Here is a 1,139,039-nt window from a genome sequence, read left to right on the forward strand (position 1 = left end):
CTCTGTAGCTGTTTATCCTGTTCAGGGTCATGGGAGGCCTGGAGCCTATCCCATGAGACAGGGTACACCCTGGATGGGATGCCAAGTCATTGCTGGGCACATATAGTATTACACACTATGGCCAATTTGGAAATGGCAGATAAAAAGCCTTCGGACTGTGGGAGGAAACCGGGGTACCCAGGGAAAACCCACGAAGCACAGGAAGAACATGTAACTCCATGAACACAGACCCAAGGTGGGAATCAAACCCTGAATTTTTGTGTTAAATAGATTTTTTTAATTAATTAGGTGTCTTGATTTCACAATTAAATACAATGCACATAAAGCGACTAGAATTAACATCAAATTCAGTTGTTAAAATAATAATGTAATGTTTTTTTTTTACAAGGTCACTTCAAGTAGAAGTAAAAGTTTGCTTCAGGAGAGAGATTTAATCTGACTTGACGTTGCACAATACCTATCATTTTCAAAAACCTCATGTCTAAGTCAGGGTTGCTGGAATACTGTTGTAACATGAGGAAAGCTTTACCGTGGGATATGTCTTATGTTTAAAGAATGAACTGAATGAATTTTCTTGACATTCCATATTATTTGAGTGATAGGAATTTCACCTACATGCATACCTCAATGACCTCCATTTTCCAGTTTTGATTTTGGAGACATCCATGCCTACTTGGCCTTGAAATTAAACGTCAATTTTATGAATAGAGAAAAAACTATACAGAGGTTTTTTGTTTTGTAATGTACTGTACAATTTTCTTTTTTTTTTTTTTTGCATTAATAAACGTTTCATAAAATATTGTTCACGATGACAGTGAAGTTTGATTGTTCGGGATTTATAATCATGTGAATTGTAGTAAAATTGTAGCTAAATTAGCTGACTGGCTTGCATTAAGTATGGCTTATTTTGAACATATTAGCTGGGTCATGGCTTAGTCAAACAAAAGTGTTGATTTTATTTCTACTTTAAAAGAAGTGCTAACAATATAGATGCTACAGCTAGGTATCAAATCTGTTTAGCAGCAATCTGAAGTCTGTGACTGTGAAACACACCGTAATCTACTGTTTTAAACTGCACAGCGTATTCCCACAGAGTAATGACACCAGTGGTTTAGTAACATGCTATTTACTATGGTACTTTGGGATTGAGGGCAAGTATTCATAAACTCAAAAAAAAAAAAGTTTTACCAATGTTTTAGTGACAAACACAAATCTAGCAAAACATTCACAAATCAATTTCACTCAATCACTGTCTATACCGCTTTATCCTGTATTCAGGATCGCGGGGCGGCCTGGAGCCTATCTCAGGAGACTTAGGGCATGAGGCGGGGTACACACTGGATGGGGTGCCAATCCATCGCAGGGCATACAAACATATACACTCATAGGGGTTAATTAGCCTAATCTGCATGTCTTAGGACTGTGGGAGGAAACAAGAGTACCCGGAGCAAACCCACTAAGCATGGGGAGAGCATGCAAACTCCATGCACACAGAGACAGGAATCTAGCCTGGCTGGGAATAGAACCCATACCCTGGAGGTCCAAGGCAACAGTGCCCACTACACCACCGTGCCGCCTTTTAAAATAATTATTATATAATATACAAATCTATTAACATTTTTTAATGATTTTTTGTGATATTTTTTTACACACATATATATATAAAATACATATATAAACAGAGAGAGAGATAGATAGATATACATATATACACTAGGGCTGCAACAACTAATTGATAAAATCGAATTAATAAAATCGTTGGCAACGAATTTCCTAATCGATTTCTTGTGTCGCGCAACGCGGAGACATTTGATTATAAAAAATAAAAACTTTAGTTGAGCGCCAAGCGGAGTAAACACACTTGGTCTCGCGCACTGATGCTAGCAGAGTTCGGCGCCTTATAGACGAGCAGAGCAAAAAAAAGAAAAAAAAAACAAGCGGATGTAGAGGAAAGAAAATAGCGGCTGCTGGGTCTTAGTGCGCGTCTCTTACTGGTATAATCAACATCCGTGCATGCATGTACTGTTTACTATAACACTGTGACCATGCGTGTGCGCGCATAAAAACATATTTTATTTTGTGCCTGTATGCGTGTGTGTACAGCGCGTGTGTAAAGCAAAAGCAAGTCTTATTAGAGACGTAAAAAATTTATGTTCTCACACGCACACTCTTTCTCTCTGCCCTACACAGAAACACTGCTCTGTCGCAATTCTTTTCAAAGGTAAAGTGCAGGTTAATTTGTTTTATTTTTACTTTACAGCAGTGACTCCGTTAGTGTGTTTTTAAAAATTAAATTTGGTTTATGAGTGTTTTGGAATACGAGCCGTTTCCAGAACAAATTATCCAAGGTTCCACTATATCTATTTGGCAGATGTAAAGCATACATGTCTATGTTTTTTGTGTTAGTCCATTTTTATTTTATTTTATTATTATTATAACAGCTCAAGGAGCAACATGTTTTTGCACTTTCTAAAGATTTTAGTTCTGTTTTTAAATAAAAGGTTGGAAATGAATGCTTTTCTTGGTTTTTTGGCTTTTATCCGATTAATCGAAAAAATTATCAACAGGTTAATCGATTATTAAAATAATCGTTAGTTGCAGCCCTAATATAAATGCTAATGATATACGCTATACGCTAATAATCATCACTAGCTCCCAACCACATTATGATTGTTATTAACACATTATTAACAAATAAATGGCTTACGTTTTCAGCAATGAAGGATATTTTTTTGGCATATTGGTTCACATTGGGTGATGGATACTCCCCCCCTGGAGGTATATCTGCCGTGCCTGTGGCAGTTATTTAAGGAATCGGGTTGCCAGCTCAGAACACCAATTAACTTAATCTGCATGTCTTTAGACTGGGAGGAAACCAGAGAACCCGGAGAAACCCATCAAGCACAGGGAGAACATACAAAATCCATGCACACAGACCCTAGGTGGGAATCAAACCCTGACCCTGGAGGTGCAAGGCGACAATGCCACCTCTAAAAAATATACATAGCTAAATACATTTCAAGTACAATCAGTGTGGTATTTTCCACACTGATTAAGCACATTAATGCAACATGTTAACAAAATAATTAATTTGTATGACCAATTAAACACTTTTACAAAATCAATTAAATTTGCCAATTAATACAGTATAATGTAGACCTGCATTAAGTCATTTTCATACCATTAATTAAACCAACAGTGACCTGTGTGCCCAACACTGTAATGAGTATGATTGTGTTTTGTAACTCTAATCTGGTAGCTAGAGACCATGATAAGATCATATAATTTTTAGAGAAACCCGGACATAAAATTTTCTAAAAAAAAAAAAAAAAAAAAAGCATTTAAGTACCACAGCAGTCTAGCGGTTGCACTGTCACTTTGCGCCTAGTGTTTTGTACCTCACCTCCGGTCTGTGTGTGTGTGGAGTTTGCATGCTCTTCTTGTACTTGGAGCAGGTGGGTTTCCCCTGCGTGCTTTGGTTTCCTCCCACAGTACATTGTAGGCTGACTGGCATTTCCAAGTTGCCCGTAGTGTGGGTGTGTGCTTGTGTGCTTGTGCTGCCTGACAGGTTGGCACCCTATCTAGTGTGTTTCCTGCCCTGTGGCCTGAATTTTCTGGGATAGCCTCCAGGCCCCCACGACCCTACCTGAAATGATCACCCATAACATTAAAACCTACTAGGATTTAGGTTCCCCTTGTGCCACCAAAAACGCTTTGACCCCTTGAGGCATGACTCCACAAGACCTCTGAAGATGTGCTGTGGTATCTGGCAGCAGGACTTTACTCCATGGATCAGATGGAGTTTTCGTGTTTGACTGGCTCATAACTTTGGTGAGTATGCTTTTTTTTTTTTTTTTTTTTTTTTAGGAATTTGTGCTACATTTTTACATAAATGTATCTTGGATGCCTGTGGTCCTTTCACCAGTTTACTGATATACTGTATAATTGCACTATTAATTAATTCACCAGGTAGTGTGTTATACAGTGGCTGATTGGTGTTTAGGTGTTGAAGATAATAACTGTTCAGTGATATAGACTTAAGTGTAAACTGTTCTTATTGTAACTATTACAGTCTTTAGCTTTCTCAAGGAAGAACATCAAAAGCCATCCTTATATTGTCTGTGTCATACAGTTACACTTACAGGACCACTCAAAGGAAGAGAGCAGGAGTGAGTGATTTATATAAATTGACGAATCTAATCCAGGACCCATAGTATGTTACTGGCAAACAAATTCAATACACAGAAGCCCCACCCAATGGATTCAATGCCAAAGCCGTGGTGCACACCCTGAGAGGTCTTGTGGAGTCATGCCTGGAGGGGTCAGTGCTGTTTCCAGGGCAGAAGAGGAACCCAAAACCCAGGATGTTTTTAATGTTTTTACTGTTTTTGCTGATCAGTGGATATTAATACCATTGAAACTAATTAATAAGCTCATGATTAAATAATGGCTTAAATACTGTTTATTAAATTAGCCATACCGTAAAAACATTAATAATTAATTAATACACTTTTATTAATTGATTAATTTGTAACCACAGACTGCTAATTTATACAATTAATAAAGAATGTTAAGAGGCAGTATAGAAAAAGAAATACTATTCCATATCCTGAAGATTTATTAGAAAATACAAGACTTGTTTCCTATTAATAACTATACTAGTCTCTGTGACTTTTAATATTGTTTCACAATACATCAGAAACCAGGGCCAAATGTCTAATTGTAGATGCATTTTCTTTAGAATGGTGCAGACATTACTGATGGGTTGAGAAGAAATTACTTATAAAAAAAAACAAAATAATAATAATAAAAAAACATATACAGCAAATGTTAGTTTGACTAATCATCTTATATCATGCCCTGATCACCAAGAGCAATATCTATTACAGATTCTTTACAAAGAAAAAAGAAAAAACTTGCACAGACTTTTTTCCCCCTAAAACAAATGCATATGCAGACAAAAATAAATAAATAAATAAAGAAAGAAAGAAAGAAAGAAAGAAAGAAAGAAAGAAAGAACACTGCGGGAAACTTTGCAAAAACGATAGGAAGAGGAGCAGACTAGGGAACTATATCGTGCTGCAGTCTTGAAAAGGGAAATAACAAATGTCATATTTGCAGACGAGAAAAGGGAACAGTTGGGAGGGGAAAACAGGGAGATATATATATATATACCAGAGGATAGTGCGTTAAAGTCATGGAAGAGATTTATTATAAAAAGAGAAAGCCTAGGGATTGACAGGATTTATTATTTTTTTTTTTTAAGAGAAAAAGAAAAAAAACATGCATACCTGCACTGACAACTGATAAACAACTTTTGCTTTGAATGAGAGCTTGGAGTGTATCAGTCACGATTTCTCTAGATACCACCCACAGTCAGCAGGAATGACGGCAGGCCCTGTCTTTTATACACCTAGTGTGTAAATTATGGAGCTTTCAGTCAGACAAGCAATATTATAAAAATATAAAATTGTTGGTGGCGCAGTGGGTAGAATTACCACCTCACAGCTCCAGGATCTCCATTCGGTCCTGAGCTCAGGTTTCTGTCTATGTGGAGGTTCATGTTTCCCCTGTATATACAACACGTGGGTTTCTTTTAGGTTCTCTGGTTTCCCAACCCCTCCCAAGAACATGCCCGTAGGTGGATAAAAGTCTAAATTAAAATAAAACAGTGAAGTGTGTGCTTTTAAAACTATGATACAGAAAGCTCATGGAAACGTTATCTTCATTTGCTTCGTGACTTTACGTCTTATGTCCTTCTGTTGATAAATTGTGAAGCTGACGCGAACAGAAAAACAAGACAGGTATTTTTTTTTTTTAATAAGAACCAGTCTTTCACAGTGGCATATTGTGGCTGCAATGGTTTATTCTGGCATATTGCATATACTGTAACATCTGATATATTCAATCCTTTACCTATATTCTTCATCCTGTCTGCAAGCAGCCTGGAGAATAAATGTATGCAAATCCCATGCACACACCTGCACACATTATCATAGACCATGATAAATTTCCAAATGCCAGTTAGTCCAATCTGCAGGTCTTTAGACTGTGGGAGGAAACCGGAGTCCCCAGAGAAAACCTACCAAACACAGGGAGAACATGCAAACTCCCCGGAGGTAACAGTGCTAACCACTAAGACTTTAGTGCTACCCTATCCTATCCTTTAGTCTAATGATTGATCCAATGATATTAAGCACTTTGAGAAAACATGAACATTGATGATTTTTGGCTCCAAAATCAGTGAAAATTTTTTCCAGTTGAACCATGTTTCAGCTGTCGCACCTTAAATCCAAATGCTCTAATCCAAGACTTCTCAAAAATATTAAGGTCTGCAAGTGTATAGAGTCTAGAAAAACCCACTGATAGATGCTATGGCTGAAACCTGAAAAACAGACAAAATGACAAATAGGGTTTGGATCAAAACTGAGGGTTTTTTTTTCTGTGTTTGCTTTGACAACGCGGTCGTAAGAAGCCAAAAGCAACATGCACATTTTATTTTTACAAACTTTAAAAAAATCTGTCTGCAAAACATCAGTGTTTCAGAAGGGGTTTACTACTACCCCTTTGGGGTTTTAAGGGTTTACTACTACTCGTTATACTATTTATGATTAATCTCACAATAATTGTTATTTCACAATATAAACAAAAAAAAGAAAACAAAATGCCTGGAAATAAGCTGAAACTGTTATTTATACCTGATATCGATTTCAAATGATGCAACACAGTGGGGACATTATGTCATTTATTTGCTAAACACTCGCCACATTGTGATCTACACCAACATCTCTTTACCTTTATATACAGAAATTTATGCACACAAAATAGTATGATGTATATTATATATGTTATATGTTATATTATAATCATAACATCATCATATATATCAATATACTGTATAATGTAAAGCAATTAATTTAGTGTTAAAATGTTTGTATACATTTTTTTGGCTGACTCCAATAGCATAATTATTGTTATCCGATAACATACCTATTTATATATTTACACAGTATATAACTACAGTATAATAGTTATTTACTGTATATATTTTATGGATAAAAGTTTTATGCAAGATGTATTTTAATGACATTCTCAAATATTTAAAATAATAACAGAGAATCATTTTTATTATTAGAATTATTATTAAAAATAAGCATTATTTATTTTATGTCATGAAATTGTTATAGAACAATCAATATTTAGTATTCAGTAATTAATTAGTCCTTTATTCATCAAAACCTGCTGAATCAGGCAGAACATAGTGTCATAAAAACGTCTACAGTATTCCAGTGTCATGTAAAGGGCCTTGATTATGCACAGAATTTCGCAACTCACTTGAGAATTCCATAGTTTTAGCCATTTAGACGCCCCAGCTTCGGGAAGTAAAAATCCTCCCACATATTCTATCCATTAACTAATTAGCACAACTCTTCAGCCAACTATGCGAGAACTAATTAATAAAATCACCAGGTTTGTGCACAGGGACTATAGTACATGACACGTGTTGTCTTGGTACTTTCAGCCACCACTGTGTAAGTATACACACCTAGAGCCCAATTCATACAGACTCTAAAGCTTTGAAAGATAATCAGTGAAAGATCAAGACAAGAATGGAACGTAATGGTTAGATTCCCCCTTAAGGTAGCTGTAATCTGTGTGGATCCTGACAATCTTGGACCTTGTTCAGTTGTCAGGTTAAGCATTTTAGTGACTCATACTTTTGTCAGTGTTGCACTGGAAAACACTCACGTAATCATGGTCATAAATTAAATAACGACACATGACCATAGTCAGCATTTTGAAGCTCTACTGGCTTACATCGCCCGAGGACACCATTTATGTACAGTTTGCAGGGGTGAGACTTCGGTGTCATTATTCCAGGGAAATGGGCACGGCTGGTAACCTAGCACGAACAAGGTGAATTTTGAGTGTATTTGGCTCTTGGGTGGAACTGAGCACAATCTTCCCGGTTTTACAAGCAGAAAGTCTTAAAACATAAATAAATAAATAAAATAAAAAGCTGGGTTAGATATTCCACATTTCGCCCAGACGCCCAGTTTCTACATGAACCTAGCCAAGTGCAAGTTGTGCAGGTCAACTACAGTATGTGGCTTAATCACTCACAATGTCTTTGGGAAACACATTTGTAATGATGAGCTCAATGAATTTGTGGTGTGTGAAAAATAGAAAAGGGTATAAGGCATTCAATTACAGTAATGATACCTCTTGATTCAGAGAATTCTGTGATAAAGTCTATGCCTACTTTATTGTATGTGGGACATGCGCTTGTAGAGGCATGTGTTTACCAGCTGGGAGAGGGCATGGTACTTTAGCACGGGCACAAGCAATGCATAATGTGATTATGTAATTCTATCGATGTCAGTAATCATATGAGGAGATTACATTTCCTCCTTGTACTGGGATGTACTCTTGCTGGCGCAAGTGATGGGACTCAGTTCGGGTGGGCGATCTGTCTGTCTTTCTCTCTCAGGTTATCACCCTTACAAAGCAGGATGCAGGCATTATGGGCTCATGTCTTTGGTTTTTACTTTACTGGGATATATGTGGGCCAGAGAGTCAGCTTAGAGGTTCTCAGTACCTGCTTATTACAAGAGCCTGAAATCAAAGCGAGCGAAGAACGGCATCCTCTGGGCTCAGAGTGAGTTCAGGTGCTTGGATTAGGTGTTTCATGGTCTGTGAAAACCTCCTAGGTTGGGGTTCGATTGCTGTTTTGGGGTCTGTATGCATAGGGTTAGCATGTCCTCCCCATACTAGGTGGGTTTCCTCCGGGTCCTGCAGTTTTCTCCAACAGTCCAAAGACATGCAGATTAGGCTAACTGGCATTCCCAAATTGCCTGTAGTATGTGAATGAGCGTGTGAGAGAATGTGTGTGTATATATATATATATATATATACAGTATACTGTACAGTACTGTATGTGTGCCCTGTGATGGGTTAGAACCTCGTCCAGGGTGTACCCCTTCTCTTACACCCTGTTAATGTGAACATTACAGTACCACCAGCAACTCTTGTTTCCAGGACAGGATATTCCTAGGAATGTCCTAGGATACGTACTGTGGGAATGTTTATGGAGGACTGGACTTTGGGACTCTCCGATGTGGTCGAAGCACTGACATGATCATTTCATCATCTCATTATTGTGGGATGTTTATCAGTGATGGTGTTGAGGAAGGAAATGAAGAGTGCAGACCTGGAGCGGTAGAGGTTTGGCACAAGGTGTGACTGTTTAAGATTTTTATCTGCACATTCAGCGGAAGGATGAATCGGTGAGACGAAAACTGAGACAGACTAACCTTCGGGTACTTGTGAAGTGGCGGCTCTCTCAGACAGGCTGTGTTGAACCAGCGTTTTTTCTTGCAAGAACGGCACTGTGCCATAAACTGATTGAAGTGACTGCAGTAGAAACATAACCTCAACTCTCTCTCTCTCTCTCTCTCTCTCTCTCTCTGTTCAGGAACAAAGGTGGTGGAATGAACTTGCTCTAGACGTCCATAGAGCCGAGTCACTAACAATGTCCAATTTATCTATCTATCTATCTATCTATCTATCTATCTATCTATCTATCTATCTATCTATCTATCTATCTATCTATCTATCTATCCATCCATCCATCCATCCATCCATCTTTCTTCTTCTTCTTTGTCTTTCGGCTGTTCCCTTTCAGGGGTCGCCACAGCGAATCATTTGCCTCCATCTAACCTTATCCTCTGCATCCTCTTCTTTCACACCAACTAACTTCATGTCCTCTTTCACTGCATCCATAAATCTCTTCTTTGGTCTTCCCCTAGACCTCCTGCCTGGCAGTTCCAACCTCAGCATCCTTCTACCGATATATTCACAATCTCTCCTCTGAACATGTCCAAACCACCTCAATCTGGCCTCTCTGACTTTATCTCCAAAACATCTAACGTGTGTTGACCCTCTGATAAACTCATTCTTAATCCTATCCATCCTTGTCACTCCCAAAGAGAACCTCAACCTCACCACTGTCCTGTACACCTTTCCTTTCATTCTCGCTGATACTCTTTTATCGCACAACACACCTGACACTTTTCTCCACCCATTCCACCCTGCCTGTACCCGCCTCTTCACCTCCTTTGAACACTCTCCGTTGCTCTGGACCGTTGACCCTAAGTACTTAAAATCCTGCACCTTCTTTACCTCTGCTCCCTGTAGCCTCACCGATCCTCCTGGGTCCCTCTCATTTACACACATGTATTCCGTCTTGCTGCGGCTAACCTTCATTCCTCTGCTTTCCAGAGCATACCTCCACCTCTTCAAATTTTCCTCCACCTGTTCCCTGCTCTCGCTACAGAGCACGATGTCATCTGCAAACATCATAGTCCATGGGGACTCCTGTCTTACCTCATCTGTCATCCTGTCCATCACCAGAGCAAACAAAAAGGGGCTTAGAGCCGATCCTTGATGCAGACCCACCTCCACCTTGAACTCTTCTGTCACACCTACAGCACATCTTACCACTGTCTTACAGCTCTCATACATGTCCTGCACCACTCTAACATACTTCTCTGCCACTCCAGACTTCCTCATACAATACCACAGCTCCTCTCTTGGCACCCTGTCATACGCTTTCTCTAAATCTAAAAAGACACAATGCAACTCCCTGTTACCTTCTCTATACTTCTCCGCCAGCATCCTCAAAGCAAATACTGCAAATACTGCAATACTGATGTACTCTTTCTAGGCATAAAACCATATTGCTGCTCACAAATGCTCACCTCTGCCCTTAACCTAGCTTCCACTACTCTTTCCCACAGCTTCATTGTCTGGCTCATTAGCTTTATACCTCTATAATTGCCACAGCTTTGCACATCTCCCTTGTTCTTAAAAATTGGCACCAATACACTGCTCCTCCATTCCTCTGGAATCCTCTCACTCTCCAAAATCTTGTTAAACAAACTTGTCAAAAACTCTACTGCCACCTCTCCTAAGCACTTCCATACCTCCACAGGTATGTCATCAGGACCAACAGCCTTTCCACTCTTTATCCTCTTCAACACCCTTCTCACCTCACTTTTACCAATATTTGCTACTTCCTGTTCCACAACAGTCACCTCTTCTACTCTTTGTTCTCTTTCGTTTTCCTCATTCATCAACTCCTTAAAGTACTCCTTCCATCTTCCCATCACCCTCCTGGCGTCTGTCAGTACATTTCCATCTCTATCTTTAATCACTCTAACCTGCTGCACATCCTTACCATCTCTATCTCTCTGCCTTGCCAACCTGTACAGATCCCCCTCTCCCTCCTTACTGTCTAGCCTAGCATACAAGTCCTCATATGCTCTTTGTTTGGCATTTGCCACCTCTACCTTCACCTTACTCTGCATCTCCCTGTACTCCTGTCTACTCTCTTCAGTCCTCTCAGTGTCCCACTTCTTCTTAGCTAGCCTCTTTCCCTGTATACACTCCTGGACATCCTCATTCCACCACCAAGTCTCCTTGTCCACTTTCCCCTTACCTGATGATACACCAAGTACCCTTCTACCTGTCTCCCTGATCACATTGGCTGTAGTTGTCCAGTCAACTGAAAGCACCTCCTGACCACCCATAGCCTGTCTCAACTCCTCCCTAAAGACTTCACAACATTCTTCCTTTCTCAGCTTCCACCACTTTGTCCTCTGCTCTGCCTTTGTTCTCTTCGCCTTCCTCACCACCAGGGTTATTTTACACACCACCAGTCTGTGTTGTCTGGCTACACTCTCCACTACCAACACTTTGCAGTCACTGATCTCTTTCAGGTTACAACGTCGACACAAGATGTAGTCGACCTCATCCATCCATCTTTAATTTCTCCAAAAGTGTTGGACTGATATATACAGTATATACAGTGGGGCAAAAAAGTATTTAGTCATCCACCAGTTGTGCAAGTTCTCCCACTTAAAAAGATGAGCGAGGCCTGTAATCTTCATCATAGGTATACCTCAACTATGATCCGTCGTAGGGATTTTTTACGAATTAATTGGTAAACTCTCACAGACCTGTAACTTCTTCTTTAAATAATAATAATTAGAACTTTATTAATCCCAGAGGGAAATTGCTCAATTTTCGCATATCCCAATTAGGAAACTGGGGTCAGAGCGCAGGGTCAGCCAGTTTTACAGCGCCCCTGGAGCACATAGGGTTAAGGGCCTTGCTCAAGGGCTCAACAGTGGCAACTTGGCGATGCTGGGGTTCGAACCCCCGACCTTCCGATTAGTAACCCAGTAACCACAGCCTTAACCGACTGAGCCACCACTGCCCCGAGGCTCCTCTGTCCTCAACTTACCTGTTACCTGTATTAATGCTTATCAGTATAAAAGACACCTGTCCACAACCTCAGTCACACTCCAAACTTCACTATGGCCAGGACCAAAGAGCTGTCAAAGGACACCAGAAACAAAATTGCAGACCTGCACCAGGCTGGGAAGACTCTGAATCTGCAGCAGCTTTTTAAAATCTTGTGGAAGTGGAAGAACTTGCACAATTGGTGGCTGACTAAATACTTTTTGCCCCACTGTAGTTAGTAACCCAGTTACCAGTGTAAAGATCTATCCAATGACGGAAGGGTTAGAGCACTTTTGTAAGTCATTCTGGATAAGAGCGTCTGCCAAATGCCTAAATGTAAATGTATGTGGCAAGGCTGCAATAACAGTAATGTCAGCTGTTTTTTTTATTTATTTATTTTATAGTAGCACATTCAAAACTCTCCTGTCGAAGAGCTTCTATCAATAACCATATAATTCCTATTGTTGATTCAGAACTTAAGCTGGGTTTTTTTTGTGCAATGTGATCAATCTGATATTTCAGCACCGGTGGATGAAAACTCCACACGTAAGTGCTGTTCAATTGCCTCATGAGACACAGTTCTGCCTCTACAGCATGCGGTTCTTCTCTGCAGCCAGCTCACTTCAAAACACTGCAATTCTCTAATGATGTGAAAATGACTCTTCAAGAAGCAAAAAATAAGCTTATGTAACACACTCCAGGGATGTGACTGTGAAATCAGGTATTACGCCGTCCTTCTCAGATGCAATCTTCAATTATACGGTCCCACAAGTCACAAAAAAAAAGTTCAAAGTCTGTGTTTTGAGGAGCCCAGATCCTTTACAGAAATGTGGGCTGTCAGCAAAGCATCAAACTTATGACACATGAACATGGCAAGTTTTTTTAAGTATCCTGTCTGTCTTTAATGGGTTGAGGAGCAAGAAAGTACCTGGAATGAGTGCTGAGTATCCACAGAAGGCAGAGGTAAAGTATTTCGGTATCATCCAGTACCAGAAAAATCAAATGTCTAGCAAAGTATATAATTTTATTGATTATTTATCACTATTTTCAGTAATTATTTTATCCTGGTGGGGATTTAATTTTTAAAATTGTTATTATTTATTATCACTACCAATGAAATGATGCAATTCTAGTTTATCTGATTGCAGGATATCCCAAAAAATGTCATGAACAGCTTTTAATGAAATTTATTTTTTTATTAATTTAAAGGCTAACAAAATGTTATATATATATATATATATATATATATATATATATATATATATATATATATATATATATATATTAAAGATATATAAAAGATAATAATCTTATTAATTCATTTAAATAATAATCTTTGTTTTTTTAATAATTGTCCAATTTAAAAAATAATTATCTATAAGAATAAATTAATCTGTGCAATACTCTAAACGATCATGTTATTTAAATAGTTATCTCATTACTTGTCCTGTTTTGTAGAATAGCTGAATAAAATACTATCAGATATTTTAAACAGTTAACTGCAGTTATGTTAAATCTCTCTCTCTCTCTCTCTCTCTCTCTCTCTCTCTCGCTCTCTTTTTTATGATCTTATAGCTCAATAAGATTAAATAAGCATAAAAAGAAAATATGATTATAATCAACCCCTATTTCTGGTTTCACTTCACTAAAGGATCAAATTAAAATACTGTATACTTACTTTTAAAGTTATGAATGATTCAAAAACTTACATGCTAAAGTTGTGTGATGGACAAGTGATTTGTTTTATTAATGAAGGTGAATTGCTGGTTAACACACTTACAATATTTTAAAAAATGATTTTATTGTATTTTAAGATAAAATTGCTTATTTAATAATAAGCTGAATTTTAAATAACCACCGCTTACTCTTTCTCTTCACACTTTTTTAAAGATCTTATAGCTCCATGGTGTTCCAATAAAGTCCATTTCATCCTATAAGGTTTAATATACTGTATTCAAATAGATTTATTTTTATTTAGATCTAAATAATTTTTTTATTTTTATTTAAAATCAATTTTTTGTGTGAAATATTCATAATATTCCAGAATTCAACAGGAAGACGAAAATTAAGATAAAAAAATGTTTATTTAATTTTCTTTTTAATTGAGGTAGTAACTAATGAGATCTCTGTAAAAGTACAACTCTGTCCCCTAGATCATAAACTGAAAGTAATTTGTTTTAATAATTAAAATGTCCTTAAAGTCCTCATGCCTTTATGCTAATTAGCCCCATTTTTGTGTACTCGCCTAATCGATGCTAAATAAATCAACCCTGTTTGCTCTTGTTAAACAGCAAAATTCAGCCATTTCTAGCAAACACAACCTTGTAACAAATTTTGATATTATTACTTGCTTGGCTTTATAACATTTTTTATATTTTTATTTTATATTCAGCAATGCAGATCTGATCTTAATCTAAATCAAGAGTATTGACGAATAAAAGGTGCCTAAAATAATAACACAGAAAAAGAAAAAATCTGATCTTGCTTGTCTTTATCGAACACACTCATTCAACATGGAAAAAGTAAGTGAACCCATGGAATGAATAACTGGTTGACCCCACCCCTTGGCAGCAATAACCTCAACCAGGCTGTGGATCAGACCTGCATGTCGTTCAGGAGGAATTTAAGCCCATTTGTCCTGGTAGAACTGCTTTAGCTGTGTCATATTCCTTGGACATCTCATGTGTATGACTCTTCAGGCTCGCAAAAATGTTCTTTTTTAGTAATCAGCCACTTCCTTTGTGGTGTCCTGCCATGAACACCCTATTTGTTCAATATTTTACAAACTGTAGACTCATGAACACATCATATGCTGTCATCATATACTATATATATATATATATATATATATATATATATATATATATATATATAGAGAGAGAGAGAGAGAGAGAGAGAGTCAACCTTAAAAAAATATATACACACTTTAAAAATATGTGATATCTGTATATACATTGATATTATTATATGAATAATATGATAATATTATAAATGTTATATAAATATAATACACATCATACAATTTACTTTTCTATCGCACTGAAATGTATATATATTTTTTGGCTGATATAAATATGAAATGTTTGTTTTTAAGATTTCCATGGGGTAGAATGGCGCACAACTTGTACAATAAACCACTTGATCTAAGAGAACATTTTCCCTCACTGTCTGTGGAGGAGAGCACGCAGAGCGAGAAGACGCCCATAACGCACAGGAAATATCAGGGGGCATATCAGTTGTCCTGGAGCCCCCTCATAATTCAGTTACTGTCTGCTGGGCCTGGAGAGTCGGCCTGGCAGTTACTTAAGCTTCTCCCTGTCCCTGCTGTGCTACAGACAGCTACGAGCATACTTTCTGCATTAGCACGAACGTGTGCCTCCGCCACCGGTTAGATTCTCCCGCCTGATGCACTGTTATGACCTACACCAGAAGGTATTCAGCGCACACGGGATGTTGATACTAATGGCAATGGCCTTTTTTGAGCATGAGACAGACTCCACCGAATTGTGTTCTGATTTGGAGGTACTAAGAACACACTGTGCTCCTCTCTCTCTCTCTCTCTCTCTCTCTCTCTCTCTATCTTTCTCTGTCTGTCTGTCTGTCTGACTTTTTGTCTATTCTTTTGTCCACCTGACTCATCTTCCATTCTCTCACACAGATATATATTTTCATCGCAGTCAATCACGGACACAAGGAAACAGGTGGAAAAAAACCTACAATAATACAGGAAAGTATGTGTGAGTCAGGCTTTCGGATGCTTTTTTTTATACCTCTTGTTCAAAACAAAAATAACACACAAAAAAAATCTGATGTCTTTATAATCTTTGATGTCTTTATTAATCATACAGTACTTATTCAATATTCAAAATGGTAGTGGGAAAAGTAGGTGAACCCTTGGAATTAATAACTTCGCCCATCACACAGGGAGCAATAAAAAAACAACAACAATATATTATTTTTACATCTTATTCAATTCAAGAATGCACAGTAATGTTAACATTCCAGATTTTTTTTTTTTTTTTTTTTTATAATAACACATTCTGCTTTATTTTGCATGTAACTGTAATGACTGAATGTCAATCATCAGATGTGATTCCAGTTGTCCACCACTTGGTGTCTTGGTGTCTTCTGATAATATTTGCTCCCTGTGATGGTTCTAATCCGATGCATAGAAAGAAAATGAATGTGAAGTCCACATGTCAAAAACTTTAATGGCATGCTATTTATTGTGGTGCTTTGCCCCATATGTTACCACTGCAGCCAAGCGTAGTGATTTAATAGTGCAACAAATACAACTGTGCTGCTTTATTGTCCTTGGGAGCTGGCCAAATGCTAAGCAGCCATGACTGTCCTTGACTGAACCACACTTTATAATACCTCAGCACTAATGATCGGAGTTTTCTTTCTTTCTTTCTCTCTTTCTTTCTTTCTTTCTTGTTATTTCAAAATACATTATGGTCCTACATAAAGTAAGAAAGAGAAATATGAATTTTTTTAATTCATCAATGAAATATTAAAAGCAATAATAAAAGCAGAACCAAAAATGCATTTAAAAATCACTTCAAATTACACTTTGTGGCTCAAATGACCTCAAAGAAAAAGTTGAGTGGTGTTAGTTCTGATCCTATTCAGTCATCTATTATTGCTTTTGAACCCGTCTTGGGTTTGAAATAAAAAAGAAATAATGAAAAATGCCTACGGATCCAGACTTTTGCGCCACCCTGTATATCACTGTAGCATTATCTATTTCTGTATAATAAAATATTGTACAGGTTTTTTCATAAACATAATAAATAAGGTGAAGAGAAAGAGATTCATGAGTGTGTGTGTGTGGGTCCATATTTTATCTCAGCATGCCTCCATCATTACCATACTGATGCTGATCTGCCTCCTTTTTTAATGCACACAAATAATGTCAAGTTATTTATGATGCGACTATCTGGAGGTATATCTGGAAATCTATTTCACCTTAATTCTCTCGTGAAGTATCACTGTAATGCATGTACAATACTGTGCAAAAGTCTTAAACCACACATTATTTCTTCATACTGTATTTTGCTTCCAAAGGGCCAGAATTTTTTGTATTTTCATATAATTATTGAGAAATAGTTTTCCAGGCTTCCTGAAGCATTTCAGTCCAGTCCCTGTATCTGACCAGCTTCAGGGGAATGTTTTTTGTTTGCTACGCCACACACTGACCTATGAATGATTCAAGCATTAAAAAACCCCAACAAATTTTAGGCATAAACCAGCGAGAACAGATGCAGATGATGACAGATGGTCAGGCTCGTGATTAGTATACTGCCGATGCTGAATGCTGAGTGTTTGGAACAGATGAGAGGGGAAATGAGGTCGCTGCTGAGGCTGGTAAAAGAACAACCAATTTTTACATTGTATCTTTGGGCATTGTGCAGTCTGACTCAGTATAAATTTGTACATTTTAATCTACATAATTCAATTGAATTTAATATTTGCGGTGTAAAGGCACAGCCGCTGTACTTCGTTGCAAAAGCATGAGATTGAATTCGCATGCAAAGACGTTCGGATTGCGAATATTTGTTCACGACACTTACAAAACAGGCGCCGTGAAAAAGCGATGTCATGTAACACTGATATGAAATGTCAGTTTTGATATTCACTTTCTGATCGATACCTCAAGCCAAGTAGAGCCAATTTCTGATACATCTCAAAAGATATAAATGCTCAGGTGCTACTATGTATGTATTGTTGCCCTCACTGGTTACATGACGATCGCATTTCTTCCAGTAGATCAAAATAATACATAAATGCACAATATCTTTTACATGCTGTGTTTCCCTGAACACAGGTTTTCTGGGAAAGCATTAATACGTCAGAGATCAGACCACAGATTCACTATATTTCTACAAACAAGCAATGCAACATGAATATAAATAACAGATACAGTGGGTATCGACAAAAATCACCCTCTTTAAAATAATTACATTTTGTTGCTTTGCAGCCTGAAATGAAGCGATACAGTTTTTGTTTTATCCAGCTGCATTTACTCTAAACAACGTTTAACATCCAAGTGAAAGATCTAACGCCAACATGTCAGAAAAAAAAAAAAAACTGAATCACTGATATGGAAAAGGATCACCCCACTTCTAAAACTGACTCGTAAACTCGATCTGGTGAAGTTTATCACCTTCTCAGTTATTTTAAAATGGTATGATTCTCTTATCACCCACTGTACTGTATATGTCACCTACAGAGATGTAGGTGAGTTCATACAGTAATAATGAAGTATCTCTGCTAGGCCACAGAAGTATCCTACTGTAGGCCATCTGACTCATTTGATTTTCTTAGCTCTTTATCATTAAGTACCACTTAAGCAAGAACCTCGACTTCACCAAGCATTACTGCTTATTCTATATTACTAAGACTAGAGAGACCACAAAGCACTACTGTGAGAGCTTCTGGATATAGAAAAAAAGTCTGATGAATGCTGTTATTTTGAATCTTAAACCATCACCATTCTCATTGTTATCCTATGGTTGTCTGCAATGACCTTTGACATCACAACAGTGGTTATTGCTTTAAGCGAGAGATACATCCTTGAGAACTCCAACCTCTTAAAGCACCCACACATAAAGCAGAAACTCTGGACCGGTCTCCGCAAGTTTTGGGACGAAGCCGGTGTACCAAGAGGAAACCCACCAAACACGAGAAGAACTCGCAAAATCCATGCACACAAAGACAGAGGTGAGACTCGAACCCTTAACCATAAAGGTTGTGGTAACCCAGTGCTAACCACTACGCCACCCGTAAATGTAATTGTGGATATGAGGACAGAATGATAACTGAAGTAGCCTATATCATGAGCTTTAATAATAGAGAAGGAACTTGCTTTACTTAATTAATTCCTAAATTACTGGTTTAAGAACTTGAACACACCGTTAGTAAAAATATTTTATCTACAGTATCACAAAGGCTAAGAAAAGATGATTTGCTGTAATGGGCATCACACAACCAGCAGAAGTAGACATCGAGACTAGACCAGAGTGCTCCCAAAATTGGGAGCAGGTCTTTGTGGAATGTGATACCACTGAATTCTGGCAGGAACGTGGAATTTCTAAAGACAGAGACAGGCAAAAAGGAGCAGATGGTGAGACACAAGCATTTGATTTTTTAAAATGTAACCAGGCAGAAATATCAGAAGCAGATGCATTGTATTACCAATATTCTAAACCTTTTTTTTCTCTTGCCCCAATTTAGACGTTTGTTAAAGTCATACCAGTACATGGGTCGAGCTTTTAAAGCATCTTCGGGGATATGAAACCTAGCCTCATATCAGTCAAATATACTGAAATAAGATGTCTTTCGTTCTGTCTGGTATCTGGGTAAATAATACAATGTATACGGAATTTGCTCGTTATCTGCATATCCTGCAGAGAGACATCATGAAGTAGAGAGTCAACAAATCCGAGAGTTAGTTCATGCTCTGATGAAGTGCTCTGAGAGCTCTTTAAGTGCCCATCCCTCAGTTACAGTCACCTGGTGTTATATGAGGACAAGATTTAGAGAAAATGAGCTAGCTAAATACTATAAAATACACAAGACCAGGGAGCTCTACTTATACTCCATTAGGAAAATGAGATTTTGGTTTATATCTATTTTAATGCTGTTTTTTTTTCCAGGAGGAGGAGATAAAAGTTGGGGCATTGGCAAGATTTTGAAGCTTCGAAAGCGATTTGGCAGGACTTGGTGTTCGGCGCCCTACAGTGTAAATTGCCCTTGGATCAATTTGAATAATTCAGAGTGTGTTTCTGACCTTTTTCAGAGGTTTCTGACCTTTTCAGAGGATCTGGTGAAATCATATGAGAACGTTCTGGATTTCTGTCCATGAGTGCACAAGACATTAGTTCAGATGGTGGTTCAGACTCCGCACAGAGCGAACATTTCCATTATTATTCTTTAACTTTTTTTAAAATCCAGTACAGCTAAACAGGTTTTTTATATCTTGGATAAAATACAGTTAAAAGACAACTGAATTGTAACTCTCAAAAAAAAAATTTTTTTTTATTTCTCTTGAATTTTATTTTAAGAATTTACTCATGCTGATTTTACATACACTTTTTTTTAGGACAGAAAAAAAGCTGATCATGCACTGACTCCTGAAGAAAACAACCCAGGTTTCCTGTTGACCCATAGTGCAGACATGCCCATTTATTTCTATAATAAAATTTGTTAAAAACCATATTACCCTGTTTGTAAGAAATGTACCTGAAAAATGTGATGTACAAAGGAATAGCATTGCTTTTGTATACTAAATCACTTAACTTGCTTCAAAGAGTTTCACAATTTTTCCATCCGTTTTTTACTTGGTCTGTGAATTCCATTTAAACCACATGGATGATGCAGACATTAAAACTGCTCATCTATGGATTCATGAATCAATTTGTTCTGCATATCCAATTTCACCCCAAAAAAGAAAAGCGATACATTAATACAATACGGAAAGTGTTTCTTACATTTTAGTGACATAACTTTCTGTCTCTCTCTCTTTCTCTCTTTCTCTCTCTTCGTTCTTTCTTTCGTTCTCTTTTTACTCTTTTACCTGTAGGCTATTTCTCTGTGTTTGTATTTGCCAGAATTAGGTTTGCTTTTGTTTAGACATACTTAAGGAAATTTATAAAAGATCCCAGATTTTCTCGTTATATTTACGCACCAGGCTCTGAGCCTTTTATCAAGCTCCTCTGAATTTCAAACTCAAATAAAAAAATTCTACATGGATCCAAGCTCAATTTGCACAGTGCTTTAATCAAAGTGTTTTTCGATTGATTTTATCAATGTTGAAATGACTCGTCTTAAGGTTCAGTTCTTTATTTCATCATTAAAACAACACTCATTATGAGGCCAGGCAGGGGGGGGGCAGATTTAAAACATTGACTGATGCTTAAATCTTGAAAAAACAACACAAAACAAAAATATTATAACTGCAGAATTTGATATACATTACTAGCACATGTTCTGCAGTTTCTTTGAAGCTCAGTTGCACATGAAGAGCAATTGTATACACCGGGTGTCCCAACATTCTAGATGCGTAGGCATTCTTACTTATATGGAATTTGATATTTTTCAATGCCAGCCACTTGACTTTCCAAGGGGGCTCATCTGTAGAGCCTGGAATCAGAATCAGTCAAGAACAATCATCGCACTAAAGTAGGAAATCATCTCTGTGTCTAAGAGCATCAGTTCTGAAACATTAACGGTTGATTCAGACTTTATCAGTACACAGTAGATAAAAATACTATTCATAAAAATGATAAGTAATATTGTTATTGTCGTGCCCTTACAGATCTATCTATAAATAATATATATATATATTTTTTTTTAAATTGTTTTGTGCAGCCTGTCATTTTAGTATGCTAATTAGCTCCCTTCCAGATCACGTGACCTGAGACCTCATTATAATTTTCTTCAAAACAACCATCATGGCAAACACAGAGTCACCTCGCAAAAAAAGACACAAGTTTTATATGAAATTTGCCCCCCAAAAAATCTTTACTTGTTTCGGTTTATGACATCTTTTTTTTATGCCTTGTTATGTAACTGTTGCATTTGCATACTCATTAATATTCATTAATGCCTGCCAAAGATGGCCATGTGCACAGGATCAGCCGTGTCTCTATTCAATTATTTCAATGTTTACAAAACACATTGTGTTTGCTTTAATGCGTTTTGTTTTCTTTTCTTAATTTGCTATACATTTTGAGGACTATTGTCCATGTCAGTCTTTAAGAAGTGTTAAACATGCTGGTATTTAGTTTGCCACAAAGTCAGAGGCCATCAATTGGACCATTTGCTGTCATTTCTAATTTTTTATAAATTTTGTTTACCCTAACCCAGACTATTGCACAACGCTATAAATTCACTTTTCATTCCCCTTTTTTGGAAATAATCAACTGAGTTTTTATTTTAAACAATCAATTTAAAAGAGTTTGGAAGTACCATTCCTATTTGTTTCACTGTAGTGTACAGAATAATTAATAGTATTTACTAACTATTAATTTAATCTTAAAAGCCATGGTTTTAACAACTCAAAATAAAATAAGTCTATAAGTCTATAAGAAGACTATAAAGTTTGTCTAAATAATGTCACTATGATGTAAAGTAATTCAAATGCAGAACACAAATGCCACTCCAAAGTGCTCCAAATACAATTATTACAGTACTTAAATTCAAATTAGAGTTACTGCATATTTAGTGTCTAATTCATCCTTGAGCTAGGAGACTTTGTTATGGCTTTATGTTTGATTAGAATAAATGTTCATTGAGAATAAATAAAAAACTCAATTGAGGGCAGTCACCTTCCCGAAGGCAGTTCTAAATATGACTGCATGATGCGTCTGGCTGTTAACACAGATAGACGAAAGGCAATACTGAAACAGTACCGAGCTCAGATAGGTGACAGTGGTGGAGCCAGCGCTCACAGACTGCTATGTATCTTGCAGGGTATTGCTACCCAAACTAAAAATATTTCAGTGACGGCCACCCTATGGCATGATATCTCTAAGAGAGAGAGATAAACAGCTTTGATTTCACTCCTAGGGTTTCTGTCTAGCCTGTCTCATAGTGCTCAGAGATTATCTTGGGAAAAATGAAAAATGTTTAAAAGAAAGAAAGAAAAAAACAGCAGTATTTGTAGCTCTACCGTTATTCCTTAGCAATATATTCATGGAAACATATTTACAAATTATTTACACAGGTGTGATTTTTAATAGATTTTAATTGTCCTTAGGATCTGTACAAAAATACTGTGCGCTTAGATATCATTAGAAAATCAGCCAGTGGCGAACCTGATCCTCTCTACTGACAGATAAAGAACAATATATATATATATATATATATATATATATATATATATATATATATATACTAATGGTATTTATTGCAATGGTATTTATTGCAAAATTATATGTTCAGTAACAACGATTCAAAAGTAGAATTGTAAAAGTATGGAATTCTTTTTGCATTTTGTACATCCTCTTTTTTTGCTTAACGACAGTGTGTACTTGAGCTGACACAAACTCCACAAGCTGATGATTCATTTTTAAATCAAATCCATTTTTTGGATTTGAAATTGTGGAAAATCTTAATTAGTCATTTTTTAAAGTTTATTTATGGTTCAAATTTATTTATTAAATTACTTAGACCTTTGGACAATCTATCTATCTGTCTATCTGTCTATCTATCTATCTATCTATCTATCTATCTATCTATCTATCTTTCTATCTCAAAATGAAAAAGTGGGTATATCACTGAAGTGGCTGGAATAAGAAAAATAAGCTGCCTTATGCACCATTTATTTTTTTCCTTTCACTAAGAGCTATTATGAATTTCCCTAATACACAGAATGAGTCATTTGAGAAGAATGAAAAAGCAGATGTATTTTCTAAAGTGTTCCATCTCAATAAAGCTTTAGATTATTTACTTATTTATTTTTATCATTTTTGGGTGATTATTTGAATGAAATGTGGTTAAGGCCCTATGTACTCCTACACAAATATTATAACTTACCTTCTTCTGATTAAAATATGCTAATACTATAAGTTTCCATAATACATTAATTCTTTAACTTCTGCATGCTCATTGTGGAAAGATTCATTTCTCTATAAGTAAAAAGGAAATTATGATACATCATACAGATATAAGTTTCACACTAAATTATAGAGACATTATAATATTTCCATTATGTTAATATTACACCTGAACAATTGCAACAGCAATGAGTCAGTCATAGTCAATTTTTGTTTCTGGGAATATCATTCTTTTCTATACCTCATGTACTATGGCTGAATAAAAGAAGAGAATATTTTCTTTGTGTACCCACTATAAAAATATGTTACAGAGTCCTAGTATTAGCGGTGGCCGGTCCTATCCAAAAAGGGCCGCTGTGGCTATGGGTTTTCATTCCAACCCAGCAGGAGCTGCACCTGATTCCACTTCTTTAATGAATTGCTCTCTGTCCTCAAATAGCTAATGAGTTATATCAGGTGTACGTGTGCGTGGTTGGAATGAAAACCTGCAGCCACACAGGTCCTTCGTGGATAATATCAGACATCGCTGTGGCCTTTCATGTTGAGATCAGTTAAATACATTATGTAGTAGTAGAAGTAGTAGCCATGTGCTAATGTCTTGGTTAGTTATATATTCTACATTTAACACAAACAGCGTTTCACAGTAAATTATTTCAATGTTGCGTTTCTGACTTCTGATATACGCATGGCAGCATTACTAATTTAGAAAAGAATTTAAAAAGCATTATAATTGTGTTTTAGGCTGATAAAATGCAAATATTATACAGGGAAATTATGAAGTGTTGGGCGTCAGCTTGAATTAAAATTACAAATCATGTTTGGGGAAATTTCAATTCAGCACTTGTAAATTGTGTGACTTATATTTCCCACTTCAATTTGCATGGGTGTTTACAACTTAATGTGGGAAACTATTTTTTTTGTGTTTAATATTAGACCAAATCATTTAAAGTTTCATTAACTTTGAAGACCCCTGTCATCATAATTTCTCTCTCTCTCTCTCTCTCTCTCTCTCTCTCTCTGTCTCTGTGTGACATCATTAAAGTATCTTCCAATATCCACACAAGGCCAGGAATATATATATAAAAAAAATGTAAAAACCTGTGACAAATTAAATGTTAATTAGACGTTTTGTTTGTTGTAATAATTATGTATTGTAGCTTAAATATATATTTGGCCTATACAATTTTTGACCCTCAAAGATTTTCAGATATACTTGAAATAACATGAAAGTTTTTTTTTTTTTTACATATTCATTGAATGTACTAAAGTGAAACTTATGTTTAATAATTTTGACTTCCAGTATATGCAAAAAAATAAAACAATGCACAGCCAGATAATAATTGCATAAAATCCTATAAGAACTCTACATTCATTAACAAAAAGTGTTGACACTTTACGTCTCTTCTTTGCAGAATTTGTTAATGTTTACTTGTGTCACTTTTCTTTTCACTTTGTGTCAGCCATATTTTCTGGGCAAATATTATAATGATTGTTAGTCACATGACTAAAAAATTTTGCCTTGGTGGGTTTACTCCGCGTGTTCCTTACACAGCCCTAAGACCATACATTGACATTCCAAAATAAGTGACCCTGAAGTGTGTGAATGTTGACCGGAGGTCCAACAATGATGAATGTAAAAATGTGAATAAATATAACAGTTATCATTATTAGCATCCATAGTCCCAAAGTGGACTACAGCGGCTCCTAGATGGATGGATGGGATGGAGGAATGGATGGGCTTTACTATGAATGAAACACTGGGCAGCGCTACGTAGGTTAGATCACTGTCTTCTCCAGTTTGTTTAAGTCATGCTTCTTAGGCAAATATTATAACATGACTAAACATATATTTAAAAAAACAACAACACATGTTTATTTTTGAAGGGATTGGCCATGTTCAGAAATAATTTTTAATGAATAAATATTAATCAGTGAATTATCATTGTTTAAAATTTTACCAATTAAAATCATAAGTGGGCGACACATTGGTGTAGTGGTTAGCCCTTTCTCCTTACACCTCCAGTGATCGGGTTCAGTTCCTGCCTCGGAGTTGGTGTGTGTGGTGTTTAAACGTGCTTGGTGGGTTTCCTCCGGGTACTCTGGTTTCCTCCCACAGTCCGAAGACACACAGTGGCATTCTCAAAATGTCCTGTAGTGCCCTCTGAATGCAACAAAACTAAGATGCTGGAGATGTCAACTTTTCATATTCACAGATTAGTAAAAACCAAATAAATTAGGTTATGGATTAACCTGATGAACAATCATGGAATCTGATACTAATTTATTTATTGGAATAAGGTGGCTCTCCACGTGCTTGGTGGCTTTGGGGGGTGGGGGGGATGGTTCCTCTGGGTACCCAGGCTTCCTCCTACAGCCCAAAGACATAGCCCGGCCGTAGCGTTGTAAATGTTGACCTGAGGTCCTACTGTACCATGATCGTTAGAAAATGGGAATAAATACAATAGTTAATCAATATCGTCCTTCACAATCCCTAAGTGGACTACAGACGAAACTAGATGGATGGATGGGATGGGATGGATGGAGGGGATGTATGAATGAAGCACTGGGACAGTACTGGGCGGGTAAATCCGGGGTGTCTGCCCCTTTAAGAGCGCGCGCTCTGGGGTGGCGCTTCCCTCCGCCACTGCTTCTTGATATTAATAGTGTTGGTGTCTTGAAAGTGACGTAATGCCTTGGAGTCTGAGCTCCTGACATGCGATAACGTTTCTGATAAAGAAACACTGCAACCAAAACTAAGACATAAAATACAATACATAAGACCAATAATAATAATAATAATAACAAATCAGTCAGTCAACACCACTTTGCAAAGTCGACATCTTATATCCTTGCAAAAAAAAAAAAAAAAAACAGAAATATTTTTAAACAAACACAGAATGAGGGAGGGCGAGAAACGGGCCACCATGTTTCAGACAGAGCACAAAGGCGCGCGCACACACACCAACAGGTAAGGAGATGATGATGATGAGATGAGATGAGATGATATGATATAATGATTATAAAGCGAATCAATGAGCGTCACACACGCACGAGCGCATGAGCGAGCGAGTGCGCGCGCACGCACACACACACATTTACACACACACTCTCTTAGCGTAGCTTGCGTTTCATCGCGAATGTTATGTAATCGCCGGGAGAGGAGAGGACTAATGGGATTTCGCGAAATCAGTGGCGTGTTACTGTGTAGCAGCAGCGAGAGCAACAGCAGGAGCGAAACCCAGGCTGGAAGAGAGAGAGAGAGAAAAAAGAGAAAGAGAGAGAGGCTGCTCGGGTTTCACGCGGCTTTTTCGGGGGCTTGTTTTATTGGGTCAAACGCGTGAGAAATTGAAGCGGCGGCGGCGGCGGGGTCACGTTCAGGCACGGGGAAGAAAACAGCACGTAAGGTTTTCCTCCTTCTTTCTCATTTCTTTCTACAGCGCAAAAAAGCGGAGTGATGTGTGTGTGTGTGTGTGTGTGTGTGTGTATCTCCGGCAAAGCATTAGGATTAATCCTATAAAGAGGTATTTGTTTTGATCCATCCTTGTCGCGATGATTTAGAATTTGATGATGATGATGATGATGATGAGTATGCTTCTTATTATTGTTAGATTTGTGCCGCAGCAAGCATACCAACCAAACAACACTGGACGCCCGACTCCATTTCCTTATTGTTTAAAGAGAAAAAAAGGATATGATGTAGCTTTAAGGTTCTTAAGTTCAGATTCGGGATGTTTTTTTGGTTGCGTTTCATGCTGGTTAGAGCTTAGCGCTTTAAAACTTGAGAAACTTTCCGTAACTGATGTAAGATAAGAAAGCGCGTAGGCATGGCAACGTGCTCAGGGCTCGAGACTCGAAGCGCGAGACCATTTGGCCGGCTGTGGAGAAAGAAAGAGAAAGATAAAAGGCAGCTTTATTTTTACATTTTTCCTCAAAAGTTTCGAACCAAACGGCTACATTAAAAAAACAACAACATAAAACATAAAGAGAGGGACATGAAAGGCAGCTTTGTTTAAAAAAATTTCCTTTAAAGTTTCTGCTTCTTTTACAAACATAAAGCACAATTCTTTAACGTGTTGTTTTTCAGTTTATTTGTTTTTTTTATTCCTCTAACCTTTTTCCCAACGTTGTACTGATTTTATATTTATTTATTTAAAAAGTTAAGTTTTGCTTTGCTTCATCTAACTCAAACGTTCTGAATGAAGTTTCTATAGAACAACCAAATGCCACACGACTAAACTTATGTTTTCAGTTTTGTGAGGTTCCTTTTATACTTTGCTGCACTGTTCTGCTGTTCACAAATTTCTTTTCAACTAGCGTTTGATGATCGTGATCATAAACTAACTCCTCTAACAACTTCTCAAAAACCTCCTTCAGCTCACAAAGTTCGTTTGTTGCCATCAAATAGTTTCCTTATCAGATAGTTTACATAAATATAAAATATAAACTAACAGTAACTATATATAATCATCAAAAGCAACTCAGTTACCCTTGCTTGTACTGTATTGTTGCTAGTGCTGTAACTTTTCTCTAGAGATGCCCCTTCGTTAGCTTTTACAGCCCTTAAATGTACACATCATACAGGGTTATTACTAAAGTGTGTGTGGGGAGGGGGAAAAGTGTTTTCTGCTTTAACCCGTGTACGAAAACAAAACAAAAAAAAAATCACCTCCTTTTTATGTTAAAGAAGAACCCACACCTGATCGTCATGACACAAAATTCCCAGGCTGCTTCCAGTAGACTGCTCGGGCTGTTTCCTGTAAGCCGAGAAAAAGCGGCCACTCTGGGGCGGTCTGGAAATGATGCGCCCCGGGCCCCGTGCGAGGCTGCTTTCTTGTCAGTGAAAGTTTCTTAATGACAAAGGCCTGTGAAAAGCAACGGCGCTCATCATTCAGAGCGGAGAAGAGAGACTCACAACTGTAAACAAAAGTTTCAGATAGCGTCAGCGAGGATCTGCTGCTGTGTCATCGGTATTGCTCTGCACTCACAGCTGTGCCAGCTTCACATAATGATAATGTGTTTGTGTTTGGAAATCTTAAATTATTTCTCTTTTCTTCCATTCTTGCTTTTTTTTTTTTTGCGAGTTCAGCTGGTGTGATAGTGTTTTTACGCCCCTTGAGAAAACTTTTCACAAGTTGCATTATTGTTGTATTATTATTTATTTCCCTTCTCAAGGTTTATGTCTGTTCAGATATAACCTATTGTGGATGCTTTGTCCTTGACGATTGGCTGAGTGCGTAGAGATCCGTTTCGGCGTCGCCTTTTGTGAGCCAAGGAAAAAAGATCTGTGTGAGTTGTCTGATAAGAAGTGTTTGAAGTGATTGAAACGGTCGAGGTAGATTTCACATGTAAATGGGTGCGCATCTGTGAGCCCTTTGGGGCGGGATGCAATAGATCAGCGCTGTATAGTGGAGAACTTTACGGCTGACAGATGAATTTGGGCCTCGGCGTTTGGAGAAAGCACCAGCGGGGGGGCTTGCATTTGTTCTACGCGGCTTTTGAGTTCGCACAACTTCTTTTTCTTTTTTTCTTTTTTTTTTTTTTTTTTGGACTGGCTTCTTATCACAGCAAGATGAGCCTCACACTGTTGTCTCTTCCCTGGAGATTCATTTGTATTTGTATGTATGTGTGTGTGTGTGCTGTTAAAAGAAAGAAGGGTTTGATTAAAAGATATATATTTTACATAAGTAAATTTCAAGCTCAGTCTTGACCATGATGTGGAAAATACAGATTAATCTCAGTGTTTATTGAGTATCATGTGTTTAATAATTATTACAATATAAGTTTGTGTATTCGTTTCACTAAATACAAAAAATACTTTTTTTTTTGCATGAGGTTTTTACAAATCAGCTGCTGAACACCAATGTTTCAATTCGAATTAGCCAAAAGTGTTCTCAATGGGATCAGTTCATTTATTTGATAATGTAATTCTCACTTTTTTTTTTCTAAATATAAAAAAAAAAGTTTGCAATATGCCTTGTGGTTTTATCTGCACAGGTTTTTTAAACCCTTGTTAGCGATCAGCAACCAGAAACTACCATAACAAATTTCTAAAAATTAGTGTTGAAATTTCCGGATGAATCATTGTTGCTTTTGTGGCACATCCTTTTTTTTTTCTGTCATTATTTAAACCTCTGTATGCTGTGGTTAGAATACTCAGATAGCAAATAATGGAAACTTGATTTTCGGTAAATGTCTTGCACTCTGAAGTGTGCAGAGAAATAACAGTGCTTTTGTGGTTTCTAAGATTAACTTTTTTTAAAAAAATGACACACTTGAGTCATCTTTTTTTTTTTTAGTGTTTGAGCAACGTGAGTCAGAGTTTGCGCTAGCTTTATTTGTCATTAATCTTTGTTTTTTCTATTTATTAATAGCCGTATTTAATGTCTTTGAGACACCTTGTTGACTTGTGCGTCTTCTGGAACGTTCAGTTTGTTGTAGGTTTTAGACGACAGTTTGCTGAAATGAAAATGGCTGGTGGTTAATTTTATTATGTGAGGCGTGAGGTTGTGACACGGTTATTGATATGAGCCCCAGGAGATAATAATCATCATCATGATCATCTTCTTCCTTTCAGTCTGTACAGGTGATTGGGCAGGTGAATCTGCTACATAGACTGATATCGGTTTATTTATTTTCTTAAGTTTTGTAATGAAAAAACAAATCTTGATTTAATTTCCTGCAGTTTTGATCAACGTAAAAATGTTTGAGTTGCACAGAATTGGGTTAAAGTTAGGAAACTCATTTCTCGCCGGATTGCTGATTTGGTCATTTTTATTTTTTTCTTTCGGTGGTGTATTATTTTCACTTCTGCATTATGATTCTGTGTGTCTTCTAGTTGAAATCTCAGGTTCTCATCCTCTTTTTTTTGCTCTGCGATCATTTTATTACAATAAGTGTTTATGTATTTGCATTCTTATGTAAAAAAGAAAACTGGTTTATTATTATTTATTTATTTTTCTTTCTAGGAAATAAGGGCAACCCCTGCCTTTTGATATTCTTTCAGAAATCTCTTAATTTTTTTTATTAGTAAACGTTTGTCTGTATATTTGGACCACAGAAATAATTATGAAATAATAATAATAATAATCATAATCATAGTGAATGTTTTGTTTGTCACAATTCTGATTTTGCACGAGTGGTGTGTGGGTGTGTGTGTCTAAATGGTGAAACTCTTAACTCAGGCAGCAGTGCTATGAGAACAGTGGCTCTGTATGTCTGTAAGTTTTTAATGGCAAACATATTCAATACCGTATCCCTTAGAGAGTTGATTCCAGAGGCGCCCTGCGGGAATCGCCCGCGCTCTGCGCTGTTGCCAATCTCCTAAGAAACTTTGTATCTTTTGGGGAAACTTCTGGAAGTACCCGCTCTTATCTGTCTGACTCTGCCGTAGCGAAATCCGTGCCACCGCGTCGCACGGCCTCGGCTCCTCGGGAACCGTGATGAGTCAGTTTAGCCTTCTCCGCTTTCGTCGCTCAGCGATGGTGTGTGTGTTCCCTTACCGCACGTTTTCAGTTTTTCTTTTCTCTCTCTTTCTCTTACACCCCCCTCCCCTCCGCTTGCCTTTGTGGTCGAGTGTTCCTTTTCCATCTGTGTGGTCTGGAGGCTTGTGTTGTGGCTATAGCATAGGCTTCTACATTGTTCGAGACAGGTCGGACAGAATGAGTCGGAGCGAAGGAGGAGTTGGAGGGAGGACTGGAGGAGTTTTCCTCGAGAATGTTTGTTTTCCTGTTTCCAATTTGGTCGGCCAGAGGGCCTGTTCTGTCAGAGCTCCCATTCACGGAACCTGCTGCGAGGATGCCTGACTACGCCGTACACAACCGCCTGCGCTCTCTGGATGTTTATTGCGGTCTCTGTGTTGCGTTTATCACAGCGATGCTCTTCGAGTTTATCCAAAGTTGTTGTTCTCGCTTTGCCCGTCACGTGGTGATCCTTACGGTAGGCCGCGCAGACTTTAAAAAAAAAATTTTTTTTCCGTAGTCGTGTAGGAGTTGAAGACGAGCTTTACGTGTGCATTTGTTAAAATGTTTCTTGGTGTCTCAGTGAAGAGTGTGTGTGTTTAGTGTTGTACGATATCGGCTGATCTGTGCTTTGTTTTGTGTGTGTCTTGGAATCAGGCTTGGCAGTAATTAAGAGGAGAGCGCGGTGGGATGTGGCCCAGACTCTCATCCAGCATCACCCGCGAGACCCCCTGAAGAGGAACGAGAAGGAAGGACGCGACGTTTTGGGAGAAACGAATGAGGGGACGGGACGGCAAAAGCGAAACCCCGCTCACGTTAATGGAAACAATGGAATAAATGGGAAAGCAGCATGGACGTGGAATAAAGGATATCTCAGAGGCAGGGCAAGGGCTTTGGATGTTCTGCCAACTCTGAAATCTGCCTCCTGTGGATGTGGTGCTGATAATGCTCTAACCCAATGCTCAGCAGAGGTATGTACACGCATCATTACATGCCAGGAAAGTACAGGAATTTTTTACGCTGCGTCTCGCGGACGCTGGCTTTCTCTCTACCGCCCGCGCCTTACGGTAGCGACCAACTAAAGAAGGTCATTATATCTAACTAAACTTGTCTGTTATTGTCACGGCAGGCTGTTGGGGTAACGCGACCTCCCCCTGGCTTCTCTCGATTTTTCACAGTCACTTCTACGCAGTCATCGTGTTTATTAGTACACCGCTTCTGATTCCTGAATAGATTGTTTTCACTTTCAGTCATGTTTTTTTTTTTGTTAGTTTTTTCACTCAGATGTAATACTATAGGTCACAGGAGCCTTTATGATTTTCCAGTCTAATCCGTGAACTCGGTTTTTCCAGAAGTGTAAAAACAGTAACAGTTTGGTTAGCGTGGCATTTAATGAGACCCGTGAAAATCATGACAAATATACGTGACATTATCATCTCTAGATTCGTCTCTGTGGAACGAATGATTTCATAACAACCAAGCGGTGTCGTCGGATTTAATGATGTGACACGCACCGACATGCATATTTAACACCTGACTTTTATTTAAAACAAAAAGAAAAAAAAAATCCTTGGGAAAGTTTCACTTGCATGCCGTTTAAGCTATTTAATTAAGATGAAATGTCATGAGGTTAAAGCCCTGGAGTGAGGTGCCTCCAAAAGTCTGTAGGTTGTAAAAGGCTTTCCGTCTGATTTTTCATAATGTCCATTTGAGTCATTTGAGGTTTTTAGTGCAGTTTTTTTTTGTTGCTTTTCGTGCACGTGTTTCCCGCTATAGTTGCAACTAACGATGCAAAAGCAAGGAGCGTGGAAATCCAGTAATCTTATTAGGTTCTGAAAACGCTCACACGCTTTGCGGTCCGAATTTTCAAACCGAAGCTGATTTTTAAATAAAGCAATATGGACCAAAAAAAAAAGTCATAGTCGAGTGCTTTTCTCCGGTGCATATTAAACGGCCTGTAATGAGCGGCGATTACGAGATCCTCACTTTGTTAACGCTGCAGAAATGGAGGCTTCACTGACGTGCCATGCGATTTCAGCAGATTAGTCTAATGTTAAACACATGCTGTCGCCTTTTCAGACCGGCTTTCAAAATAAGTCAGAAATCGTTGCTTTTTTTATTTATTTATTTATTTATTTATTTATCTAGCTAACCCTTGCAGTTAATTTCTCAATTCTGCAGTTAAGTCTTGCAAGTCGTGCAGGGATTCCCGAGAGGGGACCGATATCGAGATTAAACCCTCCGTGGATCTCTCGCTCACGCAGTACCACAAAGACCCTGAGGTCAAAGGTGACCTGACATCTTTAACTACTAGGATGAAGGCTTAGAGGCCCCTGGTATCTCCTGTTGAATGGCATTGTGCTTTTATTCAGTAGTCAAGCAGAAAATCTTTGATATTTTTTTTTTCTGTCAGTCACCGCTTGTTTTTGTTCCGATGTTAACGCTTTTTTTTTTTTTTTTTTTTTTTTTTTTTAAACAAGCTGTGAAAAGTAAATTAGATTTAAGGCGATGTGAAATTTCCGTTCTCCTTAGAGACTCTGTTTATTTATTTATAAGGTTTTTTTTTTTTTCAAGGGAAGAAAGTAAAAAAAAAAAAAAATTAAACTTAAAAAGTAAATTTGACTTATGTAACAAAGTTTTATGAGAGTTTTGCGACGTGATAAACATAGCGCAAACACAGCACCCTTGACGAGGCTTTAAAAATTTATTTTTGCATGAATGCGAATTCCTTACTACTAATACATACTGTACAATAATACATTTTGGACACTTGTTTGGTCAAACCTGTTAAGGTCCGTATTCATCTCGCGCTGCATCATCATGCATACTGGAGATGTGAGATGTCTTGCTCTCTGTATATCATTTTTATAACCTGATTTTATAATTTAATGTTTTTTTTGTACACGTACAGTAACTCTACACTGAATATGTTCCTTCTTTATACAGTGAGCATTATTTCATTTATTTATTATGCAGCATATCACTGTTCCACCTTATAGAGTTGTTATTGAAGGATGCTGTCTGTAACCTTGAGCTGTACAATCTGTAACGCTCTACAGGCTCTGTGTACCAATGTGATCTATGCTGTCACGTCATATTGAGAGACGGCGCAGAGACTATGCAGTAAACTATCTAAAGTTTAGGAATCTTCCACTGGTTCGATGCGTAGCCGAGCTTTGTGTTATGCAACACCTTCGAAAAGGACGAACGCGAGTCGACGGATATAATAGCCAGAATGTGAAGGTGTACTGAGCTGTCAATACTGAAGCACATTGTAGTTGGGATATGAAAGTCAACTTTCATCCGCGTCTCAGGTTCGAGCTTTTAGGTAAACCAGCTAAGTCGTCAGGACGGAGCGTTGTCGGCCGTCATCGCGCTTAACGAGTATTCTGGAGTTCTTCTCTTGCAGGAAGTGAAGTACATATGAAGTTTGTGGCGGTATTAAGGGGCCCGGTTTGGATACTGTGAATAAAAGTGAAGAGGAACGAGGGAGAAGGCTGTATCCGCCAGCAAATTATGCCCACGTTCCTACCCCCGTGCAAGCCACTTTCTCTCTCTAATCCCAAACCACCCCCAGCGTCCAAACAACGTAATTAGATGGGGAACGTAAAAATGATCTCGGGCCGCTGATAGAATGCGAGATAAAGGGGCGATTCATTGCGTCGCAGTGGTTGACTGCAGCCCTGTTGTTTTTAGTGGATTGTTTCCGTGAGGCCTGCAGCATATGGTGGTGGAAAAAAGGCCCATGAAAAGGGGCTATAGAAGAGGGGGCTGGACGCGGCCGAGCTGCAAAAACAAAACGCTGTGAATCGACCCTGGCTAAATGGCGGGGTAATGGTGAACACCGCATACTCAGGAGTTGTTTATTTAAAAAGCCAAGCTGCATTAATCAACGTCTTCATCACCGGCTCTGGTAGAGTGAATAATCTTGCTGTTTTCCACACCCTGTTTCGTTTTTTTTCCCCCTCTTTCTTTTTAATTTTTGCTATTACAAACTACATTTTTCACACTCGTGAGCGACGTCTGTACAGCGTCAAGTGCGCCGCTGGGTCGTGGCTCGGTCCCAACACTGTGCCCACTGCGCTGCGTAACTGCCAATTTGGTGTCAACTTTCTGGTTTTCTAAAACGAGTGCGGCTTGTCGCATAGGCCGCCCTTTCGATGATATCGTGACCATGCGATCACCTTGACGAGACCGTCCCCGCTCGAGATATTTGCATTCCCGCTTTTATGCCGTGCTTAAGGCCCTGGTATTGTCAGCCCTGGTGTGTGTGTGTGTGTGTGTGTGTGTGTGTGAGAACTCGTACCGAGTGTCACGTATCCAAGCTGTGTCTTTGGCAAGCATTTTTTTTTTTTTTTTTAAAGATCTCCCCATTTGTTCAGCCGAAGCCCCAGAGGCTTCTGATACCCCGGGCCTCTTCTCCTGAGGCTATCGGATGTTTCCCTTCTACAAGGAGGGCAATTCACAAGTGTAGGTGTTGTTACAACATGGATGAGACAACAGGCATCGTGTCAAACAACGGTCCGGCTCGCTGTAAAGACCACGTCGCTTGGCTGATTAAGGGGATCAGATAAAGAAAGCTTCAACAGGAGAGGGGCGTTCTTTCTAACATAACACGACACTGTTTCTTTTTCTAATGTGATTGTGGTTCCAAGCAGCTTGATTTGTTACATCGGCTGGAATGAGGTGTTTCTCTTGGTTGAGGAGTAGCTTGTTGAAAAATGATTTAGCTTTTTTTTTTTTTTTTTTTTTTTCTTGCTCAGCTCGCCAGCTATGGTCTTTTCCATCTTGTCCTAGCCAATAGATAGGCATCGGCCTGGAGGACAGGAAGGCTACGGATACTCTGCTTTGTAAAACACAACAGCGGAGTGTTGAACAGGCCTGTTCTCGTCTCCCGGTCTGAACCCTGCAGGCTGCACTTCGTCTCTGTCAGCGGGGCGGGGGGGGGGCCTTGAAGCGACGGTGAACGAGAGGAGCTCGGCAGACCTCCCCTCCCCTCGCCTCCTCTCCTCTTCCCACTGAAGAGTTATGGGCCACGGAGCAGAGCCCAGAGCCGGTCCCCACGACCGTGACGCTTGCCACGATCAGCACCTATTATGGTCAATGGGCCCAGGGCCCTGTCAGGTCCCGCTGCCTTTTTGATTCACCGCTCGCCTCGATTCCGCCCGCGGTCCCCGGCCTTTTCTTCGCCGTGTCCTTAACTTCCAGATAGCAGATAAAATATCCATAAACAGCACTTGAAAGAGAATGTAAATGTTTATAGGCTTCCTGCGAGACTTATCTGATATTGTTCTTATTTATACGTCAGGGCTTGTACATCTCGAGGCGGACGGGACCGACCCGAATCGGAGCCAAATGGCTTTAAGTGCTGCCTCGGTGCAGCTTTTGCCAGCGGGGGAGGTTTTTAAGTGGACAGTTGGACGGTGGAGGAGCTAGCCGGTGACACCAGGACGGAAAGAATGCATAGACAATACAACACTGATTCCTTTCAGGAATCTCCCCGGCACTGCTGCCAGACGATCGGCAAGATTTCACCTTGCGGAGCCTGCGGACTGCGGCTTCGAGTGCATGTGGGCGCGAACTTTCCCTTTTCACACGATGAGAAAAGTTGTGTTTTTTTAAATATATATATATTTCTATATACTCTATGTTGCTGACATCAGGTTAATATGTAATGGAGATAAATCTTCCGCCTGTAGTTTGTTCCGGGTGCAGTAAACCCAGCGCCGCGAGCCCCGGAGCGCTCCTGCTAACTCGCGGCGTGCAGATCGCCCGGGTGGGAGGCATTCCTGTCAAGAGCGGGGCGTTGACGTAGGCGGAAGGATCACTCTGTAACTTTGCCATCAGTCTCGTATCGATGAGTTGGTACACGTCCTGAGCCTGGAGAGCTCCACTCACTCGAACACTAAGAGGCATGGTACATATGGCACACACACAAACACGCCTCTTAGTTCTTTCTAGAATAATTAATTTTTAACCAGGGCTTCCTCTCGTGCATAGTTGATGGCATGTGTTTACTTGTAAACAGTAATTACACTGTCTGAGATATGAATCATCAGCGTTATAAGAAATCGAACGGAAAACTAAATGAAAAATGCAAGTTACATTACATAATGGTGCATTTGGGTTTTCGATCAGATTCGTTTTGTGTTGGTGTGTATGTATGCATGCATGTGTGTACTGTATATACGCACAGTGTGTTTGTGTTTGTCTGCAGGAGGGAATGAGAAATCTGCTTTTGGATGAAAGCCTGTATGTCTGTCCATCTGTTAGGCAGATTCTGCGGTGATGTTAGCTGTGACCCTGGGTGTGTTTTCTTTTCCTCTTTAACGACGAGTTTCTAAAGGCATAATTGAGCATTATTTTTTATCCTTTTTTTTTTATTTGATAGTCAAAAGAAATATGGTGAGATATATATATATATATATATATATATATATATATATATATATATATATATATATATATATATTTTTTTTTTTTTTTTTTTTCGTTGCCGTCTCAGGATTCATGTGGAAAACGTCAGCATCACACACTGTGCCGATCAAGTAGAGAGTAAGGTTATGGAAAAAGAAGGGGAAAAAAAAAAGAAGAAGGAATAAAAAAAACCAGCAGCATGTGTACGAGCTGTCGAGCTCGAGCTCGGGCGAGTTGGGCGTATGACTCAGGTCGTTCCCATGATAAGCAAGACACTCGTGCGTGCTTTGTTGTTTCAGCTATTATAGATGGTATAGCTCAGGGTGGGGCCGCTTTATCAAACATGCTAGGATGACTAATCAGTCCTAGGGCTACATGGCATATGAAAGGAGAATCTTTTGTACAAAGCAAATACTGGAATCTTGTAAAACCAGTGGGAAGCCCTTAGAACAGTTCCATCGAAATGCTCCGGCTTTAATTCGCGACTCTTTACGCCGCATCCGATGGTGTTTTCTAATGAAGTTGTTGGAGGAGTGCAAACATAAAGCCGGGGGAAAAAGAGGAAAGAAAACCAACGAGCAGATCTTGCACACAGGAGAAGAGATACAGGCCGGGTGGACTGGATGTTTATCACGCCCGTATCCGATAACAAGGCAAGTGTCTTCTCTTTAGAGGATTTCTCCTCTCGACTTATCAGTGTCGCAAATCTGCCAGTGGATGTGTGCATGTGAGCGTCTGCTTAAAAGCCAAAGCAAGTCGAGTAAAAAAAAAAAAAAAAAGGTACAAAAAATTTATATTTGAAAATAAATGTATATATATTAAAAAAGACATAAATCTGCACACAAAAGGGAAATTCCAAATGAGTTGAATGTGTTTGGTAAAACCAGGAGCTTCGAGGTATGCAGGTGGACTGTACAGCTCGGGGACACGGAGCAAATATGTTGGCCTGAGGTGCTGTTTGGGTAGACGCAGGCCTGATGTTCCGGAACACCACCACGGCGCTCTGTGTAAGATCTAATCACATCGGAGAAAGCTTGAGAGGCGCACACACACACACACACACACACACACACACACACACACACACACACACACACACACACACACACACACACACACACACACACGCAGGCAAAAGAGAGCAAATTAGCCCAGACTGACACGAGTTCTTATCACTGCTCTCTCTCACACACACACACACACACACACACACACACACACACACACACACACACACACACACACACACACAGTCCATTACACACATCCCTTGTGAATTCTGCTGCTCTGTGTTAAATAGTGAAGAACGTTGCTTCACAAACAGATCACTTTTACTTCCAGCGTGGTTAAGCGAGCTTGTTCGTCTACGTTCTTCTCAAGTCCTCACTGTGAGAAGCTCAAGAACCCACTGTGAGGGTTCCTCCTGCATGAACCAGAATGAATGACACATTGTGACCTCCTTTTTGAAAATATCCCAGATATTCAAAGATTAATTCTTGATTAGTTCAGGAGTTTGGATGGACTGTACGATTTGTCTGATACAAACTCACTTAGTTCCATCTCGCAGTATGTCGAGTATCAGTTGAAGCTTTTGATACAAGTTTGGATTTATTTTCTACATTCTAGAACAATACTGGATTTTTTTCAAAGCTATGAAATGACCCGTACGGTGGTAGATGATCCAGTAATGCGTGACGTAAAAACGTGAAAGGTCAGCTGTTCTGGAACAGTTTTGTTTGTTAAAGTGCATTTGCGAAACCCATCAAGCTCCACGATAAAACTGTCTCTCATGAAGACCTTTCCAAGAAAGCAAGACCAAAACTGAGCTCAGTTGCAGAGGAGAAGTTCATTTAGAGCAGTGGTTCTCAAACATTTTCTGTCATTCCCCACTTATGGTGGCGGGCGAATTTTCAAGCCCCACTTGTCAACAAAATGATAACGAAAACAGCCAAGTGTACTATTTATTGAAAAATCAATTTCTAAACCAGTAAGATCAAATAACACAAAGTTCAAAACAGATAAAATACACGTGCAATTGTTATAACAGGCTTACTCTGTCACTTATCTAGAGCTTTCTTTCAAAGTCGTCGAGTGGCTTATTAACGTCCCTGGGGTGTGTTGTCGATAAGTGTCTTCCTACTTTGTCTCAGGCTGTCTGCTGCCAGCGGTTTAAGACACAAAACACACACAGGTCTCTCCTCTGCCCCCACCATCCCCACCATGAATCCAGGTGCAACATAGGCTTCATCATGTTTTCCTTTCAGCTGGCTTTTTGGTTGATTAGGCTGATAGGGCTGAATCACCTGCTTATTTGTGGTCCATGTAACAAATGTATCCATTGATGTTATTATGCTCACTACATACAGTACGCTACTGTGTTATGGTCTAAAATGCCCCCAACCTAGGCCACGGATTGCCCACCTAAATTCATAGGTTAGTGGTTTACAAATGACAAATTATAACAAATGAATTTAATTATAAAGTAAGCAATATATAAAAAAAGGTTGTATAGGGGAAAAAAAAAAAAAAATTTATATATATATATATATATATATATATATATATATATATATATATATATATATATATATATACTACATGTATATTTTTATATTGCTTATTTCATAATAAAAATCGTTTCTTTTCACCACCGTAATTTTTCACCACAAACAATATTTATTTAGTCTAATTTGTAATAAATAATTTGTTATTTGTACATTGACAAACCCCTGTAAAATAAATGTTTTGGGACGGCTGTCACGTGCCTAGGGTTAATTATAATAGTAATAATATATTCGATAATAATAAACCTTTGAATGTATGTCCTAATATAATATTTGATAGAGATTACGTGTGTATGTGTTGGGGGTGGGTTTGGGCAATCCGTGGCGGGGGGCATTTTAGCGCATAACACCTGTTTGTGACGGCGGTAAAGTAAGTTTTATTTTCGCATCTCTGAATTCAATAGCTGCGTAAATAAACCCGCAAATAAGATACCCACATATATTTCCTCTCTACATTGTCTTTAAGCTACATCTGCCTTTAATTATACAAGTTTAAAAGCATAAACACCAGTATTCTCTACGGCGCAACGAATGATTTAGGGATCATCGCAAAATGCTGCACACCAACAAAAAGCGTAGAACGATATTGATCTTCCCTTCTGTTCAGCGCCTGAAGGATCAAAAAGCAACTTTGTTGCCACACTGGAAACCAGAAATGCCAGACTAGTACTGCCTGATAAAATAGTACTTTTTAACAAAAATACAGAAACATCAGCATACACATTGGAATAAATGAAATTACATATATAATACCGAATGTTTCCTTATATATTGTTCCTCTGCAATCAACATGCCGACGTTAAACCGTTATTGTTGCACTATGGTTCCACTTTTTCTCTGATGTTATTTTAATTTACTTGTATAAATGATCCATTTCTTTGTGTGTCATTATTTAGTTTCGAGTGTCTGATAAAGAAAATAAAGATTAAATAAATCAATGAAGAAAAGCATACTTTCGTATTATTTTCCACTAATTCCCATACCGTTCATTGCGCCCCACCTGTCATATCTGTATTCCCCACTAGTGCGGCGCGCCCCACACTTTGAGAACCACTGATTTAGAGTCACCAGCCTCAGAAATCACTGATTACCAACCAGCACCTCAGATTAGAGCCGTTATGGAGGATTTACAGAGCAGAAGTAGCAGATACTGTACATCTCTTTTAACTATTCAAAGGAGATTATTGTGCATTTAAGATTCTTTCTGTGCGGTGTTTCACAGTGTGGAAAGAAGAAATAAAAATCATTAGCGACCATGGAATCGGATGGCTTGAAGCGTAGGGGACACGTCGGGATCATCGACCCGTCAACTCGCGACAGAGTCAGAAGGAAGTTCCTTAGAAGAGTTCCTTAGAAGACATGTATAAAATAAATTAATTATTTTTCTTATTCCGCCCGCGGAATAACTAAATTAATTAGTATTGTATGTAAAGCATAAAATAGAAGGTGACGCTGCCCAGATCCCAGGGACCGAGGGCTGAATCGATTTTTATATTGCAAGATTCACGATTTTATATTCTTTTAATGTCTTGTTAACTAATTTGCTGCTAGTGTATAGGACGCTGTGCTGCCTGCATATATGCATATAGCTTAGAACACACCAGTGGTGTAGTGGTTAGCACTGTCGCCTTGCGCCTTCAGGGTCTGGGTTCAAGTCCCGGCCAGGCTCGATTCCCTCCAAAATGTACATGGAGTTTGCATGTTCTCCCCATGTTTGGTTGGTTTCTTTTTCTAAGCTTGATCCACAAACATATTTACACTTGTGCACCCTTTATTTGACGTGACATGACATCGATCTTGGACACGTACACAGGATACAGCTTGTCTTAAATCACTCCGCTATTACACCCTTGACGTTTGTGCATTTTTTGGCAACGGAAGCCAGGGGAGAATCGGCTCAGCCGCTAAGAGGATGTCGCTATCAGATCGGGATCAGGGCTCCGGTACCGGCACGCATTAAAAATAGAAAAAAGAAAAAAAGCAAGCATAAAATGCGGCATAATATCCTGATGCACTTTTACCTACAGTTGTACACTACCAGTCCAAACCTTGTACACATCTACTGCAACTCGTGATCTTTCATGATGTTTATTTCTTTCTACACTGTAAAACAATCCTGAAGGCGTTTATCCGAAATGCACAATAATCTCCTTTGAACAGGTAATATTGAGATGTTTCTGCTACTTCTGCTCTGTAAATCTTCACCTCCAATCTATTTGTTTGTTACTTGGTGATTTCTCAGGCTGGAAACTTTCAATGAACTTCTCCTCTGCTGCAGAGGTAGGTTTTGGTCTTGCTTTCATGAGTTTCATCATGGAGCTTGATGGGTTTTTGATGGGTTTTTGCAAATGCACTCGACAATATTGTTCTTGCAAGAACTGATCTAGAACATCTGACCTTCGTGTCTTAAAATAACAACTGACTCTTGTTGTTGTTGCTGAATTACGTAATTCCATGTGTTATTTCATCGTCTTGAAATCTCTAGTATTGTTCTAGAATGTAGAAAAAAATAACTCAACCAAAAAACATTAAATTGGACGGCGTGTCCGAACGTTTTGAAATTTAAATGTGTTTTTTGGAGGATTTTTTTTGATGTATGTAAAAGTATATCCTGCTCGAGGTGTGTAATACGTGATTAGGTTTCAGCTCGTCCAGCCGTCTGTACTGTAAGTCACATCAGTTTTGACTCAAATAATAAATTCAACCTTACTATTTACCAAGGTTGTTTTTTTTTTTTTTTTTTTTTTTTTACACCGTTAAAGCATGCTTGAGAAGGTATCTCCGGACGTTAGGATCGCTCTCTTTTTCAGTAAACGGGTTCTGCCCTTTTGTCTGCTTATCATCTTTGTTTTGTTGAAAACTGCTGAGAACGAGGTGACAGTGTCTCTCCTTCAGAGAAACTCGAGTTGTGTCGCAATGCTGTGTGACTTTTACTCAGAGGGGAAATGCATCAGAGTCTGTGGTTTGCTGTTGGTTTCGCACTGTAGCTGCAACGCTTCGCTATGAATTGTAGGAAAATCTTTGCACCACAAGCAGGAGAGCGAATGTGATTTCGAGCTTTTGTTTTTAACAAACCCGCTCAATTCGGGCGATCGAATTTTTCACGTTTTCCCCACCCGTCATCTCGGAAACACGAAACAATCTCGGCTTGGCGGCGCGTCACTAGTTCCTTCCAGGCCGGGAATGTGCGTGTGCGAGTGTGTTTGGTGGTGGTGGGGGGGCTGGGGGGGTGCGTGTTATGCGTGAGGGTAAAGATGATAAAAATAAAAAAACGATGAAAAAAAATCCTGATAACCGTCGAAGGTTGAAAAGAGGAACTGAAATCTGTTGGGCATCGTGAAAGTCGGTTGGTCCTTCACAGAAGAGTTCCGAGCCCTCATCGCTCCGGTGTCAGCCGGGATCAGGGGCTAAGTGGGAGAATGGAAGTGTCCAAGCAGAAGTGCTACGACTTGAACAGCACAGGACGGCGTATTGAGCAACCCGGCTTCACATCAGGCTTTTTCCTGTTGCTAAATGCTGGTATTTTATTTAGGGACGACGGCTCTGCTTTAGAGTTTCACATATATAATGGAATTACCCCTCTGAGTACTGGAATTTATTTTTAAAAGAAAACTTAAGCTTTCTACATACACAGGCTGTTTTCATGCCGTCAATTTAAAAAAAAAAGAAAATCCTCTTTTTCCAGAAACATCTCCTTTACCACTCGTAGGCCTCGGGTCCAAATGTAATGAAAGCTGATTAACATTTGTACCCTGGTGCATTCGAATCTGCCTCTCTGATCATCAGGTCTCTCTCTCTTTCTCACACGCACGCACGCACGCAGATTGGATAGTGTGCTTTAAATTGAGAAACTGAGGCTAATATTAGCTGCCTCCTGTTGAGCGTACACAAAACACACACATGGGTATGGAGAGATTGAGAGAGAGAGAGGGAGCAGCAAAGCGTAGTTCTGGTTAGAAGACTTCCACTCCCTTTGCAAAGAAAGTGTTTAAATTTTACAAACAAATGGTACCCAAATGAACGTGATGTCTGCAGAGACACTGTTATCGCCAGTGACGCGACTGTTAGCATTGGGATTAGCGCACCTCTTATTGATTTTTATCAAATCTGCAGAACAGCCGGTGTCTCTCTTTTCGGTCTCTATCTTTCCTCCCATTAAGTTTTTTTCCCCCTACTTTCTTTCTCCCTTTCTTTCGCACACCCTCCGCGGCGTTGGCGGAAGCCTGTTATCTGCTGCTCTCTCCGCAGCGCGTGATCCCTGGCCCTGGCTGGCAGCTCCAGCCCTGTGATCACAGGAAGTGTAAGGGAAGCAGTTGTTCTGTGTTGTCTCCGGTTGCAGGGCGCGCTGATTGAGTGCACAGAGGCCAGGTCATTGAGACGAGGCCCCTCAAAGCCCATCGCCAAACCATCCCCCTCCCCTCCCCACCCCCTCCACCAACACCACTGCCACTCTCCAACTCCACTAACCTCGCTGTTCCCTAACTGGAGGGCAGTTGAGGGGGCTAGCAGGACAAGGGGGAAAGGACACATGCTTGGGGGGGAGGTTAGGAAAGAGGCCTGTAGAAAAGCAGCTTTCTATTACCGCCAAGCTTTGAACCCTGTGAATTAAGCAGGTAGTTGTCGAACACAAGGTGGCGAGTACAGCCGACATCACACGTCGAATGAAAGGGTCGCATTGTCGAACTTTCTCCCTGGAATGCTAAACGACTTTTTTTTTTGTTTTTGTTTTTTTGTTTGTTTTTGAACGGCCCGTGAATTCAGACAATGGCTAAACGGGGAAGTCGCTCTCGTATCTGTGTGTCTTTTACGACACACGCAGTGTTGTGGTTGTCACTTTCTCACGCTGGACTTGCGAAACGTGTTACGAGAGTCATTTCTGCTCTGGGCCATGCCTGCACTGCCTGAAATCTCACACACACACACACACACACACACACACACACACACACACACACACACACACACACACACACACATATGTATATATACACAAAACCATAAACATAAACCATAGATAAGTCTTATTTAACTGATTTTCACGCTTCCTTTTTGATACGATTTTATCAGATTTAATCTCATGCTTGTCATCTCGGCGGAAACGTCAGATTAAAAAATAAATGAATAAAAAAAAACAAGCAAGGACTGGGATGTTTAAGTTCCCGCGTTTGTTTTAGGCGGAAAGTGTCACGAAGCGGAACGCTAAATGTCACGTTGTATCAGGACACGAAGCTTCATCAAGCTCGTCCCACTAAAGGCACTGGTTCTTAGCGTCGACTCTTTGATGTGAATGTGTGCTCATGAATAAACATGACTTGTTCTGCTTGTGTGATGAGTGCACACACACAAGCAGGAGAGAGAGAGCTGTTTTTTGCATTGGACTTGATGACATGCCACATAAAAAAAAGAAAAAAAAAAGAAAAGTCACAGAAAGGCAGTTTGTCACAGCCTGTTCTTATTGAGCCTGGCGTCTTTTCACACTCATGCGAGGATAAAGGGAAAAACAGTGGTATGTAGAATTATGGGAAAAGCTCTTTTATTTTTTGACATGCCATTCCCTCCTCCCTCTCTTCCCCGTAAGCTTTCACTCTCTTAATCTCCCTCATTCGTTTCCCCCCCCTTTTTTCCTCCTCCTCATCCTCTCCCTTTCCCGTGCATGCTCACGTCGCGTACAGTTTAAGGCGATCACATCGTCACACACTTGATTATTAAAATGTGTGGGCTTATCATCCATTTCTGCCCAACCTCCGTGTGTGTGTGTGTGTGTGTGTGTGAGAGAGAGACTCTCAATGCTGGACCTCTCCAAAAAAGACAGGAATGAAATCCCAATCATGCCCTGCAGGCCTTTAGCTCGCTTAACTTCAAAGGGTGTGTGAGGTTTAGAAAAGAAGAAGGAAAAAAAAACAGAGGAGAAGGAAGGAGCATGTAGGCAGGTAGTGAATGTGTCAAAGTCAGCGGATATTGCTGTGTGCAGATTTATTCATCTTTTTAATTTTTTTTATTTTGCCCCGACCGATCAGACTCCTATTTCACGCCCGAGTCAGGATCGTGCTGCTCACCTCTGGCTTGCCGGACGTTCAAATCGGCTTCGTTTCTCTTTTTCGATGGCAAATCTGTCCTACATATGCGTAACAAACTTCGCATTGTCTTCTCTCTTTCATCGAGTCTCCGTCAGAGTGAATTTTTTCTTCTTGGAGGGATTTCTGAACCCGTGGAACGTTGGGTGTTGTGCAGATTGGTGAGTCAGAACGCCTGCACGGAGACAGATTTTGGCAGCCCGAGCCTCCTTCAAAGGCCTCAGTGTTGCACTGGCAGGGTAGGATTTATTCTTCCATGCTCCCTGCGTGAATGGGAGGGAATTTGCACGGCCTCTTCTACACGTCCATGCTCTCTGCGTTGATCTGCGCCTGTCTCTCACTCCACGCGGTTGGCGAGCACCTCGTCTCCCTTCAGGCCCGTCAAGTAAAAGTCCTGGGATTATTTCGGTCTCCGAAGAGGCTGTAAAGTGAAAATGTATCTTCTCGGCGCTTGTTTACATTAGACACGTAGTTCTCGGCTGCGTATTAGATTTCCAGATCTCTAGCGTAGATTGCAGAAGCGCTGCCACAGTACTGAACATGCGCCGTCGTATAAGCAGCCGAGTCAGAGTGCACGGATTTATTTATTTATTTATTTTTATTTTTTTTGCAGACGTAAAGAAAAGCACTGCTCTGAAAACCATTTGCATGTAAATTCTAAACGTCGTAAAATTTGCACTATAATTAAGAGAATCATTTTGCGTGTACTTGAATGGCACTCGCACGTTAAATAAGCGAGTGTGGTTAAACGTAATAAGCTACCACAGTTTTAATTGTTGTCATACTTGGCACCCGTTACAATAGACGTCTTTGTTCGAGCCTCACCAGCAGCAGCTTGTCTACAGGGACATGAAATATATCAGCCTAGGAAAAAAAAAAGCTGTCAATCTTTATTCACAAACCTATACACTTTCCTTTTTACGTGCTGGTTGAAAGCGAGGCTGATGAGCGATTAGTTTTGTTTGCTTTGTGGATTTTGTGCACTCCCTCTTTACTCTACTCTAATTAGCTTCCATAAAGTTAATGTTGGACGTTGTGTTTGGCAAATAAGGAAAAGCTGTACCAGACGTCCACTGGGGCAGGAGTCACGCTGCTCCCCGCTCTCGCTCACTCTAATATTTGGTTTCTGTTAAACAATCCGAATTAAATCTGATGGATTTCTTCAAGTGCAGGCCATGATATCACGATGTCCAGAGGCAATTTAACCTATTAAAGATTTACTTATTAAATATTGATCTGAATTTAGGAGGTTAAACCATCAGCATCTTTTTGATGTTAAAGAATTAACATTGAGCTTATCCGCTAGAATAAGCAGCATGAGCACGCCGTTAGCCTGGACATTTAACGTTAGCTTAGCGACTCTGCTTGATTACGATCCACTTTCCCCTTCGGCCATCTTTACCTCCATGCCGAGCTCTGCCATGAAACTAATCTCTGCTGTTCTGAAACACTTTCAATGAACCACACGTCCAACATCATGAGCTGTCGAACGTTCCTGAGTGTCTCACGTTCCCAAAATTAATACATGGAGGTCAGTGTTGATGCTGTGGCGGGTTGCAACAAGAAAATCAGTGTATGGGAAAGACTGGATTGTGCCACGAAGAATGTTTAAATAAAACTTGGCCAGAATCATTTCCCCCTTGGTTTATAATTAATTATTTTTATTGACCAATCGATTCTTGATTAACGTGTTAATTAACTATACTAAGAGAAATGCTTGAAATTTGGAATCCTATTTTTGTGTGTGGCAATTTATGTATCGCCATAATTGTTTATTTATTTTTGCTTGCATTTAAGATTTTTTATTACTTTGGCCACCTCTATGTAATCCTACAGGTGGTGCGCTCTAAACTACTCTCACATTGGCAGGCAGCTCAGCACAGTGTACACTGTATAGTAGGAATGTGTTTTGTTGGGAAGTTATTTGTAAATTATGTTTAAAATATATGAAATCTGCATATTTATTATAAATGATACTAAAGGAATGAAAATATCATATCGGCGGCTCCCTGGGGATTTCCATCCCTGTTCATTTCCCCGGATTATACCGGATGTACACTTTAGGAATTGAAAAAAAAAGGAACAGAAACCGCCTTTATTTATCACATAAACTTTGTAGCACATTGCAATTCATTTTTTTTCGCATCTTCCAGCTTTGTTAGGAAGCTGGAATCCGAGCAGAGGGTCAGGGTGTGATGAGGTACGATGCAGAGGGGGTTATGGGGTCAAGCAGTGGTAGTTTGGTGGAGCTGGGGCTTGAACTGCCGACCTTCTGATCAGCAAACTAGAGAAGAGTGCCTTAACTCACTGTGCTGCCAAGAAGTGGATAATGTCTGTATATTATTAGAAATGCTCTTTTCCTCAGTCTTTATGTAGAAGCTTCTTCTAAGTCGAGTGTGCGTACAGGACGTAAGCGATACTCGGGCCTCAGCACTTGTTTGTACAGCGTGACTGTTGATGATCTGTCTGTATTTCTACACAAACGGCTTTCAGAGATTATTTTAGAGATTCAGAGTGTTCCGAGGACACTGTGACTTTTGTCTTGCTTGTGGCTGTTTTAAATGTATATCCTTGTCATGTATTTATTTGTATGGATAAGTTTTTATTCCTCGCTTAAAAAAGACCCAACAAAAATGAACCTAACCACTTTATCAGCATGATTAATAAAGTGTGTAAGTGGAGAGGAAAAAGGTCTTACGGGACTGAGCAATCATGTGTAATGCTGTAAGACAAAGCGAGCGCTTGCGGTGTACAGATGCAGCGTTAAGGCACAGTGATTATCCCGTTTTAATGGGGGGTGGGGGGGACTGAGTCATAGCCAGATTCGTCCTCTCGACATTTGGCTTAATGATAATGAATTGCAGCCCGTTTATCTAGAATAGGGCCTACGTGTTTTTCCATGGACCCTACACATGCTCGTAGCGTTACTACTGAGACACTAATGTGATTTATTCCTAATGTTCCAAATGAGATTAAACACCAGAGGGAGACAGATCGGGGCGCTCGGGGTCCTGTTCTACCGCAGACTCCGTGGCAGTGACATCATGAAAAACGGGCGGAATAATAAAACGAGAGGTCGCAAGGTAGAGCCGAGGGAACGGTTTTAACAACAGCCCGCTTTTTAGACGTGACCACACTCACATGGTATGCCAGACCGACTAGAGCGGGGGACACTGGCCACATGTGCCGCGCAGCACCGAGTAGCCTTAAGGGAGAAAGCAGGACTGTTTCATTCAGGGTGGATTTTTTATTTTTATTTTTAATTTTTGGTTTAAAAAAAAAAAAAAAGAAATATATATATTTATATATATATATATATATATATATATATATATATATATATATATATATATATATATATATATAGCGCCCGGGGTTCATTGCCGCCTGATTGCCGTCTGGGCGTTTAGCTCAGGATCATACAGCATGGGGTCAAGTGCCATTTATGACCTCGCAGTTAAGGATATGGTTATGCAAGCTGACATTTTAGCTCTTTTAGGTTTTAAGGCTGCTCCTGTAAGCTGGAAAGTTATTTATTAAGCAATCAGGTCCAGAAGGCAATCTTCTTCTTCTTCTTCTTCTTCTTCTTTTATGACTTTGGTTTAGGACACCAGTAAATAAAAGATGCAAAGTGAGTTCCACCATCCAGAGAGTCTGAAAACTCAATTCTTTGCCTGACTGATCATGACAGCAAAGTTTGTGCAGTGTGTGTGTGTGTGTGTGTGTGTGTGTGTGTGTGTGTGTGTGTGTGTGTGTGTGTGTGTGTGTGTGTGTGTGTGTGTGTGTGTGTGTGTGTGTGTTTTATATTTTGATGGGACCCAAATGTCCCCATATAGATAGAAATACCTGACAGTGCTGACCTTATGGGAATACTTTTTATAGTTTTATATATTTTTTAAAATATATAAAAATATAATTTTATGTAGCTTTAATAAAAAAGAAGAAAAAAGTTTTGATTATGTTTACTGATGTTGAGGTAATTAGGTGTGTTAATAATTATGTTAGTGGAAGGTCTTTACAAGGATTGTAAGATAAATGTGTGTGTGTGTGTGTGGGAAGTTATAAAGAGGGTTTTATTGCGATCCCTCTCCTCGTCTCCATCCAAAAGCTTAAAGAACAGGGATGAGTTATGAGAGCATGTGTTGTGTTCAAATTTTTTTATATAAAGCTGCTCGGGATTAGATATGTATTCGTTTTTGATCCTCCTGAGGCAAGAGCGCAGTAGGGAGAACACAACCACATACAGATGTTTCCTTTCTCCACCTAAATCTGAATTAAAAATCCGGATTTAACACACTTTCTATACAGGTGTTGTGTTTTTCGATGTACACACCGATTAAAACGTACATGCGAGTCCATTCGGAGCCGTCTCCTTTTCACCATCAGATTGAGAAAGAATGCCGCAACATTCCCGGTGTTTACGTATACGAGTGTTCATGCATTACGCGGTGTTTATAACGAAGTCCCACCAGCGTCTCGGTGCTCCTGCTCGGACCTATGGGCTCGGAGAGAGAAAGCAGATGATTTCAGCGGGTCTGGATGATTTTAACAAGATTTATTGCCAGCCCGGCAGGATTCTGGCCGTGGCACTCGGGGAAGATGTCAGCTCCTGCGAGATGTCAATGCGGAGTAGAGCATGTACATGTGAGTTACTGTCCAGAATCCATGCAGCCATCAGTAGCACGTTCATTTTGTCTCATATGTTGTTCATTTGTGTCTGGATTTAAAAGTAATGGACATAGCAGGACCGTGTCGGAGATGATGCAGAGTGCAAAAGTTTTACAGATCGCTACAGTAATACACAAGGACTTGTTGGGGGGTGCTTTATATAGTCTAAGAAAAAAAAGTGTTATTTAACAAAGAACAATGTTTAAATATTGATGTAGTGAAGCATCCTGTACTTGTTTTTTAATATTTATGGAAAGACTCAACAGTATTAGTGCTTTGTATTTATTGAGATAAATAATGTAATTCCTTTTGGTAAAGAACATTTTTGAATTACAACTGTATCATCTCTACCGTTCGGTTGAGGTATGCTAGGCTCAAAAACCCATTAGATGATGTTTTCTTTTAAATCAGGGCCATTCAAAATTCAAATCCAACCAGGATTAGCTCAATTTGGTGTTTCTTCTGCCAAAACTCAGCTGATTCTGACTAATCTGGTAATTTCCAGGTTTAGTGGGTGTGTGTTGGTGAATACCACCCTGTTCTGGATCATGACTTTATAGGACTGGATTTGCAAAAAGTTGGCATTTTATGTGATTTATACAAATTTTTTCTTCTTCTTTTTCTTCTTCTTCTTCTTCTTATTTTTTTTTTTTTGGTATTTGAAAATATACTGTATTTATACTTTTACCATGAAGCATTATTTCAGCCGTTTGGAAGAGGCGTATATTGAAGTATGTTTAAAAAAAAATTAAGTATTGATTTTTATTGTTATATTTTTAAGGAAATAATAATGCAAACAAAAAATACGTTTAAGAGTCTAGGTAGAGTCTGAGCATCGACAGCATTGTATATTCTGGTGTCTCTGTAACATGACAAGCGAAAGTGAAGGAGCTCACGGCTATAACGTGAGTGATAACGTGAGCAAACTCGTCTTGCGGACATTCAGGGATGGTAAATGTAACGACGAATTAATGAAAAGCAATGCAAATGATGTGTCAATATTTAAGAAATAAACTGTAATTATTAGTAGTTTGCTGCGGGATAAGGAAAACAAAACCACCTAGGGACCCGCTGTTATGGGAAAATAATCAAAGACTGTTTTGACAACAAACTGAAAACGATAAGTGGGTGTTTTTTACTGCTTATTGTTGCTCGCTTAGTTTGTTTTTCCTCTTTTTATTTGTAATACTAATGATTGCTCAGCCAAGAAATAAACCACAACAGTACATCACAACTTGTGTTTTTTTATTTTTATTATTATTATTACTCCTTATTTAAGAACCATCAGGAAACATTGTGCATTTCATCTACTCGGAGGCAAACATCGACCTGTTTAACGTGCTTTTTAAGCCGTCTTTTAAACGACTGAGCCAGTTCACAAATAACGAAAGAGCGCACTTTGTGCTTTAAAAAGAAAAACAGAATGCAGTTCTCGCCGTCTTTTGTTCGGTCGACATAAGCCCCGGAGTATGGATCGGAGTTAAAAATACTTTGAGCTCGTTGAGCTTGACTTCCGAGCTTTTGAGAGCGTATGAGCATCGACTCGCCTCATTTTGAGGTTTGATGGGTGTACACGCCTTTTGTACGCAAAAAAAAAAAAAAGGTAATCCAGCAAGAGCCTCTGTCTTCACCCTGTCAGTCTAACATTGATGAAAAGCCTGTCACTGGGCGGGTCTTTACTCCTGCCAAAGAGTGTTGTTTTAAAGGTTAGCACGCCGATGTCCCCTTCCTGTTTATTGAGCGCTCTGCTTCGCCCTGCCTTAAACACACGCGTGGTGGAAAACGGCTCTCTCGACTCGCGGTTGCCTTTTTGTTTTTTTTCCCTCTGAGGACCGAGTCGTGACTCGTCACTGGAGTTCCACTTCGAAATAAACCAACCACTGGTTCACACGCTGTTACTCAATTACAAAAAAATAAAAATAAATCATCGTTCCTGTATATTACTGGGGAAAAAGACACAATAATGGCTGAGGACTAGAATATTGTAAAGCGGAGGGGATTCGAATGCGGGCCAGTGATCTGAATTGACTGGAACATGAACGCCTGGGAGCTGTAGCTATGAAAGTAGATCATGCTGTTTTTTCATGCAGGATTTCTAACGGCATTGTCTCGAGTGAAAGTATTGAGACCCCCTTAAATCTTTCACTCTTATATTGCAGCTATTTGTTAAAATCATTTAAGTTCATTTTTTTCAATCATTAATGTACACACTGTACCCAATATTAACAGAAAAACTCTGACATTGACATTTTTGCAGATTTATTAAAAAAGAAAATCTAAAATATAACATTGGCTTTGATTAAACTGATTGGACTTGATTAGGAAGCCACACACCTGTCTATATACAGTAAGACCTTACAGCTCACGATGCATGTCGGAGCAAATGAGAATCATGAGGTCAAAGGAACTGCCTGAAGAGCTCAGAGACAGATTCGTGACAAGGACCAGATCTGGCCAAGGTTACAAAAAAACATTTCTGCTGCACTTAGAGCCCAGTGGCCTCCATAATCCTTAAATGGAAGACGTTTGGGACGACCAGAACCCTTCTTAAAGCTGGCCGTACCCACTGTATGTATATATTTTTGTTTGTTTTTCAAGTAAAGACATTTTATACCAAATCACCTGCTCTGATGAACCCATACTTCACTTTACTATCTTTTGTAAAACGACAGAGAGCGGGGGTAATGAGCAAGCAACACTTTTGATTCAAGTACACATCGCTATAATCATTTTGCATGGCATTACAGCGATCGAGAGTTTATTAAAAATAAAAGAAATCACGATCCGTGCCTTTCCACGATGAACCGGGAATGAATGTTGGTGTTTATACGCAGCCTTCTCTCCACTGGCGCTGACTTTAGATCAGTCATCGTGTCACTAATGTGGGTTTATCTTGCCCTGCAGACACTGCTTTAATATGACGCTCCGTGCCTCGCCACTAATAACGAGCAGTTTGGAAGCTTAAGGAATGCGATCTCGTAACTGCAATAAACAGAGCATCAACCTTCAGCCTGAGATCTACTGTAAATCAATACCAATAAATATATATGATATGATATCATATACTTTGAATTCGGAAAGCTCCGTCTGTGTGTGTGTGTGTGTTATGAGTGTATCGCATCAAAGTTAGGATTGTGATTTGGCAATGGAATGATAGATGGGGGTGTGGTGAAATTTATGAGCTGTTGGTCCAGATTAGATTTTCCTAAGGCTTCTAATAACACACAACCCTGGTTAAGGCGTGGTCACTCGAGCAAACATAAATCGCTTTATTTAATGCCCGTTTGCGTTACAGGCCGAATTAGGAAATTGCTGTGTGTGTGTGTGTGTGTTTGTATATTTATATCGTTTTCTAAAGAAATGAGCCTGGCCTTGTATTAGTGAAATCATGAGATTTGAGAGCAACACACCCGCCTACAGACACACACACACAGACACACACACACAGACACACATATGTACAGGATATAAAACACGAGCTAGATGGTGTTCATTTGAGTCCATAACAAATCTGTTTGAGGATTTGTCACAGTGTAGTTTATGTCAAAGGAAAGTTTATTTAATGAGAAATCTGAGCGGAATTGAACATTCCTTGTCTTCTGGGATCAAGCTTGCATCGATGACCTCACTGAATGCTTTTCACAGGTTACTGTAGGTTATAAATTGTACATATATGTTTTTTTTCCCCTTCATTGCATCTGTGTGACTTGGTACACTGGGTGAAATGTGTGCCTTCTGCCAAATCCATGACACGTATGAGCACGTTTTATTCATTACAACATCATCAGCCTGGCGCTTCCCAGAGTCACTGATATTAGATGTTTGTGGGCTGGGTTGGGAGACAGATTGGAAGGCTTATTGTAAGCAAATCACTTGAATAAAGGAACAATCAAGATTTTTATCCAGACTGTCGGACGTGGGCAACAGGCGCCATTGGCCGGAAAAAAAAATAAATAAAAAAATCGAGCCAGCACTGCTTATACGGTAATTGTTTTGCCTTCGAAGTCACTTAACCTTAAACGCTCTGTCTCTTGCTGGTTTTTCCAGATATGGTGCGGAAAAAGAATCCCCCTTTGAGAAGCTTCGGCGGCGAGGAAGACGAGGGCGAAGCGGCGACGGTAGCGGAGGCTGCGGGTCCGGAGAGCGGCGAGGCAGCGGGCAGCGAGGCGTCCGTCCCGGAGGAACACTCGGAGCCAGGCTCCCCGAGTTCGGTCAAACCGGACACTCCTGGTTTTCATTATCAGCAAGCGGAAAACTCCAGCGCTCACTGCTCACCGACCCGATCGGACCTCGGCCAATGTCCTGATGGAGAGGGTGAAGCCGTGAAGGGTGGAGTGGAGACTCGGAGACATTCGTCATTGCGCAGGGGGCCAGAGGCGTGCGTCATCGTGCAAAGCTGCGCCAGCAATGGTGAGGAAAGGGAGCCTACCCACAGTCCCCTGGTGCAAACCGGTTCCGAGAGCCTTCACATAGAGGGGGACGATGGGTCCGAGCTCCCTCGCCTCCCCTTACATACGCTCCAGGCGCACAGGCCTAGCGACGAGACCCCTAGCCCTCCTAGAACCGAGAGCGGGGCTCCGCCGCATTCCGCTTCCTCCTCGTCCTCCTCCTCTCCCAAGCTACAGGACTTTAAGTGCAACATCTGCGGGTACGGCTACTACGGCAACGACCCGGCCGACCTCATCAAGCACTTCCGCAAGTACCACCTGGGCTTGCACAACCGCACGCGGCACGACGCCGAGCTCGACAGCAGGATCCTCGCTCTGCACAATATGCCGCAGTTTCAAAGTCAAAGCCAGGGCAAGGACGGCGGCAGGAACCAAGGCAGCACCGCGGACCCGGGCTCTCCCAGAGCCTCGCTACTCAACGGCACCTACGACGTTCAGGTAACCACTGATTGAAGCATCATCATCTGATATTCATTCTAACATGAGTAAAAAGTAAAGCGCCGCAACAGAACAAAGTTAAAACTCACCGAGTTCACTTCACCCGTATTTTAAATGGTTTGTTATATATGAGAGTCTGTTAATTATCACCTTATTCATCAGCGCAAGTCAAAATTACAAGCAGTAGCTGTCGGAGCTTATTTCATCTTTAAAACAAAAGTAGAAAAGTTTTGCTTTATTCCTCAGATGCCTCCGTCTTCCAATTTTTTTTTCCTTTTCTTTTTTTCAGTTCAACTCCCAGGTTCGCAGATTGTCATTATACTGTGTAAACCTTTAAAAAAGGAATAATAAATCTTTATTCAGTATTCATTCCGAGTGGAATTTTCCATGCTGTAATATCAATGACTGCGATTTCTCATTTAGCCAATGAAAAGAGGGGGGAAAAAGAGCGTAGGGGAAGTCGGGGAAAGGAGAGCCAGTAAAAACAGGAGAGTCAATTTATTTTAAACGATGGGTAATGAACAGATGTCATAGCTATTTATCTGCGCAGCTTTCACTGCGGTTTAGCTCTGCGCTTCACCAATGTCGTGTTTACAGTTCGACTGGCATATTTTAACTCCACTGTTCCTGCAGAACGAGCCGGAGGATGGCGCTTGGCCTTCGCGACACAGTAATGGCCTGAATGTTGCTCCGCTTTTCCCAAACAGGCCAAACCCTTTCCCACAATTCTTTCTTACTTTCTGATTACCAGAAATGATCTTAATCTTGAATATCCGTTTATTTATTACTTTTTTAAATGATTTATTTGCAGGTATAAAAGCTGTGTACTTTCGTCTCCCTTGTTATTTTTCAATATAAATTGAGATCCAGGATTTTTTTTTTTTTTTTTCCTTCTAGGGAATTTAGTGAGCTGGCAAGCATCTCCAAATCTAAAATTTTGCATGGTTTGTTGTTTCCTTTACATGCTTTTCACTTATATTAATGTGCAAGGGATAATATGCAGTTTTAGGACAAACCCAAAGTAAGATTACAATAAAAAAGTAAATAAATTAAATAAGTTTTCTTTCCCCCCTTTCCATAATTTTTTTTTAAAGTTAATTCTAGATGAGAGTCTTAGATGAAACTTTCCTATAAACTTTCCATGGAAAATCCAAATTAAGTATCAGTAATGCATAAAAAAAACATAAAGCCACGACAAAATACATGAAGCAAATTTTAAGTATTTTTTTTTCTTTTCAATAAAAAAAGTAAAAGTTATTACTTTAAGATTCTAGATGAGGGTCTTGGATGAAATTTTCCTAAAAACTGTCCATGAAAAATCCAAATCAAGTAATGCATTAAAAAAAAACTAACGAAGACATGACAAAATACATACATTTTTAATTTCTGATTAATAGCTAACCACATTGATTTGAACCATATTCCTTTTTTTTTCTTTTTTTTTTTCTTTTTTTTTTTAATGTTTCAAATTCTAGTGGATGATGAATTTCACTATTAAGGCCGTGTTTGCCTGCTGGGAGCTGCGTGTTTTGTCCAGGAAAAAAATTGTCATGATCCGTCAATAAATACAGCTCTGAAACATATAAAACAACCTGGGGAAACCTTGCACTTCCTCAATGCGGATTCTCATCCAAAGTCTTCCCTCAGCTTGTTTTCCGTATTCACTGAACACCAATCTGTGATGCCTTTTTTTTTCCTTTTTAATTGGAAGCCCCCCCCCCCCTTTTTCTTTTCTTTTTGCACGACAGATACCAGTCAGGCAGCATCAAAGGCTAATATGTGCTTCCTCTGGAGCGAACCAGTGCTCACAGGGCAGCGCGGCAGGCCTGGCGGAGAGCGCTAACTATTCTGTTCTGTTTCGGTGAACACACGTCCTGGATTAGCTAGAGTTACAGTAATGAACATGGGGAGAAAGAGAGAGAATGAGAGAGATAGAAGGACGTTCCTGCAGTGAGGGGTGTGCCCTCGACCCTCTCAGCAGCCTACTGCCAGTTGTTCATTTCTCTTTAGGGTTTTTACTTTCTGTTTTTTCGGTATTTCCTGCAAGCATCCTTCTTTAGTTTTTTTACACGGTGATGGTAAACAGGACAAAAAAAAACCCCATAGTGTAAAAGCTTGCTTGTGCATGAGTTTGGGTGCGTTTTCATGTTTAAACAAACTCCACATGAAAATGCAGCCGCTCACGGCTCGCCCGGTTTATAATGAATACATTAATAATGCAGTGGATGTGCTCGTGGAATGCATCCAAACATCAGAGCGAGCGAGCAGCTCTCACACGCCCGTGATTTATGTGGATGTTTGGAACAGGAGTCTGTCGGGAAGTACAGGTGCAGTGATTTGTTTAATCATCTACTAAACATATAGCTCTACAGCTGCTGAGGACAAGACTACACTGTGGCATGCCAGGATTATTTAGTCTCCATCCTAAAGGTGAAAATTTACAGGGTATACGAGGATAAACCTCTGTGTTTCTGTCCCCCCCAAAAAACAGGCTAATATGTTGCATAATAATAATAATAATAATTGTAGTTTTGTTCTAGACCTGTATTCAAATTATAAAAAATGTCTATCGACCACTTCTTCTTCTTCTTCTTAATAATGCTGTTACTGGTTATAGTAATATTATTAATATAAGTAGTAGTGGTAGCATTTAAATATAATGTTTTTATATTTGTATCTTTTTTTATTTAAGTTTTATTAGCTTTTGGATATCTAATTTAAAAATAGAATGACATGATAATGATTAAAGTAGATTTTTTAGATACCAAATTATTTAACAATATAATTTTATTATTATTATTATTATTATTATTATTATTATTACATCATTGATACTACTACTATTACTTTATTTAACAATATAATAATAATAATAATAATAATAATAATAATAGTAATGAACATGATGATTATTATTATTGTTAATGCTATTGGTATTAACAATATTGTAGTAGTAGTAATAATAATAATAATAATAATAATAATAAAATAAGTTAATATTATTATTATTATTATTATTATTACCCCACAGTTATAGTCAACTGTCCAGATGCCACTTATTATTTAGGTTTTTAGCATTTTTTTATTATTATTATTGTTATTATTATTATTCATAATAGATGTGGTAGTAGTTTTTATATGCATTACATTTCTATAAGGTTTTGATGTTTATTTGTTGTACCTATGTTTTTTAATTTCTTTAAAAAGGTATTTTTTCCTTTCTAGTTCAGCAGTCCAGAACGATCATTTAAAGTTTGTTATAAAATTGTAACTTTTATCATGAGACAGTTATCACGTGTGTCATTTCTCCTAAAACACCAGCATCGTCCCTTTAAAACCGTTCAGTTTTTATTTGATCTCTCACATTATAATCGCCAAATGGGCAGTTTTTAATTGGACCATGATGTAAAGCATTCATTTGAATCGATCATTTTATGCCTCTTTTTATTCATTTCACTGGCTGTGTGATTGTAAAAGTAAACCCTGCCATTTTGCATTTTCATGCACTGTTGCTTCATGCCTAAGAAAGTGTCACGAGCTTCAAATTACAGACGGAACGCTTTTTAAATTCCCACTGAAAAGTGATAAAACCATTTAAAAGCGGCATGATTTGCCTTTTGCGCAGAGATAACTGCTGAATCTTCTGTCGGATTGGAAACATTACTGAAAACTATCCATCTGTTGTGTGCAGCATAATGTGCCAGAGTTATTCTGAACCCGTAAATCTTTTATTCATTTTTCTTCTCTCTGTCATATTCTCTCTCTTCTTCCACCCTTCTTTCTCCCTCCTTCCTCTTCTCCTGCTACCAGGTGACGTTAGCGGGCACCTTCATAGGCATTGGCAGGAAGACACCGGACTGTCAGGGTAACACCAAGTATTTCCGCTGCAAGTTCTGCAACTTCACCTACATGGGTAGCTCGTCGGTGGAGCTCGAGCAGCACTTCCTGGCCGCCCACCCGAACAAGATGAAGAACCCTCCTCTGGGTATCACGAGCGGCGAAGACAAGGCCATGGAGGCGAAAGGGAACTGCGCGCCATGGTCAGGAGTTGAGGAGTCAGGCACTTGGGCAGAGCGGGTGGCCGTCAGAGCGGAGGACGACTCGGTGGCGGGGTACTCTGTGCCGATCCGGCCCGTGGGTGCTGACGCGCCAGCGGCGTATTACTGGTGCAAGTACTGCAGCTTCAGTTGCGAGTCGTCCGGCTCCTCTAGACTGCTGGAGCACTACGAGAAGCGGCACTGCCAGGCTGCGGGATTAGACAGCAGTCCAGGAGAGAGGGAACGAAAATCCAGAGAGGGAGCAGATCTAAACACAAAGAGGAAGGAAAATCAGAGCGGCAAAGCGGGCGCAGGTGCCGACTCTGAGACGGTGGTGACCAGTTACAACTGCCAGTTTTGCGACTTCCGCTACTCCATGAACCACGGGCCTGACGTGATTGTGGTGGCTCCACTGCTGCGGCACTACCAGAGGGCGCACAGCATCCATAAGTGCGCGATCAAGCATTGCCCGCTGTGCCCACGTGGCCTCTGCAGCCCCGACAAGCACCTGGGCGACGTGTCGTACCCGTTTGCGTGTCGCAGGAGCTCGTGCCCGCACTGCGCTATGCTCCTGCTCCAACTAACGCCCATCAGTGGCGCCGCGCCGACACCCAGGGCCTCTGTCACCCACCAGTGTGATCAGTGCACCTTCTCCTCCACCGACGTGGACCTGCTGCTGCTGCACTACGACAGCGCCCACGCTCCTCGCGCCCTGCTGGAAGCCAAGCCCGAAGACGAGGCGACGAGCGAGGGAGGCGGCCGCGGCCAGCACGGAGAGTACGCCTGCACCAAGTGCAACTTCTACACCGAGGTGGAGGAGGAAATTTTCCGTCACTACAGGTAACGGTCAATAGGTTTAAAGAGATTAACTGCGTGATGTAGATCGCTTTTATTTTAATAAGCGCGATCTAATCGACTTTTAAGAGAATTACCACTTTATCTTTTGGAAAGACAAAACCGACTGCTGTGAATTAAGGCAATAATCTCTCAGTACCGATGAGCACATTCGTTTTCTTCTATTTAGGCCCCAGCAGTCTTCAGTCAGAGGCTGGGACGCTGAAGCCATTGTTAAGATTACAGATAATCAAATCATGCATGATGTGATTAGACTATCTGTTGTTGTGATGCACTAATATTGCTTTCCTACTAATAAGCAACAGATTTTCCTCCGTGTTGCTCCGTGCCTTAAGTTAAGCAACGCTTGCGAAATAAATACACAATGTTAAACATCAGGTAATTCGATCCGCCTTTAAAACGTTCCCTTCATTGGTTTTGATTTAACTCGCCTTTAAGCCAAATATCTTAGTGTGTGTGTGGAGGAGATTTTTTTCTGTATGAAATCCCTTAAGTCATTATAGAGAAATGCCTTTCCTCATAATAGCTTTACGGGGAACGCTTTACTCAAGGACGGGCCCCGGTACAGCCACTACCTCCACATAAGATCTCAATTATTTGGGTATTTTCTGCCGTACTTTACAGGCGTGTTGTGGTTCGATTCCAGGAGTTCACATGCACCGCAATCCATATTTAAAAGTTTGAGCGAAAGTAATTGGCTTCGTTAAATCCAGCGTACACTTTGTGCGAGCGCGGCAAACAGCCCTAATCCCTGCGACGTTACACATCGTTTATCAGTCGCCAAACCGAGATATGTGCTCTTTTACGTTTTATTTTCTTCCCAACTTTTTTTTGTTTTATATTTCCATGGAACAGATGCTTAGGTTTTCTTAACGTTTATTAGGTTTTTGAGTCGCTTTCTTTAAGGAGGTATCGTTCCTGACTTCACCAAGACTGAAGATCTGACTGTCCAGAGTGCTTTAGATTAAATTGACTCTAGTGATTTACGTTTCTTCATGCTCGTTACCTGTGTATTTATATATTTTATTCATTTTTAACCAACTGCGAGCATGCATGCGGACACGTGCGCCGGTCTAATGGTTTAAATAACTGCAGTGTTTTATAGACTAACAGATTACACCAGGGTGGTGTTATATGTTGTTGTTGTTGTTGTTGTTGTTTTTTTTTTTCACTGCTCTGAGTACGTCAGGTCATGTAGTGTTGGATCAGTAATCACGACGACAGTGGTTTAAACACTTTGGTCGCTACTGTATGTTCAGTCACCACATGCTAAAACAGAAAAGCCGAGGGAGCGAGGCTGCAAGGCTGTGGGTTCTGATCCTCGCACTGAACATAGTGAAACAAGCAAACAGCTGTTTAGGGGGAAAAGGCATGAAGTCCATCAAGCTGGTGTGGGGTCCAGAGCCAGACGGATTGTTGCATGTTTTGGTCTCTGGTTTGTTTTATTAATATTTTCATGATTTTCATGATATCATTATATAATAAGTGTTATAATATTATAATTTTTTTAAATTATTGTTTGATTATGTTGTATACTGTATATGCTGTCTGTCTGTCCATCCATAAAAAGGAAAAGAAAATGTTTGAGACGGGGTAAAATTTACTTTCCTGCACCAAGCAGAAAAAAAAGGAACAAAATTAGATTACTGAACTTTTGCTAAAATTACTGGAATTGGGTTAAGAACTGTCCAACACATTACTACAACCTGGAAGAATAGTTCATGTGCGCGCTTGCTCTCTCTCTCGCTCTCTCTCTCGCTCACTCACTCACTCACTCACTCACACACAGACAAACACACACACAAACACACACAGTGTCAAATCTGCTTTGATGAGGTTGCATTATATAAAAAAAAAACAGTAAAAACCAGAGCTCTGTTTAATAGTTAGTTAGTATAGCATTTTTATTCACACACACACACACACACACACACACACACACACACACACACACACACGTGATGAGAACTTCCATGATTGGGACCAAACAGCTGTGTGTTTATAAGAAAACCACTTGTTACTGAGACTCGTTAATAAAAAAAAAAGGCATAAAAATTTGCAAGAGAGCATAAAGAGTGCACTTTATGAAAAGGTCATGTGACCTGATGAGTCCAGATTGACCCTATTCCAGGCCCAGAGGGATGGGCGTGTCGGAGTAAAAAGGGAAGCACATATGCATGTCAAAATAGGGACAGGAATCACCCGGGGACACCCGATACGATATTATAACGGTATACAGGGGGCTATTTGATTTGTATCGCGATTATGGATCACATTTGAATAAATATTCCGATCTATATATTTTATTTATTATTGGTTTTGTTTTGTTTAAATTTTTCCCCGATTTTCTCCCTACTTTAGTTGTGTCCAATTCCCCCCGGTCACTAGGGCTCTCCCACATGGGTCACCCCTCCCCTCTGAGAGAGCTCGGCCAATCGGGCTCGCTCTAGAATCGCACTTTCCCACTGCGCCACTCGGAGGCCCAGTTACGTTAATAGTAGGATTGTAGCGGAACCACCTCAAATGCAAGCATAAACGAAAAATTTAAGCTTAAATGCAAATGAAAAATATAGAAAAAAGGTGTCAATCTTTCGATACTTGCGATACCTAACTGAATCGAGATATATATATATATATATATATATATAATCCCCCCCCCTCTCTACTGTACAAGCCTCTGGAGGCAGTGTTATGATCTGGGGTTGCTTTTGTTGCTCAGGTCGAGCATCTGTGGCGGTTATTTTCTTTCCCCCTGATAGCGCTTAACATATTCCAGGATTTAAATAGTTTAGTATTTAAGTAGGATAGTTTGGGAGCATGAGAAATTATCACCATGCATGAACTGGACATGGGATTGTGTGCTGTAATTAAAGCTAAAACTGGCTCTATTAAATAAAATTTTACTTATTTTATTTTTTTTTACTTAAAAAAAATGATTATGGGTTCCCCACATTGTTGAAGCACATGACTGCACTACTGTATATTTGAAAGAAAAAGTCTCGTTTAGCTCATATAAGTGAGACGTTTAGATATCAGCCCATTTCTAATGGAAATGTTTTCTCTCCCTCTACCAACACATTGCATTTATTGCAATTTCCAGTTCATATTTCAGACACTTCCTGTTGGACCGCGCTGCTGCGAGCGATGTTTGAGTTCTCGTGCCTGATTAACTACGGGGTCAATTTTCTGTAACTCTTCTGTAACTCGCCTCCATCATGTAGCAGATGGATTCACTCCAGAGGGAGCGTCTCCATAAAAGACCCTTCAGGTGCACTCGTTATCTACTCGCTCAGATGTGACGGACCCCAACCCAGCGCGCGCACACACACACACACACACACACACGCACACACACACACACACACACACTAACAGACACATCCATTGGTTATATGTGTGTGTGTATATATGACATGCCGTGGTGTATGTAGCCTAGGGCTGGTTGTTTCAGCTGGCTGCAGAGTAACGCTGGGCTGAGCGGTGGTGTTGTGTGTGTGTGTGTGTGTGTGTGTGTGTGTGTGTGTGTGTGTATAGGCATGCTGAATAAGGTCTTGTTTGTATTCCAAGCATCTAGCGAAGGAGAAACGAGACCTGCGTAGCCTCCCAGGAGATTTCCCCTCTTCTCACCTCCCACCCGACGCCGTGTGAGCGCAGTCTTGTTGTTTTGCTTTTTTTTTTTTCCCCAATTTTTATGCATTTCATTTACACACGAAGCAAACAGTGATGCAGCCTCCTCTAGCCGGAGAACTCGCACACGTGATATATTTCAAACGGTGCAAAAAAAATCAGGATCGAGCGATTACCAGAATGAATCCTTTTGCTAGTAATGTGTCGTATAGCACCAGGCCGTTGAATTCTCGAATCCGATTGCTCCAAAGATGATGGTGGTGGTGGTGATAAAGTAAGAAAAAAAAAAAAAATCCCAACAATGTTTGACTGATGGTACTAGATGCAGTTATAAAATTCATAAAAAAAAAAATTGCCCAAGTTACATGCCAGCCCATTCACCTCACGAAACGTTTTTGGGGCGATCTTGGGTACAAAATTTCGCCTCATCCCCAGTACCCCTTCAACATTGTACCCATTGACTTCCTTTTCTTCCATCACTTGAAGAAACCACTTTAGCAACGACAGCTTAAGAGCCATAAAGAAGGCGGTCTCCACCAGCTCATCCGTCGTGTGTGTCGCCTTAGGTGGAGGATGTGGAGGGACTAAACACACAACCAGCGTTCATCTTCATTGCATTATTTATTTATTTTTGCAATAATAATAATACATTTTTCACATTTTTATGAAAGCCCTACGTCCTGTACTACTAGTAAACCAGGGTTAGAGTAGATATACTGTATATGATGATGGAAACTTCACAGCACTTGGGTAAGTCGCTCTGGATAAGACGAGTGCCTGCTGAATGCTTTAAACCTAAATGCAAATATTCACGGTTAGATTTAAGGTTGTGGAATTTCTGAGTGACTAGTTTGTTCCTGTTCTCGCTTACGTTGTAGCTGCGATAGACATCATTCCCCCTTTTCGCCCTCTCTCTCTCTCTCTCTCTCTCTAAACACTGTGAAGTGCCACGACCGTTCTCCAAAGCGCTAACTCTCCAGACTTCCTCCATAATATTCTATAAATGTCGCCTAACAACTAAAAACACAACCTGCCAATGATTATATATATATTTTTTTTATCCATTTATTTTTAATCTTAGATTTATGTGCAGCTTCTGCCATCCAAGTCTGTGCGAGTGTGCTGTTCCTATAGAAACAATAACATATTAGAATGACTGCATTCATTTGAATTTCATTGTTATATTTATGTTACAGCTGAAATGAGTTTCCCAGGTTTTTCTGACAGTCGTTTCCGTTTGGAACATAAATGACATTACAGATAATTCACACGAATTAGTAATGTCTACATACACCGATCAGCCATAACATCAACACGATGTAACAAAAACATTGATTGATTATTAATTATATACCACACGGATCAGGGGCACCCAGGGTTCATATCTGCCTGTGGGGGGCAAAGCCCAACCTGGCCGGTCTGATCTCACAGAAAAGCCAATGTTGGCAACTATAGAAAGGCACAACAAGGCCGCCAAACTCCCCAAATCCAAACCAACATCCATGAAACAAATGAGTCTCCGCAACCTACAGCACCCAAAAAGATGCCAGCGTCCCCAGAGGACACCACCAGAGGTCTTTTTGAAGGGCCAGAGCCATGTGAGGGGGCACAAGGGGAATCTACACAATATTCTAAGTTTTCTAACAGTCAGGGTTGTTGCCACAGGAGGGTCTTTAGGATGGAGAGGTTTGCACTTAATGTCCTTTTTTTTTTTTTTTTTTTTTTGTCTCATGTCAAAAAGAGAGAGAGAAAAAAAAATCTGTTTATAGCTGCCATGACGTAAAGTGATAACAGGAACTAACTAGATTTGTTTTAAGGAAGTTCCTTAAGATTTAACGTCAACTGTGAATGAGGGAAAAAGTAGAAATTGTTGTTTGTTAAGAAATTAAAAATCTTTGGGAACTTGGTGTAGTATTAAGATCGTGCTGTGACCTGAGCGTACTGTAGTTCTGTCTGAAAGCTAATGCACTTGTTTTAATCCGTCATCGTTCCTAAGTTAGAGATTTTCCAGTAAGGGTATAATTTTTTCCTCTTTTTTTTTTCTTTTTTTAGCGGTTTGCTAGAGATTGCACTTTTACTTGGATGTTGTGTTCCTTAATGTGCAGCTTTGACTCCTGCTTTTCCCTGTAATAGTTTTCCGAACGCATCCGATCTGAACTGCCCATAGTCAGGTGGCGCAGCTTTAAACGATTTGCCAGTCACCTCATCTAGTTCTCTTTCTTTCCCTACATGAGGATGGCCAGGCGGGTGACTCGCGCTGTGCCCAACTTTCCATTTCCTGCGTGATGTCATGTGGATAGGGCAAGTCACACTGGTGTGATTCAGCAGGCCGCATGCTGCCCAATCCACCCCTCTCCTGTAAAAATGCCCATATTCAATAAGTGCACTAGAGCATAGCTAAAGGGCTTTTCATTTTTAAAAAAGCTCTAATTACTGCCGCTCAGTACCGCCACTGGCATTGGTACTGGCTTTAGAGATTTTCCATGTTATTTTTTTTTCCCCCCAACGTCAATTAGATCAGAGTTTTTTTGGGGGAGTGTTTTCACCATGAAATAATAGTGTTGAGAAGTTGTTAGCATCACCCTTGCTTGCCGCACTGTGTTTTAAAACAACCGGGGTGCAGCTGTTGCCCAGGTGCTTTAGACGGTTGGGTTGCCGAGTGTCGGCTGGGTTTCGTGCACTCGCGCCGTTTGTGCCTCGGATCCTGTGCGCTGACAGAAACATTGAAAAAAGGCTGGAGAACATCTGACTGACATTAAAGCTGTGTGTTAGGAAAAAGCTGACATTTCCGAAATCTAAAAGAGCCAAAAAGAATGAGAACATTGACGTTTGACCACCTTTAATGGATAATTAAACAAATTCACAAATGAACTGAAGTCTGCATGTTCTTCTCATGCTCGGTGAGTTTCCTTCAACAGTCTATAAAGATGTCCTCTAGGTTGATCAGTTTCCAAATTACCCGTAGTGAATGGTGCATGTCTGTATGTGTGCTAGTGCTCTTTACAAAGTCTACCCTGCCTTGTGCCCTGGGGCGGGCTATGGAACCCATGTGACCTTACAGGATAATATGTACAGTATAGGCCATAACTAGTTTCATAGTTTAACTTATTTTAATTAGAAACCTTTAGCCTGAAGTGCGAGGAACAATTGTCACTTTATATGTATTTTTCATAATTGCACTTAGTTTTATATATATATATATATATATATATATATATATATATATATATATATATATATATATATAAATATAAAATAGTTTTTTATCTTTTTTGTGAAAAATGGCATCAACTTTGGATGAAAAGATAGAGCTCATGCTTCTCGGTACTCTTGTTGGTTCCTAACTTTGTAGACAACCTGTTTATCGAGTATACCGCACTGTGCTAAAGTCTTAAGCCTGCTTTTGTTTCTTTATATTATGTTACAATGAAATGATGTTGGTTAAATAAAAAAAACAGGAACGAATGTTTTCCAGCAAAGATACAATTGAAAAACTGGTTATGTAACAGCCTCAGCAGCGACCTCATTTCCCCTCTCGTCTGTTCCAACCACTCAGCATTCAGCATCAGCAGTATACTAATCACCGGCCTGAACATCTGTCATCATCTGCCTCCGTTTCTCACCGGTTCATGCCTTAAGTTAGTTTTATTTATTTATTTTTTTTAATGCTTGCATGACTCAAAGGTCACTGAGTGGCTTAACAAAGCAAAAAATGTCCCTCTGAAACTCTCAGGTACAGGGACTGGACTAAGCGTGCGTGACAAAAATGTCCTTCAGGAAGCCTGGACAACTATTTAAGACCTTACTAAAAAACAAGAAAAAAAAAAAACAAGAAAGTCAGTCTCTTTGGAAGCAGAATATGAAGAAATGAGGGAGAGCCTTTTTGCACAGTACTGTACATTCAGCCTAGCGTGACTAACCGTTCGCAGACCGGTAACGCACGTGCGTTTAATCTCATTCGCTACACGGGGTTAGGAACTACACGGCACGTAAACCCGAGCGAAAGTCTTGCGAGCAGTCTGCCTTAATTAAAATGTAGGGGAAAAAAATAGTCATTTTCATGCTGGAAAAAAAATCTTCTTAAATGAACAGCACAAATAAATAACAACAAAAACAAGATGAAGCGAATGCGAATTGCACAAACTAATTATGCATATTATATTATCATATGAGTCATGTTCTGAATTCTCGTTTGCTTTCTTTTTCTTTGAACTCGATTAAAGAATATCTTTCAGGACCAAACTGCAAATTTTTGGCATCGTCTGTTTAAAGTAGTGCATCTTTTAATGGTTTTAATCAGTACGGAACAAAAAACGGCAGTGCTGTTGACTTCGAGGTCAACGTCAGCTAGCTGACCCAAATGAGACTGTTTTGGGAGAAACACGAACATTCTCCGTCTCTCTCTCTCTCGCGCTCTCTCGCTCTCAGTGAGTGATCAATTCTGAGTTTGGGGGTCAGGGAAAATATTTGTGTTTCTTGTCAGTGGGGTTAAGTGAGGAGGCTGAGTTATGTTGGAATCAGGCCGTGCTTTGTGCAAAACGCAGGAAATACAGGAGCGGCTATATTTTTACTAAGTAATAAAAAGGGCATGCGCGTAAAGAAGAAGAAAAAAAAAAACTAGCGACACACACTATTGTAGCGTCAACGCGTCGAGCTCTCTGTAATAAAGTTCCTCAGGCGAACGTGAGCAGCATACAGACCTGACTTTTTTTTTTCTTTTCTTCCCCTCTCTCTGTCTTTGTTCCTTCTGTAATTGAGTCTGTGAGTGATGACAGTTGGGTGGATTAGGAAGAAGAAAAAAAACGTAATGAATGAATTTTTTCGTTACTTACAGTAAGTGTTAGTAGGCTAAAGACTGGGGGGATGTCCATATGGCCAACATCTGTCCGTTGTCTTTTTGATTTCTATCCATGTAAACGTGTTTTTATACGTGTTTTACAGTAAGTGTGTGTGTATGTGTGTGTGTGAATGTACACACATAGTATTTGCTGAAAGCCACGTAAGGTTTTAGTTCAGGTGTAGAATACAGTATACAGCAGTGGCCAAAAGTATTAAGCCAACGTACTGTATCATATCGCTCCCTGTGCACAGAACCGGTGATGGTCACTAATTAGTGTACGTCTCGTCTATCTGGCTGAAGAGTCATGCTAATTAGAATTAGCTAGTTTAATAAATGGATGGAACAGGTATGTGGGGGGAGTTGTACGCTCTGAAACCGGGGTGTCCACCCCTGCACGAAAAATGGCTAAAACTCAGGAATGTGAATCAGTGAATTGGAAACATCTGAGATGTATTATTGTACCTGATCTTTAGGAAGCATTCGAGCAGCACGGATTCAAGCAGGCAAGGTTTATTTTAAGAATAAAAGAGTTGCTCCGAAATATTGATTGTTTTTTCACTGCATTAAATAATTAATTATTCTTACTTTCTCATTATTTAAAAAAAAATAATTAACCTGTTGATATGTGATGCACATCACAGCAGTTAGCACTGTGGCCGTGGGATGTGGGGTCGCAGGTTCCGTTTCCGGCTCGGGTCTGTGTGCCTGGAGTTCATATGGTCTCAGCGTGCCTGATTGGTTTCCTCTGGGTACTCTGGTCTCTTCGTAAAAGTCCTAGGACATGCATGGCAGTCTAATTAGGCTTTGTCTGTAGGGGATAAATGCTTGTGCCCTGTGATGGATTGAGACACATCCCGGGGTGTACCCCGCCTTGTGCCCCGAGTCTCCTGGGATGGGCTCCAGGCCTCCGACAACCCTACTATATATGGATAGTACGAATGATATGGAGCGGTAAATAGATAAGTGGGTAGTAGGTGGAGATAGATAGAAATGGATGGATGGATAGTAAGATGAAGGGAGATAGATGGAGATGTGTAGTAGAATGGATAGATGGATAGATAGGTTGATGGTTAGATGAATAGATGGTGATGGGTAGATGGATAGATGGATAAATGGATGGGTGGATAGATGGATAAATAGATGGAGATGGATGGATGGATGGATGGATGGATAAATAGATGGAGATGGATATATGGAGATGGTTAGATGGATGAATAGAATGAGATGGATGGATGGATAGATGGAGATGGGTAGATGGAGAGGTACAATAGATGGATGGATAAATAGATGGGGATGGATATATGGAGATGGATAGATGGATGACTAGATGGAGATGGGTCGATGGATGGATGGATAAATGGAGATTGGTAGATGGATAGATGGGGAGGTACAATAGATGGATAGATGAATAGATGGATAGATGGAGATACAGTAGGTAGATGGATAGATGGATGAATGGACAGTTGGATAACAAACTGTGAGCAAATCAGTAAAGTTGCATTTAGGAGAAAACAACAAAAAAAAAACAACAATTGTGTTAACACCAAAGATTTCACAACGTTCATAAAGTCTCATCACTTACTGTAATATTGCTAGTATGTCATTATATGATCCTTCTCTGTTGGATGTGTTTGTGTGTGTCACATCATGATGGACGTTGGTGGTGCAGCCTGAGCCTGTATACATCTCGCTGTTGGCTGTCAGGACCTGCAGGCTGACGCTTTTGATGTCCTGCTGCCACTCAGCGTCTCAGCAGAGCCAATTTGTACCGTGCATGCTGGGAGGGGTGGGCAGCAGCACTGATGAAAAGCAGTTTTCCTCCACCTGTCCCTCGTTTAGTACTGAGCTAAGATGATGATGCACCGGGGCTTTTTCAGCTCCCTCTCGTTCCATCTCCGCCTTCCTCACACTCTCTCACTGTCACTGACCAGTCAAGCTCAATCACATCAGTCACATCTGCATTATCAGGAACACCCCTCCCTCTCGCTCTCGCTCTTGCTGCTCTAAATGAAGCATCATTCAGGCGTGATGCTGACTAGCCAGCCCTACAGTAGGAGTGTAGAACTGGCCTGCTTCTCTCTGTATTGACTATCGAAGGAGCTTTTAGCTGAATTGCTATTCTCTCCATCTCTTTATCTCTCTTTCTCGCTCTCTTACAGCAGGCAGGTTTTTAGTTCTGCTTTCCAAAGGGGCCTTTGTGTTTGTGTCTTTGCTGCATCCTTTTAGCCAGATGAAATCAACTGGAAGTGCGTACAGTATTTAAAACTAATCTCTTGTTCTTTTTTCAATGCTACTTGAAAGATCCATTTTGGAAATGGATCCGTTTCAGGTCAGTGCACCGGGATGTGGGATGTCTTCATGAAGATGAACTTTAATCATCCCTTAAATATAAACAGTTTAATCTGGGATGAAATGGTTGTTGTAGTGCTGCAACAATTAATTTATCACAGGGAACTGATATGTACATAGTTAGGAACTTAGTTCTGATTTCCTGATAATTTGTGCTACCTCGATAGATATTCCAATTCTAAAGTGCACTTTTATTAGTTACATATCGCAGTTTGAATCACAATCCCAAAATTCTTATTTTTTTTTATTATTATTTACTTATTTATTTTGTATATTATCTTCTTCTCTTAGTCATTTATGTTGAAGCATGCGTCATCTTCCACATGTATACTACTTTTTTTTTAAACAAGATTTAATTGCAATTGCAACTACATACCTGTAGCTATTTTTTTGTCAAAAATTTCTTCTGTCCATCCATCCATCCATCCATCCATCAATTAACCAATTATGACCAATCTGTTACTCTGTTCCAGAGTAGTTTTTTTTGCTTGATGGATCCCAATAAATGGATGCTTCCAAAATGGTGCCTTTTTTTTTTTTTTTTTAGCCCAGACAGTGTATTTTATTAAGATACAGCAACGATATGTCATAGTTCGGTAACTTTATCAAGGTCGAGTAAACTTTTGGAAATCTTTTAAATCATTAGAAAGTTTCATGCAAAGCTATAGGCCAGTTTCTATTAGGAAGTGAAACCTAATATTTCTAAAGTGTCTCAGCAAGGAAAAACAAGGAGAGAGTACATTAAGAATACATTCTCTCTCTCTCTTTCTCTCTCTCTCTCTCCCCTCCCCTCTCTCTTTCTTTCTCTCGCTCCAAAATAAAAAAAATGACCCTAGGCTGTTGCTTTTATATTGAAACCTTTCATTACCCTACATTGAAATCATACCAGGCTTTGCTGCTGTGCATTCGGATTTCAAAACATGAAGATATCGATCAGTGGAAAAAGTCCAACCATAGCAATAAACGATTGTAAAATAAACAAGCTTACTGAGCCAGGTTTGATTTTCTTTTTTTATTTTTTTTTGTTTGCTGAATTTAGAAGAGTATTTGGCCGCATTGCCTTGTAACGGATGATGGGGGAGAGAGGGAGGGCTGCATGAAGGAAATCATTTTGAATTTCAGGAGTGATATTACACACTCATTTACTTAAAGTTCAGCCTATTTATTAACCACACATTTGCGAATAGCTTGGCACTCTTTTGCTGTCCTTTTGCTTTTTGTTTATTAAAAAGAAAACGGAACGACGAATCATTTGTACAGGTGAAAAGCGCTGACCAAGCGGGCCACTTAGACCGCATTAAAGTAATCCAGACCTTAGTTAGAGGAGCAGGAATCTAAGCACCAGATATTTTCTGTTGCGTGATGTATTTAGTTACTGTGGAGTGGGGTTTTTTTTGTATTCTTAAGGTCGTGTAATATGTAGAAATTTACTTTTTTAGGAACACCTATACACATTACACTTTCATGCGCTTATCCGGTCGGCCGATCATGTCACAGCAAATAACACGGATATACCCCTAAATATCATCAGTGGTCATATTAAACATCGGATTGAGGAAGGAAGCAATCCTGGTGTATTGTGAGCATGGCATGCCTGTTGTGTTTTTTAAAAACAGCTGATCCCCTGGGAATGTCGCACACAACCAGGTCTGAAGTTTAAAAAGAGAATTTTGCCAAAAACAACACGTCAGAAAAGGATGCCCCATACTGGCTGGAAGGATTCGGTAACCCCTGGAATTGCATTGTGGTGAGAAGAGAAGCATCACAAAATGCACAACATGTCCATGGTTGGAGCAGTTGAGTTAGATGAACAGCAGAAGACCACATAAGCTTTAATACTTCTCCGCCAAGAGGAGGAATGTGAGGCTATAGAGAGCACAGATTCACAAAACTGGACATGGGAAGGTTGGAAAAAGTTCAGATCCGATTTTACGATCTTCAGCTGCCCAGTTTAGGTATAACGTATACTCTGTATCCACATATTCCTGTTTATTTGCCCCGTTCTAATGTTTAATATTAACCTTAACATTAACCTTAGGTGGCACAGTGGCGTAGTGGTTAGCACTGTCGCCTTGCACATCCAGGGTCCGGGTTTGATTCGCACCTTGGGGTATGTTTGCACTGAGTTTGCCTGTTCCCCCTGTTTTCGGGGGTTATCTTCCAGATACTCTGGTTTCCTCCAACAGTCCAAAGACATGCAGATTGGATTAATTGGTGCTCCAAAATTGCCCATAGTGTGTGAATGAGCAAGGGAGTGTCTGTGTGTATGTGCGCCCCACAATGGACTAGCTCCCTATCCAGGGTGTACCCCACCTTGTGCCCTAAGCCCCCTGAGATAGGCTCCAGGCTCCCTGTGTCCCTGTATACATGATAAAGCGGTATAGACGGTGAGGGAGTGGGCTTTTTATCTTTCTCACTATATTTGCCTTTCTCTTTTTTTGTGTACAGGAGGGTTCACGGCTGTTGTCGGTGCCGCCACTGCAGCTTTACGGCAGCCGACACCACGTCCCTGCTCGACCACTTCAACTCGGTCCACTGCCAGGACTCCAGCGATCCAGGCTCTGCCCCTGCTAACGGCTGCTCTGCCCCCTCAACTCTCCGCATTAAAGAAGAGAGTAAAAGCGACCTGAAGCTCTACAGCCTGGTTCCCCCAGAGGCCCGACCAGCCGAGGCGGTCAAGACCGAAGCCCCTGATGAGAAAGAGCGAGATAAATCCTGGCCTGAGGCCCGAGGGACAGAGCAGCAAATCCAGGGCATGCTCTGGGTACCCAAGGAGCGAGTGGGAGAAGTGCTAAGAGGAAGCCCTGCACCGTTCCCTCACGCTACACTAGGCTTGTTGAGTTCCACCCCAGTCCCACAGGAGCAGCAGCAGAAAGGGGTGGCTGTACTCAGAGACTCACCGGGCCTGGTGTTCAGCCTAGGTGCAGATACTAAGGGCTACCTACAGGGGATGCCAGCGGGCACAGCAGCCGAGAAGCCAGGGCAGCAGTACCCCAGCTCAACAGAGGGCAAGAATGCCAAGGAAGAGTCACAATCGCTCCTGCGGGTAAGATTCTCTACACACTCTATCTGTCCATCTGTTTTATCTCCCTCTGAATTCTTTCCCTACATAATGGTACCATTATCCATCTTCTCCAAACGTTTGATTGCTTTAACCACACTGACAACGTGCGTGTGATATCAAGTACACAACGCCTGACTGCTCTGGGACGCAGCCCATGACAGCAGCAATCAGTTATTTCACTCCAGCACTCATCTTAAGTAGAGTATTTTGTTTATCCCAAGCCTAAATGTTCTATCTTTCCTCTCTCTCACTCTCTTTCTCTTACCGTGTGTGCGAGTTTGTTCCTGCTTGGTTTTTTAGTTGTTTGCCTAGAGTCTTTCTTGCTCCCCAGAGCCCTCAACGTAGCGTCCTTCTAATTGAGAGAGATAACCAGAGTGCGGCGAACATGCCAGTAACGATGATGCAGAATGCAAGAGTGGAAACAAGCGTCACCATACATCCCTGTTCTGGCCCTTGAAAATGCACCCACGCACACTTGACAAAAGTAAAAAGCTGCTAAAACGCGGTGCATTTGATTTATGAAGTGTTTGTTTTTGTTACAGTTTAGATAGCAAACAACGCACTCAGTTTACGTCTCAGGAACAGCGAGTCTCGCTTCGTCTTTTGATCATCTGCTTCCTGAGGTCGGACGCACGTCATCGCACTCCTCGAATTTCGAAACTCACCAAGCAGGAGACGGCTGCATCTTCGGTTCCGCTCGCAGTCATAATGTAATTCTGTAACCTATTTTACTGGGATTTTGTTCCCAGGTAACACGCCCGTTCAGCTCCAGCAGGAAACATTCTCACTTTTAATTAAACAGGATACTAAGAACGCACATTTGCAAAGAAAACAAGCTTCCCAATTAGCAAACAGGTTGCTCAGTGATGTTAGTTAGGTGTTTGCTACGGTACACGTGAATAGAATAATGAAGTATGTATTTAATCAATACAGCCGTACAGTATATGTTATTAAATAAAAAAAAATTTACGAGGCATTGTATAGCTAGAGCCTATGGTCAAGTTTTCAACTGATAACCACATGGTGTGTATGACTAAACTGCATGACCCTTATGTTCCCCACAGTTTGCCTTAGTCAAAGGTAGAACTCGCATTGCTTTCCCAGTCTAGCTCCACAGCATGGCCACGTTTGAGTCAGACTCTCTTCGAACTTCAATAACAGTGTCCCTTTTTGGCTTAACACTTTTGCTTTCCCATTTAGAATTGGATCCTAAATGGGATCAGATGCTTTGTCGCTTTTTTTGGGTGTGTTTATTGCATCCAACATGATTGATTTGTACCATGGCCAGCAAGCATACAACAGTACCCTCACCACTCCGCTGCTGGCCTGCGTTTACATTATTTGTGTTCTTCTTACTCGGTTTCACTTGCGTATCTTTGCTCTCCGATACAGCAGGTGGCAGTATGCACCTTCTTGGTTTGTGAGCCGGCAATAAGCACAAGAGAAGAAGAGAACGAGGGCGTTAACCTCATTCTAGTAGGTTAGAGAATGAAACTGGTGCATGCTTCTCACACAAGAAAGAGACTGACGGCACTGATGTCACATCTAAGTAATAATAGACTTCTACGTTCAGGTATGGTTTGATTCGGTCTATGCCCGAGTACGCCATACTGTGCCCGAGACCACCTCTTCAGGGGAACTTGGGCACGATTCCCAAGGCTGGAACGATTGTTTTCTCACTAATCGAAATGAAGCAAACTTTGGGGTCAAGTCTTCCCTGAAATGATCCGTAGAGCTAATGTAAAAAACGCCCTTAGTGTACCGTCTACCTAAAAACGACTATAATGTAGCATTTACCTTTACTTTCGAGTGCTAAAATAATAATTAGTTTTCACCTCTAACCGAAATGTAGAATTATTTGCTAAGGAATTGCGTTGAGCATTGCAACAATATCTAAAATATTAATCTAGATTCTGAATGTTTATAAAATCAAGATATCGACAACATTGTGATACGAATCGAATCGGAACCTAGTATCGGGTGACCCCTGGTGATTCCCGTTCCTACTGCTGATGTTCGTCACTCCTTGTTACTGCATAAAATTGTTTGTAACATATCACAAAAGTTATTCAGTAACAGTGTACAATGAATAATTACTAAATAGTTGACAGATGAAGGGCTAAAGATGGACATTAACAATAGCTGGTTACAATTACTGTAATTAAAAAAAAAAAAAAAAAAAAACGCCCTGCACAATTAAGTAGTCCATATTATTCAAAGCTAGCTCTGGTGACTAAAACACAGATTGTAGTGGTGCATGTGAACAATTTCAGTCAACTTCCGTTTAAAGAGATATGTGGTTTAAACTGTACGCCACCTGTGTACAAAAAAGACAAACTCATAAACAAGGAAGGGGGGGGGGGAGAAAAAGACAAACCAACCGCAATTATTCAATAACTGTGCGACATCAAGTTGCCCTACTGCTGCATGTCTGCCCAGATGGTTCCGGAAGAGCGAGGCTCGGGTGTGGTGCTCTTTGTGGTTAAGTCATTAGCTGAGGCGTGTCGCTGAGCGTATGAAGCGCTGGTGCGTGGGCGGAGGCTCGGCTCCAGCTTTCAGGAAATGTTGAATCAGATTTTTTACATTCTTTTTTTTGTGCCAGCATGGGCTTAATGGGACTCAGAAGAGCTTTAAGGTCCATCACAATATTTTTTAAGTTACCATGACTTGATCGGGTGAGTCACCATCGCACTTTATAAAACCAGGCTCAATAAGGGAGGGGCCCTGCACCGAAGAACCGGAAGAACCCGGTCTGGAGCCAGGACTTGGAGAAGCCTTGGTGTTGATCTCATTGAGGGATTAAAATGTAAAGCGCAAGCAGATAAGAGAATCTGTAATGAGGCTTGACTGTGTTTGTATTGACATGAAAACGGCAATGTTCGAAAGAGGTTTGGAGGCACTTCAGGAACTTGGGATAACGATTGTTGCGGTATTATGAGATAACAGGAAGTCATCGGTCGGGCCGTTTGAATTTTTCCAGGCAGACACCCTCAAAATCTAACTTTCCACATTGAACATTTTTTCCCAGTTTTTCACAAGCTCATTCTGGGGATCAGCCCTGACCAACGTCTGGTTTAGAAGACCAAACACAAGACAGAAGGCCTAATTTATTTATTCATCCCTGAAGGACTCTTCATTAGAAAACAGCCTGTTGGCTTTTAATTATGTTTTGTAATGCGAGTGTTCTTGCTCATTACTGTTTGCCCGTCCGGATCCTTGCTCTCGGTGTTCAGTTCAGGCTTCATTTGTTTCGCCGTTATAAAATGAAGTTGCATTCGTACTGCACAAATCTGATTCCCTTACTCCTCCAGACGTCCTGTCCTTTCTTTTTCTCTCCTTTTCATCCCCGAGTTTCTTCCAGGATGGTGAAGGATTTCTTTCGGAGCTTTTCTCCCCCCTCTTCCTAGTTCTTCTTGCTTTTCTCATAGACGTGTAAGTGTTCATGATCGCTCTAATCACCAGGCTGCAAGTTCCATATTCTTTAATTCGCAGCTTTTTCATATTGCAAAAGGCGGTTACGTAAAACAGTTTTCAGATTACAGGGCATCAGAGTGTAGCAATATCAGAACTTCCCCTGAAATGACTGGAATCACTTATTTTGATTCCTAGGTGGGAGTTTCCTTTAAACAATGAATCAATGACATTTGACTTAATCATTTCCATAATTGCCTTGGTATTGGATCATTTTCTGCTTCATCTTCTGTTCATAAAGGCCTTTTTTCTCCTTTTCTTTCCTTCCCCGCACAAAAGCAGCCCACGAAAAGTTCCATTTCCAACAGGACGTCTACGGTCTGTGCTTCATAACCCAAAGTATTTGCTCTAGTCCACTGCATGACGTGCATGTCTTCTACAGATAGGGTAGGGCTGGGCAATTAGTAGAATTGCACTTTCAGTTGCATTGTTGGCTTCTGATGGTTATGAAAAACAAGATAATTGAGATTAAATGATTATTGCCCTGCATTCCTTTTTTTCGCAGCAACGTTTCTATTTTGCATTAGAAATCCATCATATCCTTTCGCAGTACGCTTTCGTCCCTCACTAAACCGGCCCTCACCCAGGCCGTGGTATTTATCTCTGCTGCCAAAAAACACCAGGTTGTTTTATTTAAAGGGGAATAAATGTATGATGTTTTCCAAAGTCAGTGGGTTAAATAATCGTGATCTCATTATTAACCAAAAATAATCATTCGTTTAAAAAAATTTTTGGTTTGCATATTTGATTCAGATTATCAGACGCGTTTTAACATCACCCAAATATAACCCAAGGAAATACAAAAAGCGGCTTTAAAATAATGAATAATCATTGGAAAACTATTTTTCATTTATTAAGGGAAAAAAACTGTACCCAACAACTGTGATCTAATTCTAATAAAAGATATTAATTAAGTGAAAAAAACCCCCCAAAGGAGCGAATACTTTTTCATAGCACTTTAGGTTGTTTAACACCAAATTCTGGAACATTTTGTGTATGAATGTGTTTTTTTTTTTTTTACATGTACAGTACTTTCAGGATAGTTGTCTGCCTGGTTAATTATCCTCTAAAGCAATAAGGCAGCTGTCTGATGCATCCATGATGTCTAACCCCATGATTAGCATTTTCTTTATTTTTCGTACTGCATTAAAGAATCTGTTGTTATTTAACCCGTTAAAAAGTTCTGCTTGAGGATTGAACTGATTTCCATCAAAAAAAAAAAAAAAAAAAAAAAAAAACATTTTTAGGGGTTTTTTTTCTGGCTGGAAGTGCAACCCACTTAAAATAAAATATGTATATATTTTTTTTTGTCAGTTTTAAACTGTATACTAAGAGAAGGTTTGATCCTTTTGTGATGCTTCATATTTCGAGGTGATTTGCTATCCAAGTCTCACTTTAGTTAAAATGTGAAAACTAGATCGTCTTAAGTTTCTTTTTGTCCTCCAAAAAAAACAAAAGTGAAACAAAAACTGATTGAGTAAAGTATGTAACCAATCTCTAACCAATAATTTCTCTGTCCTGTCTAGAGTGTGAATATAAGGTTGGAAATGGGTCAAAAGGGGAACGAAAAGCCCTAAAAGCAATCCTGTACTGAATAAACACATTTCGATTTTGAATTGCAAAACGTACCTTAAAAGCACTCTATAGCAAGTCAATCAAATACAGGGGGTTCCATATGCTGCAGTGAAAGTGATTTCCCGTCAGCAGCAATTTGCATCAGACTATCATATGACAAAAGATTTTCTGTCTCATAGCCCTTTCTGTAAAAAAAAAAAAAAAAAAGTCATGAATTTTCCATTTTCTGGATCCTGGGCTGAAAGATTTCCCCAGTGAGGCGTCAAGAGCTGGCCTTGAGCCTTGAAGACTTCAGCACGGCCCGATTACAATCTGTTTGAGTCATATTGACCGAGAGTGAGTGTGCAGACATGTATGAGGTGTAGACCTGGCTGAGAGATGACTCTGGGGTCCGTCCCTACTCTCATATTAAGATTACTCGTCTTCATGTGCGGTGACCTCCGGTAGAGCTTTCTCTACTCTGCTCTGCATTTCGCACTTTTTTTTTCTTGTCCGTTAAGGAGCTTTTGCACCCTGATTTTGATCCAGATGTGTAGGACCTTGACGGCCGTGCCCAGAAAGGGACACTTGCATGCTATGCCTCTGTTTGTCTCTTACTTTTCATATCAAGCCGGAACGTCAGTGGTTGTTCGGGTGAATTTTTAGCCCAGCGTTTAGTTTCGCGTTTAATATGCTGCTGAGATAGACAGGAGGAGCAAGAAGGAGGGACAGTGGGAGGGAGATGAACCCTGATGTGCAGCCTAATGAAGAAGTGGCTTGCTTATTAGTCTGGAGAATAGGAGAGTGACAAGTGGCGGGGCCTGAGGATTTGTGCGACAGCACAAACAAATGCGTGAGAGAGGCAAGAGCCGAGGGCCTCCTCCCTGCTGAAAGAGCTTTCTGAGTGCTGTAATAAAAGCCAGTGTTTGGGGAGGCAAGGATTCAGCGGTGAAAGCGGAGGGTGTATGGCGTCGAGCTTATTCTCTGGTGGTAGCAGCGAGGAAGAGGAGGGGCAGAGGCCTCTAAACAAACACAAAAACAGCAGCAGCTGTTGCTAGCAGCAGGCGAATGCTTGATTACCTAGCAGACTGCGGTTGAAACATCACTGCGCCGTGCTCTTGGGATATAAACAGTAGGTATGCGAGACACTCCAGCTGCACCAGGGTATGGTCTTGCTCTCCCACCCTGGTAACGGGTCAGCTTCGGATTCTACAGGGTGACAAACTCACTGATTAATTGGCTGTCGTGGTGCTTGGACCTGGGAAGGGCCTCCAAGACTCCAAAACAGGAGGGGCGCAAGATAGTGTGTGGTGCGAGTGGCCCGTATACAATTGTCCAACAGTGCTGTAGAGAGACGGTGGTTTCCTTGAGGGTCTGGCACCCCAGCGCTCTCCACCTCCTTAAACTCATTTTACTGTTTTGCAAGCTCAGGGGTTGACACCACTGCCAGCTTCCATACCCTGCCAGAAGGAAGGAGGGATGATCTGCCCACCGCACGCCCCAGGCACAAAACATATCACCAGTCCAGAGAGCCAGTGCTCCCGTTCCTTCGCAGGTGAGAGGCAATAACTTGCCCGGTGTCACTTTCTCTTGCTGATCCCCACAACACCAATTAATTTCCCCCAGTCTGCTCTGTAGCACCTGGGCTTTTTTCTAGAGATGAGCAACAACTATAAACTTTTGCACAGAACTGAGGAAATCAGCAGTTTAGCACTTGCAAAAAAAAAGAAAAAAAAGCCATAGACATCGACCTGCACAATTATCTGCAGCACACTGTAGGAGAGGCTCAGGAGGAGGAGAAGGAGGAGGAGTAGCAAGAAACATAAAAAAGCTAAAATTGTGGTGGTAATAGCTGACATTTCACAGTTAATGTTACTTCTAAAGCATGTGGGTGGCACGGGGGCACAGTGGGCGGAGTTGCAGCCTCAGAGCACCAGGGTCCCCGGGTTGAATCGGCGCTCGTGTGAAGCCTGGGTTTCCTGTCTACTTCTAAATATATCATGTGGGTTAATAAGTTACGGTAAAGTCATCTTTAGGTGTGAATTTGTGTGTGCATGGTGTCCTTTCAAGTGTTTTTTTTTTTTTAATGTTTTCAGTTATTTTTAACTTTTATATATTTGCATTTGAGGTGGCAAGATGTTGCAGTTCCCCTATAATCCTACACTCTAAACTGTTCACACATTAAAATAAAGAAAAAAAAAAATCAAATTAGGATATTATATATATAGTGAAAACTACAGACAACGATTAAGTTTTAATCTTTAAAAGTAATTAAGGTTAAATTTTGTCCACTTTATACACAAATCCTTTTCTCATTTCCTACAGGTTTAGTTTCCCTAAAGGACAAACTACTGATACCCGGAGATGTTAGTCTGGTGTTTCTGTGCTAGCCTGCAATAGCAATGTGTGGATGATCTGCTCAACCTACTGTACTGTTCCTCTGCTCCATTTTTCTTTACGGTACCGCTCTGTATGCTTTGCTGAATTGAACAATATTCTCCCGGCCTAAAACCGCCGTATTGCATTTCTCTATTATGCTCCTAATCTATTTCGGATCTCTAACTGGAAGACTCGATACAAATCATAAAGGTCCTGATCTCTTAGGTAAGAATAAAAAGCAGCGCAGTGTGAAAAGAAAGGAAACGTAATAGAGGAGAAATTCTCTCTGGGTTTGCCTGAAATCAAATCCATTATCTTTGCGATCGTTGTTTTGTCGGCATGTTGCATCCAATTACAATTTGTGACGACCGCTTTGATAAGGAGACAATGCATGTTTTTGTAACAGTAAAGGATTCAATTAAGTGTACGATATTTTAATCATCTATGAGTGTTTTATCCTCTGTAGAGAAGCCTATATGCTTGTTCGCACCTCTGCCCTTTTCTCTCTCTCTAGTTTTGCCTGAGGACAAATTTGGCACGAACAGATTTCCATCCTATTAAAGATAGCGCCGTTTTCGCCAAGTATAAATATACATAGTTTTTGCTGATCGTTGCTGTTCGCCATTGAGAATTACAGATTATGAACGCTTTCGGATCCATCTGGTCGGTTTGGAGAGTTTTACCTGCCTCCCGTCTCCAGCCGTTTTCCTGATTGGCGCACGGACAGCCCAACTCCAGAGCCGGAAGTCTGAACAGATGTTTGTAAGCTTTTGTTCAAGGTCTGTCCATTTAAAGCACAAGCCACAGGATACAGGGTGGATCTCCCAGCCGGACTTGGCACACAGCGTTTTGTAGCACTAGTGTTTTATAATACTTTATTGTGGTCCACTGACCAGGGAGACATGAAATAGAAGGTTTTGATGAATTCAATGGCCTCAGCGGTTATTCTGTTTTGCTGCACTTGGCACGTATGCTGGTCAGCTGGCCTGCCTTTGTGTGAGTGTGTACTTCCTTGACAAAAAAAAATACTTGTATAACTTTTTAGGGTGATGAGAACTGAGGGCTCCTTTAAACAAGTTAGCAGTAATTGCTTACAGTTCCTTAGCCTGGAACCCATTACTGTGACTTTTCTTTTTTTCTGTTGTAGCTAGATCAGCAGCGAAGGGGACACTTATGTGCTGATGTACTCTTTGGGTCGGACCGGGGACTGGCCGGTGTTCAGTCAAATCCTAGTGGGATGCATTAAGTGATGGGGTTTTTGTAAAGATGGCTAAAGAGGGTTAGACAAAAATGTACTTGCTTAATTTGAGAGAAATCTAGTACTCTGAGTCCTTCTATTGTAGAACTAGATGAGATCAGAGAATACAAAGCAAGAAACCTTGCTAAAGGATATCTCCAGATCCTCTGGAGTCCAGTGTCCCTCTCTTTGACTTTTATAAATATTTTTTTATATCATTATTGTTTATTTTTTTAATCTTTTTATTTATTTAATCATTTTTGTATACATGCCAATCCTCCTGGAAGATCCGACCCTGATAAATTTTAGCTTTCCTGGTACTTCTTGAAGTTCCTAATGCAGTGTGTCCCAACGAGGTTCTCAGGAGCTATAAAGTTGAGTTGAAAAAAAATAAATAAAATAAAACAGAAAAAAAGTAAACCTTTTTCTATGACTGTTTTTTCCCTATGCCAAACCCACCCCAAAAAGCTCTTATTTCTGTCTCGTCTGACTTAGGATCTTGCCCCTAGTTAAAGTTTCAGTGCTCAGTTAACTCCAGGAGCTTACATTTGTGGGGAGATGAAAGTAGAGCCTTTCTCCTGGTACACCTTCCGAATAGTTTTTTTGGCGCAGAAGTGGCATCTAATTGTACATTTGGAGACCAAATATAGAATTTTCTGCAAATTCTCTCTATCCCTGTTCAAATCATTGCAACACTTGCGTCCCCTTCCAGGCAGGCTTGTTAAAAAGCTAGTTATTTTAAACGTCCAAATTGGGTTATATTTTTCCATGATGAAGTACATGTGAATTTTTCTGATCCGGTTAATAAAACAATTACACATTTTCATCTTATTTTGGGGGCATTTTCTTTAATGTTTCTTATGCTCATAAAAAAAGCTGTCGACCAGTCAAAAGATTGGACACGCCTTCTATTTCCACGGTCTTTCTTTTTTAACTTTATGCTGAAGCCGTTTATCCAAAATACACAATAATCTCCTTTGAACAGTTGATAGTGAGATGTACAGTATCTCCTACTTATGTTCTGTAAACCTTTATAACGGCTCTAATCTGAGGTGCTGGTTGTTAATTGGTGATTTCTGAGGCTGGTGACTCTAAATGAACTTTTCCTCTGTAGCAGCAGTAACGTTTTGATCTTGCTTTCCTGGGAAGGTCTTCATGAAAGACGGTTTCATTATGGAGCTTGATAGTTTTTACAAACTCAATACTGTTCTTGCAAGAACCGTTCCAGAACAGCTGACCTTGGTGTCTTAAAATAACAACTGACTGTTGTTGTAAATGTTTTTACTTAATTACCTAATGCCATGTGTGTTATTGCATAGTTTTGGTGAAAAGAAAAAAAAAGAAAGTTCTAGAATGTAGAAAATAAATCCAAACTTGTGTCCAAACCTTTGACTGTTAAACTGAGAACTTCTGATCTGATCCTGGTGAACTTGCGTGTAAAAAGAAATAATAAAATAAAAATCCAGGAGTGGCAATAATTATATTTTCAAATATAAATACAAGATTTCATATGTTTTTAGTTTAAGTTAAAACTAATACATTTTAAAGACAGTTTGTTTTATTTTATTTTTTTGGTGTGGGGGGGGTTTATGTTTGCCAGGGGTGCCAATAATTCTGCAGCTGACTGTCATTGTCTTTCAACCGAAACAGTTTACAGGACACACCAGTTGAGATGGACAGCAGCGCTACTCATTTAGAAGTGCTCTGTTCTGAACAAATATACCAGTGTTACCCTCGATTTCCAGGCAACCGTATGGTTTTTGGATGTTGTGGACCACCAACGTGGAACAAGCCCTGCCATTTTAGACCAGAAATCAAACACAATATTTTCTTCTCGCGAATGAAATTATTTTAAGACTGGGCCTGACAGCTCGCTATGAGTCAGATGTTCTTTTATACGTCATCTACGCTAGCAATCAAGTTCGCTTTATTTGCGTTGCATCGAGATGATTGTTAGAACCACAAACAGGCTGCTGTCAACATCTGGATGGAACCCGATCGCCGTATCGCAGATGAAAGCATGTCGCACTCTTCTTCTTCTACACTGATAGCTCCTCGTTCTATTGATATTCCACAGGACAGGATTGTACACATCGATCTGCCACATCATCTACCAGCACGCCACGCTAGCTCTCTGTGGGTGTGTGCGCGCTTCTGTGTTTTGTTAGCATCCTTAACTGTCAGTGTAAACAGTCTTTAACCTTTGGCAGTCTTACTTTATTTTCCCCGCAGGTCCTCGAACGCACGCTCGGTGCTTTATTATTTTTTCATCTGCATGCGTCTGTGTTTTTTCTTTCGTTATTTTTTTTTTGCTGTGTGTGTGTGTGCGCGCGCGCATGTGTTTACGTTTCCGCCACCACGTACCCTGGTTCGTTTGTGTACTCAAGCTCGCTCACTCGTGCAATTGCTCCTCGGGCGGGAAGTGGCAAAGTTTGCCAGTGTCACTTAGAGCCAAATTCAGGAACACAGTGTCACATTTTACAGACAGCAAAAAAAAAAAGGGGAGGACGGGAGCGACAGTGAGCAAGAGGGAGAAGAAAGAGAGCGATTTGAGTACCTGTCTCAGAGTGTGGGCCAAGAGGTAGGGCTGTGGATGACCTCACCGTCTGAGGGGGTGGATTACAGTGAGCCGTTTCAACCACCTTCCAGGACGCCCTTGTTTATTTTTGTCTATGGGATGATGGGAAATTTGACTGCTGCAGAAACAAACTGACACCCCGGTGCAGCCTGCCTGCCAGGCCAGACCAGACCAGGCTGGGCGGGGGTGAGTGGGGCGTGTGTGTAAGAGAGAGAGAAAGAGAAAGGCTGTGTGTGTGTGCTTAGTTTCTGGGGTTTGGCTGTTCTGCACTGGAAGTATAATGGAAAAAGATGGTGTGGCCATGTGCAAAGTTTGTTGTTCCACGGGCCATAATGATCAAACTGTGTTTAAAGTTAAAGCAGAGTAATTGGAGGTAATTTGTCTGTGTGCGCATGTGTGTGTGGGCGTTTGTGTGTGTGTGACATGATCACATCCTCCTGCTGAAATCTAGGCCCTTTTTTTCGTTTTCTTTTTTGCCTAGAATTAGCAGCTCATCTCAGCAGCTTAACTTTTCCTTTTATATTTTTATTTATTTATATTTTTTGCAGCTGCTGATGATTTAATCGCGGGTTCGTTTTAAACGTGTGATGAACTGCGGCTTCAGTTGCCGTCTGATTTATCGTCGGAAACAAACAATACGTTTAGCTTTTTCCGTACAGAAATGTACTCTTATGACATGCTCTTAGGTGGAACCGTGTGCCAAAATCCTAACAAGACTCGCACTGATCCTCCTGCTCTGAGAGCAAAATGGTGTAAACAGCTCGCAAATCAACTTCCTTTCCATTGCTCTCCAAGTCTGTCTGTCCAAAGTCGACATTGTGCGGACTGGAATAGCAGCAATATTAACCTGTCTGTATACCACCCACAGCTGCTCAATATTAATAATAATAATAATAATAATAATAATAATAATAATACATGACTATTGAGGCCCTCATACTGATTTGTACACAAAATATGAAACTTAATAATTGGTCTGGCTGATTTACTGGAAATACTGGATAGTGTGAACCCTATATATTACCATCTGCAAGTTAATAAAGTGTTTTTTATTTTTATTTTATATATATATATATATATATATATATATATATATATATATATATATATATATATATATATATATAATTTTTTTATTATTATTATTATTATTATTTTTTTTTTATATATATATACTATTGGACAACTCCGGTCTGAATAGATCAACCTGATTCAAACCACCAAGTAATAAAACTTGGAGATCTTGGATGGAGATGTGATAACGTCTTGAAACAAAACAATGCAGGAAAAATGGCAGCAGTGTAGCGTAGTGGTTACAGTAGCATCGCGGCCTCGCACCTCCAGGTCCAAGGTTTCGATTCCCATCTCGGGTTTGTGTTTTTTTTTTTTTTTTCTCCCCCATTCTTGGTGGGTTTCCTCTGGGTCCAGTGTGCGCCATTTGATGGATTGGCATCCTGGGTGACACCTCCCCCCGCCCCATTTGTAGTCTTCTACTTTACAATAGGCTCCAGGGTTCCTGCACAGGATAAGAAGATGGAGAATGAATGACATCTATGTTCTACAGACAAGTTAAAATCACAAGTAAGACAACCAAAAAATCTCTTATTGTAAGCCAGTTCCAGTGTTACAGATGTGTTGACATTTGGACTTCTGTTACTAGACAAAATGTCTTCAAGCAGGGACAAGCTTAGTATCAGTGGATCAATTTAAAAAACTTTTAATGTAATCTTTGCAGCTAAAAGTAAACAAATCCTCCAAATGAGTATAATCATTTGCATCATAAAAATATACAGCTTTTTTTTATTATGAGATTTATGGATGCGACATTAAACGGACAAACGTTTACTTTCTGAAAGAAATGGTAATGTTAAAGACAAGTGAAGGCAGAGTAGTGCTTGTACGATGATACTGTTTTATTTACAAGTTAAAGTAGTATGTAGTATTTTTAGTGAAATAGGATTCAATGGTTATTACAGTCGCCTTGCACGTCCAGGGTCCGGGTTCGATTCTTACCTCGGGCTCTGTGTGCATGGAGTTTGCATTGCTTGGTGGGTTTCTTCCGCGCACTCCGGTTTCCTCCCACAATCCAAAGACATGCAAATTAGTCTTATTGGTGTTTTGAAATTGCCGTATATGTGTGCGCCCCGAGATGGATTGGCATCCTGTCCAGGATGTACCCCGCCTCGTGCTCTAAGTCGCCTGGGATAGGCTGCAGAGCTCCAGCCCCACCAGCCTGTATACAGGATAAAGTGGTATAAATTAAGACTGAGAGTGAGTGAGTGATTATTTAGTGGTTTGGTAAGAGCACTCTAAATTATGCTTACTTCTTTCATCATGGTAAGGTTGTCTTTTGCATGTAATTGCCCTGCAAGATTTGATGTTCAATTCCAACCTGGAGCCAGGTTCAGGGTACGTATAAACATTTTAACTGGAATCAGCGACTGGAAAGACATTGTTACGATTGATAAATCCTTCGCCGGTGAAACACACCGAACTCTATACTACAAGGTAATTTTTGCAGTATACCTGATACCTCCATTCGCCAACCCAGTCTTGTCAAACTGTGGCATTGAGACCGCAAAAATGTACAATGAATCTAAAAGTAGACTGCGTAAGAAATTACGTTGCACAATGTGTGTGTGTGCGCGTTTGTGAAGTAATCTAGCAGTTTAAATGCAGTATCGTGTTACTGCTGATAATTGCAACCAGTCGATCCCGTCCCACACAGTCTTTCTCAGTCTCGGTCGCTCGAGAAAGATAGAGAAGGTATTTGTGGTTACTTCAGCTTCATAATAAGCAACAGTGTTACTTCTCTTCACTTGGTAATAACGCGGTCATTTTCACTGAAGGTCAGACTGTGTGAAAATTCTGATACTACTCAAGACTACTGAGTAGGTTTGACTGTATCATGCAAAGTACAAGCTGTTCAATGTGTTACGTGCAAGCAGAAGTCAAACGCAAAAATTAATCAGGTTCATTCTTGATATTTCAATGCACTGCAACGAAGTGCTGGGGACATTTTTGGTTTGATGCGTGTGTTCGATGTAAACAAAAGCATACACACATTCATTTACCTAAAAAAAGAGATGTAAAGTAGGTTTTGACCTACTTACATATAAAAGGTCCCATATTTTACTATTTACTATTATGTTAACATGGATCTAAGTCGTCCCCCAAAGTGTCTCTGTTTAAGCTCCAGCTGAAATACCTCCCAGATAATGCATTTTTTAAATTTAACACCTAGAACTACAACCGGGCTCTCTGATTGCTTGAGAGGCATGTTGATACTGGACAGTAATACCACTTGGACATTTAACTCTATGCATCACCCTGCATCCCAGGTGTTGGATTAGTATTCAGTGGTTATCACAGTTGCCTTGTGCATGGAGTTTGCATTGCTTGGTGGGTTTCTTCCGCCTACTCCGGTTTGTTAATTACACTCGTTAATTACACTGTCAGCCGCACCATGGGTAAAAGTGGGTCTGTACGGTCCGCAGTACTGAAGAAAGAGCAACTACCCGCCAAAAACCACTTTTCAAACCAGTCGCAGAAGCACTTTTTAGCAGGAAAATACATCAGATAATGATTTCTTAAACACTTTTCACTCCTTAATAATTGCTTTGAAGTCCCTCGAAATCGCATCTGAACCATCCGCGCTCTTTTTATTTATGGCTACAAAGCTAACTAGCTCCTAACACAAGGCTGAATTCCAAACCCTGATCAAGGGCACTAACCTCCATTCTACCCCCGTTACCTGTCAGTCACCTGCTCCATCAGTCACTGTTAGTCAGTTCCGTCAGTTGCGGAAGGATGTGTGTGGACGGAGCAAAATAACTTGTTAAATAAACACACAAATTATAATCTGTTGATGATGATTAATGGTGTTAGCGGAGCTGTCGTATAAGGGTAATATCACACTGCTGCTGAGACACCGCCATCTACAGTGAATGGCAGAGACAAGCGATAAGCCAAGGGGGAGGGTATTTTCCTTATGAGGTCACAATAGGGAGAATATGTAATTGGCTTTTTTTAAACCCTGTCCAATGCGAAAATGGAAAGAGGGTAAAGAGCAGGAAAATTTGCAAAATAGACCCCTTTAAATAGCACGTCCATATGGTACATGTAATTCTGATTTCTAAATATACTTAGCTCCAGCTCGGTTTCACACAGCCATAGACATGAGCACTGTACCCAAATATAACCCATCACTGGGTCACAGAGGTTTATTGTTTATACACATGGCAAAGTGTTTTATCATACCTAACCCTCACAAAGACACCCTGTTTTGCTCATGGAGATCCTCATGGCTAAACCGATCTGAGGATATTCTTACTTAGAATTATACGTGGAGTCATGACTAAATTTGGACTGACAGGACGTCATTAAAAACCAAGCCTTAGGGTGAAGGGAAAACCATTGCCTAGGCAAGCTGTCACTCAAAATGGAGTCGCACCTCCCGAGTCCTGCCAGAATCATCCAGGTGGCCCTAATAATCCAAGCAAGGGGTCGAAACCAAAACCCGAACCGAGTTATTTATGATCAGGCGGCGAAAAAAAAAAAGGGGGAAGGACGCTCCTTAAGCAGTGAAAGTTCTGCCACTGCTGGCTTGTTTAAACCCAGTGATCTCCCTGCACCCCGGTTTTAATTATCCTGGGTACAAGCCGTCAAATCGGTCGTGACGTTAACGGACTCCGCCTTTTCTCCGTGGATATTCCTCTCCGTTCATGTTCCTCTCCACGCATAAAGAGTTTCTATGTCCGTGGTGTCAGAAAGTGTCTCCATGAGGGAGGGAGTATGCCTTTGCGTGTAGATGAGTCGTTGCGCTCTGTGCCCGGCTGCAAATGAACATCTGGATGGCATATTGGTTCCATGTGTGAAAATGAGATCAGCTCGAATAATGACCAGACTCTAGAGAAAGGCAAATGCGCGCTGGCTCTGATTTGCTCGACAGCCCAAATTGGCAGCACCTTGCATAATTAGGGAGCAATTGGCTAAGATTAGATGGGCTTTAGACCCTGACCAATCATTAATTTGGAGCCCAGTCTCTAGGCCCCCCTCCCCCTCCCCTAATGCCCCCCCCCCCCCCAGTGTTTGCTAAAGCTCTATCAGCTGGTAGCTATTTGTCAGAACTCTACCTCCTACCAACCCACCCACCTAACTCTGTATGGGCCTTAATTGTTTCAGACAAACAAGCAAGCTTCTTGTGGCTTCTATATATATATATATATATATATATATATATATATATATATATATATATATATATATATAAATTTTTTTTTTTTTTTTTTTTTACAGGAAGACATGATTTGTTTGATCCATGCAATATTTCCTTAGCGAAGACATTAATTCACAGACAGCACAGTGACTCAAAATCGTACGGCGCGAAACAATCACAAGGCTGTGCGCACGTTTTTGTTTTGCTTACATTAAAAGTGTTTTCGAGACGCTTATTTTGGACAGTGTCGTCCTTCATGTTTATTTCCGTCGATGTTCCGAGGTGTGCGTGGCATAATATTAGGACGCCAACTGCTACACTTCATTAGGTGATGTAACTGTCTCTTTTAGCGAAGGGGGAAACCTTTATCTAGCATTATTTAGCAACGGGATCCCACTAGTGATCTGAAGCGGCTGGGATGTGGAGATTTGCCCCTTTCTCACTATCTGGCAGCGAACCCCTAATGTATAATCAGTCACGACGTGGGGATTATGTTTGATGGGAACAAGGCAGTTTTCAGGAAGTGATAAAGTGGAAGACATCTGATCGTTTGCAGCGCCCGGTTCGGAAAAAGCTATGGTGTGAATTAACAGGCGAGAATAGATTACGTCGCGCTTCTGCTCGCCACATGGAGCCGAGCTGAGCCGAGCCCGAGTGGGGAAGTCCATGTGTGTGATTTTACATGTGTGTAAACAGCTTGGAGGCAGTCACCGCTGCAATTAACATCACGAGATCGCGCGTAATCGCAACAAGATGGACCCACAGCAGACAGTCTGTGACTGCGTCGAGGTCTGGGTTACCACCTCTCGCAGCATGTCGGCACACGTGGAAGCCAAATCAGTGACGGCAATTTGTATTCGACCAATCATGACGTCTCAAGAATGCTCGAGGAGTACACGGTGTAAAGTAAATAACCTGTTTTTTGTGTTTGTGTGGTACGCTGCAATACCGTAACCACCTTCACCAGTCTGTCTGCTTCTCTCTACGCTCTTCTGTCTAATCATTTAATCTTTCACAGCCTCTGGGCCAGAGCGCCACACCTTTAACTGTGTCTTAGTGTTCGGAGTAATGTTCAGGTAATAGCATGCTCATACTCGCTTCATTCTGCCGTTCGGGTCCGTTTCTCCTTGCGCTTCTGCCTTTGTCTCTTCACAACAACAGGAAAAGCCTTTAAGTTTGTGTCCCCCGGTGTCCATACCTTATTGTTGCTCAGCCCCTCCTATGGTTCTCTTTGGATTTGTTTACAGAAGGGTCATGGAGACTGGCCTGGAGAGAGAGAGAGAGAGAGAGAGAGAGAGAGAATAAGTCTCTGGAGAATTGTTATTAAACGATGATTAAATTGTTGAGGCTTTAAAAAAAAGAAAAAGGATTTATATACACATGCACATCCATGGCGTGGCGCCTAAAGACAGGCATGGAGGACCCGGACTCGGACCCAGTACCCAAAGGTGCCTTGTCGTATTGCGTTCCGGGGGTGGTGGTGGGGGGGAGGAGAACTTTCCTTTTAAACCTGCACAGACACACACTCACGAAATGACTCGGTGACTCTGAGAGTTTCTTGAGAATTTTTGTTATTAAACGATGCTTTCAGTGTGTATTAGCTGTAGATTGTTACCTATTAGCAGTTTATCTCCCCAAGGGCCTGGCCTCGGTAATGGAGTCCACAGTCTTTAAAAAAAAATAATAATAATAAATATTTGTATTGATTTAAATACGTTAGCATTTAAGGTGTTGCAGTTCCTCTATATTCCTACAGGTGGTGTGCTGTAAACTATTCACACATTAGCATCCTGCGTGCTAAACAAATGCTAGAAAAGAATTTATATTGAATAGCGATATTAAAACAAATAATCATATGTATGGAATCGCAATACAGATCAAATCACATCCTAGGTATCGTGATAACATCGTATCGGCTGGTCCCTGGTGATTCCTGTCCCTGCTAACATGATTCCTGTTGTAGCACTGATTTTCGCCTAATTAAGCCATTTCTCTTACTCGTTAATTGTCTATACGGCTTTATCTTGTATACAGGATCGCAGGGCGCACAAGGAGGGATGAGGTGCCAGTCTATCGCAGGGCACACAGACAGACACACACAAACACAGACAGACAGACACACACAAACACAGACAGACAGACACACACAAACACAGACAGACAGACACACACAAACACAGACAGACAGACACACACAAACACAGACAGACAGACACACACAAACACAGACAGACAGACACACACAAACACAGACAGACAGACAGACACAAACACAGACAGACAGACAGACACACACATAACGAGCAGATCTGGGAATGCCAATTAGACTAATCTGCATGTCTTTGGGCTGTGGGAGGAAACCGGAGTATGCAGAGGAAACCCACCAAGCACTGCGAGAACCTGCAAACTCCATGCACGCAGACCCAGAGACGGGACTCGAACCCGGAACCCTGAAAATGCAAGACCACAGTGCCAGCCACTACACCACTGTGGCACCTTCCAAGCAATTTCTTAAGGGGAAATTATATATTTTTTATATATTTATTACACTTTAAACAAATATATTGAAGCACAAGGTACGTTCTATAAAAATATTTCACTTTTCCAGTGTAGCATTGCTATCGCTTCGGCTTGTTCAGATGCCATTTAGATAAGTGTTTTTAGTTTGTTTAATGGACTTGGAAAGGCCACAAAGAATCAACATAGCGAGATGAAATCACCCTTATGCACCTGTGGCACACCCTGTAAGTAGCCTCATTGAGGCACAAGGTGAACCGTAAACAGGGAAAAAAAAAGAACTTGAGCCAATTTCAAGAGAAAATCACAGTCTATTTGGGATTACTGAAATCACACAAAAGCCTCTCTGTTATAAATGAAATTACATCCCAGAAAAGATCCTTCTGGATTTTCAGGAGGTGCGTGTGTGTGCGTGTGTGCGCGCGTGCGTGTGTGCGCGTGTGCGACTTTCAGAACAGGGTCGATGCATGTTTTCACATAGTAACGTCTCTGCCCAAAGCGTGAAATCTGGTCCTTTAATTTTGGTTTTTTTAGCTACAGTAGTTTAATCACGAATCTGTGCTTCTAAGAGCAAAGCTCTTATTTTTTTCTTACTGTTTCCTGGCCTCTTTGGACCTCTTTTGGTAAAAAACTTGCTGCTAAGCAACTAAACTCCTAGTCTCACAAATTAAGAAGGTGAGTCAAAAATGATCCGCACTCCGTTTATATAGAAACTTTTGTTGGCCGCACTGTCTGACAGCGCTTTCCAATCAACGCCATCGTCTCCCCGGTCACTGCTGTGTATGTAGGTGTGAACGTGCTACATTTACACAACTGCAAAAAAGGACACCCCACTTGTGATTTGCATGAAAGAAGAGCAGCGCGCATTGATTGCTTCTTTTTTTTTTGTGGTCTGCGGGTGTATTGGTGTCAAAACACCTCACCGTAGGTCATAACTATGATGCATTTGTCTTTTCTAAAAGTTAAACAAACTAAATTCTACAACCAGAGTGCACATAATTTTTGACTCTTAGGCTTTTTTTCTTATCATTATTGTTATTTTTTATTTGTGACTTGTAGTGTAGTTATTTCTAGCTCTTATTCCAAGCTTTCTTCGTTGTCGTAGGTTGGTAAAGCATTTCATTTTCTCATTTCCAATAGAATCTCAATATGAGGTAGCGCATGTTATTAAACAAACAGTGGTAAGGAAAGGCTTTTGTCATTTTTCTCCTGTGTGGAGTCTGGTTAGCCAGACTTCACACGTTCAAGCGAGCCAGATCCTGACCCTCCAACAGAAGTAATTATTTTTTTATTTTTTTATTTATTTTTTTTTTTTTTGCGAAACTTGTAAAATTCATTCGAGAACAAATGTGCACACAATTCTTTGGCATTCCATCCTGCGCGAGCATGCCGGCTTTGGAACGTTTAAAGGTTTAAAAACATGGTGTTCATTTTCACTTTTATAAGGAGCCTCATTAGGGACTTGTGTGTTTTTACAAACAGGTTGTTCATGGCTACAGATGTTGAGCTTTCTCCATGTTAGCTAAGCTTTGGCCCATGGGTTTGGACGACCACAGACTGCAGCCACATTTTCACAAGGAATCATTTCCTGCTTGTCTAACAAATCACTTTTGTTTTTTTGTGTTTTTTTTAAAGTGTGCATAGAATGATCAAATCGAGAACACTTATTCGATTCGATATACTTAAAGGATCTAAAAACTATTAAAAGGTGCTCATGTGGTACAGTAGTCTTAATAAAAACCGCTAGGGTGTGGTCTACTGCTTTAGTTTAGTAATGAAGAATTCTAGACACAGCTGTGTGTGTTCGTGAGGTCTGGGATGAAGTCTGCCATTAATGGGAACCCTGGAAAATCTAACAGGAAAAAATAGGTCCAGCTGCTCAGGGCATTTCTAGAACAGTAACTCTTATTTTTAAACCTCATTGTTGTGCAGAGAGGGAACGAGCGCTGGCTGCCGTCCTGCACGCCATTCTTCAATGCAAACATGTTCCAGGGGAAAGGGACCTCCAGCCGGACACCGATGCATGGCATTTCCTCATGTATTTAACAGCAGTTGCCACTTTTTTGCGGCCTGTCGGAGCTTTCAAGGTGATAGGATGTGACTTATTCGATCCTGTTCACTCGTCCTTCCGTTTTGTGTCGCCATCACCATGCAAGCTGCTCATATAGGGTGAAGGCACTTATGAAGGCCTAGATTTGTTTTTTTTAACCTCAAGTCAAACTCATCTGAGGTAGTATCGGGTGGTGACTTACTGGTGTACTGTAAGTCCCATCTTTAGAAAATAACTATGATTAGTGCTGTTAATCCATTCTACATCTTCATTCACTCTCACGTTTTGTTTGACCTGAACACTCACCTGTCACATTGACTATTCTGTATGTTTAAGCCGCGAGCATGGATTATCCGTGGCACTGCATGATCAGAACCATGCTGCGTCTACGTTGCTAATACAGAAGTAAAGTCTCGTGTGCTCTATAATTAGTCTGGACAATTACAGGAAGGCTGTAACTGACCCTGCTGGCAGCTGAGACCAAGCCAAGTCTGGGAAATTGAAGAATTTATCCTACAGTATGTTGTGGCACTGGTTAATTAGAATGGTTCGTCTTAGATAAACCAGTTCATGATAACAATCTAACATGATGAACTTTATGTCAGGTTCGTCGGGGGGGAAAAAAACAAAACAAAAAAAAACCTAAACGCTCACGGTCGTTGCTGGCTAGCCGGAACTCTGATTTATATACACCAGTAAGTCACCACCCGATACTACCTAATCTCTTGTCTCTCATTTATCCGAGTGCCCGTGTCGGCGCTCTCTCTCTCTCTCTCAGGTGACCGGAGCTCTGTATGAATATGGATGTCCATGTGTCTTCTTCCCAGCTGACAGCAGGCTACTCATTTCTCGCATTTCCAAAAATGGCAGGCTCCATCCACCTCGGCCTGTTCGCCAAGAGCCACTAATGGTCTCCTCTTTTCTGTGCTGTGTGCTGAGATAGCTGTCTGGCTGAGACTGAGCAGGGTTTATAGCTGCAGGCCAGCTCCGGCTTAGTGAAGCAGGAGAGAGAGAGGGAGAGGGGAAGAAGGTGGAGAGTGAGAGAGAGAGAGAAAGGGAGAAGGTGGAGAGTGAGAGGGAGAGAGGGGTCTGGATTAAGCTCAATTGAAAGGATGAAAGCCTGCTGGATTTCTAATGAGGTGTTTGCCAGGAAACTCTCAGAGTCACCGAGTCATTTCGTGAGTGTGTGTCTGTGCAGGTTTAAAAGGAAAGTTCTCCTCCCCCCCACCACCACCCCCGGAACGCAATACGACAAGGCACCTTTGGGTACTGGGTCCGAGTCCGGGTCCTCCATGCCTGTCTTTAGGCGCCACGCCATGGATGTGCATGTGTATATGAATCCTTTTTCTTTTTTTTAAAGCCTCAACAAGTCCAAACCTGTGAGCAAGTTAATCTGGTCTAATAGATCCTTTTTAACCCGACACTTCCCCATCTCTATTTGTAAACTCTAAGCACCACCACTCCCGCTCGTGTGCTGTTCCAGTGTCCCCATGACACAGCAGTTTGCAGAATCTATTTCCAGTCAGGTGCTCGAACAATGGCACGTACGCGGTGGTGTCGCCGAAGCGGGACTGTGTTTCCTGGTGTTGTTCTCCATCCTCAGGGTTTGAACTCATTATAATAAGTGTGTATGTGTGCGCTAGGAAGTAAATTTCTCACACAACCCTTAAGGCCAATGCCATGGCAACAGGGCAGCTTACCAGGCCGGCATATTGAGCTCTAAAATCCTCTCCCTCTCTCTTCCTCCCTCTTTCTCTCTCTTTCTCTCTCTCTCCCTCTCTCTTTTCTTCCACACCACCAAAGACCATATTCGATACCCTACACTACCTGCATCCAATTATCTTGTTGTTTAGGTTATACTTCAATTCGCTTTATATATATATATATATATATATTTTTATATATTATTATTATTATTATTCCCCCCATAACACACACACACTTTTCGTTGTCTCTCTTTGTCTGGTTCTCCTTCTTATATTTTCTGTTTATTTTTTCTTCTTTCTCTTTTCAAACCCTAACCATGACTGTCACACATACCATTAACTCGCAGCCATATTTTATCAGTACAGAAAAAGGCCCTGTGGTAGGGAAACTAAAGCTGATTCGTACCAGACAAGTCCCGCTGTTGAAAGCAGTGTTTACATTCTCCTGAAAAATCAAATGAGACGCTGATTTCTCCCAGCGCTGGGGCCTGGTAGGCTCTAAAGATGCTTGAGAAGTTGGCAAAATGGAAATGGCATCTGCAGGCTTCAGAAAAACGCTTATGAATTGTGTATTTATAAAGGTTATTTTTCCTATTACACGGATCCGGCACTCTGTTGGGTTTGCATTACTGTATGTAGGATGTTGGATATATATATATATATATATATATATATATATATATATATATATATATATATATATATATATATATATATATATATATATATATATATAATGGTCTGGGCTGTGGGTTACTGATCGGAAGGTCGGGGGTTCGAGGCACTGTTGAGCCATTGAGCAAGCGTGTTAAACCCTACCTGCATTTTCACCGTACTATAAGGTACATGTGACACATAATTAAATTTTTTATATTGTTCTTATTCTTGTCTTATTACCCTGCAAAAAAAAAACAAAAAACTTTACTTTCGCTTATATGGACCATTTTTTAGCCACTGATCACCAAGCACCACATGTTATTTACACTGCGCTTTATGCAGTACCAGATTGAAGTAGCTTAATTTTTCGGCTTGTTTGGAAGATATTACAGACATTTTTCCGAAACATTGCATTGCTTATGATTCCTAAGCCTCCTGTTCTTCTGATGTTCCGATTTTGCTTGTTTACTCTTAAAAATGAGGTGGAACTCTTTTAAGATCGATGCATCAAGAGAACAAGACCTTCATGATTACTGCAAATGACCCGTGAGCCTGCGCCGTCGCTCTGGTCTCGGGCTCGAATGTTTTAGCGTTTACGTTGGACGGTCACCTCGGCTCAGCTTAGCAGGTTAGAATTAATTTCATTCAGGCCCGCCTGTTTACAGAAACTGGTGGGCCCGCAGAAATCAAACAGCCTATTCAAGGCTGATCCGCTCGCTTTCCATCTGGTCCAATCCGCCAGTCCGAGCAACACGAGCTAGCTTCTGACTTAGAGCTCAAATTATAACCAGACCTGGAGTATCAGTGTCTGTCACGGTTAGCTGACTAATTATGATCAGTCCTGTTAATTAGACCACATCACAGCCGAAGTGCATCTTTATGGTATACACGGGCCGGCGCATGTTTAAAGAAAGAACAGATGAATGGTTGAAGAAAGCAGGAATTGCTGGGTTTTTCCTTTCTTTAGTGCTTGCTTTAACGTTCAGTTCTCTTTAGAATGTAGTCCATATGCAGCGTTACAGCACGTACCGAATCTAAATCAACTTTGACTAGCAAGAAGCGGACATACACAGCGGAACAGCTCAACTTCATGTTCTTACTTTGTTATTCTCAGCCTTGTACCTTGTCTTTTTATACTTTTTTTATATCCTTCGGTACTCGCCGAACTTCTCAGTGGCGTTTATCAGTTGCTGTGCAGATGGCATTAATAAATAAAAGCGAAGTATTTTGAAAATACTTAAGACAACAGCTGCACATGTGTTTACCATCTGTGAACGTTAGACTTAACTCAGGTGTTTCATTTAAACTGTACACATGTAAATGCAAGGAGCGAAATGTTTTCCAGCGGTCACATTGAATTGCCTTCGCCATTGCACAGCTTATTTCTTTAGAACGGGTGCAGAAGCATGCTTTTTATTTTGCGGCAAAAAGGAAAAAGAAAGAGTCTTATTTGTGATGGTTAAATGCTGCTCTGGAGCCGGGTTGGTAATGCAAATTGTACCTATTCAACTCATTTATTGGGAATACCTAAATACCTGCATACCTGAATACTCAATAATGTGGTTAAGGGTAAAAAAATAAAAAGAGTTCCATTTAGGTTTTTAGAGGAAACATTAGAATTGGAGACGATTATGTGATCCCAATGAATATAGCATGGTTGTTGTGGTCTGCTTTCAGTATTTTACAGAAATGGTGCAATCAATCAATAAAACATCCAGTCCATAAACAGTCCTGCTTGCAGAGCTGATAAGAGAACTTGGATGAGAAATGCCAGAGCTGACGGACTTGGGTTACAGTTAAATCGAATAAACACTCAAATAAACATTTGTGATGGCGATGGAATACAACATAATAGGACACGCCTCTTTCTTTTCTCGTCAGCGTAAACTTGAACGCTTGAAGTGTAGAGAGAGAGAGGATACTTTCACACCACCATGCCCGGGTACACCAGAGTGCTCCCTCTCAACCCATACTTGGCCAACTTTCAAATTTGTTGTATCGCTTCACACCCAAGCACTCTTGCGTATGTACCGTACGCTCTCCAATTCAGTATACACCTAGACGTTCAGGTATGATTGTCTTCCAAGGTCGATCCAAGTCAGGTCTTGGGCCGGGTACAGAGTACAGAGCTAAAGACAATGTGGACTCGAGTGCGATACACTGCCTGGGCACAGGAAGGTGTTTGGTACAGTATATTGCGCAAATATACCAGACTCTAAGGTCAAGTGTACTAGGACCCGTGCCAGTGTGGAAAAAAAACAGGTAACATTCACATATACCATATTCTATGATTTACATTTATGTTTATGGCGTTTGACGTATATGAACTACTTTAATCGCCAACTATACACTAAGTCACCAAAGACCTAGCAAAAATGTCTAGCACAAATTGCTAAAAATAAATTAATAAATAAAAAAACGAACACTAGCCATGATAGAAAGCCACCAGAGCATCCAGTGCACCACAGAGCCGAGCAGGCAAACAGTCCCAGGGTCCGAACTCCGGACCCTTCTGAGCCACGTCCCGAGGGGCCAGAGCTGCCCCGGTGGCAAAAAGGGGTACTGAAACACGAAGTGGTTTAAATGTTAATGGTTTTTTATGTTATATCTATGATCATTGTATATGTATGTATATACTATTTGCCTAGTGTAGAGAATTCTGCACACACACACACTTAAAGCTCCTGCCATGCTGGAAATGAATCAGCTAGTGTCTCCAGATTGATGGAGCGATAAAGCAGTATTTTTTCTTTTTTTTAAGCGAGAGCAAACATGTGTTTTAAATAAAAGCTTCAAGGCAAACCCCCAAAGCCAGTGTTACATTACAAGAAGGAGAAGATTAAAACACAGGGAAAAAAAAAAAACACCCACTTTTTTTTTTTTTTTTAATCGCTCCTTATCACGTTCCAGCTGGAGGTCTGCTGCATTTAAACTGTTCGCTGCAAACCCATCTTTCTTCTTTAATCAGCACAGAAATGATACATGTGTGTACACACTCCGACTCGAACTCCACAAAGCTCTGGCTGAATGGAAAGACTATACACTCAATCCTCCTCGTTGCCTTCCTCTGTAGCTTTTAAGCCCCTGTGTGTGTGTGTGTGTGTGTGTGTGTTGGGTCCGGAGATGGGGAGGAAACTAATAGGTTTATCCATGACATTATTATTATTACTATTATTATAAATTTTTTGTCCTCCTTTTTTTTTTTTTTTTCCTTTTAAAATTTTTTCATCTTTTGTTACTTTGTTACTGTCAAAATAAAGGTTGGGCGGTGCACTCTTTTTTTTCTTTGCTATCAGCAAAGCAGATAGAAGGAAGCTTTCAAAACAATGGTTATTCTCTTTGTGAAGGGAGGAAAGCGAACTCTTTTCAGTCTTTATGTAACTCACACACTGACTCACAGCCCTTTTATTCATCACGCGTTCACATTTTTACATGAAATTCTTTTCTTTTATTCCTTTCGACTGCTTGTTTTTTCGTAGTCGTGCGGATTTTTGTCAGTACCGAGTGCTGAGTAATGCCCCAGATGGTTCATATTTCTCCAAATGAACCCAAAGGTTCATTTAAGATTAAGATTTAGTTATTTGTCACATGTACTTTACAGCACAGTGAAATGATTATAAAAAAATAAATGAATAAATAATATATATATATATATATTTCTCGCATATCCCAGTTAGTAAGCTTGAGGTCAGAGCACACGGCCAGCCAGGATACACCACCCGTGGAGCAGATTTCCAGGATACGGCGGCCCTGGAGCAAGGTGTTAAGGGCTCAACGCTCAAGGGCTCAACAGTGGCAGCTTGGCAGTACTGGGGCTTGAACCCCAGACCTTCCGATCAGTAACCTTAACCATTTGAGCCACCGCTGTCCCATAGGTCTTTCCAACATGTGTTAGCAGTTTTCAAAATAAATAGTTCTGATTTTGTTAGTTAATTCTCAACACTTGTGGTCCATACATTAGATACCCCTTCTCCACCAAAGTGAACCAGGTGCTAGATCATGTCTGGTGCTAGTTCCGATCCTAAAAACTGGCTCTGTTTTTTTTTCATGCACTAGGGAGTGATGCTATTACGTCACTCTATACGTTTGTGTACTTTCCCAGCAATGCTAGGCGTAAAAAAAAAAATGTCTCTGAACTTGCTCTGGAGCCGCCTTGGTAGAAAAGTGAGGAAGGCCTTATATACTGTTAGTACATGACTCATGAATGCAACTTTGACCGGTTTGACCAGACAGAATGGCTACAATAACCAGTCTGTACATTTGTGATGAGTAAAAAAGCATCTCAGAATGCACAACCCATCAAACCTTGAGGTAGGTGTGCCACATCAGCCGAGGACTGGACCGCGTTTCACTTTAATCAGCCAAGAACAGACAGCTAAGACTGGGCATGGGCTCACCATACCTGGTGAAAGACTGGAAAAACCTAGCCTGGCCTCATGAATATGCTTTCCTTAGAAGCACACAGATGGCTGCGTGAGAATTTGGCATCAACAGTATCAATTCATGTTACCCAGCCTGCCTCATGTCAATGGTCTAGACTTTTGCAAATGGTGTAATGGGGCATTACAGGACACACTTTGGTTGTGTCAACAGCAATCAGTTATCACTTAAATGACCAAATAATTGGAGGACTGTTGCTGCTCATGTGCACCCCTTCATAGCCATAGTTTTATCAATCGCTACATCTAGAATGACTGATAATTCACCGTTTCATAAAGCGAAAGTCATCGTGGTCATAGTCATATGGTTTTATGGTCATGTACATGAAATCACGAAGTTTTCTCAGTCGCTAGACCTGAATCCTGTAGACCCTTCAATATGTGGAGAACAGGAGATTAGAGGCACGACGGAGCACCTGAGAATCTGCATGATGCAATAATTTTTACATGGATCAGAAATCTCAAAGAGATGTTTCAAACATTTTTTGGAACTTAAGCAGAGAAAGCTGGTTAGGTTCAAATGTAAGACTAGTTATTAGTATAGTGGTACCTTCATACGAATCCCCTGCCTTAAGAATTTTCACCATATTCTATAAAGGATTTTTGGCATGCGAGCAAACGAACCGAACGGCAGCCAAGTTGTGTGTACAGTACGTCTGGGAACTGTTTAAAACGTGCATTTTGTGCAAGATTCAGTAAAGACACAGCACCATGGGTTTCAAGGATGCTAGCATGGACGGTAGCAAGAAGAAAAGGGAGCTTTCCGTTTGGTTTTTAAAGCAACCCCTGCCCAGAGGAATCATAAATTGAGGTTTAATGTCTTTGGGAGTGACAAGGATGGATAGGATCGAGAATAGGTTTATCAGATGGACAACCCATGTTAGATGTTTTGGAGATAAAGTCAGAGAGGCCAGATTGAGGTGGTTTGGACATGTTCAGAGGAGAGATGGTAAATATATCGGTAGAAGGATACTGAGGTTGGAACTGCCAGGCAGGAGATCTAGAGGAAGACCAAAGAGGAGATTTATGGATGCAGTGAGAGAGGACATGAAGTTAGTTGATGTGGGAGAAGAGGATGCAGAGCATAGGGTTAGATGGAGGCAGATGATTTGCTGTGGCGACCCCTGAAAGGGAACAGCCGAAAGACAAAGAAGAATGTCTATTTCATATTTTACTTTATTAACATGTCTTTTCTAAATTTTTTGATTGCTTTTCTATGCAAAATTATGATTATATTGTAAAAAATTGGTAATATTGATATTTCGTGTGGCTGGAACGAATTATCTGCATTTACATTATTTCCTATGGGACAATGCGTTTCGCAGGACGGAATTTCGCTTCAAGTATCGCCTTTGGAGCAGATTAGGTTTGTATGTAGAGGTACCCCGCCGTACAGTGTTAAAGTGGTCTTTGCGTTTTTGTCCCATCATGTTGCTCGTTCCTAGTAAAAGTCTTTTTAAGAGTGGGGTTTCAGACTTCTGTTTCCTTTTTCTTGTGTCCTCATAAATTTCGTGAGGCTATTCGGGAATGATAAATGTCATAGTAGGGTGGAGGTGGGTGGTGTGTGTGTGTGTGTGTGCGTGTGCGTGTGCGTGTGCGCGTGCGTGTGTGAGAGAAAGAGAGAGAGAACACCTGTGCTTTTTGTCATCATATTTCTTTAAATGAACCCAAAGGGCCTAATGGGGTCCACGATGTACAGCCAGCACTTTTGTGATGTTTATCTCTTTCTAAAGGCGTAATTATTTCTCTACTGTTGTTACAGTTTTATCGTTTCGTTGTTAAAAGGGATGTGCCGACTCCAATGCTTTTTTTTTTTTCCTCTTCTGTTTTAAACGGAGTACCGATACCAGAGGACTGGGTGTTGCTTGATACTTGATGCTGATCTGATACTGACATCCTCATGTTAACAAGGCCAGCTGTCTGCGAGTTTCTGCTGCCAAGTTTCACCGAACACCAGAGGCATGATCGCAGCGTGCATAAATCAATTTGTGTCCACAGTCCAAAATATGCGTCAGGTCTATCGGCATAACACTTTCTTCGAATATGTTACTTTTACAAATGCGCTACTCACACCGATGTACTGTACGTTTTCGGAAGTCGTTCATTTCCTTATATTGAGGACGGTTACATAAACACAAGCATGCTGTTAGGACAAGCATGAATCCTAACGCTGGTTTAACGAAACCGGAAAAAGTGCGGCGTACAGTTATACACAGGGTGGTAACAAAATCTCTGGACATTTTGTGACCGCCTCAGGTTTGTTCTGTGCATGGGTTCAGAAATAAAAAAAATAAAAAAATCTGTCGCAGTAAATAAACATGGTTCTGCACAGTGCCGTGCATGAGCCTTCGCCTCTTTGAACTTTCCCACATTACAGGCGGGACACGGCATGGACTTCATTGGAATTATTACACTTCATGATTCTACACAAAATAGCCCATAGTATTCAAAATGGACAGGGTGCATTTGTGTAGAGTGTTATTATGAAGGTTGCATAAGTATACACCCCCATTACTATGAAACCTGTACAGTATATTGCTGCATATTATCTACTCTAATGCATTGCTTTTAGAAGTTGTATAATTAGTACACTTATTATTTAAAACTAGGACTGTCAATATGAACGCGTTAATGCACGCGATTGGTCTAGAAATAATAACGCATTACTGTGTTTTTAATGCAAATTAATCATATGACCAAGTTTGAGCCTAATGGCTTTTCATAATTGCGGCACGGTTACCAGGCTTCTTGTCACGTTTAACGCGGATAATAGGATGACTGGAAAAACATCACCAGGTGTGCTAAGCGGCAAGTTTGTTAAAAACCAACAACCAACGTTGTGTGCTCGAGCTACCTTTAAGACAAACTTGATTTAATACAAGAATTTATACAAGAATACTTTAAACATAAGACATTAGAGTGGTGGCTTAGCCAGCTCAAGCTCTAGGTTGTCGCATTTTGGATTTGAGGATCCGGGTTCGAGCCCTGCTGTCAGTGGGTTGCCACAGCCCCTACTACTCCCCATTGCATGCAGTGCCGGTCACATTTGAAAGTTCAAGTTTAATTTAACATAATAGTTGAGATATTATAAAAAAGCATTTGTTTCCTCTAACCAGTTTGTCATGCATTTCTTTATTCCAACACTGCACGTTTATAATACAAGTAAATCCGCTTGTTTTAAAATAAAAAAAATAAAAAAAACAGGCTATGACTATGATTAACTAGATAAAAAAATTTAATCGATTGTACAGTGTCCATGTGGAGCTCGGAATGTTCAGAGGCCTGCTTGAACCGAAGGCAACAGTAAATTTGCTCACGTTTTTTTATTTTTATTTTACCCTGAGATGACTTTAAGGCTGTTCAAGAACTGCTGAAAGGTGGAGATGAGTGTTATATTTAGTTCCCGTTAGTGATACAGTTAATGATCCACTCTCGGCGTGGATTATCTTAGCGAGCTGTGCGCGCGTGATTGACACTGCTGTGTCAGATGATTACAGAAGCCCATTGTTGCGATCTGCCTGTTAGGCGCTGTATTCCTCAGCAATTCAGGGTGAATCAGCGCGACTCATCTCTCTCGTCTTCTTGTCCGCATCAAAAACGACACTTTCATTTGTCCCGCTTCTGCTGTAGAGAAAATGTAGCTGACTGTAAGCAGAGTGCAGCCTGGAGTGGTTTTTATTTATGTTTTAGGCAGCGGTGAATGGCAGAACTACTCACAGCTGTTGTGTTCTCTCTTTCTCTCTCTCTCTCTCTCTCATCCATTTCTCCTGTTTTGGACTCCTGTACAGAACTTCATTGACCCCACTTTAGGCTTTGGCTGAGTTTCTTCTCACTAACTCAGGAAGGCTGTCTGCATTGTGTTGCCTCTTAATAAAACACTCGTGCAACAAACTGCGTTCAGCCGTCGCGCTGCCAGCGGCCGCCATCTTCAAACATGAGTTATGCTTAAGAACTTATTAACTGACATTTGTTGCTACACAGACTAGAAGCCTTTACTTTGTAGAAATGATGGATTTGGAAGTGTGTGCTGGACGGGGGAGAGCTCCTGTTAAACAGCTGTTACTGACCAAAAATTCACTCCCTTCACTCTGACTTCTGTCACATGGCTGTGAGCGTGAGGTCGAACCTCCGGGGAAACCCTTTCCTCGTTTGCATCCCGAACGCGGCTCGGCAGTGTCTGAGCTGCGTGTTAGTGACAGAGGAGCGAGCACACCCCTGTTATTAGCCTCTCGTCAGACTAATCCGCCCTCGTTGACACTTTAAGTGGACGAAGCCTGATCTACTGTATATGAGACAGGAACTGCAGTAATAAGCATGAAACCAGTGCACAGAGTCTGTTCTTGCACATCAGGACAGTAGACCGATTTATTTAGAAACTGGTTAACTTTCTTTCTCAAAAGCCAGCAGAAATTAAAGTTGAGGCCTGCATAACCCGATCTAATTTTAATCCCCAGTCGGCCAAAACATTATTATTATTATTATTATTATTATTATTTTGTTTATATATATCATACAGTATTTAATTTTTTTTTATGCGTATTGATACAAATATTGGTGTGGTTGCTTAAGTTGTTTTTTTTTTTGGTGGTAAAGGCTTAAAAATCTGTAGTGTCCGTAACCGCATTAAATTCATGTTGCAACATCTTAACAATTTTGCATTTAAGAATAATTTACTTTTTCAGGTTTGTGTCTTTTCATGTAAAATCTTAATTGGCCAAGTTTCACCTAAACTACAATTTAGATCACTAAAAATTAGAATTCAGAAAAAGTTACGGACACTACATAAAAGGGATTGAAATTGTATTTAACAAATATGGTTGTTTTTATGTAATAAAAATATAAATGTGCATGCAAAAAAAAAAAGAAGCGTAAATCAGGAGATAAGAAGCATTAAGTTTTATGAAAGATGGTGTTATACAGTATGATCCAACTGAAAATCCACTTTTTCACCTACAGTAGGTTAGACACTTTTTAGCACCGATACCACGTTTTGCCCGAGTATACACTAGCTTGTGATTTATTTAATGATAAACAAGCAGAGGAGGAGAAATCGGCATGGCGAGTTTGTTGTGATTTGACTGGAACTCAAAGCAAAGCTAATGTAGCATAGGATGCTACAGAGCGCTTTTCAGAAAACGGCTTCCTAAACAGCCTTAGCATGTCGGCCACGATTAGACATGCTTTGCTAATAAAAGCTCATTATCACAGCGCTGCAACGAGCAATAGGGATTTAATTTTTTGTTGTTGTTGATGTTGTTTTCCTTTGTCCAGAAATGCACTGCTAAAAGTCCCAGCTGGAAGCGTACCTCCATGCCTCGCAGTCCATTTAGTATAATTAACTTTCTGTTTCCAAAAAGGTGCAGAAAGTTGGAGGGCTGCATCGCTCATATGAGATGTAAACAAACCGTCGGCCAGAACGCAACACCTGTGAAAGCTCACTCCTGTCCCACATGTGCTTTATGATGTAGCGAGGCAGGGATTAAAGCAGTGGTTATAATGCGTCTGAAATATCGCTGCAACCCGGAAACTTTTGGAGTTTACCCAAACTGTCAAATCAGAGCACAGATGTGCACGGCAGGGGGGGTGCGCGTAGGGCTGCTGAACAAACCGCGTTCCCACGACAGTAAATTTAAATATTCCTCTGGCGTTGAAGTCTTTTTAAGAGTATAATTGATATTTGTTAGCCAACATCTCATAGCGTAATTCGTAACCTTTTGGATAGTTGTTGTTTTGCTCTTTGTTGCTGGTTGGCCCGTCATCATGATTCATTTACCGTTAAGAAAACTGACACGCTAGGAATTTGTGTACATGTGAGTAAAGAGCGCAGGTTTCCGGCTAAGATCAGTTCTATAGTTGCTATTTAGAATTCTCCTAATTGGTTAAGGTTGATGATGAATTCACAAGGATTTCTATGGAGAACATAAGATCTTAGTTCAATAATGCATGTAATTAAAGCGTACGGTATGTTTAAGATTTTTTTCTTAAAATCCTAGGCTGTAGAAGAGCTGGACGAACCCTCTGTGATGTCACCTGTCGGAGCTCAAATGTGGGAGTTCTGGTTGTTCATGTTGTCTGGTTGTCGAAGTCTTCACAGGAGCTGACGCCAACTAAACTCCGCTTTATCTATATATGAGCAAATGGCAGTAGTTGTTGTGTGAAGATTCTTTTATATATAAGATTCTTATTTATAAAAAATGATAAGTTTATTGTAAGTTGCTTTAAGTTGCGTTTTTCATAATTATTCTTTAGAATAAAGTTCTTTGTTCTTGGGTAAGATTCTGAGTGAGCCCACTCCCATGGCGGAGAAGCGACCTTGCACAGGTCTCAGGATGCTTTACTGTTGGCATGACACAGCCCCCTGTTGGCATAAATACTATACTGTTGGCATGTAACGCTCACTTTTCATACGTTTCAAGAAGGAAAAACATAAGCATCAGACTGAAATTGTGCAAAATGCATTGGAGTGCTGACGAGGATTGGGATAAAGTCATTTATTTTCTCTAACAAATCTCATTTCCAGTTTGTTTGAGGCGTCCAGGGGAAAAAAAAAAACTTGTCCGGGGGAAAAGATATGAGTGTTTCCATCAGTCCTGTGTCATGTTGAAATTACTTTATAGTTGTGTATTAATTTATATTTGTTTGCATTTAAGGTCGGAACATGTTCTAGTTCTTTTAAAATCACCTGGGTATTAATGGTGATAATACCACATTTACATTTACATTTAGGCATTTGGGCGACGCTCTTATCCAGAGCGACTTACATTTTTATCTCAGTACACATCTGAGCAGTTGAGGGTTAAGGGCCTTGTTTAAGGGCCCACCAGTGGCAACTTGGTGGTTGTGGGGTTTGAACCTGGGATCTTCCGAACCGTAGTCCAATGCCTTAACCACTGAGCTACCCCTGTCCATATCAGGCGATCCCTGGTCCGACACTTGTTCAAATATACAGACACACTACACCCACATTTCACTCTTTTCTTCTACAAAGGGAGAAAGAAAAAAGAAGACTTTTCTCAGCCTACTATATGATTCCCTTTCCCAATGTCCAGTATATAAATATTAATAATGCAGTAATTAAAAATGTTGGTCTTGCATAAAATTTCTCCGTAGCTCACGTATCTTGTTCACCACATGAGGGCACACTTGTAGTTTGTGCGAGGCACAATATTGGATTTCATATAGAGGAAATAGAGGCAAGAACATTATTTTCTTTTGTATTGTTGGGCTTCATTATTTTTTTCTCATGTAAGTTTATTTATTTATTTATTTATTGCCGCTAATACTGGTTGAAAAACATGTGCATCTGGTTGCTATTAGTTATTATTTATTATTATTGATTGTTAAGGAAGTGAACTGTCAGTTCAGGAAAATTTGCAATCATAATTTATACCAAGTATAATTTAAAAATATGCTAAAGCTAATTAATTCAGTACATTCAAACGATCGAACTCGAACCTTCTCCTTTTGTCTCCTTCAAGTCGGTGATAATTGACAACGAAGAATTTGTAATGTCCGGAACTTCGATGATGAATCCGCTCATAATTTTTATGCTCCTTTTTTTTTTTTTTTTGGGCCCCCACATTCTTTTTTTTTTTTTTTTTTTTTTTTTAACACTGTTCACGGTTCGAGCTCCATTTCAGCGGTTGCCATATTGGCCTGCAGACCGTATCTCCAAATCCATCCCACTGCTAATTTCACAGGCGGTTGAGCGTCTCTCAGGCATGGGAGCGCGTCACTGCGCTCTACATAGCTTTTGCTTGTTGCGTTGCAACCCCACGGCAGATTCATCTTCCAGCGAAGCGGTCCACCTCCCCTAAGGACCCCAGTGCAGATTACTTCACGCTAAATCAATTATGGCTACTATTATTCACCGTTGTGCCGTTTCTTCTCCCCCTCCTCCCTTCAGTCTTTTACGTTTCTGAGCGACACCACCTCTCATTTTAACTTTTGTAAAATGAACATATCGCCCCCTGTTTATTTATTTAGTGCATTTTTTTTTTTTTTTTTTTTAAGGGGGGTTAAGGGGGCAGTGCGAAAACAGAAAAAAAAGGCCTATTGGCAAAGTGATAACATCTGTTTGGAGTCAGGAGTGAAAATGGTTTCCTTTCGTCTGGGCCAGCTAGTGTCTGATGATGTGCAGATGTGCAGTTGGGCCCCGACTGTAAAAGTTATAAGTATTGTCATAACATTGTTCGACTTCTCCAGTATTTCCTGTCTTCTCCTTAGCACGTTATTACTGATTCTGGATGGCCTCCAGCTCAGGAACGCTGAGCGAGGACAGGAGAGGAGTAAGCCAGAGGGAAGTTAAGGACCAAGTTTTTTTTTTTTTTGGTCTTTTTTTTTTTATTTTTTTCCCTGTTGGCCGTGTTAGTGTTCAGGCTCCTTTTCTTTTAATAACATATAGTCTGTTGGTTAAACAGCGCTGAAGAAGGAGAGAGAGAGACTGAGAAAATGATGGAGACTAAGAGTAAAGATGTTGAGACTGAGCCATTGGACACATACTGTAGAAAATGATCAGGTGAAGTAAAAGGAAGGAAGGAATCCTCTCTCTCTCTCTCTCTCTCTCTCTCTCTCTCTCTCTCTGTGTGTGGGAACAGAGAAGCAGAGAGCGGGTGTGTTCTCCAGCTGATTCAGTCAGGGCTTTTGTTCATTTCCTGTGCAAGATGCTGTCTGCAGACAAGAAGAGAAAAGGGCTTTTCTTTCTCTCTGGACTCGTACTGAACTCTTTTGCTCTGTCTCCGTTCTCCCTCTTTTCCCCCCTTCTCTTTATCAGAACACACACTTGCACACACACACTTTCTTTCTTTCTCTGTAATACTCATCCACCATGTCCAACACTTGTTCACATACACAGATACACTACACACATATTTCACTCTTCTCTTCTACAGAGGCAGAGAAAAAAAAGGCCTTCTTCCTTTTCACTCCCTTCTGGACTTCATCCACTGATAAAGAAAAGATACTCCTTCAGTAACAGGCATGTCCACAAGGCCTTCTCTTAGACTACACATCCCCGGCCTCCGCAATAGCCCGCAACGGAGTGTTTTTTTTTTTTTTTGAGTCCTCCAGGTATCCAGATCAGTCTCATTGCTAAACATCTGTTCCAGATGCTTGGAGTGATGAGCATGGTAATCCCCAAGTTTCAGATTTTAAACTGTTTATCATTTTAGACTAGCCCCCCCCCCCCCCTCCCCCCCCACAGGCTCAGTGGAGGAAAGAGGCTCTGCCCCCAAGGCTGTCAGTCAAACCTTCCTGCCAGCAAATATGATTTAGGTAACACTTTCGGATAGGGAGCGGATGTCAGCCTGGGCATGGCTCGGAACCAATCCCCATGAAAATCCAGACTGGATAGGGAAAAAAAAACTGGCTCTGTATCAACATGACAGCTGCCTCAGCTGAGAAGACGAGTCAATCATTGATGAAAAGGGGGTTTAGTGATGTGCGAGATGACTTCTGAGCTCGCCTGATGCACATGTTCACAAGTGCTTAACGAGCATAAAGCAACCTGGTTGTATTTTAGGAGAACTCCAGTAAAGGAGGGGGGGGGGGTTGAACCAAAGATGAGGAATATCCCAGTTTAGACCCTGGCATGACATGAGCTACATCAGCTTGTCTACATCATAATTCCATCATAAAAAAAGTGTGAAATCTGATGAAACGGTTAAAGCTCTCAAGCAGGGCCCTCAACCCTCCGCTCTGACCCTGACCTCCCTCACTTTGATATGTGCTGTAAGGCTATGAGGTGCGTGTAATAGATAATATTACACGCAAGTTGGTCATGACCGAGTAATCTAATTGGACGAGAGGCTCTAACAATCGTCAATTACAACTGTTGTAACTCTTGTTCGGCGTCATGGTCGAAAGTAGGTTGGTACAATAACTTTCGCAGTACTGGAAAGAGACGAGAGCAGCTGCCTGCCAAAACCTGCATTCAAAACAAGTTGTCAAGAAAACACATTTGTACGTCAATTAGGTCATCTTACATAACACTTTTGTTTCTTTAATAATTATTCCGAATCACCTTTGAACTGTCTGTTTGCGGCTTATGCGAGCTACAAAGCTAAAAACCTCTAAACAAGTACGAATCCCAAGTCCCTCTCTAAGCCCTAATTAAAGGCACTACTTCATGTGTAGAACAAGGGAATGTAACCTGCACCCTACGTACAGTAGTGCACTAGCTTTCCATTTAAGTTGGCTGATATTCTAATGTAGGATATGTGGAAATATAACGTACGTTTCTCAGGACTGCCCAGGGTTTATTCTCGTCAACTTTTGGCTACAAGAATTTAGCTTGTACATTCACCCCTGTTAATTACACCAACAGTCAGCTTCACCCTTTTAAAATAACTCCTAATAAACAAACAAATTGTAATTTGTTGATAATAAATAGCATTTTGGAACAGTTTTATAAAAGCAATATCACACTCGCCGTCGTGCTGAATATCTACTGCGTCCTCGTTCCTACGATTGAGATAATTAATGATATTATTGCATTTAAAAATATATATATTATTCACCAGCTGTTTACGATGGCACAGACTAAAGGTCGCTTTACCTTCAGCCTAATCTGCATGTAAGTAATCATAGATTATGTAGAGACCTACAACCTGCTGCTACAGGAAACGGCCCGAATAGTCATAAATACTGCTACTGTATAAATACTAAATTTTGTACTTTTACAAAAAAAAAAATTTTAGCTGCAAAAAACAACAAATTTTCAGAACAGTTAGCATGAAGTAGTGTTTTTACAAAGATTTGAACAATAGTTGCATGTTAAATTTGTCCTGCAGTTCTATGCAGGAGATTTTAATGAATATAATCTCAGTCGGGCTAATAATTAGCATGATCTCCCTATTAGCCTTGCGTATAACAAAGCTTCCTGATTAGCCACTAGTTTACCAGCTGTGTAATATATAATATGCGCAGCGACAAGATACTTATTAGAAATCCTTATAGTGGTTTACACAACAAAATAAAAGTTGATTAAACAGATATTTAAAGCAGTTTGTACAAGTAGTTTTTTTTTTTTTTTTTCTCATAATGTGTAACTTGTTGTATAAAAGTGATAGAACACATAGGTCATGCGTCATTGTGAAAAACAATGTTCGTGAAGATATTTCTCGAGGACGCGCTCTTTGGTGTTGCTTAAATAGAACATAGCGATGTGCGCAGGTGTATAAACCAGCGTGCAGGCTGATGCAATCGAGACCTTGAGAGCACAGGTATTGCGTTTTCTTAGCCGCTGCTTTTTATTTATTTATCACAGGACACCTGTAAGGAGGACACGGCTTACTGCGTCTCATACTGGTAAGCTCTCCTCTAGCAGCGACGTAATGCCTTCTGAAGAGTCCTGCTGCAGCTGCACCGGTTCCTGTTTCTTCTTCTTTTATCTTTTTTTTTTTTTATCTTTTGATCCTCATATACAATCTTTTTCTCACATGATGAATGTATTGCAGAAGATAAAATAATGAAATTGGCACTTAGCCCGCTGTACCTCTCAACCAAACCACTCCCAGAGCGTCCCTTAAGCCTCCTCCAGCTTTATCTTTATAGAATTTGATGGATCAGGTTACTTTTGTGCCTTGGAAACACACCTTGCATCGCGGGATATTACTTGCGCGGCTCTTAAAGAGCACATCACCCGTCCTTTGTCGCATCGCTTACTGATGCCGAATCACTGATGGCGAATCATTCCTCGTCCATGCTGTTGCCAGTCGAGAAATGAATTCTATATTCTGTTCTCGAGTCTCATTCAGACTGTGCTGAGATCTTGGACGAGGAATTTTGGTTCTGCATTTTGTCTAATCTGCATGTCTTTAGATTGGGAGGAAACCGAAGTACCTGGAGGAAACCCACCAAGCACGCGGTGCACATGCAAACTCGATGCACGCAGAGGCGGGAATCGAACCCGAAACATTGAGGGACAGTGCTAACCGCTAGTTTGTTTCGCATTGTTTTGGGGTGTGTACAGTATATTCGTCTCGTTTTGAATAAAAGAGGTTTTTAAGCTTTAATTGAATCTATCAGACGTTTCTGCTTCTTCCACAGAAATGGAATCGGAGGTGCATTTTTAAATGAATGTTCACGCTCGGTATTATCAAATCCCACGTCGACTCTGTGGGTGGTTACAGCTGCCTGATTAAAGTCTAAAGAGAAAGCGAGGTTATTAGAGGAGCTTAACATTTTTAATTTGGATGCCAGTGAAATAGCTTTAATGAAGAGCGTTTGTTTTTAACTAGAGTTTCTGCTATGGATGAGCCTTCATCAGTGAACAAAAGGTCAGATCCTCATCCTCTTCCTCATTTCCCAGCCTGATAGAATGCAACAATACTGTATTTAAGTTCCCTCATTAGCTAACTACAGGAGGTTTAGGATTCTGGTCTAGTAAATGTTTTGCGAATTGTTTTCTCTTTGCTTATTCTTCTAGAACAAATTTTATAAAATGCTATTTTTTTTATCTTCATTAAACATGTATCTTGTACATCATCTACTTTCTCAGAGTCGTGCAGTAAATTGAGCAAAATATCAGGTATAAAGTCATAACATGCCACTTCTAGCAATACAGAAGGATGTGATTATATTCCATTACACAACACATACAGTAAGCGATGTCTTATAGCAAATGTTTCGAAGCAGCAGGTACGTGCAAGGGTAATTCTTGAGATGCATGCCAGTATTTCTTTACAGAAATTTACAAAGCTTCTAAACTCAGACCGGTAGCGAAATTTTAAAAGGTTAAGGAATTTCTCCACTGTGGGACGAATAAAGATGCATCTTAAATTATGTGTACAGTACACACACACACACACACCAGCACTTACTCACTTACTTACTCGCACCTATTCTCTCTCTCTCACTCTCTCTTTAATCATCATCATCATCATCATCATAATAATAATAATAATGCAGTTTATTTATATAGGCACCCTTCTGGTCATCCAAGGTCACCTTCCAGATTAAACAAGGATAAATTAAACAATAAAACTAGATTACATTAATAAATATAAACTTTCTTTATCAAGATTTAATATTTAAAGGGGATTTATTGTCATAGAAATAAGCTTAGAAATAATTCACAACAGGATAACAGGAGTAAAAAGTTAATAATAATAATATCAATAATAATATCAATAATATCAATAATAAAGTAGATTAATGTAAATCAAAAGAGAAGATAAAACAAATAGTAATAAATGTATATAAATTAAGACTACAGACATTTAGTTCTACATAATAATAATAATAATAATAATAATAATAGTAACATAAACAGCAATGATAAACTTTCTTACGAACACACACTCACTCACACACAAACCCCTATGGAAAAATTTCCATACATAGATTTATACTGGCCACCAGCTGCTTGAAGTACTGCAGTGCATCTCCTCCTCATGGACTGCCTATTGTGGACAGTCTGAGCACTGATGGAGGGATTGTGTGTTCCTGGTGTGACTCGGGCAGTTGTTGTGGCCAAGGTGTGATATTCGGATGTACTGATCCTGTGCAGGTGTTGTTACACGTGGTCTTCCACTGCGAGGATGATCAGCTGTCCTTCCTGTCTCCCTGTAGCGCTGTCTTGGGCGTCTCACAGTGCGGACATGGGAATTTATCGCCCTAGCCACATCAGCAGTCCTCATGCCTTCCTGCAGCATGCCTAATGCACGTTCACGCAGATGAGCAGGGACCCTGGGCATCTTTCTTTGGGTGTTTTTCACAGTCGGTAGACAAGTCTCTTTAGTGTCCTGCGTTTTTAGAACTGTGACCTTAAATGCCTACTTTCTGTAAGCTGTTAAGGTCTTAACGACCATTCCACAGGTACATGTTAATTAATTGATTATGGTTAATTGAACATGCATGAAAAACATTGTTTAAACCCTTTACAATGAAGATCTGTAAAGTTATTTGGATTTTTATAACATTATTGTTGGAATACACGGTCCTGAAAAAGGGACGTTTCTTTTTTTTGCTGATTGTGGATATATATATCTTCTATACGGCTTTATCCTGTATTCAGGGCCTATCCCAGGACACTTAGGGCATGAGGCAGGGTACACTGGACAGGGGGCCAATCCATCACAGGGCGCGCACACACATACACACTCACACTCTCATTCCAACACTACGGGCAATTTGGGAACGCCAATTTGGGAATGCCTAACCTGCATATCTTTGGACTGTGGGAGGAAACCGGAGTACCCGGAGGAAACCCACTACGCACGGGGAGAACATGCAAATTCCATGCACACAGAGACGGGAATCGAGCCTGGCCGGAAATCGAACCCGAACCCTGGAGGTGCAAGGCGACACAGTGCTAACCACTACACCACCATGCCGCCCTTCATAAAGTCATTTATTGGTAAATAAAATAAATGTACGTCTGGGATTTAATAATGTATATATCAACTTTATGGTCATTATTACAGTACAGTATACTGTATCTTGTACAGATATCGGTTAAATTAAATAGTTGATGAAATTATGCATTTCAAAATGATTTATTCACAAATTATAAGTAAAAATTTTATTTATTCTTAATGTTGTTGTCATTATGTGTCCATGTTACCCGTGTACTGCTGATGAAACACGACTTTAAATACGCACGCAGACTCGTTCTGCTCTCAGGCCTTTGAATGAAGTATTGAATCTTGCTCACAGGAGCACTAGTGACCTTTCTCCTGCTTATTGATCCGGTTTGACATTTTGGCAGGCCTGCGCCGCCAAAGGTGCTTCAGACCCCTCAGGCCCGGTGATGTCATCGAGTGTCTAAGTGACACCGATGGCATCAATGTCGCAAATTGACCCGTGCCGGAGCAGTGTTTACATCGCTCTGCTGTGGAAGTGATGGACGGGTGCGGGGCATTTTTAATCATTTACACCGAGCGGTGCAGAGGAAAGAGCATTCGGAAGCGACTGGCCCAACGCCAGGTAAAAGGCAATATTATTAGTCGTAGGTGTATTGATTTCAGAGAGAGCGCCTCTATGCATTTATTGTCCAGTCCACTAAATGGATTGTTCGGCGTGAGGTTTCCTTCATGCAGGCCGCACCGTCGAGAACCGATGAGAGTTTTATTCAATTCATCTTCCTTTTAATTTCCTTTGCTGCCTTTTAGTCTATAGACAGACTATAGACAGGGGCCTCTTTTCTTAAAGTGAGCTGGAGTGCATATTGTAGGGAGAGAAAAAATGCTTTGAAACACAGTAGGTATGAGAAATTTCTCTCCTAATCATGTGAGGTTCTTAAGCTGCATACAGATACACACATACTGAAATGTGTGTGCACGTTACAAAACACACACACACACATTCAATATATTCCCTTTCTTCCAGTGATCAAAGCAGTGCAGTAGGTGCTCTTCCTTTAGTTGTCTCTGACACTCCGGCGTTTTCTTCTTCACTTCTGGAACAGACTCAAAACGCGTTCCCCCGAGTGCAGCCTTGATTTTAAGGAAAATCCTTATTCACCTTCGCTTTCACCTGATCTATCACCGGGTGGCTTTTTTGTCCCCCCGTCCCTTGAAATCAAGTCTTTTCTCACTGGAACAGACTTTAGAGTCTGTACAAGAAGTGAAGACGAAAAAACGACTAAGAAGTACATCTGATGAGTCGAGAGAGAGAGAGAGAGAGATTTCGATTGTATTTTAGTATTCTAGCATAAAAGACTTATTGTTGGTCTGTCTCTTACATACATTTATAACATACATAGACTCTACATACATGTGTGTTTGTGTCCAAGCTGTATGTCCGCACTGTGCTGTGTTTTCTTGGATTGATGGCGTGTTTACTTCTATGACTTCGCCCCCAAATCGCAAAAGCGGTAAGACTAGGCCTTTTTATATTAATGTGATTCCTGTTTTTTTTCAGGATCATCTTGTCTTTCTTTTTCATTACCCGTCCATGTTTTCGATATGTATCTATTTTAGTAAAAAAATAAATAAAAAATAGTAGGATTTAGAAGTGCATAACATTGGAAGCTTTTTACCTGGTGTTGCTGGATCTGCGACAAACGCGTTATTACTTTCAAACTGCAGGGATGCACAGATGTACAGTACACCCATCTAAATAATCCATAAGTGCGACAAGTTTCTGATTTCACCTGCTTCGGGATGCATATACAGTAATTAGGCCATTGAACAAATCCATTTCCGATCCTTTGTAAATTAATTCGCTGCGCGTCTTTTGATCGACTTGTGCGCATAACGCTCGTCAACATCGTCCACTTCCCATCTGCCTTTAGCGTCTACAGTTGCTTTTGTCTTCAAGCCAAACGCGCCCCCCCCCATTTACCCCACCCCCCATTTCTTTTTTTCACACAAACTCCATAAATCAGGACCGGGACCATAAATAGACATTCATTTTTTTATTTTTTTATTTTCTGCTTCAGTGCCCACATTTTGTTTAAACGCTTGTACACGTGAGCACATGGCGGCTCGCGACACACACATACACGCACGCCGTAACAGTAGTCTGATTGCATGAATAAAAAATAAGAGCCTGCGGCCAGAATTTACCTTTGTTGTAAGATTCCATTGTAGTTTTTTATTTATTTATTTTCTCTCTCTCTAGATGACCGAGACCACCTTGTCAAACACACAGCGTTAAAACTCAACAGTGTAGCATCAACAATTTACCTTTAGGTTTCCCTTAAACTTTTATGAAGACAGTTTATTTTATTATCGACAGCAGGCTGAATTTGTTGGATTTTTTTTCATTTACTGTCTTATTATAATTCAGCGTCTGCTGTCCTGAGCATCATAGATGTGTGTGTACGTGCTGATGCCCAGGCCTGAGGCAGCGCAGTTGTACTGGACTAAACTCAGTGCAGTAACACATTTCTTCCTGTGTGTATTTGTATACAACTACAGTTTACTGGCCTCCTTCAGGACGATTAGTTTGAGACACTCGTAGAGGGAATTTTCATCCGATCCTAATGTTAGATTCCTGGATCTGGAGACCGAGACTCCTCTGTTGATTTGGAACTTGGTTTGGTTTTATCGTCATGTTGAAAACCCTATTCATGGATGAGTCTGAACTTCCTGGCAGCAACAACCAGGTTTTTTTTGGCTGGACTAGTCTGATATAAACTTCACAAGATCTGAAAGACTGGCCACTTGTGATTTTTCCGTTTCATCCGACTGCAGCACACGATGCCAATTACAGTTCCGTTTTTTTTAGAATGCTGCGTTTATTTATTTGTTTGTTTGTTTATTTGTTTATTTTATTTACAGTTACAGTTTTATTAACTGTCTTCCTTGTCCTGTCTGACTACAGCCTTTATTCATGCTCCAAGTCATCCATCACGCATTTTCACGCTCTCCCTGGACTGTTAGAGAGAATAAACGTTTGTTTATTATATTTCGTTGCATCCACTCGTATTTATTTATTTATTTATTTCCTAGGTTTGTAAGCAGACTGCAGCTACGGCGCATATGGTGACACCAAAGCCTTACTGTCTGACTCACTGGCTCTTTTAAACTCCTGACAACTGAAACATATGTGGATGATTTGATCATTTCATGGCATTTGTTCCCGCTTGTACAGTACTGAGCGAAAGTCTTGAGCCGCCCATTATTCCTTCATATTTTGCTTCCAAAGAGCCAGACTTTCTTGTATTTTTAATGCAGTCTTGAGGAGAAATAGTTCTCCAGGCTTCCTGAAAGACTTTTTTTTGGCACACATCTTTCACCCCCTGTTTTTGTCTTTCGTATATTTTCTGTCCGGTCCCTGTACCTGAGCACTTTTAGAGGAATGTTTTTTTTTGTTTGTTTATTATTTCACACAAGTGACCTATAAATCATTTGAATTTTTTCTTTGAGCATGACCCAGCGAGAACAGGTGCAGGTGATGACAGATGTTCAGGCCGGTGATTAGTAACTGCTGATGCTGAATGCTGAGTGGTCGGAACAGACGAGAGGGGAAATGAGGTCACTGCCGAGGTCGAGAAAAAAACAAATAATTTTCAAATTGGATCTTTTAGGCACTTTGCAGCCTGTCGCAGTAAAATGTGGGACTTATTTCTTTAATTTCATCGACATTAGTTTATGTAGCTAAATATAATATAAAGAAATGGAGAGGCCAAAAAGTACATTTCAGAATTTTCCTTTTTCCTTTTTTTATTTAAACAGTTAGTTAAATTGTTGCCATACTAATTTTGGTGGATGCTATCCAGAGTTATGTACTATAAATCTTAATTCAGTTTTGTAACAGGCATTTTTGGAATATGCTTTATGCAGCACATGCATGTTACATACACTAGTGGTGTCATAATTACATTACACATGATGATAAATTAGGTCTAGACCAAATAATTGTGTAAGATTGTGCTGCCAAAAAATGCACCGTCAATGTTTCTTCTTCTTCTTCGGTCCAATAAAATGTCTCTTTTTTTTTTTTTGTTTGTTTGTTTTTTGTCCCTGTTGTTGTCCAGAGATATATTAAAGCTTCCTCTAAATGGGTTAGTGATATTGGTCATTCTCTTCCTATCCTTCTCATATTTAGACAGAAACCTGCGTCCAGACATCCATCTCTAAACGCGGAGATGCTTAAACTAATCAACCTTTTAATTCTATTCAAGACAAACTCCAAATTTTAAGAAGAAGGTGAAAGTCACTTGACAGCTCTCCGCTCCTCTCCTCACCTCATCTCACTCTTCACATTCTGTCCGTTCAGATGAGATTTACAAGAGCAGCCTTAACGAAAAGGCCAGCGCTACTATATTTAACAGGTTGAAGGTGTAATTACCGCTGGCCTGTGCTTGTGCTAGCCAGTGGCAGGGGTCAGAGAAGACAAAGTGATTCGTTGGGAGAGTGGAACATGTTGTCCCGCCATCCGAGAGGTCGAGGGTGAAATTGTGCTAAGCGTGATGGAGAATAGATGTATGGATCGTAGAATAGTGGAGTTAGTGAAAATTGGAAACAGGCTAGTCGTTCAATTTGCCCGAGGGCAGAAGGTGGACCTGCGGTTCAGCGCTCTACAGATGGTATTAGTAATCGGCCTCGCTGCTGTTCGTACGCATTAATGCACGGCGGTGTCTGGTCGCTAATGCACAGAATGTTTGTTGCTGCTGGCTAGCATGCACACAACACGCTGCACAGAAACTAAAGCAGTTGAACAACTGATTCATATTAACTGGTGCACTTGGTTTGTGCCCGGATGGTGAGTAAGTTGAAGAGAGCTGCTCTCTGTGTGTGTGTTGAGTATTGCATCAGTATTATATCTGCTGACTAGTGGGTGGCATAGACATCCTCTTCTTAATTTACTTCATCATGCTTTGCATCATCCGGTTGTCTTTATTACCGATGGTTTTTCAGGAAACCTTAGCTTTCCCGTGTGCCCATGTCCTTCAATAAAGTTCTTCAAATAAAAGTCCTCGCCGCCGACTCCATCGAGCTCGAGCTGCTTGAACGTAACACTCCCCTACTAAATCAGTCAAGTCTTTGCACTTTATTAAAGCTCGTTAGGTTCATCGCTCTGTAGACTGATTGAGGTTTTTGCTCTCTTTGACAGAGATGTACTTTCCACTTTTCCATATTCCAGCGATTCGAGCCAGGAGTTAATACAATAAAGTGCCTTCATTACCGCACTTGCTGAAACCTCCCATCATTATCCAAATGAAGCAAAGCTCATGTTGATCAAGCCCTTGACTTCCTCAGTCATTAATGTGGAAGGTTTATTTATCCAAGGCTGTTGAGCTGCTCAAACATAAGTACTGGGTTTGATTGCTAGGGCTATGCATACTGTAGATCCTTTTATAACCTGTTCTGATTGCCCGAGTTTCTAATATATTGCGTCACTCGGTATTATAGTTTGTTTATCTGCATTAGGTGTACGGTGTCCACTACACACATGCTACAACTATTGAAAGGATCAGCCTGTAAAAAAAAACAAAATAAAACAAAAAACATGATGGGTCTGATTTTAAATTGTCACCATCCTGCAAGTGCAACACACAGGAAGCTCATTATCAAGGTTTTGCTGACAGCCTCGAACCCACAGACACTTTGGTGCTCTGGGAAGTTTGATGCCAAAAAACAAATAGAACATTATGGTCTACTGGGATGAGCTGCAAATCTTTTTTTTTTTTCCTTTTTTTTTTTTTTCTTTACTCTCGGTACTATATTGCCATATTACAATGACCTGATCGTCTCTATTGTGAATTGCTTTATTTGGTGTAGAACATTTTCTAATCAGGTTTTCAGGCCATACTGCTTGATGCTGTATGTAGCGAGCGTGTAACCCATGCTTTCATGATGAAAATGTGACGGTGGCTCGACAGGACAGATTCGTCGTGCCCTGCAGCACTTCTCCAGCGCATGGATCCACACATCCAGCAGTACGCTGCTCAGAAGTTTTAATGGCGTCTCGGTGCTTCTGCTTGGTTACCCGAGCCTTGGGCTCTGAGCTCCATGGAGACATCATTAGTGGCAGGCGATCATTTCCCATCTCCGTCTTTGCGCAATGAGGATTAAATGATCGTGGCCATCTCTTTAGACGCGAAGAGGCTGTCTCTCTAGGCTTCTGGAATCACCAGTAGGAGTTTAAAAAGATTAATTTGATCAGTCAGAATGTCTTTCTCCATGTGTATATGTGCTGGTGCTGACAATCGAGCGACAAAGAAGCAAAGTCGAGTTTAAATAGGTGGAAAGTGCCTGAAGGTCTGATTCTCTGCCGCCTTTTTTCACTCGGATGTTCCACAATGTTCTATTAACTTGAATAGCCTTATACAGCAGTCTCTTTGTGTATTTTCTGTTTATTTATTTATTTTATTTCCTTTATTTTGAAGTAGAATTCTCAATGGGTTCATGTTAAAAGAACCGAGTCAGATAGAAAAGGAAAAGTTATAAGTGGATATAATTTTTCCTCCTAGGAAATGTGATGTATTGCACTGGGACTTGAATGTGTTTTTCTTTTTTCCCTTTTTCTTTTCTGAAATTTTCCTTTATATTTATATATATATATATAGCAAAAATCTTGGCATGTTAAGTAAGGATAGATAATTGCTGTGGTTTGGGGAGGGGGTCAAAACCACCTGGTCGTTTTTTTCCAAATCTGCTGACTTTTCCATTGAAGACACCGACATCTGTGGAATGCAACACAATGTGGCCTTTGTTCCTGTATCTTATCCACCTTCACAAGCTTTGGTGTAAAAAGTTCTGCATTCTGAGATGCTTTTCGGCTCACCACGGTTGTACAGAGTGGTTTTTAGAGAAGCTCAGCTTGACTGTCAGCTTTATACCTTTATGGCTTTTCTCCTTTGGTCTGCCTCATGAGCAGAGTGTTTCTATCCACAGAACTGTTGCTCATTTATTGTCTTTTTTTTTTTCGCACCTTTCTGTTTAAACTCTAGAGATTATTTGTACATATATTAAAACAGTAAAATTGGCGCGTTGGTGAAAAAAAAAATTTGGCGGAACGTAAGATGAGTAATAAAACACATCAAGATAGGTTTTGGAATTTTTGTCTGTTTGTGTGTGCACACGTCATGTACGTAAAAACTACAGATTTTATGTTAATGGGGTTTTCACTGGTGGATTTGGTCGAGTTTGAGGTAACATATAGGCTTTGTTTCATCGCAGGCGGCCAGCAGGAAGAGAAGATATGCTACTTTGAAAATTAAATGGAAAACGCCCTTGTGACATAAAAAAATCATCAGTTCATCTCACAATTCAACAGATGGCGCTGTACATTTTTTTAATGCACGCTCATGAGTTTCTGATTGAAATCTACTTAATAAATGTGATCTCATGCCTTCATTCCGCGCACTTCACGGTAGCACGTAAAAACTTTAGTTAATTCCAAAATTTAACAGATGGTGCTGTACTGTACTTTTTTTTTTTTTTTTTTTTTTGTAACGCACTTACGAGTGCGCAATTAAATTACACGTGAAAAGTCGCAGGACGGCCTGCAGGAACTGATAATTCCCAGATTATCAGTTCCTGCAGTTTTTAATCCAGCCCATCTGCCACCAGTGACCAAGCTGAGTTCACATTTTTCCCCATTCTGGAGGATAATTGTGTGCATTGCAATGCTGCCACATGATTGGGTTGTCTGATTGGATAACTGCGAAATTGAGCATGCATGCAGGTGTTCCCAATAAAGCAGTCAGTGTGCTCGTACTTCATGTGTGTCCAATGCATTTTCTTTGACTTTCAAATCTGGTATCTCGGCTTGATCAATCAAAATGCAAAAAGTGTGTTTAGATGCATTTGTTCCAGCATTCGTAGTGCAACATCTGATCTTACTGATTAGGTTTACTGCTTTGATAAGATGATGTGCTTGTTAGTGAAGTCAGGCGCAGGGGTAAGTGCATTGAGAACCTGGAGCACACGATGTAGCACATAGCGATGGTTCTGCAGTGTTCCGGTGCTCTGTAGTAACTCCAGGCTTACAGACAGTAAAGTTTTCAAGCGGCACTTTCCTGTCTGCATGGGAAGATTCTCCGTCGTTTTCGGTCTCTGCATTAAAGGAGGTCTTTTTGTTCAAGCTGTAAAAAATTGGATTTTAGATTTCATCAGGACTTTAGACATGTTTGGTAGCGGAGTATCCTCTGCGTGGGTGTATGTGTGCTTGTGACCTCTGCTCTCTCAAGGTGTTTAACCGATTGTGCGTGTTTGTCTTTTTCTGTGCCATGGTCTGGACTTTTGTGGCATTACTGCGAGAGGAAGCAGTGTTTTTCGGGTCATTAGTGTCTAATACCCTGTTCAAGGTTGAACATTGAATTATTTCTTTTTCCGCATATGTTTTTTCAACATATGGTTTTTGCAGTCTTTTTTTCCCCCTGAAAGACCACCTGAGATGTTATTGAGTTAATCTGATTTGTAGTGGTTGTAGTGATGTCATCCATATAATCTACAGTCCTATGCCTACTTCAGTTCTGCATAGTTTTCTAATAGCGTTTGGTACTGAATAGACATTGGCACTGTTTGTAGGCCCTGCTGTTATGCTTCTAAAATTCTGTGTACTGTAAACTATTACCACTGTAGAATACACACATGCTCACACGCACGCGCACACACACAGTTTCATTGAGATTTTTGTGCAGTGGCCTTTGTGATTTCCCCTCCAGGGGAACGTCCTGCTTTCCACGCTGTATTACAACACGGGCTATTAAAGCAATGTGGGCCAGAATTCAGCTCATGGGTGCTCACAGACTGTATAAACATAGATTTGGTTAAAGTCTGTAGCAAAATGGCAATTTGCTTCTTATTAAGAAGTTACTGAGTTTAACATGAAAGCATGAATATTGAGATGCATGGAGCAAATTTTCCTTATTTTGCACCACCGGACCGGTGTACGGTGATGTTTCGCACTTTGTTGAAAACATGGTATCAACCACCATATAAACTAATTTGTTTATTCATTTTGTTCTCAATTGCTGCTGCATCCTGGTCAGCGTTACAGTGGATCCAGTGGAACTTATTCCAGGAACAACGGGCATAATGCCAGAATAGGTCTACTGCAGGGCACCATGCACACACTCATTTACACACTTTGTTTTTTTACCTGTGTGCAATTTAGAGTAGCCAATAAATATAACTGAAAGGTATGTTTGGAAGGTAAGAGGAAACCAAAGAACCTGGAGGAAACCCAGTACCTGAAGCTCATGATCAAAATCAGGCACCATACTTTATAGCTGTGAGCCAACAATGCTGCAGTATATATGACAAAAAGTCTGAGTCCCACTTCTACTTTATTGGAAAGGAGTCCATTTAGCAGCAAGAACTTTACTCATCATACTAAGTTCAACCAAAAAAGGTGTTAAGGCCAGGGCTCTGTGGAAACCTTCTGGGATTTTCCACCTTTTTTTACCTCTTATTGTGGTTTTTGGAAAAGCTTTGGCGTTCTTCGCTCCAATAAAGGGAAATCACAATGTAATGTAATTGTAATGGAGCAGCATTAGCTCAGTGGTTGAGACATTCGGAAGGTCCCAGGTTCAAACCCCAGCACCTCCATGTTGCCATTGTCGGGCTCTTGAGCAAGGCCATTAACCCTCAACTGCTCGGATGTGTAATGAGATAAAAATGTAAGTTGCCCTGGATAAGTGCGTCTGCCAAATGCTGTAAATGTAATGTAGAGCATAACATATTGTATGCTTCAAGTTTCCAGTTTACAATAATGCCATGGTCAGGTGTCCATAAAGTTTTGGCTGATATAGTGTACCTGCTGCACCACTCTGTTGCCAACTGTTTACATCATTTACTTGTTTATGAACCAACCAGTTGATCACAAGTGATGCATACCGTATCAGTGCTCCAGTCATTGTTCATCTCAGCCCTCCACTGTTGTCATAATTCAATTCAATTTAATTTTATTTGTATAGCGCTTTTAGCAATTTTCATTGCCGCAAAGCAGCTTTACACAATCAAAAGAATTATTTAAGTTTGTATGAAATGTGAATTTGTATGAATCAAAATGGTCAGTTTGTCCCTGGTGAGCAAGCCGAGGGCGACAGTGGCAAGGAAAAACTCCCTGAGATGGTAATAGGAAGAAACCTTGAGAGGAACCAGACTCAACAGGGAACCCATCCTCATTTGGGTGAAACAGAAAGCAGTAAATGAGCTGCATTTATACAGTGTGTTAGGTGGCAGGCAGTTCAGCTATAATAGCTGATGTTAATTAATGATGCTAATTCATAACCGATGTCCTGATCTTAATAGTCAGCTTGTACAGTGTGTGGGGTGCATTGCTTTAGGCGTTTCCCTTCTTATCCTGATGCTCTGGAATTGGGTCAATCTGGACTCATCAGAACACATGACATCTTTTCATTGACCCTGACCTTCACATGACCTTTTCCCACTGCTGTTTAGTCCCAGTCTTGAGTTCTCATCACATTGTGTGTGTATGAAAACGCTCTAACTTTCACTATTAAACATAGCTCTGGTTTTCACTGTTACCATGTAACTTCACTAAGCGTCTAAATGATCTCCATTCATCATTTATTTCCAACAACATTTCCAGTCATTTCAAATCTCCTCAGTTGTTTTCTTTGCTTGATGCAGCCAAATAATTTGACTCCTCTAAAGTAGTGACCTTTTTTGACACAATAGTAACTGTGTCATACATGATGTATATACTTGACACACACAATATATTACGTGTAATAATGTAATAATAAAGGATAATAACTATATAACTTATTAATAATTGATATAATGATATATAACCACATAATATATCTACATATTGTTGGTTAAAAAAATGTGAAATTCTTTATATCTTTTTTATTTTTTTACTTTTTTTTAATGGTTATTAGTGCTTTAATGCTTTAAAATGGAGTTTTTAAGCTATGAGGTGGATCTTCGTCGCATGTAGAAAAGGCACTTATCTAAATCTTTTATTTCACTCATATCCTACAGAGAAAGTGAGAGAGAGGTTAAGGACGGCCTCAGAAAACAGCGCACCCTTTTCCGAGTGTGCCGGTTAGGATGATTGAACAATGGCTGAGAGAGCATGCCCAGCTGTGTCAGGTTAAAATAAAACATCTGTCTGTTTCTTTTTTTACCTTTAGGCTCTCTGTAGTGAAGCTCTTAGTTGATTTATCTTCTTCCCTTTTGCTTGCTGCTGTACAGAATATCAACACATACTGTACTGTACTAAGACGACTTTCCTGAGCCAAGCTCATTGCATCACGTAATGTTTCAGAAGTACAGAGGTGAATTTAAATATTCCTTGCTTTTTTTTTTTTCCCCCATCACTCCAATGTTCGACCGCCCACGTTTTTGTGTTAAAGTACAATGTCTTTGAGGAGTAAATTCAAATAATGTATTAAACGTCAACATATTCGAGTCGAACTGCAATTTAGCACTAGACATCAGCGTTGTGTAAACTAGGATAAGCTTCTTGCGAAGCGGGACTTGATGGTTTGATATGTCTCGAATTGTAACCAGATGTTCGCCGTCTGCGTTGAGACGGGGCCGCTTGCACCACAAACCGTTGATGCAGAATTCCCGAAATTGGAAATGTCGGTAGGGGTTTGCCTAATTTCCCTTGCAGCTGATTAAATAATTGTTTATTTAATGTAAGAGGGGTCCGTGAATTGCCTAGGAAAATTTTTTTGATTTTGGCCTTGCGTATAAAACCTTGCTTTTTTAAAACCCTTATCTTTAGTTTTTGATCTTCTTTTTTTATTAATGTCAGCGCAAAGGTGCTCTCATAGTGATGAATCCTTTCTCATTGTCAGTGTTAGTGTTATGCATGTAATCATGCACTTCGGCTCACGTGAAAAGGCTAGGGAAGTATGAAATCCTGAAACTGTTCAGTTAAATTTAATATGTATAGCACTGTACAGTAAATAATGGCATTGTTGCAAAGTAGCTTTATAGAATTTAAACACAACAACAACAAAAAAAAATAAATAGATATAAATTAAGTAGAAAAATGTGTAAGGAAATGTGTATATATTATAATTAAAATCGGATATTAGAATCGGTGGATACAATGTCCACTTTCGCTCAGGTATAAAACTGTTCTTGGGAATTTCCGTCTGCATCTGATGAAATGATTATATTATTAAAAAGTCATAATTTCCATCTTCCAGGTCAATCTTGAAACTGTTTATCTGTTTTAACAGCGCTCGATCACTTCTACTGTAGGATTGGAGTGACGTGATTGATTTGTTAGAGAGAAGTGCGATGGCAGCCAACCAGCACTTTCACCTGGGAGCAGTAGAGAAACGTAGTCGAAGCCGGGAAACACGTACTTTAAGTAAACAGATGTAATTAGGTCCAGGCTCTAATTACTTCTGGTTCTTTTTATAAGGGCGAAATCAGTCCGGCTCCCCGGAGCACCTGAAGCAAGGCATTAATAATCAATCACGTCCCCCCCCCAAAAAAAATGCACCAGGTTCCACCCACAGAAAGCGCTCAAAAGCAGCAAGGCTGTTCATCAAGGCCTGCGACTCAAACACGGGGAGCCGGTTTGCTATTTGCCTGAATAAGTGTCTCTAACACCCACTCTGCCTTTTACAATCCAGGCGCTGCTCTGCTGCGTGTTAGAACATTACCCCTGAAAATCTACAACGTTGCCCGTAATTACTCCAAACACACATGATGGACGTTTTCAGCCTTGGCACAGGCAGGATGCTTTATAAAAGTGGTGAAGCACGAGCCAAGGTTTCTTGTAGTTACAGTAAGCCATGTGTTTTTCGATAGCGGGAGTCACGGCAGCGGCAGGAGGCTGTAGCATCTGGGATAATGCATGGCACCAGGGGAAGCCCGTGATGGATCCCATCCAGCAGGAACGACACGAGGAGAAGATGCAGTGCTGGACCGAAGTAGGTCAGGGAGGGAACAGAGGCCCAAAAAAAAAAAAAAAAGACAATACATCACCCTGCAGAGTGACCGACATGGCAGGCAAGAAAAATGGCCAAGCACTTAGAGGAAACAGAAAATACTTTTCTCCCCTTTCGAGCAGCTTTAGCCATCCAGGTGTTTTTTTTTTTTTCTTTTTCTTTGACCCGTCATATTTTATGAGATCAAATGAGAGAGGGATTGAATGGCAGCGTTGTCGAGATGATAATTGAAATGGACGTTTGGAATTATGAATTGTTTGACAGAAGACTAATTCCTTTCTTTTCATTTTTGAGAAAGTGTTGGCATGTAAGCTCTTACGCACAAGATCTTGCAATCCTTATTTCTCTGTTACAAACAGTATACACACACCTGCAAGGGCATGAAGTGTACTAAGAAATATAGAGCCTTTGTTAGGTGTCTATTTGTACACATAACTTATACAGGAGTAAAGCGAGCAGGTTGTTGAGTCGCCGCCAGACGGACATTTAAAAAAGTCCATATATTGATATTTAGTTAATAGCTGTGAGTTATGTCTGTGCCTGTTTTTTTTTTCTCATAACTCCACCGAGCTCAATATCAGCTAGAAGATGTAGTCAAATAAATTTTTAACCGTGTGTAAATTAGTGCAGTGTGCTCATTGAGCGAATTGCCGGGTTGCCAGGTGTGCTGGTTTTCCCCAACAGTGGTTTATATTTGCTCACATTTATTTCATCACAAGAAAAGTATTGTTAAAATATCTTCATGAAGATCAAAAACGGCACATGAACTCGATTAATACTCTTTAGACTCTTTGTTTCGATACATGAGTACGACCTTTATTTTTAAAGGTCGCATATTATTCCTTATACTTTTCCTTATACAAGTTAAAGTGTTTTTACACGTTAAACTTATTTTATTTCACTTCTCTTGTACAGTAAGTGCACCATTTCACTGTTTATGTTTATACATAAAGTAAGGGGAGGGGCTTTTCTTATGTGATGTCACAACAGAGAAAGAAATAAACTCTATTTGGCTTGTTTAAGCCTTAGACAGTGTGAAAAGGACAAAAAGCATGTTTTTTGTGTGTTATTTCATCTAAAAGGTGAATTTTGCATAACCCTTTAAGACTTATTTAAGTTTAGATTTAAACACTTGAATTTTGTTACAGAACGTGCAAATTTTTGCAACAGTCCCGAGCTTTTCAAAAACCTCTTTGATTTTAGCACTTCACATCATCTTTTAAAGCACACAGAGAGCGGTTAATAGGCGGCCTCGGGAGCAGCGCGCGTGACGAGCGACGGCTATAATTTCAGACTCCCCGCTAGCGTATTTTGCACTGGTGCGCGCATCAGGTAGCATTTTGCACTGATGTATGTCAATCTAGCGCCGAGTTCGGATCTGCTCTTAGTGTGTGATTTTTGTTTAGCCAGCCACTTTTGGGCCAGGATTGATCAGGATGAACATTACTCGTTTTTTTTTTTTTTTTTCGTTTTTTTTTTCTCGGGAGCCTTGACAAATGAACAGCAAAAGCAGTGAGACAAAAAAAAAAGGGGGCCTGTAGAGGTGTGGGTGTTGTGTGCTGAGCCTGAACGCATTAGCCACGTTCTCAGCAGCTGTGCTAATACTGTGCGGAGAGACCGGGCAGAGGCAACACGTGTGAGTGATTTGGCTGAGCAATCCAGAGGGCCAGAGACGGAGCTCTGCTGAGCTGATGACGGACACTCTGTTTGGCTTGTAACGCTAGAACAGGATAGGAAAGAATAAATCAATCAATCACGCAACGCCTGTCAGACCTAGTATATGGCCCTCTAAAAACCCCGGCGAGTTGGGAAAATATATACGTTCTCGCTTTAGGGTTACAAGAGAGCATCGGATCGGGCGTAAATTACCCGTAATTTGATTACTGCCGCTGTCGAGGGTTCGACGGTGTGGAGCGGCCGTTCTTCGCACAGGTGCACGCTGTAAGAATACCTGATCAAGTAATTGCTGTGAAAACAGTATTTCGTAAAATGTAAAATGGAAATATTATTATTATTATTATTATATAAAAAATTTACATTTGTTTTGCTGTGTGCGAGTGTCTAGCGACTTTTAAAGAACTGCTGACAAGTTGTTAATCCTGAGAACACGTACAGTACGTGAGTTATATACTGAAATATAAATGCAGCTTTATGGTTGAGACAAGAGTTTTAAAATAGCTTCTGGCCTGATGTATGAGCAGGGAGACTGAGCAGGAACGCGGCTTGGATGAAAAGCACTATTGTCGAAGTGGTTTTGCATTTGGTGATAGCTCACAAGAAGAAGAAGAAAAAAAAGCTTTATCCTATTAAATTATTTCTGTCATTTGGCGGCTTTATGGCCACATAGGCTAGCATCCTTCATTCACTCTCATTTCTTTTCGCTTTGCACGTATCTGTGATTAATGGCGGATGTCAACCCTTAGAGTGAGCAGGTATCAGCAAATGCGAGATCATAATTAGTTTAGCTGACGCGGGGCCCTCTGATAACGCTCGCATCTGGATGGAAAAATTGCCCTGTAGGGAACTGGCTTCTCCCCAAAACTTTTTTTTTACTGATACATTTCGAAACACCCGATGAATCAAGTGCCCTTTGCCTGCCAAGAAAGCTCTCCAGCCTCCGCGCCAAAATTATGTCTGCGGAAAGCTTTCCGTTCGGAACGTACTATCGGAGCACAATTAGGAGCATTGTATTTTTCTGGCAGGGGGAATATCGTCCCTGCGCAAGCCTTCTTGAAGGTAAATAAATCACACGCATTCTATACGAGTAAATGAGTTTTACAGGCTTTAAGCTGGATAATTCTTGTCTTGATGTCCCGGCTGACTCGCAAGATGTTCATGGGATTCGCTCCGAGGTCCTGTCACTGATAAGACCAGGAATCATCAGTCGAGTTGCGATGGATCCTTTCTCTTTAAGCATGTTGATGACAAAAAATAATTCCAGACAGATTCGGCTACATGGTGGGAGACTTTTTTTTTTTTTTTCATGCAGATGGACACGTTCCTCGTCATTCGCTGTAAAGACACTGGTGGAATTGAGAGCGCTTTTTTTGGGGCGACGCACCAGTCCAGAGTTTATTCTCTTCAGGGAATAAACTCTGTCTGGCTGAGGTTAGTGTTGTCACCGGTAACACGATGATAAAAATACGTCCAGAAATCATCAGAAGATTAGGATAAGTTCTGTCCATCACGCTATGTATTGACGTTCTGATTGGACAGCATGTCTCTCCCTATCAGGCCATCACACTTTGCTGCTGAAAGCCCCATGATTACACTCTCTCTCTCTCTCTCTCTCTCTCTCTCTCTGTCTCTTTCTCTCTCTCTTTGATTATCAATCACAGTGTCCCTCTTTAGCCTTTTTTTTTCTTTTTCCATCCTTCTATTCATCTTACTTTGTAGTCCACGGTCTCACTCACTCACTCTCTGTTCTATGATTTCAGAGACGGCGGGGATCAGGGGTCTTCTGTGCCAACTGTCTGACCACCAAGACTTCACTGTGGAGGAAAAATGCCAACGGAGGCTATGTGTGCAACGCGTGTGGCCTCTATCAGAAGCTCCACTCGGTAAGGAGGGGGGCAGGGGAGAATGTGGACTAAGAAAATATCCAGTCTGAGGGTGGGAAGGACATTTCACCAGCCCACCTACAAATTAAGGAGAAGGGGGGGAAAAAAATAAAAGGAAAATCCAGCTAAACAGAAAGATGCCAGTGCAGCCATTCCTCTTAGGCTCAGAGCTGAGCAGTCAGCACCCTTGTAACTTTCTCACCTCCTCAATCAGATAATAGCCCCTGGAAGCAGTCCTGTAGTCTGCACAAGCCTGGGTGTTTTTTCTTTTTTTTCCAAACTCGTTTATTTATTACATTCCTTATTATGCTAAAGTTCTGATTCCCAAAGTCAATAGAACAGAAAATTATATTATTTCGACTCAGTTTTGAATGGGTTTGTAGGCAGATCAGAGCGGTTTCCTATTCGATTTAGTCGCTGGTTATATGATTATTTCTGAAGAGCCTGGAGAGTCCCAGAAAACAATCTCCTCTTTATAAACACAGCTTCTCCGTACTGAATCGTGAAGAGACTTCACAATCGGATTCGGCTTATAGTCGAGCCTTCGCTCTCCGACTCGATCCGAATGAACCAAATGCGTGCGTTTTTATGGGCGTGAACCTGCGTCTGTCCGTCTCTTTCCACACTCGAGCCTTGCCCTGGAACCTTGAAGGTGTGCCTGGGCTTTGATACAGTGTCTGGATAAACATGACTGGTAAATAAATTCATCGACATGTGGGGAATCACACAGGTGAAACAGAACAGCCATTATGCCTGTGCCCAGAATCCGTTTGCTGGAATTTACTCTGCTTATACGTTTAAGAAGCTCTGAAACTCGGATAGTACCATCCTGAGCCAAAATACTTTATATATATATATATATATATATATATATATATATATATATATATATATATATATATATTCCCCCCCCCCCCCCTCTGTTAGTTCGAGAGGCATTTGATTTGGAAGGCTATCAGGCCAAGAGTCTGGGTGGCAGATGCCTTGCAACAGAGTGATGCCTAAATCGCTGTGGTCAGCTAGGGTGAGGTGGAAGCTCGAGCCATAAGGCGCTCTTTCAGAGGCCGTGCCACCAGGTGGTGCGAGTCTGCCCAGGGTCTGAAAGAGCCCGTCACAATGATTCATATCTTTCCATCCATCTACTGTAAGTGTTAGAAATTTGACCGGCATTATAAAATATGGTGAATAATTCAGTTATATAAAGTAGGCTACAACGTGCACCGACGTGCACCCATGCTGTTTTTTTCTTACCGTTTCATCTAAGGAATAGTCATTGAAAACAAAAAAAAAAAGGATCTAAGTGGAATTGAGTAAGCGCTGCATGGTCATGCGTATGAGTAGATTTGGGTGATTTCCAGACGGTACAAGCTGTGATTGCAGAAATGTGTTATTTTAAACGTGAACGTTAAGCAGTCTTGCCTTATTAATACCATCACCGCCGTGAAATACGTTTATGACGGCTCCACTGAATACGATTCGAATAACATGCTAGTGATTGGTGAAGCTGACATTTTAAACAGATCCACAATTCTTATTCTCCTCCTGCACTAAACCTCCGGTTCTCCATTGGCTGTCACCTTAAAATCCCTGAGCTCAGAGTGTAGCTATCTGGCATTCAAACAGGATCGGAAGAAAAATAATAATAAAAAAAAAGCATGATCCCCTAGATTAATCCTGTTTCTCGCCCAAGCTGCTGGTAGCCTTTAAAATGTGATTAAACAAACCAAAGCAATGTGTTCATCTGATGTGTGAGGCAGTTAAATAATGAATTACAACGACGCCTTTGTTTACCACATCGTTATAGCACAAATCCAGAGCGAGAGATGTTATTCGAAATATATACAGGACTGCACAAAATTCTGTATTATCCTCAGTGAATAATGTTATATACAATATGTCTGGAAAGCTATTTATTATTTTTAAACATACCTTAAAATTGATAAACAAATAACATTTATAGAAGAGTATTTGCTTGCTTTTAGAAAAAGGAACGTCTTACATGGCGGATTTGTTTTTATTTGGAAACAAAAGCCTAATGTAGCCTCCTGTGGAGCGAGTGTGACAAAATAATTATAAAAACTCTGCCCTATTTTCTTAAGCGCACTCAGTAAAACCTACCAGCTGTTTTACTCACAGTAGTGCAAACATAGTGGTGCCCAACACTGACCCTGGAGGAACACCTGCCCCCACACTTTAATGTTTCCTCTCCTCCCAGCACACCTGAACTAATCAGATCAAAATGAACAGCCGTTTTTGAATAGAAGTTGGGGTGATGGAGCAGGGAAAACACTAAAATGTGAAACGCAGGTGTTCCTCCAGAACCAGCATTGGTAACCAGTGTTATACAGTAAGTAAAATAGCTAAGGGTTCTACTGAGTGTGATTCCAAACAAAGAGTTTTCACACCAAATATCGACTGTGTTTGTTGTATTACACCTTAGTGCTTTAGTCTTCATAGAAGTTTTTTTTATGTGGAAAAGTTTTTAAAGGCATCTTTGTTTACGGCATGTGTTTGTTTTTTTTGGTTTGTTTTTTTTTGTACGTGTCCAAGACTTTTTTGCAGTAAAAGTAAAAAAGTAAGTACATAAAACTAGCTGTTAGGTTTTACTGAGTGTCCTGGAGAATGAGTTCTTCTGGAAACTTTGTCACACTTTCTATTTTTCTGCAGAACCCAGGAGCCTACATTAGGTGGTGATTATTATTATTATTATTATTATTATTATTATTATTATTTTATTTAATTTTTTTAATCTAAAAAAAAAAAATTTGCTTTCTTTTCAGGCATGCAAATATTCTTCTGTAATGTTAATTATTTACCAATTTTATGGTATGTTTGGAAGTAGCTCATGGTTTTCCTGTGATGATTGACATATAGAACATATATAATGAAATGTGTACAAAACATAATGTATATAACAAAATTTGTACCATGCATAATACGGGAAGACTTTCAGACAGTGTGATATAATCATCTGCACTGTATGTTTACATAAACCTTGTAATTGTCAAACAAGACAAAAATGTTTCAGAATTGAAATCCCGACACAAACCGGCATTCTGAGGGTTGAAAAAAATTAAAATGTAATTAACAAAAGTTCTACAAATCATTGATTGTAAGTGCTACATCTTTATGTCTCTATGTATATTGATATTTATGTCTCTGTGTATATTGACCTGCTACAAATAATCCGTTGTTTTGTTAAAGTAATTGACTGAAATAGTGGTTATACTGTAGATACTCAGTCTAGTCATGTCAGCTCAAGGGTTTTTTTTTTTTTTTCCCCACTCCCTCTGAATGTTTTTCCCTGCAGTGCTGTTTGCACTGGACCATCACATCGTTATATATCACACTCCATCACACTCCATAAGCAAAATGGACAAAGCATTATCAGTGCACCAGGTCCCACCTGAGCCATGTTCGATTTTAAGGTTAGACAGGAAGAGAATTTTAACAGACAGGCCCCTTTTTGTGTCTAATCACAATTTTTATTTTTATTTTTTATCTCTCATTAATCAGCTCGATGTCTGTTTATCAATGTTTGAACACCAGCACTCTGATGCCGTCTTACAGTGGCATTCTAGCAGCATTTTTTATTTTTTATTCTTTTTGTACATAAGTCATTTCATAATATCACCTCATAAACCCGTGCTGTCATGGGCTCTAAATGGCGGTCCTTGTGCCAGAACACATTGCTACAATAAATGTCTTTCAGATTTTATCTTCTAATAATAGGACTCAACATGTGCACTGGGTATGGCCCGAGTAACCGGCCAATATAAAACTCTGTGAGAAGCCTCTGTTTCATTTGTCACGCAAGATTCATCGACATGGCACTTTTATTACGTGGGACAGACCTGAAGTGTGAAATATTACCTGAAAGTTCCACGTCACTTAAAAAAAAAAAAAAAAAAAGTATTAATAAAAAGAGGATAAATTTGAAAGCTAAAAAAATAATAGACACTTTTGGAATAGTTTTGCTTGTGCACTTCAAATTCCATTCCAAAGACTGACCTCACACACACACAGTGCCCATGTTTATCCTCCACACTTCCCACTGAAAGCTTTAAACACGGAGGAGCCTGAGGAACAACGATAGGTTTCTGAAATGCAGAAAGCAGCCACATGCGGGAGGACGACTGAGAAAGCATTGCAAAGAGCGGAGCTCGGGGGGCGCTCGAGGTTGCAGAGGCTTGGTTTCACTTTCTGTCAGCAAAGTTAAGCGCTGTCATCCGCTGCCTCGGGGCAAACACACAGCAGTTAGAGAAGCTTACATTTCCGTGAACTTCTGGGGCGTCACGAGAATATGTGAAAGTACAAGAGCGGCCCTCAAGAAATCCGTCAGCACTGTGACCGCTGTACTTGGCCCTGAAACACATCAATGATCAGATCTTTTTTTTTTTTTTGCATTGCTTTCTGCATTGCATTTACATTATGAATTGCATTTCCCATAATTTACACGTATTTATTTAGGGTGAAGTCAGGAAAATTGGGCCATCAGCCTAAAATAGGCCGGATAGTTGTTGAATTGTCATATCTCTTTAAATTTTAATAGGCAGTGACTGTTAACAGATTTAAATTGTTGCCGAAACAGCATGTATGTTGTGTTGTGTTTCAATTGATTTGATTGGTCTGTGGTTTCATTATTTGCTTTTACAGTATGTGCATTGGTATTTTTATGGTTCTTTAAAAAAAGAAAAAAAGGGTTTGCTGTAAAAATCTCACAATCTACAATCTAATTTCACCCTATTTCTTTTTTTGATTGATAGATTGATTGATTGGCTGATTGATTGGCTGAAATGTGATGTCTATGTACATTTTGGCCTAGCTCGTTAGATTAAAACATCAGTCCCGTCAAATATCACATTCTCCAACGGATCGTGTATTACGGATCTGTAACGTGGAACGTATACAGAAGCACTTCTTCATTAATCAATCAATTCATTTCTTTATTTATTCATTCATCTTTAGTAACCACATTATCTGGCGCAGGGTCGCGGTGGATCCTATCCAAGGAGCAACAGAAAAGCACTCAATATTCAATACGTTTTTAATAAAATCAGTAGCTGGGGTTTTTTTCATAATGCTGTAAGCTAAACTATAATTTAAAATTTTGTTGTTGAAATCTCTTACAATGGGAATAACAGAGACGAACGCAATTTTTGTTAAATTAAAGGAAACCTACAGACTACAAGAGATGGTAAGAGACAGCCAGAGGCACAGTATGAGCCGTGTGTAATACAGTACTGTATGTGCTTACTTGTGCACCGAGGGCCAGAACTGGTCCGGCAGTAGAGGGCACTCTTTCTTTTTGTCTAACTTGACATAAAGACATTACAGCCTGATGTCGTCCAGTGCACGTTAACATCAAGCGAACCTAACTCAAACCATCACTCCATATAGTACTGTATGTGTCTAATTATTTCTAAATTTCTAAAAACATTTGAGTTGATTTAAATGGAACTGTGTTTCTAATTAAATCGCCTTTTTTTTGGAATAAAGGATACGGCCGGATCCTCACCCACTCAACCGTTAACCTTTTGTGTTCATCCTGATTTTACTTTTTCGTCCGTGGAATGCTGTGCAGTATCGATGAACCACGGTGCAATAATAGCAGCCCGGCTCCGTTTTACTGTAGTTTTGAAGTTCCCTGTAGTACTGACTCTTACACGGCCACCGGATGACCCAGAGAGGGAAAATCAGAACACTTTTATTTGCGTGCTAGTGCTATACAGTATTCTTTCTCCTCAGCCCTGGAGGGGGAAAAGAAAAATGAAGTGAAATGGGCTTCACCTTCATCTTTCGCCTCTACCCTCTCAATTTGATGTGGCTCCCAGTGGCTTGTGGGAGGATTTGTATAGAGAAAAAAACGACATGGAAAAAAAGAAAAAAGTGTCTCTAGCATAAGGGTGGAACCTGATATCAGATGTGACACCTGACTGAAGTTTTCCGGCTTACATTCTAGAGCCAAAAGCCATTTTTATGCAATTTTAGGGCAGATGAATAGGTAGCAGCACAAGTTATGACACTGTGGACATGGTGATTAATGGAGGCTCATACGGTTTGTTTTAAATCTGCCATAGTCTCCGCCGCATCCACTATGCTTTCTTTCGTAGCCGTCTGTTCATATGTTGCATATGGCCTGAACGACAATGCATAGGTTCGTGTGCAATTTTTGTTTTATTGGTGCAAGAGGTAATAAAGTAAAAGTGTCTGTATGAGCTAACCATGTACATCTCTGGAGCGCTAACAGAATAATACCATAGTAATTAATAGTCATTTGATGAGCAATTATTATTCTAACCAACCCAATTACTGTAGTGTGACTTCAGACTCCTGGAAGAGATGAATCGTTGCAGGGAAATTTCATTTATGGTAGTCCGGATATCTGCAAGCCGGGCTTCTCTGCTCTGCACACAGGGTTGTCTGAGCATGCACGCTGCACACACCACTGCTTAATTGAATTCTCGTTGTGGGATCCCAGTAGGAATAGAGAATTGTTTTATGTTCAGCAAAGGATATAGCTTTATGATCATTCAACTGTAATTTTAAGGCAATTTTATATAAAGATTCAACTGCCACGATGCCAAGACTGCTAATGACCTCCGTGCCTCAGCCTCGTATACCGAGGCCGATAATTGAATGATTTAAATTACAAGCATTGAAAAATCAAGCCTTGTCTTGCGAATAATAGAATAATGATTATCCTTGAGGAATATCGAGCCATAATTTATCCTTTCCTCTTTCCCTACTGTATCTTTCAGACTCCCAGGCCTTTGAACATCATCAAGCAGAACAACGGCGAGCAGATCATCCGCCGGCGCACACGGAAACGCCTGAACCCTGACAGCGTGGCATCAGAGCAGGCAAGCTCCAAGCAGCAGCGCGTCAGCTCTGAGGATCGGCTCAACGGCAGCCCATTGGAGCGCAGGTCTGATGAGCGCAGGTCTGACGAGCCTGGAGCTGAGCCCCACGCCCAGCCGGGCAAGGGCCAGCCGAGCCCACGCTCCACCCACGCCTTCCTACTTAGTCAGACGCTGGAGATCCACAAGCGCATGCCACCTCTACATGCTCACAAGAGCCCTGGTGACAGCACAGGGCCAGAGGGCAACGGGCCAAGTATGGGCACGCAGGCCACTTCTGAAAGGGGCAGTCCCATAGAGAAATACCTACGTCCATCAAAGCAGGCCAGCTACTCACCACCAGGCAGCCCCATCGAGAAGTACCAGTACCCTGTCTTCAGTCTACCGATTGTCCACAGCGAGCTCCAGAACGAGGCCGACTGGCTTCGCTTTTGGACCAAATACAAGATGGCCGTGCCAGGAAACCCAGGCCATTACCTTGGCCTACCCAACCCGTGCCAAAGCTTTGTGCCTTACCCCACCTTCAGCCTGCCCCCTCACTTCCCACCACCTCCGCCTTCTGGACCCGAGAGCGACACGCCTCTTGACCTGGCCATCAAGCATCATTCCAAACCCAGTTCCCTGCCCAACGGTGCCGCCATGCCCAAGGAAAAGGTCCCGTTGGAAAAACGGGCATCTCCGTTAGCAAACAGAGACAGTGAGGCCAAAGAGGACGATGGCGCCGTCCAACAGCCCATCAAATCAGAAAGGATTGATCAGGGCACCCAGGACGAGCTGTGCAGCAAATGTGCTCACTGTGGCATCGTGTTTCTAGATGAAGTTATGTATGCCCTACATATGAGCTGCCATGGCGATGGCGGACCCTTCCAGTGCAGCATCTGCCTACATGCCTGCGCTGATAAGTATGACTTCACCACCCACATCCAACGAGGGCTTCACCGCCCTGCCCCTGACCCAAATGTTAAGGTTGTGGATGAATGAAGCACATTTAGAGCATTATGGAAGGAAGCTAATAAGAGACTCAGCAGAAGAGAAAAAAAACATTGTACGCTTGAATGTGTATCAATTTTCTTTTCTTTTTTTTTTTTTATAAAATTGTGCCAAGATGCCTCCTGGCACCTCAGCAACCAATTTAAGGGCCATCGATGGACAGCATTTCTACTCAGACTCATGGTGACAGACTCTTGGCTGTTTTTTTTTTTTTGTTTTTTTTTAAAGAAATGCCTTTAAGAAAAATGGTACAAGTAGGTTATAAATTTAGATTTTTTTTCTTTTATATTTCTTTTAACCCAGACTCTTCATTTTGACAAAACAGTTCAGTAAGCTGGGTAAAACTACTCAAACTGAATTCTGTTTATTGTATCAGGGCTGTTCCCAGCCTCCTGGAAAGTTCTCTCACCTGGTTTTGAACATAGTGGGGATGTGGGACTCTGTGTGGCAAAAAAAAAAAAAAAAAAAACAATGTGCAAACATGCCAGTCCTTTGTCACTATGGCAACACCATAAGTGAGTTTCATCCTCAAAACAAACATCCTCAGGGAATGTATATGGTTGAAATGAATGATACATTAGTTTAGGCCTTTCTCTTTCTCTGGTTAACAATATACTAAATATCTTACGGTTTAATGTTGCTTTTCATAATGTATATTTTCCCTGCTCGAGAAGTAGTCTTGGATTTACTGTTGTTACATAATTCCATCGAGACATGTTAGCTGCTGCCTTGGTTGCTGAGATTGTAACCGGTCACTCCAGAAATTTGGGAAGGAATTAAAAAAATAATAAAAATACAAACAAACAAAAAAAAAAAAAAGATATTTTTTCTAAGATGATAATAGGAATAATCATATTACCAGTGCCTAATAAAGTATTTTCTACCTGATATGTTGATATGCAACATTGAACTTGCATCTGAATAAGGGCCTTGAGCTTGGCTCTGAAAAAGTTTACATTTGCAAATGTAGCAAACAAGGTAATGAAGCAAACACCTGCTATTTTTTTTTTATTATTTTACATAAAATGGAAAGATACGATCATCCATACTTTTTTTTTCTTCATATTTTTACTTTTTTTTTTTTTTTTTTAAACGGTGGACATTAAGCAAAAGTTTATGTTTAGCCACCAAAGGCACTATCCATTCCAAGCGTAGTCCTTTATGACTTTGTTCATCCATCTTATTTGTGTTTTTATGCTTTATAGTTAAGTAGCTTGTTCTAATGGACTTGCATTTCCTTGTATTTGTCTATCGGCATTGAACAAGGGAAGCTAATAAAACTCAAAAGGCTTTATGTGCTAATTTTGGTGTCTTAGAGCTTTGGAGGAAAAGCACCTCACCCCTTTACCGCCCTCTTACTCCACAACCTGCCTGGTCTTTTTTTTTTTTTTTTTTTTTTTTTTAAACCAGCATGGATTTGTCTATAATCCATTTCTATTTGGAGCGTCAGCGTTGTGTTCTGATCGTTCATAGGAAACGGACATGAAAATCATTGTTAATGTTTAGTAACTGCAGGTGTTTTCGGTGCCTTCTGATGAACCTTTTCGTAGAGAGGTATAACACTGATCTGCTGTTTTTTTTTGTTTGTTTGTTTTTTCTCATCAAAACTACACTTTAAATCGTAACTCCCTTCACGAATCCGCATCGCTTCTCCTATGGAATAAATAACTAAGAACTGTGGCTTATTATTAAATGATTTGCCCTAAAAGTTTCTTGATTATGCATTTTTTTTTTTTAAATCTCCAACGCTCAACAACTTTAATTTATTAGGAGAGCACGCATCTCACTTTTCCACTTGTTAACGGAGTTCATTCTTACACTCTTTTGTTTGGTGTAACACCGGTCATCACGTCAGCCCTTGTGTTTGCGCTCTGTTGTGTTTCACTGTATGTTTCTCATACCCGTAGTCCCTTTTATCAGCCACGGACTCGGCAAGCTGGGTCTCGTCTGGCTGCACACGGACATTATTTATATGAAATGGGGATGAGAAAGAGAGAGACGCCCTGAATGTCTCGAGGACGTCTCTACGTTTCACAGATCCTTACATATATAGCCTTACGATGCTGCTTAACTGCAAACGCCTCTTGGAATTTATTAAAAAAAAATAAAAAAAGTGTCGCTTTTTGTTGGAGCATTTATACAGTTGGGTATTACAAAGATCTTTTTTTCTGCAAAACTTTCAATTTGTAATGTTAATGCTTGCACTTCAGTTATACTTTTTTTTTGGGCCAAGGAAGAAATGTGTTTTATTAGCATGCTATTACTATGAACAGGTACTGCATTGTAATAAGCAAACAAGATTGTGCCTTTTTTTTTTTTTTTTTTGAAGGCCTTGTATAAGGCTTTACCAACATTGAAACACACAGGAGTATTTGTTTATGCCTGGAAGCCTGTTTGGCCCTCGTCAAGGCAGAAGGCAAGACTATGTAAATGTTTTAACTGTTATTTTTAGAACATTATTGTTTTTACACTTTTGCTGCATTTAAAGTGCATAGATGATGGTCTAGAATTTCTTTTTGTTTTGTTTTTTTCCTTCAACTGCCACCTTAACATTTTTTGTGTTGTAGGTTTTACATGCAAAATGATTCAAAAAAGATGGCAAAGATGTCTGTTACATCTAAACTTGAATAATGATGCTGATAATAATATTGATAATAATAATAATAATAATAATGAGAATAATAATAATTAATAAAGTAATAACGAAAGATTTTGGCAAATTGTGAATTTTTTTCACGTTGTGTGTGTGTGTCGTTTTCAATGCACTTTGAAATTAACACTTTGCACATTAGTACAGTGTAGCTCCAGGGTTCTGCTTGTGTCTATATAATATACTATATATTGTGTATATGTATATATATCTATATACTGTGTGTATATATATATATATATATATATACTGTATATATATATATATATATATATATACTGTATATATATATATATATATATATACTGTATATATATATATATATATATATACTGTATATACAGTATATATATATATACTGTATATACAGTATATATATATATATATACTGTATATACAGTATATATATATATATATATACTGTATATACAGTATATATATATATATATATATATATATACACACAGTATATAGATATATATATATATATATATATATACTGTATATACAGTGTATATATATATATATATATATATATATATATATAAAATGTGTTTATATATTACTGCCACACCTGTTTCAATCAAGAAATCACTTAAATAGGAGCTACCTGACACAGAGAAGTAGACCAAAAGCACCTCAAAAGCTAGACATCATGCCAAGATCCAAAGAAATTCAGGAACAAATGAGAACAAAAGTAATTGAGATCTATCAGTCTGGTAAAGGTTATAAAGCCATTTCTAAAGCTTTGGGACTCCAGCAAACCACAGTGAGAGCCATTATCCACAAATGGCAAAAACATGGAACAGTGGTGAACCTTCCCAGGATTGGCCGACCGACCAAAATTACCCCAAGAGCGCAGAGACAACTCATCCGAGAGGCCACAAAAGACCCCAGGACAACATCTAAAGAACTGCAGGCCTCACTTGCCTCAATTAAGGTCAGTGTTCACGACTCCACCATAAGAAAGAGACTGGGCAAAAACGGCCTGCATGGCAGATTTCCAAGGCGCAAACCACTTTTAAGCAAAAGAACATTAAGGCTCGTCTCAATTTTGCTAAAAAACATCTCAATGATTGCCAAGACTTTTGGGAAAATACCTTGTGGACCGACGAGACAAAAGTTGAACTTTTTGGAAGGTGCGTGTCCCGTTATATCTGGCGTAAAAGTAACACAGCATTTCAGAAAAAGAACATCATACCAACAGTAAAATATGGTGGTGGTAGTGTGATGGTCTGGGGTTGTTTTGCTGCTTCAGGACCTGGAAGGCTTGCTGTGATAGATGGAACCATGAATTCTACTGTCTACCAAAAAATCCTGAAGGAGAATGTCCGGCCATCTGTTCGTCAACTCAAGCTGTAGCGATCTTGGGTGCTGCAGCAGGACAATGACCCAAAACACACCAGCAAATCCACCTCTGAATGGCTGAAGAAAAACAAAATGAAGACTTTGGAGTGGCCTAGTCAAAGTCCTGACCTGAATCCTATTGAGATGGCTTGATTGGTGGCTTGACCTTAAGAAGGCGGTTTATGCTAGAAAACCCTCAAATAAAGCTGAATTACAACAATTCTGCAAAGATGAGTGGGCCAAAACTCCTCCAGAGCGCTGTAAAAGACTCGTTGCAAGTTATCGCAAACGCTTGATTGCAGTTATTGCTGCTAAGGGTGGCCCAACCAGTTATTAGGTTTAGGAGGAAATTACTTTTTCACACAGGGCCATGTAGGTTTGGATTTTTTTTCTCCCTAAACAATAAAAAACATAATTTAAAAACTGCATTTTGTGTTTACTTGTTATCTTTGACTAATAGTTAAATGTGTTTGATGATCAGAAACATTTTGTGTGACAAACATGCAAAAGAATAAGAAATCAGGAAGGGAAATAGTTTTTCACACCACTGTATATATATAATTTGCATTTTTTCATCTGTTAGTCATTTTGGCATTTTTTCATAACCATAACATGTGATCACTTGTCTTTGTAGTATTTATTTGCTTCTGTTATCTATTTTTTTTTCCTTTTTACTTAGTTATGTTAATATAGATAAAACAAAAATTTTATTTATCCTGTTGCTTAGGTTGTGCTGAAAAAAAAGTCCCCATATATTCACATCATACTGTAAAAAAAAAAAAAAAAAAAGTAAGCAATTTACACAGGAAATTTCTGGAATGTCATCAAGTGAAAGATGGATGGTCATAAACCATCAAAAAGAGTCAAATTTTGCAAGTTTTCAAAAAGAGTGGTATAAAGTTACCCAACAGCAATGTGACAACCTGGTAGAGAGACAAAACGCATGAAAGCTGTAACTGCAAATCGCCGTTATTACTCCACCAAATACTGATTACTCAATGTTATTTACAAATTATTGGCATTTTATTTTATGTGAGTTCTTAAAGCTCTGCAAATACTGCATGATCTTGGGTTATTTTGATGTTTTGTGATGTCATTTGCTTTAAATATACATTAAATAACAATAGTTACTGTATATTTTGAAGTTAGGAGAAATGTTGGCAGTTCACGAAAAAAAAAAAAGAAATGAAACAAATGTGTTCATCTCACCAATATAATACAAAAAAAAAACCCTATTTTAAAGTGGTCTTCCGAAATGTCATCAGAAATCCTTGTTTGTTTATTTTTTTAGCATTCAACCTCTGGGACAACACATTCACTTCCTACCATCACAGCAAAACATTTGTTCTTATTTCTTTAATTCAATCTACATAATTTAGTTTGTTTTAATATAAAAAAAAATTAGGGGTGGCTCATGTTTTTTGCATGTATATTTACAAGAAATAAAGATCTGGACTGGTTACGGTATGCCCAAAAGTAAAGAGAGAGAAAATTGCAGTAAACTTGGATTAAATATATAAAATTATATCTACATGATATCTACAGTATCTTTATCTTCATACAAAGCTTTTAATTGACTACAAACTAACAGATGATTCAGAAACACTACCTACTGTATCTGTCAGTCATTCCATGTTTGATAATATTAATTATTGTAAATAAAACATTATTATTATTACAAATTAATAGCTCTAATGTTTCTATTTATCTGAGCTAGATAAATTGTAAAGAATCTATAATTTTCTCAGGCTTTCACACTTCTTTCTGCCCTGTCTACGAACCCTAAACGATAAGAGGTGACTTTTTTTTCCCCTTGCCCTTGTGAGTTATCTGAGAATTTTGTCTTTCCTGACACACGAGGCTGCAGTCAAAAAGGCCAAACTGGAATAAATAGTAACCGCTCTGTTGACTCGGCTGTTTCGGCACCAGTAGATTCAATTGCAAACCAGTCTTCTGAGATAAAATCCAGGATGAATGCTTTCCAGACCTAGCACAACCTTTTTTGAAAGGACTCGGTCAGGATGCCAAAAATTGAGAATTTAATGGTTGTCTTCTTTGCACACAAGATAGTTTGCTCACTTTCACTTTGGGAGGTGTGTAGTCTAGCAGTCTGGACATGAATGAGCTTTCCTCATTCCATCAATGGCAAGGGACATCGAAAAAGACTGAGAAGCTTTAACCAGAATGTCTTTAAAAAGCTTTAGATAGAGGGTTTCCTTTGTTCTATGAGCTTAGTGACTATATTCTAGCACTTCATAAGCTATAACTATACTTACTGTACATTTCAGTACTTTAACATACTGTATTTAACTACTTAGCCTGAAAATTTTTATAAAAATTGTGGCCACTATTTTGTTCAAAATTATTGCATAGGAAAATGTGGTATTTTAAAGAAATTCATATAGTACATATGGAATCGCTGTAGTCCAACTAGGTAGCGTCGAGGCCAATGGTGACCGTTGTATTTATTACCATTTTCACGACCGTAGTGTTCACACATGCATTCACGCACTACGGGCAATTTCAGAACGCCAGTTATCCTAATCCCCGCATGTCTTCGAACTGTGGGAGGAAACCCACTTCTATTTGTAACTACTGATGAGCTGTACAATAGTAATATCACAAATTGTCACTCTCTGAATGTCCCAAGGTGCACAGTGTGACAAGTACCGCTTAAATGTTTTGTTTCAACTATACTACATGTGCATTCGTTTTGGTTCTGTCTCCTCCCATGTCCTGCCATAAACGTCTTTCCCAGTGTTCTGTGTTAATCCCTTCATTAGTTTGCGTTTATTTACCCTGTTGATTTTCAGTCTAATTATGAAGTTATATTGTACGTTGTGTGTGAGTGATTTAGAGCTTGACATAAGCCAATAATACATAACCGAGTTCCCCTGTTATGCCGCCAGGACTGATGTTCATGTGTCTGAAGCAAATTGTTGGCCCAAGGCATACTGTACAGTAGTTATGTTTTCAGGTCCTTCCTCCCAATTTGTTCTGCACAACATCTTAGACACCACAGGACTAATGCTTGTACAGTAATTCAGCCCCTGTGGAGGCCTACAGGACCTCTTGAGACAGAAAATTGGTTTCAAGATATTTATCCCGACTTCAAGTATCATCATTCATGAACTTACAAATTATGGAGATACTAAAATGTACTTTCATAACACTACATGCTTGTAAAGAGAAATAGCTTTCCATGTATTGTCTTTTAAAACAAACACAAGGCAATGCTTTCTTGTGTCCCTTGTTCTAATGGCCAAAGGTGGTCCTTAGAATTTTTGAAAGGGGACTGCAATGATTACAAATTGGCATAATGACATTTTTGGGGTGTCCAAAGATTCCCCCAGCTGAACTTTGAGAACACCTGGGGTTTAGTGTTTATTTCTGTTCCAAATGCATTAGCCTGTTGGAAAACCACTTAGGACATTTTGGAACCAGCAACTGGGTGCTTCTTTTTTATCTGTTTTTGATCATTTTTTAAAAAGTTAAAAAGGAAAACAAAGCATATTATGCACCTCCATGAAAACACCTGGGAATGAACAATATCCCAGCTTGAAGAGGAGAAGCCTGTGGCATGTCAGGTAGCTGGTCCATCAAATGCAATGGTTCAACGGCACTCACCAAGCTTCAGGGTCATTTTGGCATTTGGGCAACTGGCTAGATTATCCCTTTTTTAAAAAAAATATCAGTGTTCCAGTCTATTTTTTACCTGGGTCGAAAAACCACTGTGACTCAGGCAACACTCACGCTACCATGACAAGCTCAAAGAGCTCAGTGAACATGTCTGGTTCATCCTGGGGTGTCATCTTGGCAAGGGTGATAAAGTCTGCAAGTACGACTGGAGTGACTTGAGTTCTGGTGGACTGGGCTGGGCTTGCTCTGAGTTTTGTATGGGTATTGCCTGCTGTACCTGTAAGTAAGGGAGGAAGCTGATAATTCCCTTTGATCTGGAACATGATCTGGTAAAAACATGATTTGATGGAGCTCCGGTTTCCTTTAACAATCTAAAGACATGCAGGTTGCTGTAGGCCAACTGGCATTCCTGTTAGTGCTACCACGGTTGTACAAAATGGAAATAAATACAACGATCACCATTGGCCTCCATGGACCCTTTTTGGACTACAGAAGTTCCTAGATGGATGGATGGATGGATTTTGCCTAATGAATGAGATCCTAAGGTATAGCAGTAAATGTTGCACCAATCATTTAAAAAGAGCTGCAACTACTGGTTTACAGTTTACAGGCTTTATCCTCTATATTTGCCTGATCAAAGACAAATTTTATATATGAGCATCTCTTTCATCATGTCCAAATCTGATGTTATGTGAAGTTATGGTTTATGTCTTAAAATATAATTACTTATTATCTCATATATCCTTAGCCACCGTATTGACTATAATGTCTACTTAAGTATCACTACAATATGAGAATGTGTTACTGTGTGGCAAAACTCAAGCAAGTTCCAAAAGGAAAGCACAGTTAGCAGGGTTATAGACCTCTTTATGTGGACTGACTGTACAGTACTAGACTATCCAAAATGATCTTTACAGAAAGCCTGGACGTAATTTAAAGCAGAATGTAAAGGTTTTATGTGCACGGCAAGGACACTCTCCTGGTCACTGATAAGCAGAAATAACTTTTAAGAAGTCCTCACTTTGTAATTTCTTTGTCAGCTCATTAAAATATTCTTATCTCTGGTTTTGTAATAATACATAATGAGACATAATGAACATTTTCAGACAGGGGTCTTTATCATAACTACTCTGAGACATGTTTTATTTTCAGTTATTATCTAAGCATTGCATGGTTCCATGCTTGACCTTTTTTTCACCATAAATTGGAAAAATACTATCATTCACTGGTACATACACTGATCAGCCATAACTTTAAAACCATTAACATTAAAACCACCATTTATTTTCTTTATTCATATATTTTTCTGTGTTTAAAAAAAAACGTTTTTCTGAACATTTCTAAAAGGTGTATTTGGTCACTTTTATTATTATTATTATTATTATTATTATTATTATTTACTCACTCACTTACTCACTCACTCACTCACTCACTCATCGTATACCACTTTCTCCTATATAAATGGTTGCAGAGGGCCTGGAGACACAGGGCACGGGGTGGGGTACACCCTGGACAGGCAGGGCACACACACATAGAAACACTCACACTATGGTCAATTTGGGAATGCCAATTAGCCTCATCCTTATGTTTTTGGACTGTAGGAGAAAACTGGAGTACCTGGAGGAACCCACCAAGCACTGGGGGAACATGCAAAGAGGAGAGTGCATGAGAGAGGACCCAGGACTCTAGATGATCCAGAAAGCTTGTGCAAAGAGGAATGGTCAAAGATCCCTCTATCTGTGTATTTCAATCTTGTGAAATGTTATAGGAGGAGAAGTGCTGTCTTAGGGTTGTACAAAGTATTAACATCAGTGACGGCAATAATTATGGTACTGTACAATTGATTTAATGTAAAAAAAATCTTAATGTTTTTCCATTGAATAATTGTACTTTAATTAGAGGTTGTCTTTTTCTCTGTTTTTTTTTTCATTGTGGTTCTCTATTGTTTAAATAAAAAATAATAATTTAAGGGAAGCCTAAGAACACATCTTAACCAGGAGTGCCAATAATAGTGACCAGCACTGTATATAAAAGAAGAGTAAAATGTTCACAGTGTCATAAAACACGGCTTATACGAAATTAAAAGGTCACCTTGGAGGAATGAGGCAGCGAGTACTGTACTGTCACCTGCTGAAAAGTCAAGAACAGTCAGTTTAAAGTGTATGCCATTTTGAGATTTTTAATACCCTTATTCCTTAATTTCTTTTTCAGAAATTCCCTGGCTGTGATATGGAAAATATTTTTTAAGTGCAGGAAACTCCACATCCTATATTACGTACCAGTGTAATGTTTCATAATTATCTCACTAAACACTAATATATTGTACCTTTTCAAATAAACACTCCCTTAATTCTCTAACACAGTTCTTCATACCATTTGATAGTGTATCATAGAATACAGTTTGACCGCTCAGCTATGCAACCCCCCCCATTTTAGCATCTTATTAGCAGTTTGAGTTAACCGTGGTCAGGTCGGAATGTCTAGTGGCTCTGGAACTAATGGCTCTCAGTGATGCAGGCAAAGGAATCGAATCAGGAATGATGTCCTCACTTACAGGCTCCTACATGATCCCTGGAGGCGGGTGCAAATCCTCATGGTAAAACAGTCACTGCTGCCACATGAATGATTTATACATGACCCCCGCTCGCCCTGGACCTGCAAATCAGCGGGCAGACATGACATTGATGCTTTTTACCAGAGGCTCCTACTTTACATGCTTACACTTACGTGCCTTAGAAAACTATTTATTTTAGAATGGTATAAGCATGTTATTTTAGGCTGCTCATTGTCAGGGACAGCGTTTTATTCCATTCAAATTTTATTACATTCTGTAGTTCTTACATGTAATTATTATTATTATTATTATTATTATTATTTTCAATGAAACAATCTCTTTTAGATCCTAGAATGTTCCTAACATGCCTTCAAGATATGGTTACACGTTAATTTTTAAGGACCAGGTTTAAAAAGAAAAAAAAAAAAGCTATATAAAACAATTTTATTTAAATTTCAAGGAGGAGCAGTTCGAACCATCTGTTATGCAATAAAACCCATAATATGTTCTATAATGCATATCTGATGTTACAGCTCTCTTATTGCTTGACTAAATTACCTGATACCAGTTTGCATTTATCATCAGAGTTTGTTATAAAATATACAGTATGTACTTCGACTATGTGAAATGGCAAATATAATAACATTTAATTAAAGTAGGATTCAAGTTTATCCTGACAGCCGTCAACACTCTCCCAATATATTACTTTACATACAATGGATTATAACAAAAGTCAGCGGAGTTAATCCCTCACACTGCCTTAGACATTTCTCTTTCATGAAAATGTACTTTAAATCATAATTTAGCGCCAGGCAACTTGGATGTTGATAAAATTAAGTCAAGAAAATCAGACATGGTTAAAAAAAACGCATTAGAGAATTTAATTGTGAAAACAAAACATTGTAAAAATGGTAAAAGGATCCATTCTGGCTCCAAACATTCACCTAGAAGAGCCAGTTCAAAGAGTCGACTCATTTGTGAATGACACATGACTATAGATGAAGGAGAAATTGAAAGAGATATTATAAAATAATTATATATAGTAGGGAAGGGAATCACCAGTCACCCCCTGATACATTATCATGATACCTCGGTGCTGATTCGATTAAAATTGCGATTCTATAAGTATTTAAAATATGTGAACTATTTAAATAAAGAAAAATCCATTTTGGAGTCACTGTGTCGATACATGGATCAGTATTATGAGTTGATTTTCCCCCCCGTCTCTAGTAAATAGCACATCTGTGAAAATCTCTGTATAAGGACATCTGCCAAGTGTTGCAAATGCAAAGGAGGAGAGAGAGTAGCAACCAAAGTCTAATACAACAATGACATTTTTTTCTAAGACTTTTTCTAAGGCAGTAACTTTTTCTTTGATTGAATAAAAACTACTAAACGATTTTCAGCCAATTTATTTTCATTGTGGAGTCTGCATCACTACAGAACTTCTGATAGCTGGCTTGTGGATAAGTTTTCTTGGCTTCATGCATTCCAAACAGGTGAAAATTAAGGTAAAGGTGTGTCTATTGGTGCATGTAATTTATAAGTGGGCTACAACCCTAGCGTGTTTATGGTGGTCTTCTTTATTTTATGCATTTAAACTCGATTATAACAGAGAGTCAGCTGTAGCTTGTGCTTGATTTATTATGTAAATAGTTTTAACGCTTTTTCAGTGAATCTATAAAATCTTTGGTCACACTGAGGAGATGACAATAATGAAACCAGAAAATTATATCTTCTGATTTGTAAATAAATGGATCACAATGAAAATCACTTTTACAATACATTTTTAGACATCCACATGCCTAGGTACAGTACATCGGGCACATGACTATTTGCCACTCTCGGAGAAGATAAACATCTTTTTTTTCAGCGATTTTCTTACAGAGCAGTGGTGCCAGCTTGATTGTAGCTGAGCATTTCAGGGTGAAGGTCCCAAAGGTGGCATGTCAGCAGTGCTGGGGCTTAAACTGTGGCCCAATTTAGCAGTCCAACACCTTAGGCTTATCCCACTGGTATAACATGCCCTACGCTCAAGACGCATCTCTTTATCTCTCTTCATCAACAACATGTTTAGTTTAAACAACATAATTATTTAGCCTTAAATTTTTCTTGAATATGAACAGGTATAACCATCAAGTTAGTTTGCGTGGTGGAGCATGTACCATGTACCTGTGTACCAAGGTAGGCATTTTGTTTTTAGATGATGAACCATATCCATATCGTCCACCCAAGAACTTTAAATAGAAAACAGAAAATTATGGGTTTAACTAATACAAGCAGACCATGAAGTCCATACCTATTCTTTGTGACAACTTCTGTAATTTGGATAACAGGCACTTCTCTTTTTCCACATATTCAGCATTTCTGGATGTTCATTACTGCACCTTACTCATCAATCTCACGTCAGATAACACAACAAAGCCACATATATATTCTCTATCTCTGCAACACATCTTGAGAACTAATCAGAGTAATACTGAAAGCAAACTTTACTGGTCTTTATATTTATAGTCCCATCAGATTGGTAATACGTTCTTTAAGCTGGGAGATGAATAGGCAAGGTATAGTAAGTTGATTCTCTGTTTGAACTCGAGAAGTGCAATGAGGTTGCTTGTGAAAGATGACTCAGAAGCATGAGTGCTACTTCACAGTAAAGAGACTTAATATTTGTCAGAATATCGTGGGGTTCAGGTCAACTAAACTGACTGGCCAGTCAAGCACAAGAATTAAACTGTTGCTTGTGCGCCTTTTCCTACCACACTTTTCCCCTCCAGTCAGCTTTTAATGAAAGTGCTTTAGAATAGCACTTTACATGTAAATAATCTGGAATATATGAAAGTCTCACTTTTTAAATCAAATTACGAAAGAAAATTAACTTTAATGTTATTCAATTTTTAGGATGCACTGTGTATACTGTATACTGTACATATTTTTAACCATCGTAATGTAACAATATGGTTAAAATATAATAAAATATAATAGTATAACTAGTAGTAGTAGTGACAAAGCAATTAAATTTTTTAAAAATAATAATAATTTAAAAAAATATGTTTTTTATTATTATAATTAAATTGAAACCTTTTTTATTTATAAATTGTAGCACTCCCTGTCATAGTCCTTAATTTTTTGGGGTGGAACGTAATGACCTGCATACTAGCCAGCATCCCCACCATGTCACATGTCTCACTAATTACTCTCACCTGTGTCTTGTTATGTCTTTTCACTTGGAATAAAGCAATTTTCTTCTGAAAGTCATTTTAGGAACTAAGTGATGAGTCAGAAGCAGTAGTGGCTGTTTTAATTGAGTTAAAAGAATGTGTGTTAATGCTGATCATGACAAATTATGCCAGCCAGAACCCATGGACAGGTAAACCATTACCTAGTGGGTAAGATGATCATGCTAGCCAAGGCATTTAATTTTTTTATTTAATTTCAGTATGAAATCATTTTTAAAAAAATTTAAACTTAAGATGTCTGTAGATAGATTTTTTCAAATTATTATATATTTTTTATATTATTATATATTATCGATATTAATTGATTGACTATTGTGTTAAATATGTTTAGGATCATGTGCTGTAAGGACCATCTTTGCTAGATAACTAGTTTGGAACTTTAGTTAGAAACATGTTTGAATTATAAAGAACTCGCTACAGTACCACTGCAAACCTACTGTAACATTTTCCTAAAGTTTGTTAACTTGCCATTTCTTTACAGAATAAATTGTAATCCAATTGTACACTACACCTCATTTAGTAAGTTATCTGAAATTTCTAGATATTTCCTTTTTTTAATGTGGTGGCATAGAGCTGTAGAGCACTTTGGCATTGCACCTCCAGGGGACATGGGTTCGATTCCCGCCTCTGTAGTTTACATGTTTTTGGTGGGTTTCCTGTGGGTACTCCAGTTTTCTTTGTTTCTATAAACACTATAGAAACTAAATGAATCAACAACTTTTTAGTTGTATGACACGTAGATGTAAAATGTTTGTAAAATTTTAACTAGACGAATAAAGTACAGTATGATCTACATTTTTAAAAATGAAAAACAAATAAATGCACCATACACAGGGCCAATGAACTGCATTTCATTGGCACTGTACATGTTCTCTGCGCAATGACATTAAAGTTTAATCTAATTTAATCTACTGTACAAAGAGCATTGGGCTACCCCAGGAGTACACATAAAACAACATGATGTACTGTAAAACAATCCATCCTAGTCTATTTAAAAGGGCAGAAAGTCATTTTAAGAAAGTAATAAACTATGTATTAAAAAAATGTACAGTATACAGTTTTCACCGTCACACATATCAGTAATCACTGGACATTTTTATTAGACAAGGCTTTCACTTCAGGATTTAACTTGACAGATAGATGAAAGTCTGACACAGACAGCAGATCTCATTTAAAATGAGCTAAACAGATACTCATCTCCCAAGAAAATAAACTGACATGGTGTAGAAAACACTTCTGCTGTGGGTTTTGAATCCGCTTCTGCTGTAGAATGTGATAAGCGTACAGTAAAGCAAAAACACAGGACTTGGGCAACCAGTGCTCAATTATTCAGGCTCATCAGAGCTGCTGCTGCTGCCTAGAGCGTGCACCGCAACATCTGGCTGTGGTGTTTCTGCTCTGAGCAAACAATAACAGAAGTGGCATTCTCCACTTCAGGAGACGATTTCTACCATATGGATCACTGGCATGCATGCAGACTAGCTTCATTGTTAACAGGTATCATTGCACAGCCCTTGTGAAAAGGGGGGAGAAGCCGCGCTGCAATCAGGGCCAATTAAAGAGCATGTTTCCTGTGATGGATTATTTTCGATTGGGGAACTGACATGTGAATAGGAGCACTTTAGCGGCATCAGGAGCATGGCAATGTGGTGGGTCAAACGGGTGGAATCCATTAATCTAGATTAACATTTAAAAGGAGTAGGAGCTCTGAATAAGTACTTATTATTAGGATTGGAAACACTGTAATATAAGTATCAGATTGTGTAAAGAAAATAAGTGAATGGAACAGCAGGCGAATTCTAAATTGTATGTGTGTGCAGGAAAAAGTGCTTATTAAAGACATAAGAATAAGTGACATGCAACAGATTTCTCTACTTTTGCTGTGCATGTCAGCTTTATATTGTCATCATGATAAATATAATTAATAATAAATTCAAGTTTCTTTCACAAATTCAAATTTTATTTGTCACATACACAGTGATACACAGTACGAAATGTAGTGAAATGCTTATTTCAACTGCCAGTGACCCTAAAAGAGAATTAAAGTTTACAATAAGAAATAAATATGAATAAAAGAAATATGATAGAAAAATTAAATAGAAAAATTAAATTAAACTAGGAAAAATAGAACTAAAAATAAAAATATGCTAGAAAAAAATAGAACTAAAAATAAAAATAGAAATATGATGTACATAAAAATAGAAATATACTGTACAAATTGAAATATACTGTACTGGGTGTGCAAATATGCATAGAACAAGGTGTCTTTGTGCAAAGGTTATTAAAGTGTCTTTGTGCACTGGTCCAGGATGTAAACGTAAACATGTAGTGTAGTTGTGAAGGTAGGTGTGCAAAGTTATTAAAGTGTCTTTGTGCAATGGTCCAGGATGTAAACGTACAACATATAGTGTAGATATGAAGGAAGGTGTGCTTGTAATTGTCCATAGTGTCCAATTTAGCTCATTTATGTTGTGCAATGGTTACATATGTTTATTCTAAACCAGTGCTATCTATAGTAGCTCTAAAATGCATGTTTAATGTTTACATGAGGAGTTTGGACTGATCAGCATGTAACAGTACTGTTATAGTCAGTTATATTTATGTGCTCAGATTGCAGAATATATTAAGAAAACCACGGTGATGTTTCTTGTTCTTCTAATATGTTTGTTTTCCTTCATTTCTGCCTCACACTCTGCAAATACAGTACAAGTTATTCCTAGAGTTGATTATTTTACAAGTCTTAGAGAAGTAAGCAATTAATTTATTTTTTAGGTCATTTAATATAAAAGAAATTTTTCGAACTTGTCGTAATGACAAACACTATTACATTGTTTAATCGCGCAAAATTACAAATCTTTACCATATTTTATGGTTTTGAAAACTGGCTGATATGAAGTTTTTGGCAGATGATTTACATAAAATACAATACATGCAAAATAAGACTAATGTGATCTAAAGTTTAATTAAACAAAAACTAAACCTATAGAACATGAACATGTACATAGAAACTTTGCCCCATGTACTGTATGGCTGCCATGGGAGATGGGGAAGGGAGTGCACATGCAACAATGCAACTTAAGAAAACTGTTGTGCGAAGCCGATTCTCTATGAGGAGAGATCCAAATGCAGTCGAGTAAGGCCGGAGTCAGTGCATCAAGAGCCACCATGCATGGACGTCTTCAAGAAATCGGCTACAACTGTTGCATTTCAAGTGTCATGCCACTCCTGAACCAGAGACAATGTCAGAAGTGTTTTATCTAGGCTAAGGAAAAAAAAAAATAACTGGACCATTGTATTGACCATTCCTCAGTTGGCCACAGTCCTCCTTTTAGACAAAATTGCATTTGGAAAATTGGGATTTTATTTGGAAATCAAGAGCTTAGAGTCTGGGGATGGATGGAGGAAAGGCACATTTTAATAGTCAACGTTGTCTATGAGGATTTTAGAGCATTTAGGCATTTGGCAGACGCTCTTATCCAGAGCGACTTACATTTTTATCTCATTACACATCTGAGCAGTTGAGGGTTAAGGGCCTTGCTCAAGGGCCCAACAGTGGCAACTTGGTGGTTGTGGGGTTTGAACCTGGGATCTTCCAAACCGTAGTCCAATGCCTTAACCACTGAGCTACCCCTAATATTTTGAGATACTGAACTTCTGATTTTCAAAATCTGTATGCCATAATCATTGAAATTAAAACAAAAGAGGCTTGAAATATTTCACGTTCTGTAAAAAATTAATCTAGAACATTAGAGAGAGATAGAAAGAGTTTCACTTTTAAAATTAAACTGAAACCAGAAATTTACTTTTACAATATAATTAATTTTTTCAAGATTAAGTTCTATACATTTTTCTGCTTCTTAAACATAACCACATTTATATAAGGACCTCTCCACAAGTGTTAACCCAGAAAAATAGGGCAAATACAAATACATGTTTGATAAATGCAAGGTTTCATAATTCTTAATGATGATTAATGATTTTTTCACCACACAAGTATTTCAGCATGTCTAGGCCCAAAGCTGATAGACACTTCCCTATTTAATATCCTAGCAACGATTCTATCTGTGGAGATTCTAAGTGACTGTAAATTAAAGTTTGTTTCTAGTGGTGATCATGAACCATTTGAAAAGTGAGAAATGTAAAAAAAAAAGATTTATGTTGAAAAATTCTGTAGTAATTTTTTTTAAAGCTTTAAATACCACTGGGTTGTGAAACTTAATTTTTTTTTTTTTTACAACTAATAATATTTTTTTTCTTTGCAATTTGATTTGAATTGATTTCTATTCATTATTATTTTTTATTATTTCTTAATTGTTCCTTTAAACACAAATCTAATTCTGGAAGAAAGGACGGGATAAAGGAGGGAATCTCAGTCCATACTGTATGTGTCATCATAAAACTTACTATATAATTGATACAATTAAGCGAAAAGGCTAAAACAAAGGCTGTCACAGTGAAAGACAAGCACTCCTGCTGCTATAGCACCCCCAGTGGCAGTGTTTAAACTGCAGGTTGCAGCTGCACAGAATTAGGATATTTACTGTAAGGTGACATGTTTTACTACTCAAAACCAATTTGCATTGCTTAAAGTGATAGCATTCATGTACAGTACTTGCATGGACCATGCGACCAGCCAAACTTCACTCATACATCCACAAAGGAATTTATTCAGTCTGGATAAAAAGGCAGCCGTGTAATTAGTACACAGTATTTGCTGAAAGCCAGCATTAATTCTGCTGAGTATTAATGAGCGGTTATCATGAACAGAGTTTCAAAGATCCACGCCTCATTTATCTCTCTGGCATCGAAGCTCTGAGTAATGCAGGATGTCACCGGACTGAGGCTTAATTAAACACTTAGCGCAGGCTTTGCTGTTCTGTGGCTCCCACTCACTGGCCCAGTGCTTTCCCACAACATTTGCTGAAACTGCCCCTTTATACTGATGCAAGTCAGTTGTGCATGCTACAATCCGTGTGATTTGCTGACATAATGTCACAAAAAGTAAAGTAACCAGTCTTTGTATTAAAAAAATAATAATAATTACTGAATACCATTTGTACAGGTACATGTGATGAAAGTTTTGTCAGACTTAAATCTTTAGTGATTCATTCTTTGCATTTGTTTGCTTTGGTCTCTTATTAAAGGGTGGAATACAGTATATTAGGCAGCAATTGAACAATCTTGTGTTTTTTTTTTTTTTGTTTGTTTTTGTGTGTGTGTGTGTGTGTGTTTTAAGTATATCAATTTGGATGTTGTTTCAACTCTAACATTTTTTGAATGTTTAAAAAATAAATAAACAAATAAAGAAAAGAAAAAGAAATCAGTGGATCTGGTCTACTGATATGTTTTTTTTTTAAGGCAAACCATCTGTTAGCTGGCAACGAAACTGAGCGTTCAACTTGGCTGCGCTTACAGGCATCACCGAGGGTGAAATAGTGGAAGTGACTAGTGTGCCGTCAAGGAGCCTGGACTGAAAAGTTATCCCAGAGAGGCTCCAAATTCCCCGTCTTTTATGGAATGTCTCTGGCTGCACTGCATTAGTAATAATGCACTGTGGGCTTCATGGAACACAGAAACATCTAATCTATCGAGAAATGATTGAGTTTTTAAGCACAGTTTCTGATTTTTAATAGATGATTACTCCATCTTTTATGCTTGCATCCTATGTTTTTTTTTTTTTTTTACTTTATATATCAAATGCGCATAATATTAAACATTTATAAGCCGGGGTTAATGAAAGTGAAGCAGAGCTACAGAGAAATTAGATTTTCATTATATATAAAAGCGCTGAATAAGTTATTTAACTGACAATTCCTTTTCCTACTGACTTGGGTAACATTCTTTGCATTTGTTTTATTTGTTCTCCTGTTAAAGGGTGGGATACAGGATATTAGGCGGCAAGTAAAAAAAACATTTCTCAAAGTTGATGTGCTGAAAGCAGGAAAATGGGGAAAGCATAAATATCTGAGAAACTGTAATAAGGGCAACATTGTGATGGTTAAGAGGCTGGGATTCTTGGAGAATCTCCAAAATGGTCATGGGCATCCATATTAATGGGCATTTATACTGTACATATAGAAAAAAAGACAATCCTGTTTGGGTTAATCCCATAGAAGAGCTACTGCAGCACAATTTCCCTGAAAAAACAAATAAACATCTCATTGCTGAGAGCTCTTACACTGGGCACATGAGCATTAAAACTGCAGGTCTGGTTTGATGGATCACATTTTCTTTTTCGTCTTGTGGCTTGATGTGGCTTAATCTGATAATAATTCTGAACCATGAATGCCCCATTTTGCACTGTACAGGACTTAAAGCATCTACTGCTTTGATGGTTCAGAGTTGGTTTGGAGAGCCATTATTAGTCAGGTGAATTTATTGTTATGGCTGATACTGTAGGTCTAAGTGACTTAAAAGTTTCAAGCATTGTCCTATCCTCTGTGTGCTAGGATTGTATTCTGCCTTATTTTGGCAATTTCATGCTTCACAGCAGTACTTCATCCTTGCCAAGGTCATACAGGTTTGAAATCCCTCCGTTCTAAAACTTGGATGCCACCTTTTTGTAACTTTTATTCCTTTACTTAAAATAAAATTAAAGTAACATTAATAGCTTTATATTGAATAATGATTCTTTGTGTCACCTTCCTTTTAAAACTACAATCAACAAATTTTCATGTTGAGCAAATTGCATGCTTGAGATACCAGATACATGCGCTTATGCATCATGGATAAGGTGAAAAATGACTGTTTTAGTTTTTGTCATTTCTTTAAAAAGGAGAAAAAAGTGATGAGGCCAAACCAGATGCTTATAAAGCAGGGGAGGCATCGTTTCCGTTTCTTAAAAAAAAAAACCTCAATAAATCAACCTTCTTCCATATGTGCATTTTTTGGTTTCTAAAGGACACCTGCAACAGATGAGCAAAGTCTGCTGTTCTGGAGTCATTTGGATAACGGGACAAGCTAAGGATGTCTTTTCCCCATTGATATTAGTAATTATTTATGTATACTGTAATCATGTTTAAATATACTTTGAAAAGAACTAACGTTGTGAGCAAAATGATGATAAAGTTGAGCCCAGAGTCCTCCCATGGCACCATTGAAATGTTAGGGTTACAATCTCTAGTTGTACCTTGATCTCCATATCTCCTAGATTAACCAAGTGTCATGAATTGGTAGAGAAGGCAAAGACAAGTGCAAAACCCTATTCTAGTAAAACACACAAAATAAAGATTTTAAACATGAAGCTAAATCATGAACATGACTTGTGTTAAGTGACTTACTTGACTGCCAAAGACAAAAGGTTAACAAAAAGAATCACATAGAATAGATGAGTCGGTAGCTTAGTGGTTAAGGCATTGGACTACAGTTTGGAAGGCCCAGGTTCAAATTCCCACGACAATCAAGTTGGGCCCTTGAGCAAGGCCCTCAACTGCTCAGATGTATAATGCAATAACAATTTAAGTCGCTCTGGATAAGGTTGTCTGCCAAATGCCTAAATGTAACACTGGGGTCTGGCATACCTCAGTTAATAAGGCATTGGACTACACTTCGGAAGGTCTCAGGTTCAAATCCTACAACTATAAATGTAATAGAAAGCATTAGGTTTAGTTTGGTCAAGTTAAGTTTTACCAAGACACCTACTGTAGGAATATGACGGCGTTATATACTGTATAAGACTACTGTATTACATGAACAGGCTTAGATTTGTGTCTATTGGTTTCAGGAAATCTGAAATAAATTTTAATTCACAGTTGTAGAAGCATGTAGTTACAGAGAGTAGTGTCAAATAAAAGAATAAAGAGAAAAACAGTAAAGGAAATTATTTTTTACCTATCTATGTAATATAACAAGAAAACTATAGAAATTGAAATAAATGGATGAATGAGAGTACCTGATGATTGATTGATCAGATTTATGTTTTTGTCATAAAATTCTAGTACTGTCATTTACAGGTTCAGACAAGATCTTGCGTTGACCGCGTGAACAAAACATGAAACAAAAACAATTACTATTTACAGAAGACCTCAAGCACAGTACGGTGATGAGACTCTCTGGAATGGTGCAAAGTTTTAAAGAAGATCATACGTCTATAAATGATGATCCTGGACGAGGTGGCTCGGAGCTCGGTGCAGTCGTTCCGAAAGCCTTCAGTCAGTGGAACACCTTGAAAACTGCAGGCTAACTTGTGTAAGAGAGGCAGTTGTGCAAGTGGTGTTTGTGACTATACGGTTCCTATAGGCAGCTCTGGAAACTGTGTACACAATCCTCCACAAACACTGCTTTCACATTACAGGAACTCATCCCCCATACAGTCTTGACCTTGCTCCAAGAAATTTCCACATGTTCGAGGCCAGCATTTCAATTTTGAAGGAGGCGGTCCGATCATCTTGATGACCTTGGTATCCGAGCCCAAGGCATTGGACTACAGTTCGGAAGATCCCAGGTTCAAACCCCACAACCACCAAGTTGCCACTGTTGGGCCCTTGAGCAAGGCCCTTAACCCTCAACTGCTCAGATGTGTAATGAGATAAAAATGTAATTCATTCTAGATAAGAGCGTCTGCCAAATGTAAATTATATATTCTCAAGATTTCTTCCTACTGCCATTTCAGGGAGTCTTTCCTTGCCACTGTCACCATCGTCCTCGGGTTGCTCATCATGGACAAATGTTATCATTTTGATTGAAAAACATTCACATTTTATACAAACTTAAATAATCCATTTGATTGTGTAAAGCTGCTTTGCGAGAGTCAATTGTTAAAAGTATATACAAATTGCTATACGAATTGAATTGAAATATAAAGAAATAAAGGGAATTTTAAACTCCTACAGTATAATTGTTCTGTTATTCTGCACAATAAAAAAGTCCCAGTTTGCACCATTAGATACTAACCTAATTTGCCTTTTTGTCGTTCTATTCTTACCCTCACTCTCAAAGTACTAATATTTGATTTTTCTTTTCTTTTCTTAGCCTATCAAGATTTGTTTTTATCATTCTATTTACTGAAATAGGCTGGCTGGAAATACACTGGAATAACTGTCATTACCAATAAGCTATGCATAAAGTCAACAACTTAATTAATCCATTAAAACATTGCTAACAGTAATTCACAATGGCCTAATGAGAGAAGTAGTTTTAAATAGTTTTAGCAAGTAACAAGTTCATATCTAATAATCTAGCTGTGATTACCACCAACGGTGGGATCCGAAATTGATTACCTTAAGCTGTGAGCACGTTCACTGTGACACACTCTGATTCTCACCTATGTGCGCACACACACACACACACACACACACACTGCTTTGGCCTACATCCAACTTTCTCATCTTTTGAGCATGCTGCCACAATTACCGTTGCACATCCTTGTTCTTTATTACATGTGCTCGATATCCGACCACAAATGTAAGCATCAGCCCCGACATATGCTCTTTGTTTTGACATGTGTGAGCTACACAGACAGATGATCTCTCCCCTCTGAATGTGATCATAGAGGGAATCTGGGCCTGATGAGGAATGGAAAATGTGAATTATAGCTTGGGCGCTTCATGGGAGATTCGAGCTGGCTGTAAACATGGCAGATCCTCCGACTTTACAGCATTAATTAGAGCTGGCTGAAACTCTAGAGGAGAAAAAAAAAATTAGAGGGGGGATAAATTAAAGTAATTCATCCATAAGCATTCCTCCTCACATGTGTCTTACAGATTGAAGCGTCCACTCCTTTCACCTTCACTAGTAGCTGCTGATTGAACCAGGGAGTTGCCTCGGCACGCATCGCGTAAGGAGGATTGACGAGCTTTGAGAGAAGACAAGGCTGCAGGACTAAGGTCAAAGTGACTGCAGTGGTGCCGCGTGAAGCCGCCGATGTGTAGGTGATAAGGCCGTGAACTGTTTAAGGACGTGTGCAGCGAATGTCCCACTCCTGCCTTGCCCACTAGAGAGTGTTGTTGAATAATCCATTTGCACAAAGAGCAGTAGCGCATGAATGTAACTTTCTGACATTTGACATGCACACAGAAGTCGTGTACAATGTTTTTTTTGTTTGTTTCTTTTTTCTATTTTCCAGGCAAGTGCTTGAGTTTTTATGTATTTCTTTAAAGAAAAAAAATATACTTTTTTGGGAGTGTGACATTTTACTCCTGTATACGAAGAACATTCAAGTCAAACCAGTACTTTTGATTGTACAGAATAACAAAACACAGCTCTGAGAATAAAAACTCCCTTTATTTCTCTATATAACCCCCTGCTACACTAATGCACTTATCCCGGCATTGCACTAGTGCTTGAATACCATCAAGGTAGAAAGTCTTTTTAGTACACCGAAGCCATGATCGGACTGCCTGCTTCATGTCTGGCCTCCCAGGAACTCCCAGCTGAGTTCCTGTAATGTACAAGTGGTGTTGGTGACCGATGATGTGTACAGTTCCCACACTCTTCTCTTCACGTTGGCGACCAGTTATCCATCGGGGATCCACTCACAGAATGTTTACGAGAATGACCGCAGTGGGCTCTCATCCACCTCGTAAAAATATTTTTTAATTCAGTGTTTTACTGCAGCGAAGAGTCTCATCACCGTACTGTGCTTCTGTAAATGTCAATCGGCTTTTACCAGACATTTCATCACAAGTCCCCTTGTACAAATGAATGTCTTTGGGCCTTAAATGAATTTCTTCCACCACATTTTAAACACTGCCATTTGCATAATACAATAGTGCAAGTTTCAACAAATTGCAGGTTTTCTGGACAGGAATTGGCAGTTCAGAAGTATTTCAATGATTGTGGAATTATTTCAACTATTAATGTCGTACTTAAACATTTAAACAACTCGCTGTTATTTGGCCACATGTAAATCCATTAGTTTTATTATACATCAAACTGTCTAATTAACAATTCCATCATTGCCAAGGATGGCATTTATTATACCTGAACATCAACAGGGAATGGCTAATGTAGAGGTTGCCATGGTAATCTCCTGAATGAAAACCTTTTGCAAAATGTCATACTACAGTTTTAAAGAAAAAATATAGTGTTTTTGTTTTTTTATAAACAGCAAAATCCACAGTTTTTAATGAACATCCTATAGATTATATATACATGTACATTTAATTGAATTCAAATCAATTCTAAAATTGTTAAATCATTAGAAGGGAATTTAACTGCGTACTACAGAGATACACAAAACATCTACACATTAAAATGAACATCATACTTTACCCTTTATATACGGGCGGTGGTAGTTCAGAGACTTAGGGCAAATATTCAGGAATATTCAATTATTTGTCACGTGCACCTTACAGCACAGTGCAATCAGTGGGGTCAGCCAGGATACAGCGCCCCTGGAGCAGATGGGGTCTTACTTAAGGCCCCAGAGTCTAACACTGCATCCTACAGTCTAACTGCATAGGTCAGGGGTATTAACATGTGCTGACCCTGCACTTTGACACCAACTATGCTGGGATATGCCAAAAAGTGGTCATTGTGCAATAATGTAGATGTGACAATGGCTTAAAAAGTATACTTAACAAATTATTATTATTTTTTATCCTGGGACTGTAATTTCAAGTGTACAGCTTTTGGATTATTCTTATGTTTTTTTATGTTATCGTTTTCCAGTGATGTTCTTCCCCTCTTGAAGCACACGTAACACTCAAAACACCTCGAACGACTTATTGTAGCATCACCGTAAAACTTGCCAAATCATGTCAAGCGTCTCAGTGGCAGATTTGCCCAGTTTCACGCAGAATTTCACGTTCATCCTTTGTTTTAACCTTCATGCTGTTTAACTGTTCATGATGAAATAGCAGACGTGGTACAGTAATGCACATGAAAGGAATAGCACCAGATGTACAGGACACAGGACGATGTCTTTTGGCGCACTGACTTATGGAGGTCGGTGCTCCCCGTGACTGTACAGTATGGGCAGCCTTGTGCTGCCATCTGTTGGCGTGTTACAAAACTGCAGTACAATAATTAAAGCCACAAGTAGTAAAAACTGGCGGCACGGAATACAGGATAAAGCGGTATAGACGATGAGTGAGTGAGTGAGTATTAAAAACTATTGAGTAGGGTATTTATAACACACCTTTGTCATAAATGAGCTCTTCTGCTATCATCTATAATCTCCACCATTCCCTGGTACTTGTTGTCTTTGTAATTTTTATTCTTTTTCATCTTAAATAACTGCAAAAAAACTTTCAAGTGATGTTCCAACAAGCTGCATTCTGATTGGTCGCAGGCCTTCCTGTCAAGGATGAATAGTTGCCCAGAGGCAAAAAATAAATAAATGTCACTTTTTGCACTATCCTATTCAGCCATTGATGTGAAACGCGCTACTGGGAGGTTATTGGTTGGAAAAATATTTTTGACGCATGAAAAAAAATCACGCTACAAATTTGCCTCTGGTGTGTAAAGACCTTTAGTCTTAGTTATTCTCTAAAAGATAATTATGATCCAATTACTACACTTTTTTTAAAATGCACATTTCAAATCTTTTTTTAGAGTGTACAGACTGCTACATTACTATATGACCCAATGTTTTGTGGACACCTGACATTCACACCCATATGTGGTTTATACACAAATAACCATAAAAAAATATATATATACAGTAGCATCACCATTTTCCTTTCCTGGAACTTACAGGGTCGAGGAAACATGTTGCAGCATGACAATGCCCCTCTGCAATGAAGACACGGTTTGCAGAAGTTTGTGCGGAAGTGTCCTGGACAGAGCTCTGACCTTAACTCCGCTGTACACCTTTGGGACACCGACTGACTCCCAGATCTCTGCGTCTGGCATTAGAGCCTAATCTCAGTGATGCTGTTGTGGCTGAATGAACACAAATCCCCCCAGGTACACTCCAAAATCTAGTGGAAAACCCTTCCACAAGAGTGGAGGTTATCTTAACAGCAAATCTGGAATTAGATTTTCAGCAAGTTCATGTGGCTGTGATGGTCACATGTCCACAAAGTCTTGGGTTTATAGTGTACTGGCTGAAATACCAGTCGTTGACGGGAAAAGAGTTTGTAGAAATATTTAAAAGGTTAAGGCTAGAAATAATCTGATGATCTTTAATGTAATCAGCAATATTATTAATATTTGAGGTTGAAGCCCACGTACATGTCTGTGTGTCTTTCTGTACAGCAGAACTCTCTGTCTAACTTATTAATACAAAGAAATCACATTCTGTATGGTTGAGTATCTTACGCCTTGTTTACACTAAGTTGTACTTCTTTGGTGGTCAGACAAATACACTCCCTGTTCGGTAATCGAGAGTGAATCACAGATGAGAATTTTAAAGTTTGGATAAAGATGAAGTTTTGTCTTAAAACGACTCCAGCGTCTTAAAATTCCCTTATACCACTTCAGCGCTGTTATTCCAGCCAAAGTGAAAATATGAACTAATCCCAGTAAAAATATTCACTTTATCTTTTCTAATTAATATCTATTGGTGCAGGTGTTTGTTTACATTTAGACAGTAGCGCATTAGTAGATTATTCCAAAGTAGATTATTAAATCCGGCTCATACTGTAACTGTTCATAACATTCCATTTTACTCAACATTTTGATTTCACTTATGGTGCAGGTTAAACTTCAGGCAGAGATCTAAGGACTGCAAACGTTTCATCAAATTCTGTAACGAGGACGATTTAAGACGCGCCCACAGTAAATACTGAACAATGTATTTGAAGTGTTCCTCTACCAACATGTGCGATTGTTATTAAAGATGTACACAGTAGACCATACTGGAATATATGACAATTTTAGAATAAAACGGGTCCAAATTGTTACGTTTTAAAATAAATGATAAGAAAAAGTTATTGTTTGTTTTTTCCAACTCACGCTGTTACACTGACCAGTCAAGCTCAAACTGGGAAAATGACAAACACACACATGAAAATCTCTGTTTGTTATCAACAACAAAAGCATATTTAAGCTTTTGGCCAGGTGCCCTATGTCAAGTTTGTCCTGTACATCAAAAGAACCAGAACATTAAGATGTAAGTCATAAACAGATTCGGAGACAAACAGATGACAGGAAACCAATTTGCATTTTCCTGCTCGAAAAGAGGGATCCGGTAGACACGAGCTGTTTGTATTTATATTTGTCTGAACATCTGATATTGGAAGTGTTACCATGTAAGGAATCAGGAAGCACAATCACAGGGTTATTTCATGTTCATAGACACATGGAAAAGATCACAGCATATTACAAAACCATAAAATATATTTAAGGATATTGATGTTGTGTGTGTGAGTTCACTGCTCAGACCGGTGCCACATCAGCCAAGCGCTATGGTTTATAATAGAATATGCCATCATACAGTACTCTATGCAGTGCTAATGATAACTCCACGCTTTCTTAGGAATTTGTTAGGAAAAGATCCACGTAATATTTTTAAGAAATAGGTTTGAAAAGAAAAAAATTGGATTGCTGGAGGAGAACTCCATAATAGAAAGATAATTTTTGTGACTATGACTTCCGGAGTCTTTTTTCTTTAACAGTCTTTTTCTGTTCCATCTGGATAATAAAAATGCACTTTTGTTTATTATTGTCGAACGGACATACAGTACGTCTCAGCCTTTTTGTGTCCTTGTGAAGGAATTCATAATCACTGAATATGTCTCTCTGTCACTGTCATAACTTTTGCCTTACAATTCTGTCTTTCATGCCATCTCAACATGCACTAGTTCACAGGATCCACTGCCGAGGAAAAAGCCATGACGTCCAGAGAATCACTTGAGCACAGAGCAATTAAGAGTTACAGGATTTACAAGCATTCTGTCCATTATCAAGTCTTAGCATAAAATTAACTGCCTGTCTGCTGCTGAATATTGCATAACCCCGTCAATGCTACTGTACGTTCATGATTTTGTAAAGAAAAACACACCTTACCATCTTGGAGTTATGCCCTAGTCACTGGGAGGTCGTTTTTATATTGTTGGCATAAAAGTGTGATAACAATGTAGTCTTAGAAGTTTATTGCTGGCCACAATGTACAAGACGATTGGAATTATGTCATGCTGACATTCACAGGTGGGGTATGGGCGACTTATTGGATGCATGCAGAGATAACATTAAGAGATTGTGCACCAGAATTTCAGACACTGGCACAAGCTTTGGTGTCACAGATGCAAAATCGGCTGCCTATGATCATATCAAGAGATCGTAAGTGCACCAATTAAAAAAAAAAGAAAAAACTAAAAAAAAAAACCCTTAACAATAATAATCAATATAATACTAATAATATCATAAAATTAATAATTTAAATAATATATCAATCAATACTGGGGTATTACTGTATATTATATTATATATTACTGTATAATTCTTACAAGAACTAATCCAGAAAGGCTGACCTTCGTTTTTTAAACTAACAACTGACTAATACTGTTGTTGCTTTTGTTGTTTACATAATGACCTAATTCCATATGTGTTATTTTATAGTTTTGAAATCGCCAGTATTGTTGTAAAATGTAGAAAATAAATCACCAAAAAAAAATAATTTTAGGTCATCATATATATACTGTATATATTTTTATATTCATATTTGTTTGTGTGTGTGTGTGTGTGTGTGTGTGTGTGTGTGTGTGTGTGTGTGTGTGTGCTTCTTGTGTGCTAATGGAATTTAACAATTGGCCTACTTGCACCCAGGGAACACCCAACAACTGAACATTGTGAACTTGCACATGTATTTTTTCCATTTGGTTACATTTGTAATAAAACTATAATTGTTTTCTCCTGGATTGTAACTTTATGATTTAGATTTTGTAAAGAAGCCTGTACTCGAGTTCAGTTCCACTGTCTGGTCTTGCTTCATCTGACTATTTTGAAGACCATTGAGGCATTTCTTTCATTTCTGAAGCCAGTCGACATAAATTAAGCATGATGTCCAGGAGCGAGGAATAAATTTGCCAGTATTATAGCTGAACCATTTCCACACGTGTACAGTAGTAGCTAGTGTGATAGTTTAGTGATTACTTTAACAAAAGGAACATAACGAAACTAAATGCAAAGAAAAGTAATTACTAAATGGTCTAAAACTAATAGTGTTACTATGATGTATAGGATTCAAAATAGTGTCTCTTGTGCTGTACCATTGGAGTAGCAAATATGCAAAAAAATTGAAATAAAATTTTTTGTCTTCTGCAATGTTCTCTTCTTTTGCTTGTAATAAAAAAATATTCCATTTTTAGCATAATTGCTAATAATTAATGTAGTTGCACGGTAGGCGTAATGACCTTTTCCACCAGGCCACTTATTCAAATTTTAACTGAAAGTGAACATAGTTTTATAATTGTATAATTCCAAGATTTTAAAAGATAATAATTCTAATAATTTAAAGTTCATGGCCCCACTGCCATCTTCTAACTCATAAAAAATTGCTCAACTGTGTTCGTTCAAGATGAAATTAACATCATGTAATTGTAATAATGCAATAATTTATCATCAGTTAAAAACGTATCACTTTATTTAACTCCTAAACCATGTTTGTCCTAGTCTTCTGTTAAAGGACTTGATTGTTTTTTTTTATTATTTCCAAGCAGTCTGAAGGCTGGACGAGTGAGAAGCCAGAATGTGAAAAATGAAGAGATTCATTGGAAAGCAAGTGCGTCAAAAACAAGCAACACGTGACTGATGCATGTGATCGAACAATTAGGATTGGCTAAATTTTTACTGATGTATAACAAGAATAATCCAGTCTTTTAAAAAAATCTGGTATGAACTGCCTTCCTGGCCAAAAAACTGTTCCATTTCAGAAGGGTCGAATTATTGGTCTGCGTCAAGCCAAGAAAACATATGAAAAGATTTAAAAATTACTGGAATTGGGATAAGAACTGTCCAGCACATTAAAATCTGGAAGGATAGTGTTGAATAATCAACTTCACAGATGGAATGTGATCAGAAAAAAAAAAAAAAAAAAAAACATGAATGAATGACTGTGACCAGAGATCCAGAGATGAAGTAAATTCTTGGTAAAATCACAATCATAATAAAACCAATAGTAGAAATCACAGCTTTGTTTAAAAGTGAAAGTAAGAGCATTTCTACACGCAATGTGATGAGAACAGCTAAACAGCTGTGTGTCCATAAGAAAGAAAACCACTTTTTATTTAGTCTAATCAGGAACAATTTGCTTGGGAGCATAAACTTTAGACTTTGGAGCGATGGAAAAATGTTGTGTAATCAGACGAATCCAGATTGAGTCTATTCCAGAGCGATGGGCGTGTCAGGGTGAGAAGGAAAGCGCATCAAGCGATGCTCCCATCATGCATAGGGACCACTGTACAAGCCTCTGGAGAGAGTGTTACTGTATGATCTGGGGTTGCTTCTGGGAATGAAGTCAGCTGACGACTTGAATGTACTGAACGATCAGGTTATCACACTGCCATATTTCGAATTCTTATGTATTAGCGACCATATTATAAAGGTGGTTCAAAAGAAACTGCAAAGGCGGTTGAAAAAACTCTTGGATGGTGTAATAATGATGATGATGATTTTAATCTCATTTGATCATGCATGTGCAATTATCTGCTGGAAGGATCAGTATTAACTGCAAAAACAGCCAATGTTCTGCATCTGGTCTTTTTCTGCTTTCTTGCGCTGATCAGGCAAAGACCTGATCTCCTGAGCAAATTATCTTTGTGATAAAGGCCTGCGAGGCCAGTTTGTTGTTTTATCACCATTATAGAGGCGTCATGCATACAAATCATTTGTTGTTGTTGAATATGGCTCATGAATGATGAAAAGCCCGTACATGTGGGTCACACTACTGCAAAGCTCTGTACACAGTGATGACAGATACAAGGCAGTTAGAAATGTGAATGGTAAAGGTAGAAAACTCCAATCAAAGCTCAAGCAATGAATAAATCATCCACAAAACCATATTTGCTTGTCGAAGATCCAGTAACTTCTTTGGACCTTGATGTTATCCTTAATAACGGACCACTTGGTGAACTAATTTACTAAGTGAGCAAACTTTATCCAGACATTTGAATATCACCACAGTGCAGATCTGATCAGCACTAAAAGCCACATTTACACAGATCTTTTTTATGCAAATATATGCCTCGCCAAAGTCATTTCTTGCTGAGGACTTTCACTACTCTACTACCTACATTACATACCTATATTGCAAGTGTGTCCTTGTTCATCACTGCTGTTGAAGGATTTTAGATTCATATATATATATATATATATAATATATATATATATATTATATTATATTATATTATATATTATAATATATATTATACACACAGCATATTTTTCCGTGCCTGGTGAGTTTCCTCCCACAGTCTAAAGACATGCAGATTAGGCTGATTGGTGTTGCCAAATTTCCCGTAGTGTGTCCAGTGTGTACTCCGCCTCAGGCCCCCCATGACCCGGTATTATATAGGATAAAGTGGTATAGATGATGAGTGAGTGAGAGTAGACATATTACATTTCGACTAGAAGTCATGTCTATTAGACTTTTCCAAGACCGTATTGAAGAGGACTCCTGGCTTCTTTATATAAGTTGGAATTTTCAAGTGCTCTGACTCTTTCTGATGGTTACAAGGTAAAAATAATAGTTTTTATTCACAAGAATGTGATTCAAAAGAACTTCAACTTCTGTGTTGGCAATTTATTCTTTTTTTTTTTTACATTTTAATCGTAATATTATGCTTTTCTCTATGTGAGCTTTGCCTTTTAGTGGGTTTGGGAGCATCATTACATGCAAATCAGCGGTGCTGTGCACACACCTGCTAAGCATTTCTAAAACTTTCTGAAACTTAAAAAAAAAAATTTTTGGCTTAGTTTGGCTTACGCAAACATTTATGCAACTTTCCTGAAAGCCCATGTGTTCAGTCTTTCATAAATAAAATTAAAATGCGCTGGCGATCCAAACAAAACATCTCAGGTAGCGCTCCAGTTGTTGGTTGGTCCGTTCTGTCTGAACATTAGTCTGGGGGTGGTAGCCAGATGACAGACTACAGGTGGAATTAATCAGACGGCAGAAGGCCTTCCAGAATCGGGCGGTGAACTGAGGCCCCCTGTCCGAGACGATGTCCTTTGGGAACCCATGCAGTCGGACTGCGTGTTCCAGTATTAGCTCAGCTGTGTTTTTCGCTGATGGGAGTCCGGTTAGGGCAAACAGGTGCACTGCCTTGGAGAACCGATTTGGAGAACCGATCAACGATGGTTAAGATGGTGTTTTTTCCTTCTGAAACCGGTAGGCCCATGATGAAATCCAGGGCGATGTACGTCCAGGGCCGTCAAGGAACTGGGAGTGGTTTGAGTTCTCCAGGTGTTGGTTGATTCGTGTCTTTGGCCCTGGCCACACCGGGCACGCCTGGACAAACTCTGTGACATCTTTTCTCATGGAGGGCCACCAGAACGCCCGTCTGATGAGTATTAGGGTTCGTCGTGTTCCAGAATGTTAGACGATGTTTGACGAATGGCCCCACTGGAGAACCTCCGGCGTTGGGGCACGTAGAGTCGTACAGGTGGCACGCCTGCTGATTCGGTCTCCGCAGCCTGGCGGACCCTAGTTTCCAAGTCCCAGTGGATGGGTGCGATGATGCGAAATGAGGGAATGACAGGAGGAGGTCTTCCTCATGTTGGCGTGATAGGGTGTCGGCTTTGGTGTTCTTCAACCCCGGGTGGTAAGACAGGTGGAAATTATATTGTTCGAAGAATAATGCCCACCGTGCCTGTCGTGGGTTGAGCTGCTTTAAGTTTCTGATGGTGATAAGGTTCTGATGATCGGTCCAGACAATAAATGGCTCACTAGCACCCTGGAGCCAGTGACGCCATTTCTATAAAGCCCACTTTATGCCCAACAGCTTGCGGTCCCCTATACCGTATCGCTGCTGAGTGGGATAAAATTTTTTGGAGAAGAAACTGCAAGGGTGCAGCTTCTGGTCTGGACCTCGCTGAGAGAGAACGGCGCCGGCGCCCACATTCGACGCGTCCACCTCCTCAACGAAGGTTTTGCTGGCCTCGAGGTGGAGAAGGATAGGAGCGGTGATGAAGTGGTGACAAAGTTCTTTGAAAGCAGAGATGGCAGCTGGGGTGAGTAGAAATGGGTGAGATAAGGGGCCTGTGCAATGTGGTTAATGGTGCTGAAACTGTACTGTAGCCCCTGATAAAGCAACGTTAGAAGTTCACAAACCCGAGAAACCGTTGAAGCTGTTTGAGTGTCCTGGGTAGGGACGTACAACTTCTAGCTTCTGCGGGCCCATGGCCACAACCTGGGGCGGGATAAAAAAAACCCAGGAATGTGGTGGAGTGCTTGTGAAAAGCACATTTTTCCAGCTTGCAGTAAGTTGGTGAGCGAGCAATCTCTTTAGAACAGCACGTACATGTTGGATGTGTTCTTCAGGGTTGTGAGAGTAGATGAGGATGTTGTCTAGGTAGATGAACACCCATTGGCCCAGCATGTCTCTGGGGGGGGGAGCGATGGGTATGTGTGGCGCCGCGAAGGGAAGCCGGCTAGCCGTGCTACCAACAGCTGCATGGAGATCCCCCTTCTTCTGCGTGAGCCCCGCAACCTCGCCCCAGGAGGTCTGCACAGTGAGGGTTCTGAATTCAGCAGTGTACCGGCTCACGGACGATCCTCCGTGCCGCAGGTGGTAGAGTTTGGTGTGAGTTTGAGTTGGCGGGTGAACTCGTTGTAGGAGTGGGCGGTGTCTGTATCTGCCCCTAGAACTGCCGTGGCCCACTCAGCCGCCTGCCTGGATAACAACGAAACAAGGAGAGCGATGCTTAGCCGATCGGTGGAGTACTTGGTGGAATTGAACTTGAACTCCAAATCAAGCGCTGTCAAAAACACGCTACACTTCCCATCCGTGCCATCCCATTTGCCTGGAAGTGCAAGAAATACATCATGGGGGGGGTGTTTGGTTCTGCGCCTCGACGGTAGGCTAGCCGCGCTACCAACAGCCGCACGGAGATGCGGTGCAAGGCCGCAACGTCTTGGACACTCTGGCGCAGAATAGCGAGCTCTCCGGTTAGCTTGTTGATAAGCGTGGCATGCTGATCTATCACGTTGCAGAGGCGCACATTATGAGCTGGGTTCACCGCAGATGGCTCAGTCATTCTGTCAGAACTAATCTTAGGTGACCAGAAGACGTAGCTTTAGCAGTTAGCCCTTTGTTGCATGAATGGTAAACCCAAACGCGGAAGAACACGAATAGGCAGGAGAATCACGCTCTTTAATCTAAGGAGTCTCACAAAAGGGGAGCAAGGGAAAAACACAATCTACCCCACGTCCTAAAAACACACACTCAATCCGACAGCAAACCCAAGAAAGAGAGTACTCACAGTTTGACAAACGATTCCGAAATGGCATGGGCGAACTCAATGACTGAGTGATGTATTGTGGTTTGTTTACTCCTTTTATGCTTCCTGATTCACGACCGCATCACTTCCGGGTCCTAGTGCCGGTCGCGGACCGAGTGTGCATGACAAAACGAAAAGAAAAATATTTTTTTTTGCAGTGTTTTAGACACAGAGTGTTTTAGTGGTCAGTTCATGCGTAGTTAAAGTTCCAATTCCCAGCCTTAAGACTATTAGTTTCTTCATGTTGTGACAGTAAACAAAACCTGTGCTTGGAACCGCTGTGCAGAATTACCTCTGTGGTCAGGGCTACTCTGAGACAGGTTTTTATTTATTTTTAAAGGTATTCCTTTTAAAATTTAGCCTTCTGGGTTTTGTGATTTTTAATTATTTTTACTTCACACTGTGTGTAACTTTCTAGTGTCACCTTCCTCAGCATAGGTAAGCAAAAATTATGTAGATGTACAGAGTGATTGGTAAAAAAAAAAACACACACACATGACAACACTACCACTTGTTTGATGTAAAATCACATGATTTCAGCTAACTAAATATATAGATTTATATAGATTTTCCTTTAGCTACAGTATATTAACTTTCACATGCTTTCTTATATGGCAATACTTTCTAAGGTTTGCCAGACAGCTAAAAATCTTCCCCCTTGTTCTTCCCCGGATTTCTATAAAATGTGTGAATGGTTCATGCTCTTTGATGTACCAGCAGATGCATGTGATATGTGTTTATGCTGGGAGTTTGGCTTACTGTAGAACTTGCATACCAACTTTGATTTTTGAATAAACCACAGAACATTCTATTCTGTGTGTGTGATTGTGTCTTTCTCAATATCGGCAAACATGTCAAAGCACATCGAACAGATCTACTAGAGCAGTTTGTTTAACAGGATCGGAATTTGGTGCAAAGAAAACATGGAAGCATGGATCCATCCTTCCTTATACAGTATTAAATGTTCAGGCTGCTGGTGGTTTTGTTGCATCGTTGGCATTTTCTTGGCACACTTTGGGCCCAAAGTTTGCTAAGCATCAGTAAGCATGGTTTAATGCCACAGCGTACCTGAGTATTGTTGCTGATCATGCCCATCCCTTTATGACCAGCAGTTCTGAAGGCAAAAGGGAGTCGACCCCAGTAATGCAAGAATAATGTACCTAATGAAGTGGCCAGTGAGTAACTCTTTTTCTATCTTTTTTTAAGGAAACATTGGGTAATCACTTCGTTTATATTTAATGCCGAACATTGTAGCTGCAAGTGTCCCCCTTCGGTTTGAGGAAGCCTCTGGTTTATATATTCCCATGTTTGTACCACTGTACCTTAAGTGTGATTGTAGTGGTCACAGGTTTAAACCCCGGCACCACTAAGTTGCCACAGTTGGGTGCTTGAGCAGGGGTTTTAATACTTAACTCCTCATGTACTGTATAACGAGATAAAAATGTAAGTTGTTTTGGATAAGGCCATCTGCCAAATGCTGTAAAACTGTCTACGTCATTATTGTTTGTTTTCTTTTTTTGTTTTCCAAATGTTTTTCCGAATGAACATGAAACAATAAATGAAACAAACAAAATAAATAAATAAATAAACATTAAAACCAAAATGTTTAAAAAGTAGTAGGAAGGAATAAAAACTAATTTATTTTTACTGCTTGTTCTTTTGTGAATGCAGGTTAATTCTTTTCCTTTGTGAATATGAGCTGTTGGTCATAAATTGGTAGCAGTTCATGGTGTCTTGTTATGGAAGCTTTTTTTTTTTGGGTGTGCCATCTGGCTGGTGTGAGGTGTCCATGTGTGGTGTGCAGTGTCATGCTCCTTAGGTTAATTTAGGTTCAGCCTTTATTCATCACACATACATTACTTCACATTTTGCATATCCCAGCTTCTTGTTAGTAGGCAGGGGTCAGAGCGCAGGGTCAGAGCTGGGGCTCAAACCGCCAATCTTCCAATCCGTAACTCAGAGCCTTAACACACTGAGCCACCACTACCCCCTTAGACTAGCCTTTTGATTTCTGTTATATAGTCGATATGCTATTTTAACACTGTTGGTTAATAAACATGCGCATAATCGTGTGTAAATTAGGTCTCTAGCCCTAAGTACTTTTCAACCCTGTTTGACCTTTGGAGTTTTAATTAGCTGATCCTTAACCATTTTCTGGGGATGCAATTCCCCTGGGCGGCGTTGTCGATGTAATGGACTATATACTGTATGTCTCTTGACACATATGCAATAGATCTGCTTGTTTGTGTTCGACCACTATTCCCTCTATAGGGGTCAGAAACTGAGCCGGTTTTGACACACTGATCAGAAATGCAGTAAATAAATAATTTCTAGGATGGGTCACTGTTGAGATGTGAACAATATTAGTTGTGAACCCTTGTAGGGGAGTGAGAGACCTCCATCCATGCCTTTTGGCTTTGCTTAAAATTTAAAGAGGTAGCTGTTTCACAAAAGTACTGATATTAAATGTTGACAAAGTTTTTTTTCTTTACAATTTTATATTATTTGTTTGAATGTAAAACAAGAACTTGATTTTGGTAGTTTTAAGAGCATCTTTTTTTAACAAGGAAAAATACTTAAAGACTTAAAGTTTTCTTTTCTTTTCTGCAAAATGCTATAACTCCACCTCATATGTGTAATGCACTTGTGTAATGTAAGTATGCAATTTAGTATAAAAAAATCTGTTTTACTCATTCACTCATCGTCTATACTGTACCTCTTTATCCTGTATACTGGGTCTCAGAGGACTTGGAACCTATCCCAGACAACCTAGGGCACGAGGCGAGGTATACTCTGGATGGGGTGTGCACACACATACACACTCCAACACACGCATTTACAGTTTACAAAATTTCGGAACGCCAATTAGCCTAATCTGCATGTCTTTGGACTGTGGGATGAAACTGGATACTAGGAGGAAACCCACCAAGCAGGGAAACAACATGCACACATACCCAGAGGCGGGAAATAGAGCCTGAAAGCTCGAGGTGCAAGGCAACAGTGCTAACCACTGAGTCAACGTGCTGGCTGATCATGTTTTACTAAAAAAAAAAAAAAAAAACGGAAAAACAAACAAACAATGCTTGTATTATGTATATGTAGTGAATAATTCAAGCAGAAAATTGTAACAAGGAAAAAATTTTGAGTTTACAATGCATCATCTTCCTTGGCACTACTACATGAGTGAGTGAAACCAAAGACTTGCTTTGCTATTAAAGTCTGTTGAAAGGGCTAAACCAGTAAGCTAATATAAATTTGAAAATATCAAATCTAAGTAATTGTGTGTTCACTACTCAGTTATATTTCCTGTTGAGTACACAAGCTGCTAAAATTAACAAAAATGGTGATCTGTCTTCAGACAGCATGTAAATACTCTATTTATACAGTATGTGAGCCATCTGTGATCACATCACAGTGTCCAGAGGCTCATGATCTTTGCATTTAAATCGAAAGAATGCGTTGGGTTAGGGCTATCGTACAGAAGGTCGGATCAGGACTAGGAGAGTGGCAAAAAAAGTGGTGTGATGGATGGAGAACGTATGAGATCTCCCATGACAGAACTGTCTCATTCTGAAACGAGTGCAACGATAAACAGATGGACTCGAAGCTTATTGTATCAGGCAGGATTTTCAGCACAGCTAAAATGAGATGATTTACCGAGTGGTGTAACTGAAATTGAACTCATTAGCAGACTGAAATTGCATTGTTAAAAACCTCAACAAGAAGTTCACCTTTTTGTTACGTCCTTGCTCATAATGGTGCAATCCATTTCAGAGTGGCACATGAGTGTTATTACTCTCGTAGTGCTGCTGAAAACGGCACACTTCAGCCAGAGGAATGTCATGTATTCTAGACTCAAACCTAGTAAGGATTTGTTAAATAATTATTGACTTGCTTTGGGCTGTAACTAAAATCCAATGTCTTTTTAATACCTCTGGCTGGGGCTAGTCTGTAGGGATGGTGTGGGTTGAAGCAAGAAAAAAACAAATGCACAGCACACATGGTCAGCTTGGTTAAAGTCAGGGTCTATAAATGTGTTTTAATAAACCATTGATCCCTGCTGAGTTTCTAAATGTATTCATCACTGAAAACAAATGATGAAATGCTCTCACAGAAAGCCATAAACTGGACATGGAACAGAAAACAGCACTTTTAATAACGGATGATAATGATCTCTCGCTGTATATATAGTACCTATGTTCTTGTTCCAAATGCTGATTGAGCGATACTCATCTATAAATGAGTGACAAGTCGAAAATTTTATACAGGGGTTATTCTTCACTTGGCTTGTCCAGCGCCGATGTGATCCCGTATGTACTCATCAATATGCTTGATGAGTGCCTTCTCCCACATCCATCCAGCCTAAAAGTCACTATCACTCCTAATCCTCAAATCCACCGCTGAGATATGTGGCCTTTCATCATTTCCAGCACTCATCCTTTTCCAAGAATTGCCTTATTTGAGCCCTGACCCAAAAGGTGCTCTGAATTATGAATGGCAGCAGAGGGGAGGCAAGTAGACAGGCCTGGGTAGATCTAAGCTCACTCGAGAGCTGAGGGAATGGCTATAGCTACACATGAATATGTCCTATTGTAAAATTTAAGCCCTGCTGTCAGACACTAAACTCAGAAAACAAATAGATTTTTTTTAAGAAGCCAGACTTTGTTCAAGCCATTACTATTAAAGTTATATTTACTACTGAGTTCTTGTACTGTCACTCAACATGTAGTCCTAAAAGTAAATTTTTTTTGCTAAAAAGGTTATAAAACTTCAATGCTTATCTTAAATACAATACTGTGTGTGTGTATATATATATATATATATATATATATATATATATATATATGTCTATCTATCTATTTACAGTCTATCTATCTATCTATCTATATACTATATATATATATATATATATATATATATATATATATATATATATATATAGAGAGAGAGAGAGAGAGAGAGAGAGAGAAAGAGAGAGAGAGAAAGAGATTTTTTTGCTTTGTTTTATCTGGAGAATGTGTTATCTGCTGTAATTAAGCTCATTTATTGCTGTAAGTGTGTGTGTGTAAAAGGAATATGTGAGTTAGATCCTGTCTAGGCATGACTCCCAGTTAGAAAGCATGAAGCAATCCCCTCTACACCACATTGTCAGACAATTTATCATCTGATGTGTTCATTGTTGCCATGGATACAGCATTTTCCTTAGTAGCAGTGATGCAGTACAGATGAGGCATTGTCACGTCTCTATCTGGATGAGATGGAAAAAGGAAGTTGGCACGAGCGGGAGAGAAAGAGAGACGCAGATCAAAGACATATACTGTAGCTACTCTATCCACACTCCTTAAGAACTGGTCCAAATCTGAGGCTATATGTACTACCACACTAATGGGTACATATATAGGATTGTTGAGATCCTACATAAACATTTGTGTGCCCTTTGGAAATATTTACGTTTTTGCATTAATTTCTCACAGCATGCGATCTGATCTTCATCGGAGTCACAGTCATAGTCAAACACACAGCAACATGTTTATAGTATTGATAATGAGAACAGATTTTAAGGATTTAGCTTTAATTTAAAGCAGTATGTGAAACTCTGGCTTAATGACTTGCTCAAGCTAACTCGACTTGATGTTTCGAATATTAAGATGAATTTCCAGGTGTGGGTTGAAGCAGTGCACTGTCCTATAAAAAGGCCCACAAAGTCTTATTACTGAAATGAAGCGAGTCTACTCATCTAAAAAAAAGTGCTTTGTATACAGAGATCATCCATAGCATTAAAATGCAATGCCAAAAAAATATTAAGACCAATATTGTGTAGGTTCCTCTTGTGCCACTGATGCAGCTCTGGCTCCGCAGGACATGACTTCACAAGAGCTCTGGTGGTGCACTGTGGTGTTAGACACCGGGGCATTAGAACGGGATCCTTTGCAGGGTGGAGTTTTCATGGATCAGACTTCCATACAGTAGATGCCTGATTGGATTGAGATCTAGGGAATTTGGAGGCCAGATCAACGGCCTTGAAGTCTTTGCCTGCTAAGCTCCATAAGCGGCAGGCTGTGGTGCACTGGGTGTTTCGGTGCCTTTGTATCGTAGCCAAAATTGATTTTTTTAATTTTTATTTCTGCTACATTTAAAAAAAGTTTTTTTTATGGAATCAAACCAAATGGGCTAAACTTTGCTTCCCATACGCATTGAGCCTTTGATGCCCATGATCCTGTCACTAGTTTACTGGTATGTTGTTAGTCTTTTGGGTGCTTTTGTCAAGGGGTCGCCCCAAGTTTTATGCCGGATGCTTTTATTGATGCAACCCTTACAGTACATATTATCCATGCTTGGGACTGGCACTGCATCCAGTGGCTGGGGTTTGGGCATTGGGTTGAAGTTGAACCCGGACCTCATGCATGACAGGTGAGAAGCCTACCACAGAGCTGGTATAGTATAATTGATAATCAGTGTTATTCAGTTCATTTGCCACTGCTGAGTATTGTGGCTGAAACATTCCTTGATGAAAATAGAATTCCAGTGGACAGCAGAATAATTGCAGACATGTATGCACTTGAAAGCTACAAAAACTCTTCTACAGACTTTAAAGTTGATCAAGCTAAAATTAAACATACTGTTACAAATGGAGGAAATTTGTTTGTGTTATTTTAATACCTAGGAAAATAGTATCCTGCAAAGTTCACGACAAGGCACAGTACTGAAAGAGGTGATGGAGCCCAAGGGTAAAAGCAAAAGACCCTGGGAAATAAGTCTGTTAAAGATGGGCACTGAACGAGAATAATGTTAACAGAAGGACACTAGTGAGAAAATCACTGCTCCTTGTTGAAATATTGCAGCACATTTGAAAGGGCTGTTTATTTATGAAAAATCAGAAATACTTACACCTGGTTCATATTTGTTCCTGATGGCTAGGTTTAAAGTTTCCATACACTCATGAACATGAATCTCATTTCAGCATTGGACTTTTAAGGAGTTCTTTAAACTCCTATTTTTTTTGGAGCAGACTGCTTGTAAGACATGCTCATCCTTAATAAAAGAAAGGCCCAAAAATTTTGATCATAAGGTTTAATTTTTTTTAGTTTTTTCCCCTGAAATCAACAAAGGGTCAACAAAACTATTTATGCATCCACTTAGATTATTAAAACTGTGCTGAAAGTCCTAAAATGTCTTGTTCTCCACCATGTTTAAAGGATATGGTGGTACGCTTTTGGATCATCAGCTGTTCCTTTCTTTCTCCATACAGGCCTTTTTGCTGCTGCTGAACTTGCCAGTTAATTCCTTTTACTTAATAATATTCCAATATCACCCTAAAGTGCTTGCCCTATTACCCCGAAATCGCAAGTTCAATGATGATGATGACGAGATGATATGCATTGCGCAAATTTAGCTTAGTGAAGATGGTCGTACCCTGGAAAAGCTCAAAGGCTGTAGACATGAGCGGTAAGGGGTAGTGGTTCTTGACTGTTATCTCGTTAAGCACTCTGTAACCAATGCATGGATAAAGGGACCCGTCTTTTTTTTGACAAAGAAAAACCCTGCCTCTGCGGGTGAGGAGGACAGATGGATGATATCAGCAGAGAGAGCCCCCATGATGTACTGTACTTGTTCATGGCTTCTTGCTCTTGGCATGATGAGTAGAGACGACTCTTTGGAGGCTAGGTACTCGAAAGGAGGTCAATGAAACATTCATAAGGTCGATGAGGAGGAAGTGACGTGGCCCAAACCTTGTTGAAAACATTGGAGATATCCAAAAGATCGGCAGGTGTAGCCGAGGTGTAAGGCAGAGAGAGCGCTGAGAGAAGACAAGACCTGGAACACGATGGACTCCAGCCCGTGATGGCATGCTTAGTCCAGTCAATCTGTGGGCCATAAAGCGCTAGCGAGGGAAGGCCGAGAACTACAGCAGCATGGGATTTCTCAATAACCAGCATACAGAAATCCATAGAGTGGTTCCCTGAAATTTTTAGCATAAGTGGAAGGGTTCACTGTGTGATGGCTGGCAAAGGGCGGAGGTTCTACTGGAATACAAGGGACCTTTAGCGCCCTAGGTGTAGCGGTGCTGATCAGGTTATGGTCAGAACCGGAGGCAATTCTGAGGAGGAGAAGAGGGAGAGAGAGAGAACCGGAGGAGAGTCTGAACCTGGTGAGCTTGGCTGCCGATAATTAATAGCGGGAAGTAGGAGGCGTGGTTCTGGGAGTCTGTCTAAAGGAGTGCCCTCTAATGCTCCCAGACTGACTAAAGGGCGCCACCTAAGATGGGCAGTTCTTATGTAAATGTTCCGAGGCTCTGCAGTAGAAACAGGCCCTCTCCTGGCAGCACCGCCACCTCTCCCCCTCTGAGATTCGATTTCTGTCTAACAGCATCAGAAGGAAGGAAGGGACCCGTGAGCTGTTTTGGGTGGGGGGAGGTTTCCTAGCAGGGGGCGATCTCCTGGAAGTTCGCCTTAAATAAAGATGCGCGTCGACTCGACCAGCGAGATCTATGGGTCCGTTAAGGTCGGCGGGTAGCTACTGTAAGACAAGCTCATCTTTGACTGCCTCTAATAAGTCCTCGCGGATAGGACCTGTTGTTCCATCTACAGTACTTGTCATGGCGAAATTTAATGGCGTAATCGTAAGCAGAGCGTGATCCTTGGCGAAGTTTTAACAACCTGCTCCCGGCCTTCCTGCTGATGCCCATGGTAAGAAAGGTGGCTTAGTGGTTAGCACCTTGCATCTTCAGGTCCTGGGTTCGATTCCCATGTCACGGGTCTTCCCTTGCTTGGTGGGTTTCCTCCGAGTTCTCCAGTTTCCTCCCACAGTCCAAACACATGCAGATTAGGCTTATTGGCGTTCCCAAAGTGCCCATAGTTTGTGAATCTGCGTGTGAACGTTGATGGGAGGTCCTACCATGTTCGTACAAAATGGGAATAAATACAGTGGTGACTATTATCCCCCAATGGTCACCATTGGCCTCCATGGTCCCTGGTTGGACTACGGTGTGTCCTAATGTAGATGGATGGATGAATTAATGGATTGAATGAAAAAAAACACAGCACTTTCTGTACGGTTCTGCGAAAATGACCAGAAGACTGCAACACACAGTAACAGGGCTATTAACTGCCTAAAAATGAATTATTTTTTATTTGTCTTCATTTGTAGCATACAAATTAGATAATGCACCACCTCCATTTAACTAAGCAAATAGTCATTTAATATGATTCAGCTGGCAGAAAAAAAGTTATTTAACTCTAACTGATGCAGTGGATAGCTTCTCATTTTTTAAACAACCCTGACAGAGACATTTCCTTTGATCTTGGCAAAGATGGAATTTTGTTTTAGGAGTGATAAAATTATTGGCCTGCATCAATAAAAGCAACCAACTAAGCTAAAACTACTAAAGGGGTAGCTCAGTGGTTAAGGCATTGGACTACGGTTCGAGAGATCCCAGGTTCAAACCCCACAACCACCAAGTTGCCACTGTTGGGCCCTTGAGCAAGGCCCTTAACCCTCAATTGCTCAGATGTGTAATAAGATAAAAATGTAAGTCGCTCTGGATAAGAGCGTCTGCTAAATGTGGTCAGAAAAAATGGCCTTAATGGGAAATCACTTAAAGGCTTAGTCTAATCTAATTGTATTGTAAAAAAAAAAAGAAAAAAAACAGTAGAACTCACATCTATGTTAAATAATAAAAGTTAGAACATTTACACACACACACAATGTGAAGAGGACTGGAACTAAACAGCTGTGTAGCCTTAATAAAACTACTGAGGCTAATAATAAATTGCTAGAGAGCATGAAGAATGGACTGGAATGACGCATTGGAAAAGGTGATGTGGTCTGATGAGTCCAGATTTGATCCTGATCTAGAGTAATGGGTGCATCAGGGTGAGAAGAGAGGCAGATAAAGTGATGCATACATCATGTCTAGTGCCTATCGTACAAGCCTGTGGCTGCAGTGTTCTGATCTGGGGTTGCGTCTAGGAATCAAGTTGCCCTGACAATGTGAATGTACTGTACTGAATGAACAGGTTATCACATCTATGGCTTTTTTCCTTCTTTAATGGCACGGGCATATTGTAGGGTTACAATGCCAGGATTTATCGGGTTCAAATTGTGTAAGAGAAGGGCATGAGACATCATTATCATACTTGGATTGGTCACCACAGAGTCCAAACCTTAACTTCATTTAGAATTTAGGATGCGCTGGGATGTGTGTGTGTGTATATATATATAAAATATCGGTGTATTATAGCTTTTCTATTTTTTTAACAACACAAGATTGATTAATCTATCGATTCTCATTTGTCACCATGGCCCAGGTCCAACATACTGTTACTGGCAAATAAGGTTTATTTATTTATTTATTTATTTTTATTTTAAGAATGCAGTATATCACTATATATATATATATATATATATATAGTATGTAAAGAACAAAGAAAATGATTTATCACCTCATAATGTGAAGTGCTATCTGCTCAATTACAATCACTGCAGTAACCAATTTGGTTAAATGCAAAATAAAAATTGCAACTAACATTTATCCTGATTATATCACACAGTGTTTGTGAAGGACAGCCAGCTACAGGTCTCCTGGTACAGTATGTGACAAAATATGTGGAGTTTTTTTTTTTTTTTTTTTACGTGTGTGTGTGTGTTTGTGTTTACATGCATACTGTACCTTAATGGAATTTTATTTATTCATGAAAATGTTTATAGGTTTTAAATTGCAAGCTACTCTAATACAACATTTGACATTGTTTCCAGATTCATTTTGCCACTCACCCGAATGATGTTTGATTTTCCGTTGCAAAAAATACTGTGGTGTGGTGATGGATATTTTATCAGACAGTTCCCATACAAAGCAGGTACTAAACACAAGGGAAGGATTCATTGCCTCTGCAATTGAGTTGTTGACCTTAAAAAGAGATTTCTTTAAAGCACAGTGTGATCAGAACCTTCTGTTCTGAAAGTGCAGATGTGATTCACATGGTTTTAGTGACTTTTAGGATTAGGCCATCCCAAATAACCTATTATAGGTTCTAACTGCAGGACAGGAAATCAATAAGGTGCTCTGCTTTGAGCACATCATCAGGCAGTCCTTATACACAGATCAGCCATTAAATTTAATCCACTGACAGGTGAAGTAAATAACATTGATTATCTTGTTACAATCACACCTGTTAAGGGGTGGGACGTATCAGGCAGCAAGTGAACACTCAGTTCTCAAAGTCGTTGTGTTGGAAGCAGGAAATATGGACAAGCGTAAGAATCTAAACTGTTTTGACAAAAACAAATTGTGATGACTAAATAAGCGGTTCTAAAGGGAATTTCGGGTATGCACTGGTCTTAAAATAGACCAAAGGGGGACAACTGCTGAATTATTTAAACGGTCATGTGCACCCAAGGTGTAATGATGCACTTGGGGAGTGAGCGCTTCCCTGTCTGGTCTGATTTTACAAAAGAGCTTCTGTACAGTAGCACAAATTGCTGAGAAAGTTGATGCTGGTTTTGATGGAAAGGTGTCAGAACATGGAGAACCATCCATGGAGAAGCATAAGATCCATGGAGGCCTCACCTTACCATTTAAAGGATCTGCAGTTAATGCCTGAGTGTCAGATACCACAGCATACTTTTAGATGTTTTGTGGAGTGTCTTGATGGGTCAGAGCTGTTTGGGTGGCACAAAGAGGACAATATTAGGCAGTTAATTTTACTGTTGTGGCTATCAGATAGATAGATATATACTGTATATAGATAGATAGATAGATAGATAGATATCCTTTAAAAAACTGTATACTGTATGTCCAATATTTTACTTTTTCTTTAATAAATTTGCAAATATTTTAGAGCACCCCAAAGTCTTTCTATTAATGGTCTAGCTGGAATTCCCCTTAGATAATGTGTTTTTTCATAAAACAGATTTCGTTTCTTATATGATGTCACAATAGTGAAACATTGTGCACCCTGGAAACTACAGTATCTGACTGTCTAAAAATGACATCGTGCATAGTAGGCCCCTTGAGTTATTTTAGGGTTACTTACACAAATAGCATTTGCATTCTTACATTTATTTATTTATTTATTCATTTGTTTATTCATTTATATTTGCAAAAATGTATTTTTTTTTTAAAAGTGAAATTAATTTCAGTTGTAGGTTGTAACCTACTTAAGGGGTGATCATTGTATTTCCACCTATGGTAGAATAGCAAATGTTTTCAGTTTTTTCAACTTTTCGAGTAAAACTGTAAAGAACCAGACTGACATTAAGCACATTTTTTTTGACATTATGTACTTATATACTAGGTTTTGATGTTCTTTTTTGCAAGGCGAAGATTTTCTTCAATCCAACCGAACCAGGGATGTGACCCCTCTGTGGTTTATAGAGTTCTGTATTTTGCCATGTAGTTATAACTGCAACAATAAGACCTGGACTACCTCTGAATAAAAAAAAGAAAGCTACCCACATGCTTATTTTAATCATGCTCGAACCTTTTTACCTTGCTTGACATTTTCATAAACCTGTTATGCAGCATGTCAAACTGATTTGCATAAAATTGTTTAAAAGAATTGTAAACTGAACGCTGGCAAGAAGTCCTTTAAAGTCACTATGGATTATTCCAGAAAAGGACTTACATGAACCAAAGCAATGTTTCCCATAATCTTCATGTAGTTTATACTGTTATAAAGGGCATGACAAACACTCATGGCCAGGGCTGACGTTACTTGTTCATACGCAGTCACACAAGGCTCTATTTATTTCATTTGTTCTTGTGCCAAGGATTTTTTTTTTGTATTTTTATTTTCACTAAGTATGATTTGTCTTATTTTTAACTATGGTGTAGTTCTGTCTTTTAAACTAGTACATGCCTCATTTGCATACACCTCCAATTCATATTGCTGTGCATAAACAAAATGATTTTGCATGATACATTTGTCATCTACATTCATTTATGTGTTAACAGCTTTCATTTCTATATTTACTGTTTAATATGCCAAATGTGGTCGGGGAATACATTGCTGGAATAGGCAAATGAAAACAAATTGACATATTTACTTTGATTCAATAGCTTGACTGCTTAGTTATTCTATCACATGTCGATTTTGCTCAAGTATGAAGCGTGTAAATGCGTTTTATATTAAAACCACAACTTCACAGTTTGCAGACAGGAATAATACAAATTATGTCAGAACATTATATGCATTTACATTATGTATTTGCATGTATTTTCATTTTCTGGTAAACTCATTCGTTCTTTCATCTATTAATTAATTCATTCAATTATCCTTTCACTCATACACTTATTTACACTACAGCTGCTTTTAATAAATATAAACTTGTATCTGTTGCTTTGTTCTACTTTAACAACAATAACATTTTAGTAAATATAGCAGTATCACCATTGAAGTAAAGAATTTGAACATTGTTCATTAGACCCAATCATGACACCTTAATGAAAATAAAGAAGGGTAACATTAATTTTGAATCAGGTATATTGAATACTTTCCAAATCTCTCACTTTTTGTGTAGCCATGCAATTGTTTCCTTGTCAAGCCACATTTTTAAAGCGATACTTTTCTTCATACACCTCCAACCATATTATCAGGTTATTTCATGATTAATGAAAGAGTCCTTAGTGAGTTGGGGTTAGGAGTCAGGGCACTGCATGTTCAGACAGAAACATTTGTTAATATTTCAATTCCTTGTCCTCCAAAATTGTTCAAAACAAGAGTTTCCTGCATCATCACAAAGAAAGTGATTTTGTTGTCAAAACTCATTTACTGTATATAAAGTTACACTCTTAAAAATAGATGTGTAAGGTACTTGCTGCACCGCTTTATAACAGTGATGCACACCTTAGCTGTCAAAATGTCTTAGGGATCAGTGGCTAGTTTTAAGCATTTATAATATATTAGCATATTGCAATTATAGGATTGAAAGTTAGATTTATGGTCCATCTGGAAACAGTGAGTGAAACGGCAGCTGTAGCTTCTCTTTTGTATGCTAATGCTTAAAAACTACATGTCAGACAGCTGATATACAGACCTCCTCCTGGCAGGTCCTGAGGTCTTCCTGAACCTGGACAACATGCTGGAATACTCTGAGCTGTGCGGGTTGACTTTAAACCACAATGCCAACATTGAGCAAGAATGGCCATCTTCAGTAGTGCATAACAGCTCAAAGACAACTGCCAGAGGTGGCTGCAGACCCTAAAGGGGGTCATCGACCTGGGTGGGCTGTGGATCCAGTGACACCGACTGGTATCACTGACATAGACAAAGGGATTGGCTGAGAACAACTTGGCAGCATATCCTGAAGCTTGCAGTTCCACTCTTTCACACTTGTCTTTCCCCACAATTCCCATCGCTATGGCATGGAAAGGGGTCCATTATTCCAAAGCCAGCTTGGTGAACCTGTGACAACTTTACTAATCCCCTCTACCTCTCCACAAGTGTAACATTCTGTGCTGCTGGGGCTGAATAATACCCTGGGCAAGTCACCGCTGTGCCCACTGCTATAAATCAAGGTTCCATTCAAAGGAATTGTGTGACAAAGTTGGCCTAGATGTCACCGTTGAGCAACCCTGGCACACATACATATTCTCTCTCCCTCTACGCATGCACGCACGCACGCGCACACACACACACACACACACACACACGCACGCTTACCTCTGGGAAAAACCATCACGTTCACTTCTCTCCCTGCTGTTTGTGCCTGCCGTAGGCAGCGCGGGTGCACACACGCTACCGATGGCATGCGCACATAGTGTACATTACTTCCTTTGTTTACATGTGTTCATAGTCCTGGATATTTAAATGTGTTGTGCTATTTTGGTGTGTTATGTTTTATTTTTAGGCAGGCGTGTGATGGCCGGCACTCCGGTGTGGGATGCTGCATTGGCCAAACAAAGCAACCGGGCGGCGTGCAGTTATGACGTCAATGACTGCGCCGCGCGGCGCAGCGCACCGGAGTCCGGCCAAACCATTGTGTAATGTCTGGAGAGGTGTCTAAAGTTGGGGCAAAGAAAAATTTACCTAATGAATGCATTGTTTCTGTAGGGGAATGTTTTATTTTTATTTTCTTGTGTGAAACTTGGACAAGTGTGGCAAGGGGAAAGTAATGGTTTCAGTAGGCCAGGGGTAGCTCAGTGGTTAAGGCATTGGACTACGGTTCGGAAGATCCCAGGTTCAAACCCCACAAGGGGCGGAGTTTGGCCTATAAAAGAGGAGACCAGACTCCAACATGGTTGCTTGTTAACCAAGTCAGAGTGCAACTGTGGTGCCTTGAGGTATTTTTTTCTAGTTAGTATATTGTGGATACATGCTGTTTTTTGGGGGGGATTTATTTCCCAACCTTTATTTTCCTGTTTTTTTGGGGGGGGGTTTTGGTACTTCCTTGTTTTTTATGTGGCCTGTAAATATATTGCACCAGTGGACTGTACATTTCCTGGGCACTGTAAATAAATATCACTTTGCACCGAAGTGCTATTGCGGGTGGAGCCATCATTTTTACCACCTTATACGAACATTACCACGTCCATAAGCGAGGGGTGGTTCTCGCTTTACCACATTTAGTGTCAGAAGTGGGATGGCAACCCGCAAGACAGTGACGAAAGGGAAAAAATCCAGGACCGGTTTACGGTCCCAGGTAAAGGCGGTGACATCTAGGCCAACTTTGTCACATTACCTTCCCCCTCTCTAAGCCGCGGACTGGTCGGGAACCGGGACAGGTAGTCGGCAATCACATTCTGCTTCTCAGGTCAATGCTGTATTTTAAAATTATAAGGTTGCAGGGCCAGATACCATCTTGTGACACGGGCATTATGATCCTTCATAGTTTGGATCCAGCTCAGTGCTTTATGGTCAGTTTCAAGGTCAAATTCTCGTCCAAGGAGGTAATACCGTAGGCTGTCAAGGGCCCATTTAATGGCGAGACACTCTTTCTCTACGGCTGAATATCGTGTTTTTCTGGGTAACAGCTTGCGACTGAGGTAGACAACAGGTTTTTCTTCTCCTTCACCTCCCTGTGCCAGCACTGCTCCGAGTCCTGTGGCGGAAGCATCCACTTGCACCAGGAATCGTTGAGAAACATCTGGGCTCTGTAGGACTGGGCTAGAACAAATCTTGTCCTTTAGAGTGTTTAATGCTGTTTCACAGCTCTCTGTCCATGGGTTTGGATTGCGCACTGCTTTAACCAGCAAGTCTGTCAGGGGTGCTGCAATCGAGGCAAAATTCTGCACAAACCTTCTGTACCAGCCCACTAACCCAAGAAAAGACCTCAATTCCTTCTTTGTTCTGGGTCTTGGGCTTCGCCGTATTGCCTGCACCTTGTCCACTTGTGGTTGCAGCTGACCATTGCCCAGGTGATACCCAAGGTATCTAGCTTCCCTAAGTGCCCACTCACACTTGTTCACATTCAGCATAAGACCTGCGTATCTTTTCCAAGGTCTGCTGCACATGTTGTAAATGCTCAGGCCAGGAGTTGCTGTAGATTACTACGTCATCTAGATATGCAGCAGCCCATTCTTCGCAGCCTTGGAGAACTCGATCCATCAGCCTCTGAAACGTTGTAGGTGCACCGTGCAGGCCAAACGGAAGGACAGTAAATTGGTATAGCCCCAGTGGGGTCCGAAATGCGGTGTATGGTCTGGAGGCTGGATCAAGGGGCATTTGCCAGTAACCTTTGCACAGATCCAGGGTGGTGATAAACTGGGCTTGCCCTATTTTCTCCAGCAGATCATCTATTCGCGGCATTGGGTAGGCATCAAACTTTGATTGGACGTTCAGTCTACAGAAGTCAATGCAGACACGCAGGGTCTGGCCCTTCTTCGGGACAATGACTATGGGACTGCTTCATTCACTTACCGAGGGTTCTATTACTCCTAGCTCCAACATCATCTTGATCTACTGCTTTAGAGGTTCCACCAGCCTTTCAGGTACACGATAGGTACTGTACATGTTGTCTTGAGGGTTTTGGGTCGGTCAGGTGTAAGACGTGCTGGATCATTTCGGTCTTCTCAGGCCTCTAGCGGAGCAAAGAAGGAAACTGATTCAAGAGGTGTTGTAGCTCTGCTCTCTTTGCATCATCCAGGTGTTCCAAGCTCACTACTGACGGTTGTCTCTGGGCTCTTACATATGAACTATCATTGTTCACGTGTTCCACCTTCCGCACCATAAGTGACGTCTCTGTCACCTTACTGATGGGCTCCTTCCACTTCTTTAGCAGGTTCACATGGTAATACTGTTTGGCTTTACCTTTGTCAGGGTGGTGGATCTTATAAGTCACTGGCCCCATCTTGCGGACCACTGTGTACGGGCCTTGCCACTTGGCTAGCAGCTTGTTTGATGATGTTGATAATAGAAGTAGTACTTTCTGCCCCGGCTGGAACTCTCGAAGCTTTGCATGCTTGTTGTACCATAGTTTTTGTGCTCTTTGTGCCTCTTGTAAATTTTCTTTTGCCTCTTCCCGGTACTGCTCAAGTCGGTCCATCATCTCCAGCACATACTGCACTATGCCGCTCCCCAAAGGTCTGAATGCTGGGTCTTCCCAGGCCTTTCTCAGCAGGTCCAACGGCCCTTGTACTTGCCAGCAATAGAGGAGTTCGAATGGTGAGAAACCAGTTGAGGCTTGAGGTACTTCTCTGTAAGCAAAGAGTACAAAACGTAGCCATTTGTCCCAATCACATCCTGTGTCTGCAACGAACCTGCGTAGCATGCCCTTCAGGGTTTGGTTAAACCTCTCCACTAGTCCATCCGTCTGCGGGTGATAAGACTTGTTCTGATGGCGGTGATGCCCAGCTGACAGTTCAGTTGCCCCATTAGTCGTGAAGTAAAGTTGGTTCCTTGGTCCATCAGGATCTCCTCTGAAATGCCTACCCTGGAAAATAGCTGAATGAGAAAGTGAATAATTTTAGGTGTGGAAATGAATCTTAAGGGGAAGGCTTCTGGATATCTTGTTGCGTAATTGCTGACCACCAGGATGTACTGATGTCCCACACTACTCCTTTCAAATGTGGCAATGCGTCGAAAGGGTGCACTGATGACAGGGAGAGGATACAGGGGTGCTTTTCCTCGCTGGGGTACAACCCTGGTCTTTTGACAGATGGCACATGTTTTACAGTATGTCTGTACATCCATGAATAGTGTGGGCCAGTGAAAGCGTGAACTAATGCATGCATATGTTTTCTGCTGGCCAAGGTGCCCAGCCCAGGGGACAGTGTGTGCTAAATGTAAAACAAGTTGACGGCAACAGGTTGGAACAACTAAACACGTCACATCATTTGTTTGCATATACAGAATACCATTTAGCATAACATACTGTTCATTGCACGGGTTAGTTGCATTCTTACAATTAGCCTTCTCAAAGGGCACCTTTAAAGACTTATCTTCCCTTTGTAGCTTCGCAATGTTCTCTGGAATCCTCCAGCCACTAACACCAAGACCATCGACAGAAGTTTTGGGGGCTGGGGTACCCAGGTACTTTACTAACCGCCGGCGTGACTTTCTAGGCCCTTAGTCCCGCCCTGCAACAAACTACTGTCTAAGTCTGGCAGTGGCTGAAGACCTGCCTTGGCTTGTGCCCTTGTGACAATAATACTTTAAGTGGAGTAGACAGAGTAATAGTTTCAGCATTCTTGGGGGTTTGTAACAGTTCATTCAAAATAGGTAAATCTCGACCCAGAATCATGTCGGCTGGTAAGTTATCAATTACTGCAACATTTAGTAGACACAATTGGTTATGTACCTCAACAATCACCTCAGCTCGGGGACACTGCTCTACATCCACATGTACACACTGAACGGCGGTGGTGTTCACATAACTGACATTAGACACAAAACATGGTTTTAACAATGAGATTGAACTGCCAGTGTCCAAAAGAGCCTCCAATAAATGTCCATTAACCATTACATCACATACATTATGATTCTCCTCAACAGAGTCCTTCACATTGTCCTCTTCTCTAGGAACATAACAAGGGTTCTCTAGGAACAGGACTCTGTTGAGGAGAGTCATGGATCTTGTCGGGCTATTGGACTGGACTGCTTATGGGCATCACTTTGCGACAATGCCTGGAAGCACTGTTGCACGTTACGCCCAAGTCAGAATCCCAAAAGAGATTTTGGCTGGTAAGAGTAAATCATTTTCATGTTATACACACCCTGCAAACTGTATGAATTACTGGGAACTTAATAAGTGATTTTTCTAGTCTTTTAGTCATGCGGACTTAAAAGTTGAACAGAGGGCTAAAGTTTGTATTCTGTCAGGTGGTGAAGGGCAAGAAGCGCCTACTGCTGAACAGCAGTTACAAGATCTCGGGTGAGGAAGATTAAGTATACAGCACCATCTGAAGTGTCTGGTTATAAAGTGGACAGTGCTCTCTGGTGCTTCACCAATTTAAATTCAAACTGGACCAGAGGCATAAATGACAATGTTGGATTTCCTTTCGTGTCAGATTGGAGAGTCAGCTCTTGGCTTAGACATTCACAGACCTCAGCATTTTTGGTGTAAAATGGATGTTATGCTCATGACGATATCATATCAGATTACCTTGATTTACCTTGCACGTTTGGACGTATATAACAATGTCCAGTTTCCAATGTCCCATCAACAAGAATTAAATATGATGTGCAATCAATCTGTTTTATATGCTTTTTATATAAATTTGTTAAGTTTAGGTTAAGTAATACCTGATTTCAGTACAGGCAGTGACTCCCACAGCCTGTGAAAATTTAAACACTGCTTAGAGGAAAGATTCTAGCTTATTATACTGTAGAACTTTACAGTCTGCAATCTGCTCTGAAATGACAGATCACATTGTTCTTTCTTCATATCGAAGTCACATTTTGCTTCTATCTCATGATCACTTTTTAATGTACTTACATGCTGTAGTTCTTTTTTTTAACGTTCCTCTATTCTGAAATACTTCTCTTTGAAGTAATTTGGCTTTGTTGCTTGTCATTTTAGTAAAAAGCCTAACCATTTTTTTTTCACCTGCTGTGACATTACAAATCTCACCACTGATACCCACCATCACAATTAACTGTTTCAGGCATTTGACTTGTTTATGTAATTGTTATCTGTTAACACTTAACTACTTGATTTCCTGAACCGATTAACTGACACCAGCTGAAGTCAAATGCCGTGGGCAAAGTCTGTCAAGAAGACGTAGCTTTAGCGGTTAGCCCTTTGTTGCGTGAATGGTAAACCCAAACGCGGAAGAACACGAGTAGGCAGGATAATCATGCTATTTAGTCTGAGGACTCTCACGAATGGGGAGTAAGGGAAAGACACAATCTAACCCACGTCCTATAAATACACACTCGATCAGGAAATTAAACCAAGAAGGTGAGTACTCACAGTTTGGTGGAGAATTCCAACGTGGCATCGGCGACTCAATGACTGAGCGAGGTGCTATGGTTTGTTTACCTCTTTTATACTTCCTGGTTCGCGACCGCTTAACTTCCGGGTCCTAGTGCTGGTCGCGTTCCGAGTGTGCATGACAGTACCCCTCTGTCCAGGACCGGCTCCAGACGGTCCTGAGGTGGAGAATACCCTGTGACAGTAGTCCCGGATGAGCTCGAGGTCGAGGATGAACCGTGCTGGAACCCAAGATTGCTCCTCGGGGCCGTAGCCTTCCCAATCGACCAGGTACTGGGTGCCTCTGCCCCAAGGACGCGAATCAAGGATCCATCGCACGGTGTAGGCGGGACAGCCGTCAATGATTCGGGGAGGAGGAGCAGGGGGGGTGGGTGTAACCGTAGGTGAAGTTGTGAAGGGTTTTAGTTGCGACATATGGAAACCTGGGTGGATCCGGAGCGCCGCAGGCAGCTGGAGTTGGTAAGTGACTGGGTTGATCTGCAGATTGATGCGGTATGGTCCGATGAATCGTGGTGAAAGTTTCCGGGATTCTGTGTGGAGATGGAGATTCTTGGTTGAGAGCCAGACCTTGTCACCTACTTTGAACAACCGTCCCGGAGGGTGTCGACGGCGGTGTTGGGTGATGTAGCTGGCGTTGGTGTGCTGGATGTTCCGGTTGGCTTGCTTCCATAGCCGTCGGCACCTACGGACCAACTGTTGGGCCGAGAGTACGTCAACCTCCGGTTCCTGATGGGCGAACATCGGAGGCTGGAACCCATAGCATACCTCAAATGGGCTTAAGTTGGTAGCTGAGGAGACGTGAAGGTTGTGGGACAGCTCTGCCCAGGTGAGGTAGCGGGCCCAGGAGCGCTGGTGGTTGGACACAAAGCATATAACAGATAACGCTCCAGTTGTTGGTTGGTCCGTTCCGTCTGACCATTAGTCTGGGGGTGGTAACAGAAAGACAGACTAGTGGTGGAATTGATCAGACGGCAGAAGGCCTTCCAGAACCGGGCGGTGAACTGGGGCCCTCTGTCCGAGATGATGTCTTTGGGGAACCCATGCAGGCGGACTACGTGTTCCAGTATCAGCTCAGCGGTGTCCTTAGCTGATGGGAGTCTGGCGAGGGCCACCAGGTGAGCTGCTTTGGAGAACCGGTCGACGATCGTGAGGATAGTATTCTTCCCTTCGGAAACCGGCAGGCCCGTGATGAAATCCAAGGCGATGTGCGACCAGGGCCGGCGAGGAATGGGAAGGGGTTGAAGCTCTCCGGGGGTTGGTCGATTGGTGTCCTTAGCCCTGGCGCACACCGGGCACGCCTGAACGAACTCCTCGATGTCTTTCTTCATGGAGGGCCAACAGAACGCTCGTCTCACGAACTGCAAGGTTCTTCTGTTTCCCAGGTGTCCGGTGACGGGCAAAGAGTGACCCTACTGGAGGACCTCAGCTCGTAGTGGTTGGGGCCGAAGAGTTTTCCATGCGGCGCACCTGCCGGCCCGGCCTCCGCAGCCTGAGCCTGGCGAACCCTTGTTTCAAGATCCCACTGGAGGGGTGCCACGATACGTGAAGTTGGCAGGACAGGCACGGGGTCCGACGGAGTATAACAGATGAAAGTTAAACTGTTCGAAGAATAATGCCCACCGTGCCTGTCGTGGATTCAGCTGTTTGAGGTTCCGGATGGTGATGAGGTTCTGGTGATCCGTCCAGACGACGAATGGCTCACCGGCGCCCTAGAGCCAGTGACGCCATTCCTCCAAAGCCCACTTTATGCCCAACAACTCACGGTCCCCTACCCTGTATCGCTGCTGAGTGGGATAAAATTTCTTGGAGAAGAAGCCACATGGGTGTAGCTTCTGGTCTGGACCTCGTTGGGAAAGAACAGCGCCAGCGCCCACGTCCGACGCGTCCACCTCCACAAAGAACGGTTTGTTGGCATCTGGATGAAGGAGAATAGGGGCGGTGGTAAATAGGTGGCCGTGATGTGAGCAGGAGTGAGTTGGAAGGGGTGAGATGCGGGTCTGGTCAGATTGTACTGTAGCCCCAAATAAAGCGACGGTAGAAGTTCGCAAACCCGAGAAACCGTTGAAGCTGTTTGAGCGTCCTGGGTAGGGGCCAATGACACACAGCATCTAGTTTTTGCGGGTCCATGGCCACGCCCTGGGGCGAGATGACAAAACCCAGGAACGTGGTGAAGTGCTGGTAAAAAGCACATTGAGACAAATGAGAATAACGTCCAGGTAAACGAACACCCATCGGCCTAACATGTCCCTCAGGACATCGTTAAAAAATTGTTGGAAGGCCGAGGGTGCGTTATATAGGCGCTCCGGAGGTCCAACTTAGTGAACACGGTGGCACCAGAGAGGGCGTCCAGGGATGAGTTGGTAAGCGGCAAAGGGTGTCGGTTCTTGATGGTTATCTTATTTAGCCCCCGATAGTCGACACACGGGCGAAGTTCCCCCCCTTTCTTTATTACAAAGAAAAAACGGAGATGAGAAGGGCCGAATTGTTTCGTGTCGAAGAGCGTTGGTGATGTACTCCTCCATCGCCTAAGTCTCGGTCTTGGACAGAGAGTAGAGGTGGCCACGGGGGGGGGAACGGAACCCGACTGGAGCTCTATCGCCAGATCGTAAGGTCGATGAGGTGGAAGGTGGGTGGCTCTCCTCATGCAAAAGAGTCCAGCCAGGTCACGATAAGCAGGAGGGATGAAGGAGAATAGGGGCGGTGGTAAATCGGTGGCAGAGTTCTCTGAAGGCCGCGATGTGAGCAGGAGTGAGTTGGAAGGGGTGAGATGCGGGCCTGGTCAGATTGGTCAGTGGTGCTGCAACTGTACTGTAGCCCCAAATAAAGCGACGGTAGAAGTCCGCAAACCCGAGAAACCGTTGAAGCTGTTTGAGCGTCCTGGGTAGGGGCCAATGACACACAGCATCTAGTTTCTGCGGGTCCATGGCCACGCCCTGGGTCGAGATGACAAAACCCAGGAACGTGGTGAAGTGCTGGTAAAAAGCACATTGAGACAAATGAGAATATCGTCCAGGTAAACGAACACCCATCGGCCTAACATGTCCCTCAGGACATCGTTAAAAAATTGTTGGAAGGCCGAGGGTGCGTTATATAGGCGCTCAGGAGGTCCAACTTAGTGAACACGGTGGCACCAGAGAGGGCGTCCAGGGATGAGTTGATGAGCGGCAAAGGGTGTCGGTTCTTGATGGTTATCTTATTTAGCCCCCGATAGTCGACACATGGGCGAAGTTCCCCCCCTTTCTTTATTACAAAGAAAAAACGGAGATGAGAAGGGCCGAATCGTTTCGTGTCGAAGAGCGTTGGTGATGTACTCCTCCATCGCCTGAGTCTCGGTCTTGGACAGAGAGTAGAGGTGGCCACGAGGGGGAACGGAACCCCGGCTGGAGCTCTATCGCCAGATCGTAAGGTCGATGAGGTGGAAGGTGGGTGGCTCTCCTCATGCAAAAGAGTCCAGCCAGGTCACGATAAGCAGGAGGGATGGCGTTGAGGTCAACATCGGGGGCCTTGGACTCCGTGGAACACGTCCCAGCCTGGGCCCGTAGGCAAAGTTCAGTGCAGGTCGGTCCCCACTGGAGGATACAGAATTCCAACGTGGCATCGGTGACTCAATGACTGAGCGAGGTGCTATGGTTTGTTTACCTCTTTTATACTTCCTGGTTCGCGACCGCTTAACTTCCGGGTCCTGTTGCTGGTCCCGTTCCGAGTGTGCATGACAAAGTCTTGCCAATCTTTAACTTTAGATTGTGACTCTTTGGTTGTTAAGGTGTGTTAAGCTGTACAAATTACTTATTTTGAGGGCTGGTTTATGCAATCATTCAATTAGGCAATCATGTCAACAGTGATGTGGATAAATCATGTGGACTCACCTCATAAGCATCAGTTACAGTACACATTACACATCAGGATGGGAAAAAATGACTGGTTTGATTTTTTTAGAAAGTGCAGATCTCCTGGATTTTTTACTGTTGGCAGAAAAGCATCTCACAACACACAATACATAAGAAAGTTGTATATAACAACAGTTATAACAGGTACAGGTGCATGGAAACTAGCCAACTGAATAATGTCCAACAACTGTTCAAGTTGACTTGATGACTTTTATTCTCTATTGACTGAAGACCTATTTAAAATTGTAATGCTAATTGAAATTATTTAGGAAAAAGAATATTTTAATTTATGTGAATAATGTAGTAATTTATTGTATGATGACTGGTCTCATAATTCTTTTTATGTAAAAATCCAGGCAGATTTTTAGGTTTGCATTAATTGACTTACTGTATAAATTCATTGTACACACATACAGAGTGCATTTCGAAGAATTTACATTTTTGTGAAAAATAAATTATCTTGTCTAATTTAATTAAAGTAATGTAACTCATATGTAATGAATTTGAAATATATAACATTTAAGTATAAAAAAATAACTACCTAAAGTAGTCAAAACTTTTTTCTGATTTAATTTCAATGATTACAACTTAAAGGTCATGAATATTCAAAAAATAGGTCAAAAAATATTAAAATATTGCTGTTCCAGTTCAAGTAAATTACTACTCATACTATATACAAGCCATGTATCTCTTAGTCCAGTTCTGTAGACACATGGGGACAATTTCTGACGTGACAGTTGATGATCATCTAAACAGCCACATAAGGTGCTGTCTAGAGGTAAAAGATGCACAAGCAACAGAGATGACCGCAGCCTTAAGTCAATTTTCAAGCAAAGCTGATTCAAAACCTTGGGAGAGCTTCACAGTGAGTGGAGTGAGGCTAGAGTCGGTGCATCAAGAGCCACCATGCATGGAAATATTTAGAAAATAGACTGCAACTGATGCATTCCTGGTATCAAGCTATTTCTGAACCAAAGACAATGTCAGAAGCATCTTACCAAAGTGCCAAATTTTATTTGCATCAGGACTTAGCACCTGCCCACAGTTCAAAAATTACCACTGATCATGATATTACTGTGCTAGATTGGCCAGTTAACTCACCTGACCTGAACCCTATAGGAAATCTATGGGGTGTTGTCAAGAGGAAGATGCGACCTTACCCAACGATACAGATAAGGTAAATGCTGCTATCAAAGCAACCTGGTTTTCAATAACACCTCAGCAGTGCTATGGCTGCTCGCCACGATGCCATGTCTTATTACTGCACTAATTCATGCTAAAGGAGTCCTGACCAAGTATTGAGTGATTCAGTAAGTTGACATAATGTTTTAGAATTTCTATATTGTATACTATACTTTTAATTTAACCTAAGAAACTTTCTATTATTTTAAGATACAGATATTCTGATTGAAGGTTTTTAATGGATCTAGATTATATGAGTCTCACTTTTAAAATTAAATTCAAAAAGAAAATTAACTTCCACAATATTCAGTTTTTGTCTGTGCCTGCTTGTGTGTTTGTGTGTGTGTGTTACTTTCCATAAGACCCTTTTCTGAAATGATAGGGTGTTCTGAAGAAGTTAATGAAAAATACCTTTTCCAGCACATAGACATTTTTTTAAAAAAAACTCTGGAGTGGAGACATCACATGTTTATTCCTGGACAAGCCTTTCTTCCACCTTGTCTCATCCACAGTTTCAGTCTTGCCTCTCCCACAAGCAGGCTGGTCCCTCGTGTATGGTAGAATGCAGGCAAAGGCACACCAATTCACATCATTTTTTTTTTTTTTTGACACTTTTGAGGTCTACATACAGAGCAGCTGACAGCTGAATAAGAGTCCTGGTGCAACCATGCAGGGTTGATTTAATAAATAAATAAATAAAATCAAATAATAATTTTCATAATTATGATTTACCTTTGCTCTACTTTGTATGTTACATGTCTTCTTAAAGCAGGGAGATTCTTATTTAATCTAATTCATCAGTGACAAAAAATGCAAAACCTATGAGATCCACCATGACTAATGTGGTTGACAGCACTTCCTCTAAAAACTATTCGACTTGACGTCTGTTTTTTCAACTTCTCTTCCAATAGCAACGGTACTCTCTTTGACAGCAAAGACAAAGCACAGCTGTGCTTAAGCGCATCTTATTTTTTTTCCCACCTGTATGTGGATGTAACAATTGGAAATATTTGAGTTAGCAAAGATATACAGTATTGAGAAGAAAGCCATAGAGGTCAGAGTCACAGTTAGAAGATGGCTTGGGGTTGGAGACTGATGCTAAAGAGAGCTCAGTGAGACACCATGACATATTTGACTGACAACTTGCCTAAATATTCAAAGGACAAGGAAAAAAAGAAGTAACATCTAAGTATACATCTAAAGAAGAAAGATAACTGGTTCTTATTTTGTCCCTCTATTGCCATGACAACAGTAATTCTTATTTCATTTGTTTTAATTCATGTTTTGCCCATTTTCTTAATCACCATTGTTGTTCTTGGTTCATTCCATTATTGTGCTCCGTGTTCATGATTTTTATTTCATTTTAGCTTTTCATCATTTTTGTTACTTTTAACTGAAAGTAAAACAATACTTTCTCTGTTTAGCATTTCTAATATAATTTTTATTTTTCAGTCATAAGAATAGTTAAAAGAGTAATGGTTGCTGGTTACCACTGTCGTCTTGCACCTCCAGGGTCGATTCCCATCTTTGTGTGCATGGAGTTTGCATGTTCTTGTCATGCTTGGTGGGTTTCCTCTGGGTACATTTACATTTAGCAGACGCTCTTATCCAGAGCGACCTACATTTTTATCTCATTATACATCTGAGCAGTTGAGGGTTAAGGGCCTTGCTCAAGGGCCCAACAGTGGCAACTTGGTGGTTGTGGGGTTTGAACCTGGGACCTTCCGAGCCGTAGTCCAATGCCTTAACCACTGAGCTACCCCTGGCCCTGGGTACTCCTGTTATCTTCCACAGTCCAAAGATATGCAGGTTAGGCTAATTGGCATTCCCAAATTGCCCGTACTGTGTGAATGAGTGTTTGAGTGTGTGTATGTGTGTGCGCCCTGCGATGGATTGGCACCCTGTCCAGGGTGTACCCTGCCTCGAGCCCTACAGTAAGTCTCCTTGGATAGGCTCCTGGTCCCCGCGACCCTGAATACAAGATAGAAGATAAGTGAGTGAATATTTCATTAAGCATAACATAAATGTAATTAATCAACAGTATCTGTAAATTTAAAGTTATGCTCAGTCAGTGTGTCGAAAAAAGTTGAGTGTGTTATTATAACGAACTGAAAAAATTCACGATTTGCTGTTGAATTACAGTAAAACCTCAAATTGCGAGTAACTGTATATGCAATTAATGTTCCACACCAATAAGTAATCAAGTTTAACTCAAAAAACGAGCAAGTCTTGGTTTACAAGTACCGAGTATCATGTTTCACGCATGCGCTACTTGTTTAGATGCAGAGCGTCATGTGATTATTTGTATGTATTTATTTTTTTGGGCTATAGAACGAATAATTTGAGTTTTTTATGAAAAAATGTTTTGAAATACGAGCCCGCTTCTGGAACGAACTATGCTCGTAATCCAAGGTTCCACTGTTATTGATATTGTCAGTAACTGATATACATGTGTATAACAACATTGTAAAAAGTAAACACTTTTGATGCGTCACAATTGTTCGTGAGGAAACCTTATTCTAATATAAAAGTCATTAAGTTAAGTGTTAATACACTTTGTAAATGTGAATTTTGATGTGCAGACAGGATCTTCATCAGCTCATTAGTGCTTTAGTTGGGTAATAGGATCATTTGTATACAAAATGTGATGTGAAGCTCTGTCCTGAATGCAGTCAGTTCAAAGATTATTTAATATTAATAAAACATGAAAAAAGTAAATTATGTCAGTTTAATTATTATATTTTTTTATATAACAATTTATTTAGACTTTTTTTCCCCTGATTTGTGATTACATAATTAAATCTAAATTGAGCATATTAATATGATCAAATGCGGAAACACATGAAGGTGCATTTCAACACATTATGCTCTAAAAGTGCATTAAACATATCAAAAATTCACATCTAAAAACAAAAAATTAAAAAGGATATGCCTTATGCTGTAATATTACCTTTTAAAAAATTAAATTGTGTAAAAATAACAAAAATAAATGATTTGTGCATAAAAAACATGCTAAAATAAATCATTGTAAAATTGTAAAATTACCAGAAATAAATGTTATACAAAACAAAAAAAAAATTATTGCTAGAAAAACAATCACAATCAAATTGAACTATTTAAATTCTAATTTTATATGTCACATACACAGTCATACACCGCACTGCACCACGTTCCCTCGGATCCTCCAGCACTACTCGACTGGTCCCACCATCTCTAAGGGATCGGGGAAGACATGCATTTGGAGCATTTTTTTTTTTTTTGCCATCTAGATGGTGGAAAAAACTTCCTCTAGATGTCAGAACAGCTGTATCACTGGTGACAACTAAAGACCTATTTGTTTCTTTAGTACTTGGGTTAACTACCAAAAAAAAATAAAAAATCCTTCCCAACAGTGTCTGACTGATGGTACTTCTAGTTAGTAACCTAGTGAACAAGGGTAAGGACATATTTAATCATGAAAACTTCAAAGCACTTCTGTAGGTCAGTCTGGATAAACACATTTGCCAAATGTCTAAATATAAATGTAAATGTGTTAACTTTAATATAAGGTTAATATTATAGATATTTAATATAAATGTGATTCATTTCAAAATGATTAAATGGAGAAAAACTAATTGGTCTTGAAGGATAATAATAATAGGTAATTTGTGTATAAACGAAGATGGGAAAACGTGCATTTTTCATATGGATTATGATCATTTATACGTGAAGTTCATTTGAGTTTCTGTAAAAAATGTTTTCATGATTTGTTCTGTATCCAAGTCTGTTTTATTTCAGTTAGGTTTTGAGAAGGGAGACCAAGATGTGTTTCAGAGCTGCTTTCAGAACAATTTAAATTGTGATTCTGCACATGAGCTACATTTTACAGGAACACCACCCTAGGGGTCTACCCTCATCAAAGTCAACCACTTGTACAGCCGATAATAAGAAAGTGTGGATAAATAATGTGCTGTCCTTCACCAGTGCTGCACAGAAATGCCCCTTGCTTGTTCTGCAGTCTTTTTAGTGAGAGATATTTATCACAGAACGTATGTATGAGTCAGAAATTTAAAGGTTGTTAAAAGTGTTTTTAATCAGTAGCTTTGTTCTTGTGACATGGCTTTTATTTGAAGGGCTCTAAAAGCGTGTGTGTGTGTGTGTGTGTGTGTGTGTGTGTGAAATACAGCTCATTGAATCAATCGCATGCTCAGTGCTTCCTGCAGCAATGCAAGCAGTACACAAAAATGCATTCAGTAATCCTAAACATACGGATACATCCCTTGAAGTGTACCGCTTGTATTGCTGAAAAACATCTTTCTATTTATCGAAATTATGTTTGCTTAATTTATTCTGTTCCTAAGGGGATACAAAATTTAATTACTTGAATAGGATATAACCTAGAAAAAAGTAAACTAGCATGCAAATCTGTTATATTGAACTTTTACCACCTTTGCAGGAGTTTTTTTTTTCTTTTCTTTTTTTTAAGTAAACTGGCACTAATTGGACAGATGATTTGTTTCTGATAAAATAGATAATGGGTGACTTGCAGGTTATGCACCGGATATTATCCTATGTTCAGAGTCACGGGGCGCCTGGAGCCTATTACCAGGAGATGCCAGGGCACAAGTAGTGGCTTACATTTATGTTTAGGTATTTGGCAGACGATATTATCCAGAGAGACTTACAAAAGTGCTTTGAATTTTCCGTCATTGGATACATAGATCCTTACACAGGGTTACTAGGTTACTAACTAAGTACCATCAGTCCAACACTAACTGTTTTTAGTCTAGATACCCAGGATCTCTGAGAGATGGTGGGACCAACCGAGCAGTGCTGGAGAATCGAAGGAAACGTGGTGCGGTGCGGGGTGAGAGGTAAGTGGGTGCTGGTCTGTTTTTAGCTTTTGTAGGAAAGCATCAGTGTTTTACATTTAAGTGGGCAGCTACTGGAAACCAGTGCAGAGAACGGAGAAGTGGGGTGATGTGGGAGAACTTGGGAAGGTTGAAAATGAGACGTGCAGCTGCATTCTGGATCAGTTGAAGAGGATAAATGGAGGCACAGAGGCAGACCTGCGAGGAGTAAGTTGCAGCCTTGAAATAACAAGGGGCTAAATACTGTACACTCCTGAGGAGCCTATGTAGGAAGAAATGGGCAAATTCTTTTGATGTAGTAAAAAAGAAATTGTATTGCCAGAGGATGTACCACACCAGCAATCCCCAGAGAGACCATAAGCCATTGTATGCTCTTTCTGGTGTGCAGAAAAAGCATAGAAAACATGATTAAATATACTTTGAAGTCTCTTGAATGAACTTCATCGATTTGGCAAATCGGAGCACAACACGAGACTTTCTTAATCTCAACATGAAATAACTGGGATTTTCTCTTTAATAAATGATTTCACACAAATTGCTTTTACTGCTTCCATTCTCTCTGCCAGCCATACCAACTAGAACAAAGGACATATAAATAGCAGTAAGCTAAAATAATTGTCCTGCATTTACCAAACCCAGCAAGGTTTTACTTTATGCTGTTTTATAATAATAATAATAATAATAATAATAATAATAATAATAATTGTAATAATAATAATTGTAATAATAATAATTATTATTATTATTATTATTATTATTGTTGTTGTTGTTTGTTTGTTTGTTTTTTAAACACATATACAGGATTCCATTGGTATAAAATACTACTTTTTATATTGACCAGGTGGTTTTCAAAGGGAAAGAAACGGGATTAGTACCATAGGATCCATCCTGATCCGATATCCAATTCCGTTTCAAATGCACAATCCAAATCCCAGTACATCTTTCATTCCCTTTCACACAGCACACACATCAGATGAATAAATCAACAAACAAATAAATGAAAAAAAGCAGGTCTGATTACATAGAGTATTATGCATCACTAACAGAGGTCTACATTCATGCCACTTAATTCAGTATAGTATGCAGGATAGTAAAAAGGAATGGGCTAATGTAGAAAGGCATATGCTGGAGCTTATGTGATGTATTTTAAATCAACCGCAGTAATTAAAAAACACAACAGGAAGAGGTTTAGCTCCGTTGATTTTGTTTGCCCTGTAACACCTGAAATTATAATTGAGTTGGTCTTAATGCAGGCTTAAAGCTTTGCTGAGAAGATTTTACAAAATGCAGTGCCTTAACTTCACCCAGCATCATTAAAACTAAAGTTACCAATAAGGCATCAATCTTAGTGGTTCACTGGCTCTTGTGGAAAAAGTTGGCATCGTATATTCTGACAAATACCAGAATATTTCAGCCGGATACAGTAGAGTACATATCCCTTGGCAGTACAGACATGGTCATAGACAACACTTGTAATAAGAAGATGTGCCAAAGTGTGCTAAATGTGGCATTACAAATCTTCCAAATCAGTACAGAAATGCTCAAATGACTGGTTGAAGACATAGAATCACTGTGTTGCATTGTGTATGAATTTGAAACCTTATTGAAAACCTGTAGTTGGAATTGAAGGTGCAAGTCCACCTGTGAAAACACTGGAGTATAAAGGAGCTTAAAACTCTACTAGAATCTCCAATCTTTTAAAAAAATGACATAAAAAGTCATAGTTCACTAGTGCTGTCAGTGGTGTCACCAATAATTAATTATACAGTAGAGATACAGATCGATGTTTTATATAATATATAATCTTAAAAAACTATTACTTAGTGCATTGTTAATAAGTGTTTTTTTGTTGTTGTTCTGGTCAGGGAAAAGGTTGGTCTGCAAACCAATCCATGAAACTCCGGGCTCAGTGGGGGAGAATTCACCACAAATGTGAGAGCAGTCTATTTTAGATTAAAACCTTGCAAACTTGGGGGTAACATTTAAAACTACACACAAACAGTAAACCATGTTCAAGAAAGACCCTACAGTAGGAACCTGCAGGAGTAAATTAAAGGAAATCCCTCTGTCCATACAAGCTCGCAACATGGAAGTGACGCTTCCCGTATAAATTTCAAGTTGCTAACTTTAGCCGTTCTGGAGAGATGATTTTATATGTGCCCCAAAAATGACCATTTTTCAGCATTATGCTGTTTCCAGATTCAGACAATAATCATTTAAAATGTAAATTATTCATATTTCTTTATAAGTATTGTGGCATGGGCGGGGCGGCGGCTGAGGACCAGCATGCCTTGCCCCCCTTCTATGTGTTTCTATGAGCGACTGCTGGAGAAGAAAAAGCTCTTACCTGACGGAGCTAGCGCGAGCACACCACAGCGACCAAAGCCGAGTGGCGAGATGAAGATCCCGTCAGCCGACGAAGCGACCTGCAGCTGCGCCTTCCTTCCTACAACGGCGCCATTGAACCCCACGCATTCCTTGCCCAAGTAGAGGTAGCCGCCGACTTCGCGGGCTGGTCCCCCTCGGGAACAGCCGTCCGGTTAGCTCTCTCACTGGAGGGCGACACGCTCCGGGTGTTTGAAGACCTCCAGTCCGATGAGCGGAAGGACTAGGCAAAGCTACGGGACTCGCTCCACTTCCGATTCGGCGCGGGTGACCATAAGGAGGCAGCGTGCAAGGGGCTGGCGGTCCGCGAGCTGGGGCTATCCAGAATTCGAGCACGACAAGCGAGAAGAGCTAGCTCGTAGGACAGGGCTACCCATTGCGGCTAGGCATTGAGCAAGTCTCAGAGGTTTTGCGGTGATCCCGAGGCATGGGACCTCGGGACTACCGTTACAACATCCTCAGGCCTGAGGGACAGCGTACTCCAGCAGCCGCTAAACTAGCGCCGGGGGGGCGGTAAGGGGAAGCCGCCTCCCACAACCGTTCTTGCTCCCCCAACTGGTGGATTCAACTTCCGTTCGGGACGTGTAGGACATTGGGCAGGGATTTATGTCAACTGTGTGCTGGACGGCGTCTTACTATGCGCGCACGTGGACACCGGCTCCACTGTTTCGCCGCTGCAAAGCCGGTGTGTGGTCGTTACTGCGTCACCCAGAGTGTCACCTGTAGTCGTTTCGCCAGTGTCACAGCTGGACCGTGATCCGCTCATCGCCAAGCAGGAGAAGGGCCCCACCCAGCGCTCGCAGGCACCGCTGCAGGACTTTTGGCTGGGGGCACCTATGGAGCGTATGGTCTTGAACACTTACAGCTGGGGGCAAGATTTTGCTACTGGAGAGCAGGTATGGGTGTGTTCCTCCGGAAGGAAGAGGGGGCTCCCGGCCAAGCTTATGTCCCACTGGGTGGGCCCCTGTACGGTAATTGCCCAGCTCTCCGATGTCATCTACCGGGTGCGGTTGGCGGGGCGGGCATGAGTTGTGCTCCACCGGGACCGTCTTGCGCCTTACCAGCCGCACGCCGGCGAAACATCGGACTCTGTGGAGGCCGGACCGCCTCAGGACAATTTTTGCGCTCATCCCTCCTTCTGGCATTCCTAACGCCAGTGCCGACCGCCTTCACGCCTCCGAGACAGAGTACGTCATGGTGACTGGGGACGGTCACAGCTCGGGCAGTGTGGCGTGGGCGGGGCGGCAGCTGACGACCAGCATGCCTTGCGTGGGTTTCTATGTGTTCACCCTGTTGGGGAAGGGTGTTTGGGTTAGTGGCTTTGGCCCTGTTTGTGTGGAGGTGTGTGTGACCTGTTGAATGTGCTCCGGTTTATGCTAAGGCTAAATTGGATGTGGTTCTTGTGTAAATGTGATGCCCTTGCTATACATGCTGTGTGTAAAATAAAGTACTAGTAAGGTGTCCGTAACCATATAAAATTGATGTTGCAATAACTAAACAGTTTTGCATTTTAGAATAATAAACTTTTTTAGGTTTATGTCTTTTTTATGTAAAATCTAAATTGGCCAAGTTCCATTTGGATGACAATAAAGGTTTTAATTTTAAAAAGTAACAGACACTATATACTGTAAAAGGCCATGAAATTGTATTTAGCAAATGTGTTTCTTTTTATCTAATAAAAATATAAATGTGTATGCATATTTACAAAGAACAAAGCATGGATTAGGAGATAAGAAGCATTACTGTAAGTGTTATATGATCCTATCAGAAAATTAACTTATCTACCTAGGTGAGACACTTTTTAGCACCAATAGCATGTTTTGGCCGAAAGGTTTAAACATTTAATTTTAATTAATTTTTATTTCATTAAAGAAATCATACATGTAAAATGTAAAAATTTAAATAATGAAAGATGAGTTGATCAAAGCCCGAAAGCACATTGTATATCAGGGGACTCATAATTATGTACTGTTAGGGTTTTACAACTATTTTCCAGAAGAATCTGAGTAACAGGGAAGCCTCATACAGTATATATTACTGAAGTGCCTTCTGCATACAAGATGCACATCAGCCCCCCCTGGACTTATAGCTAATGTTAGCTTTACCATGTTTGTGAGGCACTACTCAGAAATCCTGCCTTACTTTTTTTATTAAGGGATAACAGTTGCTTAAAACTTTGCAGAGAAGTGCAATTTGTAGTTTATAAAAAAGACCATTAAAAGAAAAAAGCATACTAATTGTACAAAATTAGATGCTCTTTCCACCGTGCATGACGGAATCTAAATCATATAATACATTTTGTGGCTTCTTTCCTAATGGAAAAGTTGTCTTCTGAAGGCTTTTAGGTACTGTATAAATGCGTATGATACTTATGCAGAATCTGCAGGCAACGGTGATCAATATAGGCACATATAGTATTTTATTCAATAAAGCTGGCTTTGACAAGAGTCTAAAGAGGAGGTTCACAATAGAGTTTAATGCATCTTTTAAAACTGCAATTACACCTTCACCAAATTCCAATGCTGCCCTACAGATTTAAAAGGAGAAATGTGATCAGGATTCGGCAGTTTTTAACACATATACAAAAATAAGTAAATAAATAAAAAAATTGTAAAATAAATAAATAGCATATCATGGTAAAGTTTTATCCATATATGTAGAATAGGTCCTAAGATGAATAAACAGATAAAAATGATTAACAATACAGAAATGCACTCGCTTCATGGTCGGAGCTCCTTTAGCACAAATTACTGCATTAATACGACGTGAAATGGAGGTGATCAGCCTGTGGCATTGCTGAGGCGTTATTAAAGACCAGGTTGCTGGACCATGAGAGTACAAACTGTTCAGCACTGTTTCGTTAGGCAAGCTGCAGGGGGTCCATAGTCCCTTGCTATGGTATCAGCCTCTCAGTGGTCTTCATTACATATAATGTCAGAGCTACTGTAGAATAGTCATTTAAGTCTTTACCACTGGAGGGGGTAAGCTATTGTTCCACTGGGTTTAAGAGCAGGGCATAAGGTGGGCAGTGGGGTTCTAATGAAACGGGTGCATGGCATCTGCAGTGGCATGGATTTGCTAGACTTGGAGCTGTGAGGGCAAAATAATAATTACCAGGTAAATATAAGTACCAGGTAATGGAAAGCTCTTCAGTAGCTTTGTGTGTGTGTGTGTGTATATATATATATATATATATATATATATATATATATATATATATATATATATAATATTAAAATAATATGAACAATATTATCCTATACATTAATATATGACATATAGCAATACATTTCAGTATTTAAATATTTATACTATATAAGTTTTATTAGTCTTTTCCTGATGTGTGTTTAAATGTTTTTTTGGTTGACTATATATATTTATATATAGGCCTCATGTGTAGGCCTCATATAATAAAAACTACATAGGATAAAAATGGGATAAAATGGAAAGATATTTAAAATCATATATACATTCAGTATATATTGCTTTTGCACTTTTTTATTTTTTATTTTAATTCAACTTTTTAGGAGTATTTGTTTTTAAAACATGGTGAACCTGTGTCATATTTGGTTACAATATTAACCCTTCTTTACTGTCATTTCTTTTATATTAATTTAATTTTATGCAGAATAAAAATGCACACTGTTTTGCATAATTTATCATTCTAACATTAAAATAATATTTTCAGGCATAATTTGTTTTTACACAAATTTTCAAGGTTCAAAGAATTGTATTAATCTCAGCCAGAATTATTTTGCCATTGTTACAGTTGCTTACTGTTTGAAAAAAATTAACTATTTTTACAGAACTACAACAGAATTACAGGAAAAAATATATAAAAGTGAGGATTACAGTTTACAGCTGTGTTATATATTCACTATATGTGAATCTAAAGTGAAATGGAATGACAAATATTGCGCATGTAGCCAAGGGGTGAGTGTGAGAAATACTGTAATACTAACTGTAAGTTTATAGTGTACTAACAGTGATAAAGTGCAGTAATTGTCCAGTAAGTAGTGCTCATGTACAATATGTTGCTAAATATATTTAAATAAATGCAATTTTTTTTTTAATAATAACATATGCGGGGGGGGGGGGCATAGTTCTGGGCACTGGACACCATTCATAATTAATTAATGGCATGTTAGTTGGCATAAAATTTATTATATCTAAAATGTGATACCAGTCTTATTTACTGTATCCTCAACATTACATGTTGTCACATGCAGCATGTAAAGGACAAGATATAATGAGAAGCATGGTCTTTGTTGACAAAAACAATATTGATGAGGCAGCATCATCATCTGTGATATGTGCAGTCTTTTTTGTTCTTGACTCAGTCCAATGCACTACCAAAATTTCACTTGAGCTAACAATATACAGTATTGTAACAGCTATTGGAAATAGCAATGGAGATTCCCTTAAAGAGAAATGTCTTTGGGAAGTTGGCAAGAGTGCCCTAAAAGCAGCATTGGAAAGCAGCCATGCAGTTCAGTTAGACTTGGCCACTTTTCAAGGTTCAGGCTGATAAAACATCTATGAATGATCAATATCTAGCTGTACTGTATATTGAATCCACACACTGCACAATAGGCTACATTCAAGAATGGAGAAAGGCAGCATTTGGAGCTGGCTGTTTAACCCATATTGCTTTTTGAGTTTGATTGAGAATGCCCTGGCAGCTGCCAATGTCCATGGTGGTACAGTAGCTCAGGTGGCTAAGACTTGAGGTTCTTGATTTGGGGATCTGAGGATTTCGGTTTGAGCCCCATACTGCCCAGTCATTGTATGCGGTGCTGATCCTGAGCTTGGTTAGAAAAATGGAAGGGTTGCATCAGGAAGGTCATCTGGTGTAAAACCTCAGTGTGGGTAGGATGGTCTGCTGTGGCAAACCCTTGATGAGAGCAGCCGAAAGAAAGTTTAATTTCTTATTAGCAGGCATTTTTGCTTTGTTCTAGAAATAAATGTCTAAGTTCAATTCCCAGTCACTGGACACAGTGCCAGTCCCAAGCCTGGATAAAATTGGAGAGCTGTGTCAGGAAGGGCATCTGGCATCTTGGCACCTATGCCAAGTTGTTGTGCGGATTAAATGACCTGCTGTGGCAACCCCTCGATGGAAGCAGTCGAAAGGCTAACAACAGCAACATATCAAGACCTACTGTACTTGAGAACGTCAACTCATAGTATTTGGCAGACATCCTCTTATACAGAGCAACTTACAGTACATTTTTATTTCATTCTACACCTGAGGAGTTAAGGGTTGCAACAGTGGCAACTCAGTGGTGGGGTTTGAACCTGGGGCCTGCCAGACAGTATTACAACACCTTTCCCTCTTAACATGGAATGCTTTGCAGTGTGCTCTCTCAGTCATGCTATCCTTTGGCTGTTCAGCCTTTGTCACAACAAATGAAATCAATTAAATTTAATTTAATTTGTATAATGCTATTTAATAATAGACCCCTTGTTTAAGCAGCTGTACAGAAATCGAGATGATGATCTAGATCTCTATAGAGAAAGGGCTTTCTGAGAGTACACGAGGAAAGAAATGTAATTTTCTTCAGGGCAACACCCACATTGTTGTCTTAGCACTACTTACTATTTACACATCACTTCAGTGAAACTTAAAAAAATTATTCTATTATTTCTAGCATATAAAGGGAAGAATACAACATGCAATCTTTATAAGATTTATACCAGATTCCTGGTATCAGCTGCTGGTGTGCCTTAAGACATGCTTGCACTCTACACTAAATATACATTTACCCTATACATTATGTGACTGAGACCATACCTAACTGTTCTCCTCTTCTGCTCTCCCCTCTCCTTTTCTCTCTCTCCCCCTCTCTCTGTCGAGCTACACATGTCGTTTCTGAGCTGCCAGTGATCCAGACTCCCTCTGCCCTTCGGACCTGTCTGACCCATCCTGGTGCCCCGCTTCTGGTTGGAGATCTCGCCACATGGATGCCCCGTGTGTCTCTTTGAGATGCGTCCGTTGTCTGGGGACGGTTTCACTCTACCATGAAGGCGGTTTTGGTGTTGACAGCTGTTTCTCTGAGGACTTGGCTGCAGTTGCTCTAAAGGTTTAGAACTGGAATTTCCTACAAGTCTACCTAAGTCTTCAATAACTACCTGGACTCCATATTAACATCAATTAACATCAACTGTTATAGCTGAGCTGCCTGCCACCCTACACACTGTATAAATGCAGATTAATTCCTGCTCTCTGTTTCACCCAGATGAGGATGGGTTACCTGTTGAGTCTGGTTCCTCTCAAGGTTACTTTCTATTACCATCTCAGGGATTTTTCCCTTGCCACTGTCACCCTCGGCTTGCTCACCAGGGACTATCTGACCATTTTGATTCATACACATTTACATTCCATACAAACCTAAATAATTTTTTTATTGTGTAAAGCTACTTTGTGACAATGACGATTGTTAAAAGCAATAAACAAATAAAATTTAATAAATGAAAATGCATCTAATATATTCTATTCTATATAATCTTCTCCATGAGTGTGTCTTCCACTCTAAACTAAGAGTTCCTGTTAATAAAGGCAGAAAAAGATAGTGGAAAAAGGTTGAATTTTTTTTTACTTTTAGGTTTAATTCTCTCTATCAATTGTCTTTAAACAAAGACTTTCTGTAATGCAGCAGCTAATAAATTATAAATAAACTGTAAATCCTCATTATCTAAAATGTTTTCTTTTTGGTAAAAAGGAACCATATCAGCCTAATTATTAAAATACCTAGCAAGGGCTCTTTCTCTTTCATAAACACAGGCAGAAAAAAAGAGGCGAGCCAGCTGTCTGGTGGATTGATCACTTTATTAAAAGCACTCGAATTATGAGTAATTAGAGCCATGAATGACACATTAACAAGGGCTTTGGATACACATGTTAACACTCTTTGTAAACAAATCCATGGTCCTTGTTAGAGAGTTCCTGATCTCCCACATGCCGTTTCTGAGGGTTGGAAAGCGCATCCAAATGATGATGGATCTGGATTATGAGCAGCCTGGTTTTAAACTTCATTTAACCTCAATTAGAGCAGGCATTCTGGCTCATTGCTGCCACAGAGACTATGAGAAAACAGGCAAGTATGCATAATTTGCCTGCTGCTCTGCATGGAGTCTAGTTTAGATCAGAGGTTAATGACAATTACAAAGCTGTAGCTGAAGCTTAATAGTGGTCTAGGTCAATGATACAATTGGATTAATAAGGACAACTGATTTGGCATTTGCTAATGTGTTCTCCTACTAAAAAAGAGAATGATTTAATGCGCTGTATCCTTGAGAAGTGCAATATCCTTTAGCAATGCTGGGAGGTGTGACCATTTATTAGCAATAAATAGTAAATTTACAAGTTACATTCATTTTCGAATGGCTCAACACCATGTCATAAACTTGGGATAATGAAGTCACACAGTTGTAAATCTAAAATGTGTCTAGTCTTTAAAAAAGCATGAACCATTTCCATTTCCATTTTCATTTATCTATCTATCTATCTATCTATCTATCTATCTATCTATCTATCTATCTATCTATCTATCTATCTATCTATCTATCTACATACATTATATTTCTAAGGGTCACTCTCAGAAACATGCTTTTTTCCTGTTCATTAATCCTAAATGGTATTCAAACATTGAAAAATCATAATTAGTTTCTTACTTTTATTCATCGCTTTTGTAATCTATAACAAAAGATGATTTTTTTTTTTTTTAGTGAAAAGGTTGCTAAGTTTATTTTATTCTGCTATTTTTTTTAGGCTTGTTTTAGAATTAGGCACCTTCTTACTGTATGTCAGACACTGGAACTGCTCATGAGCATGAGGAGGAAAAAAAATCACTTTGTAAGAATGTTTTAAGATTTTCCTATACACTCTACACTGTTGTGAGTGTAGAAGTTCATGTGTGGTTCTACCTTCTTTTTTTTTCTTAGGCGAAAGGAATCAAAATTAGCAGAGTGAATGCACTACTATTGAAATAATTATACTATCTTCATCTAATACTGTTAAAAAAATAAGGTAGACAAGTATTTTTGCCTAATTGCCACATTTCTATAAAACATTTTAGACGTTCACAATGAAAAGCAGTCTTTGTGATAAGCAGAACTATACAAATCTCACAACCCTGAAGGTTAATAAGCCACTCGCTGTGTCATTGTAGTCACCTGAATGAGAGAACAATAAAGCATAATTTTTGATTATTATTAAATCAGGTATAATATACCTGCCGACTCTGGTTGTAAAGGTGCCACAATTCACAAACACAAAAAATTCATAGACTATCACTGAAAGCGAGATTATATCTCACCTGATTTTGCCACCTTTGCAGGAACCGTGCCACTACAACAATGCATGTCTTGCTACTGTATTCGTTAAATTTCCCTCTTGGGATTAATGGTCATCCATCCATCCATCCATCCATCTCAAAGAAAGCAGGATACCACTGTCAGTCAGTTTGTGATGTAACACAAAAATACAGTTCTAATCAGGCAGAAAATAAGATTTCGTGTAGCATTTAGTGTACAATAAAATTGTAGCCGTAGCAATATAAAGTCATCATCCATTTAAATAGAAATAGCTGTACACCTGCTCGTTTATACAGTCATCCAGTCGTCCAATCAAGTGGCAGCAACTCAAAGCATAAAGTCATGCAGGCCTCATAAGATTAAGTTGATGTTAACATTAAACAACACCATTATTAAAATGTGTTCTATACCTTAGGCATGGTTGTTGATTTAGGACTACATAGCTGCAGACTGGTCAGTAGCCCCATGCTAACTCCTGTCCTCTGCAGAAATTACCTATTATGGGCTTTTGAACATCAGAACTGTTCCATGGACCAATGTAAAAAGGTGACCCGGTATTATAATCAGATTTATTTTTTTTTTTACTTCATGTCGACAGCTGGGTGCTTACTCCATCACTTACCTGTGGGAGAATGCACAGGTCTAAGTAAGAATTGGCAAAAAGGCACTATGAGAAGAAGTCAAGCCTTGAGCACCCTTGGGCAATGACCTTCACCCCCAAGTGCTCAGATACAAGCGGGTGTCAGGCTGGCAACCTGACCGCCAAGAAAACTACATATACAGTATATCTCCAGGGTGTTGTGTATCGATTGCCAGATGGCACATAGACTGATCCATTTCTCATATGAACAAAATGTTTCCACTCACAATTCTTTCTGATTGTTTTTCACACACCCATTTTTTATTAATTAGTTAATTCATTTTACCATCCTGTGTAAACTTTAGAGATTACATTTTTGTGCACATTTTTTCCATCAGTTTGAAAATGCAAACCCGACCCTGGATACAAAGTATAGTACAACACACTTGCACACACCGGGCGAGAAACATAATTGTCATAATGACATTGTCATTTAGATCAAAGAGAGAACGATAGGAGTGGATTCTCTGCATGTTGACGTTTAATAATTGAAAAATTGCTACCCCTACACTTAGTGAGAAGTTGCTGTGGCTTTGTCCTACAGTCTCCAATAAAGTTTGTGTTATCTAGGGCAGTACAATGTCTATTGCAAAAGGTCAACTCTGAGTGTATTGGGTATTAGGGGTTTATAGGGTATTAGTCGGGTGTTTAAAGAGAAACTTCAATCCCCTATATACAGTACTGTACTCGTTCTTTTATTTTGAGTTACACTGGACACAAGCTTAGGGTGAATATCTTGAGCTGATCATTCATAATCCCAGACTAGATGCCAAACCCCCATTACTCACCCCACTCTTTTGATCTGAGAGCACATGGTCATCCCATAATGCCTTCTTTCTGTTCCATGCAGGATACTTCCTGCCCCATCTGTACTTGCTGATCTCTGAGAGTGATCTGTACTGCTGGGCATCTGGCATGTACATATTTTAGAAATCTGCGGTTCTTTACTAGTAAGAGAAACAGAAGTAAAAGTCCTACCTCAAGTGTACTGAGTGTCCACATCTGGTAATCAATATTTAAACTTTCCTGTACTTATATACTGTATGCTTATTCACTTAACTTTTTCACATTAACTACAATTGATGTTCATGTATTTTACCTCCAGGTTGTTTGTGACACATCATCCTGATATTATTTGGTATTTTATTGAATCAGCTCAACTCGTGGCATTATTTAAACTTGTCCTGTTATTCCCGTATCCCTCCAAAGCTGCACAAGACTTGACTACAGAGTATTAATTTTCCAGCACCCTAGCTGTACATTATGCAGACCTGAAAGCAAATGTAAGGTCTAACATGAAACTTTTGGAATACTCTAGATGTTTATTGGAGAAAGGAAAACCACATTTTTCTGAAGGCACGTTGACACTGAGCATGGTTTATTGGGTTTTATTATCAATAAATAAATACATCTAAATTTAAAATTTTAAAAATGTAAAAATAAATGTAAATAATTAAATCTAAAGTTTTGAAATCTGAGGAAATGCATCTTGTCATGTTTGTTAAACCATTCCACATTGATTTATTTAGTAACATCCATATGAATTACAGGACCCACAGTTTCCAAGGGGAACAACACCAAGAGCATCATACTGTCTTTGCTTGACTTCTGTCACCTTTAGAGCAATAGCGTGCATTAACAGTAATATGTGTAACAGCAGCTTTATTGTGCCCAAAAAGTTTTTTACTGTACACATTGTTAGTGTATTGTGCAGTCTAAAACAATTAATAATATTATTACAGTACCAGTCAAAAGTTTGAACACACCTTCTTATTCATTGTTTTCCCCCCTTTATTTTTATTGCTTTCAATATTGCATATTAATCGTATACTGAAGACATTGAAATTAGGTGGCACGGTGGCTCAGTGGTTAGCACTGTTGCCTTGCACCTCCAGTTTACGGGTTTGATTCCTGCCCTGTGTCGGTGTGCATGGAGATCCCATGCAGTGCATGTTCTCCCTGTGCTTGGTGGGTCTATACAGTATGTGTGTTTCCTGCAATAGATTGGAACCCTGTCCAAGATGTACCCTGCCACGTGACCTAAGTCTCCTGGGATAGGCTCCAGGCCCCCCGTGACCCTGTATACAGGACAAAGTGGTAAGGATAATAAGTGAGTAACTGGGTCACATTAAAATCATGACAGAACAAATATGAAATGATGTAGTCGAAAATTCGCTTATTTGTTAAATTTGTTAAATAATCCTTAGCCACTGTTATGTAGCCACCTTTTGCTTTGATGACAGCTTTGCCCACTCTCCCAAGGGCAGCCTTATGAGATCATTACCTGGAATGGTTTCCCAAACAAGAGTCCCCATGGAAGTTGAGAACTTGTTGACTGCTTTTCCTTTACTCTTTGGTCCAACTCAAACCATCTCAACTTGATTTAGATGGGATGATTATGGAGGCAAATCTGATGCAGCACTCTATCACTCTCCTTCTTGGACAAATAGCTCTTACACAGTGTCACCAGCAAAGCTCCTCCACACTATCACACCTCCTCCTCCATGCTTCACAATGGGAACTACACATTTAGGAACCATCTGTTTACCCTCTTTCTGGCTAACAAAGACATGGAGGTTAGAGCCAAAGTTCTTAAATTTGGACTTATCAGACCAAAGGACAGTTTTTAACTGCTATAATATTCATACTTTGTGTTTCTTTGCCCAAGCAAGTCTCTTTTTTTCATCTTGATTTTCTTCTGAAGTAATGGCTTTTTTTTGCTGCAATTTGACCATGAAGGCCTGACTCACACAAACTTCTATGAAATATGCCTGCCGCTTGAACCCTGAGAAGCATTTATGTGGACTTTTAATCTGAGGTGCAATAAGTTGTCAGTTTCTGAGGCTGGTCATTCTAATAAACTTGACTCATTAGAGCCAATTTCACAAAAGCATTTACTGGTTTTGCCAATTTTACTTGGGGCTACATTAAAGTTCTTGAGCGTTGAACAATGTTAAAAAATGTAAATAAAGAAGACAGGGACAAAGAAGGTGCGCCTAAACTTTTGACTGGTAGTGTAGAAAAAATAAATTATATATATACATACATACATACATACATACACACTCACCTAAAGGATTATTATAACAAGGTGCTGAAAGCATTCTTTAGAATGCTTAAAGAATAGAAATGTTGGCCCATATTGATAGGATAGCATCTTGCAGTTGATCTTGAGATTTGGGGGATGCACATCCAGGGCACGAAGCTCCCATTCCACCACATTCCAAAGATGTTCAAGAAAACAATTTAAAATAATTCAAGCTTTGTGACATGGTGCATTATCCTGCTGGAAGTAGACATCAGAGGATGGGTACATGGTGGTCATAAAGGGATGGACATGGTCAGAAACAATGCTCAGGTAGCCCGTGGCATTTAAACGGTGCCCACTAAGGAGGCCTAAAGTGTGCCAAGAAAACATCCCCCACACCATTACACCACCACCAGCCTGCACAGTGGTAACAAGGCATGATGGATTCATGTTCTCATTCTGTTTATGCCAAATTCTGACTCTACCATTTGAATGTCTCAACAGAAATCGAGACTCATCAGACCAGGCAATGTTTTTCCAGTCTTCAACTGTCCAATATGTTGAGCTCGTGCAAATTGTAGCCACTTTTTCCTATTTGTTGTGGAGCTGAGTGGTACCCGGCGGGGTCTTCTGCTGTTGTAGCCCATCTGCCTCAAGGTTGTGCGTGTTGTGGCTTCACAAATGCTTTGCTGCATACCTCGGTTGTAACGAGTGGTTATTTCAGTCAAAGTTGCTCTTCTATCAGCTTGAATTAGTCGGCCCATTTTCCTCTGACCTCTAGCATCAACAAGGCATTTTCGCTCACAGGACTGCCGCATACTGGATAAGCCGCATGTTGTATAAGAATATATGTAAGCTAATGTGATACAGTTGAGTCTATTGAATTGAAAAGGGATACATGAACGATAATATAATAGAAAAAGAAGTCAGAATGTTTCTTCTCCCTGCCAGCAGAGGTCCTGCTTACTAGAAATCTAACATGGCCTCCACCCTCTTGGGTTCCTCATTCCTTCCTGGTTTTTGGTAAGTTCTGAGCTGTATGCTTGTATCTGCCTTGATCTATTTTGACCCTTGGATATTTTTATTTGGATTACACTTTAGCCTTCATTTATTTGATCCCTTCTGCCTTAACTTGTGTTTGATGGTTTGAACAAAATTTTGGACTATTTTTCCCTTTGTGGTTTTTAACTGAAGAACATGAAACCTCACTTCGTGTCTGAATCTGCCACGTTACACCCCAATCCCAAACCAAACAAAATTGAAAAAGAGAGATTTTGTTGAGAAGAAATGTCCTGACTTTGAATTTTACTTAAAATATTTTTTCTTAGACTTGCATACTGTACATTAAAGACCAAGTATAGTTCCTGCACTAAGCGTGTACAGTACACTTATCATTTAGGCTCATATAGTTACATACACATCACAAACAGTGTTTTTGGGGAGAATGTGGTTTAAACTTAAATCATCAAACTACTTCCAACGTAGAAAAGGAAAGTCAATTCTGATTTCATGAGCGGTTTTGGGAAAAAAGTACAAATATGATAATTATAAAATGTATTCTTGCACAGAGATAAAAGTCTGGCACATCTTGAAAACTGGAAGATTAAAAAATGTCACTTGGTCTTTTTTCAATCTTTAACTGTCCAGTGTCTCTGAGCCTGTGCCCAGTGTGGAAAGATTCCTGTTTTTGCTGACAGGAGTTATAAAAAGTAGTGATTTGAGTTACTGTAACTTTTCTGTCAGCGTTAACCAATCTGGCCATTCTTCCTGACCTCTCTCTTCAACAAGGCATTGTTAGCTACAGAACTGCTGTTCACTGGATGCTTTCTTGTTTTTCCACACCAGCCTTTGTCAGCACTATAGCCTGTTGTGTGTGAAAATATAGAAGATATGCAGTTTCTGAAATATTCAATACATTAATAACCTTGCCATGGTGCAAGTCAATGAATTCATGTTTTTTTCTGTTCTAATGTTAGATGTGAGCAGACCTTATGAACCAATCTTGGTGCATTCCACTGCTATCACATGATTGGTTGTGGTTTTTGGATGTGGGCAAAATAATGTGGACAAGTAACCATCACACTGATATGTGCTTTTTAAACATCCCATTCCACAGTACAGTAGGTCCTACTGTATGTGTGTTGCTTTAAGAATGCTTCCTAGCTTTTGTAATGTGGTTGGGAATTGGTGTTTATATAGCTACAAGAGTATTAGTAAGATCAGGCAGTGGTGTTGGTTGCGGAGGCTGGGTTCACACTTAGTGCTCCTGAAGTCATTCATTTGTTTTGAGGTCAGGGTTCTGTGCTGGATATTCATTTTGTTTCACCCCTTACCTGGCAAACAGTGTTTTTTTTAATTTTTATTTATTTTTTTTTTACGGACCTTTGTTTCTGCTCACTGGCATTGCCATGCATCCATAACATTGCATTCAGCGCTGAACATTATACCCAGTATTGTGTAGGTTCTGCCTTGTGTTACCTAGCAGCTCAGGTCCCTCAGGGTATGACTCCACAAGACGCCTGGGGTTTGCTGTGAGGGTCTGGTGCCTTGACGTTGTCAACAGAACCTTTGGGTGCTGTAGTTTGCAGAGTGGGACCTCCGTGGATCTGTATTTGTCTGGCATACCCCATAGAGATTTGATCAAATTGGGATCTAGGGAATTTTGAGGCTGTGTTAGTGGCCTAGGGCCTGGAGTCTTTTTTCAGCAATCGAACCAGACAGAAAGGCTTTTGGTCTTTGCTGGCACTTGTGAGCTTTGGGTGCCCATGACCCTGTCACCAGTTTACTGGAATATAATTAATAATCCATGTTAATGTGTAAATGTTACGGGTGATCGGCATATGTTTTTTGCTAATTAATTCCAGTGGATAGAAATCTTAACACTATACTGTAGCATACAAAGGCATTCTATACAGTTGTGTCCTTTCATGTTTGTGGCCATATAATGCATTTTCAATATAACTGTTTTTTATTAGATACTGTACAGCCAAATGTTGAACTATCCAGACCATGCATAACAAAATGCAAAAAACTACATCCTGTGATTAGGGGTTTGTTAAAGTTATGTTATTATTATGTAGATAAAGTGCAGAATTTCATCTTAATTGGTAGGTTGAGCATGTTGACAGTATTTTATCAAATATCCAATGAATTCGAGTACTCTTTTTAAAAATGGTGAAGTTTGGAGAATGTTCATCAACCAACCAGTGGTGGCTGCTAGTTTCTTGCTTAATGAATGTTGCTTGACAGTGAATATGAGAAACATAACATACAGTATCTCAGATAGTAAGGAAAGAGATAAATGCTATCCGTTTCACTCAAGACCAGGCCACTAGTGTCGTCTACATTCTTTTAGCATTCTCAGTCTCATTCTCACTCTGCCCACATTCATAGTAAGTCACTGTGACTGCATATCTCAAAAGGTAAAACCTTATCTTTGACATGTGCACAGTTAAGAACTATTTGTGGTTTGCATCCCCAACCTTGGGTTCAATCATGCATGTGTGTCACTGAAAATCTAATCAACAGTGTTCAGATTGCAATGTCTTAGGCAGTGTAATTTGTTCCACTGATGCATTAACAGACACAAGTATTTTTGTGTTTAGCTCGAGTTTGAGTTACCTTCAGGCTTAGGTTGACCTGTTAAATCACATTTTATCTATGCATACTGGCAAAATATTTATCCCATGTCAGGTAGTACATCGCTTCTACTTTTGGTTGTTGTTCAAGCCTGAATGATTAAAAAATTGATTTGTCTCTCTGTTGTATACTCCATTTGCATCCCTTAATTGCAAAATTACATCATCTAAATCTTGTCAGCATGGTTGCTGTGTTTGTATTTGTTGCACCTTACATTTCCTAATATTGCAGCAGCCCTTGATTACTTCTTGCACATGCATTTTAATTTTATTTCTTTTTTTTTCTTTTTTTGCAGCACAACAGTCTTATAATAATACCAGGGAGCTTGGATGATTTTGTTTTCTATATTTTTTTTGTTGTTTACATTATATTTTCCAAATTATTTAATATTTACTCATCGTCTATACTGCTTTATTCTGTATACAGGGTCATGGGAGGGGCCTGGAGCCTAAATGGACTGGCACAGGGCACACACACGCACGAACAGAGTCGCACACTTTTTTGCACACTGTGGGAAATTTGGAAACGCCAATTACCCTAATCTGCATGTCTTTGGACTGTAGTACCTGAAGGAAACCCACCGAGCACGGGGAGAACATGCAAACTCCACGAACACAGACTCGAATCGGGAATCGAACCCAGAACCTGGAGGAGCAAGTCTACCCCACCATGCCCCCGTATTTCATTTTTTCAATTTTAAGAAATTTTGAGATACTGGGAATAGATATAAATTGTTACCCCTTATAGTTCGTTGTTTATGCAAAGTTTTAATTCTCACTACGTAATTTACCGCATAAAATAATGAAGCAGCAGAAGTGACTTGATGTAATTTTTACATTTATATTTTAATGCTAAGACTGCATATCATGAACTTGTTTGTTTTTGTAATAAACTGTAGGGCCCAGATTAGAATTCTCCTTGCATGGCCCAAGCTAAGGGGTTATCTGAAATATCTTCAGTAAGAACTTAAAGAATTGCTTAAAGTATACACCAAAGCCTGTTATATGTAGAATTCATGAAAAGTGAGACAACATTGTACAAATATTGTACAAATCACTGGAATATGCCTGTGGTGTGCGATGTGCAGTGATGAGCATAAGAGTAAATAGATGTATACAGGACTGGGAATTAGGACTAAATTCAACATTTTCTCCCCATTTTGTGAAAATATTTAATAATACTTAAGTTTAAGTCCTATCTTAAACTTTAGATAGCAAATACAAATAAAGCATCCTTCATATACGGCATTATTCCCAGCAGGTGATTATTGATTTTTTTTTCTTCATATTGAAAACTCATTTCCTATCATCAGTAACAGAATCATCTCGATTACTCTCTCTCAGACTGATCAGCCATGCTTTATTTATAGTTTCCATCCATTATGCAGTGTCTACTATTGCCAGAATAATGCATCCCCTCTATTTAATAAAAGCTTTACATGCTTCACTTACCATTCTTTATAGGTTATTACTAACTGAATCAAAAGTAGCATTGTTTTGTTGTTTTATTTGTCAAAAGGCAAATCACACTCTGACTAACATTAATGTTTGAGAATAGTGACTAAGAAATAATTTGTTTAGAAAAACATTTAATTACAGTTCTCAGTAGCTGTTTTGCTTTTTTTTCTCCTGCTGATTCCAGAATTTGGACCCAGCATGCATTTTAAAACAATCTCTCTTAGTTTAACTGATGCACAGTCTGAGATGGCAGTGTGTGCCATGCTAGACTAATGGCAAACATATAGCTGGGGATGTCACATTTGCTTAAGAGATTTTTTTCAGGTCTTATACTGTATATTTGTCTGCATGCTAAGTCATTATATCTTACAGACAGGGATGGAAATGTAAAATCTGTTAATGAGGCACAACATTTTTTTTTTTTTTTTTACTTCTGTCATGCTGTGTATCTGGATTGTGGTGCAGAACAGTTGTTGTTTTAGATGAGATGAATTGGAAAGTTCACCCAGGTGTTGCTGAATGAAGAAAGCCTGTCTGGTAATTTTAAATTGCCATCATTTGTGATTCTTTATTAAATGCAACATCATGCTGTTGAATGATGATTTAGTATGCCGTTTGGTTTAGTTTAAAAGCTGTGGGCTGGCTCTTTTTCAGTCCAGTCCCTGTACCTGAGCAAATCTTTAACATCAAACAACATACTATTGTAGTCTATATATTTTAATAGCATATATACTACTGTAGTATGTTCATGTGCAGTATAAAACATTTTAGCTGTATACATATAAATACAAGTAATCACACAAAAGTATTCGCTCACCTGCAATCACATGATATGAAACTGAGTAACATCCAATTCTTAGTCCGTAGGGTGTAATATGATGTTAACCCACCATTTGCAGCTATAACAGCTTTAGCTCTTTTGGGAAGGCTTTCCACAAGATTTAGGAGTGTGTTTATGGAAATTTATGACCATTCTTCCAAAAGTAAAAGACATCCATGTCTTTATTGACTTTGCGGTCATGTTGGAACTTTTATGGAGTTATTTTTTAGGAGTTGGGCTTGGCCCTTTACTTCCAGTAAAAATAACTCTTAATGCTTCAGCAAACCAAGACATTTTGGACAATTTCATGCTCCCAACTTTGTGGGAATAGTTTATGGACGGCCCCTTCCTGTTCCATCATGACTGCGCACCAGTGCACAAATCAAGGTCCATAAAGATATGGATGAGAGAGTTTGGTGTGGATGAACTTGACTGGCCTGCACAGAATCCTGACCTTAAACTGATACAACACCATTGGAATGAATTAAAGCGGAGACTGCGACCCAGGCCTTCTTATACAACATCAGTGTCTGACCTCACAAATGCGCTTCTGGAAGAATGGCCAAAAATTCCCATAAACACACTTCTGAACCCTGTGGCCAACATCATGATAAACCCTATTAGATATTACTCAAATTCATATGTACTGTATATGAAGCCAGGTAAGCCAAAACTTTATCTAATATATATATATATATATATATATATATATATATATATATATATTTATTTTTATTTATTTATTTTTTTTTTATTTAAGTTGCACCATATGCCTATACTGTATTTGCACTGGTGTATATACATTGCTACTTGAACTTCTGGTAGATGCTAAACTGCATTTCATCGCTGAGTACCTGTGCTACTGTATGCACATCACTACCTACTGTACCTACAGTACCTTTAGATATATTTTTTAAAAATCCCAAAAATATTTAACATAATTAAATGTACATTTTTAAAATGTGTTTTCCCCCCTATGGGTTCTAAATTCTCAATTATCGATGCTGAGTCCAAATATTTGAAAAGAATATAGTAATTACAGCAGAGAAAATAAATATTTAGTCAGCCACCAATTGTGCACGTTCTCTTACTTAAAAAGATGAATGAGGCCTGTAATTTTTATAAGGGGTATACCTCAACTATGAGAGACGAACGAGAAAAAAAAAATTCTGAAAATCACATTGTGGGATTTGTAAAGAATTTATTTGCAAATTATAATGGAAAATAAGTATTTGGTCAATACCAAAATTTCATCTTAATACTTTGTTATACTGTACACCCTTTGTTGGCAATGACAGAGGTCAAACATTTTCTGTAAGTCTTCACAAGGTTTTCACGCACTGTTACTGGTATTTTGGCCTGTTCCTCCATGCAGATCTCCTCTAGAGCAGTGATGTTCTGGGGCTGTCGCTGGGCAACATGGACTTTCACCTCCCTCCAAAGATTTTCTTTAGGGTTGAGATCTGGAGACTGGCTAGGCCACTACAGGACCTTGAAATGCTTCTTACGAAGCCACTCGTTGCCCGGGCGGTGTGTTTGGGATCACAGTCATGCTGAAAGACCCAGCCACGTTTCATCTTCAATGCCCTTGCTGATGGAAGCATATTTTCTATGTCATTTTTTTATAATGATGTAAATTCCTTACGGAAATCCATAAAATAGCAATTCTTTCTTTATAAATTTTAGCAGCTTGATGTAAAAACAAGGAAGTAACTTCTTAAAATCAGAATATGTGCCCAAAACTCACAGAAAGGCTGTTTCAAATAAGAAGTCTGTACAATTGTGGTTAGCAAAAAAACATCTAAGAATGTTCACCACATCAAAACTTGAAGCAGATGAGCTTCAACAGGAAAAGGACCACATCGAGGTCCACTTCTGTCAGACCAAGAATAGAAAGCTGAGGCTGCAGTTGGCACAGGCTCATAAAAACGGGATAGCCGAGAAAATAAAAAAAAAGCATACCCTGATCTGTTGAATCTCGATTTCTGCTGAGGCCCACAGATGGTTGGATAAGAATTTGGCATCAGCAGCATGAATCCATGGACCCAACCTGCCTTGTGTCAACAGTGAACATTATTGGAAGTGGTGTAATTGTATGGGAAATGTTTTCTTGACACACCTTTGGCTATTAATACCAATCACTTCTATTTGAGTTTATTGTTTTTTAACCTTTACAATCACCAGTTCTGAATCCATAGGTACACATTAAGGATGTGGGATTTACATAATTTACATTTACATTTAGGCATTTGGCAGACGCTCTTATCCAGAGCGACTTACATTTTTATCTCATTACACATCTGAGCAGTTGAGGGTTAAGGGCCTTGCTCAAGGGCCCAACAGTGGCAACTTGGTGGTTGTGGGGTTTGCCCTGGGATCTTCCGAACCGTAGTCCAATGCCTTAACCACTGAGCTACCCCTGGCCCCACATCATGAATGTGCACCTGAAAAATTTGCAGGAACTGTGACGCAATCATGTCAACATGGACCGAAATCTCAAAGAAATGTTATAATGTGTCGTAATTCTGCAGAATCCATGTAATGAAGAATTGTTTTGAGAACATTGCAACCAAGTACCACTGTAACCACAATGAACAGTAAATATTAACCTACTGTATATACTGGAATGAGATTTAAAATAAACTGAACTGCAATCGAAAATTATAAATTACTGTTGGGGCTTTTGAACAGCAATGATGAATTTTTTAAAAAGAATACTTTAAATTCTATTATTCACTACATTTTATTGCTACAAAGATAAAGTATTTAAGTAGGTTAAAAAAAGGAAACAGAATCATTATTTCAGTATTTTTGACACGTTTAGCATCTTTCAATTTAAAGGCTGAGTTTTTTTTTTTGTGTGTGTGTGTATAAGGTGTTTTATTTTTTTTCAGGGACCCATAAGTAATCAGTCAATTTGTGAGAATGTGCTGCTCATGCCATACATGCTGTGTGTCTAATAAAGTACTCCCAGCCATTGCATTGGGCAGCAAATAAGCTCACTCGTCTCTCCAGCATTCTTTCCGGCGGAAAAACGCTACAATATATGTAATTTATTTTTTCAGGTGTGTGTGGTTCATCAATAATTCATGCACAAACTACAAGCATTTAAACATCACTGTATGTGTTTCGAAACCTCTAATGTTTTCCTATGTTGATGTGATTTTGGGTACATTGGTACTGTATTAAACTAAAAGGCTGAAAAGAAGGCATTGTCTGGCTGGGTTATTTTGTTAAACTGAAGCTTCACCGGACCTTATTCTGTTATGATGTTGTTGACTAAGAACCTGATATAAAAAACAAATATAGTAGCATGAGGTCATTAAATGTTCAGGACATTTGTCTAGTCCTCATAATAGCCCAAAAATAAGATAGAGACAAACAAAAAAGACTAATTTTTTCTTGGGATCAAGTAAGGTACTTAAATTATAAAATAGGGGGAAGAAAACAACTGGAAAAAACTTGGAAGAATTTGCTCTGGCTGCAAGATTTTAAAACGTTGTTTGGGACAACAGAGCATCCAATCCTTACACAACTAGAGAGAGGTTTTACAACGGATACCCTTCCTGATACAACCCTTTCCTTTTCATTCCGGCCTTGGAACTGGCACTGCATCCAGTGGATAGTGTTTGGGCAATGGGTAGGAATTGAACCCGGGCCTTCCGCATTGGCAGGCAAGAAATCGACAGTACCACTGAGCCTGCAATGCCCGATCATGTTTAATGTCTGTGCAAAAAAACATTTTTTTCTTAAGAAAACCTGTACTTTTTTCCCCCCAATCTAACCACCAAAAATAATAGTTTGACACCTATGCTATTTTATTCTTTGTTTGTGTGAACCTTTAACACAAAGTCACAGAGTGAGCCCGCAGTTCGACGCTGCAAAACACCATCAGTAATGACTGACATTTCCTTTACTCTCTGAGTAACAAGTAAGTTGAGCCCACACCTAACCACAAATCACACAGACACAAATATCCGATTGAGAAGAACACAAGTACTTCGTTCTTTTTTCTTTCAAAATGGTAAAAATGTGTATCAGACTATCACATTTTTCTCACAATAGGAGGAATTGATGAGGAATTAAAGAAGGTTTGTCGGCCCATTTTTCAAGCGGCTCACCAACAGCTTGGAGAGTGCATTATCCACCGGGTCAGCACAAAGGCTCAGTGGTCACGCTACGGATTAAAGCAAATATGTCCAGGAAAGTGGTGTCTGTGCCCTCAGGTGCTACAGCAACACTGAGAATTCACCTGGGCACTCCTTTTCTTTGCCAATGTCAAGAAGGTTTCCCCAAGTGGAACCAAGCTGGACAAGAGGTTGTCAGGTGTTACACACAACCTCGGACAATTATCTAATGTTCCATACAAAATCTATAACTTTTAAAACTTTGTTGTAGAAAAAGTCAACATTTTCCTTTATAAACCTATTTACCCAGCCTGCCACACACATATATTTATGAGTTCATGAGTTCATGATGTTACCGAAGGTGTAGATGATAATTAAAAGGTTGTATGGTTGTGTGGAGACCCCTTAGATTCTCAAGAGCCAAACCTGAGTTAAATTAAGGGAGAAAAATTGTCTCTTTACTTTCTTCACGTTCCTTTAGTGCTGCAAAATGACAACAGGCAGCAAGGGCAATTTGTTTCTTTGCTTGAAATGATTTTCTCTTGCAAGTCAGACACTAAACAACTCCAGGTTGCCTTGAGCTGGATCCATTATGGGCTGTGATCAGGGCAGAAGTGGTGCCACTCTGAACTAGTTAGCAGCTAACTGAGAAATGGAAATGACAACATCTGTCACCAGCAGAAAAACTATGCCAGGTTTTACCTGCTTGTCCTGAAGAGGCTCTGAGGGAAGTAAACAGCTCATCTCCATCTGTCACTTGGCCCATACAACTCATTTTTTTTTCTTTGGTCAGTTCCACCTGTGGAAAAACTGGCATTTATACCCAGGACTAAGAGAAAGCGAGTGATTAATAGCAACAGTAAGGACAATATCTACACTTATAATAAAACTGTAAAGTTGGCGTGTGTCCACATTGAAGATATATAATTTTGGGGGGACGTACTGTAAGATGAGATTAAGAACACATCAAGATGATTTTGGAAATTTTTGTTTGTTTGAGTACACATCATGTAAAATCTACTGAACAAATTTTAATGGGGTTGAGCTTGAGGTAACACATCGGCTTTGTTTCATTGCAATCGGCAGACCGGAAGAGCTGTTGTTACTTGCTTCCTCACTCATCATCTATACCACTTAATTCTGTATTCAGGGTCACAGGGGGCCTGAGGCCAATCCCAGGAGACTTGGGGCTTAAGACATGGTACATCCTGGACAGGGTGCCAATCCACTGCATTTACACGCAATACTAATACAAATTGACCTTGAAAAAAAAATCATTAGTTCATCCTAAACTTCAGCAGATGGCCTGGTACATTTAATATGCGCTTATGAGTTTGCAATTGAAATCTACTTAATAAACGTGATCTCACACCTTCATTCCGAGCACTTCAAGGTAACACGTAAAAGTTTAATTCAACAGATGGCATTGTAAATTTTTTTAAAACGTACTTATGAATGTGCAGTTAAATTCCACACGACCGAAATCATGGGCACAGCTACTATAATATTTAAAAAAGCAGAAATGTATATATTGTAAGAGATGCCAGGGTATTAAACATTTTTGTTAAATCTAATAAGGTTTTTTGTCACTTATAAATATTTACTTTAAATTATAAATGTGGTACTGCATATGAATATTTTTAAGAATGACTGTTTATAACGATCATTTATATGTTTTCTGTTCATAAAAGCAATGGATTTTATGGGACCATGAAGGATGGAATGTATTCATGGATGATATCTGTAGATCTGATTCTCAATGCCAAGTGTCCAATCAGTAATACGGGATAAATCATTAATTACTGACTTCCACAAGTGTGAACTTAAGGTGGTAACACTTGTGTAAGATTTTTTTTCAGGGTAATATTTCAGTTTTGTTTTTTTTGTTTTTTTCACTTTTTTCCCCTGCCTGTTTGCTTTCACCTCTCCTATCTTGACTTTCAGTCAGTATTCTTGTGGCCTAGAAAATCACAGCAATGTGTAGATGAGGCCTAACTGACATACTGTACATAGAAAAAGGGACAGAAGTATGTACATTCTTTCCAGCTGAGATAAAAATACAAGCACAGCTTTTGCTGAGTGTTCAGTCTCTCTTATTTTCTTTTCCCACTAAGTCTTAACTGCCTTTAAGTATGATTTATTATTTCTGCTTGAGGGCTCGAACATGCCGAATGTATAGACTTCACTGCCACAATAAACCTCTGCTACTGACAGGTGAAGCCATCTTACACTTAGTAGAAACTCTCATACAATCTCTCCAAATGTTCTCTCATAAGCACAAATACCACCACTTTGGATATAATAAGAAATGTTTTTATTTTTCATAATTTAATTATGAAAAGTCAAATTTATTTTAGATTCATTACACATCAATTAAATTATCTAAAGTCCTTTTTGTTTTAATTTAGATAATTATGGCTTACGGCTCATGATAACCAAAAATCCAGTATTTCAAACTACATGTATTAGAATATTTCTAATAGTATTTTGTTCGAATAAAAAAAATATTCATACAGTCTATATATATCGTGCATCTCTCGTCTTCTTCACTATGCACAGCCACAATTATGAGGAAGGCTGCTTGACAGTTGTCTAGAAGACAACCATTGGTACCCTCCAGAAGGTCATCACTGGAAGGGCTAGAGGAGAGATGTATTAAAGCATATTTATGAAAAGTTTCCTGGAAAGAAAAAAGTGCACAAATAGCAGGGGATGTGCACCGCCTTAAGACGATTGTGAAGAAAAGCCTATTCAGGTGGGAGAGCTTTACATGGGAGTGAGCCTGGAGTCAGTGCATCAAGAGCCACCACTGCACACGTCTTAAGGAAATGGGGATAAAACTTTTGCATTACTAGTACCCATACCTGGGCTAAAGGGGAAAAAGGAACTGGACTGTTCCTGCATAAGTGGTCCAAAGTACTCTCTTTAGATGAAAGTAAATTCATTTGGAAATCAGTATCTAGGAGAGGAGAGGCACAGAATCCAAGTTGCTTGAAGTCCAGTGTAAAATTTCCATTTTTTTGCCGTGCACCTCCAGGGTCCGGGTTCGATTCCTGGTCAGGCTCGATTCCTGTCTCTGTGTGCATGGAGTTTGCATGTTCTCCCCGTGCTTGGTGGGTTTCCCCTGGGTACTCCAGTTTCCTCCCACAGTCCAAAGATATGCAGGGTAGGCTAGTTGGCATTCCCAAATTCCTGCGACCCTGAATACAGAATAAAGCGGTATAGAAGATGAGTGAGTGAGTAAATGAGTGAGTGAATGCAAATGAGGTTTGAATCTAAATGTGTTCGTAATGTTAGTAGTTAGAGAGTATACTAGATGCAGGACTAGCAATTTTAAAGATTGGCAGGGTTTTTCATCTCCACTATATATATATATATATATATATATATATATATATATATATATATATATATATATAAAACCTCAGAACTCCCCGTTGCAGCTCAGAACTGGCTTCTCACCTCATTATTAAAATTTTGAGGAGTACAGGGAGGAGAGATAGCTTGAAAATGTCAGTGGCAATGGGTCATATCATATAAAATTGAAAAATAAAATAACTTCATACCGTAGGCTGTCATACCATTTAAAGCACCTCTCACACTTGGACAGGCTAATATGTTCATTGGTTCGTTTTGTAACCAGTAATCAGACTTTCAGCTCATTGTTTAATATGTTGGCATCAAATTCTTTGGAAAGTTCTCAATCAAACGTGCACACCAGTGCTTTTACAGTAGTAGATCATTACAAAAAATAAGTCCTTGATATTACAACTAGGTACTTTGTTAGCAACTGTAACATAAATTTTACCTTATGCACTGTATTTACCCCGGAGGCACAAAGAGAAAGAGGGTTTAACTGTCTTCACCATTTCTCTGCTTAGTGTAGGTGGCAGCGGGGGTGTAATTGAGCACTGGCTCTAGAAAGAAGGCTGAGTTAAAAAAAATAAATTATAAAAAGAGCAAGCACTGATTTTCTGTACATGCCTGTCTTCTCTCTGTAGGTTTTCCGTCACTGTGTTTGTTTTTGTTTGCATGTTTGCTTTTTTTGCTTAAATGTAAACAAGACTAAGATTTAAAGTACTTGCTTTTTTTTTTTTTCCAGAGTAAAAGTGGGAGTGAGCCTGGAGTCAGTGCATCAAGAGCCACCACTGCACACGTCTTAAGGAAATGGGGATAAAACTTTTGCATTACTAGTACCCATACCTGGGCTAAAGGGGAAAAAGGAACTGGACTTGCAGAGTAAAAGTGGGAAAAAATGACAACCTTGCAGTGTAAAATGCCTTCTTGCATTGTCCTTATTTTGTATAGATCCGCCAGGGTGTTATAGTGAGAAATTACCATTATTGTACCTTTCTTCTTTAAGTCGGTCTGCTTGGCCATGTCTTCTTCAGTCCAAAATGACCTTAGATATCGTTAAACAAATAACTTCTGATATGACAGCTCTCAGTGCTGATAAAATGGAAGATATATGGGATTTAGTAGATAGTTTGTGTCCTGTTTAGTATAGTCATTACATTGCGATCACTATTAAATCAACATAAATTCTTCATTAAGTTTTATTTAATTATTACTTTAATTTTAACTTCTTCATAAAATAAAGTAAATGTGGGTGCATACTGTACATCAATTAGACCTAAAAGATACTCTGACTCAGATCTACAGTAATTGTAAAAAAAAAAAAAAAAAAAATGTGTAAGAAATTTGATCAGACTCAGGTTTACTGGGCAAGTACTGTATGTTGGGACAAACACAAAATAGCCATAATATTATGACCACCTGCCTAATATTGAGTAGGTCTTCCCCCTTTTGCCACCAAAACAGTGATGCACTGTGTGTTCTGCCGCCTTTTTATCCCCACCAGCATTAACTTTTTGATCTACACAAGTGCTTTTATTAAACCAGATTACATGACCCAGCATTCATTCCCCATGTGCATCAGTGAGCCTTGGTCACCCATGTCCCTTTCGCCAGTTCACCTGTTTTTCCATTTTTGGATCACTTTTGGTATGTCCTGACCACTGCAGACCAGGAAAATCCCACAAGACTCGCAATTTTGCATTACTCTGACCCAGTCCTCTAGCCATCACAACTTGCCCATTGTTAAAGTCACTCAAATCCTTATGGTTGCCCATTTTTCCTGCTTCCAACACATCGACTTCAGGAAAAAGGCTCACTTCCAGTCGTGGGTGGCTAAGGCTTAATGATGCGCATGGGGAGCGAAGGCTGGCCCATGTAGGCAGATCTAATTTAATCAGATCTAGATTTAAGCTGGTTTCAGTAGAAAGGTGTCAGGACACACAGTGCATCACTGTTTTGGCAGAAAAGGGGAACATACTCAAAACTAGGTAGGTGGTCATAACGTTATGCCTGATCGTTATACATTCATTATACACTACAGGAAGTATACAACATTTAAAAAAACTACAGTATACAATGGTAAATAAAGACCTTAAATATAATACATTCATCAATATGATGCATATATTTAATGATTTCACTGTAACTATATAAAATCAAGTCTTATTTATTATTTTAATCCATACACAGCAGGGGCAGCACACAGTGAACCGAAGCAATGTTCCTCCAGCACAGTGATTTCCCACCTTTTTTTGCACCACAGATTAGTATTACATAAGATGATTTTTCCACGGACCGTCCATCTCATACCTGTAACAAATCAAATTAAGTGGATAATAAATACAACGTACAATAATGCAAAATAAGCTTTAGCCCTGAGCTTGTTTACCTGCAACACAATGTTCCCATCTGGGAGACAATGACACCTGAAGTGTGTATTCCTTATGTCCAGTCTGCTCTGTAATTTAGTTTTCATTGCTGTCACTGCAGAAAAACCCCGCTTCACAAAGACCGGTTGTTGGAAATGGAAGCAAGTTTTTCAGTCCTTTCTCGGTGCGATCTCAAGATAATACACCTTGATTTTAATCTAGGATGTCGGCAAAGCTGTAGTTGTGTCAAACATACTTTTAAAGCCATTTCTATTATACAGAGCGGGCTTGAAGAATGTGAATCAGCCGTTTCGATAAACCCGTAATGGGACTCTTGGTATTTATTTATTTTTAAATGCAGCTTTCTTTTTGTTGGCAGTCTCAGAGTCTCATCTGCTGTGTCATCATTGGGTATCTCCCTTTACAAAGAGAAAACATCAGATCTGTGTGCATGGACTTTGCATGTTCTCCCTGTGCTTGGTGGGGTTCCTCTGGGTTCTCCGGTTTCCTCCCACAGTCCAAACACATGCAGATTAAACTAGTTGTCATTTCCATATAGCCTGTAGTGTGTCAATGCATGACTGAGTGTTGACTAGAGATCCTACCATGGTTGTACAAAATGAAAGTAATACAATAGTCCTCATTGACTTCCATGGTTCCCTAGTTGGACTAGAGAGGTTGATAGATAGATAAATGGGTAGGTAAGTACTGTAGGTAGGTTGTTTGGTTGGTAGGTGGTTGGTTATTGATCCAGAAGGTCATTCCAGCCTTTTTGTCCCCTAAATTTATTGAGAAATCTTATTCTCAAATGAAAATTAAAAGCATTGTATTTATTTGTTACTATAGTGGACCCATGGTTCCGCCCACACCAATGCTGATGCCCAGTGCTACCATTACCTGTAAAAAGAGTTTAAGGTCCACTCGCTGCCGCTTCTTATGTATGGCCTACATATTGGAAAACCCTACACTAATTACCTGTTAGAAGTAAGTAATGCGATTAAATCTACATGGATGTGTCCCATTTACTTGACGGTTATTTTTTAGACGCCCTTACGCAAAGAAAATATATTTCTCTATTTAATACCTTTCAATATATTAAATGATTTAGTGTTCTGAACTACTGGTAAATTAAAAAACAATTTTTATAATTTTAATATTCCACATAGCTACACTTATTGATACTAACAAATAATTAACAAAAAAAGTATATTTATATTCAAAAATACATTCACATTATACAGAATAATATATTGTATTAATATTTTACAATATATTGAAAAATACATAAGGCATTGCCGCTTTTTCGTATATTGAGAAATGTATTAAAATTGTGTAATTTTATATTAAAAATACTTTATAAATACTACATGATATATTATACTTCATAATATATAAAATTTTATATTAATAAATATAATAAATATATATTTATATATAAATATTTATAATATATTTATTATAAATAAATATAATGTTTTTTTTGTCTTCATTGCTATATATAATGAATAGAGTATATATGCATTCATATATTGCAATATATTTATAAATATAAGCACCTGTTTTGTATATATGGAAATGTATTATTTAATTTATTGCAGTATATTTTACAATATACTGTATTGCCATATTTTATTTATTTATTTTTTTCTGTAAGGGCAGTCAAATTTTGTTGTAGACAACCATGTGTCTGAGGACAAAATTTTGGCAGGATGAGTGAATGTCGTTTGTCACGTTTTGCACTTTTTAACTACACATTTATATAAATCCCACCTGTATGTATAATATTCCTTGCACTAACCTTCCAGTCTAGTGGGGAAAGGTAAGCTTTGTTTGCACAGCAGGAGATGCGTTTGAAAATGCGTTTAAAAGTACGCTTCTCTTTCTACTGTCACATCCACTTTCGATTTATCCATACAGTAAGAAATAAAATGTGAAGGGACGTGTGTTGTACAGTCTGACGCAAAGCAGAGGGACCTGGCTTATACTTGACTTGAAGCGTGACTTTATGTGCGTGTGTCAAAGCAGCAGCAACACAAGTAGCATTGTTCACACGCTTAACCTACGCTCATTTAAAGGAATAAATGTAACTGTAAAAGATGGGATGTCATGCACTGTGGCAAACTCTGTTTACCTTGAACTTTCCACTATTATCAGGATGATTATCAGGAGCTGCAACCAGTATAGTATAGGTGTTCCTTTATGTTTGATATTTTCAGATGTAGAAACTCTAGTTTGGGTGAGTTTGTGTCCATGATGGCTTCAGATCGCTGTTCTAGGTTGACCGGAGTGGAATACAAAGTAGTCTTCTGCTGTTGTAGTCTTCTGCTGCCCATTTTTTACATGGATTGGATTTCTGCTTACTGGTGTTGGACTAACTATTTGTGTTCTAGTCAAATGTTCGTACACCCCTAAAATGAAATGCGGCATAATATCCTAGCATAATGCACTTTTACCTACAGTTGTTCACTACCAGTCAAAACCTATGTACACATCTACAGTAACTTCATGATCTTTTCTGATTTTTATTAATTTCTACAGTGTAAAACAATTCTGAAAGCGTTTATCCAAAATATACAATAATCTCCTTTGAACAGTTGATATTAAGATGTATATCTGCTACTTATGTTCTGTAAACCTTCATAACATCTTTAATCTGAGGTGCTGTTTGTTAATTGGTGATTTCTGAGGCAGGTAAAGAACTAAATGATGGTCTCCTCTGCATAAAAGTTAAGTTTTGGTCTTGTTATCCTGGGAAGATCTTTATGGGAGACAGCTTCATCATGGTGCTTGATGGGTTTTTGCAAATGCACTTATGCACAATACAGTTCTTGCAAGAACTGTTCCAGAACCGCTGACCTTTGTGTCTTAAAATAACAACTTACTGTTGTTCTTGTTCTTACTTAATTGCCTAATGCCATATGTGTTATTTCATAGTTTTGAAAAAACAAATCCAATATTGTTCCAAATGCCATTTTTCCTGTATTATTTTTGTGCAAACTCTAGTGACTGTTGTGTGTCAGATTTTCATGAGATCAACAGATTCTGAAATACTCAAACCAGGCTGATGATACCAACATCTGCTCCATGATCAAAGTCACAGTGATGATGCTTTTAGATATTTGTTATGTTTGATGTAGTCAATACCTGAACCTGTATTTTGACCTGTACTGTACTGTATGTTTGTGATTTTTGACATCCGGCTACTGCCACATGGTTGCCTGATTAGACAAACAGGTACAGGTAATCATTAATAAAGTAGTCAGTGCATTTGTTCAGAGATCCTGCAACTGAACATTATGAATCTATTGAAAGTTTATTTGAATCCAAATAAAGTCCAAGTCCATTGATATTCCGTCTCTATTCATGCTTACTTGCACATAATTTTCACAAATTGTACTTGTTTGAGCTTACACAAGTTGCTGATCTCTACATCCACTAGAGTCTAGACTCATCTAGCTTAGAATATAAATGTGTTTGTTAAAATGTAAAAGTGTTTTCTCTTTTCACTTCCAAGCCTTCATTGTTTATCTGTTTGTTCTTTCCATGTATTATCCTGTATGCTATAGTTTTCCATGTTTTTTTCTCCTCTGTCGATTTGAACCTTTTCTGTTTTGCTTGTCAATTCTGACTTACCTATCCTTTGTAGTGCTTCTAAATAAACATCTTCTTTTAATTGCATGCTACTGTATAGTCACCTCTAAAGCATGAGAAAATTGGTATGGATGATCTTATACAGTATCTGGGGCATTTTTTATTTAAATAAGAATGTGTTTATTTATTTAGATTAGTCTTTTTTTCGTATTCTGCAGAGGTTGCTAATACAATGCACACTTTATTCTTTGTGCACATAATCAGCAGATTGTTGTTCTGCAAGTATGAAAAAGTCATGGAAAGACAACAGACAATTATTTCCTGGGTTTCTTCATTACAGCAGGAGTCAGCAGGAGTGAGACAACCTTGAAAGTAACTTTCAGCTTTAAAAGTCATCATGACTTTTTTATGCTGATGAGACCTTTACATCCATTACAAGTAAAAGCCTTATGTGTTTACTGAAACTGTACTTTGAGGGGAAAGAAAGGAAGGCTTGCAATATCTGTAGTAATGATTTCTGTTGGCCCGAAATAGTATTTAGCATATCAGCCGTGTACTGTAAATGAAGAGAGATGTTGGCACCTGAGACATTGAAAGTGAAAGAGAAAGCTCTTATCAAGCTCTATCCACTGCTTTTTACACTCCAGTTTCAGCAGGTTGGGTATGTCAGGTCAAGTGGCTTTTCATTGCCTTTTCAACAATATACAGTACAACTGATATTGGGTAGTGCCTAGTGAAACGAGATGAGTGCCCCCACCATAAGTTTAACCTCCACCATAAGTGAAATCAAAATGTTGAGTAGTGATGTTATAAACAGTTATGTTCCGGATTTAATAATCTACGTACTTTAAAATAAGCTACTAATGCGCTACTGTCTCAATGTAAACACCTGCAACAATAGATATAAAATACATTACATACATACATACAGATAAAAAACATTTTATTCCTATAAGCATATTTTACTGGTATTAGTTCATATTTTTACTTTCACTGAAATTTACAGTAAAGTTATGGTGAATTTTAAAGTGCTCAAGTTGATTTAAGACAAACTTCAAATCTATCCGATCTACTGTATTTTTTTATTTTATTTCTCATCTATAATATGAATTACTTTCTGATTACCGAACAGGGAGTGTATTTGGCCGATGATGAAAAAAGTACAACTTGGCATAAACACAAACTTTTCTATCTCCTCTTTTTCCCATGAAATGATATTAGGTTCAAAATCTTGCTGTGAACTAGGTACAGTTTTGCACAGTTTCCTAATATTTAGCCACTTATCCAGTAGAAACCAAAACCAAATAATGCTCTCACACCAAACAAGATTGTGAAAAATTACAGTAAAAAAAAAATAAAGGCGTTCATTTTCCTAATTTTCCCCGCCAACGACAGGTACTTATACTAATATATAATACATAAAAAGGATAATATGTAAAGGGCTTGCAGCAATAAGGCAGACGGTCAATACAGTACAGTGTGTTGAATAAAGTGGTTTTGCAGTAGTTGAAAAGAAAAATAAGGTGAAGGTGTCGGTTATTGTGTGTTTGTGTGTGATTGTGTGTGTGTGCACGTGTGTTGATGGTGTCAGGCCTCTCCTTGGGTATTAAGGAGTCTCATGACTTGAGGTAAGAAACTGTTGCTGGATGCTTCTTTTCAGACAGCAGGAGGGTGTATATTGTATACAGTTTTTTTTTTCCTTTCTTTCTTTTTTTTGGTGTGTGTGCATGTGTGTGTTCGTCTTTCTCTGTGTGTCTGTCTGTGTCATCACCACAATGTTTTTGGCTTTGCGGATACAATTTGTGGTGTAAATATCTGGGATAAAGGGCCATGATCTTTTTCAAAGCTGTCCTCACTATCTGCTGCAGCGTTTTACAATCAGTCCAATTCCCAAACCAGGCAGTGTTTCAGCTACTCAGGATGTACAGAAGGACTCTGTAGGATGTGCTGAGGATGAGGGTGAAAAATGGGCTTTTCTTAGCCTTCTCAGGAAGTAGAGAACTTGCTGGGCTTTCTTTGGTGTGGAGTGGTGTAAAGTGACCATTAGAGCTTCTCTGCCAGGTTAAAAGCAATAAATTGGGTGTTCTTGACTATCTGTATGGATGAGTCATCAGTATTCAGGAAGGAGTGGTTATTCTATGCTTACTTACCGTTTTGTACTACATTCAGAGAGTGGTATCGTAACAGTTGGCTCTGCACCAGTCAGATAGATGCTGCATCTTCTCTTTGTACACTGATGAGACCCACGTTCATGTCATTGGCAAACTTAATGATCTGGTTTAAGCTGTGCAGTTACGAGGTAGAAGAGTGAACATTAGCGGACTGAGCATACAGACCTGGGGTTCCCCGTGCTCAATGATGGTGCTGGAGATGCTTTTAAATATCCAGACTGACTGAAAGTCAGGAAGTCAAGAATCCAGTTGCAGACAGTGTGTAATAGAGTCATATGTTGCAATATCATATGTAATGGGTTCGACCCTATGTGAACGGCTGGCACCATGAAGCACGGACACGAGGCAAGGTCTTATGGGAAAAAAAATAATTTATTTAAGGAAAAATGGGAAAGGGAAAATGGTTAAAGGAGGAAGGACGGAGAGAAAGGGAAAGTAAGAATGTGCACGTGCAGCTTCGAGGGCAGTGCCCAGCTGGCATGCGGGCACACAGCTGAAGACAGGTGGCGGTGGGTGGAGTAGCAACAGAGCACGCGGAGGCAGCGCTCCTGCACGGTCCCTCGTGAAGGGGCTTTTCCCACTGTCGATGGACGGTTTTCCCGACTGGGAACGGGGGTCTTAACGCTGTCCTCCTTGCAGTCTTTTCCTCATCAGCAGCGGGGACACGAAGGCGGGCTCGGTGCAGGAGTGAAGGTGCCGCGGGCGTGTCTTTGTTAAAGTCCCAGGGGCGCGTCACATCGCCCCACTTGCATGCCACTCTTTTGTGCTCCACCGCATCACATACTTCCCGGACCTCAGACTAAACTCTGCGCCTCACTTTTACAATGCGGAGCAAGCCCGAGATCCTATTAAAGTTGATTATCGCCAGCCGGCCTGAATAGGCAGCTCCGTCCCTTTGCATACCTGCAGAAGGGGGTGCACATATCTAGGGAACCTATGGAATGAGCGAGGAGCGATAGTAGATTTGGGCGCACGCCAATCACAGGCACACACTGTGACACATATTATGATAGATATTTATGATTATTTCATTTAGTTTTTTTTTTTTTACTCAGTCACTTACAGACTATACTGCTTTATCCTGTATTCAGGGTTGCAGCGCGGCCTGGAGCCTATCCTAGGAGCCTTGCATCACAAGGCGGGCTACACCCAGGACAGGGTGCCAATCAATCACAGGGCACACACATACACACTCACACACTCATTCAGACACTACGGCAAATTTGGGAATGCAAATTAGCCTAATCTGCATGTCTTTGGACTGTGGGAGGAAACCAGAGTACCTGGAGGATCTCACCAAGCATGGCAAACTCCATGCACACAGAGGCGAGAATCAAACTCGGACTCTAGATGTGCTAGGCAACAGTGCTCACCACTACACCACCGTGCCACATCTTTTTTCACTTTTCATATTCATATTCATATTCTGATTCAAATTCATATTCTATTTCGAAGTCAACTTTATGACTATTATTCGAACAACTGTTTATATTTTTATTATTCCCTTCAACAGCATAGGAATTACCAAGGTGGTTTTGTTCGTGTATGTCTCTTTTGTTCATGAAGGACAGCTGCTATTGATGTACAGTATGGGATGGAATGGCATAAATTAATATGAAAGCCACCCTGCTTAATTTCAGTTACACTATGTATTTTTTATGTGTGTTATACATAAAATTCTAAATATGCCATGGCATTCAGTCAGAACACTGCACCAAGATTTATTTCAAGACTGAGTGGTATTAAAGCATCGCCATATTTCTTATCCCTGCTGTCAATGATCATGCATCCACTGCCGAGAATATATTGCACTACCTTGTGTGTCAATGTACTGATGAATCATCGGTTTACTCAGAGTTTATTTGCCTAAGCTGTGATGTATGTTAAGCTAAAGAGAATGCTGAGTGGAACGGTGGTTGAGTTTTTCTTGCATGATGTGTAGGTGTGTGTATTTATTTGTGTTCATTCGTACGCCCGCATATTGCCCTGAGTTGTACTAGAGTCCCATCCAAAGTGTCGCCACCTTGTGCCCCAAAAAAATGGGGACCAAAATAAAAACTACAGTGATTCAGTAATAACCAGGATAAAGTGGTTACTATTGTATGTATATGAATGAATATAGAAAATGCAAAGAGAAATGGAGCTGCAACTATATAATATACAAAAAATAGTGTTTACATATAAGCGACCACTCATCTCATCTCAACATGACAGCATAAATAGGCTGAATGCACAGATTTATTTATACATAATGCAGAAGGCATTCTAATAACGAGCACAGGAGCAGAAAATCATTCGAGCAATGATGCTGTTTTTCTTCACTGACCGCTGACCTCTGGGTTGCATTCTAAACTACACAACTTGATAAACACAAATATAATAAATACAGCAAATTCATGAGCTGAACACTGATTAGCTTTGTTTCTTCACAGGATAACCTTGACCGTTACCACTCGGGGCTAAAGAACGAAAGTGCATTAAAGTAGCATAAAACTTGGGATTTATTTCTGTTTAAATTATAAATAAGTCATGATGGAGTCACTCTTATCAAGGCTATTAATCACTGTTGCATTTTAAATCAAACAGTATGAGAATCTTTTTATTTTCAGTAATTAAAGCTGTTTATAAAAACGAAACAGAAAGCTGAAGCGTGTTTGAAATATCGATTCCAATAAAGCTGTTATTAAACAACAGTTGAACAAGCCAAGTGAAAATGCTTTGTCTGGGCTGTGTTGCATTAGCACCTGAATGATTTCATACTTCCCAGGGGAAATGAATATTTAATCTTTTGTGGAAATCAGTGGCAGGACTTTAGCTTTTATTCACACCTCCTTTATTGCTTAATCCAATAGCACTATGAAGTCTAAGCCCAGGAAATCGACTTCATCATTAACCCTATGTATATCACAGTTTCAAAGCAGTTTTTTCGTAATTCATAATAATACATCATACTGGTACTTTAAAGGGAATCGCAAAACAAATCAACACCACCGAATAGTAATCAGGAAACGGAATCACAGTTATTTATAAACACTGTAAGCAATATCGCATTCAGGTACTACAATTTGATGCACCTTTTGACTGCTCAGAAGCTTCATAAAGCATGATTATTGCTTATTTTAAGCCTTAGCATCTTACTTGATGTCTGTAAATTGCCAGACATTCAGACTTTTATGAGTATGGTGCAACATTTGTTGATGTCTCTTTGGGCTATGTTCTCCTTCAGGTCCAGTGGAGCGCTGAGGGCAGACCCAGCTGATGATCCTGGCTTCTGTGTGATTCACTGCTTTTAGTTGACTAGACCTCTTTCTGCCCTGTGCTTTCTGTTATTCTCTTTGTTTTTCCCTTTTTATTTCTTTTGCCCTTTTTCATGTCTCCTCACCTATAATGATTTTGCCCCAGGTTTTAGGAATTACGATTTTAACATCATGTCTAAAGTATTTTCATTTAAGACACATCAACAGTGAGTCAGTGATGGAATATGATGGCTTTCTTTGTTTCTTTGTTTTTTTTGTCTCATTCTTTCTTTCTTCCTTTTTTTCTTTATTTCTTTCACATCTGGAATTTGTTAATAGCTTCAACTATTAAGGGAACCTTAATACAATGGGCACAATGAGACAAACTCTTATGAACACCTATTTTAACATTTTTATTTCTATAAGCATAGGACTTATTCTAGTTGACATTGCAGATAGTCCTGAGATACTGTAATTTGTGAGTCAAATATGTGAGAAAAACGATTTCTGTACACAAATTTTGTACTTGATTGTAAGGGTTGCCCACTAGAGGGCACTGTGTTTAGTTTGTAGTTTTTGTTGGTAGACTTAGTTTCCCAGAAGGCACCTCGGTCAGGTGATGCGGGTGCTCACCTGAACGAGGTAGCTCATTACTCTCGTTATAAATAGCTGGTTGTTCTGGGAAACTGGGTTGAGCATTAATGTTAATTTCTGTTAAGTGGATTATGGTTTCTCTTGTTATGTTCTGTTTTAGTTTGTTTAGTTTGCATTTGGTTTATGGAGCTTTAAGTTAAGTTTATTTTTGTCATTATTTAGTTTGTCTGTGTCTCCTAGCAGGATTAGCCTCTAGGAGAATTAGCCTTGTGTGTTTACACTCATGTGTGAGTAACCTCCTTTGCATGTGTAGTTCTTAGTCTGTATAAATACTAACCAGTGCACTACTAGCCTGCTTAGATCCTAGTCTGTTTAGTCTTCGAGTCTGTCTAGTCTCCTTGTTTGTTTAGATCATACTGTAGTCTGTTTAGGTACTAACCTGTTTAGCCACTAACCTTTAGAGTTCTTAGTCTGTTTCATACCTAGTCTGCTGTGTACCTAGTCTGTCCGACCCTTGGGTCTCTGTCTACTAGCCTGTTCAGAAATTAATTTGTTTAGCTACTAGCTAGCTTAGCTACTAATGTGCATAACAGCTAGTAGGCCTAGTCAAGCCTGTCGTGTGTGTGTGTGTGTGTGTGTGTGTGTGTGTGTGTGTGTGTGTGTAGCCCCTTGCATGTATAGTCCCCTGTATTTAGTCCTCTAGTCTGTTTAGTGTGTCTTGTCTCGTCCGGTTTGTATCCCATGTCTGTACTGTATTAGGTTGTGTAATCCCTTGTCTGTGTATTAGTAGTTTATTGGTTTTGGTTATAGTATGCTTCCAAGTTTAAGCCAACTTCCTTTGTTCATGTTTTGTTTGGTTTGTAATTAAAAGACTTTCTATGTTACACATCCCCTTCTGCATCTATTCCTCAACACCAATGTTGTAAACATTAAAGCACTTTTTGTAAGTCGCTCTGGATAAGAGCGTCTGCCAAATGCCTAAATGTAAATGTCAACACCATGCCCACAGTCCAACACCTAGCAGTACATGACATTGATTAGGAGTAAAAAGTATTACTAAATTAAAAGTCCTCCATTTACTTGTGTTCTTGAGTAAAACTACAGGGCCTACCTTCAAATTAATTTAGATATTAAGAGTATGGGGTTTGTACTAGCTCACAGTGGTCTTTTTTTTTTGTAATACATAATAATTATGTAGTATTTCTGTCTCTCTTTCTGCTTATGATTTCAAACACCTGTTACATTATTGGACATGCCTTAAAGGAAATGCAAGTCACACAACTATGCATAATAGTCAGCAACTGGCAAAATTTTCGTTATAAATAATAACACTGTGGTTAGGTAATGCAATGCAGAAATGTTAGTTAAGTAAAAGTACAGCTTTTTGCTACAGTATACCTATAAGTGGAGTAACAGTAAAATGTACTGTCTAATAAAACTCCTCAAGTAAAGTACAGACATGTGAAATATGTACTTAAATACAGTAACAAAGAACATGTACTAAGTTCTCCTGTAATAAGGAGTTACCAAAACTGATTTTGTAGCTTAGTGGACTAATAGTAAGTTAGACATGTACAGTAGTGGTAAGGATTTAATAAATAAAAAATTCTATCGAGATAACATAGTCACAAAAAATATAAATAATTTTTTCCATTAAATTGTCACTCTACAGTAGGTACAGTATGCATAAGCGTCATATAAATAGCATAAATGAAACTACTGTAATTATGAGCCGGAGCAAAAATACATAACTCATTAATGTCATGTCAACAGTGTTGGGGATCCCAGTGACCCTTTAATTAAGGACTAGAAAACAGGGTGTACTGCACTGTATATAGCTCTGTTATAATCATATCCATCAAAAAAGCTGTTTGGATATCATTCCCACCAAGTTCAGAAGTGCTTACCTTTTTTATTTTGAATTTGTCCATAAATTAATATATTTTGATTCTTAAACAAATTATTCATCTGTAAACTACAGTAGTTGGTTCAAAATACAGCATCTATTGTACTGTAGCTGTGCATTTTTTTGTCACATATTCAGATTAAACATATGTTTAAGTATCTGCAGCTATATCAGGAGTTCATTATATAGAAAAGCCCTTGTATAGACAAGTTCCTTTTTCAGAGGTGTTAATAGAGGATTAGACTCCTCCTCTGTCCAGAGCAACCTTCAACACTTAATCCACTTTGCAGGATTAACTTTAATTGCTGTAACCTGATAGATGTGTAGTGCATAGACGAGTGAGACCAATGCAGAGCTATGAGAGAGTCTGGGCAACAGCTTGGGGTCAAACACAATTTCTGCTCAACTATTTTTTTATTCTTTTTTAAATAACAATTATACCACACTGCTGACGTTTTTTGCACATAGATTTGAGTGCATTGCTGAGTTGATAACTTCTGTGCATGGTTCTGAACAACCATTAATGTAAGCACTTATAGTTATAATAACACCTGGGGAAATAAAAAAGGCTGCAAAAGGTTTAAAATAATTTGCTTCGTTTTATATTCGCCTCTTTTATTTTATCCTATTTCCTCTCAAAAGGGAGTATCCAAAAGCATTCACTGATGCCCGGAGTCTTTGTTAAGGATCCATTAGCCCAAGCTTCCAAAGACTCTGTCATAATAACGCTTCACTGGCCAGATATTTAGCCCTCTGACCTCCTCCTGATTGGGAAGGAGTACTGGGCTATCATAAAACACTTGTGCAAACTTATTCTTCTGTTAAATGCTAGCACTAAATGAATTGGCAGACATTAGTTATGCTTAATAGGTGGTTGCACAGCCATGATAATGCACTCTAATGTGATGTGTGAATAAATGGCTTTTTTTTTGTGAGAGAGAGAGAAAAAGAGAGTTGCATACGTAGTAGGTGCATGCATTGTTTAAATTAATAAGAGAAATTAGGGGGGAAAATCTTCCCATTTCATGCTAATTCGTATTAAAATTGGAATTTAATTCAAATTTGATTTGGGGGGAAAAAAAGAGAAAAGTCTGAAAACAAAGGTGACTTCTGCATGACTAGTTCATTGTGCCTGATTTCTTTGGGGTCTTGACATGAATTATTTGAGACGACTGAAAATATGCTAAAAGCTTGCAGTTGCACTTTAAACTCCCCATGTATTGTATAATCAGTAACCTCATGATGACATATCCTAATATCAAAATGTCACGGCTCATCACTCTAATAAATGTTTGTTTTGCAATTAAACTTTAATCTTTCCATCATTCTAGTTTAATCTCAATTAAAGAAATTACTTTTTAAGTGTCTCTTATCCATCCAAGTCCGACAGTTTAATACCACTTGGTGTCAAATGTGGACTCTTTTAAATTTGGAAGTGTGCATCGCATCCATGTGTGCATTTTGTACAAACTCTAGTGTATTAAATAATACATTTCCATAGATAGGAAACTAGTATTTATATACTAGTACAGAGCATAATACTGTATATGTGTGTGTGTGTGTGTGTGTGTGTATATATATATATATATATATATATATATATACACACACACACACACACACACACACACACACACATATATATATATATATATATATATATATATATATATATATATATATATATATATATACACACATATATACAGTATTATGCTCTGATTAATGCCTATAAATTCAATTTTGTTTAAACTACAATTAACATATAAGAATATTGTAAAAAAAATATAAAGAAATAGATATATTCAATCAAATTCAATATATTATAAAGTATATTGTTAAATATAAAATTAAATACATTAAAATATACATTTATCAATATATAAATATATAAAAATCAGTAATACCTCATGTATTTTTTATATATTGTAATATTATTCTATATACTGTATGGTGAATATATATATATAGTTTTTTTGTTAATTATCAGTATCATTTGGAGTAGCAAAAAGAAATATTAACATTATAAAATCTTCTAAATTTACCAGTAGATCAGAACACTAAATTATTTCATATATTGACAGTTAACATCAAAGTCAACGTTATTGTCAATTCTGCTACATGTACAGTGCATACATATAGAGAATCGAAATTATGTTCTTCCTCTTTACAAATAACACTGAAATAAAAACCTAAAAAATAATAAACAATAAATAACACAAACTTAGAAAAACAACAGAGGTGAGGTAATTGAGTTACTGTCCTGCAAAAAGGGACAGTTAACAACACAGAAGGCTCATATACATGTATGTACAACATATAGAGAAATATATTTTCTTTGGGAGAGGTTGCACGGTGGCATAGTGGTTAGCACTGTGGCCTTGCACCTCCAGAGTCTGGGTTTGCTTCCCGCCTCCGGTATTTGTGTGTTCCCTCTGGGTACTATGGTTTCCTCCCACTTTCCAAAAATATGCAGGTTAAGCTAATTAACCTAAGGTGTACCCTGCCATGTGTCCCAAGTCTCCTGGGATAGACTACAGGCCTCCATAACCCTGTACACAGGATAAAAAGGTAAGTGGCAAGTGAGTATAAGTGGAAGACTTTTTAGCATCTATGCCCAGACACTATGAATACAAACTGATGTATGATACTGTATAGCTTGTTTAATGCTTCCTTCAGCTTGTAGGCATTTGTGGGAAAAAAAAAAAAAACATCGGTGACATACTAGGTCAATTTTTTTATTGCGTACACTGATGACACTTTGATTTCCAGGAGCAACAAATCCATGATGTAAAGGGAGACCTAAACAGACTAATTAAGAAAAATCTTCCTTGTATCCCGAGAGGCATTTCTGGCTAACACTATAAACAAGGATCGGGTTATTATTAATGATGCCAAGGTACAAGCACTTATTAACTGTCCCATTACCACAAAACACAAGAACTTTTAGAATCCTAGCTTTTGCCAAATTGCACAGGGAATATATTAAAAACTTTAGCTTAGTCACGGTACTCTTCACACCTTTGTTAAAAGGTGGGAAGAAAATCTAACTTATCTGGAATTGACAAACTGAGATGGCATTCTTCTCAGTCAACAAAACATTTATTACAGCATACAGTATTCTTTTAAACACACCAATCTTAGCCTGCCATTTATCATTGAAGCTGATACCCCAGAAGAGGATCTAAGCAATATACTCTTCCAGTGCCAGGACTCTCGTGCCAAAAGCACCCCTTTATATTATTTTTAAAAAAAGCTCTCACCAAAAGAAAGCACATGTAACACTTGGAACAGACTATAAAACTCTGCTTAAATTATTTCTATCAATGGCCAGAGGATCCAGACTATCCTGATCATAATAAACTCGACTACCTGAAATTAGACCATCATCTCGCACTACAGCTATCCAGATGGATATATTTTTTTTATGATGAGTTAACGCTGTGTGCTCGATGTACTCATCAATTTCTAAACCGGAATCCATCGAGACAAGCCTACCCATATCGTAAGTTGTGACCATTTCCATCTTATTTGAAAAAAAAATGTTGGCCCTTAGAGAACAACCAGCCCTGGTAGAGCACTCCACATTTGTTTGTGGCGTCCTATTAAAATGTTATAAAATGAGAATCACCAAAATCAAGTGCCTTCTTGCCACTTAATACTGCTAATTTATTCACATTATGCCAACATGTGCTACTTTATCAAACAGCCATGTTTCCCCATGGAGCACCAAATCATCGGATCCGCCTGCCATTAATGAATTTTTCCAAAAAATAATGGAAAGAGGAGGATGCCCACTGGCATCTCCATCACACCATTCAATTTGTATACCAGTGTCACTTAGCAACATCCTTTAATGAACCTAGTGATTGATTCTGGCTATCCTACAGAGATTTTCATCCTTTTAGAGGTGGTCAGAATCTCATTGACTTCATTCAATTCAGGACGGCCATGTATAAACTCAATTACCACGTCAATATTGTATCTCAGTTTTCCACTCATTCCTCGAGCCCTTAGTTCGGAGGTGATATAAAGTATATTGTTTACTTGACACCACTTTCTGCCCTCAATTACTTTCAATGTGTGTTTTAGTATCTTCACTGCATTGCGGTAGGCGCAAAATATCTTCAAACTGATTGCGTTCAACTGTATTTGTGTTGTTACTCACAGAAGCTATTGGATGACCGACCAAAACACAGATTTGTGCTACATGCTCCTCTACGAGTCTAGTTTCTTCGACTTAGCAAAATTTATGATTTGTTACAGCAAAGTACAATATTAAATGATCTTAAGCAGAACAGAAGAGGTACTTTATTAGGAGGAGAGCTGATTGATTACTTTCTTACCATATTGGTTCATTTACAGTATCATCGTCCTTTTTGATTTGCAGGTTTGACGAAAGTGATAAACATTGGAATACTGTCCATAATCAAGACACAAACAGAATGTTCTAGCGAAGAGAAATATATACACAAGGGAATAATCGATAGCCATAGTCAATAGTTACGTCAATACATAAATGCATGATGATAGGTTTTGACCTGAGACCATGGAAAAAGCTTATTTCTATTTTAAAAAATGTGGCTTTAAACAGCATCTTAACCCATTCTTTTATTTCTTGCAACATGATTGTATAATAAAAAAAAAAAATTCTTATAAAAAATCCCACTTAAATAGTTTAATATGTTTTGTTCTGTGAATGAAACAACATTAATCTTCAACTACACACCAGTAAACTGGCACCAAGGCTCACCCATCCCTACAGGAACCAAAGGCCAACCTGGCTGGTCCAATCCCATAGAAAAGCCAATGCAGCACATTTCGTCAAAAAAAGTCATAGCTGGTCATAATAGAAAGCCACAGAACACCCATTATACCTCAGCCCAGTATAGATTGGACCCAGCAGGCAAGGTGCCCAAGGCCACCAATCATGGCATACATACTGTACCAATCCAACTGGGCACCCTTGGGATGCACCGTACAAACAAGTCCAATCCACAGAGGCCTCACCCTGCAAACCACAGTTCCTAAAGGTCCTGCTCAAACTTCCTGGTGCCAAACACCACAACACACATCCAGAAGCCCTGTGGAGTCCCCACCCCCATTTGGGTCCAGACCTGATCCGGTAATACAAAGGGGTGTTTTTAGTGTTATGACTAATCGTTGCATAATAGCAAAGCATTTTAAATCCTCTTTTAACAAACTCTTCAGAACTGGTTAGTATTTAAAGACCTGTCAATGTTATATTTATTAATTTTAATCATATAATGGTGCACTGAAGCTGTTCTTGGCACAGATTTTACAATGGTGGAAGGATGAAGGGGCAATCTTCCAAAAGTTATGTCCCCCCCAAGTTGGTGAGGTGTTGAGTCGGGTTGAGTTTTGCTGACTGTGAAGGTCATAGCACATGATTTCCCCCTTTTTTTTCTCCTTATGATCAACCCATCCTTCAGTGATTCCATGTCCCTTGCAGATAGGGGCATGTTCATTATGACTGAGACCACTCCCATTAGAATAGAAAGTTTGAATAAAGGGGAGGAGTCAGTTTAACTCTGTGTTGACGTGCAGTAAAGGGAACTTACCCATGCAACATCCTACTTTAATTTACAGTATCATCTGTTTACTAACTGTGTATGCACAGCTTCAGTTTTGCATTTGTGCTGAGTAAGGATGGCAGAATCATGTGACTGGGTTTATTTCCTTCACACATGCTCCTCTTCATGTTGGTTTAGCATTGACATGTGGGCCTATGTGCTGCGCAGGCTGGCACTCATTAAATGGGAACCACAAGAAGGTAACCATGGTGAAAACGGGACTGGGGCTGACCGGCCTTGGCTCTAGGGAGCGGCCAACAACGTGAAACGCCAAGTTGGATCCTGCCAGTTACCTAGGCAACGCACACTGCACTCTTCCACTATGGCAATCTAAAAGACTCTAAGAATAGAGGGGGGAAATAAGAGATTAAATTGTCTACTGAAGAATATATCAGTGTCTGTGCATGTGAGCTTAGTGTAGTGTGGAGGCAATGACAGGGAGTGGACATTTGACTCTGGGTGGTGAAAAACATTGACAATATAGTTGCCATTATGGAAAATCAGACAGTACAATGGAGGTCCAGTTTACAAACACCTAGAAAAAAAAAATTGGAATTAGTGGGTTACAGGTAAAGGCGGCATGGACTTCAATAATTGTCATTGTTAGTCATTAATGGTTAAATCAAGAATGCTGCTTGTCTGTTTTTAAAAATGTGACAGATATTACTTATTAGACCCATATACAGTAGATTATAGATAATGCATTATTATGTATAACAGTCTTGGCCCTCAGTGGGTCAGCTGGATCTTACCCAGATCTGGATGTAATGGATGTAAATCCACCAAATGAGCAAATATAAATGTAATTTATTAATGTCTCGTATGTGTGTATATAAACACTAACTCTGGAAGCAGTCAATATGGTCCTCCCATGAAGGCCAATGAAGCAGCATGCCATCTGTTATGCTTATGGGGTCTGATAAACTGATACAGTTCTTCAAGCCTGGCCTGTGTGAGCCTTGGACTATTAATACAAGCAGTTCTATACAAGTCTGGCAGTGTGGGTATGGACTAATGAAATGCCCTAGCTTGTACATGCCTGGCAAGACCTAAAGGAGGGCCACATTTCCTCATGCCAGCTTTATTTGTGGATTTTTTTTTTCAAGGATGCATGCTGGTGCTGTAGATGGAAATGAGAAATGGAAAGAACACAGCATGTTTTATGGTTGACTCAAAATGAAATGCTTTCCCTGATGGTGCTCTTCACTCTGCCAGGCTCCCGTCTTTCTCTCTTAATGATGATGGATTCAATAGCAAGACAAAACAATCGCATCAGCTTTTAACAGCGATCGTCTGTTTTCAAATTTTCTCCAGTTGGTTGTAGAATATACAGTATATATATATATATATATATATATATATATATATATATATATATTAAACGTAACCCCCCACCCCCTTTATTTCTGTGTGGTTTTAGTGCCCTTGGTTGTGTTAACTTAAGTGGGAATTGTAATTACTGTAATGCCTGTGACACTTGTAAAAGTTGTAATGTCGCTTCACAAGAGATCTCAGCTTTTCAAGTTCAAAGACTTTTTAATTGACCATCAAAGACCATATGGTTGATTGAGCCACTAAGGCAGAGTACATTTAAAGTCATCATATACAGTAAATAATAAAGGTGTACTTTAATAAGTAAAAATTAGATGACACATTATACACCTATCAATGATGTATGTATTATTTAATTAAAAAAGTCATTTATGGCTAATAAATGGCTGCTTATCATTCTAGTTGGGCTCTGGTGGGTTAGTAGTAGTTTCCTCACCTACCACCTACTGAGGCCCAAAACCCCAGCCACTGGATTAGGTACTGGTCCCAAGCCCGGATTAATTGGGAGGACTGGATCAGGAAGGGCATCCTGCGTATAAACTGTGCCAAGTTGTGCTGATTATTTTTATATTGTGTAAAGATTATACAAAATATCAGCAATAACATTAGAACGCAAAACATTATGCAGTATATTGTGTAGGTTCATCCTGTTCTGCCGTGACAGCTAGGGTCTCTGTTGTTAACTACATTTCCTGCTGTGGAGATGTGCAGATCTACCATCTTAAAGTTGGCTGTACATTCAAAATCCACTTTATTACATGGATCCCAATTTTTCAATGATTGAGCATTGATGAAGCATAAAGTTGGGCAAAGCAGTAAGATGTACAGTAGTGTAACATATTTACAGTTACATTTATGGTGGTTTTACTGTTTTTATTCACTGTGTGACTGAGATACTGGTATAGAACATTTCATGTGGATATTACTTTGCCATGTAGCATCTGCCAAAAGACCAAGTTTGGCAGTGTTTTTTTTTTTTTTTAGCAGGATGTTGTACCCTGCTGCACTGCAAAATCATTTAGGAATGGTTTATGGAACATGACCATGAGTTCACAAAGTGCTGCCTCGGCCTCCAAATTCTGCAGATCTCAAGCCGACTGAGCATCCGTGGGATGTTCTGGATTAACAAGCCTGATCCATAAATGACCCACAATGTAATTAACGGAACTTAAAGGATCTGTTGCTGATACCTTTGCTCCAGATACCATAACACACCTTCAGAGATCTTGTGGAGTCCATGCCTTGATGGTTCAGAGTTGGTTTTATGACGCAAGAGGGCCCTGTAAAATTCTAGGCAGGTGAGTTTATTGTTCTGGCTGATTGCCGTCCCAGAAACTTTTAGTATTCAAGCAGTTTCTTGATCTGGGAAAGGCATTCTTGTTTTGGGTTACCCCAGAATTAATGTTCTTGATTCTGTATGAACAAGAAGGTCTTCAGAGTGTTTCAAAAAGAATAAGGACATGGGGGTCATCCTGGGTGAAAGATGGAAGGGGAAACTATTTCACTGCACTTGCATTACAAGCCTGTTTAGACTTAAACGTGGACTCGGCCCCAGCTGTTATTGCATGAGTCACTTCTCTTCATGCTCATGGACTTTATCGCCGTCAGCTTCCTACTGGCAGCTCCGCCGTCCGGCAAGTGCTGTGTGTAAGAGCGTGGCCTCAGGGAACCATTACCTCCCTCTGTAGTCCTCATTAGCAGTCCCTTCGTTTTCTCCATTTTAGTCTGCAGTTGCTTCCAAGGCTGAAGGTCAGTGAAATGTCAACCTTTTTGGATGTATGCAGCTTTACTGTGTTCCTTCATTAGTATTCGCACATTATTTGCCACATCCATATCTCTGTTCATTCCCAATCTTTCCCCCGCCATCAGTCCTTTTTGCTGGTGAAATGAACTTGCACCTGGTATCAATTATGCAATCCAGAGCAATGCAAAACAGTGCTTAGACATTTTGAGCATTGCAATTCTAATGCAAAGAGAGCTAGGAGCGCTGTATTAAATGAACTCAATTTGGTGGAGTGAAATGAAAGAGATTTGTGCTATACATACTAACAAGGTCTGTGGTTATAGAGTAACTCTATGGTTAGTTTGTGCTGTCACATAAATGCAGTTACACATTGATTAATGGTTTAAATACCAATAGTTGTACATAATACAATTTACTGCTTGCAAATTGGTTTATTGATTGGTTGGTTGGTTGGTTGGTTAATTAATTAATAGATAGATAGATAGATAGATTGATTGATTTTAGGTCTTTAAGATCTAATGATCAGTTATCCGACGGTTCATTATCCGTCCCCCGTTCACGTTGTAAAATGAAGGGTGTTTGGGCTTTTCAGTAGTTGCCCCAAAAACTCTGGAACAGTTTACCACTGCATATCAGAGCTTCTACATCACTGGATGTTTTTAAATCAAACTTAAAGACACATTTTTACTCATTAGCATTTGGGTGATGTTGTGCATGTATTTTGCATAATAAATTTGTGTTTAATTGTTGTGTTGTAAATTTTCTTTTTAATTCCTTTTAGATTTGTTTTATTTTTTGCTGTTTATTTCTATTGTAAAGCACTTTGGATCAACTACGGTTGTGTTAAACCTGTGCTCTATAAATAAAATTTGACTTGACTTGATTGATTGATTGATTGATTGATTGATTGATTGATTGATTAATTGATTGATTAAGGGTTCAACCTAGTTAAACCAGTGTCCCATGTTCTGTACATTTATTATTTGGCTTTTATGTTGGTTACTTTACTCCTAGTGTTGGATTTTGGTAGAAAGAATGGATGGACAGGCGGAGAAAAGAAACCTGAAAAAGACTGCGATCAATATTCTTTCTTGAGGGGCATGTCACTTATTCTTCTTAGATGTGAACCAGGGAGTTCAAAAGCGATGGATTGTCTCTGGCTCAGCTGCAGATTATTCTTGTACAATCTTTATTCTTGGACTGCATGATGCTTTTTATATCATTAACATTTACTTCTGAGAAAAATCTGCTGGAGATACACATCCACTAACTAACACACAGCAAAATGCTTATTTGATAATAAAATAAAATAAAAAAAATACAGATTTAAATAAATGCACCACTATTCCTTAATGTGTCCTGTTTGATTTTTCCTCTTGGCAACTAAAGTAGTAAACATTTCTATTTATTTCTTTTGAAAGATGGACCCAGAGGAGAAATAAGCTGTATAAAAAGAGAGAACTAGAGAATATATTTGCTATTTAAATAACGTAGTGGAATTCATGTGTGCTTTTACACTCGATTACGGTTTAACGACGATGATTATAATCATCATGATTGAATTTTTCTATGATAAACTGTTGAATATGACAAAAGTGTCAAATAAAAAGCATGCATTGAATTTTTCTATGTTGTTCTTTAGACAGGTACGATAATGAGGCCTCAAATGAGTGGATATATACTGTACAGTGTGTATACTGTAAGCATAGCCCCTGACCTTACTGCATTATTGGTTACTGACAGATACCCAAAAACAATACATAGGCTACATAAGCCATGTCGGTCAATTAAACTATTATTATTATTATTATTATTATTATTATTATTATTATTTTCTTTGGTCAGATTAGATGGAATTTGCCAGCACATGATGGTTAACATTCAAAATTACAGACGACTTTTATCTGACTCAGCTGTGACAGTCCTCTGAAGCAGCACTCATGCACACATCGATCCGGCTTTTGTCCCGAGCCATGTGGGTTAAACACACGGTATTTGTGCAACCACTCAAACAATAAATGTGATTTTAGCAAAAATGTGCTTTGGATTCTGCTCTAAAAGATGGCAAGCAAATTTCTGCCTATATTTTGTTGCAGTCCAGAAGCCATATACAGTACACTCACCTAAAGGATTATTAGGAACACCTGTTCAATTTCTCATGAATGCAATTATCTAATCAACCAATCACATGGCAGTTACTTCAATGCATTTAGGGGTGTGGTCCTGGTCAAGACAATCTCCTGAACTCCAAACTGAATGTCAGAATGGGAAAGAAAGGTGATCTAAGCAATTTTGAGCGTGGCATGGTTGTTGGTGAGTATTTCACAAATCCTGTTAATGGGATTTTCACACACAACAATTTCTAGGGTTTACAAAGAATGGTGTGAAAAGGGAAAAACATCCAGTATGCGGCAGTCCTGTGAGCGAAAATGCCTTGTTGATGCTAGAGGTCAGAGGAGAATGGGCCGACGGATTTAAGCTGATAGAAGAGCAACTTTGACTGAAATAACCACTCGTTCTGAGGTATGCAGCAAAGCATTTGTGAAGCCACAACACGCAGAACCTTGAGGCGGATGGGCTACCACAGCAGAAGACCCCACCGAGTACCACTCATCTCCACTACAAATAGGAAAAAGAGGCTACAATTTGCACGAGCTCACCAAAATTTGACAGTTGAAAACTGACGAGTCTCGATTTCTGTTGAGACATTCAAAAGGTAGAGTCAGAATTTGGCGTAAACAGAATGAGAACATGGATCCATCATGCCTTGTTACCAGGCGGGTGGTGGTGGTGTAATGGTGTGGGGGATGTTTTCCTGGCACACTTTAGGCCCCTTAGTGCCAATTGGGCACCATTTAAATGCCACGGGCTACCTGAGCATTGTTTCTGACTATGTCCATCCCTTTATGACCACCATGTACCCATCCTCTGATGGCTACTTCCAGCAGGATAATGCACCATGTCACAAAGCTCGAATCATTTTAAATTGGTTTCTTGAACATGACAGTAAGTTCACTGTACTAAAATGGCCCCCCCAGTCACCAGATCTCAACCCAATAGAGCATCTTTGGGATGTGGTGGAACGGGAGCTTCGTGCCCTGGATGTGCATCCCACAAATCTCCATCAACTGCGAGATGCTATCCTATCAATATGGGCCAACATTTCTAAAGAATGCTTTCAGCACCTTGTTGAATCAATGCCACATAGAATTAAGGCAGTTCTGAAGGCGAAAGGGGGTCAAACACCGTATTAGTGTGGTGTTCCTAATAATCCTTTAGGTGGGTGTATGTATATATCAGCCACATACTGTATACCGCTTTAGCCTTTAGCAGCTATTTCTAACACTGAAATGAAATTGCCGCCTTGCCCATGCTGATTGATGATGCCACCAAGTGCCCTATGTATGCAAAGAGGCAAAACATCACATGGATTCCAATCTGACTGTTCTCATTCGAGTCACATGACCATGTATCGGATATATATTCCATCTATGACCACATAAAGTAGGAAAGTAACTCAGATCTGTTTTGAAAAACGTCAGATTTGTGTGTTCAGACAGCTCTAAAAAGAAATCTGGATTTGAGTCTTTACATACTATAAATGTAAAGATAGCCATATACATTTACACATCCTTTATGTTTACTTTCTCGCTGTGTGCAAGCGTTTTATTGTGGTGTAGATGCACATCCTACAGTATAACATTTTATGTACCCAAAATCCCTCTTGCTTTATCTTTCATCTGTACATATTCAATTCAATTTCAATTTTATTTATATAGTGCTTTTAACAATGGTCATTGTCTCAAAGCAGCTTCACAAAAAATTAAAGAATTTTTTTTTTTCTAGAAAAGAAAAGAAAAGAAAATATTTGGAAGTGTGTATGTGTGAGAAAAATGTGTCTAGATAATAATGAAATGAATGAATGATGAATGAAATGTCTCTGACGAGCAAGCCAAGGGTGACGGCGACAGTGGCAAGGAAAAACTCCCTGAGATGGCAATAGGAAGAAACCTTGAGAGGAACCAGACTCAACAGGGAACCCATCCTCATCTGGGTGATAACAGATAAAAATAACATCATGTGTGTTGTGCAGGTGAAAGTTCAATATAACAGAAGTTGTGTAGATTCAGTTCAGCAGTAGGTGCAGAGGGCAGATGGGGTCTGGATCACTGGAAGCACAGGAGCAGGATGTGTAGCTCCAGCCATCATAAAGCAGAATCTAGCTGGAGCAGGTCCTTCTCAAGATGCCTTAGAAACCTCGCAGGGTTGGCCTTTGTCTACTAAAGCTGGCACAATCTCCAGATGCCTCGGAATGGGTAGAAAAATACAGAAAAGATGGAGAGAATTAGCGTAGTTGCCATTCAGGATAGGTGTACTGGAGTATGAGGTTATGGGATGAGTTACGCGTATGTCAGATTAAAGAGATGCGTCTTGAGTCTACTTTTGAATTGGGAAACCGTGTCTGCTCCCCGAACAGTGTCTGGAAGGCTATTCCAAAGCTTTGGAGCCAAATATGAAAATGCCCTGCCCCCTTTTGTAGATTTTAAAATTCTGGAAATTACCAGAAGTCCGGAGTTTTGTGATCTTAAGGGACGTGGTGGATTATAGCGTATCAAAAGACTGGTTAGGTATGTGGGAGCTAAACCATTTAAAGCCCTGTATGTAAGTAGTACTATTTTGTAATTAATTCTAAATTGAACAGGTAGCCAGTGCAGGGATGATAATATAGGTGTTATAGGATCATATTTTCTGGATCTAGTAAGAACCCTGGCGGCTGCATTTTGGACTAACTGTAGCTTGTTTATTGAGGATGCAGGACAACCACCTAGTAATGCATTACAATAGTCCAGTCTGGAGGTCATGAATGCATGAACTAGCTTTTCTGCATCAGATACGGATAAGATACTCCTAAGTTTGGCAATATTTCTAAGATGGAAAAAGGCTGTTTTTGTGATATTGGAAATATGATTTTCAAAAGACAAGTTACTGTCTAATATCACGCCCAGGTCTTTTACTGTTGAGCTGGTAGTAACAGTACATCCTTCTAAACGCAGGCTGAATTGTGAAAGCTGTTGTGTGCTGGTTTTTGGGCCGATGAGCAATATCTCTGTCTTATCTGAATTTAGTAAAAGAAAGTTATTGGTCATCCAATCTTTTATGTCCTGGACACACTCGGTTAATCTAGACAACTTGGGTATTTCATCTGGTTTTGTTGAGATGTTATGGGGATCATCAGCATAACAATGGAAACTAATCCCATGCCTTCTAATGATGTTAGTATATAGTGCGCGCGCACACACACAAATGCTCAAACACAAAAGCAGCATGCTTCCTATAACTTGTATGTAATTTAATCACATTTACTTTAATTACCTGACAAATTCATACAGTATGACTGAAAGAAATATTTAATATTATTCCAAAGTTAATAAAAATGTATGTACTGGCAGTAAAGATTTTATTGTTAATTAACTAACATCTGATGTAGAAGCATGTCACATTGTCTATTGTAGAAGCATGTCCTGTATTTCCCATGTATTTCCATGTATTTTGGAATGGTAAGGGGCATCAGATCATTACCTTTATGTTGATACAGTATATACAGTCACCATACCTTAATGCAGGAGCAATCATTACAGTCACACGTCATTTCAATCCATATGTGACACTTTATTATTGTTTGCCCTACTCATTCATCTTATACTACTGTGTATATCGTTGATTGTTTAAACAAGTTCCTCATCATATTATAAGATCATATAATTTGCACTACCAAGCTCAAATATGCATATTGCTGATCACTTATTTATTCTCAGTTTACTGTGGTCTTCATTTGATCTGTTCAGTTCTTGAATGTTGAATGTGTGTTTCTATCTATGGATAGTTTCTTGTCTATAAACAGTATGTACGAGTACAGCCTTGTTATTTATGTCTGTGCTTTTAAAAAAAAAAGTCAATAATACATGGAACCAAACATACTGCACAGTACTTGGCCAACAAACCTGATTTAAATCTAATTTTAGTAATATAAATATGTATCCTGTGACAATTTTTATTTAAATTACAGCGAGCACAGTTTATTTAATACTTGACTCTTTGCACAAGAGACACCTTGTACAGGCTTCAGCATTCTTGAGCTTCAGCATTTAATTATACAGTCTTTTTATCATTATACAGTATTTAAAATGCTTATTATTGTTGCCTTGGTAAAAAGTATACTGAGGTTGAAGTGCCATCAGGTCAGAGTTGAGATGGATCTATTTTTGTTTGTGGTTTTGCACATTTTTTATTTTTATATATTTTTATTTATTTTTATATTAATTATATATTGATATAGGTATACAGTAGGTGTACATTTATTTGTTGTCATCAGAGGACTAAGTGCAAAGTAAAGAGTTACAATAAAAAAAAATACCCTGTATTTGATGTTTATGAAAAAATAATTGCTCTTGGTGCCATTAAGTTGACCATGATGTTCAGAAGCGGGCTTGTTGTAGTGATAAAACATGCAGACTTTTGCAAAATGGTGTTGTTGTGGATAAGCATTGTGGTTGCAATGTTATCATTTTAAATAAATATTTGCTAGGAATTTGTAAAACCCTAGCAATATATGTAGGCACTTGATTCCTAGGTGGGAAAAGGGTCACTTGGCTTGACGTATGATTATAGCCCAGCAAGATGACTTAAGAATCGTCGAACTTGCACTTCCTAGTGATTGTTTTGGACAAGATTTGTGTTTATTGCGTCGTGTTAAGGAGTCGGAGCCGATTACCGCCGTCGATGTAAGCGTAATCATAAATTCTTAGAGCATGCCTCTGAGTACATCGTTAATGAATGGTTTGCAACTCGGAGTGGGCATCGACGAGTTTAAAAAGCATTCAATTGAGAATCGCATTGACTCTCTTTTTGATTCAAAACAGATTGTCAGTGCTTCAAAGGTGGGGCATGGATTTTACAGATTGTAGCTGTACATCAAAACTCTCAGCCAGGCCATAGAAATCAAGCCTCCTCTCTTCTGCATGAAGAAAAAACCCTGTAATGTAGAAGAGAGTGGACATCTGACATAGCTTTGCTGTAAAGATATATTCGTTAATGATGGTGTCTATGCTTTGGATTTACTAAAGATTTCCAACATTTGAGCTCTTTTTGAGTTTCTGAACTCTCTGCATATCTGAAAGCTATGGTGATTGTGGAAAGCAGGCTCGTTGCACACAAGACACACCACTCTGATGCAAGCTGAGAGAAAGGTCTGAATATCCAGTGCCTACAGGATGCATTGAGACTGAAATAGTGTGCAGGCTGGTTTATTTGTTCGCAGAATATGCTGTAATTAATCGTGAGGGGAAAGAACTCAGTAATATCTGTGAGATAGTAATAAGGACAGAATTAGATACTTATGGGGGTATAAATGAAGAAGAACAATTAGAGGCGTTAAAAGCGTCCAGTGAATGAAACCAGGAGTGTGTTTGGAGAAAAAATATGGAAAGATATAACTAAAATTCTCTACTGTGTTATGAACTTTCATTGCTGTCTTTGCTTTCATACAAGATACTGAGATTCATACAGCAACAGGGTTGTTTATGCTATTTATACACTATGGAGCAAATCATGGTCAGAGATAGTCACTGAAATGGAAAATACTAGTCATATACTAGTCAGAAACACCATCTTTAGGCTGTGGGGAAAACCGGAGGAAAACGGAGGAAACTTATAAAGCACAGGGAGAACCCATGCTGAGCCACCGTTAATTACCCCCAAGTTATTAATACCATTTATCACAATTCTATGTTAATATGATATTCAAATTCAAATTCAAATTTTATTTGTCACATACACAAACATACACAGTATGAAATGTAGTGAAATGCATTATACGACTGCCATTGACCCTAAAAGAGAGTTAAATTTTACAAATAAGAAATAAATATGAATAAAAGAAATACGATAGAAATTAAATTAAAAAATTAAATTAAACTAGGAAAAATAGAACTAAAAATAAAAATAGAAATGTGCTAGTTTATATCTAGTATAAACATATTATAGTATATGTGAAGTTTATATCTAGTATAAACTTATCTTAATCTATTATTTGTTTGCTTAACCTAAGGTTCTGACATGTTAAAGCAATTAATAGAGTGTATAATATATCTTTGGCAATTAGTTCTCCATAAATAGCTAGGATAAGGCTCAGAATATTATTTTCAATATGAGAGAGAGTAGAAACTCCTAAATGTAAAATTATATATATACAGTGGTGTGAAAAACTATTTGCCCCTTCCTGATTTTCTTATTCTTTTGCATGTTTGTCACACTTAAATGTTTCTGCTCATTAAAAACCGTTAACTATTAGTCAAAGTTACCATAATTGAACACAAAATGCAGTTTTTAAATGATGGTTTTTATTATTTAGGGAGAAAAAAAATCCAAACCTACATGGCCCTGTGTGAAAAAGTGATTGCCCCCCTTGTTAAAAAAAAAACTTAACTGTGGTTTATCACACCTGAGTTCTATTTCTGTAGTCACCCCCAGGCCTGATTACTGCCACACCTGTTTCAATCAAGAAATCACTTAAATAGAAGCTACCTGACACAGAGAAGTAGACCAAAAGCACCTCAAAAGCTAGACATCATGTCAAGATCCAAAGAAATTCAGGAACAAATGAGAACAAAAGTAATTGAGATCTATCAGTCTGGTAAAATTTTATAAAGCCATTTCTAAAGCTTTGGGACTCCAGCGAACCACAGTGAGAGCCATTATCCACAAATGGCAAAAACATGGAACAGTGGTGAACCTTCCCAGGAGTGGCCGTCCGACCGAAATTACCCTGAGAGTGCAGAGACAACTCATCCGTGAGGCCACAAAAGACCCCAGGACAACATCTAAAGTACTGCAGGCCTCACTTGCCTCAATTAAGGTCAGTGTTCACGTCTCCACCATAAGAAAGAGACTGGGCAAAAACGGCCTTCATGGCAGATTTCCAAGGCGCAAACCACTTTTAAGCAAAAAGAACATTAAGGCTCGTCTCAATATTGCTAAAAAAAAACATCTCGATGATTGCCAAGACTTTTGGGAAAATACCTTGTGGATCGACGAGACAAAAGTTTAACTTTTTGGAAGGTGCGTGTCCCGTTACATCTGGCGTAAAAGTAACAAAGCATTTCAGAAAAAGAACATCATACCAACAGTAAAATATGGTGGTGGTAGTGTGATGGTCTGGGGTTGTTTTGCTGCTTCAGGACCTGGAAGGCTTGCTGTGATAGATGGAACCATGAATTCTACTGTCTACCAAAAAATCCTGAAGGAGAATGTCCGGCCATCGGTTCGTCAACTCAAGCTGAAGCGATCTTGGGTGTTGCAGCAGGACAATGACCCAAAACACACCAGCAAATCCACCTCTGAATGGCTGAAGAAAAACAAAATGAAGACTTTGGAGTGGCCTAGTCAAAGTCCTGACCTGAATCCTATTGAGATGTTGTGGCATGACCTTAAAAAGGCGCTTCATGCTAGAAAACCCTCAAATAAAGCTGAATTACAACAATTCTGCAAAGATGAGTGGGCCAAAATTCCTCCAGAGCGCTGTAAAAGACTCGTTGCAAGTTATCGCAAACGCTTGATTGCAGTTATTGCTGCTAAGGGTGGCCCAACCAGTTATTAGGTTCAGGGGGCAATTACTTTTTCACACAGGGCCATGTAGGTTTGGATTTTTTTTCTCCCTAAATAATAAAAACCATATATATATATATATATATATATATACAGTATAAGAAATATTTGTGTTGCACACTCGTACACTGTAAGACTACATTCAATCACCTTTACCATTGATAATGTAGTGATAATAATGATGTAATTATAGTGTACAATGTACCATTTGTGTGTACATACGATTCCTTAAGTGTTTGTATTTCTATTTGTACTTTGATTTAATTTTAGTGTTATAATGTGTGAGTCAGCCAAAATCATGTACAGTATACACACTTTAGGAAAAGAAAAAATATTAGGATGTGTAAGAGACTGCCACTAGAGGTCACTGTTTTTCATTTTGTAGTTTTTTGTTGGCTGACTCAGTTTCCCAGCAGGCACCTCGGTCAGGTGATGCGAGTGCACACCTGAACCGAGGTAGCCATCAATCCACCTCGATAAATAGCTGTTTAGACTGGTGAACTGGGTCGAGCATTTTTGGTATCACCACTGTCACTTGTGTGGGCATTTAGTTTTAGTTTGTTTTTGTTCTTTGTTTAGTTTATTTTGATTTTACAGTAGTTGTGTTGACTTGGGCTCTCTTATTGGCAATGTTTCTGTGTATGTTTTGTGTGTCTGTGTTAGTGGAGCTGATTCAGTCCTGTCTTAAATGTATAAGTACTGTGGTTGTTGTCCTCCTGTGTTCTTGTGTGTTTAGCTAGAGTCAGGTAAGTAGTTGGGTGTGTGTTTGGCTAGGAGCGTGTTTAGCTAAAATCTATGTTGAGTTACAGTAACTAGCATATTTCTAGCCATAGCCCCTTTGTGTCTCTAGCTGTCCTGTGTTTCCTATCCACCTAGCGTCCCAGTGCGCCTAGCTTTAGAGTGCCGCTCCTCCTAGCTTTGGAGTACCAACTACTGTAGCTTGTTAGTGCCGCCTCGCTTAGTCTTGAAGGGCCACCTCGCCTAGCCACTGGGTATCCTCTGTCTGTGTTTCTGTGCCCCCAGGTAAGTGTAGCTTAGTGCATGTTGGGGCTAAAGACATGCTTAGCTAGGTGTATGTGTAGCTGACTGCCATGGTTAAGCACAAAGTTTAGCTAAAAGCCATGCCTAGCTGATTGCCATGTCTTTAGCCCTCGTCCCGTCTCTCTCTCTGGTCTTTCGTCTCTAGTCTCTACGTGTCTCTACGTGTCTCCCTCTAGTCTCTACGTGTCTCTCTCATGTGTCTCCCTTCTCTCTCATGTGTCTCTCTTCTCTCTAGTGTCCAGTTTCAGCTCCACGCATAGTTTGTGTGCCCTGTTATGTGTTTGTCCTCCCCCTGCCTGTGTCTCGCCACAGGGCGTGTTATGTGTCTCCCTCTGCCTGTGTCTTGCCAGAGAGCCCCTGTTAGCACAGAGTTAAGTTTTGTTTAAGTTTGTTTGTTCCTTTGTTTGTGTCTTTTATTTATACTTTGTGTTTAACCACCATTAAAAGACTCTTTTTTTGATTACACAACCCCTCTGCCTCTATGCCTGCTCCTTCCGCCCACGGTGTTCAACACCTGCCACTACACCCCGTTTGTGACAGGATGTGCATTTCTTTTGTATAATATGAATAAAATAGATGGCAATACATTTTGGTATACCTTTTTTTTTTTTTTTTTTTTTTTTTTTAATACAAATTGTTCTTTTCATCAAGTGTTTTTTTTTGCTGACTTTGTGCATATATATATAAATATATATATATATATATAATGTTCTTTACATTGAAATTAAATGGGATAAAACATATAATAAAAATACCTCTTTATATAAACTAATAAATAAAAATCATCAATATAACTAATACACAGTATTAATTGTTTAAAAAATATATTTTAAAAAGATGTGGAAACCAGTAAGTGGCCAGTTACTACAGTACTTTAGGTAAAAGTAGTGCATTGCACCAATTGAAATGATGTGTGTGGAAAAACTGTTCTTGTGAGTAGCTGTTTTACCTGTTTTTTTTTTGTTGTTGTTGTTGTTGTTTGTTTGTTTTACCCCTGCACTAATGTATACTTTTAAAGTGATAACAGGTGTGGTATGTCAACTTAACTTTCATATTCATTAACATAAGGTCCTGTCAATGAATTTGAATTTTGAACATTAAATATGTTTTGACTGTTTCTCATAAATTTAACCCAAAGGATATTCCATTTTTAAATGTTTTGTATGATATTAAGTGTTAAAGTTTTCTTGGTTAACCCTCTTCAGTTTGGAGCTCATGTGTACACACTATTCAGTTAGGTAATGATGTACAGTATCGAACCAGTTTCAGATAAATGTCTTTGTCTGTTGAGTCACACATGGACCTATGAATCATTTAAGCATTAAAAACATCTACTGTAACTTAAGTTCTGACCCAGTGAGAAACAGGTGCAGATGATGACACATGTTCAGGCCAGTAATTAGTCACTACTAAGGCTGAATGCTGAGTGCTTGGAACAGATGTGAGGGGAAATGAGGTCGCTGCTGAGGCTGTTACATTAATAATACATATTTACAACATACTTAAAATTAGTGGTGCCATTCAAACCTTAAAAGAAGCTGAGTTACAATAATTTTTTTGTTTATTTTATTTTAAATCCTTACCACACTTATTTTTGAGTAGATTTGAGTGTGTGCGCACATGTGTGTGTGTGCTGAAGTGGGAAATAAATGACGTGAGGTTTGATGCAATTTAACTCCTTTTTTACACACTCATGCCCTGTGACAGCTCTTCGGGAAATGCGATGCTAAATCAGATGCTGGTGTATTATGTGTGTTCTGAGATAGAAAATGACTTATGCACATGAGAAAAATTAGTTGTGTCTGCATCTCTTGCAATCCAGAGCTAGATGTGCAAGTCTACCACACATGAATAATGGATTTTTTACTTCTTTTAAAATAAAATTACAAGGGGTTTAAGGCTTTCAGCATAGCTGCGTTTGATATAGAAATATTAATTAATTAATTAATTTATTTATTTATTTATTTATGTTTTACCAAAGATGATTTCCAAATGAGCTATTCAAAAGGATATTTTATATAGAAATAAAATAAAGGTATAAATAATGATGTTGACTACAATCCACAATGCACAGATTATATTTGCACAGTTTATTTGTTAGTGCTGCTGCTGTTATTTGATGGTCTTTTCAGACATCCTAAAGCTTCAAAACCAGGTGGATTGTTTAAATAATCACATTTAACTTGAGACCCCTGCCTCAGGTGCAATTCATGGTGTTCCACAAATCCAATTAAAAATAAATTAATCTCATATGACAGAGAGTAACTAAGTACAGAAAGGGGACAGAAGGTACTTGCATTTATTCTAATATAAAAACATTTTTAAATACATCCAAAAGTGGAAGAAATCTGGATGACAAAACTGTCCTACAGTAGTTTATAAGCGGTCAATAAATTACTATTTTTAAGTTTATTATTAGGTAGTGGATACTGATGAGCTGAAATGTGTAGCTTCAACCAAGCTTCAAGTTCAAATGTACATTGCAAAAAATTTAATTAGTGGGGCATTAGCTAATTGTAAAAATTAATGGAGATACAAGTTAAGAAACTCATAACTCATTAATGTTCGCATAAAACATCATAATAGTGAGGAAGTGTGCTCCCTGTGGCGTTAACCGTGACTTGATTAAGTATTTTAGAAATTGCTGATCTACTGGTATTTTTCACACAGCAGTCTGAGGACTGTGCGAAACATTAAAGTTTTTGTAGGCTGAAGCACCTGGTTGATAAAAGAGATCAAAGGAAAAAAAGAACACACAGGTCTTGGGCAACAGGAAGTTTCCCATTCGTTAGATAAGGACTTTTTACAATCACGGTGAGCAGAAAAGCATATTAGAATGCATGAAACATCAAACACTTAAGTGGATGAGCTACAAAAGCAGTGAAGCACATCAGGTTTTACTCCTGTCTGCCAAGAACAAGAATCCTAAGCATGGGCACAGACCCACCTAAATTGGCCAACTAAAGACTGGAAAACAACCAAGTGTTTTCTTTTCTAATCACCATTGTCCGGTTTGGGTAAGTCTATGTACACCCACTGTAGCCTCAGATTCCTGATGTTGGCTGCAGGAGTGGAGACCAATGTGGTCTCCTCTTGTTATAGCCAATCCACCACAATGTTCAATGTGTTTGTTCATGCTGAGATGCTTTTCTGCTCGGCAGAAAGCAAAAAGAGTGATTATATGAGATGCTAGATCCTTCCTGGCAGCGCAAACCAATCTGTCTATTTCCTCAGAACTCTCTTATTAACAAGGTGTTTCAGCCTACAGTCCGTCTGCACACGGTCTCTATTTTGCATTTCATACCATCATGTACCGTCTCAACTGGCACCAACAAATATGAGACAAATAAACTCACAGTACTCCTAATGTCCTATTCTTTCTCAAATTTAGTATCTGCATGATTTTATGCATTGTGCTGCTACCACATGATTGGCTGATTGGATACCTGCATAACAATGAGTGTATACTTCTGCTATAACAAACCTAATTCAGGTAAAAGAAGGCTTAATGGCCAAAAAGTGGTATCGGTGCTAAAAAGTGTCTCACCTAGGTAAAAAAGTAAATTTTCAGATAGGATCATAAAACAAGAGCTTCTTATCCTCCAATCTATGCTTCGTTTTTGTTTTAATATGGATACACATTTATATTTAAATCAGATAAAAAGACATATTCATGCCCATTTATAAAGTGTCCGTAACTTTTTTTTAAATTCAAATCTTTCAATGATCTTAATTGTCATTCGGATGAAACTTGGCTGATTTAGATTTTACATGAAAAGACATAAACCTGAAAAAACTGTATTTTTATTAAACGCAAAAATGTTAAGATATTGCGACATGAAATTGACATGGTCACGGACACTACAGATCTTTTGCTTCTTAAGCTCTTTTTAATGTATTAACATTTTTTTACAGGTTACATATGCCTCTAAAAGCTTACACCAATCATAGTATCAATACTATGAAATAGGAATAATTTGCATTTTAAATGATTATTATTTAAAGCCATATTTGGGGCACATATAAAATCATCTCTCCAAAACGACTGAAGTTAGCAAGTTCAAATTTTTAGGGAAGCAAGATCAGTTCCATGTTGCATAAACTTCAGAAGTAGCTTCTTTGGCCACACACATTTTCTGTATTATAAATATATATATATATATTTGTTGGTTATGAGTTTCTTTTTATAACTGTTACCTGGACCATTGTTTGAGGGTTTCCACTGTACCAGAAAAAAAGCAGAATCTCCCACAGAGTGACTCTTCTCTACCTACATCATAAAACACCTAGAGCACAGAGAAATATTTATCCTAGACATACAGTATCTGAATACAGAACAGCCTTATGTAGGGTTTACTTTACAGTATATACAGTAACTGCATATTAATGTATTATGGCACAAATTGTTAGTTATTGTTGTTTAATATGGATACTTTGCTATATTGATGGAAAATGATTTTATATATATATATATATATATATATATATATATATATATATATATATATATATATATATAGGTGTTTTTTGTTTTTTTTTCTATTCAGCTATTTTGACACTTAAAATTTGCAGACTCCACTTACCAGCTGAATGTTATGAAATGCTGTGCGATGACAATATTTTTTTCTTTTAAATCATTGACAAGAACACCTAGTAGCGATTTTGTTGTGATAAGATGATGCTCTAACCGCATCTGCATGCCAATGAGGCGATCTTGAACCTTAAACCTATTCTTCTATAATCATATGTATATAGAGTGCACTATAATCTCTGCCTTAGAGCAAACATAAAAAGATTTTGTTGTTGTTGTTTTTTTGTAACATTTTAAAAAATGGAGATAACAAGGTCACAATATGCAGTAATTACAATCAAAAGGTTTTTTAGCTGTGACATTTCCAGGACAGTTTGTGTTCAGAACCCAGCTGTGCTAACAATTGCATTTTCAAGGATGTTGACTGGTGACACTTAAATGGCCAATAAGATGAACCGAGATTGCTCAGACCTAATGCAATGCAGGAAAATCTATGTTTGTTTTTCACCATGTAGTTCATAAATAAAACTTTATGGACTTTTAATGGCATTGTTTTTTAATAAATTCATGTGCATTTTATATGCTAAAACATGTTTTTTGCATTATCTTTGTTACCTTTTAAGAAGTAAACCATGGACATGCATTTGTTAAAGCATACCGTATATTCACCATCCATACTTTGTCTATTGTGACAGCTGTTTTAAATATTTATGTAGCAGATATGTAAATATCCGGCAGCTATAGTTAACATATTCAACTGGTAAATATTTCCATATCATAACATTTAATGTCACCAAGTCATTGTGTCCATTTGTTACCTGTCTGTTATATAAGCCAATTCCCATAGATGAGTGGATAAAAAAAAATTCATCTAATGAAGGTCATGCATCTCTTGACATGTAATATATTCTGAATATAAACCATACAAGGGGAAAAAAATAGTTGATTCTTGTTGAAGGGTAAGCTCTCTAAAAGACAGATTTTGAAATTCAGTAGGATTTTGAGGAAAACTGAGCAGACAGTCGACTATAAGTAACTGTACAGTCACAATATATTATTATTATTATTATTATTATTATTATTATTACAATGCATCAGGAGCTGTGTTGCACCATGGTAGAGGGAATTCAGCTATGGATGTATGGTGCATTTCTGAAATTTAACAATGCCTCTAGAGAAAATGCAACCTTGTAACCACATATTAAAACAATACTCCTTTTGGTTAAAGGAATAGCGAGTAACAAGCTGTGAGCAAACAACAAACATTTTTTAAACATATATTTGGGGCATCTTAACATTTTTATATTAGTTTTATATTTTTAAATCAATGCCTCTTGTTATATTGGACATGATTACTGTACTATTGTATACATGATTCCCCTCATGTTTTTTTTTCCCCCCAGCTATGATGTGGAATTGCAACTCATGCCAGAGTTTGTGTAGAACACAATAAGGTCAGATAATAATGTGATATATTAAGCAAAATCTACAGCAGTTGTAGGAGGGTGAACATGTAAACACATTGCAAATACTCACTCCAAAATGATGTAGGTTTGCTCTTGATAACTTTTTTCCTCGCCTGTTTTTTCCTAAACTTCTTGTAGAAAGAAGAATTACAGCGGTTTCTTAGCATACAAAATATATTTAAAGGCGAGTTTTTAAGGCGAAATTTCATGTTGTGAAACACAAACTATAGGAATTAATGTAATTGCTGATAATCCGTTACAAACACCCCAAAATATTACCAACATTACCAATTTCCAATGCTGTAATCATATTTTTGCATACAGTATAAGAACAATTAAAACATTCGGGAAAAACATATAAATTAAGTAAAATATGAAATAAATAGACTTTAAACTTAATTTATTATTCCTCTTGGCGTAGGCTGCTTTAGAAATCAAACTGAAAGTGGCTCTGTTTTCTTCTTGCTACCGTCCTTGATAATATTCTTGAGACCAATAGTGCTAAGTCTTTACTAAATATTGCACAAATGCAAAAATAAACCCATGAAAAGATTTTTTAAATTGCCTTACTTAGTTTCCCTCTGACGCAAACAAGTTTTGATCAGCTCTCGGACGTACAGTATGTGCAACCTGCTTGGTCGCTCGTATGCCGAAAGTGCTTCTCATGCCAAGAAGGAAGAAAAGTGACAATCAAATTAAAGAGAGGACACGTTGAAGATTTCACAAAGGTAAAACTAAGCAGGAAATTAACAAACCTGTGCTGGAATCATCCACTCCAGCACCAGAATTGATCATCCCCAGTCTCATCCCCTCTCACTGAGAGAGAGAGAGAGAGAGAGAGAGAGAGAGAGAGAGAGAGAGAGAGAGGAGGCTGTTTAGAGCTCTTCAGCTATCTGACACCAGTTGTGTTCCTGTCATGGGCTACTGTGAGTGCATTCTAATGAGGGTCATTGTTTGTAGTGCTCAGTTTAGCTTACTTGGTATTCTGTAATTGAAAGTGTTGGCTACAGCCACAAATGCCACCAATACGTGCGAAAGTGTCATTTATTTCATGTACAGATAAGCAAAAGACAATGTTCACAGGCCACAATCTTTGTCTTTTTTTTACTCTCCTGGTGAACACATGTTTTTATACAGTAAAAGAAAGTATTGCCTTCAGTGCTATTTTAGCGCTACAGTATCAAACACTTTATGAGATGGACCATAAACTATATACACAATATAACGGACGTAATTGGCCCTAAAACTGTTAATTTATCTAAGTGACTTATGATATCCTGGTCAGTATTGTGGTCAAATTTATAGGAAAAAAAAAAATACAGACTTGGATTTAAATTTGGCAGAAATACCAGAAACAGCTCCATTCCTAATGTCCGACAAAGTCTCACGCTGTAATTCAGTTGTCTGGGTTTCTTTGTGACCATAAGCATCACAAAGTAAATAAAGCTGACTGACTGTGGGTGTCAGTCCAAAGGAAAAAGTCTAGAAAATTTGGGTTCAAAGCCATACTGTATAGTTGCAGATTATTGTGAAATTTTGTATAATCACAAGATGGATGTTACTTTCATGCAGCATTACTCTAAACAAAAGCTAATATTGCATAAGATCAGTTTGGCCACAACATCGCAAAATGTTTTTGATTTTATATTTTATTTAAAGATATTTCTGCAAAAGAAAAGAGTTGCATCCCTATTTCTTTTTCATGTTAATTTGATGAGATTTCACATTTTAAAGCAAAAATTATATTCCAGAAAAGTTTCATTTGCAATGTCATCTGGTGGTGCTGTTAAGTCTACTTTTTACCTGGGAACTGAAGACCAATGAGCAGACTAATGCACATTGTGAACTGTCTTTTTACATTTATAAGGAATATTTGCAATCTAGCAGCAAAGCTCGAACAAACAATTGACTCACTGCTGTTTGAGTCCTTGGGAAGTGAAGTTAAAAAAGTGATGTCAGGGTGATTGTTCAGAATATTCCCCCTTCTTATTTTGCGTGCAGGTGTCCAGGCTGTGTGACTTCTGACCTCCTCACAATGACTGCTCACAGTTGTTATTGCGAATTACTTTTTCAGCACCGAGCCCTCTGAGTGTCACCAGCTGCTGCTTCAGCACAGTCTCAAGGGAATGTCAACACTATTCATCATTTGATAATTAGTTAGTTAACACACATAATTAACTCTCTACCCAGGATGGTTCAACTATTGCTTGCTCTACTGATCTCTCTCTCTCTCTCTCTCCAAAAAAAAAAAAAAAAAAATATATATATATATATATATATATATATATAGAGAGAGAGAGAGAGAGAGAGAGAGAGAGGAAAAATATTAGCACTATATTATTTTTAGTATAAATGTATTATTTTTGCATTATTAGTCTGCAAAATAATTCAATATTTCCAAACTTAAAAATGAATAAATATATATATATATAAAAAAATTAATTAGAAAAATATTTTTTTTTGAAAGGAAGCTACATGTATAACAGACAAGTTTTCAGATGGAAACAAAAAAAATATTGTTTAAAATTTCATATTTATACACACACAGTTCAGGAAAAGAAAAACATGTATAAATAATTAAATACTCAAATGTATTGCTATGAATTATATATTGATATATATGATAACGTTATTAATAATATATTAATATAATATACATTATACTATTTTTTCTGTGTGTGTACAGTACAGTACATATTTTTTTTGTTTGTTTTTTATTCGCCAAGCTTAAGGCACTTCAGCTTCCTGTTCATGATCATGAGTGACTTTAGCTGGTAGCTTCTCTGTGCCAATATAAAAATGGGTTGTTTTACAGCACTCCGAAAGGCTTAGTGCAGATCACAAGTCATGAATGTCTTCAAGGAAATGCATATTCTATGATCAAAAAAACAAACAAAAAAAAAGTTATTGGGAGGCGGAGCCACTTTGTTATGGTCTGGAAGAAAAAACAAAGTTTCACCCCTTAGCTGAGAGGAAATTAGTTTTAATGGTCAGGAATAACAGAGGAATCATCAAGGCACAGGCCCACAATTAACTAGAAGCTGATAGAGCTCTATTGTCACTTAGGCAAAGGAACAGCCTTCTGGAGAAAGATTTTGGTCAAAGGTATGTTTGAGGAGTAATGATGGAGCAAAGGTGGCATTAGCAAGTGAATTTGTGTGAAATAATAAACAAGGACAACCTCAGAATAACTTCAGCATAACGTCAAATCATCAGCTAGAACAGCTGAAACAATAAACTAACGAGAAGATAATGAGGTCGAACCCACATCAAAGCCGATTGTGGAAGCAATAAAGCAGAAAAAAGTGTCTTTTAAAGTAGTCTTTAATGCATAATAATATTATTAATAACAACAACAACAATAAAATTTATAATTCGTAGGATATATTCTCTCTCTCTCTCTCTCTCTCTCTATATATATATATATATATATATATATATATATATATATATATATACATCTTGTATTTTATGTCCAAAACAAAAAAGCTTGGTATTTAGCCTTATTGACTCAGGGGGTTTTCTGAAATGAACATGTACAGACATCTTGCAAAGTGATATGTGAAAATTTTCAATTATGGCCAGGGACAGCATTCCATACATTAGTGGAATTCATAGGTTGAGGGGATTGCCGGGACTGAAAAAGAAGATGAGTTTGTAATGACCTGTCAAGGAAGGCGAAGAATCTAATCACAATAACCTGTCAGACGTATGAGTCGGCCCTCCGCCTGATCTATGTTCAAATTTCAATTGATTGGCATCAGCACTCTAAATCCATCATATATGTCATATTGCTCCAATCCTGCTGATGAGAATTTAACGGTCAAAATGGCAGATGCACAGCTTGGCACTTACTGTTCATGCATATAATATAAAAACAAATTATAGTGCATATAAAAATATTTGTTGTGCTAATGTTAGTCTCATGAGCATTTTCAGTCTTGTGTGGTCTATCTTTGTTTCACTTTAGTCCTGCAAACATAATTTATTTTAAAGAGAAGATGTTTTCTTTTAAAAAGTTATTTTTTTATGCATAAATATTGCATGCTACTGCTCTTACTGTCTTCAGGTTGGCTGTGGATTGTATAAATATTGTATAACCAGTGACACGGATTTACACTTGGGCAGAGATGACATTTCTAAACTAAAGACTAAACTTTTAAAAGTTTCACTGACACATAACATGTAAAACAGACTTGTCCCGGGTAAAATCTAGCTCAGACACTGAAGATTAAGGTCAATTAAAATTTACTTCATTTATTCTATATAACTTTCAACAAATTGCATGAAACAAAACAACTTTACAGCAATCAAAATGTAAAAAAAAAAGAAGGGAAGTCATTTTCCCACACTGAAGAATAAGATTATAAATCATTTTAGTACATAATTATAGAAGAGAAAAAAAGAAACAGTGTAAAGTTTTAAAGGAAAGTTCAGTGTGAGAATATTGTAATGTGATAAGAAAAGGAAAATGTGTTAGGATTACAACAGTTTTTTAAATATAAAGATCTACATTATACCAGTTAGATTATCAAATGAAGCAAAGGTAAGTCTTGAGTAAAAAGTGTTTTAAAAAAGTGCAACATTTAGGGTATCTATATGAGTCCATGCACAAGAAAAAGGTGTGTGAACTATGAATCATGAATACTAAACAAAGTTTTTCCCCAAATTTTAGATTGAGATTGACTCCAAAACACGAATATTATACTCATGCCATTGCTGTGAGTGTCCTCTGTATATCTTATAGGCTTAATCTGTGTTGTGGATGAAAACTGACCAGGGGTGCGTTTCCCAAAAGCATCGTTAGCCAACTATGGTCGCAAGTTCTGTCGTTACCAACATAGTTCAACAATTCGGTGTTTCTCGAAACCATAGTTCAAACAAACATTCGCAAACAGCGTCGCAAACTTACGTGGTTGGAACTACAGCCTTCGACCTGTGGTTAGAAGCATACATCCCTGCCGCGGCTGGGTGTGTTCTATTCACAGTTAACGACCCTAAGCCCTATTAGTTTCAAAAAAATTCCCCAACCACTTTGAGCGATTTGGAAAACCTAATGTTTTGGTGCTCAGATATTAGGCTATTCATTTTTCGGTTATTTTGATTACAAATTCACTTTGAAACGATATAACAGCGATACCATTGCAATTATTCTCACTTCGAAGTGCCCTATGAAAGCATTATTTATGCCGGTTGGAACACAGCCTTGGTTTCGTTTGTGCGAAGAAAAGGTGAGTTTTTAAGTGAGTATCTTTGTTGTGGCTGTGAGTGTCCACGCCCATTTGCCCCATAGGTGCCCCCACCCAAAAGTCTTGCAGCGGTGCCCGCGAGCGCTGGGTGGGGCCCTACTCCGGCTGGCGATGAGCGGTTCACAGTTCCACAAACCGTGGGAAACAGTGGAACCGGTGTCCACGAGCGCCCGCAGTAAGACGCCGTCCGGCACACAGTCGATGTAAAGCCCCGCGGGGCTCCCCAACCGTCCACCCGGCGCTAGGTTAGCAGCTGCTGGTGTACGCTGTCCCTCAGGCCTGAGAACGTTGCAGCGGTAGTCCGGCGGTCCCTGGCCTCGGCGTCGTCGCGGAATCTCGGAAGCGGTGTCGAGGCTTAGCCGCGACGGGTAGCCCTGTCCCCGGCTAGGTTCACCTACCAAGCGCCACTGAGCTGCGGGCGGTCGCTCGGCTCTTTCGCCGTAATGTGCCGCCATTATGGGCTCAGCGCGCTCGACCTCGCGCAGCGCCTCCTTACGATCACCCTCGCCGCGAAACGTCGGAGAGCTGCTCGTTGCCTAGCCGCGACGGGTAGCCCTGTCCCCGGCTAGGTTCACGAACCGAGCGCCACTGAGCTGCGGGCGGTCGCTCGGCTCTTCCGCCGCGATGTGCCGCCAATATGGGCTCAGCGCGCTCGGCCTCGCGCAGCGGCAGTTCGCTTTGCCGGCTAACAGCGCACGGAGCTGTATCTTGCACCTCCGCCCCGAGATCCAGCGCCGGGATTTTCTGCTTCCCGCTCCGCGTTGGTTGACGTGGTGTACTCGCGCTAGCTCCGCCAGGAAAACGCTTCTTCTGCGCGAGTAGTCGCTCCGCTACTCGGCGGCCCGCTTGGATTTTTAGAAGGTCCTCCTTTGTGCGCTCGAACCCGTTATTCTCCATCCCACTTTTGACACCAATGTAGCGTTTTTACGCCGGGAAGAATGCTGGAGAGACGAGTGAGCTTATTTGCTACCCAATGCAATGGCTGGGAGTACTTTATTAAGCACACAGCATGTAAGGCATGAGCAGCACCTTCACTCAGGAGCCTACATCCAATTCAGCACTAGCTTGAACTTGAGCACATTTCACACGTCACACCCTACACACACAAACAGGGCCGAAGCCACCAACCCAAACACCTTTCCCCATCATGGTGAACACACACCGACATCCCCGCAAGGCATGCTGGTCGTCAACCGCCGCCCCGCCCACGCCACAATATATATATATATATATATATATATATATATATATACTTGATATGTGTTTGAAGGATCATCATTATCATCATCATCCTCATCAGAAGTACTAGAAAGACCCCCTCTTCCTCATCAAACTCCAATGTTGTGGAGAATTGCAGTAACTACAATTACATAGCAGCTTTTGGAGGGGTTCGGTTTCAGGCCACCACTGGACTTGCTTGTTTGGTCACACTTGCAAAGTCCCTCCACCTGTTTCTGACTTCCTCTGGGCTTCTCTCATACGCATTTCCAGAAGCATTAATGTTTTGTGCAATTTTATTCCATGTTTTTTTTTTTTTTAGTCAGAATTTGTAACTGTGTTTTTTAATTTGGAGAAAAGCAAGATTTGATTGTTTCCGACCTCCTCCAAAAGAACTGCAAGCTCTTTTGTAGTAAATTGTGGTTTCCGTGTCATTTTTTCACATCAACTCTCATTAAAACATGGCTTTATGTAAAGGGACTTATATAGGAAATGATCTTGGGCAAAATAGGTAACAGATGTTCACAACACAATCTCAGCATTTTCAAAAGCCATCATTTCTTTTTATTTTAATTGTACTTATGTATCAATACCAATTAAAAATGAGTTCAAATGAAATATAACTAAAAGTTATAGACTTTGTTATTCGAAAAGAGCACATTTAAACTGTGTATGCCTATATATGTTTTATTGTACAAATAATAAATGTTGCATTCGTGACATTATTACACCGCGAAAGCGAGCCGAAGAGAGAGAAAAAACACTTTACAGTAGGGGGCGATATGTGCCTATGGCACTACTCCGCTATTGTATCAAAGAAGAAGAAGAACGACAGATTAAACCAACATGGTTTTAACGATGGAAGTGCGACACAGGTGCTATGGTGTTGGGAAACAGTCGTGACTAGTTAGTTATTTTCTTCAACGTTGCATCGTACAACGGTGGTTAAGCAAAGAGTGTTCTTGTCAGTGTTCAATCATGGGTGTGCACGAAGTAATGATTTCATGAATGGCTATATTATGACTGACCTCTACTGATGTCTACAGAGTCTGATACAGCAGTACATCGGCATACAAATTTAATCTGTTCCTGAGGCAAGTTTTGTCCCATAGGAAATAATGTAAATTTAGATAATCTGTTCCAGCCCCCCAAATATTATTACCAATATCATTACCAATTTCCAACACTATAATCATATTTTTGCACAGAAGGACAATCCAAACATTTAGAAAAGACATGTAAATTAAGTAATATATGAAATAGAGACATTAGACCTCACTTACCCTTAAATTATGATTTTTCTTGGCACCAGCTGCTTTAAAAACCAATCTAAAGCGGCTCCCTTTTCTTCTTGCTAACATTCTCAAGACCCATGGTGCTGTTTCTTTACTAAAGACTTTTGTCCTCACATTTCACTTACGCCAACAAGCTTTAAACGGCTCCTGCAACTTAGACGCCGTTCGGTTCAGATCAGGATGTTCACTCGTATTCCAAAAATGCTTCACATGCCGAAGATGAGGCAAATTCCTTCCCCATAAATTACTGTGGGTTTTTTTTTTGGTGTTTTTTTTTTTTTACTCAAACTGCTAGTTCTGATGGAAATTATTGAGGAAGCTTATATATAATAGTTACAAAATAGTATGAAATAATAGTATAATAGTGATAATAGTATAAAATATAGGCGTAGGCAGTATAATTTTCTATTTAAAATGCAGCTAAAGGTTAGGGTTCTAAGCTTCAGTATTTCTTAAGATTAAATATCATCTAATTTTATGATAATTGTATAAGTGTAATATATATTTTTTTATTAATTTTAAACTCAGGGATCAGACACCAGCAGTTAGCTGATAGTCGATTTAACCTTTTTTTTCAGTCCCCAGGTCTGTTATAAAACTATGAGATAGAAAGGTTCTGGTTTATTTATTTTTGAAGTGGGACGGATATCATTGGCCCCTAAAGACAGACCTCGGGCTAATAAATTACTAGTACAGTATGCCTTTCGCTTCAGCTTGGACACAGATTGAGATGAACAGTTGAGAACTGTAATGGAAAAAGCTGATTAGTTAAACCCGAGGGGAGCTAGCCACTGAACCCAGACACATGACAAATCCTGAATAACATTCTACGGGTGAAGGTGCCAAGACAACTCTTGGAATAGATGGAGTGTAGAAGCCAGTAACCTTTGTTGTACGCAGTGTATATATTTAGGGAGCAGAGAATCATTTGGCAAGTGGCCTACTCTGGGTTGGCATTTTCTTGCATTTTAATAAATACATTATACTGTATATTATACAGTACACCATAGTATGATATAAAATTTCAAAAGAAGTGGCTCAGTGGTACAGTACGTTTCTCACCTGCCATGCAGAAGGCCCGGGTTCGATTCCAACCCACCACCCAAACTCCTGCCAAGGGTTGCAGTGCTAGTCCCAAGCCCAGATAAAATAGGAGGGTTGCATCCATCAGATGGTCCACCGTGGCGACCATTCGATATGAGCAGCCAAAAGATTAACAACAACAATATAACATAAAATTTTCCTTATAAACTTATTTACGTGAGTGAAACAGAAATCATTTGTGTTCATATTTTGTCTTTTTCAATGCTTAATGTCATGTCGGACACATCTGTTTGTTAATTGAAAACGAACCCAGAACTGTATGCACTACACTGATGTCTATTACATTTGGAGTATGCATATTTCATTAATGGCTTAACGCACCCTCAAGGGCATCTTGTTTGATTAATTAGACGACATGTTGATGGTTGAACTTAAGCTAATTGCATGTTTTACCGTTTCATTTCTGTATTCTCCCTGGCACTGTATTCTTATAATCTCAGCGCAGCGTCTGATTTCTATATGCTAATACCTTTGCATGACCTGTACTCTATGTTACTCCACATCAACGCTTCATTTACTGACAGAATTATACTCAATGATGCATAAAGCGCGAGCAATTATACTGCCTCCATGGAGGAAAAGTGTAATAAAATAGACACAGGAACAATAATACCGGGCAAAGATAACAATTACATTTATGCCATGTTTTTCCAACTCAAGCAATTCTCGTGATGATGAATTTTATGAACAGTATGATTTTTTTTTCAAGTGCTGCAACTTGTACATGCACAATCGCTGCTCCTGACGGCACCTTTTGTAGCATAATTATTACATTATATTGTTTTGGCAATCAACTATTTTCCCAAAATGTTCTACTTGAATGATAGACAAAAACAAGGTCTTTCACTGTCTAACAAATCTCTGCAATTACAGTACTGCGAATCTCGACTTTAGGACCCAAAAAGAAGCATTGTATTTTATAAGATTTTCTAGAAAATAACTGTATATGCACAAATCGGTTTAACACATTAAATGGCAGTAAATGGCTACAATTACTAGTAAATGGCGGCAATTACTATACATTGCTGTGAATTTGGTGTCACACTTACGCAAACAAGCTTTAAGCGGCTCCTGCAACAATCTGAACTCCGGTTCAGATCAGTATGTTCACTCGTATTCCTTCTTCATAAATTACTGTTTTTTTTTTTGTTTGTTTTTTTTCTACTGAAACTGGTAGTTCTGATAGAAATTATTAAGGAAGCTTAGTGTAATAGTCATAATAGTATAAAATTTTGGCGTAGGCAGTATAATTTTCTATTTACAGCTAAAGGTTAGGGTTCTAAGCTTTAGTATTTTTTTAGATAAAATATATTGGTTGTATAAGTGATATCATCTAATTTTATGATAATTGTATAAATATATATATTTTTAATTAATTTTAAACTCAGGAATTAGACACCAGCAGTTAGCTGATGGTCGATTTAGCCTTTTTTTTTTCTATCGCCAGTACCCAGGTCTGTCATAAAACTATGAGATAGAAAGGTTCTAATTTTTTTTTTTTTTTTGAGGGGAACGGATATCATTCGCCCCTAAAGACAGACCTCTGTAAAATTACACACGAAACCCACAGTTTTAGTGTACATTAATGTAAGATTAGGCACAAAAACTATTAATTGTGTGATTCTTTATATCTTTTACACAAGGTTGAAATATGGAAACATTTTATTCACTTTAACATAATAAAATTTACTGGTAGCAACTGGGCAAAACCAGTTAATATTGGCCAAACTAGTTTGCTACCTTTTTTGCCTCATCTTTTTTTTACCTGATCTAATATTTAAAAAAAGACTTATATTGCTAGGGATCATCTTGTGGGTTTGTTACACACCTGATTCTGTCACTGTTAATATTTTAAAAGCAATCTGTGGTCTTTTTTTGTAGAAGAAATTGCTATAATCAATATTATTTATATAATAATTAAATTTATTAAAAATTATAATAAAAAAAAATATAAAAATAAAAAAGTGAAAAATAAAATAATTTAAGCTCATGGGTTTTGCATATGCAGAAGCAGATGCGATAGTCAAAGCAGTACAATCTAGGAGCTACAATAATGTGAGGTTTTAGGCATGTGCAAATAATTGCTGCTTTTGGAAAAGATAGTAGCGGAGCAGCTATGCTCATATATACATAGGAATGGCATACATGAACTGTATCAGTCAGGATTTAGGCCTCATCACAGTACAGAGACGGCGCTCGTTAAAGTAGTAAATGACATTCTATTGGCCTCTGATCAGGGTTGTGTAACTATGCTTGTATTACTTGACCTCAGTGCAGCTTTTGACACTGTTGATCACGCTATTCTTCTTCACAGATTAGAAAATGTAGTGGGAATTAAGGGTACAGCCCTCTCCTGGCTCAGATCCTATCTGACCCATCGTTATCAGTATGTAGACTTAAATGGTGATTATTCTGCATGTTCTCTAGTGGAGTTTGGCGTTCCGCAGGGTTCAGTTTTAGGTCCACTGCTTTTTTCCCTTTACATGCTTCCTCTGGGCAACATAATCCGTAAGCATGGTATTAGTTTTCATTGTTATGCTGATGATACACAGTTATATGTCTCAGCAAAACCTGATGAGAAAAAACAGCTTACTAAAATTGAGCAATGTGTGCAGGACATAAGAAATTGGATGCTAACTAACTTCCTTCTGCTAAATCCGGATAAGACAGAAGTTCTAGTCATAGGACCGCATACAGCTAGGAGTAAAATTTTAGATCATACCGTAACTTTAGATGGCCTTTCTGTTCCATCAAATGCAACAGTGAAAGACCTTGGTGTGATTATTGATTCCAGCCTTTCATTTGAAGCACATGTAGATAATATTACCAGGATAGCATTCTTTCACCTCAGAAATATTGCCAGAATAAGAAATTTATTGTCGCTAAACGACGCAGAAAAACTAGTTCATGCTTTTATCACCTCTAGGTTGGACTATTGTAATGCCTTACTGTCTGGTTGTTCAGCTAGATGCATAAATAAGCTTCAGCTAGTCCAAAATGCAGCACCGAGAGTCCTCACCAGAACCAGAAGATATGAGCACATCACCCCTATCTTATCTTCACTCCATTGGCTCCCTGTGAAATTTCGCATTGATTTTAAAATACTACTCTTGACATATAAAGCATTAAATGGTCTCGCGCCGCAGTACCTGAGCGAACTGCTAGTGTCTTACGATCCGCCACGCCTACTTCGATCAAAGGATGCAGGCTGCTTGTCAGTACCGCGTATTATGAAAAATACAGCTGGGGGCAGAGCTTTTTCTTACAAAGCCCCAAAGTTATGGAATAGTCTTCCAAATAGTGTTCGGGACTCAGACACAGTCTCAGTGTTTAAGTCCAGGCTAAAAACCTATTTATTTAGCCGAGCATTTTTATAAATAGATTTGCCATAGGTAAAGGAGCAGATCTGGGGGACTCATGGACGTAGAGTATTATGGTAAACTGGTATGTTTGGATGCTGTCTTCCTCACTCTCATTGATCACTCAGGTTTGCTGATGGTGAGGTGATTGTTTGCTTTACATGTCAGGAAGCCCTCATGTTTGTGTTTCCTTCTGGCTCCTCCCTTTTAGTTATGCTGTCATAGTTAGTCCTGCCGGAGTCTCTGCTTGCACGCTACAGTTAATATACATTCACATTATACATTGTGTGACTGTGACCATACCTAACTGCCATCTCTCCTCTTCTTCTCTTTCCCCCCCTCTTTCTTTTTCCTCTCTCCTCCTGTCCCCCCCTTTCACTCTTTCTCTCTCTCTCTGTCGAGCTACACATGTCGTTCCTGAGCTGCCAGTGATCCAGACTCCCTCTGCCCTCCGGACCTGTCTGACCCATCCTGGTGCCCCGCTTCTGGCTGAAGATCTCGTCACATGGATGCCCCGTGTGTCTCTCTGGGATGCGTCTGGTGTCTGGGAATGATTCTCTCTACCTAGAAAATGGTTCTGGCCTTGACTGGTGTTGGCAACTGTTTCTCTGGGGACTTGACAGTTCGATAGTTCATGACTGGAACTTCTTACAAGTCTACCTGGGTCTTCAATAACTACCTGGACTCCATATTAACATCAATTAACATCAGCTATTATAGCTGAACTGCCTCCCACCCTACACACTGTATAAATGCAGATCATTTACTGCTTTCTGTTTCACCCAAATGAGGATGGGTTCCCTGTTTAGTCTGGTTCCTCTCAAGGTTTCTTCCTCTTACCATCTCAGGGAGTTTTTCCTTGCCACTGTCGCCCTCGGCTTGCTCACCAGGGACAAACTGACCATTTTGATTCATACAAATTCACATTTCATACAAACCTAAATAATTCTTTTGACTATGTAAAGCTGCTTTGCGGCAATGAAAATTGCTAAAAGCGCTATACAAATAAAATTGAATTAAATTGAATTGCTTTTAAAAAAAGGTTGAAGTTGAATGTTTCTACCTATACAGAAGTACTACTTAGGTACAATTTGTTGTGTAAACACGTTTTTTAGGGCATGTAGGTATTAAGTTTTACTAAGCAACAAAACTCTGCTAAAGATTTTGCCTATTTTCGCATGATTCTTCGCATTTGTATTATTGCATTTGTATATTTTTATCATATATATTTTTTTTTATTATTTAAGATGCTATTTGGGTAAAAAACAAACTAAAAATGGCTGCCCTAAATATCAATTATAGTAAATAGGCACTTTGTCGTAATAATAGAATTTTTTTTTAATTATACATTGATTTATTCATTTACAATGTATGTTCTACATATTCACACAGATCAGACTAAGATTCCAGAAACAAATGGCGTGAGGGGAAAAAAAACCTACAACACATACAAAGACAAAAATGCATTATCAAAATTTATAAAATATAAATAAAAACAATATACTGTATACTATTTCTGGCTTTTTTATTGCTGTATCAACACTTAGAATAAAATGGTAAATAAAGGACGCAACATTTTCTGATAAAATAGTAGGGAAAATGTATTAATAATTTTTATTACAGCTCTGCAAAAGGAATACAGTGCAAGAGAGCAAAGAAAAAACGAGCAAAGAAGAGTAAAATAAGATAAACTGAGGGACCCGCTGGTCACACCAGCGGGCCTATTAGAGCAGAGGAAGAGCAAGTAAAGGAAACTGGCAGAATGTGTTATCAGTAGGGGAGATGCCCAGGTGCCCTAGCTGCATGGGGCTGTTCAGGCTGGCACAGAAGCTGCTAAAAAAAAACATACTGCCTCCTGGCTCTCTCAGCTCCATGATTCACAATAAAGTGGTTTTTTTTTTTTTTACTCTGCTCTGTAAAACATCTGACTCACCACAGATGAATTCTCTCAAGAGAGTAACATAAGAAACACAAATCACAGAATGCTTTTAATATAGTAACAAGAAAGGTTTTAGTTATGACCCGGCTATGCATCTGCAGTAAATGTGCCGTAGACATGATATAAACTCTACTGTAGAATAAAAGAGGACAGGCAATCACGTGACCTACTGTACCAATGGCAATAGCGGCGTAGTCCGATCGCTCCCTGACTCGGTATCCTACATCTTCTTAAATTTTTTGTAAAACCATCACCATCTGATTTAATTCTTCGCTGCGTTAATAGTGAATAAACGAAGATGGCAAAACGCCAACTAGTGTTAGCTTCTCCAGAGAAAAAACGTGTTAAAGACCGTAGTAATATTTCTGAGGGTAAACTTCGCACCATTGTTGCCGATGAAATAAAAATGCATCTTAGCTTCATTAGGGAAATGTTGAAGGAAGAATTCACCCCTATTGTGGAAAGACTTGGAATTCTGGAAGAAGATGTTCGTCTGATAAGAAACAAATTTGACAACTTGCAGACAGCTCTTCATAACGCAAAGAAAGACACAACAAAGTTAAGCTAGCTGTAGATTCCCTTTAGGAAAACTTAGCAAGAATCAAAGATAAGAGCCGCCAGTCTAACATCCGTCTAGTGGGGTTGAAAGAAGGTGCATAAGGAGATGACCCTGTGCGATTCATACAGAATCATCTTCCTTAAACGGATCCCATCTGTCGCTGACAAGGTAATGGAGAGCCAACCATGTATAAAGCGGTGAACGCTCAAAAACAACTCTGCATACATTCATATTCAAGATGCTGCGCTATCAAGATTGGAACGCGATCCTCAATGGACCTTGAGGTGTTGGACAGCTCTTGTATATGGGAATGATGTTGCTATTCTTTCCAGACTACAGTACACACACAAAACATGTTTTCCGCACATACGTGGTTACAGAGATAAAGTAAACAGTATATGCGTGCACAGATGTTGATTATACCAGTAAGAGACGAGCACTAAGACCCAGCAGAGGAGACGATTACCCACAAAAACCGTTGGTTCAGTTGTGGTCATGTGACGCTCGGTGTCAAAACAAGAAGCGCACGCGAGATACATGAAACTCGGTACTTGTCCGTTTTCCAAGTCAAAATTTATTTAAAATCTTTGGTCGTCTTGCAGAACACTTGCAAACCGTGTTACTTGCAATCCAATGTTCCACTGTACCCGCTTCTGGGTTGTTGCTCAGCTCTGCTGTTCTCTGGAGACTCAGTTTCCCAGAAGGCACCTCGGTCAGGTGATGCGGGTGCTCACCTGAACGAGTTAGCTAATTAGTTATGTGATAAATAGCTGGTTGTTCTGGGAAACTGGGTCAGGCATTAATTTCAGTTCTTTTAAGTAGGTATTTGTTTTGTCTGGCTATGTTCTGTTTTAGTCTCTTTAGTTATAGTTGGCATTTGGTTTCCAGAGCTCTATAAGTTAAATTTGCATCTGTCTTGATTTAGTTTATGTTTCTTTGGTTTCTGTGTCTCCTAGCAGGATTAGCCTCTAGAAGAATTAGCCCTTCGTGTATTTACCCTTGTGTTTAAGTAACCTCTCTTGGATGTTTAGTTTTTAGTCTGTATAAATACTAACCAGTGCACTACTAACCTGCTTAGATCTTAGTCTGTCTAGTCTCCTCGTCTGTTTAGATCATAGTCTGATTAGCTACTAATCCTTAGAGTTCTTAGTCTGTTTCATATCTAGTCTGCTGTGTACCTAGTCTGTTCGTCTCTTGCGTCTCTGGCTACTAGCCAGTTCCCTTTCAAAAGCTACACTCGATGCTGCGCGAAAGCGCTATGGGAAACGATTCCTCATGACCGGTTGTGAAGCACGTGTGTCCAGAGAGGAGCAGGCATTTCAGGAGCTATTAGAGGTAGTGACACGTGCTGTCGAGCGCTTACACCTTAAATGGCCACGGGAGCAAGACTCCCCCAACCGGTCGAAACTAGATGACAGGTTTCTGTCGGGTGGCCGGAGGGAGGAGCCTGTGCTCCCTCCCCTTTTTCGGTGATCTCCATGACGAATTAACCCTTTCATGGGAGAGGCCATATTCATCCCGTGTGTTTGTGCCAACGACATCGATGTATTCTATGCATCTATATGATGATGCCCCAGATAGAATAGACGCTTGTGGGCTATCTCTCTCCTGGGATGTCATCCTCCCTGGGAAAGCCCATGCTCCCCTCCAAGCCGTGCAGATTGACATCTTCGCTTCGTTTTTGGAGTTACGCCGAGCCACAGACCTGTCTCTCAGGGCAACCAAGCAGACGGCCCGTGCTATTGGCCGCTCTATGGCCTAATCTTGGCCTGTGGCTTAATCTTACGGGCATCAAAGACAGGGACCGTGCTTTCCTTCTTGACGCCCCTATCTCGCCTTCCGGACTGTTTGGTGACGCCGTCAAGACCATCATGAACAAGTTTCGGGACGCAAAACTCCATGAGGAAGCCTTTGTGAGGTTCCTTCCCCGCCGTGCTCAACATGGAGGGTGGTGGGCCACCCAGCTCCGACCAGCTCTGGCCTCCCCGAGGCGGGAGGTTCAGAGGGAGAGTGTGGCGAGCCGAGCACCCCCTTCGTGGAGTTCGAGGTGGAACTCGCTGCGCTTTACGAGCCGTCGCGAGGAGAACGGACCTGAGGACCATAATACTGTAAATGAGAGGAGAAAGGACTCAGGACCGTGATAGAGTGTTGAAGTTCGAGCACCTTTTAGAGAGGCTGGCAGTGAGGAACCTACTGCCAGCTATGTCTTTTTAAGCACGAGGCACTATGGAAGACCCCCCCCCTTAGGAGACCGGTGTTCAATTCCCGCCGCCACTGGTGTTTCGGGGAGACAGCGGTTTACCAGAAAGTGTTAGGTGCTCGGTTCCCTCCTGTCGTGTTTTCAGGACACCGAACACCTAACAGCCATTACCATCACCACCACTCCTCTGCCTAGCTGAGCGAAAAGCTATCGCCCCTTTGGAGAAGCGGGCAACGTAAAATCTACTGCCAAGCATGTCTCTTGGGCTACAGGATTCAGTCATTGTGTTTTTACGGCGTGGGTTTCCACCTCCGTAAAACCACAGTGAGCACCTCTGTTACAGTAATTCAAATCACAGGCTGGCTGGCAAAGGGGGCCATAGCGCATGTTCCCCTCCCAGACGAAGCCGTCCGGCGCCAACACGTCGCCCTAGCTCACCTATCTTTTTCTTTAGGGTGGAGTTCTAACGCCACAAAAGCGTTCTCCTTCCTACACGAGGTATGAAGTTGAGTGTCATGCGGAATCCGAGCCCAATGCGGGCACAGCTGTCTCCTGCGCGTGCCGAATTCATTATAGCATACTCTAAAGGAGTATAAGCTAGGCAAGGTGGTAACGTCACCGCTTCCAGAGTGGTTTCAGTGGTGGCTTAGTGCCGGGGGATTTAATCCCTTTAGTGCTTTAGTTTTCTAAATTGGATTCTTCTCCACTGGTAAGGTAGGTTTTTAACTTTTGTACTGTTTTTGAAAACACAATTGGTTCATACTGTATACTGTACCTAGTTTTTGCTGTTTGGTAGTGTTGATTGCAGTGTGATTGAAGTAGGTCTAAAGCAATTAGTTCTCAGGTAATTAATCAAGAGTAGTTTCAGGCTTCCTTAAGGTGTGAATTGTGGGCAGGGCTTAGCTACATATATTGAAGGTGTCTCCGCTACAGACACTTGTGGTGTAGTGCACAGAGAATTGATTTAAACTCTTGTTTGCCAAGAAGTTACAAGTTTTTATAGACAGTTACCTCAGTCTAGCATGTGTCTTCAACCTATCTCTGTCAGTTCTCACAGACCAAGATGCTTTTACTCACACAGCAGAGGCAGATCTCCCAGAAACCTCATCTACCCTCCAGTACTGTCTCATTGTCCTGCACTGGTGGTAGGTGGGCTCTGGAACTGCCAATCTGCTGTAAATAAAGCAGACTTTATCTCTGCCCTAGCTACTCATTACTCTTTTGACTTTCTGGCACTAACTGAGACCTGGATATCTCCTCAGAACTCAGCTACACCGGCTGCCCTATCCTCTGCCTATGTATTCTCTCACACTCCACGAGAAACTGGCAGAGGTGGTGGTACGGGTCTCCTGTTGTCCAAGAGGTGGTCCTTCTCGCCCATCACCCTGTCTCATCTCAGTTTTTCATCATTTGAATTTCATGCAGTTAAGGTAACCTCTCCAATTAACCTCCACATCTTGGTTATTTACCGTCCTCCTGGCTCTCTAGGAAACTTTCTAGATGAAATGGACATACTTCTTAGTCTTTTTCCTTCTGCTAACACTCCTCTCACTGTTCTAGGAGATTTCAACCTTCCATCTGATAAACTCCAATCCTCTTTCCTTCTCCCTCTCCTTAACTCCTTCTCTTTAACCCTAAACAGCTGCCCTCCTACACACAAGGCAGGAAATTCTCTCGACCTTGTTTTCTGCCGCCCTTCCCCAGTCACAGATATCACTACTATTCCTCTTCATAAATCTGATCATTACCTGGTATCCTTCACTATAACCCTTCCCATTCTATGTAAACCTAACCACCAAAATGTCTCTTTTACCCGCAAAAACCTTCACTCTGTCTCCCCTTCCTCTGTGTCTTCATACACCCTATCATTCCTCCCAGACCCAGACTCCTTCTCCTCTTTACCACTAGAGACTGCGACTGAAACTTTCCTCTCCTCTCTCTCCTCATCCATAGATCTCCTTTGCCCGCTGTCATCTAAACCAAGGAAGAAATCTTGTCCTGCTCCTTGGCTATCTGATGTACTGCGCAACAACAGGAGAGAATTAAGAACTGCGGAGAGAAGATGGAAGAAATCACAGCTTGATGCAGATCTCATCTCTTACCAGACTCTTCTTTCCAAATTCTCATGTGATGTGACTTCTGCCAAAACTACCTTCTTCAGACAAAAGTTGGAAGCGTCTGCACATGATCCTGGCAAACTCCACAACATCTTCTCCTCACTACTCAACCCACCGACTCCTCCTGCCCCTTCCTCTCTGACTGCTGATGATTTTGCCACATTCTACGATGGGAAGATTGTAGCAATCCGCCAGTCCTTCGCTCTCAACCAAAGACCTACGGCAGAACCTCAGGACCTTTCCTTCCCTCCTTTAGCAGAATTTTCCAACTTGTCATCTGACAAGATTCAACAGATCATCTCATCATCTAACCCCACCACCTGTTCATTAGACCCAATCCCTTCCACAATGCTCCAGGCCATCTCACGAGACCTCCTTCCCTTCACCACAGCCATCATCAACCAATCCATATCGTCTGGTCATGTTCCTGCCGCTTTTAAGAAGGCGAGGGTTATTCCCATCCTCAAGAAACCCTGCCTGGACCCATCAGAAGTTAACAACTATCGCCCGGTATCACTGCTCTCTTTTATTTCCAAAATTCTTGAAAGAACGGTTTATAATCAAATGTCTCTTTATCTCTCACAGAACAACCTTAATGACCCAAACCAATCTGGATTCAAAGTGGCACATTCCACAGAGACTGCCCTTCTGTCAGTCACTGAGAAGCTCCATGCTGCTAGATCTGCTAAACTTTCATCTGTCCTCATCCTCCTGGACCTGTCAGCTGCATTTGACACCGTGAACCACAAGATTCTATTATCTATTCTTACAAGCCTTGGAATTTGTGGAACAGCGTGGCAATGGTTTGCTTCTTACCTTAAAGATAGGTCATATGAGGTAACATGGAGGGGATCTACATCTGCCCCACGTAGACTCTCTACTGGTGTCCCGCAGGGCTCAGTACTTGGTCCTCTTCTGTTCTCCCTCTATACCCGGTCTCTTGGTAAGGTCATATCATCGCATGGATTCTCATACCACTGTTATGCAGACGACACCCAACTTGTCCTCTCCTTTCCTCCCTCTGACACTCAGGTTTCCACCCGGATCTCAGCATGTCTGGCAGACATCTCATTTTGGATGGCTGCTCATCAGCTGAAGCTCAATCTCAGTAAAACCGAACTGTTGTTTATTCCTTGTGACTCATCTCCAGGTCAAGACCTTGTGATATCCATGGACAACAACCAAATCACTCCCTCAACCACCGCCTGCAATCTTGGGGTAACCGTGGACAATCATCTGTCATTTTCCCCACACATCGCTAACCTTACTCGCTCTTGTCGATTTCTTCTTTACAATATCAGAAGAATTCGCCCATTTCTTTCTTCACAGGCTACTCAGGTGCTTGTTCAGTCCCTTGTTATTTCAAGACTGGACTACTGCAACTCACTCCTGGCAGGCCTGCCTCTGTCCACGATTCGTCCTCTGCAACTGATCCAGAATGCAGCAGCACGACTCGTTTTTAACCTTCCCAAGTTCTCCCACACCACCCCACTCCTCCGCTCCCTGCACTGGCTTCCTGTAGCTGCCCGCATCAAATTCAAAACACTGATGCTTGCCTACAAAGCCAAAAATGGCCCAGCACCCACTTACCTCTCTGCGCTAATTACACCACGCACTGCACCACGTTGCCTCCGATCCTCCAGCACTGCTTGCCTCATCCCACCATCTCTCAGGGATCGAGGGCGGCATTCATCCAGGCTCTTTTCTGTTCTGGCACCTAGATGGTGGAATGAACTTCCTCTAGATGTCCGTACATCAGAGACTTTGACTATCTTTAAACGACGACTCAAGACGCATCTGTTTCTCCAGTACTTGGACTAACCCCCCTCCCCCAAAAAAAAAAAAAAAAAAAAAACTTAGTTGTGTTGGACTAATGGTACTTAGTTATTAACCTAGTTAACCCAGTGTAAGTATGTATCCAATGTTGTAAACATTAAAGCACTTTTTGTAAGTCGCTCTGGATAAGAGCGTCTGCCAAATGCCTAAATGTAAATGTAAATGTAAATCCAAGAGCCAATCCCCAGAGGCAATAAGGGTTACGCGCCGGGAGCGCGCCGGGAGCACGACCTTAGATGGCCGCCCAGTCCAAGGGAGCTGGAGAGGTCATCTTCTCGTGTGGCACATCAATTGCCCCGAAACGATGACTCTATTTCTGGCCCTGAAATACTCCCTCCAGCAGTCAAGAGGTTATCATGTCCTAGCGCAAACACTACGGCAGTCTTGTAAATATTGCCTGGGCAGACTAAGCTCGCGCCACTAAGAAGACTAGCGCAATAGGTTCTGCTTTGAGGACAGGACAAATTCTGTTCCTCAGGATCATTTACATTCTAGGACATGGTGAAACATGCAGACCCAGTCCACTGCGAACCGCTTCAGTGCTGGAGCTTCTGCAAGAAAGTTGACCTCAGGCTTTTGCCCTAGTACACTCAGAACATACGTAGCCGCTTCTCGCCTACGTCCTGACTGATGGGGCTGGTGGAAAGCACCTCTTAGTTGCAGGCTTATTTAAGGGCCTCATCAGCCTTTCTATTGTGCTCCGGCTTTGCCATTGGCTAGCTAGAGATATTCTGCATCCTCACCCAACTATCTTCTGCAGTTGTCTTCGAAGCTTCTGTTCTCCGCCGTTACAGCTACGGAGCAGTAAGACTTCATTAACTGTGTCTAGTTTATGCTCCTTAGGATTTACTGTACACCACCGCACTAGCCAGTGGCGTAAATCAGAGCAGATTTCATATGTCTTGGGGCCGCCGCCGAAGGGCAGCCGCCATTAGACGAGTCGGGTTAGAGATGCTAGTGCCCTAGCCTAGGAGGACAGGAGAAATTCTGTTCCTCGGGATCTTTTACATTCCACCCCAACTATTTTCCACAGTCGAAGCCTTTTGTCCTCCGCCGTTAGCTCCAGAGCAGTAAAGACATTATTCGCTGTGTCCAGCTCATGCTCTTCAATTTACAGCGCACCTCTGCATTAAGCCAGGGCCGTAAATTAGAGCAGGGTTTTATACGTCATGGGGCCGTGGCCAAAAGGCAGCTGCTATTAGACGAGTCGGGCTAGAGAGTTCAAGTTCAAGTTCAAGTAGGCTTTATTGACATTACAACCATATACAGTTAGTACACAGTGAAACGAAACAACGTTCCTCCAGGACCAAGGTGCTACATGCAACATAAATTTACAACATAAATTAACAGAGACACTAAACTAGCTAACCAAGAAGCCTAGTTAACTGGCTAGCATAGACAGGACAGAGAGACCTACCATAAATTACAACATAAATTAACAAAAACTAACTAGCTAAGTATAACTATTTTAACAGATAACATAAAGTGCACATGCAAATGTGCAAACAAGAGCAACAACAAAGTGACAGTGCACAACCACGACATAACAGAACATAAAAATATGGTGTTGAGGTAGTGGGTAAACGTAAACGTAACAGTTACAGAACATAAAATATGGTGTTGAGGTAGTGGGTAAACGTAAACATTCTTTAAAAACAGCAGCAAGAATTGAGGAATTAGTGCAAAAATTAGTCCAGTAATGATCATTGTGCAAAAAAGATAAACAATGAGGCATTTACAGGTTGGTGTGTACGATAATTTGGTGGTGTAGGTCAGTGTGTCTGCACTTGTGTTGATTAGTCAGTCCAGTCCCAATATTTTGAGGTAGTTGAGTTAAGCTGTGTGATAATGTTTGTGTTAGTGTGTCTGTGTGTGTGTGTGTGTGTGTGTTTATCAGTCCAGTCCCTTTTTGTTGAGGAGACGGATGGCTTGTGGAAAAAAGCTGTTGCACAGTCTGGATGTGTGTGCCCGAATGCTTCGGTACCTTTTTCCAGATGGCAGGAGTGTGAAGTGTGTGTAAGAGGGGTGAGTCCGATCAGCCACAATGCTGGTGGCTTTGCGGATGCAGCGTGTGGTGTAGATGTCTTCAATAGAGGGGAGAGAGACCCCGATGATCTTCTCCGCTGTCCTCACTATCCGCTGTAGGGTTTTGCGATCCGATATGGCACAATTCCCAAACCAGACAGTGATGCAGCCGCTCAGAATGCTCTCGATAGTTCCTCTATAGAAGGTGGTCAGGATCGGTGGTGGAAGCTGGGCCTTTCTCAGTCTTCTCAGAAAGAAGAGACGCTGTTGGGCTTTCTTGTGTAGGGAGCTGGTGTTGAGGGACCAGCTGAGGTCCTTCTTTAGGTGGACACCCAGGAATTTGATGTTTTCGACGATTCCCACAGAGGAGCCGTTGATTCTCAGCGGAGAATGATCGCCTCGTGTCCTCCTAAAGTCAACAACCATCTCCTTTGTCTTGTCAACATTTAGAGACAGGTTGTTGTCTTTACACCAGTCCATTAGCCTCTGCACTTCCTCTCTGTACGCTGACTCGTCGTTCTTGCTAATGAGACCCACCACGGTCGTGTCATCAGCGAACTTAATGATGTGGTTCGAACTGTGTGTTGCTACACAGTCGTGAGTCAGCAGTGTGAACAGCAGGGGACTGAGCACGCAGCCTTGTGGGGCCCCAGTGCTCAGTGTGGTGGTGCTGGAGGTGCAGGTTCCGATCCGTACTGACTGAGGCCTACCGGTCAGAAAGTCCAGGATCCAGTTGCAGAGGGAGGTGTTCAGGCCCAATAGGTTCAGCTTCCCAATCAGTTGTTGGGGGATGATAGTGTTAAATGCTGAGCTGAAATCTATGTACAGCATTCGAACATATGTGTCTTTCTTGTCCAAGTGTGTGAGGGCAAGATGTAGTGTAGTGGAAATGGCATCGTCCGTTGAGCGGTTAGGACGATACGCAAACTGCAGTGGGTCCAGTAAGGAGGGCAGCAGGGTCTTGATGTGTCTCATGACGAGCCGCTCAAAGCGCTTCATGATGGTGGGTGTGAGTGCAACGAGACGGTAGTTATTGAGACAGGACACAGTAGACTTCTTGGGCACGGGGACGATGGAGGTGGCCTTGAAGCACGTGGGAACGACGGCGCTGCTCAGAGGGATGTTAAAGATGTTGGTGAGAACATCTGCCAGCTGTTCAGCACATTCTCTGAGCACTCTGCCTGGGATGTTGTCTGGTCCAGCAGCTTTACGTGGGTTGACTCTGCGTAGAGTTTTTCTCACCTCAGCTGTAGTGAGACACAGCACCTGGTCGTTCGGAGAAGGGGTGGTCTTTCTCGCCGCCACGTCGTTCTGCCTGTCAAAACGAGCATAGAAGTTATTCAGCGCATCTGGAAGGGAGCCGTCACTGTCACAGGCAGTTGATGTCGTCCTGTAGTGAGTGATGGCTTGTAAACCCTGCCACATGCGCCGTGTGTCGCCGCTGTCCCTGAAGTGATTGTGGATTCTCTGGGCGTGTGCGCGCTTTGCCTCTCTGATGGCCCGAGAAAGTTTGGCCCTTGCTGTTCTGAGGGCCACCTTGTCTCCCACTTTGAAGGCAGAGTCTCTGGTCCTCAGAAGTGCACGCACTTCCGCAGTAATCCACGGTTTCTGGTTGGGTCGTGAGATGATGTTCTTGGAGACAGTGACGTCATCGGTGCACTTGTTGATGTAGCTGGTCACTGATGACGTGTACTCCTCCAAGTCAGTGAAGTCGCCGTAAGTTGCAGCCTCCCTAAACATGTTCCAGTCAGTGCTCTCGAAACAGTCCTGAAGAGCAGAGATGGCTCCTGCTGGCCAGGTTTTCACCTGCTTCAGAACCGGTTTTGAGCGCCTGACGAGTGGTCTGTATGCTGGAATTAGCATAACAGAGATGTGGTCTGAGTAGCCGAGGTGGCGGCGGGGCTCTGCCCGATATGCGCCGGGGATGTTTGTGTAAACAAGATCCAGCGTGTTTTTCCCTCTCGTTGCAAAGTCCACATATTGATGGAATCTAGGAAGCACTGACTTGAGATTTGCATGGTTGAAATCTCCAGCAACAATAAACAGTCCATCCGGGTGTGTATTTTGCAGTTCACTGATCTTTGTATACAGTTCCCATAGCGCTTCCTTAGCATTAGCGCTAGGTGGAATGTACACTCCGATAATGAAAACAGTGGTGAATTCTCGTGGCAAATAAAAAGGTCTGCATCTAACAATCACAAACTCCACTAGCAATGAGCAATAACTAGAAACTAGCACAGAGTTCTTGCACCATTTCGTGTTGATGTAAACACATAAGCCGCCACCGCGAGTCTTACCGCACAGAGCTGCATTTCTGTCGGCGCGAAACAAGGCTAGCCCGTCTAGCTGAATAGCGGCGTCCGGTACTCTGTCGCTGAGCCATGTCTCCGTGAAAACAAAGACACAGCGGTCTCTAACCTCACGCTGTGTAGCCTGCTGGAGTTGGATGTACTCCAGTTTATTGTCCAGGGAGCAGACGTTAGATAAGATGATGGACGGGAGAGCCGGCCGGCTAGGGTTTGTTTTTAGCCTAGCACAGACTCCCGCCCGCTTGCCGCGCTTCCGCTTCCTCGCGCATCGCTTCCGATGACCCTTTCTCCGGCCTCCGGCCTCCGGCAACGCCGAGGCTTCGAGGCCTGGTTCACGCAGCAAGCTGAGGTCGCGTAGCTTTTCCCGCAGCTCATCGTCGATATCATTAACCGGGTTATTTAGGTTGAAAAGTGTCTGGCTGTTGTATGTACGGACACCAGTTGCAAAGATATCCATACACATATAAAAATAAACGCGCTACACACAAAACGGAAACAACGTAGCACCATTTTGGCTCCGGAGCGTCCGCTGCGTGCTACTGCCGCGCCGCCATCTTGGATACTAGATTCTAGTGCCCAAGCCTATGAGGCACGTTGCACACTTCGCCTCTAGTGATTAGGGCCCATTCGACCAGGAAGCTTGCCTCATCAACTGCTCAGGCAAGAGGGGCTTCCAGTACGTCATGCGGCAGGTTGCCTTTCCGCAAGACATCTGTCAGGCTTCATGGTTGGATGCCAGGCTCACTGGGCCAGGCTCTCGTTCCCATAGCGCTTTCGCGCAGCATGGAGTGTAGCTTTTGAAAGGGAACGTCTCAGGTTACTTTGCTGTAACCCTGTTCCCTGAAAAAGCGGGAACGAGATGCTGCGCTCCAATGTCGCACTGCATGCGTGACTAGACATCCTTCAGACAAAATTTACCTGAGGGTGATTCCGGTTCATGCCTATTTATAACCTCTAGGTGCACCTAAGGCTTTTTCAGGGAACAGGGTTACAGCAAAGTAACCTAAGATGTTTAGCTACTATCTGGCCTAGCAGCTAATGTGCATAACAGCTAGTAGGCCTAGCCAAGTCTGTCTTGTGTGTTTAGCCCCTTGCATGTATAGTCCTTTGTGTTTAGTCCTCTAGTCTGTTTAGTGTGTCTTGTCTCGTCTGATTTGTTCCTTGTCTGTGTATTAGTTGATTATTTGGTTTTGTTTCTAGCATGCTCCAAAGTAAACTTCCTTTGTTCTTGTTTTGTTTGGTTTGTTTATTATTAAAAAGACTTTGTTTGCCACCTTATCCCCTCTGCGCCTATGCCTCACCTTCATGCCCACAGTCCAACACCAACAGTTCTTGACAACTGTGTATATAAATTTAGTTTCTAAACCTAAAACTGCACTATTATGTATTTTATCTCTACATATGGTTTACAGTACACTCTACTGCATTTTTACATGTCTAGTGATACTCTAGTTCTGCTGTTATGTAGTTGCTGACAGTATAAAGAAGTGGGGAAAACTTTAGGTTTCTCCCATAGCATCCTAACAATATAAAACTTTGGGCAGAATTAACAAGGGAGGTGGTTTGGAAACATCTTATTGTCAAAACCTCTTTCTGTCTCAGACATAAGTCGAAGGTAGCGTATGACATTTTGTATTGTAACAGAAATGTCAACTAAAAATGAGCATGATTTGCCGAGGTTTGCAGCAGAAATGTAAGTGTGTGTGAGTCTACAGTTAATTAAATTCAGTTATTAGTTTTCACTATAAATATTCTAACACACACTATTGGCTATATTTGTTGGCTGTTTAGAAGGATTTAACTGGCAAGCTCAGCAACATCAAAAAGCCTGAAAGACCACAGAAAACAACCAAAGTTGATGACCACATGTATTCTGTCCATGGTGGAGAAGAACCCTTTTACAACATCTGGCCAGTTTAAGAACACTCTGGATGAGGTAAACGAGTCATTGTCAATGTGAAATTCACTGGTAAATGACATACAAGCGAAAAACCTGTATCCTAGAAATCCTGAATATAATATTACAATCCTGTATGTAATGATTATACAGTATAAATTTCCCCTATATCCAGTTTTCCAGTAAATTACACCTTATTGTAATAGACTTAACTTTAATAATAAAAAAGTGCTATGATAGAGAAACATGTGATTAAATCAATGAAAAAACAACTACAAAAATGTAGTCATGAATACACTCAGTAAAAAAAACATCATTCAGTGTAAAGTGCAAAAAATATTTAATAAATAAAAAATTTTAATTAAAAGTTTGAAAGACAGCTGAATGTAGAATTCTTAGATTTCTTCAACATTTTTTTTATTGTATTGCAACATTAATGTAGTAGCATTAAAGCTGAATCTGTGTGAAATAGTTGTAGGTATTTTATATTAAGACATATTCAGACACAAGCTAGCTTGGCTTAAAAAGCTATAATCATATTTTTTTTTAAAAAGTTTAAATAAAGGCACAATAAAGTTATTGTCTTAACTTATTGAAAATGTTTCCCTTTTAACACATTTTACTTTTTTCTTTTATGTACTTATATATAATATAATTTGCTACTACCTAATTCTATAATCCTCTTTTATATTTAGAATCTTATCCTTCACAATAACGTGTTGGGTACTTTTTTTTTTTTTCATTAAAATTTCAGTAAAATTTTCATTAAATAAATATGTTCTGTATTTTGTTGTATTACTCTGTCCCAGAAACATACTAGTTCAAAACAATCATCAATAGACCAATATTTCTAAGACATTCATGCTCATGATTAGTATTTGCAATTCAACTGTATATTTAACAAATGAACTTAAGCTGCCTTCTAATCTTTGAAGCTTTTTCATGCTAATAACATAAACTAACAGTTCTGGCCATCGGGGAGCACTTGCATATCCAGTAACATTAATTAAAGTTTCCTGCTCAGAAAGCAAGAGAAATGTCCAGTAGAATGCCTATGGCTCCAAGTCTTAATGGAAAACTCATGTATGAAATTTGTGATTGCAAATCCTAAAATAATAGAAGAATTAATATCGTCAAGGTTACAGTGGTGTGAAAAACTATTTGCCCCCTTCCTGATTTCTTATTTTCTTACATGTTTGTCACACAAAATGTTTCTGATCATCAAACACATTTAACTATTATTCAAAGATAACACAAGTAAACACAAAATGCAGTTTTTAAATGATGGTTTTTATTATTTAGGGAGAAAAAAAATCCAAACCTACATGGCCCTGTGTGAAAAAGTAATTGCCCCCTGAACCTAATAACTGGTTGGGCCACTCTTAGCAGCAATAACTGCAATCAAGCATTTGCGATAACTTGCAACGGGTCTTTTACAGCGCTTTGGAGGAATTTTGACCCACTCATCTTTGCAGAATTGTTGTAATTCAGCTTTATTTGAGGGTTTTCTAGCATGAAGCGCCTTTTTAAGGTCTTGCCACAACATCTCAATAGGATTCAGGTCAGGGCTTTGACTAGGCCACTCCAAAGTCTTCATTTTGTTTTTCTTTAGCCAATCAGGGGTGGATTTGCTGGTGTGTTTTGGGTCATTGTCCTGCTGCAACACCCAAGATCGCTTCAGCTTGAGTTGACGAACAGATGGCCGGACATTCTCCTTCAGGATTTTTTGGTAGACAGTAGAATTTATGGTTCCATCTATCACAGCAAGCCTGTCAGTTCCTGAAGCAGCAAAACAACCCCAGACCATCACACTACCACCACCATATTTTACTGTTGGTATGATGTTCTTTTTCTGAAATGCTGTGTTACTTTTACGCCAGATGTAACGGGACACGCACCTTCCAAAAAAACTTTTGTCTCATCGGTCCACAAGGTATTTTTCCAAAAGTCTTGGCAATCATTGAGATGTTTTTTAGCAAAATTGAGACGAGCCTTAATGTTCTTTTGCTTAAAAGTGGTTTGCGCCTTGGAAATCTGCCATGAAGGCCGTTTTTGCCCAGTCTTTTTCTTATGGTGGAGTCGTGAACACTGACCTTAATTGAAGCAAGTGAGGCCTGCAGTTCTTTAGATGTTGTCCTGTCTCGGTCGGACGGCCACTCCTGGGAAGGTTCACCACTGTTCCATGTTTTTGCCATTTGTGGATAATGGCTCTCACTGTGGTTCGCTGAAGTCCCAAAGCTTTAGAAATGGCTTTATAACCTTTACCAGACTGATAGATCTCAATTACTTTTGTTCTCATTTGTTCCTGAATTTCTTTGGATCTTGGCATGATGTCTAGCTTTTGAGGTGCTTTTGGTCTACTTTTCTGTGTCACGTAGCTCCTATTTAAGTGATTTTTTGATTGAAACAGGTGTGGCAGTAATCAGGCCTGGGGGTGACTACAGAAATTGAACTCAGGTGTGATAAACCACAGTTAAGTTATTTTTTAACAAGGGGCCATGAAGGTTTGGATTTTTTTTCTTCCTAAATAATAAAAACAATCATTTAAAAACTGCATTTTGTGTTCAATTATGTTATCTTTGACTAATAGTTAACGTTTTTTGATGAGCAGAAACATTTAAGTGTGACAAACATGCAAAAGAATAAGAAATCAGGAGGGGGGCAAATAGTTTTTCACACCACTGTATATTCGGGTTCTTCTGATGTCTTTCTTGTAAATGTGAGCCCTTAGAACATTTTTCCTATTATAGGGTGACAAGCTGTTGCAATATTTTGCCCTGAAAAGGGTCTTAATCTATTAGAAATGCCTATGTCAGAATCTGCTGATGGCAGACAGATGAAGATAAAGAGTGTATTTGTGCAGGTGCAAAGCTGATTTGGTTGCAGCTCCATATTTTTCTTATCCATCATTTTATTTCAAGTTTAGATTGTAAAATGTAATAAGATGTGTCCCTTGATGCAGTCAACTAAACCAAGCACACATTTATGTTAGACTTAATGCCATATGCCTGTGGGATGAAAGCAGTTTTAAATTCTTGCCAGTACTGCGTAGCCAAAACTATGGAGGTGATGTTTAGTCCTGTAAATTTTGTAAGTTTCTCCTAATGATCTCTACTCATATCAAATGGATTACAGTTAGAGAAGTAGTTGTTAGTCTATCTTAGCTTATAGTTTATAGGTAATTTTGCAGAATTACAGCTGAACTTTCAAATAAAATTATTTCACTTATCGAGTGTTTGGGAAATACTGTATTAGTAACATAATTTCTATTGGGAAGAGATTTTAGTATTTTTCTTATAATTGTTGGTTTGTCTTTTACTCCACCTCTTTTGTTATCATGTAGGCACTTGCTATTGCTCCCATCTGTGATTACTGCTTTATGCTTGAAAAAATGGCATTATTTGGTTATTATTTAATTGCCAGGTACATTGAACCATGTTTTATAGGAATTAATAGTTTTAATTCATCATTATGATGTAATACTTAGGGGGAGACAATAATAATAATACAATTGGCCAGTACAACTCCCCCTAAGTATCACATCATAATTATGAAATACTGTAAAATTATTTATATCTAAACTTAAAAACAAATTATAGATAAGAAAAATATCAGCATTTTCTCAAGCATGGAGCAGTAAATACTGATGTGGGGGAAAAAAAAATAAAAAAAAAAATGATAAAATAAATTATGTCTGTAGTTAAATCCCAAATAGCATAAAATGAAAAGATAATGTCTCTGTTTAGGGAGTATGATCCATTCATCCCTTGTTCCACAACTTGTGCCCTTGAAATGGATTTGAGGGCTAGAGATGGATTTGAAATTCAGCCTTGTGTTAAAAGGTAGTTATCCTTGTAGCTCACGTTAACTGTGAACAAAGCGGCGAGGTGAGTCATAAACCTGCCAGCATGTTGGCCGAAGCTTGGGCTCATGTTAACTATCATTAATGAAAGATCAAAACACAATTTACATGGTTCATAGGCCATTTGCAACGACTTAGAAGCGGTTAATAAGGAGACAGCGTGTTGTTTAAGTGTTGCCACAACACTATCAGATGTGTTTTTCTACTAGAAGTGCTTCTGTAACTTGTTTTGAATGTCGGTTTTGGCAGGCAGCAGATCTACCCTTCACTCTGGTAGTGTGTGCCGCCAATGATTCTTTTAGTGGTACGCATTACTGGACCATACCAGCCGACCATCACCCATGCATTTATTCCTACTAAAATTATATATATATATATATATATAAATAAAGCATAATCATATCCATTTGTTTTAAAAACAGTTGCATGAAATAGGGCATGGTTCCCATGTGAGCTCATAGTGTAGTTGTTAAAAAAAAAGTTGAAACAGAAAAAATCTTGTTTTCTTGATTTCATGAATAAATTGTAAGCAAAGTGTCTTTTGTAAGCTATAGCACAGAGTTTATATATTTTAAAAACGATCCAAAATTACAATCACTGGCCTGCTAACTAAGCCCTGAAGGAAATTGTTAGCAAAAAGAAAAAGACTGAGAAAAACTATTGGGAGTTGGTCAGGCTGTAAAACTAGGCAGGGCCTCCCCTGAAATGTCTATACATATACAGTACAAGATCCACTGTAATAAATAAATGAATGTCCTCTAGTAATAAACAGTTGGATTTTTAAAAAATCAATAATGTCTAAACTTGCTGACTATGTAAAAGTTAAATCTCTTCATTTACTTTGTCTTTTTTGGAAAAAAAAAAAGATAAATCAGGATTAAGAGCTTAACAATGTTAATGGGTATGGTGTATTGTATCTAATACCTTTTCTTAACAATCAAAAGTGTATACTATTAGGATTACCATATTATTAATATTAGAATGCTCCAATGGCAGCTTAATTATTTTACAACAATTCTTGTATATAACTTATAAATATATTTTACTGTGGCCAAAATAAAGATTCATAAATTTACAGCAATAAATTACTTTATACAGTCATATTTCTATTACTAAGGTAAGAATATAATTTATTCATTATCACAGTAGTGCACACTGTATATATATATATATATATATATATATATATATATATATAGTATGCACTACTGTGATAATGAATAAATTATATTCTTACCTATATATATATATATATATATATATATATATATATACACCTGTCAATTATTAACACCCAGGCAAATACAAATTGCTTCCATAAATAGGAAATTCTAAATTGCTTGCTACAAAAAAAATAAGTGAATAGGTGAATAATACATTACAAAGATGTAAACAATACCCACAAATAGCATGGTTCAAATCATAATTATAAAAAGAAATTAGCTCTAAAACATAAATCTAATAAATGAAGTGTTTGAAAACTTCACAAAAAAAAAGAAGGCGAGGCTGGCTTATGGTTTTGTGCTAAATCAGCCCAGAAGGGTATTAGCTTAGCGCATACCAGGTGGAACAAATAATGTCAATTAAGATATCCATTGATTTTATTAGTGTCTAGTATGTAATTTGAGCCTGCACAATTGCCAAATGAATCCACGGTATAATTCATTGATAGCACTCTATCAATCAATAGTAAGTGAATCCTTTTAAATTATAGTGTAGCGTTTTTTACGCCGGGAAGAATGCTGGAGAGACGAGTGAGCTTATTTGCTACCCAATGCAATGGCTGGGAGTACTTTATTAAGCACACAGCATGTAAGGCATGAGCAGCACCTTCACTCAGGAGCCTTCATCCAATTCAGCACTAGCTTGAACTGGAGCACATTTCACACGTCACACACCTCAACACACACACAACAGGGCCGAAGTCACTAACCCAAACACCTTTCCCCATCATGGTGAACACACCGACATCCCCGCAAGGCATGCTGGTCGTCAGCCGCCGCCCCGCCCACGCCACACTGCCCCCACCCGAGCTGTGACCGTCCCCGGTCACCACGACGAACTTTGTTTCGGAGGCGTGGAGGCGGTCGGCGCTGGCGGTGGGAACGCCGGCGTCCTTTGGGAGGTGAGGGATGAACGCGAACGTAGTCCTGAGGCGGTCCGGCCTCCACAGAGTTCAGTGTTTCCCCGGCGTGCGGATGGCAAGACGCAAGACGGTCCCGGTGGAGCAAAACTCGTGCCCGCCCCGCCAACCGCACCCGGTAGATGACATCGGAGAGCCGAGCTATTACCGTACAGGGGCCCACCCAGTGAGACATACGCCCGGCCGAGAGCCCCCTCCTTCTCCTTCCGGAGGAACACACCCACACCTGCTCGCCAGCAGCAAAATCTCGCCCCTGGCTGTGGGTGTCCACGCCCATTCGCTCCATGGGTGCCCCCACCCGAAAGTCTTGCAGCGGTGCCCGCGAGCGCTGGGTGGGGCCCTTCTGCCTGGCGATGAGCGGTTCACAGTTCTGTGAGACCGGCGGAGCGACTGCGGGTGACGCAGTAACGCGGCTGCACGCTGGCTCGGACGGCTGATCACCACATGAGGGCCTGGAGGACTGCACGGGGGGAACGTCCTGCGTCGAGGGTTCCACTTGCTCGCAGTACCGGCCACGCGCTTTGCTGCCCGGCCGGCGAGGTAAAGCGCCGGTGTTAGCGCGCAGATTTCCCCCTTGGTCTGCTTTTGGAAGTTCCGGCCCCCGGGTGAGTGCTGCTAACCTGTCCGGCTGTGGTTTGGGTCCAAGCAACCTGGCTACCCTGAAGTTACCACGAAGAGTTCCGCTGGACAAGTTCAGCACCGCACCCCATCTACCCAAAATGTCCAACCCCAAAATGCAGTCCTTCTCGACATTCCCCACAACGAACCCGTGGGAATAAGTCCGTCCACCCACCTGGACTCGCACTGTGCGACACGCCCTTACCTTCACGTAGCCCCCAGCAACGGTGCAGATGCTGAAGGCAGGATCAGGCCGTCCGCAAACACGCTTGCTTTGCCCCAGTAATCCAGAGCGCAGCAGCGAAACAGTGGAGCCAGTGTCCACGAGCGCCCGCAGTAAGACGCCATCCAGCACACAGTCGATGTAGAGCCCAGCGCGGCTTACAAGGCGTCCTCCCCGCGCTAGTCTAGCGGCTGCTGGTGTACGCTGTCCCGTGCCTCTGCCTCGCCACGAAACGTCGGAGAGTTGCTCGTTGCCTAGCCGCGACGGGTAGCCCTGTCCCCAGCTAGGTTCACGAACCGAGCGCCACTGAGCTGCAGGCGGTCGCTCGGCTCTTCCGCCGTGATGTACCGCCGATATGGGCTCAGCGCGCTCGGCCTCGCGCAGCGGCAGGTCGCTTTGCCAGCTAACGGCGCGCGGAGCTGTCTCTTGCTCCGGCGCTTGCGCTGCGCCAGCCTCCGCCCCGAGATCCAGCGCCGGGATTTTCACCTCGCAGCTCCGCGTTGGTTGCCGTGGTGTGCTCACTTTAGCGCCGTCGGGAAAGCGCTTCTTCTTCGCGAGTAGTCGCTCCGTTACTCGACGGCCCGCTTGGATTTTCAGAAGGTCTTCCGTTGTGCGCTCGAACCCGTTACTCTCCATCCCACTTCTGACACCAATGTAGCGTTTTTTACGCCGGGAACAATGCTGGAGAGACGAGTGAGCTTATTTGCTACCCAATGCAATGGCTGGGAGTACTTTATTAAGCACACAGCATGTAAGGCATGAGCAGCACCTTCACTCAGGAGCCTACATCCAATTCAGCACTAGCTTGAACTGGAGCACATTTCACACGTCACACACCTCAACACACACACAACAGGGCCGAAGTCACTAACCCAAACACCTTTCCCCATCATGGTGAACACACCGACATCCCCGCAAGGCATGCTGGTCGTCAGCCGCCGCCCCGCCCACGCCACAATAGAAAGAAAGATTTGTTCTCGAGAGGGCTTGAATATCAATCATAAACCATACATACATGTTCCGTGGCTCAGTGATGATGGTCGTTTATAATTCCAGTGTCAGAATAATACAAGAAATGCACACGTCCAATTTGAAGACGATTCAGGGCACCAAAATCTTGGCTTACTCACTTATGTGTTTTTTAATGGCAGAGTGAAAATGTTACTAACTAGGCTGCCATTTTCCTTTTAACCTTTATGAAATACCATTTATGTGCTCTGTGGATAATATTACTGTATTTCACATTCAAGCACATTATTTATTACCTTTTTTTTTTGGCAACGTCTTTACCATTGATTATAGACAGTGGTGCAATTTGTAAAATAATGGTATTCAGTATATATTAATGTAAAAGGTAAAGAACTGAAACCCTGCAAAATGTAATATCTTTCTGGCTTACAGTATTTATAATTTCTTTATAATGTAATTTTAAAAATCCAGACTTTCTTTTGTTTATTATTTTTATTTTTATGTAGTCTTGAGGAAAATTTCACCATGCTTTCTGAAGGACTTTTTTGGCTCTCATGATCATGACCTGTGAATGTAACTTAAGGCGTGAACCAGTAAGAAACAGGTGCAGATGATGAAGGTGATGATGATGCACACTACCACTCAACAAAATGCACACTACCACTCAAACAAAAGTTTGGTTTCCAAGGAAACACATACGGAATTAAGCTAAATAGAAAATAGAGCAAAAGAACACGACGGGCTAAGTTAGAAAAAATCATTTTGATGGAAATGATGAATGCGTTGTTCAAACTTTGCCTTCGTCAACAAACAAAAAATCACCTTTTGCAGCAATTACAGCCTGGCAGACCATAGGCATTCTAGCTGTCAATTTTTCAAGATAATCTGATGAGATTTCACCCTGTGGATCCTGGAGCATCTCCCACAAGATGGATTGGCCTGATGGAGTCTTCCTCTGTGCCATACGGTCAAGCTGCTCCCACAACAGCTCAATAGGGTTCAGTCAGATCCGGAGACTGTGCTGGCCGCTCCATTACCGTCAGAATTCCGGTTAACGTTAATTGTTTGTAAAATGGATACAATTTTTGAAAATTGCATAAAAATGTGTTTTTCTTTGGAAAACAAAGAAATTTGCAAGTGATCCCAAACTTTTGAGCAATAGTGTATATTATTTATGTATATATATATATATATATATATATATATATATATATACAAATACAAACGTGTCCAAGTTAGTGTTTCACTCATTTTTCTAATATGCAATTATTTCAAGGTTCTTGTTAAAATTATGTCACTCACTTATCATATTCCCACTTTATTCTGTATAAAGGGTCGGGGGGGGGGGGGCGGCTATCCAAGGAGACTTAGGGTACAAGGCCCTGGATGGGGTGAAAATCCATGTCAGGGCGCGCACACACACACACACACAGACACACACTCATACACACACTATGGGCAATTTGGAAAACCAGTGAGACTAATCTGTATGTCTTATGTCTATGGGAGGAAACCGGAGTACCCGGAGGAGAACCACCAAGTGGGGGAGAACATGCAAACTCCATTTTAAATAAAGTCAACATCATTGCATGGCACTCAAGTGAGCATTTTACATACAGTGAGGTTTAACTTGGTGGTATTTTTAGAATGTGACCAATTTTTGCTAACACTGATGTATGTTTTGTTGTATAGAAACTAGAAAAAGAACTTTTGTACGATACTTTAGATGAGAGTGTCTCTTAATGCCTTTTAGTAGTACCCTAATTGCAGAATAAATAAAATAATTATGGTGTTGTTAATAAAACAAACAAGGAGCTACTACATCAGATACATCTTAGTATTTACTGTATGCATCTATATCATGCTACTTGCATTCACACCCCTTTTCTTAGATGGTTTTTGTGAGAGGTCTGGCATTTAAAAAAAAATGCATTCATATGAAACAGAAAGTTGCATGTAACTTCGATGTATATTTTAAGGTGTAGCAATAATCGGACACAATGTCGTGGTCAGAAAGCACAGAGTGGTTGAGTCACCTTTTTGTGTCCTACAGTACATGGTGTATCAGTGCTGCACCTGGGCTGTGACACTGCTGGAGCACAGACTGAATAGGGCTTCCAGCATCACCTATTTACCACTTTTACCACCCACTGATCAACATCATGTTCAACTATTTACAGGTTCAGAAGAGGCAGAGTGATAACATGTGGGACACACACTGTGAAACCGGTATGCACTTGGCAGGTAAAATGGTTTTGTTGTCCTGCAGCTCTAGATAAAATACTCTCTGTGAGATTTATTGTAGCGTTTATTCAAGACACTTATATCTATATTGATTGAATGTAGGACAAATTTTTATCTCAGCATATTAGGACAAATGGAAAAGGAAACAAGTAGATTCTGTTGTCAATAATTTCAACGGAGATACCTGCACTGCCAACAGGTCGAGTCCTCCTTGTTATTAATGTGTGCACTTAAAATATATATCAAATAAAAAACTATTTCAAATATGTGACATTGCTGTGATCATGACCCTGTATGTAAATATACTGTACAATAAGTGCAAGTAACACTTACGTAACCAGATTTTCAAATTAAATGGATTATTTTTATTTTATTCTATAACATAAATAGTTTTCTTCGCTTTTGTAAAATTTACATTTACGCATTTGGCAGGCAGTCTTATCCAGAGCGACTTACAAAATGCTTTAAAGTTTCCATCATTGGATACATAGATCCTTAAACTGGTTACTAGGTTATCAAAGACTTTAGCAAAAACATTTTTGTTTGTTATTTTGTTTAGTTTGTTTGTTATCTTGTTATCTTAGATACTTCACAACAAAAACTACTACTACTACTAATATTGTGATAAAAATGTATAATAATAATAATAAAAAAAAAATAATAATAATAATAATAATAATGTAGTAAAATGTATTATTGTCATATACTTAATATTAGTATTACTTGTTTAATTAAGGTCAATAAAACTAAAAAAAAAAAATTGCAAGTAATGAGAAGTAATGAATCCTATGACCCACCCTCAGTAGGACACGCAATGCTCTTTGGCTCGATAATACATTAAATTATCTACTGCTTGTTTCTCAGGACAATATAAAAAAACCTAAGCACATTATCACAGTCCTGCAAACTTCAAGTTGAGGTTTCTATTGTTCTTGTCAATGTCTAATTATTTTCTATTGAGTTCTCTAGATTAACACTGACCTATTTTATTGTCAGTTTTATATATTAGTATTAAATAATAACTATTAGACTCAAGTCTGGCTTCACCCGGATATGTTTTTAAATAGGACTTTTTAATTTTTAAACTGATAAAAATGTATGGGCACACATACTTCTTTAAATCATCATTTGCCTTCATTAAACCACTGTCTTTATTAAGGAATCTACTTTTCTGAAAGTTTAGTCACTGTCCTGCTGCATGTTGTCTCAGAAAGCTTTTCCTTTCCTCTGTCACTTCAAGGTTGCTCGTTAGCGATGTACAGCAGGTCTACATCCTTGTTTAAAGCTGATCATAAACAGCATTGTAACATACTGTATATGTCTGAACCTTTTAGAACTACTCAGAAGGTTGGATTTATCATCGATCTGTAACTTGTAGCAAAATTCCCTGGTGCAATGTTTGTTTATTCTCCTTTATTATTTTAACTTTGAGACGTCTGCCTACATTCCAGAGACACTTAATGATTCTATATATTTAAAAAAATATATATATATCATATCAAAGTAATGCAGCATAGAATTGAACCTCTGAGCCTCAGCATTTTGGCAGAGTTTACAATTTTACATGATTATCATGTTTACCTCCATTTATCTTCTGTCACTATATTACCCAGCTTGAATTATGCAAATATGTAATATAATTCTGAGGGAATCCTCACTTCAAACAGCCCGTCTTATAGCACAAGTATAGGAACTGTAAGTGAATCATAGGCAGACTTTATAGAGAAGAATATCTTTTCTTGATTAAAAGTAATGCTTGACATTGATAAGGTGAAAGCTTAGCATGCTGAGTTAATCTCAGCCTCTATAGTTTTGAGGTGATAAGTTAGTTAATTATTATTTACTGTGCTTTGTAATATTACTGTTTCTTAAATGTGTACTGCTTACACACATACTGTACAGTAATCTACAGACCTTCAATTATTTTGTGAAAATGTGTTACTCTACTTCTTCTTACTATCTTAAATTATCAATAAAATTATTGAATGATTAGTACTGAATAATAATTATAGCCTATATTTTAATACCTATTCTGTTTAGTCCCATAAAAGACAGCCTTAAAATCTACTTCCATTTCCAAAATTTGTCATCAAGAAAGAAAAACTCATTCTGATTCTGATGAATCATTCCTAAAAAAAAAAAAAAAAAAAAATGGCATGTTTACAGCAGATGTTATATATATATATAATATCAGACAGATGATTTGGACACCTCTGATGATGTGCCTGGTTTATTTTTTGTGCTTTAATCTCAGGATAAGATGGCATGTTATGAAACAACAGAAAAGACTCAAATAAATATTGTGGTTAAACCAATGATGCAATAATGAAGAAAGAGAAGCAAGAAATGCAGAGCTTCCAGATGCAGCTACGAGAACGATGTGTGGTCTTTGGCATCATCTGTATAAATAAAAGAAACGTTTTGTCTGTACAGTGGTCAGAGTTTGCACTTTCAATGATATCTTTACGTTTCACACTTTAGACCCGAAAACAGACTTTTTGTACGTCTGTCTGTCTGTCTGTCTGTCCAGACAGATTTTGTCGCGGCATCACGCAAAACTGTTAGGACAGAATTTAATTAAACTTTTGCAGTACTGTACTTAGATATCTGGCTGAAGTTTAACCTGCACCATAAGTGAAATCAAAACATTGAGTAAAAGCGATGGTATGAACAATAATGTGGCGGATTTAATTATCTACTTTAAAATAAGCTACTTGCTCAATCTAAACAAACACCTGCACCAATAGATATTAATTAGAAAAGCTAAACTGAATATTTTTACTAGGATTAGTTCATATTTTCAACAGTGCTGAAGTGGTATACAGTAAGTGAATTTTAATGCACTGGAGACATTTTTAGACAAAACTTCATCTTTATCTGATCTACTTTTTCCATTTCTCATCTGTGAGTCCCTCTCTGATTACCGAACAGGGACGACAAAAGAAGTAAAACTTAGCGTTAACATAAACTTTTCTATATATTTAATCTTTTCATTAATTGTAATAAAATGAAATGACAGTAGAATTAAAATCTTGCCATGAACTAGGTACATTTTGTACAATTCCTTAATATTTAGCCACCAATCCAGTAAAAAACAAATACCATAATGTACTGTATAATGCTGTCACACTAAACTAAATTTTGTGAAACATTTTTTTCTACTAACTACAGTTCTTTCCCGTCAACTTGTTATGAATTTTATTTTTTATTTTGTAAAACTTTTTTTTTCTACCAACTATAGTACTTTCCCGTGAATATACTTTATGTACTTCATTTAATATTAACTATACATAAGTTAACAACATGTCCTTTATATCTTTCTTCTTTATTTCATGTTAAGTATTTCTCATGATGAGACATAGTCTTAATATTAAAATTTAATATAAAAAACAAATAAATGCCTTTTGTTAAAGCTGAACTAAATGTTCTGAACCTACAGGGATGGATAGATGTATCCATGTAGAAACTTTTATTCCTCTATAAAATGAAAACACAGATTATTTAGTGAAGCTGCCAATATTGTATCTTGCTGCTACTGACTTGATTCGATTTATCTAAAAAAGCAGAGCAGATCAATCTGGGGGATGGAATCATCTCATGTGAGGTTGCATATCAGTTCTGAGGGAGTTTAGTTCAGCATGGCGGGCTCTCATTCATGAATATGCACACCTGCATGCATGCAGCACTGGCATGCTGGAAACACAGTGGCCATCTCAATAGCCTAATTGCTCTGCTTTTGGAAGCTGTTTTATTTACCAGCGAAGAATACCCGACAGAATAGAAACAGTGTATATGACCTTTTCGTGAGCCCCTGGGTGCCTGTTTTGGGATGTTTTACTGCACCTTCTAGGACTTGAACATGCTGCTGCTGCTGGTGAAATCATGCTGAGTAATTGTAGAACAGCGACTACAAGAAACAGAAGCACATCATACTGCTTTATGGTTTAAATAAATGAATAAGCATGGAAAAAAGGATAGAAAAAAGAAAGACTGGCTGAGAAATATTTTGGACAAATATGAACTGTAAAATTGGTTTACATCAATACACATTTATATAGACATTTAGTATTTGTCACCTGATATGCCCGACAGCACATGGACAGACCATTACTGATAACCTTACTGTATAAAACATACAGTACATCAATTCAATAAAATTTTATTTGTATAGCACTTTTAACAATTTACATTGTTGTAAAAGAAAATTATTGAAGGTTGTATGAAATGTGAATGTGTATGAATCAAAATGATCAGATTGTTCCTAATAAGCAAGCTGAGGGCGCCAGTGGCAAGGAAAAAACTTCCTGAAATACAAATGATATACTGTCCAGCAACATCTGCCGCTCCTGAGGTGCCAGTGATCTACACCCCTTTTGCCGGACCCCCTGGACCCATCTGACTGATCCTGGTGTCCTGCTTCTGGTTAAAGATCTCGTCTCATGGATGCCCCGTCTGAGATGCATGTGGTGACTGGGGACGGTTCCAATTTACCACAAAGATGGTCCTGTCCTTGGCTGATGTAGACAGCTGCTCTCTAATGACTTGTCACTGCAGTCGGTCAATAGTTCAGAACTGGAAATTCAAGTCCATTTGAGACACCAATAACGAACTGGACTCCATATTAACTTAAAGACATCAACTATTATATTGAACTTCCAGCCTTCTAACACAGAGATCAATCCCTGCTGTCTGTTTTCACCCAAATGAGAATGGGTTTCAGTTGAGTCCCAGTTGGTTCCTCTCAAGGTTTCTTCCTGTTGCCATCTCAGGAAGTTTTTTCCTTGCCACTGGCGCCCTCAGCTTGCTTATTAGGAACAATCTGATCATTTTGATTCATACACATTCACATTTCATACAAACTTCAATAATTTTCTTTTGCAACAATGGAAAAGTGCTATACAAATAAAATTTTATTGAATTAATGTACTGTATGTTTTATACAGTAAGGTTATCAGTAAGGGTCTGTCCATGTGCTGTCGGGCATATCAGGTGACAAATACTCCCCACTGTTAGAGAGGTACAGTATCCGTCGTTGCAGTAGCAATTTCTTAGAAGGCCAGGTTGCCAGCTTGTTGCTCGATTGTATGCGAGCAGTGGAGGGTGATGACCTTCCTTGCTCAAGGGCCCAACAGTGGCCTAAACTATGGATCAGTGGTCCAAGACCTTAACCACCGAGCTACCCCTGCTCATTTTATACTGTAAATGCCAGGAAATCTAGTACAATTGCACATTCAGACAAGTACTGTATTCATTCAGCCTATCAGTGGTTGCAGAGAAATGCCTTTAATCATGCAGATACAGGTCAAGGGCTTCAGTTAATATTCACGTCAATCGTCCAAATTAGGAAGAAGCGTGATTGCAGCGATTTCAATTGTGGCATGGATTTTTATGGCAGAATGGCCAGATTAAGTATTTTAGAAAATGCTGATTTTCACACACTAGAGTCTGGAATAGTGTTTAAAAAAAAGGACAAACATTCATTGAAGAGTAGTTCTGTAGATGGAAGTGGCTTGATGATGAATTGGGCCACAAGAGATTGGCCAGACTGATCTGAGCTGACTGGAAGGCTACAGTACGTCAATAACTTTTTACGACCATGGTGAGCAGAAAAGCACCACAGAACACACAAGAGATCAAACCCTAAGCCGAGTTGGCTGAAAGAACAGAAGCTAAGGTAGCATCACTGAAACCAGACATTTGCAAATTGGGATAATATAACCAACCAGTTTCTTTTAATACCTTTACATTTTATAGTTTAGGGTATAAGCATCCAGCCAAAACGCAGTATTGGTGCTGATTTTATTTTCATATGTATAATACAAAAAAATGTGTTTGGCAAAGAAGCTGTTTTTGAAGTTTATGCAACATGGAAGTGACCAATCTTGCTTCCCTAAAAATTTCAAGTTTCTACTGTAACTTCAGATATTTTGGAGAGAAGATTTTATACGTGCCCCAAAACTGGCCATTTTTCATTGTTTATACTGTCCCACTTCAAACAATAATCATTTAAAATGCTAATTATTTATATTTCTTTGCAAATATTGATACTAAAATTGGTGTACAGATCTAGAAGCATATGACTTGTAAAATATAAAAATGTAAAAATAATTGTAATTTTAACAATTTAGCATTTTAAAATATTACACTTTTTCAGGTTTATGTCTTTTCATGTGAAATCTAAATTGGCCAAGTTTCATCTAAATAACAATTAAGACCATTGAAAGATTTTAATTTTAAAAAGTTATGGACACTACATGAAAGGGCATCTTGTAGTGTCCATATTTAGCGGGCATCTTTTTTTTTATCTAGGAAAAATATATTGTATGTATATTTACAAAAAATGAAGCATGGATATTTCCGTCTCTGTGTGCATGGAGTTTGCATGTTCTCCCCATGTTTGGTGGGTTACCTCTGGGTACTTCGGTTTCCTTCCACAGTCCAAAAATATGCAGGTTAGGCTAATTGGCGTTCCCAAATTGCCCGTAGTGAGTAAATGGGTGTGTGAGTGTGTGTATGTGTGTGTGCCCTGCGAAGGATTGGCACCCTGTCCTGGGTGTACCCTGCCTCCTGCCCTAAGTCTCCTGGGATAGGCTTCAGATCCCCACGACCCTGAATACAGGATAAAGCAGTATAAAAGATGAGTGAGTAATTGATTTTAGCATGGATTGTGACTTAATAAGCATTAAGTATTATGTGTTATATTATAATATCTGAAAATTGACTTTTTCACCTAGGTGAGACTTTTTAGAACTGATACCGTGTTTTGCAGGCTTTATAGGCTGTAAATAGCTCAGATTTAACATCATCAACCCAAGTTAAGACTGAATTTTGTGAAGTTCACCAGTTTGTCATTTTGAACCTAAGGCTTCCAGGCTGAGCATTAAATCTAACTTGCCTTTTCGCATTCCTTATGTGCAAACCTTAACTGTGACTTTAAATAAAGTTTCAGAAAACAAACCCACACTTCTCAAGCAAACCAAGAGCTTTCGCGGTTTTCAGCATCACCTTGGCGGATCCCGCCATGACAGCTGTGCCAACAATGAAGCTCGGAGCCCTTTGATTTGCATCCAAGGCTCCGACATCAAGAACACCACGCATTCTTCCCGCGGTAGCCTTGAGCCTTGTGCTTTTCTTTTCTCTGCTCGCACCCATGGCACTTGTGCAGCCCAGTCATTTCTTCTGGCCCAAACTGTTTCCATGGTGTCTAAAGTGTGTCATCTAGACGATTCATTATAAGTGCATCAAAGCAGATTTATGAGTCACTTTTCATTAGGGTAAATAATAATAAGCCAGTTTTCCACCTGAGGGTCTCTATAGATTTTAAACCGACAGAGATGAGTTGGGTGAACGCACACTGCTATTGCTATTTTTCAGGTAAAACTGTCATAAACACAGAAAATAATTACCATCACTATGATGCCTCAATTGCTTCTGGCACACAGTGTTTTCTCTGTTGAGGAGCACTGATATTCATGTGTATTTGCGATGCTATTATTATAAAATAATAAGATTCTAAAACTGTTTCATTGTGCATGAAACAAAAAGCATGTAGTACTGTATGGGCACTGCTTATTGCAACAAAAGTTATTTTTGTTGTTGTTTTAACAGTTCATGATTTAAGAGTTTGTCAAATAGGTTGAGAAGTGGAATTATTATTCATATTTGAATGCACATTTATTTTATTGTAATTGCTTTTGTAGAATTTATTCAGTTAAGAAAAGTGGTTTGTTTCCATAGTGATGCACTCAGCATTCAAATTTTTATCCTAAAATAGAGGTTAAGAAGGATTAACGTGGTAAAAAACACTCTGACGTCGCCTCTCCTCATGATTCATTTGACATTTTGGTGTTTGCTATACATTGGTTCAGGTATCTGCAAGATTAAAATTTGGTGGAATATTTGCTCAGATGACTAAAATTGTCATGTGTGTCCTATAGGTTGTCAGATAAGAGGAATGTTCAAGTTTATGATTATTTGAGCGAGCTCTGATCCTCAGGAGTTGATGTTGTTGTTCGTAATTATAGTGTTCTTTATTGTTTTTTTGTTTTTTTGCAATAGTGCATAGAACTGTAAATGTTTAGATCAATACAGTAGCATGTATGTGACAATTAATAAAATAAATCAATTTATACAGGTAATATTGCAGAAATGTATTAAGACTAACAATGGTTGATTGTTAAAATAATTTTTGTAACTTGTTAAGCAAGAAACAGTTGCTATACACTAATGAAATTTTTTTAACTTTTATTATACTGTATCTTTTCATATGTAAGTAAATATGTAACTAATAAGCTTTATATAAGATTAATAGTCTATTAACACAATAATAGGCATTTTAAACTTTTGTTTTTATTTTTTAATATTAAATATATTTTTTGCAACATCTTATGATGATTATAATTTTGTCCATTTAATAAGAAATAAATATAATTTAAAAGATAAATGTTTGTCTTTTTGAACACATTTTTCAGGTTCTGTAGAATAAAAAAAAACTAAGTAGTGTTTATTTTAGTATCTGAGAGTTCTTCGTGCAAAGCTCATGAAAAAGCATATGGCACAAATTGGCTATCAGCAGAACAAAGCTTTGTACTTGGGTTCCACAGATGTATTGTCTGTTTAAGCAAAAAATGATACACACAAGTGATTGCATTCAAATTGTTAATAAAGTATATATTTTTGTTTGTTTATTTGTTGAAATGGATTTCACTTGATAGGTTTTTTTTTTAACACAAAGCAGGATTCCTTAAAAAAAAAAAAAAAAAATTCAAACGGATCCTCACTTCAGAGTTTAAGAGATTTTGTTTTTTCTGTTCTTTTTTTTGTTTTTTTTTTAAGTGAAAACGACTGGCACTCTTCAAGACAATTGGCAAAGTTAGTGTGAAACAAGTTTTAGACAGAGTTTTTCCTCGAAGCCAGCTGGAAAAGAAACTTATTATTCATGATACTTATTACTGTAATATTAGTATTTTTTTTTTGCATAGTTTATGTAAAAAGAATAGTATACTAATCACCAGCTTGATCATCTGTCATCATTTGCACCTGTTTCTCACTGGGTCAGGTTCTTGTACAGAAGTTTATCATATTAAAATAATTTTATCATAGATTAAAATCAAAATGTATTTCTTGTATCTTGCAAAGTTTTATGGTGCAGCTGTTTGACATTTAAAGATAAAATTGAATATAAATAGGTGGTTGTATCCATGTTAAACCCTCTGCTGTTGCTAAACCTGTGTATGTCAGGTAACGCAAATAAAATATCATTACCAAAGCAACTAGGATCATCCTTTATTTATTTATTTATTTATTTATTTATTTATTTATTTATTTTACTTTATTTATGGAACTGTATTTTAGTAATAGCACAAATTTAATATGATTATAATTGGAATATATCCAAATAGGTTATCTGATCTTGGCCTCATCTCTCAAATGCAATGTTTCTTTCTCCTCAAAATCGAGTTTGAAACGTACTTAGATAATTGAAAGTTTTGGCAGTGTCACATCACATTGGACATTTCAGTCAAGATGGCGGTGTGACGTTGCCAAAATGTTCAACAATCTAAGTAAGATTCATCTCTGATTTTGAGGAGAAAGAAACATTGCATGTGTAATTGGAATGGTTGCCTGATCCTGCATAAGGCCTGCATTCAAAACATGAGTGTTTTCTTCATTTATTATTGACAATATGTTTTCCATTCCAGAAATAAAGGGTATTAAAAAGATTGGGGAACAAATTCTAAACATGCCTACAGTCAAGCTGTAGACCTGCTTTGCCTTTTTTGTCATTGCGACGATGGGCTCTTTCACTGTGAATACAGGGTCATACCTGTACACCCAATTTTCGTCACCGGTAATGATCCATTACATGAAGGACGAGTCATGCACAGCACGCCTTTGGTGTTCTTAGTGTGATGTTCCCTCTGTTCCTGGGTCAGCAGCCTGGCAGCAACACGGAACATTTGTTTAAATCACACGTGAGTGTCGTCTGGACTGCTCCGTATGACACACCGACAATGGCAGCAATGTTGTGGATTGTTCTCCAACGATCATCACGCACGAGTTGCCGAAATGGTTTCGACATTTTCTGTGATTGAGCTTGTGAAGGTCTTCCTGATCTCCCCTCATCTTAAAGTGATGTTTTTACCCTTTTAAAGTGCATGCTTGACTTGAAACACATTAAACCACTCATGGCCGTAACTCATCGCTGCAAACCTGCCGAATTATTACAAACTTCTCTATGTCTTACTTGATCTATGATGAAATAGCACATGTGTTCAAAATAGCACCAGTTGCACAGCTCCCGTTGTACACACGATGATGTCTTTTAGCACACTGACTTATGAAGGTCGGTGATCCCTGTGACAGTTTGTGCAGCCTTGAGCTGCTATCTGTTCATGTGTTGCAAAGCTTTTTGATACCACCTCATACAACGATATTAGATTCTTTCAGGAATTTTAGACTTGTACTGTATGTTGTTAAATTAAAGATTATAAGAATTATGAGCACTCACCTACAGACACTACAGTAGAACCACAAGACCAGTGCCATCTTAGTCTCTTAAAGGTCTTACTCAGTCTTTTTTAGCCATCACAATGTGGCCCTTATTAACGTCTCTCAGATTCTTATTCTTGCCCATTTTTCCTACTTTTAGAGAACTGACTGGGTCACTGGCTGTCTAATATATCTTACCCTTTGACAGGTGTCAGTATAAGGAGATAATGGATGTTATTCACTTTACCTGCCAGTACTTTTCATTTATGGCTGATCTTTATATTATGCAGTGATAAATATGTATATTAGCATCTTGAAAGAAATGGGAAATGTGCTGTACAATGACAAAGCATGTAATCAAATAATCAGGATTTTTATATAAATACAGATTTTCAAGCAAGAGGCTTTAAATCATAATAATCCAGGCTTGCCTCATTACTTACCGATTAACCAAGAGCGACTACATTTCATGACCGATTAACACTGGAGGAATACGAGTCTCTAAACCCAACAGCAAAGTTACAACCATAGCCTTAGGTATAAGTCACAATCACTGTAGAATGCATTTCAGACCTAATTAAGCTGTTAACCAAGTCATTACTGATATTGTAGATGATTAAAAAGCTATTTGTTTTTGTTCCCTCATTAATTTGCTCCCATAACTCGATAAATTAACCTTGGACTTGAGTGTGAACGCTTATAAAATAAAATAAAAATAAATTTAAAAAAGTATTCATTTGTCAGCTAAACATTTTAAGAGTAGGGTGAAATGAAGCAGGTTGGAACCAGATTTAGAGTTCTGTAGCAAGACTAATGCAACATCTTAATCATAATCGGTTAATCTAAAAATCAACATGACCACAATTAAATCATTATTTGAAGCAGAAAATGTTCAACTCCAAAGAGGAAGTTCAAGGTTTTTTTTTTTTTTTAAGCACCGGTTAACTAAACATCAGAGTTTTCCTTCATTTGATTACTTAGTCGTGCATCAGTGACTGCTTTGATGAAAGAACAATGACATATATATTAGAGCTAGAGTGTGTGTCTGTGTAAGAGAGAGAGAGAGAGAGTAATGATGATATTGCTATGAGGTGGCAGCATGTGTTGAAGACTGCAAACTCTTGCTGAGCCAACACGCATTTCTCTTCTCTTTTCCCATAAATCGTCCATTACTGCCTTTGCGAACATTGCATAAATGCATAAATCAACCTGATGTGCCTACAATATACAGATACTGTATACCAATAGCAATTACTGTACATGTTCTTTTTATTATATACATACATAGTAATTATTTATTTATTTATTTATTTATTTTATGATTATGTTGATAAAGTAGGGTAAATACTGCATGGAAAGCCAAATGTATGTGACTGTGTGTTGGCTGGGATGTGAATGCTTGGTGATGTATTGGGTTGGAGATCTCTCCCATATGAATAATAGCTCGCTATCTATACCCTGCACCTTGACTTAGCCTGACCAACTGGCATCTCATCCTTAAGGAAAAAAACAACAACAAATAAAACACAAATTCCTGAGGTTTCAGGTTTGATTGTTTGCTCCATTTAAACAAAGGAAACATATCCTCTTAAAATTCTGATAAAATTTTAATACCTACTGTATTGTAAGTTAGCAAAGTTGACCCAACTCTGATTGATGTTCCGTTAAAAATACAAACACATTACTAGTACGTTTAATTAACCTCTGGAATGCACTGTATACAAGGGAACATAAAGGAATTGTTTCACAAGATATGCTTAAATTTTTTCTGGTGATCTATTCACCCAAGGAGAGAGAAAGAGAGAGAGAATGACTGCAAGAGACCTGCTGGCAAAGCCAATTCTATAATTGTTCCTAGTTGCTTCGCAGGTTTTTTTTTTCCCCTCTGAAATGAGAGAGCATTTTTATGGCAACATCTTATAAACAACCAGTGCCTTTCCATTTGTGAGATAAGCTTGATTTCATAGTAATACTCAAACATTTTATTGCAAAAAGGGCAATATTAATTGCTGTCACAGATCAAGTTGAAAAACTTCTGATTTCAAAAAGAAAAAGTCCTGATTTCAGGTGGCATGGTCTCTAATTGTTAGCACTCGTAACTCCAGGGTTTGAGTCCTGCCCCGGGTCTGTGTGTGTGATGCTTGCATGTTCTCCCTGTGCTTAATGGGTTTCCTCTGGGTAATCTGGTTTCCTCTGACAGTCCAAGCTAATTAATGTGTGTGTGTGTGTGTGTGTGTGTGTGTGTGTGTGTGCGTGTGTGTGTGTGTGTATGTGTGTGTGTGTGTGTGTGTGTGTGCTTTTGCCCTGCAATGGACTGGCCACCCTCCAGGAAGTACTTCACCTCGTGCCCCGAGTCCCCTGGGTTTAGGCTACAAGCCTTCCACTGACACTGCACAGGAGAAGCTGTATAGAGAATGAGTCAGTGAGTGTGCTCTGATTTTATTCCAAATTTATTATGGATTATGTCCTATGTTGACCATATTACCAATTATTAAAATCTTCTTTGTTTAGGTTAATGAGGAGTGCAAGTCTGTACACTGTGAGTCATTCAATACCTTTGTGTTAATTTTTGACTAGCAGAAGGACCTGTCGTTAACGGGTTACGAGTTTAGAAATAGTTAAAAGGTTACAACTAAAAATTAGCTGATCAGCATCTGACACATAATTGCTTATAACTTCACTTTCACTCAACATTTTTATTTTATTTATGTCTGAAAAAGAGGCAAAGCTCATAATACTAATTAACATTCCTTAACATTCACAAAATTATTTGTCAAAACTCAAGTCATCTCATCAAAAAATCTGACACCCTGGGATATTTTACTTTTGATGTGCTTGTGTGTATTTTACATTTAATCCTACAGACATTAATATGATACCAATTTCATATCTGTGTGCACTCAGTCTTGGACAATATGTCATCATACCAGTGTAAATTTGATAAATTTGCTGGTAAGTCAGTTGAGTGAATTTTACTAATAAAATGTCCAAATGTTACAGTAAACCTACAATATACAGTAATGTGCAAATAACTGCTGTAAAGCAAGAATGTCTTCAAAAAACAAAGTTTCTACATAAAAAAATGCTATAAAAAGTGGTAAGTAATAAAAGAATATTAATAATTGGTTTAATGACCATTTACTTAAAATACAGTCTTAGATGCATTTTTTTCTTCTAAAAAGTGGCCTTTTACATAATACATAATTTTTCCCTTAAGATTCACTTTTTGGAGCTCAGCATTTATTTTATGTCTATTATAAAATAAATCTATAAAACATTTAAAAAAGGCGCTTGTCATGTTTCTGTCACAAAGGGGTCGGGCCCCGTGGAATTCCTGAATGAGTTCTTAACTCAGGATGTCTCGACCTGCCGATCTTCCGATCCGTGACTCAGAGCCTTAACACTGAGCCAGCACTGCCCCAAAAAATTTATGCAAAAAATATATTAAAGACACTGTCCTTTCTAAACAGCAATATTTGCCCTTGTTGCTTACTCAAAAATCAACTGGGCTGCATTAATGTACAATAATACACATGCCAAAGATGAGGACCATCTGCCACTTTCTATTTTGTTGCAAAACAAAATTATTCACTTGACACGGGCTGTATGAGCTGTTTGAAGCTCCAGTATGCATTTCAGGAGAAAATATACAGTACGTTCTACAGTGTGGGTGCAAAGCAATACAACCTGTACTGTTTTAGAGCTTAAAATACTCATATCTGTTTAGGTATTCACAACGACAGTAATGGTACTCTATTGCAACTAGAAAGCACTGATAAAAACAAGCCTGCTAGAAAAAGAAGTAATTTTTCATTTATAAACAGAGGTGGGCAAGGTACTCGAATCCTGAGATTCTCTAGGGCAAATATTACTCAAGTAAAAGTAAAAGTTCTCCATTTACATGTACAATTGAGGAAAAGGGAAAAAAAAGTCACCTTCAAATTGACTTAGGGAGGTAAAGTACAGTACAGGCTTAAGTTAGCTCACAGTAGGGTTTTTCAGGGTAAACCCTCAGAAATCAGACCTGATGAAAACTGAATGAAGTTCCCGGCCAAGATGGTCCACTGCAGTTGTTCCTATAAACATTAAGCGAGTGAAACACCTGTTCCTTGATAATCTAAGGATAACTCATCACCAACTTGTGAAAGAGACTTATCTGTCAGTGGGAACTGTACACACAATCATTCATCAACGCCACTTAGTGTAAAGGAACTTGTCAGGTAATTATTGCCACATCCTCCGTACAGTCCTGACCTTGCTCACAAGCGTTTCCACATGTTTGGGTCATTAAAGATGTTCCTGGGAGGCCAGCGTTTCAGACGTTGAGCAGACTATCAAATCATGCCTCCAGCATTCTGAGAAAACTTTCTTCCTTGAAGGTATCAAAGCACTCCTGAAACACTGGGATACGTGCATTAATGTAACAGGGGATGACATAGACAAATAAACATATTTTTATATTGTTCTTATGTGGATCACATACTGTATACAGTGACTCAATATTCAATTCAATTCAATTTTATTTGTATAGCGCTTTTAACGATTTACATCATCACAAAGCAGCTTTACACAATCAAAAGAATTAAGTTTGTATGAAATGTGAATGTGTATGAATCAAAATTTTATGATTGTCCCTGATGAGCAAGCCTAGGACGACGGCGACAGTGGCAAGGAAAAACTCCCTGAGATGGTAATAGGAAGAAACCTTGAGAGGAACCAGACTCAACAGGGAACCCATCCTCATCTGGGTGAAAACAGATAGCAGGGATTGATGTGCATAATAATATGCGAGACTGGAAGTTCAGTATAAGAGGAGATGTGTAAGATTAAAGTCCAGTTTGTTCCTGGAGGCTCAGGTAGACTGTGAGAAATTCCAGTCCTGAACTATTGAGCGACTGAAGTCACAGGTCCTCAGAGAACAGCTGTCTGCATCAGTCAGGACAGGACCACCTTCATGGAAAAGTGGAACCAACCCCAGTCACCACACGCATTCCAGGCAGACCACATGGGGGCATCCATGTGATGAGATCTCCAACCAGAAGCAGGACTCCAGGATGAGTTAGAGAGGTCCAGCGGGCAGAGGGGGTCTGGATCACTGGCAGCTCAGGAGCGACATGTATAGCTCGACAGAGAGATAGGTAGAGGAAAAAGGAGAGAGGGAGAGAGAGAGAGAGAGGAGAGAGCAGAAAAGGAGAGAGCAAAGAGATGGAGAAATAACAGTTAGGTATGGTCACAGTCGAACAATGTAAAAAGTGAATGTATATTTAGTGCAGAGTGCAAGCAGAGACTCCGGCAGGACTAACTATGACAGCATAACTAAAAAAAGAGAGCCAGAAGGAAACACAAACATGAGGGCTTCCAGAGATGTAAGGCAACCAATCACCTCACCGTCAACAAACCTGAGTGATCAATGAGAGTGGGGAAGACAGCATCCAAACATACCAGTTCACCTAATACTCTACGTCCATGAGTCCCCTAGATCTGCTCCTTTACCTAAGGCTAATCTATTTATAAAAATGCTTGGCTAAATAAATAGGTTTTTAGCCTGGACTTAAATACTGAGACTGTGTCTGAGTCCCGAACACTATTTGGAAGACTATTCCATAACTTTGGTGCTTTGTAAGAAAAAGCGCTGCCCCCTGCTGTAGTTTTAATAATACACGGTACTGACAAGCAGCCTGCATCCTTTGATCGAAGTAGGCGTGGCGGATTGTAAGACACTAGCAGTTCACTCAGATACTGCGGCGCGAGACCATTTAATGCTTTATACGTCAAGAGTAGTATTTTAAAGTCGATGCGAAATTTCACAGGAAGCCAATGCAATGTGGATAAGATAGGGGTGATGTGCTCATATCTTCTGGTTCGAGTGAGGACTCTCGCTGCTGCATTCTGGACTAATTGAAGCTTGTTTAAGCACCTAGTTGAACAACCAGACAGTAAGGTGTTACAATAATCCAACCTAGACGTGATAAAAGCATGAACTAGTTTTTCTGTGACAATATATTTCTTATCTTGGCAATATTTCTGAGGTGAAAGAATGCTATCCTGGTAATATTATCTACATGTGCTTCAAATGAAAGGCTTGAATCTATAATCACACCGAGGTCTTTTACTGTTGCACTTGATGGAACAAAAAGGCCATTTAAAATCACAGTGTGATCAGAAAGCTTACTTCTAGCTGCTTGTGGTCCTATGACTAGAACTTCTGTCTTATCAGGATTAAGCAATTAATTAACATCCAATCTCTTATGTCCTGCACACATTGCTCAACTTTAGTAAGCTGGTTTTGCTGAAACGTATACTTGTGTGTCATCAGCATAACAATGAAAACTAATACCATGTTTACAAATTATGTTGCCTAGAGGAAGCATGTCAAGGGAAAAAAGCAGTGGGCCTAAAACAGAACCCTGTGGAACACCAAACTTAACTTGAGAACATGAGAAATTGTCACCATCTAAATCTACAAACTGATAACGATCAGTCAAATAGGATCTGAGCCATAAGAGGGCCATTCCCTTAATTCCTACTACATTTTCTATTCTGTGAAAGAGAATACCATGATCAATAGTGTCAAAAGCTGCACTGAGGTCAAGTAACACAAGTATAGTGACACAACCCTGATCAGAGGCCACTAGGAGGTCATTTACTACTTTAACGAGTGCTGTCTCTGTGCTGTGATGAGGTCTAAATCCTGACTGATACAGTTCATGTATGCTATTCCTATGTAGATATGAACATAGCTGTTGTGATACTACCTTTTCCAGAATTTTAGAGATAAACGGGAGGTTTGATATCGGCCTGTAATTGGAAAGCTGACGGGTCAAGGTCAGGTTTTTTGATTAGTGGTTTAATAACTGCTAATTTAAGGGATTTAGGAACATACCCACTGCTGAGTGAACAGTTAATTACTTTTAACAGGGGTTCTGTTATTGCTGGAACTATCTGCTTGAGAAAATATGTCGGTATAGGATCTAATTCACAGGTTGACGATTTTGAAGAGGAGATGAGTGAAATTAGTTCACTCGCTTCAAGGGGAGTAAAGTATTCTAGGTTCTTATGTGATGTGATTAATTTATCATCTGTATCACTTAAATTGTCGAGTTTTAAAGCCTGAATTTTTTGCCTAATATTTATGATTTTGTTATTGAAAAAGTTCATGAAATCCTCACTACTGTATGTTGTTGTTGTGGACATTTCTGCAGTGGTCTTGTTTTTAGTTAATTTAGCTATGGTATTAAATAAAAATCTTGGAATATTTTTGTTTTTTACTATAAGAGTGGAAAGATACATTGACCTAGCAGCACTGAGAGCTCTTCTATAGTTCAGGATTCTCTCCTTCCATGCTATTTGGAAAACTAACTAATTTCCGAGCGGTTTGTTTTAAAGTGCGTGTGTGATCGTTATACCAAGGAGCAAGTTTCTTATCTCTTATAATTTTTCTTTTAACTGGAGCTACATTATCTAAGCTATGACGAAGTGTTGACTCTAGATATTTAGTCACTTGATCGAGTTCTGTGGAATCAGATGGCGATCCAATCAAAGTTGATACCTCTGGTAGATTATCGATAAAGCTCTGTGTGGTATTTGGTGTGAAAGTACATTTCTTTTGTTTGAAATTTTGTTTTATTCCAGAACGTATAAAGCAGTGCTTAGGTCAATGTACTAAAACCAACTCAAAGAAATGTAGTGGTAATGAAATAGGTGTGGATCTTTGGGTAGCTATCCATGACAACAGCTTTATTAGGTTCCCTTACAGTAGGTCCATGTTTTCCTCCATAGATTTATAGACTAAAAACATAAAGACAGGTTCCACTGCATAATGATAGCTACAACTTTATAACTGTTTGTAATCCATAAAGCCTTGTTCTGGCTCCAGTTCATCTGATGCCTCTTCCTTTGGATCATGCATTGGCAGAACTGCATTGTATGCAATTTTTTTTTCTTGAACCTACAGCAGTCTTTGTCCATCACCCAGTTCCACTCACTGGAGTTTGCATCCTCTGTGAACACGCTAAATGTAAAAACATGTGTCTGGGATTCACTAGACTGTTGAATTTATACAATGTCAATGGATGAATGTCTTGCTGCTGAAAGAGAGACAGCACTAAAAACCTTTCATTATTAAATTTGTTTAGACCTACAGGACAACACCCCATGCAACTACGAGTACAACTGTTATTCAGCTTGGTGGGTTTGGTATGTTTCTCTGCAGTAGTAGCCCTGCAAGCAAAGAACAGAAACAGAAAGTTCAAGACAGCTGGACTAAAATCAATAAAAATAATTGCCCACTGAAAACCTTTCAGAGTCAAGTAGCGGTGTTTGATGTAGTATATGAAATCAATGTTGCTGTCACAAAGCCATCTTTCCCTTTTGTCCTCTTGCCTTGTTAAAATGTTGGGCTGTGTGTACCCCCATGGGGCTCTTGGCAGCTATTAGAGTAAAGGGTCTCTTATCCTGAAAAGGTGGACATAGCCTTCCCTTATTTTATCTCTTCCCTTTCCTTCTTAACAAATGTATTTTATACAACGTATATTACAAGAGCATTTTTGTAAGATCCTGGATGACTCAAATTCAAATTTCAATTCAAATTCAAATTTTATTTCTCACATACACAATCATACAGAGTACAATATGCAGTGAAATGATTTTGTGCGACCACAGAGTCGCGACGGCAGCCGCCTAAACAGCGCCATCATAGAAGATAAGAAATAGATACATTAGGATACGAGGGTAAAAAATCCCCTCCCAGACTGTCCTTCGAAAAGGGCAGTGTGTGATCAGGGGTACAAAAATACCTCAGCAACAAGCACATAAAAACATGTAAACACAAGACATAAACATTGCAACGATTAGGGTACAGGGGATAGGAAATGTCCAATGTAGGCAAACAGCTCCAGTCCCTGCAGCTAGAGAGCGCTGGTCCCGATTCCGCCTGCCCACACTGAAGGGAATAAGCACACGAAGGCGTTGGATATGGGGAAGGTAGAGTGTCTATCTGTAGCTGTTATGTGTGTGCGTGAGTGCGTGCGTATCAGTTTGTAAGCCTGTAACATCCCGTAATAGTCTGCGCCAGGTGTCCTTGAAGGGGGAGGGAGTAGGATTCCAGAGCGTCTCGTTATCTTGGTCTTCGGGGAGTTTGTTATGACTCCAGCCACGGCCTTGAATGCAGTAGCTGGAAAGAAAAAGTGGCAGCCGAAAAAGAAAATCATATTTTCCAGGTTTCGAACAATATCTGCCAATTTCACAGATATTTAATGTCCATCACTGGTCTGCAGGTCTGTCCAAATCACGTTGCATAGCTCTCCAAGATGTTATCCAATTTGCGGTCCAGAACCACAGTCTGATTACCGACAGCTCTCATCACCACTATTTCCCAGCCAGCCAGTCTCTTGGGGTTGAGACTGACTGCTTTTAAGATTTTTCGATATCCAAGTATCCCACCTAATCCAATCAGCAGAATCCCAGTTATCAGAGTTCCGAATAGGTAGATATCTTCAACATCCTCCAGAGACAGTGCGGCCAGGCACACAATGCGCCACTTCTCCCAACCGTCCATCGTGTATCCAGCAGCAAACGTCCCAGCAGGACAAGTAGGTTCCCCAGAACCCACACTTCTCGTCGAGAAGATCGTGTCAATTGCATTCAGAGACCAGTTGATCAAATCCATATTCCTTTTAATTTTCAAGAGCAAGACGAGGAGAGTCTCTGAATAGTATTCACAAGACAGACAAGAGAAGCAAGCGGGGAGAGATAAGGGAGGGAGAGCAGATGCGACCGCCTTCGTCAAGAGCCGAGAGGGAATCTCTTTTGGGATTCCATAAATCCAGGGTGTTCAAATCCAATGTTGGATGGCCAGTGTCCGGCACAGTTGATTTAAGTGTGAATGAATATTTTAAATCGTCCAGGACTCATCTGGACTTCTTTTTGGTCGTAAACATTGCACTACTAATCCAAGCACCTTATTCCGTCTAAGAAATGTTGGTCAGGCATCCATACGCTCCACCAGCGATTTCTGTCACCTCTCTCATTTCACCTAAATAGGCTCATTGATGGACACTAGAGAATGAGAGAATGAGGGCGGCTTGTAACAATGGTCACACATATAGTCCCTTGTATCCCAAAAGGAGTTCATTAGATTTGGTCCCGCTTGTAGACGTGTGAAGTGTCTACCAAGTGTATCCTCCTAGGTTGGATGAAGGAACAGCGTTGAAACAGCATTACGTCCTCATGAGCTTTTCAAATACACCCACCACATAAGGCATGACAAGATTCTTCCATCGACTCTGGGTTTCAGCTCTGTCTATTGTCTTCTGTTGGAAGGATGTTCTTCTGTTTAAAACCCACCAACACACAGAGACAATGACTGGTCCATCTTAGAGACCGCACACAAAAACACAAAAAGAGCATTATAGTGTTATGTGCAATGCAGTCCAGCGCAGTAAGGACTGCTCAGTGCTCTGTATTGGAGAAACCAGACAGCCTTTACACCCAAGAGGTTGGCACAGCACAAAAGGAACAACACTTTAGGAGCTCAATCAGCAATATACCTCCATTTAAATGACGTTTGAGAACTACGATGTTCACATTTTAGACAGAGAATAAATGGTTTGGGAGAGGCCATCTACACAAAAGTGTAAAATCTCACCTTAAATTTGACCTGCCTCCAATTTTTCATGCTGCCTTTTCACCCACAACATATTTAACAGATCTGTTAATTGCCATGTTTACTGGGGTTTTTAAGGGATGGTAAATTGCAAACTGCACTAAACACTGCCCCCAAGGGCCCGGGTTTGCCATTTCACACCACCACTCTTAAATACTTGTAGTGTCTGACTGCACCAACAGTGTTGGTTTTGCCAATATAGACAAGGCTTGTATGCACTTTAAAAAATTACACCTAATCTTTTCCTAAGTTTCAAGTGCAAGTTTTTACAGAATGCATCTTCAGGTTAATGGCATGATGTGCTATGGCACTTGCAAAGGCCATGCTAATCCTACTTAATCTTATTGAATACAGTGCATGCTTCTGACCTGGCTAATGAAGTCTTGTCAGGTCAGGCTCTCCTCTTCCCATCACATCATCAGTAGGAGTATACATCAGATACAATGAAATTTCCCCTGATAGGAATAAATCTGTTGATTGATTTGGGGATGCACTGGAGATGCTGTAAGACTAGAAGTGGATGATTCTCATACAAACGGCTCTACAGGTGACTGATTGCCGTTGGATGGCAAATTGCATAAAACAGTGATTGTAATTGTAGGCCAATGTCACAAAGGCAATCAATCACTAGAGGTAGACCCATGGGACTGAAATTAAGGTGGAAGAGGGAAACAATATCTTTAATATTCGTTCAAGTAAAATTTTTTTTTTGAGTAATGCATTTGTATGTGTTTGACGGATGTTATACAAGAAAATAATGACCCAAAAATATTAAAGGTACAAAAGCTTTACAAATTCCCTTCAAGTGCCAAAAAATATTTCAGCCCGAATCCGAACTGTATTAGTGTGCATTGTGATGTTGGTTAAAATTTAAATTATCTGAAAGTCAAAAGTGTGAAAATTTAATCAGACTGCGATGGGTTTGTTTAATGAATCAGTGAATCATCCAGCTATCTGTGTCCTAATGGTGGATATCTTGGTGATGTTTAAGGAAATTGCTGTTGTTTGCCGTTCTGCAACCTTCACACATAATTAAGGTAATGCCTAGTTAAACATGACACATGATGCCTTGCAGACTTCAAAAATTTAGATTTACGATGACTACACACTAATGAAGAAAAACAATGTGTCACAACTGGACTACAGCTGTCTAGAGAAGAATAAAAGATGCAGTGTCATGGGAGCTATTCAAGGCAGGGGCGTGTCAAGATGGTTGAAAGTTCATGTTTCTAATTTACCAGCAATCAGTGGTTTTGAACCCTGGGGCACTGGTGGCTCAGTGGTAGGTGTTTCGCCTGCCATGCGGAAGGCCTGGGTTCGATTCCCAGCCAGTGCCCAAACCACAGCCACTGGATTCAGTGCCATCAGGAAGGGCATCCGGCGTAAAACCTGTGCCACGTTGTAGTGCAGATTGGGTATTCCGCTGTGGCAACCCTTTGCTGGGAGCAGCTGAAAGACCAACAACAGTGGTTTCGAACAACTCCTTGAAATCCCAGGGCTTTACATCTAAATGGTTAAACGTTTATGTGCATGGCCTCTTTTTTAAAAATAATTTTGTCCACATCTGGGATGGGGCAGATCATCTGTTTGGCTTTACATCGTTTCTAAACTTTTTCCTATAACGCCCATCCTGAATTGAAATTCTTGATAGTTCTTGTCTGCTGTGATCCACCATGTTTTAACTTGGCTACAAGCAAACTACAGTTTGTATTAGCTGCAAAATATTAAGATCTACTCACAACTCAAAATCACTCCATAATTCACTGTTCATTCAAAAATTATGCCTAAATGTCCAAAAAGTCACTACACACTGTCACAATTTAACTTTCAACTGTTACAAAGTATCTACAGTACTACTGTACATTTTATAATTGTGAATTGTTAATATAATTAATATAATTGTGAAAGGCTTGTCAAGAATTGCAGCAATTTTAGTTAAACTTCCTATACTTTCCCAACTTTTTTTTTTGAACTCATGGAGCATATACATAGAACACAATCCATTTCGAGAAATTTGTCCTTATATACCTTTTAATTAACATCTTTCTCATTAAAATTTAAATTTAGATGGTGCAAAATTTTATGTCATCCACTGCAGGATAGATAGCACTAACCAAACAGTCCAGGGCAAATTTTTTTATTCAATTCAATTTTATTTATATAGCGCTTTTAACAATGGTCATTGTCTCAAAGCAGCTTCACAAAAATGAAAGAAATTCATTAAAAAATACTAAAATTATGTATATATATATATATATATATATATATATATATATTATAGTACACATATAGATACATATAGTATTTTTTAATACTGACGACGACAGTGGCAAGGAAAAACTCCCTGGGATGGCAATAGGAAGAAACCTTGAGAGGAATCAGACTTAACAGGGAACCCATCCTCATTTGGGTGATAACAGATAGAGATGATATAACACCATGTGTGTTATGCAGCTGAAGGAACAATATAACAGAAATTCTGTTCAACATAGGGATGAGTCAGTAGGTGCAGAGGGCAGATAGGATCTGGATTATTGGGAGCACAGGAGCAGGATGTGTAGCTCCAAACCATCATGAAGCAGAATCCAGCTGGAGCTGGTCCTTCTCTGGATGCCTCAGGATCCTCGCAGGGTCGGCCTTTGTCTACTGAAGCTGGTACAATTTCCAGATGCTTCGGGATGGGTAGAAAAGTACAGAACAGATGGAGAGAATTAGCATAGTTGCCATTCAGGATAGATGTACTGAAGTATGAAGTTATGGGATGAGTTACGCGTATGCCAGATTAAAGAGATGCGTCTTGAGTCTACTTTTAAACTGGGAAACTGTGGCTGAGCCCCGAACACTGTCTGGAAGGCTATTCCAAAGTTTTGGAGCTGAATATGAAAAAGCCCTACCCCCTTTTGTAGATAAATTTATTTTATTCTAGTGCACTTTATTCAATGTAGTGCACTTTATTAAAGTGCACTACATTATTGTTGGAAATGAATTCTTCGACCTCCTTACATAGTTCACTTAATTTCATGTCAGTATTCTGCCACTGAGTCTAGCACTGTATTGTTTGTCAACTGTCTCATCATCTAGACATTGTAGCCATAATTGTGTGGTTGCACATGATGCTCAAAACAATTGAGCATTTTCTAGCAATTTTTGTCTAACTGTGTAATGAAATCATGATAGTCCTGAGCAGATTGAAGTGAAATAAATTTTAAGGAAGTTTTTGGATTCTACATTCCTGTCATGGCGGGAGATAGGACAGACGCAGATGCAGGGTTCCAGGAGAAATATATTTATTTATCTCTTAAACAAAAGAACTTAACAAAAGCAAGAAAACAAACTAAGGCTCAGCCCGATCTGTCGCAGCTTCCCTCACTGGGTCTGCAGGCGGGCCGTGACTCTCCACAGTCTTTAACTATACCGGCTTCTCCGGACCCCGTCCTGCAGACACCTTTACTCCTGGGGGAAGGGGACAGAGTCATCAGCATAGACACAGTCACAAACAGGAAAGACACAGGTGCACAACGGTGAACAGACAAAGGGCTACGGGCTCGGCTGGTATATATAGAGACACACAGGGGTAAACACAGGTTGGTAAACTTGGTCTTGTGCTAATACAGATACCGGGGGACAAGTACACACGTAGACACACTAGGGGGTGACAAAGCTACGGCTAGTAATCCGGAGACCCAGATCTTTTTCCCCCGAACTGAGGTGGTACCGATGTTACAGTACCCGCCAGGACCGGCTTTCCGAGGGGTGTGCGGGCGCTCACTCCGATTGACCGGAGGGAGTCGGGACCCACCGGCCTGATGGAAATGCCGGCGGGCGGGTCGGCCCGGTCCGGCCGAGCTTGATGGAAAACTGTGATGAGTTCCTTACTCACAATGTCTCGGGCCGGGACCCAGCTCCGTTCCTCCGGGCCATACCCCTCCCAGTCCACCAAGTACTGGAGGGAGCCTGCTCTTCTCCGGGAGTCTAGTAACTCTCTTACTCTGAATGCGGGGGCGCCCGCTATTTCCACAGCCCCGGGGATCGAAGGCTCTGCGACACCTCCGTCCAGGGGTCCCCGAACCACCGGCCTGAGAAGGGAAATGTGAAAAACAGGGTGAATTTTCATATGACTTGGGAGTTGTAACTTAAATGTGACAGGGTTTATTTGTGTGAGAATGGGGAATGGACCGATGTATCTGGGAGTGAGTTTCTTACATGGGAGGTTAAGGTGAAGGTCCCGTGTCGAGAGCCATACTCGATCCCCTACCTGGAGCGGCGGACTTTCCCTTCGCCGTCTATCGGCAAATTTTTTGAATCTGCGAACTGCTTGGGAGATCTTGGTGTGCGCTTCCTCCCATACTTTTTCCGCTCTTTGAAACCACTGATCCACCACGGGGATATCGGTGGGAGTGGCATCCCAGGGACAGAGCTGCGGCTGATGCCCTAGCACACACTGAAACGGCGTCATGCCGGTCGCGGAGTGACATAGTGAATTCTGCGCATATTCCGCCCAGATTAAACAGTCTGCCCATTCATGCTGTCGACTACTGCAGTATGCTCGGAGGAACCTTCCAAGTTCCTGGACAGTCCGCTCTGCTTGCCCATTAGACTCGGGGTGATAACCTGACGTTAGGCTAACAGTGGTTCCCAATTTCTGGAAAAAAGCTTTCCAGACTTTTGCGATGAATTGGGGACCACGATCAGAAACAATATCCTCCGGGATACCGTAGTAACGAAACACTGTCTCGAATAGGGTTTCTGCCACCTGAAGGGCTGATGGGAGAGAGCTAAACGGAAGAAAACGACTTCCTTTAGAAAAGCGATCCACCACTACGAGAATTGTCGTGTACCCTTTTGACACCGACAGATCCGTCACAAAGTTCACTGCAATGTGGGACCACGGTCTGTGCGGCGTGGGCAGGGGCATTAATTTTCCAACTGGCAACCAGCGGGGAATCTTGGTTGCGGCGCAGACTGCACAAGACGAAACTACTGTTTTCACGGTTTCCCGCAGTTTTGGCCACCAGAACTTTGGTTCTAGCAGGTGGATGGTGCGTGACACGCCGGGGTGGCCAGATGATAGACTAGTGTGCGCCTCGATCGTCACTCATTCACGTAATGGCTCCGGAACGTATGTTCGATTCGGAGGACAGCCCTGAGGCACGGGATGGGACCGTGTCATTTGGGCTATCTCCGAATCGATGTCCCATACGATCGGAGCCACCACGAGTGTCGCGGGCAGAATGGTTTCTGGATCGGGGTTTCGATCCGGCGTCGGATAATAGCGGGATAACGCGTCCGCTTTCTTATTACGTGAGCCAGGGCGATAAGTAATAATAAATTGGCAACGCGTGAAAAACAGCGCCCATCGGGCTTGGCGAGAGTTTAGTCTCCTTGCTTGTTGAATGTACTCGAGGTTACGATGGTCAGTGAGTACAGTAAAGGGGTGTTTAGCTCCCTCCAACCAATGCCGCCACTCCTCTAACGCCGCCTTCACTGCTAGCAGTTCACGATTACCAATATCATAATTGCGTTCGGCCGGATTTAGTTTTCATGAAAAAAAAGCACAGGGGTGGAGTTTTTCTGGGTTGCCGTGGCGTTGTGACAGCACCGCTCCCAGTCCCACCTCCGACGCATCGACCTCTACTAAGAAGTGCTTATCTGGGTCGGGTAACTTTAATATAGGCGCAGAAGTGAAAGCTGTTTTGAGCCGCTGGAAGGCTGCGCGTGCCTCCAGCGGGAACTCGCGCAGCCGCTGTGGTTTCCCCTTTAACAAGCTTGTGAGCGGCGCTGCCACCGTGCTAAAGCCCCGAATAAATCGCCGATAGAAGTTGGCGAACCCAAGAAAACTCTGTAGCGCCTTAACTGACTTGGGTTCCGGCCATTGTTGCACCGCCTGGACCTTGGCTGCCTCCATCTCGACCCCCTGTGGTCCTATGCGATAGCCCAGAAATGCAATCTCCTTTTGATGGAAATCACATTTCTCTGCCTTCGCATATGACCGCGAGTACACCAAGATATCATCTAAGTATACTATGACATAACGGTTTAACATATGTCGAAACACGTCATTCATGAACCCCTGAAACACCGCAGGTGCGTTTACCAGTCCATATGCCATTACATTGTATTGGTAATGCCCAGATGTCGTGCTAAACGCAGTCTTCCATTCATCACCCTTACGAACACGAACGAGATTGTAAGCGCTGCGGAGGTCTAGTTTTGTAAAGATAGAGGCGCCGCGGAGCTGGTCGATAGCGGCCGGTACCAGGGGCAGTGGGTGCTTGTACTTTACTGTTATTGCATTTAGACCACGATAATCAATACATGGCCTAAGCCCCCCCCCTTTCTTTTCAATAAAAAAAAATCCGGCCGAAGCTGGAGACGTGGACCTGCTGATGAGCCCCTGCTGGAGAGCCTCACTCACGTATTCCTCCATGGCACAGGTTTTCACCACGGACAATGTATAAATGGGCGAGCAAGGTGGTGTTTTCCCCGGCAGGAGCCCAATCGCGCAGTCCCACGGACGGTGGGGGGGAAGTCGTGCTGCGGCTCTTACACTAAATACATCTTGAAATGCTTGGTACTCCGATGGCACAGTGACCGATGTTTGGGCGCTTGGACTTTCTATGGTTGTTGTTTGGACCGTCAAAGCTGATGGTGTACATAATTTAGCGCATTTAGGAGCCCAGGATGTGATGCGTGATTGAGCCCAATCAAAATTAGGATTATGATAACTGAGCCAGGGGAGGCCCAGCACGACGGACTGGTCCACCTGAGGTAGCACAAAAATTTTTAGCTCCTCGGTATGACCGGGGAAAGTTAAACGTAGGGGCACGGACATAAGTTCAACAGGCGACTGTTTTAATTTTCGGCCATCTAGAGCTTTGACTGAGATCGAGTATGGAAGCTTCGACACTGGAGCTTTTAGCTCGGAAAGAAGTGCTGATGAGATGAAGTTACCAGCCGATCCCGAATCTATTAGTGGAAAAACAAACACAGTGTGATTATGATAAGACAAACTGGCATGTAGACAGAAGGAGTGATGAGTGCGAGGAGGTGTGTGTGTGGTTACATTCAACAAGGGACAGTTGCTGACTCTGTGCGCTCCCCCCCACAGTACAGACACAATCCTGCGGAGATCCGTCTTCGTCTCTCTTGGACCGAGAGGTGTGACGTGCCTATCTCCATGGGCTCCGGATGGCTGCTTTCGCGCGGTTCGCTGGGGGGTTTGCTGAGGCTGTCGCGGCGGCCGTGGTCAGTTCGTCCCGCGGAACTCCTCGCGGGGAAAAGTCGTCGTTGACCGCGGAGGTGCTGGTCCAGCTTGATGGCCAGGCTGATACAGTCGTTTAGGGGTTGCAACCCGTCTCTGAACCTGGCCAACAAGCTCTTGTCACACCAGCCACTCTCCGCGGCTAGAATGCGGAACTTCACCGCGTAGTCCGCGACCGTTTGACTACCTTGCTTCAGCCTCAGCAGTTGTTGCTCCCCCGATTTTCCGTGGTCAGGATGATCAAACACCGCGCGAAAGGCTTCGAGGAACTGCTCGTAATCCGCCATCTCGGTCCCGCCGGCGCTCCACACTGCTGCCGCCCAGTCCATCGCTGGACCTGTAAGCTGCATGGTGATGAAACTGATTTTCTTTCTGTCCGCGAGCTCCGGATAATCAGCCAGGTACAGCTCACAGGCCAGGAGGAAGCGCTTACATCCCTCGGGATTCCCCGCATACCTTTCCGGCGGGGCGGCGCGTGGTGGAGAGTGTGCGGAGCGCGGCCGAGCGGCGGGGGCTTGGTTCCATCTGAGTGAGAGCCGTTCCACGCTGCGTGCCATGTCGCAAACCGCCCGTGCCAAGGCGTCAATCTGCCCTTGCTGCCGGACAATATAATCCAGTGTGGGTGTCTCCTCTTCCGGCAGGGGCGTCCCTGCTGCGTCTTTGAAGGTCTGTTCATCTGTCATGGCGGAAGATAGGACAGACGCAGATGCAGGGTTCCAGGAGAAATATATTTATTTATCTCTTAAACAAAAGAACTTAACAAAAGCAAGAAAACAAACTAAGGCTCAGCTGTCGCAGCTTCCCTCACTGGGTCTGCAGGCGGGCCAAGACTCTCCACAGTCTTTAACTATACCGGCTTCTCCGGACCCCATCCTGCAGACACCTTTACTCCTGGGGGAAGGGGACAGAGTCATCAGCATTGACACAGTCACAAACAGGAAAGACACAGGTGCACAACAGTGAACAGACAAAGGGCTACGGGCTCGGCTGGTATATATAGAGACACACAGGGGTAAACACAGGTGAACTTGGTCTTGTGCTAATACAGATACCGGGGGACAAGTACACACGTAGACACACTAGGGGGTGACAAAGCTACGGCTAGTAATCCGGAGACCCAGATCTTTTTCCCCCAAACTGAGGTGGTACCGATGTTACAATTCCATTATGAAAAGACCCCAAAAAAAATCTACAAAGTCCTGCCGAACTGCTATGAGCCAGGTACAGGGTGAAAGAGGCCCTGAATATTCTGTAATAACTCTCGCTATGATAAAGCAACCTGAGCCAAACAAATACATTGCATACCTTGACATATGTGTAATCAATTGCATTACATGCGATGCTGGAAGTGATTTACATTTTCTGCCAGACACATTTCGACACAGCTCTCCATGTTCCTCAACGTACCGGAATATAACAGTGATGGTATCAGACTCTCCGTATTAGCACAAAGGATACAGCGCCTACCCTATGGGTCTGACTCTGGGGCATCCAGGCATGTACGAAGCATTATATACCGAGGAGCACATTTGCCCTAGCAAGAGTTATTACACAATATTCGGGGCCTCTTTCGAGTGAATCCCCCTATACACATGGCTTATGCACTATTTTGATACTTTTTTGTCAACAACAACATTTCTTTCTATGAACTTCTACACACAATTGTCAGTGAAATCACTGTGATGTGAACAAGTGTGTCTGGTTTCAGTTTCTTTAGACCAGCTGAACTTGGGATGTACACATAAAGGATTTTAAACCGCAGTATAAATCAGGTGAATGCTGTAGGCACCATTTGGCAGAGAGGGTGACAAGAATACTTAAGCAGACTAAGTAGGTGCAAGTGGCAGAGCAAAAGACTAAATCCAAAAGAGGGAGACAGTTCTCTCTTGCAAGACAGCCAAGCAAAGAGAAATGAGTTGCGTATGTTTGGAAGAGCTTTCAGAGTCAGGATGAAGCAGTAAGAAAGAAGTACAGTAGCTGTAAATCCACGACAAATACAAGATTTACAAATATACAAATCTGCTCACATATCTAAAGATTTGTTGTTATTATTATTATTATTATTATTATTATTATGTATTTATTTAGTTAATTTACAAGCAGTTAGAATAATTTAGTGACTTCACTAATGAGTATATTAATTACAGTAAATAAACCAGATAATTACTTTTACAGTTTCACTAAAAACACCTAAGATTTATCTACCTGTGCAATTTTTATCCTTCACATATTGATTTATTTATTGTTTAGCAGGAAATATTCATATATGACCATAGATGTAATTCGCATTGGAAAAGTCCCTAACAGATTCTATTAGATAACACTAATACATTATTAAAAACAGTGTTTTCATATGATTATAAATAGTTTCTGCCTGCATAGATTGTGATTGTTATGTAAGGCTGTTTCCTCTTTATGTAAAACATAATAATAAATGATAACCTCCATTGCTAGATAATGCATTTTGCCTATAATTACGAATATATTATTCATCTTAAATAGAATATGTTCAAAATAAAATGTATGTAAATGCAGATACAATTAACAACTGCACTATTTTTGGAAAGCTTCTCACGAACTTCGGGATCAGCATCCCTCGACAAGTAGCAAGAAGGGGGCGCGTTTACTTTCATGGAATGTGAACACAATTATGAAACTCAAGACAAAGCCCACATTTAATAACATGATAAGAAAAGGTACAAAGTGTATGATGGATTTGAGAGGAATTTAAGTCCTCCCCTTTTGTGTGTTAAACTTTTCATATGTTCAGTAATGCTGTGTTGCCATGAGACTTGTTTACTTGTTTATAGCCCATATGAAGCATACTTTCATGTTCCCATTGCCTCTGAACACAGGTGCTTCTGAAGGTTTGCCCCCCTGAAATAGGAAAGCTAGCTAAAAGTTCTCTCCTACAGACTACCTACTGTAACACCAGGGCAAGTTTCTCATTTTATCAGCGTTCAGTTGCTTTCAGGAGGGTTTAAATAAATCCCTCCTTTATATAATAAACATCAAAGCAATCTCCAGCAAGTGAGTTACCATTTCCAATTCTGACTAAGAATGCTACAGTAGGCCTATTGATCATGGCTGCTAAGTCGCTCTGGATAAGGCCATCTGCCTAATGCTGTAATGTACTGTAGATGTAATTCCAAATATACAACAATGCACCAATCATCCATAACATTGACACCACCACTAACATTCAATCACCCAAGGCCCATCTACACCCATGGGCACCAAAAGCCAAAGTAACACAAGCCATGAGAAAATTGCTGCCTACAATAGAAAAGTATCAGAAGACCAAGTGCAGAACAGCCCACCACATACTGTATATGGCTTACCAGGCATATACTGTGGTTCAGGGTTGTCGATCCGGCTTCCAAGTTCCCCAAATCCCAAGTTTACCCTGCAACTCACATCACCCAGAGGATCCACCGCCACCATCCTGGTGCCAGACACCACAGCACACACCCAGGACAGTCTGATTAGCCACGGCGCACACGCTAAGGACAGTCTGATCAGCCCTCAAGTTGTTCATTACAATGCTGAAATACAACCATTTCCTGATCCTCTCACACCACCGTAGTGATGGTCAGGTTCATAAATCATTAGAGTGACATAAAGAATGCCCTGAATTTCATGTGGAAATTCCTTAAATAGATTGATTACTAATAATATTACTAATTGGTATAGTGATTAGCATTGTCGCCTTGCACCTCCAGGGTCCGGGTTTAATTCCCACCTTGGGGCCTGTGTGCATGCAGTTTGCATATTCTCTCTATGCTTGGTGGGTTTTCTTCAGGTACTCCAGTTTCCTCCCACAGTCCAAAGACAGGCAGATTAGTCTAATTGGCATTCCCAAATTGCCCCTAGTGTTAATGCTTGTGTGAATGTTGACTGGAGGTCCTACTACAGTTGTGAAGATGGGAGAAATACAATGGTCACGGTTGTGAATGTGTATGTCTTACCATGGTTGTGAAAATGGGAATAAAAACAGTGGTTACCATTTGCCTCCATGGTCCCTGGTTAAACAACAGAGGTTCCTAGATGGATTAATGCATGGATGGAATATTACCAATTACTACTGTAGCTTCACTGATGATGTTAACCTGACTGACCACCACAAAAATCTGGAACCTTGATCTGGGAACCTTGCACCAGAAAAACTGTGTCTCTTCTAACCAGCACATCATCTAGCTGTGGAGTGAGGTTACATTCTAACAGAATCAAACGTCCCTTTGGGTAAAGGTTCAAAAGCCACACCTGCCCTAGCAGCCTTGGATAGGAATTTCCACTTATATTACACTGTATCATCAGGCCAGATTCTGTAACTTTGTGTTGCACCTCTTGAACCAGCTAACAGTTTAATTATGTAGTTTAAAAAAAAAGAATGCTTAATAAAAGTGGTATGTTCACCACCTATTAGAATCTACTTTTTTTTTCATAGTCCATAGTGAAACAACAAGGGGCACCTGGTTAGGAGTTTGTAAGCTCATAACAGCAGCATTTTTTAAAGAAATCTTTTTGTCTTTTATCATAACTTCGTTGCAGTGTCTACAGTAGTATGTACTGATATCTGAACTGCACATCCACAGCTATCCAATCATTGGGCCAGTAATTCTTCTGTTACAATCATGGAGTACTTACCTGTGTAAACAAAAACTGGTCCACTGAGTGTCAGAAGTCATAACCCAGACCTTTGGGCAGGACTGGACGTTCAGCCTCTGGAGACATGCTATTCCACTATGAATGTCTCAACATACTGTAGTAGAACAACTACTTTGGCATCACTGTGCACTTTTTTCCAGATTCCATAAGGTCAGCATCACTCACCCCTCTCTCTCCAAAGAACCGACTAGAACCACAGATACATTCTTATGTTCTAATGTTTTATTTTTTGTACTTAACTGGAATATTCTGGGTTTTTCTGTCTTTTTCAAAATTCCGGTCCTGCCTATGGGGTGAAAAGGCAATTTATCATGTGATGTCAAGCTTCAATGTAGTTACTAATAATAGTAATGGAAAAAAAGGTGATATGGTAGGTAGATAATCCAGATTTAAAACCCTTTTGTGTACCAAATCTAATATTATTAAGTGTGTTATGCTTTTAATTTTGCCAATAATCTTCTTTTAACAAATGATCATGCTTTTGAGGATTTGTTGGGTCTTAACTTTTTCAAATTTCGGTCCAATCCAGCATATCTTTTTTTTTTATAATATCAAACATTTGAAATACTGTACCTTTCACATTATCTTCTTGGACATTTCCAGTTTCTCTGAAATATATAACTTTATATAATTATTAGATTAGCACTACACAATACCTTTTGTTCATTCAGTTAAATTTCATGACTCAGACACACACGTCACATGGATACATGAATCAGAAGAAATAATATACTAATTCATATGAATTTCTTGAGCTGTCCTTAGTCATCCTGACAGTTTATTCTCGGTAAGTCATCATTGCCTTGTCAGGGATGTTGAGTTGAACTTAGTGGGAAATTTGTAATTACATGTCAAATGTCAGTTCAAACTAAATGTCACAATGTCCCAGTTATCTCACAAAAGAAACATGTTTACCCAGTGACGGCCTGTACTACAGTCTTTAAAACACACGTCTTTATTATTGCAAGTGTGTTTTTTTTTTTTACCCTAGTTCGAAATCTTACAATAGTTTAGAGATCAGGCCAGTTACATACTGTATCACTTTACGGTGCATTTTAGAGATGGAGTTTGTTTCCAAGACAGCACATGTCTGCCAATCCTGCAAATCACATGATCTCCAGTCCAGCACCTCTCCCTGTTCACAACCACCTGCTTAATAAAGGAGCATATCTTAGTTTGCAATCACATGCAAACCCCCTTTGCATAACCCCTGCTCTCATTGTGGCTTTGTGTGTCTGACTCCAGCAGTGTGCATATGACGATCCCAAGCATTACCTGCCTGAGGCGGTTGTTATTTTTTATTATAGCTGGTTTTCCCAAGAAATGATTAAAGGGTTGCATAGTTTAGTTTTTTTATATATTTTTTTATAGCTACATTAGTTTTGATAAAGCCAGAATACATGCATTTGTGTCCATCAATCTCTCTCTGACAGAAGCCTTTGCCAAAAGCACACAACCAGTAGGTTACAGCAAAATCTGCCAAGTCGGTCAACAGGAACAGCAAATACCTGCCATATATTCGACATTAGGAAGCCTCATCAGCCAGCTACTCGGTAAATCCCAGAGCCAACAAGCCTTTGCCACACATAAATTGGCTTCTCACTGTGCAAACTGACAAGAATGACACAGGTCTGAAACCAGGCTTATTTTTTTCCTCTTTCTTGAGAATACATTCCAATATGAAGCTTATAGGGCAAAAAAAAAAACACGAAAAAATCAAGTATCCTCAAGCAACAAACTCCATTCCATTTGCTCATACCAAATTAACTGTAAGAGAACGATCTGGATGAAGTGTTCTCCTTCTCCTATGGATATGCCACGCAGCACAATGTTTAAAACCCAATCCGACCCAGTACGAAGAGACACTTTGACCTCATGTTCAACATGAATGCTTTTTTCAGTAGGTGCATAAACAATCTGTACTGTAGGTAGTCTAGAAATGTGGCAGCCAGAGGGGTTACTAGAATCTGAAGATTAAATCCCAGGGTGCCCTCATGTCAGTGTTAGCTCCTCGCTCTCCATTTTAGTTATGCTGTCATAGCTAGTTTTTTTTTTTTCAAAAGTCCCTGTTTGCCCTCTGCACATAATGTGTATTCTCTAAAAACACTGCAGGACAAGAGCGTACCTAATAATCTTTTTTCTTTCTCTTCCATCTACCTGATTAATACACTTCCCTAGTTAGACTGGAGGGGACTGACAGCATTAATATGCAAGGCGTCAATGTGGTTAAATGTATAAGCACATTATTAAAAGCCTGAAACACAAACCAGAGAATCAGACCACACAGGGTTTTTTTTTTTTCGGTAGCAAGTCAGAGACATGGCCTGTGATATAGAGGAGTGCATTAGGAATGAGATTCTGTGGAATTCTACATAAAAGTTTCAAGAGCTGGTGGATTTTACTCTTAAAGTGAGGCGAGAAAAAAAGATATCTAGACACTTTTGGTTTTGCTATTTAACATACCTTCTGCGCATGTATTCGTTTTAAATATTATCAACCCATTTGTACGAGGTTTATTAGGTTCCTTTTTTAGCTTTTTCTGTTTATATTACATGATGTTGTCTCTAAAAAAGTAAAGAAGCTCTTCCATCCTGATTACTACAGTATTTGCACAAAAAAACTTTTGCATTTGGCAGATGCTCTTATCGAGAGTGACTTACAGTACAAAGGTGCTTTGAAGTTTCTATTACTGGATAGATCCTTACACTGGTTACTAGGTTACTAAGTACCATCAGTTAAACACTGTTGGGAAGACCCCTTATAACATGTCCCAACAATTTGTTGTTGCAGCATTTACTGTATATCTATAACTTTAAGCTTTATTTCATGAACATGAACATGAACATGCCTCCAAGTTTTTTTGCAACAGTCTGGGAAAGGACCTGCCTGTCTTCAGGCACTAGAGGGTAATAAGTTATAAAGCTTGTGGTATTAAAAAAAAATACCAGGGTGATCAATATGCTTTATGCTGGTCAGGATGGCTATGGTTGAAATATGTTTTTGTATTACCTGGAATATATATCTTGGGTAGTAGAACCAATAAAGGTCATTTGAAAATATTGCAGGTACTGTAGGTACAATATCTGTGGGAGTGGAATAAATTGGTCATACTTTCTGTAGGAGTGGTCAGGGTTGATCGCAATTTGTTCAAAAGTAGGTGGGAGTGGCGGGGGAAAACACAATTTTTTTTTCATATGTTATGTGCAAAGGCTTATGCTGCAGGGCTGTAGTGATATATGGGGAAAAAAAGCAAAAGTTAGGATTAAGGGTGTAGAAATAGCCTTATTTAGCTATAATCAAGCCTATGAGAGAGAAAAAGAAAGAGAGAGAGAGAAAGAGAGAGAGAGAGAGATTAAATTGATATGGGAATTTTGGACTCGTCCTGATGAAATGTTCCATTGTGGTCTTCCAGACATCAGCCACCTTTCTTAAACATTAGATTTTACTCTTATTGCATCACTAGTCCAATTTTATTCTTTTCTTTCTGTGCTAAAGTGACTACTAGAGTAAGAATAGCGAAAAGAAGTGCATTTTAGTGTGATTTACATGTCTTACTTTCATTAGGACATTTTTCTGTCTTAATTAAAGAAAATAGACAAAGCAGAGGAACTGAAGTCAGTTGGTTTGTTTGCATGTATTCTATGATTCAAATAATAATAATAATAATAATAATAATAATAATAGCCCAATTATAAGACCAACGGAAACAGGGAAACACCTGATCTGGGACAGTCTGATTCAACCTGGCCTGATTAATTTTGGTCGATCAGAATGAGTGGGGTTGTGTAAATCTTTGATAATAATATTGAATGGATTATCAATGTTAACACTTGATACGATTGTTTCTCACTCTTGTCTAAATAAAGATATTCTTTCTGTGCACATTTTCTTAACCCACTCTCAATGTTGGGGGGGGGTAAACAGCTTCTTTTTCTTCTGTTATGTTCTCAGCAGATAAGCGCTTCACAGTGGGCAGAACCAGAAGCACTTTGCACATGTCAAAAAATGACATTCTGATTAAATGCTTTGAGTTTGTGAATGCGCATCGTATCGGCTCAGCATCCATGAAAAATCTAATCAGAATGATTTTAATCAGATTAAAGAAACATTGTCCCTGTAAATGTAGCTATTTAATTTAGTTAACTAACCTGAAGTTAGCAACTCAAAATGTCGTAAAGTTCCGACATCAATATCAGTTGATTAAGACTGTATAAAGGTAATTCCTACTTCAATCTGAAAAGGAAACCCTGCTATTTACTGTTCTCCTTTCTTTGCTGTTCTCTTTTCAAACAATCTTTTTAAATCGTTTAAAGCCTCCTCCCACACAGCATGTTGCCGTCTTAATGATTGAAGCCTTGCACATCAAATTCATTATCACTGATTGGTTTGTTAGGTGCAAAGCCAATGCTCTAACGGGCAGTTTAATGAATATTCAAAGGCTCCCTCTTGCTACTGAGCGTAGCTTTTGGCTGTGAAGCATCTTTACTGCCGAGGTTGAGATGAAAAAGCCAAGTTGTTAACAAACTGTAATGCTTGACCACACTTCCTAATGTAACTGATATGGCTGCTCATATTTACAGCATCATCTCATTGCACATGCCTCATTTCAAAGAACAATCAGGGCGATGCGGCCACGTACATGGAAACTCGATTATAATAAGAAAAGGCAGGAGCCGAATCTGTGAAGATGCTGTTAACATTAAATAATAGGTCAAGAGTAAAGGGACAGGAATTTTTTTCTTAGGAACTGTTTGACTGCATTTCTCAAATATGCATTGTATAAGGTCTCTAAGCAACTGCCTGAAGTGATGAAAGAAACTGTGACGCTGCAAAACTTTCATGGATGAATCTTGATAAATAGCATTGATGCTTAGTGGTCAGCACTGTCACTTTGCACCTCCAGGTCCTGGGTTTGATTCCCATGTCGGGTCTGTGTGCATGGAGTTTGCATGTTCTCCCCGTGCTTGTTGGGTTTATTTGGGGAGTCCAGTTTCCTCCCAAAGACAGACAGATTAGACTAATTGCTGTTTCCAAATCATCAGTAGTGTGTGAATGCACGTATGAATGTTGACTGGAAGTCCTACCATGGTTCTACAAATGGGAATAAATACAGTACAATGATTACCATTGGTCTCCACGGGCCCTAGTTAGACTATAGAGGTTTCTACATGTAGATGGATGGCTGGAAATAGCATTGAGGGTCATGCTGTAGGCCTATAAACTGTTAAGTTTTATTTCATTTTGTTTTCTGTCATTTTCCCTATGCAGTATACAGTACTGTGCAAAGCTCTAGAGCCACTTCGCCTTTCTTCCAATTTAGCTTTCTGCGTTTTCTTTGTATTATTATTTATTCTCTAGGCTTTCTGAAGGACCTTAATTGAACCATTAAAGCATAAAAAAAGCAACTAACTTAAGCCTTGAACTTATGAGAAACAGGTACACGAGATGTCAGATGATCAGTCCAGTGATTAGTATACTGGTTGAAACAGATGAGAAGGGAAATGAGGTTGCTGCCTATGTTTTCACATAAACAACCAATTTTCAAATTTTTAGAGACTTTGCACTCAGTCATAGTTAAAATATTTGTTCCCACTTCTTCTGTGCAAAGACTCAAGACCTTTGCACAGTATTGTACGTTACACATACTTTCATAGCCTTGAACAAATATTTAAACATAAAAGCATATGAGAAGAAAAACAAAAAGTTACCCTTTACCTACAAGTGACCCTTAACAAAATAAAACAAGATGAAGCAATCTCTCCCGATTGAAGATACATGACACTTGATTTAGTTTCTACTGACCTTTTCATGTATATAGAACTTTATGTGCAGTTCATTTAAGTTTAAGTTTAAGTTTGAGTATAATTTTTTTTTTTATCATCTGCATCAGTCATATTATTTATTATAAAAAAGATGACTACTGTTCTCAGCTATGTGAAGGGCATAGTATGATTTCCACAAACCCCTACTGACTGGTACTGCTATCCCAGTGCTGAACTGCACACACACGCACACGCACACACACACATTTCAATGCTTGGTGTGGACATAATTGTATTCGCGATACTCTTGGAATCATTTATTCATGGCTACCTACACACCTATGCATTGCAGTACAACGTAGTGACTATGATAAATTTGTTTAATATCCTTCTTCCAAGGACTCAATGCATAAACAAGTGAATGGGTGCCTAATAAAAGTCAGACTGCAATAATGGCTAATACATTTTGTCATTTGCATTACTCAGGGCAAACGTGGGTTCAGTAACATCAGTCAGTCAGAAAAGACTGTTTAAAGCAAACCATCTGCTCCAATATAAAGCTTTTTAGAGACTAAAACATCCATAAACTGCTGCTAAAAAAACTTTCTGCTTTGAAAGGCTGGATCTGGCTAATATAGACTCACTAAGCCATGAAACGTGTATGAAATAGGATAGTGAAGAAATCTTTATCTGTGAAATATTTTTTTCTAAATTCTAATTTATAATTAATGTTTGATCTCCGAACAGACCGTTTTATTGCTTTTTTTTCCCTAGACGTGCCAAAACTAAAGTGCTACTGTATTTTCTACTGTATATTGTTTAACAATTCTTGTTTTTACCCTTGAAATGTAGTTATGTTAAGTCTTAAATTCCCCATCCATTTCTGCACAAAGGAAGCCTCTAAAAACACCAATGAAAGAACAATTCTTCTCTTTATGTCAGGTCAGGCAAGGTTGTGAAAGCGGTGTGCTGCAATGTGTCACTGAAACTTCATAAATAATTGAAGAAAGCAGGCCAGAAAGACTAGGAATAAAACACTCCAAAGACCCTTTCCTGTCTGCTAACTTGACTGTAAAGTACCAAACACCTCATTTGTATCATTTTAAATCAACCTAAGATACAAGAAAATAATTGCATAATATAGCTTCCGATCACGGAGCAGTCTCTGCAGAAATATCACCTCATTTGTTAAGTTGAAATTTTCCTCCTGGACGGAAATTTATAGTTTGTTATGATACAGATAAAAACTTTCCTGATTCTCGTTCTTCTTCTTTACGATTTTTCATAAAGAAACTCTCTAAATTTGGATGAGTCTAGCTGTGATGTGTGTGAGTAAAGAATAATAAACTTTGTAATCTGATGGCGAAATCTCCTGAAATGATATAATCAAACAACTAGGAGGATTAGAGCACAAACTCATTTTCTAAAGTTTCTAATAAGAAATGTACCAGATTTTACTTTTCATCCCTCCGTCTACTGTTGGTTATTTAACAATTATAAAAAATAAAAAAAAACTTATTGCAAAGTTCTTTTCTTATTTTCTTTTGCTTACTGTCTCGACATGTGGGTTCAGAGTTAGTGCTGGCTCAGCAGGAGACGGTCCTTCCTTTGTCACTAGATATAATTATTCCATCAATCCAACAAGTCCAAAGGTATATTTAACATCGTTCCTCTAAGTGAGGTACTGACTTTCTCACCAGTACTGTACATAGATAATTACCAACCAATTTCTCCGTCATTGACATATTCAAATTAATAACAGGTTAGAAACATTTAAGAAATTGCTTGTGAAATAGACTTCACCTGACCACCAAAGCTTTAGGGGTAACTTTTGGAAAAATATGGGCTTGTAAAAAAGGTTGCCAATTTGGCTGACATTCCCAGGCCTGCCTTCAGTATTAGAGGCTTCCAGTCAATGACATTTACAAACATCTCGCACAAATGGCTTTCCCTTATATGCTCCAGCCAGCAACACTACAATATTAAAAAATAGACTACCAATAAAAATATATATATATAATAAATAAATATTGCATATTTGCACTCCAATTTTCAAGGCCTGTGTGGGCTTTCTGGACATGTTCCCCCTGTGGATAGACAGGTTCTTCACTTTGCCAGTCAGTACTGTATGTTTGCTCTAAAATTGCCGCAAGGTGTTAGTGTGTGAATGGGTGCTCCTATACAGGGAAAGCCTTTAGCCTATCCCTGGAGACGTTAAGCATAATGGACAGGGACCATGGACGCCATTCCATTGCAGGACAAATACTCTCACACAATCGTACAAATCGTTAGCATGGTAATTTGAGAATTTCAATTACCTTGCCTAGTCTGCACGTCTTTGACTGTTGGAGAAAATTGGAATACCCAGAGGAAACCTACAGTACCATGCATGGTGAGAGTAAACTCCATGCACACAGACCAGAGGTTGTAATTAAACCCTTAACCCTGGAAGTGTAAAGCCACAGTGCTAACCACTACGCCACTGTGGCGCCTTGACCCGGATACAGTTGTTACAAAATAAATTAATAAAGAATTAATAAATGTGTGTTTGTTATATATTTTGTCCTTTTAAATGGTAAGATGTACTGTACTGTATATTAATGATGTGCAAATGATGGTGTGTACTTTGCACATCATTTTGAGGCAATATGCAAATAATATAATGATTTTCATTAACTTCTTTATTAATTTATTATAATGAAACAAAATGTTGAAGACAGACTACAAATTCAGACTGAAAATTAGTAAATGTAAAAAAAATTTATCATAATAGTGTTTGCCACTATAAATCATTGCAGTTTTATATAATCATAATTGTCATAATTTTCATAATTTTTGTTGTAATCTCAAATATCATAAGGTGTTATTGTTGTTCAAAATACCAACCAGCAACAATTATTACCTCAATGTACTGTTTTACACTGCATTTCATCTTAAGTACTTGGCAAACATATACACTACCGTTCAAAAGTTTGGGATCACTTGTAAATTTCTTTGTTTTTGTTTAGTGATTTATTTTCTACATTCTACAACAATACTGGGGATTTCAAAACTAAAAAATAACACATATGGAATTAGGTAATTAAGTAACAACAACAAAAACAACAGTTAGTTGTTATTTTAAGACACAGAGGTCAGCCTTTCTGAAATAGTTCTTGCAAGAACAGTATTGTCAAGTGCATCTGCAAAATCCGTCAAGCACCATAATGAAACTGGCTCTCATGAAGGCCATCCCAGGAGGGCGAGACCAAAACCTACAAAAAAATGCATAGGTGCATTTCCACTGTGAGAGACAGAATCTAAAAAGAAAAATCCGGAAATCACATTGTATGATTTTTTAACAATTTATTTGTGAATTACTGTGTCAAATAAGTATTTGATCACTTGCTTATCAGCCAGATTTCTGACCCTCAGTATGCAGGCACACTTATAGTACAGTATACAGTGTCACCATAATCATTATTACTTAGGGTTATTTTATAACTAGATGCATATTTTTTGGGATCTGGGAGAAAAGAAAAAAAGATTTCAGGCTGCCTTCAATAAACAAACAATATATATATATATATATATATATATATATATATATATATATATATATAGTACAGTATTAATAATATATATATATATATATATATATATATATATATATATATATATAATCAATACTGTACTGTATATGCTTTAATCCCTAATTGAAAGTAATTTATATATTTTTTTTTCTTATTTTAAACATGCAATAAAAATACACATTTCATAGGCATGATGTTCCAACAAGTTATTTGATCTAATAAAGATTTCCATATTGAAAGTCACTAAGAGGCAGGTAACAGGGATGAAAGGATGCACATGGTTGTGATGGATGAGACATGCCACTTTGTTCAGCGTGCTGACCCTGGAATCCAGGGCTCTTCCTGAGAAACCCTCTAATATCTCTCACCCTGCTGTAATATCGTGGAGTCGGCTTGACGAAACCATCATTAAGAGCGACACATAATAAATAAGAGCCCTGGGGTATTTTGGCTTAAAGGGAAGTGGTGTTGATGGGTTAATGAAGTGTGCAAATGAGGTCACGTTTCCTGTCAAAAGTAAAAACCCAGCCAGAGCTCGGGGTTAAGATGGGTGCATCGCCTCGCCTCACATGACCGTAATCGATTGCTGAACCAGAGATCCTCAGTGTCTCAGTGAGATGTCTTCCACTATTGTTTGTACGTGTTGTGTACAGAATGGGCAAAGTGAGTCAATGAGTTTATTAATTGTTTTTTTGTGTGTTTTTTTTACCCCCTTGGTGATGCATTAAATGCAAAGGTAAGCTCTTTACTGGAATACATGTTTTAAAGATGTGTTATTGTTGGACAGTGGGTTCTCAAAATACAGTTGGATGGTTTCTGCTTGAAAGAGAAGGATGGTAGAGACCGTCTGTCCACCATCAGCAATGCCAAATTGGCATGTAGGTAGTTGTGACACCATCAAGGTTTTAGTCTGTTCCTGTACAGGGGCTGAGCTATCACCAACACTGAAAGGTCCAACATACTGTGGTAAAGCTTGCATAAATGTAACTGCCTAACATACAGTATATACCTTTTAATATACGTACCTATGCCCATACATTTGTCTTTGCCCAGCTGTGAAAGTAACTTAAATCTCATCAGCATGTCACCTTTTAACATTTAACTAATCAAATCCATGTTTATCACTTTTGATCTGGGAATAACTTTTTTTTTTTAAATTTCTCCAGCACATGTAATAAAATGCCAAGATCTCACAAAAAAGTTAATGGTTTTGAACACAGGGGCGTTCAAGTCAAACCAGGCCTTTTGATTGTGCAGGATAACAGAACACCATTGATAAGATAAATACTCCCTTTATTTCTTTACAGTATATACTGTAATCCCCTGCTACACTGATGGTCAGATTGCCTGTTTCATGTCTGAAACCCTGGCCTCCCAGGAACTCCTTTAATGTGCCAATCATGTGGAAATGGCCTGGATCGCAGGTCAGGACTGTACCAGGGACGTGGAAATAACTCCCAGCCAAGTTTTTGTAATGTGCAAGTGTTTTTTGTGCATACAATTCCCACAGCCAGATCTCTTCCACAAGTGGGGAACAAGCTATCCATCAATTTTCAAGGATCAGGACCATTTACTGAATTTTCATGGGAACGACTGCAGTGGGCTTCGAGCACCTCAGCCAGGATCGTCATTCCTACTGTAGATGTATGGCACAATAAAATTTTTCCATTGTACTTAAAAAAATTCCCACAAGTAGTGTGTTGATGAAGGGGTACTCGCTAGATGACTGGGATCGGTGCATCTCTAAAATGACAGGTCTTGTAAGGTTTTCTGGATGTGTAGTGGTTAGAACTTACTGAAACTGCTCCAAGGAAAAACCAGAACCAGCTATAGGTCATGGATGCCCAAGGCTCAAAAATTGTAGCATTTTGAATATAGGGATATGTAGCCATGGAGTGGTCAGAGTGTCCATGCTGATACCTGTGCACTACCAAAAGCAACCACAATTGGCATGTGACCATCAGACTGGACCAAGAAGCAGTGGAAGAAGATGTCCTGTTCTAATGAATGACATATTCTTTTACATTAAATGTATAGTTGGGGGAAGAGATGTCTCAAAAAAGGACTATGGGAAAAGGGTAAAGTTGCAGAGGCAGTGTAATGACTTGGGCAAAGTTCTGCTAAAAAAACGTTGGGTCGTGGCATGTCGTAGATGTTAACTAAAACACCTACCTAGGCATAGTTGCAGACCGAGTACACCCCATTCATGGCAGCCGTATTCCTAATGTCAGAGGTCTTTTTAGCAGGATAATGCTCCTTGCCACACTGCAGAAAAATTCTTCAGGAATGGTTTGAGGTGTATGACAAAGAATACAAGTTGCTGTCTTGGCCTCCAAATGACCTAGATCTTAATCCAACCCAGTATCCGAGAAATCAAGTCCGATCCATGGAGGCCCCACATTGCAACTTGTAGGACTTCTGCTAATAAATTGGTGACAGATACATAGCATGCCTTCGGAGGACTTGTTATTTATGTTTTTATTAGCTGAGTTAAAAAGAAACTTAAAAAGAAAGTGGAATGCAAGGTCATGTTTAAGAAAACTGTTAGTTAGTTACTGTAAGCAAGCAGGAAACCAGAAAAACTCCACTGCGAGCCTTACAGTGCTCTACTAGCTTACAAGATCCATCCTTCCATCTAGGACCCTCTGTAGTCCACCTATAGGTTGATAACCATTGTATTTAAAACCCTGGTGGGACCTCTAGTTTACATTCACACACTTACAGGTAATTTGGGAGAGGCAATTAGACTAATCTGCATGTCTTTGGACTGTGGGAGGAAACTGAGTACCCAGATGAGACTAGACTAAACTAGACCCTAGGGCGGGCCCCAGACCCTTGAAGTGCAAGGTGACCGTGCTAATCACTAAGCCACTATGCCGCCTAGCATACAAGATAGTACTATTGTAACTAGTGTTTCATATAATAGTAGCAGATCAAATAAGCATTTATTCGTCACATTTATTCATTTCAGCACAGCCAAATTCTTTCCCTAATTTAAAGGTTAGTGCTCAGATCACAGGGAGAGTCATGATACAGTGCCAGTGACGTAGACAGGGTTAAAGTCCTTGCTCAAGGCTCCTACAGTGGCAGCTTGGTTGTGTTGTAGCTTCAACCATTTCACCTTTTGATCTTCTGATTAGTAATCCAGAGGATTTACCCTTAACAGTACTCCCACCTGCTCAAAATGTTAAAGTACATGTCAGTCCGGCAACAATTACAAATGCTGATAACAAAGGGCCGAATGCAGTATTTACTGAGAGGAGTATATCACAAAGACAAGAGCATGGCGTAAAAGAGTTTTATCCAGCAAATCTGTTACAATCCCGGTCTTTGGGGCTGTCTCTTTGGATTAGATTTCTGCAAGTAGTTTGTATGTAGTGTACAACCTACTTAGAGCCTTTGTGGGTGCATGTGTCTGTGTGTGTGTGTGTATGAGAGAGAGAGAGAGAGAGAGAGAGAGAGAGAGAGATCTTCTAAACACTTTCGGGATGAATAATTGTTGGATGTTTAGCCTGTAGATGGCAGAAGTGTCCTGCAATGCAACTATCAGCCAAGGGGGGGGAAAGGGTTTGAGGTGAAAAGTAAGATTTTTAACACTTTACTGCAATGTGATGGATTAAATGAAGCACAGAGAGATGGAGAATAATATGTAAAAAAAAAAAAAAAGGATAAATGACAGACAACAACCCCCTCTTCCCCTCTCTCTCGCTCACACAAACAGGTTGTTAGAACCATCCACTTACAGAAGTAACGAATATGTATCTAATTATTTCTGTAAACCTAAATCCAGCCACAATAATCAAAAGGAAACCTTTTGCTCATTTTTTTAAATTAAAGACTGAATTATAGTATATTGCTTTAAAATTGTCTCCATGGGGTTAGAACTGTCACATGTGCCTCCCCTTTTAAATACATTAGGTCCTCAAAAAGACATTTAGTGGCGTCAAATATGCACATACTGTATGTACACAATCTCAGTAAGATATATTAGAGAAGCGATGTAAACACTCTAATTATTATAATTTTTTTATTTAAACTAATAGATATTTTACACATTTCTTGCTTTATCTCTTAACTAAGGTTTCATGTTGACATCATCATAAATAAAGTCTTGATGCTCCATCAGTGAGCCCACAGGCACAGCAAAATCCCAGGGCTACAGTGAAGAGTTAACTCCTGCGGCGTTTGCCTAACGCCTAAATGGTCCCTGAATATTGCCAGTTTTTTTCCCCTTCTGCAAAAATTAAGACCAGTAAAAATTTAAATGGTTTGCTTAACTAATGATTAACTAATAAGTTGTGTATTGTTTGAAAAACATCATTCATTCATTCAACTTAGTTTGTTAATGTTTTTTTTTCTGTGCAAACAGATAATTGGACAACTTCAGATGATCGTAACCCTTTCATCTTGTATCTTTCTTTCTTATCTTACATTTTTATAGTTCTTATCTTTTTATATTTTTATGCTACTTGTTTATTTTAAAATGTTTCTATTTTTCTAATTTTGTATATTATCTCACCTATCTTGTCTTTTTAATGTACAGTAGATTATCTTGATGTTTTTTTGTCTTGCTTTTACTATCTCTTTATCCCAATTATCTTGTTTATTTCGACTTTTTAATCTAGTTGATCTTACATTTTATCTTCTTTATCTTGTTTATTTCTTCTTTAATCACATTGATCTTGTATTTTTATCTTGCTTATCTTATTTCTCTATCTTGTTGATCATCTTTTTAATCTAGTTGATCTTACATTTTATCTCGCTTATCTTATTTCTTTATCCTGCTTATTTCTTTATCTCGCTTATCTCATTTCTTTATCATCCTTGTTATTTCTTTATCTGGCTTATCTTGTTTCTTTATTGTGCTTGTTATTTATTTTTCCTGCTTATCTGGTTTCTTTATCCAGCTTTTTTCTTTATCTTGTTTATCTTGTTTCTTTATCTCGCTTGTTATTTCTTTATCCTGCTTAACTGATCTTGTTTCATTATCGTACTTGCTATTTCTTTATCTTGCTTATCTCATTGCTTTACCATGCTTCTTATTTCTTTAACTGGCTTATCTTGTTTCTTTATATCGTGCTGGTTATCTTGTTTCTTCATTGTGCTTGTTATTTCTTTATCTTGCTTATCTTGTTTCTTCATTGTGCTTGTTATTTCTTTATCTCGCTTATCTCGTTTCTTTATCATGCTTTCTATATCTTTATCTCGCTTATCTCTCTTATTTTGTTTCTTTATCTTGCTTGTTATTTCTTTATCTCGCTTATATCTTGTTTCTTTATCCTGCTGGTTATTATTTTGCTTGTTATCTCGTTCCTTTATCTCGCTTATTTCGTTTCTTTATCTCCCTCATCTTATTTCTTTATCTCCCACATTTTGTTTCACCGTCTTGTTGATCTCGTCTTTTTTATCTAATCGATCTCATATTTCTTTATATCGCTTATCTTGTTTCCTTACCTTGCTTATCTTGCATCTTTACCTTGGTTACATCGTGTCTTAACCCAGCCCATCTTGTACAGTATCTTTATCTATCCAATCTCTTTTTATTATCTTGTTTATCTAATATCTCTATCAAAACAAGTGTCTCTGAGTTTTTTTGTGATTGTTTTTTTGGAAGCTGGCCGAGCTTCTGTGGGCGAGCTCACGGCTCGGCGGCTCTTCTCCTGCCCCTCCGTTTTTCACCGAGATGGTTGAGTCCTGCTCGAGCTTTGCCGCGCCAACCCGCCGCCGCCGTTCACTCGGAGCTGCGACGCGCGCGCGGACCGCAAGGCGAGCGACTTACTCACTCACTCACTCAGTCAGTCAGTCAGGCAGTCAGTCAGTGCGCTTCCTTCCGCTTGCCGAGTAACGGAGAGAGTGAGAGGGAGAGCGAGGGAGAGAGCAAGCGAGCGAGCGCACAGCGAACCGACACGAAGCCAGCTTCATGTGAATATGAGCACCGATGACGCATTGGGACGCGGCGCAAGAGCGACGGACGTCCTGACCGCCTTCGAGACACCAGGATGTATTAAATGTACTCGAGCGGACTTCTCCCGGGCGAGGAAAATGAGGATTAACCCTGGAGCTCTGCTTTGGACCCTTGTGTTTTTTACGGCGGTCGCTTGTGTACAGGGTGAGTGTCCTTTTGGGCTTTGATGTTTCTCTGCTCTGCTGTAGTTTTTTTTTTCCCCGGTGCGCCGAGCGCTGGGGCTGTGCGCGTGTGTGTGTGTGTGTGTGTGCGGGTGGAATAGTCGGTGCGCTCCGAGCGTGTGCGCTCCATTACGCAGGACCTGATAAATATTCCTGCTGCATGCTCGCTCAATCCAGTGCCTGATCCGCTTAATATGAACATCGAGGAATAGCAGGGAAGATAATATCATTGTCCATTTATTAATAGGATGGATTCATTTTTATCAAGGATATATATATATATACGCAATACAGGAAAAAAATATGCATTGTATCATTAGTTAGTCTAAAAAGTGGTACAAAAAAAAAAGGTGAAGACTATGAGGAATATGACCCGATGCGCGCGCTACGGAGGTTCTCATCGCCAGGCTGTGCCATATATGCCAGTATAGGCGCATGGGGGTCTAATAGTGGCGCTAATCAGAGGCGATGATCAAATCTTCTTGTAAATGTAAATGTTTACAGAGCAGGTGTTATGCCTTAATATCTCAAGTGTATATATGTCATTATTGTAATGTTCTTTCTTTCTTTCTTTCTTTTTTTTCTCAACAATGCGCGGTGATGTCTCCGTCGGAACTGTTGCGCGCATGAAACGCTCATGCGTAAACCAGCATTCTTTTTAGTAACAAGCACCTGCTTTTGGAGTTTATGGTTATGAGGAGTAGGATTTAAAGATTAAGAATTCGGACCCCCCACCCCTCAACCACCCACCCACCCACCCACACAGACACCCCCGAAGTTGTTAGTGTCATGTCATTCTGGAAATCACCCCAAGGTTGTTGCATCCTGGAGGCAAGACCCGACCCATACACCCCCCCCCCCTCCCCCCTTGGGCACCATTTGATGAGCGCGGTGTACATCACGCTCGTTAGCGCTGGGCATTTTAATTAGCGGCGGATTCTAATCTATTAGAACGCGTGCCAACCGGTTAGGAAGGATAGCGCGTAAAACGACTGCGTCATCAAATCCGCACAGAACCCACGCGCGACCAGACACCAACTCACCCCGCTCTCATTACTACAGCGTCACTGTGTGTGTGTGTGTGTGTGTGCATGTATGGACTTGGGAAGTGCTTCCTTTTCACTTCGCCTTGGATGAGTGTGTGTGTATGTGGCATCACCAACCTGGCATTAGCTGTGGTGCCATTAATGAATGAGGTGAGTGGATTTGAGTAAGATGTTACTCCACAGTAGGAGATGCCATCCTAAATCTAACAGCTGCAGTCCAGCTGCGTGATAAAAAGCCGTCACGCGGTGGCGGTATGAACAGATCCCGAGGAGAATCAATGTGTCTGACTTTCTGCTGCTCATCCTCTATGTGTGTGTGTGTGTGTGTGTGTGATATATATATATATATATATATAGAGAGAGAGAGAGAGAGAGGGAGAGAGCGAGAGAGGATACCCACAGTCTTTGCCATAACAGCAGGAGTGACTATCTATGAGACAGAGCGATTAAGTGTAATGACCAGAATTAAGTGGGCCTGTTTACCCAACAGCATCTTCCTTATTTAATTTGCCCTGTATGTTGGAAAACAAGTAATAAAAAGAGGGGGGAAAAAAATCCAGAGATTCGAGTCAAAGGTACAAAAAAAAAGTGTTCATGATTGTACGCCATCTGACAGCTGACCATGCCTGTAACGCCTAATTGTCCTGCCTGAGATATTGTTTATTGCCGGTGATGTGTAGGAAACATTAAGCAATAATAATAATAATAATAATAATAATAATCACGGATACTGTGCTATAATGGAAACTAACACTCTTCAAGATGGTTTTTTTTTTCAAGAAATTAAACACGAGCAGAACAATTTTTTTTAAACGATCTCACTCACTCATCATCACGTAGAACATCTGCAAAAAAAAAAAAAAAAGTTTGATAATGGTATTGCTTCCAGCATAATCTTCCGTCATCTTCCAGTGTCAAAAGATTCACAAGTCATGCATTGTACAAAGTATATCTTGCTGCAAATTATTTTGCAAGTTCAAATTATTTCGAAGCTTCTTTCAGTCTAGGAAATACTAAAAAAAATTCAACACATGGATAACGCAATGTTTTAACCCATCTAATTAATTAATTGTCTCTCCCGTTTTATCTAGTGTTCAGGGTCGTGAGGGGAGGGGCTTGGAACCTATAATTGGAGACTTAGGACACAAAACTGGGTACGCCCTGGATGGGGTGCGAATCCATCAAAGGGGGCACACACACCTACATACACAGGCAATTTGGTAGCTTAATCTGCATGTTTTTGAACTGTGGGAGGAAGCCCACCAAGCACGGGGAGAACATACAAACTTTACGCACACTGACCAGGCGTGAGAATCGGGAATCGAACCCCAACCCTGGATAGTGCTAACCAATAAGCCATCATTTTAAACCATCTGATTTTAAATTTACTTAATAAGCATAAACTTTTCTGTTTAAAATTAATCAAGCATAGCTTTCTTATCCCAAAAACAAAGAAGGTGGTTTTCTATAATCAAGGCAGTGATGGCTCAGTGGTTATTAAAGCCTCTGAGTTTTCTAATCAGATAGTCCGGGGTTTCATTCCTCAGCCATGTCAAGCTTAACTCTGTTGATCCCTTCACACTGCTTGCTCCAGGGGCATGCGTTCACGTTTGACCATAAGCTTCCTAAAAAAAAGTGGCATATGAGGAAAGAATTTCTGTAATGTTTTTGTGACACAGGTCGTCTTCTCTTATTTATGTGCAACTGAGCCAGCTTTTTATAATTATATTAGGGCTGATTCGAGCTTAACTGCAGTGAGCACAAGAAAAAGCTGTAAAGCTGCTCTGTAAAAAGCAGAGCCCTCAGAACTAAACTACTAATCTATAGCCAGGACCCGGCAGCAGTAGAGCACATAGGATGCAATTAAACCATCTGTACTGTGAGTGCCAAGTTCCTCTTGAACTTTAAGTTTTCAAAATGTACTAATGCAGATGCATTTTCCCTCTTTAAAAAAAAAACACACAAAAAAACAAAAAAAAAATAAATGGACATTTTTTGACCATAGAAATACTTATATGTTGACTTGGATACATTTTCACTCGTTCCATCTAACTTGCTTTAGACTGACGCAGGTGCTACTTAGCCTTGGGTTGATGATAGAGGACTAGATTCACTGTTCATACACAGTGGATAAAGGACAAATACTGAATAAAAAGAATAATTGCAGTTTCCCTTGTATTTGTACATCACGTTATGCACTTGCATTTCCATATATGGATAAAATGATATAATGCTGTAAAACATCCGCAAAACTAGTTCAGTTATGGTATCATATCCAGTATAACCCTCTGACATCTTCCATTGTCACAAAAGTCACAAGTCATGTATTGTAACAAGTGTCTCCTTCTGCAAAGATATTTAATAATTGTTAAAGCTTCATTTAGTAATGGAAGTACCAAAAAAAGAGAGAAAATGTCATTCATTACTTTTTCTTGATAGATAGATAGATAGATAGATAGATAGATAGATAGATAGATAGATAGATAGATACTTTATTTTATTTTACACAGATTATACAAGTAAGCAACAAGCAAGAATTGCAATAGGAAGAGGTAAAGTTTAAAGTTTTCTTAAAAAAAATATACACTGTCTATAATTTAAGGAGCACTTATGAGGCAATTAATACAAATACATTGGCAACCTTGGATTATAAGTAACTTGATCTGTGAGCATTTTACTGGACGGGCAAAATTTTGTTATAAATTGTACTTGATAAACGAGCGAGGTCTTGAAATACGAGTACTACCTATACGCTTTGTCTGCCGATCACCACGTGATCTGAGTCAATGGTTCTTCTCGCTCTCTCTCTGTCTCTTTCTCTCTCTCTTTTGCTCACTGTGGGATAGTGGGTAATTGTCTCCCATGCTTGGTCTGTGTACTTATAGTCAACAACCATGCGCATGTGTGCTGTTTACTCTATCCTCGTGACCATGTGTGCACACGTAAAGCATTTTTTTTTTGTCTCCAAGTGTAATGACTGTTCTTTAGTAACTGTAGTAACTTTAGTAACTGAAAAAGGCTCGGTTTAACTGTGTACTATTTCTCTGTACATGTGCATAAAGCTTGTACAGTATATACAGGTGGGACTGAAACTGTGCATAAGGTTCACCAGCAAGTTGAAATAGTAATAGTAATTTCTAATATAATTAATTTTATATTAATCATACAGCAGCATGGATCAATTTTCAATACTTATTGTGCAGAAGGTGTACACTATTTTTTTTTGCATAACTGAAAGATGTGTTATTTATGATTCCTTTATGTTTTTGCATTTGCTCTATAGTACTGTAAGTCTAAGCCATTTTTCATCACTGGTTACTATTCACACAGAGACACCTAGGCACCACAGCCGTAGTCCTGTAAATTGGCCAGTAGCAGGTTTGACTAAAGTGGCTTCTATTTATTGGTGATCTAATTTCAGCTAGCGTAGATGAATGCTCCTACACCTCTCCCTCTAATACTCTAAGTGGGACCATACTCAGAATTCCCCAATAACATTTTTCTGTCCTGATAATTTCCTGCTTCAAATGAATGATGTGGCAGACTAGAGATCAGTAAACAGGAGGGTGACGTGTCCTCATGTCAAGACTACTGGAGTGCTCAGGAAGAGCGCCAGAAAGCAGTAGGGATAATGCTTGAGATTAGCGCATTGTCCTATGGATATTTAATATAGTATATACGTACATATACAGTATATATACAGTATGTGTGTGTCTGCTTACATGTACTTATTGCCTGAAAGAAGGTTGTTAATCTGCATGAGCCAAGCTGGCTGTTGAAGCCAGGTGCAGAGAGCAGGGCTATTAGTGTCCCCAGATGTCTGCAGGCAAATAGTGTTCAGAGTCTGCTGCGCTACCAGGGGGGGATGTACATTTCTGTGTGCATGTGTGACTCATTGGCCAGCATATCAGTAAATTGGTGTCTACAAGGGAGTATATGCATGTGCAGTCCACTTGGTGTACAAGTGTTTTGCATTTTCTGTCAATTGACAAATGGCACGCTGCCTGGTAGGAAAGGTCTGGTGGGAAATTGAACACTGGTGGCAAAAATGAATTTAATGCATTTACTGCATCTACCATTTACCTGTGAGCACTACATAAAGACTTCTAAATAATGAGTTGAACAAAAATAAATAAAGTGTAAAGGAGGACCCTGAGATGTGTGTTCCCAGCAGAGCCGTGCTCGTTGTTCCCGCTGTCTTTGCCACTTAAACATGCATCACCTCTTTACCCTTTTGTAAGTAAAATCAATCTATGATTCCCATATGAATTTTTCTAAATACACAAATGTTTTGGGATTTGTAATGCAAATGCCTTCTATAACCTTAGCATCTGTATTACAGAATTGTCTTCAGGTCACTGGTTTACATAAAGGTTAACAGCACGTGGACAGGAACTCATATAGGGCCATTATACAAAGGGGCGGTCATAAAATTGTTATTATCGCTAAGAACAAATAATGTAATAAAAGCGAATGTTGGTCGTGGGCTTAGTCCTTCTTTATACATCCTCCACTTGAGGCAGCAAAATTCCTCTAAATGATGGATGAGCTGTTTTTGAAGAAGCAATCTTTTTTACTTTAGAGGAAAAGTTCAACCTTGGTAATCATAAAGACGTTACGGAGTGGTGTCTTCAACTGATGGAAGAGGAAGACTAGTCACTGGCTGCGAGGTTCGAGGGAGTAGGGGGAGATAACGCAGAATATCGTACTCCCAGTCGCCCGCGAGTTTCACCGTTACGTGAGCTGAATGGGCTGGTAAGTGGTCACGAAGAAGGAGAACCAAACCCGCTTTGTAAGCATTTCATGAAGTTTCCCCTGGGTTTTGACCCTCTAGCAGTATCGTGTGGAACTACAGTATACCGAGTTTAAAAAACAAAAAGAAGAGTTCATGAACTTACTCATTTCTGGCGAATATTTTCAGTTTTTTTTTCATATAAATAAGAAAATAATTTTATTTTTGACCGACCATTGTCCTGTCCTGATCTCGCTCCATGCAAACCGAATCATGGTTCTCTTATACATTTAAGCATTTGGCAGTAAGAAACCCTTATCCATTACATTTTTGTCTAATTATACATTTGAGCAGTTCAGGGCTAAGGGCCTTGTTCAAGGGCCCAACAGGTGGTGGAGTTTAAACCTGGGACCTTCTAGACCATAGTCCAATGCCATAACCACTGAGCTACTTTTGCCCAGATATTATACTGTATGTGATTTACTCTTCAAATCTCATCTTGACAAGGGCCCCTTTTAATAGTAGGGGCATCTAGACAGATGGCCAGTAGTCCTAGCCAGTAACCAATCCCTAACAAAGACTGATTGTAGGGCTTATATATTTGCACTCATTTCTGACCTGGAATTTATCTGAAAGCTTATATTGCACAAAGCATTCATCTTTTAAAATGAAGTATTGATTGAGACAAAAATCCAAAAATAAATAGCGGCTATAAGAAGAGTAATGATCCTGGGAGATTCACTCTGAGTAAGACACTTTAAATTAGTACAGTACGTTATGCCCGCTACATCTTAAAATATAAATCCATACCGGTAATGAAGAAGATCATGGCATAGAGTTTCCATACAGATTCCAGATTCATGTTCACATGGGACAAATGCAAACAGGTTGCACTGACGGCTTTCATCAAGATACCAGTCATCACCTATCAATAAGAATACTGCCATGTGTGTGTAAGAGCCCGTCAGGGAACCATGAAAACTGCATCCCAGTTATACAGGTGCCTGCTGATAGGTAGTTTTCTGCTGATTAAAGATGAGTGTAGCCTGTGGTTAAGTGTTGCAGCTGTGAGGTAGCGTAGCATGGACGTTTATCTCACAGCATTTCCTCAAAGTCTTATTACTAAATGATTCATCATCTCGCTGTCTCACACTGCAAAACCAGCAGGACTCGCAATTCAGAGATCAGTGGTTAGCATGCATCGTGTCTCTGGATGGCTTGAAAGAACAAAATGCAACAGCTTTAAATTGCTACACGTGTTTTCGCGAAATCCGGTTGATTGATTGCTAAGCGCTTTAGCTGTGTATGTGAGACAGATCGGACAAATTATATGTGTTATTAGTGACACATCGTTATTTTATTCAGATACTGTGTGTGGAAGGGTTTTTTACATTGTTCATGCTGGAAGTTTAAACACCATACACTATTATTATTATTATTATTATTTTAGTAGGTGCAGAAGCACTTGTAGTTAAAAGAATACTAAAAGTTTAAGGACACACACATACAGTATGTGGTTCTTCCCTGAACTTTTGCCACAAAGTTTTAAAAAGGACAACTTTATAGCAAAGTCTTTATATGCTACAGCATTGCAGTTTTCGCTATCCGAGCATGACAGTGGCCCAGTGTGCAAATCAGGGTCCATAAAGATATGGTTTGCCAAGGTTGCAAAGTCGCCTCGAAAGAGTGGTTTATTATATTAGCAAAGGGATGACTAAATATGGGTACAGGATGTTCATATCCATACCTGTTATAGAATTAATAAAACCGTCCACTTATTTTTCAGTGTATGGTGTTAACACTGTAGAGTGTGTCTGTAGTGATAAAATTGTCTCATGGTCGCATGGTGGCTTAGTGGTTAGCACTGTCCCTTCGCACGTCCAGGGTACGGGTTCGATTTCCACCTGGGTCTGTGTGCATGGAGTTTGAATGTTCTCTCCATGCTTGGTGAGTTTCCTCCCGGTCCCTCAGTTTCCTCCCACAGTCCAAAGACATGCAGATTAGGCTTATTGCCAAAGTGTGCCAAAATTCCCAAAGTGTATGTCTGTGCCCTGCAATAGATTGGTACCCTGGGTAAGTCTCCTGGGATAGGCTCCCGGCTCCCCGCGACTCTGTATACAGGATTAAGCAGTATAGACAAAAAGATGATGGGACAAGAATTATGTCATGATGTAACATAACACTCAGTTATTTTCTATGAAAGTCGATGTGTCATTGGACATTAAAGGCTGAGATACAGTACCTTTCGGCAAATCAGTCACACTTTAACACATTAAACAGCTGCATTGTGCTGATCTATTATTTATAGGGACCTGAAAGGGTTAAAAAAGACGATGTAGGATTATTATTGATAGCTACGTTATGTTGGAAATATCTTATCTTATTGAGTATCTGTGAACTAGTTTATCTTGAGTCCAGAGGTCAAGAGATTAATTCACTGCCTAATCTGTTATGACTAAGTAGCTTACGCCTCAAGTCCATATTCAATATTCATCTCGTTTCACCAGTAGTGCGAATCATAGGAACCTAATTGTAACTAATGATGTATGAATGTACTGTGAACAGCAAGGAGTATTGCAATCTGTGTATCGAAACTCTATTGAATTCTGTGAGGATGATAAACTGCATGGAAGTAGGTCACTTCTTGGTACCAGTCCTTCTGCTCGTCAGAGTACTGTAAGCATTCTGTTTTGTTTTGGATCTCTTTTAAGTGCAGGTCGTCTCACGAAGACTGGATATGTATTGTTATTTTTTCTTCTGTCCTTCGACCTGTCCAACGTAGACACCAGTTGTAGAGGAGCCCATAACTCGCTTACACTGGGCTCATGGCTGGGCTCCTTTTCAATTTCTAAATTGCCATGTTCTACTGGAGTTCTGGTACAAGGTCCATACTGAAAAAAAGCAGCAGCCCAGGAAACCAATTACTGTAAGTCATACCTTTTAGATATATAGGATATGTCATCCCCATGTGCGTTAAGGGATAGAAATTATATTGTGTCTTGTCTATGTTTTCTTGTCCCATTGTTGTGTTTTTGGATCATTTAGTAGAGTGATTGATACATCTTTACCCTCATTGTTTCACAAGGCTGTGTTGTTTGCCATCATGCCAGGATGCTTAGTGAAAAGGAAACGTGTTTGGCAGTTTAGTTTGTGTATCGGTGTTGAGTGTCTTTGATGAGATAGTTACAAAGCTCTTTACACAATTCTCAGTTTCACAGAAAAAGTTTTCACTCACACACGGAGCTAAATTAAAGCCAAGACGCATATTTTCCCTATTTTTTTAGTCAAATAGTAAGTGACTAGCCACGGTATATCCTTTATAATACCTGTGACTAATCTCTTTATAACCAATTAGGCACAACAGATTAATGAAAGCCGATCCAGGTACCTGTTCTGGGCTGGTGGTCTCAGCTGGACAGAGCTCTGGATAACACAAACCACTAACCTTTTATACCTGGGGATCCTGTTGCAACAGTGACCACAGCTGCTGACTCTGTGGTCATCGGGAATCATGCCATAAATTTTCAGTTTCAAAACGGACTACCTTATGCTTTTCCTTCTTCCGAGAACATGAGGAGACAAATGTATTTTGAGATTTGTTTCCTTGATCCAAAATTGGCCATATGTGGCCCAGAAATGCTTATTACTAAACATATATTTATATCCTCAGAAAAATTCTTGGCACAAGAAAATGAATTAGATGAGTATAAACTAAATCCAGTACTGAGCAGAAGTCTTAAACCAGCTCTCATGTCTCCATATTTTGCTCCCAAAGAGTCAGACTTTCTTGTATTATATATTTTTTTTGCCTCTTATTTTCAGCCCAGTCCCTGAGATGGTGACAGTTGATCAGGTCGGGGATTAGTATAAAGTACTGCTGATGCTGAATGCAGAGCGGTTAAAACAGACGAGAGGGGAAATGAGGTCACTGCTGAGGTTGTTGCATAAACAACAATTTTTTTTAAATGTATCTTCAGGCAGTTTGTGATGTTGATGCTGATGTTGAATACTGAATACAGAGGCATTGCATGGGGTATTACCGGGTACTGGAGCTCCTGTAATATTTGCTCGTTGTAATGATGTATTGTATGGTTTTTGAAATAGCATGCAAAGATTTATACCCCCCATCCATAATACTTAATACTTCGTATAATTCATACACATTTATATTTTTATCAGATAAAAAGAAACACATTTGCTAAATATAATTTCAATCCCTTTCATGTAGTGTAACTCCAGAACTTATTTGAATTTAAATATTTCAATGATCTAAACTGTCATTCAGATGAATTTTGTCCAATTTAGATCTCACATGAAAAGACAAAACCTGACAAAGTGTATTATTCTAAAATTAAAATTTGTTAAGATATTGCAACAATGAATTTGACATAGTTATGGACACTACAGATTGTTTTTCCATGGAATGCTTTGAGCAACAATTTTAACAGGTCATATGCTTCTAGAAGCTTACAACAATTTTAGTATCAATATTTTTAAAGAAATTTTGAATAATTTGCATTTTTAAATGATTATTGTTTGAAGTGAGACAGTATAATGTGGAAAATGGCCATTTCTCCAAAACCTGAATTTAGGGAAGCAAGATTAGTCACTTCCATGTTACATAAACTTCAGAAGTAGTTTCTTTGGCACACACATTTTTTTGTGTAACTTATGCATAACATGAAAAATAATAAAAAATCAGCACTAATATTGTTTTGGCCGAAAGATAAGGTGATTAGTCGAAGTAGAAGACATGTTGGCATCTGTGACATCACTAAGACTGGCGTCTTTTGGTGGCAGATTACTATTTTCACATCTTTACTTCCCAAGTCCTTCCCTCCTTCCACCACCCCAAAAAAAAAAATTTTAAGTGCATTTTTAAGTGTTCCATTTAAATATTTAATAAATAAAACATCATCTTAAAATCCTAACAAATAAAACAGATTTATTAAAGCATCAACTTAATTTATATAATATTTTTTCCCATGTTAACTAAAGGTAATTTTAGTCAAGCTCCTCATTTCTCATCTACTGTATGACTGAGCATTTAGAATGCCGATATGATCTATTTACTAGCATGGCTCCAGGTGGTTACACCATGTGTTAATTATCTAGCAATGTTAACACCTTGCTTGTCAGGTCTACTTTGTACCTTTAACTCATGTTTAAACTTGTTAATTTGCTAAAATTTGCTATTAAATCTGATCTTAAAAAAAAAAAGAAAAGCAGATTGTAAATTAGGTACTTTTGTCCCCTCAGTGCTTTTCGCTTATAAATTTACAGTAGTCCTAAAGTTGCTGTATGTTCTATTATATTATTACAATCCAGGCGCTAGAACATTATGTTAGCTGCACAGTAAGGTAATTTGATAACGTTTAATCTGCTGATACCTCAGATATTCACCCAGGATATCATATTGCATTGTGTTGTAAATCACATTTTCAATATAAAATGGTTTATGCATCGTGTTGTATTGTATTTTGAAGATTAAAATGTATATATATTTTAATATTATAGTTGCAGGTACAGTAAAACCTCGAATTGTGAGTAACGCGGTTTGCAAGTATTTTTTGACTTGAAAAACGAGCAGGTCTAGGTTTACGTAGCATCAAATACTGTATCATGTATCACGCATGCGCTTTTTGTATTGATGCCGAGCGTCACGTGATTATAACTGAGCCAATGGTTTTTCTCTCTTGCGCTGCGAAATTGCGGGTAATCGTCTCCCCGCTGGGTCTCTTATTGGTATAATCAACATCCGTGCACGCGTGTACTGTTTACTATAACACTGTGTCCACATGTGTGTGCATAAAACATATTTTATTTTGTGTTTGTAAACACGTTTTATTTTTACTTTTGTATTATATTTTGTATTAATTATTTTTATGGTTTTTGGGCTGTGGAATGAATAATTTAAGTTTCCATTATTTCTTATGGGAAAATTTGCTTTGATTTATGAGTGTTATGGAATACGAGCTAATATGGATATACCTCCACTGAGCAGATATGGACCTTTCTTAGCACAGCAGTGATGCAGTTTTATCAGTAATATGATGTTATGTGTAGTACTGATACTACAAGTGTCTTGGTGGCATTTTAAACACCTTTTTTACTAGCTAAACACCCATTCTTTGCTACTGGTAAAGAATATGGATTAGTTTTTTTCAAGCACAGTTGTTGTTCGTCAACCTCTAGCCTTTCACCGAAGATTAGTTTCCAACCAGAAATCTTTTCTTGGCTGAATTCACTTTGTGCTTTACTGGTCTCATCATAGCAACAAAGACGAGATGTTAAAAAAAAAAAATAATCCCACTGCACCTGATTCCTTTATATAAATGCCAGACACAATACCATTTCAAAGTACTGTACCATGCCAGTTTTACTACTGTGCTGGAAAAGATCAACCACTAAAATGTATATGGACTAGAATGCGTGGTTCTATCTCTCACTAGCCAATGCTACATTATTGTTAATTGTTTTTTTCTTTTCAGTCCTATGGAATTAATATTAAAAATTGTGTTTGTTCAGATAATATACTGAATTGGTCAATGCATGTATTTCATCATTTTTTTTCTCCATTTTTGCAATCCTGGTCTGTTGATGTTTTTTGTTGTTGTTTCAAGTTATATGGCAGCTTTTTATGCTTGCAACTTGTGTCTCCTGGAGTTTTATAGGCCCCTCTATTGATAAGGGGCCCCTACAATTACTACCACCACTTTTCACTCAATTGCAACAGCCGTGCTTCCAGCCATTTTGCCGAATGAGGTTAATACTTAACCTTTCTACACAGCTATACTTGGCCAGAGAACATGTAAAGGCATATAAGTACAGTAGAAATTGTGTTCAGGAAGGCATACAACTAATCCATTCTTAATGTATGTCTCATTAGATCTTATTTACTATGAGATTATCCATCAGTAATAATCTGAAGCATGGCGGGGACCTTGACAAAGCTGCACTGTAAGCACATTTATAAGAAGGGAAAAAAAAGAATCTCTTGAGCACACTGATGTATTTGTGGGAGAAAAAAACAGCAATTGCTTTTATTGTTGTTGTTTTTATGTAATATGGTTATGTGTTATTATGTGGTATTTACAAGTATTACATTAGACGAAAGTTAAACAAAAGATCCTCTTTTTCTAGAAATACAATATACTAAATATTATTATGCTTTATGTTGTATTTTCTCATGCATAAACCAATAAATACACCAGGCCTTGTGTTGGAGGCAAAATAGACCCGAGTGTAGCACAGGTTGATTGAAAGCAAAACAGCAGGAGTCTAAAATTTTAAATTCACCAAGTGTCTCCTGCTACCACTGTAAAGAATTTATGCTTCTGGGAACCTTCAATAACCATCAGCACAGTGGGAACATTTGAACTACCGCTGTGATTGGTAAGGTGATAAACTCCAATAGGGTGCAGTAGTAAACAAGGAGAACTCAGGCATAGATTACTGGGAAAAAAAATACAGTACTGAAAAAATACAGGTATTATTATATAAAAGCATACATGCTTCTTTTCCTGTGTGAAAGTTTTAAATCTCACTAATTCATTAAGGGATTAGTTATTCTCTCCATTCAAATATACTTAGGATTTTCCAGTCATAATTGTCTAGCAGGGAGAATTATGGTAATGAGCTCTGCTTATATTAGTTTTTTTTTTTTTCAGAAATGGATAAAGAACATGTTGATGCTCTATGTTGACATTCCAGGAACACTTATTATTGTTTAAAATAACTTCAAAAATCATTTTGATAATTCGGAATCCGAATAGTAGATTGTTTTATAGCGAAGCTCTGTATAGCGACGACTAAAACTTGAAACTGGAATTTGAGCTAAAAAGTGTCTTACCTAGGTGAAAAGTGTATTTTCAGACGGAATTATATAGCACTATTTTTTAATAATACTTAATACTTCTTATCTTTCGTAAATATGTATACACATTTATATTTTGATTAGATAAAAAGGAACATTTTCATGTAGTGTCCGTAACCTTTTTAAACTTTTTCAACGATCGTAACTGTCATTGAGATAAAACTTGGCCAATTTAGATTCGACATGAAAAGACATAAGTGTAAAAAAGTTTATCACTTCTAAATGTAAAATTGTTAAAATGTTGCAACATGAATTTGAATTTCTAAGGTTTCGGACACTACGGATTTATTTGGGGAAAAAAATCCTTAATTTTGCACCGAATGCTTTAAGCAAAAATCTTTTCAGGTCACATGCTTCTAGAATCAATATTCTTAAAGAAATATGAGTAATTTCCATTTTAAATGATTATTGTTTGAAACAAGGGCACATAAAAAAATCATCTCTCCACAATTTTTTAGGGAAGCAAGATTGGTCCCTTCCATGTTACATAAACATACTTTAAGAAATGGCTTCTTTGGCACACACATTTTCTGTATTATATGCATGACATAAAAAATAAATAAATAAATAAATAAAAATTAGCACCAATACTGTTTTGGCCAAGAGATGAGGTGATGCGAGTCATTTTGATTAGTCAAAGGAGAAGACGTGTTGGCATCTGTGACATCACTAAGACTGGAGTCTTTTGGTGGTAGATTATTATTTTCACATAACCATTATTACATATTACAAATTATTTCATTCTTACCTTCCAAGACCTTTCTACATTAGCTTAAGCACATTTTCACAAAAAAACATGTCTAATGTTATATGCATTCGTAGTTATGAACCTGCTTGCTGTGCTCCTCCAGTTCTGTCTCCGAACATTTCCCCGGTACAGTGCAGTCCTCCCGTCAAGCATTTAGTTCCTTTTAGTTTTAATAACATTAACATTTTCACACAAACGTAATAAACCACAAACGTAATAAAAATCTGGAGCATTTAATGTAATAATCTCACAAACGTTATAGCAGTTGTGATTACATTTGTAGCCATTTTGTCAGGTTTTTTCAGAACGTGAACATTTTCAGCTTTCAGAATCGTAATAACTTCCCACAAATGTAATATAACGTTTGTGGGAACTTTATTACGTTTGTGGTTTATTATGTTTGCGTGCTGTTATTACACTGGCATGTGTAACACAGAACTATTTTCGTTCTCACTCTTTAAATTTGGCCTATTTCGAGCGTTATACAAATTGATGTGTGAGCGTTTTGGCCAGCTTTACCTAAAATCGGGTGGCGTCATGTGTTGATTGTTTTATAGGTGTGCATATGGATGATATAGATATAGAATATTTTTGACCATTGTCATCGCCATATGACCTTTCCTTTGCTGAAACTCACTGAGTACAACATTGCTAGTTTCTTTAGGTGTGCTTTAAGCTAAATGTTTCACCCACTCCTTCGCAAAATCATGCTTTGACCTTGCCTAAACAGCTGGAACCATGCTTTAGTTTTTGTACATGTCTCTCATTCTTGCTTCATTCTGCTTAATATTTTTCCTCTTTTTTTGCCAATTCTGAGTTGCTCTGCCTGGCCATATTTAAATGTGGAGTCCTAGATTTATGTTTTTTTTTTTTTTTTTTTTTTTTGTACGTTGGTTAAGTGGTCAGCACATTGTCGCCTCATACTTTAAGAGTGGGTGTTTAAATCTTGCCTCAGGTCTGTGTGCTTGGAGTTTGCATGCTCTCCCCATACTTTTTCCTGTTTCCTTCTACAATCAAGCAACAATAGGCTGATTGGCATTTCCAAATTGCCCATAGTGTACTATATGTGTGCTTGTTCCCTATGATAGGTTGGCACATCATCCAGCATGGATACTGCCTTGTTCCTCAAGGTTCCTGGAACAGGCTCTGGGCTCCTACATATGGATAAGTTAAATAGATCAATTTTATGCATCTGTTCTTTTCTGTGTGTTTGTACTTTTGATACTAAGCTTATTTGTACAGCCAAATAAGCTTTGAGTGTGAACATTGCCGAAGACCCAGCTGATTTGGCTGTTGGCCCTTTGAAGCCCTCTTTGGCTGGCACATTGATCTTTACTTAAACACTATATTGCCCAACTGTTTAGAGAAGGATTTAGTGAAAATCTAAAGAAGTAAAATCTTCTAATTGTGCTCCAGTAACAAACCTGTCCCACTGTGAGAAAAACCATGATATTTCCACTGTGTCCTAATATTTTCGCAGCAGGGTTAAAATGGAAAAATGTGAAAAATCGATGGGTCGCCACAGTGGACCATCCAATCCGCACAACAACTTGGCACAGGATGCCCTTCCTGAGGCAACCCTCACATTTTATCCAGACTTGGGACTGGCACTGCATCCAGTGGCTGGGGTTTGGGCAATGGGTTGGAATCGAACCCGGGCTTTTCTCATGGCAGGCGAGAAGCGAACCACTGAGCCACCTATGCCTGAGAAATTGGATCTAGTGTTTATACTCAATTATCTAAATGTAACATACAGGAGATGTGTTGATAAGCAGCTGCGTGTGCACCATAAACGAGGTAAGCACTAGAAGAACATACTGTAATATGAACTTAATCCAGTCTCCTACAGTGTGCCATGGCCATAGCATTAAGCGTCTGTGCCGTGTTCGGAGAGTTAGCTCTTTCATTAACTGGTAATTTTCTTCGTTTTCCTTCATCTTGCCTTGACCATGTCATCACCAAGCCTTTTTTTTTTTTAGCGTGTCCAAAAAAAGCATGACAGCTCCACGTCAAGGTCGACAATACTACAGTATGTCTTTAGCGGTTTCAGCCAAGTTGTACACGTTCTTACTTCAAACACACAATTTTTTGTATATGCTGTCCAACGTCCTCAGTGCTTGCAGAGATGATTGCATGACTTTGTAAACTGGAAAGAGTTTGGTGCTATCCAAAACCCACAGAGGGGCTTCATTATACAGTATGCACAATTCCAAATTCTCCCTGATGTCCACAAATCCCTTTTGCCTTTCCATGCCATTCTTATCGATTCATGATTCCATGGTGCTATTATATTTAGTCTAAGCATTACTTTAGTTTGTGTACAACCATTCCTATCTTTTCTACTGTATCTCTTTGTATACATCAAGACTTACAGTATGCCGTTCTTAAAGCCCAAATATTTGCCATGCCAGGATACTTAGGGATGAATCATACTCATGTCATCAATCCCACTTCATGCTAATGTAATGTTGCATTCAGTGTTTCTGTAGGGATTTCCAAACCTCTGTTTAAATGTCAAGTGATGCAGCCGGAGACGCAGCATATACCCTCCGAGCTCTTAACCTCTGTTCATGCGAGCTTCCTCAACGCGGTTTCTCATGTCTCAATTTTTCTACAGATTTCCCTGCACTCCAAAATCCCAAAAACTCATACATACTTTTAAAAAGTTTTACCCGATGTGGATTTTTATTTTATTTTTTATTTTGCTGGTATTTGATCTGAGTTTGGAGGATTGTAAAGAACTTGTGCATTGTCACCCTAGCAGGCTCTGCTTGCAGCGCTGATTTTATTTTCTCTTTCCTTTCACTCACTCGCATCACATCACTGTTTTATGCCACAGTGTTATCCTCTCTGTGCGAACTTATTAAAAAAATACTGTTGAAACAGGATGTAGGGAACACTCCTGCACTTTAAAGCATTTCCAGAAAAAAAGGCGGACTCAAAATCCTGAACTGCATCAGCAGTTCTGTCAAGTTCAGTTAATAGCATTGTCTCATGGTATTCACTACCTACAAAGATGTCAAGGAAAGAAAAGACTTCTAATGTGTTGACACAGGGTGAGAGGTGAGAAACTATTTTTTTCACAAGTTTGACACAAAGTTGTACTATGGTTATATTTCAGCTTCAACTCATGAGCAGGATATGGGCATTGGTGGTGCAGTGGATGGCTTTTCGAATGCCATACAGAAGGCCCAATAATCACAGTGCCTACAGGGCACCATTGTTTGATGGTACCAGTGCTTAGTGCCAGCCTTAACCCTGGTAAATTAAAATATAATATTATTTTACTATAATAAAATGTTTTCTCTAATTTTCTTTCTATTCCTATTAATGTCCTCTACATTTTTTTATTATTTATTTTCGGGTAGTTAAGGGAGGTTAGCTATTAGAGAGTCAAGATTTATTTATTTAGGATTCAAGTCAAACCAGGACTTTTATTTTGTGCAGAATAACAGAACACAGCTATGAAAGTAAAAATACATTTATTTCTTTATATCAGACTTTACTGCTTCATGTCTGAATCGCTGGCCTCCCAGGAACTCCTTTAGTAGCCCAAATTTCTGGGAATCCCTTGGAGCGTGGTCAGGACTCTATGGAGGATGCGTCTCTTCCGCAAGTTGGTGACAAGTTATCATCGACTGTTGATTTTTATTTTATTTTTTTAAGGACCAGTCGTTCGACTCACTGAATATTTATTTGAAGGACAGCCAACCTTGCCAAGATAGTAATTCATGGGCAGTACGGCTGGCTTTAAAAAGCGTCTGCACCATTCAGATGCATATTCAGAGTCTCATCACCGTACATCTGTACTGTATTATGCTTAACGTCTTCTGTAAAATATCAGTCAGTTTTCAAGTCCCGGTTTAACTTGAACGCCTATCAGGGTTATTTATTATCGTACTTCCCGCCTACTTTTTATTTACTTATTTTGTAATGTGCGCAGTCTAATTTAATTGCAGATATTAAAAGTTTTTAAAGCTGTGTTAATCTGCAAAACATATCCTAATAACAGGCGTGAGATTCGAAAGCCCTGAAAAAATAAATAATGCGGCCCCGATCAAAGAAAATCATTTTAATGCTTTTGCATCATTGTGCCATTTTGATCTGAACTTTTGTAAGATTGTCATGTAGTCAGCATGTTGAACAGCTATTCAGTCAGGCAGCCGTGGAGTTTTCGGCTTCAGAAATAAATAAGGAGCAAGGAAGGCAAGAGTGAATGGATTTTTTTATTTATTTATTTTTTCATCTGCTACTAACTGTGGCCTCCTGATGTAATACAGTGAAATGAAGTAACAGTAAATACTGCTGGAATGATGTGGACTTTAAAAGGAGTAAAGTCTTGTGTTGTAAAGGGTCAATTAATTTAGGAACCACACGTATAATTTATAAAATATATGCTACTGCCACACTATGTGTGATTACTTCATCAAAAATAAAATACAATAGAATGAGTGAATGGGTGAAATGTCATGTGTATAGGATTGTAAAAGGGAGCGCACTCTTAGTGCTTGGGTAAAGGAAGGGCATGCAGGGTAAAAATCTGTCCCAAATCAGACACGCACATCCAGTGAACTGCGAATGGAAGGAACCTCGAGTATACATAAACGCTTAACATGTATTACCCAAACACACACCTTCACAAAAATCCTATTACGCCGCATCCAAACAGATGTGAAAGCGTGCATGAGAGTGGAAAACCGGGATTTGCTGTTATCTGGAGTTCATTTGTACAGATGACCTTTCATTTCAGACTAGAAGTAGCTAATTACATACAGTAGGTGTGCTCCAGTGTCATACACCGGCACCTGAAGAGATAAGAGAGAGCGGTGTCTCCTCAGTGCTGGCCGATTAGGACCCACATCTGCTGCCAGCACTGAGATTAGGATGCGTTTGTTTGACTTCCTCTAAAAACACAATCTACTTCCTAATATATATAGAGAGGTAAGCTTAATCCTTTTATCAGTACTCAATTAGCATACGGTCAGTAAAACCATTGATATGGAGGTCCTAGCTGGATAAGGATGTGAACTCGCAGTACTAAATGAAGCTTTCGATAGAGACGCTGGCAGGAAAAATGCCGATATTAACGAACCTTATCTCACACTTTCTTTATGAAAAATTCATTTATGTTTTAGAAGAGTTGCATGGAAATTAATTTTATGTAATTCATTCTAATAGTCATTTAAATCTGACAGAGGTGCTGATCTCTTAGCCGCATTAGTGTTGTATTTATGTTTTGTTTTTTAAAAATTTTTTGTTTGGTCATTTTTTTCTATGATGGATTGGTTTTACCCTGGAGTGTTAAATGTCAGACGTTTACATACACTTCAGCCAAATACCTTTATTTAAACTTGTTTTCTCACCATTCTCTGTCTTAGGTCAGTTGGGGTGACTACTTTAAGAATATGAAATATCATCATAGTAATAGAGGGAAGGATTTATCTCAGCTTTTACATTTACAGCATTTGGTAGACACCGTTATCCAGACTGACTTACATTTTTTATCTCATTATGCCTCCAAGCAGTTGAGGCCTTTATCTTGCTTAAGGGTCCAACATTGGCAACTTTGTGTTTCTGGGGTTTAAACTTCCAACCTTCTGGTCAGTAGTCAGAACCTGCAACCTTCTGATCAGTAGCTCAACACCTTAAGCACTGACCTACCTCTGCCAATGCTAGCCATGCTTTTTCTCAGTGGGGCAGAGGTTTACTCGCGCTTAGTCAGTATTTGGTAATATTAACTTCAAATTGTTTAATTTGGCTTAATAGTTTTTTTTTAATAGCCTTGCACAATCTTCTTATGATAAGTTGCTGGAATTTTACTCCATTAATCGTGACAGAACTGCTCTCACATGACTTTTTTAGTTCTGCCTACAAATGTTCTGATGTATTGAGGTCAGGGTACCTCCATTGTCCTTAAGTGCTCCCACAACATGATGCTGCCACCCCCGTGCTTCATGGTTGGGATGATGTTCTTCAGCTTGCAAAACACCTCTTTGTACCTTAGACACCCTAGTAAAAAAAAAGGATACTAAGTATATTAAATCCTAGCATGCCAAAGCATACTTAAATGTACTTGCAGCCAGACTAATGACTAGTATACTTGAAGTTTGCTATTTTGGAACAACTAATTTTGTACTAAGTGTATTTAAGTTGTAATTAAATTGTACAAAAGCACAATTTTAAGTGTATTAAGTATACTTTTGTGTGCTAAAGTGGAACAACTTTAAGTATACTTAGTACACTTAAAGTATATGCCTGTGTGTGTACTAACGTACATACCTGACAGTAATTAATACAATTTAAGTATATATTTAATATATTATAAGTACATTACAGCTATTTTTACTGTGTTACAAATACATGATTAATATACTATGAGTATATATTTTTATTACAGCAGTAGCTGTTATACTTCTGGTCAATTACAAATACTAAAAAAGTACACTGTGAGGTTAATACAAATATACTTTATTGTATCATACAGTACATAAAACCTTCTATATTACAGTATTGCAAATGTATTACCAGTACACTAAGGGGTGTTTAGGATAATTTACAAATGCTAAATGTATTTTCTACACTATAACATGTTTTTGAAACACATTACATTAGTACAGTAATTATGGAGGAGATTTTATTCATGAGTTCAACAGATTTAATTTGCACAAGGTTACAAAAAACTGTCCTATAGTTTATTTGTATTTAACAAACACACAAATTAAAATTTAAACTGTAGTCTGAACACAGACAGACATTAGTATTAGAGTATACAGGTACAGTATTAGTTTAAACCTGGTGTGTGGACACAGACAGACATCAGTATTAGAGTATACAGGTACAGTATTAGTTTAAACCTGGTGTGTGGACACAGACAGACATCAGTATTAGAGTATACAGGTACAGTATTAGTTTAAACCTGGTGTGTGGACACAGACAGACATTAGTATTAGAGTATACAGGTACAGTATTAGTTTAAACCTGGTGTGTGGACACAGACAGACATTAGTATTAGAGTATACAGGTACAGTATTAGTTTAAACCTGGTGTGTTGATTCTGTTACACAGAGACTGAAAACAGGCCGAGAACTGCGGAGCCATTATACCACAAGAAAAGTACATGAAATTTAGCAACAACACATTAGACAATACATTCTATAGTTTAAAGTATGTACTTAATTACAAATTACCTAACAAAAACCGTTATATTTACCTTATGCCGATGAAAATAAAATAATAACGATACGAACTAACGCACGCGATGATGCAGCTTCCAGGCGTTAATTCAAACTAGAAGTGGCGGACTGGGGAGCCAATCAGAGAGCGGACTTTCCGAATCTGCCCGCCTACAAACAATTGGCTGGTGAGGCGCCGAATACTAGTCTATGGGTTGCTGGAATAGATACAAAGATATCACACTGCTGCAGTGTCACTTTATTATGTGAGCGCACAGAAGAGTGAGAGAGTGCAAACATAAATTATCTTAAACAGGAAAAATCATTTTCAGCGCACAAAAACGAGTTTAACATCGCGCGCGCGAGATAGTGATTTAGCGTGCAGAAACGAGTCTAAAAGCACGAGAGAGTAGTGCACTAAATATAAGTACATTTAAATTTAACTGGTAATATACTGAGACTACCGAATATTAAAAATTGTTTTCTAATGTATACTTTCTGTACATTTGTACAATGATTATTTCGAGCATATTTTTTAAAAATATACCAAAAATACATTGAAAAACAAGTTTAAATAAGTATACTTTGGAAATTAGACCAACCTTTCACTTAAAGTATATTTTCAAAATATATTTTTGAAAAGTGTACTATAATACAATTATTTTTAAGTATATTAAAAATTTAATTCCAAAATTTGGTAAAAGCATGATGTTAGTATACTTTTTATATATTTACTGATGGTACAATTTTTGTTAGTATATTTGCAATGTACTATCGAGGATTTCAATATATTTGTAATACACTAAAGTGTATTTTTTTTTCACTGGGGCAACTGTGGTCATCAGGGCCAAACACTTAAATTTTTTGTTTCATCACCCTAGAAATGTAAAATCTGTGTTTCCATATGCAGCTGCAGATCATCGTCTGATCATCGTCTACAGTATGTCTAACCCACTAATTGTAATGATGTAAATTATAAGTGAAATAATCCATTTCTTGGGAAAGTTATTTCATGCATAAAGTAGATGTCCTAACTGGCTTTCCAAAACGATAGCTTGCTAAACTGAAATCGGTGGAGTGGTTAAAAATCAATTATGACCTCAACCTAAGTGTATGTATACTTCCAACTTTTCAATTGTTGTTTAGTTTTTCAGTAGAGCTACATCTATCTATGTGAAGTCTCAAGTACACATAGATAGATAGATAGATAGATAGATAGATAGATAGATAGATAGATAGTGGGTGGCACTCTTGATGGGACTCATAAACAAAAAAACAAAGGAAAAAAAAAACTTTTTGTCGGCTGCAATCTCATTGATTTAATGGTTTTGTTTTGCTTGAAAGCTATGAAAATTGTCGTTTTGTCATTTTGACATGTTTGGGGACTTCTGTTAGGAAGAGAGAGTATGTTTGCAAACCGCTTGACATGCCAGCATACATCCATCGTGACAGCACTTACTACAAACTTTTCAGTCATCTCCCCTCTGGTGTTCTGTACAATTTATGATGACAATTTAAAGACATTGATCCCAGGCAGATGGAGTCTGACAGCTACTAATTTGTCTGTTGGACTTTATGTCTTTTTTCTCTTTACTTTCTCGTAATGGACTTTCAACAGGAAATATCGGTTGGGCCGAATGGTTCTTTGGACACAGATTGAAACCGGTATCGAGTTGGCATCGAGTTGAGTTGAGTGCAGTTAAGTCACAGTGACGTGGCGTGACAACCAAATGGAGGAACCACATTTGAGCAATTAAGGAGGAAAATACAGTGTCTGGCTAATAAAAGGTTGCACAATTAAAAACTATATTGCATCACCTTTAGCTTTGATTACAGCATGTATTTGCCATGGCATACAGTAGTTTGCACAACCTTATGCAATCTCACAACATTTTCCATCCAGGGTTGCATTAAGCTCCTGTATTGATGACTAAAGAGTTTTCTTCAGCACATCTCAAAGACTTTCATTGCCAGTAACGTCAGCATTCCGTGGTGGCCAATTCCAGTGTAAAAACTAGGGCACTCTTTCACAATTTGAGCTTGATGAATCTTAATAGTATTCTCCTGGAATCGGCATGTGCTATCAGGAGAAGAAAAATTACATTGTTGTGAAAACCTGTTCATTAACTAGTGGACGTCAGCTGACTTCATTTTTTGCCACAAAATGCCGCCTCCGGTGGCTGGTACAGTGCACATGGGTGCATGCATTATCCGTGCATATTTCTGGCCGAATTTTTCTGTGTAGAACGTCCACCATGATCTTTTTAGATTTACATGATATGTAGATAACGTCCCAACTCAGTTTGAGCAATTTTAGCAATAAAAAATGTTTTCTTTGCATGACCCAGGCCAGTATTGCTGAAACACAGTGACAGTTTTTCTATGATCACGGGATACATATTCCCGAAATAAGTACTGAGGAGCTACTCAGTTAGGGATAAAATAAATATTTCTTGTTAGCTGAAACAATAAGTGAAATATTGACTGTTTTGTTTATTTAAATCCACATGATTAAAAAAAAAAATAATTGGTTAGTCAGCGTGTCATTCACTGAACTAATATTAACCTCAGTCTTACATGCCTGGATCTTTTCCATTTCTTTTTGCTTTTTATTTCTCTTTGTTTAAGTGAAGGTTTTTAACGCGACTCTGCTAATGCATGACTACAGATGTCTCCGAATACAAGAAATCGAGGTAACTTAAGCTCAACGGCACATAACTGCACTTCCAGCGGCACAAGAAAGAAAGCAGGCTCTCTTATCGCTGGCTCACCTTCAAAGTCAGCACAGGAACAGTGCCAGCCGGCAGGGAAATGGCACATCAGCACAAACAGGGCGGACAATCAGCGTTAGCGCCAGCTAACGGCGAGGACAATGGTGAGCAAGGCGGGGAGGTGTTTAGCAGGCCAGCGCTCTGCTCCACAGGGCATGTGCTGTTCACTTACCCTCCGACAGGCTTTTCATATCAGAACGCCGCAGACGCCATTAAAATGCTGTCTTCTCGCAGCCTGCCATCATCGAGCCTTTTAGTGGAGCACTTTCATGGTGGTTTGAGCACCTGTTTGAGATTGTTACTGTTATATATTGGGGGTAATTGTTTTATGCGAGCTAAATTGTTTCAGCTGCTCGGATGTTACACATCCACATGCACTGAAATGAAGGAGGGATATTGGGGGAAGTTTCCCGTTTTTATTTTTATTTTTTTGTTTTTGTTTTTTGCTCGCCAAGAAGACTTGGATTTCTTTTTCTAGGGAAGAAGATCCGTGTCTCACGTGTGTGTGTGTGTGTGTGTGTGTGTGTGTGTGTGTGTGTGTGTGTGTGTACACAAGTATATGGGCATGTAAATACTGTGTGAGTGGTTATCTATTAAGGCATTAAAGGATAGCCAAGCCTGAGATTTTGTTCGGTCAGCAAGCAAGGAGAAGCTTAATTTACAGACAAGGGCCAAAAAACCATCGACCACACTTCTTTTGAAAGTGCAGATTCAATTCCTCAGCCTCTGTTTATCTAGCAGCTTTATGAAGATGTACAATCTTCTCTTTTTAGATTGTTTCTGATTACAATGAAGGAATGATGGGAATCGGGATACTGTGCTTAAATTCGATTTTATAATAAAAAACTATTTTTAATGTTCAGTGAAACTACTAGGAGTGGTTTACATGTTGGTTGGGCAGATGAGATTAATGGCATAGGTTCAAAAGCAAACTCTAAAGTTGTGCTGTAGAGCAGTGTTCCTAAAGAGTGGACATAAGAACGTAAGACATAAGGGTAGGCCATGAGAATCTTTAATTTTAGAATTAGGTTTAAAATTTTCAAAAAATAATCCTGATTACGTAGTGACATATAAAAAAAAAACCAGAACTGATAAAAAAAAATAAAAGCCACGGAAATTGAACAGCGCGACACTCTTTTGTCTCGTGTTAATCAGAGCTGCGATTGAAGGCTGCAGAAGATTTTCACATTTCAAATTGTTAAGTTTGGGAATGGCTGCTATAGAACACCATCTGCTGATTTTTTTTAAAGTTACCCGTAAAGTTAACCGTAGACAGTTTACAGCACACAGTCTAGCGGTTTGTTTCGAGTGCTTTAAATGTACTTTAAAAATCTTTATCCAACCACAATTCCTTCATTCCACAAAGTATTGAAATGTCATGTTGTCGTGTTTATTCCTTTTGTCGCTCGTTTGCACATTTGCACATGCACTTTATGTTGGATCTTTTGTATGGAAATACAGAGATAGTTCTTTGTCAACTTAAAATGTCAATCTGTCTTGTCCCAGCTACTCAGCTAATTAGGTTTCTTAGTTAGCTAGTTAGTTCTGTTAATTTATGTTGTTAATTTATGTTGTATGTAGCACCTTGGTCCTGGAGGAACGTTGTTTCATTTCACTTTATACTAAACTGTATATGGGTAAAGTGACAGTGAAAAGCCTACTTGACTTGATTACATATTTTGCTTTCAAAGAATCAGATTTTTTCTGTAAAAAGTAGCCCTGAGGAATACAGGGTGGGTGAAAAGTAACTAGGCATTAAATATAACTTTAATTAAGTATTAAAGTTCATATTTCTTATACAAATTTAGAGAAACCCATTAAACATATACTTTATCACATAGAAAAATGAAAGCAGATGTTTAAATTTTGACGTACAGTAAGCACCGGTGGCGTCAACCAGTTTTCGGGGATGGAACACACAGTCTAGTGCAGGAAGTCATTTGGGATATTGCTGAGAGCCTCCTGAATCCGTGCCTCCAATTCCTCCAGTGTGTCCAGGACGTTGGCTGGGACAACACAGAGTGATAGAGCCTTATGAGTCCTGGCTGGGAAAACACAGAGTGATAGAGCCTTATGAGTCCTGCCCCAGAAGGCTGTTTTCGAGCGCTATCGAGTGAACAACTCGTTTCCGGATCCGTCACGTTCCTCTGCATCCTTAACTCCATTCTAATTTGCAATTGTGCGACAGCTTTTAGAAATGCATAAGCATTCTGCTGGTTTTGCTGAACACTCACACACACGCACACACCACACACACCTTAGTAAAACATTTACCTAATCTTTGCAGTCATCATTCTTCTTTGTAATCAGATTCCTCAGTGGACCCGGTGAATAAATCATCATTTGTGTTGAGTGTACATTTTCCATCAGACTAGAGACCTTGGTCTAGGGCATGTAGGCTAAATGTGCGACAAGCTATTTTTAAGGTGCTCCCATGTTTGGTGTTTAAGGTTCTCCCTGCAAGCGCTAGCTCATTGAGATTGCACATAGTGATGCGTCAGCAAGTTATTCCTCTTGGAACACGCATTTCATCAGAACACACACCTAGAACAGAAAACTTCTCAAACTACAGGCTCCATAAATAATTCTCTCTCTCTCTCTCTCTCTCTCTCTCTCTCTCTCTTTCTCTGTTTTTGTCTTTTTTCCTCACACACACAGAGATATAAAGGCTCTCTGTCTCTGCCATCTTTGCTTTTTCTCTATATATTTTATTTTTAATCCCACACACACACACACTGCACTGTGACTCTCCCTGTCTTGATTTCTTCTTTTAACTGTCTCTCTGTCTCCTCACTTTTTGTCTCTCTGACTCTCCCTCTCTCCGCCCACGCTTTTTCTCTGTCTCATAATTTTCTCTCCATCTCGGTGCTGTTACGGGAAGTGTTAAGTTTTGTGTGGCCATCTGGGGAATGCGTTAGAGATGGCTTTAGCTGAATACTAGCAAATATATATATTTCCTCTTTTTTTAGCTATAACATACTTTTGATATCATTTTGAAAAGTCATGAATATAGTTCATCAATATGACATTATACATTTCATGACATTAGTCATGTCATGACTGTTCATATTCAAGTAACTTTTGTCTGACTCTCCTCATTTATTAGAAAACAATGGATACGATTTTAGTTTTAAAAAAATATGCCCGATCTCATTCAAGTCACACTGCTTTGTGACTCAGACCGAATCGAAACATCATCAGATTTGTGCATTCATACAGCGTTACAAAAAAAAAAATAATAATAATAATAATCAGATCTGTGTCACATTCTGGGGGAAAAAAAAAAAAAAACTGAATTGAGTCACTTCTGGCATGTAATGTGATTGTAGCCACGAAAATGCTGATTTTAACTTTTTTAAAACTTGCATAGATTTACTATAAATGTCATGATGAGTGAGATGCCAGGTTTGAACAGTAGTCAGGTTTGTATGTTTGTAATCAGGTTACGGTTTCCAAAAGGTTGCACTTGTGCCATTATAACCTCATAATATGTCTACAATATGTATAGATTATACTGTAGCAGAAATAGTATAATTTAGGTAACATTTTAAATAAATAAATAAACTCTAATCTGATTAATCAGCCTTGCTTGACTGATGGTGATGAAAGGTGTTATTATTTTATGAGTACCTACTGTATCTAGTGCCATTATACTGTATCATGTTTAAGAGTACTGTTTAAACCAATGTTTAAGAAGTTATGGATGATTTAATTCTTGTAAGAGAATTCCGGTAGAGAGAACAGCAACCATCGGTTATCTTTGAGTTGAACTGAACCTTCACTTCCTGCATTTCAATTACAACATTCCTACAAAAGCACTAAGTGTACCACCTACAGTACAACATCCTTAGAGAGTATTTTTCGTTTAAAAAAACATAAAGAAACAAACATCCAATCACATGCAATAAATGGATAGGATAAAAACAGGCCGGGACCTTCATGCCTCAAAGCGATTATCACATCCGGCAATGCACCACGTTTCCTCTCATCCTCTAGCACTGCTTTACTGTCCTACCATCTCTCTGGGTACAGGGAAGGCATGCATCAAGACTCTTTTATGGTGAAATAAACTTCCACTAAGTATCCAAACAGCTGAGCCACCAACTCGATAAAGACCCACTTTTTCCTTATGTACTTGGGTTAAAACTGTTTTAGACTGATGGTACTGATGACCAAATGCCATGATTGTTAATGTAAATGATAGTAAAGCAGATGCAGTAACCTAGTATCTTAATCAGTCACCTTTTCATGATAATTGATGTTTGTTGTTCTCCCTTTCATGTAAGTTGCCTTTAAATCTTTAATACCAACTCATACCTTTTCCAGGATTCATTATTAAGGGCGTTCACCACGAAATCCTGTAGGTACGCTTCATATAAAATGTTACCCACATGTCCCATTTTAAACTGTAAATTCTTTAATAAAGTGCTTAATATATTGTCTAATGTCTTTATCGAATGATGGATGGCTAATGTGAAAAATGACCTCACCCCAGCGGTCACTGTTGTTGATGACCCCAACCTAAAATTGCACACTATAAGGAAGAGTTTAGTCAGACCTATCAGCCTACAATGCATGTGTTTGGACTGGGCGGGACACCTGAGCATTGGTGACACAGTGGTAGGTTTATCACCTGCCATGCGGAAGGCCCAGGTTCAATTCCCACCCAATGCCCAAACCCCAGTCATGGGATGCAGTGCCGATGCCAAGCCAGGCTAAAATAGGATGGTAATATCAGGAAGGGCATCCGGTGTTAAACCTGTGCCAAGTTTCTGTGCTGATCTGGTGGTCCTCCGCTGCGACCCCTCGACGGGAGCAGCCCGAAAGACCAACAACATTATGCAGATGTCTGTTATCCAGAACCCTCTACTACACATCTGCAATTGTGCATGCACACACTCCAGCTAATGCTTTTAATTTATCCACCGCCTCTCCCAAATGCATAACCGGACACTGAATAAAAGAAAGCATTCATTAAAAATTCTATCAGGAAATGTTGACATAATTTACATTCCTGTTAAAATATTCAGTAGGCTACATGTATTAAACGCATGACTTATACACCCTGTTATATGAACCTGACAAATTCTTACCATACTTCTTATTGTCTTTGTGTAAACAGTTGCAATCAAACAATTACTACAGTAAATTATCATATGCAGCTAATCCAGGCAGTCATGGCACAATGAGAGTGATGAGAGTCAAAGAGTCCTGGCCATCAAAACAGCAGCTTAACATTTAAAAAAAGAACTTTTATTAGTAGTGTTAAAAGTTTCCAGAAGTAAAACAGTACTGTTTAGTACATTTAGTATCATTTTCCTTAGTAAATGTCTAAATCCTTTCTTTTTTACTATGGTTTTTACCTCAAAGTTGTTCCTCTAGTGTTAGTTTAGCGTTAAAGTTTTTTTTTCCCCTTTTTTTTCTAAAAACTTTTTTAAAAAATCCTAATTGATTGCACTTTCGACTTCTTTCTAACGATGATGTAGAAAGGCACCTGGGTTCACAGTTTTTTGGCGGGATGACTGTACTGTAGCCTCATTTGATTAATTAATCAGTTTTCAACCCTGACTTCCTTTGTTACAGTTGTGGCAAATCACACCTTGCCAGTGCTATGAAGGTAGCCTCATCTGATTAATTAATCCTGATTGTTTACTTCCAATTTTTTGTATATATTTTTTTTATTTTATGAAGAGGAAGTCGAATCAGCCTGGCTTCCTTTCGGATATGACGGTAAAAACTTTCGGGTATGACGGTAAACCATGTTTCACCATACATTCACCACATATCATTGGGGGGGTTGGCGCTGTTTCTCTTTCCGTAAATTACTCAGTGAAGACCAGAGAAGAGACGACATTCAACGACAGCATAAAGGGGTTTATTACCAAAATAAACTGTTACGCTTTTTAACTTTAAAAGAAGCATGTGTCTGTTTTGAAGCTGTACTTTCATTTACACAATCATGTTTTGTATATGATGCCAGGTATGCATCATATTTTTTGAAATACATAAAAATAAAAATTGATTCGGTACTGAAATATACTTATATATTCATAGACATTATATGTACAAATAAAGTTTACATACTTTATAATCACACAAACATGAAAAAAAGCATTCTATACTCACGGCAATATTGTACACTAACCGCAAGATCCCATTAGTAGCCGCATGGATTCATGGACGTTTCGCAAAGTTAGAGAAAGATGCAGACCCTTTTGTTTGTGCATGCGCCGTGAGCGTGTGCAGGATGGATTCACAGGGGGTGAATTTATACAGTAGAACATCGGCTAAAGATGTGGTTGCAGCTGATTGGTCAAACGGAGTCATGTGATTATTGTTGCTGTGTCTGATTGGTGAAATACAGTCATGCAGTAGATCTACCGGCTGCATGTGTAGAATAAAGAGTTAGAAAAGTAACGAGTCGAGTGTAGTGGAGTAAAAGTAGCGTTTCTACTTTACAAATCTACTTAAGTAAAAGTAAAAAAGTATGGTGTACTTATAGACGTACATTTTTTCCAAAAAGTTATTCATGTAAATGTAATGAAGTAAATGTAACTCGTTACTACCCACCTCTGCAACACGACAGTGTAAAACGAGTGCATAATATATTGATATATATTCACAATATGAACTGTAAGCTATACTGTGATCCAGATCTCCATCCTCCATACCTCGCACTATTAGCAAAGCAAATCGCTAGGGCTGTATAATAATTATAGCACTTTTGTATCCATACCACTAGAAGCATGACTACTTTATTCCATGTTTTTTTTTCTTCTTCTTCCCTTCATTGAAATGGTAGTGTGAGTCAGTGCTGCATTGTGTTGGGTGCTCGGGGTCAGTAAATTGACTATTCAGTGGGTAATGCTGATGTGTTTTATAAAGTGAACAGCTTTGGCACTAGAAATAATGTTGAGAATTTGGAAGAGACAATGAATGAACAATACTTCATTTGGTAGGCAGTCTGCGTAATCACTAGGTCGCCTGACTTTGACTTAGCAGAACATTATATAAGATGAGAGAGGAAGAATAATTTCTGGCTAGTCTAGTGCAAAACAAGAATGATTCAAACTTGTCTGTGTGTATGTCCATATGTCTGTATGTCTGACAGAATTTTATGAAACAAGTCCTTCTGTTAAATCTGTGTCATAAATTAAAATCAAAATGTTAAGTAAAAGGAAAGTTACTGTATTAGCCAGATTACATCACAACATCTAGTGCTTTTTTTTTTTTTTTTGACGAATATATATCGCTTTTTCCCATCAAGGCTATACACTACGCATCACTCAGCAGAGCCAATCTTACGCCATTATAAAATAAATCATAAATTGGGAAAACAACATTGTGAAATTAACTTTGGAAAACTTTGGAAAAATTACTTTAAAAAAATACTGAAAGAAAATAAAATGCGTCTGTATTAAATTTTCAATGTTGTAAAAAAAATATTTTAGAATAATAACCAGATTTGTATCGCAAGATGAAAAACAATTCATGATTGCAGAAAACAATTTCCAAGTGTGTTTGTTTCACGATTTCATGGTCATGTTATTGTTTTTTTTTTTTATTGTTTTTTTTTTAGTACAATTATTTCTTTTTACGATGTCTTATTTATGTATTTAATTTCAGACAGTGTGGACCTTACTACCGTTGTAATGTCCCTTACTGTAGTTTACTGCAAACTAGATATTAGAGCCCATTAATTCCATTGTTTGTTGCATGTAACACTTAACATACTGTAATGTATAATTAAGCAATATCACATGAGAGAGAGAGTGCAGTTGTGCTAAAAAATATCAACATACTGTAACTGTGATATGGCCATAGGCATGAGGGTTTAGGCTGAGTCTCCAATACAACAATGCTGATATCCAATACAACAGAATTACCTTAAGTGTGTTATACAACAGTTCCACACATGTCATGTATTATCAACAGAAGCTTTCGTATTTCTTCATTAAAATGTTTTAGGCTGAGCTGCGAGCCACTAATGTGCCACTGTCTTCATGTCTTCATCAGAACTGAATCTTCGTCCTTTCGAGGACCAAGCAAGAGAAAGTCTGATGAAGCGAGATCAGGACCATAAGAAGGACACTTTCACACCTCAAAACCAAGTTTTGCGGCAATGTGGGCAAAAGTATGTGGACGCTTCTCATTGGACGTGGACAGGTTGACGACAAGCGCTTGTCTGACCTTCCTTGAACTTCTCTATCTATTCATACACACATCTTCATGACAAAAAAAAAACTTTCTCCATACTGCACACAAATAAATAAATAACAGAACCAGGTACACCCTAAGACCACAAAAAAAAAACATGAATTACTGCACACTGCTCTTCTTCCGTGCAAATCAAAAGTGTGGCATCTATTTTTGCTCACAAGGCAGTTACAAATAAACTGATGTAACACATTCACACCTGCATGGCAGTGACTGGGGAGACAGTGGCCATGAACGGAAAGCGCTGATAAGACAGTATAGCTGACAGAAGTTTTAATATAACCGGAGTGCAGATCGTTTTTGACTCACCCTCATAAATAAATTGAAAATGTGCTAAACATTTACACTGGTGCCACGGTGGCTTAGTGGATATCTTGCATCTACATTTTCCAGCCGGCCCTGGACAAACTATGGCCTTGCACCTCCAGGGTCAGGGCTCGATTTTCGCCTCGGTGTCTGTGTGCATGGAGTTTGCATGTTGTCCCTGTGTTTGTTGGGTTTCCTACCGTCCAAAGACATGCAGATTAAGCTAATTGCTGTTCCCAGTTTGCCTATAGTGTGTGAATGCGCATGAAATTAGTTGGAGGTCCTTCCATGGTCATTAAATAAGAATAAATACAATGGTCACCCTTGGCCTCCACTGTCCCTAGCTGAACTACAGAGGTTCTAGATGGATGGATGCATGGGAATAACATACTTATGGTTATATAGTGTATGTATCACTTGAATATAACACCCATAGGTGGGCCTTCACCAAGCTTTTTTGACACACATATATTTACTACAGTGTCTTTGTAAGCTGTAGCATACACAATTGTGTGCGAAGGCGAGGCGCAGGGTGCCAAGTTTGATGTGGAAGAACTTGTTGAATGAACTAGATGCTGACGGTGCTCCATGACTCCTTAACTGAGATCAATGTCTGACCTCATCACAAGGATGGATAGGATAAAGAAGGAGTCCATCACAGGGACAAATCATGTGAGATGTTTTGGAGACAATTTTCAAGAGGCCAGATTGAGGTGGTTTAGACATGTTCAGTGGAGAGACTGTGAGCATATTGGTAGAAGGAGGCCGAGGTTGGAACTGTCAGGCAGGAGGTCTAGAGGAAGACCAAGGAAGAGATGAAAATGAAAGATGACATGAACTTTGTTGGTACAAGAGGAGAGAGTGCGGAGAACAGGGTTGGATGGAGGCAGACGGTTCGCTGTGGCGACCCTTAAAAGGAAAGAAGAAGTCATGACCTCATTAATGCTACTCTAGTGACCAAGTAAAGAAGGACTTTTTTTTAAGCCATTTTGCAAATGCATTAATGTGTATAGGATTTTGGTTTGTGTTTTCTTCACCTGCTTTGTCCAGGACCTGCTGGAAAATGTAAATGCAAGATAATCCGCTTTGACGTTAAGCACATACTCTCACAGATAAGCACAATTAGCAAACTCTACGGAGACCAGAATGTGTTATGGTCGTCTACATCCCCGTTCTGCATTTAGGAGACGATATGTGGGTAGCAGTCACAATCTGGTCATCTCTAAATGGCAGGCCAAACTGAGATGTCAGTGCTAGCAACTTGAACAAAATCTAAACAGACTGGAAAAATCTCTGCATGCCAAAGATACAGTATACAGTATGTGAATTCATATTTAAATGTCATTTTGGATTTGTGGCTTTCAATTTCATGAGGGTAAAAGATTTATTACAATAGGAGGGAAAATCATGCAAAAATGTATATGTCGAAATTACTTAATTACTTAATATATACAGTACAGTAGGTAGCTTTTAGACGACTCTGTGTAGAAAAAAAATAAAGAAAGAAACTAAGACATAATGAAAGACAAAAGTATGGTCAAGAGTTCTGAAATTTTTATATTTAAGCTTAGAACTTTCAGGGTGAGCCAAGCTGCCAAGTCTGATCTTATGTATATTACCAGCAGCGATAATATCTGCAGCAGTTTCAATCGTTTCGTTCATTAATAAAATATTTTCAACACATACGCATCATTGTGGGCTGCAGTCTTATATAAGTCATTGTCATTCATGGCTCGCACGTTTGGAATTACAGTTACTTCTCCCTGTGTTTTTTTTTTTGCCTGTCTGTCATTTCTTTTTAGCTCAGCTTGAGTTTTTTTTTTTTTTCCAGACCCCTTTTTTGCATGGCTTATGGCTGTGCAATCCTTTGTGTTGGTTCTTTTTCTGTTGCACGTAGTTCTTAGTGGGTAACTGAACAGATAGTTAGTACTCAGAAAAATAGCAAGAAGGAATAAAGATGGGGGTCTTGAGGTACGTAGACCAGGTGGCTGTGTGACGGCAACTGGCTGTAAGGTGGGGAACACAATGCAAAGCAAACTGAAGAACTGAATCTCTCTCTTTCACTTTCTCCCTTCTCTCTCTCTCTCTCTTGCAAAGATTTATGCCCCATGACACTGCTTCATATTAATGACCTGGATTTCTTCCCCTCCAAAAGCTGGTCTCTTGTGTCAGCAGCTACATCATGTTTACTCGACTCCACCTGCAGAGCTTTACTTTTCCTCTATCTCTGCTTTCACGCTCCTGTCATACTCCATAGCCTTTTGACTTTTGAGTTTACCCGCTGTTAATCTCTGCTCTGTTGTTTATTGATGGCTCTACCAGGGGTTTAGTTGAGTCAAGGTGAGCTGATGCATAGGAAATGGATACAGAATGCATGCTATAATTGGACTAAAAAACAGATATCAGATGTTAACATATAAAACAAGGTCTTCGTGATCATGGAGGAGAGCTGACATCTCTCTCGTCTCTCTTGTCCCACTCGGGCAGCACTACCATACGGTGGCTTATTACAAATGCACAATTGCTACACATTGCAAATTCAGATTCACCATCAGACATGGCATTTGCTTTGGCCTCAGGGCGAAAATTTTTTACTGCTACACTCACACACACACGCATGGAGGCTGCCTCTCATATCCTGCATTCGTTTGAGTACGTCTTTGGGAATTAACGTGAAACGTCCTTGCATGCATGCAAAATGCAGCATGCATGCAAAGGGTGGAGGTGGGGTAGTCAGCAGGCATGTCACAAATGGCAGAAAATTTAAATAGTATTTTTGCGACCAGGTCCAATAATACCGTTGCACATTGATAACCGCTTATCAAAACAGTTGACTGAGGGCAGACTTTTTCTGCCTTGATCTTAGCATCACCCATAAACTAAGCTCCTTGATTGTCACCATGTTTGTTTACCTAATGAAAACTGTCTGATTGAATTTCCCAGTGTGCTCCCAAGTGGAATCCTTCAGTAACGCGCATAGTATATAAGAAAGTACGAAAACAAATACAGTGGTACCTCGGCATACGGATTTAATCTGTTCCGAGGACGAGTTCTCGTAAGGTGAAATTTCGTATCGCAAAACACATTTTTTCAAAGGAAATAATGAAAATGCAAATAATCCATTCCAGCCAGCCAAAAAATATTACCATTATTACCAGTTTCCAACACTATAATCATATTGTTTGCATATAAAACCAATTAAAAACTTTTCAAAAAGACATGTAAATGAAGTTTATGATTCCTCTTGGCACCAGTTGCTTTAAAAACTAAACTGAAATGGACCCCTTTTCTTCTTGCTACCATCCTTGCTAACATTCTTGGTACCCATGGTGTGGTGTCTTCATTCATTTTGCACAGAATGCAAAAAAAAAAAACAAAAAAAAAACCTCAGTTCGCTTGGTACTCGAGACGCTGCTGGTTGACTATGCGAATGCAGGAATTAACAAGCAAGTATATTTCTGTCACCTTGCACCCCCAGGGTTGGATGTTCTCCCCGTGCTTGGTGGGTTTCCACTGGGCACTCCGGTTTCCTCCCACGGTCCAAAGACCTGCAGATGAGGCTAATTGGTGTTCCCAAATTGTCTGTAGTGTACGAGTAAGTGTATGTGTGTCTGTGCCCTGTGATGGATTGGTGCCCTGTCCAGGGTGTACCCTGCCTCGTGCCCTAAGCCTCCTGGGATAGGCTTCAGGCCCCTCGAAACCCTGAATAAAAAAGGATAAAGCAGTATAGACGATGAGCGAGTGACATTTCTGCCCTGAGGATGCAGAGGTAGAGGTAATGTAAAGTTATTTTAAATATCTTTTAAATCATTACCTCAAAGCATGGTTTGATACACTTAACTTATTCGACTCCTTAACACAGATGGGTATGGATCACTGGGATTCAAACTCACAACCACTTAACAATAGGGCATGCATGTTTCAGTTGCACCTCATCATGATTTTTCTATGGGACATTGTTTCATAATTCTCTAAATGCATTTTTATTATAAGAGACAGAATTAATTGTGCATGTATATAAAATAATTAACACAAAGATTGTATTTTAGCTCATTTCCATTTAAGCCTGCCACTGAGTCTTTAAGAACTGCCCTCTTCTGCATACATGTGCTCACCGACACTCATGATTGGCTGCTGTCACTCTGATCGACAGGGCATGTAATTTTTGTCTCCCAGAAATTGATGGCTGTTGCGTCTTCAGGATTTAAACTTCCCCACAATAAGATCAACACTCTTCTGTTAAAATGCAGTAGAATTTTTTACTGGCATTGATTGAGTCAGTTCTCCAACGCAACTCAATGAAATGATAAAATCTCATTTTGTCTGCTTATTTCTAGTCAGGACTACTAACCTCAGTGCTGTTTACTTTTTTTTTTTATCTCACTAATGAAGCGAGTCCTGATCAGGGGCCATGTTGGAAATGTCAATCAATACATCTCGGAAGAGTTCCGCCGGCTCTTTATCAGGTTTCTTGGCAGCGATCTGCTGCCCTGTTGTAGGACTTTTTGAGACGTAAGCTCTTAAGACCCTGCTAAGTCCACAGAACAGGGCATAATTATTCATGAAGAGGCTAAAGCAGTAGCCTGAGTTGGTATCCCAAAAGAGTGAAGGATAATTTCACACCTACTGGATATTGGAAGGTTGATCTGGATTCAGGGCCGGAAGCTTAGCTGTGGAGACCGGTGGGTGCTAACTGTGTCGATCCCCTGGCAGGGCACTGTTAGAGCTGTCAGACATGACAGCCACTTCTTCTCTTAAGACGAGTATGAGAAGGGGGTTTGCTAAACCAAATGAAAGCCCTTTTTCTCCCATCCTTAAACAAGAAGAAGAGATGTTTCATGTCCCACTGAAGCTTCCAGTGAAGCATTTGATTATTCACTATTTAAAAGACGTGTTGGAGAAAGGAGCAAAGTCCTTGATGCACTCTTGCCACAGTGTAATCAGTGCAATACTAAGCTGCCGTGAACAACAGCAAATCATTTCGACTACCTTCCAGAACACATCCATTCTTTGATCACTGGTCCCGCATGAAAGAAAAAAAGAACTGCAGCCCCTTATTACTAGTCACGGAGGCTCCAGTGCGCTTGGTTTCTGAGAACATCAAACGCAGAGCTTAACGTTGAACACAGCTCTCTTGTTGGCATGTTTGTGGGACTGGTTGAGCTTGGGTCTTGACCCAGTTTTACCTCTTATGGCAGGGTTTTAAATCTCTAGTAGAAACAGAGATAAGAGGCAGTAAATGCAAGTGCTTAGAATAATTAAGTGTTTCTTTAAAGACAGTTCTGTAAAGTTGAATATGGAAAATAGATATAGGCTTTATGGAGATGCAAAGCATTACAAACGGAAACAGAACCCTCTTTAAGTGTAAGCTATATAAATATGGTAAGAAAGATTAGATTTTTTTTTATTTCATAGCGCGAAAAATCAGGAAGAGACACACATCCACTTTTAATCAAAACAGGAAGTGATTCTTGTACATACTGTAGCGTGTAATGGATGCCGCAGGCAAAACTGGAGCTCGTTTCTACCTTTAACTGGCTTATTGCAGAGCATTGTAGAAAATAGTATTCAATTGTGGATAGATAAAAGTAAAATCATACTGTTTCATCTCAGCAAGATGAAAGAGGGTTATCCGCGTGCATCACCTAAAAGCGTAGCGCCGATCTATTCAGTCATCAGCTGATTTCCACACCAAAGTTCGAAAGACTCAGCAACAGCGACTTAATAATTACACTTCATAATTAGAGTTGGTAAAGCTCATTGCTGAGATGAATACATCTTGCATCTGTACAGTATAAATGCTCGTTCCTGTCTTTAAATTAAAAGCAACTTGAGCACAAATAATAGAAATAAATGTTTTTGTTTAAATAAATAAATCAGTGGATTAATTTAGATATTGCAACCTCACTAACATCACATCTGTGCTTCATACTGTACTATACTATACAATACTATACTATGCTATACTATGCTACTGTATACTATACTGTACTACATTACACACAACGATACCTCGGCATATGAATGTAATCTGCTTCGAAGGCGAGTTCTTAAGGTGAAAATTAATATTACGAAACACATTTTAAATGGAAAATAATGTAAATGCGGATAATCCAATCCAGAGACCCAATTAAAATATTACAAATATTACCAATTTTCAACATTTTAATCATATTCCTGCATAAAACAATTAAAATATTTATAAAAGAAATTAAAATTTTATATTAAACCTCACTTAACCTCAATTTATGATCCTGCTTGGCACCAACTGCTTTAAAAACCAAACTGAAAGTGGCTCTGTTTTCTTCTTGCTACCGTCCTTGATGACATTCTTGGGACCCATTGTGCCATGTCTTTGCTAAAAATAAAAACAAAAAAAAAACATATAAACTTGCTTTGCTTGGCTTTCTACAGACGCAAACAAGTTTTGATCGGCTTAACATGATCAGTTCGGCTCAGCTTGTTTGTTGCATGCTGCATACGCCAAGGGAAATTTCTTGTAAAATTTTAAGTCTTAAGGCTGTATGCCGATGTACCACAATACTACAGTATAGTTCATCCTATCTATTTTATTATTCAATTTAGTTTTTAGTTGTATAGCGCTAGTTAATAACAACTGACGTTCTTGCAAAGCAGCCTCACACAAATAATCATGCTGACTTTAAATAGTAATAATTTTATAATAAAATAAAACCCTAATGAGCAAGACATAGGCGAATGGAAAAACTCCCTGAGTCGAACATAAGGAAAAAACTTGGATACTGAATACTGGATAGTGTGACAATAAATAAATCCCTTCTATGATTTTATGCTACCTGTATGAGGTCAAAAGTGCATTTGTATAACAGGTCATGTGTTTAATCTGTCCACTTTATGGAGGTTACCAACACTTGGGTATAAAGGCGTTCGTGGCAATTTTAGTCCTTAACCTATTTGAGCAATTGCAATCATAATAAATCATAGTGAAAACTGCTTAAATCAATCCAGGCCATTTTCATGGTTATTAATTGAAAATGACTTCAGAGAAAACATAAATCTATAAGCAGGCCATGTGGGAACCATAGAAATATACAGCTGTGGTACGGTATGGGAGTCATACTCACTCATCGTCTATACTGTTACATCATCTATATCAACGAGATACGGCCTGGATGGGGTGCCACCCCTTCACACGGCATACACACTCACACACTCGTTCACACACTACAGGCAATTTGGGAACCATTTAGCCATTTAGTCTAATCTGCATGTCTTTGGACTGTGGGAGGAAACCAGAGTACCCAGGGAAAACCCACCAAGCACCATGCAATCAGGTAAAAACTTTAGATTTTTTTTTAAATATGGATTCCTGTTAACTAGTAAACGTGATTCTAATTCTAACCACGCAAATGTTCACGTTGGTAAATATGACTGGCCGATAATAGAATGTACAGTAGAACATGTCGAGTCCACTTGACCTTAATTCATTATTTAAGCAGCTAGAAAATGCAGGTGCTTTCAAAAGATTTCACCAGGTCTCTTTACCGTCAATTTAAATAAATGAACAGAATCACAGAAGAAAAAAAAATCATCACAGAAACTGGAGACTCGCCAGCTTATGATCAAGGCGCTATTTACCATATTAGTCAAGTCTATTTATTTACAAATATGTTGAAGATTACAAGATTGCATTTTTCTAGTTCATCAATGATGACTCCCAGCTGACATCACAAGAGTGAATTTATTCATGGTTGTGGACTCTGTAGCACTAAATCACAGATTATACTCCTCTCACTTACTGATTTGCAGCAGTTCGTAAGAACTGAGATTCACAGCAAGCAGTCATGAAATCAATAACTGTGTGTATGTGTGTGTGTGTGTGTATGTGTGAATACATAGAGAAGGGCACATGGATTAGTATCGATCTCTTACAGCACTTTTATACACAGTTTAGTCAAAAATGAAGTCATTTAATGTAATAATTTCAACAATATCTTAGTACATTACAACACTTCCGATTTCTCCGGGATTGTTTTGTATGCGGAGTGCCGTTTGTTTCGATGTCTGTGTAATTTTGAGAATTGCAGCATCAAGAGCACTCATGGTTATACGCAGTGGGACATGAAACACAGCGTTATACTTGGAAGCTATCTGGTCATGCTGATTTTATTCTTTTTATTTTTTATTTTTTGTATCCAGTCTGTAAAGACATAAATGTGGATTTTGTAGACTCTAAGACACAATCTGGACAGATCGGTGATGAGGATATGCTTGGTTTGGGATTACGCTTGTAGTTGATGGATGTAGTAATGTTCTTATATCTTAGTGAGCACCAAATGTCCCCACATGGACAGGAATGTCGGGCAGAATTGATCTTATGAGGACATTTTAACAACAACTAAAACAGCTAAAATGTTTCCTTGTTGTGTACTGAGGTTATGGTTAGTGTTAGAGTTATGTGTAGCATAGGAAGGCATTCATATTTCAATTATTTTGTGTGTGTGTGCGAGTGTGTATTGAGATATTCTGCCTAGGGTGTCAAAAAGCTTTTGTACGTTTTTCTGGCGACAAGCTTCCAAATCTTGAGAGTGTAAATCTCACTGGCTTTCCATCAGGAAAAAACAAACTTTTGGAGAAACTCTTGGCAGTGTTTTTTTTTTTTTGGACCAAAATTTATTCACTGGGTCGTACAAAAAAAAAGTTTATGAAGTCTAATCTGCAATATTTATTTAAAAATGTATTATGTGTTATCCAACTGACTGTAGGAAAAGGTTTGTGGCTGGTCCTCTGCCATGTTGATTCCTTCTTTATGTGCAAATATGCCACATTTATCATCAAAAAAGTATCATATTCCCTATCAATTTGTGTAAAATGTTTTGTATAGGCACACCATGCTAGCACTGGGTTGGACCCATCGGAACTGCCTAAATTCTTCATGGCATATTGTAGATTCAACAATGTGCTGAAAACATTCCTCCGAGATTTTGGTCCATCGCACGATTGCCGCAAGTTTGTCGGCTCACCATCCGTGATGCGAATCCCCCCGTTCCACCACATCCCAAAGGTTCTCTACTGCATTGAGACTTGATGACTCTGGGGGCAGGTAAACTCGTTGTCAGGTTTAAGAATCCAGTTTGATATGATTTTAGCTTTGTGGGATGGTGCAATGTCCTGTGGTCATTAAGGGATGGACACGGTCACCAACAGAACTCAGGTAGGGTGTGGCATTTATTCCATGCTGAATTGGTGCCAAGAAAATATCTCAAAAATCACCACCAATAACCTGAACCATTGATGCGAGGTGGGATGGATCCATGCTTTCATGCTGTATGCCGAATTCTGACCCTACCATCTGAATCCTTTTGCAGAAATTGAGACTCATCTGTTGTCCGTTCAAATTTCCTGTTCATAACTGACAGGAGTGGCACCCGGAGTGGTCTTCTGCTGTTGTAGCCCATCTGCTTCAGGGTTCGATACAGTATGTTGTGTGTTCAGAGATATTATTTGAGCTAATGTTGCCTTTCTATCATCTGAAACTAGTCTGGCCATCCTCCTTTGACCTCTGGCACCAACAGGGCATTTTCGCCCAGAAAACTGCTGCTCGCTAGGTATTTTTCGTTTTTTTTTAGACCACTCTTATCCTAGAATTGGTTGTGTGTGAAAATCCCAGTAGATTCAGCAGTTTCACAAATACTCAGACTAGCCCATCTGTCCCCAACAACCATGACACCTTCAAATTCACCATTCTTTCCCACTCTGAATCTTGGTTTGAACTGGACCAGAACCTCTTGACCTTGTCTACACATCTAAATGCATAAGTTGCCATCATGCGAATGGCTAATTAGACATTTGCGTTAACAATAGTTGAACAGGTGTATCTTATGAAGTTGCTGGTGAGAAAAATACTTTATTTACCAAATTTCTTCCTTATATAGCTTGAAAAATCTTTTAAAATCAGCTGATTTTTTTGAAGGATGGGTATCAAACCCATCGCAATAAAGCGACTTGAGTCAATGTCGTTGCAGAATAAGATGAAAGAAAGGGTCATTTTACTTCAGCATGCACAGCTTCAGGTGTAGGCAGAGGTAATAAGCATATATTGGATAGCGTGGAATAAGAAATGGCCCCCTCATCTTTTCCAACGGCTTCATAAAACACAATAACTCCCCGAATCTTTAGTGCCTCATTGTATATTTCCGTCACATACTGTACTGTATGCAGTGTATGCTGGGTATAGCATTCGCTCCATCTTTTCGCGGCGCTCTTTGCTTTGAACCTTTGTGCTTGCATTGATGTTGGACCATATTTAGAGTTATTCTATTCCTTGATCATGGGCCGTCGTTCCTGGATCATCTCGGTTCCCCGACAGACAAAGAGCATGATGAGAAGTGGTTCTGTAACACATATATTCAATGACTTATCTCGAGATGGCGAGTTCGATTCCCGGGTGATGCTGTAACCTCTCGCAGCCGGAAGTCTAGAGAGAGCTGATTGGCCAAGCTCTCTCAGAGTGAAGGGATGAGAAATACTTGGTGCTCCCACAATAATCAGGGCTTTACAGCCAATCAGGGACGTCTGTGAACAGTTCGAAAAGATGCGTTTGGCTGGGGTCATGTGGTTTGGAGGAAACACGTGATAGTCTTCGGCCCTCCCGACTGAGTGGTAGTAGTAGCCTTAATGTGGGAGCGCCCCTAGTAATAGAGGTGGGAATTGGACACAACTAAATTAGGAAGAAAATTGGGAAAAAAAAAAGAAAACATTTTTCATTGCGGGGTAATTGCAGATTTAATTAGTTTACCCGAAAGCAGGATCCCTGCTCAGAGCTCAGAATAAAATAAAAAGGCTTCTTTGTACAAAATTAGGTAAAATCACTGACTGATATCACTTATAGCTGTAATAATGGTCAGGAAAAAAAAACAAAAAAACACATGAGATTAAATAGGTGGTGTTTTTTTTTTTTTTTTTTTATTCTCTCGGCTCGTGTTAATGTATGCATGGAATTAGCTGGCAAAGGTTTTCCTGCTAAACAAAGGGGCTCACATCCGAGTGAGAGCGCAGCTCATTGGAGTGTGAGATCAAGTGCAACTGAAGAATCATTGAGTTGGAGGTCACTCTATACCTCTATTAACTTGGTGCTGCTTTTGGCAGCGAGCACATAGTGTTTAATTAAGCATGCACATACTGTAAATGTTTTATTGACCTTAATATTTATGGTGTAATTAGGTATTATGAGTGGTTTCTCATTCTGATGTTTTTTTGATCACCCATTGCATATTTAAACATGGCTCCTTCTGCCGTCGTTGAGCCTGTAATTGAACTCGAATTGCAGTTCGGCAATATTGTCTACCCGTAGAAGTGGAAATCGATATCAGTGGTGAGTGTTTAGGTCCAAAGCTCCTGTCCCAGAGCACACTGTCTTCTAAAAAAAAAAAAAAAACATCATAGCAGAGAAAACTCTCTTTTTTCGACTCTTTTTTCTTTTTTTAGTAGATCAAGATATGTCTGCTCACCTCTCAGACATCTCACCCTGTAACTCACTTTCTCTGCACTGGTATAAGTTTTTAGCCATATCGCCAGATCATTTCAGGTCAGGATTACGACATTGCCTCCCTAAACCCTGGTGAGAAAATGGCTACAATAAACAGGCCAGATGCATGGATTTAAATCTTCACTGTATTAACACAGCTGCATCCAGCAGTTTATTATTTAGGCAGTTGTTACGTTGCCTCTTCGGAAAACGCACGATTCGATTTTTTTGAAGGTCGTGAAGAGACAAGTCAAACAGGCATACGGTTAAAACAAAATAGTCATTTGAAAGTGTTGCATAAGCTTACGGAAATAATGATGCTCCTTATCATGGCGTCTTCACATAGCTGCTAATTGGGTGTCTCCTTCTCCCTTTCTTCTTCTTCTTCACTTCAGTGCCCTTTACACACTCTGCTAGTGTTTATATCATTACCTCCCTTTAGCATATTTCTTCCTTTTTTTTTCTTCCCCAAGAACCAGGCAGACTGGCTTAGACAGAGAATCTCTAAACCTTGGTTACCATAGCAACCAGGGTGTGCATTAGTGTTTGTGTGTGTGAGAGAGGGTATTGGGAGGGTCTGACTAATGAATTCCTCCTTCATACACACTGTTAAACACAGGCGCACACATTAGGGACACACACTGGACAGCTCTAGACAAAGTTGGACATGGTTACTTTTATTACAAGTGAAGGAGAGAAAGACGTGTTACGTGGAGCTGATCTTATATGGAATAAATCATGTAAATACACATCATCAGGAAAAAAATTGCAAATAATTCCACAGGTGTGTTTTGCTTGATATATGATCTACTCATATTATAGACTTTAATTTGTGTCCTCGACTCACAGCGGCTGAACACGTTGGAGCTGGGCTGAGAAAAAGAGCTCATTAAAGGCGAGTAGAAACGGAGCTGAAGAGGCTAAAAACTTCACAGTAATGGAAGATTAATATTAATAAAAGTTCTTGTGGAAGGGTGTTTCTATGCATTATGTTTACGGTGCTGTTAGTTTTTGTAATCTGATTGGACAAGACACATTCCAACTGTTTAACTATATGCATCAGTCACATGTGTTAATTGTTACACTAACTCTCGTTGTAGGTACTGAAAAGAGGTGCCTGAGAAAAACCCACATTCAAAACCATGCTGAAAAAGACATGCTGTCTCCTAAGTCATTTCAAATTGCCTCTGAACTAGCCCTGTTTTGTTCATGTCTTACATGAGCTACAAAGCTAACTAGCTTCTAACCCAAGGCTGAATCCCGAATCCCTCTCTAATCCCTGAACAAGGGCACTACTTGGTGTGTGGAACAAAGGATTGTACACCCTGGATAGTACATGAGCTTTCCATTTAAAGTTATTTGTCCAATTTCTCACCGTCATTAGGGGGCTCCCACATTAAGGCTACTACTACCACTCAGTCGGGAGGGCCGAAGACTCTCACGTGTTTCCACCAAACCACATGGCGCCAGCATAACACACTCGGAGGACAGCGTTATTCCCTCCTCCACTTGCGTGAGCTCACAGACGCCCCTAATTGACTGTAGAGCCGTGATTAATGTGGGAGCACGAAGTACCTCTCATCCCTCCTCTCTGAGAGAGCTCGGCCAATCAGCTCTCTCTAGACCTCCGGCTGCGAGAGGTTACAGCATCACCCGGGAATAGAACTCGCAATCTCCAGATGATAGGGGATGATAGGGCGAGCACTTTACCACTGCGCTTGCACACTCACAAGCACCTCTATGGTTTATTCTTCTCACCTTGTGGCTACTTAATATCGATTTGCCCCTGTTTCATTGCATTAGTCGCTAATTGTCGGCCGCCAGCTCTGTCACTCACGGTTAGTAAGTTTCGTCAGTCCTGGAAAGATGTGTGTCAACAGAGCAGAATAAATGGTTAAATAAACAAACAAATCATAGTCTGTTGATAATAAATGGTGTTGTGGAACTGTTGTATAAAAGCAATAACACGTTCGAGATCATGCTGTTGTGCTGAATATCAGCGCAGGTGTGATATCTTGGGCAATAAGGGTGCGTCACAGCCATGCTAATATTCAGCACACCTTCTCATGTGATATTGCTTAAATATGATGGTCGAATTTTTTACTTAAGTCAGAGCCTTTGGTTCTCAACGGCCCGCTTAGCGCTAGTGATTGTACCATATGTTATCTGGGGCTAGTGACCACCTGTTATTTTGCATTTTGCAAAGAGTTTGAGTAATGTCACCCGTCTCCTTCCCCAAATGTATTGTGGGCGCAGGATGAAAAATGGACCAGGCTTAATTCATAAAAGAGTTTTGTGGCCATTCTGGCTTGAAACATGCAGAGGTACATGTACAGTAATAACCTAAGCAATGCAGGGGAACATTAAAGCAGGTACTGTAAGAAACTCACGAAACACATGTGACAGAGCGAGATAAAGCACGTGCACACAAACAAACACAAATAAATGCTTTTTTTAAAAATGCAAATGCTCTACACAGTACGCCCCTAATCATGGATTCGAAGAAAAGAAGTAGCATGCTCTTATCTCTCTCCGTGGGATTGGTTTGCGTTACACACTCCTGCACTACAAGACACAATTGTACATGCACAAAACACAGAAATTATTCAGAAAACAACAGTGATTACTCTCCTGATTTGTACTGATGACCTCGATCAAGAAATTATGTTGTGAGAAAGGGAAAAAAAATGTTGATAATTGCTCCCCTTGTGAATGCCGCTCATTAGTGCACCTGTAGCCGTTTGTAAGAACAAGAGATTGTTTGAAATAAAATGTTTTCCTCCATTTCATGCAACACGAGGCGGCCTCGAACACAGTGCTCCTCCTTGCCGCATCTGAATTTCACAGCGCTGCCATGTGATTAAGGCACTGATCACATCCATGTGTGTGTGTGTGTGTGCGCACAAAGGTCAGAGCAGAGCAAAGAGGACCTTTATAATGTCAGTGGAGCTCGTCAGTGCGCCATTATTTTAATGCAGACTCCGAGATCTAAGAGCTGCTCCAGTCTTCAGATGTTCTGCTGTTATTTCATCTGTTCCTCCTGGGAAAACCGCTGCTCCTGTCAGTTCGCGTGATATACTGGTAATTGGGGAGGACCAAAAAAAAAAAAAAGCGAATTCAGCAGTTCTTTCATAAATAATGTCAAAGAGATGCATTAGACAAATCTAACTAGACTCATGCTGGAGTTTATCTTGCTGCACTCCTTTTAGATCCATTGTAACTAGGGCTGCCAACCACTAATGGATAATCAATCTCAGTCACCAAGCAGAAAAAAAAAGAATCAGGTTGCAGCAATAAATAATTAATGGAAAAATGTTTAAAACGTGGGTTTGTTTGAGTGACACGACTTACAGAAATCTTGTAACATAGTGAACTCTTAATCTGTCCGAGAGATGTACACTGGTTAAACATATAATTACGCAAAATTGATTGGGGGTTAGAGAAGGATTTGGGGTTCAGCCTTGTCTTAAAGGCTAGTTATGTTGTATCTCAGAACAACACGGACGGTTTAATGGTGTTTGGGAACAACTTACAAGCAAGTATTAAGGAGCCAAAGTGTTGTTTAAGATGACATACTGTACCATTCTCAGATGTGTTTTGTTGCTGGAGATGCTTTTGTGACTGGTTTTGAAAGCAGGTTTTGGCAGGCAGCTGCTCTTTCCTCTTTCCAGTGCTGCAGATTGTACCGACTTACTTTTACCGACATTTTGTGTAATTAACGGTTATAAGATACAAATACCTAAACATTCCAGTGCTGTTATGCTCTATTTTTTTTGTCTATCTACTAATATTCATCCTTATTCAGTAAAATTTGCACATATTGATTTAATTCTTTTTATATATACTTTTTATCTTAGTAATGTCTGTTGTAGTAGATTTTTTTTTTCCGTTTTTGACTATACTATACAGTACATGGTTGATCATTTGTAAATGCTAATACCTGTTTATTGTCTTGGGCATTGGTGGCCCAGACATGCGGAAGGCCTGAGTTCGATTCCCAGCCCTGACAGTGCAGAGCAGTGTTTCTGTGTAGAGCAGACAGAAAGAGTGTGTGTGTCTGTGTGTGTCTATGAAGGCGAAAGTAGGAGGGGTCTGTGTGTGTGTGTGTGTTTGGGGCACGGTGTCCAATGACGTGCACGCACACAGACACACAGAGCAGGCTGAAATAGTACAGAGAGACATAATGAATCTTTAACCTCTCTAATGAGACTTGCTTCTGCTTTACACACATGCCGTACACACACGCATACAGACACAAAATAAAAGATGTTTTACACACACAGATGTGGTCACAGTGTTATAGTAAACAGTACACGCGTGCAGGGATGTTGATTACACCAGTAAGAGACAGACACTAAGACCCAGCAGGGGAGACAATTACCCACAACTCCGCAGTGCAAAAGAGAGAGAGAAAAACCATTGGCTCAGTTGTGATCATGTGACGCTCGGCGTCAAAACAAGAAGCGCATGTGTGATACATGACACTTGATACTCGTAAAACCAAGACTTGTCTGTTTTCCATTTTTGCTCGTCTTGCATAACACTTGCAAACCGTGTTACTCGCAATCCGAGGTTTCACTGTACTGTATATGTACAGTACAGTCCCAGAAGTAAGTGGCTATAGGAAGTGATCTTGGAGAAGCTCCTAAATGCCACTTATTAAATCAAACTAAATACTGGCAGATCATTCCTGGATTTAGGTCTGAGTTTACGTATTTTTCATTGGCGACCCAAGGTCATCTTTCAAAGTTTGGCGCTTCTGTGAAAGCAATACGAGCAATACTTGAAAACAGAATGAAGAAAAAAAAACAAAAAACTAACAAACAAACAAATAATTCATTCAGAGCTGTAATTACATTTGTTTGCTTTCCCCTTTTCATTTCCTTCATCGTCCTCCATCACACGGTAGTTATTTATTATCTTCTTTCCAGCTGAAAAGCACAATGAATATTTATAGATGAGTCACTCCAGCTCCTCTAAATTGCAGGTTAAACTCTAAAGATACTTTGGGCGCCGTGTTATTTCGCCAACTTCTGGCACCATTATGCAAATTATTTTTGGGGAATATTGATTTTGTATAGAATCCAATTCCACCCCTGCCTTAATTATCCGTCGCTGTTCCGGTAGTAATCCGAATATGTAACCATAATGTTCATAACAGCATTGCATTCAGTAATTCAGTGTTTAAGGGATTGATTGTGTCAGTGCACTTTTTTAAATCCAGTTAAAAAAAACGAAGCTCGATATTCACTAGCGAAAGACAGGAATCGGCTGAAAAGTTTGGCAGAATTCATAAATATCTCAACACAAGGATCAAGACCCAGAAGAGGTTAACACGAATGCTGAGAAGTGCAGCAAAATATCCATTAGCAGGAGATCTAAAGGAGGAAGTAAAAACACATTTAGATGCAAAAAAACATCCTTACAGCCCCTAGTATACAAAAACACATAATTATAAATCGGATCCTTAGCTGGCATTGTAGTTTTTTTTTTTTTTTTTTCCTAACTGTGGTCGATATTATGCTGTGGAAAGCATTGAGGAATGAGAGAGAGAGAGAGAGAGAGAGAGAGAGAGAGAATATTGAGAGACAGTAAATGTAAAGTAATGCTGCAGTTATTATTTAATAAGTATAAGGAGAGTTTGTGTTTTGTTTTGTTTTATTTATTTCTTTTTTTTTCTAAAATGCCTTAATATCTTCATATCTTGTTTCAACCATATTTGCATTACCTGGTGTCACCCGGAAAAGAAAGAGTTCCTCTCTAGAAGGGGTGAAGCCTGGAAGAAACATCAGTGGTGATCCAAGGTATAGTTATTTAGTGATAGGAACATAAAAAAAAGAAACCACAAATTGTTCAGTTTATTAATTTCTGTAATATTAATTTAATTAATTTTAATATTAATTAAAATGTTAAAAGTGTTCCTATTAACAGAACGAAACACAAAATAAAGATCAGAAGTTACATACCTCATAATACTAGTTATAAATGTTTACCTCAATATTGTTGTCATCCAGTCTAATACTTTTTCCTTCAAGATACATAGTGCAAGATATGTTATTTGATTCTGTTCATCTCTAGTGATATTCGGTTGTACCGGTGTACAACATTAGTGTTAGCAACCTGTGATTGCTTTGATCATTATACGGCGAGACTCCGGCATATGAATTTAATCCATTCAAGATGCAAGTTAAGATAGTTAATGTCATGAGCATTTTAATGATTAAGTTAGTAATAAAACTTAAACGAAATGTAAGGATAAGTTAAATGAATGAAGCCATTTAACCATGAAAAATATTAGATCATTTAATTTAGTTGTTAATGTAAGACATTATGCTCATAGAATAGAGCAATGAATAAGGCAGGTACACCTAAAAAAATAAAAAGTTTATTTACGTTAATACAATGTATCATATATGTTTTTCTAACAGTCCAGTTAAAACAGTTTTACCTCTCCTATGCAGCAAATCTGATTGTTTTTGGCTTAAAATGGGGATTAAAACATATAAAAAATAATGCAGACACCATGGACTTTTTTTGGCATCCAAAACACGAAACATTTACAGTACAGCTGCGTATTTGGTTAATTTATGTCGAGTTTAAGTGAATATTGTCAGAAATCTTGCGTTATGTGAGTGTAAAAACCCTAAGTAAATCTGATGCACCTGGCCATGCTGGACCTCATGCTGAACCTCAAGTCCTAATACACACCTGAAGATTCATTCGTCCATCTTCAGTAACCGTTTCACATTGGTGGAGGTGAATGCTTCAATTGAAACCGTGGACATGAGGCCATGAGAACACAGCCATCACAGGACACCATGCACATCCGGTTCACGTTCAGACACACATTAACACCTGGAGGTAATTTAGATCCAAAAGTCAATCCACCTCCTGGCATGTGTTTATTTTTTAGCATGGGTGTGGGATGAAACTAATGATCGTATACAATAGAAAACCCACGCAGACACAGGGAGAACATTTAAAGCTCCATAAGGACATTAAACCTGAGCACAGGTTCTATCCAGAGGCTACCCGCTGCACCCACCTCTGCATTAAACACGAAAAATATTGCAGCGTTCTCAGCTATAGGTCACTCTGTGGTTTGTCAAAACAAGAAATATGAAGTCTAATCTTCTACAGTACAGTACCACGCACACATATCTGATATCGGTCTGCTTCATATATGATTTAGAGGACATCATTTAGAGCACTTAAGATGTCTAAACACACAGAGAAACGGTGGTATGGGCATTACATGGTGCTTTAAGTGCAGCGTCTTTTTTTCTTTTTTTTTTTTTTTTCTTTTTCTCATTCTCCCTCTGGCAGCATCTCCATTCGTCTCCTCCTGACTTTATTCAGCCTCTTATGCCTGTGGGAAAATGGGAGATAACTGCAAGCCAAGAACATAACTGTGAAGAGGATGGAAAGATCAGTTCATAAAGAGGTTAAACTGAGAAAAAGAGAGAGAGAGAGAGAGTGAGAATAAATTGGCCATTAAAATGATCACCTACAGTGTGTTAAGTCCTGATGGTTATGTACTGTATAAACATTCCACACTGTAAGAGTCCAGTTCTAAATAGACAAACATTTGCTTCCCATGGAAAAAAAAGGTTTAAATGAGTAAATTCACTTTCTGTGATCTTTTCTGTGATGTGGGTTTAAATGTAATTGTATCATTACGGTCATAATCACGGTAACACCTGACGAAGACCTTCTGATGACCTGCTGTTTACAAACTGATGTCAACCCTGAGCCTCATTTCGGTTTATGTGTGTGTGTGTGTGTGTGTGTGTATGAGCGAGAGCGGGCGATGGAGTCGACGATGATGTGTACACAAGGGAGCTGTTTAACGGAGGGTGTTTGGCGGTATGAGTGTGTACACATGCATGTGTGACAGTGTGGTTGTGGCAGCCAGCAGGAGAGCCTCTTGTTAGTGTTATTAGATGATGGAGGAGGCTTGAGGATCGATCACTGCTGCCAAAGATGCACAGCATGTAACTGATGCCCTCTTTAATGAATCCTGATCTCTAAGAGAGACACACAACTTAATGCTCTTGTGAAGACATTTCACTTAACTCGGCTAATCTCAGTAACCAAAAGGAAACTTTGTGCCTTATTTAATTTTTTTCATAAAAAAAAACAACAAAAAAAACAAACGCAGTCGTCATGGGAACCAGCCCAATGGCAGCATCTGCATTTGTGGGATAGTTAGTACCCTGAATGATTAGAGTAAAACTAACAGTACGTATAAGCGTAGTTAAGGTGTCTTTGGCAGCTCAAGGGTCCGATTCAATCCTGTCCGTTGGATTTAGAGGTTGGTTTTTAGTAAATTCCCTTTAAATAGGAATGAATGTAAGAATGTGTGTACGCATGATGCCGTGCGAAGGATCAGCACCCATGGTGTATTCGCACCTTACAAACAGCGGTCCTTGGATAGACTCTGTATCTGCTACAAGCTTAATCAAAATAAGACGCTTAAGGACGATGAACAAAGAGTAAGGAGAATCTGAGCCCAAGGATTTTCTTAAACACAGTAATTTAACCAAACACCAAACGCATATTTGTTAGATAAATGACAAATTCATCCTGATTGTTCTGGGTTTTTTTTTTAGGTTTTTTTCTTATTTCAGAGGTAGACTCGGTCTTCGAGCTTAAAAAATATGGGTGCTGATTGATATGTTATTTTGTGATGATTAGGATTACAATGGCCATTTGGATTTTATTCAGGTCTTCAGGTGTAATTTGTACCTCGGCCGTTCTGTTTTTGAAATGCAGTGCATGATTGTTCATTATCCATGACGACACTTATTATGGAGTGGGTTTTAGCAAAAGCAAAAAAGTCGGAGAAAACATAGTCTTGGTGCTGATTTTATTTGTATTTTTTATGTTATACATTTAATACAGAATATGTGTGTACGAAAGAAGCTACTTCTAAAGTTTATTTAACACGGAAGTGACCGATTTTGCTTGCCAACAAAATTCAAGTGGCCAACTCCAGCCGTTTCTGAGAGATAATCAGCCTTTTACTTGTCTTGCTTCAAATATTACTCACTATAAAACGCAAAATATTCATACTTATTGATTATATATTGATACTTAAATTGGTGTGAGCTTCTAAAAGCATTGCTTAAGTTAAGCCACATATACATTACAGCACAGTGAAATTCCTTCTTCGCATATGCCAGTGTAACAGAGTGGAGGCTCAGCCATGATACAGCACTCCTGGAGCAGATAGGGTTAAGGGCCTTGCTCAAGGGCCCAACAATAGCAAAATTACAGATTTTTTTTTTAGGGAAAAAAATCTGTAGTGTCCGTAACCATGTCAAATTCAAAGTTTTACAATAAAATAATACACTTTTTCAGGTTTATGTTTTCTTATGTGAAATCTAAACTGGCCAAGTTTAGTCTGAATGAAAATTAGGATCATGGAAGGATTTGAATGAAAAAAGTTACGGACACTACACCTACAGTAGGTGAGACACTTTGTAGCACTTTGTTTACATCTAAAATGCATGAGGTCTTTAACATTTTAACATTGTCACAGGGATCATTAATGGACAATTGTTTAATTAATTAAACATAAAATGCATCATTGCTGTACTCGTACCATCAAGGATATTTACGTAGGTATGTTTTACACAGTTTATCATTGTGCATCTAAAGCAATGTTTACATCTTTATTCTATAAGCTGATCAAAGTCACCATCAAATGCGTCTTGTATTGTGATAATGAAAAACTTACGGTATTAGAATCCTCTGTATGTTGGTGTTACGTGCAGGATGAAGCCATCCATAATCTTAAACATATTTAACAGTAGCCTCCAGTGTTCTGCGGTACTTATGTGACATACTGTCTCCTTTACTGCCTCAAGCAGCTGTGGATCTGCACTTTAGGGGCATTAATGACACTTTGATGGACAGTTTGATTGATCTTTCCTTTTCCTCTGATTTCCCCCATGCTTATAATTTGTTGTCAGAGCGACTGCAATATAGCTTTTTCCCCCCGTATGTCCGTCTGAGTCGGCCGTCTCAGCTCGGAGACAGCTGGGGCTGAAAAAATATGCTCTGTACTGCTGAGAGACATATATGATGATTATTATCAGTGTAGACTGGGTGGTACAAATAAAGGTTACTTGTTCATTAATAGCTTGAGTCTTAGCTATCACTGGACATAAGTAATTGAAAGGAAATGAAAAACGACAAGATGCAGATCTGACATATGGCTGTGGCATCGTATGAGCCAAAATATTGATGAATATTTAATTAAGCAATAAAACACGATTTTGTGTGTGTGTGTGTGTGTGTGTGTGTGTGTTATGAATTGCCACAAGGGTTAGGATTTGTTTGCAGGCACAAGCCGAAGGCTATTGTTATATTAAATACTGTATTCAAAAAGAGAAGAAAAATAAATAAAGTAAATATGAACAGCGCTTTGTATGGAATGTTGATAATAATAGGCTGTGCGTATACACATGAATCTTTTACTTATAAATAGAATTGTATTCCATCATTTTACATATTCCAGTCCAGTATTCAGAAATGATGGACATCCAGATGCTGAAACTGACCAATCTGAATCATTTATTCCAGCAGGCTGTGTATTAATCGAGAACTAAAACATGACAAATAAGGTTTTTTTTTTGTTTGTTTTTTTTTTTCTTTTCCTTTTTTAAAAAAGAAATATTAAACTGTATGGTCATGCGGTTACCTCCCCAATGTTCAAAAGACTTTCTGAAGTGTTTTATTCCTCTTATACTACCGTGGTTTGGCAAACACATAAAGCACATTACACATTTTTTTTGTTTCTTGTACGTTAATGTAACTTTAATTCCCAGGCTTCGCCTCTCTGTCCTGAAAAATAGATTAAACACTGACAGTGAAGTCTGTGGAAGGACATGTGAGGAGGTGAAAAAATCCTGTTTTGCAAAATTGGTCGTAATTAAATGTGAAACATTGGTGAGTCAGTCATATAATTCTAGGACATTCTTCAACTGCTAGACCAGCGGTCACAATGGCAAAATAATTCCCATTATTAACCCACATCCATTCATTTAGCCATCATCCACTCATCTTCGAGACCGCTTATCCTGTGTGTAGGGTCATGGGGGGCCTGGAGCCTATCCCATGAGACTTCGGAGCCAGGAATCGAACCCTTAACCCTGGTGGTGCAGGGCCACAGTGCTTATCAGTACACCACCATGCCACGCTGATAACCTATTAATGTATCAGTTTTTTAGGTCGATACTGACATTGAGATTAAACAAAAACAATGCGGCATGGTGGTGTAGTGGTTAGCACTGACCTCCATAGTCGAGGGTTCGATTCCCACTTCAGGTCTGTTTGCATGTTCTTCCAGTGCTTGTTGGATTTTCACTAACAGGTTAGGTTTTTCCAAATTGGCCATAGTGTGTGTGTGAGTAAGTGTGTGTGTGCTTGTGTGACCTGCGATGGATTGAGACCCTGCCTGTAGTGCCCGATTGGCTCCAGGCTTCCTCCGACTATAGAGAACGTGTAAACAAAGAGTACTTCCAAAAACAGTTTTTTAGTAGGTTCACAGTTTTTGCAAGTATTGAAATTTTTCATATTTTTGTGTTATTTTGCAAAAGTTTTGCATTCTTTTGAAAAAGCTTTTTTTTTTCTTTATACATACATAAATATTTTTCCTCCCATAAATGATTATGGCCAAAGGAGTCAGTAAAACTTACTGTACACAGTAAGGCATGACCAAGGCCACTTCCAGTTCAGATACAAATATGAACACAGCTGTTAGTATTTTGAGACCTAAACTGATCCAGATGCAGATAATGGCTTTGCAGCTTAAGTGCAATTTATTTCTAATTGCAGAGTTATTGTATTGTCTTTAACAATCACACAGTTCTGCATGAAAATATTCTGCAATATTTGCCATTTTATTCTGCAAAGCTCAGAATCAGTGGATCAACATTTTCGATTTACACGATTCCCTGATTTAAAGTTGAAATTAAAGAGAAAGACAAAAACTGCTTTCCCGTTTATGCTTGATTGAAATTTGCTCACCTATTTCATGTGTAAACCCTGCCAAACTATTCACTCGCATTTGTGGGTTTAGCTCCCACATACCTAACCAGTCTTCTGATACGCTATAATTTCCATTTATACGAAAATGCTTTCTGCAAATGGGAATTGGGGGCAAAAAAACAAACAAACAAACAAAAAATCATTGTTGTAAATACCACATAGCAGACAGGAGTACTCATAGAAAGAAAGGAGAGCGCTGGCCATGTGCCAAGTTGAAAATGAGACACACACCTCTTCCATCTGAATGTTGAGGGCCATAAAAGACAGAGTAGCACCCTTTCAGCTGTCAGCTCACACCAGCAAAAGCTGCGTACACATCTGCAGCATGTCAGCATCCGTGCAGCGTTCGGGGAGTACGAATGTGACGAGCGATTCCTCAGCATTGGGAACATAATGCTGGGAAAGATTTACTCTAAAACAGCTAATCAGGTAAATTCTCTGTTCATGTACAGGAGGATGGAAAAAAAGGCATTAAGCAGATGCCCTGTTATCAACTCCACCCTTTGTGGTTTCATGTACGGTTGTGTACATTCGGTTACTGCTTTAAGTTGCCACACATAAATAAAATGCACAAAAAAAAACCTCGATATATATTAAACTTGTCCAGAAAACGGAAACGCCCCGGTGATTATGAGGTCAGAGAATGAGAATGGACAGATAGGATCAAGTTAATAGGATCTCACATAACCACTTGCTGAGCTTTAAGCTGGGAATCGAACCTTTGACCCTGGTGATGGCAGGACACAGCGCTAATCAGTACCCCACCATGCCACCTTATTAACCTATCAGGGTGTCTATTTTTGAGGCTAGTACTGTTGAGATTTAATAATGAAGGCAGGATTGCATGAAAAAAATGGGATGGGAAATTTAATGAATGTTTTATGTAAAATCAGGCATCAGTTTTTTTTTAAAAAAGACATAAACAAAGAAATAAAAAAAAAACAATGTGGCACAGTGGTGTAGTGGTTAGAGTCGCTGGGTCGATTCCCATGGTTGAGGGTTGATTCCCACTTCAGGTCTGTTTGCATGTTCTCCTATGGTTATATGAGGTACAGTATCTCACATAACCACTTGTTATTAATGTGCTGAGCAGAAAAGCATCCCAAACACACGACACTCAAACCTTGATGCAGCTTTAATCTGGTTCACAGCTTCGATGGACTTTAAAATGTGCTAAAACGTAATAAAAGTGGTACATCATTAGGTACAGTATGGGAAGTGGTGTCTCAAGTGGTTAAGGTTCTGTATTATTGATCAGAAGGTCTGAGGTTCGAGCCCCAGCACTGCCAAGCTGCCATTGTTGAGCCCTTGAGCTAGGAACTTAACCCTATCTGCTCCAGGGGCGCACTGTATCCTGCCGGGCCCTGTCCATCTTCTTAACTTGAATAAAAAAATTATAAATAAAGTTGATATTCTGTAAGGTACATGTGACAATTAATTAAATCCTAATCTCAATATCAATATTTTAGTCACTCGTCTGTCCTGCAGTATGATACATTAATGTTATTTGCTCAGCTGTATAAGGTAGAGAACACAGCATTAGTTCCGCCAACTGTCATATTCAGTGTTCCCGCTGTGATGGATTGCTGATCTTGCGACTACTTCATTGCTGGATTATCAGCACTGTCTGCAAAGTTGGACCTGAAGATTAGAGAGTGGGATTCTGAGTCTGTCCGGACGTAAGGCAGTCGTACTAAGCCTCCCAAGCTCTGTACTTTATTTCACTGTTGAATTGCCACTATAAGCTCTTGCATTTGGTTCCTTTGCATTTTTAACACTGAAAAAAAAAAAAAAAACACTTGCTCTTATACTCTTCCCTGGTTCCGAAAAGGCAAGCCGTTTTTTTCTTTGCTTTCTTTCTGTTTCTGTGCTTGCCACAACAATGCAGCAAAGGAGCTTATCTTTGTCTTTACAGTGACAGCAGGTTTGCTTTACTCCCTGCTGCAACAGCACAACTTCAGAGAAACACCCCAGTGGTATTTCCAAAGGTGCACTTTGCATGTTGCTTCCAGCATTAAGCTACAGTTAGGGCACGAGTTTAAATGCTTGTTGAATTTACATCAGTCCATCATCCACTTTGATGAAATTTGCAATTGGATGAGACATCTGTCAGAATCAACACGCCTATGTGTGGTTTGCGAAAAAATATTCTTATTCCAGATCTTGTCCATCTTATTGGCAGATGTCTTGTCCAATCAGCGGTAAGGATGTAATTCACACAAAATATACAGGAAGTACTGCAGCCACACGGACATTTAGATGTATTTTCATTTAAGGATTCATTTCAGTATTTTAGGATTATACAGCACTTTGGTCAACTAAGTTGTGTTAAATGTGCTTTAAAATTATTCTGACTTCACTTGATGGTACTTCTTGTATGTCTTGAGTGACAGATGTCTCATCCAATTAGCGATAAGAATTTAATTTGCGAACTATACCTACCCTTTCCAGTTTGAGTGAATTGTTATTGTGGTTTTGCATTTGGCATTTTGTTTCTGGATGTCGTTGTGTTTTCTGATTTGTTATATTATATTCGGTTTTGTTATTTTGTTTTGCACTTCTTAGCCACAGTACAGGTAAAACAAAAGTTATCATTACCTTTATAGTGTGTATATTTAACCACTGGAAGGATATGGAAAAGACGTTGCAAAAATGTAAACCTCTCAAAATGAGCATATTATTATTAATATTTTGGTCATAGAAACAACTGAAAACATCAGTAAAACATGTGATCATGTGTATCTATGCTATTTCTTTGCGACCTATTTTTATTTATTTTTTGCTCAATAACATATTTGTATAGTTGTATACAAAGTTCAAACCCCACGACCATCAAGTTGTCACTGTTGGATCCTTGAGCAAGACTCTTAACCCTCAACTCCTTAAATGTACAATAAGAGAAAAATGTAAGTCACTCTGGATAAGGGTGTCTGCTGAATGTAAATGTTAAAATGAACTAAAATCCAGTTCATCATATTGGCTTTTTTAGTGCTGGGGAAAAAGGACATACGCCACTCTACACCACACAATCCTGAACTCTATATATGTTTATTTAAAAAACAGCAGAACAAATAATAACCAAAATGCTCCGAGCTTAAAGGGCTACATTTTCACCTCTGCCTTTTTATTGCTGTGAGCACGAAGGCAGCGGGAGAGAGGGAGTCAGAAGGGAGAAGAACGAGAGAACACTTAGAAAGCACTGAGCTCTTAGCCTCGAGAAAAAAAAACTGAATGTCTGTGGTGGGTGTTTGGATCTCAAATGATGTATGCAGCATTGTTTTAATTGCTGCTTTTAAAAGGTTGGCCTGTCTGACTAATTAACTTGTAGACCAACAGCGGGTTACAGTTACTAACAGGCATTGGACTTATGCTAAGAATAAACATCTCGAGCTCCTGAAATAACGATACACTGGGAAAGTAAATCGAGCAACTTTGGCTTTTACAATCTGCACAGTTTTATTCCAGCTCAGAGCAGTTTAAAGAAGTATTCATTCTTTTCCCAGTGCTTCAGTTGAATCGCTGACGAGCACCACAAACCAGGACCGCATGCGTTTCACATTACACTTTCAAAAAGACACCTATAACCGAAATAATTGGCTGTGGTGAGTTTTGACAACATTGGTGAGTTCTCCTTATTAATCCAAACACCTTATCTCTTACGTAAGTTGGTAAAATCTTAATAGATCTCTGCGAGCCTCTTCTCTATCCTGGCTAATATTTGTGGACCTTACGCAACATCCCTCCTCTCGCTTTCAGGTAATTAGCTCTTTAAAGGATGTTTGGGTGATTAATCGTAAATTCTAATTAAGCAGATTGTTCGTTATCTGTTTTATCTGTGGACTCTGAGCTCACTGTGTGTGTGTGTGTGTGTGTGTGTGTGTGTGTGTGTGTGTGTGTGTGTGTGTTTTAGCCCAGGATTTAGGGTTCAGTACCATGGCCAGTTCACCCAGGGAGGTGGGCAAAAGCTGCTAAATCTCCACATTAATCTCGGTGCTGAGGTCAAGATGGTAATTTAGCAGTGCTCTCTCTCTCTCTGGGGCTGCAGCATAATCAATTGCACTGTCTAAGCCTTATTTTCTTATCACTACGATATTTAACAGCAGGAGTAAACAATTGCTTGTTAAGTTACATTGGTCTTGCTGTGTTCGCAGGCATAATAGGTCCTTTCCATTAACGGTTCTTGGAAATGAGACAGAGATTACTTTTTACAGATGACACAAAATAACCTTCCTTTAGCCCACTGCCTTGAGAAAAACCATGACTATGACATATAATCTACTTATGTTAAAATGTACTGTATATGTAGTGCAAAACCTACAGTAGAATGGTTCCGTATAGCTCAGATACTCACAAAACCACGTTTTGTTTTGTGACCAGGTATTTAATTAAAGTTGCTCTCAAGTTGTACTTATGCCACTTATTTTATTAAAAAAGTATACAGTATTTTTATCAGCTTCTGGGGTGCTTTCCAGACTATATCTAGACACAAAGTGTAGCCCTTAGTGTTCTGCTTAACTTTTTGTTAGAGCACATTTTAAGTCACTGTACAGTATTAGGCCTGATTGAGTTATCTCGACCAAACAGTTGAGGTACTGTATACAATGTGAAAAAAAAACCCCAGCATACTGTATATTACAGTGTGCTTAAATAGTATGCATTTTTATATTTTTATGTCATCTTAAGTCACTACATACTGTACTTTTAAGACGAAGTAACATCTCAACCGTTTAGATGAAGCCTGTAACTCTTTTTCTTTACTGCTTTTGTTTCGCCTTTCTTTCTATTCTTCTTTACATCTCTCTCTTCAGCTGGTTGTCCAGAACTCTGATCCAAATTCTTAGAAACCCTTCCTGCATTTCAACAGCAATTCATCATATCGATGATTGAAAGTAAATGGCTTTAAGTCTAAATAAAGAGGCTAAAATACTCTACCAGCCCAAACATTTGTGAATACCTGAACATCATGAATATATACAGTATATGGTTCTTTTCCAGTGTGCTAGCACAAAGTTATAGGATGTCCTACATCATTGCCATCTTCTTTCACTGGAAATAAGAGGCACAAACCTGTTTCAGCATGACCAACAATTCCATGTATATATGGTTTGTCAATGTAGGAGTGAAGAACTTGAGTGGCCTCAACTGCAAAACCCAAACTCATGTTAAACTAAGGCTAAAACTCATGTTAATCAGCATTTAAGGTGTTCCTGAATTATAATTTTTTAAATTTGCATCAAGTGCATGCAATATCCTTTCACGCCAACCATTTCCAGGCCTGATCTCACTGACATGCCTGAAAGTTTCTGTCTAAAAGTGTACAAATCCCCAAATCCACACTCCCAAGATCTAATGCAAAGCCATTCCAGGAGGCTATTATAGGTTATTATACCAGTGAATCAAAAACTATATATAGAATGGTATGTTCCAAAGTACATAGACAGTATGTATTTGTGGTCAGGTGTCCACAAACTTTTGACCATGCAGTGTATTTTGTTCTGAGCTGTGAAATATAAGAAACCATGTGTAATAAAATGCATAATTTTTACTTCATAGGTTATTGACATGTGTAACACCAGAGGCCCACACTACTGGATACACACCCATGTCAACATCATCCTTTTCTATCACCATGTGTGTGTGTGTGTGTGTGTGTGTGTCATCATTCTCCAAAATGACATCTCCAGCAGTGTTGTCTTTTTTTTCCTTTACTTCCTTGTGCACGGCCGTGAGTTGCTCTATTCTTTTCACAGTTCAATTCCGCTTAATCATAACAGTTAGAGAAGGGATTATACCTCCATTCATTTCCACCTTCAGATTGCAAGTCTCATCAAATTGTATTTGTGTGCACGAGTGTGTAAGTAGTGTAGAACCCGTGCTCTCATCTCACACCACGTAGGTGCTAATTTGTCACGGCAGCTTGCAGGGCAATTAGGGCCTGGAGTGTCATTGGCCTTCATAGCAAATCATGTTTGAGCATTTGAGCGATAAGGAGTGGCAGGCAGAAGCTCACACACACACACACACACCCGCACACACACACACACACGTATATATATATGCCTAAAGTGCATGGCTTGTGCTAACTAAATCTGTTAAGTGGTGCACAAAACATACAAGTACTCAGTTTAAACCATGAATGAGCGAAAGACAAGGAAGACGAAAAATACATGCATTTTTATTTCATAAAAAATAAAATAAAAAGATTGAGGTGTTGTTTATATTTGTTTATATGTATCATTTTAGACCATCAATTTATTTATTCATCTTCTGTAACAGCTTTAATCTGGTCAGGGTGGTGGTGGATCTGGAGCCAGTGCTGGTAACAGCATATGAATGAGTTACTTTGTGCACACACACACACACACACACACACACTCGCACAAATAATCACACATACAGTACAGTACATATACCTCCAACCAGCATGTTTTTAAAACATGGGAATAGAACCACATAAAAAGTCTACACAGATACAGGAACAATATCTTTATGCATGTTTATTAACTGATGTGTTGCACATCTGCAATAAAGAAAAAATCTTTTCATACAGTAGTTCCTTGGATTAAGTTATTTACTGTAATCGAGTATTATTCACACTTTTTTTCCAACTTCATTTTCTTTTCTTGCTGAATGTGTACTCTAATTATACTCATAGCTTATAAATTTGTATTATCTATCACTGTTATTTAAAAAAATAAATAAATACAATGCCCTTAAGCCACGTTCCTATCCTGTCTACAAAATATAATAATATCACTTGTGCCTGGAGGCAGATTCAGGAAAACAAATTAAGGTTTAACTTTTACCACTTACGATCAGCCATGTTCGTTCTGTGGGATGTGGGACAGAATTTAAATCATCTCAGTATACACTGTACAGTATATTGGGTCTATTATGTACAGTATAATACAGTAAACAAACGATGCGCAAGTTGAATCCATTTTACAAACTATAATAATCGCTTCTTTTTACCTTATAGGGTATTAAATCAAAATAGTATTTTAGGCCTGCTTGGCAAACTGGTCTGTTTCTCTTGTTATCTTTTATACACTTAAAAAAAAATCAGAGTAGATAGGACTGTGATTTTCAAGTCAAACCAGGACTTTTGATTGTGCAGAATAATCAAAAGTAGAACGTTTTCTTAGTGCGTCTGAAACGCTGGCCTCCCAGGAACCCCCAACATGTGAAAAAAGCTTGGAATTAGGTCTGGATTATATAGGGATGTGGCAATAACTACTGTAATGTGCAAGTGCAGGTAATGTTCATGAATGATTAAATATCAACGTGATGCTAAAAAATCATTGCCTGAGCCAATACTTGGCAAGTGTTTATGTGTGCTTTATTAGATTAAAGACATTAGTGTTACAATACATCACGACATACAATCTACTTATGTATATGTTCTGCAGAACCTACAGCATAATGGGTCCTGTGAAACGTTTTCCCAGTGCATCTGAAACGCTGGCCTCCCAGGAACTCCCAAACATGTGGAAATAGCTTGCAATTAGGTCTGGACTATATAGGGATGTGGCAGTAACTACTCTAATGTGCAAGTGATGTTCATGAATGATTGTGTGAACAGTTCCCACAAGCAGCTTTTCAGTGAAAAGTTATACGCAGTGACTAACAGTGATCTCCGATTCACGTCGGCGGAAATCGTTATTCACGGACATACCTTGTTTAAAACGTTTCAAATGTTTTACTGCCAATAAGAGTCCTCATGAAGTCTTCTGTAAATGTCAATCGGTTTAACGTCTTTATTCAGGAGGTATTTCACCACAAGTCCCGGTTTGTCTTGAACGCTCACCATATATTTCTAAGCTCGATCCAGCACCTAACTGACCCCCCAAAAAATCAGAAATTGTGAGATATACAGTAGTATTTAACAACATAGTAATTTAATAGAAGTTTGAGTCTTACCCTGAAAAATACAGCACCAGCACCAGTTACATAATCAGGAGTTTGACTTGGATTTGTAAGCGTTCAATCACACTGTGATCCGAGTAGTCGAATGTGTAATGCGGATTTTCCATCTCGTAGCATCTCCTAATTAAACAAGCTACTAATATACTAACTTACTCCGGTTTCCTCCCGCAGTCCAAAGATATGCAGGTTAGGCTAATTGGCGTTCCCAAATTGCCCGAAGTGTGTGAATGGGTGTGTGAGTGTGTGTATGTGTGTATACCCTGCGATGGATCGGCACCCTGTCCAGGGTGTACCCTGCCTCGTGCCCTAAGCCGTATAGAAGATGAGTCAGTAATACACTGTTTATTTTTTCTTCATTCAATATCTTGATGCATTCTATTAAAACGAGGAAGTCTCATTAGAAATGACTCACTGACTTGCAGCAGCTAATAGATTAGCAAAGGATGTTAAAATTATGTAAAACTTTGCACCCCATCTGGTCACGCATAAGTGTTTCATAAAAAATATTTGTTCTCTGTAGGCCCGGAAACTCGCATCGGAATGAATTAATAGGGGATAATAAATTTCCCAACTCACTGATCATGGTCTCAAGTTACAACAGCTTTTGTTCCAAATAAATCTGTCAGTAACTTTGTTGTTAAAACTTGGCTAATTTACCTAATTAATTCATTTTCATGAAGGATATTTGCTTGATGCCAGCATTTGGTTAAATTGGATAAAAGCCAAGTCAGAATTTTTCCTTTAACTTGATTTTTGGAACCACATGTGAAGAGGATTATCTTTTTATCTTCCGTCTTTACTGAGACGGAATAATAATTGAGTCTTTTTTGTAAAATTATTCTGTAACTTGGATTTTTTTTTGTATTTGGTCTTCATATGTACAGTACTGTATCAAAATGGATTTTATGTGTATATAAAGAAAAATAGCGCTAGTATGCAATGTTGATGGAAAAAAAAGAGTTTGTAGAAAGAGTTAAAAAGTTAAAGCTAAAAATAATCTAATGATCTTTAATGTTATCAGTGATATTATTATTATTATTTTACGTTGAAGGCCAGGTACATGTCTGTCTGTCTTTCTGTACAGCAGAACTCTCTGTCTAACTTATTAATACAAAGATAAAAAAAATTGTAAGGTAAGAGTATCTTATGCCTTGTTTACGCTAAATTGAACTTTTTCTTCTCCCCGTTCGTTAATCAGAGAGTGAATCACAGATGAGAAATGGAAAAAGCAGACCACTTGAGTGCTGTTATTTCAGCGAAAGTGAAAATATGAACTAATCCCAGGAAAAATATTCATTTCAGCTTTTTTAATTAATATCTATTACATAACTGCCTATACTGTAACTTCACTTTTACTCATTGTTTTGATTTTAATTTATGGTGCGGCTTTGACTTCAGCCAAATACCAAAGTACTGCCAAAGTTTCATTAAATTCAGCCCAGAAGTCGATTTAAGACGCGCCCACAGTTTTTTGCATGCACATTATTCTGTTAAACATATTAGTATGTTGTGTAATGTATGAAACCTAAAGATATCACTGAAAGATTAAGTTCTGACCCATGTTTAGACAAACTTATTTTTATAATTAACTTATTATACAGATGTTATATACTTCACTATACTTATTGATACAGATGTTATTCAAGTTTTTTTTAGCCATTTAACATAAACAGTCATTTAATTCCATATCAACAGCCAAGACCGTACCATACCTTTACTATGCATCTAAAATGTTTCCTTTTTCCTACTAATGCCACAGTATATGACTTTATTTATCAAGTCATTAATTAAAATGTCATCCTAGTGGTTCTAAATATAACTGCCATTCTTAGAAAGTAAAAATGAAACCAACAACCATCAGATCAGCATGTACTGTATCTGTTCATGATGATCAAATCCCACGCCACATCCTTTATAAAACGAAACGTGAACTTGTGAGATGGCAGTGATTGTGATGTTTCTGCAATGCATTCTTAACAATGTAATGCAATGGACCTGTCAGCTTTAATTGTGTAGGATTAAATGTTTTTATTGTTATTGCTTCAGGAAACTATGCATTACGATGTGTAATAGACAATACATATATTTTGTATGTTGATGTTGAGTATTGGAAGTGTGATGTAGTATTTGTGCAATGTAATTAAAAAAAATAATATATGACCATTTTAAGTAGCACTTATGCGTAGCACCTATATATGTATTTTCCAAATCTCTTCCCAATTATGCTATTAAGAAAATGAGAACTTTTTTGAATGTATGTATATTTGTGATCATATTGGCTAAGATGTTACAATTACTTCTTTGGCAACATGTTTCCATAAGATTTATGTCGTTTCTGTGTGTGTGTTTCTTGTTTTCTGCTTACAGGTTTCATATATACATGTGGTGGGACTTTAAAAGGACGTAATGGGACCATTGAAAGCCCTGGTTTTCCGTATGGTTACCCGAATGGGGCAAACTGTACATGGGTTATTGTAGCAGAGGAAGGCAACCGGATTCAGATAGTCTTTCAGTCCTTTGCAGTGGAGGAGGAATATGATTTTTTATCCCTCTATGATGGACATCCTCATCCAGCCAACTTCAGGACAAGGTGAGTACTGCTCGTAGAGAACCGAAATGTTCTCCATTTTATTTTCATATGTTCCTTTAATGACGTTCCTGTTAATCATTTAGTCTTCGACGACTTGGTGCGAGACCCTATTTAAACTGACAATGACAATGAGAAGAGCACCTTGATTCATTCTGCCTGCTGCAGAAATAAAACGGTGATGTACGGATAGAAACTACTTCTGCATGATGGGTTTGGTGCAAACTGAGTCTTGGCTGCGCTGTATACAGTACGTAACCAGTGTAGTTTGCAGAATTTAGGCTATTCTGAGAAACATGGGGTTTCTAACAAACAGATAATAGACAGTCTTAGTTAATGAGAATTTATGTCTAGGAACCATGTCTGATGTGGCCTGACTGCTTTAATGCACTGCCAAGAATCCTCTTAAGTTAATTAAACAAAAGCAACGTTATGTCAAATATTAATTATATTAGAGCAGCAGTACTGTAATTGGAGGAAGTTTGATGTTATTATTACTATGTACTGTACATGTCAAAAGCTATAATAATATTGAGTGCAATTAACTCATGCCATGGTTTATTTAGTAGGCTATTTTTAGGATAACATGTACAGGTAATATACTCAGTTGCATTGGAAAGTAGATGAATAATAACGCGTCCCAGGATTCAGACATTTCTTTTTTTTTTTTCAACTTAAAAACGTAAATACAGTACAGCCAGGGCTAATTTGTCTTATTTAGACTTTTATAGTGGATATAATAAATGTTAAGCATTGTTTGTGGTAAAAAATGAATTGTATGCACCTATTGTAATACAGTACACTATATACTTTATATTGAGTGAATCAGCTAAATTATTACAATTAAATTAATGGAGCGTTGAGTTCATTGTTTAGTTGCTTAGAAGCACTTTGGTTCCCCTTGGTTTTTATAAAGTTGTGCTGATAGTGTTGGAGCTGTAATCTACAGTACAATGCCTGGGAGTTATTTTCATTATGAGTCGTGCATGCAAATTACCTGATGATAGAAGAGGCAATAGGTTTCCACACAGAAGCATGGGTGTTGGTTATCTTTGCTGAATTTTCTTTTTTTTTTGTTGTTGTTTTTGTGATACACATCCGACACACTGGAAAGATCTTGAGTAAACGGTAAAAGGTTTAATCAGTTAATGGTCATATCAGACATCAGAATTTGGGAAATGTTATCCGTCAGAATTTGTCCGTGGTGTATTTGCTGGTGTTAGACATGCTGGTTTGAGCTTTTCAGAAATTGCTGATCTCCAGGGGTTTTCACACAAAACAGGATCTAGAGTTTGGACAGGATGGTGAAAAAAAATAAAATAATAATGATTCAATAAAAATAGTGTGGCAAGGTAGAAAGAAGTGGTTGATCAGTTTAGTTTCAGCTGAGCAAAAGACTAAAGTAATTCACATTAACACTTTTCACAACCATGATGAACAGAAAAGCTATTCATCAGTTTGTAAAACTTTAAGGAAAATGGTTAACAACAGCAGAAGATCCCAAACGTTGCACTCCTGCCAGCCGAGACATAGAATCTGAGGCTACTCTGGCCATAGGATCACCCAACAAGACAACCATCATATTGACAGCCTACAGGTTTCAGAGAGGTGTTTCTTCTCTGATGCAGAAAAAAAAAGCCTAAACATTAGCAAGTCTGCTCTGTTTCCAAACTCATCTATTACCTGGACCTGTGGTGTCAGTGATATAGCTTCACAGAAAGGGGATGAGCGTTGTAGGGAGGCTGAGTGTATTTGCTGCTCTCACCTGTGCTTTTAATTTTGTCTACATCAGCACATTTCATGCCCTGTTCAGGCAGCAAGCTGGGTCAGGGTCGCCTCACGTGGGGCCTCCTGGGATTTAGCGCCCAGCTTGTGCTGTAGTTCCACACACTTGTCAGCTTCCAGCTGTTAAGCAGCCTGCACAGTGCCGCTCGACCAGTCTCATGTTTTTTTCACTTTTTCTGTGTTTACCTGTATGTCTCTGTAATGTCTGTCTCTCTCAATCTCTCACACCCAGACAGGGTGTGTTTGTCTGTCAGACTTTACCCAGAGAATTATTTTTTTTTGACATGGAATGTTATTTTTTTTTTTGTCACTTTGGATTTAGTATAAACAGAATATGTGCTGACTTTCTGCATCTTGAACCCCTGTGAATTTCACTGCAGTATTCAACCATGCTAACATGGGCTTAGTGGTTGGTTCCTCACCTGCCATGTTGATGGCCAGGGTTCGAGTCCCATTCAATCCCCCACCCCCAGCCACTGGGGCTGCAGGGCAACCCTTTATACATCATATACATGACTTGTTCTTGGTTAGCAGCCCAATACTAGACCTAACAGTGCTTCCAGCAGTCTTTAACTTTTGTCATAGAAGACAGGATTTTTTGTGTATGCGTTTAAATTGTTTATGAAGTTCTGGATCATTTACAGCTCAAATTTAAGTTGCGTTCTGATCTGCTTTGTTTTATAATGGTATCAGTTTTTGTTTCATAAAATATTCGATATTTAATGTCCGGGTATCCGAGGTGCTTACCGTATGTTACCATAGTAACATGAACATTTTTCCAAATGGTGGAGTGTTGTCGAGGGAAGTTCCCTTCGGAGCAGGGAATAGGGAGCACCCTGTGAAGTACACTTCAGAATGAAACCCAGCTACAGTAATCTCAAACACTCGTCCATCACTCCAGCACGCCAACCAATAAGAAGCTAAACAACGTGAACAGGAGAGGAGAAAATTACAGTAGATGAATGAATTATCTATTTAGAGATTGCCCTCCCTGATTTCTCTCCTTCCTTCCCAGACTTGCTCATCTTAGTTGAGAAATGCCATGCTGGGAAGAGAAATATGTTGCGTTTTTACAACCGCCCCGGTCGTCTCTAGAGATCTGACACAAATAAATTGGAGCGAATAACAGCCCATAATGATTTGCTTGTGACTAAGAGAATGTTTACGATTTACATTTATGCTTAATCTGTGAACGGATTTGGATGTGTAAATCTAATGACCTGTCTTTCTCTGTATCCTCCTGTATGTTCGGCAGCAAAAGTGTGTACTGCATACAGTACATTACATTTCTTTAAATCGGATAGTGTTTCAGGCTTCGGAACCAAATGCATGCATTAGATTAATTCTCTCTGGGTTGTTTTGCGATATTAAAGGAAACATATGTTCAGTGATTTTTGCTCCAATTCCTGTATTTAGATTAGTCCTGGGAGATCTTAGCCGTTGTCGATTGTGCCGACTTCACAGATGGTCACTGTTAATGCAGTAACAATGACGTGTTATAGGCAATTAAACATCTTTTCCAGAGTTCCAGAATGCAAGTTGACTCGACTAGATTACAAGCATGATGATGCTGATTGTTGAATTGTCATAAATGTTGAAGTTTTGAAATCTGATCTACAAAAGCAACATACTGTAGAGATACAGATAACATACTGTAAGATATGATACAGATAGGAAGATGAGAGAGTTGGCAGGCTAAAGGAAAAGAAAACTGCTGCACTGGATTTAGGTCTAATTTTCACAGGTGCACAACAGCATTGTGATTAATTTACTGTAGGAATCACAAACAAAATGGAAAATAGACAAATATCTTTAAGCAAAAGTTGGTGAAAGTTTGCATCTAAAAAGTCTACTCGAAATGTTATTAAAATATTAATCTTGGATGCCATGTTTACTATGCCAATTGTTTAGGGTGGATTTTTCCTTTGGCAATGACCTTACTATGATTCTACACATCGGCTTACTGGATAGCACTTTTGCTTCATGTTTCCAGGGTTGGTGGTTCAAATCTCACCTCTTGTCTGTGTGAGTGGAGTTTGTAATTCTCCACATGCCTGGTGTGTCCCTACAGGTACTCCAGTTTTCTCTTACAGTCCAAAGACCTGCTCTGTAGGCTGTTCTGTATTTCCAAATTGCCCATAGTTTATGATTGGCTGTGTGATTATGTGCTTGTGCCTTGCAATGGGTTGGCATCTCGTCCGGCATTTGTACCATGAGTTTCCTGAGATATCCCTTGTGACCTGACACAGGATAAGCAATATAGATAATGAATGGATGTTACTGCTATCCAGTGAGCGAGAGTTTTGTCCAGACTTTAAAGGGAACCCTTCTTCAGTTGGGTGACATTGCATGGTGTAATGATTATATAAATGGTTCTATTTTATACCTGTGTGCTATGTGGTCAAAAATTGCTACTGTGTAACCATAAAAGTCATTGCATATTTAAAATGAAGTCTGTTTAGGTTAAGTTATCAATAGTTCACAGTAGCAGATGGTACAGTAGTTTGCTGTGGTTTGCATACTAGTTTGTGGTCATTGCAGTCCAAAAGCTATCATAGCGAGTCATTTTAGCACAAATATTCAAATCAGTTTATTATCTTACAGATTGTCCATATGGGGCAATCCTCAGCTGCAGAGTTCCCAAGAGATCAGAACTCCAACCAGAAGTAGGGCATCAGGACAGATCAGGCAAGTCCAGAGAGCAGAAGAGGTCAGGATCGCTGGTATCTCAGGAGAAGCATTTGTATATGTAGCTCAACAAAAAGGGGAGAGTGAGAGAGAGAGAGAGAAAAAGATTTAGGTATGCTCACTGTCACGTAATGAATAAGGTCAGTGTACATTTTGTTCAGAGTGCAAGCAGGGGCTCTGGCAAGACTAGCTATGACATCATAACTAAAAGAGAGCCAAAAGTTAACACAGACGTAAGAGCTTTTTGGGACATCAAGCATCCAGCCACTTCACTATCATCAAAACCGAAAGAAAGCATGAGATTTGGGGGCGGAGGTGGTTGGAGACAACAGCATCCAAACATCTCAGTTCGGAAAAAAAGGACATGCCTGTTAGCCATCTCTTTACCCAAGAACAAGACTATTAGAGAAAGCCCTGATTAAACAAATATGGTTTCAACCTAGATTTGAAAACTGATGATTTAGAGTCTTGAACACTGATTGACAGTCTGTTACATAACTTCGGTTCTTTGTGAGAAAAACGCTCCCACCTGTAGCCTCCTACCACTACTAATTAGGGTACCAACAAATAGTTTGCACCATTTGATTAACGCAGCCACAGCAGAGCATAAAAACCTAGAAGTTTGCTTAGGTAAGTGCAAGTTTGCTTGGGTAAGACCAATCAGTGGTAAACAGTATTATTTTATCATCAGCCAGTGCCAGTGCAATGTGCATAAAATATGGAGATGGTCATAACTTCTTGTTTTTGTATGGACTCTGGCTGCTGCATTCTGGACTAACTGGAGAGTGTTTATGTATTTACTGAAACATTCAGGCAGAAAGGCAATAGAAATTCGACCTTGAGGTAGCAAAAGCATGAACTATTTTTTTCTGCATCATGTAGTGACATTGTATTTCTTATCTTAGTAATATTTATGAGATGAATGAAGGCTATCATAATAATATCATCTACATGACCTTCAAACAAGAGCTTAGAGTCAATAATCACATCAAAGTCTTTTATTGATGTACATGATGAAACGAAAAGGCCATCCGGGGTTAATATATGGTTTATGTGAACTTGGTACAAATAAGAGGGCTGTTCCCCTGCTGCAATAATGCACTTATCCCAGCATTCAACCTGAGCTTGTAAACCATCACGGGAGAAATGGTAGTGTATTATTAGTTTTCTCAGTACACCGGAGACATGATTAGACTGCCAGATTTAGGTCTAAAACGCTGGTCTCCCAGGACCTTTTAATAGCACAAACATGTGGAGATTGTTTGGAGCGAGGTCAGGACTGTATTGGGAGCTGTGGCAATAACTCTCAGCCGAATTGTACAAATGGTGTTGATGAATGATCATGTGTACAGTTCCCACAGACAGATGTTATCCGTAATTTTCAAGGATCAGGCGTTCCACTTACTGAACGTTCACAGGAACAAGCATTCAAATGATTCACTGTGGCTGAGAGTCTTCTGTAGTCTTCTCAAGACTTCTGTGATTTACTAGTCTTCTGTGAATCAGGTTTACACCTTCATTCATGAGAAATTTTATCCCGGTTTGACTTAAACACCTTTCGTACATCTGTCTTGTCAGAAGTAAGGTGAAAGAAGTTAATAAGTGTTCTAAGTTCCTTACACATTTCCGGACTTTATCAAGCAGTGTCTGGCAAACTGTCTACGGTTAAATATATACAGTAATTGTATGTTATCAGCAAAACAAAGAAAACTAATACCTATTTTACAAATAATTTGCACAAAGGTAGCATATATAGAGAGAGAAAGGAAAATAGAAAAGAGAAAGGATATGGCCCTAAATCAGAACCTTGTGAAACACCAGACATTAACTTAGCATGTGCAGAGAAGTCATCAGTTCCATCTAAAACTGAATGGTCAGTCAAATAAAACCTGAGCCATAAAAGGCTCGGAGGTAAGTAGTCTATCAAGTCGAATAGTATGATCAGTGTTGTCGAAAGCTTTCCCAGGGTCAAGCAACATAAGCAAGTAAACACACACCAAGAGTAGGTCATTTACCACTTTAACCAGTGCAGTCTCTGTGCTATAACGGGACCTTAAGCTCCATAAATATCTATAACCATATAAATTAACACAAAGTATTGTATTTATATATTTTTTTTCCCTATTGCAGTCCCTGATGTTCGAGTGCTAAATATTCATGTTCCTACATGATGCTGTATCATAAATTTATTCATAAGAAACTACAATCATATGCCGCCATGTGAATATAAAGTATGGCTCCATCAGCAGGAGATGCATCATTATTCATTTTAATCATCCTAAGAGAAAATCTTTTCTATCTGACAGGCTCCCAGTGAAAACAGGAGTTGATGTAAACCATATAAGATTTAAAAAAAAATGTAAAAGACTTTCAAAGCCTTCATTGTTCCATGATTGCTAGAAGTCTTTAAAATGTCGTTGCGACTCAATTAAAATGTGAGATGCACTCTTTACAAACTGGAAACACTCCTGAAACAGTCTTGATACAGATTTTTCACGGATCATGCAAAATTTTATTACATTTATTAATTAATTGGTCAGTTTAATTGATCAATCGATTAATTGATTGTGGCTGTCTATCACGGTCTTAAAATATTAACAATCCAGCAACATTTAAATCTGAGTCCATAATTTGGAACTTTGTCTATAAACCAAATGAATCATCATTACGTTAAAGGTTTTCATGCATTCGAAATCATTTTTCACAATAACTTGTGGACTTTAAGGAGTCAGACTTGGTGTGGTTAATATACTATGTGTGCGTGTGTGTGTGTGTGTCTGTGTGATCAAGACAGAGAGCCTAAGCGCTATGCTGGCCCGTGAACACAGTGGCGGCATTTCCAGCATAATTGGCCATCAGTATGTGTACGCAGATGTAGCTAGAGGAAGCGCGAGTTGCCACGAGCAATTATTCATCCCTGTTGTGTCACTCAAACCATCCTGTCTTCATAAATCATTTTTCACTTTGTTGTGGTGCCTGATCAGGGTGCCAGAACAGTTTGATGACGGACTCTCTCAACACCTTGTGAGGACAGACTGCGGGAATTCATGAGGAGGTTTTTTCTGCAGAGACAGAGAAGGAAAGATGCTGAGCTTTAACCTAAATCCCTCTGTGTGTCTTTATTTCCATCTGATACATATGCATGACTTATTTTCTCTCACTGACTGGATACGGCGGATGTATCGGTTAATCCTGCATTCGCACCGGGGCTCTGTTGGGTTTGGGAAATGATATCAGTTATATACTGTATGGTTATTTTTCAGCAACTTTCATCATCTTTGATTGCTGTTTTGGCTTTAACCACACTTTAACAGGTTGTTAAACACCCGATTCACCATTACTTTGTTAATTAAATACTTCACTCAATTCATATTTGTGATATTGCAATAGTTGCATGGACCATGTAACTATAGATTATAAGATAGTTTCAGTCTGACTTCAAAGGCAACATAATTCCTCTGATTTGGAATGATGGAAAGGGAGAAGTAAGGTACTCCGGGCCTAGTGGAAACGTACTGTATGGGTGGGTTGTTGCTGTGCAGAGCTGTGAACACTAAAGTAGAGGTGGTGGAGGAGGCGAGCTCTTTTGCTTTCCCACTAGCTTGAGCTACTGACATCCTGTGGTGAAGATATGAAATGCTTTGAATAGCAGCACTCTTCAAGCAACAGCATACTATGCACATAGATCTTTTTATTATTATTATTATTATTATAAAAAAAAAAAATTCTAGATTGTAAAGTGTTTTTTTGTGCACATCAAAGTCCCTAGTGTTGATGTAACACCCTACTGTGTTTATATATGTCAAATTAGACACAAATGAACTATGAACGTGTTAAAACAACATTCTGGGTGTTAATTAAACACTTGGGATCTTGCTGAGCACACTTGGGGTTGTATTTTCTTTACGTGAATCATCATCATCATCATCATCATCATCATCATTTCAGCTTTCTGTTGATTTTATTTTTTTTTCCGGTTCATTACACATTGTTTTGTTCATCTGCATGCTGTTATGAATCTGTTCTCGTAGCTCTTTTTCCTGAGCTAATGATTTTAAAGCGGGATCATATCATGCCTTATTGTTATATCATGCATGACCAAGTTTAAGATCTTGTTGCCTTTTTTTTTTTTTAACATTTTTGCCAAACATTTGCTTGTTTCATCATTTACAGTACCTATATATCCAAAGGTCACATCACATGGGTAGGTATTTAGCATGTCAAGTGCTGTGTCTGACATACCACTTTATCATTTAGCTATACTTCATTGCCTGTAGATATAAATCTGTGTTTATGATGCATTGCATTGCACTGGCATCCCAACCAGGGTGCATCTGTGCTTCGAGCCCAGTGTTCCCGGGATAGGCTCCGAGTCCAGGATAAACCGGTTACCGAAGATAAATGAAAATGTTATGTTACCTGTCAGAATGATTAACAACACAAGTAATAGCAAAGGAAAGTGGTAGGAAGTGTGTATAGCTTTGTTCTTGTGTTTGGTGTTATTCCGAGAGGAGTCCAAGGCTAATTATTCCCCAAAAATGTTCAGATCCTTTTCAAATATAAAGAGCAAAGCAATGTAACTAGACGGCATGGTGGCTTAGTGGTTAGCTCCGTCACCTTGCCCCTCCAGGCTCCTGGTTCGAATCCTAAAGACATGCAGATTAGGTTAATAGGTGTTCCCAAATTGGCAACAGTGTGTAAATGACTGTATGTGTCATTCAGGCCCCCTACGACCCTGCATACAGAATAAGGTGATGTAGATGAGGAGTGAGTAAGTGAACAGAGGAGTGAAGAACACCCAGTTCTAGACTGACATGTACCTGCAACATTATGAAATCTGGAGCAGCATGACACTGTTGTCGAAAAAACAATGGTCACACTCTTTTACTGTTTTTATTTTTAATGCATTGCTTTTGTCTTAAAAGGAAAACATACAATAATAATAATAATAATAATTATTATTATTATAATACATTAAAGGGTTTTTACAGACTTTTTTTTTGGTTTAACAAAATACAAAATATTATAAACTGTTTTATGAGTACCCAATTCATGCCATTATTTAACAGAGCCTTACTCAGTATTAATGGTTTTAAGCCTGGCTGTTAGCACCGCGGCCTCGCACCTTCAGCGTCGGGAGTCCCACCTTCGGTTCTGTGTGTGTGGAGTTTGCATGTTCTTCCAAATTGCCCATAGTGTGTGCATGCTAGTGCCCTGCCTCGGGTTGGCACCCCACCCCTGCCTAGCGCCCCAAGTCCACCGGAATAATCTTCTGGCATACTGTGACCCTAAATACGATTATCAGTATGGAGAGCGAGTGAGTGAGTGAAAGAGAGTGAATGAATAAATGATGAAGACATGGGCTACCTGATTCGTACTGGCAGTGTTTGTCAGTTCCTAATCAATACACAAATCAGCTATTGCTCACATGCCAATTCGCAGTGTAGTTATCTTTTCCACTTATCCTCGCCTTGCCATTAGGTTCACCAACAGCTGTGATTTAGGTTTACTCTTTAAGGAATCTTTTTCTCACACAATACAAACTTACTCATCAGGTATAAATGCGATACCGGGTTGGCGGTAGGTCTCATTCACTCTTACAACTTTTTAATTAAGGCCCTATTTTAAAAAAAGCATATTAAATGCATTCTCCATAATGATCCATACAGTAGTTTTGTATGTACTCTACTTTGCATAAGGTGTTGCTATACCATAGTATATTTACTCGTCTTGGCGTTTGTTTTATTAGATTTATTGCCAAGATCTAATTAGTGTCCCTGGATTCTATAGAGCTAGGACTACTTTTCTTCTCAAATCAAAGAAAACAAACATTTAAATATCGATATTTCCTTATTCCTTAAGTGGCTTCTCAGCTATTTCCAGGCACTCAGCTATAAGCAAAGCCATTAGAATACAAACAGATGCTAAGAACCCTTGAGTTTAACAAGGCTTGTCTATTACTGTGAAGTCTTAATCAGGCCTGATCATCCCATTGACCTCAGCCTGTACATATACCACAATGAGGTCATGGCCTCCATTGGCTTGCATTGCCGTAACCTCTGAACCAGTGCCCCAGATGTTTACGTGATGTAAAAGAGGAAATGCATACTTCAAAGGCATTGATGTATTAAATCCTGGATTTCTACTTGACTGTATTTGAATTATGTTGTAGAATTTGAGTGTCAGTATAAAACCAGATAATTAAGATAATATAAAACCAGATAATAAGAACATGGGCCAAAGGGAAAATGTGTGTACCGTAGAGTGGGTATTTTTCATAAACAAGACATACACTGCAGTGAAAAAGTATTTATTCCCTACATAAAAAAATCATATTTTTGCATATTTTAAAAAATTTATCTAAAATTTGATTGAGATTATCAAATACATTTGAAATGATGATTTCAAAAAATGCAGGTACTCTTCGTGTCTTTCAGGTACTAAAATGTGTTTGATGATCTAAATCAATCAATCAATCAAAGCAACAACAACAAAAAAAAAAAACAGTAAGGGGACAAATTCTTGTTTACAGCACCGTAGTTGAAGCTCAGAGGGTTAAGACTCTGGTTTACTGATTGGAAGGTTGGGGGGGTCAAGCCCCAGCACTGTTCAAAGCTTCCAGTGTTGAGCCCTTAAGCAAAGTCCTTAACCTTATCTGCAGTTGACCCTGCACTCTGGCCCCAGCTTTCTCACTGGGAAATGCGAAATCACCTTTTCCCTGTGCAGTAAGATTTCGTACATATGACAGATAGTTAAAACATAAAAAAAATAAATAATCAAGGCTACATTTTAAAAACTAAGAACATCTCCAAGACTGGCACAAACTGAAATCGCAACACAAACACGCCCTCAATACTCCCCACACGTGATGCAGCTTGTCAGATTGTCTTTTAAATATTTACAAACCACAGAGCCATGTTTTTAAGTCAATACTTAATTGTACAGGAAAAAGCTTCATATTATCCTACACACATACTTAAAATTCTACTGTAACAAAAAAATAATAAAAAAAATATATACATAATCGATAGATGAGCACTTGTGTTGTAATATAGTAACATAATGTATAATATCGGGGGCAGTCAGGTCAAACCGGGACTTTAAGTACAGGATAATGATGAGCCACATCCCCTGTATAGACCTGACCTTGCTCTAAGCCATTTCCACACGTTTGGGCCATTAAAGGAGATCCTGGGAGGCCAGAGTTTTAGACCTAAAGCAGGCAGTCCAATCATGGCTTGGAAGCGTAAAAAAATATTCATTTATTTGTTAAAATATATTTATTTATATTGTTCATATATAATATAAAACTGGAGGCACGGTGGAGGAGTGGTTAGCACTGTCGCCCTGCACCTCCAGGGTCTTGGTTCGGTTCCCGCCTCTGGTCTATGGCGCATGGAGTTTGCATGTTCTCCCTGTGCGTGGTTGGTTTTCTCTGGGTGCTCTGGTTTCCTCCGACAGTCCAAAGACATGCAGATTAAGTTTATTGGCATTCCTAAATTTCCAGCAATGTCTGAATTAGCGTGTGTATGTGTTTGGCCTGCAATAGACTGGCACCTTGCCCAGGGTGTACCCCGCCTCATGCCCTCTCCTGCGATAGGCTCCAGGCTCCCTGCGAACCTGTATATGGGATAAACGATGAGTGTGTGAGTGAGTTTTATTTACTTTAATATAAAACAAATATAAAAATCTTTTAATACTTTTGCCTCTTCTAATACTCTTGGCTATATAGTGTACTTTACAACAATCAGCAAGTGAACCTTATACAAATATATCTCACCATAGACTTGAACAAACTCAGATGTTAAAAAGATATTTTCGAGGAAAATGTTTTGATTGAATAAAAAGTAACAACATTGCTTAAATCTCAAAGAAATGGAGAAGAAATTGCTAGTTTCAAAAATCGCACATGAATGAAAGTTGACTCAAAGCACCAACATCATTTGTAAAATCCTGTACCACATCGCTACCTCTTAGCGATGTTTTGTGAATAGGTTTTATGAGGGAGCTCTTATCCAGGTGCACTTAGAGAACCTTCAAAAAAATCGGTAAGATAAGATTTATTTTATTTTATTTTATTTATTTATTTTTTCCAGTGAATGTGGCCCCAGAATTTGTACATGAATTAACCTTTTATTTAAACTGATTTAGCGCCCAGTAAAGTGCTGCGCTTCTTTAAGACTGACAGACGTTTGAGAAAGATGGGACTTATCTTCAGATATTTCCAATTATGTTGTCACTTACACTACCAAGTGTTGTTCACGGCACATCCTTAGCACTGCTGTTATCTTTTCTTTTTTTTCCTTTTTGTCCTACAAAAGAATGGCACATTGATGAGTTAGGTTTGTTTCGGTGTTTGATAAGCTATCAGCATTTCCAAAGAACCGGACATTTCTGACACTCAGAACATAGACTTGATGAGATAATTTTAGACTACAATATTTGATTAGATAGAGTTAGTGAACGGATTTTACAATTTACTTAAATAATACACCGCTAAATAAAAAATGGTGCTGACATACTGTATACTGTAATGCACAGGTGGGTTTTAAGGATCCATGTGCTGGATGATTGCTAAGGCAAAGGCACAAATGTCAATCACTAGAAAGGAGGCCCAGAACTTACGCAGCACTTCCCAAGAATTCCCCATGAGAGGTATGGATTGGCCATAACATTAAACGCTTAAAACATTTCGCCCAGTATAGTGTGGGTTCCCCTTGAGCTACAAAAAAAGCTTTGGAGCATGAAGGTATACCATGGTATCTGGCACAGGCACATTGCACACTTATGGACATTTGCCCACACCCTGGACATTTTTGGACATTTCACATCTGCACATTCATGCACATTTGCACACACGCTGGACATTTTTATTTAAATTCTATTTAGATTTCCACAACTCAAGTTTTCTATATTTTTTATATTCATATTTTGTTCTTATCTTCTATAGCTATATGTTTTTAGCTTATGTTTTTCTATACTTTATTTCTTATTTTATTCCACAAATTATTTCTTTTTTTAAATTTTTTTCAAGGTCACAGGCGGTATAAGGCGTTAAAGCATTTCGCTGCATATCATACTGTGTATGACTGTGTATGTGACAAATAAAATTTAAATATGAATATGATTTGAGGTGTTAGCAGCAGATCCTTCAGGTTGCACCATGGGTGCATCCATGGAGAGGACTTGTTAGGACTTCTTAGAGACCGGGTCGGCTTGGCCTTGAGTTTTTTTCCTGATACACAGCAAGCTGTAATGCAGTGTTCTGATACCTTTCTATTATAGCTATCATTGGCTTTTCTGTGGGATCAGGCTAGCCTTTGCTCCTCACAGGCTTAAATGAGCCTTGGGCGCTCATGACCCTGTCACCAGTTTACTCGTATATAACTGATAATCTCAATGTCTTAAGGTTCAAAGTAACTAATCAGAAGGTTGGTGGTTCGAGCCCCAGCTCTGCCGGTTTGGCCGCCGATAGGCCCTTGAGCAAGAACCTTAATACTTTAAATGGCTGACCTTGTGCTCTGACCCTAACACTTAAAATTTATTTCTGAAAATGAAAATAAAAATTTGCTAGAAAATTTTTTTTTTAAATACCATGATGTTGGACATCTCTTATCATCCATGAAAATGTACCAGATATTTCTTTTTACTTTGATAAAGGGTTAGAGCTAACCGTACTCTTTTTACTCAGTGTATTTTGATCTTTAGGTCTGTCTAACACTTACGCAAGTATTTCACTTGACTAAGCCTGTTTAAAAGGGAATAAATGCACATGAATGGTGTTAGATTTCAGATATTCATCTATAATTCATCATTTCATTTTAGACTATTTAAAGTGACTAAATGACAATACAGCACAGTCATTCCCACGAATCTTTTAAAGAGTTATTCTAAATATACTCACTCACTCACTCACTCACTCACTCACTTTTCATCTATACCACTTTAATTCAATTCAATTAAATTTTATTTGTAGAGCGCTTTTAGCAATTGTCATTGTCACAAAGAAGCTTTACACAATCAAAAGAATTATTTAGGTTTGTATGGAATGTGAATGTGTATGGATCAAAATGGTCAGTTTGTCCCTGGTGAGCAAGCCGAGGGCGACAGTGGCAAGAAAAAACTCCCTGAGATGGTAATAGAAATACTATTATCTTTAATATTTTATCCTGTATACAGGGTTGCGGTTTACAGCCCATCCGAGGAGACGTAAGGCACTAGACTGGGGGTACACCATTAATGAACTTTTATTTATTAATTGTTACCCATGTACTGCATTACGGAACATATTTACGGTAGGAAGATATAATCATTATCCAGCCATTAATACTTTTTTCAAATATTTTACTGTACCGTAAGTACGATTCTGCATATTTTTTCACTGCTACAGTCATGTGTAAAAGTTAATGTCCCCTCTTTCAATTATTGTGTCTTTTAATTCCTGTTTCTTCGTGTTTTCATCTGATCATCTGATTCTTAACATAAGGCAAATACAACCTCAGACAAAAAACAACCTTTTTCACCATGGCTTTATTTATAAAAATAAAAAAATAAATCAAGCAAAAAAACATGTTGGCAATACTAAATATCCCCATTCAGTTTCCACTGGATTTCAGAAGATAAATTACAGCCAGGTGTTGCTAATCATCAGCCCTTGATTAATTGATAATGAGCAGGTGCGCAGACCTCTATAAAAGCAGAAGTTTTGGCAGTTTGCTGGTCATCACAATGCAATTTACATTTAGGCATCTGGCAGACGCTCTTATTCAGAGTGACTTACAAATGTGCCTTGTAGGATCCATCATTGGATAGACCCTTGCACTGGGTTACTCAGGTACTAACTGAGTACTATCAGTCAAACACTGTTGGTTTTTGTTTGTTTGTTTGTTTTTTGGGTGGGGGAGAGGGAGGGATTAGCTCAAGTACTGAAGAAACATATATGTCTTAAATCGTCATTTAAGGATATCTAGAGGAAGTTCATTCCACCACTTAAGTGCCAGAGTGCTGAGGATCAGAGGGAACGTGGTGCAGTGCGAGTGGTGACTAGAGCGGAGAGGGAGGTGGGTGCTGGGCCGTTTTTAGCCTTGTGCAATGGTGTTGGAGAAGCAATTGTTGGAGCACACCATTCTGGAAAGGTTTATAAAACTATTTTCAAACACTTTAGAGTTCAGTGTTTTACACTGAGAAAGATCACAGTATATTAATAGGATTTGAAACCATTAAAGACAATTACAATCGTACAGAGTGTAAACGTTCCTGCACATTTACCCCAAGATCAGACAGTGCAATAAACAAAAAACACGAGCTACATCTCATAGGCCGCAAAAAGCATGATAAATGTTAAAGTCCATGACAGCACAGTTAGAAGAAGACTGAACAAGTATGGTTTGTTCAGAAAGAGAAAGGAGAAAGGAGAGAAGCCTCTTCTGTTTAAAAAAACATGGAAGCACGACTAAGATGCATGAAACCGCATCCGAACAAAGCACAAGGCTTTTGGAACAATGACCTACAGTATAGCCAGATCAGACCAAAGTGGAATTACTTGGCCAGTGCAATGTTTGGCGAAAACCAAACAGCATTTCAGTTGGAACAGTTCATAACTACTGTGAAGCTCAACAGTGGAGAGGTGATCATCTGGGCTTGTTGTTGCAGCCACAGGACGTTGCAGTCGACCATGAACTCCCCTGTATACCAAAGTATTCAAATTTGAGGCCATTGGGGAATGCATTAGGTCAATGATCTGAAGCACATTAGTAAATCTACATAAAATAAAAGAATCAAGGTTGTAGAATGGTCTAGGCTAAGTCCAGACCACATTTGAACTTTAATGTTGTGGTGGGGCCTTAAGATGTTTCCACAAAAACCTCAATGAACTTAAGCAATGTTTTAAAGGAGAATGGACCAAAGAGATGCGAGAGACAATGATAAAGTCATAAAGGAAACGAGTACTTAAATTAATTGCTGCAAAAGGTTGATCTACAAACTATTTAATTAAGGGAGGACTTAATTTTGCCTTCATGTTAAATAAAGAATGGCACAGTAAAAAAAAGAAAATTACCGTTATATATGTTGTTTTTTTGCCTAAGGTTTTACTCGCCGCGAATACTCAAATACACTGCTATGATAAGATGATTTTCCCAAAAAAAATCGAATTAAAACAGGGACCACTAACTTGACTAACATGACTGTATAGGGGCATACATTTTTTAAAGAGTAGTGGAGATGAAAAACCTCACCTTTTCCTTAAGATATATGGAGACGGCTTATGCAGCACAGTATTAATCATAGCCTGACTGCAATCAAAAGTGTTTTCCAGCATCACAGAGTCTAAATCAGGGCCATGCAAACTGCAAAGTCAGCATCAATTGCAGAGTTGCCCGAGGTTATTTCAAGGGATATCATTCAATGAGCTTGACTGCCTGTTTAATGCTTTTTATTGTCAGAGTATTAATGGACATGTTAAAGAACAATGACACAACATTAAACTGTACAAGATCAAACTGGCTCGTTACTGCTTTTCTAACATGGGAGGGACTTTGAAGAAAACCTCTGCACAGTTAGTAGCTAAATATTTTAAATCCTGTTCATAATTGACCAACAAACTCATTCTATATTCTAACCGTTATCAGATTTTCGTTTTGGACCCAGAAGTGATGATGTCTTCTGTGGATTGTCACTCGACGCGAAACCAGTTTGCATCGCACCACTCCCTGTGACATTATTTATTGAAAGTGTGTCATCTGTGCTTGAACCAGGGCCTCTGATGGGGTGTCTGCATTATTGAAGGCACAGGTATTTAAGTATGTTGCCTTAAATCACCTTAATAAAAAAAAAAAAAAAAAAAAAAAAGAAATTACTCCTTGCCTGTGCAAAACACCTTAAACCATCTTAAATTTCAGGACTTTATTAATTTTTTTATAATGGAAACTGGAGGGCATGGCAACCTGCCACCTAAGTTGTATTTATTTTTTTGTTTAACTGTGTAGACATTTTAATGTGGACACTATGCCCAATGCCCTCTCCATACTGGCATACTTTAACTGATTAACATAAGACGTGTCCCTAAAGCTTTGTGTGTTCTCTGTTCTGGGGCACAGGGGAAACACCTTCCCGGGGGGTCAGCAACTGCCAGGGGCTTGTGAAACTTCCCTATTCATGGGATTTGTGCTGATCCACACTGTTTAAGTGAAGATGTGAAATTGCTTCTCTCTTGTGCCAGGTTGCTTTGCAGATTTGCACCATCTGAGTTGGAGACATTTTCCGTTTCTTAGTTGCTGATGTTGTGAACTGTCTCTTCCTCGTTCAACGGCTACCTTTGAGGTAAAACGAAAATACCTTTGAAAACGTTTATTTGAAATGCAATGCCGGTGAGAACGGTATAGACGGAAGACAAACAGAATTATGCAGTACCATATGCGAATTACGTCCCATCCTCCCTGGGGCTTTTTGAAGAGTTGGTCTGTGCATATGTAGTTCACTTGTCCAAGTCTGTATTAAAACCATAAAATAGTATGCAATTAAGCCTACTAGCTCTTTGGGGATATATATTAAAATTAGAAACACCACTTTCTTCTTATGCTAGGCTTTTATTTATTTATTTATTTATTTGTGTGTTTGCTTATTTGATTGGTTATTTATTTATTAGGGTTTTTTTTAGTGCAGAAAATTAGGCCTGCCATTTTTATCTCACTGTAGAACTTAGTGTTATCAGAGCATCCTACCCAAAGCATTCACACTTTATAGACAAGGAAACATAATTTGTTTTCCAGTAATGAACAAGTATTTAATTTTCCACCATTTTTTTTGTTATTATCAATTCCCACCCCACTATCTTTTATAGCTCTGCCACCACATCATTATTTGAACTGCTGTTCATGAAGTATCACTTGGCAGCTAAAGACACTAGGAGGAAAACAAAGCTACAGCCAGACTACCCTGTTGATAAGGTATTTTTAAAATGAAAGGGTAGAAAAAAAATATATATCCTTTTCATACTCTGCTTGGCCAAAAAAAAAAAGTCGTCTGTCTGGCCAGAAAAAGAAAAAAAAAATCGTCAAAGAAAATAGTTCAAAGCCTCTGTTTCAAAAGTGTCGAATTATTGGCCTGCATCAAGCAAAGAAAACAACTAAGGAGATTACTGAGAACTGTTCAACACATTATTAAAACATGGGAGGATAGTGGTGACAACATTTATGCACAAACAATGTGTAGAGTATTCAGGGGATTGGGACTAAACAGCTGTGTAGCCTTAGGAAAACCACTTAACAGTGAGGATAATCAGAAGAAAAGGCTTCAGTTTGCTATGAAGCATTAAGGATGGACTGTAAAAAAAAAAGTAAAGTATTGGAAAAGGTCTGATGAGTCCAGATTTACCCTGTTCTAAAAGGATAGACATGTCAGGCTTTGAAGATATGCGAATGAAGCGTTGCACCCAATGATGGCAGTTGACTACCTAAATATATCCCATGCCCAGTGGGTATATGGTCCCTGATAGCCTGGGCGTATTCCAAGATGACGATGCCATGATTTATCTGGCTTAAATTGTGAAAGAGTGGTTCGGGGAGAATCAGACATTATTTTCACACATGGATTGGCCAAAAAATAGTCCAGACCTACTTAAACCTTATTGAGAATCTTGCAATGGTCCAACTCTCCTATTATTAATCGTCACATGATATACAGTATACACTCACATACACCGGCCACTTCTTTAGTTATACTGTAGCTGTTCAACATCTCATCATCGCAAACATCTAATCAGTCAATCACATTGAAGCATCTCAATGCATTTAGGTATCTAGACATGTTCAAGATGATCTGCGTAATTCCAAACCCGAGCATCAGAATATGGAAATGAAGATGATTTAAGTTACTTTGAATGTGGCACCGTTGTTTCCTGCCAGATAGTTTGGTCTGGGTATTTCTGTAACTGCTGATCTACTGGCGTTTTCAAACCCAACACTCTCTAAGTTTTACAGAGAATGGTATGAAAAAGAGAAAATATCCAGTGAGTAGCAGCTCTTTGGGTAAAAATGCCTTGTTGATGCCATAGGTCAGAGGAGAATGGTCAGACTTGTTCGAGCTGATGGAAAAGCAACAGTAACTCTAACTAATATCTTGTTACAACAAGGTATGCCAAAGAGCATCTCTTAACGCACAACAGGTTGAACCTTAAAGCAGATCAGATACAGCAGCAGAAGACCTCACTGGGTGCCACTGCTGTTAGCTAAGAATATGAAAAGAGAGGGTACAGGTCACATGGGCTCAAAAATGTTGCCTGGTCTGCTGTGTCATTTGGATGGTAGGGTCAGAATTTGGTGTAAACAACATGAAAGCATGAATCCATCCCTCCTTGTAGCAACAGTTTAGGCTGCTGGTGATCATTGGGATATTTTCCTGGCAAATTTTGGGCCCCTTAGTACCAATGGAGCATGGTTTGGGATTAGGGCTCAATGGTTAAGGCATTGGACAATGGTTTGGAGTCAGGGCTCAGTGGTTAAGGCAATGGACATTGGTTTGGAAGGTCCCAGGTTTAAACCCCGCGACCACCAAGCTACCATTGTTGGGCCCTTGAGCAAGGCCTTTAGCCCTCATCTGCTCAGATGTTTAATGAGAAAAAAACATAAGTCGCTTGGATGCGACTGCATAAAAATCACCATGCGATGGTTCTAGTGCCTTGTAGCATCTATGCCATAAAGAGGCAGTTCTGAAGGCAAAACTAAAAGCCTGTTGTAACAATGTTGGAGGGAGGCAATTGTCTAGTATGTCTTTGTATGCAATTATAATTATAGTTTTGCTTTACTGGAGCTAAAAGGTCAAAAACCCTTTCCTGCATCACAATGAACCTGGGCAAAAAACGAGGCTTATAAAGACATGGTTTGCTAAGGTTGGTCAAAGGACCGGTGGCCTGCACAGATCCCTGACCTCAACCACAATGAATACCTTTCAGATAAATTGTAACGCCGAATGAGCACCAGGCCTCCCCACCCAACATCACTGCCTGATCATACTAATTCTTCTGTGGATGAATGAGCACAAATCCCCAGAGCCATGCTCCAAAATCTAGCTCAAAAACCTTTCCCGGAAAGTGGAGGTTAATCTAATAGCTAAATCTGAAATGAGATATTTAAGAAGAATGTATAAGTGTGATTGGTCCAGTGTCTGTATAATTTGTGCAATATGTTTTGTATTGTGGTAACATCAAGAAGTGGCTTGTCCATATGTGCAGATGGGTCAGAGCCGTTTAAGAAGTGTTAATCTTCATAACGTTTTCATGCACAAGAGCTAATACAGGCCCATTGGGGCAGGGGTACTCTCAAGAATACTTTCCACACAGTCGAGAAGGAGCTGCAGACAAGACTGTTAACGCCAGCCTGTTAATTTGCTGAAACGGACTAGTTTAAAATGTAGTTATGGTGTACTATGTTGAGTATTGAAAAATAAATATTAATAAATAACAGCAATAGCAGCATAATAGCAATAGCAATATCTTTATTGTACAGTACTGCACATACAGTATTATCTACATAAATTGTATGTAAATTTGTCTGTACTCGCTGTTTCAAGAATATCTTTACGTTCCATACAATGGAGAACAAGAAATCAGGCTCAAAACAATTTCTGCCTGTATATCTGTATGTCTGTCCATCTGGAATGTCACAGCATCACGCAAAACTAGCTAGACAATTTTTTTCTTTGGAACTAGTAAGGTATTTACCTGAAGTAAAACCTATAAATGAAATTAAAATGTTGACTACTTATGAGCAGGTACGTGCCAGATTTTAAACGGCAAGTCTGGACAGCATGTTGCATCAAACTGTGGGCGCGTCTTTAATCGGTACAGTTTTATTGAACTTTAGACATCTGGCTGAAGTTTAACCTGCACCATAAGTGAAATCAAAATGTTGGATTTAATAATCTACTTTAAAATAATCTACTAATGCACTACTGTCTCAATGTAAACAAACACCTGCACCAATAAATATTAATTAGAAAAGATAAAGTGAATATTTTTACTGGGATTAGTTCATATTTTCATTTTGGCTGAAATAAAAGCGCTGAAGTGGTATAAGTGAATTTTAACACGAGTCGTTTTAAGACAAAACTTCATCTTTATCCCATCTACTTTTTTCATTTCTCATCTGTGATTCACTCTCTGATTACCGAACAGGGAGTGTATTTGTCTGACCACCAAAGAAGGGCAACTTAGTGTAAACAAGGTGTAAGATACTCAACCTTACAGAATGTGATTTCTTTGTATTAATAAGTTAGACAGAGAGTTCTGCTGTACAGAAAGACAGACAGACATGTACGTGGGCTTTAACCTCAAATAATAATAATATTGCTGATTACATTAAAGATCAGCAGATTATTTCTAGCTTTAACCTTTTACCCGTTTCTACAAACTTTTTTTTCCGTCATGCTACGCTAGTAATATATACGTCAAAGATTTAGAGAGATGAACGAGGATCATGGAGTAATATCTGTACAACAAAAATGTGTGTAAAATAAGTATTGCTTTTATATGCTATTGTTAATGTCACCACACACTTACTGTAAATGTCCATGAGCTGCTGCTGGTTACATCAAACCTGTATAGTAGCGATAGACTTAATACTGTTTCTGTCTCAAGTTGATACAGTATCATGCAAGAAAAATAAAAAAATCTAAGTTAAGAATTGTGTGTAACTTGAGATACGGCTCTATTTGAAGCAAACTCTTAAATCATCGCTGAATACGGCCCTCAGTGAGAACATATCAGAATATTCCCTAGTTAGAAACCTGTACAATCCTATGAGGAACATTAAGTACGACTGGATGTTTTCTTTTAGCCCTATAATAAAATGCACATTTTTTTTACCAGGCCCTTAACACATCAAACAATTATCAAATGAAGAGCTTCTCATTTTCCATTTGTAAAGCACTATCAGTACAAAACACTTACCATTAATGAACTGTGACAAAAAAAAAAAAAAAAAAAACATCAACTGGCTCCCTTTCTTCCTCTTAGGTTCTGTTGAGATAATCTATTTTTATTATTTAGTTTAAACTCTGTGCCAGTGAGATGTCTGCCATCTCTACCCAGAGACATAAAATTTCTTTTACCAATTTTTTTTCAAGTATCCTGTTAAATACAGCAGAAGCACTTGTTAACTTGACACATAAGAAGCCACTGAAAACCATTGTCTGACAGATGGTTGTGTTTTAGTAGGCAAATGTCTCATCCAGTGCTGAACAACCACTCACCAACAGCACTAGAAGGGACAACTGTATTGCACTTAATGAAATCATTTTTAGGAGATGCTGAAAAGCACCGCCGGCTTATAGTGGACTGTAGAAGGCTGTCCACCTTTTCAAGGACATTGTCTCTTTTTCTTAAGGGAAGCGGGCAGTAACAACATGATCATCATTAATGTAATGATTATCATTAACATCACCACCTCCATCAACTGTCTCTTTCTCACCACCTGATTTGGAGATATTTGGAAAACTGCTGTCTCTGGGTTTGGTTAATTTGTTTGGTATGTTCTGTGAGATAGTTGGAAGACGGACTCTGCTCTGATCATCTTCCAGACCATTTTGAGACATGAATTAGTGCTGATTCATGTGCTGTAGCTTCTAAACAAGGGATGTGGCTGCTTGCGCCCTGCAGGCCTGTGAATATGCACAACAGCAGTAGCATGGTTGAGTGATTCTTACTTGCAATATTCTGCTCTTCACTATTACGCTTTCAAAGTTGTCTAGACATGGAAACAGAGTTTGCTTTCCTCCAGTTCCCTGTATCTCCACTGTGTGCAGTCTCCAGACCACTGCCCTACCTCGACACCTCTATAGTGTTAGTCCATACTATGTAGCTGACTAGCAACCGTATTGGGTTAGCGCTAAGGTTTCTCAGCAAAAGTATGTGAACTTTTTTTTCTTTCCAACTGTTTTATCTTTATCCTCCCTTAGCACTTCATTTCTCAGCTTATACAGGACATTACCCTGCAGTCTAGACTAAGAAGTTCATTTTATTAGTGTATTTACTGTACTGTATATAGTTTCCTCTATACAGAGCTTTGGCTTAAATGATCTCATGAGCCATGCTGCAACATTTGCACTTGAACAGCCAATATCTAAGTTCCATTGAAGCCAAGAATGGACTCTACTGAATTGGAAGTGCTAGTCTTGGGATTGGCCATGTTAGAGTAGCATTAGTGATGCTGATACTGGCACGGCATACCCAACCGGTAGGTTCAGACTGTAATTTAAAGTCAAGTCAGCCTCTCTCTTTCATCGTCTGCACCACTTCATCTTGTATTTAGGTTCACAGGGGCCTGGAGCCATCCCAGAAGATTTGGCATACCCAACTCTTGGTGATAGATTGGCACCCTCCCTACAGCCTGGAGAGAGGATGCCAATCCATCGCAGGGCACACACACACTCATTCACACACTACAGGCAGTTTTGGAATGTCTCGTGGACTGTGGGAGGAAGAGAAATACCCGAAGGAAACCCACCAAACACGGGTTGTAAATCGAGAGATCTGGAGGTGCAACGTGACAGTGCTTACCACTATACCACCGTGCCACCCTTCAAGTCAGCCTGCTAATTATTAATCAACATGCCCAAAGATGACTGATGAGTTGAGGAAGAAACAGTTCAGAAAAAGTAAAAAAGTAGTCACCTTCAAATTTACCTAAGTAGTACTGTACTGTACATTAGCTCATAGTAGGGTCCCATGTCCCCCGCGTTTCATTTCAAACATTTGTCGCCATGCAGGAATGTAGTTAAGTAGAAGTACAGATATTTCTTGGAGGATGCAATGGAGTAAAAGTAAAAAGTACCCTCTAATACAGTGGAACCTCGGATTACGAGCTTAATTCGTTCCGAAAGTGGGCTCGTATTCCAAAAGACTCGTAAACCAAATTTAATTTTTCCATAGGAAATAATGGAAACTTAAATTATTCGTTCTACAGCCCCCAAAAATAAATACATAAATATAATTAATACAAAATATAAAGTAAAAATAAAACAAATTAACCTGTACTTTACCTTAAAAAAAATGTAAAATTAAACCCCGACAGATAAGGGTTTTCGTTTGTGCATGCAGAGTGTATGTGTGTAAAATGTGCGCGCGCGCACACACACACACGCACATTAACGGATAGACCGTTTTTAAAACCATTTAAAAATTAGCAAGGAACATTCCTAGTCACACTCACGTGAGCGCATACTAACAGGATCACTGCTGTAAGTAAAACAACAACAACAAAAAACTAATTAAACCTTAAACCTCCTCACCTTTGAAAACAATCGCGACAGAGAAGAGTTTGTGTGTTTGTTTGGCAACCTGAGAGAAGGGGGGATGAAGGGGGGCTCGCTCGCGTTTACGGCCCCCGTCTCTCAGGTTGCCAAATAAACACACAAACTCCCTGCCTTACACAGACACAAACACGCACACTCAAAAACACTGCAAGCACTAAGACCCAGCAGGAGAGACGATAGGTCTCGGCTTTACAGCTCCCCTCCTCTCAGGTTGCCAAATAAACACACAAACTCTTCTCTGTCGCGACTGTTTTCAAAGGTGAGGAGCTGTTTAATTTTTGTTGTTGTTGTTGTTGTTTTACTTTACAGTAGTAATCCCGTTAGTATGCACTCACGCGAGTGTGACTAGCGATGTTCCTTGCTAATTTTTAAACGGTTTTAAAAACGGTCTCTCCGTTAATGTGTGTGTGTGTGCGCGCGCACACGCACATCTCTCTCTCACACACACACACACACACACAGCGCGTGTGTGTATTCACCCAGCAGGAGAGACGATTACCTACAATTCTGCTGCAAGAGAGAGAAAAACCGTTGGCTCACTTGTGATGACGTAACGCTCGTTGTTAAAACAAGAAGCGCATGCGTGAAACATGATACTCGGTGCTCGTTAACTAAGACAATGCTCGTTTTTCAAGTAAAAATTTATTAAAAATTGTTGCTCGTCTTGCAAAACACTCGTAAACCATGTTACTCGTAATCCGAGGTTCCACTGTAAATCTTTTTAAATGAAGAACAGATGTGTGAAACCTGTACTTAAGTACAGTACACAAGATCACAGGTTCCAATGAGTGGTTAATCTGATTGACAGGAGCAAGAGTATAATCCCGCCTCTGCCATAAAGTAAAGAAAAAATATTCCCTCTTGTTGTCTTGAGTTGGTGAACTCCTTTCTGTCTTTTAATTTAATTGACAGAAAGAAGGACAGCAGTGGAAAATGTCTTGGTTTCCAGATCGATTAATTGCGTACATGCATTTACTTTCATCAGGTGTCGCATTTAAAAGGTCAGCATTTTTTTTTTTCGAATTCAGCTTCCATTTAGCGTGCTACCAGAATCCGTAGTGTCTGTAGTGCTCAAGATGCCTACCTGCAAGTATCAGCACAGACTGTATGAGTGACGAGTGGTGCTGTGGAATTAAAAGGGGGGTAAATATGGGCGTAGAGGTCCCTTAGGAAGAACAGAAATGATGTGTGTGTGTGTGTGTCTGGAAACGCGGGGATATGAGTGTGAGTGTGTGCAGATGACGCTCTTGCCATTTCACAGCTTGGGAGCCGTCCCTGTAAGCTCCAGAATTAATTAGAGTTTGGTGTAAGCTTTCTGACAGCCATCCTGCTCACCTTGCATTGACATGTAGAATTTTTATAATTCTTTTTTTTTTCACCTTTTAATATTGCCCAGGCTGATGTCTCCTACCTGAGCATGCTGCGTCATGCGACATTAAACCCATTTTCCAAAATATTCCATGAGATGGCCTATTAAAAAAGGATAGATATAACCGATGTTCTTGTACGCATGGAGGTCTCATATTCTTGAAGTTGTATAGCTTAACTTGTTTTAGGGACATGAAAATTGTCTGATAGGTATATATATAAAAAATGGATTTGCTTATATGTTTTTCAAGAAGCCCTTTCTAGATCCCGGGATAAATAGTCTAGTCTAACTTCCCTTGCAATAGTAATTTACCTTCAGCCATCACTTTTAAAACATTAACATTGGAATCCACCTTCTGTGTAGGGTTTGGGTTCCCCTTGTGCCACCAGGGTGGCTCTGGCCGCTTAGGTTGTTGATCTGGAGGGCCTCTTGGGGTGTGCTGTGGTGTCTGGCGCCAGAATGTTGGCAGCAGATCCTTTAGGGGCTCTACTGTATGTTGCGGATTGGGGCCTCCATGGATCGGATGAGTGTGTGGTGTTCTGTGGTATATTGGATGTTTTGATACCTTTCTGTTTTGGCCAGCATTGTCGATTATTTGTGCTGAATTGGCTTTTCCGAGGGTTCTGTCTATAAGGATTGGCATTTGGTGGGACTGGCGTGCCCATGATCCTGTCACCAGTTTACTGACATATAATTCATAATCAATGTTAATGTGGTGTAAATATTAAGACTAATTGGTGTATTTTTTTTTTTTATTATTGCTCTCTACTTAATGTTGATTATAAGTATTGGTTTGACTATGATTATTATAATCCCTCCCAAACCTTTTGTCACAGCTTAATTGCATTAAGGTCAGTTGATATTCTATTGTAAACAGCACTGCCTACTTTTTCCACCAAATACTGAAATTCACATACATTTTTTTTATAATCTGGCTTTTTAAATGTTTATTTAACTCTTCAATGTGGTTGTGAGTAAAAACTACAAGAAATCTTAACACGAAGAGCTTGTACCAGACTTGTACCAGAACGTAGGGAGGATTAAGTAATAGGTAATCGATTGCCGGTCCACATTTCACCTTCGTACAAGCACTTAGTATATGAATGTCCAAAGCATTTCCTATGTATGTTATATAAAAAGAATGAGATAAAAATAAAGTTAAAAGAGAATCTGGCCGCCAGCCAGAAAATGAAATTGGCTTTTCTAGACCAGTCTGCTTAGTGGTCTGGCAAAAGAAACAAAAAGCAAAGTGATCTCCAGACTCCCCTCCTTTTCTTTATTTATTTTAATGAGCAGCATATTGTAGCGTTTTACCGCCGGAAAGGATGTTGGAGAGACAATGAGCTTACTTGCTGCCCAATGCAATTGCTGGGAGTACTTTATTTTACACGCAGCATGTATAACATGAGCAGCACATTTACACAAGAACCGCATCCAATTTAGCCTAAGCATAGACCGGAGCACATTTAACACGTCACACACACCCACACACACAACATGGCCGAAGCCACTACCCCAAACATTCTTCCCCAATAGGGCGAACACACAGACATCCCCGCAAGGCATGCTGGTCGTCAGTCGCCACCCCGCCCACGCCACAATATGTAATATTTAATGTTCTGCTTCATTTTTCTTTTTCTTTTATTTGCATACACATTTATATCTAAATGAGATAAAAAGAAACCTATTTGCAAATACAATTTTTTGCCTTTTTATGTAGTGTCCGTAACCTTTTTAAAATTCAAATCTTTTAACGATCTTAACTGTCATTTAGATGAAACTTGGCCAATTCACATAAAAAGACATAAACCTGAAAATTATTTTATTTTTATTTTTTTATGCAAAATTAAGATATTGCAACATATTTTGCAACAACTTTATTATATAAATATAAAATCTATGTTTCATGTGTTTGGAGTGTAATCAGTGGAAACTGAAAATGTAGAAATTGAAATTTTGCACGGAATGCTACAGGTTATGTGCTTCTAGAAGTGTACACCAATTTTAGAACCAATACTCATCAAGAAATATAAATAATATGCATTTTAAATTACTATTCCTTGAAGCGAGACAGTATAATGCTAAAAAATGAACATTTTTGAAGCACATATAAAATCATCTCTTCAAAACCTTAGCAACAAGTTAGCAACTTGGAATTTTTAGGGAAGGAAGATCGGTTACATCCATGTTGCATAAATTTCAGAAATAGATTCTTTGCCTACACACATTTTCTGTATTATATGTATAACATAAAAAAATAATAAAATCAGCACCAATACTGTGTTTTGGCTGTTTATTTTAAGTTTCAGCGAGCCTTTTTTATCAGCATGCCATGTTGCCTAGGTTATATCCAAATTCGCATTTGTAACAGTAAAAACAGTGCAATCAGAGCGGTACTCCAAATGTCTGGATCATTTTTAGCTGTTAGACTATTAATGAAACATCTGCATCATGATGAATAATCTACACAGTGTGGTGCAGATGTGCCTATTGTGCTTCATTTTCTGCTTCGCAGCATGTCTGTCAGAAATGCTGTTATTTAGTTCCGTATGAAAATGGAAAAATTGTTCCCTAATCGTGTCTTTTTCCTGTATTTTTGATCGCTGCCGCACGGTGTCTTTACCTTTGAGTATCAGTAGCGTCCGCCGTGTCAGCCTGTGATCTGTCCTGTCTCTGTGATCTGACCTCCTGCAGTGGATTACGACCACGGAAATCAGAGAACCCCAAATGAACATTTCCTGCTGTAGAAATAATAATAATAATAATAATAACTGTATGGTGTGTGTGTGTGTTTTATAAATGCTGCTGAATCCGTCTCTGCCTTTCCGCTGGTTGTATTTGTGTCAATCAGGTTGTAAGTATTTTTTATTCTTAGGAGGGGGGTGTTAAGTTGAACGGTATTGACTTTCATCTTCTGAATTAGATTTAATAAGGCAGCATTTTTCAGCCTTGGCCCCTGCGTCTATAGAGTTCATGTATTCCCACACTGAAAAGAAAATGAAAAACTCATTTACTGAAAAACTCGTTTATAATTGAAGTCAGGAAATTCATATGAGGAAACAGCATTTGCAGACCATTCTTCAGTCGAAGTTATTAATAAATTAAAAGCTTTAACGTAGCTCAAAGAAAATACAATTCTTTTCTTCCAGAGCCTAGGGTTTTAGTTGTTATTTTTGTATTATATTATTATAATTATCATCGTCTATACTGCTTTATCCTGTATACAGAGTCGCGGGGGGCCTGGAGCCTAAATCCCAGGAGACTTGGGGCACGAGGCGGGGTACACCCTGAATAAGGTGCCAATCCATCTCAGGGCAACTTATATACACACTACGGGCAATTTGGGAATGGCAATTAGCCTTATCTGCATGTCATTGGATTGTAGGAGGAAACCGGAGTACCCAGAGGAAACCCACCAAGCACGGGGAGAACATGCAAACACCACACACACAGACCCCAAGGAAGGAATTGAACCCAGACCCTAGACATGCAAGGACAATGTGCTAACCATTATGCCACCGTTTTTAATTTCTTAGCACAATAAAAAATTCATCTGAACCAGTTTCACCCTGATTTGATCTTCATGCAATGAATCGAAAATGTTTGAATTGCTTGTGAAATTTTTTTGTTAAACTGCATTTTAGTACCTGAACCCTCTGTCGATGCAGAGATGTCACTGAATCAGCTCAAGGCTCCGATGCAGAGTGAATTTTCTGGTTGTACGCTGGCTTTCCTTTTTTTTTTTTTTTTTCGTCAGTCCAACCTTATTATACTACAGTACGTGTTAAGCTTGCCAAGATTCCTTACAGCCTGGGCAAAAATAGCTTTGTAAGTACTGCAGCGTCTATTTACTCTATGCTCCAATAAAGATGTCTGATTTTAATTTTACTATTAAAATTACATGCGCTCGAGTGCCACTTTATTAGGAACACTTGTACAGTAAAATCTCAATCAGCCAATCTTGTATAATTGGAGTTTATACAGAATCATGTGAAAAAAAAAAACAATCTCAAAACATCCAAGAGTTCTGTGTTCATGGATATGCCTCGTTAGATCGATACGACCCGAACAAAATATCTAAAATGACCACGTGTCAGCCGACGTCAGCCGAGAAAGATCTAAAAATGCACGACATGTCAAACCACGAGGCAGATGGGCTACAACAGCGGAAGACCACTTCAGGTTAGTTCCATAGGCTCACTGAAATGGGACAGTCGAAGATTGTAAAACTGTCACCTAGACCTTTTCCAATCTTTGCCCTTCGCCCGCTGTGAGCTTCTTGGCTGACAGTCGCAGCACCCAATGCCAATCTAATGTAAATTATCTAATCTAAAGGTGTGTGGATAGATAGATAGATAGATAGATAGATAGATAGATAGGAGTCAACTAAGTGCAGGCCAATGCGAAAATTTAAGTCCGACCCCTTTGATATGACAAGTAAAATGACAGTGATTTATGATGTCTCTAATGTTACATGTGATTGTAATTAGACTTTTTCTTAATCTACTTATGAAGATGTCTCTTATGTCTCTCCGGGGACAGATCTGTTATATAAGGTCATTAAATTAGTCTAACGCTGATAAACATTCTCAGGAGCAGGTGAGTCATTTCTGTTAGGGAGATCTAAATGGCTGTGAAATTTGAAACAGGATATGAATTTCCGTTTAAAATTTTATCTTAACATCTCTGCATGTGACTACTGTACTTTCTCTAGGGAAAAAAAGGGCAATTTTTATCCAAAAACATTGGATGATATCCGAGATATCAGTCTCTCTCTCTTTAGTAAATATAAATCTATGTTTCATGTGTTCGGAGTGTAACAGGTCATGACCACAACTAGCTGGAGCTGAGATTGTAGAAATATTAACTTCGGTAACTCCACTTTGGTCTGCAGTGTAGTAAACTTTGTTGCTCAAGAGTTACCAATTACTAAGAGTTACTATCTGGCAAGGCAAATCACTGTAATGACTGATTAATGGAAAACGCAACTAAAGATTTCTGCGCTACAACCTGATATACAATTATCTACAGTACCAAAGAAAATGACTAAGGTGTCACGGTGGTGTAGTGGTTAGCACTGTCCACTTGCACCTTTAAGCTCTGGGTTCGATTCCAGTCTGTGTGTGCATGGAGTTTGCATGTTTTCCCTGTGCTTGGTGGGTTTCCTTCGGGTACTCCGGTTTCCTCCCACAGTCCAAAGATATGCAGGTTAGGCTAATTGGCGTTCCCAAATTGCCCGTAGTGTGTGAATGAGAGTGTAAGTGTTTGTATGTGTGTGTGTGTCCTATGATGGATTGGCACTCTGTCTAGGGTGTACCCCGCCTCATACCCTAAGCCTCCTGGGATAGGGTCCAGGTCCCCGCGCCCCTGAATACAGGATAAAGCGGTATAGAAGATGAGAGAGCGAGTGAGAAAATGACTACGAGCATTAAAACAGGTAAGTGTTTGCTCAGATTTTACTAGAGAATTACAGAGACGGGCACAGAAAGCTTTTGAAAATGAACGATTCTATCTTCTGTCCCACAAAAAAAAAACAAAAAAACAACAACAATCTTTTAAAGAAGGCTATTAGGTGCTAAAATAGAGTAAAAAGGTTAATTTGGTCATTTTTCCAAGCGCTCAGTATTGTAGTCATTGTGGTGCAATGATCTTGTGATAGTAAATATGATGCATCTACCAAGAGTCGAATCAAATCATCCAAAATAAGTGTTCCCTGATTGATGTCTTTTGTTTTTCCTCACTCAAAAGCAAAAAGGAATGAATGATGTTGCATAGTGAATACAAGAAAAAATGTTCCCCACAATGTACAGTAAGTACTAAAGTAAAGTACAGATAATTTTAATAAAATCTGCTTGAATGATTTCCATTTCATTGGATGGCTTTGCTTTTGTGCTCCTTTGATTTATGGCTAACAATTGGAAAATACTGTACACACTACTGAATAACTGAAAATAGCCCTAAATAGGCAAAAGAATTTTTGCTTCATTCATCAGTTTTGAAATCTATTGAGACGCTCCAAAGCAGCCACAAAGTCCAGCCACTTTACCCCAATCAGCCATAACATTAAACTCAAAACGTTGTCTGCCAAGTACTGTGTAGGTTTCCCTAATGCCACTTCTAGGGATGTGCTGTGGTGTCTGGCACCGGGACATTAGAGCGGGTCGTTCAGGTGCTGCGGGTTGCACGGTGGAGCCTCCATGGATCAGACTTGTTTGTGTGGTGCATTCCATTGGCGCTTAAACGGATTGAGTCCTGGAGAATTTGGAGGCCGGGTCAACAAGCTTAAACTCTAGCTTGCCAAGTCCCATATAGGTGAAGGGTGTCATGCATTGAGTGTTCTGTTACCTTTGTGGCTTTTTTCAGCAGTTTGTTCAACTGTAAGTTGTTGTTTTTTTTTTATGGGAGGGGCCAGGACGAGATAATTTTTTTTTTTTTTTTTACTGGATATAATTGATAATCAATGTTATTCAATTCATCTGGAAATCATGTTTAGTCTTGTGGCTTATATTGTATTTCCTTTAGTAAATAAATATATTGTCACAAATTATGTCACAATAAAGAGGCTGGCTCCATAGCTACATATCCATCCATCCATCCATCCATCCATCTAGAAACCTCTGTAGTCCACCTACCGTAGGGACCGTGGAGACCAGTGGTGATTACCGTTGTATTTATTCACATTTTTACAACTGTGGCAAGATCTCTGGTCAACATTCACACACTATGGGCAATGTGGACCAATCTGCATGTTTTTGGACTGTGCAAGGAAACCCGCGAAGCAGAGAAAGAACATGCAAACTCGACTCACACAAAACCCTCCCCCCCAAGAGGTGGCAATCGAACCCTGACCCTGGAGGTGCAAGGACACAGTGCATAGCTACTGTACCATACAAACAGTACATATAGGCACCTAAATAGCTAGCTGTAAGGCTTCAGAAATGGCAGTCTGTTTTTTTTCCATCGTCCCTGTGTTCGTGATAACTCTTCACCATGACTCAGTTTTGTTTTTCATTTAGAAGCTCCACAGCTTCACATGCTCTTGTCCACTGTTTTTCTATGCTTCATATTTACTTTTTCGTGCGGAACATTTTCTTAGATCCTTTAGCTGATTTGGTCTGACCTAATATCCGATACGGGGATACACTCCTTGATTTTTATTTTTTTTTAATGTGACTCCGACCTCTGATTCGGATGCCCTAAAAATGTAAACACTGGACGACATACTGTAGTACTGTACATACTGTACACACTCTCAGCTGTGATTCAACTTTGATTAAATCTGGGTAAAATTCATGTAATGTAGTGGGATAAAAGACTGCATCAGAATAAAACTAGGCATTTTAAAGCTTTTTCGGTCTTTAAACTATGACGGAGTGCTAAAGTAGCTCTTATAATTTTGTTGCAATTAACAGAGTGTCAATTATGTTGATTATTGCAATCAGTAGCATTGTGTCTTTCATCAAGTGACCCGTACTCTTGACCATAAACAGTATAATTGGCAGTTTTTTGTTTTTTTTCTTATTTGAACAGCATATTTGATTGTGAAATCTGGAATAATAGTCATTCTAGGGAGGGGGGAAATGTGATGATTATAATGTTCAAAGGCAAACTTGTGAAATTATGTAATTTCTGCACTGTTGTTGCACTGCAGCGCCGTGCTTGATAAATATGTCTTTTCTCAGAAATGTAATTTCTCAACTGTCTACAGATAAATCTTCTTTTGTGAATGTAAATGCATTGTAATTGCTCGGATTAGCAAGTTAAGCACTTTGCAGAACGGTGTTTTTTTTTTTTTTGTAGAATAAATATGACTCTGTCTCATCGTCTCTCTTTTCTGTCTGTCTCTCTCAGCTCATATGCTCACATCCTTTACTCAACCCTACACTACGCCCCCGCCTCCCCATACACACACTTAAAAGATAAATGGAGTGAATGGTAAATCAAGCAGCTGTCATGAAACACTTTTTTTTCTTTTTTTTTTTTGTAACCAAAGGGAACAAGGGCTTTTCCATGGTCTACTAGCCAGTTCATTACTTATGGGACAGAAATACAAGGATTCAATTAAAGTTGGCTGTCATTTGACCTGTAGTTGTTCTGCTGTACTGCTATTAAAAAAAAAAAAGAAGAAGAAAAGATTGAGTGAACGTTGTGATTGTAGGGAAAAAAATATATTAGACATTTTACTAAAGCGCTTTCACCATATGCTAAATACAAAATATGGTATATTTGAATAATTTAAACTATAACAACTCAGCACATTTTCATGACTATATGTTTCTATATTAACTTTTGGTTTTTTTTGGGGGTGTATTTTTTCTTCTATTAATAACGTTCAGTTATTTATTTGTTTTGGATGGCATGTTAACTTGGCTCCACCTGAAGTCACACTTACTGTATACAGTAAAACTTACATGTCTGTATAAATAATTGCATTCAGAACATGATTTCAAATAATGAGCATAATATATTGCTTAGGGATCTGATTTATGATGGATAAGCTACACAGCATGAAACAGATGTGTTGTTCCTCTAAATGTTTTTTTTTTCTTCTCCTTCTCCTTTTTTATTATTATTATTTATTTTATTTCAATACACAGCATGTCTGTCTAGCTTGGTGCTAATGTGGGCTGAGGAGATGTAAAAAAAAAAAGTATATATATTTAGCATTTTTTTGTACTTATTTAAATTCGACTGATATGCCTGACTGTGCTCTCTCTCTCTCTCTCTCTCTCTCTACTCTCTCTGCTAGTGATCTAAACCCTGAATGGATTATAATTATAATGAGCACAGAATATTGCCCAAATACAGTACAGTATAGAGATACAGCTATTTCGAAAAAGCTCCAAATTATGATTGCTAGATTTCTGGGCCAGAGAAACTCCAAAACTTGCAGCTCTTGTGCTCTTGTGGGATATTCCTGGTCAGGACCTTGGTCCAAGGAAGGAAAACCATTGAACCGGCAACAGGGTCATAGGTGGCTGATGCTTACTGATGCGCATGGCGAGTGATGGGTGGCCCGTGTAGTCCGACCCAAGAATGATGTACTGTAGCTCCATCCATCCATTTATGAAGCTCTGTAGTCCAACTAAGGACAGTGAAGGCCGTATTTATTCCAATTTGTTCCAATTTGTACAACCGGAGAACCTGGAGGTTCTACTGAGGTCCTACTGTAGCTCAAAATGCTAAAAAGGTTCATCCTGGTTCTGATAAGTGGGGACCTATTCAATATAAGGTAGGTGGTCATAATGTTACGGCTAATTGGTGTATAAACTTCCTACATTTTCCATCCAGGTTCTCTAGTTTTTTCCTACCTCCAAAAAACATGTATCGTATTACTGCTGGTTAGCAAATAATTATGACAAAATCTAAAGACTGAAGTTAAAACATAATTACTTCTTATGAATAAAATCCCTTATGGGAATGCACTGCCATGCCCCTGGGGTGGATTCTGAGATTATGCGTTTACCCGACCCCATACAGTACATTCATCATTACGTTCATTTGACGGTAATTAACTCATCAATATGAACGAATAGTGAACCGAGAAAAAAAAAGAATGTACTATCTTTTTCCATAACTAAAGCCACCTTATGGATGACTCTATCTTTACCACTGAATAAGACTACTTTTTCTTCAGATGCCCTTGTGATTCTCTTCGGTTATCTCGCTACACAGCCCCTCTTGTGCCAGCCGTTTCTGTCCTTATTCCTTGCTTTATTTATTCAGTGGATAAATGGTTTGTCTGGTGATGCGGTGGCTATGTGTGTGCTGGGGTGGTAGAGGTGGTGGAAGGAAGAAAGCACTATTTGTTATTGCAGATCTTAGCTCTCACCGGAAAGGTTCTATCATAGTCTTAATCATACAAGTACTGTAGCAAGCCTTAAGGACGAGCTTTCGTAGGTTTAATGTTATTGCTGCTTAGGAGTTGATTAGATGGTACTGCTCGTGTATTTAATTAGGGAAGGTGTACAGGGCTGGTGAGATGCTGGATGTATGGAAGCAGGTTTGTTCTTGCGTCCCTCATTAAATTAGCCGATAGAACTAAACAGCTCAGGAGGGACTCTAGCTTTCACCTATTTTCTTGTCATCATTTTATATTTTTTCAATGTCCTACCATATTCATTCCAAGACAATAAGGATTCCCGTCCAGGCAAACAGAGATTTATCAAGGTTATGAGTATATTCTAGCAGAACCAAGCACACATATTCTGACATTAAAGGCAATCTGATAGTCATTATGTGCCCTGTTTGGCCTGAATGGAAACAAATGATAATGCAACCTTGAAAAGAGAGCTTTGATAAATGCGCCATATTTTCTTTAAATCACTATAGTCAGGCAGACATTAGAGCGGAATGTCAGCGACATTAAATATTTAGCATCATTTGGATTAATGCTTTCTTCCACATCAAAATACCAATGCAGTGAGTGATGGAATGATTTCTTTTCGTTCTTTTTTCTTCTTCTTCTTCTCATTTTCAGTAATCTGCTTTTCCTGGAAGAAATAAGGATGGAAGGCTCCTTTTTTCTTTTCTTATTTTCCTTCCCCCCGTGGCCACTTTCATGTTTCTAGTGATTCACATTCTCAAGTCGGTCTCTGTCCTACCTTTCTCTGTTCATTTGTGAATTTTCATGCATGTATTTTTCCCTAGACTGATTTCTCAGATCACTGAGTCAGACACAGAGGATGAGGACAAGGTCAACTGTTGAGTGGTATGATCATGATTGATGACGCAAGTATCACTTCTACAGTAGCTAAATTAGTAGTCGTGACAAGTGTGTGTTTAACTATCAGTGTTTGCGGAAAAGACAGCAACATTGTATTTTTATTTTTCCAGTCGCGTGGTTTAGTAGTCACCATGCGTGTTGTCACCATGCTGTCAAGGTCCTGAAATGGCCAGTAGAGCTGCAGGTCTTCTCCAACCTAGCCGGAGAAATACAGCTTCGAGGTCGAGGACGGAGCCTAATTGATTAAACTATTGGAATAAGGTGCAGCTGCTTCTAGGTTCGATTGAAAAACATGGCTCATTGCACACAAGGATGGACAACCCTGAATTCACCCATCTGGAAGGAGACCTCTGTTTTTAGCCTTGGGTTCAAATTATTGCTTTGTCATTGATTTAACAAGGATTTCTTTTATCTTTTAATTGGAAAGTTGCCTAAATTCTACATACTATACAGTACCAGTCAAAAGTTTGGATTTATATTATACATTGTAGAACAATATATATTTTTTAAACTATGAAATATCACATGAAAATAACACAAAGTTACACATATTTTTTTAGACTTAATGACTGACAGTGTTTATAGAATAAATGTTTTTTCTTTTACCTTCCAGGAGGCACGGTTGCCTAGTGGTTAGCGCTGTCGCCTCGCACCTTCAGGTTCCCGGTTCAATTCCTGCCTTGGGATCTGTGCTTGATGGGTTTCCTCCAAGTACTCGGGTTTTCTCCCATGTTCCAAAGACGTGCAGATTAGGCTAATTAAAAAAAACCAAATTGCTTGTAGTATGTGTATATGTGTGTGTGCCCTATGATGGATTGGATTGGCACTTGTCCAGCATGAACCCCGTCTCCTGGGATAGGCTCCAGGCCCCCCACAACCCTGTACACAGGATAAAGCAGTATAGACGATTATACTGTAGGGTGAATGTTTCCCGTAGTGTTATGATACAGCAACCATATAAATAAAATGTTAAGTTAATTCTCACCAGCCAGCAGCTCCATTTGAATCTTTTAGGGTCAGCGTCATCGGTGAGATTCGTCTAATCTTAAAAGAGTGTTGATTTCCCTAATGAAAAACCAATCTGCTGCTTTATGAAGTATTACAGGATGTTCGTCTGGAAAGCATTAGAGGTTGAGTCTCTGAGACTAATTGGTTCTGAAGAAAAATCAGATAAGTTCCATAGTCAATATGTAACCAGGCTTTTTACAGCTCTATCAGTTCGCGGTCCTCAGGCCATCTATGCAGACTGGTGAGACGGAGCCAGAGAGAAGAAAGGAGACAAAGATGTCCTTCTGTACAGGTTTATTGTCTGTTGTCATCTGAAATAATAGGCTTTCTTTTTTTTTTTCTTTTTTTTCTTTTTTTAAATACATTTCAATTTCAAAGGGGAAAAAATAAAACATTTCGGCTAAAGTACATATTTTAGCCTGCTTAAAAGTCACATAGTCCCTGCAGCCATTTGGGTTTTGTGCAAATCTGGAAAGGTCATATTTGATAGGTTTCTTGTAAGGCTCCTTGTCAGAACTGGACATGAACAGATCATGTGGTAGAGCTTGTCACAGGTAATAAAGTCTCCTGTTGAGAAAACCTTTTAAATTGGGTAATGAATTGTGGTTCTCATTATTATTAATATTATTATTATTATTGTCTACTGGTTGGCATTGTGTCCTCGCACCTTAAGGTTCTTGCCTCCAGTCTCTGTGTGTGTGGGGTTTGCATGTTCTTGACATGCTTTGTGGGCTTCCTTCAGGTGCTCTGATTTCCTCCCGCTGCGACAATTTCCGATGACATTTCCAAACTGCCGGTAGTGTGTTAGTAGTAAGTTTGTGTGCTTGTGCCCTGTGATAAGTTGGAACCTCATCCAGAGTGTACTTGCACCTTGAGCCAAGAGTTCAATGAGATACTGAAGCCTCCAAACCCTTTGTGACCCTGCAAAGGATAACTGGTATAAACAATAAATGTCTCATCGTCTATACCACTTTATCCAGTCTACAGTGTTGTTGGGGGTCTGGAGCCTATCCCAGGGCAGGAGGCTGGGTACACACTCACACATACTGTACACACTTACATTCTTATTTACACACTGTGGGCACCTCGGAAACGCCAATTAGCCTAATCTGCATGTCTTTGGACTGTTGGAGGTAACCGGAGTACCTGGAGGAAACCCACCAGTGAGAACATGCACACACAGACCCGAGGTGGGAATCAAACCCAGACCATGGAGGTGCACGGCAACAGTGCTAATCACTACGCCGCAGTAACGCCAGGCTATAGGAGTATTAGTGGTAGTAGTAGTAGTAGTAGTAGTATTATTTATATCACAGACCTTATTAGTACTACTTTCTTCAGCAAGATGATAAAAATCCAAAACAAAAATAGCATACCTGCACTATAACACAGATAGATGCATGCGTCTTACAAGATAAAGTTTTTCATACTGTTTTTTTTTTTTTTTTTTTTTTTGCTTGTACAGGCTATTTAGGTCCCTTTTGTATCTCTGTAAGAACAAAGACCAGAATAAAACAGTGCTGCACAGCAAGTCGTAGACAAGAGCAAACGATGCACACACCTTGTTCTCTGTCTTGTAAATATCCAAATATAACTTTAAACAAACAGGACTGTCTGTGTTTGCACAATTCCTTCCGTCTAATTTAATAGGTTCCAGAGGCTAGGTGTGTGTGTGTGTGTGAGTGTGTGTGTGTGTGTGTGTGTGCGTGTGTGTGTGCATGCATGTGCTTTTGGCATCTGAAACAACTATGAGTACATTTTCTTATGATTTGATTTTTTATTTTTATTTTTTTTATGTTTTTAAATAATAAAACCTGTTTTTCGCATTATTCATCCTTGAGCTAATCAGGTTCAATGTACATGTGAAAAAGGAAAAAAGATTCAAATGTGACTGATTTAACCGCCGGTTTTAGCTGGTTGATTGGTTTGTTAATGACAGAGCCTGGTGATGACCTTTGGAAACATGTATCTTTGTCGGTCTGCGCAGCAACAGGCTCACCTTGCTGTAATGAATGACATGTCAGTAGGATTTAATAGGGTTTTAAGGGCCCGCGTCCTGCCCAGCCCAACCCAACCCAGCCCAGCCCAGCCCGAGACCACAAGGCTGCAGCCATGGCCTTGTCCCGCTCTGCTCCTGTAGTCTGTATCCATCAGTCAGCTGCTGGAGCCTGGAGCTGTATTTTTCCCTGACTACCGCTCCATTTTTACACCGTTATCACAAATGCAATTGAAGTGTATTTCAAAATAGCAAAAAAGCTTCAAGGGATTATGCTAACTTTATAACATTTTAAGTCATATCTGGTGTAAAAAAAAAGAAAAGAAAAAAAAAATTGTTAACAGAACGCAGCTAAAATAGTAACGCGAGTACCATATTTCACAGGTCTGTTTTTAGCCGCGACTGAGTGGTGTAAGGGCAGTGATCAGTCCAAGGCTACACATCACAGCTGTAACTTGGAGAAATATATTTAAGTGGATGAGCTATATAGCTAACTTATTGCTAGCTGATTTGTGAATAAATCAACTATGCAGCAGTGCTGGTACAGTATCACACTGCCAATCTGTTGCTAATCTGCTGTAGAGATTAGCAGTAGAAAGGTATGTGTGTATATACTGTATAAACACTAGCGCAAGTAGGCGTCGGTGACCGGCAAAGAGTTTGTAGAAATAGTTAATAAAGATTCAAGCTAAAACTAATCTGCTGGTCTTTAATGTAATCAGTGATTATTATTATTATTTTTTTTTATTTTATTATTATTATTTGAGGTTGAAGCCCCCGTACATGTCTGTCTGTCTTTCTGTACAGCAGAACTCTCTGTCTAACTTATTAATACAAAGAAATCACATTCTGTAAGGTTGAGTATCTTACGCCTTGTTTACACTAAGTTGTACTTCTTTGGTGGTCAGACAAATACACTCCCTGTTCGGTAATCAGAGAGTGAATCACAGAGGGGAAATGGAAAAAGTAGATCGGATAAAGATGAAGTTTTGTCTTAAAAACGACTCCAGCGTGTTAAAATTCCCGGATACCACTTCAGCACTGTTATTACAGCCAAAGTGAAAATATGAACTAATCCCAGTAAAAATATTCACTTTATCTTTTCTAATTAATATCTATTGGTGCAGGTGTTTGTTTACATTGAGACAGTAGCGCATTAGTAGATTATTCCAAAGTAGATTATCAAATCTGGCTCATTACTGTTCATAACATCACTTTTACTCATCATTTTGATTTCACTTATGGTGCAGGTTAAACTTCAGGCAGAGATTTAAGAACTGACAAAGTTTCATTAAATTCTGCCCAGCGGTCGATTTAGGACCCGCCCACATTGTGCCGCATACGCAGTACGCTGTTAAAACTTCCGGTTTCTCATCTGGCTTAAAAATGTTCATAACTTCCTTTTGATCTCATTTATGGTGCAGGTTTAACTTTAGACAAAAACCAAAGTAATGTCCAGCCAGTCTTGTGTGATGCTGTATCAAATTCTGTCTAGACAGACAGACAAAAATGTAAGACTTTAAGATTAAGTTTAAAAGGTCCTCCAATGTATGCATTGTAAAGATATCATTGAAAGAGTGAAATTTGACCAATGTACAGTCAACACCCTTCTTTTATTTATATAGATCACAAGCAGCAGATATGATTCGCTAATCTTAAGTGTCTTTCTTGAATTCACAGGGTGTGTAAGGTCTTTCTTGATATATACTGTAGTGCACTTGCCATACCACCATCTGGATTTTCTATCAAAGTTTTACTGCTTGATTGCCTCAGATTCAATTCTAGATTGTATCAGTCAACTAGTGGGATGAGTGCTCTGGTATTTCCAGTTCTCACATAAAAGCAAGAGTAAAGCCAATTTCCTGCAGTGGCTATCTATTTTGAAGAAGAAAAAAAAGTTATCGGTAAAACAAGACTTCAGTTTTTCAGAAATAGGGTGGTAGGGCGCGTAACATTGCCATCCTGCAGCTCCAAGGTCCCCGTTTCGACCCTTTGCTTTTTGTTCCCTCCTTCTCTGTAAGTGGATTCCCTATGACAAATTGTTCTTGGTGTAAGTGTGTGTGTGTGTGTGTGTGTGTGTGTGTATGTGTGGATATAGCAGTTTTTTAGGATAAATTAATGGATAATTTTAAAAACCAAGATAATTTCACTATTTAAAGAGTTTATACTTTATACTGTATGTTCTTTTATTATTCATTAATAGATTATAGGATTTATCCAATCTTGTGCCAGGCAGTAAGAAAAAAAGTCTTACACCCTGTGTTTTTTTTTTAGTACGAACTTATATATATATATTTTTTTTTTCTACAATTTCTCTTCGTGCTTTTGTGAGTAGGTCTTTGTGTCCTTATGAAACACGTCTGTATCATGCCCTTTAATTTCACCACCATGTAGCAGCTCAGATATTTGCTGAAGCCTCATTTTTATACAGAGGGCTCAGATAATCCTGTGCATTTACCAAAACTATGAACTGTGTAAATTTGATATGAGAGCTGTGAATATAAGCTTTGTTGTTGATATATATTCATATATCAAAATCATTTAGTATTTCCAAATATATATTTATAATTAAATAAGATTACAGGAGAATATATGCATGGCTCTAAAGAAAGAAACGAATGTGACAAAGTTACCAGAAAAACTCATATTCTCCAGCAAGCTCAGTAAAACCTAACAACTATTTAACTTATAGTACGTGCAAAAGTCTTGGGTACATGCAAAAATATAGCATAAGCAAAAGATGCTTTTGAAAACATTTCTGCATAAAAGGAACTTCTATAAAGAGCAATATTTATCAGTTTAATAAGAAAACAGCTGTTAGGTTTCACTGAGCGTGCTGGAGAATATGAGTTCTTATATACAAAAATGGTACAGCATATAATATGGTGCCTAAGACTTTTGCACCGTACTGTATATATATATATATATATATATATATATATATATATATATATATATAAATTCAAATTTTCAAATTCAAATTTTATTTGTCACATACACAAACATACACAGTACGAAATGTAGTGAAATGCATATATATATATATATATATATATATATATATATATATATATATATATATATATATATATACATACTGTACGGTACTGTACGGTGCAAAGTCTTAGGCACCATATTATATGCTGTACCAACTTTGTGGCCTCGCACCCCCAGGGCCGAGGGTTCGATTCCCGCCTTTGGTGTGTGTGTGCGTGTTTCCTGCAATGGAAAGATATCTATAGGCTGGAAAAGAAAGCAGCATATCATATAATGTGACTCATTTATTCATTGCCTATCCCAGGAGACTTGGTGCACGAGGTGGGGTACACCCTGGACAGGGTACCAATCCATCCCAGGGCACACACACAAACTCACTGATACACTACAGGCAGTTGGAAACACCAATTAGTCTAATCTGCCTGTCTTTGGACTGTGGGAGAAAACCGGAGAACCTGGAGAAAATGCAAACTCCATGCACAAAGACCTCTAAGGCAGGAATTGGACCTGGACCCTGGAGGTGCGAGGCGACTATGCTAAGTCTTAGTGGGGAATTTTCTTTCAAAGCTGCACAAATTGTACTTGACACAAAAGGGTCAAAGCGTTGTCACACCAAATGCTGACTTTGTTTCATAAATTACTGTTTAATGGATGTTGTAGTTTTTTTTTTTTTTTTGGTCTGTTTTTTAAAAGGAATCTCTGCTCTACAGCACTTATTTGCATCTGCTTTAGACTTACGCTAATTTCCCAAAAAAAAAAAAAAAAAAATTCTACCCAAAATGGGCACCATTAATAAATAGAATAAACATGAAAATAAAAGGCTGTTTCCAAACATATCACATTGGCTGCTTTAGTTGTTAGCTCAGTTAGCCTCTCTGGGGAGGAATTTATCAGCTCTCATTCTGCTGCCACTTTGCTTGACTAGTAAAATCCTAAGCTTATTAGCCAGAGGCAAGCAAGCATGTCTCGCTTAGTGAGCAGAGGGCTCCTTATAAATAGCAGAGTATGTTCGAGAGTGCGCGGTGCTCTCCTCACTGGCAGATTGCAAAACAAGGAGAATATGAGGAGGTTTTCTCCTGCTGGGCGAGGCTATGGTGCTGAGAGAATGTGGATTTTTGATTTCTTGTGCAAACGCTGTGTCTAGCTAAGAGCATATGGAGGCAACAGAAGGCCTTTACTTTGGGCTATTGAGCTGCACTATTAGCATCTGGGCTGTGCTACAGCCAGCTAAAGTTTTTTTTTTTTTTTTTTACATGCATTTAGAAAGCGAGCCTGCAGATACGAGGTGGGATTCATTAGAGAGATTTGGATCTCTGTTTTAATTTGGTCTTCTGTGTGTTGAGTTTTTAACTGGATCTAGGCTTTTTAAGTACAGTTTGGTTTGAAATTTTTTTTTAATGTTACCAGATACAGTAAGTCCTCAAGATACGAACAAGTTCCGTTCCAAAAGTTCGTACGTTGAGTCCAATTTGTTCGTAAGTCCAACAAACATCGTCTAGATACATTACTGGAATACTAACACAATTGGCTATACAGTGTATATTACCACTGTTGGACTTAAACAAATTGAACTTAACGAACGAGCTCTCAGAATGGGCTTGAAAGTTCGTATGTCGGGGACTTACTGTAGTTTGTTAAACTCATAATTTACCTAAAACTCTCCTTAATGTTGATGTACTATTGAAAGCCTGCTTCATTTTCAGTTGCTCTTAAAGCAGAATATGTCAGTGGGAAATGATGAGCATGCACAGTAAGTGGCTTCTTTAAAGTTTTGACAGTTGAGGTAAACAAGATTAAATGAACATTTAATATATTATAAGATTTGCAGGCATACTATTTTTTTTCCTCCCTAATCCTGCATGCGGTGCATTGCATTTACACAACCAAGTGCTCCCCCGAAAGAGGAAAGAGCTGTACAATATTCGAAGTTCAAATATCACTGGGATAAACTTCTAGCCCTGTCTCTTTGCATTTGGTTACAGTATATAGACATGGTCAAGATTATCTGCTAAAGTTCAAAGTGAGAATCAGAATGGAGAAGAACGGTGATTTAAGAGACATGAGCTTGGATGTTGGTGTCAGACAGGCTGGTCTGAGTATTTCTGAAACCCCTGAAATACTAGGATTTCCACACACAACCATCAAGGATTTACAGAATAGGGTCTAAAAGAACATAAAATATCCAATGAGAAGCAGTTCTCTGGATGAAAAAGTCCTGTTGATTCCAAAGGTCAAAGGAGAGACCGTTGGAAAGAAAGACAGCAGGAATTGAAATAACATCTTGAATAAAATCTACAGTCGAACTACATCAAAGATGTATTTTAAAAATAAGGTGTATGTGGATGGCTGGATGGTGACTTAGTAGTTAGCACTGTGGCCTTGCACCCTTAGGATCAGGGTTCGATTCCCGCCCTCGGGGTCTGTGGTCATGGAGTTTGCATTTTCTCCCAGTGCTTGGTGAGTTTTTTCCCGGTGACTCTTCCCACAGTCCAACAACATGCAGATTTGGATAATTGGCGTTCCCAAAATTCCTCATAGTGTGTAAATGTCTTTAGTTGGACTACAGTGGTTTCTAGTTGGATGGATGAACTTGTACTGTACCTGTCTTTTTTGGAGAGTGCCTCAAAGCATTTAAAAGCCCATAAGGAAAAACAATCCCAAGGTGTTTTATAAGAGGTAGAAGGGAAAATAAATATGTTTGTAATTGAACAACTGTTTGATAAGTAGTTTGGTGGCCAGGTATATTAAATGAATTATTTAAAAGTTTTAATTACAGCTAATTAAAAAGTTAAAATCATGACAAAAGCATATTGACAGTGTCTGACCTCGCAGGACTTGTGTATACATTGAAGATGAGAAAGCTGCACATTTCTTAAATGATCAGAACTGATGTAACATGCAGAGATGATTTCTTTCCATAGTGCAATGATCGCTCTGGGTCAATTCAGATCAGCTTAAAGCAAAATGCCGAGTGGTGTTATATTCAACCTCCTATTGTTGATGTCGAAGCCAACAGAAGTCTATATTTTCAATGAAGCGGAACATTTTTAAAGCACAGATCCCATAACTGATGCATTCAGAGCTTAAAATGAATTGAAACCTTTTAATGAAACTGAAAAATGCAACAAAAACATAATAAAAAAAAAATCTTGCCTGTTACTGCTCTTGGCAATGCCATGCCTAAGCATAACCAGCTAAATATCTCTACTTGTTGGTTTTGTTATCTTTGGAAATAAACTGGTGGTTTTGAAACACTACCCTTACACAGTACACCTCCAGCAATGAAGATTTATGGACCGTTATGCCCAGGACAGAGATCTTCTGGGACATACATGATATTACAGTATGTGTTTCAACTTAGCTAGATGCTGTACATGATGGATGGACTTTCAGTATTCACCTTTAAATACGATATCTAACATGACTGTGTAAAGTGATATTTAAGAGAGTGAGAGATGTATAGGCAGAGCCAAGGACATCCTACATGCTCTTCGGGATCAGAGAGACAGGGCTGGACCTTATCGTTTGTGGCCTGTCTGTCCTTCCTGACCCACTTGGCAGATTACATCCACCCCCTGCCTACAGAGATGAAGGAGAGGAGATGAACTGTTGTGTACAGAAGGGGGTTTCTGTTATTGAGTACTGTTTAATCTTTTTTGGGTTTTTTTACTTTCACTTTGTTTTTTTTTTATGGTATATTTCAAAAGCTCTGCTGTCAAGTGACCTAACATACTCTGTGGTCAGTATATTTTTAAACACAACAAAACTTTATCTGTCCCCGATAGATTGCTTTGAAATTCAGCTTTTTCTCGACAATTTAACACAAAAACTTGCTCATGAATACAATGATCAGCCATAGCATTGAAGCCATTAACATTAAAACCACCTAGGCTTGGGATTCCCTTGTGCCAATAAGGCAGCTCTACAGTATGTCCTAATGACATGGCTCCAAGGGGATCCTTTGGGTGCTATGGGTTGTGAGGTCTGGTGCATCCCAGCGATGCTTGATTGGATTGGGATCTGGATAGTTTGGAGGCTGGGTTTGCAGCCTTGGGTTCTTGCGTGGCAGGCGTTGGTGCACTAGTGTTGTAGAGTTACTGTACTTTACTTTTGTGCTGTTAACTGCAAATCAGATGCATAAATAAATAAAAACGATAAGTAAAAATATAACCTCTACAGTATCAAATCATCATAAATAACTGTGCAAATGTCTTGGGCACCGTATAATATGCTGTACCAATTTTGTTATATACAGTACTGTATGTTATTCATGTCTGCAGAATTATGTACAAAAACATTTCCGTATTTCCAAATATAATTTTAACAAGACAGACCAGTGTTCAGATGGAAACAAAAATCTTAATGTACAGTACGCTCCTGGGATTTGCATAAAAATAGAAATGAGCGAGTGTGACAGAGTTACCAGAAGAACTCATATTCTCCAGCAAGCTCAGTAAAACCTAATAACTGTTTTCTTATAAATCTGCACAGATCTGTGTCTAAAACTCCTGATTTTAAGCAATGTGTTTTTACACCAAATATTGCCTGTTTATTTAATTACTCTTTATTGCTCTTTATGGAAGTTTCTTTTATGCAGAAATGTTTTTAAAAAACATCTTTTGCTTACTGTATGCCATATTTTTGTATGGGTTCACGTCCCGCTTTTCTTGGGCTGCCACACTCCTATACTACGCAGCCACCACATGCAGGACTGATGCCATTCGAAAGATTTTAATTTAACATTTGTTAAATGTTAATGTTTGCGATATTATAAAACTGTGTAATCTGTACCTTAAACCAGTTAGTCATACTTTTCTTTGTTCTAACATTGCACGTTTATACTGTAACAAGTAAATCTGAGTATTTTAAAATTGTGATTAATCGCATACTATGACTGTAATTAAATAGAATTGTTTTATAATATATATATATATATATATATATATATATATATATATATATATATATATATAGTGTGTGTGTGTGTGTGTGTGCTGTCAGGTTGATCAGTATGCAGGGGGGGGATTGTACAGTATATACTGTAGTTACACATCAGCAAAAAGAGAGAAAAGTGATAAAAAGACATGTAAGCACTTTTTGGAAAAGGAAATCCAGCAAAGTGCCAGGGGTTATTTATTCTCCTTTCTATTTGTGTTAAATGATGTGTTAAATTTCAAGCATGAGCATTTCTCCATGTTTTTTATGTAGTTCCTAAATATTCGGAGACAGATTGGAATGTTCACCTATTGGAACAATAAAATGTCGTGACATGCAGAAAGAGACACCCTAGGGTTAAATGATACTATGAAACAAATTGATGAGTGCCTCCTTTTCCTTTTTCTTCAGTAACCCTTAGACATTTATCAAGGTAGATAAATTGATACAGGTTTGGATTTGTGTGGATGCTTTTATGTAGCGTGTTTTATCCCGGGCTGTAGTGTGATGCTGTGTGATTGTAATAGTCTTCGAATGCGTATTGCATTTCGCCCTTGACGACCTTTCATAACAGACTTGTTTTCTTTTCATTTTAGGTGTTAATTCAAAGCTCACCCGAGAATAAACAATTATACCCTATTTTAAATGCATGTTGAGTCCAGGAATCAATTGAGTGTTATTGAGAATGTGGGTCTATTTGCAAATTGAAGACAGTCAAGTAAACTCCTATGTAGTATATTACAAGAGAAGATGAGGCTTTCTTAAATCCATTAACTGTGGCCCACTTATTCTGGTGACAGCCAAGGCCCTTTGAGCTCCCAACTTAAATTAGACTAACACTCTGGGGTTTCATAAAATCAATGACTGTCTTTTTCTTTTGATTGATGACTGAGCCTCTACTCAACAGGGAGAGCTGATGGTATTTTTTTTCTTCTTAAACAAATATGTTTGTCCACCGCTTGCTCTCTAAGCTACTAGATAGGTTCTGCCTTATTAAATATTCTCTCTTGAAGCAATTATCTACTTGTAAAGCTGCAATCAAATATGAAATACCGTGCTTTAACCTATAGGGGAATGCTTTGTTTTACTATTAGGTATGTTATTAATGTAAGCCCTGTAATGTCTAATTAGATCACAACTACTACAAATAATAATAATAATAATAATAATAATAATTTGTTAGATAACATAACATAACATATACAACCATACACAGTATGCTATGCAGGGAATGCTTAAACGACTGGATAAGATAGAAAAAGTAAAGATAAGATAGAATAATTAAAGGTTTCTAGGTTAAAAAAAAAACAAAAAAAAAAGTTTTTTTGGAACTCTAACTTGTTCTGATTTTATTTACTTGAATTAAGGATGTAAGTTCTCCCATATTTTCAGGGTGAACGTAAGACAATGAACCACAAGAACCCCATGAGCTTAAAAAAAAAATATATATATATATATTATTTTTATTTTATTTTACCTCAACTTCACTAAGCGTGCAAAGCATTATAGAACCTACAGTATATAAAGAACTGTCTGGGTAAGGCATCAAAAGCACCAGTAATGCATAATAATCCAATTTTATTAAACTTTAAAATATAGCAAATTAATAAGAGCATAAATTAAAAATGTTTCGTTTTACTTTCTCAACAGTGATCAGGAGCGCAACCAAAAGGGAAAATACGCTTTTCTAAAACGCAGTTGATTTGAGTGAGAATGTTCCAACACTAAACCATCCAGCAAATAATAGTAACCTTTTCATGCATTATACTGTGCATCATTTTAAATGTGCAAAAAATTTGTAATAACTTCTTTAGACAGAACTGTGCAGGAATCTGTTAAATATAGTGTACATATCCAACACTATACAGCTACAGTACAGTACATCAGATGCAGTATGTGCTTTGAGGATGCAGGTGGCGAAGTACAGAGAAGGTAATAAAGAATTGCATTGTGTCTTTGTAGATTTAGAGAAAGCGTACGACAGGGTGCCAAGAGAGGAGCTGTGGTGTTGTATGAGGAAGTCTGAAGTGGCAGAGAAGTATGTTAGAGTGGTGCAGGACATGTATGAGAGCTGTAAGACAGTGGTAAGATGTGCTGTAGGTGTGACAGAAGAGTTTAAGGTGGAGGTGGGTCTGCATCAAGGATCGGCTCTGAGCCCCTTTTTGTTTGCTCTGGTCAGGATGACAGATGATGTGAGACAGGAGTCTCCATGGACTATGATGTTTGCAGATGACATTGTGCTCTGTAGCGAGAGCAGGGAACAGGTTGAGAAAAATTTGGAGAGGTGGAGGGATGCAGAGGAATGAAGGTTACCCGCAGCAAGACGGAATACATGTGTGTGAATGAGAGGTCCTCAAGAGGGATGGTGAGAGGAGGAGAGATTGTGAATATATCGGTAGAAGAATGCTGAGGTTGGAACTGCCAGGCAGAAGATCTAGAGGAAGACCAAAGAGGAGATTTATGGATGCAGTGAGAGAGGACATGAAGTTAGTTGGTGTGAGAGAAGAGGATGCAGAGGATAGGGTTAGATGGAGGCAGATGATTTGCTGTGGTGACCCCTGAAAGGGAACAGCCGAAAGAAGAAGAAGAAGAAGAACAGTACAGTACAAAACATTACAGTACAAAAGTTTTGCCAATTAAAGATTTAAGCATAATAATGAAAAAAAAAAAGAAACATGCTTGCCAATCTTTATAATACGATGCATATCCACTTTGGAACGTATGTTTAATCTAAAATGAAATATGTTCTGTTTAATCGCATGTTTTACAAGGGGTGTTCAAGTCAAACCAGGATTTCCAATTGTGCAAAAGAACACCTTTATATCTCCATATAATCCCCTGCTACACTAATGCACTCATCCCAGTGCTTGTACAGTGAATGTAGAAAGCTTTCTCAGTTCGCCAGAGCCATGTTCAGTCTGGCTACTTCACACCTGAAATGCTGGCCTTCCAGGAACTCCACCAATGGCCCAAGCATGTGAAAATCACTTAAGGGCTGTACAGGGGATGTGGCCATAACTCCAAGCCGAGTCCCTGTAATGTGCAGTTAATGCAGTGGGCAGTAAAAGGTCAAATTAAAACTGGTTATTATTTTTTTCCCCATTAAAAGAAAGGGACAATAAAGGCATTTACGGCCCCCACAAAGCGATACAGAATAATCAGGTTAAATAGATAGGTTGGAATGGAAAATCAATAATCTATTCAAAGAAAAATAGGATGATGTACATTTATATGAACGTAATATTGCTAATATTATCATATTAATATTATTATAGTATCATATATATATATATATGTAATATATAGCAGCAATAATAAAGACCTTTTTGATTGGGGCATATTTTGTATAAAAAAAAATAGAAATGCGCTGTATTGAATAAAATAAAACAAACAAACACTAAAACAGCAAAAATTGTATACAGCATCCCAAGGAAAAACGGGGGGGAAAAAACCTGGAAAAATGCTAATGCATGGAAGTGTTGGACTAAGAAAAAGTGTTTTGTAAAGTGTAAACAGCCAGGTTCATAATTCATTACTGAACTCTTAACACTTAGCATCATCCTGAAGTTCCAAGCAGACGTTTACGGAGAATGAAATCCAAGTGGTATGACTGAATATTGCAGTACTGTCAGTAAAGTACTTTTAAAAGATGGGTTTCTGCTCATTCAGAGTGCAAAGCAATTTCGCTCACTCCAGAGCCAGCTTAGCCTGTCTCCGGCAATCAGTCTGAAACAGATGCCACCAGAGAAGCGATTTTAACGCGTCCCAGTGTTTCTCTCGTTCACATCAAATGGGCGAGACAGCCATATTGCACCAATCCCCCATATCCACCCTTTTATTTGCTACTCAATAGACAGCCATTACAGTCGACACATTTAGCTTCCACCCGAAATGTTTTTTTGTTTTGTTTTGTTTTGTTTTGTTTTGTTTTTGTTTCCTTTAGAGAAATAATGGGACAGTGGGAGAGAGAGACAGGAAATTTTATCCCAGAACCCTGGTATGAATGATTACATTGAAATGTAATTACCAGATTAAAAAGAGGAAAATGCAATTTGTGAATAAAGCCGCATTAGGGGTAATGTAGAGGAGTAATGATGAGAAGTGTTTTCATCCTTCTGGAAGAAAGACCTGGCATTTATCTCTGGGGTTTTTGCATTTCACTAAGCTGGCATTCATTTCAGGAAGTGGAAAAAAAACTTGGTTCTAACTGATCAACTTAATATATCCACTAATAATGACAATCAAGGACACGTAAATGTTACACAGTGTTGGTGGTTTGTGTATACTGTGTAAAAGAACACACATTATTTTAATTTAACTGAGGTTGGGTTACTGTACAGTATGTGTAGAACCTAATATTCTTAGTTTAACAGAAATTGACTCATGATTATCCAGCCAGAGATCATTTTTACCCTTATGTTTAAAATAGTTTATGAGCCTTATCAGGATTTGGAATACATATATATATATATATAAAATACATTGGAAGCTTGTATCAGATGTATTTCCTTGGTTACAAAAACAAACAAACATAGGACTTAAATTAAATTTAACAAATAATAAAAATTTAATGCCCAGGTTATACATTTCATTCTAAACATTAAAACCTGTTGCAACATTTGAATGAACCTCAAGGAGAAAGATATTTTCTTTCCCAAACTGCTTCTACACTTTTATCCATGAGCAAATGCGTGTCAGTGTAATGGGCATTAGTTATTTAGCTTAAGCTTCATATTTATCTATCACTAGCCAACTTTGCTAACTGTGATATATGAGGTTATCCAAAGTCGGATGGCTGACCTCGGCATACTGTACAAATTGAATTCGTCCTGGAGGCGTGGTCTTAAGGCATGAATTTCATATTGCGCAATGCATTTCCCATAGGAAATAATGTTTTCAGCCACCCAAAAATATTACCAATATCACCAATTTCCAACACTGTTATCATATTGTTTTGCATATAAAAACAATCAAAACATTGAGCATAGACATGTAAATAAAGTAAAACATGACATAAATCGACATTAAACCTTACTTAACCTTAATTTATGATTTCGCTTGGCACTGGCTGTTTTAAAACCCTGAAAGATTGAAGAACACTTTTCTTCTTGCTACTGGCCTTGCTAACATTCTTAAGACCCATGGTGCTACATTATGTCCTCCCTAAATCTTGCACAAAATGCAAAAAAATAAAATAAAAAATGTATAAACTTGCTTTGCTTGGCTTTTCACTGACGCAAAAAGTTCGGTCGCTCGTATGCCAAAAAACCTTTGGGGTAAGTTTCTTGCAAAATTTTAGTTCTTAAGGCACAAAGATCTGCAAGGTTGTATTTCAAACTCAATTAGATTGAAGTAACATCACTAACTAAAATTAAATTATAAAATCAGCACATATTGCTATTAGAAGTCTGATGTCATCCAGCTAATGGTAATAAATATCTATTCATATATAGTACAATATGTTTTGTGCTTTATTTTATTTTTTTATTTTTTGTTGTTATTTTGAGTAGACCAACTTATAGATTCATGAATAAAGTGAGAAATAAGGTACGGGTATGGATCTTTTCTTAGCCGTGCACCTCACCTGTCAGTTAAGAATTCTCACAGGCATCCTTCATTTGATCCCTAATTTCTGTTTAAGCCGTCATTTTATTAGTTGATTAGTGACTGGATGTTTGCAGAGGATTGAGAAATGTGTGGGAAATGACGCTTTATAGGTTAGATGCAACAATGCTATAATCTTGTGCACAACTCAAGTAGATCCACTAAAAGATCAGCGATTCATCTGCTTTCACTGCTTTTATCACAAAATAACGTGATAGACATGAATGTTTATGAGTCAACCTGTCTCTTCTTGCTCGCATCAGATTATAAGCAATTGACTAAATAAAAACTAAGAAGTCATGGAGATTTGTGACTGTTTGTGTTCAAAATTGTATAAATCTTATCAAGGCTGCACAAGAAATGCGTTAGTCATACTGTACAGTAACCTATCTGGTTATTCATTAAAAAAATTATTTTATACTGTATGATGGTCTTCATACTGTATAGTTATAGCAGGACATAATACAAGGTCAGCTGGCACCTTTCTATCATTTATTTTTCTAGGTGTTAGGGTTGTTTTATTTCTAAAATATAAAAATTTTCACAGTAATTATAATTTACAGTGCTTTGAAAAGTAATCATACCCCTTAAAGTGCTCCACATGTTGTCACCACAAACGTAAATGTATTTTTTGTGGGAATTTTACATAATTGACCGACACAGAATGGCACATACAGTAATTGTGAAGTGAAAAAAAATACCATAATTTTTCTTTTAAACAAATAAATATCTAAAAAGTGTAGTGTGCATTTGTATTCAGCCCCCCTGAGTCAGTACTTTTTATAGAACTACCATTCACTGCAATTACAGCTATTATTAAGTAATAACACAGTAAATATAATAAATAACAATTTATGGTGTTTTACACACAGGTGGACTCTATTTACTAACTGGGTGACATTAAAAGCTTGATTAATTCCACTGAATTTTAGTTTGGGGTATCAGAGTAAAGGGGGCTGAATACAAATGAGCGCTGCACTTTTTGGATTTTTATTTGTTTAAAAAAAAAAAAGTAAAACCATCATTTTCCAATTCCAATTCAAAATTATGTCCATCACATAAAATCCCAATAACATAAATTCACATTTATGGTTGTAATGTAAGAAAATGTGGAAAAGTTCAAGGGGTGTGAATACTTTTGCAAGGCATTGTACAGTATGGTCAATGGCTTGGAATCTTCCCTCAACACTACCAGCCGTGGAAAATAGAATCTAGCAGGACTATTTTTACTATGACACTTGCGTTAAACCTTCAATTTCTACATTTTTGCAAACACTATGATATCATGATATCTATTTGTTCTACAAGCATATCAACTTAAACGTTGAACATTCATCAATTTAATCATCCGCTTAGTTAGATTTCTTTTGTTCTATCTCAATAGTCGAGACAGCCTACGTAAAAATTGTCTGTTTTATGGTAAAGAATTTATAGCTTACATGAATACAATTGTGTTATTGTTAATAAACATGGTAAACCGTCTCATGACTATATAATTAGGCATTAAACATCATACAAAGCATCTTAAAAATAGACAGCAGTCTGGGCAGAAGATGTAGGTGGCAGTTATCCAAGTAGAGGGATGAGGTGTACAGTAGTAGGAAGAAGTGAGAAGTGCGAGGGTGTTGATGGAAGCTGTTCGGAGAAGAGTTAGCCAAAGGAAGCAAATAGATTTTAATTACCAGATATTAGACATGTCCTTAGACCAGCGCAAGCTGCACAAAGTTTAAATGATGATTAGTCCATTTACACCCCAATGCATTAGTAATCAGATAAAACAATCTTTATAACAAAAAAATCATTAAAAATTCCTACAAAGCCTGAATGTCATTAGTCCCAATAAATAATTAAAACAAACATCAGGTTAAAGATGTATTACGTGAATGTTTAAAAAATAACTTATTTGTGACCTTTTGACTTAATGAGAATAAAAAAAAAAAATGAGGAAATTTAGAAATGACTTCCATTTTTTAAAAATTTATAAATAAAATCTTGCAAGTTCTTTAAAATGTGTGACAGTTTAAAGGTCAGGAACATTAAAGGGAATCTGTTTCGTGTCTTTAAGATATTTTGCATGAGGATGGTTATTATGTTTCATTTATATTTAATTCAGATACAGTAAAAAATTAGCATACCCGAAAGCAATCCATTTCACCTGGGTGTCCAAAATGTCCATTTTGCTTAAAAAAACAAAAAAAGCTATGAGCTAACATGACTTTCTATAACGTCTATAAACATGTTGACAGATTCTAGCCTGACTTTCTGTTGATTATTGCATATAAAGATTGTTTACTTGACCTCAGCTGAGCCTCATGAATTGCAATATGCAGTACAATAAATACGGTGGCGCGGTGGTGTATTGGTTAGCACGGTCACCTTGCACCTAGATGGTCCAGGTTCGTTTCCCGGCCAGGCTCAATTCCCGTCTCTGTGCGCATGGAGTTTGCATGTTCTCTCCGTGCTTGATGGGTTTCGTCCGGGTACTCTGGTTTCCTCCCACAAAGATATGCGGGTAAGGCTAATTGGCGTTCCCAGATTGCCCGTGGTGTGTGAATGTATGTGTGTGTGCGCCCTGCGATGGATTGGCACCCTGTCCAGGGTGTACACTGCCTTGTGCCCTAAGCCTCCTGGGATAGGCTCCACCCAGGTGACCCTGAATACAGGATAAAACAGTATACAGTAGAAGATGAGTGAGTGAAAGAGTACAATGAATACTAGCTGACATTTTTACAAAGCATTATTATGGTAATATCCAGTAAAAATTAAGCAAGTATACAGTATATATACACACACAATATACTTGCTTTTTATACATAAGTTATAATAAATTTAACTGAAATCCATGATATACTGTGGATACTATCAGTTCTGTCTGAAGAGCAATCTACACGTTAAGCCTCCTTCACAATTTTTTTTTTTTACTGTATTGTATATAATTGTATAGATTTTGGTGGCTTAGTGGTTTGCACTGCCACCTTGCACCTCCTGGATCCGGGTTCGATTTATTGGAGTTTGGTGGTTTTCCAAAAACATGCAAATTAGACTAATTGGCGTTCCCAAACTGGCTGTAGTGTATGTATGCACATGTAAATGTTGGCCAGAGGTCCCACCTAAAGATGAGTATGAATACAACGGTATACAATAGTCACCATTGGCATCTACTGTACCGTCCCTAGTTGGGCTACAGGGGTTTCTAAACAGATGAATGGTACAGTATAGATTTTATTGTTATTGTGGCAGTTTAAAGAAGACGCTAGCATGCACCTGAAGCCTCGGTTAAGCCTGTAATTTGGATTTGGTGTTGTATCAAACCTTTGGACATGAAGGCATTGCAATGCATTTCATGAGGAAACCGCTTTCCTGTAGTGCCATAAACACATTGTTGCACGCTTAATCCTCATCTTCTTTTCCCGCACGGGCTCTGCAGCTCCACCAATCGTATCCTTGTCCTCCTTCACACAGACATCTCTTTCCTACTTTTGGCATTTTGAAGTTTTCAAGTCCTTCTCTAAGGAGACAGACTATTTGAGCAGATTATGGGCTTTTATTGGGTCTCAGTGGGGCAGATTTCAGACCATACCCTTGATCTTTACACTCGAACACTTGAAGTGTTGTGCCAGTCGAGAATAACCGACTCCATTTCAACTCATTTTAGTTTCCAGACACAAGAAAAGAACAAAGTGTTCATACTGTGATTTATTTTCTTTATTTTTTCGCCCTCTAAACTTAAAATTTCTCCATCATACCATTAGCATTGAAGCTAGTCAGCCTACCATTATTAATGTGTAACTAAATATCTGTTGTCTGTTATGCTTCCCTTAACAGGTTAACAGGTTTTCAGATCCCACCTCCAGTCACGAGCACAGGCTCCGTCTTCTCCCTGAGGCTCACCAGTGACTTTGCCGTAAGCGCCCATGGCTTCAAAATCTATTACGAAGGTAAGGATCCTCTGTGAGTTACCTTCCTGTCAGCTTGATTAACATCACCTCATATATAATGTAACCCGTGTATGCACTTTAATTGGGAGCTGCACTACTTGCCAAGCCAAAGGAAGATATGAATGGTGCAGTTCATAATCACTGTTATTGGATCTTGATGAGCAGCCCGCTGTCCCACTAAAGACTCCCATAAAAGCTGATCAGATTACACTGTCCAACTAATAGACATCATAATCCTGTAGAAGGAACCGTTAAAGAAACCGTTTTCAACATGTTATGTAGTGTATGTGTGATTTTTTTTATTTATTTCTTTTATTTCTTTTATTTTGGGAATATAAGCCAGTGATCCATCCCATCTTCTTCTTTATTGTATGAAGCATCACTACTGTGCCAGTTTTAAGCATCATTTCTCTGTACCGTATTTCATGAAATCTGGTCATCTTGTAAAAATAGGTCTAGACCAGAGAGGAGCTAGAAGTGGGTCTGAGGATGTGGTGTGATTTCAGGGAAATAAAATGACCCCCTGTAGATTATCAGTTGCTATCTTCTCAGAATAAGCTTGCTGATTGAATTTAGTATCGACAGATGTCGTAGTAAAAGCCTCATTTCATTGTTTTTGCCCAGAAATATAATTGTTGAAAGGTTCAATAACACAAGGTAAAGTTGTTGTTGTTTTTTTGTTTTTTTTTTAAATGTTTTGATTTCCAAAGAATGGAGCCATTAAATTGGGTAAAAACTAGACATTCTGAAAAGCATCAGCCATAAAATCGATAAAGCGAACTGGGGAAGTAACTCGCTATGTTTATGAATGTCAGTTAGAACAGAAATCAAATGTGTCAAATTATTATTAACACTACAGGGCAAAAAATTAAAATACAAAAATGACTGCTTGCAGTAAATGCCTAATCATGAATAAAAATAATATTCCTATGATGCAACTTCACCAAGTGTTTAAGTGATGTCTGATTCTTGATTACTTTTTCTTCTAACCACATTTCTTTCACAAAGTTGATGTCGAAGTTGCAGGACAATAATTTGACCCCCCTGAAAAGGTGACTTTTTTGCCCGGGCAGTATATCAGTATATCTTTTTTTTTTATTATTAAGGCATGGCAGGGCTTATACTGGTTGATTACTGGCTGTGGGTTCAATTGGAACTGCTTTGATTAAACTGAGTTGCTGCTTATCTGATGTTTTAGCCTGCAGTCTTGTTAAAATATTTTTTAATTATAATTATATACTCAGCAAAAAAAGAAACGTCCCTTTTTCAGGACTGTGTATTTCAACAATAATGTTGTAAAAACCCAAATAACTTTACAGATCTTCATTGTAAAGGGTTTAAACAATGTTGCATGTTCAATTAACCATAATCAATTAATTAACATGCACCTGTGGAATGGTCGTTAAGACCTTAACAGCTTACAGAAAGTAGGCATTTAAGGTCACAGTTCTAAAAACGCAGGACACTAAAGAGACTTGTCTACCGACTGTGAAAAACACCCAAAGAAAGATGCCCAGGGTCCCTGCTCATCTGCGTGAATGTGCATTAGGCATGCTGCAGGAAGGCATGAGGACTGCTGATGTGGCTAGGGCGATAAATTGCCATGTCCGCACTGTGAGACGCCTAAGACAGCGCTACAGGGAGACAGGAAGGACAGCTGATCATCCTCGCAGTGGAAGACCGCGTGTAACAACACCTGCACAGGATCGGTACATCCGAATATCACACCTGCGTGACAGGTACAGGATGGCCACAACAACTGCCCGAGTCACACCAGGAACACACAATCCTTCCATCAGTGCTCAGACTGTCCACAATAGGCAGTCCATGAGGAGGAGATGTACTGCAGTACTTCAAGCAGCTGGTGGCCACACAGATACTGACTGGTACTTTTGATTTTGAGCCTCCCTTCATTCAGGGACACATTGTGAAACATTTTTAGTTTATGTCTTATGATGTTGACTTTTTTAGTGTTCATACAAATATTTACACATTAAGTTTACTGAAAGTAAAAACAGTTGAAAGTCAGAGGACGTTTCTTTTTTTGCTGAGTATATATATTATATTACAGTATATTCCTGCTAGAAACAGTCTCTTAAAGACATAGATTCACTTTGCACTGGATCAACACAGGCCTGGGTTTTTTTTTTTTTTTTTTTTTCTTTTGCCCCCAGTGTAACAATTGGCTTCATTATAAACCTCAGGATATTGTAGGTGACAACATGGTGACAATATAGGAATCAATGTTATTTTAGCTGTATTTTTAGTTCCATATTTTCCGGGACTCGTAAAGGAAGGTTGTCGATCAGATAGAGGACACTGTGTACAATGTTGGCATCGATGTGTCAAACATTCTGATAGATCTTGTGCTCGGGTAGGATCAATGTACACAAGCATTTAAAATTCTCTAGCCCAGCCATATATCAGCAAACTCTGTAAACAGAAATTCACCTTGCTCGAGGACAATAATTTATAGAGAACAACTTGGAAGTTTTTTTTCACTAAAGGGAGAAGTTGCCTAAACATGCAAAAAATATAAATGACTTGTATTACAGTCACAGCTTTATCTGGGGGAAAAATGCAGAATATGATGATGCTATTTTATAGATTTTAGGACTTTACCCAAAGTTATCAGTTACAAAGTGTTAAAATAAAGCACAGTATACAATATTCACTCATAGTCTAGACCGCTTTATCCTGTAAACAGGGTCGCCAGGAGCCCTGGAGCCTTTCCCAGGAGATTTAGAGCACGAGGCAGGGTACAACCTGGATGGGGTGCCAATCTATTGCAGAGCACACACACTCATTTACACACTACAGGCAATTTGGGTACACCCGTGAGGCTTATCTGCATGTCTTTGTGGGAGGAAACCTGAGTACCCGGAGGAAACCCACTAAGTACGGGGAGAACATGCAAACTCCATGCACACAGACCTCGAGGCAGGAATCGAACCCGGATTCCAAAGATGCAAGGTGAAAGTGCTAACCACTACGCCACCGTGCCGCACCAGTATAAAATAAGTTTATACTAAATATAAGACAGTATTCAATACTGATCATTAGTTGGATCATTAGTGCATATCGATTTTAACAGACTTGTTTATGAGTCTGGTTTTGTGTCTGAGTAGACGCACAACTTGAAATTCCAGCATTTTTTTGTTCTTTTTAAAAACACACCCAAATTTGATGGCCGTGTTGTGAAAATCCTGACATTTGGTTTTGTTAGCTGTCTTGGAGGCTGAAATGTAACATATTAAGTCTCAAAAACTATGTCTGAAAGTGCTGATGTCTAAAAGTGCTGATGTCATTGTGTGTGAAGGGACTTCTTGTTTTTCTAAGTGTTTTTTTCAGCACCTGGGGGTTTTGGGGGGGATCATAACATGCTCAGAAATTCATGAAAATCAGCTCACAGGTTGGAATCTGCTGCCATTAGAAGGCCCTGGGCGTGGCACGGGGACCTCTCAAGAGATTTTGCTGTTTGGCTCATACACACTTGCATGTACAGTATACTGTACATGCTAAACCCTGTACACATTTAGAGCTCATTAAGATGAACCACTTCAGCTTTGCATGTCATGGGCTCGACTCAACAGGAAGGCAGTTATTTTGGGTCCCTACTCCTAGAGCACTTATATGATCTCCACCAAACAGGGCCTATATGATCTCAATACATTGAGGCTTTTAGATATCTCAAATGTGTCAGCCATGATGGTGCCCTAAACTTATGCCAAAAAGTGGTTAATAACTTTTAGTTCAGTTATGTTACATTGAATGACATCACAGTCTAATGCTTTTTTTCCAGAGCATCTAAGACTTAACATAAAATTCCACCTATTGCACCTAAAAATTATGTCATAATGGTATTGGTACGGTATGACCCCTTTAAATGCATGCCTGTCCCCACCGTCTTTTTGGTAGCAAAAAATACTTTTTTTTTTTTTTGCAGTAGCACTAAATCACCACCATGTCACATTACGCATTATAAGACCAAATTACAGTTTAGGAATTCTTTCTTTAAGCTTGTTTAGCTCAGTGTAGTTTATTCTGATGACACGGTTTACATTTTACCCTTAATTTTTTTTATTAATTATTTATTTGTTTTTGTGAGGTTGAACGTCATTTCCTTTCAGTTCGGCATTGTGTTGCATGTCAAATTGAATCTAAACCAATATTTTGAATTTTTATCATCATAGTCATTTCTTTATGTCTTTTGTTTTGTTTTGTTTTATCACCAGGAAAGCTATTTCCTTAGAAGAGCTTATTTTATGTCCCTTGCTCTTGTAAATGCATGCACCTCAAGCCAATGTTATCATGCGCTGCAGCACAGCTAAAATATCCCATAAAGAATGGGCATGCTGAAGTCATTATATAATGAAAAAATATATATAAATATAAAAAATCCTCAGCACTGTGCCTGAATCATTAATAAACTTGCCGATTTGGGAGTAAAGATGCCCCTGAGGAACTGAGGGAGTCCGAAGGAGTCGGAAAGACCAGCTTTGAGCAATACGATTAATATCAACCCTATAAGTCAGTGTGAAGGCTTATGAAAGTAATGATAACATCTTGCTGCTTGGCCTCACTCACCTACTTCTGCAAACAGGCTGGGTTTACTGATAGCAACCCCCACTTCCAGACCCAATTCGTAGAACTGACCCATGGTCCCAAAGGCTTGGATTTATTTTTATCGGCATCTTTTTTTTTTTTTTTTTTTGATTCTCTAAGAATTCAGTTTCACACTGATGCGTAATGGATTTGTCTATTTTTGTCCACTGTAATGTCCACACCAGTACACAGACACAAAACACATCCCCCAGCGCTTAAAAAAAAATCTAAAATAAATAAATAAATAATAATAATAATAGTAAGTGGTGTTAATTAAACATGTTGCTGCTTTCACATATTTGATTTAATAAAAACATTTTCTCTATTGCTAACGAATCCAAAGTAACCGTCATACTGTAAGACACCTTGACATTCAGGTTCACCTTAATTTTGATTGTGTCCTCGTTGTCTTACAAAAATAGAAAGTCACACTAAAATACAAAATTATACAAAATACAAAAGTCTCAGGTTGACACGAACACTCCTTATAAATTCAAATTTTATTCGTGTATGTGACTTTTAAATTTGAATTTACAAGGAGTGTTCGTGTCAAACCGGGACTTTTGATGGTGCAGAATAACACAGAAGAACACAGTTAAAAGAGTAAAAACCCTATTTTTTTTTCAGTCTCTATATATAATCTCTCGCTACAGTAGTGTACTCATCCCAGTGTTTCATTAGGGCTTGGATACCATCAAGGTAGAAGGTTTTCTCAGCCATGATCAGACTGCGTGCTTTACGTCTGAAACGCTGGCCTCCCAGAAACTTCTCTAGTCAAGTCTAGTCAAGTCAAGTCAAGTAGGCTTTTATTGTCATTTCAACCATATATATATATATATATATATATATATATATATATATATATATACACACAGTATGTAGATTTCCAGTAATGTACATGACATGTCCTGTAAAGACTGCAGTTGTCTCCAAGCTGTTTTTTTTTTTCATTTTATTTGTTTTGTTTTACTGTGCTTCTGTAAATATCAGTCGGTTTTACGGCTTCATTCACGACAAATTTCATCACCAAGTCCAGGTTTTGACTCGAACACCTCCTCCAAACACATTCTCAAATACCTACAATGAACACATTTAAAGACGATAAAGATTCCCTGTTCTAAACATTTGAATGCCTGCTATTATGTAGCTCTGAGTGACAATTACCGGTCTTGTTCACTTTTCCCTGATTAACAGCGCACTATATGTATGATGTAACAGTATGATATGCAATAGCTCTTAATATGATCCACCATCTGCTGAGCCAGTGCTATTTTTGAGATCGGTTCTTTGATTTGGAGACTATGTTTAAGTGCGCTGATGAAGACTGACACATGACGGGATGCTGGATGTTAACGGTAATGTTTATAGTTAATAGCAATGTCAAAGTGTGACACATGATTAAGAGTTGCTGTTATGTTGTTGTTTTTTTCTTCTTCACTAAATATAGTCACAAGTGCAATTATGAAAATAAACATGCAGTTTTAAATACACCACACAAACGTGTATATATGGATGTATGGATGTGTACACTTGATGAGCACTTTATTAGAAACCCTTAGAAACAGTTACTCCTTCCAGCAATTATCTAATTAGACAAAAGTGCAATGTATAGTGTACAATCAAGAACATACAGTATAAGCCTGAAATTAGTTGGTGCATTTGATGTATTTCTGTAACTGTAGATCTCCTGGTATTTTCATGCACAACAGTCTCTAGACTTTACTGATACTATCGCTTAGCCCTGACTAAGTCAGAGGAGAAAAAAAAATGGACAGTGAACGCTTACAAGTGTCAACAGTGGCAGGGAAGACATGCATATAAGAGATGCATAGTACTCTAGTACAAGATACAGGAAACCTGTCACTTTCTAGCAGGACAGGACATGGCACTGCACAGTCAGGTCTTGGGTAACACATTTTTTTAAGCTAAATAGATTTAGCAGGCTACACTAGCTGCTTCTATTGTCTTTTGAGATATAAAGAACATTAAGAGAAGCCCTTAAGTACATTAAGCCTTTATAAAGCATCCTTTTAGAGATAGAGCGAAGGACGTGAAATATTCGTCTTTAATCATTTGCTTTTAATTATTTCTGTCCGACTTTCTAACCCGACTCTGACTCTTACACTCCTTCTGACTCCGCAGTACCGTGGGGTTTCAGAGCACACCAAAGTCAGAGGTGACGCTGCAAATTCATCTTAGGGATTAAATATGAACGTTCCAATTCCTGGCAAGAGATAAAGGTCGTTTTGCCGTGAATTTGCAAAATGAGACCCACAGATCAACTGAAAGCACTTTACTCTCTAAGCCTAGAAGAAAACCACTATACTTTAGACGAGATAAGAGGGACAAGTTAAGAGAATGAGGTAAAGGTCCAAAAACTGTACCGTTACCGAAACAAAAAAGGCATGGGTGTTCAAATTCAAAGAGACATATTATATTTTGCTAAGTGCTTTCTAACGCAGGTGTGTTAACCTGTAAAACAACAAACAAAGATTTGTTAAGGGTCAGGACATGTTACTTCTGCTTCATGCCATTTCACCTCCTTCCCATTTAATGCACTGTAATTAGATGAAGCTGTAGAACAGTACGCCGACTTTTAGCCCGAGCTCTCGGGAGCTCTTGTGCTCTTTATATTCCACTGTTATATAAACACTAGCTGATTCAAGCCATTAATTGAGCCTTCCTTATTAGCATAAAGCCTACATTTTAATCAGCGTTCCTTTAGTCTGCTTTCCTTGCCCCAGTACGAACCCTCTCAGTGGGTATGGGAAAATGTCGCTCTGCCAATCACTGTCACTGTGTCTACTCTACCACTGCGGGTGTTCAGGTAAACCAGGATAGTACAGTCGAAGATGAATGTTGTTTAAGATTTTAAGCTGTCCTGTCCTTCTGGCTCAGGATGCACAGACGCTTCGTTCTCATCTTCTCACTTCTCCTTACATCATTCCTGATCCCACTTAAAAAGAGCTCAGGTCAAGATGTACAAGCCTTGATAATGGCTAAAAGCAAAGTTTGTTACATGGAGGTGTATCCTTAAAAAGAAGCTTTTGGTTTATGGGTATTACTTTTTCAGCATTTGTCAGTGTAACCTTTGCAACTTACTAGCATTCACAAGTTTAGACTACACGTGCTAACTTTTTATATGTATACTTTTTAAAGTTATACAAATAATACAAAAAAAAGTGTGTTGCCAAAGAAGTTACTTCTGAAGTTTATGCAACATGGAAGTGACCGAGCTTGCTTACCTAAGGATGTCAAGTGGCTAACTTCAGCCGTTTTGGAGAGATGATTTTATACGTGCTCACAAATGGCCGTTTTTCAGCGTTATATTGTCTCACTTTAAACAATAATCCTTTAAAATGCAAAATATTCATAAATTGTTCATAAGTATTGATACTGAAATTGGTGTTAGCTTCTAGAAGCATATGACCTGTAAAAACTGTTGCAAATCAACTGAAAAATCAAGGATTGTCCGCCAAAATTACTAACAACAGAGGTTTTATTTTAATGCTTAAATTAAGACACACACGCACCTTATTTTACGTGTCCATAAGACAATATTGTTAACACATATACCATTAAAATTCCTTTGCGACATCAATGCTCTGCATAAAATATGTTTTTTGGTAAAAGCTTAAAAAGCACAAAATCTGTAGTGTCTGTAACCATGTCAAATTTATGTTGCAATACTGTATCTTAATAATTTAGTATTTTAGAATATTACTGTACACATTTTAAGGTTTATGTGTTTTTATGTGAAATCTAAATTGGCCAGGTTTAATCTAAATGACGATTAAGATAAAAGATTTGAATTTCAAAAAGTTAAGGACGGAAGTTATGCATGTAGAGTGAGTTACTCACTCACTCTACATGCATTAAAAAAGCATGACATTTTATTTAGCAAAGGCGTTTCTTATTTGATAAAAATATAAATGTGTATGCAGGGTGTTATGAAAAATATTGAAAAGTATTATGAAAGATGGTGTTTAATGATCCTATCTGAAGCGCTCATACCATGGTTTGGCCATCTGTGTTTTTTAAATAACTATTATTAAATCTATTTAAAATTATCATTCGATTACTTGTATGTAATAAAATGGCAAAGGACTTGTTTATGGGCACCCAACATTCAACCCTGCAGCTGTCAAAGGACTAGTCTGGCAACTCAGCAAATGCATTAAACTAGTGTTTACAATTATTACATTTAAATCAGTTAAGCAATTCATCAAGCATGATGCCTATATGCATATGTCCATATGTATTTTGACATATGCATATATTTGCCCTAGTAACAACACAAATATAAAAGCGTTAGTGATAAAGTAAACCAAAGAATGAAAGAAAAGAAACCTATGCATTAAACGCAAGACCAGCAGCAGTTTGGTGAACTTCATCTTATTTGCCCTTTTTTCCCCATTGACTTGTATCTCATTCCAAAACCCTTAGCTGCCTCAACAGCATCCACTATCCTGTGAAGGCTTTCCACCAGTTTTCAGAGTTTGGATCTGGGAATTTGCTTATTTAGCCACAAGAACATTAGTGAGTTCTGGCACCGGTTTTGCCTGCGGAGACCAGTTCATCCCAAAGGTGTTCACTGGGGTTGAGCTCAGCGCTCTGTGGAGGATTTCATTCACTCCAGTCTTGGCAAACTATGTCTTCATGGAGCTCAGTCTGTGCACAGGAGCACTGTGATTCTGGAACAAGTCTGTGCTCCATACTCTAACCAACTTTCCACTGAAGGGAAGTTGTAATTGTACAAGATACAAAGACATCCTATACAATTGTGTGCCTCCTACTGTACATTTTGTGAAAGACACTTAGTTGTACAGACATGTGTAGAAGTTGGTAACTCTCTCTTAATTCTGTATGTTTTTCTGCAAAAACTTAATGAAAGTTATTTGATTGTAGTAGGTCTTAGTAGGCTTTCTCTTGGCAACACTTCCAAACAAACCATACAGTACTTGTTCAGTCTTCTCCTACTTGTGCTGTCATGAACTTAACATTTTTTAGTGAGGCCTGGAGGGTCTGAGATGTAACTCTTGTTGTGTTTTTTCCTCTGAACATTGCATGTCCTGACCTTGGGGTGAATGTGCTGGGACGTCCACTCCTAGAAAGATTGGCAACTGTCTTAAACATGTATTGGTTGTGAATAATCTTGTTGAAGCAACTGTTGAACTGTTGTTTTATGACCTTTTCCAGATCGATATAAAGCACCAGTTGCTTCTCTACGACAACTGCTTATGTCTTTCCCTCTTGGCATTGAGCTAACACACAACTGAACACTCCAGACCAGCAAACTGCCAAAACTTCTGCTTTTACTGTATAGAGGTTCGCACACCTGCCGATGATCAAATAAACAAGGCCTGGTGATTATGAACTGCAACTTATCAAACCTTAAAAATAAAAATAATAATGGCACAGCTATACTGTATGTTGCTCATGTAAAGTTGTATTTGTCGAATACTAAGACCCACTATGATCAGATGATTTACACAAAAACATATTGAATTTAAATGTGATGGTCAGGTGACCACATACAGTACCATATGAGGGGCGTTCAAGTCAAAACGGGACTGAAATTTGTAATTTTTTAATGAAGGTGTAAAAAAAAGGTTGATAAATATAGAATGCAGAAGTAAATATATTTTCTTCAAGCACAGTACGGTGATGAGACCATGAGACATTTTGAATGGTGCAAACCTTTTAAAGAAGGCTGTGTATTTGTGAATGACAATCCCGGTCAAGGTGGCTTGATGCCCACTGCAGTCATTCCTGTGATCTGTCCGCAAGTGGAACGCCAACTTGTGTAAGAGTCACATCTGTCTGTGGGAACTCTACACACAATCACTTACGAATGGTACTTGCACATTACAGTTACTCAGCTGGGAGTTATTGCCACATCCCCAACCTCAATCCAAATGATTGGGCAATTAAAGGAGTTCCTGGGAGGCTAGTGTTTTAGACGTTAATCAGAGAGTCTGATCATGGCTTCGGCGTACTGAAAAAAAAAAGGTTCTGCCTTGATGGTATCCAAGCAGTAGTGAAACGCTGGGATGAATGCATTAGTGTAGTTTATAAGTAATCAAAAGTCCCGGTTTGACTTGAGCAGCCTTTATACTTTCAGTCATATTGTATAGTTTTGTCTCTGGATATACCTAAAAACAAGTTCTTTTACTTTTGCATTTAGAAAACTTCTACAGTAATAATTTAGATTCCATCACGCTTGGATGCAACCACATACCGTATACACACAGCAAATAATTCCAGTCTCCAGAGTAATCAGTGTCTGGTGGGGTTCAGTTTCTCCAACAGCAAATCAAACCTTCTCAAAATCAATGTCTCATTCACAGTAAGATTATTTCCATGTAGCCAAGCTACGTTATATATCAAAATTCTCCCAGCACGTATCGAATGATATTTTAAAAAGATGCTTTTTTAAATAATCGTGATGGTAGTGTGGTTTAGAGTCATGTTTTTTTTTTTTTTTTTTTTTTTTGTGATTTGTTGGTGCTCATCGTTGTGTGATTTAATTTATCTTTGTGTTGTTGTTGTTTTTTAATTCATCTGCTTTTTAGTTGGTTCTCATTGCATTTAAAGATGAGTTGGTGTTAATGACCTTGTGAGTAAATTCACATAAATCATCTTTTTATTTTTGTACTGTTTTGCATCATTACAGAAGGAAATGGTGTCACTACTGTGTCATCCTTTAACATTACAGTACACAGTGAGAAATGTCACATCATAGAACTGAGGCCTGTCTGGTTTCAGGGAAGAACGTTCATTACCTCAGTACGCCATGAGCCTTCGAGCAACAGTGATATATTTAGCTGTTATTTTCTTTTTTGCTTTTGTCTTTTTCTTTTTGGGTGTGTGTGTGTGTGTGTGTGTGTGTGCTACAAATTTGACATGCTTTGGGAGCTTTATGGAAACTGGTTCCCATCTATTTGATAGCTCCATTTCAATGGAATTGATGTAATACAAAGCTTTTTAGTTTACAGTACTTTTTCACTCAGTTATTGTACACTGACCAGCCCAAAAAAAAAAAAAAAGCCCACACGTGAATATTTTGTCGGACCACCTCCAGAGTTTCATTAATTGTTCTCCAAGATATTGTACAAGATCTCTTCAAGATTTTCAATAGGTTTAAGGTCTGGACTCTGTGTTGGGCAAGCCATGTGTGAAGATGATGTCTCATGACCTCTGAACTACTCTTTAACCCTATTGAATCCTGGCATCATCATCATCTTGGAATATGCCCATGCCATCAGGAAGAAAAAAAATTCATTGATGGAAAACCCTGGTCATTCAATATATTCAGGTTGTCTATGGACCTTATCTTTTTGGGCACATAACATTGCTGAAGCTAGACCTGACCAACAGAAGCAACCCCAGATCTTCACATGAACCTTAGCAAATTAAAGCCATACTGTGGTTCAGTCCCGATCTCTTGAGTTCTTTTCACATCGTGCATGCTCTTACTTTCACTATTAAACCTAAACATAGACATAATTTCTAATTATTATTATTATTATTTAACAATTTGATTTCACCAAACTTTTAAGTGATCTCAAATAACAATCATTTAAAAAATAAATAAATAAATAAATAAATAAACCCAACCCTGTTTGTTGCTTGAAGGTGATGTATGACCACTATCCCTTCAGGTTTTAATAAAGCATTTTTTAGTTCTAAACCCTATTTCAGCATTCTCCAATTGTTTTCTTAGCGTGATGCAGACCACTAATTGGACCCTTCTGAAGCAGAGTAACATCTTTGCCACGACCACAGGATATGTCTCTGTCATGGTTGAAGAAAGAAGTGATAAGCTGCTCGCTGCATCAGTTAGTGTTAAATAACTTGCTGCCAGCTGAAACATATTAAATCACTGCAGCAATTAACCGACCTATTTGCTTAGTTAAATCCAGCTTGTGACCTTTTTTTTTTTTTTTGTCCGGGCAATGTATATACAGTTTTCTACGAGGGGCGTTTGTCAAACCTGGAATTTTAATTGCCAAAAACAAAATATAACACAGTTGTAAGAGTAAAAGCTACCTTTTTCCCTATATCCCCTGCTACACTAATGCACTTAAATACCATTAAATTGTTCTCAGTACACCAGAGCCATGATCAGACTTTCCTGTTTCACGTCTGAAACTCTGGCCTCCGAGGAGATGGATGTGCATGGTGGATGTAGCAATAACTGTAATGTGAAAGTGTTATTAGTGAATGATTGTGTGTATGCAAGGTGATGCAAAGAGTTTTTCGTTGATTTTTTTAATGAAAATCAGGCGTTCCTCTCTGAATGTTCCACCGCAGCGAAGTCCTCTGTACTGTAAATGTCAAACTACCTGTAGTCCTGGTTTGGCTTGATCGCAAGCTCTTACAGTATATACGGCACATCTACTGTAGGTACTGTAGGTTCTGGATCCGTTACTTTATATGGCAGATTACTTGATAACATACAATTTTTTTTTTTTATTAACATATCATTTGTTCATTCATTTATCTGTAGTAATCACTTTGTCTAAGGTTAAGAAGGATTATGGAAACACTTGCATGATGCAGGAACACACTCAGAATCTTTACCCTACATTTTTATAGGTTTTTGGGGAGGATTCTACAGTTACCGGTCATTTTGCAACAAATATTTTAGGCTAACATTACAATTATCTGAAGGCAGAAGACAAATTATGAAAACAATTTAGATTTTCAAAGACTAGAAGGTAGACTTTGTGTCCCATGCATTAAATTTAGAGAAGCCCTTTTTTCTTTCTTTAAGCCAAGACAAATGCTGGAGCAACTATTGTACTTTGTATTTTATTTGAACCAGCTCAAGATATAAATAGGCATAAATAAATATAGTACTTGTGAGAAAATAGTGGCGACCATTTTATGTATTTCACATAACATTTTGAAACATTTTGTGTTTTGTAGCTTAGGATATATTTGCTCTGTCCCAAGCTGTTGTGTCTTTCCTATACGAGTTGATCCTGACTCCTGTTTCCGTGCTGTTGGTTTCAGCAAAGCTGTTTACGATATAACAGACTAGAGCATTTAGCAGACTGTATTGAGCTACCGATGTGTGCCGATGTAGGTCAGACAGAATTAATTCAACTGAAGAGGCCACCTTCCGGAAAGCTTCTAGCTCTAGTTAGCCTGATAGCTTTGGTGATTTCTTGAATTCAGTATACCTGTCTTGCCGGTGCCGGGTTGTTCTGTGGAAATACTAATCCCTGGTTGTTATGCTGAAGCTGAGATGAGCCATTGTCCCTCCATAATCCTCTTGTGCTCGGCTTCCTCCTCAGCAGAGTGTGTGTTCACTCGAATGTTGGACATGTTCTACATCAGGATTTCAGTAGCCAAGGTTGAAACTCGGCTTTAATTGATGGTGCTGCTGTGGAAGTGACCTTTTGAATGGTTGCATTTATAGTCTGGGTAATGAAGAGACCAGTAGGCCATGTTCTCTCGCTCTCTCTCTCTCTCTCTCGCTCTCTCTGCACTTGTGTGTATATGGAAAACCCACATGTCTCACTCAAACCAAGGGCTTGATTTCCCCAGATACCATCTCTAGCTCCCATGAAAGCAACTCTATTAATTATACTCCTTTTCTATGACTCTTTACTAATTATTTTTCACTCTAATATTACATTCTGTCGGTTTTATTAAGTTTCAACACCTGAAACGGTTCACTTAAAAATAGATATGCGTACAGTAGTAACTCATTTATATATTTCAAAAAAAGGAAAACAGGATAGAACACATTCTTTTAAATGTACCTCACAACACACTTTGCCACCTAACATAATCAAGCCTTGGTGCGCTATCTCGCAGGACAGCTGATGCCCGTCTTCGGCAGTTCCAGCTGACTAACTGCCGACTGGCGTCGCTTGCTCCCCCACTGCATTTAATATGCAGCTCCACCAGTTCTTGAGGAGGCAGAGGAATTTGATCAAAGAAAGGCTGCACTGCACATACTTGCTTCTTCCTTCATATGTCCTCTGGCATGAAACTTTCTCTGGCACCCCACCTGATGGAAATGCAAATGAAAAATACAAATCCAGACAACAAAAAGGAACACTGGGGGTAATATAAGGTGGGCTGGAATCAAGCTAAATCCAACTACATGTTTCCATTTTCTAAAGATACTGTAGTGTGGGTGTGAGTATTTGCATACAAAGATTTATTCTCAGGTGAATTACATGCCGGCATACAGTCACTCACAAGTCAATCACCCACTTTCATGATTTTGTGACGTGCCATGGAATCACCCCTGTCTTTGTGAAGGCTGTCATGCAATGGACATTTTATTGGCGGTCCAGGAGCAAAGTGGGTTGAGGGCTAGGGTAGGGTACAACAGCGCAACCTGGTGGAGCTCAGACTCGAACCGCTGACCTTTAACACACTCAGCCAATATCGCTTTGTACAAAGTTGTCGAAGCTGGTAATAGCCGTTAAACCAGGTACGGCTGTGAATACGGTGGACCTACAGTATGGCAGACCTATACTGTAAGTAGTAAAAAGATCATAATGTACTGTAGTTTCACGACGAAATATTTGAGCCTTCTAAAATTTAGAAATTTACAGGAAATCCCGGCAAATCCAACCATGGATCAATGCGAGTCATCCCGACACGATCAAGCAATCTGCTGCCTTCCCTATGATAATCCACGCGTAATGACAATTTGTAAATTTGTAGTGATTCCTAGCTAAAATCGGCAAAGTGCGAACTAGGCATTACTCGTTATCTGGTAAACTTGCATATACTGTACTGTGGGTGCCCTTTGATGTTTTTTCCAGTAATTACTGATTGTACGTAGTCTATCTGTTACTATGTTGCTATGTTGTTCTATAGTTCATCAGTTTAAAGTGATCACCATCGACCAGATATTCAAGTGGTGGGTCATTCTTGAAGCAGTACTGACACCGAAAATGCTAAATACATGGTAATCGGTGTTGCACTGATCCAAGTGTCTTAGGTGAGGCAACATTACCGGAGTGTTTAAATGTCACAGACGATTTAAGAGACAAACATATCAATCCGGCAGCAGTCTTGTGGTTAAAAAGTCACTGTTAATTCATTCATCATCAGTTATCACTTTATCCTGGTCAGGATCACAGTGGGATCAAGATCCAAGCAAAGTCTTTCTTTGCTTCCACGGCACCATTGTTAAAGACGCCAGGGCTAAAAAAGTGCATAAAGCCATGTTAGATTTTGCCTAAAAGTCTATACTTAAAAGTTGCATTTGAAAGATTTACTAATAAATCTTGTTATAACATGGATACTTATACAACTTATAACAAGTCCCCTTCATTAAGTAATGAATTTATATATATATATATATATATATATATATATATATATATATATATATATATATATATAAGTTTTCTGATTTTATATGCTACATAGGCATATCATAAAGTGCTCCTCCGGGTAATAATGATCCTAATCTTTTAAACTATATGTCATACAGTGTTTATCATAAAATCTTGTGTCTATGGCTTATGATGTCTCCACTGTACATTCGGCATTTCTGGGGTTGAGCATGGGCCAAAGGAGCTCTTAGTTTTATGACATGCTGATTTACCCATCCATTACTCTTCCTCTATCGTTTCCCTGTCAGCTAGCATTTTATTAAAAGCGTTCTCATCATCGTACTCCTCTATCCTTACTGGTGACCATTTTGAGTGCCGCTTAAAGGAATAGGAGGAGATCCAAGGTTGCCAGAATGAAAAAACATTGATGTTGGTCACCAGGAAACAGTTTCTGATGGAGTTGGCTAAAAGCTATCCAACAGAGCCAATAAGCCAAAACAGAGGGCTACGCAATTAATTGCACTCAATCGTTATCATTAGGCTCGTGCGATATTGATTTTCCTTTGATGGTGCTATACATTGCGAGTTAACGATTAGCAGTTCAATTGCCCAGAACGTAAAAAAAATGCCATTGTTTACATATCAGTTCCTGGGACGAATTATTACATCAATTTGAATATTTCTTTTTGTGTGTAGTTTTTTTTTCCGTCATTTCTGCACACATACACACAATAATAAATAGTAAAATAGTAAAACATAAAAACATTTTTTTATGTTTTACTATTTAAGGGAATTCCTTTCTCATACTCTCGTATAGTTCATTTAATAAAACATTTTTCATAAAAAAAACTTTTCTGTTTTATACCAGCCATTGTTGCATAGCTCAAGCTATACATACTGTATATATTTTATTATTATATACATTATTTCTTATATAATGTTATTTCTGAACATTTAAAAATAATGGATCTCAAGCTAAATAATCTCTAAGACCTCTATACCTTTGTTCAGTATGCACATTAAGCCAAATGACTTTCCATTTAGCAATCGAGTGCATTGTGCATTTAATGACTTCTTTTCCACCCTATTACTGCACACATTACATGATTTACAAAGAACAGGTCGTTTCAGGAGCTCAATCATTTTGGGATTGTTTTAGCAGTCCTCAGCTATTTGATCTCATTAAATGTAAAGCGTGTTCTGCATTCAGGCCGTACACATTATCACGAGCCATCTTGTCCACTATCCAAGACAAAAAACACCAATAAAAGGCTTGATTGAACCTCAAAGGGGAGATTTGTCAGGACAGGCCGAGCGAGGGCTAAATTGAATGAAAAATCCTTTAGTGTGCACCAGGAAATACGAGAATGATTTTAAAGACCTGTCCAGCTGGCAATAAATACCTACTTAAGCTTCCTCATGGGGTTTCTATAGTGAAATTGTTGACCTGCACGAGAACAATCGGTGCCACTGACTGAAGATGCAGTGCTGATTCTCCTTTTCGTTTCCTTGCTTTTTAAACATATATTTTTCCAACTGACTGCCATTCAGTCCACTTGTAGACATTAATCTTTGCAGCCTGCTGCCTATAAAAATCCACAGGGAATGAAATTCGGTTTATTTTTTTTTCATGTTTGAAAGTGAGAGGTCGTGGTCTTGAGATTTAACACCAGCCCCTCAAGGCTCCTCACACAGGACCATGATGGACCCTGTCCATGGTCCTGATTTTCTGTCTCGTTCTTTGAGCATTCTCAGAACAACCAAATTAAACTCTGCTTTTTTTTTTTTACCCCATGTCACAGTATGATGTCACTTGTGTACACTGATTTGACTCACATAGTGTGAACTGACCAAGTGTGTTGGTTTTCTTTTCCCTGTGACTAAGGGTGGAACTCATCTGTGCTTTGCAGAGCAATTCTCTCACTTCAGATGGTGTACTGAATGCCTAATGTTTTATTTATAATGGTATTTTATTACACATTTTTGCATTTTTTTTTAATTAGGAGGGCCATCTTTGGAGTTAATTCTATGCTAAATGACAAGGTCCAGCAGGGTGGATGCAGGATGTATTTCTGCTTCACACCAAGATAAAATTAAGACCTATATGAATGCTGGAGTCTTACTCCTAAGTCTTCTCAAGTGGTTAGTTACTTTAAGTGCAGGACAGTCAGAATTAAGACTAAAGGTCATGCAATTTACAAAAAGGTAATAGTTTTATTATTCTTACCTTCGTTGACCGGCAAGTGGTGACAAGTTATCTGTCGATATTCAAGGGTCAGGCCGTTCTACTCTGTGAATGTTTACATAAAAGACTGCGGTGCGCCCCGAGCCACCTCGGCCGGGATTGTCGTTCACGGATGTATAGCCTCCTTTAAAATGTTTGCACCGTTCAGATATTTTACTGCGGATAAGAATCTCATCACCGTACTGCGAATGAAGTCTTCTGTAAATGTCAATTGTTTTTTTACGAGTTCATTCACAGGAAATTTTATTACAAGCCTTAGTTTGACTTGAACCCGCCCTGTATGTATGAACATATATGCGATGAGATTTCTACAAACTATTTAAAATATCATCATACAATCACCTTTAAACACACACACACACACACACACACACACACACACACACACATGCCCCTGTTTCAATGCATGTAATTGGGGTCAAGTGGTTTTGTGCTTTTGTTAAAAACATAATCCATGCAATGTTAAATTAGTTTCTTGTAATTCAAAGTAAACTGAAACGCAACACTATTGAGTGATGATGAAGTGCAGATTCTCCTTTTCCTTTCCTATATATATATATATATATATATATATATATATATATATATATATATATATATATTCACACATTTTTATTTGTATTTATTGACCACTATGCTGTCAAGAACTAACCTTAGGTGACCAGAAGACGTAGCTTTAGCGGTTAGCACTTTGTTGCGTGAATGGTAAACCCAAACGCGGAAGAGCACGAGTAGGCAGGATAATCACGCTATTTAGTTGAAGGACTCTCACAAAAGGGGAGCAAGGGAAAGACACAATCTAACCCGCGTCCTAGAAACACAAACTCATTTTGAAAGCAAACCCAAAATAGTGAGTACTCACGAATTGGCGAATGAATCCGAAGTGGCATTGGCTAACTCAATGACTGAGAGGCGTGTTGTGGTTTGTTTACTCCTTTTATGCTTCCTGGTTCACGACCGCATTACGGTCCTAGTGCCGGCCGCGGACCGAGTGTACACTTACTGTACATCCTTGCAGCCAGCCGCTTGTAATGCCTATGGGGAATGGAAATCAGCTCATTTTTCATGTTTGTAAGTAAAAGGCTGTGCTACTGAGCTTTAATATCAGTTTAGGTCCTTATTTACATTATTTCCCAAGGGCATCTACGGTCCTTGATAGTAAAAAGTTGGATTTGTACTTTGCTAAGCTCAGCAGTTTCTGACATCAGCGGACAATCTCATCGGATCTCAGAATCATCACATTCTCTTTATTCACCTTGATCACTTTCCCTTCCCTCAGTGTGACTCGGATTGTGATATAAAGAACAAACTTACTATAAATTACACATGAATTACACATTGGCTTTGCGAAAAATTGCAATGCTTTCTGTATAAGAACAAGAAAAGGCGAAAGATCTAGATCGCTAGAGGAATACTATAAGAGATGTTCATTGCTAAATAGATTATATTAGTTGCATGGCATATGGTGTATTTTCTCTCTCTCTCTCTCTCTCTCTCTCTTAGTTTATTACTACTATATGAATATGATGATAATTTAATTTGGTTTTAGTGAGTAACTGTCAAACTGTTTGTGAGAAACTATTAAACATTAAAAGAGTCTTTTAACATAAGAATGGTAAGCGCTATAATATAAAACGAAGATTATATTAGGCTTATTTAATGTAATCTCCACTATTTGTCCATCACATTACTTTAGTATACTGTTTGTCCAGCTTCAGTGCTTTACTTGAGAGTGACACAACCATGGCATAAACAAGTAATGTTAAATGTCATATGATGTTATGGGTTGACAGTAATACAGTTGTTACTGTGTATGCTACCATAATAATTATTGCCATGCCATTAGCCATAATGTTTGATGCCATGGCAGTGAATTTTGTCTCAGTCTGCATGATAAAAATTAGCATGTGACGTACTGTAAGTTACAGTGTGAAAGCGTAAGGTTGCTGTCATGACAATTATGATAAGTCTGGACATACTGTATAGAGACAGAGACATTGTTGGCATGTTATCTGCCATGGCAAGTGTTGTAAATTTATATGCATAGTCATGTAGCCGACCCGGCCTCCAAACTCCCAAGATCCCATTACGATAAAGCAAAACAAACAAACAAAAAACTTTATTTATTTATGATTATGACAAGTGTTCTAAAAATTAATGTAATATGAATTCATGTTTACCTAAAAGTACTATAGCCTTAAAAAAATTTGTTTAAAAAGTTTTAATTGGTACAACCTCATAATGTTTATAGTTTGTTTTTTTCTTGCTTGTTTACACTACGGCCGTGCCCAAAAGTTTTGAGGATGACACAAATATAATTTTTTTACACTGCTGCTTCAGTGTTTTTAGATCTTTTTATTAGATGTTATTCTGGTATACTAAAGTATAATTACAAGTATTGTAGAAGTGTCAAAAGCTTTTATTGACAGTTACATTAAGTTTATGCAAATAGTCAATAGACCTCTGCAATTTGCCCTGGCATGCTGTCAATCAACTTTTCGGCAACATCATGATTGACGGCAGCCCATTCTTGTGTGATCGATGCTTGGTGATTGTGAGAACCTGTGGGGTTTTGTTTTGCAAAGGAATTTCCCGGCTGTGAACCCAAATTTGTGATATGTTTTGCTCCGCGATCCACTGAGTCACTTTTGCCGTACGGTGAGAAGCTCCATCATGCTGGAACAGGCATTGTTCGTCTCCAAACTGGTTGGGAGAATTTGCTCTAGGAGGATGTTTTTGTACCATCCAAAGAGGTCTTGACAGCACTGTCAATATTGACTTTTGGCATTAACTTAATGTAATTGTCAATAAAAGCCTTTGACACTTATAAAATGTTTGTAATTATACATCAGTATACCAGAGTAACATCTGACAAAAGGATCTAAGAACACTAAAGCAGCATTATTTGTAAAAGTGTATTTTTGTGTCAGTCTCAAAACTTTTTGCCACGACTGTAGATAAATTATTTTATTACAGGTCCCATTTTATTACATGCTACTTAAGGGTTTTTGCAGATTTTACACTAAACCCTGATTAACTGAAACTTTTTTTTATACAGTTTACTCATGTTGAACATGAGGAATAACCATGTGCAAACATTTAGTATCCTTTGGGGTGAGATGGTCTTTCTGACTTGCTCCTGCTCCCGTGTTGTGGTTTGCAAGACTTCCAAGCAAAAGTGTGAATGTTACAGTATGAGGACCTCTCCTTGTTGCCGCATGGGAGGCGGGAGCAGGGTTAGATCACAGCGGATCAAAACCCTTTCTGTCAGACCCTGCAGTCGCTTGAAGGTTTCAGTTCTAAAATAAAACAAATCCAACACTGAATAAATAAATAAATAAATAAATAAATAAACAAACCAGAGATTGAGTGAGTGAGTAAGTGCACGCTGACTTACACCAAATATGTGAAGGTATTTGCTCATTAAAGGGCAGAGCTTACAACCTGCAGCATGTGGGGTTGAGCAGTAGACGGAGTACACAAATCCTGTAATTGAGTAAAAGCAGAGATGCACTAGTCAAAATATTACTCCAGTAAAATAAATAAATGAGTATAATATTTATCACATGAACCTTACAGCAAAGTGAATTTTTTTTTGCATTCATCCCAGTTAGGAAGCTGAGGTAAGATCACAGGGTCAGCTAGGGCCATGCTCAAGGGCTCAACAGTAGCAACTTGGTGGTGCTGGGGCTTGAACCTCCAACCTTATAATTAGTAAGTAACAAACTTAACTGTTTCAGCCACCACTATCCTAAAGGTAGAATTCAGAAGTATTGAATGTGATGTTCTGAATTTGACATTTGATCTAAATAAGGATTTTTCGACTAGTTATCGTCGGTACTGGCAGTAGAGTTGCTGGTTTCAGTTTGGTCTCTATCTTCAGCCATGTCCCCTTCGGTTTTTAAATAGCTGACACAAGAATGGGCAAATCAGAATGGGAAGGCAAATGATCTCTCACTATTAACTACTCTAGATACAGTATCATAGTCTGCCGGTGGCGATATTGCTGCTTCTCTATGATTTTTTTTAAATAAAAGTATGACCAGTTAGGGGTAGTTCAGTGGATAGGGCACTGGACTATGGTTTGGAAGGTCCTGGGTTCAAATCCCACAACCACCAAGTTGTCCCTGTTGGGCCCTTAAGCCTCAACTGCTTAGATGTATAATGAGAAAAAATGTAAGTCGCTTTGGATAAGGGTGTCTGCAAAATGTAAATATGAGTTAATAGACATATGTATTGAAGTAAAAGCTATGTAACTTTTTAACAATTGTAGCTGAGTAAAATAACAAAAAAATCATTAAAAATTTATTAATACGATCAGTATTAGTATTATTAGTTGAAGTGCAAAGGTGTCACAAAATAGTTCTTATGTGCAATAATGTGGTACTAACATACTCCAGTACTATCCACCCCTGATGGCTGTATTGTAGAGTACGCTTCCAAGATTTTTATTCAACCTGATTAACAATGCTTTTGCCAGCGCGTTTCCGTTTTGGTTAGCTTTTGATAAGATTCAAGCTAACAGACGCTGCAGCAGAGGCGAGCAGCTGACACCAGGCACATTAGTGTGCTGTCTGTCACTCTTAGTCCGAACCCGACTACACAACACACCACACAGCCCATCCATACAAGATTAGGTCTCCGATCGATACACGATTGAGCTGCAGAGCAGATCTTTAGGTTCCACTGAATTTCAGGAAATTTTATGACTGTCTTCAATTTTTTGCTTGGCACAATTGGTGGTGACGGGCGAAAACATAGTTACGCATTTTCCTCATCTATCATTGTTTGATCAGCATGATTTACAAAACCTTTCTTATCTCATCTCATCTTTACAATTTCATAAGAAAGAGATGATCAAAGTGTATGAAGGTTTGATTTTAGCCATGATGAATTTAAATAGATGACATGTGTGTTTTTGTGTGTGTGTTTCTGCCTGGAGGCCCACTCACATCATTCATACTGCCCAAAATAAGGCTGTCATGTCTGTCTGTGTGCATTGTTGAACATAGCCCTTGACGTCTGCCATTGCCTCTGTTGTTTCCTATCAGTGAAACCATAATGTGAAGCAACAAAATACAGCAAAGGTACATTTACTCTAAATTAGGTCATTTCAAGAGCCATTACAAAGAAACCAAAGGTTGGCAGAAGATGATAAATTGTCAGGTAGACCATTGGGATATAAAGTGTGAATTGCTTCCCTTCTTCCTAAAAACTTGTTGTATATCGTGACATGAATCATCTTCAAAATACCAATTTCGCTACACACACCATAGCGTTTGTGTCCGGCCCTGAGTTATTGCTTAAATATATATATATATATATATATATATATATATATATTTTTATAAATCTTTCTTTCAAGTCTTTTGATTTGCATACCACATTGCTTTAATGCATACGTTAAAGGCGCAGCTGCAGGGGCTCAAAACTGTACCTTGTAGTCCTGAAAATATGATCAAATTAAATATACGGAATCGCACTATTCCCAGGACATCGTGATGCGGCAGTAATGGCTCCTTGCTTTATTAAATCCTAATTTGGTTGCTAATGTCTTGTGCAACAGAGGGTCCTTTTACAGAGACAAGCCTGAGGAAATTTTTTTTGGTTTGTTTGTTTGTTTGTTTTTTTTCCCCCCCGTCTCTCTTGACTCGAGATGTTCACTGGCCATTCTGTCCTGTGGGAATAGCTATTTGTTTTTCTCTCTCACTGGCTACTCTGGAGTTGAGTCCTCTTTGACAGTGTGGCAAAAAGCACCAGAGGCACTACGTTAAGCTTTCCGCTGTACTTCCTCATGCTGATCGGATGAGACAACTGTTCAGATTCAGCCAGTGTCTTGCAATGTGCAGATAGCTTTATTTTTTTATGCTTTAATGTAAGCTGTTGTTCTGTCTCCTCATCTTAAACAGTACATTAATCTGTCCGTGCATGAATTTTAAATACATATACAGTATGTATATCTGCTATTTAGTAATAAAGATGCTCCGATCTCCATCTGATAGCCAACTTTAGACTTGCATTGCCCAAGCATTTTAAGAGTTGTATGGTATATACAGTCTAGACTCCGGTCAGACAGTAGACACATGATCTCTTCACTCCTTTGTTTAAGCAAGCTAAAATTATGCATGCTCCATAATACCTGAACACTACCTAGAAACAGACATTTTATTTATTCCGTTCCCTCGTGGGTGCTTGGGCAGTATTCCCACGCTATATTCTTTATGCTTTATTAATGTAGGGCTTTTAAAAGTTTAATGCTAGGGCCATATGCATTATTAGTGTTGTTCCTTTTTTTCCCCCCATTTCTTTTTTTATTACCATGGCTAACTATGACGCTGAAGCTGGACTGAACTGGAGTAGCTCACCATTTTAATTAGAGATGATGTAGCACGTAAATATGTTCAATATGTACACACAATGTTTATCAAGTATGCAGTATCACTTCTATTTCCTTTTCCAACTCATGGCGTAACTAATACTGCGAGCAACGCCGCTTGTGTTTCCATCAATCCTTGATGTTCCACCAGATTTTCAACTTTCCAGTCCAGCTGAAGCAAAAGCAATGCTGGCAAATGCAATTGATGGACTTTATAATACCCATTGAAGGGAAAATGCCCGGTCACTAAAGAAGATTCTTGGCAAGGTCCAGCATATTGCTGCACATGTCGCAAGGCAGACTGAGATGGATGACCAGCCTCAACCAGGCCCTGCAGATAAGAGAAAGAAAGAGAAAGTGTAATTCCACTGCTAAGAGCCCATTTCCCATTCCATCCTCAATCAAACCTCCGGCCGACTGCACCGTCCTAGGCACAAAGCCTGGTGTCTGGAGTGAGAAAAAGAGAACATTTGTTTTAATTTCTTCACTCTCATGGCTCTTTTTTTTTTTTTTTTGCTAATCTTTCTGTTCTGATGAAAATTCTCATTATATCTTATTCCATTGGAAACATCATCTGCCTGGCAATGTGCTAATTGAATTAAATGTTGTCATAATCATGTTGGAGATGATTACAGTGCTCTTGCCTGAAATTACTTAATGTAGACTGTCGAATGTGTTAAGCGTCTTAATCTGAACTAAGTACGGTCCTGGAGGCTTCGTATACACGAAGACGACTGCAACACCTGATAAGTCCGCTCCAACCACCTACCCTTGGATGTTTTTTTTTTTTTTTGCCCCACATTGTGTTCTGTTTAACTTTGACCAGCATGCCCACACTGTGAATGGTGAATACAGATTTACTTACATTTGTGTCTTATCTGAATTCATACCGGGCCGGTAAAACAAGCATTGCATTGCATGAATGGCAAGTAACAATCATTAGTTTCACACTGCACAGTACATACTGAATGTTTGTTTGTTTCTTTCTTTTTACAAAAAAACAAATAAACAAGCAAGCTAACAAACAACATTAGGCTTCATACTGCACAGTACCTACTGAATGTTTGTCTGTTGGTTTATTTTTAAAGAAAAGTAAATAAGCAAACAACCTTTAGTTTCACACTACACAGTACATACTGAATGCTTGTTTGTTTATTTATTTTAGGGGAAACTAAATAAACAAAGAAGCTAACAAACAACATTTATTTTTACACTGTACACTACCTACTGAATGTTTGTTTGTTTATTTTTAAAGAAAACTAAACAAACTAGCAAACAGATTTTAGTTTTACAGTGCATACTAAATATTTGTTTGTTTTTTTATTTTAAAGAAAACTAAAACAAATAAACAGACAAACAACCTTTTGTTCACACTACACAGTACATACTGAATGTTTATTTGTTTCTTTTTACAGAAAAGTAAATAAACGAACAAGCTAACAAACAACATTAAGTTTTATACTGCACAGTACATACTGAATGTTTGTTTGTTTATTTATTTTCAAGGAAGACTAAATTAACAAACTTAATAACAAACAACTTTTAGTTTCACACTGCACAGTATATACTGAATGGTTGTTTGTTTATTTATTTTTAAATAAAACTAAACAAACAAAAAACACTAGTCCTATACTGCACAGTACATACTGAATGTTTGTTTGTTTATTAATTTTTAAAGAAGACTACTGCCCAAACTGTTTCACTGAAATATGCATTATTGGATGATAGGTTCAGACAGCTTTAAATGAATAAATAAATAAATAAATAAATAATGATCATAGCAGTGAAACATAGCTGCAATTGTAATCTCTCCACTTGCATGGCGTGCAAAAAATTTGCTTAATGACCTTTAGCCTCAGCGTTTTAAATGTTTGTAGGACATCAGTGATTATTTATCAACCTCCCCCCCTTTTTTTTAGAGGTACAGAGGAGGAGCGTGATGGACAAGTGAAGGGCAGAAGCAAGCACAGATGTTATCTTTATCATTGTAGAACTGATGCTGATCCTGATGCTGTGTTTAAAACGCTGGCAAAAGCGCACAACTGCTTGTTTATCTGGTTACAGATTTTGCTACATCATAGTTAAAATCAGTAAAAAAAAGGCTTGATGCTGAAATCGTGCAGATAAGATATGTCTGATCTAGAAATCAAGATATGCCTGATTGATGTGAACACACTACCGTGCCCATGCAGAGATTTACATTCACAGTATTTGACAGGCGCCCTTATACAGAGCGACTTACGGTTCATCTGGGGGTTAGTCACAGGACTTTCCGATTAGTAGTCCAACACCTAACCACTGAACTACCTCTGTCCACAATTCAGTAGACTAGACTCGAAGCCACCATTCTCCAAATGCTTAACATGGTACGCCAATCACATACAAAAAACAACCTTACCTTAATTATGAGAGGGGACTATTTAGAATAACATTCCATCAATGCTGCCTGTTTCTTCAGATATCTGTGTATACAGTATGCACAGCACGCAATCGTGCAATCTTGTCCTCTGAACTACACAACGGTAACTGATAAAGTAGGAAGGCAGACAGGAGGGTCGCAGTTGGCATTTTTTCCGAAACATCAATAATATTAGACATGGCTGACTTTGTTGTATGCTTCTTCCCTTTGTGTATTGGCAGCTCAGAAACTAACTAGGTGAACAATGCATCATACTGTATCAAAGTGCGTAAGTATGCAAGTGTATTTGGGTACACTTGTCGAACAGTATCTGGGCATGGTATGAATCATTTTTGCCTAGTGTGAAAGTAGTCTTAAAGGATTTTACAGGAAAAAGCATTAGTGGTCCCATATCATCCACCCTTTGACATGTTGTCAGGTGGCAGAGACATCTCTTAGTGCAGGTAAAAACAAGGCAAAGTTTGTCCTTGTGGAGTGTCTGGGCTTGGTGAAGTTTGTATCTCTCCTGCTCTTTTACTATTTTAGACTTACCTTAGACCTTTCATTAGTGCTTTCCTGGTTAATCTCTGGTTTCTGATGAGCAAGCCATGGGTGACGGTGACAGTAGCAGGTAAAAACTCCTTGAGATGGCAGTAGGAAAAAATCTTAAGAGGAACCAGATTTAACAGGGAATTTGTCCTCATTTGGATGATAATGAAATATGGGCCCCAGGATCATTCAGGGTTAAGGGCCTTGTTCAAGGGCCCAACAGCAGCAACTAGGTGGAGCTGGGCCTCGATCTGGCAACCTTCCAATTACTAATTTGGAGCCATTAGACCATGAGCCACTGCTGACACACTGAGCTAAATGTGTTCATAAAAATTTAAAAGTCACTTAGTGGTCTACAAAAAACTGTATTGTACTTGTGCATTTATTAGTACTTAATATTGAAATTAAGTTCACTTTAGTTTTGTAACATTACAAAATGTAGACAAGTTAATGAAGGGTGAATATTTGTGCAAGGTGCTGTACAGCCCAAGGGAAAGGTCAAAAGTTAGTTTAAGGCAATTAACGATGATGTCATTATGTGTCAGCTCTGTGTGTGGTAAGGTTGTGGCTCAGAGATAAGACGAAGCATAGACTCTCGTCTCGACCCAAGGTTTTTTTTTTTTTGACTTATTTGATATTATTGATTCGTTTATTTATCTTAAGTTACTGTAACTATGATATTAGTATAGTAGTGTAGAATTTATTAGTTTGGGTTTGTTTTCCCCCAACGAAACCTAGATGCTATTAGTTTTCCTCTCTGGCATGCAGCTTTTTTAATATTCCGCCTCAATGAGCTGCCTACCATCCTGAGAGGCTTGATGCATGCATCATCCTCTAGGTGTGTGTGTGTGTGTGTGTGTGGGTTTGGTGCTGATCATGGAGTATGTGAGTGCAGTTTTGTTTTGGATGCTGTCCTGGTGCCTGTGGTGTTTTACCCTGGTGAAAGAATGATGTTGCTGGCGATAACAAATCTGAATGACTAAATGTACAAGTCCCGTCCAAGTGGATGAGAAGAGATGAGGGGAAAAAATTGGCTTGTGATCTACAGATTAATACACACTACACCAATTAAGTGAGGTCTTGGCTCTGTTCTAACTTTCGCAAAATAAACTGTTGTTTTGACAGTCCTTTATTTGCCTTTGGCAACCTTGTTGGCTTTTCAGATGTAAAAACCTAAGGAGGAGTGTAATTTTACAGACTATAAACACCAACATTTAATCCCAAATTGGTGCTTCTGTAAGTTGAAGCTGCCTAAAATGCCTCGTTTACAATGAGGTCCTATTGAGGTGCACTGAACGCAGGGCCAATATCTAGATTCAAGATTCAAAGAACTTTATTAATCCCAGCGGGAAACTGCTTTAATATATATCTAGTGCTGAAATATAGGCAGGATGGTCATCCTGGTTAAAGGATCAATACAGGTAGACTTAAAATGACAAAACTACATTGAGGCACAGTCATTTACAGCATTTATTATATATCTAACGTATATATCACTTCTTGTTATAGGTTAATAGGCGGCCTGGTGGCTTAGTGGTTAGCATCTTCCTGTCTCAGTGCTTGGAGAGTTTCCTCCGGGTACTCAAGTTTCATCCCACAGTCCAAAGAAATGCAGATTAGGCTAATTAGCGTTCCCAAATTGAACATGGTGTGTACATATGTGTGTGCCCTGCAATGAATTTGTCCCCTGTCCAGGAATAATCTTCAGGCCCCCCGTGACCCTGTATACAGGATAAAGTGGTATAGAAGATGAGTGAGAGAGGAAAAGGATAATGGTTGTTACCACTGCAGTGGGCATAGACAGGACTGTAGGACATCTAGGGAACCCTAGAAACAAGTAACTTTTGGGGAAATACCGATTAAATCCATAAAAACATCAGCACACCAATGAGTAAAATCTAATTTTTAGGAAGACAACTTAAAGACATTTTAAGGAATTTAACATGGTATGGCCAAAGGTATTCAACCTCCAATTTTGAAAAATGTGTGCCAAAACGTACCTCATTCCTCGAATGACAACTAGGAGCTAGGTCCAAAAAGTTGTACTCCTTTCCTACTCCTACAGTTTCTGGAAAAGGCTCTAGATCATGACTGTTTTATGACAACCCAGTTTGGTGATTCTTCTGCTCACACTCAGCTGATTTAACTCATCTGTTAATTGCCAGGTTCAAAGGGTGTGTTTAAGTGTTGGTGAGTTCTGGACACTCGCCCTCCAGGACAGGATTTGAACAACCCTGCTCCAAATGCTTCCTTATTGCTTCTCGACCAGTATAGTGTGATGAAGCTATACAGAAATAAAGTTTTTGGAAGGAAGGACTTGTGTGGATGAGTAGAATAATAATAAGAAGAATAATACAGACTTTTACAGCCAGAAAGTTTTGAACAGGAAGTCCATATGTCGGTTTTACCGTACTGTATTATGAAAATTATTTTGCTATGGTCTATGGCCTGCTTGTTTTCACAACTTCTGTCAAAGATTCTGAAAAACCTCTTGCCCTCAAATCATCAGTATTTACAGAAGGAGAAGTTACACGAAGTTGCTGTTTTGGGTTGAGGCATGAAACTTTTTTCGGCATATACTGTATCTGTACATGAACCTCTATTAAATATTCATTAATATAAAAAAAATGTCAAGAAAAAAAAAATTTGAGGGCAATACTTTGTGGAGATTTGTTTTTATGATGTCTTTTTTTCTCATTCTCAGAATTGCAGAGCAGCTCATGTGGGAACCCGGGCGTTCCTCCTAAGGGAATCCTGTACGGAACCCGCTTTAACGTTGGGGACAAAATCCGCTACAGCTGTGTAAGCGGCTACGTGTTAGATGGCCATCCCCAACTCACCTGCGTGACCAACGCAGGCAATGCCGCTGTATGGGACTTCCCTGTCCCTATCTGCAGAGGTAAGCACTGAACAGTTCACTCTTTAAATGTGATTGCTGCATGATGGGATGTTCACTATACACTGCATATGTAAAGTATGTGTGTGCTCTCGCCGGTGGCGTACAGTCCTTCTGTGATTCTAGAGCTTTGGCAGGGTTCATCTGACCTATAGAGATTTGCACTAAAAGTTCATACATACGCTACAGTTGTGAGGTCATAAAAGAACTTATACATTAAGGAGTTCTTATAGTCTACAGTATATTTATAGAAAATCCATCCAAAGGCCTAGATAACCGAGGCGGTACGCCATTTCTGTTGGGTGGAGTTTGTGTGGTGGTCCTACAGTATGTATGATGTGTGTGATTTTCTGCATGGGTTCTTTAATGTACTGTACATTTTGACTAACCTTAGTCATCTGTGTTTAATAACCTGCCTTGATAGGATGTTTTAGGGGTTTTGCGTAGTCTGGATGGTGGATTTTAATGGAATGTGTTTTGTTGTTAGTGTTAGAGAGATACTAAGTTTGTACATCCATTGTATTTTGGCTACGTTTACACTGCAGGTGTCGATGCCCAATTCTGATTTGTTGCCGATATCTGATTTTTTTGACCGTCTGTTTACACGTTCTTTCAACTATGACTTATATCCGATACACGTGTTTACACTTGCCATACCATCTGAAACATCGCGCATACTTAAATGGAAGTTCTTGCGCTCCACACTAACCAAGATAGACAAAGGTGAAGTATGCTTGACGCTCTGCGATATATGCAAAGTTCGCAAACGTCTCCATGGTTTTAAAACGGAGTAGAATAAAAAAAAACGGCATAATTGCAGCCTGCGCATATGCTTCTTTCACCAAACACTGATTTCTTAATGTTATTTAGCTCAAAGTAAGTTTTAAGTGGGGGAGAGGGGGGGGTGGTGCTTTTCCTTTTTCATGTCACCTGCGATGTTATAATTCCACACGCGCTTCCACTGGAGAATAACATTACGTCATTAAACCGCGAAGAAGTCGCAGTTTTAATGACGTACAGAACACAATGACTCAGGAAATCCGATCTGTCTGTTTACACGACAATCACATTAGCACATATCTGATTTATATCTGATTTATTTCCACCTATGAAGGGGGCCTGAAACCGATCTCGAACTATTGGAATGCATGCGTTTTTTTCCTGTTTACACGGACATAGAACATATCCGATGTGTGTCACATACGAGCAAAAAATCGTGATTGGGTCACATTTACCTGACAGTGTAAAGGGTAGTCTTTGCCCCTTATTATTGTCTGCCTTAATAAGGGAATGCTGGCTTTCATGTTTCTCCCTCCTTGTTAATAGTAATAAACCTTAAAGGAGTCATCCAGTGCCATTTTTCATTAAATGTTAATATGATTCTTTAGGGTCCTAATGTAAAATTGGTAATATACTTTAATTAAAAATTCTCAATGGTTGTGTAAAAAAACACTACTTTTACCTGGTAAAAACTAGCTTTGTTCTCAGCAACCTGTTTTCAGTACATGGTCCTTTAAATGCTTATGATCTCTGCTGAGCCCGCCCCCCAGTTCTGTGGGGGGTCTTCACATCACACGTGGGGTATAGCCACGGGAGTGTTGTCCAGTGCAGGCTCAGGCTCTATATTCCAGTTTTTCGCACTTTGGACTGCATTACCCACAAAGCATTGGCAATGCTTTGTGGGTAATGCAGTCCAAACTTAAAAACGCTGGAATATAGAGCCTGAGACTGTTTTCTTAAGTAGTTTTTGGTTTGATTTAAGTATGGAACCTACGTGGAAGTTTGTAATATCGCCTGGCAATGCAGAAATTTAAAGAATGGACATGCATCGACCCGTTTGTCTTTCTCATTACTGCATGGGCATGAATTAACGGGCTGTTACGCTGCCGCGAGCAACAACAACAAAAGCGGAGAAGCTTACTGAGAGAGATACAGACGCGATGTGTTTAGTGATGTGTTTACATGACTTTTTAATCATTGACAGACACCGTTATAAACCATCTAGCGTTACAAAGGTAAGCATAATATAGTTTTCCGACTACGTACACCGTTTGCAACTAGACAATCACCTCAATGCATTGTTTATTATAAACGTGTGATTAGGAGTTATATAGAGACGGATGTACATAGAGAAAACGACATAACCATGTTCTATGAGAGTGTAAGTTAACCAACACTCCGCATTCATCGTAATTATTAGAAAAGGCGATCTGCAAAGATTCATAGAAAAATAAATCACACCCACCGAGCCTGGTGAAGATGAAGCAGGAACACGAAGCGTTAGTACAGATCCATTTTTTAGGAGCAGCTTCCTAGCAAAACCTGCTTTATATTGACCCGCGTTTATAAAGCAGTCTGGTGAAAAATTATTATTGCAAACCTGAACGCATTTAGGTAGATTGGCGGGGACGTTACCTGCAAAAACTAAATTCAGCCACTGCGTCCTCAGCGGCTCAGATGTTGGTAATGAATGACAACTGCTGTGTTCGCTAATACACCCAACAACTGTACACAACACTCACTTAGGCGACATTTTGCTCCAGTGGCGAAAAACAATGGCCGACAGCTTCTTCTCACTCGGGGCGGGTCTTTGCTAAAACACCAGTGTCAATCAACTATAGTAAGGGGGCCTCTGTCAGTGTGGCGTCACATCGACAGGCATTTGAGATTGGTCTGATTTCAGAAGGGGCACCTTATTTTAATAAATGAAAAGAAAATCACTGGGCGGCTCTTTATTATTGTAGAGTTGTAGAGTGATTGTGTACACACTCTCCTTACACACATTTTAGTCCAAACATCTTGAAAAAGTGCATGTAGGACTGTATGACCCACTTTAACCAAGTTAATATAACACAGACTCCAAAAAAATTTTTTTTTAAATAGGTAGGTTCTTGATAAGCCAAGGAAAGGGAAAAAAACCCTATATGCTTTTGTATATAAGGTGGTATCAAAAAGTTTCAAGATTCTTGCGCAACTGATCCAGTCGATTTTACCGTCCGTCCTCGCTCAGGCGCCTTATGGCGCTTAGCCTCTGGGGGCGAATTCTCTAAAAAGTCTAAAAAGACAATGAGCATGCAGTCGGTCAAGTTGCCTCGCCTTTTTCGGTTGTGGAGCTGATGGGCTCTTACACTGTTGCATCATCTCAGGGTCGTACCCATACACCCAAGTTTCATCGCAGATAAATATCCTCAACATGAAGAACCGGTCATCCTTGGCATGGGGGCGGAGTTCTTGGCAAAATTAGATGCGATGTTCAGGTCAGCAGACTGGGGGTGAACTTGGCAGCAACTTCACATGTTTAAGGATAACTTTCGAGGATTGCCTGCAATGTTGTACATTGTTCTCCGACGATTATCATGCACAAGTTGCAGAATGGTTTTGACATTTTGGGGGGTTGAGCTTGTTGAAGGTCTGCTTGATCTCCCATCATCTTCCAACTCAAAACACCTCAAATTACTTATTGCAGCTTCGCCATAAACTTGCAGACAAATGTCTCTGTAAGGCATGTGGTCAAAATAGCAACAGTTGCACAGCTCCTGTTGTACACAGGACAGTGTATTTTAGCACACTGATCTGTTGGCGTGTAACAAAACTAGTCCTGAAACTTTTTGATACCACCTGGTATGTTTGTGTAAATGTGATAGAGATAATTAATTATCTTTTCATTATAAAGCACCTCCAAGAAATCCATAGTTATCCTTAGTTGTGCTGTTTCCCAGTGCATCTGCTGCACAGAAACATTACACTATAATTTTCTTTACTAGCATATGCTAAATAAAAGGTCATTATTGTGCTGGTATTCATGATTCTGTTCCCTATAGCGTATCAGGCTTTAGAGTCTGTGTGAGGTCTTTGTTCCAAACATATCATGGTTTGTTGTTCCATGCTCACAGCTATTAAAATGTCCACAGAAGTAAATTCTTATAGTGAAGCGGAGATGATAGCCTTTGCATCATGCTCGTTTTTTTTTCTCGTGAAAATTGCCATGTTAGCTGAGGTAGAATGACAAATAACCGAGAGTGGTTCAGTGCGAAACATTCTCCCACCCTAGAGAACAGTCAGAACTGGAAGTAGTTTCACGTGCCAGCATGTGTACTCCATACAGGGATTTATCTTGGCATATGTGATACTACCCACTGTCAATGAAATTGCAATTTATAGAATGCTTTGTGCAAGAAAAGATGTAGCCACGAGTGTGAATAATCAGACTGTGACTCTTGCGATGTACATGTCTTAGGCTCAGGGGAAATATAGTGTTGGTGATATGAGTTCAGTTACTGGCAGATGGATAAAGAGAAGAGAAGAATACATACAGGGTTTTATGTAGCTTTTTTGGCATTTTTCACTCGTTACAGATAAACAGAAGGAAAGACCCTGTTAGATTATCCAATGGTTAAGCTTATGAAGGAACGTTTGGATCAGGCAGCACCTTCGGATTAAGACGATGTTATTAGAGATATACAGTACTGTGAAAAATACAGTACAGGTGCTAAAAAAAAACTATTTTTAATGCACTATATGGATTGACCAAACTGGCAATGACGTTGTATCCAAATACTGTACATATATTTCAATATGGACTTACTCCCCCCTTTGCAATTAAACCAGCTTCCACTCTTCTTGGAACGCCGTCTACAAGATTTTGGAGTGTTTCTGTGGGAATTCATTCTGTAGAGCGTTTATGAGATCAGGCACTGATGTTGGACGAGAAGGCCTGGCTTGCAATGTCCAGTTCCAGTTCATCCCAAAGATGCTCAATAAGATTGAGGTCAGGGCTGTGTTTGGGCCAGTCAAGTTTTTCCACACCGAACTCATCAAACCATGTCTTTATAGTGCTTGCTTTGTGCACTAGGGCATGGTCATGTTGGAATAGAAAAGGGCCTTTACCAAACTGTTGCTACAAATTTGCATAGAAACATAGCATTGTCCAAGATGTTTTGGTATGCTGTTAAGATTCCCTGTGGTTCAGGGACATGATTGATTGAAACACCTGAATTCAATAATTAACAGGTTTGGCCAAATCCTTTTAATCATATAGTGTATCCTTTGAATACATCCAGGCAAACAAAAACAAAAAAATCAGATTGCAGTCATTGCAAAATTATTGTTACTTTTTAATGAGCAAAAACATATTATATAATATAATATTGTATTATATACATTAGGTAACATACAATAGTATTTCCTTTTTATAAATAATATTGTAATTAATTCTAATAAACAAATTACTGCTCCTATTGTATTCTCCCACCCTTATTCCTCTCATGTAAATTCTAATCATTACTAAACAATCAATTCTGAACATTTGCATTACAACCACCTACAGTTCATTATAACTATTAGGTTCCCCTTGTGCAACTGGGGCAGCTCTGGGGCCGTGACACCACAAACCTCTGGGGATGCTGTGTTGTCTGATGTCTTGGGTGCTGTGGGGCTCCCCAACTGGGCCGCTGGAGGATTGGACTTGTTTGTCCTCTTTGTCATCCCATGGGAGCTCAATCAGATAGGGAGTTGGGTAATGTGGAGGCTGGGTACATGGCCTTGGGCTCTTTGCCTGCCAAGCCCCTGTGTGGCAGGCTGTGGTACACTGGGTGTTCTGCTGCTCTTGTATTGTGGCCAACATTGACTTTTTTTAGCGATTTGTGCTGCATTAGCTGTTCTGTGGAACAAGACTGGCCAGCTGGCCATTGGTCCCTACTGACATAAATAAGCCTTGGGTGCCCAAGATCCTGTCACCAGTCCATAATTGATGGGTCCATAATGTTCTGAAATTTCATTAAAATTCTAGTTAGCTTTGTGAACATTACCACTGTAAAATATGGTGAAGGATCAGGTATGCGTTGTCATTGCTGGTTCACAAGTTCTTGAAGTTGAAAGAAGTTTCAGCATACAGTAGTTTAACCCAAACCCAGGTTGCCTCTGGCAAGAGGTTTATACTTCTTGGCAACAGATCATGGATATAGCTTTTATCAGGATGATTATTCGAACATGCTTTTAAATTAGCACTAAAAATAAAGGAACAGAGTTTCAGTGGTTTAAAAATAACCGGCTTAAACTCCAGATGTACATCTGACTAAAAACTTGTGTCTGAATTGAAGAGGAAAGTGGAGGAGTAGATAAAGATCTACCTACAGGTGTCTCCAACCTTACCAGACATTACAGAAAGTGACTCATTGCAGGGCAGAGATGACTAAATATTAATTGTAACGGATTTGCAAGACATACTGGACGGGGTTTTTCATACTCTATTGTTCCTTTATTTTTCATTAAAGAGTTAACTGTGAGCTTGGCATTCACTCCATTTAAAAGGATGGTTTATATTTAGTGTTTGTTTTTTTCTTTTTCTTTTCCTGGATGACAGCAATGTCACATCCTTCAAGCTGTTAGACTTACATATGAACCCTCCTTTTAGCTTCATAGACTACACTACCTGATTTCCATTTATTTTAGGAAATCAGGTAGTCTATGAAACTGCCAAAAAAGTATTATATTATATATTCATTAGTAACAAACAAACAAAAAAAAACATTGAAAGTTTAAAGTAAGAAACCTTTACCAATAGAACATCCGCAAATGTCAGCATTATGGTGAAATCTGGTAATAAATGGACCTCCAGACTCGGGCTTGGCGGTGTTAAAAGCACTCAGGGATTATTTGTTGTTCTCGGCTGCTTCTTATTTCCACCGCTGATTGTGTGATGAATGGTTTTAGCTGCCACTTGTTAACCTGAACCTGTCTGCACTGCACACTCTGGCTTAAAATTTACGGTTTGCTGAATAGTATTCTACATCCATTTCAAGTCAAGTAGGTTCTTACTGTCATCCCACTTTTATAATTTAGATAAAATGTTCCTCCAGAATTGTGGTGCAAGTTCTAAAACAATAAAAAAAATAAGCACAGTACAATACACATATGGTGAAATTACATTACTTGTTTTTATAGGCCCAAAAAAAGGGCATGTACTGTAATATTTTGATGTGACCTGTAACTTTGATTACAGTGCCCGTTTATTTCCCTGCAGAGTTGCAAAACCTTTTGACCCAGATTTTGTACTGATGACAGAATCGTCAAGCCACTTCATAGTGTCTCCGCTAGCACATCCCATAGAGTCTTAATGCGGTTTGAGGACTTCATATGTGACAATGATTCCTCATTCTCCCAGAACCACTCTTTCACTATTTGAGTCCTTCAATATGACCATGCCATCAGAAAAGAAAAAAAAAAAATGGGTTACCCTGGTAAGTCATCAGCTGACTTCATTTTATTGCCACATACAGTAAGACCTGACTAACTGAAGCAACCCCAGATCACTCCATTCGCTTCCCTTCTTACCCTGATGCACCCACCGCTCTGAAAAAGTGTACCTTAACCATTTTTCATCGCTCCAATGCTGTCTAGCAATTTTTAACAATGTGACCTTTTTCTAATCACATTTCTGGCAAGACGTTGACTTTTCATCACTATCGTTCTATGTTTAATAATGTGTTGGATAGTTCTTACTTCAAATCCAGTAATTTAAGCAACCACTTAGTTATTTTTGTGCCTGATTCAGGCAAATAAAGTCTGAATCAGGCCATAAATGAGAAGCTACTCACTGAATCAGTTGGGGTTAAAAGAAATGTTGCCAGTTGAAACAATGTTATCACTTTACAATGTATTACAATTTATTTTATTCATTGAAATCAAAATGCCACCTTTCTTTGGCCGGACAGTAAAAATTATATAGTGCTAACAACGCAGACTAACATCGTTATGACAAGGTACTGTAGGTGGTGTAATTAGCAAAATTTGAGCAAAAAGGATTCCCAATTTAAATTGGTTAATGGACTGCATCGTTGACTAACTGTGATCATTTAGTCAAAATATCAGCATGACCCTACAAATGTGTAACATTCTATCGGGATATTAAAACTATTTCCCATTCACAGCACAACAACTAAATAACAATAAAAATGATACAGTAGACAACTTTGACACAATTGTTTTTACTACATGTACATATGAGTGGTGTCCATGTCAAAATAGACTAGACTTTTAACTATGCAGGATAACAACTGAGTTGAGAGTAAAAACTACCTTTATTACTGCTTTAGCATGGCAGGGGATTATATACAGTAGAGGAATGAAGGTGAAAAAAAAAGTTTATAACTATTCTGTTATTCTGCACAATCAAAAGTCCCAGTTTGACTTGATCGTCCCTTGCGTTACGTTCTGTGTTTCACACAAAAGAATTTCAGGAATTTCATACATATATAAGACTCTATTTAACCTGCCAACCTTTATGCATTGTGCTTAAGAGCATCACATTTAGCATTGTAGTACATTAATAATAATAAAATATTAGATGAGCCAGTAGGCATATGGATCTTGCACTTTTGACATTTACAAAGGTGTTAACTTTATGCATTATTTTTTTTTAGTTTTGAGAGAACTTGCAAAAAAAGAAGAAGATTAAATTCAATCCAGTAAAGCAAATAAAATATGCACTTCAGGTTTTATTCTCATATTTACATGAACGGATTTCGCAGAGAATTTAAGGCATTTAGAATCACAAAATTATTTTTGTCATGTTTACTGAACCACTGAATCTTTTTTTTTTTTTTTTTTTTATGTGGCAACGGCACCAAAAATGTCAAAAATGGCACTTTGGTTTTTGTGTCCAAAAAGGCCAGATTTTTTGAGAAAATTGAAAAGGCCTGCACAGCAAAGGTTCAAACAGGGTTTAACACTTTACGAATAACTTTATTAGGAATGATAATGAAACAGAGATAAAAATGCAGTTTATTTGCTGTGCTCTCCTGCTAGTCACACTTCAGTTATGTCCAACAAATGAGCGCCGAACCATCAGTGCAAAAGAGTAAAAATTAAATTTGCTGTTTCTCGAGATACTATCAAAAAGTTTCCAAATTAGACGCCTTAAAACCTGGCAGTAGAATTGTCTATGAATTCTCCATGAAAATGTGCCACGAATGTCGAAAAAGACAATGAGCATGCATCGGCAGAACTGCGAACCTGCCTCGCCTTTTTTTGTCATGGAGCTGATGGGCTCCTTCACTGTGAAGACCGCTGCTTCGTCTCAGGGTTGTACCCATACACCAATGGGAAACATTTTAATATCGCCTTGTACTGTATGTCTGTATTAGGGCGTCTGTATTAGAGCTACCGTATGTCTTCTATTAGAGCATGGTTTTTATATATTGTGTGTTTATTACACTCTGTATATGTCGCTGATGTTTAAATATTGATATCTGTTTTTTTGTCAGGAGCTGTTGACGTTTGAATACATCTGTATTCTGGGCTTTAAAATTACTCCTATACACAGCAATTATCTACAATGTTAAAGTGCCTCCTCACCATGACCTTAGAAGCGAATGCATATAATTAGGGTTGGAGGTGTATCCAAATAATTTACAAGTTTATAAGGAAGCTTGATTGTGTGTATTTAGTGCACTGTTGCTTCAGGGAGCCTTAAGCAGGCTGTCATGTCAGAGTATGAAATCAACATGACAGCTCCGCCACGCAGGTATTTTTGTCGACGCGGGAGATTTTGTAAGGTCTGTTCATCCTAGATTACCCCTAACCTCAGTATTATGAGGCATTACCATCAATTCATGTCAGGTACCCCAGGGTGTACCCCACCAGCACTTTTTTTTAATATTATTATTATTGTGAAGGCAACTTTGTGCACAAATGTATTACATGGTAATTTAGAGAAACGTGTTTGTTTTCTTTATTTGGACAGCCAAGTCAAAATGGAACAACAAAATGAATTTTTAAAAAAAATAGAAAGAAAGAAAAATCAATGTGGCCTTTTGTGGCCCCGAAACACAGGCATTTTGTGTCTGGACATCCTCCAGGCAAGCGTGGAGGGCATTTTATTAACATAATGAGTATGCTACTCCAGGCCAGTAAACTTTTACTGCTGTTAAACAAGGAATATGGTTCTGGATGTCTACAGTTTGTGCTAGAGGTCGAGAGTACAGTACCGATCCAGCAAAACTCAAGAGCTGTGGTTTGTCATAAAGAAAGATTTCTATACTCTTAATTAGGCAGATATAAAATAACTCCATCTATGGAAATGGCTTATATCTGGAGGTTGACTTTTTGGCTCGAGTAATGTCTCGGGCTGAAATGAACATTACAAGCTTAAGTGCCTATTTATCATCGGCTGCACTCACCGCCGTCTCATGCCGCCAACATACTTTTTGTGGAAACAGCATTTGGCTCATCTGGATCGGAAATACATGCATAGTATATCCATATGACCATATATGCATATCATCTTATAGCAAAATATGATAATGCATGTTGCAGATGTACGACTTTTGCCAAGGTGTGAAATTCCACAGAAGCAAATATAAAAGCGCATCTTGGCAAAGGTAGCCCTGAAAATGCTGAGAGATGCAAAAAATTTTTTTCTTTTTTTTTAAAAAGTGGCGGTGTAGGAACATTGTGCATGAACAACATCAGTGTGGTCACGTTAATTATCTTTACTAGCTGAAATATTGTGCATAGAAACAAACTATGTGGATCTACTTTAGCTATGGCTGCATTTATTCATGTTTTCTCAAAACAGGGCACAACTACTGTATCTGCATTCAGTTCTACAAATTATCCTTTTTTTTAAAGACAGGATTCCTCAAAGCACATGATAATTTTAAAAATGTAATTATTAACATTAGCATTGATGATAGGTTTTGATATAATAAACCAATTTTGATATGCACTTGATATTAATGAGGTCACAGTGTTCCATGTGGGAATGCCTGGTTTCAGTCTTAAACTGGATCATAATACTGTAAATGAACATAGTGTACTGTGAACATAGTACTGTAAATCTTATGCATTGACTCCAGCAAGGCACTACACTATAACATGTATTGGGTGAATGAAATGCACAGCTTATTATCTTTTAAGGTGGACTTTGAGCTACAGTATGTACTGTAGTTAGTGATGTGATGCTGTAAGTGTTCTACACCGGTGGCATATTGGCTCACATAAAAATATATGAAGTGTAAAAGGTAAGTGCCAGGTCAAAATAAAAGTGCATGTTGCATGTAAAAAAAAAAGAAAGAAAGAAAGAAAGAAAGATCATATCCTCTCTGTATTCAAAATCTGCTTTAATTTGTTGCCTGAATGAAACATTATATCTTGATGCTAACCATATTTACATTAAAAAGATACTGTATTGGTTTTTGGACTTAAATGTTAACGCCTAAGAATATAGGCTTTGTGCATACTGCATTATTTCATTTAGTCTGGGTAAAGTTTAATGATGTATACACTAAGTGTACAAAGACTTAAATTGTTAATATGTAATTTGGCCAGCACCAAAAAAAAAAGTATGATCTAGCTCAGTTTTATTGCGAGATGTTGCTGAAATGCCAGTTAGCCTAATCTGCATGTCTTTGGACTGTGGAAGGAAACTGAAGTACCCAGAGGAAACCCACCAAGCATGGACAGAACATGCAAACTCCATGCACACAGACCCGAGGTGGGAATCGAACCCTCGACCCTGGAGGTGCAAGGTGCAAGTGCTATAGGTTGAAAATTTGGGGCAGTGGTGCCTGGCTGAAGGTTACTGGGTTCCTGACTGGAATGCTGGTGGTCGAGCCACAGCACCATCAAGTTGCAACTGTTAAGCCCTTGAGCATGAATCTTACCCCTCCCTGCTCCACCACTGTATACTAGTTGACCCTGCACTCTGACCCCAGCTTCTTAATTGGGATATGTGTGGGAAAAAATCAGGTCACTAAGCTTCCACTGTTGGGTCCTTGAGCGAGGCCCTTAACCCTGTCTGCTCCAGCGGGCCGATACTGTGGTGTGACCTTAGCTTTCTTACAAAGCTGGGATACTGTTTGCTAAGAATAAAGAATTTCACTGTGCACTTTACCAAATAAAGTCTTATTCTTCTATATGTGTGTACAGTATATATAATGGCACCCAAGTTGTCAAAACTGGGGTGCCACTATATATACACACAAAGCTTTTTTCCCCCTGTATTGTTATTAAAAATCTGTATACAAAAAAGCCAAAGCATAACTGAGTAGTTAATTACACCAGCTTTACACTAACTTGTTCATCGTTAATTCATGAAGAAAATATGTTTTGATTAATCATAGCTAACTTTTAAAATGATAGAGGTATAGTTCAGGATTATTATTAAAATACGCCCAAAATATAACACCTCTATTTTCCCGGTACTAACTGTTCTATTTACTAGCACGTACTTGCACCTTTAACAATAGGTGCTCTGCCCCTGGAAATATTGATGCGTCTGTCATATTGCAACTATTCTTTGCCCTAGGTAAATGCTAAAAGTGGTGGTTGGATTGGTAATTGATGGCCTTTTGTGGTCAAATCGATTTATGAACTGAACAAATTTTCATCTTCAGTCTGAGCGACGGTCTCTGTGCTGACAGCGCCACATCTGTTGGGAACAAAACAGAAATTCATCCAGAAAGGGAAAAAAAATTATTTGGTTAGGCTCAGCATTTTTTTAAAGTTTTCAGGAAGTTTTTATGAGCTCTTAGAAAATTCTCAAACTCAATGTCACTTTAAAAATAAAAAATACTTTGCTGTCAAGGATTTTCCTTCTTCAAAGAAAGGTCTTTTACTTCTCTAGATCAGGTAGTTTAGGATTAAAGTGTACTTCAGAGACTCAATTTCTAAAATATGTGATGGATGGATGGATCTTATCAGCTAAATGGGGCATGTTGGCAGTAGGGAAATTTTCAGGAAGTCAGGAAATCACGACCAAGCATGGGGCCTGGAAGATTTTTCCAACAATACATGATGTTCCAGGAATTCAAGGAGCTGTTGGTCCCTCAGGGGCTCCTTTGTAAATATTGCATCAGAAAACCCGCTTGTCTCTGGCAGGAGGGAACATCTTGGCTGTGGAGGGTTCTTTAAACAAGGTAATCACCCCAAACGTCAGAATCAGCACACGGAAAGTTGGATTTGAACCTGTTTAAAACATGTGGTCTTAATTTGAAAAAAAAAAACAAAAAAAAAACAGTTTAATATAAAGACATGTTTAGCATTGAGGACTGGAACCAGACCCCTCTACACATGTCTACAATTTTGTTGGACAACACAGGAAAAGATTCAGTGCTGTTTAAATAATGCTATACAATGCATAATTCATTTGTGGTGTTTTGGTAACCCATAATTGCTCATTATTTATTAATGGTCCAAAAAACTCTGCAGCTGATTATGATTGATTTTTTTATTAGAGCAGCGAACATACTGTAGATGTGACGTTCAGGTCATAAAGTTTAAATTTTACAGTGCTTGGAAAAATCAATATCAGAAAGAAATGGGGTCTTACTTTTTTATGATATGCAACATATTAAAAGCACAAAGTTGTGATCCAGAAAAGATCTTTATCAGGTTAAACTGTAAGGTTTTCCAGCTGTTACATTTCAGGCACATTTAAAAACTTAAATCATGACTACTAGGATGGAATGGAAGCGTTTCTTGCTGTCATAAAACCACAGGCCATAAATGTTTTGTATAAAAGTCACATGCTTGTTCTGTATCAGACTCCAAAAATAAAATGCCATAGAAAAAAAAGCTTATTGATGTATTCAATGTATGCCATTTGCTGTGCATATATCTAAGCGGCTACTCCAGAAAAAGCTGCATGCTACTGTATGACAATCACATCTAGTATTTTTATAGTCTGATAAATGTTTCGACGGCGTGGTGGCGTAGTGGTTTGCACTTCCAGGGGCCGGCCTTAGTTCCCACCTTGTGGGGTCTATGTGTGTGCATGGAGTTTGCATGTTGCCTGTGCTTGGTGGGTTTCCTCCGGGTACTCTGGTTTCCTCCCACAGTCCAAAAACATGCAGATTAGGCTAAGTGCCAGTCCCAAACTGCCTCGTGCCCTAAGTCTCTTGGTATAGGCTACAGGCTCCCCGCGACCCTGTATAAAAGATTAAGCTGTATAGACAATGAGAGCGTGATAATTGTTTCATCATGAGCTCTTCCACTGTAATACTGGTAGACACATTAATCAGCTTTAATATTAAAAACATTAACATTGTGACCACATACAGCAGGTTTTGAGTTTCCCTTGTACAATTGGAGTAGCTCTGGCATTTTGGGGTGTGGCTCCACAGAGCTCTGGGTGTACGCTGTGGTGTCTGGCATCGTTGGCAAGATAATGGCAGCAGATTTTTTAGGTGCTGAAGGTTGTTCAGTTGAGCCGCCATGGATCACACTTGTTTGTCTGTCGCATCTCTTTGGCATCAGTTCGGTATTTAGGGAGTTTGGAGGCTGGGTCACTGGCCTTGGGCTCTTTGCCTGCTGGGCCCCTTGTGTGCCAGGCTGTGGTGCACTTAGAGTTCTGTTTCAAAGTCAGCATTGACATTTTGCAAAGAATTTTGCTAAATTTTCTTTTCTTCGAGATTGGACCAGACATGCCAGTCTTTGCTCCCCTTGGGTGTTAGGTGAGTCTGCAATGCCCATAATCCTGGTGTATTTACAGTGGGGCAAAAAAGTATTCAGTCAGCCACCAATTGTGCAAGTTCTCCCACTTAAAATAGGTATACCTCAACTATGAAAGACAAAATAAGAAAGAAAAAAAAAACAGAAAATCACATTGAAGGATTTTTAATGAATTGGGGTTGGGGTTGAGATCTAAAAACTGGCTAGGCCACTCCAGGACCTTGCACAATTGGTGGTTGACTGAATACTTTTTTGGCCCATTGTATATACACCAGGATTATGGGAATTCCAGGCTCTCCCAACGCCCTCCCAAAAAAAGACGAAAAGGGCAGAAGGCTTGACAGACTTTAATGTGTGTTTTATTATGCTGCTGCTTTTGAATTCACTTCAAGCAAATGATAAATAATTTACTGAACTTGAACTTGATCTATGGAAAGAAAAAAACAAGAAATGCCAGAAGCTTTATAGGCAATATTCCTTAGCCTTTAAGCACTGTAAAGCAAATCCTTGCGCTGAATACTCCGGATTAACACTCCGATGTGTTCCTGCCTTTCTGGCTTGTATGGTACAGCACGTCTTAAACTATGTTTTAGAGTTTCTGTTATCTTCTGATAGGCATGCAAAGCCCAAAGGGATGGTTTATGGACGGTTAGAACACATCAGGAATTCTGGTCTTTATACCACAATCTGCGTGTTGGATTAAATGCAAACACATACTGTAGGTTCTATGAAAAGAAAAAAAGAAGGCTACTGAAAAAGAAGAAAGAAAGGTATTAGGAAAAAAGTCAATTTACAAGAAACACTCATCTGTCACTGGCTTCCCAGTCGTTTCTCTGTTCATACATATATTTTAATGATGATTTAACTGCTATGGGCTAGCAGTCACGATGGAACAAAGTAGAGAACAGCAGAAGTTTTGAAGGTCAGGCACTCGTAGCAATGGTTCTGGAAAAGCCCCGTAAATATTCATCGCATGAGTGAGAGAATCAATAAGCCTCTAAGGACGTTTTGCCCCTTAATTAACCAATGAGCTATTTATCCACTTTAGCTAAACTGTTTTAAAAAGCAGAACTCATATTCAAGCTTTCACACCAAATGCAACAGAGCAGAACAGATTCCTCGCGAATGCCTCGCGCATTAAATATTCATATGCTATTTTGAATACAAAAAGCCTGCATGCAGTATTTAAAATGAATGCCACATAACTACTTTTAAATGCACTGCAGGGCACAAGAGTTTCACAACATATACATTCTTTTTATTTATTTTTTTATTCTCCTTACAAATTAAATCTTAAATAAAACATGTCTCATAAACATGAGTGATTGGAACAACAAGTCCTTATTATTAACGACGGTGCTTCTGCGTCAGACTAATGCGTTCTGATATCAACAAAATGTGTGGTATAATTAATCAATTCTGTTCTACATTGAGAATATGAGGGATGAATTAAGGTGGATCATTTTATTTATTCTGTTTAATAAAGCCAAAAGTTGTGTCAATAGCTTACAACAGGGAGTAAGCCTAAGGGAAAAAACATAGAATTAGTTTATCTAGGTTGTTTTAAAAGTTCTCCCATCATACTGTACACTGGATCCAGATAACAAATAACTTTAGAACAAGCGCACAGCATGCAATCCTACATTAATCAGTCGCTCCTTTCTTTGCTGCAGTAAATATATATATATATATATATATATATATATATATATATATATAATTTTTTTTTTGTTTTCATTTTCCTTTAACTTTGCCTGGTTGCTGTGGCAACAAGCTGAGAACATCAGCCCAGGCTTCTCTGTCCACAGCCACAGATTACAACTTCTCCTGAGGGATCACCCAGACATCTAACTGTAAGATGTAATCTTTCTCGCAGCAGGTCCTGGGTCTGCCCTGGGCTTTCCGTCCAGTGGGATGTGCCTGATACAATTCCAGCATGGGCTGACCACAGGGAATTCTCATAAAGCGTCCAACCCTCGTTGGCTGGTTTCTCTTGAGTTGGAGACTAATCCCAGCAGCCTTGGACAGGAATCTCACATGTGCTTAGTGTACGAGTAATCTTATTCGTTTGCTCACTGCCTACAGCTCATGAGCTCATGTTTGTAGACAAGGATAGGGAGAGAGGTGGAGCTCTAACCAGAGGACTTAAACTGAACTTAAGCTTTATGACAATGGGTTGATATAAAGACACTGGCTAATTTCTGACCAGATCTCGTATCTTTTTTCATTGTTTATGAATAGAATTGCAATAGAATTGGGATAGTTTTTATTTTATTTTTTTTTTTATCTGTCTTACATCAAAATGAAGGTGCATATAAATACATTACAATAGGTCTTTGTCGTTCTACATTTAAGATAGGAAGTTCGGATCATTTTAGTGACTCCAACTCGATGCAGCTCAGTGGGACTGCAGAAGTTTATATGAATCTTAGCTGAACTTTGAAATGCCTATTTGCTTTTGGAATTTGACCCTGATTACTTCGTTTTTACAGTTCATTGGTGGATCAGTGGTAGGTTTCTCGTCTGTCATGCGAAAGGCATCGGCTCGATTCCCAGTCAATGCCCGAACCCCATCCACTGGATGCAGTGCTGGTTCCATTCCCGGATAAAATGAGAGAGTTGTATAAAATCTGTGCCAAGCTTGTGTGCAGAAAGCTTGCAAGCTGTGATGACCCCTTGCCAGGAGCAGCTAAAAGACCAACAACAAACTTTTGTATTTGCATTCCTGGTAATAAACTTCACTCAGTGCACAGAGCAGTAAAAAATCATAACAGCCAAGACCATTTGTAATGTAATTATTTAAATGCAGCTTAATGTTAATTGAAGACAGACTTCAAAAAACCCTAAACTAACCAACCTTTCAAACTCCTTTGTGGATCCAGACCTTGTCATGGTCAATGAGACTATTTTAGTTCAGTGAACCTCAGGGTTTAGGTTAAATGTTGGTGCCCATGGAAGATGGCCCTTATTAAAGATTTAGAAAGGAATGTAAGTACCATGTATGGGGTAAGGCAACTTGGGTGCACCAGTGGACTCAGGCCTGTGGAAGGTGTTCCCAGTGGGGTACCTACTGTAAATAAACCCAGGTCTGGCTCAGCATGAAGTGGGGACTTCAAAGCATATTTTGAGCTCACAAGTTGCCAGATGAAGTGGGAAAAGTCAGGCGTTCGTGTTAGTTAAGTGGTATGCGTGTTAAGTGCTTGAACAGATAAAAACTGCATGTCCATAAAGGAAATATAGAGTACACCACTTTTTGACATTAAGTACAGAAATATCTTTTTTATTTATTATTAAATGGAGAAAGTTTAATTTAGCAGACACTCAAGTGGTCTCTGTGTATCTTTCTCATTTTAACGCCTGCATTTTTTTTCCTGGCCACAGCCTTGTTTGTGTGATTTAATGCCTTTCCTGTTTAATGGATATCCGTTCATACATCACTGCTTTCTTTGTGCTGCATCTTCGAATCTGTGCCATTATATAAAAAGTTAACAGAATATAAAATTTTTTAATCGGTCTTAGAAAGATTTAAAAGATAATCTCTCACTGAAGGTAGAGAACTGTTTTGTTGCTTCAGGACTGTGCTATAATTAGAGGAACAATGTCTTATCGCTGACGTCGTAAAGCCCATATATCATGTACAAGCGTGTGGTCTTTTTTTGTTCTCTCCATTCTTTTCTGTTTTACAGATACTGAGTATGTTGGGAAATATTATACGGCATGTCATCCATTGACATTCAATCTGATTTGACACAATCCATCACAATCATAAAAGCCTTATACGACAGGCTCGGTAAAAGGAAGAACTCGTTTCCTATCTGTTCGTCAAAAGTTCTCATTATTAGCCATTAATACCTGACGAACACACTCGGAGACTTTGCCGAGACAAAAGGCATCAAAGTCTCATTCAGGCTTCTCTTTTATCACTGCGAAAGAACGCTGACTTGCCTGGCTTTGTTGAAGGACTCGACATGCCATCCATCTCCAAACGTTTATATTCAATGTTCATTTCGCTCATCACTTTTAATTGTCATTTGTCATTCACTAAAAGCGCACGTCCTAAAATCTAATGCATCAACCCGAGCCAATTTTCAGTGCCATTTGTCTATTCTATCATTCCCTATTTTTAGTGGGCAAATCAAACCCTGCTCGTGGACAATCAGGCTAAGGCGTGAATGGTGGATAAACCATATCTCGCTCTGCCACGCGCTGATGACATTATATTCAGTCTTTCGCCTATGCATGAAAAAGGTTTAATAATCTATTTAGAACTAGACATGTTAGTTGAGAAACTTGTCCATTTAGTTGAGAAAAAGAATTCAGAGTGAGTCATATTAATAATGTGCATTGGATAATAATCTTAATGTCACACTATAAATCTGCTCCTGGGCTTTGTGGAGGACGAGCATTATAGTCAAAAGGCAATGACCATTAATGAAATTTCCAAAGCTGCAGAATCAGAGTCAAGAAACTGAGAGTAAATTTCCCATTAGGGAGATGAACTGCATCGGTCTATAGTGGAATCTGAGGCATGAAAATGAACAAACATGAAAGAAAGCCACTGAGCCGTATACAACCCTGTTTTTACTTCTGTGGAAGTAACAAGAAGGCAACCACCCCACCCCCCCCTACAAAAAAAATACTGTATTTAAAAAGTCTCAAGCAAGTGAGCAGTGGTGGTTCATGTGGTTGAGTCTCTTGTTTGCTGGTTGGAGGGTGAGGAGTTCAAACCCCACCACTGCTGGGTCAGTACGGTTGGGCTCTCAGGCCAGGCCCTTAACCCTACACCCCATACAACACAGTTGTACAACACTGGTGCAATGCCGGTCACAAGCCCATTCATCTGCAGTGCCAAAAAACGTGCAGCTCAAATTATCAGGATAAACGGGACAAAGCCCAATGGAAAAAACTAAACACAACACAACACTCCCATGCAAACAGAAACTAATTTAAATCATGACTGACCTTCTCATTTGTTTCAAAAGTAAACAGTAGCAAAACTGTGCAACCAAAAAGGTCTGATCATGTCTGGTTTTAAAAGCACTATCATGTAATTACTTTTGATAAATAAAAAATGAGGGAAAATTATAAACACTATATTGCCAAAAGTATTTGCTTGCCTGCCTTCACATGCATATGAACTTCAGTAACATCTAATTCTTAGTTCATAGGGTTTACTATCATATTCGCCCACCATTCACAGCTATAACAGCTTCAACTCTTCTGTGAAGGCTTTCCACAAGGTGTAGGAGTGTGTTTATGGGGGTAATATTAAATTGGATGTTACTCAAGTTAATATGCATGGGAAGGCAGACGAGTGAATACTTTTGGCAATATTGCGTATTTAACTGTCTTCCTACTGTAAGTAATATCACACGCAAAAAAAAAAAAGAAATTCATAATAAGTAAATATTTTTGCTAATCAGAAAACAAATAAATTATATATATATATATATATATATATATATATATATATATATATATATATATATATAGGAATAGATGCTAGGCCCCACTGGGCATCTAGTGAAAAAGCAAGCTTTGTAAAACAATCGGCTTGAAAGCCGAAATGAACTGCAGTTGATGTTCCAGTGCCAGAAGACATTTCTCTGCTGAACATTTCTAATCCTGTGGTTTAGCCCATGGAGATTAAGGTTTTTGCTCTTGCCTTTGATGATGATCAGGGTTCTCCAAACTGCTTTCTTATGGAGTGCCTGGCATAGTTACTTCAAGCTCATCACCCACGTATCCTGTACAGCTGTCGACACTCAAACGTGGGAACTGTTTCTTCAGCTGAGGCCGTATCGGGCAGTGAGGCGAACCAAATGAATAAAAATTCTTATTCTCAGACCAGATTTTTTTTTTCTGGGTTCCCTTTCCTTTGACACTAATTACAATGTGATCCATCAAAGGTTTTCTTATGCCTCTTGACACTCCATTTAAACACCTATCACAGACTAGACATTTTGTCTAAGGTAGGTTTACTTTTGCATGTACAGAGCAGAATAAATGAGAAAAAGAGAGAAAGAACCAAATGGAAATGTGTAATGAAAGTGGGTGTTGGGAAGGCATGCTCTCTGCTACGAGAACCGTGATGGGTCTGGTGATTGCACGGAAACGACTAATGCTGGTGCACCAGACCAGCCCTGCTGAGAATAAGGTGAAGGAAAAAAAGCAGGCAAAGAAACAGCACAGAACTTTTACGTCTGTGTTTAAATTTAGCAGCGCTGTGATACTGGGATTCTTAGAGGCGCAGCCTGCACAGAACGTTCCTTAGATGCAGACAGCATTTGTCCAAGCAGTCGAGTAATCCTTAACAGCAAGCATCAAATCCATTTTTTATAAAGGGAAACATATACTGTATCTTCTATGATTAGCGGCATTTGTTAACATGATAGTGCAGGCGCAATCGTTCACGGAGATATACTGCTGCTGGTTGGGTGCGGAAGATTACATCGTAGCATTGTGCACTTGGCTTGATGTTGAGGGCTGAATCTATGCCACCTACTACTGCTTGCTTAAACAACGAGCCAATCTTTAGTGCAAACACATGTCTCGGAGGCTTACCAGGTTGACAGAGGGGTTGCGTGCGTCTCGCCAACCTGTCAGCTGATAAGACACAATGGGAGTCAGCCCAAAGGTGACAGAAGGCAGACGCAGCTTGCCAGTGGAACCTGTGGTGAAAGAACAATGCGGCGTGCTTGAGCATCGTCAACAGGGTGGAAATAAGGATGCAGAATGGGCGATTTAGACATTTCGAGAGGATATCTTTGGGAGCCACATGCTGCTGAAGACAAAAAGGATCTCAGCTGTGTAGGAATAGTGTGACGCAGGGCGTGAAGATTTAGGTTGTGGCTTGCTGAGGGTGACGTGGAATTTCCGTGACTGACTGCAATAGATTGGATCTACCCAAATTTAAAGAGGTTTAGCCTAGTTTAACAATGAAATTGTATCACAGTATCTCATCCACACCATAACACGGGCACCTTATACAGCGGTACCTCGGCATACGAATTTAATCCCTTCCAGGGGGGAAGTTCTTAAGGCGAAATTTCGTATTTGCGAAACACATTTTTCCATAGGACGTAATGTAATTGCAGATTCCCTGTTTTAGACACCCATAAATATTATAAATATTACCACTTTAACATTATAATCATATTAAAACAATCAAAATATTTCAAAAAGAAATGCAAGTAAAATATAAAATAAATAGACATTAAACCTTATATTATGATTTCTCTTGGCACCAGCTGCTTTAGAAACCAAACGGCAAGTGGATCTCTTTTCTTCTTGGCGACCGTCCCATTCTTGCTGCTACTGTATGTCTTCATTAAGTCTTGCACAAAGTGTAAAAAACCCCGCAAAAATTAATTTAAACTCTATTCACATGGTTTTCCACTGATGCAAACAAGTTCTGAGCGGCTTCAATCGTATGCTGAAAAAGCTTTGTATGCAAAGGCAAATTTCTTGCAAATTTTAAGTTCTTAAGGCTAAAAACTTAAGGTTCTTAAGTTCTTAGCCGAGGTACCACTTCACTCACAGTACATATCAGTCAGGCAACAAATATTAAGTTCCCAATCACAAATTCATACAGGTCTAATTCCCTTAAAATAGCATTTAGCTGTTTTGCGTCCTGTTTGACAGATTCTGTATAAAACAGTGTTTCATTAATTTGCTTGCTACCTTGCTTTGCTAAAGGTATCACTACATCTAGTTGCACCTAAATAGAACCTGGAACCAAGCAACGTCAGTTGTTGCTATTAGCTGTTTTGTTTAAATCTCCTATTTGGTAACAGTGGTAAAAAATAAACGCTATACTGTGTCCTGGATTACTGTTTTGGATCTGTACCTTAAAAATTTTCTTGTTACTCTAAAAAGTAAGCTAACAGGATGCACGCACAGTCACAGGGAGCGCCGAACTTCATAAGTCAGTATGCCAAAAGACATCAAACTGTTTACATCGAGAGCTGGTTTATTCCATATTTCTTGTAAAAATCCAAACAGAAAGTTACCCCTTTTTGCTTAAATGAAAAAACACTTTGATTTGAATCATTGCATTGTTTTTTTTAAGTCCATCTACTTTAGTTTCTCTTTCAAAGTGATAAAACGAATGATAGAGCAAATAATTCTGTTTGTTTGTGTACGGTCGTGTCCAGGACATGAATTGAAAAATCACAGCCCCATGGAGATCAAATCTGGGTGTTGTTTCACTCTGCGTAATCAAATGACACTACATGCATAAATCTGCAGCCTATCTTTATTAGGAATAAGCCACACTCCTTCATATGACTTGGAGGATATTTCTTTCTAACAATGGTAACGTTTTTGCGCCTCCTTCTACAAAATGTTCCCCAAAAATCGTTTTACCAGCAAATAAACTGATGGCAGAAATGAAATCGAATTTGAAATTAATGTTTTATTTTTTTTTACATTACATATTTTTTACATAAATACAATTGGATTTGCCATACTACTGTAGGTCATTTGTACAGTACCTGCTGTTGCAATATTCGATGACGGACAAAACACTATTAGTGCTGATTTATTTATTATTATTATTTATCTTTTTATGTTTTACATATAATACATAAATACAGAAAATGTATGCCAAAGAGGCTACTTCTGAAGTTTATGCAACATGAAAGTGACCAATTGCTTTCCTAAAAAATTTCAAGTTGCTAACTTCAGCCGTTTTGGAGAGATGATTTTATATGCTCCCCAAAAATGGCCATTTTTCAGCATTATACTGTCTTACTTTAAACAATAATCATTTAAAATGAAAATTATTTGTATTAATAATAATATTAGTTCTAGCTTCTAGAAGCACATTATTTGTTAAAAAATAAAAAAGAAATAAAAAAAATTCAGGTTTATGTCTTTTCATGTGAAATATAAATTGGCCAAGTTTTATTTAAAAACAAAAATCGATTTGAATTCAAAAACGTTACAGACACTACACCTAGATGAGACACTTTTAAGCAACAATAGTGTACCATGTTTTTTCTGATACATATGTCTTTTAAATAACAGTTGGCTTAGCTTTTCAGAGGAATCGTTCATACATTATTAAGCATGTACATCTACAGGATGAATGTACACAAATTCCTACAGAAACACTCCAAAAATTTTGTGGACAGCCTTCCAAGGAGAGCGGAAGTAATTCCATATTGAAATATATGTATTTGGATACAATGTCACTGAAGGTTTGGCCCAATACCTTTGTCCATATAGTGTATGTTGGTATACTGTACCAGTGGTGTTATTACCATTTAGACATACTGCTTAGGGTTTGGTACACTAGTTATTAAATGTGTACTGACTGCCGACTTGAAATATTAAGTTAATTCACACATTATGAAACAAGATTATGAGTAAGATTATGACAAGTGAGAATGTAATTATTCTAGTCTTATTTTAGTCTTATTCTAGTGGTTATTTTACCACCTTTATTCTTAAACCAGTGGTATAATACATAGTGTTGTATTTTTTTTTTTTATGTGTAAGGCTAACAAGTATTATTTTGGAATTTGATGATGTGCCACTTGGCAGTGGCGCTCTCATAAAAATCAGCCTTTTAATAGGGATTGATGGATTATTATACTTGATCTAAAAGAAAACAGATTGGGGGAGAAAACCTCCAATACATTTCTAGAGTGCAGACACACTTTGCAAAGTTGTATACACGCCTTAGAGTGGTCTGTAGCTGTTCCAAATCATGACATTTTCTAAAAAATTAGATTATTAGACTATTCCTTCTGCCTCTGCGATTTTTTACAATTAAAGCTGCCCATATCATCAATTCACAGCATTTGACCTACATGAACCCCAGTGCTTGATTTATCGAAAGAAACACTAATTGGATGAGTGCCTTTGTACAGCCAAGAAATTGCTGATGCTCATGGTACCAAACCCAGAAGCTCTCTTATACCCAACTCGATAGACAATGGCAAGCGAAGAAACACCATGAATGTTACCGTTCATGTAACATACACTTTTCCTGATTGCATGTACATTAAAAGGGACCAATTATGCAAAATTCACTTTTTCATTCTTTTGAAGAGACACAAGGTTCTCTATTGTATGTGTACTTGCAAAAAAAAAAAAAAAACACAGAAAAAGATAAATAGAGAGAGAGAGATCCCTTCAAATTTTCTTCTTTAAATTACTTTTTCCCCCCTTGATTTATTTATTTATTTTATTCGTTCCTGCTCTTCGGATTTGGCTTTTGATCATGATGTTCACAACGTTCCCGAGGAAAAAAGAGTGGCACGATGCGTCTCTGCCCCGGGGCTTAGCTCTGCCCAGGATTCTCCATATTATTTTTTTCTGAGTGAAGCAGCAGTGGGTATTATTGGCATTTATTTATAGTGAAAATGTTCTGAAAGCTATCCTGAACCTTGTGCATGTCTCAGTGTTAAACATTTCTCTTTAGACTAGGATTGCGAACCGTCCCGGAAAATACGGAATCGTCTCGTAATTGGAAACTTAAAGACCTGTTCACACGGGACGCACCTTGCTTCCGTGTTCTTGAGTCAAATGGAATTCTATTGGAGACAAATAGTACATGTTAGACTACTAAGACAGAGGCTATCCTAGGAGACTCAGGGGCACGAGGCTGGATACACAGATCATTCATAATAATACGAATATATACCGCACTATACAGGTTTCACAGGCATATCTCATTATTCTGTCCTGTGTGACATCGGGGGTGAAATGGATTAACGTGGTCTTGACACTTAATTGGGAGTGTGTAATGTTCTGATGGTCAAAGTCACTAGGGTCAGAGAAAAAGGATGAGAGATAAAGGTACAGTATGTACTGTAGCTGTTATCTCTGTATAATATTATGTACTTGGTGAACTAGGCGGATGTACTATAACACTTATGTTTGGTAATCTGTCTTGCTGCGTCACTACTGCGTAACACAGTACATATGACACTGGATATGACCTCATATTCAACGTTTCATGTCATACGTTTTGCTTTTTCAAGGCAAAAGCTTCTCTTTTTTTTTTTTTTTTTGTCTTAACGGGTCACCAAGGTGGAGTTCACCCAGAGCGCTAAACACACCAGAGCCCCTGCCCAAGGAAAAAATTGAGGTTCTATAGCACCGGAGCTAAAACTACGGAAACTTAAAGCTCTTTAGCTCTTAAGAAACAGAGCTGCCAGTTATCTACAGTAATCCCATTTAAAAAATCACTAAACTTGTAAAATTGAAGATAACATCATCATTATGAAATAACAGTTTATTTTAAAAAATAATTAATAATAAAAATAATTCTGTTACATAATTCAGACTGCTACATAACTTCATGTTAACCAACTAAGTCGCAAATAATATAAATTATTTTATAATCAAAATATTATATGAAAATATTATAAATAATTAATAAAAGTTACAATTTAACCAGTAAGTAAATAAATAAATTAAATTAACACCCACCATCCGCCCTCCCTCTGCCTCCATCCCTGATTAGCATTCATAAAGTTGGCAACTTCTACATCAGACTGCTTTCTCAGTAAGGGGCATCACTGAGCTCGTTTTATTATTATTATTATTATTATTATTATTATTATTATATTACATTTTGTTTTTTACTATTTTAAAGGTATTTGTTGAATTGTTGAATTTCGGCACATACTGCTGCTAACTAACCTGCATTGGCTTTTAGTCGCAATATATTCATTGTTTGTGGATATAAAAAGTGTTATTTCATAAGGATATCTTCAGTTTTACCCGTTTAGTGATATAATTTCTTTTTTTAATGAGATTACAGTAGATTACTGGCAGCTCCATTTCTTAAGAGCTAAAGATGAGCTTATCAGCGTCCCTGACATTCTTCAGCTCTTGGTTATGTTTTAACTTTAATATAGTTTAATTTTACGGATTCTATTTTAAATAAGACTCTTTAAGTATTTGCACGATAAGTCAGTTGCTCCTAAAATATATATATATTTCTCTCTCTCTTTCTCTCTCTCTCTGCTTGTTTTGTTCAGCAGAAAGAAAATCAAGCATGCCAGAATGCACGATCTGAGATGTATTTCAGCTGGAAAATTACCAGATACATTTTGGGAGACTTACATTTACTTGTTTAAAAAGAATTATAATTGCTGAGCTTAAGCATGCACAGAGAACCGCATATTTATCCACACATAGACTACAATCACAACAACAATTATTTTTGAATGCCTTCTCCATAGTAAGCTCTCGCCTGTTCCTACCCACTGGCTAGGACTCGCGACATGTACCATCCAGGGAGGATGGAGACCAACATGTGCTTCGTCCTAGACATGTGATCTGCTGCTCATGGTGCATCACATGGCAGTGTAACACATCCAGAGATCTGAAAGCACCCTCTGCCCTCTTCTGGAAAGAGAAGCTCACAGAAGGCTGCAGTTGGCTGGTGTCCATCCTTCTGCCCATGGCTCATTTTGCTCTCTTGGCTTCCAGCCACATATTATTATTATTATTATTATTATTATTATTATTATTATTGGGAGGAGTAGTAGTACTATCTGGAATTTACTCATTCTTTTCCTTATGCATACATTTTTTGAGTATTCGCATAATTGTAGTCAGGGGACTATTCTGGGAACACTGGACAAGATTCTGTCTTGAACGGAACATCAGTCTGTCAGTGTATTCTTATATTTATTTTTTTATTTTTTTATTGTGATCGCTCACATTTTCTTGAAATGTAAAGAGACCATGAAGAGTGGTCTTTATGTACATCCTCCTACATCTCGTTTCAAAAGTGTTTCCACTATTTTTTTTGGTCCCTAATGAAAGCAAAGTTATAAAGAAAAAAAAAAGAAAAAACAAGAGGTGATGGAACTTACAATTATAGCTCACGATTCCCTTGGAAGTGAAACAGCTCAGCGCAGTATGTTGAGAACAGTTGATTATACCTCTGAAAGCACTAATTACCTAAGTGCCGGTGTCTATGTGTGTTTGTTTGAGGCAGAGTGAGCCTATGTACAGTATGTGTGTGTGTTTGGGAGTTGGTGAATTTGTCCCTGCAAAAGCAAAAAAAATAAATAAATAAATTCAGTTTTGGCAAATCTGAGTTTGGGAAATTACAGCGACAGTCGCGCTTGCACACATTCACTCTTAAACTTGTTTTCCCAGGGCATGTTCTTGGGAAGTGGAAGGCCAACAGGGAGAATCCGTTGAAAATCCATCTGTCGAGAACATTTGAGGAACATCTCTGGGCAGACAGACACATCAGTTTATATAATTAAACCTGAGATCCTGGTGCTTTGGCAACAACTCTGCGCACTGCATTAATGTGTCACTACTCACTCGTCGTCTATACCACTTTATCCTGTATTCGGGGTCGCAGGGACCTGGAGTCTATCCCAGGAGGCTTAGGGCACGAGGTCTTGGACAGGGCACATACGCACACTTACACACTCAATCACACACTGTGGGCAATTTGGAAACGCCAATTAGCCTGACCTGCATATCTTTGGACTGTGGGAGGAAACCGGAGTACCCGGATGAAACCCACCAAGCACAGGGAAAACATGCAAACCCCATGCACACAGAGACAGGAATCGAGCCTGGCCGGGAATCGAACCCGGACTAAACTACTCCTTTTAATGAACAAGGTTCAAAGAAATGAGTCACTAAAATTATCCAAACTTCCAGTCACTGTCTGGAATAGGGTCAGTCTGGACTCATTTTTCCAATCCCTTTTGTTATCTAATTAGTCTCATTACCATGTGGACACACAGCTGTTTAGTCTTAATCCTGAGTTAAGTTCCAATCCATGCTCTTAGAAATGCCCTTACATTCACTCATAAACACAGTTCAGATTTTTTTGTTGTTGTTTTTTACGATGGCAAAATATCCGATCACTCTTGGATCCGTTCTTGATGCTTCAGCACTATCTTTTCAAGTTTTAATAATGTGTTGGACAATTCCTAACCAAATTCCAGTCTGCTTCCTTTTTTTTTTTTTTTTGGCCAGGCAGTGAATTATGAACCAGATTGCAGAGCTATTGAGTATCACCCACTGGCATCCAGGCAGACATTTAGACTTTAGCCTTTTGCAGTAAACATAACTTTCATACCAGTTGTAAGCACTATTTATTACATACCATCAACATTAATCTAAGGTATATTGAGACTCATGATTGAATCGAAACAGTACCAGATCGTACAGAGATGCCCGCGTGACAAATCTACAATCTTTATTTATTTTATGCGGCTGCACTGCGTCAAGGAAAGCAGCTCTCCATGTAAACAAAGCCTTAGGAGAGGCTCGAGGTACAAAGGGGGATTTTCATGATTCCAGTAACAAGCTTTCCACTTTGTCAATACTTTCTCATCAAGGACATTGAAATAATGAGATTAGTAGGAAGCAATAAAATATCAACATCATGCATGCATAATTACTGCTGATTCTCTCTTGTTGGAAAGAAGCAGAAGGCTGAAGGTGACTTTTCTGGAGTGGCTGTGCGATAGATTGGCTCGCCGTTCCCTTTAGTAGAGATAGCATAATTGTGGCTCTGTTTTTAGCCATGTGATTCACTGGTAAAGATCCCCTGCCTTGATGCTTATCATTAGCGGCGGGGGCGGAGCTGAGATTGAAACGAGCGTCTTCTTCCAGGGACAGATGCATGAAGTATTCTCGTGATGCACTGTTCTGCAAGACACCTGCGGGAGTTTATGCCTTTATATTTAACATAAACTTCTTCAGGGGGGTTGAAGCAGTGGTTCTGTGGTTATCAGTGGTGCCGCGCATCTCCAGGGTTGGGGGTTCGAACCTCTTCTCTAGCTGGTTTGTAGAGTTTGGGTGTTTTCCGTGTGCTGTATTGATTTCCTTGGCGTAGTTCTGGTTCGCCCCATGGTCCATACACTGATTGGTGTTTACAGATTGCCCATAGTGGAAAATAGGGTACTGTAGGTATAAGCCCTAGAAAAAATAAACGAATGAAGGTATCTTTGTCCAGAGTCTATCATACTGTAGGATGAGAAAATACCACCTGAATGTGAGCCGAGTCTATCCCAATGCACTATGCACACATGATTGACCGCTTCTCCTGGATAAAATTACATCTAGGAGAAGCGGTCATTAATCTGTGTGTGTGGTGGATTTTAGGTACAAAAGTTACACCCCATACATACATAGACAGTTCCATATTGTGTTATTCTGCTGATCAGTTCGGAAAGCAAGCTCACTCTCCAGTTTATTTAGTGTTAACTACTTCTGTGTGTGTGTTTGGTGTGTGTGTCAGTGAGATCCACTATATCCCATCTGATGAAAGAGAAACTCATTTTGACCTCATTGTTATATTCCTTGTTAACCTGGACCTCTGACCAGTTCACCCATGACCAGTGAGCTTTATCACCGCTGTCTAGTGAAGCAAGAAGGAAATCCGCAGTGAGGGTGGCACAGTATAGTTTGTTCTTCACGATTATATCCCCAGGACTGTTTAAAGCCTTGAATCTGTGTGGGTCATGTGAAAATGTGTGGATTAATTTGCAGAGCAAATATAAATGATCATGTAATTGAAATTACAGGTTTATTTCAGTGTGCTTGGTTTAATGCATGATCACTTCTATATTAGCAGCTCATTCACAGGGACTTTTATGCCTGATGCTGTGTGTACGAAGGGGCGTTCAGGTCAAACAGGGACTTGTGATGAAATTTCTTATGCAGTACGGCGATGAAAACATCTGAATGGTGAAAGAGACGTATCTGTCTGTGAGAATTGCCAGATCTACCGTACAGACACATGTTCGGGCCATTAATGGAGTTCCTGGGAGTCCAGCGTTTTAGACGTGAAGCAGGCGGTCTGATTATGGCTCAGGTGTACTGGGAAAACTTTCCACCTTGATGGTATCCAAGCACTAGTGAAACACTGGGATTTATTAGAGGGAGTCTTTTTTATTCTGGACAATCGAATGTCCTGGATTGGCTTGAACACCGCTCATAATTTATGAGGAATAGTAAACAACTCTGTATAATGTATACTTATTGTTCGATGACCCTTTTTGTAAGTTGACATTTAATTGATGTTTATGGAAGATGCCTCGGGTTTCTGTGCTTTGTAGAAGTTTTCCAATGTAACAAGGTCATCAGGACAAAGTATGTCAAGTTCCTCGCTGTCGTATTCACTTCGAGCAGGAGATAAAACGAGGTGTAAATGGAACGACTGTGTATACAGTATCTGCAATGACAGGAGAGGTTGTGCAACAAAAACTAACTTCTCTTACAGAAGTTAACAGCATTAAACAACTGATAAGTTTGAAGTTTGATTTAATAAGGCAGTGGTACAGTAGGTCAGAGTGTTAAAACACTTTATTAAGTTTCTGATTGTAAGTTCGGCGGTTTGAGCCCTGACCCCTCACCCCCCAGGTTGCTATTGTTGGACCCTTAACAAGGTCCTTAACCCTAGGGGCACTGTATCATGTCTGACCCAGCACTGTGACCCCAGCTAACGAAGAAAGAATCTCACTGTGCAGTAACGTACAGTACTGTACTGTATATATCACAAATAAAGGCCTAATTTAACGTAATAATTAAAAATGCTGTGATATAAGAGTATTTTACACCCCTGAGAATGCTGTTATTATAAAACGATCATCTTTGAGGTACTGTATACATTTTCCCGCACCACCCTGGGGTTGAGTATTGCCCTACTGTATACCAGCACACCCTACTGTGTTTTACTCATTACTCATTTACTGTTGCCTGCTGTTGCAGCTTATCACCCTCATTACTGGAATGACTAATTAGTTTAATTGGGTAATTCATTCATGCAGTTGTTTCATTCATGCATGTAGCTAATACCTTCTATAGTGTTTATTTTGTTTATTTGGCGTGGAGAAAAAATATTTCACTTCACAATATTTAAACACCAGGAAGAGTTTTGATAATAACTTTTAAAGTGGATATTTATTCGCTGATTTTAACATTTGTACATAACTTCATTTCGACGACTGTACTACAGACCAAATCTAGCAATAGGACAATGATTATAATCGGCCAAATCATGGCATCGGAGCTAAAAAGTCTCTCATCTACAGTAGGTGCAAAAGTGAATTTAGGATATGATTATATAACACCATTTTTTTTTATAATACCGTACTCAATGCTTCTTATCTCCCGATTCATGCTTAGTTCTTTTTTATTGTAAATATGCATACACATTTATATTTTTTATCAGATAAAAAGGAAACAAGCTTGATAAATACAATTGTATGCCTTTTTAAAGTATGTAGTGTCTGTAACTTTAAAAAAAAAAATCAAATCTTTCAATGATCTTAACTGTCATTCAGATGAAACAGAAATGACATAAATCTGAAAAAAGTATATTATTCTAAAATGCACAATTGTTAAGATATTATAACAATTAAACATTAATTTGACATGGTTAGGGACACTTACAATTTTTTGCTTTTTAAGCTTTTACCAAAAAACATTTCTTGTGCAAAGCAATGAGGTAATTATAATGGCATGTGTGTTAATAATTACTGGGCAGATTTCAAAAATTAATTTAAACTATAATTAAACTATAATTTTCTAAAGTAATTTGGGGGGGTGAAATTTATGCTTATATGCTTATAGAAGCTTACACCAAGTTTAATACCTATACTTATAAAGAAATATGTATAATTTACATTTTAAATGATTATTGTATGAAGTAAGACAGTATAATGCTGAAAAATGGCCATTTTTAGGGCACATATAATATCATCCCTCCAATATATATTATGTTGTATATATATAAAACAATTTATTCAGCACCAATACTGCATGGGTGGCACAGTAGCATAGTGGTTAGCACTGTCTCCTCGCACCTCCAGAGTCCGGGTTCAATTCCCCTTCTCGGGTCTGTGTGCATAGAGTTTGCATGTTCTCCCCCATGAAGGTTTGGCTAATTCCCAAATTGCCTGTAGTGTGTGAGTGCTTGTATGTGTGTGTGCCCTGCAATGCATCAGCGCTTTGTCCAGGGCGTTCCCGGCCTCGTGCCCTGAGTCTTCTGGGATCAGGTCCAGGCCCCCTGTGACCCTGTATACAAAATGAAGTGGTATGGACAAGTGAGTGTTTCCACAGTAGACACTGTACAAACCATTAGACTGTCATCAATCAGCCTGTCAGCAAACAGTGACAGGAGTTTATGGTTAAGTAGATATTTTGACTAGATAAACTATCCACACTTTATAGATTCATTATGGACCTGCTTTCACTTTATTTGGACACTTGGATGTTACAGTACAGCTCTTTATGCCTGATGATTAATAAGTTAATAGGGAGGTTACCTGACTGTCTAAAAATGTTTAAAGTGGACTGTTATACTACTGTAGGTGCCCATTCTTTTGTCAAGCAATAGCGTCTTTAAAATAGTATATGCTAAAAGTCCTCATATGCATGTACATACTGTATACTGTATTTGATGCATATTAAACCCATATTACTGTCCAAATCTTCCCAGATTTTAATGACTAGTCATTAGAATTACTTCCATTTTCAAAGAGCCAGAGGGTTTCAGATGATGTTCTAAATGAAAATGGGGCATAATGTCTTTAGAGATAATTCTTAGAAGTGTGACATTTCATCTTCATGATACAAATGAATCAAAGCTTTACCTCCTCTATGATATATATATATAAAAAAAACAGACCTTCAGATGTTTTTATAATTTATTAATGCTTTTCTTTATAGCCCAGGAGGCGACTGGGAATATTAGCTGCTTTGTTTAATTACATCGGTGTAGGATGGCCCGTGTTCCTGTCGGTCAGGGCTGGGCTCATAATTAAGTTGGCTAATTAACAGATGCTATGGTGGGATTGGGATTTGCGAAAGCTTTGAGGATGATGAGGGGGTTCAAGCTTTGATGGACTTGTCCATTACCATTCTCCATGCTTAAGGAGAATTTCAAGGAGTCTGACTAAGTCCCTGCTAATCTGCTTTACCTCGAACAGCCGGGCGTGTTCGTAGCACTTGGACCGAAACGCACCACGTTCTGTGTGTATATAGCCGAAGCACGTGGACCGGGATGATTTAAGGGATAATAGTGGGAAAGCCAGGAGGACTAAAAGAACGATAAGGCAGACGTGTAAAGAAGTAAGACCCTTGGGCTCTAAACAACATTAAACTAAACATGTTCTACAGAGCATAAAGGCCTCCCCGCTGTGTATGCTTAACACAGTTGCAGATTAACTGCAGCGAAAGATGGCCGTGAATTAGTTAGAGCTTGTACAAAGGTGCCTCCTGCAGAGGTGCTTGATGTGTCTGGAGGAGTGTGAGGAGCATTAAAACTGATCCTTCTTCCATCCTCGGGATCTCACAGAGACTTAGGATTACCCCAAAAGGTTCGATACACAGAAGGATCCCTGTTTTCAAAGATAGTACTGTACTTTAACATGGATTGAAATGTTAATCAAATGTAGGCAATTTCTGCTAATTTCATTTGTTTCTTTGTTTGTCATCCACTCTTGCAGCCTTAACTTTGTGGCAGATTTGCTGAGCTAGGTCATTTCTCCATTAAGAAATTATTTATCCATGATGACTCAGCAATAATGACCAGACAGAGAAGCTGCTCTCTAAAAATTAGTATCAGATTAAGTGCTAATTTTGCTTTCCTCCATGTGCCGTTAGAGCTGCTGTACAGTACACACATTTCATCCTAACACACTTAGAGTATAATTGTCATGTCAGAATTATGCTAATCACCTATTAAAAAGTAATTGCTAGGTATGATCGCCGATGAGAATTAGCTAAAAGCATAAAAATTTTGTTTGCAACATTGTTATGATCACTAATGGCAAAAAGAAAGAGAAAAAAAAGAAGCAGTTCCTACTGTACCATTACAGTTGGTCTTTCGGCTGCTCCCCATCGAGGTGTCTCCACAGCAGACACTTCCGATCCGTACAGTAACTGAGCACAGGTTATCATGCCAGACGCGTTTCCTGACGTACTTTATCCAGGCTTGGGACCAGCACTGCATCCAGGGGTTAGGATTGGGCATCAGGTAGGAATAAAACAGGGGCCTTCCGCATGGCAGGTAAGAAACCTACCACTGAGCCACAGTAATTAGGATATAAAGACAGAATTCAACTTTGGCGTTAAAAAGTATAAATGGTACAGTAGAGTGTGTATCTTATACTGTAAGTAGTAGTCTAACAGCGTTTGCATTCCCAGGCAACCAGCAATTTACAGCCTTTTATCTTGTAATTACCAATTCCTTTTGTTAATTAAATTATTTATTTTACATATTCTCTATAGATTCAATTCCTGGTCAGGGAACTGACCCCAGTCTCTAAGTGGTTGCAAGGTAGTGGACTGCTAGTGCCATTCCCATATGTTTTGAGACTAGACTAAAATCTGCCCAGCAGTTGATTTAAGATCTGCCCACAGTTCCACTTTTTCCACTTAACTGTTTATAACGTCGCTTTTATTTAACATTACCTAACCTATAGTGCAGGGTAAACATCAGGCGATGTAGTGCATTTACAGTATAAGTAGTGCAAAAGTTTTGTGAAATTTTATCCAGCCAGTTTTGTGTGACATACAGTAATCTGTCATATAATTTCACTTCTACTCAACATTTTGGCGCATAACACTGGGCTCTCAGTTCGGGTATTTGTTTAAAAGCCATTACCTCGGCATAGGTTTGTTCATAGTGGCGCTCCACATCGCTGTTATTGTTATTATCTCACAAATCCGACAATCTAGTTTTAAACTTCCTGCAGGAGGAATAAACATGCATCGATCTGTCTGTTTATCTTTGAGGGTTCAGTCTTCATAGTCTACTTCCCTTTTTTTGCAGTGAGCTATGCTGTGTCGCGCTTACGTTTCTTAAGGATTGTGGCGTGCATTATCGTAGTTACTGTCCCTTTCAAATACTCTGTCTATATACACAGTAAACTATCCCATTTATTGGCTGTGTGGAGTGATGCGTATAGCCACGCCCACTTTAAGGGAAAAAAATATTTATTTCATTTTAAAAGAAAATCCGATTATAGTTATAGTGGATAATTCCAATATAGATATACCTTATTGGGGATATTGTCTTTTTAGTTGGTTGTGTAGAAAATGTTCATACACTTACGCTTCAATTTATGAAGCGTGGAGGTAATTCTGTGCTCCAGTAGGTCAGAGCCGGAGTTGTATGCTTATGTGCCTTTGAGTTACCATCAAAATGCTTTGTTTTGACACGAACCGTTGCTGGACCGGATCCCCCAGGCAGACCAGTGATGAATTGAACAGCCAGGGAGCAGATGATTTGGCTTAGGCTAGAAGGCCCTGTTATATTTCTGCCGTCTTTGCAGTGGTAGTGATCATGATGAGAAGAGACACACACCTGAGAACATGAGTGTCTCTGCTTTTACATTACGATATACTCCACAGCTTTGTGTATAAGCTTTGCAAATGATGCTGCCTTGGTCATTTTACCCCCCATTATATGCCATCGTAGCGATTTTTTAAGCCTGACCTGAAAGGTACACATGTTGGAAAAGATCAATTGAAATGGGTTCACACCTATTGGGGTTTCAAGCATGAAAATGTGTTTGTACATGCATATTTGTTGAAGCTGTCAGAGCTGGCATTTCAAGAATCCTCCTCGGAGAGTGCGTCGAGCTGGCGTCGTTCACTTTACCGGACGATGAACCGGTCTCCTGGGCATCTGTCTGAGAGCTGAACCGATATTTCCCTCATCTTATTTCCCTTCTAAAGAAATCTGAACATGCTTAAACTCCGAAAATGCACAAACACTATTTTATTAGATGCATGTTAGTAACGCTAACCCTTAGGAGAGCACTTTAAAAAGATACGGATGAATTTTTAAAGTTATAGATCTCATTTAACATTCTAGAGCGGTTATGTATTCCTAATTTTTTAAATATGATGGTATAGAATGATGACTTGTTACTTCTTTTCCATATCTCGGATAATGAGATTGAAAGCAAGGGCTTAAACTTTTAGTAGATTTATTGTAGGAAATTACTGTAGCTATTATTAAATATTTATGCTTTCATAATGTATTTATGATGGTCCATAATCATGCTCTGGTTCTTCTTCCACTCTTCCTAATGGCACGCATGTTAAACAGAAAAACAGTCCATGATCCAAGACTCTCTTTATTGCCAAAGAGAAAAAAAAGATCTCTTGTAATTTGTACATAAATTTAACTAAGTGTGTTTGGCCTGTTAGGGGGAAAAATCATTAATAACATGCTGATGAAATAAACCAGACTTAAATAAATTAAACATTAAATTAAATACAGACTATATAAATATATATATATAAAATTGTTAACCGGAAATAAGATTTTTTTTTGTCTTAAATAAAATACCTATGCTAAAAAAACAATGCTAGTAAACATATTTACTAAGAAACATATTGCAAAGCAAAAACATTACTATAAATGCTAATCTTTTATAAAATTTCCATAACCTAGTACACTCAGTTATTTGGCTAGTGCAGAATATAACTCAGCTAGATTAAGGTCCTGCTCACTCACAATAAATTGTCCTTGCTGTGATTTAAAAACACACAACCTTTTGATCTATGACTCAATGTCTTACCCACTGAGTCACGACAACAACACCACAACTACTGTAGCTTGCATTGATTTATCTACTTTTGAATAGTTGTTGTCAACTTCTGGACAAATAACCGCAGCAGTTTCTTTTAAATGAATCTTTCAAATAGATTATTTACAACTCATCCTCAGGTGTTAATGATTTAAATCATGCATTACTCAAGACTTGTCTAGACGCATATCTTGTTTTTTTTATTAATTGTTTTTCAAAATAGGAGGCTTGTACACTGGACACTGTGCATGATCCGTGCATCGCTTCTTACCAATCCGGACTCATCAGATCACAAGACTTTTATCGAATCGAAGCCTTATTTCTGATTAGTCTCACTAACAAGTGGCCACAAAGCTTCTTGCCTTAAACTCTTGTTATACATTATGCATATGGCTGTGGAAATTTACAAAACAGTATATTGCCAAGTAATTAAGTGATCTCCGATCATGGTTTTTTTTTTTTCAACCACTTTGCTTCTGTGGGGTTGATGGATCATCACTATCCTCCCAGGTTTAAATAATGTGCTGGACAGTTCTTTACCCAATTTTTCTTTCTAATTTTAACAAAGTCCTTATTTGTTTTTTCTTTAGTTCTAAAATGGCAGCAGTTCTTATGGCTTATTCTATTCCGTTTTTTTTTGTTTTTTTTCCAACTCTCTGCCACATTATAAGCTCTATGTTGGTTTCCTGGAGGCAAACGTCAAACATATTATTTTCTCAAAGCCAGTCTATTAAAGCGATCCATATACTGTAAATACTGTAAATGTCAAAACATATAACTGAATTCGCCTATATAATGTGGCCATTTTTCCCTGCGTAGGATTATGTTGATGATGCACTGCATGCAGCTGTCACTATAATATTGAAAAAAAAGTAAAAAGATTTATGAAAGATTTATAATAATAATCCGAATACGTTAATTATTATTTTTTTGTTCTTGTTTTTATTTTGAGGGACTGGCCTGTGACTGTTTATCTTTGTTTTGGAAAACTGAACAGTGTCAGCTTGTGGGTCACTGGACCAGCGAGACATGGAAGCACTGAACCAAAACAAAAGAAAGCTTCATTGCATCCAATTAGCCTCCATTTATCAAACCACATGTAAAGGGCACAGCACTTCTTTCGGAAAAGTTTGTTTAGTTTGTTTAGAACCTCCGACCAGGCGAGTCCAAGTTCCTAAGTATTAAGAACTTAATTTACTTTGTGCATGTGCAGTTTATTTAAGGCATGTAATGTCACTGTACTGTGGATGTTTAATTTTATTTATTTCAGCTAGAAATACAAGTAGAAGATAGATTCTCACTTCTAGAGCGGGAAAGTTTTAATTATGAATCTGCTCATAACAGAATTAGTTTAACCGGACAGTCCTAATTTAGTTGCTAATTCAATTATCTTTAAATATTCATCAAGGCTTTTACTTCTAACCTACTGTAACTAACTAAAGGCATAGAAAGTATTTCCAGGACTGCGGCATGTGCACCAAGTTAATAAGATAAAAAAGAGTAATTAAATGTTAAATAAAACTTAAAAAAACATATATATTTTTATAGTTTTTTTTATTATCAAAAAACAAGAAATCAAATTTATATTTAATTTGACTATCATTTAGCTTCAAACCAGCATTAAGCAGACTCTCATCAGCCCAGACTATGTCAAAGCAGACAGGGTTTTCAAGATGAGCTATTCAAGCTATTTTAAAAAAGCCCCAAAAACGGCCAATGATAAAGACTGTAGACACAGTGGTCGGCCAAGGAAATTTAAATCACCAGATGAAAGACACATCATGGCCCAGGTTCACCTACATCTACTGTCCGGAGACAACAAGTGTCCTTCAAGGAAGAATTGTCTTGCAAAAATCATACCTTCAACATGGAAAAAAGAATAAGCAACTTAACTATGCATGGAAATATAGGAACTAGGTTGAAGCAGGTGCTCTGGATTGATAAGAGTACACTCAGAGAACATTACTCATAAATACATCAACTAGGAATACTCGCATACGCATCTATTCCATCTATCTATCCATCCATCTGGGAACCTCTTCAGTCCAACTAGGAAACGAGGATGCCAGTGGTGAGCATTGTACAGTATTTATTCCCATTTGTACGACCGTGGCTGGACCTCCAGTCAACATTCACACCCACGTTCAAATACTACGGGAAATTTGGTAACGCCAGTAAGTCTAATCTGCATGTCTTTGGACTGTGGGAAAAAACCAGAGTACCTGGATGCAAACTTCATGCACACAGACCCAATGCGGGAATCGAAACCCGGGACCTGAAGGAAGCATCTGAAAATCAATATTTTATATTATTGAGGCCAGCTAATACAATATTTACCTTTGTATGACAGATTTTGCATATCATGCTCTTCATGTTAAGATTTCCTGGTATGTTTCTTTCTAAAACTAGTATGCACACATCAGGAAGCGTGTCCCCCCCCCCCCCCCCATCCCCCCCTCCCACTGCTGTAATTCAAATGATAGGCTTTAACCGATGCACTTGTTCTAATATATATAATAATGAACTGGTTAAAATAGTGTTAATATTTAACTTAAAAAAAAGGCATACAGTATAATTGTCAATATACTGAAGATAAGATTTCTGTAATAGTTCAATTTAAGTTTCTGTACAGTATGTTTCCTGTCATAAGCGTGTCTTCCGGGCAAAGGGATTCGTGGCTTCTTAGTAATGTGAAAAGTTTTGTTTTTGTTTTATTACTTTCACTAAAGACTAGAGAATGTTGACGGTCTTTATAGATGTTATATCAGGATAAAAAGATATTAGTAATAGAGAGGAATTTTCCCATACTGTCCCACTTAAATAGTCTGACAGCAGCCTGTATACCGCATTATAAAAGTCATTATTTTCGATTTATACAGTAGATATACCACAGATACAGATACAGTACAGATACTGAACCTCCTAATTTGATGCCAAAGCTTCACACATTTTAATGCCAATCATTACGTGTGTATTATTTTCAGAGGGTGTTACATAATTATGTTTTTGATGTGTTTGGAGCGAATTCTTTGAAGTGTTATAGTCCCTTTTTTTTGTTCTATACAGTAAATAAAGAAAACCGCTAGGAAGTGATAATAATAGTAATAATAATAATAATAATAATAATAATAAAAGCAAGTGAAAACAAACTCTTAAACCATTGTAATGCTCTCTTTTTAATGTTGGCTCTTCTCCACCGGCCGAAGGCACTGACTCGGCCCCTTTTGTTTTACTGCATAAGGTGAATAAAAATGTCGCTTTGAGACTCCCTTTGATTTAAATTTAAGAGGATTTCAGATGAATGGAAGTCTCAAAGGAGTGTTTATCTGCGCCATGAGCGGCAAAGTGAAATGCATTGTTTCCAACAGTTTGTATTTTATTATACATTGTATATACGAGTTTATTGCCTATCTAGTAACTTCTAGTAAAACATACTTTCTCCTGATAAAGCTCCTCTGATTCCTGAATGGTTGCTCCTCAACTGATTTGATCAGCACTGAAATATGCACTGTGACTCCACAGACAGTTTTGTTCTAAAAGCTTTATGGCTGCCTAGCCTTTTTATCTGTACATCATAAAAACACAGAACAATCATTAACCGAAAAACAACAAAAGAAGGTAAAGTTATTATAATTGTTACAGCATTTTTTTTCCTTAGAGGGTTAAAAGGCCAGTAAAGTCCAGACCAATGTCTCCTCTGTCTGTGCTGTTGTCTCCTTCCTCTGATTAAGACTAATTTAAAACCTCAGCCGCTTTAGTAACTCGTAATTGGGCTTAATGTCATCAATTTAGTGGTGAGAGAAGCATCTGCTCCTGTTTATCAAAATGACATCTGGAGAATTCAGTCCCAGAATTAACTATAATACTTTAATCATGATAGTAATCTAGGGCCAAATGTTTGAGACCTTTATTTAGCGGGAATAGCAAATTTATTTCACCTTTGTAAAGACAATTTTTTTTTCTTGCTTTAAATATATACACTCACTGGCCACTTTATTTGCGGTACTATGTTGGACCCACTTTTAATTTCAGAGCTGCCTTAATTCTTCGTGGCGTTGATTTAACAAGTTGCTGGAAGCACTATTTTGAGATTTTGGTTCATATTAACATGAGAGCATCACAAAGTTGCTGCAGATTGCTCACAGTCCTGCACGTGTATGATGTAAATCTCTCGTTCCACCACATCCCAAAGGGGCTTTTTTGGAATTTTTGAGATCTGGTGACTTTGTGACAACAATGTTTCATTATCCTATGTTCAAAGTCACTTAAATCGACTTTCTTCCACGTTCCGATGCTCGGTTTGAACTTCAGCGGAACTTCGATTTTGAAATCAAATTTGGGTCTCGATATTTCAGTTCAGTCTTAAGCTTGTTTATTGGACTACGCATTGGTGTAGAAATAAAGCCACATTAGAGAACCCTTATGTCTGTCAGACTGACATTTATCAGGGGCTGAACTTGACGTGAATAATCCAGTTCAAGTTCAAGTAGGCTTTATTGTCATTACAACCATATACAGTTAGTACACAGTGAAACGAAAGAATGTTCCTCCAGGAACAGGGTGCTACATGCAACATACAGTGGTGTGAAAAACTATTTGCCCCCTTCCTGATTTCTTATTCTTTTGCATGTTTGTCACACTTAAATGTTTCTGCTCATCAAAAACCGTTAACTATTAGTCAAAGATAACATAATTGAACACAAAATGCAGTTTTCAAATGAAGGTTTACGTTATTAAGGGGGAAAAAAACCTCCAAATCTACATGGCCCTGTGTGAAAAAGTGATTGCCCCCTTTGTTAAAAAATAACTTAACTGTGGTCTATCACACCTGAGTTCAATTTCTGTAGTCATCCCCAGGCCTGATTATGGCCACACCTGTTTCAATCAAGAAATCACTTAAATAGGAGCTACCTGACACAGAGAAGTAGACCAAAAGCACCTCAAAAGCTAGACATTATGCCAAGATCATAAGAAATTCAGGAACAAATGAGAACAAAAGTAATTAAGATTTATCAGTCTGGTAAAGGTTATAAAGCCTTTTCTAAAGCTTTGGGACTCCAGCGAACCACAGTGAGAGCCATTATCCACAAATGGCAAAAACATGGAACAGTGGTAAACCTTCCCAGGAGTGGCTGGCCGACCAAAATTACCCCAAAAGCGCAGAGACAACTCATCCGAGAGGCCACAAAAGACCCCAGGACAACATCTAAAGAACTGCAGGCCTCACTTGCCTCAATTAAGGTCAGTGTTCACGACCTTACCAGTGTTCATGTTTTTCTAAGAAAGAGACTGGGCAAAAACGGCCTGCATAGCAGATTTCCAAGGCGCAAACCACTTTTAAGCAAAAAGAACATTAAGGCTCGTCTCAATTTTGCTAAAAAAACATCTCAATGTTTGCCAAGACTTTTGGGAAAATACCTTGTGGACCGACGAGACAAAAGTTGAACTTTTTGGAAGGTGCGTGTCCCGTTACATCTGGCGTAAAAGTAACACAGCATTTCAGAAAAAGAACATCATACCAACAGTAAAATATGGTGGTGATAGTGTGATGGTCTGGGGTTGTTTTGCTGCTTCAGGACCTGAAAGGCTTGCTGTGATAGATGGAACCATGAATTCTACTGTCTACCAAAAAATCCTGAAGGAGAATGTCCGGCCATCTGTTCGTCAACTCAAGCTGAAGCGATCTGGGGTGCTGCAGCAGGACAATGACCCAAAACACACCAGCAAATTCACCTCTGAATGGCTAAAGAAAAACAAAATGAAGACTTTTGAGTGGCCTAGTCAAAGTCCTGACCTGAATCCTATTGAGATGTTGTGGCATGATCTTAAAAAGGCATTTCATGCTAGAAAACCCTCAAATAAAGCTGAATTACGACTCGTTGCAAGTTATCGCAAACGCTTGATTGCAGTTATTGCTGCTAAGAGTGACCCAATCAAGTTATTAGGTTCAGGGGCAATTACTTTTTCACACAGGGCCATGTAGGTTTGGATTTTTTTCTCCCTAAATAATAAAAACCATCATTTAAAAACTGCATTTTGTGTTTACTTGTGTTATTTTTGACTAATAGTTAAATGTGTTTGATGATCAGAAACATTTTGTGTGACAAACATGCAAAAGAATAAGAAATCGGGTCCACTGTAAATTAACAGAAACACTAAACTAGCTAACCAAGAGGCCTAGTTAGCTGGCTAGCAGAGACAGGACAGCAAGACCTAACATAAATTACAACATAAATTAACAAAAACTAACTAGCTAAATATAACTACAGGTTTTATAGACAACATACAGTAAAGTGCACGTGCAAATGTGCAAACAAAAGCAACAGCAAAGTGACAGTGCGACAACCACGACATAACAGAACATAAAATATGGTGTTGAGGTAGTGGGGAAACAAACAATCCTTAACACAGCAGCAAGAATTGAGGAATTAGTGCAAAAAGTAGTCCAGTAATGATCATTGTGCAAAAGAGATAAACAGTGAAGCATTTACTGTACAGGTTGGTGTGTACGATAATTTGGTGGTGTAGGTCAGTGTGTCTGCACTTGTGTTGATTAGTCAGTTTAGTCCCAATAATTTGAGGTAGTTGAGTTAAGCTGGTGGCTTGTGGAAAAAAGCTGTTGCACAGTCTGGATGTGTGTGCCCGAATGCTTTGGTACCTTTTTCCAGTTGGCAGGAGTGTAAAGTGTGTGTGAGAGGGGTGTGTCCGATCAGCCACAATGCTAGTGGCTTTGCGGATGCAGCGTGTGGTGTACAGTAGATGTCTTCAGTAGAGGGGAGAGAGACCCCGATGATCTTCTCCGCTGTCCTCACTATCCGCTGTAGGGTCTTGCGGTCCGATATGGCACAATTCCCAAACCAGACAGTGATGCAGCCGCTCAGGATGCTCTCGATAGTTCCTCTATAGAAGGTGGTCAGGATCGGTGGTGGAAGCTGGGCCCACCTTCCTCAGACCAGCTGAGGTCCTTATCTAGGTGGACACCCAGGAATTTGGTGCTTTCGACGATTCCCACACAGGAGCCATTGATGCTCAGTGGAGAATAGTCGCCTCGTGTCCTCCTAAAGTCAACAACCATCTCCTTTGTCTTGTCAACGTTTAAAGACAGGTTGTTGTCTTTACACCAGTCCGTTAGCCTCTGCACTTCCTCTTTGTACGCTGACTCGTCGTTCTTGCTAATGAGACCCACCACGGTCGTGTCATCAGCGAACTTAATTATGTGGTTCGAACAGCAGGGGACTGAGCACACAGCCTTGTGGAGCCCCAGTGCTTAGTGTGGTGGTGCTGGAGGTGCAGTTCCCGATCCGTATTGACTGAGGCCTACCGGTCAGAAAGACCAGGATCCTGTTGCAGAGGGAGGTGTTCAGGCCCAACAGGTTCAGCATCCCAATCAGTTGTTGGGGGATGATAGTGTTGAATGCTGAGTTGATATCTACAGTATGTACAGCATTCGAACATATGTATCCTTCTTGTCCAAGTGTGTGAGGGCAAGATGAAGTGTAGTGAAGATGGTGTCGTCCGTTGAGCGGTTAGGATGGTACGCAAATTGCAGTGGGTCCAGTAAGGAGGGCAGCAGGGTCTTGATGTGTCTTATGACGAGCCACTCGAAGCACTTTATGATGGTGGGTGTGAGTGCAACGGGACGGTAGTCATTGAGACAGGACACAGTAGACTTTTTGGGCACGGGGACGATGGTGGTGGCCTTGAAGCACGTGGGAATGATAGATGCTCAGAGAGATGTTGAAGATGTCGGTGAGAACATCTGCCAGCTGTTCAGCACATTCTCTGAGCACTCTCCCTGGGATGTTGTCTGGTCCAGCAGCTTTACGTGGGTTGACTCTGCGTAGAGTTTTCCTCACATCAGCTGTAGTGAGACACAGCACCTGGTCATTTCGGAGGAGGGGTGGTCTTTCTTGCCGCCATGTCGCTCTGCCTGTCAAACCGAGCGTAGAAGTTGTTCAGCGCATCTGGGAGGGAGCCGTCGCTGTCACAGGCAGGTAATGTTGTCCTTTAGTTTGTGATGGCTTGTAAGCCCTGCCACATGCGCCGTGTGTCGCCGCTGTACCTGAAGTGATTGTGGATTCTCTGGGCGTGTGCGCGCTTCGCCTCTTTGATGGCCTTTGAAGAAGGTTAAGGGTTAAAAAGAGAGTGGACATGAGGTGTGACGACATAACAGAGAAGTGAGAGGTGGGGTTGACCCACCGCATAATGCATGGTTAACCAAGGTAGGCCAAGGACAATGGGAGGTTATGCTCTAGAGTGGGGGTCAGTGAGTAATTGATGGGAGTGGGCTTCTGTCGATGGTTTGGACGTCACTCCTCAGGGAGGTGTAGGTCGTATCCAGCTTCGTGGGTTACTCCTGCTTGCTTTGTCATGGTGCAGGAGACACAGAAGTTCTCTTTGGTGATGATATCCTTATTGGTCTCCGGAGACGAAGATGCCAGTGCACCCGGACAGCCAAATCTATGAGCTCTTGAGGAGATGAGAGTAGTTCCCGGGAGACTAGCTCATCCTTAACCAGCTCTGGGAGACCCTCAAAGAACATGTCACACAAGGCTTGGTCGTTCCATCAACTTGAAAGGGCAAGTCTCTGAAACTCTATCACATAGTCATAAGCTATGTCATAAGTTTCAGCAACTTGCTTTCCACCTCTCTGCCATGACAAGAGCGATCAAACAACCTCCTCATCTCCTTGGAGAACTCCTCAAAGTTGGAGCCGCAGGGTTCGTGGATCTCCCAGAGCACGGTGCTTCCCTTAGAGCTGGGTCATGACATAGACGAGGACATGCTTCTTGCTGCACAGTTTCTGCTGGTGTGTTCCGAAGTGCTTGATTTAAAGAATCCAGTTGCAGAAGGTTGTCAGTTGACTAGAGAGAGAAAGAAAATGTCCTTTTGACAAAGGGGGCATGGCTGAGATTACTGATGCAGATGGGCGTGGCAGTATGGCCAGCCGGTGTTGGAACATAGTCGAGGAAGCGGGAGCGTAGATCAGTGCCGTGAGTCCATTTTGCTCGAAGATGAAGCCAAATCGTTAGACAGAGCCATAGTCAAAAAGTGGAAGCGTTAGACCAAAGCCCTGAAATCTGAGAGCAAAGCAACAAATCCAAAACATGACACGAAAGGGGAGAAAAAATGAGAAACAAAGCAAACTTGGCAACGTGAAAACAATCCATGAAAAATGCCAGAGAATTGGGCAAGAGAGCATGCAATAATCCGGCAGCGAGACAGCGCACTGCGGTCCTTTAAATGCCAGGAGGAACCGGAGGTAAATGAGAAACTGGTGTGCAAACAGGGCAGTTCGAGAGCGTGGCAGCCTGGAAAAACATGACCACGTGGGGAGACGAATGACATTAGTGATTGTTTATCAGTAATTTTTTTTTTTTTTTTTTTTTTTTATTATTATCTTGCAGAGAATGTGCTTGCATCCTGCTGTAAAAACTTAAATTAACATAATGGAATACTGTATGGCTCTTTCATGGCACGCCGATATCTATAGTGATAACCATATGTTCTCCAGATGATTTCTGTTGTTGTTTCTTTATTTTCTGGTTTTGTTTAGTGATTAAAATAAACCATAATGCTGCATTGCATCATGATATGTTTAATTACTGCATGCTATTATTTTTAGAAGAAGGAACTGCTGGGTTCTGGATAGAAAAAGCACAGTGGTAGCATTCGAATAATAATAATAATAAAAATAATAATAATAATATATAAAACACTAAATAATGTCCTACCACAGGAGTAAAAATGGGAATAAATACAATGGTCACCACTGGCCTCCACGGTCCCTGGTTGGACTACAGATGTTTTTGGATGGATAGATGGAACACCCAATAATAATCATAATTTCTTACAGTTATTCTGTTTATTCATGCCTTTGAAATGATTTGAAAATCGTGGTCGAGTCATGTCAACTGAATGTCTTTCTTGTTCAAAATGTTTTACTACTCACCCATGTAGTTTCTTCATTCTAAGGGAAGTTGGTAGGTTCCACATTTTTATATCCTCCAGCATCAAGGATCCTGAGAAGGCTTGTTAGGTGAACAACGAAGAGGGAGAGAGTAGAGGAGAAAGAAATGAAATGGTTAAACGTCAGGTGTTGTAGACACATCATGTCTGAGTAGTGTCTCATTTGTCTCATCTGTAATGGCCCACTTCACTCAGATGTGTGGAATCTAACCATGCTGTGGCTGGGATGGTGGACGGGAAGACTGGTGGGTCCCTGGGGATTAGCTGTGGCATTTCCTCCAGTGCTGTGTGACAGGTGTGTGACAGGTCTATGTATGCCTGTAGCATCTCAATCAGTCCTGCATTTTAAAACCGGTACTGGTCACTGTCTCAGTAAAGACATCCCGTGGACATTCCGAGCAAGTTTACTAGAAGATTCACAACCTGCAAAAATGACACCTTATTAAGTATAAACAAATTCAGTTAATGTTTCCTATTATACAATACAATTTCAATAAACGGCACATAAGATTATTAACCTGAAATTTACAGTTTTGCATGAGACTACTGTATATATCTGTTGGCAGATATTGTTTGCTATTGGGTAATCATTTACTTCCACAGCAGTAGATTAAGACAAGTTGAAGCCCGATCAAGTGCAAATTGTTAAGGAGAATCTTTTGCATTGCTGATGAAAATGAAAAAGAGCCAAAGCTCAAAAAATTACAAAAGAATAGCTTGTGGGGGAGTTTTTTTGTACTGGAATTGCTGTGTCGATGCCTGGACTTAAATCTAATTGAAAATCTGTGGCATGACCTGAAAATTGCTGTCCATTAACACTCTCTATCTAACTTGCCAGAATTGGAGAAAATTTCCATTGAGAGATAGATAGAAGATAGAAAACGCCAAAACTGAAATTGCACACGGCAAATACTTAATTGATTCAAAAGGACAGTTTGCGATGAGGGACAAATCCTTATTAGTTATGATTTTTTTTCTTTTCTCTTTTTGATTCTGATATAAATAAATTTGATTGAACAGTCTAGCAAAATGCGGCGTAAAAACATTCTGGAGGCATGTACAGTATATTATACAATACTATACAATATACAGTATAGTATTTGGGACACCTTATCTGCTCAATCCCATAGAATGTATTCATGTTGGGTTCCATCACATCCCTTATACAGTACATACAGACCACTAGTTGAACTGTTTGTCAGATTTAGATTATAGTGCTCTTTAAAAGGTTTAGATCAGATTTGATAAGATCAGGTTAGGTTAGATTAGATTTGCATTTAGGCATTCGGCAGAGGCTTTTATCCAGTGTGTCTTACAGTACATATCAAATTATGCTTTGAAGTTGTCATTGGATAGATTCTTACACTGGGTTACTACTGTAGGTCACTAACTAGGTTCCATCAGTCACACTGAATTTTTATTTTATGTTATTAATTTCTCTGTTGTTGTTTTTTTTTTTTTTTTGGGATTTAACTTTATTGTCACTGCACATGTATGGTGCAAGGCAACGAAATACAGTTAGCATCTAACCAGGAGTGTATTTGTCGCAGTGCAAAATAATTTGCATATGTAAACAGTACACAGTCAAGGAGTTATATACCGTACAATGAGTGGAGTCATTTTAGACGGATGCAGTGGTAACTAAAGAAGAAACCACTCATTCTTCGATTCCTCCGATACTATAGCACTATCAATCCAAAAGCCAGCTAAATAATGGTATGTGTTTCTCATGTCATGTATCCAGTGTGTGTGTGTGTGGGCACAGAGACGCGGGAAGGCATTCATTATTTTAGGAAAATGGGCAGCTACACAAAGGCCAATTTGACCTGAGATTTGACATGCTTTAGCTGAAGCCAAGGCGCTTTAAATAGCATGATGTGAATGATTTGTTGGCCGTTGCTGAAGTTGTTTTGGCCGGGTGCGATGTGCTCCAAAATAATGAGGGAACGGTGACTTTTTTTTTTTTCATCTCTGTATGTTGTTTTGTTGTGCTGTTATTCCGGTTCAACCGAGTGCTGAGCTGACGGCTTTTCGGATGCCACCGCTGTTCGTTTAGACCCGGCAGCAAAGGATGCATGGAAATGCGAAAATTGATTTACAAATGACTGACACAAATGGTTTCCAAAGGGATCCATCATCACACCATTGTTAGCGGCTCTAACCCTTCAATACTAATTCTACTTCACAGTAAGCAGAGATCATGGTCAAGGAATTTCCTGTTCATTGCTCAAAAGCAATGCTTTTTATGTATTTCAGCTCTTAATAGAACAAGTCCATGGGTCACCTTCACAGCATCTGTTTGACTCACATACGAATTTATTTGATATTTTGAAATTCTGACATTTCAATGATTAAAAGTAGTGATGCAGTGTGATTTCATTGACTTAAATGATAACATACGCTGCCCCTTTCCCAAAAACATACTATTATTATTATTATTATCAATTCACATTTGTTAGAGGCTAATTCACTTACCCTTAAAATATGACAAAAATATACCATGCCATTAAGGTTTCCAAATGTGTTACCTCGATTTGCAACATAAAAATGACAACAATAAGAAGCATAAAGATTGAAATTTGGAGTAATGCAAAAGGGTTTGAAGGTCACCCACATCAGGGTAAGAAGTGTCCACTGTACAAGTCTCAGGAGACAGTGTTATGATCTGGGGTTGCTTCAGTTGCTCAGGTCTAGATTCAATGAAATGAAGTCAGCTGACCACCTGAATGTACTGAATTATGTACTGAGGTTATCACATCTATGGAGGTTTTCTGCCCTGACTCAAATTGTGAAAGAGTGGTTCTGGGAGCACGAGGAATTATTTGCAGACATAAATTGGCCAACACTTTTTTTGTTGTTGTTGTTTAGGCAGTATACAAACAGTAAGTAAAGAGTATCTATAATAATCTGTAATATGCAATTTTAAGGAAATCATAAAAAAACAGGGTGGTTTTATTATTTTCCAGAAGTATATAAGTTCTAACAAGTTTTAACATTTACTTACTTAAAAAAAAGGCTGCTTGTGAATCCACCAGTTCATCCAAGACATTCCTGTGCTAAAGGATTTAAATTGAGTTTTACAATAGGAATGCATTCGATTAGATTTACAATAGAAATGCATTATTAGTATAGAAAATGTATCAACAGTTTTTGATTAATCGGATTCGTGAACTCAACAGCATTGCGTTATAATGTCTAAATAATTATTTATCCAGCCACCAATCACAAGTTTAGTGACGTTTGCTGTTTGTGTATGTTAATTGCTGTGTGTATTAATTATTGATTCCACTGCATTTGGTATTTCTAACCTCTATGAGGTTGGTTTTGTATTTTCACGCACGCACACATGCATGTACTGTACATGCAAACACACAGGGGTTGTAGTGTTAGACTGAAAGCTAAATAGAGAGCCATCCTTTAAAGTCTGTGGATCCTGGAGTCTGGTATCTATAACTTCATCTAGCATGGTCAAACCAAGAAAGAGTTTTTAGTGGGATTGACACATTTGAATACTTTTGCTAGATAGGAATTCACAAGTATACAGTACGTGCATGTCTGTCTGGATGCCTGCGTGTGTATGAGTGTGTGCATGTCTACGCTCTGCTTATTGGGTGTATATGCATTGACATGGTTCTTACCCAGAAGTTTGAGAAAGTGTGTCTCTCTGTCAATTTTTTTTTCTTTTCTTCCTTCTCATCTACTTTTCTCTATTGACCGGAACTGAGCACTTGATAGTCTGTATGATCTCACGTTAAAAGTGATTCTCTAACGCAGAGTATCACTTTCTACATATACTGTCTGTAAGGAGCCGTATGTGCATACGCTCGGCTCGGCGCCGTGTCCATATGCACATATCGCCGGACTTCCGTTTGTATAAATTATATCCATATAATTTATCATGTTTGCGCAAGACTAGTCCATGTGTCTTTATCTGTACATACTCTAATCTATTCCAATTTCTTCCCACCACTCCCCCCTAAAACCAAAAAAAAGAAAAAGGAAGAAAATCAAATAAATCTCAATCTGGTAAATTTAAACAATAACTCTCAAATTTAATTGGAGAAAAATAGACAAGAGCAGAGCTCTGAGTCTGATGGGAAATGCAGCTGGGACCTTGTTTTGATTCAACGCAACCTTGTAATAATTCAGCCTATTTCAATTTTGACGAAGGCATGAGTGCACCATACGTTCTGAAGCTAATTAAAAAAAAAAAGATATTCATTTATGAAAAAAAATATTAAATAAATGAAAGATGAAAGAGGTGTAGTCTTGACACTCACCAGCACTATGCGCTGGATTGATGATGATGATATGGTGCAAAAGATTAATAAATGTTTCTAAATTTATCTAATAAAGCAACGTAACTGTTGCTGAGATTTATTACATAATGAATAGAATATTTATCAATAAATATTTTTCTAATTATTCAATCTGGCTTCGATACTACTAAATTCAAGGTTCAAGGTTCAGCTGCTATTTCCTGTTGTATACCTTGTACAGTAAACAAAGGCCAACACCTAACAAAAGTCTTTTCATGTTTGGTTGACAGCTGAGGACACATGTGGTGGTACTCTGAGGGGTTCAAGTGGCATCATTTCGAGTCCCAATTTCCCGAGTGAATATTACAATAGTGCGGACTGTACGTGGACCATACTTGCTGATCCCGGAGACACCATCTCCATCATTTTTACAGACTTCCAGACGGAGGAAAAATATGACTACTTGGAAGTGGAGGGGTCCGAGCCGCCGACAATATGGTGAGTCAGACGCCGTGTCCACTTTCTGTGTGTGTGTGTGTGTGTGTGTTTGTGTGTCGGTGTGGCTGTGCTTTTCCATGCTAAGCTACAAGCTACCATAAGTGCGGAGCAGATAGAGAGATACGCTAATGCTATAAGACGTGCAGACCTTTACTTGAGGTGTGTAGACAGAATGAAAGCATCGTAGTTTAATTTTAGAGGTAGAGCGGTTGCCGAAATTAGTTTGCATCAAAGTTTTGTCATCACAGTGCGTTGTTTTGAAGGGGAATTAGAGGGCTACGTGTGTGTGTGTGTGTGTGTGTGCATGCGCGTGTGTCTTCTTCGCCCTCTCTGTGTGTGTGTGTTTGTTTCTTTGATGTTATACATCAAGTGAGGAATTTTTAGACCATAGATAATGGACGTACAAATTCTTTCTATTTGAAGCGCATAATATTTTCTAATGTCCTCATCATAACAGTGTTTCATCTCTGCAGCTTATCGATTGTGCTCAGATTAGTCTATTGATTTGGCCCCTCCACGCCAATTTGCCTGTGACGATATTCAAAGCATGTATAATTACTGCATTAAGAAAAAGGTCTAGATGTCTCAGTCTGCTTCTTTCTCATTTTCAATTTTACATTGCGCGCAGAGTGAAAAAATCCATAGCATGGTTTTCTCTGATTAGGCTTCCCCTGTAATGATTGGCTCCCCTCCTCTCTCCTCTGCCTCCACCTTATGTGTTGATTATCTTTCGTCTCTGCCTTTTCCTGTATGCTTAGCAGAGACTTGCTTGTAGTGCTCAGCATTCGTAGCCGTGTTCCTGTTTCTGTGTTTCTGGTTGTGATAAAGTGTCTGTCCTTATGCATTCGCCTGTGTCAACTCTATCTGCCTGTTTTTTTGTTTTTTTATTATTATTTTTTATTATTATTATTATTTTAGCTATTTAATATGTTTTATTAAGATTGCATAGGAAAAGTGTTTGTTTGGCTCGATGGGCGGGAGGGTTAGAGTCCGATCATACTGCATATGTACAAAATAAGGTGGCCAAATTTTTTAAAAGCTTTACAACGTCCTTATTAATAGCTTCTGTCGAAGGATTTATAGTACTGATTGCAGTTTGCTATTGATATTATTATTATTATTATCTATCTATCTATCTATCTATCTATCTATCTATCTATCTATCTATTCATTTATTTATTTTTATTTTATATATTTTTTTTATTATAATTATAAATTTTTTAAATACATAGGTTGTCAATATTAACGCATTAATGCATGAGATTAATCTAGAAATTTTAACGCATTACTATTTTTTCCAATCATATGACTAAGTTTGACCCTAATGGCTTTCAATTATCCCAGCTGTGGGTTATAACGGCACTTTTAAAGCTGATAATAAGATGACTGAGAAAACATCACCAGATGTGCTGGACGGCAGGTCTTATTATCAAAAGCTTCTAGATAGAAGTTTGGATAAACTCAATTTTTTTTTACTTGAGGGTCCTTTAAGAGGGGCTATTTTGACAATAATGCATTAAATGTAAGATGTGGGCGTGGTGGCTCAGGTGACTAAGACTCGAGGTTGTTGATTTTAGGATCTGTGATCCGTGTTTGGTGCTGGTTTGTTTGTTCGGTGTCACATCATATCCTACTCAGCCCATTTGAGGGATTTAAAATGTTACGAAACTGCAAAATCTGTTTCCTTTAACTAGTTTGTCATAAATTTCTTTATTCCAACATTGCACGTTTATAAGACAAGAACACCTGAATATTTTAAAATTGCGATTAATCCTGAGCTCTTCAGATTAGAGCTTCATCCGCCTGAGACGCCCCTTCCCCGTAAAACCCTGACTATTAGATATCGATGACCTTTCCTCTAAACCAGCACAAGTCTTCCAACTGAAAATGACTCGAGACAGATGATGACAGCTGACCACATCTTTTCAAACATGAAGTGAACGGATAATTCTTTCCCAATTTGTACACTGGAGCTTAAAGAACAGCTGAGAGCAATGAATTTTTTTTCTTCAGTAAATCAATATGGCTCTAGGCTCTGCTTGTAGGCAAAATTGACCTGATGTTGGCTCCTGCTGTTGCACCTCCATAAATATGGTGGTCGGTGGGTATCCGCATGAGCTCGGCTCGCAGACACCCATGATTGACTATTAATGCTTGATGTGAGAGCATGCGTACGCCACCCCTCTCCTCCCCTCCCCTCCGCTCTGCGAGTGCAGCCAAACCAAACCGCTGCCTAGACTACAGATCAGTGACCAGCCAGGACTGGAACAAGCCACAGTACGAATGATAGGGTGAACGCTTTTTCTGTTACGCCCAGCTAAAAAACTGCAGATTCACTGCAGTCACTGTCCGATTGATCGGTGCATCTTTACTTTACAACAATAATTAAAAAAAAAAATCAGTATTTAACAGATTCACAGTCCTGTTCCTGTGATTATGATTGCCTTGTCAGATGTTGCACATTTATAGTTTGCTGAAATCAAGCTCATGTTGTAGGTTTACTGTTGCACCAAAGTAGTCAATCATTAACAGAGACCCAGTGTGGCAGGATCCGCTTTGACCCATGTTCGCTTTATAAAAGCTTTGTTTATGAGTGTGTTATGGAGCTGCAGATAGGACAGTTATTAATAATACTACACTTTGACTATATGAAAGCACAGCTGCCATATAGACACACTTTTTAAAAAAACAGACACTGCCATGTTTTTGCATTACAGCACTTGGCAGACGGGCAGCATGGGGGTGTAGTGGTTAGCACTGTTGACATCACTGGGTCCTTGCACCTCCAGGGTCCGGGTTCGATTCCCGTCTTTGTGTGCATGGAGTTTGCATGTTCTTTCCGTGCTTGGTGGGTTTTCCACCGGGTACTCTGGGTTCCTCCCACAGTCCAAGGGCCAAACAGTTTTAACTTGGCAGTGGCCCCAAAAACCTGGGACCTTGTGATCACTAAAGTAATACCTTTACCACTGAGCTACCCCTACTCGGTCTATAGTTTTCATTCCTTTTCTGGATGGGACAAGATGTAATTTACAAGTTTAATCTTCACTCTTATCTGGGCAGCTAGGTACTGTAACTAGTAAGGCTTTCCATTCGTCTCACAGACAGCCTCGTTTATCGGTGATGGGTGGCTGGCATTTAGACTGTCTGACTATTTTGTTTGGTCTTTGAAAGCTGGTATACATCATTAGTTTGTACAAATTTAGACTGATGTTCTTGTTATCTGGATTATTTTCCTACTCTAATTTTTTTTTTGCGACTGAGTTGTTGCACAAATAGACTGCACTTCCTGAAGTGCACTATAAACTGAAGTTGTGCATTTTTGTCATATTTTATCTCCAAGCTGTGGTTTACTGATAAACTTCATGTTAGCAACTATTTAAAAAGGGTCGTATTCAGAGTCAGCAACATAAGTCCAATATTTATGGTTTGAAGGTTGTGTGTACTCTGAATCATTTTACATTCTGTAGCCGCCTTGATGTTGAATTTCTGGTTGCATCCTTCAAGATTATGTAAATTACCTGCATGTACAGTATAGTAGTTCACACCAATGCCAGACGTTCCTCGAGTAGATATAGTTGCAGTTTTTTTTTTAAACCTTGGTCTTTAACACAAGCACTTGCCTTTTAAGTCAGAACAAGGAAAAAAAAAACATACTTAAAAAAAACATATCTTAAAGGTACAGTATTTTTTTTATTTTTTTTGTTTTTGCTGTCAAATTAAGTACAAAAGCGTGATACGATTTAAAAATGAGAAAAAGACTAATTATACCATATCTGACTATGAAAAGGTAGCAAGTACTGAAATAAACATCTTACATGAGTCTATTAAATTGCTATTATATTGCTGCATAAATATCCCTAGTTGTAATTATCATATTAATCACTGCAAAGTGGGTTTAATTGAACAATATGGCTTCTACCCTCGTTATTTAGGAGCTTATAAAATGGAGATAAGCGATGTCTCTAATTCAGAGCCGTCTCCTCTGATGTCCTCATTGTGCAGTGATATCGTAGGTCTAAATACTGATGTGTCCAGTTCCTAGTATAAAATCATCACTTTGACCAAAGAGAATCTTTAACCTCATGTAAAATTAAATATCATGTAAATAAAAAAAGGTATTGGCTTTGTGTGTTTTTTTTTTTTTTTTTCATTTACGGCGTCTTAACATATTGTTTACACTAATCTATTCAGAGTAATTTGTATCAGAAAGCAGCAGGGTGTCGAGGAGGATTGTTTAAAATTGTCAGTGAGTTGCTTTGAATATGCATGATCATGCAAATGAGACAGACCTCTTCAGTGCTGATTGCTGCATAAACGGAGAACAGCGGACATCTGAGTCTGGAGCTGTTAAAGCCCCATATGCCGAGCACGAAAGAGGCAACAAGTTCCACCGTTTCGGCGTCGCTTACTCATCCGAGACTGGATCTGCGAATGAACCTGCCTGACATCACTTAATCATGTGTATCATTAGATGTCTTGTATTAATCTGCGTGTAATTAATTCTTACAGTAAAATTAGGCCTGTCTGGTTTGTTTGTTCTGTTTTTTAGTTTTTTTTTCCCTGAATAAGAAAAAGTCATCTGCTCATTATTACTTGCAGGGTATTGTTGAGTATAACTTAAGGGCAAACCTGTGAAAATTAAGATTTTAACCTTATTTTTTATCTTTCCTCTGTGTTTTCTTTCCTCCCTCTCTCTCTCTCTCTGTCTCTCTCTCTCTCTCTTTCTTTGAACCGATGCCATCCCTGAGTGAATGCATCCAATTATATTATCCAGTTACAAGACAGCTAGTAGCCTTGAAAAATAAGACACTCGAGAGCTCTTGTTCAGCGGACAGATTACAGGTATAAAAGCGAATGGTCTGTTTGTCCTTAATGCCTTTTGACTAGTTGGGTTATTTACATGGATGGCTCGAAGATTTCTGTATATCTTAGTCTCTCGTTCGAACCGGAATTCTATCTCATTAGTGCCTCTGCATGGGGCCGAGACACCCCGCCGACACCCGACTCTTCTGCTTAATAGAGAAGTGGGAGCGTGTTGTGTTTACATCAGACTCAGGGCCTGATTTGGGGTAGACATGTGCAACAACACCAAAAAAAAAATATCTGAAATGAGCTTTAGTGGTCTCTTGGGCTCTTATTTGGAATTTGCTCTCGTACAACTATGAAAAAACAAAGTGTGCAAAGTTAATCAGGAGACGACACAGAAAAACGGTAATTGTCCCAGATTAAGGCATATCCACATGAAAAACAACACAGTGGAGCCTTGTTGTTTTATTCAGTACTACAGAATGGAGGCTCGTACTGGGCGTATAACGTCTGGATTTTTCCCTGGCTAGTGCTATATTCTGGTTCTGGTTCTATCATAGATGTTAAGTGTGTATTATTGCAATTGCATAATATATATATATTTCCTGTCTAGTGTTCAGACAATTAATGATATGCAATCTAATTACATACCATTTTTACTCCTTACTTTTGCCACAAAATTAAAAAGCATGCAGTTGTATGAGATTTCGGAGTATGTACTGGTCATTACAATCAGACAATAGTCACTAGACATTATACAGTTTCCTTTAAAGGGAATTACCAGGCCCATATACAGTAGATATACACTATTTTAGCAAGGCAATGTCCGTGTGTACAAGACATAGTTTACCAAAGTTCCAATGGCGTCAACTGACCATTGGAGAGACAAACACCTGTAGGGATGAATTGGGACAGACAGCATCTCAGACTTCCTTGCTTAACATTAGTGACCAGTGTAGGATGTAACGCGTTACAAGGTAACGTTAGACTTGGATTACTTTTTTGATGTAACGAGTAATCTAATGTGGTAAGTTTGCCATTTAAGTACTCAGTTATTTAGTTATGTTTTCAAAAATGTAATCCGTCATTTAGGCAATTTATGTACTGTAATCCATGAGCCAGACAGCGGTCATTCCCAATCTGTTAGAGTGTGTGTGTGTAAAAGTCGTCCTACAAGCCCCGCACCTGATAACCCGCCCCCCTCTGTTATTCCTGCTGTTATACCCCTATATCACCTATGCGGTTTGACTATGCGAGGATCAACGTGCGAAAAGAAGGAAACCTAATCACAGCACCAAAATTCGCGGTGAATCATGATGAACCGTACTTACAGCCACCGCGCGAAACCACGTAGGTGAGATAGGGGTATTAGTAGTTAACAGATTATGGGCCAAACTTGGCTGAGTGATGATGGTACAGTGGAATAATTATAAAGGTCTTGACTAAAACAACATGCATGAGGAATCACAAAGGATATTTTATTTTCTGCAATGGAAAAGTACTCGAACTAGTTACTTTTATTAGAAAGTAATACTGTAATGTAACTGATTATTTTTAAAGACATTAGCTTTGTAATGTAATTAGTTACTTTAAAAAGTTGTTGGTGACTGAGCTCACTAATACTGAATGCGCACCAATCTCTATAGCAGCATTACAGCTTTGAATCAGATTTATGCTTGGTTGCTTTGCTGTTGACATGCGTATCTGTGGAATAGTAATTTTTTCCCCAAACCTTGCTTCGCCCTTCAAGTACTGTATATTCGTCCAACTCTTGGAAAATTGGACGGGGTTTAAAGATTCAATCACGTTATGATGCAAAATGAAAAATTCTACAAGATAAGTAAACGAACCAACGAATAAATGAATTCTCAATGCGTTTTCATTTTCAAACCTAACAAATTCAGTCAATTCCACTGGTGTGCATATGTGTAGTCACTAGGGCATGTAATAGCATGCAAATGCATGTGGTATATCTTGCACATCTTCTGTTTTTTTTTTTACCCTAAAAAGTAAAATGTTATAATCATCTTAAAACAGCACTAAGGGAACAACCGAGGAGTAGAAACAAACACATCGGTAGCTACTGTGTCATGCATTGCTAACAAAAAATAAAAAACAAACTGGGTTCTTTAACCACGGGCCCCTCATTTAACCTCGACTGCTCGAGAACGAGCTTGGGAGAAGTTTCAGTAACATGTTTGCTCTTTATCTGTCTCCCCTGTCACCCTGTGTGTTGCGCTGAGATCAGTAGAGCTAAGCTCCTGCTGATGCCTCTAGTGGGATGCCACCCCCTGTCCTAATCTGTCATCCGGCTCTTGAGATGTTCCATGCTGCTAGCAGACGCTTACTATGAACAGTCCCCAATCCATCAGCCTGTCTAGCCTGTCTGCATTTTTACAGACGTCTCAGATCTGCTCAGCCCTACTGCCGCGCGAGAGGAAACGCTACATGCTAGTCACACCCTCCGTCAGAGGTGAAGCCCCAGCAGCTCGCCGTGCACAAACACCTACAGTAACAGCGTGTCGTTTCTAACTAACGATATCAGGCTGAACGGTCAACGACTGCTTTGTAGAAAAAGACATTTTATACGGCCGCCCGAAAGCGGTCCTCGAAGACTGTCGACTATGCAGGAATTTCAAAAAAGAGAATCTGTCATTTCTCATCAGACAGATGCCTCGAACCAGACAATGACTGCCGATCCCAACAACTACTCATTACCTTCATTCGCAATTTATCTACTGATCTTTTTTTCTCTCTGATGGGGTTGGACCACTGTTGCCCTCTTCATCACTCACAGGAAATAGCTGCATTGACTGTTAATAGAGGACTCAAGGCAAGCTGACTCTAATAATCTATGACTAAAACGTTGCTGTGTCATTGTCGTCTCCTCCTGACCTTTTTTTTCTTCTGCTTTATTTATGCCGAACTTCAAATGTTTGTACTTCAGATTCCCTGTTGGGGATCGAACTTTTCTTTTCAGCAGTATCAGTACTGTATACAGTATATTATTCAGATATAATAATGACAAATCTTTTCTTTTAAAGGGTTTATATCACTTTTTATTCTAGTATATATTTATAAAAATATATTACTTATTTATTTCACAATATTGTATGCTTTTATGTACTGTATTTTATATCCATTCAAAATTTTAATTTATCATGTGATACTGTATAATATACAGTATGTTATGTATTTATATGTCGTTTAACTAAGAATACAAAAGAAACACTGAGATTGAATTTCTTCTAAGAAGAAAATACATTCTAAGAAGATTTTAATGTTTTTTTTTCGAATTTCACAATATGCATAAGTCAGAGGGCGAGATAATTAGCCGTGGCCTTTGAAACCCTTAATATAAGTGAAACAGGTATTTTATTAAGCAGTGTTTTACCATCTGCCCTGTGGGGTTAGCTCATTTCTGCTGCTCATTAACTGTCAGCTTTAATTATATTTAATTATATAACCAACATTTCTAACACATTTTGCTACTTGAAGGAAAAGTAGTGGGAACTTAAAATTTTATTATTCTTCTTCTTATTATTATTATTATTGTTGTTGTTGTCATTTCAAGGGGCGTTCAAGTCAAATTTGGACTTTTGAATAAGGCAAACCTTTTTAAGAAAGCATTTGGAATGCCCTATCCTTAAAAATGAACAGTTAACTTTTCACCAGTCTGCAGAGGTGATGCATCTATCATTCACCAACACCACTGGGAGCGTTTCAGACAAGTCCGATCGTGGCTCTGGCATACAGTACTGAGAATCAAACAGCAGAATCAAAAGTTCTGGTTTGACTTGAACGCCCCTTGTCTTGATGTTGTTTATGTATTGTCATCTTTTCATCATTTTCATCTATAAAAACAAACACTTAACAGTTTCATCAACAAATGTCCTGACAAAAACAAACACAAACACATGATTTTTAGCAATTTTATTATTTCACGCTTTATTCAAGTTACTCAACAGAATCACTCAGATAACTGACTGTTACTCACCTCCCACTTAGTACGCTACTGTGCATGTTGGAACTTTTCCCACAGCTTGTTATCAGACTGACTCAAAAACACGAACTAAAAGAGCCGAGACACCGTAGGCTTGACGTTCCTGCTGCAAAGTTGCAAATACATACAACGATTTCTTCGTTTGACAGATTATTTTAGATCAGCAAGAGGTTGTGAAAGATATTCTCTAGTTTCAGAGACATTGCATGCCTGTAGGTGCGTGCAAAATGATTCATTCACTCTTCATTAAGCAGATTTTTAGCTTGCTATTTCTTTTTTTCTTTCCTTTGAATAAACTAAATGACTTTCATGCAATTTCATCAGCTACTGTTGATAAACTATAAACACTTCATTTGAAATTTGAACTTCTATCCGTCAGGTCAACATACAGTATTGGTCCTTTTCTTACTCATATATATATATATATATATATATATATATATATATATATATATATATATATATATAATTTTATTTATTTATTTATTTTTTTACATTTTTTTTTTTAATCAGTAAGGCATGGGGCGGTGCGGTAGTGTTGTGGTTAGCACTGTCACCTTGCGCCTTCAGGGTCCGGGTTCGATTCCCTAGCCAGGCTCGATTCCCATCTCTGTGTGCATGGAGTTTGCATGTTCTCCCTGTGCTTGGTGGGTTTCCTCTGGGTACTCCGGTTTCCTCCCCACAACGCAATGTGTTACAGAGTGTGTGTATATGTATGTGCCCTGAGATGGATTGGCATCCTGTCCAGGAAGTACCCTCATATACCCCGCGTCCCTGAATACAGAACTTATTCTACTGTATGTGAGCTAACAAATTAAGGAATAAAACAAGGCAAGATGAAAAAGGTACATTACTGATAAAAATTTGTTGACGCTTAAAATTGGTATTAATTAAAGAACGATTAATTTTAGTTGTTTATTACAAAATATACAGGCGTGAGTTTTTAAGTAAAATCAGTTGAGATATTTGTATGATCCGAGACCTAAGACTTAGACTGACTTAAATGAAGGCACTACTGAAATGAATAAAGTTTCATTCCCACTAATCATTGCTATGCTGGCCCTTAAATCACTATACCCTTGAATTTTGGGCTTTCTGCCCATGCTGCGAAGAATCCATTACCTAGGGTTCCTAATAAAAACTTCAACAAGTGAAAATCTTATCATATAAAATCAAAGCAGCACCTTGATTGTTGTCTCCATGCCAAGATCTACTGTAACAGTTTATTGCCAAAACATGCATGTGCATCTATTGGGAATAAAATGTTAATTTAAAGGATGAGAACAATTCGCAGCGATGTCTTCATGAACGTGTAGAATAAAAGATTGGCACAGCATGCTCCGTGGCCCCTTAATCTTTGCATCAGGGTGATATAAAGATGATGATTAGCATTTTTATCCATCATAAACATCTTCTGATGGAAGAGACTGCTTCTTATGGAAACTGATGGCGAGTCGCATAATGTGCAATTTTCTTTTCTTTTCTTTCCCTTTTTTTTTTGCAGAGGCTTAGACAACAGAAGTGTGAAATGAATTGAACATCTAGTTAGACTGATGTTATGCGTTCCACGTACCAATCAATTTTGCTTGCCCACTCATCAGTGTGCACTGCTGGGAAATCTACTGCGCCAGGATGGGAGCAGCATCCTGAATAGTTAGCACCTCTGCTGTGACCTTGGGCTTGAAGAGCTACACCACACATACAGACAAAGACACATAGAAACCCCACACATACACAGGCAGGTCCATGTGTGGGACGCACTCTCCTGATGAATTATTACTGGAAATAAAGAAAAAATTAATGAATATAGCATAAGTAATTTTTTTTTGCATTATGTACAGTATAGGGATGTGTTGTTATTTTTTTCTTTTTGCCAAACTTGGTTAGTGTTTTTGATTGTATGATTGAATACTGCCTTAAAATCTTAAAGAATGGAGCTTAACTTGAAAATAAAGCTGTTTTGAAACTGGGATGGGGTATTTGGGATGATGCTCGTTTCTGTGCCCTTCCTCCTTATTGTTGTAGTCACTTGAAACTAAACAGCTCGACTAGTTCAGGACAATATCTATCTTCTGTCTTGGAAATCCAGTAAACAGGACTTAGCAACTGGTACATAGCAACAGTACTCTAGGCTTCTTCCCAGGTACTGAAAGCAATTTAAAATTAATTGGGTAGTGCTCTTGCCTCACAGCTCCAGAGTCCCGGTTCGATCATGACCTCGGGTTGCTGTCCATGAGTTACATTGTTTCTCATATTGCTAGACTGGAATAGTTCTAGGGTTACTACTTTCTAAAATTATATATATATATATATATATATATATATATATATATATATATATATATATATTATATATTTATATATATATTAGTATGCACTATATACAGTACTATATATATGACCAAAACAGTATTGGTGCAGATTATTTTTTTTTATTTACAGTAGTTTATACATACAGTATAATACAGAAAAAGTGTGTGCGGAAGAAACAACTCCTGAAGTTTACGCAATATGGAAGTGATGGATCTTGCTTCTTTAAAAATGTTAAGTTGCTAACTTCAGCTGTAAGCATTTGGAGAGATGATTTTATACAGTACAGTGTGTGTCTCCAAAATGGCCATTTTTTAACATTATACTAAATCTCGCCTTAAACACAATAATTTAAAATGCACATTATTAATATTTCTTGATACTAATTGATATATTTCTGTCAATTTAGTATATTAATACTAAAATTTATGTAAGCCTCTAGAAGCATATGACCTGTAAAAATTCATTTTACAACATCTTAACAATTTTACATTTTAGAATAATACACTTTTTTCAGGTTTATGTCTTTCCATGTAAAATCGAAATTGGCCAAGTTTCATCTGAATGATAATTAAGATCATTGAAAGATTTTATAAAAAAAAAAAAGAAACAGACACTACGGACATAAAAGGGCATGATATCGTATTAAGCAAATGTGTTTTTTTTTATCTGATAAAAATATTTTTAAAAAACAAGCATGGGTCAGGAGATAATAAGCATTAAGTATTATAAAAAAATGGTGTTATCTGATCCAATCTGAAAATTTACTTCTTCACCTACTGTAGGTGAGACATTTTTTTAGCACCGATACCATGTTTTAGCCATCAGGATTTTATATATAGGATTCTCATTATTCTAGAGTTCCTAAATTAACACAATGAACTCGCTTGTACTTTATGCTTCCACTAAATTCAAAGTGCACCCTTATCTGAAACAAGCTTAATGTTCTAGAAATGTTAATTTATGTTGAGTCCTATGTTACGATGTGTGTGTGTGTGTGTGTGTGCATGCTTTTAGAGAAACGAGCTGAGGTTATAATCCATTACACTTGGGCCTCTCCTAAAGTGCTCTTGGCATGGAAGACGGTGAAAAGTCCTCAAAGTTGTGACAGTCACTGGGCCAGGATGGCCAGTGCTTGGGGGATTTATCTGCAACTGTGCAGCTTTCAGGCCGCTCTGGAGGCAGCATGCCTAAAGTAGAGGTGGCAGGCGATCAGAGCTGTCAGCTTGCCAGGAGAGAGATAAGGAACCTGGATGGTAACGGCTGACAGGAGCAGCGTCCTTCAGAACAGGGCCTACGTAGGAATCATGGCCAAGCTCCCGTCACCCCTTAGTCACCACAGTCAGGTGGGATCAGCTCTAATCCGGCTTACCATTCCGCTTGTTCTGTGCTTTACCTCTCGCTCGCGCACACATTGAAACCTATGCCTGTTTGTAGCATGTCAGACATTAGACAAAGACCAAACAGAAACAGCGTCTTACAAAAGGCGTTTCAAGTACACAGTCAGTTTTGTTAGTATTTATTAGTGTAATATGACTTAATGTAAATAATGAGCAGCATTTGAAATGAAAATACTGTAAGACGTGCACTACTATAATTTAAACAAACAAACAAAACAAAAAAACACCCGCAAGGCTTTACTGCGCATTTTGTTAAGACTAGATGTGCACATATCAGGGGAAGAAGAAAAAAAAACAGTTTGCATTAGCATGAGGTTTTTACTTTCATGCAGGCACAAGTAAGCGGTCTTGAGGTTAGCATGACAAAGAAAGATGGTGTTCATTAAGTCGAGCATATGTGGCTACTAGGCTAGTAATTTGTTTATATTTTGGGATCGGGGGACCAATTAAATCCATTAGAAAATTTTGCAGGTGGGAACAAACATAAATAACTAGGCAATGTAATAATAATAATAATGATGATGATGATAATAATAATAATAAAATTCCGACAAGTTATAAACTTGAGTGATGCAGCTGAGGTTGAGGAATTCACACACCATGCAGCCTGTTGTGGGACTTGAACCTCAGTTTGAGTAATTTCCAGTGGTTTCAGGTGGGTAGAGTTCCTTTGTAAACCATGATCACTAAGGGCCTACAGATATTCATGATCTGACTAGTTACAGGTAATGTTATTATATCTCACTGGTAATGGTTCCCTTGTGCCACAATGACAGCTGTAGCCTTTTGGGGCGTGGCTCTGCAGGGCCTCCGGGTGGTGTGTTATGATGTCTGGCATCAGGATGTTGGCAGCGGATCCTTTGGGTGATCTTGGCTGTGGGTTGATCTCTCTCTGGGTTAGACTGGTTTGTCTGGTTTACAGTACCAATAGGTGTCATACCGTCATGGCCAGTATTGATGGTCAAACTGGACCAGTCACCAGTTTGCTGGTGTAAATCACTGTTGTTCGGTTCACGTGGCGTTAGTGTTGATGTTATGGTTGGTCTGTGCACATGCATGGGCACATCTGTATACTGTACATGGTGGCCCAAATGTCCATGTGATCTAGAAATATTATTCCTTAAATGTTTTTCATTTTATTGTACATGGCTTTTAAACTAACAATAGAAAAGTGAACAGAACCAGACCTACTGTATCATTTTTCTTTGGGGTCATCTGAGGTCAGGAGTCATCAGAAATCTCTGCATCATTTCTGATACATCAAGAAATCTTCACCGTTCTTGAATTCAGCTTCACGCAAATGCCGCAAGGTCACAGGCTGTCGATTTGACTGTGTGCTGGAATTCATATTTTTTAATTCATTTCTGCCCGTACTGTAGCTCCAGATATCTAAGCCACCCTGTATAAAATACAGTAAACAGATTTACAGTATAATGTGAATTACATACATGCATTTGTTAATGCAAATAATTATAGATGATGCTTTTAGAGCTTACACACCCTTCTCTTTTATCGTACCATTTTCCCAGGAGTGAACAAGCTTTGATGGTGACACAGCAGGTAGTGCCTCATTAGATTTCATCATTACAACTTACACTGTCTGTTCTCAGTAAATAAAAAAATAATAATAAATATATATATATATGTATGTATATATATATATATTGGTATGCATTAAATTAAATATAATACTCAGTGAAATAAAGTGTTTACTAAAGATGATATTCTGAAAGGAACTGAGGTTTAAGCTGTGTTAAGATGTAGATAAGCCGCCAGTATGTAAATACTAAGCAAAAAAAAAAAAAGGAAAAAGGAAAAAGAAATGGCTAAAGTAGATTACAGAATGCTTTTTGCCTCTAATGCAAGCACAGGGAAAAAAGAAAAAGTTTTGTTGGCTTTCAATGTATTATTGTCATTCCAGTATGCAGACTGCTTTAGCCACATTAATTACACGCATTACAATTCATAACACTCTTTGATAAACTAGTGCTTTTAAAGGCCCTTTTTTATTTGTTGCGGAAAGAGTGTTAGGACTAGACAGTTTCATCTGTATCATCACAAATTAGGGTGATTTTTTGTTGTTGGTAAATGGCTATTTACAGATTATATGAAAGTATAAACCACTGTATTTACCTTTTTGTGTTCTATCACTTGATATTTTAACTAGTGGCTGGTGAAACTGATAGTTTACAGATGGTTTGTTTATTATGTCATGATCATACTCTACAGTATATATATATATATATATATATATATATATATATATTTGGCGGCATGGTGGCTTAGTGGTTAGTACTGTCACCTTGCATTTCCAGGTCCTTGTTTCGCTTCCCGCATCGGGTCTGGGTGCATGGAGTTCTCCCCGTACATGTTCTCCCCGTGCTTGGTGGATTTCCTCTGGGTTTTCAAAGCTGACTCGTGCCCTTGAGGACCAACGGCTAGCCCGTCCACTCTGATGCCACAGAAAAGCCAATCCAGCATAAATCACAGAATTGTTTTTTAATGCTGGCTATAATAGATCGGCACCAGAACACCCAGTAAACCACAGCCCGCTGCCGACCTGGTCTCCAAATCCCCCAGACTTCAATCCTTATGGAATGCCCAGGACAAACAAGTCCAATCGATGGAGACCCCACCATGCAACGACATCACCCAAAGGTTCCACTGATAGCATCCTGGCTTCAGAAATCACAGGATACCCCTGAGGTTATGCCCTGAAGAGCCAGAGCTGCTCCAGTGGCACAAAGGGAACCGGCATAATATTGGGCATAATGTTTTACTTTATTTATGTCATGGCCTGATCGTGAGTAAATGTATACAAATATATGCCGTGCATTGTAAATGTAAAAACATGAAGGAAAATCCTGACCTCAGGTCAGATATACAGTATGTAAATGGAGCACTCCAAGAATACATTAGATTTTTGTTTGTTTTGCTTTTTTTTGGTAAACAGCAAACATTTATTCGTGATTAAAGCACTGAGTAGAGAACTTGGAGACATTAAGTCCACATAATTAATAGTTATTTTATAGGCTGGGCTACTGTAACCTGCTCCATCCTCCATCCTGTTAGAGGCAGGTGGATTTGATTAGTGCACCAGCGAAACCGTGGGAGATATAACTCTCCTGGAGCAGAATCAAATGCAATTTTAGATGGTTCTTAATAAGTCTAGCCACCCAAAGAAAATTAAAGCTGAACCTGCAGTCATAAGCAAAATCAAATAAATGTGGGTTTATTAATTTACCATAATAAAATTGAATCCCACAAACACTTTCCTTATTCTCACCTGTGTATGACGGATGTGAAACTCCTTCAAAATTCTGCAGATTTAAATCCGAACACTGGCTCCATTTTTCTTTTCTTTTCTTTTTTTTTTTCGTTTTCTTTTTCTGTGACCATGAATTTCACCTTCTGCGAGTTCCTTGTTTCCTGTGCTAAAAGTCTAATATCAGCATGTTGGCTCCTCTTCTGATTACTTCTGCTCCCACCAGCGGCAGAGCGTACCACATGGCTATTACGCTTGGGCAAGAATTTTATTTAGATTCTTTTCTTTTTTTCTTTTTTTCCGAGCCAAAACGGCCAAAAGGCATGACAGAAAGTCACCCAGATGAATCCTATATATGCAGAAGCAGATATCAGACTTGCTTATTAAGTCTGTGCCATTCTTCATCTTATAACAATGTGACTCAGCTCAAAGCCTTCACGAAGCACTTTTTTCCTTCTTTGTTTACAAGAAATATTGCAAAGATGTAATAATATAATTATTCCTGGATTGATTTTTAAGGCAAGGTTTCATCTTTGGATAAAAGAATCAGTCAAATGTATCTGTGTCATTATTTCTTTTCTCAGAGCTACCTGGAGTCTGTGAAGCGTGGGATACAGGGATAGCCGTAGTAGGGGTAGCTATTGTTACAAAAACATCAATAAACTATAAACCTTGATAAAAATGCAACATGAAACAAGTTCATAAATGGGCTTTTTTTCTTCTTTTCTATCCATGATTATCCCTGTTCTTTGTCGCACAGTCATGACATCTCTAAAGATTATGATTCTCAACAAAATTTCACTGCGTGATTTTTTTTTATAAAATTAGCTTTTCACGTTGATAAATAAAATAAATAAATTGCACAAAATGTGGTCGGCATGACACACAAATGTTTCTTATCTCTTGCCCGAGGGGCAACTGCTGTGTTTTGAAACGCTTGTTAAAACGGAACCGTAGCTGCCGCATTCGCTCAGAAACATTCAGAAAGGCACCCCGTATGAATTAGCCTTTAAATCAAGCTTATTTAAGACTTACTCTCTCAAAACCAGGAAATTAAATCTTCTAACTTCTCAACAGGGGCAGTCGGTATCTATGTGCTAGCAGGACTAAAGCCCCCCTGACTTTCAAAGATAAAGAAAAAAAAGATCAATATAAGGTTCATTTTTTTCCCCGCATTCACATCAGTAAACAAATGTCTTAAAGCGGATTATTTTGTGACTTTGGAGGAACCGAGCACAGCGGCACCCCCGACAGCTATACGAAAATTTATACTTTTACGACAACACTAAACTCGCTTGATGTAAAAATACAGTACTGTGCAAAAGTCTTGAGCTAGCCCTCACTTCTTCATATTGTGCTTCCAAATAGCACGACTTTTTTGTCTATTCAATTAAGTCGTATCCTATTTCCTCCCACATCAGGGCTAGAACCACCAGTCAAAGACTACGACGTGAACCACGTATGCCAGTTGATCACATGTTTTTGAACTGCTCGCTCATGCAACGTTGGGGGTGGCGTAACATGCTTGGAGGACAGTGCTAATCACGCTTATAACTTGCCGTAGAGCCGTAATTGATGTGAGATCGCTCTAAGTGCCTCTAATTCCTCCCCTCTGAGAGAGCTCGGCCAATCAGCTCTCTGCAGGCTCCCGGCTGCCGGAGGCTACAGCATCATATGACCATATGAATGATTAACTTAAGGCATGAACCAGTGAGAAACAGGTGCAGATGATGACAGATGTTCAGGCCGGTGATTAGTATACTGCTGAATGATGAGTGGTTGGAACAGACGAGAGGGGAAATGAGGTCGCTGCTGAGGCTGTTACCTAAACAACCAAAGTTTAAATACTGTAGGCACTTTGCAATCTGTTATAGTGAAACATTTGTTCCTATTTATTTAATATAATCATCTGACGCATTTCATTTAGTTTAATTTAACTGTACATCAGTGCTAAGTCTAAGATGCTAACCTCAATAGATGCATTCAGTCTATTAGTGGTCTAATCCTGTTATGTATTCACACAGAGTGTTAGTTTTGATCTCATCATGTTGGTTGATTTTTTTTTTACCAGTCTATAACAAGTCATCAGGAGTCATGGAATTGACCATGTGACAAAATAAATTCAATAAACATGATAAAGGTATGATATCTACTCAATCACCTTTTATTCCACTAAAATGCATTTGTAGGAGAAACTAAAAGGTGATAGACTGGGCAAACATCATCCCAGGTAAAACAATACAAATTACACAAACCTATACCATAGGGGCATCAGTGGCTCGGTGGTAGGTGTCTCACCCTCTATGTGAAAGACCTGGGTTCAATTCCCACCCAATACCCAAACCCCAGCCCCTGGACACAGTGCCAGTCACAAGCCCGGATAAAATGGAAGCATTGCTTCAAATCTGTGCCAAGTTGTTGTGTGGAATTAAAGGTCACCTTTGGGAGAGACAGCCGAAAGACCAACACCAAGAAACTATACAGTAGGCAAGTGAGCAGGACTGTGATAGAGAGACGAACAATTATGTTTGGTTAAAAACTAAAAGTAAAAACAATTAAACACTACCGTCTGTAATCAATAGAATATTAGAATATCGGACGAAACCGCTACAGGTATCATACAGGTATACATGGAGAGCCTTAAGACAGCGATTGCTAAGAACAGAGTCCATTATTTTACAGTACAGTCGAAAAAGTCTTAAACCAATAATTCTAATAATGTTCATGCTCAAGTTTCATAGCATTGCTTGACCTTATAGTTAGGGCTGCACAAATTGATCAAATTGCGATTATTTCGACACACTTCGCATGACTGCAATTTAAAAAGTGATACGATAATCTACCTAATGTACTAATTTGATTTAAACACATTTGTCTAGGTCCAATACACTAAATAATTGGACAAATGATCTCATTAACAGGATGTTCGGCAATATTTACTGCATTTATGAATTAAAAATCATATATTAAAAAAAGTTACATTTTTGTCAAACTCTACATAAATTCATGTGTATTGCACCTGTAATAAATTCTCAGCCTTTTGTGATTAAATAATTGCACAGGTCCATATTGCGATTTTGGTTGTGATTTGATTAATTGTGCAGCACTAATTATATTGTACAGTTATAAAAGAAAAAATGGTTTATGATCTCATTATTTCATTACTCTATTCAGTGTTTCCAGACTCAAAATCTCTTTTGAGTCGGGTTTCTCTCGAAGAGAATTTATCCTTGTCACAATCACCTCTGGCTTCCTGTGAAGCTGCTTTGTTACAGTCTTTGATGGGAAAAAACACTTTATTATTAAAAGTAAATGAATTTCATTTATTGTTCGTTTTTCATTTGTATTTTTTGTTTTGGCTTTAACTTCAAGTTAAGCCTCACACCTCCAGGGTTGGGGGTTCGACTTGTGTGTGGAGATTACAGTACATGTTCTCCCTGCTTTGTGCTTGGTGTTATTCCTCCAGGTACTCCATGTTCCTCCCATTGCCCAAAGACTTGTGTTGGAGGCTGACTAGCGTTTCCATGTTTCCCCCCCATGTATGATTGGATGTGTGTGTCTTTGCCATGTGACGCGTTGGCACCCCAACCGGTGTGTCTCCTGCCCTGTGCGGTAAGCTTCCTGGGATAAGTTCCAACCCCCCACCCCATCCACAGTGCCCCTAGACAGGATAAGGGGTATGAAAAATTCATCTATGAATGTATAAGTAAATGAGCAAATTAAATTATTTACATGCTTTACATTTACATTGCTATTAATATTTAACTCAAAGACTTTGCATTTACTGGACCTGGACATGGGTTTGCATTGATGTGCTTCTTGGAAATGCTAATTTGTTCTTGGACATCATATTGGACCTAATAAAAATGAGACCAAATGTGCCTTTTGTTTGTGATTTCATGCTCGTCTGGTTGAGATTATAGAAATTCATGATCATCAGGTTGCCGCCTAAAGAAATATGCCTCACTGTGTGTGTGCGCGCGCTTGTGCGTGTGCACGTGTGTGTGTGTGTGTGTGTGTGTGTGTGTCAGTGTGAGCTAGCAGCCTGTGGCGGTGTTCTCTGTGATGGACAGCAGGTCCGGAATGGTAGAAAGTCAGATGCAGATTGCACACAGTTTGCCTGCAGTGTAATAGCTTTTGTCCTGACAGGTTTTATTGTAGCTGTGTTTTGTGCAGCTGTAATAATACCCAGTGTTTTCACAAAGTCTTTGCGTTTGTTGACACTCAGCAGAGAGGCTCGGCGTGTCGGAGAGCAGATCTTTGTGGGAATGATAAATAGAAATGTAATTCCGCATTAATTTCCCCACAGCCTGTTGAAATATACATCATTTCCATCCAGGATTTCTGTTTTATTTTTCCCATTTCATTTGCAAAAAAAAAAAATTTACTGAATGGTACAAGAGTGAAGCAATGCAGAGTGAATGACATGCAGACTCCAACACAAGGTGGACGTGTCACACGTGTGTGTAGTGATGGAGGCTTTTATCTTTTCCTCAATGCTTCGGATGCACACGTTCCCTAAGACAGAATGCCTGGACTGGAAATCAATAGGAAGTTCTTCTGACTGATTGTCTTCATCCTATAATGAAACACATCTATTGTGATGTGACTGGCCTCCGAGATCCGAAATGATGATGTCCACATGGAAAGGGCACAAGGGCTTACAGCATGATTCGCTAAAGTATGAAAATGATGTACTTTAAATGCTATGACCTTTGCAGTCACCAGACCTCAATCAAATTGAAAACCTAATGGACATGTTAATGTCAGACGGAGTGAAACCACCACCATCATGAAACCACCAGTTAGGGGAGTATCTGTTCCCCAGATCTGTAGAATTTATGCCAATATACAGTCCTCTAAACGAGTTCCCCTGGTTTATACTGGGCTATTTTCTTATTGATACATGTTTTGTTTTGTTTTCCCCTTTTAATTTTTCCCCTTTTTTAGTTTTTTGTAATTGTTCATGCTATCATATTGCAGATGCACCGATCTCATTTCTTCTTCATTTGGTATGATACAAGCCAATCAAACCCTTCAGGCTAGGATCAGCACCGATATAATTTCCTATTAAATGTGTTCATCCATTGATATCACCTAAGAGCTTTCTTTCATGGATGCATGCATTGTTGACTCACGGCCAGTGTTGGGTGTAACGCATTACGTTAGAGTATTTAGATTACTTTTTTTTGATGTAATATTAGACGTTGGGTCCACCATTTAAGTACTCAGTTATTTAGTTATATTTTCAAAAATGTAAAACGTTATTCAGACAATTTATGTGATCGGTGAGCTAGACAGCAGTCATTCTTTTAGTGTGTGTTAGGCACATTTACATTTACATTTACATTTAGGCATTTGGCAGACGCTCTTATCCAGAGCGACTTACAAAAAGTGCTTTAATGTTTACAACATTGGATACATACTTACACTGGGTTAACTAGGTTAATAACTAAGTACCATTAGTCCAACACAACTGAGTTTTTTTTTTTTTTTTTTTTTTTTTTTTTTCGGGGGGAGGGGGGTTAGTCCAAGTACTGGAGAAACAGATGCGTCTTGAGTCGTCGTTTAAAGATAGTCAAAGTCTCTGATGTACGGACATCTAGAGGAAGTTCATTCCACCATCTAGGTGCCAGAACAGAAAAGAGCCTGGATGAATGCCGCCCTCGATCCCTGAGAGATGGTGGGATGAGGCGAGCAGTGCTGGAGGATCGGAGGCAACGTGGTGCAGTGCGTGGTGTAATTAGCGCAGAGAGGTAAGTGGGTGCTGGGCCATTTTTGGCTTTGTAGGCAAGCATCAGTGTTTTGAATTTGATGCGGGCAGCTACAGGAAGCCAGTGCAGGGAGCGGAGGAGTGGGGTGGTGTGGGAGAACTTGGGAAGGTTAAAAACGAGTCGTGCTGCTGCATTCTGGATCAGTTGCAGAGGACGAATCGTGGACAGAGGTAGGCCTGCCAGGAGTGAGTTGCAGTAGTCCAGTCTTGAAATAACAAGGGACTGAACAAGCACCTGAGTAGCCTGTGAAGAAAGAAATGGGCGAATTCTTCTGATATTGTAAAGAAGAAATCGACAAGAGCGAGTAAGGTTAGCGATGTGTGGGGAAAATGACAGATGATTGTCCACGGTTACCCCAAGATTGCGGGCGGTGGTTGAGGGAGTGATTTGGTTGTTGTCCATGGATATCACAAGGTCTTGACCTGGAGATGAGTCACAAGGGATAAACAACAGTTCGGTTTTACTGAGATTGAGCTTCAGCTGATGAGCAGCCATCCAAAATGAGATGTCTGCCAGACATGCTGAGATCCGGGTGGAAACCTGAGTGTCAGAGGGAGGAAAGGAGAGGACAAGTTGGGTGTCATCTGCATAACAGTGGTATGAGAATCCATGCGATGATATGACCTTACCAAGAGACCGGGTATAGAGGGAGAACAGAAGAGGACCAAGTACTGAGCCCTGCGGGACACCAGTAGAGAGTCTACGTGGGGCAGATGTAGATCCCCTCCATGTTACCTCATATGACCGATCTTTAAGGTAAGAAGCAAACCATTGCCACGCTGTTCCACAAATTCCAAGGCTTGTAAGAATAGATAATAGAATCTTGTGGTTCACGGTGTCAAATGCAGCTGACAGGTCGAGGAGGATGAGGACAGATGAAAGTTTAGCAGATCTAGCAGCATGGAGCTTCTCAGTGACTGACAGAAGGGCAGTCTCTGTGGAATGTGCCACTTTGAATCCAGATTGGTTTGGGTCATTAAGGTTGTTCTGTGAGAGATAAAGAGACATTTTATTATAAACCGTTCTTTCAAGAATTTTGGAAATAAAAGAGAGCAGTGATACCGGGCGATAGTTGTTAACTTCTGATGGGTCCAGGCAGGGTTTCTTGAGGATGGGAATAACCCTCGCCTTCTTAAAAGCGGCAGGAACATGACCAGATGATATGGATTGGTTGATGATGGCTGTGGTGAAGGGAAGGAGGAGGCACCGTGAGCCGCCGCGAGTGTAAGATGGAAACCTTATCACAGCGCCACAAGTGAATTACGATAAACCGTCCTTACGGTCACCGCATAAAACCGCGTATGTAAGATACGGGTAGTTAACAGATTTAGGCCGAATTTCGCTGAGTGATGATGGTAGAATAATTATAAAGGTCTTGACTAAAACAACATGCATAAGGAATCACAAAGGAGTTTTCATTTTCTGCAACTAGTTATTTTCATCAGAAAGTAACGCTCTAATGTAACTTATTACTTTTTAAAGAATTTTGTAATGTAATTAGTTACTTTACTTTTACTAACATCCCCTAACACTGCTCATGACGGTGCAATTATTATTACTGTTATACACTAAGTTGTGCAGAGGTCTCAGTAGTAATAGTGATTTTTCCAAATCCTGATCTAGTCCTAGGGGCTTCATTTAAGTCCATGGTTTTCCAGTTTTCTTTCTGTGATTGACAGATCTAGCATGAAAAATTATTGCAAAATACTGTCTGAATGATTTTGGTCATGACACATACTGCTTTGATGATCAAACCACTCACTGACTGAAGCGTAATTTTTACGAGTTACTAATTTGAAATGAAGTCATAAGTCTATAACGTGATAATAAATCATCATCATCATCATCATCATCATCATCATCTTTGGCTAGAGGACAGGGTAGCAGAGCAATTTCAAAACTGAAGCTATTGTGGGACTTTTCTGGCCTGCAAGGGTCAGGACATACCAAAAGTGATCCAAGGAAGGAAAACCAGTGAACTGATGACAGGGTGATGGGTGGCCAGGGCTGTCTGTCGCACATGGGAAGTGAAAGCTGGTTTGTGTAGTCTGATCCAATAGAAGCTTAAATTGAGGAAAGGGTTAATGCTGGTTCCAATAGAGAGCTGTCAGAACACAGTGTTTGTTGGCAAAGAGGGACGTACTCATTATTAGACAGATGGTCAAAATATTGAGTATTTAATTACTGCAAATTGAAAATTAATTGGTAAAACTGATGTTATATGCATGAAATTGTTACTAAACTGTGCATATTATTATCATATATTATTATACCATAATAACAACTTGAAACTTGATGTCTGCTTTGACCTAATCAAGGGTATTTCATGGCTCGGTGCTTTCAAATCATAGAACTGTTAGATAGAACCAAATAATACCACAGTGTTCTGTTTATATAAAGGTTCAACTCAGAAACCTGGCCCGAGTAGTTTATCACTAGAATTCACAATAAAAGTCGAAATGCAGACAAATGGGGGAAAAAGTTTGTCAGCATCTATGACATATATAGGGATAAATATCACTCTCAACCGTCAGAGATAAATCATCAAGGGAAGGCATATGTGCTGTTAGACCACAGGGTGTGAAAATGTTAAAAATGAGCCAGCCGTGCAGTCACAGCCCAGGTCTCTTACTGTAAATCTTACAGTGCATCACAACAAGCCGAACAACAAAGTAAACACACTGTCTGCACCTTGGTTGTGCAGCAGGCCTCGCTCAGAATTAAGATATGGTTGGCAATGTTCTATGGTTATCGATTGCTGAAGAAGGATGCTGTGATTCAGGGATTCAGAAGACGACAATAAGGGACAAGGCCCTTCAATCACACGCTCGCTGCTGCGGAATGATAATTCATACAGCGCCACCTGGGGCTTCGCAACGGGCCGGCCATAATTTATAGGGAGTGTAGAGATGATATAAAAGGAAGCTGGTCAGGAATCGGAACAACCAGATCACCTGCTAAAAAAATCATTTTCTAATTTACAGTATTAAAAATCTCGTGCATCTCGAGTATTAAAGTGTAATACGAGATCTGTTTAGTGCTATAATAAATCATGTTCATTTAGATGCTTTTTTTCAGGAAAATATATACAATCTAAACTGACAATGAACAATTTCGACTTGATCCCAGCTAGTGTGCCTGGTTTTAACCAGCTGCCTTTCCGTCTAAAAAATTTTGTATCGTGATAAAAGGATTGTGTCTGTAAAAGTAATTATTCCCTGATAGTGTATGTGAGCAGACTTTTGCCCCAAACATGTGGCATTATGTAGACCAATTTATATACTGTATTTATTCTACTGAATGTAAATACAGTGACTGGCTTAAAAGTAAAGTAAAAACATACAAATGTTAATATCAATGTGTAAAAATAATTCCACATGCTTCCCAGAACCACTTTTTTTCATAATACGAGTCCTAGCATATACACTACCTGTCCTTGGAAGTGATAACCTGGTCAATCAGTACATTCAGGTGGTCAGCTGACTTCATTTTATTGCCCCATAACGTAGACTCTAGACATAGTGTCTAGACCTAAGCAACTGAAGCAACCCCAGCTCATTTTACTGCCTCCAGAGGCTTGTACAGTACATACAATATACCGGACTTTAGAAATGTTATACATACACACAAAAAATATTGTATATAACTGTAAATGTAGGTATCTGGTGCACTGCAGTATCTATATTTTTTTTGGTTTGTTTTTGCACAATCTACATGAGCTACTTCTGTGATTGAACCGAAAGTAGAACTGCGTTCTGTTCGTATCTGCGGAAACTCATAACTCATGAATGTCCGTAAGTTGGGGACTACCTGTACAGTGAGTGCTATGCATGATAAAAAAAAAAGCAGTGATAACCTGGTAATTAAGTACATTCAGAGTGTCAGCTGACTTCATTTTATTGCCACATAACATTGCTGAGTCTAGACCTGAGCAACTCAAGCAACCCCAGATCATACTGTATCACTGTCTCCATAAATGATTTTCTTATGGTCACACTGGTGTTTAGTCCCAATTTTATGACTTCGAATCACATGTGTACTGTATGTGTAAATTTTTTTTCTAATTTTACTAATTAGGTACAATGTATTAAATGTACAGTAGCTTAAAAGTACAGTAGCATAAATCTTCCTTCATGTTTCTTCTATTCTGTCAGGATTTTAATAACGTGTTAAACAAATTTCAGTCATATTAAATCTTATTAGTTGTCATCCTTGCTTAATGCATTCCAAAAATCTAAAACGTTGCATATACGTAAGAATTAAATAGTTAAATATATATTTTTTAATTTAGGAGACACTTTATGAATCATGTCAATAACGTGTCTTTGATCACCTCAACGTGTTGCCGTTAAAGAATCAAGGCTTGAACTAGAGCGATCTGATGATGCCAGGGTAGCTCAGTGGTTAAGGTGTCGGACTACTGATTGTAAGGTCGCAGGTTCAAGCCTCAGTACTCTTATGTTGCCACTGTTGGGCCCTTGAGCATGGCCCTAAATCCTCAACTGTGCAGATGCATAATGAGATTAAATGTAATTCACTCTGGCTAAGACCGTCTGCTAAATGCTGTAAACGTACGTTTTAATAATGTCTTCCTTTCATGCTCTGGAATTGTGAAGTTTTTCACGCTGGACATGCTAAATTATCTGGTCCAGGAAATGACTTTTACCAATGAATATTACTTTTCCCTAACTTTATGTTCTTTTTGTCCGGTTCTTATACAGTATATTCACTCTCCATCTTAAGCATTTCCTTCTTAGCTTCCGTCAGGAGTATTTTTTTTTATGGGCTTTTTCGACAAACCTCTAAAAGTCGTTTGCAAATGGGGGAAAACTATCTTTTTCAGATCCCTTTTTAATGCATCGCTTGTCTTACAAAGCAGGACTGCGTATGTATTATCTCATGGCATGGTTTCCCTCGCCCTTTCATTTTGGAGTAATAGATTCTGTCTCCTTCCTTGACATGATTGACTGCTGTGAGACTGACACCAGCTATACTTGCCTTGTCCCTGTAGGTCCTCCCTGTGTGTCTTTTTGTGTGCCACATCCACCATGAACAACAGTTGCATCACGACTATCACTACTGGCTAATGTGTTAATCCTCATGCAAAATTATTGCATCAGCCACCCCACAAACAATGATGAAATTTTGCATGCGTGATGATTTAACTCACTTCTTTGAAATTAGGGAAAGACTTCGATTTTTTCGGTATGCTTAGCCTGTAAATTATTTCCCAGAGTTTACAAAAGTACAGGCTTGCTATCTTACAGAACCTTTCTGGTGATGGGTCAGAATAGTGTGATCAGCAGAATGTAAAAAATTGATCTGTACCTACAAGTTTCTCCTTGTAAACCTGTTTATAGTTTCTTCTCCGAGTAGCACTCCTCCATTTTACTGAAGCCTGCACAGCAGAAAAAAACACAACCAGTTGGTATAAAGAAATAGAAAGTCAAAGTATTTACACTTGTATGCGATGTGATTGCAGTGTTTTTATTTTTTTGTCTTGAGCAGCTTTAAATGAGCAATGCAGACTGTACTCGCAGTGAAGCTAGCCAGAAAAGCGGTATTGCAGTGGCATTGCCACTGTCTGTAGGATTTTAAACATGCATCAAATACTGTAATAAATCTTTCTTATGTTACACTGAAATACTGTGGGGTATAATATGATATTAAACTATTTCTTTCCTTTTTTTAATTCAAATCTCGGTTTAATAGGTTACTGAGTTTTTTGGCCAACTAATTTAGTTTTTACTCTTTACTTTGAAAATACTCACAAATAAAATGTAAAAACAAATGCTTCTTAATTCCCCAGTAAGTTTTTTGGGGGGCGATTAAGTAAGGTTTAATATTTATTTATTTTAGGTCTTTTCTAAATGTTTTAATTGTTTTCATATGCAAGTTGGAAGTTGGAATAGTGTTGGAAATTGGTAATATTGGTACTGTAATATTTTTGGGGCGGCTGGAACGAATTATCTGCATTTACATTATTTCCTATTGGAAAATGCGTTTCACAGTATGAAATTTTACCTTAAGAACTCATCTGCTAAAGTTCCACTTTATCTTTTGTTCTAACTACATATTATAGTTTAATCATAATTTATTATATAAAATGTTATGCTTTAAAATAAATAAAACTTAAAAAAACATTTGATGGCTAGATATATAGAGAATAAAATGTGATTCTATGTGCATGTGTTGATATATATATATATATGTAGTATATGCATGCGTATATTAACACATTCCCATAGAATCACATTCTATTCTCTATATATCTAGCACTTTCAGCACTTATCTTAACATGCATGCAAGTAGTGCTAACATTTATAGACCTTTTGCTGTTTAGTGAGAATTTTCCCAACAATGTAGGCATGTAGCCGTACTTACAAGTTCACCATCTGGTGTGTGTGATCTTCAGATAAAAACTTAAATGCAGCGTTGAATCTGCGACATCTAAACAACTTTTCGCAGACAGCTTACTGACTAAATAGACAACTTAAGTAATACAGTGATTTTCCAGTTGATTTGCTATGAATGAATATGTAACCAGCTAAGGACAGTGAGGTATGGGAACGTGACGGTGCATAACGTGGAAAGATTTGCATTTTCATAAATGATCAGTAAGAAAACTTACACGAACTGGTTCTCGTGTGATATTGGAGCAGCACATGTTTTTTTAAGTGCGCCCATGCATTTTAATTTCTAGAAGCTTGTCTGTTCAATTGAGTTTGGCCGATTGATTGGTTAGTTACTTAGTTACTAAAGTAAGTTAGTACTTGTTTCTTGCTTTATAAACATCCCAAAATTAATACAGTTCTGCTTTTAATGTCTTCTAAAATTAACTTTTTATTATGGTTTGAAATATACAGAAGCTGCAACAGACAAATTATACTTTTATGCAAGTTCTCTCAAACTTTTATTCACAGTTTTTACATACAACATAATAGTTAAACGAGCACTGCTGCAATCTCCCTGGATGATGTGGACAGAATTAAAATGTGATGTAGAAGGCGTCCAAAAATATACAATAATCTCCTTTGAACAGTTGATATTGAGATGTATCTGTTGCTTACTGTATGCTCTGTAAAGTCTTCATAATGGCTCTAATCTGATGTGCTGTTTGTTAATTGGTGATTTCTGAGGCTGGTAACTTAGTTTTGCAAATGACTTGATAATGATGTTCTTGCAAGAACTGTTCCGGAAGATCGTTATGTCTTAAAATAACAACTGACTGTTGTTGTTTTTGTTGTTGTTGTTGTTTTTGGTTTTTAATTGCCTATTGCCATATGTGTTATTTCATATTTTTGAAAAAAATAAAAATAAAAATACAGTATTGTTCTAGAATGTAGAAAAAAAATTCAATAAAAAAAAAAAAAAAGCTCAATTTATTGCTGATATGGCTGCTCTAAGACTTGGAACTGCTCCATTTCATATTTTGTTAGTTTAAATTATTTAAGTGTAAGGCAGTGGGCATATCTAAATAATGACTACAAAAAAAAGGCTGTAGCAAAATATATATATATATATATATATATATATATATATATATATATATATATATATATATATATATATATATATATGACTTTTGCATGACCTCTGAGCTTTATGTTGTGAAGGAGTTTACCTTAGGTCATTTAAAGTTGGGAATAATATTTTCTTTGAAAGCACCTTTTTCATTAAGGTAAATCCAGTGGCAAGTCATCAAAGCTCACCGTGACTAGAATTAGATGCAAATTAAGATTTTCAATAATCAGAGGTTGTTTCAACTTTTGCCAACACATCAATAAACACTGGATGTTTTGCCAGATTGCTGAGTGGGCTGTAAGGAAGAGGCATTTCCCCATCACTGACTGAATCACTGAATCCTGGTTGGTGTAATGAGCCTGTACGTCACCCAGGACATGTGTGCACTAGGTAGAAGGATGCCTTATATTTTAACTTACTGATTAAACCTGATTGAAACAACTGAAGAAGATATAATAATAAAAAAGTGTGATTAGGTATCCCATAATAATGTAAAATTATTGCTATATAAATTTCCTTAAAAAACACATTTTAAGTTTAGTATGAGTTGAACATTTCTAATGTTAGTTATACTATTTAAACAGGTTTGAACAGGTTTTTATCTCCGTACATATTGTGTGTATGCCCCAGCAAAAGAACACTCACTTCAGTCTGTACTTTTAAATAATAAATATGTTTTACAATGATTTATTTTCTGTTGTTGATGCAGATTGCTTAGGTCCCATATTTTACTGTTTCTTAAACACAAGTTCTCAGAGCTCCTCCAAGGTCATAGAGCCGGGTTCTTAAGGCGAAATTCCGTATTGCAAAACGCATTTTCTCATAGTAAATAATGTAAATGCAGATAATCCGTTCCAGGGGGCCAAAAATATCACCAATATTACCAATTTCCAACACTATAATCATATTTTTTGCATATAAAACCAAACAACATTTAGGAAAGATATGTAAATGAAGTAAATATTTCTCTTGGCACTGACTGCTTTAACCTTTAAAGCTCAATCGACACAGATACGTGCCAGCAACACGGCACAGGTCAATGACAATAATAAAAAAAAAAACTATACTGTACTAACTTGAGCCCTATATATGTTTATTAAAACAGCTGCAAAACAAATAATGCTCTGAGCTTTAAGGGCTACAAACCAAACTGAAAACTTAGTTTTCTTCTTGCTAACTTATTTGCTAACATTCTTGGGACCCATGGTGCTATGTCCTCACTAAATCTTGCAAAAAAAAAAAAAAAATGTAAATTTGCTCCACTTGGCTTTGCCATGATGTGAAAAAGTTTTGGAAGGCTCCTGGACATATGCACAATTTAGCTGGTTCTCAGTTTAGCTCAGTTTGGTCACTCGTTTGTCGAAAATGCTTTGTATGCTGAGGCAAATTTCTTGCAAAATTTTAGTTCTTAAGGTGAAAATTCTTAAGGCTAGATAATGCTTTTTTAATTAAAAGCAGATATAATTGGCGTGTTTAAGCCCCGGCCACTACAAAAATGTAAAAAAAACAAATAGCAGGGATTTTTTCTTATGTTTGTACATGCACACTGGGCAACCATCTGAATATTACTAAAAAGCATTTTTGTTTTTATAATAGGTCCCCTGCATATCATTAGATGCATGTTTTCAAATGTTGTTGCTCACATACAGGAGTACGTTCCCATAAATCGACTTGCCTGGTTAGATCTGGGTAAACTTTTTCTTTTCTTTTCTTTTCTTTTCAGCTATGTTCATTCGGGACAAATAAGCTATTCATTAAAGTTGGTTTGGCATTCACACAGAACATGCATTTAATGATGGACATGCAATGACTTCTTAATAGTTTATAGCCAGAGGTGTTTGACGCGTGATTAAAGATGGTAAAATGCTTTACCCTGCATCCTCCAGGCTGAGATGTGTCCTCCCATTAAGAGACTGACCCACTGGATGGGGGCACTATCACCATGGCCTTGAGATCGACTGGAAATCTGGTCCCTGCCATTAGACATGCCACTCTGTGAGAAGTGTCTCCTTCTCACTGGCATTACTCAGCTTCATTACGTAGCTGCTTTTCCAGTTTGTCCTAAGGTGTGTTGATGCCTTATGCATTATTCAAGGGTGAAACACAATGCAGGCTATGTCTATAACGGTGGCTCTTTTTAACCTTACTTAACCTATCATTTTATTTAGAGCCAGATTTGGATGAGCAAGAACACAATAAGAACTTTAAGTGACTTTATAACTGCTGTATTTATTTTACTTTATTTATTTTATTTAATGTAAATGTATGCCTTTACTAGAATGTCTTAGCATGCATCTTTCTGGTGGACAAATATATACAACAGAGCCTTGAATATCCTTGTGGTTTTTCATGGTCTACAGAACCTTAGTCACATATGGAATATGCATTTAGGCTTTAATATCAGGACTGTACAGAATATTCAAGCTTTTCCAAAACATCTAGCCTTCTGTCAAAATTTTCCAAGAAACCTCATCGTCCCTTTAAGGTATTTAGTAATAACTTAATTTTTTTTTAACATCATTCTTTTTAAGTGACTGACAAGATGATTTCATAGAGGTGACTATAAATGGATTTAAAAAAAAAGATTTGCTAGAATACTGCGAACGATTTGTGTATTACTTAATTTAATGGCAGAAAATTTTTCAAAAACCGTAAACAGTAAATGAAATAGGGTTAATTTATTGTAAAGGTGATCATCTAAAGCTTAGACACTATTTTATTTTATTACACTAATGACAAGCCACAGCCGATGTCTCTGATTAAGACAATAAGCCCATGACACCATCAAAACTACAGTATGTCATTCACTGTTTCTTAGTAAAATAGAAACCTAGTTATTTCAAAGGTCATGTTAATCAAGCATGCACAATGTGTGATAACTTACCATGTGCTTTCAGAAAACCTCACCTCATTTGTATGTTCATTTGATTATTTATGAAGTCCATAATGCACTTATAGTTATCACATAAGTTAACACATAAAGTGTACGGCCAATCCATTAATCATCCCAATAATAATCACAAAATAACAACATTTAAAACTATTTTGACTGGTCAAGAAATAATTAACTAGAATTTTTGTGTGTGTGCGTGTCAGTGAGTGAGTCTCAAGGATACTCTAAGGGCACAACACCACCCCTGTGCTCATGTGTATGAATATGAAAATGTAACATGCTTAACTGCAATCCTTCTAATTTCAGATACATTTGTAGAAAAAAAAAGTTGTTGAGGAAGGCACTATCAAAAAATTTAATTTTCAATAATGAAATAAAAATTTTAACGAAATCTTTATTAGACGGAATCGTTGATCACGGTATTTGGCATCAGCTTACGGCACAAGCATAACCTGTTACATAAATATTTATATAAGCGTATTGTAAAAGTGTCATTATGGTGCATGGTGTAGCCATAAAGAGATTAAAAGCATGAAATAATAAAGTCAGAGGCAATGAGGTATAAACAGTATATATGTATATAATAGTAGAAGTAGCATAATATATCTATATAGAGCCAGGTCGATAAATTTTGGAACAAATATACGTTTGTTTTTTTTGGTCATTTGGCCTCCATACACTAACATACTGAATTTAAAATGAAACACTAGATGAGTTGTCAAAACTTTCTGCTTTAAGTAAAGGAAATTTACAAAATGATGACAGTAACCATTCAGGACTTACAGCCATTTTCATACAAACACCCCATTTTGGCGGTTTATTAACAGCATAACAAACTAACATACTAACCAACATAAGCATTGTTCTCAGTTGAAAATCCTTGTGTCATGTTGTTTGTCATGTTGTTGCGCTTGTTTGCACAGTAGCACGTGGACGTTATGTTGTTTTCTTGTATACTGTAGTACTTATTTTTTTGTAAATATATAGTGTTATTCTGTTTTGTCTCAGCTAGTCAGCTAATCAGGTGTCTTAGTTAGTTAGCTAGTTGGTTTTGTTAATTTATGTTATTAATTTATGTTGTTTGGATGTAGCACCTTGGTCCAGAAAGAACGCTGTTTAGTTTCACTGTGTACTGAACTGTATATGGTTGAAATGATAATAAAAGCCAGCTTGACTTGACTTGACTTGACTCACTTGGCCATTGAAGAATATCCCATTACTTTGCCTTGAGAAACTTGTGAGAAGCTTTTACTGTATGTTTTGGGTCAATATCCATCTAGAATATGAAGTGACATCCATATTTAATTTTCAACTCAAATTTAATTCGACACATACAATACACACCCATCCAGAGTATGCTATGCAGTGAAATATATCAGTTTTGCAGCATTTAGCTCAACATGAGCAAAGAACAGACACTATATTCTATACACTTTAGAATACATCCTGCTACTTTTATTAACAGTCAAGACATCAAGACGCCGTACACGCTCATGTCATAACACTGCCTCCACCATGTTTGACAGATGATGTGGTATGATTTGATTTATGAGTTGTTCCTGTCTTCTATGGCAAAGTCTAATATGGTCTTTCTGTTCTTGAGCATTCCCGGTGGTTTGCACCTTGTTGTGAAGCCGGCTCTTCACTGTAGATATTGATAATGATGATGAGACCTCCTCAAAAGTGTTCTTGCCTTGGCTAGATGTTGTGAAACGGTTCTTCCTCTTTACCATGGACAGAATTCTGCAGTCATCCACTTTAGTTGTCTCGCCAGTTAATTCCTTCTTTTTAAGAATGTTACAGATTGTTGTATTGGCCACTCTCAATGTTTTTGATGGGTCTATTTTGGTCTTTTAGCCTAATGATGGCCAGATTCACTGCATACAGTAGAGAGCTCTTTGGATCTCATGTAGAGAGTTTGAGTGAAGATGCAAATGTATCACACAGAAATACCTCCAGGCGTTTTTATCTGCTTGGTTAGTCATGGAGTAATTGAGGCACAGGCCACACCTGGCCATGCAACTGGTTTTCTGCTGTTTGTTCCATTATTCATGCCTGTGTGGCATGTGTTTAGGAAATGGTTACTTGAAATAAATCTAAAAGTCTTGACTTTGCCCATACTGTATATACACTGTTTGTGTACAGATGTAAAAAAAAACAACAACAACAACTTTGTTCTAAAATTTTAGGACTTGACTAAAAATCATACATTTATGATGTATAAAAATCATACATTTCCCATTATAGCAGGTAGGATAATGTTGTATAATAATTTTACAGCAATACAATATATCATATTGTGTATATATATATATATATATATATATATATATATATATATATATATATATATAACTATATAACCATAAAATATGTTGCAGTAACAGCAGATAACTAAGTAAATAAATGTACTACAGTATATAATAATAAGAAATAATAATTTTCATTATATAATTAATTTTTAGTCATGTTTAGATATTGAGCATACAGATGTGCATTATTATTATTATTATTATTATTATTATTGTCGTTGTTGTTGTTGTTGTTGTTATTTACAAGCCAATTGAATTTTTCTCCTCTTGTGACCTTATATAAGAAGATCCTCCCGTCCCTGGCTTGTTGCTCAGCTCTGCTGTTCTCTGGTGGAATGTGGCTTGGCAGTACAGTAGGTCATTTACATAGACATTTAAATTATCACATTTGGAGGAGGAGTGAAATAAAGGGAGTTTAAGGCATGAAAAAAAATGCAGAATGAGGGGTATTTCAACTGGAGCAGCTGGAACACACACACACACTTTGAGATCTGTGTTAACTTGATAATGAATTAGTAAAATATGGGTCCTTTAAGATCAAAATTGCTTAACATAAAAGAATTCATCTTTCAACATTCTATAAACAAAACTTTTTGTCACTTTACACTAGTGTTACATCAACTTAAGGTCAAAATGAATGAAAACAGTCATTTGTTATACAGTAAGTGTTTCAGAAAGATTAAACTCAACAACGATTACCAGTTCTGTTAGGCACCAGAATGGCAGACACTGTTAGTGTTGCAGTGATATTTTTCAATAACAACTATTTTAAAAAATAAATCCAATGCTTCTTTTATTTTTATGGTTTAGCATTACATTTACCTTTAAAATTGGGTATTTAGCCTTAATACTTATAATGCAACTGTTTTCTCTACCTCTTTATCATTCACATCTAAAGCCTGAAACCCCTTAAACAATGCTGTAATATTATTATATAACATTATCCTACCTGCTATAATGGGAAATGTATTCTTTTTATACATTTTACCCAGACAGAGCATCAACTGGCGCTTTGCAGTAATAACGAATAGGGAGTTACAGTACGCTAAACAGCACTGATGATCAATGGTCATTTAACCTAATGGTTGTGCTGACCCCTGGTGATTTACCCTAATCAGCATTGGTGATCAAAGCTGATTTATTCTAAACAGCAATCCTGAGCATTAGTTGGCTTCTGGGATGTGGTGTAAAACATGCATCACAAAATCATTTGAGGGAAGGCATTCGAAGTGCAATTACATAGATAACACCAGATGTGTTAACACAAATTCATCATGAGTGGGAAAAATGACTCTTCGTGTGTGTACAAAGACATAGCAATCATGTAAATGTTGTTTTTTTTACAATTTCCCTTGTTTGTAACATCAATTTTGTAATTACAATGCACCTGTGAAGTGGTTGGATATAAATGAGCAAGCATACATATCTAAATGCCTTTGACAAGAACTTTGACAAATTGTGAGGAATAGATGACTAGTGTGTTCCTGGTTTACAGTGGTTGGTAGCTACCAAAAGTGCTCCAAGGAAGGAAAACCGGTAAACCAGTAAACAGGCTGGCCCATGTAGTCCAATCCAATAGAAGAGCTACTGTAGCTCAAATTGCTGCAGTAGTTAATGATGGTTTCATTAGAAAGGTATCAGAAAACACTGAGAAATGCAATTTGCTGCATAGCTGGTCAGGGTGTCGACCACCAAAAGCACCTACAATGGGCACATGAGCATCTGAATTGGACCATGAAGCAATAGAAGAAGGTGATCTAGTCTGATGTGCCGAAATAATATCCACATCAATACTAGGACTCAAGGTTTCCCAGCAGAACATTGCCCAGATCATAACACTGTGTCTACCGTATTGCCTTCTCCCCATAATGCGTACTGCTGCCATCTTAACAACCTTAAACCCAGAACTCGTACAAAAAAAAAAAAATCAAGAATGGGTTAAGAAACTTGGGTTGAAATGAAAGACTCAAGATTGTTAACTTGGCCAGCAAATTCCCAAGATTTTAATCTGATTGAGGATCTGCGGGATGTGCCGGATAAATCCATGGAGGCTGCTAACGTCTTGGTGCCAGATTAGACAGCATGCCTTAAGAGACCTTGTAGAGTCCACGCCTTAGAGGATCAGAGCTGTTTTGGCAGCACAAGGGGACCTCGAACAATCTTACGCAGGTGGTTCTAATGCTATATGGCTGATTTGTGTAATCGGCTCCTACATGGTCTCAGATTACATTGGATCAGTACATATTTTTGGAATATGTATGAGCTGAGTTAAGCTAAAAAAAGAGAGAAAGATCTGTTTTTTGTTAGAGTGACTGGCCCTCAAGGGTTAAAACCGAAATTACTACCCCACACCATTGAGTGAGAATTAGTCCCATGCTTTTCAGATGGATGGTACCTGTATCATCGACTGATTATGACTGGTCAATCAGGTGTGTAATTGATATGCATACGGCATATAGCAGTTGCAGAAAAAAATCACCCAAGATTCAAAAGTATTTTTTATACCATGGCAGCGAGCATCCAGATTCCCATCTCAATAAAATAGAGCTGCAAAGGTTTTCATTTGCCCATGTGTGTAGTTTCTTATATAGATTTTCTTAAGCTTATCATGTACAGCTAGTTTCTGTTGCATTCTGTGAACAAGGGAGTGCAGTGTCAGTCTGAAATGCCACTAAATCAGCAGATTTAAGAGAGTACCTTACAGGGCGAGTCAAGTGACATTTGCAGTAGTCCATCGCTCTCTGTAAATAAATGCTTCATTGAAATGGCTTTTGCGGGTGTTGGGCACAAACCTGCAGGTGAAATATGTGTCTGAGTAAAAGCTTTGTGAGGTCATTAGCTGGTGCAAGAGCCCATTTATTTTGTTGTGTACCATATTGCTGTCCTCCCCACCGACTCCTTCAGCCCTCTGATCCTCAAAATGGAGGTTCTGGGGCTCGGCCAAGCTCAACACTTTTTCAGAATTAAGGTGAGTGATGTTTCTGCTTTGGATGAGTATCTTGTAAGATCTTCATGCTTAGGCAAATGAATTACAGATAAAGGATAAAAAAAAATCATTTAAATGAAAAATATAGAATATAAGGCAGGCTTTGAACATAATTTGTTTACAAAATAAGTTTAGATAAAGATTATTTGTTATACAACAGTTTGTTTTAAGGTGGCACGGTGGCATAATGGTTAGCACTGCCGCCTTGCATCTCCAGGGTCTGGGTTCGATTCCCACCTTGGGTCTGTGTGCATGGAGTTTGCATTTCCCTCCACTTGATGGGTTTCCTCGGGTTCCCCGGTTACCTCCCACAGTCTAAAAACCATGCAGATTAGCCTAATTGGCGTTCCCAAATTGCCGTAAGTGTGTGTGCCCAGCAATCGACTGGCAGCCTGTCCAGGTCCATTTGTTCAAGTCTCCTGGGATAGGCTTTAGGGCCCCCCACACCCTTCACTATCCTGTATAAAGGATAAAGAAGTATAGGCGGTGAGTGAGAGAGAGCATTAGTCCTGACCAGGCAACCTGATTGAATGAGAGGTATTCTACAAGTGATGATCATAGAGCATACCTGCACTGGGTCACTTAAGATCAGTTGCACTAACTGTCAGTAGGTCGGTACAAACCACAGTACTGAAAAGATGAGAGAGCAGCTGCCAGCCAAAATCCATATTCAAAGCAGTCACAGAAGCACTTTCAGCAAGAGAACACATCTGATAATTTTACGTCATTTTAAACAGCACTTCTTAGTAACTGCTTATAGGTCTTTCCAAATTATCTCTAACGTGAGCTACAAAGTTAACTTACTTTCAAAAACATCTAACAAAAGGCCGAATCCCGAATCCCTCTCTAACCCCTGATCAAGGGCACTACTTATGCATGTCGAACAAGGGATTGTACACTTTACATTTTGCACTACAGCTTTCCATTCAACACTGTTTGGAATTAAACCAGTAAGTTAAAGTAGTTAATGTTCTAAAGCGGAATAAGTGGGAAAAGACAAACTTTTGGGATTTACTTTAGGATTTTTTTTTATTTTTTTTTTTATTTTGGAAGAGTCCATCACCACCATGGTTTATTCTTCTCACTCTAAGTCTCCTGGGATAGGCTCTAGCCCCCCTATACCCCCTGTGACCCTGTATACAGGATAAGCAGAATAGAAGATGAATGAATTAATGAATATTTAAGCTTTTTGTGCAGTTATTTGTCCTCCTCTAATGTTTTATAATGTTTTCTTAAATAAAAAAATTGCGCCCACGTTTAGGTTACTGTATATGGGTTCAGAGCAACTAAAAGGCTGTCTTAACAAAAAATCTAATATTGTTTAGTGATTTTCATGATTTTACAATCAGGTATTTCATAGTGGTATTCCATGTTCTTTTTTTTTTCCTGGTGGACATAATTGTGAAAACTGACTTAAGCCTTTACAGTATGTGAAGCATAAGTGATGCATAGGGATCACTATCTGCTGTCTCCTATTAAAATAGTTGATGCCATCTGTCGTATTTACGATTTATTTTGGTAGATGTCTGGATTTTGATATTGAAAATTTTGTGCCAAAGAGAATAATACCAAAGTTTACATCTTGAAAACTTTGCAACATCTCAGGAACATCGACAGTCATGAATTACATCATCAAAGAAAATGACTATTGTGACTCTACCCTGTTGTTAATAAGTAACATTTATTTCCTAATAATCTGCAAATTCGCTGATTAAATTCGTCTGATTAAATCCGCTGATTAAATCGGCAAATTCGCTGATTAAATCATTTTGTAACATCACTTTTTCCCTGTACTGCTTTTTTTTTTTTTTTATAAACCTTTAGTGGGCAGGCAAAACATGCCTTTCTTGGAAGACTCACATCTATTTTTTTGTACAAACGACATCTTGAACACAACACGTGTGCAATTCTGTGTAGTTTAATCAGACACCTCATTATGCATGCTATCGTATTTACCGCTGCGGCGCATATTTATCAGAAGGCCTACAGTATTATTCCCATACTGCTTCATAAGTTATGCCCAGTAAGACCTTAAATTAATTATAGCCTATACTACATTTGCCTAAAGCTTACAAACAGCCATAAATAGTTTTTCCCTTATGTATTAGGTTCCTATACATGATTGTATAAAATGCTGTTTTTTGTTCATCCCTTCCTTCCACTTAGTCACTCATTAATTGCCCACTTTATCTTGTATTCAGGGTCACGGGGGGCCCGGAGCCCAGGAGACTTAGTGCACGAGGCATTACGGGCAATTTGGGAATGCCAGTTAGCCTAATCTGCATGTCTTTCGACTGTGGGAGGAAACCCACCAAGCACGGGGAGAACATGCAAACTCCCTGCACGTAAGCGGGAATCGACCCCGAACCCCGAAAGTGCAAGGTGACAGTGCTAACCACCATGCCACCGTGGTGTATTCCTTTCATCAATATTCCTTTTCTTCCCTCCTGTCCAACATGATCCTACACAGGATTTATACAGTGCTGTCTCTCTAACTTCGTGCCTCCGCAGTTGAAATATGCCTCCAAGACTGCAGTGGGGCACAGAGGCCTTGACTCCCCGAAACAAACTGTGAGGAGTGCTGAAGATGGAAAGAGGGAGGAAAAATGTTAGGGAATAGTGGAGGAGGGGTTCTCTGCCACAGAAGGAGTGCCCGTAGAGAACACTGATTACTTACTTTCAAAACATCAGTTTGATGGAGAGACGCACGCTCCTTCCCAGCGGCCTCCCATCCGTCTGGGCCACAGTCGCCCATGATTGATGAGGCGACCGGCAGTGTGACGCCACTCTGCAGGGCTTGCCTGCCTTTTTCTATGCTCTCCCTTTCTCTCTGTTTGCCTTTTCTCCTCCTCCCGCAGGTGCTCAGGTATATAGGAGGTTGATGAAGTTTCTGCATGAGCGTCTATGTGTGTGCATGCTCCTCTGCTCACTTCCTCACCTAAATGCCTGTGTGTGCCAGCATAGCTACCTGTATTAATTAGCGGCAACTTTGCTGATTAAAAAACATGCTAAAGGCTGGCATTTGCTAATAATGGATCACTTTTTTTTCTTTTTTTTTTGCACAAAGATCCACTGGAGCAATTGAAAGATGTTGATCTTAGGATGGGATTTGCATCATCAAAGTCTATTAGTAGCACATGCATTTTTTTTTTTCTGTTTCTCTCTTATTATGTATTTACTTTGCTAATCTGTTGAATAAATTTTAAGAGGCTCGGTGCGTTTGATCCCAACTTAGAAAATCTGGTGAATGAAGATAATCTTAGTTTTAGGCTTGTTAATAAGCCAAGAATGCTAAAAAAAAAAATCAGTAGACTGCAGGATTATCCGAAAAGCATAAATTTCTGAAATGCTCAAAGCAGCCGGTCTGGTACCAAATGCCTATGCAACATTTGAAGTCACAAATATATATATATTTTTTTCTTTTTTGTCATGAGCTCTTGACCCGTATGTGCATTGTGCTGTTGTCACTTGATTGAATTAAGGGATAAGTGCATAAATAGTCAGGTGTACAGATGCTTACTATTATGTAGGTTTTCCTTGTGCATGGGCACCACGAAAATATCTGAAGGTGTGCTTTGGGCGTGTTGGTCCAGCACATAACAAAAAAAAATGCTTAATCAGATTAAGGCCTGGAGAATTTGGAGACAAAATCAATGCCATGAATTCATTGTCATGTTCCTTAAACCGCAAGGAGTAAGAGTAGCATATCTTCTTCACAAATCTTCTCAAATAAAAATAAAAGTACGATGCAGTGAAACTACTCATAAAAGTAACTTCTTTTTCCTGTAATTTCTTAAGACACTCTCACCCAGCCGTCTAGCCATCACAGTTTATTCTAATCCGTCTTATTATACAGTACCTGCCTGTTTTTCCCATCAACTTGCGTCCACTTGCTTCCTAATTCCTGTACATCCCACTCCTTTACAAGTGCCAAAGTAAAGAGATAATCAATGTTATTCACTTAACTTGTCAAATTTTTTTTTTAAGATAGTTATTTTCTTTATGTAGTACTTCATTCATAAAGCCTCTGCTCCTTTTTTCCCTCAGGCAAGAGGCATGTTAAATATTACGAGTACAGAGGTTCGTTGATGACAATGTAGTGACATCACTGTCATGTAGCAGCTCGCTGTCTGTTCATTCCTAACCGTCGCTGTCACTATCTATTCCCTGACACTTATTGTAGAGACCTTGAAGGCGTTTTTACAGAGCTGGAAGACAGAGAAATCATTGTAAACGCCGCAGTAAATGCAGCCCCTCCCTGCCTGCTTGTATCTGTCTTGTCCTACCCATGTCCATGTCTCTCTATCTTTTGCCTTTCCTTAATATTTGTCTATTCCACTCATTGCTTCCCAATTTATTGTCCTTTCACATTCACCTAGTATACACCATGCTCTCCTCACCGGTCATCTCAGTCAACCACTGCAGACTTTTATCTCTTTTTATTCTTCCCGTTTTGTGCCAGTTTGTGCCATTTGACATTTTACCAACTAGCAGGGAGCTTTAGCAGGAAGGTTAGGCCAGGTGAGTAAGGATGTGCCTTCACCTGTCTCATGGGATCAAGCAGGCTTTGTTTAAAACATTTAATATTTACCTATTCTAATTAATCTTTCTGCCCACCGGCGGTTTTCACACATACAATTCACACATACCCGGGTCATTAACAGACCAGCAACAGAGCGCTTTTCCAAATGCAGCAGTCTCCAGGGTTTAAAAAAAAATAAAAGGCCAGCGAGCAACAGTTCTGTGACTAGGGACGTCAAAAGAGATTGGTTTAAGTCAATAATAAGGCTACAGGAAGTTAAATAGCAATACTTTACAACTGTTGTGAGCAGAAAAGCATAAACCTGAAAACATGTATTATTCTAAAAGGCAGCATTGTATTAAGATATTGCAACATGAATTTGAAATAGTTATGGACACTACAGATTCATTTATTTATTTATTTATATTATGAAAAAACTTTAATTTAAGCAACAATGTTTTTACAGGGCATGCTGCTGGAAGCGTACACAACTTTTTGTATCAATACTTGTATAGAAATATTAATTATTTGCATTTTGATTAATTATCATTTGAAGCGAGACAGTATAACGCAAAAAAAATGGCTATTTGGGGGGCCACATATAAAATCATCGGCGGAAGTTAGCAAGTTGAAATTTTGAGCAAAGCAAGATCGTCACTTTCATGTTGCATAAACTTTAGAATTAGCTTCTTTGGCACACACACTTTCTATATTACTGTATACTGTATGTATAGCATAAAAAATTTAATCAGTACCTATACTGTATTTTGGCCGATAGTGCATTGAATTTTCATTTCTGAGACTGCAGTAGGCACAGTTTTTCTGAATAATGTGAAATGGCAATACCTTAACTACTGTTTTTATATATATAGCTGTACCAACTCATGCTAGTTTCTTTACTCTAGTAGCATAATGATATTTGATAGAAACTAAAACAAGATCTTCTGTTAATTGCTCTGGATAATGGCATCCGATAAATGTTAATACATATACATAACTACTTATAGACAGATGTTTTGCCAAGCACTGAACTATATCAGGGGCATATTGAGGCGCTTTACACTATACTACACTATACTATTACACTACTAAATAGTGGAACATAGACAAACATGCCCACACACCAAAGAGTACATGCTTTAGATTAAAAGCATGTTTACTTCTCGATTTGAGTGATTCAGAATGAGAAGGTGGGAGTGAGTTTGAGATGCTTGAGTTCCTGCTCTGTGTGAGGCCTCATTTTTTTTTTCAGCTTAGGTGGATTTATGTTCCAGCAAAATTACAGCTCATTTCATTAAAATTATTATTACAGTTTCCTACCAGGACTCCTAAATTGGCTCTCATATTCATACCAGCTGCATCTGGAATCTTTTACACTGCAGAAATATCTCATAAGTGTTTCTATAAATATGGGAAGGAAATCATCAAAGCATGTAGACACATTATGTCATACTTTGTAGTTAGTGTGACGGTTTTGCAAAGAAAACATCCAAATATGGGTACGGTTTAGGCATTTTGCATTATAAAGACCTACGAAATGTACACTTTAATCTTTATATTCTAACTTTTGTGTGTTTATATATATATATAAACCCTTTTTTGAATGTTTGATAATTCTGAGAAGGTTCAACATTTTGATGGCACTTTCCAACACCCATCTCTCCTGTATATAATGTACACAGCTTTTCGTCGAAACACAATTCTCAAAAAAGCAAGTACTGTTCTACAGTATAAGGTGACAGGGCATTGGGCATTGGCTTCTTAATAGTTCCAGAAAAGGGACGTTTTTACAATCAAATGGAGGGTTATTTTTTGGGGGGGGTTCCCAATTTTTATTTCCTTATTTAGTAGTTTCTAATCACTAGGGGCGTTCCCACATCAAGGTTACTACTACCACTCAGTCAGAAGGGCTGAAGACTATCACGTGTTTCCTCCGAACTACGTGACGCCAGCCGACCGCATTTTTTCAAACTGCCCGCTCATGCACCATGGGGGCGGCGTAACACACTCAGAGGACAGTGCTATCTGCTCCTTCCACTCACAGATGCCCCGAGTGGCTGTAGAGCCGTGAATAATGTGTATACAGTAAAGTGCCTTTCATCTTGCCCCTCTGAGAGAGATCGGCCAATCAGCTCTCTTTAGACCTCAGTAGATACTTGAATCTTGATTTAGAACCGATTGATTAGGGTCAGAATTTGAAAGTTTGAGTTCGAGAAACGGCTTTCATACCATGTTGCATTTTAACAATTTCATACGTGCCGTATGTTTACTCTGGTTTACAAACAGTAGGCCCACTGATTTGCTGTTTTTTTTTTTTTTTTGGTGTGTTTTTATTTATTTATTTATTTATTTATTTAACAGTTTATTGTGGTACTGTATGAGCAGTCAAGCGGTAAACAGTGATACTTTTTGTATGCATGAAAAATGATCGTGCTGGAGTACCCGCAGACAGTCTAGTATAAGAAAATGTTTAGTTTACTTGTCATCCCAAGTACTGTACTACTACCGTTGCAAAATCATTGTACGTTGCATAATCTACAGCAGAACTTGCTTCTTATTGAGATTTTATTACGGTTCTCCTGCATACACCCTCGCCCCCCCTCCAACCCCCGCCCTATTCCCTGGTGTTCAAACACCGATTTCGGCATAGCAGTAAATCCTTAATATCGCTGTGCTACGTCTCCCCTCTGTCCCCGTACTGCAATTGCACACTCTGTTGCGGGTGTGTGTAGTTCCACCGCAGGAGTGATAACAGTAATGATATGGCAGAGCTCCAGCCTGTGAAGGCTATTAAAGAATGATTCATGTGGCCATGTGCTTTTAATGACATCTTCTGTCAGGCATCAATAACACTTGGACGAATTTAGTGGAAAGTGGAAAGTAGGGTAAGAAAAAGGGACGAGTGATGAGGGGTAGAAATCAGAATGACCTCTGTCCTTTGTCACAGGCTTGTGATCAATCACCGGCACACTTGCCACGTCGAGGAATGCGTAGGTCGTGTGTACAGACGAGTGACAAATTAAAGGAAACTGACATCAAGTGTCTTGAGTAAAGTGTTGGGCCACCATGAGCCACCAGTACAGCTTCAGTGCACCTTGATAAACTGGAACTAAACTGGAGTAACATTGACTATCTTTCTAAAGATCATTATTGCCATGTGCTTTTTTTAACCCAGTAGACTCAGTCCCTTCTTTAGTGTTATTATAACCTCCACTCTTCTGGGAAGGCTTGCCACTGGATTTTGGAACATGGCTATGGGGCTAGATTTGTGCTCATTCAGCTACGAGAGCATTATGAGGGTCAGGGAATGTCAGCTGAGGTGCCTGCGGTGCATCTGCTGTTCCAGTTAATCTCGGAGGTGTTCAGTGCAGTTGCGGTCAAGGCTCAGGCAAGACAACTGGGATCTTCTACTCCTACCTTGGCAAACCAGGTCTTTACTGACCTCACCTTTTGCAAACAGGGGCATTTTCTCAGTTTGTGGTAGTAAAGGGATATGGTAATGCTAAAGCAGAAACTGCTTATGATTTTGTGCTTCAAACTTTGTGCAGAGTGTGTGATGGCCAGGTGTCCAAAAACCTTTAGCCATAAAGTGGACTTAGAATTTATGAACAACTTAATGAAAAATCTCCCGTACTGTTCAAAATGTAAATACTCAAACACTTTTTATGTGGGCAGATTCATTTTGGGTTAAGAATATTTCCATAAGGGTAAAAATGTGTCATTAAAGCGGAGGGAGCCTTTGATTTGATTTGATTTGTCCCTTTCCTCCTAGGGGACAAGTGGGCCAAATCACGTCAGATGTCCCTTATAGCAAAGTAGCACAGCAGCCATACTATGCAGTATATACTGTACAGTACCAGTCGAAAGTTTGAACACAACTTCTGATTCCATGGTCGTTCCTGATTTTTTATTTTTTTCTACGCTGTAAAACAATGCTAAAGGCATTTATCCTAAATACACAATAATCTCCTTTAAACAGTTGATATTGAGATGCGTCTGCTCTGTCTTTTGCTCTGTAAAGCTTCATAACGGCTCTAATCTACTGTAAGGTGCTGGTTGTTAATTGGTGACTCTAAATAAACATCTCCTCTGCAGCAGAGGTCAGTTTTGGTCTTGCTTTCCAGGGAAGGTCTTCATAAGAGCCAGTTTCATCATCATGGTGCATAATGGGTTTTGCAAATGCACTTGACACAATACCGTTCTTGGAAGAACTGTTCGAGAAATAAAAACTGACTGTTATTGCTGTTGTTGTTACTTAAATACCTAAAGCCATAGGTGTTATTTCATAGTTTTCAAATTCTCCTTTATTGTTGAAGAAAGTAGAAAATAAATCCAAACTTGTGTCCAAATTCATAACTGGTTCTGTACATCGAGAGAGAGAGCGAGAGAGAGAAATCTCATTTTGCTGTCAAACTTTTTATTTCCGTTTTGGTTGTTTTAAGAAAAAAGTATTATTTTTATTTTTGCAGTTTTAGTTTTATTTTGGTTTTTGAAGACAGCACATTATTATAATAAAGGTATGCATATAAAACTGCGGTAACATAGAGTTATAAGAGTTTGGAAATCCATGTTAGTGAACCGGACATGGCAGGAGTAAGCATTTCCTGTTCCAAATGCAACACCTTCTTGCGAACAATACTGTATGTCCCCTGTCTCCTGCACACAAAGCCAACGAGTAAGCTTCTACAAAAAGAGTATATAATGATTTTTAGCAAAAATATTTTTGTTATAGACAACCATGTGTGTCTGGGAATAATAATTAGCCAAAATGAGGCCAAATTAACTCAGAAACTCAGAAAATGTTGTTTATCTCATTTTGCCATCAAACTGTTTATGAATACAGTATAGTGTACAGTATGATCACAGCCTTTGCTGGTCGCAGTATTACAACTTAATAAGGTTGATGTATGGAAGTCAGTATAAGGTCAGTTAGCTTGCTCTTTTCTGTAGGGCAGATGCATGTCACAGTAAATGGCCTCCAACGGTTAAAAGGTTTGGAATCTTTTTTATTTCTTTTGTTTGTTTTGTTGGTTTTTGGCCGATAGTTGCTTACTGTAATGAGCTTAAAGATTTCTTACCTTTTGTTTCCTTTAGGTTATCTGGAATGAATATGCCATCTCCTATTGTCAGCAACAAGAACTGGCTGAGGCTACACTTTGTAACTGACAGCAACCATCGATACAGAGGCTTTAGTGCCCATTATCAAGGTAAGCTGACATTTTAATCACTTGAAATGTCTCCGTCTAGAGCTGCTGTAAACAAGTAACCCTTTGAAACTGTCCAAATCAGATCACTTTAGATTTTGAACGTTCCAGGAACAGGCCGTGCACTCTGACTTCACATGCAACCTCGGATGTTTTCCTAATGGTTATGTTGTTAGATATAAATTATTACTTGTCCTGTTATCGTTTGTTCCTTTTTTAATTTTGCCCAATTTAGCCCACTTATGCGCTGTTACTCAAAACAGTAAGAGACAGATATTTTCAATTTTTGCGAATAAATAAAAAAGAAAATTAGACAGTGTAGTATCTTTGCGGATGCAACTGAATTTTAAATCAATAATTCAACATGAATTTACTCTTTGGAAATAACTGTCTCTTGATTCTTCTTTGCTCATCAAATGCTGCTTAATTATTAAGTTACAGCAGGTCATCAAAAAAACATAATCGTCTCGTGTGTGTCTGGCTTTGTGTATTCTTTGTGACAACAACATCAAGCACATATTTACCATAAATTCAGCTTATTGATCTGACCACAGTATTGATCTGAGTGGAATATGAAAGTGTTTGCCAACCCTTACATACTGCAATATGTTGAAGATCAAGTTTTAATATATATATAGTAAATATAAAAATGCAGCTTAATCTGTGTTTGGTGTTCAGACTCTTTTCTGCTATGACTTAGTGTAAAATAATGTTGTTGTTTTTTTATTTATCTCATAGGGACTTGGTTTACCCAAGGGGAAATCAGTACAGACTTTACGAATTTCATGAACGGAAATATAATGATGTAAAACGGCAGGTCCAAAGCGCCGTGTTGTTTATCTTGATCCAAATTAGTCTGTTGAAATGTCTTAAAGAAATGGCATAACTACTCTCGTCCTGTTTTTGGGCGGTGCTTTTCTTATTGACATTAACTACCTGTGGCTCCCAACTCAGGAAGTCTATAGAAGGAAAATAAAGTTGGGATTCCAGCAACGTCTGGCTTTGTCAGCCTTCCTCCAGTCATCATCATGGAGATGTTTGTATGTACTGTATATGTTATTTTTATCTTTCTTTTCGTGCCCCCCCATCACCCATCCACTCAGTGCTTTATTTTACAGCCTGAAGTCTCTGCCACAGATAATGAAGTGTTCCTTTTGCAGTCACTCCTGGCACCAAGTCGTTGGTCCTTTGGGGAGAGTGTATGAGCATGTTCAGATAAAATTTACTCCTGGCCTGAGGAAGTAATTAGCTTGACCGGACTCCATTATGTCTCTGTCAAATAATGGCAAGTGTCAAAAGCGTATACTTAAAGTATAATTCCATTAGTACTAATACATGCATGGCATAAAATTCGACATGCATTTTATTAGAAAAAGTTCGAATCTTTGATCTGCTCATTAGTTCGAATCGTCTAAATGTCAGTCACGCTTGGGGTTACACTGAAATCGCTTTAATCACGAAGTGATGTAATGGTGGTGTAAACAGCGTACAGTATAAGCGCATGAAGGTTTGGTGTGCAATAATAATAATAATGATAATAATTATGTAATATTAGCAATTTGCGAGTTCTACATCGTCTATCTACAAATGATGCCATAGCAGTCTTGTACCCAGGAGTCTGGAGAGCAAATCGGGGTGTGACATCAATCATCGCAACACACTAGCCCGTTAAAGGCGTATGCAAGCAGACAGGGCAGATAACGCTTTCGTCCGAGTGTGTTACGCCATCCCTAAAGCTGTCTGAAGTTCCACTGTAATATAGTACATTAGGATTTTTTTTAGTTTGTTATTGCATAGCTTAGTGTTTATTACCTCTCAGGCATGTACATTATATAACAACCTATTTAAACTGTCCCCTCTAAATAGCTTTGCTTTTCCATTAACATATAATAAAAAGCTTAGTAATGAGAGTGATATACTACTGTATACAGTATGTACAAATTGAACCATTACTACTGTACATTTGCCCCAATCAGAAACAGTGGACGGAACATACTATTGTAATTGTTTTAATTTTCTTCGCTCTAGTGAAACACATGTCAGCGGAAAGAAAAAAAAAGGTGTTCTTGGTGTCGTACGAATGTATAGATGAGATTACAGTATCTAGCCAGGTAATTATGTTTCTATTGCACCAAGTGATTAGATTAAAGTGTGGTGTGACCTCTGCTAAATAATTCCTTGTTTCTTTACTTTGAGTTTTTTTCAGACCATGCTCTTTTGTTGTATTCGCTAGTGCATGGTAGTAATAATAATAATAATAATAATTATTATTATTATTATTATGATAACGAGACAAGTGTATATTTTTAAGAAAATGTGATTGGTGCTTGCCGTGGCCAAACTCGGGCTGCTGGGCCTTTTATAACGACAGTCTACGGGATCAGTTGCTAAGGTGCTCTAAAGTGGTTGCTAGGGCGTGGCTTGACAGCTTTACAATGATTCTGAGAGACTGATTGGTTGCCTGAGTAAAATCAGCCCACCCTCATGTCTTTATGACAATGGGATCCACAGTTGAGTTGAGGTTCAAAGTTCATATGAAAGTTACTGCAACTGTGAGCACTTCCTGTTTCTAAGGAGAGTACCTTCACTATTATGGGTCATTGGGGCAAATTTGGCCACTTCTTATGTCCCAGGGGTACAACTTATACCCCCTTGCGGGGTGTGTTCTGACACAGCCCTTAGAAAAGTCACAGCACCCCATTCCAGTATAAGCTGCACGATTTGACACATCTTTCATGGGTCTATGACAGATGGTACGGGACTAGTTACATGCTAAAGTTTGTACAGAAGAGGAACTTAAAAAATAATAATAATAAAAAATAAGTCTGCAAGATAATACTAATGATGCTTTGCATTGCAAGCACCACTAGTAATAATAATTGCATTAAATGATTCATGAGTCTGATATGATTTGAAGATGACTGCAAGACCAAGATAAGGACAGGTAATAATTTGCCTAGTATTTAAATGATGCTTAATTTACATCCAATTAAGTGAATGTGTCGATCATCACCATGAGGTAATTATATAAACATTTGAATATCAATCAATTATACACAACAGGTTAATTTATGCCTGGTACCAAAGGCCAGCCCATCTGGTCCGATCCTACAGAAAAGCAGATGGAGCATACATTGCTGAAAAAAGTCAATGCTGGCCTTGAGAGAACGGTATCAGATCATTTGGAGCATCACAGCCTGCCACGCATGGAGCTTAGCAGGCAAAGAGTTCAATGATGTTGCTCTGGTGTCCAAATTCCCCAGATCTTAACACCCTAAGGAACACCTCTAACGTCCAGGTGCCAGACACCACACCACACCCACACTAGAGGTCTTGTGGAGACCAGAGTTGATGCCCCTGGGGGCCAGAGCTTCCCTGGCTGCACAATTAAATAATAATGAGAGAGAAGCGTAATGTCAGACATTCCCGATGAGCGTACATGGGATTGGATTGTACTGTATTATGTGAAAAGGGCAGGAGAACAGATACTGTACAGTTTACATGCTCGGTCTAACTGATCTTCAATGCCAACATTAAAGAAGGCAGTGAAGAGGGTTTCTTGTTATGTTCTGATAGTGTTTTGGATGCTTCATGATCCATGAAAAGATTTCAGCGTAGACAGCTGTGGCACTGATAGAGATCAAAGAGGAAGCTGATGATGCTGTATGGAGGGTTTTAGTGGAAATCACACCAAAAGTCCAGTCAAAGCCTCACAGCGTGTCCAAGGAATTACCTTGGCAGTGCTGGGGCTCTATCAACGTATGGTTTGACATTGGTTGAGATGTTATCAAAGCCACATTTCCAGTTAAGGGATTTTAACATCTGGAAGGTTTTTAAAAACAAAATAATAATAAAAAAAAAAAAAGAAATTTAAAAGGTGAGCTGATTGGACACCGAACGACTGCTTTTAAAAGTGGGATTCAGCACACAGACATTAAATTAAAAGTTTAATGAAGTTATAAAAGCAGCCGTTCAGTGTCCAGTCACCTTCTTTTTTCTTTTTTTCTTTTTTTCTTTTCTTCTTTTTTTTATTAATTGCAGAATTGCACAGTTTAATTAGTGTAAAGAAACTCTCTAATCAGGATGACCCACGAGAATAGATGATTGACTGATTCAGATTAATTAAAAAGTTGTTTCATACCTAATAGATGTACTGTAGTGTAATTTAGTACTGATAGCATGATTGCACTCTCCTGCATTATGGAGTCATTAGGTGGTACTTAATGCGTAATGTATTCATGGCAGAAATTCATATCAGCATTTAAATAATAATGATGCACTGTCTGGTGAAGGGACCTGGGCTAATTGTTTCAAGAAAATTATGATTATCTGTTTTATTAAAAATGCGACTTGGTCCGGTGAAACAGACTATATCGTTGGCCAGATCTACTGGCATTTTACAAACCCCAGAAAATTTTCCAGTTACTTACCTTATGGTCATTATTCAATGGATTTTATGAATTATGATCTCCTCTCCTCGGGGTCTGTGTGCATGGTTCATGGTGTGCGCCATCAGTTTGGATGTTCTCCCCAGGCTTGGTGGGTTTTCTCCAGGTATTCTGGTTTCCTCCCACAGTCCAAAAACCTGCAGATTAGGCTAATTGGCATTCCCAAATTGTCCATAGTGTCTAAATGAGTGTGGGGTTGTACCCCAGTCCAGTGTGTGCCCCGCTTTGTGCCCCGAGTGCCTTGGGTTAGGCTCCAGGCCCCCCGTGATCTTGTACAGGATAAGTGGTATAGAGAATGAATGAGTGAGTGAGTGATTAAGTATAAGCACACTAAAGCTAATATGTAAGATAGGCAGTTACAAGTCAGAGGAATGTACATTTGGACTTGCAATAAGATCGATATAAGCAAGATAATAAATTAGCAAAAGGATGCAAACAGTATAGTTGCACTATATTGCTTTTATATAACAGGATAATTACTTTTATAAATGCTTTATCAAATGCATTAGTAGTATAGGTAAAAGTATAGGTAAGTATGGTGGCTTAGTGGTTAGCACTGTCACCTTGCACCTCCAGGTCCTGGATTCGATTCCCGCATCGGGTCTGCATGCATGGAGTTTGCATGCTCTCCCCGTTGGTTCCCTCCGGGTACTCCGGTTTCCTCCCACAGTACAAAGACATGCAGATTAGGCTAACTGGTGTTCCCAAATTGTCTGTAGATGGTCTTCTGGAGAAGGACAAAAAAAAAAAAAAAAAACGTTGACAGCATCTACAAAGAGGTCACGAAGAGTTGGACACAACTCTCTTTTTTTTTTTGTTTTTTTTTGAGTAAAAGTGCAAAAAAGTTACGATTAGTGTAACAGGGGATAATGATAAGTTTTTTAAAACACCTTCCTGTAGACCGGATACTGTATTGCATTAATACTGTATGTACCACCACTGTACTAAAGTCATATTCATTGACTACATAAATATCTGGGGACAGACCTTCATTTTCAGAGTATTGTTTTCACTGTAAGCCATATTAGCACAGATACTGTATTCTCTGCTTACCCCTTTCTGTATGTTATCTCTGCTTACCCCTTGTGTGATAACTTCTTTATATAAAGCAGATTTTAAAGCTGTATGGTATACGGTAAGATTTTGCTCTTGCAAGCAAAAAAGTACTAAAAATACTTGGAGAAAAACATCTTGTAGCATTTGTTGTACTGATTAATACATACATTCGGATACAATTCAAGGCTGTGTCCCAAACCACACAATACATACTAAGTAGTATGGTCTAAACTGTAATGACACCAATGCATCACCAATCCCACTGTGTAACTATGCCCATTCTGCAACATGGTAAACAGCTTATAACAGACCTAACCAGCATATCCTTAAAAATTGCAAAATGTATTGGACCACAAACCAAATTTGGGCTACAGAGAATTAAACTCTGCACCTCTCAAGAGATTCTAAAAAACACAATTAAGTGTATTAACTCTCTTTAGCTGAGTAAATTATAATGTTGAAAAAACTAAACTACTTTGATTGGTCATTACTTATGTTTTTATGTACTTATGTTAAGTTATTTGCTCAAGCATCATTCTGTATGCTTGAGCGTTAACTGTAAATATGCAAAAAAAAAAAGGCTTACAAGTTCTGTAAATCAAATTATAAATTATTACAATATATAACTATTGACTATAATCTACCATAAATGGCCAAGAACTTGTTGACACCTGACCATCCCACCCATATGTAAGGAGCTCCATCCATACATCCATACATCCAGGAACCTCTGTAATCTAACTAGGGACCATGGAGGCCAATGTTGACCATTGTACTGTATAAATTCCCAATTTACGCCCGGGCTGGGACCCATGGTCAACATTCACACATGCATTCACAGTCTAGGGTTAATTGGCAATTTGGGTACGCTAATTAACTTAGTCTGCATGACTTGAACTGTGTGAGGAAACCGGAGTACCCAGAGGAAACCCACCAAGCATGGAATGAACATGCAAACTCCATGCACACAGACCCCAAGAACTCCATGCACACAGACCCCAAGGCAAGAATAAAACCCAGACACATGACTCTTTTCCATTGCAAAGTTCACGCTTTATGCTGCCTTACAAATTGAAGACATTTCTTTTTTCAGATTAGCCTTAATAACCAGGGGTTTTCTAATGGCTACACAGATGTTTAGTTCTAATCCTGTGAGTTCTCATCACATAACACCATTTAGAAATGCTTTTACTTTCACTATATAACACCATTTTCACCAAGTGTTTGACGGTTCAGCACTATCCTTATACTGTATGTGTTGGACAGTTCTTAATTCAGTTCCAGTAATCTCCTTAGTTGTTTTCTTTGCTTGACAATAATTTATCCCTTTAAAATACAGTAACATCTTATTCATGAGCATAATATATCTTACAGCACATATTAGAAACAATGAGAAGCTACAGTACTCACTGCATCATTTAGGCTTAAAAGAATTGTTCCCAGCTGAAACTCATTAATCACTGCAGTAGTTATTTAATCAAAGCCTCATAAGTACTTGCTTATTTAATTACAAATGCCAATATTTTTTTTTCGGACAGACAGTGTAATATGACCATGAAATTGTGGAATAATTAAACACACTTTAATTTGAAATAATAAATTTGAGTTTTCATCCTGCATTACAATCTGCTTATTATTCCGGAGTATTGTGTCTCCATGATTATTTTCACAAGAGTGAAGATTATTAGCATAGGCTGTTTTTTTTTTTTTTTTTTAAAAAGGTAATTTGTGCAAAGTTGGCTTTAATTTCCTATTGCCACTTTTCATCAGAATGACTTTGTCTGTCAATCAAGACAAAGTGAAGATAGTTATGTCATGGTGCTCAATTGCTCTTAAACTGTTGACGGTGGCATCATGGATGTGAACATCTTAAAGAGCCTTTACCAACATGACCTCTTCTTCTCAACAGCTCAACTAATCATCTGTACCACTTTATCACACATATACACACACGTTACAGGCAATTGGGGAACGCCAATGCATGTCTTTGGACAGTGGAAGAAAACCGGAGCACCAGGAGGAAACCCAGTAAGCAAACCCCATGTACACAGACCTGAGGTGGGAATCAAACCCGGACCCAGTAGGTCCCAGGTGACAGTGCTAACCACTAAGCCACTGTGCGGCCTGCTGGTAAACTGTTCCTTTAAATATTATTATTCAATAATGGATAATAGTCCTTCAGCTACATTCAGTTACATGCATACAGTTGTGTCATTTTGCTCATGTTTCTTGCAGCGGGTCGTTGAGAACACTTCATCTTCTTAAGCAATAACACGGGTATGAAACCAAACAAATTGCATAATGTCCTAGTAAAGGTTTAAGAAAAAAAAGTTATAACTTTTATGCACACCAACCATCAAGAATCTATGTAAATGCAGCCTTATGATGTTTTACCTAGCATGTGGTGCAGAAGAGCACTGTATAAGAATTACAGTAAATAATGTTTAAGTACAGTTGTATATTAGACATTTATAGTTTGTTACTGGCAAAATACCAGTGTAGTGAAATTGCTTATATTTACAGTGGGGTAATATTTAATACAGCAGAGTACTGAAAAGAAATGATTGTATCTATTATAGTAAATTACTTGCATTATGATTTACAGGTTTTACTGTAAATTTGCATTGACTTGCTGGCAAATCTGCTGCCAATAAATTTGGCAGCATAAGTTGGTATGAATTTAAAGTTAAGTAAAGTCTAGGACGCCTTTGCCGTGTGTAGCATTACAATTACCCGCCACAGGAACTAATAATGCCAAACATGCTCCAACATGACAGAAAGCAAGTTGAACAACTCGAGTGTCCTACACAGAACCCTGACCTTAACCCCAATGAACACCTTCAGGATGAATTGGAACTACAAATGCACCCCAGGCCTTCTCACACATTGGTGCCTGAAATCACTAATGCTCTTGTCACGGTCACGGTTGGACTACTCGAAAAAATCTTTTTGAAAGACTTCCCAGAAGAGTTAAACAAACAAATCAACCAATCAATTAATCAATCAATCTGAAATACAATGTTCAGGGTGGCACAGTGGCTGATTGGTGAGCACTGCCACTTTGCATATCCAGGGTCTGGGTTTGACTCCAGCCTTAGGTCTGTGTGCATGGAGTTTGCATGTTCATGTGGTGGGTTTTCTCATCAAGCACGGAATCCTCCCACAGTCCAAAGACATGGAGATAAGACATATAGGTGTTCCCAAATTGCCTGAAGTAAGCGTGTGTTTGTGTGTTTGTGTGTGTGTGTGCCCTGTAATGGATCGGCACCCCATCCAAGGTGTCCTAAGTTTCCTGGGAAAGGCTCCAGGCCCCCAGAGACCGTATAGACAGGATAAAGTGGTATAGACGATGAGACAATAGAATGTTTAGAAAAAACATGATGGTATGATGGTTAGGTGTTTGACCATAAACTGTAGTGTATTATATATTATATACCCCCAAAATTAGACGTCTGTCTTCTGAATGCAATATACTGTAACAGCAGTGCCTTGAGGACATTTCTTTAAAATCACCACAAATGTCCACTCTAGGATGAATTGAAGTATGAACTTTCAGGTCACAGGAAAAGGTCACTGACCTCTGGTTCGTTCATCCACTCTTGGTCAAGCGATATTTCTAGAAACACCATGGGGCAATTTATTCAAAATTGGTACAAATGTCAACTTGGCAATGGGGACGAACTGATTACATTTTTTTGGGTCAGAGGTCTACAGATGCTGTTACCTCGTGTCAATCCCTTTCATGTCAGTGTGATACAGTATCTCTTGTGCAGGACAATGAACTCCTGCCCACGCAACCTTATGGGTGTTCTCAAACTTTTGTCACCTTGCTGTCCCTCACTGAGGAGTAGCAGGAGCCTTCCACGCTGTCCACCTTCATCCTGATCAGCCTAACATTCTGTAACAGCTTTTTGAGATCACCAAGGCTTGATGTCACCACCACAAAGAACAAAACACTGAGTACAGCAGGGTAATGGAATTTTTACAGGAGACTGGTGCACACATTGAAGGATCACACATTGAAGGAACAGTTCACTCTGTCCCATCCTGAAGAGGACTTGAGTGTTGTGACTCCATTCCAGTTAGTTGTTGATTTGGACCCCAATGTACCTGCACAAGCCAACCTTTTTTATTTCCTCTCTCTAGATGACAGGCCCTCCTTCTCTCCCCTCTCATAGTGCAGCACAACCTCATTGCTTTTGCTGATATTGAGTTCCAAGTGATTTTCACTTTGCAGTATGACAGACCTCTCGATCAGTCCTGTGTACACCATTTTAAAAATACTCTCTAACCAAATACAGTCATCCAAGGTACCAATACATGGTACTGGTTCTAAAAAGTGTCTTACTTAGGTGAAAAAGTGAATTTAGGATAGGATCAGAATGTTACAAATACACATACACATTTATATTTTAAGCAAATTAAAAGAAACTCATTTGTTAAATAAAATTTCATGCCTTTTTACGTAGTGGCCGTAACTGTTTTATTCTAATCTTTCATTGATGTTAACTGTCATTTAGATAAAACTTAGCCAATATAGATTTCACATGAAAGACGTAAACCTAAAAAGGTGTATTATTCTGAAATGCAAAATTGTTAAGATATTGCAACATGAATTTGACATGGTTACGGACACTACAGATTTTTTTGCCTTTTAGTCTTTTACCAAAAATCATCAAAAAACCTCAGGTAGTGCAGGAATTTCATTGGTATATATATAAACAATAATTATTAGGTAGATTTCGTAGATAAAAACACAATGTGTGTGTCTAATTTGGAGTATTTAAACAAAACCACTGTTATTAGTGATTTTGGGGAAAATGTTTCATTTTGCACGGAGTGCTTTAATTTAAGCAACAGTTTTACAGGTCATACGCTTCTAGAAGCTTACACTTATTTTAGTATCAATATTTATAAATAATTATGAATAATTTTTATTTTAAATGATTATTGTTTGAAATGAGACAGTGTACGGCTGATGAATGCCATTTTTAATGCACATACTGTATACTGTAAAAGCATGTAGTGAAGACCTTTACTCTGAATAGACTTGCATGACGTGCATACTGTAAACTCCAACTTCACGGACTCATACGTAGAATCGCAAGGTGGTAATTTTAGTTGAATGTCTGACTCTTTTGCTCCTCTCTCTCTCTCTCTCTCTCTCTCTCTCTCTCTCTCTCTCTCTCTCTCTCTCTCTTTCTTCTTTGCCAGTCTACCATAGTAGCCAGACCCCTTTCATACCTGAAGCTGGGACATAATGACATTTGACATTTGAGCTGGCAAACACAGTACTGTATACTGTACAGTATATACAAATATCCTGCTAGCTCCAATTTTACACTTTCCAGCACTGTTACAGCACTGATTGAATTATTAATAATAATATTATTATTATTATTATTATTATTATTTGTACTTCAAGGTTTTTTTTTTCCTTTGTTGAATCAGTACATGCGGCACATTGCTAATGTCCTTATTAAAGCCTTAAATAAATCTCACATGATTGAGTTTTACATGCTTTATGTCTGATTTAAGCCAGAACATTTAATCATAGAGATCAATGAAATTGCCTGTTAAACTGAAAACAAACCCTGTATACTGTATATTTATTAAATAGTGTAATTAATTGTTCAGAACTTCATCATATATTTCCATGTTTTAGAGCAAAGCAACAGGAATATTTCTACTTAAATGTTCGCGTACGTTTGTAAAAACCAGCAATTATTTGAGTCCATTACTGTCTGTTTTATTCGCTGTAGGTCGTGAATTGTAATATGGAGTTTAATTATTACTTTCTTTCCAGCAGATGCTCAGGAAGTCACCTCCAATCTCGCTCCCTTAATGTATAAAAATTAGTTATCATAGACATCAATTTTCTTATGTTTCTACCTATTAGAAATAGGAATTATTGTAGCTAGCAGCTGTTAGAAGGTGTGAAGGTCTTTTCACAGAGTCGGCATTGCCTCTATATTTAGAATGTTGCGAGACAACTGTGGCAGTCTTAAATATATTAAATATAACAGATATGACTTATTGAGTACCTAACATTAATTTAGCAGGTGGCTTAATGTTACTGTAAGTGTGCCATCGAATTCCCTGAGGTTAAATTAAAAAGTTTCTTAGAATTGAACAAATTATAATAAAAAATAATAATAATTAAATGTTTGCTTGGTTAAACTTTAGAATATTTTACAAGGGACCTCAGGGACCAGGCACCCCTGTCGACCTGAATTTTGCACAGCCGCCAAGAAACTTAGATATTGAAACGTTCGGCCGGGTCTCCCATGCGCAAAGGAACCAAATGGAAAAAATAAATCCACCCTCCCAAAAAAAAGCCATATTTTCAAGTTATGATTCAGTACCACTGAACCACTTTATCCCGTAACTCTTACCCCGCATGATTTTGGTCCGATCGGAAAACAAGACACAGCATGTTGCAGGGCTCGAGAAACTCCACTTTACTACAAATCATGTCGATCAAAAATAGATCACCACTTCAGCTTTGGCCCTGAATTCACTGCAGTAAAAAAATACTGTATCACTCGATGGGGTTTGTAGAGTAGACACACGCTGAAAAAACAACTTTGGAGAAACTAGCTTCATATGAACCAAATTTTTTGAAATACACACATGATACTTGGGATCCCACTTCCTATCTGTGAGTTTCGTGTGCAGGTGGAGGGGTGACTATAGCGGGTGGCCCGAGCCACGCCCGCTCAACTTACACACACATTCCCTTACAGTATATCACAGGCATGATACAAACCATATTGGCTAAAATATGTCGCTCCTACTTGACAATTTCTCCAGGAATCATCACTGTCTAGTATTTATAATGGTACAAATTATTTTAGCTTTGTACTGTACATACTGTTCTACTTAAACCCTAGACTATAACTACAGACCTCTTTTTTTTTTTTTATATATCAAATAAAAACATAAAGTCTTTATTAGATCAGGGAATTAAAATAGATACAGTAAATATACCTTAACCTAAATACTAATCTGTACAGTACTACTGCCCTGATAAATGCATAAATAACTATGATTTATCATAGTATATAATATGTCCCATCAGTCTTGGGGTCAGAAGCCCCACCCACTGTTTCCATTCTCACTGAAATCAGTATCAGCGTTAGAGACCCTCGCACAACAGAAACAAACACCTTCCATAAGAAAGCACAGTTCACTCGTCACCTATAATTTAAAAATATACTGTAGTAAGCCTTCATTTCTCTGTACTACATGTTAAGCAAAAAACAGCCTAATAGCTGCCATTACCTCCAAAGCACCACACATGGTTTCTAACCAAGAATACACTTAGAACTGACTTTACCGAAGCTTTTAAATGAAGCACGAGCCTGAGAGCGTTAATGGTCTTATTGATCGTTGTCAATTTATCACCTCTTCCTACGGATTCATTTAAAGTGTCCTGTTTAATGATTAGCTGATTGGCTGCATTTTAAATAACACTCTCAAAGTGTAACCCGCCCATATGAGTCTTTTTTTTTTTTTTTTTTGTACAGCATGTTATAATGCTGTAATGGTGGCTTAAGGGTTAGCCCTACTGTATCGTCTTGCACCTTTGTGGTCCTGGCTCGATTCCCGCATAGAGTTTGCCTCCCTGATGTTCTCCCTGTGCTTGGAGAGTTTCCTCTAGATATTCTGGTTTCCTCCCACAGTCCAAAAAACATGCAGATTAGACTAATGCCGTTCCTTAATTGCCTGTAGTGTGTGAATGTAATGGATTGGCACCCTGTCCAGGATGTACCCTCGTGTAACCTCGTGCTCTAAGTCTCCTGGGATAGGCTTCAGGCCCCTCTTGACCCTGTATACAGGATAAATCAGTATAGACGATGAGTGAGTGAGTGAGTGAGTGAGCATGTTATAATTACTTTGATATTGCTAAACCCAGCACACAGACTTTCAAATACCCCATCAGACCATCTGATGCACATCTGCCTCTGGAAGCTTGTGCCGATTTTCAGCATAATTAGGCCGCATTCTATTCGACAAAGCTTGCGCGTGCGTCCCTTAACATATAAAACCGTGATGCGTTTGAGGGTGGATCGAAAAAGCAGAGGAGTTAGTATGAAAAAAAAAGGAATGGAGAAATGGGAATTGTGCCTTATTGCATATTCAGGATAAATATTCTGTTCACCTGCCTCCAGGAACAGCTGCGCATTAACATCAGTGTTGCTCAGAGATGTTTATGCAGTGTTTCGACCAAATGACATCACACAAAATAAACAAAAAAATATCGCTAAATAAACATGTGCTTGTGTCTTATCTGTGAAACAGGATTAGGATCTTGGGAAAAAGAAGTGTGTGTTATAATATGTAATCTTGTTCATTGGGCGACTTATGTCAGACACATCTGGAAGTGCATAATGTCATTTCATATCTAGCAAAGAAATTCTAAACAGAAACTTTTTTAAATGAAGAAACATTCTATACACCTCATTTCATTCTCTATGCCTTACACCTATTGGATATTATTATATCATCCCTACTAAACCCCATATTCCTGGATAGCCCTACTAACACCCCTTGGAATGATTATTATTATATATTTTTTTCTTTTACACTACAGTCTTCATTATTAAAACATTTATCTCTTCATTATCAGACTTTTTTTCTTTCCTGTTTAATGCTCGACTGCATCCATTTTACAACGGCGATTAAACTGCGATTTACACCTTATGCAGCACACATTTACATAATAGATGGTCCCAAGCGCAGTTTGCATAACAAGCTACACTATTAGTAAATTGAACATTAATGTCAGTTAGTTTTGCATTATAGCTTCCCACATTTGTACAGTATATCTGAGAAATCTATGTACTGTATGTATGATCTAAGGTTCTCATGTTGGACATGAACCCAAGAAAGGTGCAAAGTATAAAAAGAAATAATAATGATTAAAAAAAAAACAATAATAATAAAAAAGGATGTTTGCTTGACAGTGCTGTCACTCCAGCATAAATAAATATAATTATTTTTTATTATACTTTTTATTTATTTATTACAGTGCAGGTCATTCTAAGGAATTTATCCAACTAAATGTGCTGACTTAAATATTAAGTGTGTAATATGTTTGTTAGAGACAATGTAGAAACAGGGATATAGTTAAGTATATATATACGTTTGTGTGTGTGTGTATATATATAGACACACACATCCAGAGCTGCCTAAAATAGGCAGAATAACTCCAGGTTGTAAAAGACTAAAAGAAACTCTATCAATTTAGCATAACTATAGTGTGGCCTCACACCTCTAGGGTCAGGGTTCGATTCCCATCTCGAAGTCTGTGTGTGTAAAGTTTGCATGTTCCCTCCCGTGCATGGTGGGTTTCCTCGGGGTACTCTGGTTTCCTCCCACAGTTTAAAGATTAGGTTAATTTTGCCTTCACAAATTGATCCTAGTCCATGTGGGTGTGTGTCCTTTGCGATGGATTGGCGTGTTAAAATCTGGACAATGAACTTTGGCAGGTTTTCTCTAGCTGGTGTAAAAATATGTGCAGCTGCAGGCTCAAACATCTACTATCAGCTTACTTTTAAATAGAGTGCGCTATTATCAAATTAAAATGTACTTTTTTTTTTTACATTTACATTTTTTATTAAAATGAATTAATTTAGTATTATTTACGCCTATCCTGAAATGTTTGCTTTATTTGTTTATGGAAATGTGCTACCCTTAAGGGGATTAAATAGATGAGCTGTAATAAAATTAAGCATCACTGTTAGATTTTGATATTTTATTTTATTTTATTTTCATTTCTTTTTGCATTGGGGATGATGGGTTGAGGTGTTCATCTTTATTCCGCGTAAAGGCATCGATATCAGTGGGTGTGCAAGAACTTTCTAATTAATGAATAATTATTCATTTTTGGCAGTTGATTATATTGAATCAAACTACAGTACTATCAATTCAATATTAATGATGCTTTGTAATGTTTAAATTTGGTTGATTAATTGCCATTTTCTAATTACTGGTTTGTCATGAATTAAAAACAGCATTGTTTAACCTTACGAGCCATTTTGGTGGGAAAAAGAGAGATAGAGAGAGAGAGATTTTATTAGGAACACCAAACTAATACTCATCAGAACAACCACAGAGCTTCATGTACTGGAATCCTGTGCAATTTAGTGAGCTTCAGCCCATTCTAGCCTTACATTCATGTCGGACAGAATCTGATGTGGTCTTCTTTTGTTGTAACCCATCCTTCTTAAAGTTCAATATGTGCATTTTGCGATGAGTAGCTATTAGGGTTACCATTGCCTTCTCTAAACCAGTCTGGTCCCTCTGGCCCGCAAAACTGCATATTTTTTTCTTTTTGATTAAACAGAGACTGTTGTACTGTACATGACAGTCCTTGGACATCAGCAATTTCAGAATCTCTCAAAGCAGCCCTTGAAACATTGTTTTGCTGGTGTATAGTTGGTGAAAACTGGTGCCATAATAAATGTGTTTTTATTACAGTAGTTATTCCATGATGTTTATAAAGCAGTAACTCACTGGCACAGGTGGAGTTGATTGACAGCCAGACCTTATATAGGTATTTAAAATAAATAAGTATTTACCATTACATGACTGCTTTAAGTGCACTTTCCCAATTAAATATTCCTCTTAAACTGGTTAAAATGGAAGCAAATTAGAAGCTTTGTCCATTGTTAAGTAATGTAATGTAATGCAGTAGGTACGACTGTCTCATCCCTCTTAGACCTCGACTGTTACAGTTAGGAATTTATATACATTTTCAAGTAAGTCATTTTCAGAAGAGATTTTATAGCCACTATGCTTAACCAGAGTCTCTCCCACTGCTGTAGGAAGATAACTGGAGTTGATCTTCATGCATTCTGAGTGCTCTAACAGGATAATGTCCTACGGGTTGAAATATAATGAACTTATACTCAGGTATTCACTCTATTTCAGAAGTACAGTACAAATCATATATTCAGTTTTACCATCATGTGGCACAGAATACGCCAAAACTTCTTAGAATAATGTTTTTTTTTTTTCTCTAGTGGTATATTTTGAGTAACAGAGTTATATACATCACAGTATGTCATCATTTTTTATTCCGTTCATAATACCTGCTCAGCACCAGTCTATGTTAAGAAAGATACTGTAGGATTGCATCCTCAGTAAATTAAGATGTCTCGTTGATATTTAGCAGTTTAGCCTAAAATATATCTAGCATTAATTGTTTTAAACACATCCAGATGTGTCTTAGAGTATCTCACTGTGTAGTGTTATTAGAAATGTAGTTATTTATAACAGCTTTAGTTTCTGCATACCCAGAGTCCAAACTCGCCAGATTTAAACCAATCGACAAACCAATCTGACCCCTCAACCCAAAGGCCCCACCCCTAAACCCACAAGGATTCGCTGCCAACGTCTTGGTGCCAGACACCAATGCACACCTCCAGAGGACCTGCAGAGCCACGCACCGAGCCACGCCCAAAGGGGCCAGGGGAACCCCCCCACAATTTTTTTAAAATTTTTATTATTGTTATTATTATTATCTACTTTTCGGCATACGTTTGTTTAATGAGTCGTCATGACTGACCGGTTTGAGATTTCGCAATTTCGCATCCTCACTGTCTTGAGATCGCATTGGCTTGGTTTGGTAAAGAATTTAAAATAATCCTTGGGTGGGCACTGGTGGCTCAGTGGTAGGTGTTTCACCTGCCATGCGGAAAGCCTGGGTTTGATTCTCAGCAAGTGCCCAAACCCCCCAGGCGCTGAATGCAGTGCCGGTCCCAAACCCCGGATAAAATGGGAGGGTTGCGTCAGGAAGGGCATCCGGCGTAAAACCTGTGCCAAGTTGTAGTGCGGACTGGATATTCCGCTGTGGCGACCCCTTGCCGGGAGCAGCCGAAAGACCAACAACTTCACACACGATGACAACATACAGTACAATGTCATACTGTAGTGCTTGGGCCCCTAATAACAACGCCAAGTGGAGTAACTGAACCTCACTTAGATAACTGAATGAACTGGTAATTGATGGTAAACAGAGAAAAAAGAGTTTAATAGGCAGGTGAAGGTAAGTGAGCTAAGGTCAGGAGCGAATTAAATAGTGTATTGGTGGTGGTTGTGAGAATCTGGTGGATTTTTTGTATTTGTGAGTTTGTTTGTTTTTTTGTGTGTTTTATTTATACAGTATGTACAGTATCATATGATATACATTTCAATTAACAGTGAAGCCACTGATTTAACCCATTCCTGTGTATTGCTTCTTAATTTGTTAGCTTCATAATGAATGATCTTCAAGTGTATATTATGTAAGGGTGGGCAAACATCCGATTTCCTATTCCTGTCTTCATTTTTTTTTTCCAAAATAAATAAATAAAAAGTAGTACACTTGGTTTGAGAAGCACATCTTCAGTAGAATGTGTGAATACTAAACGTATAAAACAGGAGTGTGCTCAGACGTGTGGGTGACTGCGCCTTTTGTACTTTTGCTTTTTGTTCTTTATAGGTGCCTTCTCTCTTCTTCTTCTTCTTCTTCTTCTTCTTTCTCATTCGCCTCTCACTCGCACAGACACAATCAAGGCAAACAGTCTTATTGTCTTGTGTCTTGTGCCATTCAGTTTAAGGGACCCACATTGAAGTTTAACCCAAGAAACGTTGTCCAGGGTTTGTATGTATGGTGTATAAGCCTGGGTTTAGACTCATCGATTGAACAGAATACTATTTTGATTATTATGATATTGTGATTGTTAGCCATGTGGTCATACACAGTACATGTGTGTAAGTTGTTGTAAGTTTTAAAAGGCTTTAACTTGAATGTTTGTCCCTTTGCTGTCCTTTAATTTCCTCCTGCTATTGCTGCACAGTCATTTCACCCAGCTGGAGTTCACATCACATTCGAGTTTACATTAAAACTATGGTGACATTTGTTGTGTTGCAACAAATGTCAGGTTACAGTACACAAGTTATGTTAAATACACTCATTCTATGTATGGGATATGTATTTCATTACATGCATCATTTCTTAAAGAGAAAGCATTTCTGAAAATGTGAATGTTTTCAGATACTCTGATTATTATTATTATTATTATTATTATTATTATTATTATTATTATTATGCCTGACATTTCTAACGGGACTTCTGTGTAACCTCTGAGATGATGGGCTTATCTCCTGGCTCACTTACAACAATAAAAATTCTTGCTTCACAACTCTGTGTGTTTCTGTGTAAAAGGGAGACAGACAGAGATGGAGACAGAATGAGTAAAAAAAAAAAATTGGTCGTATTTTTAATCAGTAGAACAACTTTGACGGATGACTTATGGCCCTGAAGACCATTTAGACACCCGAGGCAATGTCTGATCCATAAGATGATGTGAGCATACAAACTCTCCATCAATTTCAAGGTTGATAAATGAACAGAAGTCCTGTCTTGCTGCTTCTTTATTAATCTTCTCTCTCCCTCCCCTTTTTTATTTCAGCACAATTTCGTTTTGATTTCCATTCACACGGCACTTTGGGGAGTTGACTGCTGTTTCGTTAATTTAATTCCTTCTTTTTTTTTCTTTATTTAATTTTTCTTTCTTTTTTTTTGGCTTTTCATAAGCTTGATGACACTTTATTTCCTTATTGCTGACGAATTAATTTATGACCTGTTTCACCTGATTTTTATGGTTTTGTTTCTTTTGTTTTTTTTTTCCCTCCCCTCTGGAACTAGTGAAAAGGTCCGTAGATTTTAAATCTAGAGGAGTAAAATTATTTCCTGGCAAAGACAACAACAACAAGTTTGCTATCTGTGAGTCCACCCTTTGTTACTCTTTTATGGTAAATTTGTGGTATGCTCTATCTTTTTTTTATCCTTTTTTTCATGTTGTTTTGCATTTTAGTGTTGTGTTCTTGGTGTGGTTCATGATTTTCTTTTGAATTCATATTTTTTCATTGCTTAGTTTGGGCATTGTAACTTGCTAATGTTGTTTGCATGAACAGTCTCTCTTGCCATCGTCCAACAAGCAGCTTGTGTTTGCATTAATTGTATAATGCATTAGCGTTGTGCAGCCCTGAATCAAGCAACTTAAAAAGAACGGTGCTAGGGATTTTTTTTTTAATCAAGAAGGTAAGTGCACAACTTTTTTGGGTTTGCCAAAAAAAAAAAAAAAAAGAGATATACTGTAGTTATAAGATTGTTTAATTAACATACGTGCATGGGAATGCCAGACAGGTTCTAAGTGTTAGAAAAATAAAAAGACAAATTACTAAACATTTTAATGTACAGTATTATCACACATTTAAGCAGGAAAGTAAACTGGGGGAAAATATCTTAAAATTCTAATTGGTAAGTTTAAACAGTATATGGCGGCTCAGTGGCTTCTTGGTTAGCACTATCGCCTCGCACCTCCAGGGTCCAGGTTCGATTACCGCCTCGGTCTGTGTGCATGCAGTTTGCATGTTCTTCCCGTGCTTGGTGGGTTTCCTCCGGGTACTCCGGTTTCCTCCAACAGTCCAAAAACATGCAGGAATATATACTGTACAAGGGTCACCATTGGCCTCCACGGTCCTGAGTTGGACTACAGAGGTTCCAGATGGATGGACGGATAAGAGTATATGGCAAGGAATAGACAGTTACCTTAATGACTATAATGAAAGATGGATTAAATCATGTTTATTGTATTTATGGTAATTATTTTAGAAAAGGAAAAAGCAATAAGAGAAATGAGCTAATTTTATGGGGGCTCTAAAGTTTTGAGTAAAAATAAATGAGGTATATTTCCTTTTTCACTTCGTTATTTCCATAGAAACAGCTAGCAGTCTAAACAGAGATACACTTAATTTGAACTACAACCATAATGATTACTAAAATGCACTGCACTTATTTTCCTGATTATCCTTGAGATTTATATTTTTGAGCAAGCACACAAATCCATCTCCGGTCCAATTAGCTACATTTATTTGGACCAAAACTAGACTTACTGAGTGCATGACTTTTATTTGGAAATGTTAAAAGAGGATATTTTTGCCAAGTGGTTTTAAGCTCAACTTTAAACCCAGAAACAGCCCATTTGACATCTCAATGCCATTCTCTCTCTCTCTCTCTCTCTCTCTCTCTCTCTCTCTCTCTTTAAGTGATTTTTGCAGACTGTGGAGATCATTGATCATGATGTACTTTTAAAATTCTTTGTTTTACCACACAGACCTAATTGAGACATTTTTTATGCTCATGGAAAATACTACAAACTAAAGGTTACTGCACTTAGGAGGATTTATGAAGACAACTAACGCAAAAAAAAAAACAAAAAAAACTCTCTTCATTCCAACTAAAAAAAAAAAGTCATCACCGTACATAATGATCTGGAACTAACTTGTGCAGAGCTTTCTGTGTTATCCAAAGGCCTTAAATGTGTGCCCCCGAGGTCTACTCCTAAAGAATTTATTGCTGCTATCGACAGTATAAAAAATTCTGGTGTTTAGGACTCATTGTAACAAGGTTGTCCAAACTTCATGAAACTGTGAAGTCAATTTATACCTTGGTGAAAGTTTCTACTAAATCACTGTAGACACCAGGACGGAGTCCGTCAGCAGGAGAATTTCAAGAGCAGGAATATTTCATCAATTCATGTCGAGGAGAAATTGACAATATAAGTTTAAAAAAAAAGAGAAAAAAAATCAACAAAAAGCACAGAATTATCTCAGGATGAATTTGTAGCCTTGAAAGATCTTAACAACTCAAGTAACACTGTGATCAAGCTAAAAGATTAAGGTAGTGCAATTGAAGTGGGAACATGCTGGGAGGAGAAAGATCTGAAACTATAGGGCATAAATAAGCAAGTACATAATTAAATACGTAAGTAAGGAAGTAAAAAAAAGTCAGTAAATAAGTAAGTTAATCAATAAATGAGTAAGTAAGTAAATAAGAGGTAATTTAGCAAGTAGGTAAGTACATAAGTAAATAGGTACATAAGTAAGTAGGTAAATAGGTATGTAAATAAATAAGTACATAAGTAAGTAGATAAATAAGTAAATACAGTAAGTGCATAAGTAAATAAAAAAGTAAGTAAATAAATAATTAAGTACATATGTAGGTAAATAAGGATGTACATAAGTAAGTAGGTAAATAAGTAAATAAGTACTTAAGTAAGTATAGTAAGTACATAAGTAAGAACAGTAGGTAAATAAATAAGTCAATAAGTAAATAAGACATAAGTAAGGAAGGAGGGAGGTAAATAAGTGAGTTAATAAGTAAGTAAATTAGAAAATATGTAAATAAGTAAGTGAGTAAGTTAGTGCCTATTCCTCTTTCTGATGCTTCCATTAGGGGTCGCCACAGCGGGCCATTTGTCTCTATCCAACTCTGTCTTCCACATCTTCTGTCACTCCAACCTCCTGCATGTCCTCCCTCACCACATCAATAAATCTCCTCTTGGGCCTATAAGTAAGTAAGTAAGTAAGAAGATAAGTAAGTAATTAAGTATGGTACAGAATCTGAGAACCTGCATAAAGTTTAAGGGTGAGCAGGTAAAGCATGTTTTAAATAATAAATGCAAAATTTATTACATGTAGTTTTACTTTTGTTGTACACCCTGTACTGTGGATCAACAATAACCACAGTCCCCAGATACATTTGTCTTCCCGGGCAACTGTTCTGCTGTCACTTCCACATGATATCTTTTTAAATGTGAATAATCCCTAACTGCAGCCATTTCTACTGTATACTGTATATCCTCAACAGTAAACAGGCCCGGATGTCCCATTGTCTCTGCCTGGTTTTTATCCCCCAGAAATAATATCCAACAACCCACAGCTCACTCTTTAAATTTAATCCATTAAAGTTGAAATCTGTCTAACAGCATTTCCTACACCAGCATGCTCTGCGTATAATTATTTCGTATAACTTTTTGGCTCCCTAAGGAAGTCTTAGATGATGCCAGGACCTGTGTTAGAACTATTGAGAGAACGAATGCGCTGACCTTTAAACAATCCATTGCTAAGACAGATGGAATTCGTTTGGTGTTCACTTTATCATCCCACTAATAAAACAGCAATAGACACAGCATTATTGACATCTCGGTTTGCAGTGCCAGTCGTCCCTGTGGGAGCCGAAAGAGCTCCCGGAACTTTGTAAACCTGTAGAAGTAAATGGCTTGTTTTGACGGCAACCTCTGAAGCTTTTCTTGTGCAGGTGATAAAGGACTTTTGTTCTAGTTCTCTGGAAACTTCAAGTACCATAATGAACTGGTACCACATATACGTCTAAGTCTATCGAAGTTCAGAAGAGTAGAGTCTGTATTTTATATCAGACGTAAACATAATGTCTTTAGGTCTTTTTCCTGCATACAGGAGTTCTTTTTCATGACCCCAGCAAAAATACTGTATTATGCACTTGGATACGTAAGGCACAGTAGAAAGGCCTGTAAAAGATGGTACACTCACCGGCCACTTCATCAGGTGCTGGACCCACTTCTTCTCGTTCAGAACTGCCTTAATTCTTCATGGCATTGATTCAACAAGGTGCCGGAAACATTCCTTAGAGATTTGGGTCCATAGTGACATGACAGCATCACACAGCTGTTGGCGACATCCGTGATACAAATCAACAAAAAAACAAAAATCTTTTTGTTGTCCAATTTTTGGAAGCCCATGTGAACCGTAGCCTCAGTTTCTTGTTCTTAGCTTACAGTACAAGAGCAGCATCTGACGTGGTCTTTTGTTTATCTTTTGTTTGCATTTAGTGATGCTCCCTTGTAATAAGATGCGATTTGAGTCACTGTTGTCTTTCTATCAGCTCGAACCAGTCTGGCCATCAACAAGAGGTTTTTACCCAGAGACATCTGGATATTTTCTCCTCTTTAGAGGATTGTGACTAAATCCAAGTGATGGTCGTCTGTGAAAATCCCAGTAGATTATGAGTTTCAGAAATACTCAGACCGGCCCATCTGGCACCAACAATCATGCCACATTCAAATCACATTCCTTCTCCATTCTGCTGCTCAGTTTGAGATTCAAATCTTGAACATTTGACCAAGTGTTACGTTGACGGGCAGTTAAATAAGTGTACCTAATAAAGTGGCCAGTGAATACCGTATTGTAAAAGTAAATTTTTTTATCTTTGTGTATGAGCTACTTTAGACAGCTGAGATGAAGGGAAAGCAAAACAAAAACAGGTTTTCTCTGATGACGTTATTGGTGATGACATTTAATATAATCTTTTAATGTGAAATAATTTCGACTCTAAAACAGCATGAAATCAGTCTGTTGCCATTAACTTTACCGCCGAAATCTGACGTTTTGCGCAGTCCGAGCTACAGTAGGGCGAGGTCACTAATACAGTACCTGCAGGGTCAGAGATGAGTGGGTCACTACACATACTGAACTGTGGAGCGTCGTCTCGTAGACAGACTGACCTCAAATCGAACCCGAGTCGAGTCGAGACGAGGACGACACAAGAACCTTAATGTTTTTCTACATATACACTTGTGATAGCAATTGTACTTCAGTGTATGAGTAGTGCCGTATTGTACTCTAAATCTGCAGATGGTAATAGAAGGCATCGTCTCGAGTCGAAGATAAAAATGCTTTATCGTGCTTGGGTTGGTATAATATCGTTCAAGTAAGTAAAGTTACGTGAGTACTTTACACTGACCGGTAATTCATCACTCAAGGGTTTATGGCCACGAGTAGAGCTGAAGGTTTTATTTACTATGACGATCGGGGCAACCGGCTAAACGTTTTGTAATCGGTCAGGGTTTCTTATATCGCTTAAGGAAAAGAACTGTTCATGCTATTCATGTATCTGTTAGAAGAAATTTGCCAAGGCCTCAGTGTATGCACACAATATGCATTTCTGTAGCCTTATACACATTGTTATAATTATTGCATAAAATGCATTTCACATAAAGCTATAAAGCTATAGAACGTGTCAGTTTTTTATGATACAAGTGTATCCTGTTTGTTAATTAACGTCCTGTTGGAACTGCAATGCGACATACTCCTGACTTCTTGCCAGCATAGCATGTGGTTTGCACAGACCGCTCTGCTCGCTCCAGATACGATACGAGCGCATGCAAGCATGTGTTTGTCACTTTGTTTGCTTACCTGAGCACCGTTCGTTTGGATTGACCTCTAATGACCCCATGGTTGCATAGCTACTGTACATGCATGATGGGATGCTCACTCAGTCGACCAGGAAGCAAAGGAGGGCATGGAGAAACTCAGATGTATATTAATATATATACTGTATACTGTACAGTATACTGTATATGTATTAAAAAATCTCATTATTTAGTATTTGTGATGTACAGTGCAGTATGTACAGTAAGTATATAAGGATTTCATGTAAGCATGTCGTTTTCGTTTGTTTGTTTCAGCGAAAATTTGCTTTGGGTTAATGAATTTGTGTGAATATGGGTCAAACGAATATGGTAAAGGGTTCTGCTGAATTCAGGTGGTCACCAGATTTGGAAATCCCATAGTAAAGTTATATATCAAGACAGAAAAAAAAATACTGAAAGCTGTGAATATTTTTGTGTGTGTATTTGTAAATGTGTGTGTATGTGCCAAATCTACGCCATACAGTATAATGAGGACGAGGAAGTACGGGCTGCAGTCCGGGTTGCAGTTCAGTACAATTCCTAATGTGTCCAGTGGGGTTGAGGGCAGGGATGCGTGCAGGACCCTCGAACTATGACAAAGCCTGTTCATGATTTGGTTCATGAATTCAGGAGAATTATCATGCTTGAAACAGGTTTAAGGCCCTTAGCTCAAGTGAATTAAGGGAAGTTGTAATTATAATACAGTACACAGACATCCTGTACAATTGTCCACTTCAGTGTTTCCCAAAATGAGGGCCGCAGCCCCCTGGTGGGCCTTGGTGGCATTGCAAAAGATTGTTTACAATAAATAAATCAATATTAATTGAAAAAAATATGAAGTTTTTTTTTTTCATTTTGGTAACTGGTAAATATTTATGATTAAATGTTTTCATCTTATTGATAATTATTTGTGAAATGTAATCTGTAAACAAAGTTATTGGATTTAAATTCTGTTATTTTTATTTAATTTTTTTTAAACAGAGCGTATCCTGTATCCTGTCATAGGCAAGGAATCATAATCATAATAATAATAATAATGGCAAAAATATTTAATAAAAATTAAATTTTGTATAGCTTTAAAATTTAATTGTTTTAAATAGTTTGTATAGCACTTAAAAAAATAAAACTTAGTGGTTATCATTGTGGCCTCGCACCTTCAGGGTTCGGGTTCGATTCCCACCTCAGGGTCTGTGTGCATGGAGTTTGCATCATCCCCCCATGCTTGGTGGGTTTCCTCCAGGTACTCTGGTTTCCTCCCACAGTCCAAAGACATGCATATTAGGTTAATTCCCGTTTCTACATTTCCCCAACTTTTTTCTGTTTGATCACAAGGCCTCTACCTCTTCTTCCTCGTTCCTTATATGGCAGCACTTCCTATATGGCATGCTGCCCGTTGTTTGTAAAAATTTCCCCTTTTTTTATTTTCTCCAACTCATTCTCTTTAGATGTGGTAACAGATGGACACGGCACTTTGTATTCACTCAGGAAATGGTCTAAGACTTAAGTACCTCCTTTTCTGTGAATAAAATAGAAAGAGAACATCAGATACCACCATCATGGATGCAGTGTGTGTGTGTGTTTGGGGGCGGGGGGGGAAGCTAAGATTGTGTGTGTGTGTGTGTGTGTGTGTGTGTGCCAAAGTTGGCCAGTAAGTGTATCGCGGCGCGGCGGACACTTCAAGCAGTTCACCTATCATTTTTACTATCATACAGTACAAAACATCCAAACAGTTGAAGACACAGTAACACGAGGTGCCTAGTGAGTCTGTACGAAATCATGGCAATAGGCCTCCACCATGCAATTTGGTGATAGCCCATATCCTCCTTTTGATCTTCCTTTGATTCAGTAAATACTTCTGCATCTCCTCTGTTATGTGAGGTCTTACAGGTCCACCTATTGGATCATTCCCAAAACGGCAGCTGGGAAAACTACTCTTGTCTGAATCAGAACGCGATTAGCCAACACTGCCCACTGGCATCAGTGAATGAATAGTCGTGAGTGTGTGGCTGATATCCCTGAATGACGAGAGACCATTGGTTTGTGCAGGTATTAGTGTGGTTTGTGTGATGATTAAATGAATACTAAATTAGCAATAGCAAACATCTGTGTGGGGGGAAAAAACAATCTAATCTAATTAAGTCTTTTAGACAGCTCTCCGCATCACACGGCAGATACCAATCTGAAGTACTGTACATGAAGCCAAGTGACCAATCTGTTCACACTCCATGCAAAATGTCTCAAAGTAAAGCAATATCCCACTTTCACCTGCACGATGCCTGTAATTTGCCAGTGGCGAAGTCATGGTATGGGAGAGATTGTAATACCAACCCTCCCTTCCTCCATTCCTGAAAGCATGGATGGTTGTGGCGTCAGCATTTAAACTTGCTGGATAATAAATAGACAAGCTAAACTATAGTACTGTATGAATTATATGCAGAGGGCCTTTAATGTTTGTGTTAGTAAGAGAAAACCAAGACTCTCCTAAATGAACCAGTAAAAAAGAGACTAGTTAAACAGCAAAAAAAAAAGTTCAGGCTTTGTTTGATGGTAACCTTGATGCCTAACAGAGTGTGCAATAATGTACACTTCATATCAGAATATATGATGAAGATAATTAAACGACTGCTCTCTGCCATAGTGATTGTGCAGCCATGCAGCACAGATTTGTAGCTATTAGACTGCAAAGCATGAAATAGATTCATGTTGTCATAATAGTAAATCAACTCGATGCACAGAGCGTTTGCATGCTAATTAGCTAGCTGCAGTACCTAACTGGAAGCTGTAGTTCATACACTGTTATGCGCTATTAAGATAAAGCCTAGATTCTCTCTGCTGCTGTGACGATTCAACAAAGTGCTTCTGTGTTTTTTTTTTTATTTTTTCTTTTGCACGTTTATTCTACAGTCCTGACACTACTAAAGATTTATATATTGTGGCCCGGAATATTAAGTCACACCAGTTAGTTTTGCCCTATAGCCATTGGGTTGCAGTAGGTGAAATTTATAAAAATTTAAAATTATGGCAAAAATCATGATCCTGAACAGAACTGAAGTTTTAATCCTTAACATTGTTTTAAATCACATCAATGAACTCTGTCCAAGCGGGTAACGCCGGTTGTGATAGAGAAACATGCATTTTCTACAGTGTCAGAGAGGAACAAAACAAAATAATCAAACAAAAAGTGAAAATAACTAATTCGAAAAACAAAATAGCTTATCCAGAAAAAAAATAACACAACAAAAAAAAAACTAAAAAACAAAAAGGAAAAAAAGAAAACTGAAAGCAAAATAACAAACCTAAAAACAAAAGAAAAAAAACAACAAACAAAATTGAATAAAAAAGAAACAAATCCAAAAACAAAATAAGAAAACTGAAAACAAAATAACAAAAATTCAAAAACAAAATAAAACTGAAAAACAAAATAATAAATCCAAAAACAAAATAACAGATTGGAAAAAAAAACTAATTTAAAAACAAAATAACAAAATCTTAAAACAAAATAAAAATAATTAAAAAACAAACAAAAAAACAGAACAGATCTTCTTTTTTTACTTGGATGCTTGTATGCCAATAATTCTTCGCAAAATTGTAGATCTTAAGGCGAAAATTTAAAAGGCTGGGCATTTGTATGCCGAGGTACCACTGTGTAAGATTTTGATGGACTATACTATACTATACTATACTATACAGTAGTCTAAAAAATATGCCTAACTCAAATCACCAAAAATTTGACTTAATGCCTGATGTGATGTGATGGGTCACATACTGTATTGTGTACACTGTACATACAGTATGATATTATATTTTATTGTTATATATATTATTTATGGAAACTAGATGGATCTCACTGCTCTTTCAATTGAACATTTTTTTAGACTGAAAACAAGACTTCTTTCATAACAGTGGTCGCTAAATCAATTATTTTCCATTATGTTATATTTCTCATTAATTTATGATGTGGGATTTTTCATGAAACAGAAAAATTTGGCCAAATATCATACAGCTTTTAGGGTTAACTGTAAGACAAATATGTTTTGTGATCCTTTCCAGTAAGATCTAAATATTTAAAGTTGAAAATAAAGTTCAGTTTGAGTTGGCGATTTTCGTAAAAAGGCATGGTGGTTCAGATGGTCTGTGTGTCCATGACTTCCAATTATTTGCACAGAAAAAGCTATTGATGCGTATTGGGCGAGACAAGAAGGCAGATGGTGTTTGTTTCTGCATGTTTTATTAATCTATTCCTAGTAAAGAGCTACAGCCGTGTACAAGCATGCACAAGGTCAATTCAAGCACCAGAGTCTGACTGCATTGTTTCCACATTCACAATTTCTAAACTAATAATGCTAATAATGGCAGGACTCCTACTGTATAATACAAAAAAGGCCTACTCTGATAACATGGTTCCATTTTCAAGTGAATGGAGTTTAAAATGGATTTCATTCTTCCTGATAATTAAATGAAACTGCTTTCTATTCTAACACGAACAGGCTTTAGTTAGCAGTGTCTTTGTTTACAGTTTATCACATGTATATGTTGTAAATTGATTGTGTTCAAACATGTTGACTCTCACCAACTGTTACAGTATTCTTCGTACAAAGTGTGCTGTGCACATATCATTTTAGGTGCAGAGAACGCAGCGGTTTAATCAATATCCAAAAACGAGGGCGGTAATATTTGACTTTTTACAAGAGTTTGGACTCGCTACAAATCATCACCCAAGTTACAAAATCACACAAATCACTGGAAACTTAAACCTTAAAATATTTTTATTATCTTGATTAAAAAAAAATACAGACAGTAATTGATCTTTTATAAACCCTGCTGAACCAGTCGACATCGGCTTATCATGAGATCAGATCAGATGTTTTAAAAGATCTCAAATGGGTCCGCATGAACTGAGTTTGAAACAGTAATAGAAAGAGACAACTTTTTAACTTGTACATGATCAACAGCTACTAATCAAGAGACCCAATAGAAACCATATCATATTGTTCATGTTTTTAAAGCTAGATACAAAGCTAACTAGCCTTAAACACAAGGCTAAATCCCAAACCCCTCTCTAGTCACTGATTAAGGGCACTACTTGGTGTGTGGAACAAGGGATGATACACCCTACAGTACATAGTGCTGTACATATCTTTCCATTTAACACCATTTTGGATTTAACCTTGGATAGTCCAAAGCGGAGTAAGGAGAAATCTAAAGAAATTTAAAGTCCACCACCTCCATCATTTATTCTCCCCACCTTTTGGCTGCATAGTATCATAAAAAATGTAAACTGCTGTCACCACTGTTAATTACATTAACTGTTGATCAGCACTAGTTCTGCCAGTGGTGGTTAGTTAGTCGTGAAAGGATATATATGTTGGTGGAGCACACCATGGACAGCGCAGGACATCACACACATACACCCACACTATGGGAAATTTGGGACCGCCAGTTAATCTGCCTGTCTTTGGACTGTGGGAGGACATCGGAGTACCCGGATTAAACCCACCAAGCACAGAAAGAACATGCAAAGTCAACGCACACAGACCCGTGGCAGAAATCGGACCCTTGGCCCCGGGAGGCAGCGCTCAATCACTGGACAATAACCTGAAAGCTCTCAGTAGAGGAGTGATATTAAAAACGATTGTGTTTGATGTTTCATGGAAAACTGCATATTAGAGTAGAAACCAGCTGTCAGGTTTTCCGTGTGAGTGCCACAGGAATGCAGATATGGAGTATAATTCTGCATAAACAATACGGACACTGGGGTTATTAAGAATTGTCCAAGCCTACTTGATTGAGAGCTGATTATTCTTCTTATACTGTACCGGTCTTTTTAATTTTTGTTTTTTGTTTCATCAGACGCTCCTGACTAATCCTGCATGGTTTCATTCGATCTTCACAGTTTTTTTATTTGCTCCTGCATGGAACTGCTTGGTAGTATTTCTTAAAATATCAACAAATTAGTCGTTTAAACTATCATGAGCCTAATGGGGATAAGGCAGGAACTCGGTAATCATGTTGTGCAACATTGCAGGAACAACCTATACGCTCTGATGTTAAGACCATCAAATTGGTCTTTCTTTGTCTGGAGAGCTCGATCCACCAGCTCGGTCTCTACCATGGATCACGCATCATTATCCAACAAGGAGAAATTGAAATACGTCAGTGTTTTGCGTTGTTCAATACAAGACCAGGAAGATAAACAAGAAGACACAAGGCGGTGTGCTTAATCCCCTGATTCCCTGTGACAGCAAGGCCAAAGGCACATTCAAAGATGGATCACTACCAATTCGGATGAGATTCCTAATAATGATGAGCCGCCACTTCTCAGACAGAGTGGCGAGTGGACTGTAACTTGTCTCTCAGCAGGTTTTCTCTTAGCACTGCCTTCATCTGCCTGCATAAACCCAGATATTCTCATCCAGTGATTCACTGGGTTGTTTATCCGATCTTTCTTCCCTTGCCCAGCAGGAATACTGATTCATTTACGAGCGCTTTGTGAGCTGGTGCCAACTAAGGGACGTTTTTCCCCAACTATAAAAAAACACATAAATGTCATATTTGTTTGTTTGTATCTACCACGGTGGCCGGTTTATCCTCTTAACAGAAAATGTGTGCGCGGTTGTACAGTACATTTGAGTTCTTTCTAGAGTAGGATTTCTCTAATCTTTATCTTTTCTCTAAGTCATTTTAAGTACCAAAGGTCTTGTGTTATGTAAATCAAAGCTTAGTAGAAGGGACCGTGTGACACGCTGTAATTATCTGGATTATTATTTGCTTGGGGGTCAAAATATTCATACTTGTGTCTGTATCTTCTGATATGACCAAAATGGGTGTGGCCTAAACTGGATTTTTAAAATATCTATGGAGATTCACTATGGACCCCTCAGATGATCCCACCCAGGAATTATCGGAAAAAAAGTTACTCAACATCAGTTACATCACCTGACTTGATAATGGCTTAGTGGTTAGCCCTGTCACCTCGGACCTTCAGGATCTGGGTTTAAGTCCAAAATCAAACCCAGGATCTGGGTTTGATTGGGGTCTGTGTGCATGGAGTTTGCATGTTCCCCCCGTTCTTAATAGGTTTCCTCCGGGCACTCCAGTTTCCTCCTACCGACCAAAAACTTGCCGATGAGGCTAATTGGCGTTTTCAAATTGCCCGTAGAGTGAGTGTATGAGTGTGTGCCCTTTGATGGATTGGCACCCTGTCCAAAGTGTACCCTGCATCGTGCCCTAAGTCTCCTAAGATAGGCTACAAACCCCTAGATTTAGGATAAAGCGTTATAGATGATGAGTGAGTCAGTGAGTAAGTGTACCTACCTGTGATTTTCTTTAACACAATTTAGTTGACTCTTTTTCCTCCCAAAAAATGCCGATCTCAACCACCATCACAACCCTGACCATGCAGTTATCTTTCTTTGCCCTTTTAGCTTCCAGTAAAAATGGCTCATCCCGTCTGATTTCAGGCCTGAGGCATATCACTAATCTCAACCAGATGCTCTGTTTAGAATGCATAATAAAAATGTTAATTGAGAATAACATCGGTATTCAAGTCCATCTCTAGTAAACCTGTATCTGCAGTTAGAGAAGAAAATGAAGAGTTGTTCATTATTTTGTAACACACCAAGAAAAAGTTGTGGTTGTCGGATTTCTTACAAACACCTGAAATTTACAGTGAAATCCTCTTTAAATCTCTTTAAACGGTTTAGTCCTCCCATGCACCCATCCATTCCTAGCAGGCATATATAAATATCTAGCTATATTAATCCAAGGCGATGTGCATTTCTCCTTCTATGCCAGGTGAACTGGGTGAAATCAATGGACGCCAACAACCACACAGCAATCTTAATCATGTAGGAACATGTAATGTTGTTTTTCATCCACTTTAATCGCATTTGCTTCAGATGCCGACCAGTTGTGCCCCTATATTCCTAAATATCGCAGCAATGTACTGTAACAGGGCAAGGGACTGGGCAGGCTTTCTACAGGGTGTAAGGGTTCTGCTGCTATTTCTACCGAGCACTCAGTGTAATTGGGAATGCAGCCAGTTCCTGTGGACTTCCGACCACGGGCGATAAATGGCACAGCTGGGTCTCCTTGTTGGACATTATTTTACTAGAGGACTTATTGTTTCCCTATTTGTTATGTGCTATATACAGTATGCTGCCAAAACAAATTAGCATTTATTGCATGTAATTGTTTCCTGTTCTTGTATAGTTCTGATCTTCAGCTAAAGTTTTCTTCAAATTTTTTCCCATTACATATTTAACATTCAAAAGGAAATTTAATTTAAAGAAATTTAAGCAGAAAGCATATGTACATACACTATACGGACAAAAGTATTTGTCCAAACCTGTTAATTATTGAATTCAGGTGTTTTAATCAATCAGGCCCCTTATCCCCGGTAAAGGTCAGTCTTAATGCTTCAGCATACCAAGACATCTTGGACAATGCTATACTTATGCAACTTTGTGGCACCGAGCCCCAGTGCACAAAGCAAGGACTATAAAGACATGGTGTGATGAGTTCGGTGTGGGAGAACTTGAACGGCTTGAAAACAGGGCTCTGACCTCAACCCCATCAAACATCTTTGGGATGAACTGGAACTGAAGTGATTGCGATCCAGCCCTTCTCGTCCAACGTCAGTGCCTGACCACGTAAATGCTTTACAGAATGAATGGACACGAATTCCCACAGAAAAACTCCAAAATCTTGTAGACGGCCTTCCAAGAAGAGTGAAAACTGTTATACTGTACCTAATAAAGGGGGACCGACATCATATAGAAGTATATATATATATATACAGTATATATATATATACAGTATATATATATATATATATATATATATATATATATATATGTATATTTCCAAATACTTTTGTCCATATACTGTAGTGGACAGACTGTATTGTATCTCCTGCAATTTAGTGAAAGTAGAAGTGTCACGAGAGATAAAAATGAATAAATACTTTAATACAATACTTTATGTACAGTGGTTTCAAAAGTTATACTTGAAAATAATTTGAAAAACAGCTGAAAAACAGGAAAAAGTCACAAACTTCTAATTATGTAGCCATTTACTTTAAGTTAATTTATTTTATTTTTTTTGGTGTGTTTCCACATCATTTTTTCCAGCAATGTGCAGTATGCATGATAAATGGACTTACGATCAGGTGTTTGACTTTGTCCGCCCTCTTTATGGCCTTGAATTCCCTGTGCTGAGATATTGTGCACACTATGTTTATACGGTGTCTGTTTTCATCATCACCAAATTAAACGCAAATGTATCACGCTGAAATATGGATGAGGGGAAAAGGACGACAAAACTGCATCATTATTCAGTGTAATAGTGAGGGAGGGACCTTTTAATTAAATAGACGAGTACACCGTGACTAAATTTTGCACATTTACAAGTTAGCCAGCCGATTAGTTGTTTTCATTATTGTCACTGCCTTTAGTCAATAAAACTATAAAAGTCAAGAATTAATTTGTATATCTACTATGGTACTACGAAGGCAAACAAAAAATAATTGGTAGTAAATATCTACAATATTTACAGTCCATCACTTTTATTCTTGACAATGCTCCATTAAATTGGAAATGGGAACAAAGTACAATGTTGGAAAACTGGAAATGTAAATGACACTTACAGACTTTTGAAAGAAGTTAAAAAAACGTGTTAATAAAAAAAATGCCACTTGTTCCATGCGTGTTATCAAAGATATTAGTGACATAGTACTGTACCATTAGATCATGTACAGTATAGCAGGTATAAAAACATCAGTCCCGGAACATTTTTTTTTTTCAAGTAAGTGTATCAGATTGTGGTTCTAGATTGGATATACAGTAAATCCGAAAATGTAAATCTGATACACGGTCAAGCGACTTGAATGCGATCGGGCAAATCGGAATTTATATTTCGCACATCAGTCAGCACTGGTACTGTAGCATGGGGATTTCATATCAGTGCCACAGTAACAATAGCTCCTAAAACAGCTAAAGTGAGGCATCTGTACCCTAACAAATACAGCAGACTAACTATTTGCAATCATTCAGAGCAAACCCCCCCCTAAAAAAAAAAAAAAAAGTTAAAATTGCTTGTAATATGAAACTAGATAAATATATATACGGTATAAATATATAAACATTATTGGCAGCCGGGTGGTGTAGTTGTTACCGCTGTCGTCTTGAACCTCCAGTTCAAGCAGTTCATGCACCAGTTCAGTGGATGAATCATCTCTCTGTGCTTGGTGGGTTTCCTCCTACATTCCAAAAACATGCAGATTAGGTTAATTGGCTTTTTCCAAATTGCCTGTAATGTATGAATGTTGACTGGAGGTTTTACGACAGTCGAACAAATGAAAATAAATACAATACTCACCATTGGCCTCCATGGTCTCTAAAGGCTCCAAGATGGATTAATCGATAGATACAAATATTACGTCTTAAGCAGAAATAGTAAACTTATATTACAGTGGAGAAACAAGAAAAAATAAAACTACTGTATTTCTCTGTAATTCCCTTGAGCAAGGCCTCAACCCTGACCTGTTAGTTCTATAAATGAGATAAATGTATCTGTTCTGGATAAGGCCATGTGCCAAACACTGTAAATGTAAACCTAAAACAGACTCTGGTAGCTCGATACAAAACCTTTAGTACCATGGTGCCATGATGGAATATACTGCATTTGTAGATATTTACTACCAATGATTTATTTTTTGCCCTCATAGTACGGTTTTTAGGGATTCTTTAAGAATACTCAAGCACCCTGAATATTGTTTTGGTTCATTCCTTTGGGGGAACCCTTAAATATTTTTACCAGAACTCTTGAACACAACATTGCAATTTAAAGATAACATCCAAAAGTTTGTACTTTAAGCAGTGTTCAGTTCCAAGGCATATGCATACAGTATGTGTCAGTACGCAAAGCAAGATATTACACATTACAGTACAGTATATCTACTAATCACAATCTTGTGGATGCTCTAGATAGAGGGACGTACTAGAATAGATGGTGTCATGAGAATAAAACTGATCTCTGAACTATTGAGTGGCAGAGTGCTGAACTTCAGGTTGTTGCATAATCTAGGATCTAAATTTAAACCAATTTCTTATAAATTTGTAAGTTGTATACACTATATACTCTATAAAATAAAATTTTATTAAATTACATTTATAAAAGTAAAAGTAATATAAAAAGTATAATTTAAAAAATAACACTAAATAAAATGTACTGTCCTTTATAGATTGCACACTGAGAAAGTATGAAATACTGTATAAAATACTGTAAACCTTTATAGACACTATTTACAGTAAAGAACTATAATGTCTAAGTAGTATCTTAGTATATTATCTTAGTATAAAATAAGATATAATCCATGTGCTTAGACGACCCATTTGCTAATTTTCACCTCAAGTTGATAGAAGTTACTACAAGTGTAACAACTAAATTAATTTGGTGGTTCTGGTGATTTGGTGGTTTTAACATACCTTTTACTGGCAACAAGAACAAAAAACTTTTACAATATACAAGTGTGTCTACGTACAGTACCTGTATATACAACGAGTGTTCAAGTCAAACTGGGTTTTACAGATTAACGGATCACAGTTATGAGAGTATGTGTGTGTGTGTGTGTGTGTGTGTGTGTGTTAATCGTGCATTGAATGATCTGATTCGGCAAGAAAGAGGAAAAGCTCAAGAGAAAAAAAAATGGTCTGTATTTATGTAAATAGTGTCAGTTGTCATACAGTATATACCTTAATTATTTTATAAGGAATGTTGAATCACTAGACTTGTGTAAGTGTGATTAATGCACCTGGTGTTGAATGGCCCGAGGCAGCGTCTATGTGTATATGTGTGTGTGTGTGTGTGTGTGTGTGTATCTGGTAATGACCTGCGTTTGCAGTGAAGTTCACTCAATAGGAAAATGGGAAGTGACTCACCGATCTTCGGTTCAGATGAAAAATCATCAAACTGAATCACCTGCTATTCTTTCAGCATGACACAAACCTACCATTGCCTTTATTTCCCCATATACTTCTTTTCATCGGATTAGATACACTTCTGCACAAAGTAATGCCCGAGCATTCCAGACTCACCAGGTTAAGTTTTAATATGATCTATACTGTACACCTTTGAATTCATTTTTTTTAAATTTATTTATTTAGAACGTCTGCTTCATAGGTTGTCTTTGAGTTTCGAGCTTTGATTTCAGGGGGCATTAATCACCTGTATTTAAAGAAAAGCAAATACATAATGTTAAATACATACTGTAACATTTTGGATCACCTCGTGTAAAATATTTAACGGCAAGTTGCCATGGCGCGAGGTCTTGAGCTTTGTCGCAGATGCTTTTTCGTCAATTCACATCAGCATGGAATGAAGCCAAAACATTGTATGTGTGTCTATATGTGAGTGTGCTTGAAGTCGTGCTGCTCTCATTGCCATTTAGTAGTGCCATTACTGTTTCTTCTCTGCTCTTTGTCAGTTGATGTAACGAATTGCTTTGTTCTGACTTTGCAGTGAATGAGGGTGGAATCAAACAGGCCTCTAACTCCTGTCCGGACCCGGGGGAGCCTGAAAACGGCAAGCGCATCGGCAATGACTATAGGTAATCATGTCTAGATTCTCTGTGTCCTTTCTCTAGCTTCTAATAAGCCTTCACCAAGTCAGACCCACTGACCACTACATCTGTGTCTTATATAGTGTGCAAAGGATAGAACTATAATGGGTAGTCTACAAAGCAAAACTATTTAGAGAAATAAATCTATTTAAACCCCTTTTATAAGTAAACTTACGTAACCACTCGAATGATTTAAACTGAATCCACAGGTATGGTAAGTCCCTTATATGAGAACATATATTATATAAGAAATATAAGAAATGAGTCCAATGAAAATTTGAGTCCAATGAAGCTGGTACTGCTAAAAAGCGGCAAGCAATAACAATGGGGACAAAAGTGAAAAGAATTGAGAGAATGGATCGTGATAAAAAGATGGAAGTTGTCGCTCGTTTGACATGAATCGTTCAACCATCAGCACGATTCTAAAAAACAAGGACAAAATCATGGTCCCGAAAGGTTAGTTGTATACCAGGTATAGCAAATTGTATGGCAAAGTATCCTAGTTCCTAGACAATGTTTGTTGGACTTACGAACAAATTGAACTTACGAACGAGCTCTCTTCGTACTTGTTCGTATGTTAGGGACTTACTGTTCCACAGCTATTATCCGATACTGATGACTAAATAATAACTGGTGAGTGTCTGGGATGAAAGTATGTGAGAACTGTCACTTTTCAACTTACTATCGATAATATCTAAAGAAGAAATGCAGGGTTAGGGCGAGCAGGCAGTGAGGAAAAAGTCACATTTTTAGTTGCTAATTTAGTTGTCTTGTCAGTTGTCAATGCTCCTTGACTAGCCAGCTAAGTTGTGTCACACCTATTAGCTAGCATGGCACTGGGTGAGTTTTAAAAGCAGCCTGAAAAATCAAACAAGAAAAAACACAAGGAAATACTTAATGTCATTGAAAATAAATAACAGAAAACAGTACCAGATTAGGTTTCAAATGAATCCCGTCTGTTATTTTGCAATTCAATTCACCTACTCCAAATTAGCGCATACATCCATGCACATTACCTTGAGAGTACAGGAGCGCATGTGATAGTACAGAAGGGCTGCGAGCGTATGGCAGTTGTACGGTCTTATTTTACTAAGCACTGTCCTCCTTGAACGCAGCCCTTCTATAGTGTACTATCACATAAGAGCTCCTGTACTCCCGTGCCAGGCAGTCAGACGCAGCACAGGAGAAAGTTCACAGGATTAAATATTTGTCTAAATGTTTGTGTGTGATGGACTATCAGCACTGGCGAATGACTCGATAAAACTCGTTGCATAATAAAAACCATTAGGCATATAGCAGTCCATTTCAGTGTCCATCTGGAGCCCTAGGTATAATGTGGCTGCGGTTGGTCTCTCTGCTGCAACTTACACAGCTGGAAATGTTCTGTGAGTAACATTCGAAGAACATTGTGGAAACAGTTGATCCCCGGCATACACTGCGATAAGAATTTCTTCATAATAAATAACGTAAAATTCAGATAATCCGTTTTAGCCAAGACAATTTCCAACACTATAATTATATTTTTGCATACAAAAACAATCAAAACATTTTTAAAAAAGACATGTAAATGATGTAAAATATGAAATTTTGAAAAATTAAAAAAATTATTCCTCTTGGCAAAACACGCGGAAAATCACGTAGCTTTTGAACGCATGCCAAAGGCAATATGGGTATTTAAAATGTTAAAACTCTTAAGATATGTAAACTTGCTTCGCTTGGCTTTCCACTGACGCAAAACATCGCATCACTCCCGAACATATGCGCGGTGTTCGATTTAGTCTGGTTTGTTCGAACGTATGCCGAAAATGCTTCTGCTGTAACAGCAAAGAGTTTTTATTTATTTTATTTTTTTATTATTATCGAAATGTTATGTCCAACCAGGACCTGTTAAATTCTCACGGAACATTCTAATAACCCTATCTGTTCTTATGACGTTCTCTGTTAGATCATGCAGTGGTGGCTTAAGGCTCTAAGCTGCTTCTCAGGAGGTTATGAGTTCAAGGACCGGCCCCTGAAGCAAAGAACGTTATGGGCTGTTGCAGCTTGGTTACAACCTTCTGATCACTAGCCCAGAGCTTCTCTTTTCTGTTGAAGATTCACTGAGCATTTTTGTTGAGTTAGTGGAAGAAGTTGATCAGGGTTGGAAGCTGTTGAAAACTGGAAGTTTATGAGTTCAAGAGGTATAACGACCAAGCTACAGCTGCCCATAACCCTCTGTACTTTAGTGACATCGTATTAAGGTGTGATTTGAACCCTGGAAGCTGTGATGTGCAAGGAAAAAAAAATAGTGCACCCTCTTGTGGCTGAATGTGTAACAATGTCTGGCTTGCAATGCCTGCTGGTTTAATCTGAAACTGATATCCTTGGTTAGGAGTTTGACAGAAAATATCATCTGCCTTTCAGAATTTCATTACACTCTGTACAAAAGTTTAACATTGTCAAGGAATCTGGATTTGCGAGTCAAGAGATCGTATAATCAGGTAAAGTTAGGTATATTGGTTTAGCTTTCATTTGACTCAGGGTTTAGCATCTGGCAGACAGACGTCTGTACACACACCCTGCTATGCTTTATTGACGTTTAGAACAAACACTGTCTCTGATTTCATAATGTTGCAGCACTTGATTTGTTTCTACCGCCTGTTACGCGGCTAAGCGCTTCAGTTTGTTTACTCAGTTGTTGCTTGTCTGTAGTTTTCCAGCTACTTTATCATGCTGACTATCATGAAGTGTTGAGTGTTGAAGGGCAATGCCTGAGTGACGAGAACACAAGCGCAGACACGTTATCGATGCTGAGCTTCCCACCTTCCCACAATGACACCTGTCATCAATATCGCTATCATCCGATTACTTCAACAGCTCATGTCCAACCACTTAGCGGTTATAAATCACCCTCTTCTGCTAATAACATGCATTCCAATGCCATTCTAATAAAGCTGTGACGAAGAGCTCGACAATATGCATATGGAAATCAGGGACGCAATGAATTACAGTCGTCTAATTACAATTATGACACTGATGCAAGGCCGGATGATGTTTTAGAAAACAGTCACCAGTGGGAACATTACCTCCTATTTTCATTATAGTCATCAGTAGACTGTGTCTGATTGCAGAGAGTTTACCTGCAGTGATAAAATATGCACATGTTCATGCAGTCATGGTGTGGATTTGGAAGGTTTGAATGAAGAGTCTATTTTTAAAGAAAGAAAATGATAGCTACACAAGTAAAAAAAAGTTTTTTTTTTTTTTTATCTAAATAAATAAATAAATAAATAGAATTTTTGTACAGTGGTACCTCTGCATACGAATTTAACCCGTTTAGGAGGAGAGAAAATTTTGTATTGCGAAATGTTTCATATTTTCCCCAGGGAAGTAATGTAAATGCAGAGATTCCGTTGCAGCAACCCTATAATATTACAAATTTTTGACGCTATAATCATATTTTTTCATATAAAAACAATTATAACATTTAAAGAAGACCCATAAATCAAATAAAATATTAAATAAATAGACATTAAACCTGACTTGAGCTTAATTCATGATCCCTCATGGCACCAGAAGCTTTTAAAACCAAATTAAAAGTAGCGCTAGATTAAATTCGACAAAAATGCACAACAAAAAAAGTCAAGTAAATTCACTTTGCTTGGCTTTTTACTGACGCGAGCAGTAATTGTTACTCATGAATGATTGTTCTTGAGTAATGAATTCACAGTGCAAACTATCAAAAAACTCCCTTTCATTGGATAATTTAAAATGTTAGAATATTAAATCACAGTTACAAAACACGCAAAAGTATGAAATAAGTAAAAATATGGACAAGGCATCAGTTTGTATAAATGTAATTTAATTAAATATTATTTGTATTGTCTCAGAGCAAATTAACAGAATAAAAATAAGAAAATAAATTATAAAAAATGATGTATAAATATGTATGAATTATAATTACAACAGTCAGTTATGACTGAAATAAAATGGTTATGAATTTTATGTAAGCAAAATTTTTCCTGCTAAAACAAATAATATGGCCAAAGCATAATACAGTATGGACACCTAAGCACTATACTGTATATATATATATATATATATATAGTGTAAATAACACTATGTCCTTTATTTATTTAACATCCCTATGCAAATGACTCCCTTACTTTACTTTTATAACAGACCTTCTTTGAAGGGGCTTTTGATCTGGGACAGATGCAGTGACTGGGTTGTATGCAGCATTGGGTTAAGGTGTGACATAAGGTTGTGACATAAGTGTCTTGCCCAAGGATCCAGCGGTGGTGGGGCTTATCAGCAACCCAGAGCCTCAATCGCCTGACCTAATAGATCATAAATGCTGTAAAAAGTTTAGCCAAAAATCATTAGTGAGATCAGGCACCAGTGTTGGGGATGATCAGGTCTGGTGTAGAGTCATCACACAGAGATGTGCAGTGGAGGGGTTGTGGTCGAGGCTCTATGACTTCTCGCACTCCAGCTTTGGAAAAGACATTGGAACATGTTTTCTGGAACAGGTTTTGGTCCTCTTTGGTCTAGTGAAAGAAAACTGTAATGCTAAAGAATGCAAAGACAGTTCGTACAGCTTCCAACTTTGTGCCAACGGGAACCACATGTAAGTACAGTATGCTCAGGTGCTCCACAAACTTCTAGCTATACAGTGTAGTGTATCTCTATAATACGTATTTGTGGAATATTCTGGTAATACTGGTCAAGTGTTATCAGCATCCTGATAACATTTTTAATTTTTTTATTTCTTTTATTTAAGCATTAGGTTTGTCTATACATTACACTGTGTGTTTGCTGTAATTTATTGACGTTTAATTGAATCTGTGTGTGTTTGTGTCCTTCTAAGCATCGGCGCCACAGCCCAGTTTACCTGTGACGAAGACTACGTGTTACAGGGCTCGAAGAGCATCACATGTCAGAGAGTAGCGGAGGTGTTTGCTGCCTGGAGCGACCACAGACCTGTGTGCAGAGGTAACCCCTTTATCGCCCGCTTGCGCTCTACATCAAATACTTCCTGACGCATGTGAAAAGACAAGCCATTGTAATATAACATGTTATTCATGTTTCTGTAAAATTTACCCTGAAAAGATGTGATGCAAGGTTTAAAAAATGTGAGGAGAACTTGTAGGCATAAATCAACATCAGAACCAAGTTATAGAGGAGAGAATAACGGAGTGGAGAAAAAAAAACGTGTCTGCATTACAATGAGCTCTTTCACATTTTGATGGTTATGATAACGTCCTATTTGGAATCTCATTTGTGGTAATGTATGTTTTTACAGCCGATGGTAAATCATTCCATCAAAAAGGCCATTAGTTTTTCATCACTCGACTTTTGACATTCTGCATTCAACAAATGGTGAAAGAAGTGTTTTGCTTTAAAGGGCCAAAGAAACTGCTTACTTTGTACCATATCGAATTTTCCAGGAATCAATTCAGCCTCCGTTTTCCTCCTGTTTTCCCTGACTCATGCTGTTTAAAACCTGTGCTCTTGCATCCCAAACATTCAGCTCGGAGGACCTGTACGATAATGTGAATCTTTACCCTTCCTACTGTGCACTCCATTCAGGTGTCAGTGATCTTTGCATTCATACGGTGTGTGTGAATGAAAACAGCTGCAGTTGTTTACAAATGCTTTCTGTGAAATATATGAATGTGCTTTTTTTTAAAGAAAGTGTTTAAATAGAGAGAGAGTGCATATGAGCAAACCTGGATACAGCGGTACCTCGGGACACGAGGCAAGTTCTTATGGCGAAATTTCACAGTGCAAAACGTCTTTTCACATTGGAAATAATGTAAATGCAGATAATCCGTTCTAGCCACCCAAAAGTATCATCAATATTACCAACTTCCACACCTATAATCATATATTTTGCATATGAAACAATACAAACATATCAGAGAAGACATGGAAATGAAGTAAAATATGAAATGCTCCATTTGTTTGCTTGTACAGTATGCTTTGTATGCTGATGCAAATTTCTTGCAAACGCTTAGTGCTTAAATCGAGGACTCATATGCCGAGGTACCACGGTATTTTGGGCTTAATGCTGTTGTTTGTTTTTAACACAGTTTAGGAGTGCCTGGAAGTATTAAGATAACCTACTGTACCATGTATTACAGTTCTCCCTGTGCACAAAACTGATGATAACACTAATTAATTCTCACTTATCACCTATCTATCTAATGTGGCAGGACTTGTACTTTTTAAAGGCCAGTATGTCCAATTCTGCACAAAAAAAAAAAAAAAAAAACCTAGGCTAAAACTAAGGAATTCACTTGAGGTGAGTTGCGAAATTCTATTGCAAACTTCTGCATATGATCTTCAGGAAGCAATCAAGTAGGAATGGATTTAGTAAGTGACACTAAAGAGTGATTGTTGAATAGCAATTTGGGCGCCACGGTGGTGTAGTGGTTAGCACTGTGGCACTGTGAGTAGCAATCGGGGAAAGTCCACCATTGTGCCTAACCTTTACCTACTGTAATTATGGTTTTGCCCAGGTATTGTTACCAATGACAAGAGTAAGAAGCCAGTTAAGCTACAGCATCTGTAAAACCTAAAAAAACATAATAGCTACAACCTTTAAAGCTTACGGATATTTAAACATCAAAAGAACTACAATTTAATCCCACCTTGTCAAGTTGACCCTGATGCTCATGTGCCATCACACTGCCGTCAAATCGAAGAAGCATGCTTACACATTCTGGACGTATGACTGTGCAAATTGTTAAAATGGTCAAATAACAAGAAACTGAATCGACAAACTGACTTAATCAGCAAATTATTTCGCCACCAATGCGAGCATGAAATGAGATCAGAGGTGTGAAGAGATGACAGTGAGGCTGACGACGATGCTAATAACCAGTGAGAGCTCATTTCCTTTTATGTACTTAAAATTCTTTGAATTTTGCATTAATTATGTTTTTCTGTTATTGTATTAGGTTCTTAATGTACGGGTATGTGGGGCGTCTTTCTGTAGAGTTACAGAGGAATATTTAATGCAGTTTTTGACTTTTTTAGTTTTGGTTGTAGTAGACCTTTTATAGTTGAGTTTTTAGTTCAGGAAAAAATGATTAATAGTATAATACAAATTATAATGGATGGACTGGACTGGCATGGCATGTATGGTATCTGTCCATTTATTCAAAATTGCACTAGCAAAAATGTTTAGGGCAGACGATCTTAAAGCTGGTTCCAGTACATACAGCATTCATGGTGAAAGCTAAATTTTATATCTTGTGCATCTACTGTATAGAAAAGCAGGCAATTGCTGTAAAAATTTATCAGGAACTTCTCCCTTTAAAGAATCGAAACAAAGGGCAGCGCAGGGCAGGGCAGGGCAGGGCAGGGCAGGGCAGAGCAGGGCAGTGGTAGCTCATTGGTTAAAATCTTGGACCATGATTTTGAAGGTTCTGGGGTCAAACCCCAGCACCACCACTGCTTACCACTTGTGCAAGGCACTTAACATTAACCCTCAACTGCTCAGATGTATAACATGATAAAACGGAAAAAAGCACAATATAATGTTAAATATCACTTTTCAGACTAAAAGACACAAAAATAAAGTTTCTGGATTTTTGCACGCATGAAAAAGGAAAGCAGATTGGACTGACTGTTGCTCGTTCTGGAGGATGTTTGGTAAAACTAGGCTGCCAATTTCCTTATAAAACAACGCAATCGTACCCGAGACTTCGATATTTCAAGCGAAGGGTTGACCCACCTACAGTATTACTGAAGTTGTTTGTTTAATTACTTTAGTTTCCTATTGAATGTGGATTTTTTTTAAAGACATCATTTTTTTACAGAAGTTATTTGCATGTGCTTACGACCTTTTGCTCTTTACTGTATCTTCATTGGAACTTTCCACTGATGTAGCACACCAGCGGTCCAGCAAAGGAGTAAGACTCTTTGTGAGTGTTAATTAATGCTCTGCCACGAGTAAAGAACATAAACACATCGTTTCTCTTTTCTAGCTACAGAAACATCCATCAAATGAGAAGGGTTCCCTTTTCCTTATCTGAATGAGCACGGTTGCCGTGGCAACCATTAAAAATTTAGAGCCGAATTTTTATTTTTTTTTGCGATTGTTGATTTCGTCAGCACTGCTGTCTGACGCCTGATTTGCCCTATAGTGACAAATACACAGTGCTGTGCATGCTGGCTGTATTTCAGGCAGACGTCCTAATTATATTTAATTGTAGCTTAAATGAAGTGGAGTGACGGGGACAACTTCAAGGCATAATTATTGTTCTCACAGAGCGTGCTAGGAGATCACTTTTTTTTCACACCTCACTAGTAGGGCATAAACCAATACGTTAAAGGTCTAACCTTGAAAAGATTACACTGTGATATAAATTCATAGAATCTCTTGTCCAGTGTGCGACTCGGGCAGCTCTGGTGCAATTGCTCACATTCTTGGGTCTGTAACCTGCACATCGTGGTTCAAGCTGTTCTAAATGAAAGAAGGCTTAGTCATTATTATTTTTAAGCTTCCACTATGCCACATAACTAAAAACTTCAGTGAGAGACAGACTAGGCAGGTTAATCATTATCTTGTTTTAAAATTATGCATGGCTATGAGGTAGCTACTAAAAGCAACCTCATAGCCATGCATTTTGCTGTCCAGTGGAACCTCGGCATATGAATTTAATCCTGTTCTGGAGGCGAGTTCTTAAGGCGGAATTCGTATTGCGAAACACATTTTCCCAAAGGAAATACTGTAAATGCAGCCATCCAAAATTTTTTAACAATATTACCAATTTCCAACACTGTAATCTGATTATTGCATATAGAAACGCTCAAAACATTTAGAAAAGACATGTAAGTGAAATAAAATATGAAATAACTAGACATTAAACCTCACATAACCATAATTTGGCGGCGCAGTGGCTTGATGGCTAGCACTGTCTCCTTGCACCCCCGGGTCCTGGGTTTGATTCCTACGTCGGGTCAGTGTGTGTGGAATTTGCATCTTCTCCTCGTGCATGGTGGGTGTTCTCTGGGTTCTCCGGTTTCCTCCCACAGTCCAAAGGCATGCTGATTGGCGTTCCCAACTTGCCCGTAGGTCGTTAATGTTGACGGGAGGTCCTGCCACAGTCATACAAAATGTAATACTGTAAATATGGTCAATGGTCACCACCTCCATTGACCCTAGTTGGACTATCGAGGTTCCTATGTGGATGGATAACCCTCTATTTTAATTTATATTTCCTCTTGGCACCGGCTGCTTTAAAAACTAATATGAAGGTGGCTCTGATTTCTTTTTGCTACTATCCTGGCTAACATTCTTGGGACCCATGGTTCAATGTCTTGACTAAATCTTGCACAATATGCAAAAAAAATGCATTTTGAAATTCCTTGCAAAATTTTAGTTCTTAAGACGAAAAATTCACATAATGGATTGTTCTAATGTCGTGGTTCCACTAGATGCAAATGTGAGCGATGTATTCACTTGACGCACACAAATGCAGTATTATTTTACAATCTGCGAACAAAACATCCAACCATTGTCTGCTGACTATTTTTAGAAGTTTGTGCTTCACTCTAACTTTGTCAATTACAATGTCTTCGGAAGACAGTCAAGCTATGTAGCAAAACACAGACAGACCAAGTAGCAACTACCCATTTAGGTTAGCACCTGAGAGCTAAAAATCCTTTTCCCTGTCTCAGAGGATAATTACGCTTCATCCCGCCAAAATTTGTTCACTGACAGTCACTTTGACATACAGGAGAGGGGGTTGTTTATTTTGCAGGGCCTTACACAACGTCCAGGGCCCTACACAACATGCATAATGTGCATAAACTGTAGGAAGATCCGGCTGTGCTGGTATAGATCCTCATCTCTTGGTACTTACTGAAATGATTATGGATCTGTGGAATTGCTTTGAGAAATTTTCCCTAGTTACATGGTGTGGCCAAAAGTATGTGAACACCTGATGTTTATATTAATGTGTGAGCCTCAAATGTAGAAGCAGACTGTTGAGCAGTGAACACTCAGTGTGTTAAGACTCTGAGTTAGTGATCAGAAGGCCGGCGGTTCGAGCCCCAGCTCCACCAGGTTGCTGCTGTTGGGCTCTCGAACAAGGCCCTTAACCCAGTCTGCTCAAGGGGTGAATAAAGAATTTCACTGTGTGCAGTAATGTATGTGTGTTGAATAAAGGCTGAACTGAACTAGAATGTTTTTGCATGATGGTATAACTTCCTTTCAATGGTATTAAAAGGCCCAGACCCTGTCCCAGTATGACAGTGCTCCTGTGCACAAAGCTAAGATCCAGGTTTGCCAAGGTTTACTGTATGTCAAAGAATTCGACTGGCACAGAGCCCTGAGCTCAATCTTACTTGTCATTATTGTAATGAACTGGAATTTTGAGTGCGTGCATGCATGCAGAATGGCTGAATGAGTTAAAAAAAAAAATAAAAAATCCTACAGCTCCAAAAAAAATTCCAAAATCCAGTAATATGCCTTCTCAGGAGAGTTAATATCACAGAAAAAACAAGCACATATGGACGTGATGAGTCAGGTGTGCACAAACTTTTGATAATACAGTGTAGAAATACATACTGTAAATGTACGAACGGCTAGATGCTGGATATGTCGCAACCATATCCAGAGATTGTTAAGTGCATTACATATGCTTTCTTAATGGGTTTTGCGATGAATAAAAGTCATTTCATATTATCCAACAGCCGTACTGTTAGAGCTAATTAATTCAGCCGAAGCTTTAGGCGGACCTCTAGTGAAACTGATATCTCTCTCTACCGAAGGTAATAGGTAAATGACTGCAGAGGACTGATGTCCTTGTATCCACATCGAAGGCGTTTAGACACACAAGGCAACACATTGGCATATGGCCATGATAAAAAGTGCCAACCCAAGACAGATGGTGCAACTATTTTTCTGCATTTTCATCAGCCTAATGTGATGACAAATATTTGCTTTGAAGGTCTTTGAGAAATAATTGATGTGGTTTTGAGTTCATCACTCATGTTGTGTTTACGCATGTGGTGATTTCTCGGAATCTTCCAAAGATGCTGATTGAATGCTTCTGTGATCAAAGTGATGGAGAAACATAAACGGCAGTGGACAGAAAACACATGAACGCACAGCAGAGACACTTCTGTTTTGATTGGGTCCAGCTGGGTTGGGGTCTGACCAATAGGCTCCTTTTTGTGTAGGTTCCCCTTCTACCACCAAAAAAAACACCTCTGACCTCTAGAGGCATGAATCTATAAGACCTGTACAGTGGCATCTGGCGCTAAAACAGAAGCCTGTTCTGTTTTGGTTCTGTTTCTGTTTTGGCTTTTCTGTGGGATCGGACTAGACAGGTTAGCTCTTACTTCCCACAGGAATAAATAAGCCTTGGGTGCTCATGATCCGGTCACCAGTTTACTACAGGCTGCAGTATATAATTGACTAGGTGTTAATACCCGTCGTTGGTGGGTAAAGAGTTTTTAGAAATAGTTAAAGCTAAAAATAATCTGAAGATATTTAATGTAATCAGTGATATTATTATTATTTGAGGTTGAAGCCCACGTACATGTCTGTCTGTCTTTTTGTACAGCAGAACTCTCTGTCTAACTTATTAATACAAAAAAAAATTGTGGTTAAAAAGTACAATTCGTACTGCTTTCGTCGTCAGACAAAAACGACTTCAGTTATTTCAGCCAAAGTGAAAATATGAACTAATCCCAGTAAAAATATTCACTTTATCTTTTCTAATTAATATCCATTGGTGCAGGTGTTTGTTTACATTGAGACAGTAGTGCATTAGTAGATTATTTTAAAGTAGATTATTAAATCCGGCTCATTACTGTTCATAACATCACTTTTACTCAACATTTAGATTTCACTTATGGTGCAGGTTAAACTTTAGCCAGATATCTAGGTACTGACAAAGTTTCATTAAGTTCTGTCCAGCGGTCGATTTAAGACGTGCCCACAGTTTGGCCAATGCGCAGTGCGCTGTTAAAACTTGCACTTTCTAATCTGGCACAACACTGCTCATAACTTAACTTCTACTCAACATGTCCGTATCATTTATGGTGCGAGTTTAACCTCAGGTGAATACCGCAGTATTGCCAAAATTCTGGAAGTTCTGTCCAGACAGTTTTGTGTAATGCTGTGACAAAATCAGGCAGGACAGACAGAGAGACAGACAGAAAATGTTTTGAGACCCCCTGCAGGTTATTTTTGTAAAGATATTATTGGAAAAATGTACAGAAAAAACCTTTCATTTATTTATGTAGACAATCAATGTTAATCGTGTACTGTATGTAATATACGTATAATATGTTTTCTAGAAGATATATCACTCATATAGAATAAGGCAAGTAAAAATAAAGAATTAAAATACATTAATTTCCATTTAAAGACTTTAAATAGAAAAATCATTTTCATCAATATGTGTTAGAATATCACAGCTTCATTGTTTAATATCAATACTGTTAAAAACATTTTAGATTATGTCAAAAATATATAAAAAAAAAAAAACATTGGGGCAAGCTATAGATTTATGTAAATCTAAATATTTATTTAAATCTTTTTGTCTTATGTGATTCCTATTACTTTTATAATTGTGCATATATATTTTTTTTTTTTTTTTTTTTGAGGCATGAACAGGCACATTTAAAGAACGATAAAGAATAGAAGAATAAAAAGTGACCACAGGTTGTTATGCAAGTAACACACTAAGAAACTTGCTTCCCCTCCTTTTTTTTCAGCATAACTTCTGTTTGGTTGCTTAGCTATAGTATAGGCTAAGGCCGTTCATTTAGCAAGCCCTAATTGATCTGTCCGAGATGTCACTAGCATGCACAGATATACTGTATGACTCAGAAAATACAGAAGCGGCGTCCTGAAGCAGCTCTCCAAACTCCTGCTCATCCATAAGTTCTTGTCACTGCTTTAAATAAAGCAGGCTGAGAAATGGTGACACGCAGAAAGAGGGAGCAGCCTGTGTTGAAGTGTTTACAGTCTGCTGGTGGCTGTTTTTTTCAGTGTTGCGGGTTCAAGTTAATAGATCAAGACCGGACAAACAACAAGAAAAAGTACGGTCAAGGATAAATCTTGAAGGACATGCGAGTTAATTTTACAGCCACTTTATTTGCACAAGAGAAAAAGCAGATACAAGGCAAAACAAGACAGACTAACAAGACAAACCGGAGTGGAACAAAGTTATGTTGTGGCACAGAGAAGCTTGCAGTAAAATTCCGTCTATATAGGCATGGTTACTTATCCTGTTAAAGTTGATTTATGCAGGATGCGGCGAATGGTAGCCCAAAAGATAATACTATCATTTCCAGTGCCAAATATATCTCCATAAGGATTATTCAGGGTTTTTTGTTTTTTGTTTTTTGTTTTTTAAGTTTTTTTTTTTATTTTTTTTTATTTTGCTGTGATGCAATGGTGCTGTTGCTAATTGGGTTTGGTTCAGCCCAACCAATCATACAAATAAATAAAACACGAAACAAAGTTCAAGAAAAGATACCACAACCGTGCAAATTAAGCTGAAAAGTAAAAGTTGCGGTAGTACAGATGGATTAACCAATACCAGAAGTAAAGTTTGGAGTTCTGAACTCTGACCGGTTATGAGTCAGACAGAAGTTCAGTGGCAGCAAATCCATAGCCTAATGTCTGCAGCAATTATTTTTTGCTTCTTGTCCACCTGAAATATTGGAATACATTTCAAGTGTTTTTGTTTGAGAATACATTTCAATCCCCGCTGCCAATTCTTCATATTCAACGTAATAGTTAAAACAGAAAATCTATATATAAACACCTGGTCTATTTACTGTATGTACCGTTGTGTTTTCATGAGCACGAGTTGCTTTAATAGACTGTGTGTGTGTGTGTGTGTGTGTGTGTGTGTGTGTGTGTGGAGTTCTCATGTTTGCCCCATGCTTGTTGGGTTTCCTCTACGTCCGCTGGTTTCCTCCTACAGTCCAAAGACAACATGCAGAGTAGGCTAACTGGGGTTCCCAAATTGCCCGTAATGTGTACAGTAAATGACGTGTGTGAGTGTGTGTGTGGGCCCTGCGATTGACTGCCACCCTGTTCCTAATGTACCCCGCCTCTTTCCCAAAGTCTCTTCAGATAGGCTCCAAGCTTCCTCTGAACCTATATAGGGTAATCCGGGATTTATACAGTATACATAGAAAGGTTCTGTCTGTATTTGGCGAGAACTCATTCTTTCAGTAACTTTTACGCTTCATACACTGGAGGACCCGAAACCAGTCTCAGACTAAAATTTCTGTCCCCCTGTCCGGCCAGATTTTGCGGCCACAAGATCGCACAAAACTGTCTGGACAGAATTTAATGAAACTTTGGCAGTACTGTAGTTTGGTATTAACCTGATAATAAACTCGCGACATGAACGAAATTAAAATGTTAAGTAGAAGTGAAGTTATGAGCAGTTTTGTGCCAGATTAAAAACCACAGGTTTTGACAGCGTACTGCGCATGGGTCAAACTGTACAGTAGGCGCGTCTTAAATTCGAGCGCTGGACAGAATTTAATGAAACTTTTGCAGTATTTAGACATCTGGCTGAAGTTTAACCTGCACCATAAGTGAAATCAAAATGTTAAGTAAAAGCGATGTTATGAACAGTTATGTGCCGGATTTAATAATCTACTTTAAAATAAGCTCCTAATGTGCTACTTGCTCAATGTAAACAAACACCTGCACCAATAGATATTAATTAAAAAACCTAAACTGTATATTTTTTTTATAATTTACTGGAATTATTTTATATTTTCACTTTGGCTGAAATAACAGGGCTAAAGTGGTACAGTATAAGTGAATTTTAATGTCTTACGTTAGTAGAAAATGAATGAATAAACAAGCTGCTTGATGAACGCAAGATTATAGATAAAAATTTTATACTGTACTGTAGATCAACCTACCTTTATTATATATGTATATTTTAGCAATCTACCTTGATTATAATCTTGCTAAACTGGCCTTCTAAATCATCAGGAGATTTGAATATCACCAAGCGCTCCTATGGTTACCGCCAGTGTTCTGCCACATGCCACTTCTCCAGTCCGTTCAATGAATTGACAGCTTGCACATGCTCTATCCCCTGTATCTTAAACTGGGCCTTTATCTGCCTGATCACTTTTGCAACCTGCAGGCTGTAAGGACAGCTGTCTTCCCTATCAGGGGTCCTTATGCACCAAGAATATGACCACCTGCTAATGAGAATCAAAAATCTCATGCTCTCACTACCACTGTGCACCACAACATGGCGTATCTTACTACGTTTGAGAGAGAAGTGTGTGTGTGTATGTGTATGTGTACACACCCTACAGTCTTTTTCTTTTCTAGACACAGAGAAAAAAAATTGTCCGGCACTTTCACTTGGTGGTCCCCTGACCTTTAGATCACGTCCTTTATGTCGCGCGGGTGGATCTGTTCCCGCAGCTACAGGCTGCACAAACTAATTAGGAAGATTGAAACGATGCAGAAAATCGTCCGGACCTATATTTCCCGGAGCAGCCAAGGGCATTACGAGTTCATCGTCGGTTCATTCTGTGTGTGTTTATAAAAAAAAATAAAATTGTCGTGGCTTGATGAGCCATGTAAAAAGTAGCACATAATGGGCCATGCTGTTGTTCGCAAATAATTCCGATAGGTCCATAGTGTTTTATTCCTCCTATGCCACATAGATTTGACTTATTACTGACTGACACATTATAATTCTAAATCAATTATAGTAATAGTTAATGTTCCAGAGCATCTGTGAAACAAATGAGTTCCTGTAATCACTTATGTATAATAGTTACAAGCAGTCATTCCCTCGTCCCTCTCTCTTTTTCTCTCTCTTGGATTAAAGACAACAAGCCTTTTACAAGTCCTGAGAACAGGAGCCTTTACCATATTAATGATTATACTCTATTTTACTTAGTTTAAGCGAGTTCTTTTACACAAGATGTTAGCATAGAACGTTAAACTTTTTAATCAAAGAATTCAACATCACTGTTTTGTTAAATCAATATGAATATGCAATAACTTTGTAAACGTTATATCCGCATAGTCTATATTGAAATGACGCATTTAGATTGGGCACAATGACCAAAATTTCCCCCTAATGTGACCTCAAATGACAGCATACCCTCCCACGGCAGGTCTGCTGTTCTCAGTTGCAGTGCGGTCGACACTGAAATGCCACGTTTGGAAGAGGAGTGAAACAGGGGTGTATAAGAATGCATTATATAAGACATATCAGCTGGAGTATTAATATACTCACTTGGGAGCATCTTGACCTTTAAAACTCAAACTGGTCAGATACACAGCATAGGTCAATAATGACAAAAAATAAAACATATGTGCTTATACGGCTTCAGACATCAAACATCTGTGTATTTGGGTTTTCGGATAGGTAGAACCAGTGTTATTAATACTTTTATACCATGTACATTTTATCACTATGGGAATATGGAAATGATGTCGCACAAATGTAGAACTCTCAAAATGACCTTATCATTATTATTTATTTTTATTCATTTTTTGGTCATGAAAACAACCCGAAAGCATGTGACCTGTCATCATGTGTATCTGGGCTAATTCTTGGCCTGTGTGACCCATTTTTTTTATGTCTTGCTCAGTCATGTTTGTATAGTAAAGTTCAGTTCATTATATTGCTCATTTTATGCTGAAAAAAATTATACATCACTCTATACTGCGCAATCCTCTACCCTATACAGTATGTCTATTATATCAAAACAAATAATGACTAAAATGCTCTGAGTTTGAAGGGTACCCTGTTTCAAAAAAAAAAAAAAAAAAAAAAATACGAGCAATATAAAGGACCTTTAAAACAAGAAACTGCATAAATTTACTCTGTTTTGTATCAACCCTCCACTTGGGGATTCATCTCAAATTAGGGTGATATTATGACATTCCATCAAGACCAAATTTCACATCAGATGTTACACTGGAAAAGGTGCTTGTCAGAGGAAACTGTTCTGATGAGGAGCCTTAAGAAGACGAATGACTTTCGGATCAAAAGCAGTGTTTTGGGTTTGAAGGGCCCCTCCAGTTCGCCTGTACTTGGCCGAGATAATGAGTTATTTATTTTCAAACGCAATCAAGATGTCAGAAGCTGATAGCAAAACCTGCTGCCATGGGAGATAATGCCTTCTTGTCTTTCATCAAATCCCTGTCACTTTGGCATTGGCAATGATAAATGTGGCAAAAGCACAAAGGACCTGAAAGAGGGATGAATAAACTGATCCTTTTCAGAGCTTTTTTTTTTTTTTTTAGATGTCACTGTCACTGATTCTGGAAGAGACAGACTGAAGTGAGCCTGTTTAACAAATTATAATTGGCATTTGTCTATTAAGATGATGAATTGTGCCCAAGTGTGTGTTTGGCTAAAAGTTGAACTAAATTAACTCATGCTGCTACCATGAAGTTACTCTCAGGGTTTTGGATTGTGAATATCAATAGAAATATCGCGTTGTGATGTTTCAATATTTGCTTTTTAGTCGTAGTTTGTACTAAATATCAAAAGCCAAAATGTAAACGTGATGATTGTCTTTGTACTTGTTATAAATTCTTAATAACTATTCTCTTTTGTTTTGTTTTGTTTTGACAGTAAAGACATGTGGATCAAGTCTACAAGGTCCATCGGGAACTTTCACATCTCCAAATTTCCCGATTCAATATGAAAGCAACTCCCAGTGTGTGTGGATCATTACAGCCAGCAACCCAAACAAGGTACTACCTTCCCTCTTATCTTACACTAGTAGGTACATCCAACACAGTGGATTCAAATATTCAAAAGCATTTATTAAATACTGTACTTTCCCGGCTCAGAGGTATTTAATAACATGGGACAGTTAGCAGCGTGTCTGCTTTTGTCTTCTGCAGTGATAGTCAGTAAATTTCGAAACAACTGTAAAGCATTTATTAGGAGGAACAGTATATCTAGGGGTGAGCATTATGACAAATATACCATCATTTTTGAAAGGATTTTGGAGATGCACAATATGTATCTTGATATACAGGGGACAATTGTATTACAGTTCTTTACATCATTGTTGGGTTCAATTAAATAATTAAAATTTTAATCAGAAAATTAGTAAAGCATATTGATGATACCTGTGATCTATCAGGAACATACTGTACATTGTACTTTATTATCTATTATAAAATAGATAATATATTGCCATACAGTATCTGTTCATCCTAAATAAACTTTTATGTCAACTTTTAAGAGTAAAAAAAAAAAACTTTTACTTGCTTTTTAGACTTTTTTATTCTATTTTTATTAAAAGCACTTGCAAAAAAAAAAAAAAAAATCAAATATGTCATTCTTTATAACTAACATTCTTGAGTTGATGTCTCATTTTTCTTGCATTTACCAAAACCTACAAACAAGTACCAGACAAATTACTTTAGACTACATTAGTGAGTTAATTTTCTATAGCAAATGGGATTCCAGCTAATAGAGGCTAACATACAACTTTACTAAACAGCTTGGTCAAAGTTTGCTGAAAGTAATATCTTGTTCAAGTCCATTTTTTTGGTCAGATGAAATATAAACGTCATCACAGTTGACATTCATAATTACAAATGACTTTTATCTGATTCTAATGTGGATATGTCTGTCTTTGAAATGGCACGCATGAGCACATTGGAATGGTCTTTGCTCACATTATCTGGGTTTAAATCACCAATCATAACTTCAAACAATAGATGCGATTGTAGCAAAAATATACTTTTTTTTTTGCTCTGGAGGCAGCAAGCTGTGGTCCAGGAGATGGAAGCCAGTCAGACGCCTCGCTTTAGCTGTTTAAGCAGTTACTGTTAGTACTGCTATGAAATTCCCACGCTGCTGAAAGTGACTCGGATCCAATGTGAGAAGAAAAAAACGATTTGTGCATTGTCCTTTGTGATGTCACAGTAGGGTAAACTGGTAATGAGTAGCCTTTCTGTATTTTTATTCAGCAGACCTTTTTGTAGAAATATCCCACCCATGAGCCAAGTATATTCTGGCCGCAGGTTAGCAGGTACATTATTTGTTATAAGTAGTGTGTTGAACAATTAACATGGTTTGCTAATGTTGAGTTAATATGAAGTACGATTTAATAGCTAGCTAGAATTTTTTGTGGTTGGGAATAAATTGAGGCAACAGTAGTACAGGCTATTTTGTTGTGTTTAAACTAGTACTGTCAATTGATTAAAATATTTAATCTATTTAATTACAGTCATAGTATGTGATTAATCACGATTAATCATATTGTTAAAATACCCAGATTGTATTATAAACTGCAATGTTGGAAAAAAGAAATTTGACTTTGGTTTTATCCAAACTTCCATCTAAAAGCTTTTTATAATGAAACCTGCCGTTCAGCACACCTGGTGATGTTTCCTCAGGCAACTTATTATCCGCACTAAACATGCCATTATCACACACAGCCGGGTAACCGCGCTGCGTTTATGGGAAGCCATTAGGGTCAAACTTGGTCATATGATTATTTTGCGTTTAAAAGAAATAGCAGTGTGTTTTCTAAATAAATTGCATGCATTAAGACGTTAATATTGACAGTCCTAGTTTAACCCTGAATTAGATAGTAAACACCTGTAAGTTACTCCTATTGACTAATTTCATATGCAATATGGTATGCCTATGGTCTCATGGATTTTATCATGGTAACATGAACACACATGCAACCTAGATAAAACAGTGGTTAGAACCAAAAATTCTCAGAAGATATGCAACTATGTGACATTCCAGCATATCTCCTGATGATCACTAATAATAAGTCCTGATGATCACTCAAATAATGCACTTACAGTATCTTAGTGTTTTTACAAGTGCTTAGATACCATCAAGGTAAAAAGATTTCTCAGTACGCTGACAATAACTCCCAGCCGAGGTTCTGTAATGTGCAAGTGGTGTTCTTGAATTGTTGTGTTTACAGCTCCCACAGACAGCTGCATCTCTTCCAAAAGGTTTGAAAAAGTTGAAAATCCATCAGTTTTTACAAACTGACAGCTTTCTTTAATACATTTGCACCATTTAAATGTTTAACTGCAGCTAAGAGTCTCATTACTGTACTGTGCTTGAAGTCTTACTGTATGTAAATGTAAAATCAGTTTTACACTTTTATCCACAAGAAAAGTCCCAGTTTGACTTAAACATTCCTTATATATTAATTATAATGACTTTATACTGGGTGCAAGACGATTGGCTGGTGAATTGAAAGAAATAAAAATGATTTATATTAAAATGTCTTAAGTTGTTTTTCAAAAAATGCAGATAGGGGGCTGTATGACTCTCACAGTAAACCCGCGTAAGAGTGGATGTGCACTTTAATTATTTGTGCTTGTGTCCTTGATAAAACAGCAACATATTATATATTTATATATATATATATATATATATATATATATATATATATATATATATAATATATTCCCAGCTTCTTCGCAACTGTCTGCTCAACTTTAGCTTTCCTTTGCTTAAAAGCAAATATACACACACATGCTCAGCTCGATACTCAGGGAGAGAGAGAGAAACAAGAGTAAAAAGAAAATCACATAAATATACATATGACAACAGGGCCCAGGTGCTCCACACTAGTCATAAACCCTCCAGGTTTTCCCCAAGTCTCCCCGCAACTCCCCCTCCAACCCCACCCCCCTCCCCCCCATTTGCGCCAATGGACTCTTGAACAATCCCACCAGCTACAGAGGTTACATTTCTAACCTTTCTGCTTGTCAGATAAATAAAAAAAATACTTTCTTGAATATTACCATCTGTTTTACAGTAAACAGATTCTCATTCCTATTCAGAAAACACTCTGCGTAGCTTCCAAGCAAAAAGTCAATTTATTAGTCACAGTTGCTAAGACTTCAGGTTTTATTAAACTCATCCAGCATTAACAAAACACAGAGAAATATTTTTACTACTCATGCTAAGTGCGTGCTCTTTGTTACAGGAATAGTTTTTTTAAAACTTAGAAATCCTAAACTTGCATAAGAATTCTATAGAATTGTATTATATTACATATATCGTGTATGTCAGGTCGTGTTGGTTTAGTGGTTAGCACTGTGGTCTTGTACATCCAAGGTCCAGGTCCGATTTCCGCCTTGGGGTCTGTGTTCTCCCCGTGCTTGGTGGGTTTGCTCCCACAGTCCAAAGACTTGTAGATTAGGCTAATTGGTGATCCCATATTGCCCATAGTGTGTGAATGCACGTGTGAATGTTGACCACCATCGTAAAAATGTGAATAAATGCAATGGTAATCACTTTTGGCCTCCATATATATATACAGTATTATTATTTTTTTTTCGAGATTCCAGTCCACGTTGACGTGATTGCATCATGGACATCCTGCAGATTTTTTAGCTGCTTTGTCATGCTGCTAATCGCATCCCAAAGATGCTCCACTGAATAGTTTTTTTAAATGACTCAAGAAGTGGTGCATTAGTAAGCTGAGTAAATTGTCACCAGATACTCTAGACTATGGCATTCAAATGCCCCATTAAGGGCCCAAATAATGTGTGCCAAGAAACCGTTTCCCACACCATTACACCAGCAGCAGCAACAGCCTGGACTGTTGATATAAGACAGGTTGGGTTCATGGGTTTAGTGTGTAAACACCAAATTCCGACCCTGCAATCTGTATGTTGCAGCAGAAATTCCTGTTTTTTATATGCTTATAAAAAATATATGCTTTTTTATTGATTAATTGTTGTTTGGTTTTTTTCACACCATTTTCTGTTTGAACTCAAAAATGTGCAAATCTCAGGACATCAGCAGTTATTTTGGTTTTTGTTGTTGTTTGTTTGTTTAAGTAAAAAAAATAATCTGGAAACTCCAGACTTGTAGGTTTGGCTTCTTTCAAGAATTCTTCATCATGTCACCTCAAAAATTGGCCAGGGGTACCCTGGGCCAGGGGTAGCTCAGTGGTTAAGGCATTGGGCTATCGTTCGGAAGATTCCAGGTTCAAACCCCACAACCACCAAGTTGCCACTGTTGGGCCCTTGAGCACGGCCCTTAACCCTCAACTGCTCAGATGTGTAATGAGATAAAAATGTAAGTCGCTCTGGATAAGAGCGTCGCCCAAATGTAAATGTAAAAAGATTTTACATCCCACTGTATCCTCTAGCAGGTGGCACGGTGGCAGAGTGGTCAGCACTGTCGCCTTGCGCTTCCGGGTTCGATTCTCACCTCGGGTCTGAGTGCATGGAGTTTGCATGTTCTCCCTGTGCTTGGTGTGTTTCCTCCAGTAGTACTTTGGTTGCCTCCCATAGTTTAGAGATATGCAGATTGGGCTATTTGGCGTTCACAAATTGTCCATAGTGTTTAAATAAGTGTGTTTATATGTATGTTTGCCCTGCAATGGATTGGCATGGTGTCCAGGGTGTACCCCTCCTCATAAGTCTCGTGGAATAGGTTGTTTTGCATCTCCAGACTTGGAGGTCAGATCTCGCCTCTGGTCTGTGTGTGCGGAGCCCTTGGATGAGTTAGCATTTGCCCTGCCTTGTGCCATTGAGATCAGTTTTCTTTGAGGTTCAGGTTGCTTCAGGATCTCCATGACCCTACACAGGGTAAGTGATATAGATAATGAACAATTTTTTCATTCTATCAACATCCACCATCAGGCCCCAGTGTTATATAAGGAAAATATGGCATAAGCTTAAGAATCTTAAAGACACATATGCGATTCTGTCAAAGTATGCATTTGAAAATCTAATATGTGCACGTACAGTGGAGCAGCAGGTTTTTTATTTCCCTACGCAGGAATACACCTGATACAACTCATCAGCCATTTGTACACCGAAACCAATTGATTAAACAAGTGGAATCAGGTGCAGCTCCTACTTTGTGGGAATGAAAACCCGCAGCAGTAGCAATTGTTTGCAGATTAGGCACATCCCTGCTCTAGTGTGTTGAAACAAACCTCCTTCGGGTGAGGGATGTTTAATGGCTGATTACAGCACACAACATTATTGCTTCATTTATTTTTGGCAGACGCGATTCCAAGCAACCTATTTATTTATATTGCACTCCGTGTTGTAACCTTGGTGGTGGGGTGTCATGACATAAGTCAATTTAGAGAACTTAGTGCATGCTCATTTCTGCTTTCCTGGATAAAACCAATCATCGTTTTAAGCTGTAAGGTCACATTCCAGGTGTCCATGCTTGGTGGGTTTTCTTTTGGGTACTCTGGTTTCCTCCCACAGTCCAAAGACATGCAGATTAGGCTAATGAGCGCTCCCAGAATTACCTGTAGTGAGTAAATTTGTGTGAAAATGATAACTGGAGGTCCTATTACAATTGTAATAAATGCAAATTAATACAATGGCCATCACCATTGGCCTCCACGATTCCTGGAGGTTCCTATATGGATTAATGGTTGGAAAGGTTTGACATGGTGTGCCAAGTCGGAATGGATGACTTTGAATCTCCTGCACAAAGCCATGACCTCAACCCCATTGAACAATTTTATGATGAAAGACTTTACATCAGTCTTCCTCACCGAACATCAGTGCCTGATCTTAATTATGCTCTTGTGGCTGAGTGAGCAGAACTCCTCAAGACCACACTGTAACATCTAATGGAACACCTTCCTAGAAAAGTGGAGGAAGTCATAGCAGGGAGTGCTAGCCCTCTAAAGTTCTGGCACAGGTGATGGTCAGGTGGCCACATATTTGCAGTGATATACTGTACCTACAGGGCATGCTTTTGGTTCTTTCAGCTTCTGTTCCTTAAAAATACATAATCAACCCCAAATTAACTCTGGTATAAAGAGGTTATATTTTTAAATCACCCTGTAAATGTAGTTGGGCTCCTGCCCATTCGGGGTCACACACACTTTCTTCATCTACTGTATAATGTTTTTCTTTTCCTTGTGGCCAATTTATCCAGTCTACGCCTTGTCTTATACAATTTACTGGGTAATTTAATCTTAGACTGCTCTTAAGTTCACTAAAGTACACTAAACTTAATTATGCTCCAACACACTTCAGTTCACTTGCAGCCAAACTAATGATTGTTATACTTAAAGTGTGCTAAATGGAACAGCTATTTTTCTACATAATGTACTTTGTTTAAAGCAGTATTAAAGTCCCACATTAATTGTGTTAAGTGTACCTAACCATGAAAAAGCAATACTAATTATAAATACTATTTATAAAAAAGTATATTTCTATATAATTGAAATGTATATAAGTTCTTGTATGTTTTGGGGGTAAATTCCAAGTGCCTAAAAATATCATATTTTACATATCAATGGAATGTATGTTATAATGTCACACAAATACTATGTGCATCCTATTGAATTATTTTTTTTTGCCATGTCTATTTTTGCAATTGAGGGTTTTGTTGTTGCTAAATAATTGATAAAATATTTTAAGAGTAATAACAACAACACTTATATTTTTTTAAAGTCTAAATACAAAAAAATATATATGTTTTTAGATGTACTTTTTCATTTAAATAATTTCAATATACAGTGGAACCTCGGATTATGAGTACCTTGATCTGCGAGTGTTTCACAAAATGAGCAAAAAGTTAAAATAAATTTTAACTTGATGAACTCAGTGCGAGTGCATCATTCATATAGTCAACACCCAGCGCACATATACTGTTTACATATACTGTACTAAAACACTGTGACCATGTCTGTGTGTGCGTGCGTGCGTGCGTGCGTGCGTGTGTGTGAAAGGCATCCTACACAGTAGCCCCCTTCCTCCTGCTCTCCTCTCTCTGGTCTCAATCACTACGACCACAATTTTTTTCAAAGGTAAAGTGTAGGTTATTTTCTTTTCTTTTTCCTTTTTTGTATTACTTATTTCTAAATGAATATGTTTGAGTTGTGAAATGAATCATCTGAGTTTTCATTATTTCTTATGAGGAAATTTTAACTTTGACAAGTGCTTTGATATACTGTACAGTACAAGCACGCTTCCAGAATTAATTATGCTCACAATCCAAGGTTCCACTGTATCAGTTCCTTAATATAGAAAAAAATCTGCCAACCAAATTACTAACAGAATTATAATGTTATATTGTTCACAATTATAATGTTATACTATTTAAAATCCAATTGTTTTAAATTGATAAAAAGAGAAGATACAGGGTTTGTTGGGGCGCTAATCCAGCATGGAGGAGAGTACAGTATATTTGGAAAAGCAGACTTAGAAGCACAACACAAGTCTAATCAAAATGTTTGCCACAGGGAAAAACAATTATTATTTATTGCTGGTCAGTCGGTTTAGAATCATTAATAATTAGTATAATTTTTGAGTTGCAGCATAAAGTTCTGTTTTAACCCTGTTTTTTAAGTGATATTAGGATCCAAAAACAAACAAACAAACAAAACAAACAAACAAATAAATAAATGACCTATATTGTAACTAATACAATGCAATTTAATCTTTAATCTTAGCTGCTCATTTTTTTATCTAATATGTTCTATTAAAATGTGTAATGAATATAATACAGTATAAGCTTGTGAAACTTGTTTATAGACATTTACTTTTTTCTAGTTTAGTTTTAGCTGGAAGATAATTTTGCAAATTTTAAGCATTTATTTCTAGTAAGAATTTTTCAATGAATTAAAAAAATGTAATTGGTCTTTAGTGTCATTTTATAAAAGGAAATAGATCAATAAGAAGATGTTGAAGCTATTATAATTTTTACATCATAACCCAAGGTTAAGCTTAGCTCCCTTTTTCATATTTTGTGCTATAAATGGGTACAAATTCACAAATCATGTAGGGCCAGGGGTAGTCATGTTCAAAGTTTGGTGTATTTATAGTTGCACCTACGGCATACTATTATCAGCTGTGACAAGCTTCAGCATGCTACAGATCGCTACAGCAGCCTTTATAGTGCAAGGACTGTAACAAACAGTGGTTTCTGAAAGTCATTGTAGGTACTCTGTAGGGACCCTAATGTACCGATTCTTAGCAAAACTCGGCAATGGGCATAGGGTGATATATTCTCCACTTCATTCCTGGTAATGTGCATTGAGACTTAAGCAACACCTTTGTCAAAAAGCAGTTTTACACAATCTTACACCTGTGGTGAATAACAATAACAAGGGTAAGAGTTATCAGTAATTACCCTAAGTTTTCTCTCCCTGAGAGCGATTTCTATAGAGGCTCATTTTTCACACTTACAGTGTTGATTTTTTTGCACACAAAAAAAGTGTGAGGAATCCGTTCCTTTTCGTGTTAGTGCCATGTATAATTATGCCTATGAGAGTTTTAGTATCAGCTGTACTATTCTGACAAAAGAGGTTGAAAGTGCATACAGGTGAAGGCTGCATATTGCTCCTGTGATGACCGTTATAGCCTGCGAGACGTGTACTGCCTCATAATTGTCACAGATTCGTAATTGCATTTACAGAAAGAAAGGTCAGACTTTGTGTGTGTGTCAGGTTGTGTAGCAGCTCTAAGATAAAGGTGGCATATAATTAAAAGGGGCTTGAAACATACATCATTTTATAAAGTAGTCTATATGGATATATTGGGTGGGTGATGGTGTAAATAGGAAAAGAGCAGGTGAGCAGGACACATTTTAACGCCACAAATTGCTTCGTATTTCATTACTGTACTACTTTAGTACAACATGACCATCTAAGAGTATCACAGTTATGTGGATGAGTTTTATATTCTGTTTTACAGATAAAATCCAATTGATTATTCAAAACAAAAGATAAATAAAAGACAAATTCTTATATGCATTAACTTTGGATTAACACACAAAATTATAAAATGTGATTTAAATGTTGTACAGGGCGTATAACTAGCTAGCAATAATTTAATAAAAAGAAACAGAACATGCCAAGGTTATTGTATTTTTTTTAATAGTGCAGCTTAGAGAAACAGGACAAGTTTAGTCTAGTAAAGGTAATTCAGTAATCATGGTCAGACTTTATAGCTGAAGACAGACAACAAGCAGACACGTAGACATGAGTCGAAAAAAATATAGAATATCCCCAGAACACAAGGAGCATTGCATCATAAGCCGTTTCAGGGGAAGGAAGAAAAACACATGAAATATACCGTGCACAACATTGTTGAAGGAAACAGCAGTCATTACAGGGACCATGATGCAACTCATAGGTCATGCCTAGGTCTCAGTTTGATCTTGTAAACTTTTGACAAGTTCTACTAAAACTCCCTCGTAATGCTTTGGTGCATTTATGTCAAACATAGCTTTAAACTATGTTTTGCAACTCGATTTCGCCATCACAGACGAAAATAGCAAAAGACTCATCTTCACTTCATGGGATCAGACGTCATGGAATACACAAAGTGACATGCTCATGAGCAGCTAATTTAGTGCCGTTGCAACCAAACAACTGATAGATGAAGAATTAAATTTGGGCATGACACTCGAGCTGTGACACTCATCTACTGGGGACAAAACTGTGGGATGTTGCAAAATTTATGAGACAGCTACATAAAGCTGTAGTGAAAATAGCAAATGTAAAGGAAGACATTACCGTACGGTCCATCTATGTTTTTATTTGCCAAGCTTTCTCTTAAAGTGTGACGATGAATCATCGTAAAAAGGATGAAATTGCACAAGGTAAAACCTGCTTAAAGCAACACGTCGGTGCACAATAGCGATCTAATCCCATAAGCCAGAATCGCTTTGAACCTATCTGCTCTAGTAATACGGAAGTTTGTTTCAAATGTCTGTAGATCTTTGATCACAGTGTGTTCTCACATAGAGATTATGGGAAAAAAAGTTTGTGTTAATTGTATACTACGGTATAAACTAGTAAACTGGTGACAGGATCTTGGGAACCCAGGGGTCACCCAAAGGCCAGTCTGTCTCATAAAAAGTCTTTTCTAGTCACGATAGAAAGGCATCAAGACACCCAGTGCACCTCAGCTTACCCCGTTCCTGGTCTCCAAAGTCCCCAGATCCCAATCCGATTTTATAGCCATGGGATGTGCCGGACAAACAAATCTAATCCACAACTCCCAGCACCCAAAGGATCCATTGGTAATATCCTGGTGCCAGACAACACAGAATACACCCAGAGGTCATGTAGAGTACATGCACTTCCCGAGAGGCCAGACCCGGCCCAGTGGCACAATGGGAACCCAAAGCCTACTGTAGGTGGTGTTTATGATTATGACCGATTGGTGTAAACACATTCAGCAAAAAAAAAAAAAAAAAAAAAAAAAAGATTATATGTTAATAGAACCAGAAGTACAGTACTTTCCAGCAGAAGTTAAACTAGCCTCCTGTATTCTTAGATGATCTGATATAAAGTTCTAGCGATGTTTATTTTGGAAAACCCTTTTGATATGTCCATCTTGTTTGAACAGTCCATCTTCTGTTTACTTATTTAGGTCAAAATTGGATTTATTTTGTTACGCTCTGCCGTCTTCTTTTCTTGGTATGTTTACACGTCCTGACCGCTGAGCACTGTGCACACAGAAAATGAAAGATAGGCATGAAAGACTCCCTTCATCTGCTACTGGTCTACTGTATTCAACTTTGAAAGTGATTTTCTATTATTTATTTATTATTTATTTTTTTGGATAAGACAATTTGAGATACATTTCTTTTCTTCAAGAATCTATTTGAAAGAATGTTACCATATATACTGTTTATAAAAAAATGAGCAAGGACATTAAATTAAAACAAAGAAAATCTCCTAACGGCAATTTTAAGACAAATTTGAACACTTCTGGCTGCAATTCTGGATTTCTGGACATGCAAGACAGGAAGTGAGGACCAACATCACAAATGCAGTTTTATTTCTCTAAATTAACCAGACATTAAATTGAGAGAGAGAAAGAGAGTGAGGGACAGTCAGGGGAGAAGTTTTTTTATTTCAAAAAAATTAAAATTAACTGCTGAACTGAAATGAAAATGACGCAGTAAATGCACGGGTAAGGGAAGTAAGAGACTGACAGCATTTATCAAAAAGAAACAGAGTACTTTATTACTCTCTGACTGGAGATGGGGTTAGTTTCTTCACTGTTTATCTAAAGAATTATTTTTATTCTATTTGTAAGGATGAAATAGAATGGGTAAGAAAATTAAACATTTTTGCTCTCAAATTGAAGTTTAAATGTAAACCCAGATATACGGTGTCACACTGGCTTAACGCTGTCATTTCACACCTCCAGGGTTGGGGGTTCGAATTTTACTGTACCTCTGGTCTTTGTGTGTGGAATTCAAATGTTCTCCCTGTTGAATCCTCTGGGTACTCAGGTTTCCTGACTGGCATTAGCAAATTGCTAATAATATGTGTGTATCAGCTTAAAACCCCATCATGGGTGACTTTCACCTTGAGCCCTGAGTTCCCTGGCATAGAATCCATCTTCCCTGCAACCCTACATAGGATAAGTGGTACGGAAAATGGATGGCCAGAAAAAAATAAAAATACAGACTGTTCAAGTTACGAACTTACGCAGATACGAACAGACAGCGGTTTTACTCCAGTTCAATTGCAGAAGACACTGCAGGGCACCAGATACCATTATTAAACATTATATACAGTAGATTGTGTGTGGGGGGTGCGGGAGAAATGAGTCTGCCTCACCGGTTTCAATGAATAAGTCCGGAGGCACGATGATAGAAAATGGAAGTTCTGTAAAGCTATCCTGACGGTGAATAATCCTAAATTCGGAAAATACTTACATTTACATTTAGGCATTTGGCAGACGCTTTTATCCAGAGTGACTTACATTTTTATCTCATTACACATCTGAGCAGTTGAGGGTTAAGGGCCTTGCTCAAGGGCCCCACAGTGGCACCCTGGTGGTTGTGGGGTTTGAACCTGGGATCTTCCGAACCGTAGGCCAATGCCTTAACCACTGAGGGACCCCTGGCCCTACTTACTTACTGTAGCAAAACAGAATTTCCAGTCCAATCCAGTGGAAAACAGCTGACAAAATGGTGACAGGGATTCTTTTCATGATTTAAAGGTGCAGAGATGTTTCACTATGAGATTAATTTCCTTAGGCCCACATTCCTTACATTTTTTGCCCACATGTCAGGTAGATTGCTATGCTTTACATTATTTTACATTATTAGTATATTCATGTCAACAGCAAGTAAGATTCACTTTGTCGGACTTAAGAACAAATGAGACTTACGAAGTGCTTCTGGAGCCGAGCTTGTTCGTAAGTCAGGGACAACCTGCATCAAGAAACAGAACTACTGTTGGCCAGCATGTGCAGTTTTTAAAATTAACTTTTATTGTAGCTACTCGTATAGTTTATGAAGACCAGACAGTTTAGAGACCATTTCCTGGAAGAGATCCAGAAATTAGGTACTGGAATGGATGCAAATGCAGTTATTTTTATGAAGGGGAAGGCAAACAAAATCGAAACAGAGTTAAAAATCCAAGGTTTGAAAACTTGCAAAGAACAATAAATGGGCAAAGGTTAAAAATATAAATAGGTAGGCAGCAAAGTTAAAATCCAGAGTAGCAGTATAAGCAGACAAAGTCTTGGTAGATTCTGGAAACTGAGTGTTTACTGTGCACCAGAGCAAGGAAACACGAGGGCTTAAATAGAAAAAACTAATCAAGCGGTACGTGAAAGCAGGTGAAAGTGATCGTGGCACATTCTGGAGGCGACCAATAAAAAGAGACAAGAAGTGAACCAAAGAACAGACACATGGCAACATAAACACTTGAAACACTGAAGTCTGCACCACAGCCCGGCAAGCTGCTGTGCACTTTGAGAGACTCAGCATGACAAGACCGTGACCCAGTCTCGCTAGGAACTGCACAGTACCCCAAGGTCATGAATGAGAAAGAGCTTAAAAGATGTTGACCTTGCGTCATTACCAGTGGACACTGATACTCTATGTCCCAGATCGTAGCCTTTAATTCAAGCTAATTAAAATGACAGGACAGTCTGCATTGCAGCTCTGGCAGAGTAAATATTGTGTCTCTGAAAACATATAGGCTTTGCATTACCTCCTGTTGTGTCATTTGATTGGCAAATACAATTGTACACACTGGGGGGATATATGGATTCACTGATTGTTTATCTTACATTACTGCGTTAACCACTTCCTGTAGGGCTAAATAGCACACAGACACCTTCATTTAGTACAAAGGCATTGATTATGGATTAAGAAAGTTTGCCTGATCAGATTAGCTAAATATTTTTGCTTTCTTTTAGTCATAGTGTTTTTATTTAAGTATCTCTGGCATCCTTTTTATCAAAGAGTAAGCCTCTTTTAGTCCTTTTAGTGCACAAAATGCATCTCAAGAGTTGTCTATACTTCACTCATGGCCACTCAGAATTTTATTGTTATTTTGTACTTTTCTGATTCCAGATTAGGTTAATTGGCGTTCCCAAATTGCCCGTAGTGTGTGAATGTGCGTGTAACTGTTGACTGGAGGTCCTATCACGGTCATACAAATGGGAATAGTTGGTCTACAGAAGTTCCTGGATGGTTGGATTATAATAATAATAATAATAATAATAATTATTATTATTATTATTATTATTATTATTATTATTATTATTATTATTATTATTATATGCTCATTTATGAAATTACTATTTTCCTCTAACGTAATTCCCATATATTCCGGTAGTAGTGAAATTTACCCTTTGATATTTATGATAACTTGACTACATAGCCTTAAACCCAAATACACAGTTTGATGTCAGAACAAACAAGGCTTTGATATAAGCACTTTTTTAATTTTTAAGTTTTTTTAAACACTCTTATCATGCTAGATTTTCATGCATAGAGGTGACAGACTTCTATTTTTTTATTTTTTATTTTTTGTTTTTTTAAAGCTAGCCTTTACCGGACATCTATAGAATGAAGTTTTAGCTGTATGTTTATGCATTTCTCTGTTGTGTAGGAGTAGAAACAGTAACACTGATGGTATATGTCAGGCATCAAACATGATGGGTTGTATGATAACTTACCACCTTGCAGGCAATTATTTTCCTACAACAGCATGTCACAAAGTTTTTTATTACTCCTTTACAACAACTGGTTTAAATTAAAAATGACTGGAATGTAATTTCCATCCATTTGTAGACACAACAACATCACTTTGGCTATGAAAATTGATTTCATCATCAGCCTCTTTTTTTTTACACAATAGAATTAAACAGAGCCATATTACTTAGAAATCATAATGCAAAAAGGAACTCTCTCTCTCTCTCTAAAAACTTTTCTAAGGTTCCCACAAAGCTCTGACACTCAAAACGTCTTCCATAAATTTTAAATAAAGATTACTTTACAGAAAATGTCACCAAATCGGAAGTTGTTACATAACGGCAATCTTTTTTTTTTTTTGTTTATTTTTCATCATAAATTATGTAGTGATCTATCATTGAGATCCCGGTAAATGATTTGTTAGTATAGAAGTAATAACGTAGAATATAATGAACACATTCATGATTTGAGTTATAGCTGGCATTACTGTCAGTGCTGTGCCACTGAAGAAAATTAATCAGGACCTTCTTAGCAATTAGATTTGAGAATCCAAAAGTACTGGGTCATAAATCACACTCAGAAATGACTTATAAAGGATTCTGGATTTTTTTGTGAAACTTATCCAAACTGAAGGTACAACAGACTTCTTAGGATTTATTCACTGATCGATGTAAAATGCATTAAAACAATGAGAGCAGATGGAGAATTCATCCTTATTATGAGCGTTCGAAGTGATATTGTGCTGCAGAATGACTGTACATGATGATGATATTATTATTTTTTATTATTATTATTATTATTATTATTATTATTATTAATAATGATAATAATAATTACACTTTTAAACTATTTATTTTATTCTATTTCCTTGATTTTATAGATAATTTTGATATGTGCATTTATTTATGCTGTACTTTTTTTTTATTGTGTGTCTGTATGTGTGTGTCGGTGTCTGCACAATACAATGACATTAAAGGCATTATAATTTATTATAATTTATTATTATTATTATTATTATTATTATTATTATTATTATCATTATTATTATTATTATTATCCATTTAAACAGTCCATTTAAATCACTCCAAGACAATTATTTCCTCTCTGTTTTAATTGTCGTGTGAATTTCAGTGCCCCACAGACACAGTGCCCTACAGTTTTACTGCATGGTAGGTGAGCGTGATACCCTACTTATGCTTGATGGATCGATCTTTGCTGGCACATGCAATCAAAATGGCATGCTCAGGGCTGTTATGGCTTGATGACAAGTCAATACACTGTGTAAACAAACATGTATCTAATACCTATTTCCTCACCGCCGAGAGCATAAACGAACTTCAAATTACTGCTTTAAACATTTTACAGATGCATATGTAGCAGTTTTGCCACAATTTAAGTTTTAAAACATGTACAGCCATAGGCTGAACTGATAGTCAGTCAATAATATAACTATCACAAATATCAATAATATCACTGCGCCCAGAAATTTCATATCAAAATAATGAATGAAAATTACTAACTGTTATAAAATATGATAAAGTGGTTGACTTTCTCGATTCATTGTAACTGGCAAACAAAGCATAACATCACAACACCATCGCATCACAAAATGATATACCCGTAGTCTCTGACTTACAAACGTTTGAGTCCCTACGAACAACGGACCTAAAGAGATTCATTTCCTTTAGGCGGAGTTGCAGTGTGGGGAAAAGGGACACAAATTTTCTCTTATGTAATTAATAGAAACCATTCATAAACTTCCTTGCACTGGTGGCCTAGTGGTAGGTTTCTCCCCTGCCATGTGGAAGGCTCGGGTTTGATTCACAACCAGCGTCCAAACCCAAGCCGCTGCCGGTCCCAAGCCCAGATAAAATGGAAGGGTTGTGTTAGGAAGGGCATCAGGCGTAAAACCTGTGCCATGTTTGTATGTGCGGACTGGATGGTCTGCTGTGGCGACCCCTTGCCCGGAGCAGCCGAAAGACCACCAACTCATTCACTCTCTGACTCACTCACTTGCCGTGGAGAAAACCTATGTGCACACAGATCCTGAAGCTAGAATCGAACCAGGACCCTGAAGGTACAAGTGATAACCACTAAGCCATCATGCCACCACTAATAGAAAATGGAAAATTTGATATAGAAAGATAGATATTGTAGATGCACCGTCTGGCTGGTTAGGGGAATCAACAACTGTGGAAAGCTCAACTCATCAATGTTGAACCCAAAGTTATGCCCACACATTTGTTCAGTTAAGACAGAAGCAGCATTTTAATTACCAATGGTATATAAAAAAAAAAAAAAAAAAGGTTTTATCTTCATAAAGTTGGAGCCCTCTGTGAGGCTGTACATTTTGGTTAACAAACTAACCCAACATTTTGGGGTTTTGGGGTAGATGAAACTTTTTTGTCATATGAATGTTCAGCACGAGCATGAGCTACAGTAAATCAATTTATTTTTTTTTCATTTCTTTTTGCGGGTTCTTCTACTGTGGTCCGACGCGATACACACAGTCCTGAGCCTGCTATTGCTGTCTGTTGAGATTGTGTGCAGCAGGTGGTCCAGAGAATGAAGCGTTATTATTGATCCCATTTGGAAAGCCTAAACTGAAGAAAATGAGAATTTGGATGTCCTGGGGCAGTATATGCATGTTTCATGTTTCTGCACGGACAAGCCTTACTTTTTGCTGAAGCTATAAGAAGCTAAACTGTGTGTGTGTGTTCGGGGGTACCTGTCAATCAGTTATAAAGTACTCTTCACAGTTAAGAGTAGGATAAAAGGAAGAAAGAAAAAAAAGTCTGGTGTTAGATTTATGTAAATTACACTGTCTTTCGGCTGAGTCATTTACCTGATGAAGTAGGTCATGTCCTTCTTTCTTTCATTCTAACAGTGATTCATCAAATCGAAAAATATAGACATGTTGGTGGTTTAGTTTGTCTTTTAACCTTCTGTACTTTTATGTCCTCAATATACTTAATGCTGTATAGGTCTTTTATAAGTGATTACATTTAGGCATGTTTATTGCATAACGTACAGGATTATGGCACTTAGTTGTTGGGATTGAAGTTTGGTCTTGTTTTTGCCTTAAAAAAATATGAGTTCTTGATCAGAGGCAAACAGAGGGGGAACTGGAATAGTCTTTCATGGTCTTGGGGCAGATCATTACCAATAAACCGCTAAATAAATTGGGAGAGCAATTAAATACAAAGAGAGTAAAACAACCCTGAACCGGTGCAGCTCATATTCTAGGGACTCAGTTACTTTTACACATGATATGCAGATTTATTCAAGTAATTCTCCTGATGAAATGCCACTGTATAAGAATGTAGTGGCAAGAGAATATCTGGATGTTATATTGTTGCATCTTTTCATGATATTCATTCAATAAGAATAATTGCATTACCTTATTGGATGCTCTTCGCAGTTTCCCTTATGCTATAGCTACAATATGTTGATTTCTCAAAAGAAAAAGTTAGACCAAGGGATTACAGTTTAAGCTTTGTATGTAGTTTGTACCTATACTGTACCTCTTTATCCTACATATACAGTATGCAGCCTGGAGTCTGTCCTAGGAGAAATAGGGCAAAAGACAGGTTGCCAATCCACATTTACACACTATTGGCAATTTGGTACTGTAATGCCAATTAGACTAACTTGCATGTCTTTGACTATGGGAGGAACCAGAGTATCAGAAGGAAACCCATCAAGCACTGGGAGAACATGCAAACTGTATTTACACAGACCCGATCCCAAACCCTGTAAGTCCAAGACGACAGTGCTAACAACTAAGCCCCTGTGCCGTCTAAATGAACAGGACCATTTAAATAAATTGAAAGACAATCAATTTAGATTTTTCACCCAATTTTTCTCCCCAATTTTTTGTTGAATCTAATTCCTACCCTTCACCAGGCAGACTCCCACATTAAGGCTACTACCAGTCAGAGAGAGCAAGGACTATCACGTGTTTCCTCCGAGCCATGTGACACCAGCCAACCTTGCTCAAGCACCATTAGGGGTGGCATAAAAGACTCATTGGACAGTGCGATCCGCTGCTTCCGCATGCCTGAGCTCACAGACGCCCGTGATTAGTTGTATAGCTGTGATTGGTTGTGAGAGCGCACTAAGTGCCGCTCATTCCACCCCTCTGAAAGTGCTGATTGGTCGAGCCAGGTCTCCGACTGCTGGAGGGATACGGCATCACCCAGGATTCGGAATTGTGATCTCCACATGACAGGGCGATCACTTTACCGCTGCGTCACTGGGGGCAAAGAGAAGTTTTTTAGTATATAGCAGACCTATACTGCAATGCTACTAGGTTCATCTAGTTATGCTTAGTTCTTTAAATATTTATATCATTTTATACAGTACAATCGGTACATGCAGTGTGCTCTTTCTTTGTCCTCCGAGCTTAATATCTTCTGAGTGCTCACATGAATGTAAAAAGCTTTCACTTAAAAATCATTTTATTAAAAACCTTTAACTGCTTTGTTGCATTCCACTCTATCCCTTTTCTGTTGCTCACCACTATTTACAACAAGATGCCATACTGTATGAGTGTTTTGGGGAGAAACAAGGGAAAAAAAATGTAGGAATAGTATGCCTTCTATTTGTGTCTGAGTTTGTATGGACAATTTGAATGGTGCATTCTTGATAATGTTTAAATTTGGTTAAATCTCTTACATATTATCTATTATCTCATCACACTGAACCACATTCCCACTATGGTATTGGACCACTCCCTTGCGTAGCACAGATGGTGTTATGACTTTGTTGTCATTGGGATGTCACTGGGATCTTGCTCCATCAATCGAGTTCCACGACGACCTCTTCAGACTTGACCATTTGAAAAGACAACACTATGCCCTTATTATGTTCTTCTAAGCTTACCATGTTTATGGTGCACAAGAAGCAGGTTATCAGCGAGTCTATGTCACGTTCCAAGAACCCTGCATAAATACTGGATCCAATTCCTAACACCATCGCTTTGCAATGAAATTTTATACAACGTGATCCATTTTATTTACAGCGCGTGATAACTGCCTCAAAAGAGTGTGGTGCAATCTGATCAAACATACAGTAGTAATAACCTGGTTCAATCTCATAGGACCTGGTGAGCGTGTGATCATGTGTGTGATAGGAAATTGGTGACAACATGATAGATGCATTGGGAACCTGACAGCGACGTGGTTAGGAAGTAGTATGAACCTGATGAATGCACATTTTTTACACTTCTTCGTTTCAAACAATAATATTTTTTTAGCATACAGAGGAAACTTCATGGTCTTTGTCTGGATTGTACTATGAACTGGACCAAATGTCGATACTCTTTAGAGGGTTTGAAGAATAATTTTTACATATCAACATTTGCAAGTTGTTGGAGTTAGTTGATAAAATGGTTAATGACAGTCACCTGACACTAATTATTGGTTAAGTGACTGAAGTGTTTATAATAAAAATGAAAATTAAGCAGCTTTCAGTTCTATTACTGTACACAATTTGTTTCTAACGTCATTGTACATGTTGCTAAACCTTTTTCGTTTCCCTCTGACAGGTGATTCAGATTAACTTTGAGGAGTTTGACCTGGAGCTCGGTTATGACACACTAACTATCGGAGACGGTGGAGAAGTGGGAGACCCCCGGACGATCCTGCAAGTGTGAGTGTCCCAGTGTTTGTCTCTAACTAAATGCAAGTTTTTCATGTTATTCACATATACACAGTTTTTTTTTTTTACACACTACTTAGTTGAATTTCATTAAAAAACAAAGATTGGTACTATTGAACAGCAGTTCATTTGAGTCCAACTGGATCTATATGGATATAAACACTATACTGTGTTAATCCACTATTAAAAGTTTCTATTCAAGATTGTGTTTTTTAATATGTAGGTTAGGATTGTGAGCGAATATATATTATATATTATTATATTAAGTCAATTTGTAGGGAATTTTCCACTACAAGGAACTTCATGCTCGTTCAGAACCAAGATCCAAACAGAAAAACTCTAGACGCTCTCTACAACACTACAAACACAATTAGTTATGACTGAAAATAAAGACATTTAAATTGCTTGTAACTATTTCTTTCAAATATAATAAGTTAGCACTACCATTGTTGATCTCATTCACTTTATAGCATGCAGTATATTTGGTGTTTTGAACTGCTTGTCTTATCATGGAGATGAAATAGTGGTGTCCCACGTTCGTGTTCTGACATTACAAGTAAAAGTTTGAAGCCAAATTGGAACCACATTTGTTGTTTTCTTTTGCACTGCAAATTAATGTACAATTTAAAAAAGTAAAATTTAGAGAAGTGCATGTAATTATACTAGAATGTTAACTCGCATGCATGTGTTTTGTCAGACTGACGGGCAGCTTTGTTCCGGACCTCATCGTCAGCATGACCCATCAGATGTGGCTTCATCTCCAGTCTGATGAAAGTGTCGGCTCCATCGGTTTCAAAATTAATTACAAAGGTAATCTACAGTATAATATTATTATAAAACGATATGGTTTCAGTACCAGCAGTAAGATGAGCAAGAAAAAAATGCAATGACATGAGAAGTGTTATATAATTTGAGGTCATTACTATACTTTTTACACTATATCACGTATTTTATGTTTCTGCTACATTTCTTTAGCAATTGTACCATCGAGGCAGGAGGCAACTGCATAGTTGAAGAGTTTTGCTCAAGGGCTTGTTTGGTGGTGCTGAAATATAAATTCACAACCTTGTGAACTGTAGGTTAAAGACTTTGTTTGTACTGGCATCTAAAGTAAAGAAGTTTGTATTTGCATAAAATAGACAAAATGGAGAATATTTAAAGCGTTTCACTACCACTGGGACCATATCCCACTTTGGTGTGTTTTCTGGGATTTTACTTTAATCCCAGTCTGATCAAATTAAATAATAAAACACTATTTATCTATGGATTAAATATACTCGGCCAACACATGGTATTGGTGCTATTGTATAAAGTGTCTGACCTAGGTAAAAAAGTAAATTTTCAGATAGGATCATCTGTAACACCACTTTTTGATCCATGCATACACATTTATATTTTTATCAGATAAAAAGAAACACATTTGCCAAATACAACGTCATGCCCTTTTACAGTATGTAGTGTCTGTAACCTTTTTGACTTCACATCTTTCAATTATCTTCATTGTCATTCAAATGAAACTTGGCAAATTTAGATTTCACATAAAAAAAAGTCTATTATTATTATTATAAAATGTAAGAAACTATTTTTACAGGTTAAATGTCTCTAGAAGCTTTTTACAGCATTTTTAGTACCAATGCTCATTAAGAAATATGAATAATTTGTATTTGAAATAGTGAGAAAGTATAACGCTTAAAAATGGCCATTTTTTGGGGGGGCGCATATAAAACCATCTCTCTAAAACAGCTGAAGTTAGCAACTTGAGATTTTTACAGAAGCAAGATTGGTCACTTCCACGTTGTGTAAACTTCAGAAGTAGCTTCTTTGACACACGTTTTCTGTAATATATGTTTAACATAAAGAAAAACATCAAATCATCACCGATACTGTGTTTTGGCCGTATACTGTACAGCAGGTTTTACATTGATGAATCGAAGCAACATTTATTTTCGGCTTGGCACATTTTTGACATATTTCAAAGGGGAAACAAGTCAAAATTGCTTTATTTTACAGTAACTTCAGTGCACAAATTGAGTTAGGCTATCAAAAACAGAGACCGTGCTAAAAAAAAAATAAAAAATACAGGAAATATTGTCTTTCAATTGACTCTGGCTGAAAGGAGTTGAACTATTTCTGTGTTCGCTGACAGGTGAGTTCAGACGTGCCATCAAAAGGTCATTCGCTTTGTGTTTCTGCAGCAATGTTTGATAGATGTTTAACATAGAGGCTAGAGCAAAATCTAGCAGTCCACTTGTCATGCTTCTCGGTTGTGTCAAAGCTATGGATACAAGAACGAGACTTCCCTTCCTTTAACGCATGCAATATGCACTCGAAAGAAGCAGGAGTCCCTACATAGCCCATATCTTTGATTATCTCCACTGCCTCAAGGTTTAGTAATAAATTAATGTCAGCATGATAAACAGCATGCCATCTGGGGTAATGAGAGAGAGAAACACACATGCACAGAGAGAGAGAGAGAGAGAGAGAGAGGGAAACAGGGTTTGGAGAATTCTATGGAGCTGAAACTCCGAAAGAAATTAAAATGATAACGGAATGGAGGAGTGAAATACAGTTTGCTTCCCAGATATTTGTTCCCATATTTAGTTCTACATTCCAACCAGATCTTTAAGAAATCCATACTGTAGAAACCTTTTTTAAAGGAAATCCCAATCTAAAGGAAGGTAATACTGTACGTTTTCAGGAAACGCTATTTTTCTCTCTATGCACACGAGTTCGGTTAGTTAGTTAGTTAATTTAACCAAACTGACTTTTTTTCTACGTCTAAAATTTGTCATCTGAAACTCTAAGATAGCGGTATGTGAGTCAGTAATCCCGTAGGAGGTTGCAGTGGAGGTTTATTTTTTATGCATTTTTTTAAGGCATATGTTTGCCTCCTTCCAGTTTAAAGAAAAAAAATAATAAAGTGTGTAGGTTTTCTATGTAAATAACTGCAGTACTCAATACTGGAAGCTTTATGAGTAATGGGAAGATACGGCGAAACATGCAAATGCAAGTGTTGTTAATTCAGTAGATCTTTTACCCAGGGAACCAAGGCAAAATTAAAAATGTTGTTGGAGACAGATTTGTGTAAATGAATAGGATATTTTATGGGGAAAGAAAATAAAAAAACATGTTACACTTTTAGATTTTGAAAATAAATATTTAAGTGCATCAATTTTTAAAGATTTTTTTTCAAGGTAGCTTCCAAATATTGCATCACTTTCTCCCTTTTTTCCAGTTAATTGCTTTAGTCTGGTTCTCAATTTCAGTTACTCATATTCTGAAACACCTACAAGTGGTGACTTTTAGTAGGAAGAAACAGCAAAAGAAACTTTTTTAACAGTTTTAAAAGGTTTTACAGAGGGCATCGGTTAGAACATATTTCACTATCCGTGCTGAAAAATGAAATCGAACACCTGCGCAGATTATGAGGACTGGCAGTGATGGCTAACCCTGCCATCACATTAATTTCATATGATTTATTATTGAATATTTATACAGAGTTGTTTTTTTTTTTTTTTTTTTTTTTTGGAGATACATCTTCTGTTTTGTTCTGCGCTGATATCTTCTATATGGTTTTTAAAGATAAACATCATTTATTTCATTTCATACTTGTATCAGGCGGATACAAGATCTGCAACAAATGGCACAGATTGGTGAAAAAAAAATTGTATATGAAAAATGTATTTTGTTATTGAGCTTAAAATACTACGGGCGTACATTAATGCAACTTAATTGTTAATGTTCCACTTAATGCTTGGATACCATCAAAGTTATCCTCTTTCTCACTATCCGTTTTCTCAGTACACCGGAGCCATAATGAGATTGTCTGCTCCATGTCTGGAACGCTGGCCTCCCAGAAACTCCATCATTGGCCTGAAACACGTTTTTCTGTTGGGGACAAGTTATCCACCGATTTTCAATTATCAGACGTTCCACTTGTTTGAATGTTTACGAGAATGACTGCAGTGGGCTTTGAGCCATCTCGACTAGGATTGTTATTCATGGACGTACTGCCTTCTTTAAAATGTTAAGATTGATTGTCAGTGCTGGTTGATACTCAAGGTTTCAGTATCAGGAAAAAAAACGAAAGAAAGAATTTAAAGATTTTCTTTTAGTTACTGACGTTGATGTACTGTTTAGATCCAGTTATAGCGTTAATTAGCTCCTGTACATTAATACAGTACCTATTTCAGTTGAAGTTGCCTAAAGGTATATTATGACAAAAGTGTGTGAGTTGTGTATGATTTTACAACGATTACAATGCAGGCCCAATACTAATCATTGGTAACCACGACTTTCACATTCATTCTTCAATTCATTCAGATGAAATTTTTTTGGTGAGATTTATCATGATTTTTTTCTCTAATTTAGTCCTAGCCAACTCTCACATGTCATCAGGACACTCCCACATGAAAGCTACTACCACCAGTCAGGGAGGGCGAAGACTATCACGTGCTTCCTCCGAGCCTTGAGACACCATCCAATTGCATCTTTTTGAACTGCTTGCTAATGCACCATTGGTAGTGGCGTAACACACTCGGAGGACAGCGTCTCTTCTTCTACTTCTTGTGTGAACTCACAGATGCCCTTTGATTGGCTGTAGAGCCATGATTGACGTGAAAGTGCCTCCCATCCCTCCCCTATTAGAGAGCTCTGCCAATCAGCTCTCACTTGTCCCCCAGCTGCGAGCGGCTACAGCATGACAGGATTCAAACTTGCGGCCTCTGCATCAGATAGAGCGTGAACTTTACCGCTTTTAATCATTTATATTCTGCAAATCGAAAATTTTCCCTTGTTTATGGCCCCTTACAATTTCCCATAAACCTGCACGATGCTGTGCAGTTGTTCATTATTCACTATAGAGTGGTCTATACTTCCTCACCAGCTGTGTGTTTTTTAGGAAGCAGTAATCAAACGTCTAATTAAAAAATGCTATTAAAGGATACACACTTTATTATTATTTTCTTCCCACTTTATCTTTGTTATTATTTCGAACTGCTATTCCAGAAAAAAAACCTTTGCATAAACGGTTTTATAAGCTAATTTCTAATGAAGTGGCTGAACAGATGAAGGGTTATTGCCCGGCATAGTTGGTTCTGTAAACACTATTTCTACAGGCTCATCTTCGATAGGCTTGCGAAAAGATGTTTGGGCACAAATCAGCAACAATAATTGACTTCGGAATAAGAGGTGCATGAAGAGAAAAATAATTGAAATGAGCCATCGTCCTTGACGCTGAAGATCTAGGTGTATCTCTTGTTTATATTTCTATGAATGTTGGGAAATTAAACCTTGTTCACTGACGTTTATGTGAAGGGTGATATAATGAGCCCAACAACAGTTCAGGTATATTTCACGGATGGTATAATTATATGGTAATTACAGCAATAAAAAACGGACTCCCCACAATATAACCTTTACAGGCTATGTGCATATATTCCCATATATAATCCCTGTTAGATGGTAATGTAGGCTACAGTATATACACACTTATGTCCGAACATGCTAAGCCTCCTGAGATGGCGTACGGATTCCCAGCCCATGTCCACCATTCGCTTGAATAATAGCGTTATCTGACACTACAGCTTCCTGCAGACAATTTGTTCTACATGTTGCTGCCGTTGTAAAGCACAAAGCAGTAAATATGGCCTAACCTTCCTCAGCCCTGCCTACAGACTAGGGCAGTGAGCAGGGCATTGTGGCACTCATAAAGAGTGTCACACAGAAAATTAATGCCATACATCACACACTGGCCGAAGACCTCTATAGAGAAATCTCTTTCAGATGAGTCCCGGTATTAATTTTACCCCAAATATAATTTCCCGCCTCAAGTCGTCTTTTATGCATGAAGAGCACAGCAGGGTTCACAGTTGGAAGTCTACAGGAAGACATATCGCCCCCTCCATTAGCCTACTGCATGTACAGTACGTGGGCTTGGTGCAAGCTGGGGTACCATCAAAAGAGGTTAATAATGAGGTCAAGCTCCTACAGGTTCCTTGATTCCTACAGGACGTCTTTCAAGCGTGTACTTTAATCTAAACTTCTTATTTTTTCCTTCATAGGTTATTACTAATGTTTGTGGAAATAGTTAAAAGGTTTAAGCTTAAAATAATCTGATGAGCTTTAATGTAATCAGTGATATTATTATTATTATTTCAGGTTGAAGCCCATGTACATGTCTGTCTTTCTTTCTGTATGGCAGAACTCTCTGTCTAACTTAAAATACAGAAATACTGTACAATTCTGTAAGGTTGAGTATCTTATTTTACACTAAGCTGTACACTCCCTGTTTGGTTATCAGAGAGTGAATCACAGATGAAAACTGGAAAAAGTAGATCAAATAAAGATAAAGTTTTGTCTTAAAATGACTTTTTAAATGATTAAATCTGGCTCATAACTGTTTATAACATTGCTTTTACTCAACATTTTGATTTTACTTATGGTGCAGGTTAAACTTCAAGCAGATATCTAAGCACTGGAAAAGTTTAATTAAATTCTGCCCAGACAGTTTTGCTTGATGCTGTGACATAATCACATGGCTGGACAGACATACAGACATACAGACAGACTGTTTTCGGATCCTTTAAGGGTATGAAACATAAAGATATCATTGAAAGAGTGAGTTCTGACTAATGTACAGACAAAACTTTTTTTGTTTATATGAAGGTTAGAATTGTCTAGGTAGTCAGTACAATTGTGTGCAAAAACCATTGCCAACCATGGCCACCTATTTATCCATTGTCTATATCAATTATCATGTGTGGAGTCACAGGGAGCATCGCTAAAGTAAAAATCGCTATATTTATGTTAAATTAGTTAAATAGAATTGGACACTCTTACAGAATTATTTTTTGCAGTAACAAAGTCAGTTCTTAGTCATACTCTTTATGGCAACTTGCATGATTTGATACCTTCGAAACTTCAACTTACAGTTCTTGGTGGATTTTAAGATTGGTGAGGTTTTGGGATCATTGTGACTTTATCAACTGACTTTATTACCTTTGCTTCCTGAATTTGAAAAATTCTAAAGCCAACTACATCGGCCCCAAACTTACTGTAGCATTGGACATAGAATAAGGTGTTCTTTTTATCAAATGTGGTTTCTACCATTGTCAATTGTTGAGTTCTATCAATTGTCACCAAAGAATCGGGGCACAGTACTTGTTTGCAAAATGGCTTATCTGGATGTTGTTGACTTTTGAGATGAGGTTGCACTGTAGGGGAAGTTTCCTTCTGACTGCTCCATTCAGACTGCCAGTTCTGTGTCAGCTAGAATTGCCTGAACATCCTTAATATGAAGCTTTGCTTTGTATCCCATATGGAAAGTTAAACTGTCTAAGTTTTCAGAATCTTTCAGATTGATTTCCACAGTTCCGCAATTTTTACAATTCCTTAATGACATTTTGAACAGTTTTGATCTGGTCAGGCTTTTTACAGTCCCCCTCTGCTTTGTAGGAACTAATTAATTAAAATCAAATTATAGACAGTTAGCTGTTTACAGACAGTGTGTGTGTAGAGTGAGCACATGATTAAAGGAAGATTTAGAGAAGTTAGCTGTGGTGCACAAACTTGTGCTTACAACTGTACTGTAGGTACAATATTTTCTGTCTCAGGCCATTATTTTAAGAATGAGAAATGTCAGAATAATAGTAGAAAGAAGGTTTTTTTTTTTTTAGATTTTAAAACTAATTCTTTAAAACTTTCCTTACATTCCCAGTGGGTCAGAAGTTTGCATACAATTAGTTAGTATTAGTTACTCTTGCTTTGGAAAAACCCAATTGCGACCAAGCTTTAACTTCCTGGCTGATATCTTGAGATGCTGCTTTAAACTGTATATCCCCATAATACAACTTCCTCATGATGCCATCTAGTGCATTTTGTGAAGTCAGGGGTAGCTCAGTGGTTAAGGCATTGTGTTATGGTCCAGAAGGTCCCAGGTTCGAACCCCCAAAAAATTAAGTTGCCCCTGTTGGACCCTTAAGCAAGGCTCTTGACTGCTCAAATGTATACAAGATAAAAATGTACTTACTTGTTCTGGATAAGGGCATCTGTGAAGTGCATCAGGTTCTCCAGGAGCAAAGCACCCCAACAATATAATGCTGCCACCCCCATGCTTCACGGTTAAGTTGGTGCTCCTCAGATTGTAAGCCTCCCCCTATTCCCTTTAGACAAAAATAGTTGTCAAACAGTCCAAACAGTCCATTTTTCGTTTCATTGAACATTTCTCTGAAAAGTAAGATCTTTGTCTCCATGTGCAGCTGCAAACCAAAGTCTGAATCATTTATTGTGGTTTGGGAGCCATGGCGTCTTCGTTTGTTGAAAAACCTTTCAGGTTATATTAATATTGGTCTTGTTTTACTGTAGATATAGATACTTTATATAGATAATTTACTCCCACGTCTTCACAAGGTCCTTTGCTGTTCATAGTACGAACATCTCTAGGAGACTCACATGGAAGAGATGATCGCATGGTGTTTACACTTGCCTGGTATTGTTTGTATTGATGAATGGGGTACCTTCAGGCATTTGGGAATTGTCCTCGAAGATGAACCTTTAAGGTCATGGCTGATTTTGTTTGATCTTCTCATGATGTCAAACAAAGAGGCACTGAGTTTGAAGGTAGGGCCTAAAATACATCCACATGTACTGTACACCTCTAAGTGGCTCAAATTATATCAATTAGCCTATCAGTCATTAAAATAAAGCCATAACATAATTTTCTGGGGTTTTCTAAGATCCCTTAAAGGTGAAAATTTCTGATCTACTAAAATAGTGAACTATAAGTGAAATAATCTGTAAACAATTGTTTAAAAAATTACTTGTGTCATGCATAAAGTAGATGTTCTAACTGGCATGCCAAATAATGACAATAAATAACAACTAACAATGACTTCAATTTTTGTCTTTGGATTTCCTTCACTTTAATGTACTATATTTCAGTGCTCGTCTTGCGACGATATCTATTGCGAAAACTGCTTGATTATTACACTAGAATTGAACTGAAGTAAATGATCTATGAATTCTTTTATAGAAATTGACAAGGAGAGTTGTGGCGACCCCGGCACACCGCTCTACGGGATGAGGGAAGGAGACGGTTTCTCTAATGGAGATGTACTGCGCTTTGAGTGTCAGTTCGGCTTTGAGCTGATCGGAGAGAAGACCATTTCCTGCCAGAACAACAACCAGTGGTCTGCCAATGTCCCGATCTGCATCTGTGAGTATCAGCTGTAATATAATGAGAAGAGCTGTATCCCAGCATTACAGTCAACCCCCTGCGGTACCTGGCAAATTTCATATTTTGGAAAAATACAGTAGAGCTGATTGTCAACTGCCTACATTTATTTTATTTTCTGTAGTTTGTAGTTGTTCTAAAGTCCACAGGCCAAATTCGCTTCCTTATCTAATTGGACTAGTGAACAGATCTGGGTTATTTATAGCACAAAGCCCATTCATGGCATATGCAACATTAATATTTCACACAGAGTCTGAAACCAAATTGCCTGCAGTATGTGAGCCTGTGCTTGGATTTTTTAAAAGAAACGATTTGGTATTTTTAAGTAAAGGAAAAAAAAAAAAAATATATATATATATATATATATATTTTTTTTTTTTTTTTTTTTTTTTTGACATGCTGTGTGCCCTCACTTACTTTTACTTTGTTGGTTAGATCTTTATTAAGCGAGATTATATAAGTGTAAGGCTGCAGTGGCTCTCTCTCTCTCTCTCTCTCTCTCTCTCTATATATATATATATATATATATATATATATATATATATATATATATATATCTTACAAACACGCACACACACACATGCATACTGTGTGCACGCACAACTTTGTCAATTGTACTGTAAAAGACTAAAACAAAGCAACTTGAACCTACTGCTACACTCTTGTGTATATTTTACGCAGATGTTTCTTATAAAGACACTGCGTTCACACTGATTTTCAGATTTCTATTCTGTTTAGATGTTTTATTCTGTTCTGTTCTAGTGTAGTCTAGACTAAACTACTCAGGTTTTATTCTATCCTGTTCTATCGTGTTTTTACTAATTTGACTTGTTGGTCTTTTATCTAACATAGCGAAGACCCACCACTGTCATAGCACAAGCCTGAAGAGGTTGTTGTACGTTATGAACTCCATTAATGGAGCAGCAGCAACCGAAATAACAACCCCGGCATATTTTGTCTGTGTCTCTAAGTCTCTAAGCGTCCCTAAGTCCCTAACACATCAATGCCATCATTATGATGTCCTTGTTAAGTTATGATGCAGCTCAATGTCAAGGGAGACAATACTACTGTACGTCCTTATTGGTTTCTTCTGTGTTCTTGACAAGTTGTAAAAGTTCTTACAGCGTTCACCCAATTTTTTGTAGCTAAAGAGAGAGCGTGGCGCAGTGTGACGGGGGGGTTATACTGTACTGTATATGGCTGTTAAAAGTGCATCATTTTATTATGGTCTCACATTCTATACTCTGTATGTAAACCTCCGACTTGCACTGTTAGTTGTAAATGCTTGATTCGGGTTAATTCTATTCTAATCTGCTTGAATTCTATTTTATTGTATTCTTTTCCATTTCATTCTATTCTAGTCTAGTCTAGCCTGTTGAATTCTCTTCCACTTTTCTATGTTCCAGTCTTTTTTCCTCTGCTCTCTTCTGCTCTTTCAGTTCCCTGTCTCTCCAACTTTACTGCTCCTATGGGCACAGTGCTTTCTCCTGATTACCCAGAAGGCTATGGGAACAACCTCAACTGTGTGTGGCTGATTCTGTCAGAACCAGGCAGCCGCATCCACCTGGCCTTTAACGATTTTGATCTGGAGGCTCCTTATGACATCCTGACAGTAAAGGACGGGGAGCTGCTGGACTCCGCTGTCCTGGGACGCTTCACCGGAGCCGAGGTTTCTTCTCACCTCACCAGCAACAGCAACATCCTCCGTCTGGAGTTCCAGGCCGACCACTCCATGTCCGGCCGGGGCTTTAACATCACCTACAGCAGTGCGTATCTCATTCCTTGTATTGTATTGTATTCCTACTTTTAATAGGTAATTTGGAAAGATGCAGGGTTTTATATATTGCAGGTACTCATATGTGCGTGATATCAAAGTGTAAGTGGTGGTATGACCAAAATATTTTGTAGTTTTGTGTGAATTTTTAAAGTTGTCTAAAAGCAAAACAATGGCTTTGTGGTTAGCACTGTCGCTTTGCACCTCCAGGGTCTGGGTTCGATTCCCACCTTGGGGTCTGTGTGCATGGAGTTTGCTCTGTGTTGTGGAGTGGAGTGTTCTCCCTGTGCTTGGTGGGTTTCCTCCCACAGTCCAAAGGCATGCAGATTAGGCTAGCTGGTGTTCCCAAATTGCCCGTAGTGTGTGAATGTTGACCGGGAATTAATACAATGGTCACGTTCGGTCTTCATGGTCCCTTTTTGGACTACAGAGGTTCCTACATGAATGGATTGATGATTAGTTGTAAATGCTTGTCTAAAAACTAAAAAGAAAAAAAAACTGACAGTATTTGAACACAATTAATTTAAAAGTACTATATACATATCCCATGTACATACCTGTACCCTGTTTGTTGGTGTTATTTGGGCAAAACAAGTAAACTTTTCTAACACCTTTTTCACTGATTTTATTCTAAATGCGTTATATTCAGCCACTTTTCAGATGAAATTTTTTCGCATCCCTACTCCCTATATACTGTATCCTTGTGTAATCTAAAAATGTCTACAGAGCATCACCATATTTACATGCACCTGAGTGAAAACTTAAAACCTCTCCGTACAGTTCTGCTTACTGTACCTTTCCACGACACATCTCAGGCGGCTCTCATTAGGTCGTGCTGTAGGACACGACCCCCATAACGGACTGACACTTTGCTCTGTGTTGTCACTAAAGAGCTGTCAGAAACGTGATGGAGCGCTGTTAAATCTGTATTCGTTCTGACAAACATGGTGTCCTTCTTTCAGGCTTTTCGCTGTCACTAGACATCCGTCAGTCAGTCAGTCCGACTCGGTGGTTAAGTGCTCGACTTCTAAGCCATCTGTCTTAGGGTTCAGTTTCTGCTTCATGAAACTTTTTTAAACATTGAAATGATTGAAAGACTCACATGTGGTGGTCAGTCAATTAATAAGTAAGGCCCTTATATAGGAAAATATTTTTTAATGCTTGCCAAAATTTTTGTCTTGTTGCTTAGTGCTGATGATGTAACTACTGTAAAAAAAATAACCATTTCTTTGTGTAAAGACATTCTTAAAAAAAAAAAAATCTTTTCATCTCGCTTTTTTTTTAATGACTCCATATGCAGAAGAGACTTAATGAGTATTCAAGCGGTAAAAAAACAATCATTACTTGTAACATCTTCGAGGCGTACTGTAGGTTGTCATAGTGCAAGGCGCAATCAATAACACTTTGGGATAAAAGCTTTACTATCACGCTTCTTAAACTCTAATGATTTATACAGACCTCCAGGATCCGGGTTCGCTTCCCAACTCGGGTCTGTGTTCATGGAGTTTTCATGTTCTCCCCGTGCTTTGGTGGGTTTTCTCCGGGTACTCTGGTTTCCTCCCACAGTCCAAAGACAAGCAGATTAGGCTGATTGCGTTTCCGAATTTTCCGTAGTGTGTAAATAAGTGTGTGCACGTGTGCGTGATGGATTGGTACCCTGTAGCATGCTAGGGTCAGGGGTAGCTCAGTGGTTAAGGCATTGGATAACAGTTTGGAGGTTCCCAGGTTTAAACTCCACAACCTTCAAGGTACCTGTGAGCGAGAGTCTGAGCCTTGAGTAAGGCCCTTAGCCTTTAAATGCTCAGATGTATAATGAGATAAAAATCTAAGTCGCTCTGGATAAGGGCTCTGCTAAATGTAAATGTGTACCCTGTCTTGTGCCCTAAGTATACATTTGAAGGCTACCAATTTATAAGGAAACATAAAATTAAACACACTAACTAGACCACATTAGGACAAAAATGGCATTAATGGCATCCAACATTATAAAGTAATTACCACTGTACATAACATGTGTATTATACCTGTCTTGTCAGGTTTATGATGTGCTCATGCCAGTCTATTATGGTGTGAAAGTGGTATGAAAAATGTATTATTATTATATTTATTCATTTATTTCCCTTGACCAGCATTTGGCCATAACGAGTGTCCGGATCCTGGAATTCCTCTAAACGCCCGGAGATTTGGTGACAGCTTTCAGCTAGGCAGCTCAATCTCCATCATCTGTGAGGATGGCTTCATTAAGACACAGGGCGCAGAGACTGTGACCTGCGAGTTGAGCACCGGCAAGGTGATGTGGAGCGGACCCATTCCGAAATGTGAAGGTAATTTTACCCGCTTCAGTCGAGTGGCAGCAGCTGTGAAGGGCAATTACTACAGAATCCTCTTTACTTTATGCAGCGAATATGAGTGTAAATGGACTAAAAAGTGAAAGCTTGTGGCATGTACAGTACGAAACCAAACCAGGATGTACTGTAAGAACCAGACCAGACTTCACTCACAAATTTCTGTCGTTCTCTCCTGTCTATCTGTCTCTGTCTCATGCTCTGGTTCAGTTCCGGTGGAGAACTCAAAATTCATACAATAGGTTTTAGTGCTACTTCTTATGCATTTTTTTTTTCTTCTTCTTCATATACCGTATGGTTTCCCTTGATCTCGAAGCAATAACAGCCCCAGGGTAAAAAAAATCAACACATAAAGAAAACTTTAATACAGTTTCTGTACAGTACTGCGCAAAAGTCTTGATCCACCCCTCGTTTCTTTAGATTGTGTTTCCAGAGAGTCAGACTGTCTTGTATTTTAATGTAGTCTTGAGGAATAGTTCTGAAGGACTTTTTTGCCTCTTATTTTTGGCAAGTCTTTCTTTATCAGTTCGGTCCCTCTTCCTGAGCAGTTTCAGAGGAATATTTTTTTAAGCCACACAGTGACCTATGAATCATTCAGGCATTAAAAACATCTAACTTAAGGCATGAACCAGTGAGAAACAGGTCCAGATGATAAACAGATGATCAGGTGGTGATTAGTATACTGTACTGCTGATGCTGAATACTGTTGGAACAGACGAGAGGGGAAATGAGGTCGCTGCTGGGGTTGTTACATAAACAACCAGTTTTTAAACTTTATTGTTTGTTAGCCTAGATACATACGTCTGGATACAAAATGCTACATTTCATAGGAGTTTAAATCACTATTTGAATATGTCTAATTTTCTTTTTTGCTTTTATTATTATTATTATTATTATTATTATTATTGGTTAATTAATTATTATTAATTATATATTATTATTGGATATATTATTAAGCAGGCAAAAATTAGTTACCAGTTGTATGTCCCTTACGTGGCTTAAAAAATAGATATTATCCTAATGTAATAAAAACATATTGCTATCTAGTTAGCTAGTTGAGTGCATTTAACCAATGAGATGGCAAAATAGGCTAGGTTATTGTTCGGCCCATTTAAGCACTCCACACCATTGCCTCCTAACTTAGGAATATAGACTATAGAACTAAAACAGACTATTGTTGAAAATTTTTAATTTTGCAAAATATAATAATCAATCCTTGTTGGATAATGATTGATAGGTGGATGTTAAAAATGTTTCGTTAGTGTAGTCTGTGTTTAAACGGCAAATTATCATCACATCCCAAGTTGTCAGTTAACGAGTGATACGGAGAAAGCTCACGTTAAATTTTAATTTGAAAGATGGCATGCAAGTCCTGTTGATATTATAACCATTTATCTTTACTGTACATATATTATAAAGTACAAAAACTATTTTCATGCAATACTCAACTGAACGATGACGTTGCCTGTAATTGTTTTTTTGTTTTTTTTGTACTTGTCCCAGGCCAAGGTTTGGGCTACGTTAGTTGTTCTGCCTATGTGCTGTGCTGGGCAGAGAGCTTCTGTATATAACAGCATTGCATTGGTTCATTTTCTCCTTTACTGTATGTCTGGGTTTCCACATACTTGCAGGTTTGTGATTCTAAGATGCACAAAAATCACTGTTACTATCATCGAAGCAGACAATGGGAGTCAGAATGAGAACCTGGTGCTGTTTTTACATAACATTACAGTAGGTTTTGTGTAGTAAAGAAGTACAGTACAGTATGTACAGTATTAAACTTTCTTGTCTGGTTGACAAGTATGAATATGAATGGAAATGAATGGAATACAAATAGGTTTTTCAGTTGACTTACTTTTGGAAAATATTTGCATTTGTATCACGTAAATGTTAAACAGATGAACAATCATCGACAATAATTTCTATAAAAAATTCCTAACCTATAAAAAAAAACATTATGTTCTTCAGACTCCCATCTAACCTGGCTTTTTCTTAATCCTTCCCCAGCCCCTTGTGGCGGCCACTTCTCTGCTCCGAGTGGGGTCATCTTGTCTCCTGGCTGGCCAGGCTATTACAAAGACTCTCTCAGCTGTGAATGGGTCATCGAGGCTGAACCAGGCCGCTCCATCAAGATCACTTTCGAAAAGTATATGAAACTTGTGCCCAACACTATTTAATGCTTTACCAATTTCGCATCCCTTTTACTAATTTTCACAAATTTAACTTTCCAGGTTCCAGACAGAGCTAAACTGTGATTTCCTGGAGATCCACGACGGCCCTAATCTTCTGTCTCCGCTAATCAGTTCATTTAATGGCACACAGGTGCCTCAGTTTCTGTTTAGCAGCAGCAATCACCTCTACATGCTCTTTACCACCGACAACAGCCGTTCAAACAGTGGCTTCAAGATCCTCTATGAGAGTAAGAACAATGCTGGTTTATCATGGACTTGAATGCAGTGTTTTTTAAAATCTAAATAATCAAATATTTAATTAATACAATTAGTTTACAGGGTGGTGTAGTGTTCCCACAGTCCAAAGACATGTAGATTAGGTTAATTGGCGTTCCCAAATTGCCCATAGTGTGTGAATGGGTGTGCATGTGTGTGTATTTGTGTGTGCCCTGCGATGGATTGGCACCCTGTCCGGGGTGTACCCCGCCTCGTGCCCTAAGTTTCCTGGGATAGGCTCCAGGCCCCCATGACCCTGAATACAGGATAAAGCGGTATAGAAGATGAGTGAGTGACTATACAGGGGGGAACTATGGCATTGGTGGCTCAGTGGTAGGTGTTTCGCCTGCGGTTAGGTTCCCAGCCAGCGCCAAAACCCTAGCCACTGGATGCAGTAAATCGGATTTAAACAGTGCAGTGCCCAAGTTTAAATCCGATAAAATAGAAGGCTTGCATCAGAAAGGGTGTCTAGCGTAAAGACCAGCAACAACAATAGCAGCAGTGTACAGTGGGGTGGCTCGGTGGTGTAGTGGTTAGAACTGTCGCTTTGCACCTCCATGGTCTGGGATCAGTTCCCTTTTCTGCGTGCATGGAGTTTGCAAGTTTTCTTTATGTTTGGTGGGTTTTTTCCCACTTTTTCTCCAAAGACCTGCAGGTTAGACTGATTGGCGTCTCCAATTTGCCCGTAGTGTGTGAATGAGTGAAAAAGTATACAGGGGTTGGGGTAGGTCAGTGGTTAAAATGTTCGATTGCTGGTTCAAAACTCACAACCACCAAGTTGCCCTTTGTTGGGCCCTTAAGAAAGGCCCTTAACCCTCAGCTGTTTAGATGTTTAATTAGATAAAATGTAAGTCGGTTTGGATAAGAGCATCTGCCAAATGCTATAAATGAATTAATATAGTATACCTGAATAAAGAGCATGGATCAATACCACTGTCACTGGTTGGAAAAACTCCCAAGTTTACATAATTTTATTATACTGTATGTAACCTTGTACTGCTAAACTTTGAAACTTCTAACAGGGAGGGAAAGTAGAAAGTGTACAATTCAGACCATCAAACTGGATTAGCCTCTTATCCCAGAGTCCAGAGTAAAGTGAAAGCACAAATCGCTTTTAAAATATTTGCTTTGAAACAGCCAAGAGCTTCTCGTATGCGTCACTTAGTTTTACTCATACTGTGTTGGCTTGCTTCCCAAGTTTACAGCCCATATTAGTTTTATGTTTAGATATCTATAAATGGAACACTCGACACGAGTCTGATTATCTCTCGGCCCCAATGTTTAGGTGTGACAGTGGACGCTTACTCGTGCCTGGATCCTGGGATCCCCGTGAACGGTTTGCGTTACGGCCAGGACTTCTCCATCGGCTCCACGGTGTCTTTCGGCTGCGACTCTGGATACCGACTGAGCCACGAGGAGCCCCTGGTTTGTGAGAAGAATCACTGGTGGAGCCACCCTTTACCCATATGTGACGGTAGGTATTCAGCTGTCGTCCCTCAGTTCAGGTCTCAAAGCGAAAAAAGAAGTGGATTTCCTAATCACTTCAAATGAGGTTAATGACAAAGCAATTTTAGAAAGAAAGAAAGAAAGAAAGAAAGAATGAAAGGAAAAAAAGGCACTGACTACAACAGGCAACAGACTGCATTTGTCACATTGCGGCGGAATTGCACAGGTATTGTCACCTTAGGTAAATTGTACCCCAATGAAATAGGTTACACATGTCGAAGCTCTTTTGGTAGCCTGTCCTTTCTTTTTTCAATTACGATATGTTCGCTATTCTGAGGGGACCAAATTAAGACCATGCAATTGAATGGGAGGCCATTAGGCAGTCAGTGAAGAGGCTATTTACCGTGATGGCTGCTGCTGCCGCCGCCGCCACTGCTGTTGCTGCTGATAGAAGCTGATTTGCTCACCAGTTTAAGTCATTCAGGAGATTTCTTTTAAAAAGTTCTTTTACCTGTTTAAGCCTGCTGTGGCCCGAAAAACAACCCTGTTGTGCAGAAGGCTCTGGGCATCATCAGTAACTGTGAATTATTATAAATTTTTCATGTATTGGGACCAAATTGGGTATGACACTCAAATCTTTAAAGTAGACCGATGACGCAAAATCAACTTTTTAAGCCATCTTTAGACATTCATACAGATGTTCCAAAATGGAAGGTGAAAAAAAACATCTGCAGATTCTAGTACTTTTTCAAATTTGTATTGGTTGAGGCTTAAACAAGCTAAATAGATTTTCCCCTATTGTGACCTCATATGATAAGATGCCGCACCTCCGCCTGCTTGTTGCTCAGCTTTGATGTCCCTTGACTGAGCATCACTTGACAATTGGGAATATGAGGTATGAAAGTGAGAGGTATTCAAGCAGGAGCATTAACAGACACAGTTTGTAGATTAACTAAAATGTTAAAATATGGGACCTTTAAAGTGTAAGGGATTATTGATGGTTAGATGCTTTTTAGGGTTCTTTGAAAGCAGTATTCAAAAGCTTTAGAAAAAAAGCAGGAATTAAGAAATATTGTGTTTTTTTTTTATAAATAATAATGGGAAGTAAAAAATAAATAAATAACCCAGATGAGAAAGTGAGGTTAAAGAGTCACTCATATTTCCCTTTCATAATTTGACTATGTTAGAGTTGTCATTAATTACTGATACGCCGATGATATTGCCTGGGATAGATAAGTGGAAGTGCTCAGGAGAGGATTCAGTCTCTCCAGTGGCATTGAGAGAGAGCCATGTAATAATGTCTTTGCTTGGCTAATTCATCATTTACTTTCTCTGCATGTCCCTCCATTATCCAAAGAAGATAGTAAGTCAGACAGGTCAATGAGGTCTTAAGTGTCAGTTGCTGCATATGTACAGAATCTAGTGAACGAGAACAGGTGGGAATGGCTGATTGTGTGTCCGCTCTGCCGCGCAGCGCTATGCGGAGGTGATGTGAGAGGACCAGGTGGTACCATTCTGTCTCCGGGTTACCCTGAGGTTTACCCAAGCTCTCTCAACTGTACCTGGACTGTGGAGGTCAGCCATGGCAAAGGTAAACCCTTCTTTCTCTCTCTCTCACATATCATTCTCTTAATTCTTGTGGAACAAATGTAGTTTGTGCTTGTGACATCAAAATTATGGGTGTATCAACAGCATTCCTTGTTTTTTTTTACCGATACTCCGGGAAGTCACTGATGTGGCATTTCATTCAGCTCCATTTGTGTCGGTTGCCGCCGCATGCTGCTATCTTTAATACAGAGCCCCAAGGCGGCCAATCCAAGCACACTGAGTGGTATCTTTAAGCATAGTCGTTGAAAAGGAGGACACTATCCCCTGAAAAGTGCACCCCGATTCTCGGGCAAAGCGTATATCCTGGCGAACAAGAGGAAATAAATTGTGCTTGATTCAGTGCTCAGTCCTTGCAGAGCTTAAGTGATCTCACATACGAGTTTCTTTGCTCAGTGTTAAAGAATAGCTTTGTGTAAAGGCGATTGGCGGCACCTTGCACTTATTTTTAAGGCTCAGTGATACTGAGAGGTCGGTATGAGCATTGTATCAGATTCATACCCGATACTAGTATACAGTAAGTCCAAAGTAAAAACTTTTATTGTTTAAGTCTTGAAGTTAATAACCTTGACCACTTGTAGCTAAACAAGGAATGTTTACATTTTTATACCTCGCTTATCTTCTCTTCTTTAACAGTAAACTTAAAATGCAATTATTTACATACTTTAAACTTCTAATGCATTCACAAATCCCCCCCACAATGCCACCGTATACATGTCCGTACTGTAAGACCATCTCGTTCTACACCTCCCCATTGCGCATTTCAAGATGTGTTCGCCTCCGGGCAGCCCGCGGTAACTCACTGTTCTTGATGGCGAACATGCTTTTCGATTAGTCTAATGCCATGGACATACATGTATAAACTGGCAAATGAACGCAGAACAAGCTCCTGAGATCTATTAACCGGTGCTGCTAAAGTCTTCCTGCAGACGAACTGCAGGGAATGCGGAATAAGCCCCTGCTCTACGGCCCGCTCACTTGCTCGCTCGCTCTATAAAGTATCGTTGCACAGGCTTTGAGTTCTGAATAATGAAAGTTTATCTGAATTTTAATTTCCCAGGGCTAATAAAGTATTCAGTATGGAAGGTCATTATGTTTCACGGAAGGATCCTGCAGAATTGAAATGCTCCTCCTTACGACTGACGGTCTTACAAACAAGCGTAACCTTGGGGCTCTTTATAAGGGTCTCACCTTCAACGTAAAGATAAAAGATGTTTCTTTTTGGCACCTGAAGGCTTTTTTGAGAAACCTGAGCAGGTTGATCTGATAAATCACAGGTATCATGGATACCTATTGGATAACTGATGTCTTTGATTTCTTTTGTTTCCCAACAGGAGTCCAGTTCAACTTTAACACCTTTCATCTCGAGGACCACCACGACTATCTGCTCATCACGGAGAACGGGAGTTTCGTGCAGCCTCTCGCTCGGCTCACGGGCTCCGAGCTGCCGTCGTCCATCAATGCAGGTCTCTATGGCAATTTCAAGGCCCAGCTGCGCTTCATCTCAGATTTCTCCATCTCCTACGAGGGCTTTAACATCACTTTCTCAGGTTCGTCCTGCGCGCAGTTGTCTGACTATGACTAAGGCTGAGTTGTCTTGACTATTTAGCACTTTTCACACAACATTGCTCTGTCCTTGCAGACTTAGCTTAGACATGGAAAACTTGATGAAGTTGCTGTTGGTGCGTGACGTCTGATACGCTCCTGGGTACAGGTCGCTTTCCTTGGGTTTATCGTTATAATTAATGGACTGCTATATGCTTAATAGTCAGAAGGCATTATTTTTATGTCCGAAACCAGAGCTTTTGTGCCATATTCATATTCAGACTCCTTACAGCTCCTCTTATGGGATCACCTGCGTTTACTCGCTAACTGCTAATGGTGATTTATGCAAATGTAGATTTATAACTCTCCCAGTGGACAGCAGGAACATGCTAATGTAGACATTTCAATTAGAAGCAGTGTAGAACCTGCAAAAGAGTACTGTACGTACTGTAGCGGCATGGCACACATATAGTAATAATAAAAAAACAATCAAGGTTTTAATATGTTATATATGTTAATCGTCTAATGCCTATGTTACTCAGAGTACAATCTCGAGCCGTGTGAGGATCCAGGGATGCCACGGTTCGGCCGCCGTAATGGTTACAGCTTCGATATCGGAGATACGCTTACTTTCTCGTGCAACATGGGCTACCGTTTGGAGGGGGTGCCAGAGATCATTTGCCTGGGAGGGGGCCGGCGCATGTGGAGCGCACCTCTGCCAAGGTGTGTGGGTACGTTGTCAACCACTTTCTTTCCTTAATATCTTCTATATAAACAGAGTGAGCAGACTGAACCACATGGACTTATCATGCATTTTAGAATTCTAGACGGAATTAAAATATAACCAGAATATTACTATACTCAAATAATCACTTACATTATTTATATCATTAATGATTTAAATGTCTCAGTAAACATTTCAATGTTTATAAAAAAATATTCTATTATTTTTATCAGCTTCATCATTAAGTGACCCCTAATTAGCAAGTTATTTATTTATTTTTTTTACTGACTAATGATATGATTATTATGCCACCTTCTTCTTCTTTTTTTTTTTGGTTTGGGATTTTCTTCAAGGTTTTTTCGCAAGTTTACCTACAGTAGATACATGTCGATGCAGACAGAAAGTAAGCGCTACCAATAACAAAGGCGTGTTTTTTTTCTTCTGTCCTTTCCTTTTCAGTGAAATGGTTTTTCCATCAAGCGCATTTCATTTTATTCACTTTTGGTCTGATCCCTGATTTAGCTGAAAAAGCAGAATAGTAGTTTTCAGGGAATGCTGGCACTAAACTGTATATGTCTCTTTGTTGTAAGCAGGCTGATAAATGCCAGAAGGTTAAATCTCTATTAAGCAGTATCACGTATTTGTTGCATATGGAAAGTCTGTTTGTAAAGACATACTGTACTTTGCAGTAATTAAGGTTAATTAACTTGAATCTTTTTTATTTTCGAACCATTACAATTTTCAAACATTATGCCCAGTAGTGTGTACGTTCCCCTTGTGCCACCCAAAACAGTTCGAACCTTTCAGCGCATGACTCCACACGGTCTCTAATGACCTGCTGATGTGTTTGGCACCAGGATGTTACAGTAGCAGCAGATCCTTTAAGTGCTATAAGATATGAGGATGGATCAGACTAATTTGTACAGAAAATCCCATGAGTGCTAAATTGGATTGAGATCTGGGAAAATTGGAGGCTGGATCCACCACTTTTGACCTTTCCCTGTTAAGCCCCATACATACATGTAGCGCGCTGTGATGCAGTGAGTGTTCTGGTACCTTTTTTTCATCGACAGCATCAACTTTTTTAGCAGTTTGTTTTTCATTAGTTTTTCATTCTGATGGCCTTCACTCTACACATGGATAAACTGTCCATGATTGATAATTAATCAATAATCGGTTTTATTGTTTTTAATCGGTTCCCACCTGTCATTAGGGCTCTCCCTCATTAAAACTACAGCTAGTAGTCAAAGAGGGCCAAAGACTATCACAGGTTTCCTTTGAGGCACGTGACTTCAGCCAACCAGCATCCTTTTTAAACTTCTTGCCTATGCAACATTGGGAGTGACGTAACACACTCGGAGTTACGTGTATCCGCATTTTGCGCTTGTATGAGCTCACAAACACCCGTGGTTGGCCAGGGGCCGCAATTGATGTTAGAGTGCTAGAGAACATACTGCATGTATATTTTCCATCAACAAATTATACAAGGGTATTTATCCGACAGATGACTAACATAAACCTAATGAAGTATATCGTAAGATTTAATTAGTATGATGATAATCGCCAGTCAGGTACTGAAGACAGATTAATAATGAATTCATTTATTTATTAACAAAACAGAGGCATTAGTAGAATATGTGACAGGTTGCTATATTGCAGGAGGTCCTGTACAGTATGATTAACCTCTATTACAGTGTTAGTTCTAAAAAAAAAACACAAAAAAACCCAAAAAAACCCCAGAAAGGTCTGGATTGATGACGCTTTACTGTGGATCTCCGGTAGACCTGTGGTGGTCAAATATGTTAAGTTGTAGGTTAATCCAATCTGACTGGGGCTAACTGCTGAATCCTATTATGAGAGGATGACTGAATCTCCGGATGCATCCTCATAGAGAAGGCCGGGTGCCATGCCAAGGTGTCGCGTTTTTTTTTTTTTTTTTCCCTGCAAGCCTGTATTTTAGCATGGTGACTATAATCTGGACTCGAAGCTACTGTAGAGGCAATGTCTTCATGGTCACCTTCAAGTTTCTGCTTGCTTGACATCTGCTTTGAGCTAATGCAGTGATTTGCTCTTGGCACTGCACAGTCTCAGTGGGGATAGGAGTCAGTCATAAAGCATTCATCAAGCGCAGACAGCATCTCTTGGAAGTTATCCATGCATATCTGAAGACAGAGAATAAACAAAGTGATGATTAGAATAATGTGTAATCGTTTTTACAGGTTACTCGATGGGCTTTTTTTCTCTTTTGACATAAAAAGAAAGTCTAAATCCACCTTTATTCAAACCAGCCATGTCACTTTTTATATGTGTATTCTTCAAAAAGAAAATGTTTCTTCATAATGCAATGAAATGACATTTAAACAGCAAAAAGTTGATTTGTGATTTTAACATTGCTCGACGTACCAAAATAGATCAGTGACATGACGTGTTCTTATTGACAGTCACAGCCTTTGACAGGCAGTCTTATGCAAGTGCTTTATTGTATGTATCAAAACTGTGGGAAAGAAATTGTGACATTTGTCACCTTATTATAGTGCTGTCGATCGATTAATCGCAGTCTTGTGATTAATCACGATTAATCACAATTTTAAAATACTAAGATTTTCTTGGATTATAAATGTGCAATGTTAGATTAAAAAAAATGCATGACAAACTGGTAAGAGGAAACTAAGTTTATGCATTTTTATAGTTTCTCAAACATCAACGTTTAACAAATATTAAATTAATATTACTTAAATGAGATTGGCACTGCATGCAGTGGATGAGTAGTATGGGGCGTGGCGATCTATTAATGGGAGGGTTCAAACTGAAATACTCAGACCTGAAATTTCACAACCTGGATCCTGAGCCAATGCGCCCACATCTCATGTTTAAAGTTTTATTGTAAAAATAGTTCCCCTTGAAAGTACCTCAAGCACACAACTTTTAAAGTTTTATCCAAACTTCCATCTAGACGCTTTTATAATGAAACGTAAATGAAGCGTTCAGTACACCTGATGCTGTTTCCTCAGTCATCTTATTATCCGCGTTAAACATGCCATTATCACATAGGCTGTGGTTAAGCCATTAAGGTGAAACTCCATCATATGATTAATTTGCATGAAAAAAATCCAATGCTTTAAAATTTTTAGATGAATCACATATTTTGTTGTTGTTGCTCTTTAATCACATATGTTATTAATATACACACACTGTATTACCTTGCCAAGGCTTTCTTAGACTGATAGTGTAGACTCTTGGTGTACTTCATGATCTCCTGAACCAGGATCGGGATATATGAATTGATAGAGATTTCAAAGCACTTCTGCAAGTCGCTCTGGATAAGGCCGTCTGCCAAATGCCATAAAAGTGAATGCAATATATCCTTATACTAGTACAAATAGTCCAGGATCTTTAAATACTATCCAGTTTAGAAGTGAGTCAGTATGAGTTTGTGCAGCTGTGAGTAAGGTGTTTTTTTTTACTTTCACTCCACCACCTCGGTGCTGTACAGAGAAGAGTCTTAATGCATGTCATGTACCTTGAGAAATGGTGGGTCATGTTGAGCTAGAGGGTTGTACGAAGCTTATTTTCTTAGTTCCTGCAGGTAGGTTGGAGCTTGCCTGTTTTTGGCTTTGTAGGCAATCACCAGAGTTTTGACTCAGCTTCCAGCCTGTATCCAGTGGATGGAGTTCAACTATAGGGTTATCTGGCAAAGAATAAAAACAAATCATGCTAGATCCATTCTGGAGAAAGAATCTGATCACATGCTGGGTAAGACCTACCAAGAGCAAGTTGCCATAGTCCAATCTCAAGATGACAGGAGACCAAACAAGCACACAGTAAAGTGTAAGTGGCTTCTATGGAGAGAGGAAAAAATGTCTGGAGCATTTTGATAATTTAAAAGAGAAGCCTGCATGCCTGAGTCTGGTTAGCAATATGAGGAGAGAATGATAGATGGTAGCTTGGCCATAACAACCCCAAGATTTATCACCTAAATCTCTTAAGGTTTTATATCAGTTCATTATGGACGGATAGATTGCCTGAGTGTCCAAGTGCTTGTGACCTGTTTCACCTTTAAGAATCACTAAGTAAAACTTTACCCCAAATGGTTTCTCTTATACTGTAGAAAAGAGAAACCATTACACAGTATTCTGAGTAACACCTTTCTGAAAGCCCATAAAACAGCTGAAGGAACCTTGAAGAACTTTTAGAGAGATCCATCAGCAGTTCTATCATGAATGGCTTATATTTATTATAAGTCTATTAAATGTGGGGCTTTGAAAATATGTTTTATTTGTGTGTGTGTGTGTGTGTGTGTGTGTGTGTGTGTGTGTGTGTGTGTGTGTGCGGGTGTGTGCGGGTGAGCGCGCGCGTCATTTAATATATGGGAAGCTATTAGGGTCAAACTTGTTTGTATAATTAATTCACATCAAAAAAAGTATGCTGGTAATGCTTTAAAAAATTAATTTTATAAAAATTCTACATTAGTCACATGCATTAATGCATCAATATTGACAGCCCTTATATAAGCTCATAATAATGGCTTAAAAAATAATAAAAACTCATAATAATAATTATTATTATTATTGATGCTAGGTCTGCGGACTTGTTCACATTTTGGTAGAAAAGTCTAGAACCAGAATAACACGTGAGCAGCATTTTTGTGTTTCCTGAACTACATTTTTATTTTGGTTCAACCATCTTGCAGAGTTAACACATTCAATTGACTCACACTAGCTTTAAAATTCAATGGGGCTTTGCTTTAAGCTCTCATCTCTTTGTGTTGTTGGCCAGAGCTGTCCCTGGTGCTGAATTGACCATGGTCAGTGCTGCAGTTGAGACGATCCTTATGGTAAAAACATGTACTGTATAGCAACATCATATGTGTTAAGGCTATACTTAGACATTCGATTATCTAGTACATCATAAATGCAAGGATTTTTAAGGCATGGAAAAAGTACATATAAATCCCAATCACGTGTCAGTAGGTTTAACTTTTCTGTCTATTGATTTCAACATTACTAAAGAACAAATATCCCTTTTTTATCAGTTGGGTACAAACTCTGTATAGCGAATGCCAGAGGCAATAAGAAGAAAACAGAGAAAAGGTGTAACATTTCAAACTCTTTCTGTTTACAAGGTCAGTTCCTGTAGGATGTTTGTTGAGAAAGTGTTACACCGACCAGATTTAGGAGTTGTATCCAAAGCTGATAATGAATCCTGGACAGAGAAATAATAGTTCGTTTTCCTCATTGTTCGCTTTAATTTACACGTCCTGGATTAATCTGTGAGGCTGTGCAGTGTGTTGTAGCTCGCAGTCTATCTATTATAAGGCAGTTAATCAAATTTAGATGGCAGTTATGAGGGAGGCCCAACAGGCTGCTGGAAGAGCAGCAATAACTACTGGATAGTGTGTCAGGAATTCAGGAAGCAACATGCAGTATAGTCTTTGAGACCTAAACAGCTTTTACTTTTATTAACAGCTATAGCAAAAAAAAAAAAAATCATACCTTGGAAAATTTAGAATTTAGATTTTTAGTCATGTCTCAGGAGGCTAAATCTCTAGGTTGTTGGTATGGGGATATCAGGAACCAGGTTCGAGCCATGCCGTCAATCATCCACCACCCCATACTACCCAGCCACTTAATGTACTGTAGTATTAGAAAAATGGGAGGGTTGTGTCAAAAAGGGCATCCCGCATAAAACCTAAGCCAAGTTTTGTGTGAATCTATACTATACTATATCTATATTGTGTTTAGCTACTGTCTACATGTCGCTCCTGAGCTGCCAGTGATTCAGACCCCCTCTGCCCTCTTGACCTGTCTGACTTATTCTGGTGTCCCTCTTTTTGTTGGATCTCGTTGCTTGGATGCCCCGTCTGGTCTGTCTGGAATGCGTGTGGTGACTGGGAGAGGTTCCACTTTTTTACGTAGATACAATAGTCCTGTCCTCGGCTGATGCTGACAGCTGTTCTTTGAGGACTCATGACTGCAGTCGATCGATAGTTCAAGACTGGAGTTTCTTGCAGATCAGAGTTGGGGGACGTTACTTTTTAAAGTAACTAATGATATTACAAAATTACTATTTTTAAAAAGTAATCAGCAATCAACTCCTTTGTGATTCCTCATGCATGTTGTTGTAGTCAAGGCCTTTATAATTATTCTACCATCATTACTCAGCAAAGTTTGGCCCATAATCTGTTTATTGTTAATACCCCTATCTCATCTACGCGGTTCTGTGCAGTGGTACGGTTTATCATGATTCACCGTGAGTTTTGACGCTGTGATTAGGTTTTCATCTTTCCGTGCGTCGGTCCTCGCATAGTCAAACCGCATAGGTGAGATAGGGGTATAACAGCAGGAATAACAAAAGGGGGTGGGTTATTGGGGGTGGGGCTTGTGGGACGATCCAAATGAGGATGGGTTCCCTGTCGAGTCTGGTACCTCTCAAGGATTCTTTCTGTTACCATCTCATGGAGGTTTTCCTTGCCACTGTCTCCATCGTCCTCTGCTTTCTCACCAGGGACAGTCTTATCATTTTGATTCATACACATTTACATTTTATACAAACTTAAATAATTCTTTTGATTTTGTAAAGCTGCTTTGTAACAATGTCAACTAAAAATAAAATTGAATTAAATTAAATTAAATTAAATTAAATGTAATTAGATGATCCGCTGTGGCAACACCTTGACTGGAGCAGCCAAAAGAAAGTCTAACTTTAGTTATAAAACATCCTTTCCTGTCATTGTAGGCAATTATGATGAACTCAGCTGGTCTTGTCTATGTAGTTGCTTAATTACAAAAATTTCCCCCATCTATGTAGACATTTTGAGAAAATGCATTTTGAAAGACATACTTTAGATTTTATAGATACATACATACTTATACATACTTTTTTTTTGTACATATTTATACATACTTTAGATTGGACCTACAAATTATAAAAATCAATACTCTGTAGGTCTTGGGAAGACAAGAAATGACATTAAGTATGGCGTATAGAAAAATCCAGTCTTTTATTTATTTATATATATATATATATATATATATATATATATATATATATATATATATATATATCTTACACACAGCGGTAACTGTGCTGTAAGGGCATCATTGTGTAACGTGTGTTATTCTGCTGAACATGATGCATCACTTCGTTTACTTAATATAGCCACAGGCAGAAGAGAAACCATCACGGCACACACTATCCAGTCAAAGATAGATGAGGTATAATTATAGTTGATCATGGTGACATTTCTATTGGGCAAAGTACATTGGTGTGATTCGGTGGGTATGTTGATGGATGCATGAAAAACAAAGACAGCACAAACAATGGCTCACCATTTGAGAGTAGAGGAGGAGGGAAAAAGGTTGAAATGGTTCCTTTCAAGCACAGCAGATGGGGGCAATGTGCAGAAGTCATGATTTAAGATTCTCAGTACGATAATTCCTCTTTATTTGTTTATGAACCATGTCAATGTGCGTGGGAGCAAACTGTGGGAGAGTAATGTAAAATATTGTGGCTGTGTAGAGATTTATATTTCAACTTACATATTTTACTCGATAAACCGTGCGCAGAGAGAACTTTAAGCTGAACCACTTTCCTAAGCCTAGAAGCAGGTACAAATATTAGGTTAAACTAATGGAGATATGTTAATTCTCTTATACTAACAATGCATTTGAGTGTACAGATTGCAGATATTCTTTTATTATTACAAATAACAAAATTACCAGATATTCATAAACAACAATAAAACAAAAAATTAAGCAATTCCAAATGATTTCCGTTCAACAGTGCCTTGATAATGTAACGAATATTTCTGAAAAACTCATACACCTTATACTGTATATTTTCTATCCAGCTTTTGTGTCCTGATAGCTAATAATAGTTCTATTATTTGTTCTGAGATTTCTGTTACGACTCCTTTCTTCAGACATTTCCTTTCTAGATCGGATCTATAGAATGCAAGGTCATAAAAATTCACAGCACTCTTGCTTTTGGACGTTTTCCAAATAGGTTTTCTGTTGATTTTACACCTTGTGTGTGTGTGTGGGTTGCATCATGTTCGCAAGATACTGGTTTGAAGTTTTACAGTTAAAGGTTCTTGAAATTGTACCGTTTTATATCATATGGGGGTGCAAACTTTTGCACTCGTCTCAGTCTTAGTAAAAGAAATGAAAGGTGTAAAAACAGTGGAAGAATATAGCATAGGTCAAGCTTGCAAGCTTCTTCTGTTTACTGCATAAAAATAACATTAGCATAAATAGTACGTCTGTAGTGCAGAATGTGTTCCTTAGATTTATAGAAAAAGTTTATATACTTAGTGAATTGGTTTGTTTAAATAATTTAACCCTAAGGAGAATGTGGGGTGCAAAATGTGCCCTTACTTTGAACTTAAAAGAAATATGAAGTTTGCAATAGAAGATAAAAAATAAATGCCCAACAAGCCAATTTAGACAAAATAATGTTTGTCTGTTGTAATCTAACATCATTTATTAAATAGTCGTGTTTATTAAAAGTGTATTTGAACAGTTTGGATGCAAAATGAGATACAGTATCACCATTTTTAAAGGTTTTTTTCTCCTTTTGTTTTGTTTTGTTTTTTTAATAGAAGCCAGCATTACAAGCTATTAAATAATGTTTCATGTATTGTTGACTGACAAAACAGATTTAAAAAAAAAAGCACAAATTTCAAAATATTATTTCAGAGCTGTTTTGGTTTTGTCAGTGTGAATTTTGTATGATTTCACAAAACACTATAAATTCAACCTCCCACAGTTTTGTCACAATTGATAAATTAGCCTGGGGTTGTGTTTTGGCAATATCAATACTATCTTGGTAGAAAATATAGCAAACTCATGCTTTGATTATGTTTTGTAGTGACTCACTGGCAGCAAATTTGAACAAGGAAAAAAAATGTGATGAGCTTTGTTGCACACAAAGCTTTTTTTTAATTACAAAATCACTACAAAGAATACAAATAGTTGAGTTTACAATGCATTATCAGCCTTTTCCTCTAACAGTTTCAGATTCATTTCAGTAGTTGATGAGAGTGGTACAGTAGTGGAGGCATGTGCTGTATAAGGTCTGTTCGGGCACTAATAACTGCACATACAGTACATACAGTACCAGTCGAAAGTTTCAATGATCTTTCCTGTTTTTTTTTTTGTTTGTTTTTTTTAGATCTTTCTACATTGTAAAACAATGCTATAGTTGCTCAAAATATGCAATAATTTAATTCCTTTAAACAATTGATATGTTGATACAGTATGTTTCTGCTACATACTGTATGTTGTAAATCGGTGATTCCTGAGGTTGGTAACTTGGTAAATGAACTTCTTTGGAGGTTTTATTTCTTGTTTTCCTGGAAAGGTCTTCATGAGAGCCAGTTTCATCATGGTGTTTAATGGGTTTTGCAAAAGCACTTGACAAAACTGTTCTTGCAAGAACTCTCCCAGTTATTTATTAACTTTATATACTGTAAATATGCAATACAAACAAACTGAATTATTTCATCTAAGGCATTGTTGTATTATAATATTATTGTATAGCACATTAGCATGTTTTGTACATGCAACAGACTTTCAAGGGAAAAAATATATAATATGTTGCTTGAGTAAAGAGGAGCACCCATTAGGTCTAGCCCTGCCCCTCCCAAATGTCTCTTGAGTGTTGTAGCATCACCTCTCTGCATAATATATATATTCTTCTGTAAGTATTGCTATGAAGTGCATCACATCTCACAAATGTTGTGAAACCAGTGCTCATTCTAGTTCTAAGCCTCTAAGAGAAGAAGATACGGTGATTTTTTTTAAAAAAATTAACAAAAGCATTTTCTGTTCTAAACAACATTATGTGCCTGGGGAAAAGAATTTGTGAACATGATTGAAAAATGGCAAAAATGGCATTTATCACGTTTTTCAATCAAACTCTTCATTTGATAAAAAGGGTTTAAATCAGACAGCAAAATGCCAAGTGAAGCTTCAGTGCACAAAAGCAAAATAGTGCACGCACAGCTTTGTCCTGCTTGGACTGAATATAAATGATGATGTGACTAGGACCTAGACTTGCTGTTGCTAAGACAAATGTAAAAATGTTAACGAATGGCTGTTGCACCGTAAAGTACCTTGTTCCACTGAGAGCTGTTAATAACAATTAATTTGCTTCACACATACAGTAACATATTTTAATTTAAGTGTGTGTGTGTGTGTGTGTGTGTGTGTGTGTGTGTATACAGTATTTATACAATGTTCACCATTGGCCTTCACAGTCTCTAGTTGGACTACAGAGGTTCCAAGTAGGTCCAAGTATATATATATATATATATATATATATATATATATATATATACTATATATATAAAACTAGAGACTATATATAAAAAAATCTTAGGGACATATAAATTTTTTTTATCTTTCTACATTGTAAAACAATGCTATAGTTGTCCAAAATATGCAATAATTTAATTTCTTTGAACAATTGATATGTTGATACAGTATGTTTCTGCCACATTTGTTGAGAATTGGTGATTCCTGAAGTTAGTAACTTGGTAAATTAACTTCTCTGGAGGATTTATTTCTTATTTTCCTGGGAAGGTCTTCATGAGGGCCAGTTTCATCATAGTGTTTAATGGGTTTTGCAAATGCACTTGAAAAAACAGTTTTTGCAAGTACTGTCCCAGTTATTTATAAATTTTATATATAAGAAAAATAATAATATGCATTTTCATATAGTGGATCCTCGGATTACCAGCATAATTCGTTCCGGAAGTGGGCTCGTATTCCAAAACACTCGTAAACCTTTTTTTTAATGTAACTCGCGACAGCGTAACAGCCCATTAATTCATTTTCGTGTAATGATGATAAGATTTCGACAAACGCCCGTTGATGCATGCCCGTTCTTTTATTTTCTGCATTGTCAGGTTATATTACAAACTTTCGGGTGGATCCTGCACTTAAATCCAACTAAAAAAACTACTGAAGAACAAAACTCAGGCTCTATATTCTAACTTAAATCTCGCGTTCACGTCCACCCACGCCGGACTTCATTTCCCACAATACATCTCCCACACTGGACTACACTTCCGTAAACAGCGGTCATAAATCAACGTCTCTCTCTCGCTTCACTGTTTTATCTGAGAATGAGCAAAAAACATCGCTAATGACACTCGTGTGAGCACAAACTAACAGAATCACTGCTGTAAAGTAAAACAAACAAATGGACCAGCACTTTACCTCTGCAGAGTGTGTGTCTCTCGCCTTAATTTCTGTGGGCGTGTGTGTGTATGAAGAGGGTTCACACACGCATAGCCGCCACAATCTCAAATTACGCTCGCGCACACACACACACACACACACACACACACACACACACAAACACCACAGTAACAGAAACAGTACGCGCGCTGTACACACATGCTTAAAATAAATAAATAATAATAAAATATGTTTTACACACACACACGGGGTCACAGTGTTATAGTAAACAGTACACGCGTGCACGGATGTTGATTATACCAGTAAGTGACGAGCATTAAGACCCAGCAGGGGAGACGATTCCGCAGCGCAAGAGAGAGAAAAACCGTTGGCTCACTTGTGTTCACGTGACGCTTGGGGTCAAAACAAGAAGCGCATGTGTGAAGCATGATACTTGGTGCTCATAAACCAAGACAATGCTCGGTTTTCAAGTCAAAATTTATTACAAATCTTTGCATGTCTTGCGCAATACTCATAAACCGTGTTACCACTGTGATATATATATATATATATATATATATATATATATAATGCATATTATGCATATTATTATTTATATATATAAATTAATATGTAAAATATAAATAAATTCCAGTCTTGGAAGCCTTGTCCACTTACCTCTCATCTCATACTAGCATCATTAACACGTCCATTCCCAGCATAAAAGATTACGCTTAATTATTACTTAAATATATTCTGATCATTATTTTTTAAACCTCCGACCGATGCCAGTTAATTTGTGCACATTGTAGAATGTAAACATAGTGCTTTAGAGCAGTGTAATAAATGCTAATTTGAGCACCACTTAAGTCTGAGGGCATTAAAACAATTTATTTGGCAGGCTCTGTAAACAGTGGGAATTTGGAATGGTACTTCTTAACAAGTTTAAATTTCATCTTAGGGACATTATAATGCTTTGCTCCTATTGGACGTATGTACAGTAGATACAGCGGACATTACATTGGACAGCAGACTAGATTTCTCAATATGTGCCATTAATAATGGCAAATTCATAATTTCCAAAGGAAAAAAAAAACCTCAATTATTCAGCAGCACAATGGACTTATACTGAATCTTTTTCCATGTAAATACAAAGTAATATACAGAACTTCATAAAATATTTTATGCCATCTCACTGGTTTTAAGACACACCTTAAATAAATCATACGGTGTTACATTAAAAACCATTCATGTGGTGCTTATGAAAGTGTTATAAGGTATATACTTCAAATAGTGTTCCCATATTTTAATCTTGTTGTTTAGGGGAAAAAATGTCTGGATCAAAAACCAGCACCGTCACCATCCAGGTGAAAGTTACAGGGTCTCTGTTTATAGCTATTTGTTATTTAAACCAAATTGGTCCTGATACATAAAGGATTCATCAGACTCACAGATGTACCGTAGTCTGTACGCACTAATGCCTTACTCGGGTGTTTCACAGGCATGAGCTATTCTGGTATTCTGGAGTTTATTTAGGGCCTACCACTGGATCAGAGTGAGTCAAGATACAGAGAAGATGCTCGCAGGCACAGAAAAGAAAAAAAGTTAAGGGATTTCAGATCAGCGCCCAGAATTGGAAGTTTTGTCCTGTTTTGCGCTCTGATTATAGCTGAGCAAGACCTTGTATTTCCCCCTCATCTCTCTCTGTTCTGTTTTGTTGTGGCAGAGTGACAGAAGGCACAGCCAGCATAAAGTTGTGCACAAAGCTTTGCTCTCTTTATTTCATTAAAAAAAAAAGAAGAAGAAGAAAAAAAATCATTTGCCTTTGCCTTTGTACTCCAGCAAGATAAGAGCTCAGCACTCCTCTAATCAGTGTAATTGGGTTATAGTGCCGTTATGGTGAACTTTAGGCCTATTATGCTCATGAAAAATGTCAATATTGCCCCGTTAATATTCCATCAGCTGGCAGCATGTCTGTGGAGTGATGGCTTTAGCATGGTATTAGACTCCCCTGGTGGCACAGACCTATTTCTCTCTGGCATTGAGGAGTTTACTTTTCATTTCAGGGTAAAGGAATGACAAAAGGATTTCCATTGATTACCATCAAGCATAAATGTCTGTGCCAGCTTAATCCTGCTTTAATGCTCAATGAAGATCAACACGCCGAGGCAGAGAGGGGAGAATAAAAACGGCGATGGGAGACAGGGAGCCAAGTGCTCAGTGTAGCTTTCAAATCAAGCGTGCATTACGTGTTGGCCACATAGATGCTGAATGGGTCCTCTGTGCCATCTGTCAGACTGAAAAGAGGGGAGAAATGCCTTGTTAAAGCTGATGTAACAGCGTGATAAAAAGACTTATGAGGCTATGTGAGGGAAATGGTGTGTGTGTGTGTGTGTGTGTGTGTGTGTGTGTGTGTGTGTGTGTGTGTGTGCATACGTGCTTGCGTGTGTCTGTGCCCGAGTCTATGATTGGCGACTGTGTGTATATAAGATTTTGTATGATTATAGTAGCCCACTTTGCACCTGCTCCCTACTTAAATGTACACATGCATAGACACAAATGGGTACACACACACACGCGCACACACACACACGCACACACACGCACACACACAAAAGCCCCGTTTTCCTCAGTGCAGTGAGAACAGGTGCGATGTGTACAGAATTTAAATCAGTCTGTAGAAGCCTGCCTGATTATCTGTCTGGGAAATTTGAACATTTGACCAAAAAGCACTGCATTGCAGATTCATCACTTTCTGTTCCCCCTCATTTTTCTTCCTGTAAACCACAAGGTTATATTCCTTCATAATACACCTTTTTTTTTTTTACTGCACCTGTTTTACTGTAACTTTTTAAATTGATTTACTTCCTCCTGTAAACACACCTTTTCCCGTAAACACACTGGCTTGACACTGAGCTCCTGTAAATTCTGCTCTCCTAATGAAACACCTAGTAGCAGTGCTGCTTTAAAAGATTAGTAATGAGCGTGTTTCTGTAAAATTATGAAAACACAAAAAGTGCAACAAAAAAAAAAACACCTAAACAAGTTAATGTTGTGAAAATATTATCATCTGTATTTATCATGCGTTACCGTGACAACATGACAGTGACTGCTGCTACTGTCACTGCTGCTAGTGCTACTATACTTCTGCTAATATATTTCTATTGCTACTATACTGCTACTTTACTTCTACTGTTACTATATTGGTGCTATTATTCTGCTGCTACTTCTCTGACATGCTACTGGTGCTACAAATACTATACTTCTGCTGCTACTATACTTCTACTGATACTATACTCCTCTTGCTATTGCTGCTATTCTTCTGTTGCCACTACTTCTATCCTGCTACTGCTACTATAGTTCTATTGCTACTATACTGCTACAATTCTTTTACTGCTAATACTTCTATCCTGCTACTGCTACTATATTCCTCTTTCTACTATACTGCTATGATCCTTCTACTGCTACTATACTCCTCCTGCTACTATACTGCTACTATACTGCTATGATTCTTCTACTGCTATCTTCTACTGCTATACTGCTATGATCCTTCTCCTGCTACTATACTGCTATGTTTCTTCTACTGCTACTATACTCCTCCTGCTACTAAACTGCTACTATACTTCTTCTACTGCTACTATACTCCTCCTGCTACTACACTGCTGTGATTATTCTACTGTTACTATACTCCTCCTGCTACTATACATCTTCTACTGCTACTATACTCCTCCTGCTACTATACTTCTTCTACTGTTACTATATTCCTACTGCTACTACACTGCTATGATTATTCTACTGCTACTATACTCCTCCTGCTACTATACATCTTCTACTGCTACTATACTCCTCCTGCTACTATACTTCTTCTACTGTTACTATATTCCTACTGCTACTATACTGCTATGATTCTTCTACTGCTCCTATACTCTTCCTGCTACTAAACTGCTACTATACGTCTTCTATTGCTACTATACTCCTCTTGCTACTATACTGCTATGATTCTTCCACTGCTACTATACTCCTCCTGCTACTATACTTCTTCTACTGCTACTATACTCCTCCTGCTACTATACTGCTATGATTCTTCTACTGCTACTATACTTCTCCTGCTACTAAACTGCTACTATACTTCTTCTACTGCTACTATACTCGTCCTGCTACTATACTTCTTCTACTGCTACTATACTCCTCCTGCTACTATACTTCTTCTACTGCTACTATACTCCTCCTGCTACTATACTTCTTCTACTGCTACTATATTCCTACTGCTACTATACTGCTATGATTCTTCTACTGCTCCTATACTCTTCCTGCTACTAAACTGCTATGGTTTTTTTTCTACTTGTAATATACTCCTACTGCTACTATACTGCTACTACTATACTTTTACTGCTACTATACACCTACCGTTACTATACTGCTATGATTATCCTACTTACTTCTACTCTTCTACTACTTCTATCTTGTTACGGCTACTATAATGCTACTACAGTCATGTTCAAAAGGTGTTACACCCTCTATATATGTTTGTGTAAAAAGAAAATGTAACACAAATCATCTGATCATAGACAGTCTTAGTATTAGGCAAATACAACTTTTTATTTAACAAAAATGTTAGTTTAATGTAAATAATAGGTGTTCCTAATAAAGTGGTTGGTGAGCAGTAAGATACAGTAGATTGCAATTAGATTGTTAGCTGATTTGTACAATGTCCTTTCTATTTCTAAGTCTATTACATAAGAAGAATTGATTTGGGTCTTGGTGATGACCAACATAGTTAAAAACTGGTGATACCATTAAAAGACTGAGGCCACTTGTAAGACACACAGTACAGTCTTAGGTTCTTCCCCACGGAGTCACATTGTTGTGCTCCACTTTTATCTCCCCTGCTGACAATGCCATCCATCTCCCCATCTTACTAAAGCTGCTAACTAGGCTAAGCGAAATGACTTGGGGCCCTTCCTGCCTGTGAGATGACCCTCAAAGTAATGGTGGAAGAAGTGCTACAAGGAAGGTTTTTTAAAAATTAATTGCAAACTGCACCTTGTATCTTTCATGTTCCTCCCATGATGATGAATGAGGTTGTGGTTTAAGTGGTGTAGTACATGGTGAGTAAGTCAGTAGTTTGAGAGAAATGATAATATTGTGTATCTGGAATGAATTTTAGATCTTTAAGTCCATCTCATGAAAAATCGGAGCAGAAACAAGGGTGTTGCGTTTATATTTTTGTTGAGTGTATGTATATTTAGCAAAAAAAGAAACGTCCCTTTTTCAGGACTGTGTATTTCAACAATAATGTTGTAAAACTCCAAATAACTTTACAGATCTTCATTGTAAAGGGTTTAAACAATGTTTTCCATGCATGTTCAATTAACCATAATCAATTAATTAACATGCACCTGTGGAATGGTCGTTAAGACCTTAACAGCTTACAGAAAGTAGGCATTTAAGGTCACAGTTCTAAAAACGCAGGACACCAAAGAGACTTGTCTACCGACTATGAAAAACCCAAAGAACCCAAAGAAAGATGCCCAGGGTCCCTGCTCATCTGCATGAACGTGCATTAGGCATGCTGCAGGGAGGCATGAGGACTGCTGATGTGGCTAGAGCAATAAATTGCCATGTCCGCACTGTGAGACGCCTAAGACAGCGCTACAGGGAGACAGGAAGGACAGCTGATCCTCGCAGTGAAAGACCACCTGTAACAACACCTGCACAGGATCGGTACATCCGAATATCACACCTGCGTGACAGGTACAGGATGGCCACAACAACTGCTCGAGTCACATCAGGAACACACAATCCCTCCATCAGTGCTCAGACTGTCCACAATAGGCAGTCCATGAGGAGGAGATGCACTGCAGTACTTCAAGCAGCTGGTGGCCACACCAGATACTGACTGGTACTTTTGATTTTGAGCCTCCCTTCATTCAGGGACACATTGGGAAACATTTTTAGTTTATGTCTTATGGTGTCGACTCTTTTAGTGTTCATACAAATATTTACACATTAAGTTTACTGAAAGTAAAAACAGTTGAAAGTCAGAGGACGTTTCTTTTTTTGCCGAGTTCTGCATTGTTCTACCTCCAAACACGACGTGCCCAGTTGATCCCAAAGAGCTCAATTTTGGTCTCATCTGACCACAGCACTTGCTCCCAATCCATTATTATTTATTGGTTAACTTCAGAATGGCCTGTACATTTTGCAGCACTGAAGGATTTTAAACCATTGCAGTGTATTATGTTACCAATGGTTTCTTGGTGACTGTTGTCCCAACTGCCTTAAGATCATTGACAAGCTCCTCCTGTGTAGTTCTGGTCTGATCCCTGACGTTTCTCATGATCATCCTTACCCCATGGTGTGAAATCTTGCATGGAGCTTCAGACCAAGGGTGATTGATGGGTATTTTGTATTTCTTCCATTTGCGTTAGAATAAGTCTAACAGTTGTCTCCTTCTCACTAAGCGTGTAGCCCATTCCAGCTTTGTGCAGGTCTACAATCTTGTCCCTGACATTATTCGACAGTTCTTTGTCTTGCCCATGGTGAAAAGTTTTAAATGGAAGATAGTGGTTCTGTGGTCAGGTGGCTTTTATACACATAACGAGTGGTCATTAGGAGAATCTTAAATTAATCTGTATTCCACATAAACACATCAAATACTTGTTTTACTTACTGAACTGTAACTCAATTTATAACATTTAAATAATATTTATATAGAGGGACTATCTGACCATTTTGATTCATATGCAATAACATTTCATACAAACTTAAAAAAAATATTTTGATTGTGTAAAGCTGCTTTGGACAATGACAATTGTTAAAAGCGCTATAAATATAAAATTGAATTGAATATAATGTGTTTTTTCTGACTTTTCACTGATCACAGTCTCTACCCCATGAGGAAAAAAAAAACATAGCAAATATTGCAAATTATGTTTAATTTAAAGTTATATATCTGGAAACATAACATTTTTAGAAACTGTTCACTCAAAATAAAAAGAGTTAACTAATTTGTCAAAACCATGTTCACTCTTTTAAAAGCTGATAAACCAGTAATATGTAGGAGTAAGTAATAAAGGTGATCCTATATTATTTATGAACCCTACAAATAGGGGCTTCCTGTATGTAAAGGGCTGTATTTCCTGAATGGTTAATGCCACACTTTTATTAAACCCTTAGAATTAAAGCTTAAAGATTTCAGTGTTATGATACATGGTATACGTATGGTATATATATATATATATATGATCTGACTGTACATGCAACACAAATGTTACCTATATTACAGTATGTAGTAGCTAAACTCCTAAAACCTATGTAAGTACAATGAGAAATACTACAAAGAAAATCAGTGCAGAAACCATAAAGTTATGCTATAGTGTAATAATGTTCTTAAGTGGTTACTTACCTATTCTCCTCTTTAAAGACCGAGAGATACAGTAACTTGTTGCTCTATCGTTTTGCCGAACACCTGTGTAACTCGCTTGAAGCCTCTTTTGTTCTCAGACACATGATTGAAGTGTCCTTCATGCTGAGTTTGTACAAATGCAACATGAGTGAGACTAGGTGGTAATCAGGGTGTTGCATTTTGAAGGCCAGTGTTTCTAAATGAACACAATGTGCTAAATGATGCAATTTGCACAACTGTTAATTTAGAACGATGATTGAGTGAGAACAATGTAATTGAGTTAGAGTTAGACATAGAGTTTGGCAGTTTAAATTCAGGTTGTTGATAAAAGTGCTATACAAATAAAATTGAATTAAATTGAATTGAAATGAGCTTCAGGATGAGTTTTCAGGATTGTGTGCAGAGTTTTATTGTGTATGTGTGATTTAGTTTAACATTATAAAATTATATTCAGTTCAATTCAATTTTATTTGTATAGCGCTTTTTACGATTTACATCATCACAAAGCAGCTTTACACAATCAAAAGAACTAAGTTTGTATGAAATGTGAATGTGTATGAATGAAAATTTTATGATTGTCCCTGATGAGCAAGCCTAGGACGACGGCGACAGTGGCAAGGAAAAACTCCCTGAGATGGTAACAGGAAGAAACCTTGAGAGGAACCAGACTCAACAGGGAACCCATCCTCATCTGGGTGAAAACAGATAGCAGGGATTGATGTGCATAATAATATGCGAGACTGGAAGTTCAATATAAGAGGAGATGTGTAAGATTAAAGTCCAGTTTGTTCCTGGAGGCTCAGGTAGACTGTGAAAAATTTCAGTCCTGAACTATTGAGCGACTGAAGTCACAGGTCCTCAGAGAACAGCTGTCTGCATCAGTCGAGGACAGGACCACCTTCATGGAAAAGTGGAACCATATAAAATATAAAATTTTTATATATAAAAATTATATTTATTTATTACACACAGACAGATACATTTAAAGTGTTTTAAGTGTTTTTTTGAAAACCCAAAATTTAGTATCTTAGAAAATTTAAATATTATTTAATACCAATACAAATTTTTATATATTTATATATACACTACAATATCCGCAATATTAACTTAAAAATATTATCCGACATGCAAACTTCCACTGACTGTGAGTTCTGTAGAATAAACAGATATAGGAAAGTTATTACTATTATTTCACTTTTATCTTCCATATACTTGATATGCTGTACAACACAGTAAAGACACAAGCATACATTAAATGTAACATCATGTTTCACTCTTTAATAACAATTTGTCATTCATGTTAGCAATAAAAAAAAAATGCACTATTTGACAAATGTCCCTGCTTTGAAAGAGATAATCCACCAGAAATAGGCAAGAAGACTTTACAATTCGTGAACTCTATTTCCCCGTAGGAGAAATCGTGTCGTAGTGGATGTTTGTGTCCAATGACTGTGCAATTTTGAGTGGTGCATTGATAAGGGTAGAGTAAAATTGCTTTAGTCAGGACATTGGAAAAGAATTTGTTCCCAACAAATGATGTCCTCCTGTGAGAAAAAAATAAAGCTGCCCTTGGCCCGACTGCTTCTTATCAGATTGGCCTTTTATGGAACCAAGTAACTGGTTTTACAAAAGAGAAATAATAGCTCACTGTAAGCTATATATGGAGGACGTTTCTACTTAATTTCCAAAGAAATACTTCCTTAACCATACGTTTTTATCAGTAACCAGACATAATAATCGTGAATAGAGGTATATTTAAGCAATATTACACGAAGATGTTGTGCTGTTGTACTGAATATCAGCACAGCTGTGATGTATTTTATGCATTACAGCTGTGCTGATATTTAGTATAACATCACAACCTCCAGTGTGATATTGCTTTTATACAACAGTTTTATAAACATAAACTGATCAAGGGCACTACTTAATGTATGGAACAAAGGATTGTACATCCTACTGTAGCGCACTAGCTTTCCATTGTACCCTGTTTAAGATTTAACCCAGAAAGTTAGCTGATTTTCTAAAGCGAATCTGGGGTTAATGTTGGTTTTACAATCCCTTGTTCCACACATTAAGTAGTGCCCTTGATCAGTGGTTAGAGGTGGATTTGGAATTCAGCCTTGTTTTAGAAGCTAGTTAGCTTTGTACCGCGTGTTAGTCATGAACAGTGCAACCTGAACCGTTCAGAGGCAATTTGGAATGACAAATACTGAGGAGAATTTTTTTATTTTTTTTAAGATGACATAACGTTATCAGATATGTGTTTTCTTGCTGGTTTTGAATGTGGGTTTTGGTCCGGCAGCTGCTTCCTTCTCTTGCTAGTAATCTCTTTCTAGGTACAGGCCTACTTTTATCCATGTTGGTGGCCAACAGTTAGCGCAATTAACAAGTGTTATATTGCATGTGGCATGGAGTGGTACATATAGTTAATCGTTCCTGTGCTGTCATGCTATATATAGCCACTTGTGGATGCTCTATATCACCTCGCGTCCATTTAGAATACTCGGTTGGGATTAACTGTTATATATTTTGTATACTGTAACTAAACTCAAACATTGTAAAGAGCATCATTCCATCAATAGACATGCACAAAGTGACAGATAATTAGTTAAACCCGCATTGGGGTTTTCGCCAGGTCATTTATTCAGACGCATTAAGATGCAGACTCTAGGGATTACATTCTGCAACGATGGTGCCTTAGAGACTAATGATGATGGCTGGGCCTTTTCTTATCCAGGTTTTCTGTCCCCAGATCTTTTGTAGTGCATGATGTATTCCTCTAACAGCCGAGAGGTTTGTGTAGGTATCACACTCCCTCCAGCTCCCGCTAGCTCACTCAGCTTCACCAGTCCCCCAGCTACATGCCGACTTCTCACTCGGTCCTTATCACTAATCATACACATACCTCCTGTGACCTCGCACAGGCTTGTTGTGGCAGCAAATTGAAATGGGACTGGAAGTGTTCTTTTTTTTTGTGCATCTTATTACAGAGGAAAGCTGATTGAAATCTCCTTCAAATATAGCAGTCAGTTTCAGTTGAATACATTTCAACCGTCACAGCTCAGGGATCAACAGAGGGTCCAACACTGGAAGAAGAAGAGAAGTGTTTGGAGATCAATTTTTATATGGGAGGAAAACAATCATGCAGAAAAGAAAATGTATTAGTGTGACTCCTATAGCTTTTATGCACCATATATATATATATAATTTGTTGCAGATAACATCACACATCTTAAAAGCATCAGTCTCAGAAGTACATATGTCCTGACCCTAAGTAAAAGTAGAGATACTCTAGGCAGAATATTACCCAAGTAAAGGTAGAAGTCCTCTATTTACATTCCTGCTTAAGTAAAAGTACAAAAGCACTTTCCTTCAATTGAGACAGAAATGGCGAATCATGATCATTATGTAACAAAATGTGCGGAGCTTCACAAATGTAGTGAAGTAGAAAGTATAGATATAAAAGAGTACCTTTATTAATCCTAATGAAATATTTTTTTTTTGCATATCCCAGTTAGAAAAGTGGGGTCAGAGCGCAGGGTCAGCCAGGGTACAGCACCCCTGCAGTAAATACAGTAGGGTTAAGGGCCTTGCTTAAGGGTTTAACAATGCCAGCTAGGCGGGTAATGGGGGCTCGGACCCCTGACCTTCCGGTGACCTTCAGAAACCCAGAAACACCACTGTGAAACACTCCACTACATTGTAGGATGTAGTGGACTTAAAGTATCCGGTAAAAAACTACTCAAATAACGTACAGTACAAATATATGAAAATTGTACAATTTAAGTACGGTAGCAAAATAAATGCACTTATTTTCTACATACTGTACTGTAGGATGGTGTAAAAACTCACAAACAACCTGCAAACACAGTAATGGAAAAACATAAACCAATTATAGAAATGAAAAGAAAAAAATGTCCCTCTCACCACAAGGTAAATTTATGTTTATACTGTAGGACTCGGAATGCTTTGAAGTACAGTGGGACAATTAATAGTCTTAAAGAAGAAAAAGACTTATTTTTTCTTAGGGAAAAAAAAACAAACTATCCTACTGTAAATTGGAAAGATGCTGATACCAACACCATTAGTTTATGGATTTAAACTGACCTTTTTTTTTTTTTGGATTATATGTTCATTGATATTCAATTAAGCAGTTTGCTCAGAGCATTACCCACAGTACAGTACATGGCTTTTTACGTACAATCCTAAACAAAATATTATTCCACTGGCTAACTGTGTTTAAGCCAAAATATAAAGAGAGAGGGAAAAAATTGTGGCGTACAAAAATGCACCTCATCCTCGTAGGCTGGAGAACATAAAGGTAATTTACTAAATGGACGCTGTAACAGAGGTGATTTATTCCAGATATGACACTGGTAATATCATCATAACATCGAGTGTAGAGCGAAACGATACGGGGGCATTAAATAAATCAGCCTGACCACAGGGCTTTATGTGCCTCCCACTCCCTTGCTATGATACGTGACTTGATGTTTATTAATCTGTTTGTTTTCTCAGTTTGTTGTTTGATCGAGTCAAAACGAATCCACTCTTATCGCTGGATACACCTCCTCCGACACGATTTTTCGACTTTCCGACTAATGAAGCGAACCCAGCAAGTCAACTTTAGTTTTCGGATTGACTTTTACCACATATTCGTCTTGTCCAAACCTATCAATCAACCAGACTTTCTCATATAAGCTCTCATTACGAGCTTTTACAATCGCAAGATGTCCATGTGGTGTAGTTACGAGCTCAAGCGTAGCTCCATGCGATGAGATGTGACATGTGTAATAGTAGAGTAATTGAATATCTTAATATTATGATGGTAGCTGGCATTTCCATCGCTGCGGTGTGACATTTTTTCTGTGTTTTTATTTCTTGTGCCTAGCTGAGTGCGGCTCATCTGTCTTCAACAATGAAGGGATTCTCTTGTCGCCAAATTACCCCATGAACTACGACAACAACCACGAGTGCATCTACAGTATCCAAGTGCAGGCTGGGAAAGGAATCAACATATCGGCCAGAACCTTTCATCTGGCCCAGGGGGACATCTTGAAGGTAATTCCATTTTCTCTGCACACTTTCTTGCCCAGGAAAGCCATTTATATGTGTATTCTCTGCAGTCATGGCATTAGCATACAGAATGCGCAAGTGAGGGGGTTGTATTCTAAAGCCAAGAAATCGACTTTACATTTTCATTATCTGTACCCCCACAATTAGCATTAGATGACTGGAGGAGCCTCGAGAGATTCTTAACATTTAGACACGTCTGTCTGTATACAAATGCAGTCACTATAATCAAGAGACATTTCTCAGAATATTTATATTCTATAATCACATCTTTCAAAAACGCCTTTCCATTAATCAACCTGACTGGCCGTACTGTTAATGGAGATTATTTACAGTATGTTGAATAAATGACCGATTGGCGTAACACTGACTTGCATAACTCTTTCAATAAGTAATAAGTTTGAGAGGCCTTCAAGTCAACCTGGGACTTGTGATGACATTTCTCATGAATGGAGGCGTAAAACTGATTGACATTTACAGAAGACTTCAAGCACACTACGCTGATGAGACTCTTAAACATTCGAACGGTGCAAATGTTTTAACAAAGACCCCGCTGCAGTCGTTCCTGTCAACATTCAGAAAATGGCTAAAGAGATGCATTTGTCTGTGGGAGCTAAACACAATCTTTCCCCAACATCACTTGCACCTTACAGTAACAGTAACTATATATATATATATATATATATATATATATATATATATATAGTTATTGCCCACATACAATTCTGACTCCATTTCCACATATTTTGGCCCTTAACGGAGTTCCTGGGAGGCCAGCGTTTCGGATCCAAGCACCAGTGAAATGCTGAGATAAGTGCATTAGTGCAGCAGGATATTATATAGAGAAATAAAAGGAGTTTTTACTCTCGTAACTGTATTGTTTTATTCTGCCTAACCTGCAAGCGGGAGTCGTAAAGTTGTTATTATTGCGACGAGAAAAATGATGTAATGAAAACGACCGTAAAAAGGCGACACACTCCTCCGAACGATAGATGAGCCGGTGGAGGGCTGGTGGTCTTTGAAGAAGTCTTCTCTTTGGCTCTTGAGGAAACATTCCACCTTATCGTCGTCTTTGAGATGTCTGCCACAAAGCAGCTTCTGCAAGTGATGGAGGAGGAGGAAGTCACTGAGTGTGAGGTCGGGGGAGTAGGGGGGGATGAGGCAGAATTTCATACCTCAGGTCGCCTGTTTTGTGACCTAAATGAACAAGTTACAGAACGCACTTAAACATTTTCAACCTGGTGGCTTCAATTTTGGTTTTTACCCTTTAGGACATCGTCAAAACTATACCACGGGTTTTTATAAACAAGAAGAAATGAGACATAATTTGGGCAAAAACATTTTTTTTCCATTTTTTCATATGATAATACAAATGTTATGACCGCCGCTCATACATTCCTGCTTTGACTTAAATGTGCCTTGTAATATTTTTAATACATATACAGTATTTTGTATTGTATAAAGCTATAATATGGTTGCCAAACAGCATGTTATATTTACAATTACACCGCATTTAGTATGATATTGAAATATCGTTGTTGTTTTTTTGCCCTCTTTGAACTTTATTTAACCTTGAACCACACTGACCTTTAAACAATAAAAAATTTGACTTACACTATTATAGCCACTACATTAGAAGAGCAGTCACCATATCTCTATCAGGAGAAATGTTATTCATTCCTACTGTGGACTGCTTTTTTATATTTTATGTCTATAATAAATAAAAAAAATAAAGATGCCTGATACCTGGTGACGGGACTGAATTTGATGTCCATTTGTTCCACTTTACACTGCTTTCCTAATTAGTGTGGTCTTTTCACTTTCATAGTAATAAGTATTATTCCTTATTCCTTGCAGATCTATGACGGTAAAGACAGCACAGCCCATGTCCTGGGAGCGTTCACAGGTTCTGCAATGCTGGGCCTGACCCTCATCAGCACTTCCAACCATCTGTGGCTGGAGTTTTACTCGGACGCTGAGGCCACTGGAGAAGGATTCAAACTTGTCTACTCTAGTAAGATATTAATCCAGCACTTTCTGCACACACACACACACACACACACACACGCAGCACACGATATGTACTGTAACCCAGCATAAGCGAGCTCAGGTTTTTATCTCTAAAATCATAGAAGTGTAATAAATGTAATTAATCTAGCTTTCTTCTCTGTTCATGTTGCTGTTAGAGTTAGTGGCAGTAACAGCATTTTGTATTTATTTATTTATTTGTGTGTGTGTGTGTGTGTTTTAATAATTATAAAACCGTGAGTCTAAAAGTGAAAAATCATCATACCATCAAAATGTTTCAGAGTGAAATATTTGGTTATTTATAATATATTTCCTGCATCATTCTCTTGCTGTTTCATTTCTCAAAGTTCTTACAAAGAGCTTTATAAGATGATGTGAAAGCGGTTACAGTTATGTTGCTACGAGTTATTATTTCACATATGCGTATACAGTACTTGAACCTCCGGGGTCTGGGTTCGATTCCCGCCTCTGGGTCTGTGTGCAGGGAGTATACAGTACATGTATATGTGTGAATGTTGACCAGAGGTCCTACCACGGTTGCGAAAATGTGAATAAATAGAATGGTAATCATGCTTGGCCTCCACGGTCCCTAGTTGGACTACAGTGGTTGGATGGATATGCATATGCTGCTATGGGTTTCTCTAAAAATGCAGATCTTTTTTTTTCCAACATTAAAACGGCAGCTTAATTAACTGGAATGGTTAAGAGTCATGTACGAGTCGCTTGGTCTGTCTGCCGTGCTTCGATACACTTACCCAGGCCAAGAGAGACACAATCAAAACACCCAAGCGTGTTCAGTGTCAGAAAGTTCTCTATTTCTTAACAGCAAATGAAAGTTTTTTATATGTTTGGCCAGATGCCTGGTGTCATGCACATCTGTTACATCAAAGAACATAAAGCATTTATCATGTCCTGGTAAGAACAAAGAGTGGAAGTTGTAGATGAAGATGTCCGTCTGTTGATGAACCAGAAAATATTCACTCAAAGGACAGGGGGAGAAGGGCGAGAGGTTGAGAGAGAATGATAGAGAGAACGTGGGAAAGTTAACACGTTAATATCAGAACAGGAAGGAAGATTTTCTAAGAGATTTAACACATTTTATATCATAAAAATGTTAAATGTAGGTGTTTTTAAGTCTTCAATTAGTAGCCCTTACTCTCAAAACATATTTAAAAAAAAATAAAAAATTAAGAAACACATATAGGGCTCAGGATTGTGCAATATAGCAAAGTATATCTTTTTATCAGCACAACATAGAGAATATGTAGAAGATTGTAATTAATTTTAATCAACTATACAAATGTTGCTATGACAAAAAAAATCCCCAACATATGAACAAGTTCCATTCCGAGAGCTCGTTCATAAGTCAAATTTGTTTGTAAGTCCAACAAACTTTGTCCAGGTACTAGGATACTGACACAGTTGGCTATACAGAGTATAAAACTAACATGTTCCATGATCTTGTTCTAGTTCTTTAGAAACATTATTGCTTAACGCTTCTAAGCAGTACCAGCTTCATCGCCACTGCTTTGATGCTCGCTTTTGTACACACTGGGATGCATGCTGCAAGCACACATATTTTTTTTAAGATTGACCTAGGCTGTGTTGCCGGCACAGATCACATTAGTAATCTTGAGTCAGTTTTTAGCCAAAAAAGGATTAAAAAAATTAAATAGGCCTATGATGAAATGTCAGATTTATTACAAATAATGTAAATAAATTAAATTAAATGAGCATTTATGTCCTCCTGCACAGCTTGGCACAGACAGTTTTCAAGCCCATTCCAGTGAAAAATGCAGCATCTTCATATATATAATACATGCACACAATCAGGGTTCTTCCTGTAATGACACAGCTTTTGGAGGGGGAACACTTCTGCACGTCTGCTGTAAATATTATGTAAATCTTAAGTAAAACAGACAAGTGGAAGCTTTTGCCTCGAGCACTCGGTAGTTAAGGAAAACCCCTGGCTACATGCATCCTCGCACAGTTTCTACTTTAAACAAGCGATTTGTGAAATGACTGTATCAAAAATACTGTATACTCAACCCCTTGCAGCTCTACACATAAATCCTCTTCGGGGGTTGATGGCGGTGTAACATGAAAAAGAAAAAAAAAAAGGTGCACACAAGTGAGTTACAGGAAAAACACGCTGCAGAGAAACACAATGCTTTTTACGGAAATGCCTCTTTGACAGTTATTGCTGTGTTGGTCTTGATAAGCAATTGACCTTTATAGAGGAGCGACATTAGGCGAGTTGAGAATCCCGAGCCGGGAAGGTGCGGAAGAAGAAGGGGACACTTGAAACGCATAAAGCTTTAGCTAGCTCAGAGGGATTATGAATAAGTGGACCGTGAGAATAAACTTCCCTCTTCACTGACCTTGTCTTCGGCTTTTCAAAGGCAGCTGAGCAAGTATCCGGTTCGCACTTTGCTAATACTATTGTGTCCGTGGAATTCAGCTGGGTTTTAGTTTGCAGCGCGGGGGAATGCATTAACCTGCTGGTAGGCTATCTCGTTTAAAAATCAACTAAATCCCTGTCTGTCTGCAATTCCATTCCACCTGCAGGATTAGCCATTTGAGTGCATAATAAAGGTCAGATAGAGCCATGAGAAGGTGAAGCCGCCACACTCCGCCTAGACTCTGTAATTTAGCCACCAAATGAAGACGGGAGAGTGAATGAAAATGAATTAAAAAAGGCTGCGTTTATGTAGTCGGGTCTTTTGTGCAACTAGGGAAGTGCTGTTAGACAATGGTCTGTAATCAACGTGTAATCAAGCCTGCTGGGCCGAATGGACCCGCTTCTGCTCGCTGCTCGAAGCGCAGCCCTGTCACAGTTCACATATGGCATAATTTTCAAATAAAGATAGGCTCTCTTTATTAAGCCCTTATACGCTGTTCGGGGAAGGGGTTTCATTATTATGTCGAGTCAGTTAACTGATATCTGGAAAGCCTTTTCTTATATACCGCATGACGCACAACAGTGATTTGCCAGTGAGAAAAAAAAGGGGGGAAAAACGGCTCAGTGGTATCAGTAAATAAGAATTGTGTTATTATTTGGTTTATCAAACATGCAGCACAAATGCCTGTGCTTTGACTGTTTTTTTTTCTTCTGCCTTTTGTGCAGTGATACTGTGATAAGAGTGATGATTGTCGAAGTTAATAGGAAGTGTTGCGCAGCAAGTGGGCCTACACCATTCTCGATGCTGCAGCTCCATTAACCAAGCACTTAATCTTAATTGTTCTGCCTGCTTACTGAGCGATCGGCTCTGCCCGCAAAACACAGTGAGATCTTAACGCGAATCGTCTTCTGTAATGATTACACTAACGACAGACCTCTCGAGCTCGGACGTCACACAGGCCGCCGATAACGTGACACCAGATTCTCATCGATCGTTATGATATCAGATAAACGAATGCAGACTGTGAGTGTTTTAAAGACTTATGCTGAATGCATCATTATACTGTACTGTAGCTATCGGTTTAATGGGAATTGCTCCGGAATTAACCTAAAGAGAAAAATCACAAACCTGTCGCAAACTTCAGGGCTGGGACTGTATAAAGTCTGGACTAAACATTTAGCATTTAATACTAATTTAGTCTAATACAATTCAATTCAATTTTATTTATATAGCGCTTTTAACAATTGTCATTGTCGCAAAGCAGCTTTACACAATCAAAAAAAAAAATTAAGTTTGTATGGAATGTGAATGTGTATAAATCAAAATGGTCAGATAGTCCCTGGTGAGGAAGCCGAGGGCAACAGTGGCAAGGAAAAACTCCCTGAGATGGTAATAGGAAGAAACCTTGAGAGGAACCAGACTCAACAGGGAACCCATCCTCATTTGGGTAATTAACCATTATATTTTGGAAATTATTTACAGTATTTACTTGGTACAATTTCAATGTAGTCATCTAATATGGCTCCACTTCATTTGTTTGGAAATCTCTATTGGTACAGTAGCATTATTTTTCAATTCATTCAATTTCACTTTTCAATTTTCTTGTTTCCTTTATATACAGTACATGTGTGTGTATACAGTATATTTAGGCAAAGATGTATACACACTTCAGGAAATATAATTATATAATCATAATGTTATAATAAACATCAATATATATTGTAAAGCAATACATTTAGTATTAAAATATTTATAAAAGTTTTTCATTTCCTGTAGAGTGTGTACATTTTTTGGCTGAACACACACACACACACACACACACACACACACACACACACACACACACACATGCACTGTATATAAAGGAAACAAGAAAATTGACTGTGTGTATGGACTATATAGTGTATATATACATTGCTATATATAGTAATAACATATAATATAGTATTATATGTTATACAGTATACATACAATGTAGTAACATTGTGTGTATCCTGTCTGTATACAGTATACAGTATACAGTATATATATACACAATATGCGAGTGGAAATGAGGTTGCTGCTGAAGTTACAGTTCAACAACTGATTGTTTATGTATCTTTCTGCACTTTGCAGCCTATAATAGTAAAACATTTGTTCTCATTTCTTTCATTCTATCTACATAATTGAATTGAATTTAATATCAAGAAGTGATGTCTCAAGTTTTTTGCACTGTATTGTATTTTAGATGTAGCGTACTACTGTATATGAACTCATCAGTGCCTTGCCTTGTGGACTTGAATCCATAAAACTATAGTATCTTGCCTTCAGTATGTTAATAGGTGACACAATATTCACTGTAATATATTTAGCTTCACGTGGGTTGAAAGCTTTTTCCCAACTTAGAATTGGTTGCGAAAATGACAGGCGCTACTTAAAGCTACTGCTAGTTAAAAGTGGAAGGTAGGAAGAGTGACATCATTCCACTTGATTTTGTAATGTGCTTTTTGTTAACTGAAGTGATAAGTTAAATGTAAGTGTAAAATTCTCTCTTGATTTTTAACTTCTGAGCAATTAAGGTTTAAGGTCCCAAAAGTGGCAAGACGAGGTTTGTACCCAGGACCTTCCAATCAATCGTCCAACAATGTAACCACTGACCCTTGGTTCTACCACATTCTGATCCTTACACTGTTACTATACTTCAGGAGGCATTGTCCTAGTGTGGCACAGAGCAGGCCAATGTACCTTCCCCTACTGTGACACTGTAGCGTGTGTGTGTGTCGTAAATAAATTACAGTTAGTTCTGGATTTTACAGATAACAGCTCATTTTATGGTCTTTTGTCAGTAAGTGTTCTCCAGCATCGTGATCTGTATGTGTTTCAGGCTTCGAGCTGTCACATTGTGAGGATCCCGGCGTGCCCCAGTTTGGCTACAAGGTGAATGACCAGGGCCACTTCTCTGGCAGCACCATCACCTACAAGTGTGACCCGGGCTACACGCTGCATGGCAGCAGCATACTCAAGTGCATGACAGGGGAGAGACGTGCCTGGGACAACCCTCTGCCATCATGCATAGGTAAGATGGAGCCAATCAGAGATCGATTTGCGCCATTTAAAGCAGTAATAATCAATTTGACTTGTGATTAGGAGTTGTTTAAAAAGCGGCCACTTTTCATAGGTAAGTCATATTAAAGTCGTCTTTCCATCATTAACGACTGTGTGAATATAAAAATGGCCAACGTTCATGGAACCTTGACATTTTGAACCCTTCCGTATGTTGATGATTTCACTCAGCGAATTCAACGCTGAAGCTAATCTTAGAGCCCCAAGTGATCCATATGAGCACATAAGGGTTGAGAAAAGGTTGTGCGCTGTTATTCATGCACATCTTGATGGATGGTAATTAGATAGCGCTGGCCTCCAAAGAACAAAACGTTAAGATGTCCACCGATCAGTGTTGTTTTTTTTTTGTTTTTTTTTGTTTTTTTGGAGGGAAAAAAAATTCACGAAGCTCTCGTCGAAATCTTTACCTCCAGGTCACGAGAGCACATAGGCTCATGTCTGGCTGAGTCTGTCTTAACTTTGTTCAAATCAGACACACCCAGGGGTAATGTTTGTTCTTTCTTGCGTATAAATGATGGACAGTGTTCCTACCTTGAAGTTTTCAGACTAATATTTTTCAGACAGATCTACCCGCATTAATAATGGATGCTCAATAATGTGAGGCCTGTTTTATTTTCGGCATGACGGCTTATCATTATTCCATCCATTACTTTTCTTTTTTATTGCAGATAAAATATTTAGTCTTTTTTTTTTTCTTTTCGTTTTTTGCAAGCCCACCCAGTGGTCTGAGGTGCGGATGATGAAATGAGTATAGATCTAAATCGTTTTCCCCTTCTGAACGGGAATTTATATGAAGAGAAATAAACACGGCGCGTCGAGCAATTAAGACTTTAAGAACCGAAATTGTAAAAGATCTTTGGTCTAGTGAGCGTTGATGTTCTAAGCTCAAATCTGCCATGCTGAGATAACCGAGTTGGGTAAACATGGTCTTGTCAGGGCTTCAAACTGAGCTCCACCAGATTATTGCCTGGATTCCCGATGCCACTCAGTGGCTAGTCGGTGCAGATGGAGTGCTGCAGATGTGTGATTGAGCAGCTGCCACGATAAGCCGCGAGTGTTGGTTTGGAGGAGGCTCCTCCAGCGCACTTGTCTAAAAAACACTCTAATGTTCAGATTAATCAAGTCCCGTACTGAACCCTGTTATTCAGGCTTCATTGAACTGTGCGTCCATTGTTTGTCATGTAGATGGCTTATGCAAATCAGGCCTGCTGAAAGAAAACGCTGATGTGGGCTCCATTAGCAAACGATGCCCACCTCTACCGAGACTCCCGACTAAAAACATGCACGGTGAGCGTGAGACAAAGTGTGAGAGAAGGAAGAATAACAGGTGGCGGAGGGGCAAACCAACAAAACAAGTGTTGCACCGTTTATGAGAGTAAAAGTGTAAACATACGGTATATCAAAGAGTGTGTAGGGGTGTGATTTCCAGAACAGGAGACATCGTGTTATGTGAGCTGGGCAGTGATGGGGTGAGGGAAAAAAATAAAACAGGGGCTTGCAAAGTTGCAAAGTTAATTGCAGTCTACAGGTCCAGTCAAGATGTTAGATGGATGATTCCATGGATTCTGTAACTTGTCTCATCTGTGTTTCTTCTTCCTTCTCCAGCTGAATGCGGAGGACGCTTTAAAGGCGAGACTTCGGGCCGCATCCTGTCCCCCGGTTACCCGTTCCCGTACGACAACAACCTGCGCTGCACCTGGGTCATCGAGGTCGATTCCGGCAACATCGTCAGGTGCCACTCAGCATTTCCTCCTACATGATCAGAAAAGCTCCACCACTCGACAGATTCAAATCAAATCAATACCTCAGTAGATAGCGACCCATGTGTATATGCGGCGTTCGGTCTGAAATGGGCGATCTTTAACTATTTATATGCTACTTACACGGCAACAATGAACATCGATACCTCATCAATATGGAGACAAGCAGACGTCAAGGGAGCTGATGGCTGCCTCGCAAATCTCAACTGGCTTAAGTCATTATGTCTAAAATGCCGTTTATGGATTTACCTATGACAGCTGCACGAGGTTAAAAGCACAGCAACCTTGAAACCAAGATAATTTGTCCTCTCAAGGCAGCGAAAGCCTTTCTGAAATCAGATATTTATTCATTACTTTTTCATCTGTCCTCACATTCTCATGCAGACGGATTTGCCGAATTTTTATTAAGCGCTGCAGCATAGGCACTGCGGTACTGTCGCGCGATTGTTGCACTCTGGAGCCGCGGTGTTGGTTAGGAAATAATGCAAGGACACCTTTTTAGGCCAGTTTAGCGTACAGAATTTCGTACATAATTGTTAAAAATCCATAAAAATTCAATAAATAGGAAAATATTTATAAAAAATATTAGTGATAATGTTATTGTCTTGGCCTCGGACAAATTAGTTTATCATTTTTAATTTTCAGTAGTATTTAAAAAATTGTTTTGTGCAGCCTGTACTTTTAGTTAACTGGGCCCAACCTCCCTTCCAAGGCACTGAGATCACATGACCCAAGACCTTATTTGGGTTCCCGGCATCATGGTTGTTTTGGCACCTTGTCACGTGACTGGTTCATTTGCATACTCATTCATAATCATTAGCGTCTGCCAAAGATCGGCGTGTACACAGGGTTAGCATTGTCTATTTTTGATTATAACACACTGTATTCGCTATAGTGACTTCTTTTATTTTATTTCTCTTCATTTTAATACAGTACATTTATACATTTACACACATGTAATATAAATTTTAAGAACCATATATAGTCTGTGTCAATCTTTTAGAAACACATTCAGAATTTTTTTACTTTTGTAAGATGCAGACGGCATATACTGTATATTTCATAAACTGCATGAAGATGCATTAAAACAATAGAAATGCTACATCTTTTTGTTGTGGCTCATCAATAAAATCCCATTGTATTATTATTCAGCATTAATCGTTCCCTATATTCATAGATTACACAAGAACGTGAAAAATCACAAGCACTACTGTTCGAAAAAAAATAAAAAACTAGTAGTATCAACTGGTTTTCTAAACGAAATCCGATTGGTTGGGTTTCGATTAACCTTCTTTAACTGCAGCTCTAACAGCACTGCCAGCTGTATCTCACTTATTCAGTATTAATGCACTCATACATTCCTGTTTCTATGGTAACAGCTTATTCACTGGGAGTTATATGTAGGGCCCTCTACATAATTTAGTCTAATAATAAACATAATTAGAAAACGTGTTATTAAATAAGAAAAGAAATTGCACACCCAGAGTTCTTTTGCTTGTCACAACATCGTGGAAACGTTTCTATGGCAACATTATGGAGGGTGGACATACAGTACAGTGGGTTGTTGAATGAATGAATGAATGAATGAATGACCTCAACCAAATATTGCAACAAATAAATTACTTTACAACAGTATTTATTTATTCGTTTTTATAGCACTTAATCCAATTTCTTAACATGAATATTTTTATTTACAATAACAGCATGCCATATTTTTCCATTCTAAATGTGTGTATCAATAACTACAAGATAAACATTACAAAGATCAAAGCGAGAGCACTTTCTCCTCTTACAAAATTTGTAAAATCTTTTATGATTTTTTTCCCCCCAATTTCAAACATGTAAATGTCAGGGTGTATAATTATAATTATAGTTATAATTATTTTGGGGGGAGTTTCTAATCAACTGGTAATTGAAACTGAAAACTTCTCTCTCTCTCTCTCTCTCTTTCTCTCTTTCTCTCTCTCTCGCTGTCTGACAGTCTGCAGTTTCTAGCTTTCGACACGGAGGCTTCTCATGACATCCTGAAGGTTTGGGACGGCCCTCCGGAGAATGAGATGTCTCTGAGGGAGCTGAGTGGCTCTCTCCTGCCAGAGGGCATCCACAGCACCCTAAACATGGTGACCATCCAGTTTGAGACTGACTTCTATATCAGCAAGTCCGGCTTTGTTATTGAATTTTCCAGTAAGTCCTACCACTTTCTATAGCTTGCGCGTGATTGACAGGTTTAATAAAGCAGGTATTGGCCAGGTTTTTAATTCCTCCGTGCTGACGTATTATTAACAGGCTTCATCGTCTTAAAGTGGCAGATGTGATTAGTGATTCCATGCCTTAACTGACAGTTTTAGTTTCTTCTGGTGTCTGTTGGTTTGCCTTGATTGACAGACTGGTATTGGCCAGGTTTAGCCCAGTCAGCTGACTCCATGCTAATTGCCTGGGCTTGTGATTGGCAGGCTCAGTGGCCACAGCCTGCAGGGATCCGGGAGTGCCTATGAACGGCACTCGCAATGGAGATGGAAGGGAGCCCGGGGACACCGTGACTTTTCAGTGTGACCCAGGATACGAGCTACAGGGTGAGATGAAGATCACATGCATACAGGTGGAGAATCGGTACTACTGGCAACCCAGCCCACCCGTCTGTATCGGTAGGTGCTTCTATCAGATTATTTTTTTTTTCTTTCAGAAAATAACATACAAAGTGATCATTGACATAAAATTGTTTGGATAACTTTCAATACGTTCAGCAGAAAATTCGCTTCTAAAGCTTGGATAGCCATGGTGTCCTCCAGGGTGTGTGAATTACCATTTTCTTATCGAAAGGTTCTCAAGAGTTCTGAAAGTCAAGCAGCACTTAAGCAGAAGTGTTATTCAGGCATCTGTCATCATCCTGGCGATGAAAGAATGTGCTGAAATTAATGAATATCATACTATGAGATTTGGATTGCTTCCTACGTTTCAAAATACTTCAGTGGCAAGCAGAAAAATCTGGAGCAGCCGCATTTTGCCTCTTCTTTTCATGTGCTTTCAGCTAATTATCCCTCTCAATATATCACCCTCTTTCTATCTTTGTCTGCCCACACACCCATCTTTCTCTCTCTCTCTCCATAGATTGTGAAAATATGTATGGCTTCAGTGTTGCAGGAGAGATTTCATTTTCACATTCCACATCACTTCCACTCCACTTGTCTTAAGTAGGGCACCTGGGCCGTACAGCCGGTCCAGCTGTGTGTATAAACGAACAAACAAAAGTTTTGTACAATGCGATGTTCCTGTGTGTTTTCACAGCTCCGTGCGGTGGAAATTTGACCGACTCATCTGGCTTTATCTTGTCTCCCAACTATCCTCACCCATACCCTCACAGCAAAGACTGCGACTGGCTCATCGTCGTCAACTCTGACTACGTCCTCTCGCTGGCATTCATTAGGTAAAGATCCAGTGTACCAGTGCCTGCTTTGACTTGCCTATTAACAATATCAGTGTATTTATACTGTATATATATATATTAACACGTGAGATGACATCACCAGGTGTGCTAAGCAGCAAGTTCCATTATAAAAAGCTTCTAGGTGGAAGTTTGGATAAAAGCAAAGTTGTATGCTCGAATACATTAAATGAAAGACACTGAAAAGGCTTTGAAAGTGAGGCAGTTATTGTACAGTAAAGAAGCTATTGTTAAAGCAATTCTTGAAAACCACTGGACATTGGCAGGAACCATAACTACTGTAACCTGGTGTAACAGCACATCTAATGACAAATAGTAACTGCACTCATTCACTCTGGGTGTGTTTAAAACACTAGAAATTCATTTTGCCAAAGCATGTACTAGCCAATCGCTCTAGCCAATTTGAAAAGGAGATAATGGACATGGTCACCAGTATAAGAGTAAGCAGGGATCACAACATGATATGAAATGTTAGTGTTTAAAATAGTACTAAACAGCTGACTGGGCTTCTTCTCTATTAGCGTGGGCCGGGTTTTAACCCTGTCTAAGCAGGATTTTGTCAGTGTGATCTGGCAACCCTGACAGAGCAGGGACAGTTAGTTTGAGACAGCGAAAATACAATTTGGCCATGCAAAAGAAAGTTTGAACAAGTGAAAATGTTTTTTGCTCAGCCTTAAATATAAGCAGTAGTAAAGCTGTATGTTTGGCACTTAATCAAGAGTTGCAATTAATCTGTAGTTCATGTGCATGCCGATGATTTGGGAGGGATCCGTGTAGTTCATGGATCATCTACAGTCTGTTACATTACTAAAAGACACCCATGATGGGACAGTGTCAATCGTATTATCATTAAAAGAAGAGAGAGAGTAATCCACACAGCACGGCCTATTATCCTTCAATGGACTTCTAGCCATGAAGGCCAGTGCCATCTTAGGAACTCTTGATCACCAGATTGTCTTCACCTTCTCACACTTGACCATCTTCATGTGTTTCTATTCCCTACCCTGTGTTCCCAATGTGTTTTCGCTCCTGTGTGTTGCTTACTGTATGGCTTATGACTATTCTCACTGCTGGATCCAGCTGTTTTACACTGTATATAGTCGGCTAAATCTTTATTTTTCTTTAAAATCATTTCGGTATTGTCATAATGTTTTAATAAAAAAGGCTGTCCATTTTTATCACTAAACTTTATTAAATGAAATCTGAACACAGGTAACAGATCAGCATGAGGCGAGAGTGGATAATTAATGGAAACTTGCTGGGCACTTATTGTATTTCTAGTGCGTAATCGGTTCCTTTTACATGTAACCAATGAAAATTAAATGTTTGCAGGGTTACACAACTTGGATCACTTCATTCTCATTATCATGTTAACAGTGCAGTTTGTCAGCACTAGTGGTTTAGGGAGCATTTACCTATGTCACATATTTGTAGACCTTTTTATCTATTTTAACTTCCATATCAAAAGAGATACAACACCGCACTACAGCGCCACCTACAGTACCAGTGAACACTTACACCGTATGTATCTGAATTTTTCAAATAATGAGCGCAACGGGGAACGGGCTAGTTTTAAATTTCGAGACATTTCATTCAGTGTTTGATACAATGAGTAATATGTTACCTTTTTCCTCATCAGCCCGAAATGTGTGGAGTAATTATGTAATGGCAAGTGCTGTGTGAGTCGTGTGTCTGAATTAAAATGCGTTTCATTTCCAAGGCAGATAATGAACCCAGCTGGACTTCTTTGCTCATTTTGTGAGTAATGACCCCATCATATTGCCCTTCCTTGATTTATGCACTCCATCATGTATGTGCTTCCCAGCTAAATAACATTGCCAATAGTGTCTACACCCTTACGTAATGAGATTTTCGGATTGTATTTTAAACAGTGCTGAAGATCAAGTTCAAGCTAGAGTCCTGAAACGCCACTGCTACAGTACACAACTGGTGTGATGTGTTAATGCACAAATTAAAGCCAATCAGATTAAAAAAAAAAACTGACAGGAGTCTGTGCAAAATAGATGTAATACTAGCAATATGTAAGACTTTCTGACCTCTCATTCATGACGTCTTCCATCTAGCCCTCCATCTAGGAACATCTGAAGTCCAACTAGGGACCGTAACCAATTTCTCACTCACATGCACACACTACGGGCAATTCAGAATAAGTGTAATCTGCATGTTTTTAAACTGTGGATGGAAACTGGAGTACCCAGAGGAAACCCACCAAACATGGATAGAACATGCAAACTCCATGCACACACATTCCCCAAGGGTGGAATTGAACCCGGACCCTGGTGGTGCAAGGCAACAGTGCTAAACCACTAAGCTGCTGAATTATTATCTCAAGATTAACCACTTAGACCACTATGCTACTGTATTATTATCCAGATGTTGTTTCCGTCTGGTTTGTTGCATTAAATATATATATATTTTTTGTCTCTCTTCAGCTTTAACTAATTATTCGAGTCATGTTCAAGTTACAAACTAGACAATAAAGTGCATCATGTCTCTCTAGGTACTGTAGCACAGTCGTTTCTGTTCGGCCTGGAATGTGCACTAGTCTTGTTTCGTATTACAGTTTTGTCCTCAAGCAGTGTATAATCACGCTGGAGTTTGGCCAGTAAAGCAGCATTTCAAATATATTTCTAATGAATGGATCTGAATCAATTCCTTCTCAGGCATTTTCATTACACAGTTCATTAGTGACATAATTCTCCTTAAAATATGTCGCCACTGAGAAAAGGGAAATGAACAGCACAGAAATGAAAATAACCTCAGACATTAGCAACACCCCAAACCTGCCATGTTTCTTTACACTTAGTATTATCTGTGTTACTGCCCCAATCCAATTACCACAACACTAATTGTTTGCCGATTGACAGCTCCAGAGGCTGGCCAGTGATGAGGGGAAAAGAAAAAAAAAAAAGAACTCAATCACATCTGGTTATTAAAATTAATGATTTTCTTTTTTTTTTATGTACTAAAAAGACATTGGCCTAAATGCCCATGTTTGGGTTTTTGTTATCTCACATAGGGAGTCGTGAGCAATAGATTTTAAGGACACTTTGCATTCTCTCCCAGCGTACTAGAGAAGAAAAAAAAACAAGAGAAAATCTAATGCAGTCACAATGCATCTCATGCAAATGATCCCTCTGACAAAGGACACCTCGACGTCATACCTTTCGCAAGATAAAAATGTTTGAATGTTTATCTCTGTCTGTCTGTGAGACCCACTATGGCAAAGCTTTAGAGATTATCTATTGTGGTTGTGGATTTTTTTTTTCTTCCCATCTGTAGCTCAGTGTCTGGAAATGCACTGCTTGCTTGCAGGTACCCCCTGGGTATTAAAAGATTCCAAGTCAGAGGAAGCACACACCTAGAGAGGCTGTTAGAACATGAACAGGGGTCCAGGTCTTGTGTAGCTCAAATTCTGTTAAGACTTCTAAAGGAGCTATATGATCAACCCTAGCAAAAAAAAAAAAAAAATCAAATCTTTAAATTCAGTCCATATGTGTCTCTTATGATAAAAGGAAAATCAATGTGCTTTCTTTAGATGAATTACAGAGTCATCCGAAAAAAGACTTTTAAAAAAAAGTAATCTTTTAACACTCTTGTAGTTCTGCACTGAAATGGCGTCTCAGGTCGCACGCCGAGTCTGTGCACTTGGATACCTGATGTGGTCTTTTGATCACTCTGAGTGGCTATTAAAACCTTCTCTTTGATCTCCCTCTCCCTCCGTTGCTTCTTATCTCTTCTCCAGCTTCAGCATTGAGCCCAACTATGACTTCTTGTACATATATGATGGGATGGACAGCAACAGCCCTCTAATCGGCAGCTTCCAGGATAGCAAGCTTCCCGAGCGGATCGAGAGCAGCTCCAATGCCATGCATCTGGCCTTTCGAAGTGACGGTTCTGTCAGCTACGCTGGCTTTCACCTCGAGTACAAAGGTATGCTGCTGAAAGGTTCTGACATTTACTAGTGCTGGGAGTTAATTCACCAAGAAGAAAGGCTTTGATTAGTCGGGATTGGATGGACAGGATTGGGTTTATCACAGATAAGACATTTTAGATTTAATTTATTTTTTAGAATAAGTGAAACAGTATTGAAGGTAATGCCAGTCTGCTAAGCAAATTATTGTGTTCTAATAACTATATAAAAACGCAATAATTTGTGTGAACAGTTTGACAGCACAGCACATTGTCTGACACGCAAGGTTATCTATGACCAAATGTTTAAATAAAAAAACGCTCCATAACCTTCTTTTAGAAGCTTTAAACTTCCATATTATAGACATGTCGTGACACATGGCGGCCACAATTCAGGTCTGAAAAACCAATTCCATCGGTACCTCCTGCAAACAGCGATTGCTGTGAGTGAACTAAATGAGTTAAATGGGCTTTTAGAGAATGTTTATGCCAAGACAAAGGACGTTGGGACTCTAATTACTCTCACTGTAGTTATCACATCTAGAACATACGAAGCACAAGTAAGTGTCACAAAACATCCGGATATGTTCTGGTAAATATTGTACCTTTTTTGTTTTACTTACCAGTCTATACATCTGTTTTTTCTGCTAGTACTAGCACTGGTTTTGTGCATTTGGGAACCATAAGTGTGGCATTTCGAATTCGAATCAAATTCAAATTTTATTTATCACATACACAGTTATACCCAGTACGGTATGCAGTGAAATGCTTAAACGACTACCTGTGACCTTAAAAATAAAGAGTATTAATGGGAAATAAATATGGAATAAAATAGGAAAACTTTATCTAAGGAAAATAAAACTAAATATAAAATAAAATAAAAGATATATATATTTCATTTTATTTTATATTTAGTTTTATTATATTTTATATATATATATATAAAAGATATATATAGAAGATAAAACTAAATATGAAATAAGAAAAACCTAAATGTAGAAATACAAAATATAAGAAAAACCTAGCTGTATAAATACAGGGGGGATATTCTGTACAAATATAAAAACAGAGAACCCAATCAATTTATTAATCGATCAATTTAGATTGATTATCCTTTTTTTGCAATGCTTATTGCTTCATTTGAAAAAAAATTTTTTTTTACTGATTTTGTTCCTGGGTACAAAAAGTTATAACCCCTAGTTTAAGGTATTTAGTGGAAAAAGACATGCACAACCCATGCTTAGTTGATTTAAACAATCTTACCACACTGTCTGTCTTAATATCCTGTGCATAATATGAAATACAAAAAAACTTATTAATTCCTTTTGTCAAAATTGGGGTGCTAAAGCATCATGATAGTAGGAATGACTTTATAAATATGAAGGCTGTGTCATTATGAAAAGTATCCAGAATGAAGCATGAAAAGAGCAGAATAATATAGTCAGTACAGCAAATATAAAATTTATTATTATTTTTATTATTGTTATTATTATTATTATTATTATTATTATTATTATTATTATTATTATGTAAATACATGGATGTACAGTATAATGCAAATTTCTATCTTACTTTTTTATGAGTTTCATTCCAGCCTGTTTCTTTTCCACTTTCTTCATTTCTCATGAAGCCAAGCTCAGGGAGTCATGCTTCGACCCCGGCAACGTGATGAACAGCACGAGGTTGGGCAGTGACTACAAACTGGGCTCTACGGTGACGTTCTACTGTGAAGCAGGCTACGTGCTCCAGGGATATTCCACCCTCACATGCATCATGGGGGATGATGGCAGGCCTGGTTGGAATAGGGCCTTGCCTAGCTGTCAAGGTATTTAAATGTTCTAGACCAGGGTGCCATCAACTGGTGGACTATTGTACTAGGAAAATACTGTCAGAAAGCATAATGTCTTGGTCTGATTTTCTTGTACTGAACATACGAGATGTTTTGTTTATGTGTTAACCTCAACCATGTGTCCAGCACCTTGTGGCAGTCGCTCCACTGGAACTGAAGGAACCGTTCTGTCCCCAAACTTCCCTAGGAACTACACCGCAGGCCACAGCTGTGTGTACTCCATCTCTGTGCCTCGGGAGTTTGGTAAGATTGCTGTCCTTTTTTATTTCTATTAACTATAGTAACACAATTTATGCAATCTGGCATAGTCTGATCTATCTCATGAATCGTGTCAATGGTTATGTCACTTCCTGTTGGTAGAGGAAAGATACCGTGATTGGACAGATTGATCAAAGACGTTTTTTGCTTTATCGGACTGAATATCATCTGTGTGTTACTGTGGTTGGAAAGATTTGTGTCCATTGGTGGTGAGGTTGGATTACACACTAAAAACCTGTTACTTAATCCAGTCACTCAGAAACAGCGGGTTCTATGCGCAGGCTGATAAAATAAACCTCCAAAGCTTTTTACAAAGGCTGGCACTGCTTTGAGATGGATTTTACTCACAGGGGACATTTAGCAATACAGACTGAAGAATACACTAGGGGACTTTTTTTACGTTTTTATACAATTTGGTATGCACTTTTTTTTTTTTTTTTTTTTGCAGTTTCCCCTCTATGGTGTTGTTAAACACTGTGTCTGCTGCACATTGCGCCTTCTCATGGGACTCTTTCTGGCCAGTTGGCAATTATTATACTTTAAGCAAGCAGCAGGACAGTACAGGCTCTAAATGTAGATGTAAGGTAATGATAAAAGGGTGAAAAGGATAAAGTGTTTGAAGAGTGCAACATGTAACAACCTTTGCCTGGTATCGGTATCGGTTGGCCTTTTACTAGTATCAACGTCTTTTGTTGGACAGAATCGGTTGAAGTATCAGGCATCGTCTTAGGGATGTTGTGTCTAAGCCTGCATATAATACAGTATATAGTTGCATTCTGACATGTTACTTAACTTCACAGTCTGTAGTGATAAACATAGATAAAAGAATGTTAGCATACCAGCACCCACCAGTGCTTCCGGACAAAACCGACCCTTCTTTGGTAATAAACTTGTCTCAAGCATCTTCTGACAGCTGTCAGGTTTAATCAGCTGGAATGGCATTTAGGGTCTCGCTTTTCCTTTACCTGAGATATCAAGACCATAGGTTTTACAAACTTTGTTTTCCCCCATGGAAACACCAACAGCATATCTGAACGTAAGATCAATAAAGACAAGAGTAGAGTGAGGAAACCCACATCGAATGTGTTCTGGTTTTAATTTGGTGAGCTGGAAGCTGAGACGCAGCAGGAGAGACACGGTTCAGTGATTTCATCGGATTTCCACCACCAGTAATAGGCATCTAGATGAAAGCATAACAACCTGCCTTTTCACCTGTTGCTATGAACAATGCCTGATATGAGGCTAACATAGGAAGAGTGAAACCTTTAGAGCATTTATTATTAGCCAAATAAAAAAATAAAGTGATAGCTTTGACAGGACGGATATTTAGGGCGAGTAACGAACCCACAGTCCCAGATTTTCGTCACTGTGTTCATCGCCAAGTGACTCATACTGTACTTGTTGTTGTATAATGAAACACTAATCATATTTAACATTTGCTTATTTTGATTTCAGGGATGTGTTTTTTTATGATATTTAGCTCCTTTTTGTGTTCGTAATAATGTAAGTCCAAATTTCAAATTGTTTCCTTTAAATCATATACAGTACAGTGCCTTGCAAAAGTATTCACAGCCTTTGAACTTTTCCATATTTTTTTTATGTTTCAACCACAAACGTGAATTTATTCTATTGGGATTTCATCTAATAGTCCAACGCAAATTGGCACATAATTGTGAAGGTTTCAAATTATTTTTTTTGTTTTTTATGAATAAGTGTGGTGTGCATTTGTTCTCGCCCCCCTTCACTCTGATACCCCTAACTAAAATCCAGTGGCAGTTATTAAAGAAAGTTATACCTCCTTTTACATTACTTTCATTTTTGCTTAAATGAATAAGCCGAGGCGGCACGGTGGTGTAATGGTTAGCACTGTCGCCTTGCACCTTCAGTGTCTGGGTTCGATTCCCATCTCCCAGAGGAAACCCCCATACTTGGTAGGTTTCCTCTGGAAACTCCGGTTTCCTCCCACAGTCCAAAGACAGATTGGGCTAATTGGCGTTTCCAATATGTGTGTGTCCCCTACGATGGATTGGCACCCTGTCCAGGTTGTACCCCGCCTCATGCTCTAAGTCTCCTGGGATAGGCTCCAGTCCCCCCCATAAAGTGAGTGAATAAGCCTGAATTTCTGAAATTGTTATCATTAATAAACGGTAAGTAATTTAAAAACTTAAATTAGCAGTAGATCACCGCTAGCTAGCAAAGGATTAAAAAGTTATTACGTTTCGTTCCAACGCTCTCTCTGTTTCCATTCTTTCGTATTGAAGTCCCACACTAAGCTGTGTGCGGATGAACTATTTCCGCAGGTCAAACAACACCCGCTGTGTGTCTCATGCTAAACAGGCACTTTGTTGCTAGCTGGAAAAAGTGGCAGCGCCATGTATATTTTAATGATTTTATTGAATCTACAAGTATGTTCATTAACTCATATACATATTTCATAGGCATAGTCATATTTTATTAACCGATCAAGCGAGTGTATAATTAGCAGGCCGCTCATGCCCGACACAAGTCACCACCCCACAAGCTCCACTTTCACAGCAAGCTGGAGCTTTTACAAAAATGGAAAAGCCTACTGGGCTTGTCTGAGTGGTGGTTAGAGTTGCTTGTGCCAGACCCAAAGCACTCACTAGCAATCAGAGACTTCGATGGCCTGTGTGTGTGTGTGTGTGTGTGTGTGTGTGTGTATAACTCTGTGGAACCTTGCAAATCTGCAAATCACCACTCTTGCAGAACACCTGCTATTCCAAACATGCACACCCAAGTCTTCACCTAAACTATTTGTGATTTGTGATTTGATCGGCGACCTGCATCTCAACGGTTTTCCTTTTAAAGATGCCACCTTGTACAACCTTTTTCATGTTTCATTACTCCGTCAGAAAAAATGATAGCAACAATATTTCTGACAATGACAAGTTCGGTATAAGATATATATTATTCAATACAGCCCCTTGCCATCATCCTGTCTTTCCTCTCTTCCATCTCACTGTCCCTAGGCAGTAATCTTCTACTGCATGCATGCATACTTATGGCTATTGAGCGAATGACTGTAATGATCCCGGATTGTTAAATATTACAATTCTGACACTAAATTACAAACGGCCGTGGTTTCAGCTAGTTTGCCGCAGGCGATACGTGTAGCGTCGGTGCGGTGGAGTTACACCGAACTCTACATGTAATGTAGCATTGTGAAAGTAATGAGACATGTTAATGGAGCAAAATAGCCTCTGTTAATCCTGTAGTTTGACTTCCCTGTGTCAATTAGCGGTTGTCTTGCATGTCATCCTTTATGCCAAGTGGAACATTTAATCAAGCATAAGCCCGAATTACTCTTAAGTACAGGCTTCCTTCAGTGAATCAGTAAAGAATCCTGAGCAATGTGAACGCTCATCCCTTCTTCCATGCTTTAACATGGCTTTCCTACAATTTATTTTGCTTGCGCATGACACTTTCCAGCCAACACTGACACGATCTAATGTCACTTAGCTGATGTTAGTCCCTTTTGTAGAGTGCATTCTTTGCATCATCGATGTTCCATGTCTTGGAGGGAACGAAACTTTTTCGGGTCTTTTAATTGGACCCAATGAATTCAAAATAATAAAATGGGGGAAAAATAAATCGTAGTCTTTTATTCACTGGCGTACATCACAGTCTTGCATAATGCTCATGGCACTCTGGCACCTTCTGTTCTGTTCGCCTTTTCTGGATATTTTTAACTCACTTTATTGTTCTTGCGTGGTACAAGTCTGGTGTCAATCATGACCCAGACGTTAAACAGGCTCAGACTGAAGATAACATCCCCTCTGACAATTATTTTTAAACGTTTACGTTTGGGTTATTTTTAACTCCAGGAAAATGAAATGTGCTCAGAATCCCCATGTCTTTTGATTTTCCTCTGTTGAAAATTTTGTGGCCTTTAACCTGGACAGAGCTGCACTGTGATTTCTCAATGTAAATTTGATTTCATATAGACCTTTGAATTTGCGATAGAATAAGAATAGACTCTGCTGTTCATATCGCACTGATTTCCTTAAAGGTACAGTAATGTGCAAAAACCCTTTACCCACCCCGTGTTACTTCCGAAGAGTCCGACTATTTTGTATTTTTTTATTTATATTCTTGAGGAATCGTTCTCTAGGCTACCTGGAGTACTTTTCGGTTCTCATTTTTTACTCTCATTTTCAGTTCAGTCCATGTACATGAGCAGTCTTTTGTTTGTTAAGCTGCACAGTGACCTATTAATCATTTAGCATTAAATTAAAAAAAAATTCAACTTAAGGCCTGACCCAGTGAGAAACAGGTGCAGATGATGACAGATGATCAGGCCAGTAATTAGTTTACTACTGATGCTGAATGCTGAGTGGTTGGAACAGACAAGTGGGGGAATGAGGTCGCTGCTGAGCTCTTGAAATTGTATCTTTAGACACTTTGCAGCCTCTCACAGTAAAAAAAAGTGTTTCTATTTGTTTAAAGCAATCTACAGAATTTTATTTAATATCAAGAAATAAGAGGTAACACAAGACGTCTGCACAGTACTGTAAGTTGTATTGAATTTCGGCTGTAAAAATGAACTTTAAATAACATTGGAATAACTTGTTTACTTCTGTGTATCCTCAAGTTCAGTAGGTCACTAACCTTTGCTCATCTTATTCTACATGGCCAGTTATAACAAGCATAGATATGAATTATAAAGATAAAGAAAAAAAAAAGATCTGACAGATAACATTTTCATCCAAGAATAAGTTTACATTGTATTCTCAATAGCATCTAGAACAATAATTCATGTTTAATTATCTATCTTTATATAAAGTTCTCTCATGTAAACCCACGTGCAAAGTCTTAATTAATTAAACAGTTTGCGTTGTCAGCTAAAGTTTGCCAGTATTGGGAAATATTTCAAGGCATTATGGAAATCACATGTTGCATAACCCCTTATTTATTAACATAATTGAACAATAAAGTACATTATGTTCTGCATATATTCTGTAAATATCACAGAGTCATGCAAAGCTAACTTAGCAGGCCACGATACTGCTCTAGGGCTTATATAAGAAAAATGCATTTTGTGTTAATGTGTATTATTATTATTATTATTATTATTATTATTATTATGTTATTACTAGTATTATTAACAATGTCATATTGTATACAATGGTCATATAGAAACAGAAGCAGCACTTTGGTACAAATCCTACAGCATGTGCAGACTGTGTGCATGGTGAGATGTTTTCAGTACCATGGACAAGTACATTTTACTTTTTCAGTACATGCATTTTTTTTTTTTTTATATTGATTTCTTGAAGTATTGATAAAAAAAAAAAAGCACCAGCTGGTCATGTGTGAAACGGCTGTAAATGGCTGTTTAGTCACTCGATCACATCATTAATTAAACGTAATTGATAATTGAATTTAATTAGATTGCACATCCCACAGTTTGAATCCCTTGAATCTAAACATCGCTAAAATAGAACATTTCCAGTAATGTGAAATAGGCGAAAAGGTCTCGACAAGCCGCACATTGTGCTGCAAATCAAAAATAAATTCCAGAAGAAATAAATGAGGACGAAATGTATTTAAATATATTAGTCTGAAAAGGCTTAGAAAGCAATTTTAAAGGCAAAGCCAGTGAACCCCAATTAGAGCTCAGTGGTGAGTCTTTCCAGAAGTGATCACAATTCCTCCAAAAATAGTATATCAGTGACTCATTCAAGCAACCAGAAAATAACATGACCATTTCAGAAACAAACCGCACGTCTCGCTCATTTAGATAAGGTCAGTGTTTATGATTCCATCATTGGAAAAGAAAATCACAGTTTACTCACTCTCTCATCGTATATACCGCGTTATCCTGTATACAGGGTCATGGGGGATCATAGAGCCTGGAGTCTATCTAAGGAGTCTTGTTAAATGAGGTGCCATTCCATGCCAGATTCAGACACACACACTATGGGCAATTTGGAAATGGCACTTAGTCTAATCTGCATGCCAGTCTAATTTGACTGTGGGAGGAAACCCACCAAGCATGGGGAGAACACGCAAGCTCCATGCACATAGACCCAAGGTGGGAATCGAACCCTGTGGCCTGATAAACATTTTGCAAGATGCTCCCACTACATCTATCCCATAACTAACACAGCATTTCCCAGTAAGAAAATCAAACCAACAATTAAACAAGGTGTTGGTAGTATGATGGTGTGGGAATGCTTTGCTGCTTTCGGACGTGGCTGACATGGTTTGATTAAAGTGTCCAGGAATTCTGCTCTCTACCAGAAAAACCCTGAAGGAGAATGTCTCATATCTTGAACATTCGTATGTCTTGTGTCTTGAACATCTGTAGATCGGAAAAAAGGGAAATTGCTCACGTGTATTGTACAAAAAAGTAGACATTGCAGTGCACCAGATACCAATATTTACAATTATATACAATATTTTTAGTGTGTAAGTGTAAGTATAAAATGTCTAATGTCCTGTAGAGCTTTCGGAAAACAAAAACTCAACAAAACGAACATCACAGTCCAATACAGTGAAAGACAGCTCTGAGACAAAATGACGTCGAGGATTCCCCTCGCGATTTTAAGTCGCAGAGCCAGCAGTTTCATTTGACTAGTGAGATTCATTTCCTTAGGTGCGGTTATGGCTTTTGGCCACATGATGGCAGTGTGGGGAAAATGGACAGAGATTTAGTCAAGTGGATTGGTATGCTTTACATTGCATATTCATGTCAAAATTTTATAAGATTTACTTTGTCAGACTTAAGAAAAAATCCGACTTATGAACGCGCCCCTTGAAAGAAACTCGTTTGCAAGTCGGGGACTACCTGTATTGAACTTAACTCTCAAATCCTCTTTGAGAATCCTCTTTGTGATAGAGACTATGTTGGGTAATACCTTTGGATAGAGAAAGAGTTAATGATTTTTGAATGACGTATGTGAGTTATTTAAAAAAAAGTTATTCCCAATTGTCCAGTTATTGCCTATTTGTTTCCTTTTGTCCTTCTTGCCTTAAATTAAATCGCGTATACATACTGTATGAAATCTTTTGTGTGATGAATATGCAAAAATAGAGAAAATCTGAAAAAGGCAAATACATATACAAGTGTGAAATTATGTCTGTATGAATGAACTGGTTATGCATGTTCAGCTGTGTGTGTGTGTGTGTGTGCCGAACCATGTACGTTTCCCCTGCCAGTTAAATGACGTAGAGATGACCAAGCCTCAGTGAGAGTGTTTCAGTCCTCTTTTCCTGAGGGACTGGCTATTGAAATTGAGACAGAGTTCCAGTGCAGGCGTCCGAGCAGATAACGTTTAGCAAATACTCAAGAGAAAGCGCTGTGCCACACTCATAGGAGTAGTACAGGCTCAATTTAAATGACTCAATTTAAATTACTGAGACAAGAGGTAGAAAGAGAAATGGAAATGGGAAGCTGGAGGGAGGGAGGGAGAGAAGTACAAAAACCTCACATATGGGTGAGAAACATGTATCTACTGGACAGCATGTAGAAATGAATGAGTTTCCTCTGTGTGTGTGTGTGCGTGTGTGTGATACTGTATCCTCTGGTCAGTTCAATTTAGTGCCAATTTAATCCGGCAATGGCAATGTCATTAGAAACAGCGCAGGCCTTGTGTGTGTCCATGGATTCACAAAGAGACTTTCTAAGGATTCTAAGGATTTCTAAGCAAAATACCAACAGAACTTTTTTTTAACATTTCTCCAGATTTTTTTTTTATTCCAAGTTTAAACAGGCCTGTCAGCATGTTTAAAAAAGGGCTGAGTATTATTAAGTTACACTGTCTCGTATTAGATATGTTAGGTATGTGTTATGAAGTAATAAAATATCTTAGAACTATACATTTAGTATTACTTAATTATTATAGTATAGTATAATTACCTAATAGATATATCCTACAGTAAATGGCATAATATATAGAAATGCACAAAAAAAATGTTTCAGGTGATAAGTGAAAGTTACCGGCGACCCGTAAGCCTGTAAATAAAGGCACGATGAGCTGAAGATAAATATAATTAAGAAATGTAAACCTTTTCTCAATGATAGGACTTTAGATTGCAAAAATGTAAAAACCTTAAACCCTGGTCACCCCACAACTGATATTGTCCTTTTTCACATTAGTATTATTTCTCATTTCTATTTCCATAACTATTTCCATAGTAAACAATAAATAAATAAATAAATAAATAAATAAATAAGTTAATAAATAAATAGTATATATTCAAAGCCCCTAAGCTTGAATCATTGTTGATTCTTTATATTACCAGAGTATATCACGGCTATAACACAAAACAGTACCTACTACAGTATATTGAGTATGGTGGTATGAAAAATATTCTCCACCTGAAAAAAAACAGCTAATAATATTAGTAATAATAATCCTAATACTACAGCATACCAAGACATTCTACACGACTGTGTGCTTTCACCTATGTAACATTGGTTTGGGGAATGCACACATGTGGGAGTCAACACTCGGGTGTCCACGTATATTTGACCATAGACGATGGGCTTTCCAGTCAAACCGGGTAAATTTAATGAATATAACTAACTACTGGAAGTTATTGTCACATCACATGTACAGTCCTGACCTCGCTCCAAGCCATTTTCCACATGTTTGGGCCATTAAAGGAGTTCCTGGGAGGCCAGGGTTTCAGACATGAATTAGGCAATTTGATCATGGCTCTGGTGTACTCTCTCTCGGATTAGTAAAAGGCTTGGATAAGTGCATTAGTGTAGCAGGGGATTATATAGAGAAATAAAGAGGGTTCGTACTCTCATCGGTTTGTCCTGGGCCGCACAGTGGCTTAGTGGTTAGCGCTGTCGCCGTGCACCTCCAGGGTGCAGGTTCTAAGTCTCCTGGGATAGGCTCCAGGTCCAGGTGACCGTGTATACAGGATAAAAGTAGTTTATTCTGCATAGTCAAAAGTCCCGGTTTGACTTGGACAGCGCTCGTCGCACCCAGATTACCATTGTTCGTTCTGTACTCCAGACTATCCTTTGGAATAAAATACCACTGCTCCCATTATGTCAGCCCAGATACCATATAAGGTCAGTCTGGTTAAGTGACAAGTGCATAGTAACAGACTGTTACCAATTATATAATGCATTGCTATACTTGGAAAAGTAATAGGGTCTATCTACCTGTCTCCCACTCACATCCATCCTAACCCTTATTGAGTCCTTTATCAGAGCGCGATCTGATGATTAGCTGTGACCCTGGCACTATTAAGTAGAATGTGTGCTCGGTGTACAGACTGGAGTTTATCCAAGCTTTACATGAACCAGGATGAAATCGAGCCTCTATTCTGACTCACTCAGAATATGGGAGGTGAAAACCTTTATAATGACCTTGGAATTTTACACGTTGTTCTGAGCCTGTGAATAGTCTGACAATCTCGCTGCATTATAACACAGTCGGTAATGACATCTGAAATAAGGTCTGCTCGTAGGGTATGTTTCTGAATGCTGCATACTGTTATACTGGCTATATGCAGTTTATATAATTTAAAAAGAAATATTGAGCACGTACTGTAGGATCTGATGCCACAGACATATCCTCTTACAAATATATCAACAGGCATACTTATGTACACTAAGTGTCTGGTTTATGTCTAACACCAGACCTCATGGAACAAAAATATATTTAATTAGAAATATTAATTAGTACATCTTAATCTGAAACCTAAATAATGTTTATCTTTAAATAGAGCAGTCATAATGAGGTTCAGTAACTTATTTCGGAGTCTACTAAATATGCAAGTCCACACTGAATTATTTATTAGGGTTTTTTTAATATGAGGAAGTTTTAATCAGTATACAGTGTGTTCAGAATACAAATCGAGCTATTTAAAATATATTTGCAGAAGAGATTTAAAACATCCTTTACTCAGATTTATATTATCGAATGTTACAGTTGTAAAGCAGTCGGGTAGTTTTAATGAAAACTTCATTCTGAATCCCAATATTGCACGGCAAGGATCGCTTTATTATTATTTTTTTCTCTGATTAGCGGAAAACCAAAGGTGGTGTCAAACTCAGTTTCATGTTTCAAGACAATACTGAGATTTTATGCTTATCCTAGAGATAAGACCTACTAATCCCAAATATACTGTACTGTAAAAATGCATGCAAAGTTAAAGCTTGGGTCTTAAGATCCTAGATGGATGGATGGACACTTAAAACTAGGACGCACCAGTGTGGGTTTTTGTCCAGACCAGGTACAAATCCATGTGTTTTTGGTATTTAATATCAATCCTGATACTAAAATGAGTAACCTACTCAGTATTATGACTAGTTGTTATACCGTAAAAAGTCTTTTGACATAAACTCTTCTTAAAAAATCAAGAAACGTACATAAAATAAGAAATGTTCATGCATCTGCAATTAATTTGCTGTTCGCTCTCTGCAGTTTAAGATAAAGTATGAGTAATAAAAAGAAACACCTTTCTTCAGCTCTAAGGGTGTAACGATAGCAACGATATGGCGGCTGCCTAAGCAGGAGATACTAAAGTGAGCTCTGACGCAGCGAAATCCCCAGAGCTGAATTCATATTTAAAATGTTGACAGATGTGTGTCCAGATGGACTTACATGAACACTGTTAGTTGGAAACATTAGAAAGTTTGCTGTGGACACCATGGCTTTTCTCCCCTCGGGCTCCCTCACAGCTCAAGAGAATGAAATAGAATGAGACAAGGACGGTGTGGGACAGACATGCCTTTTCTCCCTGAGCAGTTTTCCTCTTGAGGAATGTGGACGAGCTGAGAATTTAATCACAGCCTTCATTTCCATTGGAGGCACTAAGCCAGTGTCGGAGTGTATTACATATAAGTGTGTGAGCAGAAAAACGACAGTCTCGTGCAGAGGGAGATGGTTTAGAGGGAGAGAGAAGGGCGAAGCACGGTTTTTTTATCTCAGCTTCGTGGTAAGAGCTGTCCTGTGTGCAGCTGTCCGGATTTCAAGATGGTGAGAGAATAAAGTGCCAATCATGGTTTGTTTACAAAACGCTATGGGAATCAACTAAGTGGCAGCTTTCCCCATAACCTTTGTTGCTTTACTACATTACAAAAAGTGACAAAATATATGCTTTTTTAAATTAATTTTTGCCCTTGTTGTTTACTTCCATTTAGCAAAAAAATTGTGCTGATTCATCAACTTGAAAACGATATAGACATTAGGTTGTTTAGATTCAATCAAATAATTTGTCAGTGTAACCTAAAGTATAATTTAAGTGTATTTTTAGCAAACAAAGACAAGTAAAGCGAAAAAATAAGAAATATTTATTAATGAGCCATTTGGCTGCTGTTCTCACTGGTGGTAATGTTTTGCACTGAAACATTTGGAGGTACAGTAATAATTTTCACATTCAGGAGCCACCAGAACCGACCTTATATTAAGATATTTTATCTTTTTGTTTGTTTGTTTGCATATCCCAGTTAGGAAGCTGGGGTCAGAGCACAGGATCTGCCATGATTCAGCACCCAGGATTCAGCACCCAGCAGACAGGGTTACGGGCCTTGTTTAAGGGCCTAACAGACCCAACTTGTCGGTTCTGGGGCTTGAACCTCTGACCTTCCAGTTACAGTAGTAATTGGAAGGTCGTAACCGTTTGAGCCACCACTTCGCAGTGCTCTCACTCACCTGAAATCCAACAAACTGTACACTTGTTTATTGTATGTTAATAATCTACGTTGTTTGAGTCAAACCAAGACTTTTGATTGTGCAGAACAGCACGCTGTTATAAAAGTAGAAACTCCCTTTATTTCTCTCTCTATATAATCCCCGGCTACATTAATGCACCTATCCCAGAGTTTCTAGAGTTTTTAGTGCAAGGTAGAAAGTTTTCTCAGTATATCAGAGCCATGATTACGATGGCTGTCTGATCTACGTCTAAACCTCTGGCCTCCGAGAAACTCCTTGTGAACTAACGTGAAAATCACTAGAAGTGAGGTCGGGACTGTATGGGGGTGTGTGGAAATAACTCCCGGTTGAGTGCATGTAACGTGCAGGTGGGCTTTATGAATGATTGTGTGTACAGTTCATACAGACAGATATACTGTATGTCTTCCGCACGTTCGCAACAAAATGTTCATCGATTCTCAAGGGGCGGACGTTCCACTCGCTGAATGTTCATAGGAACAAGTGCAGTTTACTCCGAGCCACCGCTGTCAGGATCGTTATTCACGGACTTATGACCTTCTTTGAAATGTTTGCACCATTCTGATGTTTTACTGCGGTTAGAAATCTCATAACTGTTCTATGCTTGAAGACTTCTGTAAATGTCGATCAAGTTTATGCTTTAGTTTGTGAGATATTACATCAAATGACCCAGTTTGACTCGAAATCTGAATTTATTTCAGCATTCTCCTTTCTCACATACAGGATTTTTCCTTAAGTTCGTCTTATTTTCACCTCTTCAAATGATTACTTGTTTCCATTTCCTTGTTTTAGACTATGATTTTGGACTTGTTATTTAAGTTTTTTTTTTTCACCCATTACTACATCTGCTATTCTTTCTGACCGATTCTTCTGCACATTTCCTTTTTAACAGCTACAAAAAAAAAAAAAAAAACATTCCAACAGTGTGTGACTGATGGTACTTAGTAATCAACTGTAGTAACCCAGTGTAAGTTTTATGTACCCAATGATGGAAACTTCAGAGCACTTCTGCAAGTTGCTCTGGATGAGAGCATCTGTCAAATACTAATGTAAATCTACAGTAATTTAATGTAATTAGACCATTACACAAGAAGGCATACTGTTCTTACTGTTAATCCCAAATTTTCTAATGGTTTGAGGTCTGGTGGATTTTACAGAGCAGTCAGTGTCCCGGTGTTTTGATGCATGTCATCCTGAAACATGTGGGTGTCAGTGTTGTTTTCTCTTTAATTCTGACAATCAGATATTATGCTTTTATATTCAGCCGTGTGTGCAACCTGCTGTCAATGTACAACAAAACCCTGCTATTGGTGGATGTGACACGTACAGTACACTTTTACAATAAAGTATGAAAAAGTAAATATAGTGAAAAGACATACTTTTAGGGTTAGCTCAGTAGTTTGGACTACGGTTTAGAAGGTCGCAGGTTCAAATCCCACGACCACTGAGTTGTCCCTGTTGGGCCCATGGACAATGCCGTTAACCCCTTAGATGTATAATGAGATAAAAATGTATGTCGCTTTGTATCAGGGTGTCTGCCAAATGCCTAAATGTAAAATAACCCAAGATGGCGGCGTGTGTAAATGCAGTGGTTCAGCACTCGGAATCTCCTCCATAGGTGTTCTTATACTTTGTTCGGTTTTGAGCACCACGTATGCTCATGTAGGCATGCAATAAAAAACACTCAGCATGAACTGATTATAGCATCAGTTTGCCGCAAACAAGTCGTGTTTTTGAATCAGTGGAGATTGTAAATCCACCAGGTTTTCCGTGGATTATTAGCCCAACGGGAAGGCGGCGGGGACACTGCAGAGACAGGAAGCAGATGCGGGTTGAGAATGGGCCTACATCCTAGGGACAGTAGAGAGGGACACATACTATACACAGACCTCCTCTATGGACATCACCCAAAAAAAATGGACGAGTTGGAACTTACCATGACCATGCAGAGAAATATACAACACTGCTTTATGGCAAGCCGTTTTAACATTTAATGACGAAATTAGACTATCTGGAGTTAACATTACAGATATCGATAACATAGTTTTGACAAGTTGTACTTGCATTCTGGCTGTTCACGATGAAAGTTAGAAATATCTGTAATTCAGCTTTGAATATTCATAATGACAGTTAGAGCTATCTGTATTTCAGTCTTGCATAGTCAAAACTGAATTATGGATATCTATGGCAAGCCATTTTAACATTTAATGGATAGTCTGGATATGTATTACAGATATCTGTAATTAAGTTCTTCCTAGTCAAAATGAAAATTTTAGATATCCATAACGTCATTCTTCCTAGGACGAATGGCATCACTTTTCCATTCATGTGTTTAGAGTTTCTCTTAACAAATATCTTTATTTAGTTTGTAGACATCTATAATGTGAAATGTGGATATCTTGAATAAAATTATGACTATCCATAATTCTAGTTAGAGATATCTACAATTTAATTCTGACCTAGTCACAATTCCACTTTAAGATATCTTCAATTTCCCTCAATTAAAGGCCAGCGGGAGCATCTGAACAACTGCAGGACTGTTTTGATTTTACTGACTGGTCCATATTCAAGGACAATGATATTAACACGTATACATTCACTGTGCTGTTCTAAATAAGAGCCTGTATGGACATCGTCAAGAGAGATTTGACTTCTGCATAAGGCCCGCAACATAGCCTTCAGATCCGGTGAGGCACAACGATTGCCAGCTGGAACTAAAGAAAGGGCATCAGAGATGCCAAACCTGCCTACAAGAGGAGGATTAGGGGCTAACAACGTGCAGGGCAAGGGATACAACACATCACAAAGAACAACAATAACAACAATTTAGTCACCAACAATAGTGCTGCACTAGCAGAAGAGGTTAATCATTTCTTTGGCCGCCATAAGCAAGACATTACAGGGACAGAGTCAGCGCTGACTACAAATGCCCAGGCGCTCACCCTGCACGGTACTACATACCTTCAGTCACATCAATATACGGACAGCATCCGACCCATATGGTTTCCAAGGAAAAGTTCTTAAAGAGATCGCCATAGAGCTGGCAGAGGTCTTTATAGACACATTCTGTACACCTTCATACAGATCTCTGTCTTGGTGCTCTGTCTACCCACTACCCGCTGCTCCACTAACCAAACACACTGCAATAATGGGACTTAATGACTACAGGCCAGTGGCACTAACACCAATATTGATGTAGTGCCTGGAAAGATTGGTGCAGAAAAAGGTCAAGATTGCTCTTTTAATCACAGATCAACAGATAATGCCACTTTCACAATCCTCCACACTGCACCGCTACATCTGGGGAAAACTAGGAATATGTGTTAGGTTATTATTTGTGGAGTCATTCCTTCCAAACAGACTGTTTTACAAGATGTCCAGGCTTCCATCTGCCTACGGACATTGGATTTCAGACCGCCCACCACTCATCCTCTCTGTCTCTCAGTACAGGTGCACCACAAGGTTGCATCCTGGGCCCTTTCCTGTGCTCTCTGCCCACGCATGACTGCAGACCCATCAGCAGCAACAATGTCTTCATTAAATTTGCAGATGACACTACAGTGGTGAGCCTGAACAATAATGGTGACAAGACGGCTTACAGAGAGGAGGTTCACATCCTAACAGACTGGTGTGCATCAAACAACTTGACCTTAAAAACCTTTAAACCAAGGAAATAATCATTGACTTTAGAAAGAAACAGAATGATCATAAGCCTCTGGAGATTAAAGGGAAACCAGTGGAGAGGGTGTCAACCTTCAAGTTCCTGGTAACACAAATCTCTAAGGGCCTCACATGGACACACACCATGAAGTGCCTGATTAGGAAAACACAGCATGGCTATACTTCTTTTAGAGGCTCTCAGGAAGATCAACCCGTCACAACACCTGCTGCTGTTCTTTTATCACTGCTCCATGGCGAACATCCTGACCCATGGCATTCTTGTGTGGTATAATAGCAGTTCTGCAGCTGATAGGAAAGCTCTTAAGAAAATCATCAGAGAACATTATTTAAAAATTTTATTAAAATACAACTACAAGCTTTGGAGGACATTTTCACTTCCTGCGGCCTACAGAAGGTAAAAAATATTCTCATCCCAGGTCTCATCCCACCGATCACTCACACCATGTGTTTGAACTCCTGCCCTCAGGTAGTCAGTACAGGTCAGTTTAAATTTAAACAACCAGACTTTTTAATTATTTTCTAATTAAAAGCTATTGTTATACTGAACGCCAGTCGGAAATATGTGCAATAACTTTCTTTACTTATGTTTCAAATAAGTGCAATAATTATTATTTATGTTTACAAGTATATGTGGCACTATGTATGTGTGAAGGAGTGTGTGTATTTAATATTTTAATATACTTTTTTCCCTATTTATTACTATTTTATCCGTACAATTTTTACCGTTGTTCCTCAAAAAACAAATAAGGAATCTAAATCTAAGCTTTGCAACATTTTTTTTCCTATAAAATAGTTGTGCTTTATCATTTCCCAAATAGTTAAGAGATACCTTTATGTTTTGAGGACACTTTTTTTTATTAATCTGCAAACTCTTTTTTACTTTATGATATTTCTCATTAACTTTTTTTTGGTCACTAGCTTGAAGGTCTGCCAAGGCTTTTCTCATAATCTGGACAGTGTGTAGTGTGGCCAAGTTTTTAAATGGCGTATTATCTTAAAGACGGACACCGTGGGCGGAGAATGAAGGGTTTAGAACGATCTCCGTGCTGGCAATCGATCCATGCTGAGTGGCCCGTGGCTGGTGGAGATAAATGTGATCTCCCTGTTCTCTGTAAATGGGCTCCAGACTCTCTGACAGCAGAAGTTCTGTCGATAGAAAACGAATGGCTGGTGCGTTTAAGGTAAAGTTGGCATGTCCTGCTCCGGGTTTCAAGGATCGTATACATTTCCCCCGGGGATGAATGTTCCAGGTCCTTTCATCATCTGTGTGCTTTGAGGATTACAATTTGTACTGAAGTATTGCCACCTACGGTTTAGCTACAGCAGGACAGAAACTGCTGTGCTGTTTTTTTTTTCCCACTGAAGCCGTGATCGCTCCAAACGCCAGTAAAAATCACCTGGCAGAAAAGGCAATTTACTGAAGGGGGAATCGGCACATTTGCTCCTGGTAGCAGTTACTTTCACTGGTTTACCTAGATTAACTTTGTGAACCCATGAACATATGTCTTGCAAAACTATAGAAGCCAAGTGGGTGGGACTGGTGTCCTTTGATCATGAAAAAAAAAAACAATATGGGTGCTAATTATTATTAATTAGTGGTCACGGTACTAATTAGCAGGTGTCGCCTGGTACACACCTGGGAGAGAAAACATGCATCAGTTTATGGTAAAAAGTCTTCATTTCCCGAATGCCTTCAAGCATTTTCAAGTTAACTTTGTAGGCAGTTATACTTTATACTGTAGCATATGTTCTTACATATGTCCACGGTGGTGATCAGAATGCTTGCAGTTTGTTATAAGTGACTTCTGCGGTTTAAAAATTAACGCCTGGAATGCTTCATTGTCGCTATTTTTCTTACTCGCAAAATGTACCTGTGTTCTATTTTTATTAAAAATCCAGACTGCTTTAATCCATTGATTTGCACAGGATAATTTCATTTAGCTCCTGAATTGGCTCGAGCCCCCGAAGCATATGCCCGGCTTGTTAGGTACGCAAGTGGTTGAAAACTAAACAAGCACGACTGTTTATCCTGACTCACCGAGGAAATTGTTTTGGCAATGCCACGGCCTCGGAAATGGCGGAACTCAAGAATGATATGGCGAGGGCCTCTAGATCTCCCCTATTGTTCTTATCAAATACACAGGAGGGTGAACTCAATATATACACCAGCAGACTCGCCATACTGAGTTATAGATCATTTTCCAGCTGGCTGTACCAGAGGATAGAAACACCATCAATAACAGGGTAGTTAGTACATTCCCACAAGCCCCTGCTCCCGGCCAACAGAAATGATCCATCAGGACACTCTGCAGAGGCAGCGCACAGACGAAAAAACTTTTATGGCTTTTCATGTGAGGCATTTTTGTCATTTCGACATCTGTTTCACAAAGAGAAAGAGTCGGTAAGAGTGAGCTATCATAACATCTGTCTGGAAGATCATCTGGGTGACGGCTGTCAAATCAAACAAGAGCACATCATTTGTTCTGTATATTGGATTCATGAGCATGTGGCTATCTAATCATTTGAGGAAAGTGAGATAATTATTAAATGTGTGAAAGAAATCGTACTTAACTGGCCTGGTTTTAGACCTTTAAGGCAAACTGACTATTTTTACAATGACATTTATTAAATTGGATCCTTACAGATGTGACCTTTCTGGGATGCCTAAGTGAGGTTAAAAAACAAATTAAAACCATTTCCTCACAATTTCGGAGAAATATCATTCACTCATTGCTTTATCCTGTGTACAGGGTAGCGGAAGGGCCTGGAGCCTATCCAAGAAGACTTAGAGCATGGGACAGGGTATACCCTATGTAGGTGTACTGTATCTAATGCAGGGTACACATACTGTACACACACACTATGGGCAATCTGGGAACACCAGTTATCCTAAACCGTCATCCAAGGAAGGAAAACCTGTGAACTGGCGACAGGGTCATGGATGGCCAGGACACCTTATTGCGTGTGCGGGGTGAAGGCTGGCCTGTGTAGTCTGATCCAGTAGAAGAGCTACTGTACTATAGCTCAAGTTTCTGAAAAGGTTCATACTGGTTCCAGTAGAAAGGTGCCGGGAACACACAGTGCTTCACTGTTCGGGTGGCAAAAGATTGACCTACTCAATATTAGGCGGGTATCATAATGCTGTGGCATTATGTTATATTGCATTACTAAAGTACCTTTTGCCTAAGCGCTGGCTTATGAGCCTCAAAATAAATCAATACAAACTGCCCTGAGGTTCACAAAGTAAATATAATATGTACTTTTATTATTTTTAGAGTCTATAATCTATATAGTACAGTCCATGCAAACTATATATTGGTCACAGGTCAGGAGATCATGCCAGGACTTGAGTGAAATATTTGAGGCTGAGGAACTTTAGAAATTCAAGAGTGGAGTAAAGTTCTTTTTGCAAGTTGCTATATGCTATATTTTGTGTCTCTGTCTTGTGTAGGAATGTCGGCACACTCATTCCCTCATAAATGCAAACACAGGCCTTCGGCCTGAAGTGACTTAAATCCTTTTTTATTTTTTTACCATTTTGATTTTCACAGATCTGTTGTCACTTTTATTTGTTGTCCTACGTCGGATATATATCCGATACAGGGTCATATGACTTATATTATTGCTGATTATATTATACATTTGACTAATATTATTGCTCCAGTAGTACAGCGGTACCATGCAAGATTCCCATTCTCTTAAACCAGGTTTGATTCCCGGCTGGTGGCAATCTCGCTGGGGCAGCAATGGTGGCACAATCGGTTAAGGCTGTGGGTTACTGAATTACTGGCTCATAAGTTGGGAGTTTAAGCCGCAGCACCGGTAAGTTGCTACTGTTGAGCTCTTGAGCACCCTATCTGCTCCAGGCTGCTGTATCCTGGCTGATCCCAGCTTTCTAACTGGGATATGCAGAAAAAGGGTAGCTCAGTGGATACGGCGTTGGACCGAGGTCCCAGGTTCAAATCCCAAGACCACCAAGCAAGGCCCTTGAGCAAGGACCTTAATTCTCAACTGCTCAGATGTATAAGGAGATAAAAGTGTATGTCGCTTTGAATCAGGGTGTCTGCCAAATGCCTAAATGTAAATGTAAAAAATGAGTTCACTGTGCTGTGAGAAAATGAACTATTCTTATATATCAGTCAGCACCAGGAATGCTGGGATTTTATTTCAGCAATTGAGGACAGCGAAGAAAGCAGTCAGGGGATGGAAAGTAAAATCTATGATTTAGTATATATTTGGGGCGACGAGTCCGCTCAAGCCAAACTGGAGGGAACCTACAAAAATAGATCAGTGTTTGAGATCATTTCATAGGAAATGACAATCGTAGTCATAACCGAACATGGCTGCAGTGCTGGTGAAAAGTAAAGAGAGTTAAGTCCAAGTTCAAGGGGGCAAAACTCGAGCGAAGACATATCAATGTGCAAAAAAACAACATTACATGTAAATCCAATCTGACCAAACGTCGTAATTGAACAATGTGGCTTCTAATGTGAATTCAGCCTACAGTACGACCCTCTTAGAAAATCCATAGTTATAGAAAATAATCGCTTTCATACGAAAAGTCTTTGTTCTTAGTTGAAATCCATTTAGGCCTGAATAGATTTCTGAGCAGAGTAGAGTACTAGAGACAGGAATGCGAGTCTGTAGGGTTCTAATGGGCGGTGGTTTTAAGAGGAGAATCTTCAGACTTTATTGGCGTGTCTTTAAAAGGTTATGCTTGAGCCAGGATGTGGGATAACTCTATCTATAATCCAGGGCTATGTTAAATGTTGGGAAGAAGGAAGAAATGAAAAGCGGGACGTCTTTGCATCAGCAGGGAGCAATGCCAAAAATCAATGTCCCTGAAGACTGTTGTCGGTACAGAACTTGTCCGGTGAATTGCTGAATGAAGATTTTTTTTTTTCACTCAACAAATGAATTTTTTTTTAAATGGTTGTGATAACAAGATCTCATTTTAGTGCCGTTTACAGTTTATGCATACATCAATATCTAGTGTAGTCTGTACTTTTGCCTTTAGCACCACTATTTAGCAGCATGACTGTGTTGCTAAGTAACCATATTTATGTCCTCTAGGCTGAGTGACCAGCTGTGCCGTGCGGTACATAAATACACTGTATGTGTGGTGTATCCATATTGTCTTAAAGCACAAATTCATTCATTTTAGTCATGACTAGTTTGTGGCATCGCTTTTCCAAAAAAAAAAAAAAAATGCCTCCCTATGCCAGTAACAGTGTCATCACAGCCTGCGGTAAACATATGTGTGCTTCAATTAGCTTTCAAACCCCTGCTGTGTCATTCACATATTTCACAAATTCTTAGCACATATTTTAGTCTGCGAGATAAAGCACACTTGAGCAATGCCTGCCTGCTTAATGTGATGGATTTATTCAGAGATGACTGCATGTAATCCCACAGGTGTCAGACTGCTAATGCTATTGTTGCTGAATAATAGACTAATGTGCAATATTTAAGCCCTAATTTTCTTTGCAAGGAAAAAAAGAAAATGTTTAGAGAAATCCAAAGGGTGTTCCAAAAGTCTCCACACATTGGTGCTATTTTTGGCAATAACTGGTGTTGTGCATGTTACTGCATGTACGTTTAATGCATTCCTTGTGACAGTGTCCTGATCCAGCCATAAGCATGACTGAATTTCATTAATTAATTCATTCATTGATCTTTTATACTGCTTATCCTATACAGGGTCACTGGTGACCCAGGAGACATTGGGCACAAGGCAGGGTACACCCTGGACAGTGCGCTAATCTTTTGCATTGTTCATTTCTCTAAAATGTTTTTTTTCCTTGCAAAGAAAATTAAAGACTTTTCTTAAAGGCTTTTTATGAAATGTACTAAGTGTGAAAGATTTTGGAGAACACTTTACTTAAAAGTGATAATTTTCCTTCAGCCAAAATATAGTACTGGTACCTCACTTAGGTGAAAAAGTGAATTTTCAGACAGGATCAGACCATTTTTCATTAAACCTAATGCGTCTTGTCTCCCGATCCATGCCTAATTATTATTTTTTTTATAAATATGCATAAACATTAATATATATATATATATATATATATATATATTTATTTTTTTTTTTTTTTGATGAAAAGAAACACATTTGCTTAATGTGGGCAATTTCATGCCCTTTCATGTAGTGTCCGTAACTTTTTTGAATTCAAACATTTAAACTAACTTTGCAATTTAAATGATTATTGTTTAAAACGAGAGAGTATAATGCTACAAAATGACAATTTTTGGGGGCACATATAAAATCATCACTTCAAAAGGACAGATGTTGAAAAATTTGAACTTAAAACTTTTAGAAAAGCACTCTAAGGATCAGTCACTTCCATGTTGCATAAAATTCAGAAGTAGCTTCTTTGGCACACATATTTTCTGTATTATACTGTATGTATAACATAAAAAATTTTATCAGCAACAATCATGTGTTTTGTCCGTTCATGTTGTATATTAAGACTTGTATTTTGGGACATCCTGTAGTTAATGCAATAGCCTGTACAATTAAAGCAAAAGACTGCATATACGACTGCCATGAGTAAGTATAGTAGTGCAGAGTAATTTCACAAAGTCAGGCAATTAAAAAGATTTAAATAAACCTACAGCTTTATTACTTCTGAGAGGCCTCCTCAGCCCGAAAGACCCTGATCTAATTAAGAAAATGGCGTTATTAGCACATTAGCAACACAATAGTTGCTGTATGACATGATATATGTAGAATAAAGGAGTTCCAGTTTAAAGGAAAAAGCCCTGGGAAGCATATTTTTTATATTTTTCTGTAACCTGAATCGCATCTGAATCCAAAATACTTATTTGCATTAAACGTTTCGGTCATTATTTTTTTCTTTCCTGTGCTGCAGTTCTTTTCGGCCAGTTCGTGCTGTTTCAAACATCTCTGAATGATGTGGTTGACATTTACGACGGACCCACACAGCAGTCTGCTCTACTTTCCTCATTGTCTGGCTCTCACTCAGGTAAAGCTCACTATAATTTAGGCATACTAGTGGAACTTTGGACACCTTTTTTTTTTCTTTTTTACATTAATGGCTAAAATTTAACCGTTGTTCCAGAATTTTGCTGAAATTCTTTTTAATGTTTTAGAAAAGTGCATTGTCTCTAACCGTCTACCTTGTTCTCATTGTAAAAAACATACAAGAAAATGGCTTATTTTTCCTTCTTCTATACTTTATGTTAAAAACGCCAAAATGGAAACACTATAAGCCAAATTGGCAAAAGTAGCAGGGTGTTTGGTAAAGTGTGACACCTTGGGTAGATCTGTAAGGCATAAGGTTAACAAGCTAAAGAACCATTTTTGTTTTCCCTCTTTGCTGCAGGAGAGTCGTTGCCCTTGAGTACTGGAAACCAGATAACTATCAAATTCACTACAGTTGGACCGGAAACTGCCAAAGGCTTTCACTTTGTGTACCAAGGTCAGTTTAACTTTAACAGCATGCTACTATTTGCATAAAATACAATACAAGAAAGTTTGTTTCCTTTGATATCTTTTGAATCTTTCTAAACAGTGGAAGGTGCTGGAGAAAGTTAATAATTCAATGTACAAATGCCCCAGTCATATGCATTTCATTTCTATAGATTTGTGTAATTTCACCAGATTTGTAATTACATAAGAACGTTTTGACTGCGAAACAGTTTTAATCAAATTAGCAAATTATTTTTTTTAGCACACAAAGGTGTCTATAACAGAACTATTTTGTGAAAATCATTATATACATTAATTTTTGAAACTTGGAACTTGCATGCTTTGGGGAAACTACAACAGTGAACAACTACATTACATTGCAAATCCTGATACATATAAAATGATAATCACATTAGTGTTTTTTTTTCTGTCTAGTGGGCAACAAAGTAAAACTACTGGCTGGGAAAACTAGCTGTCCAAATGAATAAATGAAATCTCCTCGGTAGAATTTTGGAGAATATTAAAGGCAAGAAAAAAACAGTTGAAGTGTAAAGTTTTCAGTTTTCCCAGCAGTCATTGAAGACTATGATAAAATGCTGTCATTAACTACTGAAGAGGTAGAGGTGATGATGCTTTGCTGATGGTGACAGTGTTGGTCATGCCTTGTAAATTAAACATATCATATTGTTTTTCATACTCTTCTACAATCCTTGCAATTAAAATGTTTTTTAAAAAGTGTGCATATTAGGTGACGATCATATTAGTGATAATCCATTGGATTTTTACATTGGAACAAATGCAACTGCACGCTAATGTATCACTTGTGATAAAACAGTGTGAGGTGGTGTTGTAGTGTTTTGCGAAATCATATGAAATTTACACTGATATGACCAAAATAATTTGCATTTAATATTTTGGCAATTGTACCAAAAACATCCCTGTTACTCAAAGAGACAATGCACAAGACATTTAGTTTTAAATACTTTTAGCTTCTTATGGGGGAAAACCCAAATTGCAAAAAAAATAAATAAATACCAAAGTGGATTTACGTCATTTTACAATGTCATTTCATATATAGGATGTTGTTAAGCAGAACAAGTGGAAGCACCCAAAGTCTTTACTCAAAGAAAAGTGTAATTTCAACATACCCTGTTAAAAATATGTAGTACAGTATAGCTTAAAGTTTTTCTCTCAAGTCAAAGTACAAAAGTATTAATTCTTAAATAAAAGTATGAACGTATATGAACATTAAACAAACAACATTTTCATACCAAATAATACTAATTATAATTAATCATGGGAAATTACCGGTACAGTAAGTCCACTACATATGAACACGTTCTGTTCCGTTGCCATGTTCGTAGCTTGAATATTGGGGGACTTTTTGTAGTTTTACCAAAGAACCTAAGATCATGGGAAAACATTAACTAAGGCTGACTGGCAACAGTTACCATATAGAGTATTTATTACCTTTTTTATTTTATTTTATTATCTTTTTTATTTGTTTAATTTTAGCTAACATGATAACTCCGAGATAACATCCCAGATCAATGCTTATAACCTCCTGTCTCAATACCCACAGGAATGGGCATTAATCTACATTCTCTCTAAACCATCAAACTTTTTTTGTAATTTAGATTTTTAAGGAATTGAAATAAAGTCTGTTCAAGCTGTTGGATTCAGTGTTTGAAAAGATAGCAAGCAAAGTTTTTTACTGTAGTGAAGAAAAGTCAAATGTGTTAGATGAAAGAACGACTCAATTGAAATACTGAAAGTAAAAAAAGAGATGTAATTACATAAAAACAAGTAATTACATTTGTTATTTCACACCTCAAGTAGCGTGCTGCATTTTTCATATTTAGCCGGTGTTGCTGCTAAAATACAAATGTTTTGGTGCTAACTAGAGAAATGTCACATTAATGCCAAATTGTTTGAGCACAGCTTTTGGCTGTAGTCCATAATCGCTCCCATCCTTCCAACGCGACATTAGCCGAGCAGCAGTAAGATTTAAACACGGTATAACTGGCATACTAATGAAACTCAGGGAATTGACTTAGCATTTTAAAAGCAGAGTTTTAAACCACTGTGCTGATGTAAAACAAGTCACAGCCTTTTATCAATCTGTCATTTCAGCCAATTTTAATATGCAGCTGTCATCCAACAATATTTTGGGCCTTTTTTTAATCTACAGAGACTTTTTTTTAAAGTGCTTATTAAATTACATTTAGTGTATTTCCAGTATACTGATTAAATGTGTTTAATATTTTGTCTACTTCGTAAAAAAAATTAAAAGAATATATACACAGTATATAGTATATAATGCCAGTATTTTTATCTCATGTATAATTTTTGGAAGGAGTCTCTAGTGTTAGTGTTCTGTTTCAGTCTTCTGTAGCAGGGTTCTACCATACAAAACCTTTCAGATGATGATGATGATGTTTATTATTATTATTATTATTATTATTATTATTATTATTATTATTATTATATTTCACCAAAGGCCAAAAGAAAAAGACATTTCCACTTGTTTTCAGACTGTCAAGGTTTGGCAATAAATATATTTGTCATGTAGCACTCCACAGTATGAGGCAAGGGTTTATATAAAAAGTAAACACTCAAGGATATATGCCTTTGAGGTTTTTTATAAGCATTTCTTTTTTGCCTAGCCAGGTTGCTATGTTTAAATATTATCATTTTATTGGGGTACTTGTATACAGTACTTGTATACTATAAAAAATGCCTTAGTTGTACAGTCTGTTTTATCTCTGTACCAGTGTTATTGTAGAGAAGGGACTTGTTTGCCCAGTAGTGGGATCACACACCTCTGCTTTCACATCAATTTATTTCCCAGCAACTGAACACAGAGACATGATCTGGAGATATTACTGGGGCTAACTTCTTCAGCATTAAATGTTATAAGAAATATATTTAAAATAGGTATCATATTTTTAATAAATATAATTGCAATCATTTGCTAATTGCGATGGTACTGTGGGAAAGGAATGATTAATGATGGTGCATGCTACTGTATTATAGGAGGATAATCAAAAAACAAGGTTTTGTAGTGCAACATGAATCCAGGTATTATAAGAATAACATAGCTGTCACTATGGGAATTAGGCAAAACTGATGAAATAATGTAAATAACTAATGCTGCACTGTTTACAATGAGAACCTACAAGTTTAAAGTGGCATCTAAAACAATGGCTGTGATTTACTAGATAAAATTTTTTTTAATCGATTGACAGCAATAAATACAAGTAAATCTAAGTGTTTTAATAATATGATTAGTTGTGATAAAATACTTAAATTTACGTTTACTTAGTGCTAAAGATTTTAATCTAGTAAATTAAAGTCAGAGTAAATAACCAGGATGTTTTTTTATAACCGCCATTAGAGTGGCGGTTATAAAAAAGAAATGTATCGCTAAGAAAAATAAAGTAATGAAAACGTACATTGTCTACATCTCCTCCACCCAAGGTGATGGATTAACTGGTGGAGACTGTCTTCAAAAAAGCTTTCTTTTTGGCTCTTGAGGAAAAGTTCCACCTCGGTAACCTCATCGTGGTCTTTGAAATGTCTGTCATGAAGTGGTTTCTTTAAGTGATGGAAGAGGAAGAAGTCACTGGGTGCGCGGTCGGGGGGAGAGGGTGAAAGTGATGAGGCAGAATTTTGTACCTCAAGTCGCCCACAGGTTTCACTGTTTCGTAAGCTGAATGGACGAGCGCATGTCATGAAGAAGGTGAACCCCCTTCATGAGCATTAGTGCGAAGCTTCGCCTTGGTTTGGACCAAATTTTATGACCGTCCCTCGTATATACGTGAGCCACTCAGGTCACTCAGGACTCTGGCGATGAGACAGCGATGTCTAACAGATCTTTAGGTCTTCCACTGTGTTATGTAAACTTTGCGCCTCAATGTCTTTCTACTCAGCTGGTTTTGTCAATAAAATGCTAATCTGTTCCATTACTTCTCACTGGTCAAATCATTAAGATACTTTTAAGGCTTTCACCACCTCTGGCACTTTTTGGTGTGCTAAAAGTAATCCTTTAGCTGGCTGCTTGTAGTGTTGGTGTGTGCCTCTGCATGGTATTTTCTAACAAATAGAGTAGGTTTGGGATAACTGCGCTGTGTAAGGATGTACAGTACAGTGTTTTCATTTCTGTTAGATAACTTTAAAACCCAGCATTTTGTCACTGAATGTAAGAGCCATACATTTTCCTTATACATTTCCTACTTCAATGTTTTAAAAGAAAAAAAAAGTCTTTGACTTCACACTTTCAAGGCTGTTTCCTTAATAACTGAGAAGTGTTTTCAGGACTTTCTCTTTAAAAAACATATGTTGAAGTGAAACTGCGGAGGTGGAATTATAGCAGCTCTCAGTCTCATTCCTCTGCAGCTCCTTTGGGTCACATATTATTAAACATGTAAATATGAACCACACAGTTTATATTAGAAAAAAATCCTCACTTATTTATTCTATTGAAAAGCAGCTGATACATTATCTTCAGTGCTGCAGCTTCATTTAAAAACCTCGCATTTGAATTCGCTTTAACACTTTATTTGAAGGTTTCCTATAGTGACATTTACGAGTAGAGTATACATTTTCATAGGGATTTATGAAAAGCGCAGGTCATTACTAATGAGGAGATATTATTTAAAACACTTCTGACTTTATATTTTAAAAAAAAATTGTTTTAATTTTATTATGGATTCATTAAGGAATTCCTATACTGTATGTGTGTATGTAAATACAGTGCATCTCGAAAAAATATAATATTGTGTAAAAAAAAAATTTTTTTTTGATATATTATAGATTTATTACACTGCATGTGAAATATTTCAAGCCTTTCTTTACAGTCCTTGCAATATTTCTTAGGATCAATCAAGCATGATTTGCAATACATAAATTAATGTTTGAGTGTGTATGTCAGTACTTTTTCTGGGCCTCCTTAAGCGATCAGCCTGTGGCATTGCTGAGGCATAAGTGAAGACCAGGTTGCTTTAATAGTAGCCTTCAACTCGTCCATAATGTTAAGTTGGATGTTTCTCATCTTCCTCTTGAAAATATCCCATAGATTCTAGTCAAGTGAGTTGGCTGGGAAATCAAGCACAGTATTATCATTGACAATGAGGCTTCATAAATGTTCTCAGCAGACCCGAAGCATGAAGAGCTCTGCAATCTCCTGGAAGAGAGCTGTATAGACTTTGGACTTGATAAAACACAGTGGACCAACACTAGCAGATGATACGCCCCCCCAAATCATCACAGACTATGGAAATTTCACATTTCCTTCAAGGAACTTGAATTCTGTCCCTCTCCCTGTTCTTCAGACTTTGGCACATTGCACTGGCACTCTGGCTAAATTTAGTTTCATTTGAAAAGAGGACTGTGGGCCATTAAGAAATGATCCAGTTCTTTAGCTCAGGTAGGACGCTTCTGATGTTGTCTCTGTATCAGGAGTGGCTTGATAATTTGAATGCAACAGTTGTATCTCATTTCCAGAAGATGTCTTTTCATGGTGGCTCTTGATGCACTGACTCCAGCCTCATTCCACACCTTGTGAAGTTTCTTGAAATCACTTCTTGAATCTGCTTTGCTTGACAATCTTCTTATGGCTGTCATCCCTGTTGCTTGAGGAGGCTGTCGATCATCTTCTGGATAACTGTCTGACAACTTCTCCATGCATGTGCTGAACTAGACTGAGAGATGCACTGTTTTTATTCTGTATGAATATTAATTCACTCAAAATTAAATATTTAAATATTTTGCATTTTTGATTTTCATGAGCCATAATCATTCAAATGAAAACAAAAAAGGCTTGAAATATATGTAATGATATATATATATTTCACAATATTAATTTTTTCCCATGATTTACTGTATGGCCTAAGGTATTATCTTGCTAATTTTATTATACATTTATCATGTCTGCTTTTTGAAGTACAAAACCATTCATTGTTTCCAAACATACATTAAAAACTAATAAATAAATAACATTACAGAGGTATATTCACATGCCTGTAAAGAAAGCAACATAATGAATGACAGACCATTGTTCAGATGGGAAAAAAAAAAAAAAAACTAAAATCGTCTCCTGGGTTTTGCATGAAAATGGAAAAAGAGCGAGTGTGACAAAGTTACCAGAACCCCAGCACCATGCCAGATGTTTTACTTCCCAGTCTTGGGAACATGCAAAAAAAAAAACAAAGCTTAAGAAAAATGTTCTCCATTAAAAAGAAACTTTTGTAAAGAGCACTAAAGAGTAATTAAATAAACACAGTCAGTATTTGGTGTGAAAATTCTTTGCTTAAGATTAAAAAATAATCAGTAGTGTTAGATACAGATTTGAGCAGTTTAATTTAAAAAAAATATGATAACAGAATACTTAACCAAAGATGCATTAAAACTAAGTATACGAACTAATAACTTGGGGAATGAATACAGTAGCCTAGAATAGTTATTTAATAATAATACTCAAGGCAGTACAGTTATAGACTTCACGATTCTTGAAATAAATCCTCCAGCATTGCTTTTTAAAAAGCTTTCTGAAAGGCTTATGAATGTTTAATGAAGGCCCAGTGTAGGTATCGTCAGATAATGCCATTCTCTCACTATACAGTACAAGTGCTCTATCTTGTCTCAATAATTCATCAATGTAGTGTAGGAGATTTTTTTTCACTGCGTTCTTAAATTCTTAAATTTGATTGGTCCGAAGGTGTTGTATAATTCTCCATAACAGCAGCTGTGATTGTAATAACAGCAGTAACTCAAAACGCAGGATGATTTTAATGCTCGGCGAATTATGGCAGACATTCTGCATCATCCCAGCTGAATAATCAACAGATCTTAAAAGGATAAAAAGTGTTGCTGTTTTTTTTTTTTATATTTAATTTTTTATAAAGTAGTAGAACTGTTAATACTTGTTTTGTTTAGTTTTTTTAACCTCAGCATTGATTACTTTCCTATAACATCACACCCTGGTGTGCTTTATTCATTCCTTACAGAGTCAGCCAAAAAAATTAAACACACTTCAGGAAAAGTAAAATAGTATGATGTATACAGTGAGGTCAATAAGTATTTGATCACTCTGTGATTTTGCAAGTTCTCTTACTTAGAAATCATGGAGGGGTCTACAATTTTTTTCTACAAAAGCATAGGTGCATTTCCACTGTGAGAGACAGAATCTAAAAAGAAAAATCCGGAAATCACATTGTATGATTTTTTTTTTACCAATTTGTTTGTGAATTACTGTGTCAAATAAGTATTTGATCACTTGCTTATCAGCCAGATTTCTGACCCACAAAGACCTGTTACTTTACTTTTAAATAGTCCATATGCTTCTTACGGAGCCATTTCTTGGTTTTCCTGGCTGTGTGCTTTGGGTCATTGTCATGTTGGAAGACCCAGCCCCGACCCATCTTTAATGCTCTGACTGAGGGAAGGAGGTTTTTGCCTAATATGGCCCAATACATGGCCCCGTTCATCCTCTCCTTAATAGAGTGCAGTCGTCCTGTCCCATGTGCGGAAAAACACCCCCAGAGCATGATGCTTCCAGCCCCATGCTTCACTGTAGGTATGGTATTATTGGGATGATACTCATCCTTCTTCTTCCTCCAAACACGGCGAATGGAGTTAAGACCAAAAAGTTCTATTTTGGTCAGGACTTTTTCCCATGACTCTGGATCATCCAGATGGTCCCTGGCAAACTTCAGACAGGCCTGGACTTGGACTGACTTAAGCAGGGGAACCTTCCATGCGATGCAAGATTTTAAACCATGACGTCTTAGTGTATTACTGATAGTAGTTTTGGAAACGATGGTCCCAGCTCTCTTCACGGCATTGACCAGCTCCTCCCGTGTAGTTCTTGGCTGATTCTTCACTGTTCTTAGCATCATTGATACCGCATGTTGCTACTTAGACTTTGGCTGATGGTGGGGTGCACAGGTGTTTTTATGACAGCTAACGACCTCAAACAGGTGCTACTAATTTAGAATCAGGAGCAGAGTGTAGCTGGACTATTTAAAAGCAAAGTAACAGGTCTTTGAGGGTCAGAAATCTGGCTGATAAGCAAGTGATCAAATACTTATTTGACACAGTAATTCACAAATAAATTGTTAAAAAAATCATACAATGTGATTTCCAGATTTTTCTTTTTAGATTCTCTCTCTCACAGTGAAAATGCACCTATACTGAAAATTTTAGACCACTCCATGATTTCTAAGTAAGAGAACTTCACAGGGTGATCAAATACTTATTGACCTCACTGTTTTATAATAATATATTATTAATAATATTATCATATCATTATCATAATATTATACTGTATATCAGTATATAACATATAACAATACATTCAGAATTTAAATATTTTTATAAGGTTTTCTTTTCATGATTACGTATTTAAAAAAATCTGACTTGGTGTGTATATATATACATATAGTATACATACCAAGTCAGACAAAAATAAAAAAAAAATTCTTGCCATTTTTTTGCCCAAAATTGAGAGGCCTGTTTTTTTCTCCCCCTTACAGCCGTACCTCGGACCAGCGCCACACAGTGCAGCTCAGTACCCGAACCTCGTTTCGGCAAGCGTATTGGCAACGACTTCTCTGTTGGCTCAGCCGTGATGTTCGAGTGCAACCCAGGCTACACTCTGCAAGGCTCCACGGCTATCCGTTGTGAAACAGTTCCCGATGCCCTGGCACAGTGGAACGACACCCTGCCCACCTGCATGGGTGAGTTGTCAAGTCATCTCTTCGGTCGCTATTCGATACGGTTTAAAAGAGAAGAGAACCGGAGCACTTACAAAGGAACTGTGCACCGTCACAGTTTCATTTAGGGGTGAAGAGAGTTAATTAGCAGTTCTAGCAGGAAGATTGAAGCAGGCTCTAAGCTTAAAGCTTGACGCTGCACACAAGTCGCTTAACGCAGTTTTTCCCCCTGAACTGTGCAATTAGTCAGGTTTAAAAAGTGAGAAGCAGGACGTGGGTGGATGAATGGGGCGAACTTTCGGTGGAGCACTCGCATTTTTATTTAATTAGGTGAATATTTTGTACTTCTACAGTACATCCTAGCCTGGCAGTGTCTTGGCTGTCTACGTTTTGCAGTTTTCACAAGATGGTTAGGGCCTGGCCTTGTTCTGTTCGACTCAGTTTACTTAGTTGAGAAACTGCAAAGTTCCGGTGATTACCTGCACGCGTGCTGCATTCTGTATATCGGTGTTAAAATATTAATAAGCCAGAAATTGCTGTGAACTGAATTTCTTTAATAATTTAACCATCTGCCACAGATATATTGAGCATTTTTCCATATCATATCTTCTCTCTCTCTCTCTCACTCACACACACACACACACACATGCATATGTCTGTATCACTAAAATCAGGTCCTGACCAGCTCCTTTTTTTTTTCCTTAAAGTGATTGACTTTGACCTCAGTTTTTTTCCAGGTTGCCCTTGACAGATAGCATCATACCAAGGCTGCGTAAAAAAAAAAAAAAGTCCTGGCAAAGTAAGATAGCAGCCCACGCTTTTATTATTGACAGAGCCGCGCTTCGGCTTTTACAAACAGGGACACTTGCCTAGACTGGCTTCTTCACTGTGAGACAGGCATATGTCACTCTGTTAAATGTCATTTGAAATCTGAAGCGCACATTTTTACATGTGCCAAATAAATACCACGGAATACGTGAAAATATGAGAAAATGATCAGGCTAAAAAGTTCGAAACATGATATTCTTCAACCCACAAGGGCATCCAAACATTTTTTATTTCTTTTTGAAATGTAAATGTCTTTTGGAAAAATCAGCAGGGGTTGGTTCTGCTTTATTTAACTCAAGTACAAGTTACTTCACCACTTAGAGCCTTTGAGTTTGAGCATTTCCCAGCCGTGAGCATGTTTCTGGTTCATTATATCTACTTCTAAACTAACATCACACGCTATTGAACCTGTTGTTTTTCTCCCAAATCTTCAGTAATCGTTAACCTGGATGAGACAATCATTTTCTCTATTTCACTTTGATAAGGGTTGCCATTCAAGTCCTGCTCCAATAATCCTATCCAGTACTGTGTCTGCTTCTTAAGGGGTGTGCTAATGCGTGTTCTGATCTCCTCTCTCTCGGGCTTTGCCTTGACAGTGCCATGTGGAGGGGTTTTGACGGCACGTAAGGGCACCATCTTGTCCCCAGGCTACCCTGAACCGTACGACAACAATCTCAACTGTGTGTGGAAGGTGTCAGTGCCCGAGGGAGCCGGAATCCAGGTGAGAGAAGAAGCGAGTCCTTCAAATGAACCTTTCTTGCACTGTCAGTTTGTGATGTAAAAAAAAAAAAAAGTTTAACTCCAATAAAAGGAATTATCAGTATCTAATTTATTATGCATGGGGCAAATGTTGAATTTGCAAATGATGAGGGCATGATGTATGATCTTTTCATTCAGTTTAAGAATTGTGCTTTCTCAGTTATGGAAATATATTGTTCTTTTTTTTTTAGCACCTAATCATGGCATTGAATTTTACGAAGTACAATTGAGGTTCTTTTTTTTTTTTGTCCCTTTTTCCAGATCCAAGTGGTGAGTTTTGCTACTGAACACAATTGGGATTCTCTGGATTTTTATGATGGAGCTGACAACAACGCACCCAGACTGGGCAGCTATTCAGGTACGAACATGCTTCTATGCAGATAAAATTCGTAACAAGCACTCTGTAAAATCTTGTTTTCCATCACCGTTCCAGGTTTTTCCATGCCAGACCTTGACTTACTGTATTTTTGAATTGTGTTCACACTTTTTTCCTACTGTAGTCTTTAAATAGCTCTCTAATCTTTCTTGTTTGAGTAACACAAGTTGAGTAATTGAGTCATGAGACTCTCATTAACACTTTTGTTCTCACCAAATCAGCCAACAAATTCAGAAGCTTTGATGGTCAACTTTGTCTTATTATACAGCCCGACCTTTCGAGATACTAAACTTTTTCAGCCATCATGCTGTGTTTGAGTGGCCAATTAATTCTCTTTAACTGCGGGGCTATTATCGGATACCGCCGACTGTTCCGCTGCTTGTGTTTTGTTCACCATCAAAGTGACTAGTGCAAGGCACAGTGATGCCACGGGCCTGGTAAGCTATCAATGTGTGTCAGTCAATAGGTGCAGCGGGAGAGGATACACTGATTAGCGAGGGCTTTTGGAATCTGCACCTTTATCTTACTGTGAGGAACAATGCTAGCTTCCATTACGCTGCTGCCTGTACAAGCTTGACCCATGGTGCCTTGTAAATTGGGTAGAATCCTCGGCAACAATTGGGAAATAGAAAAACTGGTAACGTAGATCGTGACCCACAGGAGATTTTATTTGGGTCACCATTGACATGATCTAGAGTAGAGTAAATCTAGCTTTAAAAAGCATGGTTGGCTAATAAAAAAGGCCACTCATTCTAAAGACCACCTACCAGCTAACCTTAACGTCAAGGAAACAATTGCACATAATGGAAGTCAAGGTGATCAGGAACCAACCGACAGCTTTTTGGCTACCCTTGATCAGGGTTGGCATAAACCATACAGGTACTGTAGCCTGGATCAAGATAGTCATTAACCCTGATGGAAAGGGCGGATTGGTAACCAGGAGGAACCAGCTGCCAAGTAAAGAAGACTACTTTTGAAAGTATGGTCTTATGCAGCAAAGAAATTGCAGTTTAAAGGTGACCAAAGTGGAAAGATGCTGAGAAGGTAGTCAGGGGTATCTCATTCCTCAAGCCATTGGACTATGGTTCAGAAGGTCCCGGGTTCAAACCCCACAGCCACCAAGTTTCCACTGTAGGGGCCCATGAGCAAGGATAAAAATGTAAGTCACTCTGGATCAGGGAGTCTGTCAAATGCCGTAAATGAAACTATGCACCATGAGTTGGCAAATACACCACTGGATTTCTTTGAGAGGAGGGTGCAGGAGAGATAAAACTAATCTTGCTTGTCGCAATAGACATCATTAGCACACTGTCAAAAAGTCAATGGAAAAATTAAAATGCATCCCCCCTGAGTGACAACACTGTTTGCTGAAGAATTAAGGATATTGCAGATGACTTTGAGAAACAGCTTATTTCAAGGCTAAAGGCAGCAGGGTATTTCTCAATCCAACTCAACCACAGATGTCTCAGATGTCTCAGATGGCACGAGGTTGTAGAGTCATGTGATGATTTACGTGTTGGAAAGTGAATTTGCGGAAGACTTGTTATGTTGCTTGACTATTCCGACTGGAATGACAGGAGAACAAATATTTTAACTACTGTACGTGGTTACCAAGTGCGGTTTAGACTGAGCCAATTGTAAAGGCATAATGAGCGATGGGGCTGCGAATGTGAGAGGCAGAATCAGCAGAGTTGTGAAACAAATCAAGGCAGCTGGCAGGAACGCCATGTGGATCATTGTTTGATTTCACTGTCGGGCGCTGGCATGCAAAGGAACACCTCCCGATCTCCACGAAACACTGGGCGAAATTATTTGTCTTGTGAACTTTATTAAAGGCATTGTGCTCAACAGTCAGCTTTTTGATTAGCTGTGGACTGACTTAGACTACGCTCACATTACAAGTTGCACTGCTCAATTCTCAAATTTTTGGTTGGATCAGGTTTGCATATCAAGACAGTTCACATTTATAATTACATGTGACTTTTATCTGAGTCTAATGTTGGCATGAGTGTCCTCTGAAACAGCACACACATGTGCATCTATCTGTCATTGCTTGTGGCATCTGGGTTGAAAGCAGTTAAAAGTCTGTATGCGTTGAAGCCCAAAATAAGGATGCATCGCTTTAGCTGTTTTAGCGTTACTGTGAAATCCCCGCACTGCCATCACGGATTGATGTCAGCAAGTGCATGAGGCATGCACAGAGACAAAACTTCACATGAATTCCTATCTGAATGTTCTCATCCAGGTTGCTTGACCACATATCAGATATATGTCCCGATCTAGGACCATGAAAGTGTGACTCAAGTTGGGATTAAAAAAAAATTGAATTGAGTCACCTCAGGCTGATAATCTGAATGTAGCGTCATTGTTTTATACATAAGTGTGTTGGCTGCCCATAGTTCTGCCTAGAGTTTATAAACTTAGAAATGAATTTCATGTGTTCCTTCTTGAGAGTTGTTTACTGATGATTGTCTTCTCAATCTGAATGTGAAATTGCTGGATGTGAAATTGCAGTACGATGATGTTTTCCAGATTTTCCATACTTTTCAAAAAGCTTTTGCTTGCACGACTCTGAAAGCCAAACCCAAGTCACTTCATGTTTCCCAGTGTCTTATACAGGAACACCCCCGAACTCGACGAAATTATTTGCCACAGTGCACTGAACAGTCAGCTTTTTGATGAGCTTTGATGTTGTTGTAGACTTGCAAAAGTCATTGAATCTGTGGTTTGCACGACTCTAAAGGCCAAACCCACGACTCTACATGGTCCCTGTTGACTTGCAGCACAATATGTGGTACATTTTATTGCACTCATTGGTAATTTTGATCGCTACTTTACAACCAAGGGATATGGCATTTTGAATGACAAAAGGTGGATTCAAACCCCCTATGACTTTGAAAACCCGTAGTCACCGCTGGAGTTGGGACTAACAAGTGGTGATGAAACAGAGCTTTTGCAGCTGAGCAGCAATCAAGTGCTGCAAAGAAGGCGTGAATGCATAGCATTGTCTCCACTTTGGATAAGCATTGCATCTGAATATCCTGTTCTTAGCATGGCTTGTCATCTCTTGGCTTTTACAATCACGTATAACTGTGAAGTGGGATTTTCTATTCTTACAAAAAAAATGAAGATAAAGCACATAAATAGATGGAATGCTGAAACTGTCCACCTTGTACCCCAGACTAGAAGGGCATACAAAAAAGCAGGCTGAGCCACCTTTCCCCTTAGCCACAGAGCATATAAAATGCCCCATGGATTTTGATGTGGAATAGATGTTGTTGTGATTTGGTTAATGAAAAGACTGTTGACTGTTAAAACTACAGTATTTTCCTGTTTAATAGCACTTACACATGCAGACTGGTTCGTACTCATAAGCATTAAAATTAAAATAAAATAAAAGACATGATGATTATAGGCCTAGCCTACTGTACCTTGTTTATAAGGAAATAAAAACAATAAGATCGTCTGGGAACTCCACCTATAAATGCATTTATTCTGTATCGTTTTATTGTGTTTTCAACAACACATACATATAAAGTTGTAATTTATTATCAGCCCAGCTAAGAAATTGCTGTTTTACAATTCAAGGTAGTAAAGTTATATTTAAAAGGCAATAAAGATGATCGTAACATTCATTTGTGATGATATAAACTTTTTTTATGATTTATACCGTGAATAATGCCTATTGTAAATTGGGTTGAGAAGGTTTGTCATTTTTAAAAAGTGGGTCCCTGGTAAAAGGTGCTATACTGTAGTGTACCTTCAGTGCACCTTCGGGGTCCGGGTTTGATTCCCACCTCGGGGTCTGTACATGGAGTTTGCATGTTGTACCTGTGTGATATGCTTACAAGAGCATTCATAAACCAAGCTATATTTTTATAAAAACAGCACTTAGGAAAATAAACTGTCTTTTACTATGACTGATCACCAAAGCCATAATAACTGATTTCCACTAAATAATATTCAGATACAGCTAAATTACTGTTTGTGTTTTTAAGGCTAAATATTTAATCTCTGTTTCGGAACACATGGACCCAGTTCTTTCCATTTCCTGCTCAAGCAGTAATTTTCTAGCTCAGCTTTGTCCAAATCACACATAGCAATTGCCAATCTCAGTTGATAACCTTTTAAAGGCAATTTATTTATTTATTTATTTATTTATTTATTTATTTATTCATTTTTCTTTTTAATTTTTTTTCTTTGAATGTCTAGGACTATAAGTAATCACAAAAAAAATCTAAAGCAGTTGATTCAAAAAGAATCCCATGAGCAACCATATCAGCTATATGATTAATTTTATGGTTGTGTGATGGGAGTGAGTGAGTTTATGGATGTGTATGGTTGGAGAGAGTTGGATGGGAGGGTGAGTTTAAGTGGGTTTGGTGGGTTGGGTTGCATGCATAAGTATTTGGGTAGGTTAGATTGGGTGCATGAGAGTTTGGGTGGGTAAGGTTGGGAGCTAGGAGTTTGGATGGGTTAGGATATTGCATGAGAATTTGAGTGGGTTAGGTTGGTTGCATGAGAGTTTGAGTGGGTTAGGTTGGTTGCATGAGAGTTTGAGTGGGTTAGGTTGGTTGCATGAGTGTTTGAGTGGGGCAGGTTGGATGCATGAGAATAATGTTGACCTTATAAGGGGCATTTAACTGGTTCCCATTAGAAAAAATAGTGTGTTTTACAAAGCTAAAGGTTTTATCATATAAAAAATTTTGTACTTCTGGTTGCAGAGGTTAATGTCAGAGTTTAATTTTGGTGTGACGTAGCAATAACTACAGTAATAAGACAAATGTGTTTGTCTGTTTGTGTCTTTCTTCGTGTGTGTGGTTGTCTAACTGTCTAAATAATTAATGTGTTGTTACATAATGCTCATTAAAGCAAGTAAAACATATTGTCTCTTTTCAGGGACAACAATTCCTCAGCTACTGAACAGCACGTCCAACAACCTCTATCTGAACTTTGTATCTGACATCAGTGTTTCAGCAGCAGGCTTCCATCTGGAATACACAGGTACAACCAGAGGGCAGCTTTATACCCACCACTGAGATCCATTCACTCATCACTTATTAAAAAACTACACTGTGGCGCAGACTAGACTGCAATTCAACACCTGTGGCACGTGAGGGGAGAAATCACAACTCTCTTTCTTCTTTAATTATTTGTTAGCCATGATGCATTGGTGGCAATATTATTTAATTCAATTTTAAATACACTGCCTGGCCAAAAAAAAAAAGCTGACACTTATATTTCATTCGAACGCCTTAATATTTGATTACAGCACACAAAGTGGTCGCCAGTTCATGTTTGAGAAAGATTCCTCATGCTCCCAGCACAGCTCTTTCACACTTTGAGTCCTGGAATATACCCATGACATCAAACCCCTTTGATGTGATAACCTGGTCATTCAGTACATTCAGGTCGTCAGCTTCCTTCATTTTAATACCACATAACATTCCAGAGCCTAGACCTGAGCAACTGAAACAACCTCAGATCATAACACTGACTAATAACTGAATAATCAAAAAAGTATTAAGTGATTAGTCCATGTGGTGGCACAGATAAGACTCTATATGCATGAAGTGCCGACTAAAGGTGCTCCCAACTATAACCTTCTATATTCACACCATCCTCAACCCTGATTTCTTTTTTCTTTTTGGATCTATTCAGCTTTTGCTAAATATGAGACATACTGTACTGTATAGATTCACCCCACTGGGAGCTTTTAATTCTTGTACTTTACTACTTCTGTGGAATTAATACAGTTTATGCACACACTCATTTAGATGCATGGCGCTCTAATGAGCACAAATTACTCCTCATCGCATAAATTTAGATACTTTCCCAACACAATCTCCACCTCCTCTCCAAATGCACTCGAAATAAGTTGCACACTCCAAGGTTACTTTTTTTATTTTAAATCATATGATTATGTGTCCGCAGCAATCGGCCTCGATTCCTGTCCAGAACCTCAGACTCCTACTTACGGCATTAAACTGGGAGACCGCTACATGGTGGGAGACGTAGTTATGTTCCAATGTGAACAGGGTTATTCTTTACAGGTAAGCTGGCATGTTTCTTCAAGGATATGGTCAAATTTTCTTAAATCCAGTGTAATAACATGCATGAATATGACAATTTATGGAATTGTATTTATAGTAGCTTCGGTTGTTTTCATCCAGGGCAATGCTCACATCACGTGTATGCCAGGACCGGTGAGAAGATGGAATTACCCTGTGCCACTTTGTCTTGGTATGATAATTTACCAGATTGAAACACTTGAGCTATATAAGCATATAGTGGAGTCATACAGGTGAAACTCGAAAAAAATTAGAATATTGTGCAAAAGTTCATTTATTTCAGTAATGCAACTTAAAAGGTGAAACTCGATATGATATCGACTTGTTACATGCAAAGCAAGATAGTTTAAGCTATCGTGATTTGTCATAATTGAGATGATTATGGCTTACAGCTCATGAAAAACCCAAATCCACAATCTTAGAAAATTAGAATATTCAATGCTGTCAATAAAACAAGGATTGTACATAGAACATATCGGAACTACTGCATGCACTGCTACTACTGCATGCAATAGGTCTCTATTTAAATGTAAGCAAATATAAATATTGACAATGTTAAGTCATTTGTACAAATGAGGTTAGATTTTCCTTCAGTTCACGTTGTTGAAAAAAATCTGATGTCAGATTTTTTGATCCCACTGTTCATGCACTCATACAATTGAATTGTTAGTGATATAAAATATGGCTGTAGGTATTGGGTAGTTCAGTGCTTATGGTGTTGGACTTCTGATCAGAAGGTCACAGGTTCAAACCCCACACCCAAGTTGCCACTGTTGGGCCCTTGAGCAAGGTGCTTAACTCTCAACTGCTCTGATGTCTAATAAACTAAAAACGCTCTGGATAAGGGTGTCTGCCGAATGCTGTACATATACACTGTAAAATATTGGCAAGAATGCATCTTTAAAATCAACCCTACTGTATTTTAAAATAAAAAATGTACTATGCTACAAAGTACTGGATGCGTGAAAGTAGTTTTAAATTCTTGTCAGCATTATGGAGCCAAAAGGTGAGACGAAAAAAAAACATGGAGGTGATGGACAGTCATGTAAATCTCAAAAAGGTTTTTTTATGTCTCCACTTAAACCAGGGTTGAATCACAAAGAGCATAACATGGAAATCTAGTGCGCTATATAGGGTATATAATTCTCCTTCAGTGCACTTGATCAGGGGTTAGAGAGGGATTTAGGAGTTAGCTTCAGGTTAGAAACTGGTCAGCATGAGCTCACATTATTCATAAACAAAACGGTGAGAGTCATGAACCTGTCAGCGCATTGGTGGAAGGTCGCCTCATGTTAACTAGCAGTAACGAAAGACCGAAACGCAACACAGACAGTTCAAAGACAATTCAGAAGATTTTAAAGCAAAGTGTTGCTGAAGATGACGTACCATTATCAGATGTGTGTTTTCCTGCTTAAAGTGCTACCGTGACTGGGTTTGAACGTCGGTTTTGGCAGGCAGCTGTTCCCCCTTTTTTCTGGTACTACTGTACGTACTGTACCACCACCGAATCTTTTTGGTGTTGGCTTATTTTCACTCCCAGCTATAGGAAGCTAATTGTGACTAAGAGTTTTATTGTAACCATAGCAATCCTTTACTTCCCGAGTTATTTCTGAAAGCTCATTTTAAGTTCCTTAACAAAATAAATTTCTGTGACTTTCTCAAACCCTTCTAAAAAGATGCTCCAGCTCAAAGCTTCATGATTCCTACTGGTTTCACCCCTAGCCATGCTGAAAATCTGAAATGGAAGGCTAAATAATTAATCGTCCAGCTGCTTACTCACATCTTTAATGAAAGCGCTCCTAAAACCCACAATATGACTTTTTTAACACTAATTTCCGAGTGCTTTCTGTTCTGCTCAGATAAGGAGCAACACATCCCTGAGCCTGAATGAATATGAATAAAAGCAATAACACCAAATAAGACAAATTTATTCCTAAATGGCTGGCTGGGTTATAGAGAATGGGTTTCGTTGATATAAATAATAAAGTTAATACTACACTCGGATGTGTTAAATTGACCGAGCGCACCATGTGAGAGGTTATCCTCTCATTGTCTTTCTCTCAGTGCAGGTTTATGTTCAAGTGGAGGCCAAGAGAAGCTAAATCCCGAAAACACTTAATATCATTTCTTTTGATAGTTGTTATGCATTTCTGGATTATGTTTTCAGAAAAAAACAGGAGTGAAGCTCATATAACAGAGATGGCGGAGACGATAACCTGTCAGCGTAATAATATTCAGACTTAGATTTCGAGGCAACAAAATTATGCATATCAACATTAATTAGAACAATCGAAAGTGGAAATGGCTGTTTGATAAGCAGATGGTGGGAGAAAAGGTGGCCTTTTTTTTGAGAGACTAGAGTAAACATTTATGGAGTGAGAACCAAGAATGAAATAATGATCAGTGATAGCTGCAGCAGTTTGATTATGCGGAGGAACTGAGCTGATGTCATGACAGCTTTACTCACTGATTTGCAACGTGATAAACCCGAGCATTACCACAAAGAGCTAAATAAAAATAATTAGATTGATCTCATTCACTTCATTGGATTTGTTCAGTGTAAGGGTCCCAGAACAGAGTGACGTGCAAACACATGCGTAGGCATTGTTGTGTTCTGTCTGCTTCTGGGCAAGAGACCAAATGGAGGATGTCTTTCGTTGTTTATTTGAAATACTCAAAGCTAAAACATTGCTGTGCATACCAGATATTTGTATCATAAATTAGGGGTAGGCTTATAAGCCAAGGGTCTAGAATTAACTAGAGAATCTGCTAGATTGTGCACCAGACAAGTACCGACTACTTTCAAAGAAAGAGGCGCAGAGATGGACAGCCACAGACCTTTTCCATAGGCCATCAGTTAACGCACAAGGAAATCTTGTTTATTCACCATTAATGTCTTACAAGTACAGTACAAGTAGTCCCCGACTTATGAACGAGTTCCGTCCAGGGAGCACGTTCGTAAGTCCAATTCGTTCGTAAGTCCGACCATAAAGCATTCGTAAAGCATACCAATCCACTTGACAAAATCTATCTCTTTTCCAAACACTACATGTGAGCTATTTCCGCCATTGAACCGGAAGTATCCGTCCATTCGTATCTGTGAAAATGCGTAACTTGAATGTTTGTAAGTCAGGTACTACCTGTATCCGCCAAAATATACAGCACTGAAAAGAAAAGATAAATAAAATGACCTTGTTGTCATCTGTAAGTTTATTTCTCCTGACAGAAAATAACATATTACACTATTAGCGTGCTGATTTACCACGGTATGTGTATTGGAAGTGTTCGAAGTGTGCATATCGTTCACACAGAATCTCCAACATATGCCGGCACAAAGGTTGCTGCAGACTCTTGCAAAAGGAGACGATTTGCTTGCGTAATGCAGGCATGGTTCTTGGTGGATCTTCACAGTTGAAAACACTCTCCTTGGCCAGGGTGACAAACGCACATGCGCATTCAAGATGCGTTTCAGTACTGTATATTTTGAAACACATTGTACATAATCTTTAATATCTTTAAGACAAGATTTTGTAAATGCTTTTTGATTAGAGTAAAAGTAGCTTGGAGAACGATATAGTCTGTGTGTAAAGTCTTAATCTGAAGATGGGGCTACATCCCTAAACAAATTTTCTGTGCAAAAAAATATTTGTGGATCAACACCATCACACTGTATGTATCAGAGTTTCCACTCTCAGATCATTCCACATGGACATCACATGTTCCCAATGTCTGCAGTTTACACACTGCTTAGGGTCAGGTTTATGTCCATGAAACATTTCTTACTGATCAAGGAAGACCTTGTACTGTGTGTCTTAACAAGTTTCAAGGCACTTTGGTTGGTTACTGTTCAAGGAAAACTTAAAATTACATTTCTCAGCAATGTTTCAATGCGTTTCATCCTTACCTCTCTCTAAATCTCTGTTGCTTCTCCTCCTTTCAAGGCATTCTTTCATTACTGAGATGTGCACACTCTTCCACTAACTCGTGTTTTGCTGCGGTTAGCCTTATCAGATGGAACTTTTAAGCTCTGGTGCACCCTTTATTTAAGTAGGAAACGGCATTTAATCATTCCTTAAACATTTCACTGCTTTCCTATTGGATAAATCCTTCACTGTCACATACCAGACCATGCCGATAGTTGGTTCTCCCAGGTGCTTATTTAGGGGAAAAAAAGTAATTGGGATTAGAATTCAATCAGGTTGTGCTTTTTTTCTTGTTGTTTCATCTTGCAGGCAGTTTTACTGCAGGTTCTCTTCTATTTAACATTACGAATAAAAGAGGTGTGAAGAAAATGAGGCTTATGTCAGAACAAGAGAAAACTGATATATCACTGTGATAAATGTGTTGTTTTATTTGAGGCCAAACTGGCCTATGTGAAATGCTGATATCTAATGATTCAGAGGTGTTTGTCCAATGGTTGTGTAACCTGGTTTTCCTGGTTGTTCCTATTTCCACCCACAAGCAAGTCATACTGTGCTTAAGTAGCCATGCATAATTTGGTCACCCTTGCCCAGGTACCACATGAGCTGAAGTTGTCGAAGTGTCTGTTTTTTTAATCAAGCTATTTTGCTAACACGTACCCTTCCGCACCTGACATCCCTGCCAGAGCTGGCGACCGACACTTAGTGTAATTAGCAGGGGTGAAAGTCGTTTAAAATTCTTACTGGTACTATGCAGCCAAAAGGCGATAAGAATAAACCATGGAGGTTGTGGACAGTCCTGAGAAACTGATGATTTACTTATATTAAAGTCAATTATATTTTGACTTCTCCCACTTTATGGTATCAGGTAACTTAAAGGTTTCTGGGGTTAAATATGAAACAGTATTAAATAGAAAGCTAGTGCGCTATGTAGGGTGTACAATCCCTTGTTCCACACCCAAAGTAGTGCTTGATCAGGGGTTAGAGAGAGATTTGTGGTTTGGCCTTGTCCTAGAACCCTAGTTAGCTTTGTTGCTTGTGTTAGGTGTAAATAAGTTAAGTTAAGCCATTATTTGTAACATATACATTTCTGATCAGTGAAATTCTGTCTTTGCATATCCAAGCATAGCTGGGGTCAGAGTGCAGGGTCAACCATGAGACAAAGCCCCTGGAGCAGATAGGGTTAAGGGCCTTGCTCAAGAGACCAACAATGGCATTCTGATGGAGCTGGGGCTTGAACCACTGACATTCCAATTAGAAACTCCAATTTTTTAAGTCTTGATGTGACTAGTTTTGAATGTTGGTTTTGGCAGGCAGCTGCTCTTCCTTCTTTCAGTACTACAGATCAGACCACTTTAAACCGTATTGGCAACTAACAATCAGTGTAATTAACTATTGTTATAGCACCTGTAACATGATGTGATACATATAGGTAAACATCCCAGTGCTGTTATGCTCTATATCAACACTTGTGAAGTGCCTTTCTGTTTAATCAGATTACTCCATAAGAAAATCTTTTTGTACAATACAATTTAACGTATCAGGGTTGTTTACTTATTTATTTTCTACACAGTCAGTACTGTATATACTTGAATTTTATGGTTCTTACCTGTAAAAATCTGCCATCTTTAAATTAAGCAGAATCTCAGATAGATTTCCTTAATGTCCTCCCTACATGTGGCACAGTAAGGTTACCTCTGCCTAGTGTGAGCGCCATGCCTTGTAGTTTATTGTTGTCTGGCAGTTCACACACAAGCCTCTGTATTCCCATCGATGTATTGGCACATTTAACAGGTAGGTTTATGTGAAGGGAAACTGCATGGGCTGGGCTATGTTCGTCACACATATCTTAGGAAAAAGCATTAAAATGTCGAATGGGTTACTCTGGCTCCAGAACAGAGTAAATTATGATTCCGATGGTAAAAAGAGCAGAATGTATTTCCTTTATTTACTGAAATAAACAAGAACTTTTCCTTTATGAGTACCATTAGAAAAAATCTGGGGGTTTTTTAAGCCTAGCAAGTGTGAGACAACCATTAAACAAGACAATTCATGGGCAATAGAAATTAAAAATTAACCAATGCCATTATAACACAGCATGATATTGATGACTTGATGAGTGTTGGTTAAATTATTCTGTATTGTCGTCTCCACAGCTCAATGTGGAGGATCCCTGACTGAAATGAGCGGTGTGATCTTAAGTCCTGGATATCCTGGAAATTACCCCAGTGGCCTTGACTGCACCTGGACCGTCACCTTGCCCATTGGCTTTGGTATGGCTAAATGACAAATACATTGAATATATTGTAGAAGAGGAACATATACAGTATACTGTACTGTATATTCAGTCAGGTGTGGATATAGAACAAATAATGTTTTCCTTTAAAAAATAATTTCATAAGCTTAAGACAATTCCTTTTGCAGGAACATTAGCCAAGGTTGACACCGTACTGAACTAATGTTGCCAGTTAAGTAGTTACGTAAGCTAATGTTATGTTTACAGCAATGTTTAGTCTGTTTTAACTTTATCTGTATCTAAGTTTAAAAGCAAGTTACATAGTTTTAGTAGATATTACAGGACATGTATGACTTTCTCCATGGTATAATGACAGACAATCTACTGTACATACTATAGCTAACAAAACACTTTTTAATGAGTCGGATTTGGGATTTTTCTTTGTTCGTTTTTGTCTGCTTGTCTTCAACAGTACAAATGGTACAGACTAGGCTATTATATTGAGCAAGTGCCCAAAAATTGAATAATGGAAATGCACATTTTATGCAACTTGAAATATTCACTTAAAATGACTTCAAAGCAATTTTAAAAGTGTAATAAACGTTGCCTGTAGTGGAGGTTTTCATCAGCTTGTAATGTATCCCATCAGGAATCCACCTGCAGTTCCTTAACTTCTCCACCGAGGCCATTCATGACTATCTGGAGATCCGGAGCGGGTCAGCTGAGACCAGTACCGTCATCGACAGGTTTAGCGGGCCGCAGATACCCGAGCCTCTGTTCAGCACCACCCATGAGACGAGCTTCTTCTTCCATAGTGATTATTCACAGAACAAGCCTGGATTCCACATCACATACCAGGGTCAGCTCACCTTTACCTCATTCTGTGAAACATGACTTCCAGAACATTTACATTAAATGTTTACATTCTTTGACAGTAGTTCAACATGTTGTCTGAATAAATTACACTAACATAATCAGAGATTAAACCGACAAGTGAAATGAAGTCCATGAAATAGTCTCTGTTAATATAGCTGACCTTTTCCACGGAATGTGCTTTGTGCGTGTGGAGTTTTCTAATCGTTTAATATATTCACATCATCACGATCCACTGGCCATCATGCTTTGTTAATTTAAACCTTTAAAATACATGTTTGCATCTTAAGTGTGAACAAAAGTAACGTTTAGTAGGAAAAGTGAATGTGCGTATATATATATATTCAGAAACGGGTCATCAATATCCCGTATACTGTGTATTCTGTATATGCAGAGAACGTTCCCTGGTTTATTGCTTAGCTTGATTTTTCTGGTTGAGTTATTTCAAGACGTTGCAGGTTTGTATTTTGAGGTAGCAAATAATTCAGACATGCAACACATCCACAGAAAAATCCATAAGTTTGATTACCAATATGTGCAGCTCTCAGATTCCATGCTACATGCTGTCAGCAAATATCACCCTAAGATACTTATTGGAAAATGCACTCTACATATTGAAAACTCACATTTAATGCTGTTTTATGTCTGTTGTTTATTGGGTGTAATTAGGGTTCTTTCTGAGCTTCTCAGTTTAACATGTTTGCCCTCAAACTACTTTAGTTTCTTAGCTATTGTCTAATTTGCTGTTTTATTTGGGTGTATAATTATTAAGCATTTATAAATATTTTCATAGTTTTGAAGGAAATCTTACTTTGGATCATTTGCATGCTAGCATGTGTTGTCAGGAATATTTTACACTGAAGTCTGCCTAGAGTATCTTGTAGGCTCATTATGTTGTTGTTTTCTGGTCTTCAGCCTACCAGCTTCAGAGCTGTCCTGACCCGAGACCCTTCAGGAATGGCATTGTGATTGGCAGTGACTTTAGCGTTGGCATGACAGTGTCATTCGAGTGCTTGCCGGGTTATTCCCTAATTGGAGAGACCTCTCTCACCTGCCTTCATGGCACAAGTCGCAACTGGAACTTCCCTGTGCCACGCTGTGAAGGTGACCAGTTCATGTTGACACTACAGATCTTAATATCGGGAATAGAGCTCCGTAGTCTATTAGAAGGAGAGTTCTGTATCACTCAATTCCTTCAAGACGATTCAAATTAACTCGTGTAAATGCAATTGTTTTAATAAAAGAAAAAAGTTATTCAAATGAAATAACTTTTCACTGCAGTAGACAGAATTACAGTTACACGTCATCAGTTTGTAATTATTCGACTATAAAGGAACTGAAATAAATTATACACAACCCCTCAGGAAGGATATTTAAAGATCAGTCTCATTATTTCATTTCGTACAGAAATATATTGCCTCTTTAATGGCGATCATTACTTTTAATTTTTTTTTGTCCAGTAGGTTCAAGTTAAAATTAATTATAGCCAAAATTATTAAGTATTCTCTCTCTCTCTCTTACACACACACAGTTGGCTGTGTACACACACAGTTCAGTTCAGTACACTCCAAACCAAAGTTAAATAAATTAAAAAAGGCTATTACTATAAAATATCCCTATACATTATGTGTAACAACCCTTAAACACCTTTGCCTGTCCCTGTAGACATCTTTCATCTTTCTCACTGTCCTCAGATTACTTGGCTTGCTTATATAAAAAAAATAATAATAAAAAAAATATCCTCAGTTGTAAAATATGTGATGTTTCTTAATTTGAAACCAGTGTTGCTGCTTTTTGTTGCTTTTCTGTTATAGGCACTAGGCTCGGGGAACGAGAGATAAGCTCATGGTGTAGATTCTTATCATTGGTTCAGTAATACTTAATTTCTTTTTGTGTAACGAATGCTTATGGCAAAAGCAACTTTCCTCTGGCTGGTATATCTTTCAAAATGAAATCATAGTTAATCCTAATGTATTAAATGTCATTTTTACTTCCTTAAAGCACTATGTGGAGGAAACATTACTTCTATGAATGGCACTATCTTCTCGCCTGGCCACCCAGCCGAGTACCCGAACTTCCAGGACTGCGTATGGAGCGTGAGGGTTCCCCCTGGCAACGGCATCTACATTAACTTCACTGTCCTCAGCACGGAGCCCATTTATGACTACATCACTGTGTGGTAAGGAGCTTGTATGCATCTTATGAATATGTTTTGATCTGTGCTGTCAATCGATTAAAAATTTGTAATCTAGTTAATCACAGATTAATCGCGATTAATCGTAATTTTTAAAATACTCAGATTTACTTGTATTATAAATGTCCAGTGTTGGAATAAAGAAATGCATGACAAACCGGTTAGAGAAAACAGATTATGCAGTTTTATAATATTGCAAACAGTAATATATAACAAATGTTAAATTGAAATCTCTCGAATGGGACCTCCACTGCATGCAGGGGTTGGATAGTACAGGATGTGGCAACCCACCAACAATGGGGCTCGAACCAAGGTCCTCAGATCCGAAAACTAGAGCCTCACCACTCTCACGTTTTACATGCACAATTTTGGTTTTATCCAAACTTCCATCTAGAAGCTTTTTATAATTAAACTTACCATACAGCACACCTGGTGATGAAGCCATTAGGGTCAAACTTGCCAAGATGGCGCCGGTGAGGTCGGCTGCCGTCACGACTGCTCCGACCACCTTTTCTTTGTTTTTGTTCTTTAAGTTAATTTACAGCGTTTTAAAACCGGCAAAATTACCACCATGGGGTACATTAGTTATGATAGAGACACTCTTGTTTCTATTGGTATACAATGTACTCACAATTCGACGTTTTTAACTCCGGATCCGAGCTGGCCGAGTGAGATCCTGAGGGACAACAAAAGACGCGACGCGAAGCGGCGGCCCCGAGGGAAACGAGTCGGCGTCAGGAACAGGCTGAGAGCCCGTGCACACCGCACACCTCTGCCTAGCATCCTGCTCGCCAACGTCCAGTCACTGGAAAACAAACTCGATGACCTCAGGGCCAGGATAAAGTTCCAGAGAGACATTCGGGACTGCAATCTCCTCTGCTTCACCGAGACATGGCTGAACCCAGCGGTGCCGGACCACGCCATTCAGCCGGCCGAGTTCTTCTCGGTTCACCGCATGGACAGGACACGGGACTCGGGGAAGTCGAGGGGAGGCGGCGTGTGTTTAATGGTGAACAGCAGCTGGTGCAACAGCGCGAGCGTTGTTCCTCTCACACGCTCCTGCACACCAAACCTGGAACTACTGTCCATCATGTGTCGTCCTTTTTATCTACCTCGGGAGTTTACATCGGTCATAATCAGCGCCGTTTATATTCCACCACAAGCGGACACGGACACTGCCTTATGCGAGCTGCATGAGGCACTCACACAACAACAAACACAACACCGGGACGCTGCGCTTATTGTGGCGGGGGACTTTAACAGTGCCAACCTCAAACGCGCAGTGCCGAACTTTTATCAGCACATCACCTGCCCCACCAGGGGCGAAAGGACACTGGACCACTGTTACACTACAGTCAAGGACGGCTACAAGGCACAATCTTGTCCACCGTTTGGTAAATCCGACCACGCCACCATCTTCCTCATGCCAAAATACAAACAAAGGCTGAAACAGGAAGTTCCGGTTCAGAGGGAGGTCGCGCGCTGGACGGACCAATCAGTGGCCGCGTTACAGGACGCACTCGATGACGCAGACTGGGACATGTTCAAAAACAGCTCCAACAATGACGTCAGCGTGTTTACGGAAGCGGTTGTGGGATTCATCGGGAAACTAGCGGATGATACGGTGGAAAAAAAGACTATTAAAACGTTTCCCAACCAGAAGCCGTGGGTGGATAAAACCATCCGCGACGCTCTGAGATCTCGCACCGCTGCCTACAACACGGGACTCGCGTCGGGGGACATGGAACCGTACAAGGCTGCGTCATACAGCGTCCGGAAGGCGGTGAAAGAGGCGAAGCAGCGCTACGGGAGGAAACTAGAGTCACAGCTCCAACAGAGTGACTCTAGGAGCCTGTGGCAGGGACTAAGGACAATAACGGATTATAAAGCACCAACATCCGGTATAACGAACGCGGACGCGACTCTGGCAGACGAGCTGAACACTTTCTATGCTCGCTTCGAGGCTGCAGCTAAAGACGCTAACGATGCTAATGCTAGCGACGCTAACGGCTGCAGACAGGAAGTCACTGCCAGCACCGGAAGCGCGTTCATCATCACCGAGCATGACGTGAGGAGAGCCTTCAAGAGAGTGAACACCAGGAAAGCAGCAGGACCAGACGGCATCTCAGGTCGTATTCTCAGAGCCTGCGCAGACCAGCTAGCACCTGTGTTCACTGAGATATTCAACATCTCTTTATCTCAGTCGGTGATCCCCACATGCTTCAAAGAGTCCATCATTGTTCCTGTCCCAAAGAAACCTCATCCTGCTTCCCTCAATGACTATCGCCCTGTAGCCCTCACCTCAGTGGTGATGAAGTGCTTTGAACGCCTGGTCAGAGACTTCATCATTTCTTCACTACCAGACACACTCGACCCACTACAGTTTGCTTATCGTCCAAACCGTTCCACGGACGATGCAATCTCTCATCTCCTCCATACATCTCTCACTCACCTGGACACTCGGAGGGGGAATTATGTGAAAATGCTCTTCATCGACTACAGTTCTGCATTTAATACCATAATTCCCTCCACACTTACCACCAAACTGGAGCACCTGGGACTCAGCTCATCCATGTGTCAGTGGATCTCCAATTTTCTGACTGGCAGACCACAGGCAGTAAGGATGGGCGGACATGTCTCAGCCTCCCTCACTCTCAGCACTGGAGCCCCCCAGGGTTGTGTTCTGAGCCCCCTGCTGTACTCTCTGTACACCCACGACTGCGTGGCCACTACCAGCTCCACCACCATCATCAAGTTTGCTGACGACACTGTTGTGGTGGGCCTGATCACGAACAACGATGAGACGGCCTACCTGGAGGAGGTTGGAAATCTGGAGAACTGGTGCCAGAGAAACAATCTCCTCCTGAACGTCAGTAAGACAAAGGAGCTGATAGTGGACTTCAGTACAAAGCAGGTGAGGAACTACCAGACCCCCGTCATCAACAGGAGCCCAGTGGAGAGAGTGGACAGCTTCCGATACCTCGGTGTTCACATCACGCAGGACCTGGCATGGTCCTGTCACATCAACACCGTGGTAAAAAAAGGCCCGGCAGCGTCTATACCACCTCAGACGCTTGAGAGACTTTAGACTGCCCTCCAAGGTGCTCAGGAATTTCTACTCCTGCACCATAGAGAGCATCCTGACGGGAAATATCACGACCTGGTTCGGGAACAGCACCATGCAGGACAGACGAGCTCTACAGAGGGTGGTGCGATCAGCTGAGCGCATCATCCGCATCGAGCTCCCTGACCTGCACTCGATCTACAGCAAGCGGTGCTTGACCAAGGCCAGGAAGATCGTGAAGGACCTCAGCCACCCCAATAACGGTCTGTTTACTCTGTTGCGGTCTGGGAAGCGATTCCGCTCCTTGAAGGCCAACACAGAGAGACTAAGGAGGAGCTTTTTCCCGCAGGCGATAAGGTCTCTCAACCACAACCACACCACTATGCAGAACTACACAATATTTTCATAATTGATCAAATCTATCAATCTTTTTACATCCATGAACACTATGGACAATTACACGCTCACCTTCCTTCATATCTACACTACATGTCGTACGTTTACATCCTGGACCATTGCACAAAGACACTTTAATAACTTTGCACACCTACCCTCACAACTACACTACATGTTTACGTTTACATCCTGGACCAGTGCACAAAGTCACTTTAATAACCTCTGCACAAAGACACCTTGTTCTACGCATATTTGCACACCCAGTACAGTATATTTCAATTTGTACACTATATATTTCTATTTTTATGCACATCATATTTCTATGTACAGTATATTTCTATTTTTATGCACATCATATTTCTATTTTAATTTTTAGTTCTATTTTTCCTAGCACATTTCTACTTTTATTTTTAGTTCTATTTTTTCCTAGTTTAATTTAATTTTTTTATTTAATTTCTATCGTATTCTTTTATTTATATTTATTTCTTATTTGTAAACTTTAATTCTCTTTTAGGGTCAATGGCAGTCGTATAATGCATTTCACTACATTTCGTACTGTGTATGTTTGTGTATGTGACAAATAAAATTTGAATTTGAATTCATATAATTAATTTACATTTTAAAAAATATTAATGTGTTAAAATTTCTAGATTAATTACATGCATTAATGTTTTAATATTATTACCCATTACCAAATCTGTTAATATATATCAGCTGGTGATCAATAGAACATGCTGTCAGTGCTTGTCTCTCTGATAGTAACACACTCCTGAGAGAAGTAGGAAAGCCCTGCTGAGAGGTTTGACTGATTACGTGGTTAAAAGTGGATTGAGCTCCAGGTTAAAGGAGCCACCGATCCCTTGTGAGCCAAAAACACTAACATTGTCTAAAGCTCATCCAGCATTGCTCTTTAAAAGCCCCTGAGCGACACTCCTGTGTGTTTTTTGCATTTTCAAAGCAAGTCTACTAGGCAGAATGATGTCACCTCGATGATATTAGCTAACATCATCATCATCATCGTGCAGATGTTTAAATCGTCCATGCGCAAGTTTATACAAGTTTATTCACATACAACCACGAGGGCTGCTCCGGAAACGTTTGGTGCACTAACTTTTTATATCTTTTGCAGTATAGTTTTTGTGCATTCTCTTTATAGTAGGACATCGAGGCATAAAAGCGTGTAAGCACTGCTGTCCCCCTTTTTCGTTTTGCATTTAAACACGTGGATGCATAATTAAACAAGGTTAAAAATCTTTGCATTTCCCATCTCATTTACATTTCCTGTGAGCTTTGTCTCTCCTCTTACCCTTTAGGAAGAGAAAAGCTTGGCCAATTAAATCTTCTTCTGAGTTATTGCCATAGCTACCATTTTGTCTCTCTGTGGTTTAAAAAAAGAAGAAGAAGAAGAAGAAGAAAGAAAACTCATTTGGTGTGCTGATTTAGTCATGCAGAAAGAGGACTAGATTCAGAAATATAAAGTCTAAGGTTTTATTGCGAGTGCCATTAAACAGCAATGAGAAAAACAAAAATAATAATAATAATAAAATTAAAAAGACAATTGAACACTTCTAGAGGGCAGGAGAACACTTTAATGTGAACCTATTTTCTAGTTCGGCGTGGTGGCTGTTATTATTTGTGCCTGTCGATTACGGGAAATGATGCATCTGTGTGCGAATGATAAAAGAGCATACAGTAGTAAGTTAGGTTTTACTCATTAACTCCGTTTGAAGGAGCCTGCTGTTTTATATAGCCGTGCTTTTTGAGTAATGGGTTTTTACAGGACTTGCCATTTCTTGAGATGTGTAATAATGTATTGAATAAAACACAGCATGACGCCGAGGAATTAAAGTCCATCTCACACTGTAGTAGTACAGTATTGCACTTTTTATTTTATTTTTTATTTTTTTGAGGAATGCTGAAGGCTTCTTTTATTTATTAATGATGTCTGCACTGCACACTCTCCCCTAGCCACCACCTTAAATAATGCATCTGCGACTGGGGTCTACGGCACTGTTTTTTATTTTAAAACCCCATGCTGGATTGTGTACTTGTTGTTCGTTTCAGCTTTTCTTAAAAAGAACTACAGAACAAAGAACACAACCTGAAACACACATGCACACACCGACTTTTTTCAGTTCCCCCACTACCACGTGAGCTTCCACTGATTATTTTATAAACATGATCCAGATAAAAGAGTATTGTGAAATACTATCACGGCTAAAATGTTTCTCACCTACTGTAGGTAAAAAATGTGCCTTTTCAGATAGGATCATATAATACCATTTTTAACACATTTCAATTTTTATTAAATAAAAAGAAGCATGTTTGCTTGATACAATTTTTATGTAGTGTCCGTAACTTTTTTGAATTTAAATCTTTCATTGAACTTTCAGATTAAACTTGGCCAGTTTAAATTTCACATAAAAAGACAGAAACCTATAAAGTGTATAAGATAAGATACTGTATACCCTTATTCGTCCACAGTGGGGAAATGTCTTTGTTACAGCAGCAAAGAAAAAATTGTGCAAATAGAAAATAGGGACAGTATAGTGTATAAATACAAAATAATTGTACAAAATAATACAAAAAATAAAAAACAATACAATATTTGCATTTTCAAACAAATTGCACAAGGGTAATATTGCACAGTTTTATTCTAAATTTACAGTTCACAATTCATAGTATTATTCTAAAATAGAAAATTGTTAAGATGTTGCAGCATGAATTTGACATGGTTATGGACATGCTTCCAGAAGCTTGCACCATTTTGATTACTACATTAAAACTTATTAAGAAATATGAATCATTTGTATTTTCAGTGATTATTGTTTTAAGCGAGACAGTATAGCGCTGAAAAATGGCCATTTTGGGGGCATGTATAAAATCATTTCTCCAAAACAGCTGAAGTTAGCAACTTGTAATTTTTAGAGAACCAAGATTGGTCACTTCCATGTTGCAGGAACTTCAGAAGTAGCTTCTTAGGCGAACACATTTTCTGTATTATATGTATGACATAAAATTTTTTTTAAATCTTTACCAATATTAAATTAGGATTTGCAAAACCCATCAAGCACCATAATGAAACTGGCTCTCATGAAGGCTTTCCTGGAAAGCAAGACCAAACCTGACCAAACCTGACAGAGGAGAAGTTGATTTAGAGTCACCAGCCTCAGAAATCACCAATTAGCACCTCAGATTAGAGCCGTTATGAAGGATTTACAGAGGATAAGGCATGGTGGTGTAGTGGTTAGCATTGTCGTCTTGCACCCCCAGTGTCTGGGTTTGATTCCTGTCTGTATGCATGGAGTTTGCATGATTTTCCATGCTTGATGGGTTTCCTCCAGGTACTCCGGTTTCCCCCAACATTCCAAAGACATGCAGATTAGGCAAATTGCCCATAGTGTGTGAATGTTGACTGGAGGTCGTAAGATGGGAGTAAATACAATGGTCACCATTGGTCTCCACGATGTCTGGTTGGACTGGATGGATGGAATAGAGATTATTGCATATTGTTTTACATTGTAGAAATAAATAAAAATTAGGAAAGACCGTTGAATTGAAAGGTGTGGACTAGATTGGTACTGTATGTATACTACAGTATACAGTATGTATCTCAACTGAGCAATCTAGAGCATCCTCTTTGAAGAGAATCCACAATATCTAATAACTTCTTTTTTAGGTAATAATTATACGGGTATAAGGCACATGTGCTTAAACGTCTGTGTGTATGAAGGCAAAAAATTTGCCTTGCTCAATATTTTTAACCCTATTTATTTTTTTTTCCTTTGCCTCTGATGCTGATTTTTGCATCCTGTGTATTTTTGGTACCGAATTGTCGCATTTCTGATTTTGTTGCATTGAATAAACCCTCCAGCGGGTGGATCCCTTGCCGATTAGTCTAACGATCATTTTTCACAGTTAATCCAGTGATAATTTTCTGGTTAGATAATTAATCCTTTTATTATTCTTCCGGTAAATAATAACCAGAACTTTAATGTTTAATCTTTTAACCTTATATTTAAACATTTTCTCATGAAAATATTTCTTTAGCAAAATAAATAAATAAATAAATGTCAGGAATTCATAAATTCTGCGGCCGTGTGGGCTGCACATACAGTGACAGAATTTTTATATATAAATCTTTTTATTAATTAAAAAAAAAACTTGCACACAGCTTTGCCTCTTCATGAGAGGAAAAAAAACACAACATAAAATCAGTGACATTTTACTGTATAAATCTATGAATCCTATTAACTGCATTCCTCTCAGAAAGCCTCATGCATTCATTTATTTTAATATACAGTGGCAAGAAAAAGTATGAAAACCTTTTGGAATTTTATGGTTTTCTGCATAAATATGACATAATGTGAAGTCGAGAGTATTGACAATTATAACATGCCTAAAATAATAACACAAAAATCTCTGATCTGTATTGAGAACAACCATAAAAACCTTATGGTGCTAGTGAAAAAAGTATGTGAATCCTTGTGTTAATGACCTCGAAAATGCTAATTGGAGTCAGGTGTTAGCGTACCGGAGTCTTGTTAAGAAAATAAGTTTGCAGGTGTGGACTAGAGACACTTTGACTGATTAAAAACCACTCAAACATTTTGAGTTTGCTCCGCACAAGAGGAATCCGCTAATGTGAAGCTTGCCTGGCCAAAAAGAGCTTTTACAGGATCTACGATCAAGAATTATTAATTTATATAAAGCTGGAAAGGGTTATGAAGTGATTGCAAAGACTTCAGAAATTTACCAGTCTACATTTAGTCTACACATGGAAACACTTTGGAATGTGTTGGGTGTCCAGTCAAAATGACCTGAAGAGCACAACGAAGATTCATAGGGAAACAACCCTGAGTGAAAGCCAAAGATGTGAAGGCATCATTAGAACTGGCTAACATCTGTGTTCATGAGTCTACAGTACGTAAAACATTTAACAAGTAGGCAGTCCGTGGCAGGTCACCACAAAGGAATCATGATTCGGGCTTGCTTTGCTGCATCAGGGCGTGGCCAGCTTTCAGTTGGACAGGAAGATGAATTCCCAAGTGTATCAAAAAAATCTTCAGGATAATGTGAGAATGTCTGGAAACTCTGTAGAGGTTGGGTGATGCAACACCATGATGACCCAAAACACCAGAGCAAGTTCAGTACACAACGGCTTCAGAAAAACATAATCCGCCTTTTGGAGTGGCCCAGACCTCAACCGATTTAGGATGCTGTGAAATGACTTGAAGAGAGTCATAAACAATGGACGTCCGAAGAATATGACAGAGCTAAAGCGGTTCTGCCAGGAAAAATGGGCTAAAATTCCTCTTGAATCCCTCTTGTTCAGGTCTGATCCACAGCTACAGGAAGCGCCTGGTTGAGGTTATTGCTGCCAAGTCCGGTCAACCAGGGCAGTTATTATTAATTCCAAGGGTTCACTTACTTTTTCCATGTCCATTCTGAGTGTTAAATGAGTGTGTTCAATAAAGACATGAAAGATTAGAATTATTTCAGGCGTGTTATATTTGTCAATACTTGACTTAGATATCGATAGATCACATTTTATGACAGATTAATGCAGAAAACCATGAAATTCCAAAAGGATCAAATCTTTTTTTTTCTTGACACTGTATGTAGGAAGCTAGAATTTTTGCTTCCTACATGAAAATTTACATGGCTCAGTTTAAAAGTCTTTACATGCATAAACAAACTGTTTACAACCCTGCGATGCCCGGGAAAGCGGCGATGTCGAACTAGCCATAGAGAATCTTCTGATGCGTTTTTTCTGAAACACAGCTGATAAAAGCGTAGAGACTCCCAGGCACAGACACTCACCAACACTCAGACTAAACTCTCTATAATACACACTCAGACTACTGTCTCTTCCTTTTGAGGTCAGAAAAAATGGTGTGTTGTTGTTTTTTCTGTGTATGTGTGTGCACGTTGTGATAAGTCTTTTTGCTTTGACACAACGCACAGAGCACCATGTTATTAGGTGTTCCTTTAAAGAACTACCATACTTTAAGTGACCAGGTTTAGATGTTTGGGGATGAAGTTTCATATTCCAAAGTAAAGTCAACATTGCAAGACATCGACACACACTCCACAGAATTCGACACATTTTCATAATCTATGTAATCGATCACGTTGATGCGTCAACTCCATATGCACCATATTTATGGAATGATGTAAATATACAGTATAGAGATGTACACTCAGCAGCCGAGTGTAGCAGAGAGAGAGAAAGAGACGGTTGAAGATCACCTGCATTATTTAGCTGTCCAGTTTGGGTGAGCCTGCCTTAGATTCGTGTTCTTATCTAACAGGAGTAGAGCTTGACATGGTTCTTCGCTGTTGTACCCATTCACCTTAAGGTTTGATGTGTTGTGCACCCGGAGATGCTTTCCTGTTCACCACAGTATACATGCTTACTGGAGTTACTATTGGTGCCACGATGGTGTAATGGTTAGCACTATCATCTTGCACCTTCTTTGGGTCTGTGTGCATGGAGTCCAAAGACATGCAGATTAGGCTAATGGGCGTTCCCAAATTGCCCGTAGGGTGTGAATGCATGTGTGAGTGTTGACCGGAGTGTTGGCCTACCACAGTCATAAAATGCGAAGAAACACAATGGTAATCACTATTGTCCTCCACGGTGCCTAGTTGGACAACAGAGGTTCCTGGATGAATTGATGGAGTTAAGATTGTCTTTCTGGCAGTTTAAACCAGTCTGGTCATTCTCCTCTGACCTTCGTCATCATTGAGGCATTTTTGTATGCAAAGTCATCACCTACAGTATGTTGTTGTTGGTTGGCTGCAGGTAATGGAGTATTTGGATCTTTTTTGTTAGCTTAGTTCCCTAAAAGTATGTAGGACTACATCTGGATTACAATATAGTGAAAGCTTCTGTCTAATCTAATCTTCTGTCTAACTCTAACACTGTAAAAACTCAACAGTAAAAACCATAGTTACGTTTAATAGTGAAGGTAAGAGCATTTCCACAAACACAATGTGATGAGAAATCACAGGATTAAGAGTAAACCGTTTGTGTGTCCATAAGAAAACCTCCTCCAGAAAAAGGCTGCGGTTTGCAATCTGTTTTAACTGACTACATTTTTTGTGACTCTTACAGGGACGGACCAGACCAAAGCTCACCGCAGATCGGCCAGTTCAGTGGGAACACAGCTCTGGAGTCAGTATACAGCACCTCTAACCAGATCCTCATCAAGTTCCACAGCGACTTCAGCGGCAGTGGCTTCTTCGTCCTGAGCTATCACGGTGAGAGATTCGAAGCCACTTAATTTTCTGGAAATAATTTCTCCGCATGACCGGTTTGGTCTTTCAAAGAGGTGCACTAGTTTCATATACATCATTCTATACAGTACACAAACATCCATATGCACAGACGCCAATAAGCTCGGAACTGGATATGGAGTGCTCCTACGCTGATTAAATCGACATAAACACATTAGAAAGCTGAGTAGGCACTGTATAGATCGTTGTCTGCTTGTGTTTATGACTTGCGACATGCCTCCATATCGATCTTCTGCCTGTGGCGAGCATCTACCCTAACTAACAAGTGCAGAACCGTGTAAGAGAAACAGAGATAAGGGAATTGTTTTTGCTTAAATGGCAGTATCATCCTTTAGGCCAGCAACTACTGTACTGTACACTCTTTAACCAAATTGTACACATGTTTGCATTTTTTTGCAACTTCTGGAATTAGTTCATGTCAGCTAATCCTGTAGACTCTGCTATAAATGTACTGTATCTGTGATTACAACCGAGATATTTGAACTGGAATTTCTTTGCTTCCACATAATCAGTTTAGCTTTTATATGCAGTGATTGTACAGTCAGATGAAGCATCCTGTGAAACTCTTTTATATCACTTAGTCACTAAGTTATCAGATTGTGGTAAAGGAACCAAAACTGATCAGCCTAGAAAATATGATTAAGATTAGTTGAGCTAAACTCAGATCACACCACGGTGTAAAAAACACACCCGACATCCTGTTTAGAGACACTATAGTGATGTTCTCAATAGAAAGTAAGATCTTGACTGAGACCATTTGGCACTGTGTAACGTAGCTACAGCGCCTTGCAAAAGTATTCATACCCCTTGAACTTTTCCACACGTTACAAGCACAAACAAAATTGTGTTTTATTAATACATTAGTTAACAAACAGCATCATGAAGCCCAAGGAACACACCAGACATGTCATGTGGAAAAGTTTAAAGCAGAGTGAGGTTATAAAAAAATATCCCAAGCTTTGAACATCTCACGGAGCGCTGTTCAATCCATCACCTGAAAATGGAAAGAATATGGCAACACTGTAAACCTACCAAGACGTGGCCGTCCACCTAAACTGGGCGAAAAGAGCATTAATTAGAGAAGCAGCCAAGAGGCCAATGGTAACTTAGGAGGAGCTGCGAAGATCCACAGCTCAGGTGGGAGAATCTGTCTACAGGACAACTATTAGTCGTGCACGCCACAAACAAAAGCCATTGTTGAAAGAAACCCATTTGCAGTTTGTGACAAGCCATGTGGGAAATACAGCAAACATGAGGATGAAGATGCTCTGGACAGATACTGTACCCTCAGATAGTACTTTTTAGCCTAAATGCAAAACGTGTGTGGCGGAAAACCAACACTGTGCATGGTAGTGGAAGCATTATGATGTGGAAATGCTTATCTTCAGCAGGGGTAGGGAAGCTGGTCAGACTTGTTGGGAAGAACCAAAAGGAACCAAAACTGATGAATGGATGGATGGATGGATGGATGGATACAAACACAGAGTAATCTTAGTAGAAAACCTTTTAGATTCCGAGACGGCGCGACTGGGGCTGAGATTCTCCCTCCAGCAGGACAACGACTCTCAACATACAGCCAGAGCTACAGTGCACTGGTTTAGATCAAAGTGTATTTATACTGTATGTTAGAATGGCCCAGTCAATGTCCAGACCATCATTCAATTGGAAATCCTGGCAAACTCCACAACATCTTCTCCTGGCAAACTCCACAACATCTTCTCCTCACTACTCAACCCACCGACTTCTCCTGCCCCTTCCTCTCTGACTGCTGACGATTTTGCCACATTCTACGATGGGAAGATTGCAGCAATCCGCCAGTCCTTCGCTCTCAACCAAACTCCTACGGCAGAACCTCAGGACCTTTCCTTCCGTCCTTTAGCAGAATTTTCCAACTTGTCATCTGACGAGATTCAACTGATCATCTCGTCATCTAACCCCACCACCTGTTCATTAGACCCAATCCCTTCCACAATGCTCCAGGCCATCTCACGAGACCTCCTTCCCTTCACCACAGCCATCATCAACCAATCCATATCATCTGGTCATGTTCCTGCCGCTTTTAAGAAGGCGAGGGTTATTCCCATCCTCAAGAAACCCTGCCTGGACCCATCAGAAGTTAACAACTATCGCCCGGTATCACTGCTCTCTTTTATTTCCAAAATTCTTGAAAGAACGGTTTATAATCAAATGTCTCTTTATCTCTCACAGAACAACCTTAATGACCCAAACCAATCTGGATTCAAAGTGGCACATTCCACAGAGACTGCCCTTCTGTCAGTCACTGAGAAGCTCCATGCTGCTAGATCTGCTAAACTTTCATCTGTCCTCATCCTCCTGGACCTGTCAGCTGCATTTGACACCGTGAACCACAAGATTCTATTATCTATTCTTACAAGCCTTGGAATTTGTGGAACAGCGTGGCAATGGTTTGCTTCTTACCTAAAAGATAGGTCATATGAGGTAACATGGAGGGGATCTACATCTGCCCCACGTAGACTCTCTACTGGTGTCCCGCAGGGCTCAGTACTTGGTCCTCTTCTGTTCTCCCTCTATACCCGGTCTCTTGGTAAGGTCATATCATCGCATGGATTCTCATACCACTGTTATGCAGACGACACCCAACTTGTTCTCTCCTTTCCTCCCTCTGACACTCAGGTTTCCACCCGGATCTCAGCATGTCTGGCAGACATCTCATTTTGGATGGCTGCTCATCAGCTGAAGCTCAATCTCAGTAAAACCGAACTGTTGTTTATCCCTTGTGACTCATTTCCAGGTCAAGACCTTGTGATATCCATGGACAACAACCAAATCACTCCCTCAACCACTGCCCGCAATCTTGGGGTAACCGTGGACAATCATCTGTCATTTTCCCCACACATCGCTAACCTTACTCGCTCTTGTCGATTTCTTCTTTACAATATCAGAAGAATTCGCCCATTTCTTTCTTCACAGGCTACTCAGGTGCTTGTTCAGTCCCTTGTTATTTCAAGACTGGACTACTGCAACTCACTCCTGGCAGGCCTGCCTTTGTCCACGATTCGTCCTCTGCAACTGATCCAGAATGCAGCAGCACGACTCGTTTTTAACCTTCCCAAGTTCTCCCACACCACCCCACTCCTCCGCTCCCTGCACTGGCTTCCTGTAGCTGCCCGCATCAAATTCAAACCACTGATGCTTGCCTACAAAGCTAAAAATGGCCCAGCACCCACTTACCTCTCTGCGCTAATTACACCACGCACTGCACCACGTTCCCTCCGATCCTCCAGCACTGCTCGCCTCATCCCACCATCTCTCAGGGATCGAGGGCGGCATTCATCCAGGCTCTTTTCTGTTCTGGCACCTAGGTGGTGGAATGAACTTCCTCTAGATGTCCGTACATCAGATACTTTGACTATCTTTAAACGACGACTCAAGACGCATCTGTTTCTCCAGTACTTGGACTAAACCCCCCCCCCCAAAAAAAAAAAAAAAAAAAAAAAACAGAAAAAACTTCAGATGTGTTGGACTAATGGTACTTAGTTATTAACCTAGTTAACCCAGTGTAAGTATGTATCCAATGTTGTAAACATTAAAGCACTTTTTGTAAGTCGCTCTGGATAAGAGCGTCTGCCAAATGCCTAAATGTAAATGTAAATGTAAATCTGTGGCAAGACTTAAAAATTCCTGTTCACAGACACTCCGCCTCCAATCTGACTGAGCTTTAGCTATTTTATAAAGAATAATGGGCAAAAATTTTTACTTTCTATATGTGCAAATCAGGTAGAGACGCCCCCAAAAACACTTGCAGCTGTGAAGGGTGGTTCTACAAAGTGTTGGCTCAGGGGGGGGCGCTAAAGAGAAATACACACCACACCTTTCAGATATTTATTTGTAAATAGAATTAAAAGCTATTTACTATTTTCCTTCGACTTTACAATGGTGTGCCAGTTTGTGTTGGTCTATAACATAAAATCCCAATAACCAACATTTACATTTGTGGTTGTAATGTGACAAAATGTGGAAAAGTTCAAGGGGTATGAATACTTTTGCAAGGCACTATAAGGCTTAGATCCAACTACAGGTGGGCACTTTTCAATTTGCAATTCTCCTTGTGCAATATCAGCCTGATAAAAGAAAAGTCCAGTGCCTCTGCCTGACAATTTAATGTAAAACATTGAGATGTCTTGACTTAATATAATATAATATCTCATAGTTTAATTAAGTGTATACATTTTACTGTCAGATATTAAAGGACAATTACAATACTCTTTTATAAGTAATAGGGATGAAAAACGATTATTAATATGCAAATTAAGTAATAATAAAAAAAAGACATTTTGTAAATGATGTACATTAAATTAGTAGGGTTTAGTCCCCAAGTGGTGCAGCGTGAATAATTTCGTCCTATCCTTCAGAAATCTCGAGCTGGAATTCTGCGTGAATCTGTAGCCTCGATACAAGTGAAAAAAGCGAATATTTAAATATATTAATAATAATAGGAATATATTCATAAATACGTGTATTGATCCTATTCAATGTTCTGAAATGTTCTTACATATTATTAGGTTTTTGTTTTGTCTCTGTCATTAGCTTTTATGTTACATCATACTGCATGATTTCCGTCTTCAGGCCACATTTTCTGTCCATGGTTGGTTTATTTTTTTTTTCAAGTGCTAGTATTAAAAAGGTGGTGGTCTGAAGAAGAAGAAAATACACCTTGCTGGATCTTCTTGTAAAGAAGAACCTCTAAGGCGTGTAGATGCAGATGATTTGCCTAATCTAAGGGAGATCCCTGGAAATTGACCTTAGCAGCTGCATAATCCGACTCTGAATGCAAGCATCTTTCCCTTCACAAATCCTGATGCAACTTCCGGGTTTAGATCTCGGCCCGTGGAGACTAGTGAGGAATGCCGTTGCTGATCAGAGCCGCATAGAAATCGAATGTAGCAATAAGACTTGACCTTATAAGCAGGCTTATCCATAATCCAGGAGCCTGGGGGATTTATAATAAGTATTCTGCCTGGAATATGTAAATGTAGAAATCCTAGGTGTCTTAAGTTGAGTTTTTTATTAGGCACGGTAACACACGTGTGTCCTCTAGATTCTTTTCTCATCTGCTCGTGTCCTCGGTGGCTCCGAAATATAGATTCTCATCTTAATCAGAAAACAACTTGCTGTTCCCATAAATAGAGCTTCACTAGCCATCATCAAGGTTTATTAACGTCAGAAACATTAACATACAAAATTATGTGATGCTACACAAAATAATGAACTAATCTATTATCTGAAAAATTTATATAATTAATTCTGTCTTCTTTATGCATTAGGTGTCCATGGACCCGTGTTGTGATTCGCTCTGAACTAACACATGCTAGAACTCCTCCGTGATTCTCCGCGACTTTACGTTTAGGAGATGAGAACCGATGCAGTGCTTCATAGATGTGCATTGCTCCCGTGTGCCCGCGATGCAGACAGTTAGCATTATACTAGTCATCCTTCTGCACACTGCAGTGTCACCATATTTAATCACATCATTAGCTGCCTCTGCAGGTGCCCCTGTCATTAGCTGTGCCTCAATGCCAGCTCAGCGTGGCCTCCACTTCACTTTGCAAAACACTCTCATGCAAATGACCAGCTTAGGAAACAGCAGCAGCAATGGTGCAAAGTTGATTAGATTTCCACATGACTGTTTAGTCTTCTAAATTTCAGCTCCTGCTGTTTTTCAGGTCTTTCTTTCTTGTTTTAAAGCCCAAAATAAATCAGGAGACATTTTAAGGTTACGTCCCGCTGCTCTAAAATGGTTTATGTTGGCTTTTCTTTGGCTACAGCTTATCAGTTACGAGTGTGTCAACCTCCTCCAGAAGTGGCCAATGCGGATGCGTTGATGGAGGACACGGAGTTCGAGATCGGTAGGATGGTCTTTTCATTCTTATTCTCAAGTCATTTTTGCATCCTGAACTCTTACCAGCTCTCAAAGTAAAAGGGTATAAGTTTTGGAAACTTTGGTAGAAGTATACATGTCAGGCAATGCACTACACGCAATTTGGGAACGCCAATTAGTCTAATCCGCATGCCTTTGGACTGTGGGAGGAAACCGGAGTAGCTGGAGGAAACCCATGGGGTACAAAACATCCAAACTTCACGCACAAAGACCCCGAGGTGGGAATCGAACCCAAACCCCTAGAGGTGCAAGGCATCTATGAGATCATACTTTGACTCATACTTTGATGTAGACTTTCCATCTATCTAGAAAGGTTATGAAAATAAAACATTATTGTGCAAATCATTATGACTGAGGTAGCTTGTATAAAAAGTGCTAGCGGAACTAAGTTGTCTTGTCTTTCAAATGTAAAAAGATTTCATTCTAGGGTTAGATTGTCTCTTTTGGGGTTTTGTGCAACAGTATTTTCTTTTTTAGCTTTCTTCATTTTCACGAGCCTTGATTGAGGCAGCAAGTGTGAAATACAGACTACTCAATCAGCCATTATTCCTCAAAATGTGTTTGGATGAGAAACTCAAAGTTGAGCACACATTGTCTAATCAAAGTACAAATTACAAAAAAAAAAAAAAAAAAAGCAGAGTTTAATGTGTTTTTGGTTTGAGCGAAAGGGATTCTGTTTACCATGTTTGGTAATAGAAGGAACCAAGGCATGAAGTAGAACATTACAGACTTAGCACACAGAAAAATAAATGTCAATTACAAATTCAGCTACTGACCTGAATTTTAATACAGTATGTGTGTTATATTAGCAAGACCTTTCAATAGGACCTGGAGTCTATTGCATAGGGCATGAGGCGGGGTGCACCCCGAAGAGAGTCCCAATCCATCACAGCGCACACACATACACAATACGGGCAATTTGGGGAACGCCAATCAGCCTAATCTGCATGTCTTTGGACTGTGGGAGGAAACCAGAGTACCCGGAGAAACTCCATGCACACAGAGATGGGAATCGAACCCGGACCCTGAAGGTGCAAGGCGACAGTGCTAACCACTACACCACTGTGCCACCTCCTGTTAAGCTATTAATGGATATTTGATTTTAGCTCTCCTATCTAACATTATGATGAGCCATTATTGTTAATGACTATGATGATTATCCGGTAATAAATAAATTATGAGAGGGCGTTCAAGTCAAACCAGGACCAGTAGTAAAACCGATTGACCTTTACAGAAGACTTCAAGCACAGTACAGTGTTAGCTGCAGTAAAACATCTGAACGGTGCAAAGATTTTAAAGAAGGCCGTATGTCCATGAACGACGAGCCCGGCCAAGGTGGGCTCTGAGCCCACTGCATTCATTCCTGCGAAATTCGTCACACACGCCCTTATACTGCCCCCAAAAACACGGATTACAGGAACCTGGCTGGAAGTTACTGCCACATTCCCCATACAGTACGGGTTAGGAGACCAGAAATGAGCCTATATTAAAAAAATGCATTATTATTATTATTATCTTGTACCATGATTAGGCTATTAAAGGAATTCCTGGGACGCCTGTGTTTCAGATGTGAAGCAGACAGCCTGATCGTGGCTGATAGAAAACCTATTTTGATGTTATCCAAGCAAAAGACAGAGTTTGACTTGAAAGCCCGTCTTACATTTAAGCGTTCGACAGACGCGCTTATCCAGAGTGCCTTAAATTTTTATCTCATTATATATCTGAGCAGTTAAGGGCCTTGCTCAAGGACTTAACAGGGACAACTTAGTGGTCAAGGGACTTGAACCTGTGACCTTTCGAACCGTAGTCCAATGCCTTAACCACTGAGCTACCCCGAACCTTTTAATTATCCCAAAGTTAAGTCAAGTAAGCTTTTATTGTCATTTCAACCATATACAGTTCAGTACACAGTAAAACTAAACAACGTTTCTCCAGGAGCAAGGTGCTACAGTACATACATTATAAATGAACAAAGGCAATTATTTTATGTTGGCATAAACAGCCAACAGTTTAGCTAGCCATTGTAACTAGCATCAAAAACTTACCAAGAATACAACAGTTTACAGCAAACAAACACTGTGATAAAAGACCAACAGGGACAAACATAGCTTTTGAAGTAAAAAAAACATGACCTTGGGCACAAACGATCTGCCATCTGGCTACTAGTATTAGCCAGCACCGAACATGGAGAATCCCTTAAAATGGCCTCTACTGTATTACTATCCTTTTTCTTGTAGTCAGGGCTAAACAGGTCAGGCAGTTATATCGCGTGATAGGCTAATACCATGTGTTTGTTTGGGCCGCCGTTATTCAAGCTTTGGCTGGCTAAGCTTAGCTGGCTAGTTTGTGAGCTCTGTGTACTCTGTTGCAGAGCCAAACATTTCTCGCGTCCGAAACAGAGCACTGCGTGGGACACGGCCAATCCTCTCACCTTCCAGAATTGGCTAATGCGCGCACACAATTGGTCTGTGGTTTACAGTCTCTTGTTAAAGGCAAATTGATGGTAGTGAACTAGCCAGCTAATGTTAGCGGGCTAGCCAAAATTGCAGAGCAGATACAATAACAGAACACACGCAGAAGGCCAGCAGGCACTTTGATCAAGTCGTGCTCTGGCAGACTCAGACTAGCACATCAAACATTCAACTAGCTTAATTACTGTACTAACCTTGCTAGATAGCATTATGTAGCTGAAATGGCATCCTTTTGGGCGAACATCCAAACCCTGCCTGGAAACTGAGATCCGGCTCCGGTTTCTTTGTAGACTTGATTAGGATAAAGAGGCTACTTAAGATTAATGATTAATAAATGAAACTTTGCAATTGGGATCATTAAGATTATTTCGATAAATATGAGGCTAGAGAACAAACAAAATTGTCTAAGAAGAAGAAGAACAATAAAAAAAAATAATAATAATAATAATAACAACAACAATACTAGCCAGACCTACTCTTCTCCCTAGGGTTGTTGGATTGTGATGTATCTATGATGACATATGAGATTACTTTTGCAATCAGCTTACAGTAGAAACATGTTTCAGACTATTCTTTCTCTACTGATAATTTAGTCTATTATTTTTAAACACAAAGCTAATTCTCAGAGCTACTTTACAACATAAAATACTGTACAATCCATTATGAAAGTATTTGAGAGCATCCTTGCAAGCAGCATTACAGTATGTATTTAGAGATCCTTTTAAAATGATAGAGCTATACATTTAGTAAGATCTGCTTATAGCAGAGCACTCTTCAGTCTAAAGGTGGAGCTGGTAATGGTACGGCTCTGACAGTAGCTCCAGCTGTATTCTAAATGATAAGTTTATATTAATGTGCTCCTTTTAGTATATCACCAGGTGTACAGTCACAGCTCATCCCCAGGGACTAATAATGTACGTGTTATTTTACAAAGAGAAGCATATTATGGAGCAAATCTTGGGTGTCAGATTAAGTAAGTTTTTCCACTTTGGGGGAGTCTTAGGAATGAAGGAGTTTACCATTTCTGGTTTCTTAGTAACAAGACAAGCTGTTGGATATTTTTGTCCTATTATCCTCATAAGACAGAAAGTAAAGAGAAACCGGTGAGGAAAGTACACTTTGTATTAACTATACAGTAAAAATTATACAAGCTGAATTGTTTCACAGAGGTTTCATACTGTAATACTGAATGCAATTATAGACATTTAAAAAGTGGGATTGTTAAATAATAAATTAGAAACTGTAATGGTTGTAGTATAGGCAGAACGACAGACTTTTAGAGGTGCTGTTATGGGAATAAATGATCCACATATACAGGTTTCTGTAAATTAAATATTAAAGTTGAATGAAATAACTACATCCAACTAGTGTGTAGTGGATCTTTTAGGGTGCAAATATTGTACTGAACTGAGCTGAAAACACAATTTACTTAGTGCCTTTAAGTGCTTTTGGTTCCTAACCAACCCTAGATGAGACTGAATTCTTTTGGGAGGTTTTGTTTGTTTGTTGATTTGTTTAATTATTTTATAATTAACTTTTTAAATGAATAAACAAAAATAACAAATTCTGCCAACAACTTTTCTCATATTGACGCAGGTATACAGTAGTGATAAGAAGTGAGAAGTCTTGACTCACCCCTTATTTCTTCATATTTTGCTTCCAAAGTAACAGACTGTCTTGTATTTTTAATGTACTGTAGTCTTGGTGAATAGTTCTCCAGGCTTCCTAATCAGAGAAATGATTAAATTTGTTCAATCGTTCAATCATTCAGTCATTAACAGACATCTAACTTAAGTCATGATCCAGTGAGAAACAAGTGCAGATGATGACAGATATATATTTGAAAAAAATGTAATCCGTTATTTAGACAATTTACGGACTGTAATGTAACTGGTTACTTTTTAAAGACAGTGATTTTGTAATGTAACTTTGTAGTTACTTTAAAAAAGTAACATCCCCCAACACTGTTAGTAACCTAGTAATCTGTGTAAGGATTAATGAAATGCCATTCAAATTCAAAGCACGTTTTTAACCTTATTGTTATTGTTATAAATAAGATATCAATGTGATATTCGTGAGAGATCATTAGAGCATCATCTATCATCAGCATGTAATAAAGTGCAACCATAGTGCAGCAGTGCAGTGATCATAACGGCTATGTGAGATTGGATATACAGTAAGAGGAGAGGGGACACGAACCAAAATCAGTGCAAAGTCCAGTTCACTATTATTATGATAGTGATGTGTGATATGTAATGATACTGTAGGTAGATGTAATGATAGGCAGAGAGGGGGTAACTGATCGTTTAGCAGCTTCACATCCTGGGAAATTTAACAGACGATAGGGGAAATGAGGTTGCTGCTGAGGTTGTTGTTGAGGTTGTTACCTAAACATCTGATTTTTGCATCTTTAGGCAATTTGCAATATGGCAATATTATATCTTTTAAAATATCTTTAGGCAATATGTCTGTTTCTGTGTTTCCATTTCGTTAAAGTAAGCTACAGAATTAATTTTAATATGAAGAAATAGGTGGGCAACACTTTTGCAAAGTACTGTACTCATCGATCTTGGCCAAAGGGGGAAAAAAAATTCTATTTAATTAAATGTCTCCTGTTATGTCTCTTTTAATTTTTTCCTTCTATGCAATTTAAGTGCTCAGTAGTCTTTATTTAACGGCACACACTGGTTTGTTTTATTCCTCATCCAATATGCATATGCAGGAACAAATTCATTGTGCAAGTTTTGGCCTCTGATGCAAAACTACTATACATTCTGTAACCAGGCATTTTCTGTCCATTGTGTTAAATAACATGATGGTCTAAGCATGCCAGATGAAATCACCTTGCCTTGAGTGCTCTCCCACGCTAAAACACACTCCCACATAGTGTCTGTCATCCTGCTTATGCTCTCTAGTCGCTGACATATGATAAGTTTGTAGATCAGAAAGTGCGGATGATCCGAAAGTGTCAATCGAGAAGATCCACGGCATTCGTTTCCAGACTTTTTATTCGCCTGCTCACAAATTGGAAAACAGGCGCATGGTATTTCAGCACTGCCGTTCTGATCCTGGTTTACAGCTCAATTAAGAGTTTTTCAACCTTAAATTAATAAATATTCCTCACCTTTATATCGATGGCATCTATCTCCATTAGGGCTGTGGAGGTTAACTGTCCCTCTTAATTAAACAGTAGCTTAATCATTGTATGCTCTCTCTCTCTCTCCCTCATTTACTCCTTCTCTCTCCCTCTTAGGTGATATTATCCGTTATCGCTGTCACCCTGGGTTCACCCTGGTGGGAAGTGAGATCCTTACATGTCGGCTGGGTGAGAGGCTTCAGATGGATGGTCCTCCTCCCTCCTGCCAGGGTGAGCTGTTTAAAGTGGTACTATGACAAAAAAAAAAGAAAAACAGCATTTTATTTACTTCCTCCCCAATGTACAGTGAGATTTAAATGATCTACTTGATGATGTAATCCACTTAATGATGGACACCAGCACAGATTGGTGATTTCTCTGCTTGAGCGAACCCATAAACCGGTAAATGGTTTAATGAGTTGAATTAGGGGTGTCCGAACAGGCAATCATCGAGCCGGAATCCAGCTATTCAGGAGTAATTAGGCACCCCGGTTACTCATGGACATGTATTATATAGCATATAAATTTGAACATACAAATTTGTTATCTAATGACTGAATTCCCTTGGAGGTTATTACCGTGTATGCTGTAGAGGCCCATCAGACTGAAGAGTGCGCATGTCCGACATATTATCTCATCTTTGATATGTGCAATCACTGTAAATCCTGGCCCCCAGAAACGAGTTAAATAAAAATAATCTCTAATAATAGCAATATGCAATGTTATAGTAATAGCCATGCAATGTTTAAAGCGTCTTTCTCTCTTTTTTTTATTGTATCAGTGCAATGTCCAGCTCATGACGTGCATTTCGACTCAACCGGAGTGATACTGAGTCCCGGCTATCCAGACAGTTACCCCAACCTGCAGATGTGTTCATGGAGTATCAACGTGGAGAAAGGCTACAACATCACTCTACACATTGAGTTTTTCCAGACTGAGAAGGAATACGACATTCTCGAAGTTTTTGATGGTACGCAGTAGTCTTACACCTGCAGCACTAATGACAAATAATTATTCCGCTTCAGGTTTTTTTTTTTTTTGCTAATAATACAATCATAAATTATTTTATTTTTTGTACTTAGTGAAAAGGAAGATGCTAGCCAGGCTTGAATAACACGTTTATGTGCGAAGAGAACACCACTGCTCAAACAGCCAAACAGCAGAGCCAAAGACCTGTTGGCTTTTTGTCGATAGTGCGAATGCAATATGCTTCATCACCAGAGATATTATTATCAGGAAAGGATAAAGACTTCAGCGGCGTGAATTCATATGCTGCTTAGATTTAAGTGAATTATTTTCCATTTGCTGTTTTTATCCTAGGTTCTGTTTACTGTAGTTAACGCTGCAGGGTTTTCCAAAAGTCTCCATCCATGGGGTGTTAATACGTTTTAGGCAAAACGTAACTTAGTTTATAAAAAGTGTTCTCAACATGATCAAGAAAATGTGATATATACTGTATATATAATATATACTGTATATAGTACTGTGCAAAAGTCTTAGGCACCATGTTATATGCCAATTTTGCTATATATGTTTATCATGTCTTTATAATTATGTACAAAATCCTTCAGTATTTCCATATATAACTTAAAATTTAATAAATAAATAACATTACAGAAAAAAATATATGCATGGCTGTAAGGGAAAAATATATAGTACAAGACAGACCAGTTTTCAGATGAAAACAAAAAAACCTAATGTACGCTCCTGGGATGTACATAAAAATAAAAAGCAGCGCATGTGACAAAGTTACCAGAAGAACTCATAATCTCCAGCATTTATTTTACTTATAGTTCTCTGTGCAAAAGTCTTGGGCACATACAAAAATATGGCATAAGCAAAAGATGCTTTTGAAAACATTTCTGCATAAATGAAACTTCTATAAAGAGCAATAAAGAGTAATAAAATAAACAGTCAATATTTGGAGTGAAAACTCATTGCTTAAAATCAGGAGTTTTAGACACAGATTTGTGCAGTTTTATAAGAAAATGTATATGGTCTGTCCTGTACTATATATTTTTCTTTACAGCCATGCATATATTCTCCTGAAATGTTATTTATTTATGTATTTATTTTGAAGTTATATATGAAAATATTGAATGATTTTGTACATAATTATACAGACATGATGTAACAAAATTGGTACAGCATATAATATGGTGCCTAAGACTTTTGCACAGTACTGTGTGTGTGTGTGTATATATATATATATATATATAATCGTAGTAGGACCTCCTGTCACCATTCACAGGCATTTACACACTACGGGCAATTTGGAAACGTCAGTTAGCCTAATCTGCATGTCTTTCGAATGTGGAAGGAAACCGGAGTACCCTGAGGAAAACCACCAGAACACACAAACTCTATGCACACAGATCTTGAGGCGAGAATTGAACTCGTACCCTTGAGGTGCAAGGCAACAGTGCTAACCAGTAATTCACCATACACTATATACTCTATGAAGCCTTCTTAAAAAATTTAATTTCTTTTATATTTAGAGACTTTTGAGACATAGTTACATGTACTGGGTGCGGCTGAAATCACATAGACACTTTTTTTTATACTTATGCATTCTGAGAATCTAAGCAGCCACATGAGACAGTGTGAGACAGTATTGGAAGTAAATATCGCTATCATCTTTACTTAGAACCTTTATGCCACCTTAATGCCAGGTCACAACCTTTTCCGAATGACAAGCGGTTCCTCATGGGTGCTACATTGGATTTTATCAGTGTTTAGGAAGAAGGGTGGACAGGAGGCACTCAGACACGATCTCCAAGGGGATTGAGGGTGTGATTCTCCCTGTCTGAGGTCAGTCCTAGGTAGGCAGGAGGCTTCTGAGCACCGGAACACAAATGGCTTGCGATGACCTGAAAGTGCCACAATATTTTACATTTACATTTTAAGCATTTGGCAGTTGCCCGTTTCCAGTTGCATAAATGAGATAAAATTTATATTGAGCTGTTGCTTAACTGAGCTGTTGAGGGTTAAGGGCCTTGAGGGCTCGGGAGGCCAGCAGTGGCAGCTTGGCAGTGCTGGGATTTGAACTCATGACCTAATGGTCAGATAGAACAGAACAGTCTGCTTGACCATGCTTTAAATGTTTTACTGCAGCTCTGTAAGTCTGTAAGCTTCTGTAGTCTCATCACTAATTCTGGGATTTAAACTCATTCCCTGAGTTCCCTGGTCAGACATCCAAAGACTTAACTACTGAGCTTCCACAACATAAATAAGACCAGTCTGCTTGGCCATGCTGGTGTCCCAACTCTGAAACCTCAGGGTTTTGTTGGTGACCCTCTCAACTGGGGAGATGGGAGATGACACCGGGTTGATTTACACATGGGCAGAACAGATTGTGCAAACTTGACAGTGTGCATAAACCAGTTTGGTTTGAATCATCTCTCTTTCTAAAGAATCAGCTACTGTAGACTGGAACAACGTTAATGCTAGCCGTAAAATGGCTGACCTTTAAATATCTTAATAAAATGTTTGTCATGTTGCATAGTGAATTCTGCAAAAGAGCTCATTAAGTACTGCGGATAACCTGAAACCATCCAGTCCTATAACATGGGCATTTGGCAGTCTGAGTGGCTGCCGGTGCCTGTCAGTGACCGAGACACATATTCACACCTTGGTGAGGCTGGAATTGAGCGTGATGGCTCAACTGGAAGGTCACTGACAGCTTGGAACAGTGTCTTAGACATTGCTGTAATGTTGCATCCTGATAACATGGATTGAGTAGGATGACTAGTCATTTGGCTCTCTAAAACGAGCTTCCAAATTCCAACACTTGCATCAACTATTTTAGCCAAGTTATGTTCGTTAGTTTGGCGTAGTTTGTTGCCCTGGCTTGTGATTTGATCATGGCTGCAGGATTGAGTTCTGGGTTAAACTCCAAAAACACTGCATTCTTATACGTAGCTGATTCTCATACGTAGCCATGTCTCCATTTGACTTCCTTAGGATTCAGACACACACCACATAAGTGAATCTCTGCAGCCTGGCTCTTTAAGATAACGTCTTGGTATGGAGTCTAGCAAACTAAATAATGGAAATCTGACCCTGAATCAATTTACAATTTATTTCCCACTGGTGATACAGAATTTCAGAGGTAATGTGCCAGATCTTAAAACTACCTAGTTAGTTTAAACATTTGCTGAACTCTCCAACTGCGATCTCAGCGTCTCCTGGAGTGCAAAATTACAAGTGGTGTTCAAGTCAAACTGGGACTTTCGATAGTGCAGAATAACAGAACACATGAATTAAGGTAACAACTCACTTTATTTGTCTATACAACCTCCAGCTACACTAATGCATTTATCCCAGCATTTCACTATTGCTTGGATACCATCATGGGAGAATGTTTGCACTCTGGCCTACCAGGAACTCCGCCTCAGACAGAATTGTCATGAAAACGTTTGCACCTGTCAAATGTTTTACTGCAGCTAGGAGTCTCATCACTGTACTGTGTTGAAAAAGTTGTTGTATGTTGGATGTTAAAAAAATATAAAAAACAATAGCAGTTCTATTTAATAGAATCTACTTAATGTTGTGTCGTTTTATTACAATTGTGCAAATTTCTCAAAAACCTTGGCACAATTATTATGCTGACATTATTTTTTTATGTTACAGTATGTGTGTCTGAAAGTAGATCTATTATTTAATATATTCAAAGCACCAAGCCTTTCTTTGAAAGATCAGTTTTAAAGGAGTAGTAATTAGGATTTTATCTACAGTATATTTACATGGCATTGTACCTCATATCTCGAGGTCGCCTTTGTATTTTGTTCAGGTTAATTAAATATTTTTTTATTCTAATTAAACAAAAGCTATCACAATGAATTTTTGGTTGTTAATTGTTAATTTTTTTTTCATTTACAGTTTTGTTAATGAAACTTTAACCAAAATATACTAATTCGAAATGGACTGTTTAATTAAATGTACAGGGTGATTCACTCGAAAGAGGCCTCGAATACTCTGTAATAATTCTCGCTATGGTAAAGCAATCTGAACCACAAAATAAACTCCATACAGTACCTTGATGTACTTTACTGTATGTGTAATCAATTGCATTATATACGATCCTGGAAGTAATTTCCATTTTCCTGATAGACACATTTCGATGCGGTGCTTTATGTTGCTTGTTCCTCCCTCATGAGAAGGGATCAATGATACCTTTGTTTCCAAATTTCCCTACCATCCTCTGATTAACACTCTTTGATGTCACGTCAGGAACATCATATTTCTTACTGAATTCACTCTTAAATAAATAATGACCCAGTAGGTTTGCACTATAAAGACTCGCCGCTCATTATGGCACACCACCATCTTGATGAGAAGTTGAGTGTCTGAGTAAAGGAGGACGGTGTTAAACGGTGAATGGCTGTCTGGCGCCTACCTTTGGATCCGACTCAAGCGTGTTTGAAGATCCATATACTGAGGAGCACATTGTACGTGGGATTCGTTTAGATTGCTTCGTCCTAGTGAGAGTTATTACAGAATATTCGGGGCCTCCTTCAAATGAATCACCCTGAATATACTGTAGATTAGCGTATTTAGGAATGATATATACTGTATTTTTGCCTCAAGTTTTGGATGTTGCTGGGGTCGCAGGTGGACAAAAACAACAAAATGACCATTTCTTTTTTTTATTTGTAAATTGAAGAGATTGAAGTCATGGATAAGTTTATTTAAAAATCTAAAAAAGTGATTGCTGCTGTATTTAAAATGCTTTGCCTTAATGTATTTTTTCCTTTTACATAAATTTGCATTTCTTATAGTCTGTTCTGTCTCTCTCCATGCCTTTCTCTTTTTCGTGTGTGTGTGTGTGTGTGTGTGTGTGTGTGTTTTAAGGTCCTACAATCCACAGTCAGAACCTGGCCACTTTGAGCGGAGACATCGTTACTCCTTTCAACCTCACCACCACCGGCCATCAGCTCCTGCTGCGCTGGTCAGCTGACCACGGCACCAACAAGAAGGGTTTCCGAATCCGCTATGTCGGTGAGTATCAAAGTATGTATCCACTTCAATCACTTTTTCACTTGCATGCTTTTTCCTGCTCTTTAATCTGAGCGAGCATGTGGATAGAAGCATGGTGTGTGTGTGTGTGTGTGTGTGTGTGTGTGTGTGTGTGTGTGTGTGTGTGTGTGGCCATCGTTTTACATCCTGGTGGGACCAATAGAAGGGTTTTTGCCTTGAGACTTTTAGTTTATTTTTATTAGCTTTACATATTTACAGTTCTTCCTTAAAACCATAATAATAATATTAATAATAAAAATAAAGATGCAAAGGTTTTCTTTAGGTTATTGAGGTTAGTGTCAGGGTTACATTTAGTTGTAGGCGTAGCATTCATTGGCTGCGTTAATAATTATATCAGTGCAAGGTCCTCACAAGGAAAGTAAGACCAGTGTGTGTGTGTGTGCGCGCGTGTGTCTGTTTTGTAGGTTGTATGAAATGTAAAGTTTAAAAAAGTCAGACTACCAGCTTTATGACACATTGCAGTAAGGTACATCCCAAATGCACAGAAATACAAACTGCTAATGTTACTACAGATGCCCCGTGGGATGCACGGCACCCACACACACACACACGCGCGCACACACACACACACACACACACACACACACACACACACATGTGTATATTACTTTCTCCCTCGATTTCTTACTGCATATTCCATTTCACTCTGTGTGTATCACAGAGCAAGTTAGAGATGAGGTATATGTCTGATGTGAGTCTTCAGTAGTAAGCATTTTTTTTATATATAAAAAAGTGAATATAATATATAGTACTAACTATAGGTGTGTGGGGGGTTTTGCACAGAGAAACAGGAGAGAATGAAGCATTCATGAGAAATGCAGTCTCAGGTCATCTAAGAGATGCATGTCCCAGGTGGCTCTGTGGAGTTTTCTTCTTTTCCCAGAGGAGAAAGTGTTTATTGTAGAGCAGCTCTCAGTAGGTTTTATTTCCGCGTTTATTATAACATTATATCACAACCTTGCAGAATCCTCAAAATCGTTTTAGGGGGGAAAAAGGATGTTGATTCATTTTCTTTAACAGCAGTTCTGACAGAAGTGCTGGCTGGGATTCAAACCAGGGGTTTATATCACTGCGCTTGTTTTAGGACAAAACATGTTGTTTCTATAGTAACAGGTTACACTTAATATGATCTAAACCTATAAACAAATAATAAAGATTTATATATGTAGATATGTTAAAGCTTACTAATTTTCTTTTTAATTGGTTAATTTTTATATATTTTATTTATTTATTAATTATTTTTTTTTTTTTATAGCATTATGCTTTTTGAGCCTTATATAAACTGCCTGGCCCCCCATAAAATACACCAGGCGGGTCAAATAATTGGCCTATTATCAAGTAGCGAAAAAATTTAAGAAGACTTGAAATTACTGGAATTGGGTTAAGAACTGTCTGACACATTATTATAAACCTGTCCTGTACTGAACCTTAAACTTTGTAAAGAAATCTGGTCAGAACAAGTCATGAATGGAGGTTTCTTAAACTCTGAATAGAGATGCATGGTAAAGAACTGACAGTAGACATCAGGACTATGATTAATACTGAAAGTAAGAGCATTTCCATATACACAGTGTTATGAGAACGCTTAGGATTGCAATTAAACAGGTGTGTGTTTATAAGAAAAACCAGCTGGTAGTGAGAATAATCAGGGGGAAAAAACACAAAAGGCCATGTGACCTAATGAGTCCAGATTGAGCCTATTCCAGAGCGATGGGCGTGTCAGGGTAAGAAGGGAAGCGCATCAAGCGATCATGTACTGTACAAGCCTCTGGAGGCAGTGTTATGATCTGGAGTTGCTTCAGTTGCTCAGGTCTAAATGTGGCAATAAATTGAAGTCAGCTGACCACCTGAAGGTACTGAATGACCAGGTCATGACATCTATGGAGTTTTTCCTATGCATTGTGAAAATTTGGTTCTGAAAGCATGAGGAATCATTTTCAATCATTTTCAAACTTTAATTCACCACCACACTGCGCCGTAATCAAACCTAAAGGCAGTCAATGAAATCTTAGAGTGTGCAACTTATTATTTGCATTTCTTTTTTGGTGCAAATACATAAGTGCAAAAAAAACCACAACATTTTCATTACTATGAGTATTTCGAGACGAGGTAGAGATTGTGTTGAGAAAGTCTAAATCTAAATTTATTTTCTGTATTAAATAAAAGGTAGGAGCGATGAGGAGTAATTTGTGCTCATTAAAGTGCATCAGTACAACTAAATGAGTGTGTGTTCATAAACTGTATTAATTGCACACAAGTAGTAAAGTACAAGACCTAAAAGCTCCCCGTGGGCGACTCTATACAGTATGTTCCATATCCGGCAAAGGCTGTTGGCTAAAGAGAATGAAAAAGAAATCAGGGTTGAGGATTGTGTGAATATAGAAGGTTATGGATGGAAGCATCTTCAGTTGGCACTTTATGCATATACTGTCTTATCTGTGCCACCACGTGGACTAACCACTTAATACTGTATCTCAGCCTATTATTCAGTTATTCACCTCAAAGCATAATGTTTAATAATATGAGATAATATAAGATTTTCAGGAAATACAGTGCAACAGCAGCAGTAGTCACAGGTATTGCAGTGACAGGAGTAAGGATTAAGAGTCTGGGCTTGCCAGGGGTTCCTGAGATGTTTAGTGATTAAGGATAAAAAAGGTTTGTAAACAGTAAGTCCCCTACATACGAACATTCAAGTTATGAACTTTTAAAGATACAAACATGTTCAATCATGGGTGCCTCATGCATCCCAGAATGTCCAGGAGCAAGAAAGAGTAAAAGCAGCGGCAATGAAGCTAATACTGCTAAGAATAGCCGAGCAATAACAATGGAGGCAAAAGTGAATATAATTGAGAAAATAGAGTAAGGTGAAACAATGGCAGACATTTCTCGTTCTTTTAACATGAACCATTCAACGACCGGCACGATTCTAAGTAACAAGGACATAATCATGGAACATGTTAGTTTTATACTGTGTATAGGCGATTGTGTTAGTATCCTAGTACCTAGACAATATTTGTTGGACTTACGAACAAACTGGACTTACGAACGAGCTCTCGGAATGTTGGACCTTACTGTATAATTTTCTTTTTTTTACATCCATTAATTCATGTAGTAATCTTTTTTTTCCATCACAGCACCAGTGTTCAATCACAAATAAGGTCCTTTGTCCTTTTTTAACATTAAAAAGGTAAAATGATGTCCATCTGTAAAAGCTGTATTTTTGTTAATTCATGCATAACTCAGTTACATTTCTGAGGATCCTTTCTAAATGATTAATAAAGGCTAGGGTGGATCTTACAGTAGGGTAAATACAGAGGGTATCACATAGCATGGAGGGGCGGTGGCAGGCAGGAAAAGACATTTATTGTCCGCCAGAGAGGTTTTATGGAGATTTATGTGAAGATAATCATCTTAGATATTTAAGTATGCAGAGGACTTTCGAGCAAATCTCTTAATAGAGATTCACACACCTTTCTCTCCCACTCTCCCTCTCGTTCCCCCTCTTTCTGTCAGAGGAACTGCTTTCATTTCAAGAGTAACATCTTTGCTCGTTGCAGTAGCATCAGCAGTCTGGCTCTTCCAAAGATGAAAGCCTCTGGTTCTAGGTGAACCCCTGTTCATCCCAAGATGACTTTCCCTGAAGGAAGGGGAACTACCGAGCAGGAAGCGACACGTCCCCGTCGCTGCATTTTATGACAATAGATCCTTCAAATCTAATCTCTCTGAGATACACTTTATGATTGATGAGGGTATGCCAGGCAGGTCAAGAATTTTATGGTCTGTTAAAACACGGGTCAATTGAAACATGATAGCACGTGTTGACTGAGACGCTCACTGGCTCGTTATTAGTTGTTTTATGGATGATGGATGGACGACTGTTTTGTCGTGAGATGGAAAAGCAGGGCTCTCAGACCTCGTAATGCAGAGTTCGGATTTAAAGCTGTGAGTGTAGGAGAGGTGTCTGTGTGCTGTGGGTAAGGAGTGGGTAAGAATGTCTGCCTCGCATGACTGAACTTATTTCACGGATGTGTTTGATGTACTCCCACAGCTTAAAGGAAGTGTCTGTAATTAATGCTGAGAAAGCATATTTATGGGTCTCATTTTCTACAGTTTTTTTTAATACTTGTGCAGTTGGAGATAAACGATTTATGTGATTTCTGAGGATGTGTACAATTTTTGAAAATGCTCATTTTTTTAATATAAATGTAATACAGTAAATCCTGTAAGTCCATAATTGGACACACTGAAAAAAAAAACAGGGAAAATTGCGTTAAAGTTGCATTGTTTTTTTTAATGATCAACTGAAATATATGTTTTCATACAGTACTGTACAATATGTCGTACAGTATGTTAAACGCATTATTTTTCCAGTTCTGATGGCTGGTTTTTCAATACAGTTGGGGGGAATACCTACTGTAAATAAGGCAGTATACAGCTAATGTTTACTTATTTTTAGGTGTAATATTTATACACAGCCTCGTCCAAAAAAAAGATTTTTAGATTTCATGTGACTGCCTTTAGTATGTGCAATCTGGTTGGCAATTCATGTGTGAAAATGATTCCTTATGCTCCCAAAACCACTCTTTCACAATTTGAGTCCTGGATTATAGCCATGCCATCTGGAGAAAAACAAAATCCATTGATGTGACACTTTTTCAGTTCTTTATTTTATTGCCACATAACGTTGCTGAGCCTAGACCTGGGTAACTGAAGCAACCCCAGATCATAACACTGCCTCCAGAGGATTGTACAGTGGACACTATGCATGATGGGTGCATCGCTTCATGCGCTTCCCTTCTCACCCTGATACGCCCATTACTCTGGAATAGACTCAATCTAGACTCATTAGACCACATGACATTTTTCTAGTGCTCCAAATTCCAATATTTATGCTCCCTGGGAAATTAAAGACTTTTTTATGAGTCTCACTAACTAATGGTTTTCTTATGGCCACACAGCTGTTTAGTCACAATTAAGTGAGTTGTTTTCATCACCTTGTGCATGTGGAAATGGTCTTACTTCCACTATTAAACATGACTGTGATTTGTTTTATGATTCAACTTCACCAAGCATTTATGTGACCTGAATTCCAGATTTTTTTCCAACCACATTTCATGAAATTGACAGTTCAGCACTATCTTTCCAGTCTTTATTAATGTATTAGACAGCTCCAGTGATTTTAAATGTCTTTAGTTGTTTTGTATGCTTGATGCAGCCTGATTTTAATATAATTACTGCTGTATAAACCATCATCAATTACTGTAAAGCACCAAATCAACAGTAACCAGATGATGTAGATAATTATATACATCTCAAACATGCTGTATGTAAAGACACTACAGGTAGAAATGATAAATACAAGCAAACAAAAAGATCAAACGTGGAACAACCGGCACAAAAGTAATTATGCATAAACTGTAATAATATAATCCATGTGTAAAAAATAAAAAAAAAGGTGGGTGCATTCTCAGTACTTACTTTATAATTACAAACAAACGTTTTGCCCAGAGAATACAATAAATACTATTTTGGGGCTCAATCTGTTAAAATATTTTTCTAATTCCCAGAAACCGAACATGATGCATCCATACAGTAAAAAAACATCACATTATTTATTTCTGTCACATGAAAAAAAATATATATAGTGGCTGCCATAAAAATGACCCAAATACATTCGATGGACTTTTGGAGAATATTAAAGCCAGTAAAAAAAAAAAAAGGACATTTACAGTCTGTCACTGCCATAGCAGTTTCCCCAGAAGTCAGACTTCTATAACAAGGTGCTGTCATCAGCCACTGAAGTGAAACTGAAGCTGCTAGAGGAGGCTGATGATGCATTGTAATTTTGTGCGTCTAATGCTCAAGCTTTTTTCTACTTCCGATGTGCTGCCACTACAAAAACACAATGAAAACAATAAAACTCAAGCAACATATTATTAAATAAATTTTACATTCACATGGCCACAATCTACAGGCTTATTTATCCATTGTGTCAAAACTGTAGGAGGTGTAGAACTAATTTAACCTTCCTAAAATTGATGTACTATTTTGATATTTTCTGCTTTTAAATGCTATTGTGACTCAGAAAAATATTTCAAAATGGATTTATCTTATTTTGCAATAAAATCATCCATTTATATGTAGTTTAAGACTACCTACTCAATCAGATCTTAAATAAAACAGTTCATATTGCAAAACTAAAAAAAACTATTGTTTTAGCATATGAAAAGTGATTAAAAGTTTTGTTAGTGCACTTCAAGCTGAGATGAATATTGTAAACACAATTTGCAAAAAAAATTAAGTTTATAAACCAGCATTAAGGAAGTGTATTTTAAGAAATTAAACCAAATTGCCAAACTAAAACTATATTTCTGAGTAATGCTGTTTTTGTTTAAAAACAGGTTGTAGTAATTAAAGTTTGTGTGTACAAACGAAAAAAATGTTGATTAGATAATTTTTCTTTAATACAATTGAGTATGTTTTTTTTTTTCTTTCACTTGGACAATTAGTGTAAATATTATATGGGATGTACAGTGTACAGTATTTGTATGATTCTGAATTATTATTGTTATGTGTTTATTAAGTAAGTAAAATATTATATAATATTTTCTGCATATTTTCCAAACAAAGACAATATACCGCAGTGTGAATTATAATTTTTTTTCTTTGTTTAATACTGTACTCTCATCATGCCTTTGGTCATGTTCAGCTTGAACAAAACCCATACGGTATATATTATTTATGCTGAATGAGTTCTGAAGAGAAATGTAATATCCCCAGATGGCTGTAAAATATTTGGCAAAAATAATAATACATTCTACATGGATTGTGCTGGCTGAAAAGAATGTTTTAATAGCGATTATTTGTCATATTTGTTGTGTCCTGATATCCTTTGAGTAGTGATAGCAGATTGCCAACAAGGCAGCCAAGTGATGGTTTCCTAACACATGGCAGAAGGCATGCTGAGATAGCCCAGAGCAAGGGCGTCTCTTCTAGGTGCTGATTAAGGAGCTGATGGGGTTTGCTTTCTGTCTGTCTGCTTCTGTGTATGTGTGTGTGTATGTGTGTGTGTGTGTGTGTCTGTGTATTTGTGTGTGTGCAGCTCTGTACTGCAGCACCCCAGATTCCCCTCTCCATGGCTCCATCAGCAGTCAGACAGGAGGGCATCTGAACAGCCAGGTTCGCTGGGCCTGTGATCGCGGCTATCGCCTCATTGGCAAGAGCACAGCTGTCTGCAGGAAAACGCCTTATGGCTACTACACATGGGACGCACCGGTCCCTGCCTGCCAGGGTGAGAGCTGAACACGGTTACACAATGCCTTCATTGTTTCTCCAGATGGGCTGAACAAAAATTGCAATAAATGTAATGTAATACTGTAATGGAACGTAGAGGGACATAAAAGTGTCTGGGTTTTAATGCATGTTAAACTCCTTAATCCATAATTTAGCTTACAGGAGGAATGTATTACTAGGATATACTTAAATTTTTGGCTGATTTCTCTCTGTCATTATAGTTAAAGGTTCTGTAGATATATAGGTATAAGGTTATATATATATATATATATATATATATATATATATATATATATATATATATATCACTGTATTATTGCACTGTATTCGCATCAATGTCTGTATCAATGTATTATTAGCATCATGTTTATAGCTCTCGGTTTAAAAGAGCATTGTAAAAAGATAAACAAGCTTCACTTGAGCAACTCATAACATTTATAAGAGCGACTCTGCTCATTGATAGCCATGTTAACTGCAGCAGTCATAATAGGCTATCTAATAATAGTCTAACCAACAGTTTACGTACCATAAAAAAATTATAAAATAAAATAAAATAGAAGCTTTTTACAACATGAGTACACCATGTAAATACTGTAACATATACAGTTTATATGCAATTTACCATCTAACCGAAGTGAATATAGCCTTCAACCGGAACATTTTGGGCTTGAATGAGATTGTTTCAGATTTTAATATGAAGTGCTAAGAAGCAACACAATCATTGATTGCGGTAAAGCTGCTGAACCTGCACAAAATTCCTGACAGAACACTGATGAGATCTTGTTTCTGCAGAATACAACACAGAAGTGTACAGATCTTCTTTTTAATTGATTACAAACAACATGAAACATGTGTTAAATGTTCAGAACATACACATTGCATTATTTTACAGATTTCGGTGACCTTCATGGAAAAACTTTACCCTAAAAGTCAAAGATTTATTTTGTTATTAATGTACTGTATATTGGGGTTACACGGTGGCTTAGTGGTTAGCACTGTCACCTTGCACTTCAAGGGTTAGGGGTTCAAATCTCACCTCCAGGCTATGTGGAAGTTCTCACCATGATTGGTTGGTCCAAGGATTTGTGTTGTTTCGAAATTGCTTGTAGTGTTGGAGTGCTTGTGCCCTGCAATGGGTTGGCACCCTGCCGTGTGCCCAAAGATATACAGAGTAAAGGATATTGGTGATAGATAGATAGATAGATAGATATGCTGAACATTTTGATTGACATGTTGGCCTATTCTCAATTTAGTTAATGCTTTTCTGCATTACTCATTGATTTATTACCCACTGATAATAGTGCCAGAAGGGGAATTAACCCCAGGTTCATGAGACCAGTGCCGCAGCGCTTTAGTACAAAAAAAAAAAAAAAAAAGAATCCTTAATATTACAGCAAATAAAATTAATTTTTTTTGTAGTTTTTTTTTTTTTTTTTTTGCATATCTCAGCTTGTTAGGAAGCTGGTGGCAAAGCACAGCCATGATGCAGCTGCCCTGGAGCAGATAGGGTTAAAGGCCCTGCTCAAGAGCCCAACAGTGGCAGCTTGGCCATTCTGTGGTTTAATCCCCCGGCCTTCTGCTCAGCAACCCAGAGCCCTAACTGTTGAGCCACTATTGCCCTACAGTACATCTTGATCTGTCCAAGTCTCTCACCTCCTCATTTGTAAGCTTTGCTAATACCTAACACCTTTCATGCTAATAACACAGTTAATATCATTACAATAGTCATATTGTAGATTGCCAACTAATTAATCCAAATCTTTGGCATAACTCAGCACCACCTCTTAATAGAGCTGCATTGCATTCTGGGACTTTGAGTCCAACATGCTCTGTCTTTGTCTCTTTGGACAAGGGGGCTTGAGAAGGAAAGAAATTATCGCCAGTATTTCCGAACTTTCCAGTATTTATCAAACACACGCTAGACTTCTCTAGTACAGGAGTGTTTAATGGGAAAAAGTATAAATACTTTTCAGCTCTTGCAATCTTCAAAACCCGGCCTCTCTAACAAGCTTTTTCGGTCATGGACAGAAACGCAGTAATTACTCGTCTCTGGCTGATGCGGTTTATTTATGATCTGTTTGATCTGTCACATTAATGACTAATCTGCCGCGTTCCCTTCTCCATCTGTGTCATTTATACTGCACCACCTATCCACTCAGATCTGTGCCACATGCGTAAAATGGTTTCTGAGCCGGCGCACTCACGGCTACCGTCCTCCATGCAGTAATTTGACAGCGTCGTGCTCGGCGCCCTCTGAGGCACCGTACGGCTCGCGCCGCGCTAACATCCTAACACCGAGTGACACTTAAATGACTCTGTAGACTTTCAAAGTGTTTCAGGTTCTTCTAAAGTAAAGCAAAAAAAAAAGGGCTCGTCCCTGGCCCTCATCAAAGCATGAAAGCGCAGGAGAAAACCTTGTGTTGTCTTTGATTTGTATTCCAATATTTGGTAAACTATTACTCCGAGCAAGGGGGGGAGTACAGAGGGGGAAAATAAAAAAGGTGTCGTGTGCCGAGCCCGTACTTAGATCATGTTTCATATTCAGAGCGTTTAAAAAGAAAAGAAAAAAAACCTACAATGGCTTGATGCCCTTTATGTTTCAGTGGCAGCTATATAAAAGGGGAAAGACACAATCAAGATAAGAACTTCCATTTGCTGGTGAGGTTGACGAGTCAGAGACAGCAGCACAATAAAGGAAACCGATCGAATCGTTGTCTTTGTGGACTTTCAAGCTCCGTTAGAAGATTTTTTAATGCCATTCTGTGTATGATTTTTTTTCCCAGCTACTTCTTTAATCTTGGTATTGACCTTTTGCAAGGCTATTGCTCATCTGCACATCATAAAATATTGCGCGCACACACACACACACACACTCTATTAAAAAGCAAGTGCAAAAACTAATTAATTACTACAGAGTAGCTTTCGCTTCAATAGCACAGCAACCAACAGCTCTAATACCGTGACCTTTTCTATCAGTTCGAGTGAAATTCTTAAGGAGAACTAAATGTTTAAAGCTTTGTCTTGCTGCTCGTAGCCGTGTCCTGTGGGGTGCCCAAGGCTCCGGTGAATGGCGGCGTGCTGGCTGTGGATTACTCGGTGGGAACGCGCGTGACCTACTTCTGCAACGATGGTTACCGGCTTTCCTCCAAGGAGCTGACCAGCGCTGTGTGCCAGCCCGACGGTACCTGGAGCAACCACAACAAGATCCCACGCTGCTCAGGTACCAGGCCCTTCCTCACACCGCAAACACACCCACGCATTCAAAGCAATGGTTTTATAGCCTGTTTAAGTGCTCCTGTCACCCACACACACACACACACACACACAGAGCCCTGTGACTACAGCTTCACCTCACTCTTATTTATGAGCTGATTATGTTCGCAGTGCCAAAACATTAAGTTATTACCCATTAGAGTTCAGGCACAGATGCCTTGGCCCCTTTACAAAATGTTGCAAAATGAGGACGGTGATTTTTGAAGTGTAGGAAATAGACTTCAAATGTGCACTGCAAAAACTCAAAATCTTGTCAAGTATATTTTTCTAATTTCTAGTCAAAATATCTCATCACACTTAATATAAGACAAAATCACCTAAAGACCAAGATTTAAGTGAGATAAAGGAGCTTGTTTTTAGACAGTGCATCTTGAATATCTTGTTAAGTGAATCTGTCTTGAAAATATCTTGTTTTGAGTCATATCTCAGATGAAACAAGCTTTTTTTGACATGTCATAAGGTTTTTAAGCTGCTGTGTTATTTGTTAAAGATGAATCGTCTTGTTTCAAGAAATAGACTTGACTTGAATTGAGACAACAAATCTGCTTTATTGAAAACTGCATGGTCAACATGCCCAACTCACAATGCAGAGTACAGTGTGGCTATTTTTCTTACATTTGCATCAAACCATGTCCATGTGATATGTAAAAAAGACAGTGGCAAAATCTGGAATTATGTTTCCTTCTCTGTTCTGTTGCACTCTGGACATACTGCAAAAGCAATAAGTAAAAATAAATGCTGTCATCAATTACAGTGTTTGTAGTGCTTAAAAAAAATACCCGCCCAAAAAAACTGCACCCAAATACCCACTGTAACGTACGGACAGAGGCGGTCGGATCCATGTGCAGCACTTTATTTCAGCTCAAACACAAGCAGACATAAACTCCGGCATACAGTTAAACAAGGGGCAAACCAGTAACTCGTAGTGAAAACAGGCTTAGGTCGAGGCAGGCAGCACAGGTTCATGAACAGTTCAGAAAGCAGGCAAGGGTCAAGAGTCCAGAGAAACACAGAATATTAAAACAGGGAAAGCTCAGAGATGTACACTTACAGTGTAACAAGACTTTGCAAAGGACACAAAGGAAAACCAAGGCTTAAATCAGAGAAGCTAACAAGAATAATCTAAAACAGGTGAAAGACAAAGCACAATCAGTCCAGGTAAAGCCATAAGATGAAATGATAAATAGAGAAGGAGTGCACTCCAGCCGCTGATTGTCACACCCACACTCAATACAGACTCAAGAATTATGTTTAATGATGTCTGTGAGATCATACTTCAGTGGAATGTACTTGCTATTATTGAAGTTTACATAGTGGTATGGTGTATAATCAACAAGCTTTTCAGCATCCATGAAAATATTGGCTTGAGCTAGATCGGGAACTTCTACCTCATAAGCTAAATAATGATCATTCCACCCAACTGTAGAGAGAGGTTGGCATTCAAAACAATACACTGACGCATTTAAAATATAAATGTTTTTTACAAGTGAAAACTCTGGAGTATCATTGATGACATTAGAAATAACCAAAGATTTTCCACATGTATGCTTATTACCATGTTGTATAATCCACTTTACAGAAACTATATGTTCAACATGCTCTATTCCTAAGAAGTCTTTAATCTTTCCTTCTACATAATGAACATTTTTCACCTCAGAGGCTGGGCCCATGTCAACTTCCCTTGAACAAATTGGATGTTTCTCAAGCACATTCTGACTACATTCATAAAGTTGGTTGTGCTTCACAAGAGACTTACAGATATTTTTAAAACTACTTTTCAAAGCCCACTGCTTAAAAAAGCAATGCTTTGACTCAAAGCGCATACACATATGCCTCACTGTAGGACCAAGTGCCTTAATCTGAGAAGGAAGATGCAGCAAGTAATGCTGTTTAGGTATAATATTTGCATCTGGAAACAGTTGTTTGAAATGTTTTAAATGGTGCTCTATTAAAAGCTTCAGCCTTGAAAGAGTTGAGAGAGCAATAATTGGTGAAAAAAGAATTTTGACTATCTCTAACAACTTAAGTAGCATTTGTGTGTAATCATTTTCTCCAAGTTTGTCAATGAGAAATGGCAGGATCTTTAACAAAACCAGCATCTGCCCAGCTGACTGTTTCAATTTATTGTCATTTGATGATAGTGTATTGACAGATATGGGGCAAGGCTTATCCCTTGCATCCACAGGAGAATAAGGGAAGCAAATAATTGCACTGTTGAATGCGTCCAAGTCCATATGCCCTGAAAGCACAAGATGCTTTAAAACACATTTGATTTCATATGGGGCAACACCTTCAAGAATGACATGCATGATGTCCTGTGGGGTTTGATTGATTATATCAAAGTGAGGAAATTCTGTTAATTTGCTTCTCCTGTTTATGCCATATGTCATTTTAAGATTGTCTTTCAGAAAGTCAGTATTTGCCTTTTCAATGTCATTACATTGCCTGTTATGACTTGCCGTAGTCCTTTTAACAAACAAATCTTCATTAAATTGCTCCTGCATGTCTTCAAAGTTGCATTCGCAGTGCCTGCATTTACTGTAGGCAAATCCCACTCCTATCTTAAATCCAGCCACGTCATGCTGAGCTAGAGTGTCTCCGCACACAGACATAAGTGCCCCATAAATTGTCCTCTCACCACTTGCAGTGACAACCTGGACACCATCATACAGCTCAGTTAAGTCATGGTTAATCCTCTCAAATATCTCATCAATACCACAATGGGAAAGATCTTTTGATTTTACCATGGCAAGCAGACGAATGGCAGCAAGTCTTGATCGGTATTTAGGGTTGATGTTACCTAAGGTGTAATAAATCAATAACAATTTGTTTTTGTTTGCCCGAGATCCAAGAGGATTGCATAGCTCAATTTCATCTGTATATAAAATCAACTGCAATGCTGTGGGAAATTTCAAAAACAGTGGGTGCGACTTAAAAATGTCTCCATCTATGAAATCATGAAAAAATCCATCCTTGCATGTCTGTGGCCTGTTGTCAATCATTGCAATTATTTGTGGATGTGATAGCAGCTGCTCCAAACTTTTCACCAACGGTATATAATGAAATAAATGGTCCTTAATAGTAAGAACTCTGGAGTCTCCATTTTTCACATAACATACTGTTTGTTTTGCGACAAGAATCTCTGGTTCAACTGGTATTAGCAGTTCTTTGATGGTCTTATCCTGCAAATGGGTGGAAGCAATTTGACAGAAAGGGTCAACAAACTGGTCAAATATCCCCATTGCATCACTCTTTAGTTGATCCAGGTCCCCAGAATGTCTCTCAATCATGTCGCTCATTTGCTGTTTTAGGTGCTCCAATAATGCGGCCTGATATTGCTGGACTCCACTCACCATTTGGTTAACAGCTCTCTGAAGAGTAGAAAACAAACAAACAAAAAAATTATACATTATAAAATGCAGTCAACATGGAAACTCAGACACTTTTTTTTTTTACATTTTTTTTTTTAAGTAACCCTTCAATTACATGCTGTATTGTTAGTGAAATGCAATGATCAAAATAGGCTATTTACAGCAAAACTATCATGAAATAATATTAGCTTCTGCAGCTTTAAGACCTTGTTTACACTTGGTCTTAAAATGCGTTTTGAGCAATAGGATCAGGTGGACTAAGTGCTAAATAAAAGTGTAAGTGCTGGGTTTATTATGTTGTCTTCATTTTTAGCTCATGCTCAACAAATGGAGTGGATGGGCAGATTTTGTAAGCAAAGTATGTGTCCATTTGCATATATAATGGGGAAGTGAGATCCGATCACAAATGTTCACTGAACCCTTACAAAAAACAACTGCAGTACAATGAAGTACACCGTATATGGCAATGCCGGTGTGTGTACACTCAGAGAGAATAATGTGTTTGAATTTAAAAGACGTGGCGCTGTGCGACCGGTGTGCGCCCCCCTTTAAGCTATCTTAAATAACTAGATAAACAAGTCTGTTAGCAAACTTTAAGTTGGCTTGAAAAAGCATAGCCAGAAAGTTTAAAGCCAATTCATCAGATAGATAGAAAGAAAGTACTTGGAAGGAAAGAAGCATGTGCATACACATTCTATTTCAGGTGTTTCTGAGATGTCCACCTGTGATCGGATCAACCAAGATGCCAGGTCTAAACAGTGGCTAAGTCATTCTACAGTTTAAGCTTATTGCTTTTAAGTTTGCTACTAAAAATTAAATATAATAAATTGGAAAATCAATGGCATAAGTTACCTGTGTCAGTTGATGGGTTTCTCTGGCTTGAAGAAGAAATCCAGTTGCATGTTTACAAAGACCAACGTCCATGCGACCCTCTCCATCTTCTTGGAATCCACTCTGAAAGAAATTAACAACAAACCTATTGAAACAGGGAAAATATTGTCATGTGTAGGTAGCACCACCAGACAATCTAATAACTACCTGGGTAAGCTAGCTAGCTAGATTTCTTCTTATAAAAAGGTACAAGATGGGTGTATTTTTACTGATTGGTGTATTTATTTATGTATTTTTATTATTCGAGTATGTAAAATAACAACAACAATAAAAACAAAACAGTACTTTGACAGCATCAGAAAAAAATCTGTCCTTCATGAGTGTTAAGATTGACACACATACTAAATTGTATCCCTTCACCTGCTCTCTTACCAATAAATTAACATAAAGGCCTTTGAACTGAACTTGTATTGTTACGTTAAATTCTAGTTTGTGTAATGACTTACCGCTGGAATGACGATGCTTGAGCCCTCCGCTTCAGCCACATGGATTGAATTAGTTTGGTCGGTTGGGCCTGTCCTTTCACCTGCTCCAGGTAAAACGTGGCGAGTCGGTCCTTCCTCCTCCGTCGCTTCAACTTGAAGAAGATGATGCGCATGTGTTCGCTTCACGTGATAGTAGAAGGAGTTATACACCCTGTACTCACTCGGACAGCCATCAATCCCACACACGACGCGAAAGTCAGGGCTGCGACTGTGCATGGTGTTAATGTGACTCAAAAGTTGTTTCAGAGTCAGTGCCACAAATATGTAGCATATGAAGCAACGCCAAATCATGTTGGAAGCAAAGACAAGCAAGATGCAAGAGTACGGTAAACAACTGGTCGCAAGACTGCCGTAAAAACTCGTTTCTATGGTTACACCCGCCAGCCACCTGCTGCAAATGAGAATGTAGGCGTAAACTAATTATACTGGAAACTAACGGACCGATTTGAACTTGGATGTCTTGGGAGTCTTCTTGACGTGTTTCATTGCAAGTAAGTTGTATTCAGTGCTCATTCTTTGTAGTTCACATTGCACACCATTTGAATGTTATCGACGTTTATATGTGTTTTCAATGTTTATTGTGTATCGTTGCCGCTGAACAGAGACAGCGAGGCGGGCTAACGTTAAGTTAGCGGAGCTAAAAGCTATTGCGACATGGAAGAATTGGATGATGTCGCAGTGTCGATTTTAAGGGGTAATGTATGCAAATGTTATTATTTATCATACGTACAAATGCTGATGAGCTTTTGGATAATGTTTTATATTGTGTTCGGAACTTCAGACCAATATCAAAGTGAATTTTACCCTCCCGTTACTCGCGCAATTTTGTTCCCGCTAAATTCATAAACTAGTCAACTGTTAATTTAAATTAATAAACTAATTATATAAAACTATTGTCAATGCACTACAAATTAACTGGTTCTATGCCTTTACTTTATTAATACAACTTATTAAAAAAATACAAGGCATGAGACATTTATTTTTCTTTGGTGGTAACGTTAGTGCATTCTCTAATCTAATCAGCAGTCTGCCGTGTTTTCACGTCACATTTTAGTATCGCCTCAGCTCGCTCAGAACCTCGCCTGAGGTGGTACAAAAAAAAGTACCTGAAAGCAGGTACAGGTACAACTTTTACACAGTGTAAAACCAAACAGAGCCGAGGCGAGCTGGTACTGTGTAGTGGAAAAGCGCCATAATAGTCTCATTCAGTTTGATTTCTAGGGCACTGTTTCATCTAGCTATGTTTGTCTTTTAATGTTTTCATAGCTGCAAACATCACAGAGACAATGATGAGCACTCTGTCTCGTGAAGACTTGCGAGATCTTTTCCCAGGCCCAGAGAACTTTATACGGAGAAAAGCGGTCTGGCGTGCCTGTCATGGTGCCTCAGAAGAGGTCAGTTTCTCATAGGGTTGTGCCGATAGACAATAGTATTGTGTATCGACGAGAGTCAGAGATATCGCTGCTGGCAGATGCCTTTGACGATATCAATACGATAATTAGCTTGTTTTCCCATTAATGTATTAAATCATTATTATTATTATTATGAAGCTAGTATTGTTATTAAATTAGTTAGGAACTACAATTAATTTGCCTTGCCTAAATTCATAACGACATCACCGCATAACCAGACTTGTGACATTGGAAACAGTCGGGATAATGTAAGTACACAACTACAAAAAATATATAACATAGATATAGTGATTTTTGCTATTTTTAAAGCAAAAAAGTTACATATTGTGCCTTTAAGTGGTTTAAACTAAACACCTATTTAAGTTGGCAGCAGCACATTAAGCTAACAGCACAGTGTTTTTGGAACAGACATGGTAGTCTACATCTGTGTTCAATTCAGTTTAGATTAATTGATAGGTGTTCAGTTAGTTAATGTTATCGATTTCACACACCTAAAATGGAACATTGCTTATTTTTACGTGTGCAAAGCTGTCAATGCTACACTGCATTTTGTGTTGACATGAAAAACAAAAATGTTGCTTTTTACATTAGTTCATTATCTTTTATTTTACAGGAGTCTGGCCAAGAACACTCAAAATTATCGGGCATTTCCTCCTTTAATGCTTCACCCATGCAACAGACATCCACTCCTGTGAAAGCAAGTCCTGCAAAGTACACAACCCCTGAAAAGGTTGTGAAGTTATCCTTTCCAGAATATGTATTGCACACCGACACAGAACTTGAGCAAGTCCGACAACAGTACTTTGAGTTGTCGAAGAGAGGCGAACAGCGCGACTGCCAAATGTCAAAGGAGCTCAGATGCCGGCTCATTCGAAACACCATGACCAGTATGATTGCGATCCTGAGGGCAAAGGGGGATAGAGAATCACACAGATACCCATCAAAGCCAGAAATCACAGCAATGGCAAAGAGAATAGTACTGTACTACCCCATGCTGCAGGACCAAGGCCTCCATACATGGGTAAGTGAAATGCACCCAGTTTGATGACGGTTTCATGTTGGACATTTTTAGCGATTTGAAAAATTGATTAAATGTCTTGTGCAGTTCACTGTGTACAGACAGCTTTACAAAAGATTGCAAAATGTGAGATCCCCCCAAAAAACAAATCCAGATGGGAGACATTCAAAGAGGTGAGCTGTAACTAATGATTTTGTTCATCAAAAATTCATCTGTTAATCATTTTCAAGATTAATTGATTAGTTGTCTGGTCAATATAAAGTACAAGGTGATGTCCTCAAAAGTCTTGTTTAATCCATAACCCAAAGCTGATAATTTCACTGTCATAGAGGACTAAAGAAGCTAGATCACATTTGAGAAGCTTCAATCATATTTGGACATTTAAAAAAAAAAAAAATACTCAAAGTGATCAGTCATGTCAATGTCCTGTCCTGGGTGATCTGTCTCTAGTGTCTCCTCACTTCCCGGTTTTAATGAGTGCTGTTAGTGTTTGACTACAAAGTAATTGCTTTGGATGTGTGTGGGGATATTGCTTTTTATTATGAAGCACTTTGTTACACTTTGTTTGTATGAAAAGTGCAGTACAAATAAAGTCAGATGGATTGATTGATTTAGTAGTTGACAACTAATTGATTAACTGACTAATCTTTGCAGCTCTACAAAGAGGCGCTGTCTTGAGCAGTCAACAGACACGGATGAAATGGGTTCAAGTGACTCCACAATCATTCTAGATCTGTCCACAGAAGAAAGTGGTAGCCCACGCTCAGACGGTAAAGAAAGTGAGTTAGAAGGTGAGTTTCAACTTTGCATTTACATATTTGCCCTTGTGAGGTATTTATATTTTAGATAAACTAATAAACCCACTTTATTGGTCAAGATGACAGTCCTGACATGACAGAAGTAAAAGGCTTTAAAATTCACTTTAGAGAATAGGTACAGTGAGGAAAATAAGTATGTGAACACCCTGCTATTTTGCAAGTTCTCCCACTTAGAAATCATGGAGGGGTCTGAAATTGTCATCGTAGGTGGATGTCCACTGTGAGAGACAGAATCTAAAACTAAAATCCAGAAATCACAATGTATGATTTTTTTTAACTATTTATTTGTATGATACAGCTGCAAATAAGTATTTGAACACCTGAGAATGTTAATATTTGGTACAGTAGCCTTTGTTTGAGGTCAAACGTTTCCTGTAGTTTTTCATCAGGTTTGCACACACTGCAGGAGGGATTTTGGCCCACTCCTCCACACAGATCTTTTCTAGATCTGTCAGGTTTCTGAGCTGTCGCTGAGAAACGCAGAGTTTTATTAACATTATTGTAGAAATTAAGTTTTAACAGAAATCTGGTATTAATAAAAAGCTGGTATTGTATCATTTTGGACAGTTGTGTACAGCAGCACCTTTTAGTATCAGTCTACTGTGCAACATTACTTTCTATAACCTCTCCAGCATAGCAAATAATGTTATGCATTTAAAACCCATATGTCTCATTAGTGGCATTTTGCTCTTTTAAATTGAATGTAATTTTTGGTTACAAAATACCGAAATGATCCTTAAAGTACTTGTCAGAAATATGTGTGTGTTATATTTTGAAGGAAAAAGAAGATCCCAAAGCCTACCTGAAGAAGCACCCTCTACCCTGTCCAGTCCTGATGGTGAGTTCGTCCAACTACCACATGACTGTGTGTAGTGGGGGTGTACTTGTGTGCCTACATGCAATTGTTTGTGATTGCATGACCATATGAGTTTCAAACAAATAGTTCTCATGCATTATTATGCAAAAAATTATTTTTATTTTTTTTTATGGCATTTAAATGGTTAAAATTCCAAAAATGAATAGGCATTTGGTAGTTAGGATCAGGGCTGATATTTGTTAAAAGATTTCATTCCATTAAAACATTTAATATTAATGTATGATTTTTATGGCAGTTTTGAAATATTTTTTTCATGCAACAACATGAGGAATATTAATTATGTATTTTTGTGTCTTACAGCTAACAAGTCTGCAGATGTTGACAGTCCAGACACCAGTTCAGCAACCTTGGCCAAGCATTACAAGACCCTACATTCTATGTATAAAAGAAAAAATCCAAATCACCAGGATGTCTCTCATCTCTTGGATTTGGAATTTGTAGCCAGAAGAGCATTCATTGATTCAAATACCGTTCGCGAGGAGAACAGACATGAGAAGGTTCTAGAAGCATATCCTTGTTTCAAGGACGTTGGACATGTAAGTCATTATTGACTGCATGATTAAAACCATGGTATCACACACAATGTTTAAAATACCAGTTTCCTCTTAAATTATATTATTCAAATGTCTGTATTGGTATATTTTATATTTCATAGGTGATGGAGGAGCTTAAACGCATTTTGGATGCGGAAAATACCAACTTCATCAATGAACTAAAGGGAAGATGGCATGACTTCTGCCAGAAGGTGCAGTTTTTCGGTGTATGGAAAAAGGTGTTGAAACCCCCAATGGGAATGGACAAAGGTAGGGAATGCTGTTTTGGTGTTATTAGTGAATAGGGTTTAGGGTGGACCTTCAGGCATGTTGTCAAGTACATTAGCTAGTGTTTTTTTTTTTTTTTTTTTTTCGTCTATGATGGCTATCCCATTATTTGCTGATTTCTTTATTTTTTAAGCATTGTGTCTGTTGTATACCTTTTATCAGATTTTACCTTGTGTAAGTAATGAATCACTTCCTGTACAGCTGAACAGGCTCTTGAGATCCTACGTGTGCTGCCATCACTGTTCCCCTCCACCTCAGCTCCTCCAAAGAGGGTACGAGATGCGAGTGAGGCTCTGGTGCATGTCCTCGAGGTGAGCCGTGTAAAATGTTGTACGATCGTTTTGACTGCCGTATCGGAAAAAAATATAACTGAAGGTGCTGCCCTTGATGACTCCCAATGCATTTCCTATTCACGTACTGTATGTTCTAAGCCTTCAAAGACACCTAAACATTTGTTTTTAAAAAGAGGATTTTCACTGAGTAGATTTCTTGGCTGTCACAGTATGTACAAAAATGGGTGCATTACATGGTAGCAGGTTTAATCACCCTAATGATAACCAAGCAAGACTAGCCATAGCCTTGGTTTTTACTTCTTTTGGAAGGGTAGACATGTGTAAACAGTAAATGCATTGGGGATAGTTAAAAACAGCACTTTCAGATGGAGCTTTCTCAGTAACTTTTGTCAGAATTTTGCTTTAAGTGTTTGTAAACAACCCTCTACCCTAGGTTCCAAATGACCAAAATGCATTATCCTGACAGAAGGATGTCTGTGTTATCTGTTACAGGAAGGAGAAGATCCCAATTCCTACTTGAAGAAACGCCCTCTCTCCTGTCCAGTCCTGATTGTCGGTCCGTCCAACTTCCTCCTAGCGGTGGGAGATGTGGCAATAACCACCTTTCCAAAAGACAAGCTTACCGAGAGTGCTTTATACCTTATGGCCTACTATTATAGCCTACACCTGACTTATCCAAAGTGTGTAGCCACTCTGCTTTCAGTCATACAGACGGAGGTCCTCTTAGACATAATGCATGAGAGAGATCTCACATCGTCTTACAAGAAGAGCATGGCAGAGTGGAAAGCTTTTATTGGCCAATAAAACCAGTGGTCAGATATGGTGTTAGGATAGCACTTCCTCTCTCCCTCCAAAGGTATTGCAGTTCAATGTTCTATTGATTCTTGGTTGGAATTTGTCTAAGTTAGCCCAGTGTTAATTTGGGGTGCACGACAATATTAGCCAACATGCCGTTATATTGTGTGTGTGTTTGCACTTTTCAAAATTTCACACACTTCAGTTTAAATAACTAATTGTCTGTTCAGCAGATGCAGTCACTAATTTAGTATGGTCCATCCTTAAAGGATAATTCTGGTGAAAAATTAACCTGGGGTAATTAACACATGGTTACTGAGTCAATCGTTCCCTGGAATGCGTTTTCATGATATTCGAATGTAAAGAGTTTTATCTCTAAAAACAGATTAGCTTATAACACTAGTATATGGGGCATAGTGTAAGTAAAAGTAAATCGCTAGTTAATACCACTAACAAGGCTCAAAATAGCCTCACACTAACACGGTAGCATAATGAGGGTCCCTACATGCAAACCGAAGCATTGAGAACTTTGTAAGTGTACAAACAGTTTAATAAGAAGATACTTTATAAAGACAGTACATTACGCGTTTACAGAGATGATCCATCTTGGAAAACAGTCTCGACTAGTCGAGCCACGAACGCCGTGACTCGATTAGTCAAGACTGTTTTCCAAGATGGTTCCTGCATGTTTTTAGAGATAAAACTCTTTACATTCGATTATCATGAAAACTCATTCCAGGGAACGATTGACTCGTTAACCATGTGTTAATTAACCCAGGTTCATTTTTCACCGGAATTATCCTTGAAGGATGATGTTACAAGGGTTAATGTTGTATTGAGGAACTAGTTAGCTCAGAACCCTTAATTTGAATGTTACAATATTGTGAATGTCACAAGTGGAGCAGTTTTAGTGTTTCTGTGCTGAGTGCCTGTGCAAAGCACAGATTTTGTACGTGTATTGGCACATTGGTCGGATGTTTGGACCTGACCTTAACTGACATATTTGGCATATTCTACTATGTTTTCATATTTCTGTTTCATAAATACTGTGAGCCAAAATGTTGAGAAATTAAGCTGTTTCCCTTTTATGCTGTTTAAATAAAGTCGGTTAAATGCAGGTCTATTTTTCACTTTTTCTTTCTTGTAAACAGTAGTTAATGTCTTGAATCTAGTAGGTAAAATGTCTTGAATCTAGAACAGTATTACTTTTGTAGAGCTTACAATAAGGTAAATACACTTGAGATGATGACAGGATGGTAAATTATGGCTTATGGCAAAAGGGCACTGCCTAATACGAGTCAGGAATGCTAACTTCAAGACATTTTGTCTCAAAATGCCAGTTTCCAATCTTATTTCAAGTTGGTGGTGACTTAAATCTAGAACAGTGTAACAATTATAGAACTAAAAATTAGTTAAAATACACTTAAAACAAACAGGATGACAAAAAATAAAATGCTACTTTTGAGGGCAAAATACTATTTTTGAGCATGACAAGCTTATTATGAGACACAATATTAGTAAAATATAGCTAAAAATGAGTTTTCCCAGCTAATTTCAAGATCATTCATATCTTGTAAGGCTTAAATATAATGTCTTATTTTAAGAAATCTTACCAAGACAATTTTCACTTGTTCCATTGGCAGATTTTTTTGCTTATTACAAGCAAAAATATCTTGTTTTAATTTTTTTTTGCTTATTTTTGGAGTGGCCTTTTTTCCAGTGTGTTATGGTTTAGAGCTTTTATGGGACTGATTATGCGGGAAAAATCAGGATGGCGCCAAGAGATGGGCTATTTCCTTGTGACACTCCAACTTTCATAGCAGATAAAAAGCGTTTAAATAACAATTTGGCTTGATTTTTTTTTTTTTTTTTTTTGGTTGTCGTTGTTGACAGCGGCTTCTCCTGAAAGGACACATATTGTGGGGGTGGCATTTATATACAGCATTAAACACAGGCAACTGGCTCTGCAGCACAAACTCTTATCCGACAGTCACGCACTTCTGGAAGCACTTCTGCTCAATAAGTCAAATCATATGCCGTCATATTAATGCCTCTTTATTGAACAGGAGGGGGGAATTACACGTATATTTGCACGAATTCTGTACGTATAGTTTTCACTCAATGAAACTTTCACTCCTTGCATAAAGACCAGTCAGAAATTGGGGGGGGTGGGCGGTGGAGCCAATTGTCTTTTGTTGAGAAATGGCCAATCAGAATAAACTACGGACTGTGCATCGGAAGGTCCTAGGTTTAAACCCCACGATCACTCTGGATAAAGGCGTCTGCTAAATGTATTTGTTTATTGTTGTGATGTGTGTGTTTGGTCTTTTAGTCGTCGTTTGCCCAAGCATTGGATCGTTTTCTCTGGAGCATGGACGTTGGCGTATTGTCAACGGGTCACACTATGAGTACGGAACTAAAATCATCTTTACCTGTGACCCTGGTTACTACCGCTTGGGACCCGCCCACATCCAGTGCATGGCCAATGGCGTGTGGAGCTGGAGGAACGAGCGGCCACACTGTCAGAGTAAGACGTTACTCATGCTAATCAAGCACCGGCTTAACAAATGGCAGAAAAATAGCGTACAATTTCTGAGCATACAGTATGCATATGAAGCGTAACTGATGCCAATCCAGATTGTATATTAGGAATTTGTCAATCGGTTTTTCCACTGAGCTTACAGTGAGGGTTAACTGCAACTTAAAGCCTGTTGATCAAATGTGCAACCGATCTTCCTGTAACCCTGGTCTGTTGTTTCTGTGTCATTTTCTTCTTCCTTTCAAAGTCATTTCCTGCGGAGACCTGCCCACACCTGCCAACGGGCAGAAGATTGGGACTCAGACTACCTTCGGGGCAACAGCCATCTTTACGTGCGAGGCTGGGTACATGCTGGTGGGCTCGACTGTGAGAGAGTGCCTGTCATCTGGCCTTTGGAGCGGAACGGAGACACGATGCCTAGGTAGACACCTTCCCTCTTTTTCCACATTTACGACTTTTCCTCCAGACTCCAGTGCATGTGAAGAGAAGTAAAGAGAAGGTCCATGAAAAGGCTTTCAGTTGCTTTCTGCTTAATGCATGCAACAGAACGTGTGCTAAGATTTAATACACAGTAGTATATGTGTCCTTGAACCTGGTAAAAGCATCAGTTAAAACTCAAAATCACTGACTGAAACCTCCTATAAATAAACCACTGAATGTTTTCTAGCCAAAAAGTGATACCTTTTGTTTTGTTTTTTTTTTTTTTTGTTTGTTTGTTTTTTACCAGAAAGTAAATATCTTTTTAGAACTTCCTCTTTTGAAAGGCGAGTGTATTCTTGTTAAATCTTTCTGATATTCCAATAAAGCAAAATGCAGCCCCTTGGGAAGAAAAACGTAGTGTTCATTTTGCGGTTTCATCTCTTTAAATGCAACTGTTTCGAATAATAATAATAACAAATTATAAAAAAAAACTCTCTCTTTTTAATCTGTCATCCTGTCTCACCATGCAGGGGGTCACTGTGGGTTACCCGAGCAGATTGTGAATGGTCAGGTGATCGGGGAGAATTTTGGCTACAGGGACACGGTGGTATACCAGTGTGGCCCAGGCTTCCGGCTCATCGGGTCATCGGTTCGCATCTGCCAACAGGACCACAACTGGTCCGGACAACTGCCCATCTGTATCCGTGAGTGTGTTCTTATATCTAGTCCTACTACTACCACTGCTAACAGTGGATCAGTGTGTGTTGGAGTGTACTGTTGGGTCGGAGCTGTTGAGGTAATGATAAGGCATCATCCAGGCTCTGAATGTAAATGATCAGTGTGGACAGTATGTGCTGTTTTCCGGGAACCAGAACTCGTGCATCCGAGCTTGAAAGCATTCATCTTTGGGAATTTCACAAATGTCTGCATCAGCAACAGTAAATCAAGTAAGCGGTAGCCGTAAGCCACGCCAGCCGTCATTAGAAGTTTGTGTCGAAGTTATCAAAGTGTTCTCTATTTTTTTTCCGGGGCTGATGCAGGTGAAAAGCTGTCACTGCAGTGCACTCGGAGGCAGTGAAAAGCCTGCATCACGTCCCTGTGTCACGGCTGACTGAGGGGAAGTGCTTTGGCTCAGCGCTCTCCCACTTGGCATTTGGAGAACTCACTAATCTCTGGAAACAAAAGAGCCTTCCCCATCTCAAGGGGCATTTAAATTAATGATTTATTGTTGGCTCCAAAGCAGAGCGCTACAAAGAGCCCACACTCATCTCATTTATCCCCATCCAATCTCATCATACTCTCATCTTTCCCCCCAAAAACTTTGCCTGGCGAATCTAGAAGTGTTTATTTTCGGTTGCAGCACTCAGAAATTAGTTGATGGACCGTGTTGGGTCAATCTTCAAACATAGGTGGATTTTTTTTCTGATTTGTCAAATATATAAATATTTGTGTAGAGGAAAATTGCAGAACACCTGCCTAGAATTTTGACAGAAATATACCACGGCATGGAATCTGATAAGTCGTAATAAGAGGTGTTCATTCATTATATTATACTGTATACTATACTGTATATTATATATTATTATAATTTTTCTAGTAATTAACTCATTTTTTAAGCTCTTTTTTTTAATGAAGTAAAGCATGCAGTATCATTGTGGATAGTGTAGAGCTTTATGTGTGGAGATTAGAAGGAGTCTCCAGTGTCAGCCTAGTGGGAAAACCATCAGGACTTTTTAAACATTAAGTAAGACTAAAAATGATATAAACGTCTGAGGTCTCATTTAGTAAATATCGCTTTATTTAAAAAAAAAAAAAAAAAAAAAAGGGCTGACAAAACTGTGGTATATACTGTAAGTGGAATTACACACTTTAGGATGTGTTGTTTTTACAAAATAATCCATTTCTGATACAGTACAGTGGGGCAAAAAAGTTTTTAGTCAGCCACCAATTGTGCAAGTTCTCCCACTTAAAAAGATGAGAGAGGCCTATAATTTTATCATGGGTATAGCTCAACTATAAAAGACAAAATAAGATAAAAAAAATCCAGAAAATCACATTGTAGGTTTTTTTAAACAATTTATTTGCAAATTATGGTGAAAAATAATTTCTGGCTCTCACAGACCTGTAACTTCTTCTTTAACTCCTCTGTCCTCCACTGGTTAACTGTATTAATGGCATTTGTTATCAGTATAAAAGACACCTGTCCACAGCATCAAACAGTCACACCCTAAACTCCACTATGGCCAAGACCAAAGAGCTGTCAAAGGACACCAGAAATAAAATTGTAGACCTGCACCAGGCTAGGAAAACTGAATCTGCAATAAGGAAGCAGCTTGGTGTGAAGAAATCAACTTCTAATAAATCAACATTTATTAGAAAATGGAAGACATACAAGACCACTGATAATCTCCCCCGATCTGGGGCTCCATGCAAGATCTCACCCCACCTCAAAAAGATCACAAGGACTGTGAGCAAAAATCCCAGAACCACATTGGGGGACCTAGTGAATGACCTGCAGAGAGCTAGGACAAAAGTAACAAAGGCTACCATCAGTAACACAATGCGCCGCCAGGGACTCAAATCCTGCAGTGCCAGACGTGCCCCCCTGCTTAAGCCAGTACATGTCCAGGCCCGTCTGAAGTTTGCTAGAGAGCATTCGGATGATCCAGAAGAGGATTGTGAGAATGTCATATGGTCAGATGAAACAAACTCAACTTGTCGTGTTTGGAGGAGAAAGAATGCTGAGTTGCATCTAAAGAACACCATACCTACTGTGAAGCATGGAGGTGGAAACATCATGCTTTGGGGCTGTTTTTCTGCAAAGGGACCAGGACGACTGATCCGTGTAAAAGAAAGAATGAATGGGGCCATGTATTTATGAGATTTTGAGTGACAACCTCCTTCCATCAGCAAGGGCATTGAAGATGAAACGTGGCTGGGTCTTTCAGCATGACAATGATCCCAAACACACCGCCCGGGCAACGAAGAAGTGGCTTCGTAAGAAGCATTTCAAGGTCCTGGAGTGGCCTAGCCAGTCTCCAGATCTCAACCCTAAAGAAAATCTTTGGAGGGAGGTGAAAGTCCATGTTGCCCAGCGACAGCCCCAGAACATCACTGCTCTAGAGGAGATCTGTTTGGAGGAACGGGCCAAACTACCAGTAACAGTGCGTGAAAACCTTGTAAAGACTTACAGAAAACGTTTGACCTCTGTCATTGCCAACAAAGGGTATATAACAGAGTATTGAGATAAAATTTTGTTATTGACCAAATACTTATTTTCCACCATTATTTGAAAATAAATTATTTACAATGTGATTTTCTGGATTTTTTTATCTTATTTTGTTTCTCATAGCTGAGGTATACCTATGATGAAGATTACAGGCCTCGCTCATCTTTTTAAGTGGGAGAACTTGCACAATTAGTGGCTGACTAAATACTTTTTTGCCCCACTGTGGATAACACATCCATCTTATTTTTTTTTTAAGATAATTTTGCCCTAACAATACCGGTACATCCCATAATATTTAATTCCTTTCTTACTGGTTCCTTTGTGTTATGATATTATGATTGTGACATTTTGTCTGTAACAATCTGTTTCAGCCTATTCTGAGAAGTGGCACTTTTTCTTTTATAAAGAGCAAAATTCCACTCATTTTGCAAATACACTTCTAAGCCCCCAAGTAGAACATAGTCTTTAGGGCTTTTTTTTTTTTTTTTTTAAACAGAATGAGTAAGATTAAACATTTGAGTGCTCACATCGAGAAAGGATTCCTGATATGACCTTTCAGTAAATAGCTGCCTTTAGGGTATGAGTTTGGATATTAAAACTTGGGTGTAACGGTCTGGCCGATTTCGTTCCCAAATCATATATGCAGAGCAAAAATCGTTATCGGGTGCGGGAGAGAAAGCGGGATAGACAGAGCGAATATGAAAGAGCACAAGGGGTAGGCTGAGTTTTCAGCTATTTTAAAACAGCGATTCTGTCTGAAATTTCAGTCCGTGGAAGCTTTTCAAATGAAGAGAAAATTGCTTTCGTGCAAAAAGAAACAAATTACTTCTGTAATTATGCAAATGAACTATGGTTGTTTATGAGAGCGGGAGAGAGAAGCAGGAGTGATGAGGGGAGAAGAGCCTTCGAGAGGAATAAACACTCCCCTTGTGGAGTGAAACAGAAAAGACTCCATTCTCACACAGTATGAGCTCCTCTTCACCCATATTGGGGAAAATGAGAGGCTTGGTAATAACCACATTGTCACAATAAACATAGCTTTGGTATTTAGCAATTGCACCTAGGATGACGTAGGAAGATCAGATGTAGCATTAACGTGGCCGCCCGCGATGTTCAAGTGACAGAACGTTCAGTGCCCGTTTCGGATTGTTGAGCGAAATGAAACGTGTCTCGGATTAGCTCACTCTGTGTGCGCGTGAACACAAGGCTAATTAGCGCGTCAAGCCAACCTTAACATCAAAATGACATCTTGCCTGAAACCATGGCGCCACAGTTAACCAGCAGTGTGTATGAACAGCCCATTTGCCGTGTACACACCCACCAGCGCCATACAGTTAACCATTTGTTCAGCTTCACTCAGCAGCTCCCTATGGTTTTCACCCACTGGCAGGAAAATAGACAGTGATGAAGACATTTTGTACTTTCAGGATTTACAGTACTAGAGATGCCTGGTGCGGTGGTCATGCTTCCTAACAAAAATAACATCTGTATAGTCAAAGTGCTTTTAGTTTTACACGGTGGGTAAGGTCCCCTGTTCTACCTTTACATTAGTACTTGAGTTAAAGATGAATTTCTGATTTTTAAACACCTGCTACAGTACATAAATGAGCGGTTTGCGGAGAGAAGGCTAATCACACAACTTCGGCAGATGCCACACATCAGTGTACTATCATTAAGAAACAGCACGCCATGCAAAAATGTAGTGAAGTAGAAAGTACAGATGTTTGTTGTAGAATGTCATGAAGTAAAAATAAAAAAGTGTCCGATAACAAAACTATGGATACCTGAAAACTCCACATTAACGAAATAAATGAATTAGGTTCTTTTAAACAACTTGTTATACAATTGTTTGCATACTGTATGCAGCCATGTGCTGGTCTGCTGATTTATTTGTTTCGTTTCTTGTTTGTTTGTTTTTTTTGTGTTTTATAACAAAAGCAGTGTTTGATTAAAAAGATTAACTTGTTTTGAATCATTATGTTGTACTATATGTAATGTAGCTTATTTGTTTTAAGACTAGTTTGTGGACCCATAAATATATATTTATTGCATAAATATTTGCCCCTAGAATCTATACAAAACATCTCACTCGTGCAGGGGCAAAAAAAAAAACAATATAGTTTGCAAAAAAAAATGTAAAAATACAAATGAAAAAAGAAAATAAAATGTTATGATTCAATCATGTCGTAGTAAAAACTCTATTAGTTTTGGTAAAAAGGACATTAGTCAGAAAAGCAACCAGGCTCCTGATTAACCCCATCTCAGACAACGTCTCAAACACTATACAACGTGATTTGTCCTTTTTCTTTTTAAATAATAAAAAACAATCGCTTTGTTCTGCAGCCATCAGTTGCGGGCACCCAGGCAGCCCCATTTACGGACGCACCATAGGCAACGGCTTTAACCTGAACGATGTGGTGAGCTTCTCCTGCAACATGGGCTATGTAATGGAGGGCCCGGTGCGGGCTCAGTGCCAGGCCAATCGCCAGTGGAGCCAGCCACCACCAACGTGTAAAGGTGGGGAAAAAAGTTAAGTCTTCTATTCACACGGAGCTTTGGCTGAAGCACCACCTGCCAAAATACACTTCATTCTAGGTAAGGTAGAGCAGATCTTATTGCTGTGGCACTGTGGCGCCACATCGATGGTGCCACATTATACAATTTTGGTAAACAAAAAATAATAAAATGTAAAAAAATTGGCAGTATTTCTCTAATACATGACTCAGTGTTTATGGTCTGGAATACGGCAGACGTTCTGCCTTACAGAATGACACGGCATGTGCCACAGTGTTTGTGTTTGCATGAAGATGCACTGTTGCATGCGACTCACGTGTTTACTGAAAAACACGAACATTGGCATAGATCTGTTTTACAATTTTGCCCTTCAGTTTGTGCCTGTGCTATGGTTTTACACCTGATTCTAATCCAGGAAACACTAACAGAACTGTCTTTCGGTCATATACATGTATATTCCGCTGTCCATTTCGGTGTCGAACACTTAATATTATTAACTGCAAGGATTTAGTTAGAATAAAGATACTTGTTTACGTTTTCTGCCGAATAACACATGCACCTCTTGGACCGTTTTTTTCCCCCTCTTCCTTTCTCTCCCTCCCTTCTTCCGTGTGTTCAGTGGTCAACTGCTCTGATCCTGGGATCCCAGCCAACTCCATTAGGCAGAGCAAGATTGAGCATGGCAACTTCACCTTCGGCACCGTTGTCTTTTATGACTGTAACCCAGGCTACTACCTGTTTGGCTCCCCCATCCTTACCTGCCAGCCTACCGGCCAATGGGATAAGCCTCTTCCTGAATGCATTGGTAAGTTGCTGACGCGTTTGGCTCCTTGTCTGAAACACCAAAACTTGGCAGCAGCGCCGTGCTGTTAATTAGCGTCTCGTTCGTGTAATGGAGGCCGAAACAGTCGAGTGACCCTCTCCTGCTGCTTTAGATCAGTGCATTAATTGAGGGACAGGTGGAACACACACTTTTGTAGGCAGACTAATTAGCAATGCCAGGTTCGTGGCTGATCCTGGCTTATTGGGAGCACACCCCGTGAAACGCCAAAACATCCTCGAGCACTGTTCGGCTCAGTGAGGCGCTCCTGACGACAGCTGCAGCAAGAACGCTGTTTTAGCTCACAATCTACCCTGACAAGATTTCCTACTGTCACAGCCATCCTCTCATCCCGTAGACAAGGCTGTGCTCCAGACCTCGCTAATCTACAGTACAGTACGTCAGGGCTGCATGTTCACTCTTTGGTTGTGTGTTTGCCAGGGAATAATTTACACTGTTTTTTTTTTATCTGTTACTGGCTTTAATATACCTTATACAGAAAGCCGATCCCCTAATGTTAATCGAGACCGACTGATAAATCTATTGCCGAAACTGTATTGTAATAGTGGAGGAAGAAAAGAGGCATAATTGCCATGGAAACAAGCATGATGCAGTGCTGACAGATATTGCAGAATTAAATTAGTGTCTAATGTGTTTTAAAAAAATATTCTTGGACTCTAAGGAACACTTACTTTGATTTGAAAACTTTTTTTTTTTGTTTGTTTGGTTTTACTTTTAATCACATTATTACCGAGCAGATCTTACAGGCAGAGCAAATGACAAAGGAAGAAAGTACACAATCCGATGACGGCAGCGTTCCCCGAGCAAACTACATTAGCACATGTCTTGAGCTACGACTGAGCTGTAATTAAACACAAACTTAGTTTAAAATCCCTTTGTCGCATAATTAAATTTTGACATTGAATAATTTTTTTTTCCCCTCTGTGTGTGCATGTGTATTTGCGTGGGTGTTTTTTTTTTTTTTTTTTGACAGTGGTGGACTGCGGACACCCCGGATCTCCTCCCAATGGGATATTGAGTGGAGAGAAGTTCACTTTTGGCTCCACGGTGCGTTACTCGTGTACAGGAGGCCGGCAGCTAAAGGGCGAATCCTCTCGAACCTGCCAGCTCAATGGTCATTGGAGTGCACCGATGCCCTTCTGCTCAGGTATCACATACCCGCCCACCAACATGCACGCACACACATAGTGAGCGGTAGAGTCTAGCAGAGCCTTCAGCATGGAAGAACAGGAAGAGGTCTACTTTTTGACATTTGTTTATACCCACTCATAAAACTGTACTTAGATGATCAGATGATTGTTCCCTTTCCTTATGTGCGCATGACTGTTGAAATCATCTATGAAACGCCTGGTAGTGTCTTAAAATGGACAAATCCAGCAACGTTTTTAGACCTCGCTGAAAAGGAAATCACCCGTATCCATTTTTTAAAATTAGCTCCAAAGTAAGTTGCTGGCACTAAATCAAGGCAGATATGGAGCCAGCTGTGTGGGCATGGGTCTTCTGTAGCTCTGTGTGGGCGCACAAAGCATCCTTACATGCTTGAAGCGCAACAGCAGACATTAGTTCGAGCCCCGGTGCACTTCTGCAACCACGATTCAGGTTCTATCCTAGACAACTTCGGTTTTCCTGCTTCCTATCGTAGAAATCCGTGCAGACAGGCACAGTGTTACGCTGATAGATTTAAACATTACAGATGACCACCAAGCCTTTGGGAAGATACAGGAAGTGTTCGATTTGACTACTCGTTTTGACTTTTTTTTTTGTCTTAGGCTCGGCTCAGTGCTGTATTTTAATAAGGAATTGATCTGTCATTGGAAGCTTCTTTAAATCTGTACAGAGATCATAGGTCGCTTGTTTCAGAACATTAAAATCCATATATTCCCTGGTCAAACCATATAAGTATAAATATATGTAATAAAGGCAGCCAGGCTTTCATCGCAGTGTTATTAGGATTTAAGGACCTTCTTTGCCAAGGTTGATCGAGGTCTATACTCTTTCTGAGCCAGGATTTGAAGCAATACATCACATTGTCCTTGAGGATTTTCAAAAGGGGAATTAATTATAAAAGCATAAAGTACAATCCTGAAAACTATACCTGAGCTACTGACATTTACAATGCGTTCTATAGTACAGTACATAGCTGCATGATTCACCGAGCTTCACAGCTTTTTTTCCCCCGAAGACCTTGATAACGTGACAAGGCTGGGGCGCGTTCAGAATTACAGATGTAGACAAATTTGTTTGGTACCCTTCGCGAAAAATCATAACTTTAATAGGACCAAAGTAATTAGTGTGCATTTTTGTTTATTCCATATTTATTTATTTATTTATTTATTTTAATCAGGCTTTCAGTTTGTAATTCACCAAAACATATAAAAGACAAATAAGCATTGGCATGGGCATACTGTAAATACATGAGCTCATACCTGGTATTTTGTTGCATAACCTTTCCAGGCAATCAGTGCAAACAAGCAGTTTCTGAAACTCAGAGTGAGACTTCTGTAATCTGGCCCATTCCTTGTAAACAAACTCCTCCAGCTGTCTCAGGATTGAAGGGTACCTTCTTCTCCATTCCTGGTTGCATTTAGCATTTATGTTTTGAGTCATTATTCTGTTAAAGGACCCATGACTGAGACAAAGCTTTCTGACACTGGGTGGTATTTTTCACCGCAGAATGGCTTGATAGTCTTGAGATTTCATCGCGCCATGCACTGATTTAAGGCACCCAATGCCAGACAGAGGAGACCCGCCCCAAAAACACAGCCAAGTCCATGTTTCACAGGAGCTATAGTGGTGTTCGTATGACTAGACAACAAGCTTCGGTTTTGTCTCATCTGTCATTCATCTGTCAGGACATTCTTCCACAAGCATTATGGCATTTTAGTGAATTCTTATCTGCCGTTTTTCTGTTTTTCTTTCAACAGTGGAGTACGCTTGGCTTGTTTGTTTTTTTCGTCGAACCCACTGTTGAAGATCAGCTTGTGTATCATTTTGTTTTCCTTGGTTCTTGGTTTTCCTTGGTTCATACAATCCCATGGGTCTTAAACTTCTTAATAATATTTGCTGTAACTGTAGTCACAGGAACGCCATGCTTTATTCTGCATTCTTTAACATGCTTGTCTGTTATTATCGTCCTGATCTCCTTAGACAAGGACTCTGTCCTGTGCTCTCTCTGCTCCATGTTAAGTCTGGTATAATCCATGAAAAAAAAAATCAATTTGTCAGACCACATTCAGACATTTCAATCAGACATTTTTCCATTGCTCAGAAGTCCACTTTTTATGCTTTCTATTGAATTGAATTTTTTTTTTTTTGATTACTCTTATTAACAAGTGGTTTTCTTATGGCCAAACAGCCATTGAGGTCCAATACAATGAGTTTTACACATTGCGGAATGCGAAATGTGAAAAATGCCATGTGAAAGTAAGCACTTTGAAACATAGAGTAGATGTGATTTACAGTATACTCTCACTTTTTTTACCAAGTGTTCCCCTACGTGATCTCCAATCACAGCCATTTATTTAATTTGTGTTTGATTTTCTGACTGCATTTTTTCTATGATATTGACGGTTCAGCACCTGAATCGTAAATAATAAAAAAAAAAAGAAAACAAAAAAAGGGTTTTGCATAAAAATCAAAAGGAATGAGTGTGAAAAAATTTACCAGAACAACTCTGGTATATTCTCCAGCATGCTCAGTAAAACCTACCAGCTGTTTTAGTTATAAAACTTTCTTTCAGCTGTTCCCGTCAAGGTCTCCACAGCGGACCATTCAATCCACACACAACTTTGGCACAGGTTTTACAATGAATGCCATCCCTGATGCAACACTCCTATTTTATCCGGGCTTGGGACTGGCAATGCATGCAGCGGCCGAGTAGTATAGGGTGTGATCTAAACCGCGTCCTCAGATCGCAAAACCAACAACCTAGAGTAGGTTTACTTATAAAACTGCGCAAATCTGTATCTAAGACTACTAATTATTTTTAAGCCAAAAGTTTTCACATCAAATATCGACCATTTTTATTATTTACTTTATTACTTTTATTAAATCATCTTTGTAGAAGTTTCTTTTATGTGGATACTGTATGTTTTCAAACACATGTTTTTATTATGTTTGCTTATGGTGTTTTTTCGTTCTAGAGAATAAACTGTATGTACTGTTACTGTACTGGTACTGGTTACATTTACAGTATGGCATTTAGCATTCACCCTTATCCAGAATGACTTCCTCATTATACATCTGACCAGTTGAGGGTTAAGGGCCTTGATCAAGGGCCCAACAGAGGCAACTTAGGGGTAGGATTGGTGGGGTTTGAACCTGAAACCTTCCGATAAGTAGTCCAATGCCTTAACCACTGAGCTACACCTGTACATAATCAAACAAATAAACAAACAAATGCATACATATATAACCTTACATTTTTTTATGATTTAAAAATATATATATTTGTGCAACATCAAATCATGGAATCATTTGTAATGAAAAACTATTGTATTAATCAAGAAAAAAATGCAGAGTAAGAACAATTTTGCTAGTGATGTCGGAATTTCAATCCCCACTGGGTATCTATCTAAATGGCAACAACAGTTTTGATTAGAACGTTTGTAAATTGTGAGCATGAATTTAAATAACTGAAATCTTATTTAATGAACTGAATTAACTGTGCACCAGACCCAATAAAGAAGTCTACATTCAGTAGTTGTATGTTTATCTACATTTAGCAGGCCGCAAGACTTGCTTTGTAGTCTCGATCAGGAGCATATGCTCATGTGAGATCAATAAACCAGGGTCTTACTGTTTAATACAGTCAAGCTTAACCCTGTTAGCGAGAAGTTAGCACTGCAAAAACACATTTTTAATATGCACTGCTTATTTACCGTAAGTGCTTGGTGAGGAGGCGTCTAAGCCATGCTTTTTGGATGTATGTACTGAGAAATAGCCTTTGAGTTGCCTTTTTTTTTTCCTCCGAAATGTTCTAGCTCTGTTTGAAAAAGATAGCAAAAGACTCGGGGGTGTACTGTCAAGATTTGACCGTTAGCTTCGTAGCTCTGCCGAGGCCTATACCGCACGCTTCTCTCCCCACCCCCTCTTCTATTCCCTCAATAGCACCAATAACGTTTCTATTACGGCTCTATTCTTCTAGGTTAGATTGTGGTCGCAGACACAGAATCACCCGATCACCACTCGTTCCTTAGACCTTCATTAAGTGTCTGTGACCCATAAAAGGAAAAAAATGCAGACGGGGCTCATCCCAGTCCCTCCCAATCCCCCAAAGGGCCCTGTGACCCAGAAACAGACCGGGGAAGTGACAGAGAGACGGAGAGAAAGACAAATCAATAGTCTACTCTCTGATTCGCTTTCTTTTGTCTTCTTCCTTCTTTTCTGTTTGTGTCCTGGGGGTTCCTTGAGTTCCCACTGTGCCCCCTTAGTACCATGTTGTTGTTTTTTTCCTTTCTGCCTGACTCAGGACAGCTTCCTTTTCCTGTGTGGATTCATATGCACATACACACACGCACAAAATCAGGCTTGCTACAGTATGTCTGTATAGTGCATAAAGGCATACCTGCTGTGTGACTGCGTGGCCATGAGTTATGTGTGTGTGTAATCCATGAAGGCATTCAGCTGTGTCTGTAGGTAATTATTAACAAAGCCATTATGAGCATTTGATTACGTGAACAGCTTACTCTAATTGCTTCCACCCAGCCACAGGTCTCAGCATACAGCATCCCTTCTCTCGCAACACAATGCACTGACAGCCTGAGCTGACCCTCTCCACTTCTCCTTCCAGTCATTTACACTGTGCCCCGAGCAGCCAGAATCCCAATTAGCAGCACACCGGCAGGGCTCTGAGTCTGTATCCAGCTGGTGGGAGAATCATCTTCACTTTCACCCCACTCGCACCTCAACAACCTTTGGCCCAATTAGAGCAGCTGCAAACTCGGCGGAGAATTATTACTAAGCTGAGAAAAAGAGAGAGTTCCCAAATCACTGTGCTACGGGTCTTTATAGGTATCTAGCAAAATACTCACACGTAGCATTAACAAGTGTATTATACTGTAGGTTAGTGTTGCTAGAACCAGAAAATAGAAAAAGTTATCCATTCTGACCTCACGGTACAGTCCTTAATGGAGTATCATTCGGAAAATAAATAATGATGGGGCGATTGTTGATAATTTTTCTAAAACAGAACGTGCCAAAGTGATTTTTCTCTCCCCATCATTTTATTTATTTATTTTTTTTACATAAAGTTAAACTTTGTGCAAGTTTATAAGAACCTCAATAAAAAAAAAAGATTTTAAATCTTTTGCAATGTCATTTCTAGTCTAGCTATAATTCACTAACTGTATTTTTTTAAAGTCACTTGCTCAGGACAGTTTGGATGCACTACTCCAGAGAGAACAGTTCAGAGATTTTGTTGGTTATACTATGCAAGAATAGACTTTGCAACATTCTATGCATGCAAATTAAACTTTTTCCTTCACGCCGCGTTGAGTTTTATCCCAACCCCAATGCTACTTCCTACAGATAGTGTTTTGACACTCATGATATAGCGTTTTAGTCAAAAGTCTGGACACACCTTCTAATTCAGTCCTTTTTATTTGTGATTTATTTTCGAAATACTGAGACGTGTAACTGTGTGTCTTCAGCATAGCAGTGGAAACCAATAGCATGAAGATAAATACTGGAGATTTCAAAATTATGTATAACACATATGGAACTATACAATTAAGTAACAACAACAACAGTCATTTGTTATTTTAAGACATGAAGGTCAACGTTTCTGGCGTAGTTTTTGAATAAACAGTATTGTGTTAAGTTTGCAAAAACCGATCAAGCACTATGATGAGACTGGCTCTCATGAAGACCTTCCCAGGAAAGCAAGAACAAAACTGACATCTGCTGTAAAGGAGAAGTTCATTTAGAGTCACCAGCCTCAGAAATCACCAATTAACAAACAGCACCTCAGATTAGAGCCGTTATGAAGCTTTACAGAGCAGAAGTAGGAGATACATCTCAATATCAACTGTACAAAGGACATTATTATGGATTTTGGATTGTTTTACAGTGTAGATAGAAATAAAAATCAGGATCATGGAATTACAAGGTGTATCTAAACTTTTGACTGGTACTGTATAACTGAGATCTTGGAGAAATACCAGAAACTCTGTGAGCCATAATTACACATAAACTCATTTTTTATGTGTCTTTGCACAAAAATATACATCCATCTTTGCAGAAGTATTAATCAATCTTAACAACGCTCAACTATTCACATTCACACAGCGGAATTAGTGGTAAGAGTTTTTCTGTATAATAAATGGAATGGCTTGTAATCTGTTTTTTAATGCTTAGTGCAATTAAGTTTTGGTTATTTGGTCAAATATGACAGTATCAGTGTACACTGTATATACATATATACACACATACAAATATATGTATATACATATACACTGGAGATCAAAATTAGAGAACAATTTATAAACAATTAAACAATTCTGAAATAATGTCATCTTCACTGCTCAACAGTTGAAGGAGTTTTAGTCCTGTCTATACCATGCTATCATAACACCTTTTCCACAAAATAACTAAGGCATTTCAACAAAAAAACATTAATTTGCATAAAACACGTTGATCAAAATTAGAGAACACTTTCAGATACCTCCCAGTTATTGGTGTTAATCTGGCACATGGTGCTAATTTTCTTGATTACCTGTCAACCCCTATTTAACTGGCAGCCTAACTTCCAGTTTCACAGATTTTGCAAGATGGTGGGTCGTTCTAAAATGACTGAAAGCCTCCGGCAGCAGGTTGTCCAAATGGCCAAAGGGATGACCCTATCAGCCATAGCAAGACAAATTGGTCGTTCAAAATCTGTAATTTCAAGAATATTGGATCTTTACAACATCACAAACTCATTTAAGTCCCCCAATAAGGCTGGTCGTCCACGGAAGACAAACTGGAGAAAGACTGAACCCAAAGTGTGTAAAGAAGTCAGTGAAAATTGAAGGAGAAAGTGTCATGGTTTGGGGCATGTTTTCTGCAGCATGAGTTGGGCCTCTTATACAGCTACATGGCAGAGTGAATGCAAATGTTTATCAGAACCTTCTTCAACAACATATAGTTCCTTCCCTTCGTTCATCACCCAATCAGCCCGCAGTGTTCATGCAGGACAATGCTCCATGTCGCACAGCAAAACAGGTAAAGCAGTTCCCTAAAACTGAAAACATTGAAATAATGACATGGCCTGTCCAGAGTCCTGATCTCAACCCAAAAGAGAACCTCTGGAAAATCTTTGCAGACAAAGTTATGGCCAAGAAACCCACTATAGTCACCGAACAGTGGAGGAGACGGGAAGAAAAGTGGACCAAAGTCACACCAGAGCAGCGTGAGAGACTAGTGTTGTCCTGTGGCTGCAGATGTGCTGAAGTCATTCAGAGCAGAGGCCTGTACACCTCCTACTAATTGCTGACTGTTGTAACCTTCAGAAAATTTTGTTGTAATCTTTTTCCATGCTACAGTCATTGTTGTACTCTAACTTTTAATCAGTGTGTTTTCTGCAAAATAATGTTTTTTGTTGAAATGCCTTGGTTATTTTGTGGAAAAGGTGTTCTGGTAGCATGGTATAGACAGGACAAAAACTCCTTTAACTGTTGAGCAGTAAAGATGACAGTATTTCAGAATTGTTCAATTGTTTATAAATTGTTCTCTAATTTTGATCTCCAGTGTATATACAGTACATACATACTGTATACATACATACATACACATATACGAACAATGTGAACAGTGGAGCAGCAGTGAATAAGAGCAGCTAGTCTAAATAACAGCTACACACGTCTTTAAAGTGAGCTAAGATCCAAGATTGAAAAACAGACTTAGGAATGGGATTGTCCAGTTTTAAGGTTTTTTGCATATTTCTCATAGCACCTGCTGCTTTAAAAACCAAACTGAAAGCAGCTCCCTTTTCTTCTCGATACCGTCTTTGCTAACATTCTTGTATGAGGCGCCGTATAGGGCTTAAATCAAACTTCACTCATGCACACACATATGAAACACTTGCATACACATATATGAAACACTCACACATACATATATACTACTAACTGCTCAAACAACTACATATGAAATGCGCGCACACACACATACATACTTTCTGTGCGTGCACATACATACATACTTTACGCGCACATACATACAAACTTTCCACGCACATACATAAATACTTTCCACACACGCACACACACACACACATACATACTTTCCGTGCACGCGCACAAAGCGAACTTAAATTCAAATTCAAATTTATTTGTCACATACACAGTCATACACAGTACAATATGCAGTGAAATGCTTGTACGACTGCCAGTGACCTTAAAAAGAAAATAAAAAAAATATATAAAAAGAAATAAATATTAATAAAAAAGAAATACGAAAGAAAAAAAATTCGGAAATAAATTCGTAACTGTAGCGGTGTAGGGACCGAGTGAACAACGGATCTTCAGTTTAGCGGAAAAGGGAATGGATAATTTCCTATAAGTCATTATATATCGCTGGAGTGTGAAAAAAATTAACTCGAAAAATAATTTATATTTTTACTATAATTATTATCGAGGACATATTATAAATAGGACACAATAATTTACATTTTAATTTAATTAAGAAACCATTCGTATTATATAGGCTAGTAATCTGTAAAAATTAATAAATAAATAATTAAAACATTATATATTTTCTTATGGTATCAGTTTTTGTTTCAATAAATATTCTATATTTAATGTCCGTAGCGTGAAATTTCCACAGCAGCAGCGACAGGTATCCGAGGTGCTTGTGTTACCATGGTAACGCAAGGAAGAAGTGATGTTGCATGGTGTTCTGAATGGTGGAATTTTGTAGAGTGAAGTTCCTTTATCAGACATTTCCTGCGCAGGGAGTAGGGTGTAGGGTGTAGGGTGTAGTAATTTCAATGTATACTGTATGAAGCGTTTCTTAAATAGACCGTTAATAGACAGTTTAGAAGACAACGAGTGATTTATTTATCACTACAAAAGTGGGTGATATGGAGGGTCGGAACAATGTTTGAATTTCCGATTCAGAGTCCCGTGGGATTCCGATGAGTTAGTTATTGTTCATATTAGCGAAGGCGAGGAAACACATTTCACAAAGCAGTATTTGTTTCTGTTGTAGGATCCGACATATTAGCCACAGATTCCGTGCTTCAATTTTCTTTTTGAAAATCATCACCTGCGTTTTCTGCCGCTGAAATATTCAGACATTTTGTGGACAGTTCTGAATACGCCATGTGATTGAGCAGTGATGATCATTATACTGTCCTACTCCGTCTTTAAAAACTGTCCAACAGCAGGCTGTTTAAAAACCAGTACTACCATTCAGGGAGAATGAAGCGACAAGTCCGTCTACACTGAAATGCCTTCCTTTTACACTGAAATGCCTTCCGGTTACACTGAAATGCCTTCCGGTTACACTGAGAATCTCATAGGTGAATGTGCGAGAAGAGTTTGTACAGTATGTGTGTGTGCGGAAAGTATGTATGTGTGTGTGTGCGCGGAAAGTATGTATGTGTGTGTGTGTATGCGAAAAGTATGTATGTGTGTGTGTGTGTGTGTGTGTGTGCGCGGAAAGTATGAATGTATGTGCGCGGAAAGTATGTATGTATGTGCGCGCGCATTTCATAAGTAGTTGTTTGAGCAGTTAGTAGTGTATACAGTATGTATGTGTGAGTGTTTCATATATGTGTATGCAAGTGTTTCATATGTATGTGCATGAGTGAAGTTTGATTTAAGCCCTATACGGCGCCTCATATTCTTGGGACCCATGGTGCTGTCTTCACTAAATCTCTCCCAAAAATATATGTAAACTCGCTCCGTCTGGCTTTCTACTGCGGATAGCGACAAGTCCGTCTACACTGAAATGCCTTCCTTTTACACTGAAATGCCTTCCGGTTACACTGAAATGCCTTCCGGTTACACTGAGAATCTCATAGGTGAATGTGCGAGAAGAGTTTGTACAGTATGTGTGTGTGCGGAAAGTATGTATGTGTGTGTGTGCGCGGAAAGTATGTATGTGTGTGTGTGTATGCGAAAAGTATGTATGTGTGTGTGTGTGTGTGTGTGTGTGCGCGGAAAGTATGAATGTATGTGCGCGGAAAGTATGTATGTATGTGCGCGCGCATTTCATAAGTAGTTGTTTGAGCAGTTAGTAGTGTATACAGTATGTATGTGTGAGTGTTTCATATATGTGTATGCAAGTGTTTCATATGTATGTGCATGAGTGAAGTTTGATTTAAGCCCTATACGGCGCCTCATATTCTTGGGACCCATGGTGCTGTCTTCACTAAATCTCTCCCAAAAATATATGTAAACTCGCTCCGTCTGGCTTTCTACTGACGCAGAAACAGTTTAGGTTCGCCTCGACTTCGCCTTTATAACTTAAACAGTTTAGGTTCGCCTCGATCTGATTCGTTCGCTTGTATGCCCAAAGTGCTTTGCATGCCGAGGCAAATTTCTTGCAAAATGACAGTTCTTAAGGAGAAAATTCTTAAGGCGGGGCGTTCAGATCAGTATGTCGAGATACCGCTGTATAATGTCTATTCTTTTACAAACTGTACATTTGAAGAGATCCATCAAACAAACACACACTTCTCACACATTTCTGACATCTTTCAGTGTGTTGAAGATACTGTTTGTTGTCTCTAGCACTACAGGAGTTAAACTCAAGAACGCATTCTATAATACAGTACTGTAACACACACACACCCACACATTTGGCTTACTCTTCTCGTGACACAATTAACACGGCCCACAATTAAAATTAGTGTTGTCACAAAATGGGTCTCATGTAACTTGCGAGAGATTTTATAATTTATCATTTTTCAATTTAGAATTTCACTTCTACACTTTTTTTATTTTAATTTTTTATATAAATTACATTTTGACATTTTTTCAGTATATCATTATAGTTTTTACATAATATTGTATCATTTATAAATTAATATTAGTTATAGTATTCATACTATACTAAAAGTCTATTGTAATATTAGTTATTATCCCTGTAGGGTATAACATGGTAAGCTGGAGCTATGGAGTAAAACTCAATTTTGATGATCTGCAGCATATTTAGGACAGATGTGTTTAAACTCACTTCCTTATCAGGTTCTCTAAGAGCAGAAAAGGACAGGGACAGTTTGTAACATTTGGCCTGCACTAAAGAAGCATTTTGGCAGCCTTTAAATCTACATCTTGCATTTTTATCTTGAACATTAACTTTTCAGAGCAAGAAGTCAGAATTCACAGAGACTGATATTTGATCATTTTTCTCTCCAGTACTAAGGATTCACAGCATGACTTTTTTTTTTTTTTTTTTTAACTGGACAGCCTCAAATGAGCTGTCTATTTGCAGAAAATTCTGACTCATCCTTAACACCTACAGATACATTTCTGTTCTTGCTCCTATGCCTTCAACCAAATTGCCAAATGAAGATGGGGGAAAATAAGGTTCCCTGCTTGAGATTCGTTGCTTCTCCTTTTTTTGGCTCTTTTCCTCTAAAAATAGCGTCATTACCAAAAGTGGGTCATAATGTGCTACATTTATTCAGTTAAATTTACTTAAGCACCTTTTTTAAAATAAATTGTACCTGAAAAAGGAGGGTTATTTGGGGGGTTCCTTTCACACTCCAGCAAACTTGTTGGCACAAAAAAAAAAAAAGCGTTTGTACCTTGTATCGTTTCGAGTATGCCCTGCTTGTTTGAGTTTATTTGGCTTTCCTTTGCCCATCACACGGTGACATCTCTGTGGAGTTATGATGAGGGCACACATTACAAGACTCTGTTGTATAACCAATCAAGCATCGTCATTCTAAGGTCAAAGATGACAGAGACGGATACGGATGAACCAGTGATAATATGGTTGCAAGGCAATTGTATTTTTTTCCTTCTGCCTGTCCACCATAATCGCTATATAATGCAGAGTCAGTTTTGTGTTCGAGTCAAACCAGGACTGTTGATTGTGCAGAAAAATAGAACACAGTTCTCAGAGTAAAAACTCCCTTTATTTCTCTATATAATCCCCTGCTATACTAATATAGTTCAAGTCCTTTACGTGGCTAAAAGTCTCATCACCGCACTGTGCCTTAAATCGCTGGTAAATGTCAAACGGTTTCACACTATCATTCACAAGAAATTTCATCACAAGTCCCACATTGACTCGAACGCCCCCTTGTATATGTTGTCAGTCATTTTCATAATGGCGGCACAGTGGCTTAATGGGTTCGTTTCCCGTGTTGGGTCTGTGTGCATTAAGTTTGCATGTTCTCCCCCTGTGCTTGGTGGGTTTCCTCTAGTTCTTAGGGTTTCCTCCCACAGTCCAAAAACATGCGGATTAGGCTAATTGGCGTTCCCAAACTGTCAACACGCATGTAAATGTTAATCGGAAGTCCTGCCACAGTGGTACAAATGGAAATAATACAATGGTCTCCAATACCATTGGCCTCCACGGTACCTAGTTGGACTACCAAGGTTCCTAGATGGGTTGATGGATAGATGGATTTTTATAATAAGTTTAATATTATGTATCAGAATTTATAAAAAAAATTCTGATGTATATTTGAGTTTTTCTCACGTTTTTTCATCCAGTCAGGTTCACAGCAGCATGCATGTCCAGTCCCAGATATTAAGTGTTATAATGCACACTTGCTACATCCAACATGAAGTATATCAGATTGAAAAAAAAATAATATATAACTAGTTTTTGTACAGGTGCCAGACGAGCCAACTGTCTGATATATTAATCCCAAAAAAAGAACACCCTGTAGTCCTTTAATATCCACTATTTTAATCTGTCTCTTGGGTCTCCTGCTCTCGGGCCTGACTGCTACATTAGATCAAGAAATGTCTTTTTTTTTTCTCCCCCCATACACTTTTCTTAAATAAATGATGATTTATTTATGGAAGAAGTGGAACTGGACTAGTCCCCTGGCATGAGCCATTTCTCACGTTGACTCAACTGATATGTGAGGGCCGTTTAGTACCAAGGTTGAGCTCAAAATACATGCTGTATTTACCTTTAAACCCTTGTGCCACATTGTTGCTGAGGTTCTCCCAACTATGTCTAATGCTTTAGCAGGGTTTTATCATATCCCTGGGTGACTTTATGTCCCCGCATCGTGCATTTGTCAAACTGTAAAGACCAAGTCGTCTTTCCGAGCAGGAATAGGTTCCTCCTGCAGCTCCAGCGTGTTAAGTTTTATTGGGAATATGTTGAGTTTTTGGCTGTGCATGTGCACTGGGTTGTACCCGTGATGATGGATGAATCTCTAACACGGGCGAGAAGGTAAAGCTGCAGGGTACTGGCTCACACAGTCACAGATACTCACAGAGATGTTGGGTGGTCTAAGGGGATAGTGCGTCCTCCAATTTCAGCCACAATGTCACAATAGAGAACAAACACATAGACCAAAAGGCTGTCATTCACCTTTATTTAAAACTACATGTTGTCATCTCCTTTTCCTCTTTTTCTACTTCTAAATACTCTACATTATTCTGTTGCATTCATTTTATACCAATTTCTATGCTTATTCATTCTCTCTAACACCTTGTTTTGTTTCCTGTACAGGTGATTCGTCAGGGACGTGCGGAGATCCAGGTGTGCCCTCTCACGGGACCAGGGAGGAGAGCGATTTTCGGATCCGCAGCAAGGTGCACTTCAGCTGTTCCACCGGCTACGTGCTCTTCGGCTCCTCCGAGAGGACGTGCTTACCCAATGGCACCTGGTCTGGAACTCAGCCTTCCTGCAAACGTAAGCAGATTACATCTCGAGTGTGTGATTTGCAAGCTCCACCACTTTAATCAACTTACAACTTTACTATATATTCACAGTTTTTAGGGTGTAACACAAGCACACATGGTGCTTTTTTTTTATATCTTTTCTCATGTTACTATACCATGGCGGTGAAACGCAAAGGAAAGTGGAATAAATATTCTGTTTTATCCATGATCCGATTTAGTTCATATTTCAATCATATTTACAAGCGTATTAGGCACATTTCTTAAGAACACATAATGCCATCAAGGGTGCGTACTACTATGTGAAATGTCCACGTTGTTTTTGTTTCTCCCAAAAGAAGAAATACTTGGAAGACTTGAATATCCGATATAAAACCGCATGTGATATGATGGCACAAAAGTGAACAGACAACAGACAGCAAACTGAAGTTATTTCTATCTAATGATTGTGCTGGGGCTTGAACCTCTGCCGTTCATATCTGTAACCATGTCCAACCCTGCTTAGCTTTCAATATAAAATGAGATCGGACGAGGCTGCTTTTAGAGTGGTATGGCTCTAAGCCATACATCTATATTTGGTTAAATATTGCCATGTCATCTTAGCAAATTGCTAAACTTTCCTTAAATTAGATGGAGTTCATGTCTTCTAGGGCGATGCTTCATTTTCTATCTTTCCTATTTGCACTCCAGTGAGTTGGCCAAATTCAAACGTACACAGTTATAGGGCTAATATTGATGTGATGGTCACAGCCAGTGACAGATTTTCACAGTTGTTGAGTTTCTACATTGATGAGATGCTGAAGTTAAATGAATGAGTATTAAACTGAGCCATTAAACTATTTACAGTGGTACCTTGGCATACAAGTCCCCTCCCCCCCCCCATTTTCCCCCTAATTTAGTCGTGTCTAAGTCCTCCCCGTCACTAGGGGGCTCCCACATTAAGGCTACTACTACCACACAGTCAGAAGGCAGAAGACTATTACGTGTTTCGTCCGAACCACGTGATGGCAACCGACCGCATCTTTTCGAACTGCTAACTCATGCACTATTGGGGGCGGTGTAACACACTTAGAGGACAGCGCTATTCGCTCCTTCCACATGCGTGAGCTCAAAGACGCCCCTGATTGGCTGTTGAGCCGTCATTAATGTGGGAGCATTAGCTCTCTCTGGACCTCCAGCTGCAAGAGGTTACAGCATCACCCAGGAATCAAACTCGCAACCTCTGGATGATTGGGCGAGTTCTAAAGGCAAAATTTCAGATCGTGAAACGTATTGTCCCATAGGAAATAATGTAAATAAAGATAATCCGTTCCAGCCACCCAAAACATATTACCAATATCACTAATTTCCAACACTATAATTATATTTTTGCATATAAAACCAATCAGAACATTTAGAAAAGACATGAAAATGAAGTAAATAGACATAAACCTTAATTTATGATTCCTCTTGGCACCGGTTGCTTTAAAAACAAAACTGAAAGCGTTTCCCTTTTTCTTCTCGCTACCGTCCTTGATAACATTCTCGGGACCCATAATGCTATGTCATACGTTAGATTTCAGCATGGTTTGTTCGCTAGTATGCTGTAAGTGCATTGGATGTCGAGGTACTGTACCACTGAATAACGATTAATTACAATCATTGACTGGGTGGGAGAAGGAGAGACCTTCAAGATTTGTCAAGAGTACTTTGACGATCTATATCTTTTTTTTTTTTTGCTTGAAAATGTAATTAAGTAGAAGTGTACATATTCATATTAAATAGTACTGAAGGAGAATATAAATATGTCAAGAGAATAATCAAGTACTGTAACAATGTACTACACAACTACAGCATAGTCCACCTCTGGATGGAAGCCTTGTCATTTTATTATTATTATTCTATTGTCAAATGATTGTTCACATTTCAGTCCTCAACTTGGTGGCCCGATTCGTTTCATTTCAAGCAATTTCACTCCTTCTTTACATTGCTGCCTGACGAACTTGCGGGTGACCTGCCCTGATGCCTGCACATCTGCTCTCGTGGCCTTCCTCCTCGTGTCGTGTAATAAGAGGCCACATACAGTATTGTATACTCAAGCACTGTACGCTGAAGAAGGTCTATTACCCAAGAAACTGTTCTCAGCAGAAGCATGTTCTCTAAAACAGTACGTAATTGGGGCGGATGCGGGGTTTGGTGGAGGTCGAGCTCAAATCCGGTCCCCTGCTGCAAAGTGACACTCACGAAGGACACACAATGGTCAGTGTGTCACGGGAAGCCAAAGGCAATGCTTGTCATACAGTACAGTGAGTGTGTCGTGACAAGCTGCTATAACGGCTGACTGATCCATTCTTGTGTCTTTTCAGCAGTTTGGTGCAGCGCTTGAATAGGTGTACAGATTGTTAACTCCAAGGCCCAAAGGGGAGCAACATCTTAACAAGATGAGCTAGAGCTCCCCCTGCCTTTCTCTCTCTCCCTCTCTGTCTCTCTGTAGCCATTTTTTCGTCTTCCCTGTGTGGCCCTGTCTACTCCGTTCAGCTCCAGGTTTAATCTAAAGCACATGCACACCAGAGAGACGGTGTAGCCACAGGCTTTTGCATTTGCAGAAAGCCTGACTTGATCAGTAATGCCCTGTTGTTTTAATTTGGCTGGTAGGGCGTATATCGCGTCAGAAGGGACCACAGTCCTGAAATCAAACACGCTATATAGCTTGCGGCCTGAATTTCATCACAAATCTCTCCACAACACAAACACACTCTTATAGGCCCCGACTGAATTCGCTTTCTCTGCTCTTGCCTGAACGCATTTAGTTTTGCAACATCGCCATCATGTCTGAATATTTTTTATTTGTGTGTGTGTGTGTGTGTGTGTGTGTGATTGTGTGTGTGCGTGTGTGTTGTAATAACCTTCTGGCACCCAATACACCCTGTTGGTTTGTTCTGTCTGTGAGAACTAATCTATTAGATGACCCGGAGCTAGCAAAATGGCATGAAAACAAAATTGCATAGAAGTTGCGCAAAAATAAGAGTTTATGGAAAACAAGAAAAACGTAATTTGAGTTTACTGGCATTCAAGGGTGCAAGAAGTGAGTGGTGTTGAGAACGCTGTCTTTGAGGATTTCTTCAATTGCACTGGTTAAAATATAATAATAATAATAATAATAAGAGATAAAGATGCATGCATGTATAGTAATACGCACATACTGTATGCTGCTTAGATTTTCAGCACCACCTATTTAAATAGCCTTTCCATATCCTGCCAAAAATTATTTTAAATATGTTCACCGATTTTATGTCTGTAGGTGAATAATTAATTAATTCATGTACCTTGACATGTTTCTCAGAAAGCGGAGATCTGATATTTCACTAATTCCCATAACTTTATTCCCAATCTTGCTTACAACGCTGATTCTCTGATTCTTACGACCCATCAGGACTCTGTATAAGTGTGATATAACCACAATATATATATTTTTGGGCCCTGTGAATGCACTCAAAAATACAATTAAGTACAAGATTAAATACATAAATATGAGACTATTCATTGAGTAATGGTATCCTCTTTGTCAAGTCTCTTTATTTTCCCACACAGAGGACATCAGAGGAGAGCGCATTTGAGCGGGAGACTTTTTTTATGGGTAAAATGATTAACTGCGCTTACATAAAGTAAGCTGTAAGTGCGGCAGATGAATGCTTTGTCAGCTTATAAAATAGCTTACATCCCGTGCGCACATTACAACGTACTCTTCTGGATTTACCGTCACATGTCCGCATGAAGTTGTGCACACAATTAACTGTCAGCGCACAATGGAAAGAAACGACTGTGAAATAATAGGATGTGCTGAATCGAGTGTTTTTTTTATAAAATGTCGAGTAATGAAATCGGGAAAGGCGTATTGTTAAATTAATCCAAATTTCTGCAGTGATTAATGGGGTGCTGTGTTACAAAATTTTGGCAATATGCTAGATTAGACTAATTGGTTTCATTTCTTTTTTTGGTGATATTTTTACTCATGTGTCACTTACTCACTTAACGTCTATTCCGCACTCATTATTTATTCTGTATACAAAAAACACGCAATGCAACACTGTATGCAACAAGAGACTAATTATTTGTACTGCAGTAAGAAAACCACTTATTGAGGCTAATCAGTGAGGGAAAGGCTTAAATTTTTTAGGGGACATTAAGATTAGACTTTGGAGCAATGGAAAAAGGTCATGTGATCTGATGAGTCCAGATTGAGCCTATTCCAGCGTGATGGGCGTGTCAGGTTAAGAAGGGAAGTGCATGAAACAATCATGCATAGTGTCCACTGTACAAGCCTCTCGAGGCAGTGTTATGATCTGGGGTTGCTTTAGTTGCTCAGGTCTAGACTCAGTAACGTTATGTGGCAATAAAATGAAGTCAGCTGACAACCTGAATGTACTGAATCACCAGGTTATCAGTTCCGGATTATGCCTGTGTCTGATGGCAATCAAAGCTAAATGTGGTTAAACTGTGTGCCATTTTTTTGTTTTTTGTTCTTTTTTGCCAAGGCCGTAAATGATACTGTCATATTTGACTGCTAAAACAATCCTATTTCAGTACTCATTTATGTCTCCGTTTTTTTAAAGCTTAATCAACAAATTGATAATAATGATACTCTCTATATAAAAAATATTCTGTTTTCCCGGGTAACAAGTGCTGCTTTAATCCCTGGATATATAAAATCAGAGACACTCTGCTCATCTTAACAGCTTCACTGTGTTTTCTGGTTTTCCTGTGGCCCCTGACCTTTCCGAATGATGTTTTTTATGTAACAGCGGTGCAGTGTGGCAACCCTGGAACTCCCAGTAATGGCAGAGTTTACCGGCTGGATGGCACTACCTTCTCCCACTCGGTTATCTACTCATGCATGGAAGGCTACCTGCTAAGTGGCTCCAGCGCACGCCAATGCCAGGCCAACGGCACGTGGTCCGGCACTGCGCCCAACTGCTCCAGTGAGTAGGAATTTCAGATTAAGAAAGAAATGTTTTGAGCCTGTGGTTTGACCGTATTTTCCTATGAAGAACTTGATTCTGGTTCAGTGATGAAAATGTATTCCTAGTTCATAACCATGAAATATTACAGGTGAGTCTTTATTGACCTATCGGGAGAGAATTTCACTTTTTCTTTTGTTGATTGAAAGATAAAAGCTGTCCTGAAATTCCTTATGCCTTTGAGGGATTCAAGACTCAGGCTTCATAAAATTTAAATATGGACGGCATTAAAGGAATAATTGAAGTTCCTGTGATGGGGAGAAATTGTATTAAAGTGATTCATGGACGTAAGCCTAGGTCAGAGTGATAAAATATAACAGTAGGTAAGGTCAGGTGAGGTTAGATGAGTTCATAAGATATGAGGAAAGGAGCTGAACATTCATGTGCACAGAAAGACTCAGATAAAAGAATTGATCGCTTCCATCTTCCATAGCGAGGCTGCCGAGGATCCCGGTACTCTCTGTAGTCTCCAAGTCCGTGTCTCACTTCTTAGGCTGGAAGACAGCTTGATTAAATTCATGCCTCGAGGTTCCTTTTGAAATTCGTCCAGGTTGAATTTCCTTAAAACTAAGATGAAATATCGGTCCTAAGAAGTCTTCATAAAGAACTTTCGCCGGTTAAAATCATAGAAGTGAATGTATTAGTCTGTGCACGAGTTGTCTTTGTGATGAATGAGAGGAAATAATGAAAAGCAGGCATTGAAGTCCATCCAGCTTTTGAGAAGGAACTGATCATAAAGCTAGCATCATCAGTCCTGATTGCATCCCTAAAACCACTGAAGCCTTAACTCTCTACGCTACTACTGGATAAAGTGGAGGCAGCGCAAAGCAGTTCTGATTGATGCTGTTTTACACATTTACCCAGCAGGCCCAGGGCCGTGATGAATGGCTTTGTCTAAAGGAGGAGTCACATTAGCATTTTGTGTTGGCAATTTCTTATGATCAGCTGACATGTTTATGACCAACTCTACTGATGGATCTTAAACCATAATTTTACAACTGTTTTTTTTTTTTTTTTAAAGAACACATAATGTATGGATCTTAGTGCTGTGGAATAAATAATGCCCCCCCCCCCCCCCCCCAATCAACCCCACCCCCACCAATAAATCAATAGTTAAATTTTACGCATGAGATTTTGTCAGCCATGTAAAAGTGCCAAGCGTGGAAAGAATTTCCTTGCAGGCCCTCCAGAAGTGCCAGACTCTTTCTCACATTATTCTAGTTACCCCACCTTTCTTCTCATTATTTTTCAATTGGAGGCCACGGTAATTGTAGAAGATCTGCAGAATTGATTCTAAGTTAAACCTCAGGGATATGCATGAGAAAGTGCCTGCTCACTGATATTGATTTCCGCACATAATAGTGAAATCTGCCATTTTGAATAAAAGAGTCAGGGTTCCCAGCGTTATCTCCGTTGCCGCATAAAATGGGTTGTTTAAAATGATTTGTAAATGTGACTCCTCCAGCTTTGTTTCCATAGTTCAAGTCATGTTGCTTGCTGCGCCGGAGAGCTAGACGAAATTGCCATGAAATGCTTCCTATTACATCTCAGACCCCCTGTTTGAATAGAAGCAGCCCTGATCTTATAATCTGTAATGAATTGCTATGAGTCTCGGGCATAGTCAAAGTTTTCTCACATGGGCTCTCATGTTTGGCTGTTTTAACCGTTTTAAAATGAATCAATGCTGATTACTGTAACCTTAATAGTTTGGTTTACTGACCGAGTTTTTTTCCTCCAACAGTGATTAACTGCGGTGAACCTGGTGTGCCAGCCAATGGGGTAAGGTATGGTGAAGACTTCACCATTGGACAAAATGTCACCTTTGCATGCCAGCCTGGATACACCATGGAAGCAGAAGGCTTTTCGACTATCACCTGCACTGGGAACGGCACCTGGAGTGCCCCAGTGCCCTTCTGCAAAGGTAACAGCTGAATTAAACTGCAGACAAATGTATATATTTTTAGTAGAATATGTCGTCCAAATGTCTGCAAATGGCGTTTAGCATTGATTTATTGTTAGCTAACCCTTTTTTTTTTTTTTTTTTGCTTATTTAAGTAGAGCAAAGCGTTTTAACAGCGTTTTTTTCATGTTTGGGAAATGAAGCTCCAGCACATTAGATTAGCACTACAGGCTCTGCACATCTGGATACCACTGCCCTGAGCGCTAGCAGATGTTCCTCGTAGAGTGCGTATCTGTAGTGCACTTTTGGTTGCTCTCTGATGGATGTGTTAACTGTGGCGTGAAAAAGGGAACCACTTCCAAAACGATCACTTCACTGTAGAAAATTACGCAAACGCTGAAATTTCACAACACATTATTACTGAAATAAAACAGAAATGCTAGGAAAATAAATTTATATTTGCTACCGACCATACATGTTGTTCCTTTCGTTGGGAATATGAGTTACCAGTCAATTCATTGCAGACCCCTGGCAGTTGTTGTGAAGGAGACAAAATGAATGCCATCGTTACTGCATCGGGAACCCGAAATTGAATTAAACGGGTCTTTTCTGCCAGCGATATAAAATTCCATGTGCAATTGGTCATTGATTTCCTAAAGTCTGCAAAAGGCGCTGGCCTTGAATGCCATTATAAAGTTGTCTTATTTATTCGGAAAAGCAGAAGCAGCTTCTTTCCTCTTAAATGGTAAACATTATGGCGTCTGATCATTTACAACGTGGCATGGTAGCAAATAGTGCATAAATTGAACCCATTTAAATTATATAACTGATTCATTTGGAGCCATTGAAAACAGCCCACCATTAAAAAACTTTTAAAGCTTTTCTATTAAACCGACCAGTAATACGATTAATATATAATATATACATACAGTATTATAATCTTGCATTTCACTGTGGCACAAACAAACACAGATAAGTCTGATGATGATTTTAGGATAGCTTTAGGTATAATTTAAATATGTTGATGCAGGAATCTTTTTTAATGTTGATTATTCCCCTATTATACTTATTATAAAGTCTTGGACAGAAAAATATGAAGAAATCAGGGGTGGCTTAAGACCTGTGCAAAGTTTTATACTTCAATAGTTCATTTACCCAAAATGTAGACGTGTCCCAGAATCCACAGAGCATGCAAATATTATCAAACAGTTACAAAATTTTTGTAAATTCCATACTAAACTTTAATGAAAAAAAAGATCTAGAGATTAAATTCCCATCCTCAGTTTGTGGTGTTACTGAGTATCAATTGTTAAAAAATATGCATTAGCATAAAAAGCACTCTAAAAATAGACTTAAATAGTTGATGATTGCGGCACACACAGGCCTATGGTGGCCGAAAAGTGCAAAACAAAATAACAAATCCAAAAACAAAAACAAAAGGATAAAATTGAAAACAAAATAACAAATATAAAAAAAACTAAATAACAAATCCTAAAACAAAATAACAAATCCAAAAACAAAATAACAAAAATGGAAACAAAATAACAAATTGAAAAAAACAAATAACAAAATAACAAATTTAAAAGCTAAATAACAAAACTGAAAACAAAGTAACAAAGTCAAAAGGAAAATAACAAAACGCTTTTTTTGCACTGTTTTGCACTTCTCAACCACCGTACAGGCCTTATTAATTCACATGCACTGATCCTGTACATTCCTGAAAATATCCGTTTCAGTGTTCCTGTGAATGGTCCCACTTATTATCAATACTTACCCATGAGTTTATGGTCTTAATAACCATCATGGTAAGTCTTTTACTCAGTTTCAATAAAGCCATTCATAACCTTTTTATTAAATTAACTTGTACAGTACTTTTACAGTATTTTAAGTGTTGCAACTACTGATTTGATTGTACAGTTCATGGAGTTCAACGTCACAAAAATAATATTCTTACAGCATGTTGGATTTCTTGTCTTGTATCCAAACAGCCATCCCTTCTTCTTATTCTAAGTCAATCATTTTTAATTAATGTTAACTCAGCAGCTCGCATCATTACCAAAACCCCCTCTTTCCATCACATTACTCCTGTTCTGCAGCAACTTCACTGGCTTCCCATAAAATACAGAATTGAATTTAAAATCATTTTGCTCACTTTCAAGGTAATCCATAACCTGGCCCCTCCTTATCTACTCGATCTACTTCAAATTGTCACTTCCTCTCGTTCTCTTAGATCATCCGCTTCCATTCACCTGGTCTCACCTTCTGCCCGTCTCAGTACTATGGGGGGTAGAGCATTCAGTCGCTCTGCTCCCATTCTATGGAACTCCCTCCCACCAGACATCCGTAACTTAGATTCTCTCTCTCTCTTTCTAACCAGACTCAAAATCTATTCACTAAAGCTTATCCTCCTTGAATGTACAGATTTTTGTACATTCTTGTTTTTTTCTGTGTTGTTTGGTTGTTTGTATTTCTCATTTGTTTGTTGATTGTTTTGTACAGTGTCCTTGAGTGTTATGAAAGGCGCTTATAATTAAAATGTATTATTATTATAGTGTATTATGTATTACAACTGCTCAGTGTTTATGTACTTTTTTTTAATTATTCCTTCGAATTCAATATTGCATCGATTTATCAATTACTGCGTTTAAAATCAAATGAAATGATCTTTAAAAAAACAAACAGCATAAAAAATATACCATGAGAAAGGCTCCCACTGGCAAAGGTAATTCAGTAATTCATAGGTGGTTATATATTTTATTATTTACAAGGAGATGAGAATAAAGATAATTTGGGACTACAAGGTTATTTCTCATTGTGGGTCTGTGTGCTACAGTAGGTGTAGACAGAATGAGATGTCACTATCAAGTGCTGTGTCTTGGTGGCTGTCGTGTTTTCTGTATATTTCTCATTCAGCATATCCCTCTGTCTTTCTTTCACTCTCTCTCTCTCTCTCTCTCTCTCTCTCGCTCGCTGTTTGTACAAGCGAGAACGCATGCATTAAGTATTCATTAGCTTAGAAGCTGGTCAAGTCCCGATGGATGTACATCAGACCGTATCCAAGACTAGTTCCGAATGTTAATACAGTCATTTAGAATTTATTACACATTCATAGGCTCCGCATGTCAGCCATAAATATTTGTTCATTGTTTTTTTTTTTTTTCTGTTTTTGTATTTGTAATTGAGACGAGACGGAGCCTCTCCTATGTAATGCCGTTTCAATGAATTCGGTGTACAGGAATCAGGCTGTTGCACAACCTCGAATTACGACAGGCTTTATCCCAAATCCATCAAACAGACCCGTGTCTCACCTTCAATCACTACGTTCCTCACAGCCCGGCAACCTTATGCCTCTGTAATAAGCTCTGATCCCACATAGGCTGCTCATTGTATCAGTAAACCTACGTTATTCTCGATTCTGTCGCTTTACGCTGCTGTTTTTTTGTTCCACCGAATATGAATGAAATACAGGTCTGTGTGTGTGCGTGTGTGTGTGTGTGCGTGCGTGTGTGTGCGTGTGTGTGTGTGTTTCGGTGGGATGGCATCATGCCGTCTGAGGGAACATGAGTCATCCTGGGCCTGAGCTACAAAGCGTGAACTTCCTTTCTTTGTGTAAAGATTCACTCCTGCCTCCACACACACACACACACACACATTCTCTCTACAGCAAGTCCGTGGTGCTCGGGTTCGTTTAGGGAAGCACTAGGACGCAGTGCGCGGGGACTGATAAGTGTGCGAGGCAGCTTAGTGTGCTGCTCTGTGTAGGTAGATGAAAACACTGTGCATTAAAGTCATTTACATAGAAATTACCAGGCGTTAATTCATTAACATGCAACGCTACAAATATAGGGAGAGTGCTTTACAGTATGACTTTATTTAGAATAAAAACCAGGTTTCTTTTTATTTATTTATATATATTTTTAAACCTGTTACTGAATACCAATTATGGCTTTTCTTCAGGAGGAATGTAAGCTTCTTCTCGGCCCACACACGCTGAGATTAAAAGCATTTTGCCCTTTTGATTGTGAACAGGGCTTTCTTTGCTTTACATCACATGTTTTGACTCCATTTCTCTCTCTCTCTCTCTCTCGCTCTCTAGCTGTGACGTGCACTGCCCCACCCCTCATCTCTAACGGACTATTAGAGGGCAACGACTTTGAATGGGGCACAAGTGTGAGCTACAGCTGCTCTCCTGGCTATGAACTTTCCTTCCCTGCCATCCTCACCTGTGTGGGCAATGGCACCTGGAGCGGAGAGGTGCCCCAGTGCCTGCGTAAGTACTGACACATTAGGGTGAAATTCCAGTTCTGTAACCGCGTGTAACAGTTTTGGTCTGTTTCGCTTGTCGAGGCTGGAAAAGGTAAAAGACCTCGATAGCCAGAAACCGGTACACATACAATACATACAACAATAAAGAGGATGCACATAATCTAAACATTACACTTGAGTTACAAAGCTAAAGAAAAACAGTTTTCCTGTTTATCTCTTAACCTCGGAAGAACTGAGCTTAAATTTTTATGCATTTTTACATTTTTTTTATATACAGTATTTGGGAATAAGTATAAAATCCAAGCATTGTCTTCGAACAGGAAACTGACTTTGACACCCTTTTGTGTTTCTACTAATTAGTGTGTTGCGCTTATTCTACCATTAGATGATGCTATAAAGTGTCTACTAATGAGGACAACAGGTCTAGGTTAGACAGAATGAAGTATAAGGTGCAGCGAATCCCAAAAGTAATGTCTCCATATGACATTTGACCAGTTTGAACTTTTGCGTTAATGACACAGCTAACGTTATAATCACATTAGGGTTGCATTGTAGCCACACTTCACAGCCACAATCCTGCCTGTAATTGCTCCATCACAGACAGGGCTCCATCCACTGACCCCAACAGAACTGAGCGTCACAACAGATCTTGATCAACAGGCATCTAAGCGAACGGCCTCCAGAGATCAGCTTGCCGTATGACTCCTATTAGTTTTGGTAGATGGCAGAATGGGGTGACAAATAAGACAAGAGCCGACTGTGAAGGGTTATGAATGTCCCTGCTGAGCCGTAGGGATGATATGATAACAAGTTTCGGTTTCAGAACTTGAAAGAAAAAAAAACGTAAAAGTGGCTTGTTTGTGAACGAGGAGGTTTAAGAAAATGGGGAAAAAAGTTTTTCGACGTGAGTTCCACTGCAGATTTATTTGCTGCTAAATCTGTTCTACTTTTAAAGTGTCACACCGTGTGGCGTAATGACACAACAGTACACTCGTCATATTCGGCTTTTGGGATGTGATGAGAGTAAATATAATTTTACTTTCTATTTAATCTTTACCCATTGCATACTATACTATACTGTATATCCTATACTATAAGGTCTGTAGACAATCCCTGTAACATGATGTCCTATACGAATAACAGAATTAAAAAGTAAGTTTCATTTTATTTGACACTTACATGATAGAAAACTAGGGTTGTGTGGAAGTTGTTGAAGCACTAGTTGTTTGTTTTTTACTTTCATTAAATGCTCAAATATTGTTGAATTTTTGTTCAATTATGTGTTATAATGTTGGAATGTGCATGAATTATCATTTTTTTAAATCGGAGAAGAGAATTCGTGTTCATGTCCAATGTACTGTAGTTGTGTGGGTAAGGATATTTTGATTTTCATGTGTATTATTAGGACAAAAACAGCATACTTCATTAAGTTTTCAATCAATCAATTAATTAATTGTTGAAAAGTGTGTATTATTTATTTAGATATATTTTGTAAAATAGAGACAACCATGTAAAAAACAATAATAACAACATTGGGATGGATCAAACGTTTTGGAGGAGCAGTTGGTATTGGTTACCATTTTTGTTTTTGGCATTCAGGGTTTTTTGCAGCTCCAGGGTCCGGGTTCGATTCCCGCATGGAGTTTTCAGTGGGTTTTCTCTGGGTACTCTGGTTTCCTCCCACAGTTCAAAGACATGCAGATTAGGCTGATTGGCGTTTCCAAATTGCCCATAGTGTGTAAATGAGTGTGTGAGTGAGTGTTTGTGTGTGTGCCCTGCGATGGATTGGCACCCTGTCCAGGGTGAACCCTGCCTCGTGCCCTAAGGCTCCAGGCCCTTTCGCGACCTTAAATACAGGATAAATCGGTCTAGACGTTGAGTGAGTGAGTTTTCAGGGATTTTTTCCCTTCTATCCAAGTTTCACCCATCAATTCAGCCCAACCCAGTTGCCACTCACCAGATGGCTCTCCCCATCACATACCCGCTAGGATAAAATCAGTGAGGATGAAGATTAGTACATGTTTCCTTTGATCCACATGAAGCTAACATCCACATTCTTTCGAACATTGGTACAAAAGACCAATCGAGAGCTATCCGCCCACTTCCACATGCATGAGTTTACATGCTCTTGATCGCCTAGTGTTACAGTAGTTAACAACGGAGAGAGTATACCACCCTACCCACTCTGAGACTCCCGAGCCATGGATGATTGTGACATCAGGATTCGAACTCGTGATATCCCAACAATAGGGCTGATGACTTTCTGCCGCGCCACTCAAGGAGGCATTAAAGGAGTAGCTAGGATTGGTCCGAAATTTAAATACGTTTAAAAGTTTTGAGTCGGTTGGTTTTCTGGTCTTTTCTCAAGAAAGAAAAACAAGTCACTTCTTGTTATTCAGATGTGCTGAATAGAAATTGGGGTGAAAAGCACAGGAGCAGTCCATTAATTCCATTATTTGATGTCTAAAACATTTTAGTAAGACATCCCAGTATTAGCTTAAGGCAGTGGTGTGCAAAGTGGTCAGGCGTCTCATGCTGTTCTTAATCTGGTATATCAGTAAAGAAAGGGAAGGGGTCAGCGCAAAACTGGGGTACTGCGCACACATAATTAAGGCCATCCTATATATTTCTCTCGTGGTGCTCAGGCCTGACTTTCTTCTTCAGATGACCAGAGTTAGGTGCACAAGCGTGCCTTTGTAGTCATTCTGTGCACTGATTTATTTTTTTGTCCTCTATCATTCTTTCTTCTCTTATTGTGTATCTTGGCAGCACATTTATAATTTATTAAGAAAAGTCAAGTATATAGTGCTGGGTCCTAGCCCTCCATACTGCACATTCATAATGAATCAGCCTGCCGGTGAATTAACCTTCAACCTTATTGTTTTTTTAACCCCAGAGACGTGTTTCTTGCTAGACAGAGACTGGGCTACAGGTAATGATCACACTGAGATACTTCAGGACACTGACTCAAACCTTCAACCCTCCTTCCCCTAAGTGATATGTGGATATAAATGAAAAAAAAAACCGTTTTAGATTTGGAATTGGAAAAAAAATAAAAGTGGAATGTTGCCTGGTTCTCTTATGGGCAAGGAAGCAACACTCTGCCTGTTTTATTATTTTTGTCTTTTATATCGTGGACGGAATCCTATTTAACAGCCAACTCCAACAAAAGATCCAGTATCCAGCATGGTGTCCAAATACCAAACCCCTGACTTGGCCTACTGCAGTTTTCTCGTTTTTTTGTAGTTTGAGATTTCCTGCTCTTAAGTGCACCAATGTTTCGATCTACTGTATTCATTACAGCAAAGTTCTGCGGGGATCCAGGAATTCCAGCCCATGGCTTCAGAGAAGGCCGCAGCTTCATCTACCAGTCGGAGGTGTCATTCAGCTGCAGCGCCCCTTATATCCCAGTGGGCAGCACAACACGCATCTGCCAGGCTGATGGCACCTGGAGCGGCTTCCAGCCTCGCTGCATAGGTACTCTCTCTTTCTCTCGCTCTGTCTTTTTCTCTTTTTCCTTTTTTCTCTCTTTCTCTAATACACACATATGCACAGTTTACATGATATATGGTATTGCACTTGTTACATCTTACCATTTAATCATTTATTCAACCGCTCATCAGTGTCTATTGAAAGCAATACAGGTCGCCGATGTTAAATGTGCTTTTAGTGGATACCTGCGTGCCTTATTATAAACCAAGGCAGACATCACGGTTAGATATTTTTCATTTCAAAAGCAAGTTTAAAACAACCTGATCTAATGAGGAATATCAGTGAGCGAGGTTGATGTGGGTGGATTTTGTTCAGTTAACTGTTTGGATTACACTTTATGTGTGAAACAGCAACAACATTTCATGGCTTGATTTCTCTCTGCTTTATTTTTGCCTATAATAGGAATCCGTAATACAGCCGGGCCAAAAATTCTTAGCAGACAAGTGAAAATGCTTCTGTGTTGCATTATTTTCTGATTTAATACAATAGATTTAACTACAAGCTATATTATTGACAACAACTTTGATGGAAAGGAGATTATCTGAAATGTTTACACAGATACACAGTATTTGTTGTGTCAGATTGTTGCTTTAATGAGTGTGTACTTGGCTCGAACTGACATGTACTCCACAAGTTTGTTTGATTTCGTTCATTTTAGATCAAACCCATTGAAGTGTCATCTCAACAGGCTTGAGGAAAGTCTGCCTTCTGTTTTATTTAAACCCCACAGAATTTTGGTACAACAAGATATCTGGTACAAAGATCTTTAGTCCTATAGTCTGTCCAAGTCTCTCATCTCCACATCTGTACAGTCTGCTCAAATCCAGAGGATTACAAAGCTTCATGATGCTAACACCACCATGTGTTTTTCATCTCATGGATCGCTACCAAGCCAAGCCAAGCCAAGTCTCTGCTGGAATTTAGGTGTAACTGCAGAATAAGAAACCTGCAATGCATTCTGGATGTTTAAAGTTTATTTTCTTAAAGACATTAATGACATATGGTAAAGTACAGCAAAAGTATTCACACCCCTTGAACTTTTTTCACATTTTGTCACATTGCAACCACAAATGTAATGTAAATGTATTTTATTGGGATTTTATGTAATTGACCAATTCAGCTAAATAGCCTGAATACGAATGCACATCACTCATTCTTTTCAGATTTTTATTTGTAAAAAAAAAAAAAAAAGTTTAAAAAACATTTATCATTTTCCTTCTACTTCACAATTATGTGTCACTTTAGCTGTTGGTCTATAACCTAAAATCTCAATGAAATACATTTACGTTTGGGCTTGTAATATGACAAAATGTTTAAAGGGAATGAATAATTTTGCAAGCTACAGTACCATACATCATATTGATGAAAAATCCAGCATAGACATAGTCAAGTGAGTAAGAAGTGAAATGTTCACACTGTTAGATTTTTTTTCTCCTCCTATTGAAAGCCATTAAAAATTACAGCAAATTAGCACCATGACTGCTGATAATACTGCATGTCACATACATTACAAGCTAAACATATTTCATTTCTTTCGACGTGTTTTTTTTATTTTATTTGGATGGTCCTTTAATGCTAACCATCAGCATCAGTCTTCTCATCATAAACACAAGAACATTACTGTTTCAGGTCACGGAGTGTCTGGCGATAAACACTGCCCACCTCACTGGCAGACCAGGTTACCGCAATTCCAGCAGACGAGCTGTGATTGTTAACTTGTTTCAGGAAAAAAAAAAAAAGAAATAACACTATTATGGAAAATTGTAATGGTATGTTTCTAAATTTGGTTCCAAGTAGAACCCTTTTGATTATTTGCCGCAAAATATATGTCCTTATCACCATTATCCAGGCGGGCAGAGAGTGCTGCATCAGCCTCGCGGTTTACACCATGACCGTCCGCCTGTGCTGTTTGTGTTGATAGTCGAGCTCCACTCAATGAACTCCATCAGGACAGGAAGCCAGTGCTGTGCTCTACTGACGCTCTCTCAGACCTGCCCAAGTCATTTCAGGCAGCCAGCTGTAAAGAAGCTGTGGATCTCACTCAGCGCAGGGATGAAGGGCAACCATATGTGGTGTGTGTGTTTGTCAGACTGAATACTTTTGATACATCAGCACACACACACAGCTCGGAGAGCATGAGCTGATTTTGCGATTTTAAAAGTGCCTAGAGTTCTCTGGATAGGTGTGACATTTTTAGTCTGCTTTAGCCTTGAGCTTTGATTACACTGCGCACGAGGCTCAGCTGGATACTGCTTCAACAACCATGAAGCTGAATTATGCTATACTTGACTCGGTAAACAAAAACATTGCTTGGAATATAAAATCAATTGCCTCTTGTCTGCAGCAATTTAGGATTTTACTCAATGGAACAAATTGTAGCAATTACTGACACTTAAAACATTTGCACAAATAACCGCTTATTGCTTTTCATTTCAACCTTTTTCGCTTAAGTACTTTATGCTAATCAGAGGGAAAGTAGGTGCGGAAGCTGATTCAAGCCTTCTCAGAACTAATTCACACTTTAACATGGAGTGTTTCTTCTCAAACACCGCATGCCAGTAAGTCCGAATTAGTCCCTCATTGGGTTTTTTTTGTTTGTTTGTTTGTTTGTTTGTTTTTTTAACTTACTTCCTTACATGAGGTCATGAATTTGGAAAGTTTTTGTGCTTGGTCAGTTTGTTTTTCACTTTTTTTATACAATAAGTTTAAGGAAGAGTGCAACAATATTTCGAGACGGCGACTCCCCCCCACAAACCCAAAAATAAATACATAATTAAAATGAAAAATCAATGCTCCCCTACTGCCACAGCAGGCCGGGTCCAGCGCTGCCCCAAAGAGCCTCCATGCTTTATTGATCAGGTTATTGTTGAGAAGAACAATATGATTCCTTTCAGTGGCTTTAGACGGAGCGAGCAGTTGGTTGATGAGAGGAAACAAGTTTAGATATGAAATGTGGCGCCGTAACTGGAAGAATTAAAAATAATTAATGAAATAATATTGATTTTTTTAAAAACTTTGCCACTGCAGGAGCTGACAGACTCGCCCCTCCGCAATCACAAATGTAGGATATGAAAATAAATACAAAGTAGGGGGGTCTCTAATGAATTATTTAACCTTTTAAGCAGATATGACTCATATTTTAAGACAAAATGTTTCATTTGCAAGATTATTAGCTGGGAAATCAATTTCCTCTGTTGAACTTTTAGACACTAGGTTAACTGTTTAATACATAACGAATACCCTGTTGATTTCACTATTGCATATATCCTAGTAATAAGGATTTAATGTTCTGACTAAAAGTTTTGTGAAAAGTAATTTAATAAATAGTGCTGTCAATCGATTAAAAATTTCGAACTAGTTAATCGGTGCAAGCTTTATTCATTACATAAACATCATTGCACAACGAAATTCTTTATTGTTTACGTACTCCAGCTTTGTAAGTAGGCTCGGGTCAGAGCACAGGGTCAGGTGTTATAAGGCATTCCTGGAGCAGACAGAGTTTACGGCCTTGCTCGAGGCCCGGAGGAGCCGGGGCTCCAACCGCTGACCTTATGATCAGTAACTAAGAGCCTTAACACACTGAGCCGCCACCACCAAAACAGATCCTCTGATTCGAAAAAATCAACAACTTAGAGCTTTAGCTGCCTGAGCCACCACTCCCACAGCTTATGTCTAATGTATTCTTGTAAAAATAGTTTTCCCCGGGTAACCGCATTGCAATTATGGAAAGTCATGAGGGTCAAACTTGGTCATATGATTAATTTGCATTAAAAAAATAGTAATGTGTAACAGTAACAGTGCGGCATTCGACAGACACCCTTCATCCAACTTTGTGCAACTTAAATGTTTATCTCATTACACATCTGAGCAGTAGAGGGTTAACACTAGAAGCGCCGCACCAGTGTCACCTGCTTATAACGCGGTTCAGCTGTCATTTGACCGCCTATTGTTTTGAATGGGAAGCTGCTAAAACACAATGATGGCTAGATGGCGCTTTCACCCAAAGCAAATAGTTTAGCTCCAAGATCAACTTGCACTTGGACAATGCGCCATTCATTCCCGCGTTGATAATCAGCAGTATCTTTTTTTCATATTCAACTGAGAAAACCTACTACAGAGTCTCTAAGGGGACAAGGGAAAAGGAAAAAAAACGGCAGAAAAAAAAAACAAGTCATGTTTTGCATTATAACCTAAAGTTTTTGGGTCTTTGCTAACGTTATTTTATATTCTAATGTTACTTTGCATTTGCTAACAGTACTTTTCTAAACGTCATCCCATGTCAACCCCTATATTTCTGGTGGTAAGTTAAACTACAATGATTCCAGCTAGCTGGTTAGTGAGGCATAGCCAGTACCTGAGACGTGCAGTTCCTCAAATGACCACTAGGAGCTGTGACTCAAATAGGACACACGCTGTATTATTATGCACAATTGTATGGCTCAATATAAACATGAATGGGGTTAAATAAAAACTTACCTTGGACAGTCGGTATTATTTGGAAATCTAGCTATGAAGACAAAAACTGTTTTTTAGACCATGCTGGCACTACAGGGATCGACTCACTTTTTTAAGACGGCAGAGATGATTTCCTCCTTTAGTTCAAAAGTTTAGTTTTTCAGGGTCTATTCCAATAGACTACTGACTGACAGATCAGCTAAAAGGAAAATGTTGTGGATCCATTTCTATTCTATCTGTATCTATTGCTATCTTGAGGCTCAAATGATAATAATGTCAAATTTCAAAACAGATTCAGGCTTTTGGTTCACCCTGTATACGCTGTGTGTAAATATATATATATATATATATATATATATATATATATATAAATAATGTGGCAGTGTCTTATTAGTATTAGCAGTGGGATCCAATCTCATGTACGTGTAAAGGCTAAGGGCATTTTCATCAGCCATATTTCATGATGCATAATTAACAAAGGCTCTTCCTGTTCCCTCAAGAATGACAATTATCTAATTATAACTCACTTGCTTATACTCCCCTAAAGATGGCGTTCTCCTGGCATCAATAAATGCATCGATAATTGTTTTTATTGAGTAAGTAATTGAATAATCGGTTCGAGCGTCACTGAAGAGAGTTGAACGGCCAACAAGGGTCTGATTTAGAAGTTAAGCTAAATATTTGGTTATAGCCTCGAGTGGCTTACAATAATAGACTATGTGGCCACACAGAGCATCTAATTAGTCATATACCTAATCATGATCACGCTTTGTCAGGTCTCCAGGGAGCTGCAGAGCGCTCCGTAGTGTCCTATATTAACCTCTTGTTACATGATGATGTCATTTAAAACAAGGAAAGGGTGACATTTTTTAATGTTTTTGAAAAAAAAATTATGGCACACGTGCACAACTCGGAAAACTAGAGCACAGCTGGGACAGACTGGACAGACTGTATGCTCATACTGTCACCTTTTCTCATCACTCTGCTGTTAAACTGACAGATTTCTCTCTCATGCTATCAGGAAAAGTATAAGAAGTAGGTCACCGTGTGTGTGAGTGTGAAATAATTCGTGTGGCTGGCATGCACATACCGCCTTTCTACATAGATCTTTACCAACACTCTCTCCTTGCCGCAGTCAAAGCCAGTGTTGCTGCCTCCCTTTGCGTGCATATCACACGTCTGATTTTGTAATAGGAAAGAAGAGTTTTTTTTTGTGTTTTTTGTTTTTTTTTGCTAGAAGGTATAAGCAGTCCCATTGCGTAAGGTTTCCGCGCTGTCCTGGCATTTGCACGCCTGCATTAAATCTTTGGTTTCTGCGTTAGCTCGAGGATGTGATCCACATCCCAATTACTGAGCAGCGCAGCTGGCTCTGAGACCCCCCCACCACTGCAGCAACATTGCCCCCTGCTGGGTCTCCACTCGCTATCCTATTTTTTCAAAGAAAAAAAAATCACCGTTTCTGCAGCACACACTTAAACACCGTCTCCATAACCATCACAATAAGCCAGACCCTAGCAATGTAGGAAAAACACCAGGGAGGGAGCAGTGCTGCATGCTTATGAGGACCATCTCTCGTTATGCAGCAATGATATTTCTGCTCCAGTTCGAACTCAAAGGGATGGGAAGTGACTTATGGAATCTTGATTTCTCCCTCTCTTTCATTCTCTCGCTCTATCTGTCTAAGTTTTCCTATTCTCAAATTCTCTCTCTTCTTATCCCTCTTTCTTATTTTATTTGTTCCCAGAACCAACCCGTACCACCTGTGAGAATCCAGGGACGCCTCGCTACGGATCCATGAACAGGACCTTTGGCTTCAAGGTAAAAAAAATCCGCAGCATTGAAATGACTCCTGCGGATCCGCTTGCACTCACTGAAGGTGAATTCTTCAGCCTTGATTGGTTTTCTATGCATGAGGCCTGTTTGCACCTGATCTACTTTAAGGCTTTGGAACATGACCCGGAGTCAGATGGCTTTGTGTGCGCATGTGCTTGGTGGCCGGGTGTCCTACAGTGCAAGCACAGCAGGACACACACAAGCCTTACTTCATTTCATGTCCTTAATGAGCAGAGAAATTAATTTGCTGGGAAAATGTTTGTGTTTGCTAATAAAATGGGTAATTATTACTGTAAATAGAATTAAATAAATTAATTAATAAATAAACAAAAATTAGAGGATCAAATATAAATGCTCGTGAATAAGACAAACGGAGAGCTTGTCTAAGAAACAGGACTTTTAAGGACTGCCCATAAATTCTGTTCAAACACAAATGAGCAAGACTGAGAAAAGGACTGTGTGACAATCAAAGGACAGAAATAAAGAAAAGATTTAGCTGAAACAAAACAAAGAAATACGTATTCATTTTACAAATGAGTGGCAATAAAAGAGACTGTACGTATATAAAGGCAAGAATTTCTTTTTTCTAGAGATGCACCAACATTAAGAATTCAACCCTTTAATGTAATGCAGGGGCCAAGGCATGGTGAGGCTTGAGAGGACAGCGAAATATCAGGCTTTCCTGCCTCATAAATCATCTCACTGGATCTACTGACGCCCTCTCACTAGACGGCGCGTAATGATATTGGAGTGCAGGAGATATTGTACCTTTCAGATAAGCAGTATTGCCTATGGCACATCAGCCAGGTTCATCGCCAGGAAGAACGTGTTAATCAATTAATGTGCTGAGCCCATGTGTCACTCTGACACGTGTTAATATTTCACTCACCCGACTCTGTCAGTCTAGTTAATGTCAGAGCTGCGGTATGCGTTTCACGAGCGTAACAGGAAGCACCAACATAAACGATCACATCGGGTAAATGGAGACCGTGGACAAGTCAGTAATCCAGGTGGCTGAGACAATGCTGATTCTGCGCTGTTAGAATTTTATTTGTGGTTTTATTGAGTAGGTTTAAATTTTTATATTTTTCATTATATACTCAGCAAAAAAGCCTTTCAACCTTTTTTACTTTCAGTAAACTTAATTTGTAAATATTTGTATGAACACTAAAAGAGTCAACACCATAAGACATAAACTAAAAATGTTTCACAATGTGTCCCTGAATGAAGGGAGGCTCAAAATCAAAAGTACCAGTCAGTATCTGGTGTGGCCACCAGCTGTTTGAAGTACTGCAGTGCATCTCCTCCTCATGGACTGCCTATTGCGGACAGTCTGAGCACTGATGGAGGGATTGTGTGTTCATGGTGTGACTCGGGCAGTTGTTGTGGCCATCCTGTACCTGTCACGCAGGTGTGATATTCGGATGTACGGATCCTGTGCAGGTGTTGTTACACATGGTCTTCCACTGCTGAGGATGATCGGTCACTGTCACCAAGCAGCTTTACAGAATCAAAGTGAAAATTAGGAAATGAGTATGAAATTAGAAATATATAAATCAAAATTATTACATTGATTCAGACTGATAAGCAAGGGCGAAGGTGGCAAGGAAAAACTTTCTGAGATGGCAATAGGAAGAAACCTTGAGAGGAACCAGACTCAACAAAGAACCCATCCTCATTTGGGTGATGTTCCATCCATCTATCCATCTGTAGTCCAACTAGGGACCGTGGAGGCCAATGGTGACCATTGTATTTATTCCCATTTTTACAACCGTGGTAGGACCTCCAGTCAACATTCAAACGCACATTCATACACACACAGAACCCACAATTTGGAAATGCCAGTTAACCTAATCTAATACCCAGAGTACTCTGAGGAAAACCCACCAAGCACGTGGAGAATATGCGAACTCCATGCACACAAACCCAGAGGAGGGAATCAAGGTGCAAGATGGCAGAGCTGACCACTAAGTCACCATACTGTGTGTAAGGCGGCTGGAAGTTAATAATATAGAATAAAGATGTAAGCTGGAGTCAAATAAAAATAATAAGGAGAGATGATCATAGGGCCAATACTGACCAATCACAGTTCAAGCTCTCTGCATGCAGATTGCGGAAGTGTCCCGAATGCAGGGGGGTAAAAAAACAGCAAAATCTACAGGCCTATATTGATTACATATTCAAGATTCAAGATTCAAAAAACTTTATTGAACACAGAGGAAAATTGATTATTCTTGGTTACAGTTGCTCACGGTAGTTGTTGAGTAGAAAGGAAAAGTAATAAATAACTACAAAAAAAATTAAGTCCTAAAACTTTAGAATACTATAAATGAATACAGTAAGTAAAACAGTAAGTACCATATTGCATATTGCATGAGTCCTAAAACAGTACCATATTACACACTAAACTTTTGAATACCTTAAATGAATACACTAATATTCTTATAATGTAATATAATAACTACTGTGTTTTAGCCTAGTAAATAAGGTTTCCTGGCAATTAAACAAGGGTCTTGACAAATAACAAATACACTGTTGTGTTCTTTGATCATGTTGGGCCTGCTAATGAATTTATCATTTATTTTACAGTACTGGTGCTGAAAACATCTTTGTACAGTATTATTGTGTTCCTGCAGTAGATTCAATAAGAAGTAGATAACAAGAACAAGCCTACTGAGCTACAGAAATAGGATGTCAGGTGGAGACATGGTCCAAAAAAAAGGGGTTCCAGCTCTCTTTGGCAATTAAAGCACTTGTAGATCTCTCCCTTGTATATCTTTACAAAACTGTCATAGATTAAGATACAGTACTGTCTATACCCAAGAATTACAAAATAAGGATGTAGCCTCCCGCAGCCTGGGGCCTAGAGAGAGCTGATTGGCCGAGTTCTCTCAGCGGGGTGGGATGACTGCTCTTACATCAATCGCAGCTCTATAGCCAATCATGGGTGTCTTTAAGCTCACACAAGAGGAAGGTACGGATAGCGCTGCCCTCTTAGTGTGTTAGCATTTCGAAAAAAGATGCGGTCGGCTGGCGTCACATGGTTCGAAGGAGAGCAGCCTTAAAGTGGGAGCCCCCAGTGACGGATGGGATTTGGATAGAACTAAATTAGGGAGAAAATCTGGGGGGAAAGAAAAAGAACTACAAAATCAATAAATATTCCAAGTGCTACTTTCAAAGCTTCTTTTCAAGGGGTGTTTTTAAATGACTTCTGCTCACTTGAGTGTGTACGGTGTTGCTTTCATGCTGCAGGTTGGAAGCATGGTGGCCTTCCAGTGCCAGCCTGGACACTTGCTTCAGGGCTCCACCACTCGTCTGTGCCAGGCTGATCTCACCTGGAGCGGCACCCAGCCAGAATGCATCCGTACGTGCAATACCCACCCCCTCCGGTTAACATTTGTATTCGACTTGTGAATATGTTTTTGAAATTACTGTATGTAAGTATGTTGCAAGATCATTTTTTGACTATAAAAAAAAAAAAGTGTTTCACAAACTCAAAAGAAAGTGTCTCAGCAGGTTTAGGTATTATTTGTGTTCTGTGATTGTGAGCTCCTGTTTCTCCAGCAGCAGGGTTTACATAAGAGTTAGTCATTTATCCTTCGTAAAAAAAAAAAGTAAAAATTTTAAAAAAGGGCTTGGCTTCTGCAGAGTAAAAAAGCATCATTATATTTTGCTCCGTGGTACTCACAGAAGCAGCAACAGGAAACTGAGTTGAAAAATGTTCGGCGTTTTGAGATGACAGTGGGTGTCCTGGGTTATGTGCGGTTATGTAAGAAATCTGTCCTTTAAACCCAGGCTTTCAGGATAATACAGTCCTTATTCCGGATGTAAAATTGAATTTAAAAGGCATATTGCTTATTAAGCCGGAGCAATAAAATGGAACAGAAATAAAGAACGTTATTTGCTTGGTAGGCATTTTTTCAGTCTGTAAAGTAGTCTAGAAAACGCTGACTGAGTAGTTAGATCTAGTGATACAAGATTTTGGCCGCTGTTGCTTGTTTGATTTGCCTTCACCTGCGGATTAAGGCCTTCTTTGGGTTAAAGGTCTGATTTAAACAGATCGATGCACGGTGAGACTGATCTCCTTGAATTTTGCATAATTTCCAAATTATTTGTCTTTAAGGTTATCGTCAGTGATTTCTCCAATATAAAGCTATCCATGAATATTAATTCTAAGTACAATGAAAAGATCAAGATTAGCATACTGTTCCCTCATCAAACGCCGCAGGATTTGGTCAGATGGCCGAGCTGTGACCTTGCAGATTTAGGGAGCCTTCACTCAGAACTCCTCATGAGTACAAGCCCCAAAATGAGCAGCATTAAAACAGCTTGGAGTGACTGTGTTGGAAAAAGGAAACAGCTGCCTCCCAATTTTGTAAGACAGATTGCCATTCAGCCCAACCATTTCAGAAGCTAATTACATTTTGTTTCATATGTGACTCCCCCAGTGCACTGTCATTGTTTTGCAAAATTGGGAGATTGAGCAATGGGATAGCTGTAGGGGGAAAACCAAGTTTGCGGCACTTTAATTGTATGTGATTAACTTGTCCTGTGATTAAATAGCCTTTGTATGTTTTGGAGTAATCATAGCATTTTTTGTGTTTTAGAATAATCATAATTTATTTTTATACTCGCGCACTGTAATTTTGCTTATCCAGTGCGTCTGACAACATCCAAAACAAGCCATATCTCATAATCAGCCTTATTTCCACTCCCTAGTTTAACCTTACTGCTTAATCGCTGCCCTTTGGGAGAAACAATAGTCAAATATTTTCCAAAGTAATTTCTAGTTTTATAGCACCTATTTAACCCTGCTAAGGGTTATCATTATTGCATAATTGACTGGGCCAGTACGAAACGTTTGAATGGATTACTGTCTAGTTACTGAAAGTAATTAGGTGTTTATTTCACAGCCGTACTGGTATATTAATCAGTGAAGAGTATCAAAGTGTTGAGGCAAATCTGGGTTACTTTTGATCATAGTGGAGAAGTGCTTGAGCTCCTCTGCTGAGTGACTGCATGTTGGCTGGTGCTTGATCTGCCAGTAAAGGTGTGCTTCATTCCTCTGGTGCATGCCAGTATACATCAAGGGCTGACAGCAGCGTTTCCAGCTAAAGGAATGGGTGATGGACTAAGATAGGAAAAGAGGGATGACTGGCAATGATGTTTCTTGTTTTAACCGGTATTGAGGGAGGAGATAGGATATTGCAAAAGTGCATTACCTGAACTCGAAATGAAGAACAGGATGTCTTTCTATCCTTCTTTCTTCCATCAGCCCATAGTTGTAAGCAGCCAGAGAGCCCACCGCATGTGGAAGTAGTGGGGATGGACCTTCTTGGCTACGGATACACTCTCATCTACACCTGCCAGAGTGGTTTCTTCATGTCCGGAGGTTCAGAGCATCGAGTCTGCAGGTCTGATGGCACATGGACAGGAAAGATGCCAATGTGTCGAGGTATATAATGTCTCCTTGTTTAATAGAACATTTACCATTAGAGCTAAACTTAAATTTGGCAACATTAAAGATGTTGGAACACTACTGTAACTGATGTTATCCATAGCGACATGGTCCAGTTTCAATCTGCTCTTTTGTTGGCACTTTTAGCATTGGAAAAGGGTCAGGATGCACAACCTGACAAAACAGTCTGTTCTGACACCTTTCCATCAGAACCAGCATGACCTTTTTTCAGCAATTTGAGCTACTCTCCAATTGTTTTGGACTACACAGGCCAGCCTTCGCTCCCCATGTGCATCAATGAGCCTTGGGCACCCATGACCCTGTCATCGGTTCATTGGTTTTCTTTCCTTGGACCACTTTTGACAGGTCCTGACCGCTGCTGACCGGGAACATCCCACAAGAGCTGCAGTTTTAGAATTGTTCTGACCCAGTCATCTAGCCATCACAATTTGGCTCTTGTCAAAGTCACTCAAATTCCTATATTTGGCCATTTTTTTTCTGTTTTTACTGCAATTGACCAAAAATTAAATTGGGACGCAACCGAAATTAAATAAATAGCATTGTCAGTATGAGTATAGCAGAGATGTACAGGTATGTGCTGCTTAATGTCATTAAAACTGGAAATAGACATCATGAAGAAAACCCTTCATCCTCAATCTCTGAGAGACACCGCTTAGCGGGATTATAAATCATTACAGTATGGAAGGTCCTGGTTCATGCAACATTGTGATGAGTTTCAAAACATATTTTCTTTAACTACACACATTTTCTGAACTAATGCACTCTCGAATATTTGCCACATTTCATGATCCTGTTGTCTTTAAAAGGTTTGGGTCTTTTTTTAAGGGGGAAAAAACATTATTGAAAGGTCATCAGCTAAATCTGGTTGCAATGGGATATTCTTATTTGGATAACGGAAAGGTCTAAATGAATTGCAGTCACTCAGTGTTACACGAACTTAATTCATTTTGATTTTCACACTTATCTACTGTACCAACGCGTGGCTGAGGGCCTTTTGATCCTCCTGTATAATCAGTTTACAGACTTTGCAGATGCAGTTTGAGACATTTGCCCTCGCTTATGTACAGCCCATTAAAGTAAACATTTGTATTATGTGTGGGGAAAGAAAAAAAGAGGTGTGATAAGAATGGTGCCTGCAGCGTGCTGTGATTTCCTCCCAGTGCATCCATGGCACCCTGCCTCTACTGCTGTGTGGGCACACAGCTGCACACTGCAGGTTTCCTCATAATTACTGCACACAAACAGATGTGAAAGGCAGCCAAAATAAAAGATTCAGTTCACGGTGTCCCACCCAGTCCTGTGCGAGGTCCGTTTATTATTTATCGCCCTCTTTTTCTGCATTTTTTTTGTATGCTCCTTTCAAAGAAAGGGAATATTTTTTTGTTGTTGCATGTTTGTAGTAGTGCTTGATGCAGTGTCAGTGTCACCTTCCGTAGCTTCTGCGTTTCTGTGATAAGTTTTTATTTTGCAAGACGCAGAGATAGGAGAGCTAGATGTTACAGCCCAAATGGCGCAAATCACAGGTTCTTGGAGCTCTGCCAGCACGAATGCTACTATCTGTGTGTTTGCATTTTGATGTAAAATGTTTTTTTTTTTGTTTGTTTTTTAAATGCTCTACTAATTTACATTTATTTATGCATATTCTAGCTGGTTCCAAACTTTCAGAGAAGCCTGTTAAGCCGGTCCCGGGTACACCGAGTCCCAAACTGAATGGTATGTATATAATAAAGTAATATAAAAGCTTAAAATGAAAACATTTTGTCCAGTATTACATTTCAAATGCTACAGAATGGAAGGCTGTGCATGTTAAACAGTTAAGTAACAGCTTAATATTGCAATTCTTCCGCTTTCCAGCGCACCAGTAGCTCAAACTCCTAGCTGTCCTTGATGTATTCTAGAAAGGCGTCCTTTGGAGGAAGGAGTGGCTAATAAGTAGGACAGTGGTTCCACTCAGTTTGATACTAAAGTGGACCGGGCCACTCGCGAACTCTTCTTGTGATAATCCTCCTCCTGTTTTTTTTTTTTTTTTTGTCTGACCTTCATCAGGCACAGCAAGGATCTAACACTTATGTGCTCGGTGAGCCAAGAAAGAAAGAAAGCCATGCAGCTGATCATTTGCAAACTTTTGATCTGTATGATGCAGCTGTTCTCAAGTGCTCTGGGATCAGGGCCCATTTATATGGTATGAGAAGTAATCAAGGATCTTTTTCGATTTGTGTCTTAATGAATAAAGTGTTATTAAAAGGAGGATTCTAATTTAGCACTCTTTTTGCGTAGTTAAAGCATGATAATTCTATCCAGTATTGATTCACAAGGTGTCAAGAAATGTTAACACTTTTTTGTGTTTTTTTTTAGGTTTTGTTACAGTTTAATCAATATTATTGCACAAGTAAAATCATAAAATTTAGCAAAAAAAAAAAAAACATTTTGTGCAAAGATCTCGAGGAAGTAGACAGTTATTGTCGACGTGTCATTTTCTAGCAGGGTGAATACATCCAGTTGTTGGAGCTACTGTACTGTACATGTTAGATACTGTATATGAACTAGACATAAGCATTATGTTTTAGTTTCAGTTTGTAGTCTGTTCCTGACTGTAACACAAAATATCCACAATGCAACTTTGCACATGCAAAAAAACAAAAATAAAAATCGGACTAGTTTGCACGTCACATTATTCACGTCACTGTGGAGATCAACCTTGTTGGTGCAATCTTTGAGCAAGGACACTCAAAGCAGAAGTATGAGATGAGCAGGGCGTGGCCACGTGGAAATCGGGTCTTCCCTCTCTGAGAACGACTGCAAGGTTGATTGTCGGAAAAAAAGCACACCTCTAATTTAGTACCACATTGCAGTTAGTAAAATCATTCATAATACTGTGACTATGTATTTTATATCTATTGTTTCCATTTTGTTTGCGATCATTACAAGTCATTTAAATCTAGTCTCACACGAAATAGCCTTGACTCCCAAGCCATCAGGTCCCTAGCCTAGGAAAAAAAAACAGGAAAGAAAAAGAGGAGAAAGGGGCAAAAGATATAGCTATGCACCTGTGCTATCTGAATAAAACATTAGAGCGAAGTTAGAGCAAAGGGTTTTTTTTTTCGTTTTTTTTTTTGGTGGAGGGGCGCTGAAGGGAAGGTCGCCTAGGGCACCGTATTACCACACTATAGCTGTCACTCACTTCAGGTGACTGTTTAAACTTGATAAAGCTTTTGATGTTTTCTGATTGGATTAGTTTTAGATTCATACAATACAATAAAGCAATTTCTAGTCTCTCTCTTTTTCAATTCACTAGATATTTAATCATAATTCTTCAATCTCATATACTGTATCTATTCATTTTTTTTCCAATAGTATTTTTTTATCTTTATAGCCAGTTTGTGAATTATTAACCTTTTATACAATATACAGACATTTATTTACACACCTACAGTTTTTCCACTGAGACTTAATTCACTTTAAATCTGTTTGTATGCACAGCTGCATGAACTGCTTTATTTTTGTTAAAGCTTAATGACTAATCCTCTCTCCTTGTTTGTTTGTTCTCTCAGTCCCAGATGATGTATTTGCTCCGAACTACATATGGAAGGGCTCGTATAACTACAAGGGAAGAAAACAACCGATGACTCTGAGCATCACAAGCTTTAATACAACCAATGGTAGAGTTAATGTCACGTTAACTAGTAGCAACATGGAGCTCCTGCTTTCAGGTTGGTTCTTCTGCAAGATTATACCCCGAAACCTACTCTTTACAGCGGTACCTCGGCATACGAATTTAATCCGTTCCAGACGTGGGTTCGTATTGCAGAACAGACTTTCCCATAGGAAATAATGTACTGTAGATGGAGCCACCCAAAGATATTATTTATCATTAAGAATTCCTCCTGGCACCGGCTGCTTTACAAACCAAAATGAAAGCGGCTCCCTTTTCTTCTTGCTACCATCCTTGGTAACCTTTTTGGGACCCATGGTGCTGTGTCTTCACTAAATCTCCCAACAAAATGCAAAAAAACCCACAAAAAAATACGTAAACGTGCTTGGCTTGGCTTCCGGACGTAAGCGCAACGTATCTGGCGTTCTAGTTCGGCTGGGTTTGTTCGAAAAATTTATTAAGGGGGGGCATTTGTATGCAGAGGTACCACTGTATTGTCATTTCTGATGATTGAAAAGAAAAAAAATAAATAAAAAGCTTTAAGTTAACAAACAGAACTCCAGAAGAATGGTTGTCACCCGTCAATAGAGTGTGTGTATAAATTAAACAATGCATACTGTGATTCAACATTTCCATTCCAGCAACTTGAAAAAAAACTATAATTCTCAAACATACTAAATTTAAAATATCGTATATATTCTCAGAAACGAGAAGTTATTGATGCCTCTAATGAATAATACAGAAAAAAAGCAAACAAATTGTCATCCTTGAAAAAAAATTAATAATAATATGACAGGCTTTCAGGTTTTCATATGTGTTTGCCCTCGACTTTTTTTTTTTTTTTTTTTTACTGTCCTGGAATGCAGGCACTCGTTATTTGAAATGTTAAGTTCTTTTGTCATTCATCACCAAGGGAAAATATAAAGAGCTTTCAACAGACAAGTTTCTGATGGTTGCTTACCAGCAAATGTAAGTGAATCTAAAATGCATAAGTAGAGTTAAGAGCATCATTCGGAATTGTAAAACAGATTGTTTTTCTACAAGTGTTCTCCAGCCTTGATGGAAACTAAAGCTAAAGCTCAGTGGGTCTCATTCTCTACAAAGTAAGGCGGGATCACGTACGGAGCGTGTTAGTAATTTAGCAACAAATGTTTTGCTGGAATATATTTAGTTTTGCTCATATAATATGAGGTTCTAATCATTCTGAAGTCGACTTTCAGGCGATATTCAAATGTTTTAGACTATAATTATAATAGTAATAGTTCAATTACTCTGCACGCAATTGTTATTCAGTAGCATGTCGAATTCTAATAACGTTTTTAGCGTGGCGTGCCTGTACAGAATTCTTTATCTGTTTTGCATAAAGCATGGCATGTTTTCTTTCCTGTTAATGACGCTATTTAAGTGCTTCAGTTCAACAGTTAAACCTACTCTTCTACCGTGTTCTTATGAAATATTCATGCTATTTGAGAGAACTTTGACATTTTCCGCCATCATTAAACTTAATCTGTCTCGCTCACCTTTCCGAGTTCCATCTCTGGCACCGTCGTCACATAGTCAACTCTGACATCCTTTGCATTCTTTAATGAATCGCAGACATTTCGATTTAAAATGATCACGCTGCTACCGGTAATTACACAGATCACTATTCATACAGTACATGAGAGGTCCAAAAATTTCAAAATACTCTAGTCAAAAGTTGAATTTTGGTGGAAGTTAATGTAGAAGCAGCAGACTTGATTTTTGCCGTAGATATAACAAGCTCTTTTTAGCAGGTGCATGTGAGCCCGCTTGCTGTTTGCTGTATTGCTGTTTTTTATTGCTTTTGGGTTAATAACAGTGTGAATAGGAGAAGCAGCCAGATGTTGTAACAGAACTGCAGCTGCAGTATTTGGTCATATTGAGATGACCGTTTCTCTCTCTCTCTGCCTCTGGATACAGGTGTCTACAAGAGCCAGGAAGCGAGGTTGATGCTGCTTGTATATGACGTGCAGGCATCCTCTACCACCACACTAACCAGGATGAAGGAAGAACAGTGGTCCCTAGATGGTTTTGTAAGAATGCAGCACTAAAAAAAATTATGACATACTGAAAATTGCATTTTAGTCTTTAGCAACAAATTTATTATTGAAACATTTCGTGTGATATTTAAGCAAAAAGTTATTATATTCTATACCAGTTGACCCTTTCTGAATATCCCATTTTTGATAGAACCCTCTTGTTTTTAACTTGCACACAGGTCTCTCCAGAACCCGATGGTACCACCTATGTCTTTCAAGGCTTTATACAGGGTAAAGACTATGGCCAATTTGGCCTGCAAAGGCTAGGTAATGTATCATGTTTCTATATATATTTTGTATTATATACAGCGGTACACCGGCATACAATTTTAATCCGTTCCGGAGGCGAGTTCTTCAGACAAAAAATTCATATTGTGAAACGCATTTTCTCATAGGAAATAATGTAAATGCAGATAATCCGTTCCAGGCACCCATAAATATTACCAATATTACTAATTTCCAACACTATAATCATATTTTAGCATTTAAAAACAATCAAAACATTTAGAAAAGACCTGTAAATAAAAACATGTAAAATATGAAATAAAAAGACATTAAACCTCACTTAAACTTAATTTATGATTCCTCTTGGCACCGGCTGCTTTAAAACCCAACCTGAAAGCGGCTCTGTTTTCTTCTTGCTACCATCCTTGCTAATATTCTTTGGACCCATGGTGCTACGTCTTGACTAAATTCTGCACAAAATGCCCAAAAAAAAAAATATGTAAACTTGCTTCATTTGGCTTCCCACTGACACAAACAAGTTTTGAACAGCTCCTGGACGTACACGCAACTTAGCCGGGGTTTAAGTTCAGTCGCATATGCTGAAAATGCTTCAAATGCAGGGGCAGATTTCTTATAAAATTTCAGTTCTGAAGATCTGAACGTTCATCTGGATCTGAAATCTGGGCGTTCGTATGCCGAGGTACCACTGTATTTGGATTATTCTATTAATATTACCAAAATAATAAAATATTATGTCATATAGAATTTCAGGGACGAAAAACTGAACCTGCGGATTTGAACCTGCATATCTATTATTATTATTCACATTATGACTTCTTAGTCTTAAATCCTTGCGTGTCTGCAATCTCAGTCTTGCACTCGAATTCAGTTTGCACTCCGAACACTCGCTGATGAGATGATCGCTCAGTTCTCCGAGTGTCATGGCTGAGAGGTGCTTCAGGGCAATTAGCATTGTTTTAATGACTGTTTTTAGAAGGTTTAACATGATTGAATTGATGAATGCTATAATATGTTTTGGTTTCTTAGTCACAACTCAGGCATCTGTACCCTAATGAGAATCATAGATGAGGATGTAAAAGAGCATTTAGAAATGCACTCTTTGCATACATTACCAGTTCTTTATGGTTCATTGGGACATAGTATGTGTGTTTGAGATGGCTGTAGTTTAGGGATTCTAGTTTTATAAGCATGCATGTGTATAAAACGTCTGATGTGGTTCATTTAGTCATATGCAGTTATGTAAATTATTTAGCTGAATGCAAAAACTAAGAGGTCAGAAAAGGAAGAGTTAAAAAAAAAATTATAGACTTTTTTTTTTTTTTACATTTTATTTACCCTCTTTGGCTTTTTGGCAGAATTTATGACTTGGATTATTGTTTTGGGCATAGTTTATTCTTTAAGCACTACATTCAAACCAGTCAGAAATGATGATGTAAAGCACCATTATGAACCAGAACATAATTACTCGAAAGGATCATATTTCTAGCCCCAAACTATTCATTATTAGTCAGACACTAAACAGGAACTGTTTAATTTTCAGCGGCACGACGACTTAGTGGTTAGCACTGTCACCTTGCTCCTCCAGGGTGCGGGAGTCGCAGTCTCCTGAGACAGGCTCCAAGCCCCCCACAACCTTGTATACAGGATGACATGGTATAGACGATGACTGAGTGATGGAGTGTTTAGCTGTCCTCATTCACTTACTGCTAATCTCGATTTTTATAAAGGAGGAATGTACCTGACAAGCTTTAGTCGCATCCCAGTGCCCTATACTGTACACTATATTAAAGTTAGTGTGCAAATTAAAATACATGCAATAAAATCAAAACCTTAAAATTGCCTTTGTGTTTTTTTTTTTTTACAGCTCAGAGAGCTAAACACCCTAAAGATTTATAATAATTAGGTCAGGGCACAAGAGAACTCAGAAGCAAAGTTTCTGTTTGGAGAAAAGAGTTATTTGTAACAACAAGAACAGAACAGTGCCTCCTTCCTCATCCCTCGGCTTACCGGCAAAGTTTTGTTCCGTGTTTTATTGTGTGGAAAGCTACAAGAGTGTTTTGATCCTGTTTTTCTATTTTTCGCCTCCCACAGGTTTGAACATGTCGGAAAGTAATAACTTGTCAAATACACCGCATGGTACGAACAGTAGCTCTGTGGCCATAGCAATCCTTGTGCCTTTTTTTGCCCTGATTTTTGCAGGCTTTGGATTTTACCTCTACAAACAGAGGTAAGTGCGTGTGTGTGGTGAAATTTGCATTTACATCATAGGTTGTCCACAATATTACCACTGTGAGCATGAAACATTTGTATTTTTAAGTGGAGCTTTCTGACGATCAAGCTTGTCATTTTAACCAAACGTCCCTAAGAGGTCTATTAATGGAAAGATTATCCAAAACAAAAACTCTGGGAAGTCAGAGAAAGGCTTGTTGAATTTCAGCAGAGAGTTTAAGACTGTACTGCAGAGTGACTGGGGAAGATTGCTCTCACTTATGAGTCTAGGTTCAGTGTCCTGCCCTTTACTCAGTGTTTAAAACCCTTAAAACCCAAGCTGCACTTCAGTGGACGATAAGTACAAAACAAAATAACAGATGCAGAAACAAAACAATCAAAAGATTTTGTTTTCAGTTTTGTTATTTTGCTTTAGATTCTTTTTTTCCTTCAGTTTTGGTTTTGTTGGTTTGTTTTTTGGCTTTGTTATTTCGCTTTTGAATTTGCTATTTAGTTTTTGTATTTGTTATTTTGTTTTCAGGTTTGTTACTTTGTTTTCGGTTTTGTTATTTTGCTTTTAAATTTGTTATTTTGTATTCAGTTTTGAGTTTTTTTTTTCTGTTTTGTTATTTTGTTATGCACTTCTCTGTCACCATACTGCACAGATCTGTGCCAGCAACTTAGCATAGGTCAATGGCGATAAAAAAAATATAAATATATGTGCTTATATGAAAGCCTTGCTGGTATAATGGAAGTAACATGGAGGCTTCAGACATCAAACTGTGCATTTGGGTATAAATATATGTCGGGTTGAAAAAACAAAAATTATCATTACTATCATAACGTGTAAATTTTACCACTACTGGAATATGGGAATGACATGGCAAAAATGTAGAACTTTTTTTTTTTTTTTTTTTTTGGTCATAGCAACAACCGAAAACAACTACAGTATAAAAACATGTGATCATGTATATTTGTGTTATCTATTTGCCTATGTGACCCATTCTTTAATTTCTTACTCAGGTTGGTTAAAATAAAATTAAGTTTTTGCCTATTTTGTGCTGAAAAACAGGATATTGCACTCTATTCTGCACAATCCTGAACCCTACATATGTTTATTAAATAACAGCAAAACAAAACATGTCTAAAATGTTCTGTGCTTTAACGGCTACATTTACCTCATATACTTAGTAGACGTGTATTAATGAACAGTTTTGCACTGAAGCTTTGTTTTGTCTAGGATTAATCCCCTTGTCTGTATCTTTTATTGTCTTTTAAAAGGACTACCCCTAAAACTCAGTACACAGGTTGCTCGGTTCACGAGAACAACAACGGGCAGGCTGCCTTCGAGAACCCCATGTACAACACCAACGCAAAGTCCGTGGAGGGCAAAGTCGTCCGTTTCGACCCCAACCTAAACACAGTCTGCACAATGGTATAATGAGGACCACCGTACACAAATAACACTGTTGGGGTTTTGTTTTTTTGATTGTTTTTTGTTGTTTTTTTTTATTTTTATTTTTTTTTAAACAAAGCTTTTGTCATTTTTAACAAGCCTACTGGATATAATGTTGTCCCAGGCAGGGATGTATTTCACTGAGACTGGCAGAGAACATCTAATGGATGCACTGTTACCCTTCCTGTGATATTTAAAGCACACTCTTCAGGAACTGTGGTTTGACCATGTGCATCTTCAGAGGACATGGAATATAATGATGGGTATATGAGTTATTATTAGTATTATTATTATTATTTTTTAAATCCACCCCTTAAAAAAGATCTTCACAGTCTTCACAGCAGAAAGCGTGGAGAGTTCTACGGCTACTCCGTTTGCACTCTGTGAGTGCTTCTTCACACTCAAATGGGTCTTTTTTTAAGGAAAAAGGGATCTGAAAATCCAGTCGCGTATATACAAGGATCAGCCACCTTCTATATTTTTGTGCTATGTACCACATGGGAGAAAGTGAAGGTTGAAAGCATTTATCGAGAGTTTATAAAGAAATTATTAAAGTGTGCTGTTGGTATTGAAGGAAATAAATATTTGTTGGATAATTCTTTGGTGATAATGAGACTTTTTTTTTTCTTTCCCACCTCGATTTTCTAATATACATTCGCCCTTAGCTTTTAGTTCTCTCTGTGTACATTTGTATCTTACTTTGAGATGGGATGTGACGTTTTACGATGAGAAAGCAGAAGTGTGCGAGGCTGACATTTTAACTGTGTAACGCTGGCTTTTTTTTTCTTCTTCTTCTGCTTCTTATTATTATTCTCCTGCTGTTTTTTTTTTTTTTATAACTCGGTTTCTCAGTTCAGTTTTCTGTGTTGGTTCACAACTCCATGACCTCTCAGACAGCTGTCAGCGTTTTGGACCTGAAGTCTGCAGATGGTGTTACAAGCTTATTGTCCTGATTGTTCCTTTGATGGGAAACGTGTCATCGTGCCCCATCGTGTTTCGGCTAAAAAAAAAAACGGTTCGTTTACTCGGTTTCATCATCTCATTTGTATGATTGCAATCGCTGGTATGAAAATTTGTATAAAATGAAATGCACTTGGCATTTGTACCTAGATTTTTATACAAACTCAGATTACATTTACATTAATTAGCATGCATGAGTTAAATATGTAATGTGGCAGCAGTGACATGTTTATCTAGTCCATATGGGCCGAGGAGCACTGTTCCGATTCAGTCTGACATTGACATGACATAAATATTCATTAAGCGCAACTTGACGTTATTACGGCTCCGGCGCATAATCGATTTTACTCGGATCTGGTTTTAAACACACTTTAAATTTCCACTTATCAGTTCAGACACACAACTGCTGCATCGCAGTCCAATTCGAATTAGATTTTTTTTTTCTCGGTGCCATAATCTCATAGTTAAACCCCTGCTCGACGTGATCGCATCAGGGTCAGACTTACCTCAGTTCCGTGCTTCCAGGCCCTCAAGCTGTGAGATTCATTCCAGTGCCTTCTAACGTACTGTACCTCTCATCACATTCTCCCTGACCAACAGGCCCTACTAGTGACTCGAAAGATTTCAAACACGCTGTTGAGAAAGCTGCAGACTTCAGCAAGCCGATTCTGACATGACTGTCCAAAAGTCCCTAAAATCGAACAAATCAATCTGTGATCTTTTGAGCATCTGTTTTTTTTTTTTTTGTTTGTTTGTTTTGTTGTTTCCTTGCTCAGCATCAGGCACAGGGATTCTGCAGCATTGCACCTCATTTACATGGTACTCTGTACACTTCCGGAGCTTCTTACCATTGTAGCTTAATCAACTGGTGTATTTTCGAACATGGCTGGTTTCTACATAGTGCCTACCAAAAAGTAAAACACAACACACGAGCCAGGTCTGCTGCTTTCCCTTCTTCTCATTGTTCAAACTTTTTTTTTTTCCGTCGGTCTCTTTTCTACAAACTGAAAATTTGTGTATCCAAAAATATTTGGACACGCCTTGTCCTGCCCCTGGAACTCCTGCTCAAGAGGTCGTAACCCCTCTCGACGTGAGCTGAGCTGAGCTGATCACCCAACACCCCCTCCCCCACTCCCCTCCCTGGCCTTTCTTTTCTGTAACGGACTGCAATAAAAGAAGACACCCAAACAATCAAGGAACTCTTTCCAATCGAGAAGATGAATATTTGCAGTACAGATGGGAACTCCCTCTATGTTAATGCATTAAGAATAGATATATATAAAAAAAAAAAGGAAAGAAAAAAAAGTGTTTTTTTTTGTAAAGAAATATATTTTTATGGGAAAATTATTTGTAAAATGTATGAATCTATTATGTAAATTTTCAATGCAATGTAAGATTAAAAAAAGGCTCATTCCTTTTGTAACGTGTGTTCCTTGTCCTCTTCTGGTGACATGCACGTGCCTGGGTTCGGTAATGCAGAATTAGATGTGACATTCGAACTCTAAAGGGAGTATACAGCGTTTATCGTCGACATCATCGAGTTGTTTAGTCACACTACTAATTTCTTCTCAGCGGCACACGAAGATGCCAGTAAATGGCATCGTGATCGAGCAGAAACAATTACAGTTTAAGTTTAGCATTGCTCTGATGTCTGAATGTGACTCTTTGACTGACACGTTCCGTCTCAATCGGATGCGCCGCGAGCAGAAACGAGAAGCTCCAAGACTCCCTGCTGGTTCGGCCTTTCTCATTTCCCTTTGACTCAGCCTTAATTACTCTGGCAGGGCCCGCAGCAATAAATTGTATCCCTGGCTCCACCTGTGACAGCTTGGATTGATCCATCAGTCATGTGATGACGTTTTTTTTTTTTTTTGCTGAGCTCATAAATGACCAAATGGAAGCGGTGTATGCACTGAGAGCTACACATGGACCGGGATTCAAATCAGCAAGCTCTGGAGCAGAGCCAAGTCCGTAAAAACGGCTTGTACGGGATAGCTGAGAATTAATAGACGCCTGAGTTAATGATATCTGGAAGCGAGTACGTATACGCAGGTTAGGTGTTTTGCTTTTTCCGTGATGCTTAACCACAAAAAATCGGCTTAAACAAAACAGACTGTGTCAAAGGAATGATTATGTGCAAACGTAACTTGCATACTGTTTTAAATGCGGCCCTTCTCGGGTTTTTCGGCTATATGCAGCATTCGGGGGAAAAAAAACTAATAACAAAGGAAGAAATAGTGATGACGAAGCACATTTGTGCAAGCACTGTATATTTAGAAAGACCTAATAGAAACGTCTGATAGCGTATCGAATATTGATACACAACTCCATTTGAAAGACAGATTGAGCAAAATTTTTTTTTTTATTAGCAGTAAAGAAATGGGCTTTCCATCAGTCTAGGAGGTTATGCAACATATGAATTCAGCATCTTTGTGCTGATGAAATATAAACAGGGTCACACCTTTAAAAAAAAATAAAAACTATTGTCCTGGATATTTTGAATTTTGAAGACAAACATGATGAATTTAAGCCGTGATGATTTTTCATCCTCATTCAGAAGTCCGTCGATGGTCTTTCTATGAAATCGCAGCACCTCAAACGTACGCCGGTTGACTGCGCGGCATACATGTTAGCATGCACATCCTGTGTTGGACAAGGAGACTGAGGAGCTGCCCTTCCTTTCATCTCTCCACTGGCGTATTTCAGTCTAAACACATCACAGCATGGCATATTCGATAGAAGCTGATTTGAAGTCCTACTTCAAGATCAAGGTTTATGGTAATGAATGTTTCGCCACTGTAAACCTGGAGGTGCGGCTGTAGATCTGGCAAAGATCGTATTTAAATTAGACACTACGGAGGAATGTCGGAATGAATATAAACATGAGCTCAACAACATATAGTTCATTATGTGTTCAAATGTTAGAATTTCTTTATTCATTATTTATACAGAAGCTTGCACCAAATCAGCATTTTTTTTAATGATATAATTATTAATAAGTGGAAGGTTTCTATGAGAAGAAGTCACAAGTGTCAGCACTTATTAAGAGTTTGATTATACAATTCCACGTAAGAAAAAATAAAATGGAAACCTTTTATTTTCCATCTTGAGCAGCATGGCAAGATGCATTAATTGTCGTATTAACTTGAGAAAATAAATAATTCAAAAATAACTGTTGAAAGAAATTAATGTTTTTATAGCTTTTGAAGAATGACCCAGTCTTGCAAAAAAATAAAGCATCTGCCATTAAAGGAAAATAATCAACATCAGGTTGTTGATACTAGAAGATGAATAAATTTCAAAAACAGCATGTGGTTTATTCTTCACTAAACACGAGCTTCACCAAACTGGAACATTTTATAGGGTAACTTATTTTTCTTTTATACCCCCCACCCCCCACAACTAAATTATCTTCCATTTCTTCTCTACCAAGCAGACACAGATGACACTTCCCTTGCCATATTCGGTATCGCCGTGCTTGATTTTCATCAACAGATCCCAAACTGCTATATCCATCTTCCATTCAGTGCTTTTATAGAATGCAAATGTGTACATGGACCCACAAAGAGAGAGAGAGAGAGAGTGAATGCAGATGTCTCGGCCACGTTCCCTCCGCGTATCTGTCTGTGCCAAAGTGCTGATGAGATCACCGGCAGCAGGGTAGAGCGTCTCATCTGAACTTCAGACAAAGGCTTCAGAGCGGGAGAGATGTGAAAGAAGACATTCCTGTAAGGGATAAAAGGCCTATCTAGGACTGATGGAGGAAGCAGTCCACAAAGGCAAGAATGTGATCTAAGAGAACTGTGTGGCAAGAGGACTAGAGCATAAAACTATAGAGACAAAAAAAAGGAAGAGGTACAGAGTAAAGCTGCACATCTGGGATTAAATGTAATAGTGTGAATTTTATTGCAAATGACTAAATATTAACTAAAAGTATTTGTTGGATCATGTCAATGCTGGTACTGTACAGTATATAGCGCATAAACCTTCTCTGAGCTGGGTCGGGGCCTCTACAATATCCAAACTGCTGTGACATTTAACCAACAATGTATTTTACAGCCATAGTGGAGAATATGGGAAGTTTCCTTTTCCTTGTTGCTGAAGGTCACTTTCCTTTCTGCCTGCTGGAGAGCAAGTATCTCCTGTCTTGAGATTTGATGGATGTTTCATTCTGGGTGCCATATAAGAATGGATGCGTGCCAGAGCCTTCCGCAGTAAAACTCACAAGAGAGTTGTGATCATTTCCAATTAAAAGTAAGCAATTCAGTTGTCAGGTGGGATACAGGAACTCGAACTACAAATCCCCTCGAATAAACAGTAATGTGATTGGAACAGCTTTTTCCCATTCACTGATTTATGCAGAATACTTTAACACAAAGTAATTAGGAGCAAAGGACAATGTAAGGGCACCAATGATGACGTCCATGCATCAAACAGTAAGATGACAGAGGTCTCGTCTCGCAAAGAAGTTTCATTACATTACAAATGTAGGCGGAAGTATGAGCTTATTGCAACGTTCTAATCGACTGAGCATTTTAAGTTGGTCCAATATTTGGAAGATGCTTTGAAGGAAAAAAAATAATCATCTTTCAAATGAAGTGAAGCAGCCAAGAAATATTGGGTGTGAATAATCTGGATTCGGTTTTTGCCTTGGAGGTTTGAGGCTAATGCACTAACAAGATTATGACCAATTAGCATCAAGAAAAAGGCAGGATGAAATCATCATACACCAAATGAGTCCTCGATGATTGACTGCATCAGTTGTAAAGGAAAATTTCGTATGAATGCAAAAATGTTAAAGTTGGTGAAATATTTGGAGCAGACTGCACCTTTTTGAAAAGCTTTTCATTTATTTCTTCATTTCTTCATTAATTCATCTTGAGGAATCGTTTCATCCTGGTGAAAGTCCCTGTAACGTTGCTGCCAACTCCAGAGATACAGTGCAAGGAAAGAATACACAATGAATGCATTGCCGGTACATCAGAACACAACACATACAGTACACTCACATTGTCATGGACAGGGCAATTTAACTTGGTCATTAAATAACCATGTTTTTGGGAGGTGGAAGGAAAGTGAAAGAAATTCGGGAATTTGGGGAGAGAAAGCCTTAAATGTATTAACACCAACAAATTCTAATGAATATCAAAAAATCATTTGAATTCATACTGTAGGTTTAAGGCTGTAATTTATGGTTTGACACTACCCGCCCACCAAAGCTTCATTCTGACTGATTGCAATTACTTATTATATATTGGTTATAAATGGTAGACAGAAAGTCTTTCTACCATTTAGCACTTTTTTGGTGCATTATGTTTCGAACTTTGATCTTAATAAAGGATGAAGTCTAATTTTAGAAATTGTAGATGGAAGTAATATATTGTATATTGTCATTTTCTCTACTCAAAAACCCAAAGGAGATGCAAACATTTGCCCTCGTTTTCTAATTTTTCTTTTCCATAATTCTGACCCCATTTGTATCCTAATGAGATTTTAACCACATGCATTTACACTGCAGTTAAAGACGGCTCTGGTCAGCGAGACTGAAATCAGATCGCCGTATTGCACATTACTATGCAAATTACATCATTACATTCAAACAGTTCCAGGGTTCCACCTCCCTTTTAGTTGTTTTTTGAGAGTCTGCAATATTTAAAAGTTGTCTGTATTCTGACTTGACTTAACTCACTTACTCACTCATCTGGGACCTGCGACCTGGAGCCTATCCCAGGAGGCTTAGGGCACGAGGCAGGGTACACCCTGGACAGGGTGCCAATCCATTGCAGGACACATACACATACACACACACACACACACACACACACACACACACACACACACACACACACATTACTTGAATTTTAAATGGCCCTTGATTTTTGTTGAAATTACCAGCATGCAGTTCACGCCTCATGCTTTGTGTAGCGCTCAAGGGACGAGAGCTTTTTCAATTTTGTGTCTAGATTAAAACCAAGTCTTTTTTCTTTTCTTTGAGCCTGAAAAAATTAAAGGATAAAATTTTTTTTTCCCTTTTTTGCCACTTGCCACACAATGCAGCAAGAAATAGTTTTAAAAATGCAGTTAATGGATGATTATACCAGAATAGGAATATATCCTGAACATCAAATGAAACGTGTCACTATTTTTTTTTTTTAATAGCAACAATTATTTTACTGTTCTTTTATACTCTGCAACTTTACTTATTGACTAACAATTTTGTCATGGCTTGCTTAACATGCCATGTGTGATAGCTCCAGGATAATCAAAACTCCTTAATGACTCTAATAAACCAAACCCTTAAGGTGTACTGATTGAAACGTGAATAAATTTCGTGTACTCTCTCAAGGCTCCTGTAAAAGAATACACAGGAAAATCAGTGATGTTCCGCCTCACACCTTCACAGCGTTTAAGAGCAATTGGGATGCTGGAGGCTGTTTTTTTTTTTTGCCGGTGTGAGGTTGCTCAGCGTCTTCTTTGTTCACAGCCAGGAGTTTTAAAGCTTGCTAGACGATATGATGCAACAAGAAGTGTGAATGATTGCCTAGGACAGACAGCAACTTTCTGACCATTTTAGAGCATTTGCAAGGTGGAAATCTTGAGTCATGAGGATGCACAATCAAGTTTGGACTTTGTCAATTCATTTTGTTTCTTTCTTTGTTTGTTTGCTTGTTTGTTTGTTTTGACTGTTTTCATTAAGTATAAGTATGCATGTATGTAAGTGTGTGTATATATTTTTTGTATATACAGTGTATATACAAAAAATATATAGAAATATATGTATATTTAAAAAAAAATTATACACACTTTAAGAAATTAAAAGTATATAAATTTTTTCATTCAAAATGAAACCAATTTAATACAAAATTAATTAAATAATTAAAAGATTTTAATATAAAAACAATTATTATGATAATATTATGATAATAATATGCTCATATTATTAATATTATATTAGTATAACATACATCTTTCTTTTCCTGAACATTTCTTGGTTGAAATAATAACTAATTTATTAAATAAATAAATAAATAAATAAATAAATAATCTTCCAACAGTGTTTGACTGATGATACTTCAGGTCAGTAACAGTGAACCAGTGTTCATTTGTTCTTCATTTATCTTTATCCTGTATACAGGGTCATGCTGGGCCTGGAACTTATCCCATAAGACTTTGGGTACGAGGTAGACCCTGGACTTTGGGTACACCCTGGACAAGGTGCCTATCCATCTTAGGGCACACACACACTTCTTTACACACTACAGGCAGTTTGGGAACACCAATTATCCCACCAAGCACAGCGAGAACATGCAAACTCCTTGCACACAAACCTGAGGCTCGATCCCTGACCCTGAAGATACAAGATCACAGTGCGAACCAGCAACCACACTGCATGAATCAGTGGAAGAATTTATTTATTAAAGGATATTTAAAAGCACTTATGTAAGTCTCTCTGGATGAGGATGCCTAAATGCTATTAATGTAAATGTAAATGTAAAAAAAAAGTGTTTTTTCTACTGGCAAGGCCAAAGAGGCACTAGACTAAAGTACCGATCAGCCACTGCACATCACATGCTCCTGGTTATGTTTTGTGTTTCTTCCTGATCAGGGTGTCTATTTAAGTTCTGTTTCGCTCTAGCTGGCAGGGTCTCGCTTTTTGTTCCGCTACATTAAGTTGATGTTAGCTGTTGTTGTTCTTGTTCAAATTTTTTTGTTCAAGTTCATAGTCATAGCTCCTGTCTCCTGTGTGCCCATTTTTGTTTTGATTGGGTTTGTTTCATTTTGTACAATGTTCGCTAAAGAGGACCGAGCACCTGCTTCTGCCTAGCTCTCACTTATTAATCCTGACAGAAAGCAAGGCCATACAAATTGCATACAGCGGATCCTTTACTGGTAAAGCAGCTCTGGAAGCAGCTGAAGGAGACGGAGGAGTTCCTGCAGGTCCACAGATAGAAAGGAAGTTGGAGAACCAGAGGCAGATGGATTAACTCCTGGCATGGTTCCACTTTAATAATATTTTAAGCAAGGCATGGCCAGGTCCGAACACTGATATCAGCTCTTCGGCACTGCTTAGTTCATAGACCAAAGGGATGGACTCTTCTATAGGTGATGTCACAGGATGAGTGACAAGACCTGATACAGAAAACAGAATGCCAAAAACGTCCAAGCTGGATCAGATAGAAGAGGGCAAGTGTTCAGTCTGCATTGGTTCCTGGTTCCAGTTCTTGCTTAAGTGTATAGCGGTATTCAATCAATGAAGTAAAAATGACCACAAATCATGGCAATTCATCATCATGTGTGAGCTCCTTAAATTTTAAAAAATAAATTAAAATGTGTATTTTTTTTCATGCTCGAGTACATTTAAAAGTAGGAACTCTTTGACTTTCACTCAAGTACATTTTTTGGAGAATACTTTTGCCTTTTCTATAATTACACTTAAATATAATTTACCAGTACCCTTTCTATTCCTGTGCTAGTGTATTATAGAGAGGAAAGATTCTGCAGCTGAAAAGCAGATGGCAAATGTGTCTGCCTGTTCATTCATTGCACTGCTTGTAGTATGCCGTTCGAGTTTCCTTAAAGCAAAAAAAAAAAAAAAAAATGACTTTGACTTTGTTCTCTTGAAGTTTGGTGGGGGAAAAAATCAGGGAGATCAAATTCACTTCATTTACCTTAAACCCTTCTGATGGTCTGTAGAAATTTCCTTATTTTTGCTGACAATAAGTGAAAAACAAAAAATGGATAAACCTCATTTCTTTGATTCAAACAGACTCCAGAAAGTCTTACAGATTTCACTTGGGCAAATACGTGAGATGAAATATAGATGTGAACTTTATATAATAAGACGTTGGATTCATTCCTCAGAAAATCCAGTTCAGCAAATTCAGTTGGTCAAAAAGTAATTTCAAAGAAACCACATCCAGACATGTGTCTTGTGGTTTCCTGTGATGTATCACAGAGTCCTCTGAAGTGTCTTAACCAGAGTAGTGGCATGAGAAAGTCATTCAGTTGAGTCACCGCAGTGCAGCAGCAGTGGTCACTGAATATTTACGGTGTGTAATGTGCATCATGAAAAAATAAAAATAAAAAACATCATGAGACTTTTTCATGGATTCAGCATGGATTCATACATGTGTCAGTGTTTTTCATTTCAGTTGGTCTTACATACCATTATAACACAATGGTGTTGAATTCTTTCATCTGATTGATCAATGATTTTAATTAATCTTCTATAACAGCAGACTTTATTTCTTACTTATAATTTAAATAACAGGTATTATATATAAGAATGTACTTTCTATACTACCATCTCTGACACAGGAATGATGGTAGCGCTCACCTTTTCTTCTGCGGGTGGCTTCTCAGCCAAGGAAGTGGGCTCACCCACAATTTTGTCTAAGAACACAGCCATAAAAAAAATAATGGTACAAAAACATTTTCCAGGATTAATAACTAAGTGACTCCGAAATCAACACAAAACATCTCAATTTTTAATGGGCATTGGGACTTCAGGCATTGATTATGCAAGAATAGGCTGCCATCAGTCAGAAGTTGATTGACAGGGGGCCAACACTGCAAATATTGACTCTTTGCATAAATTCAATGTTATTGTCAATAAAATCCTTTGACACTCATGAAAAGCTTGCAATTATACTTTAGGATACCCATAGTAACATCTGACAAAAAGATCTAAAAACATCAAAGCAGCAGACTTTGTGAAAAGTAATATTTGTGTCATTCTCAAAACTTGTGGCCACGTTTGTGGGTATTGCACATACTGTAATTAAAAGATTTGCAAAATCATCACTTTACAAGCATGTATAATCACTATTATGGTCACTCTTTCCGTACAAAAACATTTACTTAACATTTATGGAAGAATAGACAAGACAGTTAATAAAGCGTCAGGAAGTGCTAGCATAACCTTGCATGTTTTGCAGATGTTTCACAACATGCAACTATAAACTAATAAAAGTATAAAAAGCGTCGTTTAATAACAAATTTAAAAAATAGTCAACCATAGAAAGAATAAAACACTTTGGGATAAGTTGTAATTAATCTTTATCACATCTGGCCACATTATACCGCCATGTTGATTATTTCCCTGTAACAAAATGCCCTGAAATTTTTTTATTTTCTACTAATTATCATGGGTGGGGAAGCCTTAATAGGGCACTGCTTTGTAGTGCTCAAATGTGTCAGTGTTACTAAAATTTCTACTCTGTTCACACGGAGCACAGAAGCCCTGCTAATATTAGGCTTCTAAGAACGTTTGGTTCCTAAATATGCTTAATCTCCCAGGATTTATGAGAATGCGTGTAAATGTTGCCTTGATTTTACTGCAACCTTTTTATTTCCGGAAAATACACATGTCGCAATGATGTTAGTAACTGCGAACATTTTGTGTGAGCAACAGCATAATAACATTGCACAACAAAATATTGCTACAGTAAATGGTTACGATGCTGCAAACATGATATTTTTAAAGCATTGTTTCGAACTTGTTTAAATCTCTATGTCAGATCCAGGCTTTTCCAGTTTATCAAGCATTTGTGCAGCAGTGCTAATCCTGTTGCCCCTCCACACTCCACACTGCTGCATAGAATATTGCATTAGCTAAGACAGATTGATACAGTAACCACAAGAGTGATCTGCATAATCGGAATGAGCAGTTTCCTCGAGAACAGGGGAGCCTCTTCTTCTGTACAGCACCTGTACCAGTCAAACAAGTGCACCCTTAGCTACTTGTAAGTCTTCACCATATCTCCACCCACACCATGGATAGCAATAGTGGATTGTGGGGGTCGGACCTCCTGAAGTCCACCAGCATCCCATTTTTCACTCTTTACGTCTGTGTCGAGAGAATTTCGATGACATGAAGGAGAGATGTTGTATGCAGTTCCCACAGGAAGGCAGTCTACAGTATGCAGACCCTTGGAGAGAACCTGTTCTGCTCATCTCATGTCTGATACCCAGCCATGAAGTTACACAAAATGGTCTGCCAGGCATGATACGATGGGTTCATCCATCTACATCAGCCAGAGTTTCTCCCGCAACACCAGCAAAGGCACCGGATGGTGTCAAGTGCAATGGAGAGAAGTCAAAGAATATAATCCTCACTGCGCTGCCTGTTTCACTCTTTACTAGAATGTAATGACTTTAATCTTGCATTTAGACATTTTTTGGCCCAGTACTTTCCTGACTATCACAGCTCATTCTGCTAATAGCTTTCCTTGTAGAATGCATTGAGTAAGGTGTGGTTAACTTTTATCTGGGATGGAGCCACGGTGACATCTGATGGACATTTATGGCAATGACATAAAATTTTTAATTCAGTTGGCTGTCAAATCATATTAACTGTGTTTTCTGTATATTTGTTCTGATTGTATAAACCATGGGAAAACTGTTCCTTTAAAAGTCACTCTATATTGGAGAAAGGTACTTTGTTAAGCACTGTTGTAGAGCATCATAATGACTTGCTTTTCCAATGGATATAAACAATTGCACATCACATTAATGGCATCACTGGTAACTTACTGGTGGCTGTTGGCATCTTAGCAATGAAGTAACTCATCTCTCATTTAGAGAACAAATGCTTAGCTTTAAAAAGCTTTAAAACTAACACTTTGTTCTCCTAACACAACTGACACAAAATAAGCTATCCAAAGTACACCAGAAGTCTTACTTTCTCAGACAGAAGGATAGTTTTCAGCATATTTTTGAAAGTATGTTACACATAATAATAATACCATGATTCTAACTTGTCAATCCTATGCTAAAAAAAGTCAACTCAAATATTATCCAGACAGTGATGCTCCTATGATATACAGTATATATATATAATCACTTACTCTCTCATCATCATCTATACCACTTAATCCTGTATACAGGGTCACAGGGGGCAAGGAAGCCTATCGGCAGGGTGCCAATCCAAAACAGGGCACACACACATACAGAGACTCACACACTACAGGCATTTTGGGCAAACCAATTAGCCTAATCTGCATGTCTTTGGAATGTGGGAGGAAACTCACCAAGCACAGGAAGAACATGCAAACAGATGTGGGAATCAAACCCGGACCCTGGAGGCGCAACCACTAAGTCAATGTGCCGCCTAGATGGACAGACGGACGGACCTACCTACCTACCTAACAGCAGTTTTTTTTTTACCTCATTAAACTGCACAAATCTGTGTCTAAAACTCCTGATTTTATGCAATGAGTTTTCACTCCAAATATTTACTGTTTATTTTATTACTCTCTTTAGTGAAGTTTTATTGCTCTTTATAGAAGTTTCTTTTATGCAGAAAAGTTTTCAAAAGCATTTTTTGCTTATGCCATATTTTTGTATGTGCCCAAGACGTTTGCATAGTACTATAAGTAAAACAGTTGTTAGGTTTTACTGAGCTTGCTGGAGAATATGAGTTCTTCTAGTAACTTTGTCACACTCTTTCCCTTATATTTTCCAGGAGCGTACATTAGGTTTTTTGTTTCCATCTGAAAACTGGTCTGTCTTGTATTATATATTTTTTTCTTTACAGCCATGCATATATTCTCCTGTAATGTTATGTGTTTATTAATTTTTAAGTTATATATGGATACTGAATGATTTTGTACATAATTATGCAGACATGATAAACATATCTTTAAAAAAATGGTACAGGATATAATATGGTGCCTAAGACTTTTGCACAGTACTGTATATTAGATGCAGTATCCTATATTGAATTTTGTAACAAAATAACATGAAACTTTGTTTGTGCTTATGAGTGAAAATAAATGTTCTTTATTAAAAAGGAAAATACATGTATTGAAATGGAATTTAGTTGCTAGACTTTTATTCTGTCGATTACGTGGCATATTACTGAGTCACTTTAGCTCATTCTTATCATTTTGTTGCTTAAACAAGTATGTTTCATTAATGCCTCCTGGTTAAACCTTTGGCCTTTTCATTCCTTAGCAAGCAGGGTTGAAGATGCTGTAGTTTGCTTTGGGAGTGACAAGAATGGACAGGGTTAGGAATGAGTATATTAGAGAGAGTGAAGGTAGGACGGTTTGGGGAGAAAGTTAGAGGGCTGGTGACACGGAGGAGGGATGAGGCGTATATCCGGAGAGCTGGCAGGCAGGAGTTAGATGGTGGCAAAGGGTCCGCTGAGGCGACCCCTAATGGGAGCAGCCGAAAGAAGAAGAAGATGATTCCTTAGCTTTGCTTTACTTACTTTTAAAACTTTAGGCTAAAACAGTCACTTTACACTTGGCTACAAATGAGCTTGGCTACAAACAAGTTTAATGATTAAAATTATTGATGCCAGATAGTGGAACTTTTCATGCTGAATATTGAATGTTTTGGCACCCTGCAGAAATAGCAGAATCCTTGAAAGTAAAAAGGCTTTTTGTGAGTTCTTCAGACAGATCAAACTCAGGTAATTAAAAAAAGACCTCTTTTCTAGCAACAGTTTTACTGAGGACAGGGGTGTGCCATATGGTCTACTGGACTATGATGATTATTTTAATGAAATGAGTAGGGCAATTTTTCAATAAAACAGTGTCATCCATCAGTGAATGTTAATCACTGCATATGGCACAGACAAGTATCGAATAATTAAAGACAACTGCTCTATTTATCAGAAGGTAAAGCAGTACATTTAAAAAGCAGACTATAAATCTTGTACTCAGCACCGTCAAAACGCAGTTTTCCTGCTCTGCACAGAACTAACAAATTAGCACAGATACACTTTCATTATACACTGCTTGGAATTCAATGGATCCTAGAACACGCAACACTACCGGATGTAGAAATTGATGTACACCAGCTCCAACATTATTTCAACATTAGGTCATTTCATCCATCACAGGAGACGTGACTACAGGGAACAGACGGGTAAAGGAAAGGAGACAGAATTACACAAGATCTTCATGTGAATAAATCCTGAAAGAGAGAGAGAGAATCATCTCCATGCAATGATATATGACAAGAGGAAAGAACCACAGCAGAGTTTTTGCTGCTATTTTATTTATTAATCTATTCAGGCCTTGAAAATGAGCTGGCACCACCATAGCTCATGCAGGCAGCCTGATGGTACTGTCAGAGCAGCATGCACACTTTGTTTTAGAGACCCAGTATGTTGGAACTCCTCCTGGAATCTTTACTTCTGCAAGTAGCACTGTTACCTTACATGTCTAGGATTAAGGGTTCAAATCTTGCTTCTAGTTTGTGTGCATGTTCTTTCTGTGCTTTGTGGGTTTCTTACAGGTATTCCGGTTCCACCACACTTCAAAGACATGAGTGGTGTCTTTAAAGTGTATGCATAATGTATGATTGGGTGTGTGAGTGTAGACTTTAGGACACTCGTAACTATACACAGAAAGTTTACAGTATGGAAAAGTAATAAATAAATGGTTTTTGTCCAGTGGCTTTAAGCAGCCCGCATGCAGGAGGAAGATGATGTGATGTGAAGGTGATGGCTGCCTCAGAGGACAAAAAGTTTTGTCAGGTTTTGTGATTCTTGAGTTGCATAATTTTTTAATCCACTTCCTAATTGTCAGACCAGGATAAAGTTTTTACTGTAATGAATGAATGAATGAATGAATGAATGTCTGGGACACTTAAGAAATTAAAACTGAAAGTCTAGAATTAGGAATAGATACTGGCTGGGATTCTGTCTACGATCCTTCCAATCCAATTCAAAAACCAAAAAGTGTCTGTCTCTGGGTCTTTCTATGATTTACATGTTAATAAGAAAAATTCTTTTTACTTTAAATCATCCTAAAACCTATATATATTTAGACACCTTAAAACCTTACAGTAACTTAGCTACGCCCACATCTACACTACAGTATTTGAAAAAATATGTATGGATAATGTGTAATATACTGCCCAATACATATGAGACTCTAAAGACTTCTACAATAAGATTGATAGATTTTTTTGGCATTAATCAAGATAGGATCGATCGATCGATCAATCGATCGATCTATCTATCCATCCATCCATCCATCCATCCACATTTAATTCAACATGAATACACAGTAAGCAGTCTATTAATGGTCTTGTCTTTCTGTTATTTAAATGTTGATGAGGATAGTATTTAACTTTTGAGTTTTTTAGTGGATAAGCTAGTTTCTTTCAGACTGGATTTAGGCTCTCAGAATCCTATCAACAAGATAAGACTGGGAAGTCAGAATTTTGTAATTGGCAATTTATACCACACAATTACTTTTCACTTACTCAGAGCATCCAAATTATGTGTTTTCTGTCTGCATTTTAAACCTGTGATCTGAGTTAGGTTTAAATGTTAAAATATAAATACAATAATTATCTGGGTTTTTTTAAGACGTAAGCAAACTGCAAATATGATTAGTCACCATCCAAACTTGTTACACTGTGGCTGAACCCAAGTTTTTGCCAAAAATATAAGGCTATTGTTTATCCTTACCCCATCAACCAATCTGTCCTTGCAGATGAGATTGTGCCCATATAAAAGCTGTGTCCACTGAGGGCTCTCATGCATTATGTGGAACAGTATTAACATTTTGATTGATATTTAGTCTCAAGAAAGTATTTGCACACTTTATGAGTGCTATCTGTTCCCGTCTAGTGAGGTGGGACCAGAATGTGTTACAAGGCTTGTGATGACTTTGATACACAACCTCCAATACTTTTAATGGAAATCATCCTCGTGTTTCAGAAAAAAAGGAAGTAAAACAAAAGTTTAGTGTACCGAATAGATGCTCACCAGGGCCAACTGGGATGATTGTGTTGATGGGAATGACCCTGTGGGTCGATGGATGTCTTTTTTTTTTTTTACACGCTAGACAGGTAACAAGTCATAGTAAAGAAATTGAGACTTACAGCATTATTACTTCGCAACAAACAAATGTACTAATATGGGAACACTTTACTACTTTACACTTTACTACAAACTAGCAATAAATATCCAGTAGGTCTAAATAAATAACACTTGTTTAAATGAATGATGCCACTGGGAAATGGTATTGTTATATAATAGCTAAAGTATTTCAACCTAAATAACCAGAAGGTGTGCACTAAATACTCTAATAAAAGACATGCTCCTTATGATAGTTAAGGTGAGGCTTAAAACCGGTTACACCTAGACCTATGCTGACCTCTGCCTCTGGGATGGAATAGAATTTCTTGAACTTTGAATGAATGAATGCATTAGCTAAGCTGCTTTTTGAAATACCTCTATATAAGACTGGAGACTCAATGAGGCAGTAACACACCATTTTAGTAAATCATTTTCAGTCGCTTAACCCATTGTGACCCAAGGGGGGGAGGGGGTTGGAGTTCATGATATGTAGCCTATCTAAACGATCACAAGTGTACCATTTAAGGGAATAAAGTGATGTGTAAATGGTAATAAAAATTAATCTGTAACTTAAATGTTTACTCAGATAAACATTTCTCATCATTTATAAATAATATTGTGAATTGGGTCACGATGATTTGTCATTTAAAAAAAATGGATCCTAAGGGAAAAAAATCTGTACTGATACTGATTATTGGTTAAAGGCTACAAAAAAAGAACATGCATCAACTTAAATATTTCATACTACAACGTGTGCCAAATGTCTGCAGGCAAAAATTTACAGCGAATGTTCAAATCAATGGCCTATGACTTTGCGACACTTGTGCATCCGCTGAATACAAGGTCGCTGAACATTTGTTAATGGGTCAAAGCTGATGTTGTTCCATGCAGAGATGATTTCCTCCTTTAGCGCAATGATTGTTCCAGGCTGAGTCTGATAGACTACTGATTTCAGATGACCCAGAAAAAAAAGTTAAGTGGTGTTAGATGTGGTTTCATTCAATCTTCTATTGATAGTTTTAAAACCACTGAAATAAAAAAAAGAATTTATTTAAGAAAACATGTCAACATTATGCAGGTAATATATCAAAAACAGGAAAAATCTGTTTGCTATCTATCTATGCAGTGAAAAGTTATTTGCCTCTTCATGAGTTTTTTTTTTTTTTTTGCATATTTGCAAAAAAAAACTCAAACAAATTTTAATAATGCACAAGTAAATAACCTGAGTAAATACAAAATGCTGTTTTTAAATAATGATAATGACATTTAATAAGGGAAATAAATTGACATATTAATACCAAGCCATTTCTAAGGCTTTGGGACTCCAGTGAATCATAGTGAGAGCCATTATTCTCAAATGAAGAAGACTTGGAACAGTGATGAACCTTCCCATGACTGGTCAGCCTAACAAAAGTACTCAAAGAGCACAATAACTCATTTAGGAGCTCATTATTTTTTTTAAAAGAAAACAGAAAATCATCTAAAGACCTGCAGGCCTCAGTTGTCTCAGTTGAGGTCAGTGTTCATGATTCAACATTTAGAAAAAGACTGGGCAAAAGAAAATTGGAAGAGTTCCAAGATAAAAGCCACTGCTGACCAACAAGTACACAAATGCTTATCTTGCATTTGCCAAAAAAGACTTTTGAGCTTTTTTATTTTTTATTATTTTTGTATACTTTGGTTGATGTAACAAAAGGCTTTTTGGAAGATGTGCACATTACATCTGGGGTAAATCTAACACAGCATTCCATCAAACGAACATCATAGCAACAGTAAAATATTGTGTGGTGGTAGTGTGATGGTCTGGGGCTGCTTTGAAGCTTCAGCACCTGGATGACTTGCCATAATTGACAGAACCGTGATTTCTGCGCTCTACCAGTAAATCCTGAATCATCAAGAGCACCTGGATTACGAAGCAGGACAATAATCCCAACCACACCAGCAAGTCAAATTGATAATAATAATAATAATAATAATAATAATAATAATAATAATAATAATGTTTTGGAGGGGCCTAGTCTGGACTTCAAAGAATTCTGATTCAGATAACCTTAAACAGGCTGTTCATGCATGAAAAAACACACCAATGAGGCTGAATTAAAACAATTTTACAGACAAGAGTGAGTCAAAATTCTTCCACAGTGATGTGAAAGACTTATTGCCAGTCATTGCAAATGTTTGACTGCAGCCGCCAAGGGTGGTGCAACCAGTTATTAGGTTAAGATAAGATAAGATAAGATAAGATAAGATATGTTTATTCGTCCCACAGTGGGGAAATTTCAATATTACAGCAGCACATAAGTAGAGACAGAACAGTGTATAAATACAAAAGAAGGTTTAGAGGAAAATTTGTTTTTTTTCACATAGGGCGCAGATTTAAATAATTTTTATTCAATTATTCAATTATTTACTCATGTTATCTGTGTGTAATTAATTTTTTATGATCTGGATCATTTAAGTAGGACAAATATGCAAAAAATTAAAATGAAAATCGGGAAGTTTTTTCACATAGGCCTATATTTGCCCGTCTATCTAACTATCTATCTCTGTTTGTCTATCATTCTTTTTGTGTTTCTGCTATCTATCTGAGTGTTTGTCTGTCCTTTATTCTTTTTTCCTGCTTTTTCTATCTATCTATCTATCTATCTATCTGCACATCTGCCCACGGCCCCGCCCACCCCGGGTGTAGAGGTGTTTTGTTTTGTTTTTTGCAGAGGAGGTTGTTAACTGTAAACATTGTGCACGCGCGGAGAGAGGGCGTGCAGACAGAGCGCGAGAGCGCGGCGCCATTTTGTTTGTTTTAGAGAAACTCCCGCGTTACTGTGGGAGGAGGAGGAGGGGGAGGAGGGAAGGGTAGGAGGGGAGAGGAACCCCGGGGCACAGCGGCCAAATAAGGAAGGCTACCATAGGAGCGTTTCTTTGTAAGTAACGTTGCGTAATCGCAATCAGCTGGTCGTCGCAACGTGTATAGTAATTAGACATTCGTGCTGGCTTTATAACAGTAAATCCGCGGTGTTTCTCTGACTCAGAGCTGGCAGGGCTCCTGCACGGCGGCTAACTGGCTAAACAGAAGCGCTAGAAACGCTGGCATGGTTCATGTTGTTTATGCATTTTGTCTTGGCGTGTTTTTCAGCAGTACAGTACAGAACTCCACACAGCGCTGGCTTTAATGCAGTGTATACTGGAGATGGTTTAGAAATGCCTGAATGACGCTGTAACGCTGTGCAGACTCGGACACTGCAGTGTGACATGAGGTTTCCGTGTGTGTGTGTGTGTGAGGGTTTATTAATAGGCTAAAGCAGAAGAAAACTGAGTCGTAGGTTAGCTGCAAGACGTGCAGCTCTATTAGAACACTGTGCATCATCCGCTATTTCTCTACAGCTGTGTGTGTGTGTGTGTGTCAGGCCGCGCTGCGCTTGACAGGTGCAACACACTCACACACACACACACACGTGTCTTACTATCCTTCTGAGGACCTTCCATTCACAAGTTTAAAAATTATCAGCGTAAATCTAATTTAAACCACTGCTGTCAATGGATTAAAAAAAAGTTTATCTAGTTAATCACAGTCATAAACTGATTAATCACAATCACAATTTTTAAATACTCAGATTTACTTATATTTAGTGCTGACAATGGATAAAAAATTATTCTAGTTAATCACAGTCTGATTAACTGATTAATTAAGATTAATAAAAAATGTAAATACTTAGATTTAATTATATTTAGTGCTTTCAATCGAGTAAAAATTTTAATCTAGTTAATCTCTGATTATAATTGGCAATAGCACTGTCGCCTTGCACCTCCAGGGTCTGAGTTCGATTCCCGGCAAGGGCTTGATTCCCGTCTCTGTGTGCATCGCTGTTCTCCCGTGCTTGGTGGGTTTCCTCTGTACACCCCTATTTCCTCCCACAGTCCAGAATTGGTGTTCTCAAATTGCCTGTAGTGTGTGAATGAGTGTGTGAGTGTGTGTATGTGTGTGTGCCCTGCGATGGATGGGCTGTACTGTCCAGGGTGTACCCCCGCCTCGTTCCCTAAGCCTCCTGGGATAGGCTCCAGGCCCCCGCGACCCTGAATACAGGATTAAGCAGTAATGACGATGAGTGAGTGAGTGAGATTTACTTAGATTTAGCGCTGTCAATCGATTACATAATTTTATCCAGTTAATCACATTCATAAATTGATTAATTGCAATAAAATTTTTGAAGACTCGGATTTAATTATATTTAGCACTCTCAACCGATTAAAGAAGTTTATCTAGTTAATCAGCCATAAACTAAATAATTAGGATTAATCACAATTTTAAATATTTTAATTTACTTATATTTAATGCTGTCAATCGAATAAAAAAATCTTTTTAATCACAGTTATAAACTGATTAATTAAGATTAATTAAAATTTTAAGATACTCAGATTTACTTATATTTATCACTGTCAATCAATTAAAAAGTTTATCTAGTTAATCACAGTCATAAACCGATTAATTGAGATTAATCAGAATTTTTAAATACTCAAATTTACTTCCATTTAGTGACCTCAATCGATTACAAATTTTATTCAGTTAATCACAGTCATAAACTGATTAAGATTAATTGCAATTTTTAAATACTCAGATTTACTTATATTTAGCGCTGTCAATTGATTAAAGAAGTTTGTCTAGTTAATTACAGTCAAAACTGATTAATCACAATTTTTAAATACTTAGATTTACTTGTATTTAGTGCTGTCAATCGATTAAAAGGTTTATCTAGTTAATCACAGTCATAAACTAATTAATTAAGATTAATCACAACTTTTAAATATTCAGATTTACCTCTATTTAGTGACCTCAATCGATTCTAAATTTTAATCTAGTTAATCACAGTCGTAAACTAATTAATTATGATTAATTACAATTTTAAAATACTCAAATTTACTTATATTAAGCGCTGTCAATTGCTTAAAAAATTATCCAGTTACTCACAGTCATAAACTGGTTAATTAAGACTAATAAAAATTTTGAAATACCCAGATCTTCTTATATTTAGTTCTCTTAATTAGTTCAACATTTTAATCTAGTTAATCATAGTCATAAACTGATTAATTAAGAATAATACAAATTTTAAAATACTCAGATTTCCTTATATTTAGTGCTGTTAATCGATTTAAAAAATGAATCTACTTGATCAGTTATAAACTGATAATCACAATTTTAAAAAACTCAGATTTGCTAGTATTCAATGATGTGAATCGATTAAAATAATCTAGTTAATCCCAGTCAAAATCTGATTAATCACAATTAATCACAATTTTAAAATACTCAGATTTACATTTTCATAAACGTGCAATGTTGAAATAAAGAAATGCATGACAAACTAGTTAATTAGTTAGATTATTCCATTTTATAGTGTCTAACATTTAACAAATTTAAATTCAAATCTCTTGAATGGTAAACATGCAACAGCACTCATACCGTGCACTCTGTCTGTTCCTATAGTGGCCATGTATATTAAATTCTTTTAAACATGGCTTGAGCCTCCAAATTCCCCAGATAATAATCTTTCAGTCAAGCATAAGTGGTACTTTGGTAAAGTGGCAAATACACCAATCAGCCATAACATTATGACTACCTGCTTAATATTTAGTGGTTCCTCCCTTTCACCACCATAACAGTGATGCACTGTCTGCTCTGATACCTTTCTATCACAACCAACAGTAACCTTTTCATGAATTTGATCTACACTAGCGCTTCAATTGAATCAGACTACACTATCCAGCCTTCACTCCCCATGTGCATCAGTGAGCCTTGGTCAAGCATGACCATGTTGACAGTTGCTTCCTTGGATCAATTTTGGTATGTCCTGACCACTGCAGCCTGGAACCATCCCATAAGACCTGCAGTTTTGGAGTTCTTTTGACTCAGTTGTCTAGCCATCACAATTTGTTTTATCCCACAGGAGCTATATTTTCAATATCTTATTACAATGGCGGCTGGAAATGTGTGGATATATTAGGCAGCAAGTGAACCTTTTTTCCTGAGGTCGATGTGTTGGAAGCAAAAAAAATGAACAAGCATAAGGATTTAAGTGTCTTTGACAGGGGCCAGATGGCAATGGCTAGAGGACCAGGTCAGAGCAACTCAAAAAATGAAGCTCTTGTGGGATGTTTCTGGTCTGCAGTGGTCAGGACATATAAAAAGTGATCAAAGGAAGGAAAACCGATGAACTGGTGACAGGGTCATGTGTGGGCAAGGCTCACTGATGCACATGGAGAGTGAAGCCTGGCCCGTGTAGTCCGATCCAATAAAAGCATTAGTAGTAATGTAAATTATACTGAGAAAACCCTCTGGACTAGTTGTTTAACCATCACAATTTCTCTCCTTGTCAAAGTAACAATAACAATAAAAGATGTGGGGAATTAATTAATTTAGTGATATGTTGTGATACTTTTGCATGGCAATTTATGTATCACCACGCTGACTCCAAAATTTATATACTTTTTAAATTATGTATAAATTTATGCATTTGAATTGGTAGAATGTTGCAGTTCCTCTAAAATGCTCCAGGTGGTGCACTCTGAACTATATATATATATATATATATATATATATATATATATATATATATATATATATATATACTTTTAAACAAAATGTAATAAAATTGTGATACTTAGAGAATTGCAATACAAATCAAATTCCTATCTTAATATCGTGATAATATCGAATCAGCTTGTCCCTAGTGATTCCCATAACAGGTATGTAAAAATATATCAAAATAATCATGTGAATTTAATTTCTTTGCCATATGTGAAATTATTACTTTTAGAGTATTTAGTTACAATTACATTTTAAATGACAATGTTTTAATATCACAATGATACATATATTTTTTTCAAGTGGATTTTAAAGATTGTTTAATTGGTATGTAGTAGGGCTTAAACACTTCCTCAAGTAACTTGAGTAATTTGATTACAAAAAAATGATCGAGGCAAAATCTTCTGCCTCGAAACTTCTTTTAATTAATTTAAAAAGCTTGCGTTATGTTTTTGCGCAATTATTTGTTTGACGTGACACAGCGCGCTTCCAGATGCAAGCCGCCACTAAACACCAACAAAAAAGAAGCGCTTACGTCACCCACAAAGCGGAAGGAGACACGAACAGTTAGCTGTGTATTGATTTGAGGGAGCTTCTGTTGCGGGCTGGAAAATGGAAGGGAGTGATAAAATTATCAGCAAGCCAAGAGAAGAAGAAAGCAGCAAGAGAAACCACAGAAATTGTTAGCAAAGGCTTATGCCTGAGCTGTAAATTTTTTAAACTTTTAGTTTTTAAAGTTAAGTTGCACAATGTAGTGTTTTTGTATTATTATTTATTTTAATGTGTGTTATACGCTAAAATGTCCCCCCTGCCACGGATTGCCCCGGATTATATATATATATATATATTTTTTTTTTTCCCTATACAACACGTCTTTTTTATATTGCTTATTTTATAATCAATTCGTTTGGTGCAATTTGTAACTTGTAAATTATAAACCTATGAATTCATGTTCTAATATAATATTTGATAGAGATTATGTAAGGGGGGCAATCCGTGGCAGGGAGGCATTTTTGCGCATAACAGTGTGCCTTAGTTTTTTATACTTAGTCATTTGAAATACCTATTTTTTTATTTTAGTTTTTTAGTTTTTACATTGCTGTTTAATTAAGCAAAATGACATTTTATCCGATTTCTTGATTATTCGATTACATTTTTGGTAGAATACTTGATTACTAAAATATTCGATAGCCCTAGTATGTAGTGATTATCAGCTAGCCACATTGAATAGGAGGTTAACTTTTAACGTCAGTATATGAGGATGACGTTTTCACACGAAAGCCTGAATCAATCAATCATGTACAGTACAGTAATGAATGTCATCCTCTTGAGATAATGAAATCAAATCATAACCGTGTCTAAACTATCCAATGTCACACTGCTTTTGACTTTCAGGTTTGAAGTCCCCCGCCGCCTCACTTGTGAGAAGGTGCTGGGACAATGTTTTACGCTCACTTCGTCCTAAGCAAGCGTGGGCCGCTGGCCAAAATCTGGCTAGCGGCCCACTGGGACAAGAAGCTGACCAAGGCACATGTGTTTGAGTGCAACCTAGAGAGTAGTGTGGAGAGCATTATCTCGCCAAAGGTAATGCTGAACTTATTACTTTAATTAATGTCATTATATGTTATATTAGACAGGTTAGTTAAATATGTGTCAAATAAGTCTATTTAATAATATTGCTTTCTATGGTTAGGTGAAAATGGCTCTGCGCACATCTGGTCACTTACTTCTGGGTGTTGTGCGGATCTACCACAGGAAAGCCAAGTACCTGCTTGCTGACTGCAATGAAGCTTTTATTAAAATCAAGATGGCCTTTCGTCCAGGTACATTATTAGAGGAAATAAACCAAAGTAACCAAAATAGCAGTACAGTTAAACTTTGAATTGCGAGCATAATTCGTTCCGGAAGAGTGCTTGTAATCCAAAGTGGATCACTAACAGAATCACTGCCGTCTAAAAGAGAGAGACATGGCAAACTGGAATCTTTTTCTTTTTGTGCGACCTCTCTAATGACACTTTCTTTTGCCTGCTTACGCGGAAATGTGACGTCGCATTGTCGTTAAACAGATTCGTCTCCCGCACTGCTGCAGGCTTTTTAACCTTTTTCTTCCCAGAGTCACTAAGGTTGGAAACAAAATTTAAAAAATGCTTAACGCAAGCATACACACATGGTCACAATATTATCGTTAACAGTATCCTCGCACACAGATGTTGACTTTATAAGTAACGCAAAAGCCTATACACTGAGACTGAGCATAGGAGACAAATACCCACAATTCCACAGCGAGAGAGAGAGAGAGAGAAGAACCATTGACTCAGTTGTGATCACATGACGCTCGGCAGACAAAGAATATATACGTACTGCTCGTAATCAAGTTCAAATTTATTTTAAAATTTTGCCTGTCCTGCAAAACACTCACAGAGCAAGTTACTTGTCACAATCCAAGGTTTTACTGTATAATGTAAGTTTTAAAAAAATAATAATAAATGCTAGATAAACTATAGTTTAACCAGAAGCAAATAGTGCAGGATTTTATTTATTTATTTCCTTTTGACATATGTTACACTTCTTTCACATTTAAAATGAGTCAGTATTTTGTATGCAGTTTGTTTTTTAAATGCCTAATGTAGGTGTGGTGGATCTGCCGGAGGAGAACCGCGAAGCTGCCTATAATGCCATCACCTTACCTGAAGAATTCCATGACTTCGATCAGCCGCTTCCAGACCTTGAGTAAGGTTTTGCTAGTTTTTTACATTTAGTTAATTTTTAATACATCTCAGTTGTGCTTATTTTAGGACTGTATTTGTTGTAATGTAGTGTTTTATATTATTGTATAAATACAATGTTTTTTGTATTACAGTGACATCGATGTTGCCCAGCAGTTTACCCTGAATCAATCTCGTGTAGAGGAAATCACCATGCGAGAGGAGGTGGGCAACCTGAATTTACTGCAGGAAAATGACTTTGGTAAGGCACAGTGTAATTTTTAATCTGCCTTGCTTTTTAAAGTCTAAATCCAGAATTTACTCGAGTCTTGTCAACAACTTGCGGCTGATTCCCTTTAGTGGAACCCTTAAATGTAGGAGTAATTTGCAAGCTCCTGACTAATGATGATAATGAGTAGGAATTTCTCTCAAAATTAAAAATGGTCAAAAAAAAGACGTAGATTATTTTACTTTAAATGTCCAGGTGCGTTAAATGTTAATACCATAAACATTGTAACTGTAGTCTTTATAAATTTCGATTCAGCAATTCAGGAGATACATGAAAACTATTTGTTTTTTTTAGCTAATACAGCTTTCAGACCACACTTACAAAGTTGCTCAGCATACAAGATGGTCCAGTAGTTTCTTTTTGAAAACTGTTGTCCTAAGTTGTGATCACACTGCACTTTTGCCTTGCTGTTTTATTTTTTAGGGTGTTTTTACATTAGAGCCCCGGGAATGTTTATGAGTTCACTTGACCACAAAGTCTGGTTTATTTTTTTTTGCAGTGGGAACACAATAGTCCCATGCTCAGGAACCATGCCACAATACAGAGTACACAGATCAAATCAGATATGGAAGCCAAATGTACCTGAGAATGGAAGTAGATTGCTGTCTAGATTGCTGTCTAGACATCATCAGTGCCGTCTGTCTCCACCAAAATCTCGCGCCAATACACAATCAAAGCTGATAAAGTAGGAAGGCTCTTGACAGTAGGAGTGTTGCTCTTGACAGAGTTTTTCTGAAATATCAATAACATTACGCAAAGTTGACTCCTTTGATCTTCTCTTCTCTTGTGTTTAATGATAGCTCAGAAACCAAGTAGGTGCATACTGCCACCTGCTGTATCGGAGAGTGTAAATACGCACGTATACCCGGGAACAGAGACCAAAAACAATGTGACCAGCAGGGAAGTGGGACAGGGGTGATTATTTGTTCTTGGGCACAGTATAACTCAGTCGTGCCTAATGTGAAAACCCCCTCACTTTTGTTTTGCGTACATTTTAGAAAACAAACTAAGGAAGAAGGGGAAATAAACTCAGAGTGGATTGTTTGTTTATTTATCTTTATGTTGGCTATCATGCACTTCATTTTTATAAGTTGAAAGCACTCTAGTTAATCAGTGTTCACTACAGACAATTTATGTGCAACATCTGACATGAATCAGACTATAGACTCGACATGCTTTAATTTTATAACTGCAATATGCTTTTAAGCTTGCTTTAAAAAAAAAATCAAGAATTATAGCAGATTGTGGCCAAATTACAGTTCAAGCAGTTCACGTTTTTTCAGTTACGCACCATCGTCACACACTTTTTTCTTTCTGCCTGGTAGGCTTTTCTTGTTAGTAATGTTGGCAGTTCTGAATAATGATCCAATTAATCAGAAGACAAGGCAAGTATATTGCCCTTCAGATCACCTAAATGAAGGCAAGAATGGGTAAATTCAATTTTGTCGGAATAGATAGATAGATAGTTGAGGCCAAACCTTGTTAGGAGACATTAATGAAGTCTGCTGTAATGCATTGTTGGCTGCAGGGCAAATTATAGGTATATACAAATCTGCTCATTTTCAACTATTATTTTTTCAATAGTAGCAACATACTTATTAGACCAATGCTCACCTAATGATGCGCAAATAAAAACAGTGATAACATATGAATGTTGATCTGGTAAAGAGTCCTGTAAGAAGAAGCCAATTAAACTTCTATAATAGAAGACTAGTGATGTAAATCTAAATCCTTATCTGGATTTCTGCAAAGCTGCTTTCTGACAATGACTTTTGATTAAAGTGATAAATAAAAATAATGAATCAATTCATGAATCATTATAGTTTCAATTTAGTTGTATTTATATTGCAATTTTAACCATGGTAATTTTCTCAATGCAGCTTTACAAAATTATCCACTGCAGGTATTTAATAAGTGTACATTTTACAGTGTCAGGTTTTTATTAGGATTCATTTTTAAAGGATGAAAGAAAATAGAAAACATGAAAATGCCTTTTTTTGTCAGAAACTTTTGCAAATGAATACACTACTACTAAAGAATTCAGCTGTCTAGTGGAAAGTCTACTTTTCTGACTCAGGTTAAAGTTTTGAGACGATTGTCTTTAAACAAACAGTCTGCACTTTTTAATTGCCCTGTTTGTGCACTGTTTTTAATGGTACACTTAGCAATACGAACAATCCCACTAATTTGTTGCTGAATTTCATTTGTTATAATCTTATGAACTTCAGCCCCTTTTTTTCTTTTAAACATAAAAAACATTTAATAGCAATAACTTTTTAAGCCTTGATCCCTGAGACTGCCATTTTTTAAATCCTCAGCTGATTTTGGCATGGATGATCGAGAGATGATGCGGGAGGAGAGTGCTTTTGAGGTGGACATCATCCATGGAGCTTCTGCCTCCAACCTGCTGCTGGAACCAGAGTCTACCAGTGGTCAGATGACTGATAAATCCAATCACCTGGAGTATGACCAATACAAAGATGACTTTGGAGACAACCCAATGGAGAGCAGTGAGGGAGGCATGCTAGGTAAGTTTGTGTTAATTATATATGTATGATCTGTTGTCTTGCATGGAATTATCTAATAATTTGTCTGTGATTAGTCATTTTTCTTCTTCTTCGTCTCCTTTTATTTCTAGTGGACAAGCTTCTCAGCAATGAGGATGGAGGCGGCATTTTCGATGACCCACCTGCTGTTACTGAAAGTGTCATGATGCCACAGGATCACGGTGGAGATGACGACGATGATTTTGACAACCTGTCCCGTAAGAAATATAAAACATATTTCCTAAAGAAGGTGTTCTGTTGTACGAATAATTGTAAAATATATAGAGATAAAAAAAGGTTGGTGTGTAAATTGTGTACAGCAGCAGGAGGTCCAGACAGTCCAGACTCTGGGCCTGTGGAGCAACTTCCCACCATGACAGACCAGACAGAGCAAACCACACTGGTGCACAACGAGGAGGAGGCCTTTGCTCTCGAGCCTATTGACATCACGGGTCAGTTCGGCGAGAGTATAGTGTGTTCACTATAATGAACCATTGATTGTTATTTTTTTATGAACGAGTCCAAAGGCTGGCCAGAAAATATAAGCATTTGAAGCTAAGATGTCAAGAATGAGAAATACTTAAGCAGGTTGTCACCTACTTACAAACGAGTTCTGTTCCAGGAGCACGTTCGTAAGTCGAATTTGTTAGTAAGTCGGGGACTGACAAAGTCTTATAGAACGTTGACACAATTATACAATATAAAGCATACCAGTCCACCTGACTAAATCTGTCCCCTTTTCTTAACACTGCCATCATATGGCCAGAGCTACTGCAAACTTCAAGTTTGCAAGGGGAATCCCGGATGCTGTTCTGTTTTACTTTCTTGGACTGTGAAATTAGTTTGGTTGAGGATTTTTTAAAATTAGGATTATTCACCATCAGGACAGTGTTACAGGACAGCCATTTTCTATCAACATATTTACTGATGCGAACCAAGTTCCCTATGTATCTGCGGAAATTCGTAACTCTGATGTTCGTAAGTCGGGGACTACCTGTAAAATCAGTTTTAAACCATTCCAACAGTAGCACGCTTGCTAAATAGCTACATAATGTAAAGTAGGGAAATTGGTGTGTCTTTCATGTACTGTTTAACCCAGGCCTTAGATGTATAGTACATGAATTACAAGACGGTTTAAAATCATACACATGTAGTGTGTATCGTTTTAAAAGATCAGCTCATCAACCATGTCTGCATATAGTGTTTATTTGTAAGAAATTTTTAAGGAATATTAAATTTTTATATATATATATATATATATATATATTTCATTATTTAATATTTTAAATAATTTGCACATATTTATGCAACTGACAAAATATGTTCTCACATATTTATGCAACTGACAAGGTTCATATGACAATTTCTTTCCCCGAATTGTATATATATATATATATATATATATATATATATATATATATATATATATATATATATATATCTCAGTGAAGGAAACCAAAGCTAAGAGGAAGAGGAAGTTGATTGTGGACAGTGTAAAGGAACTGGACAGTAAGACCATCCGGGCTCAGCTGAGTGACTACTCAGACATCGTCACCACTCTGGACCTGGCTCCACCGACTAAGAAGCTGATGATGTGGAAGGAGACTGGCGGGGTAGAGAAGCTCTTCTCGCTGCCTGCTCAGCCACTGTGGAATAGCAGGCTTCTTAAGGTCAGGATGATTCTGAAGAGCGCTCTAGGGCTTTTAAAGCCTAGGACTTATTCATCAATCAGCATAATAAAACTGACACTAGGCACGGTTTCTCTCACAGGGTTTAATTACTGTCCAATATGGTGGGAATTCTGTAATGTCTTAGCTCAGGTCATATTTATTCGGTTGGACTGAACCCCACAACCGTCATACAGGCAGTAGCCATGAATCGTAATTAAGGTGATTTGAGGTGAATTTCTGTACATTTTCTATTCTGTTTAATAAGAAACACGGGTATGAATATGAATATGAAATACCTATGTGTTATTGATGTAGATGTTCACAAGGTGCCTGACTCCTCTTGTGCCAGAGGAGCTGAGGAAGAGGAGAAAAGGTGGAGAGGCTGACAGTCTAGATGAGTTTCTCAAAGACCTGGAGAACCCTGAGGTGCCTAGAGAGGAGTCTCTGTCTCAGAGGGACATCATTGGTAAGACAATAGCAAGGATATTTTGGACAACTTCAAACTTAAAACCTCCCAAATTAAGAATGTGAAATTTTTTTTGCATTTTTGGGGCTGGAACATACTTTCAGTATCATTTTAGCACTGAACTAATAATATATACATTTTATAGGGATAGGTGATATGTCTAAAATGTCATACCACAATAATTTTAATAGTAGTGATGATGATTTTTTTTTTTATTAATGTAACTTAAAAGTTAGGTGTTGTCATGTGATTAGAGCACAGCTAGCCAGTAGGTGCGAATTAGGACATAAGCAAATGTTTGGCAAATACAGATAAACATTTTATAGATTGTAAAGTTTAAAATACTACATTTATAATAATAAAAATGATACACATATTTATCTCTTATCTCTTCCACACTGACTGACTTTTCTACCTTTTCCCAAATGAAGAATACATTTTGGAGATACACTGAAGAAAGCACAAGTGGTTTTTTTTTTTCACAGTGTAAATTACCACACACTGCGTGCTCCTTTTATTTCACACATATAGTGATGCACCAGAGTGGATTATTAAGCGATGCCTTCCACTGCTCACGTACGATAAACAGACAGCGTGAGCTGAAATGAGTATTGTAAAAAAAAAAAATTATACATATTTATTTATTTATTTATTTATTTATTTGTCCAAATCAAACTAGAGCTTATGTACAACTGTTGTATAATGTAGTACTTTTATATAAATCTAAATTTAAGGTACTAGCCCTATCTTTTTATATTAGATTCCAGCTGCCGATTCTGTGGCAACATACAGTATTGTCATCGAATTCAGAATTAATGAATAAATTGGTCCTATTCATGCACATGCACTCAGTTTGGACTATTCATTGTTGTGGAGGTAGCTACTGTACATTCCTGAGGATCTCAACCTCTGGTAACCTCAACCCGCACTCACACACCCAGTCATACACGACAGGCTAATTGGAAATGCCAAATGTCTACTGTTGTAGAGCAGGAAGTAGCAACTGGTTAAAATTCCCTGGCAGGAGGTCAAAGAGGAGATTTATGGATGTAGTGAGAGAGGACATGAAGTTAGTTGGTGTGAGAGAAGAGGATGCAGAGGATAGGGTTAGATGGAGGCAGATGATTGGCAAGGGAACAGCCTAAAGACAAAGAAGAAGAAGTCAGTCTGGAGTCCCTGGAGTTAACCCAGGCTTGCGTGGGGAGTGTAAAGGAGGTGCTGAACCAAAATATTGATGGACACCCATCAGTCAGACTAGTTAATTATTCGGAACTGTGATGAATGATTTTTGACGTATGTGTATTTTTGACAATCACTATATATGGCTCACTTACCAGGAGTTAAGTATATGTGTACGTTAAGTTTCTTGTACCTTAATTTAAAGGCTGATTTATAGATAACACATGACTTTGTGTGGATGGGTAGAAGCATGTTTTTCATATGTCTCTAAGGATTTAGAGGAGCATCCACTAGATGGCATATTTGTGGCAAAACTTTCTTATTAATCAGGCTTTCAAGTCATACTGTATTTTTTTGCACCACAGACCAGTTTTATGTAAGACAATATTCCACAAACCGGCTATCACGCACTCATAACAAAGCATAATAAAGTGCATAATATATATAACATACCATAATGCAGAATCAGTGTAAGCACTAAGCTTGTTTCCCCGTGACGAGACGTTCCCATCTAGGAGTGATGGGAGACAGTGAAGTGTTCTCCTGTCATTCATGTCCATCTGCTCAGTAATTTCATTTCCGTTGCTATCACTGCAGACAAATTCATCTCACAAAATATGTTGGAAATGGAAGCAGTTTTTTTTTTGTGCTTTTGTGGCAATGTCAGGATATTCCTCCCTTGATTTTAATCCAAAACGTCAGCAGAGTTGAAGTTGCTTCAAACACACTTTTAAGGACACATTTATTATAGAGAGCAGGCTTGGAGCATGTGAATCACATGTCGCAATGTGCAGACGGAAGCGAGTTTTCAGAATAGAACAGTCAATAAAATAAAATATTTATTTTTCATTCTTTCTGTGCGGCCCGGTGGTTGGGGACCACTGATTTAGAGCGTTTTTAACCTGTTGCAATGCTGCACGTAATACTATATTTACCTGTATGATACCTAATGATGAGGAAATGTACAATGAATGCTCCAAAAGACTACACAAAATATTTGGCAGCCATCTTGCTTTTCTCATAGTATGACTGCTTAATGGTGCTTAAGGCTGTGGCTGAAAGCTCTGTATTATAATTTGATTTTCTGCTGTTTCTGCATGTTTGTGCACTTCAGACCAGACCATCCTGGAGGAGCCCAGTGTGTTGCAGGCCTCTGCCATGGAGGGCAGTCGTACCACTCTGGACGAGTCAGTCATGCCTCCTCCCTCCAGCCACCGTGGCCAGAAGCGCAAGGTCCAGGACACAGAGCCAGCTCTACCTGTGAGTGTCCCTGCCTTTAATGTCCCACTCGACTGTGACTGTCTTTGTTTAATTACTACTCAGAAAATATTACACTTAATCTGTCTATCTGTCTGTCTGTCTGCTTATAAGATGCTGGAGGACGACCGCTCTTCTATCGTGTCCACACGACTCAATGTACAGCAAGTAGAGCTCCCACCAGAAGAGCCAGCTAGCATTTCCCAGCTCATCCCTGAACTAGACCTACTTGGTGAGAAGAGCAAGGAGAAAAAGGATGATGATGAAGAGGAAGAGGTGAGTTTTGTTGTTTTGGGGTTTTTTTGGTCAGTTACCTGTGTCCCAGTAATTCAGTGTTGTTTAAGGTGCATAAATTATTTGTGACTGATAGACTTAATGCTGTTGTTATTAGGAAGAGGAGGGTCAAGGTGGAGACTTGGATCAGGAGGAGAGGAGATGGAATAAGAGGACACAGCAGATGCTACACGGTCTTCAGGTATGACTAGGGTTTGCAGTTAAGCTGAATCAAACTCTGTCTGTCAGATTACCCAAATTCTAAAAGTTTTGTTAATGTTAAATTATCATTTAATATGTTTTATAAGTTGAAGCACAGAATTCACAGTCGTGAAGTAGTGTATTGCAATACATATGCAATGCAAGTGTTACGGAAATACATCATAGAGACATTACTGATCTCAACTAATTATAGCACCCTAAAATTGTTAATACACCAAGTAGTGACTAACTTACCGTATTCATACTGACTGTGGAGGAAAATAAAAAATGTTAATATAATTGAACATACCTGAAGAATGCTTATGGAGATCACCAAAGAAGTTTATTCTAAAGATGTCATTTCCACTGTTCTCAAAAAAAAAAATGAAAATTAGCAAAACGGTAAGTACAGCTAGTCCCAGACTTACAAACATTCAAGTTACAAATTTCTACAGATATGAAAGACAAAAAAGCGTTCGGGATTCCCCCCACGATTTAAAGACGCAGAGACAACACTGTTACATTTGACACACATGAGATTAATTTCCTTAGGCGTAATTATGGTTTTTAGCCACATTATGGCAGTGTGGGGGAAATGGGACAGATGTTTAGTCAAGAGGATTGGGATGCTTTGTATATTCGTGTCAAAGGCGTACAAGACTCTCTTTGTTTCTCTTTGACTCTCTTTATGGGCATGCACCCAGAACAGAATTCATTCAAGTCGAAGACTACCTGTATGTTATTGGAGAAATATGATATGGATATGGATTTTTTGTTGATTTTAATTGTATTCCACACAAAACCAGCACTAGGAATGAACTCCTTGCCCTCTTGGCTGTGATAGATAGCTAACATAATGTAAGGTATATGTGAGGTAGCCAGTGAGTAAAGCGATCTCAAACATACTCCTGAAGCTGTTGTAGTCCTTTACAATTAACCAGAATTTCTGTATAATTTACAGAAACAGTAAATATATCTAACTAATTTTTTTTTTTAACCCTTTCATAGATATTAAGTGTCATAACAGTTTAGGGTATTTTTTTCATGCCATTAAACAGCTGTGATACCAGAACAGTCCACATGAGGGCACTGTTAGCTTATATTGATTAGTTACCAGGAAAGGATATTTGATGTGTTTGTTAGTTATTATTAAGCTAATAGGTTTCTGTGGTGGTAATGGATTTCATTTCCATTTTAATACTTTTTTATTTCATCAAATTTGAAAAATATACATATATATTATCAAAATATTACACATGGCTGAAATAACAGAGAATGAAAGGAAATCACTCACACCACATTTTCATTACCAGTTTAATTCCCTTCATTTAAATAAACGTTGTTCTACAGGAGGCATGCTGAGTAGTCCTCAGGTCATTAAAACATAATAAAGACAAATTACAAATTAGTCCTGATGATGTCTGAGATGTTATATTTAGGGTGTACAGTACAGTATACTGTATGTCTCCTTAAGGACATGTCTCCCCAATAGGTCTGTAGTTTGTATGGTCCCTAAAGATGCTCTTTGTCTTCTTACATCTACATTTTGTTTCTGCCAATTGAGTTATAATGAAAATGACTTTTCACACTCTGTATAGCGGGTGATTGCCAAAACAGGAGCAGAATCGATCAGCCTGCTAGACCTTTGCAAAAACAACAACAAGAAGCAGGCAGCAGCCAAGTTCTACAGCTTCCTAGTGCTGAAAAAGCAGCAAGCGGTTGAGCTGACACAGGCTGAGCCTTACAGCGACATCATCGCCACGCCCGGTCCCAGATTTCACATCATATAAACTATCACACCATACAGCCAAGTGCCATTACAGAGGCTGGTTTCTTTTTGCTTGCTTTCTTTTTTTTCTTTTTCCTTTTTTTTTTTGTTGATGATGATGTGTTTAAGATGTGTTACGTTTTATCTGTCTGTTTTATGTAAATTACTGTCTATGTGACCTGTGTGATCTCATGTAGAAGATGAGTTTTTAATGGATCTTCTAATGAGGTTCTGGATCTTGTGTTTAAGTCAAATTGAATAACTACAGAGCAAAAGTAGTTTGTGGATTTTAGCACTCATGTGAAAGCTGGGGTTTTTTTGAGAGAGAGAGAGAGGTTGCAGTCTTTTTCCTTAACTAATACTGTTTTGTGAATGGATTGAGTCTGCTCATTTTGCATGCATCATATGCAATGTCACCTAACATACAAATGGTTTTGTTATTGTAGCACTAATTTCACCTTCGTATAAGCTAACGAGTGCCCTAGCACCAAAATAGAAACGGTAATTCACTACATACTGAAATTAGTGTTTCTAGTGTTGAAATCATACAAGAAATTTCAAAGCCCATGGTTTTATATGGGTTTTTAAAAGAGAGAAAGTTTTTCTCCTGCTCAGAAGTGGTCCTTGCGCCAAATATGTCATGTAGACAAAGCAAAAATGAGACTGATAGTTCTTAACTGTGATGATATATATATATATTAATAATATTAATATTAATTATATATATATATATATATATATATTAGATTAGATTAAAATATATATATTGATATTGTGCTATTAATTTAAACTGTTTTCCCTCAATTGTTGTTCATCCGTCGCAAGCCTTGTGTGTGAAAGGCTTAGTAGGTCATACATACAGAAATGGCAACTATTCATTTTTATATTGACCCTATGTTATATAGGTGAATCATGTCCTGTTACAGTACATCGTTTATTCAATTTTGCCTTTTATTTAGGCGTATTTGCTAGTACGTTTCCATTCTGCTTGTTTATATGGAAACTTTTGAAAAAATACTAAGTATTTAAGTCACACTTTGTTATTGATATTATTGCCTGTAGCACTGAGCTGATACATATGTGTTATCTAATTTTTTAAATAAAATGTCGAAAAGAAAATTCAAATCTTGAAATTGCCATCAAAGTATAAATGGTAATATTTGACCTGGAAACAACCGGATTGGCGTGATAGTGTTTAAACAAAAGCTAAAACTGAGATACAAACATTATTTACAGATAGAGCAAATGCAAATAAGGTCAGATTTCACTCATGTGTAGGTTCAGCTTTATCCTGGTCAGTACATTTGGTATTTATATTTTATGCTTTTACATTAAATCTGCTTAGCCTAAAAATACAGTATATGTTTTTTTAAGGTTTAAAAAAAAAGGAAATTAAATAAATAATTGTCTGAAATGTTTTAATTATATTAGCAAGAATCTGTCATTTTTAACTATTTAGGTCTTTGAGGTTTCCATGTGAGGTTTTGTATTAATGTCTTGCTCCTCATTGATGATCAAGTGATGATGAAATGTGCTGCCTCCTTCATCTTCACCACAGCAGCAACAACAACAGTTGCTTAATGCATCGTTGCTTAATACAGTAGTTGCTTAATACATCGTTCTGACCAAACTCTAGAGATTATAATGTGTGAAAAATCCCAGAAAATCAGCAGTTAAGAAGACAAGCACCAGCAATCGTGTCACAATTCAAAATAATCGTAATTGTTTATGGTTTATGTGAAGATTAGCTGAAGCTGATGATGTTTAGCTGCATGATTTTATGTATTGCACATACATTTAGGACCACTTCTGAATTCCCAGACAAAACACTTAGCAGCAGCTCGCTAGACGGTGTACCAGCACACCCACCATCCTTACTTTCCACCAACTGACAATATTTCCAATATTGTTTTTGTTTGTTTGTTTTATCTCTGTTTTATGTAATGGCAGCACTGTGGCTTACTGGCTGGCCTCCAGGGTCCAGGTTCGATTTCCGTGTATATGTCTGCCTTTTGATGGATTGGGTACCCCACCTCGTGCCCTAAGTCTCCTGGGCTAGGCTTCAACACCTCTTGCCACAAGAGTTTGATGAAAAAAAGTTTAAACTATTTTAATTGTGCAACACTGAATCTGAAAGGCATAAGGATGTTCAAACAAGATAATCCTTCACAAATCACACTACATAAGGGTCTCCAAGGCTGGAGTGAAAAGTCAAATGTACAGTATATTCGGCAGGAAGTGTATTACTTGATTAATTGTAAAAGTTTTTAATAATTTGCCCAGACAGTGTATTTCATGATTAAATGTAAAAATTCTTTTTTTAACAAGCCATATCACTGCCTAGAATTACCAAAAGCAGAAATCTCCACAGCCACACTCCAAACCCTAGTGGAAAGTCCTTTTTTAGTTGGATAAAACTTTAATACTTTAATGTCAGGTGTCAGTAAACCTTTGGTGATGTAGTAGGTAATAAATAAGTTCCAGTTGCTGCTGTGCAACCAATGAGTGAAAAGAGGCGCGTCTATTCAGAGGTGGGGGGAAGTAAAGGGAGGGGGGGCTTTCACAATTTAAGATGTGCGTTTCTGCCTCACAAGGGGGAAAAGTCTCAAGTGGAAGGAACATTCCCACGTAGGAATCCAGAAAAACTTCAGTCTCTTTCTGCATGGTATGGAGAATCCCAAATGCACCCCTGCCACTTGAGTCCTCCTCTGCCAGTCATGGCAAAGAGAATTTTCCTAAAAGGCTAATAAAAGTGTTCAGAAGGAATATGGGGCTTTTGCAATCGAGAAATGGTAAGATGTTTTCTGAGTTTCTTTTTATTTGTGAATAATGGTTACCTAAGATTATATAAATAAATGGCCCTGTAGACTTTATATACAGTAATGCATAGTGTGTATTCTGGCTGTTCACACATCTTTTCTGCTCTTTTAAGCTTGTAAACGCAGGGAAAGTCCAGAAGGTATGTATGCTCTCTGAGATCCGGTAAATTTTTATTTCAGAGTATATTATGGATATTACGTGTTGATGAATAATTTGTAAAACTTAGGTGGCACTTTGGCAACTGGAGCTCATCTCCTGCAGGCAGAGTTGGCTCATCCCCCTGAGTCAGACAGAACCAGGAGCAAGCAGGTAAGAGCAACACACACCCATTCAGGACTTCCCTTTTTAACATGCATGCATTTCTTATTAATCAGTAAGGGGGTTTCATAAAATCTAATAAATTAAGCTGGCTTATTGTATTACATATCTCTCTTGCATGCTTTCTCTCTCTCTCTCTTTCTCTCTCTCTCTCTCTCGCCATATAAAGTGATGGTTATGGGATCATAGTATGTGGAAAAGTAAAAGCACAAATATAGCAAAATATAGTGACATGAACCCTGTGTGTAATCATTTCTAGGCTAGTGTCCTTCTTCAAGCTGTATTTTGGATCCCCTAACCAATATTATTTAACTTTAGAAAATCACACACAAGGCAATGGAAACGTGATATTATCTTATATAATTATATATTATATATTTTTTTATCCCAAAATCTTTTTAAAGCTGAATTTTCAGGAATTGTAAAAAAAAATAGTTTGTTTTCTTTTTTTGTTTGTTTTGTTTTGTTAATTCTGTAAATCTGTTTCTTTAATATCAGCTTCACGTTTCTTTAATATACAGTATTTTGGTTACATTTTATTATATATGATGTAGTATTTCGGCAGCATTGATAAGCAAATGTTTTTGACTCTGAGAAAAAAATGGGCAAAAGTTTCAGGAATTGTAAAATTTACTTTTGTTTGTTTGTTTTGTTTTTGTGAAAATATTTTGACGCGGTTTCTTTAAGTTTCTTCAATTTATATTGGTTACATTGTTTTATATACGATGTAGTATTTCTGCAGCATTGATAATCAAACTTTTTCTCCCTTTCCCCTTTGCTCGTCAGACTGCTGCGAGTCTTTCATAGAAGAATTATATTTAAACATTCTGCAAAACTGCTCTGTAATCCTTTACCATTTTCACCAACAGATAAGACACTTTTCAAAGCAGTTTAAACTCTAAACTTAAAAATCATCACACTCAGAAACTCTATGCACTTTAATGGACTAAGCTCTTTAATGGTGTGTGGAAAGGGTGCTTTTTCCTGTCTCCCCTGCCTCTCATTCCCTCAATTGAGCCTAGACCCTTCATCGCAGTGTAAAATGCATATGGCTGGCAGCCAGAAGAGCAGGGCCCTTGAATGCAGCTCCACCACACATCTGGTACTGGTTTTAAAAACAGAGAGGGGCTGTCCTGGGAAAATAGTGGGAAGTGGTTGGAGGAGGAAGAAGGAGGTGTAGTTAGTGGGAGGGGTGGCATGACAAAGGGTTATGGGAGACCACTTATGAAATGGAGATGTCTGAACTTGGGGAGTTGGGATGTGAGGATGTGGGGTTAGTGAGGATTCCTGCCTCATGCCCCAGCTTATACTCTATACCTGTTGTTGATAAGCGTATTATACATTTGGCAGAGTTGTCCTAGAATGATTGATAGTTAGGCTGAGGTATAGGTGAAGTAAGATTTACAATCCGAACAGCACTAGTCCAAGAATGCAGTTGAAATCCTGGCTTTATTCTTATATATATATATATATATATTATGAATCAGGAGGACCCCTGAAACTTTGCATGAGCTTTGGAACTTTCAGAAGAACTTTTAGAACGTCTTCTAACCAGATATCTTTATCAAATTTGTTGCAATACACCTCTGATCTATTTGTACTCAAATTGGCAGCTGAGTTGCTGGTAAAATAGTAATGTCAGTTCTGTTCATACTGTATATTTTTTACAAACATATGACTTCTTTGGTTTTTCGTGTCTTCTGGAGATGAGATTAGCATGGATGATTTGTGCATTCTCTGGGTCTAATTATAACATTTCCCTTTTGTGTGAATCATAAAGCATGGGACACTTGAAAGGGCCAGTCCACTGCACTCAAAGCATCCAGTGTTTTCTGGAAGAGGCTGTAAGAAACCCTTCTTTCACCCTTTTTTCCGCTCCCAGACGCACTTCAAAGGCTAGGGGGAGGGGAGCGTGTGCCACAGCCACTGAATTAACTGACCCACTGACCCTGTCATGGGACGGGTGGGGGATCCCGGAATCAACTGTAACTTGTTTACTAAAATGCTTTTAAATATAAGCAGCTAATTTCAAGCAGGATGTTGCAGCACGTGATTTCTGCAGAACTAGAAGCAGTTGACCTACTGTGTGTTGTTTCATCGCTTTTTTCAAGTTCTAATGCAGTGTGTAAGGAATTCGGGCAAATTGTTTCATATCGCATCATTCCTCTTAACTTTTCCTACACATTTACCCGTTGGGCCGAGTTTAAAGAAAGGTCTCACTAGGTTAAAAGACTCAATTTTCCAAAAAAGCAGCGAGAGCGTACCTTTTGAGCTTTGTGCAATAAACAAAGAGGTTGTTTCTTTCTTTTATTAAAGAGAAATGAGATATACTGGTTTATGGATTAGTGTCAAAGTTCTTATTCTTGACATGCTGGCGATCCTCTGAAGTCTCCCATCAACACTTCTAAAAAAGTAATGTGAGTCACGCTAAAGTACTGATACTCACTAAACAGAATAACAAAGGCTCCATTCACTACAAAAACCTGTTTGCTTTGACAGACTTGAAGAATACTGGCATGAAAGACAATTCCGTGAATTCTATGTAAAATATGGATATTCAGTAGTAATATGTACTTTTGATGTTCTTTACAAGTCAAAAGCTGAAATTTTACACATCATTAAAGTATTTAGTATTGATAATTTCTCTGCGAGCAGTGACAAAGGAAAAGACACTAATAGTTAGTGCGTGGTCTTCGGGGCAGCTTTATTTATCTGACTTGTTTATCCATTTGCTTGCCTTCAACACATACAGGTTTCACGAGTGATGAAAAAGATGTACACGAGTATAAAAAGATATAAAACCAGCCAGTTCTAAACTTAGCATCAGTATATCCGGACGTCGTAGGTCCTGACCGTATCCTAACCTGCTTTGGCTCGGTGATGATGCAATAAGGGGGTTATTCCCCCACCTCCTCCCCCTCATCATGTAATAAGACTTTAGTCCAGGTGTTTGGTGACAGGAAGTGAACTGAAACAAAGCACGCCACTGTTCCCAGCACTGTGAGTGGGTTCAGAAAGTGCTGTGTGTGTGTGGGTTGTCTCGCGACACCCAGTGTAGGGCAGAAAAAGTCCCCCTCATGCTGGTAACATGAGCACACATGAAAGGGCCGAGAGCAGGCAGAGCGTGGCAGTGACTTGGCTGTGATAATGGGAGAAATCATTGGCGGAAAGGCCAGTAACGCAGTGCACTCGTCAGCAAAGGGCTTTGTTCTCCTGCACATTAGACCTATAGGTTTTATGGTCACACATGGTCTTTGCTACCAGTCTTCATTCCTTATGTTATCCTCATCGGGACAAAGCCTGTCGTTGTTTCTTTGAAGTTTAATTTGATGCAGGTCACACATATGCAGGACAGATGTTTCCTCAGGTACTTACAGTGGAGTTGTTGGTGCAAAACATATGCCATGCACTTTTTTTTTTACTCAGTGCACAGTGGGTGGTAATATTTACTAGGGATGTAAGTGACTTGCTAAGGATTTATTACGCAGGTTGATGTAAAGTCTGGCATTTATCATGAAATGTCTTTTGTTAGAGCCCTAGCTCTGACTATCGTTTCTACTAACATATTCAAAGATCATTTGTTATCTTACACTCATAAATGGGTCTATATATTTTTTTGTCGTCACTGACCTATGCTGTGTTCCTGGCACGTGTTTGTGTCACTTGGGTTTTAAGGGTTAATTAAAAGATGTGCGTAAGGGTTGATATGGTGATGTTTTTGGCATTGTTTAGGAAAATAGTTAAAGCTGGTCTTTCAAGTTTTTTGACATGGGAAAGTCTTCAGGGCAGAGGACTCTCTTTTTGTAGCATGACAATACGCCTTTTTATTAATTCAAGAGAAATTTGGTGGAATGACTTTTAATGACAATAGAGCTGTTAATAGAGCTGTTTCAATGACACTCCACAACATGACATGTAGTTGGATTAAATGTTCATAAAAATGCTAAGCATTGGCGAATTGTTGTAGTATCAAGAGCAGCGATAGAGCAGCATGAAGACACTTCAGGACATGTTGTTATGGGAAGATCATAAATTGGTTAATCACACTGTTGTGCTGTTTAAATACATAGCTACAAGTTTTCTAAATTACAAAAATGCAAATACATTCACAGCATGTAAGCATTATATAATTTATCATTATAAGTTTAATGTAGCATTTTAAAGGAATGGAAAAGTATCACTTATCACTTAACTATCACTAAAGTATTAATAAATCACTTGAAGTTAGAGGATATCTCGTATTTTAAAAAATTACTGTAGTAAACATCTTAATGCCTTTGAACAACAAGAATGAACAAATGCTTGTATACAGTATGTCCTCGACTTACGAATGAAGAGTGTTCATAAGTTGGATTTGTTCTTAAGTCTGACAAAGTAAGTCGTATACACCTTTGACATGAATATACAATATAAAGCATAAAAATTTACTTGGATAAATCTGAGTGCTGCATCTATCCTCTTTCCCCACTCTGCCATCATTTGGCCTAAAACTGTAACCACATGTAAGCCTTAAAACATGCTGACCTTGCTTTCAGCTGACCTTGTGTTTACTGCACTTGAACAGATGCCATTTTGTCTTAGAGCTGTTTTCCACTGTATTGGACTATGAACTCTCGTTGAGGAATTTTCAAAATTAGCATTATTCACCATCGGGACAGCTTTTTACATAATTTTATGTAAAATTTATTTACATAAACCCAAATGTTCATAAGTCGGGAACTTATTGTACTAGAAAGGATTCTGAACTGAAAAATTCTGTCTCTACTTAAATGTATCACCCTGTGCATTGGTGGCTCAGTGGTAGGTTTCTCAAGGTTTGGGTTCAACAACAACAATTTAAATGTATCACCTAAAAATGGAAGATCAGAGTAAAAATCAGCCATTGCTTGTGTCTAAATAGCTTTTTCCTGTAGTGTTTATTTTTACGCTTCAACCAGACTTTTTCCGCTGACAACTCTCCACTGCAGTTCACTGCATCAGAATACTTTTTCTTCTGGTCAGCAACTAAAGTTTAGAAGCAGTCAGTTAAGAAGAACACTACAGATTTTTTATGTTTTACAATGAGAACTTATAAAAAGATTTAAAAATGGAATAATAAAACGTACAATGGCATAGTGGTTAATAAGAGTTAGTAAGCACTGTAGCCCTGCACCTCCAGGGTTGGGGGTTGGCATTTCCAAATTGCTCATAATGTATGTTTGGGTGTGTAAGTGTGTGTGCTTGTGCTCTGTAATGGGTTGGCACCTTGTGCCCTGAGTTTTAATAGAGACGATGGATGGATGGATGGATGGATGGATGGATGGATGGATGGATGGATGGATGAATGGAGTGTTAAGTCAAAAGAATTCCACCAAAATCACGCAACTAACAGAACACATAAAGCACATGTTTCCATGCACGTAAGGGAATCAACAAATATTTTGCAGCTTCATCACAGGATTGTTCTGTGCAGTCTTTGTGTCCCGCAGTTTGTAAGAAAGACCACCCTGTTTTGTGTCTGGTTTGTGGCCAGAGAGGCAGCTTTCATATCTGAGGTGACCCGAGGGGATTTGACTCGTCCTCTGCATTGTTTAGGGGCACATGAAGCAAATGATGACAGAGAGCTTAGTTAAGACGGCAAGCTGTTTTGCACTGTAGGCTGTTTTACTTCCTCTTGCTAACATCAACAGTGCAAAGCGTCTGGAAACAATTGTGCTCGAGACCACAGGAGTGCAAAGAATGAAGTTAACTTTTTCCTTCCCTACGTAGAGGATACATTAGGGGGCTGATTGTAAAAGTAAGACAGATGAAGTGCAGCAAGGTTGTGTGTGTGTGTGTGTGTGTGTATGTGTGTGTGTGTGTGTGTGTCTGTGTCTGTGTGTTGTGTGTGCGTTTCATAGGTCCCAAGAAAAGATTAGGAAAATTCACAGATGTATCATCACTTAAAACAAATAATAATAATAATAATAATAATATGGTTTCATTTTATAGTCCTGTGTTATACAAGAGGCTGTGAGTGTAGAAAGTTATGGAAGATGTGCATGTGTCAAGAAGGATTGTATTTCAGACAAAGTTAAGTTTGTACTTTTTTATAGACACAAACTTGGAACACATATGAAAGAGCTGGCTGAAGAATTGCGCCTTTGACCAAGACATTGATATACTGCAGCTTTACAGATGTGTTGGATCCTCCAGTTCTCTCATCTGCTCACGTCCCTGCCAGGGAGACAGACAGACAGTTATTTTCTTACTCTTCCTCTGACTCCTTTTGTCTTTCCTTTGCAGGATGTGCTTGGCGTAGAGCTACGGGACGACCACTTTTTGGATCATGACTGCCCTCTGGAGGGTAAGTGTAGAAGCCTTGTAGGGAGCTAATGGAGTAACGTCCTTGAGAACCTCTGTGTTAGTGCAAGTTGTAAATCAATTATTTTACTGTTGCCAATGGTGGGGTTCCAGCTATGCTGTTTGAGTCATTTGTACATACAATGTATGTTATTCATCCACTTGAGTATTTTGGCTTTGTTTTTATTTGCAGTAATCCTGCCACCAGAGAGAGCAGCAGAATGCCAAAGCTACAAGCTTTCATCAGATAATGTAGAACGCCTAAGGAGGAATGCAAAAAACGATGTGAGTGAACGTCCTGAAAAGATCATCAGAAGTTCCTATAATCTAGTGATTTAGTGTTATTCCCTTGTACAACATACATCTTTAATCGAAGAAAATCCCAAGAATTTGGAGCACAAGCAAACACCCACCCTCATTCAATGGTGCTGAACATGTTTTTTTTTTTATTTGCCAAGCCCAAGGTCTTTTAGTTTCCTTTTAGTGATGATGAGTAAGTCCAACTAGTAGCTTCTCTGTAGCAGCATAACAGGGTTTGTTTTACAGCACTCATTGGATTGAATAGCACACAGTACAATGGGAAGTTCAAGGAGCTCAGTGCAGATCTAAGAATGAGAAAGATAGGTTTAAACAAATCAGGGATATCTCTGGTGACCATTTCTAAACAACTGCCCAGGTGCAAGGGAACAATGCTAACCACTATGCCAACAAGCTGCCTCCTGTATATTTAAATACATAAAAAATAAATGATATAAAATTAAAATTGTGCATTATACTACTGGGGCTTTCTTCTATTAAAGACGTATTAAAAATGTTGAACGATCGAAAGAGTTAAAAAAATAATAATTGCAAGCCCAATATTGCCATGACATACATGTTTATGATGAGTGTATGCATGTCTTTTGTTACAGGATGTGGAGTGTAATGTACCTGTTTTGGATGAAAATCACCAAGAGTGGGTGTTTACTTTGTATGACTTTGATAACAACGGGAGAGTAACCAAAGAGGTAGTGATTATATTCTGCATGGCTTAAAAAAAAAAAAAAAAAAACACAGTGGCTCAAATTTCATGTGTGTGTGATGTTTTATGCTGTAGGATATGTCCAGCCTGATGCACACCATCTATGAGGTAGTGGAAGCGTCAGTCAGACAATCTGCACTCTGTGACAGCAAAACTCTGCGCGTCAAGCTGAGTGTAACACCCCTAATATCCAGCAGCAACAGAAGGGGTGAGTCTTTCCTCATGTTTATTCAGAAGCATTTTTTAAATGTGTTTGAAGAAAGTATTAATCTTGTGAAACTTTAATCCCTGTTAGAGCAAGACATTGGTCTTCCACAGAACAAGCAGGACCACATGGAGGAGAACCACCCCATTCATTTCAGGTCAGCTCATTCTTTAAAGTGTGAGTTCCAGCTTGAAGAATAACTTTGGAAAGAATGTAAAGACTACTAAGACCTTTCTTTCAAAATAGGAAAAAGATACTTTGTTTCCTCTATAACAGTCTAAACAATGAATTTCTCAATAATGTGACGGCACAGTGGCACAGCAGGAAACATTAATGCCTCACAACTTTGGTTTCCTCAAATCCAGACAATATTATACTAACTCAGTAGGCTGCTCTGACTTTCCCATTTATGTGATTGTGTGTGCATGGTGCATCCTTGCCTCATTTCCAGTGTTCCCAGTATAGACTCTAGTCCACTACAACCCCGACTTGGTTAACTGTTACTGAAGATGAATGTGATGCAATAAATTTTTTCTAAATTCTCCCACTTCTCCAATCCCTCCGCTGGCTTCCCGTATCCGTATCTTCCCGTATCAAAAGACTGATGCTTGCCTACAAAGCTGAAAAACGACCCTGCATCCACTTACCTCTTAGCTCTAATCATACCCTGCACTGTACCAAGTTCCCTCCAAACACTGCATGACTGGTCCGACCCATCATCTCTCAGGGATAGAGAAAGATATGTGTCTAGACTGTTTTCTGCTCTGTGACCTACTGTAGGTGGTGAAGTGAACTTCCACTTGATGGCAATGTTCAAAAGACAACTAAAGACCTGTCTGTTTCTTAGATATTTGGGTTAATTCCCTTCCCAAATAAATAAATAAATAAATAAATCCTTCCCAAGAGTGTTTGACTGATGGTATTTAGTTAGTTACTTAGGAACCCAGTGTAAAGTGTTGACCATGGTCATACAAATAAGAATAAATACAATGGTCACCACTGGCCTCTACAGTCCCTACTTAGACTACAGAGGGCCCTAGATGGATGGATGGAACCCAGAGTAAGGATCCACCCAATGATGGAAACTTCAAAGTACTTTTGTAAGTCTGTCAAATGCCTAAATGTAAATTTGTCCAGCCTGATACAAACTACCATGTTCCCGTGTATTGGATGATATATTTTTTAGACATACTGTTGAACCCCACAGAAGACAAAGCACAGATCCTGCTGTCAGCGCCGAGAAGAAACCTTACCGCATTGACGAGAACACAGAACGCAGAAACCACTATTTAGATCTGGCTGGGATTGAAAACTACACCTCCAAATTTGATGCAGGTATCAGTGTACACAATGAGTTTAATATTATCCAGTTAGGTTAATAGAGATGACTAAAATTTGTAATGTTTGTTTTGAACAATAAAAAGAAAACATTTAGAATGAAACAACGAAGTGATTGTTTTATTTAGCTACGTGATTGAATTACGATAAATCGAACTATTACACAATGTGACACATGAAAAGTTTTATATGGAAGCGGTGAAAATAATAATTTATGGGGGGATTTTTTTCAATTTGTGATATTTTACTCATTTTGGATGCAATTGCACATAGGTCATAAAGAAAATTATATATTTTCCAAATCATCTAGTGAAAATGTAAATAGTTCTCATGCATCAAACACTAACTACATTTGATAGATAACGACATTTCGTGTGTGTTTTATGTATGTACGTATTTGAACAGCGGATCCAACACAATTTGCATGAGATTTAGCGAATTGCCTCCTAATTGGTGCTTGGTGCACCGATCTGATTTCAGACCACACACCCTGTGAGGAGCAGTATCAGGATGGCCCCGCACATGGCTCCCGCTCTGCACATCATCGATGGTCTCAGCTAGATCGTGGCAGTCTGGGGAAGTCCGGTGGCCGTCGCCTCCCCTTCCTCAGGTCTCTGCGGAGCCGCAGCAAATCAAACAGACTTCACGGGCATCACCCAGTCAGCTGGTGCTGTCCTCCTGCTCCACAGCAGCAGCCTCTGTACACTCACAGCAAGCGGCCTCATGCCAGGCCTCGTGATGCAACATCGGCCTCTGTGCCTCATCCAGGACTAGACTTGGATGTACAGCCTGGATCGGGCATTCCTCCTGGTGGCTTCATGCCCGTGGCTCAGAGGCATGAGCACCATCACCTCCACGAGCATCACCATCATCACCATCATCACCATCATTACTATTCCTCGTGACTCCAGCCTCTCAGAAAGAGACACAGGAAGTGAGAATTGCACATACAATCTTTGTTCATTAATTACATCCATGGTCAGCTGTGGAAGAGGAACAGTATTTCTCCTTTTATTTCAATCTAAGAAAGTGAGATAAACTATGCAACATTGGGTGCTATGCATATTTGCTTTTTTTAACTACTAGTAATAAATAACTGTTTCATCACCTTTCTTTATAAGTTCAGTAAAATACTTTCCAGTAGATTCTGCTCATATAAAAAAACCACTTACGGTGATGTATGTACATGTAGATAAAAAAAAAAAAAATGTATTAATGTATGTTTCTCAAAGAGTAGCTGATATGCCCAGAAGACTGATTATAGAAATTTCTATAGAAATAACCACATATATTGTATGTTTGTTTTATACAACCTAATGTATGTTGAAATTGTTATACATTTGCTCATTAAAATATATACAACATTAATCAATAGTTTAACATTCATATAAATTACAGCCTAAAATTTTTTACAGGAATCAGCGGTCATGGGTCGACTCCAGGGTGGGTCAAGGATTGTATTTCCGCCTCGGGCATGTGTGTGTGTGTGTGTGTGTGTGTGTGTGTGGCGTTGGCATAGTCTCCCCATGCAATTTGGGGAGGCAATTTGCTAAAGCTCATGCTAAGTGTTTTGGAAAAGCTGTTTAAATACATTTGATGAGTTTACTTCATGTACTTCGGTTTTCTCCCACAGTCCAAATACATGCTGGTTAGGATTAATTGGCGTTCTCAAATTGCCCTAGATTTCTGTCCTGCTTTATCCAGTATATACAGGGTCACGGGGGGCCTGGATCGCTGGGCACACACACATAATTTACACACTATGGGCAATTTGGGAAACGCCAATTAGCCTAATCTGCAAATACAGGGAGAACATCCAAAGTCCATGCACACAGACCCCAAGATGGGGATCGAACCCGGACCCAGGAGGTGCAAGGGAACAGTGCTAACTACTAGGCCAACGTGCCACCTCATGTATGTTTAAAGAAAAAAAAAGAAATGATATACATTTAAACTTGTGCATTATATTACTGGGTTATAATGCTGGTTAGGATTAATTAGCATTCTTAAATTACCCAAGATGTGTGCCCTGTCCAGGGTGTACCCCACCTCATGCCCTAAGTCCCCAGGGATAGGCTCCAGGCTCCTCGTGGCTCTGTACAGGGTAAGCGGTATAGAAGATGAATGAATAAATGAATAAACACTTAACATGTGGAAAACAGCCCCAGGATTTGTTCCACACAGGCTATTATTAGTTATTAGTTACTGTATATATACTTTATAGTAATTGCAATTGAAGAACAGAATGATCTCTGGACTGGCTATTGGGATCTGAACAATAAAGAACAAATCTTTTTATAATCATTCATCTATATAGGGGACACTGCAAGTGGTTAAATCATAGAACTGACAGTAGACTACGAAAAACTGTATCTGGGTTTTGGTGTATGAAAGAAGTAGGTGTGACAAAGTCTAGAGACGATGACTGCCGGATGTTGAGTAAAACTAAGCAGCTCATTTCTTTATAAAACTGCACAAGTTGTACCCGAGACTATATTTTAAGCAAAAGCTTGTCGCACCAATTACTAACTTTGTTTCATTAATCAGTTTCCTTTGTTTAAACTTTTTTAAAGACATTGTTGCTCTGCAGCAGTTACAGTATTTGCATGTCCCTAAGACTTTTGCACAATACTGTATACTACCTGCATATCTTATCTTAGTAATATGATTAGTGCAAGTCATAGTTTCAAATAGAACTATTGCCTGTGAGTCAGGTTGTGTCTGAGGCCACGAGACAGCTGCTGCTAAAAATAAATCCCTCTCAACTACCACCTCCTCGCTCTCACAGCCTGACACATCTCATGCTCATACACATGCTGGCAAAACGAATAATCTTTTCGCAAGGCTGACACATTTCAGAAGAACAAACGAGTTGCAAAAACAGCATGAAAAGCTTGAAATTCTTGGCAGCAGAGGGTTTCGTTCGAAGTGGCCCGTGTGCCAGTAGGAATCTGAGTTGCTTGTCTTATAACCTTTACCCAATCTTGTTTAAAGCCAGCTACCTGCTTGAAGAGGCGGATGTGCTGCGTAACTTGGTCAAGACGTGGCCCCTCACTGAGCTCAACCTGCGGAGATTGCTGGGAAAAACTCCAGACTGCAAGATAGATCTCACCTCACGCACCTGCTGTCTCTGTCTCAAAGCCCTGCTTATGGGATTGAAGGACTATGTTCTTTGTGAACCAACCACATATGCCAAAGTCCTGCGAGTGGTGGATCTGACCGTGTTGCAGGATATCGAGCACCAGGCCTGCCCATGCAGAAGCTCGCTGGGCCGCTGGGCTCGCACCGAACTGCTCACACGTATGTGCTATGAGACCATGGTGGCCATGCAGGGAGACGAAGCAGCAGCAGCAGCCTGGGACGTGGAGGTGGATGTCCGGCTCAATGCCTTTGTGACAGGAAGAAACTATGAAATGGTCTTGCAGGCTCTATTGTTGCTCAGGCACTGTCCGTTGAAGCTGCGCTGTGTGGGTTTGCGTGCGGACTCACTTCCTCTAAAGAGCCTCTTTTATTTGCTGCGTCTGGTCAACACTGAAGGCCTGCAGAAGTTGGAGGTGGTGCATAACGTACATTTGGAGGCTCCACATCTGGAGGTGATGATGTCACAGCTTCGCTTTCCCCAGCTGCGCTCGCTCACCTTACCGGCGCAGGCGCTGGATGTACGCAGGCTGACTCGGGGCGATGAGGACCTCCTTGTGACGCTGGGAGAGCTGATGAGTAAGATGACAGAGCTAAGAGAACTCTACCTGGGCTTCTCAACTGTTACAGGACAACTGAGACGACTGCTCAGGTGAGGAGGTTAATGACATCACTATCTCACAGCTCTAGGTCACCAGGTTCAATCCTGAGTAGAGGGTATCATCAGAGTGGGTGGTTTCTCTTGCCAGGGGCTGGATTTTCCATGCTTAATTGTTCCAATGTGTGTGAGCATTTAAATGTGTGTAAATGGGGACCTGGCGGCATGGTGGCTTATTGGTTAGCACTGTCGCCTTGCACCTCCAGATCCTGGGTTTAATTCCCGCATTGGGACTGTGCTTGCTGCGTTTCCTCCGGGAAGTCCGGTTTCCTCCCACAGTCCAAAGATATCCACAGTCCCTAAAGAGGTTCGTTGATGGATGGAGTGATGGATCTGGATCATTCCTAAATATTTTTTTCTCAGATATTATGCTTCATAGAGGAGAAACGATACATGACAATATGATAGAGATGTAGCTATCTTCAGATCTGAGAACATGTCGGGCGCCATTAATGTGATTCAGTGGCCACGACTTAACTAAGGCTTAGGAACAAAATAGTACAGTATGATGCATGGCCACAACCTAATAACACATGGAGACAAGATAGTTAAACACATGGCCATGAGGTACTGCGTTGTGGCCACAACTTAATGTGTGAAGATGAGAATCATAACTTAATAACCTCAACAACCTAGCATTTAGCCTCTTGTAAACTACAAACAAATTTAAATTGATTTTGCTAAAAATTGTTAGTATACAAAAATTGTTAGTATGGTGACACAAAACAAACTCCGAAACAACAATCATGATCTCACATCCTGGACTTGATCTCATTATCACACATTCTTAAGTCATGACCACAACATAGTATCTTGTTCCCACACCTTAGATCACAACTTACCAAGGCGTGGGAACGATGTAGGTGATATATAGGGAGAACAAATTACTATAGCAAAAGTCCCAGCAAAAGTCTCCAACGTTAATATACAAGAGAGGTTTGATAAAAAAGAAAAAAAGTTGCAAAGTAAACTGAAGGTCCTAATCTGGGTATGTTATCTGCCAGAAACATGGTTTGTTGGGTATTTACTGTATTGTGACATAATGTTATACACGTGACCTATCTGTATCCTGTCTAGTCCTCTGCACACCCCACTGCAGTGTATAGAACTGGCTAACTGTTGCCTTAGCCCTGTGGACATGGCATATCTGGCCAACAGCCTGCACAGCGAGTTTCTGGTAAAACTGGACCTGAGTGGCCACGTGGTAGCCGATCTATTCCCGAACACCTTCCGTAAACTGTTGCATCGCTGCTCAACTACGCTCAGCAGTCTGAGTTTGGAGGAGTGCGGTCTGTCGGATGACCACCTGGACCTCCTCATTCATGCACTGGAACCTTGTAATGCCATGCAAGAGCTTAAGATTCTGGGCAACCCGCTGAGCACAGCAGCCCTGCGGCAGCTTTTTAACATGCTGGCACAAGGCTATCCAGCGCTACGGTAAGGACATCTTTAAAAGAAAACTTAATGTGTTGAAGATGTATAATTAAGTATATGTTTTATTAAACATGCCTTTTGCTAGTTATATAGAGCTGCCAGTGCCGCGTGACTGCTACTCTGAAGATGTAACCTACCCACTGGATGATTCCACGCTGCTGAGTTACGATCAAGTGAAGTTCGACCAAGCAAGAAGCGAACTGGTGGCCATCCTGGAACGAGCTGGGAAAGAACAAATAGAAGTATGCACACCACTGCTTGGGGTCTATGATCCCGACATCCACGAGACAAGCAACGAACTAGGGATTTCTATGTTGCAGTCCTTTAATACGGTCGTAGGGAACTTTATACACACTGTAACGAGCGTGAATGAACGGAGGGAACATAGTCTAAATGAGTGAAACCAAGGAACAGGGAAATTTTTTGTCCTATCAAAATATAAAATACTAATTGGACTTTTAATAGGAGTCCATGGTGAAGAACATGGCCGGAATTGTGCAATATAGAATTAGATTTAGATCATTCTTATGTTGTTCATTCTCATGCAGTGTAAATGTTTCAAAATAATTTTTCATCCCCAAGTTCTTATAATCACTCACACAGACAGGGGTGTCAACGTTGCAAACCATAAAATATACAGGCTAAGAGAAATAAAAAGTACTAAGCTTCATCACTGTAACACTGTAAAAGTTATTCACGCATCTTTGACATTCAGTGTTTTTACCCTGTTTGAGTCTTTAGAAACAGAAAAAACATGTCTTCTGCATCAATGAAGGTTCAGAAGTTGGCTTTTAAACTTTCAACAAATCGTTAACACTGTTCCAATACCAGTTTAACTGCTACTCTGAAGCCGGAAAGGTTCCCAGCAACTGTGTTGCAGTGGTTTATTTTTGAATGTAACATGTAGCTCACATTAATTCTTAAGTGATGTATAATTAGTTCCATCCATAACTGTAAGGAAAAAATGGCATTTTGTAGAGCCTTTGGTCATATGTAAATGCTGGGATTTAAAAGCATTATATATTGTTATGGTTATAGTATAATATATACTTTAGATTTTACATAACCACAAACTTCCTTTTTTTGTGTGTGTGGGCCAAGATTTTAAAGATCTTTAAATAAATCTTTAATATAACTCACTTTCTGCTTTTGATTTAAAAGAATAAGACATGAGGAAAAGCTTGACAGAAACCAAATTTAATAAGTACACAGACATCACACTTGATAGTCTTTATATTAAATACAAGAGAGCAGCCGCCACCTCAAACCTTCCCCTTAACTCTATTTCTTCTGCCACTCTTCCCTTTCTGTTCTTTCACGAATGACCTCCTTCAAGTAGGGCTCAAGGTAGGGCACATCCTACAGAACAAACAAACAAGCAGCAATTTTCAACCAAGAAATGTTCCTTCAATTAGTAAATTTTAATCAAAAAAGTCTAAGACATTTGATTAACCAAATACATTTTTCCCCTGAAGAATCAGCTGAATTAATTTTTTTTCTGACTTTTTAGCTACTTTATATGGTGCCTCTAAAAGGATTTCAGTGGAGGGAAAAAATGGCTAGATAAAAAGAAATATATATATAAATGGGAAAAACAATTCTGTTTGAAAAATTGGGACATAAGGGGAAAAAACAAAACATGTGACTCAGATTTCCAGGTCCAGCACCAAAACACAGAACACAAAGGGCAAGTAAGTGCATTTTAGCCATTGTTGTGATCAACCAACGTTAGTGCTGTGAAGTGTATGCTATGAACGGGGACCTAGAGACACTTACAGGAATATCACAAGAAACCATACTGTTTATAAAGGTACGCTTACAATACATTTTATTACAAATTATAAGCACAAAGGTTAGTCTACGCTTCGCATGGTACTTGACAATGGCTAAAATGCCCGCTAAAAATGACGTACTTGCCCTTTCTGTATTTTGGTACTGGAAGACTGACCCGGAAGTATAAGTTACATGGTTTTTTTTTTCTCCCATTTCCTTACTTTTTCTTTAACAGAATTTTTTCCACCCACTTTATCAGATTCCCCCCGCCCATGTCCCTGGGGCTCTTAGGTGCTCCATAATTTTGTAAACAGTATACAATAACAACAATAATGATAATAATAAGGTAAAATATAAGTCAAATGTGGCGCTCTAACTTCTCACCTCCTCAAATTTTGTCCATTGAGTCTTGGGAAGAAGCTGATGCTTCAAGGACAGATCGAGCGCCCTCTTTATGCGGAACATCCGATCGTTGTAGACTGGCTCTGGAAGCCGGCGAATGGCCTCCTTCACGTCTGCATTCTCATGGATCGTGTCATCTCGCATCAGCCCTGAAGGACATGGAACAATTAGACAGGGGTCATGACCCGGGCAAAATGTACACTTTGTGAGATACACACAATACTCACCAAGCTTGTTGAACCCAGCTGCATTATAATACCACTTCCTGACACCCAAAAACAGCCTGCCAGTCGCTAGAATATTAGAACATGTCGTTTCACTGAACATTTCATCACCACACAACCCAGCACTACACAGGCAGCTCGGTCTCGGTACTGAGCGCGGCTTTAGCATGTTTACGACTGTGATTTAGCATGTTAGCAAGTTTAGCTAAGGGACACTGAGGCTAGAGGACACCGAAGTGCATCATCAAACGAGCAACAAAAGCACCAAATAAACCACAACACAAACCAAGCAGAATGACTCCAGCGTGTACAGGAATTCATGACACAAATTACGTGAAATTATTTTGACTGACATTCCTCAAAAACGCTGCAGGTTTAACAGTTCATTACCTGGTGCCTTCGACGCCATTTTTTTCGGTCTGAGGGACAGCAGCAAAGGATTGTGGGTAATGTGACGCCAGAGCCTGCGACAGGTTTACGCAATCGCGGCGCGACAAAGGCTTTTTTGTAATGCAATTTAAAAAAAATCAAGATCTTTTTTTTTTTATAAAATAAGTCAACATGCTTTGTTATCATTTTTTGTTTAAGTAGTGTGATGCCTTTCTTTTGATCCATCTTTACTCAAACTTATTGATGCTATTATAAATGTACATTTTGTTTTAATTTTGTTCATTTAAAAAATTGTATTAATGTTAAAAAAGTCAACATGCCAAAAAAAAAAAAATTATCCGTCAGCACTGCGTCATAAAAATATTTCTGTAACAACCTTTAAAGACAGCACTAGCTGCTTTATAAAATAGTTATTTGTTTGTTTTTTTGTACCCCCATGAACGTTTTAAAAAAATTAAAAAAAAAAGCATTACGCTAGGGTGACGTCTGAGTAGCACACTAAGGCAGCACTAGTTAATTAATACATTTCTGAGAGAGAGAGAGAGAGAGAGAGAGAGATATCAGGACTTTACAGCTGTCATGGCTTAAGTGATAATGGGAAAATTGACATACTATAAATAGAGCAATATTCTCTATACTTCTGTATATCTATATTATCTTTATTAAATCAATAAATTGATACAGCATGCAAAAATATAAAGACTTATAAAAGCCCAGTTCGTACATTTTCTTTCCCCTGTAAACAAAGTCATGCTGATGACCCAACCTGCTGCCTTTCACAGATATGCAATTTTCATTTGTGAATTTATTGTAAGTTTCATTCATTTTCTACATAAATACATGAACTGACATTATTTATAAATATGGGTGCAAATTCAGAAGTTTAGAAATTATGTATTCAAATGTACATAGTACGTTTCTGTACATGTAATTACAAAAATGACAACTAAAACCTTGTTTCTTTGGATTATTAATACTAAACATTCAAAATAATTTAGACACCAAAGCCATTTATGTTACATCGTTTTTTGGAATCGTTCAAAATCTTCCAGAGAGGCTAACGCCACTTTAGTGCAGAAGGTGTCATCAGGCAGGGCCACCAGCCGCTCCAGAGAGATGTAGTTTGGATGAGCTGGGTCATAATGAGCACGGCCTAAGTACTGAAGAAAAAGATGTCGTTCTCGTATACGGAGAAATTTTGCATTCAGGACCTGATGAGAACCAGAAGATAAGTCATGCGATTTAATGCTGCATGTTGAATTAATTATAGCTAAATAGTAAAAACATAACTTTATGAAATGTCGTTTGAGATATACAGTCATGTGTAAAGAAGAATGGACTGCAAAAATGTAAGAGACTCAGTCATAGTCAAAGTCAAACAGGGAACAATTACTTTAAAGTTATTGCTGCTAAAAGTGGATCTACAAGCTATTAAAAATCAATTTAATTTGTACTTACTATTGCCTGCGGGTTTTATTCAGTTTGATTTAAAAAAAAATTAATGCAATGGCACAGTGATAAAACATTATATATGATGATCTGATTATAGCTATGATCAGATTATTTGTATTGTGTTTTTTCACACAAAAACACCCATAGAATTCAATTTAACACACAATATATAATTATCAAAAAGAACCAAAAACTTATTTTGGGTCATATTGTTTAGTTAGTAAATAACATCTCTTTCATTTCTTCAAACTGTTAGTTTTATAAGTAAATATATAAATACCTGTGGGAACGTTGTAATGAGAGCATGTGGAATACCCATAGTGTTGTGGACAAAGTCAAATGTATGTGTCAATTTTCGTTTATTAGCTGTTAGCACTTTTGGAACTACAGTGACGATGTGCTGGATTTCATTTCTGTGAAACCCAAACTCCAGTTCACAAACCTGGGTAAAAAAACAGAACAGAAAACATCTAAATAAAAGCCCAAATTATTTAAGTTAAATTAATGTCTCCGATATTTTCTATAAGCAAAGCACTGTACCCTTAGGTTTTCCTTTACAGGCTCCAAACTGCCACACAGTAACCTAGGTAGACGCGTCACAACATCTCGGGTCTGAAAATACAAAAGAAACATTTACATGCACATATAAAATACAGCTTTTATTTTCAAAGTCAAAACTAAAAAAATTAAAGTTTGTGTGATAGATGTTTCAGTATTTTTTACTATTATTTTTGTTTTTGCAAAACAAAAACAGTCCTTACCTTGTGAGCACTGAGGCCCAGCTGCTGCTGGAAAAATCCCAGACGGTTGTCCAACCTTTTCACACTGAAGTTCAGTAAATATGGAGCTTTGCTCACCATCACAGCAACAGCCTCTGAACTGAATTTCTTTGACTTTAAATATGAAACCCTTTAACAGAAGAAGTAAAGTCACTGATAGGTCATGGAAAATTTGTTTCAGTTTTCAACCTATGTAATAAATAGGCATCAAACCAACAGGACCTTATATGAAATAATTGTATCACAATACCATTCTACTAAGCAAAAATATAAAAAATAAGCTCCATTAATAAGCTGTTACCAACAGTTTAGGACTGGATGTGAAATGACGTGTCTCTAAAACTTGGTAGTATTACTGACAGTCTCAGCTTAGTCAGCCTGTCTCTGTTATTACATAATTTTTTTAAAAAGGTATCAGCAGAAACTAGTGCCTTGTTCGGTTCTTCAGTATAATCAAATCACTATACTTATGCATTGTTTTTTATTATACTTGGCTTTAATCTTTTACAAAGTATTTGTGGAAATTAAAACTATAACCTACTTGAATACAAAACAGTAAATAGTAGTGCTTTACATATTGTCTGCTAGAGAGAGCTGCTTATTGTCTAAAATACCCCACCACCTTTTAGAAATCAAATTAGTGAGAAGGTGTTTATTAATTTTCTATACCTGCGGCACTGACAGTAGTGTCAGTCATAATGTAAACCATAAAACAAGTAAAATAATAAAACAAATGAAAGCTCTCTTCCTGGTATATAATTGTTTCTATAGTAACAACTTGAATAGCCGGAGGATAAGCTTAATAATAATAATAATAATAATAATAATAATAATAAACTTTATTATTATTATTATTATTATTATTAACTTAAAATATTGTTTCTAAGTGATAACAGGACCTTTTTAAACTACCATTCTGCAGGATGCTCCATAAAATAAAATGTAACAGTAATGATTTAAGTAATTGTAAATATAGTTGCAAGCAACAATGAGTGGGTCACAATGTGTTAACATTTGTGATGTGTCCGTGTGTAGAATAGGCCTATGCAGTTACCACTTTTCAGCGCAAGTTTAAGACATTATCACGGCTGACCCATTTGAAATGAAAAAATCCCTCTACAATTTTGCATCCTCATTTTCTTTAGATTCCCTAAATCCCTAAATTCCCTGGGAGGAGCATATCAAAATCCAACGGGTGCATTTTTACGAATGACCCAAAATAACTGACCTCCAGTTGATGAGTTTTTGAGCATGTTAAGACCCCCAAAAAGCCCAAAAAGGTGGGGGTACAAAGAATCCTTAGAAAAGCAAGAGGGTCCTGTGCACCCTATATAACTTGGGCCCTAATAAGTAAATAAAGTAGGACAGGTAGCACATGTTGGTTATAAAATTATAAACCAAATTTTGGGCGGTAATACACAGCATCAGTGATTATTTTCCCATATATTTTCGCAAGTGTTAAGGAATCCATTGTGTTTTATCTCTTACGTTTCTTAATGTTTTTTTTAGCAATAGATTTTACTTTCTTAAAGTTAATTCAAACATTTACATTGTTCAGCATTACTTCTGCCATGCTTACAAAAGTGGCACAGGATCAACAGAACATACAAATGAATCATAATTTACAAAAATCAACGATCATGCATTATGGCTAGAATAATTGAGGCATGACAAACATGTGATCAGCTCTGACCTGGTTTGGAGATTTTCCAAGCTCTCAGTCAGAAGAAAGGGATTCTTAGTGAGCATCGGTCCCAGCTGAACGTCCTGAACCCCAAGATCTTTTAAGAAAAAAAGCAGAGGTACCACATCCTTTTGGAAGTCCAGTCTCACCAGCATAGAGCCCACATTAGGTCGCTCCTCTAGTTTTGACAGATTAACCCCTAAAAAAATAAAAATAAAAATAAAAAAACACACTCATTAAATGTGAGCTCACATCTGCCAAATAAATGGGAATGGCAGGAGAAGCATACCCAAGTGAACCAGGTTTTTTAAGGTCTCTGACGTCTCCACATAATCTCTGAGTGTGATGCTGGTGGGAGGAAGATTAGGAGGCACAAAGATCTGTACGGCATCTTCATCGCTGATTTCTTTAAACGGAGACGGACAGGACAGTGCATCCAAATCTGTGCAGCAGACAAGATTAAAGATTAAGAAGTCAACAATACATAGTTTATTAAGTTATGCTTTGTATCTGCGCACGCTACAAGCACATGCTATCGATTTTTATTAATGCTTGTTAATTTACGGCTGCCGATTTTTCTTTCATATGCTGTAGCTGAAATATTGTGGTAATTAATATTTGCAAACCTTTATTCAATATTAGAAAAATCTATTTTTGAGAATAAAGTAGTAATTAAAGGGTCACATGGTTTTATTTACACTTGCTACAAGGTGTAGCTCAGTGGTTACGACGTTGGACTACTGATCGGTAGGTCCCAGATTCAAATCCTACCACCAACAAGTTGCCATTGATGGGGCCTTAAGCAAGGCCCTTAAAGCTCAACTGCTTAGATGTACTGTATAATGAGAAAAATAAATGTCAGTGGCTCTGGATAAGGACGTCTACGAAATGGTATTAATCTAATGTAAATCTAAATGTGTGTGCAAACCGTCCTGGTGTGATCTAAAGCCTCCTGGGATAGGCTCCAGGCCCCCAGCGATGCTGTATACATGTTAATAGGGGTAATGGTAGCTCAAACAGTTATGGCTCTGGGTTACTGATTGGAAGGTTGATGGTTCGAGGCCCAGACCTTAAGCAAGAGCTTTAACCCTATCTGCTCCAGAGGCACTGTATCCTGGCTGCGACCCCAGCTTCCTAACTGGGATGCGCGAAAAAAAATAATTATTTAACTGTGCTTTAAAGTACATGTGACAAATAATTGAATCTTATAGCAGATGAACGAATGAATGTAGGAAATTGGAAATTAATGAAAACATCACTAGTGCTCTTGGACTTATGGACCTGAGTGTGAGAAAATGAAATAAAAGCAGAATAAAGAGCTACATACTGATAGAGATGTGTTCTCCAGGAACTGGTCCTGCTCCACTGGAAACCTGATGAAGTTCAGAGATCTTTATTGGCACTAAACCATGTTCTGGGTTTTTCTCCTCTGTGCTGCTGAGTGTTGAGTCTCTGCTGCTCTGATGGCTGAAGTTCCGGATCCTGTATGATCTCCACATGTCCATATAGTCCTGTGAGATGCTGCGAGGAAGCATAGCTGTCGGGATGGAAGTCGGGCTTTTGTGGAGAGTGAAGAGTTTAGCAGCCGTGTCAACATGCTGGGCTTTGACACACAACAGTCTCGACTGCAAATACATAACACACCTTCCACAAAGATACATGACTGAGGTACCTAAGAAGGAGAAATCAAAATAAATAAAAGTATAAGTGACACTTAAAGGAAAGTACAGTAATGACTTTTTATTTATCTCCGAGCCAAGTTGTTCAGCGCTTTCCTGAAAATAACACTAGGTTACAGCTTTCAAACCTGAATAAAGTGAAGCCGTTTTCATTTAAATCCCCACAACAACAAAAAATAATTATTAGCTCCTAAGCTAACTACAACTTGTACTTCCGCGCATGCGGGTGACTTTTCTTCTGCTGTGCCGAGTTTTTTAACACAGACCCCAATCACTAAACACTGCCCTCTAGCGGACTTGACTTAGAACACCTCCGTTGCAGTAGATGGGTCATTCTACAAAAAAGGTGGAATTTGGGTGATATCTTCTTTTACACCTAGAACTTCTTTTATAGCAATAGCTTACCTATGAAAGTAGAGTTTAAAGCATTTTTTATATACACAAATGACAATTTAGGGAAAAATCTTAATGGAGGTAGATGGCTGGAGAAATTTCCATTTTTATTGCTCAATTTAATTTCATATATGTACAGTACTAAAGCATAATAGTGACAATAATTCACAAAGTAACTTAAATCTAATGTGGTGATATGGTGGCATAGTATGGAACTCCAAAGTGTTCAAAATTAAATAAACATATAGGACATGATGAAATAAATAACTTTATAAATAAATAAGACACATATGTGTAATATGAGAATGATAATGTGAAATAATGGAACATATTTAAAAAAAAAGCTTATTATTGTAAAATATATTGCACTCTGCTATATACATTTACCTATTATTATGAAATAATATTTCATGGTCATTATTTTTCCCAATAACAGAGATTATTGCAGAGGCATTTTATTTAATTCATGCAGTTTTTATTTTAAAATGTAATTTTTTTTCAAAATCCCGTTTTTCACGATGGCCTATTTATTTCATAATGCGACTTTTTAGCAGAATGAGTCGTTCTGTCAATCAGACGTTTATTCAGACCTAAGTACAATTGAAGTATCGATTTACTAATGGTGCAATACATATTCTATGCAGTAGGTGGCAGTACAGTGTCTACTGGTAAATTATCCCGCTCTATCTGATCTGCTAAAATGAGCAGAACTGACTGAAGTTCACACCAGTCCGCCATCTTCCATGACTTTTGACTTAGCACAATTTACTAGTATAAAAATATAACGCTATACAGAGTAATTTATTTCATCATGTCCTATTTATTTATTTAATTTTAAGCACTTTGAAGTTCCATAGTTAGGGGCATTGTGTAAACTTTTCCATGCCTCTATCTTTTACATCTCTTGTCCTTGATAATCAACAATAAAACACCCCCCTTGTTGCACTTTCTTATACTGGAATACATGTGCATCCTATCCTCCATCTGTCTCTGGCTCTCCATATGAAGTCCTCTGTTTGTTATGATCAGAATGGTAATGACTTTTTTTTTTTTTAATTAATTAATTAATTAATTAATTAATTAAACAAATATTTCAGCTAGGCACATGGGCAGTTAGAAGCAGGATTTCTGATTATGTAGTAACTCTGGATGGTCTGGTATAAGGACTGGCACCAACTTCACATTTAAATGTCATGTACATATCACTATAGCAGTTATTTTTAGGCAGTTATTTGTTGCTATTCTAATACATAGGATTCTAATACATAGGATGCAGAAATAAATGTCTGGGGGAAAAAAAAGAAAAAACTAAATGTATTTGGTATCACTAAATTGGACTTACCAAGTTGATTGAATCAGGAGCAGGTGTTAGTAGGGCAGTATGAGTTAAAAAAAAAAAAAAAAAAACAGAATGTTTACCTCATATGTAACAGCACTTAATGAAATATATTTTTTTCTGTTTAACAAATGCTTTATTTACAACTATTAGTTTCAGTTTGTACATCCAGCACCAAAGTCTGTCCAACTGTTTATCATTTAGCAAAGTACTGGGCAGGGGTGAGGTATTCACAACGTGGAATTACTTTTTCCATAATGTGTGTTAAGGAAATGTTACCTGAACAACTTAACTATGAAAGAGTCACATGGTAGCCATCACACTGAGCGGGAACATCAGAAAAAATGTCAGGAGGAATAACATTTTGTGTTTGACATAATAAAGAACATAATGTCCACCAAATCAATATTTGTATATTTATTTCAGTTCATAAAGTTCCATCTAATTACAACCAACAGTTTCCTTGATTGCCACAGTGGCCGTAGGTCCAACATGGGTCCAGATGTAGCCTTTCTCTGGGCGAATGGGCATCGTTGGAAATGGTGAGCTTCTTGACTTGAAATATTCCGATGGTGCGTGGCAAACAAATTCAAGGTACTCCATTTTTCTGGGCAAATCCTCTTCTGGACCTGTATAATTAAAGACAAATATTAATTCTTATATCTATTGCCAGTGGATCTTTGAACAAGAATACAATACTGTACATGAACTTACCAAGTATGTAAGTGCCAGGATCAAAGTGATCTCTCGGACTGGACTGTGTAGGAATCAGCCATGTTAACGCAGCACTTTTCTCGCAGTACTGGTCCTGAATGAAGCCACGGATCTGTGCGAAATAAGGTTTCCCATCCTCTTCGTCTATCACCTTTATCACATCCCCTATCTGATAGTAAACACCCTGATGGAAGAGAAAGAGCCATTAAATTGGAGGCCTGGAACGATCAATCCATTCTGTATCTCATTAGAATAAAATGGATGAGTAGGGTTATCTACCTTGTAAAAGATCGACTCTGATGTGATTATGGTGGAAACAGACTCCGGAGCTTTAATAGGCTGAAAAAGAAAAGCATAAATGTCTCTTTATATTTGATAGACTTGAAATTTTACTTTTACATATTTAAAATATTTCAGCTTAACCAGTGCTTACGTTTTTAAGTTTGAAAATATGCCGTCTTCCTTTTCCTTTTGATGAAACTTTCTTCTCAGACGCCGGCGCCTTGTACTTGGTGCTTCTTAATCGAGCTGACCGTCGGTGAATTTCCTGTTTAGACTGTTTGGACACCAGAATATAAAACAGATCTTTTAAATTAAAATAAATTAAAATGTGCAAAAAACTAATATATATATATATATATTTTTTTTAAACTAACCTTAGGGCATATTAATACTTAATTAAGCTAAGTAAGAATATAAAACCGACTGCAAACTTAGACAACCTTTAGAGATCAGTTTGTTTGTGAGTAATTTTAAGATCTAAGTGATTTGTGTCTTGTTAAAACAGTGTTGTTTCTGTCTGTTTTACAATTTTTTTTTTTGAGGAAAAGTTTACAGGTTCCTTTTCACCTTGCCAGCTGCCTGTATGGTCCAACTGTTCAACTATTGCATGAATAACTAGCAATTTTGGTATTAAGCTTCGGCATAGTTAGGCGATAATAGTGATAAACAGTTTTTATACTCCTGTTGCATTGTGTATAATGTATGCCAACATGCAAGAATTAAGCAGACCCATAGTTTTAAGTAAAAATAAAAATAAAAAAAAAACATTTGTTCAAATAATTATTTTCTCCTGAGCATGTCTAGAAAGAAAAGTCCAAAGAAATTAAATGCACTGCTTCTGGCTTTAAAGAAACCAGATTATAGGTCAATCGGAGGGTGACAAACATCTGGCAATCTTGAAATACCCCTTTCTACCATTAAAATAATAATGTAAGCGTCGTACTGCAAAAAGAGGCATACATTTTTTTCTATTATTAACTGATATTGGTCAACATTGCACATCTCAGTAGAGGACTTTTCCTCTACACAAAGGTATTATACACAAGGCATCCATTTGCACCATCTTCAAAACCCGGTGGTAACTCCAAATAAACTTCTCCTCTGCAACAGAGGTAATTTTTAGTAGTGCTTTCCTGGGAAGGTCTTTATGAGAGCTGGTTTCATTATGGTTCTTGATGGGTTTTGCAAATGCACTTGACACAATCCTGTTCTTGTAAGAACTATTCCAGATTTTAGTACAGCCCTCATATTTTGGATAACAGTCACAAACTGGGCTTTTTAAAAGCTGCATTTGTGCTGTTGAAAACATCATGTTAACAACTTATTAATAATATATTAACAGCAAAAGATTTCTTCCTCAAAAACATAATAAATTTTGGTTCATAGATTTTATCCTACAACCCTGACCTTAACAAAAAGGAGTCTCACTTTGGCTGTAAAATTGTTTAATTAACTTTTAGAAAACACAAATGCGTATTTTTCATTACTTTGTCCAATCAGTCAAGAAACTTTAGTTTTTCCGTAATTTTAAAATAAAAGCTGAGCTGCAAGCCACGAACATATTGCTGTTTTTATTGCTTCATCAGAAGTGAATCTTTGTCCTTGTAAGGCTGCTTTTAGACGACCAAACAGGTGAAAGTCTAAAGGAGTGAGAGCAGGACTGTAGGGAGGAGGACGATTTAACACCGCAAAACCAAGTTTCTGCAGCGTGTCCAGGGAAGTATGTAAAAAAAAAAAAGCATTGTCATATCGTCATGAAGGATCACAAGGATCGATGAACCTTTTTCCTGATAACGTTCCAATACTGGCCCTTGAGAATCCCAGAAAACCGTAAGTATTGAAGAATTTTCCAGCTGATGGTCGACTTTTGAACTTTGTCTCCATCAGCGATTGAGGATGATCGTGCTCTTCCACAAGTTGTTTCCAGGTACACCCTTAGACCACAAAAAAAAAAAAAAACACTGCACACTGTTTTTCTTTTGTGCAAATCACAAGCAGGGCATCCATTTTTGCTCGCACCGCAGTTACAAATGAACTGATGTAACTTGTTCACACCTGCACAGCAGTGACTGGGGAGACAATAATCTTAAACACAAAGTCCTGATAAGTTTAACATAACCGAAATGCGGATAATTTTTTATTTTACTCTGTCCAGGTTCGAATTTTATCTATAAAATGCAATTGCTCTATATAATATACGTCCAGACGCTTCTGGATGTTCTGTTGTTGTTGTTTTTTTTAACCAGTTTTGAATGTAATTACCCATAATTCAATGGTGCATATATAACGGATCTGAGGTGTAAAGAAGTGTTTATATGTGTGAACAGCATTACAGAGCACGAACCTGTTTCCCCCCGCCATTACTCTGCTGCGTGCTGGAGGACACCGCCAGGCCTGACGCTCCTGTCACGGTGCTTTTAGCTGTGCAGTTGTTACAGAGGATTTCTCCCTGGTTTCCCTTTTTCCACATCGACGACGAGTTCGTCTTACACACCGCACAACACGGCTTCAACCCCAGCGGCATCGTTTCATCACACAATAGCGTATTATTGTTATTATTGTATCTGCTATTTGTTGTTTTCTGCACGGGGATGTGTTACAAAAACCGACAATCGCTAGTAAACATTTTCGCTAGCCTCCCGCATTATCCACGGAAACATTATTCCTCCATGATCTATACAACGCAATCATCGTTCTTCCGGAAAAAAACACTTCCGGGTTTCTTTCTTCTTTGTTGTTCTTTTTTCTTCTTTTTTTTTGGCGGCTGGCTGGCAACTTATAGGTGCATTACCGCCACCTGCTGGACAGCAGTGTTGAGAATTAGATTGGCAGAAAAAACAAACGAATTAAAACTTGAATCCACTTAAGTTTCTATCCACTAAGCCAGTTCCATAATTAATTCTGACAATAACTGATTAGACTACTATATATTTTCCAGGTCATCTTCCCTAGGATATTTTTTGCTTTTGGCGTCTGGAAGCCAAATTATAGGTGCATTACTGCCACCTACTGGACTGGAAAGACTTCCAGGTTTTCTTCAGAGACTTAAAAATAAAAGACGATAAACAATGAACATAATTCTTGTCCAACTTAAATACTTCTATCACAAACCTCTACCATTTAAATATATAAATAGAACACTGTCTATCTCACTACTTCAAACAGACTAATAAAAACTAGGTACTAATATATCAGAAATGTTTTATTATTAGGATAATTTACTGAGATTATGAGGTGGTGTCAACAATTTTTTTGAAAAATGTATATATTTATTTATTTATTTACTTTTTTTTAAAATAGGTTTTGTAACATGCCATCAGATGAAAGCAATAGGCTGCAGGCACAGTTACATTTACAAGTGCAGAGTGTGCCAAAATACATGGTCCTGTGTACATCAGATGCTGTGCAACTGGTGCTATTCTGACCATGTGTTACCACATCTGCTATTTTATCATGGACAGCAAGTTGGGACAAAAAGCGAACATGAAATTTTGCATTAAACTGGGCAAATCTGCCACTGAGACATTTGACGTGATTAAACAAGTTTCCCGCTTCAAAAGTCATCCGAGGTGTTTTGAGTGTCACGCATGCTTCAAGACACTGAAATGTTTGTAAGAGGACTGCAGTGGAGGAAAATTGTTGATTGATTTATGAAAAAATGCATTAAAGAGTATTTCAGCTAGAGCATTAAGAGACACACTTTGGGGGAACTATTTTAAAGAAATAGTTAAAACCATAAAGTTGTTTATTTGTTTAATTTCTCAGCTATCTTTATTTATAATGAGAGGTGTCCTTAAACATTAAGTATAGGTATCCTCAAACATTTTTTTCAGTAGGAGTGGGAATCACCAGAGACCAGCGATACAATATCACAATACCTAGGTGCCGATTCGATTTGTATTGTGATTGTTAGTATCACAATTAAATATTCCATATATATATACATAATTTTGAACAAACCTAAAAAATTTACTCCTACCACACAGGATGCTGTGCTGCTTGTCAGTTTAGAGCACAGCACCTGAGAGGAACAGCAAATTTAAAAAATAAATACATTTTTAAAAATCAGTTTTGGAGTCAGTGTGGCAATACATAAAATAATAATAAAAAATAAATTTAAAAAAAGGAACAGTGATATGTAACTGAATAGATTTCCCCACCATCTCCACTGTCCAGATACTGTATGTGCTTATAATATTTTATCACTCAAACAGATTAGTCGAATTAAAGTACATCATGAAGGCTCTTGGAGACTTGGAATTTTGCAATTATGAACAGTTTCAGCACTTATAAGATTTCACAGACAAGGAAGAAGTTATTTGTTGAACAGTACAGGAACAGACCTGCATCCTAAATTATAATCTAAAGTTAAAAGACCTACTTACACATATTTTACTTAAAAGTCTGTCTTTCTGTTGTACTAGTAAAGTTTGCATTTAGCTAGAAATGACAATCATTTTAAACCTTTAATTATCTGAGTTCTGCAAGAAGATAAACAGTAGTTTAATCATAAAAAATATTTTCTTAACAAGCTCTAAATAATTTGCTATTTAAGAATTTCAGTCTGTATTTAGCTATAAATACACAGTACATTCACTCTCTGTTCACTGGCTGCTTTGATATCGTACATATAGTATTACAGCAACAAAAAAGAACATTCAAGACTATTGTATTGCTGCAGTTTCCATTATTTATTCCACATACAAGTGTCTAGGGAAAATATTAAAGAACTAACTGTCCCTCAGCACATTCAATCAAATATAGACACAGATGACAGTACAACATAATTGAAAAAATTAGCAACAACTGATAAAACACCAACTAATCATACAATACAACTCAGGGAAAAAAAAACACCCCTTAATAAGCTTACTGTTTTACCCACATATTCAAAAGATTCTGCTCAGCAAGCACAGCCTGGGCTCACCACATCCCAACTGACACAACATTCAAGCCTTAAAACCCCATACGCACAAATGAATCCAACTGATTAGGTTCCTAATAGTAGTTACTAAAAAAGGAGGGACGCTGAAGGCAGACAGGCCAGCATAGTAGCAGAAAGCCAAAAATCACAGGACTTGGGGGGGAAAAGGTCACAATTAAGTAATACTGAGATAATGTGGTGAAAAGCATCAAGCAAAAGAAGTAGAGAAAAGTGAAAAAAACGACATTTAAACAACAACCTGTTGTTATATTTCATTTAAATTGTTTTAAACGTTTTAAAGTACATACTGAGCAAATACCTATGAAAAAGAGACGAACCGAGTTTGTAAACCATGTCCTTCTTTTCCAATGTATCTAATTTATGGATCCTAGTATTTGTTTAAAGAAACAACTACACATATTGTATTTGATCTTGTTCAGCCATGTAACCCTGACCTTTCACCTTTTAACCTGTTGTAATGTAGTATTTATGCAAATAAAAAAACAAAACAAATGATCCTCCCCATTCACCACACAACAAAAAAGCCACGATCAGAGATTAAATCAGATCAGTGCTATTCTGTTTATGCACACATATGACAGCTGAATGTCACAGCCATCAAGAGAGCAGAACCTCTATGAAAATTTTTCCAAAACTCTTTGCTGAACAAATCCCTAATTGTGGCTTTATTTTATTGACTGAACTGGTGGTCGAGAAGAAGAAATGTCATAATTGAAAAAGACTTTTCTACACAGGGTTCTGAAATGATGCCACCTGGAGTGATGCACACTAATAATACACAGTAAAACTTTACTACATGACTCTGACCTTTAAAAAAAAAAGTTTTAAGTTGTTTTTGGTTATAAAATCATGTTCTTAACTTGTGGTGTGAGTAAATATGGCACAATTGCAAGCAGCCTTTCTAATCAAGATGAGTTCCCTTATATACAACATGAAAGATCTGTTAAAAAAAAAAAAAGCATGGTTGAAAAATTTTCTGTTTCATTCATTTGGTTTATTTCAGCAGTTTCGTTAGGTTTCATTTCAATCGTATCAAACCCCCAAAAAATATTCAGAGTAAACCAGAGCACCAGGAGGTAGCATGGCGCTTCTCCTCTATTCCTGCCATCATGGACTGAGAGCAGCATGCAGTGCAGTGTGGCATGAGTCACTCCAGACGGCAGCAGTTACAGTGTAACAGAACAATGCTCTCATCATAAAGCACGTGCGAGAGCGAGGGAGAGACAGAGGGAAAGAAACCAAGAGTGAGAGAGAGAGAGAGAGAGAGAGAGAGAGAGCGAGAATAAAAGATACAGAGAAATGGATTAACATTTCAGTGTTTATGGGAATGTATAATGAAAGGGCAGCGATTCTCCCAAATATGGTAGGGTACTACTGAGTAATGTGTAGTTGTGTGCACTGAACATTTCATAATGTACAATGACACATGATCTCAAATTACTGTCCATCAATTGTTTAAGAAATTTACAATGCAAGGCATGAGACACCAATGGGGGAACGTCTTCAGATTTTGTACAGAGATGAGTCGGCCTCTGTTTGCATGTGTGACTGTATGTGGGCGAGCCTGAGTGCGTGCATGTGTGTGAGATTGTGGTAGGGGACGCTTATGGCTGTTTCCTGTGGGAGAATGGCAGGTCAGAGGTGAGAGGTCGTTGACTAAGGGTCACAGTAAGGTCAGATGCGGGGCAACTGCTTCTCGATGAATTCCTTCACGGCAGACATCTCCTGCACACACACCCAAAGAGCCAGAGAATCAACAGGAGCACACATAAAATTTATTATGTTAAACTTATAAAACTGCCAATCAGTGACACACCTAAATGAGTTTTAGACTTCCTGGAGTTGTTACATTAAAACGTTAACTTCAAAATATGTTCATCCACATACCTGTACCTACAGTCTTATGCAAAATTTGAAACACCCCTTGACAAATAACAGATTTTGGTGATTTTTTTTATTGAAAAGACGTTAAAACAGTTTCTCTTGAAAAAAAAAAAAAAGCACAATATTTTTAGCAACCACTGATGCATAGTTACTTATGCCATAAATTAATCAAAAATAAAAACATTATTATGGCACTGTGTAAAGGTTTGGGCACCCTAAGAGTTCCAGAGTCTCAGGTTCTTTTTACAAGGTTTCAGACATTAATCAGCTCGTTAGATCTGACGCATGGTAATAAGCTGTCATTAGTAAATGCCAATTTTAAAGCTTTACAAATACTTTGACTTTTCAAACTTTGTCCACACACTTGCAGACACTCAAAAACCATGGGTTTCTCCAAGCAGCTGTGTGAGACTCTGAAAATGAAACTTATTGATGCCCACAATGCAGGAGAAGGTTACAAGAAGATAGCAAAGTGTTGTCAGCTTGCAGTTTCCACAGTGAGAAATGTAATTAAGAGATTGCAGTTTAGGGGAATTGTGGAAGTCAAGATGAGATCTAGAGGACCGAGAAAACTCTCGGAGAGAACTGCCTGTATGCAGGTCAGAAAGACAAATCAAAAGCCCCATTTGACTGCAAAAAACCTACAGGAAGATTTAGCAAACTCAGGAGTGGTGGTGCACCGTTCCACTGTGCAGCCATGTTTGCACAGACAAGACCTTCATGGAAGAGTCAGCCGAAGAAAACCTTACCTGCGTCCCCATCATAAAAGTATGCAACAGAACATCTACAGAAGCCTGATGCGTTTTGGAAACAAGTGCTGTGGACTAATGGAGTTAAAATAGAATTCTTTGGCCACAATCAGCAAAGGCATGTTTGCATAGTGCACTGTGCATGATTTTGCACAGTGCCACTATGCATTAATGATTGCTGAAAATATTGTGCATTTCTTCCATCCCAAGAGAGACTGTGCTAACATATTTAAATAAAAAAATCACCAAAATCTGTTATTTATCTAGGCGTGCCTAAACGTTTGCATAAGACTGTATATTCTCAAAAGAAGAAAGTTACTAATCTATTCACTGCTTTGCTGTTGAAGTGGTATAATTATTCTGTCACCTTACATGTACCTCTTTAGGTTAAAGGTACAAAAAGCTGCACACACAGATACCACTATGGCAAGGAAAAAATAAATAGTACAGCTTACTCATTTCTGAAAGTGTAAATAAGGTAAATTAAGTAACGCTGTTTTATTCTGTTTGGTCACTTTGTTTAGACGCAAATCGTTTTATTGTTTATTGTATGCGATTTTACCGGTCCACTGGATATTCTCCACTGGGCTTTCATTTCATTTTGCACGTCCCTTGAGAAGACTCACCTGAGGGCAGGAGCTGTGCATGAGGCCTGGGTAGGTGCGGAAGGTGATTTTCTGTGATGACACAATGGTCTTAAGCTTCTCGGCTGTCATGGCCCCAAAATGTACCGGAATCATTGGGTCCATTTCACCATGACATTGCAGAATAGCGATATCCTTGTTTGCGCTGCCACTCGCCGCCTAACAAAGCAACAACATAAACTCATCCATATGACTGCTCAGATTAAAGACACACCAAAACAAGTGAGGACATCAGATTTATTTTACTCTTAAAGATGAACATTAAATTAACAATATATTTTCATGTAAATAAATCAGATGGACACTGTTAAGCAGCAGTTCCGTTTGGATGCCAAATGACACGAAAGAAAAGTATTCGCCCTCAATCACAGCGACACTATTTATGTTTGATTGATCAGTCATTAACTTAAGAACTTAAGACAAGTTATAGTACACTTTAAATGTTTTTTTTTAAGTTAAAACTTTGACAAATATCACAAACACAATTTTACCCCTCACACCCACACACACGCTAAGCTCACACCTGTGGAAAGGTCTTATGAAGTGGTAACCAGCAGCTTAGAGCAACTACACCGGCTAGCTTCTGCTGGCAAGTCAGAGCAGTGTACAGTGATAGAGCACCTCCCTGAGGACACAAAACATAAACAAGCAAAAAGACTTAATTTATACCAATTACTAATAGATGCAAATTCATTCAAAAATGATGTAAAATTCCAGACTATACCATTAGACAATGTCTAGGACAGACGGGTGTTTGACTCACCTGAGAGAAGCCACCAAGGATGATACGATTTGGAGGTATTCCATTTTTCGCCTCATGGTCAATAATGGCCTTGACTTATTTCAAAAGACGAGGAAAATATTTATCAATTTACTTTTTAATTAAAGTTGAATTAAGATTTTAAATCTTTTAAGCTGTTAAACAATATCAAAAGCGTAACAATTAACCGTTACCATATAAAGGAGTTTTTTCCCCACAAAGATACTTATTTATTTATCTTTATTTATTTATTTAATTTACTGTTTTCTGCTGCTCTCTTAATGCCGGCTTCGTCCTCTGGAGCTTCTGGGCTTAATCCCATCAGGTCAAACCTAATCAATCAATCAATAAATAAATAAATAACCTGTTACTGCACACAATCAATATAAATGATTCTACAGAATGATCAGAAATATCCAAACCTGACCGCTTTTAAAAAACCTTACCATGAGGGCATGGTCATTTTCATATTGAGTGTAACCGGGATTCTGGGTCTATAAGGAAAAAAAAAAAAACATAAGACTTAATGCATTTGTAAATAATAGGAAATATTTAAAATACTCCACCAAATTGCTTTTATATATACAATTATAAATAAATACATTTATTAAAGGCAGATAAGCATTTGTGTTAAAACAGAATGAGATGATTATTTTGATATTTTCATTTATTCATCTTCCTGGAAATACATGCTATGACACCAAACAAATGAACAAATTCCCACTTATTCACAGTGAATTTTATATGGAAGGACTAAGACTTAAAACCACCATACCTTGAGGTAAAAAATAATAATACAAACAGTAAATAAATAATTTACATTTTACACAGCCTTTCAGGTAATCGAAGCCGAGTAAAGCTGGACCATTTCAGATACCTACGCATGTGGGCAGATGTACTTTACATGGGGCAGCCTGATGGATCTCATGGCATCAGCCCAGCCATCTCTAAACAAAAAACACAAGTGAAAATATTACAAACACAGTCGGTTATAAATGAAAGTGTCACGTATCACATGTCATCTTTCCCCAGTAGTTTAATGATTAAACTGTATTGAAATTATTTAGGTACAGAGGTCGGCGATAGTTTCAGTAGACAGATTGCATGATGCTGCTAATGGATCATATGCCTAAATTACTTGTCTTTAGCGTGGAAAAGAAAGGGAACTGGCTATAACTAAAAGACTATATTTAAATCAAGTACAACTTTCACATTTTCTCTCACTTCCTGAAGCAAGAAATAAAGTTTCTTTAAACAAAACAACTTTATTGTACTGTATTTCCATTCACTTAATTTTAAACTCCTGTTCCAGCAGCACAAAGGTTAAAACCAAGCAGATATAGGTAAAGAGCTTTAAGTTAATGTTCAAATCAAACATCAGCCTAAAGGGAAAAAAATGTGTTTTCTGTGACTTTAACTATAGCATGGATGTTAGTGCCTGACGATACTAGCCTTCATTTATGTACAGATGCAGTAAACAGAACTTACCCAGTATCACCCAGACCATGAAGGAAGATCACCTGTAGTGGAAAAAAAAGAGCGACATAAGTAATATTTCTATCGGGGTATCAGGTTTAAGAATTCATATCCTGTAAGACCCAAGCTGAGTCTCTGAGCAAAACGCTTATTTTTTAGCTATTGAGCTGTATGTTGACATTGCACCATTTTATCTAAAGAAGTTGCTTTTATTAAAGATAGGTAATACAAATGAACACATTTACATGGACTAATAGTAATAAAATGCTGTTAGTGAAACATGATTACAAAAACTACTGACACCCCTAAGCATTTATTTTTATTTTCCTCATATCAGTAATAAAACATCTTAGTCTAGCCTGAACAAAAATATTTTAATTCATATGAGTCTAAGCTGAATTTTTTATTAAAAAAATTTCCGTTCTCTCACCGCAGCGGTCTCCTTCTCCGCCCCAGAAACGGTCACAGCCTCGGCGAGCAGCGGCACAGACATGTTGTTGCCACACATACACTGGAAGGGTGCTTTTACCAGAAAACAGATCGTGTTAAATTCCGGTTAATACAGCTCTGGAATGATGTAGGATGATGTACTTAACCGGAAATGCTTTTATTTCATTTACTCAGCAGTTTGGGAATTGATTAACTAAGGCTGTGAAGACAACTGCCCCCATAACGGTGCTCATCATAATTATTTAAACATGTAAGAGAAATACAACACTTAGCAAAGCACTAATAAGTAAGGTAAAAAGCAGTCAATGTGTAAACCTTGGACGTTAATCATTAGGCGTTGTGACCAGTTAAACTTACGGTTACACAAGTCTTCAGAATGTAAATTCATCATGGAAATAAGAAAGGAAATGTTTTGACTGACTAGGCCAGAAAAGATGACCTGCTTTGTTTAATGGCACGACCGGAAACCCAACAGGATCTAAGGTAAAAATGTCTGCTAAAAGGTCACTACTATATAAAGTAAATGTGTCTAAAACCTAATTTCATTTTGTGTCTCAAATAATCTGATTATCTTTTGTACAGGGCAACTTTCTTCAAAACATGGCTTAGTGTGAGCCTGTTTCTGTCATTTAAAAGTGGGAAGACTAAATGGCACTTAAAATAGCTTTTAGTTTTGAGAGCAACACAAGTCTGCCTGTGATCCATCTTTTTCATCACAAGGCTTCAGCTGACTTGGATAAGATGCAACAAGACAAGATGCCTATTCTGCATTTAAAAAACAAAATGGGGGGAAAAAACAGCAGTCTGCATCAATATAAAACTATGTTCAAGGGAAATGTAACTCTGGGGCTACACATTTAGAGCTTTGTGCAAAAGTCTCAGGCAGCATATTATCTTTAGTACAAATTTTGTCAAATATGTTTATTATGTCTGTATTATGTTGTACAAATCCACTCACTATTCCCCAACATAACTTAAAAATGAACAACATTAGAGTAATATTTGCATGCCTGTATATAAAAAAAAAAAAAGGAACATATTACATGTTGCTTACATACAAAATACAAATGTAGGCTCGTGGGTTTTGCATAAAAATAGCAAGGGGCGAGTGTGACAAAGTTAACAGAAGAACTCTTCTTCGCCCTCCGCTATGAGCTCTTTAACTTACAGTACTGCACAAAAAGTCTTGGGCACGTATTAAATAAAATTAAAAATGCCTTTAAAAACATTTCTACATAAAAGTAACTTCTATAAAAGTCGATGAAAAGGTAAAAATATAAACACACTGATTATTTAGTGTGAAAAATCTCTGGTTGAAAATAATCAGTAGTGTCAGACACAGATTTGCGCAGTTTAAAAAAAAACTTCATATCTGTGGAGAATTTGCCGGAGAATTTTCCAAAGAATTTGGAGAGTTCTTCTTGCGGCTTTCTATTTTCATACAAAACCCAGAAGCCTGCTTTTATTTGTTTGTTTCCATCTGGAAACTGGTCTTTCATGTAATATGTTGCTATCCTTACAGATATGCAAATATTCTACTGGAATGTTATTTATTTAATAATTTTACATAATAAATGCAGACATGATAAACACACACATTTGTACTAGAGATAACATGGTAACTTTTTTTATATATCGTTATTTTTTAGACTTCAAAATATTTTTTTATATATATGTTTGCATTTGGGATTGGAAAAAGTCCCTCAATCTATATAAGTGAATTATAAGTTTAGATATATAAGATTGGTCAGAATTTTAATAAAATATAAAAAAAAAGGGGGAAAAAAAACCTTTAATGTTGATATTAGGATACTTATAAAATCATGATACTTCCAAAATCACAATACAAATCAAATCTGCAACTAGGTATATCATATTAGCAGGACCCTGGTGATTCCTATACATAGTACTATAGTTTTTGGTAATTTGGTCTGTCCTCGTGCCATTCAGCATATCGGGCGACAGATATTCCCCACCCTGGAGATACACAATATGGACAAAAGTATTTGGCCAAACCTGTTAAGTACTGAATTCCCAGTAAAGGGCAATCTTAATGCTTCAGCATAACAAGACATCTTGGACAATGCTATGCTTACAACATTGTGGCACCAGTTTGTGGAAGGCTCTTTTCTATTCCAACATAACCGTGCCCCAGTGCACAAAGCAGGGACTATAAAGACATGGTGTGATCAGTTCTGTGTGGAAGAACTTGACTGGCTTGAGCGCACAGAGCCCTGACCTCAAACCCATCGAGCACCTTTGAGATGAACTGGAGATTGCAAGCCAGGCCTTCTCGTTCAACATCATTGCCTGACCACGTAAATGTTCTACAGAATAAATGGGCATAAATTCCCACAAAAACACTTTAAAATCTTGTGGACAGCCCTCCAAGCAGAGTAAAAACTGTTATAGCTGCAAAAGTGTAACATGCTTCCTATTGAAGTACATGCATCTTCCACATTTCATATTAACTTAAATAATTATTTTGATTGGGTAAAGCTGCTTTGCGACAATGTCAATTGTTAAAAGCGCTATACAAATAAAATTGAATTTAATGTATCTGAATATAGTGTCATTGCAAAAAAAAGGTTTGGCCATTTACTTTTGTTCATATAGTGTATACACGACATTTCTTAAGTTACTTAAGGGGTGGGGTTGCCAGCTCGACACCCAGCTGTCAGTCACACACGACAGGCAATTCTGGAGTACCCGGAGGTAACCAACTAAAAACGGGGAGAACACGTTCCACACAGACCAGATTGCTAACACATATTTAAGTAATCTTTAAAAAAAAAAAAAACTTTTTTAAAAAGACTTTTTTGTCATGATCAGCAATAGGATCGTAAAACGCAAACTTTTTTATTTTTATTTTATATGGATCAAAGAAGGTGTACCATATTTTTATTTTAATTTCCAGAGCCTGGAAAAACATTTCCTAGTGTTCCAGGATACTAAAAAGGAAAGTGAAAGGCAAGTGCAGTCTCTTGAACAGAGCAATAAAACAAAAGGAAAAACAAGAATCAGGACACCACCAATAAATTATTATGAATCACTCTTAAAACCGAACAGTGTATAATTAAACAGTATAATTATCAATGTTTTATATATCCATGGACTTTTTGATGGTCTTTGATACACAAAGTACACTGTGCACCAGATGCCACAATATGGCTCCTGATCACCAACCAATATGACATTCCTGTATAATGAATGATGAGAAACAGAAAACGACCGTGTGCGGCGCTTTGAACCTTCCTTCCTTCATTTGCTATTCAAACTAAGAGGAAGAAGGTTATAAACATGGAAAACATCACGGGTCGGGGAGAAAAGGAAATCAGGCCGGCTTATATTATTCCGCTATATCTCTGCGGATTTAATCGTTCGCGTAGCTAGCTTAATCCAGCTTAACCAGCCGGCTCCATATTCTCCCAAAGAGCTCCATATACCATGCAGCTAGCTGGCTGCCTGGCCGTATTGTCTGGCTAATCCTGCTCTCCCTGTTTACTCCACTGCATTAGCATGAGCTAGCCTCAGGAAGCCGAGCTGTTACCTCAGCAGCGTCGGGAAATGTTTATCGAAACAATTCACAACGACGACATCTTTTTGTGTGTGTGTGTGTGTGTTTACGAGGAATATAAAATAGAAAACACGAAACGAAGGCCCAGCGCTGTAAATTCATACACTCACCGCTTGCTATCCCAGGTCACAACGGAACTTCCGCTGCTTGTGCCGGAGATGGGCGGAGATTAGTCACAGTGACGTCACCTCTAGCGGATTTTCCCCCTCCCCTTCCCCTTTCCTCTCACCCTCCTCCTTACACACTTTCTCGAAAACATTTGAACAATCTGTACTGTATTTTTATTTTTATTATGATCTCTCTTTCTTTTATATGTATTGATAACTAAGATAACAGGGACCGCACTGGCATAGTGGTTAACAATGAGCTGACCGTGGCACCTTAAAGGTCAGGGTTCGAGCTGTGTGTATGGAGTTTGCATGCTTTTCTCTGGTCTCCTCCATCAGCAAAGACATGCAGATTAGTCTGTAAATGTGTGTGTGTGTGGATTTATACAGACACCTATCCAGGGTGTACCCCACCTCATGACCTAAGTCTCCTGGGATAGGCTCCAGGCCCCTGGCGACCCTGAATACAAGATAAAGCGGTATAGACGATAAGTGAGTGAGTGGACTAACACAACAACATTTATACGCTAATTAATTGTAGATATCCTACAATAATCCTACATATTATCCTATGTTTTTCTAAACATCCCGATTACACACATGTAGAAATTTTATTCTAGAAGTTCCCTTTTTTTTTTAATTTTTTTTACTAGGCTGGTGTCAAAGTGCAGGGTCAGCCATTGCATTGCATGGATTTCAAGAGGAAAATATTTGTTCATCTCTGATTATTTATTGGCACATAAGAAGTTTCATTTTAACAAACCTTCATGAGTAATGACCATCCTTCTTGAAACATGTCCATGTTTTTACTCCTAAGTTATATTTGCAATAGAATGCATGTCTCATTATTATTATCAAAAGTCATCAACAACTATTGTCTCTCTCAACACTGACACAAAGCCTACATCGTTCGTCATGAAATGAACTGTGTCTGCGGAGTGATAGCTTCCAATTTATGATCTGCTGGATTTGCTGCTGCCTCATAGTTACAGATTGTCACCTCATGTCTGTGAGCCTGTAAAAGAAAACAGACAGCAATTATTAAATCTGGTAAATATAGATTTTTATTTTTTTTATTCATCCTTTTGTTTCTATGTATTCTCAAACATATAGGATGCAGTACCATAATTGTCCAATTTGTCCATAAATTATCATAAATGGCAGGAAAAACATTTTTTTTTTTAAATGGTACATGTAAAATAGACCATTCAATAAATAAATATTATCTATCTATCTATCCATCCATCTATGTTTTTATTACTGAGAACGGACAAATAACTAAAAAAGGTAGTTTGACTAACAAAAAGTAAAAAATATATAAAAAGATATATTTTTGGATGTGAGCACCAAAAACTCAATCATTATTTAAAAAAAAAAAAGAAAAGAAAAACATATTCCTCTTTTTGTGAACCTAGTTAATACCTCAGTATATTCTCCCCGGAGTCCAATGTAGTAGACACGAGTAGAATCGGCCCCAAAGTTTCGAGGAATATGAATAGACAAATGATTGACATTAGAGAAGCGTGCAATCCTGTAAAAAAAAATAATAATAATTAATTAATTTAATATTTTTGTTAACTAATTAATTAATTAATTAATTAATTAATTACCAAAAGACAATCGTCAAAATAGGTCTGTGTATTGTCTTTGGTGTGTATACAGCGATCAGCCATAACATTAAAACCATTAACATTAACTCCACCTAGGTTTTGCATTCCCCTTTTGCCACCAGGGCAGGTCTTTGCTCAGGGGTGTACTGTTGTGTCTGTCACCAGATTGTTGTCAGCAGGTCCTTTGGGTGATATGGGTTGCAGGAAGGGGCTCCCGGTGATCGGAATTATTTGTCTGGCACAATCGGATTGGGATATGGGGAGTTTGGAGGTCGGGTGGGCGGCCTTGGGCTCTTTGCCTCCTGAGGTGTGGTTCTGCTGCCTTTCAATATTAGCCAGCATTGACTGATGGATTTTGATTCCCGTGGACATGGGTGAGCCTTGGCTGCCCATGATCCTGTCACCAGTCTGTTGGTGTGTAATTGCCAATGTTGTTCAGTTGATGTTATGGCTGATCGGTGTACTTATTCAGGAACTTACTTAGTTGGATACTCGAGTTCAGCCAGTGGATCCCTGTTAAGACGAAATGCTTGCTCTGGTTCTCTGCCTATATCATCAAATGACATCTGTGGTATGTTCTTATATCTGCTCAAACAGACTCCACATTAACAATATAGAAATACCATACTGCCAGACAAGGTTTATTTAAATTATAGTTCACTTACAGCCTTATTTCAGCTGGGTGGCTCTCATCATCCTCTCCAGAAATTATAATCCCCTTCAGCTTTACACTTCCAGTAAACCTTTCAAAAGAAAACAAGAAGACCAGAAATCAAGCCAAAAAAACAAAAGGAAGATAGTTCATATATATTGGACACTTTATTTAAGCGAGAGCAGAATCACTGTCTCACGGAATATTGAACAGGAGTTCTTCATCAGCGTCACTCTCTACAAACTAGAAAAAGAGAGAGAGAGAGAGAGAGAGAGAGAGATTAATTGAAATATCAAATATTACACCAGTTTTAATTGGCATGAAATTCAGAACATCAGAGTGTGAAATATCTGTCCAAACAAACCTTTATTATTATAACAAGAGTGTTGACCTTGACAAGCTTTTACTGCATCAGACTGAAACCACACCTCATTCACTGCATAGTGCATTATTTTAGGGGACACATAAATTAGATATCTAAAGGAGGGGTTACATACTGCTTCCTAGATCAATAATGAACAATAATAATAATATTGTTTTTTTTTTTTTTTTTTTTTTTTGGTTCAATCGCAGGCTACATCCAAACCTGCAAACTATACCAAACCGAATACTATAGGTACTAAATATAGGTATAAAAATAGGTAATACTATTATAGGTAATGTTGCCATATTTTGAATGCTTTAGGTTTGGAGGCATGTTTTTTTTTTTTTTACTTAAGGCAAGACACAGCAGGTAGAAATTAGAATTTGAAAATTTTGTAATGTCAGTAATTGTTTTGGAATTTTAAATGTAAGAATCTATAGTAATAAAAAAAAGGTTTGGTCTGTACATTGGACATTATTTTTACGTTTCATACATCGGAGGACCAGAAACCAGTTTAAAAAATGTTCTGTCTGCATGTCTGTCTGCATGTCTGTCTGCATGTCTGTCTGCATGTCTGTCTGCATGTCTGTCTGCATGTCTGTCTGCATGTCTGTCTGCATGTCTGTCTAGGCGGTTTCGTCACATCATGTTAAACTGCCTGGACAGAATTTAATGAAACTTTAGAAATCCTTCGGTATTTGCCAGAAGGTAAATCTGCGCCATAAAAGAAATCAAAATCTTGAGTAGAAGGGACGTTAAGAGCAGTTATGTGCATGATTACATTAAAGCATCCAGCACTTTTTTCCTTGATGTGGGCGTGGCTATATGCTTCATTCAACAGAGCCAATCTTCATGATAGTTTACCAAGTATACACAGAGTATGCAGAAGACACAGAAGCAATATTGTTATTTCAGGCAGACCTGAAATAACAATACCACGGACTACATTTAAGCCGTCAGCTTATTGACATAGCTTTAAACTTTTAACTATTTCTACAAACTCTTTTCCCATCAATGACAGGTACTAATGCTAGTATAAAATGTATAAAAATGTATAAAACTGATGGCCTCTGACTTTATAGAACTTGCTTTTGCATTGGAAACAACAGGTTAAGCATGTATCAGAAGTGATGTTACACGCAAAGATAATCATTTTTGACTATTGTTTGCCTAAAATCAAACCACATCATTAAAAAAAAAAAAACATATTTCTAACAAACATTTTTTTACAACATTGAAATGTATTTTCATGATTACCAACAAAGAAAAAATATTTTAACTAACTTTCTAACCTTTTTTGTAATTGCTTTTCTTTTAAGCCAGATCCTTTGAACTGTCAAATTAAAACACTACATTTTTCGGTTTTAACCAAATTCTGCTTAAAACTGGAAGTCAGGTTGATGGTGTAGTATTGAAGTGCATGACTGATCTACACAACATCCTGTTCAAGATTTCAAGAAGTTTAAGATATGCATCACCCCACCCAAATACAAACAGACTCAGAAAGAAATGTTAACTGGAGCAACCACCTTCATCCGGGTTTTCTCACTACCATCTTTTTTAACACAGGTCGACTTCGACAAGGATGTGTTTATTTGAAGTGTTATTCTCGATCATAAGCACCCAAGGCTCCTTTATTTTTGTGAGAAGCAAAAGCTAGCCTGTATGATCTGTTTCCAGAGAAAAGCAAACGTAACACAAATTGCTGAAATTGATAGCGATGTCTATGAGTGACAAGCATCAGAACTCTCAGTGCTTCACAGCTTCCAATTAAACATCCATGGGACATGCAAGCAAGTCTACTCCATGGAGGCCCCACCTTGCAACATAAGGCATGTAAAGGATCTCCTGCTAACGCCCTGGCATCAGACACCAGGGCACACCGTCAGATGTCTTTTCTTCATGCCTCATGCCTCGAGGTGTCAGAACACGGCATGTTTTGCTGGCACAAGGGGAGTCTACACGATATTGGGCATAATGTTTTAATGGTATGGCTGATCAGGGTATACAGCATGTCAAGAGAGCATTTAACTGGACAATTCCAGACAAAGTACAGCATGACTCATCAAAATAAAATAAAACAAAACAACAGTAATGTCTCCAGATTCGATTCATTGTAAAATATCAATGAGATTATTACCAAAATGCAGATTCAATACATTTTTGGGGGCAGATTGTCACAAAGCAGCTTTATGAAATAAAAATATATATGGAAATATATTAGAAAAATGGAAGGAAATATTAACCTACATTAGAAACATTTTCTGTATTTGTAATGAAAATAAGGGACAATTTAATGTCATGAGCTCTACTAATCCACGATTATTGTAGTAAACTAAGCAATACTTATGCTGGGCTGTATGAAATAGTATGCCGTATATTGTATTAATATAATATGAATAGAATAATGATCATGATATTATATTACATGTATTGCAAATAATTTAGAATTAGTGTTGCTGATGTGTGTATAATTGTTTTTGGCTGACTGTGTGTGTGTGTACTTGCAGTATGTATGTATATACACTCACACACACATCTACAGTATATATATATATATATATATATACACACACATATATACATACACACTGTATACATACGCACATATATACACACATATATATGGATATATATATATATATATATATATATATATATATATATATATATATATATGGATATATATATATATATATATATATATATATATATATATATATATATATATATATACACAAAAATTAATACACACATCAGCAACACTAATTCTAAATTTATTGCTATACATGTTTTATACATATACACACACACACACACACGTATGCCTGCGTGCGTGCGTGTGTGTGCGTGTGTGTGTGTGTACCCATAGATAGAGTATCATATACAGTTTAAAAGAAAATACCCTGTTCACCTGTAGTGTCTTGCCTTAAATTCAGTCCCTACTTTAGATAGCCCCGTCATTCCCCTGACTCTCTCCAGGCTCCTCAGTGGGGTTGAGATGACGCCGCTTCGGGGACACAGACCCGCCTAACTCACCTGATCCAACAACTTTTCACCTTTACCAAGTTGCTCACGCGGTTCATGTACCTTTTCCCGATCTGTGCGCTGATCCCAGGGTTTAAACACCAGCTTGCCGTCTCCGTCTCGGCTCTCATTAAGACACTGCAGCTTGTCTATATCGATGCGTCTGTACAGTCCGTACTCCACACCACGCTCAGCAGGTTCATGATCATCCTCACAACACCCGTGTCCATGTCCGTGTCCGTGTCCATGCCCGTGTCCAGACATAGCGTACGGGCTGTTCGATCTGTATAAAAAGTACTTTTACAGTCTGATATCAGAACTTGACACAGTTTAATCGCCTGTGCTGTCACAGCTTTTAACCCACGTATATATAATAATGCAATGCGCAAAAACTCCCCAAAATATCAAGAATCTTTTGATCCTCTGATTGGACAGCGAGAAAGCGAGTGTAACCAATCGCGTGCGGTGTTTAATGTCGCTTAAGATATACGTAGACTGACGTCATATGGTGCGCCGCCTGGCACTTTTATGTGCATTCAGTTTTGCTGTCCTCATTAGAAACTCTAGATTATTTAATACTCACTTAAATTTTTACCAGATGTAGATTTTTTTTTTACAAGCATTACTGATATAAAACTCATAACATTAAAACTACCAGCTCACAGAGTCTGAGGGTGTGCTGTCAGGCACCAAGACATTAGCATTAGAAGTCATGTAAATTCCAGGGTGAGGCCCCACCTGATTTGATTGTTAAAGACAAGCCACCCATGTTCAATTAAATTAAGATCTGGAGAATTTAGAAGGCAACTATACCCCTCAAACTCTGTCAGGTCCCTCCTTTCTGGAACATAGGCTACATTATCCTGCTGACAGACCACCGCCATTAGGAGAAAACATTGCCATGAAGGGGTGTACCTGGTCTACAGGAGGTTTAGTTAAGCAGTATGTGTCAAACATGGTATGTGTTCTGCCATCCACATGAGGTTTCCCTACAGAATATTACCCAGAGCATTAAACTGCTTCTGCTGGCTTGCCTTCTTTCCATAGTGTATCCAGATACAATTTCTTCTCCAGGAAAGTGACACACACAGACATCCACATGATGTAAAAGAAAATGTGATTTATGAGACAAGGCAGCTTGTTTCATTGAAGGCACTTTCAGTGGTAGACAGGGGTCAGCATGTGGGCTCTATCCGGCCTGTGCCACCATATTAATCAGAGCTGTTTTTAATGCCAAACCGGATATCATGAGGAAACACACCAATTATATGCCAGTAACACAATGCAAACATTAGGATTATGGCAGGGATAATGCTAGTTTATAAACTTTTGACTTCCTTGGTTTCTCATACTTTAATACAGTCTCAAAAGTTTTCCCCCCAGAATTGTGTGAAAAGAAAAAACAGAGTGAATCACAGTTCTGTGAGTGGAAACAACTTGAGGCTAAGCGAGGTCCAGATTGTTTTGAGCCGCAGGAGGGATATATTGACTCAAGTGATTATGTACCCATGGTGAGCACAAAAGCATTTTAGCATACACAAAACATTGAACCTTGAGGTGGATGGCCCACAACAGAATACTACATTGGGCTCCACTTGTCAGCCGAGAACAAGCATCTGACAGCTTGTGGATCCATATAGAACAACCTGGAGTGCAGTCTGCTCTGACACCTTTCTATCATGGCCAGGATTAACTTTTTCAGCAATTTATACTACAATAGTTCTTCTGTGGGATCAAAGCAAACAGCCTCTCATTGTTCATGATACACATCTGAAAACCTTAGGTGCTCATGAACATTCTTGGTTACCCAGCTGTTTTTTCTTGGAAATATGCTGAGTCAGTCATCCAGCTATTACAATTTGTCCCTTGTCAAAATTGCTTAGCTCTTAATGATTGCTCAGTTTGCTTAATTCTGACTGTTTACTATCCCTTTCCTTAGCAGGTCCTATTATAATGAGATAATCCCTGTTATGGATCTGCGATACATAGGTTGTCCTACTGGCAAAACGTTTAAATTCATGACACAAACAAAGTAAGGGGGAAATGTACATTTTATTAAAAACGTCTATATAACATTTATTAAAATGCATTAAAGTTATTATTTTGATCTTAATCCTGAAATTCCATTTGCCCAACCTCAGGGAAACCAGGGCGATGGATTTAAAATAAATAGTTGAGTCGATATGTCGGGTCCTTATCATTGACACAAACCCTCTTAATCTCTCCCAATATTTAACATACATGTTTCCATGATCCTGAATCAACTTAAAACAAAGCAACAAACACTTACAAATCACATTGTTATGGATGTTCTGTCCTTATTAAAAGAAAAATGCAGATATTCTGTCTTTGCAACGGTCATTAAATAACCAAAATTAAAACAGCTAAAATCCAATGTCCCATTGTAGTGTACTGTACAGAATGTAATTCTTCTGAAAGAGAGAAACAGGAACTCATCCTATGGCATGTCTTTGTGTTTGTTTTTTTGTTTTCCAGTGATCTGCATATCCACAATTTTGGAAAGAAAAAAAAAAAAAAAAAAAAGAGGACCCTAGGGCATTGTAGATTTAAACATTATTTTAAAATAAGAATGGACTCTTTACTGATGAGACAAACTTTTTTTTCCTCTTCATCCTTCACCGCCGAGAAAACCTGTTCTTAAAGGCTTTAATAGTTTTAGCCATCATAGGGGCAATTTCTGTTGATAAAAAAAATTAATAATTTAGATCATTCAACAAGACTTATAAACCATCGCTAAAATTCAAGGATGAAAGTATTATTATTAATAACGTCTTAGAACTGTTTTTTTGATTACTTACTTTTGACCTGTGGTTTGTCTCTGGAACTGTGGCCAACACTGCTGCTTGGAGCATTAGAATGTGATGGCTCAGGAGGACTGCTGTAGGAAGACTGGCCACCATCGCTCGACTGACTGTGGGAGCTATACGGCACTGATCTGATCCTGAAATAAATATGCATTTACATTAATGGCATCCTTAAAAAAAAAGGGACATCTAATTCAGTAAGAGGTATTTCTATTACAAATGTAAATCTGAAGGAAATCTATAATTCATGCTAAAATATCAACTATTTTATGTTTTAACTATATTTAGGGAAATCATTTAGCTACTAGTATGCAGTCAGATGCTAATATGAAATGTGTCCTTAATTATATATGGCTTGCTCAAGGACAAACTGAATTATAATAAATAAAATTCTTGTACCTGGGCTGTGATATTATTTATTGAACTTTTTAATGAAGGTACAATTTTATAGTTTATTATAAGCACATTCAGGCACGTACACAAGAGATCTACATTCAGTGTGTGCATTTTTACATCTCAGCATGGAAGCTGATGCAGAGTTTACTCACCTGATTGGAATGGGTGCCGCAGCACTAGTGCTGCTGCTTGTAGAGCCATCTTTAGTGCCAAACTTCTCCTGCCGCCTCCGGACATCACGAGGGGGCTTGGCAACAGAGTTCACGTAAGCCATCTTTACTTGCCTACCTGTCGTGGAACAGACATGGACCATCAACTCATTCATGTAGTCATTAGATGGTCATCATATGGAGGCAAAACAATGCAAATAATCATGCAGAATTATAGTTCACGTTTACATCAAGCATCAGAATTGTGGCCTGGATGATGCTATTTTATAAACTGCTGATTTGCTGGGATTTTCACACAGACTCTAATGCTTTTACTTAGAATTGTACGAAAGAAAAGAGGGATATAGTAATTACTCTTAAGCCCAAGGAGTAGAAAAGCATCTCAGCATACACAAAACATTAAACTTTAAAAAGTGGATGGCCTAAAAACGGCAGAATACCACATGGGGTTTCACTCCAAAACAAAAACAAGAACCTCAGGCTACCATGGACATTACCTGGATTATTATTTTTTTATTTACATTGTGCTGCTGCCAAATGATTGGTTGACTAGATGACTGCATGTATATGCATTTGTACATCAAATACATTTTCTGGACCTTTAATATCTCCTGAAGCAAAGTGAGTACAATGCAGAAAGTTGAAGCAGTGCACAGCTTCCATATTTTCTTTAACTAAGACCCATGCAGGAAGGATCTATGCATACCTTTGGGTTTATTTGCATGGGCGGAGCTGATATTCTGTGTGAGCTTGCGCAGGCGCTCTTCCCGTTCATCGTGTAGGCGCAGATACAGCTCTCTCCAGGACTCATATTCCTGAGGAGTCTCGCGCTTAAAGTCCCGCTGGCAGTGCCGCATCCACAGATCATCCGATTCCTCTATAAAAGACTTGAGGAAATGTCGACAATGTTACCATCACAACATTAACCTTGCTCTTCTGCATCTTCAAACGAAATGTCATGCCCGAGTGCATTTGTAAACATGCCTTTGCGTGTATGCATACCTGGTTACACTGTTCGATGCGGTACAACTGTTCTGGAGTACATCTCTCCAAAACTGGCTCCAGAATCTCATAAGGCACACCACCCACTTCATCGATAGCTAAGAAAAAAAAAAACATCTTAATGAAGGAAGTTTTTTTATAAAGCATCACCATCCAGGGTATAACCCAATAGTGCCTTGAGGTCTCCAGAATAGGCTTTAAAGTGGTATAAATGGATGGATGGATGAATGGATGTGATATTTTGTGCAGAAAAACATTTAATTCAACTTAACATTCAGGCATTAAAAACACACACACACACACACAAAGAAGAGTGCATCAGGACGAAAAAAAGGTTTAGTGTGTTTAAGTGTTTGGTCTCATGATAGCGGTACAAAGAGAGGAAACACATAACCATTAGCACCCTAATTTATTTAAGAGACCAGACACTTTTTTTCTCTTAGAGGTTCTCATTTTTGCATTTGCATGGTATAAGTTTAGGTTTACTCACAAGCTCTTGGCATGACATTCAACCAATTCATTGTTACCATATTACTTGCTATACATTACTTTTATTTGTTTTGCAATTCATTAAATACACCCTGACTCATAATCTTTCATATCTAACATGTGCATGCTACAAGACATGTAAAGTCAGCCAACCACAACTGCTGCACATGTTGCTTCACAAGTCACTCTTGCAATCTGGCATCTTCGACATGCATAAACTCATAAATCATACACTCAAGACTGACTGTTGTTGCTGTAATTGACAGGGGGAAAAAACGACATTGCAAATTTGTTCTTTTGGCTCCTGGTTACAGGTGAGATCATTGAGGATCACCGTTTCAGCATGATTGTAAATCACAACGGACAAGGACATCCGACAATACTATAACAGTAAATTACAGATTAAATAACTTGCAGTTGTGTGATAACCTACTAATTATCAAACTGTACATTTGTCCAGGCATTAAAATCTCAACAATTTGGCACAAATTCCAACAACTAGCAAGTTTATTTTTTTCACACAGAGTGTATGCTTTCTTTCCCCCGCACAGGCATGCGGCGCCATGTCATCCTTACACATTTACTATAGAGAAGCAGTGGACTGAGGAACAGCTACCAGGTGCAGTTAATCGGAGTTGCAAGTTAGCAAAACGTCAAAATCTCAAATTTAAGCGAAAACTGGAGCTAGACCCTATAAACATTGCACGTCAAGGTGGTTTCTCAGTGCAAATAAGTGTAAAAAAAAAAAAAAAAACTAAAAAAAAAAAAAAACATTTTTTTGAAAACCTTTTTCTCCTTCACGTGTTCAAAATGAGCCCATTCGTGCCATGTCACAGGAAAAGGTTTTTTTTGGGGGCATCATTGGTAGCACTGGAGCTGAAAACAGGGTCAAGGGGCATTTAATATAATTTTAAAAGCTGTAGCACGGGGTAGAATTTGAGCGAACCTCAGTGGCAGTCCCTCTTGGTAAACTTACATTACTCTGGGAAACCAAACAGCTCCAGCAGTGCAAAGTCATCTCCAGACAGCCTTAGCCTCAGACAGATAATTTTCAACCTTGGGCGTACTCACTATTTCGTCAGGGTCAGAGTGAAGCCAGAATCTATTACAGAAATACTGTGCATTGAACTGGAGTTTTTTTTTTTTTTTTCTTCTTCTTTCAAATGTGTTAACTATCTGTGTGTCCTGTATGCGTGTATATTCCAGTAGGTTACTTACAATCGATATTGTTCTGCAGAACTCTAATGCACTGCTCATATAAGGTCATCATCTTGGGCAAGCATGATGTCTTTGAGCCAGAGTACACCACCATTTTGGAGTTGAATCGCCTCCCAGTGAAGCCAGCGTCCTCTTCATCGTATGCTATGGGAACTACAATAAAAGGATACAAATTTTAAAAGTCCTGACGAAACAAGACATAAAGAAAGATTTTTCTCAGTAAAAAAATTGCTATGCTATAATAAACTTGTCGATGAAACAAAATTAAAGATGCCAACCTTTGCGTCTCTGCGGGGACAATGGCGTCAAATCTATTGAGGGCAGGGGTCTATAGTTGGGTTGAATTGCTGGCAAAGGAATGTCTGGTAAAGTGGGCACCACATCAACTATCTGAGGGAGAACCTAACATGTAAAAAAAAATAAAAATGTTAGAAAAGTCCTAATCGATAGTGTTCCATTTATTATGTATATTCATGTTAGCGGATAACTATTAGACTATTAGAAATAACGACCTCACCTTTCTGCGTTTCTCTGGCACTGTGGGTGTGGATACTGATGCGGTAGCTGACTCAGACCGTTTAACGCTAGTCCCGTTAGATTTACTAGACTTAGAAGATACTGAAGGAGCAGGAGGGGTAACAGGCTGAGATGGTCGAGAGGGCTTCTTCTTTTTCTTACTGTGAGTTGGTTCGTCATATGTGAGAAAGGATTCAAAAGACATAGTAGGAGTTTCAAAGGTAGCCTCTTCATCATCGTCGTAGTCATCGTGTTGGTCAGGCTCTGGCTTGTCTCTTTTTTCTCTGCCTGGAAACAGCCACAGAGTCAGCAGAATATATTCAATTCTCATGCACCATATCTCATACTGTATATCGGATCTCTCTGTTCTGAACTGTACTATCCGTCCCGATCCTCCAAAGTCAATTAACTGGTAAATTTATCGAAATGCGAAACAATGATTACTCCAAACACTTACCATCACTGACTCTGACTTTCTTCTCTTTTCTATTTTCCTGTACAGACGAGTGATGATTGCGCTTGGACGATGTGTGCGTCGTACTTTCTTTCTGTGCCCTGTTATCATGGCGATTTTGTGCCTCGCTCAGAAGCTGGGCCGTGCGATTCCGCCTCTCATGGTCCCTGGAGGAATGAGAACCACTGTGTTCTCTTGTTTGCTCCCTGTGTGGCTTGCTGTGTCCAGTCTGTTTTTGAGGAGGACTAGACACTGGCTCATCTACCGGACTCTCGTATTCCTCCGATTGATAATCCCTTTCATTTCCGTGACTGTAGAGCTGTGGGGAAGAGGGGGAGTATTCTTGCTGATATTCTTCTTCATCTTCTTCCTCCTCTACAGGTGGCGGTGGCTCTGGTGAGGGTTCTCTGGGGCGTTTGTAACCTCTGGATTTGTCTGGCCGCGAATGCGAGCGCGCCTCTTTAGTGTTGCTAGGTCTGCTGATAGATTAAGATATAACATGACTAAGAATGCTTTTAAAGACTGTAACATTTTTAAAGCTTAAGTAGTACTGTATCTCTGATGTCCTGTATCCAGCAGTCTGGCGAGCTTAATATATTATCCGATATTCTATATATTTAAAATATTTGAGTCTCAGTTGCACTTTTTTCTCTGCTAACATATCTATGTCTTCTTAAGCTTACATAAAACCTGCTGTGTTTAGATAAAGATCTCCTAGTCTTCACTTTAAGTCCAGATATTTACAAACGTGTGTGAGTGTTCACCTATCTGCAGACTGTGGTACCAGCTTCTTCCACTTGGCCACGAGATCCTTCGCTGTCTCCCCAACAAGGTTATGTTTGCGAAGAGAATTGACAGTTTTTCCAACACCTGTTTCCTGCAGGTCAGAAAACGAAACTAATCATCTTTCACACATGCTTTTGATTCAAAACTGAAGACTCGAGGCCCCAGCACCAACCTCTGTATCACTATGCGGGTTCATGTGTGTACAGAAGCAAAGTCACGCATTCTAGAGAATTGAAAGAAATTTCACAAGCTACAACTGAAGCAAAGTGTGAATCCAATCAAGCATGACTGAAACAAGCTTCAGGGGGGAAAAGGGTGCGATAGGTTTGGGTGATACTGGGACAGCTGGGGGAGGTGGAATAGTTTCTAGCAGCTAACGTGCTGCAGTAATGAATATAACACCATATCAGCAAGGGAAATGGTTTTAATAAGTCTGTCATGTTGCGGTTTATTAAGTGCATTGCTGTTCATCTCTGTTCTGTCCCTAAACCCTCACCCTCTCTCACTTTAAATAACAAATACTTTACTGTCATGTTGAAAATGTCGCAGGTTTTGAGTGTCAAAACCCAAAAATTTGTTTGCCGCTATAAAAACTACTTTCAAGGCATGTTTGTTGCCATCAATGTTGGGATTATGTCTTTGAGGGGCAGTGGTGGCTCAAACAGTTAATGCTGTAGGTTACTGATCGGAAGGTCGGTGGTTCGAACAGAAGCACCGCTAAGTTGGCACTGTTGAGCATTTGAACATTGCGGGAACATTTAACCCGTTCTGCTCCAGGGCGCGCTGTATCCAGGCTGATCCTGCCTCCATAGCTTCTTAACTGGGATATGTAAAACTGGAAATATAGTTCTTAAAATTAACAAAATAACTTCAAACCGGCACCCGTTACAAATCATGACGAGCAGAATTATTTTTTAAGCAAGCATTCACTTTACATTTATCAGCGTTTGAAAACATTTAAGGCTGTAAGTTACTGGGTTTCTGATCGGAAGGTCAGGGGTTCGAGCCCCAGCACGCCACAGTTGCCACAGTCGAGCCCTTGATCACGACGCTTAACTCGATCTGCTCCGGGGGGCCCTGTATGCTGTTCATGTAAAATGCTTATACGACCACCAGTGACCTTAAAAAATAAAAGCTTATAGATAAAAAATAAATACAATAGAAAATAAATTTAACTAGGATAAAAATATACTGGACATTCAGAATATAGTAAAATATAGAAAATATACAAAAATAGTAAAGTAAAGTAATTTAGAAATTTAGTGTAAATAAAGAAAAAGATGAAGTAAAAATTACTGGGGGTGTGCAAATATGCATAAAAAGTGTCTCATCAAAGTGTCTCATCAAAGTGTCTTGCGCAAAGGTCCAGAAATGAAAATATAAATATGCAAGTGCAAGTGTGGTAAGTTAACTACTTTAAGTACTTAACTTAACTAGGAATATAGTTCATGATGTTAGCAAAATATCCACAGCCGACTTTCCAGATTATATATATATATATATATATATATATATATATATATTTTTTTTTTTTTTACAATAGATCATTGGGAATTAACAAATCCATAGAAAAGACATGAAGGTTGCTTGAGCTTACCACAAGAACGTCCACCGTTATGGGCAGGTCTCCCAATCTCTTAAGCGTTTTCAACAGCTGGGCAACACAAGGGGAAAAAACAAACAAACAAACAAACAAACAAACAAACAAAACACAGATTAATGCATTACATTAGAGAAACCGTAGAAGGGATTTTACTCTGGAGTTGATCATTTGGTGAAGAAAAGGTGATCTCAATGTATTTCTTTTGTACAGATCCTACGTGCAAATGTTAAAATAACTGGAGAAGAAGTTTCATGAGGTGCCGTCGAAAGACTATAGCAAAGACAAAGTTACCAAAAAGATTTATAAATGATTATTTCATTTATTTTGTATAATTTAAAACATGATTTCAGTCATGTGTGAGACTTTCCATTGAGACATGGAGAACTTCAGTGTTAGTGAAGCAGGCTAGCTAGCTCGCTGAATCAGATCACTCACGGCCTGCCTCCAAAATTATATATATTAAAAAATTTAAACAAAAAAAAAACAGAGCAACTATCACCTGTCCAAGCTCACACCCTACAACTAAAAGTCGCTTCCGTTGCGTTTTTTATTTATTCAGACATGACAAGACGTGTGTGTTGGCAAACTCTGCCTAGCACTTCTCTATTTAAAGAGCCCTCAGTGTGTCGCACTAAACGTAAGCGTAAGCAGTTATCAGTGGCCACATCTGACTAACAGTCTTACACACGGAACTGCTCCCGGACACTCATATGAATCCGAACAACGTCACAGTATTTTAATGCTCCACCGCTGCGTGGACGTTTCCGACGCTGAATGAGCCGCTCCTACCTTACGGGGCTCCTGGTTTTCTGAAAGCCGTGACTGCAACTTCTCCACCGCCTCCAGCAGCTCCTCCGCCATGTTTACAGCTGGGACACAGTGAGCGGAAACCACACACACACACACACACACACACACAGCGCCTGCTCAGTCGGATCCATGGAGCTCCAGGAAGTACGTCACACTCAGCGCAAGCACGGGGGGTTATGACGTAATGCGTACGGTAACGTATGCCATTAATGTTTTTCTTTTTTTTTTTAGGAAGAAAAAAAATGATATAGTCAATATACATGTAATACACTATAGGTTTACTAGAGATTTTCGCTACTGTTTCAGAGTGACGTTAAAAGCTGATGGTGATGCTGCCTACTGTTACATTCGGTGAGGAACGTGTGAGAAACCCGTGAAAGAACTACCTGTGCAAACACATCACATCACGGATTAACGTTTTGCCATAGACGATACTGCCTACTGTTCGGTGAGGACACCGCCCAGGGGATGTTCTAGAGAGGTGGGGTGGGGCACAGGGTGGCACTGGCCCGACAGAAATATGATGCCTCCCCCCAACATTATTTGGCAAATGTACTGGTGCTCAGTGGTAGGTGTTTCGCCTGCCATGTAAAAGCCCGGGTTTAATTCCCAACCAGTGCACAAACCTCCCAGCCACTGGACGCAGCGCCGGTCCCAAGCCCAGATTAATGGGAGGGTTGCGTCAGGAAGGGTATCTGACGTAAAACCTGTGCCAAGTTGTTGTGCAAACTGGATATTCCGCTGTGGTGACCCCTTGCCGGGAGCAGCCAAAAGACCAATAACATCTGTCAACCTGACAATGCCAAACGTCATTGGATCAGAACGCCATAAATCACTCATTGGCTCATTGGCTACTGTTACATTGGTGAGGAAGCTCCCTATGGTTACATTTCAATGAGAATGCTGCCTATGGTTACATTCAGAAAGGACGCTGCCTCCTGTTACATTCAATGAGCTACCATTACTTGCTAAGACAAACCAAACTTTGTGTTTGTGTTTGTGTTGTGTTATAGCTTTGTTACTGAAAGCTAATGACAGAGTCCCACCATTTATACCGCGTATGCTATATACAGGCTCACAGGGAACCGAATGTCAAGTAGCCTAATCTGCATGTCTTTGGACTGTGGGAGGAAACTGGGGCACCTAAAGGAAACCCATCAGACGTGGGGTGAACATGCAAACTCCATAGCACACAGACCCGAGGTGGTAATCGAACCCGGACCCTGGAGGTGCAAGGGGACAGTGCTGACCACTAAGCCACCGTGCCGTGTCCTTAGTATTAGTCAAGGTTAAAAGTATCTTCCTCTTGGTTACACAGCAATAATAACCAAGCTGTTAAGCATCATTTATTGATATTCTTGAATTTATTTGGAATTATCTGCCACTTTTAAAGCTTAAGCTTTTAAACAAGGGTTATTAAAAACAGATCTTTAAATAGTGCAAATATATCTTTCAGAAGGCCCAGGTTGACCAGGTTGTGACTCCATTGAAGCTTTCAAACATTAGACATTTATTCTACTGTTCCATTCTAGGTGTGCTAAAAGAGTGTTATATTTAATTCCAAAAGGCAAACAAATATCAATCATAATAATAGCAAATTTTATAGCAAAAAATTAAAAATTTTGGTAGTGATTTTATTTGGTAGTAATTGTATTATAGAAACATGGGTGTCTGTGTATAGTAAATCACAACTGGTGTCCCATGAAACAAATAAAGTGTAAGATAAATAATCACAACTGTGAGAGTAGGTCACATTCTATAAGGGCCACGCTCAGTCTCTAGCAAAAACTCATGAGCACAGCATGTTGGCATGGCTGAATAAAACTGTAATGCCCGCCTCTTTTCCATTTCAGGCTTAAGTCCTGGATGTGGGCTATGTTTGGTAGGGAGGGGTATAAGCTGAATATGGAGATGGAGGTCCTGGATGAGCTCAGGCCTTGGGGGTTAATATTACGGAGCTTTCCTGGGAACCTGTCTTCCACAGGCTTGGAAGTGGACAGTGCTCTGACAGGCAGACAGACCGAGGACACAAGGGTAGTTTACCATAGAAGAAAAGGAAAACAGAAAAGGATTTTTTTTAAAGAATGGTTAAACGAGAGTGCAAAGAAAAAGAACAGAGAGATTAAGAGGGCTAAAAAAATAAGGTAAGTTTTTTGTCTTAAGTTTTGCTTCATTCATGCATGTCTGCTTGCACTACAATAATGAGTAATGGATTATAATATTACATAAGTATGAGCAAAAGGTGAGAAATTACTTTTTTGTAGTCATGTAGAATTAAAATAAGTAATTTTTAAAAATGTAAAGATTTTACAAACTCATGAATCTGTAAATCATATTGAACAATAAACAAAGTAAATATGTCTTGGGTTGAGTTAAATAATGTTTTGCTAAGCCTTTGCTTAATCTTTGAACTTAAAGATTGCACGGCATCTTACTGTATAAACATAAATCTGGATGAAAATAAACTTCAGAGTGGTTGTCTAAATTTAAATAGACACAGTCTGGATTGAAAACAGTGAATGGCATGAGGGGGTGGTGTGTGGCTGGTGGTGATGGTGGTGGGGTACTTGTCATTCCTCTCACTCTGAGGTCCCAGCATGTTTTTTACAGTCCCTATAAATAACAGACTGAGATAGGAGCAGGCATGCTGTGGCAGAGGGTGGTGTGCAGTAGGCCTACAATCAGAGGGCAAGCACTGCACATGACAGCTGTTGGTTGTCACTTAAACACCTTCAGTATATACTTTTCATCTCACTTTGCCCCTATAACTGTTCTCTGTCATGAAATTAGCACCTGGGTAATACCTTGTGGTCAAATGTTTTGCAATTAAAGCATCTTTATTACTTTAGAGTGTATTTTAGCGGTGCATATTTTTATTTAAATGTGTGGCCATTTCTCTCCATCAGCTATGCAATACGGCTTTGCTTAACCCAAGTGCTTTGTATAGAAAAAAAAAGTATTCATATAGTTTTCTATATTCACCAGTTTTCTACATTCACCATGAAAGTTTATGTCCTTAGTTTATTCTTTTTTAATATTCAATCTACACTATATAATCATCCACCATTGAGTACAGACTTCCATTAGTCATAGTTATATTAGGTTCAATGTAGTTACTGCATAATAAAAATTGAAAGATGTGATACAACAATCTACATCAAATACGTAACTAAAGTTTAATTTTACCCTTCACCCTAATCTACACCTCAATATAATTATACAGTAATATGATGTTGGAATTAGTATTTGTATTTGTAAAAATCTGGCTGCAGTTTCATGACTTGGGACATCATGGGACAGTTTCTTATTCTGATTGTGGTTGTGTATTGTATTGTATTGGCTTTGTATTTTATTTGGATTTAATGTCCTTCGCACTGTCCCAAAGCCAGCAGCAGCTGCGGCGTTATGTGATAGAGCCACATTTATATGTTATGACAGTTAGGATGGTGCAATCCACTGACAGCACTCAACCCACACTCATCTCAGTGACTATAAAACTGAAAAAAAGTCAAAGTCATAAAAGTTGTTTTTCAGAATGGATAAAATTATATACACAGTAAAGACACACCATGAACATATTAAATATTAAGAAAGGCCATATATTTTATTAATTATAAAATACTTATTAAGTATTTAATTAATAAAGTATGTTATTAAGAACAGCTATTTATAAATATTTAACGACACCCTAAGCTATGATTACAGATGTGCAAGGAATTAAATCTGTACCACACTTAAAACTGGATTATTATTTAAAATTAGTGATTTATTTTATAATAGTAGTTTGAGTTTGGAACGTCTTATCAGCAGTGACACCTGTTTCTTGGCAATGACGTATACGGAGGAAGGTATTTATTATTTATATACGTGTCTAAAGAAACTAACAATAGAAAATTCTAAAATTATAAGGGAATGAAGACAGGGTGTATCTCTGCGTGTGCCCAGTGTATACCTAATATAGGTCCAGATTAACAGACACCCTGATCAGGAGACACTGATTAATGAAAAGACATTCATGCGAATTTACCCCTTATATTCCTCTTATATTTAGCATCCATTATAACATAATTAAATGAGTCTATGTCTGTGCGAAAGATGGACACCTAAATGGACACCTAAAACATCTGTTTATCTGATTTTGAAAAAAAGAAAAATGATGAACCTTTGTGTAATGAGAAAATTAGGGGTGAAGGGAAGAGAAAGGTACTGTAATAGGCAGGGGATTCACAGGGGAGCATGGAAGAGGCAGATGGCACGGAGAGGGTAATTTAAGCAGTGCAGCTTTACCATGCTCCCATGTGGCCTCAGATATTTTTAGGTAGTGATTTTATTTCACCTGAGTATCATACTCTATCTAGGACTGTGCGTTAGCCTGGATGTACACAAACAGGATTTTCCTCCTTTTATGATCATACAAACAAATTACAATTGTAACTTTATTAAGTTAAACAAAAGAAATAGAACATGTAAAATGGTTGTGTGGGATATATTCACCTGTGTGCATTGAGCTTTTACAACCTTCAAAGTGGAAATGCAGAAAAAAAGACTTGCATTAGATGCGTAAAAATCATATCTCTGTAAGTAAAGATGCCTTTAGGTACATTTAAACATATACAGTAGGACTTACTATTTAAGATTATTAAAATCATAAGAACATTTATATTCCTATATCAGCAGATATGTTTTTCATAATTTCAGGCATTTATTTCTAGAAACAAGCAAATCTGCCAATAAATTATAGTTTTAAATGTAAACAAAAAATATATATATAATAATAATGACAGGCTGAATAACGTTGTATTGCTTTAATAAATGTCATACATTTATACATTTACAGTTGGAGATTTTGGCGGACACTTTTATCCAAAGCAAAGTTTCCATCATTGGATCTATCCTTACACTGGTTACTAAGTTACTAACTATGTACCATCTCATAATGTCAACTCATAATATCTATATTAACTATAACTCCTTTAATACTCCTAATAACAATAATAGTAACATTTCAATCATAATAACAATTAAATAATACAGTATTTTAATAATATAGTAACAATTTATTAATAATTGAATTCAAACCTGTGACAAGATAGAAAACAGCATACATTAGACTGTAATTAACAGCAGGTGATTCTGCCACGTGCCACGTCAAGACTTCATGTACCTGCCAATCACATTTTTCCAAGTACAATAATGAGAGAAAAGATGTAGTGAATACAATACTGTTGTGTAGGTATGTTATGTTCTGTAGTCTTTTTAGTACTATTAATGTCATGTAATATGTTTCTTCCTAGGTCCTGTGTCCTGTGGGACAACCCTTCACCCACCCCAACAAATTTCAATCAGTGAAGTTTGTCTGTCTGTTTTTTTAGCCTGTCAGTACTGTGTTGAAGACAATTTTCAGGAAGTGGGTTCGTCCATTAAAACCCTAACAAAACATAAAAATAATTTGAGATTATTATTGTATCGTTGACATCATATCACTACTTTGATTTAAACTCACTACTATCAGTAACTAAACTCTAATCAATTAATAACCAACAGAAGAAGCCCATCTTTCATAATGGCCCCCAAAAAGAAGCTATCCCGTCCTAAAAAGTCTCTAGAGCCAGCACAGATGGAGAGCGGGGTGGTGGTCCCTGAGACAGGGGTGAAAAAGTTAGAAATGTCCCTCAGCATTGAGCAGTTGAATCGTCTCAATGGGATGTCTATGACACCCATGATCCGTCCCGGAGAGAGGGGCTTTGGTCTGGGTGGGGAAATGACCCGGCCCCAACATGGATCAGCTCTTCTGGAAGAGCTAAGTCGTATGAGACAGGAGCGCTTCCTTACTGACCTGGAGCTGGCTTGCAAGACTAAAGCATTCGATGTCCACAAGCTGGTCATGTCCTCTGTTAGCCAGTACTTGCGTGAAGTTCTAGCCAAGGACCCGGGCCTCAAGCGCTTGGAGTTGCCAACCATATCACCCTTAGGTACATGGCTGCATAATTTCAACAAAACCTCCATCATCAATTATCATATAAACTCCACATACATACTGACCAAATACATGATAACAATTGATGGGTAAATTTGAGCATTTTATCCAACATATGTTAATCAATTCATCATTTACCCTCAGGTCTAGCCAATGTCATCACCTTTGCTTATCTTGGCCGTGTGCACATGTCTCTATACACTATTGGCTGTACTGTGTCTGCGGCCTGCACGCTGCAAATCCCCCACCTCCTCCAGATGTGCATGGACTTCCTGATGTCGGAGTTGAACGTGCACACCTGTGTGTATGTGTGGAATATCGGAGCCGCTTATGGCCTGAGCCCTGTGCGGGACTCTGCCCGCCGCTTTGTGATGGAAAACTTTGCCCAGTTTACCGAGACACCCCAGTTTACTCAGCTCACCCTTGAACAGATCACTGCTTTTCTTCAGGATGATAAGCTTATCCTGCCTTCAGAGGTCACCACCTTCCAGGTAAGATTACACCAAACGTAAAGCTTTCCATTGTCCGAACCACCTAGAACCATGTCGGAACGACAATATTATACGATATATGGAAATACTGGGCATACCAGTGTGGAAGACAGGACAGGTGGGTTTCACAGACCATGAAGAGGGTCTATTTATGTGTCTGATTCTGACATATTTTAAAAATAGCAGTAAATATAAATACTCACATACTCTATATAGAAATAAAATGAGTGTAAAGTGAGATGTTGGAATCCTAAATGCTGTACTGTATGTAAAATTAAAGCCAAGTATATTTCTTAATATGGAGCTCTATCTATAACTTTGTTTTTGGATTCAGGTGGCCATGAAGTGGCTGGACTTTGATCCGAAGAGGCATGTTCATGCTTATGACCTACTGTCCAATGTGCGGTTCGAGACTATCCCCGCCAGTGAGCTGGTCAGAGAGATTCAGCCTGTTGCTTGCATGATGCAGGACCCTCAGTGCCACCGTTTACTAGTAGATGCCATGAACTACCATTTGCTCCCATACCAGCAAAACACTCTACAGTCCCGTCGCACAAAGGTCCGAGGCAGCCAGACTGTTCTGCTAACCATTGGGGGACGCCCCTCCCTTACTGAGCGTGCCCTGAGTCGAGAAGTAAGCCCTAGATAGACAACTTCCTCTGTTCCTCATATTCTCAATTTTTTTCTCACTCACATTCTTGATTCTAGGTCCTGTGGAGAGACCCTCGTGATGGAGTTGCTACCTGGCGCCATCTTTCCCAGCTTCCTGCAAAGAGCTTTAACCAGTGTGTGGTGGTCATGGATGGTTTCCTTTATGTGGCAGGCGGAGAAGACCAGAATGATGCTCGAAACCAGGCCAAACATGCTGTCAGCACTCTGTGCAGGTACACTTTCGACTATTCATATAGGAAAAAGTTAGTTTAAGTTGACCACAATCTCATCAATTTGCACCCCTTCCCAGATATGACCCACGCTTTAACACATGGCTGCACCTGAGTAGCATGCGTCAGCGCCGAACACACTTTAGCCTCGTGGCAACAAATGGGCGCCTTTATGCAGTTGGTGGCCGTAACACAGATGGCTTGCTGGCGACCACTGAGAGCTACCTGCCCTCCACTAACACATGGCAGCTCCGTGCTCCAATGGACATGCCACGTTGCTGCCATGCCAGCGCTGTCTTACCCTCTGGAGACATCCTAGTGACCGGTGGCTATGTCAACTGCGCTTACTCTCGCTCTGTTGCTTGCTACAATGTGCAGAGCGACACCTGGAGCGAGCAGGCACAATTGGAGATGCCACGTGGCTGGCACTGCTCCACAACACTAGGTGGTAAAGTTTACGTGGTGGGCGGCAGCCGGCTAAGCCCGAGTGGAGAGCGTGTTGATGTGCTGATCACGGAGGTGTTCTCACCAGAAAGCGGTCAGTGGAGCAGGGCCGCCTCTCTGCCCTTGGGAGTAAGCACAGCCGGTCTGGCACCTCTTGGTGATCACCTCTACCTTGTGGGTGGATGGAATGAAGCTGAGAAGCGCTACAAGGCAGCAGTGCAGCGTTACGATCCAGGTACCGACAGCTGGTCGTCTGGGGAAGAGCTGCCCGAGCCCACGGTGGGGGTATCCTGCTGTGCTCTGACACTACCCCCACGCCACACTTCACGCAAGCATCGTAACACCCCCAGCCATGAAGAACAGAGTGGCATAATTGCATGAGAGAAAGAGCGAGAGAGGAAAGGATGAGGCCAAGATTAGTATTGAGAACAAAGATAAAAATAAAACAACAAAGAAGGGGTGAACAGTTACTAGCTAGGGAGGATGCAACAAGTAAAGGACAGAGATGGAAGGACAGAAATATTATTACTGAGACAACTGTGAAGGGAGTTTAGTGTCACAGTATTGAGTTTAGGGCCCACTTATTAATTATGTGAAAATGTCTAGGCCATCATAGCCACATGGGACAAACATGTGCGAGTGAAGGGATGTTTGAGAAATTCATTGCAAATTATCACTTTGCAATCACAAATGCATAAAAGTTTACATAGATCTATCCATCCATCCCAGTATATCTATAACACTATATATTTATTTATTTATATAATGTATTCTGGTCAATTATCAGGATTTTATCATGCCAAGATCATCTCAATGATTAAAAAAACAAACGCAAAAAAATTCCATACATTCATTCATATCAAGTAACCACTTTATCCAGATATGCCTGGGGAATACTGGGCATGAGGTGGGAATACACCCTGGATGGGACTCCAGTCCATCATAGTGCACCATGCACACACATTCATAACTTTTCATGCCTTTAAATATGCATCCCCAAAGGGATTATCTTTTATATGGTAGTCAGTGGATGTACCCTGTGCTTCTTGAAAATAAATGAACCTCTTTATATCCACACACAATATATGTATTTTTTGAAATAGAAGAAAAACATTTAAAAAAAAAAAAAAAGCATATCATTAAGGAGCATATAAGCATATTTTAAAAGTATTTTATTAATAATCACATAAGAAGCATATAATTACTAAGCATTACATTATTATACTGTTATTATATTATATAATTATATACAATGACAATTATTGATAATTATATTAGGAGCATATAATTACTAATAATTATACAGTATACGGAGCACATAAGCATATATTAAAACAGGAAAAGCAAAAGCATATAATTAAGTTAAAAAAAACAAATCATATATCAAAACAAGTTTAGAGTTGTATAAAATACAGTTGTCTTTTTTCATTTTCAACCTCTATACTGTTAGTGTTTTAATTTTAACTAGCATTCATTTATTAAAAAATACAAAAAAACAAACAGAGCAACACCTTTATCCGTTTCTCCTAAAGGTAAGCAAACTGAGGTTATTCAAATTGTAGCTACTAATTTACAATGACGACCCAAAGATTAATATCGTTTCCTCTTGTCTGGATAACATGCATCTGCATTTCTGGTAACATCGCCTTCTACTCCATTCCACTGTATAAAGACAGAACCCAGCCAACTTCCTAAGAGAGCCAGTGAACATCCTAGAGAGAGAGAATGCTGTTCCAGACAGGGAGAGAATTTTGAAATGTGAAATTAAAGCGAGAAGTAATGTCACTGATAGTGTGGATAGTTTTATTTTCCGCGACTATAATCTTCCCATTATAAGTTATATGGTCACCAGCTGCTTAAGGCTTTGCTTTGTGTTAAATGGAGATATACTGTAATAAAGTAGGTGTTACAAATGACAAATGGTGCAGAGGGCACTAATTCTCTAGGATAGGATTTCACTTGAATAAAGTCAAAATGATCGAAACATTACATGTCTCGTGTTTTCATTACAACCCGACTTGTGGTGGTTTGCATAATAACAATTCATAATTCCACTAGTGGTGGAACGTAAAGTCTGAACAATAAATTAAATTAAGGTTTATTTTGGGGTTTGCCATAGAAAATCCACTTTGACCCACATACATTGTGAAGATGGAAAGAAGGATGTATTAACATTAGTATATACGTCACACATGGACACCAAATACAGTGGAGTAAATTTGAGAGGCAAAGACCAGAAAACCATCAGATCTCAGCGTGAATTATTTAATTTACAGTTCATAATAAATGGATCGGAGTATATAAACACAGTATCTTCGTCATCCAATCAGCGAAACATACCAATGTTGCAAGTATCTTATATCCAGAACCTCTAACCATAATTTAAAAATTACTTAATCGTAGCTTACACATTATTTTAGTTTTCTCTGGTTTCTCAGTAGTCCATAGAAATATAATTAGTTACTTTGTATAAATACAAAGGCTTCCAAAATACACATGCTCAAAAATAAAGAGGATGAGCTTGAAGGTAGTTTATTGTATTATTTTCCTCACATACTGTAGTTATTAAGAGTCTTAAGGAATTCTTACTTGGGATGCAAATTCTTACTTGCAGCTTGCGTGTCGGCTGCCCAGATAAACAATTCAATAAAGCCCACCTAATGAGTTTCTAATGGACCATAATAAAAAGAATAAAAATTGTTAGTGATAAATATAAGAAAAAAAAATGTTTATTCTATTTTACTGAAGAGCAAAATAATGCAATAAACCATGTTCCATTATTTTAAAAACTATTTGCAAGCAAACATATGCATTTCCAATCAAACATCAAATCTCAGTTTCAGGTGTTAAAACAAACACTTTTGAGAAACTCAAGTTTAGTTACTACACTTTTAAAAAAAAATTCTATGATAAATTGGAAAATTTGTTTTTCTGGTAAGAAATGTTTTGAAGAATAAACAAGATTTAATCTATCTATAAATGCATTTATGATGCTCTTTTCAAATAAATCTTTTTCATTTAGTCAAGTCGTCATTGGTAGACAACGGTTGATGTGACTTAAAATTTCTCTTCGGTTAATAAAAGGCTATGCTCTAAGACTAATACACTCAAAGAAGCCTGAACGTATTGAAACCTGCAAATGCAAACATCAACACTCAGTGTACAGAGGAAACCCTTTGTGAGAACATGCAAACTTTACACACAGACCGGATGAGAGATTCAAACCCCAAACCTTGAAAGAAGTGCTAATCACTATGCCACTGCTTCCTAAATGTAGCTAGAAAATGGCTTTTTATAATACAGCTTTATTACACTCCTGATCTAGAGGAAACGCCCCCTAAAATATAGGGTCGTTTTCATTCATTTTCATTCTGCAAGATTAGTAATATTTGCTGCTGCCCTGTGTTTGAACAAAAAGCCTGTAAAAGCTCCTCAAACATTACTATGAGCAGACAGCACATTAGAAATAAGCATTTTGCTAAACTGGAGCTTGTCTAAACCTAAAGAAATACACAGGTTATTTTAATAAACTACAACCTTAAAGGAATTAACATGTTCTTAGGCTTATCCTGAGAGGAATGTGTACAAGGAGAACATGTGAAGGATCGTCTATACAAAGTCACCTGATGGTTATGAAGAAACTGGCAGCTTTGCAACAGGTGTGGCAAATATCTTGAGGCTCTCTCCACTATTCATCGTTAAGACTTGAGCTGCCAAATTGTGATGAGCTTATTAAAAAGTTCTCTTGAATTTCCCTCAAGTTGCACTGAAAGTAGAAAAACACGTCTGGTGTAATCAGAGTAAGGTTGGGAAAAGGTCACCCACAAAAAAAATTAAAAATTCAGAATGCAACACAGCAGCTGGTTACAGATTTAAATGGTCTTAATGACCTCACTACACACAACTTCCTTGGGACTTTGCCTGGTTATAATTTATTATTTCTTTTGACTTGTATATTACCAGATTACAGGAAAATAAACAAGCACAGTACCAAGTTTTAAAGTCATCCATCATCTCTAGAGACCACACACGATTAACATCGATTAGACATTATGAGAAATACAACGTTATGTAATCTGGATACTGCACAAAATGCTGTTGTATCCCTAGCAAAGCTAAATAGGTACTGTAGAGTTTGTCTTACTTCCAAAATAATTTACCTCTTGCTGATGAAAGCATTAGCTCCACCAGTTTTGCTGCATTTTGGAGCCATAACACTTATTTATATACTTTAATTAGAAACATGCAATCGCTTTGCATACAAGAGACAGAAGATATCCCTGCGTGCAGGAAGCCATTGTGTTTACAACGTCCCATTCTCTGATCAAGATATAACGTTATGGAACCACAGACACAAGTGACCATTTTAAAAATTCAATTGCAAAATATATTAAGTTTAAAATATATGTAACCATATGTTTAAAATGTACAAGTTACTTCATAAAATAGGCTGGCATAACTACTTATCTGCACATTCCAATTTGTATGTGCTGCATACAGCATAAATCCAGCTGGCATAAAGCAGAACAATTTTTTTTTTTTTTTTTTAAATAAGACAAAGGAGGCAAGAATTGGGCTTTTCATTTTATTTATTTATTTGTTATAAACAAAAGAGGTGGTCCTCTACTTGCCGGGGAGGATAACGCCATCATACTGAAAGACAAGCAAAGAGGAAAAAAAAGGTTGGAGCAACATTGATAAAGCTCTAATGTTAACCCACTGCTTAAACATTTCAATAGCAATTTACCCAGGTATGGGTAAAGACTGATCACAGGGTAAAAACGTAATCCACTTAAATATACCTTTTGCTGGAACCAGCGCATGGCCTCCTCCTTGCGGATGCGGTGCTTGAAGCCAATGCGTCCACGTTTCCTTTTCTTGTCAGCAATGCTGAAACCGGGTCTGCCCAAAACCTGAATTCACAAGGAACAAAGGGCATCAAGAGCTCTATATTCATCATAATAAATAAATATATATAAATATATATATAAATATATATATATATATACTGAATAAAGCATGTCAAAAAAATTAGTCATTGATGGCATGTTACTTCTATGGTGCTCACATGGAAACAGTAGAAGTTATACAAAACTGTTTATGCTTTGAAATGTCAATACATAAAAAAATAATAATAAATAAAAAGCTAAAAAAATATATATATATAAAAAAATAAATAAAAAACTCACCACGTAGAAGTCCAAGCCATAGATGCCAATGCTGGGGTCGTACTTGATGCCCAGATCGATGTGCTCCTGGATACCAAAGCCGAAGTTTCCACTGTCTGAGAAGTTGTTCTTTCTCAACTCGTACTCACGCACCTGGATACAGGAAGCAACGAAGAGATAATCATCATCTCCTGTACAGGAGCCACATTACAGTTCTTTTTAACACATTGGTTTATTTGAAAAGCTACATTCTGAACGTACAAATGAATCAAACAGGCAAAATAGCAGATAAACAGGATGAAAAATAGGGTCACATAAGGAACTAAAAGGGGCTGGGACTGTCATGAATCGTCAACACAATAAGCAAAATTATTTAAACATGCATGATATTTGCACAGTGATTGAATTAACATTTATTCTTGTTGGCATGAAACTCTTTAAAAAACCTAAAAAAAATGTTCAGTACCTGAGATCCTAGCTTAAATTCATTGCTTTATTTTTGCCCCCTAGTGGCAAAACTAACTTTCCCTCTAAGTTTCACTTAAAATACGATCAAATTTATTTTAGGAGATAATTTACAAATATTTCTGGGCCAGCCTGAGGGCAGTATGCCCACAACCCCTTGAGACTTTAGATGTTCCAAATATGGAATCATATGTGCTTTAGGAAATGACAAGTGTAAATCTGCATTAAATCATCATTCCATCACAAGCTGCATTGTAAAAAGATCTAATACTGTGAGAACTAAAACTACTTAAAAAGTATGCATACATGGATAGCAAATGTCCAGTGGGAAACCAAAAAGACTATAGAGGAGTATGGAATCAGTAATAAAGGTTGTGAGATTAAGAAATGGATGCATTTACAACTCAATTCACAGCATGTCTTGGTTTGTGTAACTCTTGTTGATTTCACCATCTATAATAATGAAACTGCACCAATAAACCAATTTGTAAATGTTAAGTCTCGCTCATATTATACCATAAGTATACTTTACAAGTTGCTTCTACATCAGCAAGTGTTTAAAGTTTTTGTTACTTGTGGGGAAAGTCTTAAACACAGGTTTGCTCTTTGCAGTTCACTTATTGTCCTAAACCACTTTCATCTTATTATGCGTTTAGATAAAGAGACAAAGAAAATTATCGAAACCAAGATATTTTGCAACCAATCCACATCATCAAATGCAATAAATTAAATTCATGGTGTCATTCTTTAATAAGCATGTTGCAAATATTGCTTTAACGCAAGACAAATAACAGGAATAGCAACATGAATTCCGACATTAATTGCTTGAATAAATTAATTTCTTAAGCTCTTGGTTAGATTCGGTGATAATGAATTTGATATGAAAAGCTGTTTTTTCCCTTATCCCTCAATAATTGATTATTAAAATAATCATTTGTTTTTTTTGTTTGCGTTTAACTTTTATTAGCGGGACTGAGCCAGGACAGACCTGTTTTCGAAAGACCAAAAACATTTTTTTATTGCTGCCCCAAAAAATTTTTTAAAAACCAAGCAAGCTGCATTTCAATTTCATGAGTAGTCAGTCTGAAGTATTGTAATCTATGGCACACAAATACTTAAGGCATTTTTACAGTGATGTGGTGTAACCATATTTATATTGTAAAAGGCTGCATCATAAAACAACTTTTGAACTTTTGAAATTATATAGGAACAATGATATTTTACTTTAAAACCTTATTATATTTTAACAGCCTTCACATTAGTTATTTTACTAACACTGTACCACAGCAAACTGTATAACTCAAGGTAAGGTGTGAAAATTGATATTCCTAACTGTAAATATTAGATCTTTATCTTGCCTTTAAAGTACTTTGATTTTAATGGTTAAATGTATTATAATCTTATATTCAAACTTTAGTGTAAATGTTCAGTGATTTTTGTAATGAATGAATATCTTCTGTCAAATAGATTAGTATCTTTAATACAAACACAGAAAACAATGTAATCTTGCATTATATTAAGTTGTATAGCTCCGAGGAATCGTGGTAAAAAAAACAAAAAAAAACTATACCTAGTCACACTAACCTTTAACAAAACAGTAAAGATAAGTTGAACAGATAAATCAACCCCACCTTCAATCCCTTCTCCAGGATCTCCTCAGCCTTGGCACCACGAACAGTGCAGTGGACTGCAATCTTTTCATTCCTACGGATACCGAAGGATCTTACAGTGTAGCGGGCTAGAAGGAAACAGGGAAAACATTACACAAAATATATATATACATAGAATGCGATCCTAAAGCTCGTACTCTAATAAAGCAATTATACGAGATGTTTACCTTTGGAGAAGACAGGAGTCTGGCCTGTGAGCTGCTCCAGCACCTTGGCGGCACGGGTCAACCTGTCACCGCTCTCACCAACGCAGATGTTCAGGCACAGCTTGCGAATACGCAACTCCCTCATGGGGTTCTCCTTCTTCTCACCCTGGTCCTGAAAACAAATCAAACCAAGTTAAAGCAAATGAATGAAGGTGTCCAGTGTGTGCACATGCTACCATTTTTTAACCACACTATACTTCATGATTAGTAATGAACCTAAAAGGGTATGAATATGATTTGGACTCCTTAAAAGATCGTAAAGAAAATTAAAGCTCCATGTAGAAAAAAAAAGAACGAACTGCCAAACTTAAAACACAACAGTAACTAAGTTCGTACAGCTCCAACACCAAGCATGCCCGGACATATCCACGACTTGCACTTTACCGGCTCCAACTAACTACCTCAAGCCAATATTTCAAGTACACAAAACTCATCAGTTTACAAAAAAACAACTTCCCACTCCATACAATGTTCACCTACTCGAACCTCAAGCATTAATTCCCAGTTTACAGCTTGTGCCACTCGGTCACTTTCCAGCGCTATGCTAACCAGGAAAGCTAACCGTTATATATTTCTTTATTCTTCAAATCATATCACTTCCCTACCAAATACAGCCATAATATCCTAGCTCTGATTAACCATGAATCGGGATATCACGGATGACCCTAAATACGAGAGGAACAGGGCGATGTTTTTAGATTTCAAGCACACACCATTTTCATTACGGTTTCATATGCACTCACCGCCATGTTGGATCGCTAGAAGAGGACGTTACGCTTCCGGCGCAAGGTATTTATAAGAGCGTGTTCACCTAAAAACATGCCGGACAAAACAAACTGCTCGCGGTATATCGTTCCCATATGATTGCTGTAAAAATGGATAATCAAGTTGAATATTATGCTTTTTTCCCCCCTTTTAATAAACTTTAAACTGCTTTCAATGCACAAAAACGTGATACATACTGCGTATTCTACCATTAATTAAGCAATCTATTAAATATTTAATAATCAATTAGTTGTTTAAATAAAAACTATGATACCTTATGTAATATAAAGACCACCTGGACACGCTTTGTACAGTTTATGACGTCTGTATGAAAACTGAACTATTTCTGTCAGGAGTTCTTTTTGTTGCAGAGAGTAGGGTGTTGTTGGGTATGTGTGTAGGGGTGGAAGGTGTGACAGGGGATGGGTGTTTTATTGTGTTTTTCATAAATATAATGTAAAAAAAATATTGTGGAAAATAAATAATAGTCTTATTTATGACTATTATAGTTGTTGTGGGTCTTTTTCGTGTTTTTTTTTTTTTTTTGGTCCCTCCATGTGCCATCTGATGGTAAGGAACATTCCTCACCATGGAGATATATACCTCCTTTTGTGTCAGGTACTTAAGGGGCCAGGCTGCCAGCTCGACACTCAATTGTCATTCACACATAACGGGCAATTTGGGAATGCCAATTATCCTAATCTGCATGTCTTCAGACTGTGAGAGTTAACTGGAGTACCCAGAGGAAACCCAACATGCATGAGGAGAACATGCAAACTCCATGCACACAGACCCGAGGGGGTAATCAAAACTCAACCCTGCAAGATGACAGTGCTAACCACTAAGCCACCATACCGAATGTTGTATTATATTGTTTTTATGAAAGTGACATTAATTCTATGAAACAATTAATATATAATAAAATAAAAAAAGAAAAAATATGACATAACCATATTTATATTGTAAAAGTCTTTAATTCATAAAACAACAGTTTATGAAACTGTTTTAAAATGAAATAGGATAAATGACGTTTGGTTTTAAAGCATTATTATAATCCTTCAGAAATGTTAATTATTGTCACTTTATTAATATTGCATCAAGACGAAATGTGCAACGCCAGGTAAGGTGTAAAAGTTAATTATCTCCTAATTGTTATTTGATTTTAATTAGACTACATAGTGTAGTCTATAGGAGGTGTTCAGTGTTTCTTTGCAATGAATGAATAGATTAGCCAAATAGATTAGTATCTTTAAAACAAACAGGAAACATACTGTAATAGTTTTATGTTATTCTGACTGCAAAAATGACAACTATAACAATATTATTATCATTATGTCATATGGCAGTTTTGAATCAGCTGAATGTAACACCAGATAGGGGTCATTTAAAACTTGTAGCAAATATCTTGTAAACAATTTTAACGTTGATAATTATACACATAGTTTTATAGTAAATATAAAGTAAATAGTTAGGTTTATTAATGAATTTACTGAGAATGCATCATTTCACATTTAATAAATATGAAACAGAATGTATATTGATTGCATTAACTTCAAAACATTCATAATTAAAAAAAGAATTATAATTTGTGATAGTTTGTGGCTCAGGGATCTAACTTGAGAACCTTGGCTGGGATGCCAGTCTATTCACACATACATTATTGTTGCGAATCCACTGGCTGCTGTGTTTCTGGGACGAGGGAGGAAACCCTCATGGACACAGGGATAATATGTTGAGAAATTCCACACAGCTCAGGATCAAATCAGAAAACCTGGTCACAGTGCGGCATATTATTGCTGCCCTCACTTGTCAGTTGTTCAAAAACACTTAAAATGCATGTGATTGGAAAGATTGAATTAATTAAAGTATAACATGTGCATAGTAGATATGAACTCGCATTATCATCTACAGTAAATAAAGATGTCAAGTTGATACTTGACAAAGTGCATATATAATGGCACAAAATATGAAAGCAACGGTCAGAAGGACTGGAGGAAAAAATCTCCTTCCAGTTTTCACATTATCACAGTTTTCTGGTTCTAGGGCATTTTCCTGAGCCTGCACTTGAAGGGCGGGACTATAGCAAAGTGCTGGGACAGGATCTGGGACCCGTAAAAGAGGAAGGCCTGACTCCCTTTGTTCACGCAAAGCATTGCCCAGAAAGAGAAGAGAACGTTTGGGGAAACTGGATGAAGAAAACAGATTGTGGTCTGGGACAAAGAAGTGGGGAAGGTAGCCATCATTTACAGCTGACTCAAATTGACACAAAAGTTTCATAAAGCAGACAGAGAGCTGGCCAGGAGTCCACAGTGAGTCTTCAAATCTCTTACTGAGGTTGTGAAAGAAGGCAGTTTTCCCATGGTAGGAGCACAGAGCATCAAGTTCACTGGGGTATCTCTGCTTCAGTCCCTCAAACAGGCACTTAAGAAGCCGCAAGCACAGTTTTCTAATAAATGAAAAATTGTAACACTGTTACCAATATCCCAAAAAAATCCCAGCAAAAAAGAAAGCAGTTATATTACAAGATTATTCTTACCGGCAGCATTCATTTTGTTTACCCTCACAGCATGTCCTTTTGTTGCCATGGTACCTGATTATTTCTTTTTCAATATGAGAAAAGGATATTCTCCAGCTCTCTGAAAATTAAAAGACACATTTTGTCACCAATCTCGCATTTGTTCACATAGAAACAAGGGTTCTATAAAAGACCGAAATTCTTGCATTAGATTGTGATTGTGTCCACTCTTTGTCTTATAGTTGGTACTAGATATTACTAGTATTAATAAACAAATAACAAATATTTTGTAATACAATTAACTTCAGATTAATTAAGTCAGATTTTTTAACCAAAAATGTAAACTTTTGAATTGCAGTATAGTGAGAGTAATAGTTGTGAACTCTAACAAATTTAGGACCTTTTTCAACATCACTGAGGTTTCTTGTTTTGGGTCTTTTTGGGACAAAGTAAAAAGACTGTCCAAGAAATTTGCGCCGAAAATTCTTCCCAAGCCAGTTATCCACATCCGGGCCGGCTCGTGCAGCTTCTGGCCAGCCTTGAGACACCTCAAGGGCAGGAACAATATCCACTGACAGTTTTTCTTCCTCCTCATTTTCTCCCAGGAATTCCAGGGTAACTGCTGGAGAATTTATCTTTTTTCTGCAAACCACCCAGTGACCCTTTGACACTGGAAAATAAAAAAAAAAATTGTAGTTATTACGAATTTACAATTACATTTCTAAAATTATACAGGAAATGGCATTACCAAATAAATAATTTTTACTGGAAAACTTTTATCAAATAAGTGAAAACTTCACTTATATCTCTATTAGGAACACCTCTACACTGACTCATTCATGCAATTTTATAATCAACCAATCATGTGGCATCAAAGCAAAAAGCTTAGCGAAAAAACTTAAAACCCTTAGAATGTTTTTTTGGGCAGTGGTAGCTCAGAGGGCTAAAGCACTGAGTTACTGATCTGATGGTCAGTGTTTCGAGCCCCAGCTCCACCAGATGTTGGGCCCTTGAGCAAGGCCCTTAACCCTATTTGCTTCAGGGGGCTCTGTTTTATGACTGACCCTGCAGTTTCGCTGGGGATATGCAAAGAAAAATATGTGCAGTAATGTATATGTGACAAATAAAGGCTTAACTTAACTTAAACCTAAAAAAAACTTTTTGGGAAATATGTAATCTCAGTGATCCTGACTGTGGCATGATTGTTGTGCTGGTTCAGGTATTACTGAATGATTTCCACTCACATCCCTCTTTGGGATATTTTTTGAAAGACGGAAAAAGACACAGACTTAGAAGAACTGTACGTATAGATAAAGACTGGAAAAATGTAACCTGGCTTGATAAATCTTAAGCTATGCTGAGGCACATAAAAGGTATGATCAGAATTTGATACCAACCACACAAATCCAAACTAACTTGTTTTATAAGTTAGACTGGATTGGAGGTTGTATACCAGTCTGGTGGAGATGGTATAATAGTGTGGGGAATGTTTTCTTGGCACCAGGCACGTTATTTAAGTATTGTCGATGACCATGTGCACCCGTTTATGGCCACAATTTATTGCCTTCTAATATCTTTTTTCAGCATAATAATGCACCATGTCACTAAGCAAATAATTTCATGAACATGACAATGAGTTTAGGTTAGTGTCCCAAATGGCCTCTGAAAAGACATTTTGGGGATTTGGGAAAACAAGAGAATTGCAGCTAGAAAGAGCACCTGACAAATCTGCAGGATTTAAACATCTAAAAAGTACAGTTTGCCATGTGGTCCTAAATATAAATCATTCAATCAATCATTTATATAATTATTATAGACTACTATACTATTTTCCCTTGACTTTTTTTTTCTGTGACATACTGCATATTAAATGTTTTTGCACAGACCAACATATAAAACCAACAAATATGCTTTTGGCCTGTATGTCACAATAGTGAATAATTATTTACTGTTAACAATTAGTTAGAGTGTCTTATAATTTTCAGTTGTTCTTTATGCTAGCATGGAAACTAAATTTCTAGAACAAAGCAAGTAATAAGAAAAGAAATGCAATTACAGGTTGTTACCTTTATATGTTTTGATGAATTTCTGAACCAATCGGTGCATTTCTTTCACTACTTTGGAGGCTGAGATAATGAGTCCATCTTCTAAGAGGAATGTCCGTATCTCACAACGTGAAGGTCGTTGGAGGGAAATTGTATAGAAAAGTCCATTAAATTTCTCGAGCATCTCCAACCGAATTCGGGGTGTTTTTAGTTTCAGCATGATGTCAAACTCATTTGGTTTATCGATCTAAAACAAACCAGGGAAAATATATGCTCTTAAGTAAAAGTGAATTATTGATTTCCATATTTTGAATGTATGAGAGAAGAAGTTAATTCTACTTTTAATTCTAATTAAATGCAATTTTTTATTAAAATTAAAGCCTTTTATCCAACTATGATATCCAATTGCTCTGTTAATGCATTTTTAATGCAAGCTTATAGGGCATATTTTTACATAACTAATAAGTAAAAAAAAATTCCTTATGGTGTAACGTACTGATAATTAAAAAGTCCTCCTAAAATTTCCTCCTTAAAATACCCAAAATGTCATATTAACCCCACAAACTAAACAGCCTGGGTCAGTCTCTGTGATTGTGTTTTGTCACACAAAAATTATTATTTTCACCTCTTTCCTAGAAAATAAAAATCTTTTTTTTAGTACAATTGAACTAAATATTTTGACTTCTATTTTTGCTTACATTTAGACAAATCAGCCTGGACATAGTCAGTGGTTTTTTATATATATATTTACCTTCACAAATTCATAGTAGCTTCCACTATTGAAAACAGAAACATCCCTAAAAAAAGGTTGCTCTTCATTGTCCTTCAAGAACTTCACTAAATCATTTCTCAGATTATTGACCAGTTTCACAGCAGCCTGTCTCTCATCCGGGCGCAAGCGTAGATCTCGGCCTCGCTGCCTGATCCAGCGGTCGAGTTCTTTAGGAATTTCGTCTTCTCCAGGGCCATCTTAAAATGAGAGAGAATTAATTTAGGGAATTATTTGTTCTTTTCTTTATTTCTTACAGTGCCAGTCACTCAGTCAACCCCCAAAAATATCATTATTCTTTTTTACTTTGCCTACACAGAACAGATCTAGAAGGCTGTAGCAGAAACTGTGCTTAGGTAATCATTCTCTTTTACACATTAAGAGTAAAGGTTTGTTATAAATACCGAATCATCACATAAAGATCACCACAACATATCCAACTCCCAACACACCACAGTTTGATTATAAATTAAAGAATTTGAGATCCATGACTGTAGTTAGTGTGTTTTTCCCTGTGAATTCATCTCTTTTTTTTTTTTTTTACATTTCCTCACCTTTGGGGCAGAGGCTTGTTTTCTGAATGGCTTTCGGTACAATCTTGATATCTTCAGGTTCTACCGGTGATCCTACGATATCTTTATTGTCGTGTCCCGCTTTCTTCAGAGGTTTGCCTCGCACCATTTTAAATGGTCAGTTAAAGCTAGAAATTCAGATGATAGTGTTAGGAAATAAAGTCGTTAGGTTACAATGAGTCCTCACCCTTTACAAATGATCTTTATTATTATGTCCAAGAATACTTCAAAGTATTTAATTTCAATTTCATACAGAATTTATTACAGTTTTAATTATTTTGTTATCTCTGTTGTGACTTTAGTTTTATCTGTCATTTTGGTATTAATTGGTTAACAATTTAAACCCCTTCAATACTTCTATACTTTTTTTTATCCTGTGCTGTCATTTTTTTACGCAATTATGGTGTAATTTACATGTATGCATATTATATACATATACTTTACATTTTCTACATTTTTGATGTAATATTTAAAAAAAACAAAGGTCAGGTTGTGAAAAAAAAACAAAGGTCATGTCCCAGATAAAACTAATTTTATAAGGTTTTATCATAAATCCAGTCAACATCCAAAAAGAACATAGGATGAATGACAAACAGGCAGCCTTGATGAATTAACATTCACAGTTTTATTTACACTCTGAGAGAAATCAACAGTCCTAAAGCTCTAGTATTTTGAGCTGGTGGAATAAATTTTAGCTGTAGATGGTCATATGTTCATGAACATGATATATTCCGTGAGACTAATGAAAAGTAAGTACTGTACTCTCCGTCTTAATTGACTCTATGTCTTAGAATCATGTCTTAATGAAGTACACACATAAAGTAGACAAATTCCTGAACTGTTCACTACAAAACTTTACTGTTGGCACTATGCATTTTAGTTAGTGTTTCTTGGCATTGACCAAAACCAGATTCCTCAATCTGATTGGCGAATAGTGAACATTGATTCATCACTCAACAGAACATGTTTTTCATTGTGACAGAGCCCAGTAATTGTCTGCTTTACACCACTTTAGAGAATGTTTAGCATTACACTTACTGATCGTACACTTGCTTGCATCTGCTCAACCATGGAAACCCACAATTTTGAGCATTACATGTTTAAAGCACTTATTTTTCCTGCTCTGTGCGTTTATGTGGTCTTCCACATAATAAGGTGGAATTCTTTACACTTTTAGTGCCATGTTTATAGCCACTGAGCTTCCAACCCACACTACTGACTTGTTTACTTTGTGTCTGTGGACATTACATGTCTATAAAATAAATTTTACACACCGTAGAAATAGTGTTGTGAAGCAGCAAAGGCTTTGTCTTTTTAAGATAGCGAAGAACAGCTTGAACCGGGAGTTAACATTTAATGTTTACCACATGTGGCCTGTGATAAACTATCATTCATTTATCCTGATTTTTTTTTACCTGGAATCCAATTCTTGTCTTTACCTAGATAGAACCTTGTAGTAAGTGTGAACTAAAGTATGTAACAAGAATATACTTACATGATATCCCAGATAAATCGAAATACTTGATCTACAGCTTCAGCTTTTCTCCACAAGCACAGCCCAGACAAAAGAGATTTCCAGTTTGTAATGTATAAGATTGTCCTTTATAGCGTGTTGCTGCAAGAAGAGCACCTTTTTTACTGTGCCGGAAATAAATCCTAACAGAGTTCCCGACAGAGATACCTCCCAAGAATGGGAGGAGCACTGCGTAATCAGTCACTACAGTTTCAGTTTCTTTTCTATGTAAAAGCTCAGTGTATTACTTTCAGTCATGGTATTGCTAAAGCACTGAGACAGAAACCTGGAAAGCAATAATTTTACACTTAAAGAAAGCTTGTATTTCTGAATATACAGTAGATACGGAAAGGATTCAGACCCCCTTAAATTTTCACTCTTTGTTCACTGTAAAGTTTACTTTTTTCCCCTATTAATGTACACACTGTACTCCATATTGACAGAAAAACACAGAATTGTTGACATTTTTGCAGATTTATTAAAAAAGAAAAACTGAAATATCAAATAGGCCAAGTATTCAGAACCTTTGCTGTGGTATTGCTAAAGCACTGAGACAGAAACCTGGAAAGCAATAATTTTACATAAAAAAAGCTTGTTTTTCTGAATATACACTGAAGTAAATCCTTGGATTGCGAATAACTTGAACTGCGAGCGTTTTGAAGAGCCAAGTAACATTCTAAAATAAATTTAAACTTCATAAACGAGTGAGGTCTTGGCATACAAGTAGTATGTCTGCATTTTGTCTGCGGAGTGTCACGTGATCCCAACTGAGCCAATGTATCTTCTCTAACGCACTGTGTGATTGTGGGTAATCCCACGCTCCCATGCTCAGTCTCAATGTGTCACTCGTATAGCCAACACCATGCATGCGTATTCTGTTTACTATACAATTGTGACCATATGTGTGTATGCGTTTAAAGCATTTTTTTTTATTTTGTGTCCAAGTGTCGTGACTGTTCTTTAGTAACTGTACTGCAACACTGGCTTTTGGGAAAAAAAAGGTTAAAAAAGCTATATTAGTGTGAGAGATGAATCTGTTTAACTTCAATTCAATTCAAATTTTATTTGTATAGCACTTTTAACATTTGTTATTGTCACAGAGCAGATTTACACAATCAAAATAATTATTTAAGTTTGTATGAAATGTGAATGTGTATGTATCAAAATGGTCAGATAGTTCTGATGAGCAAGCCGAGGGTGACAGTGGCAAGAAAAAACTCCCTGAGATGGCAATAGGAAGAAACCTTGAGAGGAACCGGACTCAACAGGGAACCCATCCTCATTTGGGTAAAACAAAAAGCAGGAATTGATGGCAATGCAACATGACAATTTCGCAAAATCCTCAAAAGAAGGCAAAAGCCAGTGTCATTAGAGAGATTCTTTGTTAAACAGTTTACAGACAGAGCAGTGATTATGTTAGTTTTTATGTTAAAGTCGTCCTAAACAGTAGCCCCCATTATTGCTCCATTATTTCATTATTAAGGTAAAGTGCAGGGTTTTTTTTTCTTAACTCATATTTTGTGTTAATTATTTTAATACTTTAGCATAACAAGCCTTCCTGGACAATGCTATGCTTCCAGGTTTGTGGCACCAGTTTGGTGAGGGGCTTTTTCTATTCCAACATAACTGTGCACCAGTGCACCAAGCAAGGACTATAAAGACATTGTTTGATGAGTGGAAGAACTTGGCTGGTTTAAGCGCACAGAGCCCTGACCTCAACCCCATCGAGCAGCTTTGGGATGAACTGGAGATTGAAAGCCAGGCCTTCTCGTCCAACATTAGTTTCTGACCTCATAAATGCTCTACAGAATAAATGGTCACAGAGCTGATCACAGTGCTGCATACTGCACCAATGTGCCCTCACTTGTCAGTTGTTCAAAAACACTTAAAATGCATGTGATTGGAAAAATTAAATTAATTAAAGTATAACATGTGCATAGTAGATATGAACTTGCATTATCATCTACAGTAAATAAAGATGTCAAGTTGATACTTGACAAAGTGCATATATAATGGCACAAAATATGAAAGCACCGGTCAGAAGGACTGGAGGAAAAAAATCTCCTTCCAGTTTTCACATTATCACAGTTTTCTGGTTCTAGGGCATTTTCCTGAGCCTGCACTTGAAGGGCGGGACTATAGCAAAGTGCTGGGACAGGATCTGGGACCCGTAAAAGAGGAAGGCCTGACTCCCTTTGTTCACGCAAAGCATTGCCCAGAAAAAGAAGAGAACGTTTGGGGAAACTGGATGAAAAAAACAGATCGTGGTCTGGAACAAAGAAGTGGGGAAGGTAGCCATCATTTACAGCTGACTCAAATTGACACAAAAGTTTCATAAAGCAGACAGAGAGCTGGCCAGGAGTCCACAGTGAGTCTTCAAATCTCTTACTGAGGTTGTGAAAGAAGGCAGTTTTCCCATGGTAGGAGCACAGAGCATCAAGTTCACTGGGGTATCTCTGCTTCAGTCCCTCAAACAGGCACTTAAGAAGCCGCAAGCACAGTTTTCTAATAAATGATAAATTGTAACACTGTTAACAATATTCCCAAAAATTACCAGCAAAACAGTGCAAAAAAGAAAGCAGTTATATTACAAGATTATTCTTACCGGCAGCATTCATTTTGTTTACCCTCACAGCATGTCCTTTTGTTGCCATGGTACCTGATTATTTCTTTTTTAATATGAGAAAAGGATATTCTCCAGCTCTCTGAAAAGTAAAAGACACATTTTATCAGCAATCTCGCATTTGTTCACATAGAAACAAGGGTTCTATAAAAGACCGAAATTCTTGCATTAGATTGTGATTGTGTACACTCTTAGTTTCTAATGTGATTCTGAATGTGCACCTAACAAACAGTTAAAGTATTATACATAGATTTGTCCTATAGTTGGTACTAGATATTACTAGCATTAATAAACAAATAACAAATATATTTTGTGACTAAAATTAATTTAGTCAGATTTATTTAACCAAAAGCTTTTATATTTAATGTATTTAATTAGGACCTTTTTCAACATCACTGAGGTTTCTTGTTTTGGGTCTTTTTGGGACAAAGTAAAAAGGCTGTCTAAGAAATGTGCGCCGAACATTCTTCCCAAGCCAGTTATCCACATCCGGGCCGGTTCGTGCAGCTTTTGGCCAGCCTTGAGACACCTTAAGGGCAGGAACAATATCCACTGACAGTTTTTCTTCCTCCTCATTGCCCCCCAGGAATTCCAGGGTAACTGCTGGAGAATTTATCTTTTTCCTGCAAACCACCCAGTGACCCTTTGACACTGGAGGATAAACAAAATGTTGAAGTAATTACGAATTTACAATTACATTTCTAAAATTACACAGGAAATAGCATTGCCAAATAAATAATTTTCACTGGAAAACTTTTATCAAATACATTGGAACCTTGGATTACAAGCATAATTCGTTCAGGAAGCGAACTCATATTCCAAAACACAAACCAAATTTAATTTCCCCATAAAAAATAATGGAAACTCAAATTATTTGTTCCACAGCCCAAAAAAAAGAAATACATAAAAATAATTAACACAAAATAAAAAGCAAAAATAAAAAAATTAACCTGCATTTTACCTTTTAAAAAAAGTAAAAGAAATCCCGACAGATAAGTGTTTCCGTTCAACTGTTTCACGCTCTGTGTGTGTGTGTGTGTGTGTGTGTGTGAAGCCCCTCCCGTCCCGAGAGAGAGTGTATGAACCGGCTCGGTGTCAACTTACACGCAGGCACACATAAGAAAGGCTGAGGGACAAAATAGATTTTTAAACTTCTAATGAGACTTTATTACACAGTAAACCTTTCTTATTTGAATTTCACATAAACACTAATTAACAGAAAGACTGTTTTGTTTGAAAAATTAACAAGGAACATCACTAAGGACACTCGTGTGAGCGCATACTAACGGAATCACTGCTGTAAAGTAAAACAAACAAACAAATAAACCACACTTCACCTTTGAAAAGAATCACGACAGAGCAGAGTTTCCGTGAAGAGCAGAATGTGTGTGTGTTTGTGAAGCACACCCTCGCTGCTTCAAACACACACACAGACACACATTTTAAACGCGAGAGAGAGTGTGTGTACATACACAAATTTTGGCTATAGTTCCAGTTATAAAAATATTACAATGCAACAAAGGACATATTATAATAAACAGAATGAGCAGCTCACCTCTTATATCTTCCAATCTGAGTCGTTCGTTCTTTTAAATCTATTGCACCGCATAGCATCTATGGGAGACACGTGTCAAAAGAATGAACGACTCGGGACTTAAAGACTCATTGCTGAGAATCGTTCAATGCTGTTTCCTGTGTACTGCGCTGCATAGCGTCTATGGGAGTCACGTGTCAAAAGAACGAACGACTCGAGCCTTAAAGACTCTGCTGAGAATAATTCAGTTCTGTTTCCTGTATATAACATACAGAGGTTTTGTGATGCTTTGCGCATGCGCACCCAATAGACGAGAACGACCCATCACTACACAAACACACACTCTTAATGCGCGCGGAAGAGAGAGAGTGGGAGTGTGTGGCCCCCCCCCCCTCCCCAAGAAACAGAGAGGGAGAGAGAAAATGGATTTTTAACCTTTAATGAGATTTTCATTTACTTTATACGCGCGCACACACGTGTTATAAGAAACAGTACATGCTTGCACGGATGTTGATTATACCAGTAAGAGATGGGCACCAAGACCCAGCAGGGGAGACGATTTAACCACAATTCCGCAGCGCCAGAAAGAGAAAAAACGTTGGCTCAGTTGTGATTACATGACGTGACCAAGACTTGTTTTTTTTTCCAAATCAAAATGTATTAAAAATCTTTGCTCGTCTTGCGGAATGCTCGCAAACCGCATTACTCGTAATCCGAGGTTTCACTGTAAGTGATAACTTCACTTACATCTCTATTAGGAACACCTCTAAACTGACTCATTCATGCAATTTCATTCACTCATTTTATAATCAATCAATCATGTGGCATTAAGGCAATGCGAAAAACTTAAAATCATTAGAATGTTTTTTGGGGCAGTGGTAGCAGGTAGAGGGCTAAAGCACTGAGTTTCTGATCGGATGGTTAGCATTTCAAGCCAGATTGCCACTGCTGGGCCCTTAAGCAAGGCCCTTAAACAAGACCCTTAACCTTATCTGCTTCAGGGGCTCTGTATTATGACTGACCCTGCATTCTAATCCCCTGTTTCGCTGGGGATATGCAAAGAAAAAACTTTCTTTGCAGTAATGTATATGTGACAAATAAAGGCTTAACTTAACTAAACCCCCAAAAAACTTGGGAATTGGGGAATATCTCAGTAAGCTCAGTGGTACCGACTGTGACATGATTGTTGGGCTGATTCAGGTATTTTGTTAACTACTGAATGATTTTTACTCGCATCCCTTTTTAGGAAATTTTTTGAAAGACGGAAATAGGCACAGAAGAATTGTATAGTTAAAGACCGGAAAAATGTAGCCTTGCGTGATAAATCTTAAGTTATGCTGAAGCACACAGAAAAGTATGATCAGAATTTGATGCCAATCACACAAATCCAAACTAACTTGTGTCAACAATCCAGTCTGGTGGAGGTGGTATAATACTGTGGGGAATGTTTTCTTGGCGCCTTTGAAGGCACGTTATTTAATTATTGTCGATGACCATGTGCACCCCTTTATGGCCACAATTTTTTGCCTTCTAATAGTTTTTTCCAGCATGATAATGCACCATGTCACAAAGCAAATCATTTCATGTACATGACAATGATTTTGGGTTAGTGTCCCGAATGGCCTCTGAAAAGACATTTGGAGAAACAAGAGAATTGCAGCTAAAAAGAGCACCTGACAAATCTGCAGGATTTAAACATCTAAAAAGTACAGTTTGCCATGTGGTCTTAAATATTAATAATTTATATAATTATTATACAATATATTTTTCCCTTGACATTTTTTTTCTGTGACATACTGCATCCTAAAATGTTTTTGCACAGACCAACATATAAAACCAACAAATATGCTTTTGGCTTCCCAATACTGAATAATTATTTACTGTTAACAACTAGTTTGAGTATCTTACATAATTTCTGTTGTTCTTTGTGCTAGCATGGAAACTAAATTACCAGAACAAAGCAAGTAATAAGAAAATAAATGCAATTACAGGTTGTTACCTTTATATGTTTTAATATATTTCCGAACCAATCTGTGCATTTCTTTCACTACTTTGGAGGCTGAGATAATGAGTCCATCTTCTAAGAGGAATGTCCGTATCGCACAACGTGAAGGTCGTTGGAGAGAAATTGTATAGAAAAGTCCATTAAATTTCTCGAGCATCTCCAACCGAATTCGGGGTGTTTTAAGTTTCAGCATGATGTCAAACTTATTTGGTTTATTGATCTAAAACAAACCAGGAAAAATATATGCTCTTAAGAAAAGTGAATTATTGATTTTCATATTTTGAATGTATGGATTCTAAATATTTAAAATTTGTAATTAAACTTAAAACCTTTCATCCAACTAAGATATCCAATTGCTTTGTTCATTAATAAAAGCTTATAGGTCTTATTTCTTATATAACTAATAAGTAAAAAAACATTTCTTATGGTGTAACATACTGCTAATAGAAAAGTACTACAAAAAATTCCTCCTTAAAATACCCAAAATGTCATATTAACTCCACAAACTAAACAGCCTGGGTCAGTCTCTGTGATTGTGTTTTGTCACACAAAAATGATCATTTTCATCTTTTTCCTATAAAATAAAAATCTTATTTTCAATAAGAACAATTAAACTAAATATTTTAACTTCTGTTTTTGCTTCCACTTAGACAAATCAGCCTGGACATAGTCAGTGATTTATATATATATATATATATATTTACCTTCACAAATTCATAGTAGCTTCCACTATTGAGAACAGAAACATACCTAAAAAAAGGTTGCTCTTCATTGTCCTTCAAGAACTTCACTAAATCATTTCTCAGATTATTGACCAGTTTCACAGCAGCCTGTCTCTCATCCGGGCGCAAGCGTAGATCTCGGCCTTGCTGCCTGATCCAGCGGTCGAGTTCTTTAGGAATTTCGTCTTCTCCAGGGCCATCTTAAAATGAGAGAGAATTAATTTAGGGAATTATTTGTTCTTTTCTTTATTTCTTACAGTGCCAGTCATTTACTAATTCTATATACAGGATCGTGGGGTTCCTGTAGCCTATCCCAGGAGACTTAGGGCACGGGGCAGGGTACACTCTGGATAGGGTGCCAATCCATCACAGGGCAGACACACATACACCCTCACACACACAGTACAGGCAATTTGGAAATGCCAATTAGCCTAACCTGCATGTCTTTGGACTTGGGGCTCCATGCACACAGAGGTGTCAATCAAACCTAGCCGCAATTCGGTTCAAACCTGAACCCTGGAGGTGCAAGGCAACAGTGGTAACCACTACACTACGTCAGATTTTAACAATTAAATACATATATGGCTGATAAATTAGTAAAATGACTAGGCAAGTGTCATGGCGTGCGCCCAAATCTACTATCGCTTCTAACTCACTCCGTAGGCTCCCTATATAAGCGCATTGTAAAAGCAAGGCGCGGATTTTAATCAGGGAATTACGCGATGCTGTGGAGCATGAGATGCAAGCATGCAAGTGGGGAGATGTGACGCGCCCCAGGGACTTTAAAAAAAAAGGGGGAAATTGAAATTCGGCCTTTTGATCTCCGCGCTCAGTACAGCGCGGGGAATAACTGCGCGAGCTCCCACGGCACCTTCACTCCCGCACCGAGCGCGCCTTCGCAGCCCCGCCGCCGAAGAGGAAAAGGCCGCGAGGAGGTTTGCGTTAAGGCCCCCAATCCCAGTCGGGAAAGCCTCGAACCGACGAACGGCAGCGAGGACTCCCGCCTGCGGTCGCATCCACAGAAACGCCGTCATGAGGGTTCACGTGCCTGCACTTTTTTTCCCCTTTCTTTCCATCCTCCCTCCTTTAACCCTTTCCTTCTCTATTGTACCTAAACAAATTACCCTTTTTCCCGTAAGACCTCGCCTCATGTCCGTCAAACCCGTTACAGCAGGAAATTATACAAGACTATTTCATTTTTTGTTTTGTTATAGGTGGGTATGAAAAAATACATGACATTGAATAAAGCAAATAAAGTTGTGTAAAGCTGCTTTGCGACAATGACAATTGTTAAAAGTGTTATACTGTACGAATGGAATTGAATTGAATTGAATAAATATTAAAACCTAAAGAAATGTCTTTTTTTTTTCTTTTTTTTTTACTTTGCCTACACGGAACAGATCTAGAAGGCTGTAGCAGAAACTGTAATGGCTAATCATTCTCTTTTACACATTAAGATGTATGTACCGAATCATCACATAAAGACCACCACAACATATCCAACTCTCAACACACCACAGTTTGATTATAACTTAAAGGATTTGAGATCCATAACTGTTTTTTTCCCTTGTGAATTCATCTCATTTTTTACATTTCCTCACCTTTGGGGCAGAGCCTTGATTTCTGAATGGCTTTCGGTACAATCTTGATATCTTCAGGTTCGACTGGTGATCCTACGATTTCTTTATTGTCGTGTCCCGCTTTCTTCAGAGGTTTGCCTCGCACCATTTTGAATGGTCAGTTAAAGCTAGAAATTCAGATGATAGTATTAGGAAATAAAGCCGTTAGGTTACAATGAGTCCTCACCCTTTACAAATGATCATTATTATGGTGTAATATACATTTATGTATGCCTATATTATTTACATATACTGTAAATTTTATATATTTTTGATGTAATATAAAATAAACAAAGGTCAGGTCCTCCAAACTCACAGATAAAAACTAATTTTATAAGGTTTTATTGGAAATCCAGTCAACATTCAAAAATGCACATAGGGTAAATGCAAAACAGGCAGCCTTGATGAATTAACATTCACAGTTTTATTTACACTCTGAGAGAAAACAACAGTCCTAAAGCCTTAGTAGAATAACCTGGCAGAATAAATTTTAGATGTAGATGGTCATACAGTTTGTTCATGAACATGATATATTTCATGGGACTAATGAAAAGTAAGTACTGTACTCTCCGTCTTAATTGACTCTATGTCTTAGGATCATGTCTTAATGAAATACACACATAAAGTAGACAAATTCCTGAACTGTTCACTACAAAACTTTACTGTTGGCACTATGCATTTTAGTTAGTGTTTCTTGGCATTGACTAAAACCAGATTCCTCAATCTGATTGGCAAATAGTGAACATTGATTCATCACTCAACAGAACATGTTTTTCATTGTGACAGAGCCCAGTAATTGTCTGCTTTACACCACTTTAGAGAATGTTTAGCATTACACTTACTGATTGTACACTTGCTTGCATCTGCTCAACCATGGAAACCCACAATTTTGAGCATTACATGTTTAAAGCACTTATTTATCCTGCTCTGTGCGTTTATGTGGTCTTCCACATAATAAGGTGGAATTCTTTACACTTTTAGTGCCAAGTTTATAGCCACTGAGCTTCTAACCCACACTACTGACCTGTTTACTTAGTGTCTGTGGACATTACATGTCTATAAAATGAATTTTAAACACCCTAGAAATGGTGTTGTGAAGCAGCAATAAAACAGGTTGAACCGGGAAATAACATTTAATGTTTACCACATGTGGCCTATTTATTTCTTTTATCTTCTTTTAGTTTTTGGAAAGAGAGGGACAAAGATGTAGAAGAAGTAGAATGTGTGTGTGTGCCTGTGTGTGTATGCATGTGAGTGAGAGTAAAATTCATAGAAAAAAAAAATTAAGAGACAAGAATGAATCACCTGCGTGTTTACTCAAGCTTGCCAAAATACTTTTGAACACGCCCCTTTCTTTTAGTTTAGATTTTAGAGAATGTGTTTCGAAAAATAGAACCTATTTAAAAACCTACATGCTCACGCTGTGGTTTTAATACAGTCAACATGGCTTTGTTGAATTAAAAACAATTTATTATATGATGAGATTTAAGATGTCTTCATGTGAATTAGCCACATAAAGGGTCTACCACGTCATCTAAGGAAATAATAGAACTCTAGGTGTATTGAAAATGTTAATTATCTTAATTTGATCTTTAAAGAGTAACCCGTTTGAGCTGTAATAAATCATTCATTTATCTTGAATTATTTTACCTGGAATCCAATTCTTAAAACTTGTCTTTACCTTGACAGAACCTTCAAGTACGTGTGAACTAAAGTAAGTAACAAGAATACACTTACATGATATCTCAGATGAATCAAAATACTTGGTCTACAGCTTCAGCTTTTCTCCACAAGCACAGCCCACACAAAACAGATTTCCAGTCTATAGTTTGTAGTGTCTTGCTGCGAGATTGTCCTTTATAGCGTGTTTCTGCAAGAACAGCACCTTTAATTCTTCACTGTGCCGGAAATAAATCCAGACAAAGATACCGGTAATGTAAAAGCTCAATGTATTACTTTCAGTCATGGTATTACTAAAGCACTGTGACTGAAATCTGGAAATTAATAATTTTACACTAAGCTTGTTTTTTTTTTTTATATATACAGTAGATACGGAAAGGATTCAGACCCACTTAAATTTTTACTCTTTGTTATATTGCAGCCATTTGCTAAAATCATTTAAGTTCACTTTTTTCCTCATTAATGTACACACTGTACCCCATATTGACAGAAAAACACAGAATTGTTGACATTTTTGCAGATTTATTAAAAAAAGAAAATCACATGAGCCTAAGTATTCAGAACCTTTGCTGTAATACTCATATATTTAACTGAGGTGCTGTCCATTACTTCTGATCATTCTTGAGATGGTTCTACACCTTCATTTGAGTCCAGCTGTGTTTGATTATACTGATTGGACTTGATTAGGAAGCTACACACCTGTCTATATAAGACCTTACAGTCACAATGCATGTCAGAGCAAATGAGAATCATGAGGTCAAAGGAACTGCCTGAAGAGCTCAGAGACAAAATTTGGCAAGGTACAGATCTGGCCAGGGTTACAAAAAACTTGCTGCACTTAGGGTTCCTAAGAGCACATTGGCCTCCATAATCCTTAAATGGAAGCCGTTTGGGATGACCAGAACCCTTCCTGAGCTATCAGGGGAGAAGAGCCTTGGTGGGAGAAGAAGAACCCAAAGATCAATGTGGCTGAGCTCCAGAGATGCAGTCGGGAGATGGGAAAAAGTTATAGAAAGTCAATCATCACTGCAGCCCTCCACCAGTCACGGCTTTATGACAGAATGGCCCACGGAAGCCTTTCCTCAGTGCAAGACACAATAAAAAAACACCTGAAGGACTCCAAGATGATGAGAAATACAATTCTCTGGTCTGATGAGACCAAGATAGAACTTTTTGGCCTTAATTCTAACCATTATGTGTGGAGAAAACCAGGCACTGCTCATCACTGGTCCAATACAGTCCCAACAGTGACGTATTGTGGTGGCAGCATCATGCTGTGGGGATGTTTTTTTTAGCTGCAGGGACAGGACGAGGGAAAGGTGAATGCGGTCAAGTACAGGGATATCCCAGATGAAAACCTTTTCTGGAGTGCTAAGGACCTCAGGCTGGGCTGAAGGTTTACTTTCCAACAAGACAATGACCCTAAGCACACAGCTAAAATAACGAAAGAGTGGCTTTAGAACAACTATGTGACTGTTCTTGAATAGCTCAGCCAGAACTCTGACTTAAACCCAATTGAGCATCTCTGGAGAGACCTAAAAATGGCTGTCAACCAACGTTTAAAATCCAACCTGACAGAACTGGTGAGGATCTGCAAGGAGGAATGGCAGAGGATGCCCAAATCCAGGTATGAAAAACTTGCTGCATCTTTCCCGAGCCATGAAAAGATTCATGGCTGTATTAGATCAAAAGGGTGCTTCTACTAAATACTGAGCAAGGGGTCTGAACACTCAGGCTCATGTGATATTTCAGTATTTTTTTTTTATAAATCTGCAAAAATTTCTAAAATTCTGTTTTTTGTCAATATAGGGTACAGTGTGTACATTAATGAGGAAAAAAATGAACTGAAATGATTTTAGCAAATGGCTGCAATATAACAAAGAGTGAAAAGTTTAAGGGGGTCTGAATACTTTCTGTACCCAAAGTACACTACAGTAAATCCTTGCAAGTAACTTGAACTGCGAGCGTTTTGTGAGACGAGTAACATTCTAAAATAATATTTAACTTACTAAACGAGCGAGGTTGCTCGCATTTTGTCTGCGGAGTCTCATGTGATCCCAACTGAGCCAATGTTTTTTTAGATTTTGCGCGCTGTGTGATTGTGGGTAATCCCACGCTCCCATGCTCGGTCTCAGCGCACGTGCGTCACTTGTATAGTCAACACCGTGCACGCGTGTCCTGTTTACTATACAATTGTGACCATGTGTGTGTATGCGTGTGAAGCATTTTTTTGTGTCTAAGTGTAGTGACTGTTCTTTAGTAACTGTACTGCAACACTGGCATTTGAAAATACAAAGGTTAAAAGAGTTGTATTAATGTGGGAGATGAATCTGTTCAACGTCAATTCAATTAAATAAAATTTTATTTGTATAGCGCTTTTAACAATTGTCATTGTCGCAAAGCAGCTTTACACAATCAAAAAAAAAATTTAAATTTGTAGGGAATGTGAATGTGTATGAATCAGATGAGCAAGCCGAGGGTGACAGTGGCAAGAAAAAACTCCCTGAGATGGCAATAGGAAGAAACCTTGAGAGGAACCGGACTCAACAGGGAACCCATCCTCATTTGGGTGAAACAAAAAGCAGGAATTGATGACAATGCAACATCACAATTTTGCAAAATCTTCAAAAGGAGGCAAAAGCCACTGTCATTAGAGAGGTTCTTTGTTTAAAAGGTTTATAGACAAAGCAGTGATTCTGTTAGTGTGTATGTGTGTGAAAGTCGTCCTAAACAGTAGCCCCCATTCTTCCTCTTCTCTCAAAGGTAAAGTGCAGTTTTTTTTTCTTAACTCATATTTTGTATAAATTATTTTAATGCTTCAGCATAACAAGCCATCTTGGACAATGCTATGCTTCCAGCTTTGTGGCACTAGTTTTGTGAAGGCCTTTTTTTATTAACATAACTGTGTTGGGTATTGAACGCGAGGAAACCGCTTCTAGTGCGTTTTCTTCATGTTCATTTTACGCTTCGGAGGACCGGATTTATCCCATGATCCTACATGCTATACACAGGGAAATGCGGAAAAACGCAAAATAAAATGTTGAAAAACATACGTGGAAATTTTCGCATTTCTTCATGAACCACAAAAAAAACCTCCTTTAATCCGATGTTATGCAGTCAGAGAGTGAACCCAGTAGCGGTGGGCTTTCATATCCAGTTCCTGACACACTGCCCCCACAGGTTAACACACAAACTACAATTTGGGCTGCAGGCTAAACGTGTAGAAGTCAATTGATCGCCACTACAAAACGCAACATAAACGTCTAGGACGTTCAGAGCACGTTCGTTTATCCAAAAATTTAAAGCCTGTGTGAACAAGGCCTGTGGTGCAGCTGCACATAACTAGACTGGATTCTTTTAATGGCCCACTACTGAAGACAACTTAGTATGTTCTCCTGTACAGCATTCAACAGCTACAGGGCAGGAAGACCAAACCTGTATTCCTGTTTAATATAATTTAACGGGAACATCTGGTTGTCATATCTCTGTGTATGGGAAGTTTAATTCATAAACAGCATTTTACTGGTAACCACAGTCTGAAAAGTTATTTACTTTTAACGCTATTACTAAAAACGAAACTCTGTATTCAACAAATATTTTTTCCTCTTTTTGTGAAACTAAAGTATATTTTATTGAACAATCCTGCCCATATTTTCATTTCCTCTTATTACTTACATTCTTAGTTAACTTATTCATTAAACTGTACATAATTGCATTTATAGAAATAATTTAAAATAGTCTAGTGCCTAATTGGACACAAATAGCAACTGTCTATTGTCAATACAATCACCAACAGTGTACTATAGTGGATTATCTGTAAAAACTATCAGCTTAAGGATTAAAGTTTAAAAATATGTTCAGTGCTTCCAATCATAATTAGCTAAATAAAGAAAACAGACCCGCTGAGTGATGATGTGAAAAAAGCAGAATCACTCAAAGCAATCTCTTGTTAATAATCATTTTATTTTTTTAATAGTTTTCTCCTAAAATGATTTAATTTAAAAAAAAGATCCCTTCTTTCCTGCGGAAGCTTTTGCGATGGGCTTTTATGAGCATTAACCAGTCCTTAAGAAGGAAGTTCAGGTTCTGAGACACTGCAGAATGGGAGACTCTACATATGCCTTGGGTGTCTGATGGAGGGGTTCATTTGGTTTTGGCGGCCTTCTGAGCAGACTTGGTTACCTTGCCGCCAGTAGCGGCTTTCTTGTCAACAGCTTTGATTACACCAACGGCAACGGTCTGCCTCATATCACGCACAGCAAAACGACCTGAAACAAGAATATCGATTGAGTCAAGATGGCAGAGGTTCATGTAGAAACAAGCATCCTCGATTACGCTACTTACCCAGTGGTGGGTACTGGGAGAAGCTCTCAACACACATAGGTTTTCCAGGGATCATAACAATGATGGCGGCATCTCCAGATTTCAAGCTCTTGGGGTTGTCCTCAAGCTTCTTACCAGAACGTCGGTCAATCTTTTCCTTAAGCTCCGCAAACTTGCAGGCAATGTGAGCGGTGTGACAGTCCAGCACTGGAGCGTAGCCCTGAGAGATCTGACCAGGATGGTTCAGGATGATGACCTGAAAGTAAAAAAAAAAGTAAACAGTTGAGGGCTTTTTATAACCAACAGAAGATTTCATTCAAAAGAGTAAAGTAAATTATTTATTAAATATATTCTATCCATCCCTCCATCTAGGAACCTCTGAAATCCAACTAGGGACCGTGGAGTGACATACACATTGTCACACACACACGCGCACTATGGGCATTTTGGGAATGCCAATTCTTTGGACTGTAGGAGGAAACCAGAGTACCTGTAGGAAACCAACCAAGCATGGGAAAACCATGCAAACTTCACACACAGACTTTTTAGACATCCTTTAAAGACTGACGGTGACTAAGCTGTCGCGGCAAATTCATTCCACCACCTGGTTGCCAGAACACTAACCGGCTTTATGAGAAGGCTTTACCCAGGAGTACTTTCATAAAAATCTAAGATGGGCCCAACAGTCATTGGCTGTTTCTACGTGTTTCTAAATAAAAATGTTTGCTTGAAGTAAAAACTACATTACTGATTCAGAAATGAATGTCATTAGTGTGGCCATTACCTACGCTGTTTATATTCCTCTTAGAAGTAAATTTTAAGTCTTCATATTAAATTCAGTCTGCTAGACTTGTTGACTTATAAACTAAAATTGTTGATGATGTCCAACCTGAGCTGTAAAGTTGTCAGCCTGCATGGGTGGGTCGCTCTTGCTGTCTCCAGCCACGTTACCACGGCGGATGTCCTTAACAGACACGTTCTTCACGTTGAAGCCAACGTTGTCACCAGGCAAAGCCTCAGCCAAAGACTCGTGGTGCATCTCAACAGACTTGACCTCAGTGGTCACGTTGACTGGTGCAAAGGTCACAACCATGCCCGGCTTAAGTGTACCAGTCTCAACACGGCCCACAGGTACAGTTCCAATACCTGAGAGAGAAGGAAGCAAAAAAATTGTGTAAATGTATATACAAAAAACTAAATATGTATGCATATATCTATATATATCAATTAATTAATAAATCTGTTCATTTGTTTTTAACATATAAAATGCTGATTGATTTCACCTCCAATCTTGTAAACATCCTGCAGGGGCAGACGGAGAGGCTTGTCAGTGGGGCGGGAGGGAGGCAGGATGGTGTCCAAGGCTTCCAAGAGAGTTGTTCCACTGGCACCACCTTCTTTACGCTCAACCTTCCATCCCTTGAACCATCCCATCTACACCAGAGTAAAAAAGCCAGAGTAAGCCATCAGCCACCTGTATAAAAAGCAGATATAAATATATAAAACAGATTTATAGTTAATTTACGTTTGTGCTGGGCTCCAGCATATTGTCTCCGTGCCATCCAGAAATTGGGACGAAAGCAACGGTAGCGGGATTGTAGCCAATCTTCTTGATGTAAGCACTGACTTCCTTGGTGATCTCCTCAAAGCGAGCCTGGCTGTATGGGGGCTCGGTGGAGTCCATCTTGTTGACTCCAACGATAAGTTGCTTCACTCCCAGGGTGAAGGCCAGGAGGGCGTGCTCACGGGTCTGTCCGTTCTTGGAAATACCAGCCTCGAACTCACCAACACCAGCAGCAACAATCAGCACAGCACAGTCAGCCTGTCATGAATGAATGAATGAATTCAGGATACATTGGCTTGTATGTTTCCTACTACTATGCAGACTAACAAAAATAATTTTTTATGTAGGGATTTTTTTTGTGTGTGTGTGTGTGTAAAAGACACATACCTGTGAGGTACCAGTGATCATGTTCTTGATGAAGTCTCTGTGTCCAGGGGCATCAATGATGGTGATGTAGTACTTGCTGGTCTCAAATTTCCAAAGAGAGATATCGATAGTGATGCCACGCTCACGCTCGGCCTTCAGTTTGTCCAACACCCAGGCGTACTTGAAGGAGCCCTTACCCATCTAGTTGCAGAGAACATGTAATGTTTCCAGTCATACAATGCAATTTTAAAATGCTAGAATTTGTTTTTAAATTATCCACTGTGCAACAAATAATAAATAAATTCTACATTCTTTAATATTTAAATTATACACAGTGTAATTAATAATAACCAAATGATACATAGTGTAACTAATAATAGTGAAATTATACACTGTGTAGCTATCATCGTCTCACACGTTGTCCATACCGCCTTATCCTTTATACAGGGTCACAGGGGCCTGAAGCCTATCCCAGGAAATCCAGGACATCGCAGTGCCACACATACACTGTTACGTCCTTGGACATAGTTTTTTGCCCTCTATCTCTCTTTCTCTCTCTCTTTCACCTCTCTACTCCCTCTTGAAGTCTTTAAAACCCTGTTTATAACCTCCTAACAATAAATATGTTAAGTGTTTCTCTTATTTTTGTTGCAACATGTGTTTAATTTGTTCTTTAACCTACGAAGGTTGTTGATGGTCAGCAGTGCTAACACAAACACACAGCTTCCACTTTATTTTGTTGCGTGCCGTTTCACCCTAGACGTAAAAATAATAGGCCGCGTAACAAAATTTGGAGGCTCGTCTATTTAGGTTGTTAAAAAGTGGTTACCTGTTGTGGATCGTGAACTGCTTGTTTGGGGACATTTGGAACGGGGAAGGGGTAAGTGTACTTTTTCTCTCTTTCGTTCTTTTGCTGTTTCTGCTCTTTTTTGAGGGGGGAAGAGAAGTTGGTATGTGGGAATATGGAATTTGATTTAATCTCGTTTACATTACTTTTCACTTTGGAGGTGTATAATCGTTGTTGTAAAAGAGATTTGATTTCCATAACAGACTTCTTTAATATCACCGTTCCTAAAGAGGCAACTAAGCAGATTATCAAAGAGAAATTATTTGGGGAGCTGGTAAAAGCTGGCCTTTTAGTCGCACCAGAGGGTGTTTTTAAGGAAGAGTCGGAGGTTAAGGCTGCTGACTTGGATTCTATTCCCAACATGGATCCCAGAGATTCTGGTTCTGACACCTTTTTGGCAATTAAGCTGAGAGAGTTAGATTTCCGGGTCACGGAGCAAGAGTGTGAGGCTTAGCGCATTAAGCTTCGAGTAAAAGAATCTGAACGGGAGCGGGATAGTGAGCGTCATAGATACGAGCTGGAGGCTCTAAGGCTACGTAACAGGCCCGTTCCATCACCGCGAGCTAGGCCCGTTCCATCACCGCGAGCTAGGTCCACTCAATCACCGCAATCTAGACTCTCTGAATCATCAGTGACTGTGCCAATTGTGGACTCTGTCCAGAACCCCAATGATGGTTCCTTTGATTTACCTGCACTTAGTTCCTTTAGTTATTTTTTAGATATGTCCTATTTTATAGCGTTTGAACGCAAAGCTGCGATGGCCTAAGGATATTTGGGCTCTACTTCTGCAATGTAATTTGTCCGGTAAAGCTCAAGAAGTTACAGCTGCGTTACCTATTGAACAATCTCTTGATTATGACGTAGTGATAATAACGTAAGTCTGCTGTATTAAGGGCATATGAATTAGTTCCGTTGGTGTACCATCAAAAGTTTAGGTCTCACGCAAAAATAGCCAAGCAAACGTACGTAGATTTTGCACGAGAGAAAAAAGGCACTGTTCGAAAAGTCTTTCTAGTGGGGTTAGTACTTTTGAGCAGCTTTGAGAGTTAATCTTGTTGGAAGATTTCAAAGCATGCACCCCTGAGAATGGTGTTGTTCATTTAAATGAACAGGAGCAAGCTCTCACCAATGCTGCTATCATTGCGGATGAGTTTGTGTTGACGCATCGTAATGTGTTTTCTTCTGCATGTGAGCCACAAAAATCACCGCCGATTGTTAAAAGCTCAGAGCTACGGTTGCTTGGTAATCGTTCTGCAAGTAATGAAATGTCTGGTGGGTTAGGCATAAAGCTAGTCCTAAATGTGGTGAGGATAGACAGGCTTGTTTTTTTATTGTCTTGCCCCGGGTCATTTTATCTCGCAGTGTTAGGCCTGGAAGCAGAGAAATTCTGGCTCTCAGCCTAAAAATGTAGCATTGGTGCAATCTGTTCCTTAATTAAATGAGTTGAATGCTGCTGTTTATAAACCTTTTCTTTCTTCTTGTTTAGTTTCTCTTTCTCCTGAATCTGAGTCACAGGCAGTAAGGATTTTGAGGGATACTGGAGCCATGCAGACTTTGATTCTGGAAGAGATGCTTCCTTTCTCAGCGGAGTCATATACAGGTAGTGATGTGTTAATTCGAGAATGTGAGATGGGATGTATTAATGTTCCCCTCCATAGGGTGTATTTGGAGTCTGATCTAGTAACAGGACCAGTGACGGTGGCTGTGTGTTCCCGCTTGCCTGTAGATTGAGTCAGTCTGATCCTGGGGAATGAGCATGCTGGTGTTAAGGTTTTTCCTAGACCTATTGTAACTTACAAGCCTAGTATTTATGAGTTACCTGACCTGTCTACCGAATTCTCTACCGTATTTTCTGCCTGTGCTATAACAAGTGACCAGTCTAAAAAGTCTAACATCTTTGTTGATCTTTCAGACACTATCCTTTCCTCTCAACATGATTATGACAAATGTGAGGTGAGTGTGGTGCCTGAAGTTGTGTCAAAATTGACTAAACTAAGTACCTTGCCAGATCTTACTTTTAAGGTTTGCAGGGAGGATTTGATTGCTGCTCAGACCTCTGATCCTTCCCTGGCCCCTTGCATTAAGACCGCGGTGGACATTATGCAGGTGCCAGATGCTAGGGTAGCATATTATTGGGAGAATGGAGTGCTGATGCGCAAGTGGCAGGCGCAATGTTCTGATGCGAAGTGGCAAGAAGTTCATCAAATTGTGATACCGTCCAATTACCATTTGCAGGTTCTTCAGCTCGCTCATGCAAGTGCCCCATCGGGACATTTGGGTGTGACAAAAACCTTTCATCATGTCTCTAAATATTTCTTTTGGCTTGGATTGAAATCATCTGTTTCCAAATTCGTTCGTTCCTGTCATAGTTGTCAATTGGCGGGCAATCCAAACCAAATCATTCCCCCAGCTCCGCTTATTCCGATACAAGTTATTGGTGAGCCGTTCGAACGATTAATCATCGACTGCGTAGGGCCTTTGCCTAAGTCAAAGTCAGGGAATCAGTACATATTGAGATCTCATCAGACACTTAAGTCCATGCTTCGAAAGTTTTGCATTGCGACCGGTAAGGATTGGGTGGAAGGTTTCCCTTTGATCATGTTCGCTGTAAGGGAGAGTGTTCAGGAATCGCTGGGTTTTAGTCCAGCAGAACTGGTTTTTGGACATACAGTGGAGAGGTCCCCTTAAATTGCTTCGTGAGCACTTGTTGTGTCAAAATCCTTCTCCAGTGTCTATCCTTGATTATGTTAGTTCCTTTCGTGAGCAGCTTAATAAAGCATGTGAGATTGCCCGCGCTCATCTGGAAAACTCCTAAGACTAGGATGAAAGCCCAGTATGACCTTAAGAGTGTAGTACGTACTTTTCAGCCTGGTAACTTTGTGCTTGTCTTACTTTCTGTTCCTGGATCAGCCCTACAGGCTAGGTTTACCGGTCCTTACACAATTGAAAGAAAACTTGGTGATACCAATTACCTTGTTGGTACTCCTGACTGCAAGCGAAAGAGTAGAGTATGTCACGGGAACATGCTAAAGGCTTATGTGGCCCGTAACCAGCCTCAAGATAATTCCACTTTAAACTAGTCTGTGTCTACTGTAGTTATGCCATCACTATATAATCCTGTCATATTTTAAAAATTACCATACTTTTTGTGTGGTGAAGGTGTTACGTCCTTGGACGTATTTGTTTTTTTCCCTCTATCTCTCTCTCTTACCTCTCTGCTCACAAGTAGGAGGAAATACCTACCACCTGACATTGATTGGCTGTGCCCACTGATTGGAGGATGAGAGAGAGCAGTTGGGATTTAAACAGCATTGCTAACACGGCTCAGGGTGGCTGTGAGTGTCAGAGCATGCTGTGAGGATCCTTTCTGGATCCACTTTTTGGTCCTATGAATTCTCTTGCTGCTTTTGTTGATTTGTACTTTTGTTAAGTTGGCTTTGAGTGGAATTGTGTTAATTTACCTCTATGTATTCTTATCATTAAGAAAACTAGTCTTTGTAAGTTATTGTTTGTTCTTTATGAGGCCTTAAGTTTTTGTAACTGTTAATTTAGTTTGGGGTTTAGTAGAGAGGGGGTGCCATTTTTGTTCAAGTCGGTTTCTTTTCTGTTTGTTAGTTAAGGGGTTAGGGTATTTTGATGTACTTTTGTTTCTTTTTCTTTTGGCGGGTTAGTTAAATTCTGAACACCAGTTATAGGTGTTTTTGTTTGTTGTTTTGGCCTAAGCCCCCTCAAAGTTTTTAAAACCCTGTTTATAGCCTCCTAACAATAAATGTTAAGTTTTTCTCTTATTTCTGTTGCAATGTGTGTTTAATTTGTTCCTATGAAGGTTGTTGATGGTCAGCGGTGCTACCACAGCTTCCGCTTTATTTTGTTGCATGCCGTTTCTCCCTAGATGTAAGAATAATTTGGGCTATGATAATTTGAATTACTATGGGCAACACCAATTAGCCTAACCTGCATGTCTTTGGACTTTGGTGTAAGGAAACCCACCAATCACAGGGAGAGCATGCGAACCTAATACACACAGACCCTGAGGTGGGAATCGAAACCAGACACTGGAGGTGCAAGGGCGAAGGTGCTAACCACTAAGCCACTGTGCTGCCATTGTGTAACTAATCATAATGAAATTAAATACAGTGTAACTAGTAATAAAGAAATTGCTCACTAAGTAACCAACAATGAAAATGCATTAGTATGTCGCTAATAACATTTAAACCCTTTTAATTTGTAACCGATAAAATGGTTTAACCAGTAATAAACTTGACTGTTCAAAATTGCTCAGTAACTAACTGGTCAGCAGAGGGCGCTCTTACTGCACGCTCAGGCGTTAGCGCGGCGCGCCCATAAAAAGACAAGCAGCATGCTTTTCCCATGTGTTCACGGTTTATTCATAGCACCACCGAATGTCCGTGTGCAACCGCACCTCAGCTGCTTCCTTCTCGAATTTCTCAATGGTTCTCTTGTCGATTCCTCCGCATTTGTAGATCAGGTGGCCGGTGGTGGTGGATTTGCCGGAGTCGACGTGACCAATAACCACGATGTTGATGTGGATTTTTTCCTTACCCATATTGGCGATTTACTGTGGAGAAACACGGGTTTCGTTAGTGACATGAGAAGTTGTGTTAAAACGACACGATTTCTTTAGAACGGTCAAAATGACTGGCGCTTCAACGTCAATGTGGCGTTCTGTAGTGATCCGTATTTGAGATAATGGCGTGTATATATATTTATATATATATAAACTACGAGCTTAGAAATCAACCCAAGTAGCTCAAACAGGTTCGCTAATTTTGCAGCGTTTTTTTATCGTCATTGAGAGAATATTAAAACCATGGAACATGCGTTAAAGGAACTGTACTGGGGTCCGGATTTCCTGCCACCTGTACAAGCACATTTCCAGTCTTGCGAGTTTGATTTATATCCGGAATTAGGGAAAGACAGATTAACAGGTTCCTCGGTTTTTTAGTATTAACCCCTCCCCTCCCGTGTACAAGAGTGATCAAAGGAAACTGTGACTCAGCCCGGCTCCCCCACCCTCTCTTTTATCCTCCATGTTGAGCCGTTGGAGCTCGTGTGTGCGCGCGCCGGCCATGTTGTTTAAAGCACTGGCATAAACCCGCCAGCGCGCGCGCCCTCAATGACAATATCGCGCACAAATACGCTTTAATACAGAGGAGAAAACAAGCGTTTCACTCTGCTGTCTATTATACCCGCTATCTTAAGTATCCCCACAGCGTATTACATTTAAATAATAAATCAAATACGGTTTAACTACATACATTGTAACATGTGTAATTAAAATAAAAATTAGATTGAAATCCAAAAATCACTCCTCTATATTCAATCAGCCCCCCTCAAAAGGTTCATTAGCTGTAAGCCTAGTAACTTACCAAATCCCTGCAGGCCTGAACAACCCAAAGTAAAGCTGGATAAAAAGGACCGAGTCACACTGACCGTCCTAATTTATACTGCTTCGTCAAGTTAGGGAGGGTACCAGGGCCTGGACACTTGATCTATGATACGAATAAAACTGGGGTATCATTGGTTGGCACAGCAGGCATACGCAGTCATGATTGGACATAAATTTAAAACCATCAGAATCACAGCAGACAAGACAGCTGAGCTGCACCAGCAGTTTCCATACAAATAAATGGAGGAAAGAAAAGAAAAGCATACACGTTGTGCAATTTTTAATACCTTTATTAATTTCTCAGCAGCTTTCTTTCCAATTTTAACTGTGGCAACAGGTGCAGATCTAAACCATTCAACTCAAATTAACAACTGAAAGATGCTATCTGTCAAACAGTGAAGCCACAACAATTATCCTTTCCTGCGAAAATTTTTCCGATGAGTTTTAATCAGCATTAGCCAGTCCTTGAGTAGAGTGCCCAGGTTTAGAGAAATTCCAGGAAATGGGGAAGGACGCCCCACCACCTTTAAAACAACTGGAATGAGAATTCACTTGGTCTTGGCAGCCTTCTGTGCAGACTTTGTGACCTTGCCAGCACCAGCAGCCTTCTTCTCAACACTCTTGATGACGCCGACAGCTACGGTCTGCCTCATGTCACGCACAGCAAAACGACCTAAAAAAAACATAAGGGGAACAAAGCGTTAGTCAGGTCATAAAAAAACGAAACAGTAAAAGTCTCCCATTATGCAACAAGTATGTTGGAATACTTACCAAGAGGAGGATAGGTGGAGAAGCTCTCAACACACATGGGCTTGCCAGGAATCATTTCAACAATGGCGGCATCTCCAGACTTCAGGCTCTTGGGGTTGTCCTCAAGCTTCTTACCAGAACGACGGTCAATCTTCTCCTTAAGCTCAGCAAACTTGCAGGCAATGTGAGCAGTGTGGCAATCCAGCACTGGAGCGTAGCCCATAGAGATCTGACCAGGGTGGTTTAGGATGATGACCTATAAGGCAAAGACAGACAGGTTAGTCTTCACTAGAACAAGCTTCAGGCTAAAGTAAGACATTTGAAGATGGAGGAAATGGAAGCAGGCCAACCTGAGCATTGAAGCTGCCAGCCTCCATGGGTGGGTCGTTCTTGCTGTCTCCAGCCACGTTACCACGGCGGATGTCCTTCACAGACACGTTCTTCACGTTGAAGCCAACGTTGTCACCAGGGGTCGCCTCAGGGAGGGACTCGTGGTGCATCTCAACAGACTTGACCTCAGTGGTCACGTTGACTGGGGCGAAGGTCACAACCATGCCAGGCTTGAGGACACCAGTCTCCACACGGCCCACGGGTACAGTTCCAATACCTGAAGACATGAACAGCCAAATGAGCCGATTGAAAAAGCCAAAAAGCTTGTACGTCTACTCTTAAAATAAAGTCACAAACCTCCGATTTTGTAGACATCCTGCAGGGGCAGACGAAGAGGCTTGTCAGTAGGCCGGCTTGGGGGCAGGATGGCATCCAGGGCATCCAGGAGAGTGGTGCCACTGGCATTTCCCTCCTTGCGCTCAATCTTCCATCCCTTGAACCATCCCATCTACACCAGAGTAAAAAAAGTCGGAGTTAGCCATCAGAAACCTGTATAACAAGCAGATAAACATATAACAGATTTATAGTTAACTCACATTTGTGCTGGGCTCCAGCATGTTGTCTCCATGCCATCCAGAAATTGGGACGAAAGCAACGGCAGCAGGGTTGTACCCAATCTTCTTGATGTAAGCACTGACTTCCTTGGTGATCTCCTCAAAGCGAGCCTGGCTGTATGGGGGCTCGGTGGAGTCCATCTTGTTGACTCCAACGATAAGCTGCTTCACTCCCAGGGTGAAGGCCAGGAGGGCGTGCTCACGGGTCTGTCCGTTCTTGGAAATACCAGCCTCGAACTCACCAACACCACCAGCAACAATCAGCACAGCACAGTCAGCCTGGAAAAGAAACAAAAGGGGGGGATAAGCTTGTCAATGGTCACAACACTTACCCAGGTTAAGAAAACAGCTAAATGAATCAAAGCACATACCTGTGAGGTACCAGTGATCATGTTCTTGATGAAGTCTCTGTGTCCAGGGGCATCAATGATGGTGATGTAGTACTTGCTGGTCTCGAACTTCCAGAGGGCAATGTCGATTGTGATACCACGCTCACGCTCTGCCTTCAGTTTGTCCAACACCCAGGCGTACTTGAAGGAACCCTTACCCATCTAGAATTAAAGATTAAACTTTATCAGAAAAAGCTTCATGACAAAGCATTGACATTCAAAATGATATTAAAATTCAGAATGATATTAAAATCTTTAATGAGGCAACAATTTACTCTAAAATCTTTAATTGTTGCCTCATTAAAGATTTTAAGATCATTCGTTGGAGGGGGAAGGGGCTGCAGGCGGGGACCGGCTTACACGCGCAGCCGTGGGCGCCATTACAGCTAACTACGTCACAGCGCATGCGCAAGCCCCTCCCACCCCCACACCCTGCCGGCTCACACGCACCATAACGCGTGCTTCGGGCGCCATCTTGGCTCAAGTGAGTCAGAACTTAAATTTTCATATAAACTGCAACCAACTCACCTCAGCGGCTTCCTTCTCGAACTTCTCGATGGTTCTCTTATCGATGCCTCCACATTTGTAGATCAGATGGCCGGTGGTGGTTGACTTTCCAGAGTCGACGTGGCCGATAACCACGATATTAATGTGGGTCTTTTCCTTTCCCATGATTTCTTAAGTTTCTGTCGAGGGGAAAAAAATAACCATTTAAAAGGGGAAATATTTAATTAACATTTTATTTCGTCAAGATTCCTTAATGCCTTAATCTTTAACGCCTTACTGAGAAGTAAAGAGAGTCGGGGCCTAACTTAACCTGTAGGCCGGCCACACGCCAGGGAGGGACACGTGTTTAGGGCCACGTAAGGTTTACAGAAAAAAAAAAAAAAAGCGAACAAGGCAACTAAATAAAATGACATTTTATACAATGTTTAAGCATTTAAATTTATTTTAACATCAACCGCCAAATTTTAAACACTCACACAGGCCTGAGGGACTCCTAACTGACTCGGAGCCTTTGTTCTGTACGAGGTGAACCGGCAATTATTCAAAAAATGACGATGACCAATTAACAACTAAACACGAGTTTCAAGACACACATCGACAAGAAAAATTCTAAATCAACCACAAAACAGCTCATTAAAAAGCGTTTTCAATAAGCCTATCAAACATTCCAACACTACATCATTCTCTACGAAAAAACAACGGAAGTCATTTACATCATAACTGTAACACACACAAAGAACGCTATAAAAGGCATCATTTCTAGGTAGAAAAGGTAAGATCAGGCCATTTAGGAAGCACTTACCAAGGTTTGGCGATTAGTCCGCAGCAGCTGCTCCCCTATGCCAGGTTAACAGAAAGAGACCGAAAAATGCTTGAGACTCGGAATTTATATGCAAGTAGGCGGTCGGGTTTCCTCCCTCCTCCCGCACTGACCCGCAAATCGCACGTATTTTCACAGCAAAATCTCCCCGCCTCGTCTCTGTGACATCATCAATGTGCTTCACAGATTCCGGGCTTGACCCACTGAAGTTTCATCTAAAACATTTGAAGACAAAAATATGGATGCAATTATGTTTGCATCCCTTGGTTTTTTATAAGACTACTGGATATGATTATCAGAATATATTCTTTATAATGTAAGCATGAAGCATTTTAACTAGACATGTAGAGTAAGCCTTTGTGTTGGTTTTCACTTTAAATGGTTAATGCATTATCTCTGCATTAGTTTGGAAATAAGCCTTTCTCTTAGAGCCCCTAATAGTCTTACTGCTCTTAGACACTATGCCTAAGTATGAGTTATGAAGCCTGTATAGGGCATGTTGCCATGTTTAGTATGTACTCTATATGTCAAAGCTGGACACATGACTCGTGCTAAGGGATGGGCTCACATAAAGGCTTGAGCAATCTGAAGTATACTGTATGTTTAGTTTGTTTATATATATATATATATATATATATATATATATATATATATATATAATACATACATAATATACATGTTTAAATATATACATGTATATATATATATATACTCTACTCACTGTGATACCTATACCTGCATACCATAGCTTTGCAAATAACAAAGGTTTACAGATATTGAAACTGCTTGCAGACTTTTTGAATGCACATTGTATTCACAATCAGGTATTTACATTTGAAACCCTTGGCTGATAATAGAAGATGAATCACCATTGTCTACTCTGGGTCTCCTCCCAAAGTTACACCTATTCACATTCAAACTTGATCTGCGGACAAGGACATTGTGGGGGTTTTCCTCAATTAGCACACTTTATTCAATCAAAGCCCAAACTGATTATGTCTTGCTTAAAAATCATACTTAATTTAATGGTAAAATTATACTGAAATTGGTTTAGAATTTCTGTTTAATAAAGACATTCTAACGTTACCAACCTACAGTATATTAGCCTACTGGTACCACGCTATGCGGAGTGCCTCGTAGTCTCCATCACTTTGTAATTGACCTATTTCAAGCAGCTGGTATCCCTCTGAGCCTCCTCTCAACTCCATTTTGCTTCCCTAGTTTACAGGCCTAACCAACAGCTGTTTCTTTCAGTCAGACATGAATTGAGCAGATACATGCACAGTCTCATACACTCCAGGACCATGCAGTGGTTTAAAAGCTACCTCCATGACATGCAAAATGTAACTTCTATTATAGTAACTATCAAGTGACAAGTTTTTCGTGCAACACTTATTTAAGCAGAATCTGTTTGGGTATTGGAATATTTGCTACTATGGTCTGTGGAAAATCTTAAACAGGAAAACCATGGAGAATTGATCATATTTAAGCTAGGTATTATATGTACCTTATTGAAAAACATTTATTTTCCAAAGATATGTACAACAAAAAACAATAATTTTTCTAAATTATTGTAAATAATTTTAAATGATAATTACAACATATACAAGTCATCTAAACAAATAGAAAGAAATAGAATCAAAACTCTTTATTTTGAAGACAAATGACTTCTAAATTGGCCAACCGCGAAACAATGGAGCAAGCTTCTAATACCTTAAACTAGTTAAAGCATGTATGCAAAGTATTAACTGTGAACATGGTTTCAAAATGCAAACACGTGCAAATTAATTTTTTTCTTTATTTTTGTTCGTTTGGTTTTTAATACAGTACAAGTTTAACTGAATGTAGTAGCTTTTTAAGTATTCCCAAAATGTTAAGAAAGCAGGGAGTACAAGAAGACAGGCAACATGCAACATTTGAAACCATGCATTAATTGAATGTCGTTAAAGGAGAGACTTGCCACCAGACCTGATAAACCAGATTTATTCATACATTCATGTTATAAAAGTTTACTCATAAAAAAAAGTCATTCACTCTGGATAGTATTTTTGAATTTACACAAAACATAAATAAGAGTTACTTATTACTGTGTTAGTCCTTAAAATGTGGAAAACTGTAAATAGGAAAAGATGCATGTGTGTGTGTGTGTGTGTGTGTGTGGGAGAGAGAAAGAAATGATAAGCAGTAACCTTCACAATATACAGTATAATGCAGAGGCTTTCCATAACCCAGAGGCTCACTTTCCATAAACAAAACACCTTAAATGGCCAAATATGTTGGATATTTTTATTTCCATCCCTTCAACAACAATTAAATTAACCATGATTAGTCAGCATACGATTTTCTTGCTTTTGTGTTTAGTTTAGAATGAGCTCCTGCAGAGCTTCACTTTACAGGCATTTAATTAAGTAACATTTACTTTGGGAGTTAGTTTAATTGCTAACTAATCTATATGATAATAAAGGGATGGGCCATTTTGAGACACAGATGTCAGTTAAATATGCAGGACAGAGTAAAAGCCTGAACGAAAGAGTTACATGGTGTGGTCTGAAAGGGCAGTCATATGACTAACACTGATAAGAATTTATCACAGAAGTGGAGCACCAAAGCAGACGCATAAACGATTAATATATTGTACTTGAAACAACAGTTAGTGTCCGTTTTTCTGCCTTAACGTTTTTCCTATTCTTAAGGGAAAGTTGTTTGTTAATGGCTCCAGTCTCTTCACCTTGTTTATGTGTCTCACCTTCCCTGCACATGTGAGACGTCAAAGCTTATCTAAACTCTGTCCCCAGTTAGCTTTTTCTTTTTTTACCAGCACTGAAACCAGACCTTACTCTCAATCCAACGTATTTGCCCTAAGATAATGGTCTGCTATCAAAATTGTGGGGGGGAACTTTTTCACATGTTTCGCTTTATATAGCAAGAGCATAGTCCACCGTAAACTTTAACTATTTGACTGGCATGTACTGTAAATGACACATGGCACTCTGGATCTAGGTCAAGTGCTGGCAGGGCTTCATTGTTGAGTCATGTATTTGGAAAGGAAGGGCCTCAACCTTCTATTTTCCTCTAGGACATATACACAAAGCAAGTCGGTTGAACTCAAGAAAGTGTTTAAGTAAAAATTAACCTGTTTAAAAGCAAAGAAACATCCAAATTTAAATTACTCTTGGAATGAAAAAAAAAAAACTAGGGCAAGTGGCAAATATTGAACAAAAAAAATCTCTCTTAAGATACAGTAGTTATGCAACTTGCCCCTTTGACAGATAAGTAGAGATAAATATAAGATGCAGTCTTATTAACACCTGGGTTCTGAAGCTGTTACAAAGAGCATGAAATCCCAAAACTTTGCACGTAAGCGCAAATCCAGTTGGCCAACCCCACCCTCCTCTGCCCAAACAGCAAGAAATGAAATGCTCACACTTGCTAATTTACTCACACATTCCACAGAGAATTTGGGTGTGATTTCTGATGGTGGTAATACTCACTTGCATGTGTGAGCACCCTAGGATCCTGCCTGAGAACCTGAGAATGCAAATAAGTCCCATTAATGTGCAAAAGGGATTCTTTTTTCATGCATTTTACAACTGTGAAGGGGTAAATCATGGCACTACACAAGACACAAGATAAGTCAAAAGCTGATTTATTGTATTGCCAAAAAATAAAGTAGACACATTTATAAAAATTTGTACAGCTTTCCACAATTTTGTGGTTACACATTTCCTGAAGCAATTTAACATTACATGCTAATTTAACCAATTTAGCAAATATATTTAGTATTTTATGAAAGCGATTTGTTTTAAATATTACAATGGAAATATCTTTTTGTCTTAAAAAGACAGTTTCTATTAATCAGTCCTATGTTACAAGACAGTACAAAATTTCGTCTGTATTAGTAGAATGAATAATTCTATTATGTTTTCCCAAAGAGAAGATAACTCATGAAAACCAGATATACTACTCATATTCTGGAACAGGATATATAAAGTGCAAAATACCATTATCCTGAATCAATATTCTAATAAAAATTATAATGTGTCTGTTTGATGTAATAGTTTAGCAGCCAATATAAATTAAAAACAGTGATGGACCCATGGAGCATTTCTGCCTTTATAGATGTGGGGAAGTACCACATGTAAGAGATAAACATGTATGTACAGGACTTTAAACTTTAATGGCTCTGTGTTTAACCTGACACCCAATTGGTAAACATTCTATCAGAAATCACTAAAAGGAAACCTTTTTAAGAAGCTAAAAGATTCTTATTAATTACAATATGTGTTTCAAATTAAACAAAATAAAACCACACACAATATATACTCCAATTTTGATCAGGGTGGGTGTAGGTTATGATATTGGATGCTTTCTCTAACTTTAGTCAAACTATTAGGACATTGTTTTTAGGATAGGAACTAGGTTTGAACTTAAAAATGAAAGACAGAGAAAAAGAAAAATGCAGTAAAGGAGAAAAATTACCTGAAAGGAAAATTAACTGAAAGAGAAAATAATAGGAAAATGAAAATAAAGAATAAGAGACAGAAATGAGACAATAGGCAGAAAGAATGATATAGGGAGTAATTAAGGGGGAACTAGAGACAGACAGAGATAAAAAGGAGGACAGACAGAAGGACAAAGAAAGGGACAGCGAGGGAAAGGGAGCAGGAGGAAAAAAAATGTTAATCTGTGACGTTGGCGGATATATCAGTGACGTTTCTGACGTATTTTTCCTGCGACGAGAAAGTCTAGCGATGGAGATTTCGGCTCTTTTGACTGAGTCAGATCATTTGACTCAGCAGACCAAGAAGAGTCGATTCCTTCAACTCACTAAATAGATCCTTGGCATTTTCCTATTAAAATTTGAAAATTAATTAATTAAATAATTAATCAGTAATTGTTCTTCATTGGAAATATTATCTTGAAAATAAAAGAAAATATATCTAAATGTTTGTAAATTAGCATTAATATTATATTGTACCTGCTGCATGTGTGATTCATTAAATGATTCATTTCCATTGATACTGAAAACCGGGTACATGTTCACCAATGCTTCTCAGGCATGCTCCCTCATACACACCTCAGAGTCATACACACATTACTTTATTAAGTTACAATGTAATAGGACCAACGTTTTTTTTTTTTTCTTTTTTTACATTTAAAAAAAGTGTATGAATAAGTAACGAGGTAACCGAACTTTTAAAAGTCGCACCCATGCTGGTTGGTTATTAGTAACCAGATCAAAGAGTCCACGCTTGAGTGAACGACACATCACTATTTAGGGTCGGTAGTTTAAACCGTAAGCCAAAATTAATATATTGTGATATATAATGGCCTGGAATTGGAAATATTCTGTAACAAAGGAGCTGCTGTCCATCCGATCAGAGGAAGAAATCAAACGGCTCGAGATGCTGTGGTGTACGAGAATATTACTCAAATACTCAGAGAGCGCAGGGTTTTAAGAGGAAAGATGCAGGTCAAAAATAAACTGAAAACTCTACGGAAGAAGTTTTACTAAATTAATCAACACGACGGCCAGCTGCGAAAGTCAGCCTTTCGATATGTGTCACTATATTTGGGGAGGTGGACTTGCGCTTATTTTAGAGTTTATCCCTCAGAGAATGATGCTGAAGTGACGCAGACATCCTGAAGTTTGTGCCCTTAAATCCATTTATTTTCCATTAAGACTAATTGTATGAGGGTCATTCTACAAAAATGGTGGAAAGTGCTGGCACTTACATTTGCTGATGCCTAAATCATTTAAATGGACATAACAGACACATTATCTGTATATCTTCAAAAAATATATTAATAAATTTTCCTACTTTCCTTCTTTAAACTTCAATGTTTAATTGTAGCATTCTTCTTTAAAAGGCCAAGTTCAAAGAAATGGCTTTTTATTTTGATCATACTTCAAAGCAGGACCATATACCTTTCATCTGAATTTTTTTATGAAATAAATCTGATTTACACTAAAATCCATATCTTACAAAAATCATGACAAAAACAACTGAATACAATTAATATGAAATTAATATCAGTTACCAAAAATATGTAATTGTTGTTACTGGTTTATAAAAAGTTTTATTTTTAAAATACATTTGATACTTTGAAATTGTTTCTGCATTGGAGGTTACTAGATAAAGAGCACTGAACAAATGCAAAAGGGATTTCAGATGTATATTTTCATTTGTTTAGAAATGTCATTTGTCAATTTTTTCTTTTTGCAATTTTATGCATTTTATAATTATAACTGTTAAATATTGGACATAACCGATAACATTTAATAAATATTTTTGAACTAATTGAAAACCATGTACACATGCAAACCATTTTGTAAATATTTTTTCTCTAAATTGTCATTGGAGTTACCGTCATTTGTGTTACCAGGGAGAAAAGTAACACCAGTTATTAAGTTTTTAAAAATTCATTAAGTTCTACTTTTTGTGGATTCATAAAGTTTTAAAGTAAGGCATTGCTATTAAAGAAGTTATAGGTGTGAAAGAATAATTACATTTCAGGAGATTTTTATCATCCAAATTTCACCTTTTCTGTGGAATGACCAATTAGCTTTAAAGTCACTTCTTACGCTCATACGTAACGCTAAATCAAATCTAACACACACATACACCTTTAAACACATTTCTTGCAACAATGTATCATTTTTACAAGAGCTCTTTTGTTGACTTGGAAATTATTAAGGGAGATTTAAGCTTAGAATTAGCAAAGACTCAAAATGTGGTTAACTGACATAAGGACATTAAGACCGTTCTAATGATTGTGAAGAAACCAGAGTACCTGGAGAAAATCTACAAAGCACAGGAAGAACACACACACACACACACACACAGGAGGTGTCAGGCAACAGTGCTGACTCCAGCACCACAATGGCCCATTTGTTATTTACAGTATAATCGAACCCTGACCCTGGAGGTGCAAGTCGACAGTACTATTCACTAAGCCACTGTCCTAGCTATTTTATATTTAATTACTGATAATTACATTTCAGTTATTTGGGTAAAAGCGTTCTACTTTTAAAAAGTGACATTAGCAGTTGATATTATAATATTATTAAAAATAATAGAGACAAAAGAATGAGATATTTTGCATTTCTACTTCTCATGATCTTCATGAAATTCAAATAAGGCTTATTGTTGTACATGTGACTTCAAAAGGTGAATTTGTTCAGGTAACAGGATTTAGTAAACATGTAATCCATGGATAATGATGTTTTAAGCATGAACTGCTAAATAGATTTACATTAATGACTATTTGCACACTTAAAAAATATTTTTCATAATGGTTTTGTTAATGCTTAAATAATATCTAAAACATGCTTATTAAATACCTAAATTATTTTTACTTTAAATTCATATTTTCCCCCAGAATCTCCTCTATCTCCTCAGTCACCACAGAATAAAAGTGCCAAGAAAGTATTACAGGGGGGAACAAATCTTCTAAAAGAACTCTTGTGGCGAATCCCATCACCAACATCACAGTGGTTGACCCAGTCTAAAAACCATGATGAACCTTAAAAAATAATAATTTAAGCAATTTCCCTCTGGGATTAATAAAGTTCTTTAAATCTTGAATCTTGAACCTAAAACCATTTCCAGTGTCGCAAACAGCTCAGAGACCCAGGAATGCATGAATTATGTACATGATAGTCATGTAGGTGAGTTTGAACTTGCTAGCTCCGCTTAGTCTTAATACTAGTCCATACGAATTTAGCTTGATAAAATATAAACCATCTAGGTAACTGTTTTAAACAATGGTATTCTTCTGTTGTGCATATTTACAGAATCTCATCAATTACCACCGCACAATTATTTTATGTCAGTAAGTTTTCTAATGCACTTTTCTAATGTGAGTAAGTTTTCTAATGCACTTTCTTGTACGTCTTTTTTTATATATCCTATATCCACTTGGACGCACTTTAACGCAATGATTTCATCCAAGAAGATGGTAAATATTTTGAAATGTATCACGTGTCATCATTGTAACTTTACAATGTAACTTTAAAACAAGGGGTAGGCCTTAAATCAGCTAATTTTACTCCCCTTATATCAAGGGTTACATCTAAAATCCAAAGATGGGGTAATCTCCCCCTTTCATTAATCGGTAAGATTAATGTTGTTAAAATGAATATCTTACCAAAATTTTTATTTTTGTTTCAGTCGATTCCCTTATTTTTGCCGAAACATTTTTTTGTCTCACTGGACAAGATTATTGGTTCTTTCATTTGGGGAGGGAAGCCAGCTAGGGTTCGTAAAACTTTATTGCAAAGATGCAAATTCAGTGGAGGACTTGCATTACCTAATTTTCTAGCTTACTACTGGGCTGCTCACATCCATAAACTTTGCTACTGGTTAAAATCTTCTGGATCCTCTTGGTGTAAATTGGAGCTATCATCCTGTAAGGGATCTTCTATACCGGCTCTCCTCTATTCCTCTTTACCCATAAAACCTATGTATACTGATAATCAGGTGGTTCTTAACACACTTAAGATCTGGTTTCAGTTTAGACGGCACTATAAATTTGTAAGGGCATCTTCCTCGGGTCCTCTAAACGATAACCATTAGTTTCCACCATCACTCTTGGACTCGACATTCTCAGTGTGGAGTGAAAAGCGTATAAAACAATTTAAATATTTATATGTGGATGGTGTCTTCGATAGTTTTGCCAATTTGTCATCTCGTTATGGTCTCCCCATTATTCACCTGTTTCGCTATTTTCAAATTCGAAATTTTGTTGCCAAGTGTTTCCCTAATTTCCCCTCTTTACCTCCAGAACAGCAGTGGGAAACTATGCTATCATTTATTCCTCATCATAGAGGAACCATTTCTAAACTCTATGATTCTATCCTTTCTCTTAGTATCCATTCAAATGTTAAGCTCTACATGGGAGGGGGAACTGGGAATGCAAATACATAAGGAGTCCTGGGAACAGGCTATAGCGAGGGTACGGTCTTTCACCTCTTGTGCTCGTCTTGGACTTATTCAATTTAAGGTCATACACAGGGTACATTTCTCTAAGTCTAGACCGTCTGAAATTGTGTGTGTGTTTTTTTTTTGTGTTTTTGTTTAGTTGTTTTTTTTATAATATATAAATATATTTATTTAGAAAAATAAAGAAAGGTAAATTGTATGTCTGTAACTGCAAGTACTGTATTGTTTTCCTTTTTTCAATAAAAATATTTGCAAAAAAAAGAAATAATAAAACAAGGGGTAGCTTCAAGCAAGCATTTCTTTAGTCAGTGACTTATAAGTGACTTATAATACAGTGATTTATAAGGCACTACCATTGATTGTATAAAAAATCTTATCTTGAAAGTAGCTCTGTGGAAAGTTGACTTTTACCTACACATGTATTAGAAAGAAGAGAAACTTTTACAATATGACCAAGAAGTAAAAAGATTTCAGATCTGTCGTTGTGTTGTATGTGTTGTTGCCCCTTATACAGTCACATTGTGCTATTGATTTCATAGTAAGAGCTTTTTTTCCACATTTTTGGAAGAGCTCTTTAATTTCGACTCATTTTTTTAACAATCAGCCATTAGTATTTCGACATGGGAAACTCTTCGGAACATTGTGGTCGCTTACCAACAGGCCAGAATGCATTTTTTTTGTCTCAATAACTTCAAGAAAGAAGAAACTGATCAGAGGCCAAATTACTGATGTACAAGAAGAATAAAGCATTTCGATATGTACCGTGGGTGATGCCTGAGCTCTGGTTACTGTCTATGTGAATGTACTGTGTATGTGCTCCCGGTGTCCATAAGGGTTTCTTGGGGATTTTAATTTCCTCCCACATTCCAAAATGCTAGTAGGTGGACTGTTAAGATAAATTGTCCCTAGGTGTAAATAAATGTGTAATAAGCTCTTTTATTCTAACGAAGTTATCGTTTCCATAGCAGCCTAAACTGGGACTTATTAGTACTTATTAGTAGTGTGTCGTCCACACCAGAATACAAGCCTGGGAAAAAGCATTCAATTCACAAACATTCCTTCAACGTTCTTTTAACAAATTATTTTATTCACAGTTCTTTTAAAATTATTATTATGTGAACAAGAATCCTTTCTTCAGTCACTTCCATAAGTATTTTAGCATCAAGTACATTACTTTTTGTGTTTACCCATATATTAAAAAGCTGCTTATTAAATGATTAGGCTGTGTAGACAGTAGTACTAAAAGCACTAGCAGTACCAGTCTATTCAGTTATATTACTGAATAAATAAATTGTGCTATTTTTGCAGCTGCTGTGTGATATGCATAAATACTACTTCCCTTGACTGGTTCCCTTCTGGATCACATGTTCTTGGTCTGATCATGTGACAAGCTGTGCCACACTACCAAGAGCTTCTAATTTTTTTATATAAATAAAGGTTTTCATAAATCATGGTATTTAAAAAATATACATACCAGCATACATGGCAATCTGTTTTGTTACATCAATACACTTCATGAGTCTTGGTGCATCCACAGAATAAACAAAAATATTATAATGAATACCACCGGAGCAGGCTAATTAACTTGCCATGTGCATTCACATACATTATACTGAATATATATTAGACACTTTCCTACTGTAAAAATCTTACTGTTTAAATCTTACATTTATCACAATGTGTGATGCACTGATTTAATTGTATTTTAGAGGCTTAAAATATCCATTAAACATAAAAAAATATGACAGTAATTATATAAATCAATACAAAAATCTAATGTTTTCATACAGCAGATTTATGAAATAAAACATTTAAAATTGTTTGCAAACTTTGAATATTTTTATGCTACAAGTGTTTCTTAAAATAGTATCAACAGGATCTTAAAATAATTGCATAATATACATTTTGTAAAAGTTTGTAAATTAACCGTTCTATAAATGCATACAAATTGGATTTGGGGTTTAAAAATTACAGGTAAACATGGTGCTGGCGTTAAGTAAGATTTTCTATAATTAAGAAATATCACATGAGAGAAAGTGCTGTTGTACTCGATGTCGACATGGTTGTGATGAGGGCGCGTTATTATCAACAGATTATGATCTGTTTGTTTATATGATTATTTTGCACTGCAAAAACATATCCTTCCATGACTGGCAGAGCTCATGACCAACAGCTGGTGTAATTAAAAGGGGTGAAAGTAGTATAATTTTTTTTTATTGTTTATAGGTAGCCAAAAGCTATGGAAATTAAACCATGGAGGTGGTTGACGATTCCAAAAAACGTATTCCAGCTAACTGGAATTCATCAGCTAACTTCGAGGTTCTGGGTTTGAGTCTCAGGTTTGTGCGCTACATAGAGTGTAAGATAAAATCTCTTGTTCCAAACACAAAGAAGTACCTTTCATCAGAGATTAGAGAGGGATTTGGGATTTAGCCTTGTATTAGAAGCTAGTTAGCTTTGTAGCTTGCGTTAACCATGAACATGGTTAACACAAGGACACAACGTTATCAGACGTTTTCAACGTTTTCTTTCTGAAAGTGCGTACGTGACAAGATTTGAATGTGCTTTTTGGGAGGCAGCTGCTCTTCCCTCTTTCTAGTACTGCAGACCTACTTTCACCCATACTGGCATTTAGTGTAATTAACAATTGTTAGAACACCCGTGACATGAAGTTATACATACAGTTAAATAACCCATTGCTGTTATGCTCTATATCACCACTCATGTAATGCCTCGGTCAAAGCTAACTGTAACTGTAATTAATATAATGTATAGACATTTCATAATTATAAGAGGTAACAGTTATTCCCATGGTCTGGTCCTTATTTTCAGATAAACCTTAACCATATTATTAAGTATACTAAATAAGACAAACATCAAGTTTTAAAACAAATTATCACATTTTTCAAATGACATTATTGTTTTCCCATATTCTCTTTTTATATTGCATTTTTCAAGTATCATATTAAAAACAAACTAATAGAAGTCATTAAAAAAATTAAATATTTAAGTGAATCACTTAATACTTTGTATTTTCAAAACATGTTTAGTCCCTTTCCTCTGTCTCTGTTTCTGTCAGCTTCTCCCTTAGTGCCCAAGGTTGGATCTTTCCAGAGCCAAACAGTGTGAAGTATAAGGCTCCAAATACACTCACTCCTGCTGACAAATAGAAGACGTTCATCCAGCCTGTCAGAGATTGCTTTAAGGAGAAAGAAATATCATAAATCAAAGGAGTTTGTAAAATCATGTGGTTTGTTATAACTAAGTCTAAGTTTAATTGTGTATGTGTATGTAATCTCTTGTTATCTTACATCTTTGACAAGTTGACCCACTGCAATTGGTGCAAGTATTCCTGGGATAGTGCCAAAAGTGTTGGTGATCCCGAGCAGTATGCCAGCATACCTGGTAACATGGAATATTGAGAGGGGAAAAAAAAGGAAAAAGAAAGCAAGCTTGGTAAAATATTTCCTGCAGTCAGTGTATATACTGTACATATACAGAGGACAGTGCCCACAGCAATATATAAAAAAATATCTTATTATTACTACTATTATTATTTTCATTATAATGTACTTATATGTATATTTGCTTTTTTTACATCTTTGACTAGATGTCTGTACTCTTTTATTTATTTATTTATTTATTATTACTCTTTCTATACTATTATGTGTTTTTTTTATCTACTCCTGTCATTTTTTTGTGCCTTTTTTCTAAGCTTTGCCAATATGACAAATGTGTAAATAATTGTCATGCCAATCAAGCATCTTTAAATCTTTAAATATAGGCTATGCTAAAAATATTGGCTAAAAAATATTATAAAATCTATAAATACATGGCTGCTTATCTTAAAATAGAATTCATAAAGTGAATATTTTCCATCACCAAATAAATAAAATGTATTTTAAAATGGCCATTTAAATGCAAAAAAAAGGCACTGTTTCTTATACAGACAACATCTTTTAAAATAGGGCTCAGATGAAACATGGAAGCTTGTGATCTCAGGTGATCATTGTGCTCTTACTGAGGAGCAATATCCATCTGGTTAATGAAGACTCCAGCTGCGCTGATGCCCCCAAATGTGTTGGATAACGTGAGAAAAGTAACAGCCAGGACGCCACTGCACCCAGAGAATACGACAGCAATCAGGAAAATCGCTGGAACAACCAAACCTGTAGAAACACAAAAAGAGAAGATTTCCTTAAGAGTCTGGTCTCTTTCATTTTTTCTTTCTCATGTCATCAAGTTTTTCCCCATCATTGTTGCTTATTATGGACTTAAAATCATATTTGGATTTCTGTGCAGCTGCTTTGTGATTATTCCCATAATATTAAACTGAATATTAGATTTTACTAAATTAAGATGCATCTTATGATACCCGAGAGCGACCTTAGTGCCAGTCACTAACCGGCAATAGTGAAGATTTTGCGGATAGCAGTTACACTTAGTATCCTTTTCTCCAAAAGGTAGTCTGCGACCACACCAGAGAGCACGGAAAACAACCAGCTGCCTAAGTAGGGTAGCGCTGACAGGAAGCCGTTCTATGCAGCAGAATAAGAGAAAGTCAGGTGAATAGTGCTGGTCATTCCAATAGTGATCGAGACATTTATAGACAGTATTTGTTATTCATTTATGCATAGTGCTCTAAAGGCTGCGGTCAGTGGGTTAAAACTTTTAGGACGTCTTACCTGGCGTAGGTCAAAGTGCAGCACTGTGTCCATGTAAGTAGGCAGGGAGGTAAGCAGTGTGTAGTAATACCAGTTAGAACACATCTGTGATATGATGATGGCCCAGAGAGGGCCTGAGCATGCCATGGCCAACAGTGGCACTGACCAACCATGGGTGCCTCCCTGTAGAGTAGAGAAACAAACATCGTTAACTATAGTCAGCATATAACCTCTCAAACATTACCCGTATGTTTCAGTATAATTTAAAACATAACCTGATGATCATTTAATACCTCAGAACCTATCGAGTTGACAATGTATTCTTTTTCCTGGTCACTTATTCTTGGATGTAAGCGAGGTTCATCTGACACCATGATGAACCACAGCACTGCCCACAGACATCCTGCTCCCCCTGGTGGCGAAAAGAAAGAATAGATATCAATTTCCATTTCAGTGATAATTTAAATTGTCCAATGTTAGTGCAGTCTTTTTTATTGCACTCCATTTTTTTTGGTAACTTAATATCAATATAAATTGAAGGTATTTCTAACTGTAAATGCATGACACGCTAAGCTTAAATTACTGCACACGTTATTAGGTATCAAGCAATAATAAGAAAAATAACAATAGCAATAAATGTTCTTAATGTTATAAAACCAATTGTGTATATAATTATATAATAAAGATATTAGAGTGGGATAATTACCACACCAGTAGAAGACTGCAGGCCAGCCCAGGCTGTGACATATGAAGCCTGTGAGAGGGAAAGCAATAAAAGCACCAAAATTTCCTCCTGCCCCAGAGATCGTCATCAGACGAGCTCGTTCCAATGGAGGGGCCCAGCAAGCCCACATAGCCATCATGGCAGGGAATGTCACACCCTTATCACACAAAATACATCTTTGTTTATGCTTGAAAAGTGATATAAATTGTGAGAATATATATGTATTTTAAAAATATGCCTCTTTACCTCACCAAAACCCTCAAGAGCCCTTAGAGCGAACAGCCAATTAACCCCATATTCAGCAGCCCAAGGGGTGAGGATGGTGAGAATTGCTGTACCTAAAACTCCTCCTCCCAGGAACTTACTCCCACCACAGCGACCTGACAGGTATCCCCCAGGGATCTGAGTGAAAAGGTAGCCAAAAAAGAATGCTCCCAGCAGCATTCCCTGTGTCTGAGGATTCCATGGGTATCTTGGTACCTGAGAGACATGGAAATTAGTAAAAAAAAATCAGAACAAGCAAAGCAAAAAATATTTAATTGCAGATGTTTTTCTTTAAACAAACGCTGTGGCTGGGAGAGTGGACTAAAGCGCTCACCCCATCTGGCTGATCGGGAATTTGGTTGCTGCTGTTTGAGGTAGTAGAAGATGCTGGGCACTCATTTGATTCATTGGTATTGTGAGATGGCTGCGTACCAGTTATATTCACCATGGCAACCATGGCAACACTGAGATTGACCCGTAGCCCGTACACTACAGCGAAACCCAGGAACATCAGGAAGGCTAGGTTGTATCGCACAGAGCAGCACTGAGAAGACACTGTTACAAACACACACACACACAATTCCAATCAAATTTAAAAAATTTAAAACTGTTTGCAAGCAGACCACAGGAGACATTTCTCATCTTTTAAAGTGTATAAGACAGACACCCTTTTTTAAAAACAGATTATGCTAGATATCTATAAAAATCTATCTTTTTTAGATGGCTGACGTGCATATATAGGTCTATACACAGTCATGTACATACATTTTGGAACGAAAGATATTTTTTGGCATTTGGTAACACAGACCATTTTTTGGCATTTGCCACAGAGTTTTAAATGAAACACTGAAGACGTGAGCAATGTCAAGACTTAAGTTACGCTTTAATTAAAGGGGTTTGACAAAAAAAATGGCGCGAACCATTCTGGAATTATAGTCATTTCCACACACATATACTCACACAAACCCATTTTAAGGGCTCATAAATACTGGAACAAATGACTGACATGTAGTTGCATGACCAGGCGTGACCTGTTCCCCCATTACTTTATGAATAATTAAGAGGATAAAAGGCTTGAGGTTGGTTCCGTGTGTTAAATTAGCATTTGGTAGCTTTTCACTCGAACTTTCAACCTGAGGTTCTAAGAGGTGTCTTTGTGGTAAAGTTTGCCATCATTATGTTGAAAAAAAACAAAAAAACAATTAGACTGACAATAAAAACCTGTGAGGCCAATACAAGAGTTTGGAATTTGGAAAAAGAAGGAAAATAACTAAAAAGGCAATTAAAAAAAGGGGAATTAAAAAAAGGAAATTAACAAGATTTTCTTTCACCTTTTGAACAATGGACCTTTGGATATACAGTACAATATACTGTATTTGCATATGAACAGCATTAACTGTCAACATTTACTTAAATGGCTGCCAATGGAGCCAGGTCACTGGTGTTTATTGATGATCTGACTGCTGATAAAATTATCAGGATGAATTCTTAAGTGTATAAGGCTATACTCCCTGCTCAGATTCTGCCAAATGCTAGAACACTGAAGGGACACCGCTTCACATTCCAGATGGATATTGACGCAAAACTTATAGTGAAGCTACCCAAAAGTTTCTTAAGGCAAATAAATGGGATATTCCTCTCTGGCGAAGTCAGTCACCTGATCTTAACCCAACAGAGCATGCTTTTCACTACTTAAGACAAGCCTGAAGGCAGTCACTCATTGACTGCAAAGGCTTTTCATCCATTATTTTTGTTCCATTATTTATGAGTCACAAAAATAGGTGTGTGCATGGAAATAGCTGCAATTCCTGAATAATAAATGCCACACTTTTAGGTGTTTTATTTTAAATTTAATATGGAGATATACAGAAACTAAATGGCAAAAAAAAATGGACCTAAAATACAGTGCATCTTAATAAATTAGAATATCATAGAGTAAAGTTCTTTTTACTCCAGTTTCTTCCCACAGTCATGTAGGTTAGGTTAATTGGTGTTCTCAAATTGCCTGTGATGTGTGAATGAGTGTGTATGTCTTTGTGCCCTGCAATGGATTGGCGCCCTGTCCAGGGTGTACCCCGTCTCGTGCCCTAAGTCTCCTGGGATAGGCTCCAGGCCCCCCGTGACCCTGAATACAGGATTAACCGGTAATGACGATGAGTGAGTGAGTAAGGATTTTCTGTAATTTAATGATAAAGTGAAACTCTTATATATTCTAGATGCATTACATATCAAGTGAAATATTTGAAGCCTTTTTTAAAATTATTTTAATGATATGGCTTGCTGCCAGTATCTCAAAATATAAAAATATTAATAATAATTATAATGATAATAAAAAAGTTCACCAACACTTTTTCATAGTTCACTTTTTTCATATACATTTATGGTTTGAATCCCTTCTTATTTAATTTAATTGTTTGTTTCTTTCCCCCCCTTTTTTTCCACACAGAACCAAAAAACTTCCAGCTTCATGTTCTTTTTTTCGTTTCTCTCCTTTTTTTTTTATCCCTGGCGTCTAGCTTTTCTTATACATGTAAAACTGGAGTCAAGGAGGGGTGGGGTGGGTGCTATAGGGGTTTATAAGGGAGTTATACAATCTGTACTGAAACATTACATGTTTACCCTGTTATATCTCTGTTTAAAATCAATGAAAAAAATTGTTGAGTTAAAAAAATACATTTTGGAAAACCTATACAACACCTAAAACCCAGACCCAAAGTCTTTTTCTATCATTCCTATCGTATTTATTAACCCAGGATGAAATCTAGGCCAAACTTAAAACATAACCCATAGACATAATCTTAAAAATCTTTTTAATTACATATATTCACATACATACCTTCATAATTTTTAGGTTGTGCTGCTTCATTATCCAGCAGTGGTACTTCTTCCTCCTCCTCATCCTCCACAGCAGTGTTAACAGTCCATCCATTATGTCGAGCCATGGTAAATGCTTAAGTGCAACAATTTTCAAAAGCGCTCCTTAAATCATACGTTTAAGTCCTACATCAGAAATCAGCACAGATAAATAGCCTACTATTGAACCTTGAACTAGTTAAACTTCAGGTGTGAGTAGTAGGGAGAAAAACTATACACAATTTAGTAGTTAATAAAGAAAACTCAGAGAAAACACGTAACATGTGCATTTAGCAATGACTTCCTATTTCGTAACTTACCAACCAGAGAACCTTCAGGCTTAGGTGTATTGTGGTTAGTTAATGATCCAAACTTCTTTCAGGATATTTTTCTCAGGATAAGTTGCTTAGTCACACAGTCCGGTAAAACTGTAACTGATGTACTCTTTCTGATATTTATGATATAGGGAATCTCATGACTGAAAAAGTACAGTAAGTACATGTGACCAGCTGAAGTTTCCCACCAATAAGGACTTTTGTTAAGTTTGCTCATTTACCTAAATCCTAAATGATGTTGCAACAACAGTAATTATATATGGGTCATTGACGGATAAGACTTTAAAAAAAAAAAAAAGCCTTAAAAAAAGTCATCTGGGGCGACCGTAATGTATCTCAGAATTCACATTTTTATGTATCATTAAGACTAGTTGAACTCATATCAGTAAGTAGATAAACTGATGAAGAAAAATAAACTTTAGTGCCCTTTCATTTTATAAAAACCATTATTTCACAAGTTTATTCTATAATATCAGAGTCTCCTTCATTATCCAGTTAAAATAAATAAATTCCATTCCTATAAAAGGAATGGAAAATGGCTGAATTTAGAAAAAAAAGATAAAATATACAAATAATTATACTTAAACAATTAACTCTATGTACTGTATATAATTGATGTATAGAATATGAAAACTACAAATATAGGACATATATCTATCATTTAAAACATTTAGCAGTGGTCGCCCCACATGATACTCGGTCGCCCCATATGATGTTTTCAAGTTTACTCAAGTATAACAGGCTAACGGTTAGCCTCAGAAACCAAACTAGCTTCTTCTAGTGACAAAGCACTATCAAATTTATCATAAAAATATAGATTTGTGGAAAAAAATTATAATTCACAGTTTTGGGGTGGTCGCCCCACATGATGACCAAAAGTGACTACGACATCACAGCCGTTAAAAAACAGCTTTTTCTTACTATATGAGAGAGACTGATTTACTATACAGTTGTTTCCAGGGGGTCTTCACTTGTGTCTGGCTGGTGCAGTATCCCATCCTTGAGATGTTTTTTAAAATAAAGGTCCCAAAATTGTGGTTTGTTGATGGTCACCCCAGATAAAATGGATAGAATCAACATAATTCGGACAACATTCGTTTGTATATCATGATAGAAATATATGAGCAAATGCTTTATAGTTTTGTCAATGGATGTAAAACATGTTTAAAATTATGTCAACTAGGAAAAGAGATATATTTAAGTTGATTTAAAGTGTTTTTAAACCAGTTGTCCTAACTAAAGTCAAGGCCGGATGGTCACCCCATATGGTGTTTTGGCACTTCGGATAGCAGAAAAATTATGAAAAACTTAAAAATTTGGAGAAGTTAGAGTGGTTTAGTAGGTAAAGAAGGTATAACAAGTAGATGAGAAATTTTTATGTATTTTTTAGTTTTTTCTGCAAAATAAAATTAACCCGGACAGAAAAAGGGGGCGTCACGTCATTGACTCATCTACTAAATATGAGGAACGTTTTTGTTAAGGATATCTGTAAATAGTTATTTAACATTCAGGACTTTTTGTTAATTCATGGTCATTTTAAAATAAATAAATATATAATTTAGAATTTCTATAATTGTCCCATATAAAATTTGTTTGATATTATTTTCTTGTTATAGTGTTATCACCATTCATTGAATAGTCAAAAATTTTTCAAAAAAAAAAAAAAGGTACTGGAGACAGTGAAAAGTAAAATATTCTGGGCAATTTTCTAGGTTAACCTAAGTTTGATCAAACATATGCAGTATGCATTAAATGTTACGATTCACAATGCAAATTATCTTTGGGGAAAAATATAATCTCTGTGTTTTCAAACTTGGCCTGATTTTTCTTTTCTTTTTCTAAACTCTCTGATCTCCTGGGATTTTTATCAACAGTCTCTAAAGATTACCTACATTTTTTCAATACGAAAACATGTTGTTGGTCTTTCAGCTGTTCACAGCGGGCCATGAGATCCGCACACAACTTGGCAGAGGTTTTACGCCTGATGCCCTTCCCGTTTCGATACAAAAACATCTAGTTATTTACATGAAAACTTTGTGCTGATGAGAGGGATCAACAGTGAATGTCCAGACTGGTTTGAGCTGACAAAGACCACAGATAAGCTCAGTATGAAAAGCATCTCCGAATGCACAACAAATAAAAGCCTGAGGTGGATGAGCAGCAGATCACATGAGGTTCGATTTCTGTCAAAAAAGCCAAAAACAGGAAGCTGTGGCTGTCTTGGACACGGGCTCACCAAAACCGGACAGCCGACAACTAGAAAACCATAGCCTGGTCTAATGAATCTTGATTTTTGCTGAGGTACACAGATGGTAGGATTCGAATTTGGCTTAAACAGCGTGAGTTCACAGACCAAACTTGCTTTGTGTCAGCAGTCCAGGCTGGTGGGGATGGTAAATTGTTGTGGGGAATGTTTTTCTCTTTACACTTTTTGCTTGAAAATACCAATCAATCATCTCATAAATGCGACAGATTTTTAAGCATTGTTGCTGGTCATATGCTTCCTTTTATGGTCACAATTTATAAAAACTTCCAATAAGTACTTTCAGCTGAAAAATGCACCATGTCACAAAGCAGAAGTTAAAAAGAAAAAAAAAAACTTAAAATGGTGTGTCAAGAGTGTGACAATGTGTTCAGTGTTCTTCAGTGGACTTTCCATTAATTTCTCCAAATCGAAAGACTACAAACACATTTGGGATGTAGTAGAAGAGGAAAACTTTTGCAGTATGAAATGTCACCTAAAAAAAATCCATAACATTCTCAAGATCAGGTTGTCAAAGAAACGTTTTCAACTTATGATTGTGATAAAAGAATTGAGGCTTTTTTAGGAGCAAAAGTATTAGTACACCCTACCCAGTATTAGTACTGTATAGTGTTCCTAATAAAGTGCTCAGGGATAGTATAACTACAGTGTTACACTCTCAACAACAACAACAACAAAAATAACATCTGAGACAAAGCTGCCACAACGGTTTTAAAGTCACAAACTCATACCTCTGATGATCTTTTATAAAACAATAGGCTAAAATGTTGGTGTTGAGACAAGAATAAGTTAATAAGTTACTTAACATTTTTAGATTTTAGATCATGTTAGGTTTTTCTTACCAAAAAGTCTTACATTTTAGTCGATAAATACTGGTGTAGAAGAATCAGCTCTGCATTTTTGTCGCATCCTAAAATAAGAAAATGTAACTTTATTTATTTATTTTTTAAAGTAAATGCTACATAGTGGCAGTTCCAGTCGGTCCAGTTCTTCTTGCTGATAATGCTTGTCTGAAAACCGGCCAGTGTGTGTTCAACGTCGCAAATGTCCAAATGTTTGTGAAAATCAACGCGTACGCAACGCGGATGCGGCGCTCAATGTGCGCAGCTGTTGTACTGCGTGAACACACCATGGCTGCCAACTCTCGCGAGAAAGATAAGCAACCGCTGCTTCAAAAACAAGCCCAAAGCAAGCCTAATGTCATCATTATAGTATGTTACGGGCACAGAGCATATATAACTTCAACAAGAAAATATATGCCTCTCTTTTGACGGTCACATGATAGCATTAGTATATATATAGTACACACAGGTGCATCTCAATGAATTAGAATATCATCGAAAAGTTGATTTATTTCAGTAATTCAAGTCTAAAAGTGAAACTTGTATATTATATAAATTTATTACACACTGATATATTTCAAGTATTTATTTCTTTTCATTTTGATGATCATGGCTTACAGCTAATGCAAACCCAGAATTCAATATCTTAGAAAATTTGAATATTACTTAATTTCCAATTCAATTCAATTCAATTTTATTTGCATAGCGCTTTCAACAATTGTCATTGTCGCAAAGCAGCCTTACACAATCAAAAGAATTATTTAAGTTTGTATGAAATGTGAATGTGTATGAATCACAATGGTCAGATAGTCCCTGATGAACAAGCCAAGGGTAACTAACAGTGGCAAGAAAAAACTCCCTGAGATGGCAATAGAAAGAAACTTAAGAGGAACCGGACTCAACAGGGAACCTATTCTCATTTGGGTATTTTACTTAAGACCGATAAAAGAAAAAAAGTTTTTTAACAGAGAAATGTTGGACTACAGAAAAGTATGGTGGCCGAGAAACAAAATAATAAAGCAAAAAAACTAAATAACAAATTCAAAAACAAAAATTCAAAAACAAAAGCAAAATGAAAAATCCAATCTGATATTTTGTTTTCATTTTTGTTATTTTGTTTTTGGTATAGATATTTTGTTTTTGTTATCTTTGTTTTTCGGTTGTGTTATTTTGTTTTTCAATTTCTTTTTTCTTTTTTTTAGTTTGTTTAGCACTTCTTGGCCACCATAGTAAGGGCTCCCTTTGCATGAATCTCGATGAGCTCAACATGGGTTCTATTTAACACAAAGTCAGATATTTTAGGTCATTTACCAAAAGCACCCAATGGATTTTGATATACTCCTCCTGGGAATTTTATACATACGCCACCAAACCGAGTCCATAAGACTGGAGGTCTTAACATGCTAGAAAAATCACACACAGGTTGTGTGGTGCGCACAGGTGCCGATGGCGCAGGTCCTTGCACTATGACATCAGCACTATGATGTCATCACCTAACTATGATAATGTTGATGTCTCATAGTTCAGATGTCATAGTGTGCAAGGGCCCTATTGTTTTTCTAACGATTATTGTTATTATTATGGCCCAAGCACTATGACATCTGCACAATGAAATCATGGCTTTATGTCATTAAGTGTGCCGGCGCACACTTATTACTCTTCTCCCCTAGAAATCATTGCGCAATCCATTTATTATATCCCTAAAACTTTGCGCCATTTCTCGTCCTGCAGTTTTTTAGATGACCCATACGTATGTTACATCGTTCCGAGCGGCTCGCTCGGGAATGGTGTGCTATGACTTTTGGTGGGGGGCCGTCGGATGGTGCTCCCCAAATCCCCCAAAAAATGGCCCCAAAAAGTCTTGTAGACTTAACATTGGGACCGGCCTCGGCTGTGACATCACGGCTGTGACAGTGATGCAACGGGAGGCTCGGCAACGCAACCGCTGGACGGTGGCCGCACTCATTAGAACTGACCCGGCCGTCGCAGAGGCACACTTAAAATTTCTCCAGAAATTTTTCGCTTTCTAGTGTAATTAGCATGATGTTTAGCTGATTAGCATGGTGCTAGCTTGATGCTAGCTATATTAGCATGTTGCTATCAAGATCCCATTGTCGTAGAGATATGGAGAGTTTCGCCACGGCAAGCACCACTCACATTTTCTTCAGGAAATGTACCTCTCTAGTTGTCATTGCTATGATAGTGCTGATGTCTGATTGCTTTGATAGTACTAATGTCATAGTGTGTCATAGTGTGTGAAGTGTGTGAAGAGCCCTCTTGCTCATCTAATGATTTTTTTCACACATCCAGTGCTTTTTTGGGGGTCAGCCTCAAAAGTCATGAATGTCATGGGGCCCTCACATGTGATTTTGCTGCATAGCTCATACACACTTGCACGTATACATGCGAAAACCCGGTACATTTTTAGAGCTCACTGAGCTGAACAAACTTGCACTGCATTTCATGGGCATATTATGTGACAACACATTAAGTGAATCAGCCTCTTGGGCCTTTTGAAGGTTTTAACATGCTCAAAAGGCACATACTGTAGGTTGTATCTTATGCTTTGGGGGCTATGGCGCAGGTGCTTGGGCATTGTTGCTTGCAGCTATATTTTATTTTATTTCCAAAAAACTAAAATTGCAGCAAAATTTTTTTTAGGAAGAAGCAGGCCCACTCATCTCTCACAAATGAAAAATTTACCTCTTTTCCACAATCTCCATAAATCTCAGACTAGTATACTTATTTTTATTACCAAAATAATTAACCTTATTTCCGAAACCTATATATCATTACCACAACAGATGTTCATTAGATGTTAATTTAATAGGAAAATAGTACTTGATTTTAGATGCATGTGCAGAATCTACAAATTATGTTTTTGACATTTCAAAAAAATATTAGGTTTTATCGAAAAAAATGGTTGTAATGAGGGAAATCAATCAAAATAAAAAACTGTTAAAGTATAAATAAATATTATTTCAAAACTTCAAGTAACTGTGCATGAATATTAATCTATTTTTATGTGAAATGTGCTTTTATGTGAACACTGTTGATGTTTTCAAAAAGGTATTAAATAGTAAGTAAAAGTTTTTAAATTAATTTTCACAAAGATGATTAACAACAATGATGTTGCGCGCGCGCACACACACACACACACACACACACATTTATTATTTTCAAGCGCCTTTAAAGAAAAAGAATCCCAAATCCAATTTGACTTGAATCCACTAAAAATTGTAAGAGGAACTGGCAACCATGTCACGCACCTCTGTGCCGCGTTCAATAACGAGAGCGCTCGCGTACAATAGTGTTGTTGAACTGTCGTTTTACAGCAATCGCGAACGGGTTTAACACATACCTCCGAATGAATAAAGAAGACGGAGATAAACGACAATTACAGTCATAATTTCAGCATTCAGACTAAAAAATAAATCATCCAAAAACTAATGATTTTGATGTTTAGAGTATAAATATCCCAGAACACCTAATGCGACGTAACGTGCTTCTCTGTCATGATTATTTGCCCCGTCTTGTATCCATGTATATTATGGACATTTAATAGAGATATGTGTATTATACCTGTGATATTTATACAATCATTTGTCAAACATTGAGCGAGCACTTACGGATTACACACATTTCGCAAGAGCTCTTGTTATTGAATGCATCACCGTTGTGTGTCGTGTGCGTGCAGACCACGTGACTAGAGTAATCAGGAAGTTTGAGTAGAAGTTCGAGCCTCCGCGTACCCCTGCACTCTAACACATGTGGATTGACCAAACGTCATTGTTTCAAGTTCTCAATTGTCTTTCACCTATGATCTAGAATATTGATATTTTCAGATAAAAGGCTGCTCTTTTCAGTACTGCCACGTGATTCATTGCTGAATTCAGGAAGCGAATCGATAAGGGTTAGTAATTTTGCACCTTTTCATTATTAAGCGCGTTTACTTGTGGTTCGGCTTATTCAGTTAGAAGACTGATGTCAGATCTAATGGTGTAAAACGGAGTTTGATAAATGAGAAGCTCGAGATAGTAGCCGAATCCAAGCAAAAACTCCATGACAGTAAATGACGTCATATCAGTCCCGCGCCCGTATTTGTAGCTTTTCCCTCTTGAGTGGTCACGTGGTTTCTGTTGCCGTTCTCTGATTTCTCTAAATCGCTCAGGTTGTTTTGTGTTCCTCTGCAGACTGACCATGGCATCGCTTCTTTCCTTTGGATCGCTGCTTTTCCTCTCAGGAGCAGTCCTGGGGTCCAATAACTCCATCCCTCTGGTCTTATGGCATGGAATGGGTAAGACAACTAGTGTGTCCAGAATTAACTAATGTTACCCAGGGCTACACGATTTGTCGCATCATTTATATGTATTACGTAAGGTGCAAATGTTTGTAGCAATGCAATGCACACATTTCCTGATCATGCATTCAACTAAAGTAATGCATTAATAAGCAGCTATAAAATGATTCATTAATACACCATAAGCAGTGCAACTTTATTAATATCACTTTGATTTGTTGAAATGTTAATTCCATTACAAAGTAAACTGGCAGCACGGTGGTAAAGTTCCGGTTACGGTCTGGGTTGAGTTTTGAATGTCTGTGCATGGGTTTCCTCTGGGTTCTCAGGTTTCCTCCAGCTGCCCAAAAACGTGCATGTTGCCTATAGGTGTGATTAAATGTTTGAATGGTGCTTGGAGATGGACTGCATCCCATGGTGGCCCAGTGATGTGATTATGTGAAGATTACCGAAAATGAATAAAATGGGCGGTGGTGGCTCAGTGGTAGGTTTCTCACCGCATGAGAAGGCCTGGGTTCGATTCCCAGCCAATGCCCAAACCCCAGCCACTGGATGCAGTGTTCCAAGCCCAGATAAAATGGGAGGGTAGAATCAGAAAAATCAGCGTAAACCTTTATTGATCCCTCATAAGAAAATTAAAAAGTCTTTGTAAAAATAAGAAAGGTGATAAAGGAGCTAAATGTAAAAAGCTTTTGTAAAAAGCTACAACAAATTATAGTCCCAGGATCAAAAACTGTAAGGCATGAACCAATTTATGGCAGAGATGTTACAAAGATTATTTTCACTCGTGTTTGTGTAGGGGATAACTGCTGCAACCCTCTGAGCATGGGCTCTATAAAGAAAATGGTGGAAACTGAAGTGCCTGGTATATACGTGCTGTCTCTCATGATTGGAAAGACTATAGCGGAGGTACTTAAGTAAAATTTCATGAAGCATTTATATATTTTTTTGTAAAAAAAAAAAAAAAAAAAAAGTCAACACGTCTTAAAGATTAATTTCTATTTCAGGACACAGAAAGTGGATTTTTCGTGGATGTTAATAAGCAAGTGAACATGGCATGTGATAAAATAGCACAGGATCCTAAACTGAAGGGAGGATACAATGCAATGGGCTTCTCTCAGGGTGCACAGTTTCTGTAAGTAATGCGATACCGGAATTCATCTGAAGAATAAAAACATACTGATTTCCTCTCTTTTCTTTCTTTTTCTTAGACGTGCCGTGGCACAGAGATGCCCTGTCCCAAAAATGAAGAATCTGATTTCAGTCGGTGGACAGCATCAAGGTAGTGAAATAGCTGTTCATCTGCTAACAAGGAAATTTGCAAATGTTTGCTGCCGTAATTCACACTCACCAGTTTAGGGCCTCAGCTTCACACATATACTGTAAACAGTGTAAATATAAACTTTTAAGAAAGATATGTAAAGCTATGATGCGTAAGCACAGTCCGTTTCACTTTTCTGAATTTCGTTTTATTATACTAAGATTTACTCACTAACCAGCTCAGGTTTCATTGCCCTTATCGTTTCATGTTCCTTTTCTTGTTTTTCAGTGTTTTTTCTCTGTTCTGCTTGGCTCCACAGGGGTTTATGGTTTGCCTCGATGCCCTGGTGAAAGTTCTCATATTTGCGACTGGATCAGGAAGGCTTTGGATTCTGGGGCTTACACAGATGTAGTGCAGAAACAGTAAGATTGTGATTGTCTTTTAAAAATGGGACAGTTTTTCGAGATAGCTTGTGATAATTCTGTGCTTTATAATATTGCCTACATTTCAAATCGCAGGTTTATAGGAATGCACGTGTTCTATTGTTATCGTTTAATTAGTAGCAAATAGTACACGTAATCTAAGCCTAATAAAAGACATATATTTTAAATGTGATGTTATTTAAGTGATATGATGAAACTGATATGATGATACATTTATTTCTCATTTAAATGCACTAGGAGTCTTTACTCTCATTGCTCTGAAATGTCAGTAAGTTTTACATCTCTAAAAAGTTTTCATGTCGAAAGTGGTTTACACTGTCCAGTTCCACAAGAAAGAAATTCTGTATACCTGCTACAATATTAGTGAAAACAGGAACTAAATTATGTTGCACAACACCAAATCAATGCTAAATGTCTATTACAGTAAAATTGTCAGTAAAATGGCATTCTATATGAGAATGAATACACTGAGAAATAATAATCCTTGAGCTTGTAATGCGTCACTCTAGTGTTAATAATTTTTTCCGCTATTGGTTTATTCCATCGTTAACTACGCACATTCTTTCATAATTGCAGCCTGGTGCAGGCGCAGTACTGGCACGATCCAATCAACAGCGACTTGTACAAACAGCGTAGCCTGTTTCTTGCTGATATAAATCAAGAGCGGGTATGTCCATCTTGTTTATCAGAGAGTTCCTTACTAATTTTTTTCCAAGTGGAATGCAAAATATATGCTGTAGGTCGCTGTGCTCGCTGGTGTTTTGGTACACGAGATTAAAAAAAGACCTCATTGTGTCTTTAAATTATTCCCATTTTTAAAGGTGTTGAATGAGACCTACAAGAAGAACCTCATGAGTTTGGAGAAGTTTGTAATGGTTAAGTTTCTAAAAGACAGCATTGTGGACCCTGTGATATCAGAGGTAAGACAATTTCTGGCATTAAAGTCTATCCATTAAAAGCGACATAGTTGCACAACTTTGCTTCCTCTTAGTGGTTCGGCTTCTTCAAACCTGGTCAAGCTAAGGAGACTGAGACGTTGAAGGAAAGTGCGTTATATAAAGAGGTAAACATTTCATATATCTTTCATATTTAGTGTATGTTCTGCCATTTTTTTTTTTCAGAAATAGGGTTGATTCCCACAAGCTTTTATTTTATTACCTGTTTTGCAGTAAAATTTCAAGGCAAAAACTGCATCATGTGCCTTTTGATGTTTTGTAGGATCGCCTGGGACTGGCAGAGATGGACAAAGCTGGAAAACTTGTCTTTCTTTCCAGTGATGGAGATCACTTACAGTTTGATCAAGAGTGGTTCAACGCCAACTTACTCCCCTATTTGCGGTAATCCCCAAGTTGTCCTTTTAATACCAGATCAGTAACAAAAAGAGACAGAACCAGTATGTCTCTCTCACATGCCCCTAATGCTGGACTGCTTATATCACAAAATCTAATGAAGCCTTCCGTACTAACAATAATTCAGATACATTTTATTACGCTGACGTTTTCTTAGACTAAGTAGAAGTGAGTTAAATCAGATTAACCCGACCCTCAACATGCATTCATAATGCTTAACAATAAAAATATCTAAATCTAGGTCATGCATTTGAAGCCGAAGAATCTATAAGCTAAAGAATACTGTACATGTATGTGTGATGGTTAAAAAATTACGGAAAAGCATGTGGACTGCTCATGAACCAGATATAATGAAACTCAAATTTAAAATTCAATCACAACAACTAAACAAAAAAAGTCGTTTAACCTGGACACTTGGAAACAGGAAGTAGAAAACCAGCCTGAAATTATATGACCTCAGTTTCACCAACCAAGTGACTACTGAATGTTTTTCTGCTTGAATTTCTTAAACTTGATGATTTTGTTTTACTTACTAGTTTTATTTTTATTTGATGTTTTAAGACCCAAACTGTATAGCCGAGTTAAATTTTGGTACATTTATTTTTCTTAAGTAAATTCATACTATGCATGTCTGGTTCCAGATTTCAGTGTGAATTAATATTTTATATCCGGGCAACTAATAAAAAGTCACAATTCTTTCAACCACATATTGGTTTAATTAATGCTCCCAATTAATTTTTGTCAATTAAACCCTGATTTGATACCCATCTCTTCAAGATCTCTTCTTGTTTTTTTAAGTGTTAACTTTTGTGTTCAATTGTTTAGTGTTTTTTGTTGTAATGCTGTTTTTCATTCTTAAACTTGGAAACGTACTTTATAAATAAATTGTATGATGATTTTGCCACTCTAATGAATTAAAAGAAAATGGTGATAACCAAGTTGTAAGACTATCCCTAGATTTTTTTTAATATAAAGCCATTTGATCTGAAATATAAATACATTTGTGATGCGATTTTAGTTAGCACTGCTATATCACTCAAACACCTCCATACTGTCGATGCCACTGTGAGAGATAGCATGGTACAGGTATAGGCCAGGTATTACTTTAACCTATTTCCATCATTTAGATGGATCCATCATACAGAAACCGAAAGATAGTTTAAGAGTATAAGGTATAAACTTAAAGATTTCTTGGATGATAAATGTATTCTGAAGTATGTCTCCCTTCGGGATGATTGAGATGTTGATAGCTTTTAGGTTAGAGTCATGTAATAAAGAAGGCACGGTAAGGATCTGCACTTTGGTCAGACAGAAAAACTACTGCTTGATTTAGTTCTACTAGTATCATGTATCTAATCTCTGTTCTCTATGAGAAAATACCAGTGAAATTTGATAAAACCTATTGGCTTACCACTTATATCTTACATCCTCTGGTTATTACAGACAAAGGTTCACTATAAAATAATTTAACTCCACATGACACTTTACAAGCGTATTTGTGTTTCTGAAACCGGAATTAAGAGATGTGGTTGCTTTAACACTGACCTTACGAAACAGGAAATAACTTTAAAAAAAAAAGACACATGACTAGAGATCTTTAAAACAAAATTTAAAACCGCAAAGTAATGACAGAACAAACTGACATTTGTTTGCAACCATTTTAATGTTATTTTACTCCAGTACTAATATTGAGCAGAATTATAATTGCTGACCAAAAAAAACACAAAACAAGAGAATTCAATAAAAAAAAAAAAATATTTAATGGCCTGAGTGCTATGAGAAGAAAATGCTCTTAAAAGGATTAAGCAGAAATAGTGGTGGATGCATCTATTTAAAAATTGTGTATACTGAACATCATAGGAAATAATTTGATAACTAGAATTCAGTGACTGTTCATCTTGAAGATACCAGTATCTAAAGTCTTAACAGGAATTTTGCAGCGAGAATTAGAGAAGAAGGAAGTTCCTACATTAATGGTCACTATCCTTACTGTACCTCTTTTAATTATCATGGAATGTTGATTTACAGTGCTTTAGAGAGTGTGCTCTGTACGTTGGAATACAGTATGAAATGGAAGCCATATCCATTTATTATTATATCTTTCAAGATTATTTTTGCTTTACTGGTACGTAAATACAACGATAAAACAATATGTAATCCATTATTTCCTCCAAAGTGTGGTCTAATTTGGGTAAATAAATCTTGGTTTCAATTACCCGAGAAGCATAAATAAATTCATCAATGTCTGAAACACTAGCACTGATTTTTTTTTTTGAGGAAAAGTTTGTGTGCTTTAGGACAGATTTGCATATATAGAACAGAAATCACTAAGGACTCCCTCACCCGAACACAACTTCTACCCCCTGATGATGTAAAGCAAAAAAAAAAAAAAAAAAACCTGGAATCAGCCATTTCATTATAAGACCAAAAATTAGACAAATAAAAATGAATATAAAGCATATGTGCATAATTTTGGCTGTTCACATTTTATTTTCCTTGGAATGCTCAAAAACAGCAGAACAACTTGATTGTTGGCAACGAAAAAATTGCTATTAAAACATCAAATGGAATGGAAAGTTTCATGATGCCACATGAAGCAAACTGCCATCTCATAGGCTGAAGAAATGTTTAGCGACGTCTCTGGTTGGGTGATGGGGAATGTGGAGACGATTAGCATTTCAGTTTTGTTTGTGATTGGCTGGTTGGTCAGTCAGTCAGGTAGGCAGGCATTGGCAAAGGTGGGGGTGGAATATCATGGGTGAGGCTTTTAGCCTGCGATCTCTGTGGCTGTAGTGACCAGCTTTTTGCCATCCCAGACCGTTTTGAATTGCTCAGGGACTGGAATCTCAGTCTGGGAAAAAAAAAAAAAAAAAAAGAGAAAAGAACAGTAAATGATAATTTCATCACCATTTTGTACATATGTATTTATTCTCAACTGTGGTACAGTGATGTTTATTGGCATTCATCTTAGTTGTTATATAATTCACTCCAGTACTTACAAATTCTCCATCTTTGCCAGGCACCAGCACGTTCATCTCTGAGCTCTTGGCACTGACGATCTCGCATGACAGCGAGTCCTTACTCAGGTACACATGGCAACCATCAGTCTTATTGATGGAAATGGTCGGAACCTTGCCCATAACCTGCATATACACAACGCGTTTAAATATGCAGCAAGGGCAATGTGTGTGCCAAGATGTACAGGTTGTGTAAGGCTGGCAAAGTCAATATCGATTAGGACATCATTGTATAAAATCACATAGAAACTATTAGCAGTTTTATTACACTATGCTATGTTTACATTACAAACCATGAAAAAAAAAAAAAACTAAAAACCACAATGAAAAAAAATTTGCACATTGTAATGTCATATAAAAAGGTGACATCTATTGGAACTTTAGTTTTTATCTGTTGAGTTTTGGAATTAAATGAAATTTTTATGCAGCATTGTGAAGCGCGCGGAATGAAGGGCATTCATGAGCGTGTATTAAAAAAAAATGTACAGCGCCATCTGTTGGATTTTGGGGTGAACTAATAATTTTATTACATGGTATGATATACAGGGCGTTTCCTATTTATATTTACACTTAGGCATTTGGCAGACGCTCTTATCCAGAGCAACTTACATTTTATCTCATTATACATCTGAGCAATTGAGGGTTAAGGGCCTTGCTCTAGGTCCCAACAGTGGTTGTGGGGTTTGAACCTAGGATTTTCAGAACTGTAGTCCAATGCCTTAACCACTGAGCTACCCCTGGCCCAATTTAGTACATCTTCTCTTCCCATGAGCCGTTTACGATAAAACGAAATGAACAAATATTTTCTTTTTTTTTTAGTTCATTTCGTTCTTTTGATCAGAAAAAAAATAAAATGTTACATTTTCAATAAACAGAAATAACTGATAAAAATATTTTCTACATACACAAATTTTGGCTCTAGTTCCAGTAATGAAAATATTACAATGCAGCTAAGGACATATTATGTTAAACAGAATGAGTAGCTCACCTCTCATATCTTCTAGTCTAGGCCGTTCGTTCTTTTTAATTTATTGCACTGCATAGCGTCTTTGGGAGTCACGTGACAAAAGAACGAACGATTCGGACCAAAGACTCGATAGAATCTACTTAATTCTGTTTCCTGTACATAACCTATGGAGGTTCTGCGATGCTTTGCGCATGTGCGTCCAGTAGAAAATGAACAAATCACTCTCTACAACTACTCGTTCTTCTGAGTCACGTTAAAGATTAATTCAAAAAGAAAAAAGGTAAATCACTACTGTGTGTTACCTCAAGCTTAAATGTACAGACAGGCCAACTTTACAGTTTTATTATATGTACAGATGACCTTTTTCTGAACATTCACCCACATACTACATAGACTAACAAAACAGCATCATAGAACTTACGGAACATTACTGAGATTCAGCCACAGAAACTGAAGGCTTCATGATGGAAAATTACTTACACTGACATTATCTATTTTATAATGTCAAAGACCCATTTGATGGATTTTATATCTAGTTTTTAATTTTTAAATCATGACTTAAATTCTCAATTCATGACTTAAAGTTTTTAAAATAAAATAAGTCATCGCCATTCAAATTTTATCATCAAACAACAAAAAACATTTGTGAAAAAAGTTCAGGAATTGTGTTTCAATACATTGAGACATTTAGTCAATGAAATTATAACATGGAACAGTTCTAATGGAATGTGTTTCCCTTACTGGATTAAGTCAAATACACACACGTACTCACCTGGACTTTAACATCCCTGGAGTTGATCACCTCCACAATACCCACAACATCATCAAAAACGAGACCCAATTTCTTGCAGTTGTCTGCAGAGAAAGTGACTCGGTTAAACAAATGTGATTTTTTTTTTGTGCTGCACATTTTCAAGTAACATATAACCAAAGTTATCCATGTGAAGCAGGGGAAGTGTTGCATCCATACCTATGGTGATTGAGTTGATCTTTCCCTTTATCTGGAGAGTGCTGTTGTTGCACTTGAATGCATAGACCACCTGTTTGAGCTCTGTATCACTGATCACCAGGCCCTGAGCACCTTCATGGTTCTCCTACAAATTATATTAAAACGTCAACAGAAACAGACAAGTTAGAAGCATTGGAGAGGAAAAAAAAAATAATAATAAAAATTATATATATATATATATATATATATATATATATATATATATATATATATATATATATATATATATATATATATATATATAAAATTTTAGATAATTAACAATGTTAACTTGATGTTAACTTACAATGTTAAATGTAGACTTGAGAAAATTTCTTCCCACTTACCACTCTCCATTTTTTGCCTTCAAGCTCCAGCACTGGAGGCAGGGTGCGAGCTGGAGTAGCAGAGGCAGTTGGACGGGGGGATGAAAAAGGTTTGGGTCCTGTGCTCACAGGGCCTGTCTGAGACCTCAGGTTAGGATTCTTGTGGGTCTTCTGGTCATCAGACACATGTTTCAGCCCTGAGTGTGTATAAAACAGACATTTGGGGGGGATAAGGCATTACAAAAGACTGTGACATCTGTTAAAAAAATAAATACTTTTTATAAACAACTTCAAACATTTACTGCCTCATTATTATTAATTATTTTTCTAAAATTGAGAATTGGTCTGAGTATTGTTTTAGCTAATTAACAGGCATGATGTATAGCTGGCTTTTCTGCAAAAAGCTTTTTTATAATACTATTATAAATACCACACAGAGGTTTAACTTGTTGTAATGGAACATTTTAAAATAACGACAAATGTGACTGACCCAGTTTAAAATGTGAATTTCTACCACAATTATAATCTACCCGTCTCACTTTTTTTTCTGGAAGTCAGCTGCCTTTATACCAGCCTGACCTTTTTGCTTAGGGCCAATAAAATAAAAGCAAATTAGATGGAAAAAAGAATTTAAATCCATCATACATAATGATAGTGTGCGATGAGCCCTGACTAATTTCACCTTTAGTAATATCAGCTCCCTTGTTGAGGGAGGCGAAGAGAGCATTACGACTAGTGGGGCCGGAGTCTCCACTTCCTGACTTCTCCAGATCAGCAGGTGGAGGAGGGGGGCCAGGAGGAGGAGGAGCAGCTCCACAGCTTGGGGCAGCAGGAGCTCCAGATGCTGAGGCAACTGGACCCTGCGGTAGACACATAATTATAATGATAATAATAATAAAAAAAACTTTAAGATAACTCTGTTTTAATTACTAGAAAGCCAAAATAAATCATCAACAGTTGTAACGGTAAAGACAGAACCAAAGCACAACTCACAGTCTTGCTCCAAGCCAGTCCGGTGGTGTGATGTTGCTTTATGTATGCTTGCAGCTCGGTCCAGATAGCCAAGTAGGCCTTGACCCAATCCACATGAGTTTTGTCCCTAAATAAATAATGCATTTGACAGTTTAAAAAAAATGGTTGCAAGCATAAGAAATACAGAAAATTTATATGGAAATAAGCAACTATAGAGCTTACTTGTCTTTATAATCCTTGAGCACACGGTTTGTGTAAAACATGGCAGCATCCTGCATTTCCTTGACATAAGGACCTGGCTTAGGGGCCTAACAAAACGAAAGAAAAAGGTCATTCAGGTTTTCTCTCCAAGATTTTAATACATGTAAATCTCAACTGGAAATAACAGTATAAAAAAAAAAGAAAGAAACCCACAGTAATGATATAATTTAGCAACAAAATCTCATCTAGAGCCATCAATATTACTGTCCATTAAAAATTCATGACTCAGAGCCTCAAGCTTCTAAGCTGCAACACTGAGCATTTGTAACAAAGTCACAGGGAAAAAAACTAAACAAAAACAAAACATAGCATACTGTTTCACTGTACAATAATTTTTTCCCCCCTCCATGAATGAACGGATTGTTTCAATCAAGTGCAATGCCAAGTTTTACTAGATTACTATTCATACCCCACGAATACCACGCTGACATCACTCACCATGGCTACCCAGCCGAGGGCAGGCACGCTTTCGCTGACGGCCGAGAGGTGGTTGAAGAGCTGAGAGGAACGGTTCTGCTCTCGGAACGCCTGCACTTGCTGAATCACTTTAGACACCGGAGCCAGCAGAGACGTCAAAACAACCTAAGAACCCCGACAAATCTTAACCTTCATATAATAATAATAAAAAATAAATAAATAAACACATGAATCGCAATCCTTACTATCATTGCTAATGTACTTACATCAGAGGGTTTCTGGGAGGTGGAGGCGATCACAAGAACCTGCCTCTGAGAGGTGAACGCTTGCTTCATCATATCAGCCTGAGGAGAATTCAGATTGTAGAAGGTTAAGCATAGCAAAAAAAAACAAAAACATAGCGATAATTCGCAAGATGAGGGTTGATCTGCAAGTGCTGCTTTGACGTACATGCTTCTTAACGTCGCCGCCTATTTTCTGACTCAGAGTCATGTATTCAGCAACAGGGCCTGAGATCAGTCCATCGAAAGCCTCGACGTACGCAGACACAGCTGAAGACGGAGACGTAAATTTTTTTATTTTTATTTTTTTTACAAAATTGCACATGCAGTGTTTTGTTATTCAAAAGTCACTGATAAATACAGACTGATTTTGTCAAAATAAATAAATAAATAAATAAATAAATAAAAATAAATAAATAAAACATTGAAAAAAAACTTGCGATACCTCCACCGGCTGAAGCAGTGCCACCGGCACCTCCTGTGCTGGAAATGGCCTCCAGACGGCCAACAGCGACCTCCAACCTCTGCACCAGACCCGCCAGCTCTGCCATGCCTATCAGAGAGATGTACCATCAGTCGTGATAACATGAAATGATTAATCGTTAAGGACAAACCCTTACAGTATGAAAGAAATAAGCAAAAAAAAAAAAAAAAAAAAAAAAAAAAGCACAGAAGGCAGCACCCTACACTGAGACTTACAATATACAATGTACAACAGACTTAAGAAAAAGTGTGCTTGGATGTGTCACAACTCGTTTCTCAAGGGGGGGAAAAAAATGCATACCTCATAGTTTGAGAAACAAACTCCCTCGAACCTAGTTAAATTTGAACATAACATTTTAAACTTTTGATTTCTGAGACAGCATCAGCTCTCTTGCTCATTGCTGGCAGATTTCTGTGTAGAATCGTCCTTATTTGCTTACCAGTACATCTCCTGCATTCATTTGTAAACTCAGCATACAGCCTAATGCAAGAGAAACCTGATCTACCAATCTAAGCGACTGACTCATTGTGTCCACCCGAGTGCCTCTGCACAGGAAAGCACAGGTAGACCAGGTGTTTCACCAGCCACCGGATTCTCTGGACAGCTTGTTGTGCTATTCTGTATTCTAAACCCATAAGCAATTAGTAGCATGCTTGCATTAACAGAATGAACTCAGTAGGCATATAAATCAAGAGAGGATTTACAGTGTAGAGCTCCATGATACTGTGAGGCCTTTCTGAAATATTCATGTAAATACAAAGAGAGAAAGAGAGGGAAATTAAGAGAATTTGAATGTCAAAGCAAATACCCTGTTTTGGCACTCCCCACCTGTCCAAACAGCACAATCGAAAGTTTTCCACAAACTTCAATACTTTTGATTCTTTATTTAAGTAGACTTACAAAGTGTTGCTACTGTATTATGGATGTTTAGTATATCTCAGTTGGAAATTGTTATGGGGGGGGATTGTCATAGGAGACACAAAAAAAAAAACTTTCAAGACTATTAGCATAAACTTTCAGTTAAACAAATGCAAGTGAATGCTCCTAAAAACAGAAATACAAAATAGTTTACCCTTTTCTAATCCGTTTTAAAATCACAAGCTAATTGATATTGATCGGTGTGAAAATACATTTTGCACCGAAACCAAAATGATAGTGGTGTTAAAGAGCTTCTGTAGAGATCTTAAGCTGATATCCGGACACAGACGTGATTTATTTTGTCATGGCTGCTTACATATGTGCATGAGAGAAATTACAGGATTCGTGTTCACCTTATCAAAATTTCATCAGTAGAATCACTGTGGTGGTAGAAAGCACTCCAGTACTCCTACATTAAATGTACTTCTTAATCTTCTTGTATAGATTATTACAATGACCTAAAAAACATAAACATCATTCCTCGTACCCAACCCAGGTTCTGTACCCATCCAGTAGGGTGTATGCTCTATTTTTATTTGTTCATTTTTAACAGGTTGTTGTAGCCACCCATAGCCTGACAGGAAATTGTTTCATCTGGAGTAACAACTGATTTATTTTGGCCTAGTATATCATAACAGTAAAGTGCCAGTATTAACAGATACAAAAATCTCATCTAAATGTGTTGCTTAATCATAATCTTAACAACACCTGTAAGAAATCAATAAATGTTCTAGATGTAAATACAGATTGGGACTTAAACGGCTCAGGCCTAACACATGACTAAGCAATAGTGTTCAGTAGGAAATGTATAGCTCTTAAGTAAAAGGTTTAACAGCCTCAGGGGTCAGCACGTGAATAAGTAGGTACAACTTTATTGTCACTTCATACTACGGGTACAGTTTAGCATGTACTAGAAGTAGTGTATAGACAAAGCTGTGCAAATTATAAGGTGCAGGTTAAATAAGTAGAGCTGTATATATATATATATATATATATATATATATATATATATATATATATATATATACACACACACACACGCAGTAAATGTTGTGCAACATAGCTATGCAGTGGGTATGTGCAGTAGCTACAGAATATATAAAGCAATGACATGGAAAAATTGGATATAAGCAGTTACTGTGCATAACAACTGGCAGGATATATGTATGAAAAATTTATGAAATCTGCATAGACAAAGTGATAAAGCTACAGTGTGTGGACAAAAACGGGTCATTTCTGCTTTAGTCTTGGTTGGGAGAAGTAGGCCAGATTACATCCATTCTTAGAGCAGGCTGTGAGAGTGGTGTCACAATTAAACAGGAGTTAGAAAAGCAAAAGTAGTATTCAATAATCTAATCTAATCTAATCTAATAATTTAAGGGGCTGTCAATAAATCTGCTTAATATGAAAGATGGCACTTAAATGGAGATTTAGAAAATTTTACTTAATTAATGTATGAAAAAATTGAATGTATGAAAAATACAGAAAGTGTAGTGCCAAAGTCAGTCCTGCTATTTCCTGGTGCTATGAACATGCAAACTCTGCACAAACAGCAGAAATGGAAATCCAGCAACTCTCTCTCTCTCTCTCTCTGCAATGAGTGAAATACTCTGATTCTGAACAAAACTAAACCTTTGGCCTCGAGTTGACAAAAAAACAACACCACACGACTAACTAACAGCTAAATAAAAAATCCGCCTAACCGAGCAGCCCTTCGTGCCGTGTCACCGCCTGTGTGTGTGTGTCACTGACTGTAAGCTAACGGCTGAAACCCGCAGATCCGCTTTGTCATGAACAGATTTATCCCTTCGCACTCTATTAACATTTTATTTTTTAACATGAAGCCAGAACATTTTAACGCAAACTAATTGCCTTACCTTCGCCTTCTGACAACCGTAAGTGGGTTTAAAGCGTTAAAGCCTTTCTCGCTCGAGTCCAGTGGGTGTGTTTAGTCTGTCGGTTCCGTGTCTCTGGTCTTCCTGGATGTAACAGATTTCCCATCAGCCCCCGCGCGCCATTTCCACCCGGCTCATAGAACGCACAGTTCGACTTCCTTATAAGGGCAGAGAAGAGGAGTGTGATAAAGTAAAGAAAGAAGAAATGCGTTTAAGCAGGAAGTGCAAAGAAACAGGGAAGATAGCCCAGAAAAACACTCAACTGCCGGATAAAAGATATGATTCCCTGCGTGAGGATGCATTCTTCCAAAAATGAATAAAACATTAAAACGTTGTCTAGTTCATTAGATTAAAATCACATTCAGCTCATTTATGTTGTCATTTTAATACCTTATAATATATTGTAATTACCAAATGCTACAACCCCCTCCTTTTTTTTTTTTTTACATATTCAACCAATGCAAACAAAACAAAAACAATGTAGAGGTGTTTTTTATTGTTTGAACACATGGGTGTGGTCACATGGGCGTGGTGCAGGTGGCGGTTGTCAGCCTTAAAATAAACCTGACTAAAGCTTCCTGTTACGGGTTTGCAATTCATGAAGAAATAGTGAATCATGCCCAGTTATATTTGTTATTGCAGCATTGTATTTATTGGGGCAACACAGTGACTTAGTGGTTAGAACTGTCGCCTTGCACCTTCGTTTCCCGTCTCGAGGTCTGTGTGCATGGTGTTTGCATGGTGGGTGGGTTTCCTCTGGGTGCGCTGGTTTCCTCCCACAGTCGGGAGGAATAGATTGGCACCCTGTCCAGGATGCACCCCACCTCATGCCCTAAGGCTCCTGTGTAGGCTCTAAGCCCCCTGCAATCCTGTATACAAGATAAAGCGGTATAGACGATGAGGGAGTGAGAGTGAATGTATTTAAATGGACAGCACAGTGACTTAGTGGTTACCACTGTTTCCTTGCACCTCCAAATTGCCTGTAGTGTGTGAATATGTGTGTGTGTGTGTGTGTGTGCCCTGTGATGGATTGGCCTCTGTCCAGGGTGCACCCTGCCTCATGCCCTACGTGTCAGGGTATATCTATACAGGATAAAGAAGTATAGATGATGAGTGAGTGAGTGAATTTATTTGAGCAAACCCCATATATCGGTTTGAAACAAGTGAGCAACTCTAACGCCAGGACATTGTCATTAAGTTGGCATTTATGTTGCATAAACACAAATGTGCAAACATAATTTAATTAGTGCTGTTAAAGCTTGCACATGACTATAACCCAAAGCAAACAGGCAGTTCACAGTATTTTAACTATATCTGTCTTATACATTATTCTGAAGGTTACTGATTTTAGCTTTAGATGGCATTCTCTAGCTCTTGACCGGTCATACTTTTCATATGACACTTGAACTAATTTAAAATAGTCAAACTTATTTAATAACTTTAATTGGCTTTTGTTGATTTAATCTTAATTTTTTTTTTCAACTGTTACAGCTCACTCTTAACTTTGAAAATAGAATGTGTGCATGCCTCGGCTTGCTTTGATTCTAATCCCTTACGAATGCAGAGACTCAGTTAAATTGTTCTACTTTACTAAAGACAAGTTGGACTTGCTCCAAGTGTGTGAGGATGTATAAGACAACAATTTCAGTTAAGAAATCAGGTTGTACACCCAATGACACCGGGAAGTGATGGTCTTACTTTATGTGCTACCAAAAGGTGCCATTTTTGATAATTAATGAGCATAAAGGACGAGTGTTCAAGTCAAACAGGGAATTTCAATTGCGCAGAATAACAAAACAGTTAAAAGAGAAAAAAACTACCTTTATTACTATATACCTTTGTAGTAATCCCTTGCTACACTAATGCACTTATTTCACCCATTGTTTCACTAGAGTTTTTATACTATCAAGGTAGAACATTTCCTCAGTACACTGTGATGATCACCGGACTGGCAGCTTCACATCTAAAACGCTGGCTTCCCAGGAAGTCCTTGAATGGCCCAAACATGTGGAAATGACTCGGAGCGAGGTCTGTAATGTTCGGGTGGGGTTGGTGAATGATTTTGTGTACAGTTCCGACAGACAGATCCGTCTGTTCTGCAAGTTGCCCAACAAGTTATTTGTCGATTTTTAATGATCAAAGGAACACCTGCAGTAGGCTCCACGTCACCTCAGCCGGGATACTTTACAGATACAGTATATGGCCTTATTTAAAATGTTTTAATGTTTTTCTGCGGCTACAAGTCTCCTAAAGTCTTCTGTAAATGTGAGCTGGTTTTATGCCATCATTTACTAGAAATTTCATCCTGGTCCATCACTTGTAATTTACACAAAATCTATGCTGTAAATGACAAAAATATTAATTACTCTTTGTATTGCAACAACATTCATGTTTCTATTTAGTATGGTTTTTAGTATACACATAATCAGGGAAGGACTGTATAATAGTGGATGTAATATTCTGATCTCCCAAAATCTTAATTCCAATTCAGTCTGCAGCATTTTAACCTCAGATTTGCTGATTAAGGATCAAGATCTAGACCTGGTAAAACTCTTGTTACAATACCTAAATCTATTGTTTATTGTTAAGATCCCTACGTATAACTCAATTAAATATCATTCAATCAAATCAAAATGACATTTCACACACATTTTTATAATACAAAAAAAAACTAAATGTGTAAAATTACAGTATTTTTAATTAAGATAATTCAGTTTCAGCTTATTAAATCACATGACATAGGGAATCCTTCACTAAAACATTGATTTTAGGTAATTAAGCAAATCTCTGTTTTTCTTCTCCCTGCTTTCATTGGGGTCTAAATTACCCCATTCATACATTTGTAAGAACATGAATCAATAGAATCAGTGTACATGGATAAAATATCACAGTTCTTTCAGCGTTTACAAAGTAGACACTGAATTCAAGTAGTTCAGTTAATATAGGTCACCACTAAGAACACGAAAACGTGTGTGCCGAACACAGAAAAAAGTAACACAAGCCTTTATCAAAGACATTCAGTGAGCATTAACATCTTCATGAAAGAAACCAGTGAAAGCAGACTACCAAGCAGATTGTGTATAATTGCACAAGAATCGGACGATCGGTTTAAAGAAACTTAAAATTAGATGGCGTACAACTGTCGTTCATCTGTGATCACATGGTCTATATTTTAAGGTGAGTGCCAAGCTCTGCTTCTTCGCCCCTCGAACACCCCCCCACCCCCCCCACCCTAACCGTTTATTTTTGCACGAGCTTAAATACGAAGCTAAAAGCGAGGTCCAGTGTATTTTTTTTCTTAAATATTGTTTATCATTATGATGCTCTCTTAAATGCTACAAACTTGAGCAGATTGCAGCCTTTCTGCATTTGCTGGTGATTTAAGTGACAGACGCACACAGTGGCAAAAAGGCCGGACAATCTGATGTAATACATGCAGTATTTTCAGTAAAACTAATCTTTCAGCACACAACCATACATGCAGTCATACAACTTGGCAAAGACAGGTGCAGCGCAGAGGACGAGTCCTTTGTCTGCACTATTGCCACAAGTGAAGGAGCACTGTCTAGTTAAGTGATGTTTAAGGTAGTGTTTAGAGGGGTTATGTCAGTGGTTGGTCAAAACTTGATGGGGGAAGAGAACCACCAGACAGGCTCGGGATTGGGACGGAATCCCTTTACTTCGAGAGATACTTGGTTTTCAAGTTTTATAAGCAGCCTTTATCCTTTTCCATATGCAATGTCTCCTTCTAAAATACATCTATATTGACCCCGGGGGTGAACGGGTCTACATTTCAACAATTTCTAACAAGATAGAGTCAGCAGCAAAGGAGTGAATGCCCTAGTTACTGAATCAACCCGTCTTCTGGCTCAGATTGGGCAGAGATTCAGGGTGGGGTGGCAGTCGAAGAGACTATACTTAGTCCACTCTTCCTTACACCCTGCGACGAGACTTTTAAGTGACGTATCGTTGTGGCATTTGAGGTCCTTTTTAGCAAAGTCACTATAATAATCGTCACTATAGTAACTCCTCCCTCTGTTTTTTGGTTCTGTGGGGCCCTTGGCCATTGCGCAAGGAGCCGTTTTGAGGACGCAGCAGATGACCACGCTCCCGATCAGTCCAGGGGACACCTACTTGTCCATCGTCACTGTCCAAATCCGAATCGGAGTGCATGAGAGCAGATGAAGAGGGTGCAGGTACAGGTTTCAGCCGGGCTAACAAATGGAAAGAAAAATAAATAAATTTATATCCAATTATGAGAATTATATTCTAGGAAGCTTATTTTCCAAAACATTTCCAGTAGTAGCTTTACCTGCTCTAGGTGGGTGCAGTTCCAAACTGTCTTGGTCTTCTCCCTCAAGCATTTTGTATCGACTTTTCCGTCTGACTTTTCCTTTGCGTCTTCTCAAATCATGCACGAAGATAACATACGGATATACAGACAGAAACATAGATTCATTACAGGTATCGGCACATAGTCTTCCACAAAGTTTACACTTAGCTTATATTATATCTATGTTTTCCCAGATAGCTTTTAAGAATGCCTTTGATGACAGATGAATGTACTGAAATACATCTATATACACATACATACAACAAATCCAACTTTTTGGCTGTTGTGAAGCATTTCTGTCATTTAAGTAAGCATTGGGGAAGCGGTTTGTAAAGGAATTAATGTTTGTGTGGACTAGTGTTAGTAGAATAGCTTGCTACATGTTTGCAAAATGTAGGGGTTTTGGTCCAAAAAATAGATTAACAGTTAATTTATTTCAGAATAAATGTCTCACAAAAGATTTTATGCCTCAGATAAGGCCACAATGAAAAACTGCATCATCCTCATCTCAGTGGAGGAGTGACCAGACAACAAAATTCATGCTTTCACTCCTTATTGCATGGTGTTTACTAACCCTTACAATGTTAAACGGTCAATAAATATGCTTGAAGAGTTATGAAAAGGCATGGAAATCAAATGAAAAGTAACTTATGACCAGCATCTTATTCCATTTTTTTACCTGTTACAGCAGCAGACAAGGCCCCATACAATGGTCGCGATGGCAACCACTATCATGAATGATGCTATTGTCACATACAACACACTCCATTCTGAAAGAGAATAGAGATCCAGACAATCAGAATGGACAAATATTTTAAAGGTGATGTTTACATAATCATGGTGATCTGTCCATCCTGTAAACTGCTATTATATTTCACGCATGCGTTCCTCACCACAGTTGCTTTCTCCGTCGCCCAGCTGGACTCTGATGAAGTTTTCCATCCAGAACGGGTGGCAGACACAGCGACGGGTAAATGAATCACACTCTCCGTGGCTGGAGCAATTCAGCTGGCAAACTGCATACATAATCCATGAAAGCACGATGACACATCAACAGCCGAAGGTGGTTTAATGGCAAAACAAATGCGTGTTACTGTAAATGGCAAATGTTGGAGAGTAGCGCTACTACTGACCGACTGTGTCTACCTGCCAGGCCTTGAAGATAAGGAAGTCATTTTTTTGCTTGCGAAGTTTGTTACGGAGTCCTGTGGCAACACTGTGACCAGACAGTGGTGGGCGCCCGGCTCCTCCAGACACCAGGAACACTAAACGAGTGCTAAAGGAAATGAAGGTCGCAAAAAAGGCACACACACATACAAACACAATTTCAATGATTAGTGACTCGCACAAATTGAATGTTTCCTTTTTTTGTCATGGCTGCAGAAACGAACTAGACACCACTTCTTTACAACATGGATCACCAAGAATCACCCAATTTCACAGAATTCGACCAATTGACCAGCATGACCCATCATCGAGTTTCCCATAGCTCACCAGATAACAATCTTGGTACCACTGCACTAATTTCTCCAAAAAAGACTTTTAATGCCTTTTAAAGACAGATTCTATGAACTTGTTTTTCAGTCCACTCACAACATCTGGCTTAGAATAACTCAAAATAATTAGAAACCCATAAACAAAAGTATGGACATATGGAAGTGACAAGAATCCCCTTCAAGATGCTAAGGATTGTGGCCAGAAAGATGTTTAAAGAACATGAGATGCTTTAAGAGCTAAGTACAAGGTATCTTAAAACCTGTAGCAAAAAAAAAAAAAAAAAAAAAAATCACGATAGTCATTTGTCGCATTCAAGCAGACAGGCTTATATGTGGTGTCTGGACAGACCTGTGCTCACTGAAAGCGCTGATCTCCCGTACGATGATATCACTGTCCATTACACCCAGCAGGACAGCTACCTGTCTTAACAGCATGTCCCTTTGCCTCTGAGACAACTGGGACACAGCGACCTCCAGCACCAGCTCCACTAAGTCTCGTTTCCAGACATCTGCCGAGAAACAAAGCGAGAGAACTAAAAATAAATAAACCTTAATCTTTTTTAGATTACTTGTACATGTTGCATAGAAAGAATTACCATGAAGCATTGATTTAATATGTTTTATTGCACAAAGGAAAGAAAAGATAAAAAAATAAAAAAAGAGACAAAGGGTAGATGCAGAATTGCAAATTTAAAATCAATAAATGTTCCATTCTAAATAGGATCGTTTTGGGATGTACAAGACATGGGGAAAACACTCTGGCTCCCCAAAAAGAGGGGAACAAAAAACATTAAGTTTGAATCTTGGTAAAATACAACAAAATGTGCTTTCACCTTAATGGAAATGTTTATGTTTGAGGCATTTCTGTGTTAATTGTAAGTCATCGTGTAAAACCACAACTTTTTCCTCTCTTAAATCATTTAAAATTTATAGAACTTAAATTATAAATACGTGTGACTGAAGAAAAAAATCATGAAATCTTTTAAAAAAGTTTTTCACTAGCTCATCACCTATACCGCTTTATCCTGTATACAGGGTCGCGAGATGGCCTGGAGTCCATCCCAGGAGACTTGGGGCACGAGGCAAGGTACACCCTCAACAGGGTGCTAATCCACCACACATACAAACACACCCACACACTTACTGCGGGCAATTTGGGAACGCCAATTAGCCTAATCTGCATGTCTTTGGACTGTGGGAGGGAAAGAGAGTACCCGGAGGAAACCTGCCGAGCACGGGGAGAACACTCAAACTCCATGCACACAGAGGCGGAAATAGAACCTGGCCGGGAATGGAACCCAGACCCTGGAGGTGCAAAGTGCAGTGCTGACCACTAAGCCACCTTTTTTTTTTGCACCATTGCCAAAAGTATGCAGGTACTGAATTGTATGAAATTTTCTATTTTTTACAAAAATCAGAAATCTTCCTGATCCTTCAACACAATTAACAAAATGTTAATCTAAACAGGGTTTTAAAGCATTTTAATGAACACCATCTTAGTTGTGTACTCCAGTTATAAGTTGAACCAGTTTTAAAAAAGTTTTTTTTTTTTTTTAAGTTTAATTTTTAGGGGTAGGAGGGAATTCCTGGAGTCAAAATGACCTTGAGGGTTCCCCCTTTCTTATTCAGTCATAGAATCTCCATATCAACCTTTATTCTCTATTAATATAGAAATCGCCTCTGGCCATATAAACTTAATATACAAGTTCATACAAGTAATAAACTACAAGTAAGTACAAGTAAAATGCATGTAATAAACTTGGTATCAAAACTGAGTTATTGAACCAGGAATCAAATCTCCCCCGAAATGTGACTTAATACCTGATTTGATGTTATGGATGAACTGCCTGTAGACGACCAATACAAGTGCATTTCAATTAAAACATTTACCTGATCTTTTTTTTTTGTACAAGTAAACTCTGTATGTGTGCTAGTTTATGATTGAATTGAAAAAATGCTATTGCTTTAATATCAGCGTGCATTCGCATAGTAACTTCTTGGTAAATAGGACACAAACAAATATTTTTTGGGTAGTTCAGCCATTCAAGACAAGACCAAACAGCTTTGCATACCCTCTTACACACACATCCTTTGATAACTCTTTGCACACACTGACCTGGGTACACCTCCACTATGCCTGTGGCGCTTTTGGTTTGGCCCTTACTGTCCATTACAGTCAGAGTAAAACTGTACTTCCCTACCACCAAGTTGCCAAGGAACAGCACTGCCTGGTGGTCAGAGTTATTCAGGACATCCTTCCAAAGATAAAACATAAAAGAAATTAATGACATTCACACCTAAGAAAAGCTTGTCCCACTGGATTTGTTTACTGTTAAGAAAATTAAGCGCAGAGTACACAATATGTTGCGTAGAAATGCTAACAAATTTTTTCTCACCCCAGCTGCAGGACTGCTGTCATCCCGTTTCCAGAAGTAACTGCTTACTCCTTTATCATCAGAGGACTGGGAACCATCCAAGATTGCTGTTCGGACAGGTAGAGTGACCCGGGGGCTGGACTGCACCTTGGCCACGGGTGGCTGGTCAAATTCTGATGTCAGAGAGAGGTAAAACCTTAACAAGTTAAAATGCTAGGAAAAGTAAACAGGCAGAATGTGACATGGATGGCCAGTAGGTGGCATGATTTTATCATACGAGCTACATACCTTCTCGAGCGATCACAGTGACCGTGTCTGAACTTTGCAGATCCCGTTCATCAGTCACAGTCAGCTTGAAAGTGTATGTTCCCACCTGAAGCCCTGTTACCGTGGCAACCTGGCTCTCTGCATTCTCCATTTTCACACCTTCTGGACCCCTGCATCACACAGTCGTGTAATGAGACCACAGATTCTACAACTTGTCTCTCATGAACATGGATACATTGTGTTAAAAAAAAAAAAGATAAAGAATAAATAACCTTATAGTACTCACTCTGTTTTTTCCCAGTGATACTTGACAATTTTCTGGTCATCACTGCTCTTGCTGCCGTCGAGTGTGGTTCGATCGGTAGGAAGCGTCAGCTCCTTGTCTGGCCCTGCATCTGCTACTGGTGGCTTGTTATTCTCTAAAGAAAAGATAATTCACAGCACACATGCTCAGGCATAATCACAGTCACCTCCTGAGCCTCGTTTTAAGCAGTGATTCATGGTGTTTACGAAGTTCTAAGACACTTACCTGGCTGCACGATGACTGTGACCTGTGCTGTGTCCTGCTGTCCAGACGAATCGGTCACAGTCAGCTGAAAGGTGTAATCTCCCTCCTGCATGGCTGATAGCTGTAGAATAGGTGTCCGGACTCCCTACATGAAAGATAGACATTTTAATGTTATTTATACAGATATAAATATCTTTGAAGACATCGAAATACACTTATCTGCTGATTAATTAGATATCCTACAGTCTATACCTAATAAAAGGCATGCTGAGTGTATACACAACTCAACATACGTTGCAGGTGTGTTTAATTAATGAAAACAGGGTTGATTCCATTGAAACTAATGTTTAAACCAGCGCAATTTACAGATTTATTTTGAATGTTTCTTTTATTCTTCTTGGGAGAATCGTTCAAGCTTAACCAGATTGGATGAGCACAGTCATTTTCAGGTCTTCTTCATCTTCTTCGTTGTCTTTCTGTTGTTCCTTTTCCCTTGGGTCGCCACAGCGAGTCATCTTGTCTCCATCTAGCCCTATCTTCTGCATCCTTTTCTCTTACAACAACTATTTTCAGGTTTGTTGTTCAGTTTGTTGTTTAACGGTGGTTAGAATCCAGGAGGTTATATTACCGTCAACTGTAGGTTTCCTTCTCCCTCATCTACAGATTTTCTCTTAGTCATCCTTTTTTTAAATTTTATTAAATCCCCTCCAAAAAAAGGAAAACATTTTTATTTACTCGTATCCAATTCTTCTTCACTAGGGGGCTCCCACATTAAGGCTATTACTACCAGGGAGAGCCGAAGACTATTACGTGTTTTCTGAGCCACGTGACGCCAACCGACCGCATCTTTTCAAACTGCTCACTCATGGGGGCGGCGTAACACACTCCGCAGACAGTGCTATCAGCTCCTTCCGCTTGTGTGAGCTCACAGGCACTCATGATTGGCTGTAGAGCCGTGATTGATGTGAGAGCACTATGCGCCTCCTATCCTTCATCTAGGCCCTTGCCAGCAAGAGGCTACAGCATCACCCGGGAATCAAACAAGCAATCTCCGAATGATAGGGCGAGCACTTTACCACAGCGCCACTCATGGTCTCCAGTCATCCTTCTGGCTGGGCTACTCCAGGACTTTCATAGGAAGCCACTTCTGTGTTTTCTTAGTGGTTGTTTGGGGTCATTGCCTTCTTCAAATGTAAAGGGTTGCCCAGCGTGAGATCTCCCAGCACTCTGGGGAAGGCTTTCACTCAAAATAGCTTTTTATTCTTCCCTCTATACGGTCTCCAAGTTGCTGAAAAACATCTCTTCAGCACGATGTTGCCATCACAGTGTTTGACTGTCGAGATGGTTTTAATTAGGTTATGATCAGTGCCTGATTTCCTAATTACAAATAATTCAACCCTTGAGTCATCTGATCAGAATATTTTGTTTCTCATAGTATGAGAGTCCTTCAGTTGCTTTTGTGGCAACCTCCCATGAGGTGCGGTCATGTGTCTCTTAGTGAGGAATAGTCTCTATCTGGCTGCCCTTCCATAGAGGTCTGATTGGTGTAGTGCTGCAGGGAGGGGTTTACTACCCCTAAGGCTCTAAGGCTCTCCCATCCACACAGTGAACTCAGGACCCAATTTATGGCGTTCCTTGGGCTTTTGCTTACTTGTATGGCCAAGGCCCTTCGTCTTAAACTGATCTAGGAAGACTGTTGATTGTTGCAAATCTTCCATTTAAGAGTGACCAAGGCTATCGTGCTCTTGGGGACTTTTGCACTGCAGGAATTGTCTTGTATCCCTCTCCAGATCGGCGTCTTTACACAATCCTGTCTCGCATATCTACGGATAATTCTCTTGACCTCATTGGCTTTGTTCATATTTGTAAATGATTTCAATTAGGCACAAATGGACTCCAGTCAAGTTGTAAATTGTTGTATAAACTTATAAATAAGCACTCCTCTAGTTTGAATATTGTACTTTGTCAGGTAGTTGTAAGGCACACAATACACTAAGACAAACATCATTTGTTTACCTGCATCTCCACCACCTTGCCCTTGCTCTCTGGGCTAAGGGACCATTCGTAAGCCAGAGGCTCATGGTCGTCTGTGCTCTGGTTGCCGTAGAGTGTTATAGAGTTGCGTGGGAGGGTGATGACTTGGTTGGGTCCGGCGTTGGCTACAGGCCGGTAGTCCATTGCCTTGTTGACTAAAAGCATAGCTTGGGTTGAGCTTTGGGCACCATCCGAGTCAGTCACTGTGAGGCTACAAACATGTTTCAGTTTAATTTTAAACTTTTTTCTGCAGTTCTTTGGCAGGTCACATCATCAGAATAACAAAATAACATCAAATACAAATAACAAATAACCAAGCACAACAAGACACATAAAAATAAACTAAAAATTAAATAAAATAAGCAAAAGCCAAAGTAGTTAAACAGCTTATGTTGCTTGTCTTTCAGCTGCTTCAGTCGAGATATCACCATAGTGGACAATCTGATCCGCACACAACGCAGCCCTCCTATTCTATCCAGGCTTGGGACCAGCACTGCATCCAGTGGCTGGGGTTTGGGCATTGGCTTGGAATTGAACCTGGGCCTTCCGCAAGGCAAGCAGGAAACCTACCACTAAGCCACCAATGCTCATAGTTAACCAGCTTATAATCAATAAAATGCAGTTGGTAGTTACAAAGTTAAGTCTTTTTAAGCCGATTTTTAGTTTAAAAAAGTACTAGAAAAAGAGAGAGCTAGTAAAACCAGTATGATGAAATGGTACAGTACAATGTCTTATAAAAGACATTCTCAACAGTTTTATTCAATGCTCCAATCTAATTGATTTTGAATCCAATTCTGATTGTTTATACAATAACTCTAGAGGTATAATAAACGTTTCTCCAGCTTGACCCCAGGAGGTAATACAATAAGATATGTGGGAAATGATAACATCTATACAAAAGGTCCTAATTTGTTGAAACTTTTTCCAAATTATGGAAATTATTTTTCCATATTATTTCCATTGAATTTCTAAAATTAAGATTTGAATCCAATATAATAATATGATACTTAAATTATGCAACTATTTCAAACTTTTCACCCCTGATGGGGATATGCAAATCAGGGGAATATTTACTGATTTTAAAAAAGATCTGTTTAAACTAAAGCATGATTGATCAAGTCACTGCGTAATACTTTCCATGGAAGTCGTTAACTTTTGTTGTTAGCTTAGTTGTTTAGCATGTGTATACACAACAGTGTCATTAGCATACATCTGAAATTCTATGCTGTAACACTGTTGAGGAAGATCATTAATATACAAGCCTAACACTCATCCTTGAGGAACACCTTTACCCCATCATTTACTTTGATACACTGCATCCCATATGATAAATATAAAGACATTCAAACCAGTTCAGTAGGAAATATTAAATAAGAATGTCACAGTTGTAATACAGCACCATTTGGCTGCAAGTTTAAGCATTTATTATTACTTCAAACCATACCAGTCTTCAGATTTAAAAATAAAAGTGACAAAGGCATTTTTCCAGTTGTTAAACATACTATATCTAAAAGCCAATTTTTTACATGAGTAAAAGGAAGAGTGACAGTATCTTTGTGTTTTTTTTTTAAAAAAGTATCAACCATAGTATATAGTTAAAACACATCTGTTTATTTAGAACTTCTTAAAGAAGTAATGATACCTTTTTAGATTCCAGAGTTTCTCTGGTCATGGCCAAATCAAAACCCTGGCCAGCAGCATCTATTAAGGAAATATTGAAATCGCCTGTTTTACTTAACTCTCACAAACTGACTCTAGAGGGGGAAAAAAAACAAAAACAAAAAAACCAACCACTAAAAATTGTGCCAATTTCAACATGATCTTCAAATTACTGTTCCTGTGCCCTAGGCTAAAGATTTCCCACAATATTTGAGCCCCTTCTCATGAGGATATTAATATTTTTCCAAATTAATTTAGTATTGCCTGTGGCATCTTCCTTTATTTGAAGACAAAAACGAGAGTTTGCTAATCTTATTTCGTGAATAACTTTATTCCTCAGACTTTTATTAAAGTAATGTCCGTGTCATTACTTTAATAAAGTGCTTTTATCAAAGCTGAGACTCTTTTTCGACTCACAGAGTTTCCCCTCATAGTATTAATTCTATGAGACCATCAAACCATGAAAAAGAAAAGTATTGCAACAGGCAGTACAAGAATCGTTTTGGAAAAAAAATTAGAATAAAAATAAAAAGCTGTTCTTTTTTTGCCAGGCCATTTAAAAATATGCAGAAAACCGCAAGGTTTGGGGCGTATGCATAAGACCTGTCTACTACAGTATAATCAGTGTTCTCTACAGAGCTTAAATCATATCACATCACTTTTAGCAGGTACACAATTAGAACCAGTCTGTGTCTATTTTAGTTTCATCAGCCTGGTGGAGATGCTTGAGATCTTGTGACTTTCGCAACAGTATGATGCGATTAAATGTTTCAAGGAAGTTCAAATATTCTTTCACATTACAAAGTAATGATAACCCAACTAACAAAATCAATAAATCTTTAATAATCTGTTATCCCAACTGGCCGATCACATAAACCGATAATAGTGTGTTGACACAAAATACATGAGCTACATCTGCATGCCGTCGCCCTGTTTGGGAATATTACCAAGTCTCTTCAAAAGATATCAAATATGCAACATGCAAAGTTTTTTTTCTAAAGCGAAACTGCGTGAGGGAAATGTCTGGCAAAAGCTTTAACACAACAGACCCTGTTTGGCGCTGAAGAAAAACGCAGTGTGAATAATTTCAGTATAAAATGTTATCTGCAAAAATGCAGGAGCTACATCTAAATCTAAAGTCGACCCTCACTTCACCACGTAAAGCAGAATCCCTCAAAAAGCTCGAGCCTTACTCTGCAGGGAATAAAAAGACTAAAACCATTATCAGAAAAATAATAGAGAGAGAAATAAAGAGTGGTTCCCAGCTCTGGCCCAGGAATAGCTGGCCCAGGTCCGCTAAATGCCTAAATGAATAGCAAACTATTCAGCACAGCCACACATTTTAAATGATGAGAAGAATAAACTCTGATTTTTTAAAAAGAAATGCCAGCTCTTGCTGCTTACTAATAAGTAACAATGATTGCTTTGCCAAATACAAAGTGATTGATATGTGATGTTTTATTTAAAAGCTTTCAGTGCAGAATTTCAATTTGTTATCCATTGCAGCTAAGATAGAGAAGAATTTTAGATAAGAATTTTGGCAATGGTAAGAGCCCCTTGATGCCAGATAAGGAATAATTTGCTCTTTAGTCGAGCATAGGCTATTTTATTGGTTTTCTTTTCTTTATAATCTACATGAAAGAATACACAAGTGGAATATGTTCATATATTTCCTTCCAATAGAAAAGTTTTACATTTATGATTTATTATTAGACCTTAATTATATTAATGGACTACTGTTTAGAATACTGATTTATTCATTTACAGCTATAAACAGTAAATTAATAAACAACACTACACAAAAAATACAATTTAAATGTCAGTTCCCAACCCCCGCAAACACACAGATTTCTGTAACCGGGGATCGGCCCCCCCAAAAAAACAAAAGGGGAGCACTGTAATTTCAAACAGTAGTCATGTAACATGAATTTGCTTAACTAGACTTAAGTTACAACTCTGAATAATCTTCATTGCTGATAACTGATATTGGGTCTTGGTTGCTCTCTTCTGCGAAATAAGAGACGAGCAGAGGGCAAAGTGTTCCTGGTAAGTGTCTGAAATTACGGTGTTGCTAGTTTGTTTAAACCTTGAGTAATCCACACCAAAACACAGAGTCTCTCTGCGTTATTCTGTAAGTTGATTAAGTAATATAGCAATAGGCTCAATTACAGCGGCTACTGGTCCTTATTTTTGGTATCGGAGTTACAATTTATTATAATTTAAGAACAGATTTGTGAAGATAATATAACAAATAGAAATAGCTGCTTGTTTTCCTGTTTTAAATGCAACACCAGCAAGGAACAGAAAGCGGTGCACCTTTTTTCATAAAGGACCTGTTTCACCTCTAAGAATGCTAAAGAGCTCAGCTATTAGCTGGCAAAAGTAGGAATGCCATGTGACCTTTTACTAAATGTTAGAATAAAGGATGCAGCTGCTGCATACAAAAGCATGTTAAAAATACCATCATGGATCAGGTTGGTTAAATCATTTCTAATGCTTATGAACTATAAATATGTGGAATAATTGCTTAATTAGGATACGATATGACCTTGCTGAAGTGCTTTTCATTCATGTTTCATTATTGCTTTTATTAGAATTAAGACAGAAAGATTACCTGAAGGTGTAGTTTCCAGGGACAAGGTTTGTGAGTGTGAGAATGGCCGTATCTGCTGAGGCTTTCTCCTCTCGGAGCGGCCCTTTCACCTCTTCCCAGTGCCACGCCACTATCTTATCATCATCAGTGCTCTCTGGTGGATACATATATAGATTAACAGTATTTCATTAACTATTCTATTGTATATGGACATATTAAAAACAATCAGTAAGAAACCTTGTCCTTTTAAATAAATTAAAGGCACAAAATCAGGCCAAACTATTATGCATTTTTGGTTTGTATTTGAGAGACATTGTAAATACAAATTTAATAGTTAAAAAAAAACTTCTAAAGTAAACTACTCAAAGATTATATTATATGCAGCACATTGCAATTCTCAAAAATCGTAAGTAAATCTTTATAAAATATCATAACAGCACTGTATACCATATTAATGCTGTATTTCATTAAGGTTTTAGAAATATAAAGGCTTTGAAATTACAGTACTCTTTTATTACATGTTTTTGAAGCACCTTAAAACACATGTGCCAATTAAAATACAGTCACACTCTTGTTATACATAAAACTTGACTGTCTGGTTTGTTTAAGAGTAGACAAGTGTGTAGGAATTTTTTTCCTAATTATTCAGTAACCAGTTTTTGCAGATGTGGTGTATAAGCAGGGACATTTACCCTACAGTGAGCAAACAAAATGCTTTTTGGGCGTTACATCAGCTTTTGTACAAGTGCCACTGCTTAGACTTTGCTTATCATTCGACTCAACAGTGATAGATGTTTGGTTTATACTGTATGTCTAATTTGAAAATGACATCCAGAATTTATACCCTTAATTGCTAGCTTAACATAAAGTACATAAATTTTGAATGTGTTTTAAACAGTCGCAGAACAACATTACGCAATGTTTTCACATGCGAAACACCACTATACTGGAAATCGATCTTTAATACAAAGAGGGACCCTATTTTATATGTTTCTAATATATAGTGCGAGGGCTGTTCAAGTCAACCTGGGATTGACATTTACATAGGAGAGCAAGCACGATACGGTGATGAGACTCTTAGCTGCAGTAAAACATTTGAATGGTGCGAACATTTTAAAGAAGTCCGTATGTTCGTAAATGATAAATGGCTTAGTGCGTCGTTCCTGTGAACTTACAGAGAGTGGAACACCTGATCCTTGAGAATATGTTATTAACTTGCGGTAGAGGCGGATCTGTCTGTGGGAACTGTACACACAGTCAATCATGAAAACCATTTAGACACTAAAAAAAACTGTCCTTCATCAGAGCCATTTTCACATGTTTGGGCTATTAATGGAGTTCCTGGGAGGTCGGCGTTTTAGTCTGATTATGGCTAACGGCATAGGGAGAAAACCTGCCGCACTAGTGCAACACTGCGATAAGTGCATTAATGTAGCAGCGGGTTATATAGAGAAATAAAAGTAGTTTTTACTCTTAAAAAGGTCTTATGCTCGTAATCCGAGGGTACACTGTATTTCAACAGCGTTGTTTCTACAAGTGCAGTAACTTATACTTACGACTGCCATCGATCACAGTGGAGCTTGTGGGTAAAGAGATCTCCTGGTACTTTGGTGAAACTACAGCAACTGGTGGTTTATTGACTCTTGGCTCTGTGAAAAAATGTTACGAACATTAAAACCCACCTTATAGTGACTTTAGTAAAAGTGTCTCCTTAACATATTCCATATTATATTGTGCTGCAGAAACTAATGAACTAAAAAACATCTCTTAAGCCCTGTTCTTACTGTCAGTTGTTAAGGGTCATACGGTATCTGTAATAAAATGTTACCTCTAAAATGAAATGCACATACTGAGACAGTTTTTCCTTTTGCAATCACAGTCAATTCATATTTTATTGTTCAATAATATTGTAAGGATCATTAGGAGTAGCAATTCTTCATAAAGATATTTTCCTTTCTCTTTAAGCAAGATAAAACTTAAGATAATAATTTAATATAGTATATTATAGTTACCTGGTTTAACTGTTACATTGACATAGCCTTCACCATGTGCACCATCACCATCCACAATCACCTCAAACTCATACAGACCCACAGTCAACTGAGGAGAAACAAAATAAAAATTATAAATTTGATATACAGTGGAACCTCGGATTGCGAGTAACGCGGATTGCGAGTGTTTCACAAGACGAGCAAAGATTTTTAATAAATTTTAACTTGGTAAACGAACAAGTCTAGGTTTATGAGTACCGAGTATCGTTTATCACGCATGCGCTTCTTGTTTTGACGCTGAGAGTCATGAGATCACAACAAAGCCAATGGTTTCTCTCTCTCTCTCTTGCGCTGCGGAATTGTGGGTAATTGTCTCCCCCGCTGGGTCTTAGTGCGTGTGTCTGTCACTGGTATAATCAACATTCGTGCCCGCGTTTACTGTTTACTATAACATTGTGACCACGTGTGTGCTGGTAAAACATCTTTTATTTTGTGTTTGTAAACGTGTGTATACAGAGCGCATGTACAGTTTATTATAAGACGCGTGTGTGCATGCATATAAAGCAAAGAAAGTCTTGTTAGAGAGGTTAAAAAAAAACTCTCTTGTTCACTGTGTTTCATGGTTTAGTTTTACAAGGTTGACTCTCTGCCATTTAAATTTTCAATCTGTTGCTTTTCATGACTGGTTCACTTAAACTTGTTACCTGGAATGTTCAAGGGATTGGCCATGTAATAAAAAGGAAGAAAATTTTAACTTATCTGAAAAAACAAAAGCCCGACATAGTACTGCTCCAGGAAACTAAACTGTCTGATACTGAAAGCTTAAAGCTGAGGAGAGATTGGGTAGGTCAGGTTCATTCTTCTTCTTACTCACAGAATAAGAGAGGGGTGGCCATTCTTATAAATAAGAATCTACCTTTTAGCCTAGAGCACAAGGAATCAGATCCTGAAGGAAGATTCATTATGATTACAGGCTCAATTTATAATCATCATATAACAATTTTAAATGTCTACGCACCAAATCTTGACTCGCCTAGTTTCATATCGCATATCATTTTATTGTTTAATTATTATTGTAAAGGTCTAGGTTTTTTAGCTGGAGACTTCAATTGTGTAATGAATGCCTCTCTAGATAAATCCTCGTCTGCAAATGTATCGAATCCCAAATCATCTAAGGTTCTTAACGAATTATGCATAGATACAGGTTTGATAGATACATGGCGCCAATTAAATCCTAAAGTGAGGGACTATACATTTTACTCACACCCCCATAATTCTTATTCTCGGCTTGATTATTTTTTTATCCCTAAGCAATTTTTGAATGCGATCCAGTCCTGTCGTATTGACAATATTACTCTGTCAGATCATGCAGCAGTACATTTGCAGATAGACCCTGCTTTCACTATTCCTAGAACCTCATACTGGAGGTTTAACACATCCCTCTTAAAAAGTGACTCTTTTTGTCTTTTTGTTTCAGACTGTTTATCTCAATTCTGGTCTGATAACAGAGAGTCCCCAGTATCCTCAGCCATGATTTGGGATGCAGCTAAGGCCACTCTACGCGGTCATCTCATCTCTTACACTTCTCACCTTAAAAGAGTCAGGGACGGGAATAGGAAAAAGCTTGAAAAAGAAGTTTCCAGATTAGAACAAATTCATAAGGAATCCCCTACAGTTTTAAATTTAAAAGCGCTGGTGAATGCAAGAACCAATCTGAGTATGGACCATACCAGCCACATTCAGAAGCTTTTGCTCTTTACTAAACAAAAATATTATGAATTTGGCAATAAATCCAGTAGACTGCTTGCTCACCAACTAAAAAATCAAAATAATGATCGTTCAATTGTTACGATACGGGATGAGAATGGTAACATTTTAAGAGACCCTTTAACTATAAACGGAACTTTTAGGGATTTTTATACATCTCTTTATAGCTCGGAATCAAAAGCGACAGGCCTAGACATTGCCGGCTATCTAAGCAAAATTCCATTATTGTCGATTTCAGAGGAAGATCGGTTTAGCTTAAATGCTCCTTTTACAGTGGAGGAGATCTGGGCGGCCATTCAGTCTATGCTAAATGGGAAATGCCCTGGTCCGGATGGCTTCCCATTGGAATTCTTTAAAAAATTCTGGCCTAAAATTCACCCAATTTTTGTACCTGCTGTTAATAAAATTTGGGAAGGCGAAATACCACCCTCTTGGAAACAAGCTTCTATTAGCCTGCTCTTAAAAAAAGATAAAAATCCCCTTGACCGCTCATCCTATAGACCAATTAGTCTTCTTAATGTGGACTATAAGATAGTCACAAAAGCACTGGCTCGCAGACTTGAAAAGATCCTTCCTAAAGTTATAAATCCTGATCAGGCAGGTTTTGTGAGATCTAGATGTGGTATGGACAACGTTCGTCGTGCTCTTAATGTTATTCACTATCTTAATACCCAAAATAAGCCAGCAACGATTTTATCTTTGGATGCCAAAAAGGCTTTTGATCGCGTGGAGTGGCCTTTTTTGTTTTCAGTTTTGGAAAAATTTGGGCTAGGCTCCAACTTCATTAATATCATTAAATATCTGTATGCAGATTCTGTTGCTACTGTCAATACGAATGGACTGATGTCTGAGGGGTTTCCAGTACGTAGAGGCTGCAGACAGGGGTGCCCTCTATCACCACTATTGTTTACATTATTTATTGAACCTTTAGCAGAATCTATCAGGATTAATTCAGATGTTACAGGTATCACAGTTAATGGGAAAAAGCATGTAATTTCCTTGTTTGCAGACGATGTACTTTTATATCTGGAGAATCCACAATCCTCGATACCCGCAGTTTTGAACTCTTTAACCTCGTTTAGTACCGTGTCAGGGTACAAAGTTAACTTAGGAAAATCTGTCTCGATGCCCTTTAATTGCCCCCGTAACCCATCTATACAATGTCCTTTCCAGGTTTCAGATAGCGGTCTTAAATATTTGGGCATTTTTCTCACCCCCAATTTGAAAAATTTATTTGAGACAAATTATTCCCCTTTAATTCGAGAAATTAGAAAAGACTTGGAAAGATGGACCTCTTTGCCGACTTCCCTCTTGGGGAGAGGCAATGTTATAAAATTAATGTATTGCCCCGTCTAAATTATGTGTTCCAAAATCTTCCGTGTTATTTAAATTCATCCTTCTTTAAATCACTAAACGCTTCTATATCTCGTTATATCTGGAATAATAAAAATCCGAGAGTTGGTCTCTCTAAACTCTGTAAACCAAGAGATTTGGGGGGTCTCTCGCTGCCCAATTTTCAGCTTTACTATTGGGCTGCTCAACTCAAAATTATAACAAGCTGGATTACGAACAGGCAGGACGCTTTATGGATTGACTTTGAATCCTTATTTTGTTATCCCAGGAGATTAGAATCTCTTTGGTTTATTAATAATATCGATCAGATAAAACATCTCACTGATAATATGATTATTTATAATACATTACTGGTTTGGAAAGATGTGAAAAAATATTTGGGCATTCCTCACATTATTTCTGTCCATTCTCCCTTGGCATTTAATCCTGATTTTCCAATTCAGATTAGGAGTATTGGGCTGTCGGAGTGGAGTTCTAAGGGCGTGTCTGACTTTTCAGACCTTTTGGCTTGTGATACCCTGAAGTCATTTGAAAAAATCAGAGCAGAGTTTAATATCCTCTCTGTAGATTTTTTTAAGTACCTGCGGGTCCGGCATTTCTTTGAATCCCTATTAAGGCAGAACAAATTTCGTACTATTTTATCAGAATTGGAAGAAACCATCATTTCAACTAAAGTTCTTAAAGGGGCCACCTCTAAGTACTATGCTTTATTAGCGCACTCAGATTCCTCAGCCTATGACTCTCTAAAATCACTGTGGGAACAGGATCTGGGGGTATCATTTAATCCAGAAGTTTGGACCACAATTTGTAAAGGCATTTTCCCAAAAAGCACTTCAGTATCTTTACACGAACAAAATTTTAAATTTTTTCATAGAATTTACTTTACACCTGTACGTCTTCACAAAATGTATCCGGGCAGTTCCAATCTTTGCTTTAAATGTAAAGCACATAGGGGTACATATTTTCATGTATTCTGGTCCTGTGACAATATCCAATCATTCTGGAAGGGGGTTCACTCTGTAACTCAAGAGATAATTGGAAAACATTTTATTCTGTCTCCTGCATTGTATTTGTTGAATCATATTCCTGAAGGCCTTTTTGACAAGGACTCCAAGCTCTTGTTTACAACCCTTTCATTTTTGGCAAAAAAAATGCATTTTGCTAAAGTGGTCCACTCCCCAGGTTCCAACTATCACTATGTGGATATCCCAGCTGTCATCTTTTCTTCCCTTGGAGAAACTAACTCATGATCTTAATGACAGGTCGGACAAATTTTGGAAACTCTGGAAACCTCTCCACTGTTTTTTGCAAAAACTCTGAATGTTTATTTTAACAGAGGTTTCTATTTTCCCCCTCATGTTTTGCTTTGCTTAACTTCAGCAGGCAGAGTTTTATATTTGCTTGTACATTGTATATTGTTATTTTTTCAGCGCTGTGGGTGGGTGGGTGGGTGGGTGGGTGTGTTTGTTTGTTCGTTCGTTTGTCTGTCTGTTTGATTGTGTTTGTATTATTTGAAAATCCTTAATTAAAAAAAAAAAAAAAAAAAAAAAAAAACTCTCGTTAGGGAGGTTAAAGGTCCATTTTCTCCTACTCTGTATCAGCCTGTCGTTATGTGTGCGCGCATAATTTGACACCGTGCCACACACTCTCGCCTTTACATCCCCCCCCACCCTAAATTCCCAACCCCTCCTCCTCTCGGCTTCACACACACATACAAACACAAACGTTGCTCTACACAGAAACACTGCTCTGTCGCGATTCTTTTCAAAGGTAATGTGAAGATTCATTTGTTTGTTTTAACACGCAAGTTTTATTAGCAATGTTCCTTGCTAATTTTTCAGATTAATCTTTCAGATAAGTCTTTCCGTGCACACACATCACACACACAGAAAGCCTGTGCGCACAAACGGAAACAGTTATCTGTCGGGGTTTATTTTTATATTTTTTTAAAGGTAAAGTGCAGGTTAATTTGTTTAATTTTTACTTTATATTTTGTATTAATCATATATATAAATTTTTTGGGCTGTGGAACAAACAATTTGAGTTTCTATAATTTCTAATGGAAGAATTTGCTTTGATTTACGAGTGTTAGGTAATCTGAGTCCACTTCCGGAACAAATTATCCTCGTAATCCAAGGATACACTGTATTTGTATTTAAATACTTTGCTGAGTTAATAAATAAAGAACTGCTCATTTTTACCTCGCTCAGTTTAAGTGTGCCACTATGTTTCCCTTCCATTTCTCCACCGTAGTCTTTAGGGTGTGTTATCAAACGCCAGGCAAAGTCATAGTTAGTCCCTAAAAGCAAACAAAAAAACTAATTAATTAATTTATTAAAACAATTACTATTTACTTGATAAAGCATAATCACAATGGAGCCCACAAGTAATTTAATTGCAGTAAGTTACCTTTAGGGGGATCTGGCACTACAAACGCATTCAGCTGCACTTCATTGCATGGTAGAGTGACCTCCACGTTGTTGCCAGCAGATACTACCAGCTCCTTCACTGTTGTGGAAACAAATCAGAAATCATCTCTGTGTACTAATGCAAAGTAATACAGACTACAGTCCTCAGTTATTCATACTGTAACTGTGCAAAAGTATTAGACACTCTGTGGTGTTTTATATATATATATATATACACACACAAACATATTGTAAATATATATATATATATATATATATATATATATATATATATATACATACATACACACACACACACACATATATACACAAACTTTTTTGTTCATGTTTATTTTATAACATTATTATTAAGTTAGGTTTTTTTTATGTATGAAACAGAAAGTAGGTGTGGCAAAGTCCTCAGAAAAACTGTGTCTGGTTGTGCCATACCTAAAATGCGAACGGAAGCCTTGACTTAACTTTTGCTATTACAGCTATACAAAAACCTCAAAATTTTCATCCCGCATAGTGATTGGTAACATCTGGATTTTGAGGATTTGGACTTGCATGACATTAATTTATGCTGATAATAAGTAATTCTACTACTACTAATAATTTCATGTAATAACAGTTTTCAACTATACTATACAATTATTTTAATTAAAAAAGGGATAATATATACACAACCCAATTCAAGTGAATACTCAGTGTTAAAGGGGTCATACGGGCCTACATGCATTTTTTTAAGCTGTTTGGACTGAACTGTGTGCATACACAACCACTCTACGATGATAAAGAGCTGCCCAGTGATTTTCTATTTATTTATTACAATAACATGCCCCTTCTGAAATCAGGCCAATCGCAAATGCCTGTCGATGTGACGCCACACCGCAAAAGGCCGCTCCTACTATAGTTGATTGACACTGGTGTTTTAGCAAAGACCCGCCCCGAGTGAGAAGAAGCTGTCGGCCATTGAAAACTTTGTGTTTCTGCTTCATCTTCACCAGGCTTGGTGAGTGTAATTCCTTTTTCTATGAATCTTTGCAGATCGCCTTTTCTAATAATCACGATGAATGCGGAGTGTAAGTTAACTTACACTCTCATAGAACATGGTTATGTCGTCTTCTCTATGTACATCCGTCTCTATATAATCCCTAATCGCCCGTTTATAATAAACAATGCATTAAGGTGATTGTCTAGTTGCAAACTGTGTACGTAGTCGGAAAACTATATTATGCTTACCTTTGTAACGTTAAATGGTTTATAACGGCGTCTGTCAAAGATTAAGAAGTCATGTAAACACATCAGTAAACACATCGCGTTTGTATCCCTCTCAGTAAGCTTTTCCGCTTTTGTTGTTGTTGCTCGCGGCAGCGTAACAGCCCGTTAATTCATGCCCATGCAGTGATGAGAAAGACAAATCGAGTCGATGCATGTCCATTCTTTTAATTTCTGCGTTGTCAGGCGATATTACAAACTTCCACGTAGGTTCCATACTTAAATCAAACCAAAAACTACTTAAGAAAACAGGCTCAGGCTCTATATTTCAGCGTTTTTCAGTTTGGACTGCATTACCCACAAAGCATTGCCCGCACTGCGTTGTGGGCAATGCATTGTGGGTAATGTAGTCCAAAGCATTGCCCGCACTGGACTACACTCCCGTGTCTATACCCCACGTGTGTTGTGAAGACACGCCCCACAGAACTGGGGGGCGGGCTCAGCAGAGATTATAAGCATTTAAAGGAACATGTACTAAAACAGGTTGCTGAGAACAGAGCTAGTTTTTACCAGTTAAGAGTAGTGTTTTTTTTACACAACCATTGAGAATTTTTAATTAAATATATTACAAACTTTTCATTAGGACTCTAAAGATCATATTAACATTTAATGAAAAATGTGTCTGAATGACCCCTTTATTTGTAATAAAAGTGTTAATACTTATATCAATTCTTGTCCACTTTAATAGTTGCACGAACAATAAATAAAACCTCAATGCAACAATGTGTCTCATACCAGGTGGAGTTCCTGCTGGGGTGGAAGAATAAGGTCCACTTGTTGGTGACCCAAAACTGCTATTGGAAGATGAATGATCCATATTGTCTTCTGGCACCGTTGAATTCTGCCAAGTTGCTGAAGCTGCCTCCTCTCTGCTGCCGTTGACAGGCCCATTCATCGCTTTATTGGCCGATTCTGAGAATGCGGTTCCACTTACTGTACTTGCTGGTGTTGTGCTGAAGGGCTGAGATCCGAATTCATCCTAGGGTAAAGCCCATAATTTGTGTAAGTACTAAGAATTATATTCTGTATTGTGTTAAAAATAGAAAGTAAAATACATAAAACAGCACATACATGATTGCTGCGTTTGTGCCCAGGGCCTCCATTAAAATCAGAAGCCCATGCGTGCCGTGGGATTCTTCCTTTCTTTGATTTGCTCTTGTCAAGCAGCTGGAGGATGCCCAGAGAATTGATGTGAGTCACCGGCAGCGAGGAGATTTCACAGCCGTTGGGCCGGACACACTTCAGCAGAACACAGTAGCCACCAAGGCTCCACACCGCGCTGCAGGAGGGCTCCAGGCAACATGATTCCCAACACTGAGTGCCACTTTCGTCCACAGCCAGCGGCTGCCAACCTAGCCCAATCACACTGCTGCAAGGGATTCCCAACACGCCACCGGACACTCTGCACATACCCGCTACCACTCCTAGAAGAGATAAAAAAATGCATTTATTGTAATCAGTAGTAAAATTATTGGAACAATCGGTACATGGAGCATAAACAAAAAGGCTAAGTCTTAGATGCTCTTGTTCCTTATCCAAGTGTATAACAGTCTCTGTTGATTATCCGCATGATCTAAGAAAATAATGATTATTACAAAAGGCAGGACTGGGAAACAAGATCTCTGAAACCTGTCCACCTTAGATCACTTCTGATGCTACAGCATGCACCAACTAATATACACATGCAGCTGATTCCCAACTCCTCCGGCCGTCCAAATCCTCAGTTCTGGTTAGTATATGCTCCTCTTAAGCTCACCCTTGGGTATTGGGTATAGACAGTGTTTTGTGTACATTTGTGTGCAGATCCAGTCCCAATCCATTTAGCGTGTCCTACTAGGCTTTTTTTATTAAACGAATACAGTATTTGAAGTTATCCATAATGCTATGCATTATAACAGCCTGACATTACAGATTTACTTCACAGTAAGGATTAAGGCCTCTCGTTAATAGGATAAAACCTTCCATCCAGGCTGTCCTATTTCAAGCAATATAATATCAAGTCCAGTTTGTTTTTTGTTTCTCATGCATTTCCTTCCTCATGATGCTGGATGACTAATCTGTTATTTATCGTGCATGGAAAAATACATGAAGCTGCTGGTCAGTCAACTGGGTGTGGCTAGACCCAGGCAGAATGTCAGTTTTACAGTTAACCAATTACCCTTACAAATTATGTTCATCTGTTTTCGGTAATTACTAAGATTTAAATAAGATTTTTAAACTATTTCGTCAATACGAAAGAAAGAAGTCAAACAGCCATATTGTCCATGGAATAAATAAAATCCCAGAGTTTTTAGAATTTTAATCTCTTACCTAGGTTCATTCTTGGAAAACAGACTCTATAACCAATAGTAAGTGTGGCTTGTCCGGAAAACAGCATTTCATTGTTAAAATAACATTATCAAGTGTCAAATCTTACTGGCTGATGTACTGGTTAACAGGCCTGAAGACATTCTTTCCATCACTGTATTCCTCAACCAAATTTGGTTTAACAAAAGCAGACACTTATATGAAGGCTTAATTTAAAAGCCTTAAAGATCACTCCTCATTTCCTGTTCCTCTGAAGTATTCATGAATTCTGACACCCTGCAGCATGAGACAGTGTACATACAGTGAAAAGATTGCGAGCAAAGATTTGTAATAAATTTTGACTTGAGCAAAAAATGAGCAAGTCTTGGTTTATAAGCACCGAGTATCATGTATCACGCATGCGTTTCTTATTATGACGCCGAGCGTCACGTGATCACAACTGAGCCAACAAAGTCCTACATTTTTCGGAATTAAGAGTAATCGTCTCCCCTGCTTTGTTTTAGTGCACGTCTCTTACTGGTACAGTATAATCAACATCCGTGCAAACGTGTACTGTTTACTATAACACTGTAACCACGTGTGTGTGTGTGCGTAAAACATATTTTATTTTGTGTCTGTATGCGTGTGTGTACAGCGCGCGTGTAAAGGAAAAGTAAGTCTCATTAGAGAGGTTAAAGATCCATTTTCTCTCTCTGCATCAGCCTGCTCTTTGTGTCTGTGTGCGCATGAATAATTGGACACCGTGCCCCAGACACACAAAAACAGACCCCTCCTACTTTCGCCTTCACACACACACACACACACACACACACACACACACACACACACACACACTCCTTATCTCTACTCTTCACAGAAACACTGCTCTGTTATGATTCTTTTCAAAGGTAAAGTGCAGGTTAATTAGTTTTATTTTTACTTGATATTTTGTGTTAATTATTTTTATGTATTTTTTTGGGGGGGCTGTGGAACGAATAAAATGATTTTCCATCATTTCTTATGGGAAAATCGATTTGGTTTATGAGTGTTTTAAAATATGTAATCCAAGGTCCATTGTATGTATGTATATACATTATATTAAATCACAAATACACAATAAACAATTTGCAGGCATTTCTTTGCCTCAGAGCATTTAGAGTTTAATATCAGTGCCTGTAATGTAAAAGCTGTTAAAACAGCTTGGAATCAAGACACCAGTATGTCTATCCGATTGTATAGAAACTGCACTTATCTTAAATGTGTTTGCATATTACACGGGCTGAAAAAGCAACCCCGATATCAGGAATTAATCTCTTTTGTGAACAAATATTGTCAAAGCTTCAACGTAAAAAAAACAAAACATTAATTTCTTTATAAGCGTCAGTTTTATACAATTATTTTGCATCATTTCAAGCTTGCAATTAGTTCTCTTTTCATTTTAAATGTTTGTCTCTGAAATTGTAGAAATTCCCACATTAGCCCCTTCTTCTCATTATTATTATTTGTTGCAAGTATCTGTAGCTGCTGTTATTTTACTTTAGGTATAAATAGAAAGAGGGAGTTTTATAAAATCGGGAAATGCATGGCCACTACACAATAAATTGTTGAACAAAAATTCATTACGTGCCCTAATGCACTTAATAAAATACAAGTTAAATTTTTAGAACAAAAGTTGACCAATATGGTCCAATACTTAACATTGTATGGACTGTAAGCACTTGAGGACATGAAGGGGGAAATGGCATTTTTCCTTTTCATAAAACGAGCCGTGTGCATCCTTCATCACAGAGCACTAACAGCTTGGTTTTGTTTCACTTAGCAATAGTTGGTCGCTAATTTCCTTCCTAAAAAGACGGGATGTGACTGTGCAGCCTGTTCTCAACCTCTTTATTCTTCTGACTTCAAAACACGCCGCTTATTCACAGCACAGTCTAGCCAAATGACTGCATATTATGGGATGGCAATAACAGGCACAATGACGGTAGCTGAAGGCCCTGGGGATTTTGTTTAGAGATGGGACACACTAAAAAGTCTGTTTTCCAATTCCCCCTCCGTGCGAAACCTTCTTTCTCTGCACAAAGCGACTATTGTCCTTCCTGCATTGAACTCCTAGGTCCGAGCACCATCAGTGCAACTGTGTGACTGTAACAACCGTTCAGGCATGTCTGTCAGCAAGTCAGCACTGATGTAATAATAGGCCAAGAATGCTGATAGAACAAGATATTTAAGGCAACTACCGTAAGCAACACATAAATAAAGAACAACAAAGAAAGGCTGACCAGTGGAATAAATACACTCCTACTTTAGTTTAAAGTTCATTAAAAAATACAAGTGTAATATAATGCAATAGTCACAGATGAGTGCCATCTGTGCCTGAACTATGGAAACACTAAATCACAGCGTGTATTGTCTCTCCCTTTAATTGTTTCACATACAGAGTATGGATCAGAGCTGCTCAATTATGATAATCATAAATCATGATTATTAGGGTTAATACTGAGACCATGGCTTTATTTAATAAAACTGCTAATTTAATCAGGAAAATTATGAAACAGGTTTATTTCTTTCTTTCTTTTTTCCTTTATTTATTTACATTTTCTTAAACTTTAAATATACTTTAATCTAAAAACTAATTGTTTTTAAAATAAAGAGATAAAAGCCACAGCCTGATTGAGAGAGAAAGAGAGAGAGAGAGAGAGAGAGAGTTTGGGCTTTTGGTGCATTGCAAGTGCTACTGTATGCTACTGTAAATCACGCTACTGTAAATTAAAAATTAAATTCTGACGCAGTCATAAAGAACATCTAAATTAAAACAATAACGATGTTATTTGTGCACAAAAATACAGTGAATATAAAAAGCCTACATACACCTTGCAAAACAGAATGCGGCACAACAGTTGGTTAATCCTGATTATCTTGTTTTCGCAATCCTTAGAAGACAGAATCGAAAATTGAAAGTAAAACCTGATTAGGTACTCAGCTCTAGTATGTATTGTATAGTTTAGTTTTTACATAAACAGAGGTTGGAGCGACCATCTTGGAGCCATTCACGTAAAGGATCATACACATCGGCTGTGTAGTGCTATTTATGTTAGCACTAATTGATGCACTCTAATAACCACCAGTCATACAGTTCTACCAGAAACTGAAATCTCTAAAAAGACTCATCTGCTTTCTTCTGTATAAGATCGCAAGGGGCTTGTAGCCTGTAATAGGAAACAAAGACAGGGTACTCCTTGGATGGGGAGCCAACTCATCAAAGGGCACAAACACAAACGTAAACATTTGGCCAATGTTTTCGATTGCAGGAGGAAAGCAGAAAACCACCAAGCACAGGAAGAGCATGCAAACAAAAAGTCAAGATTCGAAAACCCAACCATGGAGGTGTAAGGCAGCTGTGCTAACCACTAAGCCATCGTGTTACCGCATCTTACACACACCACAAATATGGGGTAGGCTTAATCTTTCAGTAAAACATTCAGGCAAATTTTTTATAATTGATTACCAAGTATGACAAAGCACTCTGATATGTCTTACAAAGGCCTGAACATGAAGAACATCTAAATTAAAACAATAACTATGTTATTTGTGCACAAACATACAGTGATTATAAAAAGCCTACATACACCTTGTTTAAATGGCAAAGAAAGAAAAATTTTAATATTCTGTAAAATTACAACATATCAAAGAAAAAAGGATCAAAATAGATCAAATAAAAAAAAAATATTAAAAAAAATGAAAATAAAATGACAAATGACCAGGAATGTTTTTTTCTGCCCGCATAACTGTGTACACCCTTTTATAATTGGGCATGGCATTCATAATCAACCACATCAAATCACATTTAGACTCATGTTAAACCAATTAGTGTACAACTTCATCATCATTAAAGTGGCTGATTAATCCCAAACAAAGTACAGCTGCTCCTATATAATTCTCCTAACAACTAACTGGAAAAGCTGTAATAAGCTTATGAAGCACATACTGAATCAACTATAAATCAGGAGAGAGTTTCGAAAACGATCCTAAGGCAGTGGATACACCATGGAGCACAAGTGGAAGAAATATCCGTCACAACAACAGTAATATTACTAAGAACTGCATGTCTCTTTAAAATGGATATGAAGAGCACTAAAAACCGGTCAGGGGAGCTGCCGAGAGGCCCGCATCACCAAGTTTGCTCCTCAAACATGTTAATCTCCAAAATGCTTTACATGTTTAGGCTACAGGGGAGTGCGACAAGACAGAAACTTTTTTTAAACAAGGACAAGTAAAAAAAAAAACATGTTGCCCTTTGTGGCCGTAATGCAAAAAGATAAGATAAGAAAAAAAGAAAATAATAAAACCAAAAAAAACAACAACTCATCACCCCACAGTGTAGCATGGAGACTGAATCAATGTTTTAACGCTGCCATTCTCTAACTCTGACCCGAGGCTTTAATCAGGTTGGAGGGAATATGTAATAGCACCAGTCAATGGCTTCTGTTAAAACATTTAAGATAAGAAAAGATTTCTCATTTAAGCATAAAACACTGATGCAATTCCTTCAAATCAGTACAGCAAGTCACCAAATCAATATCTCGGTTTTTTTCTGGTAAAACTTGGATCTAAATCCAATCAGAAATCTGCAATGTGACCTGAAGACGCCTCTGCACAGGAAAAGCCCAGCCAAACAAGACGGAGATAGCATGTTTCTGCACGGAACAATGGCAAAATATCGAAGTTTAGCCGAATTGAGTGATGCTTACTCTTTTTAAAGGAATGAATGATGTAAAAGAAAAAATAATAATCTAAAAGTTGCTTTAACCAAGTTACTTTGTTTTTCATTTTAATAGAGAGGTTCCAAGTTTTAGAAAACTGCTATTTTAACAGGGTTGTGTAGAATTTTTCTATCCATTGTATAATATTTGCTATTTAACAAATTATAAATTATATACAGTATATTTGATAAAAAAAAATTATATTCTGTCAAAACACAGTAGTGTATTGCTGCTGATTTTTTCTTTACTTTATACATATAATACAGAAAATGTTTGTGCTAACGAAGCTACTTCTAAAGTTTATGCACCATTTGAGTGAACAATCTTGCTTCCCTAAAAATCTCAGGTTGTTAACTTCAGTCGTTTTGGAGAGATGATTTTATATGTGCACAATTTTTCAGCATTATTTTGTCTAGCTTCGAACAACAATCATTTAAAATGCAAATTACTCGTATCTTATTATGAGTATTAATACTAAAATTGTTGTAAGCTTCTAGAAGCATATTACCTGTGGTGCTTAATTTAAATGCATTTTGTGCAAAATTAAGGATTTGTTTTTCAAAAAATCTGTAGTGTCCGTAACCATGACAAATATCATAACAATTTGGCATTTTAGAATAATGCACTTTTTTTAGGTTTATGTCTTTTTATGTAAAATCTAAATTGGTCAAGTTTCATCTGAATGACAGTTAGGATTGTTGAAATATTTGAATAAAAAAAAAACTTTAAAAATAATAATAAATACAGACCCTACACCACTTCTGACACATTTAGCACCAATACCATGTTTTGGCTGATTACTTATATGGAAAACTTTAGGTGTATTGGTGGCTCAGTGGTAGGTTTCTCTCCTACCATGCTGAAGGCAAATAACAAAATAAATAGAATAAAATAAATAAAAAATGGAAGGGGTTGTGTCAGGAAGGGCAACCTGTGCCACGTCATCGGATGGACTGCTCTGGCGACTCCTTGACAGAATGAGCTGGAAGAACAACTACTTAGAAAGTAAGTAGTTCATTCATTTGAATTTTTCTTTTTTAAATGTATTGTACCCATGATTTTGCAGTTCTTCATGGTTCAAAAGAACTGTTATGAATTAATCATGAATCATCCTGTAATTTACTGGTTCAGTACTTTTTTCATAGCATGGCTCTATGGAAAAGTGAGCTAAGTTGTCCATTTAAAGCTGGGTTTTAAAAAAAAAGGCTTTGTAGATACATGCCATATTAATTCTGCACAAATCAAACTATGTTAACATGACAGGGATATGATAATTTCCAAATAAATCTACATTAGTAAATGTTTCTTACCAGCAGGAGGGCAGAGGCAAAACAAACAGCCCAGAGCCAGGAGGAAATGCTGACTGGATCTCATCCACGCCGGCGAACCACAACTGTGTGCTCTTTTTATTGCATGTAGCATCTTGACACTAAGACCAAAGGATCGAGATAAGGAATAAGTCAATTTTTCTTTACAAAATGTTAAACAATTTTGGGAAAAAAAGGAAAAGGTTTTAGTGTAAAGATAGCGGTTAATGTAAAATATTGAAAGATTAAAAAAAAAAAAAAAAAAAAAATCCTAAGGTTGAATGTACCTTCCTGGAAATGGAAGATAGAAAGTGGAGGATGGTGAAAGGAACGGAGGAAGAGTTGAAGAGGCATCAACACCAGCACCTTGAGGGACCACGGCAGCATCGCATTTATACACTGGGAGTGTTCACAGATATCTGAAACAAGGAGATGCATCAGGAAAAAGCAAAATCCTTTATACATAGTGTTATAAGGATATAATAAAATGACTGGTTGTAAAACGTCCCTGTGCTGTAATGAGTGAGAATGCTGGGGAGCTAGACATACAGAAAACAGCTGCTACGTCTAATACGGACCCGCTTAGTTAAATGATAACCGAGTGAAGTTTGTTTGTCCAGCACACTCAGTGCTGCTTCTGGAGATTTACACAAGCTCTGTTAATCGTAGTTGAAAATGTCACAAGTTCTAAAAGACGATAAGAAAAATTTGGAAAATTATGCAACGTCGATGTGCCGCTAAAACAAACACAGTCTCATGACCACAGCATGGAAGAGGAAACTAGGACATTCTATAATACATGAAGAACAAAGGTTGTTCTGATACTCTGATGCCATCACATTTGCTTTATACTTCGCAGGATGTAGGAGCATATAGGGGGGTCCGAAGCCTGTTCCAGGAGACCTAGGGAACGAGGCGGGGTACACTTTGGACAGGGTGCCAAGCCATCACAGAGCACACATACATTCATTCAGACACTACGGAACGCCAATCAGCCTAATCTGCATGTCTTTGGATTGTGGGAGGAAACCGGATTACATGGAGGAAACCCACCAAACACAGGAAGAACTTGAGGGTTCGATTCTTCCTGTGCTTGGTGAGTTTCCTTCGAGTACTCTGGTTTCCTCCGACAGTCCAAAGACATGCAGGATAGGTTAAATGGTGTTCCCAAATTGCCCATAGTGTGTGAATGCGTGTGTCAATGTTTACAATGTTTACTGTTGTAAAAATAGGAATAAATAAAATAGACACCGTTAGATTACAGAGTTTCCTAAATGGATGGATAGACGGACTTGTTTTAATACAGTCTAATATGACAGAACAACTTGCTTTAGCTGCCAAAACCTAATTGAAAACACATTTCAAGGATGTTCAATAATATTAAACATAACTATGAATCGTTTAAAAGTTAAGCTTGCTTTCTAATACACTGAAAATTGCATGACCCACTGTGGTTTATTTGTTACATAATAAATATACACACAGCAATGAACTATTACAATTAAACTATAAATGTAAATATTTTGCAGGTATAACATTCCAATCAATTCGTGCAACTCAAACCCGACAATTATTTTAAAAAAAATTGAATGAAAAAAACTCATTAATCTTGCATGAGTGAAAACAGAACAGGCCATTTATGAGCTCAACCATTTATCCAAAATTATATATAAAAATAAATAATGAAAATAAGAAAAACTGGCAAAATGTTTTGACACTGAATTCAGGATGGACAAACACTTCAGAACATGTTATTGTGTGCATGTTTAAAAAAAAAATCCCTTATACATCTCACACACACACACACACACACACACACACATCTCTCTCTCTCTCTCTCTCTCTCTCTCTCTCTCTCTCTATATATATATATATATATATATATATATATATATATATATATATATATATATATATATATATATATATATATATATATATATATATATATATATATATACACACTCAGCAAAAAAAGAAACGTCCCTTTTTCAGGACTGTGTATTTCAACAATAATGTTGTACAAATCCAAGTAACTTTACAGATCATTGTAAAGGGTTTAAACAATGTTGCATGTTCAATTAACCATAATCAATTAATTAACATGCACCTGTGGAATGGTCGTTAAGACCTTAACAGCTTACAGAAAGTAGGCATTTAAGGTCACAGTTCTAAAAACGCAGGACACTAAAGAGACTTGTCTACCGACTGTGAAAAACACCCAAAGAAAGATGCCCAGGGTCCCTGCTCATCTGCGTGAACGTGCATTAGGCATGCTGCAGGGAGGCATGAGGACTGCTGATGTGGCTAGGGCGATAAATTGCCATGTCCGCACTGTGAGACGCCTAAGACAGCGCTACAGGGAGACAGGAAGGACAGCTGATCATCCTCGCAGTTGAAGACCACGTGTAACAACACCTGCACAGGATCGGTACATCCGAATATCACACCTGCGTGACAGGTACAGGATGGCCACAACAACTGCCCGAGTCACACCAGGAACACACAATCCCTCCATCAGTGCTCAGACTGTCCACAATAGGCAGTCCATGAGGAGGAGATGTACTGCAGTACTTCAAGCAGCTGGTGGCCACACCAGATACTGACTGGTACTTTTGATTTTAAGCCTCCCTTCATTCAGGGACACATTGTGAAACATTTTTAGTTTATGTCTTATGGTGTCGACTCTTTTAGTGTTCATACAAATATTTACACATTAAGTTTACTGAAAGTAAAATCAGTTGAAAGTCAGAGGACGTTTCTTTTTTTGCTGAGTATATATGTAATATATACATTTGGCAGACACTCTTATGTAGAGTGACTTACAAAAATCTAGAGGGCTGGCAGCACAGTGTCTTAGTGGGTTAACACTGTCACCTTGCACCTTCAGGGTCCGGGTTTGATTCCCACTACTCACCCGGGGTTAGGCAAACTGGCATTCCCAAATTGTCTGTGGTGTGTAATCGAGTTTGTGTATATGTTTTTGTGCCCTGCAATGGATTGGCACCTTGTACACCGAGTCTCATGGGATAAGCTCACGGCCCAGTATACAGGATAAAGCTGTATAAACAATGACTATAGGGTTCTGTAAAGGCAACTCAATGACTTTCATGTCACACTATGTCTTGATGATCCTCACTCTTGGTATGTGATTTCCCAGTGATGCCTCAAGTGTTTGATCTGTGCTACACATCCAAGAACAACATTGGGCACATGGAGCATATAAGAGATTAAAATACCCAACATATTAAACACTAAATGGGCCAAGGTAATTGGCCAAACCTGTTAATTATTGAATTCAGGTGTTTAAATCAATTAGCCCCCCCATCAGTTTGGGGAAGGCTCTTTCCTATTCCAACATAGATATGCCTCCATAATCAAAGCAAGGATTACAAAGAAATGGTTTGTGTGAAAGAGCTTGACCAGCCCTAACACAGAGCCCTGACCTCAACCCCATCAAGCGCCTTTGTGAACAGGAGATTGTGAGCCTGGCCTTCTCGTCCAACATCAGTGCCTGACTTCATAAATGCTCTACAGACTGAACAGACAGGAATTGCCACAGAAACACTCCAAAATCTCATGGACAGCCTTCCAAGAAGAGTGAAAGCTGTTATAGCTGCAAAGGGGGGGCCAACTACATACTGAAGTATATGTATTTGGATACATATGTCATTGCAGGTTTGGCCAAATACGTTTATCCATGTAGTGCAGCAATTACACTGTATGCTTGGCAAGCACAGACAACAAGAGTTGTAGCCTACTGCTTTCTTAGGCAAGATGACAATTTATTGCCTAATATCACAAAAAAGCAACACACAATCTAAAAACCACATAGACATTGAGGATATGCACGAGCTAAATGCGTAATACTAATATCTCCTTGCACAAGATGTTTTCGTTTCAGGTGTATGCGCAATGTACAAAATGCATTGCAGGTTTTCTGAAGTCCAATAATTGGTCCGTTGTGCTTCAGGGGAAACATTGTGTACAGAAAAACTGGCTCAGAGCGGTGACGGTAAAAAGCTGTGAAGACAGTAGGGGGTTAAAGCCAATGGCAAAATGCAACGGTGTAGAAGAGATCCGTCTTGGCAAACTGTACATGCCAATCCCTTTGCCGCTGTAGGATGGATTATAAAGTCCACATCCTGCTCCTTTTCAGATCTGAGCAATATGATAGGTAGACACTACTCTCTTATGGACGCAGACTAATGAACACATTATTAACAGTGACTGATCAGGTTAGGGGGAACAGTGTTAGACTGATTAACAAGCACAGCTAAGTGTTTTGCAATATATAAACATTATTATTAGAATGAGGCAGTTATAATAATAACAATAGTAATAATAATGTTTTATGATTATGATCATATTAAATAAAAAATCTATTTAAAATTATCTAATCTCTTATAAATACAACATGAGCATGCAAGTGATCATGGAAAGTTAATGTCAACACAGTCATGTAATAAGACCTTTTGTTATTTCACACACACATGATCTGTCATAACAACCCGAACAGGTCATGGTTGCTAAAAACAGCTGTTTGGTGGCACAGGGATCTAAAACACCTCTCTGCGCAGGTAGATCTCATAAACCAGCGTCATTCACAACAGTCAAAATCACACGATTTCTTGTTATAACCTGATGAAAGAGCGTCACTCACCTCGTCTGTGAGATCCCTGCTACCAGGGACGGATCAGTGCCATTTCTGCTGCAGGTTTTTGTCGACGCGCGTGTGCGTACTGAGGTCAGGTGTTTCTCCTGCACCTCCACCCGGAAGTACACGCAGCACGAAGGGAATTCTACTTCCGCCAGTACTGACGCCTGCTCTATGCGATTATTTATTTTAGTTTAAAAGCACTTATGGAAAAAGTTAACAGTTCAAATTTTATTTAACATCTGTATATCTCAGCTAATTCAAGTAAATAAATGTACATGATAATGTATGAAGTGCGTGAAACAAATGAAGGCGCGTGAAGGTTTTGCCCCAAACAAACATGGCGGAACCGATGTCTGTAAAATTTGTTTTTAAACGCGGTTTTATATTTCTACGCCGTTTCCCCATAATGACCCTAACATAAAAAAAAACCACACAACCGAAATCTAAGCTCTTAATAATCGTATGCATTGTAAACCCTGCTCTCAAACATTTTTATTTTATGGTTTCTGAGTTTAGCGCGCCCCCTAATGGAATGTAACAGTCACTTGCTGGTGTACAGATATATCTTTTTCAGTAGAAGTAGCGTTTCGTGTCGAACGAGGTACACGTAGGGGGATGAAAAAATAAAGCCTCGTTTAGGTGTCGACGCAATAGTTTTACCAGAAGGTTTTAATTTCATGAAGTTTTATTTACGAGCTCGTTTTAGTGACATCTAGTGGACAGATTTTGCGTAACAGATCTCAAGTAAAGTAATAAATATAAAGAGTTGTGTGTATCCAGGAAATGTTTGTGCCCTTAACTACCATCTCTGAATCTTGAAAAAAGTACAGTGAAGCTCATTAAGTGAAGTAACAGAGAAAATTACTTTAAAATGTTCACAAATAGGCAGCATGGTGGTGTATTGGTTAGCGGCTTTTCACATCCAGGCTTTGGGGTTTGATTCCCGCCTTGGGTCTGAGTACATGGAGTTTGCATGTTCTCCCTGTGCTCTGAGCACTCTGGTTTCCTCCCAAATTTCCAAAGACATGCAGTTTAGGCTAATCTGTTTTCCTAAATTCCCCCCAGTGTGTGAATAAGCATATGAGGGTGTGTTCTGTGATAGAATGGCTCCCTGTCTAGGGTGTACCCCGCCTCTAGCCTTATGTCTCATAGGATAGGCTCCAGGCTCCCCATGACCCTGTATACAGGATAAAGTGGTATAGACAATGAGTGGAGTGGAGGGGGATGTTCCCAAATAGGTGTAGTAGAAGATGAATTAATGTCAATGTGCTTTCTTTATTTAAAGTAAAACTACATGGACATGAATACGACTACTAAACCATTCGCCAGTCACCATTAAGGATTCAATACACAAATCTAATGATTAAAACATACAATAAAGAAAATTAATTGAGGAGGGTATTAAATAAAATAAAAAATTAAAAACACCACGTCGACACAATAACAGGATTTATGAGATAGCTTGAGGGCATTAATATAAATCATACACTGTATAAACAGAACCAAAAGTTCATTTTCCTTCTCTGTGTATTTTAAAGATAAGAAGAACATACAAAGTTAATCGTGAAATGCAAAAACAGGTTAGGTTTTCCTGAATCTTGAGCTATGAATAAAAAAAAAAAATCTTCAATATTATGAAGGGTTCACAGAAGTGAAAATTTATGTGAATAAGCCATGTGAATGCCAGTTGAAATCAGTCACGTGATTCTGGCAAACGTGAGGACTTGGTTGTTATTGGTCACGTGACATTCAGGAAAATGACACATGCCTCGAAGCAAGGCTTAAGCTTTGGTGTCATACATAATGTCACTAGTGCACAGGCCTTTCCAATACAACCTGGGTGTTTATAAATGCATCTATTAATGGCCATTATTAGGCTACTGATTAAACTTTCAACCACCGAACCCAAGACATTGTGCATTAGAAACACTTTCGTAATTTGGCCATGGCTAAAGCTGAGACGAGCTTTCAGAGTTGGATAGTGTGAGTGACCTCTGTTTAATGCTATAAAAATACAACAAAAAAAAACAATGAATACAAAAAAAAGTACTTACTCAAAACTGAGAGTAAAAATAAATGCAATGAGAAAATGTGCATTTTGGAAACATAATGCATTGCAACAGTGTTTAGATGCGTTGCAATCATTATAATGTTATTGTGCAGAACCAGTGCTAAAAAAAATCTAACAATGCCTTCAAATAAAACATTTTATTTTTTTACTTGTATATCCTCCATGTCAAACCCAATCAGCTGCACCCTTTAAGATCTCGACCCTGGATGCAGAAACGCTGAGCTGCATATTTGAAATGATGCCAAGGGTTGTGTTCAGGTCTGGATTAAGAAGAATTAACATTTTGTATAGGAAATCTAGAGTAGCTATCATAGACAGAGATTAACTGGGGGCACACAGGGAAGTGGTGCTTCTGGCACCTTTGGTTTATGTTAAAAGTAAGTGTGGCTGAGCATTGGCATTATAATAGGGTGAGAATATGATTGTATGATTGTGATATTTTGTTAAAAGACGTAATAGAGTTCCACAACATTTTATATAATTTTTTTTTAAATTTAAAATGGTAACGTGTCTTTTTTCAGTCAAAGCAACTGCTGACTGTTGTATATGCAATTTGATAGTACTGTCACATGATAGCTCAAGGGTCCCTGGATTAGGGGGAACGATAGGTCACTGTCTGTTTGCATTGTTCACATAAGAGTTTTCTCTGGGGACTCCTGTGTCTTTGCAACTCCAAAAAACATACTGTGAAGTTATGAGTGAGGATGGTGCCCTGTAATGTACTGGCGTTTCCATCCAGGATGTATACTCTAGTAGTGTTTTAAAGGAAATGAGGCAGCATAATGTCTTTAACAGAGAGGAATCTAAAACTTGGCCTTATTAAAGTTAAAATAGTACAGTCTGATAGGTAATGTTGCAGCATTGGTAATGGTGGGGATTCCCACCTCCTGAATCCTAGTTTAACACTTTTGGTATGAATAAGTGACACAAAACTAAATCTAATTATATTTATCAGGATGAGCTACACCGCATGCCATATTTACCTTATTATTATTATTTTATGATGATGATTATTATTATTAGTAAAAAAATAAAAATAAATAAACAATAATAATGTTAGCCTATTTCCTTCCAACAAGGTTGACGTCATTCCTCCAGGATAAGTCTTTCACACTGCATCTTTTCCAGCTGTTGCACTAAGGTAACACTGAGAGGAAAGAGTCAACTTCCTTATTCTATATAAACTTCTTCCGTCTACATGAGTTCACATTGTGAGGGGAGAGAATAATGGCATCTTTCCCAGCCAGAGAGCATGTCCACTTATTGTCTCTAGGACTCACAAATGGCTATAACATCTACATGTAAAAAAAATCATAAGTTTTTCCCATCAGGTATGTCTGTATTAATTAACTAATAAGAGATATTTGCTGAGTATGTCTGTTAACAATTGTTGTATTTTTTTTTTTAATAGTTACTGGTATACAGATTTACATTTACAGTTAAAATATTTACATCACATCACTGTATCATACTATTCTGCTATTAGTGATGATCAGTATATCTGGCTTACAGTATTAGTAATATCATATCCTAACTAAAAAAAGTGGCAAAAATTATGTCCCTTAAAAATATATTCAAAGATTTGTCTGAATAACATATAATAAATACATAGTATACTTTTCCTTTCACAATTTTTTGTCTTGGTTAAAATGTATTTCACTGATTTACTCACTCACTCATTCTCATATCCTACACAGGATCACAGGGGGGAAGCTGGAGCCTATCCCGAATGACTGGAAACATGAGGCAGGGTATACCGTAGACGGGGTGCCAATTATTTGCAAGATATACTAGCATGAACACACTAAAAGTAATTTGGAAATGTCAGTTAGCCAATTCTGTATGTTTTTGGATTGTGGGAGGCAAACCGGAGTGCCTGGAGCACAGGGAGAACATGCAAAATCCACATACAAAGACCCAAGGCAGAAAATCAATCCCTTGACCCTAAAGGAGCGAGGTCATAGTGCTCACATATTTCAAAGAAAACCAAAAACTAAAGCATTTGAATAAGTACTCAAACCCCAGAAGATCCAGATGTTGTTAAACTGTCATTGAAGCAGAATGCTCTACAGTGCTCGAGGCTAAGTTCATATTTGAATCCCATTGAGACTCTGTGGCACTGTCTTTAAAAAAAAAAAAAATAATCCAACCAAACTGAATAACTTGGAGCAAATCTACAATGAAGAATGAATAAGAATCATAAAAAAGTGTGCAAAGCTGGGATCTTGCTCAAATAGGAATAAAGCTGTTACTGCAACAAAGTGATTGTACTAGTCTTAAAGGGGATGTATACTTACGCAAGCTGTATTTTATTTTTTTATTGTCATTGACAACTAAATATTTTAGCGACAAAGATTTAGATGTTTAGAGCATATTGGTATGCAGTAGCAAAAAAAACTTGAAAACTCAGTATTTTTAGAGTACATGCTTGGTGTCATTTGTAATCCAAATCAATCTGGTGACTTTTATGGGGGTTGGACAAAATTTGCAAGGAAATTCTGGGTATACACGTTATTTAAATGGTAACCATATGAGGTAATTTTATTCATTTATCAGTCCATTACCTATCCTGATACTATAAGGCCACATGGCACTCCAGACTTTCACAGGGCTCATTGCACATGGATTGTGATAACCCATTCACCTATTGGCATGTTTTAGCACAGCAGGAGGAAAGAAGATAACCCGAAGAAAACCCACACTAACACAAAGAAAACATGCAAAATTCCATACAAACAGTATCCCTAGCTCAGGATTAGATCAGGCTCCCTTGAGTTGTAAGATCTCTTCATTACTACATTTGTGTGCAGTTTTGTCTAATTGCATGAGTTTATCATTATGCATGCACATAGTTTTCTGATACTTTAAATCCACAAAGAAAACACCGCAAACCTCAAAATCTCTGTTGTACCCTAGATAACCTGCTGTACCTGTCCATTCATGGTGAGCAGACCTAAAACAATGTGCAAGGCTTAACGTCGCCTTTGTGGACACTCCTGCAGTGGCCATTTGCTGTTATTGTATTAAGACTGCTAAATAACAGGAAAAACTGCAAATAAGACACTCCTGCCACTGTGATGTTACAATGCGAAACAAAATGAGAAACATAAAAGCAGGTTTTACGGGTTAGAAGTTAAAGAATAATGATAATTAATATCTGAACCTACATTATATCCTGACAAGCATACAAAAAAAGATTAGTAGTGGAAGCTGCAATCGCTTTTAAGCCGTGGGCTTAACAAGAGTGTGGTTAAGTTGCTGAGAAAACCTGCTTGGAAAAGTTACTTCCATGAATGCTTGTTTGTGTTTGGATGCTCCTCCTGTCACTCATCTTATATACACTACTGTATGGGCCACTGTAGATCAAGGGGTGGACCTTTGTGACATGGACGGGATTTATTAAAATCTTGAAGCTGCCTAATGGTTGGTTGGTTAGATGGATGCTTTATTAATTTCAAGGAAAAAAATTTATTCATTACAGAAGTCAGTTCAAAATCATAACCTGAAACAATGTATAAGGAATATTGAGACAATGAGAAAAAAAACATGAGAAAGGAAAAAAATACCCTATGATATACAGTTTACAGTTTAAGGTGCATTAATGAGGTTCTATGCACATGTGCATGATGATTGTATGTGCAGGTGAACTGTACAGTAACTGTACACAAGGTTCATGAGCAAGTTAAAATATTAATAAAAGATAGAATGCAAGAACATTAGCATATCACTGCAATGAAAACAGAATGTATATGAACCTTTTAATAGTGATGTCAGAGAAGGAGATCCCTCTCCTGACACATAGCAGAGTTATTGTAAGGTCTAATTGCAGCCGGCAGAAAAGACTTCCTGTGGCGTTCTTCAACGCTTTAGGTTAGAGACTTGATCTTGGTGAGAGAGAAAGCCTATTCTTGCCTAATGCACTTTTAAGCCGTAAAAACATTTTTGAGGCTGACCAATTTTTTTGCTATTAAGCATCAACTAAATTATTATTTTGTATCGTACACAGTCAATCGTATACTGTTATACACTGTATAGTGGAATACAGTATCATATCGTATACTGTTATACACTGTATAGTGGAATACAGTATCGTACTGTATACTGTTATACACTGTATAGTGGAATCTTGCAGCATGCAACTGAACTTAAAAACATGCAAACAGTAGATGGACTAAATACTAAACATAAATATATGTAGCATTAAGACTTTTTTAAGTGCATTAAAACTGGTCTTGTGCATATATAGCTGAAACGCTCATTTTTTTAAAAGCATGAGCATACTTAATTATTTATTATTTACTAAGTAATGAGGTCTTACTACAAACTTGAACCAGGCAAGATGACTGTTTTAAGTCTTACTTTAAAATAATTTTTATCTATAATATTTATCTTGTTGTAAGTGATTTTTGATTGTGATTGGTATTATAATTGTCATTATTTATAAGAATAATGATTTTATAAAATTATTATTATTACCTATACATTACTGTATTAAACACTACTTAAAACTAACTTTTTAAATTGCAATTTTTATTTATGAATGTGCACGCACAGTTTTTTCAACAGGAATTAACAGATTTGTTTTTTGGTGCTGTGGAAACATTCAGTATTTGAAATGTTGTTTTATGTGTTTGTTTAAAGGTACATACCTGAATTTGGGCAAATGCTCCCAGTACAAGGGCTCTACATAAGACATCCCTACATCAGTGTTGTCAATAACGAAGATTGAATATAATGTAATATAATGTAATATAAAAGTTAATTATCATAAACAAATAGCGTGAGCCACTTGACTAGAATATGATATAAGAGACCTGAAGCATATTTATGGGTTTATGATGTAATGATGTTTGAGTGCATGGTTCATACAGACAAATAAACAGATTGATCCAAAGTAATGCAATGGATTTACCCGCCCCTTAAACAAACCTACTGACTTTATTAGAACACTAAACAGTAGTCAGTCACTCAAACATCCAAAGCAAGAACTAAGATAACTAAGGTCCTTCTCAGCTTTGCATGCAGATAAGGAAAGTCTGCCAGCCTGTCCAAGAGAGAGTGACCTGCATGCTACTCGATACGCAGGTGTACAATTGCAGCAGGTAGAGAAGTGTGGGTGGGACCAGTGTATGGCGTCTATGACAAAAGAGAGGGAGGACACGCGTTACAGCCTGAACAGAGTTCAAGTCGTAAATAGATAACATAATAGCTGAGAGTAATAAAATTCAGAACTAAATTATCCTAAGGTTGTGCTCTATGACTCTATAACTTTTTAATACATTTTTAATTATCTAAATCATTTCACCCTGTATGGGATAAAAGCAACATTATTAATAACATTAGTTTAACATTTATTGCTCATACGTTTAAAGGTATATCTGCTTGAAAAAGAACCTAACGTTCTACTTCACACACGCACAATCACACCAACAACATGTTCATACTTACTTGTTCACTTGAAGGTTTTGTCCTCAGGCTGGAATTTTTATTTCCTGGCTGTCAAGTCTAGGCTCATATTTTCATCACAGTGCATTTCACAACCACAGTGCATTCAGAACAACACACAAACAGTACCAGCGTGTGGAGCATCAGCTGCATACATATACAGATGCAGATACAGTATTTTGCGTATAATGATTTTGTGACGTATCAGAGTGTTAATGTTTAAGTTAACAGTTTGTGTATGCAGAATAAAGTTTGTGTATGAGTAAGCAGAGAATGAGAGAGCACTGGGTGTGGTGTGTGTAACTACTTTACTTGCACTGGCACATTCTTTCAAAGGCCGCACCCTTCCTCATTCCCCTCCCTTACCTGTTAGATGTTGCTAAGTGACACAAGCGTGCGCGCACACACAGGCACACACACACACGCTGACAAACAAATATGTTTGGAAGACATTATAAGCATGCCTGAATACATCTGCTAAAATTAAGAAGCATTTATTAAAGTAGCTGATGGGGATTCTGAATGTGTGCGGACTATCTATATAAAAACTAATGACTTATCTGGGTCAAGGTGTGACTAAAAATTTTTGACTTACTCCACCCACATAGATGAGAGCAACCAGCATGTCTTATTGTATTGTATTCGTATATCAGCATACACAAACAAAAAAAAGAAAGGGATGGGTGTGTGTGTTTATATGGGGTAATAGTGCAACATACATACATATATCCATCCATCCATCTAGGAACCTCTATGATCCAACTAGGTGATTCTCATTGTATTTATTCCAATTTTACAACTGTGGTAGGACCTCTGATCAACATTCACATGCACACTCACACACTATGGGCAATTTAGGAACACCAATTAGCCTAATCTGCACGTCTTTGGACAGTGGCAGGAAACCGGAGTACCCGGAGAAAACCCACCAAGCACGGGGAGAAAATGCAAACTCCACACACAGACCCGAGGTGGGAATTGAATCATTTTAAAGTTACAACCATGGTAGGAACACGGGTCAACATTCACACACGCATTCACACACTACAGCTAACGTCAAATTGATTAATCTGCATATCTTTGGACTTTGGGAGGAAACCCACCAAACACGGGGACAACATGCAAACTGACATGCACACAGACCCTGAGGCAGGAATCGAACCCCTGACACTGGACAGTCAAACGACACTGCTAACCACATAGCCACCAATCAGTTGAAAATTTTGGGATCACTGATAAAATAATTTTTTCCAAAGAAAAGCACATTTCTGTGCAATTCACAATTTTATCCTTTTCACAAAAAAGTTTAAGTTAGCTGGAATTCTGACTGTAATGGAGCAATCGGCGCAGTCCCCAGATCTGATCCCTAGTGAGGGAGCAGCTTGGAAGACTTCATCAAGCCAATCCATCATGTGGGAGATGCTCCAGGAAGCATTGACATCTTTGATTGTCATTAATGTCAAACATTGACATCCAGGTGACATCTCATCAGATTATCTTGAACAGCTAGAATGCTGCACAAAAGTTTTTAATTTTTAATGAAGGCAAAGTTTAGAGAACACATTCATAATGTCCATCGAAATCATTATTTCTAACTCTGACAATGGCAGCCAGCCTTGTTCTTTTGCTATATTTTTTATTTAAAGTCATTTCGTGTGTGTTTTCTTGGAAAACAATACAATTTCTAAGTATATTTCCCAAACGTGTGAATTCCAAAAGTGATTCCAAATATTTGAGTGGTAGTATATATATAAAAACGTACCAGTATATAAACTCATACCCTACAGGTTGAGCATGAAGTGCTTCCCCGAGTGTGTGTGTTTTTGTGTGTATATATACATAAATACACAGAGTTGGACTGCACTGGTTTCTAACTTCCTGATGCATATACTGCATATACAGAGTCAGACAAAAAATGTATACACACTTCAGGAAAAGAAAAATAGTATAAGGTATATAATTTTAATATGTATATAATTTTAATATGTTTTATATGTATTA

The 1,139,039-nt window shown here is 38.4% G+C and overlaps 23 protein-coding genes and 1 long non-coding RNA gene across 37 annotated transcripts; 8 read left to right on the forward strand and 16 right to left on the reverse strand.

Moving 5' to 3' along the window:
* The first annotated feature begins 26,575 nt into the window (after window positions 1-26,575).
* Window positions 26,576-143,906, forward strand: trps1 (trichorhinophalangeal syndrome I). 3 transcript variants are annotated; one of them, XM_053492368.1, is made up of 7 exons: window positions 26,576-26,835; window positions 31,982-32,295; window positions 55,095-55,933; window positions 59,744-60,810; window positions 74,090-74,687; window positions 133,238-133,360; window positions 140,122-143,906. In XM_053492368.1, exons 2-7 carry the CDS (start codon window positions 32,283-32,285, stop codon window positions 141,199-141,201), a joined length of 3,720 nt encoding a protein of 1,239 aa, XP_053348343.1. In that variant the 5' UTR covers window positions 26,576-26,835; window positions 31,982-32,282; the 3' UTR covers window positions 141,202-143,906. The 3 variants fall into 3 exon arrangements, with proteins under 3 accessions (XP_053348343.1, XP_053348344.1, XP_053348342.1); XM_053492367.1 differs by lacking the exon at window positions 26,576-26,835 and adding an exon at window positions 26,976-27,266; XM_053492369.1 differs by lacking the exon at window positions 31,982-32,295.
* On the reverse strand, window positions 87,334-88,317 carry LOC128518933 (uncharacterized). The gene is made up of 3 exons (XR_008357792.1): window positions 88,249-88,317; window positions 87,938-88,157; window positions 87,334-87,440 (listed from the first exon to the last, which is right to left on the reverse strand). It is a non-coding gene; the product is annotated as an uncharacterized LOC128518933 (long non-coding RNA).
* Window positions 143,907-358,767: 214,861 nt separating the features above from the next.
* On the forward strand, window positions 358,768-911,801 carry csmd3b (CUB and Sushi multiple domains 3b). Its single transcript, XM_053491539.1, has 70 exons — window positions 358,768-358,948; window positions 425,690-425,912; window positions 483,150-483,262; window positions 513,455-513,649; window positions 565,169-565,376; window positions 612,266-612,378; window positions 631,579-631,656; window positions 649,463-649,550; window positions 654,412-654,536; window positions 667,163-667,284; window positions 687,027-687,130; window positions 687,837-687,949; window positions 696,171-696,353; window positions 697,811-698,137; window positions 700,275-700,469; window positions 702,498-702,636; window positions 702,722-702,909; window positions 704,223-704,411; window positions 705,858-705,974; window positions 707,323-707,538; window positions 708,076-708,264; window positions 731,740-731,909; window positions 733,779-733,935; window positions 739,215-739,406; window positions 741,059-741,185; window positions 743,195-743,397; window positions 743,667-743,858; window positions 744,499-744,637; window positions 748,422-748,609; window positions 750,219-750,413; window positions 750,564-750,680; window positions 772,909-773,022; window positions 773,383-773,478; window positions 782,003-782,206; window positions 783,607-783,731; window positions 784,031-784,127; window positions 789,045-789,149; window positions 790,080-790,198; window positions 790,319-790,388; window positions 796,293-796,409; window positions 797,022-797,231; window positions 798,161-798,349; window positions 799,247-799,424; window positions 810,020-810,165; window positions 816,009-816,089; window positions 821,846-821,959; window positions 822,510-822,698; window positions 827,582-827,728; window positions 834,873-835,061; window positions 838,098-838,283; window positions 851,450-851,644; window positions 851,904-852,077; window positions 852,607-852,780; window positions 857,649-857,822; window positions 858,439-858,624; window positions 859,634-859,807; window positions 873,292-873,474; window positions 878,243-878,419; window positions 880,200-880,379; window positions 884,455-884,628; window positions 887,928-888,101; window positions 894,316-894,389; window positions 897,657-897,768; window positions 899,680-899,859; window positions 901,531-901,596; window positions 903,435-903,593; window positions 905,477-905,589; window positions 905,775-905,862; window positions 907,933-908,068; window positions 909,331-911,801. Exons 1-70 carry the CDS (start codon window positions 358,768-358,770, stop codon window positions 909,488-909,490), a joined length of 10,815 nt encoding a protein of 3,604 aa, XP_053347514.1. The 3' UTR covers window positions 909,491-911,801.
* On the reverse strand, window positions 838,860-843,670 carry LOC128518439 (uncharacterized). Its single transcript, XM_053491540.1, has 3 exons — window positions 843,045-843,670; window positions 842,560-842,661; window positions 838,860-841,707 (listed from the first exon to the last, which is right to left on the reverse strand). Exons 1-3 carry the CDS (start codon window positions 843,372-843,374, stop codon window positions 839,575-839,577), a joined length of 2,565 nt encoding a protein of 854 aa, XP_053347515.1. The 5' UTR covers window positions 843,375-843,670; the 3' UTR covers window positions 838,860-839,574.
* Window positions 843,690-849,773, forward strand: LOC128518440 (uncharacterized). The gene is made up of 10 exons (XM_053491541.1): window positions 843,690-843,777; window positions 844,350-844,477; window positions 845,109-845,516; window positions 845,601-845,686; window positions 846,168-846,304; window positions 847,110-847,169; window positions 847,509-847,744; window positions 847,864-848,011; window positions 848,231-848,340; window positions 848,815-849,773. Exons 1-10 carry the CDS (start codon window positions 843,738-843,740, stop codon window positions 849,124-849,126), a joined length of 1,665 nt encoding a protein of 554 aa, XP_053347516.1. The 5' UTR covers window positions 843,690-843,737; the 3' UTR covers window positions 849,127-849,773.
* Window positions 911,802-929,131: 17,330 nt separating the features above from the next.
* On the forward strand, window positions 929,132-946,575 carry rad21b (RAD21 cohesin complex component b). Of its 2 annotated transcripts, none has more exons than XM_053491404.1 (14): window positions 929,132-929,212; window positions 934,261-934,449; window positions 934,559-934,688; window positions 935,496-935,595; window positions 935,726-935,832; window positions 938,178-938,387; window positions 938,498-938,623; window positions 938,729-938,857; window positions 939,852-940,075; window positions 940,391-940,541; window positions 942,835-942,980; window positions 943,092-943,253; window positions 943,369-943,452; window positions 945,050-946,575. In XM_053491404.1, exons 2-14 carry the CDS (start codon window positions 934,306-934,308, stop codon window positions 945,239-945,241), a joined length of 1,905 nt encoding a protein of 634 aa, XP_053347379.1. In that variant the 5' UTR covers window positions 929,132-929,212; window positions 934,261-934,305; the 3' UTR covers window positions 945,242-946,575. The 2 variants fall into 2 exon arrangements, with proteins under 2 accessions (XP_053347379.1, XP_053347378.1); XM_053491403.1 differs by having other exon boundaries at window positions 938,726-938,857; window positions 945,050-946,574.
* A 1,248-nt stretch (window positions 946,576-947,823) lies between these two features.
* On the forward strand, window positions 947,824-958,581 carry LOC128519151 (protein naked cuticle homolog 2-like). Of its 2 annotated transcripts, none has more exons than XM_053492756.1 (10): window positions 947,824-948,011; window positions 948,152-948,178; window positions 948,266-948,348; window positions 954,622-954,682; window positions 954,872-954,963; window positions 955,590-955,685; window positions 955,775-955,907; window positions 955,995-956,061; window positions 957,091-957,239; window positions 957,723-958,581. In XM_053492756.1, the coding sequence occupies exons 1-10, from the start codon at window positions 947,882-947,884 to the stop codon at window positions 958,145-958,147; spliced, it is 1,263 nt and encodes a 420-aa protein (XP_053348731.1). In that variant the 5' UTR covers window positions 947,824-947,881; the 3' UTR covers window positions 958,148-958,581. The 2 variants fall into 2 exon arrangements, with proteins under 2 accessions (XP_053348731.1, XP_053348732.1); XM_053492757.1 differs by having other exon boundaries at window positions 957,112-957,239.
* Window positions 958,582-960,054: 1,473 nt separating this feature from the next.
* Window positions 960,055-963,562, forward strand: lrrc14b (leucine rich repeat containing 14B). Its single transcript, XM_053493094.1, has 3 exons — window positions 960,055-961,032; window positions 962,116-962,475; window positions 962,558-963,562. The coding sequence occupies exons 1-3, from the start codon at window positions 960,128-960,130 to the stop codon at window positions 962,871-962,873; spliced, it is 1,581 nt and encodes a 526-aa protein (XP_053349069.1). The 5' UTR covers window positions 960,055-960,127; the 3' UTR covers window positions 962,874-963,562.
* Window positions 963,563-963,653: 91 nt separating this feature from the next.
* LOC128519265 (cytochrome b-c1 complex subunit 7) lies at window positions 963,654-965,340 on the reverse strand. Its single transcript, XM_053492935.1, has 4 exons — window positions 965,262-965,340; window positions 964,875-964,940; window positions 964,630-964,796; window positions 963,654-963,831 (listed from the first exon to the last, which is right to left on the reverse strand). The coding sequence occupies exons 1-4, from the start codon at window positions 965,278-965,280 to the stop codon at window positions 963,754-963,756; spliced, it is 330 nt and encodes a 109-aa protein (XP_053348910.1). The 5' UTR covers window positions 965,281-965,340; the 3' UTR covers window positions 963,654-963,753.
* Window positions 965,341-965,930: 590 nt separating this feature from the next.
* Window positions 965,931-971,085, reverse strand: mterf3 (mitochondrial transcription termination factor 3). The gene is made up of 8 exons (XM_053491484.1): window positions 970,984-971,085; window positions 970,504-970,848; window positions 969,466-969,618; window positions 969,186-969,375; window positions 967,475-967,622; window positions 967,254-967,325; window positions 966,994-967,155; window positions 965,931-966,472 (listed from the first exon to the last, which is right to left on the reverse strand). The coding sequence occupies exons 1-8, from the start codon at window positions 971,006-971,008 to the stop codon at window positions 966,278-966,280; spliced, it is 1,290 nt and encodes a 429-aa protein (XP_053347459.1). The 5' UTR covers window positions 971,009-971,085; the 3' UTR covers window positions 965,931-966,277.
* Window positions 971,086-972,986: 1,901 nt separating this feature from the next.
* Window positions 972,987-976,297, reverse strand: gatad1 (GATA zinc finger domain containing 1). Its single transcript, XM_053491569.1, has 5 exons — window positions 975,925-976,297; window positions 973,732-973,854; window positions 973,578-973,637; window positions 973,299-973,482; window positions 972,987-973,213 (listed from the first exon to the last, which is right to left on the reverse strand). The coding sequence occupies exons 1-5, from the start codon at window positions 976,102-976,104 to the stop codon at window positions 973,026-973,028; spliced, it is 735 nt and encodes a 244-aa protein (XP_053347544.1). The 5' UTR covers window positions 976,105-976,297; the 3' UTR covers window positions 972,987-973,025.
* Window positions 976,298-978,247: 1,950 nt separating this feature from the next.
* On the reverse strand, window positions 978,248-988,269 carry lypla2 (lysophospholipase 2). The gene is made up of 10 exons (XM_053492690.1): window positions 988,176-988,269; window positions 984,469-984,560; window positions 984,051-984,082; window positions 983,444-983,509; window positions 983,009-983,056; window positions 982,824-982,894; window positions 982,566-982,639; window positions 982,326-982,427; window positions 981,785-981,961; window positions 978,248-980,250 (listed from the first exon to the last, which is right to left on the reverse strand). Exons 2-10 carry the CDS (start codon window positions 984,544-984,546, stop codon window positions 980,200-980,202), a joined length of 699 nt encoding a protein of 232 aa, XP_053348665.1. The 5' UTR covers window positions 984,547-984,560; window positions 988,176-988,269; the 3' UTR covers window positions 978,248-980,199.
* Window positions 988,270-988,882: 613 nt separating this feature from the next.
* Window positions 988,883-994,248, reverse strand: pithd1 (PITH (C-terminal proteasome-interacting domain of thioredoxin-like) domain containing 1). The gene is made up of 6 exons (XM_053492800.1): window positions 993,889-994,248; window positions 990,634-990,677; window positions 990,448-990,525; window positions 990,263-990,367; window positions 989,595-989,703; window positions 988,883-989,187 (listed from the first exon to the last, which is right to left on the reverse strand). The coding sequence occupies exons 1-6, from the start codon at window positions 994,087-994,089 to the stop codon at window positions 989,086-989,088; spliced, it is 639 nt and encodes a 212-aa protein (XP_053348775.1). The 5' UTR covers window positions 994,090-994,248; the 3' UTR covers window positions 988,883-989,085.
* A 1,610-nt stretch (window positions 994,249-995,858) lies between these two features.
* On the reverse strand, window positions 995,859-1,004,219 carry eloa (elongin A). 2 transcript variants are annotated; one of them, XM_053493142.1, is made up of 12 exons: window positions 1,004,074-1,004,219; window positions 1,003,279-1,003,335; window positions 1,001,660-1,001,772; window positions 1,000,899-1,001,371; window positions 1,000,443-1,000,729; window positions 1,000,204-1,000,327; window positions 999,926-1,000,078; window positions 998,219-998,316; window positions 997,923-998,103; window positions 997,199-997,334; window positions 996,645-996,787; window positions 995,859-996,523 (listed from the first exon to the last, which is right to left on the reverse strand). In XM_053493142.1, the coding sequence occupies exons 1-12, from the start codon at window positions 1,004,143-1,004,145 to the stop codon at window positions 996,462-996,464; spliced, it is 1,899 nt and encodes a 632-aa protein (XP_053349117.1). In that variant the 5' UTR covers window positions 1,004,146-1,004,219; the 3' UTR covers window positions 995,859-996,461. The 2 variants fall into 2 exon arrangements, with proteins under 2 accessions (XP_053349117.1, XP_053349116.1); XM_053493141.1 differs by having other exon boundaries at window positions 1,000,899-1,001,374.
* Window positions 1,004,220-1,006,078: 1,859 nt separating this feature from the next.
* Window positions 1,006,079-1,012,532, forward strand: klhl43 (kelch-like family member 43). The gene is made up of 6 exons (XM_053491337.1): window positions 1,006,079-1,006,238; window positions 1,009,389-1,010,066; window positions 1,010,216-1,010,562; window positions 1,010,897-1,011,196; window positions 1,011,271-1,011,446; window positions 1,011,524-1,012,532. Exons 2-6 carry the CDS (start codon window positions 1,009,658-1,009,660, stop codon window positions 1,012,266-1,012,268), a joined length of 1,977 nt encoding a protein of 658 aa, XP_053347312.1. The 5' UTR covers window positions 1,006,079-1,006,238; window positions 1,009,389-1,009,657; the 3' UTR covers window positions 1,012,269-1,012,532.
* Window positions 1,012,533-1,016,458: 3,926 nt separating this feature from the next.
* Window positions 1,016,459-1,020,150, reverse strand: rpl11 (ribosomal protein L11). Its single transcript, XM_053491339.1, has 6 exons — window positions 1,020,110-1,020,150; window positions 1,019,358-1,019,508; window positions 1,019,152-1,019,258; window positions 1,017,077-1,017,208; window positions 1,016,690-1,016,800; window positions 1,016,459-1,016,540 (listed from the first exon to the last, which is right to left on the reverse strand). Exons 1-6 carry the CDS (start codon window positions 1,020,143-1,020,145, stop codon window positions 1,016,511-1,016,513), a joined length of 567 nt encoding a protein of 188 aa, XP_053347314.1. The 5' UTR covers window positions 1,020,146-1,020,150; the 3' UTR covers window positions 1,016,459-1,016,510.
* Window positions 1,020,151-1,021,124: 974 nt separating this feature from the next.
* On the reverse strand, window positions 1,021,125-1,027,735 carry LOC128518319 (cyclic GMP-AMP synthase-like). The gene is made up of 7 exons (XM_053491374.1): window positions 1,027,558-1,027,735; window positions 1,026,045-1,026,190; window positions 1,025,473-1,025,690; window positions 1,024,743-1,024,968; window positions 1,023,077-1,023,346; window positions 1,022,698-1,022,797; window positions 1,021,125-1,022,607 (listed from the first exon to the last, which is right to left on the reverse strand). Exons 2-7 carry the CDS (start codon window positions 1,026,169-1,026,171, stop codon window positions 1,022,085-1,022,087), a joined length of 1,464 nt encoding a protein of 487 aa, XP_053347349.1. The 5' UTR covers window positions 1,026,172-1,026,190; window positions 1,027,558-1,027,735; the 3' UTR covers window positions 1,021,125-1,022,084.
* Window positions 1,027,736-1,028,721: 986 nt separating this feature from the next.
* LOC128518446 (cyclic GMP-AMP synthase-like) lies at window positions 1,028,722-1,035,580 on the reverse strand. 3 transcript variants are annotated; one of them, XM_053491548.1, is made up of 4 exons: window positions 1,034,488-1,034,694; window positions 1,030,580-1,030,849; window positions 1,030,181-1,030,280; window positions 1,028,722-1,030,080 (listed from the first exon to the last, which is right to left on the reverse strand). In XM_053491548.1, the coding sequence occupies exons 1-4, from the start codon at window positions 1,034,507-1,034,509 to the stop codon at window positions 1,029,405-1,029,407; spliced, it is 1,068 nt and encodes a 355-aa protein (XP_053347523.1). In that variant the 5' UTR covers window positions 1,034,510-1,034,694; the 3' UTR covers window positions 1,028,722-1,029,404. The 3 variants fall into 3 exon arrangements, with proteins under 3 accessions (XP_053347523.1, XP_053347524.1, XP_053347525.1); XM_053491549.1 differs by lacking the exon at window positions 1,030,580-1,030,849; XM_053491550.1 differs by lacking the exons at window positions 1,028,722-1,030,080; window positions 1,030,181-1,030,280; window positions 1,030,580-1,030,849 and adding exons at window positions 1,033,512-1,033,957; window positions 1,035,331-1,035,580 and having other exon boundaries at window positions 1,034,488-1,034,659.
* A 6,122-nt stretch (window positions 1,035,581-1,041,702) lies between these two features.
* On the reverse strand, window positions 1,041,703-1,050,336 carry LOC128518328 (elongation factor 1-alpha-like). The gene is made up of 8 exons (XM_053491389.1): window positions 1,050,249-1,050,336; window positions 1,049,282-1,049,437; window positions 1,044,033-1,044,212; window positions 1,043,607-1,043,903; window positions 1,043,365-1,043,515; window positions 1,042,971-1,043,227; window positions 1,042,103-1,042,337; window positions 1,041,703-1,042,026 (listed from the first exon to the last, which is right to left on the reverse strand). Exons 2-8 carry the CDS (start codon window positions 1,049,423-1,049,425, stop codon window positions 1,041,902-1,041,904), a joined length of 1,389 nt encoding a protein of 462 aa, XP_053347364.1. The 5' UTR covers window positions 1,049,426-1,049,437; window positions 1,050,249-1,050,336; the 3' UTR covers window positions 1,041,703-1,041,901.
* Window positions 1,050,337-1,050,537: 201 nt separating this feature from the next.
* LOC128518327 (elongation factor 1-alpha) lies at window positions 1,050,538-1,053,794 on the reverse strand. Its single transcript, XM_053491388.1, has 8 exons — window positions 1,053,661-1,053,794; window positions 1,052,880-1,053,037; window positions 1,052,334-1,052,513; window positions 1,051,945-1,052,241; window positions 1,051,706-1,051,856; window positions 1,051,369-1,051,625; window positions 1,051,040-1,051,274; window positions 1,050,538-1,050,941 (listed from the first exon to the last, which is right to left on the reverse strand). Exons 2-8 carry the CDS (start codon window positions 1,053,021-1,053,023, stop codon window positions 1,050,817-1,050,819), a joined length of 1,389 nt encoding a protein of 462 aa, XP_053347363.1. The 5' UTR covers window positions 1,053,024-1,053,037; window positions 1,053,661-1,053,794; the 3' UTR covers window positions 1,050,538-1,050,816.
* Window positions 1,053,795-1,064,402: 10,608 nt separating this feature from the next.
* On the reverse strand, window positions 1,064,403-1,074,771 carry si:ch1073-513e17.1 (sialin). 6 transcript variants are annotated; one of them, XM_053491386.1, is made up of 11 exons: window positions 1,074,582-1,074,771; window positions 1,071,112-1,071,225; window positions 1,068,610-1,068,830; window positions 1,068,258-1,068,491; window positions 1,067,994-1,068,168; window positions 1,067,581-1,067,699; window positions 1,067,309-1,067,470; window positions 1,067,029-1,067,161; window positions 1,066,645-1,066,792; window positions 1,065,935-1,066,025; window positions 1,064,403-1,065,822 (listed from the first exon to the last, which is right to left on the reverse strand). In XM_053491386.1, the coding sequence occupies exons 2-11, from the start codon at window positions 1,071,215-1,071,217 to the stop codon at window positions 1,065,670-1,065,672; spliced, it is 1,542 nt and encodes a 513-aa protein (XP_053347361.1). In that variant the 5' UTR covers window positions 1,071,218-1,071,225; window positions 1,074,582-1,074,771; the 3' UTR covers window positions 1,064,403-1,065,669. The 6 variants fall into 6 exon arrangements, with proteins under 6 accessions (XP_053347361.1, XP_053347358.1, XP_053347359.1 ...); XM_053491383.1 differs by having other exon boundaries at window positions 1,071,112-1,071,275; XM_053491384.1 differs by having other exon boundaries at window positions 1,074,569-1,074,771.
* Window positions 1,074,772-1,078,333: 3,562 nt separating this feature from the next.
* On the forward strand, window positions 1,078,334-1,082,859 carry ppt1 (palmitoyl-protein thioesterase 1 (ceroid-lipofuscinosis, neuronal 1, infantile)). 2 transcript variants are annotated; one of them, XM_053491392.1, is made up of 10 exons: window positions 1,078,334-1,078,481; window positions 1,078,762-1,078,865; window positions 1,079,668-1,079,777; window positions 1,079,876-1,080,003; window positions 1,080,080-1,080,150; window positions 1,080,449-1,080,551; window positions 1,081,149-1,081,239; window positions 1,081,394-1,081,492; window positions 1,081,564-1,081,635; window positions 1,081,791-1,082,859. In XM_053491392.1, the coding sequence occupies exons 2-10, from the start codon at window positions 1,078,769-1,078,771 to the stop codon at window positions 1,081,911-1,081,913; spliced, it is 894 nt and encodes a 297-aa protein (XP_053347367.1). In that variant the 5' UTR covers window positions 1,078,334-1,078,481; window positions 1,078,762-1,078,768; the 3' UTR covers window positions 1,081,914-1,082,859. The 2 variants fall into 2 exon arrangements, with proteins under 2 accessions (XP_053347367.1, XP_053347365.1); XM_053491390.1 differs by lacking the exon at window positions 1,078,334-1,078,481 and having other exon boundaries at window positions 1,078,559-1,078,865.
* Window positions 1,082,860-1,083,565: 706 nt separating this feature from the next.
* Window positions 1,083,566-1,092,582, reverse strand: cap1 (CAP, adenylate cyclase-associated protein 1 (yeast)). Its single transcript, XM_053492934.1, has 13 exons — window positions 1,092,430-1,092,582; window positions 1,089,596-1,089,703; window positions 1,089,320-1,089,420; window positions 1,089,136-1,089,213; window positions 1,088,891-1,089,034; window positions 1,088,414-1,088,499; window positions 1,088,213-1,088,318; window positions 1,087,902-1,088,079; window positions 1,087,241-1,087,416; window positions 1,086,876-1,086,999; window positions 1,086,678-1,086,760; window positions 1,084,921-1,085,064; window positions 1,083,566-1,084,772 (listed from the first exon to the last, which is right to left on the reverse strand). The coding sequence occupies exons 2-13, from the start codon at window positions 1,089,699-1,089,701 to the stop codon at window positions 1,084,689-1,084,691; spliced, it is 1,410 nt and encodes a 469-aa protein (XP_053348909.1). The 5' UTR covers window positions 1,089,702-1,089,703; window positions 1,092,430-1,092,582; the 3' UTR covers window positions 1,083,566-1,084,688.
* A 2,543-nt stretch (window positions 1,092,583-1,095,125) lies between these two features.
* On the reverse strand, window positions 1,095,126-1,129,621 carry kiaa0319l (KIAA0319-like ortholog). Its single transcript, XM_053492515.1, has 22 exons — window positions 1,129,526-1,129,621; window positions 1,125,150-1,125,281; window positions 1,124,866-1,124,984; window positions 1,117,581-1,117,933; window positions 1,117,245-1,117,488; window positions 1,115,233-1,115,331; window positions 1,115,025-1,115,122; window positions 1,109,725-1,109,812; window positions 1,109,269-1,109,361; window positions 1,107,734-1,107,866; window positions 1,103,443-1,103,671; window positions 1,101,448-1,101,571; window positions 1,101,205-1,101,337; window positions 1,100,940-1,101,088; window positions 1,100,673-1,100,824; window positions 1,100,393-1,100,531; window positions 1,098,626-1,098,785; window positions 1,097,914-1,098,056; window positions 1,097,674-1,097,796; window positions 1,097,460-1,097,550; window positions 1,096,760-1,096,848; window positions 1,095,126-1,096,661 (listed from the first exon to the last, which is right to left on the reverse strand). The coding sequence occupies exons 3-22, from the start codon at window positions 1,124,975-1,124,977 to the stop codon at window positions 1,096,465-1,096,467; spliced, it is 2,949 nt and encodes a 982-aa protein (XP_053348490.1). The 5' UTR covers window positions 1,124,978-1,124,984; window positions 1,125,150-1,125,281; window positions 1,129,526-1,129,621; the 3' UTR covers window positions 1,095,126-1,096,464.
* Window positions 1,129,622-1,139,039: the final 9,418 nt, after the last annotated feature.

Source organism: Clarias gariepinus, chromosome 3, assembly GCF_024256425.1.
Source record: "Clarias gariepinus isolate MV-2021 ecotype Netherlands chromosome 3, CGAR_prim_01v2, whole genome shotgun sequence".
NCBI classification, from domain to species: Eukaryota; Metazoa; Chordata; class Actinopteri; order Siluriformes; family Clariidae; genus Clarias; species Clarias gariepinus.

Bases quoted from the DNA above. Each gene is read 5' to 3' on its own strand.
- LOC128519265 (XM_053492935.1), bottom strand. The intron at 964,797-964,874 runs GTGAGTATTGTG...CATGTCCTTCAG, and splicing joins AGCTGGGTTCAACAAGCTTG to GGCTGATGCGAGATGACACG. The intron at 963,832-964,629 runs GTGAGAAGTTAG...TTTGTTCTGTAG, and splicing joins AATGGACAAAATTTGAGGAG to GATGTGCCCTACCTTGAGCC.
- lypla2 (XM_053492690.1), bottom strand. From the start codon at position 984,546: ATGTGTGGCAACAACATGTCTGTGCCGCTGCTCGCCGAGGCTGTGACC. The intron at 982,428-982,565 runs GTGAGTCAAACA...TTGTGTCCTCAG, and splicing joins TCCTTGGTGGCTTCTCTCAG to GGAGGTGCTCTATCACTGTA. The intron at 981,962-982,325 runs GTGTGAGCTTAG...TTGCTTTGTTAG, and splicing joins TTCATAAGACCTTTCCACAG to GCGGCGAGTGGCAGCGCAAA.
- LOC128518328 (XM_053491389.1), bottom strand. From the start codon at position 1,049,425: ATGGGTAAGGAAAAAATCCACATCAACATCGTGGTTATTGGTCACGTC. The intron at 1,044,213-1,049,281 runs GTGCGGTTGCAC...CTCTGCAACTAG, and splicing joins TCGAGAAGGAAGCAGCTGAG to ATGGGTAAGGGCTCCTTCAA. The intron at 1,042,338-1,042,970 runs GTTGGACATCAT...TTTTACTTTCAG, and splicing joins CTGACAACTTTACAGCTCAG to GTCATCATCCTGAACCATCC.
- eloa (XM_053493141.1), bottom strand. From the start codon at position 1,004,145: ATGGCGGAGGAGCTGCTGGAGGCGGTGGAGAAGTTGCAGTCACGGCTT. The intron at 1,003,336-1,004,073 runs GTAGGAGCGGCT...TGTGTTGCCCAG, and splicing joins AAAACCAGGAGCCCCGTAAG to CTGTTGAAAACGCTTAAGAG. The intron at 1,001,375-1,001,659 runs GTGAACACTCAC...TTAATCTATCAG, and splicing joins GTACCACAGTCTGCAGATAG to CAGACCTAGCAACACTAAAG.
- LOC128518327 (XM_053491388.1), bottom strand. From the start codon at position 1,053,023: ATGGGAAAGGAAAAGACCCACATTAATATCGTGGTTATCGGCCACGTC. The intron at 1,052,242-1,052,333 runs GTATGTGCTTTG...TTTCTTTTCCAG, and splicing joins TGATCACTGGTACCTCACAG to GCTGACTGTGCTGTGCTGAT. The intron at 1,050,942-1,051,039 runs GTAAGTATTCCA...TGTTTTTTTTAG, and splicing joins CTCCACCTATCCTCCTCTTG to GTCGTTTTGCTGTGCGTGAC.
- ppt1 (XM_053491392.1), top strand. From the start codon at position 1,078,769: ATGGCATCGCTTCTTTCCTTTGGATCGCTGCTTTTCCTCTCAGGAGCA. The intron at 1,078,866-1,079,667 runs GTAAGACAACTA...GTGTTTGTGTAG, and splicing joins GGTCTTATGGCATGGAATGG to GGGATAACTGCTGCAACCCT. The intron at 1,080,004-1,080,079 runs GTAAGTAATGCG...TCTTTTTCTTAG, and splicing joins TCTCAGGGTGCACAGTTTCT to ACGTGCCGTGGCACAGAGAT.
- gatad1 (XM_053491569.1), bottom strand. From the start codon at position 976,104: ATGCCGCTGGGGTTGAAGCCGTGTTGTGCGGTGTGTAAGACGAACTCG. The intron at 973,855-975,924 runs GTTCGTGCTCTG...GTGTCCAAACAG, and splicing joins GTAATGGCGGGGGGAAACAG to TCTAAACAGGAAATTCACCG. The intron at 973,638-973,731 runs GTAAGCACTGGT...TTTCTTTTTCAG, and splicing joins ATATTTTCAAACTTAAAAAC to CCTATTAAAGCTCCGGAGTC.
- csmd3b (XM_053491539.1), top strand. From the start codon at position 358,768: ATGAGCACCGATGACGCATTGGGACGCGGCGCAAGAGCGACGGACGTC. The intron at 704,412-705,857 runs GTAGGTATTCAG...TCTGCCGCGCAG, and splicing joins CCCTTTACCCATATGTGACG to CGCTATGCGGAGGTGATGTG. The intron at 897,769-899,679 runs GTACGTGCAATA...TTCTTCCATCAG, and splicing joins CACCCAGCCAGAATGCATCC to CCCATAGTTGTAAGCAGCCA.
- lrrc14b (XM_053493094.1), top strand. From the start codon at position 960,128: ATGAAAAGCTTGAAATTCTTGGCAGCAGAGGGTTTCGTTCGAAGTGGC. The intron at 961,033-962,115 runs GTGAGGAGGTTA...TATCCTGTCTAG, and splicing joins CAACTGAGACGACTGCTCAG to TCCTCTGCACACCCCACTGC. The intron at 962,476-962,557 runs GTAAGGACATCT...GCCTTTTGCTAG, and splicing joins CAAGGCTATCCAGCGCTACG to TTATATAGAGCTGCCAGTGC.
- LOC128518439 (XM_053491540.1), bottom strand. From the start codon at position 843,374: ATGATTTGGCGTTGCTTCATATGCTACATATTTGTGGCACTGACTCTG. The intron at 842,662-843,044 runs GTAAGTCATTAC...AATTTCTTTCAG, and splicing joins CAAGCATCGTCATTCCAGCG to AGTGGATTCCAAGAAGATGG. The intron at 841,708-842,559 runs GTAACTTATGCC...TCTACTCTTCAG, and splicing joins AAACCCATCAACTGACACAG to AGAGCTGTTAACCAAATGGT.
- LOC128518440 (XM_053491541.1), top strand. From the start codon at position 843,738: ATGGAAGAATTGGATGATGTCGCAGTGTCGATTTTAAGGG. The intron at 845,517-845,600 runs GTAAGTGAAATG...TGTCTTGTGCAG, and splicing joins ACCAAGGCCTCCATACATGG to TTCACTGTGTACAGACAGCT. The intron at 848,341-848,814 runs GTGAGCCGTGTA...TATCTGTTACAG, and splicing joins CTCTGGTGCATGTCCTCGAG to GAAGGAGAAGATCCCAATTC.
- pithd1 (XM_053492800.1), bottom strand. From the start codon at position 994,089: ATGTCTGGACACGGGCATGGACACGGACACGGACATGGACACGGGTGT. The intron at 990,678-993,888 runs GTACATGAACCG...CTCTTTTTCTAG, and splicing joins AGCGCACAGATCGGGAAAAG to TTTGTAGAGAGTGACGCTGA. The intron at 990,368-990,447 runs GTAAGTGAACTA...CTGTTTGAGCAG, and splicing joins CACCCAGCTGAAATAAGGCT to ATATAAGAACATACCACAGA.
- rpl11 (XM_053491339.1), bottom strand. From the start codon at position 1,020,145: ATGGCGGTGAGTGCATATGAAACCGTAATGAAAATG. The intron at 1,016,801-1,017,076 runs GTGAGTTTTTTA...TTGTGAATTCAG, and splicing joins ATGGCTTGGACTTCTACGTG to GTTTTGGGCAGACCCGGTTT. The intron at 1,016,541-1,016,689 runs GTATATTTAAGT...CTTGTCTTTCAG, and splicing joins TGCGCTGGTTCCAGCAAAAG to TATGATGGCGTTATCCTCCC.
- rad21b (XM_053491403.1), top strand. From the start codon at position 934,306: ATGTTTTACGCTCACTTCGTCCTAAGCAAGCGTGGGCCGCTGGCCAAA. The intron at 938,858-939,851 runs GTCAGTTCGGCG...TATATATCTCAG, and splicing joins CGAGCCTATTGACATCACGG to TGAAGGAAACCAAAGCTAAG. The intron at 942,981-943,091 runs GTGAGTGTCCCT...TCTGCTTATAAG, and splicing joins ACACAGAGCCAGCTCTACCT to ATGCTGGAGGACGACCGCTC.
- si:ch1073-513e17.1 (XM_053491386.1), bottom strand. From the start codon at position 1,071,217: ATGGCTCGACATAATGGATGGACTGTTAACACTGCTGTGGAGGATGAG. The intron at 1,067,471-1,067,580 runs GTATTAAATGAT...TCTACTCTACAG, and splicing joins TCAACTCGATAGGTTCTGAG to GGAGGCACCCATGGTTGGTC. The intron at 1,067,162-1,067,308 runs GTAAGACGTCCT...TCTGCTGCATAG, and splicing joins TGCACTTTGACCTACGCCAG to AACGGCTTCCTGTCAGCGCT.
- klhl43 (XM_053491337.1), top strand. From the start codon at position 1,009,658: ATGGCCCCCAAAAAGAAGCTATCCCGTCCTAAAAAGTCTCTAGAGCCA. The intron at 1,010,067-1,010,215 runs GTACATGGCTGC...ATTTACCCTCAG, and splicing joins GCCAACCATATCACCCTTAG to GTCTAGCCAATGTCATCACC. The intron at 1,011,197-1,011,270 runs GTAAGCCCTAGA...TCTTGATTCTAG, and splicing joins AGCGTGCCCTGAGTCGAGAA to GTCCTGTGGAGAGACCCTCG.
- cap1 (XM_053492934.1), bottom strand. From the start codon at position 1,089,701: ATGGCAGAGCTGGCGGGTCTGGTGCAGAGGTTGGAGGTCGCTGTTGGC. The intron at 1,089,214-1,089,319 runs GTACGTCAAAGC...AATTCTCCTCAG, and splicing joins GCGGCGACGTTAAGAAGCAT to GCTGATATGATGAAGCAAGC. The intron at 1,089,035-1,089,135 runs GTAAGTACATTA...CGGGGTTCTTAG, and splicing joins CCTCCCAGAAACCCTCTGAT to GTTGTTTTGACGTCTCTGCT.
- kiaa0319l (XM_053492515.1), bottom strand. From the start codon at position 1,124,977: ATGCTACATGCAATAAAAAGAGCACACAGTTGTGGTTCGCCGGCGTGG. The intron at 1,101,338-1,101,447 runs GTAAGTGTCTTA...TCTTTTCTTTAG, and splicing joins CACAGTCATCGTGCAGCCAG to AGAATAACAAGCCACCAGTA. The intron at 1,096,849-1,097,459 runs GTAAAAAAATGG...TGATTTGAGAAG, and splicing joins CTTGTCTGCTGCTGTAACAG to ACGCAAAGGAAAAGTCAGAC.
- LOC128518319 (XM_053491374.1), bottom strand. From the start codon at position 1,026,171: ATGGTGCGAGGCAAACCTCTGAAGAAAGCGGGACACGACAATAAAGAT. The intron at 1,022,798-1,023,076 runs GTCCTAAATTTG...TTTAATTTTCAG, and splicing joins CCTCAGTGATGTTGAAAAAG to AGAGCTGGAGAATATCCTTT. The intron at 1,022,608-1,022,697 runs GTAAGAATAATC...TTCATTTATTAG, and splicing joins AAACAAAATGAATGCTGCCG to AAAACTGTGCTTGCGGCTTC.
- LOC128519151 (XM_053492756.1), top strand. From the start codon at position 947,882: ATGGTATGGAGAATCCCAAATGCACCCCTGCCACTTGAGTCCTCCTCT. The intron at 948,012-948,151 runs GTAAGATGTTTT...TGCTCTTTTAAG, and splicing joins GCTTTTGCAATCGAGAAATG to CTTGTAAACGCAGGGAAAGT. The intron at 954,964-955,589 runs GTGAGTGAACGT...CTTTTGTTACAG, and splicing joins GGAGGAATGCAAAAAACGAT to GATGTGGAGTGTAATGTACC.
- LOC128518446 (XM_053491548.1), bottom strand. From the start codon at position 1,034,509: ATGAAGAGCAACCTTTTTTTAG. The intron at 1,030,281-1,030,579 runs GTCCTAATTAAA...TTTACTTTTCAG, and splicing joins CCTCAGTGATGTTGAAAAAG to AGAGCTGGAGAATATCCTTT. The intron at 1,030,081-1,030,180 runs GTAAGAATAATC...ATCATTTATTAG, and splicing joins AAACAAAATGAATGCTGCCG to AAAACTGTGCTTGCGGCTTC.
- trps1 (XM_053492368.1), top strand. The intron at 55,934-59,743 runs GTAACCACTGAT...TCCTGCTACCAG, and splicing joins ACGGCACCTACGACGTTCAG to GTGACGTTAGCGGGCACCTT. The intron at 74,688-133,237 runs GTAAGATTCTCT...CTATGATTTCAG, and splicing joins AGTCACAATCGCTCCTGCGG to AGACGGCGGGGATCAGGGGT.
- mterf3 (XM_053491484.1), bottom strand. From the start codon at position 971,008: ATGAAAACGGCTTCACTTTATTCAG. The intron at 969,619-970,503 runs GTATGTAGCTCT...TCTGCTGCACAG, and splicing joins TGGAGAACACATCTCTATCA to ATTTGGATGCACTGTCCTGT. The intron at 967,623-969,185 runs GTCAGAGCTGAT...CTTCTGTTAAAG, and splicing joins TTGGAAAATCTCCAAACCAG to GGTTTCATATTTAAAGTCAA.